The sequence below is a fragment of the Vipera berus genome, assembly GCF_964194415.1.
Source record: "Vipera berus genome assembly, chromosome: 2".
NCBI classification, from domain to species: Eukaryota; Metazoa; Chordata; class Lepidosauria; order Squamata; family Viperidae; genus Vipera; species Vipera berus.
This window is the reverse complement of record NC_138203.1, coordinates 152,741,291-153,727,339: the sequence shown is the minus strand read 5'-3', so window position 1 is coordinate 153,727,339 and position 986,049 is coordinate 152,741,291. Positions and strand designations below refer to the sequence as shown.

The following is a 986,049-nucleotide window of genomic DNA, read 5'->3' as shown; positions in this document are numbered from 1 at the left end:
AAGATGGGCCACCTGCCCTGAATTGTTAGCCTGAAAAAGCTACCGAAGCTACACAGTTCAGTTCTGCCTTCAGCCTCCTGAATAACAGATTAAATCGAATGTTGAGCAAGCGGACCCTTCTAATTTCTTGTTCTTTCCTTCCAATAGCTGCCTCTCAACTGGGTCTGAAAATTTGCCTTTTCTTCCAAAACAGAGAGGTTTTGGGGGAAGAAAAGAAAAGAAATCAGATTATGGGTCACCAGCAGGAAAAACAACTTCATCACTTTTCTCTTAATGCAAACAAATCCATATTAGGTTGACTTCTGAAAACTAGCTCTATAAAAGATAACCTCACCAGAAGATGACTGTGGGCAACTGAGGCTTGAATATGTCTCCCCAACCTGTTCCCCCTTAGAGGTCCTGCATTCCAGCCATCATATAAGCCATAAGGCTGCCTAGCAGCTCCGTGCATCACTTGACTATATTTATCTTCCAGGGCTTGAGTTCTGCTCATCTATGGTGTGATGTCTGCGTATGGAATTATTTTTCCCTATTGGCTAGCTTAGAGAGCAATACATATCCTCTGTTCATGCAAAACTATCCTTCATGGCCAATTTATCCTGTCCTCCTAAAGCCCTTATTGGAGTATTTCCATCCTGCCAATCGTTCAATCAACGGAGGGAATGGTGTGAGAGGGAACATGCCCCCATGCCATAGGAGAGGGGGAAGTAGCGAAAGAGTGCTAAGGACAAATCTATTTGGCCAGCATGGAAGCAGCAAAAATGCTCCACTTCAATTAGTCAACCAAATGTCTTGGCATTTCTCCCAGCAGATTTGAAGACACATCTGACAATGCCTTGAATCCAAACTGGTCAGTTCTAGAGGAGATCAACCCTGACTGCTCTTTAGAAGGCCAGATCCTGAAGCTAAAACTCAAATACTTTGGCCACCTAATGAGAAGGAAGGACTCACTGGAGAAGAGCCTAATGCTGGGAAAGATTGAGGGCAATAGAAGAAGGGGACAACAGAGAATGAGGTGGCTGGATGGAGTCACTGAAGCAGTAGGCGTGAGCTTAAATGGACTCCAGAAGATGGTAGAGGACAGGAAGGCCTGGAGGAACGTTGTCCATAGGGTCGCGATGGGTCGGACACGACTTCGCAGCTAACAACAACAAACCTAGACAAGATTGTGATTAGTCAGTATTAGTTTTGTGAGTGCTTGTATGTAGGAACTTAGAAAGCAGGCCACATCCTATCAGAGATTTAAGGGCCTCATAAGCAGGGATGATCTCATTTGATATTTTAAACAGAAATCCTTAAAAGGTTAAGAAAACCTTCAAGCTGTCATGCCAGCACATTTCCTTTCTTCTACAAAACAAGACTGAATGTCTCACTTCCAAGTTTGCATAAGGTTCCATTGTTTTTCCCTCTTCTAGATGCAATCAGTTTGGTGCAGACACTTAATAACGGCATCTTGGTTGTTATTAAAAATGTATCTTTGTATATGGCATTATTGAAAGCGTAGGATCCTCTCATTAAAAAAATAAATGATAAATGAGTGATGGATATGCTTTCCTGGATAAAATCATTAGCCTATCATTTTATGAAAGATTTGTAAAGGGGAGGAAGATACAGAAGGCGCCATCTGGGTCACCTATGTTGTATTTTGATCAGTAGAATAATTTGCCAGAGAATTAATTGCCTGAATTCAGGATGTTGTTTACTAGACACATTCATAACAATCTTTCCAGAGGAGAGGGGAAAAAATAGGAAAGTATGGAAATAAATTCTGTTCACATTTGCAAGAGATAACCGACATATCATTTCTACACAAATGGTTTATAGCATTTTCTGGAGCATACAATCATTCTTCTGCAAAAATAACAGCAACGAGAATAGGCTGTATATTACTTCAACAAGGGCAGAGTGATGCTATGAAGATGCTAGAAGGCAAGGAAGTCACTGATGCAGAAATAACTTCTGCAGATTGAACCAGGGGTCAGTTCCTTACCCACTGGTTAGGGACCAAACAAGATAGAGAAATTATGGCCTGTCCCAGCTATATTGGAAGCAGCTACCTTGATCAGCTTCCCAGCCACCTTTAATTATAATTTATTTTAACCCATTTAGAGATAGTAACTGATTCTGTGCTGATTTTATTTTCCAGCTCCTGTAATGAATAATGAGACAGTTTATACTGAAATCAGAAAAAGTATTAATGGTAAGTAAACAAATGGGGGGAAAATAGATACAAAAGTTAAGTATCTCTGCTGGCACTTTTACACCTATTTTTTAAAGAAAGAAGAAAACAAAAATAATGAATTCATAGATTGCAAACTCATACTGTACTAGACATAATGAATATTCTTGGAAAGAAGTCTCATGAAATTCTGTGGAATTTAAGTTCTGAATATATACAGTCACTGTGTAGGATTATAGGAAAGCAACTAAAGCTTATAATTTTGCTGAGAGTAAGTCCTATTAATGGGATTTACTTCTGAGTAGTTATAAAGTCAAGGATTACTGTGCAGGCAGTTATTAAACTAGTCATTAACATTGTGCTGATGGTACATCTCAGTTCATCCTTTAAGGCATACCTAGCGTTATTCCTGGTACATTATTCTTGATCTGAGTAAATCTCTCCAACGTTCCTTGTATGGAGTCATTTAAGCTTGATGTCATCATAATTTGTGGTTTTAAAACTTTCCTTGCTTGTCATCCAAATGAAACACCTCATGATTGCTTTCTATTCCTTATTTTTCTTCCCTTTTTTAATGTGGTAAATTATCCCGTGGCGAATTGTGCTGTGGCAAATTGGCCATGGTAAGTTGTCCCGTGGCGACTTGGCTGTGGCAAGTTGTCCTGCAGTGAGCTGGCTGTGACAAGTCGGCAGTGGAGAATTGTCCACAGGAAGTTGTCCCATTCCACTCCAGAGTGCCACGAATCTTGTCTTTTTAGTGTCTTCTGGAGGCTGGGCCATACAACTGATTATATGCATTAGATAGGTGTCAGCTCTTAGCAACCACACAGATAGATTTTTCTCCATGACGATTAGGGACAGATTGGCCCTTCAGGTTTTCCAGCAGTGCATCCATCAGCACTGTAAATGAATCTATCCATCTTTTCTGCTGGTTATCCTCCTCTTCTCTTTCCTTCCACCTTTCCCAGCATTAGATCCTTTTCCAGAGAACTAGGTCTTCCAGGTAAGATAATTTGAGCCCGGTCATTTGTCCCTCAAGTGAGAAATCTGGGTTGATTTCTTCGATGATCCCTTTGATTGTTGTCTCATGATTACTATTGTTCTGGTACACAGGTTATTTTTATCTAGGGATGAATGGCAACCTTTCATTAATTTGCACAGGAAATAGTACATGTATCTTTGGCAAGTATACTTTTTACCTTCCAAAATATCGGACAGTAATCTCTCTACCTCTATGCTAATCATATAACCATGTAATATTTTATTCTGACTTTTTTATGTCTAGGCTTTTTAAGTGCAAACTTTTGGGGATGTTATTGTTAGTGCCGTTTTACTGAACTTTATCTTTTATAGTTTTGGAAAAACTGATTTGGAAAAAGTACATGACTCTTCAAATATAGAAATGTAAATATATAGAAGGTTTTCAGGAATAAGTGGATCTCTCGCTGCCTGGTTATTTCTATACTTTTATTTATGCTCCAGTCCTAAGAGTCTTGGAATAATATTCAAGGGAAGATGTGATCTTCTTAGCTCTTAGAAGAGGTGTTCACAATTCTTATGGGGTACCAATGTTGGTGGGAGGAAGGTGGAATAGATTGTAGAGTAGATATTTGGTGTAGTATGAACGTAAAGGTCTTTTCAATCTGTAAACATGTAAACATGCCTGACATGGATGGAGGTAGAGGGGTATCAGCTGGGAGGTAGTGTCAATACAATCAGTCCTTAACTTACCACCATAATTGAGCCCAGAATTAAGCTGACCCACCTGACATGGGATCATATGATTGCAGGGCGGGGGGAAGCATGACTGTTTATGACAGCCAAGGTGCCCTAACGGATATAAAGCGCCTCTTCTGTGGGCATCATAACTTTGAATGCCTGGTCATTAAGTGATGACTGCCTGTAACGTTTCCATTTTTTAGAATATCCCAAAGGTGCTTTTTCCAAAAGGCAAGGAGGCTTTCTTGTTAAAATCAAGAAAGTCCAGTTGCTTTTTGGAAAAAGCACCTTCAGGATAACCATCACCTGGATGATTGAGAATCTCAATAGACATTTCTGAGAATGCAAAATTTGATCTGCCTCAGTTTGGCTTGGTTTAAAGAGTTAGGTGGATTTTTCCTTTTCTTCCCGCCTCCTGGTAGGGGCCTGATATAATTCTACATTTCCTTTTTGCATCATCACCTAGGGTGAGGTATAAGTTGCTATATTTTATGCAATAATTCTCTTTTGGAAAAAATGATACTAAAAACAAATTTCGCTGTTACTTACTTCATCAGCCTAAATGAGTTTGTGTGGGGCATGTCTTGCTTCAAATCTTTTTTAAAATCAGTATTTTGTTTGCTGTAAGGAAAAAAAGTGTTTAATCAATGTCATTCGATTAAAAATGTGATCTGGATTTGATTGGCGAGAAGCACCCCTTAATTTTATATTCTGTCTTCTCTCTTGCACATATCCAGCTGCAGCTTCAGTTATTTTTGGAAACCTAGTAAGAATGTATTGTTCTAATTACATCTGTTTTTCCTGTGGGATACACAGGAAAAATGTTTCAAATAGATAAGCAGGACATCACACAACATTAAAAGCAGTTTGGAAGTGTAGTATGTTACTTATTGAAACATAACTGTGTTTACTTTAATTATGGAGATAGTTCATAATGGTATTTATATAAAAACACACAATCCACCCATACAGGAGATGCAACAAAATAAAGAGGTGGGCAAATATCTTGGCCTATGAACGCCATTTAAAACCTCCACTAGCTTCTGAGAGTCTAAAAAACAAACTATGAATTCTAGTCCTTCCTTAAGCATGAAAACTGGATGGGTGCCTTTGGGGCAATCACCAGGAGACTGTGAGTTCTAGTCCTGCCTTAGGCATGAAAGCTGAATGTGTGACTTTGGGTCAGTCACTCTCTCCAGGTATGCTCACTACCTTGAGTTATTTGTAAAAATAATAAAGGGAAAAGTGTAGCCTTTTCGACTAACAAAACTTCTGAGCTAACAATTCCCAGAGAATTCCCAATTCTAAAGCAGCACGGCACATGCTAATAGTGACATCTGGAAGCGTTCCACCTCCATTTCACTCATAATTGGAAAATGTACTTATGTTATTTGTTAATTTCCATCATGCCGTTCCATAGAAGAGAATTGTGCCTTTCCTCCAAGAGGTCAGGCAATCAATGACTTTCAGTACCTACAACAACTGTAATATGGGCTCATTTGGTTCGAGAGATGGTGATGGTTGCCCAATGAATTTCCAAGGCTCAGATTGGATTTGAACCAGGGACTCCCACTCCTAGTCCAATACTGCATCTACTGCACCAAACATACTGTCAACACTACACAGACACTAGAGTTATGTAGGTAGGAATGGAGAGAGAGAGAGAGAGAGAGAGAGAGAGAGAGAGAGAGAGAGAGAGAGAGAGAGAGAGAGAGAGAGAGAGAGAGAGAGAGAGAGAGAGAGAGAGAGAGAGAGAGAGAGAGAACAACTAAGGTGATAAGGTGATCAAAGGCCTGGAGACTAAAACATAATGAAGAATGGCTACGGAACTTGGGATTGGCTAGTCTAAAGAAAAGAAGAAATAGGTGAGACATGATAGAAGTGTTCCAATATCTGAGGGGCTGCCACAAGGCAGAGGGGGCCAGGTTGTTCACCAAAGCACCAGAGGGAAGGACAGGAACCAATGGTTGGAAAATGATCAAAGAGAGAAGCAACCTGGAATTAAGCAGAAACTTCCTGACAGTGAGGACAATCAACCAGTGGAACAGCTTACCCCCAGAAATCGTGGGTGCTCCATCACTGGAGATTTTTAAGAAGAGACTAGACATTCACTTGTCTGGGGGCTGGACTAGAAGACCTCCAAAGTCCCTTCCAGTTCTATCCTATCCTATCCTATCCTATCCTATCCTATCCTATCCTATCCTATCCTATCCTATCCTATCCTATCCTATCCTATCCTATCCTATCCTATCCTATTCTATTCTATTCTATTCTATTCTATTCTATTCTATTCTATTCTATTCTATGAGTTGGTTCCCATAGGACCACCATGACCAGAGTTATGCCATTACAATATTATTATTTATTGTATAAAATAATTTTCTCTGTCCAATAGCTTTCTTTACATTCTTTTCTCAGGCACAAACATGGTGCCAGGATGCATTCCCCAAATGTTGCCACTGAATTTTAATTTTCAATATAATGGAAGGAGGGAATAATAAAATGCATGGGGAATCATTGAGGATATTTTTTTGCTTTAATTAAACTACCACTACATTTATTTTCATTTTTGTTTTCCCTATCTGACATCTATAGCCCAGATAATAGAAGGAACCTCTGTCTCCCCCCTCACCAAATTTCCTCTGTTGTGTACTTTACTCTACTTATGGAGCTTTTCTTTCTCTCTACAGTGTAATAGAGATGGGTCTGTTGTATTCATGCTCTTTTGATGTGCCTTGAATATTGCCCACTTGCATTAGAACATTTGTTATCGTGGAAGGATGTAACTGACTGTGAACATTAGTTTGTTCTATTAGTCATTCATTTCTTTCTCTCTTGACTTGCTGTTTGAAGACACTTGTTTCCTGTTTTATTCTATTTAGTTGGTTGTTATACTTTAAAGCTGCATCATACAACTTTGGACATATTCTTGTATTAAACAGATCAGTGTACTTATTATTTTATAAACTTAATAGGCTCTTCATATTGTAATGAAGAAAAGCACTGCTTAGGTCTCTCCTGGTTCTTTTTAAATATGCACATCTAGTATGAGAATTATGCTGTTTGTGTCTTGGGTATTGATACAGTAATTGAGTGACAGTATCTAGAAGCCAATAGGAGAAAAAAAAATCAGCAAATCAATGACACCAACTGATAAGAATTTCAAGGGAAAAATTCAGAATAAAACCCATGGTTTGAATTACGATTTTGTTCCCTAGAATTGTAGATTTGGAGGTGGACACAAGGATCTTCAAATTCAACCTGCTTCAATGTTCAGGAAACCCAACAAAACCCTCCTTGGGAGGTGGCTGTGCACTAACTTCTTAAAAGCCTCTAGAGGTGGAAAAACCTTTTATAGGAGGACTGTTCCACTGTTGTGCAGGTCTTATCCAGAAAGCTTCTCCTGATATTTAAATAAAATTTTGTTTGCTGCAGTTTATACCTTTATTTCTGGTCCTAGTTTCAGTGGCCATGGAAAATAGTTCAAGGCCACAAATATGGCTACCATATCTCCTAAGTCTTTTCTTCACGCTGCTCATCCCAAGGTCCTTCTGTCTTCCTAGGCCTTCTATCATCCATATCACTGTCATCTGAAACCTCTCCAACCTGTCCATATCCTTTTGGAAATGCGCCCAGAATCATACACGCTACTCTGAGAATGGGCTCAGCAGCACGAGATTGAAAGAAACAATTATATGCCTGTTTCTGATATGCTGATTCTTTCTTTAATCATCTGTCATGGTGTAACATAACTCATTATGTCTTCTGTGCTGGAACATTTCTGCTGTGACCAACACAGCCTTGGTCATTGCCTATAATATTTTCACAAAATTATATCTTTACTCAGCTTATATTTTGTTTTTTTCTGCCCCATTTTGGCTATCTCACACAACCAACAATCTTCATGCAAAAGTATGTTTGCCATTTTAAAACCACACCATGAATTGGTAAAATATATTTTGGTCCAGCGATATTAGGTTAATTATCTTTTTTTAAAAAAATTGCTATAACACTAGCCTCCCCAAGTTGTTCTAATCAACAAACTACTCATTTGTGCTGTGCGCTGGAAAAATGACTCAGTTTCTAGGCGGCAGATTTTGTGTCGAGACAGGAAGATCTCAACTTAACGTTCTGCCCACCCACAACATTCTGTGGAAAAACAAATATTCTCAGCAGCACCAGGCATGAGAAAATCTTGTTGCATTTTGCAGAACTCTAGAAACTTGTCATGCCAATTTCCTGCTTCCAAATCCCATACCTTCAAAGGATACTTTCATATGTCATGGTTCCAACAGATGAAACACTTCAAAAGAACTTCGAGGCATTATTTACCTTAAAGGATCTTTTATTCAAGCAGCATAATATTGGCACTTACATAATTGAAGCCAAAATTCTACTCCCCTGGGGACATCGTATCAAAGCACAATTCCCTCCTCCAATTAACAGTCATAAATCACATTCCCCAATTAGCTTGAAGCACCGGCTTCCTCTCCAGCTCACCAATTCTTTATCAGTTCTGAGTCTAATAACCTTGGTTCTCACAGGCTACATTTTAGTGTTGTTATGTCTAGCCGGACTCTCATTCACATCTCCCCCTCCCAACATCATCTAATTCTAAAAGCGAAAGGGAAAAATGGCTACATTTCCATCTGTTGTCAATGCAAAAACATCCATTGTTAGCAGCATTGACATTATATGAGTCGAGATCCTTCTTAGCAAATACCAGCCAGGTTTGGAATCCCATGAAAGTGTTAAACATCATTTTAAAAATACTAGGGTTGGATATTTTGCCCAGATCCGGAAGAGCAGATGGACATAGCATCACGGAATTCATAAATTGTATACTGTGTGTACTTTGCTCATTACCTTACATATGGTTGGATTGACAATTTTGCAAGAGTCTTTCTAGGGTTACTCTGCTGATCCAATCTTTAAATCTTGAATGCATTTGCCAAACAGTTGGTTATTCTACAGTACCTTTGTTAAAAGTGCAAGTCTAAATTATTCTCCTTCCTTTGGAACTCCTCCATTATTTCCTTATGAAATAAATATTTGGAAACATAATATAGGTAGGCCTCAACCTACGACCACAATTGGGACTGAAATTTCTGTGGCTAAGCAAGACAGTTTACGACCTTTCTTGCCACATTTGTTAAAAGTGAATCACTGCAATTGTTAATTTAGCAACATGATTCTTAAGTGAATCTGGCTTCCCCCATTAGCTTTGCTTGTCGGAATGTCACAAAAGGGGATCACCTGACACACACACACACACACACACCGGGGACATTGCATTTGTCATAAATACATGCCAGTTGCCAAGTGTCTGAATTTCAATCACGTGACCATGGGGATGCTGCAATGGTCATAAGGGTGAAAAACAGTCATAAGTCACTTTTTTCAGCGCTGCTATAATTTCAAATGGTCACTAAAGAAATTGTTGTAAGTTGATGATTACCTGTAAGCAGGTAGTGTCCAGATTTTTCATGAACGCAGAGTAAACACCTGAATGAAGGGTCAGCATTACATTCTAAAGATCTAATGCAGCAGTAATGAAGATAATCAGCTAATGGGATATGGTAATAACAGTAGATGCAGCCCCATTACATCCGGGGTGTACTAGAAAGTTGATTTAAAGTGATCTAAAGCCACATTTGGAGATGAAATAATTTAGTTGTTTTAGTATTAACATAGGTTATGAAGCAGAGAAACAATCAGCTTAGCCTTCATCATAAAATATTGCTGGCCACCAGACTGATATAGGGTGAGTAAAACATGGGATATCCGTTGATTTTTTTTTCAATTTTCCACCTCCCATAAAATTAACGAATAACTTTTCATTTAGAGCTCTGGAAATATACAAAATTTATAATTTCCTCCTTCCTGGCAAGACAATAGTTAGCACGCTACAAAAGTCTTGAATAATTTATTTCAGATATGTTATTTCAAATGACTCTTTGATCTTAACTGGCTGAAGGGGATTATTGTTCTGGAGTTTATCTTCTTTACAAAAATCACAATTGCTTTCCATATCTTATGTTTGCCTTGTTAGTCAAGACCATACTGGCTGGGGGTTATGGAAGGTGAAGTCAAACTCATCAAATTGGAGAGGGCTGAACAAAAGGTTGAGCCACATCCTCTGTCTTGTTTTTCTTGCCAAGTATATATCTGTGCAAGAAACCTCTATTTTGCTGAATAAATAATTGGAGAAGAGCCTCTGATTAATATGAAATAAGGGATTTCTAACTTTAGAAGGTGCTGCAAGGGAAGGGGATGAGGAAAACATCTGCTTGCTTATTTTTTAAGCTTATATCCCACATTTTCTCAAAAGCTTAAGGTTCCATGGAAAGCCACAGAGAGTGGCTTTCTGGGAGAAACTGGGTGATGGTAGTTACCGTATATTGTATGTTATAAGAAAAAGGAAGAAAGCATTATAGATAGTCCCCGATTTATGATCATAGACCATGGGGATGCTGCAGCTGTCCTAAGTGTGAAAAATGGTCATAAGCCATTTTTTCCCCAGTTCCATTTTAAGTTCAAACAGTTTTAAATGAATGGTTGTAAGTGAAGGACTCCCTATAGAAAGAAACTCAAATGTATTCTGCTTTGATTTTCTGGAGCACATCAGGGAGATAAGGAAAAATGCAAACAGGCTTTCACAATATTAATATAGACTACCGTAATTCTTATAAAGTAGAGTTCCAGAATTCTTGTGAAGTATGTTAGCTTGATCTACTCAAAGGGCTGACACATGCTTAGCACTTCATTTTTTTCTCTTTTCCCACAGCAACCATTTTCCACGGTCTGTTGGGCTGACAAAAAGTGACTAATCAAAAAACATTCCCTGAGTTTCCATGGCCGACAAGTGAACTAAACTTGGAGCATGAGTTTGGTGGAAGAGTTGTATAGAGAGTATCAAGAATAGCCTTGAAGGACCAAAGGAAGACCCATTATAGAAGCAACAGTCAGATGAGAGGGGCTTGAGTCCTTGCCAGAAAAATACCTTGAGATAATATATCTCAGATAGGCCTCTCTCTAGTTCCCAGAAGGTGAGGGAAGGGGAAGCACATTCAGACTTTCAAGACTCTACTGCCATAGCTGTTACAGTAATGTTATTCTGTTTTTCTAAGAATCTTGTGAAATACAGTCTGGATTCCCAGGACGGAGGGGCTGCATTCGAGAGGGAAAAGAGGCAGGGATGCATGGAAAGTTTGGTTGGGAGGAAGAGAGTTAAAACAGGTCCTCCCTAGCGATTTCCAGAGTATATCTATCGTGGTCACATAGCTGCTTTCTGGCAAGATTTCTGTCTATAGGTGAGGAACAATAAAGGAATATACTCAGAAATAACCCCATTTGTCTTTCTTGGTCCAATCATGAAATGCTAAACATTCCTTCAAATTTTAGCATTTCTATGTGATTATGAAGTAGGGAAATTTCCAGTGACTCAGTTTTGTGTAAATAATGGACGTAAGCCTTGTGGGAAGGAAAAGGACTGCATGGCGTGGGTTAACATTTTTAGTTTTAGAGATAAAAACAGACTCTCTGGTTGGATATTGCTTGCTTTCCTCAGAATGTTTTTCCACATTATTTCACATTATTAAAGTGTACTTCTGTGGTACCCTGAGGACTTATGTCGTCATAAACATCACATCTAATTCATGCATTGAATCTGTCATATGCCTCTTTTGACAAAGTATATTAATTAGCATTTCTCAAGTATGGCCATTAGAATTAATGCTAAAGGGAGGTAGCAGGAATAACTGTTGCTTAAGGGTTGTCCTTGAAAAATCCACCAGTTTGGGGGCTATTTCCTTTTTCCGTTTTCTCTGCAGATAAAACAAACTAAGCATGTTTATGAATTACTCTAATATATTTTGCTTTTTTAGCCTCATGGATATTGATTTAAAAGTAAATCTTACTTTGTTCACTGGGTAAATTGTTCAGGTTTATGCAGGAGTTGCAGAAAAAGGTTTATAAATAATCATCAAATCAGAATGCTTTGACCAATTTTTTTCTTGATTTCTGAAATTGATGTAAATGAAAGGAAAATCTTAGAGCGCTTGAATGTACATTTGTCTACTAAAGTGATACACTTGGGAGTGGTAATTTTTAATCTATATCTTACGATTTTCAGATGCTGAGGAGAACAGACATTCTGTAAGTATATTTTTCATTTGACTGGTGCATATTTGGAGATGTGTTTAATATTTCAGTTGTCAAAACAGAAGCCAAGTTGTCTGAATTTGATTCATAAATATCTTTTAGAGTCTGTTGCACTTCATTAAGTGTATTCTGAATCTGTTGGCTGTATATCATAAATAAACAGAAAGAGATGTTATAAATTTAATGCTTGATATGGATTCAAGGAGTACATTGCTCTGGATTAGGAGCATACAAGTTAACTAATACCCAGCTTGTATGTATATTGTATACCCTGTTAATCGTGGCTATCCTGAGGACATCTCTGCTGCTCTTGATTGTGTAATGCCACATTACTGCTATATCTTTATCTGTGGCGGAGACAAGCATGTCTCAGAAAAAAATATTTCCAAACTCTAAAAAACGTTTGATAAACCTGTTAGAAGAAGCATGCAATAAATAATATAAAAAATAAGGCTAACCAAATGTACATACCAAAAAAAGATATTGAGACTTTAGAAAGAATGCTGAACAGTTGCAGGAACTTGATATGTCTAGTCTAACGAAGAAAAGGACTAAGGGTGACATGATAGCAGTCTTCCAATATATGTGGGGCTGTCACAGAGAGGAGGGAATCCACCTATTTTCCAAAGCACCTGAAGGCAGAACAAGAAGCGATGGATGGAAACTTATCAAGGAGAGATCCAACTGAGAAGCAAGGAGAAATTTCCTGAGAGTGAAAACGATGAATTAGTGGAACGGATTGCTCCATCACTGGAGGTTCTTAAGAAAAGATTGGACAGCTATTTGTCCAGAATGGCATAGGATCTCCTGCCTGAGCAGGGGGGTTGGACTAGAAAACTTCCAAAGTCCCTTCCAACTTTATTATTCTGTATTCTATTCCTACGCTGCATGTTCACAGAGCAGTTGGTGGTTGGATTTCCTAGTGTAGATGGCACTGAATGGGCGATGGAAAGGGCATCAGGGAATTTACAGTCACTACCCTGAAGCTGCTTAGGATTACATTGTATTGCAGTAGAAACATTGCCTGGCCTCAAAGTGGATATGGTATAATGATAAGCTGTGGGGTCAGTGCTATTAATGCTAATACATTTTCTAATCCAAGGACAGGGAGGAAAGCACCAAGATGTGGCCATGAGAAAGAATCCTGAGGGATCAGGAACTAGCTTCCACTGGAAAATAAGATTTATTTACAATACATTTTTAAATACAAAAAACTCCCTCCTCCCCCTCCCCCTCCCCTCTCCCCAACCCTCCCCTCCCCTCCCCCTCCCCGACTTTTCAGAGCTGAATACAAGGTATAATAATACAAACATAAACTAAAATATGCTAATAACAAAAATAACATATTAAGTTCTATCGGACTTTAACTCTCCATAGTCATAATATTAATAAAGTAACAAATGACTAATCATACATCATAACAATCCACTACTTATTCAAATGCTAAATGAAACTTTTTAGTCCCATATTTATTCTGAATATATTCAATCCATCTTCTCCATTCCACAATATATCTCTGTTGCGATTGATCTTTCAAATATGCCGAAATCTTTGCCATTTCCGCCAAATTAGAAACTTTCAAAGTCCACTCTTCTATAGTCGGCAATTCCTCCTTCTTCCAGTATTGCGCATAAATAGTTCAGAGATTACAGGATGCTGAAGGAGGGAATTAAAATAAGATGATTTTAATTTATCTTCGTCCTGGAGCTCTTTGTGTCCCTTTCTGTACTATTCTAGAGGGTCCTTCAACCCTCCAGAGCAATTTTTCAGGGCAGCAGAAGAATTTGCAAACATCTCTTCCCTCCTTCAGCATCCTGTAATCTCTGAACTCAGGCCAACGTATATTTAGGTCAAACATTGTGCATACTTCCTAAGCACAAATTCAGTCATGCACTCAACTGCTCTAGAGTCTCCTTTCCTAAAAACTTTCAAAGATACTCTAAACTCGAGCCTACCCTTTTTATCTAAAGCTTTCTGCCTCAGGATCCTTTCTTCAAAATTCAAGATTCAGTTGGTCATCTGAACAACTTTGTTCATCACACAATAACCTTTTTGAGAATGGTCATATAACTCCTCTGGCCTGTTAAACTCTGCTGAGGTATTTCCAACAAATGAACAGGTACTTGTGTGAGATGAACGCTGGGCAGATCCCACAATTACCGTAACTGGAGGGGTGCAGTTGTAAGCAATTTCACTATATCCCTGTATTAGATGGGAAGATGTTGTTTCCATGCAGTGAATGCATATTAGGAATCTTCCTGTTTGGGGCTCTCTTGCAACTTCAGTTCTGTTCTAACCTTCAATAAAGCATGTTGCTGTTTTGAACCTTCTGTCTCGCTCAATGCCTGCAAGAACTGGCTACACAACACATTTTTGTAAGATCAGGAAGAGATGTGTGAGTTTAGACTCATACCTGAGAAGACAGAATAAGGCTTATAATTATTGACTAGCAAGCAAGTTCTGATTGGTTGACAGTTCTCTGTCAGCCAATCAATTCTCTAGAGATATTTAGTACCATCCTGAGAGAGCAAGCCTCATTGGCTAGTGCTTCCTTGACTTGCAAATATGAAACAGGCCTTTCCTCATCAGAAGCAAGGAAGTGGTTTAAACATTGTACATTTTGTGTACACCTGATGAAGTGGATTATAATTAATAAGAATTTATAACATGGCTGGTTTAATTCCTTAAGATGTTAGCAGCAACAAACTAACATCACTATCCATCTGGTATTTATGAGTTCTGAAATGGATGCATACAATTCCTTCACTGCATCCTTACCAATTCCCAGCAGAGTTTTTGTTCATCTGAGAAAAATGCAAAATAAAATTAAGTGTAGTTAAAAATGGCTACACACAAATGTTGCAATTTATACGAGTTAAACTAACCTGTTTGGAAGATGCTCTGAAATGTACTGAAATCAGCATAGCTGGTCTATAGCCATCCATATAGTTTGTACTCCCTGTTAAATTTCCATTATTTCTGTTATTTGAAATCAAACTAAACTAGGAGAGTTTCAAAGTATAATGAAATTTGAAGCAAATGTGAGGTATCTGAAGTTATATTAAGAGATGTCATCCTACTTTTCAGTGGACATAAAATAGAAGCTCACAGAACTACTTTTTGTCATTGTCCATTTCAGAATCCTGGATCACTGAGTTTCTCCCTGAGGCATGCTACTCATAATGTAAACTATCCCAAGCTAGAATAGAAAGTTTCATGGGCAAATTTTGAGTTACTCAGAAAGGAAATGGGTGTGGGTTTCCTTCCTGGAATCAGAACTGGCAATCTTTCTGTACTGTTTAATATTACCACCACTTTCTGAAAACATATTAAAAGGAAATATCTTAACAATAAGGGAACTACTTCGTAAAATACTAATTTGGTATTGTTTGGTTTGCCTTAGAAGTACAGCTTGATTTCATAGACCATGCTCCTTCAGTCTTTTTACCTTCTTGTGTAGATAACTTCTTTATTTGTTTTATTGAGATCTTAGTACGTACAATATATAATATGTTTTAAGTAGCAAAATGAGAAAGATGTAAACTTACTTTACATTGTCCATTTCAAAGAAAATGTTAAAAATGGTAATGTGAGATACTTAGGAAATACCCAAATACCCAAAATTGAAATTCTAGAATAGTAATTGGAGATATGTCTTAGAAATCCGTATTTATATACTCCTAATGATGCAACTTATACAGTAGTGCTGTTGGAACATACAAGCTTCTTTCTCTATTACAAAGTAACAATCCCTAAACTGGCAAATGATGCTATTTCCAGGTAAATATCTGTTCCTTTATCTATGAGTGTGTGCTGTCAATGAGAATCTGAAAATGGATCGTGGCATGTGTAGAAAAAGTATTAGAATGAAAATGAAAAGCTCCCTGCATGGAAGTATTGGGGCATATCCACACAGCACAGCAACAGGATTTGAAAGTAATTGTGTAGATCAGACATGTCAAACACAAGGCCTGGGGGCCGGATCCGGCCCGCGAAGTGGTTTCATGTGGCCTGCGAAGCCATCCTGGAAACAGTGAGGGAACGGCCCCCACTGCCTTGGCCCTGGCCAAGAGACCCTCCTTCTGCCAGAGACCCTCAGATCTATCCCACTCCTGCCCAGGCCCCCATAGGCACCCTTGATGCGAACGATGTAGAGCTGGCCACGCCCACCCAGTAGGCCATATGCACTCTAGCCACACCCACCCAGTAGGCCACGCCCACCCTGGCCATACCCACCTGGCCCCCTGAGGACAACCGCAATGCTGATGCGGCCCTCAATGAAATTGAGTTTGACACCCCTGGTGTAGATAGATGTAGGCATTATTACTGTATTTGGACTTTGTGACACCACTGACTCAACAAATTTAGTGATCATGAGATAAAAGGAGAGATCCTCTTTTGGACTGATGAGTAGTTGAAAAAAGAGAAAATTAAAGTAAAATAAAATAAAATGTCCAGAGATGATAAGAACCGGTATTCCAGCATTGGATTGGTGCTTTGAACTTGTTTATAATTAGTCAAATTCAGAGATGTTGGAGAACTAATTTACTAACGATATAAGATGGCTCAGGATGGTTAAAAGACATTTAGTACCTCAGAAAGGTGTCTTCAGATTGGAGTATTGTTTTGTATTAAAATGGCTAATGCAACTGAATTTTTAAAAATGTTGTATCCTGCGCTTCGGAACTAAGCAGTCTAATTTAATCTATGCTCTGACAGCCTTTGAGTTAGCAATGAGTAACTAGGAAAGAGATCTGGATGGGATGCTCAGTGAAAACACTGACTGTTCAGTTGTTTGGTGAAAAAGGCAATTTCTGTACTAGAGGCTGTTAGGAAAATGAAATAAAAACCGTCAGTATTGTAATGCTTTTTTATTTATGTGTTTGATTTCTATAGCCACCTGTCTCAGTAAATGACTCTTTATGCAATCTAGAGCACAGTCCCACTTAAAATAGGATGTACTGATCTCCCAATTACACCTCAAAAAATTATTGTAGAGATGTAAAAATGTAGAAAGTGGTAACTAGAATCAAAAATCTGGAGTAACATGTAGGACTATCTTTTTTTGATTGTTTCTACCCATTCTGTTGTTTGACAGGAGAGGCATACTTGGGGTACTGTTGATTATTGATCAAGACTCAGAAAGCCGATCTTTTCTGTTGTAGGGTCTGCCCTTTGGAACAATATTCTCTCCACAATTAGACTGGCCCAGACCATCCAATGTTTCAGAAAGTTTTTTTAAAAAATAATATTTTCGCAGACATGGGGGACGGGAGGCTAGTTGGTGCCCTTGAAATCTTGTCATTTTGTTGTTGATTGGGTTTTGCCCTCAATTGTCATTATTGTCTTTACATAGTGTTGTTTACTGATGCTTATTTGATACTGTGTTTTTATGTGGTGTTATGTGGTGCCGCAGCAAGATGGGTGGCCCTATAAATCAAAGATATTTAATAAAAATGCACTTCTTTACCTTACACTTGAACTTACACTATCAGTAAAGCTGGGGGTTTTTATAATAGAAAACAAATATCTAAGAGGATGGGAGATGGTAGTGATTTCTAAAATCTTGCATGATATGGAGAAAATCTAGAGCCAAGTTTTTCTTTCTGTCAAACCCTCAATCAATGTATGAAGCCAACTTGTAGAAGCTGAGGGCATATGATACAAAAAGGCTGAACTTCTTCATATACCAAGAACCTACCTTGTAATATATGCACTATTAAGACAGAGTATGACATGCTAGAGCATGGAATTCTGGGAGTTGAAGTCCACAAGTCTTAAAGTTGCCAAGTTTGGAGACCCCTGGTGCTAAAGGATAAGGCCATCAGTGGTCACCGATCATGCTGAATATGCATTACTTCACAGAATGGAGGTTTCCATTCAAAGAAATACTGCATTTATTGTGCGTGCTATGTTTCATTAGTTCTTACAATGTTATAATCTCATTGCTTGCAGAGAATAGAACCTTCTCCTGACGGGACTTAGGAAAAGATGGCAGAGGAAATCCATGAAAAAAAGATGGAGGATGTCTTACCAGTTCCAGTTATTCTGCAGCATTTTAGGTGCTTTCAGAAGTCGCACTTTGCTTGAGCGGTTGGTAACCCCTGTGGGGTAAACCGAGCATCCACAGTATACAGTACTTTTGCTGTCTGCCATTGCCATCCCATAACATAGTGAGGCACACTTTCCAAATGTTCCATATTTTCTTCAATGCCATACTAAATGGAAGCACGTATTTACAAGAAGTGTTTGCCATCTCAGTTGGTTGTTCTGAATCTTTCAAGCCAGAATATAAACCTGCCAGATACATTTTCTAGTGGTGACTTCCCTGTCCCAGAAAACCACGCAAGCATTCTGGCAATGAATTTGCAGGCACAAACACTGCTGGTATCAACATTTCGAAGCAGTGGCTTCCAGACTGAAATGTGGTCTACACAAAAATGTTTTTCACATGGGAAAGCAAAATGTCGTGCAACGTTTCATGTCACTTTTTCACCATCAATGAAATGTTTCTGTGCTGCTTAGCCAGATAAGTGGTAAGAAATGTTTATTCATGTGCCTGTCTCCTGTCACAAATATCCGTTTGCAATGGACCATAAAAGTGCCCTTAAAGGAGTTGCCATTAGAAATGTGCAATTAGCTATTGTTTGCTCTAATGAATAGTTCTCCTATTACATCTGACTCCTCAGAACATGTCCCATAAGAACCGAATGCCATTCTGACAGTAGCTTTTAAATAAATACATCTGTGCAAAGAGTTTGGTTTTTTCCCCAAGAGACTAATCAACTGCTGTGCAGCCTTGAATTTTAATTGCCATTTGTCAAATAATCTCAAATAGCTTCTTTGAACTCTAAAATCCTCATGGCTGGTGAGCTGCTTGGTTATGCCTAGAAAAACCTAGGCCTGATGATAATGATGATAGTATTGTTAAATGTACACATCACACTAAGGCATGGTTTACTTAATGATGGTTTCCTAAGTGACAATGATTTGATTCCCACAATATGCTAAGCCATCACCCCCAGCCTATGATGACATATTCAGCAAGTCAAGATTAAGTGATACATACTGTATATAATACTGACACAGTGCACAGATATTATATTAGACTAAACAAATATGGGAACAAAACAGTATAAGAAGCCTATTTCCTGTCTGTTTCCCTAATGCACATTCAACATAATCAGTGTTCATAGGATCTTGATGCAGTGACTATGTGCATGTGTTGTTATTTCAAAAGTTACATGAAAATAAATGAAGGAATAGCTAGTTGGCATGACCCATACTATCTCCCATTAAATCTATTCCAAGATAGCCTTTGCATAAATCAGAGGCTCCAACATTGTCTTACTTTCTTGAAACAATCCTTGGACCTTATTTGTATATAAGCTCCTGTTTTTGCCGTTGCTTCTTCTGAGGATCAAATCTCTGGAGAGCAGACTCTTGATGGCAATTTACTGCTGGAATAAATTATCCACATGCAAATCTAAGTGAAATTTTGTTATTCAAGTTTACCTCAGCTTTAACTGATGGGAAGAATGGAATCAGATGTTAATTTATAATATGTATTCCATGTAACTTTCATTTAAGTGCATTGTGTTGAGTTAAAGACAAGAACAATTTCAGCTTAATCTGCTGTGCCTGTACAAACTCAGGGTTAGCCATATTGAAAGAAGGCAGTGAACAAATCCTCAAAAATAATTCTGCAAGAAAGTAGACTTTGCTTAAAAATCAAGATAAATGCCTCAGCAGTAAAAGCAGTTCATAATTAAATCAATTACGGAGACAGACAGTAGCTTCTCCTTTATTGGAAGTTTTCAAGCAGATGCTAGCCCAACACTTAAGGATCTGTAGCTCTGGATCTCCTGAACTCAGCAGAAGATTGGACCTTATGATATACAAGATCTTTCCAACTCTGTGTTTATGACATCTCAGATCAATTCATATTTTATTATTGTTTAGGAACAAGCACATACACACACTCCAACATAACAAAAAACGCATGAATAAATCCTAATGTACCATAAAGTCAAGTGTTTTTTTCTGTTAAATGGTCTGTAAACAAATATTGTGATTATTCTCATGATCTCTGTAGATTCGTAACATCATTTCTAATATGAAGAGACAGTGTCCATGTTTCAAGAAACTTTATTTTGACTCTATAGAAAAAGTGAGTCTATTTAGGTCATCCTTAGCAAAATACTGTATTCTAGCTTTTAAAGAACAACATGAAATCATGCTGCAGAATCTTTGCAACATCCCTCTTGTTGTGCATACAAAATCCACACCGTGCTTTCCTATTCAAATGTTATCTATATAATTTGATGTGGTATTTCATTAAAGAAATAATTTGAGTGTCATTTGTGAAGAATCATTTTCTTTCCTACTCATAATATGGGTGTGAGCTTGGAAATACTAAAATGGAGATGGGACTGGGCTTTGTAGACACCCTGCAGATCTTATTATCTGCTTATTATTATGTGGTTATTATTATCTAATTAGGAGACTGGAGACTAAAATATATGAAGAAGGGTTGCAGGAACTGGATATATCTAGTGTAATGAAGAGAAGGACTAGGGGTAACATGATAGCAGCCTTCCAATATCTCAGGGGCTGCCACAAAGAAGAGGAGGGGTCAACCTCTTTTCCAAAGCACCTGAAGGCAGGACAAGAAGCATCTGATGGAAACCTATGAAGGAGAGATCCAACTTAGAACTAAGGAGAAATTTCCTGACAGTGAGAACAATTCATTGGTGGAATGGCTTGCCTTCAGAAGTTAATCCAACTGCAAAAGGAATGAGGCAGGGCAAGTGGCTCAGAAGAGATTCTCCCTAGTTTCCTGAACTATAAATAGGACCTGGGCTGGGGCTTGGGGTTAGAAATGTACTTTCAGACTTCCATAGTTCTGTTAATGTAACCTTACAATAAAGTAGAATTAGCTCATCTGGCCATGTTTCCTGTTTGGTCTACCTCGCAAGGCTGACAGCTCCCTTCTGAGATATTTACTCCACCCTGTCCCACTTTTGGACTCAGATTTTTCTTATCAGACTGTTATCTTGGCTGTGGCTCTTCCTCCTGTCTCCAAAGTTGTGCTCACAGCCCATTATATCTAGCCTGAGTTGTGGCAGGGGCAAGGAGAAGAACCCTGAAAAAGAAACAGAGAAAATGTACCGGCATATGTTATGCCCACTCTTTCTACATGTTGCTTGCTCACTATTTCTCACTTTGCTTGTCTTCTGGGAGGAAGAAAATAATCTTCCACTGCGACCTGCTAAGGCATCTTTCATTGCCATTTTAAAAATTAGGGGGTATAAATTTGTCTTGTATCCAAGTCATTCTTGTTAGATTTATATCCTTTATTTTGTACATCCCCAGGCAATGTGCACAATGCCGCCACCTCATATTTTCCCCACAACAATGGGTTGAGCTGAAAGACTGAGACTGGCCCAAAGTCACCCAGCCAGCATTTATGACCAAAAGAGGCCTAGAAACCAGTACTCTAGTTTCTAGTCCAGCATCTTATCAATATACTAACTAGCTCTACACCAGCTCTCCACAAAATGCATCAGCTGTGAAAGTTTGCCAGTCAGCCCTAGCATCAAGCCTAAAAATATACAGTCTTTAAGGCTCTTAAAATAGAACCGAAAAGCTACCTAAATATAATCCAACATGGGCATGAGTAAAGTTGGATGGTCAGAGGCAACGTTTAACATCTGGGGAGAGGTCTGAGGGCCTAAAGTAAGTAGATCCATATCACTCATGTGAGCTGGGCAGGGTTGTACATGGCTGTTTTTATTTGGGAAACACCTATTTTTAGGGTAGACTACAATTGTTTCCAGCTGTCGGTATTCAGCACTGTAGTTAGGGCCCCCGGGGAATTCTAGGCCATGCTGGGATCAGAGGTTGCCCACTCTGTTAAAAATGGTGTGGCAGGTGTGTATTTAAGTATGGATTGCAGCAATTAGTGACTACTTAATGCTCATTTTGTACAATTAAGTATAGGGGCTGAAAACACCTTCCACTATCATTTTCAGAATTTCCTGAATCTTGATGCTTAAATCAACTTTGAGCTCTGGTGTAGTTGTGCCCTATCTAATAGACATTGCCTTATCTTAATGCTTAGGCACACATAGTACAAATAGTGAAATGAACTTGGGAATAATCCCTTAACAAAACAAATCCCAAAGCGGTGAGATTAATGTTCTCACATTCAAATTAAAAATCCCGGATGCCAAGTTTGTCCATTGGGCAACTAAGGTAGCACTTTAGAAGGATCTTTGTGCAGCCTTAATTGAATCTGGGCTCAGTTTCAACAGCATTCAAACAATGGGCCATTAAAACTCTGGATGTTTAAATTCTCCATCTTTCTGCTATGGATCCATGTCTGGGTCAACAACTGTAGAACAAAGTGTGGTTAAAAAGAACAAGATGTGTACCACAGGAAATTATAGCTCAGATTCATTAGAAAGATTCCAGACATGATAGTTTTCAAGAATCTCTAATTGGATCAGATTCATCCTATCTGGGAGGAAAGTTACATTTATCTTCTCCCTAAAAAGAACCATATGATTACTCATATTAGCCCACTTTGTTTCTTTGTGGCTTTACATTTTAATCTTTTTGTTTGTTTTGCTCACTGTGTCTATGCATATTTAGCTATACATCAGTTAAATTGGATTGTAATCCATGAAAGACTCTGCTAACAGGCACAGCTATCATCAATTTATGACCACTTGTGAAAAGGTTTTGGAAACAAACAATTATAAAACATGGATAGGTTCTCTAAAACTCGCTACTATTGCATTAAAATTTGTAATCTGGAAAAAACTTAGATCCAATATATGAAACCTGGAAGAGAAAATACTTAAAGCTGCAATCCTATAGTTACTTGAGGTAAGATCTATTGAACTCAGTAGGATTTGCTTCAGAATAGCTGGATTAAAATATATTTACTGCCCCCTTCATGGATTACTGCCTTGTCGTGGTGAAGGGGCTTGCGTAATTCAATGAAGCTATGAGCTATGCCGTGCAGGGCCACCCAAGACAGAAAGGTCATAGCAGAGAGTTCTGACAAAACGTGATCCATTGGAGAAGGAAATGGCAACCCACTCCAGTATCTTTGCCATGAAAACCCTATGGACAGTACCAAAAGGCAAAACGATATGACGCTGGAAGATGAGCCCCTCAGGTCGGAAGGCGTCCAATATGCTACTGGGGAAGAGCAGAGGGCTAGTACTAGTAGCGCCAGAAAGAATGAAGCGACTGGGCCAAAGCTGAAAGGACGCTCAGCTGTGGATGTATCTGGTGGTGAAAGGAAAGTCCGATGCTGTAAAGATTTTTTCTCCATAGGAACCTGGAATGTAAGATCCATGAATCAAGGAAAGCTGGACATGGTCAAACAAGACATGACAAGACTAAACATCGACATCTTAGGTATCAGCGAACTAAAATGGACAGGAATGGGTGAATTTAATTCAGATGACCATCAGGTATACTACTGCGGGCAAGAATCCCTCAGAAGAAATGGAGTAGCCTTCATAGTCAATAAAAGAGTAGGAAAAGCAATACTGGGATACAATCCTCAAAATGACAGAATGATCTCAGTTCGAATCCAAGGCAAACCATTCAATATCACAGTAGTCCAAGTCTATGCCCCAACCACCGGTGCTGAAGAGGATGAAATTGACCGGTTTTATGAAGCTCTACAGCACCTTATAGAACTAACACCCAAAAATGATGTCCTTATCATCATGGGGGATTGGAATGCTAAAGTAGGAAGTCAAAAGATAACTGGAATAACAGGCAAGTTTGGCCTTGGAGTACAAAATGAAGCAGGGCACAGGCTGATAGAATTTTGTCAAGAGAATACGATGGTGATAGCAAACACTCTTTTCCAACAACCCAAGAGACGGCTCTACACATGGACATCACCAGACGGTCAACACAGAAATCAGATTGACTATATGCTCTGCAGCCAAAGATGGAGAAGCTCTATACAGTCAGTAAAAACAAGACCAGGAGCTGACTGTGGGTCAGACCATGAGCTTCTCATTGCAAAGTTTAGGCTTAAATTAAAGAAAGTAGGGAAAAGCGCTAGGCCAGTCAGGTATGAATTAAATCATATCCCTGTTCAATATACGGTAGAGGTGACAAATAAATTTAAGGAATTAGATCTGATAGACAGAGTGCCTGAAGAACTATGGACAGAGGTTCGCAACATTGTACAACAGGTAGCAACCAAAACCATCCCAAGGAAAAAGAAATGCAAGAAAGCAAAATGGCTGTCTGAGGAAGCTTTGCAAATAGCTGAGGAAAGGAGGGAAGCGAAAGGCAAGGGAGAAAAAGAAAGATATGCCCAATTAAATGCAGAATTCCAAAGAATAGCTAGAAGAGATAAGAATGCCTTCTTAAATGAACAATGCAAAGGAATAGAAGAAAACAATAGAATAGGGAGGACCAGAGATCTTTTCAAGAAAATTGGAGAGATGAAAGGAACGTTTCATGCAAAAATGTGCATGATAAAGGACCAAAATGGCAGGGACCTAACAGAGGCAGAAGAGATTAAGAGGTGGCAAAATTACACAGAAGAACTATACAAGAATGAGCTTAACGTCCCTGATAATCACAATAAGGTGGTCACTGACCTCGAGCCAGACATCCTAGAATGTGAAGTGAAGTGGGCCTTAGAAAAGCTGAGCAACAACAAAGCTAGTGGAGGTGACAGTATTCCAGCTGAGCTATTCAAAATCTTAAAAGACGATGCAGTAAAAGTGCTACACTCAATTTGCCAGCAAATTTGGAAAACTCAACAGTGGCCACAGGATTGGAAAAGATCAGTTTACATTCCAATTCCAAAGAAAGGCAGTGCCAAAGAATGTTCAAACTATCGCACCATTGCACTCATTTCTCATGCTAGTAAAGTTATGCTTAAAATTCTACAAGCTAGACTCCAGCAGTATGTGGATCAAGAACTACCAGAAGTACAGGCAGGATTTCGAAGAGGCAGAGGAACTAGAGATCAAATTGCTAACATACGCTGGATCATGGAGAAAGCTAGAGAGTTCCAGAAAAATATCTACTTCTGCTTCATTGACTATGCTAAAGCCTTTGATTGTGTGGATCATAACAAACTGTGGCAAGTCCTTAAAGAGATGGGCATACCAGACCATCTTATTTGTCTCTTGAGAAACCTATATGTGGGCCAAGAAGCGACAGTGAGAACTGGACACAGAACCACTGATTGGTTCAAAATTGGGAAAGGAGTCCAGCAAGGCTGTATACTGTCGCCTTGCCTATTTAACTTATATGCAGAGCACATCATGAGAAAGGCAGGGCTAGATGAATCAAAAGTTGGAATTAAGATTGCCGGAAGAAACATCAACAACCTAAGATATGCAGATGATACCACTCTAATGGCAGAAAGTGAAGAGGAACTAAAGAGCCTCTTGTTGCAAGTGAAGAAGGAGAGTGCAAAACTTGGGTTGAAACTAAACATTAAGAAAACCAAGATCATGGCATCTGGCCCTCTCAATTCCTGGCAAATAGATGGGGAAGAAATGGAGGTAGTGACAGATTTTATTTTCCTGGGCTCCAAGATCACTGCAGATGGGGACTGTAGCCAAGAAATTAAAAGACGCTTGCTCCTGGGGAGGAAAGCCATGGCAAATCTAGACAGCACACTAAAAAGCAGAGACATCACCCTGTCAACAAAAGTGCATATAGTCAAGGCTATGGTCTTCCCAGTTGCAATGTATGGCAGTGAAAGCTGGACCATAAGAAAGGCTGAGCGCCAAAGAATTGGAGCCTTTGAATTATGGTGCTGGAGAAGACTCCTGCGAGTCCCTTGGACTGCAAGGCGATCAAACCAGTCAGTCCTAGAGGAGATCAACCCTGACTGCTCTTTAGAAGGCCAGATCCTGAAGCTAAAACTCAAATACTTTGGCCACCTAATGAGAAGGAAGGATTCACTGGAGTAGAGCCTAATGCTGGGAACGATTGAGGGCAATAGAAGAAGGGGACGACAGAGAATGAGGTGGCTGGATGGAGTCACTGAAGCTGTAGGCGTGAGCTTAAATGGACTCCAGAAGATGGTAGAGGACAGGAAGGCCTGGAGGAACATTGTCCATAGGGTCGAGATGGGTCGGACACGACTTCGCAACTAACAACAACACTGCCCAATCATTGGGATTTCTCTGGAAAAAGTGCAAAGGTTATTCAAAGTAATTAAAAGCAGTCAAGCAGTAAGATAAAATCAGTAGATTGCATTTGTAAATTAACAACCAGTATCACAAAAAGGAGACTAAAATAAAAAATAATGTTATTTTAAGACTCCTAAGGCTTCTCAAAAACATATCTAAAGTCAGGAAAAAGCACCAATGAGTTCAGTGAAATCAAGGTCAGAACATTCTTTGGAACACATTAAACAATGTCCAGAGTTTTCCAGGAACATCTTAGCAAACTGAAATTGCTGGCTTGCTCCAGTTTTTTTCCACTTGAAAAAATAATCGGCAAGAGCCTATTACCGAAACACCGCTCAAGTTACACTTTCATAAATGATTGTTGAGTCTCCCTACAATAACATGTAGAAAGAAACCCACCTCATAGTGTTATTGTTTCACATCTCACATATTGCAGGAATCTTTTCTTATTTAATTTTCCATCCAAATTTTCCATCCAAAGTAGGCACACACTGATAACATAAGCTAAGGCTGGGCCACTCATAGCCCATGGGAAAGTGTGATACCCAGCTTTTGTTTTTGTAGATCTTAGCATCTTCCCTTCCTCCTTCAAGATTGCACCACCAAAATCAGGTGGGAAATTTCTGATATTTGGCAATGTGGGTTTTTTTAAACAAAACAAAACAAAACAAAACTCTGTAGATATGTGGAAAGGGGCAATATAACTGTCCACTTTCTCCCTCTCCAGAGGAAACATCAAGAGAAGAGAATCCCAAAAAATTTCCTCTGGAGCTAGGGGACAAACAATTGCTTCCTGCCCTTAGTGGCTCCTGAAATTTTCCTTCTTTTTTGCAATCAAAGCATTATGGTGCCTTCTACCATCTACCCCTTTCTCTATGGCAGTGGTGGGATTCACACCATTTTGGCCGAACCGGTAGCTAATTTGTTGTTGCCCAGGCCCAGAATGGACTTCCGGAAGTGGCATCTACACAGAGAACCGGTTGTCCACATATTTGAATCCCACCACTGCTTAAGGGATTGTCTTGGCTTCTTTTACTGCACAATGGGCAGTTGGAGATGCCGTTTTGTTCTGAAGCAGAGCAAAGGAGGAATGGGTGGAGTGGCAGTTGGATCCTGGCACTGAGCCTTCCCAGTAGCAAGCTGGATACAGAGGAAGCTCCAGCTCAGCACTGAGCACATTCTTCCAACGATGCAAATTTGCTGCAGATGGTAAAAAGCTTGAAGTAGGGGACCACCTGGAAGGTACTTTTAGATGTGCCTTAAATATAGTGAAGATTTTCCTCCATCCAATCTTTCTTTTTGAAGGGAGATTATCTTAAATTAGAAGTGAGTTTCCTTCCAAGTTAATATAATGCTTATTACAATTTTTTCTAGAATATTTGATAAAGTTATTAAGAACAAAGAGCATGCAATTACAAATGGTGACCCAGTGAGAATCAATTATCGAATTCAAAAAGTGCCCTAACCTTTTGATCTGAGATGATGGAGTCAGTTGCATTTATGTTATTCTCAGCATGAAGATATTGTTGAAAATGTCACAGGGATTAGAACTCTGATGCATGAAATGGGCTTAAATATACAAAAGGGAACTTTCAGCCTTATTCAAGTCAACTGACACCAGTAACAGAGATGTTCAAGTTACTACATGAAATCACATCAGAAGTGTTTTTCGAATTGTAGACATTGTTGTAGGTATGGCAAGATTTATTGAGAAAACAAACTAAACCAATTATATTAATTGGGATCTGCAATTAGAATATATTTTGTAAAGAGGTAGGTGCTTTCAATAGATCCAACGGAATTACAAACCAATTTACAACTTTCCTGATTCTATCTATTATTAAAGACATACAAGTCCATTCCCTCCTTTCCCATCTAAGTGAAATGTAGAGGTGTCAAACTGCCAGCCTGTGGGCCGGATGCATCACGTGGAAAGCCGTGCCCATCCAAGCTTCAGAAAGGGGGGGAAAGTTGCAATTCATCATGACACGTCATGTGACGTGGCGAATTTGACACCCCTGGTGTAATGCATTTTCATATTGTCTTGTTCTTACCACGATGACATCACTATGAGTGTTGAGATGTCATAACACAAGCTCTGAATTTTTGTACTTGTATTGTGGCAGGTCATACAAGTAGATAAGGGATGAAGCTGGCATTGCAATATTAAGGTATAGGTTTTGTCACTTTTTCCTCCTGTCTCGTTTGTATACAATCAGATTGATGCTAGCGATTGTGTAACTAAATAAAGACAAGTTTTCAGTTAGGAGAATAACCATTAATTTGAGGAATGTGTGTGTGCATGTGTGCGAGTGTGCACATGTATATATATAAATCATGCCCCCAAATGTTCACTTCCCAGGCTGTTGGTGAATTCTTAAAGACTGAGAATGTCAGTAAATATTCATTCATACTACTGTACTGGCTTATACATACTGTGGCTTTTACTGTTTGATCCCCATAAACCAATTTCATTTCATTTCCTGGATTAATTAATCTTATTCTTTTATTTATCAAGGACTTTTGAAAATGACATTTCTTAGTTTAGATCTGAGAAATTTCCAGCTACTGTATGAGTGCTAAACCACTTCTGACCCCTAGTGGCAAATTAGGTTTTGCAGACGACTTTTTAATTATTTTGAATACAGCTCGATCATTGTGATGACTGTTCACTCTATCTTTCTGTGGCCTGACGATGCCCCACTATTTTCAAAGGTCATTGCTACATAATGTTGCCTTTGCCTCTTCCCTAGCCCATTACATTCTATCATTGCCCAAATCAAGTTTTGTTGTATGAATCATCCTCACCCAAAAGGTCATTGTTGACAATGCTGACGTGACTACAACCCATGTTTGTTGTTTTTTCTACCAATAAATGACACTGGAAGAAAAGAGAAATGCAACCAGGGGAACCAGTAACTGCTGCCCTTAAATTATCCTGCATTACAACTATAAGGATAGCATTGATCACCAGCTCAATCACTGAGGTAAGATAGACTCTATCATTGAGGCAGCACAATTTATATCCACATAGTTTTCTGCTGATTCAAGGACTGGTGGATTGCATGTTATATTGGCCATTAAAATGAAGTAACAGTCAAGACAAAAGTTTATCTGCTTGCATTCCTAGCACATTTGTAGAAGACCTCCAGAAATTACACAGTGACAGTTATCTATTCTCCAAAGCACCTGAAAGCAGGACAAGAAGCAATGGATGGAAACTAGTCAAGGAGAGAAGCAACCTAGAACTAAGGAGAAACTTCCTGACAGTTAGAACAATTAACCAGTGGAACAACCTGCCTCCAGAGGTGGTGAATGCTCCAACACTGGAGGTTTTTAAGAAGAGACTGGACAGCCATTTGCCTGAAATGGTATAGGGTTTCCTGCCTGAGCAGGGGGTTGGACTAGATGACCTCCAAGGTCCCTTCCAACTTCTTCTTCTTCTTCTTCTTCTTCTTCTTCTTCTTCTTCTTCTTCTTCTTCTTCTTCTTATTATTATTATTATTATTATTATTATTATTATTATTATTATTATTATTATTATTATTATTATTATTATTATTATCATATTGGAAGTCCGGAAGAGAAGATTAGAAAGAAACTCAAGCTGACTCCATCTTAACTTCCTGGGAGTATAAGAGGGAAGAAGGGAAAAAAACTGTACAGGTAATCCTCGACTACAACCATTCATTTAGTGACTGTTCAAAGTTACAACAGCACTGAAAAAAGTGACTTATGACCATTTTTCACGCTTGGATGCTTGGCAACTGGTCATATTTATGACGGTTGCAGTGTCCCAGGGTCATTTGATCACCTTTTGTGACCTTCTGACAAGCAAAGTCAATAGAGAAGCCAGATTCACTTAACAGCCGGGTTACTAATTTAATAACTGCAGTGATTCACTTAACAAGCACGGCAAGAAAGGTCATAAAATGGGGCAAAACTCCCTTAACAAAATGTCTCACTTAGCTGCAAAAATTTTAGGCTCAGTTATGGTCCTAAGTCGAGGACTACCTGCATTAAGATTTGTATGGATGATTCAAACCTGACTAAAGTGGCATTTCATTCCTTAATGAAGAAGGAATGATGGAAGAGGATGACATTCCCGATAGAGCACGAGAAAATCAGTCATTGTTTCAGATAAACCTGGGAAATTAGCTGAATAAGAAATTCACTTAAGCAACTCAAACAAGAACTAAACCATACGTGCTACTGAGCTTATTACCTTTTCCTAGGGAGGTAACTCTAAATTAAACAAGAAGGAACTTGGAATTTCTTTTTCAATTGTTTTAGGTGTTGTCTTGTGAATAAGTCAAGAAGGAACTTGGAATTTAGCTGCTCAATCAATAATTATTCAAAAATGGTAATTCTTAGATGATTTATCTTTAGACAATTGGCGCAGTAAGGTTCGGTTCGGTTTTTTAAAAAAAAAAAAATCACTGATATTTGAATATTAAGTTATCATTTCCATTTTATAGGAAGTGGAGATGAGCGACGATGATGGTGGGATAATTCGTTTTTAATTTTTGTATTGTTGTTTTTTATTGTTGTAAGCCGCCCTGAGTCCTTTGGGAGATAGGGCGGCATATAAGTCCCAAAAATAAATAAATAAAAAATAAATAAATAAATAAATAAATAAATAAATAAATAAATAAATAAATAAATAAATAAATAAATAAATAAATTGCTCCAGATGAGAAAATAGCTAGAGTGGGGCACACACTTATTTTCTTTTTCTTTCTTTCTTACTTATTTTCTTTTTTTTCTTTTTTTTCTTTCTTTCTTTCTTTTTCTTTCTTTCTTTCTTTCTTTCTTTCTTTCTTTATGTCTTTCTTTCTTTCTTTCCTTCTTTCTTTTTGATAGCTTCTATCACTCAGCTAGAAAAATATTCCTTATATTCTCAGTATGTTGTAAACATTCTAACATTAGCAAGATCAAGATGATGAACAAACCCATTTCAGACTCCTTTGGATGAATTAATAAGTGGAAAAGTTCTCATGTAGAAGCACCAACCCTGATGCTGGGAAATAGCAATAGCACGTAGACTTATATACTGTTTCATAGTGCTTTACAGCACTCTCTAAGCAGTTTATAGGTTTACAGGAAAGACTGAAGACGAGATGGTTAGATAGTGTCTTTGACACAATGAACATGACTTTGGGCAGACTCAGGGAGACAGTGGAGGACAGGGGCGGGGGGGTGGGGGGAGGGCTGGCATGCTGTGGTCCAGGGAGTTGCAAAGAGTCAAACACAACTTGGCGACTGAAAGTCTCACTGTAATTAGTTAAAGCAAACCTTTCTGTTAACTCTTGAAACTTAGGCAACCAGTTACTATTGGTCTAATAAATCACTAGTAATTGTGCCCATTGGGAGCAGGTGCCCAAGTCAAAGTAATCTGCTCTTCTTAATTGGACTGCATAATCCAAGTGTGATGCAATGCTTACAAAGTGAATGCAAGTATGATCTTCCCTGACTTATTTACTAGACACGACTCCAAAAACAATTGCACTTCAAATATCCGGCAATGTCTACAGGCTTACATTGTGGTAATATACAAGCCCTAAGTTAGCTCCATCTTTATACAGTATCTGGAATCATAAAATGATGCAAGGGGAAATAATTCCCTTGAATAATCCTTCTAAACATTAAAGTGCAGAGTTATCAGTGAGTCAGGATCACTTCGGTTTCCACCAATGGAAACCTTCTTTCTGGCAACTCAAGATAGGCAGGCACGTTTGTGTGTGGAGGGGTGATGGGTCCCTTGGGAATGTTAAGGATTGTTGTGGGTTTGGTCCCAAAATGGCTACCACGAGGGCGGCCCAATGCTGCCCTAAACTACAAATAGCTGTTGTGGTGCTGAATATAGCCAGTTACAACATACCCATTTCCTAGATGGCAATGGCACAAATGTAGCCTTTTCTTCCTACCTTTCTTCTTTCCCTTTACTTTTTTTCCCACCCTTGGGCAGGAGGGCTTACAGGTAATCCTCAACTTACAATCACAATGGAGCCCAAAATTTCCACAGCTAAGCAAGACAGTGGTTAAGTGAGTCCTGCCCAATTTTATGACCTTTTTTGCCATGATCGTTAAGTGAAGTGAATCACGCAGTCATTACGTGAATCTGGCTTTCCCCCCCCACACACACACACCCTCCATTGACTTTGCTCATCAGACGCTCCCTAAGAAGATTGTAAATGACCATCCCAGGACCTCGGGACATTGCAACAATTGTAAGTACATGCCGGCTGCAAAGTACTTGAAGTTTGATCACGTGACTGTGAGATGCTGCAAGGGTTGTAAGTGTGAAAAGTGTTCATATGTCATTTTTTTCAGTGCCGTATCTTTGGTCAGTCATTAAACGAACAGTTGTATGTCAAGGACTACCTGTATTTCAAACAAAGAAATGGGCTGCAGCCATTCATCCCTTTTATTATCCAAAGTTGCCTGTCAGATTAATAATAATAATAATAATAATAATAATAATAATAATAATAATAATAATAATAATAATAATATCAACATTGCATAAATCCACCAAACTGTAGAAGAAAAATGAAGGTTTGAATGACTATGTAAATCAAAGTACAGAAAAATTGCTGCAGGCTGTGAAAACAGAGAGCATTATAAAAATAACAGAAACAAAGGCAGAATATAAGGAAAAACGGCTGGATGACAGATTAAATAGATGGAAAACCAAAGCTTTCCATGGACAGCATTTGAAAAATATTGAAGGAAAATGTGATAACAACTTGACATGGGCATGGCTTAAGATGGGAACCATCAAGAAAGAAACGGAAGACTTAATACTGGCTGCTCAAGAACAAGCACTACAGACCTGGGAAGATTGTAAATGCAAGGATGGGTTGTAAACTTACTTTTTCATCACCACTGTAACTACAAACAGTTGCTAAACAAGGCAGTTGCTAAATGAGAACTACCTGTATATACATGTAAAAAGAGCCATATTCTGATACCCACCCTTGTCAGTATGTTGGGAGCTATTAAAAGCTAGGAATTTTTTTTGGTCCAAGTTGTTTGTGCATGTTAATCTTTACCCCGTTTTTTGTGTTATGGATTGATTCATATAATCAAACACAGCAAAACAGCCTTCCAAAGAGAGAGGTAATAACATATAATTTCAGTCTTTACACAATTATTGCCTTTTTGTACTATACAGAAACAGCCTACACAGTAGTATTTTCATATATAATAGCCACTAAACATTAGTCAGCGCTCCAGTTTTACATAACAAAGGTCATTGTTATTTCCTGCTCCACATTTATTAATATGGGCCCCACCTTTGCCAAACTTTTAGAGGCATAATCCTGTGCATGTGCGTGCTCAGTGAGATGTCTCCCCTGCAAAGCATACAAAATCAGCCAACAATTGTCATCTTCTATAGCTTCTCTGCCTTCTCAGAATAGAGTTGTTTGTATAGCATTCACTGAGTCAGTCTTTCTTTGTCAAATAATGTTTCACGGGGAAAACTACGGTATTGAGCAAAAGTCTGATCTCATAAACAACTCAGATATTTGAAGCAGTAACAACCTGGCTGTCAGCTTGCCTAATGTATGATTGGCTTGGCAAGCAGAAAGGGACAAGCAATCTCACAGAGTCTTTATGACAGAATGGTAAAAGCACAGGAGGTGGTGAACATCTGAATCACACTTGTTAGGAAAAGCTGCTGGAAAAAGAAGGCTGCTATAACTCAGAAGCCCATGACAGGTAATCCTCGAGTTATGATCAAAATGGAGCTCAAAATTTACAGTATGTTGCTAAGTGAAACATTTGGTAAGTGAATTTGCCCCTTTTCCTGCCATTGTTGTTAAGTGAATCATTGATGTTGTTAGGTTAGTAACACAGTTAAGTGCATCTGGCTTCCCCATTGACTACTTGTCAGGAGGTCACAAAAGGTGATCACATGACACTGCAACCATCATCTATAGAATAGAATAGAATAGAATAGAATAGAATAGAATAGAATAAAATAGAATAGAATAGAATAGAATAGAATAGAATAGAATAGAATAGAATAGAATAGAATAGAATAGAATAGAATAGAATAGAATAGAATAGAATAGAATGGACCTTAGAGGTCTTCCAGTCCAGCCCACCTGCTCGAGCAGGAGAACCTATACCATCTCAGACAAGTGACTGTCCAGTCGCTTCTTAAAAATCTCCAGTGATGGAGCACCCACGAGTTCTGGAGGCAAGCTGTTCCACTGGTTAATTATCTTCACTGTCAGGAAGTTTCTCCTTAATTCCAGGTTGCTTCTCTCTTTGGTCAGTTTCCAAACATTGTTTCTTGTCCTGCCCTCTGGTGCTTTGGAGAATAACATGACCCCCTGTTCTTTGTGGCAGCCCCTCAAATACTGGAATACTGCTATCATGTCTCCCCTATTTCTTCTTCTCTTTAGACTAGCCAAACCCAAGTCCTGCAGTCGTTCTTCATATGTTTTAGTCTCCAGACCTTTCAACATTCTTCTCTGAAATTTTTCCAAGGTCTCAACATCTTTTTTGTAGTATGGTGACCAAACGTGGCTGCAGTATTCCAGGTGTGGTCTTAATTAGGGTTTTATAAAGCGGTATTAATACTTCACATGTTCTTGATTCTGTTCCTCTGTTTATACAACCCAGGACTGTATTAGCTTTTTTGGCTGCTGCTGCACACTGCTGGCTCATAGTCAAGTGATCATAAATATGAACCACTTGCCAAGCATCTGAATTTTGATCATGTGACCTGCAACAGTGCTGCAACAGTGTGAAAAATGGTCATAAGACACTTTTTTCAGTGCCGCTGTAACTTTGAACAGTCACTAAACAAACTGTTGTAAGTTGAGGATATCTGTACTGCTCCTGTTCACAAGTATTCCTGCCTTAATCTCTGAGCCCTTCCAGACAGCTAATATTTTTGTTGCCCAAATTCTTTGCTTTCTTAATTAAAATGAAATTGTATTCTCACCCATGTGGGGGCTTACGCTATACATGGCCCTAACCTTTGGCATATGGAAATAACTATAAGTAGTCCTTGCTTAGTGACAATTGGGACTGGGACCTTGGTTGATAAGTAATACAGTCACATAGTTGCAGACTCTGCAACTATGCTATGATTTTACTTCAGCTTTCCTTTGCTTTACAGGCCTGTTGGCCCAGTCCAATAATGGGTTCGTTTCACCTGGTGCAAGAAGCCAATACAGGTATTCCTTGACATACGACCACAATTGAGCCCAAAATTTCTGTTACTAAGTGAGTTTTGCCCCATTTTACAATCTTTCTTCGCATAGTTGTTAAGTGAATCATTCAAGTTGTTTAGTAACACAGTTGTCAAGTGTATCTGGCCTCCCTATTGACTTTGCTTGTCAGGCTACAAAAGGGGATCACATGACCCTGGGACACTGCAATCGTCAATAAATATGAACCAGTTGCCAAGCGTCTGAATTTTAATCACGTGACCATGGGATGCTGCAATGGTCATAATTGTGAAAAATGGCTATAAATCACTTTTTTCAATGCTGTTGTAACTTTGAACGGTCACTAGATGAACTGTTGTAAATTGAAGACTCACCTGTAATCATGCCAAGTTGAGGAAATAGAACTCAACACCTTATTTCTGCCCAGAAGTAAAGAGGGTGCTTGGGACCAAAGTGCAAATCAAGAGCCCCAAATCAGGAAAAACAGCATTTTTTTATGATAAGCTTTTATCTTTTTATAAGCTTTGACAGAGCCTTGGTGGAGCAGTGGGCTAATGCCTCCTTAAGTAACACCAGCTGCCTGCAATTAGTGCAGGTTCGAGTCCCACCAGGCTCAAGGTTGACTCAGCCTTCCATCCTTCCGAGGTAGGTAAAATGAGGACCCAGATTGTTGGGGGCAATTAAGCTGACTTTGTAATAATGCCGCTTGGGGGGTGTATGAAAGCCCTAACAAGCAGGCATATACATAGAATGAAGGCTACTGCTAAGCTTGTAAGCCGCCCTGAGTCTTCAGAGAAGGGCGGGATATAAATGGAATTAAAATAAAATAAAAATAAATAAATCTAAGCATGCGCAGTACAACATGCTAACACATAACCTGCATAGAGGTGCACTTGATTAGTTCAGCCCTCTGCCTCTGGATGTGTTTTCTAATGTACTAATGATAATTCTTACCTTCAGGCCTCTGTCTGGATATTCTTAACCGCAACTAAGTGAAATGTCACATTACTTTCCTTTGTTCTAGTAACAGGCCCACTTGCAGAATTTCTTTGCAAGGTTACAACACCACAATCCATCAGTTAAACTGACACTTCTTACCTATGAAGCCTTTTGTGGTCAACCCCTTTAGCTTCCACTGACAAGTGTTAAAGCAGGCGTTACTGAACAGCTGATTCTAACTATGGCTGGATCCGGCAAAAGCACAAAGAGATTAAGATGGAATAGCTCTGGCTGAAGCCAGTTCCATGGCTCACTTAGAAAAGCCCTTAATAGTTTGCTAATATATTTATTTTAATTATTTTATATCATACCTTTATTATTTGTATAAATAATTCAAGGGGGTGAACATACCTAATACTCCTTCCTGCTCCTACTTTCCCCACGATAACAAAGCTGTGAGGTGGGTTGGGCTGAGAGAGAGTGACTGGCTCAAAGTCACCCAGTGTGGAAAATAACTGGAAGTAGTGAGGAAGTTTAAAAATAGAAATATATATTTATTTTATTTTATTTTTATTTTAATCCCATTTATATCCCGCCCTTCTCCGGGATTTAAGCACAAACCAATGTGCTTAGCAATATATGTTTTTAGTATTATTGCTTTTAGCAATATATGCTTTTAGTATTATCATGTAATCATATTTTATATTTTATAATAATCATTTTATAATCAATTGCTTGAGTAGATGCTTTGAGAATATGGGGAAAAATACAGGCCTCAAGTGGAGGGAGGGGGAAGAACAGGAGTTGCCATGGGGCCCAGTGTGAGTCACCATCTAGGAGTTGTTTTTAAGTACCTTCTGGTACCTGGTACCCCTGGCAGGTGTAGAAGATGGGAGACATTTCTAGAAACAGGATAGTAGGGGAGGGATCTTATTAGCATAATGTAAGCAAACAGGGGCAGAGATAATGTATTCTGTTTAGGCGCTTCTGATAGATTGTAACCTCCAAAGCCTAAGCCAATGGGGCCATGGGGGAGGGAATGGGGCGTCGCGATACGATGTATAATAATATGTGATTTTGGAATTTGGGGTGTGGTTCAGTGTTTCGCTACATTGTTTGCCTTCCTGAATCCACCACCCTTTGCAAACCGTTACTTTTTAGACTTTGTTGTGAAGTCTAATAAACTTCTTTTCTATTTGTAACACAAACAGAGTGGATTTCAATTTGTGACTATTTTTGTGTCTAACACCGGCAAACTTTCATGCTTAAAGTGGGAGTAGAACTCACAGACCTGGTTTCTAGTCCAGCATCTTATCAACCCTAACCCTAACCCATCCAGCTTTCATGACTAAAGCAGGACTAAAACTAACAAACTCTGGGTTTCCAGCCTGGTACCTCAGGCCAGTAGATGTCATAAAGGCAAGGACTGATCATTGGTCACGTACAGTTAGGGAGACAGTGGCTTTAGCCTGGCAAGACTGACGTCAGGCCACAAGAACCAAGAGCAACATGTGGAGTTACTTCTGAGTACTTTCTTGATGTTCACCTACTGACAGAAATCTTGCCAGACTAAAGCAACCATCTGTACAACTACAGATACAGGTACAGCCATTCATTTAGTGACCATTAGAAGTTATAGTGGTGCTGAAAAAGTGACTTATGACTGTTTTTCTCACTTATGACTTTTGCAGCATCTCCATGGTCACGTAAACAAAATTTGAATGTTTGGCAACGGGCATGGATGGATTTATGACGGTTGCAGTGTCCTGGAGTCAGGTGATCACCTTTTGCGACCTACTGACAAGAAAAATCAATGGGGAAGCCAGATTTACTTAACAACCATGTTACCGTGTCAAGTGAACCGTGTTCACTTAACTATAGCAAGAAAGGCCATAAAATGAGACAAAACTCACTTAACAACTGTCTTGCTTAGCAACAGAAAGTTTGGGCTCAGTTGTGGTCAGAAGTTGAAGACTTCCTGTATGTTCTGTGAAGTGCTAGGGAGAGTCTGTCCTTCCCTTCTTCCTGCCTAGGAACTCCCAAGCTCTGCTGTCTTTTTGCCCTGTGGGAAGCAGCCCACCCCCTCGGGACTCCAGACTACATTCCACCACAGAAGGGGAGCTATCATTATTTTGAAGGGCAAGTCATTTCCAGAGGAAAGGAGCAGTTTAGAGAGCACCCTTCAATTTTACTTCTCAATAGGCAGGAAACCTCTCTATTCACTTGGATTGGGTGGGCAGAATCTCTGTGGGATAGGTATTCTTGTGAATAGCTACATGCAGATTTATAAGTAATATTCTGCATCTTGAATTGCATTTGGAAATATATTTATTTATTTTATTTATTTTATTGCATTTATATACCGCCCTTTCCCTGAGGACTCAGGGCGGTTTACAGGGAATTAAAAATCAAACATACAAAAGTTAAAAGCCAAGTTAAAAAATATTAAATTAACCCTGTACTATTAAAAACCCCAATTAAAATAATTTTCTCCTCAGCCTGGGCCCGAGAGCTCAAAGAGCCAGGTCTTCAGGCCCCGGCGGAATGATCGGAGGTCGGGGGCAGTCCTCAGCTCCACCGGCAGCTGGTTCCAGAGGGCAGGCGCTCCCACTGAGAAGGCCCTATCCCTGGGTGTCACCCGTCGGCAATCTCTTACCGGCGGAACCCTGAGCAGACCCTCCCTGTGGGAGCGCACTGGGCGAAGGGCGTTTGAAGCCGGCAGCAGGTGTTCCCTCAAGTACCCCGGACCCAGGCCATGTAGGGCTTTATAGGTAATAACCAGCACCTTGAATTTCACCCGGAGGGCAACCGGAAGCCAATGCAGCTCGCGGAGTAGAGGTGTTACATGGGAGTATCGGGAAACCCCCATTACAACTCGCGCGGCCGCATTCTGCACCAGTTGAAGCCTCCGAGTGGTCTTCAAGGGCAGCCCCATGTAGAGAGCGTTACAGTAGTCCAAACGGGAGGTCACAAGCACATGAGTAACTGTGCGTAGGGCGTCTCGGTCCAGATAGGGACGCAACTGGCGCACCAGGCGAACCTGTGCAAAAGCCCCCCGGGTCACGGCTCCTATATGATCTTCAAAATTGAGCCGTGAATCCAGGAGGACGCCCATGTTGCGAGCCCTATCAACGGGGGGTAACACCTCACCCCCCATCGTTAGAGGTGGAATAACTTGGTTAACCCGAGATGCCGATATGCACAGCCACTCAGTCTTGGCGGGATTGAGACGAAGCCTGTTTCTCCCCATCCAGACCCGAACCGCCTCCAGGCACCGGGACATCACGGAGAGGGCATCACTGGGTTGGTTCGGGGTGGAAAGAAAAAGTTGGGTATCATCAGCGTACTGGTGATACCCCACCCCGAAACCACGAATGATCTCGCCCAGCGGCTTCATATAGATGTTGAACAGGAGAGGCGAGAGAACCGACCCCTGAGGAACTCCACAAATGAGAGGCCTCGGGGCGGATCTCTGCCCTCCTGTCAACACCGACTGCGAGTGGCCCTGAAGGTAGGAGGAGAACCACCGTAGAACGGTGCCTCCCACTCCCAACCCCCTGAGATGCCGCAGCAGGATACCATGGTCGATGGTATTGAAAGCCGCTGAGAGATCTAATAGGACCAGGACAGAGGAGCAACCCCTGTCCCTTGCCCTCCAGAGATCATTCACCAGCGCGACCAATGCCGTCTCCGTGCTGTGTCCGGGCCTGAAGCCCGATTGGTACGGGTCCAGATAATCAGTTTCCTCCAGGAACAGAGGGAGCTGATGCGCCACCACACTCTCAACAACCTTCGCCAGAAAGCGAAGGTTGGAGACTGGACGATAGTTGTTTAAAGCAGCCAGGTCCAAAGCAGGCTTCTTGAGAAGGGGTCTCACCACCGCCTCCTTCAAGGCGGCAGGGAAGACACCCTCCTTCAAAGAAGCAGTTATTACTGCATGGAACCAGCCTCGTGTTCCCTCCCGAGCCGCATAAGCTAGCCAGGAGGGGCACGGATCCAACAAACAGGTGGTGGTGCTCAGTCTCCCCATGATCCTGTCCACATCATCAGGGGAAACAGGGTCGAACTCAGTCCAGATAACGTGCTCAAGACTGCCTGATTCCTCCACATCAGACTCTGTCCAGTCAGAGTCCAGGCCGGTCCGGATCCGAGCGATTTTGTCCGCCAGATGATGACTAAACTCCTCGGCTCGTCCCTGCAAGGGATCCTCTCTCACCTCCTGGTTAAGGAGGGAGCGAGTCACCCTAAACAGGGCGGCCGGGCGATTATCTGCGGACGCGATAAGGGCGGCAAAGTAGTTAGACTTCGCCGTCCTTATCGCCGCAAGATAAGACCTTATAAAGGTTCTTAACTGCAATCGGTCGGATTCGGATCGGCTGGACCTCCAACCGCTCTCTAGACCTCGTCTCCGACGCTTCATCTCCCGGAGCTCCACAGAGAACCATGGGGCCCAACGGGATCTGATATCTGATTGATATCAATATATATCAATGAAGCTCCCCCAACAGGGCTGTTATGTGGCTATATAGAGATTGCCTGGTGATTTCATGGTCTGCTACATTTTACATCAGCTGAAGTTTCTGGGTTGTCTTCAAAGGGAGCTGTACGTAACACAAATTACAGTAATCCAGATGCAAAAGGAAAGGGTGTAAGAAGGTAACACCATATTTAATGCCTGTTTTTATACATAAGACCAGAATTGGTGCAACAGCTATAGCTGGGAGAAGGTCCTCTGGGCATGGCCACCACCAGCTTTCCATTAGGATCTGAGTAGCCAGGAAGGCTCCCAGATTTCAGGGGGAATACTACTTGTTGAGAGCTGAAATTGGTGCAATCCCAGAATCAGTATTCTTCTAATAAATAGCCATTCATTCTTGCTTGGATTGAATCAGTTCCTTTACATCCAGATCCTGACAGCCTTCAGACATCGTGTCTTCCATATTCCCCCACTCAGCCTGGATTGGGGACCTACAGTTTGAAATTGCTAACTTATTATCAGCCTTGTTAAGCAGACCAGACAGGAAAGCTGACCAGATGAGCGAAGTCCACTTTATTATAAAGCTACAGTAACAGAATCTTACAAATCTGAAAGTACAATTTTACCCTACCACCCCCCCACATCACCTTTATCACCTGATAACTTAAGAGAGGCTCCTTCCTGAGCTTCTTGTTCTGTCCATTGTACAACTGTGGGCTATGCTCCCTCTTATCTGACCATTCCTTGGGCAGCATCTCTTCCTCCTTTCTCCCAAGGTCATCCCTACCCACCATCCCACTTATTAATACCTTATTCTCATCTAACTGATGATCTCTCCCAGTAGCATTCTTCAGAATGTTAAACAAGATGGGGAAGAGGACTGACTCCAGTCTAGATACCCGCTAATTGACTGCCAAAGGTCAGATTACCACTAAGTGGATCTGCTTACTGTAATGTATTGGGCTTTGTCTTGCTTAGGAATATCATGTGGGGTTAATTGCTGGAAGATTGCTTAAGCAGGGAAGCTGGCAAACGGCTCCCAGCTCCTCAGACAACCCGTCTCCAGCGCCGCCATTGGCTGCCTCTAGGGCAGCAAGAGGTTGCTTTAAACCTATTGGCTGCCACCTAGAGGCCAGGGTATAAATTGCTGCATTCGCAGCCCTGTTTCTCAGTTCAGTTCCTGCAACCAAATAAACAATGATCTTTGCTGAATTCACTCGCCTTGTCTCGTTAATCAAGCAACGAACCCAGTATCTAACACCTACCAAAAAAGGAGCAGATCCATCACATGGTGCCATCATTTGCCAGCTTTTGCAGGTGGCCTTATGCTGGTTGCCATATTGTAGGCTAGTGACAGGTCCAGTAGGATAACTGTGCTTCCTCCATCCCAGTCTTGCCATATTATGTCCCACACTCAGACCCAAGGCCTGACTGCTATGGATCCAGCTCATCTGCTTCTTCCAGGTCCTTTGTAATTATTATTCTAGCTAAAGTTGGCCTTTTGGCTACATAGGTGGCTGCATTGTGTAGGTCATAACATCTGGACTTTGATTTTATTATTTATTTATTTATTTGTTCATTCATTCATTCCTTCTAAAATGTATAGGTTGCCCATCTTGCCTCAAAGTAATTGGGTAGCTTACAGTCACAAAAAAAATTTTTTTTTAATCCCATTTATATCCCGCCCTTCTCCGAAGACTCAGGGCAGTTTACAATTTAAAGCACAAATCAATGTGCTTAGCAATAGCCTTCATTCTATGTATATGCCTGCTTATTAGGGCTTTCGCGCCCCCCCAAGCGGCATTATTACAAAGTCAGCTTATTGCCCCCAACAATCTGGGTCCTCATTTTACCTACCTCAGAAGGATGGAAGGCTGAGTCAACCTTGAGCCTGGTGGGACTCGAACCTGCACTAATTGCAGGCAGCTGGTGTTACTTAAGGAGGCATTAGCCCACTGCTCCACCAAGGCTCTATATAAATTAATAACATAAATAAGTAATATAAAATCCAGAACACTACAGTCCTATTAAAAGATATGGAAGGTGGGGCAGGATGGTGGGGGCGGAAGTGGGATCTGTTGTTAATCAATCAACCAACCACCTCCATTATGATGCTCCCCCATTAGGAGTCCAAGCTTACTGGCAGAGCCAGATCTTTAGGCCCTTACAAAAGGTTCAGGCATTGATGCTACAAAATTCAAAACAAGTTCACAATAAGCTATGCTTTACTAATGTCTTCACTGTAAGTTAGAAGAACAAGGTCAATTTTAGGTTCATAAGGCAATCTCTAAGGGCATAAGTCTATTATTAAATGAGAAAGACAACATTCAACTGTTGCTATACTATCTGGAATGGTTAATGCAAGTTCAACTAAAAGGCTAATCCCTTGAGAAATTCAAATCCATTTTTCATGAAGCCTTTAGAAAACTGCACCGATGGTAATCTGACTTTAATAAGGGACTTAGCCAACTGAATTTCTACATGCAGTTTTTACAATTTTTCACAGTCGTCCTGAGCCTGGAAAATCTATTTCCTTCCCATACTTATATATATATTTGTATTTGCTGTATTTGCTTTATGATTTCTCTCTTATCTGTTTTCTAATTCGCCAACTCAATGATATGGCATAGTGTTGCAAAACTTTCTGAATGCTACTTCATTTTCTCACTTGCCTTCTAAATTAACCACCATCAACAATAGGATCAGCAAATCTTGGGGGGAGTTTACAAAGATGTTTAGATTGCATTTCACTGTCATTAGATTTGTTTATTTTCTAGGCAGTTTCTCCTGGAAACATAATCATTCAGAATTTCCTACACCTGTCTTCCAAACTAGACAATTGGTTTTAATATTGGTTCAGTTTCCAGCTTCTGCTGTGACAGTGTTCAAAAGGGAGAGATGCACTGTAGGTAGTCCTCAACGTACGACCACAATTGAGCCCAAAATTTATGTTGCTAAGTGAGCAGTTTGTTAAGTGAGTTTTGCCCCATTTTATGACTTCTCTTGCCACATTTGTTAAAAGAATCACCGCAGTTGTTAAATTAGTAACATAATTGTTAAGCGATTCTGGTTTCCCCATTGACTTTGCTTCTCAAAAGGTCGCAAAAAGGGATCACGTGAATCTGGGACACTGCAATCGTCATAAATATAAGGCAGTTGTCAATTGTCCAAATGTAAATCACATGACCATGGGAATACTGCAATTGTCATAAGTGTTAAAAAATGGTCAAAAGTCACTATTTTCAGTGTCGTTGTAATTTCAAACGGCCATTAAATGAAGTGTTGTTGAGGACTACCTGTAATTGCCTGAGCGTTAAAGAATTAATTCCTTATCTGAATGTAAAATATTAATCGTATCTAAGAGGGTCAGTCCTTTGTTAATTCATTTAAAGAATTATATTCACAATTATAAAATTACTAAATGGAATTAACGAATAAACTAAATGTTTTGTTTGATTTTTAGAAATTAATTCTAGGATAATCCAGCCGTTCCTTTCCCCATCACAGGATCCAACAGTTAAGACAATCAACAATAAACTGAATCATTGTTCTTCTAATTTCTGCAGTTACATGTTAAACACTTTCTGAATTAATCTTTAGAACAGTAAGGCAGTTTTTTACTGGCTTTGTGTCTTTAAAATCTCAGAGAGCAAAACGCCGTGACTGCCCCTTGTGGCAGTGCAAAGTAACACAGGTTCATTTGTTAACCTAATCCATAATCTTTTGCATAAATATATTGGCCATCATGTGGTTTGCTTCATTCTGAATTTTAGGACTGCAAAACATGTTTAGCATTTGCATGATTTGTTTTTACAACTACTTGCCTTCCCCTGTTTTCTCTAACTGCCAATTCAAATAATAGGAAAAGGCCTGTTGGCATCTTGCCCTATTTTTTCACAGTGTGAATATCTCTAAAAGACAACACAAAACAGCAATGCACGCTACATTAGGAGTCTCCTCTCCCCTCTTAATTCTCTCACTTTCAGCTGTAGAAAGCTAGCCATCATGGGCATGCATGGAAACTGTTTCCCCATTGTTTTGCATCTTCCAGTCAGTGTTCTCTCTATTTACAAATGATGAGTTGGTGTTTGCAATGGAGTGTTCTAGAAATGAAACCAAAGGTAGCAACTCTGCCGAGTATTCCAGCCAATCCCACGTAGGAACAAAGAACTATCTTTGAATGGCACAACATCATAGGTTCCAGAGTCTATGGGAATGGAATTTGCAAAAGAAACCTTGCTAGTGCTAGATATTTGTAATAACAGAACAGAACATTTTATACAACAGATAAGAGACCCACGGATTTCGCAGGGCCCAACCAGTCAAGAAAAGCTGCCTTTTAATGTGTTGGCTTTCTGGCAGCAATGCAAGCCCCCTATTAGGTGAACTTGAGAGGTTTCTTTGCTGTTCACAAGCAGTCCGTCTCTGCCAAGAAATTTCCAGTTCAGCAACAGCACCTTTAAAACCCACTATTAAGAGCTAAAATACTGCTTCCCTCAGAGCTCTTTTCATTCAGCAAAACTCCCTCTTCTCTCTAAGACAAGATTACCATGTTTTCCCGAAAGTAAGACCTACCCCAGAAATAAGGTCAAGCTTGATTTTGGAGGTGGGCCTAATATAAACCCTACCCCAAAAATAAGCCCTAGTTTGGGGGCAAGGTGCATGCCTAAAAATCAAGCTAGGGTGGGGGTCGGGGGTGGAGCTCACCATTGTAGCCAGGCCTCCCATGGATCGATACTTGCCTTGCCGGAAGGAGCAGCTTCATTCTGCAGCTGAGAATGGAGCTCGGCCTGCATTTCGCAGTCAGAGAGGCCTTTCTGGAAGGCCTGTGTAGTCGAGAACCAAGCTATGGATTCAATCTATAGCTCAGTTCTTGGCTGCAGAGGCCTTCTAGAGAGGCCCCTGCCTGTGAAATGTGGGCCTGAGATCCATTCTCAGCTGCAGAATGAAGCTGCTTCTTCAGCCGCAGAAGAAGTGGGCCGGCTGGGCGGAGCTGTCGGTGCCACTGCTGTGAGGTGAATGAAAAAGACAAACAATACCCCCACACACACGAAAATAAGACCTGGTCCATAATAATAATAATAATAATAATAATAATAATAATAATAATAATAATAATAATAATAATAATAATGATGATGATGATGATGATGATGATGATGATGATGATGATGTTCTGAGTAGCGCAGTTGTGGGTTTTTTTTACTCCAGCAAAGCTACAAAAACTGCGCTACTTGGAACATCTTACATTTTAAGGAGATACCTGGTTGATACCTAGGATGCTGGCAGCAACCCATGTCAACCATTAGTGCCAGTCAATTTGTGTGTTCAATTGACTGAGTTTCATGTTTAATGAATAAAAGTTATATAATGATAATGATAATGATGATGATGATGATGATAATAATAATAATAATAATAATAATAATAATAATAATAATAATAATAATAATAATAATAATAATAATAATAATAATAATGGGTGTTTTTTCAGGGAAACACGGTACTTTGTCCTGAACTAAAGAAATGTCTATAATTTGAGGGGTTACAGTATACAGAGGTACCTTGGTACTCAACTGCTTTGAAACTGGTCAAATTTGGTACTCAATGCATTTTGACATGAAAATTTCATCCCAGTATTCATTGTTTGTTTGATACTCAACATACAAGCTAAAGCTTGTCAGTGTCAGCTGCCTTGTGACTTTCTACATTATTCCTTATGGGTAAAATCTGTACTTATTATTTTTGGTACTCATTGTACCTCCCAGAATCAATTAACGATGAGTAATGAGGTATCACTATAGATTAGAAAGGGCAGCCCACAGACATGATAAAAAAATATATGAGTTTGCTAGCTTAGGGCTCTTTCACCCAACCACTTTTAACGAAGAGCTAAACCCCACCAAAATGTCTAGTGCATTTCACAACCCTCATGAATTGCGACCATGAAAAGATGAAATGGTGGCTCTTGTACTTTCCCCAATCTGTGTAACCAGGGCTTTTTTTCCTCATAGAACGCTCAGAACGGAGTTCCAGCACCTTTTTTGGATGGAACCTTGTAGGGTAGGCAAGGCAGGTTGTATGACATGTGTGAGTTCCGGCACCTTTTTCTTTTACAAAAAAGCACTGTGTGTAACTATGGCTGCATGTCACTTACAGCAGCTGAAGTGGGAGAGAAAGAGAGTTGTGTTTGAAATGAATACAATACTAAAACTCTGGGGAAGAGAAGGAGCCGTGTTTTTCCAAGGATGACAGTTCCTAACAATAGGGAAATTAAGACTATCTACAAACACTGCAGAGCAGCAGCCTTGTGAATAAAGCAGCAACTTTTGAAATAAATTGCAGTGGAACCAGCGAAAAAAATGGTGCTCTCAAAGCCATTTAAGTGAGGTTGAGAGCCATCAGTCTAGAATTGGTTCCAAATTGGCAATTTGGATAAATTCCAAATTTATCTAGCTGTTTCCACCCAGGACTCTTAATTTTTCTATTTTTGTACTTGCAATATGAGAAGAAAAAAAACACCAATCCAATAGTTTCCTAGTTTATAACTCAATCAGTAACCTTTATTATTAAGTAAACAGGTTTAGAACTGATTTAACAATAAGGTGCCCTCAATGAAATTGTTAATTATATAGTAGAAACAGGTATTGGGAGATTGTCAATATGAAGGCCATTCTTTTTAAGACAAAGAACTAAATACATTCACAATCAAAATGATAAGCCTGCATTACTCAAATGGCATTAACTGAATTCTTTGCAGGCTGTTGTGTGGTTTTTCATTACAAAGCTTCAAAAATGAATTTATTATTGAAATGACCTTTATACAAATGCTGCAAAGTACATTTTCTCTCTGCTGCTTTCATCTGTAACCTTTACAGGAGCAGCTGGGGTCCTGCTGACAAAATTTACATTTCCTGACTGGGTCAAAAACATTGGCATTCCCAAAACCATTAATCAGGAAACAGTGTGTGTGTGTGTGTGTGTTTGTGTGTGTGTGCTTGTGCTTACATGTGCACTGGGGAACTAAGAAGGTCTTGGTCAACATTTCCTTGAAACAGCAACACAAAAGTTACTCAACTCTCATATCAACACAATCAATGTTAATCTAATAGCAAATGTTTTGTATAGACTAATCTAAACATAAATGTTAGGAAAAAATTAGTCACCTGATTCATCTCTACCTGTCCATAGAAGTTCACTGGATAAAGCCAGTCACTGTTTCCCTCTATTCTATCTAGAACTGTAGAATTTAAATCCCACATCTATCTAGCCACCCTGTGCATCTGACGAACACAATTCCATCCCACAAAAACTTACATATTTGAATAAAATGTGTTAGTTGGAAAAGGTGCTACCAGGTTCCTGATTTATTAATATTAAAAAGTAACATGGTTGTCCTCTTAGTGTTATGCATGTTGCGTTGCTGAAGGAAACAGTGTAAATTTAATAAATAAAAGAGATATTATCAATCCTTGGTTTTCTGAATAGATACAAAAGTCTGTGAAGGGCAGACAAATCAAACCTGATCTTTGCTTTATTCTCAAGAGACACTGAAGCACATGGATACACAGTAGCCTTGTTTGCACAAATTCTGGCTTACTTAGCTTATAAGACATCCATTTACTGAGGAAGGAAAAATTACCCTGCAATTATCATTTTTACTTCTTGGTTTAACCATTAGACTAAGGGTGGGGAAACAGTAAAATTTAAGGGGAGTAGCAAGTCAGTGAAAAAGAATGCCAACAAACCAAGGCTTATAATTTGACATAGGGCCAGCCTGGAAACTTGTGCAAGGTTCTGAAAACAATAGATGCTGAGCTTGTCAGCTTGAAAGCTGACAGCCCGGATTGGAGACCTGAGTGTTGCATAACAAGGTAAGCTCTCATTAATTGCCCCACCTCCTGCCCATCTAGCAGTTTGAAAGCATGCAGATACGAGTAGATAAATAGGTACCATTACATGGGAAAGTAACAATATTCCATGCCTTTTGGCATATAGTCATGCTGGCCATATGACCACGGAAGCGTCTTCAGACAATGCTGGCTCCCTCAGCTAGGAAATGGAGATGAGCACCACCCCCTAGAGTTGGACACAACTGGACAACCTTTACCTTTAACTTAATTGAATGTTTTTGGATCCTAGATCAGAGCTTCCTATTGGAAGAGCAAAATGGTATATTTCCCCTGTTGGAAAACTGGAAGAGCCTTAAAAGAGCAAAGACCCCAGACTTAACCTACTAGTAGAAAAAGGAAAATAGGAAATTCAAGAACAAATCATATAATTAACACTGTGTGTTGTTTGACCAGAGTTCACACTCTTGTGTGTTAAAAATGTTGGTCAAAGTGGGTTTTTTTTAAAAAAACAAAACAAAAAACTAGATGGCACAAGTAGTAGAAATTATAAAACCTACCAGAATGTGATGGTTCTAAAAGCTAAATCAAATTAACTATGACAAATTAAGAGGCTTCTTTCCCAACTTTAAAATAAAGGTGTCACAGTATTGGAGAATTAAGTGCATATAACTCAAGGAACAGCCTTTTTTAATTTTTGTGGTTTTTTTCCTTTCTTTTTTCCTTTTTTCCTGCTTTTAATAAATACCAGTGATATTCCCTGACATATGATTACATTGTCAAAGGTTTCAGGCACAATAAGCTGTGGTTGGAATTGAATTTATAGCATTGTATTTGTCTTCTTCATAGCTACTGTTGTTTCTCATAGCTGTGCCATAATGTCCTTCAGAAGCTGGCCTCTCAGGGCAAAATCACTCCATCAGCTTTACTTAAGAGAGGAAGGGCTGCTTTCTGTGTTATCTTCTCATTTAAGATCAACATTCAAAGAGCCTTGAGACTTTGCCAGATGTTTTCATGATCTAAATGAGTCTAAATCTAAACCTTAACCTTGGCTGACTTGAGTCCAGGCTTAGCTCTCCACAGTAAATCAATTATCTTGCAGGAAGCTGACCCTCTTCCCCTTATCAGATTTACTGTCTCCTTAAAAGGAAGTATAAAGCTATATATTCTATCATGAGCATACAAAACTGTAAATCACAAATGCTCCTGGCATCATTTAGATCGGTGTTTCTCAAGTTTGCCAACTATAAGATGTTTTGTACCCACCCACCCCGCTTCATGCTGTTTTTGTGTGACACAAAACTTGACAGCCATTTTGCGTATGAAGTTGCAACTAAAATTATAGTGTTTTTGTTTTATTTTATAAGTTTAGTTTTGTCTAAGTATGTTGTGCAAAGCCAGCCACTGGCTGTCATTCATTCAATTATTTTTAAAAACTGATTATGTGGCCTCAGGTCATGGTCAGCTCCTAGAGACCACTAAGATAGATTTTCTCCATGAAGATCTATCCCTAAGCTAGTATTTCTGGTCTCCCAACAGTGCATTCATCACCACCAAAACTGAATCTATTCACCTTCCTGCTGGTCATCCTCTTCTCTTTCTTTTCACCTTCTTCAATGAACCATGGTTATGGCTTAATGCACTATAACAGTGTTTCTCAAGCTTGGCAGCTTTAAGAGATGATGATGATGATGATGATAATAATAATAATAATAATAATAATAATAATAATAATAATAATAATAAAATGATAATGATAATAATAAAGTTGGAAGGGATCTTGGAGGTCATCTAGTCCACCCCGCTGCTCAGGTAGGAAACCCTATATGTGGACTTCAGTTCCCAGAATTCCCCAGCCAGCCATAGTGCGGGGGGGGGGAATTCCTGGAGTTGAAGTCCACACCTCTTAAAGTTGCTAAAGTTGAGAAACACTGCAGTATAGAGACCCTCGCAGAGGATTCACATTGAGAGCTGATACATTTTTAGTACAGTTAGGATTTTTATTCATCCAAGTTCAGCTTTCAACCCACTGAACCACATAAGTAGCTCATTGTTCATACTCAATTGATCCAGAGCTTATTAAAAAAAACAATGGGTGGAAAAGAAGGCTATAAAATAGGTATAATTAAACTTGTTTGCCCAAAAATGGAGTCAGTAAACAGCACTGGTTTAAAATCTGCAAAGGTTGACCCTCCAAGGATTTATATTGTGTTATGAATCTGCATGACAGAAAAGGGAGAGCCAGGTGACTTAGCAGGCACCACAGAAAACAGAAATGACAGCAGCAGATGGCTTGGTAAGTACAAACAAAGGAAGAAACGTTGATTTCGAAGCCAAAAGACAGCAAATGGCAGAACAATGAAGGAAAAGGAATTAGAGACGTGTTGCCTTCAACGTATCTGCTTCACAAAAGAACATTCGTGGTATCTTGGCAGCTTACAAATGACAGGTAGGCTCATTTGAAGATTGAAAAGAGAAATTAATTCAGCAAACACCCACATGTTCTAGGCCACCAGCCGCTTGCTTCTGGGGAAGTGCAGATGTTTTCCAGTATTGTGGCCTCTTGAATGATGGTTCCACCGCAAAAGACAAAGGGTCCAGCAGCAGCAAAGAATAAAAAAACATGCCTGTGGGAAAGCATATTCACATATACACCTGGGTACACAACAAGAAAGAACAAAAGCGCTTTCAAGGAAAGCAAATGATGTGAGTTTAAACCGTCTCCTGGATTAAAAAAAAAAGAAAAAGCAACTTGAAATAATAAGCATTCGAACAAATCATTCTAGTTTTTCTTTTGGTAATAAAGCATCCTTTTTCTTCTTCCTAGCATTTTTCCCATGAGTGCAGGATCTGCTTTTTTCAGATCAACAGAAGATCCATTGGTTGCCACAGGAATTGACCAACCCAAGCCTGATGTACTCTGAGAGAGAATGGCTGGCCCAAAGTCACCCAGCTAGCTTTCATACTGAAGGTGGGACTAGAACTCACAGGTTCCTGGTTTCCAGCCTGGAGCCTTAACCATTAGACCTAACTGGCTCTCTTAGCATTCTTCCACAATGATTTATTTAAAACACCATCTCATCCACCTCCCTCAGCAGTATTACACATAGCAGTTAATAATAAACCTTTATTGTCAAAGTACAACATGTGTACATTGAGATTAGCTGAGCCTCCCCCCCCCCGTGCTCTCTCCCCCCAACACACAGTGACAACAAACCCTCCATCCCACCACACCATGTGAATCAACTACACCACACACCGGCCTCCCAAGTCAATTCTGCATAAGATTATGTCCCATTTAAAAGCCTAACAGCCCACGGATAAAAGCTATTTTTCAGCCTGTTGGTACGGCTGGCTATATTCCTATATCTCCTACCGGATGGTAGGAGAGTAAAGAGATACCGTCCAGGGTGTGAGTCATCCCTGAGAATCTTCCTCACTCTTCCAAGGCAACGAGCCCTGGCGATGTCATCCAGTGGTGTCAGGGAACAGCCCACAATGTCTTGTGCTGTGCTCACTACCCTCTGTAATACTTTCTTATCCGCGGCTGTCAGAGCAGCATACCAAACCACAATACCATACGAGAGGATGCTCTCTATAGTAGACCGGTAAAAGAGGGTCATTAGCTGTTGTTCTACCCTGTTCTTCCGCAAGACCCTAAGAAAGTGAAGCCTCTGTTGGGCCTTTCTAGCCACCTGAGTTGTATGGTATACAGCAGTAGCCCCCAACCTTTTGGGCAACAGTTCCACAGAGAGAGGTTTTCCCGCAGACCAGAGGGAGCATGTGTCAGGTCCCCAAATCCTCAGTGTTTCTCCTGCATAGTTATCCTACTTTTGGGGCCTGTCATTCTGCTGGGGGGAGGGGAAGCATGCTTTTGTTTGGGATAACTTTCCCTTTCTACTTTCCCTCTCCTGCCTCTTGAGAAAGGAATGTGTCTCCCTTATCAGGGAGACGGTTACAGAGAAACGAAAGCTGGAGAAGACCTTGAGATGCAGGCCAACTGTACCAGCCGGCTAGGCTTGTGCCACCTGTGGATTGGCTGGATTTCAAATGGACATTATGACTTTGGTGGAAGGAGGAATGTTGCTAGCTTAACTATACTGTTTGCACGGGTTTTCCCCCAGATCTCGCCTTGACTTCCCTATTGTCACTGACCCCTAATAAAAGTTTCCTTTTGAGACAATGCCTGTTTCAAGAGTTCTGCTTTCGTGGGTGGTTAGTTGAAGTGGGCCCTTACAGCATGGTTTCATGTGCTGCCTGCATCCCGCGGATAGGGCTTCATTTGTTTCTGACATGCCACAGACCGGTGCTAGTCCACAGACCGAGCATTGGGGACCTCTGGTATACAGTACCAAATTTGTCCCCTAGGTACTTTTTCTTCACTGTCGTAACTGAACAGTTGCTAAATGAGGCAGTGATAAATGAGGATTATTTCTGTAGGATTGCATAATTACCCAACTGATTTGTACAGGTCAGAAATAATATTGTCCATAGGTGAAGATCTTTCATAATATTGGCAACAGAGAAACCACAGTATGTGCCTTAAAATAAAACAGGGGATTTTAAACTGTAAAAAGGAAGTATGAAATCATGAGGGTGATTCTGAATTGGGTAATTCTTCAGCAATGTTTTGCACAATGTACCAGATCTTATTTCTGCTGTAAAAAATGTTATCTTCAATTTGAACCAAAAGGTTTAGGAACAGAAGCCTCCTCTGTTAAATATTTGTAATTGTTTCAGTAAACAAGAACTGAACAACAAACAACCTCTGTTACTTTTCTTCTTAGATTCTGCCAGGAACAAAGCTGATGTAGTTGTTTTAAGGATATTGATAAAATCATCCTTGGGTTTACGCAGTGGTCATGATTTATTTCCATATCACATCTGCTGGGCCTTCACAACACAATATGGCATGAACCATGATTTACTAGGCCTACCATTTCTGAGCTGGACAACCACTAGACCAGCTCCCCGCAATCTTTTGAGCACCAGGAACCGGTTCCGTGGAGAAAGGGCCGTGGTTTTGTATGCTGCCTGCATCCCACGGATGGGGCTTCACTTGTGTGAGCAGCTTGGTTGCTGGCATGCCGCAGACCAGTGCTGGCTCATGGACCAGGGGCTGGGGACCCCTGCACTAGACAATAGCAGATCTGCAGAAAATTTTTCAAATCTAGTGGCTTTCTGGATTTATGCACCCAGATATGGCGTCTCACCTATGTTTGTGAACATGTGTGCACACACGCTATTCATCAAACCATGCATACAGCAAAACATTGAGCACACCCCGAATTAAGTTACTCTATGTTATAATAATAAATTTAGGCACCAACTCATGACTTGTGGGGAGTGTTGTGCAAGCTCACTGCATTAATTTACCCAGTGCTTTTTTTGTAAAAGAAAAAGGTGCCGGAACTCACACATGTCATACAACCCGCCTTGCCTACCCTACAAGGTTCCATCCCAAAAAGGTGCCGGAACTCCGTTCTGGGCGTTCTATGACAAAAAAGCCCTGAATTTACCTGTAGCAGTGAGGGTTGCCACTGTCATGGCCCCACATGGCAGTGGACCTGATTATTTGTAGGACCATTTCTCCCTAAGAATATCTGCTTGTCCTACTAGACTAGATATAGTAGGAAAGCTCCTCATCCCTTCCCTGAAATCCTACCAACCAGTGGGACCTGGAAAGTGCACCTTTTTTGTAACTGCCCCTACTTTATGGAACACCCTCTTGCCAGTGATCTGGCAGCCCTCCCCCTCCCCTTTTAGCCTTTTATAATGCCATCAAAACCTGGCCTTTTAGCAGGGGGATGGGATGGGATGGGATGGGATGAGGATAGAATAGAATAGAATAGAATAGAATAGAATAGAATAGAATAGAATAGAATAGAATAGAATAGAATAGAATAGAATAGAATAGAATAGAATAGAATAGAATAGAATAGAATAGAATAGAATAGAATAGAATAGAATAGAACAGAATAGAATAGAATATGGCTGCGGGGCAACCTAAAATGCTGGAATTTTTTTTAATTGTTTAATTGTTTTATAGTTATGCTTTTACAGTTATTGGGTTTTACTATGGTTGTAGGCTATTTAGAGTTGTGTTAGATATGTGGCCATACAAATATTTTAAGTAAAGAAATAACTGAACTGACCAGGAGCTTCTAGGGGAGGCAATTGCTGATGGGGCAGCAAGCAGGCAATCTCCCAAACTGCTCTGGATCAGGACCAGAGATATGCTGGATGCAGTCCCAGAGCTTCTCGTGTGGGAAGGAGATGAACCCCCTGTCCTGCTTCCATTATCTGTGCTGCACAGGCCCATTGCTCTTTCCAAAGACTGCTAAATCCATGTTTTGTAGGACCCCTTTTACAATTTAACCATCCAACAGAATATACTGGTGAGACACCTCATAGAGAAATGCTTCTGCAAAACAATCAGGGGCCTAGGTCATCTGGTTCTTGGGGACCAGAAGGGATGGGGTTTCTCCTTGTTACCTTATAGTTGCTAGTAGGAACCGAGCAGATCCCAAGTCCTGATTACAACATCAACTATCCCATTGATGAATCATGCCAGATCTTACCCATGGCAAAAATTGTGTGGTGAGGAGAGGGAAACATTACTTTAAAACTGAAAGAGCTAAACAGGACTAAAACTGTTTTGGGTGTGAGCTGGTGATAAGACTAAGGCAGTATCATGATGACATGGCATACAGAAGTGGCTACCACGGAATGTGCATGCAACAGTTAGAGGGACATGAGGAAGAATCCTAAGAATAAAATATCTTCTCTACTATACAAATGTTGGAATCCAGTTGACATTTCCTAGAGCTATTGTATCTGAGCTGCAAAAATCTTCATGGCCACTAAGTGGCAGAAAATTGTTAGCAGCTCCACTTGAACACAACTGCAAATGGTGACTGATGCATCTATGGTACTCAACTTTTTCTTCCCCTTCACTTGTCTATGGAGATTCTTAGCCATCCAGGTCAACCGTGCTTTTTTCAAAAGGCAACTGACTCAGAGCTGAAGAAGCTTCTTGGATGAGAAGCGAAACATCTTCAAAGAAAAACAGCAAAGTCCAATTGCCTCTTGAAAAAGCACCTTTGGGTTCCCCTTCACTTAATCTTTAATTTTAACACTGAAATATGACAGGAGCAAGCAAGAGCATCACTATACAGGCCCTTCTTTGCAAGGAGGCTTTGCAGAATAGTGACATTGTTGTGCTCTTTATCATTCCAGCAGGACATTCCTATAAAGCAACAGATCTCTTTCTCTGGATGAGATTCTCAAACTCTGCTTTCCTAGTGTACTTCCACATTTTATTTCATTAAAGTTTAATACACCTGAAGGCCAGCAGAGAGCAATACAATATTAAAACAAGAGGAAAATAGCACGAGGAGAAGCAAACATTCATCTCAACATTGTCATCGTTATCAAGTTAGGACCACCATCTTTGATAGAAAAACCAAGATAACAGAAGAACCAAGACCAGTGCTTTTTTTGTAAAAGAAAAAGGTGCCGGAACTCACACGTCATACAATCTGCCTTGCCTACCCTACAAGGTTCCATCCAAAAAAGGTGCTGGAACTCTGTTCTGAGCGTTCTATGAGGAAAAAAGCCCTGACCAAGACTATAAAGATTTATAATAAACAAACCAGATCTAACTGAAAATAACATACAGTAGGTAAGGTACAAATAAATCTAAAATCACTGCACCTTGCCATGGTAAAAAAACTCTTTTGTGCCTTGAATAAACCAACCATGTGAGATATGAAGCAAGTTTTAGGATGTACTTTAGGGATTTGGTCCATCTGCAGTTTACAGGCTTTATCTAGGTTGGCTGGGCACTCCATAATGTTTAATAAGCAGTATTGCCTAGTTATAACCCCTATCAAGCACCACTTGTACAGCAATACGGCTTATAGCCATGGTTGGCTTTCAAGAGACCTCATCCAGGAAGACGTATAATTTTCTGACATAATCAAGGGTTCCAGGATCTTAGATAGAAAGATAATTTTCAGCCAACAGGTGAAAATTAACCACAAATCCTGGTCTCTGCTTTCATTCAATCTATTCAAGGTGCAAGGATGCATTAGAAACAGAAGGCACCTGTAAGTGTTTGCTCATCTTGCACTGCTTGGTAATTGCTTGCATTCAATTGCTAAGTGCTAGTTCACATGTATGTTGTAACAGTTGCTAGCTGGCCCAGACTGTTTGTCTCCAGCCAGCTAAGTAGGTCTTTGGGCAGGAAACCTATGCTTCAAACCTATTGGTCGCTGCCTATCGGCCAACCGTATAAATAGCTGCACAGCAGCTCCCTTGTTGCTTCAGTTATGTTTGACCTTCAATAAGCCCTGTTGCTGTTTTGAACCTTCCATCTTGCTCAATGCCTGCAAAGAACTAGCTATACAACACTGGCGACGAAGGTGGGATATGCTGCTTCATCGTAAGAGCCTGAAGTCACTAGGGGGTGAGACCAGCACAGAGCCTGGTAGGGAACAGTGTTCCCCCCCCTCGGTCTGCCTAGCAAGCCACACTGGAAACCACCCCACCCCACCCTGAGGATGAGTCCCAGGGCCTACAAAGAAGTCAGCAGCACGAGGCAACATGAGCCACGAGCCACGAAGACTTCTCATCATGGCGAAGGTCAGAAAGCTCGAAGAATTCGACGTGATGCATCCAGAAAGATGGTCGTCCTCAGGGCTTTTTTTTCTCATAGAACGCTCAGAACGGCGTTCCGGCACCTTTTTTTGGGGGGGAAGCTCCCTCTGAAAGCCTATTGCAGGGCTAGGCAATATTGGCCCTTTTTTATGACTCATGGACTTCAACTCCCAGAAATCCTGAGCCAGCCATGCTGACAGGAAAGGGAGAGGTTTCCAAGCTGAGCCATGCTGGCTCATGAATTCTGGGAGTTGAAGTCCTTGAGTCATAAAACAGCCTGCACTAGAGGAGGACATTACAATTATTTACAGGGTTACTTCTTTAGGAACTAAACTTTTAGAATGTAAAACAGCTAATTCAAAAAATCCAACAGGAAAGAACCTCACATTTTCATCTGCTTCTGTCTTTTGGAAGGTAAAATTAGATAACAAAATAACCTATTTCCTATGTTAACATCTCTGCTATGAAATCAGTAAAGAAATGGAAAGAAATGAGAAACATTTTTCTCAGTGTAATATGTCTAATTTAGCTGTTGCTAGAAAAAAATAGTATCTTTTGTACATAGTCTTGAAAACTATTTTGAATCTAACCATCTATTACAACTAAACCACTTTAAATTAAACAATTCTTAAGAATGAAATATTCTTAATTTGGACTTTACTTTTACTGTTTGGACTGTTGTGTGTTTTGAAAAATAGATTATTTAGAATCTAGTTATGTTGCACTTCAGTCTTTAAATAATTAACCTAGTATATACATAACAATATATGATGTTTTCCATGGTGAGCTTAACATCAATAACAACATTTATTAAAAAGGCTAAAATAATTTCTGGTGGTATTATCTGTACATTAAAATTTTGTTTAGTCACAATCTTTCACTTTTCACAATCTGGAAAAGCAGTGGTCATGTATCCTAGCAAAAGATGTTACATATGTGCATAAGCGTAGTCAGTAGCATATGCCTTTTAAAAAATATCAAACATGCAAAGAAACAAAAATAAGTCCAAAATATCTGTATTACATCCAGAAATGCCAACTTTGCAACCAATATTTCTCATCCATAACTATGGCACCCTAAGGATACCTGCATACATGCAAATGCTTCTCTGGGATCAGTAACGCAGCAGGGATTGCTTTTTCCTCCCTGTAACAGATTGCTGGGAAATACCAAACATGGCCTTAAGAATTCCAATGTTTGTTACAAACTTTTCTGGATGTGATTGGAAAGAGGCCTAGAAATGCCAGCACAAACACATCCACTTGCTAAACATGCACACACAACTAATTACAATCTTCAATTATATGTGATATATCCAGGGCTTTTTTTCCCATAGAACGTTCAGAATGGCGTTTCTGCACCTTTTTTTGCACACACACACACAAAAAAAAGCTGAAGGAAACTGTTCCGGAGAGCCAAATTCTCCTCAGGCAGCCAGGTTGCAGAGCAGCAGAATGCATCGCAGCGACAGGCCTTCAGATGGCTCAAATTGAAGGAAATGCGATCCATACAGGCTAATTTAAAAGTGGGAGGGTAAGAAGGGCCGAGTGTGAACAGGTTGCTTAGCAACCTGCTTAAACAGTCTCTGTTACTTTCAGCTCCCAGTGCCTTGCCTTTTTTAAGTTGGGAAGTTGAAAAAAAGGCTAAAAAGAAGGCAATAGAATGCTATCAAGAAAAATGTATAGATATAGCCAGCAGATGTTTAGGGAACCTTTATTTTTCATACACTGTTCGAATTTTGTTTTAATGCCATGGTGATACACAATCAAATGTAGTCAGTCTTTTTTTTAATCCCAAAGCATCTGTTCATTAAATACAGTATAACAAAGTTTTGGATGATGGAATTATTTTTTATCTAAGGATAACTAATTATAACAGCTCTTAAATCTGTTATTTTGTTTTATTTTTGCACAAAAAAATTTGTATAATTTGCATTTGCATTCATTTACAAATAGAATATGTTGTTAAAATGTATTGGTGTTGAAATAATTAGTGCACACATATACCTAAAACCAGTTTATTGCATTTGGCAATTGTACTTAAAAAAATATATCTCGTTGTCAACCAATATAATTCATTTAATTTGAAATCAAGTGAAAAATTGATTTAAATTATTTTATTAAAACAAATTAATGGCAATTCTTTTATAAGAAGTTGCCTCAAACAAAATGAGTTTGACATGCCTGCTCTAGATAGTTGAATGCTCCAAAATAAATTCTAGACCAGGCCTGTACATGCAGCCTACCAAGCATCCTTGGACAGAGCAGAGACTTTAAAAAAAAAGTAATAAAATCACCACCACTGCCCTGAAAGTCATGTTGCCTAGTGCCTCCATGGCTTACCATGACCATGAACTCCAACACTGTAGATGCTCCTCTACATTATTTTAACTAACCTACTACATTGGGCACAATCATTTAACTTTAAATCTTGTATCCTGTATTCTTATTTTTGTTGCCCTGTACACTGCCCTGAGTCCTTCGGGAGAAGAGCGGTATATAAATCAAATAAATAAATAAATAAATAAATAAATAAATAAATAGTCACCAAATCATTGATTAGCCCACCAGCATTCCTTTGCAGACCACAAAGATTTTTAATTTATCAGTGTGGGCTTTTCCCTTCTACAAGTTGCACAGACCTCTTCTAGATTTTCCTCTTGCCTTTCCGAGTTAACTCCTTGGTCTGTCATTGAGCAAGAATTGACTTTGTAGGGAAGCATATTATCATCTGATGTATATTTAACATATGTTCTACCTTTATTTACTGATTATATAATATTTGTATGCAATCCACATGGCGAGGTTTGGGGCAACTTACAATATTTTTAAAATCATAAGATTAAAACATAAAAGCAGGGCTTTTTTTCTCATAGAATGCTCAGAATGGCGTTCCAGCACCCTTTTTTGCACAAAAAAAACCACTTTTGCACAAGCTATGCTACTCCCTCTATTGGCTTTCGAAAGCCAATAGGAATTGCTGCTGAGCGTGCCAAAAGACCTGGCCAGCAAATGTTGCACCGGCAAGTTGTCTGCAGCGAAGGCGAGTTGGCAGGAACTTTGCATCCCTCACTGCTGCCCAACTACACCATCTCAACTAGGTAAGTCAGAGAGGACAAGGAGTGGGAGGTGGGTTCTGCGGAGTCCATGTGCACTCCTTCCTTGTGCTCACGCATGTCAGCCAGGCTGGTGACCTACCTGGTGCTGGACCTGCGCCACCGTCGCCTCGCCCTGTGTGCCTAAGTGGCCGCCCTGCATCGCCTGGCGCACACTGCCTCCGCCGCCCGCCCCGCACAGCCCCGCCATATAGAGCGGGCCCCGCTGCTCCCACAGCACCAGCCACGCTGGCTCCGGCCCCAGGGGGCAGCCCACCACCAACACCCCTCGCACCTGTGACTGCAGCAGCACCCCCCCATCCCCCCCGCTTCCTGCGCCCGCCAAGATGAGAGTTCTGGCACCTTTTTTTTTTTTAGAAAAAAAGCACTGGTCATCCTACTTTTCCCGCGTAGAGAACTACCTACGTGCAAATCAAGTCAGCAACGATGGGCTGAAGGCTGTGACCCTCCTCTGCATATGTGGCCCAGCCACCTTCGATATCGCAGAGAACTTGGTCGCCCTGGTGCTGTTGGAAACTGTCACATATACGGACCTAAAGAAGAAGCTGTGTGACCATTTCGAACCAAAGCTTTCAGTGATAGCATGGAGGCATGCCTTCGAACAACGCGAACAACAACACAGCAAGTACCAGACCATCTTATTTGTCTCATGAGAAACCTATATGCAGATCAAGAAGCAACAGTGAGAACTGGACACGGAACCACTGATTGGTTCAAAAGTGGGAAAGGAGTCCGGCAAGGCTGTATACTGTCACCCTGCCTGTTTAACTTATATGCAGAGCACATCATGAGAAAGGCAGGGCTAGATGAATCAAAAGTTGGAATTAAGATTGCCGGGAGAAATATCAACAACCTAAGATATGCAGATGATACCACTCTAATGGCAGAAAGTGAAGAAGAACTAAAGAGCCTCTTGTTGCGGCTGAAGAAAGAGAGTGCAAAAGTTAGCTTGAAACTTAACATTAAGAAAACCAAGATCATGCATCCGGCCCTCTCAATTCCTGGCAAATAGATGGGGAAGAAATGGAGGTAGTGACAATTTTTATTTTCCTGGGCTCCAAGATCACTGCAGACGGGGACTGCAGCCAAGAAATTAAAAGACGCTTGCTCCTGGGGAGGAAAGCCATGGGAAATCTAGACAGCACACTAAAAAGCAGAGACATCACTGTTGTGACTCAGGGCCAGCCTGTGGGTCCGACAGCCGGGTCCGATGTATCGGAGGACTCAGATGTGGGGGAGGAGGGAAACGAACCGGCTGATGATGATTTAGAGGCTTTGCAGAGTCCTCAGCCGGGGACCTCTTCTCAGCTGTGTGAGCCCGAGAGTGCGGAGGATGATGACCCACAGCTGGCCCTGTTCAAGGACGCCCGACGCAGGAGGCAGACGAGCAGGGACAAACAAAGAAAGACTATGGGACTCCTCGGGAGGAGGCACAGGGAGACCACGCCCTGAGCTCTCTATAAAAGAAGTGTTTGGGGAGGGGCTGGTTGCTGAAAGCAACCTTTTCCGCTTGAGAAGACAAGCTCTTGTGTTTTTGTTAACTGCGTAATTAAATCTTGGCAGAAGCCTTTTAACCTTGGACGCTTTCCAGACTCTTCTTTTGATTAGGGGTGCGAGAAGAGGGCTGGTTCAGAACAATCACCCTGCCAACAAAAGTGCGTATAGTCAAGGCTATGGTCTTCCCAGTTGCAATGTATGGCTGTGAAAGTTGGACCATAAAAAAGGCTGAGCGCCAAAGAATTGAGGCCTTTGAACTCTGGTGCTGGAGAAGACTCCTGCGAGTCCCTTGGACTGCAAGGCGATCAAACCGGTCAGTCCTAGAGGAGATCAACCCTGACTGCTCTTTAGAAGGCCAGATCCTGAAGTTGAAACTCAAATACTTTGGCCACCTAATGAGAAGGAAGGACTCACTGGAGAAGAGCCTAATGCTGGGAAAGGTTGAAGGCAAGAGAAGAAGGGGACGACAGAGAATGAGGTGGCTGGATGGAGTCACTGAAGCAGGAGCCGTGAGCTTAAATGGACTCCAGAAGATGGTAGAGGACAGGAAGGCCTGGAGGAATGTTGTCCATGGGGTCGCGATGGATTGGATACGACTTCGCAACTAACAACAAAAAATTTTAATCAAGTGATGATTATGTGATCAATTAATTTTATCCCACTTAATAAGGCAGCAGATATTTTAAAAGCCTCTGCAATAATTATTTGTAATTAAAATAATAGTATACTACTAAACACAACCTTTAGTAGGGGCAATACATCACTTGTAGTCAGAATTCTTAACTGATTTGTTGAAGAAGGCTCTTAATTCACCTTTAAAGCTGAGTCACAGCGACAGTCTTCACACAATACATTAGCCTTTATAGAATGAACCATAGCTTATTGGAATCAGTGACATACTAGAGCAGGGGTGTCAAACTCAATTTCATTGAGGGCCGCATCAGCATTGCGGTTGCCCTCAGGGGGGCGGGTGGGTGTGGCCTGGGTGGGCATGGCCTACTGGGTGGGTGTGGCCTACTGGGTGGGCATGGCCAGCTCTACATCGTTCGCCTCAAGGGTGCCTATGGGGGCCTGGGCAGGAGTGGGACAGATCTGAGGGTCTCTGGCAGAAGGACGGTCTCTGGGCCAGGGCCAAGGCAGTGGGGGCCGTTCCCTCACTGTTTCCAGGATGGCTTTGTGGGCCGCATGAAACCACTTCATGGGCCGGATCCGGCCCCCGGGCCTTGTGTTTGACATGTCTGTACTAGAGTTAATAGGTCTGCATAAAACCGAACCACAATTTAACCAATCACTTTTCAGCCAAGCACGTGGAGGAAAGTCAGTTGAAATAACACATCTTGCTAAATTCCAAGTCCACAATCTACATTAGGATTTAAGATGTGTGAAATTGACCATTCTGTAGTGGCAAAAAAAAACAAAAACTGGTTAGGAAACTTGGTTGGGGCATCCACTCATGGCCCTACCCTCTAATTCCCATTTCCTGGCTGGAGCACCAAAAACAGTCTTGTGACACTATAAACACTAATTTATTACAGGTAGTCCTTGACTTACAACCACAACTGAGCCCAACATTTCTGTAGTCGAGAAATTTGTTAAGTGAGTTTTGCCCCATTTTACAATCTTTCTTGCCAAAGTTATTAAGTGAATCGCTGCAGTTGATAAGTTAGTAACATGGCTGTTAAGTGAATCTGGCTTCCCCATTGACTTTGCTTGTCACAAGGGTGCAAAAGGGGATCACATGACTCTGGGGCTCGGCAATGGTCTTAAGCAGGGGGTCTTCAAACTTGGCCCTTTTATGACTTGTGGACTCCAACTGCCAGAATTCCTCAGCCAGCATGCCTGGCTGAGGAGTTCTGGGAGTTGAAGTCCACAAGTCATAAAAGGGCCAAGTTTGAAGACCCTAAGACCAGTTGGCAAGCATCCAAATTTTGATCACATGATCATGGGGAATGCTGCAAAGGTTGTAACTGTGAAAAAACGGTCATGTCACTTTTTTCAGTGTTGTAACTTTGAACGGTCACTAAATGCGCTGCTGTTAAGTCGAGGACCACCTGTAGTCTCTAACTGAGGTCTCTTAGCACTATTGCTGTACTCTGCACGTGCCTACAAAAACCTTTTGGATTTATGCCTGCTTGCCCATCCTGCTAAGCAAGCCCGACTACTATGGACAGTAGGCATGCCCGTGGGTGTATACGCGTATACACAAACACACACACGAACAGTAAACACACCCTAAAAAGTGAATGGCTCGCTAGGCCTGCGCTACGACCCTGCCCTTTCAGTTTGCTAAGCCTAAGAGGGAATGCGCGAGGGGGATCCCGGGCTAAGAGCTCCATCCCTCCTCGCTGGAGCAAAGAGGACCGCCAAGTGCCCCCGCTGCCTCGATTTCTCCCCCCCCCCCTCCGCCTCTCTCTCTCTCTCGCCTCAGCTCCCTTGCGCCTTTCACTGGGGAGGCGGTGCCTCGCGCAGACCCGCCCACCGGCGGGCTGGGCCGCCTCGGCGCTTCTGTCGGTCCCCGTCGCGCGTCTCCCTCGCGCTGCCGCCTGGCTCGCGCTGCCAGTGACGAGACAGGGCGAGCCTGGGGACCGTCCGGGCTGAGAGGAAGGAGCCGCCACGCCGCCCGCCCGGGCTGCCTTATGCCATGCCGTGCCATGCCGTGAGTTACCGCAGGTGAGGTAAGCCCGACGCTGCTTTCCCTGGCCGCCAGCGTTTGACAGGCAACCGCAGCCGCCTGGTGCAGTAGCGGCAGCAGGAGCCCGGGCTGAGGCTCCTCGAACCGCCCGCCCGCCTCCTTCCTTCCTTCTCTCCCTCCCTCCCTCCTCTCTCTCGGGCTGCTGGGAGGAGGAGACCTTCGGCCTCGGAGGCAGCGGAGTCTGTCTGGGCCTAGGGCTGCCGGGGCAAGGGAGCCAGCCAGCCCGCCAGCCTCTCCGGGGAGTCCACATGGCAGGCTGCGCAGGCAAGGTGAGCCCGAGCGGTTGGCATCCGCGGCGGGTCGAGGCTTTGTTTGGCCGGGGCCGCGGTTTGGGGGAGAAGCCGGTGAGTTGCAGAATCGCGCTTGACAAGCCGGGACCGCATTCCGGGAGCGAAGCTCTTTCGCGCCCCCGGGGACCTTTTGTCTGGACGGCGGGGCGAGGGAGCGCGTGCCTCTGAGCCTGAGAAGAGCGCGGGTCCCTGGCCGTTCGCGCCTGGCTTTGCCAGGAGGAGGAGGAGGAGGAGGAGGAGGAAGAGGAGGAGGAGGAGGAGGGCGCTGCACCTTCCTCGCCTCGGGACTGGTGGCACCTGAAGCGGGTCTGAGCTTCCGCCTTAGGCTGGTCCCTTCCCTGGCGACGCTTGGGGTGCGGCGAGACTTTGAGCCGACTTTCGGCGAGTGCGGGAAGCCGTGCAGGGTGCTAGTTGTTTACATTGCTGAGAAACTTACTCCCGGCAGCTCTTTTAGCCCGGGAACTTTTTTTCTCCCCTCTTCAGTTTTTACAGGCTTAAGAAAGAAGGTGGCGTGCTATGTCCTCCTCCTCCTCCTCCTCCTGCTCTCTCTCTTTCTTCTCCCTCCCTCCCTGTCTCTTCCTTCCTCTTCCTCCTTTCGTTTTCTTTCTCTCTTTCTCTCCCTCTCTCTACCCCTTTCCCTCCTCCCCCCCCTCTCTCTTTCTCTCTAGCTCCCGCCCCTCCGCCTCCCGGTATGGAGTAACCTAACTGCCAGATGCATCGTATGTTAGGAAGTAGCCAATGTAAGAAAGGTGGAGTTGTGACACTTGTCAGGGAAGGAAATCTGTGAAGAGAGAGGGATGGTTGTTAAGTAAAGAGATGCCTTTATAAATGGAGCTCTCTAAACAGAGCAGCAGAGAAGTTTTGGTTGAAGAGGTTGGGCATGAATTTCTCTAGGAAAGCTTTGTAAAAGAAGAGCCCTGTTAATTCTGCTGACTGCCAGGTGTTTGAATCAGTCTTCCATCCTTCCGAAGTCAGTAAAATGAGGACCCAGATTGTTGGGGGCAGTAGGCTGACTCTGTAAATTGCTTAGAGAGGGCTGTAAAGCCTGCAAAGTAGTATCTAAGTGCTAATGCTATTAAAGTACCCTTGCAAAAACAGGAATCTTGGTAACATCTTTTCTGACAAACAAATCTAGGAAAGCAGTTTTCTTTATCTGGTGCTCCCAAGGATGTGTTCAGCTGTAGCCCCCCCCCCCCCAATCCCTAGTAAGGGAATGTCATTACTAGAACACAACTGATAGCAGCAGTTTAAATTTTGGCTAAACTTATCTCTCAGTATGAAAAATTAAATTGGTGAAGGAGAACGGCTTTTTCTAATACTTGGTACTGCACAGATTGGTACTGTACTTGACTCAATTGCCACATGTTTGTTTTTTCCTAAGAAGGGGACTTGCCGACTGGCTCATTCTTTGGGGATAAGAAAAGTAGTTTTCGTAGAGAGGCTCTCAGGGGAGGAATTTATTTTTACATTGGACTCTGCTGTAGTTGAAATTTACAGGCAAATAGTCTGGGGACTTTCAGCTACAAGAAGAGCACAGTCTGTGCACTGTATTAAATTGATCTGGGTTGCCACTGAGTGATTCTGTGTTTTGTTTTGTTTTTAAACCAAAGTGGTGTTCAGAAGGTGAACTCCACCCACAGAAAGGGATTGTGAAGATCTTAAGGCAATTCTCCAATCTGACTGCTCTTGAAATTTGAGTCGGATTCTGATCTGTTCAGGTTTTACAAGCATTAGAAAGTTTACTGATTAGCTCTGGCATAAATGTCATACAGGGACGCGGTGGCTCAGTGGGTTAGGACGCTGAGCTTGTTGACCAGAAGGTCGGCAGTTTGGTGGGTCAAATCCCGAGTGCCGCGTAGCAGAGTGAGCACCTGTTACTCGTCCCAGCTTCTGCCAACCTAGCAGTTCGAAAGCACGTAAAAATGCAAGTAGAAAAATAGGGACCACTACGGTGGGAAGGTAACAGTGTTCCGTGCGCCTTTGGCGTCTAGTCATGCCGGCCACATGACCACGGAGACGTCCTCGGACAAGCGCTGGCTCTTCGGCTTTGAAACGGAAATGAGCACCGGCCCCTAGAGTCTGAAATGACTAGCACGCATGTGCGGGGGAACCTTTACCTTTACCTAAATGTCATACAAGACATAGTACTCTGACTTGGATTGATTTTGGAAAGGTTAAGCAGTGGTGGACCTAGATTGGGGACCATTAGGAAATCCCAAAGCTGTTTAAAAAGGAAGAAGGCAGTCGCAAATACCTTCCACAAAGTTGCCAAGAAAATTGTATGGGTACGTCCATGAAGACACCGGGAGTTGAGTTAGACCTGAAGGATAGCATAACTTCTAAAAGAGCTTATTAGGGTTTGATCTTCTGAAATCTTAAGGTGACAGAATAAGATGGGATGTTACCAAGTTTGAAGTGCTGTGGACGAAGGTAATTCAAAGTCAGCTAAAAGGCAAGATTTTTTTTTTCTTGGATGTTTGCTTAAAATTTTATTTTTGTTTTCTGGAACTAGGCCAGATTTTTAACTTCCATGAAAAAAAACACAGAAGATCAAATGTATTTCTTCAAATTATCTTTTAATATACATTTCAGAATATACATTTATCTGAATACTTTAGCACTTGTTAAAAGTGCTTATTAAAGCATTTAAATGCTTTAGCATTTATCAGAATGCTTTTTACAGCAAGCATGTAGTTTATAATGATTGATTTTTTACAGTATGTAAATTCAGGTTGAAATTCTTTTACAAGCACAGCAATCAGGAAACATTGTATCTTCAAAATGTGTTAATAATAAACCAAAACTAACATTTCCACAACATCAGTAGGACAATATGCTCTTGAACAATTTCCCAAATTCCATTATAATATCTGCCTTTCAGCTACTTTCTACCGTACAAGATACTGTAGAAATCAGATTTAGATTTGCACAATTAACTGTAACCTTTGCTTGAATGTTAACTTTCATGGAGCCTTGTAACCTGAGCCTCCTGAAACATTTATTTTTGTGTCTTAGGGTGAGTGTTGACCCCTGGTGATCACTGGACAAGCCCTTGCAGGCTTCTTGGCAAGGTTTTTCAGAAATGATTTGCCCTTGTCTGTTTTCTAGGGCTGAAAGAGAGTGACTGGCCTAAGGTCACCCAACGGGCTTCATATCTAAGGCAGGACTAGAACTCAATCTCCTGGTTTCTACCCTGGTGCCTTATCCATTACACCAACCTGGCTCTCCTGAAGCATTGAAGAAATGTTTAAAATAATTATTTCAATGTATTTCAGTGTGTGTTAATCTGCATAGGATTAGAGTTTTGCAATTATACATTGCTAAACCAGCATGTAATATGAATTGTTTTTAGTCAACAACGAACTCCCTTTCATCTCTCTTGAGATAAGTTTAATACTAAGGAGGTGTTTACATAATATGCTAGGTCTGGTTTGTTCCGTTATGGATTATTAAATAAACCACAGCTTGCTGGGTTTGTCCAACTATAAACTATAATCCATCTTTGTAAACCGGTGTCTGAATTTGAATTCTTCACCTCTATTGTGGAATTCATGCATTAGTCTAAGGCAGGCATGTCAAACTGCCAGATGCGTCATGCCAAAACCGTGCCCACCCCATTGCCGGCAATGGGGAAAAAGTCGTGTGACATCATGTGATGTCGCAAGTTTGACATGCCTGGTCTAAGGCCTCAGTCCCCAGACTGCACTGTGGTGCCATGGAGCACCTCAATAAACTCACAGCAGTGCTGTGGGATGTTTTAGATGTTTTAGCACAATGATTCCCAACATCTGTCAGATACTGTATAAACTACCAGCTCACAGTAATTCACAATTTTGGCCTAGGCATTGTGAAAGAATTATTGAAATAGGGCACCGTGAACTAAGCATCTGTGAATGTCTGCTCTAAAGCATGGTTCATTTGAACATAATATACTGAACAGACCACAACAGACTGAGTATGTGGTCCACAAACTATTACTTATAAACTTTAGCTTTGGTTATACAACAACCAAAATTAAACAGCTATTTTATGGCTTAGGATTTATGAATTCTGTCTAATTATGCTGAACCTGCTTTGGGTTCCAGCTACTATTCTTGTAATCTGGCACTGGAAGATCTTTCAAAGAACATTAAAGGTAGCCAGATTGGTTTATTCTGATGAGTCAAATCATGCTCTGTTGTGTTGTATAAGTGCTGGTTGTCTTTTGGCTAAATATATTGTGTCGTGGTAAAGACGTTGGACTACCACTAGGAAAATTTAGACTGAAGTTCACTCTCTGCCATGAAAACTCAGAGGGAGGTTTCTGTGGCTCAATTTACTTTGTAGAACTATTGCAGATAAATATTGGAAATAAGGTGAAGGGAGATGTCTTTGAAAGTTATCTTGAGGATTTGGAGAAAAGTAGGTATGTGAATCTAAAACACAAATTTAAATAATGGCATACTTTTGTGTGCACATCTTAGTTTTATTAAATTGCAACTTGTTGAAGAAAAACCTCATCACTCAAAAAGACTTCACTATTGTTTGATTTTTGCAGTAATGCCCGCTATATAAAGGTAAGTACAGAGCTCAGCCTATTAACCCATGTTGAGCTGAACCAAGCTATTCAGTCTGGTTGGATTTACACAACAGACTGAACTGAAAACTAGCTGATCACATTTCAGCTTTGCATTTTGTGTGAACCCAGCCTGGATCAAGTCTGTAGCTATTATTGCTGGGAAAAATACAGTGTTATTGTCAGGAGTGGGGACACTTATAGGAGAATGCCAGGCTGTAAGTGGGTTACTTTCCTGTGAGAATAGAATTTTCCTGGTGAAACTGTATCCTAAGATGCATGATGGAGAGAAATAGAGCAGACCTCTGTGTATCTCTTTCCAGGGAGTACTTTTTCTACACAAACATCCATCCATCAAGAACATTCTCTGTAAAGCCGTCTAGGCTGTCCCTGTTCATAGTTTCTCCTCAGCCCAGCCCTGCAGTAAGCAAGGCCTTATGACATAGCAAGAACAGCCAGCATTTCTGGATTATGTCATGCTTCCTGGGCATCAGCTGCTTGTTTTGGAGCAAAACTACAAAGGCGTGATCTTTGTTCCAGATACCATTCAGGCCTAAGCATTTCTAGAAGGGCACCTTTCCATAATAATGCAGTAAGATTAATTTCTTGGCAAGTATCATAACCTGAGAAGGGTTTTTTTAAAAAAGCAAAAGTAAAGCTGCAACAGGTGCATTTTTGTGTAAAGCTGTGAGTGTAATAAGAAGGAAAGTGACTTGCTCTCAGTTTGCAGGTGTTGTACATCTTACATTATGGCTTTGTCAGAGCTAAACAATACGTTATGAAAACATGATGTGCATCAGTATCTTTGCTCCCTGTGAGACCAGTTAAGCATAAGAGAACATAGATTTGTCTTTCCGTCAACTGAGTTTAGATGTATGACTGGAGTAATGGCTGAAAACGAAGCCTTACGATTTCCATTAATTTGATTACAGGTTGGCTTGCTTGCGTCAAAAGTATTAGCTGCTGTGCCTGAAAATATAAATGTATACTCCTGCTTTGTCCTAGATTAATTGATAAAAAAATCATCTCCTTCTTTTCAAGAGAAGAGAATGTAATGGATTTGTTTCCAGGTAAACTTGCATTGCTGAAATGAGCTCTTGGGATTTTAATGATCATTTTTGACTGTGATAGGAGGAAGAGCCTTGCCAAGCTCCCTTCCTTTCTTCCCCCATACAAAGTTATCTTGCAAAAGACTGAGTATTCATTGTTGGGAAAGATCTGGACATTAAATTCTGATTTTTGACTAGACAGAACCATAATATTAACTCTTATCCTCCATTCACTTCAATAATGACTTCATTAAATAACAACGAAAGGTGTACTAAATTTTGAAACAGCTATTTGACCTTAGCAAAAAAAGTTCTGACCTTGAAACTGTCCTGTTTTGCAGTAAGGTTAGAATTGCCTTTTAAAAATACACAATTCAGATACCTTGCTTCTGTTCTAAGGACTAAATATTTTACATATTTCCAAAACGATAACAAAAAAACAGCTTCAACAGTGCTTCTTGCAATTTGGAGGCATTGATGTAATTCATTTTTGAATATTATATTTGTTTCTTACTAACTCCAGAATAGTTCTCTGTTTAGGATTTGGTAACCCTAGTCTTTCTGTATGCTTTACAATTAGCTTGTACTTGAACTGTGGGAAGATATATAAATTGTACCTGCACCTGTCATTTACATAGTAATAATTAGTTTACATTTGCCTTAGGATTGAACAGGTGATAAATCCACGGCCTTGCTGAATGCCTTTGCTGTGCTTTTTGAAATGAACCATTGTATAGAACTTTTTTTGTGCTTCCTACCTAGTTATGATGGTGAGATTTGTACGGATGGGAAGCAGTTTCTGATTCAGTACTAACTTTGTGACTGTGTAGCTTTCAAATACACTGATGTGATTCTGAAAAGACCTTGAAGATCTAAGGCTATCTGCGGAGCGGCTCAAGTTGATTACACTAACACTATTGTCAGTGTTTATTGATTGCATTATTGTTGTGTCTCCTGCTGTTTAAATTTATTGATAACATGCTGAGGATGGCACTTTTTGTAACTTTTCAGCATAGCCTCCACATGCAGAATGCGGCATGTAAAATGATCAGTTTCTTGTTTTGGGCAAGAAACACTTGAAATGGAATTTGTTCCTGTACGTTATTTGGTGTGCCTTTTTTTTCTTCAAGAGAACTTTAAACACTTTGCATGAAGTGACTCTGCGAAAGCAGATAATAAAATAGTAGTGTTTCTGTTTGAAATGTAGCAGATATAATTGTAAAACTGGTCTTACCAGCCTCCTTTCTCTGCATTTTCTGTCCTTAGTATAAAGTTTGAATACTAACAATTTCATTTGAGTCTTCACTCCCAGAAAAAAATATTTATTTTTAGAAAGTGAACCAAGTGATGTTGAACTTTATGGCTTTTTGAGGCATACTTTCTTTTACAGTTGCTGTCACAATATAAGAGCTCCACCTAAGAACTATATCTAGAAATGCAGCTTTGCAGTGTTTCTTCCTTTAGATGAAATAAACATACATTTGTATGTACTTACTAAGCCAAATGACTTATGGGAGATTATGGAGCCCCTTGGGAGCTCATGGAAGTTTTAAGACAGCCCTAGTGAATACATGAATGAATGAACCTTTACAACCATGTATACATTGAGATTGGCTGAGCCTCCCTTCGTGCCCCCACCCCCCAGCTTACAGTGACACAAACCCTCCATCTTATTACACCATGTGAACTAATTGCACAACACACCAGCCTCGCAAGTCAATTATGCATAAAGTTTATAAAAATTATTTCCCGTTCAAAACCCTAACAGCCCATGGATAAAAGCTGTTTTTCAGCCTGATGGTGCGGCTGGCTGTACTCTTATATCTCCTACCCGATGGTAGGAGAGTAAAGAGATACCGTCCAGGGTGTGAGTCATCCCTGAGAATTTTCCTCACTCTTCCAAGGCAGCGAGCCCTGGCAATGTCATCCAGTGGTGTCAGGGGACAGCCCACAGTGTCTTGTGCTGTGCTCACCACCCTCTGTAATGCCTTCCTATCTGCAGCTGTCAGACCAGCATACATGAATGATTGACACTGTACTGATCTTTGTATACCTGGAGTCCTCCTTTCTGGGACCATCATTGACTCCCTGCAGATGTGTTGGGACTGCATGTTCTGTATAACTAACACCAAATGGTCACAGTGAGAGAGGCAATGTAATTAACCACACTTTCACATCTTTAATTATCATTTGAATGTTAAGTTCTTGAAATTTCCTATCTATGAAATAATACTGCTCCACAGCTGCAATCTCAGCCTCAGTAAAAATTTTATGGAACTCCATGAGATAGGCTCATAGGTCTGGAAAGGACCTTAGAGGTCTTCTAGTCCAACCCCTGCCCAGGGAAGGAGGAGTCCTTATACCATCCCAGGCAAATGGCTATCCAATATTTTCTTGAAAACCTCCAGTAATGGAGCACCCACAACTCCAGGAGGCAAGCTGTTTCACTGATTAGCCATTCCCACTGTCAGATATTCCTCCTTATTTCCAGGTTGGCTTTCCCTCTAATGAGCTTCCACCCATTGCTTCTTGTCCTACCATAAATGCTATGGAAAATAAATTGACCCCTCTTCCCTGTGACAGCCCTTCAGGTATCGTGTCTCCCTTAAGCCTTCCTTTCATAGCTAGTTCCCTTAGCTATTTGTCACACAATTTAGCCTCCAGATCCTTTATCATCTTTGTTGCTCTTCTCTGCACTCTTTCTAAGGCCTCGGCCTTTTTTGTATTGTGGCAACCAGAACTGGATGCAGCATTCAAAATGTGGCCTTGCTAGTGCACTATGGAGCAGTACTATCAATTCCCATGAACTTGATGCTATCATTCTGTTAATGCAGCCTAGGAGCCTGAGTTGGCTTTTTTTTTGGCAATTTAGTCCTGCATTTGGTCTCTTTGCACAGAAGCATATTACCGCCTTTCCCTTTTGAGGATGAATCATCTTCTTTTCTTGTGAAATATTGCAGCTATAATCTTGAAACAGGGTCTGAACTGATCCAGCATAAAATATTGAACTGCAAAATGTGTCTTGCCGAAGAAGCTTTCAAAGAGAAAATGTCGATCTTGTATGCCATGTTCTAAATATTGACGTGGTCATCTTAGTGCTCCTTTAGGAAACAGAGGCAACTCCTTGTTTATTGCCTCAAATATAAAAATATAGAAGCCTTCTTTTGAACACTTTACAATCAAACAACAGTACAGCATTTCAGGTATGCTAAAGGAGATAGAAACTAACCATGCCATTTGTCACTGATACAGTTAAGTGTGATAGTTTAAGCTTTTATAAGCTCTTTTTGGGGGTCAAAAGAAATAGGGATTCAGAGAGAGAGAAATGTTCTTTTGAAAATAGCTTTAGACTCTCCATTTATGCTTGAAGGGTTTATATGACTGATGATCAGGAAAAGGTAACCTGTTGCTTCCATATGTTTGTATCTTCTATACATTTTTGACATTAGCCATGTTACTTAAAGCTAATGAAAGTTAATACATCCACAATGGTTTGCTATAGATAAATGATTGTAGGATCCTTGGTACTCTCTGAGCTTGGTTGTTTTCTTGCAGGCATTTCATTATCCAATTAGGTAACATCATCATGCTAGCACAGATGATGTTGCCTATTTGGGTAATGAAACGTCTGCAAGGAAACAACCAAGCTCGGAGAGCACCAACAGCCCCACAGTTGAACCCTGAGCTACAAGTATTCTCTTCCATTAATAATTGGCTACAAAATGAAATGGTATCCAAACTGAAAGAAATCTATAGAAATGTTAAAAATTCCAAGTGGAGAACAAACATCTGAGAAACAATGCATTTTTTCCCCCAGAAAATGTATCTATATTTTTAGTGTGGTTCCAATTTAAATACAGTTTTGCAAATACTGCCATCTTGTGTGTAACGTTTGTCCTGTTACTTCGTACCATTGTCCTTTCTTGAATAAGTGGTAAACAAAAGATTGTGTGAAATATAAACCCAAACATCTAGGTCTCAATCTTTTAATTGTGAACTTAAAAAAAAAGAACCTGGTTGACATGAGTCATTAAAGCTCTCCTGTTGAAGGCTCCTCCTTCAGTTTTTTAAAATGGTGTGCTTTTATCTTATTTAGGCGGGGTAGTTTCAACAGAGTTGCCTAATTCTGTCCTTCCTTCCATGTTGTTTTAATCTTCTATAGTATTATTTACTTCTGCAGAAACCTGAAAGCATTACTCCGCAGCAGGAAGTAAGTGCATTTTAATCATGGAGCAAGCAAGCAAGTTGCCTAGCTTTGCTAGAATTACTGAAGTTAGACCAAAGTAGTAAAAGCCTGAGTCATAGACTTAACCATGATACTTTAGATTGAAAGTAAGGAAAGCCGCATTTAAAGACTTTCCTGATAAGTAAAACAAAAAAATACTTTATTGTTGGCTTGGCCCCTGTTAATGATCCTAATTCTTTATTTGCCTTGAACTATTTTTATTAAAGGTGACTCCACATATGTAATCTAAAGTGGTCCAAGCAGTTTGCTGCCTTGACAGAACAAACCTGATTAGATAATAAAATCTGCACCAAAGGCTTTAGAGCAGGGGTCTTCAAACTTGGCCCTTTTATGACTTGTGGACCAACTCCCAGAATTCCTCAGCCAGGCATGCTGGCTGAGGAATTCTGGGAGTTGAAGTCCACAAGTCATAAAAGGGCCAAGTTTGAAGACCCCTGCTTTTAAAGCATCGTTTCTCAGCCATTATTCAACCTGAGCCAAAGCTAGTTGGGGAATTCTGGGAGTTGAAGACCACACATCTTAAAATTGCTAAGATTGAGAAACACTGATTTAGAGTTTTCAAGATTTTACATGGGTATCTTCAGAGATGTTGGGACTTTGCTTCAGGTTTGCACTCACAAGAACAATAATCCCCACCCATCCTAATATGCACAAAGTATATCTTAAAGTAGTCATTTTTAGAGATCATTTTCTGTTTATTGGTTTTAAATAAAGAGAGGAAGGTGTGATGGGAGCCTCTGTAAGAAACATGGTTTCGTATTAATACTGAGTCAATAAAACATTTCTTTAAAAAATCATTTAACAGTTGAGAATATTATTTGTTTTTAATTCACTGTTTACAGGATATACAGTATATCTAGTACAGATTGGATCAGAGAAATAATTTATATTTCATAATTTGTATATATGTAGGAAAGGCATCATTTGGTAACTAACTTTCCATAAGGTATTCCATAAGATATTTATTTATTCCATAAATAAAAACTTGAGAATACAACCATGGTAAACCTTATTTAGGTATTAAATTTATGTGTCACCCATTTCCCCGATAAGTTGTTTCTTCTCTGCATAAAATAAGAGAAGTATGCCATATAATTTACTTGTCTTCTGTTCAGTTATAATTGTTAGTTTTGCATTTTGAGAGTTAGGGCCTCTCTTTTCCTATACTTTTATTGTTGTTAGTCTTAAAGCAGTGGTATGGGTTTGATCAGTAGATTTTGGACCTTTATTAAAATAATTATCTTTTCAAAAGCGTAAGTTTAGAACATGAAACGTGCCTCCTTAGAATCTACAGAGCATTTCCAAGCTTTCCATATTCAGTTCATCTTGTTTTTAAACTGTTTGCTAACGAGTGAAAAGTACTGGTCATGTGGCGTAAGGTGAAGAAATATACAGCTTACATTTATTCATACAGTATTTATGATTACTTTATCTCATCATTTATGATGGTGCTTCATCTCAGCAGATAAGAATACCTTGGCAATATGGTTGGGCTCAATGCTAAGCAGGGTTGGGTCCTGGTTAATATTTGAACGAGAGATATCAGGAAATCACAATGGCTAGTTAAAAAGCATTCCAGAACATGGAAACAATACAGAGGGCATGTGTGGGCATAACCACGAAATCATCAGACTTTATGTTTTTTTTACTGGTTGCTTCACAATGCTACTTTATATATTAAATGCTAATTAATTGGTTAAGAATGTATGGTTTGTTTCTCATTTGAGGGAGGAGTCACTTGGTAAGTCAGTAGTATATAGTTCCCTTTTTGTAAAGTTTCATCTTCCTAAAAGTTTGCAAAAGGTTTTGTGGCTGCTCTCCCTTCCCTCTTTCCTGCTGTGCTTCCATGGCTTGAAAGTATTTAGAAGTGTTTGCATTTGAAGTCCCGTGGCATTCATTCATGCTGTGACTCATATTGTCAGTTGAAAATGTGCTGCATACTTTTTTTTACCTGAAAATAAACTTTGCAAATGATTTTGCCAAGGAAATTTGGCTTCTGAAATGTGTACATTGTGCTATAAATTATGGGGGTAGTGGACTTGGTTGTCTGTAAGTTATGCTTCTTAAGAGTTGGCTAACATGAAACTACCAGAAACAGAACTAACAAGGTTAAGGCAAACTTTGTGTTGTGATCCTCCAGGGGTTCATAAGCAATTGACGTTCACAATCTTTTACAAAACTTGATCAACCTTACATGGGAAGAGTGGAAAAGTGGTTAAAATTTCACTTCATCAGCTCCAGGGAACAGTTGGGATACTGCAAGTTTGAAAAACCCCATATTATACAAATTAGTCCAGTTTATAAAATTTTAATTTTATCTCTCAACCTTAACCCCAATTTAGATTTGGAGACGATCTAACTCCAGAAGACTCTAGGGGGTGTCAAACTCAATTTCATTGAGGGCCGCATCAGCATTGCGGTTGCCCTCAGGGGGCCGGGTGGGTGTGGCCTGGGTGGGCGTGGCCTACTGGGTGGGCGTGGCTAGAGTGCGTATGGCCTACTGGGTGGGCGTGGCCAGCTCTACATCGTTCGCATCAAGGGTGCCTATGGGGGCCTGGGCAGGAGTGGGACAGATCTGAGGGTCTCTGGCAGAAGGAGGGTCTCTGGGCCAGGGCCAAGGCAGAGGGGGCCGTTCCCTCACTGTTTCCAGGATGGCTTCGTGGGCCGCATGAAACCACTTCGCGGGCCGGATCCGGCCCCCGGGCCTTGTGTTTGACATGTCTGCTCTAGGAAGTTTACAATAAAAAAAAAGTCCTGTGCGTTTGGCCAAAATACACACTCTATATTAACATAAAATATAACTGATAGGGATTTCCCCATGCACCTTACTTAGCCCAAGGCCTGGGAAAACAACCTGATTTTTAAAGGCTTTGGGGACATCATCAGGATAGGAACTAAACCCATCACTTTGACTTTGATTTCCTTGTGGCATTCATGTGATTTTGTGTCTGCGAAACCTTTTTTAGTTGACTACTATTATGCGATTTGAAGAAACAAAGGCTGCAATTGGAGGTGTCAGCTGTACTCAGTGGTGTTTTTTGCACTATGTTTTTCCACTGGTATTTTCTTATGTTAGCCCTAATTGCTATAAAAAAGCATCCCTGTGGAGAAATGCCATCAAGAAGTAAAAAGCACTTTGAGGTCTTGTTTAGACAGAGTATTGTTCTTCTGGATGCCTGATTTTAGTGTTAAAATTCCTTTGAAGACTGTTGACATAATTATTCTTAGGTCCATGTTCCAATGGAGGACTAAAAAGAACAGAGGATACCTTCAAAGGAGTTACATAATCAGAGCACTATTTTTTATTTATTTTTATTTTAATCCCATTTATATCCTGCCCTTCTCCGAAGACTCAGGGCGGCTTACAAGCTTAGCAGTAGCCTTCATTCTATGTATATGCCTGCTTATTAGGGCTTTCACACACACCCCAGCGGCATTATTACAAAGTCAGCTTAATTGCCCCCAACAATCTGGGTCCTCATTTTACCTACCTCGGAAGGATGGAAGGCTGAGTCAACCTTGAGCCTGGTGGGATGCAAACCTGCACTAATTGCAGGCAGCTGGTGTTACTTAAGGAGGCATTAGCCCACTGCTCCACCAAGGCTCTCTGCTACTGACCTACCAGATCGCAGCTTGCACCAAACTACCGTGTTCCCCCGAAAGTAAGACCCAGTCTTATATTATTTTTGCCTCCAAAAGAGGCATTAGGTCTTATTTTCGGGCGGTGTCTTATATTTTGCGTGACACCTGCCTTGCCTCAGTGGTGGCAACCAACAGCCCCATCCAGCAGGAGCCCGCATGGCAGGTGGGTAGGGGCTGGAGCTGCCCCACGCACCCCGCACCCGTTTCCTTCAGTCCCCCACCCTCAACCAGGCCATTCCTTGCTCCCTTTCACTCCCCTCCCGAGCCGAACTGCCATGCTACCATATGGAGGATGGGTAGTATAGGCCTGTGTGCACCACTGGAGGGGCTTTCTTCATGCTCCACCCCACAGATCACCTCCCCGGTGGCAGCCAACACCTCCTCCTCCACCAACTCTCCCGTGGCTTGCGCTGTGACTAGGTGGCAAAAGCCTCTCCTGCCGCCTCCCTCCGCCAGCCTTCCATCGCCGCCACTGAAGAGAATGACGAATGAGAAGTGGAGCGGCTCTGCGCAGCGATGCATAGCAGAGAAGAGCACTTGCTGCTCTGCATTGCCCCGCGCCTCCCTTCTTCATTCTCAAAGCCCTATTTCCTGCCGCTTCTCCCGGAGCTGCTATAGAGCTTGACGCACCATTGCCCAGCTCCTACCTCTTCCCGAAAGCAAAAAAAAAAAATCAACACTAACTTGCTTTCCAGCTCTCCTGTTGCAGACCTTCCAACTTTGTGAGATTTATTTTTTTTTTCATGAGAAGTTGGAAGGTCTGATTGAACTTTCTTTAGTCCCACGAATTCCGTTTCCCTGCAGCAGGAGAGAAGTGCACCAGAGCTGGAAAGCAGACGAGTGTTGAATTTTTTTTGCTTTCTGGAGGAGAAGCGGCAGGAAACGGGGCTGCCATTTCGAGAACAAAGAAGGGAGATGCAGGGCGATGCAGGATGGCAAGCAAGTGCTCTTCTCTCCTCTGCATCGCTGCACAGAGCTGCTCCGCTTCCCGTTCTCCGTTCTCTCCAGTGGCGGCAATGGAGGGCTGGTGGAGGGAGAGGCTTGTGCCGCCCGGTCACAGCACAAGCCACAAGAGAGTTGGCAGAGGAGAAGGAGGCAGCACCTGCCATTGGGCAGGTGATCTGTGGGGCGGAGCATGAAGCAGCACAGCGGCAGTGGAGTCTTTCGCCATCACTCCCCCCTAGCTCCAAAATGGTGGAGGGCGACCAGGCCTATCCCGCCCATCCTCCGTACAGTAGCATGGCAGTCCGGCTTGGGGGAGGAGTGAAAGGGAGCAAGGAATGGCCTGACTGGGGAGGGGGAGGCTGAAGGAAACGGGTTCAGGGCACGTGGGGCAGCTGCACCCCATCCCCCACCTGCCTCGCCTTGTTCTGGCGGTAGCGGTGCGATGTGCTGCACGGCCTTCTGCCCCATTGCTGCAGCCAGATGGGACGGAATGGGCAGGGTCCTAATTAGGGTTTATTTTTGGAGTAGGGCTTATATTAGGCCCACCCCCACAAATCAATGTAGGTCTTTTTTTCAGGGTGGGGTTTATTTTCGAGGAAACACAGTATGTACAAAGGACTTTGCTTTATGGTTTCAGAAGAAGTACGGTCATTACGTCTTGTTCAACACACTGTTTAAAAATTCTTAGTACATGCAAAGACAACCTTACGTAGGCCAATAAAACATGACCCCCTCTCTCTCCCCCAGGTAAATTATGATGGAGCTGAACTTTCCTGACTGGCCTGAAATTGTTTTGAACTAGTTCCTGACTCTTTATTAGGCTGTGCTGCTCAAGAAGCCAAGCAGCTGCTGTTGCTACGGAAAAATCTCAGTTAGTTTTCTGTGGCTGTGCATGTGTGAACTTGCCCAGGAGATGAGGGTGTGGACTATAAAATCTCCTATAGTGGCATATGTTTCAATTTGCCTTGAAAATAGAGATACTATATGGCAGTTTCCCTGGTTTTTTTTTTACCTCTCTTTAATGCAACTACTTATTCATGGTGGAAACCTGTTGAGGTTTTCTGTTCTTTTTTTATTCAAAGGCAAAGTACTGTATGCACATTTAAATAGGAATTATTTTGACATTAGTGGTTTTTTTAAATCAATATAGTAATTGTTAATGAATCTGTGTTTCATTTAGCTTAAGCATGCCCTGCTGCAAAATCCTGGTGCTGCCTTTTGTCTCTACATTAGAGTTATTTAACCGTTGCTTTAGTTACAAAACTCTGTAGAAAGAGTGCGTCATGTGCTTAGTATCTGGGTAATTCTGGCATTGAAAATATAAAGTAGGCTTCTCATTTAAGTATGGCTCTGTTGAGCTTTTTACCTTTTCATGTCTTGCTAGTCAAAAAGGGAAAATTGTTCATCATGTATTATGTACAAAACATGTCCAGCATCTTAACTATTTGCAATAGCTTTTTAGGTCTTAGTGCTACACATCTTAGGTTATACATTCTCTATGCTTTTTTAGTTTTTTCTGCTTTTTATAAAACATTCCACCTTATAAACAGAAATGCAAGGGGAGAGGCTTCCTTGTGCATCAAGGAAAAAACCTCAAAGCTGTATCACAAAATTATTGGCCTGACATACTGTGTATGACAAGTTGGATGCACAAATCACCACCATCATCATCTTCCTTTATTCCCACAGGTGCAGGGTCCACGTTTTGGACTCAGGTAGGCCATTTCACACGATCAAATGCAGCATCCGGGTCCAACTGGGCAGATTTCATGTCGGCATTTATTGTGTATTTACCATCTTTGCTTCAGCCCACCATGTGGGCGCTTTCCACCTGTGTTAAAATGGGAGGAGAGGCAGGCAACAGTGGTGGTGTTTCTCGTAGGACATGTGGGCATTTTTCTCGCATTTTCTCGGTTAATGATGCTATACCCATCTGCTGCCATACTGTGTCACAAATTGGATGCATAAATACAGAGTATTAAATAGTTCAGAAGACACGTTTACTGTAGAATGTAGTGTAGATTGTTCTTCAGAATTTATAGATTGCTGTATTATTGGTGGCTCAGTGGGTTAGGACGCTGAGCTTGTCGATCAGAAGGTCGGCAGTTTGGTGGGTCGAATCCCGAGTGCCGCGTAACAGAGTGAGCGCCTGTTACTCGTCCCAGCTTCTGCCAACCTAGCAGTTCGAAAGGACGTAAAAATGCAAGTAGAAAAATAGGGACCACTGCGGTGGGAAGGTAACAGCGTTCCGTGCGCCTTTGGCGTCTAGTCATGCCGGCCACATGACCACGGAGACGTCCTCGGACAAGCGCTGGCTCTTCGGCTTTGAAACGGAGATGAGCACCGGCCCCTAGAGTCGGAAACGACTAGCACGCACGTGCGGGGGAACCTTTACCTTTTATTATTGGTGTTGGATACGGTATATTTAGAATACCAATGCAATATCACTATATGTCTCAGGGTGTCCTGCCAGCCTTCCCAGGTAAACCAGACAGGAAACAGGATGATGCTGAGCTAATTGTACTATACTTTATTCTAAAGCCACATTAACAGAATATTGTAAGTCTGAAAGTACAAATTTCCCATCACCATTTTTGCCTGCTTAGGTCCTATCTAGGTTTCTTCCTCTGACTGTTAAGCCACTGGGGGCTCCTGCCTCTTTTTTTTCTGCTTCTGCTCATTTCCTAGGCAACATCTCTTCCCCGTCTCCCTCAAGGTTATTGTACGCTGCAGTTTTCCTGCAATGGAGATACAGTGCTAACCATCCATCCTTGAGCCAAAACTGTGGAGACATAAAAATGGGATGCCCACCTTGCCGATCCATCCTGCTTCTGTTGTGTTTTGTGTGAACCGCTGTTGAAGGGTATCGACCATAGTGCTGCTACTGAATGTATCAAAGTGATCTTCTTTTCCTTCTCTTGTTTGCTACCATTTCACTTCAGTATATTCCCAACCAGTGGAGAAATCCTCTGCAACAGGAACGGGAGGAGTCTGATTTCAGGATTTAGCCTGGAATTCTCTAGGCTGGTGTGCCTGCCCCTCATTTCAGCACCTCCCTTACATTAAATAATCATTTTGGAACATCCAAGGGGGGAGGGGGGGAATAGTGCAGGTTCGAGTCCCACCAGGCTCAAGGTTGACTCAGCCTTCCATCCTTCTGAGGTAGGTAAAATGAGGACCCAGATTGTTGGGGGCAATAAGCTGACTTTGTAATAATGCCGCTGGTGGGGGGCAAAAGCCCTAATAAGCAGGCATATACATAGAATGAAGGCTATTGCTAAGCACATTGATTTGTGCTTCTTAGATTGTAAGCCGCCCTGAGTCTTCGGAGAAGGGCGGGATATAAATGGGATAAAAAAATAATAATAATAGGCCTGGGAAAGAAGGAACCAGACCAAACCATGATTTTTCTACTGGCTGGTTTCTATCAAGCTGGAGAAGTCCAACTGATTAGCTACTGGGCAACATTTTTTATTCTGTGGATAGGAAATTAATTAATTAATTTCTGAGCACTGCAATGAAAAAAAAACACGATTACTGCATCTGTAGTAAAGAGAATATTATTGAGATGGAATTGTGGAAAACGCTCCTTCTTCCCCAAATAGAACAGAGGAAATCTGATTTGTTATTATTTTTACCCCCAGTAGAATAGTGGCGCTCTGCTTCTCTCTCCTCTGTCTTGTTGGAAGTCTGGAGCAAAGCAGTAAGAGAGGAAGTGACAGGTATGGAAGCCAAGCAAGTCATGGTAGAGATTTGTTGGAAGGCAAACCAAGGGAGAGACATGGCTGCCATGGAAGCTGGCTAGGGAGCACAAAGGGAATCATGTCTGCCCCTTCCAACACCCCCAAAACACATTTGTGATCTCATTCACACAGCAAATCATCTGATTTTGCCTCCAAAGTAATAATGGGTGGCAAGATGCCAGTTTGGTCTACTGTTTAAGCTTTAAGGTACTGGGCTAGAAATCAGGAGACTGTGAGTTCTAGTCCCACCTTAGCCTTGAAAGCTGGCTGAGTGAACTTGGGCCAGTCACTCTGTCTCAGCCCAACCTACCTTACAGTGTGTTGTTGTGGAGAAAATAGGAAGAAGAAAGAATATTACACAGGTTTGCTGCCTTGAGTTATTCATAATATATAATAAAGGTGGGATACAGAGAGAGAGAGAGAGAGAGAGAGAGAGAGAGAGAGAGAGAGAGAGAGAGAGAGAGAGAGAGAGAGAGAGAGAGAGAGAGAGAGAGAGAGAGAGAGAGAGAGAGAGATTTCTGGTGGGATAATGTTGGTTAAAGGAGGAAAACACATATCCTTGTACACCTAATGATGATTTTAGGCTGTTTCGCCTATAAATAAGAACAAATCATGGGCAAGAGAAAAACTGATGTTATCAAAGCATAATGATGCCATGGATAAGTATGTGTGAAAACAAGGTTTTAGTGAGTTCAAACTGCTATTTATTCTGGCCTGGTTTAATTTATCATTGTAGCATTTGCCAGACACATTTTGATAAACGATTTGTGCTCTCTGTTGAGCCTCTGGTGGTAGCAAAACATTAGAAAGTTAATTAACAGGGCATAAACTCAACCCTTCAGTTGTCTGACCTTCACATTTGTGGCAATTGGAGATAGACTCTCAGCATAGATATTTTAATTAATAACAGTAACTCTGTTTGGTCTTCCTTTCATCTAATTATCTCCTTTTGAAAAACAATTTATACTAACTTCCAGTTATGGAAATGTAGTTTATCTTTTCTTTGTTTATTTTGTTACTTTTATCCGCCTCCATATTTTCTTCTTTCTTCTTCTTTCCTCCAACTTTGAATTTCTCTCTCTGCTTTTCCAACTGCTCTCTTATTTATTTCAATGCCTCATCAGCATTACCGGATCTTTCCCCAATCACGGAAGAGATTATTAACTCTCTCAGGTGGAGCTCAGCTAAGACTGACCTTTACTACAAGCGTATATTGTTTAAAATTCTTCCTGTTCACACTCCCCAAGATTTTTATTAAGTGCCTAGGTCTCAAAAAGGACTATGAATCTTAATGCCTAGCACTTTTTTTTACAGTAGTCACCCTTAATAGCTCAACTTTTTGATCATTAAATCCTGGTAGGACATCCCCTCAGTCATTGTTTCTAAGAAATGTAGAAAAACCTGTATCACTATGCTGGGGGGGGGGGAGAGTTAGCAGTGTACACAGAGATTTCGGTGTTACGGCTCTCAAATAATCAGGAATTTTAAAATAAAAAAAAATCTTTGTGAAATAATGTTTCATGGTGCCATGTAGTATCTGCTTGGATAAGGGATATTTATTTATTTATTTATTTTATTTTAATTCCATTTATATCCCGCCCTTCTCCGAAGACTCAGGGCGGCTTACAAGCTTAGCAGTAGCCTTCATTCTATGTATATGCCTGCTTATTAGGGCTTTCACACACACCCCCAAGCGGCATTATTACAAAGTCAGCTTATTGCCCCCAACAATTTTACCTACCTCAGAAGGATGGAAGGCTGAGTCAACCTTGAGCCTGGTGGGATGCGAACCTGCACTAATTGCAGGCAGCTGGTGTTACTTAAGGAGGCATTAGCCCACTGCTCCACCAAGGCTCTTTGGTGGATAGGGGATAGTAGAAGGAAATAAGATTGTTAAGCCCAATATATTTAAAGGCACTTGTAGAAGAGAATATTTGTAGCTCAGGTTTCAACTGTGGGCTCCTTGGTCTCTCTAAGCTAGTTTTTTTTTCTTGCAGACATTTTATTACCCAACTAGGTAACATTATCATCAGTGCACTTCTGCAAATGTCTGCAAAAAAACGAACAAGCTCAGAGAACATCCAGGGCCCTATATTTGAAGGCAACAAGTGGGATAGACTGGTTTCATACCTAAAATTTCCCATTTCTTGAGTTGGGAGCATCTCTGATTTATAATTAAGTTAAAATATTGAATTTGGGCATCAAATTATTTATTTTCTGCTTTTGCTATTGGGATATGTTTTGAAACAATTGTACTAAAGAAGAAAGACAACAGTGCAATGATAAGGAAGTGTATGCTTGCACAAATTAGTTCCAATATTCAGAGTTTTATTCTATTTAAGTAATAATGACTTTGACTTTTTAAAATGGACTGTAATAAAATCTGCTCATCTGATTGCTCAATCCTCTATGAACATTATCTCTTTATCAGATTTTGAATACAGATTTCTTAGTCTTTTCATAATATATATGAACATGGGCATAGCTGCATTTTCACATTAGATCAGGGGTGTCAAACTCAATTTCATTGAGGGCCGCATCAGCATTGCGGTTACCCTTGAAGGGTCGGGTGGGTGTGGCCAGGGTGGGCGTGGCTGGAGTGTGTGTGACCTACTGGGTGGGCATGGCCAGCTCTACATTGTTCGCGTCAATGGTGCCTATGGGGGCCTGGGCAGGAGTGGGACAAATCTGAGGGTCTCTGGCAGAAGGAGATGGGACTGGGGCAAGTGCCAAGGCATGGTCCACTGGAAGACCTTCACTGTTCCTCTCAGGCCATGCGGGGGGGGAGGCTGGACGATGATGCGGAGGTCAAATGCCCAGCCTAGCCCTCAAGGGCTCAAGGGGGTGCCCAGCTGCTGTGCTTGCTCTCCTTAGCCAGGTTGCTCATGATGGGTATGAGGGCAACGTCAAGAGGGAGGCCCATTTCCTCTCCTTGTGAGGAGACCTGGCTTTGTTTCCAAAGCTTCCTTAGCAATAGGATGGGAGACCACCCAGGTTAGGCCAGGAGGAGGGGGCAAGGGGATGGTGAAAGGGCAGCAGGGAAGGACTAAGGCAGGACTTCCCTCAGACCCTCCCTCTCCTTCTTTCCTTCTTTCCTTCCTTCCTTCCTTCCTTCCTTCCTTCCTTCCTTCCTTCCTTCCTTCCTTCGAACAGAGTGATGGGAAAATATTTGAGATGAGGGAGGGAGAAAAACAGGCAAGAAACGCAGCTGGGGAAGTGTCATCCTTCATGAGGAATGAAGAAATGTACCATCGCCTGGAAGTGGCCAGCACAAATCTGAAGAGAAGCACAACGCTGCCCAGCCCCTAGCCTGCCTGAAGTAGGCAGGGCCATGTGCTGGCCACTTCCAGGCGATGGTGCATTTCTTCATTCCTCACAAAGGGTGATACCTCCCTAGCGTGCACCCAGGGGGTGGGGCCAATGCGGCAGGGGCCGGTCCCTCACTGTTTCCAGATGGCCTTGTGGAGCTAAGACTGAATGTATTTCAGTATAGATGACCACCACAAAATTGTACATTGGCTCCTGGCCGGCCTGGGCCAGAGCCAAGGCAGCGGGGGCCATTCCCTCACTGTTTCCAGGATGGCTTCGCGGGCCACATGAAACCACTTCGCGGGCCGGATCTGGCCCCGGGGCCTTGTGTTTGACATGTCTGCATTAGATGAATGGAAAGGAGTGGGTGGACTTATATCAGCCGATGAATAATTATTTCTATAAAGCACTTAGCAATAGCTCTACTTTCCATGAGTGAGCCAAAAATAAAACAACCTAATTGCTATGTCCCATATCTGACAAAATCATTCTAACAGAAGATATGCTAGCTTTCTTTGGAAGAGCTGTTGATTTAATAACAATTTCTGAATATTATTATTGTGTTGATCACACAGTCAGCCAGATGTTTAGACTAGGTTTGGCATTTTTATCCACCTATTGAGTCTTTCCCAAGGACCTAGGATAGAGTAATTGTTGATAGCAAGGGTGGCACACTTGTCCAATCTACACTCCATTGCAATATCTTGGCTTCATCATAGTATCATAGGGCTGGAAGGGACTTTTGAGGTCTTTTATCCAACTTCCCACCCGAGTCAGGAGACCTTATTGTGTCCCAGACAAATAGCTGTCCAAACTTGTCTTGAAGACCTGCAATGGAGCACCAAAACTCCAGGAGGCAAACTGTTCCATTGATTGTTCTTACTGTCAGGAAATTTCTCTTTAGATCCAGATTGGATCTCTCTTTAATGACCTTTCTCCCTTTGCCATATCTGTATGTATTGAGCAACGATTCTGTTTCAAATAGTATTTTTCCATTTAGCTACAAATCACCCATGTAAAAGAAGTGGGTTAGCCTGGCACATGTTTTAATATTTGCTAGCCATAGCCTGACTTGTTAAGTATTCTTAACAGCGGAATTAATGCAAATACAAACAGTTAATGGTGATAGTGAGGCTTCTTGAAGTATTTCTCTCTTGATAGTAACCTTTTCCAGTCTATAACTGTAGACCAGTAACTGTATCTTCCATTGTGCCATTGATCTTTGCATAAAGCTTCTAATGTTTGTACTGACTCCTGTTATTTCTAGGCACTTGTGTGTCCAATCAGGTGGAACCAAGTCAAATGTCTTCTTGTAATCAATCCAAGCTACATTCAAGTTGGTCTTCCTTCTGTTGCAGTTTTCCAACATTGTTTAATAATAATAATAATAAGTTGGAAGGGACCTTGGAGGTCATCTAGTCCAACCCCCTGCTAAGGCAGGAAACCCTATACCATTTCAGACAAATGCCTGTCCAGTCTCTTCTTAAAAACTTCCAGTGTTGGAGCATTCACCACTTCTGGAGGCAGGTTGTTCCACTGGTTAGTTGTTCTAACTGTCAGGAAGTTTCTCCTTAGTTCTAGGTTGCTTCTCTCCTTGACTAGTTTCCATCCGTTGCTTCTTGTCCTGCCTTCAGGCGCTTTGGAGAATAGCTTGGCTCCCTCTTCTTTGTGGCAGCCCCTGAGATATTGGAAGACTGCTATCATGTCACCCCTCACCCTTCTCTTCGTTAAACTACACATACCCAATTCCAGCAACCGTTCCCTATATGTTTTGGTCTCCAGTCCCCCAATCATCTTTGTTGCTGTATGTATTGAGCAACGATTCTGTTTTTGTCAGTTAGGAGCTGATATTTTGTTCTTTTACTATTTGGATGGGTTTCTTTCTGCTCAGGCAGAAAAAGCTTTTGCAGTACTGTATGTTGTTAAACTGTTTGGCAGTGAGTGGGTGGAAAACAGCCAGATGTTTCAACCAAAAACCATGCAGCCCATCTTCACCTGGTGCTGGCCAATTTTTAATGTTCCTTTCTCCTTTCCCCACCATTTCTGTGCTATTATAAATTCTTTCATTTCGGCTTCTTTTTTATTCTTATCCACCTCCTTTATTCGAGCTGTATTTTTGTTGTATTTCTTTGGGTTCTTCCCTGGATGCACCCAGAACTATACTGTTTATCAGGTTTCACTGGTTCATTGCAATCTCTCCATTAATGGATTGGGGAAAATATTTCTGATTTGACTGTAATTGAAGATTTTGCTTATAGTGTGCAATTCAAGCTTCATATCTGCCAGTCCTCTTGGCTATAGCTGTTATTTGCTGCTTTTTTGTTTCCATTGCTTCCTTGATCTTCCTTGTTTCTACGTGATATTTCTTGTTCAGGTATTCTTTGCCTTTCTTGTTCTTCAGCTTCTTTGTTTCATCTGTTCTAGCTGGTTTGCATCTGATTTTAGAAGGCTGATCTTATTTTCCAACCTGATATCCCATTTGGTGATGCAATTTGGCTTTTTTCCCCTTTGTTGTTGATTTTTCATCCACTTTTTCGGTTATAACTGCAGCAATGCTGTACTTTACTTGGTTTGTTTCCTGCAGTGAGCTGGTGCTTATATTTGATATTACCATATTGACATCTTTTAATATTAGTGTTAGCTGTTTCTTTGGAACAAGCTTCAGTGCGAGCAATCGTATTTTGTTGTTTTTGTGCTGTTCTAGATGCTTAATCACGCTTTATTTCAATTCCTCTTGTTTTTTAGATAGATAGTTTTGTTCTTTCTGAAGAGAAGACAGAGGAGAGGGACCTTAGTTTGAGTAGCTTTTTATACTTTATTTCATTTTATATATATATAGTGTTGATCTGCTAGTTTCTGTTATTTCTGATTCTGGATTCTATTATTTTTAGAACTGTTGCATTCTTTCACATATCCCCTTCTCGTTGGACTTGATCATTATTTCTTTCTTTTCAGCTTTCATATATTTGCTATGGGTCAATAACTTTTCTTCCAGGATAATAGTCAAACAGCTGTTGTCCCTTGTTGCTCAGCTAACAGTCCTGAAGCCCGTTTGTCACCAGATGTGCAGGAATTCCAACACCTGTCATGGTCCTTGTTAACCTTGGTGACGACAGATCTAGTTTGGGTTTCTGTAAATTACATCTCATCATATTGTTTATGAGAGAGGCATTTTTATCTGCTCCTCTGATAAGACCAGTATGCTTGAACCTCTGGCATAGCTCTCATTCTCCTTGGAGCGTGCAAGCCCCACAACCACATTAAGGTAGTGCTTCACTGGGTGTGTGTGTGTTGTTATTATGGTTCATCACACAGTCAGCCAAATGTTTAGATTGGGTATGTCATTTTGATCCACCTATCTCAGGGGTAGGCAACCTCGGCTCTTTTATGACTCATGGACTTCAACTCCCAGAATTCCTGAGTCAGCATAGCTGAGTCAGCATAGCATAGCTGACTCAGGAATTCTGGGAGTTGAAGTCCATGAATCATAAAAGAGCTGAGGTTGCCTACCCCTGACCTATCCAGTCTTTCCCAAGTACGTGGAATAGGTAGATGTTTGATGCTGTTAAAGGTAGTGTGTATGGTGTTCGAAATAAAACTGATTTTTGAAATTGACAGTAATTTTGTCAATGCCAGAGGTCTTCAAGTGGTGCTCCTATTGTTTTGGGATTTCACCAAAGTGCCTATTGGTACTTCCTTTGTTTCTTTTGCCCCAGACTTTCTATTTCTATTTGCATGTCTTTATATTTTGTGATTTTTTTCTAGTTCTATTCTGTCTCTGCTGCCCCATCCACTAGCTACATTTTTTTTTGTCTTTCTTATCGACAGTTGTTAAGTCTAGGGTATTATGTGGCAGGTGCTTGTCTGTGTGAATTCCAAAGTCCCAGAGATTTAGAATCTCTTAACTGTAAAAGCACAATGTTTAGCCTATGACTTTATCTTTTGTTTCTCCAGCAGGAAGTAGACTGTTAAACGTACTTAGCTGAAATCATTTAAAACTATTGAAATAAGAAAACATAATCAAGTAAAGATTAGACAAGTATATTCTATCAATGTTTTTAAAATACTCTGATGTGGAAAATCCTATCTACTGAAGTATTTTTGAATGAAGAAGTAGCAATATGTAAATAAAAATCCAAAATTTGTACAGCCTTTGGGTTTTATATTTGTTTTTCTTGTGTTCCACACAGTGACAGGGTTCTTTAATTGTTTAATTCCCAAACATTTTTTTTCTGAGAGAAGCTCAGAATAGAGTATTTGCTTTGCCACTTAATTCATAAGTGCTCATGGCTAAGGCTTTCAGACTTGTTCCGTAAGAGCCAGTGGAATGTTGGATTGAGTAATCCTCTTACATAAATTTTAAGGAAAGTTCTAATGAGAACATAAAAACACAGAATAAAAGAACAAAAAAAGATTAAAAAGTGAAAGAAAAGATAAAAAGAACTAGAAAGATATTCCAATTTCCTTTGTAGCAAATATAATTACATAGTTAACTCTTATTCTGTGATTACAAGAATCAAGTTCACGCAAAGTATTAGTACCACTTTATAAAACCCTAGGAAGACCACACCTGGAATACTGCAGCCAATTTTGGTCACCATATCACAGAAAAGATGTTGAGAGTTTGGAAAAAATTCAGAGAAGAGCAACTAAGTTGATCCAAGGCCTAGAGACTAAAATATACGAAGAACGGGTGCGGGACTTCGGTTTGGCTAGTCTAAAGAAAAGAAGAAATAGGTGAGACATGATAGCAGTGTTCCAATATCTGAGGGGCTGCCAGAAGGCAGAGGAGGCCAGGTTGTTTACCAAAGCACTACAGGGCAAGACGAGAAACAATGGTTGAAAACTGATCAAAGGGAGAAGCAACCTGGAACTAAGGAGAAACCTCCTGACAGTGAAGACAATCAACCAGTGGAACAGCTTACTCCCAGAAATCGTGGGCGCTCCATCACTGGAGATTTTTAAGAAGAGACAAGACATTCACCTGTCTGAGACGGTATAGGTTCTCCTGCTTGAGCAGGGGGCTGGACTAGAAGACCCCCAAGGTCCCTTTCTATTCTATTCTATTCTATTCTATTCTATTCTATTCTATTCTATTCTATTCTATTCTATTCTATTCTATTCTATTCTATTCTATTCTATTCTATTCTATTCTATTCTATTCTATTCTATTCTATTCTGTTCTACAAAGGTTGAGTAATTCTCCAGAGGAAACACAACTATCCTCTTACCTGTGCAACCTGTGATCTTTTGCTTTATGGATAGCAAACTGGCTTGTTCATGTTAACACAGACATGACCAATTGGAAAATATACATGTACAGGTATAGTATATAGTATAGTATAGGGGGTACCTTGCTCAATAGTAGTAACTCGAGAGGGATCTCGGACTCCTAGTGGACAATCACTTAAATTTGAGCCAGCAGTGTGCTGCAGCTGCCAAGAAAGCCAACACAGTGCTAGGCTGCATTAACAGAGGAATAGAATCAAGATCACTTGAAGTATTAGTACCACTTTACAATGCCTTGGTAAGGCCACACTTGGAATACTGCATCCAGTTTTGGTCACCACGATGTAAAAAAGATGTTGAGACTCTAGAAAGAGTACAGAGAAGAGCAACAAAGATGATTAGGGGACTGGAGGCTAAAACATATAAGGAACGGCTGCTGGAATTGGGTATGTGTAGTTTAATGAAGAGAAGGACGAGTGGGACATATTAGCAGTGGTCCAATATCTCAGGGGCTGCCACAAAGAAGAAGGAGTCAAGCTATTCTCCAAACCACCCGCAGGCAGGACAAGAAGCAATGGATGGAAACTAATCAAGGAGAGAAGCAACCTAGAACTAAGGAGAAACTTCCTGACAGGTTAGTATATGTGCTGCCGAAGCAAGCACCTTCCTGACAGAACAACCAGTGGAACAACCTGCCTCCGGAGGTGGTGAATGCTCCAACACTGGAAGTTTTTAAGAAAAGACTGGCCAGCCATTTGTCCGAAATGGTATAGGGTTTCCTGCCTGAGCAGGGGATTGGGCTAGATGACCTTCAAGGTCCCTTCCAACATTATTATTGTTGTTGTTGTTATCATCATCACCTTTTCCAAGAATTGCCAGTTGCTCAGAGAAAATGTAGATCTCCCTTTATGTCATTTTAACACATTTCTCGGGGGATCCTGTCTCTTGTTACATTTTATGAGCATGACATTGAAAGACGTTTTTAGTCAGAAGTGTGAAAGTAGAAATCATGGATGAATTCATGATAGTTATAGAAAGATTCCATTTTATATAAGAGAGTTTATTTTTTCAAATAGGGCAACCTTTCTCATTGGATTAATTTAGAAATAATATTGCTATATCTCATGGGATGTAACTTTAGGCAACTTGTATAGGTTAAGATATTGAACTAGGATCAGGGTGACTTGAGTTCAAGTCTACAGTCATGGAAACTCGGTGTGTGGCTGGGGTCAGTCATTCTTTCTTAGGCCTTCCTATTTCATAGGGTGGGGAGATGTGCTATTTTGCTCCCTTGAGCTCATGAAAGAAATGTGAGGTATAAACTTAAGCAAATAAGAAGCAAAAACATAATAACAAGCAGAAGCATAAGAGGAACAAATAAATGTTTTTAATTACTTTTGGCTCCTAGGATTGTAACATGGATACACTTAGAACAGTCATTGTGTGTCTTTCACAGTGCACACTCAGAGGAAGCATTCAAGCTAATAGCCTTATCTGACTGTGTCTTTAATATTTCATGTCCTAATTTGTGTGCTTTCAGATGGTTTTGTGTACTAAAGAGACTAATTGCCATTTCAAACCTCCCTTGATTTAATCCTAAATTTCCAGCTCCTTTACTGGTATTTTTTTTCAGATGCACTTGAGACATTTTTCTTTTTTGAAAAACTAAAGGATATCTAAAGGAAGAAAAGGCCAAGCTGAAACGAAGAGCTCTCATATTGAGAAGGCAGAAGTGCCTTCTGGCAAGAAACCTTCTGTGAGATCCTTAATATTCATTCAAAAATAATGGCCTGAAAATTACAAAATATGTTAATTACAGAATACAGTTTCATAAAGGTGAATTCTAACATCTAAGCAGTTGATTAATTGTACAAAACAAGCTCTCCTAAAATTAAATGACTGTCACCTGTCTGGTAGAGATTAAGGCAAGATTAAGGCCAACTAATGAAAATGTCTTTCCCAGTAGCTTATATGGCATTTATCAATAGGTTCATTAGCTTTTGAATCTTTCTTCCTCCAAGGCAAAACAAGGTCCATAGAGATTTTGCCTATCATTGAGGCCTATATTTAAATTAAATCTTTTATGATGATTTTGAGTGGTTCGGTGCTAAATAGTTTTGACAGTGTGGATTCTACGACTAAACCATAGTTTGTTTAACCACTGTTTATTCAATAACCTGCAGTTGGGCATACTGTATATAACAGGCTGCGTCATGAATAAGCCAACTACAGCAATGCTATATTAGTACAACTTGGAATCCATTTGGAGCTTCACTGCTATGAAAACTGTTGACCTATTGTTATATGAGGAATTGGAAGCACTTTTGCATTCTTTCCAGCACATCTTGTGATTTACTTGTGAATTTGAAGAGGATAGATATATTTCTATGTCTTTCTGTCTCCTCTTTTGGACTGAGATTTCCCAGATAGAAATCATGACCTTTAAACCTATTGATGTTTTCCATCTTGCTCTTGGTCAATAAAAAAAAAGTACTGAAAAGAATCAAGAATTCTATGCACTGATCTGTAGTGGTTGAAATGGAACTTCTAGGGTTAGAAAATTCTGTGAGAACTGACCTGTATAAGTAATTCACTGAGTGATGTTATCTGTAAGTTCAGGATCCTTGGAGGCAAACAAATGAATTGCAGGTTAGTTGCTAACAATGTGTCGCCATTAGATATGCAACAGTTCAAAATCCGCGCTATCAGCCCCCTCTACCACAAAGATCCTGTAGGAGAAGGGCAGTATGGACAACTGTGGGATCTGGCAGGGCAAGACCTGTGAACCATAAAGACAAAGCTTTCACTGTGTCTTTGCATAACAGATACCTTGCCCTTGGTGACCTTAATAGGGACACTAAGGAAACAGGTCAAGGTAGTTGTGCTGATGATAACTCAAATAAGCAGGGGATCGTGGTCTGAGATGAAGAAATTGTTTTGGATAGGGGAAAGTGTGAATCAGGCATTACACATGCAAGAAGAGCAAGGCATCCAAAAAGAGAAGCCACCTTCTGGTTGATGATTCAGTTATAAGGGATGTAAATTTAGGAGAGGATATGGAGGTTTCAAAAGAGGTCCAGTGTCTTCCAGACTCCAGAGGACTGGAAAAGAGCTGAGTAGTTCCCATCTTCAAAAAAAGGGGGGGGGGGGGAAATGGATCCAGGAAACTACAGACCTATCAGCCTGACCTCAATACCTGAGAAGATTCTGGAAAAGATAATCAAGCAACAAATCAGCAAACACCTAGAGGCAAATAAAGTCATTACCAAAAGCCAACATGGGTTTGTCAAAAACAGATCATGCCAGACAAATCTTATTGCATTCTTTAACCAGGTGACCAGAGGAATGCTGTGGATATAATTTACTTGGACTTCAGTAAGGCATTTGATAAAGTAGACCACAACCTACTACTTGATAAGATAGTAAAATGTGGGTTAGACAGCATCACCACCGGATGGATTCATAGCTGCCTGGCCGCCCAAACTCAGTGTGTGGTCCTCAACGGAACTGCATCTATATGGAGGGAAGTGTGTAGTGGGGTGCCCCAGGGCTCTGTTTTGGGCCCAGTGCTCTTCATGATCTTCATCAATGATTTGGATGAGGGGATAGAAGGGGAACTCATCAGATATGCAGACAACACCAAGCTGGCAGGAATAGCCAACACTAAAGAAGATAGGCTTAAGATACAGGAGGACCTTGACAGACTTGAACACTGGGCCCTATATAACAAAATGAAATTCAGTGGTGAAAAAAGTAAGGTTCTATATTTAGGCAAGAAAAACCAAATGTGCAAGTACGGTATAGGTGCTACCTTGCTCAGTAGTAGTAACTTGAGAGGGATCTCGGAGTCCTAGTGGACAATCACTTAAATATGAGCCAGCAGTGTGCTGCAGCTGCCAAAAAAGTCAACACGGTGCTAGGCTGCATTAATAAAGGGATAGAATCAAGATCATGTGAAGAGTTAATACCACTTTATAACATCTTGGGTAAGGCCACACTTGGAATACTGCATCCAGTTCTGGTCACCAGGATGTAAAAAAGATGTGGAGACTCTAAAAAGAGTACAGAGAAGAGTAGCAAAGATGATCAGGGGACTGGAGGCTAAAACATAAAGAACGGTTGCTGGAATTGGGTATATCTAGTTTAATGAAGAGAAGAGGAGTGACATGACAGCAGTGTTCCAATATCTCAGGGATTGCCATAAAGAAGAGGGAGTCAAGCTATTCTCCAAAGCACCTGAAGGCAGGACAAGAAGCAACGGATGGAAACTAACCAAAGAGAGAAGCAATCTAGAACTAAAGAGAAATTTCCTGACAATTAGAACAATTAATCAGTGTAACAACCTACCTACAGAAGCTGTGAATGCTCCAACACAGGAAGTTTTTAAGAAGAGATTGGACAGCCATTTGTCTGAAATGGTATAGGTTTCCTGCCTGAGCAGGATGACCTCCAAGATACCTTCCATTTTCATCATCATCATCATCATCATCATCATCATCATCATCATCATCATTCAGTTGAATCACTAGTATTTACATTTTTCAAAGATAACAGTGTGATAGATGAACTTTTTAAAACTTTGTTGGTAATTGATGTGAACTCTGCATCTGAAAATGTTGAGGGTGCTTCAGAATGAAAGTGAATTCACTTTTGTGAATTTAATATTGAAGATCCTAATAGATAAGTTTTCTTTAGAAAAATTATAAAAGATAAATGGAAAAAAGAATGTTGTCATTCAAAAAGATTTGAACTGCTGATTCTTGTCTTTTTCTCCCTGATAATGATAGTGGATCATAAAGAAGTATCATATTAAACATTGATCAATATAATCACACTATGTACAACTTTTTAAAAAGCTGAAGACTATACTTTTTAAAGGTGGTTGGTAGGGCTAGAACAGGGGCTAGAACAGCTATGCTATGCTGACACAGGAATTCTGGGAGTTGAAGTCCATGAGTCATAAAAGAACCAAAGTTGCCTACCCATGGGCTAGAACAAAAACTAAATTGGAATTAATTCAAAGGTGATCTAAAAAGATGCAATCTCAAAAGGAAGATATATTTCAGTGTGTATCTTCAGCTTGTAGATCTGTGCATATAGGTAGTCCTCGACATATGATCACAACTTGGTCCAGACTTTTTGTTGCTAAGCAAGACAGTTGGTAAGAGCCCCCTCTGAGGGAGATGGGCAATTTAGAAATAGGAAATATAAATATAAAATAAGTGAATAGTGTCCAATTTTACACCCTTTTTGCCACAGTTGTTAAGCGAATCATGGGGTTGTTAAGTGAATTAACATTGCTTGTTGGAAGGTCACAAGTGTTGGTCATATGACCCCAGGATGCTGCAACCATTGTAAATACATGCCAGTTGCCAAGCACCTACATTTTGATCATGTAACCCTGTGGGTGTTGCAATGGTCATAAGTGCAAGGACTAGTCGTATGTAATTTTTTCAGTGCCATTGTATGGTAAGTTAGAACAGTTGCTGAATGGGTGGTTATAAGTTGAGGACTACCTGGTAGGACTAAGCTATGAAGAGAGGATTTTGCACAGTCTGATTTGGTTTAACTTTGAATAGATGCACATTAAATCACTAGATTGACTAGATCATGGGTAGGCAACCTTGGCTCTTTGATGACTCATGGACTTCAACTCCCAGAATTCCTGAGCCAGCTATGCTATGCTATGCTGGCTCAGGAATTCTGGGAGTTGAAGTCCATGAGTCATCAAAGAGCCAAGGTTGCCTACCCCTGGACTAGATGAAGATGAGAACAAAAATAAGTATTTAATAATTCTACAATGTATATGATTTTATTTAAGCCAGAACTTGGGAGTTTGGGTTTCCATATATCAGACATGTCAAACACAAGGCCCGGGGGCCGGATCTGGCCTGCGAAGTGGTTTCATGTGGCCCGCGAAGCCATCCTGGAAACAGTGAGGGAACGGCCCCCACTGCCTTGGCCCTGGCCCAGAGACCCTCCTTCTTCCAGAGACCCTCAGATCTGTCCCACTCCTGCCCAGGCCCCCATAGGCAGCCTTGATGCGAACGATGTAGAGCTGGCCACACCCACCCAGTAGGCCATACGCACTCTAGCCACGCCTCCCCAGTAGGCCACACCCACCCTGGCCATACCCACCCGTCCCCCTGAGGGCAACCGCAATGCTGATGCAGCCCTCAATGAAATTGAGTTTGACACCCCTGCCATATATAGTGAACTGAATAAATATTGTGGATCTTGACATTCATGTTTTTAAATTTTGATTTGCTGAATTGATTAAAGGTTGGGCAGTGAATTGAGGGCACCCAGCCATTGCAGTCTAATTTTCCCAAACTGATGGTAATCAAAGAAATTCTCCAGCATGACGAGTGGAGAATCCACTGATGGGTTGATCTTGCATTTCTGCCCTAGAGACTTAAGTCAATCAACCTTTGCCACGCCTCTCTCCTTCCGGCTAGGAATCATTCTGAATTAAGATTCAGCAACTAGAGTGGAAACAGTTGTCAAAAGGGAAACAAAAATAGAGAGAAAGGAGCATGAAGCAATACTAAGCTAAATTTAATTTGCTATGGACTGTTACTTTGTAATACATGTGGGAGGAAAATAATTTGTCCCTGAGGCTGACTGGTTACTCTTAGGGCGGATATTGGTTTATTTGGGGGGGGGGGGTTCTTTGAAAAGCAGTAAAGTCAAAACATTGCTATTTTATGTGTTACATGCTCTTAAGAAAAGTATGTTATGAACAAACTGCCTTTTCTTATATTTATAAGCGGCTGTAGGAAAGTTTGTTTTCCTCTAATACTAAAACAAAAATTGACAACATCCAAAATTATGTCAAATATAATGTATTTCCTTCAGAACAGATACAGTGAGGGGAAAAATTATTTGATCCCCTGTTGATTGTTTACGTTTGCCCACTGACAAAGAAATGATCAGTCTATAATTTTAATGGCAGGTTTATTTTAACAGTGCACAAAAACAGAAAAACAATCAAAATGTCCAGGTGATAAAAATGTGTGCTTTATACTATACGATACGATCTAATCTATGTGTTAAGATTACCAGAGATGTGTTTTCTCAAATTTTAATTCATAGTGTTATTACAGATTGGCATTGGAGTCAAATAAATAAAAAGTATTATTTGTTTGTTTGTTTGTTTATTTATAAGTCTTTCAGGATCAGTTTGAAAAGGTGAAGTCATATTACATGAACCAGAATTTTAGCTGCTGAATTCTGCACATTGGATTTTCTTCTTTCAGTAGCAGCCTTCTGTCTTTCATCTCAATAAATCAATCTAGAGATGAACAGATTATTCTAGTCCAAACAAGACAAACAACTAACCAATGTTGACCAAGGGAATTCTGAACTACTGAGATCTATACAGTTGTCCTTCACCTTTAACCATTCAGTTAGTGACTGTTCAATCTCTTTCCACCTGAGCAGAAAGGAAACCACCCCAATAGAAGAGGAACAAAAGGTCAACTCCTAATAGACAAAATGATCTTGGAAAACTGCAAGAGAAGGAAGACCAACCTGAATGTGGCATGGATTGACTACAAAAAGGCATTCGACTGTCTGCAAATGATTGGATAATCAAGTGCCTAGAAATAACAGGAGTCAGTAGAAACATCAGAAAATTTGTGCAAAGATCAATGGCACAATGGAAGACACAGTTGCAGGTCAATGGTGAGAGACTGGGAGAGGTTAATATCAAGAGAGGAATATTTCAAGGAGATTCATTATCACCACTACTGTTTGTTATTGTACTGTTTCCTCTGTCAACAATACTGAATAACTCAGGACATGGCTATCAACCATCAAAAACATCTGCCACACTATCCCACCTCCTTTACATGGATGATATGAACCTGTATGGAAAAACATTATCTGAAATAGAATCGCTGCTAAACACTGTCCATATATATAGCCAAGATATTGCAATGGAGTTTGGCTTGGACAAATGTGCCACACTTACTATCAGACAAGGAAACGTGGCAGTGCCTGGAGAAAGCAGAACGGACGAAAAAGAACTGGAGAAGATAACAAAATACAAAGACTTACAAATAGAAATAGAATGACTGTAGCAAAGGCAAACAAGGGTAGTACCAATAGTAATAAGTGCCTTGGGTGCAATCCCAAAACAACTGGAGCACCACATGAACACCATTGGCATTGACAAATTCGCAATTAATCAATGGCAAAAGGCGGCCTTACTAGGAACTGCTTCCATCCTACAACAATATCTGTAATACCATCAAACATCCACATCTGTCTATCCCAGGTCCTTGGTAAGGACTTGATAGGTAGACTAAAATGCCAAATCCAGTCTGAACATCTGGCTGACTGTGCGATGATTAATAATAATAATGATGATGAAGTTGATGATGAAGTTGGAAGGGATGAAGTTGATGATGAAGTTGGAAGGGACCTTGGAGGTCATCTAGTCCAACCCCCTGCTTAGGCAGGAAACCCTATACCATTTCAGACAAATGGCTGTCCAGTCTCTTCTTAAAAACCTCCAGTGTTGGAGCATTCACAACCTCTGGAGGCAGGTTGTTCCACTGATTAATTGTTCTGTTAGGAAATTTCTCCTTAGTTCTAGGTTGCTTCTCTCTTTGATTATTTTCCATCCGTAGCTTCTTGTCTTGCCTTCAGGTGCTTTGGAGAATAGCTTGACTCCCTCTTCTTTGTGGCAGCCCCTGAGATATTGGAACACTGCTATCATGTCACCCCTCGTCCTTCTTTTCAAGAAATTTAAAACTTTTTAATCACTCGCTTCTAACTATTGCTTATTAAATTGTGCTTGGCAGGGTGAACACAGAGCATTTTCCAAATTGTGTAAAGCTTCTGATCGGCTTTATTTTACAAAGCTTATATTATGTTTTCAGAACACAGCTGAAATACTTGATGCAGCTTTATGTTTTTTTTCTTTTGACTACATTCTTCTGCACAATGGTATTGGTTAAGTTTGTGCACAGGGTAGAAGATATTTTGCCAAAAAGGCAAAGATTAAGACAGAATCTTATTTCCTTTGTGGGTTCTTAACAGTATTTTGCAGGGCTCTTTCATTTCTCTCTATTAAAAAAAAGTCATTTTGTGGTTTGACTCATTTGTTTATGCTGACACTTTTGCAATGGGACAGTAACTGGATAACTTTGTTTTGAAAAGACCAATCAGGGTTGAAGGTGCTTAGATGAGAGATCATCACACACACCAAAAAAATCCTACAGTTGTTGACTATGTTGGGAAATTGAAAACATATCCTGAAGAAGGCAGAAGCAAAAGTACTTTCTAAAATTGTCAAGAAAACTGCATAGGTGTATCCATGAAGTCATGAAGAATTGTTTGATTTTCACTTTATTTCATTCTCATGAAAAAATTGTTACCTACTTCTAGGTCTGCAGGACCTCACTGTGTTGGTTGAATAGGTTGTATGTATACCTACTTCTTCATTGTGAAACTTACTTTATGTAACTTTGTGAAGAGTTGTATGTGCTGTCACTAGTTTTGACAGAGTGCCTAGCTGTGTTTTTTCCATTTTTTGGTTATATACAGTGTAATTATTATACAGTAGTACTTTTGTAGTTAATATACTCTTTGTAGACTTCCGGCCATTATGGACGCTTGGAGAATGGCTCTCATCTTCCACGTCCAGTTTCGCATCACTGTGGGGGGGTGTCCTAAAAGGGCCGAAGAGTCACCCTGGAGGGGCGGCCAGCAAGAAGGGGCTTTTGCAGAAACGCGGGGGAGCCACAACTCTCCTGTTAGTGCCTGCATTCCCTCTCCTGTTAGTGCCTGCAGACGAAAGACCAGCCATAGCAACATGGCTGGTCACTAGGCTGCAGACAGCCGAAGTCACACTTATCACCAGGCAACATTAAAGCAGCGTGGAAGAGACCAGGTAAGATCAACCTCTCTTATACTCCAATCTTCGTCTTTCCACCTAAATAAGCTGCTAAGTACCTTCCTCCCTGCAGAGAGGGAGGGGGGATTTCAACCCTCCCTTCAGAAACAGTCAAAATACAAAGCTTGAACAGTAAAGGTCTGAAGTATGAAACTTGATAATCACGTTCAACATGCAAAAGGACAATGATGCCTACACAAATATTATTTTCCAAAATATTAATGTAATAGAAATTCTTTGTCTACAAAGCCCTGTCTTCAGAGGTGACAGTCAGGAAATTCTTTTTTTTTTACAGTTATGGCACTGAAAGAGTTGCTAGAAAAGGCAGACAGAGATTACATTAATTTATTCAGATTTTTATTATTCCTTAGTTTAATGATTGTGGAACTCTCTCCTTCCTACTTTTTAGATGGAGAGCTTAATTCAAACTTCAGTGTATACAGTGCTGTGTGAATTAGCCCAAATAAATGGCATTCTCAATCTTTTTTTCACATCATGAAATCTGAAGATTTCCATTCTGTTTTCAACTGCCTGTTCTGAATTTAGGGCTGTTGTTTATTTAAAGTAGCAATTCTCAATTTGGTGTTTTCAAACTATGTTGGAATATAAACCTCACAACTCCCAGCCAGTGTTAGAGAGCACTGTGGGGATAAAAAGCCAGGATTGTGAACAAGGATGAAATTGACTGTTATAATTGTCCTGGTTAAGGTTTGGACATAATAGTTAATTCGTACACTGTGTTAAAACATGTCTGCTTTGACTTAGCATGATGTTTAGTTGCAAATGAAAGTGATAGCTTATGATGACATTAGGAGAGAACATGAAGCCCACTGGAGGGAAGAATTGTACATGCAATGATTAACCATAGTTTAAGAAGTATATTTTATTATAGGTTATTGTGCTTACTTATCTTTTTATTCTTTAAAAACAGTTTGAAATGAATAAAAGGAAAGTGCCACACTTGCATTGTTTCCGGCTCACTCCCAGCACCAGGCATCTAGTGAATTCTATCTGCAGATGTTCATGCATTAATACAATTCTCTCTTCTTCTTCTTCTTCTTTTTTGGGGGGAGGGGGAGAGGAGAGACCAGTTTCTATGTGAGCAGCTGCTCTCATATTTACATTTCTACTTAATTTGTCAACCAATTGCACCAGTGTCATAATCCTAGGGAAGCTTATATATAAAATTTGAAATATCCAACAGAACCCGAAAGCTGCAATTTGTAGCTCTTCTAGTTGCAGGTTGAATGACTCCTTAATGCTTAAATTGGTAGGCAACTAATAATGCCTTTGCTAATTGCAGAGTTTGGTTTCCAAAGGTAAGCTTTACATACACTCTGCGTTCTGAGTCATCAAGAAGCTGTCGGCAGCACCTGAAGCACGGTCAGGTATTTGAGATCAGCGGTTGAGGTGAGGATATTGCCATAAAAACAAATTAAAAATGCACAAATTATGGTTTAGAAAGGATGATTTATGACACTTTGGTCTTAAACTGCAGACTTCATTAATCTGATATCCTCCATAATTGTTGGATTTCAATTCCCAAATTAAAATTTCAGATATTAAATAGAGTTGTGAAATATTTATATCCCTAACATGGAAATGTATTTTGTAGAGATAATTCATTAATTTTCTTTAGTCTGCCAGTACCGGCTCAGCAGTACACATTAATTTGTAGATTAAAACACCTCATTTTGATCATCTTACCTATTATGCCTAGCTTTCTCACTTGTTTATGCCAAGCTTCAGATATAATTCTTGTGGAGAATGTGTAGTTATTTTTCAGAAAATAATGAATTGAAAAGCCTTTATATAATTGTTGTATGATATGAGGGCTTGACTAGTTGCAGCTTCTACTTTCAGTATCCTGAAATCTAGTTTGAAAGGTTTGTAAAGGAGCACTTTAATGCTTGAGAGGATGTGGCATAGGAAAGCTGATTGTAATCCCAAGAGTAATTTACTGCAAAGTTCATGTAGAAGTAATTTCTAGTTTTGGATGATTGGATATGAGAAGTTCAAAATAGTTCTGATAAAAACATATTTTTATTTATAAAATAAATCAAGCAGAATTTTTCTCCTGGAACATTTATAACTTTGAAATGTATACTTTGGATGGTAAAGGAACAGAATAATCTGATTTTTTTTTCAGAGAAACATTGAGGGCATATTCACTTAGCTGCTTTAATATATTTTTCCATCAGTTTGTGAGACAACACAAAATGTAATTTGTTCTATGTGCTCTTTCAAGTCAATTTTTAATTCCTGGTCACTGCCCAGATTAGTCCCTGCAGTTTTCTAGGCAAGGTTTTTTCAGAAGTGATTTGCCCTTGTCTGTTTTCTAGGCCTGAGAGAGTGTGACTGGCCCAAGGTCATCCAGTTGGCTTCATATCTAAGACAGGATTAGAACTCATAGTCTCCTGGTTTCTGGCCTTATTTCTTAACCAAACTGGCTCTCTAAATTGTTCCGTTCCACAGAGGGAACTAAACTCAGCCATTAATATCTCATTACTGTGGTGTAAACAGGGAAAGGTCTATGCTGAGACAGTGGTTAGAATGCAGTATCGCCGTATTGCAGGATAACTCTGCCAACTGCCAGCAGTTTGATCCTCACTGGCTCAAAGTTGACTCAGCCTTCCATCCTCCAAGGTTGGTGGAATGAGGACCCAGCTTGTTGTGGGCAATAGACTGACTGTAAACAGCTCAGATGGTGCTGTAAAGCACTATGAAGCGGTATATAAGTCTTAGTGCTATTGCTAAGTCTAAGTTCTATTGCTATTGCTATCATTGTGGCTGCCGTTAAAGTGCCAGAAATCCTGCACATAGAAGAGATGATGGGGAACAGTCAAAAGTACCCCTTTAGCACAGTAATATAAGCATGAAACTATAGGCTAGGCTAGGGTGAGACAAAGGCAGCATCATATGGTTAGCACCACAGGTTTTGAGCAACAGTTAATGGGATCTGTGACTGAGAAAAATAGAGGTGCAAGAGTGACATAAGGCAAGTATCCCTTACAGGGTGCCCTTCAGATGTGTTGCAATCACACAATCTAGGATTTTCCAGTTAAGTTAGGAAAAAAGCTATCTGGGGGCAAAATCCAGCTCTGTTGCTAAACCCGGGGAATCAGAAGGGTTTGTTTTTCTGCATAATACACAGATTTTTGGTGCCCAGGCATTCTTCCAGACACTTGTTGCCAGATTTTCATCCTTCCCTATATGAGAATGTCTTTGTTTTCACATTCAAGTGGGTGTGTTGATGATGGTGACAGCAAAGTGCAAACATCCAGCTCATTGTTCTTTTTCTCACAGTGGGTGCAATACAGGCAAATCTTGTGTTTTCCTAAAACATTTCTACTATAGCAGGCCAGTTTATGGCACTTGTATAAGCTGCAGCTCCAGCTGCTGGCTTCATAATTCAGTATGGTGTTCTTATGTTTGTCATTAAGAGTTTAAAAGAGGTCAGCGTAAGACCTTTCCCTGGTTACACCTAACATGTACAAATATGTCCTGGCAACATTTCTCTATTGTGTCTCTATAATGTTGCTTTTATCTTGTCCCCAGCCCTGATTGAGATAGGTTTAAATTGTCCTTAGCTGTGTTGGTAATGAAGTGTAATCTTCCTCTAGTTCTAGCACCACCCACTCCTTTGAACTGGCAGTGATTTAAAACAGAGCCAACAGAATGCAGAAAGAGTATCAGCAATAGAAACAAACATTTTCATTTTCCAAAATGGGCAGATGAAATTTTGACTCAGTTGGAGTCAGCCCAATAGCTTCAAAACCTGCTTGAGTAATAAGCTTTCCTCTTGATTGTAACTCTTGCTATTCCCTCATAGGATTCAAGAGAAGGTTACTGGGGAACACAGAATTCAATAGAGTGGAAGTAATTTTAAAAGGCCATCAACAGAAATTACTTGCAAAGAAACAAGAAGACATTTTATTTTATGAAGCTTGCAGTGCTAAACGCAGCTTGTACAAAAAAATAAAAATAAACCAAAGAAATAAGAGAAACTAGTAGGACAATGATGGGTAGGGGTGAAAAACACACAGCCACATCTCTAATTCCTACTACCAATCTGAAGGGTGATCTCCACCTAGAGGAAAAGAACATTGTGGTGCCTGCTGCAAAAAGATTTGGTACTAAAGCATTGTTTTCTGCTTCTTGCTATAATTCATAATGGTAAGAAAGAGTTAAAAATGGTGCAATCATGTACTGTTTCCTTCAGAAGCAGATGAGCAAGGAAGGATAGTGATAATTGATTTTCCTTAATCAATTGAGGTGTTCTGAGTTTTGCTAGAAAGAGCTGAAGAAATTTCTATATCCTCTATAATGGGAAGTAAACAGGTGAAGCACCTTCATACTATATACTATGAAAAGACACCTGGACATTTTGTATGTATGTATGGGCTCCGTTTTGGGCTCAATTGTGGTCATAAGTCGAAGACTACTTGTACATTTTTGGTGTCAAGAGTGAAACAGTGACATTAACTCAGTTAATTAATACCAAGAAATGCAGTGTGAGCACTAGTAAAACCATGATGGGGAGGTAAGCTGACTTTTACATACAAGAACCAGGCTTTCTACTTTCTATGATCTGCAGAATTATTGTCTGTATTAGCTTAGACTCAGCTCTCTCATTTCCAATTCTCTTACCTTTAGTTTTATGTCTTTAGATTGTAAAACTGAGGATAGAGGCTGACTTATTCGTGCAACTGCTTAAAGGATTAGTAAATATGCCTTAAGTGAGTGAATAAATAAAGAGCAGGCCAAAAATTCATTAATTAGGCAATTGAAATATTAAACTGGTTTTTCAACAAGGTCAGGAAATAGGAGATGATGATTAAGGTGGTTCTTGAGGATTTGTTTCCTCCCCTTCTGAGAACAACTTTTAAAAAATATAATTACAAGAAAGCAGTTTTTAGTAATACATACTCATGATAGCTTTTATTAAAGCTGTACTCTGTTCAAATAGGACCTCAATCACATCCTAGTTGGTAAATAGCAATACCACTTAGACTTATATACTGCTTCACAGTGCTTTACAGCCCTCTCTAAGTGGTTTACAGAGCCAGCCTATTGCCCCCAACAATCTGGGTCCTCATTTTACCCACCTCAGAAGAATGGAAGGCTGAGTCAACCTTGAGACCTGGTGAGATTTGAACTGCCAAAGTACTGGCTATCGGCAGTCAGTAGAATTAGTCTGCAGTACTGTATTCTAACCACTGCGATACCATCATGCAACGATCCTAATATACATTCTTGCAATCTGTTAATCTTATTTAAGTTAGTTCTTGATTAAAAAAAAATTCTTCAGGATTTCCTGTTTGCATTTAACGATGGCACAAACATGTCCTGACAACCTTTCCCCCCTCCCCGTCCTATCATGTACCTACTGTATAACTTTGGTTTCGTCTTATGGATGAGTCAGCCTTAAGTCACCCTTAGCAGTATCAGCATTAAAGTATGCTTGCCTCCATATTCCAACTTGCCCAACTCATTGCCTTGGAGGGGATTCTTGAGGCACAAGTGGGACTCCTTTTTCCTTCAGATGAGATTCCTCCACTTCACCACAAATATCCAATCATAGATCTGGTTCACATGTCACACTAATGAACAGACACACTGAATGGATAGGTGCCGCTTACTGTTGACTACTTTTATGAGTATTGAATCATTTAATTCTGGATGTACTTCTTGTACATCTTGTACTTACTTATTTGAACAAGCCGGCCTGGTCTGATGGGTTTGGGGTATTTTAATATTAATTTTATTAATTTTTATTGTAATTGGGCTACTTATTTAATTTTTTAACGTTTGTACATTGTATTTTATTGTATTTATTGCCCTGTACACCGCCCTGAGTCCTTCGGGAGAAGGGCGGTATAGAAATTAAATTATTATTATTGTTTGTACTAGACATTTTAAAGATAAAATTTGAAATAGGCCCAATAGTTTATTTTAAAAAATCGATTCTACTACAAATCCCAAAGCTAAAAAATGAGGGCTCCCTCTATTTGTAATAGCAACCCCACCAGCACCAGCAGCCCACTGACATCCCAAAAATGGTTACGTGAAGTTTCAGGCCATCAAAAATGATTCACTCTTGATTCAGTGAACTATTGTTTGATTCGTTGCCCTCACCCAGCACAATGATGTTCCTTTAAAAGGAAATAAGAATGTTGGTACTTATAAAGTTCTTTAAAGGTTGGGAATGACTGTTTATTTTTTTTCCATGGTAGCTAGAAGAGAGGAATCAGGCTTTTCAGGAAACAATGGAGAATCAGTCAATGAATAAGCATAGGTTTTGTGTCAATTTTAAAAATTAGTTCAATAACTTCAGAGGATAACTAGCAGAAAGATACAGAAGACATCCAAATCCTAATAAAACCCCCACATTTATAATTATTAAGAGTTAGGAGGAAATAGGTGTAATTTTAATTGAACTTGTGGCAGGCATCATATAAGCCATACATAATGAAGTTGAGGGACTTTTTGGAAGCATGTGATGACCGGAATAACTAGAAAAGGTATGTTTAAATTAGTATGAAAAATGATTAGCATTTTATTCAGTGCAGTTTTACACCAGTTTCAGCACAAAAGCATATGCATGGGGTGAGGCTCTTTCCCGATTTTGGAATTTGAAGGAAGGAAGAAATTTGGATCTAGTAAGACATAATATAAATAAATATCTTGCTATATTACATTAAGCCATGTTCTAATCATGTTTTTAATAAGCTAGCATTGACTGGATTCACATAACCCACAAAGTCATATGCCATAGATTATAGATCCAGAGTTGCTGGGATCAGAAAAAAAGAAACTACATTGTGACTTATTGTGATGTGTGAATGTAGCCATTGTGAAACGTTGCTTCAGTAGAAGTAAGAATGGAGATATGTCGCTTGGCTTCTAGTGAGAAAGGACACAAAATACTACAAGAGGTTTAGAATAGCTTTATTGATTTATTATTTATTTATAAAATTTATTGGCTGCCCATCTTACCACAGGGTAACACTGAGTGGCTTACAATTGCGCGCGTATGCGCGCACACACACACACACACACACACACACATCCAATGACAGATGGGGAGGGCAGGGGGAGGTAGGATCTGTTGTTACATGATCAACCAGCTCCACTTTGATGCTTCGTATTTGGGCCCCAAGCTAACTGCAGAGCGAGGTCTTTAGGCCCTTACAAAAGGTCAGGAGGATGGGGGCCAATGTTCCAGAGGGCTGGTGCAATGGCAGAGAAGGCCTTTTCCTGGACCCCGCCAGCTGGAATAAATGGTAAAATTGTAGTTCGAAGCACAAGGGTTTGCTATCTCCTTTCATAGCTTCATGGTAAATTGTGGGGTTATCATGTGTAGAATTTGGAATGATTGCATATATATGGTTGACATTGCCTATTGTACAGCTTGTCTTAACCAGTGGCAAATTTATAGTAAGAAAATGAAGAGATAGTAGTAGTACAATTATCAGATTTGGAATACATGCACAAACATTTTATGTTTGGAGATGCCCATGTTCAAATTATGATAGCTTGAAATGTTATTTACGGTTCAGATTTTGAGACTGCCATACAATACTCAATACCTTAATACCGTATGTTTTGATGAGCCGAGAACATACCGGTAGTCTGGTTTTTTTCCAATCTGGCAAAATGTTAAAAAAAATAATCTTGCATTGCTTGTACATTTTGGTGAACAGAAGCTTGACATTCGTCCTTTTATAGATGTTTCAGTTGGATGGGCAGCCTGGCTGTAGTCGAAGGAGCCAAACCAACTTAGAGTCCTAGTCCAAATGATTATATGTAGCCCTTGGTTTAAATGTATGTGTCTTTCAGCCTGATTTTAAAAGCCCTTTGCAAGCAATGCAGACTTCTTCCAAAAACAAACTGTCCATTCAGTCTTGCTGTATGGTCAAATGGAAAAAAACGAGAGAAGAGGCTATCAAAATGAGAACAATGAGGCATGACATACTTTTGGTTCTGGCCACTACTTGTGAGATGCAGTCCAAATAGGTTATTCCAAGCAATACTTTAAACTTCCATATTAATGGATGAGATCAAATCAAAACATGAACCTAAACATATAGAAATTGCTCTTTAGTTACTTTTCAGTACAGGTAGTCCTTGAGTTACGACCACAATTGAGCCCAAAATTTATGTTATTATTGAGACATTTGTTAAGTGAGTTTTGCCCCATTTTACAACCTTTCTTGCCACAGTTGTTAAGTGAATCACTGCAGTTGTTAGAAACACGGTTGTTAAGTGAATTTGGCTTCCCCCATTGACTTTGCTTGTCAGAAGTTCGCAAAATGGGATCACCTGATCCCACTACACTGCAATCATCATAAATATGAGTCAGATACCAAACTTTGGTCACTAAATGAACTGTTGTAAGTTGAGGACTGCCTGCATGTGAAGGCAGATACCATTTGTACTTTTCTTGTTGGAAGAGTTGTTTCACTGGTTTCCAAATAAAACTCATAGCAAAGGTAATATGAGCATTGATTTGCCTGAGGTTTAAATTAATTGTAAAACAATGATAAGACTGAATAATAATAGTATTAAATCTAATAATACAGTACAAAACTGATAACTTGATTTTGGCAGAAGCGGCTTAATATTTTTAAAACCAGAAAGATAATGGATTTTAAATGACCATAACCTGTGTCTACAACAGAAATGCTTGTTTTGCTCCTGAAGTATCTGTAGCCCCCAAATGGTGAGTTTGCTCCATGTACACCCAACATACCACTTTGAGGAGTCAGATTCTAAACAAGGTTTTAACATTGTTTCACAGTGAGGATTTGTTGTTGTTGTTATGGAGTAACTAGTATTAAATAAAATATTACATGTCTATTTTTTACATTTAAAAAAATCCAAATAAGTGTGCCATATCTGTCATGTAAGCAGATCCCCCCCCCCAAGTTGAACAATGGTAAAACATTTTAAATAGTTATTGAATGTTCAGCAGGAATAAAAGAATAGCTAGGATTTTTTCTTAGAACTATTTAAATATATAAGATTAATGTTTTAAATTACCCCTTTTTCAGTTAATAGTGTTGAAAGAAAAATCTTCATCAGGGTCCAGTCCAAGCCGGGAATAAACAAAATGGAGACTGCTTTAGAAAGAAGGTTGTAGTTTATTGAAGAGCAGAGCCAGACAGAAAGATGGCTCTGGGAAAGCTGAGCGCATGTAGCTGGGAATTGTGGGTTTTTATATCTTCTTGAGCTTTAATGTTTGGAGTTGTTCCTGTGGCATGAACTTTGACCTAAGTCTGAGTGTGCCTTTCTGGTATTCTGATGGTGGTGGGTTAATCCTATTATGTCCCAAAGGTCATATCCTGCTTCCTTGGGGGTGTGGCTATGTTGATTCTAGGGATCTTTGTCTTTCTAATCCAAGCTTCCTGGCTCAATCTTTCTGACAAGTTTATCACATCTGCATTTCTGCAGACCTGGTTTCTATTTGGGGCAGAGAAACTTAGGAGGTGGGGTTTCTGCCTTTAAGATCCTTTGAGGAAATACAATATTCTGCCTTTTTATATTCCCAAAAATATTTCTTTCTCTGGGGGCGGGGCTGACTTCCCACAATAGCACAGTATTGTTTTATTGGGCTGGCAGAATAGCAAATTAGTTTTTTCTGAAAAATAGAAATAAATATTATTTTGGTTTAAATGTATGATAGCAAACATGTCCTCTAAAACCTTGACTTACGCATTCAGTATTTCTGTTCGTTAACTGCATTATGTTGAAGACAAGAATAAAATGCTTGCTTGTACTTTTAATTTGTTTAATGCTGATTCATTCAAAATGCATCAATATTTTCCATTTAATTAATTAGCAGGAACTCTCATCTATTTTATTACAGCAAGTATTAGTCATTAATGACTGAAAGAACCACGAAAACTACATAACATTATACATTTGAAAGGCTTAGTTTAAAAGACAGCAACTTTCCTACTAGAGAAAATATTGTGTAAAAGTTTAAAAAAAAAGTTTGACATAAATTTGGGAAATGAAAAATTCTTGATGTTGATACACCAGAGATTAAGGTGTGGAACTAAAATGGGAAAAGAATAGAAAGAACAAAGTGCATTACTCTGCACTATCCTGCTGGGATAATCGTGAGGCTACCACTTTCAGGCCCTTTCCTCTTCTGGAGCACTTCCTATGGCCCAGCATCTGAGTCTACATACTGCTCAGCACCTACAAAGTACTTTTATAAGCGTTGGAGACCAATTGTAGTCTAATTACAGGCGATGGTGGATTTTGCTCAGTGGGAACTGCTCAGTGGTGGGATTCAAATATGTGAACAACTGGTTCTCTGTGCGGATGCTGCTTCTGGAAGCTTCCATTCTGGGCCTGGGCAACAACAAAAAAAAATAGCTACCAGTTCTGCCGAAGTGGTGCGAACCGGCTGAATCCCACCACTGGAACTGTTACTTAGAGGAATCTTGTGAAAGTTCTGTACAATCAATGCTAGTTGTAAATAAGAACTCCCAACTCAGCTTTCTTCAACTTAGTGCCCTCTGGATACATTGGGGCCTCCTCTCCAGAATGCCTAGCCTGCCTAACTATTACTGGCTGGGATCTCTGGGAGTCATGTATGAAATTTTCTGGAAGGGGGGAAGAGTTCCATAACCATGCACGGAGATATACCCATTAATGAATGACTTGCCTATTCCTAGAATGTACAATTGGAGAAATATATACATCCTACAATGCTACTTTTTTTTTTTTGTATTCTTAATTTGATCTTTGGGGTTTTATAATTGTATATTAATTGTTTTAACTTGGGCAATCATTTAATCTCTTTTTAATGTTTGTATTTTGTATTTTACTTTTGCCCTGTGAACCGCCCTGAGTCCTCAGGGAGAAGGGCGGTATAGAAATATTATTAAATTAAATTAAATTAAATACTTGTTTTCCCTCACTCAGAAAACAGTGTTGTAAACTTACTCATTTCTGTCTATCTCAAAGAATACCCAATGGAAAGGTCTCCCTGACTTGTTCTCTGTTGTTGTTTTTATGAGAAGAAGCCAGTATTTGATTTTCATGCTTCAGTCTTCAGTGGAGTTGCATTTTAACACTGCCTGGCCCAAGTTGCAAAGATGCACAATTTGCTTTGAAGTTTTCTGCTTCGACTGCAAACTCACATTGTGTGGGTATTGTGTTCTGCTTAATGTGGAAATACTGCTTTGCTAGCAGCCTGTCTCCCCTATGCTGTTGTGACACTCTATGTGCAAAAATGTAAATTGTTCTCAGCTACATCCATAGAAAATAATTGGAGGACACACTGAAGATACGTGTGTGCTCGGCCTGAGGGGTTGGCACAGCAACATCATTTTTCTCTAATAAATGTTCCAGGGAAAATCATATAGGGCCTCCTCCTTGAGCATGGGGTTGGACCAGAAAACCTCCAAGGTCCCTTCCGACTTCTGCTTGCAGTTACATGTGCTATTGAAATGATGTAGAGAGATTATTCATAAGCATGATCAAGTGCAATTTTCAGTACACTCTGGTTAAAGCAGTAGAAATTTTTTTTCCTGTTGCTTCTTATCTGGAACAACATAATAAGTAAAAGAACAAAACTGCTGTTTGCTGATGGCTAAGCCACAGGTGTATTGACATCTGTATGTGCAATCAAAAGCATATGGTCTGAATGAGATTTCATTTAAGATGAAATCAATATATAGTTGAAAGAAACACTGCGTATGTTAGTAAATTGCATGTATTTGGCTGTAAGAAAGCAGAGCACTGATAGCGTAAACAGTGATCCCCAAACTTTGTGGCTTGGCAGCCCAGCTGTGTGGGAGAGGGAAACTGGGCTGCACAAGCAGCTGGCCAGTGCTCACACATGTGCACACAGCCCTTGTACAAGTGGCTAGCCTGTGTGCAAGTATCCACCCGCCCACCACTCAGACTAGTTGAGCTGTGTGCGCACACACTCTGTCCAGCCGCTTGCGCGGCCCAAGTCCGAATAGGCTGTGGCCCAGTAGTGGGCCACAGCCCATGGACTGGTGACTCCTGGTGTAAAGTTTTACCACAGGAACCCATTTAACATCATCAGATAAACGATGCGTATAGTTCCTGACACAGAAATAAAAAATGAAGAAACTCAATTCTTCCATTTGAGGGAATAATTTTCAGCTGTTTGATAGCATCAGGTTTGGGAACATCAGGAAATACAGAATTGTGCTTTATTTTCCTATGCATATTTAGTCAAAATTAAGCCTGTTGTATTCAATGAGGTGTACCCCCATTTTGTATGGATTAATGAAATGTTTAAATATATTGTGTTGCTGTCCCAACACATATTGTCCACATTGCTTGATTGATTGCTTATGTCCTATCAAATCAACATTAACTTTTAGTGATCGTATAGATAGACCTTCTCAAGGATGAAGGGAGTACTTGTATTAATATCCCAATAGTGGCACAGAAATATCAACAGGTTATGACCATCACTAAATCTGATTAAATTAATTTCAAATTAGAGATTCCTCTATCTTTATTGGCTGCAATACCATATCTCTGAAGGGGGAGGGGAATGAGCTGAACCAGTGGCAGCATCTGAGCGAGAGATGGCTGTCAGGGCTCAGTGGAAGCGCCAGGATCAGTGCCAGGCTCCAGCTGGAGCTCGGCGCTGATCCTGGTGCTTCTGCTGAGCCCAGAAGAAGCGCTGATCAGCTGGAATGTTGCAACATCTCCAGGGTCTTGTGATTTACATTCAGATGCTTGGCAACTGATTCATATTTATGATGGTCACAGTCTCCCAGGGTCATGTGAAGTGACCAAAACCTGCTGCAACCACCCAGCAGACGGGGGGGGGGGGGGGAGAATAAAAACCAAACACCCACCCCACCCTACCCCCCGCTGCTAATCCTCAGCAGAAATGCTCACAACAATGAAAACCTCGGACAGGAGGAAGAGCGCCGCCAGGCGGGCAGGCAGGTGTCTTGCTCGGCTGTGGCTTGGGGGGAACTTTTTTCAATGCCATTGTAACTTCTAACAGTCACTAAGCGAGCTGTTGTAAGTGGAGCACTACTGTACTTCATCACTTTTTTCCTTTTTTTTTTTGGGTCATCATGTTTTTTACACCTTGCTAGGCGACTGGTGGTACTCGAATATTGCCATATCCTAAAAGAGGTACAATGGGTGAAAAGGTTGAAAAGCCCTGATCTAGGTAGATTTTTTTTTTGCTTATATCAAAATAATAATGCAGAACTGCTCTAGTTATGTATATACATTATGGAATTCTTTGAACTCAGTTTATATTTTATCTCTTGTCAACAGCCATTGCAATGCAGAGATTCCATTCAGTGCATGGAATCAGTTTGGAATAGCCTGTATATCTTACACTGACTATAATATGCTTTGAATCCAAGCCATATAGTTTTCATTTTTTATCTTTTAAACATATGGGAATCCATTTTTAATGCCTTTTCTCAATACAATTATGATGGGTCAATTTGCAAACTGGTTTTTCTTTTCACTTCACTTTGTATCTTCTTCACAGTTTTAGTAAAAAGGCTTTAGAGCAGGGGTGTCAAACTCAATTTCATTGAGGGCCGCATCAGCATTGCAGTTGCCCTCAGGGGGCCGGGTGGGTATGGCCTGGGTGGGCGTGGCCTACTGGGTGGGCGTGGCTAGAGTGCGTATGGCCTACTGGGTGGGCATGGCCAGCTCTACATCGTTCGCATCAAGGGTGCCTATGGGGGCCTGGGCAGGAGTGGGACAGATCTGAGGGACTCTGGCAGAAGGAGGGTCTCTGGGCCAGGGCCAAGGCAGAGGGGGCCGTTCCCTCACTGTTTCCAGGATGGATTCATGGGCCACATGGAACCACTTCACGGGCCGGATCTGGCCCCCGGGCCTTGTGTTTGACATGTCTGCTTTAGAGTGACCGAAATGGAGTTAAAAAATATTCTTCAGCTTTTGTGATGCAACCATTTATGTCCCTATTAACCACCTTTTGGCTATCTATAATTATTTTTCCAATTAGGTAATGTATGTGGGCTGCTAGAGGCTCATTATTTCTTCTCACTATGTTTACTGCTATAGTTACAGCGGTAATTCTCAACTTAAAGCCATTCTCTTAGTGACTCTTCAAAGTTACAATGGCACTGAAAAATAGTGACTTATGACTGTTTTTCTCACAACTGTTGCAGCATCCCCATGGTCATGTGATCAAAATTCAGATGCTTGGCAACTGGCATGTATTTATGATGATTGCAGTGTCCCAGGGTCATGTGATTCCCTTCTGCGACTTTCTGACAAACGAAGTCAGTGGGGAAGCCAGATTCATTTAACAGTCCTGTGACTAACTTAACAACTGCAGTGATTCACTTAACAACTGTGGCCAGAAAGGTGATTAAAATGGGGCAAAATTCACTTAACAAATGTCAAGAGAAATTTTAGCTCAATTGTGGTTGTGAATCGAAGACTGTACAAGTATTAACGTGTGCAACGTTTAAAAGTTTCAGTCTAATTTATGTTTTGCTTCCTCTTTACAGACCCTGTATCTCTGGGACCTGCAATGACAAGTCTGAACATTAGCCATGCAGAGAAAACCAGTGAAATGTCCTCAAAGCAGCCAGCGCCCAAAGTACAGGTTCAGCGATCCGCTTCCCGAGAAACCATCACCATTCATTTCTCGGCATTTGGGAAGGAGGAGGAGGAGGAGAAGGAAGAAGAAAAGTGTGCGGAGTCTCCTTCTGAGACACTAGATGACCAAAGCATTGTAACTGCACTTGAAGCTAAGGAAGACCTATGCTTTGATCATGGTGAACAGAATTCTTTTGTTCCCACTACCTCGCTTTTTGTGGCTGCATCTCCCACAGTTCTGCCAACTGTGAGACCCTTGGAGTCCCAAGGGTTTAGTGTGGTGCCATTGGCTGCATCGCCCTCCTCAGATTTGGGCCAAGCCCCTAGCCCACTTGGGTTGGCATTGCCTTCGGAACTGAGAACCAGCCTTTCATCTTCTCCATTGTCCTCCCCTTCCAAGTCACATGTCTTGTCTAGCACACCAACCACTGTTACTAGCTCAAAGCCTTTCATGAGTTTAGTCAAATCCCTTTCCACGGACATTGAACCAAAAGAGCCCTCTCTATCCACGAGACATAGACAGTTAATGAAAACTCTGGTGAAGTCTCTGTCCACAGACACTTCTAAGCAGGAGCCTGAAACAGTGTCGTTCAAACCACCCGAATCTAAATTGAACTTGCACCTCTTCAAACAGTTCACCCAGCCTCAAAGCACAGGTAGTGATTCCAAAACAGCTCCCTCCTCTCCCTTGACATCTCCAGACACTCGCTCCTTTTTTAAAGTACCCGAAATGGAAGCCAAAATTGAGAACACGAAGAGGCGATTTTCAGAGGTGATTTATGAGCCTTTTCAGCTCTTCAGCAAAATAATGAGCGATGAGAGCAGCAGCCACAGGCCCAAAGCTTTGTCTTCAAGTGCTTCAGAACTTTCCAATCTCTCCAGCTTGAATGGCCATTTGGAAAGCAATAATAACTATAGTATAAAGGAAGAAGAATGTGATTCGGAAGGAGACTTCTATGGAAGTAATCCCAGTGTAAATAAGAGTACCAAAACCCAAGCCACTGAAGGAGGACACGAAAAAGAAATGGAACCTAGAAGCTCCCCGTTCTTAAGCACAAAGGATTCTACTTCTAAGACTTCTCTGGTACTTGAACGTTGTTGCCTGTCTGCCCTGGCAAGTAAGGAAGATGAAGAGTTCTGCGAGTTGTATTCTGAGGACTTCTGCTTAATAGAGGATGACAGACAAGACAAACCATTGGAAATTTTGCAGAAGACAGAAGTGCAAGAAGAAATTTCTCCGCTAATTAGCAGTGAAGGTGGAATTGAACTACCTGCACCACAGGCACGGCTTCCGATGAAGACACTGTACTTTCTCACCATGTTGATCTATGTTTACTTTATACTTCCTCTCCCTAGTTACTTCAGTGGACTTTTCTTGGGAATTGCTATTGGATTTATTATCGCTACCTGTGTAATTTGGCTTTTTACACCAAGTGATACAAATAACAGGCGATATTCCAGTTGGAACACCCAGCTTAATGATACAGAAGTTCTGGACATTGAGGAGCCTGAGATATTTAAGGTGAGTCACAGCTTTGCCTTGAAACTTCTGTAGTTGCGTACATTGTTCATATATGAACATATTACAAACAGTATTGGAATTCATTTAACTCTGTGTTGAACTAAGACATAGATTGGATGCCAATTTCTTACTTGAGCTCGTAGACTGTGATGAATTTAATTAATAGGGTTTTCCCTCAGAGTAATTTGTACATTTATCATGCTATGGTTTGTTAGCTGGAAGATTAATGAGGTCAAATGATGGCTTTACTGTGGTGTATATTGTAAGACAGATTTCAATGTGTTAATCAAGCCTCAACTTTATTATTTATTTATTCGACTCAATTTGTATACCATCCAGCTCCCAAAAATTCTGGGCAGCTCACAAGAAAATATGAAAATCATTAAACAATAAAAACAGAAGCAAAAATGACAAAATGAGCAGATGACTAAACCTCTGGTCCCGGTAAATGACCCAGATTGGATCCAGCAAAGGAACATTTTGCAAGCAATCTCAAAGCACATGCAAACACAATGCATCAGAATGCAAAGGAACTTCACAGTATTAAATCTGCTTTCCGTAGATACTGGCTAGTATTTCTCCAAGCAATTCCAAAGCAAACACAAATACACTTAATAAAAAAAGTCTTCAGCTTTGTAAAGTACTTATAAACAATCACAGTAGTTCGCAAAGTATTTACAAACAAGCTCAGTACTATAATGAAAAAGAAAATTTTAAAGCATTTACAAAGACAATTACAGTCTTCCAGTCCTCAAGGCAATAGCAACGAAATAAGCAACAAGAGCAGCCACAAGAGATTTACTTCTCTGGTCTTCCACACGGCAGCAATGAGGAGAAAAATAAAAGCATGCCAGCTGCAAAGTCCCTGATGGGAGAGAAAAAATGCACAGGACCACACGGACCTTGGAAACTGCCTGTCGTAACCATAGGTGACTTCTGGGTCCCAAAGGGCAGTGACAGGACTAAATATGGCGGCGGCTGCTTCAAAAGTGACGGAATGCAGGTCACATGACTGCAGAGGCCTCTTTTTCTTTGCAATTTTGAACCCCTATTTAAGGTGCTTTCCTAACTTCAAATAAAAGGCCTGTCATACCTCGAGCACTACCTGCAGTGATGAGATCAAATCCCAAAGCAGTAGAGGACCTCACCCAGAAATCCCATATACTGTAGATATTGAATAAGAAGGAAGAGCGCGTAAAATCCTCCAGCAGGCTAGTATCTACATGGTCATTAGGAGAAAACAGCAACTTGATGGCACATAATGGCCCCACAGAGGAAGGCCCTAGGAAAAGATCTCTCCCCATTCAACCAACGCTGACTGAAATCAGCCCCAGAGAAAAGAAGCAACCCATTATAAGATAGTGTTCCCCACTTCCAGTCCCCAGAGAATACTGTAGTTGTGAAATATTAAAATCCAGTGAAAGATCAAGGAACACAAGGATGGATGGACCGCCTCCATCTGACATAGCGAGATACCTAATTGGCAATGGTGCTGGGTGGATGGCTTCTGAGCAGTCTCTGTTTCGTTGCTGATCCATGGAAATAAAACGACAGAAGAGATGCTTAGACCACACTGGTGTAAGAGGAATAATGAATTTAACTGAACATGGATAAGAGATCATTCTAGCATTTACTGTGGCAGTAAGACCAGTAAAACAAGCTTCCTTCTCCATTCTTATTGCATTTCTGAATAACTGAAGAGCATTAAAGAAACTTAGTCCCTGTTAGAAAAACTGAGCCAGAAGATTGTCTGCTGGGCCACTGAATATTATCAAGATAGAGTGAATGAATGTTGTTGAGACAGAGCTCAAAGGATTTAGAAGCTGACTGGAGGGGTAGTACTCTCTCAGGCAGAGCTGACCCATAATCTGGGGGCGGGGAAGGTGTCTGCTTTAACTTATGGCTTCTGCTTGAACAGCAGGCACAGGCCATGGCCAGGGAGGCCTTTGCACAGTTACATTTTGTATTTTAGTTGTGGTATTTCCTGAATCAGGAGGTTTTATTCTCTTTTATGCCCTTGTCACCTTATGGCTGTGATCTACATGGAACTGTCTTGAAGACTGTTCAGAAACTTCAGTTGGTGCAGCGCAGAGTGGCCAATCTCATTGTGCATATACTGAGGTTTACCATGTAACATTGCTGCTATGGGAGCTGCAGTTAGCTTCTAAATGCAATTTGGTGGGCTGATTATGACCTTTAAAGCCCTGTATGGCTCAGGGCTTCGACAGACTATCTTCCTTGAGTTGAATATGCCAACCCAGTAAAAACATTTTGTTATCTTGTCCTTCCCCCTGTTCATTCTGAAAACTCAGATGAAATAGAATTACATATTAGTACTTTTCACATTCAAATTGTATAGGTGGTACCTAGCTCAATAGTAGTAACTGTGAGAGGGATCTTGGAGTCCTAGTGGACAATCACTTAAATATGAGCCAGCGGTGGGCTGCAGCTGCCAAAAAAGCCAACACAGTGCTAGGCTGCATTAAAGGGTATAGAATCAAGATCATGCGAACTATTAATACCACTTTACAATGCCTTGGTAAGGCCACACTTGGAGTACTGCATTCAGTTTTGGTCGCCACGATGTAAAAAAAAATGTTGAGATTCTAGAAAGAGTGCAGAAAAGAGCAACAAAGATAATTAGGGGATTAGAGGCTAAAACATGTAAAGAACGGTTGCTGGAATTGGGTATGTCTAGTTTAATGAAGAGAAGAACTAGGAGTGACATGATAGCAGTGTTCCAATATCTCAGGGATTGCCACAAAGAAGAGGGAGTCAATCTATTCTCCAAAGCACCTGAAGGCAGGACAAGAAGCAACGGATGGAAACTATTCAAGGAGAGAAGCAATCTAGAACTAAAGAGAAATTTCCTGACAGAATAATTAATCAGTGGAACACCCTGCCTCCGGAGGTTATGAATGCTCTAACACTGGAAATTTTAAAGAAGAGATTGGACAACCATTTATCTGAAATGGTATAGCGTTTCCAGCCTGATCTGGGTGTTGGACTAGAAGACCTCCAAGGACCCTTCCAACTCTGTTATTCTGTTCTGTTATTAAATATTTGGACGTTCCAAGTTGCAGCCAAATGGAATATAAGTAATGTTTAGAGATTATTTTGGGAACAATACTGCATTTAAGCTTGATCCTTTTATTCATTTTTTTTAAAAAGATTTATATTCCTAACTTGTGACTACATCATGGTAACAACGTGGCAAAATATCTGTATATTGGCAATACACAAGCTGTCATATCTATGTTGGGAAATTCTTTGGGAGGGTAAATTGGAAGTGAATTAGGTCTAGAAGAGATAGTGACTACTGATTAAAATCTAAGGGATTTACAAATCATTCCTGTAAAGAATGGGCAAATTATAGCCCTCCAGATGTTGCTGAACTCCAGTTCCCAGCAGCTGCAACCAACATGGCCAATTGTTAAAAGTTCTGGAAAATCTAATACAAGAAACATCTGGAAAGCCACACATTACTCACTCTTCATTTACTATAATTATAATTTACATAGTGTGGTATAATATTTGAAAAATGTTTTAATAACTATTACATGCTTAAATGCTGAAGGCTTGTGCAAGTAAAGGCATGGATTTAATTTTTGTACTGAGAATTAATGCTAATATTCCTTATAAAAAGGCTTAAAATCTTTTCTCCCCCTCAAGAGACTGTTCCAGTGGTGCACATGATTTGATTTTTAAGAGGTTTATGCAATCTGTATAAATCCATTGTTCAGTTTTCTATGTTTCTGTGATAAGCCTGGTGTGCAGATTTGCTGGGGCAGCAAAATAGAAAGTTCTGCCTACAAGAGTGTTCACCTTAACAGTATCCCAGGATACTATTTCAGTGTCTAAAATAATGGTGTTTCTTTTTGATAGATGTGAATTGCTATTAAACTTTATGAAAGAAATCATGCTTTATGTAAAATCATGTTTTGACTTAGTGTTTTTTTCTCTGTACGTTTCTTAACCACTTATACTAAAAACCTATGCTCTATCATTAAGAACAAGGTTCTACATCTGCTATGTATCATATCCTGTGGCTCTCTTAACTTTGCTGTTGTCCTTTGTGGGTAGAGAGTATAATCCTTTCATCTCTGTGGAAGTACCATGAAGTTATTAGCCTGGTCAGTTTCTGTATATAGATGTACTGCTGGTAGACCTCCATTCCCATGTTTATGTGATCTCACATGCATGCAGCCAAGAGCCGATACAAAAGATCATTTATTTATTTAATTTGACAGGCATCACTTCACTCCAGTCAACTCAGGTCAGCTCATAAAAACAAAAAGAATTTAAACAAGAATACAACAGTAACAAGATGGCAAATAGCACAAACATGTCAAACACCCCCAAGGTGATCTAACCACCAAGGGCTTGAGAGAAGAGCCAGGTCTTTAAGATCCTTTGGGACGCTATCAAGGATCTCAGGGGGAACCTCATTCTGGAAGACAGGCACCATGACTTAACTGAAGTGTTATGGGAGCACATCTGATTAAGATACAATTGGCCTGCTAGTTGGGGAATTGACATTCCTGGCTCTTTTTGTAGAATAATTCAAAATGCAGTCAAGATTTACTATCCCATGGAGAATTAGTAGCTCTGCAAATACCCTACAAACAGGAGAAGAATTAGGTGACAATTAAAAGTTCTGTAAACAAGTTGATTTAATAGACATAAGCAAAGAAGTAGGACAAAGCCACAATAAGTTACCCTCCAGCACCCACTAAGGTTATTTTATGAATTCTAAACATGTTAGTAAGGACTGAAAGAAAAAAAATATTTACCAAATATAACATGAAGGATTCTAGGGAAATATTTTGGCTTGATAGCTGCACAGATGGTTGTTGTATGGTTGTTGATGAGAAAAGAGAGAATAGGGATGAGAACAGAGAAGGGAAAACGAAATAAAACAGTAGAATGACCTATATTAGAGAAAGAAAGCACAATAATCTTATTGTTATATCAGTGAATATTATTGTGCTTTTTTATATCAAATCTTGTGTGAAGCCCAAACCCTCAAATTACTATCGACAGTGTTCAGAATACTGTTAAACTTCCCTTGATTGGATTTGCATAATATTTCTAGGGCGGTTGTTTCCTGGAGCAGGTTTATTAGTATTACATGTGTCATTTGATATGACTTATATATTCATGTTTGCTTGGAGAATAATCTTTCCCTATGGATGGTATATTTACTTGGGTTGTGTGGCACTTTGCATACCTTAGCAAAAAAAAAAAAGAGTTCAGAATATGCAGGATATGAATGTAATAACTTTCTGAAATTCTTTAACCTGAATATATCTTTTACCTGGGATTATGCAGCTTGAAGGAATGGCTGGTTTAAAGTTGCCAAGGTTGAGAAACTCTGCCCTACACATTTTGGACCACTTTTTGCCCTTTGCATTCCAAGCATTGCCTAGTTTTCAAATTACTGCTAGGCAGTACACACTGCTGTGGGCTGGCAATTTTGGGAGCTGTAGCCTAACATACAGATAGTCCTTGACGTACAACAGCTTGTTTAGTGACTGTTCGAAGTTACAATTTTTCACACTTAGACTGTTGAAGCATTCCTGTGGTCACGTGGTCAAAATTTATACGCTTGGCAACAGACTCATATTTATGATGGTTGCAGTGTCCAGGGTCATTTTAATCCCTTTTTGCGACCCTCTGACAAGCAAAGTCAATGGGGAAGCCAGCTTTACTTAACAACCGTGTTACTAACTTAACAATTGCAGTGATTCATTTAACAAAAGTGGCAAGGAAAGTCGTAAAATGGGGCAAAAGTCGCTTAACAAATTTCTCACTTAGCAACATAATTTTTGGACTCAATTGTGGTCATAAATTGAGGACTACCTGTATATGGAAAATACCAGTTTAGATGAATATAGTAAATGAAAACACAACTTTAGATCTTTGCTCCTCTTCCCCTTTTACTGTACTTAGTACCCCTACCTTCTTTAACGTACTCAGGTTACATTAAGGTAAAAGTTGCTCAACATCACTGATTATTTACTACTGTAGCTGTTCCTAATCCATTAGATCAGGGGTGTCAAACTGCTGGCCCACTGGCCGGTTGCATCATGTGGAGGCTGTGCCCACCCCAGCTCCAGCTATGTAAAAAAAGTTGCACTACATCGCGACACGTCACATGACGTGGTGAGTTTGACACCCGTGCATTAGATTAACTGTGTCCAGTAGAACTGTTCAAGCAAAGTAGCTCTTGATAATTGAAAGGGGCTGTAGCAGTCCTGATCCACACCTGTGTAAATAAATTGTTTGGCACATTGCCATTTATAAAGAGCACTAAACTGCTTCTGAAATTCAAAGTACAGTAGTACTGATAAGTGCAACTGTTGAAGGGGAAGTTTTCAGTTCAAACACTTAAGTGTGGCACTAAAGAAAAAAAAACTGATTCCTTGTTCCTGGTAAAGATGTCTCAATGGTTTGTAGCCTTGAAAGAGACTTTAGCCAGGAAGCAACGGAGCCTGAGTGTGGAAAAACCCGATTTCCATTGTTCAATCTGTGATTGGTCAGTTGTCCAGGGGAGCCAGGGACAAATCTGTTAGGGCTAAGTGCTCTCAAATGGACACCCTTAGTAGCTTCTCAAGCACGCCTGGGAGGGAGATGGGAAAATCCTACAGTTCAGCTTTAATTGTGCAATATAGTCTTATCTGTTGAATAAAAGGTAAAGGTAAAGGTTCCCCCGCACATGTGTGCTAGTCGTTTCCGACTCTAGGGGCCGGTGCTCATCTCCGTTTCAAAGCCGAAGAGCCAGCGCTTGTCCGAGGACATCTCCGTGGTCATGTGGCCGGCATGACTAGACGCCAAAGGCGCACGGAACGCTGTTACCTTCCCACCGTAGTGGTCCCTATTTTTCTACTTGCATTTTTACGTGCTTTCGAACTGCTAGGTTGGCAGAAGCTGGGACGAGGAACAGGTGCTCGCTCTGTTACGCGGCACTCGGGATTCGACCCGCCAAACTGCCGACCTTCCGATCGGCAAGCTCAGCGTCCTAACCCACTGAGCCACCGCGTCCCTTATCTGTTGAATACAGGGCCCTAAACATCTAAAGGAAATAGCCATTTTGAAGACTGTTAAAAGAAAGAAAGAAAAGGATGATCCCCTACTGCAGGGTGTCAAACTGCCGGTCTGCGGGCCGGTTGCATCATGCAGAGGCCGTGCCCACCCCAGCTCCGGCAATGCAAAAAAAGTCACGCTACTTTGCGATACCTCACATGACGCGCGGCAAGTTTGACACTGTGCCCTATTGCAGGTTGGCTATTTCCTCATCATATAATTATGGGAATATGTTTCCAGGTGTAATTCACTGTAGTTGTGAATGTCTTTAAGGCTCTAAACAGATTAGCTTCATCTTGACTGAACCAGGGGATAGAGAGGTTTTTCTCTTGCATTCCAGCCATGGCTTTAAAACATTTTGGCAATATCCACCACTCATCTTTCAGGAAAAATTTGCAAAGAAATGAAGAAGTTAATAAGTGCACCTAAGGGGGAAAAGATGTAAAAAAAAGCGCACAAAAATATGAAAGTATGAAAGTATAAACATTTTCTCCCAGATCTCTCAGTAGGGTTGGTGCTTATCTTTGCGTGGCACCAGAAGCGCAGAAAACAAGACAGACTTTACTTTGTTGAGGCCGATTGGTTTGGTTTTGCTCTTCAAATTTTATTTATTTTGGAGGTTTGTAATATTATTGTATATAACTATAGGGATTCCTCAGTTTTACAGAAAGCACCCATTCCAAGGCTGTTTTAATGCCAAACAGTCACTAAATAACTGATCATAAGTCAAGGGCTACCTGTAAATAGTTATTTCTGAAAATTCTTATTTTAGAATCAGAATTGTGAAGTATTTTGGAGGCCTATAAAACTGGATAATATGCCATAGCAGCTCTTGGAAAACAGCTACCAAATTAGCATCAGATAAGCCATTGCCTCTATGCTGCTGACAAATAAGTTCTAATATTTCACTGCTTTCCTATTGCATTAAAGGGCAGGTTTGTGCCATCATGGTGACAGCCACTTGAATTTTAAAGCTATCCTCATCTCTTTCTTTTATCTTTTGCTAAATATGCCCTGTTTTTTCTAATGTTCCTGAAAAACCCAGATGATATTTAGCTCAGAGAAGGAGAAAGATTATACTTTCATTTAAAGTGGACTAAGGTAGGGGTTCCCAACCCCAGGTCTGTGGACCGGTACCGGGCCACAGCATGCCAGCAACTGAGCCACACAAACAAGCAAAGCCCCATTCATAGGATGCAGGCAGCACACAACCACGCCCCCTCCGGTCCACGGAAAAACCTCTCTCCACGTAACCGGTCCCTGGTTCCCCAAAGGTTGGGGATCTCTGGACTAAGGTACAGGTAGTCCTTGACGTACGACCACAATTGAGCCCAAACTTTCTGTTGCTAAGTGAAACTTTTTTAAAGTGAATTTTGCCCATTTTATGTTTTGTTTTTTTTGCTGCAGCTGTTAAGGGAATCACCGCAGTTGGTAAGTTAGTAACAAAGTTGCTAAGTGAATCTGGCTTCCCCATTGACTTTGCTTGTCAGGAGGAGGTCGCAAAAGGGGATCACATGACCCTGGGACACTGCAACCGGCATAAATATAAGTCAGGTGCCAGGCATCTGAATTTTGATCACGTAACTATGGAGATACTGCAGTGGTCTTAAGTGTGAAAAATAGTCATTAGTTACTTTTTTAGTGCTGTTGTAACTTTGAATGGTCACTAAATGAATTGTATTTTGCTGCAGTTAGATCAGCAGGACTTAATGTTATTTTATCCAGAAAACCTGAACCAAGAGGATAATAAATCAAGTAGTGGATCATGTGGTTTTTCTGTTATCTAGTTAAATGTAAAGACAGCAATATGAAAAACAGGCAATGAGAGGCATGTCTAAAAGGTGTGCCTTTATGTAGAAGACTGACTAGTCTTATATCCTGCAGTGAAATGACATACTTTTATGGACTTTTTTTCTTGCTGTCAGAAAATACATACTGTACTTTTGTAACTGATTGACAACGAGTTATGTGACATAATACAGAGGCACAGAATTGCTTCATACATGCAGGTTCTGTTTTACATAAGTACAGAAAGGCAACAAGTTGTGTTAATTTAATTACAGTAGTTATCAAGTCCTTATCTGCACAATATTTTTGTTTTCAAACAGACCTTTTATGTATACTTCGGTCTGATCAACAAGCTCTATTGGGCTTTGGATCATACTGTACAACTTAAGATAGAGAAGGGCCAGCCACAGCTCACCTCCCACCCGCTAGCACCCTCATATTGCACTGTCGAATTTCAGTAACAAATTGGACTAATTTCAGCAATATAGTTTCAGGTCATTTTTAGGGTTTGGTGTGGCCTTAAGAGTAAGAGTAGTTTGCCTTTGTAAGAACCCCACCCTTATTCCCACTCTTAATTATCATAGTCCAAAGTCCAAAAGCAGAGACATCACCCTGTCAACAAAAGTGCGTATAGTCAAGGCTATGGTCTTCCCAGTTGCAATGTATGGCAGTGAAAGTTGGACCATAAGAAAGGCTGAGCGCCAAAGAATTGAAGCCTTTGAACTATGGTGCTGGAGAAGACTCCTGCGAGTCCCTTGGACTGCAAGGCGATCAAACCGGTCAGTCCTAGAGGAGATCAACCCTGACTGCTCTTTAGAAGGCCAGATCCTGAAATTGAAACTCAAATACTTTGGCCACCTGATGAGAAGGAAGGACTCACTGGAGAAGAGCCTAATGCTGGGAAAGATTGAGGGCAATAGAAGAAGGGGATGACAGAGAATGAGGTGGCTGGATGGAGTCACTGAAGCAGTAGGCGTGAGCTTAAATGGACTCCAGAAGATGGTAGAGGACAGGAAGGCCTGGAGGAACGTTGTCCATAGGGTCGCGATGGGTCGGACACGACTTCGCAGCTAACAACAACAACAAATATTAGTAATACATAGTAATCATTCAGAAGATTAGGAGGCTGAATTGTAACATTCAGCTTCTCTAGCAATGCCTACCTCTAATATGAATGAAAATGGACATATTAGAATTACATGCCCAAGGCATTTGGGTAGCATGTTGCGGACAAGATATGACGTATACAGAGGAGATTAAAATAATATGTGCAAGAAATACAGTTCTTGATAGTTTGGACTGCCAGGTATTCTTTGTATTACGGCATCTTCCTTCCCAGTACAGCAATCGAGCTATACCTTGACTGATTCAGGGCTTGCTGGCTAGGAAGAAACTAGCAAGCATTCCAGGTAAACCATTTTATGCCATCGTTACTTCTGTGACCCATTCCAGTTTTGATATTTAAAAATCTATCTCCTTCCAGTGTTATAGAAGAAGTGCATTCAACCTGCTATGAAATACAGGTACCAGCTACTCTTATAACATGCACAGTTAGCATGTGCGATATATTTTTCCAAAGGTAAAATAAACTTTTTTGTTGGGAATTTATCTAGGTCAGCCTTCATTAATCAGATGTCCTCTAGATATTTTTGAAGACTTTTACTATGTGGGAAAGTTATAATCTTAACTCAAACTTAACTCAACTCAACTCATACACCCAACTAACTAAAATGATTCAAGATGTCAGCAATCAACACCTCCAATTAATTTTGTCTTAAAATGAAAAATCTCTTCATTTCTTTAATTTCTGCAGGGCTGGATGAATGAGATCTATAATTACGATCCAGAAACCTATCATGCTACGTTGACTCACTCTATTTTTGTGAGACTCGAAGGAAACATCCTGAGACTTTCAAAACCTAACAAAAATATTTCCAGAAGAGCTTTTTACAATGAAACCAAGCCAGAAGTTACCTACGTTAGCCAGAAAATTTTTGATCTTACTGATAGTAAGGTGAGTTCAGAATTAATAATTCCTATCTGGCAGTGTTTGGATTTCTGTTCTACAGTTGTTTTCACCTGAATTACTGCAGTCTGAATGAAGCAGACAACTGCTAACTATAAGATCTATGAGCCTTGGACAAGTGAACCCCCCCCTTTTTTAATTCCCAGAGTTATTGGTACTGTTTTTAATCCCAGCCCCATGCCTGCAATAATATCTTAAGGTTGTCATTTTACCATGCTTCTAATACCATCAAAGAATGAGTGAAGTTTTGACTAATATCTGAAACCCTCTCTGGCCCTTTTCTGCCATGATCTTTGAATTGTTTGTATAGCCAGAACAAGATGGATTAAAACAAACACTGGATAGTACAGTTGATTTTGTAAGATTGCATGCTTCATGACTGCTGGTGAAATTAAACATACCGATAAAAATTGCTTTGACTGCTCTTTAAACCACCTTAAGCCTTGTTTTCTGAATCTAGTAGCAAAACAAAACAAAAAAAAGTGCTGGGCTGATAGAGGTTTGCCCCACACCAAGTCTTTCCAACTTATCAAAGAAAATACAAAAGAAGCCCAAATATCATTTGATTCAAAATAACAGCTCCTAATCCATATTTTATCGCTCCTGGATATTGGGCAGGCAGCTTGGCCAACTTTGTTTTGATTTGATTGCTTCTTTGATTATTTATTTATTTTATTTATCATATTACATGACATGGGTCCGGAGTACCTCGGGGACCACCTGCTGCCGGCATCAACTTCCCTCCGCCCTGTGCGTTCCCACAGAGAGGGCCTCCTCAGGGTGCCACCGGTCAGAGAATGTCGGCTGGTGGCCCCCAGGGGGAGGGCCTTCTCTGTGGGCGCTCCGGCTTTATGGAACCAGCTGCCGGTTGAGCTCCGGACGGCACCGGACCTTCGCTCCTTCCGGCGCGGTCTGAAGACCCATTTATTTGAACAAGCTGGCCTGGCCTGATGGGGGATGTTAGGGTTTTTAATGGGTTTTTATATTGTTACTGTTTTATCTGGGCGATTATTTAATTCTCTTTTAATTTTTGTATTTTCTATTTATATGTGCCCTGTTCACCGCCCTGAGTCCTTCGGGAGAAGGGCGGTATACAAATTTAATAAATAATAATAATAATAAATAATAATAATATTATGGCAATGCATTAGTATTCTGCATTCTCTTCTCTAATGAGATGAAATGTGAAAGTCTCTCACAACTTGGTTTGCAGATTTATTTGGTTCCCAAGAGTTTGGCTCGAAAACGAGTCTGGAATAAAAAGTACCCAGTCTGCATTAAGCTTGGGAGACAAGATGATTTCATGGCCAAAGCCCAGGCTGATAAAGAAACCTCAGAAGAAAAAATCTCTATAGAAAAGGAAAACTTGAGCAGTGAAGAAATCTGGAAACCCTCTCAGGATGCAGCAAAGTCTGGGACCCAGAAGAACCAAGTGCTTTATTTATTTGCAAGGACAGGTCGAGAGAAAGAAGAATGGTTTAGGAGATTCCTTGTCGCCCGCAAATTGAAATCTGAAGGAAAAAAGCCAGTTGTCATTTGGGGAAACAAATCAGGTAGGAGGAACCTGTTTGCTTATTCTATTGATGCTTTGTGTAATAAGGTCGAAATATCAGCTTATTAAATGTTAATTGGGATTATTTATTTTATTTTTATTTTATTAAACTTATATACCGCCCTTCTCCCGTAGGACTCAGGGCGGTTCACAAGGTTTTTTTAAAACAATGCAACAAGTTACAAAAATTAAAAACAATTAAAATAATTACACTAACCTTGAAATATAACCCAATTACAATTAAAAATACAATTAAAGCCCCAGTTAATACTCTCAGTCTAGGCCAGAAAGCTCGAAGAGCCAGGTCTTCAGGTCCCGGCGGAATGAGCGAAGGTCAGGGGCAGTCCTAAGCTCTACAGGCAGCTGGTTCCAAAGGGCCGGCACACCCACAGAGAAGGCCCTCCCCCTGGGTGTTATCTGCCGGCAATCTTTTACCGGCGGTACCCTCCCTGTGGGAGCGCACAGGACGAAGGGAGCTTGATTAACCTGGAGCCCTGGTGGCACAGTGGTTAGAATGTAGGATTGCAGGCAAAAACCTCGGCCCACAGCCTGGAATTCAGTCCTGACAGCGCTCAAGGTTGACTCAGCCTTCCATCTTTCCGAGGTGGGTAAAATGAGGACCCAGATTGCTGGGGGCAATTATGCTGACTCTGTAAACCACTTAGAGAGGGCTGTAAAGCACTATGAAACAGTATATAAGTCTAATTGTTATTGCTATTGCATGATTGAGAACGAACACTACTTGTCAGTGACTTCATCAAGATATCTAACCACAATTTGTGTCTAAAGACATTAAATTTTTAACAAACTACATTCTAATATCCTGCTTTATATAAGTGGTTGATTGGAATAAACATAGAATTAATCCGTCTTTGATTTTTTTTTCTTTGCAGAACAATAATTTAAAATGGTATAGGACTCCCAATATATTTCCAGAAATAATACACATACATTTTAGGCAAAAAGTATTTTAAAGGTTGGGATTTTTTAAGGGACTTAATTTTACTTTATTAATACTAAATGTGTAGTTCAGTTATCTTGTTGATTCATAATGACATGATTTCATACATTTTAACGTTATAGGAATATTAAACATCCTGCCAAAGTTCTCAAGTCTTTAAATGTGATATATAATACAGCAATTAATGGTTAATATAATTATTCATCTCTTAACTACATGTCCCCTACCCTCTGTTTTATAATGTTTCTGGAACATTCTTTTCTCCGATTATGGCTCACCAAAAAAATTAAAACTAGTTCTCTAAAGTTAATAGGGCCTGGAGATTTGGCCATAAGTGAACCTTTGAGTATTTAATACAGCAATAATTTCAGAGGATGTTTAGGAAGATAATATCTCAGTTTTTATTCTTTTTAAAACAACTGAAACGTAGTTCATTAAACACAATGCAGATTGTTCAAACACAATTTACAAAGTCTTTGTCTTTATTTCAAAACAACCTTCAAGTTATCTGTGTGCAAAATACCTTTCACTGTTTATATATAAATGTTTGCAAAACTTATGGCAAGCTTCGGAAAAGCTGAATTATAGTTCAGAAATGTTTCCTCTTAACCCAGTTTATGAAAAACCTTTCACAGAAGTAGGAATGATAATTGAATATGATTCCACCTACTCACTCTTCTTACACATTTAAATTGAAGTTGGCGGGTATGGGTGTGTTTGTTTGTGTTTTTATTTGCTGACATTCATGATTCTTGGATTTTTAGCTTTGCTTACATTCAGGCTTTTTTCTAATCTAGAATGCTAGAATGCTTCAGCATATGAGGCTTAGTGCAGAGTTTTATATCCTTGGCTGTCTTCTTTCCTCTAAAGTTCTCTGTTCTGTTTATTATGATTTATTTTCAAACAGTTTCTTGTAAATGTTGCCAAAACATGTTTTAAATTAAGGATCGATGTCTTTGTATATGGTATTGAAAAAGATGTACAACCAGATAGCTTACTTACCATTTGCCATAGAATGGCAGAGGGTGGGAGGTGGGTGGGTACCTGCGGCCTTCCAGATGTTACTGAACTACAATACAATACAATTCCCATCATACTTCACTATTGTCCATGTTGGCTGTGGCTCTGGGTATTCAACAACAAGTCAAGGCTGCAAAGTGACATCTTGAATAGATTGGCGTGGAATAGTAATGTGTCGACTTGTACATTGAACAGATTAAATCATAGTGTATGTTTACCGCCTTGTCATATTTATTTATTTATTTATTTATTTATTTATTTATTTATTTATTAATTAATTATTTGGATTTATATACCGCCCCTCTCCCGAAGGACTCGGGGCGGTGTACAGGGCAATTAAAACACTATATACAACAACCTTGGCATCGTCAACTTTTGTTTTTCATTCTGTTTCATTCTTATGTTCCATATTTGATTATGTATTGATGGTTTACCCCTTGTTTTTCCTTTTTATTGTATTCAGGCTTCTTGCCAGGACACAGTAGCCAGTCTGGGATTCTTACACACAGCCGTAGCAGCAGTAAAGGAAGTGTAGAAGAAATCGTTGCTCAGCCAAAGCTGAAGGACTTGGGTTCCAACATCAGGCAGAAAATACTTTTAGACTATAATGTGTACATGGCAAGGTGCATTCCGCCAGAACACCCAAGCCCTACAGTTAGTCCCATTCATAGTGCTGACAGCAGCCCCACAGCTGTGAAAAAGGTGAAGTATATTCTTTAAATATTCTTGATTGAGCTGTTATGATTTACCCTCTAGTGTAAAGGAGGGGGGCGGCTGTTTTTTGTTCCCAAAGAAGTGTGGGGCTAATAACATTTCTACAATATGCTCACTTTCTCAACATTCAACATTGTTTTGATGCAGCTTAAAAGATCTCTGTAACAGTAGATATTTCATTTAATTCTTACACTTCTAGGACTACCCATCAATAAAATTACTTGGCATGTTAGAGAGCAAAATTAAAAATATTGTACAAACTGTCCTTTTTAATAGAAAAAGAATTATAACAGTAAGAACTTAAACTATTGTAAAAAGGTGTGTACTCAAGTATTTATTTAAAACACATTATTTTAGGCTGATTAACAGAAATATGTTCTAAATTCTCAGTAATCATTTCCACGGTACTTAAGTATTGTGTCCAGTTTCTGGGCCCACATTTTAAAAATGTTTAGAAAAACTGGAACAGATTCAGAGCAGAACAACGAAAATCACAAGGGATCTAGAAATTATGAAGAAAGATTCTAAGACCTAGCCTTGAGAAAGCAGACAGGTTTGGAATAGGGGAAATACGATTACAATTTTCAAATAGCTGAAAGATGTTGATCAAAAGATAAAGAGCCAGTTTGTCTAGTGGCTAAAGGGCTAGATTAGTAATTAGGAGTCTGGAAGTTCTAGCACTCCCTTAAGCATGAAAGGCAGCTGGGTGACTTTGGCCCAGTCACACACACTCAGCATAACCCACCTCCCTGGGTAGTTGTTGTGAGGCTAATAGTAGGAAGCATTGCATACATTGTCTTAAATTGTACAAAGTAAAGGTCTGATATAATCAGATCAGTAAATGATAATGAAGACCTGTTCTCTCTCATTCCAGAATGCAGGAGGTAGAATAATGGATTTCAATTACAGGAAGGCAGTTATTATACTGGGAAGTCTTGTTCTGTCAATAAGAGCAGCTTGACAGTGGAACTAATTACCCAGAAAAACTGTAGTTCCCTTTGACTGAATATATTTAAGCAGAGGGTAGAATGTCGACTGGTGGCCCCCAGGGGGAGGGCGTTCTCTGTGGGTGCGCCTGACTTGTGGAACCGTTTACTGGTTGAGCTCCGGATGGCTCCCGACCTTCGCTCCTTCCAGCGTGATCTAAAAACCTACTTGTTTGAACAAGCCGGCCTGGTCTGATGGGTTTGGGTTTTAAATTATTGTTTTAATGTAATTTATTTATTGTATCGGGCACCATGGTTTAATCTGTTCTTAATTTTTGTATTTCGGTATTTTGATATTTATTGCCCTGTTCACCGCCCTGAGTCCTTTGGGAGAAGGGCGGTATACAAATAAAATAATAAAATAAAATAAAATAAAATAAAATAAAATAAAATAATAAAATAAAATAAAATAAAATAAAATAAAATAAAATAAAATAATAAAATAATAAAATAAAATAAAATAAATAATAAAATAAAATAAAATAAAATAAAATAAAATAATAAAATAAAATAAAATAAAATAAAATAAAATAATAAAATAATAAAATAAAATAAAATAAATAATAAAATAAAATAAAATAAAATAAAATAAAATCTTTTGTGGGAATGTGTTGCTTTGGCTTCTTGTACTGAGCAGGGTATTGAATTTACCCCATCCACATTTAATTCTATGACCATCACCTTTTGCATGCCCCATAAGCGCATACAGTCTCTTCTGTTTTACCTGAGACTGTCTTGAACACTGCTTATGAAATGTGACTTCCTTTTCTCTCCTTGTTTATGTGTAATGCTTGTATATTTCCCATAGTGAGTGGGGTAAAGTTCTTGAGCAGTGAGGTAGAGGGTACACTAGCTCAATCTCAGTCCTGTTTCATTTTCCCAGCAGAATGGAAATGCAGACCAGGATACCTAAGCAGATGAATGACTTTCTTAGATATTAAAAACATCCTTTCCCCCTACCTGGAAGCTTCAGTTGATGCAGACACTTGAAAACCAGCATATACATTTGTAAAAGGCTAATACAAGTCCCTTCTGTCAACCAGCTAAATAAGCAAACTTGATATATTTGTTGGAAGATATTGTGAATGCAAACACTTTTCTGTTAACTAATCTAGTAATTATTAACCACATGTCAGCCATATTATCAAGATTGGCAGAGACAATGTTGTTAAGGCAGCACATATATATTATCTTGCCTTCCCAGTAACATTCTACCACCTTTTCCTTTATTGTTATAGCAATTCCTATCTGCAGTCAATCTTAGGGTTGCTTTGCCTCCATCCTGAATTAATAGCCACCTTTTCTAGGTCTGAAATACAAACTGACTTATCCAGGCTGCTGTGCCTAATCCAGCTCTGATTCTGAGAATAAAATGCTCAGTATTTTTTTTTCAGTAATACCGTAGAAACACACAAAATCAGCAAGAATTGCACTTTCTTTTGATTCATAATTGCACTTAAATTTAAACTAACATCCAGAGACCCACATACTATTTAATCTCTCAAGAACAAGGTTCTGCCATAAGCAACTTCCTCAAACAATAACACAACAGGCCCTGTTTGTTGTCTGGAGGCAATGGTGGGACGTCTGCATCTTTATACTTTAATTTGCATAAATAATCTTATATGTTTATACATAAATTTGTATTAGTTCAATAACTTGCATTAGCTGGATCTATCCCCTCTCTTGGTTAGATACAGGTCAGTTACAGCTGATTTAACTGTTGCAGCTTTTTCTATTCATTTCAAACCAACTGCCTCAGGCATACCTCCTTACTAAGTGATGGATGGCTTTCATTTACAATTCTATACCTTTACAATGGCAACTTCCTCAAAGATTTAGATAGGGAATGCCTTTATGCTCCCCCTGAGATGCAATGAGGATCATCTGGTTAAAATAACAAAAAATGGCAGTTATGTGTTATTGTTAAGCTAAGTGGCATAGCAATACAAAATGCTCTTGTTATCAGACAGGAGGCCAGCCAAGATGCCTTGGGCAACCCTATCCAATTTCTTTGTAAAATTATTTACAAATTTTACACTTGTAACTATTCCTATGAGGAGACTGAACTGTGTTTATGCCCTTTGCATTTTTTACAAACCTGAAGGTCTTCTCTGATCAGCATCTGTGCTAGCTTCTGCTAGTTGGGAGCTCAATGATTACTGTAATTTTGCTATCTTAATAAAACACCTGCATTTGGACTTCTTCAGTCATTTTGACTTATTTTTAAGGGGAGTGTTTGCCACCACCAATGTGGCCCTTTGATAGTAACCCTAGCCACATATCAGGTTCCAAACATAGTAGTCCCATTTATAAGACCTAAGACACCTTGAGTTGCAATCTGGTCTTCATTTTTTCGGCAACTGGGAAATTAGGGATAATGGGGAATGCATAGATCTTTCCCCTAACTTTCAGATGGCCTGGCTCTGGCCTTCTGCCATTTGTTAGCTGTAGACATTTTGCAAATCCCACATAAGGCATATTGCTCTTACCCAAAAGTTTTAGGAAATCTGTTAAAAGCTTCAATTCAGCAATAATAGAGGCACAGTGGAGTCACTGAGAAAAAACTCAGCCCCAGTCTGATTCAAGATTAAGAAGGCACAAGGTTCCTTAATTAAAAGCTACTGTGACCGTTGGGCAAAGCAGAAACCATTGTCAGATCCTGTCAAAGAGATGTCCTCCAAGACATAGCTTGGAGACCAGACATGAAAGTACATAAGATCAAAACATTTTCCAACTTCTGATTTCTCTTGCATAAAAATGTTTATGATAGGAAAGAAATGTTTAATGAAACACAGCTGATGCTCCTCATCTCTAACTGCCTAAGGCAGCAGCTCTCTCCTGAATGGGCTGGATGATTGATTTTAGATCAGTGTCAAAGTCTTCAAGGGCTGAGCTGAGGCAGGCCTCTGCTTGGCTTCTGTTTCTGGAACCCCAGTTCTTCAGCCCATTTAGCTTCCAGTCTTATTCCTCCTACACTGATGATTTACACACCTTGGACAATATATTAGACTCATTTGTGTGAAATATTTTTACCTTGCTATTAAGTACAAAAAATTATTATTTCCATACACATGTTAAAAGTAACTGTTCACTTTATATATTCAGTAGTAGCATTGTGAGTTTTATTAAAATGAGGTTTTTTAAAATATATGTATTTATATATATATATCTTGCCAGTTGCTAACCACCTCCCATAGTGAAGATGAGGAACAGGAAGCCTGGATCAATGCATTGCTGGGAAGAATCTTTTGGGATTTCTTGGGAGAGAAATATTGGTCTGACTTTGTCTCAAAGAAAATACAGATGAAGCTCAGCAAAATAAAGGTAGGAATATTTTCCTAAGTATCTACCATCTTGTCGGTTAGCCCATTCTTGCAGGGAATTGTTATAGAGCTTCAGTCCAGTGGCAGTGCAGTCTGCTATCTTGCAACCTGTACAGGGACTAAACCAGTCTGTTTTCTCTTGAGCCATAATGTTTCTTAGCATGTTTAGCCTAACTAACTATCCTATTTTTATTTGAACCATTTTTAATTTCACTTGTTGGCTGAAGTAAAATCCTAGAACAGGTTACAAAAATTAGTAATGGTAGTCCTTGCCCTAGACCAGGGGTAAGCAACCTTGGCTCTTTTATGACTCGTGGACTTCAACTCAGCCAGCTCAGGAATTCTGAGAGTTGAAGTCCATGGGTTATAAAAGAGCCAAGATTGCCTACCCCTGCCCTAGACAGACTTCCTAAAAGATATGTCATAAAAGGATTGGGAGGGAAAGGAAAATGGAACATCAAGAATGGAAACAGTTTGAGAGAAAAGATGGTAACCTTTGCAGATCTGATGCAATAGGTCTGCTCCCTTTTCTGCCTTGACTCAAAAGTAGTAAATGAACCTTCATGGAGATGGTCTCCCAAGAGGTCTGATACTTTTTCCTCCTTAAGAACCTCTGACATAAGTTTTATTTAATGATATAAACATAGTTTTGTCCTCTTTTTTACATTATTAACAATAATTCTTCTTCCAGCAACCATTTACCTGTTGTGCACAACTGAATGCTTGTGCAATGGCTTCAGTCTGGTCTATCAGTCTGCAACAGTCTTCCTCCTAACAGTGGAGAAACTAGGAGAGGTTGCATGGTCTGATTCTCACAGATGTGCAGGTCTGGTCCAGCAGAGTAAACCCATTTGATATACTAAACTTTGTCCTTGGGAAGAAAGATAATTTATGGAGAAGATTTACAGTTTTCAAAATGATCCATTGGCTTCCTGCTCCAGTTCCTATGCTCTGCAAAAATTCTTAGTAATGTCTGGTATAATTCCTCTCTAGCAAAGCACAGTTTGGAAAGTAATCGTTTCTTTCCCACAGGGAAAAAATCATTTCAAATAATCTCTCACCGTGATGGGATACAGGACGTTTAGCATCCTCCAGCTGTTGTTTTCTCTCAATCCAACCACAGTTTTGGGATGTCTACTCTATTCCAATGACAATATTCATTTATTTTAGAGGGCTCTAAGTACCACGTGATAATTCAAGAGTTGGTTGTTCATTCAGGATTTTCATGTGAGTGAAATATTTCTCCACAGCAAGCATTAATCTTCAGGAGAGAAGTATCAGAGAGCCAAAGCAGAGATTCTAATACGTTCTGTTTGTGCCCCCAGTTTGCAGACTTTTGAATAATAAATGATCCAAGCACTGTTTTTGTTTCTCTGTTCCCCTGAGTTTTAAATGAAAATGTATGATCCAAGGTAGTGCTGTGATTCAGCTGTGTCCCATTCAATTAATTCCTCTACGTGTCTTGATTGCACAAATGAAACAAGCAGACTAACTTCCAAATTAGCTGGCAGCGTAAGTGAGCAGTTTTCCTAATGCCATTCTGCAGGAATGATTGTATATATTAGCATGAAAACAAATTTCCCATTTGAATAGTTCAGTGAGGATGGCCATTTGGCGTCTTTTAAAGAAGTAACTGCCACCAATGTGTGTGCCTGTCGATGCATCTGTGAATTAAAGCCTACAATTTTGGACACAAAAGCTTGCCTTCCAAGCTCAGCCAAAGCTTTTATTGTTCTTTCTATTAAAGGCTAGGAACATTTTGTTCAAATGTATGTGAAATAATAGTGTTCTGATATTGGAAATCTGTGTGGAGTTCACTAGGTTGGTTGAATTAATTATTGACACACACCCCTCTGTCTTATTCAATTCATCTTCGTAATGATCTTGTTGCTATACTCAGTTCAGTGTTGCTACAGTAGTGATCCATTAGTAGCTAGCAAGAGAGAGGACCTATTTAAAGCTTGAGCCCCAGAAAAGCTAGGAGAGAGATGCCAGAATGGTGAGGTGAAAAACAATAGTGAGAAGTAGTAGAATTCCCCTGGCTAAATCAGGAAAGAAATCCCTACATTTCTTAGGAGCAGCCTTCCAAAGTCTCTTACTCTCCGAATGCATTGACACAACATCAGGCTGAGGAAGATTGCTTACGATGAGCATTTTGTCAACTAGCTCATAATTACAAAGTCATACATTAATCTACTGGTAGTAAAACATACTCTCCTTTTCCCCTCTCTTCCACAAGACCTTTTGACAGATCCTTAATTTTTTCTTAATGCAGGGGCAGGCAACTGATTTTGGGTTTATGGACACATTTGGGATTATGAGATACTGTTTGTCAAGCACAAGTAACCAGAGCCAATAGGCCCAAGTAGATATTTTATTATTGATCATCTACATTTCAAGAATTTCTCCAGACTGCCTGTCTCCCTTGGGAAATGACAGATATAGACCTAAAGGTTTGACCTCAGACATATTCTCTCCTGAACCTTTTCCAATCTGGAATTTCTCTTTGCTCCTGCTCCTCCCCTTCAGCTGGTAATCCCACCACATTGTTGAAGATTTTTAAATGGATCCCAAGGCATTGTCATTCACAAGTTTGATGTAATCCTTCATGTTTGGAGTACTGTACATGTAAAAGTGTATTGCCCCACTCCCATTTTTGTTTCTTTGTTTTTAATAGAGATAAGTATCTTTTAAAAGGGACGCGGTGGCTCAGTGGGTTAGGACACTGAGCTTGTCGATCAGAAGGTCGGCAGTTTGGCGGGTCGAATCCCGAGTGCCGCGTAACAGAGAGTGAGCGCCTGTTACTCGTCCCAGCTTCTGCCAACCTAGCAGTTCGAAAGCACGTAAAAATGCAAGTAGAAAAATAGGGACCGCTACGGTGGGAAGGTAACAGCGTTCCGTGCGCCTTTGGCATCTAATCATGCCGGCCACATGACCACGGAGACGTCCTCGGACAAGCGCTGGCTGTTCGGCTTTGAAACGGAGATGAGCACCGGCCCCTAGAGTTGTAAACGACTAGCTCGCATGTGCGGGGGAACCTTTACCTTTACTAAGTATCTTTTAGATGATTTTTGTGGAAATGGAAAACAGCTGGGCCTTTAGTCCCTCAAAGCATGTCTTGTGCCCTTCATGTCTCCATCACAGGTTCTGGTAGTGGTTTAAATGCCATTACTTTAGGTGAGCAAGAAAGAGATTTCTTTACTTTCCTTGCAGTTCTGGGTTTCTTATTTGACTATGGGCTGTTCCTCACCACAGTGTTAATGTTTATTTGTTTATGTTTATTGGACTTATATACCGCCCTTCTCCCGTAGGACTCAGGGCGGTTCACAAGGTATTTAAAATAACAATACAAATTACAAAAGTTAAGAACAACTAAAATAATTAAATTTAGTCCTTGAATAAAATAAAACCCCTATTAAACTCCAATTAAAACCCAATTAATATAAAATTACAATTACAATTCTCAGTCCTGGCCAGAAAGCTCAAAGAGCCAGGTCTTCAGGTCCCGGCGGAATGAGCGAAGGTCAGGGGCAGTCCTGAGCTCTACGGGCAGCTGGTTCCAGGCGCACCCACAGAGGCGCACCCACAGAGAAGGCCCTCCCCCTGGGTGTTACCCGCCGGCAATCTTTTGCCGGCGGCACCCTGAGAACGCCCTCCCTGTGGGAGCGCACAGGACGAAGGGAGCTTGATGCCGGCAGCAGGTGTTCCCTCAAATATCCCGGACCCAAGCCATTTAGGGCTTTATAGGTCATCACCAGCACCTTGAATCTCACCCGGAGGGCAACCGGAAGCCAATGCAGGTCGCGGAGCAGAGGTGTTACATGGGAGTATCGGGAAACCCCCATCACAACTCGCGCAGCTGCATTCTGCACCAGCTGAAGCCTCCGAGTGGTCCTCAAGGGCAGCCCCATGTAGAGAGCGTTGCAGTAGTCCAACCGGGAGGTCATGAGCGCATGAGTGACTGTGCATAGGGCATCTCGGTCCAGATAGGGCCGCAACTGGCGCACCAGGCGAACCTGGGCAAAGGCCCCCCTGGTCACGGCTCCTATATGATCTTCAAAACTGAGCCGCGAATCCAGGAGGACACCCAAGTTGCGAGCCCTATCAACAGGGGGTAACACCTCACCCCCCATTCAGTAAAGGTCAATGTCAGAATATCAGAATAGAATAGAACTAGAAGGGACCTTCGAGGTCTTCTAGTCCAACCCCCAGCTCAAGCAGGAGACTCTGTACCACTTCAGTGGCTATCCAGTGCTTGAATCAGCTGCAAACATGTGTGCTGCCCTGACAGCTGAGCTCCAGTTTGCCTCACTAACAAAGTTTGCAAGTCCCTGTCCTAATGGCTTCACTACATGTAGTCCTTGACTTACATCCACTCATTTAGCAACCATTCAAAATTACAATGTCACTGGAAAAAAAGACTGGTCCTCACATTTATGACTGTTGCAGAATTCCCCTGTCATGTGATCAAAATGCTTGCCAGCTGGCATATATTTACAATGGTTGTAGTGTCCCGGGGGGTCATGATTGCCATTTGCAATGTTCCCAGTCAGCCTCCAGGAAAATCAATGGGGAAAGCCGAATTTGCTTAATAACTACAGTGATTCCCTTAATAACCATGGCAAAAAAGGGCGTAAGACCGGGTATTTTTTTTTTAAATTCCATTTATATCCCGCCCTTCTCCGAAGACTCAGGGCGGCTTACAAGCTTAGCAGTAGCCTTCATTCTATGTATATGCCTGCTTATTAGGGCTTTCGCCCCCCCCAAGCAGCATTATTACAAAGTCAGCTTATTGCCCCCAACAATCTGGGTCCTCATTTTACCTACCTCGGAAGGATGGAAGGCTGAGTCAACCTTGAGCCTGGTGGGATGCGAACCTGCACTAATTGCAGGCAGCTGGTGTTACTTAAGGAGGCATTATCCCACTGCTCCACCAAGGCACTTATGACTCGTATGACTTGATTAACAGGAGCCGTGGTGGCACAGTGGTTAGAATGCAGTATTGTAGGCAAAAACTCTGCATTCCACAGCCTGGAGTTTGATCCTGACAGGGCTCAAGGTTGACTCAGCCTTCCATCCTTCTGAGACTGGTAAAATGAGGACCTAGATTGTTGGGGCCAATTATGCTGACTCTGTAAAACAACCCAGAGAAGGCTGTAAAGTACTGCAGTGTGTAAGTCTCAGTGCTGTTGTTATTAACATCCACTGTGCTTAGCAGTGGACATTCTGGTCCCAGTTATTGTTGTAACTTGATGACTCCCTGTACAGGACAATTGAAGGAAAACAATTGGGGATTCTCCTGGGTTTGCTCCCCTTCTCCTTCTGCCGCCACTCGCTGGCAGGACTGATTGCTCTCCTTAACATGGAGTAGCAATGGGTTTTGGTATGTGGATGGGTGCTTGATGCAGATGATTTAACCACCTTTTAGATTGCCCTGGTAACTTGTCATTGGCACAGGACTGCTCCACGCTGGTAATCTGTCACTCGGGAGGTTTCTGAATACCGTGTTATTGGTGATTTGGAAGACTCTGGTGGGTTTGCGCTGAGAACTAGATCAACTGACAGATTGATGGAGTGGAGAAAATACGCAGGGTGAAGCAGGAGGGAGTTTTCATGTCACATTGGGACAGTCCTGTCACCTATTGATCTGTCAACCGAGGCTATTTTGGGAAAGCGGTTTATGGTCTTTCTGTCACTTGAGTCAGAACGGGAAGCCCTTATTAATGTCACCCAGCTTTGATATGTCCCGATTCATGTGTGCTGCAAGGGAACAGTGCTCTTGGCAGCAAGTGGCTGCAGTTGGCAGAACCCAAAAGTATTCTGTGGAACATGTAGAACGATACTGAAGTAGGCAAAAATAGCACACCGCTCAAGAAATAAAAATAGTAGAAAGCATAGAAAACCATGTGTTGGTAGAAGGATTTGAAAACCTGTAATGCACTCATTTAGGACAAAAGAGCCAGTCTGGTGTAATAGTTAAGGAAGGCATCAGGCTAGAAACCAGGAGACCATGAGTTCTAGTCCTGCCTTATGCAGAAAGCCAGTTGGGTAACCTGGAACTAATCTCTCTCTCGGCCCTAGCAAGAAAGCAATGGCAAACCACTTCCAAAAATTTTGGCCAGAAAACTGCCAGACTTCTCCAAGAAGTTACCAAGAGCATGTGTGCATGCACGTGTGTGCACTCACACAGGCATACACCGTCTTCATTTGGGAGAGTCAATAATGTATGTCCTTCTAGTTTAAATCAAGCAGGAACCTTTTTCCCTTTATTTTGGGCAGACAGGTCTGTCAGCCTTTTGAAAGACCAAGGAACATTGTGTAGAAAAAGTTCTACCAACCTTTCAGAAGGCTGTGTTTAAGAGCCCACATATTTGCCTGAATGACATTTTGCAAAATGCAGGTTCACATGGGCAGGTGTCTCCTGGTGTCTGGTCTCATTGGAGCCTAAACTAAAAAGGTGATGGAGGGCACTGCTCAGTGACCAGAATATGGGAATGCTTGTGTCCTTGGTCACAATACAGGTAATGCTCAGCTTACAACCAGTTACTTAATGATTATTTAGAGTTACGATGGAATAAAAATAAGTTAATTAAGACCCATCATCAAAGTTACAACCGCCATACTATCCCTATGGTCACTTCATCACATTTCAGGCAACCTTGGCAACCAGTTGCAGCATCCCCCTGTCATATGATCACATTTTGCAAGGTTTTTGTAGTTTTCTGGCAAAAAAACTTACTCCACTAGGTAAGCTGGATTCAAACTTATCACCATATGATTCATTTAACAGCCACATGATTTGCTTAACAACTATGGTGACTCACTTAACAACCACTATAAAACACTCAAGTCCGGTTGCATGGTGATTAAACTGCAATGACTTACAACCAAAATTCCAGGGCCAGTTGGATCATAAGTTGAGGACTACTTGTAGGTACACTCCTAAGGCCTACAAAACTTTGCAGTGTGAGAGGGGTCTATGAAAATGTTTTAAGTTTCAAAAAATAGAATAATAAGAACAAAATGTTCATACATCAAAATTAAATAGACTAAAGATATTTTTTACCACTCTTATGCATATACTTACTGTGATTTATTGATAAGTAAAGGTCCAGGTAATATTTTAATAAACCAGATTATTGTTTTCAGGGACCTTTTAGGATCTTAATGTGGCCCTGGAAGTATTGGGCCATCCCAGGTATTGTCAATCATTCAAACCCCCACAAATGTTGGGGAAAGAGAGAAAAGACTGCTTTATTCTACTTTTTCCCTCTTCTAGTTGCCATACTTCATGAATGAATTAACACTAACGGAATTGGACATGGGAATTGCGTTGCCGAAAATCCTTCAAGCCTATAAGCCTACCATTGATTATAAAGGTATTGCATTGAATTTTAATGTTGTAGGATGCATTAATAATAGAAGACTATCATGCTGTTACCTAATCATAATATGCACTCAGTGAATGTTCTCTAGTTCTAACAATATCTCTCTTAGGCTGCTCTAACGTTCTTGTTTTTCCTGCATGGGACTGCCTCTGGATGCAACATCTAAGCTGCACCTGTGCAGCAGGGAGGATATGATATAGTATAGAGCAGGGGTAGGCAACCTCGGCTCTTTTATGACTCATGGACTTCAACTCCCAGAATTCCTGAGTCAGCATAGCTGAGTCAGCATAGCATAGCTGACTCAGGAATTCTGGGAGTTGAAGTCCATGAGTCATAAAAGAGCCGAGGTTGCCTACCCCTGGTATAGAGGAACATCTATTTGAACATGCTGCACTGGTTAGCAATAGGCTTCCAAGCCCAGTTCTGAATGCTCAGGATACTTTTAGGTCTACACAGTGGGGTATTGTGTTATCTCAGGCAATGCTTTGCCCAAATAGCCTGAATAACGGGCAGCCTTTTTTGGCAACAGTCCCCACTTTATAGAATTCCCCCCCTCCCCCCATAGATATAGCCCTAGCCTTCCTTGCATTTTGGAAGAAAGAGGGGAATCCCGTTGTATGGTGTCGTTCTCATAAGGTATGGCTGGGCAGCTTTTATTTGAACATTGTTGCAGCTTTGTTTTCACTGTTTGTCCCTCTTTTTGGGATTGGATTGGGTTAGAAATCTCTTTAGTTAAAAAAATTAATGGGGGAGTGGTGCATGTAAATGCTACTTGAACTGATTGCTTCATTGAGTAGAGCTTCAGTTTACTTACTTTATGTATTTTTTTTATCCACAAACAAATCATGATTTCTATTTAACTACCTAGAAGTGGACTTTTTGGTGGTCCCTGAGTTTGGTTGGTTGTTGGTAGACATTTCATTACCCAGCTATTTTTTTCCTTGCTAAGGTTTCCTTCCTTTGTTGATTAGGGCATTACAAAACCACAACCAGCTAAAACTGGCATGGCAAGCTACTTAATATACGGTAAACAGGGAGCAAACACCATACTCATGATAATTACACACTAACAATGTTACCTAGTTGGGTAATGAAACACCTGCAAACAAACCACTAAGCTCAGGCAGCAGTTCACCCCTGAGTTAAATACAGTACATTCTCTTCTATTTCTTTCTAAATGTGCCCTATTAAAGATGGGGAACTATTTGACTCAGAAGGGTAAATACCAGTATTTACTTCTATCATTTTAAATGAATGTTTGAAAGGGAGCTTTCAAATTTGGGCTTATCTTTTAATTTCCCCTCATGTATTACTTTTTTAATACTTTATTTATATTTTGCACAGAAATGGGGACATCTTTCCTGTGGTTTAATAATTTAATTTATTACATTATGACTGCCTATTTTAGAAGACTCTGGGTAATTTACACAATTTTTAAAAAGCCCAAACGACAAAAAAACCAAACAACTTGGTAAAAAAAACAGGGCACACTATTTTTTTTTTTAATTTAGTAACACGATATAAAACATTCAGCTAGATTATCAATACAATTGTTTCTTATTGCCTCATATTGGAAAATTTAGCTTGTCGTGAATGAAACATTTATATCATCCGTAATCTCCTTCAATTATTATTTTTGTTTAATTTCATTATATTATTAAAAAGAATTGGTACTTGGAGGTTGCTGACTCACTGATTGCATAAATGAAAGCAACTGAATTTCGCCAACTGAAATTACAGGAAAAATGTATTTGTCGGTTCTTGATCACTGGGTCTGTTTTGGTGGAGATTAATCAGATAGGCTCTATTCATGTCTGTTGCTTTATATAAATGCAGTATTAAATTGTCAAAACAGCATCTGAGTACAAATTAATGAACCCAGCAGAACAGAATTGTAGTTTGAATGACTCTTTTTTTGTTTTCATCCTATCATAAAAATAGAATTTAGTCTGCTCTTACTGTAAAATAGTGAAGGTTTTTTTTTAAAGCAACGCCATTTTTTCATTGTGAAAAAACAGTATGATATATTTCTTAGAATTGGTTCATTCAATTTACTGCAATAGAAATGTTCCAGCCCTTGTAGAGCAATTGGTGGCTGTTCTTTTTCCCCCCAATCAGAATAGAGATGGAAGGGACTTTGGAGGTCTTCTAGTCCAACCCCCTGCTCAAGCAAGAGACCTAATACCATTCCAGACAAGTTACTGCCCAGTCTCTTCTTAAAAACCGCCAGTAATGGAGCACCCACAACTTCTGGAGGCAAAGCTGTTCCACTGGTTAATTGTCCTCACTGTCAGGAATTTTCTCCTTAATTCCAGATTGCTTCTCTCCTTAATTAGTTTCCATCCATTGTTGCTTGTCCCGCCCTCTGGTGCTTTTGAAAATAAATTGACCCTCTCCTCTTTGTGGCAATCTCTCAAATACTGGAATACTGCTATCATGTCCCCCCCAGTCCTTCTTTTCTGTAGACTAGCCAAACCCAAATCCCGCAACCTTTCTTCATATGTTTAATCTCCAGGTCTTTAATCATCTTAGTTGCTCTTCTTTTCACTTTTTGCAAAGTCTCAGCATCTTTCTTCTAATGTGATGACCAAAACTGGATGCAGTACTCCATGTATGATCTCACTAAGGGTTTATAAAGTGGCACTAATACTTCATGTGATTTTGATTGTATGCCTCTGTTTATATAACCAAGGATTGTATTAGCTTTTTTGGCTGCTTCCACACACTTGTAACTCATGTTTAAATGATCGACCACTAGGACTCCAAGGTCCCTCTCACAGTTACTGTTTTTGAGCTAGGTTTCGCCTAATCCCATGGTGGCGAATTTATGGCACGAATTTATGCCTCTCTGTGGGCACGCACACCGTCGCCCCAGTCCTAGGCCTTCAGCTGGGTTTTATAAAACATTTTCGCTTTAGCCCTCCACCACCATGTGCAAAAAAAAAAGGTTCAGTCAATCAATTTCAACTTCTTGCGGGGAAAAAAAATGTTGCAAAGTTGAAATTGATTGATTGAACCTTTTAGTCCCACCCAGTCTGCCGTTACCACTGCAGCCACACCCACCCAATAGGCCACTCCCACCCAGCACCCGACGATACATAAGTGGGTTTTGGGTTGCAGTTTGGGCACTCGGTCTCTAAAAGGTTTGCCATCACTGGCCTAATCTGTACTTGTACCTTTGGTTTTTCCTGCCTAAGTGTAAAACTTTGCTTTTCTCCACATTCTTTGACTAGATTGTTACTGAGGCATGGCATTGTGGAATAAGGCATGAAAGCAAATTCCAGATCTTTGGGGTTGAAAGATAAATGTACTGGTTAGGACTACTGAGTGGGTGTTACTATTTTCTGCCTCATTCTGTTTCACCCTTTAAAGAGTTGAGTACTTTTCCAGTGAGTGAAAAATACGTCCATTGCTCATCCAAAGAGATTGAAGCTTTGACAAAGATTTCAGAGGCAACCAATATAATATCGCATAATAACATCATTAAAGAGCTTATTGTCTCCATTAGAGGTGCATTTAGATGAAAGAAAAGAGGCCACTTGCTACTTAGCTCTTTAGAGTTGAAAAGCAGTCCTAATTGTGAAACTGCTACATGTTCAATTTAGGAATGCTTTCATGGATATATTATAAGCAGCTAAGTATAAGGGAGAAAATGTGGACCTACAAGAAGGAGAAAGAAGGCACTGCACTATATTTCATTCTAACATACTTTACTGGGATGTTGAGGTAAATGTTTGAGGTATTTTGAGTTTTAAGCACACCTGCCCCAGTTCATTATATTCCATGGTTTTTGAGGATTTGTCTTCATTTTACCTCTCTAGAAAATAGGATTGGTGGGAAAAGTGTGTGAATTGACCAATTAAGTAGAGCTGAGAGACTCTAAGATACATTTGAGCCTAGGCAGACACCTTAAGCATTATGCCCGATGGCTTCCCTCTGAACCTGTTCATGCATCCATATTTGTTATTCTGTAAAACAAGAATATTAGAAATGTTCCACATGGTGGGGGTTTTTTATAGCCAAAATTATGACATGAGAATTAAAGGGTAAGTTTTGCACATCCCCACTAGATATGTTTGGCTGTGGGTATCACATTCCAAAGTGTCCCCTTCCTCAGGGTTTTGGCGTGTTTGGTTTGCTATAAAAGGACAAGCTTCCTCACAACTGATTGTAAATAACACGATGCAGCTGCTCTGAGATGCTGATCCTTTCCATTTCCTGTCTTCTTTAGCGAAACAGGAACAATGTTTTGAGTCTGTGATGTGGCTGTTTTATCTCTCTGCCTCGCAGATGCTGTCTAAAGCTTTCCCTTTTATAATTGCAGGATATTACATACAGATCAGAACAATACAATTACAAACAGTTGCACGCAGGCTATTGCTAGTCTGCCTCAGACAGATGGATGCCCCCCTATGGAATTCAGGGCAGATGACAGGATCAAAATTGCAATGCTTTGAAACATTTTCAGAGACAATGTGGGAAGCTTCCGTGTTTCTTTTTACAGGCTTTTTAATTGTACCTTAAGATAGGTTCATAAGGATATTTATTTGGGGCATTTTTGGAGAAAACTGGAAGGCAGTATTTGGATGTTTTCAGAACTGTTGAATACAAAATTAAAGAGGAAGGATGTGCATTTATAGCAAGAGCATTTATTTGATTTACAGCTTTCAAAGATCATGCTACTTAAATTTGGTGGCAAAATAGTAATTCTTAGCGGTCTAATTTTTAAACTCTTGTTACAATTTCTGAAAAGTTAACTGCCACCAAAGTAAATTTAAACAATCCAAAAATTGTAGCCCTATTGACTCTGATGAAATCATCATATCTCCAATCATAAAGGTACTCCTCAATTTACGATCGTTTGTTCAGTGACCATTCAAAATTACAGTGGTGCTGAAAAAATGGATGTATGACCTATATTTGAAGTTACAGTTATTGCAGCACCTCTGCAGCCACATAATGAAAATTTGGACACTCCACCCCTCCTTATGACTGACTGAATGGGCACTGCAACTCCCCCCATCTGTCTATCTCTCTAACCCAACTCAGCCATTTTACCCAACCCACCAGCACATGCAAAGCTGCTGAAGTCATGGCGGCCTTTGGCCTCTCCCACATCCCACTAGGCCCCAGCATCCACCTGTGGAAGGGTGTGAAGCAGCCTCCGTTGGAAGGCTGCATCTCCCATCAGCTGAGTGCACCTGTCAGCATCTTCAGAAAAACCCAAAGAGAAGGGGAGCAATTTATCTCCTGGGCATGATTGGGTAGAGGAGCCATCTCCTCTACCCAAAGCTTCTCAGGTCTGGAAGAGCAGAGAGAAGGCCCAAGGCCTCCTGGCCCACAGCAGCTTTGTCCACGCTACTGTATCTTGTGGCTGGCCAAGGCTTTGCAGACCCTCCCCGACTCCTTAAGGCACCCTATACTCTGCTTAATGATCCACAGGATCACTTAACAGCTACAACTGGAGGCGCCAGGACTGCAGTCATTGAGTGAAGCGTTTGTGAGGTGCCTCCCTCGCTTAATGACCACAATGACTTAGGATCAAAATTCCAGGCTCCATTGTGATTGTAAGTTGAGGATTACCTGTACTCCTTTGCAGCACGTGGCCTACTTTTTATGAAAAGATCCTCTATATAATATAAGTATTGCTACTCCAGTGTGCTACGTAGAAATTATTCCACTTCCATTCTTCTGAATAGATTTTCCTCTTATCCACACTCAAATGCAGACATCCAACAGCATGAATAAGTACGGTTGTGCATGTATGTCTTAACTGAGTTCACATTCTATTTTGCTACTGTCTGAATGGAACAAAACAGTCTTTTGCCTGTGTTACTTTGTAGGTACACTGTCACAAGCTAGCAAGCTATGAATTTTATGATTTTAAACAGTAGTGCATCTTAGGATAAAAACTGGTCATTAGCTTTTCTTAAGACTAAAAAAAGTGAAAGTGAGTGCTCCATAGCAAGTCTCTTTTTGAGAAAGAATCACCCTCTTTATTTTCCAGAAACTTAGGATTTTGAAACAATCTAATTGTAAGATCAATACAGCAGGTAGAGACATTATTACCAATTAGAGTGCTAACATTTCTAAATCTGCTGAATGATATAATGCAGTCTTCGCTTCATGCTTGCCTTTACCGATCAAATTGGAGTTTACATTCATAATAATAGCCCTGACTTCTAAAGAAGAGGTGGAAACAATCTGAAGGCATGTGTGTAATTTGCATCCTGTGGCAGATTCCTCCCCCCCCCACACACACACACACACTTTTTGTGGTTTATACTTAACGTGACCTTCTCCCAACAATTCTAGGACTTTGGATTGACTTGGAAATATTGTACAATGGATCTTTTCTGATGACCCTCGAGACAAAGATGAATTTGACCAAACTTGGGAAAGAACCACTGGGCGAAGCATTAAAATCCGGAGAATTTGGTAAAGAAGGGTAAGCAGGAATATGGTTATCAGTTAATTTTTTGTTCAGGAAAGAAGGAGCAATGTTCTGCATTTATCCATGAAAAAACCCAATGAATTTTTTTATAGTAAATAATGTAGTACAGGTAGTTCTCAACTTAAAACGGTTCATTTAATGACCATTCAAAGTTACAATGGCACTGAAAAAAAGTGACTTAGGACCATTTTCCACGTATCTAAGTGTTGCAGCTTAAACCCCACATGGTCACGTGATTTACATTTGGATGCTTGACCACCGGCTCATATTTATGACCGTTGCAATGTCCCGGAGTCATGTGATTCCTTTTTGTGACCTGCTGACAAGCCCTTAACAACCGTCCTACTAATTTAACAACTGCAGTGATTCGCTTAACAAAGATGGCAAGAAAAGTCGGAAAATGGGGCAAAACTCACTTAACTCACTTAGCAACATAAATACTGGGCTCAATTGTGGTCGTAAATCGAGGACTACCTGTAATTGTTTATGGGAATGCTCAGTCTAACTCTGTCATCCTCAAGCTCAAAAGGTATCAATGAGCCTTTTGTATATTGTTATTGTTTTATGCTCAGAATATACGTTGAGTTATACATAAAAAGTGAGATAAAAATATAATGATGGTGGCAGCAGAGAGCAGGGGTCTGCAGAGCTGGTCCAGCGGGATTTGGGTTCCAGCAGCAGCTGTCATTGTTGAGCCGTTGTGGCCTCTGCAGGGCTTTTCAACCTTTTCACACATTGTACCACTTTTTGGATATGGCAATATTCAAATACCACCCTGCTTAACAAGGTGTCAAAAACTCGATGACTAAAAAAAACGGGGGGGGGGGATTTTGGGTTTTACTGATTATATTGATTTGTTGTTGTAGAAATGGCTAGTTTATACTATTATGGAAAAGTAAAAAGTTGAGGTTTGATGTTAATGCTTCATTCTACTGCAGACATGTCAAACACAAGGCCCAGGGGCCGGATCCGGCCCACGAAGTGGTTTCATGTGGCCCGTGAAGCCATCCTGGAAACAATGAGGGAACGGCCCCCACTGCCTTGGCCCTGGCCCAGAGACCCTCCTTCTGCCAGAGACCCTCAGATCTGTCCCACTCCTGCCCAGGCCCCCATAGGCACCCTTGATGCGAACGATGTAGAGCTGGCCACGCCCACCCAGTAGGCCCTACGGACTTTAGCCACGCCCACCCAGTAGGCCACACCCACCCTGGCCATACCCACCCGGCCCCCTGAGGGCAACCGCAATGCTGATGCGGCCTTCAATGAAATTGAGTTTGACACCCCTGTTCTACTGCAACAGAGGAAGTCGGAAGTCAATGCCTTTTTTCTTTTTTCTTTTCCTTTTCTCCCTCACTTTTCTTTCCCTTTTTCCTCCACACCAGTGGTATGCATACCACAGGTTGAAAGGCCCTGGACTGTAGAATGTGTTTAAGACCTCTGTCTTAACCATCCCAGCAAACTGAAATATAGCATACTGGGCAGTGGAATGTATATACAGACCCAATTCAAATTTCAACTAGCCACAAAATGCAACAAAGAATTTTTTTTCTCCCTTCCTTCCATTTCCTCATCATCTTTTGTTCTGGCCTGTGCTTACTTTTGGATGAGATTTTAAATTCTCAGATGTGTTTGGTCCTTCTGTCGTGCTGTTTGCTGTTTTCCTGCTGAAAGACCCATTTATCAGCCTTGCAGGAAGATGGGCAAACTGCAGTAAAGCTGACATACATAGAGTCTGCCTTAAATGGAAGAAAATATATTTTGCTGCTGGCATAGCTCCCAAGCTCTTAGGAAAGACGTATTGCTACAAAATAATAATAATAATAATAATAAAAATACGGCTGAGACTCAAGGCATGCAGATGTACAGCTATCAACGAACATGTTTACATTCTGTTTTAATAAAAGCTGAAATTAACAGGTATTTATGAATTGTGACTAATTTTTAAACTATTTTTTCTATTGGATCCTTCTCTGTTGATTTCATATTTTAGTTGACTAGCTTACCCTGTTTATGTTGACACCAGATGTAGCTGATTATACCTTTCACATAATTCTGGAATAGTATATATTTTTGCCTCCCCCTTCCCCCAAAATGGTTGAGCTCCATGTACATTTTAAAAAATTAAAAACTTGTCAGCTATATATTTTAATTCATGTTTTCATAATCGGTGTATGTGATATTTTAATAATAGTCTAGATTACACTATATGACTTAACAAAATGCACTTTTTTAAAAGGTCGGCTAATTCTGTTTATTTCATGCTGGCCAAATGAAGTGTCTTAAATAGAAATTAGCCAGAAATTATTCTGTACTGTCTCTTCTCTAACTTAACACTTATTCTTATTTCCCCTTCATTTTCTTTTCTTTTTAATAATATTTGGATTCGTCAATCTGGGATTTTTTTCTGGTGAGTGGTATGTGTCATATCATCCCATTCTGTGTACTGTTGATTCTGTTAGTGCTGAAACATTCAGAAGGTTTTCTCAAATGCATGTTGAATTTGAAGGGTTTTTTTCCTTTCCCTATTGGTGAAACCACTGTTCAGTGCATATGCTACACAATCTTTGTATGGAGAAGTCAGTTCTTTGAAACCAGTATATCTTGATAGTTAGCTTTAATACACTTGCAGTTGCCTTCTCAAATACTTGATCAAACTTGTATGATTTCCACACTTGAATTGAATTTATTAAATTTATATGCCGCCCTTCTCCCTAAGGACTCAGGGCGGCTCACAACAATAAAAAGTTAAAAAACATAAAATACAAAATTTAAAAAAGAATTAAACAACAAATGTAATAAATACATAACAATTAACCCAATAAAACCAAATTTAAAACTATAGTCAGTCCAGGCCCGATTGTTGGAACATCCATGTCTTCAGGTCACGGCGGAAGGACCGAAGGTCAGGGGCCATCCGCAGCTCCGGAGGCAACTCATTCCAGAGGGTCGGCGCGCCCACAGAGAAGGCTCTCCCCCTGGGGGTCGCCAGCCGGCATTGCTTAGCCGACGGAACCCTGAGGACGCCGACTCTGTGGGAGCGAACCAGGCTATGGGAGGTTGACAATGGCAGCAGGTGGTCTCGCAAGTACCCCGGGCCTAAGCCATGTAGGGCTTTAAAGATAATTACCAGCACCTTGAATCGCACCCGGAGGGTAACCAGAAGCCAATGCAGCTCGCGCAGGAGTGGTGTAACATGGGAGTATCGAGAAACTCCCATAAGCACCCGTGTGCCACATTTTGCACCAGCTGAAGCCTCCAGGTGCATTTCAAGGGCAGCCCCATGTAGAGAGCATTGCAGTAATCCAGGCGAGAAGTGACAAGGGCGTGGGTGACCGTGCATAGGGCATCTCGGTCCAAAAAGGGGCGCAACTGGCGCACCAGGCGAACCTGTGCGAAGGCCCCCCCTCCCGGTCACAGCAGTTAGATGATCCTCCAAGTTAAGCTGTGAATCCAGGAGGATACCCAAGTTGCGGGCCCTTTCTGAGGGGGGCAATACCTCCCCCACCATCAAAAGAGATGGAACATGTTGGACAATACGAGATGCCGGTATCCACAGCCACTCGGTCTTGGAGGGGTTCAGCCTGAGCCTGTTCCTTCCCATCCAGACCCGCACCGCCTCCAAGCACCGGGACATCACGTCAAGGGCATCACTGGGTTGGCTCATAGTTATATGTCCTGGATACTACCGGTAGTTCTAGCTGGAATCACTCCAACAGCTCCTAAAGTAGTAGAGAAAGAGGAGTCTTATATATTTTCTTTCCACAGTTCTTGGAATGTCTGAAGTATGTCTGCCTGTGGGGGTGTCGAGGGATAGAGAAACGTGCTCTCTAGATTTGGAAGCAAACATTACTTATTACAAGTAGTAATTCTCTAATACTACTGATACTGCTTGAAGATGGTGCAGAAACACTCTAGTGAGCCTAATATCTAGCTTATTCCCATCTGCAGTGTAAAGCAGCAAATCTGGAAAAATTGAGCTATGGGTAGAATGACAAATATGAATGCTTCTAACTTTGGAATTGTTTTTTTTTTTAAAAAAAATCTTTCAGAACTAGCCTTCTGAAATCTGCAAATAAAATCATGTGATAAATCATAAAGGTGCCAAAGTGCAAACAATAATGCAGTTTCAGTGCTATTCTGGTCTAATATTATTAGAAAATCCTATGAATAGCCCTTTTCTTCATGGTTGTGTGCTTATGGCCAGATATGCTTAAGTATTTTATCACAGGACACTGCTTTTCCTTCTTTATGGCTTTAAAGAGAAATTTGAACATTTATCAGGAGGCTTGTAGCATTTTTTCCTGCTATTATAGATTTCATCAGAATGAATTAAAAGGTAACAAGGTTATTTATTAACATCATGGCATTTATTTCCTGCCTTTTCCTTTGAAGCTCAACACAGTGTATATGGGATTCTTCCTTAATTACATTCTGTTCAACAATAACCCTATGAGGTAGATTGTGCTGAGAGAGAGAGAGAGAGAGAGATCTCTGCGGCTGAAGGTGAATTTGAACTTAGCTGTTTGAAGCACAAAATTGAAAGCTATGGCAGTCATTTTATCCTTGGTTTAAAACACAAGATCATAACACAGATTGCTAACAGTCATAACAAAAGCAAAATAATTTGATAGGATTGGTAATAGGCTTTCTGCTTGTTTTATAGCAAAAGATATAAGAAAGTGATCATTTTAGAAAAATCTACAGAAACGGTTCCTAAAACGCCAGAGTACCATTACTATCTGCAGTGGCTATGACTTCCTATTAAATCTAATCTAGTGAACAGAAGAATGTGGAATCCTTAAAAAATGACCAGGAGCTCCGCTCTGGGTGGATTAGGATGGTGAGAATGTTGCTGCCCTAATTGAAAGTTACTGGAGTCTATCATGTCAATCTTTCTGGAAAAATTCTGGAGCGTGGGAAAGAAATATTCATAGCAATCTATAAAAATTGGCAGGCTGTTCTAGATTACTTGTTTTCCCAAGCAGTTAAAGGAACATTTGTCAAACTCTGTGAGATACAAAAATCTGAGTTACCGGTAATTTGTAAGACAGAGGAAGCTAATGATGACATGTGTGGCTTTATCATTATCCTCAGGCTGTAACAAATCAGACATTAGGATGCAAATACAGTGGTACCTCGGTACTCATCATTAATTCGTTCCACGAGGCATGGTGAGTATCAAAAATGAGTACCAAACAATTTTTCCCAATAAGGAATAATGTAAATGAGTCACAAGGCAGCCAACACTGACAAATTCTATGTTGTGCATTGAGTACCGAACAAACTATGGGTACCGGGACAAAATTTCCACATCAAAATGCATTGAGTACCAAATTTGATGAGTTTCAAAGCTGTAGAGTACCAAAGTATCACTGTAATTAACGGTACCATTTGAGTGGTGGTCACCATGTCTGTGTCTATCATTTTCACATTAGTATAGTTTGCTGTGGAATTAATAATAAAATTAATAATAAATAATAAATAATAAACCTTTATTGTCAAAGTACAACATGTGTACATTGAGATTAGCTGAGCCTCCCCCCGTGCTCTCTCCCTCTCTCCCCCCAACACACAGTGACAACAAACCCTCCATCCTACCACACCATGTGAACCAACTACACCACACACTGGCCTCCCAAGTCAATTCTGCATAAGATTATGTCCCATTTAAAAGCCTAACAGCCCACGGATAAAAGCTATTTTTCAGCCTGTTGGTGCAGCTGGCTATATTCCTATATCTCCTACCGGATGGTAGGAGAGTAAAGAGATACCGTCCAGGGTGTGAGTCATCCCTGAGAATCTTCCTCACTCTTCCAAGGCAACAAGCCCTGGCGATGTCATCCAGTGGTGTCAGGGAACAGCCCACAATGTCTTGTGCTGTGCTCACTACCCTCTGTAATACTTTCCTATCCGCTGCTGTCAGACCAGCATACCAAACCACAATACCATACGAGAGGATGCTCTCTATAGTAGACCGGTAAAAGAGGGTCATTAGCTGTTGTTCTACCCTGTTCTTCCAGGTAGAACACCCTAAGAAAGTGAAGCCTCTGTTGGGCCTTTCTAGCCACCTGAGTTGTGTTAACTTTCCAGGTCAGATCTTCACGGAGGTAGACTCCCAGAAATTTAAAGGAGGAAACTCTCTCTACACAGTTCTCTCCGATGTAAAGTGGGGCAGGTTCCTCCTTTTTTCTCCAGAAGTCTAACACCATCTCTTTCGTCTTGCCGATGTTTAGGTGCAAGTTGTTGTTACTACACCATATGGATAGTTTTTGTACCTCCGCCCTATATGCTGTCTCATCCCCACCTGTAATAAGACCCACCACAGTTGTATCATCTGTGAACTTGATTATCACAGTGGATGGGTCAGATGATACACAATCATAAGTGTATAAAGAGTACAGGTAGGGGCTAAGCACACAGCCCTGTGGCGTGCCGGTGCAAAGTCTCAGGGGGGTGGACAAAGCAGAGCCGACCCTCACTGTTTGTAACCGATCCCTAAGAAAGTCTTAAATGATGGAGTTTTGATCATATAATTTTTGTGCGAAACACCTGCTGATCAGATTGGTATAGAACTTTTGGAGAAATAGCAGGATACAGAAAAAATGGTCTTTCGGCCTCTCTTCTCTAGAGCTTCCAGAGGGATAGGATTAGGATTATTGTCTTCTTACAGTGAGGATTTTAATTTTTCCTTTGATGAGCACTTGTGGGCTCCAGCAACAATTTGACCTCCCCAAATATTACCAAGGTCATCTTTCCGTTTGCTTTTCCAGAGTCACAATTTCCAATCTTTGGGCTTTTAGGAATCAGTTCTCTCTTGTGACAGCTGGATTACTTTTAAGGAGGGAATTAAAGGCCTTTGTATTATTATATGTGGTTGTTGCATTTGTTTTAATTCTAAATATTTGGCTTGTTAAGTTGTGAACTAATTTTACTGGATAGCATTTTCTGACCAGTTTTTCTTTGGGTCTGGGATGCACCTTGATCAAGAATTATAAATTCTGTAAAGCAGGGGTCCCCAACCCCTGATCTGTGGACCGGTACCAGGCGGCAGCATGCCAGCAACCAGTCCACACAAACAAGCAAAGTTCCATCCGCAGGATGCAGGCAGCACGCAAAACCACGCCCCCTCCGGTCCGTGGAAAAACCTCTCTCCACGTAACTGGTCCCTGGTGCCCAAAATTTGAGGGCTTCTGCTGTAAAGGATGAAAGAAAAAAGGAGATTCTCTGTTTATAACACTGAAGCATAAAGCAAACAAAAAGTAACCATTTATTCCCAGGAACTTGTACAAGAGGCTAAATACATGTTATGTACAATACATGACCACAAAATGTTAAATAAAGCAATAAAGTTGTTTCAGGAGGGATCAGTGGGTGGATGGGGAACTTCTTAAACTACTACTTCTTTAGCGTTATCTATTTCAAACTGTCCCTCTTACCCACTTTTATCCAATCAACCAAAGAGAAAACTATCTTGGGGCATTATGGGTGGCAGAAGAGATTATTGGCAAGGAAAAGTTTTATAATCTCTGTTGAACAATCTTTACTCTGTAGTGATTGAATTTTTAAAGAGCTGTTCTTTTTTAAAAAATAAAGTCAGATATTTAGGGGGTGCATTATGTAGTCAGCTAATAGGCAGTTGCACAGATTTTGCAAAAGCGCTGTCTCTATTACACACAAGAAAAATTAAGTCCTTTCTCAGCTGGGAAGAAAGAATCTTGAGGTTGGTGCCAAATCAAATTTGGCTTAAGGCATTGGTCTTCTTTCTAACTTTGCCACCTATATAACCAAGATTTAAAGAACAGTCTCTCAGGAACTGATTATGAATAGATTTCAGTCCCAGGAAAAGCTGTTGATAAAATAGAGAGGTACTTAGCATTTCTCCCCTTAAATCACAATTCACAGTTAATGCACAATCAACTGTGCGATTCCTTTTAAAGACAACTTGAAATGCAAGAGATCCTGCAAAGATGCTCCAAGCCTTAGGAAAACTATTCCTTGCCATGCTTTGCATCTGAGGCTGTCATGTCTTTTGCATTTATTTGCCAAATGTCTTGCTTAAAATATTTCTGATTCCATTATTGCTAGTGGCCTAGAGTGGAGTGCAGCTAGGACTCAGCTGTGGGTGTTGGGTTAATACGTTAGGTATGTATGTGTGGAAAAGACAGTGGAAGGAATGCCCATTCTTCTGGAAGCATCCAGCACTTACAAAATCAATTCTGATTTTTCACATAGCAATTCATTTGGACCTCAGAAGCCTATCCCATTACGTTTAAAAAATGAAAGTACATGCCAAGTTTCTCATCTTCATCTTAATGTTATAATTGCTGACATTGTATTCCATTATATTGGGAAGTTAGGTATGAAAGAGACACATCCTTATATGTCTTTAATTTATTTGACATTTCATTCAACCGCATGTAGGATACACAAACCCATTTCCTTTTATTTTAAGCAAAGTCCGGCACAGTTGTGTTCAGAGAAAGCAGATTGATGTACATTTCTACCCTTTGTCTGAACTCCAGTGCACTTAAAAACAAACTGGGGGGACAGAAGTGAATGGAAGAAAGTCTCTAATTGCCTAAGGCATAAAAATACTGTCCTGACCAATGCTAATGTAAGTGTTGCTTCTGTCTTGACCTGTGTCCCTCCTTTCAGTTTCAGGCCAAGGGCATATTACCTTGCAGACAGCGATGAAGAATCTTCTAGTGCAGGATCCTCAGAGGAAGATGATGTTCCAGAAGCATCAGGAAGCGAAAAGAATTTAGTGGCAGGAGCAGAAGGGTGAGTCTTTGCTTTCAGGCAGCCGTTGGTTGAGTTTGTCTCTGGCTATTGTGTGCATTATCAACAATGGTGCATCTTTCGTTGGTGCTTAGTCATTCAATCAAAGGTATCTTCTCTTTCTCTAACAATAAAAAAAATCTAGTTTTGTGTGTGTGTGTGTGTATGGTTATATTATTTCACAGTAGGTTTGTGTAGTACTTTGAACCAAAGGCAAAAGGTACTTTGGAACATACAGAAATGCTAATATAGTTCCTATCCACAATTCCTTGAAGCACTTGCAGTTTTTCCTTGGATTGTGCAAGACTGCTCCATAGCTGCAGTGCAACCCTAGGAAAAGACGTTAGGAATTACCTGGCCAGGGTTGAACCTGCCTATCCAATAAAAATTTATTTTATTTATTTAATTAGATTTCTATACCGCCCTATTCCTGAAGGACTCAGGGCGGTTTACAGGGCAGCATAAAATACAATATAAAAGATAATATAAAATTAAAATAAATTAAATTAATTAAGCCCAACAATTAAAACAATATTTAAAAAGCTAAAACCCCAGTCCAGGCCTGATAAATCGAAAAGCCAGGTTTTCAGGTCCTGGCGAAATGAACGCAGATCGGGGGCAGTCCGGAGTTCCACAGGTAAATCATTCCAAAGGGCAGGCGCACCCACAGAGAATGCCCTCCCTCTGGGGATCACCCGCTGGCACTCCCTAACCGGCGGCACCCTAAGGAGGGCCTCTCTATGGGAGCGCACAGGATGATGGGAAGTTGATGCTGGCAGCAGGTGCTCCCTAAGATAATCCGGACCCATGCCATGTAGGGCTTTATAGGTCATCACCAGCACCTTGAATCTCACCCGGAGGGCAACTGGAAGCCAATGCAGCTCGCGGAGAAGAGGCGTTACACGGGAGTATCGGGAGACTCCCATCACAACTCACACGGCTGCATTCTGCACCAGCTGAAGCCTCCAAGTGGTCCTCAACGGCAGCCCCATGTAGAGAGCATTGCAGTAGTCTAACCGAGAGGTCACAAGCGCATGAGTGACTGTGCGTAGGGCATCTCGGTCCAGATAGGGCCGCAACTGGCGCACCAGGCAAACCTGGGCAAAAGCCCCCCTGGTCACGGCACCTATGTGGTCTTCTAAACTGAGCCGTGAAAAATGTCACAAGAAGGCCCATATGTACTTCTTACTCTGTTTGAAGCAAAAATATGGGCCAGACAGCAGGGCCTTCTCTGTTTTGGCCCCTGCACTTTGGAACTCCCTGCTTTGAAAGATTTGAGTAGCCCCATCCTCCAGACACTTTGGGAAGCTGTTAAAATAATATTATGTCCCTTTGCTTTGCATCAGGATGGAATGTTTCTGGGGGCCATCAGCAGGACTCGTATTGATTGCAGGATTTTTTGTTTTCATTTTGTATTTTAAATCTGTTAGAGTCCATCCAGAGGCTCCACCTTAGGGCAATTTACAAAAACTGGGAAGTCAATCAGTCAATAACAGCAACATGATTGGTTTAATGAGTTGTAGAGATGTATTATGTGCTTGCCTCAAATGCCCTGAAAACATTGTACAATGTCTCAAATTAAATTCGACCTAAATAGGATATTTAAGCTAACTCTATAAATGTTTCAATGTTTGCAGTCTATATTTATCATTTTAATGCTTTCGGTGATGCAGTTTTCAGAGTGCCAATTTTACTGGCCATACATCTGGAAATAATTAGATACTTGTTATTAGAATAATCCAAATGGCCTTCTCATTAGGTGATTCTTAATTATATTTGCTAATTAGTAGAAAAAAAATATAAGGGATATGAGGCAGCCCTGTTTTTTCATATTTGGCATTTATAAATTTACAAGTCATCATGTAAATTATCTAGTTTTGAAGATGGCTGTTTTCAGCAGTTATTGGATAAAAGATTTAGAATGAATTAGGTCTAAGAAATAATTATGATCATGATATTATGATACAATTATGATTATGATATTTTCATATATATAGCAGCTTATTTTATAGTTAACAAATTCAGTGTGTAAGAACATCCAACTTGTATATTTCAAGTGCTGCCGAGAGAGGAGACTAGTACAGGCTGAATGAAATATAGTTCTTTAATCAAAAATAAATGTTGCATGGATTTTTCTGAATTGCTGGTTAGATGATGTCTGAAAATATCTCTATGTTAATGCAAACAAACATTTAGATAACAGACATTGAAATGTTTCTTTGGACTAGCATAGAGATCAATGCAGCTTCTTAGCAAGATTATAAATAATTTAGCAACTGTAACAGATGATCGAAGTTGCAGAAATAATTATTTTCCTGTAGCTATTTTTAAGTCTTTACTTGAGAGAAAGATCATTCTGCTTTATCTGTTGCAGAAAAGTTTATCCTTTTTTTTCATTTCAGCAGAGAGGATTTGCTGCTGCTGTTATTTAATAATAAGGTAGTAATAATAGTTGATTCTTGCCAATCAACTGCACATCATCCAAAGATTAATCAGTAGATTTAATAGTCCTTTGCGTACATAGATTATGTTTAGCAGCATTGTCAAATTTCTAGCAGGCATGGCTTATTTATTTTCAGAAAAATGTCTGACTTTACTTTTAATTACAATCTTTATTTTCTTACATCTAACATTTATATTCCCCAGCTCTTGCCAACCTAGCAGTTTGAAAGCATGCAAATGCGAGTAGATAAATAGGTACCACTATGGTGGGAAGGTAACAGCGCTCCGTGACATCATCCTGGCCACATGACCATGGAAATGTCTTCAGGCAGCATTGGCTCAGAGATGAGCAGTGGCCCTATAATCAGCAACGACTAACAGACTAAAATCCCCAGAGGCTTCTTTTTTAAACATTTATAGTCTGCATTTCTAATCTACTGGGATCCACACCAAGTAACAATCAAACCTAAAGGTGCAGCAAAACCATAATATAAAAAGTTGAGAAAAATAATACCATAAGGAAAAATCCAGAATTCGTTAATTTACGCATTCTCTTGCTAAATCCTTAAATTTGAAGTTTGGGGTTGAAAGGTCCACTGCAGCTACGTAAGCCACCTGTTTGGCCTGAGCTCTCAAACATTTGGGAGAAATCCCAGCAGCATATAGGACAGGAGTCTTCAAACCTGGCCCTTTTATGACTTGTGGACTTCAAATCCCAGAATTCCTCAGCCAGCAGCACTGGCTGAGGAATTCTGAGACTTGAAGTCCACAAGTCATAAAAGGGCCAGGTTTGAAGACCCCTGATATAGGACTATCCAAGAGTAATAGTGAACATTGGGCCAACTGTTTACCAAAATCCTTAATATGTGAGTAACTAACGTCCGATTTTAAATTAGTTCTGATTTATAGTGCAGGCACTTGTCATAGCCAGGTCTATGGATCTTTCCATTTTTATTCACAAAAAATATAAGTCTTTGCTGTCTGTGCACTTGTACAACATTTCACAATCTTTAGCAGCAGACTGGCATTCTGTGCCCTTAACATGTTGTATTTTCAGCTGCAGAATACCCCCAAAGCATTACCGTAGCCTTTATTTTTTAAAGGGTAGCTGAAACTCACTTAGATGACTTCCTCTTCTTTCCTCCCTTAAAGGTATCCATCAGGGCACCGAACAAGTAAAATAATGAGATTTGTGGATAAAATTACCAAGTCAAAATATTTCCAGAAGGCGACTGAGACAGAATTCATTAAGAAAAAGATTGAGGAAGTCTCCAATACACCCCTCCTGCTCACCGTTGAGGTGCAAGAGTGTAAAGGGATGTTAGCAATTAACATTCCTCCCCCGCCTACTGATCGGATCTGGTAAGTGTAGTTAAGAAGACTTATGATTTTGGAATCCATCATGTATAATGTGGCACTCAAACTTATCAGAGAGCCAAAATAATGTAGATTTCTTATTTTTCTGAGTGGCTGTGAAAGAAGTCCCTAAAACATTTTATTCTCTAGTCCCCTAATTTCCCACTTTTTTTCACATCCTTCCAAGATAATAAAAAAGCGCTGGACCATTTGATTAATGAACTATAAAGATTAATACAACAGAAATGTAGTTTTGAGGTCATACAGGAGAGCATGCTTATAAAATCAAAATTGGTCTGCAGGGTGAGATCATTGTTACAGAATTCAACAAGTATTCAGATGATTCTTAGTAAGGATCCTTTTTAGAAAATTGCAGTGCCAATGTGTGAGTCATAAGCGACAGTCTGACATACCATTTTATTCAGGGTTAAATAAGTTAATTCTGAGACAAAGTGTGTGGGATTTTGCCACTAACTCCTATGAACAGTTACTGACAAAGATAATGGAACTGGATGTTATTTTAAAAGAGATCTTTTGTAAAAATGTACAGTTCCATTTTTATTATGCATTTTGTAAACTTCCAGAAACTGAGAAGCTACAAAGCTTAGCAATTTTATCATCCATGAATAAAAGCTATGGCAACCAGAAATCAGGTCAAAAAGAAAGATTACCACTTGTTCTTTCTTTTCTCCTACCTTTCCCTTCCTTTAATATGGAATAATACAGAAGCATGCTGGGTAAAAGAGCCTATTTAACTACATAAATCCTCTACAGAGGTATTAAGAGGTCAATGCCAAGGTTTTTTCCAGTGGTTTATTATAAATAGTATCAAAGGAGAAAAACTATTTCAGTGTTTCTTTTTATCTGAAACAAATATGGAATGAAATTGTGAATGAAATTTTGTTTTCATTTATCCAGGAGTGTTTCACTGAACATTTATATTCTTGCCTTTTTGTCTGTGAGATTCAAAGCAGTTTATATAGGGTTTCCCATAATTTTATTCTCACAACACCTCAGTGAGGTCCATATTCATTGAGGAGTTGAAGTTGGGCCTTCTCAGTTCAATATTTTCACCATTGGATACCTTAATTGAGATGGGATCCCATTTTTTCCAAATGAAAATATTTGACAAAGGAGAGGTCCTCAGTTACACCTGAGGAAATTAACTTCTAGCACAGAGGTCCCCAACCTTTTGGGCACCAGGGACCGGTTACGTGGAGAGAGGTTTTTCTGCAGACCGGAGGGGGCGTGGTTTCATGTACTGCCTTCATCCCGCGGATGGGGCTTTGCTTGTTTGCACGGACTGGTTTCTGGCATGTCGCAGTCCGGTGCCAGTCCATGGACCACAGGATGGGGACCCCTGCTCTAGGAGGAGCAGAGTGTAATTCAATACAGAAAACATTATCTTAGTCCAACAATACATAATTATTTTAAACTGTATTGGAAAAAGGGTTAATGACAAGTGATAGCCAAATCTGGCCCTAGGTTCTGCCTCAGTTTACCTTCCCAATAAGCAACCCAGACAGAAGATCATTTAAAAGCCATTTATTAGGGTACCCTGATAAAGTGGGATCTCCCTATGAAAAGGGAGAACCCAAAGACCCATCTTACATTCCCTTTTATAGTTAACACAACAAAGAAAATGCAAGAGGAAAGTTGATTGGACGAGATAAAAGTTAACTTCTCCTTTGCACAAAAGTTGTTTGCAGTTCATGAAGGAACGTACCAGACAACAGCTTTGCACCAACAAATTTTTTATCAGGAAATAGTATCCATTTATTCTTCTGTAATTTATCTTTTCAGTTTAGGAACGTTAGAAGCTATCAATCAATCCATACAGTGATAGGATAAAATGTTTTCCTACATTCCAGTGTATAGTGGTCTGATAAATAATCATAAAGGAGAGAAATAAATTAAAATACAAAGTAACTATGTTAGTTAGCAAGTTACAAAATCCATGTCATGTGCCCCTCACAAGTAAGAATGTAAAAAGGTGCTGATTTGATTTCTTACTGTGGTCATTCTTGAGAGAATCATAGTACCTACTGCTAGATAATTAGGACTTAATCTCCGTTATAAGTCAGGTGTATAAAATTTTTCAGACATAAAATCCTTCACCAACTACTATTAGTTGGGTACTAGACTTCAACAATAACACTAATTGTTAATATATATCTGATATCACAATGACAGATTGTGAATTGGACACATCTATTTACAGGGTACATAGAAGAAATGAAACTATACTCCTGAACTAAAGGGGGAAATGAGACTGTTTTTAATGTTGAGACATGGACTCACTTGGAATAAATATTTTGTTGCACACAATAGTTTAGTGCTGCACAATGCACGACCTGTGGGCTGTGTGCAGCCTACCAAGCAACCTCATGTGCTGAAGTGTTTTAAAACAGTAATAAATTCACTATTGCCCAAAAAGATGCATTGCTAAGCATCTCCAAGACTCACCATTGCTGCCAGCTTCAGTCCCATTGCCACTCAACCGGCTGCCAAATAGCTGTTTGTTATGCCAGATATTCCTTTGCAGCCCACAGTCATTTTTAATTTATCAGTGAGCATTTCCCCTCTGTGAGTTGTGCAGGCCTGGATTTAGAGCCTCCAAGCCTCCTCCAAGCACAAAATCCTTGAACATAAAAAGCAAATGCACAAGATTAGGCTATATGAGGTAGTATAACCATCCCTGACCTAGACTGCTTCAGATGTCTGAAACCACAAGTCCCAGAAGCCAGCAAGATTGGGGTTGGGGAGCATGATGTAGTCATGGGCACATTTCTAAATTAAAATTTCTGCTTGTACAAGAATATCCCAGGATGGCTTTGGATAAACAGGTCTCATCTGAGCACGGATTATATTCTCCCAGAGGCCTTCAAGAAAATATGGCATACAAATATGAGGTAGAAACATCTTTAAACCTGTAACATTTTCTTTGTCTTCAGGTACGGTTTCCGAAGACCCCCTTACCTGGAGCTAAAAGCTCGGCCAAAACTTGGTGAAAGAGAAGTGACTTTGGTTCATGTGACTGAGTGGATAGAGAAGAAACTAGAACAAGAATTCCAGGTACTTCAAATACCATTAGCATTGATTGTGTTAAAAGAATAAGTAAGACATCAGCTAAGCCATCTGCAAGCTTGAAGATGGTAGCATGTAATTTATTTATTTATTTTATTTTATTTATTTTATTAAACTTATATACCGCCCTTCTCCCGTAGGACTCAGGGTGGTTCACAAGGTTTTTTAAAACAATGCAACAAGTTACAAAAATTAAAAACAATTAATTACACTAACCTTGAAATATAACACAATTACAATTAAAAATACAATTAAAATCAAGCTCAGACAGCACCAAGCACGCCTCATTTCAACCCAGAGCTATAAATATTCCCCTTTATTGGTGCAGTCGCTAAGTGACTCTTCCCCATTGACTTTGCTTGTCAGAAGGCCACAAAAAGTGCTCACATGACACCCCCCCCATCCACCCCCGGACACTACAACCTCATAAATATATACAGGCTGCCAAGCACCCAAATTTTAATCAGGTGACCATGGGGATGCTGGAATGGTCGTGTGAAAAATGGTCATAAGTCACTTTTTCCAGTGTCATTACTTTAAAACAGTCACTAAATAAACAGTTCTAAGTCAAGGACTATCTGAAAGGAGGCACCAAGTGAGATCACTGGTACTCCGAAATACTTTTTTCTTTGGACCTGAAGTGTGCCATATCCACACTAAAATACCTTCGGTGTTCATATTTTTAAAGTAGGGGCATAATGCCTGGTTTTAATTTCCTTTAAGAGATACCAAATAATTAGAAGGAATATTATTGTGGATAATCTCATTAAAAAAAAGACTGATTTTGACCTGGGACAAATAAATAGTTTGAATAAATTTTTGCTCATTCTTTTCTATTGACTATATTTCTAGAATTCTGTTCACCATGAATTTATTGAACTGTTGAACCTATTCAAATTTTTAGCTATTTCCTTTAAAAATGTGAAATGATGGGGGCAAGGAACAGTAGCAGATAGGAGTCGACTATTTTTTAAAAATGCTTACTGAAATGTAATGGAAGGTAAGATCTTGTAAGCTGTAAAAAGCAACATTGCTTTAATACCCTTGACTCTATTCCAAACCTAACCTTAAGGTAGATAGATGTTTACTAATGACCTATGATGTTGATTCAAATAAACCTGTTTAGAATTCTACTTGGCCTGATGGGAGAGTCCAAAATTAAGAGTTTGGTATATTTAATTTCTCATAACTTTTCATTTGAATTGCATTCTAACTCAGTTATTATACCTTGCAGAAAATTTTTGTCATGCCAAACATGGACGATGTTTATATTCCTCTAATGCACTCAGTCATGGACCCCCGCTCATCTATGTGCCCTTTGAAATTCTCTGGAGAAACTGAATTGGAACAATCATGAAACGTGAAGACTGAAGTTTACAGTATTAACAGATGTCATTTTCTTGTTCTCTTTCAAATGAAACAGTCTAGCTGATTTTGTCTTTGTGCCATGTTTTATTTTTTTAAAGATAAAATTGCTTCTGCCAATAATTGCTCCAGTTATGGCTCTCTATTGACTTTAGAGCATTAGTTCCATTTCTGCTAGGCTTTAAACCTAGTAGTTAATATGCACTCTTCTGCAGTAAACTAGAAAGAAATCCAACAAGCAGCCATTGATCCAACAGCTTTGATCCACATGGAGTTCTTTATGGATGTGCAGTAATTCAGGATACACCCTGACCACTGGTAGTTTATCTCATCTAGCCATATGGAACTTGTTTTCAATAAGACATGAACATGTCTAACTGGAAGACTTTCTACTCTGAAGCAGCTGGAGATATAAAATGGAAGTGACATGTTCTTCACTCCTGCACTCCCAATAGCTTGTGTCAAGCAATTTTGAAATGGTTTCTGGAGCTAAGAATGTACATTGGATGTATAGGTGATATTGTCAATCCATGTAGATTATACATAGTAACTTATTTTTTTCATACGAAATTGAGTTTCTTGGAAATGAGTAGCCATATAAAACATGCAAACATACAGAATTGGTTGTTAAGGGATTTTGATTCTTTAGAAAAACAAATTAAGATAAAGCCATGAGACCATACAGTAAGCCTTCTAGTTAGTGCATTACAATTGCAGAAGTTGTGATTAATGATGGCTCTGGGAGTTGAGTACACATGGAAATGCCCTAAACCAAGCATGTACTCATTAGAAAAGATTGCATGGAAGGAGCCATTCACTTTCACAAACCAGAATGTTCACAGCTGTTTTTCTTCCTAACTATGTAGTGGATCCTTGTTTAATCATTTAAGGAGGTGCAAATCTTGATTAGTTATGTTGACAAAAAATGAACTGTAAAGCAGCTTGTAGGCTGGTATTAGTATTCCTGTATGAAAGTAACTCCACCAAAGCACTAGTGAGAATGGCCAAGAGAACACTACCTTGCTGTTCCTTTTCTGTATGGACTAAACACATATACTGAATCTTATCTCTTCTGAACACTACATAAGCAATGAGTGTTTCTTGATACTCAGTATTGCCAACTACTTGTTGAAAGAATGTTAGTTTACAAAGAAAGCAGGTGAGTTCACTCTTTGATAGTGTACTACGCTTTACATATTTTTAAAATCTTTTTTGTATGTTGTGTTAGGTTCCTGTGTCCAAATTTCTCATGATTTGCAACCTTTCAATGAAGCTGATTGAAGTTTTTTAAAAGCACCTTGCCTGAAACCTATTTAAAATTTAGCATTTAATATATTGACATATTCATATTATTTGGACATTTTGTTACCACAGCTCTGGGACCATTCCATTTTATGTACTATTCTTCTCATCTCAATGAAAGCATTTGGCTTCCTCTTAAATCTGCATGTCTTATTCACAGCTTTTTTTCCCCCCCTCTGTACAATAAGTCAAAATAGTAGATGCACAAATATGTAATCAGTTATCCAGGTTGGCACAAGTAAATTTACTGCACTTCATAATTGGACTGTGTGGGTTACTACAGTGGGCTTGCTTTCTTTTTTTCAAATAAACTTATCCCATGTCAAAAATCTCTTTTGATGTTTGGTGGGGTAGAAATGTAGATGCATATCCAGGAATATAGCACTCATTGTTCAGTGAGACTGAAATACTGAAAAATTACCCAATCATATTCTATAATTCCTTTGAACATTTCAGCTCTTATATCCAGTACTCATGAAAGATACATTTTCTGTGGCAGCAGTCAGGCAAAATAGATCATGTCTCATGACACCTGGAGCCAGCCAGTTCTCTAAGCCAAGAGTACTCGAGATTCTTTGGCGATTGAGCCTAGAGCAGGGGTGTCAAACTCGCAGCGTCACGTGACGTATTGTGACTTTTTCCCCATTGCTGGCAATGAGGTGGGCGCGGTTTCGCTATGATGCATCCAGTCCACAGGCCAGCAGTTTGACACCCCTGGCCTAGAGCATAAAAACCTCAAGAATTAAAATAGCATACAGTTCTTCAGGATTTAATTTTACATTCCTACAGGCTTCCTCAATCTTGCTCCAAATAGAAGGTCTGAGATTTTTTTGTTACAGTATGTAAAAACATTTTCTTCCATTTGTAAAGCAAGTTTTAGGGATGCCACCACATCTAAATAACAGTTAGCTTCCCAGATAGGAAGACTTGCAACAACCTTTAAGAACAAGCGTTTTTTTCTGTATTGATACACTGTGATCTAAAACATGATTCAGTGTTACAGCTATGCAAACTATCCAATCAAATGTTTCAGGAAATTTCTCCAAAATTGCTGCTCAGTAAGTAGAAGTGGTTGTATCTCTTGGTCAGCTGCCTCAAGAGATGCACCCGTTTCTATGTTCCTTTACAGTCAACATCTCAAGATATAATTTAAAGCTGCGCCTAAGACCAGATGCACAACAAAGGGTGCAGGCCTTTTCCCTAAATAACCGGGCATTAACTACATGGTATAGCCATGCACAATAGAGTTCAGGTCTTTTCCCTAAATAACCAGACACTAGGAACTACATGGGACAGCCTATGTGCTTACATTAAACCAGAGGCCACGGTTTAGCATCGCAAACTTAAGTCAAATTGATAGTATCCATTGTCACAAGATCCCAGATTATTTCATTACAATCACATTATGATTATGCTAATTTAACCAGCATCAATTTATTTTATAGCATTACTAAAGTTTTGCCCAGATCCTTCAAGAGATCTTGACTTAACTGTAGATACGATTATATTTATGCCGAGGTTCCTAGAGATGTGAAAATTTTAAGGGTTTCTCTAGGTCAGGTGTGTCAAACTGGCACCCACATGCCATGTGTCATGCAGCCACGCCTACCCCAGCCCCATAAAGGCAAAATATAACAATATTTCACATGATGCAATCAAGTTGGACACCCGTGCTCTAGGTTAAAAAGGTTGAGAGGCTGCTCTGTAGAACTTTTAACTATTCCTCGAAAGAAAAAAATTTATCCAGGAATAGATCAATTCACCTCCTTGAAATATTGGTATCTAATTTTAAGCTACACATTCAACATGTTGGCACTCTTAATATGCTCGAGTTGCTTATCTCATTACTATATTCAGTAGCATTAAAGGAAATGTGATTGTCAACAAGTTGTGTCAGTTAGAGATAGCAGTCAGCTGCAGTGCATTATAGCTTGTCTGAGTAGGGCTTTACACACTTTTTCCCAATGCTAGATTGTTACTGCCCCCCCCCGTAGATAGGGCTCACAACCTGGGTGTCCTCCTAGATTCACAGCTCTCCTTAGAAGATCACATAGGAGCTGTGACTAGGGGGGCTTTCACTCAGGTTTGTCTGGTGCGCCAGCTACGACCCTATCTGGACCTGGATGCCTTACGTAGTCACCCATGCACTTGTGACCTCTCGTCTTGACTACTGCAACGCTCTTTACATGGGGCTGCCCTTGAGAATCACTCGGAAGCTTCAGCTGGTACAGAGTGCAGCTGCATGGACTCTTTTGGGGGCTCCCCGATACTCCCATATTACACCTCTGCTTCGTGAGCTGCACTGGCTTCCAGTTGCCTTCCGGGTGAAATTCAAGGTGCTAGTGATGACATACAAAGCCCTACATGGCATGGGTCCGGATTACCTACGGGAGCACCTACTGCCAGCGTCAACACCCCTCCATCCTGTGCGCTCCCACAGAGGGCCTCCTCAGGGTGCCACCGGTCAGAGAATGCCGGCTGGTGACCCCCAGGGGGAGAGCATTCTTGGTGGGTGCGCCAATCCTCTGGAACCGCTTACCAGCCAAAATCCAGATGGCCCCCGACCTTCGCACCTTTCGGCGAGATTTAAAAACCTATCTATTCCAGCAAGCCGGCCTGGCCTGATAGATTTGGGGTTTTATTTGTAGATCTGGGGTTTTGTTTTATTGTTGGTTTATTGTATACTTACTTTGCTCTGTACACCGCCCTGAGTCCTCCGGGAGAAGGGCGGTATATAAAACAAACAAACAAACAAATAAATAAATAAATAATCTTTGAAGATAGGATTATGCAAAGACTGTCAAGCAATAAGAACCCAAGTAACAAGCCAATCTTTCCTTTTAATTCATGTTATCTTCAGATATTCTAGCAAAGATAAAACTGAAGCACTCCTACGTAATACTCTTTCCAGATGATCAAGCCTCTGAATATTCACTGCAGTTTTTTGAGGCACTTACATATTTTAACATTAAGCATGAGATGGATTGTAACTTGTCTTTAAAAGAATCACTCAGGTTTAAGCTGAGCAACACCAGTTATAAGCAAGCTTTTTATTTTTGCACTGTAGCGTAGCTAGTGAGACCATGAATGGGCCATGCACCAGTTCAAAGCCAGTGCTTCAAAGCTATCTGAAAAAAACATCCAAAGCAAAGTCTTTTAAAATTTATTTATTTACATTCAGAACATTCCCACATTGGTCCTCTTTGTGTTGCTCTGTTCAACAAGCAGTAGTTGGTTCCAGAGGTTTTCATTCAACATCAAGAGAATCTTGGCATACCTAGAGCAAAAAAGCAGGATTTAGGGTAGTGATTTAAGAATACCGAGATATCTTTGCTCAAACCTAACAAAATTAGTTTTTTTAAAAAAACAAAACGAGAACATATCACTGAATGTTAAGAGCTAGGACACTATTACCTGCACCTGGGCAACTAATGCTGGTGGCTCAGATATAGTCTCTCTTCATCTGCATCAGCAGTCTAACACGCCAAGAAATATCATCACAGCAGCCAGCATAGTATTCCCAATTTAGATCACCCAACAGCAGGATTAAAAAGGTTTATTTTGATGTGCTCACAAGGAGATGCAGACATATCCCTCCCCTACTGCAGTTCTTTGGAGACATGATTCCAACAATGTAGGGGAAACCTTTGAGTCTTTTAAGACTAACCATCCATATCAGACATGTCATCCATGATTTTCACTTCTCTTTTAATGACACCCATAGTGGTCATCCCCGTGTGCTCATAAATTCCACTGTATGGAAAACTTCTTTGTTCTAAGCATCAATCAGCTTCACCGCAGGATTGCTGGCACTTGCACATTTTGAGAGGGAAAGAAGTTCCCACCTTTCCAACTCAGCACATACAGTCATCATAATCTAGAATAAAGTTCTATTTTTTTTAATATGGCAAGTGAGTAATTCCCTATACACCAATTCCAACTTCTTTTTCAAATGTACAAACTAAAGCAGGGGTCTTCAAACTTGGCCCTTTTATGACTTGTGGACTTCAACTCCCAGAATTCTGGGAGTTGAAGTCCACAAGTCATAAAAGGGCCAAGTTTGAAGACCCCTGAACTAAAGCATTACAGAAGGAGCACAACACATCTGAAAGCACAGGGAGGGGGGGGGCGCTTTAGCATCAGCAGAGTCCTATTCCTAAAGCTCACAAAATCTACCTCTGGCATCAAGAGATATACCGGGCCTCTCTCCAGTTCTTGCAAAAGCAAACTATAACAACCTACTGCCCAATTTATTACCCTGGTCAAGACTTGACCACAAAACCCAAGAGGGAAATGCACCTCCACACCACAGTACAATACCATAAGAAGCCCCAAATTCTCCCCCTTTCACGGACGGAGTGGAGTTTTCTCAGCACTAAAGGACAATACATTCAAGGGCACTTAGCACATCCAACTCCACCGCGAGTCGTTGTCAAAAAACATTTCTCAAAACTACTGTATAACGCAGGGGTAGGCAACCTCGGCTCTTTTATGACTCATGGACTTCAACTCCCAGAATTCCTGAGTCAGCTATGCTGACTCAGGAATTCTGGGAGTTGAAGTCCATGAGTCATAAAAGAGCCGAGGTTGCCTACCCCTGGTATAACGCAATGCATTGCCCCACACACACACACTCCCACCTTCTCAGTTGATAGTTCTGTGGCTCTAAAAGCCCGTAACTGCCGTTGGGAGAGCGCTTGAACCCCCTTAGGCAAAGGTGCACGAGTGCAGTTAGTAAGCCAGCCCCCAAAATCAGAGCAGCGAGGCACGACGCGATTCCTCCCATCCCGGGCCACAACCGTGAGACCAACGCGTCTGCTCAATTTCCAGGCGTTTCGACCCGAAAACAAGTCCTGGGTCAAAAACGTTTGCCAGGCTCTAATCGCAATCGGGACCACCGCACATCTGTAGGCTGCAAAAACCCCAACGACCGCTAGATGGCACCGAAGAGATATACTGTAAAAAGCTGCAAACGTTTTCTCACTGAACGATCGTTCAGATTGCTGAAGCGCAGGTATAAGCAAGAGGGAATTTCTTTCCTAGCAACGACAGCACCCAAAAAAGAAAGGGCGCGGCGAGCACGCACCTCCCACGCCGTCGATCCACCGACGAAAAGGCTGAATGCGCGGCCTGCGTCTCTATTTATACTCCACGTGGCGCCTAGGGACGCGCCCCTTTCCTAGCAGCCAATCGCATTGCTATGACTCCGTTCACGTGATCGGCGCCAACTCGAGGTAAGGGTGTCGGTTAACGCGCAATGCAGATATTTTTTCCCGCCGTATTTTTGATGTTTGTTTTTTTGGGGATGCTAAATTGTTACGTTCCTCTCAATTTTGGCACGAGAAAAGAAACCGCGGCAAATTTACAATCTCAGTCCTATGCTTGCCTATCCGCCAGTTTTAATGAGACTTTCTCCCAGCTGAGTTGATATAGATTTGTAGTATTATGCATTTTTCTTTATATGTATATTTGATATAATAACAATAACATTAATAATAAAGTTGGAAGGGACCTTGGAGATCATTCTAGTCCAACCTCCTGCTCAGGCAGGAAACTATACCATTTCAGACAAATGGTTGTATAGTCTCTTCTTAAAAACTTCCAGTGTTGGAGCATTCACAGCTTCTGGTGCTTGACTTCTAAGTACATGTGTCAGGTTGCACAAAATATACAATAAATAAATGACAGGTGAGAATCCTTTAAACCTACAGAGTTTAATGATTGCCTTTTTTAATCTAGTCTTCATCAATTATTAGTTGATTCTTGTTAGCAGTTTGAACTCAGTGGATTTATTCTATTCTGTACTTAATATATTTTGCACTTTTGTACACATGTAGGTCAGAATGCATTTACTTGATTCCAGGCAGATCCAGTTAATGCTGGCCAGATAATTTGAATAATACTGTCGCCTTGACTTCAACTCTTTTTTTAGCCTTCAAAGTGTGTGAGCTGTTTCTATTCACTAGAGGGCACTCATTGCTCATTTGGAAAATGGATAAGTAGAAAACGGATGGCATTGGGATAGCATAGGAAAGGGGCTAGTAAAACTGGCCTACAAAAATCAGGAATACAGGTGGTCCTTGACTTACAACAGTTCATTTAATGACCGAAGTTACAATGGCACTGAAAAAAGTGACTTGTGACCATTTTTCATTTTGTTCTATGACTCCTTTGGTTTACCAATATTTATTTCTTTGCAAATAAAATACAATAATATTATTTTTTTAAAAAATAAATATAGGTAATCCTTAACATATGACACAATTGAACCCAAAATTTCCATTGCTAAATGAAAGTTTTTAAGTGAGTTTTGCCCCATTGAGTTACGACCACAACTGAGCCCAAAATTTATATTATTATTGAGGCATTTGTTAAGTGAGTTTTGCCCCATTTTACAACCTTTCTTACCACAGCTCTTAAGTGAATCAATTGTTAAGTCAGTAACACAGTTGTTAAGTGAATCTGGCTCCCCCATTGACTTTGCTTGCAAAAAGGGATCACATGACCCCAGGGCACTGCAACTGTCATAAATACATGCCAGTTGCTAAGCATTTGGATTTTGATCACGTGATCACAGGGAAGCTGCAACAGTCGTAAATGTGAAAAATGGCCATAAGTCACTTTTTGCAGTGCCATTATAACTTTGAACAGTCACTAAACAAATGTTTGTAACTCAAGAACTACCTGTTACTATGGAATCTCTGAATTCCTGTTTATGACATAATTGTTTTTTAGACACCTGGTACCCTTAATTTCTTGCAAACAGCCTTGAAATGAAGTGATGAATTCTTCTTTAGCTCTCATACATTTCTAGCTTTACCAGTCAAAAGGCATAAAGAGTTATTATTTTTCTGGAGTGATAGAAGAAGTAGAGAGAAACACAAAGAGGGTTACACATGGAAGATGTAATCCCTGCAAAACTCCAAGAATGAGGTGTATGGTTGCACCTTGGGAATCCTATCATACCATTTGTTTGATTCAAGAACTGACATAATTGATTCGTTCATTTTTTTAAATGGTCACTTCCAAATCATTAGATCCCAACAACACCCTCCTCCCCATTGTCCCGTTAATCAGTAGAGGGAGATTCCAGCTCTTCTTTCTTTTTCTCCACTTCCATCCAAGCTAATACTCGTATTTCAAGCTATCCTGGAAGAGTTTGCCATTAACTGATACTTTGATACAACCAGACACCTGGCTCTCGAACGCTGGATTGTTTATTCATTGCTTGACATCTTTTGATTATATTGGCACCATTATTTTCAGTGGAAGCTGCTCAGTGCACTAGAACATTTTGCAGAGCAGCTATTTATGAGAAAAGCCAGGTGACCTGGTTTCAACCTCCTTAACTAACCTTATGGAAAAGCTCATTGGCCTTATCTTGCTCCTGAAAGTAGCAACTCTGTCATTTCTTTCAAGAGTCTCATTACTGGTTATATGTTCAACTGAAGTACTTAAGCACCTATTTTATTTAATTAATTGATGCGTTTGTTTTTCAATGAAATGCAAATGCAAATGTCCAAACATTTGCAACCATGCTTTAAATCAGAGGTCCCCAACACCCGGTCCATGGACCAGCACCGGGCCGTGGCATGCCAACAACCAGGCCACACAAACAAGCAAAGCCCCATCTGCGGGATGCAGGCAGCACACAAAACCACACCCCTTCCGGTTCACGGTAAAACTTCTCTCCACGTAACCGGTCCCTGGTGCCCAAAAAGTTGGGAACCTCTGCTTTAAATGATTCCTTGGAATTTGTTGGATATGGCCAAGGGAATGGATATTTTGGGGTGGAAATGACAATGTAGTTCTAATTACAGTGTGGGCAGCCATAGTGATAAATCTATGCTAAAGGGCCTTTTAACCTCCCCTTCTGTTAGGTTCAGAAAAATCCCAGATGTGTTCATTAAATTCACAGAATAATAATATCCGTTGCCAATAAGTTTGTGGAGGATGATAACCCTTAGCTGCAATCATACAAATGGTTAGACCTATGTGCATTTATTTCGAAGCACATCCCTATATTTTCAATAGAATTTTAGTCATGACTATAGGATTTGAAGCTTTCATCACAATGGATCATATTTCTGAGTCATTATATTCAGTAAGATTGACTTGTAGGTGTTGAAGAGTCAGGTCATGTCCTTCTAATTCCAAAAACCCAACCCTAACCTAAACCAAACAGCAAGCTTGCAAAATACAATTTCAAATACTGTAACCCAATATTCCTCTTTTGTTGTAACACTTTATAATTAACTCATGCTTTCTTCCCTTGCCATACAAATGTAGATATTTCTGCCACTGTTTAAATGGAGCATCAGTAGTCAAAACAGGTACTGTCTGTAACAAAACATCATTCTAGGCAAGGCATTCATTTTATCATACAAATTCTCACCAGCAATAATATAATTATCTTTTTAAAACTCATTCCATGTCTTAACATAATTATTTTGAAATTGTCCTTTAACTGTCTTTTAGTTAAAACCCACACTGATCTTATGAATAAATTCTTGCAAAATTATTTTCAGCTATCAGCTGAAATTGTTTGTGAACAATGTGTAGTCATTATTCAAAAATAATATCAGGCAGCAGTGTTTTTGTTAAAGTCAAATCTTGTCCCTTATTAAGTATTAATGCTATATTAGCCTATTCAACTCTGGTATCTTTCCTCCCTGTAGGATAGCGTTTATCATGTTTTATAAAGGTTGTAAAAGATCATCCTCAAAATATTTACAAAAAAATTATAATGCACCTAGTCCAGGCACTTTTCCTAATTTAATCTCTTTTATAGCTTCAGAATGTTCCCTAATTATATGTGAATTCATATTCTGACTCTTCCTTTGCAATTCTTAGTAAATTAGATATTCATCTATTAGATAATTCATCTAATATTTTTCTCAGAAGTTTTGTCCAGTTGTGGGGAGATTATTTCGTTCCAATCCTCCAACAAATACCAATTTTCTTAAGTGAAACCTATTAATTATAAAACAATACTTTGTCCTCCTTTAGGACATAAATTCCCATGATCATAGTTCCATGCATGTTAATTTCCATCCCAACAAACCTACCATGCTCATAAGTCAGTATAGGTTCTGGTTTTAGTTGAGGATTTATATAAATTTATTTTTCCCGTTTTATTTCTTTTACAAATTCCTGGCTAGCTCACCCTGCTGATTCTTTCCTTTCCCCCTTCTGCTGTCTGCTGTTCTGGCCACAGAGGCACCAGAATTTTCTTCTGAATTTGACATTTAAACAATTTAAAAAAGAATCTCATTGCATTTGCTTTGGTCTTATGAAAGATAGCAGAAAATGAAGTCCATCAAGGAATGATGAATGTAGCATAGAATATAAACACTAAATAGGAGCCTTCATGAAAATCATTTGCTAAGCAGTATTGGTCACCATTGTATTTGTTCAAGGACCTTTGGAACTAATGAATAGCTAATAGAAATGCATGGCTTCTGTTTTTATTAGAGCTGAAATACACGGGAGGGTCATGGTGACATTTTCCCCTTAATTTTCCTGCCAATGTGCAAAGCAAATATACTTTTCATTGGACTGACTTAGTCTACAAGTCAAAATTGCCAGGACATTATAGAAGCCTTTGTCATACTCTTTAAAACTCCTTTCACCCTCTATTTTATCAAAAACTTTTCCCCATCAAAAGAAGATACTTATTCTTAACTTTCTATTTTTGTAGAATCTAATAAATAAATACTATCTCTACTGAGTAAATTGATTCAGTGAGAAAGCATTATGGGTGTTTGCTTGTAATGGTTATGGCCAGGATAAACCTTATAAGCCAGGGGTGTCAAACTCAATTTCATTGAGGGCCAAATCAGCATTGCGGTTGCCCTCAGGGGGCCGGGTGAGTATGGCCAGGGTGGGTGTGGCCTACTGGGTGGGCGTGGCTAGAGTGCGTATGGCCTACTGGGTGGGCGTGGCCAGCTCTACATCGTTCGCATCAAGGGTGCCTATGGGGGCCTGGGCAGGAGTGGGACAGATCTGAGGGTCTCTGGCAGAAGGAGGGTCTCTGGGCCAGCCAAGGCAGTGGGGGCCGTTCCCTCACTGTTTCCAGGATGGCTTCGCGGGCCACATGAAACCACTTCGCGGGCCAGATTCGGCCCCCGGGCCTTGTGTTTGACATGTCTGTTATAAACAATCATGTTTCTACATGCTATAAATTAACACTTCCAGGTACCTCCTGCCAATTGAGTGGCTGTTAAAACTGGAAAGTTGTTTTTATCAATCTAGCTAAAATGTGATCTCCAGTTTATCCTACTGGCCAATCAGAATCAGTAGAAAGGATTATGTGCCAGCTGGGCCAATGAGTAATGGTTTGTGGGAAAGTGAGAAGATTCTTTTCAGGTTCAGAGGACAATTACTCTAAAATGAGCACCATGACATTCAAGTGGTTTTCATATAGCAAAATTTGCACAGAATTATATTTATGAAGCATTCTGCATAGACTGATTTAAATTTGACAATTCTTACAAGATTAGGTGTAGATTATTGTGCCTATCATCCTGCCCTTAAATTTCCTAAGTTCCATTGGAAGAGGTTGGCATCCAATATTTTTATGGTTTTCAGTTAATTTTTATATCCCTTTTGTATGTCCCTTGGCACTGATATTTTATATAATATAAATATATAATATAAATATTTAATATTTTACTACTAAAGCTATCAGATCTAGAGTGTTAAAATCTAGGTGACCACTAGAGGGCAGCAAAGAGATATAGAAAATCTTTATCTTTGCTCCCATCCAGTAGTTCTGCAGGCCAATTTGGTAGCTCTATCAACAATGGTGAGCTATTTCTCATAGCAAAGAAATGTGTATTGGGGGTGTATCATTTCAAAGTAATTGTTCCCTTCATATGACAAAACATGGGATGGGTGGGTTAGAAATGGTTACTATGATATTTGACATGATACTATGGCCCTTGTTTCTATGATATTTAACTCTCAATTGTGCCCTTTGAGGAGTCGTTTAAACCCTCACCTGAGGCCCTGCTGCCAGTTGCTGAATACCTAGCTGCCCTTTATTTTAATTTTTATTTTATTTTAATTCCATTTATATCCCGCCCTTCTCCGAAGACTCAGGGCGGCTTACAAGCTTAGCAGTAGCCTTCATTCTATGTATATGCCTGCTTATTAGGGCTTTCACACACACCCCAAGCGGCATTATTACAAAGTCAGCTTAATTGCCCCCAACAATCTGGGTCCTCATTTTACCTACTTCGGAAGGATGGAAGGCTGAGTCAACCTTGAGCCTGGTGGGATGCGAACCTGCACTAATTGCAGGCAGCTGGTGTTACTTAAGGAGGCATTAGAGGTCCATCTTGACCTCTGCCAGTAAGTCCGACTATATAACCTAACATCCCGAACCAGCATGACCTGAGGAGGAGTTGATTCAGGTTTATGGGAGTTTCAGGTGTCACATACACCTGGGGCAGGTGCGGGCGGAGGCTAATAGATCGATCCATTGGCAGAGCTGATTAAATCAAACCTTTGGCTCGCCAGAGGCGGAGCCTTCCTAGGAACGGATCCCTCTTCCATTTCTACAGCCGGGGTGGGTGGGTGTAGAGCTACCTAGGACAGCCGCGTCCACCGACGGAGAAGGGCAAGGGCGGGCGGGGCCAGGCCGGCGGAGGCAAAAAGCCCCCTGCCCCAGCCGCGGCACCTCCCTCTCGCGGCTTTTCCGCCCGCCCGGCTCTCCTCCCGGTGCGTGGCTGCCGGGAAAGCTCCCCGCGGCTCAGCTCCGCCTCCGAAGGAGGAAGGGCCGGACACGCTGCAGGCAGGGGCGCCGGCGATCGCCGAGCGGGCCCGGCTTTCTGCTTTAGCGCCGCGACGGGCCCGGGGCTGGCTGCGAGGGCGAGCCATGGAGCGGGGGCCGCGGGAGCGCTCGGCTGGCGGTCGCCATCTCCTCCGGCTGGGCGCGCTGCTGCTGCTGCTGCTACTCCTGCCTGGGCCCGGGGTAAGGAGGCGCAGGAGCGGGTGGGAAGGGGGATCGCGATCCCGCGCGGAGCGTGGGGCACCGAGGCAGGCTGGCCGTCTCGCCGGGGCTTCCCGGAAGGTGTGTGTGGGGGGGGGGGGAAGAGGCAAAAAGTGACAGCCGGTTGCGACATGGCGAACGCAACCGAGGACGGGCCAAGGAAAGGGCGAAGTTAAGTTCCGGGGTGCAGAGACTTTCTTGCTGCAAGCAGGCGGCGGAGGGAATACGCGCGTCCCGAGCAGGTGTTATTGCAGCTGCGACACTCGCGCAAACAGCAGCCGTGCCCTCGGGTGGGCATGGGGGCGGAACAGACCATCCCGTGGCTGGCTCCGGACCTGACCCGGTCCAGCGTGCTGCTGCCTCCCTGGTCAGCGAAGTGGCCGTCCAGCCCATTTGGAAGGCGCCGAGTTGGGGAAAGCTGGTGTAATCTTTTCTGGGTTTTCTGCGTAGGTTCCCCTCCACACACACACACACACACACACACACACACACACACACACACCTCTTTAAAATACCGAGAATATAAAGTAATTCCTGCCTTTTAGGAGTGCTGCTGTTTGGTCTGATTTAAACAAGAGTTTTGTTTAAAGTAAGCCCTGTGTTCTTCAGTTACTCTTGTTAACCTGAAATAAAAGAACATAATCTTGTTCTTGGAACTCTTGAGGATGTCAAGGCTGCAAACTGCCTCATCCTTGAAGCTTTGGCAGTGAATGTGAAATGCCAGAATCTCTTTTATCTTGCTTCCTCTTGCACTTGTCTATCCCACTGCACTGAGGCTATGATCATTTCTCAGCAAGTGAGTAACAGTGTCTTCAGGGGCCAACCAGCCAGCGTTGTGTGGGGAAATAACAGCAATGAGGACAGACTTACTTGATATCCCTTGAACAGTGGTCCAGTGATGCTAAGGAGTTATTTTAAAGGTTTGAATGTGGAGGTTTTGCCCTAGGTATGAAAGCAAACAACCTAGAAGCCAGATCCGGCTCACTCACAAAAAAAAACTCAGTTGGAAGACTACAACTGAGACTACCATGGTAGAGCTCTATAAATTCAGCACAGCTCAGAAAACCCATTCGCACAAAAAAAGCTTTCTCCCACTTATAGTGTTAAAAATGGGGTTGTCTGTTAAAGCAAAATATAGGGAAATTCAGAGCCAATAATACAATACTTTCTCGTACAATGCTTAATTAAGTTGTGGGATCTGCTGCCGCTGGATGGGATGGTGCTCTCGTGTTAGATTGTTTGAGAAGATTGACTGGGCAGTTTAGGCTATTTTTAATAGGTGGCTTTATGTTGCAGGATTCTACTTAGAAAGACATCAGTGGAAGTTCACACTTCCTCATCCATGTCATGTTATGGGCACTTCTTGGTCCAGAGAACATTGGACAGTATGAACCATTGACTTAATGCCTTTTCTAATATATTTTTTTGTCTTCTTTGGTGTGGTGTGGGGGCATATTTTTGGATGGAAACATCTTGGCTGTTTGCTGATTGTCCTAGCCAGTGATTTTTTTATAGCTGGCATAATTTTTGTGAGTCAATTTATCAAAGCTTGGGTTCTGAGAAATTTTGCTCCCATTTAATAGAGATAAATTGGATCATTCCACCACTTTTTATAAATTCAGTTCTGCAACTGAGCTAACGAGGTTTCTGAATCTCTGTGGATCCTTCCTCCCATCCCTTCTCCCTACGGCTCAACTCAGCTTAATTTAGAAAATAGAAAAAGGGTTGTAAATTAATTGTGGTTCTTTGTTATCCCTGATGGACAGTTCTGGAAATGCAAACCTGTTGATATATAATTGTAATCCTATTTATCTTCCTAAAAGTAAAATAGTACTAGTATAGTTATTGATGCTAACACCTACCCCCAAATTGAGGTGGTACATCATTAGAGGTTAACACATTAGTCTTAGTGAAAGTAATTTGCACCATTTAGTTATTTCAGGATATATGGCCACCATCTCAACCATAGATAGGGAATAGCAATTAAAAAGATAAAATAACAATATCACAATAAATATCAATTAGCCTCCAAGGTTAAAAAAAACCATTCCAACTATCAACACAACTATCCCATGAGGTCTATCACATATTCTGGTAACAGAGTATGCTGGTGCCTGATGGCACAACCATTATAAAGATAGGACACAGTGGTTTCAAGTTGGTATTTGTGCAGTGGTGTTTGTAGTATGACATACAAATTTAATAAAGCAAATATGGAAAATAATTTAAGGAAGCTCTTTCTCTGTCATCGTTTTGGTGAAGTTGAGAAAGGGGTTACCCATACTTCAGTATTAACAGAACATTATATAATATACAGTATTTATACACCTTTAAAAATGCTTATATTTAGTCATGAACCAAAGGATCTGTAAGTACTATATTAATTTGCTTGCATTATATTTATGATTATTTCTGTCCCTGCAAAACAAATATTCATGCATTTTCTAAATTAGAAACATTTAGAAAATTAGATAGTTTTAGTTGTATTGATAGTTTTTTATTATTGTTTTGCTGTTTGTGCTTGGAGGATTATTTGAAAGGTTGTCAAGATCTTAAGGGACATGGTGGCTCAGTGGGTTAGGACGCTGAACTTGTCAATCAGAAGGTCGGCAGTTTGGTGGGTCGAATCCCAAGTGCCGCGTAACAGAGTGAGCGCCTGTTACTCGTCCCAGCTTCTGCCAACCTAGCAGTTCGAAAGCAGGTAAAAATGCAAGTAGAAAAATAGGGACCACTACGGTGGGAAGGTAACAGCGTTCCGTGCGCCTTTGGCGTCTAGTCATGCCGGCCACATGACCACGGAGACGTCCTCGGACAAGCGCTGGCTCTTCGGCTTTGAAATGGAGATGAGCACCGGCCCCTAGAGTCAGAAACGACTAGCACGCATGTGCGGGGGAACCTTTACCTTTACCTTTTACAAGATCTTAGTTGTGAGTAAAATCAGAATAATTTTGATGAGTAAAGCTGACAAGTATTTAGGCTGTCTTGAAAACTGAGCATAGAGTTCAGTGGATACTTTTGATTTCACTATTCTTTCTTGCTATATAAAATTAAACACTAATTATGAGTGATCTCAAGTGTGTATGAATCCAATTGCAAAGTGCTTCTGCCACATTATACAGTATGTATGCTCAGCAACGTTGCTGTATAATTTGTATGAGCAAATTGATAAGCTAAGAACTAAGATAGCGGTGATCGTTAGGGAGACCTTATGTCCGCGGGAGACCACCGTTCCTCAGATAGTCGGGTGTGAGTCTCTCTTCATGAGATTTGGCTCTGGGGCGCAGTTGGGCTTGCTGCTCGTGTACATTTCGCCTAGTCGCGTAGCGGCAGCCCTGCCCGAGCTGCTCGATGTCCTCTCAGGGTTGGTGGTTGAGTTCCCCAAACTTTGGGAGACGTCAACCTACCATCCCTGGGAGGTTCATCTGAGCTTGCTCGGGAGTTCATGGCTTCCATGACGGCCATGGACCTGACGCAGGTAATTTCTGAGCCAACTCATGAGGGAGGCCACACCCTTGACCTGATTTTCTTATCTGGACGGTGGTTGGATGATCTTGGTGGGGGCTTTCCATTTATTATGCCCCTGTCATGGACCGATCATCACCTCCTGCGGCTGGTCTTCCATTTTGCCACCCCCCGCCGTGGAGGTACGGAGCCAACTAGATGGTACCGCCCCAGACGCCTAATGGATCCTGAGAGATTCCAAGCGGCGCTGGGGTCTCCACCTGCCTCCATTGCTCACAGCTCGGCGGATGCCTTAGTGGAAGCCTGGGAAAGGGCAGCCACTGAGGCACTCGACCGGGTTGTACCCTTGCGGCCCCTGACCCGGCGCAGATCCCAGCGAGCTCCATGGTTCTCCGCGGAGCTCCGGGAGATGAAGCGTCGGAAACGGGGCCTAGAGAGCTGCTGGAGGTCCAGCCGATCTGAACCCGACCGATTGCGGTTAAGAACCTACATTAGGTCTTATCTCGCTGCGATGAGGGAGGCGAGGTGTAATTACTTCTCCACCCTCATCGCGTCCGCAGATAATCGCCCGGCCGCCTTGTTTAGGGTGACTCGCTCCCTTCTTAATCAGGAGGTGAGGGAGGATCCCTTGCAGGGTCGTGCCGAGGAGTTTGGTCAACATCTGTCGGATAAAATCGCTCGGATTCGGACCGGTTTGGACTCCAGCTGGGCAGAGTCTGACGATCAGGACACGGGCGGTCTTGTCAATGTTATCTGGGAGGAGTTTGATTCTGTGACCCCTGATGAAGTGGACAGGATTATGGGGAAGCTGAGTTCCACCACATGTTTATTGGACCCGTGCCCTTCTTGGCTGGTTTATGCAGCTAGGGAGAGGACACGAGGCTGGCTCCAGGCGGTTATATCTGCTTCTTTGAGTGAGGGTTGTTTCCCCACCATCTTGAAGGAGGCGGTGGTGAGACCTCTCCTCAAGAAGCCTGCCTTGGACCCAGCTGTATTGAACAACTTTCGTCCAGTCTCCAACCTTCGCTTTCTTGCGAAGGTTGTTGAGAGTGTGGTGGCGCATCAGCTCCCTCTGGTCCTGGATGAAGCGGATTATCTGGACCCTTACCAATCGGGTTTCAGGCCCGGGCACAGCACGGAGACGGCATTGGTCGCTCTGGTGAATGATCTCTGGAGGGCTCGGGATAGGGGGTATTCCTCTGTCCTAGTCCTATTAGACCTCTCGGCGGCTTTCGATACCATCGACCATGGTATCCTGCTGCAGCGTCTCAGGGGATTGGGAGTGGGAGGCACGGTTTTTCAGTGGTTCTCCTCCTATCTCCTGGGACGCTCGCAGTCGGTGTTGGCAGGGGGGCAGAGGTCGACCCCTAGGACTCTCGCTTGTGGAGTTCCTCAGGGGTCGGTCCTCTCGCCTCTCCTGTTCAACATCTATATGAAACCGCTGGGTGAGATCATTCGTGGTTTTGGAGTTGGGTATCATCAATATGCTGATGATACCCAACTTTTTATTTCGACCCCAAACCACCCCAGTGATGCCCTCGCTGTGATGTCCCGTTGCCTGGAGGCGGTTCGGGTCTGGATGGGGAGGAACAGACTTCAACTCAACCCTGACAAGACTGAGTGGCTGTACATTCCGGCTTCCCGAGACACCTGGGATGTTCCACCTCTTTCTATGGGGGGTGAGCTTTTACCCCCTGTGGATAGGGCTCGCAACTTGGGAGTCCTCCTAGATTCACGACTCACTTTGGAGGATCACATAGTGGCCGTGACTAGGGGGGCTTTTGCCCAGGTTCGCCTGGTGCGCCAGTTGCGGCCCTATCTGGATCGGGAGGCCTTGTGTACGGTCACTCATGCGCTCGTGACCTCTCGCCTAGACTACTGTAACGCTCTCTACATGGGACTTCCCTTGAAGACTACTCGGAGGCTCCAACTGGTACAGAATGCGGCCGCGAGAGTTGTCTTGGGAGTTTCCCGGTACTCCCATGTTACACCTTTGCTCCGTGAGCTGCATTGGTTACCAGTTGTCTTCCGGGTAAGGTTCAAGGTTTTGGTTATGATCTTTAAGTCCCTACATGGCATGGGTCCGCGATACCTCGAGGACCACCTGCTGCCGGCGTCGACTCCCCTCCGCCCTGTGCGCGCCCACAGAGAGGGCCTCCTCAGGGTGCCTCCTGTCAAGGAATGTCGACTGGTGGCCCCCAGGGGGAGGGCCTTCTCTGTGGGTGCTCCGGCGTTATGGAACCAACTGCCGGTTGAGCTCCGGATGGCATCAGACCTCCGATCCTTCCGTCGCGGGTTGAAGACCCATTTATTCGAACTAGCGGGTCTGGCCTGATGGGGGTACTTGGGTTTTTTATAGGTTTGTTTTATTATTCTGGTTTTAACTTGGGCATTAATTTAATTATCTTTTAATGTTTGTACTGTTGTTTATATTTATGCCCTGTGAACCGCCCTGAGTCCCTTTGGGAGAAGGGCGGTATAAAAATCTCAATAAATCTTAAATCTTAAATAGCCAGTTTGATTTAGTACAGGGGTCTTCCAACTTGGCCCTTTAATGACTTGTAAACTTCAACTCCCAGAATTCCTCAGCCAGGCATGCTGGCTGAGGAATTCTGGGAGTTGGTCCACAAGTCATAAAGGGGCCGAGTTTGAAGACCCCAGGTTTAGTACTTAAGGCATCAATTGAGAAACTGGGAAACTGGGAATTTTAATCCTGCCTTGGACACAATGCCAGCTGGGTGATCTTAAGCCAATCACTTTTTTCACCCCTAGAAAAGCAGTGGCAAATCACTTCTTGCAAAAAAAAACTGTAGGTACTTGCCCAGGCAGTCTCCAAGAATCAAATATGATTGAATGGAAGAAAATATATCCATATCAGGTACATCTATCTTAGCATATACTAACAAAGGATAATCATCAACATTTCAGAGATGGTCTAATTTTCTTTTTGTCTTCTACCTACTCACGTTTCTCAGTATTTTGGGAATTGCAGATCACCATTTAGTGTGTATCTTTTTCAGTTAGCGCCCTTCTCAAATGCAAGAGCTTATCTCTTTCCTGACCATTGCTTTCCGGCTTTAAACTTAATCATCATCAGTGCTTTGAATTGTGCTTAGGACCAAATTGGCAACCAGTGTGCTCCCAGCAGAACAGGCCAAATATAATCCAATGTAGATTGTTTTCTGGAGCAAGTGCATTATCCAAAGACCCTTAAAGTTAGCCTCTTCAATCCAGTATCTTATCTGCAGTCAAGATTATTGTAATCAGGCCTGATTCTGTGAGGGTACATGGAAGACATTCTTTGTGGAAGAGCAGGATAAATATGGAATTTTAAAATCACACTGAACAGGAGTAGAAAGCACTGAAAATCTTAGAATTATTTTATGCTTAATCGTATTAAAATGTTTTTAAGCTCTCATTTGACATACGGTAGGTCACATTTCCTTCCGTTCCCCTTTTAATGTAAATTATTTTATAAAAATAACCATTGCTTCTTCTCCATTAAACATATTTTAGTGACTTGTTTTTTAAATGCACGCACACTGTCATCTTGTAACCTAGCAATGTAATTAGAGCACTAGCTGACAAAATAAGCTCAGTGAATCATAGGGCATCCAGGATGATCATCTTGATTGCTTGTGTTGTGGTGTGAAAGCTGTCCTAAATATTTGCCTTGCCCAGATGTCCAGGGCAGGTTCTCAGAAATACAAATGATGTTTCAGCTAATTCACAGGGTGGTTGTGGGGAAGATAGGAGGAGGAAGGAACATAAGGTATGTTTGCTATCTTGAGTTATTTATTAAAAAATAAATAAAGGCAGGATATAAATAAATAGTTGATAGATAGATGACAGACAGATAATTGTAATTGTGTTCCCATCAAAAATAGAGGCAGGATCAGAGACTAAGTTCAATAAAATATTTGCAAAGGTAATTTACATTCTGACTCTACCTTCTGTCCAGTATACCTGGGAACCCAGACAAAACACGATCAAGCTTATGCTAGGAGCCAATGCATTTGGCATATATCTTTACTTACGCTATTTAATTGTTAGAAGGACCCCGTCAATATTTCTCCATCATGATTGCGTTAAGACAGCATTGGGAGTGGCCTGTAGGGTTATTGTGTCTCCTATACCTGTTATGTACATTGCTTCTCTTTTCTTTCTTCCATTTGCTTTCTGAACATAAGTAAATAATCAGGCTGGGAGGGCATTGTTTCACTTAAACAAGAGATTGTGCTGATTCAGCCAGAGTAAACTTACCACGAAAATACATTTTATTTTTTGTGATCAAGGAAAGCCTACATCTGAATCGATTTTAGCTCCAGGGTTTGGTCATTCATGGCTTTTTAAGGAGTTGTTGTTGTTGTTAGTTGCAAAGTCGTGTCCGACCCATCACGACCCTATGGACAATGTTCCTCCAGGCCTTCCTGTCCTCTACCATCTTCTGGAGTCCATTTAAGCTCACACCTACTGCTTCAGTGACTCCATCCAGCCACCTCATTCTCTGTCGTCCCCTTCTTCTATTGCCCTCAATCTTTCCCAGCATTAGGCTCTTCTCCAGTGAGTCCTTTCCTCTCATTAGGTGGCCAAAGTATTTTAGTTTTAGTTTCAGGATCTGGCCTTCTAAAGAGCAGTCAGGGTTGATCTCCTCTAGGACTGACCGGTTTGATCGCCTTGCAGTCCAAGGGACTCGCAGGAGTCTTCTCCAGCACCATAGTTCAAAGGCCTCAATTCTTTGGTGCTCAGCCTTTTTTATGGTCCAACTTTCACTGCCATACATTGCAGCTGGGAAGACCATAGCCTTGACTATACGCACTTTTGTTGACAGGGTGATGTCTCTGCTTTTTAGTGTGTTGTCTAGATTTGCCATGGCTTTCCTCCTGAGGAGCAAGCGTCTTTTAATTTCTTGGCTACAGTCCCCATCTGCAGTGATCTTGGAGCCCGGGAAAATAAAATCTGTCACTACCTCCATTTCTTCCCCATCTATTTGCCAGGATTTGAAAGGGCCGGATGCCATGATCCTGGTTTTCTTAATGTTTAGTTTCAACCTGAGTTTTGCACTCTCCTTCTTCACTCGCAACAAGAGGGTCTTTACTTCCTCTTCACTTTCTGCCATTAGAGTGGTATCATCTGCATATTTTAGGTTGTTGATATTTTTTCCGGCAATCTTAATTCCAACTTTTGATTCATCTAGCCCTGCCTTTCTCATGATGTGCTCTGCATATAAGTTAAATAGGCAGGGCGACAGTATACAGCCTTGCCAGACTCCTTTCCCAATTTTGAACCAATCAGTGGTTCCGTGTCCAGTTCTCACTGTTGCTTCTTGGCCTGCATATAGGTTTCTCAAGAGACAAATAAGATGGTCTGGTATGCCCATCTCTTTAAGGACTTGCCAGAGTTTGTTGCCACACAAAGGCTTTAGCATAGTCAATGAAGCAGAAGTAGATGTTTTTCTGGAACTCTCTAGCTTTCTCCATGATCCAGCGTATGTTGGCAATTTGATCTCTGGTTCCTCTGCCTCTTTGAAATCCTGCCTGTACTTTTTTAAGGAGTTACCTAAAGGCAAAGCAAGGAGGCTTGCATCCCATGTCCTCTTCTCTCTTAACAGAGATCAGTCCCAAAAGGCTATGCATTTCCAGGTCCCAGGAAATGATTCCAAAAGCGAATGCTTTTCCCAAGCAACCCATTTGAGAATTCCTAAACGTTCAGGAATGCTCTTGGAACAGACACTTCTCCCCCTGGAGCTTCTACTCTCATCTCCCACCAGCCTAGCAATTGACCAACGAAGTTAGGAAAAGCAAAGACAGATAGCTTCTAATTTCTCAGTAGAGCATCCGTTTTCACCAGAGATAGGATCAGCATCCTCTATAGGAAATCACGTCTGTTGCTTTTTCTGTGGTAGTCATAGACCACATTCTTCATAGAAATATGTTCTTGGCTTCTAATATGTACCTGTTGCATCTGGCATAGGCTTGTTGAATTTGGATGACACTTTGAACATTACTATTTTAATGTTCGTAATAATCAGCATTATTGTTTACCATTACCAATATCCAGAAAGAAAGTCTTCCTGACAGACAAACATCCAGATGATTTACCTGTCTGGTTTATTAGCTTTTGATATACGCTTGTATTTTAATTAAGAGTTAATAAACCGAACAGGTAAATCACCCAGATGTTTGTGGGTCAGGAAGACTTTCCTGCTGGATGCTGGTAATGGTAAATAATAATACTGACTATGAACAATGGAAAGACTTTTGGTACGTCAAAAGCATGCAATTCTGCTTTACGCATTTCTGTAATCATAACTTACTAGGATCCAAACATTTTTCATAGAATTTATTTTGTTTGCATCTCAGGAAATAAGAGTGGGATTTTTTTTGTGCCATTGCTATCGTTGTGGTAGCATGGTATGGTAGAAGCTACCCGATTAGTGCTGGCTGATATTTAAAGTAGTACATACTAAAATAGTTCAAGGCAGAATCTTGTTTTAATCCCCTTCCCCTCACCCTTATTTCCTCCCTTTGGATTCCTATTTCATCTTATGGAGGGGGATAAGCTCCACATAGCATCTGTCTACAGTGTGTGTTAGCTGGTGGATTGAGGCTATAAGAACAGAGGTGCACACTTTTGCACAAACACACATGTGTGGTTTACCCATCCATCCCATTATATCTACTCATGTAACACACAATCAAGGATCAATGGGATAAAATTTTTGTCTCTACATGCTAGCAGTCAGAATTACTGATTTCCTCCAGCCAGTAGCAAACTGTCTTCACTGCCAAAATTGCTTAACTTTAAGATCTGTGGCAGTGGCCAGGTTTTGAAGGTTCATTTTAAATAAGGTTGGGGACCACAGGAATATCAAGGAATGCCATTCTAAAGGACAGGCTCCATGACAGAGAAAGCCCATTTCCTGAGACCCATCAAATGATACCCCTCAATCAATGTGACCATATCAACTCTGCCAGATAGGGTGGGCAGAAGCTACTGAAAGTAAGTGCTCCCTCAAATAGCAGCTCCTAGGCCAGGTAACCAATGCCTTGAATTACACCTAGAAGACTAAGGTAAAGGGTAAAGGTTCCCCCGCACATGCGTGCTAGTCGTTTCCAACTCTAGGGGCCGGTGCTCATCTCCATTTCAAAGCCGAAGAGCCAGCGCTTGTCTGAGGACGTCTCCATGGTCATATGGCCAGCATGACTAGACACCAGCGCACGAAACGCTGTTACCTTCCCACCGTAGTGGTCCCTATTTTTCTACTTGCATTTTTACGTGCTTTCGAACTGCTAGGTTGGCAGAAGCTGGGACGAGTAACAGGCGCTCACTCTGTTACGCGGCACTCGGGATTCGACCCGCCAAACTGCCGACCTTCTGACCGACAAGCTCAGCATCCTAACCCACTGAGCCACCTACTGGTAGTCAATTTAGCTCACAAAGCAGAGATATTATATGGGCATACCACTGCACACCCATAGCTGCCCATGAAGCCACTTATGGGATCAGCTGCAGCTTCCAAATGGACTACAAGGGCAGCCCCATGTAGAGAGCGTAGTCACAATAAAATGTAAGGTGGCCAAAGGTGAGGAGGCCCATGTGCCATGTACAAAGGGTTCAAGCTTCCAATTGCTGCTTGAGCAGGAGCCACAAGTTCAAGAAATCCCCCAAATTATGTACCAGCGCTGAAGGAGGAAGGTTGACCGCACTCAGGACTAAAGAGGGAAACCACTCCAGACTTGGGTGGTCCAGACATCCACAGCCACTACATCATGTCAGGGTTGAGCCTATTCTTCCCTAGCCAGACTCACAAAAAGATTCCAAGCTCTTGAATAAGACCTTGACAACATTACATCATTGTCCCAGGGCCAAAAGGTACAAGTGGGTATCATCATCATACTGATGAAATCAGACCCCAACTGAAAGCTGACCTCATCCAGCAGCCTTGTATAGATGTTAAACAGGAAGGGTGAGAGTGTCGGTGACATCCTTGTTCATAACTCACAGAAACTGGCCTTCAGGATGCTGTTTTGTACTCCTAGTGTTTTCTGTTAGGTTGTGTTGAAAAGGACCCCTCCTCAGTGAAAATACACACACACACACACACACACACACACACACTCTGAGGAGGGGTCTTCTAGAGTTTAGAAGTGGGGTGCTCTCAATATACTGTTAACATCCAGTGCTGCTTTTTTCTTTCCTCCAATTCCCTGAGCATTACCCAAGTCTGATAATGGATGAGCGAGAACAATCTTGATACAATCATCTTTGTTGTTCCAAAGTTCCTTTTTCAAAAGGCAACTGGACCATCTTTGTCTTTGCTTGAAGACAGTTTGCTTCTCAGCCAAGAAGAATTTTCAGTCCTGAATGAAATTTATTCTCTCAGAACTGAAGAAGTTTCTTGGACGAAAAGCAAAATGTCTTCAAGCAAAAACAAAGAAAGTCCAGTTGCCTTTTGAAAAAAATCGCCTTTGGGAGAACCCATGACCTGGATGACTGAGAGTCTCCATAGACAATCATCTTCATTCTCAAAAGGAGATGGGCAGCATATAAATTTAATAAATAAAGAAACTTTAAATTAAATCTGGAGAATGTAATGATCCCATTGATAACTAGGATTAAGGAACTGAGGTTTATCCCATTTGGGACAGAAATATGTTCCATTGAATAAGCAGGTTTACTGTCTGGAAGTACTGCCCAGCTGGCAACGATGGCAAGGCATCCTTTTACACAGTTACATATAATGTATCCACTACAACCCTTCCTGAACCAATCAGATTTGGCAAAGGTTATTCACTTCTTAGTTATTTCCCATCTTGATTATGCCAGGTGCTCTATGACAATTGTCTGTAAGTTGGCAGTACTTATGACCACAGTTGAGCCTAAAATTTCTGTTGTTAAGTGAGACATTTGTTATGTGAGTTTGGGGCCATTTTATGACCTTTCATGCCTCAGTTGTTAAGTGAATTACTGCAGCTGATAAGTTAGTAACCCATTGACTTTGCTTGTCAAAAGCTGATCACATGACCTTGGGACTCAGCAACGGTCATCAATATGAATCAGTTGGCAAGCATCTGAATTTTGATCACATGAACATGGGGATGCTGCAAAGCCGTAACTGTAAAAAATGGTCCTAAGTCACTTTTTTCAGTGCCGTTGCAGCTTTGAATGGTCAGTAAATGAACTGTTGTAAATCAAGGACTACCTGTAATAAAAATGTGTGGCAGCCATGCTGCTAATAATTGCAAGATGCATAGGTCATACAATTCCTGCTATGACTGTTTGCTGCCAGTTATTTATTGGACACCATTAAAGGTGTCAACCTTTAAACCCTAAAATTCCACTTAAGACTGACTAGCATAAGGACAGCCTCTCTTATTACAAATCTATCATATTGTTAAGAGCTGCAGGAAAGCCTCCTCTGAAGATATCCAGCTACCAAAGACTTACCATCCTGGCACACACAAGTTCCTCCTGTCTTACTCCCACGCTAAAGAGCACACTCCTTTAAGTGCCTCAGGTTTAGCAGGTCTGTAAAGAACCATCTCTTTCTTTAAGCCTTCAGCCCTTAACTTGTTTTAGAATTTATTTTACCCCTAATTTTTAACTTTTTCTTATACCTTGTGTTTTTATTATTTCTAGCAAACTGGAAAGTTCCTATAGTAGATACTAAAACCTACATTATTTGAGTGGCAGATGGGATGGCTTAGAGCAGGAGTCTTGGCTCTTTTATGACTGGTGGACTTCAACTCCCAGAATTCCTCAGCCAGTGTGCCTGGCTGAGGAATTCTGGGAGTTGAAGTCCACAAGTTATAAAAGGGCCACGTTTGAAGACCCCTGGCTTAGAGAAACAGTTGCTGCAGTCTGGTTAAATTATGGTATCCCTTCAAGCATTTTGTAATACTATAGAAAAGAAATGTAACAAACTCGTTTTAATTAAAAAAAATAGCCCGTTATATTTTTATTTAACTGCCGAAGTCTGATGGGCAGAATTGATTATTGTATCATTCATTGAATTGTTAAGTTTGTTTAACTGGGCACCATGAAACTGAAAACATAGGGAAGACTTTAAAATATTCATGTTCGAGCACAGTGATTCTAACGGCACAATACCTGGGCTGAAATCCTTCTGGGTATCAGATCATAACATCATAGAATTGTAGAATGAATTCTATGCTATTTTAGAGAGTAATTCCCACTCAGGTGTACAACATTTCTACAAAAACTTCAGAGTATTTTTTTAAGACATTTGTGATCAGTATTTTTTTATGCACAACATATATACGCGTGCCATTTAGCAAAAAGCAGGTCTTGCTGTCTTCAGTGATATGATCCCCAAATAAGCATGCTTAGGATTTTAGTCTCATAGGATTATGTGTTGCCTCTGATGAGCTGTGGTAAACAACTTGTTCTGAACATACAGCTCTGTTAAACAATAAACAGGAACTACAGGAGGGCTATATATAATCAGAAACAGCTCCTTAAAGGTAATATTTTCTTGTGTTCCATAATAATTAGATAAAAGACATAAAATGTTAAAATTGCCATTCCTACCAGTATTCGCCTTTGTTATCATGCAGGGCCATCAGAAGTACTGGCTTGCTTTTGAAAGTCACTTGGGTTTTAGCGCATCTCAGTCTAAAATACTAAAATTCCAACAAGTTGGTGCTGTGACTGAATTTTAGTCTGTATGTATTAGTTATGGTTTTCATGGCCTGGCAGATCTATGATTGCGTTGCATGACTTTTGATTTTGATGGTGCTGTTTTAAAAAAGCAATCTATGTTAACAGACTTTAAGCTGTTTGGCTCTTTGAATCTTAAATTCAGGTCTTTCATAGTACATATAGAAACATATATAATATTTTATGTTACTTGCATCAAAATATAGAAATAACAAAATGTTGATATCACTGATAAGTTGACATAGGAAGAAGAAAAAAGAAATGGCACTATGAGAGTGTTGGCTGTAAGAATTGTGGCTAAACTGAACAATCTTAACTCCCACTTAAAAGTGGTCTGGAGGTTTGCAGCCTAAATCTGATACTTCTAACATAAATCACAATCTAAATATTTTGGCCTCAGATAGTTATTGTGCTAAAACATTTTTACAGGAAAGGGTATCCTAAGCAAAATAAGAAAATATATTATTTGCAGTTAAAAATAAATGAAAATAAAGGGGTCACTAATGGGTTTCCCTAAACTCATTTTCTTCCTAGGCTTTTTTGTTTTAATTTGAAGGAAATAAGAGGGTCTGTAAGTTTTGGATCATGCGTATTTGGCTATTTAGTGGCTAAGACATTCTTACAAAATTCTCATGTAGGTAACGTAATGATAATGGATGGAAACAAGTTGGCTATATTGTGAATAGCAGTTATTTATGGCTGAGAATTCCAGTCAATGTTGTGGTTAAAGGAGTCCTTAATATTGAACGCAAGAACATTTGGAAGAAGAGGCATAATGGAATAAATGAGAGATAATCACTCTATGTTGTTCTTTACTAGAAAACGATGTCAAATTTAGAATCCTATTTCTCTTTCAAATTTAATAAACAACCAGAGACTCAAACTGAAAATAAGTTGCAAATACGCAGAAATTAAATAAATGAGTCGAAGATAGTTGAAATTATTATGACTCATAGACTCAGAGATGACATATTGAAATAATTGTCATTACCTGTACACCCTGTGCCCCTCATTTCATTTTATAGACTTACAGACTTCACTTGTAATTGCTACTTGCAAGATTGTTGCACGTTTTAGATAGCTGGATGAGAAGTGGAAGAATGACGAAAATTACACGCAATGATACTGCCTGTTTAACATGGATATGAGACCCCCTTTTTGCAGTACAGGTGAAGCTTTTCAGGCCAAGATCTAGTGTTGCTTCTGTATTTATTTGTCAGGTTGGTAAGGCCCAGCTCACAACAGCCCCGGATGGCATACAAATTAAAAACAGAATCCAGAACAATCTCATTCAGATGTACAGATACCTGATTTAACCCTGTAAGAGCCAGGTCCCTGACCTGCTGTTTAAACTGAGGGTGTGTGTGTGTGTGTGTGTGTTGCAATTGCAGAGGGCAGACACTGCAACAGAAAAAATACATGCCATTTGGGTCCATCAGACGGCATTGCTTTGAAGATGGGACCTGGAGCATCCTCACTCCATTGGACATTCATCTTAATATCAGCATGCTAGACAGCAATCGAAGGATAAGCCAACTGGATGCTTTTCAGACGCATTGATTTAAAAATACTACAGTCTCTGGGCATTAGCCAGCTGGCATGGATAACATCCAAAACATCTGGAAGGCACCATGTTCCCTACTCAGTTTACATTTTGGAAATGATATGACAAACATCCTCCTTTTTCTTCTTTCACCCTTGCCCCCATTTATCTGTTTTAATCTCTTGTTTTCAAAAGTAGTCAGTAACCCTGGCATAACCTAGCTTAGTTTAGCCTGGGACACAATTTTGGAGTGAGTTCTAGTCCTACCTTGGGCACGAAAGCTGCCTGGGTGATTTGGGGCCAAACACACTCTCTCAATCCAACCCACTTCAAAAGGTTGTTATTGTGGGGAAAATAGGAGGAGGAAGAAATATTAAATATGTTCTCTACCCTGAGTTATTTATAAAAATAATAATAAAGAGTGAGATAGGATAGAATGAAATGAAATGAGAGATGTCTTTAAAAGGCCATTTAAACAAGATAAGTGAGAGGTTTTTTGTTGATGTTGTTATGCTACAATCCTGTACATCAGCCTTTCCAGGATGGTAGCCTCCAGATATGTACCTGCAATTCCCACTATAGCGCTCCATACTGGAACCCAATGCAGATTGGTTCTGAATGGACTAGTGATCAGATTGGGAATAATAATTACTTCGTAAATGTAGTGGAACCTCTGCTACGGATCACTTCTTAATGTTGAAGTGAAAGGAAATGGTTTTGCTTTATGGGTACATGTAAGAGCTCCCTGCACCTGTCAGTTGCAACCTGTGTTAAACTTTTTTTTTCCTAAAGCAGGTGTTTCCAACCTTGGCAACTTTAAGATGTGTGGACTCCACCTCCCAGAATTCCCCAGCCAGCCATGAACAAACAGCTGGAAACCACAGCTAGTTCTTGGTTCCTCTTCCGTTCCTCATATATATTATATATATTATATAATATATATATTATATATATTCTATTTTAAAGTGTACTTATTTGTATTGTTTTAACTTGCCCTGTAAACTGCCCTGAGTCCTTCGGGAATAGGGCGGTATATAAAATCAAATAAATAAATAAATAAATAAATAAATAAATAAATAAATAAATAAATAAATAAATAAATAAATAAATATAACCATCAGTCCTTTAATCCTATACAGGTTCTGCTGCACTGGGCAAGAAGGAAAACTTAGGCAACTACACAAATTGTAATGTACCACCCAAATCACAAGTTAATCACTCACAGAGGCAGGAGGAGGCTCATAGATCACATAAAGCAGAGGTCCTTAACCTTGACAACTTGGCAAGCTGGCTGAGGAATTCTGGGAGTTGAAGTCCACAAGTCTTAAAGTTGCCAAGGTTGGAGACCCCTGACATAAAGAGTCTAAGTGGGCAAAGAATACAAGGCAACCCCCGCCCCAAGGGTATGGGGTGTGTGTGTGTGAGGGGGGGGGTAATGTAAAGAAGGGAGAGGGGCTGGTGTAAAAAAATCTAGCTAGAAAGGTGGGTTTAGATTTTGGGCCCAGCCTATCTTCCTTTCCCATCTGCCAGTGGATAGAAAGATGGCCATTGGCAAAGCTGTGGCTGCACTTTAAGGCGCTTGTCTTAGGGGTGTCCTCCTTCTCCACCAGCTGCTTTTATCCCTGAGGCAAAAGGTTATTAAGTAGCGCATCCCCCTTTCTGAAGCTATTCATAGTTCTAAAGAAAAAGTTCAACATGGGTTGCAACAGACAGCTATAGCGAGCTCTTATTGTATATACCCATAAAGCAGAACCATCTCCTTTCACTTCAACATTGAGAAGTTATTTTCTCTGATATGATCCCCTTATTCAGGGGTCCTCTGAGGCAGAAACCTGGGACAACAGCAAAAAAGCTGGTGTTTGTTTGTTTGTTTTTGTGCCTGCCGTGTTCTTTTCTGACCACCGTTACCAAATTGGTAGAATGGTTTCCTGCCATTTTTAGGTGGATGGGAGGAGAAATAAATTCTAAATCAGACTCCAAATTCACCCCCTGAAAAAAAGACCCATGTGTATGATATAGCCCTATGTACTACAGCTCTTGCTCCTCCTAAAACTGTAGAAGGCAAAAAATTGACTGGCAAAAAATTGCAAATTATTTATTTATTTTATTTTATTTATTATATTTTTATACCGCCCTTCTCCCGAAGGACTCAGGGCGGTGTACAGGGCAATAAATATAAAAACAGAATACAAAAGTTAAAAAACGATTAAATATAATGCCCAAATTTAAAACAATAATTAAAAACATATTAAAACCCCAACCCTAATCCATCAAACCAGGTCAGATTGCTCAAATAAATACGTTTTTAGATCACGCCGGAAGGAGCGAAGGTCGGGGGCCATCCGGAGCTCAACCGGCAAGCGGTTCCACAGGTCTGGCGCGCCCTACTATAAGATGTAAGATCCACGGACTGCCATCACTACTACTGTTGGTTCATGCAGGGCCTTCTCCAAGGACTGGATCTGTGCATTTCTCCAAGCCTGACCTTTCAGTATCAAAGAATTGATGCTGAACAACCTGTTTTGTCTGTTAAACATTAAGCAATGTCTTTTATTAAAGATCACAGTATGCTCCCTGATATTGATGGAACGATGTGATAGACATCCGGTTTCTCTTTTCTCTTGATCCTCTAAAGCAGCGGGTCCCAACTGGGGGTGTGAGACGATATTCCAGGGGGTGCGGAAAATTGGGTTTTCAAAATGATAGTGCATATGCATAACTTATTGCCGTTACTTTGAACTTTTGTAAGGGGTGTGAGAATATATCAGAAGCGTTCTAGGGGTGCGGGGTGTAGAAAAGGTTGGGAACCGCTGCTCTAAAGGGACTGCCCTTCCCAAATGACTTAGATTAGAAGCAGCAGCTTTTCATGTCTCAGGCTGAAAGTTCATTCTTCAGCATAGGATGGGGAAATTGAGCCTTTGAATAGTCACTGAAATCATTCTAGAAACAATAATGTGTTAGGGGAGTGATGGACCAAATTTGAATACAGGTAGTCCTCAACTTACAACCGTTCGTTTAATGATCAAAAGGGACTTACGACTGTTTTTCATACTTAATGACCATTACAGCATCCTTAGGGTCATGTGATCAGAATTTGGATGCTTGGCAACTGGTTCATATGTGTGATGGTTGTATGTGTCCCGGGGTCATGTGATCACCTTTTGTGACTTTCTGACAAGTGGGGAAGCCAAATTCACTTAACAACCGTGTTACCAACTTAACATCTGCAGTGATTCACTTAACAACTATGATAAGAAATAGGGCAAAATACACTTAACTGTCTCAGCAACAGAAATTTGGGGTTCAATTGTGGTCATAAGTCAAGGACTACCTGTGCATAGCACCTGTATACACACACACACACACACACACACACACACTCTCACTCACTTACTGACATAAATATAGGTCAGTTTTGCTTAGCAACCTGTGTCTAATCTGTCATTGTAGCAGAAATCTATTGTTCTGAGCATAAATTTCTTCAGTCTAACTATGCTTTCTCTCTTATAATTCTTCATCGCATTAAACCCAACTAATCCCCTTCTTTCCACTTTTCCTTTTGAAAGCATGATGATGCCTCATGCACCTGGCATACAGTGTGTATCTGTTTGGTTTGGTCTTATGTTTCTCACATGTATGCCTATTTCTCCATATCCTCCATGTAATTTTCAAAACCAGGCATTAGAACCAAGGTTTTGCTTTGGAAGGGAAATTACCTTGTACATGGTTGAATTAAAGAATGACAAAATCTAGAAAACCATTTGTTTTATTTGTTTGTATCTGTAAAATTGAGTGAGAAGTGTGGGGGCATGGTGGTGAAGGTGTTAGGCTGGGAGTAGTGAAACCCAAGTCTCATCCTACCTTAGGCACAGAAGTCATCTGGGTGACTTTGCACCCATCACTCTCTCTCAGCCCAGATTGGGAGAAGAAGTTTTCTTCTGTTGATAGATTTTTTGTGACCAATCTAGCGGTTATATCAAAACAAATAATGCAGAACTTCTTGTATCTTTTATGATTTAATCTGAGATAGTTAAATTTTACTGAATATTTTATTTTATTACTAGTGAGGAATAACTCATTTTACTGATGAGCTAAAAGCCATATATTTCATCACACACACTTTCACTTGCAAATCCTGAAATTATATGTAGAAGATCTGGATCAAAGAGAGAAATCCAATATTCTTTTTGTTGACCAGAAAGAGAAAAATTAAAGAACTGTTTTCTCCAGTAGTGTCTGGATTTTATAAACATTAGCAATTAATGGTGAAGTACACCACAAACAAATTCACTGCTATAAATTGTGGTTATCTGTGTACCTTCAAATCAATCCTGACTCCTGGCAAGTGCCAGGAATCAATCCCTGAGGTTTTCTTGGTGAAATTTCAGGTTTGCCTTCTGCCTAGGACTGAGAGAGAGAACCTGGCCCAGGATTAACCAACTGGCTTTATGTCTAAGGCAGGACTCGAACTCGTAGCCTCCTACTTTCTAGCCTGGAATCTTAACCATTACGCCCAACTGGCTTTCGTTATAAATCGTAGATGATCATAAGTTATATGTATTAGATATATAATAAGATATTGAAAGCTGAATTAGTCCTCTAAATAAATATGTAAATTTGTTTTCTTTTTTAACACTGAAATGTTTAGATTTATCTTTTCCCAATGTTGTACAGCTGTCCTTACAATACTTCTGTGTTATGAGAAAAAATGTGTGTCTGATCAGAAAAATTATATATTTAGAGACAAAAAAATCCAATTTGATTATTGATGCCATGTGCTTATGAACGGTTTGTTAAAGAGTAGTTGAATGGTTAAAATATTACTCAACTTCAAAGGTGTTTCTTGGAAAATACAACCATATGTTCTGTTTCTGACGGTAAATATGGTCAGTTAGATCTCAGGCTGAAGTTTCTAGCCAAAGCAAATACCGCCAAGTGACATTTTCTTTTCACAAGTGAATGGACAAATGTCATGTATTTCTTCATTCATTTCCACGGGGACTACCCCTCACGGTTAGTTTATGTAATAAACTGATTAGTTCTTTCAAAATTCTAGTTGCTCAGAGGACTGAACTGTACTTCTTTAAGGTGTTAAGCTATAATGCTAAAATGAAAGATGTATACTTGTATCACAGGAAATATGGAAATCTTAGTGAACTATAGGTAGTCCTCAACTTACGACCAAAACTGAGCCCAAAATTATTTTGCTGAGAAATTGGTTAAGTGAGTTGTGCCCCATTTTACAACTTTTCTTGTTGTTAAGTGAGTCACTGCAGTTGTTAATTTAGTAACATGGTTGTTAAATGAATCTGGTTTCTCCACTGACTTTGCTTGTCAGAACGTCGCATAACGTGATCACATGTCCCCACCACACTGCAACTGTCATAAACATGAATCAGTTGCCAAGCTTCGGAATTTTGATCACGTGACCACGGGGATGTTGGAATGGTCGTAAGTGTGAAAAATGGTCATAAGTCACTTTTTCAGCACTGTTGTAACTTCATCTACAACACTAAATGAAGTGTTGTAAATCGAGGACTACCTGTATATAAAAAAGACTATTATTGAGAGTACCAACATCAAATAACTCCCCTGTTTTGAAAAGTTAACCCTGTGTATAAAGTTTAGTTTAATTTGGGAAACAAATAATTAACAGGCAAGATTTCTGATCTTTTTTCAATTCAGATTCAATCCAAAACCAGAGTAGCTTGGTTGCTCCCTTTCATGTATTACACCCCTGTGCCTCCACCATAAGAGAAGGGGCAAATGGCAAAGTTTATGTAGCAAAACACTCTTAGCAAATGTTCTGGATACGATGACAAATTCTCATGCGGTAATTAGGAAAATCACGTGATCCAGGGACACTGCAACCGTCGTAAATATGAACCACTTGCCAAGCATCTGGATTTCAATCATGTGACCACGGGGATGCTGCAATCGTCATAAGTGTGAAAAATGGTCATAAATCACTTTTTTCAGTGCTGTTGTAACTTGGAAGTCACTAAATGAACTGTTGTAAGTCAAGGACTACCTATACCTCAAATCGCAATATTCAAAGCTACAAGCTGATCAACACTGGGGCCCCTTTTTCCTAAAAAGCAAACATGATCCAGCTCTTATTGGATCATCCTTGTGCCCTCCCTTTTATTGGTTGTGGCTGTGAATTTCCTAATAACTCATCAAAAAAGAATGTGCAAATTGCACAATTCTGCAAACAGTTAAACGCTGGACTGTGTTTCTTCTCCTCTTTTTGCTTGTAGTAATATGTAAATTATTTCTATACTGATAATGGAATCAATCAAAGAACGTATTGACATTTTTTCCTGAAGAAATATTTGTCCCATTCTTACAGTGCTTAGTATAGTATCCCTTTTTAATAATCTCTATTCCTTATCCCATAGAGGAGTTTTTGTTCTGCTAATTTCATAGAATTTCAGAAGTCTTTCGCTTAGCCTATTCTGCAACATTCTTGATCTGCAGAATATTCCTATGCATTGCAAGATCTGAATGTTAGGCAAATGGTGTCACTGCTTAGAGCAGGGTTCCCGAACGCCTGGGCCACAGGCCACTACCAGGCCTTGAGCCTTTCGGAACTGGGCTGTGGAAGTGGCGAGTGAGAGTGCTCCATTTGAGTGAGCGGCGGCCATGCATGCCCACCACTCACGCAAATGTAGCTGCACATGCACATGCTTGCCCGCCTGCATGCTGAACCATTCCCTTTCCCCCCCGCCCCCGGGCCGGTCTGCAAACCCAAAAAGGTTTGGGAACTCTGGCTTAGAGCCTGAGTTTGAAGGATCACACCAATTCTGTTACTGGAAATACAACCTATGGAATCTTCTCCTGAAACTTAGTACGGTAGGTGTTTTGTTTAGGTATATGCCACTTAAAGATGATTAAGATAAAAGCAAGTTCTTTTCATCCTGCACCATATTTAACAGTTGCAGTCTTTTAAATATAATTAGTTATTAAATAGCAATTAACTGAAGGAAAATGACATTCAACTCGGTAATTATTTTTGTAACAAAGTGTATTTCACTCATTTAAGATATAATTTCTGTACTTCCATTTTATCTAGTTTTAAAAGGTGAAGCTTAATATTGCCCACCTGATTTTAAAGTCTGCTGATTGTACTTTCTACTCCTTTTGCACCCTCCAAATGGGCCTAAGACAATTCACCACAGCAAACTCGCCACGGGACAATTTCCTGTGGAACAAGAGTTATACTAATGAACTCTAATGAACTTTAATGAAGAGAAGGACTAGGGGTGACATGATAGCAGTGTTCCAATATCTCAGGGGCTGCCACAAAGAAGAGGGAGTCAAGCTATTCTCCAAAGCGCCCGAAGGCAAGACAAGAAGCAACGGATGGAAACTAATCAAGGAGAGAACCTAGAACTAAGGAGAAACTTCCTGACAGTTAGAACAATTAACCAGTGGAACAACCTGCCTCCAGAGGTGGTGAATGCTCCAACACTGGAGGTTTTTAAGAAGAGACTGGACAGCCATTTGTCTGAAATGGTATAGAGTTTCCTGCCTGAGCAGGAGGTTGGACTAGATGACCTCCAAGGTCCCTTCCAACTTTACTATTATGATTATGATTACTAATATTGAAGAAATGGTGATATATAATAATTAAAGAAATGATGCCAAAAATGACAAAAAATATAATATGTTTTAAATCATTTTAAATAATAACTTGAATTGTTGAATTGCTTCATGGCAAGTTGTCCCACAGCGAGCTGGCCATGGTGAGTTGTCCTGTGGCAAATTGGCCATGGCGAATTGTCCTATTCCGGCTCCAAATCTACTCTAAGGGATTGGACCATTGGAGTAGATTTCAGAATGCAAGATGAAGTTGCAGCTCCATCTTTGGTGTGCCACGGATTGAAAGGCTTTCATCAGCAGAAAATCATTAGATTTCGCCTATTGTGAAGAGGAAAACATAAAGACTATGCAATGTGATATTACTGTAGGACAAAACTTTATATGTGATGAAAATGAATTCATCATCTTAAATTTTATCCCTCTTTTAATGGGGCTGAGGAACACTAAACACATGATGTAAAATCCGATGTAATAAATTAGGAGATATGTAATTTACATTTGTCCCAATTAAGTTCAAACATTTATTCAAGCCCAGACTTCTTTTTTCAAGGGAGAATTAGAAGTGCCAAAAACATTGTATAATTAATCAGTGAGTCAGCCAGTCTTAAAACAGTATAAAATATAAAACATTTAAAATCATTCCCAGGAGTAGCAATTTAAGATCTCGCATAATATATTAATAATTAATTACAAGGATTACTGCATGAGATAATACGACTTTATAACACTAAGATCTAATTATAAAAATTATACTTCAGTGATAAAAAAACTATAAAATCTAAAATATAGCACTGGTACTATATGGTGCTATAAACAAACAGCATAATGAAATAAATTATAATATTATGGAGAGTGCTGTAAAATTAATACACGCATTCAGAAATATCCTGACTTAATCTTCCTCCAGGAAACTCAGCTAAATAAGTCAATATACCAGATTATAATATAATATGTATATGAGAATAATTCTTTATCACAAAAAAATGGGTAGGTTCTGATAAGTAACAGAGCCTAAGCACTCAACTAACAGGTGCAGTTGAGGAACAGTTTCCCATTTGTGGTTTTTTTTTAAAAAAAAACAACATTCGGTACATGTAAACTGCAAACGAAATATCTCTGCAAAAGAAATATTTCTGTAAGATCTTTTGGATTTCTCAATAAGGAAGTTGAAAAGGGCTCAGTTTTTTTTTCTAAGGAAGGACCTCCAAAACTATTTCTTATTTGATGAATAAATCTCTTATGGGATCATATGAATTGGATAAAACAACTCATTTGATCCTGTAGCATATTTGGTTACCATATACAAATATAGCTATGTTTGGACAGAAGGTATTTCAATTGTTAATGAAATGCTTGTTCACTTTTTCAAAATAACCAACCTGAAACCGATTGTATCTTTCTTTTTCAAACACTTTGTGTAAAATAATTCAATATGGTTAACATCTTTGTTTCCGATCAGTCAGTTTCTTGTCTTTTGGAAAACATCAGTACTATATTCAAAAATGTCATTTCAAGCCCTTAAGAGTTTCAGTAGTAACTTGTGTGTTAAATATACTTTTGAAACTTCTCAGGCAATGGCAGGTGGCTAAACAATCAAAATGCTCTTACCATTTTGTTTTTACGATAAAGAATTACAGCAAAAATACGGTCAGGGCCCTTTGAAGAGAACCCCAGTTTGCGGGCAAACCCCTGAGGGAAAATTAATTTACATGTTCCTCTATTTTATTAGTAATTTTCATTTGAGGTAATGAAGGTCCCTAAACTATCTTGGGCCATGAGGTGCCTTTTCTTTTTCTGTCCCTAGTTAATACCTCGCAGTTTCAGAGCATCTGCTTATTTCCACGAAGCCTTGTGACGGGATGTTATCTCAGAGATCCGATCTTTCTGGTTTTGGCAACATTAAGTGGTATCCCAAATCAGCCTGGGGCTAATTTGTCTTTACAGGCAGAGCTCCTTTTTTTCTTTTCTTTCTTTTTTTCTTTCTGTTTGGTAGAGCTCAAGAAGAAGAAACCTAGCAGATGTTTAAGTTTTGTTCTGAGTTAAGCCATTGTTTTAACTGACAAAATTCATTGTATTCTTTCATTTTTCTGACTCTAGCAGGATCTACTTTTTCCTGCCTGGCTCCGCTTCCCCCCACCCATACACCCCGGAAGACCACCAAGAGATTACAGGTGCTTTGCTGAGGCAGCAGCTTTATCCACAGGTTTTAATGGGAGGTTTCTTCCCTGAGCAAACTCAGAAAGGTCTTTGCTGTCTTTTCATTCATGGAAACTGAAGTTTAGAAATATCTGTCTGGCCCTCCTTCCTCCTTCCTCTGTCAACCGCCAACGAACCCAAATTCTAACCGTCCCAACATTCAGTCCTCTTTCTTCAGACTTTCTCCCTTTTCTTTCTTCAAAGGAGAAAGAATTTAACCCTTAATTATGATCAGCCACAACACCGGCTGTGCTCTATTCTTCATTACTCAATTCCCTAAGAAATACAGGTAGTCCTTGACGTACAAAAGTTTGTTTAGTGATTGTTCAAAGTTACGATGGCACTGAGAAATGTGACTTATGACCCTTTTTCACAGTTATTACCTTTGCAGCCTTCCCCATGATCAGCCTGGCAAGTGGTTCATATTTATGTCCATTGTTGTGTCCCAAGATCATGTGAGCAGCTTTTGCAACCTTCTGACGAGCAAAACTGAGGGGAAAGCCAGATTCACTTAACAACTGGGTTACTAATTTATCCACTGCAGTGATTCAGTTAACTGTGGCAAAAAAGGTGGTAAAATGGGGCAAAACTCACTTAACAACTCACTTAACAGAAACTTTGAGCTCAATTGTGGTCCGTAAGTCAAGGACTACTTATACTGCGCCAATGCATTGTTTCAGGGCTTTGCATGCCTTACTCCAGAGTTTTATGAATTAGTGGCACTCCCTTTTCTTAGTCTTATGACAAGGACTGGTAAATTGAGGCCTATCCCTACACACACACACACACACACACACACACACACACACACACACACTATATTTGGCAGTCTCTGAGGCCACCTTTTTAATAGGATTGTTCCCCAAACCAACAGCACAGTTTTCTACCATTTTGAAGTAACAAATATGTGAAAACTAAACAGTAAAACGAAGGTCAGCTTTAAAAATGTGTGCCAACTATCTCCCATAAACCTGGAGAAATGACAACCACAAGAACAATAACAACAACAGAGAAAATCCTATTCTCACCTATTTGTGTGACATGGTATTACATGATTTCCATCATCACTACAGTCCTTGCTCTCTTTCACCCATCTTTCTTTAAGGGAAATTCGGTTCTCTATTTGTTGCTGAACTACAGCTCCCAGGATCCCTTTCCATCCTCCATTATGGGGTGAGGGCTGATAGTTCAGCAGCATCTTTAAGGCCATAAGTTCCTTGTTCCTGGTGCCCACACAGCAGAAGGAAAACAGAAAAAGGCAAATCAAGTTCATGAGTACTGCTTGTTTGGCTTCTCTCTATGCAGTGGGTGGATTGTGTTCTGATCTAAATTATGCCCTGACTAGCATAGTGTGCTCTTCAGGTTAAGGATGATTATGTACCATGGCTTCTTTTCCTTCTATCTAAAAATCTAAAGTGCCCAATGTTCGATATATGGGTAGCAATAGTAGGAAAGCTAATAAAAACCACAGGATTAAACTAGTATAATCCTGCTTGGGTTGCTTGTGCTACCTAAACTATTAATTTTGCAAGGAAGAGGAACTGGTCATTGTTTGAAGGAATACACATTCTTGTCCTTCGTATCAAATCTTCACCTTGCTCAGTTAACAAAATAAATGTAAGGCTTCTGCTCTTCTTTTTTTTTCAGAGCTGTGGAAATGCCAATTCAGTGACCTTGCCAGAGACATTATTGTTCGTTTCAACTCTTGATGGGAGTTTACATGCAGTTAGCAAGAGAACAGGGTCAATTAAATGGACTTTAAAGGAAGGTGAGTATAAGAGAGGCTATATTGCCCTTCTCTAAATTAACTGTGGTAATTGCAAAGTTAACATATGTCGGAATCAGTTTTGGGTTTTTTGGGGTTTTTTTAAAATCATATTCTGAGAAGCCTACTAGTCTATGCATGGTTGCTTATTATTTGGTTTTGATTCTATGATTTCAATGAGACTTACAGTATTTCCAAGTTAGAATACACATGATTAAGAGAATAAACCTAGACATGACTATTCAAAGAAACTCCTGCTGAATTCAAGTGGCATGAGTACAGTGCTTGCCAAATCTACCAATTTCTCAGGCCTGTTTTATTTTCAGGAATCTTAGAAAACTGTTTTTTAATAGTTTCCTTCAAAGTCTAATGTCAGATTACTTAAAAAGGTGGTAGCATAATGGTTGGCTCAGCATCTAGGATAGGCAGGGAAAGACTCATGCCATCAGAAAGCTCTTAATTAAGGTGTGGCCTGATTTTGATACAAAATTTGAGCTGTTTCTAGGGTCTGGATGGACTTTTCCAAAACTTCAGAGTTTTCTTCCCCATTTGCAATGACCACATGCTATTATTCGTCCTGATAAAGTATACTATATATCCAGACTGGTTATTTCCCAGAAAACTCTTGAGAAAAATGCCATGTGACACAATACTTTTTCCCCCCAGATAGAAATAGTTTTATCTGTAATGGATAGGTAGATCTGTCCTCATAAGTAAACAGACTTTTCATTTGAATAGTTTACAAATAAAAGGACTGGTTAGAATAAGTTGTTAATGAGCTGCAAAATATGGAGAACCATATATATTTGGCCATTCCATTCTCTCTATTTATTTTTATGAATGGGAAATGTGTTTTAAGTGACAGTTAGAATGTGTAATGATCATGCAGATGTTCTAGACTATAAAAACAATTGAGCTCCTATTCAAGGGATTGTCACACAGATGAAGTTTACATTGAAGTCTACCCATGGCTGTCAGTCCATAACTGTTTGGGAATGTGAAAGGACACTTCAGTCAGCTGGATATGCGTATTGATAAATTTCATAGAAAAGAGGGGTATGCATGCGTCTGAGTGAGTGAGTGGGTGTAAGAGAGAGAAAAACATTGTTGTATTTTATTATGGTTTTAAATGAAGGACAAAAATCTAATGCTATAAATCTGACCTTCACATCTCTGTATTTCCCTAAATCTGTCCAGTGCTATTTTGCAGAGCACATGTGGATGAGGGAGACTGTGGAGATGAAGAAAACTGCTATTCAATTGTTGAGGTCTGTTAAATGAATACAATCCTAAAGTAGAAAGTAAGGATACAGTTATCCAAAAGTAGGTAATACAGGTAATCCTTGGCTTATGTAGTGAGCCCAAAATTTCTGTTGCTAAGCAAGGCAGTTGTTAAGTGAGTTTTGCCCTATTTAAGACCTTTTTGGCACAATTGTTAAGTGAATCACTGCAGTTGTTAAGTTAGTAATATGATTGTTAAATGAATCTGGCTTCACTATTAACTATGCTTATCAAGAAGTCACAAAAGGTAATCATATGATTCGAGGACATGCAACCATCGTAAATACATGTCAGTTTCCAAACATCCAAATTTTGATCACGTGACCATAGGGATGGTGCAATAGTTGTTAAGTGTGAAAAACAGCCATAAATCACTTTTTTCAGTGCCGTTGTAAGTTTGAACGGTCACTAAAGTTGAGGCCTACCTGTACTGACTTTAATGATCCTTAGTTTCAGATAAGTTAATTTGGAATTGAAGGCTACGTAAAACTGTGTATTGTAATTTGCACATTACTTCTCATATGGAAATACATTATATTTTAAGTCATTTTTTTCCAATGCAAACTCATTATGAGGCAAATGTACCACAACCAAAATTTTCTTCATTAACATTTAAGGCTTTAAAAAAAACAACACCCAAAATTGCTGAAAAACAAGCTGCCAGCTTATAAATAGGATAGGAGTATGGCTGTTCCAGATATTTTGATCCTTCCAGTTCCTTGCCATCGACCTTGTGTACCTGCTCTTAAGGCATGAGAATTAAAGTTTATAGCATTTGATACAGGCATTGTAGAAATATTTTTAGCACAATCTCAGTGTACTGCTAAAAACTATTTAATAATTTTGAGTTTCAAGCTGCTCTATTGAGTATTGATCAATGAACTAGAATACTCTTGTTTACAAAGCCAAAATAAATAATCATGCTGTCTGTCATCTCTTCTTCCAGAAGTAATTCTCCTGGAAATAGCTGGATTTATAAGATAATAGATGGAAATAGGTTAATTAGTTAGATAATATATTACTTACTGATTTGCTTGCTATACAATAAATCCAGGGCTTTTTTTTGTCATAGAATGCACTGGAACGGAGTTCCGTCATCTTTTTTCCCAATGGATTTTTCAGAGTTGCGTTCTTTTCCTATTGTTGCCCTTCCTATCCTCGTTTTGCCCCATTTTGCGAACTTTCTTCCCTCAGTTGTTTTCAGTGAATCACTGAAGTCGTTAAGTTGGTCATCCAGTTGTTAAGCGAATCTGCCTTCCCCATTGACTTTGCTTGTCAGAAGATCACAAAATGGGATCACACGACCTCGAGCTACTGCAATCATCATAAATGTGAACCAGTTGCCAAGCATCTGAATTTTTGATCACATGATCATGGGGATGCTGCAAAGGGGGTAACTCTGAAAGACGGTCACAAGTCACTTTTTTCAGTGACATTGTAGCAGTTCACTAAATAAACTGTTATAAGCCGAGGACTACCTGTACTTTCAGGCTTGCAAGATTGTGCTACTGTAACTTTGCAATAAAGGCAGGGCTAGGACTCATGGTTGGTGCTTCTTATCTGGATTACCTCTTAAGGGCTGACACCTTCCCCTTCCAGTGTAAATTTGGAGGAGGGAATCTCAGTGGGGGAAGGAAAAGTAGGGAGAGGGCTGTCTATGTAGTCCTTGCAGCAGAGAAAATGCTGCCTCTTGCTTGTTCCCCATCCAGGAGGTTGCTACTTTGGGGCTGGGAAAAAGCAGCACAGGAATGCAAGGGCCATTTCTTCCCAACCCAAAACAAGCAGTCACAGCACAGGAAATAACACATGTTACTTTTGGCCCAGCACCAACCATCAGTCTCACTGGAGAAGTGTGGTAGGATAGATGGAAACAGGGAAGCACATTGACATGCATGCTGAGGACATTGACAGGCATACAGTTTCAAAGCAAATGTATTGCAAAATGTCTTTGATTGATCAGAACAGTTCCGACTGGATAATCCAGTTTTATTTAAAATGTTTTTGCATTTGAAGTATTCTTTTAGATCCGTATCTGAACACAGCCTTCTCAGTTGAAGTATTGTAGGATACTTAATGCTTATTTGTTTGGCTCCATATACAAGAAAACCACATTTATGTGCATGGGGGGGGAAAACCTTGATGGGGTAATTATGCTAAAACTCTTTTTAAAATCATTGCTGTGTCCTGGCTTAATCTGACATCTCTTGATTGAGGACATAGTGTGAAGTAAGCTTGCTACTGACATTTAATGCAAAACTATGAGATACCTTTGATCGTAGCAATTCTGGTAAAAGCCTAATTAAATCTTGTTTCATCTGTACCTGGAACAAAATGGATTTTGAAGCAATTTTTATTTTCTTACCTGAATCTGTTAAAGTTCATGAAGAAAACTCTTTAAGATTGGCTATCTATTTATTTACATAAGAAATGTATGTAAATATTATTCATATTATTGGAAGTTGTTGTTAGTGTTCTGAGTTCAATATGATTGTAGACTAATCACACACACACACACAAACACACACACACACACACACTCAAATTTATTCTGTATTCTATCTATATGCTACTGATTCAAATTTCGGATATAAATTTTAGAAGAAAACAAGAAGGTCATAATTAATAATTTGACCAAATCTGTTTAAGAAAAGCAGTACTGAAAAGGGATCCATTCTTTGTCATCTCTGGAGTCTCTAATTCAAAAATTTGTTCACTATAGTTTCACTGCTAAGGCTACTCATCTCAATCATTCAAATATTTTATACTGTATTATGATATGGTTCATTTAACATACAAATGCTCTAATCAGGATTGGTTTCCTAAGTAACATATGAAATCTCATAAAAACCTTCCTAAGCAATGATATATAAAGTTGTAGATGGAAAATAATTATATAATTATTATATTAATTATTATATAATTAAAAATACCATCCTCATTTCTTACCAGAGCATCAGATAAAGACTTTTATTATGCAATTGCCATGCTTCAGATTATCCATTTTAGAAGAGATCCAGACAATCTACTATATTTAAGTTTTTAAAACAAGAAAAGAGAAAAAATAATATGTTAATCTGCATAGTATCTTTTGATTGGAAGAGGTAAACATCAATATAGAAACACTAGGGTAGGTTAAGGGAAAAATATTTCCTTCATTAGACTATCTCAAATGTTTAAACTGTATTACAGAATGGTTGGTATAGAAGCATTGACAAGCATCCAAGATTTTTACAAGAATAAAAAGGGATATCTCCTATCTCAGGCTGAGTCTTAAAAACAAAACTTAAGGGGAATACAAGAATACCCAGATACCCATTCTTAGCACCATACAATCTTAAATTTTACCTCTGCCACAATTTAGAGGATCAGCTGCTGTATTATTGTCATTGGAGAGACAAAGCTTGATGGATTTTGTTTCTGAAGAAGACTGATCACGATCTTCACTCAAGAGTCTTCGATATTAAAGCTACGCTTTTATTTTATAAAGGTTATGAATTGTAACTATAACTCAAGAACTCTCCTCCACTCATAACAGACCATAGGGAGAAATAAATATTAAGTGTAATGTTTTCTAACTGATCTATCAACAATAATTTCCAACATTTACTCCTATTTTGCTCTGGTGTGACTAAGGATCAAAGATGGAGTATGCAGGTAAAATGGGTTTATTATATATATATATATGGTGCTCTGTGTGTGTGTGTGTGTGTGTGCATGCACATGCACGTGTGTGTGTGTGTGTGTGTGTATACTGTTCTAGGTCTAACTGACAGATTAAATATTAACAAGTTACTTTGTCCAGATGGCATACGCCCAGGAGTTTTTAAAGAACTCAAAGGTACAGTTGTTGATTTTCCAGCTGATATGCAACTTATTATTAAAATCATGTAAGGTCAATTGAAAAAAAGACATCCATTTGGCAGGAGAACTATCTTGAAATTAAAGACATGATAGCTTAAATTCAGTCGCAGAAAACATTGTGGAAAGCAACATCTAAATTAAAATAATTAAAAATATAGAAGAACAGATTCTGTGGAAGAATCCATGTCATTTTCATTAAGAAAATTTAAGCCTCGTTAACTTTTTAGAAGTCTTTGCCCAACAAATTCTAACAAAGAGTATCTGATAGACATATGATTATTGGTTTTCCAAAAACCTCCTGAAGCATATCTCACCCATCAATGGCTCTGATAAATCTGGTGGTCTCCAAATGGCCTAAAACTGGGTAAAAAATGCGAAGCAAAGAATTGGAAAAAAGCAAAGAAAGTAAGCCTACATTGGTATTAACTTTGGTGCTATAATTTGGATTTTGTTTCCAAGTGTCATTAAATTGTTCAGGCTATAGAAAGGACAAGGGACGCGGTGGCTCAGTGGGTTAGGACGCTGAGCTTGTCGATCTGAAGGTCGGCAGTTTGGCGGGTCGAATCCCGAGTGCCGCATAACAGAGTGAGCGCCTGTTACTCGTCCCAGCTTCTGCCCACCTAGCAGTTCGAAAGCACGTAAAAATGCAAGTAGAAAAATAGGGACCACTATGGTGGGAAGGTAACAGCGTTCCGTGCACCTTTGGTGTCTAGTCATGCCGGCCACATGACCACGGAGACGTCCTCGGACAAACGCTGGCTCTTCGGCTATGAAACGGAGATGAGCACCGGCCCCTAGAGTCGGAAACGACTAGCACACATGTGTGGGGGAACCTTTACCTTTACCTTATAGAAAGGACTATATCTAAAATTAACTAATGAACCCAAATTGGTAGTGATATTCAAGAGGTTTTAATTTAATATATCAGTTGATAATGGCTTGCCTGGCTAGGATTAACATGAAAAGATTCACTTGAAGAGAATATCAGCTATCTATTAAACGTCTGACAGTAGCAACTCCGAAAATGACAAGTTCTACATCAGGGTTTATTTATTTATATAAATTAGTCAGGGTGGCTTTTGGCAATTTAAAAATCACAACATCAATATGCAGTACAGCTTGTTCTCAAAATATAATTTAATGTATTAATATATTCTCAAAATATAACAGCCAGTTTGGTCTAGTGGTTAAGGCACCAGGCTTGAAATCAGAAACTTGGGTGTTCTAGACCTGCCGTAGGCTTGAAAACTGACTGGGTGACTGGGCCAGTCACACACTCAGCCCAATCCACTTCAAGGTTGTGGGGAAAATAGGAGAAAGAAGAAATATTACTGGTATGTATGTCCCCCCCCACCTTTAGTTATTTATAAAAATAATAAAGGTGAATAAACAAATAAGTCAGTAAATGCACTGTAATTGTAGAAATCTCATTGTATTGTTTTATCTTGACTAAATACTCGAAGAAGTAACAACAGATGCCAGGATGGCAGTGACTAAATAAAATACATAATTTACAAAAAAAGGGAGAGATTTGGTATAACATGCAGTGCTTCAGAGTCATTGCCAATAAAGTACTTGGAGTAATCCCATAGTGTCAGTCTGCACTTTCTTAAGTCTGCTGGATCTTTTTTCAGGATTGTGTGGCTGCTACACTGTCCAAGGAAAGTATATCTTTGGTTTAAGGAGGCATAGACAAATGCTAGGTTTGTGCATGTGCATGCTCTCAAGTACCTTTTTGCTCTATTTTCTGGTCCACATAATTCTGAATACAGCATTTAGAAGACTGAAAATCTGCTCAGGGCAATAGTTAACTATCCTGCAAAAGATAGCATGTAAATTAGTTCTCAGACTGGTAAAGTGAGCATCAGCACCATCCTCCCCTCCAGCCTCTCTATCAAAAGAGCCAATACAAAACTGTCAAAACTTTTGCTGCCATAAGTGACTACCGTACATACAAATAACTCATTTTTTAGTAAAGGACTACCTGGAATTCTTATAGATTCATCAAAGTGCTTTTTTTGTAAAAGAAAAAGGTGCCAGAACTCACACATGTCATACAGCCCGCCTTGCCTACCCTACAAGGTTCCATCCAAAAAAGGTGCCGGAACTCCGTTCTGAGCGTTCTGTGACAAAAAAGCCCTGGATTCATCCTTCTAGATCTAGTAAATTCCTCTAGCTCTGTGTGGAGGGAAACCAGGCAGAGAGGTAGACAATGGAGAAACTACAATTAATTGAGTGATAATAATTGCAAAATACAAACAGTTTATATCTTGCAACAATTCCTTTAATATTATCAAGCAACCCCTGTCTATCCCAGGTCCTTGGGAAGGACTTCTTAGATAAACAAAAATGACAAATCCAATCTAAACACTGGGGTGACTGCGGCCAAGCGTAATAATAATAACAAGCTATGTAAAACCCTATTGCTTGTTGACATCAATCAGCTTAGCATAAATAAGAACCTTTTCGTCTAATCTTTGAGAAAGGAATTAGTTTTCTAACTTTTTTTCTTTATTTTTATTTTATACTGAAACTTAATTTGAAATGTATAATAATATGGTAGTAAAAAACAGGAGACCATGAGTTCTAGACCTGCCTAGGGCACAAAACTAGCTGGGTGACTTTGGTCACTCTCAGATCTAGGAAGGAAGCAATGGCAAACCACTTCTGAAAATCCTTGCCAATAAATTCTAGGAATTAGTCTCTAAGTAGTCACTAGGAGTAAAAAAAACTGATTCAAAGGTGCATATACATTCCCCCCCCCCGCCCCTCTCTCATTCTCTCAAAACATGTCTTATTTATAGAGGTTCCTTTGAATGAACATTGTAATTTTTTTATGTAATATCGATCTGTTTGAAATATCTAACTTGACTGAATTGACAGAAAGATGACAATTAATACAGGCTGGGAGTTGGTTTTGTTATGGAAAAGAATACTGCATTTATTACTTAATAGAATCATAAGAGCAAAAATATAATAATTGGATAGCAATTTTCTAAAATATTTAAGAAAAATAGGGATAGAGTGAGAATATTAGCAGTGATTTTTACTTTATAACCTTTTAAAGGGCAGCAATTATTAGCAATGACAAAATTGGATGTACTATAAAAATTAAGCCGTTTTTACAAGATCTGTCACAGTGAAAAAGCAGTTAAATCTTTCCCCATAGTGCTCCTTGAAAAACCTGAAACACAACAGTAGTTTAAGAAAGTATTCTCTTTCACCCAAACCCTAGGGAATAACAAATAGAAATGGAACGTGCTTATAAAGTTTTTTGGCTCCAATATGACTGTTGTTGACCTATAAAATCCCGGCTGTCAAACAAGTTTTACCATGTGTACATGTGAATCTGACAACCTGGGTTTTTCCCTTGCTCAGTAAAGTTACTATGGCTCTTTGTATGCCTGTTACAAAGCAATAACAAAACTAGCCTGCCACTGATTGAACAGCTGGTTGCTGGATTTCTTTTTATGTACATAAGCAAATTCATGTGTGTACAGTAGACAGCTGAAATAGTGGCCTTTTGACCATGGTACGGTGTACACCCTGAAACCTTACTAAATTGGGAGATAGCTCTTTCTAACTTAATTTGGAAATTAGTTGGGTCAAGTACTCAAACTCAAACTCAACCAATTGTCATTTTCACAAATGTACAAATATATAGTCCCTTATTCCCAGCTGTTTTGCAGGTTTTTCAACTTGGTCAGTTCTTTCTGAACAAAATGGAAACATGGAACTCAGGCATCTGAATAATATCTATGAAACCTGGAAGTCTGGTATGGCTGAGTTTGTCTACCAGACTGCAACTTTCTTTGTGTGTTGGGCTTCTCTTCAGTCAACAGTTTTATAGGGATCTCATTAAAGAGGAAATGCAAAAATGATATATTATACAAAATATTGCATTATATTATTCAGAGGCGTGATGGCTCAGCAATTGAAGATGCTGAGCTTCTCAGCTGGAAAGCTGACAGCTCAGGTTTGAGACCCAAGTGCTGTGCGACAGGGTGAGCTCCTGTTACTTGCCCCAGCTCCTGCCCATCTAACAGTTTGCAAGCAGCAAATGCAAGTAGATAAATAGGTACCACTTCAATGGGAAAGTAATAGCTAAGAAACAGAGATGAGCATTGCCCCCTAGACTCAGACATGATTGGACAGGGGAAACTTTAACCTTTACCTTTATTATTCAGTGATCCATTTGTTTGTCTTCTTGGCTATCCATAGGATTCTGAGTCTTCTTCAATACTAAAATTTAAAAGCATCAATACTTTTTTCCTATCCTGCTTCCTAAAAGTCCAACTTTCACTTCCATAGAGTGTCACAGAGAAAACCACTTCCTCCATGATTCTGAATTTTGTAGATATAAACACATACTGGCATCTAAACAGTATTCCCAGGGCCTTCACTGCTACTCTTCCAAGTGCCAATGTATTTCTCGACTGCTGCTCCTTGACTTTTAGCAGCAGATCTTGCAGATCCTTTTTAGCTGTTAGAGTAGTGCACAGCGTAGCACCGGTTATTCACGTTTCTTCTTTCAGTTTTAAAACCACGTTCAACTTCTTCCAGTCCAGCTTCCCTCAATATATATTCCACATAAAGTTTGAATAAATAAGAGGAAAGTACACAACCTCATCTCACTCGTTTGCCAACCTGGAGCTATTCTGTTTTACCGTGCTCTCTCTGAACTGTGGCTTCCTGACATATACGTAGTTTTCATATGAGGACAAAGAGAAGTTATGGGTTTCCCATTTCTCTAAGCACATTCCACAATTTGATCAACACAAAGGCCTTTCTACAATCAGTGAAGCATGTGCTGACTTCTTTTGGGCATTCTTTGGCTTTCTTAATTATCCAGCATATTATCAGCAATTTAGTGTTTGTCAACATCCAGCTCAAGAATCCAAATAAAACTCCTGGTTCATTCCGTTTCTGAAAATCTTACTATTTATTGAATACACTGTATGGCTTTGTCGAAGCAAAACTAACTGAGGTTCCAACACCAATTCATAGACTTACCGGTAATCAATAATTTTCCCAGTCAAACCTCCAATGTCTTACATAATTCATATCAATTTCACTTTATTATGGGGACCATCTGCTTCAAATCCACACCTGTTCTGTGTCCTTGACAAGGCTTCAGGCTCTCACGGTCTACAGCTGAATCGAAGAGGTTTTATTTCTCCATTTAACCCACTTGAAAGTAACATCTCACATACACCCCTTAATCTAAAGGCAAGATGAAACGCAGAGGCATGTAGCTGCCAATGTTTCATCCTTGACAGTGTTATTCGGCCTTTTCTAAAGCTAGCTTCTCCCTTTTCATATAGGGCTCTGGTCTGCATTGGATGGTCCTAAGTATTATTTTGCTATAATTTGTACACACAGTTAAATCTCCTTTTTTATTATTGAAAAATCTTCAAGACCAGATGATTTTTCTCTGATATTATCTTCCAGGAAATGTTCATTAAACCATTAAATCAGATAATGAATAAGATACAATAACATCAAGTTCTTCCTCCTTCACATCATGTATTTTATTTCCTTGATTTACAACAAAGGCCATAATCCATCTGTGCTCAGAAATATATATATGCCTATTTCTCTCTATTGACTTTTGCAGCAATACTTACGAAGAGATTAACTAACTTTTAAGTAACAAATGCAATCTGATACATGAGGGTTAATATAACACATTATGTGAGGGAAATAAGAAATAAAATATATAAATGAACGAATGAATACGGTATATCTTTTGAAAGCCATTGATAAACCAGAGAAAGAGGGAAGCAGCTATGATCTTTGTTGTTGTGGAAAAAGCCTTTGATAATTTGGAATGGTTTTTCATATTTACAGCTCTGAAGAAGATGAACTGAGTCTCATTTTCCCCATATTTCCAGACCATTGAAAAAAACAAAACATAAGTTAATAAAAAATAAAATTTTAGGAATTAAGCTGGCAAGTCAAGAACATTAATTAAAGTTAGATATCCGGGAATTTATTTAACAAAAAACAATCCATTTTATTTAAGAACAATTATTGTATTCAAAAACATAGTATGAAATGTTTTTAAGATGAAGAAAACTAAAACTGATTAGAAGAGCAACAGTAAAAAATGAATATTTTATCAAGGCTGTACTTTGTATTTCAAATTATTCCAGTGGGAACTGAAGACAAAGTAGTAAAGGTATGGAATAAAGAAAAAAAATCAATCCAGACTATCTTCCCCTTGCTTCAGTAATATTATTTTCATTTGGGTGAATTTACTGTACCCCAGAAATGATCCTGCTCCTTCAATAATATTTATAGGGTTATGCATTTTATAGCTGTGCTCTCTGGCCTCAAGGTTGTCATAAAGGTTTGATTGATTGAAATTTCAACCTGTATTTCAAGCTAGGTGTACCACTTTATTGAAGGAGCAGGATTCCCAGATGGTGTTTGGCTCAATAAAGACAGAAGTGGTTAATTTGATCATAAACAAAGTAGTAAAAGTATGGAATAAAGAAAAAAATCAATCCAGACTATCTTCCCCTTGCTTCAGTAATATTATTTTCATTTGGGTGAATTCACTGTACCCCAGAAATGATCAGTGTGGAAAAAAAAGTGCCCATAGTGCAAGAGATAATTATTAATAAAACAAACGGGAAATCTTTTGTGGTTCTTTCTTCAGAATGGTCAGAATCACCTTATTGATTCCTGTGAATAAGCAACATAGTTAAAAAGGAATTACAAAAATAAGATGGAATAGTGAGACTTGCCTGAATTTGACAAACTTCCATCATAGGCTGGGGCTTATTTATAAGTTGTTAATGCAGTATAACTCAGAATACAAACAAGTTAAAGATAATATGATTAAATGGATGAAGTATTTAAAAAGGACAATCAATATGCAGCAATGGGAAAAGAAATGGAAAACAAATATTAAAGTTACTGCGAAAGTTGCAGAAGTAATACAAGATCTTTTACCTCCAGTATTGTCTGCTAAAATATATTAATTCATTTAATAATTTGGAAATGCACTAATTAGATCAGGGTTTTTTCATGCTTGTTAGCAAAGCTCAACAATTTTGGAAGATGATTTATTGTGGAATGAAACAAATGTTAAAAGTTGAGTTATCTTTCTAGGCAGCTGTTTTTCTATCAAATATTACCAAGCTTTATATTCCTATAAGGTACACTAGGCTCATTCTGAATATGTTAACAGCTGCTAGGATGCTTTATGCATTTTATTATAAAACATAAAAAGGATGGCTAACTATATTGTGCTCTGATATTTGAAGAACAAGTCTGATGGAGGATTTAATTCAACTTCTAAACTATGGATTATAATTGTTCATGTGGCCTGTACTTCATCTGAAGTTAGATATTTTAATATATCAATTCCTGTTTGATTCATTAAATAAGCATTCTTAGATGAGGTGGAAATCTTTGTTGATCCTTAATTCTGATTTATAATTTATATTATAGCAGCTACTGTTTTAATTATTGGGTATCAATTTGACTTCAGTAATGTTCTGAAGTTTCGATTGATAAAAGATTTTTCAATACGCAGTGCTAATTTTAAAAATTACATTGAATTTTTTTCTTTTTATATTGCTCATAAGTCTCTTTTTTCCTTCCTGTTTTTCCCCTTCTTTTCTTCTTGATTCCATGCCTTTTAAATAAATAAATTTAAAAAAAAAGAAATAAAAAAGATTGGCAAGAGTGGAAAGACAAGGAGGATAATATCTCCTGGGGGATGATAACGTCCTCCAGCAAACAGTGGCGTAGCGTGGGGGGTGCAGGGGGGGCCGGCCGCACCGGGCGCAACATCTGGGGGGGGCGCGCTCGACGGCGCCGGGATCCGGCAGGGCGGAGGCACCGGAGCCCCAGCCGGGAAGGGCCTGACGCCCCACGGCGCGCCACACACACACACACACAAACACACAACCACACAGCGTGACTCCTTCGGGCCGCTCCGCCTTCGCTCCGGCGCTGGACGGAAGCCTTCTCTCCCTCCTCCCCCCCCCCGCAAAGGAGAAGGCGGCTCCTGCCGTGCACAGAGCGCGGCCCTCCTGCAAGCCCGGGGCTCCGCTGCGGAGGCTCTCCCAAGGCGCTCCCGGGGTTGCCAAAGGCGGGGGGGGGCGTGGCGGGGCTTGAAAGAGGGTGGATTTCCCGCGGGGGGAGGATCGCTGCAGCGTCTCTCCGGGGGTCCCTGCTCTGGAACGAAAGCTGCGTCGGCAGGTTGCCGATCCAACCGTGCATCGGCGATCGGGACCGCCCCCCCCCGACACACGTCGCCAGCAGCGAGAGTTTCCAGCCAGGCCGGCGAATCTTTGGGGTGAGGTGCCAAAGAGAAGGAGGCGGCTTGGCTTGGATAAGCAGCGTCTGGGCAGAAAATAGGTCGGGCGCCGCAGCAAGTATGAATTCCTGGGGTTCAGCCTAAGCAGGCAAAGCTGCAGGGTGGGTTGGTTGGCTTTTCCGGCTTTGGAATAACCTTGGGAAGCTGAGGCATTGTAAGTTGGAAGTCATTGTTTGTCGCCTAACATGTTGGGTCAACCCCACGCCACATGCTAAGCCATAAACCGTGGTTGGTATCCAGGGTTTAGGACAAGATGGAGAAAACTAGCCAATTGTGGGATCATAAATCTTGATGAAGCCCATCATCGCTCCATGTGATGTATGCACTCAATCTACAAACATAGTCCAAGCCTATTCACATCTGTTGTAAGGTCATTCTCTCGTGGGGTTTATCCTGACGTCCACTAAGAGTGGAACAAACATGCCCCATTAACCATTTTCAACGCCATGTCCTCTCTTTGTCTCATCCTAAATCACAGCTGAGGCACCTTAAAGTTGCCTTGTTTCAGTGTTAAACTAGCATTTTCCCTCTTCTCCAGAGACCCTTTTTTGCCTTGAACCTAACTCAGGGGTAGGCAACCTTGGCTCTTTTATGACTCATGGACTTCAACTCCCAGAATTCCTGAGCTAGTGGAAGAGACTCGAGTGCTAAAATCCACAGGTTAGGGGGCGCAAATTACTTGCCTTGCCCCGGGTGCTGACAACCCACGCTACGCCACTGCCAGCAAAAAAAAATCAAATGAAGAGGGAAAACACTCTCTGTCTACCAAACATTGAATTCTATTCAGGTCAGAGTTCAGAGGTACTGGGGTGGAGTTTTCTGCCAGATTGTTTCAGATTCCTCCATTTTGTTGAAGGTTTCACTAGCTTCCATCTGAACACTTGTCTCTAACACCTGTATGCTGTTTATTTGTGAGACTTTTGACGACTTACAACATATGTATATTGAAACATCCATTAAAAATGTCCCAACATTAAATCACAATCTATTGATGCACTCAGTTAAAGTCTCTGAATGCTCTGTGTAAGGAAACAATGTTCACCAGTTTTCCTGAAGGACAGAAGGTGAGATCCAGCATGAATATTGTGGGCCAGCAGTTTCCAAGTAAAGGATATGCCAGTGAGAATGTCTCTTTCTCGGTCCCTGCCTGAATGTAGAAGTGGCCTTGGGAAAAGGCCATTAAAAGGAAAAACAGCAACTCAGCCCTAAGAAAATAGAAAGCACAAGAAAGAAATTTTAAAAAGCCCTGTCCTCCTTGATGTTGTTTGGTATAAGACAGTGATGGCAACCCTTTTAGAGACTGAGTGCCCAAACTGCAACCCAAAACCCACTTATTTATCGCTGGGTGCCAAGTGGGTGTGGCCTACTGGGTGGGTGTGGCTGTGGTGGTCATAGAAGATTGGGTGGGTGTGGCCAAGGTGGGTGCGGTCACCTCAATGTAGCCTGTGGGGAGGGACACCTGGGGGGGCAGGGTTGGGGGAGATCCAGGGGATCTCTGGTAGATGTGGTAGGAAGGAGGCTCATCCTGCAGGATAAGGCGAGGCAGGGTGGGGATGCCATTGCCATGGGACAAGGCAAGGGTTGGGGTGGCTGCTGCCTGACACCATCGGCCCTCGCACACAGAAGCCAGCGAGCGCATGGGGGCCGACGGTGTCTGTCAGTAGCCACAGCCTGCCGGCCCCTCGAACGGGGCACTTTATTTTATTTTATTTTTTATTTTAATTCCATTTATATCCCGCCCTTCTCCGAAGACTCAGGGCGGCTTACAAGCTCCGCAGCCCGTCGCCAGCAGTTCAAGGAAGCCACCTCCGAGATGGATGGTCAGCCGACAGCTGAGGAGGCGATGCAGAGGGTCGTGCCTGGGAAAAGGAGAGCATGCAAGGCCAGGCGGGATGTGGGGGAGGGAAACCAGCCATGCTGGGATGGATCCGGCCACTTGGGGCCTCAGCAAGTTAGCAGGCAGCTGGTTGAAGAGGGACATTTGCCACCTCCGAGGCATGGCGCGGGTGCCCACAGAGAGGGCTCTGAGTGCTGCCTCTGGCACCTGTGCCAAAGGTTCGCCACCACTGGTATAAGATAAGGCAGACTGAATTTCTAAGTAGCTTTCAAGGTCCTGTTGTCCTACAGTGTTCAAGAGTGTTCCTAGAATCCAAGTTGCTTCTGTTTCTTGACCTGGTTTACCTCAAAGAGCTAACACAGCTTACTGGTCACATTGTATCATCCCCCAGCCCGATTCTTTTGGGACAGCCAATATTATCTGGAGAAGGTGGTCCCAGGAGTGACAATACAGTACTCAAGCATTGTATGGTTTATGTGTTTTAAAGACATAAAATGGAAATAAAAAAAGAAACCTGCAACTTACTTGAGAGACACACCTCAGAATTTAAATTTGTATTATTTTATAAACAGACAAATTAATCTGGAAGTGTGCGTCAAAATGGACAGGGTCTCTTCAGGAAGCTTTTTATGTAATTAAACTATCAGACCATGTTAGAAACGCATGCCATCAAATCCTAGGACTTCCTGCTGCTGGTCCAGTATTGAGGAATATGAAAGTTTAGCTATCCTCGGTAACTGGTATGGAATTTATCCTGTATGGAAGAAACTTGGTAATTTTTGTAGGGCAGCACAAAGAAATGGTGGAAAATAAATAAATATTGAGGTCCTTTAGCACATTGGGTGCATGAGTATTCTATTTATTCAATTTATTTGATTAGGAAAAAATGGAAGAGGAGTAGGACTCAGTTTATATTGGTCCCTCTGTAATGAAGGAGAGAAATTTGTAATTTTAGTATTTTAGTGAATGTATAAAACTATGGCTTTCTGGACTTCTGGGTGGCGCTTCAGCGGCGAGGAAGGTCAGATTCGACCGCTGGCCCTTCGATCCCGTTGAAGCGGCGGAATAGCCAACGATCAGCTGTTCCGCCGCTCGAAAACCCTTCTCCTCGGGCAAAGAGGGGAGGGGGAGCTTCCAGGTAGGGGTAGAGCTCCCCTAGAGCCCCAGAACATTTGTTCTGGGGCATGAAGGGTGAGAGCCCCCCCGAAGCCTGGAAATGCTCCGGACGAAGGACTTTTCTGCTTTAGCAGAACAAGACGCTGAATCCACTCCTGCCGGATCTGATTGACATCTTGAGTGACGGTAGCAGCAGAGCTGATGCAGGAGCAGTATAAATATCAAGTACAAAGCTTTAACTCTGAAACTCAAACTCTCTTCCTGCTCCAACGATCGTTTTGAAAGAAGGGGAAGATGGTGCCTGACTGATTTTTTTTTTAACAAGAAGCGAAAGTGTTTTTCTTCAAAGTAAAGTGACTGTTTGAACTGAGTAGGAATATGTAAAATGGACTTTTAAACCTTAAAGAGCTAGTTATAATTTGGAGGTGCTAAAAAGTTATTTTCAAGATTTGGTTATTTCATAGTTTAACTACAAAGTAATAAATGGACTAGAAAGTGAAAGTGTGTATTGAAAGTCATTAGTTGCAAAAATGGCTCCCAAACCTCATAGACCCGTTTTTAAAAGTGCAGAGGCATTGTCTGTTCAGCAATCTGGAATGCAGTCTTTGAAGTTACTCCCCAAAGCTGCTGCATCTGTATTGACTTTAAAAGATTTACAATATGCTCTAAACGATGCCTTAAAAATTCAATCTGAAAAAATATTTGAGAAGGTGGCAGAATTTATTGGAAAGGAGAGCAAGAAAATAAGGGAGGATACTTTGATGGCACTTCAAGTGTTTTCAGGCTGTATTGAGAATCTGGATGAATGTGTGGAAGAAGTGAAACAAAATAATCTGATGCTGGAGGCTAAAATGGGTGAAGTGGAGAATAAAATGGAAAAACCTGAAGATGAAATGATGATGATGCAATATAGAGATATGGAATTCGCCCTGAGGATCAGAGGTTTGAAAGAAAATCCGCAGGAGAATCTGGAAGAGACGTTGGTGGATGCCCTGGCGCCTATTTTGGGGTTTCAACTTGAGGATTTTTTTGGGAAGATAGATAAAGTATTTCGTGTTAATTCTTGGATCGCTAAACAAAGGAAACTGCCAAGGGATGTGGTTGTGTATTTTACAAAGTGAAAGATTAGAAATGAGATTATTCAAATCTCTTATAATAAAAGACTTAAAGTGGCTAATCAGGAGGTTTTGATTCTGAAAGAGATTCCTCCAAGAATTTGAGAAAAAGGAAAGATTTTTTCTTTCTGACAGATGAATTAAAGAAACAACAGCTTCAGTTCAGGTGGGAGATACCAACGGGGATTGTGGTGAATTATTCTGGAGAAAGATATTGTCTTAATACAGTAGGGAAGGCACGTGATTTTTATTCTAATGTATTGAAAGGCTTACCGTCATCCTCAGAAGTCAAAAAAGGAAAGGAAGAAGGAGAGCGACAGTTACAAGAAATAGTTTCGGAAGCTGTGCAATCCTTGGTTTTATTTAAAGATCTTAAGATTTAAAGAATGACACGGGCTGCATTTAGATTTAAGGAATAATAATAATAATAACAGTAGAGATTAATGGAGGACTTTGATAGAAATAAGATTTAGAAATGGAACTTGTTAAAGATCGTAGGATAATCAAGATCTAATGGTGGATATTTGGGGATGGTATTTATAGTAGATCTTAAAAATTAGTATGTATGTATTTAAATTGTTAGTCTAAATGTTGAAGATGTGGTTGTGATGATGCAATGTATTATGTATGGTTGAATTGTAAAAGATTACAATTTTAAAAGTTAAAGTAATTTAGTGGAATATGTAAGATCTTTAAGATATTGGAAGAAGGCTGATTTGTTTATTATAGAAGAATGGATTTTGAAAGTTCTGAATCAGATAGAAATGGTAGAATTTGGAATATGTGAAGAATATTTGTAATGGAGATATATTATGATGTTTAAGGAGAGTTAAAGCGCAACTGGATTTAAAGTGTAATTATAGTTAGTATATTTTAGATTAAGATTGTGAAAATAATACCCTGTATTGTGCTTTGGGAAGTCGGGGGGGGGCTGGGGGAGGTAGGGGTATTGGGTGGGTTAGGGTATGGGTTAGGGGTAGGGGGGATGGGGTTTATGTTCAAAAATGTACTTTAAAACTTTTTAATTAAAAAAACCTATGGCTTTTTGATTATTTATTACTGCAATTTATATGGTTCTCAATTATTAAAAGGCTCTGAGCTGGTTGTAGTGTTTTTTTATAGATAGATAGATAGATAGATAGATAGATAGATAGATAGGCAGGCAGGCAGGCAGGCAGGCAGGCAGGCAGGCAGGCAGATAATTGTGTGTGTATTCGAATTTCTTTTTGCTGACAAAGAGTTAAAGATTTTAAATAGGGGACTAGAATAGCTATGATCTATATCATTTGGTAAGTAGAGTATATAAAGGAGTAGAAGAATAAAGAAAGGAGAATAGGAAATACAAATACATGGCCAGAATTAAATGAATATTTAGATGCCAATTGGCAAAAGGTGAGTCTTGGGTCTGAAAATATTAATAAATCAGTTTTTTTCCCTATAGAACTACTAGTTTCATAAATGAAAATAATGCCTGCTTCATAATGTGTGAGAAAAGCTTTGTTCTTTATTTTTCCCCATACTGAAGAGTGAGTGAATGCCATCAAGGCACCTAACAAAATAGATGTATAGTCTGCTCACCATTAATGTGCACAGGCAGTATCCTGCAGTGAAGTAAGACCTGTGTCCAGGTGAAAGGTTTCTAGTATAACAGGTCCAAAGACATTGCACAACTATTTTGTGTTTAATGCACTTTCTGGCATATGACAAATATTGGAAGATAAGGTGGGGAAAATTTTGTTTGAGATTTATCCTTTTCTTTGAAAGACTTCAGAGCCTAAAAATTAATATGCAACAGGCAACAATTCAGCAGGTATGCTTCTTTTGTCCATGGCATTGAGTAATGGGAAAACCTCACTGACTAAGCAGTTTGTGTCAAAGATAAGTGATGTTTATGTGAAAAATGGTTTTGTGTAAGCAGTGCCAAGTTTCCTTGTAAGAGGACTCATTCTCTTATTTCTTTGCTCTTGCATCATTTTGTTTATGTGAGGAAGAAGCTGATCTGAAATTGTTTGTAGTAGTAGGCAGTGTTGCTGTATAGATTTGTTTTCCTTCCAAGAATTAATCTGCTTTTTAAAAGACCAGATGCTCAGATAAATCCTGAATTTCTGTGTAAATGGAATATGTTCTTCACGCAAGTATTTCACTGGAGTGTTTTAACTCATCAATTCATTAATATTAATTGCGTATTTATTGCTCTATTTTGCGTGAGGTGTGACAGTATTTGCTGAATTGCTCAATCTCTATTGATTAAAATAGTATTTAAAAAATTAAAAAATCACAATAAACTGGCTGGTCTGCAAGTTCTCCAGTTTGCTTCTGATCATAATGCAGCATTGTTATGTCATGTGGGAGCCGCCATGAAGGGGCAAAGAGATCATTGCATTCCAGTACAAGGAACGTTGTTGTTTGTATACTACAATTCATTTCATGCAGTTCACAGAGTAACTTAAGTAATAAATAAATACGTAGTTTAGAGAACGGACAAATTAAACATCAAACTTGGGGTGCAGAGAGACTGGGAAATGTTAGGATGAAAGTAAAAATGTTAATGAAGAAGCGAAACTCCCAAGGAGCAGAATAGAAAAGTTTTGCAGATTATAAACTCTCATTTAACTGTGGCAACTCAGGGACCTCCTTTTTGCCAAGTCCCTGAATTGTAGCAATTGGAATATAATTGCTAATCAGCTTACTCTTCCACTGCATTTTGCTGCTTGAACTTGTTTCTTGCAAACTCCTTATCTTACTTTTCTTGCAGACTACAAACCACCTCAGCTAGATCACAGAATGTAAGCTTGATGTGAGGCCAGAATGTTTAATTGCTTGTACCTTGACCTTTTCTTTTTGTTTGCAGATCCTGTACTTCAGGTGCCACTGCACATGGAAGAGTAAGTCCTCCTTCTTTTCACTCTTACTTTTTCAGGATCTACAGCTCCTTATTGCACTGGAAACCAACAACTAACACAACTCCAAGCTTTTAAAATGAAAGCACTTCTACACTACAAACTTTGTAGGTTAGGTCAAAATGGTTGGTTATATGAGCAGTACAGTCATTTGTTTCTTCCAGAAAGATGCCTAGGGATTTCTCCTTCTTCTGAAATCTCTGCATAAACCTCTCAGTTTTAGTTGGGAGGAAGGGGAGCATTGTGAGGTGTAGCAGGAAGTAAAATCTCATTTCCTGTCCTTAAAAATGGAGCCAAGAGGGAAAGGGTTAATAACATCGCTTCATTATAAAAAGCCTAGTTTAAGGCTTCTTCCTGCTTTGTGCAGCAGCCCAGGCCTCATTCTTTACCTCTGCTTTCTAAGAGGAAGCAGAGGCTTCCCCAGCAGTTTGAGAGCTGAGGAGAAAGGGGGGGAAAAGGAGAAAAATAGTAGCAATGTCAACAAACATGTAGTCCAGCAGGCTGTGCCCTGCAAGAAGGAACTAACTGACTAAAGCACTAGTTGCAGGCAAGAGGCCACATGTCAGCCAAAAAATAAGTCCATGGAAAGGAGGGCCATTGGAGTCATTCCAATTGACCAGGCCAAACTGCAGCAAAGGCCAGCCCTAGAGGCAAATTGAGAGGAAATTCCGCCAGAGGTGGCCAACATATGAACAGCAACACTGGCTTACCTTGGTAGGCTTACCTACCAAGGAGCAGGACTTAAAATCTCTTTCCGGGAAACTAGGCATAAGGTGTATCACAATAACCTGTATGCAGATAGCAGTGACTGATGTCACATTGAGCCTTCACTGTCTCTGGGAATGCATTTCACCATTAACTTTGACAAGAACATACACAGGTTTTTGAAGCAAATTCTGTCTCTGGTATTCCACCCACAGAGATGAAAGTAAAATGTGTATATGTTAGCGGCAGACCCTCGAGTTCCAGAAGACTCTGAGGGAGATCCTAGTGTCAAGGAGGCCGAGTCTCAGGCAAAATTATAGTGGAAGATGGCTTGAGGTACTAGGTCTTTCTCCTAATCCAGGACCAAATTACCATCATATTTCACCTATATGCAAGTATTTATATTAATGATTCTCAGCCAGTCTGGTGCAGGGAATGCCAATCGGGCATCAGGTGATCACAGATGCCAACCTGGTGGTGTGGGGAACTCACATCTCAAACAAGTTGGTGCGTTCCCTCAAAGGCACACACTGCTGCTTAATCTACTGGAGCTGAGGACAGTAAGGCTGGTTCTAAGAGTATTGTCAGAGCAGATGAGACTGTGACACCTGCTGGTGGACACGCAGCATGGTCTGTTTACACAGGACAGATCCAGATTAAGGGACATGTACAATCCCTAATAGAATTAACATAGGAGCATTCAAGACATTTCATGGAAAGTCCAGGCATCCGGCCTTAAAACCTAGTTCTACATCCAGACGCAGGCTGGCTATCACCAAGTGCCTGGAAAGTGAATGAAAACTTCTGAGCTACAGCTTTCCAAGTCCTGTAGTAAAACTATGAAGACATCTAGCAATTCCCAACATATATCAGTATCAATTGACTGGACATGCTGTTCTGGTGATGTAAATCGTGACACCAATATAGGTTCTACCAAATGGCATTGAGGGCAGGACTACCAGCCATTGTCAGGACCTGGCTCCATTAGGCATTTTGAGCTTCACTCTCTGGACAGGCAAGGGCCACTTACAGATCCCTTTCTTTTCCCAAGGTACAAGTGTCCTCTTAGCTCCCGTGATTCACTCACTGTTTCTTTTCAGGGGACCCGTCATGGTTTTCAAAACTTTAATATCTGTTCTGTTCAAATCAGTCACTTTTACCTGGACCCATTAGGTACCCGTTAATACTTTTACCTGGAAAACAATTATTCTGGTACACCAAACTTTAGAGAGAAATGTGGGACAATTAGGAGCTGTCTTAGTAAAAAGTGATCTATGTATTCCATCAAGATTATGTGGTACTAAGACCTTGACTCATACCCAAAGTCAGTGCTAAATTCCATAAAGTCCAAGAGTTAGTGCTCCCCAATTTCCGTCTGGCCCCTTTCCCCCATGACTCTGGCACAAACTAGTTTGTGCAAGACTTTCCGGAATACCTTGGGGACCACCTGCTGCCGGCGTCGACTCCCCTCCGCCCTGTGCGTTCCCACAGAGAGGGCCTCCTCAGGGTGCCTCCGGTCAGAGAATGCCGGCTGGTGGCCCCCAGGGGGAGGGCCTTCTCTGTGGGCGCCCCGGCTTTGTGGAATCAACTGCCGGTTGAGCTCCGGATGGCACCGGATCTCCGCTCCTTCCGGCGCGGGTTAAAGACCCATTTATTTGAACAAGCTGGCCTGGCCTGATGGGGAGTTAACTTAGGGTTTTAATATTTGTATATTTTTACTGTTTTACTTGGGCAATAATTTAATTTTTTCTTAACTTTTGTATTTCTGTATTTTTATTATATGCCCTGTTCACCGCCCTGAGTCCTTCGGGAGAAGGGCGGTATAAAAATTTAATAAACTATAACTAAACTATAACTATAACTTTCAGAAGGGGTCTAGGACAGTTTACCTTGGCCAACACGCCATGACCAGCTCGCTGTGGGATGATTCAACACTGTGTTAATCATTTCATTCGTTCACTTTTATTATTGGTGACCACGTTTTCGTCAAAATTATTGTAACTATTGTTTTTCTGGAATGACTTTATTATTAGTGGTCATGGTTCTGGTGAAATTAATGTAACTTTTGTATTTGTTGAATTGTCCTATGATGAGCTGCCCTGCAGCGAGTTGGCCATAATGAGTTGTCCCATTTCTTCTCAGAAGACACCTCAAATATACTTTAAAGACTGGGAGGATCAATAACCTACTTGTCTTTTACAAAACAGGAAATCTGGGGAATTCTATGATCTGTCAACAACAGGAGGGTTAGAGAATGCTATGTTCTTGTAAAATATGTTTCAACCTTGGCAACTTTAAGATGGGTGGACTTCAACTCCCAGAATTCCCCAGCCAGCATTCTGTGTGTTGCTTGTGCAGTGCATGCAAAAAGGGGCAGGGCTTTATGGGGGCTGTGGCTGCCATCTTCACTTTTTAGACCTCCTCTATCCCTAATATTTTTCTGTGGTACAGTATCTCAAAGAAATTTGTGGCTTAAATGACTTTTGAAAATCAAAATGTCAACCCAATGTTAAGTTAAAGTATGTACTGAAAGACATTTATTTTAATACAGGGGTCTTTATTTTAATACAGGGGTCTTCAAACTTGGCCCTTTTATGACTTGTGGACTTCAACTCCCAGAATTCCTCAGCCAGCATGCCTGGCTGAGGAATTCTGGGAGTTGAAGTCCACAAGTCATAAAAGGGCCAAGTTTGAAGACCCCTGTTTTAATATGTACTTAACATATTGAAGTTTATTTTACAAATCACAGCTTTATTCTTGACTGTGAAGAGTATGGTATTTGCTTCAAAAGAGTCATACTGGTTCGTAAGCTAACAAATACGTTGATTTTCAGCAGAAGTAGGCAAGGTAACTCTGGTTGCAAGACAAGTGGCTGCTTGAGCTTGTATTTCAGCAACATCTGCCCAACCTGTTCCCTGCTTTACCAGAACAGCTGATTAGAAAGTATTACTAAAATAAGCCCATACAATTAATTTTCAAATTGAAATGTGGCATGTAATTTGAAAGATTGAAAATAATTTGAAATCAAGTAATCTGAAAGATTACTACCACAGTCCAAATTCAGAGGCTGGTGGTATGCAAAACCAGGGGTTTAAATGACTGTGCTTAATTAAAAGCACATACAGGTAGTCCTCGACTTACAGCAGTTCATTTAGTGACCGTTCAAAGTTACAACAGCACTGAAAAAGTGACTTATGACCACTTTTCACACTTAACAACTGTTGCAGTGTCCTCATAGTGACGTGATCAAAATTTGGCCGCTTGGCAACTGACATGTATTTATGACCATTGCTGTGTCCCGGGATCACGTGATCACTTTTGCGACCTTCTGACAAGCAAAGTCAATGGGGAAGCCACATTCACTTAACAACCGTATTACTAATTTAACAACTGCAGTGATTCAACAGCTGTGGCAAGAAGGGTCGTAAAATGGGACAAATTCACTTAACAAATGTCTCACTTAGCAACAAAAATTTTGGGCTCATTTGTGGTCGTAAGTCAAGGACTACCTGTATTTGACTTTAAAAAAAAACACACACACATCTGTTTCGTAATACAGCCATCCTCACAAGAAAATGTATACTGACCAAAATTTTGCTGCCTCTTCTTTTCACAAGTGTGTTGCGGTAATTGCTGTTTTTGTCATTTCTTCAGTCCTAGGCCAGCATTTCTTCCTGATCCTAATGATGGAAGTCTCTACACTCTTGGTGGCAAGAATAATGAAGGCTTAACTGTACGTATAATTTGATCACAAAGTAGGTATTTTGCTCTCACTGAATGAGAAATGCAGCTTTTTCAGATGGTCAAAGCATGTTTATCTAGCTTGCCTTGCTGCTTAAGGGAGATAGATCTCTTTGACAATCGGTGTAAAATTCAGATTTTATAAGAAATAATACTAGACAAGAAACCTACATATAGTAACTTTCAATATATTTTTTACCCCAAACAAAAAATGTTTTTTTTACTTCCCCACTTTATATATAAATAAACCCTCACTTGACTAACATTTGGAGTTATTTTTAAGAAAAATTAGAAGCTGTAAAACTTCTGCAGAATGGTTTATCTCCAAAGATAAAAATTCATTTCCGGGAGAGCGGAAATGTTCTACATTAACAATTGTGAAAGTGTCCACGTGTCCACATTATACAAGATTCAGCGGCCTGTACAGGTAGTCCCCAACTTGTGATCATAGTTGGGAACAGAATCACTCATTGCTAAGCAAGCTGCTGTTAAATGAGTCACACCTGCTTTTATGATCTTTTTTTTTTTGCCGCAATTGTTAACTGAATCATGGGGTCATTAAGCAAATCTGACTGTGCCCAGTTGGGAAAGTCATAAATGGCAATCACATTGAACCCAGGATGCTGCCGGTTGCCAAGCACCCAAATTTCAGTCATGACCTTGGAGATGCTGCAACGATTGTTAAGTGTGAGGGCCGGTTATGAGTCAATTTTTTCCATTGCTGCTGTAGCTTCAAACAGTCCTCTTAAGTCAAGGACTACCTATAGTATGAGTTAGCAGAATGTCTTACTATCTTAAAACATTGGGCAATTGTAAAGCGAGCAATTGGTTGGAAGAAGAGCAGAAAGAATGGACAGATGATGGAACAAAAGGTCTTCATTGCAGCTTGACTAACATGGGTGCATAAATTTCATTAACAAGATTGTTTTTGGTGATAAACAATTCCATCTGCTGTGATTATTAAGTTGTGGCTGCTTTCTTGGAGTAAGATTGTCAAGCCAAAACCAAACCACATTATGGCTTAGGAATATATATGGTCTAGGGGGGTTTTCTTACTAGAAGGCTGCAAATATACTTGTTTGAAAAATAAGTATGCATACGTGTGGATGTACTGTATGATATTTATGCAACCTAGATAGGCCTGGTGGTCACAATAGGAAATCCTAAACATCTTTTTTACACCGGACATGTATATTCTTCCTAAATTTATAGTTGTTTCTGTTCCAATCAGCAAACCAGATCCCTGGTATTGAAGTTGTAAATTTCTCTACATGTTCTGAGGTACTGGTTTTCTCCCAATAAAACTTTTGCATTTACCAAAATGTTGTACAAATTAGGTTAATTGTCTTAGAAGCTTGTTATCTGTTGGTGCCAACTTTAGGTTTGTAATTCCAGGAATGGCATGTGGTGATACTAACATGTCTGGAAGGCCAGGCTGCTTGTTTGGAAGCAGGGAAAACTGACTTCAAAATGTTCATTGTTGTCTTAAGGAAAAGGATTTTGGCTTTGTAATAAGCCTGATAAACACTTTACTTATTTTTCAATTGCATTACATGTACAGTATTGAAAGAAATTAATTGGACTTGGGAGCATCTTTTGATGAGTCTAGAAGAGAGACAGGCAATTAATTATAGTCTCGAGATCAGCATGCAAGCATCAAAAAAGTCCATCCTATTCCAGGAATAGATGGATGCGATAACTACATTGGTTCCACGATTAATTTTAGACCATAGTGCCTGTCTCCTCCTTTGCAAAGTGTGTAAGGGTTAAATAGGATTGATGTTGCTTTCTGTTGCTTAGTTACTTAAGAACAGCAGCTTTATGATGAAATAGAGATTAAATTTGGCTTTCTACAAAGTTTTTTTTTCTTCCTGAAACTGTTGACTTCCTCTTACAATTTTTGGGGGAAAAAATGTATTCCCTCTCAAATGGCCCTAAAGGCACAGTGGTAACATTTTCTTTAGTTAGAGCAATCTCTTTTGCATCTGAAATGAAAGAAGATAGCAACTGATGGGGAAAAATGTTTCTCTCGGTATTGAATGGGAATTGCAAGACATCTGAAAAGCAGCAAGTTGGAGAAGGCTGAAATAGGCAGCGATAAATGAAGAAATAGGTTTTCCCAGTATAAGTCACCTTTTATCCGTCTTCTGTGTAGGTGACAACCTTTTCTAAATCCTGTTTTGTTAGCACTTGCAGCCTTTAGAGCAGACATGTCAAACACAAGGCCTGGGGGCCGGATGCGCCCCGCGAAGTGGTTCCATGCGGCCCGCGAATCCATCCTGGAAACAGGGAGGGAACGGCCCCCACTGCCTTGGCCCTGGCCCAGAGACCCTCCTTCTGCCAGAGACCCTCAGATCCCCTGTCCCACTCCTGCCCAGGCCCCCATAGGCACCCTTGATGCAAACGATGTAGAGCTGGCCACGCCCACCCAGTAGGCCATACACACTCTAGCCACGCCCACCCAGTAGGCCATGCCCACCCTGGCCACACCCACCCGGCCCCCTGAGGGCAACCGGAATGCTGATGCAGCCCTCAATGAAATTGAGTTTGACACCCCTGCTTTAGAGTGTTAAGAAGGTGTTACTTTAGATCTTTGAAGGACACTGAGATCCTGAAGATGGCAATTATGCTAGACTTTTCATCTTCCCACAAGAAAGTAGAAATCGTACTGTGTTTAGAATTAATTCTAAAATGCACTTTACTCAAGTGGTTTAGAATGTTCTCACCAATTTCTTGGGAAGATTGAGATCTGTTTCATAGTATATTGTACTACTTCAGTACAGGAAACGTTTTTTCCCCTGCCCACAGACCTGAAATATGAAACGTGAAGTATTTTTTGTGATCTTGAACTTTTTTGACCATCCCTTTTTATTTTTTTTATTTTTAAAACGTTTAATGTAGAACAGCTCTCTCTAGCTGTGTGCCCTCCAGATGTGTTGGGATTACAAATCTTAGAATCCCCAGTTGGCATGGCTCCTGGCAAAGACTCTGCAATCAGAGGGTAGTATGGGTGTGAGAATATGGGTGATACAGATATACCACAGTGCCTCTATTTTTATCTCTAGAATGTAGAAGTTGTAGATTGCTTTTTACTTTATAGATATTAAAATATTACATTATTTTAACCCTGCTATGACCAGCCTGCTTGAGTTTAGATACATCTTTATGGTGGTTTATGTTATATGTGTGTTGCAGTTTTGTGATACACAGGTGTGAGGATAAAGTAGGTGTTGCAAACAGGTATCCAGTGTGTAACTATCACATAAACTGGATGAATGTACGGTAAAGGTAAAGGTTCCCCCGCACATGATATTTCCAACTCTAGGGGCCAGTGCTCATCTCTGTTTCAAAGCCAAAGAGCCAGCGCTTGTCCGAGGACATCTCCGTGGTCATGTGGCCAGCATGACTAGACGCCAAAGGCGCACGCACGGACCGTTGTTACCTTCCCACCGTAGTGGTCCCTATTTTTCTACTTGCATTTTTACATGCTTTCGAACTGCTAGGTTGGCAGAAGCTGGGACGAGTAACAGGCGCTCACTCTGTTACGCGGCACTCGGGATTCGACCCGCCCAACTGCCGACCTTCTGATCGACAAGCTCAGCGTCCTAACCCACTGAGCCACGGTGCCCCTTGAATGCACTGTATGTACTTCAAAATGATCACAGTCCTGGGCACCATGTGGAACTTTACGTTCTGTAGTAAGCTTGTTAGCAGGATAATTAGCGCTGAAAGTGGGCACTTCGGCTTTGACTGCTCACATTGGAGTTATTGCATTTCTAGAGATATCCAAAGTAGGAGCATTGGCTATTGATTGGGAAGCTCAAGATCAGCTCATTGAGTCATTTTGGGCTGGTCCTCAGTTCTTAGCTTCTCAAGGTTATGGTGAGTTTAAAACACAGAGGATTGTACATGCTACCCTGAACTCCTTTGAGGAAGTTCAAAACTTAAGTATACATTTAAAAGACGGTTTGCTTTTCTTTTTAGATAAATAATTACACTGAGAAGACAGGCTCTTTTTTTGTTTTGTTTGGGAAGGTTGATTTATGATGTATTTCTCTTTTGCTATCCATGCCAATGTCTTCCATTTTAGTCTCTTCTCTGATTATACCTTGCAGTGTTTAGAGCAAATAGACCTACCTCCACTCTTAAAAGAAAGGTGCATTATAGAGCAGTAGCACCTGCTTCTTTTTCCTGGACTTGCTTCTCAAAATAGAAACTCAAGATACTCCCCGGGGAATGTGAACAAAGTTCCAATCGATAGTAAAATAAGGGAGATAAACCGTATATTTAGCAAAAAGGATACAAGAGTAAATAGGCCAAAAAGGAAGACTTACAGATACTTCTTTTCTGGGAAAGTACCACTGACCCAAGATTAATACTGCAGAGTTACTGCTGATATAAATCTTTGTCGTTTTGTGTGATGCAAGGCAAATGCAGATTGCAGATATTGCTAATTGGTATTGACGTACATGGAACAACTAGGATCTGGAAATCCTCTGCAATAACAACCTGCTTTGAAATGGAAATCCTCAGTTGTCTTTACCTTGCAATCTGCGCTAAATGTTTGATATGAAGTGAAGATGGCTAATATGAATAATTATATTCTAGAAACTTCCATTCACCATCCCAGAGCTTGTCCAGGCCTCCCCTTGCCGCAGTTCCGATGGAATTCTATACATGGGTAATGTTCCGTTTCCTTCTGAAAAATAACATTTGCATGGATTTTATTGCGTTTCTATGTGAGTATAAAACACAGGGTATGCGCCTCCAGAATACTTGCATGGATTTTTTTTTCCATTACACCCCTCGGATATGTTCTCATGTTTAAGTCTAGTTTCTAATTCCTTATGAAACAACCCAAAGATTACTTTGTCATTTTTATGCACTGAAGTTAATTTAGAAATCCTTTGTGTGCTGAGTACGTTATGCTTGACAGACTACCAAGAACTGTCTCCATATTGCAGTTATGTAGGGTTGGTTTTTTGCTTGTTTGACTTTGGGATTTTTGTTTGTTTTGGGATTACCTGAATTTTACTTAATCTTGAGCAGTTAATTCATTGGCTGGATTTTTGCCAATGCTGTGAGCTTCTGTGGTTTTGTGTTCATAGAAGACTCAGATGATAAAGTATATATCTCAGTGGCTAAAAGGCAGGAAACTGATTCTGAAAATACAGGTAGTCTTCAGCTTACGACCACGACTGAAACTGGAACTTCCATTGATAAGCAATTCAATTTATAATTATGAACTTTTTTGCCATGGTTATTAAGTGAATCACCTCTGTTGTTAAGTGAGTCACAAAGTCATTAAGTGACTCCAGCTTCCCCTATTGACTTTGCTAATAGGAAGTTGGCTGGGAAAGTCACAAATGGAAATCACTTGACCCCAGGACACTGCAACCATCATAAATACATATTGGTTGCCAAGAATTCGAATTCTTATTACCTGAACAGGGGAACGCTGGTCATAAGTAATTTCTTCAGCACCAACGTAAGTTTGAATGGTCACTAAATAAATGGTCGTAAATTGAGGACTACCTGCACTACTTCCCTTCAAATTTAATTATGCTCATGTTGATGTTTACTATTAGGGAAGAAGCAGGACAGCTGGTATGTAGTAGACCTTGCAACAGGAGAAAAACAGCAGACTTTAACCTCTTCATTTGCTGAAAGCTTGTGCCCATCTACTTCACTGCTGTATCTTGGTCGAACAGGTAAGCAGGTTTTGAAAGCCAAGCCATTCCAAAGGGAGATGCTCATACTGAAGTCCTTTATTTAGGCTGCCATCCTGGAATCCCTAGGACCGTCATGGCGAACCTATGGCACGCGTGCCACAGGTGGCACGCAGAGCCCTCTCTGTGGGCATGCAGGCCGTCGCCCCAGTCCTATGCCTTCAGCTGGGTTTTAGAAAACCTTTTCACTTTAGGCCTCTGTCGCCATGTGCAAAAAAAAAAGGTTCAATCAATTTCAACTTCTCGCAGGGGAAAAAAAAGATCTCGCAAAGTTGGAATTATGGATTGAACTTTTTAGTTCCACCCAGTCTGCCATTACCACCGCAGCCACGCCCACCCAATGGACCACACCCACCCAATGGGCCACGCCCACTCAGCACCCGATGATACATAAGTGGGGTTTGGGTTGTAGTTTGGGCACTCGGTCTCTAAAAGGTTCGCCATCACTGCCCTTGTTTTCCTGTCAACAGAGTATACCATCACCATGTACGACACCAAGAGTAAGGAACTCCGCTGGAATGCCACTTACTTCAACTATGCAGCAACGTTGCCTGAAGAAGACGCCCAATATAGTAAGAATATTAATCCTTCTGTACTTGCAGGCTGCGGCAATGACGTCTTGTTTTGCCTAATTGTGAAGATGTGTTGGTTTTTATCTGTGTCCATTCCAGAAATGTCTCACTTCGCATCTAATGGAGATGGACTAGTGGTGACCGTGGACAGTGAGTCGGGGGATGTCTTGTGGATCCAGAATTACGGCTCCCCTGTTGTAGCTTTTTACATCTGGCAGCGGGAAGGCTTATGGAAAGTGATGCACACCAACGTGGGAGTAGAAACCCTGCGCTACTTGACATTTATGTCCGGTGAAGTTGGGCGCATCACTAAGTGGAAATATCCATTTCCCAAAGAAACGGAGGCCAAAAGCAAACTAATGTGAGTGTAAGAGGCTTTTTCTCCCAGTCATGGCCTGTTTGGTTGTTTGTCAAAAATTGTGCACTTAGTGTTATCAGAACAGCTCAGTCATTCTCTTGCAGGGATTCAGTATGTTCTGTACCAGCCTGCTACCGGCCCTGCAGAAAAGGCAGGGACAACCCCTCTACAAACGGCAAGAGGCTGGAATTACGCCTGCCAAATTTATTCACATAAAACAGAGCAAGACAAGACACCAACCATAAAACACGAGCTAAGAAGCAGGAACAATCCAAGCGGTTGCCTTCAGCAAACCAGCCCTCCCACACATTCCCCTTAAATACAGTTCAGGGCGTGGCCTCTCTGTGCCTCCTTCCGAGAAGCCCCATTGCCTTCCTCTGTTTACTCCTGACTGACTGCCTCCTGCGTCAGGCGTCCTTGAACAGGGCCAGCTGTGGGTCATCTTCATCCACGCTGTCAGGCTCAAACAGCTGGGTCTGCATCGTGACCAGATGAGAGGGGCCTGGCTGGGGGCTCTCATCAAGCTGTCCAATCCCCTCAGCAAGCTCTTCAACACCCCCCTCCTCCTCCTCCTCTGAGTCGTCCGACCCAACTGCCAAACCCACAGGCTGACCCTGAATCACAACACAGTAGTCTATCTGATTCAGTATGGGATTCAAATACGGTCTCCCTTTATAGGTAGTCCTTGACTTACGACAGTTCATTTAGTGACCGTTCAAGTTACAAGGACACTGGAAAAAGTGACTTATGTCCCTTTTTCACACTGACAACTGTTGCAGCATCCCCGTGGTTACGTGATCAAAATTGGGGTGCTTGGCGACTGGCACGAATTGTGATGGTTGCAGCGTCACTCGGTCATGCGATCGCTTTTTGTGACCTCTGACAAGCACAGCCAATGGGGAAGCCAGATACACTTAACAATTGTGTTATTAACAGTGGCAGTGGTTCACTTAACAACTGTAGCAAGAAAGGTCGTAAAATGGGGCAAAACTCACTTAACAACAGAAATTTTGTGCTGTTTCATTTTACTTTATGGGTTACAGATGAAGAGCAATTCGTGTTAAAAAGAATTCAAATATCCTAGGCTCCAGATGCCTCTTCTCTTGCCATTATTAAGACTTGCTCATGAGAAACTCAACAGGCAGCGTTAACACCAACCCCAAATAAGAGCAAAAATAAGCTGCTGCATAGGGCCGCAAAAGATGCAAATAGAAATCCAACATTTGCTTTCTGTTGCAAGGATATCTCCTATGCAGTTTGAATAAAACCCTGCAGATGTAGACAGGTGTGGTAGACATTTAGGCAAAGGGTTAGGTGGGGACTGTTTTGCCTGAGGCCTGAATGTCTCTCTAGGACAGGGGTCTTCAAACTTGGCCCTTTTATGACTTGTGGACTTCAACTCCCAGAATTCCTCACCAGCGTGCCTGGCTGAGGAATTCTGGGAGTTGAAGTCCACAAGTCATAAAAGGGCCAAGTTTGAAGACCCCTGCTCTAGGACATAGTTTGAGGGCAGCCTTTAACGATCATGGCTGGGTGCATTGTTCACTACATCAGTGGTCCTAATGCAGTGAGCCATATGTACTGGTTGTGTGTATGTTGCACACAACCGTCTGCTACCGGGGACGACTTCCCATCGCCCAGTGCGCTCACACAGAGAGGGCCTCCTCAGGGTGCCGTCGGCCAGACAATGTCGGCTGGCGACCCCCAGGGGGAGGGCCTTCTCTGTGGGAGCACCAGCCCTCTGGAATCAACTCCCCCTTGAGCTTTGGATGGCCCCGGACCTCCGGTCCTTTCGCCGCGACCTCAAAACTTTTCTCTTCCATCAGGCTGACCTGGATTGATGATGGGTTTTTAAATATGTTTTAATTTTTAACTGTAGTTGATTTATTTTGGGGCTGTTATTTAATTCGTTTTTTAATTTTTGTATTGTTTTTTATTGTTGTAAGCCACCCTGAGTCCTTTGGGAGATAGGGCGGCATATAAGTCCCAAAAATAAATAAATAAATAAATAAATGTGTGTGACACAGGCATGGATGCAAGGAAAATCCAGGCTGTGCCAATAGTTAATCCATACAAAAAAAATGTTACCACCCTTTTGTGGCACTTGAAAAAAACTCTAATAATTTCCATATAGAGGTGGTACTGCCAGATGTTACCCAGAAACTGGGAAAAAGTTCCACATTTAAAACTTGCTTGTTCTTTCTAATCTGTCCTGTTTTTTGTGAATGCATATTGGCCTAGTAAGCATAAATATGTTGAGAACAATATTTACAGGTGATGATGTATAACTGAAAAAGAGAGAGAAAGAAGGAAAGGAGAGGGTGTGCATTGTTCAAGTCTGCATTAAGACCTTGGTAATTCCTTGGCACGCTGATCTTTGCAAGGCTTTTCTGCAATAATAAGCCTAGGCCAATCAATGTAATCCTGGATGTATACAGATAGTCCTTGACTTACAACCATTCATTTCGTGACTGTTTAAATTTTCAGTGCCAGGAAAAAAAATAACTTAAAAGTGGTTTTGCAGCAGCATCCTGCTCACATGATCAAAATTTGAGTGCTTGGCATGTATTTACAATGGCTGTAGCATCTCAGGATCATGTGAACACCATTTACGACCTTCCCAGTTGGCTTCCAACAAGCAAAGTTAATGGGGGAAGCCAGATTCACTTAATGACCACATGATTCACTTAACTGCAGTGATTCAGTTAACGACCATCACAAACAATGCCGTAAAATCGGACACGATGCATTTAACAACTGCCTTGCTTAGCAGTGGAAATTCTGGTTCCACTTGTGGTCGTAAGTCAAGGACAACCTGCAGTTCTTCAGTCAGTCTCTTCTTTCATTTGAGGACCCATAACAATAGGTTCCATTCAAGTGTCCATTTCTGTTTATTTCCAAGGACAATTTCAAGGCAAAGTTTCCTTCATTGTTTCCCTATTTTCACGATCTTTCTTAACGTAAAACATTTGTATAAGCCTCGGGCACTGTGCCTGTTGGTCCAGCTGCATAATATAGGCATGGCACTATTAACTTTTTCTTCCTGATTCCCAATGTTCTTCCTCTAGGCCAACCCTTTATGTAGGGAAATACTCTACTGGCTTATATGCTTCGCCATCGATGGTACACGAAGGAGTGGCTATTATGGTAAGCGTGCAGAGCTGATGTAACCCACAATTCAGATCTCCGGCTTCTTTGCCTATTCTACCGCAGTTTGGATTTATACCCAGTATATTTAATGAATTACGTTTATTTCCCTTTATTCGGTTTAATTAAAGAAAAAAAAATACTTGGATTTCTTAAGTCTAATGTAAGCTACCTGGTGACCCCACATGTTTTGGATGCCATGTTTAGGAATTCTTGCCAGCGTGACTGGCAGCATTGGCTCGTGTGAATGACAGTTCCAAATTTCTGAAAAGCATAAGCTGCCCATCCCCCAACTGAGTGACAAAAAATGGAAAACTGTGTGAATTCCACAGAGCTATGCAGAAATGTGCAGTGTTTAAATCCACGGACACGTTTATTTTGTTTTAACATTTGTAAAAGTATTAAACGTTCCATTCCTGTAGCTAAAGATTCCACATTTTTGTCGTCCTTCCTCTCTCTTCCTCTAGCCTCGGGGAAGTCCCATTCCATTGATAGAAGGCCCCAAAATACAAGGGGTCACCATTGAAGAATGTGTGATCACCCCAAGTACTGATCTAAGGTTTCAGCCTGGATTTAAATCAAAGAAAGGACTCCATTATCCGAGGAACCACTGGCTTTTAATAGGTACCTGAAAGGCTTTCTCTACATTATACTGCCCTCTGGTGAACAAAATGCAAAGTTAAAATAAGTATTACATTCTTGAAGCATACTACTGTTCAAGTAAAACCCAACTGCGTTTCCATTTTCTTTTTTTGATGGATTTTTAATAAACAAGAGATGGGGAAATTATAAAATTCTCTTTTCTGTGAATATACTAACAATAATGCACAAATAAAGTACTTTTGTAGAAGCCTGTCAATTGCTACCACATTATAACTTGTTTAATTTAAAGTTCTCTGCATTTCTGACTTTTGCAAAATATGTGTGAGGAAGGGGAACTTTGAAGGGAAAAAGTCCGTTTAAGTATAATAACATTATTATGAAGTACAAAAGCATGCTGCAGAGTTACATCTGAGCTTCTGACTTGTTGAGTTCATATGCTATCAGTAAGTTGAAAACCGGATCTGAAGTTTTAATGAACTAGCCACGTGATTCTTTTCAAATCCTGGGTATTAATGTAAAGGATACAATATAGCAATAGATTTCTATACCGCTTCACAAAAGTTTACAGCCCTCTGTAAGTGGTTCACACAGTCAGCCTATTGCCCCCAACAATCTGGGTCCTCATTTTACCAAAGAGTGGAAGGCTGAGTCAACCTTAAGCCAGTGAGAATCGATCTGCTAGCAGTCACTGTGCCACCACAGCTCTTAGGCAACTATTCCACAGAAGTATTCCACAATAGAATTCAGAACCAAAATACATCATGGTTGCTCTCTCTTTTAAGTGAGAGGGGTAAACTCTTAGACTGGTGTAAAGAACTTTTGGCTCTGGATATTTGCAGAACTACAACTGCCCAGCATTCTCAGCTCACCTGGTCAATGAGAGCCTTGGTGGAGCCTTGGTGGAGCAGTGGGCTAATGCCTCCTTAAGTAACCCCAGCTGCCTGCAATTAGTGCAGGTTCGCATCCCACCAGGCTCAAGGTTGACTCAGCCTTCCATCCTTCCGAGGTAGGTAAAATGAGGACCCAGATTGTTGGGGGCAATTAAGCTGACTTTGTAATAATGCCGCTTGTGGGGGTCGAAAGCCCTAATAAGTAGGCATATACATAGAATGAAGGCTATTGCTAAGCACATTGACTTGTGCTTTAGATTGTAAGCCGCCCTGAGTCTTCGGAGAAGGGCGGGATATAAATGGGATTTAAAAAAAAATTAAAAAAAATGAGGAGGGATGCTGGGAAGAGATGACAACCAACTTCTGGAACAGTACAGATTCTAGTCTTAAAAAGCAACTGTATGAGTGACTGCTACAATGAGAGCTGAGTGGAACCTCAGTAGTCAGACACAACCAGCCTTGGGAACAAATAACAAGAAAGGACTGTTATTGGCTTCCAAGAAATTGGCCACTCTTGGAAATTGAATTCTGAGTTAAATTAAGCTTTGGTCATCTAACTGGGACTGTTCCTCGTTTTCTTGTGCTCTTGATCATGCTGCCATATTTTTGAGCCATTCAAATGAAGGTAGACTGTGTGAAACTGTTTCGTGGACATTTTCTTTTCCTTTGGGAATAACAGAGACCATATTCCTATTTGAAGGGCATCATGAGACCCCATTATCAGCCTCAACCAGGATCCTGGAGAAATTTCCAAGCAACTTGCCAAAACGTCAGGAAAATGTGATCCCGGCAGATTCAGACAAAAAAGTTTTTGAAGAGGTTTGTTTGTTTGTTTGTTTGAGCACATTTACAAAGAGAAGTGACTATTCCACTTCAAAATAGAATCGTTGCATTAGACAGGGGAAGGCAACCTTGGCTCTTTTATGACTCGTGGACTTCAACTCCCAGAATTCCTGAGCCAGGAATTCTGGGAGTTGAAGTCCATGAGTCATAAAAGAACCAAGGTTTGCCTACCCCTGCGCGGCCCTCTTGGCCAGAACCAGTGATTCTATAGGTCTCGCACAGGACTAGGAGATCAAGGGTGGACGGGCTTCCTATGTAAAATGGTAAGGACCCCAGTTATATCTTCAGAGGTTAGGAGCCCTGCAGGAGTTAAATTAACCATGCCTGACCTCTGGGTGAGAGTTCACTGAGGGCCATATGTGAGAGTGAAAGGTCCAGTTAAGAAATATTGGTAGCCCATATTGTAAAGTAAACAGAAGAAACAGATCCACTACTGGTAGGAGGGAGTTGGCTAATTTCTACACTGAATTTAGAACGGAACAAAAATAATTCTCATAAATCTGAAATGTTGTGAAACTGTCAACATTACACCTAATCCTTGAAAGCTTGTAATGTTCACTTGGGTATATTGTTTGCTGGGGACAGTTTTCATACCCTCTTAGCAAGGCTGAAAATTGTATCTTTGCATTATTTTCTCTTAACTGTATACTAACTGTTAGGGATGCGGTGGCTCAGTGGGTTAGGACGCTGAGCTTGTTGATCAGAAGGTCGGCAGTTTGGCGGGTCGAATCCCGAGTGCCGTGTAACAGAGTGAGTGCCTGTTACTCGTCCCAGCTTCTACCAACCTAGCAGTTCGAAAGCACGTAAAAAATGCAAGTAGAAAAATAGGGACCACTACGGTGGGAAGGTAACAGCGTTCCGTGCGCCTTTGGTGTCTAATCATGCCGGCCACATGACCACGGAGACGTCCTCGGACAAGCGCTGGCTCTTCGGCTTTGAAACGGAGATGAGTACCGGCCCCTAGAGTCGGAAACGACTAGCACGCATGTGCAGGGGAACATGCCTTTACCTTTACCTTTACCTAACTGTTCAAGAAAGAAACTTACACTGCATTGTAAGCATCAAAGCTGTCGTGGCAGAGAGGGGAGCAGTCAAACTGTGGTTCTTGCTTCTCAGGCAATTAATATGGCTGGAAGTCCCGAGAAGAATTTGCCCCACCCTGTTCCGGAGCCGCCTGCAGAGACAACCAGCCAAACCACGACCCGACCAGAGGCTCCGGTGGATTCCATCCTGAAGGACTTCGCCACCGTTCTCTTGAGCACTTTCCTGGTTGTTGGCTGGGTAGCCTTTGTTATTACCTACCCCATGGTAGGTGTGTAATCATCATTTTAAAGCAGTACAGGAAGTCCTTGACTTATATCCACAAAATTTATGCTGTTAAAGTGAGACATTTGTTGCGTGTTTTGCCCCATTTTATGACCTTCCTTGCCACATTTATTAAATGTATCACTGCAGTTGTTGTTAGTAACAAAGTTGTTAAGTGAATCTGGCTCCCCCATTGACTTTGCTTGTCAGAAGGTCGCAAAAGGGGATCCCATGACCCTGGGACACTGCAACCGTCATAAATATTTTTGGTTGCCAAGCATCCAAATTTTATTCACGTGACCATGGGGGATCTCCAATGGTCATAAGTGTGAAAAATGGTCATAAGTCACTTTTTTCAGTGCCTCTGTAACTTTGATCGGTCACTAAACGAACTGTTGTTAGTCAAGGACTGCCTGTATCAATGTTTGAAATAATTTTATGAAGTCTTAAACCATGTCTTAATAATATAACAACAGTAAATGGTTGGGCATAGATAAGAAGATATAGATATGTTCAGGTTTTTGACAAGGAACCCCTTAGACATTCCAGGTCAAACAATTTCTGCTTTCTTAGTGAAAAGTAAAATAAATATTTTTAATTAAAAAAAACCTCTATTTTGGATTTACCAAGAATTTTCTATATCGTTGAAAACACGTGAAATTAAACTTCTATGGAGTTGGGCAGTCTGGTATGAAAATTAAAGCCAACAATGATATTCTACTTAATCATTACATAGCACACCTTTATATCAATGAATGTAGTACTGTTGAGGCTTTTCAGAAGATTTCCTCAACCAAGTGTCTCCCAGCCTCTTAGTATCACTGTTCCCAGAATTAACTGCATATGGCATTGAAAGCATGATTGAAGGGGGGAAAGGAAAGAGAGGGCCCTGTGAACTCTTTTAAGCTCATTCATGTTGCTTAAGATTATTTTTATTCTTTTAAGAGCATGCATCATCAGCAACAGCACCAGCAGTTCCAGAAACAGATAGAAGAGAAGCTACAGTTGTTGAAGCAACAGCCTTTCAGACCTCCCATAGATCTTCCTCCTGAGGCAGAACTTCTGGAAGGTTCTTGTGTCAGGCAAGATGGCTCAGCCACCAGTTCACCAAATATGTCGCCAAAGACGTCAAACCACTCTGCGTACTCCAATCTCTCTGCCTCTGATGTTGGAAGCTGCCTTTCCACCGAACCTGAAGGAGGTGCTAAAACTCGTCGAAGTTTTTTTTTTCCCCAGTGGGATTTTGATTAATGATATTTCCCATCAAGCCTAGTGGGTCAGAGTTGGGGGCTCAGGCACTGTGTGTGTGATATTTTTTAAGTTCAGATTTGTATTAGTGTGATCTAATCTGATTTTGAACACTAGATGAAAACCTCATACAATTTGTCCAGTAAGCCAGCGTGCGTCTTCTCTAGCACAGGTCCTCCACTGTACAATGTTTCTCAACCTAATGGGAACATTTCAGGATTTGTTATCTTCAGGTGAAGGGTTAGAAAGTTGATTCAGCAACTTTTTTTGTCTGGATCCTTTCTGGATTGAAAGGGGGGGGGTGTCCATCTATTCTCCAAAGCAGCTGATGGCAGAACAAGAAGCAATGGATAGAAACTACTTAAGGAGAGAACCAATCTAAAACTAAGGAGAAATTTCCAGACAGTGAGAAAAATTAACCAGTGGAACAGCTTGTTTTCAGACGTTGTGTGCACTCCATCACTGGAGATTTTTAAGAAGAGACTAGACAGCCACTGTGTAGGGTCTCCTGCTTGAGCAGGGGGCTGGACTAGAAGACCTCCAGGGTCCTTTCCAGCTCTATTCTGATTGGATTGGAATTCAATCCCCATAATTGTTAGAAATCATGCATAATAGCCATGCTGATTAGGCATCATGAGAACTGAAATCGCAACATATCTAGACTACACCAGGTGAGGGAAGCTGTGCTGCAGCAGTGCAGGTTAACAAAATCTTAAGTCCATGAGCTGCCGTCTTATTGATGCTACTTTAGCATTTGTTTCTTTAGTATATTTGAATTGCCGTTGTTGCCTTTGAAGTCTCGACTGCCTCAGAAAAAAATTCCTTTTATACCTTTGTCTTGGCTTTTGGAGTTGATGCTTTAAACAGATACTGAGATGTGTATTATGTGGTTCTTTTTCTTCCTCTTTCATGGATTTTCAGATGGAAAGTCAGGCACCATTGTGGTTGGAAAGATTTCATTCAATCCAAAGGATGTCCTTGGACATGGAGCCGAGGGAACAATTGTTTATAGGTAAAACAAAAAGATACATTTTCAGGAAATATTTCATAATCTAATGTTTCATTGATGCATTTACAACAAATTAATATAACTAGACAGATATCCATGCAGCTTTATACAGGTAATCCTGAACTTAAGACCGGTTCTTTAATGATTGTTTGAAGTTATGACAAATTTAAGAGAAGTTACTTATGACCCATCCTCAAAGTTACAACTGCCCTCCCCTGCAGTCACGTGTTTGCATTTTGGGTATTTGGCAACCATTTACAATCAGTTGCTGTGTTCCGCAGTCACAGGATCACAGTTTGCTATGGTTTTTGCCATTTTTCCAGCAACACCAATAGGCTGGATTCACTTAACAATCACATGATTCACTTAAGAACCACATATTTCAACCATGGTAACTCACTTTAAGACCATTGTAAAAATGGTGGTAAAATCAAATCTGCTCACATGGTGCCTTGACTTACAGCCGCAGTGACTTGTAACAAAATTCCAGGCTCCATTGTCATAAGTCGAGGACTGCCTGTATATTGTTGAGAGAGACCAGCCTTTCTTAAATTTTATTTCATAGCATAAAATCCGTGTTGATCTACCTTTGTACTAATTGTGTGAACTAGGCCCAGTGGCCCCCAACCTTTTGGGCATCGGGGACTGGTTCCGTGGAGGGCGGCTTTTCCACAAACCAGAGGGGGGCTGATCTCGCATGCTGCCTGGATCTTGCGCATGTGTGGATGAGGCTTTGCTTGCTTGTGCAGCCTGGTTCCTAGTGGGCTGCAGACCAGGGCCTGAGGCTTGGGGACCCCTGCTTTAGGCCATCAAATGTGGCTCAGTTTAAGAACTTAAATTAATACGTGACTGAACAGAACCTATCCACCATCCCTTTTCTGGGTTACTGATCCCACAGTCCACCTGCTTTTCCTAATGTTCAGTCAGAATCTGCCTCCCTGTAACTTAGATCTGTTGTTCCATTTTATACATTCTAGAATGAACGATGGCACACGGGTCCTGATCTTCTTTTCAGCATGCCCCTCCAGATACCTGAAATGTGCTGCTAAATGCACCACACTTGCTCCAATTATCTGTGCTTTTGGGAGTGCTGTGAAATTATACGTGGATGACGCAATCTGCCTTCCCTGTTCATTCAAACTTAGAAGGGACTCAGGCGGTATCCCTGTTTGTTTATTGTAGCCCTGGCAATTTTTTCACTTCCTTTCCCATCATACTTCCTTAGCAGAAAGATTCTTCCAGAGACAAAGGAAAAATAGTTTTACCCTGTGGCTTTACACTTAAGAACTTTGCACAGTGTGTCTCTCGGCTACCCATGTCACTTTTTATTTTCAGGTTAGAAAAATAAACTACCCTTTGACAGTGTCCTCCTTGTAATACTACAACCAGCCCTGCCCCCGCCCCAAATAAATATATCCACGGCCTAGGATATTCTTCCTTCTAAGCCAGATTAAAATTCTCTTGAAATACTGTTGTAAGCTTCTTAATGCCATGTTAGAGGTGAGATCCTAACTGACTTCATGGATGAATGTTAAGTCATTGCCCCCTTGTATGTTGGAATATTCACAGGGGCACATTTGACAACAGAGATGTGGCTGTGAAGAGAATTCTCCCTGAATGTTTCAGTTTTGCTGACCGGGAGGTCCAGCTGCTCCGTGAATCTGATGAACACCCTAATGTAATCCGCTATTTCTGCACAGAGCGGGACCGCCAGTTCCAGTACATTGCTCTGGAACTCTGCGCCGCCACCTTGCAGGAGGTAAACCTGAAGTCTCCAGTTGCCTTTTGAAAAAGCACCTTTGGCACATTGGTTGAGTGGGCCAACCAAAACAAATCTCATTGCACCCCCAAGCTGTCTCCTCCCTTGTTATCTGTAGGTAGCAGGCATAGTTCTGAGATTTCCTCCCCTTTGCATCTCACTCACTAGGAATCTTTTTGCCTCTCCTTTAATTTGAAAGCTTTGCCTCTTATATCTCTTGCTCTCTATCTCTTCTTCCATTGACTCCTAGGTCCCTTGTCTCCTTAGGCTACCTCTTCCTCCTTTTCCTGCCCAGTGCCTCCGGGCCAGTCTTCTGCTGCTTCTCCTCTCCTGTCTCCCTTTGGGCATCTCTCCGTGTCAAATCTGCTGTGGTCTGATGGAGTCTCTGAATTTACGGCTCTACAAGAGAATCTTGTTTCCTCTGTTTTTGCCTCGTTCCAATTACACAGCTGTGTAACTTGATTTTTCGGACCCAAACTTTCCAGAGCAGGTCCCTACCGATTGACACCAGATTCATTCATTTCCCAACTCTACTGCTACTTTATGGGTTACACATTTTATGGGAATTGTAGTCCAAACACCCAAAGGTCATTTGGTTACCTCTCCTACAGAAAAGTCTGTGGAGATGCTCAAAACATCCAAGTCATGGTTGTCCCAGGTTTTGTTTTTTTTCCTTGAAAATATTTTGCTTCTCATCCAAGAAGCTTCTTCAGTTCTGACGGAATGGTTCAGTTCAGTCAGAACCGAAGAAGGTTCTTGGATGAGAAGTGAAATGTTTACAAGGAAAAAACCCAAGAAAGTTCAGTTGCCTTTTGGAAGAGCACCTTTGGGACTCTCTTCCAGAAGTTACTCAGCCCAATCAAATGCAAACTTACTGCTCGGTCTGCTTTCTAGAAAGACTGCCAAGCATTGCAATGTTAATCTCAATCTGATTTTGTCTATGTGTACTTTTAGTATTTGGAACAGAAGGACTTTGGCAATCATGGCTTGCAACCAATCACCCTCTTACAGCAGACCATGTCTGGTCTGGCTTATCTTCACTCTCTCAATATAGGTAAGAAGCCCTTTTATTTGAATGGGCAGCTCTCTCACTGCATGTATTGAGGGGAAAATTGGAGGCTTACTTTGGGGTGGCAGGATAATATTTTTCAGGAAATTGAGGCAGATTCCGGGGTTGTGAGATGGAAAGTAAACAAGTTGAAGCCAGAGCTACTATTGTATCTGATGGCAGCATTATATATCTGGCTGGAGGTTGATGAGAAGATGAGAGATGAACGTAACAAAGGTGGGATAAAAATCTAGCAAATAAATATATAAAGAGGGGAGACTAAAGAGCTGAATATCTCTCTTAGTGAACTGCATACCCCATGAAGTATAGGGTTGACTTTCTTCTCTAAGAGGAAAAGTGGGAAAGATGCATGTTATTAAAAGAAGGTCATTTCTGCATTAGTGAATTTATATCTTTACAACAATGGCGGAGGGGGTGTGTGCTACAAAGAAGCTGTTGTGTAGCATCCCCCAGCCATCATCATAGCACTATAAAATATATACTTGGGACTTCAATCGAACCACAGCATTTCAATGATGACAGATGATGTCATAAATCACCAGGCTGGGAATAACCCAAGTCTATAATCAGATGGTTTTTGAAATGACGTCAGCATCTTGAAGCAGTAAGTTGACTCTTTTCTCGTTCGGTGCCTTCCTCATGCCTTCCTTTCAGTCCACAGAGACCTGAAGCCCCACAACATCCTCATCTCTATGCCGAATGCCCATGGCAAGGTAAAAGCCATGATTTCCGACTTTGGCCTCTGCAAGAAGCTTGCAGTTGGCAGGCACAGTTTTAGCCGCCGGTCTGGAGTCCCAGGCACCGAAGGTTGGATTGCTCCAGAGATACTGAGTGAGGATTGCAAAGAGAATCCAGTAAGTCAGAAGCATTTTGCTCGTTTGCTTTGAATCTTTTTGGCTGGGTTTTCCTTGTACAGTGATTTGAAATTGGGCACATATTTACTGTATGTGGTGGCCTCACTTTTCAGGGGAGGGTATCTTGCAGAAGTTTACCTCTGGGACAGAGTTTTCCTTCCTGACAAGAAAGTCAGAGATCTGATCCCTCTTTAGGATAAAGTCAATCTTTAATAAGGTTCTAGAGTAGCCTACCTCTCTAGATAAGTGTGGATTTTGAAATTCAGTGTAGAAATTCCTTTTGGGCTGAAGAAAATAGAAAAGGGGCAAGGAAGGAACGTTTCCAATCTCTGCGTGGATCAGTTGGGAGAGTCAAGCCATCAGCAATCTGATCTTCTTGTTTTGGGTTTCAGCAAAATGCTGTAAACAGTGGAGAATAACAGTATTTGTAATTGCTGATATTTTTTTCTAGAGTATTTTACAGTTCCAGCTTCTTCTCTGGTCTTTTTCAAAGTTCAAAGTCTTTCAAAACCCACTTAGGTTCTATAAATTTCAATTTTAGAGTAAATTAATACATTGAAATCAAAGCCAACTGTTCTTATCCCTAATACAGCGTTCAAGGATGAATACCTGTTAACATTATTAGATCAAGCCTTTCAATTTAAGAAAGCACCATACTATGATTTGATTTAATTTAAACTAAATATATTTATTTCCTTCATGTAGATTTGTATCATATCTAGAGCTACAAGATGCAAAATAATATACATGTTTTAATGCTGAGGAAAGAGAATATTTCAGATATGTTTTGGGGAAAAATAAGGGGGCACACTTACAAAAGTAGTTTAAGAAAAAGGGATAAAAATTAAAGAGTTCAAAAAAGCCCCTTGTGTCAAACAGCAGGTATTGTCAATACAAGAATACCTTATATTCTTTTGAAATTAAAATAGATTTAAATTTTGATTACTTATTATGTATTCAGCTAAATGCCAAGATTTGCCTTGTGCAATACAATGTTCATATTCACAAATTCTGTAAGTTATATTTAGCCCTAGAATTTTAGTAAAGTACTGTAAAGAATCTTGTTGGAATTCTGATATTTCTTACATCTTAGAAATTTATCTTTCTTTATATGCCAAACCATTCATTCATTCATTCATTCATTCATTCATTCATTCATTCATTCATTCATTCACTGGATTGCCCAACTCCCAAAAGCTGCTGAGTGGCTGATAACATTATTAAAGATACTGTATGGTAATATTTTTTGAAAATGGTTCTATTGCAGACCCACACGGTGGATATTTTTTCAGCTGGTTGCGTTTTCTACTATGTGATATCGGAAGGCAACCATCCATTTGGCAAATCCCTGCAGCGGCAAGCCAACATTTTACTGGGTGCATATAGTCTGGATTGCCTAAATTTGGAGATCCATGGTAAGCAGGCTAGGATACAGTTGTTGATTATGATATTTGTGGCATGCATACCTTCACATGTCCAACATAGATTTCTAGGCTGCATGTGAAAACTGTGATTGACTTGGAGTTATATTTTGCATTGGTTCTATAGAAAATATTGTTCTATAGAACCTGTTGCTTATTTATTTATTTCAGGCACTGGGATTGTAGATTTTGGCTTCCTGTTTCCTAAGGAAGAAAATACTAGGTCTATAAAAAAGCTCTGAATGTTCCAATTTGTTCTGTTTTTCCCGCAGAGGACATTGTTGCACGTGACTTGATAGAGCAAATGATAAATATGGATCCTCAGAAACGGCCTTCAGCTAATTGTGTCCTGAAGCATCCTTTTTTCTGGAGCCTAGAGAAGCAGCTTCAATTTTTCCAGGTTGGTCGTGATTTTTTTTTCTGTCAGCTATTCAACTTTTCATACTATAAATCTGAACTACATTATATTCAGAAGAGATTTTAATGGCAATTGGGACTGGGATTGCCATTGCTAAGTGATGCGATCATAAAGCAGGATGTCATGTGACCATATTGCTTAGCAACAACAATCCTGGCAGACCCAGTTGATCCAAGATGCATGGGTCATCTTGGATCAAGCAGGAAATAGCGGGAATCCTAGGTAAGGAGTGTGAGAGTGCCCAGAGGGGTTGGGGTGAGGTGCTGGGAGAAGCCCTGAGGTGTCTACCAGAGCTTGGGAGGCCTGGTGAAGGCCACCTGTGAGCGCAGGAAGGCTGGAGGGGATGGATGGCATGGTGCAGCACAGGTGCAGGAAGGCTGGGCATTGCCAATGTGACCTACCATGTTTCCCTGAAAATAAAACCGGGTCTTTTTTTTGCCTCCAAAAGACGCAACAGGCCTACCTCACCTCCAGTACCGACAGCCCCACACAGCTGGTCCACTTCTTCTGAGGTCGAAGTTCTGCAGCTGCATTCGGGCCTGCATTTTTCAGTCAGTCCTTTCCAGAAGGCCTAAGCAGCTGGGTACTGAGGTATGGATTCAATCTATAGCTTGGTGCTCGGCTGCTGGGGTCTTGCAGAATCAAGCTATGGATTGAATCCATAGCTCAGTTCTTAGCTACACAGTCCTTCCGGAAAGCCCTGTGACTGAGAAATGCAGGCCTGGCTGCAGAAGAGGCCTCAGAAGAAGTGGGCCGGCAAGGAGAGGCCTAGCTGCAAGGTAAGAGGATGCAGGGCGGCCCTAGCTTGATTTTTAGGTGTGTGCCTCACCCCAGAACTAGGGCTTATTTTTGGGATAGGGCTTATGTTAGGCCCACCCCCCAAAATCAAGCTAGGGCTTATTGTTGGTGTAGGCCTTACTTTCGGGGAATCATAGTAATATGAATGCAGGAGTGCCGGGGGTGGGGGGTGTTGGCTTTTCCATTGAGAACAGTCACTGCTTCAAATGGTCACTGAACGGATGGCTGGCAAGTGAGGACTACCTGTAGCACTTTATACCTTCTGTTGCTTAGGATGTGTGAATGATGCCTTAATTAGCTATCCGAATAGGTTATGTAGAATAATGCTACCGCAATGAAATATGCAAAATTAGCCATTTCTATCAGTTAGCACTTTTTGCATATGTGGTTTGCAGAATTCCTATTTGTGGGGTGTGTGTGTGTGCGTGTGTGTGTGTGTGTGAAAGCAGTTCAGACTGCTTGGAAATCTATATTTAAATTTACTCTTAGGGTGAAAAATACAGTTTCATCTATAAAACTTTTATAAATCAATATAACAAGTGTTTATTGTTATGTTGTATGTTATGTTGTGTGGGTTAGGTTTGTTATGTTATGCCAAGTGTGTTATATTACCATGTTATCATATTATATGCTTTACAGTGCAGATCAAACCCTTTCTAACTCTTTTGGCAATTAAGTAGCAAGGGCCATGAACTAGAATTATTTCCTTGCCTGTCCTGATTTCAGGGCCACCCTTGAACTAAAGCACTCACTGATTCAGCCACAGCACTTGAGGCCCTGCTGCCAGTTGCTGAATACCTGGCTGCCCTTTAGAGCAAGGAGGGTGTCTGCAAGGCAGGTCTCTCTTTCAGTTTCTGCTCCTTCCTCTTGAGCTCATGGCCATGAGCTTTATCAAAGCATAGATCATATTATTGGGGGTGGGTGGGAGTGACCCCCAGGGATGTAGTGAGAGCAACCACAGCATCTTTTTCTTTGCCCATTGAAGGAGCTTCTGAGGTGGGAGCCCATGTAAGCTGGAGCCAAACTTGATGGGCTATAAATATCTGACATTGATTGCAGGATGTGAGTGACCGGATAGAAAAAGAATCTCTAGATGGTCCAATAGTGAAGGAGCTGGAGAGAGGAGGAAGAGCTGTGGTGAAGATGGACTGGAGAGAGCATATAACCGTCCCACTACAGACAGGTTCACCTTTATTTTCCTTACTTTCAGAATTACTGTATTGTTTATCTCGAAAACAAGAATGTAAAAATAGCTCTAGTTAGTTGTAAATGTCTTAATTTGAGTGTTTCTTTGCAGATCTTCGAAAATTCCGGTCCTATAAAGGGGGCTCAGTAAGAGATCTCTTGCGGGCAATGAGGAACAAGGTATGTGTGTTTTGGGATTGCTGATTGCTTCTCAGATGCGCCTCTGGCTTCTAAATATAGAGAGGCGTGCTGAGATGCTGATTCATTGTCATAGCTCCCTCACATATTCACATCAGTTGCAATTTGATTGCAATTACGGTGGAGTTAAATCATGCGCATTCTAAAATTTATATTTGAATAGAGCAGGGCTAAATATATAAGCTGCAGAAGATTGATTAAAATAGAGGTCCGCAGGCTGTAGCCCAGTACCGTAGCCCGTTCAGAACTGGGCCATGGAAGCAGCGGGCGAGCATGAGCATGCGCGCACAGCTCCACGTGTGAACAGAGGGTGAGCCTGCGCACAAAACTCCATTTGTACAAGCAGGTGCGCATGCCTGCGCACATGGAGCTGCACATGTGAGCTCACCTGCTGCTCATGTGGAACCATCCCCTCTCCTCCCCCCCCACCAGTCCGCAAAGCCAGAAAGGTTGGGGACCACGAACTAAAAAAATCTTCCAACATTTAATGTTAATATGAAAGACAATTTACTGAAGTGACCGTGGGCAACAGCTCTAAGAGAAGAGGATGTACAAGTAGTGCTCACTTGACGGCTCGCTTAGCAACCATTCAGAGTTACGCCGGGCCTCTCCCGAGCTACTTTCGACCTCTTTTTGAAGTTCCAACAACCAGACCCACACCTTGCCATCACATGATTGCATTTTGGACACTTGGAAACCAGCTTGCATTTTACAGCCATTTGCAGCATCCTGCAGTCACATGAGCATGCTTTTTGGCATTGTTTTGGCAGTTTCTGTCATTGACTTCCAGTTTTTAGCAAACGACACCCTTTGGTCACAATGACCACCAACACTGCTTAACAGCCACAGCGTTTTCTTAGCAACCACTGCAGAAAAGATTATAGAAGGAGGCGTGGTCACTTGGTGACCCACCTAATGACCGTCTGATGACTTACAACAGTGGTCTTCAATCTTGGCCCTTCTACAACTTGTGGACTTCAACTTCCAGAATTCCTCAGACAGCGTGCCTGGCTGAGGAATTCTGGGAGTTGAAGTCCACAAGTCATAAAAGGGCCACATTTGAAGACTCCTGACTTATGTTCATAATTCCAAGCTCAATTATGGTCCTAGGTCAAGGACCACCTGTATTGTTTCCTGTTCAGTTTTCCCCATGCTGCTATTTGTGACAATGGAGAAAACGTTGATCTTTTTCCTAGCAGGGTAAATAGCAGTTCCCAGATATCTAATTTCGATGATGAAAAATGGCGGTGGACAAAAAAACAAAGGCTCATTTTTCCAGTAAAAAAATAAACAAAAACCTGGAAAGTCAAAAGTTTCTCCTATCTTGGATACCCTAATCTGAGGAAAATGCTCAATAGAGTAATAGGAGGCAGACTATTCCAAATGATTACATTTTAAAAATACGGATTTCTTCTCAATCTAAGAGAGCATATTCTACCCTTGTCCCTTTCTTCCTCTTCTTACAGAAACATCACTATCGAGAATTGCCTCCGGAGGTACAGGAGACTCTGGGATCTCTCCCAGATGATTTTGTGGCCTACTTTACGTCGCGTTTTCCTCATCTTCTGCTGCACACTTACAATGCTATGCGCATCTGCTGCCTGGAAAGACTGTTCCAGCCTTATTATAAGCAGAACTCAGCCAGGCAGCTGTTTTTGGGAGATGCTGTTTGACGGTTGGAGTTGTCTTGCACATTACAGGGCCGAGCAATCGGCCTGCCTTAGCAGGGTGACTTGACAGACTGCAACAGAGTGAACCAAACCAAACCAAACTCTTTTGAGACACAGACTTCTCAAACGTGCCTTGTACTCTGCCTGCTCTGACTCAGGAAGAAAATTCCAGGTTGAATTTGAATCGAAAGGAGACGGAACGGTACCAGGACTCAGGTCTCTAAAGCAGGAGCAGTCAAAAGGAATTCCCAAGAGGAAAAACGAGGTGGGGTATCCCCTGTCTCGGCTTGTGATTTCAAAGAGACTCGTGTCCTGGAGGGTCTTCTCATACTGGCATTCAGGCCTTTTTACTGCACAGAATGGGGTTTTTTAATTAAAAAAAAGGGATTGAAACGATAACATTGCCAAGCACCTTTTGGATCTCAGGAAGGATCCTTTTAAGTGTAGCATGATGTCTCTGTCCACATTGTATCACTGCTAGCTTGTGTACTTGAAGCAGATAGGAAATAATTTGGAAAGGGCAGGTGGGGTAGCTCAAACATGCCAGATCCAATACAAAACATGTGCCCCATCCAACACCATCACCACCACCCCTGTCTTGGTCTCCAAATATGTTTGGGCAGATCTCAACTTGTCCTTGAAATCACAAATGGACAACTTCTGTACAGAGCTACTAGTTTGCAGATATGGAATAATTAACGTTAAACTCTACATAGCTGGTGAAAATTATTCCAATGCTATTTCAGGTTTCTTTTCAAGAATGTGAATGTGTAATTGAAATGCAAGAATTGACAGAAGTGCTTTATTTCATTTGTCAGATTAAGACTGTAATTGTAAGCTCTGTACTCTTCCCGGGAGTGCTACTGCAGGGGTCCCCAAACCCCCGGTCTGTGGACCAGTACCGGGCTGCAGCATGCCAGCAACCAGTCCGCACAAACAAGCAAAGCCCCATCCGTGAGTTGCAGGCAGCACACAAAACCACGCACCTTCCAGTCTACGGAAAAGCCTCTCTCCACAGAAGCGGTCCCTGGTGCCCCAAAGGTTGGGGACTTCTGTCCTACTGAATTCAATGGGGCTTGAATAGACAAGTATAAGATTGCACTGTAAGATTTTTACCCAAATGAACAGTTAGTAGGGAGAAAATAGATTTGGGTATAAATTACCCTTTAAAAAGTATAGGGAAACCAGGCACATGGTTTAGGTCATTCAAACCCAGTTTTCTTTACGCACAGGCTCTTGTGGGAAGCTAAATGAATGGATTGGCTTCCCATGCTGAAGGATGTGTTTTTTTTGTTTCCAGTATCTTTAAAAGTAGGATGTGTAGTTTTATATGTGCAGAACAAATAAGAATCTCCAACAGCGTGCTCCAAAGTTGACCTATTTGTAATGCTCTTTTACAAAATATTTATTTTATGTATTTATATTTATTTAATTTTTATCACAAGTTAGTACCGCATTGAAAAATGGTACAGGTAAAACATGCCAAATTACTCTTTTTCTAATAAAAACAAAGCCCTCTTCAGGGTAGTAATTGATTTTTTAAAAAATTAAACACGGAGAAGGAAAACTATACAAAAACATTTTTTCCATTGATTTGTTCATTTTCATTCAATCTAGATAAAAATGCTTTAAGGTGAGGTTTTTAATCTGCATTCCTGTGCTGCTTGTTGTTAAATTAGTAAATTATTAATGGCTAATTGTATGATCGGGCATTAATATAGGGACTTGGTTTCTGCTTTGTCTTTTGTCCTGTTTATTTAGGGCTTTATATTACAGGGAGATTTTTTTCCCTGGTTTTAGGATACACAATGACTATTAAGTAAGATATCCAAAGAGAAACATTACAGGATTTCAAAGCTTGAAAATAATGATAGTCTTAACCTAACTTAATTGAAATCATATTTTTGTAGTTCTATTTGTACAGGACTTTTATATTTCTTCTGAATAAGAGCTTCACACAAATCAAGAATAAAAGTAGATTTTGAAACAGTTGTGCATTGTCCTTTATTTCAACTTTCTGTGCACAACTTCCTTTTCATCTGAATGAAGGCTTTGAGACCATTTTTCCCCCTACACTTTTTTCTACCTCTGTTACTAAGAATGAAAAACATTCTTATATATGTAGTCTTTGCAAACCAAAGTCCTGACCAGAATTTCACACAACTTCAAACTTCAAGACTGAAACAAATAGCTAGAGGACAAATCAACCATTACATTGCTTTTCTGATTCGTGTGCACTATATACAAGGAGCAGATACTATGGAAAATTACACCAACATCTGTACATTTCTGCACATAAGTGTATTGCAAAATTTTAATCCCATTATAATTTATTCTTTTCGGACCATAGGGAAGAGGGGTTTAATGCAGGAGTTTAAACTTGGTAGAAGGACTATTTTAAAAGGTAACACTGTTGCTCCATTTTGGGGGGGGGGAGTCCAAAATCACAGATGCCTAAGACCTTTCTTTGTCTCAACCAAAACTGCGTTAAAGAGTCAAGTTCAACAAAAATATTTTTAAAAATAATCAAAAGAGCTCTTAAAATCTCTCTTATATTTCCATAATACAAGAATTGGCCGTTATGTACAGCTTCTGGAATATCTAGTTCATATCTTCAAATCTGTTGCCTAAAATACTGTGTTCATCTGGATACTTGATTATATAATAATGTTTTTATAATCATTATTCCCAACAGAGCCAAGATATGCAAACGTCATGTATTTCCCTTATTTTCGAGACGACTCTCAAATTATGGGCCATGGCTTATCGGGATTGTGTAGCCCCATCCAGAACTCAGTTGAAATAGGAAACTCTCCAATTGCCAGAGTTGACTACCCAACATGCATTGATGCTCAAACCTAGTAGAGTTGAGTCAATGCCTATCCTTCTCCATACAGCTTCCATTAGCTTCAAGATGCTGGGACTGATCCTTCACAGCCTCCCTGGGTCATCCAGGATTGAAGATAAACAATTATCATCAAACATACTGAAAATACAGCATCCCATGTTAATGGATGACTTCCCACAGTGACTTCACAAAGGAAGCAGAGAGATAATAGATGTCTGTGACAAACCTCAAACCAGAGGGGGGAGACCACCATTCTGGAGGAGGAAAAAAAAGCCACAGCACATTGTGGCTCTCATTTGAATACTTCAGTAATTTGTGCTGATGGCAGGTTCCTTCATACTAATCTCCTCCTTTAATTCTTCATTTAGTCATACTTTTTCTACTTCTTTTAAAGCTTAGTACACAGCTTTTTCTAAGACCACAAATCATCACTTCATTATAATATTCTTCTGCATCCTCTCCTGAAATAAATAGCAATAGCACTTAGACTTATTTACCACTTCACAGTGCTTTACAGCTCTCTCTTAAGCAATTTACAGAGCCAGCATATTGACCCCCAACAATCTGGGTTTTCATTTTACTGACCTCGGAAGGATGAAAGGCTGAGTCAACCTTGAGCCGGTATGAATTGAACTGCCGAATTGCTGGCAGCCAGCAGTCTGGCAGGACCCACCCCAATCCACATCTTAGGAAATAAGGACTCTTGGAGCCGAGTTGTCCAAAAGGAAAAGGTTTACTAGGATAGGATTGGTTGTGGAGATATGAGACAGGATCTGGTCTTGAGTCACATTCAATTCTATATAAGCATTCCTGGTTCAACCCCCCTCCCCTCAAACAGGATCCCATCAATTCTGGTTGTCAGGTCCTTCCGTGGGAAGAAAGGAGCATTCCTTTGTTGATTGCCTTCTTCCTACAGCCCCAACAGACAGATCACTTTCCCCCCTTTGTTCCCTCAGATCAAAGGTTCTTTGAAAGCAGCTACAGATAGACTGAATAAACAACCCCCCCTCCTTCTACAAGTATGGCAGAATCCCAGTAGGCACAATATTTTAACCATACATTTATGAATGTGATATCAATGGATTCTGACAATCTGCTCTCCTTTCAAAAGAAGGATAGGTCTATCTGCGGGAAGAAGAAAGAGAAAAAAAATGTTAACCCGGTTTGTTTGGATATTCTGTATGAAATCTCTTGAGCAACTTTGGTGCTCTAACATGGTGTTTATTAACCCACTCATTTTCCGAGGAAGGGAGGTGTTTCCATGCCACTAAATATTGGATCTTTCCATGGTGTTTTCTGGAATCCAAGATTTCTTTCACCTCAAAATGTTGTTCTCCCTCCACCATGATTGGGGGTGGTGGTGGTGGGGTTCTTGTTCATAGGGGTGATTGTTGTACTCTATTAGACTGCAGTGAAAGGTTGGGTGTATCCGTCTAAGAGTTTTGGGTAGTTCTAATTCGACTGTCACTGGGTTTATGATCTTTTTAATTGGAAAAGGACTAATATATTTTGGACCTAGTTTCTTACAGGGTTGGAGTGATTTGAGGTATTTTGTGGATAAATAAACCATCTCTCCTACCCTGAAAGGTGTAGGATCGGTTCTTTTTTTGTCTGCTTGTGTCTTGTATGCTTTTCTAGCTGCTTGTAATGCTTCCCGAACGATCGGCCAGGTGTTCTGTAATTGAGCAATCCATTCCTTCAGCTCAGGAATGACCGGTTCCTTTGGGGTTAGTTCTGGCATTGGGTTAAAGCTCTGACCCATAGCTACTTGAAAAGGAGTGTAACCTGTGCTAGAGTGGACTGCATTATTATATGCTACTTCTGCAAAAGGCAGTAGGTCTGTCCAATTCGATTGCTGAAAATTAATAAAGCATCTTAAATATTGTTCAAGTATTGAGTTCAATCATTCAGCCGATCCATCTGACTGAGGATGATGACTAGATGACAGTCCTTGGGTGGTTCCTAAAAGGGACAAAAATTCTTTCCAAAATGCTGGCGTAAATTGCACCCCTCTATCAGATATGATTCATTGTGGTGCCCCGTGCAATCTGTAAATATGCTGTACGAAAAGTTTCACTAATGCTTTTGCAGTCGGGATTTTTTGGCAAGGAATGAAATGTACTTGCTTAGAGAACAGATCTGTGACAGTCCAGACTACAGTGTTTCCATTACTTTCTGGAAGTTCTACAATAAAATCCATGGCTATTTCTTTCCATGGGGCTGAGGGGTTCGCCACCGGTTGTAGCACTCCTGGCGATTTCCCTTGCAGCCTCTTAGCCATCACGCAAGTTTGACAGTTGCCCACATAGCTTTCTATGTCTTTTTTCATGGATGACCACCAAAATTGCCTTTTAGTTAAATGTAAGGTTTTTACAAACCCAAAATGTCCTGCTGATTTTGTATCATGGCACAGTTGCATGAAATTGATTCTCTGAGTGGCAGGTATATATAGCTTCTCCCCCACCCAAGGCAGTCCATCTTTAATTGTACACACATGTCTATTTTTCTGGAACCATTCATCGCTTTCCAAAGCTTTCCAGAATACTATTCCAGTTTGGCCATCCACCTTCGGCTTCCTTTTTTCTTGTGCCCTGGTGGTGACTGGAGCTGCCAGTTGTTGTTCAGGCACAAGTGGTTTAAAGTCAGTAACTCTTGTGCTGTTATATTGGGGCATGCGGGATAATGCATCTGCCAGGAAATTCCCCCCCCCCGGTAAGTGTTTGAGCGTAAAGTTGAATCGGTGGAAATGTTGGGACCAGCGGGCTTGCTTTGGAGTGAGTTTCCTGGGTGTTTTTAGTGCTTCCAAATTTTTGTGATCTGTCCAGACATGGAAAGGTATTTTACTTCCTTCTAAAAATTGGCGCCATGTCATTAATGCTACTCTTAAAGAGAAAGCTTCCCTTTCCCATATAGGCCAGCGTTGTTCTGGTTCCGTGAGTTTTCTGGACATATATGCGCAAGGTTGCAACGCCCCCCAATCATTCTCCTGTAATAATACAGCTCCCACTGCTATATCATTCACATCTGCCTGTATTACAAAAGGTTTGTCCGGGTCTGGGTGTTTAAGTACCGGTTCAGCGGAAAAAAGTCTTTTAAGCCTTTCAAATGCTGCTTGACATTCCATTGTCCATTTTAGAGGCTGGCTGGGTTTCACGGGAGACCCCCCCCCTTCGTTCTCAGCAGGTTTGTGAGGGGCATAGCTATTTGCCCAAATGAAGGGATGAATTGCCAGTAGAAATTTGCAAATCCCAGGAAGCTTTGTAATTGCTTTCGTGTGCGGGGGTGTGTGTGTGCCCATTCTAATACTGCCCTGACTTTCTCAGGGTCCATTTCTATGCCCTCCGGGGATATGCGATATCCCAGATAGTCAATTCTTTCCTGGTGGAATTCGCACTTCGATAATTTAGCATATAGGTGGGCAGCCCGCAATTTTTTCAGAACTGCTCTGACTAGCTTGATATGTTCCTCTTTGGTCTCAGTGAAGATAAGGATGTCATCCAGGTAAACCAGGACCCCCTTATATAGGTGCTCTCTTAGCACGTCATTGATTAATTGCATGAATACTGCGGGAGCCCCTTGCAGTCCAAATGGCAGTACTTTGAACTGGTAGCACCCCAACGGGCAGTTGAATGCAGTCTTCCATTCATCCCCTTTCTTAATCCTGATGCGGTAATATGCTTCCCTCAGGTCTAGTTTAGTAAAAATCCGTCCTTTTGACAGGTGGCATAGGATATCCTTCATTAGGGGTAGGGGGTACAGATTGCATTCACTAATTGTGTTCAGATTTCTATAATCTATACATCGATAAGAACCATCCTTCTTCTCCCTGAGCAGAACTGGGGCGGCCACCTTGGGTCTGGCAGGCTCAATGAAGCCTCTTTCTAAGTTTTTCTTTATGAATCTTTCCATTTCTGCCATTTCCCTTGGGCTCATGGCATACATCCTGGGTTTGGGGAGTTTTGCCCTGGGTTTGAATTCTATAAAGCCCTACATGGCATGGGTCCGGATTACCTACAGCAGCACCTGCTGCCGGCATCAACCTCCCTCCGTCCAGTGCGCTCCCACAGAGTGGGCCTCCTCAGAGTGCCTCCGATCAGAGAATGTCGATTGGTGGCCCCCAGGGGGAGGGCGTTCTCTGTGGGCGTGCCAGACCTATGGAACCGCTTGCCGGTTGAGCTCCGGATGGCCCCCGACCTTCGCTCTTTCCAGCGCGATTTAAAAACCTATCTATTTGAACAATCTGGCCTGGTCTGATGGGTTTGGGGTTGGATTTAGTTTTAACACAGTTTTATTATTGTATTATATTGGGCATAATTATTAATCCTTTTTAACTTCTTTTTAACTTTTGTATTTATATTTTGATATTTATTGCCCTGTACACCGCCCTGAGTCCTTCGGGAGAAGGGCGGTATAAAAATTTAATAAATAAATAAATAAATAAATAAATAAATAAATATAGCACAGTCTGTGGGGCAGTGGGGGGGAAATTCATCTGCCCGTTCCTCACTGAAAACCTCAGAAAGGTCTCTGTACTCTTCCGGTATCTCTGGGAACTTCTTCTCTTCCCCCACTGCTGCTATCTCTTCCCTCCGGGGGGGGGATGCTTGGGGAGTCTAAGTTCTTCTGCCCCCCCCCTTTGGGAAGTTGAGTTCTGCTGTCCTCCAGTTTATCCCGGGGTTCCATTTCTTCAGCCACTCTAGTTCTAAAATCATTGGGCATTCCATGCCTGGGGCCACTATAAACGTTATGTCCTCCTCATGAGACCCCAGGGATAGGTGGATTGGTAAAGTGGCTAGCGTAGCTGCCCCCCCTGCTATTGACCCATCTAATTGACTAAAAGAGATTGGTTGTTTTAGCCTCCTCACTGGGATGTTCCATCTCTCCACCAGCGTTGGGCTGATAAGGCAGCGGATGCAACCAGAGTCTATCAGAGCTTTTATTGTGGCTGCTTCAGTCATAGGGGGAGCTAATATAGTCACTGTCTTAAGTATGGGTGGAAGGGGTCCACTTACCAATGGTTCTCCCTCTGAGCTGTCTTCCCAGGTGTCGACCGTCCCTGCGGTGTAGGCCGGATTCCACTCCCAGTTCTTGACAGGAGTTGTGGACTCTATATCCTCTGTCCCCTTCATGGAGGATTCTTTTGTGTTGCCTTGGGGCTTCCCCAGCTTCTTGGAAGATGATGCGTCTGGTTTTCATGGAGGGGCTTTTGAGTGGCATTCTGCGGCGTGGTGCCCCTCTCTCCCGCAGTTGAAACATCCCATTGATTTTTTGGCTATGGCTGGTGGTTTTTCCCCCTTGCGTGGTTGCTCGGTTGGCAGGCGGCTCTATGGTTTTCCTCGGCGGTGTCTCTTCAGTAGGTCTATTTCCACTTCCTCCGCCAGGATATACCAGTCGTTGAGATGTGGGTCTCCTCGAGGCAGGCAAGCATCGAACAGGTCGTAGTTTAGACCATCTTTGAAATGGCTAAGGGGGATGTCTTCGGGCCAGTTCAGCTTGCTGGCGATGGCTCGGAATTCTTCGGTATATTCGGCCACCACCCGCCTGCCTTGCCTCACTGTTTTGATTCTCTCCTGAGCCTTTTGGTCAGCTAAAGGATCTTCAAATCGTAGCCTCAAGGATGACATGAATTGGTTGAAATTGTTGAGTTCTGGGGCATTTGAGTCGTGCAAGTTCACCACCCAGTCAGCAGCCTCTCCGTCCAGGGCGGATTGCACAATTCAGATGCGGGTTTTGTCACTGGGGATATCCAGTCCGTATTCTTCCATATAGCTGAGGACTTGGGTCAGGAAAAATCCCAATCGTGATGACTCCCCCCTTGAATTTTGCTTCCAGGGGCGGGAATCTTTGTCTGGAGCGTTGTCTGCATTGCGGACGGTATTGCTCCTCATCCTGATCCCCGTCTGTGGTTCTGGGGGGGGGGTTTCTGCTGAGGTAGCGATTCCTGTTCCATTGGATAGCCCTGTTACCTCTCCCGCTGTGGCCCCAAGCGCTGCCTCTGCTGCGGTACTCAGTTTTTTCCTCTTGTAGTGAGCTAAGGGTTAGGATCCATTTGGTTAGGATCCCATCAATTCTGGTTGTCAGGTCCTTCCGTGGGAAGAAAGGAGCTTCGTGCATTCCTTTGTTGATTGCCTTCTTCCTACAGCCCCAACAGACAGATCACTTTCCCCCGTTTGTTCCCTCAGATCAAAGGTTCTATGAAAGCAGCTACAGATAGACTGAATAAACAATCCCCCCCTCCTTCTACAAGTATGGCAGAATCCCAGTAGGCACAATATTTTAACCATACATTTATGAATGTGATATCAATGGATTCTGACACAGTCAGCAAAAATAGCCTGCAGTACTGCATTCTAACCACTGCACCACCACAGCTCTTATTTAATATTTTTAAAACATTATAATATATGCTTTCTACTCCACTGGGCTTAGCAACTGATAATTTGGCTCAAATGGAAAATTGTTTTGCATAAATATTAATGGAATTATTGGTAGCCTGTATTTCTTCTTCACTCTTCAACAATTGTTTATGCCTGTTTAGTCCTTGAGATATGACCATAATGGAGCTTGCCCAGGCCTCAGAAGGCTTCTCCCCACCCCCAAGACATCCAGTGCTCCACCTCCCCTTGAGTCTCCACAAGCCTTTCCTTCCCACTGGGCCCAGGAGATTTCCAAAGGGTTAGTTCTGGGCAGTGATGGGATTCAGCTGGTTTGCACCACTTCGGCAGAACCAGTAGCTAATTGTTTGTTACCCAGGCCCAGAATGGACTTCCAGAAGCGGCATCCACACAGAGAACCAGTTGTTCAGATATTTGAATCCCACCACTGGTTCTGGGACTGATGAGCATCGGGGGGGAGCAATTGACCAGACAGACAGCTGCCTGTGCAAACAGAAGAATGAGAAGTATGGTTGCAGCAAGCCAGCTCTGAAAAGCAGGCTGCCTCTGATGAGGAATAGCTGCCACCCTGGCCCAATCCGCAGGCGTGGAGAGCAGAAGGAACAGAAGCACAGAGGGGGGTCAGTGTGCTGGGCAGCGTGAATTTCCTTGTTGGAACTACTGTTCTTTGGCAAATCATGTGGGGACATCTCATGCCTGGATTTTCTTGATGAGACTTGTTTACGACTTGTTCAGCTTTGGAACTCTTAAGATCAATCTGTGGGCAACCATCTGCTGGCTTACCTCCCTTTGCTGTTCTTTGGAGTCTTGCTCCTGGATGTATTAAATGGGTTGTTTCATTGTTGCTCATTGAACTGTCTGTGTGAATAGATGCTGATGCTTCTGCCACTTTGCGGAATTGGACTCCGAGGTTTGGGGAGTGCTTTACTGGGGTATAGTTGTACAATAAACCTACTACAGTATTCTCTTGCCAGGTGTCACTTGCGTGAGTTGGATCAGAGCAAAGATTCAGAGATGGTCATTATGTTTAGGAGGCCTCTAGCATTTAAAATCCAACATATCTTCTATTCTGTGTAAAATATTTTGAAAGAATCCTATTTGGATGGAAATCCAACTAGGGTTAGGGATTATGATAAAGGTGCAAGAGAAGCTTAGGAGCTGTGGTGGCGCAATGGTTAGAATGCAGTATTGCAGGCAAAAAGTTCTGCCCATGGCCTGGAGTTTAATCTTGACCGGCTCCAGGTTGACTCAGCCCTTCCATCTTTCCAAGTCAGTAACCCAGATTGTTTGGGGGGGGCAATTAGGCTGACTCTGTAAACTGCTTAGCGAGGGTTGTAAAGCACTGTGGAGCAATAAATTTAAATACTATTGCTAAAACCTGCAGGAAGATATTTTGTTTTCAGCAAATCCAGAAATATTGTTAGCCTCAGATTCTGCAAAACAAACCAGACATTCCTAGGAGTTAGATGGGTCTGGGCATGTTCTTATTAACACTTTGGAACACAACTTGATCCACCCATCTGACTTCCAGCTAAAATGATAAAATTAAGTAGAGATAGCCCTCAACTTACAACCCATTCCGTGATCATTCAAAGTTGCAACGATACTGGAAAAAAGTGACTTATGATGGTTTTTCGCACCAATGGCCTTTGCGGTATCCTGATGGTCATATGACCAAATGTGGATGCTTGGCAACCAGCTTGAATTTATGACGGTTACAGGGTCTCAGGGGTCATATGATCACTTTTGCCACCTCCCGACAAGCAAGGTAAATGGGGAAGCTGGATTCACAACTGCAGTGATTCACTTAACAACTGTAGCAAGAAAGGTCGCAAATTGGAGCCAAACTCAACCACTGTCTTACTTAGCAATGGAAATTTTCGGCTGTTTTGATCGTAAGCTGATGACTATCTGTAAGGGGACTTCCACACATCTCTCACCTGCTTGGCTGATCCAGGTCCTCTGAGGCTGGGGAAGAAGAAAAATAAGGGGAAGGGCAGAAAGTTTTCTTGGGATTTATGATTGGTTTTGTGTTCTAGAGATTCTAATGATTGGTCACGCTTCCCCATCAATTTTAGTTTAAAGCCCTCCTGATGAGTTGGGCCAGTCTTTTTCCCGAGTACATTTTTCGCTGTATTGATGAGGCACAGCCCATCCCTTGCCAAGAGTCCTTTGCGTAGGAAATGCAGTTCATGATCCAGGAAACCAAAGTTTTCTTGGCGACACCAACCCTTTAGCCAGTGGTTTATTTCTAGTTCTTTTTTCCCTCAGTAGGGTTTGGCCTTTCGTTGGGAGTATTGATGAGAACACTAATTGTGCTCCTAGCTCCTTAACTTCATTGCCTAGTTGCTTATACTCTCTCAATATACTCAGGTTCTTTGTTGTGTCCTTCGTCCCAATGTGGAGGAGGAGGAGGAGGAGGAGGGGATAGTAATCTGTGGGCCTAATTATTTTGGTTAGGTTCTCAGCCACGTCTTTGATTTTTGCTTCAGGGAGACGACGTACCTCCCTGGATTTTATGTCCGGTCTGCAGATGGATGGTTCTGTTCCTTTGAGGATAGAATCTCCTATTACCAACACTCACCTTCCTTTTTTTGGGGGGGGGGGGTGCACCCTGAGGTGCTTTTCTGTTTATCTCAGGTTTGTTTATGTGATTTTTTTAGGGATGGTTTTCTTTGCTAGATGTCCGCAAGTTTTCTTTAAGGGGGAGGTTGTGGGTCTGCATATTTCCATCAAGGGGGAGAAATCGCTCAGTTTTAATGGGGCTGCTTCTGGTTGGGTTAGATTGGGCAAGAGGAGTTTGCTAGATGTACGCTGCTGCTTTCTTTGATTATTGTGTTTCCTTCTATTTCTATGTGTGACATACCTCCATTTGTCTTCCTCCAAGGGTTTATCAGTAGGATCAAATCCAAATTTGCTCTTTACTTGGTTAGCTTGAGTAGGATGGAGTTTGGCTAGAGTTGCCTCTAAGTCCCTTACTTTTTCCTCTAGTAGTTCACCTAGTTTACATTTAATGCAGGTATAATTTGGGTGTTCCTTGGGCATAAGCACAGACATGGGACATGTATTGCGTACCACAACAGCATCAGTCACGTATATAGCATATGTGAGGTCTGTACATTTGTTTTAATAGCTGGAAAACATTTACACTGTTAAACTGTAGAAACAGCTGGGTCATCGAACATTTTTCTCATTTCCTTTAAATCGTTTTCATACAGTTACTTCAGACTCAAGGAGGAGCTGAAGTTCACATTAAAAAAAACCCAAAAAAGAACAATACCCTCCCACCTCCCAGAAAATAAAACCAAAAACTCACACTGAGGGAAGGTATCCATTTTTTTTTTAAAAAAGGTGGTGCCCTATAAAACAAAACAAAAAAGTTAAGTGACATACAGCAGGAAAGGTTCTACCACAAAGTCCTTGGATGTGAGGGGGAATTCAGACACTAAATGCAGCCAGAAAGCAATACAGGCAAGTGGAGGAAACAAGTGAGCTGCTCTGAGTTTGACTACTTCAACTAGAAACTCAGCTGTTCGGCATCAAGTGATCCTGTCACTAAGCCCTGGACTCTTTGAAAGCCTCAACAGCCACATAAAGATGCCATCTATGTGGATGTTGTGTATCCATGAGGGGTGTGGATTCACACACGTGTGCAAACACACGCAATTGCCTCCACTATACAAACGGTCAAGCTATCATTGCTGTGTCTGTGCTTTGAACCTGTTCTTTCCAGAACTAAGAGCTAATCTACCCCAAAGGAAGGGACTGTTCTGTTTGCTACAATTCTTTCCAGTTCATCGTCTTTTAAATCAGTACAATTTAAATCAGTATCTTCCAAGTGCCTGGATCCCTGCCTTTCCACGCCAAGAAAAGAGAGTGCAAGAATTCAGGCTGGCTCAGTCTGCTGCGCTGCTATTGTATTAAGTCTCTGCCTTTTCGTCGGACTGAGCTAAGGAAAGTTGTCCTCCACTCTGTGAACAAGTACAGTACCAGGGAAGGAACTGTTATTTTCTCTCTGCTCAGCCACACAACAGACTCTGTAATCCACAGGCTGGAAAATTTGCTCAGTTCTTATACTCAAAAGCGCAGTTGGAGGACTTACAAGGGGAACAGACAAACAGCAAAACAGAAACAAGATACAGAGAAAACACATCTGAGACCTCTGTACTTTCCAAATGCTTTTTGTTCCTTGTTTTTCTGTTATGCTGGGCTGTTTTCATTGTGAAGGGACAGCCCATATGCCTCCTTCAGGCAAAAGGCCAGCCCAAGTTTATAGTCCTTCCCTGTGAGCTTTCCAGAGGCTTCAAGATCCTCCTCTGGGATCAATATCGTTCTCTTTGCCTTATCTTTCGACAGGATTTGTGCCCATCCTCGACTTAGGAACAGCACGGCGTAGACTGAACGATGGCACTTCCGCTGAATGTGGGCTAGTGAGGCATGGCTGTTATTCTCATACTCTGGGATGCTATGGGGTAGGTCACCATGGGAGTAGTGGCATGGCTCATGGTAATTGCCCCCAGAGGCTGAGCCATCGACACAGCCACTGGCGCTACTGATACAGCTACGGGGGCCATGGATACAGGGGGAGCCATCCCCTGGGCAATGGTCTGAGCCAGAGCTGCCGACAGTGGGGTGATTTCGGGGTTCATAGGAGGAGCTGCATTGCTCGGGGGTGCTGCCTGCGCTCCAGCGGGAGCTACCAAATCCTGCTGGGAGACAGGACGTGGCTGCAGGGCTTGGCTGCTCAGAGTCGTGTGAGTTTGGGCAATGCTGTGGTTATAGTTGGTCACAGTGCCCACGGTCGGGGCCAAAGTCTGCTCGGTGGCTGTAGCAGTGGAGCTGAGGGTCATCACTTTGGCTTGGTTGCGAAATTGGGCGTTCTGTTCCAAGAGGACCTCATTGGTGGCCAGGAGGTTGTTGACCTGCTTTTTGAGGTCCTCTACTCGCTTGCGGAGCATGATGTTTTCTTCTTCCAGAAGACGATATTCCACCGTGCGTGGACTAGTGAAGTTGTATTCATAAGTTTCAAAGTGGAGCCCATCCACTCGTCGCCTTTTGAGCACAGGGTCGTGGTCATCATAGCATCGGTCTGAGTCATACATTGGGTCATAGGGGTCATAGCGACGCACAGGGGTAGTGATACCCTGTTCACGGGTAGCCAAGCCCCGGGCATCGTATTCATAATCCCGCTGCAGGTGCTGGAATTTGCATTTGGCCCCACGCTGGCAATCGCCCTTGAGAAAATCTCGGCAGATGGGAACCTCTTCCTTGCTGTTGGGGAGGTCAGCTGGGGACAGGCCAAGCCCGGCTGCCACTTTCTGGCGGAGGCGCGGGGGAAGCTCCCCAGTCTTTTTGTAACAGTCTTCGTCCTCTTTGGTGCCATGGATGAAGCGGCAATTGATGCGGACACACTCCTTGTTCTGAAAGTCGTGGCAGAAGATGAACTCGTTCTTGCTGACCCCCAAGTTGGTCACCTCATTGATGTCAGGGTGGCGGAAACGACAACGTTTGCCCCGCTTGCAGACGTTGCGCAGGAAATCTCGGCAGATGTCGTCAGAGTTGGCACTTGCCTCATCGCTACCACTGCCATTATAGGTGTTGTCACGGTCAGGCATCCTCTTGTCACGGCTGCGTCCTTAAATCAAGCAACTGTGCAGGAGACCAAGTAAGAAACGAAAGAGAAAAGAGCCTATTAACATCTCATATTTGTATGTATGTATTTATCTGTAGTTAGATTCATACATTGCATTAACCCACCTTTTAAAAATGTTGCATAAACAGTTGACTGGGTGGTTGCAATATTTGTACCCTACAGTTTACAAACCAACTCTGACTGGGTTAACACAACATGCTAAGCCAAATTCAAATTGTGTTATGGATTAATATAAATCTATTTTTTCACCTGTCGGTAATTGCCTTGACTGGTACCTTTATTTTACAGCATTTAATTAAATTACAGGACCTCAATACCACTGTTTTAATATTTTTTCCTAATCTGCCAAAGGGAAGGGGATGGATATAGAATTTTATTCTAATATTTCATACCTTCTTTTTGTTGTTTTTATAATTCTTCCTTTTTATTTTAACACATTATATAGGTTGGCCTTGATTAGTGTTGATTATGAATCCTACCAGTGGTCACACTATTCAAATCTACACTATTCAACATGGTATTTCTAAGAAAAACAAGGTAATTGTTTCCAACCCAACAGAAATAGGCAATGAAAATTTTTCAATAGAAATTTAAACCCTAACCCTACGGCTTATACAGAGGAAAGCAAGGCATCTCTGAGTAAGCTTATCAATTATAAATATTTTTATTTAGAAAATACTGGTTTTGTAGTTTGATAGCATATACACTTGTCCCATACACACCTTGCAAGGACAAGAAGCACAAGGCCGAGTTATATAGCCCCATCCGATTATTTATGAAACGAGTCAAATGCTGATGACAGGTCGACGTCTTGCATATTCTTAAAACTAGGCCCTTTACTTTCAGTGGTGAAGGCAGACCTTGCTTAGTGCAGAAACACTGCGATACAGGGTTACTCTCTCGTTTACTTTTGAGCTTTCGGCTAATTAGCCAAGCCCTGTACAAAGATCTTGCGTACTCAAGTCCCGGAAGGAAAATCTTGAAAAATTAAACAAAAATCCCACGAGAGGGAAAGACCGAGGCAGACCTCAGTTTGCTTTGGGGAAGGGTTCAAAGACCCTACTGGGAACAGCTGGGGGTTCCTGTCAAAGGCCCCGGGAAGCAGCTCGAAGGGCGGTCCCTGAGGCTCTCAGAGGACGCGCCTTTCATTTCTAGGGAAAATAGGGGGACGCTGGAGCCCCGCGAGGGAGCTGATCCCCCACACTTCCACCACCACCCACTCACCCTCACTCCGACCTCTTCTGCTCCAAACAAAGCGCAACCCCTTCCGCTCACAATCTCCCCTCTTGCCGCTGCCGCCGGAAGTACTCTATGCTTCGTTCTCCAGCCGGGCCGTCGACTGAAGTTCCCGGCTGTCAAGGTTACTATAGCAACCACGAGTTTCTCTTCCTCTGCTTCCGGCCCCGTCACTCGAGGGAAAATTCGATCCTCGGCGGGAAATCCAGCCTCGTCGGTCTACGTTACCTTTTTTTCCGTGGCGGGAAGCCCCTACGTCAGCGGTCTTCAAACTTGGCCCTTTTATGACTTGTGGATTTCAACTCCCAGAATTCCTCAGCCAGCGTGCCTGGCCGAGGAATTCTGGGAGTTGAAGTCCACAAGTCATAAAAGGGCCAAGTTTGAAGACCCCTGCCCTACGTAGTACGGGGTGGTGGACCCCGTTCCCTGCTGCTGGCGCTCTGTTGCGGCCTTAAGAGAAAGCCGTTCTTGCTACTCTCGCTTTTTGACAGCGACCAAATCGAATGAGGGTCGACGGCGTCATTATCGCAATGTGGTCATGATCGTGACTTTGTAAATTGGGGAAACGATGAACACCAAGTATCCTACGAGCTTTTAAAAACCCTAAGGGACAGTCATCGTTGTCTCTAATGGCACCATTAACTGTACTTTAGGTGCTTACTAAAACTTGCAGATCACCCCCACAAGCAAATACATCATAGGGGGTGATTTTTATTCATGAACCAATTTTTAGCAAACTAAAAAAATATATCGTTTTATTTTTGGAAAGGAAGCTAGTGACTTCCAGGCACTTATACTAGTTTACAGCGGTAGAAATCATTTTTTCATGCGGTGACTCTTCAGGGAAAATTCATTACATTTCTTGAGCATTAGTACATTTACAAGAAACTTGACAAATCATGCTCTTTCCAAACCCCATGATCTTCGGTCTGAAAAACGTTATGAAATGTACTATACACTGCAGGTATGCATTGATAGACTCAAAACTAATACTGTTTTCTATTGAATTTTTTTTCTTCTGAAGTGGATGTTTGCAATAAACAAATTTTAGACGCATTTTGGAAATCACTAAGCTTTTTAAAAGCATACCCATTCTTTCTCAAATGACAGGCTTTGAAATCATTGATACGCATAACTGTGCTATAGATCAAACTTTAAGGAAATAATCTTAGTGCAACATCCAGCAGGCCTAGGTCAATTGTACTGCATTTGACTTCAGAACTGATTACTATAAAAATGTTTTTAATACACAGTGTATATATCTTTTATGATTGTAAGCCACACAGTTATCTTGTGGTAAGATGTAAAACCAATGTTATACTATAACCTATTAAGATTAATCAGAACTCTGAAATACCATTCCAGTCAGACCACTTTTGGATATGGGGCAGATTTCACAGGTTCCAGAATAACCTAGAAGAGAAGTCAGAATAGTATAAAAATACCCCCCCAAATCACCCAAGGAACTTGTAGATCTGAAAATCATGACCCTTTCTTATGAAGAAATGGTGCTAGTTAGATTCTAAGCAAATGATGCATTTCTTTCAAAAGCATCTTTTAAAAATCTGAATAACACTTCTTACTCTATAATACAATTGTCAGAACTCAAAACATCAGTTGCATTTTGTAGCATGGTTCACCAAACCGAGAAATACATCATGAAATTAGAAATAAAAAGAATTTTTCCAAAGTGAAACTGAAATCACCTAGAAACATTCGTGTCACCATAATTTCAGGATTTTTACTGGGGGAAAAAATCAACATTTGAAAGAAAAACCATGTAGAATTCCCCAAAAAAGGGGTTTTTTATTTGATACAGTTGCTACATCAAGCCACCAAGGACAAGATCAGTCCAGAATAGCAAAGCTCAGGGATGCCATCCTCAAAAGGATCACTGCTCCCAGGCTTGAAGATGGAATCTCCTGAAGATAGGCAAGGAGTCTTCTAGCAGCAGCAAAGAGAAGAAGGCATTATTAATCTGGAAGTCGGCTTCCCAAGCTCCACCTTTCCATGCTGTTTTGCAGCCTCAGTAGCACTGTGAGCGATGTCTACTTGGACCTTTGCCTCATCTTTCTCCTTTTGCGCTTCAGCCTAAAAGAAATAACATTAACTGAAAATCCTAAAGTAATATCACTATTTTAACAGCTCAAATAAGACTTGGGGCATTTCTGTTAAAACACAAGATACTTGCAAAACAGAACTTTGGAGATAGCATATAGGTCCCTTCCAACTTTATTATTATTAAAAAGGTAAGCGGAAATTGAGACATAGAACTTACTCAATTTCTGTTGAGCAGGTTAAGACTGAACATTTCAGGTGACTAATAGAAATTCCAATATTGGAATATTTAGTTTAACGATTGCTGTTTTTCTTCTTTCTGATAATAGAAACTTCCACAGCATAGAAAAAAAAGCAAATCATTATAAATTTCCAGATCAACATATTCAGGTTGATGATTACTGATGCAGTTTTCTTGGTAGCATTACTGAAGTGGTTTTCTGGAAATTCTCAAGACAGTCCAGCCAATGTCAGCCAGCTGGGGCAGTCTCAGTCTTTATATTATTTATATAAATGTCAATGAAGTAATACTAGAAGATATAAAAATTGTCTCATGGCAATTTTTATTTCTACCTATCCTATGAAACATTTAGCACATTAAAAAAACTAATCCTAAACCTTAAAGCCTTCCACCTATACAAACATACTGATACATTAATAAACAATGCATAAAATATACTTGGGCACATTTTGCTTCTTTAGGCTATCAATTCTTAAAACTCTATAGAGTTTATGAAACAAAGATGTCTATTTGCTGGCCCCTGAAATGTTCAGTCTTGTGCAGAGGAAGAATCAACAGGACATATTGAAGAATAGATTCATTTAAAATAGAAGCACCTAACAAGAAACTGGATACAATAGGCACTACAGACACTAGTTTTGAAGTAAATCTTGTTTCTTGACTGCTGCTATTAGCATAGTCCCTACAATCTTACAACATTGCTTATTGTTACCAACCCAAGAACAATAGACCTGGCAATTCTAGTTATATCTCTGCTATCAATTATTTGACTTAGTAAAGTTCTCATATTTGGATGCACAATATAATAGTAAGAATCTTTGCTTCAAGGTAGTCAGTTGCAATCCCAGGTACAAAGGAATATGAATTTGAATAAAGAGATTCATATTTCAAGTCACCTAGTTTTGAAGTTAACCATGAGCTTTGACAAACTACTTAATATTAAACAAGCCACGAGTAAAAGATGTCTTATTAGAGATTAAAAGTTAAGAGCATCTAATAAGTCTTTTAGAGCAAATAGAATGAAGTAAAAATGTATGCTCATACCTGCGCATTCGCTTCTTTCGCCACTAAAGATGGTGGGAGGGGGAAAAAAAATCACATTAGAATTTCTGATTGCACCAATGATACAAAATGAATAAACTCAGCTACATATTTAAAACTTTATTTTCTAAAATTTCACCAACGTGTAAATCAATCAATAATTGTAGAAATGGAACAAAAAAAAGCTGCAAAAGTTTTTCATCATGAAAATGAAGTCTGCATTTAAATCAACATGGTGTGCATAGAATATTACCCAATACCATGTACGCATTTGGGTACGATATCTACAAAACATCTTCAGCACTGCATGCTTTTGAAGAGCAAGAATTACTTATACACAATAGCCGTTCCGAAGTTAGTGCTCATCAATTAACGCATACTTGGTTCATCAGAAGTTGAGGCCCACAGGGGTCAACGGGGCTATTATCGAAGGATATGATGGGAAAGGATTGAAACGAAAAACCGAACATCTCCGTTTAAACGAACACTTTTCAGATGGGTTCCCATTTAGATGGCTTACAAACTCTCATGTTTTACTGTCATTTCTCCATGCTACATACGACATGCTCCCTTTTTTAATGTTTTAAAGTAATCGAGGCCTCCACCCCGAGTTCAGTATAGATAGAGGCTCAAAAACAGCTTTATTTCGCCAGAGCCACTCCACCAGTATTTTCAGTTTTTGTTTCAAACTATCCCTCCACCACCTAGCATGAAGGCCCTGCTTACTTCTTGGCCACCCATCGAAAGGTGTGTTGAAGTATACAAACTCAAATCCAACCTATATTTTCGAGCTCGAGACACAACTTACCTTAGCTCTCATGGTGGGGCGAGGCCCCTGGGATCACTCCCTAGAAAGGGACGGCAAAGCTACAGCTGGATGGCAACGGATATACAACCGCAGCAACTTAACATCAAGCGCCTCACACACAAAATGGCGCCGTCGGCAAACAGCAGAAAGGCCTCGGAAGGCCGTCGCCTGCTATTTATAGTTTGCTTTGTGAGAGGGCGGTGCGAAGTAAGCAAGTGCCTGCCGCGTTGCAAGATGGGAAATGTAGTTCACGTCTATAAAGGCACTTGTTTTTTTTTTCCCCCTGCGTTTCCCGGTTACGTCGGTACTGCTTTCCACCATTTTGAATTTAAATTTTTACTCTTAAAATGTGATAGCCAAGCGTAATTAATTCTCGGGAAAACAGCTTATGATTAAAAGTGAACAAACACAGCAGAATGAACTTTTCCCCCAGTAATAAACTGCTATGTATCCAGCACGATCTGCCCCTACTTGTGTACAGAAGGTACTTCCCTGAAATACTTAAATACCTACTTAATCTTAGAAATCAATACTACCCTACGCAATAATGAAGCATGACCAAAATATTATTTTAATTTGCAACTCTTCCATTTTATAAATTATTGTAGCTAACTAAGGACAGAATTAGGATTATTTACTAAAAGCCTACTAATTCAATATTTACCAAACTACTGTCTTAGGTACTCAGCTCTCTTTGAGTCCCAAGTCCCAGATAAAACTCTTGTTTTATACAGGAGAATTGCACATACTTGACAAGAGAAGATCTGGAGGTATCGAAAATGTTTTAAGCCTTGATAATGTTCCCAAAACTGGGTCTTAGCTTGGTGTTGAAGCCAATTAATTACACCAAACCCAAGGTACGGAAAAACAGACTTTGATTTTGGTACCAAAGATGAAAGTCAGCCCGGCTTTGAAAGCTACCGAGGCCCTGTTTACAGTTTTACAGCAGTTTTTATAATCAAAGGTGATTTTCGTACACCTCTCTGCCTACCCAACACATTCCTTTTCCCTTCCCCTGATAATACATGCATAACATATAATATTGATTGGTTACCTGGATTGCAGCTCCCTAAAGCTTCTAGTTTCCTGTGCCAGCTATGTGGTTGTTATCTTCTTGTAAACGAAGTGCAGCATCCTGGCTAAGTGGTTAAAAACCAGTGAATGTGTCTGGCTTCATTGTCCCTGCATACCCCAACCCCCGCAGCCCCCCAAACATGTCAACTGTTAGCAAACGTGTCTGCAAAACCTTCAGTGAGCAGAAAGAAAAAAAAGCTGTTACAGAAAAAGTTGTGCAAGAGTTTAAGAGTAAATGTTTATTCTCAGAATTTATCTTCCTCACTCCCAGGTCCATCACAACCACACCTGGGTCCTATCTCCACATATGACCCTTCCTCTGATCCTCAGGGCCTCATTCTTTCATCTGATCCTTCAATAAATATTAAAATTCCAAAAAAATTCTTCACATACTAAATGCTAAAGCTAAACTGTTACACATTCACAATACCATCTAATAACAGAGTGACTAATAACAGAATTGAAAGGGCTCTTGGAGGTCTTCTAGTCTAGTCCAATCCCCTGCTGAAGCAGGAGGCCCTATCATTCCAGACAAGTGACTGTTCAGGCTCTTCTTAAAAGCCTCCAGCGATGGAGCACCGGCAACCTCTGAAAGCAAGCTGTTCCACTGGTTAATTGTCCTCACTGTTAGGAATTTTCTCCTTAGTTTTAGGTTGCTTCTCTCCTCGATTAGTTTTCATCCATTGTTTCTTGTCCTGCCTTCTGGTGCTTTGAAGAATAATTTGGAGAATTAGAAGACCATAACTAAGAAGAGCATTGCTATTACTACATTTTTTTAAAAATGAGAAAGCAACTTCATTTAAGAAATACAGGGTTCTAATGTGTGAAAAATCAACACAATACCTCAGCAAGGATAATGGTTAACAGAGCTTGCATTCAGGTAAACAGAGCCCTAGGGAAGACATATGGCACACCTATCATCATGTTCAACTCATCATCCACACTGACTAAACTCAATGGGTTATTTTATTTCTCCCCAGACCTAGTATGTTGACAGGCAAGATACAGAGTGCTGTAGGAATGTTGCTTGCACAGTCGGTTTCAGATATTATTTGATAAATTAATACTGTGCTTCAGGATCCAGGACTGAATGTTGTTGTTGTTAATTGCGAAATCATGTGGACAATGTTCCTCTAGGCCTTCCTGTCCTCTACCATCTTCTGCAGTCCATTTAGGTTCACACCTACTGCTTCAGTGATTCCATCCAGCCACCTCATTCTCTGTCGTCCTCTGAATAGGGCCATACTACTTGCTGTAACCAAGTCAAGAGCCTCAATACAATCTAGTGCTGAACTAAGGGGAAGCTTGTAGACTCCAGCCTAGCAGCTTCAATGTAGGTGGCTGCTATTATCTGACCTTGCTATTCTGGGTAGAATACATGTTGATTCTGGTATTTGCACCCTGCTTTTTCTCTGATGCAGGAGTCTTTCCCCAACACAATTGGTTGGGCTGAATGAGGGATCCAATAACCTGCTTAATTCCATGGGTAATTAGAGAGTTGCCCCTGACCATGGTGACTTGCCCACTAGAGATATGACCATTAGAACCACACATATCCCCAGTTCTACTTTGCAAAATTTCTCAGCTTCAGTAAGTTCCTTATCCAGAACTTCTAAATATTATAAATACAATAGTTGGAGCTTATTCACTAAGCATCTCTGCAATACTATTAGAACTGAGTAGTCGTGTTTCTTACAAGTGGTTAATTATATTGAATTAGCTCAATTTTGAACAGAGGTCGACACATCATATTAAAACAAATGTTAACCCATGGTCTGGGTTCATGTACGAAAGCATGGTCTGGTTAGTTTATAGTTCAGGATGCAAATGAAACAAATCAGATCTTTCAAATCACCTCCCAAGTCATGGTTCAACTTGGAATCAGAATCCGGATATTGAACATATAATGCAGTATCAAATACTGGGCTAGATTCAGCACCCAAGTTTAAATCGCTACTCACTTATGAAGCTTACTGGGAAAATGGGTTCATGTGCTATATTATGGCTTAAGGTGGCCGAGTTAACAGAAGATTCTGAAACCCAAACTACAATGTGAATCCAGTCAATAACTAGATCAGTTATATCAGAGTTATTGCAAAGATGAATTGGAGGGAGGAAATACTGTCTTTCTCTTTTTACAAGCTAATAATTAAAGCCTAGCGGCCCCATTAATTTTAGGCCATCTAAAAAAGCTCAACATTAAAATACAGCATCCACCTTGTACAATCAGAGATGGAAAGGAGCAAATAAATAACATAGCTCATTGGCTTGAGATCCAATTATAATGAAGTGCTTTATTGAAATCTACATTGCTAGTACAGGGCAGTCAAAAAGAGCTTGAAAATATTACTAAACCTAGTGATCATAACACTGATATTCAAGACAGACACAGTAAGGCTGGCTGATAACCCAAAACAGAATTCATGTTGGGAGCTTCCCAATTTCCTGTATAGAAACAAGTCAGTAATTAAATTACATTCTATTCAAGACTCATAAAGGCACTTTTAAGTTAGAAACATAATTCCCAACTAACAGAGGTCTTCATTTGACCTGCATTAAAACCAAATTGGAACAGCTCTATGATGCATTGAATTCAACTGTGTTGTGAAGCCCTTTGATTGGAATTGTGAAAAAATAAAGACCAGCAGGAACAATTCAAGCTGTCAGAGCAACAGGCTGTTTCCTTAAACATTGGCAGTTATTAGAAGTTGGAAGTGGCCACTTACCAATACATTTGTGTAATGAACTGGTAAGTTATCATGTGTGATTTTGTGCATTGCAACACTTAGCTAAATTTATAGCACAGGATTAAAATGATTTCTTTCCATTGATTAAGTTAAAGTTGACATTGCTTTTTTCTAAGATTAGTAACTACTGAGGAGTCAGTTGATCTAATGGTGGAAATGCAAGACCCATTTTGAGTTCTGTTGTTGATGTATGGCAAAATGTATGATCAGGACCAAGAATTTTGTTGCAAACAGAATTAGCCAAAGCAAAGAACCAGCTGTACTTAATGCCATTATTAAGATTGCTCTTTTCTTCCAAAAAAAGGGGGGGGGGAAGCAAGCAAAATATCAGAAAAGGAACTTTTTTAAATAGGAGGAAAACTTATTTTCTTAAATGCATTGTAGAATATTCAATGAATCAAGCATAATGCTGGAGTAAGAAACCTAGTGCTACACAAGTTCAGATGTTCAAAAGTGAGAAGAATCTGGTAGGTAGTAATAGTTAAAGAGTAATCAACTCTTCATAATGTTTTCAGTTACTTAAGTGCATAAAAGCAGACATTTCTTCAAGTATATTTCAGACTCCTCCACCCCTTCAACATAGACCCATTAATCTATCCATGGGTGTCACTAATCAATTTTATTTGGAAAAAAAAGTTACAGAACAGCTTGTGGGAATTTTGTTCCAAAATTTTCAACTGCATTTTTTAAAACCAAGGGATACAATTGCTTTAGTTTCAAAATAAAGATGAAAAATTAAATAAACCGCAACCTTAGTGGTTTAAACTGGTAATGTGGCTGAACCATAAAGGAAGGAAAAGAAGAAAACATATTACTTATAAATGCTAAAATGCTCCTTGCTAGGAACCAATGGTATTCTCCCCCCTCCACCCCACCTCCCTTAAATTCATGGTTCACAACTGGGAGCAGTTTAGAATTGGCAGTTCATTGCAAGTCTTGTGCATGATCCTTTCGAAGCTCATTATTCCATATGATTCAATCTCCACTCAACATATTCCCCATTGCACTTTCCAAAATCAGCATTGAAAGTGATCCTTACAAAAGCAGGCAAGCACTCTAGAAACTTAGGTAGAAGTTTACAGAGACCGATGGGGGGGGGGGAAATCCCAGAAAAAGACACATCTAAAATTCTTTTGATGGTCTTAAACTTTGGTAGTAACTGAGGCTGTTAAATGCTAAACTCCAGATATACTGGACAGAAGGGTATTGCCTACCATTCAGCACAAAAGAGTTTTATAGAAATCCATTCAGCTACATTAAGGGTGTAGACAAGAACCTGGTTTGGAATAACATAGAAAAAAACACCCCACACAATCATATACAATTGAAATGGACAATTTAGAAAGACATACTGTAAAAAAGAGATTCTCACAAATGGATTCAATTCCAGGCCCAACCAATTCTGTAGCATACCATTCATTCATGTAAAAATTATATAGAGGAATTCTTCTGAAAAATCCTGTTTTAGGTATCGTATACATCAAAACAGTGAAATGTTTTTAGTAATGAAAAGACAAATGTGTGTAGGATAAGTAAACGCAAATGCACTAAAATGTAAAAAAAAAACCCATCAAAGAGCTCCTATTAAATCAGATTTTATTACTTTTAGAGCCCGGAAAGGATTTTACTAGGTGGTTAATGAATCTATTTTTGTTCTGGGATGATAATTTAAACCAACAGTAGTATATAACCAAATGAAAATAATTCTGTAGGCAATGATGCTGCCTAGAGGAACAGAATAATCTTCAAAGAGCCTGTCTTCAAAAAAAAAAATATTTTGTTGGGGGTTGAAAAAGAGACACCCCCTCCTCAGTATCTTAAGAAACATCTTAGATGTTGAAGAGGGGGGAAATTGCCTAAACATTGAAAAAGCAATGATGTGCAAGTTATACTAGCTGCACGCAATACAATTCTAAAGTCAGGAATGAGTTTCTGCACGTGTTAATGATTTGCCAAGATGTCAAAGGATTTTTCAGAAGAGTTAAAAGTACCTTTAAGAGGGTAAGAGGGAGAGGTGGAGCCAGAAGAAAGCTCCTGCTCTTGCTGAGAGCTGCATTTGCTCAGTTCTAAGGAGCACAAGTCGTATCAAAGGCTAGAAAGAGTGAATGTAGACTGTTTTTTTACTCCTGATTTTATTATTTCACACATTTAAAAGGATTCTGAAGTGGCCAAGAGACTCCTCCCTTAGTGGCCAAGTCAATTTCAGCTGGTTGCGCGTTTGTGGGAAGTCCAGGCTATTTGTCCTGTGGTCCTATGAGACAAAACAGCCATGAAGGGATGTTCGTTTCTCCTGTTAAGAGGGGGGGCATGTGAGAGAAAGAATCAGGTGTGAGGCAGAGGAAAGCAGAACCCTTCAGTCGCCAGCCTCATTGTCTTCTGCTGTTTCCCCTGTTGTGGCATTCTCCGCATTCCTGGAGGCCTGGGGAAACAAAGGAAGGGAGGATCAGCTTAAGAAGTTCCGCCTTTGGTGAGATCCAAAGATGCCAGCTATTCTAGGTACATGGGAGACTATATCACACTCTGACAGATATTCAAGTCAAGTTGGACTCCTGGTGGATTATAGGACTGCGTCCCTATTTTCCTGGCATGATATGGAAATGGACTGCCGTTGCCTCCCCTGGGATTCTTCCTAATCTTAAACTACAGCTGAGATTTCCTACTCATCTTTCAACCTGGCATAGCTTTTTGGTGCTCAGCCAAGGTCACCTGGGTGCTGCCACCTACTCATGGAAAGCCCCAATCCATCTAGAGTTGGGAATGCTCTCTGTAACCACTTTACACTTCTGCAAATCCAAGTATATTTACAACTTAAATGATAATGAGATCATTTCTTTTGAACTTTTTGATCATTTCTTTCTTAAATTAAGTATATTGTTACTTTGCCACTGAGGTTATTATTAAAAGATTATACCCCATTTATCCTGGAATTAACAAGCTTTCCCCCATCTTCCAAGTCATTTGACACAATTAGGTCTACAGAACTCTACAACATTGTATAACACTATATGGATTACATATTACACCTAACAATCCACTCAGAGGAAGAAGCTCTGGTAAGAATGATCCAAGGCATAAAAATATTTGAGCTGTCACTACTTGCAGGTGCTCAACTGAGTTACATCACCATACATCTCTGAGCCAAGTTACCTTCTTTTTCTTCTTTTTTTGGGCTTTACGGCTTGTTGAGCTTTGTAGAAGTGCCTAGAAAAGGGGGGGAAAATATCAGGAGTAAAGATACCTAATAAGTGATTCCCCTTTGTTCTAAGACAACAAATAAAGAAGAAATTCCTGCCGGTTCTATAGCAATGTAACCAGCCCTAGAATGTTCAACACTTGGAATCACAGGGTGCAGGGCCACGCATCCTTTGGATAGTAGTCATGACCAGAAAAACCTGGAAGAGTTTTTTTATATATATAAAACCTCTTCCAGGTTTTTCTGGTCATGACTAATATATATATTAGAGGTGAAAACAACTGCCTAATGTGCAAATCAGCCCAGGTTCGAATCTCAGAAGGGTATGGCTGACTGATGAAAACTAATAAGTTTGAAATGCATATCAGTCTCCCTTAATTCTTTGTTAGCAATTTAAAATTTACACAAATATGAGCTGTCACCGGTGTGACTACTGCCTGTTGATGGCCTTCAGGTTAGGCTGACACAGGAAATAAAGATTTGTCCCATGTTTGGGGCCTAGCAAGGTAATCTAAAAATAGTTAACAGAACCGGGCATAGTGGCAGAGATATGCCTACCGGTCTGCATTTATGAAATTTGGATATGTTAAATATGTGCAGGAGGATAACGAATATTACCACCAGAATAGGAAAGCCAGACCATTCTCTCTGCTATGACAATTTCTGTTCTTGTGACTTTGATTCTTACAAGAGCACAGTAGTGTTTACTGACCTTCAGATCGGCATCTTGAACTTCAAATTCTGATTTGTAGAATTCAGGTTCGAAGGGGCCACTGGTTATTCTCATGGGGCCGTTGGGCATTAAAAGCACCGTGAACTTGAACTGAGCCACAAACTCTCCTAATCAGGGGGAGGGGAGTAAAGGATTGACAACAGAGCAAGATAGTAGCCAACCATTAGCAACAAGATGGGCACACAGCAAGAAAAAAAAATACACCAAAAGGTCACATTACTCTGGTTCTGCCCCATCTCTTCCCACAGGGAAAATGAGTCAGTTCCTCTCCTCTACAACTTGATCTAATCTAAGGCAGCGTTTTGTGCAGGTTCCCACTAGGGCTTATTTTGGGGGGATGTTTTTTATACTCACCTCTGGTACCGACAGCCCTGCCCAGCCGGTCCACTTCTTCTGGGGCCAAAAGAGCAGCTTCATTTTGCAGCTGCATTCCAGCCTGCATTTTGCAGTCAGGCCTTTCCAGATGGCGTATGCAACTGAGTACCGGGCTATAGATTCAAACCTTAGCTTGGTTCTCAGATGCAGGTCTTGAAGAACCGAGCAATGGATTGAATCCAGAGCTCGGTTCTTGGCTGCAGTGGCCTTCTGGAAAGGCCTGTGACTGAAAAATGCAGGCCTGGCTGGAGAAGACGCAGCAGAAGTGAGCCGGTGAGGAGAGGCCTGGCTGCAAGGTTAAGTGGGTGCCAAGCACGTGGGCAGGTCCACACCCCTGCCCCAGCTTGTTTTTTTAGGTGTGCCTTACCCCCAAACTAGGGCTTATTTTTGGGGTAGGGCTTACATTAGGCCCATCCCCAAAAATCAAGCTAGGGCTTATTTTCAGGGTAGGCCTCACTTTCGGGGAAACACTGTATCTGAGCAGCACCTTGTCTGCTTATTGGCCTGAGATATCATTGCCCCTGACGCAAACCTGGCTGGCAAATGCCCAGTTAGAATATGTAACTACCATCTATTCTGCCCCTCCCTCCACAGCCATAAGTTCTATTGCTGGTGTTAGTATCCCAGGCATAAGATGCCCCTTTGCTTTAAAACCTGCCAAGCCTCACTGAACTATATAAAAAAGAGCCTCTTCCAATTTTGCAGGGCTTGGAAGCAGAGGGAGGGAAGTCCTGCAGTTACACTGGATTGCAGGGGTCTCACAAGTTTGAAAGAGTCCCACCCCTTTCCTATTTCCAAAGCAGCTTGGTCAGTGATTAGGAACAATGGAAGTTTCCAGGAAGACCTGAAAGGCCAGGGGTTTCTCATCCTGCAATCTAATGCCTAGCAACTGCCTCCGGAAGGGAACCGTCTAGCCTGATGCAAGACAAAAACAGCTCTGACATTCAGCAGGTCGAAATTCACCTTCTTTCTCATAGAGGACATTAAACGGCTGGAGCAGCTCATGTTTGGCACATTCTACTACCCCCATCCTGGCCTTCCTTTCATCCTCAAATGCCCTATGGGAAACAGAAGAACAGATTCAGAATCCAACCATACATCTTTTGGGATTTTCTGATTACTCAACAATTACGTTAGCCTTTTCAGGAAAATAAGCTGGCTCTAAACTGCAAAGAATCCTGCATCGGTCCAAGTAAACAACTTGGCACCGGCCACAGGATTCAGCTGCAAATTTGATTTGGACAGGGCCTGAGAGCGAAAGGCATTAGAGCATCAAATTGTCTCTCCGCTGGGTCACTGAAAAAGACATTGGAAGTTTTCATACAAGCCAGAAAGAGGACTTAATAGACTACTAGAGTCCTTCATAACTGACTTTGTAAGGAGTTTGGTTCATAATTGCACTAAGTCACAATGTCGTTTATTAATTTTGGCATACTGTGCAAAATGTACTCAATCATAGTTTGTTCATTCCTGACTGCACAAACTCCAACTTAGTAAACCGAGTGTACATACAATCTCTTAAGATTCCCTCAGCATGCTGCTTTAATCTTGCTTTCTTAACCACAAGCTAGCGTCATCAACCTTCATATACTTGAGCTATGCAATTAAAAAAAAATACCTGCCATTTACATTATGACTTACTGTTTTAAGATATTGGTTTAGACTGAGCAAAAACCTATTCAGTGGCAAGAATTGTCTAACAGTTGAGTAGCCAAGTGGAATGCCTGCTATTAAGTGTTACACACAAACCTGAGAGTGAAAGGCATAGCATCAAATCGTCTCTCCACCTCACTAAAAAAGGCACGGGAAGTTTTCATTTTCAAACCATATTGTTTGGAAGGATCCCTTTTGTAAATGGTAGTTCTTTGCCCAGCATCCTTGGCCTGAAAACAAACAAGGGCAATTCACAACACTTTCAGCAACAGACTCTCACATTTACTCTTGTGATAGGAGCCATATGGCAAGAGAGGAGAAAAAAATATCTTTCTGGAATACATTTTTAATTTTATATCATTCCCAATATAAGTGAGTTTCCCAGTTTATTCATTTAGAAACGTAGCCCTAACTACTATGTAAAGCATCAAATAGCAACTTGTGAATTGGACAGAGATCTTTCTCGCCAAAATTAGTTTTAGTCAGTATTTCAACTGGCAAAGCCTTGACTGACACACAATCCAATGCGAGCCTCAAGTTCATGCCTGAAGACAATGGCCACGAACCATTGCTCTTAAGAACTTGGATTGAATTGCCTCCATTTTTTTGCAACGTATTAGGCACAGATTTGTGCACCACAGGCTCAATATGTTGTCCCCCAAAAGCATGACTGAAAGGAAACACAATCATTTCATTTGTTGTTTCTTCCATTCAGTCATGTCTGATTCTAAGAGACTGCCAGGACAGGTCTCTGCAGTTTTCTTGGCAAAATATTTCAAAAACAGATTGCCGGTGCCTCTGTGAATTATTTCTATGGTGATTGGCAAATCTAATTACTGCATTGGAATTTTGTGTGTGATGAAGTAACCCTAAATACCGAATCATTTAACACAATTTCTAAGTAGTTAAAGGATTTGCTTTGCTCAGTCTGATTGCTGTTAATTTTATCTTCATTTTGTGACTACCGTATGACTTTTGTTTAATTAATTTCTAGTTTTTCTTCTGTATAGTAAGTATTTAAGGCTTCTGCTCTGCTGAAGATTGACTGTATCATCCAGCATAAACCAAAATAGACATTTGGGAGAAAAATCCACTTTTTCTTAGGGTTTGAACTAGGGAGTGGATATAAAAATTAAGTTTAAAGCAGGCCAGGATACAGCCTCTTCTTATAGTAGAAATTGAAGCAAAAAGTCCTCTGTTTACTGTAATATTTTTCACCACAATGAATCAAAAGCTGTCTTCAAATTACAAGGGTGGCATAAAGGAAATCTTGAGAATGAAAGAATTATTTTTCCCACCCAATGACTTACTTTGATGTATTGTTGTTCAACCTGTCCTGAAGCTTCTTGTTCATCAGCAAAGATTAGCTATTCTAGCCAATCAGTTTCTCATGCAGATGTATAGCAACCACGCCACAAGTAACATTTAAATACTGATTGTGTGGAAATATGGCAGGACTATAAGAGAACTATAGCAGTCTTTGAGCATCTGAATATCCTGATCAATGACATGAAGAGGGAGTCCAACACAGAAACCCACCACTCTGTTAACTTTCATTAATTCTGTAGGAATTAACAACTTGTGGATTTTCCAAGACATCAGGCCAAGCAACCTAGTCAGGGATATATTTTATTACATTACATTACATTACATTATTTTATATGAGGTTAGGTCTCTTTGGAATATCCACTTACAGGGGAGATATAAAACAGACTTACTTTTCCTTCGCCAGTGCTGATAAGAACATCAATGGCGTAAACTTCATGAACCTCAAACTCTGCTTTTTCATGGTCCTTTCTGGATAAGGAATAAACATATAAAGGCATTTCCATCTGAACAGGGTTTGGAAAGTTGCAGAATAATAAAACTACTAATTGAAAATCATGGATTTCATTTCCCATAAAAATTCATTAATCCCCCCTCCCCCCCCACACAAATTCTACAAACAGGTTGGCATCAGTTCTAAATTTTCTCATACCTTTGTTGGTCTGTAGGGTTCTGGATGATGGTCTTCTCTCCATCTATCACATGCTGCTTTAGCTGGTGTGATAGCATGCCTATCAAGAAAAGAGCTTATGTTAGTATTGGTATTGCAAGGTAGGCTTACACGCTGAGATTTCAAGGCACCCCATGTTTTGACCAGAAGTACACTTTTTGCCTAAACGTCTGACTGTACTCATTATCAAAGCAAAATGTAGCTGATGCAGGAAAATGATATTGTTGCTACTGGTAGTTGGCAGTAAAATTCTTGGTACTTATTCAGAGGTGATCTTTACATTTTATTGGCCTATTGTGTTTGTGTGCGCGCGCGCGTGGGGAAGGGGGTCCTCACATCTTGCAGCCCTACGCTGTGACACTGGGGAGGAAAAGAACGGGAGAGATAAGAGAAGCTGCGATGGGAGCTTCTTGCAGGCTTCCATGGGGTTGGGGGCGGAAGCGGATGGAGGCAGGGCGTAGGGCAGACATGTCAAACACAAGGCCCGGGGGCCAGATCCAGCCCGCGAAGTGGTTTCATGCGGCCCGCGAAGCCATCCTGTAAACAGTGAGGGAACAGCCCCCACTGCCTTGGCCCTGGCCCAGAGACCCTCCTTCTGCCAGAGACCCTCAGATCTGTCCCACTCCTGCCCAGACCCCCATAGGCACCCTTGATGCGAACGATGTAGAGCTGGCCATGCCCACCCAGTAGGCCATATGCACTCTAGCCACGCCCACCCAGTAGGCCACGCCCACCTGGCCCCCTGAGGGCAACTGCAATGCTGATGCGGCCCTCAATGAAATTGAGTTTGACACCCCTGGCGTAGGGCGATCGGCGGCACGTTGAGAAAAAGAAACAAGTACTCCAAAAAAAACCAGCTTTCATTAGTTTGCAGCCTGCCATCGCAGAAGGTCTCTGTTGAGGCGCGGGGCTGCAAGGGGTAAGACCCCTGCCTGCCCGCGCATACACACACAAACACATGCGCAGGTCTGGGAGAGGTGAGCTGAGAGCCACGCAGAGGGAACGGCAGAGGGGAGGGGTCAAAATGTGAAGCCTCTGCCCACTGCTACCTGCCTGCTGTGACCTCTGCCCAGAACCTCTGGCAGTTTAAAAAAGGAAGGAAGGAAGGAAGGAAGGAAGGAAGGAAGGAAGGAAGGAAGGAAGGAAGGAAGGAAGGAAGGAAGGAAGGAAGGGAGGGAGGAAGGTAGGTTGGAAATGCCCCAGTTCAAAGGAGAAAGCAATTTTGTGTTCTGTTTTGTCACAGACAGAACTTTGTTGGCAATCCAAGTTAACATTGGTATTCTTGAATTGTGAGCCCTTAGGAAAGTATCCCCTCCTTGTGTGTTGCTAACAGCCATTTCCAGTGGGGAAAAACAGGACAAAGCAAAGTGGGGGAAAATATTTTCCTCTGCTATTTTTCCAGTCTGAATTAGGATCAAGGCAGGGTCCCTAAAAGAGAGCCCTTTTAAGGATTACATATTAATAGAAAAGCAACTAAGCTACCTCTGTTCCTAAACGCTAAAGCTGTTGCACGTAGAAAACAGAGGAGCTCTGATCAACTGTCATAGCCACCATTTTGACAGTTTTGCTCTACTGTGGTCTGTGGAGGCCCCCACTAAATGCCAGCAGGGGATAAACTGAGCCTGGTTTGTTCTCAGTCTTTTAAGTGGCCACGAACTACTAGCAAAAGTGGCCTTTGATCACAAAGCAAGGAGGCATCGAGAAATGTTTCCCCTTTTGCATTTGAGCATCCAAGAAGGGACAGGAAAGGAGAAAGGGGAAGAGGAAAAACAAAGAAAAAGAAGGAAAGAGGGGAAGAGAGCGAGGAAAGCAAAAAGAAGGAAAGAGGAGAAGGAAGAAGAATGAAGAGGGAAAGAAAAAGAAGAAAAGGGGGGAAGGAAGGAAGGAAGATTACAATGGGAGGGAGGGAGGGTCTGAGGGAAGTCCTGCCTTAGCATTTGGCCACAACCAGGCCTGCTGTCCTTTTGCCATCCCTTTGTCCCCCTCCTGCTGACTCTCCTGGTGGTCTCCCATCCTATTGCTGAGGATGCGTTGGTTACAAAGCCGGGTCTCCTCGCAGGGGGAGGGATTGGGCCTCCCTCTGACCCACACATTTTGCCCTCCCGCACACACCACGAGCAAACTGGCCAAGGAGAGCGAGCCAAGCAGCAGCTGCTTCGAGGAGAAGGTAAGCGTAGCTGGGGGGTCCCCTTGGGGAAGGCTGGGTTGAGCTGGGTGGTTGCCCTCCACTGCCCAGGGCTCTGGGCAGCCTGCACTGCCAGGGGTTCTCCGTGTGGCCTGAGAGCAAAGGAACCGCCACTAAAGAAATTAAAACCGGTACTCCCCCCCTTTTTTACGGTTTGTAACATTTTATGGAATAAAATACAAAAATACAAAAGCGAATAGTAGGACACAGTGGGGAGGAAGAAAGGGGGGGGGAAACTGAGGGGGAGAAGGGGAAAAAGAAAAGGCATTGACTTCCGACTTCCTCTGTTGCAGTAGAATGAAGAACCGGTACTCCCCACCCCCTTTTTTTGTTTAGTCATCAAGTTTTTGACACCTTGCTAAGCTCTGGTGGTACTCGAATATTGTCATGTCCTAGAAGTGGTAAAATCTGTGTGAAAAGCCCTGTTATATAATTATAGGGAGGCCTTATGGTGGAATGGCTGCTTCCCAAAGGAATTTACAGTAAGTGGCGTGTTCTAAGACAGGAGGTGGGGAGGAGGGTATGAGACCCAGAGATGAGAAGCAGGCCCAAGGCCTGAGGGGATCCCGCTAGGTCAGGGGTCTTCATGCCTGGCCCTTTTATGACTTGTGGACTTCAACTCCCAGAATTCCTCAGCCAGGCACGCTGGCTGAGGAATTCTGGAAGTTGAAGTCCACAAGTCATAAAAGGGCCAGGTTTGAAGGCCCCCGAGCTAGGTAGAAAGAGGAGTATGGTGTGTCTCAGGGTGAAGGAGGTCCTGGGAAGCCCAGGGTAGGCCACACATAAGCTTGGGAGATGCCGCAGTGCTGGGCTTGGCCTGTACTAGGCTTCCCCCCACAAGGTGCCCCCTACTCCAGTTAATGACCTATCCGGTCATTTAGCAACTGCAATGGGGAAAGCAGGGCTTGGGATCATTAAGCAAGGCAATCACAAAGACACCTCGCTTAATAACCATAACTTATGACCATAATGGGCGGGCTCCATCACAGTTGTTAAGTGAAGGACCACCTGTATTATTCTACATCAACTTCACTCTTCATCAAGCCAACTCTTACCTTCTATTGGCGTGCAGTTAAACGAATGAGCAATCTTGTTCCAGGCATCTGTTACTTGTGAATTCTGTTAAGAATATAGACCCGATTCAAATATGACCATATAATGCAATAAAAGCTGTGCCTAGTACTCTATTTCCTATTTCACTGTTTTAGAAATTTATGACATTGGATATGAATTTATAATATTTATTAAAGCACAAGTGATTTTTTTCAATTCCTCACTGAAAACTGCAAAAGACGTCTGTGCTTTAATGATCAGCAGAGAGGTATTACATTTGTGCAAGTTCAGAAAGGTCCAATCAATTTCAAAGGGTGCTCTGTGTAACCCAATAATGTGAACTCCAAAGCTATAAAAGGTAAAGGTAAAGGTTCCCCCGCACATGCATGCTAGTCATTTCCAACTCTAGGGGCCGGTGCTCATCTCCGTTTCAAAGCCGAAGAGCCAGCGCTTGTCCGAGGACGTCTCCGTGGTCATGTGGCCGGCATGACTAGATGCCAAAGGCGCACGGAACACTGTTACCTTCCCACCGTAGTGGTCCCTATTTTTCTACTTGCATTTTTACGTGCTTTCGAACTGCTAGGTTGGCAGAAGCTGGGACGAGTAACAGGCGCTCACTCTGCTACGCGGCACTCGGGATTCAACCCGCCAAACTGCCGACCATCTGATCGACAAGCTCAGCGTCCTAACCCACTGAGCCACCGCGTCCCTTTTCCAAAGCTATAACACACAAGTTATTCTATATTCCAAGAGAGGAAAAACTTCCAATTCAAGAGCAAGATGATAAGGGGAAAACTGATTGTTGCTGAAATATTTACGTAAGCTGTGCAGGCAAAAACAGAGATGAATACAATCAACTGACTGAAAAAAAAATCTAGGATTTCTAGATTTTTGGGCAGAAACTAACCGCTTGAAGTAACAGATAAGCTTATCAAAACCTAGGAGATAAGAACGGATTAATAAAATGGGGAAAAGAAAAATCGGTCCCTTTTTAAAAAAAAAATTTAAGCTACCAAATATTTATGCTACCATTTTGAAAGCACATCCAGAACATCAAGATATTTCCAGGACACTCACTTTTTTTGTTAAGGAAAGGGTTAAATGCTGAGTGGATATTTGTAAGCTCTTTAAAGGGAACGTGTGGCTCTCTAGCTACTGCTGAAGTGCTACCACTGTCCTTGAAGAGTATCAGTTATGCTGGCCAGGGCTGATTTTAAGAGAGGCCTGTTACCCATCTTTGCTTTGCAGTCTGAAAGCAACAGTAGTATACTCTTTTATTTATTTATTTATTTTATTGAATTTATATACCGCCCTTTCCCGAAGGACTCAGGGCGGTTTACAGGGTATAATTTTTAAAACATTAATACAAAAATTAAGACCAATTTAAAAAAGATTAAACTAAGTCCCTGCAACATGTAAAACCCCAGTTAAAACCCCAATCAAAACTCAGCCTGAGCCGGAAAGCTCGAAGAGCCAGGTCTTCAGGTCTCGGCGGAATGATCGAAGGTCGGGGGCAGTCCTAAGCTCCGCAGGCAGCTGGTTCCAGAGGGCAGGCGCCCCCACAGAGAAGGCCCTCCCCCTGGGTGTCATCCGCCGGCATTCTTTGACCAGCGGCACCCTGAGAAGACCCTCCCTGTGGGAGCGCACAGGACGAAGGGAGCTTGATGCCGGCAGCAGGTGTTCCCTCAAATATCCTGGACCCAAGCCATATAGGGCTTTATAGGTCATCACCAGCACCTTGAATCTCACCCGGAGGGCAACAGGAAGCCAATGCAGCTCGCGGAGCAGAGGTGTTACATGGGAGTAACGGGAAACTCCCATCACAACTCGCGCGGCTGCATTTTGCACCAGTTGAAGCCTCCGAGTGGTCCTCAAGGGCAGCCCCATGTAGAGAGCGTTGCAGTAGTCTAAACGGGAGGTCACGAGCGCATGAGTGACTGTATGTACGCATCTCGGTCCAGATAGGGTCGCAACTGGCGCACCAGGCGAACCTGGGCAAAAGCCCCCCTGGTCACGGCTCCTATATGATCATCAAAACTGAGCCGTGAATCCAGGAGGACACCCAAGTTGCGAGCCCTATCAACGGGGGGTAACACCTCACCCCCCATTGTTAACGATGGAATAACTTGGTCAACCCGAGATGCCGGTATGCACAGCCACTCAGTCTTGGCAGGATTGAGACGAAGCCTGTTTCTCCCCATCCAAACCCGGACCGCCTCCAGGCAACGGGACATCACGGTGAGGGCATCACTGGGTTGGTTCGGGGTGGAGAAAAAGGCCTCACTGCTCAGTTTAGACAGCAGCTTGTACGCTCTAAATTTCTTACATTATCTCCTCTCAAAAAAAAAAGTCAAGTTTCTCATTTGTATATTCAGAATTAATTTAAGCTTGAACGGGAGCTGGACAGTCTTAGCCACCTTCCTCAAACTGCCACGGTCCATGTGAAAAGTAGCTGCCTATTATTACCTGGTTTCCTGGCTTGACCAAACGCAGGGCAGCTTCGGCACAGAGGTGAGCGGCTTTTATGACATCAGCTTTGCGACCTGTCACTGGAGTTTCCTGAAATGGGGAGAGAAAACAAGCATACAGAAGCATCCATTTTAAAAGTTGAAAAAAGAGAACTTTCTAGCTGACACATAAGAAATAAACCTTAAAACTCATCAGACTTAAACGTTCTATACAGAATTTAACTGCACTGTACATAAAAGATATAACCTGGCTAAAAGTGATTCCCCCCCCCCCGACTTTCGTGACTATATGGAACTTTATCTTGATTAGGCCCAGATGCTTTGCCACCCAAGACCTGCAAGAACTTTGGGGTCCAAAAGGGATTGTTTTCCCCAGTGTCCTTCTTCTGATGCCGCATTAATACCTCCTATGATTCAAAAATCTTAATGCCAAAAAAGAAAATAATAATCAATATGGCCATTATTTATTAGATTGACTGAATTATTTCAATGAGTCCATTGGAGTTGGGTGACTGAAATAAATTTGAATGAATACGGAAATGCCCCCTTGCTATATCAGCAGCAACCGAGTGGCAGAACAAAAGGCACCTTAATGTAACACAGCATGACTCATGCTTAATCTTTTATTATTCATTACCATTATCTGTGGTTTTAATTTTGATATCTTTTTTTCCCCCTGAATACCCTGTTCAAACTGAATAGGACAAATCCTTCAAAAACTGTAAATAATATGTATCACCCGATGATCTGATCAATCACCATTTGGGCAGTGATAGAGATTAACACTATATACAGATTCAACTGCTCCCATTAATTAGAGGCAGCCACTGGCAGATGGCAAATTCACCCTGCACAAACATTTTCGGTAAGAAATATCACAGAAGCAAGTTTGAACAAAAACCTTAAGTATGAAAATTTAGCCAAAGAAAATCTGAAAGCCACGGTTTCACATGCCTACAACGTGTTTTATGTAGTCACTGAAGCCAGCTTGGTCTCAGATAATGTTTGTGAACTATCTTTCTAAAGTACTTAGGGGGCTAGATGTAGGAGAGAGACTGGCTGAGCCAGGGGGAGGAGTCAAATGGGGACTTAAGGCTAGAAACCCTTCCATGTTCTGTCCTTGACTTTGATGCATTTCTTTCTGTCCTTGGGTTTATACTTGATCTTGGCTTCGTTCCCTGCCTCTTTAGCGGCTTCTTCCAGCCCAACTGCCAAAAAGCAAGGCAAGAGAGGACAGCTGGTGTGTTGGGTCTTGTAATAGCATTCAAGTGTCAACAGGTACCTAAAGCTCCACCGTGTCCTTTGCCTTTTTAATTATATTTTAGATTCTTTTTCCGCTAAGTGACCTCGGCCTTCTCCTGTGGTCCTGGGTTTAGCTCTGCCTGGCAAGCCTTCAACCTTTTTTTTTCCTGACAACCAGATTAGTAATTGGGACGTTGTCTTCCCCCAAGATCCCGCCATGGGTCCTCAGGTCACCTCACCTCCTTGCATCCGCTGGAGTTTGTGGCTGTTGCTCACACCCTCACTCTGTCATGCTCATTCTGACCCTCTCTGACCTCTCCCTCTTGCCAGGGCACAGACCTCCTTTTTTCTGTTGCTACTGCCCAGCCTGAGGTAGCTGAGCCCTTTGAAAGGCCGTCTCCCTTTCCTTCCCTGGGCAGACCCTTGAAAAGAGGCACCCAAGAGAAAAGCACGGGTATTTCCATCCATCTGGAACTCCAGCACAAGCTCTTTCTCCTTAGCGATGCTGCTTATATAAATTCCCTTTACTAGAACAAATCGTTGACTGTTTGTGATTTCTCAAAGCTGCATGCAAACCACTTACTTTTGATGCCTCAATGACAAAAGTATGTGCTACATTTGCTATGAAGCCATCAACATGGACTCCCAAGTCACTGCAACACAGAGGGAAAACAGAATAAAATGATATAAAACGAGGACGATTCTCATGACATTCTAGGATTTAAATATATTACTTACAAGATACCTGTCCTCAATGTCTCAAACATACTATAGTAAAACAGTTCACACCACGGCAGCTAAAGTAACGGTCTCCACCTGGTAAGCCGGGCACAGCCAGCTAACTTTATTCTGTCTCTGGCATGAGAGATCTATACTATATCAATAGCAGTCTGGCACAGTGTGTCAAATGATAACATTTCTGAATGTCATAGAGGGTGTCCTGTGTAGCTCAGTTCAGAAACTAATCAAGTAAAAATTAGCACACAAAAAAAGCACTTACATTTTGATTAAATCGCCATCTTTAAGGATGTAATCCTGGTCACTCTTCAAGGGGGAGAAGTGACAGACACAGTTATTTACCGATATACTTGTGGGAAAGGCAATACCTACACAAAAAAGGGAGCAGCAGTGAGTTCACACTAGTCCTGTAACATCTCCCCACTTGTAATATACATGTATTTATTAGTCGAATGTGCAAATGTTATCCCTTTACTATTAGACACTTGGGTTTTGCTTCTGCATTTTTAAAGCAAGACAGAAATAAATGGAGCCTTACTCTGGATCTTCATATAAATCAGAAACTTTATCTGCCCCACAAACTGCTCATTTGAATTATTATTTTTTTTCTGCTGACACTGTGAGTGTACAGTATTTACTAAAGCTGCATAAACTTGTCTTGTAACAACAGCTTCTTTGGGCTTGGTCAGTACTTAACAGACACTTAAGGCGTAACCAGGAATAGCTGAAGAAGCATAAACTCTTTTTCCAGACTCTTCCCAAGGATTACAATGCATGTGATGAAGCTACCTCTCAGTCAAGAGGTGAAGGCAAATTCAGCCATTCTACTGTTGGAATCTTATTGCACGCTCAGATGGAAATAAATGCTATTTTCCTCAGGTGTGCACTGGTTTGAAACGCATCCTGTGGCTAATATATTATTCTCTGGAACTAAAGAAACGTCATTCAAGATACTGACTTAAATCAGGAACCCAATTTCTGATTACTTCCAAATACATAGGCCAGATACCATTAATATGTAAATAGGCTTACTTTCTTTGCCTCTAAGACTGGCAACATTTATGTTACTTTAAAATCCCGGAGAAAATTGATGGGGTTTAGTTTTCATACGTGAGTATAATTCAAGGTGTTGGTTATCACTTTTAAAGCCCTTCATTTTTTTTATTTTTTTTTATTTTAATTCCATTTATATCCCGCCCTTCTCCGAAGACTCAGGGCGGCTTACAAGCTCTGGGTATCTCCAGGACTGTCAACTTCCACTGGTCTCTGCCCATCCATCAAGATTTGGAAGGTCATTTCCTACACAGAATGTCACCTTCCAGGAAGAAACTGCAAATCTTTGGGAAATTTCTGGGCAATGTCTGCCTCTATGACGGCATTCCCCCAAAGATTAGATCAGTGGCCATGATCCTAAGTTTTCAAAAAAGCCATAATAAGTTTTTTCATCATGCCTTCAGGTTTTGATATACTGCATGTTGTTCCTCTTGACTAGCAGTATCTAGATGTAAGTCATGCTATTACTCTCTGGGGAATTTTAAATTATATGTTTTATCTATATGTTTTTATCGAATTATTGCATCAGGTAGTCTATTCTGTTTGGATCTGCCTATATGCTTAAGGAGTAAGCAAATAAACAAACACTTTAGAAGTTCTGCAGCGCTTCAAAGTACATGAATTCAGGGGGGGGGGGGACAAAACAAACAAAACTTTAATTCACTGTTTTCAGTTAACCAGATATCACAGCTTCTAGAAACATGAGCAGTGTTTACGTAATGCTTCCCCCAGCACCACAGACAAGGCTTGCCAGAAGTTGTAACTTAACAAATTTACAAACAACCAGGGCTTGGCAGACATATGGATTTGAAAGGCAAAATGAGATTTGGAGCACACGAGAGTATACACAGTAACTTCTGGGAATTGTGTAATCCAGGGATGTGCAAAAAAAGTGTAAATTACTGTACTGGATTGTGCAAGGAATAACTAGTGTAACGTGGTCCGGCCTGATCTGTGTTTCATATGTGTTGATTTGAGATAAAGTAAGCACCTTTTGCTCCAGACACTGGTCTGAAGTCCTGTTTTAAGGAGAGATGCTGTAAAGGGGGATTTAAAAGAAAGAAAAGCCAAAGCTGAGAGATTTTCTTTACAACAATGTGTGCCTATATCAATAACAGCAATATGGCAAGTTGTAAAAGGTGAAAATAGAGAGACCAGATGTTTACATGGCCAATGGAAAACTAAGGAAGGCCATACATAGTGCAGACGCCCCCCACTTTCACCATGAGGCCAGCAGTGATGGCAAATGAGCAAAAATAGGATGAAAAGGAAAGTTAGGAAGATCAGGGAAGATCAGTCAGTTGGATCTGCTACTCCAGGATCTACTGGGACCACTGTAGGAAGAAGCAGATGACAGATGGCAATAGCAGCCCTTGGAAAAAAAATCTGCTCTTTTCTTTTGAAGAAGGGAAAGGATCAATTATGGCTTACTTCTCTCATAAAATTACTGTGAGATCCCCCCAGATTTTGTCTTGAGACAAAATTTGGAACAATTAAAATGTTCAACTGGGCCCGATCTGAAATGATTTGTAAGAAACCCCCAGAATATGATTTGTTTCTAGTTTGAAATTTAAAAAAAAATGGTTCATTTCATGCATACTTCTACCTTGAACCAAATGTGTCTTTTCCTGGTATTGCACATCAGCTGCAGAAGGCAGCCATGCAAATCTGAGGAAAGAGGCTGCAAGCATCACCCCACGTCACATTTTACCCTTCAGTTCTACAGCCTAGTAACTAGTTCAAACCCCACAGAGAGAGTTAAGAGATGGAAACTTGGATGGGCTTTGCTGGTAGCAGTAAATACTTTGGCTATATTCTAGTCATTCCGATATCAACACTCTACATACTTTAATGCACGAAATAGTGAACAGAATTTAAATAGGGAACAATTGATTAAAAAAAATATCGTAGCTGCAGAATACCTTTCTTTATATCTTTCTCTTTCTTAAAGATTTTGCCAGTTTCTTCCATGATCATGACATCTCCTTTTTCACATAAGCTGAGGACAGACACTCCAGATTTAGCTGCCTCTACTACCGTACGCAAGACACCTGAAGTTCAACAGAAAAATACAAATTAATATTCATGCATTTTAAAATTTCACAGAATTTTGACACACCAAATTTGGGGGAAGATGCCCCTAGCCTAGGTACACTTTGCAGTACTTTTAGTGGTTGTTTTATTTTTCATCTACTTCATTATCTGCATACAGATGGCTTGAAAGAAAATCCTTTTCTTTCCTTCTAACTGGAGGATACTGGCCCACTTGTTCAGTCCATTATTTTAATTAACATTTAAGCATACATCCTATTTTTAAAAAGTGCCACTGACATCAGTAGAACTTCCTTCAGCCCAAACCTGATTAGGATACAGTTCAAAGGAAACCCATGTTGTCTTTCTGAAAATTATAATAGTAGCCATCTCTGATTGAAGTCAGTCTCATCAGCAAATAGCAAACTGGCCCATCTTTGGGCCAGTGAATTATTTTTACTTATTATTTATCACTGCAGCTCTGCGGTCATGATTTTCCCCTACTTCCTTTCACTTGAGGAAAAATTAGTTTTGCAACTTTGTGCGTTCTGTTCAATAAGTAACTTTTCAATGGGTCATGTCAGAACTTGGGCAACAGAACATTCTGTCTCTTAAAAAAATGTGGCATAATGCTATTCTGAAATGCACTGTGATTCAAACAGAATCCTGGTAATAGCAGTCCCAGGGCATGTTCAAAAGCACAAATTAGAATATACAATGCCGCTAGTCTACATGGTAAGACTGTATAATATAATTTTAACATATGGATTCAGATTATATTGCATGTCCACATCAACTGCCCATTCAAAATGTATCCAGTTCTGTCCTTATGCAAATTAGTAGGCACTTAATTAAGAGAACCTACTAGCTATGGCAAAGCATTGTAAAAAAACATTTTCAGAACTCTGAATTAAACATGCATAGGGTGGTGAAATCTTTAACAATTCACACTATCCCATTATGGTAGTTTTTCCAGTCTGGCATCTTTTTGCCCTCAAGAAACTCCCTATCCAATCTGAACTTACAGTTTTGAAGGCCTTTGTAGTTCTGTGAATTTAAGAAGCATCTTAGTAGCTACATAGGTTCTCAGGAGCTGCAGTAAGATTAGTGCATGAAATTCCATACATGCCCAATTATAAAAACCCAATAGGTTGTTACAAGAGGAAAATCCCTTCTAAACCCAGCACACAACAGCTCTCTATTTTCCATTAGTCTTTCACAGTAGTCAAGTAATTTATTTTTTATAGGTTAGTTAATTCTTGGGTGCTTATTTCCGTTAAAATAAGACCACTATTAAATAAACATCTGTATAACATCTAGCAACAAGAACACATAATTAATTTATGTAGAACCTAAGAGAATCAAAACTGAATACATCTGATAGTACCTTTTACATTTGGTAGTAAAAAATAATGCCAGATACGTATTTTTCTGTGATCATCCAAAGTATTTTAGGTGAAATATGATCAGTAAATATAGGTTAATACACAATTTAAAACAATGAATTTCAATTAGGGGATCTCAAGCTGGCTGCATAGAAATATTTTGCATCCTTTTTGGCTAAGTTATGATCCATTTTATGTTACCTGCTAAAAATGCAAGGAAAGGACTGCTAACCCCACCTCTAGGGAAAAAAATATGATTGAGAAGTGCTCTCTCTTTCTCTTACTGTCTGAGCAAATGTAAAGCTAACATCTGCAGTTAAGCCTTCCATTTCTTTAGATTCTGAATGTTTCCCAGTAGCATTTGTTATGGCGCATCTGCACCAAGCAGTTTATCTTGAAGACTGAAGCTTCTGCTCCTGGACAGAGCAAAAATACATTTTAAAAACGGTAAGCTGGATGTATCTCTAACGAAGCAAGCCGAGGTATTTGATTACCCAATCTGTCCGTGCCTGTTTGTTCGCACTATAAAAACCACTGGGGCTGAAAAAGTCAACTGGCTATATATATATATACACATACATACTTCGTTTGCTAAAGGGAAAACCTCCATCGCCTTAAACAGAGGCAAGTTATGGCCGAGCTGTAATAAAAGACTTCCCTTTGCCGATTTCCGCGCCTGCCTAATTATCGACTTCCTAGAATACGGTGTGTGTCTTGTGTGTGTGTGTTTGTTAAGGTGATCTGATCCGAAGCAGACATTCTTCCTTAAACAAAAGGGGAAACCTGGGAGGCCGCCAGGACGTCGGAAGATAGTGAACGAGAGAGCCAGCGAGCGCCAGCAGCAGCACATGGCAAGTCCCAGACCATGTGCCTTGCAGTTCCCGGGGGACGGCGTCTCCATTCCCCCGGGGCGACCGCAGATCCTCCCTTTCCACCACCCCCCACCCCCCCAAAGACCGTCTGCTCCTAAAGGACGAATATCATTCCTCTTTTAAACATTACCAAAGGAGCCGAGGTAGCAAGCGAATTTCCCTTTCTCCCCCCACCCACCCAGCAAAGAGTTTTTATGAATGCAAGTAAAACTGTACATTTCCCTTCCAGATTTTTTTTTTTGGGGGGGGGTGTTTTACCGAAGCCGGAGACAAAAAAAGAATATAAAGATGGGGATATATATATATTAAATTTAGTATGCATGTATGTATGTATGTATGTATATTGAAAGTACACAGGAGAGTGTATGTATGTATGTATGTATGTATGTATATTGAAAGTACACAGGAGAGATCGAGGATCGCGGGCAGCTTACTCTCCTGAAAAATCACCCCAAGAGATTTTGTGTGTCTTTCCCCCTCCCCCTCCCCCTAATCCTAGATGGGACAGCTTCAAAAATGGGTCTCTCTCCTCCGCAGAGGCAACTGGAGGCTTCTGAGTCGATTCTTTCCGGACCGACTTGCACCCGTCCTGCCAGGCAAGATACGCCCCCACCAGGACTCCCGCGATCTCCCCACCCTCCCTTCTCTGTCACCCCCGCCATCCGCCGCCCGTCCTGCCAGGTTTCCTGCGCTCCCTGACAGCTTGGCCGCCGCCTCGACGGCCGCAGGGACGCCCTTCCAGCCAGACCCCTCTCCCAGCTCTCCACCCCCCCCACCGGGTCATACTCACGGTTGGCGATTTCTCCCCCCATCTTGTACTTGTTCACCACCACGTCTTCCGCGATCGTCAGCTCGGCCGCCTCTTCTTCGCCCGACATGGTCGGACCGAGCCGCGCCGCCGCCTCTCGCTTCAAGCCCTTTCCCTCTCCACGCTCCGCGGAGGAGGAGGAGGAGGAGGGACGGGTTGCTGGTGGCTGCCGAGCTCGCCGACACCGCCTCGCCTCGCCAAGACGGAACGCGAGACAGGCTGGAAGGGAGCGAGCGCGCGGGCTTTGCGCGTGGCACGCTGGGAAGCGAGTCCACTCCTTTTCGGCGGCGAAGAACTACAACTCCCGTCGGGCCGAGGACGAAGCAAGTCGGCGAGGTACGACGGGAAAAAAAACGGCCCCCCTCTTCGTTCTCTGAACTAGCGTCTCTTAATGGCCCGGGGACGAGATTACAAGGCATTATTACGTGCTCTTCTCCCCTTCGTTCTCTGACGTTGATTTCGGTTGCCCGGTTTATTTTGCCCTCACTTGGGCGACGGGCGCCGCTTTCTGATTGCGCTCGATGAGCGCTTGCTCCGCGAGTTGACCCAGAAATGGTGTTCCTTCGTTGTGTAATCGCCAAACGGGAATGCGGATTCAAAGTTCCGTAAACTCGTTTATAAACGTGCCTTGAAATTGTGCGAAACATTCACCCTTTTGCATTTATTTGATCGCGTTTAAAACAAATAGAGATTTCTCTACATCATCCATATTACGACCGACTCGAATTACGTTTCAAATCTCTGCATCAGGTCGGAGAGTATAGTGTTTGTTGCGTTGTGAGCATAGGGTGGTAACGAAGGACCAATCTAAATATATTAACATTTAGTAAAATTCCAAATTTATAAATTAAATATAAATTTAAACTCCATCTCTAGCAGGATTCACGTGATCACATCTCAAGATTTTATTTACAAATTTATCTAAATTTATATTACACTAAAATATTAATGAATGAACCTTTATTGTCAAAGTACACCCATGTATACGATTGGCTGAGCCTCCCTTCGTGCCCCCACTCCCAACTTAGTGACACAAACCCTCTATCTTATTACACCATGTAATATAAATGTATATAATATAAATTCTTAATTAGTGTAATATAAATTATACAATTTTTTAAATAAATAACATCTTAAGATGTGATCTTGCTAAAAAGTACAGTACTTTTTCAGCAGAAAACATGAGAAAACAAAAAATATTCTGTGATGAATATGAGCTCTTAGCTGAGTAAGCAGCTTTGAGGCTGATGAGAAATTAAGGGAAAAGGGATGAAGAATGGTGCCGTTGGCAAGACAGACTACCCTAACAGAATGCCACAGATAGACAGCCTTATGCCTTACATGTATTGTGAACTGTAGTTTTCACAATCCTTTTCTATTGACATGCTGACTGGGGTTGTTGGGAGTGGGTCAGAAACATCAGGAAGGCCCCAGGAGGCTTTTTCCTGAGTTGATAATAGTCAGACCACAATAGTACCGCTTGAGAGCTGTGAAATTCTCATGTCATGAGATGGGAACAAAAGTTGTATATCATACCACCTTTAAGTCAAACCTTTAGCCACTCCCCATGTCAAAGTTTTTTTTTAAACAGTGCAGATTAAAGTTGAACAGGGCAGGGTAATGTCAATAACAAAAAAAATGACTACCCCATTTCCCTTAGTGCCCTAAGCATATGCTTATTTGGCTTAAATATTAATCTGGGGCTGATGATAACTTTTGAGCATGGTAGCTTGGCAGGTAGGCTGCTGGGTAGAGAAACAAATGTAAAATTGGAGCAGCCCCATGGCCTCTGTTGCACTGAGAGTACCTGTTGAATGACCAAGTGCTTATATACAGGAAGTTGTTTCCACCTACGCCCCAAAATGAGGGAGGCTTGGACAAAAGAGGTAAGTGTAGTCTATATACCAACACAACAATTGCACATTCCCATGCATAAGTGCTTTTTCACCCCTTTGGGCTGAGGCATCTTCTGGCACAGATATGGGGAAGGCTGGGATAAGCAGCCTCAATCACCTTCTCCAGGAATTCTTAGATCTTATTGGCTTAGCTGCTGGGGTCACTTGTACTAAACGCAATCAAGATACTATTGGGAAAGGATGCAAAACTTTTCCAGGGCTTTGAATAGGAAGCAGCTTGAGCAAAAATAACTCCTTGGGTTGTTATCCTTGGTTGGGTTCACAAACAGTATTAAGTCATGTAGTTTGTCTAGGTTTGACTTAACAGATTAAATGACACTAACCACTGCAGTATGTAAACTATGGTGTATGGCATGAGTAAACTTAGATTTTGTGGCTTAAACCACTAATCACAGCTAAGGCAAATCATGTTGTCCTGTAATGCACAGATCTAGCCTTCTCTTTTTAAGGCTCTTCTGTTGGCAGAAAATCAATGATGCTTTTTTTTCTCAAATGCAAATTGCAGCGATGAGGAAAGCTCTCTTTCATTACTTAGTGTAAAAATCAAGTCTTTATTCTGCAGCAACTGGAGGATGGAGAGCAATTCCATCATGCCTATCAAGCATCAAATGTCCTCGCCCAACTTCTCCCACACAGATAACACAAGAGGAAGTATACAGAACCCTTGAAATACATTATCATGTGGTGTGTTAAATAAAATTACCTCTGCCATCCCCTAGTAATTTTCATCAACAGACACAGATATAAACATTGTGCTTTATTGATATTTGTATTACACACACACACACACACACACACACACACGTACACACAAACTTCTGTAAGGTCTTCAGCAATAGGAAGTACCTCTGTCTAGAGAAACTCAACCATCCCTTCTTTGAAAATGGTTAAATGTGTAGTCCTTGCCCTGCAAGAAATAGACCTCTAAGTCTGAGGATATATGTAAAAATTCATATCCAGCTCCAAGTGAAATCACAATAACTGGGGGCTCCAAATCTTGGAAATCTTGTCACCTTGTTAGATTCAGCTTTTCGAATCAGCACTGCTTTGATAAGGAAGCAGAAAGTTGTGATGTCTTTTTAAACATAACTCCACATGTAACCCGTGCCTGTTGCTATTCTTGCAATTTGCTTACATCTTGGCACAGGAAAGGACTCCCATCATCATAGCCAGTGACAATAGAGACAGTGCATATTTGTTTGTTTGTCTACTTGCTTGCTTGCTTCAAAACACCACTATTATTCCCTGTTATACTGAAGCTGGAACATTTGTACTAAGCGATTTAAAGTATGTTAACATTTGGATTCCTTCCAATTTGTTTTTTAAAGAAAAAGATAAAAATCTTCATTTCATCAGTTACAAAACAAGGCAAAGATAAACAAAGCAATCCAACATGAATTTTATGACAAACAACATACAGAATAGGGAAACATTAAAAGTGGCACTTTTATCCTATAAAAACAATGAACAAAAAGTACCGGTTCTAAAACAATTCAACGAGTCGCTTTCATGTTTTTATTTTTGCCATAGCCTGAAACAATTAACATCTATTTGTTGTACCTCAATGAAAGCCTCATCTCTGATGTTGGTTGTTGTTCATATGGCACCAAGGCATAAATGAAGAGAGAAGCAACGGGATCTGAAGTAAAGGTAGGGATTAGCATACCTTCACTTCAAAATCCCAGCAACAGGGATCCCTTTATTTTAACTCTAATTTATCACTTTCCTTTCTCCTTAAATTGAGGGTGGCTCAAATTTCTTTCCTACAAATAAACCATTAAAACCAAATATATGTGCCAAATTAGGGCTGTAGGGTTGCACAAAATACAGCATTTCAATAAATGTGATTAATTCCTAGTAAATGCTGTAAGTGAAGGGAGAACTAACAATTGGGGAGGATTTTTTGCTCTCATCCCCAATATGTATAAATTATCGAGGGTAAATCTCTCATAGATTTGCTAGATTTGAAAGTGGTCTTCATAGCTCTTCATTCTATTAAGAATTTGATCTGTAGCAATGTGATGGTGATAGTAATTTGGGATCATCCTTTATGCTGTATAATTATATTATTTGCCTAATTTTGGGTTAATATGAGTGAACCCAGTCAATCAGGGATTGTTAAATAAAGCATAGAATAGCACTGACGCTAGCCACTATTTATCTTTATGCTATGAAAGCTTTAGCTAATGTTTCTTCATAATGATCTCTATTGGTAAGTATAAGTAATGTACACCAAATGATTTGGGGTTTTTTTGCCAGGGATATTCTGGCACACAAAAAAATTGGATTGCAGCCTTTGGAGACAGTCTGCAAATCCAAACAGTAATGTATCCATTTATCTAATACACAGAGTCACTTTAGTCTAGTGGTTGAGGCACCAGGCTATAAACCAGGAAACTGAGTTCTACCATGGTCCCATCTCAGGCATGAAAGCTGGCTGGGTGACTTTGGGCCACTCATACTCTGTCAGCCCAAATTCTCGGGCTTGGGGACAGCTCAGTTCCCATCACAACCAATGGATCAACAACCAGTTTGTCTGAAAAAGCAGACTTTGCACTTGTGGGAAGACTCTATGGGAAAAAATGAATTACGCTAAATTTTAGCACACCTATGTCTACCAGAATATGCCTTGATTTATCTGGAGTATTTTATGCACTCTTTGCATAAAAGCTGTCACAAAGTGACCATCAAAGCAGTGTTGACTATTACTTCTTTACACTTGCAGGTATCCAGGCCCAAATAGTCCAAAATCAGAACTTGTTAAAATTGCTTTTCTAATTTCAGTTTTGTTCTATGGGAATTTTTCCTTCAAAATTCACTGCATCTGAATTTTTTTTCTTGAGGGAAAGTGGACTAATTTGTCTAATGAAAATTTTAAAATATTTCTAATGAGCACCCTGGTCTAGAGGGATGTGATCTTCTGGAAGAATAGAAAGCAGCTTTGGAAAAAGAGCTGGAAGAAACTTCCTGACTCAAAAATCAAGGCAAGATTTTTATTTATTTTTTTTGCAGTTACATGCAGCTCTGGTGGATTTTGATTTTAGAATATAGCAAATCTATGTTTCTTTACTCAGAAGTAAATTCTACTATATTCATCTGGGGGTACTCCATTATTTTATGAATGTTTATGACATGCACAATTTAATCAATTTAAAATGTTGGTTTTTACCCAGATATGTTCTACTATGGAGGGCAGAAGGAATGGGAAAAGCTGTGTATATTTCCCATTTCCTCAAATATTTTGTTTCCCTGAATTTCTATCTCAGTCCAATTACAAAGCAAGATATTTTATGTAGTTTACCCACTAGAGGGCAGCGTACTAGCGTCCATAGCATCCTTCTCTTCTTGCGTGGCTCTCTAGCACTTCTAACTGGTAGGAGCTACCGGAATAGATGAATTGAGCGGTTTATAGCCCTTCAGGTATGACTATGCCTTAAGGAATTCTGATCTGGGCAGGAACAGGACAGATTTGTTCAATCAGCATTTTGTGTTTCTCAAAAGCAGCAGTAGCAAAATATCACTAATGGTCAGATTCCTTCAGAATCCCTTGAAACTCAAGGTCAGTTTAAATCCAAGTGAGTTCAACAATCAATTCAAGAATGCACACCTCAAAATACATCATCATGGTTGTACTTGGCTCTCATGGGTGAAGAGTTGAAATTCCTTTTCTGTCACACTCTTTTTTTCTTCTTCACTCAATGTGATTCAGAGGGAAAAAAATAGCTCGGCTGGCAACCATCAAAGCAGACTGATTGCATGCACACATATATAGGTTTTCTGAAATATCCACTGACATTTTAGTCAGATATTGGCAATTCGAAGGAGTACCCAGGGACCAGCAGGATAGGCTCTTAAAACAACCTGGATAATTGTTCTGACCATAACAGAGCTGCGTGGTAAATTCTACACTTGGCCAGTTACAGAAGAGAGGAACATCCTGTTCAAAACTGTGGAGAAGCCATCAAAAAGAGCAAACCCCAGCCTCATCTCTCACAAATTGAGATGGATTTCTGCTTTTTCTAAATGCCTATTTATTTGGTGGAATCTGAAACCTGGGTTATGTCAAGGCTGTGTATTCTGTAACAAGCCCTCAGGCTAGGGAGGAGAGATGATGAGAAAAGGGGGGGGGATTGTTCCCAAGTCATGCTCTTGTATAAATGAGCTTGACTCAAAAGAATCCTAATAATGCCATAAAATTCAGTGTGCCTTTATGCCCTTTCAAACAAAAGTACAGTAGTTACTTCAGGAATAAGGAGACCTCCCTCCGGTTATCAATTTTTTTGTAGCAAGGATTAAGTTGCTGCTGGTCTCTTTTCTTGGTCCCTAATCTGACAAAAAGCCCCATATTCCATTCTAGCAAAGGAGGAAATATAAAGCTTATTGCTTTTCAAAAAAAAAAAAGTCTCTGCCTCTGGCATCTTCTGCATAGGACCATAGAAGGATTCCTGCCCCACCCCCTTCCTTATAACCGTTGGCACTCTCTTCCTATTGCTTGTGGTATGGAGGTTATTTGGAAATTATTTGCTGGATCTTCCACAGTCAAGGAAGAAAAATACTAAGTTGCTTGTAATCCTGAATATCTAAATGCCCAAAGTGGAAATTGGCCTCCTGCATGTTCAGACTTTGTTCATATCCACTCTTCTCACTCCGATATGGGGATTCCTAACAGCAAAACAGAAGTATCACGACATAGGCAGAACCCAGAGTGCCAAATGTCTTATCGAGAGGTAAGAGCAAAACCTAGTCATCTCATAGCCCATCCACGGGCATATTGGCTTCTTCATTGAGGTTGCTCGTCACAAGTTCTCAGAAAAAGTACCATTATCCTTCATATCTACCCTGAGGATTAATCATTTCCTCTACTGTTACACATATTACTAGAGGAATATATTACAAGTATCGGCATCCTTTTTCTCAAGAAGTTTGTCCCTTCAGCTTTATGGCCAACTGTAAGGCTCAGCACATGCTTGGTTCACAATTAAGGCCCCTCTGCTCGTAATGGACAGAGGGTTGTCGAAGAGCGCAACACTTCCCTAGACAGCATAGAAGGCTGGCTGTATCAGAGCTGCTTCCAGTGTCGTTCATCTGTGGGCAGAGCACTTTGGTTTGGAGCAACTGTTAGCAAGTCTCTTTCAAAACCCTACACTGCAAAAGTAGGCATTACTTTGTTTGCGTACAGGAATGGATTCCAGTTTGGACTCTGTTTCCTCAACTGATCCTATTTGCCTTGCAGGTCCAATGCCTTTGAACCGAAGAGACCCAACCGAAGACAGCTGTTGATCCACAGTGCAAGACGGGAAAACTGCAAAGCAGTTGTTCTTCAGAGACCCATCATATGTTGCTTATTATGGTCAACATCACAGAGGCTTTGGAGATGAATAGAAGTCTGCCTTTGCAGTTCGCAATCACCATAAAGTGTGGTTGCATTAAGGGTTTTTTAGCTACCCGTGAAAAGTCAGAAAAGCTTCCAGCCCCCAGCTATGTCCTCTGAGCATCAACTTTGCTGAACATCCGGCTGTGCCAATAATCTGGATTATCAAAGGCACAATCTGAGGAGTCCAGTGTGCGCAAGGGTTTCATGAAACTATTCTTGGGACAGGGTGGACTCTGGCAGCCAGGACACTGGACTGGGGGCAACACAGTACCCATTTCCTCATATCCCTGCTCATCTGGGGAGCTCTGGGTGATGCCAGAATCCATATCTGTATAATCTCCCTGAGAACTGAGGATGCTACTCAGAGACTTGCTAAGTTTGGGCTGTTTGTTCATATACTCGTAGTCCTCTTCCTCGTCTTCATCCTCCCTGCAAGGTGTAGTCAATTGGGAGCTTGGCACACTGCCCAAAGATGCACTCAGCTCTGAGCCAAGATCCATATACTCATAGCCAAGCTCCTCCAAAGAGGCTGGCCGGGGTTGTGAGGACTGTGTAGTGCGGCGGTTCATGTACTCATACTCTTCCTCCACTTCATGTACAGGGATGGAGCCACGCATCAGGGAAGCAGTAATGCCAGCAGCACGCTCTGTACAAAACAAAAAGGACAAAGATGTTGTCATTCTGTGGTCACTTTGGATAAGAAACAGCCATTGCTAAGATTGAGACAAGAACCCCCCTGAAATTAGTATACATCTGTGCAGTAAGTGAATTCAGCACTGTAGTGCATTGAAGGATATAGGGTCTGCTTCTAGGAACAATGGAAGAAAAAAATATATAAGCAAACTGTCTAGTGTTGCCTTGTATGAAAGCAGGTAGGGTTACGCTTATATTGACTCATCCCTATTCTAAGGAACAAGGTAAGAAATAACAAAAATCAACCTCAGGTGCAACCCCATAATATTGCAAAACTGAGTTGAAAGCAGAGAATGAGATCATGGAAGCTGTACCTGCAACTCCATTTATAGGGCCATACCAGTTTCAAGATCTGGGATAATTTCACTGCTACGAGGAGGAGGAGGAGGAGGAGGAGGAGGAGGAGGAGGAGGAGGAGGAAAGAGGTAGCAGCAATTTCCCTAAATCATAGCTTTTGTTTATTCTATTTCAGTGTGACTGTTTTCACTTCAGAGTAAGTAAGTCAAAGTTATTAGCTATGGCCAACAACTGGAGCAAGTCATGGTGAAAAGAGAGCAAAGATTATCCCTATAGGGCAGGTCTGATAATAACCCTGGTTTCCCCATCCCAGTATGGGTACATTAAATGTTCTTTGTAGATAAGAACATGGACTGCATCTCATTTCTCTGCAGAACCATTTCTGTGCTGCTCTTACCTCTGCCATTTCGATCTGGCATAACATAGCCGTTGGCATCCTCCTCTCCATCAGCATTGCCAATGGGCAGCATGAGACTCTCCCGCTGAGAGAGGTAAGCACTGTCTCCCCGGGACCGCAGGCTGCGACATAAGCTTCCAGACAGGGACAGATCCTCTGTGAGGTCATAATCTGAGGTTGTGCCTCGTCCTTCAGAGGACTCCGATATAGTACGGCCCATCGACTCCTGCCTTATGCGCAAAGTCTGCCGAAAGCCCACTCCTGTACCCTGGATCCAAAAAGGGTCAGAAATCAGGTAATGATAAAGATTTATTGAGGCCTCGAAGGCTCCCATTTTCTCTGATTACTAGAACTGGCAATGGTACCCTACAAATGACTCTTTCCAAAACTCTACAGCCCGCTTTGTCACTGATGAGAATTGTGGGAGTTGAATTCCATGCATTCAGAAGATATTTAGGCTGGATAATGTGGTCCGAAAGTTTTAAATATATGGAGCCACTTAGTTATGCTCCACAGTAGGCCTACCCAATTTGGAACCACCCAAGAAGGCCTAGGGCCTAGGCCTTTGGTTGTCAATGGTAGTCCATCAGAAGCTCAGAAGCTAAAAATCAGGAAGTTTGTCAAGGGCCTGACAGATACAAATACATGGCTAGTGACATCCAGAAGTCACAAATTATGAGGAATGGCTAGCGGGGAAATAGCCTTTATCTGGAAGGTCTCTACCTGAGCTTCTTTAATAGCAGACGCCAGACCTCCTAACGTAGCATTCTCCAACCTGGCACAGTCCAGATATTTTGGAGCACAGCTCCCATATTTCCTTATGAACATAACCCAATACCTGCACTGTCTGGAAATAATAGTGTGACTCGCTTGGAGATACATTAGGAAAAGCTAAGACAAATTTTCTGAAGAGCATTAAGGCTTTCCCTTTCCTGCCACCCACTAACAACACCCTCCTAATTCACTGTCTCCCTCCCATCATACTAGTGGTGCTCCTATGGTGGCTTGTTGTCCTCCAGCTTTTTACCTCCAAACAAACTTAGAAGAAATCCATACCTGTCGACTTCCACTGAGGCTGCTTTGATTCATGGGGATGTATCCAGCAGAGGAGTTCAGAAGATTTGGAGGCTGGAGAAAAGAAAGAAACAGTGCTGGATATCATTTGTGTTATTTTTTCTTAATGTATACATAGAATGGTTTTATTCTGCTTCCAACAAAAGTTTTCAATTATAATATCATATAATGAGACAAGAATTAACATTTGTTAACCTTCATTTACAAATGTGTCTTAATCTTACACCTGTAGATTCTCCCTTGAGGAATGCAGTTGGCAGAGGCTGTAGGGGGTGCAGAGAAAGAAGGATATACTGGGGTTGCGCTGACTGGAAGCCCACTCTCAAACCTCAGCAGCAAAGGCCCTTTAGCGGCAACCCCTCCTGCACCAGTCTCCAGGCTTCCACTCTGTTGAGGATCCAGTTTGACTCTCTCTCTTTTGCAGTTTCCAGACAGTCCCAGTTCCCCATTTAAGAACTGATAGGATCAGTTAAAACTTTTCCTGCCTATCCCTAAGTTACCTCCTGACCAGTTTGCTGTATATTAGACCATCTTACATTCGTCAGTTTTCTAAGTGGGAGAAATAAAGGTAATAGCAATAGCACTTAGACCTATACACCGCTTCATAGTTGCTTTACAGCCCTCTCTAAGTGGTTTACAGAGTCAGCATAATTTTTATTTTATTTTAATCCCATTTATATCCCGCCCTTCTCCGAAGACTCAGGGCGGCTTACAATTTAAGCACAAACCAATGTTTTGCCCCCAACAATCTGGGTCCTCATTTTACCAACCTCGGAAAGATGGAAGGCTGAGTCAATCTTGAGCCAGTCAGGATCAAACTCCTGGCAGTCAGCAGAATTAGCCTGCATTCTAACCCCTGTGCCGCCGTGGCTCTAATAAGGTAGTAGTTGAAAGCAAAGCCTCTTCTAATCAGCTAGAGCAGTGGCCCTCAACCTTTTGGGCACCAGGGATTGGTTCCATAGAGAGAGGTTTCTCCATGCACCGGAGGGGGTGTGGTTTCACATGCTGCCTGCATCCTGTGAATGGGGCTTTGCTTGTTTGCGTGGCCCGATTTCTGGCATGTCGCAGCCTGGTGCCGGTCCATGGACCGGGGGGTTGAGGGCCCCTGAACTAGAGCAGCAGAACATTGCTTCTTTCAGTGCAACTGAAAAGCCAGTGTTCTCCCAAGTAAAACAGAACCTTCTGCCATGGTCCTCCAATTAATCACCCAACATACACACACACACACACACACACACACACACACACACACACACACACAGAGCTTCAGCCCCAACTTTCCGATTCTGTTCTAAAGTAGCTGTGAGGAGCAGGGTCACAGACTACAGTAAGGGGGAACCTTCTTACCCGTGTGGAGTCCACCCATTGCCGAGAGGCAAAAAGGTTGTTAAGTTCCTCCTCCTCCAACTCCGATTCCATCTCCAGTGTCTCCATCTCGTCTAACTGCTTTTCGCTGAGTGAGGGTGGCTCTACTGGAGAGAGCGTCCCACTTTCTCTCTGTGGGGAAAGCCAAACATTGCCTTTTAACATTATTTCAAATGGCAACCTCTTAATACCTCGCCTCATCAGTTGCTGGGCACTGTTATTAAACATCATTGAGAGGAAAGTAGTGCGAGCAGAACATTTCATCTCAGGATAAGAGGCCTCTGTGTAGAACTGAAGAAAGGGAAGGAATAGGCCTCCAGTTATCCTGGGAGTCCTTTCCACACTCCCGGCAGGTCTTGGTTTCTATAACATCCAGGCGTGATGAGAGAGAAGATCCAAACTGCACATGAACTGCAACCAAAATTATTCTGGCAGACCTATTTCTCTTACTATACCACGGGTCGGCAACCCGCGGCTCCGGAGCCTCCTGCAGCTCCCAGTCGCCCAGTGCGCTTGCACCTCTCCGAACGGGCGGAGGTGCGTGCGCACCTCTCCAAACGGGCGGAGGTGCGCGCACACCACTCCGAACGGGAGGAGGTGCGCGCGCACCACTCCAAAGGTTTGGAGAGCTGCGCGCGCACCTCTGCCCGAACACCCGTTTGGAGACCTGCTGGTGTTCGGGCGGAGGTGCGGTTTGGAGACCTGCTGGTGCCGGTTTAGAAAGCTGCCGCGGCCCGCAGCAGCTTTCTAAACCGGCACCAGCAGGTCTCCAAACCACTGTTCGGGCGGAGGTGCGCGCGCACCTCTCCAAACCTTTGGAGAGCTGCGCGCGCACCTCCACCCGAACGGACAATGGCGCCGCATTTGGAAAGCTGCCAGATCCCCCGCAACCTCCAGGTGAAAATCCTCCATTTTCCCTCTCACAGCCCTCCCTTAAAAATTCCGTTCCCGGCGAGGCCCCGGGCTTTTAAAAGCCACCGGGGCCCGGCCGCTGTAGGTGAGGACCAGCTTCCTGGCTCGCTCCCTCTCTTTTCCGCAGGCATTATTTGCTCGAAAGTGTTTAAGTTTATTGCTCAAATGATGTTTCTAATTAGCGCTTCGGACCGGGTCCCTCTATTTTTGAGGGAGGGGAGAGGGAGGAGAAACTTATTGTAAAAAAAAAATAGAGGGAAAAGACTCTGCTGGAAGCAATTCCTGCTTTACAAAAGCCACTAGTGCCGAGAACTCCGTTCGGGCGGAGGTGCACGCGCACCTCTCCAAAGGGGAGACCCGTCGCTGCGCAGGTGCCTCCCACGTTTTTTGCGCATGCGCAAAATGTTTTTTGTGCATGCGCATGTGTGGACGCACGCGCGTGCACTTTTTGCGGCTCCCACTTTTTTGTTTGTGTGATGGAACCGGTTCTGAGTGGCTCTTTTCCTTTTTCCGGTGGCCGACCCCTCTACTATACCAAGCTATATGCTATGGAATCACACCTGTGTTTCCAGCAGGTTCCGTGGTGAGGCCTGGGGCCTTAAAGGCACCTCTTGCCACGCCACAGAACTCAGCTATGAGACGAGAACGTATGAAACTACCCTGTTCAATGGGGCACAGCCACTTTCTGGTAAGATAATTGCTTCAGCTGTGACATAGGGAATGTTTTATTATCCAACAATGTATTTCCATTAAGAAAAAGTTTAATTTTTTAATAAGTACTGGCATGCCACCCCCACCTCCTGCCTATGTCTCTCACACAGTATATTTCTATTTGCCTGTCTTGGAAAAGTGAAACATGACCAGGTCCTGTCTAATAAGCAGGATGTCACTACTGACCAAATAGGACTACAGAAAAAAAAGCACGACCACATCTCACGGATGTAACAAACGCATTCTTAACCAAAGTGTTGAGCATTTCACACCTTTAAGGTCCCCATTGGTTTAATTTGTAACTTCAGCTTGAAAGGGAGTCAACAACTGACCTTAATCACCAGGTAGCGAGGAGGGTCGCGGGCCATTCGTGTGAACTCATTGGCTAGCTCTTTGAAGGTGGGACGAATGTTCTCATCAATCATCCAGCCTTTAAGGTTAGAAAAGGTGAAAATCTTTCAAATAAGCACCAAATACCACATCTCCTATAGTTTAGGACAGAGGTGGGGAACTATGACCCCTTTATGACTTATGGATTCAACTCCCAGAATTCCTGAGCCAGCCATGCTGGCTAAAGAATTCTGGGAGTTGAAGTCCACAGGTCATAAAAGGGTCATTGTTCCCCGCCTTTGGTTTAGGGTAACATCATAAGCCTATGGTTTTTAGATTAGTTAATGAAAAAACATTATGTCAGAAGCTGTTAGTGAGGCAGGAGCATAAAAAAATATACATACATTTTACCATCACCATGTAGACATCAATGGTGCAGATCTGGGGTTGTGAGAGGCGTTCTCCCTTTTCCAGTAGGTCAGGAACTTCTGAAAGGTGGATTCCAGCATAAGGTTCTCCTCCAAAAGTCATCATCTCCCATAACGTCACTCCTGTTAGGATGAAAAAATGTGAGAGAACAGGTCAAACTAGACGTTGCATGGCTAGCATGGTTACATATACCTGTAATACAGGTGAAAATAGAGTTCTAATTTTTTTTTAATCCAAGTTCACAACTCTCCTGAAATCTATCCATGGGAGCCCTAGGTTACAAAGCCATTTTAAACTTTAGAACATTAAAGGAGAAAATCTCCTGGCACCCAACACTGTAGACAGTCTCTGAATAAGCCAGAAGATTTCCACAACCTCAGGAGCAAACATGATTACAGGCAGTCCTCGACTTAAAATAGTTCATTTAATTCAAAGTTACAACGGCACTGAAAAAAGTGACTTATGACTGTTTTTCACACTTATGACCATTGCAGCATCTCCATGGCCAAGTGATCCAAATTCAGATGCTTGGCAGCTGACTCATATTTATGACGGTTGCAGTGTCCCAGGGTCATGTGATCCGCTTTGGTGATCTTCTGATTAGCAAAGTCAATAAGGAAGCCAGATTCACTTAATCCCTGTGTTACTAACTTAACAAATGGAATGATCCATTTAACATCTGTGGCAAGAAAGGTCGTAAAATGGGGCAAAACTCACTTAACACTTTTTTTTTTACTTAGCAATAGAAATTTTGGGCACAATTGTGGTCGTAGGTCCAGGACTACCTGTATTGTCCATGAGTGGAGAACCACAATTTGGCAAGTAGCAGCTCTTAAAAGCAAGAGGAATGTTGTCAGGACTACCAAAATAGCTCTCTACATGGGGCTGCCCTTGAGGACCACTCGGAGGCTTCAGCTGGTGCAGAATGCGGCCACGCGAGTTGTGATGGGGGTTTCCCGATACTCCCATGTAACACCTCTACTCCGCGAGCTGCATTGGCTTCCGGTTGCCCTCCGGGTGAGATTCAAGGTGCTGGTGATGACCTATAAAGCCCTGAATGGCTTGGGTCTGGGATATTTGAGGGAACACCTGCTGCTGGCATCAAGTTCCCATCGTCCAGTGCGCTCACACAGGGAGGGTCTTCTCAGGGTGACGCCGGTAAAAGATTGCCGGCGGATAACACCCAGGGGGAGGGCCTTCTCTGTGGGTGCGCCTGCCCTCTGGAACCAGCTGCCTGTGGAGCTTAGGACTGCCCCTGACCTTCGTTCATTCCGCCGGGACCTGAAGACCTGGCTCTTTGAGCTCTCCGGCCCAGGCTGAGAATTTTTAACTGGGGTTTTTATTTTTAGGGATAATTTAATCTTTTTAAATTGTTTTTTAACTTTTGTATTTTGTATTGGTTTGTTTTTTAAATACCCTGTAAACCGCCCTGAGTCCTTCGGGAAAGGGCGGTATATAAATTTAATAAAATAAAATAAAAAATAAAATAAAGTAGTTGCCAAGAGAGTGGGCAGATTTTTCCTGCATTCTTCTCATTTATTGCATGTTTGGATCTGGAAAGAGACAACTTACAGTCCCTTTTCCCCATGCATAAGGAGGACAAGTACTTCACAGTTCTTATGCTGATTGTTACTGATAAAAATCTTTAGAGTATCTCTAAGTGTTCTTACTGGATCTGCTCATCAAAGATCTCAAAGTATTTTAAAGCTTAATGAAGGCAGGTCTTTTACGGTAGGGCTATGGGAATCGCCCTTGATCTGATTTAAATAATTCAACAACCTGAGTCAATTCAAACCATAAAATCTGTAGAGCATTTGGAAGCTATAGCTTGCACAGACTGTGGTGGCATGGGCATGGGCAGCTCTTAGGGCCTCTAGAATGGTCCGTGTTATTTCGCAAGCTGCCAGTTTGCGATTCAAGGTGTTGGTAATCACCTTTAAAGCCCCGCATGGCATGGGCCCAGGCTACTTGAGGAACTGTCTCACCCTGATGGGACTGGCCGGCCCCACCTGTGCTGGCCAAGGGGGGCTATTGCAGATCATGTCAGCCAAAGAAGTTTGGCTAGTGGGATGCAAGAGAAGAGCTTTCTCTGTCATGGCTCCTGCTCTCTGGAACATTCTGTCCCCTGAGGTGAGATTGACTCCCACCTTCCTGACTTAGTAAGAGCTTTAAGAGCTGCTCTGCCAGGTGGCTTCAGGACCCAATTGGGGAGCTTCATACTGGAGATGGTTGACTAAACTTAATCCATATATCTGGCTCCCTCTTTTGCCATTTTGTGTTAATAGTTTTATTTGTTGTGTTATTCTTGTAATTGGTGATTGTACAGGTAATCCTTGACTTATGACCACAATTGAGCCCAAAGTTTCTGTTGCTAAGTGAAATATTTGTTAAGTGAATTTTGCCCCATATTACAACTTTTCTTGCCACTGTCGTTAAGTGAATCACTGCAGTTGTTAAGTCAGTAACATGACTTCAAGGTTGACTCAGCCTTCCATCCTTCCGTGGTAGGTAAAATGAGGACCCAGATTGTTGGGGGCAATAAGCTGACTTTGTAATAATGCCGCTGGGGGGGGGGGGTGAAAGCCCTAATAAGCAGGCATATACATAGAATGAAGGCTATTGCTAAGCACATTTGATTTGTGCTTAGATTGTAAGCCGCCCTGAGTCTTCGGAGAAGGGCGGGATATAAATGGGATTAAAATAAAATAAATAAATAAATGACTTTTAAGCGAATCTGGTTTTCCCATTGACTTTGCTTGTCAGAAGGGGATCACATGACCCTGGGACACTGCAACCATCGTAAATGTGAACCAGCTTCCAAGCATCTGAATTTTGGTCAGGTGACCTTGGGGATGCTGCAATGGTTGTAAGCGTGAAAAGTGGTCATGAGTTACTTTTTTCAGTGCCCCTGTAACTTTGAATGGTTGCTAAATGAACTGTTGTAAGTTAAGTACTATCTGTAATGTCTTCTAATGTTTTTTATGTTGTAAGCCACCCAGAGTCATTGGATACTAGATAGGCAGCAAATAAATTTCATAATAAATAAATGAAAATAAGTAAATAAAATCATCAGATTCAGCTAATTTGATTAAGCTAGTCAATTCAATAGCATTCACTTCAATTTACTTCAACACATTTATTATAAGATTCATTGTGTAAAGATTGTCAACTGAAATCTTCAAATTCAATCTTTAAATGTAATATTTCAAAGCCTGAATCTGTCTCTCTATCTTGAAATGCTGGTGTTATCATTAGGGACAAATCTAAAGACTAAGAAAGCAAACCTAGCTATAACTAAGCAGGATCAAGTAAAAACAAACAAACAAACTACAGATAGAGTAGAATATTTGTATCTCAGGGATGAAATAAAGGGTCATTGGTGCCCTCTGATCTTGATTGTTTTCTTGCAGACATTTCATTATCAAACTAGGTAACACAATCAAACACCAAGGATCCCTAAAAATGTCTTGATTTCTGGAAACTTATAAATAACAAAGATTAAGTAGCTACAGTCAAATTCTTAATAGATGGAACAATTAGACACATACCATAACTCCACACATCACTTTGGTGTGTATATTTTCCAAAGTGTATACTCTCTAATGCCATCCACTTTATTGGTGTCTGAAAAACAAATCAGAAAGAAAAAGTCTAAGAATGAATTTGATCTACCTGAAGATACACATACATGGAGACAGTGGTAGATAGATAGATAACCTTTATTGTCATTTTTCCTGTGGGCACAATGGCACACATTAAAAATGAAATTTAGTTGCTTCCTCTCAAGGTGCACACATACATAACACAGTAGAAGTTTCTTCATGGGTTGAGCAGCTATGAATGTGATTCCTTTTCCCCTGGAACTTTTGAAATAAAGTGGTCCTTTAAATCTATTTTTGTCAAACTGTAGCTCACAACTCCTTGGTAATAAAACCTTGACATGTTCCAGTCAACCAAGAGTGTGAGAAGAGCACCATTCAATTGGTGTCCTGACTCATCTGACTGCTTGAGGAGCAACAAAAATCACCACTTGGAATATAAAGATAGCTTTACTCCAGTTTCAATGACCTAGTGCAGAGCTGCAAGTAATTAACATTTCTCCCCAATGTCTAATTGTGAAATCAGGCATATCTACAGCTGAATTTAAACTGGTACAAAACATTCATGCAGAAGTCCTCTCATACACATGCACATACCCATACATACACTATCTTTCACTGAAACAGGCACTAACCTTAATTTCATTGTAAAAGTATTTCTTATCATCTGGGTAGAGCAAATCAGCAATGCCAAAATCTGCCACTTGTACTTGGCTAGGGGATTTAACCAAAACATTACGTGCAGCCAGGTTGCGGTGTACCATACGATGTTCTTCCAGATAGTACATACCCTGAATATTAAAAAGGAGATATCAATTTTCCCATTTCCGTGAATTCCATCAGCTTTACATTCCTCCGTTATGGATATTTCATTATTTTTCCATCTTCATGCATACAGTAGTCTCAATGCAGTTACCGTATAAAAGTCTTTTCTTATTGGTTATCTATAAGTCCCACTAAGAACAGTTCTGGTTTCATCTGTGTATTAAACTTTAGAATTCTTTGTATCGCCTATGCCAGGGGTAGGCAACTTTGGCTCTTTTAGCTGGCTCAGGAACTCTGGGAGTTGAAGTCCATGAGTCATAAAAGAGCCAAGGTTGCCTATCCCTGGCCTATGTATTTCTATCCATTTTTTTTGCTTTTTCACAAGTCCACCATGGATGATAAAATCAGTCTTCATATGAACGACTGTATTCCAAAGCTCAAGACAGTTGGATTCGTTATGGTTTGAGCATCTGATTCACAAAATTGTATGCTAACCCTGCCCATAGACGTTAGCTCAGCTCATCCTAATATAAATCAAGTATTTCATTTCGTGCCCCCTCTCTTCCAAGAGATTGTGAGTTTTGAAAGGGCTGCAGATCCCGGGATCTGTAAGAATTTTCATCCATGGGGTCATCCAAGAACATTTGGGAAAGAGCAAAATTGAAGGAGGTTGAACATTTGTGGAACTTATGAAAATATATTACATCACAGAAATTTTTGAAACAGGTTTTAGGATGTACACTCAGTTCACGTTAGATTAGATCTGTTTAGGCATGTGGCTGCATTGTATGAGTCAAAAGAGCAACCAAGAACACCCTTGTACAGACGCATAATGCAAGGTAAGTTAAAAGAACATAAAAAGTTTCTCCAAGTCCACTTATGTCAGTGAAAATGCACTTGTGCTCCTAGAAAACATCCTGTGTGCTTAAAGTTTTGCAAATCTTCTATCCTGCAGATGGCCCTGTGGTATATCTTATATTATTCTAGAACAAAGCCCATCTGCGGGATTCAGGCAGTACATGAAACTACGTCTCCTCCGGTCCACAGAAAAACCTCTCTCCACGGAACTGGTCCCTGGTGCTCAAAAGGTTGGGGACCTCCGTTCTAGAAGATTCCTCCGTTCTATACCGGAAGTAGAATGGAAGGCATTCTTTCCCTCAAACAATGGGAGAGCCTAACTGACCTGGAAAAGGATTCTAGCTATTCTTGTAGAAAACCTACCTTGGCAATCTGGACACACCAGTTAAGCATCAGCTGAGGACCAATGGCATCTCTGTTTTTGCGAATATACTCCAGCAGGGAACCCAATGGGAGAAGCTGGGTGACAAGTTGCAGCTGGGGACCAATACAGATGCCCAAGAGACGGACAATGTATGCATGATCCAGGCTACCTATAGCTAGCATGTGCTGCACAAAAGAAAAAGAAAGGCATCAGGGCAAAGTTTTGATTGCAGCTGAAAGTGAAGGCAGGAACTGGGAAAGCTCCAATGGGAAAAAAAAGTCTAGTGCTGACTGAACACAGAATCAACACTCCTTAGTCACAGCTTGCTTCAGACTTTTCACTATCTACCCATCCACACACCCCTCACCCCTAGTCTGCCTATGCATATATAACAGACTAGCCATCTCCTCCAAACAGTGGCTAAGAAAAGCTTCCAACAGATTGTCAGTCTGTACTTTCAATACTAGTTTCCACAGGGGGAGAGAGTGGGGATCAACAGCAATGATGGTGCTATTGAAAAAGCATCAGACAAGGATCCCTCTTGCAATGCTAATGCTTGGCATTACCTACAAGGTACTTTCTTTGTTATTTTAATGCACATGGACAGGTTAATTTGGGCGTAATTTGCCAAAGATCTGCCCTGCCCATCATGCCCCAATCTGTTGCCAACACCATGGATCTCTGTACATCCTTATGGCAGTTCTCTTCCAAAAAATGGGATATAAATGCCCTTTGTGTTTTGACTTTCACATAGATGACTTAATTTACTACAGTTTCCTCAGTCTGACCCCCTACACAGGATTATAGTTCCCAATTTCTAATCAGCATAGAGAACCAACACGTCTGGAAGGCACTGTTACAGAAATCCAGATTGTTACAGAACGTGCCCTGCTTGTGGTCAGACACACTTCTTTCACTGCCTTATAGGGTAAAGAGTCCATTGGCCTCTTCCCCAAGTGCTTTTCAGCTCCAAGGGGTCATTAGAATTCTCCTAGCTCTTGATATGGATGTAGCTGGAAGAGGAACGAGACTTATTCCTGGCCTACAAGTGGAAATTTATAAGGAGATTTGCATTTACAATATCAATGGGGACAGGCATCCTCAAGATAAACTACAGGTTCTTTATTTAAAGTCTGTAGTACCTAAAATCAGAGGAACAACAACGTTTGGGGAAGTGAAACCAATGGCTATATAGAAAAGCCCTAAACACCCCCTTGTTTTTACACACAGATGCATGCGCACACACACAATATCACAGTCCTATTCCCTAAAGACTGATATGCAAAGAAGGTGGGATGTTGAGAATCAGCTTTGTAGATTGGCTAAAGTGGTGACTGGCAGTTCTAGTCCCACCTTAGGCATGAAAGCTGGCTGGGTGAATTTGGGCCAGTCACACTTTCTCAGCCAACCCAACTCATAGGATTGCTGAAGAGAAAACAGGAAGCAGAAATATTAGGCAAGTTCACCGAGTTATATACTAAGAATGTGGGATAAATAATAACAATTTATGTTTGACCACCACCACCATCACCCCATCTTCCACATTAAATGTTTCTGATTGGGACTACAAAGTGAAAGATTATGAGGACCATAATCAGTAATCACAGATGCAAAGTCTTCAGTCCTACGTAGAAATATTGAGGTGTACCCATAAAAAACCAGCAGCTCAGGGATGAAGTTCAACCATACATTCAAAGGTACTTCTGAGTTATCAGTTATTAGCAAGTCCAACACAATTAAAGGCGACCAGCAAAGTTGAATAAATATTCAGTCAAAAGCAACCAATTCATATCCAGATCAACTGCACTGAAGATAATTTCCTTGCAGTTGAAAAGTAGGAAATCCGATGCCTTTTGGGATTTACTGCACTTTACCCTGGAATTTATCAATAGATAATGATCTATTAATTTCTTGTCTGTCTGCCTGTGCAAGAGAAGGAATTTGTGGAGGCCAATCACACCTTTTCTGCCTGTGACCTGTGTAGCACTTACATCAGTTACAGCATGGAAGGACTGTCGACCACTCGGATCCTGGATAACTTTGATGCTTACAGGGATCTTAATAGAGTCTCCTTCTGGAATCCAGACACCCTAAAAGGAAGGAAAACTGGGAATAACCAATTGTTTAAAATGAGGAATCATGCATAAAATAATAAATGTTGAGGAATCACTGGGAATCATGATCTAATGTTGTTTTCTATTTTATCCTGTTTGTCATTCAGCAAACTCCAGGTGGAATTTTTCCTATCTGCTGCTCTTTTCTGACAAAACAAGAAGCAGAGGATCCCATTAGTCTAAACTGGAGCGGTGATGGCTCTAATTAAAGATCATATTTGCCCATCATCAGAATTTTTAAGAGCTCCATCTCAGCCAAAGTAGAAAGTCACATTGAGCTGAGTCACTTCTCTGTTTAAGAGAGACAAATGTAATGTTATTCGGAATCAGAAAGCAAATGTAGAGAATGAAGGATGCTTGATTTGATAAAGTATTTGTGAACTGTAGCTGATCATAAACTGAATGTAGGACAATAGTGAGATTTAGCTGCTAAACAAGGCAACTGCAGTTTTAGGCTGAATCGACAAAAACATTTCAATTAAATCATGGAACCCAATAATTCCTTTTTATTCTGCTTTGATCCAACCACAACCCAAGTATTGGTTTAGTACTGGGCACTGTGCTTTAAGAAGATGGCAGAGAAATTGGAAAAGATTCAGAGAAGAGCGATGGAGATGATCAGGGACTAAGAACTAAGTTACATGAAGAAATACGGAAGTTGCTTGGTATGCTTAGCCTTAAAAAATGGTTGAGGAGAACTATGACATCATTTTCCCCTTTGATTATCTAGAAAGAGTTCATGTACAAGAATACTGGGTGGTTTTGTGTGCTGCCTGCATCCCGCGGATCGGGCTTTGCTTGTTTGTGCGGCCCAGCTGCTGGCATGCCGCGCGGCCCGGTGCTGGTCCACGGACCAGGGGTTGGGGACCCCTGGTCTAGCTGCCAATTCTTCTTCACAGGCGGAGCAATATTCTCTGCTCCTTGCTACGTTGCGACTGGAAGCAGCCTGGAGCATGTTTAACCACACAGACACATAAGCTCTTCCTTCCAGGTTTCCAACTTACTCTATGCACTGTTCCAAACACGCCCGATCCTAGAACTTTCAGCTTCTTTAATTCTGTCTCCTTGAAGATTCGAGCCAGGACCTTGTTGGCTTTCTCGCTGGGATCCAGAGGTTCCAAACTCTTAGAGGAAAAACAAACAAACCCCAAAAGCAGGTCAGGTACTACTTGTTTCCTCAGTATTCCTCTTGGAAAAGGCAGGGGTGGGCCACTTTTGGGGCTAAGACCCCGAAAGGATTACCCCTAGAAACATGCCTAATTATAAAATGCATGCAATAACAAAACAGACATTTGTGAGAAGAAAAGACTAGCCTTCTCAAGTTGACTGCTGCCATCCTAGTGGGATTTCTGTAGGTGTTCAAAAGCTTTGCTAGGTACACATATGATGCAGAGTTATAAATATTATGTTGAGAGCCAGTTCTTTGCTTTGCAACCAGCCACTTTTCTAATCATTTTTTTTTGTTAAAACAAATATTTCAAATCAGGAGAGCAAGGAACCCAAGGCACCTTCGTACCCATGGGCACGATGCTGCTTATTCCTGTGATAGTAGGATCATAATTCTCAAATATACCAAAAACATTTAAGATTTTTTAAAATAGGCTTCACTTCAACCTACAGAAATTGTACCAGGATGGCAGCAGGCAACTTGAGAAGGCTAACTCTTCTCTTCTCACAAATGGTTGTTTCATTATTGCATCCCTTTTATGGATTCGTCTGCTATTATCTCTAACGCAGCTTCTAGAAACCAAGATGATACAAAACAAAATTCTTCCCCATCATACCAGCATTTTTCAGTGGAACTTCTAATTAGTAACGGTATTTCTTTTAGGAACAGACATTTCTCATAGTCCTCAAGAACAGAGGACAATATCTCCCATCATCCCACCTCCATCAAGCAATGGAGGACCCAGGGGTGAGTCTGTATGGTGGGGAGAAGGCGGGTATTAAGAGTGTCAAATGGCAGGCCCAATTGGGCAACTGAAGCCCACTTTTTAGAAATGTATTTTGCAATGATCAGTGCATATTAGGACAGTCCTAAATGGATTTTTCCTTTTTTTCCCTCCTAGGGTGATAGCTTCCATTTCAGGGTATTTGGTTGCACTTCAGGCAAAGTTCAGTTCTATACTCTGAAGGCAACCTGTTTGGGTTTAATGTGGACTTACTCGCAAGCAAAAGTGCAGCTTTAATAGTCTGCTTCCCCCACAACATAAAGAGATCCGGATCCAGTCTTGGATAATGAATGATAACCTCCCCCTCCCTTCCATATGGTCAAATCTGACTGGTTACTTGCGATCTTCAACGTGGCCTAGAGCAGACATGTCAAACACAAGGCCCAGGGGCCGGATCCGGCCCGTGAAGTGGTTTCATGTGGCCCGCGAAGCCATCCTGGAAACAGTGAGGAAACGGCCCCCACTGCCTTGGCCCTGGCCCAGAGACCCTCCTGCCAGAGACCCTCAGATCTGTCCCACTCCTGCCCAGGCCCCCATAGGCACCCTTGATGCAAACGATGTAGAGCTGGCCACACCCATCCAGTAGGCCATACACACTCTAGCCATGCCCACCCAGTAGGCCACGCCCACCCTGGCCATACCCACCCGGCCCCTTGAGGGCAACCGCAATGCTGATGCGGCCCTCAATGAAATTGAGTTTGACACCCCTGAACTAGAGTATATCCTCTTACCTCCCCTCTCTCTAAGTATCTGCGCATGGCTCTCTTCTTCTGAATCTTCTTGCCACGGCAGTATAAGAAGGTGAGCAAAACAAATGAACAGAAGGCGAAGAGGCAGCCCACAACCATCACAGCAATCATTGTTGGAGCTTTCCTAAGAGAGACAGTGTAGGTTAGGACTGCGCATGCATCAAGGCACGTTAAAAACATTAAAGGAGAAAGGGGGTGGGGAAGAGAGAAAGGTTTCAAGCAACCTGAACATCCTAGCTTTCATCTGGAAACATATTTCTGGCCTTCAGGCTGCAGTTGGTGAAATGAGAAGGCCGTACAAGTTAAACCTCGGTAAGTGGGATGCTAGACACGTAAGATGTTCCTTGAGGGAGGGATAGAGGCTGAATAAATGGGTAAATATAATGGGCTTAATCTGAATCGGATTAAGGAAAAAACTCAGCCTCTCAGACCTTTTTTTAAGAATTACCACAGAAAATGAAAGTGGAACATGATGAACATGCTAAAATAGGATGCTCATATAAAGCATATTTATTGTCCTTTGAGAAGGTTGCTCATAAATCATTTTCAGTACCACCAATGCCTAATGTTGGAGATGCTTTAGCCAAGGAGCGATGCATTTGGCAGGTGGACAATCAAGAAAGGTGACTATCAGCAGTGCTGCCCAGCATCAAAGAGCTTTTTGCCATAGTTCTACAGTCCATTGAGAGCCAGAGATGGAGCAGCAAAAGTTTGTGAGCAATTCCTCCCAAAGGCTTCCATCATGTGCCTATCTTGGAGAGCAGAGCATCTTCTGCACCCCTCTTACTTGCCTGTTGTTCCTCGAGGCTTTGAGCCAAATTGTTTTATAATCTCTTCGAATTCTCTCCTTTCATCACGGAAGCTGCATCTCACCCATAACAAGGGGGTTTGGTGGGGGTTAGCTACTGGTTTTGTGTTTTGCCAAGTGAGCCTAATTCTAGAGGTTTACTTTCCAAGCAAGTACAACAGCAGCTCTTTTGAATGAAACTCTACTCTCAGGGTGAGTTTATGGGTATAAGCACATAATATTCGCTTGATGATGAAATGGGTGGCATATAAATTTAATAAATAAACAATGGGATTCCCTTTTTCTGGAATGCTTTTCTGACTTCCCAGGCTAGCCTAATTTCCTGGTGTTCCTTCATCGAAGCATTAAGCCGGTTTGACCCTGCTTAGCTTTTCAAGACAAGACAAGGTGCTGCTGCCTAACTGGGCTCCAAGCCAACAGGGAGCCCAAATTCCAGCAATCCTCTTCACAATTGGCCTAATGACTTTCTCCCCTGCATTCATGGCTCTGTTTCAAGAGCACGAGAGAAAAAAAAGAGAAGGGAAATGAGCTTCCACAAAAAAAAGGTGAGAACTTCCTTTCCCTTATTACGGGAGAAAACAGGTGGGTGGGAAGGAGATCAAAATGGGATGATCCGCGCCCTCCGGCAACAGGCCAGAACCTGCAGTAGCCAGCCCATGCCACCCATGAAGGCCTCCAGGCAAACCACGAGCACTGGTGGGAAAAAGACAGAAGGTTGCAAATGGAGCAGGAAAAAATGGGGATGTGATGAGAAGGACCCTTTTAAGTCAACACTGGGAGAGGTAGTTTTGCACCACGGTGGATGTGTGAGATCCAAATCTAGATATTTGAATTTCTTCTTAATCCTCCCCTCCCACCACTTTTTTAAAGTCTTGAGATTCTTTCTGAATGAGGGAGCTGAGAATTCAAATTGTGAAACTATTTTTTTACCGGAGTGCCTGCCTTAGATGGAAGGACAATAAAAACAACAACATTGGGGGGAGCCAACAGAGAAAAAAGGGCTGTGATCCTGGCCAGTTTTCCTGTCTTGGCCCGTGGAAGCCTCTACAAATGTGCCAAAGTGCTCCTTCAAACCCCAATTGGAAAGGGGTTAATCTTGGAGAGAATCCATGCCACAATTGCAGTTTAATTTGGAAAAGGAACTTGAAAGAGAAGCCCTTTGGCTAAAAATAATTTGTCAAAATATAAGGAAGCAAAAGCATTTATTTTAACCAGGTTTTAACGGAAAGAGGGTTTAACTCTTCAAAAAAAATGCAATCTGTTATCTTCAACCAGCTGTTCACACAGTATGCTTTGGGGCAGAAGATGTAGTATTATATACCACAACCAGGAATTGCCTAAGTTATTTTCTAGCTGTTGGAGGAAGATGTGCAAGAGAGGAGCAAAATAATAATCACAGTACAAAATAAATTATCAATTTCCAGTGTTCCTTGTAAACTGAGTGAACTCAGTGGCTTTATCTAAATTATGATAATTCTAATCCTGTGGACCTAACCTGAATAAATCTGGATCCAATTCATTATCTCTATCAGCCTTACAATCATTTTAAAGGACAGCCACTATTGTCTTCAGGGAAGACAGAGAGAAAAGTACAGTGTTTGTCTATAGTCAAGATGTGATTTATACTTAAGAAGTGATTCAAATCAGAGGCATCACAGCCTATGTGACAGACTGTCCATCCATCAAATGGCAAGATTGGAGATGCTAGAGATGGAATTTAGGACTTTCTTGGTACAAGGATATGGTGATGTAACACCATATGTAAGGATATATGATGTAACCCAACAATGCTTGTAAGGGTTAAAACTTCTTTCAAATATTAGTAGTAATCTGAGAGCACAAGACAAATCACAAAGATTCTTTCTACCCACCCACTCTTTTTAAATCCTCTCCCCATCTCCCCCAGACTCCCCAACAGCTCCTGACAGGTACCTGGGGCCAGGCAGTCCCACAGTGAAGCAATTTTCAATCTCTGGACCAGAACACCTGTAAGAAATGGAAGCACAGGGTTACCTTGCTTACCCAAACCCAGATTCACTGAATTTATCCAACTGCTTGCATTCACACAACATCCCAAACCGTAAACTAACCACAGCGAATGGCAGAATGCCGTGAGCCAAAAAACAGCCTATGATGAGAACCCAGCCAATATGATTCTTACAGAAGAACTAGGTAGGTCAAGGGAATGCTCGCCTTTTTTGACAAACACAGAGTCTTGCCAATAACACTCTCCTGTAGTTTTCCAAGACCAGAGCCTATGAATTTTGTCCTCAGGGGACTCTATAGGTCTTTATTTTTTTTTAGAGCTGGGCAAGCAATCCAATTCTTGGTCCCCAATCCCCATGAGCAACCTGACATTAATAATGCCTTGCACTAACAAATACTTTAGTCCACAATCTGCATCCTGATAAGAGATTTTGGGCTGGTGTAAACATCACGCATAATTTTTGGACTTTCCCCCCTTTCCTGCTTTCAGAACCATCTTGCCCAATGAAAAATTCTGAAGAATTCAAACTCTTGCACCCTTGAATCCTTTTATCAATCAAATATGATTTGGAGATTTCCCCCTCCCCTTCTTCGCAAGCCCGCAAGGCTTGTTTTGTTCCTTGTGAAATGATTTGGATTGATAGGCTTATTTTCATTATAAGGACTGTGGACCCTTGACCCCACAATACAATGCTGTACCTGAAGCTTCTCCAGGAAGAAACAGTACTGCCTATATTAAATCCAATGCAGTTTTCCATTGTCTTCCTCACCTGGCTGTCTTCCTGACATTTGAACAATACAATACTTGTGGCTTCAGTCATAATAGTGCCAGCAAGAATTTCAGCCAAGTAACTATCTGAAATCCATGTTCTTAGGGCTACTTAAAAGATCTTAATTTCACACTTTGGACTGAAATCACTAAGCCCTGGGCTCAGAGCCTGAAGCAGAACTCTTTGCATCTCTGAGTTTGCCCTGTTCTTGAAAGACACCTGAAAAAGTTGGATTTTTCCAGGCACTTTGATAGATATGTATGTGGCTTCTCCTGGATTTTTTGTACAAATATGATATCCTGCCCAGATAGCACTTGTGCACCTCTGGGGCGGGGTGGGTGCTTGTTACAGTACCAGCAATTAAAATCAATAAAAGGCTGTAACTAAGATTACCAACCAGAAGTGTGATATAATAAGTGTTTCTCAACCTTGGCAGCTTGAAGATGTGAGGACTTCAACTCCCAGAATTCCCCAGCCAGCATGGGGAACTGAATTCAATGAGAGATATTGCTGGAGAAGACATGATTGCAACAATCTGGGTGCTGTGGTGTTTTTTTTTTGTTTTTTTTAGCCCTTACCCCTCTGTGCAATTCTCATGGCACAGCCAGCACTCCTTTTTGGCATCAGGATACTTGAAGATTAGTCCCTTCGCCCCAAGGATTCCTGATGGGCAGCTTTCAACACAATGGGGCCCATCCTTATAGTTTGCGCAGGTCACACACTCATCAGCCCCCTGAAGAGGAAAACAGGACACCATTGTATATGGGCAGGGGATGATCCCAGAGCCTTGAGTCAGAGCAGGTAGGCAGTACTCAGGATAGAGACAGTTCAGAAGTTAAGGTTATCAGTCTTCCAAGGAACAGGGTCTTTAAAGGTAAAGGTAAAGGTTCCCCCGCACATGCGTGCTAGTCGTTTACGACTCTAGGGGCCGGTGCTCATCTCCTTTTCAAAGCCGAAGAGCCAGCGCTTGTCTGAGGATGTCTCCGTGGTCATGTGGCCGGCATGACTAGACGCCAAAGGCGCACAGAACGCTGTTACCTTCCCACCGTAGTGGTCCCTATTTTTCTACTTGCATTTTTACGTGCTTTCGAACTGCTAGGTTGGCAGAAGCTGGGACGAGTAACAGGCGCTCACTCTGTTATGCGGCACTTGGGATTCGACCCGCCAAACTGCCGACCATCTGATTGACAAACTCGCGTCCTAACCCACTGAGCCACCGCGTCTTTACAGGGTCTTTACTGCCCTCCAAAAGCTAGAGGAGCATCTCTAGAGACAAGGAGAGGAACGTCTCAGCTCTTCCTGTCTAGCCCTCAGGAAAGGCTGCATCTGTTTAGGAAAAGCAGTTATAGGATAGGAAATAGGAGCAGCTGTTTTGCCCCAGGACAATTCCTGGAAATTATTTTAGATGTTTTAAACTGCCTCTTACCCCTGAAAATGCAGCGAGTTTAAACGTAGAAGTAATTTAATTCCCTCCCTCCCTGCCTCCTTAAAAATGCGTTCTATCATACTTGTCCATTACAGGTGAGGCCTCCCTCGATCTTCTGGCACTGTGGATGGCACAGCAAGCAAACGTCCCCTTGAGCAAATTCTCGACTCTCCCTGCATGTAGCCAAGGGAAGAAAGGAAGTGTTAGAGGCACGGGTCTGCGATGGAACCAGGGAGAAGGGAAGCAGGTGCCCTTGGCTGTTATTCTTACCCCTCGTAGAAGTTGCAGGAGACAGTGCAGACCCCGTCACGGCTGTAGTTCTGGCAAGAGACACACTGGTCTGGGCCAGGCCCCCAACAACCATCACTGGAGCAAAGAGGATCACAGACCTTTCCCTCTTGCACTGACAGAAAAAGAGAACGGATCACAAATGGGAGCTGTCTGTCAAAGCCCCTTTTGTTCCTCTTGAGCTGTCTGAAGGAAAACAGGTCAAAGCCAATCATCTCAGATTGTGTATTTTAATCAGAACCCTTTGGAAACACCGATAGCTCCGTTTGATCAGTACTTCTTGCTGTCCCCAGACAACGCCACTATTACTGCCAAGGAACAAGCATGCTCGTTGGCCACATTATCGGAATGTTAGTGGAAGATTTGTGAGCAGCATTGACCAAGACAGCTGAGGGCAAATGAGAATGAGCATTTTCAGAGTATGGATATTATGGGGTTGCAGTTTGGTTCACTACAATTGGATAGGAAAGATGTGTATGAAAGACCTGTGACTGGTCTCTCCACCAGCAAACAATCGCATGTCGAAAGCAGACCCACATCATTTATTTTGTAAAGACACTGAGAAGCAGAAGCACAGTGCCGGTGGAAAATGTATAGTATGTGTCTAAGTGAGTCTGATCGAATCACTTTCCCTTATGAGGCTAGGCTGAAATTGCCACAATGAACCAGGCATGTAAGCAGTAGAGGACAAAAGGTCAGGAATCTTGACTAAAAGATCCATCTGGGAGGTAGATAAGAAGGAAGCTTATTGAGGAAGCAAAGGAAAAAAAGTGTTACCTGAAGCAGACAAGGAAGCTGGGCCTGAGCACATGGGGGAAAACCCAATCCTAGCTAACCAACAAAGCAAAAGTCATTTCTGCATCCAGACTTAGCAGCTTCCATCCCTCTAGCTCACAGGTCGGCAACCCGCGGCTCCGGAGCTGCATGCGGCTCTTTAAGCCGTCTCCTGCGGCTCCCAGTCGCCTGGTGCGCACGCACCTCTCTGAATAGGCGGAGGTGCGTGCAAACCACTCCCAACGGGAGGAGGTGCGCGTGCACCTCTTGGAACGGGCGGGGGCGGTACCTATTTGGAGACCTGCTGCCGCCGTTTGGAAAGCTGCCATGGCCCATTTACAGAGCTACCGCCTTTGGTAGCTCTGCAAACGGGCCGCGGCAGCTTTCCAAACCAGCGGCAGCAGCTCTCCAAACGGGTTATCGGGAGGAGGTGCGCGTGCACCTCTCCAAAGGTTTGGAGAGCTGCGCGCGCACCTCTTGGAACGGGCGGCAGTGGTACCCGTTTGGAGACCTGCTGCCACCGTTTGGAAAGCTGCCATGGCCCGTTTACAGAGCTACCGCCTTTGGTAGCTCTGCAAACGGGCCGCGGCAGCTTTCCAAACCAGTGGCAGCAGGTCTCCAAACGGGTTATCGGGCAGAGGTGCGCGCGCACCTCTCCAAAGGTTTGGAGAGCTGCGCGTGCACCTCTTCAAAGGTTTGGAGAGCTGCGCGTGCACCTCTTCAAAGGTTTGGAGAGCTGCGTGCGCACCTCTTGGAACGGGCGGCGGTGGTACCGGTTTGGAGACTTGCTGCCGCCGGTTTAGAAAGCTGCTGCGGCCCGTTTGCAGAGCTACCAAAGGCGGTAGCTCTGCAAATGGGCCGCGGCAGCTTTCCAAACCAGTGGCAGCAGGTCTCCAAACGGGTGTCCGAGCGGAGGTGCGTGCACACCTCTCCAAAGGTATGGAGAGCTGCGCGCCCACCTCTCCGAACGAGCGGCAGTTTGGAGGTCCCGGGGGGTGGCTCCGGCAGCGCCCGGGGTGAAGGCGGCGCCGCAACCCGGCGCCTGTCACCAGGGAGACCCGTCGCCGCCGGCGTGCAGGTGCGTCGACATAAAAAAAAGTGGAATCGCACGCGTGCATCCACGCACGCGCACGCGCAAAAAACAAAACATTTTGCACATGCGCAAAATGTTTTGTTTTTGCGCGTGCGCGTGCGTGGGTGCATGCGCGCGGTTCCCACTTTTTTTAATGTGTGATGGAACCGGTTCCCAGTGGCTCTTTTGCTTTTTCAGGTTGCCGACCCCTGCTCTAGCTAGTGCCTGGCTGGTAAGTGTGGATGAGTGAGTGAATGAGAGAGAGAGAGTGTGTGTGTCTGTCTGTCTCTCTCTCTGTGTGTGTGTGTGTCAGAGAGAGAGAGAGAGAGAGAGAGAGAGAGAGAGAGAGAGAGAATGTGCATTGTAACCAGGAAAGCTTTGCTACTTTAAATCAACTAGATCTCTGTATATTCCAAAGAAGGTGATATGCCTCAGTGGTTGAAAGGGATATGTATGTGTGTCCCCAATTATTTCCTCATTGTTGACTAGAGTTCTGTGTCTTGTCTTTTCTAGCCACACCTATCTGGAAAACCCCAGTAGAAAGCAAAGGGGGCTTACAAGATCCACATTCCACAACAGGCTGTGTGTGTGTGTGAGTAAATGAAACACTCCTTCCTATGAGAGTGCTCCCTTTCTAGGAAGGTGAAGAGGAGACCACTCCGGGATGTCCTTGTAAGGTTAGTCCTGGAGAGGAAAAGTGACCGGTTCATTCCTAAGGGATAGATGTGTTTCCTGCTGTTTCCAAATTCTGGGAATTATAAATTAACATATCTGGAAGGCAGCAGGTTGGGCTGAGTAGCTTTATGTAATGCACATGTGTATGTTTGCTCACATCTGAAAAATAATTCCCAGTCCAGCAGTTAGCCACATCCTAGCCGTATTACTGCTAGAAGAAACAATTGCTGCTGTTTGATTCTGTTCATTAATGGGATCCCTCCACAGCCTCGCTCCCTTTTCTATTATTCTCACTTACTGCATTTCCTGGGAGATTTGTTACTCCTGATGTTAAGATCTGCCCGTCGACGAGAGAGACGTGTCCAATTGATGGTGTGATAATAGCAAAGTTGTCGATTCTCAGTGATATAGACCTGGCCAGCACTGATCTCCTGAAGAGAGCGGAAGTCTAAGGAGGTGATGTTCATGTTCTTCATGATCAGCAAAGAAAATCCACGGCTAAAAAAACACACAGCAGACTCCGTCTCAGAAGAGGAATGGAAGCAACTCTGTTAAGTTCATAAGTACTGGAGGCACAATAAACGTGGAAAACTGGCAGAGCAGAATCCAAATACGTGTCTTCAGACCCATCTTGGATCACCTACAATGGAGTCTCCATATGCATGAAGGTGCTAGATTGCAAACCCTTTACTGAAGGGTGGGGAACCATGGCCCTTTTATGACTTGTGGACTTCAACTCCCAGAATTCCTGAGCCAGCATTCTCAGGAAATCTCCAGTTCTGGGAGTTGAAGTCCACAAGTCATAAAAGGGCCATGGTTCTCCACCCCTGCTTTACTGGAACGCACTATGGCAAAACCTTTATTGTAGGGGCTTTTCAAACTTCCCAACCTCTCTTCAGCAGAAAAGGCAAATTGGAGGGATCACTATCTTTAAAGTTTCTTACAACTCAAATGCAAAGGTAAAACATGCCAATCAAGGGAAAAAATGCTTACTTATACAGGCTGCGCCCACCAATGGTGACCAAGTTGGAGAAGATGCTGAAATTCTGCATGTGCTTGGGCCATGACTGGATATTCAAGTAACCTACAGCAACAACAAGTAGTTCACTTTTGAATCCCTTATACCTTGTTCCATCATTGCCAGGCATCCCCCCTCTCCAGGTGCCTGCAAATAAGACTTTTTACTATGCAACTGACCTGCCCACTAACAGAATTTTGCAAGGGGGCAACACTGTCCTTTGCTATTTCCAATCCTATCAATGCTTCTTTCATTCCGTTCCTTTGTCCAGAAAATCCCCCAAAGTAAGATGAAATGATTACATCGCATATGTTGATTAGTGATATTAAGAATCAAACTTTTGGGGGCTACCATTATGCCACCTCCAAAATTCAATTCCCTGCATGGTAAATTGTATTATTTTTCTAACTCCCAGAAGGGCCCTTGCCTAACGTTCTGGTATTCTCCAGAAAGCTCCCATAAGGACTAGGTAGCATGACTAATAGGTCACCACCTCCCCAAATAGTCTTTATTATGCAAGTTTTCCTTTCAAACAGCAAACCTGTACTTTTCATGTGGTACGCTGTGGCCTGCATGGGTCTGAGTCTGTTTTATGACATCATGCATAGTCTGTTCCAAAATCTCATTTTATTTAATTTGAATTTTACTTTACTTGTATTCCATTTTTCTGCCAACATAGTGCTCAAAACTCACAAAAGCAACTACTAGGACATTTGGGCTTTTCGTCTCCCAAACCCCAAAGTATAATCTTCTTCAGAGTTCCAAACACTTTCCCAAATAACTTTCTCTTACTTTCTAGTTTTTCTTCAAGCTTGCTTCATGCCAGGAAGACGACACCAGAAAGTGGGTGAAATATCAAAGAGCACTCTCCTTAACACCTGCACTACACCCAACATGCTGCATATTCCATATTTCTCTAACGTTCTCTGCACCCAACTCACCAGTGATCTCTCGCACTGTCCTGAAGACATTGAGTTTTTCTGGATCCAAGGCATTTATGTTGTGCCAAGGGTCTCTGTGGGAAGAATGGAGCTGATCAGAACCAGTGGGACACCTTGAGAAGGAATCTGATAGCTGTTTTCTTCAAGAATTTCATCATAGGAATACATATTACAGGGTATCTTATTCCAACTTGATTTATTGCCATAATTCCAAGTACATGATTATGTTTATAACATCCATAAGTTAGTACCGCGTTTCCCTGAAAGTAAGACCCAGCCAAAAAGTAAACCCTAGCTTGATTTGGGGCCTAATATAAGCCCTACTCCAAAAATAAGCCTGTTCTGTACCAGCCTGCTACCGGCCCTGCAGAAAAGGCAGGGACAACCCCTTTACAAATGGCAAGAGGCTGGAATTAAGCCTGCCAAATTTATTAACATAAAACAGAGCAAAACAAGACACCAACCATGAAACAGGAGCTATGAAACAGGAACTATTCAAGCGGTTGCCTTCAGCAAACCAGCCCTCCCACACATTCCCCTTTTATACAGTTCAGGGCATGGCTTCTCTCTGCCTCCTTCCGAGGTGCCCCATTGCCTTCCTCTGTTTACTCCTGATTGACTGCCTCCTGCGTCGGGCGTCCTTGAACAGGGCCAGCTGTGGGTCATCTTCATCCACGCTGTCAGGCTCACACAGCTGGGTCTCCATCGTGACCAGGTGGGAGGGGCCTGGCTGAGGGCTCTCATCAGCAAGCTCTTCAACACCCCCCTCCTCCTCTGAGTCGTCCGACCCAACTGCTGAACCCACAGGCTGACCCTGAATCACAACAATCCCTAGTTTTGAGGTGATGGGCACGCCTAAAAATCAAGCTAGGACGGGAGGAGGAGGGGGGTTAAGCTGACCCACGTGCCCTTCACCCGCTTACCTTACCAGTAGCACCGCTGCATCCAGCCCTCCCAGGCCCCGACATTTGTCAACCTGCATGGCTCCTCATGCCAGTGCTGCCGTTCGTGACAGGAGGTTGCACAGCACTTCGGGCCATTGCTGCTGCTCGCAAGATGCCACATGGTGCTTTGCACCATTTCTGCTCCTCCCAGCAGGACATCACATGGTGCATTTCTGCTGCTTGTGGCAAGAAGCCGCATGGTGCTTTGCTCTGTTTCTGCTGCTCGCGGCAGAATGCTGCGTGGTTCTTCTGGCCATTTCTGCTGCTCCAAAGCACCATGCCAGCATAAATGGCCTAAAGAGCCACACGGTGTCCTGTCGCGAGCAGCAGAAATGGCCCAAAGCGCCGTGCAGCTTCTTGCCGCGAGCAGCAGAAACTGCACAAAGCACCATGTGGCCTCCTACCATGAGTAGCAGCAAGCAGCCACAGAAGAAGTCAAACAAAGGCGCAACAGGTGTCGGGGTGTGGGAGGCCTGGCTGTGGGGGTCCTAAGGTAAGACATTCTCTGAAATTAATACCTAGTGCCTTTTTTGGAGGCAAAAATATATATAAGACTGGGTCTTAATTTCAGGGAAACACGGTATATATTAGTTAGCCTAGGTCAGTATCTATAAGTTAGTATCCACAAGAGTGCAAAGAAGCAACAAAGAGGATTAGTGGGCTGAGGGACAACCTATTCTCCAAAGCACTTGAGGGCAGGACAAGTACTGGATGGAAACTAACCAAGGAGAGATCCAACTTACAACTGAGGAGAAATTTCCTGACAGTGAGAACAATTAATCAGTGGAACAACCTGCCTCCAGAAGCTGTGAGTGCTCCATCATTGGAGGCTTTTAAGAAGAGATTGGACGGCCATTTTTCTCAAATGGTTTAGGCCACTATAGGGTTTTCCTGCTTGAGCAGGAGGTTGGACTAGAAGACCTCCAATATCTCTTCCAATTCTGTTACTCCGTATTCTATAAATTCAAGGATAGCCACATGCTTGTTACTAGGAAATTACCAAATTCCAATAAAAATGGCAGCAACCGGAAGGCAAAGAAGGAAGGATAAAAGAGGTGCTAAATCTATTTCCTTTCCAATTTTCTGGAGAAATGACAGAACCACCCAAGCTAAGATTGACCCACTGAATAAATATAGCTATGTTTTAGAATGAAACACCATCTTTGCATATTTAAGTGGCAGAAAGACAGGATATAATTTGAACTAACACAGAGAGACACGTACTTACCCTTCTAGACCAGTGATAAGAAAATCCAAATTGCCCAAGATTTTGGTGCAGTTTATAAATCGGTCAATGTTGCTGGAATCCACTGTCTGATATTTACTTCCAGTACCAGTCCCTTCACAAGCTGTAGAGAAGAGAAAGTATGAGCTCAATAGACAAGTCAGTAAATGACTCCAATTTAGCCTCCTACTTCATATATTCCCAGGAAGTTAATGGAAAAGGGAAGGTGTAAGGGGACTGGGTTCTGCCCCAAGGTTAGGATCATACGATTTTACCCTTTGTGATCATCAGCATGCATATTTCCAAGGACAAAGGTATAAAGTCCCAGAGTGTCTGTTTTTGCACTGCTTTCTTTACAAATATCAGAAGCAGCAGTCTAATACATTCCCAGTAAAACCACTTAAGTTTTTCTAAACTAATATGCGGTGGCTCAGTGGGTTAGGACGCTGAGCTTGTCGATCAGAAGGTCGGCAGTTTGGCGGGTCGAATCCCGAGTGCCGCGTAGCAGAGTGAGCACCTGTTACTCGTCCCAGCTTCTGCCAACCTAGCAGTTCGAAAGCACGTAAAAATGCAAGTAGAAAAATAGAGACCACTACGGTGGGAAGGTAACAGCGTTCCGTGCGCCTTTGGCATCTAGTCATGCCGGCCACATGACCACGGAGATGTCCTCGGACAAGCGCTGGCTCTTCGGCTTTGAAACGGAGATGAGCACCGGCCCCTAGAGTTGGAAACGACTAGCACACATGTGCGGGGGAACCTTTACCTTTACCTAATTTGTCAAGAATTGAGGCATTTGGAACTATGGTGCTGGAGAAGACTCCTGCGAGTCCCTTGGACTGCAAGGCGATCAAACTGGTCAGTCCTACAGGAGATCAATCCTGACTGCTCTTTAGAAGGCCAGATCCTGAAGTTGAAACTCAAATACTTTGGCCACCTAATGAGAAGGAAGGATTCACTAGAGAAGAGCCTAATGCTGGGAAAGGTTGAGGGCAAGAGAAGAAAGGGATGACAGAGAATGAGGTGGCTGGATGGAGTCACTGAAGCAGTAGGCTTGAGCTTAAATGGACTCCAGAAGATGGTAGAGGACAGGAAGGCCTGGAGGAACGTTGTCTATGGCGTCACGATGGGTCAGACACGACTTTGCAACAACAACAACAATTTGTCATGCACAATTTGTCCATGTACACCAAGGACATTTGGAATAACTGAATGGGATAGCTGATAGATGATAGACAGTGACCCTGGTAAAATCAGTGGTTAGGTTAGCCATTGTAGATGACTTTCATTGCCCTCCTCCCCACCAGCCTTTCCCTTAATTTAGTATAAGAGAATAAAGAACAGCGTTCTCCCAGAGATAATATAATTCATATTTTCATTCATTAGTAGATGCTTAGACTGACATGCAAAAGTTGATAATATATTGAGATAATTTTTAACAGCTCCACCCCAAACAGAATAGATGATGCAAAATCTATAAAACATATATATACAAATTCAGTTTTTCAAACTTCACTCTGGGATTCAATGTGATTGTGGTTTTTCTTTTTACTTCTTCATCCAGGAAATAATTTGAGTTGGGAGAATCAAAAATTAAAGTTACACCAACGGGAAGATTACATCTGAGGCCAATTAGTAATTTAGACACTGGTTTCACCTAGACCAGGGGTAGGCAACCTCAGCTCTTTTATGACTCATGGACTTCAACTCCCAGAATTCATGAGTCAGCTATGCTATGCTATGCTGACTCAGGAATTCTGGGAGTTGAAGTCCATGAGTCATAAAAGAGCCGAGGTTGCCTACCCCTGACCTAGACCAATAAGAAGCAGGAAGAGACCTGCTCAATTTCAGAGTAATAGATGCTGGGATGATTTAAAAATAAATAAATAAGTGCCTTTGATGTTTTAGTTACTGACAAATTTAAGTTTCATTTGAGGATTGTGGGCATAAAGATTTTTAAAAGGACTTAAAAGTTTAAGAATTTTTGCAGATGATTTGGTGTTAGTTTTGGAAAAATCTTTCAAAGGGAATTGAATTATTAATGGTTAAATTTTTTAAAAAATGTGCGTTAGCATTACTAAGATTAATAAACCACTTGCATGAGACTTTCAAGTCTGTAACCCCTAATCCCATATAAAGTCTGAGAGTCAGAAGTGCTTCCAATTCATACCTTTTGGGCAGAGTCCCTCACAAAGCTGACAGATCTTCTGGCCATTTTTTTCAACTTCCATTTTGTCATTGGGACAGGTTCTGACACAGGAGGTCCGATCCACCACAAAATTATCTGTGAGGAGGTAAAATAAAGGGTGGGAAAAATAAAGTTGTAAGAATTTTGTAGTTGGAAAATAAGATATTATGAATCAAAGAAAGGCTAGGAGATAGAAAATCAATTAATCAATTAATCAATCAATGAATCAGAATACAGCTGGAAGGGACCGTGGAGGTCTTCTAGTCCAGCTGAAGCAAGAGTCCCTATGCCATTTCAGACAAGTGGATGTCCAGTCTCTTCTTATAAACCTTGAGTGATGAAGCACCCACAACATCTGAAGGCAAACTGTTCACCGGCTAATTGTCCTCACCGTTAGGAAGTTTCTCCTTAACTCAGACATGTCAAACACAAGGCCCGGGGGCCAGATCCGGCCCACGAAGTGGTTTCACGTGGCCCGCGAAGCCATCCTGGAAACAGTGAGGGAACGGCCCCCACTGCCTTGGCCCTGGCCCAGAGACCCTCCTTCTGCCAGAGACCCTCAGATCTGTCCCACTCCTGCCCAGGCCCCCATAGGCACCCTTGAGGCAAACGATGTAGAGCTGGCCACGCCCACCCAGTAGGCCATACGCACTCTAGCCACGCCCACCCAGTAGGCCACGCCCACCCTGGCCATACCCACCCGGCCCCCTGAGGACAACCGCAATGCTGATGCGGCCCTCAAGGAAATTGAGTTTGACACCCCTGCCTTAACTGCTTCTTTCCTTGGTAAGTTTCCATCCATTGTTTCTTGTCTTGCCTTCTGGTGCTTTGGAAAATAAATTGATCCCCTCCTCCTTGTGGCAGCCTCTCAAATACTGGAATACTGCTATCATGTGCCCCCCTAGTCCTTCTTTTCTCTAGACTTGCCATTCTCAAATCCTGCAACTGCTTTTCATATGATTTAGTCTCCAGGCCTTTAATCATCTTAGTTTTCCTCTTTGCGCTTTTTCCAAAGTCTCAACATGTTTTTTGTAATGCGGTGACCAAAGCTGGATGCAGTATTCCAGATGTGGCCTTACTAAGGCACTATAAAGCGGTACTAATACTTCATGTGATTTTGATTCTATGCCTCTGTTTATACAACCAAGGATTGTATTAGCTTTTTTGGCTGCTGCCGCACACCACTAACTCACGTTTAAGTGATCGTCCACTAGGACTCCAAGGTCCCTCTCACAGTTACATCTTGGGAAAAGAAACATAAAAAGGAAAAGCCCTAAGGAATTCACCTACGTATTTCTGTTTCGTGTGAGTACATCACTGTATTCATGACCTAGGACTTACGTGGACAATTTTTAACACATACACCACCATATTGGTATTTAGCATCAGGATTGGTTTCCAGCTGAAAAGTGAGTCTGTTGTAGATCATTGGCTGAGGGCAGAGGGTTTCACAGGCTCCACTGTCATTGAAGTGACGGCAGGCCTGGGATGGAGGAAAGAAAGTCATCAGATGATGAATTAGACTTTGTCCCCATCATCCCAGGCTGAGAAACCTTCCTCCTAATGAAAGACAGAGTCTCCCCCACCCTTCCTGATAGCACACAACAGAACCTGAACAAATTAAAAGGAGACAAGATCTGGGGGTGGATATTGCGTAACAAGTGCTTCAAATTCTCCCTGGAACCTCACAAAAGATTGTAGGTCAAGGGAAGCCAGGGAGAGAAAATGTGGGAAGGAAGAGCAGAAAGGCAGGATACACTGGCTTTGGGATGAAAACAAAAGGCCTTAGCGCTCAAGAACTAGCGACGGCCAAACTGCAAAGATGCAAATGCGAAGATTTAGCAAGGAGGCGGATGGGGTTGGCTGGCAGACCCTGGCAATGAAGCTCCAGAAGTCAAAAGGAAGTGGTAGGATTGAGACAGTATGACGTTTTGGAAGTATTAGCAAAAGGGTAGAAATGAGAAAACGAGGCCAAATGCAGAAAAATTGGCAAGAGTTGTTAGATGAGGTAATGGCAATTGTGAAGGTCAACCCGGAAATTGGTCCTGGTTACGTACAAAGCACTTTGTCTTGAGCGGCCCAGTGCAACCTCCTGCACACTCATCATGACAGCATTCATTGGGGTTGGGGCCAAAGCAGCGTCCATTGCACTGAGGAGCACAGATGGTTTTCGTCACTAAGGTAGAGATAGAAAAAAAATGCTGGTCAGTATCTTGGTAGCTCACTAAAGGTCACTCATTCTCTCCAATCTAAGGATTTGGAGAATCTACACGAACATATTTAATATTGATCCTTTAACACAGAACCTTTCTAAAATAATAATGAGAAGTGCAAGCCTTTGGGATGATATGATGCTTAAATCGAACTCTAGCAAACTCTAATCCCAGGGTTTAAATGACACCGAACTGCCATGAATGGCAATGGGAAGGTAGCTTTGCTGTATTTGCAGCTTATGTTTTTTTAAAGGTTGATCTTTCACTAGTTTTCCACAAATGGGAAACATACATAATTTAAAGGGGAAAAATAATACAGTTTTCTACTCAATAAACCATTCTGAAACAGCAGAATGGGTTTTGTTTCTATCTGTACATGGGCAACTTCGCTGTTGAAAAATCAACTTTCTAATGCAATCAAGGCTTGACTGCAACTCCCACACAATCCCCAAGTAGCATTGCAACTGCCCATGTTGGTTGGGAAGTCCCAGACCTAAAAGCTACTTTTAATAGCATGTTCAGACAATATCTGATTCCACTTTAAAACTTAACTGGAATTGCTAGAAACATGAGTTAGAGAGAAAGGAATGTGATATGTAACTTTGAATATATATTAGTAAGAAAAAGACTATTAAGCAATTAATTAACATATTGTTTATGATAATTAACTATTATCTATTATTTCTTGTTAAACACATGAACCCAGACATTATGCTGTTTGCTAAATATTGAGAATATTTTGGAAAAACCCTAACCCCAACCCCAATCCCAACCCCAACCCCAACCCCAACCCCAATCCCGATCCCACCTCATTCGTAACCTTATAAAAACTAATAAAATTTATACCAACCCCCCCCCCCTTAAATGGAATTGATCTGGGCTATTTGCAAACTCTTGCAACCTTCCTTCATCACAGTAGCTCAGCCATAAAAAGAGGATTGAAGTTGTCAGATGTTTGGTCTGTTTTCTCTTTTCTTTAACCATGATTCAGATGAGGCAAAGCTCATATACATAATTAATTATACATATACATATACATATACATATACATATACATATACATATACATATACATATACAGTACATATACATATACATATACATATACATTTGCAATGTATGGCAGTGAATGTTGGACCATAAGAAAGGCTGAGCGCCAAAGAATTGAGGCCTTTGAACTATGGTGCTGGAGAAGACTCCTGCGAGTCCCTTGGACTGCGAGGCGATCAAACCGGTCAGTCCTAGAGGAGATCAACCCTGACTGCTCTTTTGAGGGCCAGATCCTGAAGCTGAAACTCAAATACTTTGGCCACCTAATGAGAAGGAAGGACTCACTGGAGAAGAGCCTAATGCTGGGAAAGATTGAGGACAAGAGAAGAAGGGGACGAAAGAGAATGAGGTGGCTGGATTGAGTCACTGAAGCAGTAGGCGTGAGCTTAAATGGACTCCAGAAGATGGTAGAGGACAGGAAGGCCTGGGGGAACGTTGTCCATGGGGTCGCAATGGGTCGGACACGACTTCGCAGCTAACAACAACAAACACATATGCATATGCATATGCATATACATATACATATACACAGTGCTTTTTTTGTAAAAGAAAAAGGTGCCGGAACTCACACATGTCATACAACCCACTTTGCCTACCCTACAAGGTTCCATCCAAAAAAGGTGCCGGAACTCCGTTCTGAGCGTTCTATGAGAAAAAAAGCCCTGCATATACATATACATATACATATACATATACATATACATATACATATACATATACATATACATATACATATACATATACATGTTTCCACAAGGGACCAGAGCTGAGCAAGGCATTTGAAAGTGATTTAGCAGAAATGGAACATCTTTCTGAAGTTTTAAAGCAGTCCCATCCTCTGCAATGATGATGTGGCTGCTTTGAATTCTATCTACAGAAGCTTTAAGATGCTTGCCTCAAGAAGGGACATGCCACTTACCGTATTTTTCTGCCTATAAGAAGCACCCGTGTATAAGACGCTCTCCGCGCCAATCAGCTGAGCTGGAAAATCCGCAAGTTCAGCCGGCGGAAGATCTCCCCCACCTCCCATTAGTGGCAAGCCCACAGGGGCTTGACACCTGCACCAGTCGGCATGGCAACCCACACAGGCATGCCCTGGGCTGCAGAGGTTACCATTATTTTTCAGTGTATAAGATGCACCTGATTTTTGAAGAGGGTGTTTGCAGGAAAAAATAGCGTCTTACACACGGAAAAATATGGTATTCATTTATTAATCAAATGTGTATGGCCGTCCATTTCACAAAAAGTGACTCTGGGCAGTGTCCAACACTTATGCTAAGACACTTCATGAAACACAGCTTTCAAATTCTTTGCACAGCCTATAAAGAATTGCCTTGAAAGGAAATTTTCCTGTTTATGGCACCAATGGGGATGGGGCTGCAATGTATCATAACTTCAAGCTTCTGGCTTCAGTGCCATTTGTTCATGGGACAGTTCACCTTGTTGAAAAGATAGATCAGAGGTCTTCAAACTTGGCCCTTTTATGACTTGGGCACTTCAGCTCCCAGAATTCCTCAGCCAGCGTGCCTGGCTGAGGAATTCTGGGAGTTGAAGACCACAAGTCATAAAAGGGCCAAGTTTGAAGACCCCTGAGATAGATCTACCCTGCTGCTAAAAAAAACAAACCCTGAAAAGGCGGGAAAAAAGCTGAATCCCAACTTTTAATTAAAGATAATAGCTGAATTATGCCAGATATTGTTTAACACTTACATTTTTGACAGTCTTCAGGACCAGGCCCCCAACAGTGGCCATTGCAGTTTTCATGGCACGGAGTACCTGTATAGTGGGGGGAGGAAGACATATAACATCCCAACAAAGATAATGAGCTTGATGGATTAAAAGCAGGGTTACCATGCAAGGTGAATGCTAGCCTTATACCAGGGGTGTCAAACTCAATTTCATTGAGGGCCGCAGCAGCATTGTGGTTGCCCTCAGGGGGCTGGGTGGGTGTGGCCTGGGTGGGCGTGGCCTACTGGGTGGGTGTGGCTAAAGTGCATATGGCCTACTGGGTGGGCGTGGCTAAAGTGCGTACGGCCTACTGGGTGGGCATGGCCAGCTCTACATCGTTCGCATCAAGGGTGCCTATGGGGGCATGAGCAGGAATGGGACAGATCTGAGGGTCTCTGGCAGAAGGAGGGTCTCTGGGCCAGGGCCAAGGCAGTGGGGGCCGTTCCCTCACTGTTTCCGGGATGGCTTCGCGGGCCGCATGAAACCACTTCACGGGCCGGATCTGGCCCCCGGGCCTTGTGTTTGACATGTCTGCCTTATACCAACCAGCTGTTCTTACACTTCTGGAACTTTAGGTTGAACTCTTTAAAATCTGTGAAAGCTTCATTTTAAAAATTTAAAACATGATCACGGGGCAGTGTGACCAGTTGTGAGTGCAAATTGGTTGCCAAGCACCCAGCTCATGTGACCACACAGGTGCCGGAATGGCTGGAACTCCATGGACCAGTCATAACTACCATTCATTCAGTGCCATCCTAAGTTGCTTATTTATTTATTATTTAATTTATATCCTGCATTTATTATTATTTTTAAATAACTCAAAGTGGCAAACTTATCTTATATTTCTTTCCCCTCTTAATTTCCTCACAACAACAACTCTTTGAGGTGGGTTGGGCTGAGAGCGAGTGACTGGCCCAAAGTCACATAAAAAAAAATTATATCCTTAAATAAAACAGCTCTCTCTTGTTTAATTTCTGACTCTTTAACCTGCTGTTTGTCTTCTTCTACTATGCTTTCTTTTAAGCTAATGAACCAGACCTTGCTGACCAAAAGGTCATAGATTCAGGATTTACCAATATTGGTACTGCAACTCTTAAAATTCCCAACCAGCAACATAGCCATTAATCTAATTTTGGGAACTGCCATTTTAACGTATCTGGAAAACACCAGTTTGAGTAGTGCTAAGCCATTGATCTGGAAGGAGCACATGGTCTTTTAAAGTCTCCTGTGTAAATGAAAGGCCAGTGAGAGGTGATGTGAACAAGTGACCAATACTCACATTTCTCCCCATTGTCATGGACCACTGCCTGGAATTTTGGATCCCGGATGATGTCTTCCCAATCAATTGTGTTCACGTGACACAGCTGCTTGTTCTTTCCAATATAGACGCCCCCAGAGAGTATTTCTGAAAAAACAAAAACTGGAATCATTTCCTCCTGTACACTTAGAACTCTGCTACGCCTATATATAAGATATCCTTTCATATCTGCTGTTCTCCTGGCTTCCTGTTGAAAATTACTGACAGGCAAAAACTGTGTTGGGTATCTCCATCAAGCCTGTTTGAGAAGGCAGAACAAGAAAGGGAAATGGGATCTTAAACATTTGATTCCTGTCATTTGAGAAGTGTAAAAGAACTTCTAGGTACTTCTGACTATATGTAGAAGCTCTGGGCAATTAACATTTGTATCCAAGGACTTTTTTCAGACATTATTATGTATATGTGTAGATCTTCATCTCTGTTCAGATATTATGTGCCATCATATTGGTGTCAGCTCTTAGTGACCACATTGATTTCCTCCATGATGATCTGTGTAGTCATACAACTTCAAAAAGGGAGTAGAATGAACTCCCAAATAGAGAGTCTGAATTCTTCTTATAAATATATTTTCTTATTTGTTCCATCTCTTCTCCAAAATGTTATTACAAATCTTTGGAATTACCGGTATGTCCTATTCCCTTTTCAAATATTTTTTTCAAGCCGATTGTATGCATGAATGCATGCATACTTACAAACTACTGATCCTTCATATATACACCAAATTAGCATATTTGGTTCTTGGAGCCAGATGTTTGATCAAATGAATCCAGGTCAAATATGTCATTGCCCTCACCAGCAGTTTGGAATGGGTACCATCTCTATGTTTGAAGTCCAAGGGATTTCTTCAGGTAGAGAAAAGATTATGGATATTTGTTGTCTAAAAATGGCTGCAAGAGGAAGTTTCCGAAGTATAAATGTTTCATATTTATTGAGGTGCTTTAGTTCCTGCCTGGCATGGGAGTTCCCTTAGGCAATTCTGACTAACTACCTGACTAAGAAAATAAAAAAAACTAGACTGCCAAAACACATCAAATGAGGTCCACAGTTACATTTCATATCTTTGGATTGGTTCCCTAAGTGACTGATTACTTTGGATTACCAAGGAAGTAATTTTATAATTGTCTGAAGATACTCTGGATCTTCTTGAATCCTTAAAGGTTTTCATATAAATAGCTATTAAATTGGCCCAATTGTTTGCTAAAGGTTATATTTGGAGAATTTTAAAATGCATATGGAGAGGGGAAAGATAAGCAATTATCAACAAAGGCCAGCAATGTTTACATTTAACTGACTCTGCCAATATGAATTTTTGTTCTAAATGAATCAGCAACAATTTTCTATGTACTTTTGTTGTTAGCTGCGAAGTCGTGTCCGACCCATCGCGACCCTATGGACAACATTCCTCCAGGCCTTCCTGTCCTCTACCATCTTCTGGAGTCCATTTAAGCTCGCGCCTACTGCTTCAGTGACTCCATCCAGCCACCTCATTCTCTGTCGTCCCCTTCTTCTATTGCCCTCGATCTTTCCCAGCATTAGGCTCTTCTCCAGTGAGTCCTTCCTTCTCATTAGGTGGCCAAAGTACTTGAGTTTTAGCTTCAGAATCTGGCCTTCTAAAGAGCAGTCAGGATTGATCTCCTCTAGGACTGACCGGTTTGATCGCCTTGCAGTCCAAGGGACTCGCAGGAGTCTTCTCCAGCACCACAGTTCAAAGGCCTCAATTCTTTGGCGCTCAGCCTTTCTTATGGTCCAACTTTCACTGCCATACATTGCAACTGGGAAGACCATAGCCTTGACTATACGCACTTTTGTTGACAGGGTGATGTCTCTGCTTTTTAGTGTGCTGTCTAGATTTGCCATGGCTTTCCTCCCCAGGAGCAAGCGTCTTTTAATTTCTTGGCTACAGTCCCCGTCTGCAGTGATCTTGGAGCCCAGGAAAATAAAATCTGTCACTACCTCCATTTCTTCCCCATCTATTTGCCAGGAATTGAGAGGGCCAGATGCCATGATCTTGGTTTTCTTAATGTTAAGTTTCAACCCAAGTTTTGCACTCTCCTTCTTCACCTGCAACAAGAGGCTCTTTAGTTCTTCTTCACTTTCTGCCATTAGAGTGGTATCATCTGCGTATCTTAGGTTGTTGATATTTCTTCCGGCAATCTTAATTCCAACTTTTGATTCATCTAGCCCTGCCTTTCTCATGATGTGCTCTGCATATAAGTTAAATAGGCAGGGCGACAGTATACAGCCTTGCCGGACTCCTTTCCCAATTTTGAACCAATCAGTGGTTCCGTGTCCAGTTCTCACTGTTGCTTCTTGGCCCGCATATAGGTTTCTCAAGAGACAAATAAGATGGTCTGGTACTCCCATCTCTTTAAGAACTTGCCACAGTTTGTTATGATCCACACAATCAAAGGCTTTAGCATAGTCAATGAAGCAGAAGTAGATGTTTTTCTGGAACTCCCTAGCTTTCTCCATGATCCAGCGTATATTGGCAATTTGATCTCTAGTTCCTCTGCCTCTTCGAAATCCTGCCTGTACTTCTGGTAGTTCTCGATCCACATACTGCTGAAGTCTAGCTTGTAGGATTTTAAGCATGACTTTACTAGCATGAGAAATGAGTGCAATGGTGCGATAGTTTGAACATTCTTTGGCACTGCCTTTCTTTGGAATTGGAATGTAAACTGATCTTTTCCAATCCTGTGGCCACTGTTGAGTTTTCCAAATTTGCTGGCAAATTGAGTGTAGCACTTTTACTGCATTGTCTTTTAAGATTTTGAATAGCTCAGCTGGAATACTGTCACTTCCACTAGCTTTGTTGTTGCTCAGTTTTTCTAAGGCCCACTTCACTTCACATTCTAGGATGTCTGGCTCGAGGTCAGTGACCACCTCATTGTGATTATCAGGGACGTTAAGCTCATTCTTGTATAGTTCTTCTGTGTAATTTTGCCACCTCTTCTTAATCTCTTCTGCCTCTGTTAGGTCCCTGCCATTTTGGTCCTTTATCATGCCCATTTTTGCATTAAACGTGCCCTTCATTTCTCCAATTTTCTTGAAAAGATCTCTGGTCCTCCCTATTCTATTGTTTTCTTCTATTTCTTTGCACTGTTCATTTAAGAAGGCATTCTTATCTCTTCTAGCTATTCTCTGGAATTCTGCATTCAATTGGGCGTATCTTTCTTTTTCTCCCTTGCCTTTCGCTTCCCTCCTTTCCTCAGCTATTTGCAAAGCTTCCTCAGACAGCCATTTTGCTTTCTTGCATTTATTTTTCTTTGGGACGGTTTTGGTTGCTACCTCTTGTACAATGTCGCGAACCTCTGTCCATAGTTCTTCAGGCACTCTGTCTATCAGATCTAATTCCTTAAATCTATTTGTCACCTCTACTGTATATTCAACAGGGATATGATTTAATTCATACCTGAGTGGCCTAGTGCTTTTCCCTACTTTCTTCAGTTTAAGCCTAAACTTTGCAAGGAGAAGCTCATGGTCTGAGCCACAGTCAGCTCCTGGTCTTGTTTTTACTGACTGTATAGAGCTTCTCCATCTTTGGCTGCAGAGCATATAGTCAATCTGATTTCTGTGTTGACCATCTGGTGATGTCCATGTGTAGAGCCGTCTCTTGGGTTGTTGGAAAAGAGTGTTTGCTATGACCATCGCATTCTCTTGACAGAATTCTATCAGCCTGTGCCCTGCTTCATTTTGCACTCCAAGGCCAAACTTGCCTGTTATTCCAGTTATCTTTTGGCTTCCTACTTTAGCATTCCAATCCCCCATGATGATAAGAACATCATTTTTTGGTGTTAGTTCTATAAGGTGCTGTAGTGCTTCATAGAACTGGTCAATTTCATCCTCTTCAGCACTGGTGGTTGGGGCATAGACTTGGACTACTGTGATATTGAATGGTTTGCCTTGGATTCGAACTGAGATCATTCTGTCATTTTGAGGATTGTATCCCAGTATTGCTTTTCCTACTCTTTTATTGACTATGAAGGCTACTCCATTTCTTCTGAAGGATTCTTGCCCACAGTAGTATACCTGATGGTCATCTGAATTAAATTCACCCATTCCTGTCCATTTTAGTTCGCTGATACCTAAGATGTCAATGTTCAGTCTTGTCATCTCTTGTTTGACCACGTCCAGCTTTCCTTGATTCATGGATCTTACATTCCAGGTTCCTATGGAGAAAAAATCTTTACAGCATTGGACTTTCCTTTCACCACCAGACACATCCACAGCTGAGCGTCCTTTCGGCTTTGGCCCAGTCGCTTCATTCTTTCTGGCGCTACTAGTACTAGCCCTCTGCTCTTCCCCAGTAGCATATTGGACGCCTTCCGACCTGAGGGGCTCATCTTCCAGCGTCATATCGTTTTGCCTTTTGGTACTGTCCATAGGGTTTTCATGGCAAAGATACTGGAGTGGGTTGCCATTTCCTTCTCCAGTGGATCACGTTTTGTCAGAACTCTCTGCTATGACCTGTCCGTCTTGGGTGGCCCTGCACGGCATAGCTCATAGCTTCATTGAATTACGCAAGCCCCTTCGCCACGACAAGGCAGTAATCCATGAAGGGGTTCTATGTACTACTCCAGGGATCTCCAAACTTGGCAAGTGCTGGCTGGGGAATTCTGGGAGTTGAAGTCCAAAAGTCTTAAAATTCTCAAGTTTGGAGACTCCTGTACTACTCAATCATACCTCCTAATAGGAGGCATAGTTAAGACACGTAGACTACTTCCATAAATTCATTTACTGAAATGTGCAGACTAGCTTGTTTCTAACAAGCTTTTGGGTCTTGGCTTGAGATAAACTAGAGATCTCAGCAAAAACATTCACTCAACTAATCCTAGCAGGAATTTGCTTTGGTGGGGATGGAAAATTCCCATCATCTCTCACAACTGACTATGTTGGCTAGAGCTACTAGTAGTTGTAGTATAGCCACAGCAGAAGAGTCATGAAATTCCTGTACTAATATAGACACTCCTGCTGGCAGGAAGACTAAGTAGAAGATGTTGGCATATTCTTCATTAATGTAAACCAGAATTTGACCCACAATTATTAGAGTAATTTTTAATTAGGAAGTATACAACACAGCCTGTATTCTACTATTCTATCAAGTATACAGTTGGTAGCATGAAATACATTCTAAGTCAGGGGTCTTCAAACTTGGCCCTTTTATGACGTGGACTTCAACTTCCAGAATTCCTCAGCCAGGCACGGGTCAAGGGTCAAGTTTGAAGATCCTTGTTCTAAGTACTAGCAACACACACAAACCCTCAAAGGTATTTCTGTGTAACAAGCAATTTACATTTTAAAAACACATACGGTAGTGTCTCTCCAGCTAAGGCTGTGCTGTCATCCAACAGAAAGATCAAATGATGGGAATACAGATAGACAGGTGTTGTCTTTTGGTGCCATGGTAGCTGAACAATAACAACATCAATATCAACCAAACAGGTTGGTTGGGCAGGAATTTACAACATGCACAGACCTGCTGCAGGTTTTCTGCCTTACTCTAACTCTGCTGACACGATCCCAAGAGCTTGTTTATCTAGTCATCTGGGTTTAACTAATAGAGATGTTAAATCAGACTTTGAAAACTCTTTACTAATCAATAATATGTCCTATCTAGGCATCTGAGTTTAATTTTAAAAAATGTTAAACCAGACTTGGAAAACTCTTTGTTAATGTATATAGGTAACCAATCAAAACTGAGATTTCACAGAAGCAGAGAAGCAGCCACCGTGAATCACATAAGGCAAAAGCTGAGTTAGATTACCTCAGGGGTTTTCAAACCTGGCCCTTTTATGAATTGTGGACTTCAACTCCCAGAATTCCTCATCCAGCCATGATGGCTGAGGAATTCTGGGAGTTGAAGTCCACAGTCATAAAGGGGCCAAGTTTGAAGACCCCTGTGCTAGGGCAATTAAACCTACTCTCAGGATGGTTTTCATGATCTCTATGCAGGCTTAAAACATAAAGATGGCACCAGAAGTAGAAGGTTGATGAACATGGAGATAGCCTTGTGGTTTGTTTTAATCTAGCATGGGGACCAAGAACAACACTGACCCAAAAAAAATCTCAGAAGATAAGCTATACCTTTGACAGTTGTGCAAAATATAAATTAATCTTTGGGATTTTATTTGTACAAAGCATTTTAATATAAAGATCTGGAACCTCAACCAGCCAAGCTATTTAGCATTTGTGCCAGAATCTGGATAATGTAATCCTGTCTAGTTACTAAGAAAATGATTCATAGAACAAATATTATATTGTAGCAATGATTTCTAGAGAGAAAAAATGTGATGAAAGAATCCTCCTGAACTGCTTTTCAAATACAGGGAGTCCTCAACTTATAACCGTTGGTTTAACAATATTTTGAATTTACAACAGCCTTTGAAAAAAGCAATTTACAACCTCTCCTCAAAGTTATGACTATGGCACCACTTCTGCAGTCACATGATCACAATCCAGCTCACAGGATGGTTGCAGCATACATTAGTGTGATCACATGATTGTGATTTGCAAACTTACCAGCCCGCTTCTGACAAGCAAAGTCAATCGGAAAGCTGGATTTGCTTAAGTGTTTCACTTCAAAGACCACATGAATCATATAATGGATGTGGTCAAAATGGTCATAACATTGAGTCTGGTCATATATGATTCAGTTAATGGCTGCATTGTTTAGTGACTGAAATTCCAGTCCCAACTGTGGTCATAAGAAAGGACTACCTGTACATACTTTGCAATCAATAAAATTGGATTTAGTGTTTTCCTTTCTTTTCCTATTCTCCTCCCATTTGATTTATCCACAAAGAAATCAAAAGTACCTTCCTGTATCAAGCATAGTTTGTTCCAGGCATTGAAAATACTCAGTTCACCAACTCATCTAAGCCTGTGAAAGGTCGGAGAACTGATTTGCAAACTCGTGTGCTGCCTTCTTGAAATAATGTTCTAGTTTTCTAAAATTTAACATACACACTGCCGCAAACAAAATTAGTGTCAAAATTAGTGGACCAGAGGAATGCTGTGGATATAATTTACTTGGACTTCAGTAAGGCATTTGATAAAGTAGACCACAACCTACTACTTGATAAGATAGAAAAATGTGGGTTAGACAGCATCACCCCCAGATGAATTCATAGCTGGCTGACCAGCCATACTCAGCATGTGGTCCTCAATGGAACTGCATCTACATGGAGGGAAGTGTGTAGTGGGGTGCTCCAGGGCTCTGTTTTGGGCCTGGTGCTTTTCAACATCTTCATCAATGATTTGGATGAGGGGATAGATAGGGAACTCATCAAATTTGCAGACGACACCAAGCTGGCAGGAATAGCCAACACTCCAGAAGATAGGCTTAAGATACAGAAAGAATCTTGAAAGACTTCTCGAGTATTGGACACTATCTAACAAAGTGAAATTCAATGGTGAAAAAAGTAAGGTTCTACATTTAGGCAAGAAAAAAACAAATGCACAAGCATATAGGTGCTACCTTACTCAATAGTAGTAACTGTGAGAGGGATCTCGGCGGTCCTAGTGGACAATCACTTAAATATGAGCCAGCAGTGTGCTGCAGCTGCCAAAAAAACCAACATAGTGCTAGGCTGCATTAACAGAGGGATAGAATCAAGATCACGTGTTATTAAGAAAACTCAGGAGTCTCCTAAATCCCAAGAAGGGCACTTAGTGATTATTCATAGTTACAACACTGAAAAAAATGACTTATGACTGTTTTTCACACTTACAACTGTCGCCACATCCCCATGATCACATGATTAAAATTCAGACACTTGGCATCTGACTTGGCAATTTATGACGGTTGCAGTGTCCTGCAGTCATGTGATCACCTTTTGTGATCTTCTGACAAGCAAAGTCAATGGGGGAGCCAGATTCACTTAATAACCATGTTACTATATTAATAAGTGCAGTGAATCATTTAACAACTCTGGCAACAAAGGTCGCAAAATGGGGCAAAACTCAGTGTCTCACTTAGCAACATAAATTTTGGGCTCAATTGTGATCATAAGTCGAGGACTGCCTGTATACTATAATTCCAAGCAGGAATCAGAAAAAGTTCCTTTTAGGACCCTAGAACTTGCTTAATCAAATGGTGTTATGCAATTATTGTATAAAATAGTTGATGATAACCTATGTTGCAAATTAATCCCAAGATCTTTCACAATATCCATTTCATCATAGTTAGACAAGCAGATGCAGTGTGTCTCTCAGCTAAATAGCTGGTATATGTCTTTCTGAATGTTTTGTCCCCAAATTATAGTGTCAAATCAAGTTATTTCATCAGTGAATTCCAGGTGCTCCACTGTGTATGGATTAGACCTTGAATCTGGTGTTTATATGCTTATTGTTTATTAGCCTTTACCTGTTGTACAACTTCAGGTTTGGCTAGCTAAAAGACAGCATAATATGACTAGCTGATAAACCTGTTTCTTGGAATTGATAAAGAGGCAATTAAGTTAAACACTGAAAGCTTATTGTCTAAGTACATCCATAAATTCTTTTAGTGGATTGGACTTTCACTCATAAATCACTGAATCAGAGAAATGATTTCAGATATAATCAGAAGTTCAGAGAGATAGCCATAGGAGAAACAGGGGTGTAGCCTACAACTTAAAATACCTGACTCAGTGGCTGATAAGAGATACACAGGTTTGTTTTCCTCTCTTTTGTATGAAACCATCCCTTTATTAGGGCAGCTGTCAAAAATGTAACAAATACAGGTAGTCATCGACTTACAACCAAAACTGAACCCAAAATTTCTGTTGCTAAGCGAGACAGTTCTTAAGTGAATTTTGCCTGATTTTATGACCTTTCTTGCCACATTTGTTAAGTGAATCACTGCAGTTGTTAAATTTGTAAGATAGCTATTAAGTGAATCTGGCTTCCCCATTGACTTTGCTTGTCAGAAGGTCACAAAAGGTGATCACATGACCCTGGAATCCTGCAACCGTCGTAAATATGAGTTAGTTGCCAAGCACCTGAACTTTGATCTCATGATCACTGGGATGCTGCAACAATTATAAGTGTGAAAAACAGTTTTTGAGCATAGTTGTAACTTCAAACAGTCACTAAATGAATGGTTATAAGACAAGGCCTACTTGTATTGAATCCTTAAGTTTGAAAAGGTCAAAATCCAGATAGACCAGAAATAGAATGAATTGTGTAAATATGTACCAGTGCACATATTTTTTATTTTTCCCCCCAGTGATATTTATAGATTGCAGAATTCAAAGTTTGAATTGCTTTGGTACAAGTAACTTATTTTTTCCAGAGGACAGAGTGCTGCCAGTTAAATATGGGAGAACATCCCAATAAACATCTGTAAAGCTTAGAATTATGATCTGTAGGTAGAACATCCGATCCTATTTCCTAATTCGGCAGTAACAAGGATGCTTTAAAGAAAATCCACAATTACAGAGGAATCCATGCTATGCCATGCTTAATACTCCCACCACTGTCTCAAACTACTCTGTGTTGCAACAAAGCCACACCAATGGAAGCCAGCCCAGAAAAACAACAACAGAACAAAACTCTTTCATTTTATCTCATATACCTTAATGAAGAATTTCTCTTTCACTTTTTATTCTCCTGACTTTTTCCCTTACACTTTGGATTTTAAATTTCCGAATATAGGAGTTGGGACTGAAAGAGCTGTTAAGAGTTGGCAGGGTGACTACCGTACTAATCTCCCTATGTTCTATCACCCAAAAGGCTAAATCATGCCCACCGCATACGCACTTAAAACATCTGTTTGTCATTGTGCAGTGTTTTTTTTAACTAAATTTTTATAAGTGGGTCACAGGGAAATAATCTGAACCATGGTTGAATTAAGGAACTCCCCATCAGTGCCCTAACCTAGTTTTTAAAATGGAAGCAGTTACCAACAAATACTATCAAATACATTTCAAGATGCCCGACTTTTCCGAGGGCTAGAAAATTGGTTGGGAGAATGGTTGGGAAGACAGCAATTTCGGTAATTTGCAAGACAGGTACCATTCTAGTCTAAAGAAAAGAAGAAATAGGGAAGACATGATTGCAGTATTCCAGTATCTGAGGGGCTGCCACAAGGCAGAGGGGGCCAGGTTGTTCACCAGAGCACCAGAGGAGAGGACGAGAAACAATAGTTGGAAGCTGATCAAGAAGAGAAGCAACCTGGAATTAAGGAGAAACTTCCTGACAGTGAGGACAATTAACCAGTGGAACAGCTTGCCTCCAGAAATCATAGGTGCTCCATCATTGGATATTTTTAAGAAGAGACTAGACAGTCACCTGTCTAAGATGGTATAGATTCTCCTGTTTGAGCAGGGGGCTGGACTACAAGACCTCCAAGGTCCCTTCCAGCTCTATTCTATTCTATTCTATTCTATTCTATTCTATTCTATTCTATTCTATTCTATTCTATTCTATTCTATTCTATTCTATTCTATTCTATTCTATTCTAAAACTAATGTGAAGTTGACTCTCAAAAGCCTCTCTCCACGAGTTTCAGGATAATCCAGTTGTTGTTCAATGTAGAACTGATCCCGTAGATCTGAACTCTCTCCTCCCCTTGTTTTCTGTCATATTGATGCAATCTGTTTGGATCCAATTACATTTCCTTTCAGCCTTCAGTCCTTGTTTCCAGATAAGTGCAACCATAATGAAGACAGCAAGAAAAGCGAAGGCGAGAACCCAAAAATCACAAGTAAAAGCTTGCCTGCACACACATTCATATTAGGTAATTGTTTTGGTTTCCGTCAACTATCCCTATGACCTGTAGTGAGATGCTTTGAGATCTAAGCGTTCATGATAAAAGTAGAACTTCTACTAGAATTTGGGGGGGAAACCACCCCAAATATTTTCAGAGCAGTAAATATATAATATTTTTATTATGTCTCTCTTGGGAAGCACCCCAAGTTGATGGAGGGTGAGGAAAAGGGGGAGATTATTCTCTAGCTCTGCCTTAAGAACCTGAAGCTGTGTTTGCCTTTTCAATTTTTTTGGAATAAACTTCACAAATTACAACACGAGGGAAGCTGTTTTGAAACTGTTTCCTTAAATTTGCATTTGCTGCCACAATTTGGTCTTCAAGCTCTTATTTTTAGCTTCCCCCCCCCAGGTTTCTAGCTTCCTGAAGAGGTCCACGGGATAATTTTGTATGAGCCCCATAATAATTCAATTCAAAAGAAAACAAACTCCCAACTGAAGCTCATGACTGAATAGAAAACTAAAACTGCGTCTATTGTTCCATGATTAACATTATCCACTAGGCCAGGGCTTTTCAACCAGTGGTACGGGTACCACCTGTGGTATATTGGCACCTGGCAGGTGGTACGTGACCATCCTAGAAAAGTGGTAGCAGGGGAGGGGAATGAGCTGAACCAGTGGCAGCACCGCACAAGCCTGAGCAAGAGATGGCTGGAGCTGCAGGGCTGTCAGGGCTCAGTGGAAGCGCCAGGATTAGTGCCAGGCTCCAGCTGGAGCTCAGCACTGATCCCGGCATTTCTGCTGAGCCCAGAAGAAGCGCCGATCAGCTGGAATGTTGCAGCATCTCCACGGTCTTGTGATTTACATTCAGATGCTTGGCAACTGATTCATATTTATGACGGTCACAGTGTCCCAGGGTCATGTGAAGTGACCAAAATCTGCTGCAGGGGGGGGAGGGAATAAAAACCAAACACCACCCCACCCCACCCCCACTGCCAATCCTCAACAGAAATACTCACAACAATGAAAACCTCAGACAGGAGGAAGAGTGCCGCCAGGCAGGCAGGCAGGTATCTTGCTCATCTGTGGCTTGGGGGGCACTTTTTTCAGTGCCATTGTAACTTCCAACAGTCACTAAGCAAACTGTTGTAAGTCAAGGACTACCTGTACTTCATCACTTTTTTCCTTTTTTTTTTTTGGGCATCAGGTTTTTGACACCTTGCTAGGCAATAGATGGTACTCGAATGTTGTCTTATCCTAAAAGTGGTACAATGGGTGAAAAGGTTGAAAAACCCTGCACTAGGCCAGGGGTAGGCAACCTTGGCTCTTTTATGATTCATGGACTTCAACTCCCAGAATTCCTGAGCCAGCATGGCTGGCTCAGGAATTCTGGGAATTGAATTCTACGAGTCATAAAAGAGCCAAGTTGCCTACCCCTGCACTAGGCTCAAAGGTGGTTTTTCGAAAGGCAACTGGACTTTTTCTATTTTTCCTTGAAGATGTTTCACTTCTCATCCAAGAAGCTTCTTGGATGACAAGGGAAACATCTTCAAGGAAAAACAAAGAAAGCCCAGTTGCCTTTTGAAAAAGCACCTTTCGGCCTGGTGGACAATCATGACCTGGATGACTGAGAATCTCCACAGACATTATCCACAAGACTGCTTTATCATCCTCTCAGAACAAGTCTTAACTACTATAATACAGGGCTTCTGTCATCTGCTTGATAACATGCAGCCTATAGATCTTCTCACCATTTACCTTTAAGATCCACGTGTCTGATTATACACATCTTTTATAATCACAAGCCTAACAACTATTCACCTGTTGTTGGCTTTAATCAAGGTATCAGAGGCAAATGGAATTTTAATCCTGACAAATTGTAGGCTTCTCTTTAGCATGCAACAACTCACTTTATCTAAATGGCTCCTGGCTATGCCTTTGGCAAGACCAGGAATATTGTCCAAATTATACTTTTCATTCTAAAATATGATGGTGGAGAGGGGACCCGCTTTTTCTCTTCCTCTCATAATATCAGCATTCAAAGTTACGCAGTTAGATCGACCTCCTCAAACAATCCAGAATTAATTGATTGAACATGCTGTTGTAAGAGCATATGGTGGCTTTCTATCTAAAAGGTGATCAGGCAAATTCACTGATAGTGGCTAGGCTAGATCTCCAGGCTCAGAAGTAGGGTGCTGAATTTGTTAGGAATAAATATGCTAGAAGGCTATGTATGGCAGCTCTTGGCTGCCATCATGGGAAGTAGGAAGCCAGATCAATGTAGTGAGCCCTTTTCTTCTTCATCCTTTTCCTCCTCCTTCTTACTAACTATGAGGTATTCCTCATAACACTTTATTAAGATGTATCATGTGTTCAGAATATTGGAGAGCAGTGCCCTTCACACGTTCCTTCTTTCTGGTATAAGAATCCTTTTCATCAGGGAGGAAAATAACTCATTCTGGGCTCCCTTCTCAAGCACTTTTCAAGACAAGCCTCACAAATGTCATCCCACCATCAGTCATTACTTAAATGACCTAGTGGCTACACTTGTTCTAGGACTCTGGGCCTGTGCCCAGAAGCTGCCCTTAGGCAGGAACAGCAGCAGTGTTACTTCAGGACACACTGTATGGGTGGAGCAGTGTCAGCACGTTGCATCAATACTAGGTACTGCCTGATTGGGGCTGCAAAAATCCAAAGGATCACTAGATAGTAGCAAAGAGCGAGAATTTTCTGCAACTCTTTGCTGCCATCTAGAGGTCACCTCTCTTACTTGTTGCCTGTTGCCACTTGGTTCTCACTGATTGTGACACTAGTCTAGACAAATGCTTGTGTGCTTGAGGACCATGAAGCAATTACCTCCCCTATGTTGACTGTATATACACCACTGATATTCAACAAGCCTGCATAATGAAATTGCTTCACATGTAAAGGAACAAAGTCTGGTTTGCCTGGAGCCCAAACTCCATCCTCATCTTACCTGTGAGCTGATTGAAGCCCATTTGGTGTAGAGCATGTGTAACATTTTTTTCATAGTTGAGGACCACATAGAGGGCATACTTTTCTTCGTAGTACTGGGTCCCACGTATCATGCGGAGGTTCTGCAATGGCAGGTAAGTGAAGACATTCATGGCGATCAAAACATAACCGGTCACTTCTCGGATAGTCTAGGAAGAATGAAATAAAATCACAAAAGACACCATAACTCAGCCAGACTTAAATATCAAGCATACCCTTCAGAGATTATTTGCCATACTGGCTGGGAATTGTCAGAAATGCAGCAATCTGGGGAAAACTATCACAACATTTATTGCATGTATTGACTGTCAAATGTGTGGCTAGTCATTTTGTTAATCAATCAGGCTCCCAAGTAAAATAGATGCCATCTTAAGATGCTGTGACTTAATGGAAGAGGAAAATGCATGTGATTGTAATTGGTTTCCCCCTGTTCTTCCTCAATGGATGGCAGCCTAAAAAGCTCTATTTGATATCATAGTAGCTCCACTGGCATCACAGAGCTCTGCAAAAGTTTGGACCCAGTTCTGACAAACAACAATAGTTAGCAGAAAGGATGAATGAGTAGAGTGAAGCTAAGCAGACTCACATCTTCAAATAGAAATCATTGCCAAGGAGCACTAAATCAGCAGGGGGAGTGATTTCTGATTGAAATGTGCCAAACAGGAAGGAGGGGTAGATCTTGGAAAGCTATCACCATCCATTTTTAATTTTTCCCCAGCCAGCTATGTCTGAGAACCAGTATAGTTAGCAAAAAATATGTGGGAAGTAGGCAAAAAAATTTCCATCCCCTGCTTTCAGGTAGACTCCATAGCAGATAGTATACTGTTATTTGGATGTAATCCATATCTCAAAACTTAAATATTCTTTATAACCCAAAGGTGCTTTTTCCCCCCCAAAAGTCAACTGGACTTCCTTTGTTTTGCTTGAAGATGTTTTAATACTCATTCCAGAAGCTTCTTCAATTCCGAGAAGCAAAACATCTTCAAGCAAAACAAAGGAAGTACAGTTGACTTTTGAAAAAAGCACCTTTGGAATAACCATGACCTGGATGACTAAGAATCTCCATAGATAGTCCATATAACATGTAAATGTATACTAAACATTTACTTTCATAGTTCTTTTGCTGCACACCAGTTCTTTGCAATATTCACTGCATTTTCAGGAAAAAAATATTGTATTTCTCATTGTTAGGTCCTGCTACAATTTCTTACATTTATATTCACAGTTCTATATTTTAGTTGTGGTGTTTTGATGTATATGTTGTTGTTGTTTTATTTACATCAGCTGCCTTGATTGTCAAAGATACTGAAATAAATTTCCTGCTTTTTTGAGAAAAGTTTGTGTTTAGGGAAATAATTTTCAGGCTGCTTGTATCTCCTCCACCATCATCCCCTCTCTCATTTCATTAGTTATTATTTGTTTCTCTTTAAATTTCAGCCTTCATCCAGAAATGTAGATGTAAAGAGATGCATTTAACTCATGTCTGTCTGTCTGTGTGTACACACACACATGTGTCTGGGTAGATATGTGTATGGGGGGGGGGGCGGGGAGTCCATGAAGTCTTCAAGAAATAAGTAAAACTTAAAAGTATTTACTTCATCTTCTTGAAAAATACAAAATCCGAAGTAAAATAAATAAATCCAGAAAATCTACTATTATCCTGAACATACCAAGATATACATAATATGTAAACATCAGGGCTTGACAATAAGTTGTTATAACTGAGACAGTAACAGGCCTATCAGCCATATATGTAACCAATTCTCTTTCAGCCAGCTACCATATTGCATGGTGATTATCACCAGATGGTGAGGTCTTTAGTTAGCTGTGTGCCAGGTTTGGAGTCAGGGGTTGGCTAACTTCAGATAATACTGTTCAGAAAGCCCAGATTATTGTATGGGTAAGGAATGGGACCTCTGAGATTTCTGAAAACACCCACTGGGTTAATAGTTGACAGATTATTGTGCCATTGAAAGGACGGAGAATTCACTTTGATCATTTAGCTCCATTTGTCTTTTCAACTTGTGATGCCATGGAGTCCACATTCCATAGGCAGGCTCGGTCTAGATTAAATGTTACCATATAGCTATTTAGTGATGGGTATGTCACCTTTGCAGCCGTTTCTCTGAGTATAATTCCAAACCTCCATTGCCTCAATCGCAAAATGAAAACGAATATCCCCAACAGAGACATTTTTAGCCAACTACTACCAACACATTCTATGTTCTTCTCAATCAAGCAAAATCCCCTTTTTCTTTTTTAATCAAACTAGGCTTCCTTCCTATATCTGAAGCTAACTGTCAAAAATGTTACTTTGTTGAATAAGCCATAATCTAAGGTCCACTGAAATTGTTGATACTGACCTCAAAACATATATATTGAAGCATTAATCCTAAATGAGTTTACTTTTGAGTAAAGCTCTTTAGGATGAATACCGTATATACTTGAGTATAAGCCGAATTTTTCAGCCCACTTTTTGGGCTGAAAAACTCCACTTCGGCTTATACTCCAGTCAACAAAAAAAAAGAACTGTCCGTTCGTTCGGAACAGGCTGCTGAGAGAAGCTGCCTCGCCTGCTGCGCCCCCAACAACCGCCGCTGCCGCTTTCCCCCCCCCATCGCTCACCCGCTGCCCCCGAAAATGCAGCTGCCGCTTTCCCCCCCCATCGCTCACCCGCTGCCCCCGAAAATGCCGCTGCCGCTTTCCCCCCCATCGCTCACCCGTGCTTTCCCCCCATCGCTCACCCGTGCTTTCCCCCCCATCGCTCACCCGTGCTTTCCCCCCCCATCGCTCACCCGTGCTTTCCCCCCCATCGCTCACCCGTGCTTTCCCTCCCCATCGCTCACCCGTGCTTTCCCCCCCCATCGCTCACCCGTGCTTTCCCTCCCCATCGCTCACCCGTGCTTTCCCCCCCCATCGCTCACCCGTGCTTTCCCCCCCCATCGCTCACCCGTGCTTTCTCTCCCCATCGCTCACCCGTGCTTTCCCCCCCCATCGCTCACCCGTGCTTTCCCCCCCCATCGCTCACCCGTGCTTTCTCTCCCCATCGCTCACCCGTGCTTCCCCCCCCATCGCTCACCCGTGCTTTCTCTCCCCATCGCTCACCCGTGCTTTCCCCCCCCATCGCTCACCCGTGCTTTCTCTCCCCATCGCTCACCCGTGCCGCCCCGAAAATGCCGCTGCCGCTCGCCCGCTTGCTCGCTTCCTCGCCCGGGGACCAGCACCAGCCAGCCAGCCCGCCGGCGAGAAGCCCGGCCCGGAGGTGAGGGGAGGGAGCGGAGTCGCTCACCCGTGCTTTCCCCCCCCCCATCGCTCACCCGTGCTTTCTCTCCCCATCAAAGATCCTTGGAAGTAATGGTTGGAAAAGTTTGCAAGTCTTTGGGAAAGTTCAAGAAGTGAAAGGAATACCCTCCTCTTGAAAGACCAGATAAGGCAGACAGGGAGATGAAGAGTTCAACCGAGTTTCCTCTTTTGTTCAGGCATCTGCACCCGCTGCTTTTAAACTCGCCTGGCGCTGCAACGGCACCCGTTTTCCCCGGCGAGTTTTCCCTACCTGGCCCCTGCAGAATCGCGGCGGCGCCCCCGGAGAAGCCTACCCCGAGGCTGCGGCCGATTTTTCCTTCTCCTAGACTCTGCCGCCCAGAGCGTTGTTTCTCCCCCTCGTGCGTGCATGGGATGAGGCGAGAAACCAACAGCCTGCGTCCGTCTCTCTTTATGTATATTTCTGTATATATCTTATCTCGGGATCTAGACCTTTCGAAGGAGAAGGGGCGGCTGGAGTTCGTGAGTTGCTGTGGGACCCAAGGGTTGGGGGAAGAGAGATGGGAGGGAAAAGGGGAGAAACCTGCCGCTGGCTAGTTCTTTGTCTGATCGGGGAGCCTGAACAAAAGAGGAAACTCGGTTGAACTCTTCATCTCCCTGTCTGCCTTATCTGGCTTTTTGAAACGCACCACCGGCTGCTCCGTCCAGAAGCCCAGATTCGGGAGGGCTGCTTGGCTTCCACTTGAGCCCATCTATGTCCGCGGGCCCCCCCCCCACTACCCCTAGACCTCCGCCGCCGGCGGAGGCTGGATCCGCGCTCCGCAGCGGCAGGGCGCGGATCCAGCAGAAAGAAGCAGGCAGGCAAGGCACGGAGATCCGGAGACCTGCTGATGATTGGGGAGGTTTGGGCACCTCCCCAAACCTCAGCAGGTCTTCGGATCTCCGTGCCTTGCCTGCCTGCTTCTTTCTGCTGGATCCGCGCCCTGCCGCCGGCAGAGGCTTGTGGAGCACGGATCCAGCCTCCGCCGGCATGCAGGCAAATCCTGCTAAAGGGCTTTCCCCCCCCCACACTGGATCCGCGCTCCGCAAGCCTCTGCCGGCGGCAGGGCGCGGATCCAGCAGAAAGAAGCAGGCAGGCAAGGCACGGAGATCCGAAGACCTGCCGAGGTTTGGGGAGGTGCCCAAACCTCCCCAATCATCAGCAGGTCTCCGGATCTCCGTGCCTTGCCTGCCTGCTTCTTTCTGCTGGATTCGCGCCCTGCCGCTGCGGAGCGCGGATCCAGCCTCCGCCGGCGGCGGAGGTCTAGGGGTAGTGGGGGGGGGGCCCGCGGACATAGATGGGCTCAAGTGGAAGCCAAGCAGCCCTCCCGAATCTGGGCTTCTGGACGGAGCAGCCGGTGGTGCGTTTCAAAAAGCCAGATAAGGCAGACAGGGAGATGAAGAGTTCAACCGAGTTTCCTCTTTTGTTCAGGCTCCCCGATCAGACAAAGAACTAGCCAGCGGCAGGTTTCTCCCCTTTTCCCTCCCATCTCTCTTCCCCCAACCCTTGGGTCCCACAGCAACTCACGAACTCCAGCCGCCCCTTCTCCTTCGAAAGGTCTAGATCCCGAGATAAGATATATACAGAAATATACATAAAGAGAGACGGACGCAGGCTGTTGGTTTCTCGCCTCATCCCATGCACGCACGAGGGGGAGAAACAACGCTCTGGGCGGCAGAGTCTAGGAGAAGGAAAAATCGGCCGCAGCCTCGGGGTAGGCTTCTCCGGGGGCGCCGCCGCGATTCTGCAGGGGCCAGGTAGGGAAAACTCGCCGGGGAAAACGGGTGCCGTTGCAGCGCCAGGCGAGTTTAAAAGCAGCGGGTGCAGATGCCTGAACAAAAGAGGAAACTCGGTTGAACTCTTCATCTCCCTGTCTGCCTTATCTGGTCTTTCAAGAGGAGGGTATTCCTTTCACTTCTTGAACTTTCCCAAAGACTTGCAAACTTTTCCAACCATTACTTCCAAGGATCTTTGATGGGGAGAGAAAGCACGGGTGAGCGATGGGGGGGGGAAAGCACGGGTGAGCGACTCCGCTCCCTCCCCTCACCTCCGGGCCGGGCTTCTCGCCGGCGGGCTGGCTGGCTGGTGCTGGTCCCCGGGCGAGGAAGCGAGCAAGCGGGCGAGCGGCAGCGGCATTTTCGGGGCGGCACGGGTGAGCGATGGGGAGAGAAAGCACGGGTGAGCGATGGGGGGGGAAAGCACGGGTGAGCGATGGGGAGAGAAAGCACGGGTGAGCGATGGGGGGGAAGCACGGGTGAGCGATGGGGAGAGAAAGCACGGGTGAGCGATGGGGGGGGAAAGCACGGGTGAGCGATGGGGGGGGAAAGCACGGGTGAGCGATGGGGAGAGAAAGCACGGGTGAGCGATGGGGGGGGAAGCACGGGTGAGCGATGGGGAGAGAAAGCACGGGTGAGCGATGGGGGGGGAAAGCACGGGTGAGCGATGGGGGGGGAAAGCACGGGTGAGCGATGGGGAGAGAAAGCACGGGTGAGCGATGGGGGGGGAAAGCACGGGTGAGCGATGGGGGGGGAAAGCACGGGTGAGCGATGGGGGGGGAAAGCACGGGTGAGCGATGGGGGGGGAAAGCACGGGTGAGCGATGGGGGGGAAAGCACGGGTGAGCGATGGGGGGGAAAGCACGGGTGAGCGATGGGGGGGGAAAGCACGGGTGAGCGATGGGGAGAGAAAGCACGGGTGAGCGAAAGAAGCAGGCAGGCAAGGCACGGAGATCCGGAGACCTGCTGACGTTTGGGGAGGTTTGGGGAGGTGCGCGCGCACCTCCCCAAATCTCCCCAAACTTCGGCAGGTCTCCGGACGGCGGCGGCTTGGGAGAGGTGCGCGCGATCCTGGAAGCACCGAAGCCTCGGCCGCGCGCAAGTCCTCGGTAAGTTCCGGGCGGTCACTTGCTTCGCGTCTCCTGAGGGAAGGGGGGGCGACTGGAGCGGGCGTGTTTCCTCGCCTGCTGGGCGCCGCGATTTGCCCAGGGAACGCGCGGGCCCCGAATGGCAGCGTGGAACGAGGAAGCGGACAGCCAGGGCTTCCCCGAGAGCCGCGGCCACACAGGGTATTCCTGTGTATTCAGGCTTGCAAAATGGCGGATCGAGCCTCTGCTGGCGGCGGAGGCTTGCAGAACGGCGGATCGGCTTATACTCGAGTCACGAACTTTTTCCAGTTTTTGGGGGTGAAAATGGGGGTCTCGGCTTATACTCGAGTCGGCTTATACTCAAGTATATACGGTAAATTTAGCATTTCACTTGGATAAATTATTTAAATTGTTGACAATCATTAGTCTCTCATGATTCAGGTTTCTGAAGGGAAAGAAATGACAGGACACAATGGAATGGATATGTAAGCATTTCCTGGTTTTGCTCTGCAATCTATCCATTTTAATAAGAATATTCTTGGAAAATGTAACAAAGTGAAATGTAGACTATCACTGGATTTTTTTTTAATCTGCCAGGAGTAAATGAGAGCATGGCCATCATTTGTCATATCTATGTACAATCATTAATAGAAACAAAGTCGGAGTAAATAACTTCAGCCTTCTGAATGTAGATGGAGGAAGCCAAGATTCCCACAGAGAATTTTGTACACTAGTTTCACACCTGCTAAAAAAAGGAAAATCTATTAAGTCCTCCACCACGTTTAGTTACCTGCAGGAAAGAAAGATCCTGGTTTTGTCCAATAAGCACTATCTCAAGGTTGCCCATGACGATCTCACAGTTGTTGTACATTTTGTATAGAGTCTGATACCGTTGCTGGGCATCTCCTGTCACACTGAGTTCGTTTTGGGTGCCTGCACAAACTGCAAGGAAAAGAGAAAGGGAATGCATAAATCATTTATGAAGCTCACCAGTTCAGTGATTTTTCTGTAATAGTCTCCACCATGAAAAGCCAAGTCATCCAGATATCATCACTTTCTGCTTTGAACAACCATGTCCAGCAGAGCACGGCACAACTAAACATCAGAAATGGCGCGAATAAGGTGCTCCAGGCCAAGTCCTTACAGGGTGCTATTCTTTCAAATTAATCAAAGTATCAGTCTTGATGGGTATATATTTACCCTGTATCAGTCTGAGGTCAGTTTCACTGTCATGGGTTCCATCTAGATTTTTATGAAGGTGCTATTGTTATCTTTTCCTGTGTTACTATTTGAAAAATTCTTCAGCAACAAGGGAGGATGATTAGACATTAGAGTCAGTCTTCAAAGAGGGGTCACTAGACAAAGGGGTTGTCCCAGTTTTGAGATGGAATAAGTTCTTAGGTAATCCAGTGGCATCACGACCAAGGACTTGCAACTGAGAAAAATCTCATAATGTCCCTATAGTTTCTATTGATGGGGAGCTTCCATTTCAAGGCAATTTCATTTCACGTCATGGGGGGAAAAAGACAGCAGACAGTACAAACTCTGGTCAATTTTGACTCTGGCAGCAGGAATTGCAAGAAATGAAAGACTGGGAATAAATCTACAGTGAAAATAGCCTGGATCAATCTCAGATACATTTTGTATTGGAACCAGAACAGCTGAGAAACAGAGAAATTATTGCCCTTAAGAGTCCTCAAGGACTCTATTACAATGCTTCCAGGGTAGAGGAACAGGGATACACAAAACAAAATTATGTAAGAAATGGAGCCATAATCCATAATCCATGGTGAGAAATATCAGATGAGGTAACAAAACCTAGTAAGAGCAACACCAAACAACTATGTTGATGTATGGCATCCTCTTCCAAATTCATTTTTTTGCTTCTTTCTCGGAACTATTATCATAGAAGAGATAGGCATCTACCTGTGAATTCCTCAGAAGGATAGTCATGCTGGCTAATATCCAAAGAGAAATTTCAGGTGTGTGATGTACTAACTAGAGCATTTTATATTCTCCATTGTTCATAGAATCATAGGGCTGGAAGGGATCTTGGAGGTCTTCTAGTCCAACCCCCTACTCAAGGCAGGAGTCCTTATACCATCTCGGACAAATGGTTGTCTAGTCGTTTCTTGAAAATCTCCAGTGATGGAGCATGCACAACTCCGGGAGGCAAGCTGTTCCACATATTAATTGCTTGCACTATCAGAATATTCCTCCCTATTTCCAGGTTGGATCTCCCTCTGATGAGCTTCCACCCATCGCTGCTTGTCCTGCCCTAGATGCTATGGAGAATAAACCAAGGCTCTCTTCCCTGTGACAGCCTTTCAAGTATCATGTCTCCCTTAAGCCTTCCTTTCGTAGGCTAAATGTACCAGTTCCCTTCACCGTTTATCACACAATTTAGTCTCCAGACACCTTAGCATCTTTGTTGCTCTTCTCTGCACTCTTTCCAGGACTTCAGCATCTTTTTTGTGTTGTGGCAACTGGAGCGCAGAACTGGACAGGATATTCCAAATGTGGTCTCACTAGTGCAGGGGTAGGCAACCTCGGCTCTTTTATGACTCATGGACTTCAACTCCCAGAATTCCTGAGCATAGCTGACTCAGGAATTCTGGGAGTTGAAGTCCATGAGTCATAAAAGAGCCGAGGTTGCCTACCCCTGCACTAGTACAATACAGAGCTATACTATCTGATGTTGCAATCTAGGACTGTGCTGGCTTTTTTTGGCAGCTGTACCACCCTGCTGACCCATACTTACGTGGTGGTTCACTAGCACACCTAGATCCCTTCACAGGCACTACTGTCCAGCCAGGTACTGCTTATTCTGTACCTGTCCTCCTTCTTCCTCCTCTTCTTCTTCCTCTTTCTCCTTTTCCCACTTATAAACTATTATTAACTCTTCCCTCTCCCTAACATCTAAACATTTACCCTGAAGGGTAGGAAAGTCCCAACCAATCAGAAGAAGCTCAGTGTTTCTTAGGAAAGCCAAAATATTTTAGGTTCACACATCAAGAAAGAATTGTCATCCCCTCAATGTAGAGCATAGGTTTATAATTCACTTTTACAATAAGGCCTCTGAGTTTCAAGATCTTGAATGCTAACTAGGAATGTTTAAAATCCGCAGACTCTACCTACTTAGAGGTGCAAAGTTGGAAAATGCTGCTCTACTGGATGACAAACAGGTCCTACCAAAAGCGTAGAAAGGGGTAGAAAACTGCCACCCTGGTGTCCTACTTCCTAGGACACCAAGGTGAGTAGCTCTGATCAAAATCAACCAGTCCTAAATGACAAGCATGAATAAAAATTGTGAGCATCTGCACATTCATGCAGGTAAATAAACAGTCAGGATCTTCCCACAGTTTAAGTAGTACAGATTAACCACATTGCAAGAGGAAGGGTGTGATAAGGCTGAAACCATAAGGAATTAGGATGCTTGATGAGATCACAATCAGCCCCTTTTTGATCTAATTACTTGAAAACACAAAGTCCACTATGAGATTTACAGTAACAGGAAGCAGCATATAAATATTAATTGAATAAACAAGCAAGCAAAACCTAATTGGCTACTTCCTCTATCTACCACAGAGATCGGAACACTAGACTAGAAAAGTAAGATTCCAAAAAATTAAAAAGGATTACAGGTAGTCCTCGACTTACAGCAGTTCATTTAGCGACCGTTCAAAGTTACAACGGCACTGGAAAAAGTTACTTATGATCGTTGCAGCATTTTCCGTGGTCACATGATCAAAATTCAAATGCTTGGCAAGTGGTTCATATTTATGACAGTGGCAATGTCCTGGGATCATTTGATCAGCTTTTGCAACTTTCTGGCAAGCAAAGTCAATGGGGAATCCAGATTCACTTAACAACTGTGTTACTAACTTAACAAATGCAATGATTCACTTAACCACTGTGGCAAGAAAAGTTGTAAAATGGGAAAAAGTCATTAACAAATGTTTCACTTAGCAACATAAATTTTGGGCTCAATTGTTGTCATAACTTGAGGACTATTTGTACCTGCTGGATTCATATAGGCTATAAGCTAGGATTTCTATTTATCCTGCATTCCTGAAGAAGAAATGCTTTTTTCTTTTCTACAAATGTCAAGAGGGCAAACACATCCAATACACCTTCCCCCAGAACAAGTTAGAGAGAGAGTGACTGGCCCAAAGTCACCCAGCCGGCTTTCATGGGTAAGGCAGAACTTGAACTCATGGTTTCCCGCTCTCTAGCCTGATGCCTTAACTACTAGGCCAGGTGCAGGCAACCTTGGCTCTTTTATGACTCGTGGACTTCATCTCCCAGAATTCCTGAGCCATGCTGGCTCAGGAATTCTGGGAGCTGAAGTCCACAAGTCATAAAAGAGCCAACGTGGCTCAGGAATTCTGGGAGCTGAAGTCCACGAGTCATAAAAGAGCCAAGGTGGCTCAGGAATTCTGGGAGCTGAAGTCCACGAGTCATAAAAGAGCCAAGGTGGCTCAGGAATTCTGGGAGCTGAAGTCCACAAGTCATAAAAGAGCCAACGTGGCTCAGGAATTCTGGGAGCTGAAGTCCACGAGTCATAAAAGAGCCAAGGTGGCTCAGGAATTCTGGGAGCCGAAGTCCACGAGTCATAAAAGAGCCAACGTGGCTCAGGAATTCTGGGAGCTGAAGTCCACGAGTCATAAAAGAGCCAAGGTGGCTCAGGAATTCTGGGAGCTGAAGTCCACGAGTCATAAAAGAGCCAAGGTGGCTCAGGAATTCTGGGAGCCGAAGTCCACGAGTCATAAAAGAGCCAAGATTGCCTACCCCTACACTAGACCAAAGTGGCTCTCTTTCAAACCATAATGGCCAGAATTATGCACTGCAGCAACTTGAAACCAAACAAAGCACTTGATGTATTAAGTCAGCCACTTACCCTGAGAGCACAGATAAGATGCTCCTTTCTCATTGGGTGAATGGTCCAGCAGTCAAGTACCTAACACTATAGTTTATCAGATGAAAACGTTTCCAAAGGGTAACAGGGTTAACTCTGCCGCCCCAAATATAATAGCCTGTGTTGCAGAACACACTACCACACAACCACAATTGGTTGAATAAACCCAAATTGGTGAGGTACACATAGTACACTAAACTACAAAAAAGCAAAGATAATTTCTCCAGTTTGTGTGAGTCAGGAAGACCATTTTAAAGTTTGAGAGTGTTTGAAGCAACCACACCAAATAAGTGCCGCTGTGGATCACTCACTCATAAAATGCTTGTTCAGAAGAAGGCGAATAAAATAGTTGCTCCTGGACACCTCCCCCTCAGCTGTTCCCAACCCCTTAACTTGCTTTTATTTATTTCCAGACAAATAGGTACACTTTCAAACAAAGCAGTAGCTACAGCCTTCTATTATGTTACTCTTCTCCGAAAAGAGCAACATCTACTGGGAAGGTTAGAAAAATCAAGATGGCAGACCCAGCAGTGTCATCACAGTCCTCCCCATGTTGTACATGTTGTGATGTTGCATGCAGATATAAAGAGACAGGCTTAAATTGCACTGCTGCCACTGCCATTTTGCCTATTTTTGGCAACCTTCCCCCAGATGTTTCTGGCATAAGGTCTGTGAGGCCCAAAGACACCATTGTAGAGTAACTGAAGTTTTTAAAGCCAGATTCTTTAAACTCATGTGCCTTTTTAATTAAAAGAATCTATGAAGACAGGTGGAGTACTATGACTAACACTTACAAAGCTGTTTCAATATTGATTAATTTGTAATGGGCTGAGTTTTATTGTGCTGAATCATGTTTACCGGCAAAGGGGAAAGAGAGGCCAATTTGGATGCAGACATATTAAAACAGAGCAGAGAAGTCATTGGTGAAGGTTCATGACTGGATTATTTTGCTCTAAAAACAGAGGTACAATCTTGAGTATTTGGCATTTGCAGGTCCACACTCTGGTCACAGATGATAGGTTAAGGGAGCTTTGACCCACTCCTTGTTTTCCATGAGTGCACTGACTCAGAGTTAATAAGTAACCAAGGAAAACAGGCTTTAAATGCATACCTCACCTCCTATTTCTTATGCACAAGCACTACAGATTCTTGAATCAGGTCCTGCATATAAATACTGGATGAATATCTAGAGGGTGGGGAGCCCATCTTTGTCAATTGGCTAGACTGGATTAAAGCACAATGTCAACAGCAGTTTATTGTAACCCCTCCAGAGATCCTCAGTAGTGACACCTCACTATAATGAACTAATAGGGAGGGAGAAAACACAATTTTTGGGGAAGAGTAAATCTACATGATGAAATAAACAATGCAAATGCCATCATTTGCAAGTATTTATGCCATTTGTATCATGATGTCATGATGCAAATTGTCCCAAATTATGGAATTTGCATCAACCCTCTGTCATTTCTAATATATCTTTACACAAGTAATGGGAATTGCAACAAATTTTGGCCTGCTGCATACAGCTTCACAGTAGGTCAGCAAAGATTTCCCAGTAGCAGCAGAAACAAAAGCCTTTTCTCTTACCCAAATTTAAAATCTAGAAAACTTGGCAGAAGGAAAGAGGATAGATTTCTCTGTGAACAGAATTGTTCTTGGAGTGAAACAAATTTCTCAGGCTGAGCATACGCCCCATCTTGCTGGCCATTATTTTGCATTTGTCTCTAATCTGTAGATTGGGTGATCTGAGTAACAAACAAGCTATTTCTGTATTAATAGATTACCTGCATCCCTGGATGTCGTTTTTTGTAAACTTCTCATAGCCATTAAGGGAAGAGTATCAGCCAATATATGTAGTAAACAAACAGAATGGCAAATAAATTTGGAAAGCTTCCTGCTTAGTTTCACAACTGTTTTTTGGGATGAAATCTCAGATGGGTGGTTAATAAATTTTAGAAATAAATAGGTGAAGTGAGATTTCAATGAATACAGCTTAGACAAGAAATATGCTGCAGACCAGCACTTGATAAAGCAGCACTTGGAAAAGATATTCAAATGCTGCGGTGTGACACTTTACAAAAGCAAAAGTTGGACTTTAAAGAAATAGGTTAAGAAGAGTATTGACGCCGTTGAACTGTGATCTTAGAAAAAACTCATGAGAATATCCTGGACAGCCAAAAAAACCAGATCAATGGATCATTGAATAAATCAACCCAGAATTCTCTTCAGGCACAAATGACAGGCTCAAATTATCCTATTTCAGACACAAAGACTCAGCTTTCTGGCAAAAGCTTTAATGATGGGAATGTGGAAGGAAAGAGAAGAGGGCAACTAAGCAATAAAGCGGATGGACTGAGTAACTGTGGTGATGAGTACACCATTAGGAGAGCTGAAGGACCAGGTTAGAGACAGGTCATTATGGAGAAAATCTATTTATGTGATAGCTAAGAATCAAAACTGACTTGATGGCACATAATCAATCTGCTGGATTTCCTGCTAAGAAGGAAGAAACTGGTCTATTTCTATCTTCTCCAGAACTGTTTCCATAAAGTACTATGTCCTACTAAGATTGTCATAATTTCTCTGTTACAGAAGTACTGGCAGAAGTTGACATATGATAATAAAGCATACAGGTAGTCCTCATTTAGTGATGATTCATTCAGCAAATATTTGAAGTTATGATGATGCCGAACAAGCAGATGTACCATAGGTCCTTATAGTTGCAACCGCCACAACATCCCCAGAGTCATATAATCATGCTTAGGCCACTTGGCAACTGGTTCATTTTCAACTTTCCCTACCAGCTTTTGATAAGTAGCTCCACCCCAAGACAGCCATTCAGAACTCCTATTTTGTACCTTGGCAATCAATATGAAAAATAGTTACATCAGAAAGGCACTACAGGGGAGGGACCTTTCAAAATTTCAGAAGAGTAAGTATTGGGTTGGGACATTAAGATGAGTGAAAAACAGTAATCATATAATTGAAACTGTAGTCAGTGCATATGATGGATATGAAGACACAAGAAGAACTTGAACATCCAGCGTTTCCAAACAAACATCCAATTTGCAGCCTCTCGTCTACAGGCTCCACCAAAATTATTTAAGATTAAATATTTCTGCTCTCAGGAGAGAGAAATACCAAAGAGCACTGAATTCTAGAACAGGCTCCTGCATTCTTTCCCCCCAAAACTGGGACTAGAACATGTAGCTAAAACTATGTCAGTCTCTTGAAGACTGACATTTCAAGACTCATAGCCCTTTAAACAATTGTCCTCTGTGGATTTAGTCAATCTCCTTTTAAACCCATCCATAAATAGTGTCCATTACTATTTCTTGTGGAAACAAACTTCACATGTTCATTATATACTGTGTAAAAAAGTGTTCTTTTGTTTGGTCTAAATCTTCCAATCGCTTCATTGGTTGAACTCTGATCCTAGTGCTGGGAATGACTGGAAAACAAATGTAACAAATAAGCTATTGGTCCAAAAAAAAACCCAAATACAGTAAATAAATAGTTTGTAGGTGCAAAGCAATTTCAGTGATAGACGTAGTAAAAATATTTTACCCCTGTCATTGAATAATAAAAGCTGTACTCTTCAACACTTAGAAAATAAATTCTAGGAGATAAATGTACAGTATACATATAATATCTTGCTTATTTCCTGTTCTTCAACTAACAAATGGAGAACTTTGTTTACACTCAGAAGCAAGCTCTATTAAGTTCAGTGGATTTATTTCCACACAATCAAGATAGCAATTCAATTCATAAAAAGGAATCTCTAGAAATTAATAAAGCGTTTAGGGGGTAATGCTAGGCTTGCCACTATTGAATTGCAGCTATGTTTTGCCCTATTAAAGGCCCCATCTTGGGTGTGTACATTGTTTAATATCTATGAAGTTTAGGAGAGTTAAATGTAAACCTTCCTAAGCCCATAAGCTTTCTCCTCCTATCGCCTCCAAACTGACACACCACCAAACTGGCTGGGCAGGTTCTTTTGCCAAGTGTGGCACAACCCACCAACCAACCGGCTCAACCAAAAGTCTCAGCCAAACAGGAGTTTACAGTGAGTGACATTCAGACGGTTGGTTGGTACCCAGAACACAACAGGATTTGTCTTTCCAAACATGTACCACAACCTTCCCAATCATGGGGACGAGGACAAAGAGATACAGTTGTGGTCTAGAAATGACAACACTGAATTCTTGAGCATGGGGGGGGAAGCAATGGGCCTCCAGATGTTGCTACACCGCAACTCCTGGCAGCCCCAAACAGGAGAGTCAGAAAGGATGCTGGCATATCTTATTGTTATTGTTGTTGATAAGAAGCTCAACTTTCCCATTTCTCTTTATAGCGACCACTTGGCTAAGAGAAATTAACTGGCCCAAAGTGGTGAGCTTGAATGGCTAGGTGTTCCTGGTGCCAGCCTGCCACTTTTACCCTTGCACTACCCTGACTTTGTAGTTCAGAAAATTCTAGAAAATCACCACTTCTTGTTCAGTGGTTAACTGCTTCTCTGATGCATCTCTAGTCAAGTTAGAAGACTGATCCCGCTTGATGAATTTGGCTTGAGAGGCAGATTAAAAGTCCACTCAATCATTTAAAATCAGTTCTGGCAACTCTCATAAATCAGATCTTTTTCACCCCATGAATCATCCAGAGGGTCCAAGCGTTCACAGAAGAATCAGGCCTCTTGGGTGTGGAGACAAAAAACCCTGCCAGATCTGAAAATGGCGGGAAGTACAGTCACAGGGGTTGCATTGTCCTTGGATGGGACTGCTCTGTTCTGAAGAAGCTGCTTTAGGCAATGTCCTGGCTGGACAACAACGGGTCGATTATCCTTGGGAAGGTGGATGGAGCTGGAGGCCTGTTCCTAGCAAAGACATAAAAAATCTTGCCTCAAGGCTACATGGAGAAATAGAAGTGGAGAAATAGAAGTGGATCTGCTCTGAAAGGACTCTCTCCTCCACCCACCCCCCCATCCCCCCACCCCTGCAGAGGCACTGGCTTCTTGGGTTTTGCCCCCATCCCTCCTTTCTATTTTGTGGGGCATATTCTACTACATCGCAATGCAATGAACCCCCAGGGCTGTCAGGCAGCTGCACAACAATCACCCAATTTGCATGCTGGGGGGTGGGGGTGGGGAGTGTAACCTTTGAGGACCTGCACAAGGAGACCTGACTTGGATTTTAATGCCATCTAACCAATCCAAGAAATCATACACAATGGATTCAACAGTCCCTGCACTGCCGAAGATTAGCACAGCTGATAATCTCATGAAAGAAATCCATCTAAGTTTCAGTGCAAGGTTGATAAGGGTTGGACACCTCTGCCTTAGGGCAGGAGTGGGTAGCAGTAAGACGCCTGATGTCCCTGAACTACAACTGTCCTAAGCGCCAACCATCATGACCAATGGTGAGGGATGCTGAGAGTCATTGTCTGATGGGCTACAGGTTCCTTATCCTTGTCCCAGTGTTTCGGAAATGAAAATGGGCACCCCAAAGATTTGTCCATTATGCAGGAGAACATATCTAAGCTGTATCTAACGGTGCTACAAGAGAAGAAAAAGTGCACCTGCTAAAATATCCTTTTGCCTTCAGTTAGTTTAACACTGTTGACTTCCACAATGTGGTGTCCTCCAGATGAGTTTAACCTCAGTTCCTAGCACCCTTATGGCCAAGGCAACAACAAAGTGTCAGGGAAGGCTGTCAAGACATTCTACAGCAAAAATATAGAATGCCTTTGTTTATTAGAAAATGAAAATTATCATTATCCTTTCTCATGTTATAGTCCTTGAGGTGCCACTATAGCAACTGGCACCTCCTTGGAAAGCCTGGACTTTATTTTGCATATTAATAGCCCCCTTTTTTCTTTCACAGAACCCATGAAAAGCAGCATACATAAATATTCCAGTTAGTCTCACCTCCAAGCAGCAGCCAGATCTACCAGAGCTTGCTTTAGCAAGACAGCTGCATCAGGGATCCTGTGAAGTGCACCAGGTTGTAAATAATGCCTTGCTCTTGCAGCCAAGAGTTGGTCAAGCAAGCAAGACTAGCTGTAACACTCATTTTGAAAACACACTAGTTTTCAAAATGATGCAACTGAATCCCTTCTGTTGATGCCCCAACAATTTGTTTAGTGACTGTTCAAAAGTTACAGCACTGAAAAAAGTGACTTATGACCATTTTTCACACTTACAACTATTGCACATCTCCATGGTCATATGATCAAAATTTGGGCACTTGGCAACTGACTCATATTTATGATGGTTGCAGTGTCCCAGGGTCATGTGATCATCTTTTGCTTGCTTCTGACAAGCAAGTCAATAAAGAAGCCAGATTCACTTAACAACCATGTTGCTAACTTAACAACTGCAGTGATTCACTTAAGAACTGTGGCAAGTAAGGTCATAAAGTGGGGCAAAACTCACTTAACAACTGTCTTGCTTCACATCAGAAATTTTGGGCTCAACTGTGTCCGTAAGGCGAGGATTTGTTAACACACACACACACACACACACACACACACACACACACACACACACTTTCTTGGTAAGTTGAGGTTGAATGCTCTTGGCACTGTGGAGGAAGATGCTGTATTGTATATGGGAAGCTCACCTTTGAGAGTCCATTTCTTACTCCCAGGCATGAATGACTCATCCGGCCTCGTCCATTGTGCTGGCAACCTCCTCTCTCAATGGGCAAAAGAGCAGAGAATCAGAAAGCCCTGGCAACTTTGCACACACAGCAGCCCCCTTCTCTCTAATCCAGACAGTGGCTCCAGCCGGGGAGGGAGGCCACTGCCAGACATATGGAGGCACTTCCTGAAGAGATAACAGTACAAAGAAGTGGGGGTACAAAAAAGAGGGGTGGGAAGAAAAGAGGGAGGGAGGAAATGTTTACTACCTCTCAGTCGTTCCCCTCCCCTCTTTTCCTTTATCAGCCTTGGAGACTGGGATCCCTGTTCGGATTCCCCATTCTGAACAACTCTAAGCATTTAAGGCCAAAATGCCTATTTTTTTCCCCCTGGATGGCAAGCCTCAATGATGTAAACACGGATTACAAAGAAAGAATCACGGATAGCCTGGGGTTTGGGGGGGGGGGTTGAGTCAATGCTGAGCTTGAGCTGGAGGGGGCGGGGAGGAAGTGACAAGTAGTGGTTTGGAAGCTGGCGAGGGCTAAGAGCCAGGCCTACTGTGTTTTGTCCCCCTGTCATAGTGACAAGTCCTTTGCAGGGCCGCTATTCAAGTCCCAGACGTGACTCAGAGCTGAGCAGTGGAGGGGGGAAAAAGAGCAGTTTTGTCTCTGCCCAGGCTGAGATAAGAACTGACTTCTCCTCCCCCAGCCACCAAAGACTTCGCCATAAGTTCAGGGTCTCTGTCCTATCAAAGCAAGGACACCTGAGTTCGCTCTGATACAGGGAAATTATTGCTCTCCTAATATGCATACAATCTATTGCTGGAAACAGCAGCCTCCTCTAAACACAGGAATCAGAGACTCTGACTAAAAATGCCCTCTCAAAGCCTGTCATCAGATCTATTAAGTGTCCCAATTCTCCACTGGAAATACTGGGTAAGTCACCCACGCTGGGAAATGTGCCCAAGCTTTGCTTCTTGTAGGCCCTATTTTCGCTGGGAATTGGAGGGCTCCAGGGTTGAGCTCCAGAAGAGCCACTTCCAAGCTTACACAGAAATGCAGGATTTTATTTTATTTATTTTATTTATAAAGGTAAAGGTTTCCCCTGTCCAGTCCTGTCTGACTCTAGGGGGCAGTGCTCATCTCCATTTCTTAGTCAAGGGAGCCAGTGTTGTCCCAAAACATTCCCATGGTCAAGTGGCCAGCACAGAGCTGCACAGAATGCTGTTACCTTCCCACCAAAGTGGTACCTATTTAGCTACTCACTTTTGCAAGTTTCCGAACTGCTAGTTGGGCATGTGCTGTAGCAAGGACGGGAACTCACCCCATCACATAGTGCTTGGGTCTCAAACTTAGGCTGTCAGCTTTCCAGCTGGTAAGCACAAGCTCAGCATCTTTAACCATTGAGCCACTGCGCCCCCCACCCCCGGTTATTTATATTCCCCTTTATTATTTTTATAAATAACTCAAGGCAGCGAATATACCTAATACTCCTACCTCCTCCTGTTTTTTCCCATAACAACAACCCTGTGAGGTGGGTTGGCTGAGAGAGAGTGACTGGGCCAAAGCCCCACAGCCAATTTTCATGCCACAGGTGGGACTAGAACTCACAGTCTCCTGGTTTCTAAGCCAGCACCATAACCACTAGACCAGGGGTAGGCAACCTCGGCTCTTTTATGACTCATGGACTTCAATTCCCAGAATTCCTGAGCCAGCCAAGCTGGCTCAGGAATTCTGGGAGTTGAAGTCCATGAGTCATAAAAGAGCCAAGGTTGCCTACCCCTGCACTAGACCAATCTGATTCTAATTCTAATTCTACAGGATTCACATGTAGAAGTCAGAGGACCCAGCCATTTCAATGTTTTTTAAAAAAATAATGCCAGAAAAGCTGATTATTGAAATCTTGTGAGTCACCATCAGCTACATGGCTCCACAAAGGAATCACACACACAAAAGTAAGGCTGGTGTGATCTCCTTGGCATATGGAAAGTCGATGGGGAACTCTGAAAGAACATAGCCAGTCTCACTTACTTGCACTCTGCATGCATTTTACAAAAAAAGGCTCTGTCCATAAAAGCTTGAATATGAGTACTAAAAATCCTCCACATTAGAGGGAAGTCGACTATGATCCACATATCCTCATCTATTCTCTGAACATTGGAGAGCTGAACCCAACTAAAGCAGTATATAAGACCAATATTACATAACTAAATCAGTTTTGATTCATTTGGCAGGTCACAATCAACTTATATTTTGACAATATAATTATAACTTTGGGCTCTTGAGTGGGTGTGTCAAATCACTGACAGAAGTTGTGTAAAAACACAATTGTTTAAACACCGGTGTTTAAAATTTACTTTCTCATTGCTTCAGTCTGCAGTTCCACTTTTCAGATTTAGGGAAAATGGGTTTACTTCAACTATCACAAAGAAAAAAATATCTTTAACAAAAAAAAGGAGAGGAGAGGAAACTATTTGTAACCCACTGGTTCCATAGATCCCTTATGACATTTCCCATTGATACTGGCATTTCGTTACTGGGGGGGAAAATGGTTCTGAGATTTTCAGAGGAGGAAAAAGAGACACTGTGAAACGGGAGACAGAATGGGGACTTCTTCAAGAGTGGAGAGGATGCTGCTGTTCCTTCAATAAGAGAATGAACAGTCCTAACAGTTAGTAAGTTTTTACTATAGTAACTTGAAACAAATGTTTTCCAAGTGGACCCATCAGGTTGTGAAATGTGCTGTCTGCCTGGAGCAGAGCTCAGGAAAATGACAGAATAATCTCCAATTATCTCTTTTTACTAATCCACGTGAGGACAAATGATACTTCAAGGAACAGCTGCAAACATGTTGCCATGGTATCTGAAGATCTTGGATAGAAGCTTAAAAAACTGGGAAATTGGGCGGTATTGTCATCCATTGCAAACTAATGATTGGTTATACAGGAGAGTTATAGTGGACCACTGGTATAGGATGGGCTGTACTTCATAATGAGTGGTAGAAAAGTGTTTGGCTGAAGGATGAATTGTTTGATCAGAAAGGCTTTTCACGTGTATTGTCTAGGATTGGAGAGGAAAAGTTAGGTAGCTCAGAATTTTAGAGATGCTTTCAGGAAAGTTCAGCTTGAGTTGGTGAAAATGATCTTTAAAGGAAATACGTATGTCAGCTACTGCAGAAAAGAGAAAAATCCAATAGATCACAAAGAAAGTATCCTATTTAATTCCTCCTAGAATTAAGGAAAAAATTTCTGTCAGTGAGAACAATTAACCACTGGAACAGGTTGCCTTCAGAAGTTGTGGATGCTCCATCCCTGAAGGTTTTTAAACCTGCAGAAGAGGTATGCTGTGGGTCCTGTCCACAAAAGAGTTTCATCTGGAGATGGACCTTTTCTGTAATGGCACCGATCCTGTAGAACAGGCATGTCAAACTCACGACGTCACGCGACGTATCAGAACTTTTTTCCATTGCCGAAAATGGGACGGGCGCAGTTTCTTTGTGACGCTCCGGCCCGCGGGCCGGCAGTTTGACACCCCTACTGTAGAATATCATTCCTCTACTTCAAAGTGAGATAGGCCCCATCCTTGATGTCCTTCCAGAAGACTCTTAAAACAGCGTGGGATTCTTAAGGAAATGGCACAAACTGCCCATGTCACTGCATTCCAAAGTCCAGAAGCTTCTGGATACTGAAGCTTCTGAATACTCTTCAAAGGTAGCCCCATGTATAGCATGGGTTTAAAAAGATTAGACAACCACTTGTATAAGCTCTTCTGCTTTAGCAGGGAGGTGGACTAGAAGACCTCCAAGGTCCTCTCCAACTCTATTATTCTGTATTCTATTCGTCCCTATCTTCTTTGAGAAGGTGTATCCTTTACCAGACAATTGTGGAAAGAAAGACAAGTACTGAAAATTGAGATTGACAGAAGCATTATCAGGCAACATCTGCTTCCTCTGAATGACCTTAAATCTCCAGGACCAGAGGAATTACAGTCTAGGGTGCTGAAGAAGCTTGCTGATAAGTTTGAAAATTTCTGGAGAATGAAATAAATGGAGGAAGGTAAATATTCCTACCTTCAAAAAGGGGAGAAGAAGAATCCAGGGATCTACATAACATAAGTACTAGAAAGATTCCAGAGCAGATAATTCTGTAAATATGTCAGTCTATAAGTACATTGTGGTAGAGGACAGGAAGGCCTGGAGCAACGTTGTCCATAGAGTCGCGATGGGTCGGACACGACTTCGCAGTTAACAACAACATAAGTACATTGAAACAGTTGATTGCCACAGGTCAATAAGGATTTGTCAAGGACAAGATTTGCCAAACTAACCTTGCCTCATATTCTGATCAAGGTGATAGCACCATCACCTTGAATGATCTCAGAAAGCTGAGCAACACCGAATCAAACTATTACTTGGACGGGAGGCCACAAAGGGTCACTGGGCTGTAAGGCTAGGTTGGAAAAAAACAGAGGCAAGTAAATTCTATAACGTTGCCATGAAAACTACATGAGCATGTCCATGAAGACACAAGTTCAGCTTGATTCAGGTCTTAATTTCTGTATTAGATGGTGGAAATGCTTAGGATTAATATATCTTGCTTCAGCAATGCATTCAGGAAGTACTTCATAACTTTTTATTTAATAGTTAATTAAGTATGGACTAGATGGAATGACTGGTTGATGGATTTACAACTGGCTCAAAAGCCACCCTGCAAAAAATTCTTGTCAGTAGCATTTAATTAAACTAGAATAGGATATTAGTGATGATATCGCAAGGTCCAATCTTGGATTCTGAATTATTCAATATTTATGCTTACGATTTGGACGAGGACATGGAAAGAATCTTTATCAAATTTGCAAGTGACACAAAACTGAATAGGATACTTAAAAAATGTAAAACAACCTGGATAGGTGAGATAAATGGACTTTTAAAAAAATCAACAGGGACAAAATTAACTTATATAGAGAAATCAAATGACAGATATTACAGGAACTTGGGATAGTAGTTGCTTATAAATTGAATACAAGTAATCCTTGACTTACAACCATAATGGAGCCTTTTTTTACTGTGGTTGTTAAGTAAATCCATATTTGTTAAGTGAACAACATGGCGATTAAGTGAACCAATTATTTGCTATGGGCTGGTGTTACTAAAAACCAAAGGTAAATGCTGGTTTTTGGCAAAACATCATAAAACACATTTTCAGGTGACCACAGAAGCTGCATATGGCTGTAAATGCAGTTTAGTTGCTGAACCCCCGAAAAGCGGTCATGACTTCAGGAGGTGGTGGCCATGAGAACCAGATTATAAGTACCCCTGTGCAGATCTTTCATAACTTTGCATGGTTGCTAAGTGGCCTAAGTTGAGAATTATCTAGAACAAAAATGTGATACGGTTACAAGAAAGGGAAATACAATTTTAGACCGCATCAGTAGAAGTATAGATTATTTTGCACTGGTGGGATATCATCTCAACTTCTATGTCCAGCTCTGGACATCACATTTTAAAGAGGACTCAGATTTCCAGAGAAGAAATGGCAAACTGACAAACACAATGGAACGAAGAACTGATAAATAGACCAGCGCTTTGTAATTCCTCTCCAAAGGAGGAGAGGATTTGAGATCACCCACAAGTGTTCCAGGCAGTTGCTCCTTCACAAGACAGTGAAGTTTTAAGGGTTTATTTACAGATAAGAGACGAGATTGATAAGTTACTAAAAATTATACCTGTGATGAAAGGAAATTCTTTATATAATTTTTCATTATATTTTTAATTTTTTTCTTTCTGTTTTTTTCTATTGTGTTTTCTGCACGTTCGATTTTTTTTCTTTTCTTCTTTTTAATTTGTGTTAGCTTTTTTATCATTTCAATTATAATTTTTAACAAAATTACTACGAATATTTTAAGGAGGACCCAGGGAACTAAAACAGGTTCAAAAAGGATGCTCAACGGGCAAAAAACTAAGAAGAGAGAACAGAACTGGAAATGCTTATCATCCAGAAAAGTGTAGACTCCCCATTAACCTAACAGGTTCAATCATAGGCTTGAGCAAGGCAAAGATTGGCCTCAATGACTTTTTCCATCTCTATGATTCTTTGAGAAGTGAATTTATATTTCAGGCAAGGCTATACACAATGGAGTCATGTATTATTTTAAAATAATCAACATTCACCACTTTGGATGAAGTCACAGAATGTGGGTAAGAGTTGAAACTTGAAGTATAGAAAATGCAAATCTGGACAAGAAACCTCAATCAACAAATTACTATAGCAGGAAGCAACAGCTCACTCCCTATTTCCCCAGTAGATGACTCAAAGTCTCTCAGGTGGAGGACTCAGGTCCAATAATCAACACATTTCCTCATTACCTGCAATGAAAGGAAATTAGTAACTTCATTTTGCTGCAGGATCAATCATTCTTCCTATTCCTCTATTTCACTTTTTCCCAACTAAATCAACACTCTTTCATCCCTTCATCTACGGCAGGGATGTCAAACCCACAATGTCATGTGATATGTTGTGACGTATCATGACTTTTTTTTCCATTGCTGGCATTGGCATGACGCATCCAGCCCGTGGGCTGGCAGTTTGACACCGATCTATGTGAAATAAAACAGGTAGATGCCCCCAAAGATGTTTTAACAGATTCTAAAAATATCACCTGTTCAGCTTCTATTGTTTCAATTAACTCTTCCTCTTTGCATGTTCATTTGCTGACAGATGTATGCTTTACTTTGGAAGTTGCATATTACAAATACACACTTCATTATGTATCCAGCTGTTCACTCTTCATCTGACCAGGAACAAATATAGAGTGAATCTTTGGGAGTGAACAAAGAATTTTCTTCACCAATAGGAACTGGAAAATCAGTATTTTAAAACAAAATTCTACTGGGAGTGGGACAAATGTGGTTGCAGCTATTTGACACTTGTGGCCACAGTACAAAACACAGCAGAGACCATGGATTACTGATCCGGGATTTTCCTCTCTACATCTGAAAACACCTGATTCCTGGCACCCTTTGATTTATACCTGTATCTCATCTTTATTCCAGGAGATCTCTGAGATCACAGCTACCCAAAAAGCATTAAAGTTGTGTCATTTCAACCCTGTTCCCACCAATCAAAAAACAACAGGTTACCCAGCTAAATGAGGATACTGAAATCAACAAATCAGAGTACATTTATGTCTTGGCGTCTAGTCATGCCGGCCACATGACCACGGAGACGTCCTCGGACAAGCGCTGGCTCTTCGGCTATGAAACGGAGATGAGCACCGGCCCCTAGAGTCGGAAACGACTAGCACGCATGTGCGGGGGAACCTTTACCTTTACCTATACAAAGTCTGGCTTTTGGTATTTCAGTCAGATTTCTGGCTGAGCTTTCTTTCTTTTTCTTTCCAAATTATGCTTTCAATGGAAGATCTGCAGACTGAATGGAAAGCAAGACATGTTGTGAAAACTGTCCTGCACTTCTTCCATTCCTAACCATAAGAACAATTCGCAGACTCCCTCCCAGCCAAATACTGGGGTCATCTTTAGGACTTCTACTTTTTATTTTGGCTCTGCCAAGGCAGTCAATGATTTCAGTTTGGCCACGAAGTGTTTGGGTATTGTGGTGCTCTGGGATACAGGCATGGCCGTGTAAATAATTATCCACCCACTATGCTCCTTTACAGATTAAAAGCACAAACAGACGTAGCCTTGACCCAACTAACCTGAAATGCAACCCTGATGTTTACACACCTCCGTAATTCTTTTACATGAATACCTCTCCATTCCAACTGCTTCTACTTTGTTTTCCCAATTCTGTTTTTGTTTTTAACTCTGCCTTCTAATGACAAAAATAGCATAATTGTTAAGACATAGAAAAGGGCCCAAGAACACGGAAATTCCCACAAAAATTATTCCTCTAACAAGAATCCCCCAGGAACAATGTAGGTCTCTTCATCTCGCTTTCTGCTCCCCACCCCACCTTTACAGGGCAGAAATTAGAAAAAGGGAAGAAGAAAAAAACGGTTACCGGTATAGCATTCCTGTGAAGGAATGCTTGGAGCACCTGACAGAAGCTCTATAAAAACATTCAGTTACTGCTATTAACTATTAACAGGATAGCCCCAACATCTTAGATTTCAGGCCCGAAATTGAAGCAAAGAATGACAGATTGGAAGTGCCGGAAAACCTGTGAAAGGAAGCACCTTGAGCTCATAAGATGCAGTCAAGGATGCAACCTTGCCATGCGTTTGCTTGGGTCCAGACAAGGGTGGCCCAAATGTCCCATCCAGAGAGTAGCAGGTAATCGGGGCAGCTCCAAAGAGGCTTGATGGCTTGATAAGTGTACTCCAAGGCCCAGTATGGCATATGGTTAAAGCACCGGGCTAGAAAGCAGGAGCCAGTGAGTTCTAGTTCTGCCTTAGGGACAAAGCCAGCTGGGTGACCTTGGGCCAGTCACTCTCAACTCTGGGAAGAAAGCAAAAACAAATCACTTCTGAAAAATTTTGCCAAGAAAACTGCAGGGACTAGTCCAGTCAGTCATCAGGGGTCAAAAACTGATTTGAAGACATGTGCATACATGTGTGTGTGTGTGCGCGCACGCACACACACACACATGAGCACTGGGACCAAAACCCTAACCCAAACTCTTTCTACTTTATAGGAGAAGTACGCACCCAAAATTTTATAATCACAGAGCAGATGGCAAAGTGCAGGTATACTTACCAATGCTCATGGTATTATTTTTATATTAATAATACACATTTTCCTTCCCACAGTAAGTTGCTGCTTATGTCCCAGTGGGTCTTCCTAAATGAGGGGGAAAGGCTCTCTGCTATGCTCAGTTACATACATTGTTTTTTAACCTGTACGGGGGTTGATTGTAACTTATTGTGTTACTGGAAACCAGCTAGATTCGCAAGATGGGAAAGCATATAAAATTTTGGATAAACATTAATATAGTACTATAAGTGAATAATATATTCTGGTTGCACTATAGTTTCCATTATCAGCCATGAAATAAGGCTTGGCTGCTAAACTGTTTGGAAGCTGTTCAAGATGGGGACAGATACTATTTTGTCCTTTGTTTCAAGCAACAACAACAAAAACAGTCTTACTATTATGGCTCCCTGAAGTCCTCCCCTAAAAACAAAAAATCAGTTGGACCACAGATGGGATCATTTCTATGCATGGTACTTTTCAGGTCCCTGCCACAAATAGCTTAAAGAGTCTGGATGTGATTTCAGTACACATATAACTGGTTGAGGGCAAGAGAAGAAGGGCATTGACAGAGAATGAGGTGGCTGGATGGAGTCACTGAAGCAGTAGGCGTGAGCCTAAATGGACTCCAGAAGATGGTAGAGGACAGGAAGGCCTGGAGGAACATTGTCCATGGGGTTGCGATGGGTCGGACATGACTTCGCAACTAACAACAACATAACTGGACCACCTCTCCCTAAGAATAGCTGCCTATCCTACCCAATTAGATAGGGTAGGCAGACTATGGGTCCTGGACCTGAAATGTTGCCATCTAGCAAGACCTTGGAAGTGTACCTTTTTTGCAGCTGCGCCTATCTTGAAAAACATCCGGCACACCCCCCACCCACCCCCATTTAACTTTCCAGAAGGCCATCAAGACTTGGCTCTTTACTTATGGAGTGGAGAACAGTAATGGGTCTGTGGTTGACTGTTGGGGCATCCCAAGGGGATCACTGAGGCACCAGTTTTTAGTTTTTGTTATACAGTTTTATGTTGTTATTGTTGCTATGAGGTGCCGAGAGTTGTGTTCTGAGGCAGGCAGCCATCCGGTTTCTTTAACAATATAAATCTTAACAAATTAACTGAGGTGAGAGAAAGTGCTTGATTGCAGCTTATTGCCTCAAAAGGGTGTGTTAAGAAATATTAGGTTAGTTAGGGATACCAAAAATTCTGTCCACGCGGCTTTTCAAATAGATTTGTTACATAGTAAAGACTAAGTTTCCTATAGCTATAGGTAGAACGTGGACAGCTGTTGCCCTTGGAAAGTTAAAAATAAAATCTCAGTCTCAAAAAATGTAACTTGAGAACCCTGAGTTTTACCATATCATGTGTGCATAAATATCAGATACCATATTCTTGGTATAAGGACAATCTTTTGCCAATTATTGTTTTCCTGGAAATTAAAATAAATTAAATTAGGACAAGGACATGAAAAGTCATGCAAGCAGTCCTCAGTTTACGGCCACAATCAGCACCAGAATTTTCATTGCTAAGCAGGGCAGTTTTAAAGTGAGTCATTCCTAATTTTATAAACTTTTTGCCACACTGGTTAAGCAAATCACAGCAGTTGTTAAGTGAACCACGTTGTGATTAACCAAATCCAGCTTCTCTTGTTCACTTTGCTTGTCGTAAACCAGTTGGAAAGATTGCAGATGGCAATCACATGGATCTGAGACCCTGCAATAAATACATGCCAGTTACCGAGCCCCTGAATTTTGTTCACTTGACCATAGGGATGCTGCAACAGTTGTAAGTACGAAGACTAGTTTTGTAAGTCAGGTTTTTTGTAACTTCAAATCATCACTAAACAAATGTAAGTCGAGGACTATCTGTATATCCTCTTTTTTGTATGTATGGTTGTGCATTTGCTTCTTCTCTGTCACAGCCCTAAAATAGAAGCTGAGTTCCAAAAAACTCCCTACATTTGGGACAGTCTACAATAGTGATGACGAACCTTTTATAGACCGAGTGCTCAAGCTGCAACCCAAAACCCACTTATTTATCGCAAAGTGCCAGGGCCGCATCAGCATTGTGGTGCCGTCAGAACTGTGGATAAGAGAAATGCATAGAAAGGGATGATTGCTGCAAAAATGAGAATGAAAAGTATTGTACTATACAGAGAAATGCAAAGGGTGTAAATAAAGAGTAAAGAATGGTTCAGTTTAAAACAAGCTGGAAAAAAACACTAAAGAATTTTGATAAGAAGAAAGAGCTAAATAATTTCTAGCAGAATGAATGGAATTAGAAACCAATAGAAGTGAAAGAAATACTATCAATGTTAGAGCCTGAGTGGGGGAAAAATCTGAAAAGCAATAAACGCGATAATATTGAAAAATAAGGCTGCAAATTTAACTGGTGGGACTGAATAAATCTTAAAATATATGTGTGGATTGTTTATGGAGGAGGAGCTGGAAACGTATTTAACATGTATGCAGATTGAGCTCTGGGGAAAGATAATGACTATGGGGAAAGATAATGACTTTCTTCCAAAAAGAAAGGTAGCAGAAGCAAAAACTATGGGGGTATTGACTGGTAAAGATACTTGGGGATTTTGATCAAAACTGTACAAGAAGTGACGATGTGAAAAAAATTGGAAAGAATGTTAGGAATTGCTGCTAAACAGAACAGATTTTAGCTCTTCAACAGATAATGTGAGAAAATTGTCTACATCAAATTTGTTGATGCAGAGAAAGTGTAAGGTGTAAGCTTGAATTGTATAGTCTTGTGTAAAAACATGAAATTGAAAGCTGACTGTTGAATGCAGTAAGAGTGATAAGATGATGAAAGTAAAATATGTAACTGTTGCAATGCAATGTTTACACATTTCAGTGCTAAGCAGGAAGTAAGGCCAGGATGTATGATGTACCCCGATCTCTAATTTACAAATATATAAATATATCAGGAATGCTTGTGGTGACACTAGAGTTGTGTGTGTTGGCGAAGTGAATATTTCAGTACTTTTGTATGCAAACAATGTTGTGTGGTGGGTTGAGAAACCTCATTATTTGCTGTGAGTGTGAGGCAGACCATGTGATGCAGTGAGACACATACATCTGAAAATTAATGCATTAAAGATCAAGGCGTTTTTACATGACAGGGAAACCAGAGTGAATTATTGCAGAGCCCACATAAATGGTAGAAAAACAAAATACCGTAAGTAGATGTCTATGCTTTGGTTCAATGTTTGCTCCAAAGGAGAAAATAAGTGCTAGTGGAAAGGTAGATAGCACTGTCTTTTGCAAGAGCTTATTGGTTGTTGGAAGAAGCTAAAATGACTGTTTAAGTGTGTGCTTCTGCCAAGTGGCTATATAGAAGCAAGACTTGGCTATAACAGCAGAAACGTTGAAAAACAGCTTGACCACAAGTGGATATGGTAAAACAAGAGGATTAAAAATAAACAGGTAATGAATGTTGAATAAATACAAAAGTTAGTTGCCAAGCGACTGAATTTTGATCAAGTGACCATGGGATGCTGCAACGGTCATAAGTGTGAAAAATGGTAAAAAGTCACTTTTTTCAGTGCCACTGTGACTTTGAACGGTTACTAAATGAACTGTTGTAAGTTGAGGACTACCTAACCTAAATCTACAGATCTGATGAGAACATCTTCAGAAGGTCTGTTAAAAATCTCACTTAAATCTGAAGTCAGTGGGACTTGGACAAGACAATAGGGCTGCTCTGAGGAAGACTGAAGACTTTGGAGCTATTTCCTCCTGCTCTTACAAGGCATTTGAGGAAGGGTTATTATGTATGTTCGCTGCCTTGAGATACTTATAATGCAATAAAGGCATGATAAAAACCTAATAAATAAAATAATTAACAGCATTCTTGGGATGGGGAGGGGAGCACATATCCTTTTTTTCCTCTCTGCTGTATAACTGTAACTAAATAAGTGAAGGATGCTGCAAGGTACAGTTAGCTGTATCTTTTTTTCCTCCTCCTAGCTCATGCATTTATTTCTTGTCTTGCTCTTTTTAGTACTTGGCATATCATTACTTATCCCAGACAGGAAACACATGATGGATAGATGGATGTACATATGACTGCATGATGCAGGGGGAAAAATGCAAGCAGATCTTGAGCGGCTTGAATTCCACCAGTCTTTGCTACGCAGTAGATAGAAAATGCCTGGACTCTATTGATATATAGGGATGGAAATCTGAACGGCAAGAATTCTTTTATGCATCACCTGCCTTATGTTATCGATGCAACTTTTCCCTGAATAATTCTAATGCATTTTAGAACATTTCAGTTATTTTGAGCCATCTTGGATCTAAATCAGAAACCCACCAAAGTTGTAACAGCTTCAAGCACATTGATTGACAAAGTTGTGCTCCATCTGTTCTGATAAAAAGCCACAGGCAGTTTTGCCGATAAATGTGAGAGTGGGAATTGTCCTCCTCAAAAGCCCATAAGGAAAATAATATCAGAAGCATTTCTTGTTGAATTTCTGCTTATTATGCTGCTGATAAAGCACTGAAAGCCCTTTTGAAGGTATGTGATAACTAGAAGTATCCCCAGGAAAGTGAAATATGATGAAATGTGAACCATAACATTGTGCTGCCATGAAACAAGTCTGAACCCATAAAAACCCAATGAACTTTTCATCATTTTGACATCCCTGTGGCCAGCTGCAGATGCTGGATGGTAACCCTAATTTAGAAGAGACCCTGGAAAATGCCCTTCACAAATTTCACCATGAATAAATGAATGGTCACTAACTAGCATCTCCTGGAGAGCCCAACCAGTTAAAAGTGTGCACATCGGGATATAACTTCCAAAGCACCCTGGCAAATTCCAAAAATACATCCATACGACGGGAGATCCAGAATTCTCAAACACAGCAGCCTTGTTTGGATCACAACTCTGCAGACAAGCTTTCATTGTGAATAATTATTACAGAAAGGTCAAACTGGGAGCATAAGAAAGATAAGACATAAACTCTTCTCCATTTTAATCACCTTAAGCCCCCCTCACAAACACAAGGGAAGGCCGAAATAGTTATTCCTAACTCGCCACCTGAACATGAATGGCAGCTTCTGTTTTCTGACTGATCCTGTGGGGACTGAAAATAGCCTTTCAGCAAATTCATCAAAGCCAAATTAGGAAACTTCTGGGCTGTGTGCCAAGAGTTCAAGAACTCGTCATTCCACAAAAGGGCTTGTTGTGAAGTCCAGAAAGCTACATGTCACTTTCACAGTGCACCCTGCACTGTGAAATCAATTTCTCTACTTATAATCCCAGCAGCTTCAAGAAGACAAAACTATTGGGAGACCTGCTGTGATTGGAGCCTCAATTAGATGGCATCCCTTGCTCATCCTCTCACCTTCCCCTTAAATTCTAGAATCTTCCAGGCCTTTTTGTAAGCTTCCTTGTGTTCATTTGGTGAGTTTACTTCAGAAGCAGGAGTTCAGTACTATAACTTTAAAAGTAAAGTTAAAACTTTAACTTGATTAAAAGCAAGCCTGCAATTTAACCTGTAAAACCTTAAATTCTGCACATGCCTTTTTTGGAGATTAGTCTCGTTGGGTAAGGAGACTTTACTTCCAAGGAAGCCTACACAGGATCACAGCTGAAATGTCTTTAGCTTCAATGCTTCTTAAAGGTAAAGGTAAAGGTTCCCCTGCACATGTGTGCTAGTCGTTTCCAACTCTAGGGGCCAGTGCTCATCTTTGTTTCAAAGCCGAAGAGCCAGCGCTTGTCCAAGGACGTCTCCGTGGTCATGTGGCTGGCATGACTAGACGCCAAAGGCGCACGGAACGCTGTTACCTTCCCACCGTAGTGGTCCCTATTTTTCTACTTGCATTTTTACGTGCTTCCGAACTGCTAGGTTGGCAGAAGCTGGGACGAGTAGCAGGCGCTCACTCTGTTACGCGGCACTCAGGATTCGACCCGCCCAACTGCCGACCTTCTGATCGACGAGCTCAGCGTCCTAACCCACTGAGCCACCGCGTCTCTCTTTCAATGCTTCTTAGGATCCACAAATTGATTATTGTGTGTATGCTGTTACTCAGATGGGAAAGATTAAGTTAGATTGTTACTTTGGAATTCAAAATCTCTTCGGTTCTGAAAAGCCACTTGATAGGAGGATCATTGTTACATATAGGGTGGCATTAGTACCTCAGCACGCAGAGAGAATGTGAGAATTTGATAGGCCACCCATCTCATTGTCAAACAACATTCAACATGGGGAGACACAAGGAAAAGCAAAGGACCAACAGCAGGAATAAATTCATGACTCAAGTGTGTTTCATTTACATGAACTAATAGCACAATTCCATTTAGATTAACTTGTAAGTAGTCCCATGATTCAGGGGATGTACTCTCAAATATAGGATAGTATGTATATTAAATGTGGATTTAAGAAATTATGTAAAATAGATCAGGAAAAGGAGAGTCACAGATTCATTTTAGAAGCTGCACCTGAATTGTAAGGGGGTGGGGGAAACTGTGTGAAAACGCACTTGCAAATCAAAGTTGGAGTTTATAGACTGGACTATCCAATCGGTTGATTTTTCATCTAACCGTATTCCTAGTGGGAGAAAATAAAAAGCACAACTGTAGAAATACAGGTAGACCTTTGCCAGTTAAGAAGTTTATAAAAAATTAGGAAAAATAAAAATCTCTAAATAGTTAAGGTGTGTTTTTTTTCTTTCAATCACCGAAAGCATTTTCATTTCAGGTATTTTATACAGTATCTCATTGTTAGCCTGAAAAGGTTTTTTTCCCCCCAGAAATATGCAAGATTCTGAAATGGAAAGTTGTCTTTACTGTTTACTTTGGCTTTTCCCTTATCAAACAGACTATTTTATCAGTATGGATTTTATCCAGGGTTCACTTCTAAAGTACTTTCATTCCACTCTAGCCAGGTCCCTATAACTTCTCAATGGCCTGGTAACTTAAGCCTTACTGCACCTGAGATTCAGAGAATCAGGTGACTCACAAAGGCTTTGATAATATCAGAAGCACCTGGAGGTAGTTTCAAAACACATCCATAGAAATTTGCCCGATTTAATTCTGAAATTTGGGGAAACACTGTATCCTGTACAGTTGTAATTAGTGCTCCAAAATAAACTGTTGCTTATTTTCATTCGGCTTTACAATTTTGTAGTTTAACCCTTCAAAAATGTTTACTGCTTTTGCAATCCAGCCCTTGCGTCATATTCAGTATACTGGTCTAGTTTAACGAAGAGAAGGACTAGGGGTGACATGACAGCGGTATTCCAATATCTCAGGGGCTGCCACAAAGAAGAGGGAGTCAAGCTATTCTCCAAAGCGCCTGAAGGCAGGACAAGATGCAACGGATGGAAACTAGTCAAGGAGAGAAGCAACCTAGAACTAAGGAGAAACTTCCTGACAGTCAGAACAATTAACCAGTGGAACAACCTGCCACCACAAGTTGTGAATGCTCCAACACTGGAAGTTTTTAAGAAGAGACTGGACAACCATTTGTCTGAAATGGTATAGGGCAGGGGTAGGCAACCTCGGCTGTTTTATGACTCATGGACTTCAACTCCCAGAATTCCTGAGTCAGCTGAGTCTGGGAGTTGAAGTCCATGAGTCATAAATGAGCCGAGGTTGCCTACCCCAGGTATAGGGTTTCCTGCCTGAGTGGGAGGTTGGATTAGATGATCACCAAGGTCCCTTCAAACCTTGTTGTTGTTTTTATTACTTAAATTCTACTTTATCCACTTTTAACATTACAATATTTCTAAGCTCAGGGTTGAACTGTGGGGTTCCCGGTGCTCTCTGAGCTTGGTTGTTTCCTTGCAGACATTTCCTTTGTAACATCATCAGCATTAGGGATGAATCATCTTGGAGAAAACACAAGCACGCTCAGAGAGCATCATGGACCCCTCACTTTTAACAAGGGCTGAAAATATTGAAAGAGGGAATGTATGAATGCCATTTGAACTAAGAATGCAGATCTGCCTCCTGCAATGTCAGAAGAATATCCAATTAAGGGCATTAATGTCAACAGCCCAAAGTTATCAACATTTGAATAATTCACACACTTTTCCCCCCCTAATGATTTCCTGGAGTCAGGAGTGTAGAGACAGCCACATTGTCATCCTTTAAAGGCTCCCTATTAATATGAAAATTAACTCAGGTGTGGTTATAACTATTAACTCAGCTTAGCCATCTCGAGTGGGTAGTTGAAAAACAAATCAGAGAACTAATGTGGTGTAGTCATTATTAAAGCTTTAATTTAAAGATGAAGAAACTCTGGTTTAAATTCCGATGTGCCCAAACTGCTATGCCATGTTTACTACCACAATTGGCTAATTCTCATAAGTGAAGCTGTAGATTGTTTCCAAACCACAATGACCTCAAGAATTAAGAGGGAGGATGAAAAAAGTCAACTCAGGACACCAGTTCTTATTGATCATGTTCTTACAACCACCAGCTGGTAAATCTGTCCTAATGCTATTCAAGGTTAATGGGCATATGTTCTCCTGAATGATACTAACTTTCTTTCTTCCCTCTACCTGTCACCTGCAATCTGGTCCCTCAAACCAGCCAAGGTTATAGACATGGAATTTTTCCCCAAGAGTGTTAGAAGTCTATTGGTCAGCTGTTTGGAGAAAAAAAAAAGAGCTAAGAGCTAAATTCAGCCCTATTCCTTCCCTTCTTTTTTTTTCCTGCCTCAAAAGAGACCAAGACTTTTGAAAGAGCCTGGGAATTCCTAGTCTTTGAAGGCTGCAGCTATCTTGACTTTGGGAAGAATTCAGGACTCTCCTTGTTTTGCTCAAAGGGCTCCTGTGACCACAAGACCGGGCTTGAAGTGGAGAACTGAAATTCAGGTGGGCTTTCTAGGACTAGACAGGTGAAAACAGGGCTACACACTTTCATACATTGTGTCCAAAATTGTACCTTGCCAACTGAAAATGAAAAGGTGGGCTTGTGATTAGGCACTTTTGGAAAGCAATTTCAGTCAAAATTCAGTCTAAATAGTTCAAATCGAATGGAAGATGTGAGACTGTGACCATTACTGTACTTTGAACACATAAATAAGTTGCTCAGGAATAAATCAACAAGAGAATGAGGTCGATGCAGTTGAAAAAGAACTATAGAGCACTCAGGGCCAGTCACTGGCCTGCAATTCAACCCCTAATTTGCAAAACAAGCAGTAGTAAGAGGGGCTTATTGTGTTCTTCTCCAAGCAGGCAGCTTGGCATCAAGTTTGGAATTCAGCATCCAGAGGATCTCTGCATTGGTTTAAAACCAAAAAACAAAAAGCAAGCATTGATTTCCCTAAAAATGCAGAAGGCATTTTTAGAAAACGTTAGAAACAACAATAGCTGGACCAGGATCCAGAGAGAAAAAAGGAATCATAATTCTTTGTTATTCCTCATGGCTATCCTTATGGGAGGTAAACAGGGCAGGTATGATATTTGTGTAATCTGATTAAGTTGCAGAGTCAACTTCACTTTTTGTGTGGGAAGTCAACATTTGGAAGACAAGTAGAACTGCTTGGTCCGTAGATTGAAACTATCTAACAAAGCTCTGCTCCAGACTCTTCTAGCATCTGAGGTGAGGTGGTGGTGGTGGATCAAGAAGATTCTTTCTGATTATGATGATCCCCTCATGGCATTTGTTCTTTGCAAGGTTTGCCTTGTCTTCACTACTAATGTCAGCTTGGCACCAGACAAATACTTTTTTATCTTCCAATCTTTGAGATTACAACTGTACATGGGACTGCCCAGAGTAAATATTTCCTTGAAGGGGGATATAACAATTCAAAGAAAGAACTTAACTCACAAGCTCTGAATGAGAAGCAAAGCTCTTCACACATCCTTAACAATTTGATGTTCTATAGGCAAATCACAATAGCAATCATTAATGGACAATCCTGGGGATTGTCTCCTCAAAATCAAAATACTAGAGCCTTGGTGGAGCAGTGGGCTAATGCCTCCTTAAGTAACACCACCTGCCTGCAATTAGTGCAGGTTCGCATCCCACCAGGCTCAAGGTTGACTCAGCCTTCCATCCTTCCAAGGTAGGTAAAATGAGGACCCAGATTGTTGGGGGCAATAAGCTGACTTTGTAATAATGCCGCTGGGGGGGGGGGGGCGAAAGCCCTAATAAGCAGGCATATACATAGAATGAAGGCTATTGCTAAGCACATTGACTTGTGCTTTAGACTGTAAGCCGCCCTGAGTCTTCGGAGAAGGGCAGGATATAAATGGGATTAAAAAAATAAAAAATAAATTAAAAAAAATCACAACCCATTACTATTCCTCAACAGCTGTCTAGAGTAGACTAAAGCAAGGCTGTTTTTCCCCTCCCCTCCCCCCGCCACCCCCACTCCCCAAAGTTTCAAGGAGCTGAAAGACATTTGCTGAAAGGTTTTGCTATCCGGCAATGAACAGTAGCTCAAGCTGTCATCTATTATCAGAAGGCCGGGCTGCTATGGTGCTTGCTATGGGTTGCAAAGGCATGTATGGAATATGGATGATATCTATGGCATGCTGAACTGATAGGGCTGCAGGGATGGGGGAAGAGGGGGGGAGACATTTCACCAGGGAAAAGGAGAGGAGAGAACACAGCTGCTAAGCAAGGCCTGTCGTCCACCACCACCCCCTTTTTTTTTAGAGAGATGGACAAGGCTATACATTTTGGGGGTGGGAAAGAGATGGACAGGCCACAGGAACTTCACACAAGACCTCTGTGCTGGAAAGATTCCTTCTGTAATTCCGCTTAGATCACTGGCATAAAATTGCACAGCTCTCCCGAGTTTTCCTCTGGAAAATGGGATGCCTGGGTTCTGCAGACGGGCTTATCAATGGCCTTGTTTGCTCCTAGGAAACCATTGCCTTGCCAGCTTTCCCACAGCTCAGGTTAACTGTCAAGGACTGCAGGTTGCACTGTGTTTATTTATTTGTTGTTTATTTTATATCTGTATCCTCCCACCTGCTCATCAAAGTGTAAAAAAGGTTTTAAGAGCAAGAAGCAACATACCCTCCCACCAACCCACATGCAAAACAGAAATGGTGGGAGCCAAAGCGTTTGATTAAGTGCTCTCCAAAAAACAGAGTGAAGGTTTATGTACCAAGGGAGGTGAGAGTTGATGTCAAACACCTTTTAGTCTTTTTGCCTTCTTACTGAAAATAGGCCAGCAAAGAAGAGACAGAGGAAATCCCACTGGCTTCAGATTGGTGAGACTAGGAAGCCTGCCGACTCTGAGGTTGACAGAAGAAATGATTTATAACAGCCAGAAGTTAGTCTCTTAAGGCAGCAGGTGTCTTCCCTGGGGCTTCGGAAAGAACCAGAAATATGCAGATGTTTCAATGGCCACCTTACTTCTAAATCTCTCAGAAGATGAGCCAAGCTTGGGATGGTGGTTGATGGGTATAAATAGTCAGTGCTGGTGGCAAGGCCTTCTCCTAAGACTGTCAACTTTTCATTGGGAAGCATGAGTTAAGACAGGAAGAAGTTAAAGATTGATGGGTCCATTCAAGGATCCTTGCAAGCCTGTACGTGGAAAATCTGGAGCTTCAGCTGGGCAATCTATCTTAGCCATCACCTTCCATGTGCACTGTTAAATAGCGGGTTCTTTGGCGCAGGAATGAAGACGAGGTAGCTGAGTACAGGGAAACTCATATTTTATTTCGTGCAGAATCTGTACTGGGCAAATGGCTGCAACTAGCCACAATATATAGTCTAGCCCCTAGGCGGCAGCCAATAGGTTTGAAGCAACCATTGCCGCCTAGGGATAGCCAATTGTAGCGCTGGAGACTTGTAGTCTGGGTTGCTGGAGAGCCATTAGCTGCTCCAACAACCCACGTGGTATTACTACGAGCCCAGTACATAACATGCACGAGACTACAACTCCCAGAATTCCTGGTCCACATGGCCAAAAAGAATATGGCAATCTAACACCTACATTGGCCAAATAATGAATCTCATAGTTTCTCGTATTCCTGCTAATTGGAGCACTATATCATCTGTACAGGGGTGGACAACTATGGCCCCTTTATGACCATGCTGGCTCAGGAATTCTGGGAGTTGAAGTCTACAGGACATAAAGTGACTATAATTGCCTACCCCTGATCAAATAGATGACTGGTTGATTTAAATCCAACTCTTTCCTATAGATGACACAATAGCAGGGCACTGGTCTCTACTGCTGGGTGTCTTTGGTCAGGATAGGGTCTACCCCAAGTACCACACGAAGCAGATTTTGCCCCCTTGAGTCAGTTCTCCTGTTCAACACTTAAGATGCATTTGTTCCACACTTCCCAGGGTTGTCAGTCGGTATGAGAGGGAATGATCTCGTGTTTTAGTTCTATTTTCAAAAACAAGTTTCTAGTCCTCACAGAGCTACCAAAACACCATTCAAAAATCAGAGAGCTGCCTAAAACTAAGCATATTTAGGAACACATTTTGCTGGTGAGCTCTGAGAACTAAATCCTCTCTTGGAGGAACAAACTAATGCCTCCTTAAGTGACACCAACTGCCTGCAATTAGTGCAGGTTCGCATCCCACCAGGCTCAAGGTTGACTCAGCCTTCCATCCTTCCGAGGTAGGTAAAATGAGGACCCAGATTGTTGGGCGCAATAAGCTGACTTTGTAATAATGCCGCTTGGGGGCCCCCCGAAAGCCCTAATAAGCAGGCATATACATAGAATGAAGGCTATTGCTAAGCACATTGGTTTGTGCTTAAATTGTAAGCCGCCCTGAGTCTTCAGAGAAGGGCGGGATATAAATGGAATTTTAAAAAAAAATTAAAAGAGGGACAAAATTCTCTCAGCCAATCCACCTCACGGGGTTGTTATGGGGGGGGGAAATGGGGGGGAGGTGTGTTGGATATGTTCATCAGGGTTAATTGTAAAAAATAAGAAAGGGAACATACAAATTAAGAAATAAAAAACAAGAGGGAAAGTTGCAAGGGTGACTGTTCCTGTCTTGCTTTTTCCCCAGATGGGCAGGCCTAAAATAAATGACCTGCTAAGAGTCTTTTATCCTCCCATAGAAAGAAGGGACTCCCCATTTCTCTCCAAAGAGGGGGCGACCGACCCAAGGGGGGGGTTCTGCTTCCTTCCCACGGCGCTGGCCTCTACTTCTTTTGCTGTCTAGCCAGGGGTGGGTGGGTGGGAAGGGAAGAGGCAGGCCTTTCGGAGCTGCAGGCTGCCCCAGGGTCCTGACCCAGAGCTCCCTCCAATTAAAAGGCTGCCATGGCTACACAATGAGGAGCCTTTATGCCCTTGCATGGAAAAGGCGTAGGGCTGCCTTTCATTTCGCTGCTGCTGTGGCGGCCCATTAGGGGCTTTTCCATAATGCTGGCTTGTCAGAGCAGCCAGAAGCCTGGAACAAAAGAGCTACAGAGACGGAAAGCACCATGTCCCCAGATTAAAAAGGGGGGGAAGGGGGGGGGAGAAATCCATGTTCTCAGCAGGGAAGATAGCTCCCTCCAACTGGAGAAGCTGCCAGGGTGGCTGAGAGATGGAAAATAGCTGGAGACTGCACAAACAGCAATACTTTGGGGGCTTTGCTGCCATCATGGCCCAAGCAAGCTGAATTCGCTTTGTGAACAGGGCTGAATTCCCTGGTGAGAAGGGCTCTGCTTGCCTTAGCCAAGGGATGATCAAGGCTATAAAGATGGGCTTTAAGAGGAGGGCAGGTGTATGCACCCAGGGAGAGCGGAGTAGACCTGATCCTTCCGCACAGACACTCTTTGAGATTTCTCCCCCAGATTTGGAAGAGGAATAAAAAAAGATATGCAAATCTATGCAAGCTTTCTCTGTAATTAAGAGAAAGAAAGGGTATGCAAATATATGCAAATTTGGAATAAATGTGGCAAAGCTTTTCACAGTTCGGAATTGGTATGAATGTGGGGCTTGAGGGCCCACCATTCTTTCAGGAGCATAGAGAGCACAGAGGCAGGTTAATAAAACTCATCCTTCACATTTTCAAAGATTTTAGATGTCTGAGTCATACCTTCAAAAATGACACCAGCCCACCTGCTAAATGTTTCCTACATTCCAGGTAGCCCAGGGCAATTTTTAGATTAAAACCCCACCAGTTCTCTAGTCCTAATACAGTGCAATCTTTGCACATTCCTGTGCGGAGCTGGTATTTGCCATGTGAAACTAAGGACCGCACCAGCCACATTCCTCCACGCCCAGCAACACACATCCACAAAGCCGCCTCTGGGTACACTGCCGCCACCACCATTTCCATTTTGGGCTTGCTGTCCCAACATTTTATCTCCTCCTTTTGGGGAAAAGCCTTGCCCCGTTCTCCAGCCTCTTTTCGGTCCCTCACCCTCTTAATGAGGCTGAAAAAGACTGCAGACTGAGGTGGTCAAGCTTGACTAAGCCAAGTTTAAAAACTTCAGCAAAGACGGACAAAGCATTTGGACAAGGAGGAGGAAAAAGAAGAGAGGCTGAATTCATGAAGCACAAAAGGATTTGTTTGTTTCAATGCTTACAGCAAAGAACTTCCCAGCAAAAGATTCTGTATTTCCACAAAGAATTTCACAATCAGGGAGAGTATTTAGGGAAGGTGCAACCAATGTCTGCTGCCCTCTTCCCCATTTCAAAATGTATTTAATTATCCTATAGAAACCTTCTACCTCTGTTGATCTGGATATTTAAAACCAGCCCTGCATTTGTTTAAGATGCATTGTTTTGTCTCACAAGATGAGCTTGAACATACCCAAGAGATGGGCTTTGCAATCTTACTTTCTGTGCTACAGAATACAGAATAACAAGAGTTGGAAGTCTTCTAGTCCAACCTCCTTCTCAGGCAGGAAACCCTATAGTATATCATTTCTGATATCATACATTCTGTATCTTTCATTCCTCTGTTCTTCCCATCAATTTCACAGGGGATTGCCTGAAATGCCCAAGATCACAAGTACCGGTAAGTATTGTGTTCAGTGAAAGTGGTACCTCTCCAGCTAAGTTTTGTATGAGCTTCTTCCGCTAAACTAGCGGCCATAATCAGTGCCAAATCAATATGGGTGTTCTGGCTAGCTAGCTGAGGAATTCTGGGAGTTGAAGTCCAGGAGCCTTAAAGTTGCCATATTTGGACACCCCTGGCATAGAAGTTTACCCTCCTGGATATTCCAAAAGGTTTGATAGATCTATGATGCATAGTTTTGTGCAGAGAGCAATGGTGGTAGATGTTTAGCATGATAACATATGTCCCTTTACAGTGAGAACTCTCTCACATCTATACATACTTCCATTTATAAAAGCACCTCTTTATTAACAGATATTATGTTTTATCAACAGGAATAAAATACAAAACAGAGAAAACAGAAAAGCATACATCCAAGAGTAACAGCCACAAAAATTGTGTACAAAAAAGAAATAGAACCCCCACCCCCTCAAACATCAAATAAGCCTAACATTGAACATACAAAAAATCCACCCTGGCTGGATCCTGGAAATATTTTTTTAAAAAAATCTGATAAATTTTCTTCCCTTTACATAACGAATCTACAAATAATTATAAGCTTTCTCATCCTTATTTAACAAGAAAAATATATTATATAAACAAATATTTCAGATGAGATCTCTAATAATCAAATCAATCTAACATCTAATCTAATCTATCTCTATCTAGGTATATGTATATGTATATGTATATGTATATGTATATGTATATGTATATGTATATGTATATGTATATGTATATGTATATGTATATGTATATGTATATGTATATTTTATTTTATTTATTTATTTTATTTATTAAATTTATATGCTGCCCTTCTCCCTAAGGACTCAGGGCGGCTCACAACAATAAAAAGTTAAAAACATAAAATACAAAGTTTAAAAAAGAATTAAACAATGAAGTAAATACATAACAATTGACCCAATAAAACCAAATTTAAAACTATAGTCAGTCCAGGCCCGATTGTTGAAACATCCATGTCTTCAGGTCACGGCGGAAGGACCGAAGGTCAGGGGCCATTCGCAGCTCCGGGGACAGTTCATTCCAGAGGGTCGGTGCGCCCACAGAGAAGGCTCTCCCCCTGGGGGTTGCCAGCCGGCATTGCTTAGCTGACGGAACCCTGAGGAGGCCGACTCTGTGGGAGCGAACCGGGCGATGGGAGGTTGATAATGGCAGCAGGTGGTCTCGCAAGTACCCCGGGCCTAAGCCATGTAGGGCTTTAAAGGTGATTATCAGCACCTTGAATCGCACCCGGAGGACAACTGGAAGCCAGTGCAGCTCGCGCAGGAGTGGTGTAACATGGGAGTATCGAGAAACTCCCATAAGCACCCGCGCGGCCGCATTTTGCAGCAGCTGAAGCCTCCGGGTGCACTTCAAGGGCAGCCCCATGTAGAGAGCATTGCAGTAATCCAGGCGAGAAGTGACAAGGGCGTGGGTGACCGTGCATAGGGCATCTCGGTCCAAAAAGGGGTGCAACTGGCACACCAGGCAAACCTGTGCGAAGGCCCCCCTGGTCACAGCAGCCAGATTATCCTCCAAGTTAAGCCGTGAATTCAGGAGGACACCCAAGTTGCAAGCCCTTTCAGAGGGGGGCAATACCTCCCCCCCCATCAAAAGAGATGGAACATGTTGGACAATACGAGATGCCGGTATCCACAGCCACTCGGTCTTGGAGGGGTTCAGTCTGAGCCTGTTCCTTCCCATCCAGACCCGCACCGCCTCCAGGCACCGGGACATCACGTTAAGGGCATCACTGGGTTGGTTCGGGGTGGAGATGAACAACTGGGTATCATCTGCATATTGGTGATACCTCACCCCAAAGCCACGGATGATCTCACCCAGCAGCTTCATATAGATGTTAAACAGGAGGGGGGAGAGAACCGACCCCTGAGGCACCTCACAGGTGAGGGGCTTCGGGGTAGATCTCTGCCCCCCTGCCAATACAAACTGTGAGAGGCCCAAGAGGTAGGAGGAGAACCACCGTAAAACAGTGCCTCCCACTCCCAACCCCTCAAGCCGTCGCAGCAGGATACCATGGTCGATGGTATCAAAAGCCGCTGAGAGGTCAAGTAGGACCAGGACAGAGGAACAACCCCTGTCCCGGGCCCGCCAGAGATCATCTACCAGTGTGACCAATGCCGTTTCTGTGCTGTAACCAGGCCTGAAACCGGACTGGTGTGGGTCCAGATAGTCCGCTTCATCCAGGAATTGCGGAAGCTGATGCGCCACAACACTCTCAACAACCTTCGCTACAAAGCGAAGGTTGGAGACAGGACGATAGTTATTCAAGGAGGCCGGGTCCAGGGTAGGCTTCTTGAGAAGGGGCCTCACCACCGCCTCTTTTAAGGCGGAGGGGAAGACACCCTCCATCAGTGAAGCATTGACAACTGCCTGGAGACAGCCCCCTGTCACCTCCCCAGCAGCCGAAACTAGCCAGGAGGGACATGGGTCCAATAGACAAGTTGTAGCGCTCAGTCTACGCATAATCCTGTCCACATCATCCAAAGAAACAGGGTCAAACTCACCCCAAATAGTATAAACAAGACCTGTGCTCTCCACTCCACCGGATTCCACCCAGTCGGAGTCCAAACCAGTCTGGATCTGAGCGATTTTGTCCTGCAGATACTGTACAAATTCCTCAGCCCTACCCTGCAAGGGGTCATCCCTCGGTCACTGATTTAGCAGCGAGCGGGTCACTCTAAACAGGGCAGCTGGGCAGTTATCTGCGGACGCAACGAGAGCGGAAAAGTAAACAGGCTTTGCCGCTTCCATTGCCACAAGGTAAGACTTAAGATAAGTTCTTAGCTGTGTTCGGTCAGATTCGGATCTGCTGGACCTCCAACAGCTCTCTAGGCGTCTATGTCTATGTCTATGTATATATATATGTAAAGGTAAAGGTTCCCCCGCCCTCTAGGGGCCGGTGCTCATCTCCGTTTCAAAGCTGAAGAGCCAGCGCTTGTCCGAGGACGTCTCCGTGGTCATGTGGCCGGCATGAGTAGACGCCAAAGGCGCACGGAATGCTGTTAACTTCCCACTGTAGTGGTCCCTATTTTTCTACTTGCATTTTTACGTGCTTTCGAACTGCTAGGTTGGTAGAAGCTGGGACAAGTAACAGGCGCTCACTCTGCTACGCGGCACTCGGGATTCGACCCGCCAAACTGCCGACCTTCTGATCGAGAAGCTCAGCGTCCTAACCTACTGAGCCACCGCGTCCCTATGTATATGTATAGATAGATATAAAAGAAAAAAGAACAGTCAACAGATTAACCTTCTTGATGCCTTTCAAGCTCTACAGTGCAGAGCCTGAAACAAAATTAAACCTAACTTGCAACCACCTTGATGCATCCCATAACCATCTATGGATATTTCCTCTTCCTTTCTCTTAAGTTACACCCATTAAATTGCCAGGCTTGTGAGCAGGAACTGCCTGTGCTTAACCTTTGCACAGCACTCTGTAAATTTCAGGTGTTTATTCAGAAATAATGATAGTGATTGTTTGTCTTTGCATGTAATGTGATTGTTGTTTCAGTAGGCTGAGTTCAAAGTCTGCCTGAAAGGCCAAGACCAGGAGGCTGTTGGCTTCTTTCTGTAGGTTCTGACTGATTTCTCATTCCTAAAGCTTCGGCTCCATTTTCTATAACTCACTGGCCGCCAATGACCTCAAATCTGGCCCTCAGCCATTGCCAGCTACTACCAAATAGTGTCAATCCCAGCCATCCTTCCTCCAAATGGGGCCAGCGCCATCAGAGAACGAACCATCACCATCCTTGTCTGTGTCAATCACACGTTTGATTCTGCACAGGACTTATGGGAAGGAAGACTCAAGAGCTGGCATCAGAGAGCAGACATTTTCTGAAGTTCCTTCCATGCAGTTAACAGGGATTCTGAGATTCACTGGTTTTCCCACAATAACGTTCTCAGCTCACCCCAGGGTTTTCAGTGCTAAAATCCTGGTGCAGGTGGTTTAGGTTTGGCTTTCAGGTGGCTTTACTGCAGCTTTCCTCAATTGGGCAACCTCCAGAGACGTGGAAACCAATTCCCCTAATTCTCATCCATGGTAACAACAGATGAAGTGGGGGGGGGGGCGGTAGATAAGAGGAGAAGCTTCTTTGGTCAACATGGGTGAAAAGAAGCCCCATCATTAGCTGGCCTCTGCTTTGAATCATCTCTTTGGGGCTAATGTACAGATAATCCTTTACGTACGACCACAACTGAGCCCAAAATTTCCTTTGCCAAGCAAGACAGTTGTTAAGCAGGTTTTGTCCCATTTTACGACTTTGCTTGTCACAGTTGTTAAGCGAATCATTGCAGTTGCTAAGTTAGTAACACGGTTAAGTGAATCTGGTTTCCCCACTGACTTTGCTTGTTAGAAGGCTGCAAAATTTGATCACAGGACCGCAGGACACGGCAACCATCGCAAGTACAAATCAGTCGCCAAGTGTCTGAATTTGATCATGTGACCCTGGGGATGCTGCAACAGTCATAAGTGTGAAAAACGGTCATAAGTCACTTTTTCCAGTGGTGTTGTAACTTTGGTCACTAAATGAACTATTGTAAGTGGAGGACTACCTGTAACAGAAGAGCTCTTCCTCCCCCCAAAATCCCCCATAATTCTCTCCTATGTCCCCTAGAATATCTCCAGAGACTGGCTTTATGAAACAAAGGTGATCAGCGAAGTCACATGGTTAGTTGTGGAGCCTCAATTGCTGAGAACTTTTGGGAAAGAATTTGCTTTCTGTCTTTCATTTCAGTGGAAACGAAAGAAGAAACCGATTAGCAGTTCACTCTATTTTTTCCCACATTATCAGAGCCCACTGTGATCAGAACATGTCAACAGTTTCCTACAGGGCAGGTAGAAAAGCAAAAGCTGAGTGAATATTCGGGCATTTGTTTTTCAAAATCTCACCTTCTCTCAAAATATATTTTGCAGCCTGAAAAATAAGAACTCAGAGGCAACAAACAGCTACTGGTTCCAGACTTTCCATTTGGCAAGGCTCTTATAACGTTTGAACTCATGCAGATGTTGACGATTGTAAAGAAATAGTTTGTCCCTCCAGCTTACAAGTACTTGAGAAACAAAGTTTGCCTTTGACCCACTTTCCTTTGATGGTACTCTCTAGATCTGTTGGTGACACACATGCCTCAACATCTCTAGAGAGCATCAAGCAGGCAGCTGTCTTTTAAAGCACTGTCAGTGACATGGTGGAAATACAATTGTAAGCTTGTCAGGAACAGAGAGAGACAGCTTGGAAGGGACAGTCTATGTACATACATTTCGGCATTGTATCGTATCTCATTTTCTTTAGAAGCCTTGCTACTGTGCTTTTGATGGCAGACTCTTCAAATAAATAAATAAATCTCCATGTCCCTGTATATTGGGGTGGAGGACAATTAAAGCACCATGTTTTCCTTTTAATACTCCCTAAACCTGCTCCAAATTGGGCTGATGGAATTTAGGGCACATTTGCCTCTTAAATTCACCCAGCCCCACCAAAAAGGGGCCGAAATTTTAACCCTGCCCTTTCCAGTGACACCATGGTGACTCAGAAGTTAAAAAATTAACATACAGATCAGAAAGTTTCTTTCCAAGTCCAAGAAAGGAGTGACAGTCATTTCATTTGCTAGTTGACTCAAGGAGTTCCTTCCTGTGCAATTAAATGTGACTGTCAATTAGATGTAAAGCAGCAGAAGGTTCTCCCATTAATCTCCACCCAGAGTCTTTTTATACAACTACCCACCAGCTACAACATGGTTGGATCCAAGCAACTTGCCGAAGCTCTGGACAAAGCAAGGCACTTCCAATCCATGCGTTTCCCCTAAAAATGCTTTCCAGGCCAGTGCTGGAATCTTTTTTGCCTGCTGAGGGTAGGGCGGCATCCTCCATCTCAGCTAAGAAACCCAATGAAGCACCAAGTTTTGTCCTCCAGCAAATGGAAACATCTTGGAGGCTTCTGTCCAGTATCTATTGCTAACATGGAGGCAATTAGTATACCCTTAAGACTTCAATGAGGTTTTGATAAGTCCCTCAGAAAGATAGAAAGAAAGAAAGAAAGAAAGAAAGAAAGAAAGAGAGAGAGAGAGAGAGAGGGAGGGAGGGAGGGAGGGAGGGAGGAAGGAAGGAAGGAAGGAAGGGAGGGAGGGAGGGAGGGAGGGAGGGAGGGAGGGAGGGAGGAAGGAAAGAAGGAAGGAAGGAAGGAAGGAAGGAAGACACCCGTAGCCCCGTTATAATGCCACCTTCACTCCAGCGTGGAAAATTGTAAGAAGTTCTAGGCAAGCCAAACAGTGTTTTAATTGACAAAGACTGAATTCACCCATGTTTTTTGAGCAAAATTATCTATAGTGGATGCTCAGCAGTTGCCAAATTGAGAGGGAAAGAGATCCTTTCAGCACAGCAGGTGCAGGCTGAACACCTTGGTTCATTTGTGTTCTCAGAACTTCCCTTGAGGTCTTAGGTCTGTTGTACAAAAAGGAGAGTTAGTCATCAGAGCTCTCAAGAGACATCACCAATGTCAGAATCATAAAATGTTGAGTGTTTACTGGTGTCAGGCACCCTGAATAATGGCAAAATGAAGAGAATATGGCACTATGGCAAAGAGAATACAGCAAAATCATGACTTTTGTAGGGAGAACTTTGTGCGTTTCCTGCCATAACTAGGTTGCAAAGGGCAATCCGTGGTCAGGAGGAGGTGTAAGAATGTCCAAGAAAGCAAACTCTGGAAAGTATTTTTTTACAAGGGCCAAGGTCAATGATGAAAGGCCTAAAATTAGCCCAGGCAGCTGCCCTGGAGGGCACAGGTGGTGGCTCCCCCACCAATTCCTCATTTCTCATCTCAGCCCTGAAAGAAAGGCAAAGCATTCAGCCCCCAGAACCTGATTAATTTTAGCACAACATAAAAGAAAGAACAAGAGCCTAATGCTGGGAAAGATTGAGGGCAATAGGAGAAGGGGACGACGGAGAATGAGGTGGCTGGATGGAGTCACTGAAGCAGTAGGCGTGAGCTTAAATGGACTCCAGAAGATAGTAGAGGACAGGAAGGCCTGGAGGAACGTTGTCCATGGGGTCGCGATGGGTCAGACACGACTTTGCAGCTAACAACAACAAAAGAAAGAACAGAGAGAAAGAGCAGAAGACATGTCTTCTGAGTAAGTCAGCTCAGAAAGAAGTCTGTTTCACGACACTCAGAATTTACTCCCGGGGAAATGGGCAAACGCAGGTTTCCTCTCTTTTGACCCAACGTACCTTTCTTTAGGGTGAAAGACAGCAAGGAATCAAAATACTAGAAGAGCCTTCTTCAGCCTGGAGAATTATGGGAAGCAGGCTGAGAACAAATCTGGGAGGTTCCTGGTGAGGAAAAGCTGATGGTGACCGGGTTCATGTATAGCACTAAACTATAATGTGGCTTGTTTGATTTGGCTTAGATGCAGAGGGAAGCCAGCCAATTGTGATGTTTAAGAAGTCACAATGAAACAAAACATGGTTCAGTTTGGTGTCTGCATTAGGTAATACAGCAACGAGCAAATAGGGTTACCGCATCAGGGCACCAAAAATTTGGGTGCCTAGTCAGTAAGCAGCCAAGAGATACAGAAAAATCAGACTACCTGCTGCCATCTAGTGGCTGCCTGGATTTCTGCTGCCCAGATCTAATGTAGAATCCTTTTGTGGCAAATACCACCTTCTACAAAGTTTCTCCCTGCTCAAACTCTCACCGTGTCCCAGGGTTGTTCAGTGCTTGCCGGGCCTCTCCTTCTCTTCAAGTACTTTGCCTCCTGTCTCAGGAACTCCACTGCTTGTTTATAAAGAAACCCCAGCTAGAAATAGAAGAGCTATTACTGGTGTTTTTCCCCCCAGAGCAGACTCTCTCTCTCCTATATATCTTCCCTCTTGTCTTGCTGTTTGAGTTGCTTCGTGGCCAGCAGTTTTTGTTATTGCTGGGAACTGTTTATTCAGCCAGCCTTACCTGTTATGAAAGGTGATACAGATGGGAGGGATCGTCCTTCCCAGCCCAGCCATCTATCTCTCTGACAGCTAAAGCCCTGTGCAGAGAGGGAGGGACCAAGGCATGTCTCTTAGCCTGCCCTGCCATTCTAACAGGCAGATTGGTCTGAGGGCACCTTGGCTGAAAATTTGGAGGGGTGACAGAGAAAGCAAAGCAGGCAATTAGTGCCACGATTCAGCCTCCCAGACTAACTGAAGTAGAGCCTTCCCCAGTCCACTACTACTCTTCCACTCCCACTGTACCTGACAGGTGTGACACATCTGGGAAAGTAATAGGTAGAGGGTGACAGGAGGGACAGGAGCTACAGGAAGCAGGAAACTCTGCAGTAGGTATGGGGTCGTTCTTAGGGCTGGGAATGAGATTTTATCTTTTGGGTGCTGAAATTTGGGACAATTCTTAAAAATAAAGTCCCACCTGTTTAAGAGGTAATTGCTGTTATCTAATTGCTGTTACTTTGCTGTTCAAAGTAGCTGGGGTCTGAATCGTGGTGAACTAGATGGAGATGGAAAGGACCTGGGGGCCTCAAAAAGGAGTTTAGGAGTTTATGTAGGGCAGACTCAGTTCCAATCAGTTGTATTTGTGCTTTAGTCTCTGGCAGAGTGGGGGTGGGCGCCCACTTCTAAGAATTATTAGAATTAAAACTCACTATTATCAAGGAGGAAGAATCTGCCAGAGCCCTTTGTAGGGTTTATCGGTCTTATTTTGCAACTGGCAGTTTGAAATATTTACAAGTATCTTACAACTAAGTGTGTCATGTCAGCAAGTCACCCTTTTAAATGTATGTCCATATTTTCTTCAAGGAATTCAAGGTGACAGGTCAGATTTCTCTTCAACATTTTGCCCTCACAGGAACTCTGAAAATCTAGTTGGTGATCAAAGATGGCTACTGGCCCTGATCACCCTTAAGAACACTGCAGTTTTTGAGGTCTAGAAACTAGAAAATTGACATTCAAGATGGGAGTCAGGCTGCAAGAGTCCTATTCCAATATTTAAAATGTAACTCCCCCCCCCAATTCCCAGGGTCTCCCCTCATTGCCATTACATGCCCTGGATTCCCTGGTAAAGAGGATGATCGTGGAAGTGATAGCGTTATTTGGGAGAAAGAATGCGCAATTGAACAATCTCTGCCTCATGCTCCCTTCAGTTCTGAGTATTTCCCTTTTAGCCTTCACTGTTGTAGGCAAACACAATTCACAAGCACCTCAAGGCAAGTGGAGCAGTTCCATGCATCTCAAGGATCAAAACATGCCCAGTCCTCCTGCCAAGAATCTCTGAGCTGATTCACTTGTACAAATGTCTATGGCAGGGGTAGGCAACCTTGGCTCTTTTATGACTCGTGGACTTCAAATCCCAGAATTCCTGAGCCAGGCTAGCTCAGGAATTCTGGGAGTTGAAGTCCACCAGTCATAAAAGAGCCAAGGTTGCCTACCCCTGGTCTATGGAATGAGTGTATCTAGGCCCGGGGTAGGCAACCTTGGCTCTTTTATGACTCATGGACTTCAACTCCCAGCCATGCTGAGGGGAAAGGGAGAGTTTCCAAGCTGAGCCATGCTGGCTCAGGAATTCTGGGAGTTGAAGTCCACGAGTCATAAAAGAGCCAAGGTTGCCTACCCCTGGTCTATGGAATGAGTGCATCTAGGCCCAGGGTAGGGAACCTTGGCTCTTTTATGACTCATGGACTTCAACTCCCAGCCATGCTGAGGGGAAAGGGAGAGTTTCCAAGGTGAGCCATGCTGGCTCAGGAATTCTGGGAGTTGAAGTCCACGAGTCATAAAAGAGCCAAAGTTCCCTACCCCTGATATTCTAGGCTGTTTCTCTAAAAAGATGGCTAAATAGAGTATCCAACACCTCTAGACCTGTACACTGGGGAATCATCCCAGACAGCAAAAACCATTTTGCTGCCAAAAGACTTGCTAATTATTCCTTTAAAAAATCATCAGTTATGGCTTCCTGGCATCCAGAATCAAATTCCAGTGAAGGTAAACACTACCGTTGTGAATTCCATGAACTCTTCCTATTTTTCATATGAAATGAAAAGCATGAGAGCTACTGTAAGATGTTTAGTCGTCTTTAACTTAGCAAACAAGAATAGGGACTCTCTGGCAACAAAGAGGTCTTTAATCTTGGAGAGAAAAACTCAGTCTGAGCTAGAAACTGGAGACATTCCAATGAGAAACAAACATATCGGAGAAATAACCACCTCTGCGGGCCACTGCCTCTTGATCATCTTCATCTCAGCCCACAGATGCTTCCCTTCCAGACAAATACATATGTAGTATCTTGGAATGAACAGAACACAAATCACACAAAGAGACAAACGTACAAACCCAAACTTAGACATGCCTTATCAGGAACCTCAAGTCTTAATGTGTCTTGATTGTCTTTATTATGGTATCAAATTCCACCCATTGTGTTTAACATTGGGCAAAACAGTTTGTCTTTAACAACATACCTTTGCATTTCTGCCTGAGAAATCCAGTTTCTAGAGTCAGCTTGATGTAGTGGTTAAGGCCCAGAAGGCCATGAGTTCTGGAATCTAGGGCCCAAAGAAAGCTGGGTAACTGTTATGTCGTGGGCTCTGGAGAGCAGGAATGAAGACACACAGCTGAGTACAGAGAAACTCATTCTTTTATTCAAGCTGGAACTGTACTGGGACTTGGGGCGCACCCCGCCACAATATATAGCCAAACCCTATGGTAGCAACCAATCAGATTGAACCCATGCTTGCCGCCCGAGGTTGACCAATTGCAGGACAGGAGACGTCCTGTCTGGGTTGCTGGAGAGCCGTTAGCTCTCCAGCAACGCACATGATGTGGTACCAAAAGCCCAGTACATAACAGTAACCCTCGGCCAGTCCCTCTCTGTCGGCCCTAGAAAGCAGGCAAGGGCAAACCACTTCTGGAAAACTGTGTCAATAAAACTGCAGGGACAGGTCCTGGTTGTTGCCAGGAGTCCAAAACTGACTTAAAGGGGTCACATGTGCAGACATACACAGAGGAACACACAAATGAAAGCAGATGTAATTATTAGGTTTCACTACTGGTTATCTTGCACTCCAGTATCCCTAAACCTTTTTGCCAGATCACTGTAAATCTAAAAAAAAATCTAAAAAAAAGCAGCATCCCTTGAAGCCACTCTTCAGTCTAGGACAGAGGTAGCCAACCTTGGCTCTTTTATGACTCGTGGACTTCAACTCCCAGAATTCCTGAGCCAGCATGGCTGGCTCAGGAATTCTGGGAGTTGAAGTCCACGAGTCATAAAAGAACCAAGGTTGCCTACCCCTGGTCTAGGAGAAAGGGTAACATAAATCAGTGACACCATAGACTGGGAGGCTTCTTAGCGTTTGCTCTCCCTTTCCTGGAGACATGAGGCTTGACTCAGTTGCTAATGATGGGAGTTGGAGTTGACGGTTCCTTGGGCCAGTGCATTTTGTTTGCTCTTGCTCAGAGTTTGACTGCAGAATGACCTGCTGAGAAGTATTTTGGAGCAAACCCAGATACAATCATTGGGCAAGAACTGGGGGGGGGAAAGGACCCAATGTAGGGGTGCTAGGTCTATTAACAGAGCGAGGAATGGCTAGAAAAAAGAAAAGCCAAAAAGGTCTTCCATCTTAACAGTTGCATTCCTAACGCCTCTTTCTGAAATGGAAAAAATACTACACACATGACAAGTGTGAACACAGAGAGACTGATAACTGGAACGAGCAATGCTAAGTGGAAGAGAGTGCTAAAGAGATGTTGGGACAGGGCTTCAGGGGAGCCGAGATGGATTTCATAACCTTCAGATCAAGACAGGATGTCCTTGGAGAAGCTACAGTACATTTTAACCTAGAACAGGGGTCTCCAAACTTGGCAACTTTGAGACTTGTGGACTTCAATTCCCAGAATTCCCTAGCCAGCGTGGAGTTGAAGTCCACAAGTCTAAAGTTGCCAAGTTTGAAAACTCCTGACCTAGAAGAACTAGAATGAGGCCAAATAACAGCCAAAAGGAATTCTTGGATCAGGTTAGGCTTTATAATTTAATGCATAACTTGATTTGCATCTTAAGCAATGCATTCAAGGTATAGCCAAACCCCATATTTGCAATGGGATGGGACATTTAAAAATGAAAAATGCAGGCACTTAATGCAAGTCAAAAGTGTTCCACTTTTATCTCTTAGTCCCAGGTGGATCATGTTCAGTGTATCATTTTTGGATGTTATCTTCCCAAAGTAAACGTTGGTAAGAAATCACATTCAGCATTAAGCCTAAGAAAACACCAAGGTATTAGAATGATCATGTTTGGTAGAGGGTTTACGAATCCGACTCTGGAAAAAGTGGTTTTCTATGCATTTAAATGTACGAAAGAGAACAGGAAACCTATCCACGTGTATTTAATCAGAATATTGTTTCAGGTGAAACTTCTTGTTATTGTTAAAGGAAAGTTTTAGGCCATTGTGTGAGAGCAGACTTGTGACTCAAGGATTCTAAAAGCAGCTTTGGTTTCCTCCTAGTCCCAGTTTGTCTTAGGCAGGTGTGTGTAAGTTTTGAACTGGGCCTACTGGAGAAGGGGGGGGAGTTCCTCCCTGTTGTTCTGACAGCCACTGTTTGTTTCTCTCTCCATTTGACAATCACTCTGGCATACAAGGGGAAAGCAATTAGCAGAGGTCAAGAATGTTGACACAAAACTGGTTCCAAGCAACCAGGGAAACCTGCCCTCTATTATAAACCAGGGAGAAGCGAGCAAGAGGGCTCATTAGTAAACCCTGTTTGCAAAAACATAAACAAAGTTCACTGCACTTGTCTTCCAGCTGCCACCAAACCCTGCGAAAGAAGAGATCAGCTCATTAACCCAAGGAGAAGGAGAACTAGAAGGAGAATTAGGAGACAGAGAAGAAGGAAGGAAGGAAGGAAGGAAGGAAGGAAGGAAGGAAGGAAGGAAGGAAGGAAGGAAGGAAGGAAGGAAGGAAGGAAGGAAGGAAATTTAGTCAAGGGGGATTGGTGGGATTTTTGACAAATTAGGAAGATTTTTACAAAGATGCCTATCCCAGCCAGTCTACTTCTGGAATCATGCCCATACAAGCAAGCCATTCCGAAGTGGAGACCTGGACCACCACTCTTTTAATGCTGGCTGCAGAAACAGGGACACCCAAATTACAACTCCCGGCAGAAAAAGAGGCCTTCCCTTAAACGTGCAGCTGCCTCTATCTGATGACTTGATCACTTAGCTGTTTAAGGGTGAATGGCTGATGCAGACGTGTATCACAGCACGAGGATTTACCAAATCAAGCAGTTATAGGGAAAGGGAGGAAACACGTCTTGTTTTATTTTTTTAATGAAATCCTGTTTGCAGGGCTTCAACTAAAACACATTTATGCATTGATATTAGCCATCTTCTGGATGCCGTGCATTATTCCAGTGAAAAACAAATACCTGAAAGTGTACTCATGGTGCAAATAACAAGCAAAAATCACATTATGATGAGCAAACTGTTTAGTAAAAAAGCTGAATATTAGGGGAAAAATGCATTGAAAAGTGCACACATTAACAGAAACACACATGGCACATACACAAGTTTTCAGGCACATTTTAAATGGCCTGTGTATTCTTTAGAAATGTTGAAGGGAAGCACTTGAATTGGAGCAGCGATAATGTTTGATGGGGATAACTGGGCCTCATTTCTGGATTTACAATAATAAGGGATTCTTATCTCTGTAGTTTTGTGTCTTTGTATTTTTCAATTTCCATTTTCTAGTTTTATTCTGCCTTGCATCTTATATTTATGCTGTGTTGTTACTTTGGAATGTATAGCTCATTTATCCATTAGGTATTTTACTAGGGGAAATTAATCTTTTGTTGGAATACATTTTTGATTTATTTATTTTTTTGTTCAATTTGAGCAAAATCGACCTCTACCAATTCCCTCTCCCTTCTCATTTATACAGTGCTTTATCAGAAGAGTTTCTAACAGATAGGCTATGTCTGGCTATGGAGATTCTCAATCAACCAGGTCATGGTTGTCCCAAAGGCAACTGGACTTTCTTGGGGTTTTTTTTTCCTAATGTTTTGCTTCTCATACAAGAAGCTTCTTCAGCTCTGAAAAAAAATGTTAGGGGAGAAAAAAACAAACCTCCCAAGAACAGTTGCCCTTTGGAAAAGTACCTTTGGCACAGGCTGTGCGTGATACATGGGCAAACAGGTAGGACCACCCCAGCAAGCATCTCATAGAAACAGCCTTAGAGAAGCACGGAAGTGACATAATAAGACAAGCCCTTCAGCAGATGCAAATGAGAGTCCCGGATAATATTGGTAATGAATTGATGTAATTGATGAACTCAAGCCAACAATTTTGGTTCTCACTTCTCATCAATTCATTTTCTGTGAGGTGTCCACAGGGCATGGTCAAAAAAAAGTCAAGATGGTTTACATGACGTGCAAGCAAAGTGGAGCAAAGTTTCACATAAAAAACAGAGCTTGGATGGCAGCAGCCATTCTGCTGCTGCTGCCTGCTTAGCAGTTGGCTACTGGCATCCACCAAGTGACACCTTGTTTGTCAGTTATGATTTAATGCCTTGCTTTTCAGCTGAACATGCACTTGGCAGTTTGCTAATCCATTAATCCCTAAATTAAGAAAGCAAAAAACATACCGGTGGCATTCCTGGAAGTGATTGTCCCTTTACTCTTCAGCAACAATCCCCAAAGGGAATAGTTAGATGGGAATAAATGAGTTTTGCAGGGAGCTGGATTCTGAAGAGCAGGGCTCAGGACAAAGAAGGAATGCTCAGTGACCCACCCCCCCCTCAGCCCCCCCCCACCTTTCCTGGGGGCATTTTGCAAGTGGAGAAATGTTCCAATCTGTCTGCAATAGAAGTCAGGCTGGGGCTAATCCGATGAGTGCCTCCCAGATTTGCATCCTAATTAAACGTGAATGCTTGCAATTCCATTTCAGCTCACAACCCTCCAAGCCGGACCAGACAAGCAGCTGGCTTCTCTGGGCCCTTCTTGTTGTTTTCTATATTTCAAGCACCAAGAATGTGTCAAAGTGAAATGGACTTTCAAGTTTCCCCCATTTAGATAGGAGGAGGAGGAGGAGGAGGAGGAGGAGGAGGAGGAGGAGGAGGAGGAGGAATGAAACGGCCTTCTGAGAGACTGGTCTCTCTTTGAGAAATAAAGTTTTGCTGTTGGAGGCAGAGTAGCCAAGGCTGGCTGCCCCTCTTAAACACTTTGTCCCCAGAGTCACTCAGATATCTTCACACCTGAAAGAGAACACCTCTTCCCTTTTCTAGCAGCAAGTATATACAAATAGTCTTTGTTTTAGCGACTGACTCATTTAGCAACTGTTCACAGTTATGACAGTGATGAAAAAAAATAACTTCATAACCAATTCTTGCCTTCACGATCTTCACAGGTCTGCAAAGCAAAGGAAAGCTGACGTAGGATCATAAGCATCGTTGCAGTTTCACTTAGCAACTGCTTCACTTAACAAGTGAGTTGTCATTCCCAATTGTGGCCACTAAATTTGAACTACCTGTACCTAAAAAAACCTCAAGCCCTGATAATGTATTTATTCTTTTCCCACACGGAGTTCCTAACTCAGACACCCAAGATCAGCCCTTTCAGCCATGATCTCATTCTGCCAAATGCAGAGGTCTCTCTTTCAGAGATGTTGAAATTTGTTTTCTTTCTGCCATAATTCCTTCATTGTAAGGAAAGTTATTTTCTCTTTGGGTTTGGTTTATGTTCTGTAGCTCATTGGAAGGAAAAACTGGGCTTTTGGGTCTTCCTACCGGGGAAAAGGTAGATATTACAATTTTTGCTTCATTGGAAAATACTTTACTGATTCAAACATAATGTATTACGGCTGTGCAATTATTTCACTCAAGATATTTGATTCAAAGATAATGATTTGATTCCCCCCCCCAAATTGTATTCCAAAGTTTGAACCATCAGACTGAATCAGACATCAATTTGAAAAAAATTCTGGACCATTTTAGAAACTGGCATGTGTACAAACATGTTTTTCCAAAGCCCAGACAGGGTCGAACTGATTTTCTAAATCAATTCCAAAGTCTAGTAATCCAATGGATCTGATTTTCTTGGTTCAGTTCAGAAATCTTCATCAGCTGAACACTGACCGTTGAAACTCATTTATCAGTTTGAGCAAACCATCTACAACCTGGAAATGTAGATTGAGACAGTAAGAATGGTCATGGTGGCTGGGGATGATGGGAATCATGCCTTAGCAGCCAGGAGGGAGCAAGACATTCAATAGGGGTTACTTCTTGTGTCTTTACCTTCAGAATCTAAGAAAGAAGGGCACCTATGAGTTTGTACAGTGCCTAGGAGGCGTGATTAACCTTTTGAACAGCATCATTTAAACAATCTCTCTCTCTCCCCCCCCCTTATTACTGACTTGGTGTAAGAAGCCATAAAACAAGACCCAGTGGACTTAGCCCTCCACAAATCAAACCCTTCTCTCCCTTAAGGGTGTCTGTTTATTCTTATCACTGGCACCTTACTTTCAACACGTAGACAGCTTAGGCTGAGTCAGGGTTTGTAAAATAAGTTTTCCCTCTCCTTTCAGTGGTGCAGCTCAGCAGTGGATGATGGGAAGGCTGAAAGTCTCAAGAAGTCCTCAGACAAGGAGATGTTGCTTAATCAGAAACCTCCTCTGCATAATTTGTGCACAAGGCAGTATTTGGAAGTTGGTGAAAGCCCATCTCATCTCTTCCTCCACGCATTTAATTTTAAATCTATTTTATTTTAATGTGTAAATTTTTATCTGTATTTTAGATGTGGTGTTTTGATGTATGTGTTGTTTTTATTCACATCAGCCGCCTTGATTGTCAAAGAGACAAAAATGCAGAGTACCAATCAAATACATTTCCTGCTTTGAGAAAAGTTTGCCGCTGCTTTTGGATATTTTTTTTTAAAAAAACTCCTCAAATAGTTTACGAATACAGGACCTCCTGGAAGTGTCTGTCCACCCCATCTAACTACCAATTTCTTTTTGCCTCTCTTATAATATCAGCCAAAATGCCTAGCAAAAGCATATTTTTCTTCTTCAGACAGTCTTGGCATATGGACCTTACCGAAACTGCAATTGAAAATACCTTTTGTAGTTTGAATATACTACAAAATAGTAGTATATATGTGGAGTGGTATATAGTACGGGTGTGGGTGTAGATTCTGGAAAACAAGCTTATTGTGGATAAACAGTAATAGTTCTGAACAAAATTGTATCCATGAAAAGCTCAAAATGACTTGCAAACCACGCTTTATGTTTCTTACCGGTAGAATCCTTTAAACCGCAAGGGATTTCAGTTATATAAGTTATATGAAGGCCGCTAAGGAAGAGTAAACGCTCTCTGTGCATGCTCTGAGACACTTACGACTTCTTAGCTCAAACCGAAGGCGCTAGAAACAAGCCCGGGTTCTTCACCGCTTTGACTAATGCCCTAATAATACTCCCCACCCACCCATCTACCTCCGCTAAAGAAAACTCCGCGAAGCCCAGCCCTTCGGTCCCTTTCAAGCCGAGTACGATTTAGGCGACGAAGCCGGCGAAACCACATTTCCCAAATTCCACGGCAGTTTTAAGTTTTTAAGTTAAAGTTGTTAAGCCTTTTAAGTTTCGCCTTTCCCTTAGCGGGATTTGGGGGATACCCCGGCGTTTCCTCCTAATCCCACCGCATCAGCCGGCGATCTAGCTTCCTAAAGTTACAAAAGCGCGCAACTCCACTCAGCCTAAAACTAAACCCAAACTAGTCATCGCTCCCTTCCGACGGGGAAGGAGAAGGGGGGGTCGGGGGAGGGAGACAAACAGGTTTTGCCTCTCGGCGGCGGCGGCGGCGCGCAGGTTCAAAGGCGTCGCTCGGTGGGGCGAAACTCTGGCACGCTTCCCCTCCCGGCCGCGGACAAAACGCGAGAAAACTTCCATCCCCGACTCGGGGGGTCCGATTCCCAGGGAGCGAGCGAGCGAGCAAGCCAGCATCGCGCCCGCGTTCAACACGCCCACCGCTTAGGCTCCTGTTTAGGGCTAAACAGATCCTCGGTTGTCTTGGGTTGTGAAGGGCAATTCCTCCGCACGATCCGGCTCACAAGCACCCGAGGCCGCGGAGCAGACAGCGGGCGGAGCGGGGCTTACCTGCTTGAGAACCTGCCGAGCGGACGCTCCACCAGAGGAGCAGCGTTAGGGCGGGCAGGCAACTTCGGATCTGGCGCTTCTTCATGGTTCACCGAGAGGGCTTCGGGTGTCACTCGAGGAGAGCCCCGTTCCCCGTTTCTCCCGGCGGCGTGCGCGGGATTTCGGGCTACAGCATTCCGCTTTGGGATGGGAAAGACGGAGCCGGAGGAGAGGCACCTGATCCAGACCCAAGGCGGACGAGTCAGCTTTGACTGGGCGGGGGGGTGGGGGGGGCGCCCGATCACTTGCTTCTTTCCCGCTCCATTGAGTCTTTGGCGAATCCCCTCCGCCGACGCCTCTTTTTCGACTCCCCAAAGTGGCCAATTCCTCCCCCCCACCACCACCCGAGCCACGAACCCGGACTCGTAGCGCTTTGATCTGTTTTACTCACGCACAACTCACAAATTACACACACTCTTCATTCACCAGAAACTCGGGCGTAATTGGCTGGGGCTGCGCCGCGCTCTGGCCAATCAGAAGACAGCGAGAGAAACTCCGGAAAGAGGAATGAAAAGCGGAGATTTGTTTTGAGGAGGAAAAGGCGCGCGCCAGAAGAGTCGACGGCCGGCTAGCCGGTTATTTATTATAGCGTGGTCCGACCGTCTCTGTCGCGGTATAAATTAATGATGCCTCGGAACAGCAGTCACTGCTTTTGGCCTCTTAAGTTGGGTAGCCTTGGTGGAGGGCTAAATAAAAAGCGATTTTGTCACACTTGATAGTTTCATTCACGTGCCCACTTTCAAACTGAATTCTTCCTCCTGGGTAATTTAAAATGGTCATTGTCCCACTTACATCATTTTCTGCTACCACCCTTGGATTTCGCCCAGACTAATGTTCAGCATCTGTCCCCATAGTCAACTCATTTATCATATTTACTAAAGTAAATCTGATCTACATTAACCCCAAGAGTTGGGTGAACAGCATTTCTTAGGCTAACATTTGGTATCCTTTGCATCCTACTTAATATAGCCTACCTCAGATAGATTATGCTAAGAGCCTCTCTTTGAAAAACGTTCCAATGCTAGGAATGGTGGAAGGGAAAAGAAGGTGGATGACCAGCAATAAATTTGTTGGTCTCATTTACAATGGCAATGGGTGCGTCACTGAAACACCAGAAAGACCAGTTCAGGGATTGATAGCTGTGGAGAAAATCTTTGTGATTGCTAGGAATCAACACTGAGTTGATGGAACATAATCCACATTTGGTGGACTGGCTTGTCGTCCAGTGGATCATAAGATCACAATCATAGGGTAGTCATCATCACTTCCGTTTGTTATGGGAGATCCAGGTACAAATCCCTGCTTAGCCACAAAGTTCACCAAACTATATTAGCTTGCTACCTCAGTTTACCTTGGCCTGTATTACAAGGTTACTGGAAGAACGTGTGGCATATACATCTTGGAAGATAATGTGCTCATTGAATTAAGTCTCCAAAAGGGTTAATATTTGGAAGCTAAGAAGAGGCAGAAAAATTTGAACCTATTAGAGCAGGGGTAGGCAACCTTGGCTGGCTCAGGAATTCTGGGAGTCCACAAGTCATAAAAGAGCCAAGGTTGCCTACCCCTGTATTAGGAGAAACATACTTTCTACAAATTAGTAGCTCTCTTCTGTCTGTAATGTTGAACAGTGGTTCAGGATTTCACCTCAAGATTTCTAGTACCTGAACCTGGGACCTTCTTCATTTTAAGCATGAGTTTCTCCGCTCTCCAACAGTCCCTCCCTGTCTAATGCTACCCCCAAGGAAGTAGCATCTGAACTAGTGAAGGGCACTTAGACCAACCTTAGGTAAAGGTAAAGGTTCCCCTGCACATGTGTGCTAGTCGTTTCCAACTCTAGGGGCTGGTGCTCATCTCTGTTTCAAAGCCACTTGTCCAAGGACGTCTCCGTGGTCATGTGGCCAGCATGACTAGATGCCAAAGGTGCACGGAACGCTGTTACCTTCCCACCGTAGTGGTCCCTATTTTTCTACTTGCATTTTTATGTGCTTTCCAACTGCTAGGTTGGCAGAAGCTGGGACGAGTAACAGGCGCTCACTCTGCTACATGGCACTCAGGATTCGACCCGCCAAACTGCCGACCTTCTGATCGAGAAGCTCAGCGTCCTAACCCACTGAGCCACCGCATCCCTTAGACCAACCTTACCTACATGCAAAATAATCTAGGAATTAGAAATGTTGACTTTTAAGTTGAGTAGATGGATTTGATCAAAGTTCAACAGCCCACTCTCTCCTTGCCATTAACTATGGAGTGGATTGTGTAGGAATCTGAGGAACTCAGCAACAGAGTTGATGAGTGAGAGAAGACAATATCTCTGTTCTCCTCTACCATTGGTGGTGTTTGATCTCAGCTGGTTGACCTTCTATCTGGCCAGTTTGGGGGCTGTTTTGCTCAGGGTTCCACCCTTTGGGGAAAGTAGCCAATTAAAAGTGGCCAATTTACCCTCTATTTTCTCCTGGGCACTCACAAACTTTCAGAATTCTGGCATCCTGGCAAGAGGGCTGGAATTGTGTCTCATATTTATGAAATCACAAGATCTTTAAATAGGAGAGTGTCCTCATTGGCAAGGTCACAACACATGAGACAGAGATGATGGCAGAGATGCAGGAGTGGGCGCCCTGAATAATGGCCATAGTCAAAGGGAAGTGGGAGGAAATGAGATCAGTGTAGTCAGAGAGGGAAAGCAATGTTCATGGATGCTGGCTGGCTAAGGACTCCCCACCACAAAAGAGATTAAGGTTCACCTGGCTTTGATACACCATTTTGTTGACAAGACTCTGGACTCATGATAAAAGTCACACAAGACACACAGATCATCTAAAGAAGGTGCAGCTCTGCAGAGTATTGTTTTTATGCTTCAAACCACCCAAGTGAGATTTTTCAAAGTTAAATCCAACTCACTTTATAGTTTGTAAACTCCCTGAATTGTTTCCAAGCATAATCATTAATAAACTGCAGTGTTAGTGGCTGCCCAGCAATTAAGAACAGAGTTTATTTTTTTCTGCACCCAAAGTTGAAACATTGAACTGACACCAGACCCCAGCAGCTACTAAAAGGAGGGACAAAATTTAAAGAACAAATGTGGAAGGAGAGATTAAACCCTGCCTGGTCAGCTGGGTAGCTCAGCTTTATTCAGATACCAAAACATGGCACAGACAAAATCCCCACTGCTTGTAAGAGCTACAACTTGATATTGCCAATGCCTGTTTAAAAACCTGCTTATAATCAACCTCAATTTTAATCACAGCGAGAGCAGAAGCAGAGCCAAATTTAGGATGTGCCACAAATCCAGTATGCCCCCAGTCAGGCTACTCTCAGCCTCAAGCCCAGAGACAGCACTCGAAGTCCAATCAAATTCAATCCTTTATTTGCTTCTGCTTAATAGACAGAATCTTGCCAGACACAGGCTATAACCTTCTAATTTACTAGACCTATCCTGAAAATTCTAGAATGTGGTTAGACTGAAACTCTTTCCTCTCCCCATCCAGCTCTGGCCTGCACAGTCTGTTGGTCTGGGCCTCTCTCTGGGAAAGCTCTGTGTTGCCAAAAGACTTTTCCCTCACTGCTCCTCCAGGCGCACCTTCCATCACATCTACTACGAGCTTTTGCGGGGGTGACCTCGATGTGTGGTCAAAAGATGGGGGTTGTCATGGTGCAGTCGAAACTCTCCATTTCTATCAGTGTCACATCAAAAAGTAGGTGAAGCTTTAACCACACCAATACCGCCATCTTGACTTGATTTTTTGACCGTGCCTCAGGGACACTCCTTGGATTTCACCAGCAGGCACATTATGAGCAGCTTTGTGCCGCCCTGAGTCTTCGGAGAAGGGCGGGATATAAATGGAATTAAAATAAAAATAAATAAAAAATTCCCAAATTAAAGCAGTTTCCAGGTATGGCCTAGAATTAATTGATGCAGGTCAACCCTAACCCTCCTGACTTGGTTCAGAAATGAAACGCTCTATACCTGCCACTCAATTCTGTGCATGGCTGAGTTTTAAAGCCAGAATTCTCTCCACCCCACCCATAAGTGAATCACACCGGAAATAGGTGGCAACAAAAAAGATTATTATTTTTTAAACTAATTAGAGCCCCTGGCTGAGTCCTGACCTGGAAGCCAATCCAGCAAGCTTTAGGCAAACCTTGGTAAATAATGTGGAAGCTCTTTGTACTTCTTATTTCCTACTCAAGTCTTCCTAAGGACTTGATTTCATCTATTTCTAGGTGATTTTAATCCTTTATGTTTGAAACAAATTTCAATTTTGCCCCCAAATGACCTGTTTCTTCTCTTGTGGACTCCCCCCCACCTCTTTATTCAGAATCAGAACAGAAACACTTCCTCGGTCATGACGAATAATTACTTTAACCATCAAAGAAATACTGCACTGTATCAGTATTTGAGAACAGGGAAAACTAGAAAAGTGGAAGTACACTCTGCTGTTGCCTTTTGGCGCCCCCTTGTGGAAACAACTAGCACGCATGTGCGGGGGAACCTTTACCTTTACCTTTGTGGCTAAAAGCACAGACTATCTTGGAGAAAAATTGCAACTGTAATGAAAAAACCTGTATTGAAAAACTGCAACTGCACCAAGTTCATTCATTCCTAACAAAATCAGTATCAAATTTCTGAAATATACATTGGTTACGTTTGAAGTATATTTTTAAGTGCAGCTGAAAGAGATAACGTTAGCTTTGCTACATGTTTGCTATGTGGAAGTAGTTATTATTCCAGAGATAATTGTCTCAATGGATTTTTATCCCTTGCTCCCTGCCTGATTAACCTTGCTTAATTTTTGTTTTGTTTAAATATAAAGGTAAAGGTAAAGGTTCCCCCGCACATGCGTGATAGTCGTTTCCAACTCTAGGGGCCGGTGCTCAGAAGAGCCAGCGCTTGTCCAAGGACGTCTCCGTGGTCATGTGGCCGGCATGACTAGACGCCAAAGGCGCACAGAACGCTGTTACCTTCCCACCGTAGTGGTCCCTATTTTTCTACTTGCATTTTTATGTGCTTTCGAACTGCTAGGTTGGCAGAAGCTGGGACGAGTAACAGGCACTCACTCTGTTTAAATATAGGCTATTTCATTTTAAATAATTAATAAAATGTTGTTTGGGCAATTTCAGCCTTCTCTTACTCACTAATGACATTGCTCCACTGTAGTCACGTTTGATTTTGAAAGAGGAAATTTCCCATAATGACAGAATTACCCAAAGGAGAAGATCAGAGAAGAAACCCAGTCTGCTTACACAAAAGCAAGCAGACAATATATTAAAAAATCAAAAAATGTGGGAAAGCATAACACTGAAGATCTTCAATGGAACAATTGTGTCAGACATACAGAAGACAGTTGGACTACTATAGACCAAGATGGAGATGTGGCAAAGAAATAAGGAGATTGCTCCCAAATTTATTAAATTATCTATGCCTTCCTTTATTGAAGAAAATATATGGTAGATACATATATCTGAATTTACTTTTTCAGGAAGGGATTTTGCAGAACTGTGGCAAATAATAGTGACCAACTGATAAGGTCAATAAGTGACCTTATTGAGCAATAACAAATGAAAAATTTCCAACCTTCATGTTACACTTTGAAGAGTATTTAGACATTAAATATGCTTCTTTGCACATCTGATCCTAGGAGTGGCCTGTATGTTAAAGCAGGGGTCCCCAACCCCCGGTCCGTGGACCGGTACTGGGCCCTGGCAAGCCCGCAACCGGTCCGCACAAACAAGCAAAGTCCCATCCATCTGTTCATCTGAGAAGCAGAGACAGATCTCATACAAGCAGAGGCAATAACATTCAAGTAAAATGCTCCCTAAGCAAAAGGATGTAATCTATAGACTGTGTCCACCACCCTTATTTCTGCAAGGCAAATTGGTGTTGTAGAATTATCTGTTCCATTCAGGATATCAACAAGTCAGCTCATGATAAAGTAGAGTCCTTCCTCCCTACTGTCATGCTCAGGTATGATTCATCAACGTCTGCTGCAGACGTTTGTCTGACAAACATCCATTTACAGCAGTAGTACATGCTCTGCTACTTCAGAGAGGTGTCTGGTGTTCCAGAATATGGAAAATCTTTTCAGGGACTTCTAGAACTGTTTTTTCCCCCTTTAGATTACTGTACATGCCAAGTTTATTAGGACACGTGTGCTCTTCCCTGATGGCAGCCATTTCAGAAACGTCATCCGGATTATTTATCAGGACACCTTCCTCAGTTGCAGGAATGAATATGTGTTAAATCCAGAGAAGCTTCTCACGCTGGACAGTTAAAAGTTGTTCCCCCTTCCTAATGAAGATCACTGAAAGTAACCGCAATTCTGAAATCAAATGAATCATCGCATGGTGACTTGCACCGCTTTGAAGCTGGGCAGGTGGAGGAGGGCAAGGCTGCTGCAATTCCCATGTACAGACACATACACACTTACATGCTAATAAAGCCATTTATATTTGCTCAAGAGTTAAATGCCAACTGGGCAGAGCTATAGAAGGGAATGTTTACCTCTCTGTGAACTGGAATTATTTTGAGCTTATGGATCCTGGGTGGTAGAAAGATGCTTTGTAGTATAACCTTCACCATCTGTGAACTGGACTCATTCCCAGTCTAACTTACTCAGGCAGCTGATGGGTGAAATGTGCAGCTGGCAGTGCCTCTGTGTAGAAGGTTACGATGCCACCTACATTGAATGAGGCAGTGGGGTGCCTCTCTTTGAAGAGCAATCTTTCACCCACCAGTATTAGACTTCTATCTATTCTTCTTTTTGGGAAACGTCGTTGAGAAAGTGATGGGGAATCAGCTAGAGGGGATTCTACAAAATATGAATTATATCAATCCCTTCCATCCAGGGTTTAGGCCCAGATACAGCTGGAACAGAATTAGTTCCTTGTGGCGGATAGCTTCGTCAGCTGGTAGAAGTGTGCTGTTCCTGCTTCTATTAGATTTCTCAGTAGTAGTAGGTACTATTGATCATGGTATTCTCAGAGAACACTGTTTTACAATGATTTCTGCTCTCACCTGACTGGACAACACTGCACAATCCTCCAGTTGTGCAAGAGAAACAATTGGCCCTGTGATTATGGGCTACCACAAAGCCTAGTCCTTTCCCCAATGTCATTTAGCATGTGTATGAAACTACTTAGTGAGGTCATCTACAATTCTGAAATGAGGTGTTCTTACTACATTAAGGACACTCAGTTGTACATTAAACCCAGGCTGGCCCAGAAATGCTATAGATGTGAAAAACTGGATGGAGAAAAACAAATTCAGGTTAAACCTTGCAGCACAGAGGTTCTGCTTGTCTTTAAAACAGATGGACTTTCCAAAAATGTTGGTTCCAGTTTTAGCGAAGGTTGTGTTCCCCTGAAGGAGCTACTCTGCGACATACAGATTATTCTGGATTTAGTGCTCCTACTTGAATAGGAGGTGGAGGTCATAGCCAGGGGACCCTTTGCCAGTTCAGAAAGGAGTCACACCAAGAATGACTCTACCTGGACCAAAAAGCCTTGGTGATGGTGTTCATGGCTCATTATTATTCCACGCGACAGCTGCGATGAGCTCTACATGGGACAATATTTGAAGATAACTCTGAAGCTACAACTGATACCGAATGCTTGATACTTTGTCTATTGACAAGTGGATGGCTGTTTTAGCTGTGTTTTCGGTGAAGAAGGGATTTAATATTTTACTTCATTTTATGAAGATGTCTTCATTAGTTTAAGGATGGATTTTTGCTTTTCAGATTTTGCACTGCATAAAGTTGTTTGGGAAAGCAGTATAGATATTTTGAAACTAACTTAAATATTAAGCATAATTGGGCAGGAAGTATTCTCCACTTAACCAAACATGTTTTACTCTGCATTTTTTAACACCAGCTGAGCGATGGGTGGCCTGTTTCTGCCACACATTCCTTTGGATTTTGAAGTATTTTAATTAATTGTTCCCCTTGCATGTTTGGCTCCTTCGGCAGGATCAGAGAAAATTGCTTCCAGTGTTCTCACAGACTACTCTTTAAATGAGCATAGCTGAATCTAAAATGAGAAAGTTGACATTTATCTCTTCCCCAATGCCACATCCTACTACTTGATTCTGCGCAAGACTCCACCTCTTCCTGACCTGCTTTGGCTTTGCGTCATTGGAGTACAACTTCTGGAGTTCTCAGACATTACTACTGTATACCAAGGCGTTGGGACCCCGTAGTCCAACATGTGTAAAACCCACCAGGTTGGAAATGACTGGACCTTCCAAAAGGTTCTGCTGTTCTGAAGAATTAAAAGACACTAAGAAAACATGCCACCTTCTTTCTGTTTGGTCCCAAGAGAGCCCGGTTAACTTCTTTTCCCAGGAACTTCTGAGGTGTTGCCTGGGGGTGGGTGGACATCTCATCCTCTCTTTGTTTTTTCATGAAGTCATGGAAAGGGCACCATGCAGAGGGAAAAGGAATCAGAATGTGTGAAGAAGAGAGCTCCCATGACCAGGCTTGTCAGGAATGTCCTTCCTCAGAAAAGCCATAGTTAAGTTAGCAAAGTACATGCTTTGCATGCAAAAGAGATCCCAGATTTCATCATCTATATCTCCAGACAAGCAAGGTTGGGAAATTTTCTATTAGGAAAATATTGCAAGATGACTGCCAAAGAGTACAGAGACACTGCTGAGCCAGACAGATCAACGGTTTGAATCAAGTTAAGCAGCATCCTGTATTTCTACTAGAAAGGAGCAAGTCTGAAGTAGGGTGAGGAGAAGACTCAACGAAATATGGCCTTCCGGTTCCCTCTCAGCAAGCTGAACTTGTTTCTGGCCCAGCTTTTTGGCATTCTGGCAGGAGGGAGTGGTGAGATGCTGAGATATTTAGCAGAGCTATTGGCAAGGTCACTGCTCCTGGCTAGGAGGGGAAGACGCTGGCAAAGATTCAGAGGGACTTGAACCATGGACATGGTCACGTGGAGAGTGGGAGGAAATGACCGGAGAGCCATCAAGAGGAAGAAAGCAACCATCTTTGCTGTTCACGAGCTCTTCTCCTAGTCCTCAAAGGGATTTGCATTTGCCAATCTGGAGCTAGTGCAAAATTCTGTAAATGTATGGGTTGTGGGTGCTGGGTACAAAGCATGGAAGCTAGGGCAGGGGTTTCTGCACTGCTCTATTGCATGTTCCCATCATTCTCCAAAACTTTACAGGGAAGGTGTTCAAAATTAAATGCAGGGATTCCCTACAGCAGAACAAACAAGCCACACATTGTATTTCTCAAACGTTTCTGGAATTTCTGCTTTGAAAGTGAGGTAAAATAAAGAGAAATAGCGGGATACAATTGAACTATTGAATTAATATAAAAATCATAGATAGCACAGGCATCTGGTAGAAGCCAATGATATCATCTGCACTGTGACATCATCATACAAATGAAGTGAATTATGCAATTTGATTCATGGTATGACTGACTACAATATGACATAATCATCTCACTGAGAATGACCATGATAGCCAACTACTATTGCCGGTCTTTAAAAAGTGCCCTCACTAATGTATATTTATTTATTTATTTATTTATTTTTGGGACTTATATGCCGCCCTATCTCCCGAAGGACTCAGGGCGGCTAACAACAATAAAAAACAACAATACAAAAATTAAAAAAGAATTAAATAACAGCCCCAAAATAAATTAACTACACAGTTAAAAATTAAAACATATTTAAAAACCCATCATCAATCCAGGTCAGCCTGATGGAAGAAAAAAGTTTTGAGGTTGTGGCGAAAGGACCGGAGGTCCGGGGCCATCCGAAGCTCAAGGGGGAGTTGGTTCCAAAGGGCTGGTGCTCCCACAGAGAAGGCCCTCCCCCTGGGGGTCGCCAGCCGACATTGTCTGGCCGACGGCACCCTGAGGAGGCCCTCTCTGTGTGAGCGCACTGGGCGATGGGAAGTCGTCCCCGGTAGCAGACGGTCTGCAAATATCCCGGGCCTAAGCCATGTAGGGCTTTAAAGGTAAGTACCAGCACCTTAAATCTCGCTCGGAAGACAACTGGTAGCCAATGCAGCTCACGCAGGAGGGGTGTAATATGGGAGTATCAGGATGCTCCCATCACTACCCGCGCGGCCGCATTCTGCACCAGCTGAAGCCTCCGGGTGGTCTTCAAGGGCAGCCCCATGTAGAGAGCATTGCAGTAATCTATCCGAGAGGTAACGAGTGCATGAGTGACCGTACGTAGGGCATCTCGGTCCAGATAGGGGCGCAACTGGCGCACCAGGCGAACCTGGGCAAATGCCCCCCTGGCCACGACTCCAATATGATCTTCAAAACTGAGTCGTGAGTCCAGGAGGACGCCTAAATTGCGTGCCCTATCAACGGGAGGCAACACCTCTCCTCCCATAACCAAAGATGGAACCTCTTGGACAAGTCGAGATGCCGGTACGTAAAGCCACTCAGTCTTGGCCGGGTTGAGCTGGAGCCTGTTCTTCCCCATCCAAATTCGTACCGCTTCCAGGCAACGGGACATCACATCGAGGGCATCACTGGCTTGGTTCGGGGTGGAGATAAAGAGCTGGGTATCATCGGCATATTGATACCTCACCCCAAAACCACAGATGATACCCAGCGGCTTCATATAGATGTTGAACAGGAGGGGCGAGAGCACCGACCCGAGGCACCCCACAATTAAGGGGCCTAGGGGTTGACTTCTGCCCTCCTGTCAACACCGTCTGCGAGCGGCCCGAGAGGTAGGAGAACCACCTTAAAACGGTGCCTCCCACTCCCAACGAGGATAAGTGTCAGCTTGTTGCCATAATTTTATGGCACCTTAAAAATTACCCAATGTATCATCCATGAGCTTTTAAAGATTTTGTTCCACTTCCTCAGATACATGAAGTCCAGCTCTGAAAAATGAGTATTTTATTCCCACTCCTTTTTGGAGGTGAAGGTCAGGAGACAAGAACCAGCCACAGTACAATGGCTGTGTGAGAGATGCAGGGAACATGATGGCGGAGCCCCAAAGTCTGGAGTCTGTTACTCTCTTCCTATGGAATGCCAGAGGTGTCAGGCACACATAATTGAATTATTTTATGCTATGAGAGTAAGAGATTTGAGATTCCACAGAGAGCATCTGGGAAAAGGCAACAGAAGCAGCTGTCCTTCTACTTTTGGAAATATAAAATCCAAAGAGCAATCAATTATTTTAATTCCAAGAAAAATATCCTGAGGAGATCCAAAGACATCCTGGGACATGCAACACTCAGTGGAAGTGCTGTGACCTGATTTGATTCAAGCTGGTTATTTGCCAAAGTCTGTTCTTTATCTGTGATCATGTTTCCAATGGAGAACTCAAAAAGTCAAAGATGATCTGATGGGAAGGGCCTAGTTCCAATCCCACCAAAGGTAATCCCATTTTAAGGTAAGAATCACACAGATCAGGTCTATGACCAAGAACCAGACAGAAAGCTATGACTAAACAGACTTAATGTCTTTTCTTATAATCTGCCTGGATATAAATCACAATAAGAGCAGGTTTAATCTCTGATTCAACCCAATACATTTTTCCCCAAACTGGCATTAGCCCAGTAAATAGGAGATAATTAAGCACAATCTAATGATTACTTAGATATAACTAGTGTAGAGCTTATCTAGCTTAATTCACAACCCTACCCATCTGATACACGAGTTAGAAGCTTACTGAACCTTACATCTTTGCTTCTAGTTAAGAGATTTCTCTCCATCTCAACAAATGTACTAAGCCACAAATGGTATTAATGTGCTGTGAGAACACTGCCAAGCTTAACATACTTGAGTACTTTACTACAGGAAGATAAGAATGAAAAGAAAACCCACCTACTGACTTCCTTACTACTTCCTTTTCTTAATAATACTGACCCTTGCTTCCAGCATTTGCTGCTGCCCCCTTGAGTTGCTATCAGGAACGTCAGGAGTGTCAAGAATCCAACTTGGGGCCACCATCACTTGCCAGCAGCTCTTTTGCTGCACACAGCTCCTTCAGAACGGATGGTCATTGTTTTGCAATGGAGGAAGGAGCTTCAGGAACAAAAGGTGCTAGAGGCATGCATTTTACCTCACAACTCCAGAATCTATCCCTATTTTTAAAAAGACTGTCTGGTAACATCAGTTGCATACTCCTGAAACGCAGCAAGCTTAAATTTGCTGCTCTCTATTATGGCTTCTGGATGCAATTACAGTAATAAATCCTACACTGGCTGCCTAGGCTATTAAAAAGGTTTGTAATCATATTGTCAAGTGGTGAAAATGAGGACAATGAACATTCTTAAGAATAGATTTTATTTTTATTTTTTTTATTTTAATTCCATTTATATCCCGCCCTTCTCCGAAGACTCAGGGCGGCTTACAAGCTTAGCAGTAGCCTTCATTCTATGTATATGCCTGCTTTCACACACACCCCCAAGCGGCATTATTACAAAGTCAGCTTAATTGCCCCCAACAATCTGGGTCCTCATTTTACCTACCTCAGAAGGATGGAAGGCTGAGTCAACCTTGAGCCTGGTGGGACTCGAACCTGCACTAATTGCAGGCAGCTGGTGTTACTTAAGGAGGCATTAGCCCACTGCTCCACCAAGATCACCCTTCCAGATCCAATCCAGAAAGAATTTAGATTTTTAGAGCAATGGGCACATTGAAGTTTTGATAGCATCTTGCAAATGCCAGTTACTATAAAGGGAGAACTGCCACAATAGGCACGAAGCCTTGGCTACACCAGAGAATCCAGTCCATATTGTGGATCTATCTTAAAGATACAAGGGCCAATTTATACCTGAGTATCTTCCTTAAGTATCTTATTTCCAGCTCTTCTTCTAGAGCAGGAGTGGGAAATTATGGCCCTTTTATGACTTGTGGAGTTCAACTCCCAGAATTATAAAGGAACCATAGTTCCCCACCTGTTCTACAGATTAGAAACCCGCAACTGCTTCTTTTGCACTTTTAAAAAGATGCATTATCATGACTAATAACTGTGAAGTCTTCGGACCCCAAGGATCTAAACAGAATATCTTAGCTAAATCAAGGATATAATAAAGCAATTTTAATGGGTTGCATTAACCACTACAAGAACTTTTTAATTTTCCACTACGAGTTTGATTCCTTGTCACTCTCATAATCAAGAATTAACTTGATCTGACCCAACTTAGCTTCTAAATTAGACAAGCCAGATCTGCCATCTGCTGATGCTTTTGAATATTATGACTAAAACAAACAGCATTTGAACTAAGAACTAATTTAATTTTTCTTCCCGTTTTTTTAATTATAAGCATAGGCCAGAACAAAGAATTTACTTCAATTACATGTATACAAGTAAGCAGTTGAAGCTTTTTCAAAATATTAATTACTGGACAAAGAATTCTGATTCAAACAAACTTTCATTTTCTCATCTCAAATGCCAAAATTAAGCTCTTAATGAAAGGTATCTTTTCCATTTATAGCCACAATTCTTATTCTTTTATTACATTCAACTTTAGTTTTTCAAAGCTAATACTAGCTGGAAATAATTTGTTAATGGAACATAATTGGGGGAGGGGGTGAAAAACCTGTGCACGCTGACCTACTTCAGTATTACCAAATAAGAGTACTATGAGTTTTTATCCATAAATCCATCTCCTGAAAAATGGATAAACAAGCTTCTCTTAGGTGCCAACAAAACACAACAGCAGCCACTCACATAAGGAACCATCCAAGTTGGCTGGCACAAGGTAAACTGGGACAAAAAAACCAGAATGTCTTGTACATAGAATCCTTTTCAAAAATAATTTTATATGCTGTAAGTTGTATTCTTACAGAATCAGGTGTTTCAAACATATTTCCATGAGGAGAAAAAAAAATCCAGAAAAATATCTGGTTTGCATTAAAATCTTTTGATTCATAACTGCCAGCTGTTCACCTTTCAAACTGCTGCTTGTTAAATCCGTTCTGGAAGGCAATGGTTAAAAGCTGTAATAGCTATTCTATAGCCTTTAGAATGGCACGTTAGACACATTTTACCAGATAAAATACTTGCAAGCCACTGAGTCTTTTTGATTTGATAGTATGCAAGAGGATGGGTATGGGAAGAACCCCCATAAAGAAAAAGAGTTGCTATCAAGTTTTGATGAAAGTCTGAGAGAGCTCTCTCAAAGCTGCTTCATGAAACAATACTAGGTTGTTTCCAAGAGCTAAGCAAAATAACTGTTTTCAAGGCTACTTGCATCACTCAAGTTATTCTTTAAAGTTATTTGGAGCATATTTCAAAGGTATTTATTAATCATGTACCCACACATTTTTTTAAGACCCACCCCTTTAAAAACACTAGGGTTAACACAAACAATCACCACTTGTAAAATGTATTTATTGACTCAATATTTGGCATTGACATCTTTTAAAACATCTCCTTACATCGGCTTAGGGGGTGGTCTCGGTGCAGCACCCTGGAGGAGAAAAAGAAGAAACGTTAAGACATTCATCTAACTTTATTACTAATGATAAACATAACACATTAATCTTAATTTCTACCTCAACAGAGATTTAAAATATAGCTGCCTTGTACAACAAAGAATAGTTGTGGCCTCTGCCAGAATGCTAACTGGCTCAACAGTTCATTAATAATATGCAATCCTTTTATTTATAATCTTTCACTTCCTATTAAATTAAATAATTATTAGCTTTTAGAAATATATTTCATCTAGGCTTTTTCCATGCCAATAACAGAAAGCACAATAAACTATAACTGTCAGGATTACTTCATTCTAAGACAGAATCAAACAATCCTAATGGTGTGTAGCATATCATGTGAATATAGAAAGGAAAATCCTTAGCACATCTGCTTGTGTGAGGAAGATAAAAAGTGCAGCCCAGAGCTGCATGCTGCTATATGCAGATGCTCAGGGCACCATTCCATTGCTGAACCTCCTAAATTCTCTTTCTAAAGTAGTCCCTCTCACCCACTGTTAAAAGTATTCCCTATACACCCTTGGCTTATACAGGCAGCCCTGAATTTAACAATGGTTCAAAGTTACACAGCCTTGGAAAAAGTTATTTCCATCCTGTCTTTACATGTAGGACTTGTGCGACTGCAATTTAGGCACTTGGCAACCAGCTTACATTTATGATCAGCTGCAGCATCCTGCAGCCATTTGAGTGCAATTTGTGGCCTCCCTATCCAGTTTTTGATAATTGGGGAAGATGGAATCGCCCAACAACCATGGTAAAAATGGTCATAAAATCAAGTCCGGTCACATACTGAGTCACTTAGCAAGCACACTGCTTAGTGACCAAAATTCTGATTCCAATTGTGGTTGTGAAGTTGAGGATTGCCTGTATAATCATGCAAAAACGGCATGATACTTGTACTCCACCAACTAGGTTAATTTTGTTGTTGTTGTTGTTGATAATGTAATAATTTGCAGTTGACAATACACTTACTGCTGGCCTGAACCGGGGAGGAGGAGTGCGGTCCTTCCGGGCCTCACGGGATCGGTTCCTCACCACCTTGCTGTGGATAGCACAGCTAACACAATAGTGAAGTTTCACATAGAGTTTGGGTAGAACATAGGCTGAGGAGAAAGCAAAAGATAACTGGAAAAGGCTACAGTGGTCCAAGATGCCTACATTAGACATTAGATCTCATGATTTCCCCCTGAAAGTCTACATCATGGGTTCCATTCATTACCATGAAAGAATAAATTATGGAATCTAAAAATGAGAAAGAAAAATAAGCTCCAACATTATAATACCAAATAAGATATAATGGAACAATTATGAACATTTCCAGCAATACAACTTACATTTCTTATCCTCTTTTTAAAAATATTCATTTTAAAGCAAGGTCCCGCAAGATCTTAGTTAAAAAAAATATTACACTAAAATAAATGGAGTGATTATTTTTGATGGCAAAAGAAAACTCTCCCATCAAACTCCAGTTGAAATTTTTCTCTCATCTGAGTTCTACTTTTGGTTTTTTCCTATCTTTTCTTTTAATGAATCGTGAATTAGTCAAAATTACAATGCTAGAAATACAAAAAATTTGGATGATGAGCTATCAAACAGGATTAAGATTTTTAATTCAAAAGCTTCCTATCAGAGAATACAGAATATTTAAGATGAACACCATAGTAGTGAGCTAGTTAACATCAATCATCACACTACTATCTCAAATACAAAGAAATATATGATTGTTCGTTGTAATGTTTTCTAATCCTTTAATTTTCTAATCTCAACTTTACATTGCCAATTAAAGGGCATAGCAAGAGGAAGAGCTTACAATCAAAGACACTCGCTTCAGAGATATCTCGGACTGCAGCTGCTTCTACAATATTTCGGATGACAAACTTCTTAATAGCTTTATCCTTGGGGACACAACGGGCACAGTTGGTACAGCGTATAGGCTGGACATGCCCTCGGCCCTTCTTGGCGCGGCCATTGTTTCTTCTCTTCCTTGTCTGTTGAAAGGAACAAAATTTATAACAGAATGTTAATAACTGACAAACAAATTATGCAATGCAAAGTGATACAATGTGAGAACATGTTGTGGTGCAAACAGTATTGTTACAGACAGTACCTGCTTTGATAACCAGGTAGCATTGCTGTCCTGTCACTGTCTCCTTAACACTTTTCACTCAAAGGTACATTTTGCACCTTGATATCTTCAAAACGTCCAAAGACTGACCGCACAGATTTATATTTACAATTTATATATTTGCCAATATTCTTTCTGTATGTGTGTACACATACAAACAGAACCATTACTACCTTTTTTCCAAAAGTTAAAAAAAGAAGTCAAATGTAAACAGCAACTGCACACATGTGTATGAGGGATAAGCAAATATGTCCACCTTTTCCAGTTTGTACGTTTAAACACTAGCTTCTTGGGATCTATTATTATAAATACAATAGATCCCAAGAAGCCAGTATTTAAACCCAGAAACTGGGAAAGACGGACATCTATTCTTAGCTCTAAACATCTTAAACGTGCCTTCCATGTGTGTGTATTTGTGTGTGTGTATACACACACACACATAGAGAGACAGAAACACACACACATACTTCACAGTAATTCCTGTTTGTATAAAGTACTTTCACTGAATATTTCTTCATTGGGATTCCCCCCCCCAAGAGAAACCAGAATTTGGGGGGTGGAAGGGAGAGAACGTGTGCTATCCAAGCCCTAACCCAGTTTAGTCTCAGGCGCCATTTAAGTCCGGCCCGCCCTACTGGAATGGTCTCCCTTAACCGGGGGTCCCTCCAGAAGTTTCCGAGTGCGAACCCCAGTATCATTCCCAACTAAAAACAGCATGGCAGCCCAGCACACGAGGCGGCCACCGGGTCGGGAGAGGCCGAGCTCTCCCGTCCCCCTCCCCCCACTCGGTGTAAGACCGCGAGCTGAGAACGTTAGCGACGTCCCGCGAACTCCTCGAGACTAGGCGGACTTTACCACTGAGATGGCGGGCGGGGGTGGGTGGGTGATTGCGCCAGGAGTCCCAAAGTATCAGAGAAGGGCGATTCTGGCCACAGGTCTCGCTTTCCACCAAGCTTGCTTCAAACGGGACGCGTATATTGTGGGCCAGGATTCAACAGAACAGCCACCTCCCCTCTCCCAGGCAATTTCACTGATGTCTCAAATTCCGCCCTCTCGTTCCCCGGGGCTGGTTTTTGTCTGAGGGGTTTCCCACTAGCGGCCCGCCACCTCGCGCGCGCGGTACCCACCATTTTGACGGTGAGGAGGCGAAAGAGGATCCGGCTTTTTTCCTTGGGTTTTTTATATTGCTTTCCTCCGCGAAGCGGAAGCACTTTGGTCGTACTTCCTCCTGCCCTCAAAACTCTTTGATTCTCTCAGAAGGTTTAAGGAGTGAGAATAATACAACGTGGTAAAGGGTGTTCTAACGGAAAATAAATAAATAAATATTCGTCCTGATTTGTTGGCGTAATTCTGGGACGTTTATGAATGGGACTATATATATTTGAATGGGACTATATATATATATTTATATTCTAGGTTTAGCGGAAGGATATTGTACAGTGTAAATTTTTTTTTTCAAAATTCCAGGATGTATCCCAGAATACATCACGGGTGCGTAACGTGAATTTATTGCATATGCTAAAGAAATGCGTATCGGGAGTTGTGGTTTATTATTATTATTATTCAGAGCTACCTAACGCGTGTACGAAGAGTTATACTTTTGTTCTTTTGCGGAGGATTTGCTGGGCACGATAGGAGGGGGACAGAACTGAAGAATTTGTAAAAGAGTCAGAATAAACTTTTGCTCCCGTTGTTTGATTTGTTTTAATTATTTGTCATTTCCCCCAGTTTTTGTTGCAATAAATGCAACATGTAGTCATAGTTTAACTTGCATTAGTAGCATTTTTAATTGCTACGCTTTTGTACTTTTGGAGTTTTAGGTGGATCTCCAGCATATCTCATAGGAAAAAGCACATTGTCAGAATTTCATTTTGAGGTAGGCTGTTAGGTAGGTATCTACTCAAGCACCTTTGTTTACTAAGATTGGAGGCAGATTTGTGAATGATTTGGAATGTTTACTTTTTGGCAAATTAAGATTATCCTCTGGATCCATATGCTAATATGATTGTAAATCAAAGTTATATGGGCTTTTTGTATATTGCAAATGATGCTGGGTGGAGGCTATCCATTTCTAGAGCTTTATTTATTTATTTATTAAACTTATATACCGCCCTTCTCCCGCAGGACCCAGGGCGGTTCACAAGGCAATTAAAACATCACAATACAAAAATTAATAACAATTAAAATAGATTAAATTATCCTTAATTAAAATCTAAAACCCCTATAACTCTGATTAAAAACCCAATTACAATAAGTTAAAAAATTAAAAAAAAATCCTCAGTCCTGGCCGGAAAGAGCAGAGATCTCCAATCTTTTGGGCACCAGGGACCCGTGCCATGGAGAAAGGTTTTTTTCTGCGGCGGCAGACCAGAGGAAGTGTGGTTTTGAATACTGCTTGCATCTTGAGGATGGAGCTTGGCTTGTTTGTACGGCCTGCCTGCTTGCTGGCATGCTGCAGACTGGTGCCGGTCCACAGACCAGGGTTGGGGAACCCTGGGTTAGAGGTTTTTCTAATAATATTTATTTATGTATTTATTGGCTGCCCATCTTACCATACAATAACTGGGTGGCTTACAGTTACATCTAAGTTAAAACATAAAAGTTAAAATCAAACATTAAAACCAAAAACACATGGGGAGGTTGGGGGTGGAGTGGGGGATGTGGCATCTGGTATTAATCAACCATCTCCATTGCACCTTTCCCCCACTGGGGTCCCAAGAGTTGGGGCCAACCTCACATTGGGGGCAAAATGTTCCAGAGGGCAGGAGCAACAGCAGAGAAGGCCCTCCTGGATCCCCCCAGCCGAAATAATTGGGCTGACAGAATATGGATGACATTCTCCTGCAATCTGTAGTAACAGACTGCCTTTTGGACAGTATTAGAATAACTACAAGTGTGTCTTAGAACAGGACTTTTCAACCTTTTCACCCATTGTACCACTTTTAGGATATGGCAACATCCGAGTACCACCAGTCGCCTAGCAAGGTGTCAAAAACTTGATGACCAAAAAAAAAAAAAGGAAAAAGGTGATGAAGTACAGGTAGTCCTTGACTTACAACAGTTCGCTTAGTGACTGTTCGAAGTTACAATGGCACTGAAAAAAGTGCCTCCCAAGCCACAGCCCACCATTTCTGCTAAGGATTTGCAGCGGGGATGGAGTGGGGGTGTTTGGTTTTTATTCCCCCCATCTGCTGGGTGGTTGCAGCAGGTTTTGGTCACTTTACATGACCCTGGGACACTGTGACCGTCATAAATATGAATCAGTTGCCAAGCATCTCTAAATTACAAGACCCTGGAAATGCTGCAACATTCCAGCTGATCAGCGCTTCTTCTGGGCTCAGAAGCTCCAGATTCAGCGCCGAGCTCCAGCTGAAGCCTGGCGCTGATCCTGGCGCTTCCGCTGAGCCCTGACAGCCCTGCAGCTCCAGCCATCTCTTGCTCAGGCTTGTGCCGTGCTGCCACTGGTTCAGCTCATTCCCCTCCCCCACTGCCACTTTTCTAGGATGGTCGCGTACCACCTGCCAGGTGCCAATGTACCACAGGTGGTACCCGTACCACTGGTTGAAAAGCCCTGTCTTAGAAAGCTGTTTTATAATATGTTGCAAATAGTGCACAGTGAAGAAGCGGGAGAGGAATACTATTGATGCTTTTGAACTTTGGTTTTGGAAAAGACTCCTGAGAATATTGTTGACAACCAAAAAAACCAAACAAATGGGTCAATGAACAAATCAACCTAGAGTTCTCACTTGAGTACAAATTACCAGGCTCAAATTATCCTACTTCTGATACATTATACCTAGAACTCTGGAGATGGCTCTAATGCTAGGAAAAGTGAGAGAAAGAGGACAACCAGCAGCAAGGTGGATGGATTCAGTTACAGTGGTGAATGAGGTACTCTTAGAAGAACTGAAAGATCAGGTTAGAGCCAGACCATCACGGAGAAAATCTATGTATGTGATTGCTCAGTCAACCACAACTTGATGACAATGACATAATTAATTCAGACATAAGGACTGCAATGGGCATATAAGCTTCTATGCATTGGAGACAAAATAGCCAGCCATTCTAACACTTGCATTGGTAAAACTCAATGTCCTTCTTTGTAAAACACATTTAAATGGATGAAGGAGTGACATGTAAAAACTAAAATGACCCAGCCTATTAGCCCTAAAGGAATAGTCTCAAACCTGAGCTTCTTTGGAGTAAAACTAACTCAGGCTGTTATCCACAGGGTTAACCAAAGGGTTAATGTCCTAAAAATGATTCAGATGAAGTTCTAGGAAGACCTTACGAAAATAAGGAACTTTAGATATCCCATCTGTATGTCTCATTCCATTTTCAGTAATGCTTTTGGTGGTGCCAACCCTGATTGTGTCACTGGGGATGTAAAATTATTATTTTCACTATAGTGAAAAATACCAGGAAGTTGGAAAAAAGTGACATCTTTTCACCTCTTTGCTGAAGCTGGGAGTACTGTAAATATAGTCACTGTCTGGCGGATCAATATATCCTTGATAATGCATTATCAATCCACAGCATGAATATAATAGAGGGGATATTTCAATTAGCTAAGTCATGTGAACCATGGACTATAGGTGAATAATGTTGCAATAAATGCCACTAGTGTTAAAATTTCATGTCTGAAGTTTTTGCACACTGTGGTCATAATTATATCCTTGTTATGATTAGTACATAAATTAGCAGAGGGAACTGTTAACCATTGACCAATAACCCTAACCCATTTGGGAGAGAAAGGGTGAAACAGTTGAAGTACATAGTTCTGACATAATTGATACAAAAGCCATTGATGAGCAAAAAAGGAATAAGAGACAATAAAATTGTTATTATACCATATAGTAATAGCATATTCTTACTTAAATGGCTGGGAAGAGATTATAGCATGGGGAGGATAACTAGAAATTTAATTTTTATGTGTGTTATCCTATGTTGTTGTTGTTAGTTGCGAAGTCGTGTCCGACCCATCGCGACCCTATGGACAATGTTCCTCCAGGCCTTCCTGTCCTCTACCATCTTCTGGAGTCCATTTAAGCTCACGCCTACTGCTTCAGTGACTCCATCCAGCCACCTCATTCTCTGTCGTCCCCTTCTTCTATTGCCCTCAATCTTTCCCAGCATTAGGCTCTTCTCCAGTGATGTTATCCTATAGTCAGGTATTTTATTTTCCTGGTATCTAATTTTATATAGAAATGAGTATATGTATGTATGTGTGTGTGTGTGTGTATATGTGTGTGTATATATATATATATATATATATATATATATATATATATATATATATATATATATATATATATATATATATATATATATATATATATATATATATATATATATATATATATATATATATATATATATATATATGCAAATTATTCAAATTGCTAATAAAGAATTTGGGAGGCTAAGATGATCATTTCGAACTTTTTATGTTCTCATCAGTTAGTCATACCCTTTATCTGAGATTCGAACCCGGGCTGATTATATATCAGGCAGTGTTTTAACCTCCTGAGCCACAGGTTCTGTCTCTCTTATATTAGCCTTGACAAATACTTAAACATACATTTGCCTTGCCTTCCAGCTAATATAAGAGAGACAGAACCTGTGGCTCAGGAGGTTAAAACACTGCCTGATATATAATCAGCCCGGGTTCGAATCTCAGATAAAGGGTATGACTAACTGATGAGAACATAAAAAGTTCGAAATGATCATCTTAGCCTCCCAAATTCTTTATTAGCAATTTGAATAATTTGCACAAATAATGAGCTGTCATAAGTTTGACTAGTTCCTGTGGATAAGCCCTGAGCCGGGCCAAAACAGGAATGAAAGAGTTAATTAGCAAGGTCCATTCAAAAAGCCTTGACAAATACTAAAACATACATTTGCCTTGCCTTCCAGCTAATATAAGAGAGACAGAACCTGTGGCTCAGGAGGTTAAAACACTGCCTGATATATAATCAGCCCGGGTTCGAATCTCAGATAAAGGGTATGACTAACTGATGAGAACATAAAAAGTTCGAAATGATCATCTTAGCCTCCCAAATTCTTTATTAGCAATTTGAATAATTTGCACAAATAATGAGCTGTCATAAGTTTGACTAGTTCCTGTGGATAAGCCCTGAGCCGGGCCAAAACAGGAATGAAAGAGTTAATTAGCAAGGTCCATTCAAAAAGCCTTGACAAATACTTAAACATATATATACACACACACACACACACACACACACACACACACTCATTTTTTGCTGATATTACTATTTTGAGAATTTAAAATCTTGGATGAATTTTTAAAAATGATGTACTCTGCAATAAGGTAAAGGTAAAGGTTCCCCCGCACATGCGTGCTAGTTGTTTCCAACTCTAGGGGCCGGTGCTCATCTCCGTTTCAAAGCCGAAGAGCCAGCGCTTGTCCGAGGACGTCTCCGTGGTCATGTGGCCGGCATGACTAGACGCCAAAGGCGCACGGAACGCTGTTACCTTCCCACCGTAGTGGTCCCTATTTTTCTACTTGCATTTTTACGTGCTTTCGAACTGCTAGGTTGGCAGAAGCTGGGACGAGTAACAGGCGCTCACTCTGTTACGCGGCACTCGGGATTCGACCCGCCAAACTGCCGACCTTCTGATTGACAAGCTCAGTGTTCTAACCCACTGAGCCACCGCGTCCCTTATGTGTGTGTGTATATATACTCATTTTTTGCTGATATTACTATTTTGAGAATTTAAATCTTGGATGAAATTTTAAAAATGATGTACTCTGCAATAGATTGTCAAAATAGTAACATCACAAAAATGGAAAATCGAAGTAATGAAAACCTGGTCCTTAAGGTGGCCCTCTATCATCAGGTAAGGAGAGTTCATAAAGCGAAGTGCAGATACAAATTCAATACATTTTCTACCGACAGCACCACAATAATCAGATATTCAGCCTGTTTGGCAGTATGATAATATGCTTGGGAAAAGTCAGGGTGAGCTTTATGCATGAAAGGGTACACCAGGGGATACTTAGTGTTGGATCTTTATTTTCAGTAATGCTTCCAGTGCTGCCAACCCTGATTGTGTCACTGGGGATTTAAAATTATTATTTTCACTATAGTGAAAAATGCCAGGAAGCTGGAAAACAAGTGACACCTTTTCACCTCTTTACATTTGTTTTTCTGCAATCTCAAGTTTCAAAATGAGTTCCCCAAGTGAGGACAGATTCAACATGTGTTTAATTTGATGATTACTACAGCAGTTGGTGACTCACCAAAATGAGCCCTTCACTTCCAACCTCATACAACTAGAAAAACTTCTCACATTGGTACAAACCATGCACAAGGGCTCAGCTTACATCCTTATTCAGCTTCGTATCAAGTAATCAAACAAAAATCATACATGGTGCATATGGAGTGCTAAACTTCCAGTAGAATATAACCCAGCCACAACAAAATACCACCCCCCTCCTAATCACTTGATTAGAATGCCGTCTGTGGAATTAAAACTGTAACCTCTTTTTAAACACAAGCCAGAATGCTTCTTCTCCGTATGCACTTATGCAAACAATGATCAATAGGGAAAATAGTAGGGAAGCCACAAAGTGGAGAAAGGACTGCTGTTTGATTCTGAAATTCATAACTGCTAGGCACATCAAACAGGGTCAAGATGACAGAGGCTTAGCTTATCACTTACTGAATGTAACCTATCATTTCAAGACTGTACATATAGTTTAATTTCAAAAGCAAATTGGCAAAAAAAAATTTTTCTTCCCTCCAGCCAGTGGTAAGATTCAAATATGTGAACAACCGGTTATCTATGTGGATGCTGCTTCCAGAGGTCCGTTCTGGGCCTGGGCAACAAAAAATTAGCTGTCAGTTCTGCCGAAGTGGTGTGAACCAGCTGAATACCACCACTGCCTCCAGCAACCTGCTGGCTAGAGGTGTAAAAGCCATCAGACAAAAAAGAATGGATTTTCATATTTAATTAACATCCACAAAAAACACTAATTCACCTCTACATGCTGTATGAACTAAGTCAGTAAGTGAACCCGTACCATTTGGTTGGCGTCTTTTGCCCACTGCTGGCACATAGTACCTACCGGTAACAGATTATCCCACTGACTGCAAAGTTCATACTGAGATAGTGTATGTGTGGAATCTGAGCCATTATGTTATGCGTGTTCTGAATCTAACTTTAAGAACATATTCAAGCTGCCTGTGCAGCTCCATGCCAAACATCCTACTTTGAGGCTAGTAATTTTTTTTTTTTGCCATCCGATTGGCTATTTTGGTTCAGGAGGCTCTAATTCGGCTAAAACAAATACGTGCAGTGGGAAATGAAAGAGCTCGCATTTTAAGTCCCACCAGGAATCCTTGGCGCTGCCAAGCGTCAAAGTCACCCTCAACTATTTCCACCCTTCCCATCCCCACCTCCCACAGTGCCGAGACGCGTCAAGAGTTTCAGTGACTGGCAGTCCGATCCTCAAACCAGTTAAACAGGAGCCTTTGGATTTAAGCCGGCTTAGTCCTATGGAGCGAGAGCTAAACCCTGGAGAGGCCCAGGAAGCCGAGAGGGGGGATGCGGTAGCCAAGACTCCATCCTGCTCCGCCCTGGGATTAAAAGCCTTGGCATCTGAATTCTGTTAAAGGGTGGTGGGCTTGTCTGCGGGGCTCGAGATTTCGGCTGTCTGCATGGAGGCAGGAGTTGTGGGGAGCGGTGAGTTTAAGGGGCAGCCGGGCGAAGGGAAGCCGATGCCTCTGCAAGGGCGGGAACGGGGGAGAGGGGGGGGGAAAAATCAGGCGGAGTCGAAGAACAAAATCTGGGTGGGGAGAGGAGGGGCGGGAGAGGCTGGGGGCTTTCTCGCGGACTTCTGTAGAGTTTTTTGGGGGGACGGCCCCCCCCCGCCTTTTTGTGAAGTTAGGCAGCGGGCCTGCGGAGTCCGGAGAGAGGTGAGCAGGGTGGCGCTTTGGCGGCCCTTCCACGGAAACCTACCTAGCGCTTCCTTTGTCCGGCGCTGCTCGTTTGTCGCTGACCCTCCGGCTCACCGGACTACAGCCGTACACGTCCGCCCCAGGCTATCTGGATACGTTAAAAAGGAACGCAGGAAGGAGATAAAAGGAAGGAAGGAAGGAAGGAAGGAAATAGGGAAAGAAGTAGGAAAGAAGGAGGTAAATGAAAGAGATAAAGGAAGGAAAAAGGGAGGATCAGATAAATGAGGAAGGAAGGAGGGAAATGTGGAAGGCAGGCAGGAAGGAGAAAAATATGGAAAGAAGGAAGGAGATGAAGGAAGGAGATAAACGGAGATAAATGAAGAAGGAAGGGAGGAAGGAAGGAAGGAAGGAAGGAAGGAAGGAAGGAAGGAAGGAAGGAAGGGCTTCACTTCTTCCTTCTTGACAACAACAAAATGCCAGATTTTTGTTTTGTATTTTATGGTGAAGAAAGGAAGGGGAACTCCCCCCCCCGTCTTGTTAACCAAGCCTGAATAAGGACACAGGATTTGGGGAGGGTGGTGGTGTTGTCCCATCGGGCCATTTTTTTCAACCCAAAAGTTCTCTTGCCTCCCAGTGAAGGAAGAGTCAATCCGACTTTGTAATTGGGAGAGGGAGGAAGAGAGAGAGAGAATGGAGAATCACGGGATCGATAAATGTCCCGTCCCCCTATCTCTCCAGTCGGCTTTTCCAGTTTTCTAATGCCTGTGGAGATTGTGGAATGTCAGAGGAACCCTGGTGCATGATAGGGGGTAGCCCCCTAACTCTGCAAAAAGATTTTAAGGGCTCTGTGAACGTAGCCCGCACTTGGTATCTGTCTTCATTTAACATACCTCTGAGGGTTTTTTTAGTCTTATTATAGCTTAGCTTAGTTTAGCTTAGCCAGTAAATAAGGAAAGCCAGGGAAATATTTAGGTAACACCCATTATCACACTTCTAACGGCTCCAAGTGATAAATTCTGCCAAAGTATCTGCTGAGAATATTTGACATTTGTCTTCCATCTCCCCCCCCCCCCAAAAAAAAACCTTGTGCACATTGTCATAAATGGGAGGGGAGATTGTATATTGTGCATTTGGTTGGCCTATCACTTCTTGTCCTGTGCTGCTCTCAGAGAACAATAAAGTACAAATAGCCTAACATGGGCCTTGTCTTTTGGTAATACTTAGCATAATAAAGGCTCCCTAAAAATTGAGCACCCACTGTCAAGGAGAGCAAGTTTTCAAAGACAACATGTGTAAACAGAGAATTCTGATGGCCTCCCTCTAACTCTTGAGAGGCTGCTGCTTCTGTGGTGTTTTCATGGCAACTGACACCCTGCAGAAGCATTGATGCTTCAGGTCCATAAGCCTTAGCCAGCATGGCAATGGCTAGAAGGTCCTGGAGCTGTTGTGTCAAAACCTTTGGGAGGCACCAGGTTGGAGGGAGCCAGCGAGGAAAATTGTGCTATCTAAACCTGTATTGTCAACCTTGAGTATTTATTTTATTTATTTATTTATTCGGTTTATATACCGCCCTACTCCGAAAGGACTCAGGGCGGTTTACAAGGCAAAATTTAAAAACAATACAATATAAAATTAAAATAAAATTAAATTAAGTCTAGCTGCAAAAAATTAAAATTACAATTTAAAAACATTAAACCCCTCAGTCCAGACCAGATAGCTCAAAGAGCCAGGTTTTTAGGTCCCGGCGAAATGAACGAAGGTCGGGGGCAGTCCGGAGTTCTGTTGGCAGTTGATTCCATAGGGCAGGCGCGCCCACAGAGAACGCCCTCCCCCTGGGGATCGCCCGTCGGCAATCCTTGACCGGGGGTACCCTGAGGAGGCCCTCCCTGTGGGAGCACACAGGACGATGGGAAATTGATGCTGGCAGCAGGTGCTCCATCAGATAATCCGGGCCCATAGCAGATCTTCAAAGAGAAGGGAAGGAGTTTTCTCTTTCCCTGTTCCCTGAACCTTTTTTTTTACTGAAAATGACAGGCAGGAAATCTCTGTGGGCCACAACTTTTCTCTCTTGTCATAGTAGAAGGAGCCTGAAGGCAGAACAAGAGGCAAGGGATGGAAACCTATCAAAGAGAGATCCAACTTAGAACTAAGGCGAGATTTCCTAATAGAACAATTAATCAGTGGAATGATTTGCCTCCAGAAGTTGTGTGTACTCTTTCACTGGAGGTTTTTAAGAAGATATTGAACAGCAGTTTGCCTCAAATGGCACAGGGTCACCTGCTTGAGCAGGAGGTTGGACTACTCACTAGAAGACTTCCAAGGTCCTTTCCAACCCTATTATTCTGTTACTCTGTTAACAGAGCTGGTCCCAAGCTCTTAGATAACTAACCAGGGATCAAAGCATCAAAAATGACAGAAACTACTCATAATGGTTCAGTCTCTTTGGCTATCAAAGCACAGGGCCTGACCAGAACATTTGATGAAAATTTCCCTTGAAAGTATCATGCACTTTTCTGAAAACTGAAAGAAAGATACATAGTACACAGAGGGAGAGCTGTAAATCAGCTTGCACAGGAGAAATACAGGACTGTTGCACTGATGCATAAAATAAATGAAATCGAGGAGTTCCTTATTCTCAGGCCAAAATTGACATGTTCTGGTAGAGACTGTGTGTTCCTTCGAGTCAGTTTTTGACTCCTGATGACCACCTGGGCTAGTCCTTGCAGTTGCATTGGCCAGATTTCAGAAGTGGTTTGCCCTTGCTTGCTTCCTGGGACTGAGAGGGAATGACTGGTCCAAGGTCACTCAACTGGCTTTTGCCTAAGGCAGGACTAGAACTGGGGCAAAATTAACTTTATAACTGCCTTGCTTAGCAGCAGAAATTTTGGGCTCAGTTGTGGTCATACCTGTACATTCAGTTATATCCGGAGGCAGTCCCCCAATTAGTGAACATAATTGGGATTGGGAGCTGTGTCTCTGGCCAGCGTGGCCATAAACCGGAAAAATCATGTGACTGCACTGATTTATGCTGTCAGTTCTTGTTATGGCCATGAAGTGAATCAGTAACAGTTATTGAGTCATTACTTGATCACAACTTGTGACTTCCTGCCGGTTTCCCCATTGACTGTGCTTGGCAAAAGCCAGCATCAAAGATCACAAAATGGTGATCACCTGACCATGGGATTCTGCAGTCCTTGTAATTGTGCATAAATTGCCAAGTGCACAAATCACAATCACATGACCACAGAAACGCTGCAATTGTCCTAACTTCAAGGACCATCAGTAAGCCTACTTGCTTAGCGCTGTTGTAGCTTTGAATGGTTGCTGAATGAGTAAGGACTATCCATAATTCAGAAAAAGAGGTCAGGGAGCCATAGCACTTTTTTTGCACCAAAAAAATACAAAATTGGAACAAAACAGGAATTATCAGAATCAAGTGTAACATCTTTATCAGAGTCAGCATCTTTTTCATAATTTACATAGCAGCATTAGTATCAGCTTTGTTGATACAATTTGTGGTTTTAATCTTTTGCTTATATGTCACGCATTTTAAATTTAGTTCTGGGGCTGTAAGTGTATACATGGGTGTATGTGTCATATGTGGCCTAAATACAACCTAGACTCTGCCATATTTAAATACTGTCTGTCAGTCTGTTCAAGAGAAGCTCCTGAACGGATTGACCAACCATCCTCAACTTCACTTGTCTCAATTTTTTTTAAAGAAAAAACTCAAAAGGTTTTTGTACGCAGTCCCAAGCTCTTTGGGAGAAAATATAAGACAAAGTTATAAGGGGTGTTTTATGTCTGTTTTTTTTACAGGAAGAAGATAATTGAACAAGAAATCTGAGCCAGTCACCAATAGGCCTTGGCTCCTAGCATCAAGCCCACAGTTGTGTGGAGTTATTTTGTTTTGTAGTAGCTGTTGGTGGATTCAAGGACACAGGAGGGCAAGGACGTGAAAGTAGGGGAGGCTCCCAAAATTGCAAGACAATGATTGTGGGGGGGGGGAAATAAGCCTGGATTTGGAAATATCTCCAGCAAGATAAAATACCTGATTTCAGTACATAGGTGTGGCTGACTGTGAGGTAGTAGTTCAGGCAACATTTGACAAGGTGGTGTGCCTGGTACAGAAAATGGAGAAGGTGCCAGGAGGGCTAGGACCAACAGAGGCATCAGAACGAGCTGGAAGGGACCATTTTGCCATTCAGCCTAGGATCAGATGGGAACTGCCCCCTGGGACAATGTTACAGCCAGAGGGCATGCCTACCCAGTGGTGGGAATACCTGAAGACCAAGCCCTCTCCAGCCACAGTATGGGGCAGCCCAGTCCTCCCAGATCTGACCTCTTGGGATGACCTGATCACTTTTGAAAGAGTATTTGGAGTCTGTCAGTGGCCTGGAGGTGATGGGGTGCCCCGACTGAAGCCAGCTTTCAGTGCAGAAGGCCAGCAAGTGTTGAGTGGCAAGAACGCTAGAGGCAAAAAAGCCTGTGGCAAAGTCAAGACTATCTGCTTGCAAAAAAACTCCCCCAGCATGGAGCTACACCGCCAGCGCTTCAGGCAGTTCTGCTACCAGGAAGCTGAGGGGCCTCGGGAGGTCTGTGGCCGCCTGCGGGAGCTCTGCCTTTGCTGGCTGGAGCCAGAGTGCCACACCAAAGAGCAGATTGTCGAGCTGCTGATTTTAGAGCAGTTCTTGATCATCTTGCCTCAGGACATCCAAAATCAGGTCAGGGAACGTAACCCAGAGACCTGTGCCCAAGCAGTGGCCCTGGCTGAAGGCTTCATTTTGCGGCAGCAAGAAGACAAGCAGCAGGAGGAGCAGGTGAGGCCTGTTTGTTCCAGGACAAGCAGTAGGCAAGATGAAGCCTTATACCTGGCCCCCTTGTCCCTCTGCCCATGATATCAGATGCTATGTTTGGGTCATGTCCATCTCAGGCTAGGAAATTTATGCCACCTCTCTTAGGGTGGAACTATGGCTCCTGCCAGTCCCAGATCAAGAGACCAATGCTGAAAGGTGATTGACCTCTACTCTGCCCGTTCACCTTTTTATTTAAAAATGTGCAGTAACAGCTAGTATTGCTGCATAAACTAGCAGCAAGCAAATCTGTTCATCTCTTTAGTCACCTTCTGGGAATAAAGAGAAAGGAAGTGGTCCCCCATTAATGAAAAAGACCCCATTATTCTCCTCTTTGGCTAGTTTTCATTTTCTGAAGTCTCAGGTTTCCAAAAAGCTGGAACGCTGAGAAAAAGCAAAATGGGAAGTGTAATGGGAAGTGTAAGTGTACAGGTAGTCCTCAACTTACAACAGTTCACTTAGTGACTATTCAAAGTTACAATGGCACTGAAAAAACTGATTTATGACTGTTTTTAACACAACTGTTGCAGCCTCCCCATGGTCACATGATCAAAACTCAGATGCTTGGCAACTGATTCATATTTATGATGGTTGCAGTGTCCTGGGGTCATGTGATCAGTTTTTGCGCCCTTCGAAGAAACAAAGTCAATGGGGAATCCAGATTCACTTAACAAGCATGTTCCCAAGTTAACAAATGCAATGATTCACTTAACAACTATGGCAAGAAAAGTCGCAAAATGGGGCAAAACCCACATAATGCATATTTCACTTAGCAACATTCTTTGGCACTGCCTTTCTTTGGAATTGGAATGTAAACTGATCTTTTCCAATCCTGTGGCCACTGTTGAGTTTTCCAAATTTGCTGGCAAATTGAGTGTAGCACTTTTACTGCATCGTCTTTTAAGATTTTGAATAGCTCAGCTGGAATACTGTCACCTCCACTAGGTTTGTTGTTGCTCAGCTTTTCTAAGGCCCACTTCACTTCACATTCTACGATGTCTGGCTCGAGGTCAGTGACCACCTCACTGTGATTATTAGGGACGTTCAGCTCATTCTTGTATAGTTCTTCTGTGTAATTTTGCCATCTCTTCTGCCTCTGTTATGTCCCTGCCATTTTGGTCCTTTATCATGCCCATTTTTGCATGAAACGTTCCCTTCATCTCTCCAATTTTCTTGAAAATATCTCTGGTCCTCCCTATTCTATTGTTTTCTTCTATTTCTTTGTACTGTTCATTTAAGAAGGCATTCTTTTCTCTTCTAGCTATTCTCTGGAATTCTGCATTCGATTTCTTTTTCTCCCTTGCCTTTCACTTCCCTCCTTTCCTCAGCTATTTGCAAAGCTTCCTCAGACAGTCATTTTGCTTTCTTGCATTTCTTTTTCTTTGGGATGGTTTTGGTTGCTACCTGTTGTACAGTGTTGCGAACCTCTGTCCATAGTTCTTCAAGCACTCTGTCTATCAGATCTAATTCCTTAAATCTATTTGTCACTTCTACTGTATATTCAACAGGGATATGATTTAATTCATACCTGAGTGGCCTAGTGCTTTCCCCTACTTTCTTCAGTTTAGGCCTAAACTTTGCAATGAGAAGCTCATGGTCTGAGCCACAGTCAGCTCCTGGTCTTGTTTTTACTGACTGTATAGAGCTTCTCCATCTTTGGTTGCAGAGCATATAGTCAATCTGATTTCTGTGTTGACCGTCTGGTGATGTCCATGTGTAGAGCCGTCTCTTGGGTTGTTGGAAAAGAGTGTTTGCTATCACCATCGTATTCTCTTGACAAAATTCTATCAGCCTGTGCCCTGCTTCATTTTGTACTCCAAGGCCAAACTTGCCTGTTATTCCGGTTATCTTTTGGCTTCCTACCTTAGCATTCCAATCCCCCATAATGATAAGGACATCATTTTTTGGTGTTAGTTCTATAAGGTGCTGTAGGGCTTCGTAGAACTGGTCAATTTCATCCTCTTCAGCACTGGTGCTTGGGGCATAGACTTGGACTACTGTGATATTGAATGGTTTGCCTTGGATTCGAACTGAGATCATTCTGTCATTTTGAGGATTGTATCCCAGTATTGCTTTTCCTACTCTTTTATTGACTATGAAGGCTACTCCATTTCTTCTGAGGGATTCTTGCCCGCAGTAGTATACCTGATGGTCATCTGAATTAAATTCACCCATTCCTGTCCATTTTAGTTCGCTGATACCTAAGATGTCGATGTTCAGTCTTGTCATCGCTTGTTTGACCATGTCCAGCTTTCCTTGATTTATGGATCTTACATTCCAGGTTCCTATGGAGAAAAAATCTTTACAGCATCGGACTTTCCTTTCACCACCAGACACATCCACAGCTGAGCATCCTTTCGGCTTTGGCCCAGTCGCTTCATTCTTTCTGGCGCTACTAGTACTAGCCCTCTGCTCTTCCCCAGTAGCATATTGGACACCTTCCGACCTGAGGGGCTCATCTTTCAGCGTCATATCGTTTTGCCTTTTGGTACTGTCCATAGGGTTTTCATGGCAAAGATACTGGAGTGGGTTGCCATTTCCTTCTCCAGTGGATCACGTTTTGTCAGAACTCTCTGCTATGACCTTTCCGTCTTGGGTGGCCCTGCACGGCATAGCTCATAGCTTCATTGAATTACGCAAGCCCCTTCGCCACGACAAGGCAGTAATCCATGAAGGGGTAATAATAGTAGTAGTAGTTAAATTCAGGTCATAATGAAAGATACTTTACTAGAAGTCTGGAGATGGAACACTGCTGCCGGCATCAAGTTCCCTTCGTCCTGTGCGCTCCCACAGGGAGGGTCTTCTCAGGGTGCCGCCGGCAAAGGATTGCCGGCGGGTGACACCCAGGGGAAGGGCCTTCTCTGTGGGCGCACCTACCCTTTGGAACCAGTTACCCGTAGAGCTCAGGACTGCCCCTGATTTTCGTTCGTTCCGCCGGGACCTGAAGACCTGGCTCTTTGAGCTTTCCGGACAGGACTGAGAATTTTTAATTTTTAACTTATTGTAATTGGGTTTTTTAATCAGAGTTATAGGGGTTTTAGATTTTCAATCAAGGATAATTTAATCTATTTTAATTGTTATTAACTTTTGTATTGTAATATTGTTTTAATCGCCTTGTGAACCGCCCTGGGTCCTACGGGAGAAGGGCGGTATATAAGTTCAATAAATAATAATAATAATAAATGATGAAAGGGAGTGCAACATAAAGTTTCACTATTTCCACTAATGTTGTTGAAGTGTATAAAAACAGTTTTTTTTCAGTTTTATATATAGGGTTTCTTTTTTATCATTAGCTACTTATCACTGTTTTATGTTGGATGCTTCCATTTTCATCTTCAGGAAATCTAGGAAGGACAAAAAAAATAGCTGTGCAAAAGAGTTAAGTGGTATTGAAAGTTATTTACCTTGGGATCACACATTATTCTGATTCCTAAGACATGATTTGCAACGTATAATGGATGATTTATTTAATATACACAATACAATAACCTAAAGCCAAATAAATTACATTATGGCATACAGACAAACATGTGAATCCAGTGAGCCATTCTGTCTTTATATCGGTAAATCTTGGATGCTGGGAAAATGCTACAATCTTTGAGATTCTTCTTGCCCTGGTTAAAATAGACCACCATGGCTATAAAAATGCAGTTGTGTTTCACTTTGATTTGCAGGGACTGGTTTTTTAGAAGCTCACATATTTATCTTTTAACTTTGTAATACCTGAGATCAAGTGCACAACTCCTTGAATCAATATGTACACTGTCTATAGTTCACTACACCTTCACCCATCATGTCTCTATGAACCTGACCTTCACTGTTCTTTCAGGGGACTCGGTCAGCTCAAGATGTGGCTGTGGATTTTTCAGAAGCACAGAGGGTGTCACTGGAAGTCAGGCAGCAGCAATCCGGCAACAAGATACAGAGGGTGGATATTGTTAACCTTTCAATGGGTAAGGACATGTTTAGCCTTAGTTTGCAATTTGTCACTTTTGAATAGATACAAATTGATGTCTTTATGGAGTAGTTGGCATTTTTAGGACAATATACGTTGTAGGAAGGGTGGGGGTGGGAATTGTTAACCTTTAACTGCACAGTATAGTTCCAGAAAGTGACACAGACAGATTCCTGCTCTCCCCATGTGAATTATTCCAAGGAATTTCCACAGAATTCTATTTTATCTCTGAAGCCGTTCAGTATTTCTATGAATGTACGGAATTTAGAAGTTCAATTGCAAAGATTAGACTATCTTTAAAAATTGATGAACATTCAATTTTAGTTTGTCAGATGATCATAAGGCTCACAAGACTCTTCCTTGGAGATAGTCTTTCAAGGGTGGGGAAACATACTTCCTGTCACCAGCTTTTTCAGACCAGAACTGAATGTTATATTTAGCTTCTCTTTTAATGTTTAAATTTGTATTTTGATTTTTCCTCTTAACTACAATGCCTGTTTATAATTTGTTACATAGGCTCATAAACTAAGGTATAAAGCCTCAGAGTTACCCTTAATTCTAATAGAAGTATTCAAAAAGGATGGTTAAAATAGTTAGGAATTACTGTGATTTTCAAAATGGACATTGTGTTCCTCAGTTTATAGGTATTTGGTATTTTTTATACTAGTTCTAGCTACATGATCACTGCATACATTACCATACATTGCTATGTATGGGCACTTCAGTTTATGATAGCCTGACTTAACAATTTCCCCCAACCTATTTGATTATAGGGAATTGCTGTACAGATAGTCCTCGACTTACAACAGTTCATTTGAAGTCACAGTTCGACGTTACAGTGGCAGTGAAAAAAGGGTCTTATGACCATTTTTCACACAACCATTGCAGCATCTCCATGGTCACATGATCAAAATTCAACTGATTCATATTTATGATGGTTGCAGTGCCCCGGGATCTTAAGATCCCCTTTTGCGATCTTCTGACAGACAGGCAAAGTCATCTGGGAAGCCAGATTCACTTAACAACCATGTTACTCACTTAACAACTGCAGTGATTCACTTAACTGTGGAAAGAAAGGTCGAAAAATGGGCAGAATTTGCTTAACAACTGCCTTACTTAGCACCAGAAATTTTGGGCTCCATTGTGGTCGTAAGTTGAGGACCTATAATTGACTTTACAAGAAACATCATTCAATACCATATCATCATCAGTATCAGATACTATGGGAAGTTTCATTCCTTTAAGAGATCTTTCTAGAATGATGTGGTTGGACACTATGGAAGGCAAACTCCTGGTCTAATGTAAGATTTATTTATTTGTTTGTTATATTTAAGGATTGCCCATCCCGCTCACAGAGGGGCTCTGGGTGGTCTATAATAAAATATTAAAAGCATAAATATAGTATATAAAATTTAAAAGAGGCACAGAATGTTAAGCATTAATTAAAAGGCAGGGTGAGGGCTTCCCGAGTGCTAACTAGCCCCATGGCTGCATGACCCTTAGTGCCTTGCAAGCAAGGCCGAAAAGCCATTCTGGAAGCTTCACACCTTTCTGGAAGCTTAGGAGAATGGGGGCGGCCTCACCTCTGGGGGGAGAGTTTTCCACAGAACTGAGGCAATGGCAGAGAAGGCTCTCGTCCTGGGCCCCGCCAGTCAGAATTCTTTAACGGATGAGGTCCGCAATGTACCTTCCCTGCTTGATCTGGTGGGATGGGCTGATGAAGATGTTTCCGTAGGTAATCTGGCCCCATGCCATGCAGGACTTTAACCAACACCTTGAATTGGAGCACAAGAATGTTTAGAAAAGCATCTATGAGGTTCTTACCTCCTTCTTAGCCGTGATCCGTGGAGCTGCATTGTGACCACCTTTCTCCCCTTACAGGTGCCAATCTAGTTAGCAGAACTGAGGAGCTGGAACAGCCTCATCTGGAGTCCAAGGAAGAGGGGAGTGTGGCAGTCCATCCAGTCTCAAGGGGAAGCCAAAGGAAAGAGAAAAGCCACATCTGTATCGAATGTGGCAAAAGCTTCACTCGCCCCTCAGATCTGGCAAAACATTTTAACGTTCACACAGGCGAAAGACCCTACCTTTGTGTCGAGTGTGGGAAAAGCTTTAGCCAGCTTTCCCATCTCACAAGACATCAGAAAATCCACACAGGAGAGAAGCCTCACATCTGTTCTGAGTGTGGAGATACCTTCAGCCAACGGGCATATCTTGTCAGCCATCAAAGGAGTCACTCGGGAGAGCAGCCATACCACTGTTCCTATTGCCAGAAATGCTTCAGCCACCAGTCTGCTCTGAAGATCCACGAGAGGAACCATATGGGCCAGAAGCCCTATGCCTGCACTGACTGTGGGAAACACTTTGTGTCCTCCTCTTCTCTCACTACACACAGAAGGATCCATACAGGAGAAAAACCTCACGCCTGTGGGGTGTGTGGGAAAAGGTTCATCCAACACTCCAACCTGGTCTCGCACCAGCGGACACACTCGGGGGAGAAGCCATTTTCCTGTAAGGTGTGCAGCAGGAAGTTTGCCTACCCTTCAGATCTTACCCGGCACCAAAAAATCCACACAGGAGAGAAACCCTATGCCTGTGATGAGTGTGACAGAAGATTCACCAGGCTGTCTGATCTCATTACACACCAACGTATCCATACAGGAGAAAAACCGTACCGCTGCCTTGAGTGTGGGAGAAGATTCAGACAGAGGGGTGTGCTGGTGAAACATCAGAGGTGCCACTCAAACGAATATCCAAAAGGAAGTGAGACCCTCCAGCCCACTGAGTCTCCAGCTAAAAGTCCATTCAAAACTCACGAGATCAAACCGGAGAAAGAACTGGAAGATCAGGAGGAACCTAGCTTGATTCTCTCTCCCAGTCCCTGACGTTTATCACTCTTAGCTGCTGCTTACAGAGGTATGAATCATTCTGTAGGTAGGATAAAGAGTCAACTCCTTTTTCTGTTCCTCTACTACTGACTAAAAAGTGGACATGAAGATCGATGATGACATAATGAAAGCTCATCATGCTCTCTGTCTGTGTTTTTATAAACAGCACTCCTAAAAGAGAAGGGGCCTTTGTAGATGGAATTGTAACTTTAGGAAAGAAAAGGCAGGAAGAGTAACCTTGGCTTTTCCTCCATTTATATGGCCAGTTTTCATTTATCTGCAAATACAGTATCTGTAATCTTTTGAAGCAGCTGAAATAATGCAGATGACTCTTGCATGCAGCAGTTGGAGTAAACCTTTTCCAAGCGATGACCTGTCCTTTGCTAACCGGGTAAAAGAGGAATAGCTCTCTTTTCAGAAAGAATAGCTTCCAAACAATTCAAATGAGACAGAAACTGAATACACCTGGTATGTTCAAGGCCTGGTTAGGACAATGGTTGACTTTACTCTTTATGGTGATTTAAATGCAGTTTTTCTCTGCCTAGGAAATACCAGGCAGAGACTGGGAAAGCAGACAGATCATCATAAGTTTGGCAGGCATCAGACAATATACAGGAGCACTGTTGGAATAATGGTATGAGCTGGTAATCTTCCTAGATGGGCAATGATGATACCTCAGTCAGCTTCTACTTCTTTATATTAAAACCCAACCAGCTGTCAATCCATCTGCGATACTAGATGTCATCCTCTCATTTCTGTCCTAGGTATTTGATGGATAAGGATGTGAAACTTTTCAGGTTGGGCCTTCGGCACCATCTAGCCACATCTCTCCTACGAGGTCAGAAAGGGCAACTTTCCCAGCTTGTGACTAGAAATTCTTGAAAGGAGTTAGCAGAATTTAAGGTTGGGGCTTTTGTAATCATGTCACTGATTCTAGTATGACTTCTGAGTTACATGACCTAAAGTTTTATTCTGAGATTCGTTTTTATAAATTATGGCAAGCAGACAATTCCCAAAAGTTTGGAATGTCATTGTTCCACGCTTGCGTGTAGACTGACAGATGTGACCTAGGTAACAAACATACCTTCCAATTTTAATATTAAAGAAGGAAAAGTCATGGACGAAGCTCTGGATTGCAGATGGAGATGTGAGCGAAAGGAGGAATGTGTAAATGTGGTTTGTGCATTGTGAGGACTTGTAGCACATGAGCTCACTTTTTATTGGCTGCTGCTACTTTTATTTTATTGAGACCTGGCCTCAGATATAGACAGACAAACTTAACTTACTCAATTGTATCTATTAAAGGTTCTGGAACTATAGGAGGCAAAATAGATAGCAATTCTTTATCTCAGTGGCTGATGTCCCACTGCTGTTTTCTGGCCAGCATCGCCATTTAAATGGAAATAAATTGAATACAAAATTGGTAAACTTAGGGTTAGTACCATCCTAAGGGAAGAAATAATAGTTCCTGAGAATGCTGTATTGGTGATGATAAAGTGATACCTGTTCCAAAAGTGTAGGACATATTTTAGAACGAATTAAAATCTTTGATACAAATTCAGAAAAGCCCTACTTACAACCTTAGGTAGGACTGTGCGTAAGGTTCTGAAGTGGTCAAGAATTTAGCCTGTTGAAGAGGTTATATTTAATATTAACACTGTGTTAAAGAGGTTATTAATGTTCATAATTGTGAAGATAAAATTTACATATATACTGATAGAATTCCAGAAGCAAGACATGCTTATCCAGAGCCAGATGCTGAGTCATTAAGCATTTGGACACTTTAATAACTTATTCTCTCCTCCAAAAATGAACTAACGTGATGGCAAGGTATCACATTCAGCAGACTTCCAATGCACAAGTCACATACTTTTAGAAGATGCCTAACATAGAGGCCAAAAATACTGGCAATCTTGACATTATTTTAATAAACAGAACTATGATCCTATATATTATTAGTCCTCTTTTTCCTAAACGTTGAGTTTGGAAAGGTAAACAAGGCAGTTGTAAATATTTCTTCCTTATTTTGCTTCTGCCACCTCAACCTAGCAATTAATTTTAGATTCCTAAGATAAATACACAGTTTAAAAATAAACAGCAAAAAATGATAGTTGCCCAGCCAACTTTATAACAACAGGAAAGCCATCAGTGATGGCTGTTCTTTGCTTCCACCATCTATGCTTATGTGCTCTAATATATCAACTAGTTTCTCCTATACAAGTAGCTGGCTGGTTGAATGTTAGGTGGTTGTGCATCTATTCTCCTAACAGGATCAGGGTAGGGTAAGCATGATCTGCAAACATTCTATCCTAAGAAAAATGACCTTAATTCAGAGGACTAATTAACTTTAGCCCCAAACAGTCCAAGATCATGCAAACTACTTATCAGTGTTTCTTCATTTTTCCCACTCCAAGGCTAAGATGACAGAGGCCCAATTTCTATTTTATCCTATGGAGAAGCAGGAAGCTGGATTGGTGGAAGTGACAAACAGCATCCTAATCTCCTTTGTGGCAGCTGGAAAAAAAACGGGTGACCATGTGACTGACTTGGCCTCCTGTGTGATGTGTTGTTGGTATACAAAGGCAAATCAGTGACTGGAAGGAAGAATTATATTCTTCATATTATCTGAACAGGATTCGTGTTAAGTGTGCCACCGAAGCTAGGTATAATCAGGGTACTTACAAAATTGGCATGCAGAGGACAATTTAGCACCTTCCCTTTCAGTTTAAAAGGATGTATTTCCAATTCTTATATGGGTACATGTGGTCTGAAGGAACTACATTCTGAATCAATGCTTTGCTAAGAGGACAAAGTTGTACAATTCTCAAGGGTCAACATATCAAGGAGGAGGTGACTCAAATAATTTAAGATAGAGACAAGATATGTCCCTGACATTTTAATTAGTTATTTTTAAACATTTTATTAAGAATAAAAAATAATTACATGCACTTATAAGGATCCTTCTTTGGAGAAATGGGTGCTTTGTTTCCATCATAATAGGCCCCAGTTGTTCCACTGAGTGATGAATAGGCTAAGAAATACATGGTTGAGACCCAGTGGTGTAAGCAAGGTACAATATTATATCTTTTCATATTTTATTCAGACTTTAATGTCTTCCCAACTCAGAATGATAGTTTACCAGACTTTTTGTGATAACACAAACATGGAAAAATGTACATGATCAGAATATCAATTAACCGCCAGTCTGATGGGTAACAACAACATTCTGCAAAGTGTAAATTATTTGGATGAGATGAGCATAAAAATACTGGTTTGTGGCTTCTATCTTTTGTAACTGATGAGAAACTACAAAAGAGAGGTTAGCTCTATAGTTTTGGAAATCTCAGAATAAAAGAATCTTTTTTGGGGGGAAAAAGTAGTTATTAGCATTGGACCTATCACTTGCTTTGCTGAAAAGGAAGAAAGACAGTTTGAAAGCTATTGATTTAATTAGAACCTGATAAACATACACAATTGTGGAAATTGGTTAAGCAAATACTGTCAGGTTTTATTTAGCCCATAGCGTTGGAAACGGAACAAATAAGCTGTGTACAAAAATGAAAATGATGTAATAAAGCAGAAATATTATGAGGCTTTTGATCAATTAAGAAGGGCAATATTAAAATGGAGAGACAGGTGTTGCTCTTTGAAAAAATGATCACCATTTTGGGAATATTATATTCTCCTTAGTAGTTTAGGAGTCTTAAATAATTTCTTCTTTTTGCTCATGAAGAGGTAAGGATAGTTCTTACATTTAAAAAGGGAAAAACATATTTCCCAAGTTCTTGTTTTTAAGCTTGTCTAGCATGTGTCAGTCTTAAAGTCTTTATTAAGAGCAGAATCCTATTGCCTGCCCTCATGATGAATGGGTGAACAGTCATGGTGATGACCACTTATTTATAATTTTGCAGGAGTATTATTGCCAAATTTTAAAAGGGTATTTGGTTAATTTGATTTAAAAAACCCCTCTCGTTTGCATATTTATTTGGGACTGAAATTGAATCAAACTTTATTTTATTGAATGTTGCCCTTAGTTATGGGAAAACTAATAGACTTTTGAAACAAAATAAATTCTACAAACTGGGATAAACAGCAAAGGGCACCTTTCTTTTGCCAGAGAAATAGCCAGGACTGGGATATTTGTTCAAAAGCTGTCCATTAACAGCTGCTGTTTATCCAGATCCTCTGATAGGCATTAGGGGCCACTATAAGCAGTAGCTCTTGTCTCAAATTCCTATTATAGACATAAAAAGGGCTTCGCTCCTTCACTCATTCTTTTATTACAAGTGATAGTCAATTCATAGGGTGGAAAGTGCTAATTAGTAAGATGTGAGGCTCCTAGAATGGATTGTACTATAGATTCACATTCACTGTGAATCCCAATACTGTACATATTCTTTTCTCAACAATCACACACACACCAATTAATATTGCCGCCTACTTGCTCACGGCAACTCAAGGTGGCTTACAGGAAACAAAAACACAATACTGTATAAAAGAAATTAAAAATTAAAAATTAAAATAATAAAATAATAACCTCCACCCCCACCCCCCACCCCGGCAACAATACACACTCATCCCAGTCATTTAATGGGCTCCAACCTGCTCTGGGTTCTTCAGGCCTGTTGGCAGAACCATGTCTTCAGGGGCTTCCAAAAGAGTATCAGAGTGGAGGACAGTCTAATTTCTGGAGGGATGATGTTCCAGAGAGAGGGAGGCCCTTCTTCTGGGTCCCACCAGATGTATATCATTAGGGGACAGGACCCACAACATTCCTTGCCTCCCCTCTCTAATGGGTCAAGTAGATATGACTGGCAAGAGACGGTCCCTCAGATAATCTAGTCCCAACCATGAAGGGCCTTAAAGGTGACAACCAGAATCTTGAATGGCACCCAGAAGCAAATCAGTAACAAATGCAGTTCCCACAGGAGAGATAACACATGTGCAAACCAACACATGTGCTGCATTTTGCACCAACTGGAGCTTCCGGATGCTTTTGAAGGGCAGCCTCATATAGACCACATTGCAATAGTCAAGATGGAAGGTGACTAGGGCATGAGTGACCATGAGCAGGGATTGTTGGTCCAGGAAAGGGCGTAATTGGCGCACAACCCACAGTTGCACAAAAGTGCTCCTGACCATAGCTGCCCCCTGCTCCTTGAGTAGAAGTCGCAAGTCCAGGAGAACTCCCAAATTATGCACTGGGTCTGTTTGGGGCAGTGCCACCCCATCCAAGACCAAAGGTGGCAATTCTCCATGGACCAAAGAACCCCAAAGCCAGAGCCACTCGGTCTTGCCAGGGTTCAGTTTCAACCTGTTGCTCCCCATCCAGCCCCTTACAGCCTCCAGGCACTCCGAGAGGGAGGCGATGGTATTGCTTAGCTCACCATGGCCTGAGATATACAGCTGAGTATCATCTGCATATTAATGATATCTCAGTCCATGGTAATGGATGATCTCACCCAACTGCTTCTTGTAGATGTTGAATAGGAGGGGACAGAATACCCAGCCTTGTGGGACACTCTAAAGTAGTGGGCGAGGTCTGGATCTCTCACCTCCTATTAACACTAAGAGTGGCCAGAGAAAGAAAGTAAACCAGGATAGCACAAAGCCCCCTGCTCCCAACCCCCGAGGCCACTCCAAAAGGATACCATGGTTGATGGTATTGAAAGCCACCAAGAGGTCAAGTAGAGCGAGGATGGATGCACTACCCCAATCCTGTTCCTGCCACAGTTCATCAAAAAGCATGACTAATGCTGTTTCTGTCCCATATCAAGGCCTGAATCCTGACTGTTAGGGGGTTTAGATCAGAGGTCCCCAACCTTTTGGGCACCAGGGACCGATTCCGTGGAGAGAGGTTTTTCCACGGACCAGAGGGTGCATGGTTTTGTGTGCTGCCTGCATCTCGCAGATGGGGCTTTGCTTGTTTGTGTGGGCCAGTTGCTGGCATGCTACGGACCGGGGGTTGGGGACCCCTGGTCTAGATAATCTGTTTCATCCAGAAACCTCTGGAGCTGCAGCACAACCATCTTCTCAACAACCTTCCCCCAAAAGGGAAGATTGAAGAAAGGTCAGAAATTATCCAACAGGGTGAAATCCAGCAATGGCTTCTTGAGAAGAGGGCAGACCACAGCCTCCTTAAAGTGCTGGGGCACTACCCCCTCCTGTAAGGAAGCATTAATCACTGCCAGTGTCCACCCGCACGTTACCTCCCAGGAATCTTTCACAAGCCAGGAGAGACATGGGTCTAAAACACAGGTGGTCATGTGCATACTCCGTAGGATCCTGTCCATTTTCTTAAGAGCAACAAGGTCAAACAGTTCCCAGATAACAGGCAAGAACCAGCTTCGGGGGCCTCCAGTGAACCAGCAACCATGCCAGCATATAACTGGGAACAAAGTCGAATGATTTTGTCTTCAGAAAATCTGCAAATTCCTCAGCACGTCCCTTCACGTGGACCTCAGTCTCTTCCTTCCCCAGGAGGGGACGGATCACCTTAAAGAGGGTCACCAGTTGATTATCTGCAGACACAATTAGTGTGGAGAAGTATTTACACTTCGCTGCATGAATCACAAGGTAGGCCTTAATAGCAGCTTTTACCCGTATTCGGTAAAGTTCATCCCTTGTCTTCCACCAGCGGTGCTCTAGACTTCTCTTCTTCAGCTTCATCCCTCTCAGTTACTCTGTATACCACGGAGGATAGACAGATGAGGAGAGGTCGCATGGGCGCAATCCTAGCCGGAGCCTCAGTCACCTTCCTATTCTAAACAGTGACTAAGAGCTCGGATGGGCTGCGCAGCAGATCTGCAGTTATAACCCACAGTTCCTTCTGGAACCCATCTGGATCCATTAGTTGCTGGGGGCGGACCAATCTAAGAGGCCCCAACAGGGAGACCAAAGACAACTCCACTAGTTCCAGGTCACATAAGGCACTGCTCTAACAAGGACACCAAATCAGATGTGTGACCACTATTCCTAGTCGGACCCTGGTTAACCTGGAACAGGCCCATGGAAGTCATGGTTTCCATGAAATCCTGGGCTACCTCCGACCCCATGCCCAGTGATGGCAGGTTAAAGTCCCCCAGACCTATAAGCCTGGGGACCTTCATTGCCAGTCCTGCGGTGAGGTCCAGGAGCATAGGCAGGGAAGCTGCCACGCAGCAGGGAGGCTGGTACAGGAGCAGCAGTCCTACTTGATCCCTTGAGACCAACCTAAGAAAAAGGGTCTCACCGCCAGAGACCTGTGGGGCCATGCCCCTGGAGGCTGCCAGAGATTATCTGATAACAGTAGCCACACTCCCTCCCCGGACTGCGGTCTAGGCTGGTGCCATGCTCGATGACCCCCTGGGACCACCACCCTCCGGGCCCAGCCAGGTGTTTAGGGTTCATCTTTATTCCTGGGGGTGGGGGTATAGCCTTCATACAGTTCTCCAGTGCATTCAAAATCATGCTGTATAAGTCTAATGGCAAAATAGCTTATTTTCTGGAATGTAGAATTAAAAAAAAAGGATGAGAACAAGCATGGAAAAGTCTCTGGGAGGCTAATCATAGCCATGTCCTCCCTCAGATCTCTCCACCAAATTCCCTAAATCATTTTTAAAAGTCACATTGGAAGCAGTTCACCTCCTACTCCCCTTCTTCCTAAGGCACAAGGGGGGAAAAAAGGGCAGCGTTGGTTTTGCCTTCTGGGGATATTACCAGAAAGCATTCTGTAGACCAACAGCTGGTCAGGTGAGCAAGATGGTGTTCTTGCCAAAAGAGACTGACCACCCTTGATTTATATTTTATCTTTGTTTCCACGCAGCCATGGAAAACAGTCAGTCCTTGGATATATACGGTAGATGTTTAGCATTCAGCTTACTCTTCCCAAGCAAAAAGGCTGCCTTCTTTAAAGGCTACGCTGTTGATTTCTTTACAAGCAAGAGAATCACAGCAAATTTCCTTCTGATTTGCTCTTCTGCTCACCTCTTGGCAGGAACGAGGGAGCCTGTGCAGTGGCGTAGCGTGGGTTGTCAGCACCCGGGGCAAGGCAAGTAATTTGCGCCCCCTAACCCGTGGATTTTAGCACTCGAGTCTCTTCCACTAGATTAGTTAAAGAAACCCTTACCCCCTAAGCACATGTATTGTTTGTTATGAAAATACTGATGTAATTAAAGTAAAATGCATCTAATGCGCCCCCCCCAGATGTTGCGCCCGGTGCGGCCGGCCCCCCCTGCACCCCCCACGCTACGCCACTGAGCCTGTGCAAGGTATTAACATGGCACTGAATTAGGATGTTGATCTAAAAGTGAAGAGCCAGCCCAAGTATTAATAATATTAGTTAAGGACAGCCAGGAACCAGACTGTTAAATTACTCATGTTTATTTATAACAGACCTTCAGCCAGTACAGTACAAAACTTAACAGTAGTATAATCTCCATTACACAAATATGTACTTACAATATATTACAAATACAAAAAAGCTTTTGCAGTAAGAGGTTTTTCTTTTATTTAAAAGCAAGTTTAACCCCACCAAAAAAAAAGGGGGGGGAAGAGCGCCACACCAGCAAACCCAATAACAATATACAAATGAAAGCTTGTTAGAAACAAGTGAAGAATATTGTAGCGGGTTGGGGATATTGCACATCTTTTTTGTTCTTCATACATCTGGTTAAAAAATATATATATTTACACAAGTTAAAGAGACCTGGAGTTTTACAAAATTCCTACATTTGTTTTTTAGGCTCTTCGTACAGGTGAAAGCAAAAAAAATAAAAAGGAACACTGATTTCTTAGAAATTTCAGAGCTTTGTTTCTCTAAAAACAAACCTGTTTTCACAAAAGGGGGCAATCAGGAGGTAATATGTAAAGTCCGAAGCAGGATTCTTGTTCCCTGAAGCAGGGCAGAGAAAGATTAGTACCATTCCACAGTGCAGTAGACAGAGTTCACAAATGATGTCCTGGACATCTTCATTTAGATCTAGAACTGTCTTAATATTTCCCCTTAAACAAAAATAATTGGCTCCTGCATAGAGTGATCCTATTCCCACGAGAAACGGGAAGCAGAGCAATTCCGAATGTGGACTTTGTATGGAGGCACAAAGGATAGATTTTTAAAAACCCAGTAAAAATGACACTTTAGGTGCTTTATCAGTGTGGCAATGAAGTGAGGCCAAGCACCCAAGGGCCATCTTTGGCTTTCAAGAAGTCAGTTTCCAACTATCTAAGCTTTTCTTTCTTTCTTGTCAAAGTTTCATACCTATTTCAGGATCAGTACATAAATAAAGAAAACTTCATAAGTGTATTTTCTTCTCAGTGCCATCTTCCAAGAAGCCAATAAATGCTTTCTCCAATTGACAAATATCTTCAGATGGAAAGCATATCTGGTCAGTTGTTCAATATGTTTTACATTGCTTTGACAGAAAATTTAGTCCGCGTTGGGGGAACAAAGATATCTTTCCATAATTTTGTCTATTGAAATTAGAAGTAATTCGCATCTCACATGGAAAATATCAGGGCACTGATAATAAAGTTCAGACATCAAGGAGACATCTCAGTAAAAGTCACACTCCTAGTACCTTTAACCCAAATTTAATTTTCTATCTGTTGAAAAAGTATTTATCTTGCATCATACAGCACATTCAGTTCAGTATGTGGAAAGTAAACAAATATAAACCTTGCTGTTTGATTTCCAGTTTTGCTTAAAATATTGATTACATAATTAGTTGACATCCATTCTCTGCAGAACTGGATATTTTTGGAATTTGGTTATAGGACTTTGTAACTACTAATTCATGTGTGTATGTTTGCTTTTCATTAAAGACAATATAATGCTCTCCAGCTAAAGTAAATGGATTTTATCCCGGTCCTCTGGAGTACATATACCATACCAGAAGCCCAGGAATCTCAAGTACCTAGAGAGAAGTGCTATTTGTCTGATCTCACCAGGGATAAATGCTATCTATATAACTGGGGAGTTACTATACATGCCCTATTTAGATCTAGATTCACATGAGAAAAGATACATGCATACAACTGAGTTTAGGGACTGCTCTCTTTATTATTATTATTATTATTATTATATAGGCCTATCTGCACCTTCCCTTTTTCAGAGGTCTACTTCCATTGTGACACTAAGCACCTGGATGATAAACATCTGGACTTTCTTCAGATGCACAGTTACATGAACAGGCTATACCCTACTGCCAGAATTAATTTTTTTACGGAAAAAGTTATCACCAGAGGAATCTAAAATTCTTAAGACAATTATTTGAGTAGCTCAATTCTTTCCCAAGGACAAATATTTTGATAACTTGCTCTGAAAGAAGTGCAAATGTGTGTGTGGTGTGCATATGTATCTATGACACCCACACCCATACATCTCCACACTCACAAAATGGGCAATAAATACAGTGGAGGCGTGGGTTGTTGGGAATATTGGAAATCAGCTTAGAGGTTTTACTATATCCAATAAATATGTCTTTGATGTCCAATGTTTTGCTTTTACAGAACTTCTCATAAGTTTGCCCAGAATGTTAACAGTAATTATGAAAAAACCCTAAAGATATGTTCTCTCTGATATTTTGGAGCACAGCTCAAATACTATGAGTAACACCTGAATTCAATGCAATTATAATCTTATCAAACTGTGTTAAATTTTTTTAAAAAAGTCTTCATGGTTTTAAAGTAAGTGGTGAAGGAATCTCACCATTCAGAGCAAGATTATATTAAACATTCAAATTACAAGGTGTAAAAAAGCTGGTTCTGGTGACTTTTTTTCCCCATTCAAAGGAGAGCTCCCATAATTCCCTCTAGGATTTCATTCACACACAAGATTCTAATGAGCACTGAAATCATGGAAATTATTACAGGGAAAACTATGTCACATGAAATAACTATTTAATTTAACAGTCACAAAAAATGCTGAATTACTTTAAATGTACATCAATAGAAGACATGAGCACATCAATAGGAGGGAAAAAAAATCCTTGACCTTAGGGCCAGTAGAACTAAAGGAGCCAGAAGTATGATTCTAATAGGAAAAATACCCCATAGGAACTGGACTTTCAGGCTCCCTTAACAATTTGGCAGAGTGTCTCACCATGTTTTATTTGTACTGCACAGTATAATCAGAATGACAAAAATTGTATAGTTCACTTCTCCTGCTGAAGTTAATATATACTTTGCTGGGACCAGCTCAAAATGCCTCCCAAGCCTCTAAGATGCCATTCCTATGCTGAATGTGAGAAAGAGAAAGCTGAAGGGGGAAAGTGATATTGTACCAGAAAAGGTCAACATTTTTAAATACGGCAGAACAGTGGGATCAGGGTACTGTATTTAAAGAAAAGTTCCACTCCCATCTCCTTGGCCAATTCTCCAAAACATCTCATTCAATCAGGCTTTTCCAGTTAGACAAACTGGCCTGGCCTGTTTGTTTATTTTTTTTTTAAAAGCTCAGCTCTGTATTTCACATTACAAAAGCAATAAAGAAGGGAAATGAACAAAATGTTGCAGCTTGAGGTTTGCTTTTTAAGTAGAAAAAGAACTGCCTTTGGTTTATCCTGCAAGGAAGCAATTCCCTGGGCTGCTGCTGAGTAAATGCAATAAGGGATTTATCTCTAAACCAAAAGCACTCCCCTTTTTGTCACATCCACTGCCCAGCTAAGACTAGAGAGACTATTTTAATCATATACCCCTTTCCGTCAGTTGTTTCCAACGGATAAAGATGGAGCAAGCTCCGGAAAAAGGTAAGCTTCAAGTTTTATTGGCTTAGCATATAACCCTTCTAATTTGGTGATTACCCTCTTAAAAAAAACAATTATCAACAAGATTTCCACTCAGACTGGGGAGGTGGAAATGACTGCATAATACCGACAAGTGGTGTTTTATCTCTTGCCTACAGCCTATTATCAGCAGCAATCTGCAACCAATTATAGAATGGAGGTTTTTTTGCCCTTGATGATGATCAAAGATTTTAAGACACAAAAGTACACATAATAAAGTGTTCTTGCAGGGCCCTTGCTGCAGAAATCTAATGATCCCCTCTGATACCCTGGGCCATGTACCTGTGAACAAACAGGACTTGTCACTATTTATTTATTTTGCTTTTTCAGCAAAATCAGTTTAGAGGTTGTTGCCTTTGATCTGAAAAAAAGATTTCTCTGTAAGAAAACTGAAACTCTCACTGCAAACCTTAGGTCCCCTAAGTTTGGGATGAGCAGTGTGATCTATTCCATGGATATAGAGAACTTTCACCACAAGGCTGCTACTCTCAGATCTTGCTCACGCTTTCTGGACACAGATCCATAAGGCTTAGAACTGACTGACACAAACAAGGACAGCTAAACTTCACCTGGAAACTAAGTCCAGTTCCAACTGCTCAGCAATAATTGATGCTGGGAATCTGAATGAAGAGGTGTAAGTTAGGCACTGGAACAGAGACACTGGCAGTTTACTCCTCATTCCTTTGGCTCTAGTAGATGTAAAGAAATTCCTAAGCTGACTCCAGCAATCATTGCTAGCATCATTCTTACCTCCCAATGAAAATACCTCCATCTTACAAATCAATTCCTACTCAGCAAAGCCAGGCTCATTAATGATGTCTAAAGAACCTGCACATCGGGAGAGAAAAGTTAAAGACATTCACTCACCTAGGAGGCTTACCTCTTCCAAAGCTTGGACTGGCAATCTTTGAGTCTCCAAATGTGGCTGTACTCCAACTCCCATTAATCCTAGCCAGCTCAGATGGTACTGAGACATGATGGGCATTGTAAAAGTTACATTTTGCCTACCCTGTTTCTACAGTCTTTTAGCAATCGTCATTCTTTAAGTGCTAACCACGGAAGCGCAAAGAAAATTAGCTCAGACAACCTATCTGGAGAGAAGACAAGACACCCCAGACTCTTTAGAAGCATCACAGATTTCAACCAGATGTTAAGATTCCTTCACTGCATCCCGGAAACAGCACGTGTTTCCCCAATGCTGGTTCTCGGTTCAGTGTGGAAAGGCCGCATTCTTCCTATGCAAAGTGCTTATCAACTTCCTTGAAACACTGTAGCTCCTTCATCAACACCAGATGCAAAATTCACTATACCTTCCGGGCCCCAATAGAGGAAATAATACGAGTCAGTTCAAAGCTAAGTAGATGCACAGAGGTATTAAGTTCTGGGACCTTAGCGTTCCTAGCACGATACTTTTATAACGCTCCATTTCACAGCCACCCATAAAGAGAAGATATATACGGTTCATCTGAGCAGTAATATACCTCAGGCCGTGGCTTTCCTAGCCCCTTAAAAGGGGGAAGCTCTATAATGTGTTTAGCACCTGATCTGAGGTTCTTAATACCTAACACGGTAGCTTAACAGAAATATGGGAACTAAAACCAAAAAAATGTCCAAATGGAAGAAGAGACCTTAACCTTAAGAGTCAAGCTTGCTGCTGGTCTGTGTGCCAGCCCTTACTTGCTCCTCAAAAGAGGACACATTCCAGGTGAAATGAGTGAAAAGTCTATTTAGAGGAAGGAAGGAAGGAAGGAATTAATAAATAACTACAAATGTGAGAGAAAAACAAAAAAAAATTTAAAATTAATTATCAACTTTTAAATAACACACCATAGAGAAAGGCAAAATGTTATGAGCTCCTCCCCGGCTCAAGTTCATTGGATATTTTTTTTTTAAATTAGGGTTCTTTTTTTTTCTTTTTTTTTTTAAACGTTTCTCTTTTTTAGCCAAAGTCAGTGCAAAGGAGTACAAAAGAAATGAACAGTTCCACGCCCAACTAGGATAGAGCACTAGTGATGGGGAGAGATGAACAAGGGGACAGAATAAGATTAGCCTACTTTATGTTCCCCTCGCACTATGTGGGAAGAGAACTCGTACCGGTCTTGGCTGTGATAGCCACAGATGTTGCATTCAAAAGGGTCTCTGAAGCCATGGCAGCCCATATGGATGGTGAACATGACGTGGTCCAGGAATAAGATCCGGCAGTGCTCACATTTGAAGGCTTTTACCTGTTCCCCTTCATCATTCACCACACGCAGGGCTTCTTTGGCTGAACTGGGAGTTGACCGAGTAGTGGTGGGAATGATGCCCTCCTGCAATTTGGGGTCCTCTTTGGCATAGGCTGGACTCTGCCGGCTGCTGCTGCAATTCCCAATGCTGGACAGCAGTGGCTGGTGTGAGCCTCTCTCCTCATGGATGCTCTCAGTGTCTGTGGAATCCTGGCAACCATTGCTAGGTGATACCATGCTTGGCTCCCGTGATGCCCGATACACAATCTGTGTTCCATCAGAAAGGTCCTCATGCCCTTCGGCAGCTTCCCGACCACTTGCAATTTCTAGCCTGCCTGGGAGGGGCTGGATTTGAGTGTAGACAGAGCTGATGACAGGTGTGATCTCAGAGATGCAGTTTGTGGGTGGGAGTCTGAGGGGGCGCAAGTGTTCTGCTCCCATGAATGACAATGAACTGCCAAAGCTAGCGTCCATGGGATGGTGGGCAGCCACCATCTCCACGTCCTTCTCAAAGCTGGAGTTGACATCATATGCCATATCGGAGAGGCTATACCGCATCTGCTTCTCTCCTAATGCATAGGAGAAAAGAGGTCAGATTACAAATTCTAGTATCAGATGGTAAACCTATGATGAGACTAAGAGAAATAATGCTGATAGAAAGCAACATTATAACAACCTACAGATGGGACTTCTTTAGTAAAGGGAGAAGCACCCAAGACACCCAATTGTTGGGACCCTGAGAGATGGCCGGGTAAGGCCAGGGGTTCTCGATATAAATTTAATAAGAGGCCCCTGGTTAATTTTTTAGTCAAATTTTTTAGGGGGTTGGGGAGGGGGGTGGGGGGTAGTGGTTGTCTGGCGGTGGGGGGTAGCCAAACAACTGTGTTGCAGGCCAGGCCTGGGTCTGACGGCGTTCGGGGGGAGGGGGTTGTGGTTACATCTGGGGCTCATGAGCGGGTCGTGGGATTACCAATTCCCACGACGGGGAAAGGCAGCAGGCGGATAGACAGGGGGCCATATCGTTACCGGGAGGGCCGTCTCCGCTGTCTACAAGCGGTGAGGCGCTCCGACCCTCTGGTTTTTCCCCGAGGTGCCGGGAGCGAGGATGTGCAGCCTCCTGAGCTCCGGCTGGTGTACCTGAATGCCAGGTCCGTGGTTAATAAAGCTCCCCTCGTTAGGGATTTAGTTGAGGGTGAGCATGCGGACCTGGCTTGCATCACGGAGACTTGGTTGGGCCCAGAGGGTGGGGTCCCTTTGGTTGACCTCTGCCCACCAGGCTTCCGGGTGCTACATCGGCCACGAGCTCAAGGTAGGGGTGGGGGAGTGGCGGTTACTATTAGGGAGACCTTATGTCCGCGGGAGACCACCGTTCTTCAGATAGTCGGGTGTGAGTCTCTCTTTATGAGATTTGGTCCTGGGGCGCAGTTGGGCTTGCTGCTGGTGTACATTTCGCCTAGTCGCACAGCGGCAGCCCTGCCCGAGCTGCTCGATATCCTCTCGGGTTTGGTGGTTGAGTTTCCCAATCTTATAGTTTTGGGAGACTTCAATCTACCATCCCTGGGAGGTTCATCTGAGCTAGCTCGGGAGTTCATGGCTTCCATGGCGGCCATGGACCTGACGCAAGTAATTTCAGAGCCAACTCATGAGGGAGGCCACACCCTTGACCTGATTTTTTTATCTAGACGGTGGTTGGATGATCTAGGTGGGGGCTCTCCATTTATTATGCCCCTGTCATGGACCGATCATCATCTCCTGCGGCTGGTCTTCCGTTTTGCCACCCCCCGCCGTGGGGGTACGGAGCCAATTAGATGGTACCGCCCCAGACGCTTAATGGATCCTGATAGATTCCAAGCGGCGCTGGGGTCCCCACCTGCCTCCACTGCTCACAGCTCGGCTGATGCCTTAGTGGAAGCCTGGGAAAGGGCAGCCACTGAGGCACTTGACCGGGTTGTACCCTTGCGGCCCCTGACCCGGCGCAGATCCCAGCGAGCTCCATGGTTTTCCGCGGAGCTCCGGGAGATGAAGCGTCGGAAACGGGGCCTAGAGAGCTGCTGGAGGTCTAGCCGATCCGAACCCGACCGGTTGCGGTTAAGAACCTATATTAGGTCTTATCTCGCAGCGATGAGGGTGGCGAGGTGTAATTACTTCTCCACCCTCATCGCGTCCGCAGATAATCGCCCGGCCGCCTTGTTTAGGGTGACTCGCTCACTTCTTAATCAGGAGGTGAGGGAGGATCCCTTGCAGGGTCGTGCCGAGGAATTTAGTCAACATCTGTCGGATAAAATCGCTCGGATTCGGACCGGTTTGGACTCCAGCTGGGCAGAGTCAGGCGATCAGGACACGGGCGGTCTTGTCAATGTTATCTGGGAAGAGTTTGATTCTGTGACCCCTGATGAAGTGGACAGGATTATGGGGAGGCTGAGCTCCTCCACATGTTTGTTGGACCCGTGCCCTTCCTGGCTGGTTTATGCAGCTAGGGAGAGGACACGAGGCTGGCTCCAGGCGGTTATATCTGCTTCTTTGAGTGAGGGTTATTTCCCCACCGTCTTGAAGGAGGCGGTGGTGAGACCTCTCCTCAAGAAGCCTGCCCTGGACCCAGCTGTTTTGAACAAGTTTCGTCCAGTCTCCAACCTTCGCTTTCTTGCGAAGGTTGTTGAGAGTGTGGTGGCGCATCAGCTCCCTCTGGTCCTGGATGAAGCGGATTATCTGGACCCCTACCAATCGGGTTTCAGGCCCGGGTACAGCACGGAGACGGCATTGGTCGCTCTGGTGAATGATCTCTGGAGGGCGCGGGATAGGGGATATTCCTCTGTCCTAGTCCTATTAGACCTCTCAGCGGCTTTCGATACCATCGACCATGGTATCTTGCTGCGGCGTCTCAGGGGATTGGGAGTGGGAGGCACAGTTCTTCAGTGGTTCTCCTCCTATCTCCTGGGACGCTCGCAGTCGGTGTTGGCAGGGGGGCAGAGATCGGCCCCTAGGTCTCTCGTTTGTGGAGTTCCTCAGGGGTCGGTTCTCTCGCCTCTCCTGTTCAACATCTATATGAAACCGCTGGGTGAGATCATTCGTGGTTTTGGAGTTGGGTATCATCAGTATGCCGATGATACCCAACTTTTCTTTTCGACCCCAAACCACCCCAGTGATGCCCTCGCCGTGATGTCCCGTTGCCTGGAGGCGGTTCGGGTCTGGATGGGGAGGAACAGACTTCAGCTCAACCCTGACAAGACTGAGTGGCTGTGCATTCCGGCATCCCGGGACATTCAAAATGTTCCATCTCTTTCTATGGGGGGTGAGCTCTTACCCCCCGTGGATAGGGCTCGCAACTTGGGAGTCCTCCTAGATTCACGGCTTACCCTGGAAGATCATATAGTGGCCGTGACTAGGGGGGCTTTCGCCCAGGTTCGCCTGGTGCGCCAGTTGCGGCCCTATCTGAACCGGGATGCCCTGTGTACGGTCACTCATGCGCTCGTGACCTCTCGCCTTGACTACTGTAATGCTCTCTACATGGGGCTTCCCTTGAAGACCACTCGGAGGCTCCAACTGGTACAGAATGCGGCCGCGAGAGTTGTCTTGGGAGTTTCCCGGTACTCCCATGTTACACCTTTGCTCCGCGAGCTGCATTGGTTACCAGTTGTCTTTCGGGTGAGGTTCAAGGTGTTGGTTACGATCTTTAAGTCCCTACATGGCATGGGTCCGGGATACCTCAGGGACCACCTGCTGCCGGCATCGATTCCCCTCCGCCCTGTGCGTTCCCACAGAGAGGGCCTCCTCAGGGTGCCGCCAGTCAGGGAATGCCGACTGGTGGCCCCCAGGGGGAGGGCCTTCTCTGTGGGCGCTCCGGCATTATGGAACCAACTGCCGGTGGAGCTCCGGATGGCACCAGACCTCCGAACTTTCCGTCGGGGCCTGAAGACCCACCTGTTTGAAATAGCTGGTCTGGCCTGATGGGGGATTATGGGTTTTTAATTGTTTTTAAATTTGTATTACTGTTTTAATTGGGCATGGGTTTAATCTTTTTTAATTTTTGTATCGTCTTTTTTATATATGCCCTGTGAACCGCCCTGAGTCCCTACCAAGGAGAAGGGCGGTATATAAATCAAATAAAACTCTAAACTCTAAACTCTAAAACATCATGTATTGTAATCCAACAAGTCTTGGCTCACAAGAACCCCAGCCCTTTTTCTAGAAATGCTTGAGATGCACCTTACCTACAAATTTCTGAGGTGTGGAGCGTTTTCGTTTGGTGATGCTGTTTGTTAGTCGGTCAATAAAGGTTGGCCGATCTGCTGAGGAATGAAGCATGGAGTCCGGCACCATTTCCAAGTCTCGCATCTCGTCACCTGGTAATAAAACAAAATTGGTTTCATTTTGGGTTGTCCATATTAATTCTACCCTATCTTCCTTTTTAAAACTATCTGTGCAAGATTATGAAAGCCATAAATGAATTATACTGATAATTAATTTATTGGAGGGAAAAAAAATCTCACAGCAAAACAGATAAGGTTACAACTTGCAGCCAGTGCTAACTTGAATCAACCCTATTAGAGCCTGTTGTCTACGTCTACAATTATTCCATTTAGCTTCTGTTCTCCTGCTTCATGGTGTTTAGGTACTAGCACCCCTCCTGTCTCCCATCCTGCATGTTTGGCCACTAAAGCTAGTTTCCATCTGTCCTAGAAATGAGAACCTTAGTCCTGATTTATAAATTAATGAAGCTACCGTGATTATAAAAGGCATTTGGAAAAGGGGTTCTGTACCAACTGGGACCAGTTATTTTCAAACTGATAGTTTCCAGATGTGATAGGCTTCCAAATTCCAAAATTCACGATCAACAATCAAGTCGCCCTTGTTTAATGACTGCCTCATTTAGCAATCATTCTCAGTCAACTGTACTGATAGCTATTTATACCTGGGCATAGGAGCAGCCATAACTCAACCCACTAGGTAAACCTCAGTGTGGGAAGATTGAGCTATAGGTAGCCTGTGCCATCCTCAATGATCCTCCCATTTTTTTTAACACTGGCAACATTTTCCAAATGTAGACAATCCTTAGTAGATAATAACCAATGGGTCTCTGTTCCAGCCTAGCAGCAGGCTTACCTTGCTGGCCAGCCAGCAACTGTGGTTCAGTGTTAAGACTTTGCAGGTAGTTGTGACAGCGTTCCTTGTGCTCTTCCAACGTGCTTTGCTGCTTGTAGCTGCGACCACAATAGTTGCATTTGTAGGGCTTGCCAACTGTGGGGGAAGAGACTAAAAAGAAAACAGAAACAAAAGAAGCCCTATAATACAAATTATATTTCTGAACTATCATAGTAAACTATGGATCAGCAAGAATTGAGAAGTGTGGACAGCTTGCTTGTGACCAGAGGTATATGATGTAAACCTGCTACCCTGTCAGTATAACTTCTCTGTTATGTTCCTGATTACTAAAAACTGGTGCAGACACAGAATGAAAGGAGTAAGAATAACAGAACAGAGTTGGAAGGGACCTTGGAGGTCTTCCTAGTGGTCCAACCCACTGCTTAAGGAGGAGACCCTATACTATTTCAGACAGGTAGCTGTCCAGACTCTTCCTAAAAGCCTCCAGTGATGGAGCACCCACAACTTCGGGAGGCAATCACAGCTATGAAGGAACTTCTTCAGAACCACAACTTCTGAAGGAATCACAGGTATCAAGACGTTTGACTGAGCTACATATGTTTTGGTATACAAATCAGCTAGGAACATTCTGGGCAGGTGTAATATGTTCTGGAGTAAAGGTATAGGCTCAGTTTTAGCCAGTGATTCTTGAAGAAGATAGTTAGGGCAACAGATAATGCCCACTTGCTGAAATGTCAGTTTTAAAGTTCTGTTTTTCTCACCTTAACAATGCACTACACTAATTTCAGAAAGTTCAGGTGTTTTTGTCTCACATATACTTGGAGAGTTATACTTGGTTCCCCATTTGCACGATAAACATAACATGGATTTTTGTTGCATGGTCCTTGTAAGGACAAAACGGACACTGCCTGAGAATGCAGTTGTGAATCTGGCTTGTCCAGACACTTATTTTCTCATAGAAACTACCTGACAATAATAAAACCATATGCACACCGCAGAATACAGAAGCCAATGCTTTACACATAAGGTTGTGCTCCAGAGTTTCAATTTTAGGCTTTTTATTTCCACATTTCCATACCAACTGATATTTGGCTGATCTCTTTAGAACCTTGAAAAGCTCTTGATTTTAGCTGATAATCTGGTTTTCTCTGGCCTGGAAACCTTTGGTTCCTGTCTTGCCAGTTTCATACCTTGCAAAGAAAGAGTTATTTCTTTTTCATCTTTTTGAGAGCAACACGAGACTTCAGTTCCAATCCCTCTCATGAGAAATACTGTAATAACCATTTTCCCATAACAATATCAGATTCCTTCTAGCGGTTCTAGGCAATTGGTACTTCTAGTAGGAGGAGGAGAAAGAGGTCCATGGACTACTATGTAAGTAACTTTTAAGCACTGTATTTATTTGAGTGTTTGTTATTTGTTTATTGGGGGTGAATCCCCGGTCCTAAACTTCATATGAGATGAAGCTGATTCACTGTGAAAAACATATATGAAGTCATTCTAACCTACCCATTCTTAATTTTAATATTCAAATAAATTCTTCTTGGGGCCTAGTTTCTGGAACAAATAATAAAATAATGAAACAGGAAATACAATTTCCCAACTTACTTTTAAAAAGATGCAATGAACAGAGAAAGACTATGATAACTATGACATTGGCTTAGGAATTGAATTTGTAGCAAAACTGGTAAAATGCAAATAACCAGCTCCAACATTTACTGAGCTACAGAGAGGGGAAAAAGGAACGTTTTTGAAATGAGGTGATCACACAGGAGGAAACCCCAGTCTATTCATCCTGGCTGGACCTCGTTCTAAATGATGACATGTCCTGATCTGGGTGATAATTTCTCGATTTTGTTTTGTAGGCAGATTTTCATAGATAAAAGGAACTGCCTCACTCAAGGACAGCATAACATGTTATAGGGTGGATGGGAAGGGAGATGATAGATTATTCCTGTCTTACCTTCCCCAGGTGGACAAGCTATTTGTACAGCTGCAGAACCCCAAACAATGATAAGGATGCTGCTATTCCCTCTTCTGCTATTTTCTCCATTAATAACCTGCTGATGCCGGGTAAGATTCAAGGTGCTGATAATGGTTTTCAAAGCCCTACATGGCATGGGTCCGGAGTACCTTAGGAATCACCTGCTGCCAGCGTCAACGTCCCTCCGTCCAGTGCGCTCCCACAGAGAGGGCCTCCTCAGGGTGCCGCCGTTCGGAGAATGCCGTCTGGTGGCTCCCAGGGGGAGGGCGTTCTCTGTGGGCGCGCCTGACCTATGGAACCGTTTACCGGTTGAGCTCCGGATGGCTCCCGACCTTCGCTCCTTCCGACGCGACCTAAAAACACATCTGTTTAAGCAATCCGGTCTGGTCTGATGGGTTCTTTTGTAATTATTATCTTAAGGTAACTATCTTCTACATTTGGGCTAAATTAGGGTTTAATTTGTTTTCAATATCTATATTTGTACATTCTATTATTTATGTCACTGTTCACCGCCCTGAGTCCTTAGGGAGAAGGGCGGTATACAAATCAAATAAATAAATAAATAAATAAATTATTTTTATATACTAACTATCCCAATACTTATGTTTTACTTCCCATATCTATAACTGACTGTTGTGTTTGTCACTAAACACCTGGAAGTTTAGTGGGGGGAAAAATACAGTGATGCAATAAAGGATGGGAAAAGAAAGCACAGCTTCTTTACAGAGTCAAACTCTGCAGAAATACTATTGGTGAGTGTACTGTAAATCGATAGTTTGAACAGATTGCAACTTCATATATAGGAATAACTTACTTCTTTCTACTTTTTTTTAACAAAGTGATACTATAAACACTAGAAGCAATGGCTCTTCTATTGAAGCTGAATTTCCCAATGAATAGACCATGGCTTCTAGGATGTAACTGGTGATTTATCAAAATATGCTTTTTCAATGTAAAGTGTTGAACTACTAAAACTCAGAGATTGCCAGGAATTAAATATCATCTTCACGGTGTTTGCAGCAGTCTTCTCTAATACAGCCATAAATAACTGGAAGTTAAGTATAAGCAGTCGGGGTAAATCTGCTGATGATACCCACCGATTTAAAGTGATTCAGTCAAAAAATGTAGCTTAGACCTTCAAAGTTACCTGTTGAAACTAGGGAATAAGCATTAAAGTAGGAATGGCAACTCAGTGTAAGCAAGAGATGTCCATTATAGCAAAAAACAAAACCAAACCAACCCAAGGACTTTCCCATATATCCTGATGGTATCTGAACTGGTGGTGATTACCAGGCAAGGGAATATGGGGTAGTAATAAGGATCTGGATAAAATGGTCAATGTAATGTAATTGTGCAGCAGCACAATTTTAAAAGCTAAAATGCAATTGAAACCAGAGATTTTCTTTTGGAAGGAATGGACAAGCAACAAGAAAAAAGTCATGGAACTTTGCTTTTATGTAGGACAACTGCAGTGAGACATATACTCAAAAATGGGAAGATTCAAAACTACCTACAACAGAGGAATGGCTGGTGAAGATGATGGAATGTCTGGAGATGGCTAAAGTAACTTCTTTGATCAAAGAAAAAAAAACACCCAATACCTACATTTATGATTGACTGGAAACCCCTTATGGATTTTTTGCATGAAATGGAAAGAAAATGCACTTATGATTTGAGGTTTTGATTAGAAAAAAAGACTGGATAACAGAAAAAAAATACTTACATATTACATAGCTGTACACCTATTTGCTACCAAAAAAATCCACTCCCTTTTCTTATTATTTATTTATTTATTATTGGGACTTATATGCCGCCCTATCTCCCGAAGGACTCAGGGCGGCTAACAACAATAAAACACAATAATACAAATGTTTTTTTTTTAAAAAAGATTAAACTAACAAGCCCCGGTGATAAAATATTAAAAACATTTTCTTTTTTTTAAAACCCCTATCGTCAGTCCAGGTCAGCCTGATGGAAAAGAAATGTTTTGAGGTCGCGACGAAAGGACCGGAGATCCTTTCTTCTTCCCTTCCTTTCCCATTTTTTTTACTTTTCTTTCCTGCTTCTACTCTTTTATTAGTTTGTGTTAGTTTTAAATGCTTTTAATAAAAAATATTTTAAAAAAATCTAAAATACACCTCAGTGTAAATCACCCCCAAAAGCAATGCATGGAATTATTAGAGGGGAAAAAAATGAAGCCCTGCAGTCAATATCACTCTGCATTTATACAGATCTACAGTGTGACTAAACTTGGAATATCTATAAATAATTTGGGACAAATGTAAAACAAGATTACTACAGAGCTGGATTACCCAAAATGAAAACAAACATGAACAAAGTGAAGTGAAGTAATTCCCCTATGTCTACAGATTACAACATCTGGACCTTTTTGCTGTAGAAAATTACACATATATGGAAAAAAACCAGAAAGGAAGCTTTGTCTCTGGAGTTATCTAACAATCCTTAATGGTGGGAGATTTATGGACAAATAAAAGGAAGTATTTTTTTCACACAGTACTTTAATATGGAATTTGCTACCAAAAGATGTACTAATATCTTTAAAAAGAGGTCAGACATTCATGGAGGATAAGATTATCAGGATTTCTGGTCCTGATGACTAGATATTAATTACAACATCAGAAGCCATATATTTCTCACTATCTGTTGCTGAAGACTACAGTTGAAAATCTATTACTGCTTTCTTGCTTCCCATACAGACATTCCCATAGTTGGCCACCGACTAAATTAGATTGTTAGCTAGTTTCTTTTCTTTTTCAGTAGAGCTAAATAAGACCCCATAAGTCTCATTTGGAAATAACTCTAGAAGGAAAAAGAAAGATTGGGAATAGAATTCCTCCTCTGACATGCAAAAAAGTATTACTGGGGTTTTGTGTATCAACATATCTATTCAGATAGATTATCTGAGAAATGTATATGCACAGCTGCCAACTTTCAGTTTACAGGTAGTCCTTGGTTAACAACAGTAACTGGAGCTGGAATTTCTGTCCCTAAGCAATGTGGTCATAAAACCCATTGACCATGCCACTTAGCAACAGCAGTTCCAGCACTTCTGGTGGCCATTGTTAAGGGAATCGTATGAATCACATGGTCACCATTTGCAACCTCCTGCCAGCTTCCTCACTGACTTTGCTTTATGGAAGCCGGCAGTAAAGGCTCCAGTGGTGATCATGAATCATTGCTGGACATTGTAATGTTGGAGTTGCGAGCTGGTCACTGAGTAGCTTGGATTGTAATCGGGTAACCACAGGGACACTGTGATGGCTGCAACGATGAAGACTGGTTGTTAAGTATCACTTGTTTAGCAACACTGTTAAGTTTGAGCAGTCACTGAATGAGCGGTTAAGCGAAGTCTACCTGTAATTACCTTGTATATACAGGAGATTCTAGCTTCACAACTGTCCTGTTTAGTGACCATTCAAAGTTACCATGGTACTTAGAAAGTAACTTTATGACCAGTCTTCACACAGTATCCCTATGGTCACATGACTGAGATTTGAGTGCTTTGCGTCTGGTGGGCATTTACGACTGTGCAGTGTCCCATGGTCATGTGATTACCATTTGTGTACTTTACAGCTGGCTTATGACAAGCAGAATCAATGGAGAAGCTGACAGTAAAATCACAAATAGCAGTACAGGAATTATGTTCCCAACCATGTTAAATGATACAATTCTTCTACATTAATTTGCTTGTTAATAGCCACTATTACAAGCAATTTAATGTAGTCCACCAATTGCAGCTTGTCCCTTCAGTAGGCGAGCAAGTCTTGTTCTGAAGATGGGATACTGACTTAAATATGCCAATACTCACAAAAGACATACACTTTTCCTGATGTTCCAGAACAATGCTGAACTGATCTTCACAAAGACAGCAAATCACTTGATAGCAAATGTCAACACCTTTCTGTTAATGTCTACTAAACAAACCCAAAACTTCAGCTATTTTTTTAGGTGCCAATTGTTACCCTCTAAATAGTACTGAATTCATGTTAAGCACACTACAGATGTTCTGGCCAAAGTGTGAAAAAAATCCAGGACGATTGGATTTGCTGTTACCTGGATCAATCCAAGTGGAAACTGGTTAGACATAGTGACAACTGATTTGGTGTAAAATGGAACATTCTTCAGGAAGATCAAGTACTTCTGATTCTCCAAGTATATAGCTATTTGTACTACAAATCACTGACAGTCAAATCAATCAAGACACGAGGAATATCATAAAACCCAGAATGCAACAAATACACTATCCCAACTAGAGTCAGAAGTATAGATCTGAAAAACCCAGACAGACTGCTCTATAAATGTATGGCCACTTGCATTGGAATGCACATTCTCCTCCATTTCGTCCATCTCTCCCATTACAGTACAGATGTGAACAAACTTCATTCTATCCTCAGCTGTGTAACAGAGGCTGCTATATTCATTTTCCTAAAAATAAGACTAAAATATATAGTTAGAAATATACATTTCAATTTCAACTTTTAATTGGACTTGAAATGTCACCCAGAGTCACCTTACAGAGGAGATGGGGGGATAAGATTTTAATAAATAAACAAACAAACAAATTTTATTTAGTGCTGCAGTGGCCTAGAGGTGAAGATGCTTGATTCCCACCTGGAAGGTTGAGAGTTCAATCTTAGGCAGCAGCAGATGTTTCTCTATCAGGGTGCAAAGAGAAAATATCTGCTGCAAATTCTACATAGGGTATCTGGCCCATAAACACTCAGTTCCATTCAGTTACCCCAATTCCACTCCAAATAAAGGGATTAAAGGGTCATAAAATGAATGAATGAATGAATGAATGAATGAATGAATGAATGAATGAATGAATGAATGTTCTGACTTGGCTGTTCATCCAGCTTTATTCACTGGCAACAGATAATACCCCTTCTGCATAACCAGGTCTAAATTTTAAACAATTATAGATTAGCTTTAGCAATAAGGTGAATGACTCTATTCCTGTTCCAGATCAGATATGTTACTGTTTTTAACTGTGAATCATATTAGCCATTAATGGAAAATTTGCATACCTTTAAATTTAATGAAACTAGATCATTTCACAATAATAAGAACATAAGAATAACTAAGATTCCAAGTGAATCTGGATACTGTGAATTTTACTAAAATATTAAGAAAGGACATAGGAGCAATGTAAAGTGTCCCATATATATTATTCATATAAAACTGCGAAGCATGATCGCCAAAGTTAGGCAACCTAATAATGCCTTTCAGGATCCTTGACCTCTTGCAGCAGCAGGAAATATGGACAATTATCAAGAGAGATAATTAAAACTTTCTGGAAAATGTCATGTAGCTTACTCATATCAAGATAATAAAGTAGAGAGACTGGAACATACCTAATTTTAGTCAATAAAACTCTAATATAACAGAGAAAAGTGCTCAAGATGTTGATTTTGTGAATACGACAAAGTTCAGTTTTGGTTTTTTTTGGACCAATTCTGCAAGGTCCTCTACAACAGAGACATTGTTCTTACACAAAGAATAGGTCTGTGCAACTCAAATGCTTTCTGTCTTACAACAGGTAATTTGTCTGGATAAGAAAATCATTAGATGGATCTGGGGAACTAAAGAAACTGTCATAATAATGACAAATCTAACAATCATTTCTCCAATGTGACGCTTGAAATGAAGTGACAAGTATAACAAATATATAAAAACACTTATGAAGTTAAAAAGCCCCAACACAATCCATATAGAGAAACCAAGGAAAAGAAAAAAACAATAACTTGATAGATGAACAGATTTCACTCTTTAAAAAAATTATGTTATTATATTAAAAACATAAAATGATATATTTGAGAAGAATTTTGTGAAGCCTTTCACTCATTCCCATGTCAACAATCAATACCATTTTTTATTTTATTCAATGACAACATCTCACATTTATCTATTGGACAAAGAAATATAAATTCAACTCATTATGTTATTTTGACAGCCATTTTTAACAGGTTTCCAGAGGAGTAGCCATGTACATTTATTGCTGCTAAAAAATGAAAGCATTTTTGTAGGACACTGAGACCTAACAATTCATTACTGTATGAGCTTCTGTGGATCTCAATAACTTTATGGTATGCATTTCATGGACTGTGATTTAGAAAAACTTTATGTTGTCGGCATCATCAATTTGTCAGTTATTATGACATAGCAGAGATTTTCACTGTTTTATCTAAAGCGATGTCATTAGCAGAAAGATTTCCTGGTTCAATTTAGAGCTTTTCCTTAAAAATAAGATTTAATGTGTTCATACTTTCTATGTTAAGTAAGGCTGAGCATAGCCACTACTGGATTTGTGAGCCTATCTACATTACAATGAGTTCTTGGAAGGAAGTGTTAGATATGTATGTAAATAGTATCTGTGGTTGAGAAAGGTGTCAAACTTAATGGGAAGCACTAGAGGCACAGAGCCAAAATTAGAGGGCAGTAAGACTTCGCTTAAATTTAATATCAAGTAACATTGGCAGCAAAGCAAGAAACCAGTCTCCCAGTCTAAAAAAATATTCTACAAATTCTGACCCAAGAGAAATGGGTTCTATAACAATTTGCCACAGCCAACTCGCCACAGGACAACTCGCTGTGAGACAAGTTACACTAATATCAAAGAAATGGTGGAACAGAATCATTAAAGAAAGGATGCAAAAGGAGGGACCGAATGAAATGTGGTTAAAATAATGTTTTTATTTATTTTAAATAATTAAATTGAATTATTAAATTGTCCTGCAGTGAGTTGTCCCACGGCGAGTTGGTCATGCTGATTTGGCCGTGGAGAATTGGCTCTGGTGAATTGGCCACAGCGAGTTGACTGCAGTGAGTTGTCCCATTCTGAGAGAAATGTTGGATACTTACCGTGTTTCCCCGAAAATAAGACCTGGGTTTTTTTTGCCACCAGAAGAGGCACCAAGTCTTATTTTCAGGGTGTGTCTTTTCCACGGTTTCACCTCACAGCAGAGGCACAGACAGCCCTGCCCAGCTGGCCCACTTCTTCTGTGGACAAAGGAAATGCCTCTGCAACTGAGAATAGAGCTCTGGATTGAAACGTGTGCCACCCCGTCCCCCTGTGCATTTCACTGCAAAGGCCTTTCTAGAAGGCCTCTGACAGTAAAATGCAGGCCGGGGGAAACCTGGAGCTCCATTCTCAGCTGCAGAGACATTTCTTGAAGGCCTCTGATGGCAAAATGCAGGCTGGGAGGCACTGCAGAAGAAGTGGGCCAGCAAGGCGAGGCAGGTGTCGATTCATGGGAAGCCTGGTTGCAACGGTAAGCAGGTGTGGGGTGAGTGGGGCAGCTCCACCCCACCCCACCTTGATTTTTAGCTGTGCGCCTTGCCCCAAAACTAGGGCTTATTTTCGGGGTAGGGCTAATATTAGCCCCTCCCCCAAAAAATCAAGGTAGGGCTTATTTTCGGGGTAGGGCTTATATTAGCCCCTCCCCAAAAATCAAGGTAGGGCTTATTTTCGGGGTAGGTCTTACTCTCAGGGAAACACGGTACCTGAGTGTGTGCGGAGGTGACCGGTGAGTGCATCTCTTCTCCGGCAAGCATAGTTGCAAAAAGGGCATTTGAAGGGCTTCTCGCCTGAATGCAGCTTGATGTGGCGCAGGAGGTTGCCCTTTTGCGTGAAGGAGGCACCGCACTGATTGCAATGGAATGGTCTCTCACCTAGGAGGGATATCATAAGCAGGTCATCAGAGAAGCTTGTCTGGCTCCTTGGTCTAGCTGAAACTATCTTATATATAAAAATATTTTTTTCCTCATGCTTTTAGCACTAGCCTAAGTTCAGCAGCTCAATCAGCATGGTCAGGCCTGATTAATTTTTGAAAAGATTAGAAAATTGAAAAGAGGTCCCTCTTCTGAGGGCAATGGAAAACATTCCTGTACTGTTTGCCAGAAAAAAATGTACCAAGGACTTTTCATCATTTTGTCAACCTATTCTTTTTTAAAAAATCCATTATAAAGCTTATATATTGGAATAACTCTTATTACAAAATGGATTGTGAATTCCTTTTAGAGACCAAAACAGTGTCTCATCATATTGTCCCTCTGAATCAAATCTGTTCTTTAACATTTGCAGAGCTTAGAACCTAGAAAGGTTTACCTCAGAGCATTTATTGGCAGTACATTCAACTCAAGCATTTGTTGTATGGACTATTTACTTCTTATATTATTGTTGTTTCTGGTTCCAGATCCATAAAATGCTTTGGAGTAATTAACTTGAGACTCTTAAATCAGTAATCCATTTTTAAGAAGTTGTAATAATTCGACGAAATTTATATCATTTATACAACCTTTGAAATAATGAGTGAAAATCCTATAAGCTGAGAAAAATGCATAAAAGGTGATAAAATATAGGTCTTTAATGTTAAAATAAGGTTTATTTTTTATTTTATCAAAAATTAATGTTTTTCTCAGCTACCGCAACATTTGGAATCTATCAAGACATCAAGAACTGTGGACTTTCTAAGCATGCAGGGTGAACAAGCCTAGAATAAATCTCTAAAAGATTTGCAGCAATCGTGTTTCCCAATGTTTGATTTCCCCCCCCCCTTTTTTTTGACAAGGGACAAAGAAAAGGACTTTTAATCATTTGGTCAAATGTTTTAGAATTGTTTTGTCAAAGACATAAATTTTCAAGTCGTCACTTCTTCCTCTGAAGTTACATTACACCATTAACAGTTGTATATGTACATAATATTATTATATTATTACCTTTTTTGACCTACCCTATTTTTCATAATACCAGCAATTATTGAATGCCCTCTCTTTGTGTGTGATCTTTGTCTAGAATGCCCTTTTCCACCTATGCCTTAAGTATTTTGCTGGGGGACAGTTCAGTATGTTAGGCAATGGACAGTGGAAGAATCCAAAGTGAAGTGATAGGAGCACTCATTTCTAAAACTGTTTATACCCTTCTTTTTCACTCATTCTCTTTCCAGTATCTACTTTTTCCAAGTATCTGGCTGGAGGAAAAGAAAAAATAGTTCTTAACAAGGTATGAACTGAGCTATTATCTAAAACGTTAGTCGAAAGTTTGTACTTTTAAACCCACACACAAAGTAGTGCTCTTGTCATGCTTTTATTGAACTCACTGAGCCAATATTCACTGTCTTGGCTGAAAGGTGCATGAGAATTTTTAATTGCAATATAGGTAGTCCTCGACTTATGACCACAATTGAGCCCCAAATTTTTGTTGCTAGGCAAGTCAGTTGCTAAGTGAGTTTTGCCCCATTTTATGACCTTTCTTGGCAGAGTTCTTAAGTGAATTACTGCAGTTGTTAAATTAGTAACACAGCTGTTAAGTGAATCTGGCTTCCCCATTGACTTTGCTCATCAGATGGTCACAAAAAGTGATCACATGATCCTGGGACACCGCAATTGTCACAAATACATGTCAGTTGTTGAGTATCTAAATTTTGATCGTGTGATTGTGGGGACGGTGCAACAGCCATAAGTCTAAAAAATTGTCATCACTTTTTTCAGTGCTACTGTAACTTTGAACAGTCACTAAACAGATGGTTGTAAGTCAAGGACTACCTGTAACTTACTTGAATACAACATTTTCCCTTTCCAAACACTGGAAATTGACCCAATGTTGTTGACCAAAACAATGGCTTGGAGATACTTTGGCTCAGTTTGACTTCAATCCTGCATCAGCTGCCCACTCCAGGTCTTGTCATATTTCAATTAGGTTAAATTTAGGAATTTGACTTGGCCATTTGAAAACATGAAATGTTTTCTGCTTCAGCCATTCTATTGTAGATTAATTTATGTGATTAGGACTGCTGTTTTACTGTATGGCCCACACTCATTTCAGCTCATGGACGGGTATGCTGACAATCACCTATAAAATTTGCTGGTATAAGCCAACATCCATTGTTAAAGCATTGCTTGTCAGCCGCCTAGCTCCTGAGGTTGCAAGATTATGCTATTTCTGCCGCTCTGCTTCATGGTTGGGATGTTCTTTTTGTGACACTCCAACATAATGTCTCTCATTAATGTCGGAAAATTCCACTAATTCTTATCTACTAACAGAACATTAAACCAGTGGCATGCTGGATCATTCAGGTGATCTGAGATGAGCAACAGTGTGCTTTCTGGGGAGCAGTGTTTTCTTTTTTTTTATGGTAGATTTATGAACACTGTCAACAGACATTGCAAGAGTGACCTGAAGATCTTTTGCCATTACCTTGGGATTCTTTACGGTCCCCAGGATTACAATGCACCTGGATGCAGTTGGATGACTGCTTTAAAGAATAATGAAAGTGTTGCATTTTCTTCATTTGTATATTAACTGCCTGACTTTAAATTCCTTCTTTGGCAATAGTGTTGTAGCCCTTACAAGATTCATGACATTTCTTTTTTTATGGTCCAAAAATATACTGCTGACAATAGCAAGAAATGCAGGTCTGTTCTTTAAAGGGAAGGGTCCTTCAAACTCACTGATCATCATCTGATTGGAACATCTGAGTCAGCTGAACTCTATTAAGAGATCTCACTTTCCTGGACTTCTCAGACTTTTTCCAAATATAGTGAATACTGTATTGGCTGAAGGTTTTTTTTAATAAAGATATGGCACAGTACAGTGTTCTTTTTTAAAAAAAACATCCAATTCTTTTTATCTATTACCAGGACTTAAATGAAGTTCTAATTTCACTGTAGGTCACAAAGGTTTATAGGTAATTCTAAAGGATTTCTACACTTAGGATAAAGGTAAACCGTAATAGTGGTTTAAAATTAACTCAAAGGCCATATTAAACTATAATGAAGGCTGCAAACTGTTCAACTCTGACCTATATTAACAGCTAGCGTCATTCAGAGGCAAAGAGTACGAACCAATAGATTTCCCAGTTCAAATTCTATTTTAATAATGAACTCACCAACAGGTCTTAAGATTTGTCAAAGGAAAGGGTCGTAATTCGATAATTACACTTGCAGTTATTGAGTTTCTTCAGTCCCTAGCAACTCATTACAAAAGCACCTTAAAAGGCCTGAGTAGGACTAGCAGGGTCTCGATTATTTAACCTTAAAAAAACTATGCAAAGGACAAGCCTAAGCACCAGCTTTTACTGCTCACGTTTCCTAGAAGTCTGCTCACCAGTGTGACTGCGTTTGTGCACCATCAGTACATTTGGGCCAATGCACACCATTCCACAGATATCACATTTCAGTTTGCCATTGGGTAGCCGTATGCCGCCTGGGGAATGCGGTTCCTGTCCTGACCCATCACAGTAACCAAGGGGCTCAGAGAGGGAATCCTCTACAATCACGCTGTCCTCTTTTTCAATGAGCCGGTCATCGTGCGACAGCAGCCGGCTAGATTCTTCATCACTGTACATTTCCACCTTGATAGAATTTGCTGTGGGGGGGGGGGAAGGGGGGGAAGAACAAAAAAACTATTAAAAAATTGCAAATAGCAAGCATTGAAAAAACAGTATAAGGGCTCTGGGTGATGGAACCTTTGATACTGAGAAAAAATTAAAAATTACCAAAGGACCTTTGGCATTTGAGACTAGATAAAAAACAATTGTTAATTGCATACTAAAGAGAAATAATGCTTTCCCCTCTTTATCTTACGATATTAGAACTTTTCAACTATAAAATTTAAGAACATGAAACTAAGAAAGGTTAAACTGCACTATTTACAACTAAAGTACGACTTGATATAAGAAAGGAGGAATAGCACCTCCTTCTTCCATAGGAGATCCACTCTACCAGTAAATATACTGCTCAAAAAAAAGGGTTGGGGAGAACACAAAATAAGACATCCTACTATTAAATACAGTACATTGTGTTGTTTAAGTGTTCCCTTTATTTTTTTTGAGCAGTATATAATGCTACATGTATCTAATGACAGAGACATATGTAGAAAATCTGGTGCTATAATGAAGTTATTTATTTTTGAAGTGCCACAAGAAGTCCTTGCTGTTTAGGCTATTAGCGTATTACAGACAGTCCTTGTTTAGTAACCATAATTGGGACCAGCAACTTGATCACTAAACAAAGCAGTCACTAAGTAAAACCACGGCTGCTTATGACTTTACTTAAGCTTTGCTTTGCTTTACAGACTTGTGAAGGTCGTAAATGGATTGGTTGTAAAGTCACTTTTTTTTACTACTGTCATAACTGCAAACGGTCACTAACATGAAGCATTCACTAAAGAAAGACGTGTATTAGAGCATAGTGCTAATTTCTGATGGGAGAAAACAGTAGACTAGCAAATCCAATATCATCAAATGATGTCCAAGAGGTGCTTTCAAAAGATAAAATATATTACATATTTAAAAGCAGGAAAACCCAGGGTCAGATTGCAGAGACTATTTCTGTATAAAGAAATCTGGAATTTGTTTCATATTTGATTAACCATTATACAAATGTGAAGCATTTCATAGGTATCATCTACAACTGTTCTTTGTCTTCCATGCATTAAAGCAAGTGGACAGGTAGCTACAATGCTGGAATGTTCACAGAACAGGGGAAAAAAGCTTTAAGCACAAACAGTCTACAAGCTAAGAGACATACAATGGTCTTCAGAGATCCTTAAAGTTGTACCCAATTTTTCCTACCAGCCAAATAGCAATGTGGATAGGATCACTGCTAACTGGAGAGGGGGAATTCCATTCCGAGACACTGAACATAGATGCTTTTCTACTGGGGACAGATTGAAGGAATTGGATACAACAGGTGGGACTTTGCATTTTGGCAGGGAACTGAACCACAGTACAGCTTCCCAAATTGCAGTATGAAAAACGAGGAGTTCCTGTCTCTACTTTATGATATATAATTGCTTAGTTATTCCATTTCATCATTATTTTTTTATAAAGATGAAATCTAATATTCACATCTTCTCCAAATCTGTGCTGTGGAAGGTAGCAAAAAGAAGGACCAGACTAGATATCATGAGGAAGTTTGTTTAGGATTGTAAAAAGCCTTAAATTATTAGATCAATGGTCCATACAGTTCAGAGCTGTCAATGCTGATATGCAGTAGTTCAACAGGGTTTCAGACAAAAGCTTCTTCTGCATCTGTGCGGAGATGCAAGCAGATACTCTACCACACTGATTACCCCGGCTTCCTTTCTGTATGTCTGACCTGCTGAGTTAAAAATGAAGGTGAAGCTTCTTATAATAAAAAAGGAAGCTGATCTAAACTTCTCCTTACTGCCTAGTATGAGGCAGAAAACCACTGCTTGGAACAATAGCACCTAGCACTATAAGAAGATAGAGGTTTAGTTATTTTTCTGTTCAGATAGGAAGTAATTACTAACTTCTTTCAGACATGTGTGCCTACTGCTGCTGCAGTTATGTCTAGTTTGACTGGAGTCAAAGGTAGCATTTTTACCCTTATATGTATTGGAAAACCCATAGACACTTTGAGGTAGCCTCTAAAATAAAAGTGGCTACTACCATCTAATTATTAAAAGCTACTTAATTTGTGGCATTCCACAGAGCACTATAATAGTTAGGAATATAGGTCACTGCCAGCACATCTTCCTCCAGCTCTGTTGTAGCTTATCATGTGAATTGAAGAAAAAAAAGGCACAAGTGTATTGATGGGCATACACAGGTAGTACTTACAGACAACGAGAGCAGCCTAGTTATAGAATTTGCCTGTGAACTCAGAATATCTTGGCATTAATTAAAAGGCTGCAACTAGGCCTTTATGTCAAATAAACCCGAGTCTTCATATTTTTCATTCCTTTAAAGTACTTCTAAAAGAATTGGACAAATATAGATTCTTCTATGTGACATGATGAGAAAGAGTAAACAGTGACTCAGATCATGGCTGGTTAGTTTCCTGGAGGGCAACCCCTACAATAAGCTACCCACTTATGATGTTGATTGGGGATTATGGAAGTTGCAGTTCAGCACATTTGAAGGAAGCTAGAGATTAATCAATTCTGTCTTTTAGTGCTACACAGACCAATTTTGTGCTGAGGAAAAACTGGGAACCAATAAGATTTAATATAATGAGATTTAATGTCTTTCCAAAGTGATAACCTTCTATCTACACAGAGACAGACCAATGGTGAACACATCTACATCTAGTATTAATACCAATAGGTAACTCAAGAGACTTTATTGCTCCCGTTTGTATAATAAGGACATACTCAATAGCAGAGTTGCCTAAGAAATCTTTTTACAAATATGGAATACAACTGGGTGGTACACAACTAAAATGTTGAGCAGGAGTTTTTTTTGGTTCCAGAAAATAAGATTTTTAAGAGATTTTGTTCTCTCTCTCTCTCTCTCTCACACACAGAGAGAGAGAGAGAGAGAGAGAGAGAGAGAGAGAGAGAGAGAGAGAGAGAGAGAGAGAGAGAGAGAGAGAAGTAGACATGGCTGTGCACAATTATGAAGTACAAGGTTTCTCACTGGGACAAGAATTGCTCGGATACATTAATGCTGGCTGAATGTGGATGTTTTTCCAATCTCCTTGGATGCATTTTCCCCCTCCTGGATAACTTAGTTCTCCCTGAGAAGGGGAAGGTATCTTTGGGGGCTTTGGCAAAACATATGCAAAATTCCTTATATGTTTCATTGCACAAGTAATGGAGAGGCTAGCAAAAACTACTAGCCTTCAAGGCCCTGAATGCATTGCAAGAAATTCTGAACTGGGTTTAAATGGCTAGAACTGGGTTCTGTTGCCGTATTTCCAATTCATTGTTGGAAACTGTATACGAATTGTGGAATGACTCAATTTGTCAGACAAAATATGCCATAAAACCACTATTTTGTCTGCAGAAAAATCCAGAAAGCCTCACTCTGCTATTCCTCCGTTTTTGTTTTTTTTAAACTGGGGTCTCATGCAAAATAAATGCCAGGCACATTTTCAAACTGATGGCCATTATCTAGGCCTTTTCAGATAACATTAAAGGGAAAACAATTATTGCCTTATATAAAGAAAAGTCTCTGCTCTGACCATAATCAGTGTGACACATTTCAAGAATACCCTATTCGAATCAGATATTGTGTACTCACCACTAAGGGACCTGCTTGGAGAGGAGTGTTGGCTGTTTGGTGTGCTCACTGTGGGCCCCACAATTGTGGAGGTGAACTCCTTTTCCAAAGAGGAATCTCCACTACCTTTAGCAAGGAAAAAAGAAGAAAGAAGCAGAGGTAAATATGGGAAATTTGTTACAAGGATATCTCAAGAAATATATTTCTTCCATGATCAGGATAGTAGAGGGCATTTCCTTATGTAACTGAAGAGGACATAGCCTTTGCAATCTGCAACAAAAAAATTAACTACTGATGCTCCTAGTGAATAATATAGGAAGCAAAATCCAAGCTTATCAGAATCAAAACAACACATACTGTATTGTCATACAATATCATTTGGATGATTAGAGGATCATCTGGACCCCTCACTCACTGCTGATCTGGATCTGATCAATGTTCGGGAGTTACCAGATACTGGTAAAACCACATACATTACATGAAGACTATAATGCTCATGTTAATCAGACTGAAAATTCACAAACATGTTCAGAATCCTGGGAGCTGTTTTATTTTTTTTTTTTATTGTAATCCCATTTATATCCCGCCCTTCTCCGAAGACTCAGGGCGGCTTACAATCTAAAGCACAAATCAATGTGCTTAGCAATAGCCTTCATTCTATGTATATGCCTGCTTATTAGGGCTTTCGGGGGGCCCCAAGCGGCATTATTACAAAGTCAGCTTATTGCCCCCAACAATCTGGGTCCTCATTTTACCTACCTCGGAAGGATGGAAGGCTGAGTCAACCTTGAGCCTGGTGGGATGCGAACCTGCACTAATTGCAGGCAGCTGGTGTTACTTAAGGAGGCATTAGCCCACTGCTCCACCAAGGCCAAGTTGAATGTGCATTGTCAAAATACTATGGTTCTTCTAGACTAGCTGAATGCTTGCAATCTATATATGCAGCAGCAGTTGGGATTCCTTTAAAAATCTATATATCATACCAATGATTAGACAGAGACACTTCAGTTTTGATATGAACTTTCAACTATATAAATGAGATTTTGGGCATTCATGTTCATACAATTGTATATTGCTAGGTCCTCAGTATGTTCAAAACATCAGACAATTTGCTTTTTTAGCGAAACTAAGCTATGATGTCAGCTTTGTTTCTCTCAAGGTGCACCTATATCAAATCTCTTTATTTTTTTAGTGTATGGATTTATTTGTTCTCATTCTCATGTCAATATTCTGTTCATTTGGAAATCTGACATTTTACATGTATCAACAGTCCAAAAATGTGCATCATAATGAAGTTTGATTTCATTTCTTTATTAGAATACTACTGACGTGCTGTCATTTACCATAAAAAGAGAAATTCTCAATAGGCATACTGTATTTACTTAAAAAAGCTTTAATTTCTTCAGTTACACATCATTATATCATATGAATGTGCTTGTGTTTAAAAAGAAAAAAACTTACAATGAACATACCCTTTTAATACTTGCCTAGCTGTGCCTACTTGTAATTTACTGCCGGTATAATATCATTTTGTACTTCCTGTAAAATTTCTATATAGACCATATATTTCTTGCTCATACACACACTCATGAGAATGTGAAGTATTAAGCTAATGTTCTAATTGTTTTAGGTATCCTCTTCCTGTAAGCCTACTTCTGAGTTTCGATATTCTAAAAAGCCCAATGCAAGTAGTCCTCAACTTACTGAAACCAGAATTTCTGTTGTTAAGCAAGGCAGTTGTTAAATAAGTCACTCCCATTTTACGACCTTTTTGCCATGGTTAAGTGAGTAACTGCAGTTGTTAAGTGAATCGTGTGGTCATTAAATGAATCTGGCTTCCCCTAATGACTGCTTGTTGGAAACTGATTGGGAAGATTGCAAATGGTGATCACATTAGCCCAGGATGCTGCAACTGTTGTAAATACATGCTGTTTGCAAAGTGCCCAAAATTTGATCACATGACTATGAAGATGCTGCAATGGTTGTAAGTGTGAGGACCAGTCAAAGGCACATTTTCAGTACCATTGCAACTTTGAATGGTAACTAAATGAATGGCTGTAAGTCAAGGATTACTTGTATATATTTTTTTTAAAAAATCTCCATTTTTATTCAAAAGATATCCTACTGTGATTCTTCTTAAAATGCCTTAAACATGTTAAGTATTCTTCTGTTGCACTCACATTTGGCGGCAGGTGGGTGCTTATCTGTCTCAATATGTATTTATAAATGCTTACAAATTGTGAGGCATTTTCTTTCTCAGTTTTTTGTGAGATTGTATCCAACTGTTAGCAATTTGGGTCTCTATAATAACATTTCAGTTTAGGAATAATCTTTAGGATACTTAGATATGAATTAACTGCCTCTGTAAATTTCAGGTATTGTTATAGCTGTATTTCTCAATCAAACCAGTTAAGAGATTCCGAAGAACAGAGATTCATAAGAAAATCTTATTGATCCTAGAACAAGGGTGTCAAACTCGCAATATCACGTGATGTGTCGTGATGTATTGTGACTTTTTGCCATTGCCGGCAATGGGGTGGGCGTGGCTTTGCTATGATGTATCTGGCCCACGGGCTGGCAGTTTGATACCCCTGTCCTAGAACAAAGGAGGCACATTCAAATTACTCCTTTATCCAACCTGCTCCTACATTCATTTAAAAGCCAGGCCAAATTTAGTCAAGTTTCCAGCACTCATGGAATTTCAGAATTTATCAGTCTCTGGCAGCACTAAGTTTTAGCTGCCAAAATTCTCTAATCTAAAAGATTTGGCATTAATGCAGTAATGGAGTTCACTCAGCAAGAGTGTTACGGACATTTTAGAAACCACTACCATATACTATGTCTCCTTGAACTTTCAAAGCATTTTGCAAGGTAAAAATGATTCCTGACCATATTTCCCCTTAACTACATGTGATTAAGAATGTATAAAGTGACCTCTGAGAAGCCAACAATATATTGGACGAGGAATGGGGTGACACAGGCTGATAATATTAAATTTAAATGACTAAAATGCAATACGATGCTTAAATCATCTCATATAAAGCAAAGTTGAAGAAATTAGATAGGCCTAATTTAAAGGCAATTTGAAAAAGGGACACAGTTTTAAATGCTGTGGTTTAGACATTATTGTGGTTTGTTTAAACAAGGGTTTCCAGACTATGTCTTAATGAAATTCTAATCTAGCCAGCACTTTTATACTTAATTATTACTAAATCCAATTTATTAATAATTAGGATCGAGCTAGTTTAAGTTACAATAATCAGTAAACTGAAATCTAGGAAAAACTAGTGTCACTGCATCAGAATTGATAAGCAAGAAAGGAGCAACCAAGATTATTACAACAGAAAAAGCTCCTTGCATAAGAGGTGAGAAAGCAAAGCACACAACATTTAGACAAAACTATAAATGTACACTCTGGTGTAAAACTTTACACTTCATTTTTATTATAACCACTAAAAGCTGTCATTACATTTCAAACTGCAGATTGGGCATCAAATAAATGGTCTTCTAACTAAAACAAGTATATCTGAAGAACTAATATACTAGCATAACCACACTAGCTTAACTCTTTTGACTTCTAATGCTGTGTGCACTGTAATGTTTATTGACGGCAAAATATTTAGTCTGCCTGAAATGCTCTAGCACAAATATAAAGTCACCCAGTCTACATTATTTTATATATTATGTGAACTCAGTTCATAGTTAAGCAAGAGACAGACTCTTGCTACTGCAAGGGCCTAGATTAACCTTTTTTTAAAAATTCACAGTAAAGTGAGCAATATTCCTTAATTGCCAGCTGGCACCTTAATAGCAAATGTAACACTTACCTATTAATAATATACTTTCTTTAAGCCTTACATTTATTCTGGTGGTTTCTAAACTTACTACTGAGGATGATAATACAAATGTATATATAGATAACAATGCGGACAACTTCCCTGCTGGTGCTTGCTATGCATCTAGGATAGCAGACTCCATCATCATAACCCAGAAATTGCTCTCCAAACAAAACCAAATTCCTCAACCACTTTTGCACGTTTCAGTACCCCTTAAGTATGCCCATTTCCTGGAAACCATTCAATATTTTGAACACCAGCTCAAATCTGGAGAGAGTGGTGAAACCTTTAAGCAGAGAAACAGGTAATTTTTTCTGCATCTGTATTCTTAACACTCAGTTTATTAACATGTTCCAGGATTTTCTGAAAACATATAATATCAGCTAGAACCCAGGATTCATATTAGTACAACTAAGTATTTATGAATTTTTAAACATTTTGTCCCTTTCTCCCTAGAATTCAGACTTTTATACCCAGATGATCATCTCTCAACCATTGTCTAAACACTTTGATTTGTCAGAGGGTTAAACAGAAAGGTGTGAGGGGCATTTCCATCTATGTGTAAGCCCAGAAATAGTGGCATATTACTAATAATGTTTTGAATTAGAAGCTACTGATAGTATTACGCAAAATAGCCAGCATAAACTATCAGCAATTTGAACTAAGAATTGTTCTCCCTCGTACCATCAAGTTACTTGGACCAAGGATTTTTTTCTGCACCATATCGTAACATACACTGTGAATATTGGCCCAACCTCTCCACAGGATTCAAGGAGAGGGGAGGGGAGGGGAAGGGAGGAGAGGAAAAATGGGAACCTCTAACTGAGGCTTAGCAGTTCCTTTGAAAAACAGAAACTGGCCACATCTTGCTCTTTTTGTTGTCCTTGTTCATCCATATCCAAAAGCCCGCAGATGTATTTCCAAGCTGTCACTGTTTGCGTTGCACAGACATCAGGAATTCTAGAGATCAATTTGTCTCTGTTTAAGTGATTGGCTTCCTCCACTGTTTTGCATGGCATCAAAAACACCCTCTACCAACACTCCCCATGGCGCCATGTGTAAATAAAAACAGAAGCAGCATGGAGTTATTCCAGACAGACACCCTCCCCGATTAACTTACATTATTCTAGCTTGCTGAAGATACCCTGGAGTGTTATCACAGCCAACTCCTTGGAAACAGCAGTGGAATACAGGCTGTGAGTGTGTGTGGCTGCATCTCGGCAGTAGGGTGAACTCAGCCACTCACCTTCCAGGAAGAAGAGATTCCTGGAAGTGAGAGAAACGGCCGTCATTTTACAGTCAAGCAGCACTGTGAAAGCAGGAATCTATACGGCTGCAATCTCCGTCCCCTTGGGCTGAGACTAAGGTTTCTTCCAGCCATGCTTTATGTCCTATCTCCTAAATCAGCTTCTGGGTGGCATTCCTCAGGGATTTTTTTTTTTAAAAAACCAAATCTTGACCAGACTAACTGAGGGTAACCACAACAACCAAAACAAAAAATCAGTCATCTGCTTGCCATCACTTGGGCAACTGTCATGGATGCTCTATAGGAAAGAATGTGTCACTTTTAAAACATAAGAGTTTTTAGCACACTATAAACTGAAATATGGTCTCTCAGTGTTTCACTTGAGGAAAATTCTATTGGTAGTTGCTTCAGACCTAGTCCAGTGAGGCTTAAACACATCTCTATGTTTTGGTCTCATTATCATGACAAAGCAGTAGCCAGATCCAAACTAGCAGTGCATGGTGAGAATGAGTGAAGAAATACATACATAGAACATTTCCTATTATAAATTGAAAGGGGAAATATCAAATAAGTGGAGTAAAGAAATAAAAAAATACATTATTCCATTCTTTTGGTCAGAAATACCTTTAGAGATAAATTACTATTCGGCCTTTAAAAAGAACCTTGAAAACTGTCCCAAATTTACTGGATGTGTCTTAAGAAAAATCTATTATTATTCTGAATTCTATACAAAAAAGATGTGTTTCCTTTTGCTACCTCTACTGAGAATTTATCAACTTTCTGGAAATCAAGCTTTTGTGCTTTTTTATTGGAAATATATATTACATTTTTATCCCAACCTTTTTAAAAAGACCAATCCCCAAAACAAAAAAGGGTCATATATGAGTGTTATGCAAAGGTAATCAGTTTACATATTAAAAATTGTTTAAAAGAAATGTTTTAAATTTTTCAGTTATGCAAAAATGCAACAGTTAGCATTTTCTTTGAAGGAATTCATTCTCCATGTATAAAGAGAGAAGAAACATTTAATTTTTGCCAGGTGATAAGTACTACCCTTATTTTTATGTATGTTTTATTAGGAATAACATTAAAGATCTTTCTCCCAATTAATCAGGGACAGTTTTTAAAATGGATCAGAGCGAGCAGTCAGAGTACCTAATTTTAATCAATTTAAAATTCACCTTTAATTATTTCAGAACAAGCCTTTACTTCCTAAGTTCTTATTATCAGCAGTGAGAATTTGAAACAGGAAAAAAATTTTTTACATAATCCTCTGACTTTTCTAGACCCCTTGCAGAACTGGCCGGATTTTCTATCCTCTCCAGCCTTCATTGTTCCTACTGGAAGCTTAAAAGACCCCTGGAGCAGATTTGGTGATGGCTCACATGAAAAGCTACAAGGCAAAGAAGGGAAATTCTTATGATACAAGTAGAAGTCTGCTCTAATATTTAATACAGGATTTATTAATATGGGATTTAAATATTCTTTGACTAGAAGGGGAAGACACACTAGAAATTTTTGTCCTGGAAATATTTTTCTTCAGTGAGTCACCCACAATGCTTTACATAGGAAGAATGTGAAAGAGAAGGGATATACAATTTGCAATTTATAAACTTTTAAAAAGAAAATGGAAGGCCCAGAAAAGAGGCAAACAGATAGGAGAAAAGATATGCCGCTTCCAGTGCTAAGAACCAGGATGATGTTGCAAATTTTTGTGGTGACAGGACAGATGCCACGATTTGAATGCTCTCTAAAACATTCCTAGAATTTTTAAAGGTATTTTGTTGCTTTTAAAATAGAGGGGGGGGGGGGAAATCAAAGGAACAAAGCACAAAAATATATACAATCCAAAAAATATATAACAAGTGCTTAAAATAACTGAAAAAATACAACAGAAAAAAGACATAGAACTGAAATATAGTATATGTCGATACATCAGTAAATAGTTGCAATTCTATCACTATCTACCAAACATTATGCAAATACATTATGCTGCCATCAAATCTTGATCTTGTTTTTAGGGAAGGCAGAGACTTATTTTACATATGCTTCCATAACGTGGGAGGTTTTTTATTCCTTTTGGGAATAAAAACAATTTTTCTTTCTAGTGAAATACCTGAATGTCTTTTCCTCATTTTGCAAAAGTGAAGTTTAAAGGCCACAAACAATTACGTTTCTTGGAATGGGAAAGATCCCTCAAATAATTTCCTTCTTTCTAGTTTTTCCCCCTCACATATTATAGCTTTGTTTACTGATCCATATGGCACAGTTGTTATTGTTAGCTGCGAAGTGGTGTCCAACCCATCACAACCCTATGGACAACGTTTCTCCAGGCCTTCCTGTCCTCTACTATCTTCTGGAGTCCATTTAAGCTCACTCCTACTGCTTCAGTGACTCCATCCAGCCACCTCATTCTCTGTCGTTCCATTCTTCTCTTGCCCTCAATCTTTCCCACCATTAGGCTCTTCTCCAGTGAGTCCTTCCTTCTCATTAGGTGGCCAAAGTATTTGAGTTTTAGCTTCAGGATCTGGCCTTCTAAAGAGCAGTCAGGGTTGATCTCCTCTAGGACTGACCAGATTGATTGCCTTGCAGTCCAAGGGACTCGCAGGAGTCTTCTCCAGCACCAGCACCAGAGTTCAAAGGCCAATTCTTTGGCGCTCAGCCTTTCTTATGGTCCAACTTTCACTGCCACACATTGCAACTGGGAAGACCATAGCCTTGACTATACGCACTTTTGTTGACACGGTGATGTTTTTGCTTTTTAGTGTGCTGTCTAGATTTGCCATGGCTTTCCTCCCCAGGAGCAAGCGTCTTTTAATTTCTTGGCTACAGTCCCCATCTGCAGTGATCTTGGAGCCCGGGAAAATAAAATCTGTCACTACCTCCATTTCTTCCCCATCTATTTGCCAGGAATTGAGAGGGCCGGATGTCATGATCTTAGTTTTCTTAATGTTTATGGCACAGTAGTGTGACAAAAATAATACAGGAAGAACACAATGAAAAAGGGGATCCAAATAATTTGTAACATACTGGACTGCACATGTATATTTGAGTTAGGCCAAATAGGCAGACATAACCTCTTTACTGATTAAAATCAGTGTGTGTACAAGCTTTTAGCCACAGCAAACAGTGGTTCTTAAAGTGGTTTGATATTATATAAATACATTTGTTTACTAATTCCCATCTAGCAAACGAGCATCTATCATATTAAACCAGTAGGATTTAAAATATTTCCAGTTTCTTACAACAATCAATGAGTAAAAGCTTGGTCGGCCTACAGCCTTTTAACACTTTATCCCCATGACCTATCTCCAGCAGATCTATCAAAATCTATATTATAAATCTAGCCTGCAGTAATTTAGATGGTTAGTCCACATTTTCAAATGGGTATTTTCAAAATGGCGGAAGGCTGACCTATTACAGTACCTAAAATGGCAGACTGCTGACTGGCAATGTGATCTAGCTCACAATGGCAAACGGTGTTCTCCTACCATGAACCAACGAACTGCTGAAGCTGCACAATGCTTCTATGAGAGTCACAAAGTAGTACATGCATTTTTAATATTGTATTCAGTTTGTTTTGAGTGGTTCATGAAACTGTGCAGCTTCAGTGGTCTGTATTCTCAAGGAAGCACATCATCTGCCATTTTGAGTCAGATTACTTTGTCCTCAGATTGGTGAGAGACTGAATTCCAGCCAGTACTTCTTGAATTGGGTTCTCTTTGCTGGAAGTCTGTCTTCCCCGTAATTCAGTTTTATATACTACTAAAACAACTAACACTCTAGTATCTCTGTGTTTGTAACCTTCAGTTGGGCAAAATTGGAAGGTATAGGGCAGTGATGGTGAACCTATAACATACGGTACATGTCAAAGGCGACAAACCACAAAGTTTTCAGTGACACTCCAGCATCCAGCATTCACCAACATCCAACAGCAAATATTCTCAAAAGCACATCCCATTGTTGTGAAATTTTTGGATGCTTACAGACGCTGCACGAGAATGGAGTGTACTCTCACATGGTCTCCAAGCCCTCCAAAAATCGCCTCAGACAGCCGTACTTTCACACAATTTTTCGAAGGCTGTCGAGGCTGTGGAAGGGCATTCTCTGAAGCCACTTCAAGAATGAAGACTTCAGGTAGGCTGCAGGAGCCCTCCCAACAGAAAAGAATACCGTTTGAAGGTGTATGATGTGCAGCAGATCCTGGAGAACGGAGTGAGGCAGCCTTTTAGAGCAATAGTGGTGACTCTAAGGCTGAAGACAAGGCATGGGCCTTGACTTTAGGCCCAGACGTAGCACTTTCAAGTGCCATTACTGGTCTAGGCCAGGGATAGGCAACCTTGGCTCTTTTATGACGCGTGGACTTCCAGAATTCCTGAGCCACGAGTCATAAAAGAGCCAAGGTTGCCTACCCCTGGTCTAGGCCCTAGCCAGGCTGACTCAGGAATTCTGGGAGTTGAAGTCCACGAGTCATAAAAGAGCCAAGGTTGCCTACTCCTGGTCTAGGGCAACAATTATTGATGGATGAGGCCACTTTCTGTCTGAAGGGAGGGGCCCTGGGGCACATTCTAGTATAGGGAGTGTGGTGCAGTTTTCCGCACAGTTGAAAGCTATCTTTATACACCCTCCACTCAGCAAAGTATCAGGTAGTTTCATGGGTCAGAGAAGGAGGTGATGAAGAGTGATTTCCAAGCTCCCTGTCAGCTTCCTACAAGCAACCTCAATGGGGAAAATGGCAGTTGGAAGTTGCTCCCACTGCTTTTTTGCCTAGTCATTCTGTTTTTCTATTTAGGTAAGGAAATATCTCTGAAAGAATGATGCAAATGTCAGTGGTGGTTTAGTAAAATGAAAAAGTTGTAAGTTTAAATTTTACAAAAAAACTTTGTCGTTGTTGTTCATCTCTGATATGCAGAATAGGTACAGTAACCTGTTCCAACTTCAATACAAATTTGGGTTAAAAGCAGAGTTAGGGAACAGAACTGGATCTTAACCTGGGGACTGCCTGTAATCAGTATTTCATAAAAGAGTTACACCTAATTGTTCACTTCTACAAACAATTAGCCTACTAATTACCAGGATTTGTAACCTACAGATTACTAATTTCTTATCATACTAACTTGATACCTTTAGACAGGTAACTAGATAAGGCAATTTACTGCATCTTTAATCACAAAGCACACACTTAATTTGACAGGAATTCATTAAGGTAGCTCTCAAATATTCAGCTCTAAGGCACCATCACACAGCTTCCAAAAGATTGCATATCCACAGCAGTACAATAGTTCCCTGCTATAATTCTTATTTTATATCAACAATTTGCACTGTAGAATATATGACATCAATTTAATTATTTATGTTATTGGAAACTATTAATCCACCAGTAACTTCATCAGTAAACTTTGTCTATAAAAATATGCTCTACTTTCTGAATTTTTGTTCCAATAAATTATTGGGTTTGATTTTAAACTACTGTAATTTTTATATTAGACACCTCATTAGTAATCAAAATCCTTGCCAAATGGTTGCATCTATTACATCAATGCTTAAAAAAAACCAGCCAGCTTATTTTTCCAAAGGTTGCATTTGACCCATATTCCATCTGTTTGCTATTTAAATCAATAAACATTATTCTGCAAGTAATTCTGATTCTTTTAGTCAAAATTACTCTTCTGTGATGCTTTTCTGTCCAATCAAAATATTCTTTTTTCCAAAGTCAATCTGTCCACACTTTACCTCTAACAACCAAAGTACAGTATGTTTTTAATTACATCAATGAGTTTAATATATTCATTTGTGTTCCTGGCACCATTTAAATCCTTTGTAAACGCTGTATGAAGGGAAAGCTTTTGGTCTATCTTATTCATCAGCTTGGCCAAGAAGTACACTTTTTATCTCCTCTACATTCCCTTTTTATGTAAATATTATCAACTTTTATGTAAACTGAGAACTAGTTTGATGCAGTGGCTAAGGTGCCAGGATGGAAACAAAGACGCCAAGAATTCTAGTCCTCACTCAGGCATGAAAGGTACCTGGAGACTTTGCACCAGTCACTTTTTTTAATCTCAACTCACATCTCAGAAGTGTGATCTGGAATGGGATAATAAACAACCAGGCTGATAATTTTAAGCCAATAGGCACATTAGGAAGTTTCAGAACCTATCAAGGTACTACTGTAACCACAAAAAGGATTTCATGAAACCAGAGCTATTTATAGGTAAGGCCAGGCCAAATTAGGCCAAGTACATTTACATATTTAAAATTAAAATAAGGTACAGAATTAAAGTATTAGCATATTTATATACCTTTAAAATTATTATATTTATTTGCTCTACCTGTCCCAACTTTAATACCAATATTAATAAATTTATTCCCACCCTTTCCATCAGTAAAAGGAATTTACTTCCAGTCTTGCATCTGTAAAATAAACTATTACATGCATAACAGAAGTCAAATTAAATTAAATCCCCTTAACCCTTTATGTCTCAAGGACTGCAATTACTTTTAAAAGAATTTATTTAAATACAATACAATGGATGGGGGTAACCCTTCCAAACGTTTTAAAGTATTGGGCTGCTGTTAGCCCAAAATAAGATAAGATAACCTTTATTGTCATTTTTTACTGTGGGCACAACGACACACATCAAAAATGAAATTTAGTTGCCCGCTCTCAAAGTGAACCCATACGTGATACACCTAAACATACTATATACAACATATACATACTATATACAACATATGTATAGACCTACAAGAAAAGTCAAAGGGAATACCAGCTAAAAATGTTGTCCTTCTCCATTAATCAGCCACTTCATAGACTACCTAGGACCTGCTAAGGGACAGGATCAAAAAGTATCTCAGGAGATTTAATAAGACAAACAGTTTAAAAAGGAGAGTAAAGGGGTGCTCCTGCTCACACACAGAGAGAGATGAATTCCATATTAACCCCATAGTAAAAAAAATGCAGCCAATGACCAAACTGACAAAACATTCACTGAAAAATATTAAGTGTGCCTGGAAAACAGATTGTGTTCAATGAGAACTCTTTGAATCAGCCAGGTAATTCTGGTGGACAAAGGTTTAATTTAAATTTGTAGTGGATTATTCTCAGCTACTAAACACAGAGAAACCTATCATTTCTAGAACAGGAGGTTGTCAGACAAAGAACTAATTTAATTGCTTTGAATTAGTGGCCCAAGTTGCAAGTCTGCTATATTTCATAGCAAAAATATATGCCAAATTTGGCAGCAGGTTGAGGACAAACTCCAGTATTTTTCCACATCTGCTCTTCAGAGCACAATCACTGAGCAGTAACCTTAGTAAGATTACCTCATCCATCCCTTGCCCCTCCAATTTTGGCATACTGCTTCAAGACAACAGAGCCAAGAAAAAGATGAGACCGAAATGGAATCTCCTGAGTCAAATTATGCTTTGGGGCATTGACCATAGTTTAATAAGGGTGTAGGAAGGACGGGAAACGAATAGATGAAAATATCCACAGCTCGGGATACAACCATGGAATTAATTGATACTCTCTGAGCTGGTTGTTTCCTTGCAGACATGTTGTTACCAACTAGGATTTGCTACCACTATCAACACTGCAACGATCTTGGCTGAAGCCATTTTTTCTTTGTTTTTGGTTGCCACAGTACTGGGAGAGGGGAATGAGTGGTTTTAAGGTTAGACTAAACAATAATTTGTCCCGTGGGAACCAAGGTCATAGCTGCCTTTTGGTGAGCTGAGCCTTCCCTTCCGTTAGAAAGCCCGCCAAAGTATTCTATTGGGGAACGTGGATAATGACATAATGCTAGGGTGGGAAGTTCAACTTTATAATATTGTAACGGTTGGGAGGAAACTCCACACTTGGTTTCACTTTTGACTGTGCAGATACTTTGTAGCCAATAAACATGTTCTTTAAGGAAATATCTTGCCTTGGAGTTCTGCTTTTACTGGTCTCATCTATCAGAAGCATGACAACTTGTTTATTTACAATAGCTTGCCCTGCAGGTTTTGGCAAACAATGCTCTAATCGAGGAACTACCAAGGAGAAAATCATACTCCCATCAAATCTGGCAGGGCAAGGTACTATATATATAAAAAAACCAGCAGCAAACTCCACACTTATCTTGATGATGTGATCTAGTTGGGTAACAAAACATCTACAAGCAAACAACCAAGCCTTGAGAGTACCAAAAGCCTCACAAGGAAGGCAAGGAAGAAATTTACAATTTTCTAAGCTAGAGATTGTTACTATTTTTGTGCAATTGACTCCTTTAGTGTGATGAAACCTAAAGACCCCTTCTCAGAAGAATGCATTTAAATACATAAAATAAAATGTATAAACATAAACTGTGCTCAAATATGATTATCACAATATTTAAAAAACCAGTAAGTGTGTCATAGAGAAATATAGATGCTTCTGTATTAATCCGTTAAATCAATTACAAGAGAAGCTAAATTTTTATTTTAAATAAAAATAATAAAGTTATAAGTATCTATTCACATACCCAGATTGACCCTTGCCCTAAAATATTTGTGCTGTTGAACTCAACCAACTTAAAGTACCTAACCTTTATTATCAGCTGTTCCTTGGAGCAAGTACCACAGACAAGAGCAAAAAGGGTGGAGAAAGAAAACATATTCTCCAATATTTATATCCCCAGATCTTCAAGAGAGCAACTAACGGAGGAATTAATTCCCACCTTACATTGGGAAAGAAGTCATGAGGATCCTCAGCCTTCAGTCATTTTGAATATTCTTGTATAAAAGTGCCAGAAGTAGAAGGTTAATCTGATAAAAAGGTATGTATTTTTAATGAAAAGAAATCAAGACAAAAGATGACATGGAAAACATCAATTTCAACCAGAGAAATGCAAAAGATTCCATACCAGATAGGTAAGATCGTCCATTGCAGTCTTCTATCTCCATCTTGAAGATACTTTGCTAAGAAAAAGAAGAAGAAAAAGAAAAACAGAGGTCTGTCAGAGCACCAGACAAAATAAAACAGGAGCTGGATTTTTTTTTTTTTGCAAAATAACTCTCCCTCCTGGATCAACTATGATGTTATTTGAACATACAAGAGCTAATTAAATCATTTTAATTTCACTGTATTAATATATATCTCCACGTGACAGCTGCAATGTTATTTGCAACTGGACACCAAACCACATTTTTAAAAAAAATGAATATATTTCACCCATAAACACAAACACAGTTGAAATCCAGAACTGCATAAACAGATGCCAACTTATAACATGTTCACTCTCTCTCTCTCTCTAATACACATGCACAAACACGAACATTTTCTACTGGAAATAAAAAACTATATCCATGTCTGTATGTTCACATATCAATAACTTGCATATTAAATAAACATGTACTAAATATTCCTTCTGTTGTCTGTTACTATGTCTGAAATTAGTTGCCATCCATACAAGGAAAGAAGCTGTCAAATAATATTAGCTGACAAAATAGAAGCTGAATGCTCCTTTAAAAAGTTGCAAGGAAGAACTGTCAATCTTATAGGATGAAGCAATGCTGGGTTCAGTCTTCATTGATCAAATGGCCACTGCTAATAGTAAATCCTTCAGTAGCAAGGTACAGTAACAATTGGTGAATGGAAGATGGCAGCAGCGGTGTATGGTGCAACAGGGTTTCAGTGGATCTTGTCAGGCCAGGTGATATACAGAAGACCTGGGAGAGATGAAGCAGATCAAGTGACATCTAGAGTACCAGTGGAGGATGATGAAGAAGGAATTCGACTGAGCACAGATAAGAACTATTAAACCTACCTCATGGCAATTCATGCAGTGAAGCAGAAATACTTTATGCAAATTGCATCTGCAGATAATCGCCTGGTGGACCTCTTCAGGATAACCTGATTCTTCTGGGGAAGGAACACCCAGAGGTCCACCTGAAGGGGTGTGTTAAGGAATTTGTTGATTTTCTGGCAGATAAAAGTCACTTGAATTGTTCCTAATTGGATGTTGGCATGGATATTGGTCTGATGGAGATGCCCAGGGGGGTGCTTGCCCAGTTAACTGGGAATAGTTTGTTGGGAAACACCCGCTCAGTCAGAGGGGAGGCCTCAAGGGCAGATTTAGCTTTGAGTCCTTGCACAGTTGCAAGAGATTCAGAACTGAGCTGTCTCCTTACACAGGTAGGTCTACTTGCTTGTGCCTGACACAGTTTAACCCTTTTGCTCCTCAGAAAGTGGACAGAATTCTTGGGAATGTGAGCTTGACCACCTGTGCTTTGGACCTGTGTCCCTTTTGGTTGATAAAAGCTTCCTAGGAAATGATGTGTGGTTGGGTACAGGCAGTAGTTAATACATCTCTGAAGGAGAGGTGGTGCCCTAGCCCTTTAAGAAATTGTAGTTCTCCCCCTTCTTAAGAAACCATCACTAGATCTCACACTGACGAACAATTTTCATCCTGCCTCTAATCTTCCCTTCTTGGAGAAGGTTGTCGAGAAGGTGGCCATATTGCAATTTCAAAGGATCCTGAGGAAACTAATTATCTGGACCCCTTTCAGTCAGGATTCAGGTCTGAATATGGGATGGAAATGACATTGGTCACACTTTTTCGTGATCTCTGGCAGGAGCAGGACAATAGTAGTACATCCGTCCTTGCTTCTACTTGACATCTTAGCAGTTTTCAATACCATCAACTATGGTCTTCTTTTGAAATGGGTTTGGGGACTGTTGGGAAGACTTAGTCTGGCAGTGAGGAGGTGTGCAGCTAATCACTGTGCAACCGTAAAAGGGCCAGGACCGGTCCATCCTAAATTCCTTGGAGCCTTATCTAATTGCTCTCAAAGGAGAGCTGCCAGACTGGGGAAATTCCATAGACAGAACATAATAAAGTAGTAGCTGGAACTCTACACATGTAGGTCTGGTTGTTGGCATCTGACAAGGACTGGAAACAGGAAGCACAGTATTGTCCTGGTTTACCTCCTTTCTTTGAGGTCACTTCCAGTTGATGTTGATCAGGAGGGAGAATGCTAACCCTCGGCCACTGCTTTGCAGGGTCCTTCAAAAGTCAATGCTTTCTCCAGTCCTGTTTTAATGTCTACATAAAATTGCTGGGTGAGATCATCTATCACCATGAGATGAGATATCATGAAGATGATACTCAGTTGCTCATTCCTGCCCATGGTGAGTTAAATTAAGCCATAACCACCCTTTCTCGGTGCCTGGAGGCTGCTGAGGTCTGGATGGGGAACAATGTTAAAATTGAACCTTAGCAATAGGGAGTGGTTTTGAATCTGGGGCTCTTTGGTTTTTGGAGAATTACCACCTTTGACCATGAATGGAGTTGACTACCCCAGACAGAACAGTTGCACAATCTGGGGGTTCTCCTGGACTCTGCTTGAGGAGCAACAGGGCACTCATGGCCAGGAGGGTCTGTCTTGTTGTAGTACGTACACACACACACACACACACACAAAGTATGTTTATTTCACACAACCAACCCAGGTTCCAATTCCATGTGTGCAGCTTTTTAATGTCCATTCCAAGCAGGTTGGATGTAACAAAGGCAATGGGGGGGGATTCATGCCTAAGGCACAGGAGCAATATCAGCAGAATGACAGCCCCCACGATGCTTGGGGTTCAAGGCGTGGCCAAGGCAAATGCGGTTTCAATGGATTCAAGGCACAACAAAGGCAACATGACTCCAGCAGGTTCAAGGCACAACGAAGGCAACTTGGTGTCAATGGGTTCAAGGCACAACAAAGGCAATTTGGTATCAATGGGTTCAAAACACAATGAAGGCAACTTGGCTTCAATGGGTGCAAGGCACAATGAAGGCAACTTGACTTCAGGGGGTTCGAGGCAATACGGTCTCAATGAGTTCAAGGCAACAAGTCAAGAGCATTCATGGGTAGTTACAAATAGTTGTCTCTGACAACGACTAGGCTCCAAGCACTGAGGTAAATAGGCACTGACCAGTGCACCTCATTAGGATGGGTGAGGTTGCCTCCTCATGAGTAGCCTTGCTGGCTTCCATTGCGCTTTTCTGCACTCCACTCTGTGTGACCTGGGATCAGGTGGGGGTGGCAACGCCTCTTCTCCACTGACCGGCTGCACCTGAGCCTCTTCTCCACCCCATGCAACCATCTAGTCGTCCGCACTGATTGGCTGCAGCTGCATTTCTTCTCTGGCCTGCACAGTATTGTAATGTCCTCTAAATGGGGCTGTCCTTGAAGTGCATCTGAAAGCTTCAGTTGACTCAAAATGCAGTAGCCCATATGATTTTGTGCAGGTCCAAATTTTCATGTGCTACATCATTTGTGGGAGCTGCACTAGCTGTTGATTTACTTATTCCCCCAGAAATAAAATTGGCCTCCATCTGGTTGCTTTTTCACAAGGCCTTGAAGACATGGGTTTTGTCAGTGGGTTTGGGGACCCCACTTAGAATTGACTAAGTGGCTTGTCTGATTCTATTGTTGCTGCCATGGGATGGGGTCAAGGTTTAGATAGATTTTTAACAGGATTTTTAAGATTGTACATTGGCAGAGTCATTGTGTATGAGTTGGATGGCTATATAAATTTGCTTAATAAATAAATTGTTCATTGCAATTTGCTTTAAAGAAAAGTCAGTCTCTGTCATGATACTGCACTGTTTTAAATTAAAAATGCTAATTATAAAAACATAGATTTACTTCACCAGTGAAAAGAAGGAAGGCAGCCATTTGGCAATAAGAATGAAAACTAACAGGAACAGTCTAGGAACAGGCATTTTCAAAGTTCATTCTAGAATAACAGTCAAGCATGCCATATGTAATACTGGAACTTAGCCCCATATGAAATTAATTAACATTTTATATGTTAAATGACTTTACCCTAATTACACTTAATGGTGAAAAATGAATGAAAATAAACATTACCATTCTGAACTCATATTATTAGCCTAATGCATTTTCATACATGCACTATCAAGACTTAGTGCATGTTCTGAAATATATAATTTGAAGAATTCTAGGGATATGAAAACAATTAAAAATAAAAGTATAAAATTCACTACAACCAAATGCATTTATTTATTTATTTATTTATTGATTGATTGATTGATTGAACTTATATACCGCCCTTCTCCCGTAGGACCCAGGGCGGTTCACAAGGCAATTAAAACAACATACAATACAAAAAGTTAATAACAATTAAAATAGATTAAATTATCCTTGATTAAAAAATCTAAAACCCCTATAACTCTAATTTAAAAACCCAATTACAATAAGTTAAAAAATTAAAAATTCTCACTATTTGTTCGGAGTTATTATTAACAACTTAACTATATGTGGAATCTGTACAGTTGTGTGTCTTATTCAATTGACAAGTATTCCTATAAAGCACACAAGTAATATTTCCCAATGTAAATAGTTGCCTGGAGTCAATATAGTATATAGTTTAATTCTCAATAATTCTCCCTACTTCCACAGAAGAAAAAAAAATCTGATTACAAGTGGCAATAAGCATTGCTTCTACACTATTTCTTTTTTTATAATGGAAAGCCTTAGCTAGAAATTGAATAAAACCAGAAGTTCTGCAGAAGCATTTAGTATAGGTTATACTCAGCTGTGTCTCTTTGCTGAATACTACTTATCAGTCCTTTCTAATGTAATTTTAGTCTTTTAGTTATAAAACTTGTCTTTTTATTAAAACTTTTAAACATTCTAAATCTATGTTATACTTGCTATTAATCACAGTTGAAGGATTAATATCAACTAACTTCTTTATCAGGTCTCATGAATTTTCTTAATTATCACTGTTAATAGAGTTGAAGAATAAATAAAAATAAGAGCAACATTTTAATTAAATTTTCCCCTCCGTCAACACCGAAACTTACATTCAGGACAAAATAAGCTATTCAAAAGGTCATTAAAAGGTTAATCTTAAAAGTTTAATAAACAGGAAACAGTAAAAAGATGGCATCTGGAAATAGGAAGCCTGTGATTAAAAACACAGAATTAGCTCCATAATTATATTTTATTGCAAAACCCACACACATATAGCAAAATTCTGGACTGTAACAATTGAAAAGGAGGATATCAATCAAACAGCAACCCTAGATTTTAACTGCCATACTTGAATGTAACTTTCCTGAAGAAAGACACAGACCTGGCTGAGAGAGTATGCAAAGCCATGTTTTTGCTTAGCTATGGTAAAATGAGTTAAATACAATTGGCTGAGCTAACATGCTATGCTATAAAACCTAATTTATACATTACAGTGGCTGGAGTCATACAAGGCATTGTGGCATAGTGCAGTGTACTAAGTAATTAGGTTGTATACCATGGTCATGTGATCAAAATTTGGACACATGGCAGCCCAGCCATATTTACAACCACAGGGACACTTCAACCTCCCCCACCTGCATAACTCCCCCCACTTCTGCCCTTTTGGCTGCCTTGCACTCCATCATCTCTGCTGGCCCCTGATGTCCTTCACCATTTTCCCTCTCTTCCACTGTTGTTGAGGCACACCTGCATGACTCTTCACGAAGCAGCTGCTGGATGCATATGCAGCCTTCTCACAAGGCTACCAAAGCTTTATGAGAAGGCCGCATGTGGCCTTTGGAAGAAGCCCTCACATGGCTAACAGCTGTTTTGCAAATATATATATATATATATATATATATATATATATATATATATATGCAAAAGTTTTATATATTTGTTTTGCAAATATATATATATATATACATACACACACACACACAATCTATTTAGAATTTTGATCATGTGACTGCAGAGGCATTGCAATGGTTGTAACTTCAGATACTAGGTATAAGCACTATTTGTTCAGCATCCTCATAACTCCCAATGGTCGATGAACAAATGATCATTAACTGAAGACTACTTGTATACAATTTGCTGTCAATTGCCTGTATTTATTAGAGAATGAATGAAAGTCCCATTAAGAAAAATTGATCTTTCATTAAGTGTGTTCCTAGGCTAAAAACTATTATTGGAAACTCACTGGCTTTCATAATTTTTGAACATCAGAATGGAATAAAATATGCAAACTTTCCTGAAGAAGTTTTCAGAATATGAGATACCGCTCTCCAGCATGTATTTCTCTTCCATATATAGTTAACGTGTTCTGACTGTTGTAAGTAATTGCATTACTAACAGTTTGATTTTTAAAAAAAGGGTTAACAAATTATTTCAGCATGAAAAGAGGAACTGTGACATTTACTAGCTTTCTCTATTGTCTAGTTGCGTTGCTGGAATCATCACAAACCGGAACATTGTAGATTCCTTAGGATAATATATAAAAGAATGCTTTAACTGCAACTGGTTTTAGGAGTGGGACCATAAGTACCTAATACTGGGTAACTATGGGAACATGACATTTTTGACAGCATAGAAGCGCTCACAAATATTTATACATTCTAGAGTTTTAAAAAGCAATTTTGATTATTTTGACAATACGTTCCAGATTAATTTGAAATGTCAAATGCAGTGAGACAAAAAAGTTAATTTAGCAACTTGGTAACTTGAATGTTTGACATGTGAAATTCAAGTTGCTAATTATGTCTACATTAGCTTTTTTTCTGGAAAAGCTTTCAGTTTTGTAGATACTTTTCCCATCTATTCTTCGTCTTTCCAAACCTCTCCTCACTACATCCACTCAATTTGCAGAGAAAGAATGCTTGCCTAATATGGCTAAATTAATCCATTCAGAACAAGCAGATCAGATCTCCATATTTTCACATGCTTTATAACAGACTTTGATAATTTAAAAAGATGCACACTGTGGTATTATTTTACCTCCAGGGGAAAGTAAAATTCATGCTACCTTGGGATATAAAGCTCAAATACAAGTTTTCAGACTTCGCCTATTACAAGCAAGAAATAGGACCACTGTCTAGAATCCCCTCCAGGCCCCGGGAGCTGAGAACATTAACACGTTAAAAGTAGAACGCAGTGGCATTAGAAGCCCTTGAAGTTCTTTTCGCTTTTGAAATAATGAATTTTTCCTCCCGGAGTGACAAAACCTGGGGAATAAAGCCTTCAGAAGTAACCCAATTATTTTAAATAAGACACGTACACTGAAACATTGGCACGATGTTGTTGATTTGCAATCTTTACAAAAGGAAGAAACATCAGTGTTTTCTTGATGGAAAGCAGTTACTGAAAAACTGCAGAGAAACCAGACCTAGACAGACCTCAATGTAGTTGCCTTGTAGTTCCAGATCCCCAAAACAAACAAACAAATAAATCTCATCAGGAAAATACTTAGAATATTCCTTAGAATAAAACCAGCTTCCTTACCCCCTTTAAAGCTCTATCCTGCTAAAAAGGAAAGATATGAATGGGATGGAACACAATGCCAAGAGCTAAGCTACATCCGCCAGCTTCAAACAACACACACACACACACACACACACACACACACACACACACACACACACACACACTCTGGTGTAGCAATTCAAGAAAACCCTAAGATGTTTGTAAACAGTTTATGAAGGCAAAGATGTTGCATGGCAACATGACAAACAATCCTGGTCACATCAGCAGGAGCCACAATTCTCTTCCATCGGCACAACTGTGTGACTAAAACTATGGAATTTAATTGAAAAACTGGTTTATTCAGCAATTTGCATATTCTGGAGCTCAAACAAGAATAATATTTGCCAAGAACTGGGTACCAGTATCATACTGGATTGCAGCATCCTTTAACTGGGTGGGATTCTTTAAGTGTCTTCTGATTACAGCATGGACTGGCAAAACTCTTCTTTTTCACAATAGCATACTTCATCTAAAATAAAACAAGGCCAGGAGAGGACCGTTCCATACTCTCCCGATATTCCCAGCTGCCCAGCATTACAAACAAATTGTCTAGAATTACTTGGAAAACATGTAGTTTACAGCCACAGACATTATCAGCCTCTAATTGTTCTGGTGAGCAACTGATGTAGGTGATAGGTGAAAAACTGCTTCTGGGATTATAATTTATGGGCAGTAAGTTTGCAACACCAAAGAACTTGTGTGGAAAAGCAATGATTCAAAATAATGACCTAGGTTCATGTGCATTTCTTCAGACCAGTATTATCGTATCATCTTTTAAATCAACTCCTTCTCCTAATAAAACATTTATTATTTCCTGAATTCAGTTAGTTATTTCTTCCTTTCTAGATATAAGGTAAAATGAAAAGGAGCACAGCTGATTTCACCAATCATTTTGCCCAAATCCAAATAACTGAAAAATCATTTTAAAAAGTAGAGTCAGAGCATGTTCTGCATACCCCTCTAAACTAATCTGCAATGACTGCAGTGTACTGTACAAACCACAGCCGATGAGTGTGATGTCTTACAGGTTTATGGTATTGAAAACGCGAATACCGCCAGAGTGTCTGCTACACATCTATTTGATTTTCAGATTTAGCAATAAATATTTACAACATTGCAACTTGTGAAATCTATATAACTTTTATTTGCTCTCCTATTAATATATAAAGTGTAATATAAAACATACCACACACATCGTATTTAGGTATTTTGCACCTCCTGTCCACTGTCAGATAAGTCTACTTCCTCTTTAGAGGTTTATATAATATTTTTCTATTATACTTGTTTATGATATAAAAAAAGATTCATCCTCAAGAAAAATGAAGACTTCCGGGGAAGATGGCATACAGAAAACAGTTCTGCAAAAGGAGAATTCAATGTTTGCAGCCACAAATAGGAACCCAACAAAATGATTGGTTCCTTTGATCCTCTCTGGATAATGAAAGGATGTAAGATTGCCCAAGTGTTCTCCTTACAGTTGCTCCTTCATATCCTAATAATGTGAATCCTTACAATCTCCAGAAAGGAGAGGAAGAATCAGGATATCAGGGAATTCACTAGAATTGCTCCAGCAGCAAACAGAGCCTTATTAAAGTACAATAAGTTCACATTTCTCTTGCTAACTGCTTCTGGAAATTGCCTATTAACTACTTCAAATAAATCAGACACTTTCAATGTGACAAGACAGTAAACACTGGGTGAATGCCTTTAATCATTAAAATAAGAAAATAAAGATTATAATCTTTGAGAATTTAAAATAAACAGCAAAAAGCAAGACAAGGTTTTGGCTACAGAAAGTTTTGAATGGAATAAGGGCTCGAAAAACGTTGAATATGGATTTTGAACACTAAGACTTTGAAATTATTTTTAAAGAATAAATGCATGTTTGTGGAAAAGAAAAAATGTTTTTGCTAATGGAGACATATTCCGGCATATCTTTGAGGAACTGCACAAGTAACAGTGTCAGGATTTTAAATCTATTATGTTATCTATATTGTGTCTTCCTAGAAGATGATGTTACAGTTTGTTCCAAGAAGATGTTACAGACAAAGTTATGTAACAAAATCTACACAAGAATAGGAACAAGAATTTAAATAAGAATTTGTCATCAAATATAAAGAAAAAAATTGGATGAGGCTTTAAAAAATTAAGAAGGAAATAAAAGTGGCAATCCTAGAGAGCAACTGAAACCATTTCTTGTTGCTGGACTTACAAAAGAGGCAGTTTAACATATTGAAGAATCTCATAATAAAGATCAACAACCATATAGATTACAGAGAAAGACTTCTGTATTTTTTTTAAAAAGGAAGGGACACGACATTTTGGATGTTTCTTTTTGGATTTCTTGATATCTTGACTGGAAAAATGTGGTATATTGAGTAGAGTAGGAATAGAGTAGAGAAGAGTAAAGTAGAAATCTGGAAGGGACCTTGGAGGTCTTCTAGTCCAGCCCCCTGCTCAAGCAGGAGAACCTATACCATCTTACACAAATGACTGTCCAGTCTCTTCTTAAAAACCTCCAGTGATGGAGCGCCTATGATTTCTGGAGGCAAGCTGTTCCAATGGTTAATTGTCCTCACTGTTAGGAACTTTCTCCTTAATTCCAGGTTGCTTCCCTCTTTGATCAGTTTCCAGCCATTGTTTCTTGTCCTGCCCTCTGGTACTTTGGTGAATAATTTGACCCCCTCTTCCTTGTAGCAGCCCCTCAGATACTGGAATACTGCTATCATGTCACTCCTGTTTCTTCTTTTCTTTACACTAGCCAAACCTCAGTCCTGCAGCCATTCTTCATATGGTTTAGTCTCCAGGCCTTTGATCATCTTAGTTGCTCTTCTCTGAACTTTTTCCGAAGTCTGAACATCTTTTTTCTAGTATGGTGACCAAAATTGGTTGTAGTATTCCAGGTGTGGTCTCGCTAAGGTTTTATAAAGCAATACTAATACTTCGCGTGATCTTGATTCTGTTCCTCTGTTTATACAACCCAGGATTGTATTAGCTTTTTCGCTGCTGCTGCACACTGCTGGCTCATATTCAAGTGATCGTCCACTAGGACACCAAGATCCCTCTCACAGTTACTGTTTTTGAGCCAGGTCTTGCCTAATCTGTACTTATATCTTTGATTTTTCCTGCCTAAATGTAAAACTTTGCTTTTCTCCACATTAAAATTCACTTTGTTGGATAAGGCCCATTGTTCAAGTTTGTCAAGATCTTTTTGGATCCCGAGGTTGTCCTCTGGGCAACTAAATGCCAGTTTAGTGTCAATTTATTCTTACCAGTTTAGTGTAATCTGCAAATTTGATGGGTTCCCCTTCTATTCCCTCATCTAAGTCATTAATGAAGATATTGAAGAGTACTGGGCCTAAGACAGAGCCTTGTGGTACCCCATTGCTTACTTCTCTCCATGTGGATGTAATGCCATTGAGGACTACTTGTTGAGTATGGTTTGTCAGTCAGCTACAAATCCATCTGCTGGTGATGTTGTGTATTCCACTTTTTTCTAGCTTACCAAGCAGTAGATTTAGATTTATATTGGATTCATTTATTTGGGTTTAGATTGGATTTATTTAAATCTAATATGGTATTAAAGCATTTTCCCCTAGAAGTACATAATGTATCATAATTTGACAACATTTAAACTGGTTCTGTATCTGTCTTTAATAAGGAAATGTTGTGAACTTGTTCTTTTTAAAGAAAAAATTATTCCTATTTCTTATGTTAAATGTTAGTATTTTGTTTATACTAGGATACTGGGATTATTTTATGTTTGCTAAATGTGGATCTGTCTATAGTTCAGAGTTGAGATATGGAATGTTTATTTGAATGGGCTATGTTGCTATTTGGAGTGGTTTCTTTGGAATTGTTGGCATTTGGAATGGAAAAATGTTGTGTCTTTTTAAAAGGAGAAATGGCCCCTCTTTGTCATGTTAAGCTTTAAGTTTTTTTGTTTACACTAGAAATAGGACCATTTTAGGGCTTTTAAATTCAGTTTTATTTACAGCTAAGAATTGAGATATAGAATATTAAGTTTTATACATGTTATAAAATTTTAGAACTCTGGACTTTTTTGCTTGATGTTATTTATTTGATTTACCTATTGTTACGAGATGAGTTATGGGATGCAGTGATTTTTATTTGTTAATTAAGTGGATTATGAAATGTATTATACTTGTTATGGTGAAAGTGAGAAGTTTGTTTATTGGGGGATTTCTTTTTATTTGTATGCTTTCTTGCATTCTCTTTTTTCTTTTTTTTTGCTAGCTTGTATTTTTTTTACTGTTGGAATTAAAACTTTCAGTAAAATTATTACGAAAGAAATTATAAAAGTAAAACAACTTTTACTTTTACAAAATGGACAAAATGGAGAATATATTTCCAGCCTGAAACAAGGTTTTTGATTTTACAGAGAGTAAAACCCAGATTCAATCCACTCCCAGCTATAGTAGCTCACCGAGTAGTTTTTGAGCCAATCACTTAGTCCAAATTTTTGAGAAAAATTGGAAGAGGGAATGCTACATATGCCACTATGAACTTCTGGAGAGAATGCAAGATAAACTGAAACAAAATCTACCTTGGATGACAGACTATCTGCCTCCTGTCTGCAGATGGGAGGACTTGTAGAACAGCCTCTAAGCCGGGGTGTCAAACTCGCAACGTCACGTGACGTGTCACGACATGTCAAGACTTTGCCACTGCTGGCAATGGAGTGGGTGCAGTTTCACCATGACGCAGCTGGCCTGTGGGTTGGTAGTTTGGCACCCCTGCAAGCTTTATAAAGCTATGAAGACCAAGACCAGCATTTTGACTTTGGTCCCAAGAGCCAATATATCAGCTTTTGAAGAAGCAAGATATCATTCAATTAGATAATCCTATACATTCCAATCCTTCTACACCAGCTGAAGTTCTTAACAGCTCAAGGCAAAAAGCAATTACACTAAAATCATTTATGGATCTGAAGAAAAAAAAAGTGTGGGTTATGAGATGCGCCATGCTATTCCCAATCTGGGATTTTAAATTTATATTGGATTTCATCTTTTCTGGCTGGAAATGACAAACTCCAACACAAGATGCCTTTTCCGAATTGTTGAAATCTTAGTTTTCCCTATCTTTATCCCTGCATATAAAAGCCCAGAATGTTGAAGCAACTTATAACAGATATTTAGGGAGTGTCTTGACTTACCAAATCTTCCACATTTTAAAAATCCTTACCCTAGCAATAAATCTTGCAGTGTAATATTACTATGCCAACAGCAATGTGACCATATGAAAAGCTATACCACCACGATGCATGTCAAAAGTAGATATGCATCAAGCAGACTTGTTGACAAAAATGTGTATGAGCTGTGCATGAGTACTGTGCACAAACTATATACAAAAATATATTTCAAGTATAGCCCTGCATTCAACGGTGCTAAGCCATAGTTTTCACCTGTAACTTGTAGAACGGACTACAGTGGCCTGAATCATACATACTACTAATCCTCAAAGTATAATTAACAAATCACAATTCAAACAATAAACAAACCACATTATGTTTTAGATCAGTTTGTTTATTATACTCAGATGTTTCAAAATGGTGAAGGTATAATAGAACTGGAAGAACATTAGCAGTTAAAACACACAGGGCAATAATAATATTAAAGGTTTTTCTCAGAAACCATAATAATCATCGTTATTATCAACATTATCATGATGTACTGCTTTGTCTCAATATCAAAGTGATTCTGTATTTCAGGTGGCAAACAGAGGTCTGCAATGACTGAAGATATTTAATCAAGTATACTGTATACAAATTGAATCAGATGCCATCTGGCATGATTAACTAACTACATGTATGCCACTTGAACTGCAATTATGTACACAATTTTGTTTTTAATTCAAACCACTTTCATATAAAAATAACATCTTCTACATACAAAAGGGGCACATTGATAAATCCAACCTCTAGGCAACACTAACATGCACATTTCTTTTATTGGGCAAAATTAAACAGATTATTTAATTACAAGTAAAAACTAATATGCAATTTGCAGCTGATGAAAGAAAAATCTTCAGGTCCAGTCCAGGCCAAGAGTAAACAAAATGGAGGCTAAGACACTGGAAATAAAGTGGAGGCTGGTTGGGAAAGAAGGTTCTTGTTTAGTTGCCAGAAACTTCAGTGACACAGCATGTTTCTTGGGTAGCTGACAAAATGGAGTTGGGAGTGGGTGGGTTTTTATACCTTCTTTGGGCTTTGTATTTGAGGTTGTTCCTGTTGCTGTGCAATGTACTTTGACCTGAGCTTGAGTGTGCTCTTTTGATATTCTATTAGTGGTGGGGTAATCCTATTATGTCCTAAAAGTCATGTTCCTGTCCTTGGAGTCTTTGTTTTTCTAATTGCCTCAGCTCCAGCCTTCCTACCCCAGTTTCCCTGAATGAATTACCAAATCTGCCTTTCTAAAAACTGGTTTCTGCTCAATTTCTGTTTGAGATTTTTTCCCTCCATTTCCCAAAATATTTCAGTGTGTGTGTGTGTGTGTGCGTGTGTGTATATACACACGCAGGCTGACTTTGTACACAGCCAAGACAACTTCAGGTTGCCATGTTTGACCTCAGAATGTTAGTGTGCTGTATTACGGAATTTTCAATCCACGGAACCAGATTTTAAAAGATTCCCAAAACTGTTCCAAGAGGCAAAATTCTAGTAACAGAAAAATTAGATATGTTCAAATGAACTTTTTGTTTTCTGAGTATCTCACAGAATAATCCCACTGAGTTCTCATGGACCTCTAGAGCTCTGCAGAATTTAGTTTGAAAAACTGCGGCTTAGAATACTGAATTAAAGGTTGCTTCAATTTCTAATAAATACAATTTATTATTATTTTTTCTTTGTATTTTCATGAATCATCACAGGGCTTTTAGGACAATGTATACTGCACTCCCAAACGAATTATACCAGTTAAGGATTTTAATGTGTCAAAAATAGGTTAGATGTATCTGATTACTTTAGTAATTAAACTATTTCTATAAAAGCACAGTTGTAGAATGGTTAAATAACTCGTTAAGCAAGACAGTTGTTAAGTGAGTCACAACAAATCTACAACCTTTTTTGTTACAGTTGTTAAGCGAATCACTGCAGCAATTAAGTGATTTTGCTTGTTGGCTAGATAGAAAGTCACAAATGACAATTACATGACCCAGAGAGGCTACTGTTGTGACTCAGGGCCAGCCGGTGGGTTCGGCAGCCGGCTCAGATGTCTCGGATGACTCAGATGAGGGGGAGGAGGAGGGTGTGGAAGACGAACCGGCTGATGATGGCTTGGAGGTTTTGCAGAGCCCTCAGCCGGGGCCCTCTTCTCAGCTGCGTGAGCCCGATAGTGCGGAGGATGATGACCCACAGCTGGCCCTGTTCAAGGACGCCCGACGCAGGAGGCAGTCGAGCAGGAACAAACAAAGAAAGGCTGTGGGACTCCTCGGGAGGAGGCACAGGGAGACCACGCCCTGAACTCTAAATAAAAGGAGTGTTTGGGGAGGGGCTGGTTGCTGAAAGCAACCCTTCTGCTTGAGGATTCAAGTTCCCGTGTTTTTGTTTCTTGTTCTGTTAATTGACTAATAAATCTTGGCAGACGCTTTTCAGCCTTGGACGCTCTCCAGTCTCTACTGTTTGAATAGGGGTTTGCCTTATTACAAGGCCGGTAGTTGGCTGGTTCAGAACAGTTTGCTTTCAGCCTCCCACCCCTTACTACTACGATGGAGCAGCTTCTTGCCGAGAATGCTCAGCTCACCCAGCAACTCACTTTGCTGGCAGCTCAGGTGGCTCAACTGCAAGCTCAGGTACATGCTGCACCCCCACCCAGGAGGAAATGTCAGATAGCTATGCCGGATAAATTTGCTGGTAATCCAGAACTGTTTCCTGCCTTCCTGGAACAATGCCAGCTTTTTATCAGCGTGAGAGCAGCTGATTTCCCCACTGACCGGGATAAGGTGGGATTCGTGTTGAGCCTTCTGTCGGGGGATGCAGCTCGTTGGGGCACGCCTCTGCTGGCACAGCCTAGCCCTTTGTTGGATAACTTTGGGGGGTTTTGTGACCATATGCGCCTCATGTACGAGGACCCGATTAAGGCGCAGACTGCCACCCGACGCCTGAAAGCTTTGAGGCAGGGTCAGCGCCCCCTACAGGCCTATATCGGCGATTTCCGGATGCTTAGCCAGGATTCCGCCTGGAATGAGGCTGCGCTCGTGGATGCCTTCCAGGATGGCTTGTCGGAGGAGATGTTGGATGAGCTGGCCCGCGTGGACATTCCCTCAGACCTGAATGGGCTGATCCATCTTTGTCTGCGGATCGATGCCCGGCTGCAGCAGCGAAAGAGTCGCCGTGCCACCCCACAGACCCCTGCCGCTCCTGTTGAGCGTGTGCCCCCAGTCCAGAGGGAGGAGCCAATGGAGCTGGGTGCCGCCAGGTCCCGTCTATCGGTGACGGAAATGGACAGACGACGATCGGGGGGGTTGTGTTTTTACTGTGGGGACCCTGGACATTTGGCTGCTTCTTGCCCAAAGAAGCGTCAGCGGGCATCAGTGACCAAGCCGGCCCCGAGAAAGTCCCCTGCTTTGCTGTCGGGAAACGGCCCGAGCCCGATCTAGACGGTGTGATAGATCGGGCGACCCACCACGACCACGCCGAGCGACGCCATTCCGACGGTGCCTGTGAACCTCCACGGCATTTGATTTTGGAGGCACGTCTGATCCTTCCTGGCAAGCCAGAGGGGATTCCGGTCCATGCCTTAATTGACTCTGGGGCTACCACAAACTTTATGGACTCGGCCTTTGTGGCCAAATGGGCTGTTCCCCAGTGTCCGGTGGATCCGCCCATGCTAGTGGAGACTATCGATGGTCGAGTGCTCCTGTCCGGGCCTATTACGGCCGCCACGCAACCAGTGTGTATGGCCATCAGTTCCCATGTGGAGGCCATCCAGTTCTACATCACTTCGGATCTGCACTTCCCCGTGGTCTTGGGACTGGCGTGGCTCCGGGCGCATGATCCACAGATCTATTGGTCTCAGAACTTGGTCACCTTCCCGAGTTTGCAGTGCGTGGACCACACCCGCCATATCTGTGCCGGCCAGGTGGAGGGTTCCTCAGGGGTTTCCTTGCCTCCCGAACTGTCCGACTTTGCTGATGTGTTCAGCGAGTCAGAGGCGGACCAATTACCCCCGCACAGGCCCTACGACTGTTCCATTGATCTAGTCCCTGATGCGCCTCTCCCAGTGGGGCGTTTGTACTCCATGTCGGAGCCCGAGTTGGCTGCATTGCGGGACTTCCTGACAAAGAATTTGGCTCGTGGTTTCATCCGGCCCTCGTCCTCGCCAGTGTCTGCGCCCGTGCTCTTCGTCAAAAAGAAGTCGGGCGAGTTACGGCTTTGCTGTGACTACCGGAAACTCAACGCCATCACGGTGCGTAACCGCTACCCGCTGCCCCTCATCCCCGAGCTCTTGGACCGACTCCGGGAGGCTAAGATCTTCACGAAACTGGACCTGCGTGGAGCTTACAACCTCGTCAGGGTTCGGCCGGGTGATGAGTGGAAGACGGCGTTTGGTACTCGCTATGGACATTTCGAGTACACGGTGATGCCGTTTGGCCTGACCAACGCCCCCGCTGTGTTCCAGCATTTTATGAACGACATCTTTCGAGATCTGTTGGACCAGTTTGTCGTGATTTACCTGGACGACATCCTGATTTACTCCCCGTCGCGTGAAGCGCATCATCAGCATCTCCGTCAGGTCCTGCAGCGCCTCCGGAAACATCGGCTGTTTGCCAAGTTGGAGAAGTGCCAGTTCTACCAGGTGACCATCGATTTCCTGGGTCACCGCATTTCTCCTGAGGGCATCGCCATGGAACCGAGTAAAGTTGAGTCGTTGCAGAGTTGGCAACCCCCGCGTCGCGTGAAGGATGTTCAGCGACTTCTTGGATTTGCCAACTACTATCGAACATTCATCCCTGGCTTTGCTGCCTTGACAGCCCCCCTCACCCGGCTCCTGCAGAAGAAGACTCGGTTCCAGTGGAACGCCCCCGAACAACAGGCGTTCCAAGCTTTGAAGGACGCCTTCATGAAGGAGCCCACCTTGAAGCATCCTGACCCGCAACGGCCGTTTGTCGTGGAGGCGGACGCCTCCGACATTGCCATTGGGGCCGTGTTACTCCAGGCAGCGACACCCAACGGTACCCTTTTCCCTTGCGCGTATCACTCTCGGAAATTGAACCCCTCGGAGCGCAACTATACCATCTGGGAGAAGGAGCTGCTGGCCATCAAGGCGGCGTTCGAGGCTTGGAGGCATCATCTGGAGGGGGCGCGGCATCAAATCGAGGTCCGGACGGACCACAAGAATCTGGAAAGCCTGCAGACCACTCGGAATTTGAACCAACGCCAGATCCGGTGGTCCCTCTTCTTTGCGAGGTTTGACCTCCGGGTGCGGTACATACCAAGCGGGCACAACCAGAGAGCGGATGCTCTGTCCAGGAAGCCCGAGTACACCCGAGTGGAAGACAAGCTTCCGCCCAGGACAGTGATCCCCGTCGAGTCTTTTGCTGCGGTGCGGGAGCCGGTGGATATACGGGCTCGGATCCGGGAGGCGCAGCAGCAGGAGGCGTGGGTGGCTCAGCGGAAGGAAGAGGTGGGGCCAGATTCGCCTTGGTCGGTCACGGATGGACTTCTGTATTATCGTGACCGGCTCTATGTTCCAGGAGGGCCACTCAGGGGACTCGTCCTCAGCCAGTGTCATGATAACCCGGCTGCGGGGCATTTTGGCCTGTTCAAGACTCTGAACCTGGTTTCCCGTACCTTCTGGTGGCCCCGAGTCCGACACGATGTCCAGTCTTATGTCACCTCCTGCATCCCATGCAGGCAGGCCAAGTCAGCGACAGGGGCCCCGCCTGGTTTACTGCAGCCTTTGCCAACACCCAAGAGACCCTGGGGGGCTGTGTCCATGGACTTTCTGACGGATCTACCCCCATCCTCCGGCTTCACGACAGTGTTTGTGGTGGTGGACATGTTGACCAAGATGGCGCACTTCATCCCCTGTCGCGGCTTACCGTCAGCTCGCGCCACTAGTCGCATGTTCATCCAACAGGTGTTCCGGCTGCACGGCCTTCCCGATAGAGTCGTCTCCGATAGGGGGGCCCAGTTTACAGCCCGCTTCTGGCAGGAGTTGATGCGGGCGTTGGATATTAAGGTTTGCCTCTCGTCCGCGCATCATCCTCAGACCGACGGGGGTACCGAGAAGGTCATCGGCATCTTAGAGCAGTATCTGCGCTGCTACGTCAACCTGCAGCAGGACAATTGGGTGGACTATTTGGCCATAGCCGAGTTTGCCTTTAACAACTCGCAGCACACCTCCACGCAGATGACACCGTTCTTGGCCAACGTGGGTTATCACCCTCGGTTTTTCCCCCTTTCTCCCGTGGACTCACCGGAGCCGGCAGCGAACGAATTCATGGCGGAGTTACAGGCGATCCATCGGTTGGTGCGACGGCAGCTGGAGAAGGCCAAGGCCGACTACAAGAGGTTCGCCGATCGGTCGAGAAGGGATACGCCTCCACTATCGGTGGGGGATCGGGTCTGGCTGTCCACCAGGAACCTACCATCCACTCGGCCGGCGAGGAAGCTGGACCACCGTTACCTTGGACCGTTCCCAGTCGAGGCCGTCATCAATCCGGTCGCCTTTCGTTTAACTCTGCCACGTTCCCTGCGCGTGCATCCCGTCTTCCATCGGTCCTTGTTGGTCCCCGAACAACCGGCTTGTCCACTTCGCCAAGCGGAACCTCCCCCATCAGGACCTCGTGATGGAGGCAGCACCCCCGAGTACGAGGTCGCCAGCATCAGGGACTCCCGTTGGCTGAAAGGTCGCTTCCAGTACCTGATCGAGTGGAAAGGGTACGGGCCGGAGGACTTCACATGGGAAGACGCGACCGCCGTTCATGCCCCTGCGTTGGTGACAGCGTTTCACGAACAATTCCCATCCCGACCGCATCCGGATCGGCAGCCCCGGGGGAAGGGCCCTGCGGTGCGGGATAGTGTTGTGACTCAGGGCCAGCCGGTGGGTTCGGCAGCCGGCTCAGATGTCTCGGATGACTCAGATGAGGGGGAGGAGGAGGGTGTGGAAGACGAACCGGCTGATGATGGCTTGGAGGTTTTGCAGAGCCCTCAGCCGGGGCCCTCTTCTCAGCTGCGTGAGCCCGATAGTGCGGAGGATGATGACCCACAGCTGGCCCTGTTCAAGGACGCCCGACGCAGGAGGCAGTCGAGCAGGAACAAACAAAGAAAGGCTGTGGGACTCCTCGGGAGGAGGCACAGGGAGACCACGCCCTGAACTCTAAATAAAAGGAGTGTTTGGGGAGGGGCTGGTTGCTGAAAGCAACCCTTCTGCTTGAGGATTCAAGTTCCCGTGTTTTTGTTTCTTGTTCTGTTAATTGACTAATAAATCTTGGCAGACGCTTTTCAGCCTTGGACGCTCTCCAGTCTCTACTGTTTGAATAGGGGTTTGCCTTATTACAAGGCCGGTAGTTGGCTGGTTCAGAACAGCTACGACTATCCTAAATACATGCCAGTTGCCAAGCCTCTGAATTTTGATCATGTGACCGTGGAGATGCTGTGATGGTCAAAAGTGGGTGAAGGTCGTAAGTGCAAGAACAGGTCACACAAGTCACTTTTTCCAGTGCTGTTGTAACTTTGAATGGTTGCTAAACAAATGGTTGTGAGTCAAGGACGACCTGTATATATTTTTTTCAAGACAGTTTCCTCTTATTAAATTTGTTGTTTTGTTCTATTTAAAGACAATCAGGTACTGCTAACAAGAGTTTGCCTGGGCAGCTCCAAAGGATGAAAGGAATAATCAGAGGAACTGCCTGTTCGGAGAAACTACAGGCTGAGCTGTGAAAGGCAAAAGGTCACTGCCTGAAGAGCTGCTGACTGCAGGAAGCGGGACTTAAGAGCTGGTCAATGGCCCTCATGGCTGATTGGGTGACTGCTTCCTGCTGAGTAAACAGAGACTGCAAGAGGAATATAAGGCAGCTTGGTGCTAGGGAAAGTTCAGTGTGGAAGTGAACAAAGGGCTAACAGAAGTTTGCTAGGGAGTCACCAAACAAGAAACCCGACTAATCTGAAAAAGGAACAAGAAGAGAAAGCTATAGAGTGCTATTCAGTAGTAAAGCTTTCTCTTCTTGTTCCTTTTTCAGATGGGGGGTTAGCTGTGTTCTGATTGGGTGGGAGTGTGTTTTGAATGGGGGCTGTGTTCTGATTGGGTGGGGATGTGTTTTGAGTGGATGGGCTGGTCTCAGCTGCCAGCCTTAGGTTCACCAGTTCAGGTCTAAGGCTGGCAGCTGAGACCAGCCCATCCACTCAAAACACATCCCCACCCAATCAGAACACAGCCCCCATTCAAAACACACTCCCACCCAATCAGAACACAGCTAACCCCCCCACCCAATCAGAGCACACCTCCACCCACAGAACACACCCCCTCTGGCAGTTTAAAAAAGAAAAAAAAACAGCCACTACCACACACTTCTCCCAGAAGAACGAAGTGACGAATGAGATTTCGTCGAAACGTTGCCCTGATACCTCCAATTCTATGTGGGGAAAAACCCGAATGACCAAAGATCTACATATATATATATATGGCTCATATTTTCTTCAAACTGATAGCAAGGTAGCAGACTTTGAAGAAAAAGTCAAAAGACTGACAACAGCAAGTAGCCACACTTGAGCTATGAAGAAAGGATAGGGATTTATCAGTTCAGAAAAAGGAAACTTCACAAAGGAAACAGGGTAGTAGAAGCAACCACTTTGGGAGTCCAGCTGGACTTGTGGTTCCTGCTGAAGAAGCAGGTAGCAGCTGTGGCGAGGAGCCATTTGCAGAGGTTACTCTTGTGCTTTAATTGCATCCATTCCTAGACCAGAAGAATTTACTAATGGTCACAATGCTCTGGTCACTTCCTGTTTGGACTACTGCAACATGCGGTCCATGGGGCTATCCTTAAAGATCATCCAGAAACTTCATCTGGTCCAGAATACTCAGAAGCAACGGATGGAAACTAACCAAAAAGAGAAGCAACCTAGAACTAAGGAGAAATTTCCTAAACGTTAGAGCAATTAATCACTGGAACAACCTGCCTCCAAAAGTTGTGAATGCTCCAATGCTCAAGGTTTTTAAGAAGAGACTGGACAGCCATTTGTCTGAAATGGTATAGGGTTTCCTGTCTGAGCAGGGGATTGGACTAGATGACCTCCAAGGTCCCTTCATACGTTGTTATTATTAATAACAACAACAAGCACATCCAAGACATGTAGAAAATATTCTGTACTGAAAAAATTGTAGTCTTTGCAGATGAAACAGCTTTTGATGTTCTGGCAAAGAAAAAAAACAGATATTGCAGCATGGAAAACAGGCTGGTGTACCTCTAGAGCGGAAGCAAATTGCCCTATTAAAAAGTCAAAAAGAAGAGTCATGGTCACTTATATGAGGAATCAAAATGAACGTTTCCTGGAGAGACAAGCAATATTGCAAAGAACATTACATCACCACAGACTCTGAAAATCTCAGAAGGAAGCTCAAGACCTTATGTCAGATGTAACCAGAGAATACTTGAAACAGAAGATGTGTGTAGGCAGAGAGAGAATCAAGGACATAGCTCTTAACAGTTGTACTACAGATACTAGAAAATAATAAAAACAACTACTGCAAACTGCAAGCAAGACTCAATAAAGTTCAACTGCTACATATTTCACCTACTCCTGCATAATGTTCTACGGTATTTGTTCCTTGGCAGAGCAATCAATTAAAATCTAGTCACTGTTACAGTGACTGGAACATCCTGGTCTAATGCCTAGAGAGAATATGGGAAAGGGACCTTGACGGAAATATCCAAGAAATTTTACCTAGATAAAGAGGGCTGAAATGTTCTGTAAATCCTGGCAACAAGATAAGCAGTTGAAATCAATACTGTCCTGATTCACTGGAGTGTAAGAAGGGGGAAAGGTAAAGCACAAATAGCCTTGTAAGATTCTGCTAATGTAGCCTATGTCAAGAAATCATAGTTCTAGTCTTCCCATGGAATTGATTCTCTAATGTGCTCTACATAGTAAGGCTCACACAAGTTTTCTGGGAGTTCCAAGTAATTATTATAACCATTCTTCTACCGAATAGAGGAGAAATAAAAAGGGAAAGAATATACCGTAAGTAGCCTTGTTTAACAGCACTGTGTCTAGAAACTCCACTTTTTTTAACTTATGACATGGTCATAAGTTAAAAAAAGCACATGACTGTACTATTCAGTAATGGAAATTGCAGCAGCCAGTTGCTGTTGTTAAATAAGGCTACCTATGACATTAAGTGAAGACTTCCTATGACCGTGACTTCTGATTTTCTGCTGTCTTCCCCACTGATTTTACTTGTGAGTAGTTGACAAGAAAAGTTGCACATCATAACCACATGATTGCAACAACACTGTGACAGTCATAAGTACAGTACAAGGTCCAGTCATAGCTACCATTCATTTCGGCACTGTCTTAAGTTTGGTCAATGAATGTGTGGTTGTTAAATAAAGACCACCTGTCCTGCATATTAACCACCAGTGCAAATAGCATTGGTGGGGAAGATTTGGTTTCCAAGCCCATCATCTGAATTACCTAATTAATAGACAGCTGGCATGAAATGGGTTATGCCTCACTAGTAAAAATATTTTAACAACACATGGTAAGCTTGATTACGAGAATTTTAAACACAAGTCTGTGGAAGTAGAAACAAAACTCTGAAGTCCAAAAGTCAAATAAGAACTTGTGCCCTCTGGGAAATGGGAGTGTTGTTGAAATGGGGCCTCTTAAATATCTCAAAGAAAAATAAGAACATGGGTCATAAAGCTAGTGGACTTCATTGTATACGCACTAACATTCAGAGTATGGGAAAAGAATCGTAAGAGGTTGTGCTCTTAACAGAGAAGTGCTAAAACGAAGTACAACGGAGACCTGATGAGATGAATGACATTACCAGAATATACCGGTAATAATTGAATGGCTGGAAGAAAAGGCAAGCGACAGGCTTACAGTAGACTCAGTTATAAAGCTGGGCTTTCCAGACACTTAATCCCTTATTCAGGAACTGAATTAATCAGCAAAAGGCCCACAGGCATGATTTGGCTTAATTAGTATCTTTATTCCAGCCAAGAATAAAACAATATATACAGAAAAGATTTGTCGACTGAAGAACACAAATACCAAACCTTTATATAAATCTATGCTCCTGCATTTTAAATTCTAGGTTTTCTCTTGCCTTTTCAGATCAACAGATACTTGGCTGTTTTCTTCATGGCCTAGGAAGGCACTTGATATACTATAATGTTCAATACCATTATTGAAGGTCACAGATTTGCAACAATATAAGAAGTGCTCCACAAAAAATAGCAGCAAGTTAAATCCAGCTTGTTTGCTACACCGAGAAAGTCCACGTTTTGACTCTTTCCTGAGACTACACATTACCAGTTCCAATACACGTTTAAAATCAGCTTCTCTAATCTTATGTCACATGAATTATCTAGCCCCAAAATATAATATGATAGTCAGCCCTCAACCAGAGCTTTGTTTCTTTCAATTAAAAGGGCTTGGCTGATCAAAGTTTATTTAACTTAAGGCACATAATTCAATTTTCCCCACAGACCCCTGTCCAGACCATAAGTAATTCTCAAAATATGACATTTTCATTGGGTTTCCAAAAGGGTCCTAGTCTTGGTGGTGGCATTTAGCAAATTCCCTTAACTCCACACAAGTCTTTTAAGATATCCTATTAGTGCAGCTCTTCACAGCAAGGCTGAGAAGTGGTGTGCTTTCAGTTTAGCCATAAAGAATTACTATACATACTACTTCTTCTTGTGCCATATCCTTTATCGGACGTTGGTGATCAGTAGCCGCACGAAAAACTGCTGCTGAGTTTTGTCCAAACCAGTCCCTTAGATTTTGAAGCCACGATGTTCTTCTTCTGCCTGGACCTCGTTTGCCTTTAGTCTTTCCCTGGAGGATTAAATGGAGTATGCCGTATTTTTCTGGGTGTCGCATCACATGTCCAAAATATTCTAACTTTCTTTTTTTAAATTGTTTTGATGATTTCCCTTGGCTTTCCCAGGCGGCTTATCACCTCCTCATTCCTGATCTTGTCAACCCAGCTTATACGTAACAGCCTACCGCCTGTAAATCCACATTTCAAATGCTTCTAGTCTCTTCAGGTGGCCTTCTGTCAAGAGACCAACTCTCTACTCCATAGAGCAGGGCAGAAAAAATATAACATCTGACAAGCCTGATTTTCAATCTTAGGCTTATGTCGTGACTACAGAAGACCTTTTTCATTTTGAAGAATGCTGTTTGAGCTTTCTCTATCCTTGGTCTTTACTTCAGTGGTCATGTCCCAGCTTTCATGTAAATTAGAACCGAGGTGCGTGATCCTTTCAACTTTTTCTAATGGTATCCCTTCCGAATTTATTGCTGGTAAATTAATGGGTTGTTTGCTGATGACCATGATCTTCGTTTTTGAGGTGTTAAGCTTTAAGCCGTATTTTTCAGATATTAATGTGACTCTGTTGATGAGGAGCTGAAGGTATTCATGCTTACTGGCAAGCAGAACTGTATCGTCAGCATATTTTAAATAGTCGATCCAAACACTGTTTACTTTGATACCAGCACCAATGTTCTCCAGTGCCTCGTTGAAGATTGACTCAGAGTAGATATTGAACAACAGTGGAGACAGAATGCATCCCTGTCTGACCCCTCTTCGTATTTCTGCATCAGCTGAGTATTTTTGGCTTAGTCTCACATTTGCTACCTGATGCCAATATAGATTCTTTATGATTTGGATGTCTTTGTCACCTAGTCCCCCTTGTTTCAGGATTTCTAATGGTTTGCTGTCTCTTATTTTATCAAATGCTTTTTCAAAATCAATGAAGCACATGTAAACACTGTGATTGACATCTTTACAACGCTGTATAAGAACTTGAATGCTGAATAGCGCATCTCGTGTACCCAGATTGTTTCTGAAACCAAATTGTGTTACCTAGACACTCAATTTTGTTGTATATTCTTGTGTGAATTATTCTCAGGAATATTTTCAGGGCATGACTCATTAAGTTTATTGTTCTGTATTCGGTACACTTCTTTGCATTTATTTTTGGGGGGATTGTCACAAAGGTTGATTTTAGCCAATCATTTGGTATCTTTCCTGTTTCACATAATCAACTGAAGAGCTGCAGTAAAAAATTCTTCCCATTGTCTTCCAGCAATTTTAAAATTTCTACTGGGATATCATCAGGTCCTATGGCTTTTCTTGCTTTTGCTATTTTTATTGCATGTTCAACCTCCTCCATAGTGATGTTTGGTCCAGTTGTTATACTTCTCATATCTATATCATTCCTGGTGTACTCAAAAAGTTCTTCAATATATTCCTTCCATCTTTTTAGTTTTTCATCCTCATCTAAGATAATTTCCCCCTCTTTGTCAACTAAGTTGTTGGTTTTCTTTTTGTAGAGGCCTGCTGTTTCTTTCAGTTTTTTGTGTAAATTGAAATTATCATGCATACCTTCTGTCTCTTCTATTTCCTTGCATCTCTTTGCAAACCACTTTTCTTTTGCCAGTCTAATTTTTCTTCTAACTGTTTTCTGCAATTCATTGTATTTTTCTTTGTTTTTATTTTTATAAGATCTTCTTTCATCCATGAGAAGAAGAATTTCCTCCGTCATCCACTGTTGTTTCTCTGTACCCCTCTCTCTGTTTTGAATTTGTTACCTCTACTATTGCATTTTTAAATTTATTCCAGGTCACTTCTACATCTTCATACATTCACATACCTCTTCATCTATATGTACTGGAGAACATAACGAAGAAATTGATTACAAAAATATCAAGAGTGGAACCAAAAAGGCTGACAATTGTGCATTTGGGAAGAGGAGTAGAGCAACTTTTTTTTCTTCAAATTTCTGTCATATGCTGCTTTCATTGAGATACAAAGGCAAGGAAAAGAAGGAGTTAAGTGCCCAATTCCCATTAAAAGCCAATTGCATATTTCCAAAACAAGAATTTCAAAAACTGTGTAGAACAGTGAAAACATGGACTTGGTGGCAGCCTGGGAATTGGAGACAATAATTAACACCTTGAAGGTTAATGAGTTATGGGAAAACTTAGTCAGATCTAGGAAGATTCTACTGGTTTTTCCTCAACCATCATTTCCATCAGCAGGAGCCTAGTTTCCTTTATGAATATCGGTTTTCCACTCCTGTTGCAAAGGGAGGTTAGTCAGATGAACCAACTATTCAGAGGAAGGGGAAATCTGGATCAGTAGAAATATTTCTAGCTTAAAAATATCCCTTTTATTTGTAAATTAACAAAAAGCTAATGTAAATAAATATTCGGTGCCAAATACAGTGTTTTCCCAATATTTAGCACGTGTTGATTCTCTTCACTATGAACTTGTAACTGTGGCACAGAGAATCTTAGTGAAAAGAAGAGAAAGAAATAAGGAGGAGAGGCATCCTATTATGGCCAGCGTGGCACTTGTATGCATGGAAATGCTTATGAATCGAACTGATATTAAAAGAGAATTGGAATTGGACTTTGTATAAATTTGAAGATGAATACATACTTTTATTAGAGTTCTGAATTGTTTTTCCATGTTTCAAGATTACGTTCCCAGGGTTTTTCAACTCTTGTTACATGGAACAATAGCAGCACTGGCAATAGCACTTAGACATATAACAGGTAGTCCTCAAGTTATGAATGCAATGGAGCCTGCCCATTCCATTCATAACTCAAGGATTCGTAGGAGTGAATGGCGTATCTTGAATTGGATCACTCCCTGCTTTTGCCCACGCATTCGCTAATCGAATCGAATGCACGATTTGTTAAGTGCACATGGGGTATCTCAGGGTGAAGAAGGCCATGGGTGGCCTAGTGATGGAACAGGTCACCTGCTTCAGAACTCCCAAGGCCTCCTCCCGACTCACTGAGAACCACAAGGCCTTTACCGCCAAGAATGAAGCCCCAGCTTGATACACACATCGCTCCCGGCCTCCGTTCTTGACAACAAAGGTCTTTCCTCAAGGCCTTCACCACCGAGAACAGAACCCTGCTTTGATATGTGCATTGTTCCAGCCTCCATTCTTGGCAGCACAGGCCTTTAAGAAGAGGCCAGGAGTGATGCGCACATCAATCCGGGGCTGTTCTCAGCGGCAAAGGCTTTTTGCAAAGATAGCAAAAGGCTTTGCAAATGGCGGGAAGGCTTTAATGTTTCAGGCCTTCCCTCCATTTGCATAATAATAATAATAATAATAATAATAATAATAATAATAATAATAATAATAATAATAATAATAATAATAATAATAAGAAGAAGAAGAAGAAGAAGAAGAAGAAGAAGAAGAAGAAGAAGAAGTAGTAGTAGTAGTAGTTGGAAGGGACCTTGGAGGTCATCTAGTCCAACCCCCTGCTCAGGCAGGAAACCCTATACCATTTCAGGCAAATGGCTGTCCAGTCTCTTCTTAAAAACTTCCAGTGTTGGAGCATTCACCACTTCTGGAGGCAGGTTGTTCCACTGGTTAATTGTTCTAACTGTCAGGAAGTTTCTCCTTAGTTCTAGGTTGCTTCTCTCCTTGACTAGTTTCCATCCATTGCTTCTTGTCCTGCTTTCAGGTGCTTTGGAGAATAGCTTGACTCCCTCTTCTTTGTGGCAGCCCGAGATATTAGAACACTGCTATCATGTCACCCCTCACCCTTCTCTTCATTAAACTACACATACCCAATTCCAGCAACCGTTCCCTATATGTTTTAGCCTCCAGTCCCCCAATCATCTTTGTTGCTCTTCTCTGTACTCTTTCTAGAGTCTCGACATCTTTTTTACATCGTGGTGACCAAAACTGGATGCAGTATTCCAGGTGTGGCCTTACCAAAGCATTGTAAAGTGGTATTAGTACTTCACATGATCTTGATTCTATCCCTCTGTTAATGCAGCCTAGCACTGTGTTAGCTTTTTTGGCAGCTGCAGCACACTGCTGGCTCATATTTAAGTGATTGTCCAGTCTTTTGCTGCAGTCTTTTGCTGCAGATCTCATCCAGCCTTCTGTTTGCAGAGAACAGAGGTCTAAAGTACCGTGAGATCATGCGAGATCAGTAGTATGAGATCTCACGCTACTGATCTCGCAGTACTTTAGGCCTCCATTCTCTGCAAACAAAGACTGTCTAGATCAGGGGTGTCAAACTCAATTTCATTGAGGGCCGCATCAGCATTGCGGTGGCCCTCAGGGGGCTGGGTGGGTATGGCCAGGGTGGGCATGGCCTACTGGGTGGGCGTGGCTAGAGTAGAGTGCGTATGGCCTACTGGGTGGGCATGGCCAGCTCTACATCGTTCGCATCAAGGGTGCCTATGGGGGCCTGGGCAGGAGTGGGACAGATCTGAGGGTCTCTGGCAGAAGGAGGGTCTCTGGGCCAGGGCCAAGGCAGTGGGGGCCGTTCCCTCAGTTTCCAGGATGGCTTCGCGGGCCACATGAAATCACTTCGCGGGCCGAATCCGGCCCCCGGGCCTTGTGTTTGACATGTTTGGTCTAGATCTTCTCAAGGTACGTATCCACAGGCCTAGTGCCTAAGGAGACACAGATGGGGGGAGGGGGGAAGGGAATAGCCAGGGTTAATGTTGCAGTGCTTCTGCAGTCGTTCATAAGGATGAAATGACTGCCGTGGTATGAAACATTCATAATTTTGGGATTTGCTCGTAAACACTAAGGGGTGCTTATTGCGTAACGTACACTAACAGAATGTTCATAACTCATGGATTACCTGTATATTCCTTCATAGTGCTTTACAGCTCTAAGTGGTTTACAGAGTCAGCATATTGCTCCCAACAATCTGGGTCCTCATTTTACCAACCTCGGAAGGATGGAAGGCTGAGTCAACCTTGAGCCGGTCAGGATCGAACTGCTGACAGTCGGCAGAATTAGCCTGTAATATTGCATTCTAACCATTGCGCCATCAATGGCTCATACTACATGACCACAAATCATATTACATGACCGCAAATGTAGATAAGTTTTTTCTCTGCCTCCCATCACTTATACAGGTAGTCCTCAACTTATGACCACAATTAAGCCCAAAATTTCTCTTGTTGAGTAAGACAGTTGTTAAGGGAGTTTTGCCAGGAGTGCAGTGGCTGACATGGTTAGGATGCTGGGTTGGAGGTTAGCAAGCCCGCATTTGAGACCTGAGTGCTGCTGTGTGGCGGGGTTGAGCTCCCATCATTCGCTCCTGTTCCTTGACGGGTACATGAAAGGAGCCCCCACGGGCATGCCCCAGGCAACAGTGATGTCACCAGCTAATCCCTTCAACAAGGAAGCACCTTAAAGTGTGCCTCTGACACAAAGGGGGGGGTGAGTTTTGTCCCATTTTACAACTTTTCTTGCCACAGTTGTTAAGTGAATCATTGCAGTTGTTAAGTAAGTAACACAATAATTAAGTGAATCTGGCTTCCCCATTGACTTTGCTTGTCAGAAGGTCACAAAAGGTGATCAGATGACCCTAGAACATTGCAACTGTCATAAATATGAACCAGTTGCCAGGTGTCTGAATTCTGATCATGTGACTATGGGGATGATGCAATGGTCATAAATGTGAAAAATGGTCAAAACTCATTTTTTTGAGTGCCACTGTAACTTCAAATGGTAACTATGTAAAGTGTTGTAAGTCAAGGACTACCTGTATTCTGAAAAATCTCAAAATTCAGGTTTCAATTAAACAACTATTTCTAACTTTGTGTTAAAAACTCAGTAGCAGCAACACATGCTCTTAACACATTTTATAATTCCCAAAGAGTGAATCATTACTGAATACTTAGTTAACCGCATGGATACTAACATGGTTTATGGCCAAGTGGTAGTAATCTTTATCAAAAACTCTCTTCCATAGATGTTCAGCTTCATTAGTTAACTAATTAAAAATGACATGCATATTAATTATAGACCTCAAAAGCACTATATCAGGGGTGTCAAACTGCCGGCCCACAGGCCAGAGCGTCACGGAGAAACCGCGCCCATCCCATTGCCGGCAATGGGAAAAAGTTCTGATACGTCGTGCGATGTCACGTGACGTCGTGAGTTTGACATGTCTGCATTATATGCTGTTGTAACCCACACCTATGATATGCTCATTTGTCCGAATGACTTTAAGAGTTGTTGAAAATTCAAGCATTTAATATTAAAAAGAACCTTTTTCATTTAGCACTAATGGTTATTTCAAAGAGAGCTCTTAGTATCTCCCTTAGGTCTGCCTTGTAGATTCATACACTAAAAAGTTATTCTCTGAAGAAAAATACATAGAAATTTTTCAAATCACTTGCACAAGATACGTTTATTCCTAAAGGATTAAGCACCGATGTTAAGAATGTCTTGGTCTTCTGTAAGAAGTGAAAAACGTATGGAGAATAAAGTCAATAATAATGATTTAAAAATGATGCATGGACCACTGCCAAAGTAATGCATTATTTTAACATTCATGCAGGCATTTCCATATCAAACACACACTTCATCTTTTCTTGCGACTTGCCCATCAACTTGCAAGACACAATTCCCAGAAAGAGAGAATTTTTTAAAAGGAGGGTAGTTCGCCTTCCCAGTTCCTCATGCTCTTTTCATCTTCCCAGGAAACCCACACCAGCTAAATTCTGTGTCACAAAAATGGGGCCAATCGAAAACAAAGAAGAAACTTTGCTGGAGGCCAGCAAGGAACATTGCAAATACTCAGAAAAAGAAAGCTCTCTTCACAAAAGTATTATACCTTAGGGTATATAATAAAGGGAATTCAGCAAGAAGTCATTGTATTATGTCTATATAATAACAGCTCTGATCAATTATTGGATTATTTCTGTGAGAATTCCAAAGCAATTATGTATAAGGACAGGTAGGGGGAAAATACAGGTTAGCAATCCTGTGGGAGGGGGGAAATGCCAGTTTTGTAAAATTTTCCTATGTAGAAGGCAGAAAAGACAGCTCTCTAAGGCAGGCAGGCCAATGGCTAAAAGGATTTTGTAAACTGGAAGGGAGCTCTACTAGTTTACACACACTAGGTCTAGGCATCATGACAGGCATAGATCATGTGATTTCAACTAAGATTTGAAGCTTTCAGGGACCGGAAAAATGGGCAATACAAAATAAACAATTCTGAGTATTCACTGATTCTTGGGAAAAACTGAACACTGCAGAGTGGTTAACCATTTTGTTTTCTTTTGTTTGGGACTCCAAGCCCTGAAAGGAAGTGGCAGTAATGACACTGTGTGTAAGTGTGTAAAATATACTCTCTCTTAATTTATCCATTTTTTTTAAAAAAAGTACTTTTCCAATAACTGTCCCAACACATTTTGGTGGCAATCTGGGGAAAATCGGGGCTGTTGGCTGACCATGGTCAGTATGGTAGGGAATCTCTGCTCAGACTTTTGTTTTCAACAAGCATCTTGTCATATTTATCACTGTGACTAGAAGAAAGAAAGTAAGAAGCAGAAAAATGAAACAGCATTACATGGAATTATCAAGGTTCTACAAAAGCTCTTGCATTTTGAGATGTCACAAGCAGAAACTGTTAGACGAAAACATCAGTATTCCTGTTCCAGGATATTTTATTCCCTCTCATTTGTGAGATGCATTGTCACTAGAAGATAGCATTCCATGGTCACCTTACATGCTCAAGTCCTCGGTTTGTTATTTTCTGGGAAATTGGTGTCCTTCCTCTCCTTTTTGGTTTCTGTAAATCTTTGCTCTTTTCTGAATTCGCTGTTAGCTCCCTCTTTTTTCCATAACTTTGTTTTGACTACAGAATAATTTATTTTATTTATTTTATTTTATTAAATTTATATACCGCCCTTTCCCGAAGGACTCAGGGCGGTTTACAGGGCATTTAAAACAACCAGTACAAAAGTTAAAAACAAATTAAAAAAAGATTAAATCATCCCTAAAATTAAAAACCCCAGTTAAAAATTCTCAGCCTGGGCCGGAGAGCTCAAAGAGCCAGGTCTTCAGGTCCCGGCGAAATGTGCGAAGGTCGGAGGCAGTCCTAAGCTCCACGGGCAGCTGGTTCCAGAGGGCAGGCGCACCCACAGAGAAGGCCCTCCCCCTGGGTGTTATCCGCCGACAGTCTTTTATCGGCGGCACCCTGAGAAGACCCTCCCTGTGGGAGCGCACTGGACGAAGGGAGCTTGATGCCGGCAGCAGGTGTTCCCTCAGATATCCCGGACCCAAGCCATGTAGGGCTTTATAGGTCATCACCAGCACCTTGAATCTCACCCGGAGGGCAACCGGAAGCCAATGCAGCTCGCGGAGTAGAGGTGTTACATGGGCGTATCGGGAAACCCCCATCACAACTCACGCGGCCGCATTCTGCATAATAATAGGGATACTACTGAGAGACTAGCATAGATAAAACACACAAAACCCCTCATTCTTTGCATGAATCCAGATTCTAGTAAGATCTCAGACATTCAGATTTGTAGCTGCTACCTATAACTTACCCTCTGGGTCTTTGACATGGCTTCATTCTTCCATCATCCTTTGTCCAAAACAGTGTACAAAAAATAAAACTGAAACATTTACTGAATAACAATTACAATAAAAATGTTTATAGATCAACCCCATATATATTGTAGATTACTAAATATAAAGTTCCACTGACTCCAAGGAACTTAATTCCAGATATATGGGCAAAGGTTTACAAGCAAAATAGCCTAAGAAGCCAACTCACATAATCAAGCACTAGAATAGCACCAGCAGAACTACTTTCAAAAAAATGCAAATGGCAATTGCAATTTTAAAGGAGGTATTTCTTCCCCCAAAATTATCACATCATTAAACTTTCTGTTGTGACACTAAATTATCTGAAAATAAAAGCATGCTTTTTGCTTCATAATTGTTCTAGCGCTGCAATATGAAAATGAATGTGAATTAAATCAACTAAAATCTGTGAATAATTGGGTGGCATCACTATCATCAGCTTGCTGCATAACAAATGTATTAGGAACACCAGGATAATAATAGAGATCAGGATAAATTATATTTATATATCAGGATTTACCAAATGATTATAAGTTGCAAACTGCTCAGTTTCAGAGAACTGAGCTCAAATTAGGTGGGACATAGACCATATAATGGCACCTGGAAAAAGGCCACTGCTACAATACTACAGTACCTCAGTATCACACTGTATAACAAATTCACTAAATAAATAAACAATAAAGGTAATAAATTAGGACTTTACTAGTGCTGACTTTCTTATATTCTTTTGGGTGTAATCTGCTTATTGGCAGTGACAAAACAAGGAGCGTATATTTTCATTTGGCAGGCTAAAATTGCATGGCCCATCCAAGTGACTATGTTCTACTGCTTCAATTCAGCCTCCACAGACGACTTGGAAGAAAGTTCTACTGTCATACAATCAGTTACCAACTTTGCTGAAATAGGATTAAAATATTTTTCCCTCATTCTTTCATGAAAAACAAAAAACAGAAAAGCTTACACCCAAATATAAACATATTCACAAAAATCCACTCCCATTTCATCCTCTTCCTAAGAGCATAACTGAGTTTTGAAAAAAATAAATTCTATATGCCACATACAGGTAGTCCTCGATTTATGAGTTTAGTGATAGTTCAAAGTTACAACACTGAAAAAAGTGACATAATCATTTTTCACATTTATAACTGTTGCAGCATCTCCATGGTCACGGAATCAAAATTCAGACGCTTGGCGACTGACTCATATTTATGACGGTTGCTTGAAGCAGCACCAAGTCGCTCAGAAATATGAGATTATAAGCAGTTTCTCCTTAACTGTTCTAACTGGTTGAGCTGAACCTGAAAGGGTTTGTCTTAATTTCTGTCAGTAATAAACTTAACCATCCCCAACTGGAAAAATAGCCATATATAGACAGAGAGATTCCATCATCATCTGGATTATTTCATATTTCCATAAATCCATTATTCATAGCACTGATTTCCTGGTTAGCAAAATCTTTGTTAGTAAATTTCGTATTATATTTTATTTTAAATCAACTCTATTTCTGAACTTTTTTGTTGTTGTTTTTTGTTTTTTTTTTGCTTGCCCTAAAACAGAGGTCCCCAACCTTTTGGGCACCAGGGACTAGTTCCGTGGAGAGAGGTTTTCCTGCAGACCGGAGGGTGCGCGGTTTTGTGTGCTGCCTGCATCCTGTGGATGGGGCTTTGCATGTTTGCGCAAACTGGCTGCTGGCATGCCATGGCCTGGTACTGGTCTACAGACCAGGGATTAGGGACCCCTGCCCTAAAAGATGGTCTGGAATTCTTGTGCTACATTTTATAAAAGATGCTCTGGAAAATGGCTTTAATTTCCCCCTCAGACATCACTCTTAACACTTCATCATGTGTCCAGTTTTTCAATAATGGGTAGTAGCAGAGGCATCTTTAAACAATCAAAACATATCTTAAGTGTGTTCTACCACACAGAAATGGAAGGGAAATGACCATTTGGTCACTCCATTTTTAAAGCCCTTCTGTTCCCAAATTTAAAGGAATATAGCAAGGTGGCAATAATAGAAACATTATTTATTTTACTGAAAGATTTATTACAATGAACCATAGCTACCCATAATATACATAACCAAGGCCACTAAAATTTAGAGCAACTTACATAATTTAAAGTAATCTTACAACTACATTGGTACAGCTTCAAAGAAGACTTGGTTCCATACAATTTCTGGCTACAGTCATTAGACACCCAGTCTGAGCAAAGCTCTCAAAAAGGATTCTTGATGAAATCTGAGACTACAAAATAATATTCCACTGCAGCTACTTGAAGGAAGCATTAAATAAAGCACACTACCCATTTATCATAGCTACAGATTTTTTATCCTGTATGTATGTCTGTAATAGAAATCTTCATTTTATCATAAGCTAGTCAGACTGAGTCACTCTCTTAGCCATAAAAACTGCAAAACTATCATGATCAACCTTATAGACCCATTAAATACAATGGGCTTTACTTCTTACTAAACTTGTATAAAGTTAAGCTATTAGACTTGAAAAGAAAAAAAGGCCCCCAAATTATTTTTTTTTAAAAGTCAGCAACAAGAAACTGTTCATAACAAAACTTGATTAAATTAATGCATCCATATTAAATCTTATTAAACACGAAGACCCTGAAGTCAGCAAGTTGTAGTTTTCATGTAGACAAAGAAACTATCACCGATGAAAAACTAACATGGCATATCATTAGCATTAGGGAGCAAAGAAAACTTGAAAACTAATTACCAGTTTGAATTAAAAAAAACTTCCTATCTTAAAAAACTATCCTAAGATTCATTTGCCTGATAGAACTATATTAAAATTCTAGTGTCTAGACTAGAGAAAGAATGAAGTCTGCTTTATAGGGTAACAAGAAAAGAGCATTTTGGTCACACAAATCATGCTTTTTAAAAGTAGACACTGTCTCACTCATAACATTGAGCCTCTGATTTGATCTAGCTAGATTTCAATAACTGAACACATTTTCCCTAACTTCTATAAATGTAATGTACAAAAACTCACCGAAAACCTAAGAGTGATCAAATGATTCATCAAAACACTCATAGTAGTGACTTCTCCAACATAGCTGAAGTACTAATCAGAAAGTCCTACATGAACTTGTCACTTAAGTATATTGTGACAAAAGCTGGCTGGGCATTGTTGACTGCCTCAAAGCAAACCTTTATTAATTAGAGATGACAAAGTAGCCAAACCTGAGAGCTATGCTAACTGGAATTTGACACTGGATGCTATAGTGTTGATTTCTACTCACATAAACCATTGGTTCTCCAACAAAGTAGCCTCTACACTTTGACCTTTAACTGGTCTGAATAATAATCATGTCCCAAAAGCGAGTCCCAATGTATTAGCAAGGAAGTTCTCAAATTAAAAAGAGTACAAAATAATGAAAATTAACTTTCTCCACATTGCTCAACAGGTTTATTTATTCTTAAACTGTGTTTTCAGATACTGTCATTTGCTGCCGTTTATTTTCATCTCTCTCAAACACACGAACCCATACAAAGAGAAGAAAAATGCATTTTCTTGCTCTAAAAAATGAAATGTCTGATTTTTCGTAACAAACTTTAATATAGCAAGAAGCGGAACGTGCAAAAGATTGGAATTTAGAGTAACTAGCTACTGACAAAGCTTATTGGCGAGAGGCAGTTTTTCTCCACTAAAAACACACTACTAAAACAGGGTTAGAGCATTTTAGATTTAATATCCGCTAAATTTATCCCACCCACCCCATGTTGATAACTAACGCACATAAGAGTTTTATTTCCAAAAGGAACACCGCTGAGCGTTATACAGTAGAAGCACTATTCCAAAATACCTTCCCTTCCGGGCAAAGATGCACCTGAAGATAAATACTACATGGTAGCTAATTAATTGCAACAAGGCAAAGCTACGGTTGGAAGCATTACTTCCAGCCAAAAGAGATACCGCTACGGTGTGAACCTAAATCTCCAAACACGCATAACATCCTACGATTCGTAGCTTCGCTACGAAGCAATACAGAAAAGTATTGATCACTAGAGGACTTCAAAACAACTCGCGCTTGCTTTCCCACAGTTTGGGCAAGAGAGCAGACTGAAACGAGACGCGCTCCCTTGCAAGTTTCCCAATCCCTTGAAGCAGGGGTCGGCAACCTTGGCTCTTTTATGACTCGCGGACTTCAACTCCCAGAATTCCTGAGCCAGCTATGCTGGCTCAGGAATTCTGGGAGTTGAAGTCCGCGAGTCATAAAAGAGCCAAGGTTGCCCGGCTGCCTCCGCCACCCACCAACAGCTGCCCTCCCAACTGCCCCCAGACACCCACACAATTCCTCTTTGTTTCCTCGCCCAGCACAGCCTCGCTTCCCCAAGGCGCAGCCCAAGTTTTTCCTCCGAGCCTTTTCTCTCCCCACTGGCAGCAGTTCCTTAGTTACCACCTCTTTACAATAGCGACTCCGAATGGGCAGCCACACTTTGCCTCGGCTTCCATCATCGCCTCGCAGTCCCTCTTCCCGAAGCCTCGGAGAGCTGCCCCGACTGTCCCCCCCCCCCTCTCCCCTCCTACCTCAACCCCACTTTCCCACTCCTCACTTTTCCGGCTGCTTCTCTGCTCGTTGTCCCCGGCCGACCCCCCGTACCCCGTGCCGCTTCCTCCTCACCTGAATGGCGGCGCTCCAAGTCCGGTCGCTTCGTTATGGGGAGGGCCCCCCCGGCCCAGCCGCTGGGAGGGGGGTGGGGGGCGCTGGAGGGGGGGCTCAATTGCTCCGCGACGGCGGCTCCATCGGCAGCGCCTTCACCTGAGGAGGGACCGAGCCCCCCCCTCCCCTCCTCGAGCCACTTCCGGTCCCTCTGCTAGGAAACAGGCGCGGGAAGAAGAGCGTCGAGAAGCTCGAGTGGTCAGAGAAAGCGCCCAGGAGGATCGTTCCGTCATGGGGTGGGTGGGCGAGCACGGAGCGCATCGAACGCGCTCCGAGGGACTCGTTCCGTTGTAAGGCGAGTGGGTAGAAGGTCGAGCCGATCGATGGAGGGATGTGAAAGAAGCGTAGTAGCCAGGAAGGGTGAGAAAGAGCCGCGATCCGGAGATTCCTGAATTGCAGGAACAAACCCGAATGCCTAGCGTATCGATTTAGCATGTGAAAGAAGCCCCGGCGTTTGGAAGGATGAGAGGAAAGAGAAGGCAGCGCAGCCGAACTTCGAGAGCATCGAGAGGAGGCGCTAGTGTAGTAAAAGAAAGCGGTGGGGCGTGTCTGGGAGCCGAATACAGTGTATTGAGCTTCATTAATAACGGTGGTTGCGATCGATATCCCCGGCTCGCTCCTTAATAGAGTTACGGTTGTCAATCCATCCTGTAACAGTGGGAACTAAGTGGAGCAGATTGCTCTTAAGACCTCGGGGTTTTCTGTATGTTCCAAGCCTAAACAAAAATAGGAGGCAAGACTAAAGTATTAGGAATGTATGCCGCCTTGCGATTCGACGGCTGATTCCTCCAGCGGAAATTCTGTCGTAAAATTGAATGCGTGGGTTTCCCCTGAAAAAGAGAAATGCTGTATATTAATCAGTATCTGAATGTGTCTTAAGACTTAGGTTTTTGTGTTACTGTTTCCTATTTTTAAAGTTGTAAACAGGCCAGTCTTGTAGAGTCCGGGCAGCTTCTATTGTTTGTATCTACGCGTAAATTAATAATAATTAAATGCCGTTTTTCTTTTGCAACAACGCACAGTTTGTTTCTTGATTTACTCTTTTGCTAATATAATAGCGTGTGAATTTACATTTCCTGCGCCCCACCAGTTTGATTCCCATGCAAGCGATCAGCCCGAATTCATCGGAAGTAGAAACCAACAAGAATCGTAGAGAAGGTCAATTCCAAGAAATGAGTAATAACGATGTGAACAGTTGTGACTTCAGGTCCGCAGATCCCGGTAGGGATTTTGTAGTGTTTTGGAGTCACGTCATCGCCTTGCCTTTGTTGCCCGAGACAGAATGTTTCCCCATCACGAAATTGTTCCAGATTAAATAAATTAACTTACTTTTTGGAACCCAATAGTTTCTGCCCGACCTGTATGATTGGACCGAGTTGGTGGGCTCCCTTCCAATCGATCAAAGAATGTCACTGAAGAGTTCCAAGAACCTTCATCCCGTCTCCTTGCCGATCCGTTTGGGTCTCATCCCGCCCGTTTTTCAAAAAGTCCGAAAGCCTTCCCCCGGCCCAGACATTGGATTAGGATCCGTGGTAGGGCTCTCTTTTAATTTAATGTTAGCTCCGAAGTTTTTTTTCCCCTTTTGAAATCTGGATATTGCTCTTTGTTATTTTGGATCTAACTCTTCTGAAATGTTATACGGTTCGTGGTCCTAGAGTCTTTATGGATTTAGATGGCTTTTTAAATTATAAATAATTATTTGCTGTTTGAATAACTGGGCATATGTATAAACTTGCGATCCTAGGCCCGAAAAACCCTCTGGTAGTTAATTCCAGCTATGGGCCTAAGAAGGTAGGTTTAGTTAGTAAGTAAAAACTCATGCACTCCCCGAGAGATGGGAATAGGGGAAACAAGCTATTTTCATCCTGTCCTGGAGATGGTTTGATAGAAGTGCTGCTGCTCAAGCCTCTCCTTCTACTCCTTTTTATTCTGAGGTGCACTAATTATTCTTGCCAGTTGCAAAGGCAACTAAGTTTTCAAACTTTGAGGGATAGTTTAAAAATGGACTAAATTCTGACTTACCAAGCCATGAGATGTAAATTCTAAATATTATTCCCTCACAAAGCCTTAAAATTACCAGTTGATTATAAGATCTGATTTGAAAAGTACCGATAGCAAGATCGTATAAATCCCCAAATGTCACATTAAATCAACCCAAAAGTCAGTTCAAGTGGATATTTCAAATAGTATAAATCAGTGTTAGGAATAAGGAATTGTCTTCATTAAATAGTCTGCCTGGTGCTATGATGGTTTGAAAAGATGTGAGGAAGACAAAACAATAAGCAAGTCCATATTTTAATGGAAACCTATCCTAGAGAGAAATAATTCAATTTTATATTGATATTTTTATATTTAACCGCTGAACCTATTTTTATACAGTTTAGAATTATGATTACCTAATCCATAGAAATAATTGTGGGTAGAAGAAAATTAAGTCTTCAGAAAATACTAATTTTCAGAGGTATAAAATTGGACATTATAGGATCATTTCCTAGGTGACAAATATTATATGTTTTTCATATTTGTGATAGATTAGGATTAAATGTATATTTAAGTACAAAGCTTGTAGAAGTTCTCATTTGTTCATATTATTATACTCAGATCCATAGGATAATTGGAAAGGCAAATAGCCCACAAGAAATTCACATAAAGAACTATGCTTAGCAATAAATTTAAATTTGTTTCCCAACCAATTTTAAGATTCTTTTTGAAGCTGGCAGCATTGTCTGAGGAATACATTAAAAGTGGTTGTTTTCATCCTGTGTGTGCTGTGACCCTCTTTGGAGGTTATTGCTGATGAATTAGCTAATTAAAACACTTTCTCCCACATATAAATAGGACAGAGCAGCAGCACTGATGATATAATCTGTGTTACCTTTGTCTCTGAGAATCTCTTTGATCTAGATTCAAGATTCACTTCAAACACATCAGTCCTGGGAGGGAAACAGAATCACGACTGTCCTCAAATTATACCATACACTGTTCCTTTTTTTAATGTGTGTGGTTTTTTTTAAGTCACTGGGGTCAAACTGCAATATATTCTGAGGCAAAAGCAATCTTTTCACCTCTAGTACATTAGACAACTGTTTATTTTCATAGTAGAGTTCTCTGACATTAACTCAGCCTAATTTGGCATAGCCAGGCAACATTTGGTTTACCAATGACCATTCCAGACCTAACTTTTTTTGGAGTAATATGGTTAATTGGCCCCATTTGGTAGACCAGACCAGGAAATTAGTTCCCCTAAAAGGCTAAAATTACCTTAGTTGAAATGGCTATAACAGAATAATAACAAATCTGGTTGTGCTAGATCTCTTCCCCCTTCATATATGAAAGAATTAAGGAGTATCTATCTGAACTGCTTCCCAATGTTATCCAGTTGTTTTGGACTTTAAAAGGCCTAGATAGTGGCAGGTTCTTATGTATCTCCAACATGGTCAACTTCCTTACTCTACTGTATGTGCTTGAGGTCATTCTCGGAGATTTGGGTATGCTAAATAAAACTCTATAGGGAACTTGCAGTTATATAGGCTGGCTAGTTTTGCTGGAGTTCAAACTTCACAAACTTCACATTAACTTCACATTAAGGTTGAACTCACACTTGGTTAAGCATAACCCAGATAATACGTGAATTGAACACGTCTCTCTTCTATTTTCGGTCTATGATGGGATCATTGTTTTACTAAAGTTTTAATAATGGCATCTTTAAAACATTAGAATGTATTTCATCATTCTAGCCCTCTAATATTCACAGCACACCTAGTATAATCAAATATATATGCATATTGGGGCATAAAGGTAAAGGTAAAGGTTCCCCCGCACATGCATGCTAGTTGTTTCCGACTCTAGGGGCCGGTACTCATCTCCGTTTCAAAGCCGAAGAGCCAGCGCTTGTCCGAGGACGTCTCCGTGGTCATGTGGCCGGCATGACAGGCGCACAGAACGCTGTTACCTTCCCACCCTATTTTTCTACTTGCATTTTTATGTGCGTTCGAACTGCTAGGTTGGCAGAAGCTGGGACGAGTAACAGGCGCTCACTCTGTTACGCGGCACTCGGGATTTGACCCGCCAAACTGCCGACCATCTGGTCAACAAGCTCAGTGTCCTAACCCACTGAGCCACCATGTCCCTTTATTGGGGCATACCATATCCCAAAGTTTATATTTATATAATGTTCACTAATGGTTAATAACCATGGTTTATTCAACTCAGTTTTCTGAATTTGTATATAACAATGAACCTCTGAATGAATGAACCACCTTTAAAAACAACTCTTAATGAAGGAGGAACAATAAATTGATGGATACCAGGTTTTCAATTAGGGGTCAGAAAATGGTCTGTTTTTATAATTTCTAGTCCTGCCTGCAGCACAAAGGCAGCTGGGTGACTTTGGGCCAGCCCCCACTTTCAGCCCTGAGAATGGCAAGCTACTTCTGAAAATCTTGCCAAGGTGACTGCAGGAACTAGTCCAGCCATTTACCACGATTCAACACTGACTCAAAGGCAGCAAAATCCATCCATCAATCACAGGTTGAGTTTCCTGGTGTACTGTACCAGAACATAGTTGGGGGGAAAAACAGCTTTTTTGTTACAAAAGGACAGTCTTATTGGCTGTTTCTTATCTAATGAGAGCAAAAAAACCCAACATCCATAACTTGTAACAGAGAAAAGAGTATACAAAGACAGAATAAAAAACAAGGTAGAATTTTTAGTATGTACTATTGGGGAGTGGGAGGTCTTTCAAATGTAACATAACAAATGAACTATTTTGCTGAGAAGCATCAGCTTTCTATATAAGTTTGGAATGAAGACAGATCACAAACAGAATATAAGGAACCACTATACTGGTTTCTGCAGGTAGACTGCTTAGGACACAATAATATCCAGAGGATTACCATTTATCTGGCCAATTGAGTGATCTTTCTTCTCAGCTGCTGTGTAGAACAGCTGGTCTGTTTACATTGCAAGGACAGAAATTTCCATAGCCTGCCATGCAGGATAAGAAAATTCCACTGGATAAAACTGCACTTGCTGTGAAGAGAGGTAGACTCTACAACTTGATATACCTACAAGTTCTCACCATAGCTTGGTGGAGCAGTGGGCTAATGCCTCCTTAAGTAACACCAGCTGCCTGCAATTAGTGCAGGTTCGCATCCCACCAGGCTCAAGGTTGACTCAGCCTTCCATCCTTCCGAGGTAGGTAAAATGAGGACCCAGATTGTTGGGGGCAATTAAGCTGACTTTGTAATAATGCCGCTTGCGGGTGTGTGTGAAAGCCCTAATAAGCAGGCATATACATAGAATGAAGGCTACTGCTAAGCTTGTAAGCCGCCCTGAGTCTTCAGAGAAGGGCGGGATATAAATGGAATTAAAAATAAAAATAAAATATTTTACAGGCTGCCGATTCTATGTAATTCTTAAAGCCAACCAAGAGAAAATAACATTTGCTTATAGATGTGGTGGCATTTCCCAAGGTCTCTCTTTAAAGTGATGTAACACAAATGTATAGTAGAACTTTCAACATCCTCAGTCAACCACTATCAACTTGGGAAAGGCTGTCTTGTAGGATCAGCCATGGTGAGTGGACAAGGCCCTTGACCCCTTCACAGCCAGCAGTCTGGACAGTCTTCTACCATAGAGTTCATAGCCCACCTGATGTCCTTACAATCACCACGCAAGGCTAAAGAGATTTTGAGAACTGAAACACACAAAGAGCACTGAGTTAGTCATCCCCACTACTGTTTGTTTGTTCTTTATGGCTAATTAGCTGAACCTCCTTGGGCAACAGAACATCTGCTTGAGGGAATAGCCCTAAGCATTATAGAAATGACTTCCCCATTGATTTATCATTTTGAGACAATGGACATTTTGTTTCATCACCTTAATCTCTTTTTCATTGTACCTGTTTGATTCTGGGGTTTCCCCATTGGCTAGAGGGCAATGGGACTGAGAAAATTAGCATTGGGCAGGAGAAAATAAAAGGGCAGTTCCCTTCTTCCTTGGACTCTTTTTAAGGTCCTGAAACAGCTGCTTGTAATTTCCCCCCTAGCTATGATCAAGGATGCTTATAAAGGAGGAGTACATGCTCTTATGTATCTGCCCTCCCAGATAAACCAGACTAGAAACAGGACTAGATGAACTAATTCTATTTTATTGTAAGGCCACGTTAAAGAATCTTGCAAGTCTGAAAGTACAAACTCCCTGCCGTCACTTTTAACTGGCTGATCAATTAGGGCAGGTTCTTCCTAAATTTCTTCCTCTGATCATTAAGCTCGTTCTCTTGTCTGGTTGTTTCTTATGTAGCATCTTTTTCCCTTGTCCCCCAAGGTATTCCACACATTCCATTATACTAGGTCAATTCAAAAAGGAGAACTCTGGGCTGTCATCACATTATTATTGCAAAAATATTATTTCAGTTATGTATCCATCTGTTATGTATTCATTGTTTTTATCTCAATATATGTATTGTCCAGGTTTTGATTGTCTAGTTTTTGTGAAACAATCTGGAGAATTTCTCCAGATCAATCCCAAAGGAGGGACAATAGTGAGAGAAAACCAATCTTCACATTGGAATCTCTTAAAGCCACACACATCCACCTTATTTGCCATGTAATACAACCAAGGAAGTTAAAAACAAAGGAAACAAAAACAAAAAAGATCTAACATTAGTCTTCCAGTTTTTTTCAGAAAGTGACTTCAGCCAGAGAACAGAAAGGCTTAACTTGGGTTGGTCTCCATTAATGGTGAAAAGATATTGCAAGTTCCTCATATCAAAATTTCAGAATTTTGACTTGGGAGATTCCATGTATGTTGGCTCTTATCCAAGACATGTTTTACTGGGTTTCCAAAAATAATGCTTGAATCACAATGCCGTATCAAACCAGCTTTCTCGACGCAGCACCGCTTGAGGTAGTGCACTGCATTCCACCATTTCCAACCAGTTAATTTTTGCCTGAGAGTGAGTCTCATTGTGATCCAACACCAGCCAACATGGAATTAGCCTCTGTTGCTGAATTACTGAAAGGTCCATTCTCCACCACTGGTGTTCCTAGGATCCAAGGTATAACCAAACAGGAGAATTTGTGGGAGCGACTTCCAGAATGTAGTTAACTCAGCAAAAGTAAAACAATTCCTGATTGTTTCCCCCTTACAACGTGCTCTAGCACGGTGGCAGTGAGGAAGATCCATCTAGCCCTAGAATTTCTACAAGTCCCCAACAAGAGAGAGAGAATAATTGAAATAAAATCATTTCCTACCACTTCCAACAGGAGGCAGCAAATAGTATCTTTAAAAAAAAAACAAGCGTTAATCTCTTTTTATGGGAGGATGAATGCTTTCCCTCCCCCACACCCAAAACTAAATTCCAGAGCTTGGAAAGTGCTATAAGAAAACTTTCATCTGATACTTGTTCATTCTGGGTTTTGTGTTTTTTTTTGCTTTAGCCTATCAAAGATGGAAGAACAATACATCCACAGCAATGCTCTCCCTCCACAAACCCTTTTCTACCAGCAACTTTCATGCTGAGGATTGATACAGCAGTGCTGCAGTGCTGACATGCAGGGGAACTGCAGACAAGCTCATCAATCAACCTGGAGGAATCAATCCAGCTGCCGGCTTGAACTGGTGCCGAGAGCAACAAAGCAATCTTGCAGAAGAGCTTCTGCAAGACCCCCTGCAGGCAAACCTGATTGCCTCCCCCCCCCCAGCTGTTTTGATCTACGGCTCTCAAGCAGAATGGCCCTGAGTGGAAGGAAACAAAGAGTAATGTAACAAAAATTCAACGCTGGGCAGCGAAAAGGAACCTGGCCCAATGTCATCTTGAGATATTGCATGGTTGGTTTGGGTTTGAACCAGAATGCTTTATGAACTGAGACTGACAGTAATAAAATATGGTTCATAGCTTCATGAGTCATACAGCACCATTTCTGGTTTATTAGCTCATAGTTAAACTATGGTTTGGCAACTTATTGGAAGTTTCACAGGTATCTTTCCCTTTCTAGATAAAATTTCAGTGCTCAATGCTGAGATACCGAGCCTTGTATCTTGGATTTTGGACAGGTGAAGAGTCTGACTATATGCAAGAATCATGGCTACCGCTTCCTCTAAAGGTGCTAGTACCAAATAAAAATCAATGGGTCACAAGCAGGGAACAATTTTCTCTGTGGTGGCATTCCACTATAGGCTGTTCTCCCAGGGCAGCTAATCTGGCACTTATTTTAGGTGGGTTTTTTTTACAGCTCTAGAACCTCAAATAATTCAATTCTGAATTTGAATTGGGTCTAATCTATGCTGTTGTTTATGACGTATCATGAGTACAGGTAGTCCTCGCCTTACGACCACAATTGAACCTAAAATGTCTGTTGCTAAGCAAATCTGTTGTTAAGTGAGTTTTGTCCCATTTTACAACCATTCTTACCACAGTTGTTAAGCAAATCACTGCAGTTGTTAAATTAGTAACATGGTCAAGTGAATCTGGCTTCCCTGCTGACTTTGCTTGTCAGAAGGTTGCAAAGGGTGATCACATGACACTGCAGCTGACATAAATATGAATCAGTTGCCAGGCACCCGAATTTTGATCACATGACTATGGGGATGCTGTAATGGTCGTAAGTATGAAAAATGGTCACAAGTCACTTTTTTTAGTGCCATTGTAACTTCAAACCATCGTTAAATCAATGGTTGTAAGTCAAGGACTACCTGTATCAAGAAAGGTGACAGGAAGATACAACACGATCAAGATGGCACAGATAAGATTTCTTTGTACAAAAATTGATCCCAGCATGACCTGGAACAAAAATTAAATATTTGCTACCATCAGGATCAGCGGCTTATGTGGCAATATGAGCCCCTCTGTGAAGCTCAGACTATGCAAAAAAAAGTTTTAACTTTTTCTACTCAAAGGCCCCCTGCGCTCCTGGCTGTTTTCATAAAACAGGATCCCCCTACATGGCAGTCTCTCATCTTGATCCATTCTCTCCGTGAAACCTGCAGGCTCAAGAGAGTTAATTTAAAATGTTTTTTTAAGTCCATGTCCGGGCCCTTCTCTATAAATAAAGAACATGGGTAGGTCCCCAGACAGAAAAGAATTCTAGCGAGGATAATAGCTGATGAAATCGACTCTCCTCCCCAGATTGCCAATGGTTCAAGAATCCTATTCAGTTTTACATCTCGAACAACCAACCTATTCTACAGAAGAATGAGGAATTGGAAACAGCTCTTATTTCAGCAGTAAGAATCTGGAGGAGCATTAACAAGACCAAGAAATTACACTCCAGACCACCAGGACAGGAAGGCAGGGCATGTTAGGGGTACAATCAATTTGGGATTGTTACCCGGTGGGACCACGAAAAAGGGCCTTCTCACTGGTGGCCCCTACTTTCTGGAACATTATTCCCCAAAAGGTATGGGTGGTCCCCACCCTGCTGCTTTCCCCAAAAGCCCTAAAAACATTATTTTGTCAGCACGCCTGGGGACCATGAATGGAAGATGGAGCTGATCAAATGCCTGATTTTATTGTGTTGTTGCTGCCATGGGGGTGGGGTTGAGTAATATATATGGTGGATTTTTTAAAATCTTGTAACACACATCTGTGTGAGTTGGACAGCTGTCTAAATTTGTTTACTAAATAAAATTACAGCAGCAAAGTTAATGAAGACATCTTGACAAAGCGTACAACACCAACATTTGAAATACAGAGAGGAAACCACTAAGTCAGGCACAAGCAAGTCTGTGTTTCCTGAGAACAGATCAAAACAGTTGGGAATATCAGGTTTCTTACTCCAATATTATGGATTCTAGGCAACCGCAAAACCTGCCCAGAATAATAGCTTACAGGAAGTGTTGCTGTGGTATATTCATGCAGCAAGAACTATTCGGCAGACATGATATGGGGCAAGGCTCCCAGGTCTTTAAAGGAAAATGCTAAGTTTCCAATACTCCTCAATGTTACGATGGAAGAAATATCAACTCCTCACGTTCTCCCATAAAATAGCTGAAGGACTAAATATGGCAATGCCGAAGTTGGCATCACACTGAAAAGAGAAAGCAAGATAATAAAATGACTCATGTTCCTAAAATGATGGGTTATTTAGCATCAAGTGATCTAATACAGGTAATAAATCTCTTATCTTTAGAGGGGAACCCTAAAAAAGATCTCCAGCCAGCAAACAAGTTGGTAACTTTTGACAAGTAAAAGAATTCTAAAGATTTAAAAAGTCCAAATCCAAAATTCCTGAACAAAGGGGGTCTCAGTTAAATAGAAAGCTAAGTGAAGGAGAGCCATCAACACTTCTGGGACTACCACACCCTTAGAAGAAGATAAAACATCTTAGACCAGGGTGATACATGGCTGGTTCAGGAATTCTGGGAGTTGAAGTCCACTGGCCTTAGAAGGCCATAGCTGCCCATCCCTGCCTTAGCTCCAAAATACTACATTCACAGGAATTGCATAAGGAATGAGGAAAGGAGGCCAGAAGTCACCAGATCCCTGTTCGAGGACTCAGCCCTTCTTCTTGGCTTCTTCCAGGGGGCAGCGGCTAATGTCCCTGCAGCAGCAGAAAAATACAGAGAAGCCAAGATGCAGTCCTCAATGCTTCTAAGACCCAATCAGGCCTCACAATCCTCTTCCACGGGGACACGGACCCGATGCCAAGCATTGTTGAGTACTCCCAAAATGTTCCAGAGTGGTTCCACACGCTCAGGTTGCACATTGTAGCTGGTGTCCACAGCCTTGCAGACAATGTTCAACTCCTTGGTTCCAGCAGGCACAAAAGCATCCAGCTGCCAAAGCTTCCAAGCCCAAGCTTGGCCAAGCAGCTGCTCTTCACCAGTTAGTGTTGCTTCTTGCCAGTTTTTCCCACCGTCCAGGGAGACATCTACACGGATCACCCTCTTCCCTCCACCACTCCAGGCATAGCCCTTCACTGTGAGCTCTCCAGGAGAGACAGATGTCTTAGAAGATGGCTCAGTGATGGCAGACTGGATGGGCATCTCTTGAATGGCAGGTGCTTTAGAGAAATCCACTGTCTCCCAGGTTACGGAAGAGAATCCTTTGTAATCCTTTTGCTGCCAGTGGCTCTTGCTTTCCTCTGGCCCCACTGTAATCCGAGCCAGCCATTTTACATTACGAGCCCCCACCACTCCTGGTACAATAACTCTCAGAGGGAACCCATGATCTCGAGGCAGCTCTTCCCCATTCATCTCATATGCCAAGAGAACATTCCCCTCTGGACTCATAGCTTTCTGAAAAGGGATGGAGGCTCCGTACACAGTGCCACTGTGATCCTTGTCCAGGCCCTCAAAGGAGACATGACCCTCATCCCCCGGTTGATACCCAGCTTGCATTAGAACATCCCGAAGCCGGGCACCACCCCAACGGGCATTGCTAATAGCCCCAATGCTCCACCCGAGTCGGTTGGTATTCTTGATGGCGTTTATCTCTGCCCGGCGATTGCCAGCACACTGTATGGTAGCAGTAACCTCATATTTTGGAAAATTCTGTTTCAGATCTTGCAAAGAGAAGGACAGGTTCTGTCTAGAGGGACTCTGAATACACAGGCGGTAGGTTTCAGGGTCCACAAGCGGCACCGGGAGATGGTTGCGCTTGAAGAAGAGCTGGTTAGGGGTCAAAAAATACTCTGCCAGTAACTCTGGAGGAGGTTCTGCATTGAAGGGCTTGAGGGTATTGACTCGGAGGGCAGGGTGGCGCGGAGGATCGTTGGCATAAGGGTCATCTGGGCTTGACAGAGGAGGCTCTTCTGGGCTCAGCTCTCCTACTTTATATTCCTGAAGGATTTCTTGGACATGATCTTGTTTATGCATAGCATAGAGAGCCCAAAAGGGCTCCAAAGCCCCACCTGCTGCCAGAAGAATCTTACTTTTGCCCCCAGGGTGAAGCTCTAAGAAATCGGTGACATCAAAAACTTCACTGCCATAAGTCACCCACACCCTATTTGCTTCATTATGATGGCGGGCCACCTCTTCTCGAGTGAAGCGAGGGAATGAGGGAGCATGTGTGGCCGTTGGGGACTCAGCTGTGGCTGCCTGCAAGAAAATAATTTTAAAAAGGCAATCAGGAAAGGAACAGTACACTGCGATTTGGAGTTGGCACATTCCAATGACTCTCTGCCTACTCAGATTCCCCTGACCAAATTGTTCAGACTGAAGAAGCTGCTTGAACGGACAGCTAAATGTAGTCCAGCTGCCATGACTCTACTTCCAGATAATTCTATCTGGATGACTAAGAATCCTCACTGACAGTACCCAGAGATATTTCTCTCAACTCAAAAGCCCTACCAGACAAGATCTGAAATATCCAGGCTGTACTCCAAAAATAGGGGATGCCAGTGCCTCTGTGTGTGTGTGTGTGTGTGTGTGTGTGTGTGTGTGCGCGCGTGTGCATTTTCACAAGTTTTAAGCAGTAAAATAGCTATCTCAGGCATCTGCCTCAAGGTAAAAAAAAGGGAGGAGAGGGGCAAATATTTGAATCCGTTCATTCTGGAGCCACAAAAGGCATAACAGTTACTGGACATGGCCTGGGAGTCTGGGACATTCCTATTGGGCCCTTCAGCCTTAAACAGTCCCCATTTTCTTAAACCAGAAAGCATTTAGGAAGTTTCAACTGAAGCACAGCTTCAATACCTCCCTCTCACAGCAGCCTCAAGCCGTCCACGTTTCATTCCATTCCTGGGTGACATTTCTGTGCCATCTTTCATTCCCTCACCTGCCAATGGTGGTTTCCATAAGCCAAGATGCTGCACACACCCAGGCCTGCCCCTGCTGCTATCATGAGCCTGCGCCTCCTGCTGCCAGCACTGTTCCAAGTGCTGTGGGCACAGAAGGGGAGCTGCAACCAATAAGTGGGAGGACAGTTTCTCCAAGTCATCTCTCTTAACCTGTAAGGAAAAAAAAGGGCCAAGATACAGTACTTTAAGAAGACATGTACAGCCAGAAACACCACACACAAGTTAAGCTTTCTTAATGAAAAATCAGTGACATGTCATAGTTTCCCAAAGAAAGACAATATGATATCTATTATCTTAAGGGATATCTAAAAAGAGAGGGAGGAAAAGAGACATATTTTGGAAGATAAGCTAATAAGAAGCTAGAATTGGTATCTCTGAACATTAGGGACAAGGAACATGGATCAGCTGTTCAGTTGAACTGCTACCCATTTTGCAGTTTCTGGAACTAAACGATTGTCACCCACAAAAGTAGCAGGCCAAACCAGACGGATGCTTGCTTGGTCCCTTCTAGCAGGGTTGCTCTATGTTCTGAAGAGCTTCAGGTTACCACGGCAGAATTCTCACTAGCCTGCCAAAGCCATTTTACCCCTCACTTCTTCATGCATGGTAATGACAAATGGTTTTCAAGCTGGGTGTCAAGGTTGACTCACAAAACACCTTTCTGCTGGCAGCTTGAGAAAGAAACATGGGAGACGGGAGGGATATGATTGGAATGTGTGGGAAACTGGGAGAGAAAAAGGGAATTCACATGAGCTGTTTTCAGCTTTAGAAAATCTTACAACCCCAAGGTCGTGAGCTGAAGACTTTTGAAAGGTGTAAACTTGTTTTCCCAAATTAAAATGCTTGACCTGGATTGGTGGACAATGGACATTGGGCAGCTTGAGGGAAGGAAAAGGGGTTTTTATTATACTGCGCTTCGCGCCAAAACCTCAGTAGCTTTTCTTCTTCTGTGCCTGTATGGATCTATCTGTAAAGTTTTACTCTTGATAATAAAAATGTCCCAGGTTTTTTTTGCTGTGCATGCCAACGGGACGGTTGGCACTAGGCCAGGGGTTGGCAACCTCGGCTCTTTTATGACTCATGGACTTCAACTCCCAGAATTCCTGAGCCAGCTATGCTGACTCAGGAATTCTGGGAGTTGAAGTCCATGAGTCATAAAAGAGCCGAGGTTGCCTACCCCTGCACTACGCTTTGCTCACCATGGTTGAGTCCTTTCTGATCCTAGAAAGCACATACTCTATTCTGCAAGCAGCAATTTAAGAAGAGGTGTCCCAGTGTTGTTTAAATGTGCTGGGCCACAACTATGACCTTTTTGAATGTGCTGAATCATGTTCCACATGTGGAAAGCCTGTGTTGCAACACAGAAAAGCAAAGGCAAAGGAAACTGTAGAAATCCATTACTGGAAGAGGGGGGGGGGAAGTATTAAAGGAGGCTGCCAGGAAGGAGAGGGAACTCTTTTCTGGTCTCCAAGCAACAAAACCTAAGAATCCCCCTAACCTACTTTCAAATAAATTTTCTTAAACAAAAGGGCGCTTTCCTATTTTCAGAGAGAAAAGTGTGAACGTGCAACTTAGAGGGCAGTTTGCCAGATCTCTAACACAAGAGTTTGTCCTTGGCTAGTCTTCTCTTGGCTTGGCAGAGTTCGGCTTTGTTTTTGAGAGCAGCCTGAGTTCACATGTAGCAAGCTTCTGAAACTTTCAAAATAAGGTCAACAGGAAAGCACGTTCTGGATTATTATTGGAAAAAGGAAAAATATTTCCCTAAAAGCCGAGGCAAGCAAACTTTTCAGCTGAATTGTTCCTTTTTTTAAAACAAAAACAACCATTTGGGCCTAGGGGATTAGCCATATTGGATCTAATCCTCACTAACAGAGATGAAATGATAGAAGGTGTTCAAGCCACAGGAACCTTGGGGGGGAAGTGATCATGCAATATTGGAATTCAACATTCTGGAAGCACAAGCAATAGAACACAGCCAAACTAGAGTCTTGGACTTTAAAAGAGCTAATTTCAATAAACTTAGAGAGAGCTTGGGAAGAATAACATGAATGAGAATCGTCAAGGGGAAAACAACTCAAGAAGCTTGGGAAATTTTGAAAAGTGAGATAATAAAAGCCCAGTCTAGTACAATACCAACAAAGAAGAAAAATAACAGCTCTTAAAAGAAATCAGCATGGCTGCATAAAGAACTCTCTGATAAATTGAAAGATAAAAAGGACAAGTATAAGAATTGGAAAGAGGGGCACATAACTAAGTCAGAATATCAGCAAATAGCCCGTGCCTGCAAAGATGAAGTGAGGAAAGCTAAGGCTCAAAATGAACCAAGGCTTGCGACCAAAGCCAAAAATATGGTAACAAAAACAGCTTCTTTCAACACGTAAAAAACAAGAAAAAAGTTAAGCAACTGGCAGATATGATTTCAGAACCACTGAACTATATTTTTCAAAGATCCTGGAGCACTGGGGAACTACCAGAGGACTGGAAAAGAGCTGATGTAGTTCCCATCTTCAAAAAGGGGGAAAAATAGATTCAGAAAACTACAGACCTATCAGCCTGACCTCAATACCTGGGAAGATTCTGGAAAAGATAATCAAACAATGAATCAGCGAACACCTAGAGGCAAACAAAGTTATTACTAAAAGCCAACATGGGTTTGTCAAAAAGATCATGCAGACAAATTTTATTGCACTCTTCGACCAAGTGACAAAATTAGTGGACCAGAGGAATACTGTAGATATAATTTACTTGGACTTCAGTAAGGCATTTGATAAAGCAGATCACAACCTACTACTTGATAAGATAGAAAAATGTGGGTTAGACAGCATCACTGCCAGATGGATTTGTAGCTGGCTGACCAGCCGTACTCAGCGTGTGGTCCTCAATGGAACTGCATCTACATGGAGGGAAGTGTGTAGTGGTGGGCCCCAGGGCTCTGTTCTGGGCCCAGTGCTCTTCAACATCTTCAACAATGATTTGGAGGAGGGGATAGATGGGGAACTCATCAAGCTGGCAGGAGTAGCCAATACTCCAGAAGATAGGCTTAAGATACAGGAGGATCTGGACAGACTTGAACACTGGGCGCTATCTAACAAAATGAAATTCAATGGTGAAAAAAGGTTCTACATTTAGGCAAGAAAAACCAAATATACAGGTATAGTATAGGTGATAACTTGATCAATAGTAGTAACTGTGAGAGGGATCTTGGAGTCCTAGTGGACAATCACTTAAATATGAGCCAGCAGTGCAGCTGCCAAAAAAGCCAACACGGTGCTAGGCTGCATTAACAGAGGGATAGAATCAAGATCATGTGAAATATTAATACCACTTTACAATGCCTTGGGTAAGGCCACACTTGGAATACTGCATCCAGTTTTGGTCACCACGATGTAAAAAAGATGTTGAGATTCTAGAAAGAGTACACAGTAGAGCAACAAAGATGATTAGGGGACTGGTGGCTAAAATATATAAGGAACTGTTGCTGGAATTAGGTATGTCTAGTTTAATGAGAAGAGTGAGGGGTGACATGATAGCAGCATTCCAATATGTCAGGGGCTACCACAAAGAAGAGGGAGAAGCTATTCTCCAAAGCATCTGAAGGCAGGACAAGAAGCAACGGATGGAAACTAATCAAGGAGAGAAGCAACCTAGAACTAAGGAGAAACTTCCTGACAGTCAGAACAATTAACCAGTGGAACAACCTACCTCCAAAAGCTGTGAATGCTCCAACACTGGAGGTTTTTAAGAAGAGTCTGGATAGCTATTTGTCTGAAATGGTATAGGGATTCCTCCCTGAGCAGGGGGTTGGACTACATGCCCTCCAAGGTCCCTTCCAACATCATCATCATCAATATTGTTAATATTATTATTATTTAAATCCATAATGAATTTGGTCTCCAAGATTGTAATATAACCAGAGCACATGGATCAATTTTTTCAGGAAGTTTAACATGCCACTTACAGGCTATATTTTAGTATGCACAAATCCCAGTAATACACCATCATTTTTTTTTAAAAAAATGAAAATCTTGTCTGCTACACTTGGATTGCTCAATTTTTGTAGAAGAGCCTAAACTTTTAAACATGACTCTTGCAATCAAGAGCAACAGGAGTCAGATACCTGCTTTTCAGGAATCTCAATCATTACTGATTAACTTTTGCCTCCACTCAAGGTGAAATTGAATGAGTAATAAAAAGGATTTCTATGTTGTATCCTTGGTCTGGAACTGCAGAGGCAGAAGCCCTGCTAAAAGGGAAAGGAAACATTTATAGATAAGATTAGAGGCCTATATATATCAGGGCAAGGAGCCAAGGCAAACAGACTGAAATAATATTATTTAGGTAAATTGGGTTAAAGTGTTTGGCTTCACTTTTATTAACTTGTAAAACTTTTATTAATAATATGTAACACCATTTGAGAGGGGGAAAATAGCAAGATGGACTTGGGACAGGTTTGAAACAGGAAGAAGTTGATAGACTAAGAAAAGCTCTTGCAAGTCTTCTGTTATTTAATCAACAGATTTAATCTTGCCTGAGATTAGAATTTGGGTAATTTAGACTGTTTTTAACAGTATCAACAGTCTAAAATGAAGACCTTTGAACTTTACTGCCTTTTTTTCAATCCTATAAGATAACAGTAATATAGAAATAAGTTCACTGTCTAAAAATAAATCTAAAGGGTCAACAATGATATTCCAATAATTTATGAGTGATCTTAATATAAAATGACACAATGAATAATGAGGTTATCTCATCGTTCTTCTCCTTAGCTTGAACCCCAAAGTTTTACCCTTCTAACTTCATCAGGACAGCGTTAATAAAAAGCATCTCTGATTGTAACTTCAATTATTGCCACCATTTCTGACATTCCAGCTGACAAAGTAGCTTTTTACATCCACTATGACAGAATTATGTATAGCAGGAATTCTGAATTTGGATGTATTGGTCAGAATTAAAAGTTTCTCTTCACTATAAATATGCTTTCAAATGAGTAACTCTTTTTTCATACCAGTATGTTCTCTGAAGGGCACAAAAACCATTTCTGCTAGATCTGGACAGCAACATCTTCCCCAAACCTACATGCAAAAGAGAGAATCAGCAAAAGTTGTTACAAAGTGGAAATTCCCCCCCCCCCACACCCACAAATGCCTATTATAAGCACCTTTGAAAATCACATTCTTCTTTTTAACTTTACTGTTGGCAAATACATACATACATTGGCTCAGGCTTGGTAAGCCTTATAAGCCGAAGTATGGTTGGAGATTAGCACAGAAAAGATTCAAATCTATTTCTAAACAGGTATTCCTAGAAAGCAGTTTGGAAAGCTAATTGTTACCAGCAGATGCCAAGACGGCATATATGACCATTAGATAGTCACTTTACTAGTATGCTGTTTAATTAAAAAAAAATATAATCACTAAATTACAGGAAAACGATGTGAGTTTTCTTTTTAACAGATACCTGTACTTTAGTTCCTGTAATATAGGCCCAACAGGTTCAATCTGGCAGAGTTGGCATGGCTCAGGTTCCATCAATTAAGCAATGGCAACTTCAACTGTATTTACTCTGGTGCGCCTGCCTTCCTTCGGAATGAGGTTGCCCGGAATTCAAATGGCATCCACCCTACTTGGATTTTGAAAGGCCTTAAAACCTGCCTTTGAAGAATACAATTGATACCCCTTTTTTCCTTTCTGTTTCTCTCTGCCACTGTTGTCCCTTTGTCTTGCGTTGCTTATATGTTTTCTTTAGTGTTCTTTGCTTTTTTAAAATATTTTAACAAATATTTGTTAAACCGCCCAGAGCGGCTGGAAGTTGGGCAGGTATATAAATGTAATAGAATTATTATGCAAATCATGAACAATCCCAATCTGAGCAGGAAGCAGCAATCTTAATTTTAGGCAAAATTATGCAGCTCCTCCTTTTTCCTCAATTTGTTTTAATAGCAGGAAACTTAAAAAGTGGTTTGTTAAGTCTGCGTATTTGTTGCCACACTACAGTTTCTATAAAAGCTGTAACTTTTTGTATACAGGCAGGCAGGTTTGAGAATAAGATTCCGTGAAGCTGTTTTTCCTCTGGCTTTGACTAAGCAAAATATATTTAGCTTAACTACTTATTGTTAAAAAAAATGCTTGGATATAACCCAGAGATCATATCACAGTGTAAGTTTTTTTAAACCAGCCCTGACAGACATTCAGCTACAGTTTCTGCCAGCCCATACTGGGGGGAAAAAGACACCAACAGCTGTTGAAGGATAAGATAAGAGCAGGGGTTTTCAAACTCGGCCCTTTTATGCTTTGTGGACTTCAACTCCCAGAATTCCTCAGCCAGCATGCCTGGCTGAGGAATTCTGGGAGTTGAAGTCCACAAGTCATAAAAAGGGCCGAGTTTGAAGACCCCTGGATAAGAGTATTACTTGCTCCAGCAGATGGAAAACTGGGTGAACTGAAAGTCGAGCAGAAGACCTAGACAGGCATATCTCCAAATAATAACTGAGGAACACTATTGTAATTGTGCAACGTGGTCTAGTTCTAATTATAAAGTATTATTTTATTTATTTATTCAGTTTATCTCAAATAGGTGACTATGGCTAGTGAACCATCATAGAAACAGTTAACCAGTTAAAATACAATATAAAAAGAAAAAAAAATTAAATAAAATTAAAATTAAATACAAACAGAAACAAAGAGATATTATAATCCAAAGGTGCCAATAAAACCAGCTAATAACTCACTCCAAACTGTCGGATCACGTCACCCAGCGACCTCATGAAGATATTAAATAAGAGGAGAGGTCCTAAGTCACTTTTATCAGTGCATTGTAACTTTGAACGGTCACTAAATGAATGATTGTAAGTTGAGGACTACCTGTACCATTGCCCAGGCTCAATCACACCTCTTCTCCCAGGTAGCCTTGACTATCCAGGAGAGGCCCGATCTAACACAGAGGTGGCCGAACGGATAGCAGCAAGAACCCTGTCCTCTTCCTCAAGTTTGGCAGGCTTGAACTCCTCCCAGATAACCACGCAAGACCCATCCCCCTAACCTCCACTGGCCCTACACCAAGGCTGGAGTTCAATGGAGAGCGAATCCAAGCAACTTTATCTCCTAGGTAATCAGTGTATTCCTCACAATGTCTCTGGAAATAAACCTCAGAATGACTTCTTCCTAGGAGGGTCTTGGTTACAGGAAACAGGGCTGCTGGCTTGCTGTCTACAAAGGCGATAAGGGCAGAGAAATAATTGTTTTGCCATCCTTATTGCCACAGGGTAGGCACTAATTGCAGCTCCAGCTCATGTTCAATCGTCTTTGTTCTTTATTTTATTTTATTTAATTCCATTTGTATCCCACCCTTCTCCGAAGACTCAGGGCGGCTTACAAACTTAGCAGTAGCCTTCATTCTATGTATATGCCTGCTTATTAGGGCTTTCACACCCACCCCCAAGCGGCATTATTACAAAGTCAGCTTAATTGCCCCCAACAGTCTGGGTCCTCATTTTACCTACCTCGGAAGGATGGAAGGCTGAGTCAACCTTGAGCCTGGTGGGACTCAAACCTGCACTAATTGCAGGCAGCTGGTGTTACTTAAGGAGGCATTAGCCCACTGCTCCACCAAGGCTCTTGTTGCTTGCCAGTGGCAATCTAGATGTCTCTTATCCCTCTTTAGCTCTTCCGTATACCAAGGAGAGTTCTGAGATCCATGGTGTACAGGCCATTCAGGCGCAATCCGATCTGAAGCCATAGCTGCTCTCCCATTCCAGGTGGCTATCAAGGCTTAAGCTGGACCATCTCAATTGCACTTTGTTGCCTTTGCAATCACCACTCCTGAGCTTACTGGTTCCACACAGCCAAGTTAAAAACATCTCCAGTTGCCACTGGTGCCTTTCTCTCCATTGCCACGCAGTCGAACACTGCTCAGTTCACTACAGCTGGTCCGTGCGCTGAAGCTGTTCCACATATCCGGTGCATCCAGCCATCTGATCATCCAACTGCCAGTCCTGGGGGACAATGGTCCTGTCAGCAGCAGCCCAGACAAAGAGGCAAATCCCATAAATCCCAGCACCAAGTGCAATCCTGTCCCAAGCTGCAACAAAGCTTATAAGAAAAACGAGTTGTGCGGGCTCAACAAGAAGTAATTTGGGCTCGATAGATGAACCCAAATCCATGGAAACCCCACCATATCTCAGTCCAACTTTTCCAGCTGGTTCTAGTCCAAACCATCAACCTGCTGCAACATGCTAAAACTAGCTACTACTGGCAGCCACTCTGCAAAACACCTGGTCTCGGTACCATCTTAAAAACAAAAGGTAAACGGTATTTTGAAGTAACTTCTCCAAACAAATATATAGTCATTAATCCCCAGACAGGTGAGGAGTTACGAAAACTGTGTCCAATATATCCAGTCAGAAGTGTGACTTAGGAACAAAAAAAAAACTTGCCTCAGTCCATCCAATGAGCTTGAAAGATTTCAAGTCCGGGATGAAATCCAACTTTCTAACCATTGTTATTTCTGAAATGTTCGGTTGGATAAATAGGGGTAGATTGCTTTTTAATGAAATCTTTCAACTTTGAAGAGGTACCATAATTTTTCCTGGAACCACTGACAGTTTGAATAGCTTGACAGTCACAGAGAAAAGCAAGTGTTCCATTTTCAACTTTATCCCACATTGCAAACAAGAAAGCTCACTTTCAAAATTCCGAACATTCCTGGATCTATTTTCTGATTTGCCTTTCACTCGGCATTCTTGTTCTTCTGTGGATAGATCCATTTCTCCTAATGTGGCCAATTTAAGCTCAATTTAAATGAAAAGTACAGTTTTTGCTAAATGTCTATGGAGATTCTAAGTCATCCAGGTCATGGTTGTCCTAAAGGTGCTTTTTCAAAAGGGAACTGGATTTTGTTTTTCCTTGAAGATGGAAAACTACTTGGGTGAGAAGTGAAATGTCTTCAAGGAAAAACAAAGACCAATTGCCTTTTGAAAAAGCACCTTTGCTACAGTTTTTACTATTAAGCATCATCTGAATTATGGCGTGTAATATAATTTTTTGGCTCAGTAAATCAACTGGGTCCTATGTTACACACGGGGATGGCTACATTAGTTATAGTGCAAGGCATACGCTTATCCTAGTTAATGTCTATGATGGCCTTTGAACAGATAATACACATTAAGGGTAAAACATTGCTAAGAATGTCTGTTGCATTATGCAGAAATATGCATATAATTATAAACAATTGCGCAGTTAATACACCTGAGTGATTTCGTATATAAAGCTTCTTGAATCATAGATGAAATTTTATCTTTCATTTAGGACTTTAATTAAAATATCCTTAAGCAGAATATACCTGGCAATTAAGAGCTTACAGACACTCATGACTCCAGGAAATAAATTTAGAGTTGCAGATTTGCACCCCCTCCCTTGCTTCCCAAGTACAGTATAGGAAGATAACCTCTCCCATACTGCAAATAAAAGCAATGTTTTCAACAGTAATTTTATGTAAACATATGGACTTTGTGCACCAGTATAACTTCTGCAGCCTCCAGTGTTTCTCTAGAACAGGAGGAGTGCACCTTCTGGGACAAAATGGGTATTTGCAAATGCCAAATATATTTATTTGTCCCCTTAAAAGTCCCTGAATTGTCAAATAAAATAACTTTTGTGCCATCCTCTTTTAGAATGCAGCCCCGGAGAGCATAACTACCAGATCAGGGTAGCTATAATCCAGACAGCCACTAACTGGTAGCCAAAATTTGATTCCCCCACTCTCATATCTTTGCTACCATATAAGAGTTCATTAGATTTTCAAAAGCCAGGTCTTTAGTAAGCAGCCAACTTAATATACCATACAAAGTATGTGGCCCTCAGGGTCAAGGAAGTTTACACAATGATGGATGCTTTACACCCATTTATATAATTATTTTGCACTGTTCTTCTATTCTGTTTTCATCTACTCAGGACAACAATTACACTTTAGCAGTTGTCCCATTACTTTAATTGTGGAGGTTCAAACTGTGTGTCAGATTATGGGGGAAGAAATAGGATGAATAGGAATAGGCTAGCAAAAGTTCAGCTAAAACTATGCAGATGGGACAAAATCCTTTCTTACAATAACAACTGTGTGGGTGGGTATGTCAAAACTATCTTACAAATGATCTTGTCCATTTTGCTATTCATGGAAAATACTCAATAGTTGTGAAAGAAAAAAAATACAAATATGGTATATCCTAAATTTTACAGTATTTTCATCTAGATGCACCCAGAATTAAACTGTATTGAATACATATGAGCCATGTACCCAAGTATATGGTTTCTTTCAATCAGATATATTCCCGATATGTTGAGATTAGAATTTTATCACCCTTGATTGGATTAGTTGGGAATAATATTACTGTATCCCAGATTAAGACCCAACCTGGGGCACTATAGTACTGGACTATGACTAGAGAGATATGGTATATCCTAAATTTTACAGTATTTTCATCTAGATGCACCCAGAATTAAACTGTATTGAATACATATGAGCCATGTACCCAAGTATATGGTTTCTTTCAATCAGATATATTCCCGATATGTTGAGATTAGAATTTTATCACCCTTGATTGGATTAGTTGGGAATAATATTACTGTATCCCAGATTAAGACCCAACCTGGGGCACTATAGTACTGGACTATGACTAGAGAGAGTCAGTCCATCATAAGCCTCAGGGAGACAGTGTGTCAAAGCTTTTGGCAACAATTAAAGGACAAGTTACAGATACTCCTTGACTTACAACCATTCATTTAGTGACTGCTCAGTTGCAATGGCACTGAAAAAAGTGACATAACCGTTTTTCACACTTACGACTGTTGTGGCATTCCCATGGTCAGGTGATCAAAATTAAGATGCTTGGCAAATGGCATGTATTTATGATCATTGCCGTATCCTAGGGTCACGTGATCACCTTTTGCTACCTTCTCTCAAGCAAAGACAATGGGGAAGCCAGATTTACTTAACAACTGTGTTACTAACTTAACAACTGCAGTGATTCACTTAAGAAGTGTGGCAAGAAAGGTCATAAAATATAGGGCAAAAGTCCCTCCGCCCTGTGCGTTCCCACAGAGGGCCTCCTCAGGGTGCCTCCGGTCAGAGAATGTCGGCTGGTGGCCCCCAGGGGGAGGGCCTTCTCTGTGGGCGCTCCGGCTTTATGGAATCAGCTACCGGTCGAGCTCCGGATGGCACCTGACCTTCGCTCCTTCCGACGCGGTCTGAAGACCCATCTATTTGAACAAGCCGGCCTGGCCTGATGGGGATATGTTGGGGTTTTAATGGGGATTTTTATATTGTTATCGATTTGTTTTAGCTGGGCTACTATTTAATTCTTTTTAATTTTTGTATCCTGTATTTTTATATGTGCCCTGTTCACCGCCCTGAGTCCTTCGGGAGAAGGGCGGTATACAAATATAATAAAACTAAACTAAACTAAACTTAACAACTATCTTGCTTAGCCACAGAAATGTTGGGTTCAGTTGTGGTCCTGCGTGAAGAACTACCTATATTACCTAGGCCACCTTTAGTTCCTAAAGAAAAGGTGGATGGGATGATGCCTTTAACCAAAAAACTCACATCATGACTTTGGGCAGGCTGGAGACAACAGGCCTGCCAAATGCAACTGGGGAGTCGCCAAGTTCAGTGCCCGGAAAGGTCGCGCTGGCTGCAGATCAAAGAACAAATAAAATTGTGCGTAACCCACCAGCACAATTTCTGCAGGCTCCAGCAATGTTCTAGCGTGGGAGCAACCACACATTTCTGGGCCTTTTTCTTTTTTGCAACAGCGCTAGCATGACTCAAGAGCAAACGGTTGTTTACAAATGATACACGTACCGTATTTATTTACCCTTTAACCCAACCCCCCCCAAACTCAGCAGCGCTACCCGCTTTTGGGAATGCAGCCCCACTAATCTGGATCAAAGTCAACGACAGGCCTCGAGGAAAGAGGGAAAAAAAAGGCTTTCACAGCTTAGTCCCAAAGCCAGCCCACCGCCCAACCAGGAGCCTGAAGGCCACCCTACGGATCGAGCGGTCCCCGCGCTCCCGGGAAGGGCGGAGGACCCAAGGCCAGACCAAACACGTGTCCACTTGGCCTGGCCGGACCGTGGACGCGTCTCTGAAAGATAACTTGTCCCAAACTCCACTCGAGAAATCCGCTGGTTCGAAACGTGGCAGGGATTCCGAGCCCGATTCCCCGCCCCGCGCCGAAGCCAGAGCAGCCTACTCGCTTTCCCTTCGGGCCGAATCCGGTACCTTCTCGAGACGTGCGCCCGCCGCTCAAGCCCGCCTGCGGTCCGAGGAAAGCACGCCTTCGCCTCCGAGAAAAACGCAAGGAGCGGACGCGTCCCGCAGCGCCTGAGGCCAAAGAGGACGGCTTCGGAAAGCCGGGAAGGCTGCCGCTCCGAGCTCGGTGACCTGCCGATGTTGTCCCGACTCCCTCCGGAATGAGGCTCGGCAGCAGCTCCCTCGCCGATGCGCCTTCCAGGATGGAGGTCGTGGTGCGCAGGTACCGCCAAGCTGGCCCCGCCCACTCGGCCCCACTTGAGGGGTTGGGTCCGACCGCTCGATTTAGATCAGGGGTCTTCAAACTTGGCCCTTTTATGACTTGTGGACTTCAACTCCCAGAATTCCTCAGCCAGCTTTGCTGGCTGAGGAATTCTGGGAGTTGAAGTCCACAAGTCATAAAAGGGCCAAGTTTGAAGACCCCTGATTTAGATCGAAGCACGCGTGGTGTCCGATGAGGTGGCTCGGTCTTTTTACGAGCTCTCCCTTTGCCAGGGCGCTGGAGTATGAATCCCATAGTCCTCAGCCATCAGGGCCGTTCGGGGGCTTGGAGAAGTCTGTCGCGTTTACCAACAGCTACTGCGTTTTTAAATATATAGCATAAAAAGTGAACTAAATAACAGGTAGTCCTCGACTTACAATGGCACTGAGAAAAGTGGTATCTGTTTTTCATACTTAACCACCATTGCAGCATCCCCTTGGTCACGTGACTAAAATTCTGATGTTTGCCAACACTCATATTTATGACAGGTGCAGTGTCCCAGGGTCACGTGATCCCCTTTTGTGACCTGACAAGAAGCCAATGGGGAAGCCAGATTCACTTAACCATGTTGCTAACTTCTGCAATGATTCACTTAAACCAATATTGCACTTAGCAATATTGGGCAAAACTCACTTAACCAATATTGCACTTAGCAATGTAAATTTTGGGTTCAATTGTGTTCATAAATCAAGAATTACCTCTATCGTGTTTATTTATATCCCGTCTTTATTTTTATTTTATTACTCAAGCCAGAGAATATCCTGAATATTCCTTCCTCTGCATATTTTCCTCACAATCACCGCCCTGTGATGTGAGTTGAGAGACTGGCACAAAGTCACACATCTGGCTTTCTTGCCTAAACCAGGATTAACATTGCACAACTTTTAATTTTTTCATATTTAGCTATTGTAATGACATAAACAATAAAATCAGCAACTGTGAGAGGGACCTTGGAGCCTTAGTGGATGATCACTTAACCATGAGCCAGCAGTGTGCAGCAGCAGCCAAAAAAGCTAATACAATCCTGGGTTGTATAAACAGAGGCATAGAATCAGGATCACACGAGGTATTAATACTAGTGAGACCACACCTGGAATACTGCAGCCAATTTTGGTCACCATATCACAAAAAAGATGTTGAGAGTTTGGAAAAAATTCAAAGAGCAACTAAGATGATCAAAGGCCTGGAAGCAGGGGTAGGCAACCTTGGCTCTTTTATGACTCATGGACGTCATGGGCGGTATATAAATCTAAATAAATAAATAAATAAAACTCCCATGAGTCATAAAAGAGCCAATGATGCCTACACCTGGCCTGGAGACTAAAACATAAGAACGACTGCAGGACTTGGGTTTGGCTAGTCCAGGGGTCAGCAACCTGAAACAGTGAAAGAGCCACTCGGAACCGGTTCCCTCACAAAAGGAAAAACTGGGAGCCGCAAAAAAAATGTGCGCACATGCACGCATGCGCAGAACAGGGTTTGAAGAGTGGAGCCAAGGAGAGATATGCACCTACCCTGCATATTTGAATTGACTGGTTGAACTTTTTTACTCCCACTTTTTTTTGGGGGGGCTGCACGTGGCAGAGGACTGGGAGCCACAGGAGATTGCTGAAAGAGCCGCATGCGGCTCCGGAGCCGCGGGTTGCAGACCTGTGGGCTAGTCTAAAGAAAAGGAAAAAATAGGGGAGACATGATAGCAGTATCCCAGTATTTGAGGGGCTGCCACAAAGAAGAGGGGGTCACGTTATTCACCAAAGCACCAGAGGGCAGGACAAGAAACAATGGTTGGAAAAGAGAAGCAACCTGGAATTAAGGAGAAACTTCCTGACAGTGAGGACAATAACCAGTGGAATAGCTTGCCCCCAGAAATTGTGGGTGCTCCATCACTGGAGATTTTAAAGAAGAGGTTAGACAGTCACTTGTCTGAGGTGGTATAGGTTCTCCTGCTTGAGCAGGAAGCTGGACTAGAAGGCCTCTAAGATCCCTTCCAGCTCTATTCTATTCAGTACAATCCTGCATCTATACTGATGTGATGCATATAATAGTCTATAACAGAAGATCTAGTGGCTTGGGGAGTTTATAAATACTGTGTCAGGAAGAAGCGCTTTGCCAGTCCTTTGTAGGTAAACACAAAATGTAGATTAGGATAAATATGCTAAAGCAGGAGGAAATGTGTCAGTCAGTCATAATAACTGGTATTTGTTAGGTTTATAACCAACCCTTTTCCTCCAAGAGTGCAAGGTAGTGCACTTAAGCACTACAGATAGTCCTCAACTTAAGACCATAACTGAGCCAAACATTTCTGTTGCTAGGCAAGATAGTTGCGTTTTGCCCCATTTTATGACTTTTTTTGCCACAGTTGCTAAGTGAATCACTGCAGTTGTTATATTAGTAACACGATGCTAAGTGAATTGGGCTTCCCCGTTGACTTTTGCTTGTCAGAAGATCCCCAAAAGTGATCACATGATCCCAGGACACTGCAACCATCATAAATATGAGCCAGTTGCTAAGTGTCTGAATTTTGATTATATGACCATGGGGATGCTGCAACAGTTGTGTGAAAAACAATCACGAGTCACTTTTTTCAGTGCCACTTTAACTTCAAAGTCACTAAACGAATGGTTGCAAATTGAGGACTATCTGTACTGTAACTATTGTACTGCATTGCACAATTAAACTTGAATGGAAATCCTGCCGAACTGAATCCTCCAAACCTTTATGTAAACATACTGAAAACTGAGCTCCAAGCACCTAATTCACATAAAAGACCTCACATATTTAAAGGAAGAATTAAAAGTTTGTGAAGTTTTCACCTCCTCTCAACCCAGAGGATCAGTATCAATCCTAGTTTACTTGATTGACTCTGGTTAAATTTAGCAAAGAAAACATTGCAAGCCAAATGATAGCACTCAACTAGTCTATTATACTCTTTTGGAGAAACATCATCTTTCAGTACATCAAGTAGATAGTTCTCATAGTGGAGCACCAGGAATACATACTGAATCTTTTATCACACAATTATAATACATGAACATGTGTTAATACTGTGTTTCTCCAAAAAATAGGACCTGGTCTTATATTAATTTTGGCTCCAAAAGGCCAATTAGGGCTTATTTTCAGGTGATGTTTTATTTTTTTCATCACAAGGCCCGTGGGCTAGACAGATGGGACGGAATGGGTGGGTGGCTGCACAGTGCATCCGACAGGCCAGATTGTGTGCCTTCTCCCCCGCCTGCTGCTTGGAGGGCAGTCCCAGTGGTCCCAAACTATCTACGGTATATTCTTGATGTTTTTAAAAAGGCAACTTAACCTTGATATTGTAAAATAATGATGGCAAAGCAGTTACCTTTTCAAATCTTGTAATTTCCCCAATAAAATTGGCAGAATAAAAATATGTGCACTCTGATTTTTCGTAAGCTTCCATAGAACAAATCCATTTTGGGCAAACACAGAGCTGACACATTTGTTTGAAAACTTTTTCTTCAAATACTGGGTTCCACTTTTCACCATTATCAGGGCAATCAGCTTTCAATAATTCAACAGTATCTTTGTAATGGGAAAAGAAAGGAATAGAAGATGAAATACTACAAGAGTTTGAATTCAGTGTATTACTCATCAGTGAATATCTTGATTAAAATAGGTTTAGGTCTGTTGTAGTAATTTGCTCACCCCAAGGAACATCCATAATACAGAAACTTTTGCAACAAGTTCCCACCCCCATTATTTTTGGAAATCAGTACAGTATTCCATCGGTGCTCCCAACTTCCCAAACTGATATTCAGCAGTGCTCCCTACAGGCTACTATGCAGAAATACAAAGGTTTGCTAATCTGCAAATGTCCATGTTTTTTATGGCCAATTCTTGCTTTCTGTATGCAAATTTAAAATGTTTATAGTGGTCGAACTGAATAAGTGTATAAGGGAAAGGCAAAAAAAATGTTTTTCAGGTACAAGCAAGAGGCTAACAAGCATTCATTATGGAATAATTTGTGTCACAGCCCTGATTATACAGTATGTAAAGAATGCAGTTTATAGCAAACTGTAATATGTAATATGCAATAAGCCACTGAAGATACACATGCTCTCATTTTGTCAGTTCATTTGCATGTTTGAAACACAAATCATTTGTACTGCATGATTTTAATAGAGGCAATAGTGAAATCTGGAGGTGGATGATTGTTACTGACCCCATAATCCAGTTACTGTGGTCCTCCATACGTGATTGAACTTCAAGTCCTATTAGTTTCTGCCAGAATGGTAAACAAGGATCCCAATCCAACATTTGCAGTCATACGTTTCCAACCCTACCCATACTGCTGCATAGATGTATGCTAGACCTTCATGAAGATCTCTGAAAATAAGAGGTCCAAATTCTGAAGATCTGGATTCTCCATCTTCAAAACCGGAAAATGTGCATGTGACAGCAATGCCTAAAAGATTCCCCAAGACTGGGAGTTGGTTGTAATTTATTAAATATCTTGACCACTTCCCTTGCAAAAGGTTTATACTCTCATTAGGGAAAAAATGAGCAATTTTCACGCACTGTTAAGTTGTTCATTTTGCTACCCAATGTGTTTGGCAGTATTTACAGATGTCTTATTTACAAACTCATACAAGGTACCTTGTGAATGATGAATTGGGAGCATTTTTCACCCCCAACCCAATACCACTGTATTTTGTTAAATTGAACTGACATCTCTTTCCCCAAATGTCCAAGGTGCAAATATGTGTTATTTTCCCATGCCCCTCCTAAGGTGATCAAATTTCAGGAAATAGCTGTAGGTATAAGATGGCTGAAATTTTTATGAATACTTTTTGGGGAAACAAAATCTTATTCAAATAAGCAGAACTATGCCAAATAAAAATGAGTAGCTTGGACTAATAATTATACATATTTTCTGTAACTTATTCTAAGAAAATTTGTTATAAAGTACTTCTATATCCTATTATCCATTTCAAATCCCTTTATTTTTCATTAGATAAAACTTGTGCTGCTGGAAGTTTAAGGTTTTTTAAAACAAAACAAAACAAACCTATCTAAACCTGCTGGGTTTGGTTCTACTGTCTTCTGCTATATAGAATCATATTCGCGTATGGCAGGCTGAAGGTTTTAAGCTAAGTAATTATTTTTATGTTAACTGATCTAGCATATGTAGCCCTATCTTTCCCAGTAGACTATCAAGAGTCCAAGAACTAAGCCTGGTTTATTAGGCACTTCGGAGGAAACTTTCTGAAATCAAAAGTATCCTAAGTAGCCATCTCATCTGCTTCTATGTCTGGGCTACCTATGAGTTGGTGCCTTCTCTTCCCGCTTGCAAAAGGATATTTACACTTTTCAAAGTTACCTCGTATTTCTGTTATCATTCGGCATGTATTTTAAATCACAATGAAGCAGCAAGCTCATCTAATACACTGATTTTTGTTTACTTACATTAAATACATTGGTAAATCAGCAGTTGAATTCTGTTACCATGATTTGTTATTTTAAATGCAATATGAGAGTTTTCTCAGAAGGAAAAAAAAGGAATTCTGATCAGATGAGAAGAGTAAGTTGAAGAAAAAGGGGGATTGCTCTGTTTAGAAAAAGCTGCAGTGTCCTCACTTCATCTAAGAGCTAATAGCAAATTAGTAAAAACAAGTTGTGGGCAATAATTGAAATAAATGGGTTTGCTTGTAACTTAAATATAAAATCTACTTTTCCGTTGCCATGAGCTGAGCACAGTGCAGTATTTCAGCTTTATTGAAGAGGGAAAGGACATGCTTAGGACTCCTCCTGGATTCTCCATAATGGCTGCAAGGGTCATTATATGCGCATGGAATCAAAGCACCATCAACAAAGAAGAGTTTTACAGTCAATGAATCCATAAGTGTAAGATGCCATTTCTGGATTCATGTATGGGGGTTTGAACAAAAAGGTGATTAGATCTGAAACAGGTCTCAGGGAGTACAGAAAAATTCTTAAGGTCATGTAGAATGGTCCCAGATAGCTTTATAAACTATATGAACCTTTCTAGAGAAAAGCCAGATTAAACCTGCAGAAGTAACTGTATGTGTGAATTGGGTGAAGATGTTACAGCACACATCTTAATTCTGTAGCATGTTGCTGAAGAATTAAAGCTGCAGCCTAGTCTGATTCCCCCATTCATTGCTTCCTGTTCAATAAAGCCACATCTGGAGATAACTAGCCTTTATAATGGCAGCACAACTGTGTGCCAGTAGTAGTGCAGAGTTTAACAGTTTCCACATAAGGCTACAGGGTGGCCTGGAGTTCAGATGCTAAATGCTCACACTGATTGTGGACATCAGTACTTAAGTTACATCAGTGAATGGGAAAAAATGCAAGCCTTTATACAGAATATAGGAGGACATTATGTACAAATACAGTATTAAAATGCATGGTCAAATAGGAGAATTGATGTCTTGTTTTTTTTGTGTGTATGTATCCATAAGTGTGTGTCCATATGTGTATAACCTATGTCAAGCTGTTGTTGTAGAACATTCAACCATGTGAGAAATTTGCATGGAGTAAACATTATACATCCAAGAAAAACTCCCTAAACCAGATCTAGATAGCACCGGGAAACAGCTCCTCTTTAGAAACTGTATTCAAGTTTGAAGCATGAAAAAGCTATGAGCATTTAAACAGAGTGTGTGGGCTGGAGGAATAAGCTATTAACTTTGTAAAGGCCACAGTTGAAGAGGGGAGACAGTTCTTATGTGGAGAACAGATTGTTGCTGGCTATTTGAGAGAGGGTGATACACTCTGTTTTACAATGCAGCATTATCTACAGTTAATTTTTTTTTAAAAAAGCTATTACTTTTCTTTAGCTAACAAGCAGGAAACTAAAAATCCCAGTGTCACCCACTCCTTAATTATTCATTTTTGCATGCAAGAAAAAGAAACTGTCAATTTAAACAGTTCTCAAGTTTAGAGGGCCTTTAGACAGGTCTTGTATGTGAGGAAGGATTCAGAAGGCAAAAAAATGGCGCTTTCAAACAAGGGAAACATATCAAGTACAGTACTAGTCCTCCTGTCACATTTCCCAACAAGAGTGCTGCCTTTTTTCTCTCTCTCTCTCTTTCTCATCCCAACCATATAGCTTAAAACTTCTAAAATCTGCAGCGACCCTTGGGAACTGCCCCTATTCAAGTTTTGCTAAGGACACGTGGACTTTTTTTTCCCTTTTGGCAATTTAGAACCTCCTTCTACTTCATGGACCAATGATGTACATATCCAAGGTGCAGGCTAAGCAGAAAGAACCTACCCAAGGAGAATCCTGACGGAGGGTCCAAGCTGACAAAGCTAACTTATTTGTCTTTGTACCTTGTTTCTACAGATAAGCGATTCTTTCTTCATTTAATAGGACTGACAACTGAATCTAAACAGAGGAGAGACACTACAGCCTTTTGACTTGAAATAGCAACTTTAAAAGTTATACCTATTTCCATCCCCTCCAACCTCCTCTGCGCTGTCCTGGCCAATACAAATATAAGGCATCAATCAAGAGCAAATCCAAGGGTCCTGGAAACTATTTCTTATACTCTAAATTTATAACCATTTCATTCTTATATTGATGACACTGAGACATTGGACCACTCTCGTGCCGTAGCCAGGAGAAAAAAAAACAAGCAAATACAACCATCCTCTCCAATGTAACCACAAAACTCTGCCCTGAAAAAAAGTTAACCGAGGACACTGCAGCTTTTCTGAAGCTATGGAAAATGAATGAGAGAACTCCTAAGAGGATCTTCTCAAATAATTGTGCATATTTTTTTTTTGAGAAAGTCAGTTAAATTGGCTCTTAAAAAATAAATCTACCAGAATTATGTTTCTCCTTGCTTGTGACTGTCCCCCAGATTATTAAAGAAAACAAAGGGGAAAGGGAGGTGAAGGGTGGCGGTGGATGTGACAGGACTAAGAACACATATTTTATCAGAGCAAAGACAGCGTGGGTGTGTACGGGTGCACGTGCGCTGGAGGGATAAGAGATGGCAAGGGAAGAAGAGCAGTATCAGGGAGAAAACAGAGCAGGGGAATCCAAATAAGTAGGTAGCTATTTGCACCTATAATACAAAGTGAATAAGAGTTTGTTTTTGGAAGTTAAGTCCCCGGTCGGTCTATCTCCACTTTCTGTTGGGTGGTGGTAACAGACGTCTCATGATGGTTTCTGAAGCGTTAGAAGTGCAGTGAAACGGCGCTCTCAGGAGAAGGGACGGCTTCCAAGTGTGCCAATGCTGTTATTGGAAGGGAGGGGAGGTGGAGTGGGGTAGAAATGGAGGTTATATCTTATCTCTCACTGCCTGAACGCCACCATTCAGTTGCTACAACACTGGCTCTTGTTCTGCTGGGACTGCTCATGAAGGTCCACACCTCGCCGCCCCACAGCACCTCCTGTGCTCTGGGGCTCACTCTTTGGCAGCTTCTTAGCTGGAAGAACAGACAAAGATGTTACTGAGGAAAAGCAATTGCCGCACGAAATCCCACACAGTTCTGAACAAATAAAATGTGTTTGTACTGCAAAACCCCACCACTGGCCTTCATCTGGCAAATTGAAACTTATTTTAGAAGCATATTTGGGGGCCCTACTGGGTTACTTTTCTGCCATCGGTTTGCATTATTTGAGTTTCTTTATTGATATGTTGTTTTATTCCATAATTTCACATGTAGTTAAATATTAATAATGTACGAAATCTTGGCCTTCTAAAACCGGTCTTCGAAGATAGCCTATAAAATTAAAACACAAAAATCAAAAGTAGAGCAAATGTAATCAAGCCATCCATGTAAGATAGCGTGTTGAGTATTTTAAATAAAATACTTTAAGCTAGTTAATATTAAGCAATTCTTCCTGAATATGCATTCTTGTGTACAAATGTCAGGAGGTTGCTAGAAAATCACCAATATGAGGTAGCGTGTGGTCGAACATTATGGTACTCACAGCTTGTGGAATCACAAAACAAACAGATTTTAGCTAAGTTGCATCTGTTGCATTACTCTCTACCCCAAGTGAACTCACTCTTTTCTTGTTGAATTATTTAGAACAAATGACACATTACAGTTTCTCTTTGCAAATTCATCTGTATTTAACTGCCTAAAGTAGATTTCAAACTTTTTCAGGCTGTGGGAACCTTTAGGTTGAAAAAATAATAATCCCAGAGCCTCTGATGTAGAGGCAAAATTGTAGTGATTGTGCTTGAGTGAACAACTCTCATGGAGCTCCATCAACTTCTTGCAGAAACACAGGGTTTGGGATACACTATTTATACATGCCACCCATCTTGCTGTCAAGAAATTTAAAAGTCCCTGGGCTAGAAAACATTCACAATGAATTCTCCACAGTGTTGATACTGCTGAAGTACAGTGCCAGCTTCTATAAAAAGAATAAAGAATAAAGAATAAAGAAAGTACCAGCGATGTCAGATTTCTGGAGCATTGGCTACCCAAATGCTTCCTGCTCTTATATGATCAATTACTGGAATAATAGCAGTGAGCCTATGTGCACTGAAATAGCAGGTTTGCCCTAAAATGGTAACTCCAATATTTCCATCCATTGTGGACATTTTGAAATTAAAGTTCAACTAGATATTACACTGAATGCTAAAATAGGTATTCATCACATGAAAACCACAATTGCAAAGGGCTATAATACAGTGCAATGTTATACTTCTACCTAAGCTGAAATTTTTAAGGGAACACTTTAAAATACCCTGTACCCCACTATTCGGTTAGCTGGGGTGGTGGTGGTGGTATTTCTTCAGTATTTCTCCATAAATTTGAAAAATGCATAATTATTTATACCAGAAGTATACAAGTGTATGATCCCCAAGTTGTATACAAGGTCAGCGAATTCCAAAACTTGTTCCAAAATTGTAATTTAATTTGAAGGGTGGGATATTATTAAATGCATGGCTGGGAAATCTATATACCGTATGTATGTATGTACCCCCCCCCTCTCTCTCTCTCTGTGTATCTCCAAATTAAGTAATTTAATCCTACCCCAACCCCTTGGAGTGTAACTCTCAATATACCACTTAAAAGCCAAATGCAGCTTCTGGCACCAACAAGCAGTATGCTAATAATTTATTCAGAATAGGCTGAAATAAGAAACTATAATTCACTTGGTAGTACTGAACAAATCCTGAAGAGTAACCAATAGTTTTTTGCTGCCCCCTGCTAGCTGACTAAGCTCAGAACTACAATTTACAGGTGACTTCACCAGTAAAGCAGCTGAGATCCTCATAAGACACAAATTCTGAGAACAGTTAGGAAGCATAGCTGGTACCTGTCTTATTTTCTCCTTCTTGGCAATGATAAGAATGTGAAAGCCATGGGGGTGGGTGAGGGGGATGGCATGTAAGCTGTATATCAGGGTAGAGAGCTTGCGACCCTGAAGAAATTGCTGAACCATAGCCAGAAGTTTGCAACTGGTGTGGCTAAGAGTGAAGGATGCTAAAACCTGTAGCTGAACAACATCCGGAGGCCAACAGTTCCCCATCCCCACTCTAAATTCTAGGTCATGATGTGTAACATAAAGCCTGTGGAAATAATTGCAAATAATTCTCATTCTCTTCAGAAAATATTTACATCTATTAATACAGGCCAGCTAGAGAATATTTCCCTATATGTGCTCTAATTAGTAGTTCTTTGCAAGTATCTTTAAACAAAAGGAAGTTTCACATGAAGGAAACAGCTCTCAAAATAAACAGCTTGATGTGAAACCAATCCATCTGAACTTGTTAAAGAGCCAAAGCCTTTAGTAAGTATAGGTGGTTCTCGAGCTATGACCACAATTGGGACTTGATTTGTTACTCGTGAAAGAAGTTGTCACAAGTCTGCTTCACTAAATACTGCAATCTTGACACTCCTGGTCATTAAGTCATCTCATGGACTGTTAAGCGAACAGACTGCCAGGTAAGGAATGTGAGCTACCCCCGAGGGGGTGGGAAGACTCTGGGAGACCTAGCACTAGGTCATGCACAAGTATCTTTTTTCTCTGGTGCTGACAATCCTGCTTGGATTTCAGCAGGAAGGATTTTCAGTGCCAGAACAGAGAGGTAGCGTATACGTTAAGGAGTGCACGGTGCCTCAGGAGGGTAGGGGAGACCCAGGACAAGTTGTGTGCGAGTGTCTCTCTCAGGGGCTGAAACTTCTTCCTCTGAAATCCAAGACTTTCTGAGGCAGCCAGCATGGAAGATTGCATATGGTAATCACCAGATCGCAAGGCGCTTGGCAACCAGTTGTAAATACGAATAGGTTGCCAGATGGTCAGATTGCAATCAGATGTGTGATTTTGCTACAGTCAGAAGTGCTTTGCAGGGCGTAAAGCACCCTTTCCAAGGCCAAGGTTAATTTGAACTGTCATGAAGGGAATGGTCGTAAGTCAAGAACTACCTGTAATGTCATAAATGCCTTGCACATTACCTATTGCCAGGAAGAGATCATTAACGTTCATTGCTGTCTTGGCCGATGTCTCCATAAACAATAGACTGTTATCATCTGCATAAGCCTGGGCCTCCTGCAGGACAATAAGACAGAACTTTAGACAAATTTAATGCTCTAAATTAGGCAAAGCAAAGTGGACAACACTGTTCACTGCTTAAAATACAGAACACAAAATACAGAATTTGAGGAAACTTTGAGGAATTGGAAAGAGAGAGCATGTTCTCTTTTCTAACAGAACCACTAAGGATGAAATAAATTTATTAGAAGCCTATTTCGATCTAGAATCTGTCATAATGCCAGATATAAAGGAATATCATACAAAGATTAGTTTCTAAGCCTGTAGTTTGGAAAGGTAAACAAAGTGCAAATGATATTTGAGCTTCAGAGTCTGTCTTAAATTTAAAATGCTGTATTCATACATATTACAAAACTTTCCTACTGCCTTGAGTATCATCTAACAGGGCAAAAGAAAGTAATCCATTTCTCAACCTAAGCTAGATCTTAGGTTGTTGTCAGGATTAAGAGAAAAATGTACATTTTGGGGGCCTAGAAATAAAGAAATTTTATACAGTAAATAAAAACAGTTTGCAACACTGTATATTACCATTGCTGATTCTATTCTGTTCCTGTGCAATCTGGACCTGGTTTTATTTCATTATTAATTTAATAAAAAAAAAACTATTTCTAGCTGCTTCATAGATATGGAAAGTATTTTGAGAATGGCATGATGACTATAAAAGTTTTAAGAGCATAGTCACCACAAGAGTTCATGGGCAAATCAGAAATTCCTCCATGAAAAATGTTATTTCGAATTCTTATATTTGTCATTCTCACTTCCTAGTGAGATTATGTGCGATATTATGTTATGAACAATACATTGGTGTGAATTGCCAGCCATAATTGTGATCAAAACCTGCTAATTTTAATACTGTACACCCAAGTAACTGCATTCTAAAGCTTACTTTGCATCACAATTTCAAGTACATGAACCATCTTTGTTGTCATCATTTTGAAGTTATTTTCTTTCAGAAACAATTGAGGGATTCTGTATTCTGTAGATCTCAGCTTTTTTTCTTTACTATTTGCAAATTAAATTTTAATTTTCCTCACATTCCCAATGACTATATTTATATACCGTGACTATTCTGAACCGACATTATTAGTTCCTTTGGACCAAATTATCAGTGTAATGGTATCTCTTTCAAAATAATAATTCCCTCTTATGTGTAAAGTACAGCAATAAAGGTAGCTCATGGTAAAAGCCTTATAATAAAATGTGATAAATTTGCTTTATGTTAAGAGTCATGTAAAATATTAAATATAAAACAGAACATTTGCAAGCATGTTAAACTTGCAAGTTATGGCGGGCGGGCTCATCCTTCAACACAGAAACTCTAAAGGTTAATCCTAGTTATTTCTCATTATAAGGACAAAGATATTTGCCTGAGGAATCAGAAAGCTAGAGTTGAAAATACTAAACTGGATGGTCCCAAATTCTGATTCAGTATTTATTTATTTTATTTATTTTAATTCCATTTATATCCCGCCCTTCTCCGAAGACTCAGGGCGGCTTACAAGCTTAGCAGTAGCCTTCATTCTATGTATATGCCTGCTTATTAGGGCTTTCACACACACACCCCAAGCGGCATTATTACAAAGTCAGCTTAATTGCCCCCAACAATCTGGGTCCTCATTTTACCTACCTCGGAAGGATGGAAGGCTGAGTCAACCTTGAGCCTGGTGGGATGCGAACCTGCACTAATTGCAGGCAGCTGGTGTTACTTAAGGAGGCATTAGCCCACTGCTCCACCAAGGCAGAATACCCCAAATACAGTTGCGTGACCATGGAGCGGGGGAAAGAGTGGCCATTGGATGATCTCTGGCAGGCTCGGGATAGGGGTTATTCCTCTATCCTGGTCCTATTAGATCTCTCAGCGGTTTTTGATACCATCGACCATGGTATCTTGCTGCAACGTCTCAGCTTAGCCCAACAGTGGTCAGTCTTATTTTTGTCCAAAAGCTAAGGGGCAAATATCATACAGAATACAGATAGTCATGGAATTCCAACTGGACAAACTAGGAAAGTTCTAGGCTATTTCACTGTTCTTTCATCAAACACAAGGCAGAACTAACACTATTTACCTGGACATGTGCTTTAGCCTTACAGAATTATAGAAACCACTACCTTACTATCCCCTTCATGGATTACTGCCTTGTCGTGGCGAAGGGGCTTGCGTAATTCAATGAAGCTATGAGCTATGCCGTGCAGGGCCACCCAAGACGGAAAGGTCATAGCAGAGAGTTCTGACAAAACGTGATCCACTGGAGAAGGAAATGGCAAACCACTCCAGTATCTTTGCCATGAAAACCCTATGGACAGTACCAAAAGGCAAAACGATATGACGCTGAAAGATGAGCCCCTCAGGTCGGAAGGCGTCCAATATGCTACTGGGGAAGAGCAGAGGGCTAGTACTAGTAGTGCCAGAAAGAATGAAGCGACTGGGCCAAAGCCGAAAGGACGCTCAGCTGTGGATATGTCTGGTGGTGAAAGGAAAGTCCGATGCTGTAAAGATTTTTTCTCCATAGGAACCTGGAATGTAAGATCCATGAATCAAGGAAAGCTGGACGTGGTCAAACAAGAGATGACAAGACTGAACATCGACATCTTAGGTATCAGCGAACTAAAATGGACAGGAATGGGTGAATTTAATTCAGATGACCATCAGGTATACTACTGCGGACAAGAATCCCTCAGAAGAAATGGAGTAGCCTTCATAGTCAATAAAAAAGTAGGAAAAGCAATACTGGGATACAATCCTCAAAATGACAGAATGATCTCAGTTCGAATCCAAGGCAAACCATTCAATATCACAGTAGTCCAGGTCTATGCCCCAACCACCGGTGCTGAAGAGGATGAAATTGACCGGTTCTATGAAGCCCTACAGCACCTTATAGAACTAACACCCAAAAATGATGTCCTTATCGTCATGGGGGATTGGAATGCTAAAGTAGGAAGCCAAAAGATAACTGGAATAACAGGCAAGTTTGGCCTTGGAGTACAAAATGAAGCAGGGCACAGGCTGATAGAATTTTGTCAAGAGAATACGATGGTCATAGCAAACACTCTTTTCCAACAACCCAAGAGACGGCTTTACACATGGACATCACCAGACGGACAACACAGAAATCAGATTGACTATATGCTCTGCAGCCAAAGATGGAGAAGCTCTATACAGTCAGTAAAAACAAGACCAGGAGCTGACTGTGGCTCAGACCATGAGCTTCTTGTTGCAAAGTTTAGGCTTAAATTAAAGAAAGTAGGGAAAAGCGCTAGGCCAGTCAGGTATGAATTAAATCATATCCCTGCTCAATATACAGTAGAGGTGACAAATAGATTTAAGGAATTAGATCTGATAGACAGAGTGCCTGAAGAACTATGGACAGAGGTTCGCAACATTGTACAACAGGTAGCAACCAAAACCATCCCAAAGAAAAAGAAATGCAAGAAAGCAAAATGGCTGTCTGAGGAAGCTTTGCAAATAGCTGAGGAAAGGAGGGAAGCGAAAGGCAAGGGAGAAAAAGAAAGATATGCCCAATTAAATGCAGAATTCCAAAGAATAGCTAGAAGAGATAAGAATGCCTTCTTAAATGAACAGTGCAAAGAAATAGAAGAAAACAATAGAATAGGGAGGACCAGAGATCTTTTCAAGAAAATTGGAGAGATGAAAGGAACGTTTCATGCAAAAATGGGCATGATAAAGGACCAAAATGGCAGGGACCTAACAGAGGCAGAAGAGATTAAGAAGAGATGGCAAAATTACACAGAAGAACTATACAAGAATGAGCTTAACGTCCCTGACAATCGCAATGAGGTGGTCACTGACCTCGAGCCAGACATCCTAGAATGTGAAGTGAAGTGGGCCTTAGAAAAGCTGAGCAACAACAAAGCTAGTGGAGGTGACAGTATTCCAGCTGAGCTATTCAAAATCTTAAAAGACGATGCAGTAAAAGTGCTACACTCAATTTGCCAGCAAATTTGGAAAACTCAACAGTGGCCACAGGATTGGAAAAGATCAGTTTACATTCCAATTCCAAAGAAAGGCAGTGCCAAAGAATGTTCAAACTATCGCACCATAGCACTCATTTCACATGCTAGTAAAGTTATGCTTAAAATTCTACAAGCTAGACTCCAGCAGTATGTGGATCGAGAACTACCAGAAGTACAGGCAGGATTTCGAAGAGGCAGAGGAACTAGAGATCAAATTGCTAACATACGCTGGATCATGGAGAAAGCTAGAGAGTTCCAGAAAAACATCTACTTCTGCTTCATTGACTATGCTAAAGCCTTTGATTGTGTGGATCATAACAAACTGTGGCAAGTCCTTAAAGAGATGGGCATACCAGACCATCTTATTTGTCTCTTGAGAAACCTATATGCGGGCCAAGAAGCAACAGTGAGAACTGGACACGGAACCACTGATTGGTTCAAAATTGGGAAAGGAGTCCGGCAAGGCTGTATACTGTCGCCTTGCCTATTTAACTTATATGCAGAGCACATCATGAGAAAGGCAGGGCTAGATGAATCAAAAGTTGGAATTAAGATTGCCGGAAGAAACATCAACAACCTAAGATATGCAGATGATACCACTCTAATGGCAGAAAGTGAAGAGGAACTAAAGAGCCTCTTGTTGCGAGTGAAGAAGGAGAGTGCAAAACTTGGGTTGAAACTAAACATTAAGAAAACCAAGATCATGGCATCTGGCCCTCTCAATTCCTGGCAAATAGATGGGGAAGAAATGGAGGTAGTGACAGATTTTATTTTCCTGGGCTCCAAGATCACTGCAGATGGGGACTGTAGCCAAGAAATTAAAAGACGCTTGCTCCTTGGGAGGAAAGCCATGGCAAATCTAGACAGCACACTAAAAAGCAGAGACATCACCCTGTCAACAAAAGTGCGTATAGTCAAGGCTATGGTCTTCCCAGTTGCAATGTATGGCAGTGAAAGCTGGACCATAAGAAAGGCTGAGCGCCAAAGAATTGAAGCCTTTGAACTATGGTGCTGGAGAAGACTCCTGCGAGTCCCTTGGACTGCAAGGCGATCAAACCGGTCAGTCCTAGAGGAGATCAACCCTAACTGCTCTTTAGAAGGCCAGATCCTGAAGCTAAAACTCAAATACTTTGGCCACCTAATGAGAAGGAAGGACTCACTGGAGAAGAGCCTAATGCTGGGAAAGATTGAGGGCAATAGAAGAAGGGGACGACAGAGAATGAGGTGGCTGGATGGAGTCACTGAAGCAGTAGGCGTGAGCTTAAATGGACTCCAGAAGATGGTAGAGGACAGGAAGGCCTGGAGGAACGTTGTCCATAGGGTCGCGATGGGTCGGACACGACTTCGCAACTAACAACAACACCTTACTATGAACAAAATAACTTCTGTTCAAAGGTAATCTTAATCAAGAGCTATTACTTACTTCATATTCTACCATGCGCTTGTTGGCAAGATCAGCCTTATTTCCTGCTAAGGCTATAACAATATTTGGGCTAGCTTGCCGTTGGAGTTCTTTCACCCATGTTTTCGCTCGTGCAAATGTTTCCTTTTGGAAAAGACAGACACAGGGATATCAGAAATACAGGCAAAAGAAAAATATATTGCTTAACTACTACCAAGCAACATTTCAACAGTCACTCAAACTGGCTAATTTTAATGGAATAAAAGGAGACCTTTTGGATTTAAATGAAGGTATAACTATTTCAGCATTTCATTTCCCACAGTGGCCAAACCCCTGTAGGAGGCCATGAAAAGAAGAGTAATATTCTTCTATTATTAATCTCAGTATAGGGAGTCCTTGACTTGTGACCATAATGGAGCCCATTGTGATTGTAAGTCATGCTGGTTGTAAAGCAAGACATCATGTGACTGACCCTATTTTACAATTTTTTGTGGTGGTGGTGAAGTGAATCGATTGTTCACCGTGGCCCGCTTTTGCCAAAACTCAGAAGTAAACACCATTTTGGGGGGCAAAAATGTTTGAAATTGTGATCACATGACCATGGGATGCTGCAAACAGCTGTAAACATCCAAAATGGAGTCTCATGGCTAGGCCCTCAGAACTTCGGAACCAGGTTGTAAATAGCTTTGGGGAAAATTGTACCTTCAAAAGGTTGCCAAGCAACCAGTTGTAAGTCAAGGTCCACTTACAGCTCAGATCAAGTGGCAAACTATTTTTTTTTTTACTTTTTATTGCATTATAACAAATCTTGATACATAGCTAGTCCTTCGCTTACAACTATTCGTTTAGCAATGGCTGAACGTTACAACCACCTTAGAAAAAGTGATTTATGTCCTGTCCTCACACTTACAACCACTGCACTACCTCCACAGTTACATGATCGCAATTCAGGTACTTGGCAACCGGCTCAGATTTGCCATTGTTTGCAGCATTGTGGTTACATGATCATAATTTGCAACCTTTCTGACAAGCAACATCAATCGGGGAAACTGGATTTGCTTAATGACCATGTGATTTGCTTGATGTAGTTAAAATGATTATAAAATCAGATCTGGTCACATAGTGGCTCGCTTTATAAGTGCACTACTTGTAATGAAAATTCCAATCTCAATTGTGGTCATAAATCAAGGACTACCCGCATTACATTATTTCAATACAATATTTGATAATATAATCAAATTCTTGATATTCTGTTATATAGATGTCAATGTTATCTGGGAGGAGTTTGATTCTGTGACCCCTGATGAAGTGGACAGGATTATGGGGAGGTTGAGCTCCACCACATGTTTATTGGATCCGTGCCCTTCCTGGCTGGTTTATGCAGCCAGGGAGAGGACACGAGGCTGGTTCCAGGCGGTGATATCTGCTTCTTTGAGTGAGGGTAATTTCCCCACCGTCTTGAAGGAGGCGGTGGTGAGACCTCTCCTCAAGAAGCCTGCCTTGGACCCAGCTGTCTTGAACAACTTTCGTCCAGTCTCCAACCTTCACTTTCTTGCGAAGGTTGTTGAGAGTGTGGTGGCGCATCAGCTTCCTCTGGTCCTGGATGAAGCGGATTATCTGGACCCGTACCAATCGGGTTTCAGGCCCGGGTACAGCACGGAGACGGCATTGGTCGCTCTGGTGAATGATCTCTGGAGGGCCCGGGATAGGGGATATTCCTCTGTCCTGGTCCTATTAGACCTCTCGGCGGCTTTCGATACCATCGACCATGGTATCCTGCTGCGGCGTCTCAGGGGATTAGGAGTGGGAGGCACAGTTCTTCGGTGGTTCTCCTCCTATCTCCTGGGACGTTCGCAGTCGGTGTTGGCAGGGGGGCAGAGATCGGCCCCTAGGTCTCTCGTCTGTGGAGTTCCTCAGGGTTCAGTTCTCTCGCCTCTCCTGTTCAACATCTACATGAAACCGCTGGGTGAGATCATTCGTGGTTTTGGAGTTGGGTATCATCAATATGCTGATGATACCCAACTTTTCATTTCGACCCCAAACCACCCCAGTGATGCCCTCGCTGTGATGTCCCGTTGCCTGGAGGCGGTTCGGGTCTGGATGGGGAGGAACAGACTTCAACTCAACCCTGACAAGACCGAGTGGCTGTACATTCCGGCATCCCGGGACATTCAAAACGTTCCATCACTTTCTATGGGGGGTGAGTTTTTACCCCCCGTAGATAGGGCTCGCAACTTGGGAGTCCTCCTGGATGCACGGCTTACCTTAGAAGATCATGTAGTAGCCGTGACCAGGGGGGCTTTCGCACAGGTTCGCCTGGTGCGGCAGTTGCGGCCCTATCTAGACCGGGATGCCCTGTGTACGGTCACTCATGCGCTCGTGACCTCTCGTCTTGACTATTGCAATGCTCTCTACATGGGGCTTCCCTTGAAGACCACTCGGAGGCTCCAACTGGTACAGAATGCGGCCGCGAGAGTTGTCTTGGGAGTTTCTCGGTACTCCCATGTTACACCTTTGCTCCGCGAGCTGCATTGGTTACCAGTTGTCTTCCGGGTGAGGTTCAAGGTCTTAGTGATGGTTTTTAAGTCCTTACATGGCATGGGTCCGGAATACCTCGGGGACCACCTGCTGCCGGCGTCGACCCCCCTCCGCCCCGTGCGTTCCCACAGAGAGGGCCTCCTCAGGGTGCCTCCAGTCAGAGAATGTCGGCTGGTGGCCCCCAGGGGGAGGGCCTTCTCTGTGTGCGCTCCGGCTTTGTGGAATCAGCTGCCGGTTGAGCTCCGGATGGCACCGGATCTCCGCTCCTTCCGGCGCGGGTTAAAGACCCATTTATTTGAACAAGCTGGCCTGGCCTGATGGGGAATTACTTAGGGTTTTAATATTTATATATATATTTTATTGTTTTTATTGTGGGCAATAATTTAATTCTTTTTTAACTTTTGTACTTTTGTAGTTTTAAGATATGCCCTGTTCACCGCCCTGAGTCCTTCGGGAGAAGGGCGGTATAAAAATTTAATTAAATAAATAAAATAAATAAATAAATATAACATTGGAAATAATAAAAAAGAAAAAGTATGCATTTTTCCCCAGTGTTGATTGTAATGTAGGAAATCAATATTACAAGTATAACCTTTTTTCAAAGTTAAATGTAGCACTGGAAAGGGAAAAAAGCAATACACTGAGAGTATACCAAGGTATTTGTTATATGATAAAGGTTTCAGTCTTAAGCTAAATTACTCGTTACTGAAATCTCCATTGTTTTGTTCCTTGGTATATATGCTTGTGTGTGTAGTAAATGGGTGTGTCAGGCCCAAGGACGCAGACAAGACCCTGAGACCCAATCAAGTTCAATCCTTTACTTGCTTATACCTAATTGACACAATCCTGCCAAACTAAAGCTATAATTCTCTAACCTAATATATATAGGTGTAATATATCCCTCCTCCCCCATCTAATTTGGCACTGTGCAATCTCTAAATCTGGGCCTCTCTCTAATGGAATTTACTGCCTCCTCCTGGGGTGCTATGGTGCCAAAAACTCTTCTCCAAGGGCTTTATTCCATCACAATTCAGATAGTGCTGGACTTACAAACAAGCAAGACAGCTGTTCGAATTTTACCCCATTTTATGAACTTTCTTGCCACAGTAGTTAAATGAATCACTGCAATTAGTAAAACAGTTATTAAGCGAATCTGACTTTCCCATTGACTTTGCTTGTTAGGAGGTTAGAAATGGTGATCGCATGACCCCGGGACACTGCAACTGTCATAAACACATGACAGTTGCCAAGCCTCCGAATTTTGATCATGTGACCATGGGGATGCTGCCATGGTCGTAAATGTGAAAAATGGTCATGTCACTTTTTTTTAGTGGTGTTGTAATTTCAAATAGTCACTCAACAAATGGGTATAAGTTGAGGATTAACTGTATGTGTGTGTGTGTTAATAAAAGGAAAAAATAAATGAACAACCAAGTTTAAAAAAATTAAAATATTAAAAAGTAAATAAAAAAAAACAGAAAAAAGCAGAGCTTTTTTTTTAAAAAAAGTTATTAAATGTCTGACTTTCCTTCTTTTAATATCAACTAATTTGCAATGTTTGTCAAGATTAAACCTCTGTTAGAAGCCAAACTACAGGTGATTATATTTGCAGTGATATGGGGTATATGTTATATATAGGGGAACCATTCTTGCTTAAATTTAAACTTGTATTATGTACATGTATTGTTAGTTTTGCCCTTGCTGCATATTCTCCAAGTTTTATCACATACTGACAGAATTGTATCCTTCTCTGAATATTGAGCTAAATTATTTCTTGCTGCTTTAAGCACATATATGTCATTAAACTATAGTGTTGCTTGGGGTTTTTTTCTGACAGAGTAACCAGTTGGAAAAGTGGCTTCACATCAAATTTAGCAGACCCTTCCTATAAACAATGCCCCCTCCCCCTATATCTGCACATTAGCAAACCGTAAAAACTTACTTGGTTGGTTATATCATATACCACAATGGCAGCCTGAGCCCCTCGGTAATACATCGGAGCCAAACTGTGATATCTTTCCTGACCAGCTGTATCCCAGATTTCAAACTTTACCGTTGTGTCATCTAGACAGACAGACTGTGTGAGGAAAGCCGCTGTAAGACAACAGAAAGTCAGTTACTGAGAGGAGAACGTAACAGGTTACAATCCTTTATATTTAAATACAAGATTACTAAGCTGTTTGGTTCATCAAATTGTTGGAGGTCATTTTCTGAATGTCTGTCCAATTATGTAAGGGGTAACTGGTACAGGGCTATACACAAAAGTGAAAGGTGTGTTAGACTTTTATTCTGCAAACAAAGTTTGTTAGAGCCAGCTAGACAGGTAGAAATCATATGATGCAGCCTTCCTAGGATTAAATTATTTCAAAGTAAGATTAAGAAACACATGCTGGAAAGTTCTCAGAATAACAATATGAAGAAAAACAAACCTTCTTCCAACATGTCTCTAACTGGGACAGACTTTAGATCTCTTCCTATCCTAATTATCAACAAAAAACCATCTTAACATTTAAATAGCATTTTTAAAGGAAACCTTAGGTTTTATTTTGCAAAAATGTAGTAAGTTCATACATAAAAGATGCTTCAACTCAGTATAATATATAAAGGCTTTTGATGACTCAGTGATCATAAAGATGTCCCTATAAAGAGGTTTTCTATAACACCCTTATCAAAGCAGTTATGAGAAAGTTACTGTGTTATTTTTACAAGTTCATTATTTTAAAATATAATTTTCAAAAGCAGTGAATAGCTTATCACTCCATATAAAGTCTTTTATAGACAAAAGTTTATAGAATTATATATCACACATTTTAAAATGGGTGTTGTCAAACTGGACTCAATGAAATAATGGCTTCTTATTTATTTACAGAGCATTCAGACCTCCTTCACTTTTGTCCATTTTGTTATGCTGCAGCCCGATTCTACAGTTGTTGAAATTCATTTTTTCTCTCATTAATCTACACTCAATACCCCATAATGACAAAGTGAAAACAGAGTTTTAGAAATGTCTGTAAATGTATTAAAAAAACTGAAATAATTTTTATTAGACTGCATCTCATCAGTACCCCACTGGAATTCTTGAAGGGGTGAGATGAGGAACTTTGGGATGAATTAGGAAGCATAAAAATAAAAGTTGATGTCCTAAGGGAGGCTATGAATTAATATAGCAAGGGTGGCATCTAGGGAATATTTAAGGCAGGGGTGGGCAATTAATTTTCCAAGGGGTCACAGGGGAAAGTGTTGTGGAGGGCCATCGGTGCCCTGCCCCCGCTGCTGCCCCATCCCCTGCTGCTACTCTTGATGCCCCATCCTGCTACTGCCACCGACTGAACTAGAATTCCTCGTGGACTCAGCGTGACCCACACATCACAAAATGCTCAGGTGTAATCTAAGATTTAAGCTATAGATTTTCCTCCTTGGAAGAAGGCAGACTGCATGCAGAAGCTTCCTTACCTCCAATGGTGCTCTCCTGGTATTCGTGGAACTGTCCCTTGACAAAGCGCAGCACCAGACTGGACTTGCCTACTGCTGATTCACCCAACAGTACTAGCTTGAATTGGCAGATCTTGCTGGCTTGCGATTGCCCATTCGGCCTGGCAGCTCCTCTGCTGGTCATGGCCTAGACTCCAAGAGCAACAGGTGCTCCAGCCAATGCAAAGAACTACCACGGTTGACCAGAGTTTGACACGCAGGAAATTTTGCCCCACCTGCTTCGAACAGGATGACAATTCCTTCCAGTACCAAGTGGCTGACTTCTGAAATAAGAGATAGCTTAGTTAATGTTTTAATCTGTGAAGGGGATCAGGAAGGTTTGGATTTAGTGCAAAAATATTAAGGAATGACTTGGGAGAATTGAGTAACAAAGTTACTTAATCTACTTAAGTCACATTGAGATAACAAGGCTAGTTTTCCCATGTATGAAATGAAAAAGGCAACCCTGTCATATTTTCTGGAAGCCGCCTAGAGTCACTGTGAGCAAGTAGATGGCTGTATAAATTTTGCAAACTGAATACATAAATAAGAGGATTTGCAAGTACAGATATATTCTTCTTCTCCCCTTGTTTTATGTGTAACAATGTTTAGCCCATAAGCAGACCAGACGATCCAAGCGAATTAAAATAAACTCAGCAAAAAAGCAGATTAGATTCTTGCCCTCCCCTGTACTTTACCTAAGCACCAACTATAGGAATTGGAACTATAATGTCCCAGCACCCAATCTTTAAGAAACAAATTATTTTTCAAATGGAGCACAGCGGAAACCAAACCTTTTAAAATATCAGCCTTTCCAGAGTAAAGTCTAGAAAGAAAAGCACCACGTGTGATGAATCTCTGTGATCAATGAGTCAGCAACTCATGCAGATCTCTTTCTTGCTTGCATTCCTTAAGGTGTAGCAAGCAGCTCTTGGCATGGAATGTCTGTCAGATCATGTGATGATCAGGGAAAGATCTAAAGCAGGGGTGTCAAATTGCCAGCCCGCGGGCCAGACGCGTCATCGGGAAGCCACGCCCACCCCATTGCTGGCAATGGTGAAAAAGCTCCGATATGTTGCGCGACATCACGTGATGTCGCGAGTTTGACATGTCTGACCTAAAGGACTACAACACTGAACTGAGGCAAATATTACATTGGAACAGCACTTTAACATCTCAGAGGCATCAGAAATTTGGCCAGGATTTATAGGTAATAGTTGTGCAAAATTCATTAATGCAGAATGATCAGTTTTCATCATGTTTTTCAGGCAAATGTTTCTTCATCCCCACCCTGGTTTAAAGATGAATGTGTGTGTTGGAATAAAATGAATTTAATGACATATATAGAAGCTAAGTGTCACAAACTCCTAGGTAGCCTGTTATTATGGCATTTTTGAGAATTTTCCGAGAATAAATTAAATCACAACTGTATAGTCCTCAAAATCTATCAAGAAGCTCCATGGTGTTCCCCACTGCATTCTACTTTAAATTCTATTATTGCTCTAGATTCACAAACTAAAATGGACATAATGGACACTTAGAAAAAAAACAGAAACTAACACACACACACACACACACACCATAAGTGAACTAGCATCTTACTATGTCTCCACTGAAGTGAACTCTAAGGCATAATTTACATAGGATGCAAGATGTATCTACAGCAGGACATGTATGTATCTGCTTTCTGTTCTTCAGGGTCCACTTGAGAAGACTAAAAATCATGAAGGACAGGCAATTCCTAATATGACAACAAGTATAGGAAACTATCATTGAAAGAAACCATGTTATGAGAGAAATGTTTAGTAAGAAGAAAACTAATCTATTATTACTTGTATGTTTCTTTATGTTTTTGATCTTTTGCAATCTTTTTTCAATAAAGTTTCAAGCTATTTGTCTGTAATTCTTTTTCTACTGTCAGAATGCAAATAAGGTGGCAGGAACAAGGTATGTCTCTGGCTTTGCAAAGCAATGCTGGACCCAGACCCATTTTGAGAAATGCTGGCACAATATGCTATACCAAGTCACCCACTATAACTTAGCATACAATTCAAGCCAAACCATTCAACAATGGCTTAATGTTCATATGTGTACAAGTATAGAGGTAGTCCTCAACATAAGACCACCATTGAGCCCAAAATTTATGTTGCTAAGTGAGACATTGTAAAGTGAGTTTTGCCCCCTTTTACAACCTTTCTTGCCACAGTTGTTAAGTGAACCACTGCACTTGTTAAGTTAGTGACACGGTTGTTAAGTGAATCTGGCTTTCCTATTGACTTTGCTTGTCAGAAGGTCGCAAAAGATGATCACATGACCCTGGGACACAGAAACCGTCATGAGTCAGTTGCCAAGCATCTGAATTTTGATCACATGATCATGTGGATGCTATAAGGGTTATAAGTGTGGAAAACGGTCATAAGTCACTTTTTTTAGTGCTGTTGTAACTTCGAACAGTCACTAAATGAACTGTTGTAAGTTGAGGATATATACCTGTATATATTAAAATCATACAGCGATAATATATAATTTTAATTATTGCTTTCTTATATATTTACTTACTTTTGATTATGTGCCATCACAGTGTTAATTCTTAGCAATGGCATAGTTATAGTAACTTCACATATTGTACAGTATTAGATCATAAACAATTGTTTATGAAGCACAATGGCTAAATTCCCATTAGGTTTACAACATATTATGTTTTACCACCATGTATAAATTGTGTTAATTTTTTTCTGCGGGTTGCATTTTGGCTTTGTATCATATGTAAATGAGAACAAAGAAGTTGTAGCTTGTTCTATGGCAGTGATCTCATGCTTGAAACCATGGTTTAATGTTCAGTTATTGATTGCAGTTGAGATGAAATAAAATAGAAATAGGCTTCATGGCTTATGGTTCAGTTCAGTTCTCCACCAAAGCAACCCACAGAAACGCAAGACAAGAAAAAAACTGAAGAAAGAAGGAAAATAAACTAGGAACTGGCTGAACAAGTTTGTTATTTTGCTTAACTGCAGGACTCATCGTGGCTCAACAAATCATAGTTCAGCACAATGCATGAATGCAGCCAATAAGTAACTTTCATATATCATCTAGATCAGAGGTCCCCAACCTTGGCAACTTTAAGACTTGTGGACTCCAACTCCCAGAATTCCTCAGCCAGCTTGAGCAAAAAGCTTGGCTGGCTGAGGAATTCTGGGAGTTGAAGTCCACAAGTCTTAAAGTTGCCAAAGTTGGGGACCTCTGATCTAGATGCTTTGGATATAGATGGGAAGTCAAGAAATGAAGATCTACCAACAGTTATGAATTCAAATTCTTTAATTAATAACAAGATTCTACTTGCAATGTAATTGTAGTTTGGTGTAAGACTTCTGAAAATGTGGAATATACATATTTTGAAATGCGGATAAATTTTGCTTGGATGAGTGTTCACCAATATTCAAGAATGTACTCCAAAGTTTCATTTAGAGCAGTAAGATAATATAAGGGGAAACTGTAAGCCAATACAAAGTACAACTACCACCAGGCAACTGGAAATTATACTAAGACATTTCCTGACTTCAAGTTTTTAGGAAATTACTCATGCAACAAAACATTGTAACACTGGAAATATTAAAGGAGATATTTGAAGAACGGAACCAGAAACTAGTTATATCAAAACTGCCAGGAATGATGTCTGCTTCTATGAATATACTATGTCTGAAAGAAGGCAACGAAGGAATGAGAGAGGTCGGGAAAAAATATCTAACAAGACAGTGAAAGTACCAAAAATGGAACTACAAATGACAGGCCAAAAGAATGATTTTGAAATGATGTTTTGCTGGATATATAAAAGAAACTGTTGCAGTTTTAAGAATGAAAGGGGAAATATAAAAGATGAATCAAGAAATCACTTGGAAAATGCTATCTTAGTGGATTTACAAAAGAGGCTTGTGAAAACCTTGAAGAAATCTGGGTGATGAGATAAAAAAAGAATTGAAATCAAATCCTACGTCAATATCTGATTGAGTTAAAGATTAAGAATGTTAACAATAAAAGAGCTTATTGTTAGAGTATTTATTTAATCAAGGCTGAAACTACACATTTAATTTTAGTATTATTATTTTTTGCTGACACCAGGATTAAAAACTTGACGTTTTATGGATTTGATAAGGGATGACATACAGAAGTAAGAAATATCTGTTTAACCTTACAGGGGGTGAGGAGTTATTAAATTTGTTTATATCTGCTGTGATGAAGGTTTCAAAGCACTTCTTTATGTGATCCTTTTCTTTGTCTATTTTTTGCACTTATTTTTCTCTTTTCTTCTCTTTCTCCAAGCTTAGTTTGTATTAGTTTTTACTACTGTAATCAAAATTCTTATTTTTTTTTAAAAGGAAATTACTCATGCAGCTTTGTTTTTGCAATTGTGGCCTGATTCATATAGTGCATTAAACCAGAATATTCTTGCATAGGGTATTGCATAAGCTCACTGTTATAATTTATTCAAATTATAGTTAGCATAATGTGAAAAGCCTGTTACTATGAGAGTAATCTAAAATTGGAGAACAAACCCAATACAATAATCTAGCACTGACAAAAAACCTGCTGAAATTACAACTGACAAAAAACCGTATTATATAAATTTATACTAGCTTTTTTTTTTTGCAGGCTACAAAGAAAAGCACTTTCTTTGGAAGCCCTTTTGAGCAAACACAAGCTATGGATAGAAGCATTCTCAATTTAGCTACACGTTACTGTAAAAAGATCAGAGGCACATGCCCAGGGAAAGGTTTCATGTGAAAAGATGAGAAATGATCACCCAAATTGGGCATGGACAAAACAAACAAACAAAAAACAACAACCAACAACCAGTAGTATACAAATATTAGTTTAGGCATTTTACAAAATAACACATCCTTATGGAAGATTAAAGCTATTAATGACATAATAGCTAAACAACCATCACATTAGATGGCAGGAAGCAACAATGAAAAAATACAGTTTTCACATTCACTTTGTGCATTTCTCACAGGTTTCTGATTGGTCACATTGCTGGACTAGATTTACCTTTGATGGGATTCGGTAATTATTAGTGGTATTCTTAGCTTATTCTTCTCAACTCAGTGCATTCTATATAGTTATATTATTATGTTAGCTTTTTAAAAATCCCATCTTTATTACTTTATAAATGGCTTGGGTCCGGGATATCTGAGGGAACACCTGCTGCCGGCATCAAGCTCCCTTCGTCCTGTGCGCTCCCACAGGGTCTTCTCAGGGTACCGCCGGTAAAAGATTGCCGGCGGATAACACCCAGGGGGAGGGCTTTCTCTGTGGGTGCGCCGGCCCTTTGGAACCAGCTGCCTGTAGAGCTTAGGACTGCCCCTGACCTTCGCTCATTCCGCTGGGACCTGAAGACTTGGCTCTTTGAGCTTTCTGGCCTGGACTGAGAGTATTAATTGGGGTTTTAAATTGGATTTTAATTGGGGTTTTATATTTATTCAAGGTCTAAATGTAATTATTTTAACTGTTCTTAATTTTTGCAATTGTTGTATTGTTATTTTAAAAAACCTTGTGAACCGCCCTGAGTCCTACGGGAGAAGGGCGGTATATAAGTCTAATAAAGATAAAGATAAAAATAAATAATTCAAGGCACTAAACATACTTAATACTTCTTCCTCCTCCTATTTTCCCCACCACAACCACCTTGTGAGATGGGTTGGTTTGAGAGTGTGAGTGGCCCAGTCACCCAGCCAGCTTTCATGCCTTAGGTGAAACTAGAACTCACAATCTCCTGGTTTCTCAGCTAGTCTAACACATGGGACCAATGCAAATCTTGGGCACAACAACCAAGACTTAAGGGGGCTGTCATTCAACACATTAGGAGAATCAGACTGAAGGAGGCCAAACTATATATTTTTCAAATGTAAGCAAGGACAGAATTTATTGAGCAAAAAGCAAATCAGCGATGTATGGACACACATGCCAAGAAAGTCAGGTGCAGCTTACCAAGTATCCACACAAACCTGGAAATAACCTGCAGTTAGTTTAACTTTTGGAGAGAACTGGTTTGTATGCACTTCAGCATGGTGTGAAAAAAAACACCAAACTTCTGATGGGAGTTCCATAGTCTTAGGGTCAGGTAAACTATTAGATGTCACCCAGCAACTTTAAATAAAGCTAAATCTTTTTCAAGACCTAACTATAAAACAGCTGAAAAATGATGGTGTTGCCGCCATTCCCATACTTCTTAGAGAAGCTTTATACAGCTGATACTAGTCTATTCTAGCACAAACTGGTAGACATGTCATGCCGTGATCGTCTACATTTTCCAAAAAGTTCCTAGACTTGTCTGACATAACTAGCAGTTCTGTTATGGTCAAAGTATGAACTTACTACACAGAATCATTACTTAAATGTTAGAAAAAATTTTATAGTAAACACAGGAATTAATCCAATTTGCTTCAATTTCATGGTGTTACAGGTTAGATATTAAAGGTAAATTATATCATCCCACAAAAATATTGTACAATAACTCATTTAGTATTAATTAAAATTAAAATACTTTAATAAAAAGTATGGCATTATTTCTTTAATACAAGAAACTGCTAGAATGGTTTCAGTTGTGAAATCTTTCCTAGAAATTATTTTAGGAAGTCTTTATTGTTATTTTTAACCAAGTCATCCTTATAGCAAAATCAAAGTCCATTCTCTTATTCAGCAGAAACACAGGACTACCATATTTTGCCTTGACACTTTGCTATATCTGCTGCAACAGACTTCAAAATGTGTTCTAGGTAATTTAATCAGGCACTTTTAGAGGTGATCTGATTAGGAAATGTTGTTACTAACTGTGCAAAACCATTACATACTGACTAGAAGGCAGAATAACAAGAATTTATCAGTCACATTCCAGGTACAGACTGAAATGAAGTCAGTAAAAAGATTAATATTTCAAACACCCATGTACAAAGATATTGGCTGGATAAATAACTGAATAAATAATGACATAGATATATTCGTCCCTTTTGGGATAAGCAACCTTACGCAAAATGTAGGGGGGAAAAAAAGAAGTAATAAGGCCAAGAAAAAACAGGAAAGGTGAAGAAAAGAAATCTGACAAGATTTATTTGACACTGACATTCACTATATATCTCACCACACTTTTCTAATCTTGGTTACAGTACATCTATACAATATTTCATAGACTGACTTTTCTTTAAACTTCTCGTATCTATTTTTCAGGATTCCATCAAACATCTCTTTTACCCATTCCTTTCTCACGATTTATTCAATCTTTCCACAAATACTTATTCTGTAATTCAACCCTCATTTATTCTACCTACATGATGAGCCTCCATGTTATGGTCACTCACCCTTTTGCACTGAATTCACATTCATTCATCACTCATTCATTCTTAAACACCTCTCTTTGTTATATCCTACATCATAAGATCAGATTACTTCCAGCATATTTGTTGACGGTTCAATTCTCATACTCAGTTCTCACTCCTATATAGCTAAGTAGGCAGTGCTCTTTTACATGCAGTCATTTTCACTTATCCATTCATCACATCTGAATATGTGCAGGTATGCCCACACATATACACTTCTCTGTCAACATTTGAACATCTTAAAATTTCTCCTCCAATTTCCTGTCCTAACTCCATCTATTTATCCAAACTACCAAGATATATAAATTCACCTATAGGTTGCTCAGTTTTTTTCACAATGTGTTGTATAGATAGTCCTCAACTTATGACAATTGAGCCCCAAATTTTGGTATAAATCATTGTTGTCATAAGCCAAGTGACCACATGACCAGATTCAACTTTATAACCCTATTTATAAGTTAAGTGAATCTGCTGTCATTAAGCAAATCACATGGTCATAAATCCAATGCATATTGTTTTGCCAGAAAATAGTAAAAAAATGTCACAACACGCAATCACATGACAAGATGCTACAATTGGTCATAATTGCTGCTTGCTAAGCGCCCCAAATACAATCACATGACCATGGGGGGGGGTCAGGTAATGGTGTGTAGTCATAACTTCAAGAAGCCATAATTTTTTAATGTAGTAACTTTGCTCATTATGCAGCTGGTCATAAGTCAAGGACTACCAATATATCTTTCAATAGTTCCTCCAATTTATCCTATTAAACTGATGAAATTTATTTGACCTGAGAATTTTTATACCGAAATGTGATGTCATATCCCTCACACAACCCAAAAGCATGCATTGCCTTGATTTTTCATGGTTTTTCATGAGTTTTCAAGTTATTCAGCTTCTTGGGTTATGGTATATCTGCATTATCCAGGGAAGCATAACACACTGAATTAAGGAAGCAAAGCCTTTCAGAATTTGGTTGGATACTGAATTATCCTGCCCTTCTCTGTTAATGCCAGATGAAAATAGTCTCTGAGGTTTGTGCTATTAATCATCCAGTGTCTAAAAGTGTGGAAATACAGGAAATTAGCACATCACTCAACGACAATTCAGCAGCAGGTGACATCACTATCTTATCATTGGCAATCAGAATTAACAGGAATGTCAGACTAAAAGCAAAGAGAATCAAACCATTTGCTATCCTTGAAAGTCATTGGGTAAATGGAAATTTATGGTTAAAATGATTATTTTTCCTTCTGAAGCCAGTTATATGCTAATAAATAAAAATCAGGAAGCAAGCAGAGAAATTATCATGTAGAATATCAGACTACTTTTGGCCTTTTATTTTATGGAATTTCTAATGCCAATTAACTATCTGAATGTAGGAAAAACCTGAAATTGCTAGTAGTTCCTTGGAATTTTTTCCTCATATAATGTAAAATTGATTCTGATTTCACTCTTCATTCTACATTACATGTACATCAGTTTCCTATAGTATATATCTAAGATGGCTGGCAACAGAAAAGCCAAGATTTTTATCTTATCCACCGTTAAAGCACACAAGTAGTTTTTTGTAAACTTGCATAAAGAAGTCCAGAATTAAGTTTCTTATGTCTTGATATGTTCATCAGCCATTATTCATTATTTAGGTTCATTATTTACAAAAAATTCTATGTTTGAGTCATTTTATAACTCTACACAGCCAGTGTTACAGCTAAATTGGAATCTTTGACTACAGCTTCTTTGTTAGCCATGAGATTCTTATGTTTAGAGCTTCCACTGATGGGTTTTCCCTAGAAAGTAGCATACAATAATTAAAATATGATAAGATTTGATGATGGTTGCTTTAGTTAACAACAAATGGTTCTAGACCATTTCCCGTGGTTGTGATTAAAATTAATTAGTAGAAATTTTTTTTCTTTCTTCAGATACAGTGTTTAAAGATCTGGATAGGTTCTACAGACAGTCCCCAGGTTAAGAACGAGTTCCATCCCTAACTCTGTCTTTAATCCAAATTTGTTATTTAAATTAAAACAGGTTATTGTAGTTGTACTTTTGCACATCAGAGATGAACAGTACAGCAACAAAGTTGTTTACAATTTTAAGTTTCATACTTAAAACTGAGTTAGAGGGGAGACAGACTTCCAGCAAGGAGAGCCAATTCAACAACTGGAATTCAATCTTTCACCATTCTAAGGGCAAAGCAATCTGCCTCAAAATGGTGGATGGCGTTTTCCTTCCTTGAGCCAACGAATCTCTGAAGCCACATGATGCTTCCATGAACCATTGAAAAAAGTCTCTCTCTCTCTCTATCATATATATATATATATATATATATATCATGCACTACTTCATGACGCTCAGGAAAGCATTGTGCAGCTTCAGAGGTTTGTTGACTCAGGATATAAGTTGTCTTTAAGATGGATATTCTTAACCTTGGACTTCCTGTACAGATTTTCTGGAAAAGACATTATCAATACCAGAAATATCAGAACAATGTTCAACTCATCAATTTTATATGTATACATAATTCTGTCCTTAACATTATTTTATTCCATTTCTATGAAGACAAGTCAACTCACCAATTATTTGGCTCATATATATAATTCAGGCCTAACAATCCAAATACAATTTGGTAGAGATTTGTCAAAACAAGATTCATATCTTTTCTGTTACACTGGAAATGGTATGTCATTATTATTTCAATTCAAAACCACTGTTTTAGAAAACCACTACTGTCAGCAGTAGTTCACGAGTCCACTCTGATTTTTCTGCAACTCCCTCAAAACCTGGCAGAGTGTTCTTCTTCTGTACAACTTGTATTTCCTTCTGACTAATTTAGAACTGGAAAAAAATAAGTTTAACACTTCCTATCTTGCTCCAGTGAAGGCCCTTTATGAACTATATATATTAGGCAATTTTCTGTAGGAAAAGAAACCCTCCTTGGATCACAGTAAAGAAATTTAGCACAGAAACTAGCCTTTGGACAGCAAAGACACAGAAGATTATGTGGTAAACTGAACACAACATGAATAGTAATGAATTTGTATGTATGGAGCATTAGTTAAGATGGGACAAGCATTTACTTTTGCCAGTATTAATAGTTATACTGATTAATTATTTGTGCATCTATTTGTTAAAAGTCAATCTTCCTTCTCTTACCACTTGGATACCAGTTACTACATTCAAAAGTGGTCTTCAGAATGGTCTTCTCTTCCAGAATTCCTTTCTTTTATAAATTCTATTCTGAAAATACATTTAAGCACCATTAACATATTGAAATAACTGAAGTTAAGACCATATCTTACAATCCACCTCTTGTGTATGAAGTTATGAGCTTTATTTACAGCTAAACAAGTTAGTTTCGAGGTGCTGAAACTAAGAATATTTTAGATATATCAAATATGGAAAACTCCGGGCTGCAATTCCCACAGAAATTCCCACCCTAGTAACCTTGGACTCTTTGCAAAGTTTAATACACTAAATATATTGTTCAAGTAATGAAAATTGGATTTTTAACAAAGAGGTCTTACAGAAATCTAATCTGCACTATTGTTTTACTATATATGCTTCTCTAGAGACTAGGCAAAAACATGCTAAAGTTATTAGAATAATAAATGAGTCTCCTAATTTCAGATCCAATAACTAATGGACTTTGTCCTGAAGATGAACTTTTCCCCATCTTAAGCAGAAACATAAAATTTAACAGTTATATTTGTATATTTGTATATTTGTATATTTGCCAACATATATTCAAGGAAAGACTTAGAAGATTTGAAATCATTGTCCCAGCTGGAGAGTCTTTACATACTAACACAGCAAGATGGAAAGCTGAGGTTTGCTGTGTATATTATATTAGAGCTTAAGAACAAGATGCAGAAAGAGGTCGAGCTATTACACCTCAGTCTCTTCATCTCAGGCATCCCAAAGCCATTTCACTGATTTGTTAGCAAAATTGTGTCAATATGAAATGAATAATCAGATATGTCAATTTTTAACGAAAGGATGAGTCCCTAACAATATTTGTGATATATTCTTTAAAGTTCTAATTATATGCAGGATATATTGTTAGGGTTCCTACTAACCACTAACTTTAATATTTTTCACAAAATTTACAGGAGTAGCCTATCCTAACACTAAATCTTCAGCTAGACCTAACTTAATTGACTAGGTAGACAATCAATTGTTTACTGTGCATTAAAGCAGCAAATATACACTGGAGAACTCTAGATAACACAATCTGTCATTAATTTAAAACCACTTTTTTATTCTAAAGAAAAATGACCCTTTTCCGCCTGAAATCAAGAACCTTCATCTTTGTAAATATTTATGCATGCACAGCATTATATATGCCTGTCCATCCCAAGGCACAATTCCCCTTTAATTGCCTAAGCAGACCTGCTCAGTTAGTAAAATTATGTAAGAGTCATATATGGGTAAGTAGTACAATACGCATGTAGCATGTATATAGGTGATGCCCAAAAGACATAGGGATAATAAAAAAATCTGGTAGCATACAAGCTAGAGAATCTGATTGTCTCCAACTGTTTGAACATTCAACCTACCACTGTAATCAGTTCTCTTTCCCATTTGGATCAACTCTTTAGTAATATTAAGACTCTGCTAGTATGAATCTATAGAGATACATTCCACTTTTGCAAGTCACCCTAAAAGCAAAACCTCATCTTCCAAGAAGGCTGATAACAGCAAGCAAATGTTGCTACTATTCCAATATTTACATTGCTTTCAAAAGCAAGTTCAAAATACTGGTTATACGACAGTCCTAAAGTGATCAGCCACTACCTATTTTTAAGTAGCTTCCTTCCTTATATCCTGATCAAGAGAGAACCCACTATACAGATGCATTTTGGAGACCTAAACAGAAAGGCTACTTCATGTTCATGGAACTCCTTGTACCCAGAGCTCATCTGATTTAAAAACCAGTTCAATCTTAGATTGTCCCTTTGCTGACAAGGGATAGAAAATACAAAGGTTATTAAGTACTAACAGGAATTACATACTGTAAAATACACCCAATGCTCTAGAAAATTAGAGAGCTCCTCCTTATTAACAAAAACTACCATTAGCTTTTCACTCAGATTAAGACTTCACTTTCAAATAGCTCAAGTCAATAAAGGCCAACCAGGATAAGAAACCCTAGTCCCCTAATATCAGTAAGGAATGATAATAATAATAATAATAATTATTAATAATAATAATAATAATAATAATAATAATAATAATAATAATAATAATAATAATAATAATAATAATAATAATAATAATAATTTTATTTGTATACCGCCCTTCTCCCGAAGGACTCAGGGCGGTGAACAGGGCAAACATATAAAAGTACAAAAATACAAAAATTAAGAAAGAATTAAACGAGATGCCCAAGTTACAACAATAGGTTAAAATACATTTAAAACAACAATAAAATCCAACCCCATCCCCCATCAGGCCAGGCCGGCTTGTTCGAACAAATAAGTCTTCAGATCGCGTCGGAAGGAGCGAAGGTCGGGCGCCATCCGGAGCTCAACCGGCAAACGATTCCATAAATCCGGGGCGCCCACAGAGAAGGACCTCCCCCTGGGGGCCACCAGACGACATTCTCTGACCGGTGACACCCTGAGGAGGCCCTCTCTGTGGGAACGCACAGGGCGGAGGGAAGTTGACGCCGGCAGCAGGTGATCCCTAAGGTACTCCGGACCCATGCCATGTAGGGCCTTGAAAACCATTACCAGAACCTTGAATCTCACCCGGAAGACAACTGGGAGCCAATGCAGCTCACGGAGCAGAGGTGTGACATGGGAGTATCGGGAGACTCCCAACACAACTCTCGCGGCTGCATTCTGTACCAGTTGGAGCCTCCGAGTGGTCCTCAAGGGCAGCCCCATGTAGAGAGCATTGCAGTAGTCTAACCGAGAGGTCACGAGCGCATGAGTGACCGTACGCAGGGCATCCCGGTCTAGATAGGGCTGCAACTGGCGCACCAGGCGTTGCCATGCTTAATCAGACCCAAGGTCAGTCTGCATTCTGTTCTAAATTCCTGTTCATTTATGCTCAGAGAAAGCTTAAAAGCAAATTATGGAAATAACTTTCCTTTACTACATATGGTAGCACTTAAAGTACAACCATAAAACCTGTTAAAGCTTTTGATTCTTTCTTGTGATCAGTATTTGCATACAATCAGCAAATTACCCAAGTTTACCCTTGTGACAAAATAAGCAGGATGTATTTCCAGGGTGAAAGGCTTCTAGTTTTATATTCCAAGGTGTTTGCCATATAAAGTAACAGGTTAAAACCATTGTTTTTCATTATGGGAAAGAGATTTGTTACCTGTAAAGAATACTATTATGCCACACTAATGATGGGACATTTTTAGAACTGTAAGCAAATGCACACCTATAGTCAGTAGGAAGACAAAGGTGTCAAAATCTTTTTGCAACAAAAGAACTAAAGATAACATACAGAAAACAAACGGAAGAAATTTGAAACCGAGTATGTAATCTAAGAATCTAAATATAACTTTGAAATTATAATTCTAATAGAGCAAAAAGACAAATACAGAGTCAAACTGAAAATGGAAGTCATAGTACTGGCCAAAAATATGAGTCCATGAGTCCACTCGCCATCAATTTTAAGCACAGTAATAGCAATTCACTTCTACACTAGTTTATCATTTTAGTCAGGTTTTTTTAAACACACATACTTCATTTTCATATACATTCTTTGATCTCAGTTATACCGATGATAATACCTTAGAAAAATCAGTGGATTGCCAAACAAAAAAAGTTGCAACAATGGCTAAGAACAATAATGATAAAACTAGGGAAATTTTGTGAAGACTAAAAGAAAGTTTCTCACCATTAAACAAAAAGTTTACTGCTAATCTCCAAGAGTGCATCCTTCATAATATCTAGAATCTAGTTCTATATCTGTGTGGATTCAGGATAAATCAATTTAAGAAAACACAATTTCTTAAATAAGCCATAATGAAGAATACGGAAATTCATTCATATTGTGCAGGTCTTAGTTTTAAGCTCGGTATCAATGCATTTCTATCAGCTATCAAAGCCTTATAGCATCTTTTGGATGTAAGATACATTAAGCACTGCATCTTGGCTAAGTCTACTTCTCATACTGATTTAATAAAGAACATTCTCTCTTCCCTCTAGTTTTCTGGGCAGCTTTCCCACATCGATGCATTTTTAATGGAGTACAACTTTAAGGAAAAAGAACCTTAAAACATCCACGAAGCGTCAATGTGCCTTTCAGAGCTTAATTACAAGGATTAGTAAAAAGCATCACACATGCCTACCTATTACCATAAATGTAAGCCGAATCACAAACACTCCGTGACTGCTGACCACGCAATCGGTAACTCTTCTTTGAAAGGGCAAATGGTTTTGCCCCTCCTAGGTGACTTACAGTTAAGAAAGAAAGGAATTAGCGTTATGAGAAGACATACCTCTTTCAACAGAAAGAAAACATGGAAAGACAATACAGCGAAAGCTTTGAACAAGTCAGACAAACCAAGCCTGGATCGTGTACAACAGCTAGCAAAACGCTAAACAACTAAGTTCGCCGGCTATCGCGCTAGCACAAAGTTCTGCTTTCCTAACGCCAAGAACCAGGCTAGGAAGCTCCAACAGCTTCCCTCCTACGCTAACCAGATTTTACTAATGAGTAAACATGCAATCTATTCTACACTAGCAGTTCCTAACAGCTTTAGACTCGAGGGAAGCTTCACAATATCGAACCGACTACGGTACGAGAACGATCCCTAGCTCAAGAGTTTTGATTATCGATGAATAACCCTGGAACTTCTCACTAGGGCCCGTTTATTATGCGGACTCCCCTCCACCAGCAGCAAGTAGCAAGCCTTTCATAACTCAGCCCAGTCGGTTCCCTACGTCAGAAAGGCCACAGAGAGAAACATCGCCCGGGAGAGACGGTCGCCATTCCGACGCGTATGTTCCCTGCCACGCTCACGCCTGGCGACCCCGCTTCGACTCGCCCTCCCAGCCCAATTCTAATGTTAAAAAAAAAACCTCCTTGGCCCCGTTCAGCTGCCCTGGATGTTGAGAGGCCTTTCGCTTCGCCCCACTTTTGGCTTCTCTAGGCCAGCGTTTCCCAACCTTAGGAACTTGAAGATGCGTGGACTTCAACTCCCAGAATTCCCCAGCCAGCTATGCTGGCTGGGGAATTCTGGGAGTTGAAGTCCACGCATCTTCAAGTTCCTAAGGTTGGGAAACACTGCTCTAGGCCACCTCCCTCCGCGGCAAATATCCCTCCCTCCCCTGGTAGACGGTTGAAAAGGGGCAGGCCCACCTCCCCCAGAGCCGGCAGGGCCTCCAATTAACCTCTTGCGCCGTCCCCCCCCAGCCACCAGGCCGCGGTCGCCCCATCGGAAGGAATCGCTAGCCAAGCCCACTCCCTCCTCTCGCTCCCCCACGGCCAGGCGTAGGCCCCGAGACCATCCTCTAGCCCTCACGTAGTCAAGCCACTGGGGTCTGAGGGAGCCGCTCCCAGGGAGCCAAAACGACGCCTCGAGATGCCAGACAGCCGGCGCGGCCTAAGAGCCCCACACAGGTACCTGAGACGGCGCTGGCTCCCCCCACTTCGCGGCCCTGGACTGTTTCGCACACAAACAACCTATCTCAACCAAACCCAACTCTATGCCGGAAGGCGGAGTTAGGCTACATTCTAAGCCAATGGCCGCTAGGCACCTGGGGCGCTAGAACGTGCTCTCCACCAATCGACTCCCGGGAAACCGCACCCTTGCCTCGTCTAGCTAATTGGAACTCCGCGAAGGGAAGGACGGGCAGAAGCTCTAGCACCAATGCAGCGAAGGAGGCGGAATGGCGAGTTAAAAAGCATCCAACCAATAGAGAAGACGAGTGGTCTTTTAATCGACGAGCAAACCAGCCAGTAGAAAGGTCGCCGATTCGAGAGGTTTCATAAACAACAAATAAGGTGACCTAAGAGGGCGGAGCCATCTGGCGGGGCCAACCAGTCAACAGCTCGCTCTGTGGCTGATATTGCTCAATCGCAGATCACGTGTCCGGCGTACCGCCTCGCGAGAGGCCGAGTTGACAAGGAAGGTAGGTAGACGTGCGCCGAACTTTCTTTGCCCAATCAGAGATCACACTATCTCCGGGGGGCCAATGAGAAGCCACGAGGAATTTGAATGGCACAAGGAGAAAAGTTACTTCCGGGAGCCCTGTGAACCTTGACCCCCATTCGGCCGGGCGAGGTGGAGTTCTAGGAATGGGAAATCACGTGGGGGGCGTGGCCAGAGCCGAGTCTACCTGAGTCCCGGAAGCGTCATTGCTGAGGTCGGAAGTTCGCTGGTCTCAGCGGGACGCACTTCTGAGTGACCCCCAAGATTCATACAGCTAGGACAGGGGTAGGCAACCTCGGCTCTTTTATGACTCATGGACTTCAACTCCCAGAATTCCTGAGCCAGCTTGGCTGGCTCAGGAATTCTGGGAGTTGAAGTCCATGAGTCATAAAAGAGCCGAGGTTGCCTACCCCTGAGCTAGGAGGTGCTGGACCGCAGGAAAGACGGAGGGGAGAATTAACCCCGTTCTCCCCCTTGTGAACTACTCCTTGGTGTTCGAGGATCAGACGCCGTCTCGGCGTCCTGCGGCCCTTGAAGGCGGTGGGTCGGTCCTCCGAATAGTATAAAAAGGGGTAACCACAGCGGTAGATCGCTGGGAGCAACTGGGAGGGAGAAAGCCTAGGTGCCCACGGTCCCTGTCTCATCTGAGCTCGTCCTTTCCCGCGGTTGAGAGGGAACGAAGTCGGTGCGTAGCATAATCCGCTTCTACGAAGTGGGTGTCTGCAAAGGGAGCGAGATGGTAAATTTAAGGGCCTTTTCCGTGTGGTTGAGATGGAGCCTTCTGCGGCCTTTCGGTTATGGTCAGCAGCATCGCTTCTGATACGTCAAAACGAATACCATGTGATTTACTCTATAAGATGAATGGAGGACTTTTTTTAAAAAAAAATTCATTTGGACATTACAGTTTTTTAAAATTTGTTTTTAACTTTTGTATCTTGGTTTTTTAATCACCCTGTAAACCGCCCTGAGTCCTTCGGGAAAGGGCGGTATATAAATGTAATAAAATAAATAAATAAATACAGTTAAAAAGATAAGTACTAATACAAACTAAAAGAATAAAAAGAAAAATAGTACATAAAAGAAGGAAGGAAAGGAAAATAGTAAACAAAAAAAATATTCCCCCTATTTTAGTAATATCAGCAACCTTCTCTTGACATACAACAAATGCACATATAACAAATGTTCTCTTTATTTTCTATGACTCATATCTATAGACAAATCTTTAAAGTCTCTTTGTTCAATCCTGGTCAGCCAAAGTCCATTAAGAGTTATCAGAGATAATGTATCTGTTTTAACCATGATGAAATAAACCAATTTTATTTCTTCTATATTTTATTTTAACAATCTTAAATCTTTAATCCCTTGAAATCTGTCAGATTTTCATTTTTTTATCCCTTCTCAAAATCCTTCAAACAGAATTTAACAATCCTTTGTAAAACTCTTAGTGATTGTGAGCTTTCCAAGTTCTAAGGATACAAAGGAACTCCAAGTCATAATATACCACTGTCATGCCCCACAGTGGTTTGCTTTCTCCAGCTGAAAACCAAAATCTTCCACTGTCTGCAGAACATTGATCCAACAGGCTGCTGGATCATTCAAGTGCCCTTTGATGAGATTGATATGAATGGCAGTCTCTTTTCTGGAGAAACATTTATTTCTCCTAAATAACCCTTTATGCATACCATTCTTCAATGTTCCTTATTGTGGCACTTATGGTACCGTATAAGTGGATTGCAGACTCCTGTCATTACCCTTGGATTCTTTTACAGATTCTTGATTTTGCATGCGTTGTTCTTAAGTGTTTTTTGTTGGATCACCATTCCTGGCAAGAATGATGCTATTGCACTTTCTTCATTTATATGCTATCTACAAATTGGTGGAAAGCAGTATTTTTGGAAAAAAATTTCTAGCCCAATAAGCATTCATAACCCCTTTTGTGGTCCAGATGTCTTTTGAGATCTGATTCACTTCTACAAATCTATTGTGAAGCTTTGTGCTAGTGCTCTATTTAGAAGGATCCTTTAACCACAAGATGATCATGATTGGAATATTTGACACACTTTATGCTCTTAAAACAAATTACCTTAGGATTTCAAGTAATTTGTCAGAGAATGTGGTATTGTGGCTAAAATGCTGGAATAGGTGAAGGGAAACCCGGATACTAATCCACTATTATTGTTGTTAGCTGCGAAGTCGTGTCCGACCCATTGCGACCCTATGGACAATGTTCCTCCAGGCCTTCCTGTCCTGTACCATCTTCTGGAGTCCATTTAAGCTCACGCCTACTGCTTCAGTGACTCCATCCAGCCACCTCATTCTCTGTCGTCCCCTTCTTCTCTTGCCCTCAATCTTTCCCAGCATTAGGCTCTTCTCCAGTGAGTCCTTCCTTCTCATCAGGTGGCCAAAGTATTTGAGTTTCAACTTCAGGATCTGGCCTTCTAAAGAGCAGTCAGGGTTGATCTCCTCTAGGACTGACCGGTTTGATCGCCTTGCGGTCCAAGGGACTCGCAGGAGTCTTCTCCAGCACCACAGTTCAAAGGCCTAAATTCTTTGGTGCTCAGCCTTTTTTATGGTCCAATTTTCACTGCCATACATTGCAACTGGGAAGACCATAGCCTTGACTATACACTTTTGTTGACAGGGTGATAACTCTGCTTTTTAGTGTGCTGTCTAGATTTTATTATTATTTATTAAATTTATATGCCGCCCTTCTCCCTAAGGACTCAGGGCGGCTCACAACAATAAAAAATTAAAAAACATAGAATACAAAGATTAAAAAAGAATTAAACAATAAATAAATAAAGGACAATTTAAGCCGATAAAAACCAAATTTAAAAAACCATGATCAGTCCAGGCCCGCTTGTTGGAACAACCATGTCTTCAGGTCGCGGCAGAAGGATCAAAGGTCAGGGGCCGTCCCCAGCTCCGGGGGCAAATCATTCCAGAGGGTCAGCACGCCCACAGAGAAGGCTCTTCCCCTGGGGGTCGCCAGCCAGCATTGCCTGGCCGACGGCACCCTGAGGAGGCCGACTCTGGGAGCGAACCAGGCGATGGGAGGTTGACATTGGCAGCAGGTGGTCTCGCAAGTACCCCGGGCCTAAGCCATGTAGGGCTTTAAAGGTAATTACCAGCACTTTGAATTGCACCCGGAGGGCAACCGGAAGCCAATGCAGCTCGCGCAGGAGAGGTGTAACATGGGAGTATTGAGATACTCCCATAAGCACCTGTGCGGCCGCATTTTGCACTAGCTGAAGCCTCCGGGTGCACTTCAAGGGCAGCCCCATGTAGAGAGCATTGCAGTAATCCAGGCGAGAAGTGACTAGGGCATGGGTGACCGTGCATAGGGCATCTCGGTCCAAAAAGGGGCGCAACTGGCGCACCAGGCAAACCTGTGCAAAAGCCCCCCTGGTCACAGCAGTTAGATGATCCTCCAAATTGAGCCATGAATCCAGGAGGACACCCAAGTTGTGGGCCCTTTCTGAGGAGGGCAATGGCTCCCCCCCATCAAAAGAGATGGAACATGTTGGACAATACGAGATGCCGGTATCCACAGCCACTTGGTCTTGGAGGGGTTCAGCCTGAGCCTGTTCCTTCCCATCCAGACCCGCACCGCCTCCAGGCACCGGGACATCACGTCAAGGGCATCACTGGGTTGGCTCGGGGTGGAGATAAACAACTGGGTATCATCGGCATATTGGTGATACCTCACCCCAAAGCAACGGATGATCTCACCCAGCGGCTTCATATAGATGTTAAAAAGGAGGGGGGAGAGAACCGACCCCTGAGGTACCCCACAAGAAAGGGGCCTCGGGGTAGATTTCTGTCCCCCTGCCAATACAAACTGCGAGTGGCCCGAGAGGTAGGAGGAGAACCACCATAAAACAGTGCCTCCCACTCCCAACCCCTCGAGCCGTCGCAGCAGGATACCATGGTCAATGGTATCAAAAGCCGCTGAGAGGTCAAGTAGGACCAGGACAGAGGAGCAACCCCTGTCCTGGGCCCGCCAGAGATCATCTACCAGTGCGACCAATGCCGTTTCTGTGCTGTAACCGGGTCTGAAACCGGACTGCTACGGGTCCAGATAGTCCGCTTCATCCAGGAATTGCGGAAGCTGATGCGCTACAACACTCTCAACAATCTTCGCTACAAAGCGAAGGTTGGAGACAGGACAATAGTTATTCAAGGAGGCCGGGTCCAGAGCAGGCTTCTTGAGAAGGGGCCTCACCACCGCCTCTTTTAAGGCAGAGGGGAAGACACCCTCCATCAATGTCCAGCCTAGACGAGTTCAAATCACCAGGACCAGATGGATTACATCCCAAAGTTCTCAAGGAACTGGCAGGCGTGATCTCAGAACCACTGAACTATATTTTTCATAGATCCTGGAGCACTGGGGAACTACCAGAGGACTGGAAGAGAGCTGATGTAGTTCCCATATTCAAAAAAGGGAAAAAAATAGATCCAGGAAACTACAGGCCTATCAGCCTGACCTCAATACCTGGGAAGATTCTGGAAAAGATAATCAAACAACAAATCAGCGAACACCTTGATGCAAACAAAGTCATCACTAAAAGTCAACATGGGTTTGTCAAAAACAGATCATGCCAGACAAATCTTATTACATTCTTTGACCAAGTGACAAAATTAGTGGACCAGAGGAATGCTGTAGATATAATTTACTTGGACTTCAGTAAGGCATTAGATAAAGTAGATCACAACCTACTACTTGATAAGATAGAAAAATGTGGGTTAGACAGCATCACCACCAGATGGATTCGTAGCTGGCTGACTGGCCGTACTCAGCGTGTGGTCCTCAATGGAACTGCATCTACATGGAAGGAAGTGTGTAGTGGGGTGCCCCAGGGCTCTGTTCTGGGCCCAGTGCTCTTCAATATCTTCATTAATGACTTGGATGAGGGAATAGATGGGGAACTCATCAAATTTGCAGACGACACCAAGCTGGCAGGAATAGCCAATACTCCAGAAGATAGGCTTAAGATACAGAAGGATCTGGACAGACTCGAACACTGGGCACTATCTAACAAAATGAAATTCAATGGTGAAAAAAGTAAGGTTCTACATTTAGGCAGGAAAAATCAAATGCACAGGTATAGTATAGGTGATACCTTGCTCAATAGTAGTAACTGTGAGAGGGATCTCGGAGTCCTAGTAGACAATCACTTAAATATGAGCCAGCAGTGTGCTGCAGCTGCCAAAAAAGCCAACACAGTGCTAGGCTGCATTAACAGAGGGATAGAATCAAGATCAAGTGAAGTACTAATACCACTTTACAATGCTTTGGTAACGCCACACCTGGAATACTGCATCCAGTTTTGGTCACCACGATGTAAAAAAGATGTCGAGACTCTAGAAAGGGTACAGAGAAGAGCAACAAAGATGATTAGGGGGCTGGAGGCCAAAACATATAGGGAACGGTTGCTGGAAATGGGTGTGTGTAGTTTAACGAAGAGAAGAGTGAGGGGTGACATGATAGCAGTGTTCCAATATTTCAGGGGCTACCACAAAGAAGAGGGAGTCAAGCTATTCTCCAAAGCACCTGAAAGCAGGACAAGAAGCAACGGATGGAAACTAGTCAAGGAGAGAAGCAACCTAGAACTAAGGAGAAACTACCTGACAGAACAATTAACCAGTGGAACAACCTGCCTCCAGAGGTGGTGAATGCTCCAACACTGGAGGTTTTTAAGAAGAGACTGGACAGCCATTTGCCTGAAATGGTATACGGTTTCCTACCTGAGCAGGGGGTTGGACTAGATGACCTCCAAGGTCCCTTCCTACTACTACTACTACTACTACTTATTATTATTATTATTATTATTATTATTATTATTATTATTATTATTATTATTATTATTATTATTATTTATAATGAAGCGTTGACAACTGCCTGGAGCCAGCCCCCTGTCACCTCTCCAGCGGCCAAAACCAGCCAGGAGGGACATGGGTCCAGTAAACAAGTTGTAGTGCTCAGTCTACGCATAATCCTGTCCACATCATCCAAAGAAACAGGGTCAAACTCACCCCAAATGGTATAACCAAAACGTACCCTCTCCACTCCGCCGGATTCCACCCAGTCGGAGTCCAAACCAGTCCGGATCTGAGTGCTTTTGTCCAGCAGATACTGTACAAATTCCTCAGCCCTACCCTGCAAGGGGTCATCCCTCGGTCACTGGTTAAGCAGTGAGCGGGTCACTCTAAACAGGGCGGCTGGGCGGTTATCTGCGGACGCAATGAGAGCGGAAAAGTAAGCACGCTTTGCCGCTTCCATCACCACTAGGTAAGACGTAAGATAAGTTCTTAGCCGTGTTCAATCAGATTTGGAACTGCTGGACCTCCAACAGCTCTCAAGGCGTCTTTTCCGGCACTTCATCTCTTGGAGTCCCTCGGTAAAGCAGGGGGCACCCGGACTCTGCGCTGGGTCAGAGGCCGCAAAGGCACAACTCGATCCAAGGCCCCAGCAGCAGCCCTATCCCAGGCTACCAGTAGGGCCTTGGCAGAGTCGTGGGCAAGGGAAGCAGGAAATGTCCCAAGCTCCGTCTGGAACCTCTCAGGGTCCATCAGGCGCCTGGGGCGGAACCACCTGGTCAGTTCTGCCTCCCAGCAGCGGGGGGTGGCGTACTGAAAGTCTAGCCGGAGAAGAAAATGATCAGACCATGATGGGTTGGATAGTTAAATCCCCCCTACCCATATCATTAATCCACTGCCCAGAGATAAAAACCAGGTCGAGTGTGTGCCCCCCATTATGAGTCGGGTCTTGAATTATTTGAGTCAGGTCCCTGGCCGTCATGGAGGCCATGAACTCCCGGGCCAACTCAGATGCCTTCCCCGCGGAGGGCAGATTGAAATCCCCCAGAACTATAAGCCTGGGAAACTCAATCGCAACCCGGGCAAGACGTCGAAGAGCTTAGGCAGGGTCGATGACATGCAGCTGGGAGACAGATATGTAATCAAAACGCCCAACTGAACTCTAAGACCCAACTTCAAAAGGAGAGAATCACACCCGCCTATCTGAGGGACAGTGGCCACTTGCGGACAAAGACTCTCCCTAATTATAACCGCCACCCCACCACCCCTGTCCTGGGCCCGCGGCTGGTGAAGCACCCGGAAGCCCGGTGGGCATAGTTCTGAGAGGGGGACTCCCCCCTTGGCCCAGCCAGGTCTCTGTGATGCAGGCCAGGTCCGTTGCCATGGCTGTCCTCCCGAGGAGCAAAAGTCTTTTAATTTCTTGGCTACAGTCCCCATCTGCAGTGATCTTGGAGCCCAGGAAAATAAAATCTGTCACTACCTCCATTTCTTCTCCATCTATTTGCCAGGAATTGAGAGGGCCGGATGCCATGATCTTGGTTTTCTTAATATTAAGTTTCAACCCAAGTTTTGCACTCTCCTTCTTCAGCCGCAACAAGAGGCTCTTTAGTTCTTCACTTTCTGCCATTAGAGTGGTATCATCTGCATATCTTAGGTTGTTGATATTTCTTCCGGCAATCTTAATTCCAACTTTTGACTCATCTAGCCCTGCCTTTCTCATGATGTGCTCTGCATATAAGTTAAATAGGCAGGGCGACAATATACAGCCTTGCCGGACCCCCAATTTTGAACCAATCAGTGGTTCCATGTCCAGTTCTCACTGTTGCTTCTTGGCCCACATATAGGTTTCTCAAGAGACAAATAAGATGGTCTGGTACTCCCATCTCTAAGAACTTGCCACAGTTTGTTGTGATCCACACAATCAAAGGCTTTAGCATAGTCAATGAAGCAGAAGTAGATGCTTTTGTGGAACTCTCTAGCTTTCTCCATGATCCAGCGTATGTTGGCAATTTGATCTCTAGTTCCTCTGCCTCTTCAAAATCCTGCCTGTACTTCTGGTAGTTCTCGTTCCACATACTGCTGGAGTCTAGCTTGTAGGATTTTAAGCATAACTTTACTAGCATGAGAAATGAGTGCAATGGTGCGATAGTTTGAACATTCTTTGGCACTGCCTTTCTTTGGAATTGGAATGTAAAGTGATCTTTTCCAATCCTGTGGCCACTGTTGAGTTTTCCAAATTTGCTGGCAAATTGAGTGTAGCACTTTTACTGCAGCGTCTTTTAAGATTTTGAATAGCTCAGCTGGAATACTGTCACCTCCACTAGCTTTGTTGTTGCTCAGCTTTTCTAAGGCCCACTTCACTTCACATTCTACGATGTCTGGCTTGAGGTCAGTGACCACCTCATTGTGATTATCAGGGATGTTAAGCTCATTCTTGTATAGTTCTTCTATGTAATTTTGCCATCTCTTCTTAATCTCTTCTGCCTCTGTTAGGTCCCTGCCATTTTGGTCCTTTATCATGCCCATTTTTGCATGAAACGTTCCCTTCATCTCTCCAATTTTCTTGAAAAGATCTCTGGTCCTCCTTATTCTATTGTATTCTTCTATTTCTTTGCACTGTTCATTTAAGAAGGCATTCTTATCTCTTCTAGCTATTCTCTGGAATTCTGCATTCAATTGGGCGTATCTTTCTTTTTCTCCCTTGCCTTTCACTTCCCTCCTTTCCTCAGCTATTTGCAAAGCTTCCTCAGACAGCCATTTTGCTTTCTTGCATTTATTTTTCTTTGGGATGGTTTTGGTTGCTACCTGTTGTACAATGTTGCGAACCTCTGTCCATAGTTCTTCAGGCACTCTGTCTATCAGATCTAATTCCTTAAATCTATTTGTCACCTCTACTGTATATTCAACAGGGATATGATTTAATTCATACCTGAGTGGCCTAGTGGTTTTCCCTACTTTCTTCAGTTTAAGCCTAAACTTTCCAATGAGAAGCTCATGGTCTGAGCCACAGGCAGCTCCTGATCTTGTTTTTACTGACTGTATAGAGCTTCTCCATCTTTGGCTGCAGAGCATGGTGTATGTCCATGTGTAGAGCCATCTCTTGGGTTGTTGGAAAAGAGTGTTTGCTATGACCATCGTATTCTCTTGGCAAAATTCTATGAGCCTGTGCCCTGCTTCATTTTGTACTCCAAGGCCAAACTTGCCTGTTATTCCGGTTATCTTTTGGCTTCCTACTTTAGCATTCCAATCCCCCATGATGATAAGGACATCATTTTTTGGTGTTAGTTCTATAAGGTGCTGTAGGGCTTCATAGAACTGGTCAATTTCATCCTCTTCAGCACTGGTGGTTGGGGCATAGACTTGGACTAGTGTGATATTGAATGGTTTGCCTTGGATTCGAACTGAGATCATTCTGTCATTTTGAGGATTGTATCCCAGTATTGCTTTTCCTACTCTTTTATTGACTATGAAGGCTACTCCATTTCTTCTGAGGGATTCTTGCCTGCAATAGTATACCTGATGGTCATCTGAATTAAATTCACCCATTCCTGTCCATTTTAGTTCGCTGATAACTAAGATGTCGATGTTTAGTCTTGTCATCTCTTGTTTGACCACATCCAGCTTTCCTTGATTCATGGATCTTACAGTGCAGGTTCCTATGGAGAAAGAATCTTTACAGCAACGGACTTTCCTTTCGAGCGTCCTTTCGGCTTTCGCCCAGTCGCTTCATTCTTTCTGGCGCTACTAGTACTAGCCCTCTGCTCTTCCCCAGTAGCATATTGGACACCTTCCGACCTGAGGGGCTCATCTTCCATCGACATATCGTTTTGCCTTTTGGTACTGTCCATAGGGTTTTCATGGCAAAGATACTGGAGTGGTTTGCCATTTCCTTCTCCAGTGGATCACGTTTTGTCAGAACTCTCTGCTATGGCCTTTCCGTCTTGGGTGGCCCTGCAGGGCATAGCTCATAGCTTCATTGAATTACGCAAGCCCCTTCACCAAGACAAGGCAGTAATCCATGAAGGGGAATCCACTATTAGCCTTGTAGAATAACACATTTGAAAGTCTTGAGGACTACACTACCATAGAAAAAGAGCTATTTAAACCAAAATGTCTTATGAATTGTCCAATAATAGAAGACCTACAGGCCGCACATTTTCATAGTTCAGTGGGACTCACCTTCACCAGTTTACATTTTCACAAGTCTCCTGGACAGAATTCAGGACCTGAGATTTGCAAATAAGGTCCTGATCCCTGTACTTCTACTGAATCACATATTCTTGGATGTAAGCAAGAGAGCGCTATCAGACAAGCTTTGGTAAAATGTATATACCATTTGCATCAAAAGAGTTATATACAGATAGACATCAATTTATGACTGGAATTAAGCCTGGAATCCTGGTTAAGGTGTTGCAGTCAGTAAGCAAGGCCTGAGGTAACTGCACCCAATTTTATGACCTTTTTTTGCAGTAGTTGTTAAGCAAACAACTTAAGGTCATTAAGGTTAAAAGGTCATTAAGTGAATTCATTTTATCCAATGGGCGGTTTTTTTTGTTGTTGACAGAAACCAAAAGTAAATGCTGGAAACTGGCCAAGAGAAAAAAAATTGGAGCCATGTGAGTGCAGGACACTACAGCTTCCCATAATTCAAGGGTGTCAAACTCAATTTCACTGAGGGCCGCATCAGCATTGTGGTTGCCCTCAGGGGGCCGGGTGGGTATGGCCTACTGGGTGGGCGTGGCTAGAGTGCGTATGACCTACTGGGTGGGCATAGCCAGCTCTACATAGTTCGCATCAAGGGGGCCTATGGGGGCCTGGGCAGGAGTGGGACAGATCTGAGGGTCTCTGGGCCAGGGCCAACGCAGTGGGGGCCGTTCCCTCACTGTTTCCAGGATGGTTTCGCGGGCCACATGAAACCACTTCGCGGGCCACATCCGGCCCCCAGGCCTTGTGTTTGACATGTCTGCCTTAATTGTAAACTGGTTGCCATGTGCCCAAAATGATTGCATGACAAGATGTGTGTGTGTGTGTGTGTGTGTGCAAGCAGTTGTCAAAACTTCAAAATTGAGTCGTAAATATCTTTTGGAGTCCGTTGTAACTTTATAAGCCAAGGACTTCCTATAATAAAGTCTTTTATGTTTCACAATAAAATCTTAATGTATATGCAGATACAAATGGAAAACGTAGGCCAGTGATTCTCAAGACATGGTCTCGGGACCCTTGGATTCCCCAAGACAGTTTCAAGGGGTTGCAAAGTCAAATAATTCTGGAGCTCAAATAAGATAACTCCAAAACTCTTTGAGGTCCTCTATCATTTCTAAGTCTTTAAAAAGATCCTGAAATCAAAATGTTGCTTTAACTGCTAGACCATTTACATTTCATCCCCCAAATCCTTAAATTTGATGAAAACAGATGAGTGTCTTTGCTTTGAGGAAAAGGAAGCCAAGCGTTAAAATTGCTAATATTTAATGATTTATAAACTGATTTCACAGTAGTACTGTATTTAGAAACATTTGCCATAGAAAGAGCTAAGAAAACAAAATAATTACTTTTCTTTAAAAGATTATATTACAAAAATGTCAAGGTGCTTAGGCTAACAAATCCAGAACTTTTTTTTAAAACTAATAGCTCTATAAATATATATATATATATATAAATTTCCAGACCAACAATGAAGGGAAAGGATACCATGTTGCAAATATTGTGAATAGTGGCATGAATATTTCTGTATTATTACCGTATATACTAAACAGCATCATGTAAGAATGTCCATTTTAATTCAAGAGGTCCTGAAATAACCAACTTTCTTAGTGAAGTCTCCATCCATATCTGAAACGGATGGATATTTCATCTATGAGTAAAGATAGTAAGAATCATGACTTAGAATGGGAACTTTCCCCCCATTGAGGAAAGTGCAGTCCTCACTATCTTAAAATACATGTTTCACTTCTATGATAAATGAGTATTACCCTAGCATATATGCTTTTAATAAAAATAAGCATTTCAGGAAAACAAATATCAGATGGCTTTACTGAAGCCTCATATTTAAGATGCATCATACAACTGATTGAAAAAGTGTGAAATTTGGAGTTATTTCAAAATCAGATTTAAGTTATTGCTGCATGCTAGAGACAGGCTTTAGGTACTACACGTTGCCTTACTCTAAAATAAAATCCTGAATTCTGTAGGAAAGTGTTCTGCTCTTAAGCAAATCTAAGTGGTCTTTAAAAATTCTCAATATGAAACATTTACGACTATACTTCACCTCTGGGTGGCATTGACTAGAAACTGATCATGATTTTGTTTAGCTACTGTTCAGGCTTTTGTTTTTTTAAATCAAATTAGATGACATTCAACTAATGTAATTTGAACAATCTGGTTGCCTCCAAAACAGGGTGAGACAAAGATGTAGACATTGATATTTCCAGCTCCCCAAACCAAACCAGAAAAGTTTGCTAATGTGAATGCTCTAGCTGGGGTTATGACTTATATTTGGCTCAAGATGTATTGCTGGAGATTGTAAGAGAGACAACAGATATGTATTTCAAAGCTCACATATAATTTAAGCATCTATATTTGCAAGATACGCTACTTAAAGCCAAGAATGCAAGGCCAACCCATCAGAACTGACATTTGAAACTTTCCCGACTGTTATAGGAAGACAGCATTGGAATGGCAAGCCATAATTGCCAAACATAAGGCATTAATTGGCTATAAACTCAAAAAGACCATCAGCTCACTGATACAGAATAAGAAAACAGATATATAATACAATACTGGGTGAATAAACATTTGCCCATTTCCCCACCAAACGAGCAATTTTTTTTGAGTTTTTCTTTCTTTCTTTAAACAACCTACTCTCCATACCAATGTCAAAAAGAGCTTAGCGATGCAGCAGGTATTCATTTGAATAGTTAGCAAGGCGTACCGTACCACCGGCTTCAGCGATCCCATCTCTTCAGGATTATTTTAGTAATCGGTGGGTTAAAACTGACCAACGTCACAGATGAAAACACCACAAGAGATGTTGCCAAAGTCCCTTAGCCCTAATAAGTCCCTTCTACACCTGAAGGAAAGAGAAGCATCTACACTGTACGTGTGCCAAGATGTCAACAGCTGGAGAGTAAGCAAATACAGAATGCATTATTTTGAAGAAGTCACCAAGAAGGAAGGCATGGAACTCATGGGTGAGGTGGCGTGGATAAAACGTGTGAAGAATGAAAGGGGTGCTTCTCAAGCAAGTTGAATCCTTGGGGCTGGTAGCTTTGGAGACCCTTCTCTCTTCACAAGGCAGTTTGGAACCAGTGAATCCTCAAACTCAGTTTAGTGATTTAATAAAATCCTAAAGGTGTGGGCTGTGCTCCAACTGGACCTTCAAGTGTTCTCTCCGGGGTTAAGTTGAAAAGTTAAGTGCAAGCAACTAGGGCTGCCCGAGGAAAAGGCATGTTGCAGAGCCTGCACTGCAGCAACTCTGTTGGCTCCAGTTTCATTTCACAAGCGGAGGTGTGGCAAAGCCTTTGTGACATCTCGAAAGAAGGGGTGATTGAGAGCAGTCTTGGCTGAGATTCTCTTGTTGGGATCGTAATGCAGCATTAGCTAAAGGGGAAAGAGGAGGGTGCAAGTTTTATTATGCTCTTGTGCACTGTAAGATACTCAAAATGTTGAAAGTGCTTTGTACTTCTCAACTCTCACTTCAACTACCTTGCTCAAGTTAGTGCTATGCATTGCGGTCATATGACAAGCTAATGACAAGAAACAAAATCTAGCAACCAAAAGTGTGATTTTAGAGTTTGTCTCCTAAAGGAATACGAACAGGTAACAGTCGGGACACTCAAAACTAAGAGCCAAACCATTTTTTTTCCTTGTAGGTGGATAAAGTATGCAAAGAGCTCACAAGTTTTACACTGAATAATGGTTCAATCCTGGCACTAAGCGGACAGAAAAAATTCAATCTTAAAGCAGGACAGCAGAGGAAAACATGGAGGCAGAGCAAACCCTGAATAAGAATTTGATAAAAATACCAACATTATATAACACAAATCAATAAGGGTGCTTTTGATTTGGCATGGGTGCCATTGCCAGCTCTGTCAGATGCTCCTTAAAGTAACTATACCTTTTCTTAGCTTGGTATGGTAATCACATGCTACAGTTCAAAATACTTCTCACTCCACATAAAACTCACTGCTAGAAGTTTTCTGCCTTCTTCATCCAGCGGTGGTACTACTTTGCTGAAGTCCTGCCGGGCCCACTTGGGAAAACTGGACTTATAGTCAGGCATAGAGGTGACTCCTGGCCACACGGTCTCATCCGGAGTGCCCAGTGTGCGGAAGATGCGAAATAGCTGGTCAATTTCTGAGTCCCCAGGGAAGAGAGCTCTACGGGTTAACTATTTGGCAGAAGAACAAAAAGTCAGAACCATAGCATAGTAGGCTTTCCTAGCCTGATGCAATGTTTCATTGCGGTCCTTCTATTAGTGATTTTATTCTGTTGTATCGGCTATTTGATATACGGTTATAAAAATATTATGCAAACAGCAGGATATAAAAAAAACATAATGTTCATTATGATGGTCCTTCCCTGTGGAGATAAAAGCCCCATACATGAAGGTCCTTGGAGGATTTTGTGGCGATACTGACATCATTGAGATAGACAGAAGGAATCTGGCCCATTCCTTCATTCCAATTATTCCTCAGATAAAGAACCCTCAGCACATGCTCAGTGTATGACCCAATTCTCCATTCTTGGAGCACAAATTGCCCCTAGCAGGGAAGTAGTTTTCTCCAAAGCTCAATTCAGTCCTCAGAAGTCAACTGATCCTGTCAGCAGGCTTTAATTGACCTGACCTACTCATGTTTCACACACAGAAATGAATGAGTGTGTGTTTTACAGCAATAAAACTCGCCTTAAGGAGCAATAACTTTTTCAGATGTTTGAGTCTGTAATGACATAGTTACTCACATTTGTACAATAACCTTGAGACCTTAAACATCACAAGCCACATTTTCTGGCTCCTGCCAATCAAAAGCTTTTCAGTGCCAGACTCGAGCCCAATTTGCTGCTTCATCCCATGGTCATTTCCAAAATACATACCATCTCTGCAAAGATGCATCCAAGGCTCCATATGTCCACTGCTGTTGAGTAGTATTTGCAGCCAAGGAGAATTTCTGGAGCTCGATACCAAAGAGTCACCACCTAGTGTGAAGTACAAAATCCGCAATGGATGTACAATTAAATAACCAGCTAATCAGGAATGGACACTTTCCACTGGTTCTCTGCATCACACACCCTATCCCTTCCATTGTTTGTAACGCATCACCACATAATGCCATCAAATTAATTCAGATTAAGAGCTACTATAAGGACTGCACTGGAGTCACTTTTCAATAGTTCACCACATGACTCACATACTGAAGAGGCTACATTCAATTCTTGGTCCTTCCAGGGAAGAAACTGAAAGCTAGAGGCACCAATAAGGCAGCTCCAAAACTGTATCCTATTTACATGCCAAAGTTTAATGAATAGGGAAATGTTTTATTAATATTAATTACATGAGTTTACTTTATATGGTCAAATATCCTCAGCATCATTTCCCAGGTTTATTTATTTATTTATTTTATTTTAATTCCATTTATATCCCGCCCTTCTCCGAAGACTCAGGGCGGCTTACAAGCTTAGCAGTAGCCTTCATTCTATGTATATGCCTGCTTGTTAGGGCTTTCACACACACCCCAAGTGGGATGGCCAAACTCAGAAATGATTTCTGAAATAGTTTTTCCTCTCCCCTTCTCTGGGAAATTTAAGTTCATTTAATCATTGTTGACACCAACTTTCATTTAGGTTTGGTTCGGTAAGTCCAAACTTTTAATCTCCAGAGCCCAGTTTTAAAATAGAATATGAGTATTTTCAATGGTTAACTGTGTAAGAGAGTCAAGTATCTTTAGAATAACAGATTTTACCATATATCAAAAAACAAGTCCAGGTAGTGCTTCTTATGAGGGCACATTGATCCAAATAATCTTTACTATGAGCTCCCCAACTGCAACAATCATATGAATACATAGATTATTTCGGTCATTGTCCAATAAAATGGGTGCAAGGGCTATCTGGCTATGACATCTACCACTCCACTGATCGCCAGGGTTGATCTGGCTGGCTAGGCGGCCTAGGAAATGCAGGATGTCAGTGCTGACAAGAAAGAATATTAGTAAAATATTCCAAATGTAATCATTTAGGCTTTATGTTTCAATTAAGATAATAATTTTAATATTTTGAACAGAGCATGGAAACGCGGTATATAAATGTAATAAAATAAATAAATAAATAAATAAATGAGCCATAACCAACAAAAATATGTAATACAAACTGTACTCTTCAGAAAGTAATACAGCAACTGCATTTCAACATAAACCTCTTTGAAAAGACTACTTTCAGCTGGAAAGCCAATAGTTTGTGGGAAATCTGAAAAATAAATTTGGGGCACCTGCACGAGCAGCATGATATTAAAGAAACTGTTTCCCTAATGTTATTCATCCTAATGTCTACACATATTTATATGTATGTACATAGAGTGAAAGCCAAGAAAAAAATGGATTATAAAACAAATCAATCTAGATTTTTCATTCAAGGCAAATTGATCAGGTTCATATTATATTCTGGACTAATTAGAAGACTGTGCCCTCAGAAGAAGCCTGGGAAGGAGGGAAGAGAAACAGCAAAGTCAATGGGCTCAATTATAGTAGCAATGGGTACACCCTTGCAGTCAAGTAATAACAATCTTGCAATGGGGAAACTGATAGAAAATGTTGCAAGTGCCTTCCCCGAGCTTTACAACCACATTGCCATGATGGAAATTCCAGTCCCAATTTAAGTCAAGGATTATGGGCAGTACAGAGAATGCCAAAGTGGGGAAAAACAAATTGGTCACCTCATGCGTGTAGGTTCTCACTGGCACGCCAAATGCACGTGCAAGCCCAAAGTCAGCAAGTTTTATTGCTCCCTCTGCATTGATGAGGAGGTTCTGTGGCTTAAGATCTCGGTGGAGGACACGATGGGAATGGCAAAAGGCAAGACCCTGCAGCAGCTGGAACAGATAGCTCTAGGAAAAACATAAACACGCTTAGAATAAAATTAGGTTTTGGTTGTGCTTGGGGCCTATTGGCCAAAACTAACCAGTCTTTACCAGTAGCAGAGAATGTTGCATGTAACATTCTTCTTATGATTCTGTCTTAAATCTAATCTACTTCCTCTCTGCTAAATGGTGTTATTTGAAAACCTTTATTGACCAAAGCCATAATGAGTCCTTAAGTCAGTACAGATGGTCCTCAACTTATGACAATTGAGTGCAAAATTTGTTGTTAAATGAGGAATTTAAGTGAGTTTTGCCCAATTTTTTTTTGTCACATTAAGTGAATCTCTGCAGTTATTAAATTAGTAACCTGGCTTCCCCATTAACTTTGTTTGTCAGAAGGTCTCAAAAGGTGATCACATGACTCTGGGACACTATAACTCTCATAAATATGAACCAGTTGTCAAGCATCTGAATGTAAACCACGTGACCATGGGGATGCTGCCATAATTTCAAGTGTGAAAAATGGTCATAAGTCACTTTTTTCAGTGCTGTTGTAACTTTGAACCCTAACCCTAACCCTGGTACCGGTCCGCACAAACAAGCAAAGCCCCATCCGTGGAATGCAGGCAGCACACAAAACCCACACACACTCTGGGCCGTGAAAAAACCTTTCTCCACGGAAATGGGCCCTGGTGCCCGAAAGATTGGGGACTTCTGTGCTATAGAGAGGGCTAAATGACGGAATATAAATTAACAAATGGAATGAAAGAAAAAAAAACAATATGCTGTGGTGTTATGGATTCGGTCTGAAAGATCACAGTATTGAAAAGAACTTATTTACTGAAAGGATCCTTGAGTTCTTGTGTTATAAGAGGGACTGCAAACCATAGAAAAGCAACTATTTTTATAACTTGAAGGCTGTAAGGCAGGGGTGTCAAACTCAATTTCATTGAGGGCCGCATCAGCATTGCGGTTGCCCTCAGGGGGCCGGGTGGGTATGGCCTGGGTGGGTGTGGCCAGCTCTACATCGTTCGCATCAAGGGTGCCTATGGGGGTCTGGGCAGGAGTGGGACAGATCTGAGGGTCTCTGGCAGAAGGAGGGTCTCTGGGCCAGGGTCAAGGCAGTGGGGGCTGTTCCCTCACTGTTTCCAGGATGGCTTTGCGGGCCATATGAAACCACTTAGCGGGCTGGATCCCCCCCCTTGTGTTTGACATATCTGCTGTAAGGCCTTCCTTGAGATCTGATTGGCTGACCAGTGGGAAAGCTAAGCAGGTCCTTATCAGCACACCTGGGGTGAGTTCTATTGTTAAGCAAAATGGACCATTGAGGAGGGCAGTATAGTTGAGAAGGTCCATTGTTAAAGATATGGAATGCTGAGGTCATCAGCTGATGGATGGATGTTGACAGTTCTGTTGCAATTCCCTTTAGCTGATGAGGAGGCTTTTTTTCCTTTGGTTTGATGGGATTGCAAAGGGGGCTTTGTCTGGGACAGAGAGCCTCACTTTGGATGTGATGAGATTAGGCAAAGAGATGAACTGGGTTTGACCCTGATCATATCCAAAAGACTTGGGGGGGGGGCATGTCTAATTCAACATTCTGTATACCACTTTATGAAGAACATGTCTCTTAGATTTTTCAGTTATAAAGCCACAGTCTGCCCTATGTACAATCCAGAATAGGCTATACTGCTGCCTCTAACTCCCATTTGGTAAGCCAAAGTAGAGGATGTTATGCTTTCTTTTACCACGTTAAAAAAAAATTAAGGAAACACCTTGAACATTTAGCAGAGCTGTATAATTTCATTTGGGTCTATATAAGATTTTAGTTAAGTCAAGAGTATTTAAGAGCAAAGCTAGTCTTACTCTACACATTGTTCATCAAGAAGCTCTGTATGACTGTCTACATTTAAGTGCATATCCACTGAAGACACAAAGCTCCCCTCAAAATCCTTGGCTTGCAGCACTTTTGCAGTTTTTTTGTCAAGTAAAAAGAAATGTACCTAGTGTGCCTATGAACCCAGAACTAAGTTGCTCTTTTTTTTTTGCCTACATGCTCTGCCTGGCTTACCTTGATAAGAGGTAACTCTACACCACTGATGGAAGTAGAAGAATCCATGAATTTCTTTAGATCTTGATGTAAGAACTCAAAGACCAAATAGAGTTTGTTCTCAGTATGGATTACATCCAACAATCTGGGGAGTCAAGGATAGGAAGTAAAAAAACCAAACATTTGGATATTAATAAGAAAACCACAAATTTTTTTTTTACAAGTTCAGTGCCATTATTAGGCCAGGTTATAAATTATATTCAAGTTGCCCATGTTTCTAAATTTAGCAGAAATAAAATAAGGAACAAGGAAGTGTGTAACTTCCAGTTTACTGTCAAACCTTCTTTGAAGCAACTTTTCTCAGATCAGCTGCTGTCAGATACTGGCCCATAAAAATGCCTCCTCCCAATTTAACTAAAAAAGTGAACAGTGGCCACTGTTTACCAACCACCATAATTGTACAAAAATTATGGTGGCTGGTAAACGGCTTGAAGACCCAAAAATAGGATTCTATTTATTACTCTACGGATCATCTCCTTCTGTCTTCCACATACTTACTTGACTATGTTGGGATGGTTCAATTCCTTTAAGAGAGAAATCTCTCTGATGGCAGTACTGGGAACTCCTTCTGTCTCCCTGAAAGCAAAGAGAAACATCAAATTAAGAAGGGAGGAGATGAAACTAGAGTGAATTTAAGCCAAGTAAATTGACTATTTGAGATGCTAAGATTGAAAACTAAGCCCTAGAATTGTAAATGAAAAAGACAGTGCATAATACATGATTACCCAATGCAGCTGGAATAATAGATTAGTAATGCAGATTAAATAGGATCTGCTGGGATGCTGTATGCATTTTTGGCACATTTGACTGTTCTCCTATCAAACTGGCCTTCTAATCTAATTCTCAGCTTTACAGGGACAAGATTTGGGAAACTCCAGAATATAAATATTTCCCAAATCATTTCCTCTTGCTCACAGGATTAAGGGGAAAAGAAGAAAATTAAGATGCATGTATGTATACCACCATCAGCTTCTAGTGGATAAAAAAGGGGAGATATAAATGAAGCCAATGCTCATGGTTTGTCCAAAGAAAACAAAGGGGGAAGGGCTTACTCAAAAGTTAATATTAGCTGAATCCAGGATGTTAGCTGGGTATTCTACAGCACACAGAAGGGACATCTATTTGCACTACTTTTCATAGCAAAGGACATGTTAAGGGTTCGGTCACATAAGCAGCATATTTTTAACTCGAAACGTGGAAGAACATTTTTTAGATTCATCTTTGCTGCAATCCCAACAATTCCAAAGCAGGAACTTGTAAAGCAAGCTGCCTAGCGATTCCAATCCATTGCCCCTCTTCTGGAGAGCTCTCCCAGCCCAGGGGCCTCATCCCGCATACTATCTGCATTTCGCCAGGTACCTACGTGGCGAAAGAGCTCATGCTCTGCTCTGGGCTAAGGAGCGTTTTGCACGCAGGTAAAATTAGCACCTTATTAAAAGCAAGATAAAGAGGGAGCCGCGGAGACGGCGAGGTTGCACGTCTCCTCTCGTCTTCATAACTTTCAGAAACATTTGGACGCGGATCAAGAGCAGAGGAAAGCATAACCTCCCTCCTCTGAACCAACCCTTCAATCAAAAGGCACCCTTAATGGCGGAGCCGAGCCGCCAGATTACGAGTCTCCCATTTTATTTCCTCCCACACCCGTAGTTCCTCGACCACCGCTCCAAAGCTAGACTTCCTTCCAAAAGCAAAGCGAGGCTCGGGCTGCGCTTTCTCCTTTAAGCGGAGATTCGATCCCTCTTCCCGCCGCAATGTATATTCGCCTGCGCGTGTGAAAGCTGGGTGTTAGATGGAGGAGAAAAAGGCTCTTTCGCTCACGTGTCCAAGCGGATTTTTTTAAGCGCGACCACCTCGCCGGTGACTTTGTTCTTTGCTTTATAGACCACGCCGTAGGTGCCTTCCCCGATCTTCTCCACTTTCTGGAAGTTCTCCATCGGAGGAGACGCGAGCTGGGAAGGATCCCAGTTTGCCCCGAAAGTACTCGCCGGCACAGATCAAGGAAGGAGAGGCGGTGGTCCGCAAGACCCAAGCAAGAAACCGGTCCCGCGGCCGCCCGGCAGTGGCTGCGGTTGGGAGGGGACTCGAATGGCCGCGAACTCGCACGACGCCGATTGACCGTGGTGTGTTTGTGCTCGGCAGTTGAGTGACCGAGGCTTCTTCTGCCTTCGCTGCTCTTTTCCCGCGCGCGACGCTGAACTTCAAACAATACTAACGATTCCAGCTCCCCTCCTCCTTTCCTCCGGCTTCCCGCGTTCCGTTCGCCCCGCCTTTCCTTCTACTCTATTGGCTGCGGGGTTATAGCGAAGCACGTTGTTTGGCGGGAGAGAAAGAGAAGAGGTGAAGTTTTTCTTAAAGGGCCAGGGCCGTCATTTTCCAGAAGGGAGAGTTTTCGTTGTAAGGGCCCAAGTACGTATACAGCACTTGGGAAAAGGCCGATCGAATGTAGTAGAGCGTATGGACGACAGCAGGGATCAGAGCTTCAGATTAATTCGGATTCAAGTCGGTTTTCAACAGAAAAAGAATCTGAGTACATACTAACACAAAGGAGAAAACCAGCTGAGCATGGGGGGCTTGTGTTTGCACAAAGTTCTCACTAGGCGGTGATGGCACAATTCGAAGAATCACTATATAAATGGTTGTGGGAACCACGGCATATGTGACCCCACTCAGGTTACCTCCGTTCAACCTGAACGTGAAGTAGGTATTAATTTTTAATAATTAAATATAGCTGAAATCTTCACCGTATCTCAAGTGTTTGGTCTTAAAGTATTGCAAGATTAGGGATGAGAATGTCAGAATCTTGCAAAGATTGTGATTCTAGGATTTTGGGCATGCATGTACACACGTTCATACTATATGTAACAGTGCCAACACAAAGGGCCTTCTGTAATATTTCATAGACTATTCAGGTTGTTCTCAACAACCTTTTGTTCAACACTGAAAAAGTGACTTATGAACAGGTTTCACACTTAAACTGTTGCAGCATCCATGTTGTCACATAATTAAAATTTTGACGCTTACCAACTGGCATGTATTTCTGATGGTTGCAGTGTCCCAGGGTCATGTTTTGCGACCTTCTGACAAGCACAATCAATGGGAAAGTTAGATTCACTTTAACATTTGTTACTAACTTAACGTCAGTGATTCATTTAACACCAGTGACAAGAAAAGTTGTAAAATGGGGCAAAACTCAATTAACCACTGTCTTGCTTGGCAACAGAAATGTTGGGTTCAATTGTGATCTTAAGAACTACCTGTAGGTCCCTACACTAGGTTGACAACCACTGTTTGATGAGTACAGTACTAGAACCTGGATCCAAGAAACTGGTCTGACTGGTGCAGTGTTATTGCTGTCTTTTGCAGCTTCTGTTTCTGTGTGCCTGAACAATGGAAACAGTTCTTTTAATTTTTTTATTTGAAAAATTCCTGAAAATTGTTTTAAAATTAAATTCTCTCTCACTCCGGCACACTTGTTAAAATTGTCTATTCCTTTTTCTTCCTTGTTATTATGGATATTTTTGGGTATGAATGAATTAATACAATGTTATGACAAGGGTTTCATCTCTAAAATGTCCTCTACAACAAGGGTGTGCAAAACCTTGGGTGCAGCCTCCAGAAGGCCTCCAAAAGTTGCTGACAACTTGTAATATTTTAACTCAATGGTGAAGGGATGAACATAAATTTCTGTCCACTTGCCCTTTTTCCCCCAATGGGATTAATGTAAGAATAGATATGTTAGGCTAATTGATGAGTTAATACATTTGATCATTTTCTGCCAAAAATTGCAGCTAGAATTGCATGGAATATTGGCAATTCAGTGTCAATATCCACAAAAATGTTGCTAGGGACCTAGATCTGTGACCTAGATCTTGCTGACTACTGTTGTAGAACAACAGTAGTAGAACAGTACTGCTAAGCTTGTAAGCCGCCCTGAGTCTTCGGAGAAGGGCGGGATATAAATGGAATTTAAAAAAAAAACCAGTGGCTTTCAGTAGCAAATCCTGGGGAAACTTTCTTTTCCTCCATTGCTTTCTAAATATTACCGGTCTACTATAGAGAGCGTCCTCTCATATGGTATTGTGGTTTGGTATGCTGGTCTGACAGCCTCGGATAGGAAGGTATTACAGAGGGTGGTGAGCACAGCACAAGACATTGTGGGCTGTCCCCTGACACCACTGGATGACATCGCCAGGGCTTGTTGCCTTGGAAGAGTGAGGAAAATTCTCACAGATGACTCACACCCTGGACGGTATCTCTTTACTCTCCTACCATTGGGTAGGAGATATAGGAGTATAGCCAGCTGCACCAACAGGCTGAAAAACAGCTTCTGTCTGTGGGCTGTTAGGCTTTTGAATGAGAAATAACTTGTGAACTTTTGTGAATTTTATGCAGAATTGACTTGGGAGGCCGGTGTGTGGTGTAGTTGGTTCACATGGTGTAGTAAGATGGAGGTTTTGTTGTCACTGTGTGTTGGCGGGTGGGAGCACAAAGGGAGGCTCAGCTAATCTCAAAGTACACATAGTTGTCCTTTGACAATAAAAGTTCATTTCAATATTGCCATCTTTGAAAAAAAAGATTGTGGTCCACTTATTCTTTGGCATGGAGTTTTGCTGGAACTCTGCTGGGTGAAGTATAATCCCATCCCTCCCTCTGTAACAACAACTGTGAGATACCATTTAAGAATGGTGATGTGGAAATCATTAAAGCAACTCATGTGAGGGAGCCAGGTTGATACTGTGAGCCTCTGCAGACACAGAAATGAAATCAGGCACATACTATGTAGAAAAGTCTGTTCAATGTACACTTTTCTATGGAATCAAATTATTCTGGGAGAATTCTTAATGACCGTGGAACCTGCTTGCCTGCATAGGGTGGCTTTAATTTTCCTTAAACCAGACGAAGAGTTTACAATTCTGAGAAATAACCCATCTTGGGAGGCGAGCCAAAATCTAGTGTTTTTGTGCAACAAAAAAAGTAATTTAGATAGATAGATGAGCCAAATTCACTTAACTGTGGGTCAAATTAGATACTGAAATTGGAAAGAATAAATCCCACTCCAGAAACCAAGCAGATATATGCAGCCAGTCCTGTATGGGCTTGTTTATTATGTGTATAAAGCAAGATATTTTTATCACACTTTTATGTTTAAAAGATACAGCAGTCTGTTTATGACTTCATACTGTTAAAAGTATGTACGTCAAGAATTGGTCTGAATAGTGAGATAGATGGTATATAAATTTAATAAAAAATATTCATGTTAAGTATATATGCCTGTATATTTCCAAAGATAATGAACCTGGACGTATCATACTTGCTTTTACAAATAAGCTTAAGAGGCAGGTGAGATTGACAGATAGTGCGAATGGCTGAAGATTGACACTGAGTTTGAATGAAAGGAGGAAATTGAAATGGGTTTAGGGTCTATTGGCTCACCATCTACAGAAAAAAAGAAAGGCAATAAAGGCAATAATAAAGTTTCATTACACCAAATATAAGCTGATGTGTTAAGTTTTCACTGTATAATGTTATAAATAAAAATAATTTTTTCTCCTCATAGTCATCTCTTATCTACCATATATGCAACCTAGAAATTGTCTTTTCAATCCAGTTTTAGCAAAAAAAAAAAGTCCATTAGGAATTACCAGAAATATCAAACAGTTTATCCTTGCTCAAATAGTCCAACTTTATATTTATTCTTTTTTTAATAGAATTTTTTTTTGAAGTTAAAATACAAAACTCCAAAAAGTCCAAAAATCAACAGCAAAAGGAACAAAAAGAAAACACAAATCACAAAATTTTAAAGATATTTTGAAAAAGTACATTAAGAAAACAAGACATAAACACCTGTTATCCCCCTAATTGAATATTGATTAATATTAATTCCCACCCATTGCAAAACAGCCCCCCCATTTTTTAAAACTAGTAGATCTATTTGCAGGAAGAAAGATAATAAAAAAACAAGATTAAGGTTCAAAACTCTCTGTTAACAAACTGTTATCAACTTTATATTTCTTCTTTTTGCTCTGCACAATCTCTAAATCCTTCCTATAGCATTTGAAGTTTTGATCTTTCATCACACTTTGGTATTTAAAAGAAGTCTTCAAACCTTTCACCAGTCTACTTTGTAAATCTCATAAAGAAGTATCATCCAGGATTTCTTTTCCAGATCCTTCTTTTGATTTATCTTTTGTATTCCTAGTTTGGTAAATTCAATTTTGCTGTCTTCCATGACTTTAAACACTATAATGTCTATGTTGATTAAAGTTTTTCTTAAATCTTTCTCATCTTCTAAAAGTTTACCATTGAAATCTGTATCCTTTCTGCGATATTAACTATTAACATAGCCCATGCAAAAAAAAAACTCTTTTAAGAAAAAATTATAGCCAGTTTATCTATTTTAATACATTTTTGCCTGGTCCTTTGACCATTTGCAAATTTCATCAAGCCTCAATTCCTAATATGGATTTGGTTCTGTTTTAATCATTTCCCACAAATGTAGTATCTAATTACATACTTTTTTTAAATTATACAACAAAAATAACTGATATTCCAAATCTCTCTAGTTTCCCAATCCAATTAAAATTTTCTTAAACAAAAATCCTTTTTTTCCTGCTTTTTTTGCCAGTTTTATATTATTTACATTTTTGAGTCTATTTTTTTTAAATCTGAAGAAAATAAAATTCACTGGGTATCAAATTAAGCTCGCCATTTTGAAGTTGTCTAATATTTATAAAGTGGTTAAATCAAATATTTCCAAAAGTGATTAACAAGTGAGTTTGACTGGCTTGATATCCTTATGAAAGGCTCCAATGCTGCTGAGAGCAAAGTTGTCATACCCTTGGCTCTTGGCACTTAAACCCATGAGAGACTACTATGCCAGGGCTTTTCAACCTTTTCACCCATTGTACCACTTTTAGGATACGGCAACATCCGAGTACCACCAGTCGCCTAGCAAGGTGTCAAAAACTTGATGACCCCCCCCCAAAAAGGAAAAAAGTGATGAAGTGCAGGTAATCCTTGACTTACAACAGTTTGCTTAGTGACTGTTCGAAATTACAATGGCACTGAAAAAAGTGCCCCCCAAGCTACAGCCGAGCAAGACACCTGCCTGCCCGGCTGGCAGCACTCTTCCTCCTGTCCGAGGTTTTCATTGTTGTGAGCATTTCTGTTGAGGATTGGCAGTGGGGGTGGGGTGGGGGAGTGTTTGGTTCTTATTTCCCCCCCTATCTGTTGGGTGGTTGCAGCAGGTTTTGGTCACTTCACATGACCCTGGGACACTGACCATCATAAATATGAATCAGTTGCCAAGCATCTGAATGTAAATCACAAGACCCTGGAGATGCTGCAACATTCCAGCTGATCGGCGCTTCTTCTGGCAAGTGGCGCTGATCCTGGCACTTCCGCTGAGCCCTGACAGCCCCGCAGCTCCAGCTGTCTCTCGCTCAGGTTTGTGCGGTGCTGCCACCGGTTCAGCTCATTCCCCTCCCCTGCTACCACTTTTCTAGGATGGTCACATACCACCTGCCAGGTGCCAATGTACCACAGGTGGCACCCGTACCACTGGTTGAAAACCCCTGTACTATGCTTTGTTGTCCTTGTGAGGAGTTCATGAGACAGGGTCCCCAACCTCTGGTCCATGGACTAGTAATGGGCTGTGGCATGCACAAACAAGCAGAACCCCATCCATGTGATGCAGGCAGCACACAAAACCATACACCCTCTCACCCACAGAAAAACCTCTCTCCATGGAACTGGTCCCTGGTGCCCAAAAGGTTGGGGATCTCTGTCATGGGAGATCTCCCGAACACTCTTTCGGAAAAATTTGAACAGTTAATCTATCCACTGGTCTTTTATTCTGCACAACCACTGTCTCTGCTTAGTTATGTAGATGTCTTCAGTCAGCCCTGGCTCACCATCATATTCTTATGAGCCTTGAAATGGCCACAAGTCCTTGATTTCCTAGACTCATGAAAATCCAGCAGTGTGGCAATATCTAGCTGATGTTTGCTAACCCTAAAACGTTAACAAGGGTCAGCCCTGAGTTATAGTTGGACTGGAGTGTCTTGGGAAATTGCAGGGCATTAGGCTAGATTAGGAAGGTGTGTTTTTTTAAGTATCCTGGAAGGAGACAATAGCAAATCACTTCTTTATTGTTATCAATAATTCCTGGACAGACATATCTGTAATGTTGCTAAAGAATCAAGTTCAAGTTGAAGGGCTTAACTGGAAGTCTTTGCTTTTCCATCAGTTACTTCTCTGAGTTCTTTAGCTGTTTGATATAGTTTGTGTAAGCTCCACTGTCTTGCATCTGAACCTGGAAAAGGTCCAGAGAAGTAACCAAGATGTGTGTGGGGTTGTGCCCTGTAATCTCTCCCTGATGAGGCCCTTTAATGAAGTTGAATAACTAGTCATTTGGCTCTTTGCTTGTTATCTCTTCCAACTTCCTCCTCTGCTGTGAAGCACCTCAGTGTTCAAGCATTGCCCATCCCCTACCCTGGCATTCCAGCTATGGGATTAAAAAAGGGGGCCTCCTTGTGTTGGCCACAATGCAAACTTGTGACTGGATCACACAGCTAATGTTCTCTCCCCTTCCCCCATCTCAGTTATTAGAAAGAGGAGGGGGAAAGCTGGAAAGAAAGCAATGTCTTCATGCTCCAAAGAGAGGTGGGTATATGCAAATGAGCTCCCTTTTTAATAGCGGGAGGGTCTTCCTTGCCTTCCTTTGCCATCAACTGTTCAAGAGATTACAAAGAACTCAAGATTTGAAAATGTCACGGATCTGGTTCCTGTGGGCTGCTATTTGGGCTCTCCTGGCTACTACTACAGCTCAGCGCAGTAAGTGGAACCCCATTTTCTCCTAGAGATCAGGTTTATTTCACCCACAGAAGTTTGCCCCACCATAAATTATAATCTTGTGTGTCATATATCCAAATATCAGACTGAGCTATACCTAGCTCTGCTCTCAGGTAGCCTCTATTAATTTCACCTATGCACAAGGTATGATCTTCTTAATATTCTCTGTGCTGGACTTGCTGTTCAGAAATATTCACAGCTCAAGAAACTTAACAGCTGTTCCTTTACTGTGTTGTTATCAGCATTGCAAGGGAAGTTCAGGTATCTTAGCAGAGGAATCAGAGGAACACAAATCCTTACAGTAGAGTTAAGCCTTCAGATATTAATGTTGAGGCTTATAGGCACATTATTGAATAAAGAACCTCTCTTATTATGCATAGATGCCTTAAAACATTTTTGCATGCAGATGTCCATTGTTTTTCAAACTTTCCTTTTTAACCAAAAATATTCCCAGGAAAATATGATTGTATATGAAATCAAATTAAAGATGAAATATGATTTGCTTTATATAATACATGTTGCATGCACACACAATGCATGTGCATCTACAGATCAAACTAGATTTGATTCCTTTCATAGGTGCTAATGTATGAGTGGCAGGGGTAGATTTTGCAGAAGAAACAGCGAGCAAATATGACATTCAGCGAGTGACAATGAATGGAGAATTCAAACTAATTCCTTGGGACATAGATCTAACTTAGAAAACAGTTTTAATTTAGAGGTCAAGCTTGGAGGGGGAAAGGTATTGGCATCGAAAGAAAGACTAATTTGCTCTAGTTATAAATTTTGGATCAGTTCTAGAATATTCAGAATTCTTATAAAATGTTTTTGGGGAGTAGTTCACCTCTATTCAGCTCATTACGGTGTGAGAAAAATAAGGATGCTTATTTTTGGTTTAATTTAATAGCTATGTTACCTACTCATTCATGCACGCACACACACACGCACACACACCCCTCTTGCAAAGCCAAACCTCGTGGTGAACTGGATTTTTCTCTAGGCAGACAAGACTCACTAATCCTCTTTTGCTGGTGTTTGCGGTTTGGGATATGGAATGTGTGTGCCTAATTTGCTAAAGACTGATAGTGGAGAGTCTCACCCTGTTCAGTCAGATCCAATACTTAGTCACCCCATTGTGTTAAAGTGGGTGTGTGGGAGGACCTTCCATTTCAAATCTTAATAGCCTTTTAATGTCCAGCTACTGGTTGTGGTTGTGTATCCTTTGTTCTTTGTGAGTTCTCCTTCCTTTCCTCAGGGAAGTTTCCAGACATGAATCTTTCATAGCAACTTCACTAAGAATTGGCAGAAGCTAGCGTTTAGCGGACATGACTCTGAGGAGGAGGAAAAGGGCCACTGTTTTGTATTATAACATCTATCTAAAATGCAGCAAATCCCAAATTCAGTTCATCCCAGGATATCCCCAAGCAAAGGGGTAAAGGTTTTTAATTTTCTAAGTGGCTTACTGTTGCCATCCTCGAGGTTATTTTTTTGTCTTTCAAACCTAATTTGTAGCCCTAAAAATTACCGTTTCTTGGTGATCTTGCATCCAAGTACTACTTGGGTACGACCTTGGCTATTTCTCAAGGCTGAAGAAAGTCAAACAGATACTGGTAACTGCTGAAACATCTTCAGAGAGATGGGCAAAAATTCTTCACTGAATGCTGGGGAGAATCTACCTTCCCCAACCTGATACTTTCCAGATCTGAAAGGCCTCAACCCCAATAATTCCCAGCCAGAACTGAAGTACAGCCCTTCTCAGCAGGTAGGGAAGATCAGTGTAGACAGTGTCGAATAAAATGGCTGACTAGGTGTAAGGCAGCCTTTCATTTAATCTGGGATTGTTTTTGCAGTGTGTTCTCGCCATTGCTTCCCTTTTTACCTTGACTGGGAGATCTGAAAGGAAAGTGGGAGTTTTGTTTTGTTTTTAAAGAGAAGTGTCTTGGAGCACCCTGTATTAACTAATGGTAAAATCCTGGAAAACCAACCCATCTTCTCAAGTTTAGCAAATGCTGTTTTTTTCTTTTCTCACTCACAGTTTCCTACATACTTCCTCTGCTTCCCACAAGTAGTTTGGAACACCCTTCCCTAGGCTGTCTCTCCCCACTGCCAGTGATGTGGCTAACCACTCAAGACTTTCTTTTATTCTGCCGTAGGTGCAGACAGCATGTGACAGATCAGCCCACCCCAGTGCTGGGGGGCTCATATCACATGGGTCTTGGCGGCCTCTATTCAAGCTCTTTCATGTGACTCTCAGCTGAGGCAGGCCTGTGGAGCCACTGTGTAGTAAGGAAGGTTAGCGACTACAGGTCTAAAGCTTGCCTAACCCCGCCTTTGTCCCCCTTCCTCCTTCCACTAGAGGCTGATTCATACAACCACAGGGGCAAGAACAGCTTCGTTTTAGGTGATATGGGTGTGGCACTATACAGCTCTCAAGTCTTGGATGCTGCTCCAGAAGTCTTCCGAAAATTGCCTTCAAATTATAATATGTATTGTTATTTTTTATTTATTTATCAAATTTCAGTACCACCCATCTCACTCTCAGAGTTACAGAAGAAGAAGTCCATTTACATTTAGGAGATTTAAATGTATTAAAATTAGTATCAGTGAAATGTTGTTGTTATGGCCCACTGGACGACATTCCTTGGCCAAACTATTCAAAGACCAACTATAACTCCCTAGTTCTGAACTTCTGAAGGTTTGCCTGTGCTACCTACGCTGCAATTGTCCCTTCTATGATGCTGCTATTTTTTTAATAATATCTTTATTAAGTTTTAACATTAGATATTAAAATACAAACTAACATAAAAGGGAATGGGAATGATAAAAAAATGAAGTGACAAAAAGTACTTCAAACTGATATAACAAAAGTGACCTCCAACTTTCTTTTAGTACAGAGGTATTAACAATACAACCACCTCTCTTAAGTTTAAAGGAAAAAAACCCCTCCATATATTATACTCATAGTCTACATACTAAAAGCCAGTAGTCATTAAATGTTCACCTCTTAACTTCATCTAAAACAGGGCTTTTCAACCTTTTCGGAAATTGTACCACTTTTAGGACATGACAATATTCAAGTACCACCAGTGCTTAACAAGGTGTAAAAAACTTGATGACTAAAAAAAAGGGGGGGTATTTTGGGTTTCATTGGTTAATTTCATTTGTTGTTATAGAAATGGGTAGTTTATAATATTATAGAAAAGTAAAAAGTTGAGGTTCAATGTTAATGCTTCCTTCTACTCCTGCAACAGAGGAAGTCAGAAGTCAGTGCCTTTTCTTTTTCCCTTCTCCCCCTCACTTTTCCCTTTTTCTCTCACCCTTCACTTGCAAAAGCCCCCCCCCCTCACTCACACTTCGCTCACAAAAGCCTCCACTCGCTCTCATTCACTCCTCTGTCTTTTTCAAAGGCACCTCGCTCGGTCTCTCCCCTACTCACTCCGTCTCTTTCAAAGGCCTCTTGCTCGCTTGCTCACTTACTGCCCCGTCACTTCCAGACACTTCCAAATGCCACTTGCTCATTCACTCTCTCACTTACTGTCCCGTCGCTTCCAAACGCCACTTGCTCATTCACTCTCTCACTTACTGCCCCGTCGCTTCCAAACGCCACTTGCTCATTCACACTCTCACTTACTGCCCCGTCACTTCCAAACGCCACTTGCTCATTCACACTCTCACTTACTGCCCCGTCGCTTCCAAACGCCACTTGCTCATTCACTCTCTCACTTACTGCCCCGTCGCTTCCAAACGCCACTTGCTCATTCACACTCTCACTTACTGCCCCGTCGCTTCCAAACGCCATTTGCTCATTCACTCTCTCACTTACTGCCCCGTCGCTTCCAAACGCCACTTGCTCATTCACTCCCTCACTTACTGCCCCGTCGCTTCCAAACGCCACTTGCTCATTCACTCCCTCACTTACTGCCCTGTCGCTTCCAAATGCCATTTGCTCATTCAGTCCCTCACTTACTGCCCTGTCGCTTCCAAATGCCACTTGCTCATTCACTCACTCACTTACTGCCCCGTTGCTTCCAAACGCCATTTGCTCATTCATTCATTCATTCCTTTGGTTAGTTAAAAATAACCTCCAACCCTGCTGGCGCTCGCAAACTGCCTGGCCTCCCCTCCAGCCCCGGGCAGCACCTCTGTCTCGTGCAGCTCTCCCGTTTGCACATGCAATTGTCTTCCAACCCTGCCGGCACCCGCAAACTGCCCAGCCCCCCCTCCGCCTGCTTTACACAGCTCCTCCTGGGTCCCCCGTGCCCACCATTAATCCACCACCATGCAGGGTAAGGTTGCTCCTCCCCACCTAGATGCCCTCACCACTCCCAAGCGTTTTTTTACTAACCTGCTTTCAGCTGCATTCCGTTTCTCCGCTTCTCTGCCTTTGCCACATGTTTGTGGGACTATCGGTAAAAAAGGAAAAGAAAAAAAAGTTCCATGAAACTTTCTAACTTCTCGCGAGATCTCGTGAGAAGTTAGAAAGTCTCATGGAACTTTTTTTTTGTCCCACAAACACGCGGCTGAGAAGCGAATGGAGAAATGGAATGTAGCTGAAAGCAGGTTAGTAAAAAAAAACGTTTTACTTTTACTTTTTTTAAAAAACTTTTTTTTACAGTGCTGTTCAACCCGTCCTATGCGTACCACCAGCCAGGTGCTCACGTACCACTAGTGGTACGCGTACCACTGGTTAAAAAGCCCTGATCTAAAAGATAGTAAGTTTTCAAATATAAATAACCTTATATTTAAAAAGCTGCAATATTTAGTCAAGTCCATTCTCATTGTCAAAATCCAAAGTCAAAAGCTGACTTCTCTTTATCCTGTAAGAAATCTATCAAAGCCTCCAAGTTGCATGAAATTTAATTGAATTATTGTCTGAGTAAATAATCATTTTCACTACCTCAGCTAGCTTCATTAACCCCTCTATGCTGCTGTTCAAGATCCTTGGTCCTATTGTGTTACTTCGTGGTGCTATTTTATGTCACTTTTCTTCTTTAAGTGAAAAATATGGAAAGCAGTAAAATAACCTGACAAATATTACCACTGAAGATTGTTCCAATGTGTCTTGCATAGTTCCTAAAATCCAGAGTGTAGCTTTCCAGAGAAGACTCTGCCTGGTTTGGGGAGAACCCAGCCTATCCAAATAACTTCACATCTGAACAGGCTCAGCATGACACAAGGGGTTGTGGGGGGGTGTCAAGATGCCAGAAAGGATTTAATCAATGAGCAGAAAACACCAGAACATCCCTTTGCTCTCCATCCAACTCAGAGTTGCCTTTAATCAGTCTATAAAATATGTTTTGTACAACTATAATCCATTTATTTAAACATACAAGTTCATTTACTTATTCAGAAGGAGGTTTTGGCAGAATTAAGGTAACATATGGTTGCTATGCATCCAGCAATAAAAGATAAAAGTGACTGGGGGTGACTTTTAGAGATATCATGGGCCTAACTATCTCTGACATATTAGAAACTATGAGATGGTAAAAAGATTTAAAGCAGGAGTATTTCTGGGAGAGGAGGGCTTTCAAAAAAAAAATTCAAGAGGACATGTCAGATACAAAGAATCATGACCATGTGTTAAGTTGCAGTTAAGAAGATTTATTGCTTAAGCCTATACACAAGAATCTAGTTAACTAAAGTTCAGAACTAAATTGGCACCAGATAAAGGTCAGCGGAATTCAAGAGGGATTGGACTTAGACCGTTTGTGGGAACATAATGACTCTAGGCTGATGACTTGTTTAACTCTGCCACCACCACCCAGCTTTGCTTGTTCTTCTACAGGACCATTGCAATTATGCAAGTAAAAGCCTGCCTCCTTTTCTATATGCTAGACCTGGGACCACACACGTATCTGCTCTCTGGACTTTTTTGACCACTACCCTCCCCCTTCCCAGTGAATGCCCCCAGGACTGAAGCAGATCTTTCTTCTTCTAGGGTTCAGTGGCCGGAACAACAGATGGGGACAAAACAGGAGCTGGAAATACTCTGCGTACAAGACTTGGAACTCCAGCCTTTACCCCCGATGGAGAGAAGGAGATCCCAGGCAGGGAAATTGCTGGCGAGGTATGAGATAAGTTTGAAGCAAGTACAGTAGGCCTGAACACAAAGGGGAAACGATCAGTTGAGGCTTCTAGGCCTCAGTGTTGGTGGTTAAGGTGACCATGGACTCTACTTGCAGTCATTCTTTGGAAAGACTGTCAAAGGATCATCTCTGTGGGGAAGCATCCTCTGCCTGGCCTAAGTTTCACTTAACCATGAAGAACTCTTAGACAGCATCTTTGCATCTGGAAAGTAATCTGTCACTTGCTCACCCAGTCTCCTTATTGAGATGCACTGTATCTTTCCTGCAGTTATCCTCTCCCTAGCAAATTTGCTTCTGTAGGGTCCTTGAGAGCAAACCCCACTTCCTTCCAGCACTGATGATGTTGCCTAGTTGGGTAATTCAACATCTGCAAAAAAAACAACCAAGCTCAGAGAGCACCAAGGACTCCACAATTCGTCCCTGAGCTACAAATATTCTCTTCTATTGAAATGTCCTTCTGTTCTTTTTAAGTTGTTGCTGACACACTTTTTTCAAGCCTATGCCCTCTTTTATCCTCAATAGCAGAGATATAGAAGTGCAGTGCCAGCGGTGACATGGATCAGACATTTTGGACACCTTTTTTTTCTTTCTAGGTGGCAATGTGACATTTGATATCAGCAATGATGCCCCAACTTTAACAAGTGCCAAAGTCACATTTGCGATTGCTTTGCGCTTTCCCAGTAATCAAACTGTGCTGCCAGATGGACGTGTAGTATGGAGCCAGAACTGCATTGTAAATGGTAAACCACACACATTGAAATTTGATATTCCTGCAGGAAAGCTGTGATTTCACCTGAGGTCTTACTGACCATTTCTTTCTTCATTTCTCCATCCCATTCTCCTTTGCAGGCACCCATATGAGAAAAGGGGATCCTGTTTTCCCAGAGCAAGAGGATGATACTTCCGATTATGTATTTCCTGACGGACATCCCTTCTCCCCAAGCGATCGCCGGCGTGGCAAGTTTGTCTTTGTCTGGCAGACATGGGGTAAGTTGCTGCTTGGACACTTAGAGGGAGGATCCTGTGCATTTCAGTCATTTTCTCTTTCATTACGGGTAATCCTTGACTTATGACCACCATTGAGCTCAAAATTTTTGTTGCTAAGCAAGACAGTTGTTAAGTGAGTTTTGCCCCATTTTGTGACCTTTCTTGCCACATTTGTTAAGTGACTCATTGCGGTTGTTAAGCTAGTAACACAGTTGTTAAGTAAATCTGGTTTCCCCATTGACTTTGCTTCTCAGTAAGTCATAAAAAATTATCACATGACCCCGGGACACTACAGCTATGATAAATATGAGTCAGTTGCCAAGCATCTGAATTTTGATCATGTGACCATGAGGATGTTGCAACAGTCTTGTGAAAAATTGTCTTAGGTCACATTTTTCAGTGCTTTTGTAACTTTGAACAGTCACTAAGCCAATGGTTGTAAGTTGAGGACCTGTACTTCAGCCTAGCAACCTATACAGCAGAGATTGTCAAACTGCTGGCCCACGGGCCATACGTGTCATCCGGAAGCCGCGCCCACCCCATTGCCGGCAATGGCAAAACCATCCCGATATGTTGCGCAGCGTCACATGACATCACGTGTTTGACATGTCTGCTATACAGCGTCTGAATCCATACATTACTCTGTCTAAACCATAAGGTGGTTTGTTTGTTACTCATTATACATTTTTATTTATATTTCTTTAAAATATTTTTATACTGCCTGTTGTGCTAATGATATTCAGGTGGGGAACATCAACAGGATACATGAGTAGAAATAAAAGTAGGCAAATCAAAAAGCAAAATAAAATAGTGATTTATATTTAAGCACATAAAAGGTATGAACCCACCATCTCGAGTCCTCAAACAGTACCATTGTGAAATGGCATATGCCATAGAGACTGAACATGTTTCAGGACATGCATAAAATTGAAACAAAACTGGCACATGATAAGGAGAAAGCGTTCCATAGCAGGAAAGGCTCTTTCTTAGTTAACATAAAAGGAAAATCCACATGATGTGGCACAATCTTCACTGGGACTGAGCAGCTTTAACTGTGAAAGTATAGCTTGTTGTGTTGGACAGCACATAAATAGATAGAGCTGCTGCAGAAAATGATTTTCTTTAAAACTTTCCTGAAAAAATAGTGTTTTACATTTTAAAAAAAGCATATAGAGAAAGATAAGCTCCCTTTGAAGATTCCTTCCTAATTACAGGTAGCCATGTTTGGCGACTGCCTCAGATAAGGACCATTCACAAATATAACAGTAATAAAAATGCATTGTGAAATTGATTAAGGTCTTGTCAGTTTCAGGCAACAGCCTTGGAGGGTTGGAATCAACTAAGGTCACAGATGAGCTTGTTAATCTGCAGTTAGCACTTTTTAGGGAAGTGCTATTATATGGAGAAAAGCAGGTCAGGAAGAGATAGATTGTTTAAGCAACATCTCTGCTCTGTCAGAGGGCAAAAGGGTTTTAATTTTCTCAGGGTTTTATTTAATCTTTTTTAATTTGTTTTAACGTTTGTATTGACTTTCTTTTAAATGCCCTGTAAACCGCCCTGAGTCCTTCGGGAAAGGGCGGTATATAAAAATAAATAAATAAATAAATAAATAAATAAATAAATAAATAAATAAATAAATAAATAAATAAATAAATAAAACAAAATTGCCATAGAAGAGAATTTTATCTGAATGAGAAGCAGCAACTAGTGACTTTTGCAGGATCTCTTGTCTCTCTCTCTCTTTCTCCCTCTCTCTGTCTCTCTCTCTCTCTCTCTCTCTCTCACACACACATATTCACTTAGTGATGATTTCACTTAATGACCAAGTAGTCAGAATCAATTGCAGTCATTAAATAAGGACCATCTGTATTTGCATGATTTAGCTTTGATATACGAGTTTTATTACATAATTAGTATGATTAAGATTTTTTCTTTTCTGGACAGCTTGTAGATGAAGATGATGGATAGACAGAGAGAGAGAGAGATAAACTGACAGACACATAGATATATAACTTTCAGAGGCTAATACAAAAAAAAATGTCCTGCTAAAGTACTGCTTATTTATACAGCACTTGAAAACACAAGATCTCTGTTAGAAACCATATTTAATAAGCTGCCTAGTCTATGGGGACTGTTAAGTGTCTTATTCCACTATTTTATATTTCTATTTTATTTGTTGAAGTTCTTCTATTCCTGCATAGTTCTGAACTGAAAAGAGGACCCATTGTTACCAAGCTTTAACTAACTTCCCCAGGCTTCTCAAAACGATGGCCAACAGACATGCAGAGAACTGCGGGAGCAGCCACATCTGGAAAGCATTCACTTCTGAGCTAAATTGCTCCAGGAGGAAGGACAGTTTCCCCCTCAACTTGTGGCATGACAGGCCTGCTATCTCCATCGCTGGCATTTCTCCCATATTCTTTTTCTTCCCGCAGGGCAATACTGGCAAGTGGTAGATGGTCCCACCTCCTCATTGACTATTGAAACAGCTAATGTAGCTTTGGGCTCCTATACCATGAATGTGGCAGTCTATCATTACCGGGGACGTGAGAAATTCATCCCTATTGGTAGTACTTCCTCACAGTTCAGCATCACAGGTAAATATTAATGGTGGACATGGCTGGGGACAGTGCTTGATAAATCTAGGGATTTTGTGACATTATCGCCTGCCTTCTGCACTTAGCCATCTAAAAGTTATCCAAGGGTCCCATAATAAAAGCTAAAAAGGCTAGGTTGCCGTGTACACTAATTCCAGCTATCTTTCGGTTAACAAAAAGAAGCTGCTGGACTGATAAGAAGTTAGCTGTGGAGTGACCAAATTGGATTCCTGAGAGGAATATGGAGCAAATTCGTTTCAGAAAAGCTTCCGCACTAATGATGTTACCTTGTTTGGGAATGAAATGTCTGCAAGAAAATAACCAAGCTCAGAGAGCATCAAGGACCCCACAAGCTGCTCGTTCTCTCCAAATTGTTGATTTTCTGTTTCCTTTCGCAGACCAGATCCCGTTCCAAGTGAACATTGCACAATTTCTTGATACCGATGGAACAGATAGCCGTTTTGTGCGAAACAGAGCCATCTCCTTTGGTGTGCAGCTCCATGATCCTAGTCAATACCTCCATGAGGCTGACATCTCCTACTCCTGGGATTTTGGTGACCAAAGCGGGACCCTGATTACTAGAGCAACCACGGTCACTCACACCTACCTTTCCACTGGCACCTTCAGCCCTCGTGTGGTGGTTCAGGCTGCCATTCCTGTGGCCTCGTGTGGAGGCAGTACTTCAGAAGACCCATTCATCCTGCCCACAACCCTCATGCCCACCACCACTCTGAGTGGAACAACTGTTCAAGCTTCCAGTGTGTTTTCCACCATAAATAGCATTACTGGGGCAAGCACTGAAGAGGGTCTGACTTCTGGTAAGTATTCATCTGCTTAGCTGATTTTAGCCAGTATCCCATCTGTGGTCAGGTACTGTATTCCAAACTCAGGTTCTCTATCGCGATTACATGTATTTTTCAAATAAATTGGGATACAGCTAAGGAGTTGGCATAATTTATTTTGTATCTAGAATGAATGTTCATATCCAGGGTAGAAGTGTTGATAATTAAGGGCTTTTAAGAGGAAGTGGAACAACAACATTGTACTATAGCAGTAGAAAATTGAACAATGTTTTCCAACCTCTTCTAGAAAAAAAATAGGATGCAAAGGGGTCCCCAGCTGATTACCTAAAAGACAATTGTCCATCTTTTCTAATCTTTAAAACCATTAAGGAACTTTTTTCTCATTTCATACTGGGTGATGAGTCCACAACAAGAATGCACAGTAGCTGAATGAATCATCAACAATCTTTCCCAATCAGTTGTCCTGGAAATGAATTGGTCTACAGTTCCCACCACTTTCAACTTTAGTAATCTTGAGAGTTGAGGGTGATTAGGAATTGTAGTTGTAAACCTGTAGTCTGGAGGATGCAGAAGTTGAGGGGTGCTTGCTTGCTTGCCTATTTGTTTGTTGGTTGTTTACCTGCCCATCTCACTATCAAATGACTCTGGGCAGGTTATAATGTCCTAAATACTATAGAAGAATAAAACAATTAGAAGGTTGGAAATGTTAAAAAAAGTTGGGCATTAACAGTTAACACATTAACAACAAACAGGATAAAAAGGACCAATAGGTAAATGGGGTGGAGGTGGGATTCCTTAGAATCCTTTCCAAGGGCAGCTGAGATTTAGGGAAGCTTTTTAAAGTAAATAAGAAAACCTGGAAATACAAAATGTTCCTGAGGTGAAGAAGAGTTTATTCTGCTCCTAGATTTTTTTCCAGATTTGGATAATTTCTCACTTTGATCACACTAGAACACTATTCAAGCATTTTCATAACAAGAATGTCAAGAAGACCTTAAGAGTTTATGTGAGGGGTATCCAACCTTGGCAACTTTAAGACCTGTGGACTTCAACTCCCAGAATTCCCCAGACAGCCATATTTAGTTGAAGTCAACAAGTCTTAGGGTTGCCAAGGTTGGACACCCTGGTCTATATTGTGGTTTTAAATCTTGAATCCACGAAACTGCTTCTGAATTTTTCTGGAGTATATATTTTCCCAGGTAAAAACTATCCTTGATATTTCATATTCTGGGTGGCACTCATATTCCTTAGCAACCTTTGCTGACCTACCTGTATTGGACTCCCTTGAGCCTGCATAAATCAAAGCGTGACAGATCTTGAGAACATCCATTTGGGAAAGATGATTCCAGGTTCATGAAACAATCCTATTGCCAAACGTATTCCATCAGCAGCCAGTCTATGCTAAACTGAAAGGTGAAAAGGAAAAGGGAAGAGAAATGAAGTGAAAAGGAAGATTTATATAAAATTATGAAATGAAGGGTTCATCCCAGCCCTTAATGGAACAATCTTATGAATTATAGCAGCAGAATTGGGTCTTCTAAAAAGGTAAAGGTTCCCCCGCACATGCGTGCTAGTCGTTTCCGACTCTAGGGGCCGGTGCTCATCTCCGTTTCAAAGCCGAAGAGCCAGCGCTTGTCCGAGGACGTCTCCGTGGTCATGTGGCTGGCATGACTAGACGCCAAAGGCGCACGGAACGCTGTTACCTTCCCACCGTAGTGGTCCCTATTTTTCTACTTGCATTTTTACGTGCTTTCGAACTGCTAGGTTTGCAGAAGCTGGGACGAGTAACAGGCGCTCACTCTGCTACGCGGCACTCGGGATTCGACCCGCCAAACTGCCGACCTTCTGATCGACAAGCTCAGCGTCCTAAACCACTGAGCCACCGCGTCCCTTTGGGTCTTCTAGTAGGATCTTTTAGTAGGTTGTCTATAGAAATTACATTTTGGTACCTTTCTTGTGTAATCTCTCACTCTCTCTTCTATCCCACCTCTATTTTGCCTCTTTAGTCCCAGCTTCTGCGACTTCAGTCCTTTCCACTGTATCGCCAGCAGTAACTGAAGAGGCGACATCTGTAGCCACAGTTCCTGCCACAAATGTAAGTGCTGGGCCTGAAGGAGCGGATTTAGCGGCTGCTTCTGTGGAACCTGCAGTTGTTGCATCATCCGAGGCAACTGAAGATAGCGCAGACACTGAGGCTACTGCCATGTCTGCATCTCTTCCAAATACCATGGCACCGGCATCTACTCCAGCATCTGAATCTCTACCGGGCTCTGTGGCTCCAGGTTCTTCATCTACAAGAGCACCTGAGAATGACCCAGGAACACCAGAACCAACTGTTTTGTCCCCCGTTGCATCTACAACTCTCTTTTCAGGTATTCAACATTTTTTTAATCACAGCTAGTGTCTCTGGCAGCAGATAGGCCTAGCAGGAGATTCCTTGTGCTTCTGAGAATAGCCTGCTACTTTGGGCTGTGCTTTCTATCTTTATCTGCATGTGAAGGGAAGAGTTACAGAATGGTGAGATAATCCCAGCTGTGGCTCATCATAGGAACTTTTAGAAGCCAAGAATGGAAAACTGTTTATAGGAAAAGTATGGTGGGTAGATGATCTAAATCAGGGGTGTCTAAACTGCCGGCTCATGGGCCGGATGCGTCATCCGGAAGCCACACACACCTATTGCCGGCAATGGCAAAACCATCCCGATACGTTGCGCGATGTCACGTGATGTCGTGAGTTTGACATGTCTGATCTAAATCAATTGGGTGAACAGTAAACCATCTGAAGCCTCTACAAAGTTTCCTTTGATCGATTAAAAATGTAATTTTAGGGCAATTCTGGAGCAGGGATGAGGCCCTCTAAATACTGCTTGGAGTATCTCTTGCTTGCTGGCCATGTTAGATAAAGCTACTAGGAGTCATAGTTCAGAAACATTTGAAGGGCATGAGGTTTCCAACAGTCCTTTCAACAGTTCCAAGAAGGCTCCACACCCATTTGCACTACTCAGGTGACTCTGAAGACACAGATAAGCCTCCAGGTAGCACTAAGGACTCGCTAAAAGAATGCAAATGAACCGCTGTCTGCAAGGAATATAAATCCTTTCATTCCCCACCATCCAGTCAGAGCTGAAGAAGCTTCTTGGATGAGAAGCAAAACATCTGAAGAAAGGAAACGTCTGAAGAAAAACAAGAAAGTCCCAGTTGCCTCATGAAAAAGCATCTTTGGGATAACTATGACCTGGATGACTGATAATCTCCATAGATATTTAATGGGAAGAAAGAATGACCTTGAGGAACAAAAAGAAGAGTCACTATCGAAACAATGGTCAGATAAAAAGAAAATGGAGTCCAGGCCAGAATTGTAATCTGAGAAAACATCTCAACAAGACCCTCCCAGGTTCTCCCAAAGATAAAAGGGAGGGACGGAAGAAGCACTTTCAAACTTCCAGGATTCTGTTTCTTTTAACTTTATAATAAAAGAAGTATTAGCCTGCATGACTTTACTTTCCTAGTCTGGACTATTTTGAAGGGCTGACAACATGATAGTATTTCTTCCCTTGACTGTCCTAGTATTGCCTTCCCCAACTTGTCTCCATCTAATGCTAGGACTGCACATTCAGTTTCTTTAAACTGTAATACCTCTGAAAGAATCAGGTTAGTGATGAGTCCAGATGTTTCATCAGAATGGCAAAATGTGTCATAACACAAAGACCACCACTTGCATATCTATCTGGGCCATTATGAATACACACAGAGATAGACAAAAGGTACAGAAAACTATTTCATGATTCCACCCACCTTATGCCTTAGCAACACTTATCTGTTCTAATCAGTTATTGTATTCCTATTACTTATCCTAAACAGGAGTAGGCAACCTAGTCGCTTCTAGATATTTAATTTCAACTCCCATCAGCCCTGGGCAAGAGCCAGTGGGAAGGGCTGTCAGAAGCAGTGGCCCAAAACATCTAGAAAGCACTAGTTTATTTAATTTCTGAGGCAGTCCATTAAATTCCCTTCAAGCAAATATTATTTTTGAGATGGAGACAATCGGAAGCTATGAGGGAATAAAAATGAGCCTTTATCCATGAATATTGTAATATATTTCCATTTTTTTTTCCTCAGTAGATACCTCTGAAGACACAGCAACCATCAATCCAGTGAATTCAGTTATGCCTGCCACAGGAACAGTCGCAGGAGATGTGGTCCAGCTTCTGGTGAAACGCCAGGCACCCACTGGATGCCTCCTCTATCGTTATGGAACCTTTGCCACTAATCTGGACATCATCCGTAAGTCTAGGGAATGATGGGTAATAGGAACCATTGAGCGCCCATACCAGTTAGGCCAGAGGCTGTTGGGCAACATTAGGCAAGGAGGATGGATCTGAATTACGTGCAGAGCCATCTATCTTTAGAAGATGACAGAATAATGTGATGGCCATAAGACAGCCTTCCCCAACCCCAACTTTGCCACATATTTTTAAAGTTCCAAGCTAGCAGAGAATTGTGGTCAGAGCACAATTAGAAGATAGATTAGGTAAGACTAATATGACGTGTCTGGGGCTAAAAGTTATAAAAGATGTCCTTTGAAAATTAAATTGTCCATTCCACACTCTGTTTTCCATATCTGAAAGCATGTCCATTTTATGGTGTCTTTGGTGCTGTCTTGAGCTTGGTTATTTGCTTTTGCACTGCTGATGTTACTTTGCTGGGTAATAAAATACCTGCAAGCAAATAACCAGGTTCAGAGAACACCATGGACTCCACAGTTCAACCTTGAGCTAACCAATAGTCTCTTCTATTGTAACCATGTCCTTTTTACCTGAAAAACTAAACATTTTCTTCCAGTTAACTTTGGTATATAGAAGCCAGGTTTAAAAGGCCTCCACATACAGTAGTGGCCAAAATTGTGGAAACCTTTTGGGAAACGTGTACAGTAAAAATGCCACCTTTGGTTAAGTTTCCACCAATTTTTCTTCTAATTTCTTTATAACTAGCCTTGTTCACTTAATACTATTTTGCATCGCTTTGTGGGCAGTCAACTCTTTGCACCATTACTTTAATTTTATTACGTTTTACAAGCTCACTAAATGAAAGGGGGGGAAAAAACCCAACCAATTTGATAGCGATCAGATACAAATGTCCTCCACTCAGCTTCAATATATGACATCAATAACTGAATCCTACTGGATCTGATTGGCTCATTGCCAAAACAAGATGACACCTGATTGGCTCTCTAAACACATGCTTATTGGCTACAGTCAGGTGAAGGAAAGCTACCTGATATCAACCTAAGCAAGTTGTGCTTCCTTTTTCTAGTTATTTGGCTATAACCTTTCATAGAATACAGTACAGATAATTGAACAAACTATGTTGCATTACATTCTTGATTAAATTATCTTTCCATTGATATATAATTTTATGGTACTACTCCAAAAAAAGGTGGTGTTATTAGCCATCAAACCTCAAAAATACACTTTTCCCAAAAGGTTTCCACAATTTTGGCCACTATTGTACAGGAATGACTCACAGAGTGAGGGGGAAAATATGGGACATCTATGTTGCATGAACGTTTCTGTGTTCTCTTTTATTGCAGAGGGCATCGAGAGTGTGGAAATTGTGCAGGTAATGCCGCTGACGCCCGCTATTGCTGAGAATGCAGTAGATCTTACTGTGACGTGCCAGGGAAGGTAGGTTTCATAGGTTAAAAAAAAAAATCTGAAAGAGTTCCACTTTCTTAAAGTAGTTGAAGCATGTGGGATCATGGAGCAAAAAGAAAGAATATTGCAGGGGTCTTCAAACTTGGCCCTTTTATGACTTGTGGACTTCAACCCCCAGAATTCCTTAGCCAGGCACGCTGGCTGAGGAATTCTGGAAGTTGAAGTCCACAAGTCATAAAAGGGCCAAATTTGAAACCCCCTGGGATATTGGATATTGAGCAACTGGAGCTGTGAAACAAGCCCCTCAGAATGGTGGGTGTGTGGAAAGAGTTTTGAACAACGTTTGAATAGCAGAGCAATCATGTAGAAACCTTGCCAAGGGGAGTGTCCATATGTATGCTTCTGGGAAGGGAACTGGCCTTTTTCTGATGGATGGACTAATAGCCTTGTTTCGCCTATAGCCTCCCCGAAGAAGTCTGCACGACCGTCTCAGATCCTGATTGTGTGACAGTCCAAGACAGTATATGCAATCCTGTTCAGCCAAGCCCAGACTGCCAGTTTGTTTTGCGCCAGGCCTTCAACCAATCAGGCCTCTACTGCGTCAACATCTCACTGGCTGATGCCAACACCTTAGCTGTTGCCAGCACCCAAGTCAGCATCCAGAGTAAGGCCCACTATACTATGGTGACCTAAGTCTTCTGTAGGACAACATTCCTTCTGTTTCTCTTTATATTATCGGAAGTTTTATTGCAATCTCTCCTTCAAGTATGCCGACAACCAGAGGCTAAATATAATGGCTGGATTTATACATCTTCTAAGCCATAGTTAACAACCACAGTGACTAAGTTGACATACATCTAAGCTAAAAACAAATAAATTGTGTGATGGTTTAGCAGGTGTGTCAAACTAACCAATTTCTTCCTCTTTTTTGCTCTTTGTGAAGTATGGTAAAGTTGACGTAGAGTTGTTCACAATAAAGCTTGTCTATTTTTCCATTAGAAATATAGGTCTATTCCAGGGGTAGGCAACCTCGGCTCTTTTATGACGCATGGACTTCAACTCCCAGAATTCCTGAGTCAGCATAGCTGACTCAGGAATTCTGGGAGTTGAAGTCCATGCATCATAAAAGAGCCGAGGTTGCCTACCCCTGGTCTATTCTAAAGGAAGGGTTTCCCCATATTTCCAAAGGAACAGCACACAATCCTTATTATAAGTACCACTAAATATTAATTCCTCTGTCTCTTATAGCAGAAAGAAATCAAGCTTCAGCCCAAATTACATTTGTAGTTGGAATGCTGCTGGTTATTGCTGCCGTGGGAGCCGCTATCTATACCTATCGGTGAGTCTACTCCCATTCATATTTTGGTTGTTCAACATTAGCCAGGAGTGAATACAATATATATAATACTAATTTAGGAGCTACAGTAGCTACTAACATCTGACTGAAGATGGGACAGTCTGACATTTCCCAACCAAGCGCAAGAGCTGTGGGTTAAATCCTGGCCTAATGTTCCTATTCTGCTTTGGCTAGGAGATGATGCAAGGGGATCTGTGCTTTTGCTGCTCACCCACAAACATCAAGTCCTTATGGCATCTGGGATGGATCTGAAATAGCAAGGTGATTAATCTTTGGAGCATGTTAAGTTACTCCATCAGAACAGAGAGAAGAGAGTCTGGCTGGACGTTGACCGATAGTGATTCTCCAAGATTGCAAGGAAAAGGTTTGCCCTGTAGTTACAATCCTTGAACTAGGCATGCCACAGATGCGTTCTGCTCCAAGTACAGACTTCCTTCCCTCTGTTAAAGTCTCTTATTATGTATGCTGACATTTAGGGAGATGACAAGAGAGATGGAGCAGCTTTACTAGGGTAAAATCAGAGTAACACGGGCAATTGAAAAATGTGATCTCTTGCCTAAACACATAGCAAAGGAGTTAATTTGATCTGTGAAGCTTCTGCAAACAAATCTTCCTCCCCAGAATTTCATTAATTGCTCTCGTTGGCTGTCTTCTGTTGCTTCATTGGCTTTTCTTTTACCTTGCAACTTGTTCCTTTAGGCCGCCTGTATATACTCTGCCTCTTATAAACTAACCACTCTGAATGGACAGTTCACTGTTGTCATATTATTTATGGCAGGCATTTTGCAGAGCCCACCTGGTGGAGGTCTTTATCTCTCATAGGGCGGTTGAACAGCAGAAGACTAAATCTTTACAGGCTGAGATCTTCTCTTTTGCCAGACAAAGACTGTTAAGGAGTTCTTATTCAAAAGAGCAAGCAGAGTAAGGAACATGGAGATGCTTTTGGTGCTCTCAAACTTCAACATGCTCAAGATTGTTACTAATGTCTTCCTTGGTTACAGGCATTTGAGACACATCCCTGTACGGGCCATGATGTCTGCTGGCACTTCTCCAAGGAACTGGTTTCCTGACCGCACAGCTGTACGCCTCTTCCTTGGCCAGGCATTTGGCCGGAGGGCCAGTGGGGAAAGCAGCCCCTTGCTCAGTGGCAACATCATCTAAATGGAAGTCAGCAAGCCTTGCAAACTGAAAACTGAACGCATTGAGCCATTACTCAAAAAGGAAATCATACCCCCTATATTTCCCCCTAAGCTGATACTTTTTCTGATGCCAGCTGAGTAAACAGCCACTTTGAGGTGCCATCTCAGTGCCTGCCTAGGTGGGGAGATACAGACAGCACTGAAGTGTAGTCGTTTTTAGAGCAACACAATCACATTCAGTTTGTGCCATGCTGGTCCTAGGAGAAAAAAAAATGATAGTCAAGAGAGCTGTTCATTTGGCTTTCTTCCTATGACTTATTTCTTTGGGTCAGGGAAGAAATCAGCAATGTAGTTTTGGGATTGTTAAGTTTTAAAGTAACCTCCTACAGTTGACCGTGTCTTCTAATAAAGGATAAGAGGGTTAACCCTGTTGACCAATTTCTTGTACTGAGGCCACATTCTAAAGCAAAAATGGGGCTGACCCCATTTTATCTTCTATGCCCCATAACTAGATGGGGGAATGAATCGTGGCAAGAGAGATAATATTGTATCGACTTTGTCTGCAGTGGCATGAACCCCAATCAGCCACTGCAGACTTATTTTCCCAAATAATAATAACATTAATGAGGAAAAAAAGGAACCAGCATTCTACCTTGTTTAAAACGGTTCACAGCTGCTTCCAAGACATCCCTAGTAATTCATTGCTGTTATGGATAAGCATTTCCCAGGGAAGAGGCACATTAACTTCAAACCTGTTTCATGCAAACCCAGAGAGAACCAACAAGATGCAGGCTGGCATCATTTAAGTCAATGGAGCATAACTGTATTGTTTTAAATTTTGTCTGTCCCAACTTTTCTTTTAAAAACACAGTATACACCATGAACAAATATATCAAAGGTTTGATGGACTATTTCTCAGTGTGATGTTTGTCTATGCAACGTGAGCCACTTAGGTGGGGAATAGTAGTCGAATTGTGAATCCCATTTGTTAGATGGACAGTCTAGAACTTGGTTCTAGTGTGTTTCCCCCAAAATATGACCGGGTCTTATATTTTTGCCTCCAAAAGAGGCACCAGGTCTTATCTTCAGGGTAGGCCTTACCTCACCTCTGGCACTGACAGCCCCACCCAGCTGGTCCACTTCTTCTGGGGCTGAAGATTGAATCCATAGCTTGGTTCTTGGCTGCACAGGCCTTCCGGAAAGCCCTGTGACTGAGAAATGCAGGCCTGGGCTGCAGGGTAATTGGGTGTGGGGCGGACGTGGCAGCTCCACACCCCCACCCCAGCTTGATTTTTAGGTGTGTGCCTCACCCCAAAACTAGGGCTTATTTTGGAGATAGGGCTTATATTAGGTCCACCCCCCAAAAATCAAGCTAGGGATTATTGTTGGTGTAGGCCTTACTTTCGGGGAAACACGGGTAGAAACTAATCAACACAAACAGACCACCTCATAAGAAAATGGATTTCCAGCTGCCTTGTTGATACTGCACGTGAGCAAGATACCAGAGCTCAAACTGGGTACTGATGGCTCCAGGGGACAGAAAGAGGAGGAGAGAAGGCACAGAAGCAATCTTGGGCAATTCTGGAGGTGGGAATGGGGAATAAGGGTGGCTGCATCTCACAAAACAAATTCTGCAAAAGTTTTTTCCAAAAAGAGGTGCTAGTATCTAGAACAGGAGTAAGGACAGGCTGATATAAAGCGAGCACGACTATCTGCAATCATTTTATATTCTTCAGAGAATAAACTTCAGAGATTCTCTTCAAATTGGATGCCTGGGAAGAGAATGGTATGAGACAAGTCAAAGTAGACAAAGGAATCCACAGTTTATAAGAAAAATAATTCTCAAGCCAGGCCATGGTCTAGGGCAGTGATGGCGAAACTATGACACATATATCAAAGGTGACATGCCATGTTTTACATGACTTGCCAGATTCATCAATATCTGACATTGGTGAACATTCTCAAAAGCATGCCCCATTCTCACACAGTTTTGGGGGAATGCTGGACCATGTGGCGCACACCTTTCCCCAAGGTTCGCAACCCTTGAAGAATGGCACACAGTGGCCTTTTTGAGTGGCAGTGGTGGTGGTACTTGGGCTGAAGTTGAGGTCCAGGCCTCAACTTCAGGCCCACCCTGAGCTGCTACCAAGTGTTTCTGCTCAGGGTGGCCTAAGGAGGAGGAGTGTTTATCTTGATCTCTGTGTCTGTGTGTGTGTGTGTGTGTGTGTGTGTGTGTGTGAGAGAGAGAGAGAGAGAGAGAGAGAGAGAGAGAGAGAGACACCAGCAGAGTTGAGTTAGGCATATTCCAAAGTTTTGACAAGCCAGGTAAAAAAGGATTGCCATCATGGACCTCGGGTTTCTTGGATAGCAGGTGAGGCAGGGTCTGCTGTTGTCCTAAATTTCTGGAAAAGTTGTGGAGTGCAGTGGGAAGGATGGCCCATCTGTTAGAATGAAAGTCATTTAAGCATACAACCACTCCCACTCCAAAACAAAATATTCTGACAGAGAAATTCAATAGGTGAAGGCAAACAATTATATAGGGATGGACTTCCTTACAAATTCTGAAATTGGAGGAAGGGGCCTTGCAATTAAAATGATACGCTTGACTTGTAATCTTAGACTTGTTTACTAAGACTGAAATCTAAAGCTGGTCTTGCCTTTTCTAAGTACAGGTGGACATCCATACGAGCAGCTACAAGCCATTTGGGAACAATAACCACCAAAACAAAAACTGGCATGGCTGTGCAACGAGGCTGCTCATCCTGATGAGGGTTTTCTTCATTATATTTATATCATTATCAGCAAAAGTAAGATTGGTGTTTATCAAGTTTCACTTATTTGTGTTTGAGGGTGAGATAAGGCAAAGGTGCAAAGGCTGCAAATCACTCCATTTCCATTTCAGTTGATAAAAAGATCTAATCGTGAAGATTTTGGAATGATCAGGGATGATCGTTTGCCCCATTTGAGCCTATTATTCTAAGGCAGTTTTGGTTCCTTCCTTTTCATTTCTGAAAAACTCCCAAAGCAGTTTGAAAATGAGTGAAAAAACTACTGCTCTACTTTAAGAATGTGATACCAGAAAACTAAGCCCACTGCATGATGTTATAAGCCAGTAAAATAAATTACTTCTCCATTCTTATTTCATACTGCATTCATCTGGCTGTCTGCAAAAATCCTACAAGTCGTTAATGTGAAATGTTGAAAAGTCAGCCAAGCCCTTTTCCCCTGAAAAACCCTGCTGGTGTGGTTACAGGGAGGGTGAGGCTAGTGTTTCCACAAACTGACCAACAACCCACCAATAATCCCCTGAGAACCAGAGCATCTCAAAAAATAATTTAGCTTCACGGCGCTTTCATTTTATAGCCAAGGTAGAAATAACTCACCACAGCAACATCTACTGAAAAATATATTGTTTGAATTGCTGGATGTGGAACTAATTCTTCAGCTGTGCAGACTGTTTACAGTTGCCCATTTTTGGCCACAACTCCCATTTTTAGTATACAAATTCTTCCATTTGTTAATTAATCTTTCCCCCCATCAGGCATCCTTGACTTGTGATCATTGATCAAGCTGGTTACAGGGTGTGAAATCATTAGTCCAACATATTCAGATGGCCCCAGGTTCATGAGGGATTCTAATCACACTTGGCTAAATAAAGTATTCAATTCAATAGTTCCAAGATTTTGTGAGGACCCGAGTCCCAACTGGACTAAAACTTTTATAATACTGTATTACTATGCTGTCCTAGGCTCATTAACAGAGGGATAGAATCAAGATCACGTGAAGTGTTAACACTACTTTATAATGCCTTGGTAAGAGCACACAGAATACTGCATTCAGTTTTGGTCACAACATAAGAAAGATGTGGAGATTCTAGAAAGAGTACAGAGAAGAGCAACAAAGATGGAGGCTAAAACATATGAAGAGGCTGCAGGAATTGGGTATGCCTAGTCTAATGAAAAGAAGGACTGGGGTGGCATAATAGTAGTCTTACAATATCTAAGGGGCTGCCACAAAGAAGAATGGGTCAACCTATTTTCCAAAGCACCTGAAGGCAGGACAAGAAACATGGATGGAAACCAATCAAGGAGAGAAACAACCTAGAACTAAGGAGAAATTTCCACTGAACATCTAATCAGTGGAACAACTTGCCTCCAGAAGTTATGGTTGCTCCAACATGGGAGGTTTTTAAAAAGGGACTGGACAATCATTTGTCTGAAACGGTATAAGATTTCCTGCCTGAGCAGGGGGTTGGACTACAAGACCTCCAAGATCCCTTCCAATGGTTATTCTGTTACTATCACCAAGACCGAAGAAAGGTTGTGTAAGACTAAATGCAGAGCATTGAAGGGAGACCATGTTGGTGCCACCAACTGTTTTGTTCTTGCTAGTGTTGGAGACAGTTATATCTCTTGTTCTCCTTCAAGCACCCTCATGCCGTATTGTACTATAATTTGAATACAGTAGTAGACAATGCAAGTGCTCAGATTCATTCCTTATTCCATAACAACACAGAAGCATCCTTAAGTCCAATAAAATCATAAGAAAATCTCTGTAAATGCTGACTCTTTTAAGTAGCCTTCTTTTGCTCAGCGGGCCATAAAATATTCACTGTCCGATATATTTTATTTTCCAATGTTTTCGTTTCCATGTTCCCTTCGTTTTCCCAGTTCAAACAGCTAAGTTGAGAGCTGTGTTCGATGCTGCTTTTAAAACTCATGGAAATAACATATCAACTTTCCTCATTATCAGTAATGAACAGTAGCTACATTGTGCTTTTTCTATGGCAGCCCTTGACATCTCCCTCTCATTTCCATTTCCATCTCAGTGTAGCTCCTGGTTGAATGGGGATGTGAACTGGGTCTCCCCAGTCACACCCTGCTATTCTAACCAGGTTAGGGCTGTGCAAGGCTTCCGATTCAAGTGAGAAGAGGCACTTGGGAACATGCAAGAGCACAAACATAGGATTTGTTTGCAGCTCATGAAAAGAGGCATAGCGCTTTCCAGAATCTTAGAAACCATAGATAGCAGCATATCTGTGACAAACATCTGTGGTTTAAAATGGATTTTCCCACATGGCCCTGCAATACAGACACCAACTCCATTGTTTCATTCTATGAGTCACGAAACAAAAAAATGGCAGTGCCAGATTCCTTTTCTGTGTGAACATGATGCCACTGTGATGAATGTACAAAGTTAGATGCAATAAATGGACAACTGCACTTTTATTGTACTAAAAATGGAAGCATGGAAAGGCCTTAATTCTTTAAACATGATGTGCTTATTGCTTTTGGCATCCTGAGGTGTGGCATCTCCCAAGATACTACCTGAAATCCTATCTCCCATCCCAGGCCAAAAGGAATGCATTAAAACCAGGTCTAACAAACCATAGTCTTCCTTCTTTGTTGCACAGCCCTCCAGCAGTGGAAGTTTTACTGAAGAAATTGTGAGGGACAGAATGGTTCATACATCACCCAGCTGTGGTTTATTGACCGAGCCACATTGGCTGGGTTCACACTGTTATAAACCAGTGTTTACAAAGCACAGTGGCTGGACACAGTTACAAATAAAACTACACTAATGTCTTAGAACAAGGTTAACCCAGCCTCCTCTGAATTCATGGAAAAGAAATGCTCTACTCTTTGCTTTCAACAGTTGGCCCCTAAAGCTTGTCCCTCCCAAAGATAGATCTGGGGCATTATGGGGATAAAATCAGCAAAAGGTGAGGATGATTTACGAGGGAAGGGATTAAGTCCTTCTACTCTTTTTCTATTGCACTGTGTTTTACTTTTTATGGGTGCCTTACAACAGAAAAAGATGTTGGACTTTTATACAACACAACTGCATCTGAGTGCTGTGTGCCAAGAAATTTCATTTGGGGAAGAATGCTAGGAATCTTCTGTTGATTTTTCAGGGTATGTTCCAAAAAGAGAGCATAATCCTAGCGCCACAAAGGAATAAACAGTATGTTATACCAAAATAAAATAGCAGCCTTCTGACTTTTATAAGATTAATATAGAAAAAGCATTCTTGACTATTGTCCAGGGCCCCCTAATCTTACTGAACAAGCTTTCACACACTTAGTACTAAAAACTATCCCAATCCTTGACAGATAGAATTTGGGATAACTAAATCAAACATCAAACCTGCAACAGCGAAAATCTATAATGCTTGCTTTTTCCTGTGTAATCTTACATTACCTTCTTGCACACAGTATAGTGAAGGAAAGCGGGAAAAGCAGCAAATCCATGCCGACAGGTTTACAAATCCAATTAAGGCTTTTATCGTGAGCAGATATACCAGCAAATATGCAGGTTCCCAATTTTTGATCCTCTGTATGATTGTAACACATTGCATGGACGTTTCATGCTTCTGTGCATATTCTGCTGCACAACTGCAAGAAGTTGCAAAGCCAGTGTGCACAGAACTTTGGAGAGAAGGGAATCCTGTGGCCTGCCAGATGTTGATGTACACATCATTCACCACTGGCTGTGTTGACTGGGTGCTGAAGTTCATGACTTCTGAAGAGCTGCTCCTGCCCTAGTATTTAATGCCCACATAGCGATGCCTGACTGAGACTGTGCTCCCACAATAGCAGGTAAAATGAGCCAGTGGTGAGATTCCATTTCTCTACTGTTTTGTGGGTCAGAAATCTTGTAACATGCTTCGTTTCATTTTCTACAAGCTTTGACCAAAAGGTAGATAACTTTTCAAAAACTGGGAGCAGCTTACTTCTGCTTTTAGCCAAGAAAACTGATTACAGTGGGAAAAACGTATCCAAGCTCAGTCCTTTATTACCACGTTGAAGCTCTTCTGAGAAAACTGTACAGGGAAGGACTTGGCATGGAATCATAATAAATTAAAAAAAGAGGAAAGGAAGAGGAGGGGGAAGGAAAGAACAGCTGGTGCCACCATTGTCTTTCAGTAGTTACAGCAAGTGCAAAAAGCAAAATCTACAAGGAACAGAATTTGAACGACAAGAGGTAGCCGTCTACACAGGCTTTTTAGTGGGCAACAAAGGAAGAATTTGGCATCCACACATTAAAAGAGAGACTAGCATACATATGCAGGAAACCTGAGGGCAACACCCAATCACAGGGTGCTGCAAAACCTAACAGGCCGAGAGCCCAAGTTCTCCTGCTCCAAACTAGGAAATTGACAAGAATGATGCATGTTGCAAAAGCTAAGAATTCAGATCTTGCTTTGCCAAGTACTAGATAGAAATTTGGCTTCTTCTAATTTGCTATGGAGAGTGGTGACAGAACAGGGCTCTCCTTGTGGCACAAAGCAGCAGAATACCCCAACAGAGGACCCAAAGTTTCATTTTGGTGAAAGCAGTTGCTCCTGGAAAGGAACAGAAGCCCCGTTTAGGTCTCCTGGGGTCCCTTTTTCAGGCCAAAAAAGCTGGAGGAACGGGGAGGCGGTGCCATGAGCATTGGAGCTTGGTTCTTGTGAGTTATTCTGATCTGAAAGAAAGAGCAAAATGTGTCAACACTTTAGAGCAGGACTCAGGCCTTTCCTCCACTTGCCCATCCAACCCCCCCATATCACAGCTTTGGGATGATTAGAGCAGACCAACCACTGTCTGGTTGCATCTCCTCTTCAAACTAAAACACAGATAGGTCTCCTTGTGGTCATTATAAGTTAACATAGACTCGATCACACTCCATCGGTCCATCAAGATAGAGCATCCAACCCAGCTAGTTGATCTTTAAGGCCCTAATCTAAGTCCAGTTGATTTCAAGGATCACTTGCAGCCTGCTTGAAGTGATACTTTGGCCTTGAGTAGACAAGAATGCACCGTCAGTCTAGTCCCCACTGGGCCTGCTGCAAATCTTGGACAACTATTCAATTAGTAATGTGGCTTGCTTCAATTAGCTAGGAGTGGCAATTTGAAAACAATCTACCAGCTTTTCTGGTGGATGTCACTTCTTGGGTATTTTTTTCTGGAATATTTGAGGGGAAAAAAGTCCTAAAAAATCTGCAATGACCCAGTTGGAGTTGGAACTACCCTCTAGGTTTTTTTAAACTGAAAACTAAAAAAAATAATGCAGAAATCCTGATAAAGGGAAAAGGTTTTAATCATATTCCACTGCATCAATTATGCTACATCCTGATAAAAATCACTGTTGGAAATAATTATTTATTCCTCATTGTCCAGACGCTCTCTGATCAGCTGTGTTGTAAGAAAGGGGGTGATGGTGGAAATGTTTTTTTATTACACAAAGAGCAGCCAATGATCATTTGAAGCTTGAGGTTTGCCTTCACATAACATGAACTGACTTACTTTTAAAGATCACTCTTACAAAACTCTTATTGACTATCCAAGAGATAGACTGAGCATTTCTAAGTGGCCCTGTTTTGTAAAATTTCCTCTCAGAAGGCAAATGGCTGGCCCTATCTATAGGTGCTTTCAAGACTATTTTAAAAATTCATCTGTTTTTGATAGCTTTTAACTGTTACTCATTGAAATTTTTATTTGAAACAGTGTAGGTTACATATATTTTCATGAAATGTCTGCCTTGGTGGATTAGCTTAAAGTAATAAAGCCCTTTCATTAACTGTTCTTAGCAATTTTCATATTCCAGCAACTCATGCATTGCAAGTTTCAGATTTCACCAGAATGCACCAGCTGTGCGCTTGAGCTGGTTACCAAGCCTTCTATAATAAGGAGTTCTATGGCCTCACCAAAACAGGTCTTCATACCCAATGCTAAAAAACACAGAATATGACCTTAGGAGGTGCTTACTGTGCACGGTGCTTGCATCCATGGCTCTCCATCTATCTGCATGGGAAGATGCTTGAAAGTTCTGCAACAAAGACATGAGAAAAACAGGCAGGTGGCATGAGATGATAAATATTCAGATTTTGTAGAGGTCCTCGTGCAATTATCCAAAGAACAAATACTGAAGATGACAGTAAATATGGAGCATCTTAGTAATGATTTCCTGCCTTCATCTGTCTATACTGCAGCTAGCACCATCATACCTTCATATCACGTATCATCACAGCAATTATCAGGTGCAAGAAACCAGATCCACATGTGTAGATTTCACTAACTACTTTATTGTATTCTGCCTATAGTACAGGAATCTTCCCAGACTGCTTGCCTTCTCTTGGGAATAAACAGATGAAGCCCCATGGACTGGGCAAGGGCTCAGCCCTAGGTCTCTTGTAACTGCACAACGATTCAAGGCTAATCCCCACCTGAGCCCTCCCCGCCAGCCTGGCTGGGCATTTCCCAGCAGCAATCTTTATGGTCAGTATTCTTAATCTCATAAGGCAGATGTGGAGTTGGGATGAGGCTCAGGGATAATGGCTGCCTAGGAACACTCATTGAGTCATTCTATATAATGGTAATGATTCAACTCAGCCTAAGAAGGGTGTCAATTACCATTAATAGACATTCACTCTTAAAGTACACAGAGGCATCATTATTATTTCACGTGTACCAAGCCATGTATATGCCCCCTTGAGAAAGTTGAAGGAAAGGCTGTCAAGAGTTCCAAACGGCAACTACAAGACACTACACTCTTTGACTTGACAGCCCACCTACCTCAGGGTGATCTCAGAGCACTTAGCCAGCCGTGTGCCTGCATTCTTCAAACCTGTGTAGATCTGTCCCATTTCAAACACACCCTCCAGGCCCACCACCTCCATCCGTCGATCACTCAGATCTGGATAGAGAATTGGAGGGAGAAAAGCCAAAGATAAGAAAAGTCACCCCATCACCTCAAGTCCTCACAACGTTTCAGGAAGGGCAGCGCAGCATTAATCTATCTTGTCCTCTTAGGAATTGTGTGCCTTTCTTCATTCACCCTCTCAAGCCATGCCTGCCTTTCTCTGTCATGCTTACTACAATGTAAATAGCCCAATCTGCAAGGCTTCAAACTTTGTACCATTCTACTCACTCTCCTGACTCACCTTGTACACAGTTCTTCAGGATTTCAGCTTCAGTGATGACTTGGGGCTGTGCTGCTCCTCCAGCTATGCTACGTGCCGCTGCCTCCCCCAAAGGTCTTTTGGTCTCACCCCAGAGATTGGACCCCCCGTGCATGCTAGGAATATTGAGGACAGCTACTCCAGAGAGGGCTCCACTGAGGTCCAGGGATTGCCCACAGCACTTGGTAGAGACATACATAAAAAAGGAAGGTGAGCAAGACAATAATTGTTTTTTTAATGCAATAATTTGAATAGCACTATAGAATCCAAGTTCTAGATCCATTCTTGCACAGCTGGGTAAATATGCAGAAATGGCACTGCTAGGAGCAGGAAGTTCAAGAACTCAAGCTTCTCATTAACTTTTTTTTCCTGAGGTAGAATTCCTAATGCTGAAAATGTAATAGATTGCTTCAGGCTAATCAGCGTCAAAGAAAGAAAAACACTTTGCACATGTTCATAGGAAACATAATGTTCCAGGCCAAAACAAAATCATTTTGGGCCTGAAGCGTGTGACTCTGTGCTAGACACTGCTGCAAAGAAATGCATGCTGGTTACAGGAGTGAACAATTTTCCAACCCAGATCAGCGATCAACTCAGGACCACAAAGGAAATGCTCACCTCTAGAGACAAACACTCCTTGAGCTTTTTGCATGTGGCAAAGAGAGTCTCCGATGTGGCAAATTCAAAATACCAGAGCTTGTTCTTCATCCTATTCAGAAAAGGGGCAATGTAGAGGGTGTGTGTGGTTGAGCCCTACTTCTGTCCCTGGCAAACACATCCACTGATAGGGCTTGCCAGCCGGGAGCCCCACTCCATGGCAGGTATTCACTTTTCACTGCCCAGTGCAGAACCATTCTCTCTGCATGACTATCTGTCCTTATATCTTCCCAGAAAATCAAATCAGGGTGTCAAAGGGAGTGGAGATATTTCTAGAGGCAGAGTTGAACACAAAAGTACTATATCGAGTTTCACGGGAAGACTTGAGATTTCAGAATTGCCAAATCAGCCTTGAAAAGGGACAGGACGGCAGCAACAGGAAATCCCTGCCTTCTTCCACAACTCAACTAACCTGCTGTTAAATTTCTCTGGGTATTTCTCTCTCATGACGTGAAATCGGTGGGCAATTGAGGCATCCTGAAGAAAAGGAAAGTGAAAGAGAGACAGTCAGGGCTGGAGAGCTGCTTTGTGGAGATGAGAGACACCTCAGCACAGAGATAACCATACAGTTAACTCTCCCCTTTCATTTCTTAAACCCATTAGCAACCTCTCTAGTTCATTCCAAAACTAACACTGTCAGGCACAAGCAACTGCAACCACTGGTGAATAGTTTCAAGCAGAGGCTTTATTGCTAGTCACCTATGTTACAAGAATCTCACCAGACAGACCTCATTGGGAACAATCAGATAAGGCTTCAGGGATTCTGGGGAAAGTCAGCCTGACTTTGTGCCACTTCCTGTACTGCAAGGACTCTAAGCTTGGCCCCCTCTTAACACTTCCCTCCAGTCTAGCTGGAGATTCCACCACATCCATCTTGTCTCTCCCTGTTACTAAATCCTGCCTCCTTCCTTTTCATTGTTATGGATGTTTCTGATAGCCATTTTCTTTCTGGGCCTACTGTCCTCAAGGGCAACAGCAAGCTTATAGCAGTCCCTGCATCATCGCTACTCTTTCTTTCAGTATACATAGAGATAACTACCCCCTCTTTGCCTTCTTGAGCAAAGGACGATCCTTCTCTCGTGTTTTCATGTGTTTCTACTTACTACGCCGATGGAGAAATAGTTATTGATGATCTCATAGGGCACAGGGTCTCCTTTCTCATCAGGGTTCTCCGGCATCACCTGCACTGACCAGCGATCCATCTGTATGATGCTACTTGCTTCAATATCTTTCATTATCTTTACCAGATTCTCACCATCATAACCTGGGAAAGAGCAGAGCATTAGTTGGGAGAATTAAAGAGTCACTGATTTATGAAAGGGAAGAGGCTATGAAGAGGCTATTTAGGAAAGGGAAGAGGCTATGAAATCTTTATCATGTGGTCTCTACTCATCTTGCTAGGCAATTTTCAGCTAAGAATGAATACATCCAGGCAGTTCAAACTCTTTTTCCTTGCTTATATATTAACACTAACTCACATGCTACTGCTCCTATTGGTACTGTTTAAGGCAGGGGTCTTCAACCTTGGTCACTTTCACCTGCTGCCGGCGTCGACTCCCCTCTGCCCTGTGCGTTTCCACAGAGAGGGCCTCCTCAGGGTGCCTCCGGTCAGAGAATGCCGGCTGGTGGCCCCCAGGGGGAGGGCCTTCTCTGTGGGCGCCCCGGCTCTGTGGAATCAACTGCCGGTTGAGCTCCGGATGGCACCGGATCTCCGCTCCTTCCGGTGCGGGTTAAAGACCCATTTATTCGAACAAGCTGGCCTGGCCTGATGGGGAGTTAACTTAGGGTTTTAATATTTGTATATTCTTACTGTTTTATTTTAGGCAATAATTTAATTCTTTTTTTAACTTTTGTACTTTTGTATTTTTATTATATGCCCTGTTCACAGCCCTGAGTCCTTCGGGAGAAGGGCGGTATAAAAATTTAATAAACTATAAACTATAAACTTTATGACTTGTGGACTTCAACTCCCAGAATTTCTCAGCCAGCAGCTGGCTGAGGAATTCTGGGAGTTGAAGTCCACAAGTCATAAAGCGGCCAAGGTTGGGGACCTCTGGTTTAAGGGCAAAACAAGGTTGTTTTCATATTAGCACCTTAAAGTTCTTCACAGCATCACTTACCCATCAGTGAAGTGACATAAAGTCTGCCTGCTTTACTATTATTTTTGGCATAAAAATAGATGGATAACTCTAGAAGAGGCTATAAATTATTAGTGTGGAATAACGTAAGCTAGAATGGAAAACAGTTGTGATACCGAGCTAATTTCGTCAGAAGTTGATCCACTTCACATAGGTAACTGTCCTTTTGACAATTTATTCCTGCCCACAAAGGCAGTGACCATCAGAAGTATGCAGAAATTATACGGCTGAGTAGAGATCTGAAATAAGAATGCCCCAGCTGGACTTCATCCCTCTTATTGGCTATATCTTATTATAAATGGTGTGCTATTAATACTTGGAGTCATATATGTTCAACCATGAATATATGAATTCAAACTTTATAGGGGATTCAAGGTAGAATATAAGGGGAGTCTAACTGTGTTATTGAAACTTACTTCTAAATGGGGTTTATTTTGATATTGGCCTCACCTTATTCCCAACTACAAACCTTTGCCAGAATAGAAGCCATTCCCAGAAATATTTCTTTTATAAATGTTTTTCCTTCATTTTGATTATTTCATTACATATTAAAGATATAGTATATGCAGTAGGAACAAAAAGATAGATGTAAATAAAAGTATACACAATAGAGGTGAAAAGAAACCAAATGAATGAACCAATGAATTTGAGATAGGCATTCTCTCTCAGTCCTAGGAAGGAGGGAATGGCAAACCACTTCTGAAATCTTGCCAAGAAAACAGCAGGGACTAATTCAGGCAGTTGCCAGGAGTCAACCATGTCTTTAAAGCAGCCTCCCTCCCCAATAGAAAGTAGTTTTTCATTCTCTACTTAGTTCCACTTTAGTCAATACTCCAATTCATAAAAGTAAGCAAGTGGAAAAAAATCCTAAGCTTCTCCCCATTCTCCTTTTCCCCCAGTACAAATATTTTTTTCCCTCCCTAGTGCAGTTTAGAATGTTTTGATTAAACTTCAATCTAATCACCCTTTCAATACTCCAAACTATGTTTAAATTATCAGTTTGCTGAAATTCTTCAGGTCAGATGCTGATTAGAGTTTAACTACCGCATTCTTTTCTTTAATTGTTGCGATCCTTATATATGCAGAACTCTTATTAGAAAAAAACAAAACAAAAAGGTCTCAGCATAAATCAATTATTTCCATTCCTTGGAGGAATATGGCATGGTCTAGGATAGGGGTCCCCAACCCCCAGTCCCTGGACCTGCATCAGGCTGCGGCATGCCAGCAACTGGTCCGCATAAACAAGCAAAGCCCCATTCGTGGGATGCAGGAAGCATGAGAACCCAGGCCCTCCTCCAGTCCACAGAAAAACCTGTCTTCACGGAACCGGTCCCTGGTGCTCAAAAGGTTGGGGGCCACTGGTCTACGATATACCTGAGGTGGGAATGGGTCCGGACGTCAAGTTTTGGGATCTCCTGAAATTACAACACATCATATCCAGAATCTACAATTCCAGAGATAAATCTAGAGCCTGTCTAAGCTTATGAGTTTAATTTCCTGTCAAGTTCCTTTCCATGCTGGTATTCGGTAAGCCCACTGGTCATAAACTGGGCTTAGAAAAAATATATGAAAAATACTCCTCACAAGATCAAAGTGAATGCTCAAGCATTGGGGTTCATAGGTGTAGCACAAGGGTAGGCAACCTCGGCTCTTTTATGACTCATGGACTTCAACTCCCAGAATTCCTGAGCCAGCATAGCTGACTCAGGAATTCTGGGAGTTGAAGTCCATGAGTCATAAAAGAGCCAAGATTGCCTGCCCCTGATGTAGCAGAAGGGAGGCCTGGTAGCCCTGCTGGCAACTGTTACTCACCTCCACCCCAACGAAGACAGCGGGCCAGATCATTGCCAGTTCCTAGAGGCAAAACAGCCACTGGTGGCCGGCTTGGTAGGTTGGCTTTATCTGAGAAGGAAGCAACATGAAAAATAATCTGTGCATAATTTGTTAGAATTTGGCAATATTTCTCTCTTTATATGTTGCCATGAATGAAAACAGGGATGTTAGTTGACAACCAGTTAGTAGGATTGTAGGCATGTTACGGGTACTTTTAATCGGCTTTTGGGTTTTGGTGCAAAAACTATTGTTTTAATGATCTTCAGCAAGCAGGAAATCATAGTCATGCAAAATAAAATCAGGAGAAGAATTGGTAGCAGAGGGAATATAGTTGTCAAGGGTTCTTATTTACTAATATTCGAAACAGTTAATATAGACAAAAGACTTGAGTTTGAAATAGAAATGTGTACAAATAATGAACATATTTTACTGAAATTTGAAACAGGAGTAAAAATGAAAGAACATATAATAAAATGGGCTAACATTTTTGGTTATAATCTACAGATGGAACACTGGGAAAATAGGGTATGCTTGGTGAATGTGTAAAAAAAATAAAAAATTCTGGATTTAAATACATGTGCTGATTAAAGGATTTTAAAGATTAATATAGAGTGGAAACCAGAGGTTTTTCTTTTGGGATTGATAGACAAACAATTGGAAAAAAAAGTCATGGAACTTTGTTTTATACATGATAACTGCAGTGAGATTATTGTATGCCCCCAAATGGAAAGATTCGGTATTATCCACAATAAGGTGATAATTGATGAACATGATAAAACATGCAGGGATGGTTAATTTGACTTCTCTGAACAGAAAAAAACATAGTATCTATGTTTATTGCTGACTGGAACTTCTTTATAGATGTTTTGAAAAATAAAAAGAGTTTATGGTTTATGGTTTTGATGATTATACAGAATAGATTATAGAAAGAACAGAGTTATGTTGTAACCATAAAGTAAGAGATTAATGTTAATTGTTCTTAAAACTACTAGAAAGAATATCGGAAACTATTTCATTGTATCTTCTTCTTTTTCCTTTTACTCTTTTTCCTTTCTTGCACTTTTACCTTTATCTTTGATTTCTTCCTTTTACTTTTCTTTTTTTCTTATATCTATTACTTGGTATTAGTTTTTAATCCTTTTAAAAAATATTTAATAAAACTATATAAACAATACTTACCAATGGCATCCAAGATCCATCCCACAGTGCCATCACCACCACAAACTAGGATACGGAAATTTGGTATATCTCGGAAAAAATTAAGGCTAGAACAAAAACACACCCCAAAATTAGCTACCGATCCTGCAAAAAGACATGAAATACAGATAAACAGGAAAATATAAACAGGGAGCCTTGGTGGAGCAGTGGGCTAATGCCTCCTTAAGTAACACCAGCTGCCTGCAATTAGTGCAGGTTCGCATCCCACCAGGCTCAAGGTTGACTCAGCCTTCCATCCTTCCGAGGTAGGTAAAATGAGGACCCAGATTGTTGGGGGCAATTAAGCTGACTTTGTAATAATGCCGCTTGGGGGCGGGGCGAAAGCCCTAATAAGCAGGCATATACATAGAACGAAGGCTATTGCTAAGCACATTGATTTGTGCTTAGATTGTAAGCTGCACTGAGTCTTTGGAGAAGGGCGGGATATAAATGGGATTAAAAAAAAAAAGACTGGTGTTCACATTAACTCACCCAGGTCCAGGACCTCCCTTTAATAAATTATAAACTTGTCGTGGGTTCAGCAGATATTGAAATTTCCGCAGCACTCTGTCAACAAGACATAAACAGTAAAAAAAAAACCACTGCAATGAAATCTGAACTAGAAATCCATTTTGACAGAGAAATAAATATTGCATCCCATCAAACAGGGACCTTCAGAACTCATCAAAACCCCCAATTCTGGTTCCCTTGGAAACCTTCCTAAACACAGAGGCAAACCATGCTTGTATGTTCTACATCAGAACTGGCCACCATTTCAACAATGGATGCCAACATTTTTTAAAACAAATTATTGATGAAAAATGAAATATGTCCCATGATTGGTAAACTTTCAGCAACCTCTGCATAAAATCTGCACATTTTCAGGCAAATATAATGAAATTACACAGGATTTGACATTTTTGTTACAACCACAACACCACCATCACCACTACTACTACTACTAGTAGTAGTAGTAGTATTTTCAAGTGAAAGATAATTTCTGGCAACTGCCTGGATTAGTCCCTGCAGTTTGCTTGGCAAGATTTCAGAAGTGGTTTACCATTGCTTTTCTTCTTCCTCAGGCTGAGAGAGTAACTGGCCTAAAGTCTCTCAACTGGCTTCATGACTAAGTTGGGGCTAGAACTCACAGTCTCCCAGTTTCTAGCCTGGTGCCTTAATCATCAGTCCAAACTTTTAGAAATATATAATTTGTATTTTTTTAAATTTAATTTCGGGGTTTCACCACTGATACCGGACTCGTGGCACTATATAGGCAGCTCAGGATTTATATTATGCCCAAGAAAAACATTTGGGAACATAAGAAGAAAAATGTTCTGAAAACAACTTGGTTTGCTTGGATTCAAAAGCAAAGTTGGCTTAAGTTGTCCTAAGTTGTCTAGCTAGCCTGCCCTATTCCCACATTTGCACTTCCAACCCTACCGTTCTCACCTCTCTCCTTGTTTTCCACCACTCTTAGGATTGACAAAGACAAGCAAAGGGTGTGTGTCGGGCAAAGGGATGATCTGTGGAAAGGGTTTAGAAAGACAAATAGTCTTGGTAAATGGCCAAATCTGATTGCTGTACTGTAACAACAGGGTGCAGATTTGGATATAGCACAGCACATACAGAGACAGAAAAAACAGGGGTAAATTCGGCTTGATAGCCAGAAATGACATCAGTCTAATCATGCAGCTACATGGATTTACTGTAAGCTTTATTCCCAGAGGGGTCTATGGATACCGAGATGCACATAGCAATTCTCTTATTGCTATGAGTATAGTCAATCAGCTTTAAACATAAATGTGTCTCCTTTAATGGCTAAAATAAAATCAATTGTGCAAATATGTAGGAACGTTAATCCTTAAATGTATCAACCAGAAATAGTCTTGTATTTGCAATTTCTGATCTGATAAACCTTTCATTGCAGCGAGAAGCTGATGCCTCTGGCTGAGTGGCTACTTTACTGCTTTTGAACCCTGGCAGACTATTTTTCAGGAGAGATCTGGAATGCTGTAAAATAGATTTCCAAATGGAAAGGCAGGAGAGTGCAGGGATTGACAGACAGCAGGATGGGAGTGATTCGTCCTTCCTTCTGGCTCTTTTTTTTGTAGATATGTTGCTGAATCACAACTCCCAGCATTCTTCATTATTGCTCAAGGTGGCTAGGAGTGCTGGAAGTTGCAGTTGAGCAATATCAGGACCTGCACAATTTGTCACATTTGAATATCCCTCTTTCATCCAATTCCAAGGCTGAAGAGGAGAACCTGACAGGCCCGTGTCCAGTAGCTGAGATGCAAGAAGCAGTCAGTCATCTATGGACATGTAATCCTCAACTCATGACCAAAATTGAGACCAGAATTTCCACTTCTAAGTAAGGCAGTTGTTAAGTGATTGGCGCCCAATTTTGCCGCCTTTTTTGCCACAGTTAAGTCAACCATTGCAGTTAAGTGAATCCAACTTCCTCCATCGATTTTGCTTGTCAAAAATCAGCTGGTAAGGTTGCATATGGGCACCGCAGGACCCCGGGATACCGCAACCATCATAAACACATGCTGGTTGCCAAGCGTCCCAATTTTGACCCTGTGACCGTGGGGATGCTGAGATGGTTTGAAATGCAAGGACTGTATTTAAGTCACTGTTTTCAGTGCCATTGTAACTTTGAAAGATCACTAAACAAATGGCTGTAAGTTGAGGACTCCCTATGTAGCAACCTAGATTCAGTGCAAGTTGACTGCTGTTCAGAGGCACACACAGGATCCGATGCTTTCAGCATTTTGAAACAGCTCTGCCCATGCTGTCTGCGTGTGACATGTCACAACACATATGCAAAAGAATGGGGCTTACATTGTGGCATATCACTCTGCTTTTATCATTTGCTTCCCAGTTCCCCTTTGTGAGCGCCCATACTGCCAGTTCAGAAGGTGCCAAGCCTTCCAATATGCTAATGGAGATCCATGCAGTGGAAACTGACATGTCTCCTAGAGAGGAAAGGACATCAGTTTTTCTATTTAGGCAAGGCCTTGAACCCCAGGCCACTCAGAGCATCTCCCAGCCTCACTCCTCATGTTGGAAACCACGCCTTGTCCCTTTGACTCTTGGCCCTGCCTATGACCTCTGGGCCAGATATGGCAGCCCACGTGATATGGCCTCCACAAGACCTGCTCTTCTTGGACAGGAGTCTCCCAACCTGGCATCTTTGAGACTTGTAGACTTCAACTCCCATAATTCTCCAGCCAGCCAAGTCCTCAATTCATAAAGTAGCCAAGTTTAGAGACCCTGTTCTTGGCAAGTGAACCCCCAGCTATGAGTTTATAGGCAAAAGATACTTTCCCTGTACGTCTTTCTCAAGTCTAAATTCACAGACTGCAGCACCTCCACTGATCTATGACCAAACCAAACCAAACCAAACCAAACCACAACGTTGGAAATGTGCTGATTGCTTTTGCTTGTTACCACTCACCCTAATTCCTAACAAGTACTAATAACAATCATTTCAGCATAAACGTACTGGTTTTTTTAAAAAAATGCACACAGGGGAACTGGAAGCCCAGCTACGGGCACTCTCATCTCAACCCTAGACAGCAGGGAGTAGTCAGAGATCTAAGTGCTCTAATGAGGGTTGGTTTGCTGGCAACCAGCTCTGTCCACTTTACACCAGACTCACCCGCAAGGCCTGTCCCTCGGGAGTAGTGAATGGCTGAGCTGGTTCCTCTGAAGGAGTCCCGTTTTTTTGGCTGTTCTGCCGTTCCTGTGACACACAAGGCGAGCAGGAGATGGAACAAATCAGAAGATCCAGAGCTGGGAAAGAAGTTTTGGGATAGGAACAGCACAGGCATGGCCTGTAAAAAAAAATCTGCCTTTTCAAAAGGCAATTGGACTTTCTTGTTTTTCTTTGAAGACGTTTCGCTTCTCATCTAAGAAGCTTCTTAGCTGCCTCTTGAAAAAGCACCTTTCGGACAACCATGACCTGGATGACTGAGAATCTCCACAGACATTCCTCTCTTGATGGTTAGGTGCTTGCAGGTTCCCAGAACAAAGATAGATCAATTCCCTCCCTCCCTCCTTCTTTTAAGCAGACGGTCTCTTTTGATTTGGGCAAATTTTGTTTCCAACAGGGTGATGGCTCAAAGCTTTTCTTGAAGTCTTTGCCCTCTGTTTTGAAACAGCTGAAAGAAGCAGCCTGGGGTGTTAGCTCTGCACTGATGCAAAGTCAGCTCACCTCATCGAGTCACTGGCCTGTTCTGGATATGGGGGGGGGGGCATTCTATGATTGGCAGTCTCCCCCCCCCAACAAACATTTTACACCACGTCTCAAAATAGGAAAGGGGTTTGAGTGTAGGTCAGAAACAGGATGAGCGTGCTTCTATAGCAGATTCCTTGAAGGAATATGGGAAGGTGCTTTATTCTGAGTCAAACTATGGCTCAGTCTACAGCAGGGGTGCTGCCTGGGGAATTTGGGGAGTTGAAGTCCACACGTTTGAAATTCGCCAAGATTGTATGTACACCCCTGTTCTACAGCAATGTTGTGGACCTTCTCAAGGAAATATACAGGGAGTTTTCTGCATGCCTGCTGTGTGCTCTGTCACTGAGCTATGGCTTCTCCCTTTAATTGTCCTCTTGTAGATTCAACTATACTGTAAGTAGAATCTGATGAAGGCAATTTGAATCTCAGAGAAGCATACATTCTTCACAAGGGCAACACAGACAGGAGGCAGCACACCCCGCCCCAAAGGAATGAAACTGAAACAGTTTAAAAATAACTTTGGGCCAATCCTCCCCAAAGAGGAAATAGACCAAAATATCTCTTGCAGTGCATCAACATGATAAATGACTCACTGCAAATCCTGTTTTTCTTTTTAATTTTTTTTTCCTTTTCCATCAGCTGCTTTTTGTACCCTTTTGAAGAATAGTGTTGGAGGACTCGGAAGCTTGCATTCCAAGTTTTCCTGGCATTTGGGCTGGTCCTAATAAAGACACTGCCCAGCTAAGGATTTTTCTTTCCTCCCAAGAACTGGCAATGCTTGCCTTCCTTTTTTAAAAAAAATATATGTATGGTAAGGATGTGCTTTCAATATCTCTTCTACAATCCAAGCACATGCAAAACAACATGAAAAGACCTATAACTGAATAAGCATGCTTGTCTATTTCCCCCTCTCTTCTCTGTGCTGGATGAGAAACATCACCCATCCTTTTATCAGTCATGCTACTGAAGTGACAGATGTTACCGTGTAACATCTCTGTACAAATCCTTGTAGGGATAGTTGACCTACTGTATATTACTGTTTTACAATCTTGGCTATTTTGAGAGGTGTGACTGGCTAGGGAATTCTGGGAGCCGAAGTCCACACATCTTAGAATGGCTCAGATTGGTAAACATTGAATATTTGTAATTCAGGGTTGAAATGAGGGGTCTTTGGTGCTCTCTGAGCTTGGCAGTTTTCTTGCCAAAGCTTTTATTATCCAAACTAGGTAACATCACCAGTACTGACAGCACTGATGACGTTACCTAGTTTGCAAGAAAACAACCAAGGGCAGAGAGTACCAAGGATCTCTTGCACTCAGGTCTACGTGCGACGATTACTCTAAACCACGGTTGTCAAACTTGATTGCATCTTGTGACGCATTGCGATGTGCAATGTCGCGTGGTCGCACAGAGAGACGGACACTTGAGCTGGGTAATACTTCTTTATTTGGATCGTGAATGAAGCTGGGGCAAAGGGGTTTACCTGGCGTCTCTTATACCTGCCCAGGTGAATCGCAGCCAATAGATTCAAACCTGGGCTTCCCGCCAGTGCAGGTGGCCAATGGATTTAAACCCTGGCTTCCCGCCAGAACTGACCATGCCCTGGGGCTGTCAACGACTCGCTCTATTCAGGCTTTCCCGCCAAAGCGGTTATAGCCTGGAGCTGTCCAGCCCCCTGCTGTGCTGGCATTTCCGTGTGTGCTTAACAGCATACACTACACAATGTTTTTTGCTTTTGTGGAGATGGGGTAGGTGTGGGCTGCGTGTGACACATCCAGTCCACGGGCCGCCAGTTTGACACCCCTGCTGTAAACTCTGCCTTTAAGTTTCTGCAACAGGACTGTCAATTACAATAACTGTTTCTAAAAGCCCCTTGCTCTCACCAATACAACAGGGTAGATTGCTGAAGGCGGCAGGATATGGTCCCTGAGATTCCCGGAGTCACAGGTAGAAGGCATGAGAGGCAGGCACTCATCATGAATCTAGAAGATCAAGACACAGAGCCAGTGTTTCTCAATGCTATGCTATACCTCAAGGCCCTGAAAACAGGCAGAGACGCCCCCAAAATCTCAAATTCCATTCTGTCTGCCCTCTTCCAGGGAACATCAGTTTGGGTTCGACAATTATGATTTTGCCTTCTGTATCACGAAGCAAGGGGGAAGAAAGCACTACTCTGAGTTGAGAAAACCAAATTTTGGCTTGTGTATAAAAAAAACAAAACCTGAATTCTAATTTTGGAAGAAATCCATAGTAAGCTCTTTGAAGATGCCTAGATTTACACCATATGCGCTATATATGAAAACTAGGTATGCTGATGTGGAAACTAATTCAATGCCTTTACAAAAAGGATGTCCTGTAAAGGCAACTTGTTAAACAAACAAAGAGCTCATCTATGCCTCTGCTCTTCTAACCCCATATCTAACTATGTCCATGAAAGAGTCAGTATTCAAAACAATGCAAAACCTGAGAGGTAAACTGGAAAATCCCAACCATTTCCAAAATACATTTGTGTGGACATCAACTCTAAAAACAGGGAAACATATTTTCAAACTTGATGAAAATTATCTAACCGTGGCAAAATTTCCACTGGGTCACCGTAAACCTTAGAATAGGGAAAGAGTAGAGACAGTTATGGTTTCTGCTCTTTTGAAACCCTCATTTAAATCCTCCTTTTCAATAGTATTTCTCCAAATTTTCCTGCTGCGCAAATTAATTTTTCTTGTGTACGAACTACCTACGGAATAAGAGCCATCTAATGAAAAGCCCCTCCTGATTTCTGATGCCAGAATCTCCATTTAAAGTGAAATCATGAGGTCACCAGCTTGCCTTCTGATGGCACCAGACACAGTGCATGCCTGTGAGGCTCTGGAAACTCTTGATCTTCTTTTGACACTTGTCACATTTACTGCCGTCACAGCCTCCTCTTACCCAAACATGTGCTTGCACCTATAGGAGGGAAGTGAGGAATAATGAAATCTGGAGAGAGAGAAAGAGAGAGATCAGCAGAACTGCAATCCCCAAGCTACAGGTTCTACCTTCCTGCCACTCTTCAAAAGGGAGGTCTAAGACACTGAAATGGCGACAAAGGAAGGAATGGGAACTAGAATACCTGGGATCTTGACATTCTCATTCACCTTTTGCAGGCAATTTAGTTAAGGGTAAGAATACTGTAAGTTCTCAAAAGCAAGAATTGAAGTTTCAATCACTCATTAAAGTCTTAAGGATTAGACAACAGCATGGGTGGGCAACTGGCAGACAAATCTAGTTCCTCTGACCTCTTTATTTGCTACTGAGAATTCATTGCTACAATTAGTCCTTGACTGGTTGTTTTGTAACAGTTTGAAGTAGCAACAGCCAGAGAACCAGTGTTTTGCAGCCTGTAAAGCACCCCCAGCTGTTGAGCAGGCCAGCTTTATTGCGGCACTGTGCAGTCACATGACTACAATTCACACTGGATTTTGCCAGTTTCTGGAATTTTTTGCAGGTTTCAGGTAATAATGTTCATTTAAATGAATGGGTTTGCTTAATGACTGCAGTGTTTGCTTAATGATTACTATGAAAAAGCCTGGAAAATTACTTCCCATCACATGGGTGCCTCAACTTATTATTATAATCTTACAACTGGATCTCTTTTCCTAATTACGGTCATAAATTGAGGATTACCTATAATTTGAAAAATAGTAGAAAAATATATATAAAGGTTTCTTATCTGCTACCATGCCACACTTCTGGAAATACCTTGGAGTTACCCTTTGGTAAGATGAATGGCTAATAAATAAGATTGATTGATAGATAGATAAATAAATAAATACCTGATGAATGGCTAACAAATAAGATTGATAAATAAATAAATACCTAATTAGCCACTACCAGAAACATATCTTTTATTTAGTTTTAAATGAAATATTAATTTAGGCAATTTTGTCTTTTTAAAAACATTGTCCCTTTTGGCTGCCATCTACTTTTTTCCTGTCTCATAATACGTCTCTCAGCATTCAACACAAACTGGAAAATACATTCATCCCTCCAAAAGACTTCTAGAGGTGGTTATGACACTAATACCAAAGCCAAGGAAGGAAGGGCAATGAGTCAAAGTAAAAAGGAACAAAAAAGGCTATTTCGATCTCACATACTGAGGACTAGAAACAGGGGTACCACCTAGACTTCTTTGAAGAATGAAGGGATAGGTTGGGAAGACGAAGGAGCCAATAGAAACGGAGAAAGCAGAAACCCTGGATAAGGAAGGCAAAAATACCGAAGTCTGGCTGAGGGATACAGAACTCTTCCTTGTTCGATTACTCACGTTGGTGTCACGGCGATTCTTAGCATAGGTGCTAATGCAGCTGAGAGGAGCCTTCCGAGCACAGCGCTCATGCACAGTGTACTTACAGACTGTGGGGCAAAAGGAGGATGGATTCAGTGGGATGCTAGTAGAAACTAAAGAAGCCTTGTTATCCCCCCAAGCAGCATATACCTTCTCTGCCTAAAATTTGATCCCATAAGCTTAGTGTAGCATCTCAGCTCCTCCCCTCTCTCCCCATAGTTTCCTCACCCTCGTATTTTTGTTGAGCATTTTGTTTTTTCAAACGTATTCACATAAAACAGCTGAACTACTCCATTTGCTATCCTGGATAAAGGACCCCATGAGCCAGCAGCAGATAAGCAGGGAAGGCCTGGTCAAATGACCAGCAGCCTTGTTGTTTGTTTTTTTAATCTAGTTAGGAAAAAAATCAAATTGGAAAAAATTATGGGGAGTGACCCACTCAGGATCGGCATCATCACAGACAAAATAGGAGAAGGTTGAGGCTCCTGAGTCTCTTTCTGTCAAGTTTATCCCCAGACAAAACTGTCATGGAGAGGAAAGGCTGAGAAATAAAACAGAAAAAGAACCAGAGGATGAACTTTTCAAGAATTCCTGCTTTTCATGAGACCATTTTGGATGTTTGCCCAGAAAAGAGGGTTAACCTATTAAACCTCTCTTCTATGTTCACATGACTTGACTGACCACCGAAGATTAGCTGTGGTAGGACAAAAACAATCCTCTCTAACCCCACTGCTGATTTAAATATTCATATGACACACTAACCTGTTTTATGATACAGTTTAGGGTGTGATGAGAACACAGCTAAAAAGAAACTCTTGGAAAAGAGAACATGAGAATTCAGCCGTTTTCTCTACTTGTTTAATGCCAGTATTAATTTCAGTATTAATTTCTACTAAAGTAGACTATTGTTGAAAGATTTCCATCTTTTCTAAATAACCAAGCTACAATTGTTTTGAATTTGGAATGCTCAAGGTGGATTTCCGAGATGGCATTTTTCTTTATCTCTCACTGAATACTTTATAAACATCCAGAGGAAAAAGAATGCTAGATTGTTCAGAGGCAGAGAAAGCTACTTTTAAACTTCTAAATGGCCAAATCATGCAAATATTCCAAGTTCTCAGGAAAAAAATAGCCCTGAACAAACAACCCTACACTGCTGTGAGTTCAGAACACACAAATGTACACCTATGTGCAATGTATCTAAACATATTTTTTTAAACAGATGCTTGTTTAACAAGGGAGGGAAAATCCTCAAGTTGATCCAAATGGAATCTATAACAGAATTCTTTGGTATCTGTTTTAAACTAATAATATGCAAAAACAAATGCTTCTCCTGGATAAATTAAGTTACGGCCATTATGAATGCTTTGCTGTACCTAACAACTGCTCCATAAATGATTTTGTCAACTTAATTATAATATTGATGAGCAATGTTAATGTGGTCCAGCAGGTGGCAGCATGGGGCTGAACTTGCCTAACTCAGAAGCCAGCCAAATTGAGAAGACTGGATTAAAATTTAGATGGGACCTCATCATGGGATACCAGGATTGGAGGCTAGATTAGAAAATGAAAAAAAAAATCTCCCAAACTGGCAACAGAAAATAGCTTTTTACTGCTATTGAGAGAACTGTAGGGTTCAGTCTACACTGTCACTGGAAACTGAGCTTCACATGCGAGCACAAGTGTCAGCCGCTTATGCGAGTGGAGCACAAGCACCCTCCACTTGCATGCGAAGTTCCATTTGCGCGAGTGGAGGGCATGCGTGCCTGCTGCTTGCACCCATGGAGCTGGGTGCGCACGCTTGCCACTCACATAACCCCCCCACCCCAAAGCCTATGCAGTCTTGTGAATCAGGTTTGAAAGGCGGTTTCTGCTTTCTTTTACAGTGTAAAAGAAAAAGAGTAATATGTTGAACAATATGAGACCATCTGACTGTATTTGTCTGTTGGAAGAAGAGCGAAAAAGGTCTAGTGGTTAAGGCACCCAGATAGAAACCAGGAGTCTGTGAGTTCTAGTTCCACCTTAGGCATGAAAGCTAGTAGGGTGACTTTGGATCAGTTGCTCTCAGGGTAATGCATCTCACAGGGTTGTGGTGGTGGAAAAACAAGAGGAAGGAGTATTAGGGATGTCCGCTGCCTTTGAGTTATCAAAATAATAAAGGTAGGATGTATAAATAAAGAGCCGGAGAACTACAGTAACTCCCAAGGGAGGATCAAACTTCATGACATAGCAGCTGCCTTGCCCGCTAGAGATTTGTTTTGTTCTAGATGGGGCTGGGAAGACTACTGAGGCCAATTCAGACAGATACCCTGGAGAGCCATTGCCAGCCAGGACTGATAAATCTAAGTGAGATGGATCAATGAAGTGACCTGGAACACTGCAGCTAGTCATTTGATCTCTGAGGATGTCTGCTAAAGCAGCAACTGGAGAACAGCTTCTCCTACTGCTTCCACCATCAAATCAATCTCAGCTCCCTTGAAGGTCTGGAAGCCTGAGCCTCCAGGAAGAAGAGAAGGAAGGCCATCTCCCCTCTTCCCACACAACCCCAGGACAGAGCAACACACTCACAAGTACAGCGCAGCCCCTGCTTGCGTAGCCCCAAGAGCAGTGTCTCACACACGTTGCAGTAAACAGGGCGGTTAAAGTGCTTCAGGCGCCACAGGTGCTGCCCATCGTCTTTCATCGTCTGAAGCAATGGAAAAAGTCAGCAATTAAGGAAGAGGCTTAGGGGATGGCTGGTTTGGGAGCCAAAGGGAAGCAGAGGTATCAAGGCTCCCTAGTGGGAACAGAAGTTGGGGGTAGAGACTGGATTTGGGCTAAAAGTTGTTCCTTTTTCCTGAGCACAAAAGTAATGTTGCTTTTGGAACATGCACGGAATGGTTTGCACCTAAATGCCGATTACATAGCCACTCTGGTGTAGTAGTTAGAAACCAAGGTGGAGACTGGGAGTTCTAGTTCCGTCCATAGGTGACTGGGTGACCTTGCGCCAGTCATTTTCTCTCAGCCCTGGGAAGCAAGCAATGGCAAATCACTTCTGAAAAATGCTGCCAAGAAAACTGCAGGGGCTGGTCCAGGCAGCCTTCAAGAATCAGACAAAAATGAACGGGGGAAAAATGCCTATTGTATTCAAGCTTCCCAGAAAAGAGAAACCTCATGCCTCCTCAAAGAGCAATAAGGTTGCTGCGGAGAAACTTTCAACCAAGTTCACTTTGCAACCACACAGTTGTGCTGTCACAGAAAACGAGGAGCCTGTTTAACCTTGCACCTACCATACTTGTTCAGACCATTTTTTTCCTCCTGCGTCCTGTTCTGCTTTCAACTTGTTCCTAGCCCAAGCGTGAGGTGGCCTTAAGTCTTCTTTAGCTATTTGTTTTCCCCTTTAAGCCAACCCATAGCCAAAGCTGCTCAAAAGACATGAAAATTGGTTCGTTTCACTTTTCATTACATCGAAAGTGAATCCTGGCGCTCAGCTGCAGGTTTCCTGGCTATTTCAAGATGATGCTGTTGTTCTCCTTTAGTCCCCAGTCAGCTTTTCATGCATTCATTCTGCTGCAGTCCCCAATGGAGCTGGAAAGAGCAGCAGCATTGCAAGCAGCCCTCGGCTACTGACTCAACAATCTTCTAAGAGCTTTAATTCCATGGCCCCTACCAGCTTAGGGAAAGGCTGACATAGCAGAACAGAGGCATGCCAGAACACCCCCAGGCACATGGAGGAATAGTTAATTCCTTGTTTGTTGTCTATAGAAAAAGGGAAACGAGGGGAGAGACATCTTAAGTAAAAGTGCTGCTTGTGACTCAGTTCTCTGGGTGATTCTGAACTATCTTTTTCTTAAAAAAGTCTTTCACTTGATTCACCCTGGATTAGAACAGAACTGGATCACTGGAAGGCACCTAGAGGTGAGAGTTTTCCAGCCAGACCAGCATTCCTACTCTAGCGTCACGATGAGAAGAATCAGGAAAAGCAAAGCAATCAACCAAATATCACATCCTGCACGAGGAAAACCAAAAACCACATTCAACAGTAAGTTAGGAAAACAAGGCCTTCGTCCCCTGCACTTACCGCCTCCAGCCCAAGTAGCACCAGGAGGGGGACGGTGGTGGCACCGCCGCGCAGCCATTCAGAGAGAGACACAGTACCGCTGCTGTCATAATCAATTTCGCGCATCATCTCCTGCAGGATCTGAGCGGGAGAAGGGGAGATCCCAAAAGGAGAACCTTAGGAGGGAGCCATTTCAGTGTTTGTTCCAGTCCATTTGTCCCAAGCTGCTGTGCAACGCTCATTTTAGGAGGAACATTTCAAGAGAGCTTGTCTTCCTTTGTCAAAGAGGCACCCAATGAGCAACAATTATCTGCAGCATAAGGCAGGGACCGCTCTTTCCTCATGCACAACACTGAACTGGGTTCCTCATTCCCAGGTCTTTATTCATGCAAATCTTTGAAAAACAGCTCCCTTAACAATGAGAAAAGAAATCCGAAGTTAAGATAATGCTGTAACTAAAATAGAGCTAACCATATGCCTCCAGATTTAGGACAACCTACCTTTCACCATAAATCAGACAATAATTTGGGATATAGAAATATGATAAACAAAAAGCATAACGATCCTTCATACCTATCCAGTGTCCCCTATCCTTCTGTACACGTCCGAATGGCAACAACTACTGAGCAGAAACATGGAATAAGAGCTTTCCCCCCCCAAGCCACTCTATTTCTTGCAAAAAAAAACACAACCCAAACCCTTTCAAAAACGACAACCCTCCCCACAAATCCAGAAAACTCAAAACCCCTTTTCTTCTTTTAATAGAAGCAGAAAAGGAAATCACCATTCTATTAGGTAAATCCCATTAACCAAATATTGATTCTATATAACAAAGTCACATCCGGCTTTATCTCCTTCCCTTCCAACTGTCTCCTAATCTTTCCTCCTGAATGCACACAATATGAGCTATTTCCCTTTTGGTGTTATAGCAAAAAGTATTGTTAATAGCAACCCTGGTGTCAGGCTCCAAAACCTAAGGAAGATATGCTGAGTTTCCTTTATTGTTCCACACCTGTAGACAGAAATCTTGCCAAATTAAAGCAACTGCCTGCATCAGGAAAGATACATTTTGGGAACTCCTCGGGACTGACCCTCTTCCTCCCAACCCAACTATCTAAAACTTGCTGTCTCTTGGTCCTCTGGAATGCAACTCCTCCCTCCTGGGAATCCAGACTACATTCTACCCCACCCGGTTCCAGAGCCCAACACAGACAGCTTCCTTCTAGAGCCAACAGAGCCCATCATGTTAATGTAGGTTGTGAGTAGATGAGGAAAGGGTAGATGAAGCAACCGAAGGAATTCTGCACTTACTGGTTTAAGCTCAGTGACATCCCACTCCAGGTATTCAGCTACGCGCATCATCTGTGTGATGATGCGATCTACCTCCTAGAGAGAAGAGCACAGTTTAGGACCAAAATTAAATTGCGGTGGCTCATATGAAAGGGCCAGCATGCATAAATTTGCCAGTCTGCCACCTCCTGTTGTGTTAGACCAGGCGTAGGCAACCTTGGCTCTTTTATGACTCGTGGACTTCAACTCCCAGAATTCCTGAGCCAGCCATGCTGAGGGGAAAGGGAGAGGTTTCCATGGTGAGCCATGCTGGCTCAGGAATTCTGGGAGTTGAAGTCCTCGAGTCATAAAGAGCCAAGGTTGCCTACCTGTGTTAGACGATGGATCCCAGAATTCCTAACAAGTGATGTCCTTGGTGCTGTAGCCAAATATATCAAAGGGAAGAGTGTTGGTAAAGAGTGACCTAGAGGGATAAGTTTAGAGCTCAGATTAAAGCAAGTGTCCCCAACTTTTATCAGAGAATAGAAAATGAGTCAGACAAAAGCAATATGTCCCAGCCTGTTGAAAATCAGACATTTTGGTTTTCTAGGAGAGGTGCAGTGATGGGGCCTGCAGCTGTTTAATTAGAAGAGAGCAAATTTGTTCTCCCCCCTCCAGGATGTGGTCTCCAGAGTACCTTCAAAGGTTTTACCAAAATACCATTTATAATATAAAAGAAGGGGGAAACCTCATTCCAAAAACATCTAAGAATTTCTTTTAACTGCATTTAATTAACTCAAATTAAGGGTGATTACATTTATACTTACATTAAATCAAACCAAAGTTATTTTTTGTCGTGGCCTCACCACAGCCCTTGGGGCAAGTTCACTGCTCAAAAGCCACGTGTGGTCCTTGAATAAAAAAAGATGGTACCTTTTGGTGCTAAACCAATAGGAACCAACAAAAATCAGATTGGTGTATACTAGCAATCGAGGTTGTCATCTGTATTACAGCAGGATGCATTACTAACAGGATGCATTGGCTACCAGTTGTCTTCCGGGCGAGATTTAAGGTGCTGGTACTTACCTTTAAAGCCCTACATGGCTTAGGCCCGGGATATTTGCAGGACCGTCTGCTACTGGGGACGACTTCCCATCGCCCAGTGTGCTCACACAGAGAGGGCCTCCTCAGGGTGCCGTCGGCCAGACAATGTCGGCTGGCAACCCCCAGGGGGAGGTCCTTCTCTGTGGGAGCACCAGCCCTTTGGAACCAACTCCCCCTTGAGCTTCGGATGGCCCCGGACCTCCGGTCCTTTCGCCGCAACCTCAAAACTTTCTTCTTCCATCAGGCTGACCTGGATTGATGATGGGTTTTTAAATATGTTTTAATTTTTAATTGTGTAGTTAATTTATTTTGGGGCTGTTATTTAATTCTTTTTTAATTTTTGTATTGTTGTTTTTTATTGTTGTTAGCCGCCCTGAGTCCTTCGGGAGATAGGGCGGCATATAAGTCCCAAAAATAAAATAAAATAAATAAATACTTTATAAAGATTTGTACGAAAACATTTGACATCAAAGTATTTGGGCCTTCTCTACCACAAAAAGCTGAGCACAGGGGTGTGTGCGTGCATGTGTGTGTTGTGTGAATAAACCAATTCTTCTGCCTGAAGTGGAGGAAAAAAACAACAGGGAGATTTGGTTCCAAAACTCTATAAACTTCTAATGGCCTCATGCTACTTACTGAATTGTCAAGAAGACCATTTCCATCTTTGTCATAAAGCTTGAAGGTGACTGTGGGAGGAAAAATGGAAATCAAAAATAGAAGCTTCTAAACAAGGGATTACCAAATATACGCAACTCTTGCTCCAGGCCTCTTCCCTCAATAGTACTATTTCATCAAGGGTTTTCATTTAATCTTACTTGAGGGAGGCAAAGCATATTACTAAAGCGGGATTCTTCAGTTTGAGAGCAAGATCAATTTCTTTCGTAGAGACCCAGCATAAATCCCCAAGTTTTTAAAAGGTCAGTTTTCACAAAAGATTTCAAAAGACTTCTACAAATTTAAAATGTCAGAGGCATTCTTGTGTTGATCAACAGTATAAGCTTAAGATTGATGTCAGCAGAAGAATTATAATTGACCTAGATCAAGGGTGTCAAACTGCCGGCCCCGCAGGCTGGATGCGTCACGCGGAAGCTGCGCCCACCCCATTGCTGGCGATGGCAAAACTGTCCCGTTGCGCGATGTCATGTGACGTTGCGAGTTTGACATGTCTGTCCTAGATAAATGGGAGGTGAACATGACTACCCAGAGCATACTAGAGAATGCTACCCTTCTGCATATCCAGCCAGTTAAATTCTCTTTCATAGAAAAGTGAGTAAAATTAATCAAAATTATATATACCTATGATAATATATTTGGCAGGTGACTCTTGAGAGGTGAAAATCACATTTATGTGGGAGGGAGGGAGGGAAGGAAGGAAGGAAGGAAGGCAGGCCAGAGCAATCATAATGACAGTAAGTTGGTTCTCTGTGCAGAAGAACTACCAAAATCAGATTTTCCCAGTCAAAATGTGCCTCCATCAAAAATCAAGCTCTCAACTGAGTCTTTGGCTGCTATTCTGCTCTCTTGATCCTTTGCAGTACTCACATTCCAGTTTATCTTCGGGCCTCCCACCTTCTAGCAGCGAGAAGTAACAAGAGACGTCATTGACGCAAACAAAACCACTGGCTGAAAAGGAGAGAGTACACTGGGTTAAGATGTGTCAGTAATCCTTCACCCTCGGAACTGCTAGATATTCCGGCTGCGAAACCCAATCCTCATCAAAGAGATCCCTAGTAAAGACTGGATGGAGGGGGCGGAAATGATGCAAACCCACCCTCTTCCCCAAACCCTCAGAGAAAGATCAGTATTTTATGTGAGGCCCTTTGCCAGACGGCATACCTGGCTCTTTTGTGGCTTGTCCTGCTGTGGTCTGGAAAGACATGAAGAGGTGACAGCAAAGTCCATCCGAGATCTCCTCTGCTTCCAAGTAAGTTTTCAGGAAGAGCTTGAAGCCTTCGAAGTCTATTAACTGAGAACAGCATTATCAGAGAAATAAGGCAAAGCCAAAGAGAAGAATGCCAGGAATCACAACTACTGACATTCCCTATTGATTGTGCCAAAAGCAGAGCTTTGACTCAGCTAATAATGTGTCACTTCAGGGCTAGATATATTACTGCATGCGGGGAATGGTAAAAATGTTATTTCTCATTTTAATGGGAAGCAGGATGGCTGTTTCCCATTGCTTGGTTGCTACTGGAACTAATGAAATTGTGGTTAATGGAACCCGAAAGAAATCACTGTGTATACTTCAAACAAGAAGAGCACGTGGAATGATGGGGGTGGGGGGGATGAGGGCAGGTTTAGGATAAGCCCTAGTGGAGCTGTTGAATGTCGGAATATAGGAAGGGAGGCTAGAGTTAATTTTTAGAATATAAGTTACCTTAAGTGTTCTACGTGAACAAAAAGATGGAATTTAAAGATACTAAAATAAATTGGTAAAATTGGCAAAAGGGAATTGGGGGTCACAAACCCATATTTGACATTTTGGTTAAAAAGCAGATGAGACTGCAAGATCACACACAGAGGCGGCTGCAGAGAGGAGTGGCTGCCATGTGACTGACTTCCATATTTCTGAATGTGTTCAGTTCAGACGAGGGAACGGGAGAAATGTAAGATCTGAGAATAAGAGTTGGAGGATTCACTGACATCTCAGAAGGCAAGAATAAATCCTCAAATAATTGGCAGAATTGAAAGACAAATGCAAAGGCCATATTGGGGGGAGGAGGGGAAGCACACTAGGATGAATAGTAGAAGAAATAAATTTAATTAATGAACAAAAAGAAGAGCCAGGAGCTCAACCAAGCTGCAATACTGAATACTTGCGTTTAATCCTAAAACAATTGGAGCACCACTTGAACACTATTGGCTTTGACAAATTCAACATCAGTCAATTGCAAAAGGCAGCTTTACTCAGACCAGCTTACATCCTGCAACGATACCTCTAAACCCATCAAACACTAAGATCTGCCTAACCCTGATCCTTGGGAAGACTCAGCAGGTGGATAAAAATGCCAAATCCAGTCTCCAACATCTGACTGACTGTTTGATGAACCATAAAATAACAACAATACTTCAGATTGTACCTGAAGTTATGCTTTCAATTCTGGGCAAGATGTTGTGATTCAGGGTCAGCCTGTGGGTTCGGCAGTTGGGTCGGACGACTCAGAGGAGGAGGAGGGGGGTGTTGAAGAGCTTGCTGAGGGGATTGGACAGCTTGATGAGAGCCCCCAGCAAGGCCCCTCTCATCTGGTCACGATGCAGACCCAGCTGTGTGAGCCTGACAGCGTGGATGAAGATGACCCACAGCTGGCCCTGTTCAAGGACGCCCGACGCAGGAGGCAGTCAGTCAGGAGTAAACAGAGGGAGGCAATGGGGCACCTCGGAAGGAGGCACAGAGAGGCCACGCCCTGAACTGTATTTAAGGGGAATGTGTGGGAGGGCTGGTTTGCTGAAGGCAACCGCTTGGATTGTTCCTGCTTCTTAGCTCGTGTTTTATGGTTGGTGTCTTGTCTTGCTCTGTTTTATGTGAATAAATTTGGCAGGCGTTATTCCAGCCTCTTGCCGTTTGTAGAGGGGTTGTCCCTGCCTTTTCTGCAGGGCCGGTAGCAGGCTGGTACAGAACACAAGAATTGAAAGGATGTAGGACAGGAGCTAGACAATGCAGTGCTTTCCAAATGTTTTGGCCTACAACTACTTCTTGCTATTGGTCATGCAGGCTAGAGCTGAATCCATAATATTTGAAAGTCGCCATGTTGACTACCATTGACACAGACATAATGAAAGTGGTTTGGAGGATGGCAACAAAGACACTTGGGAGTGCAGAAAATAAGTCCTAGGAAGAAAGATGAAAGATGAAATTTATAGCTGGTGAAGACCAAGAAGGGGATATGAAAGCCCCTCAGATACGAATTATCACACAAGAGTGGGTAAAGGGTTGTTCTCTACTTCTGCGGCGAGTAGAACCAGATCTAGATTGCAAAATGGATTATATGTGTCAACTGAATCAATTACATGGGGACTCTTGTCTGCTGGAAATCCTCAATCAGAATCTGAATGATATCTCCTGACTCCAGCACTGGATTTCCTGCTCAGAACTGGGGATTGGACTACAATGCCTACAAAGTCCTCATTGTAATTCTATGGCTCTGTCTGCATAGCACAGCTGATCCAGTTAGTATGTCGCTTCCATATGCCATCATCAGCAGACCATCTGGAATAGCTGGGTCAGGCAGCAACCGTGTTATAGCACCCCCACCCCCAACTGCTACAAAGAAGGTTGGAATATGATCATTTCTCTTCCAACTACCTGCAATTTTTTTTATTTTCCTCCAGGAGAGAGAGATGGAGATTGTGCTACCCTGGATAGGCTCTAGAGAGCCACATTCTACCTTACTTGTTTCTGCTCCTTGTTCTCAGCCCCCCAAAGACTAGTTGAAACCAAAACAGCTACACAGATGAACCATCTCTGTAAACGCAATTCCATTTTCATGAGGCTCTCTAGGACATTATCTTGATCATCGGCACTGGGAGAGATCATTAACCTTTACAAAGTAAGTTTATGACATGGCAGAGTGAATTGAAAGAGGACTGGTTTAGTTGCAAATAAGACCGGGTCTCTTTGGAGTTAAATCTAATGCACTCTAGGTCAAACAGCCGAGTTTTAGAGTTTATGTGACACTTTTCCTGCCTTCCGTGACATCCCATGATGCAATTAAGCACCATGGAAATCCAGAATTTATGTGTGAAAGACAGAAGACACCTAAAGCGGCACATAAGTTTGGAAAGATGTTGTATTGATTTGCAGGGTCACCCCGCCTGTAAACACTTAAGGCAAATAGACAACCTAGCAAGGCAAAAGATGGGAGATGTTTGCAGGAAAGGAAGAAGAGGATACTCACATCCCCTTGCCGGTGCTGAGACAGTGTACCCTCTCCATAAAATTCCTTCAGCACATCCTGCACTTTCTTGCTGCTGTCTGCGGAGCAAGGAAAAATGAAGACTGACAAGGGGGAAAAAAGTGTAGGAATTCTGACACAGTACATGCTATAACCAAAAGATGTGTCAGGCACGACATTTGTATTGGCCAACAGTTAGAACTCTCTGAATTCTGTCCTAAGTTTTAAAGTAGAATAAGAATCAGAGAGTTGCAGTGAGACATCCGATCCAGCTGATATTAGAACATTCTGAATTTGGGGTGTTAAAATACGAGGTATCTAACTTGTAGAATGGGTGGCCCAAGATAAGCCAAAATCTTTTAACTTCCTCAGAAACTAAGATTATTTCTTCCTTGATATTTGTCTCCGGACACTCAACCGTGATTTATCATATCAAGCTAATACTACTGAGTTTGGGGGGGAGGGAATAGAGGGAGGGAACAGATGGACATGGGGTAACACAAAATAATTACCCTTTGAGCCTTGCTGGGATCAGCACAGAAATGGCTGCTCCTCCTTTCTCAATGCTCAAGTAAACCAGATTTAAGTTTTAAGGAGTTGGTATGACCTCTGATTCCAGAGAAGTTCTAGTTTTCACGGATCCTGCCCGTCCATGGGGCTTGCTTGCCTCTATTCCTATTAGGAGCTAAGAGAAGTCTATTGGTATAAAGGAAGAAGGAGAAGGACTCACAGTCAATATACTTCTGCAGCTGGGTGAACTCCTCCGGGCTGAGGGTGGCCCATTCCTTGCCGTCAGACATGATGCTGCTTTTGCTCCAATTTATGTCTGCAAACAGAAGAGTCAGGAGATGTCGTTAGATAGCAGGGGACGAAGATGAAATGGGCATAGAAGGTGCTCTAGGCACAATCTCTCTCTCTCTCTCTCTCTCTCTCTCTCCCCCTCGGTAGTCTCTTCACATTCTCTGGACTGATCCGCTGAGCCAGCACATTCTTCCCTGGCACAATTGGTTTCCAGAGCAGCAACCGGGAATTTGGCCACGGCGCAGGCAGCCCCTGGAGAGGCAAGATTCCAGCTGCACAGGCTCAGAAAGAGAGACGTACCACTGGTGGATTTAACTCCTGGAGAAACGCAGAGATGCCAAAGGCTTTGCTCCTGATGCAGGTGGAATCCCGACTGAAGCCCAGCCAAGCAAAAGAAGCCGGTGGCGATGGGGCATCGCCCAAAGGAGGAAACATGTTGCACAGCAGCTTTTTAATCTGGACAAGCTCATGCATTCAGCCTGTTAAAGGGACAGTCCCCAATTACCTGTGTAGGTGCGTGAGCAGCTGGCAGAGCAATTGCTGCACCTCTTGCCTAAGGGCAAGCCCATTTTCGGGGGACCCCTGCAGGCTGGGAATGATGGAGAGATCCAGAGGCAAGGCAGTGGGTAGTCAACGAGATCATCCAAGTCGAAGGTGGAAGGAAAAGCAGTTTGGGAGGTGGTAGGATCAATTTAGCAATTTATACCAGTCTGCTGCAGATGGTGCCAAATTTGATCCCATTAAAATTTAATGGAGGTGTTGAGTGTTATTGGCGGAAATGCCACACATTTTACAGAGATACAATCCTGGCAGTGAGTGCAAGAGAGACTTGCAGGAAGCTGTTGGAGGGGGCATGTTTTGGTAGCTCACTTAAAGGAGAAAACTTCTGGAAACCCAGTACAACTGAAAACATGTCACACAGTAATTTGGAATCTTCAACTTGGTGCCTACAGACACCAGAGAGCCTGCAAAATTCTCACTTCCCCATCCTAAGTACAGGTAGTCCTCAACTTACAACCATTCATTTAGTGACCATTCAGAGTTACAATGGAACTGAAAAAGTGACTTATAACCAGTTTTCACACTTATGACTGTTGCAGCATCGCTGTGGTTATGTGATCAAATGCTTGGCATCTGGTATGTGTTTATGACGGTTGCAGTGTCCTGGGGTCATGTGATCCCTTTTTGCCGACTTCTGACGAGCAAAGTCATTGGGGAAGTCACATTTACTTAACAACCGTGTCACTAACTTAAGAACTACAGTGATTCCCTTAGCAACTGTTGCAAGAAAGGTTGTAAAATGGGGCAAAACCTATTTAACAACTGTCTTGTTTAGCAATGGAAATTTTGGGCTCAAATGTGGTCATAAGTCGAGGACTATCTATATACTGATCACCCTGGTCTTTTAAAAATCCTTTTAGTTTCAAATTTTTATTGATTGGTTAACTTGTGAAGTCAGTACGCCACAAAGCAGAGCAACAGCCTCCAGTGCCATCTTCATTAACAAGAATGTTTCAGGATCCTGCCTCTTTAAAGCACATTAAAACTGTTAGCCTTCACTGAACTCCTTATCAGTGAGTTGCATCTCAAAGATTAGGATTAACTATGCGCCTCCAAACCTATGTGCTAAACAAATGTTGTAAGTCAAGGACTGCCTATATATATTTTATAAACATACACATGATCTGGAGGGAGGGAGGGAGGGAGGGAGGGAGGGAGGGAGGGAGGAAGGAAGGAAGGAAGGAAGGAAGGAAGGAAGGAAGGAAGGAAGGAAGGAAGGAAGGAAGGAAGGAAGGAAGGAAGGAAGGAAGGAGAAACAAGAAGCATTCATTCCATCCCATTACATAAAAATATGAAGACATCAGCCTGGGTGAAGAAATCAGCATGAGATATCATAGGTGTTAAGGAAATTTGTTGTGCAGAGGTCTCCTTGTGCTACCAAAGAGTTGCACAGACAAGGAAGGGTACTGAGAGCAGTAAGAGTCACACACAGGAGTACACTGAGTTGTAAAAGCAAAAAGTAGTTTACTTTGAGGTGGTGTAAGAACAAAAATGCACAATCAAAAATAAACAGTCCAAGTAGCAATCCAAAATACAAATTCTTCTTACCAGTCCAGAGGTCAATACACAGTTCAGGTTTACAACAGTAGTAAACCAACAGCAGAGCAAAAACAGTAATAGTAGAGAGCAGTGAATTCAGAGAGAGAGAGAAGCTACGTTACTAGCTTCCTCTTATGGCCATGAGAACACTTACACACCCATTGGCCAATTAACAACTTAAAGACATAGCATTATGGTTAATATATTTTCAACCCAACATTGTAGGCTAACACCATATGTCTAACAATAGGCACTCATGAAATTCAGGGGAGAGCTTTCCAGAATGTAGATGCCACACAAGAAAAAGAGTATCTGCAAGCAGCTCCGTAATGACAATCTCTATATCTAGGCCAGAGCTGGGCAACTATGGCAACTTTATGATTTGTGGCTGGCTGGCTTAGGAATTCTGGGAGTTGAAGTCCACAGATTGTAAAGTTGCCATAGTTTGCCCATCCTGATCTAGGCAGATGAAGTAGGATCTCCCCAACAATGTCAGTAATCCATAAGTGCTTTAATGGTAAAGATGGAGATGGGTTATCAAGTATACTTAGATGCATAAACAAAATCTTGAACTTGGCTCACCAGCTAACTGGAACCACAGTTTCAGCACATGCGTAATATTTATACCTCAAGTGCTCAGCTCAGCAACTTGGCCATTGCATTTTTCCCTAGCTCCAGCCTCCAACCAAGCACAAGGGAAGTCCCACACAGAATGTCCTACACTACAGTAATTGTAGTCTAAAGTAATAAATACAAGAACATTGCTAGACGATCCCAGGAAGGTCACTGTTGATATATAACCTAAAGTTGGCAATAGGAACTCCTGGCTACAGAGTTCCCGTAGGATTCCAGTGACAGCAGTGGTCAGGGAACAACCAAAGAGCCCTTTAGATATTCAGATTCAAAGGGGAAAGATATGTTGGAACCCCCATAGGGGCACAGGGGTACAGTCACCATACTACTCTGAGTTTGCCCTTGAAAATACGGTAGAAGCAAAATATGGACACAGACCTGAGTCCATAGCTTACTTCACAGAGAGACTGTGCCAATGGTATCAAAAGCTATAGCATCAAGCAAAATCAGAACAGCCATATCCCCTTTACCTTTTTCACATGTATTAGGCTAATAATTTTCTAAGCCAGGTTGTAAATGATCGAGACAGCAGTATAAACTCAAAAACATTGCAATTGGGCGGAAACAACTTAAACAAGCAATATTTACATTAGGGCAATGTCTGATCAAATCCTTTAAATCTAGAGTGAGCTTCTTTTAGACTGGGCAGACTTTTGCTTCTTTTAATGCTGGAAGTACCACTTCCTCACAAAATAATGAATTCACCACTTTTTGGATCCACTTAGCCAAGTTCCCTCACCTAGTCTGAGTAAGTCAAGATCAGCAGGAGTTAAAAAACATGTGGTAAACCAGAGAATTAAAACTATCGTGTCCACGATCTGAGGCTACATAAACTAAAAGCGATTTCACACAATTACTGTAGACAAAATGGCATGCTGCAGTGATCTGCATTAAAAGCATCCTTTGTTGGCATAAAAATACTTCACAGATCTGTCACATCAATTCTTTGAGAGCTGCAACACTGGGGTTTCTAGAGCAGGTGAGAATAGAATAGAATAGAATAGAATAGAATAGAATAGAATAGAAGAGAAGAGAAGAGAAGAGAAGAGAAGAGAAGAGAAGAGAAGAGTAACTTTATTATCACTTTGAATGTACACTAATCGGCATACATTAAAATGAAATTTCATCGCATACAGCTCTCAAAGGGTCACCTTCTCCAATATACACTACAATAAGTCCTTGGCTACAATAAAGAATCTTACTGGATAGATACAGGTAGTTCTCAACTTATGACCGGTTGCTTACCAACCATTCAAAGTTACAACCTACCTGAAAAAGGGACTTACGGCCCGGATCTTAAGTTCTCATGATCAACCTCCGGTCACGTCACTGTACTTGGCAACATGGCCACTTTTATGTGACCATGTTTTACAGCAACTTTGTTGAAACCTGGCACTTATGATTTTCAGCAAAACTGCGGCCATAGCAAACAGTGGGTTCACACAACTGCAATGTTCGCTTAATGACTGCAGTGTTCACTTGATGACTGCAACAAAAAACATGGTAAAATCTGGTTGGCCATTTTACGACAATTGTGACATAACAACCGTAATGGGCAGGCTTATATGTCGAGCACTACCTGTGGTTGAGGATGCAACAGAGGCTACAAAGAAAGTGTCAAGCAAGAACATCCGATGTTAGCAGCATTAGCTAACATCGGATGTTCTTGCTTGATAGAAAGCTTTTCTGCATAGCTTCAGGTACTGAAGTTGGCTTCCATGTGTATTTATTCATTCAATATTTACTGCATGTGCTCAAGGTGCCCCCTGGCCTGCTTCATTCCTCTGGAGCCCTCTTCAGAGTAACCAGGGAGCCAGTTTGGTCTAGTGGTTAAGGAACCAGGAGACCATGAGTTCTAGTCCCACCTTAAGCGTTAAAAAACAAATGGATGACTTTGGGCTGGTCCCTCTCTCTCAGCCCAACTCACCACACAGGTTAGTTGTTGGAGAGAAAATAGGAGGTGGGAGGAGTATTACGTATGTTTGCTGCTTTGATCTAGTTATAACCGATAATAAAGGTGGGATAAAAATGAAATAAATAGAAAAAATTAAAACAAAAGCAAGGAGAGGTCCAGGATCCTCGGTGCCAAAGGAAAGGATTGTTTCAGTTGCCTACAAGTAATCCTTGACTTACAACAGTTCGTTTAGTGATCATTCAACATTACAACGGCACTGGAAAAAGTGACTTATGACCATTTTTCACATTTACAACATTTCACATTTACAACCATTCCCACAGGCATGTGATCAAAATTCAGATGCTTGGCAGCTGACCCATATTTATGACCATTGCTGTGTCCCAAAGTCCTGTGATCCCCTTTTGCAACCCTTTTGCAAGCAAAATCAATGGGGAAGCCAGATTCACTTAACAACCACATTACTAACTTGACATCTGCAATGATTCACTTAACAACTGTAGCAAGCAAGGTCATAAAATGGGACAAAACTTGCTTAACAAATGTGTCATTTAGCAACAGAAATTTTTGACTGAATTGTGGTCGTAAGTCGAGGAGTACCTGTATTCTGTGTCCCTATTCCATAGGTCAATAAGGGTTTCAGCAAGATCATTTACTGCAGCTTCTGGACAATTCCCCACAGTGTCCAAGAATCCATTAGTTTCCCTATCTCCTGGTGTGTGTGTGTGTGTGTGTGTGTGTGTGTGTGTGTGTGTGTGTGTGTGTGTGTGTCTTACCCTCCTTCGGAACCACACCCATACGGGGCCCTGGCCGTCATACCTCACCCGTTTCCCCAAAGTGCCATCAGTGTCAGAGCTTTTTCTTCTTCTTTTTTTTGCTTTCCAATCATTGTAACTTTTTCCATCTGTCTCTCCTAACAGCCAAAATTAGTCCTTTTTAAGTTATTTCCTGTTCTGCCATGCCCTTTATAAAATTAAAGAAAATTTTTGGCCCATTTCGCTTAGATAGTTAGAAAAATGAGGAAATAAATGAAGCATGTTATATTCTAAGACCATCAACAATTATGTCATTTTAACCACCGTGAATTAAAGAACTTCATTCAAATTTGTGGCAGTAATGACAAACAGTAATAAATGCACCCACTATGAGCCCAGATGGTACTTTAACCATTATGAGGTAGCATTAAGCAGTTCACTGCAGCTAATTGCTGGCCAAATGCTGTACTCTACGTGTGTAAAACATGAACTGGGAGGCAAGGGGCTCTGTGAACATTCAGTCTCCTCAACTTACAGCCACAGTTGAGCCCAAAATGTCTATTACTAACCAAGACAGTTATTGCGTTTTGCCCATTTTACAGCCACAGTTGTTAACTGAATCTCTGGTTGTAGGTCATATAGAAATGGATGTTTCAATGTAAGGAGAAAACAAAGGTGGTTTCTTGAAGTTTCCTGAAGTAATTTGCCCCTCACAACTTGTCTTGTAACTGTTGGGAGGGGGGTTGGGTCTAATAGCAGATGTCCAGTGGTGAAGACACCGCTACAAACCTGGAGATAGTGAGTTCTACAAGTAGATCTCAACTTACAATCATTTGTTTAGTGACTGTTTAAAGTTACAGCAACACTAAAAAAGTGACTTACAACCATTTTTCACACTTACAGCATCCTCATGGTCAGATGATGAAAATGCAAGGGCATGGCAGTTGGCATGTATTCGCATCCCACCAGGCTCAAGGTTGACTCAGCCTTCCATCCTTCCGAGGTAGGTAAAATGAGGACCCAGATTGTTGGGGGCAATTAAGCTGACTTTGTAATAATGCCGCTTGGGGTATGTGTGTGAAAGCCCTAATAAGCAGGCATATACATAGAATGAAGGCTACTGCTAAGCTTGTAAGCCGCCCTGAGTCTTCGGAGAAGGGCGGGATATAAATGGAATTAAAATAAAATAAATAAAAAATTTGTAACCTTCCCAGCCGGTTTCCAACAAGCGAAGTCAATGGGGGAAACCAGATTTGCTTAAAGCCGCATGATTCACATAACAACTGCAGTGATTCACTTAGCAACTGTGGCATAAAAGGTTGTAAAATGGGGTGCAAGTTATTTACCAACTCTCTTGCTTAGTGGCAGAAATTTTGGGCTCAATTGTCGTTGTACGTTGAGGACTACCTATAGTTCCATTTAAGGCATGAAAGCCAGCTGGATACATTTGGGCCAGTCATTCTCTTTCAGCCCAGCCCAACCCATCTCACAGGGTTGCTAGCATGGAGGAAAGAATATTAGATATGTTTGCAACCTTGAGTGTGATCAAAAGGAATAAAGATATGAAAAAAAAATTCTGTGTGCAAGCCTTGATTGTGAGATACCCTGCAAATCTATACTGACTGGCAAAGACCAAGCCTTTTCCCCCCTTGCATCCGTCTAGATACTGCTAAGGATTTTGCCTTATATACTGAGCTACAATATTTCCAAAATATATAAGAAAGTATTTCTGGAATCCAAGGTAAGAAGGAACAGGTGGAATCTAAAATGAGCCCTAAAAAATGACAAAGTTATGGCTACTACAATATGCCGTGCCTCAGTTTCCCTATGTCACGATCCAAGTGCCTCCCCTCAAATGTGGAGTCGGCATCTTCTTAGGTCAGATTTTTCCATTTCATTCGCAGGTTTGATCCAGCTGCCATTTATCACCCTTTGGTCAGGAACCTCCCAGAAGGATCATTAATTTTTTGCTCTGATATATCCTGGTCTTATTTTGCTAAGATAAAAAGGAACAACAAGTGCTCCATGTTCTCCGGTGGGTGTGCAGAAGAGAGCCTGTGCTCAAACCCATTAGTGCTAATAGGACTAATTGCAGCTAGCAGCATTGAAGAGAATGGAAAAGGAAGGGGCCTCTCCAGTCCTAATAGCATTTTATGGCCCACATGGATTTCCCTCGTCCCTCCTTTTAACTCGAGCACTGCAGATGTCGTTTTTTTCTTCACGTTTTCCTCATTTTTCTCCCACATCCCCCTTTGCTTGTCACCTTTTTAGTCACAGGCCACGTTCTTGATATTCATGTTCTTGATGCTGAGGCCCTAGAATGAGTGCAGAGAAGAGCAACAAAGATGAGAAGGGGACTGGAAGCTAAATCTTGTGATGAACGGCTAAGGCACAGGTCTGCAACCCGCGGCTCTGGAGCCGCATGCGGCTCTTTCAGCCATCTCCTGCGGCTCTCAGTCCTCTGCCATGTGCAGTCCAAAAAAAAAAAAAGTGGGACTAAAAAATTTCAACCAATCAATTCAAATATGCAGGGTAGGTGCATATCTCGCCTTGGCTCCACTCTTCAGTGAAACCCTGTTCTGCGCATATGCGCATGTATGCGCATGCGCACACATTTTTTGCGGCTCCCAGTTTTTCCTTTTGTGAGGGAACCGGTTCCGAGTGGCTCTTTCACTGTTTCAGGTTGCTGACCCCTGGGCTAAGGGAACTAGACATGCTTAGCCTCGCAAAGAGAAGGCTTAAGGGGAGTGTGATAGAAGTCTTTCAATGCTTGAAAGGCTGTCACAAGGGAGAGAGCCTCGGTTTATTCTCCACAGCATCTAGGACAGGACAAGAGGCAATGGGTGGAAGCTCATCAGAGGGAGATCCATCCTGGGAATAAGGAGGAATTTTCTGACAGTGCAAACAATTAATCAGAGGAACAGCTTGCCTCCCGGAATTGTGGGTGCTCCATCACTGGAGATTTTCAAGAAAGGATTGGACGACTATTTGTCTGGGATTGTATAAGGATTCCTAACTTGGGCAGAGGGTTGGACTAGAACACCTCCAGGGTCCCTTCCAGCTCTATGAATATGTGACTCTGTGATCAATACAGAGAGGCAAAAAAAGGAGAAAATCCGAAGCAAGCAACCCTGTCCCACATTGGGCCTGCTAACCTTAGCGCCAATTTGTGATCCTCCACTGTCTCTGCAATCCTAACCCTTCGCCAAAAAGGTGAAATACTTAAGGCAGATGTTGGCCTTCAATTTCCTTCAGAGGAAAGAGCACAGAAGAACTATTCTAATGTTATAAAAGTCTGACTTCCAAACATTCAGGATAGCTAGCACAAAAAGCCCAGCAAATACAGGCTCCAAAAGGCAACAATTGAAGAACTCCTTTTCCAGCCTTTACGCTAAGAAGCCCATTTTTATTTTTTTAAAAACTTCCTGCATATCATGCAGATGGCAATGCCATCCATCAAGGAATGACTATCTAATCTAGAATAATCTAAACTGGCTAGTTCCCCTCTACTCCTAGCAAACCAATAAAAAGATGATTCCAGACAAAACTTTGATTAGGCAACTGTTCTGCCTCAACCCACAATCTTTATCAAGGATCAAGACCACAATTCTTTCATTCATATCCCTCTTATAAATGAATTGTTTATTGGGGTCACTTAAGACAGCCTACAAGCCCAAAGAAATGGACAATCAGTTTGGATAATGAGTGCTTGCTATTGCTATTAAGTACTAAGTATCTAATCTTGCAACCTGAGTTGCCCTTACGTAACCTTAAGAGGCACGAACGTCAACTCCCAGAATTCCCCAGCCAGCAAGAGCTGAAGGCCACATCTCTTAAAATCGCTGAGGCTAAGAGACACCATGACTGTAGCAGCAAACTGCCTTATCTCAAGCAAAAGAGTGATCAGGAATCTGGAAAGTTTGCTATGGCAGAATGGTAGAGGGCACAATTGGTCCACTGATTAGATCCATATAAAATAGACAGTATCATCAGGCATGGCCAAATGCTTTGACCACTCCACAATCCCAAGGACAGGGCTCATTTTACAAAATTGGCCTTCGTGCAGAGCAGATGGAAGAATATTAAGGGTGACTTGGGAAATAAAATCATGACGATTAAGGAAACTCTAAGCTATTTTTCTAGCTACAGACTCAAGATTGAGAACCTACTATTTATAGGATAAATCTCTGGTGGTTTTCCATCATTTTCTTCCCTCACGCTCTGTTTTTTTTTTACAGCATGTGTATACGTGTGTCTTTGTGTGTGTGTGTTTTCCTGACTATACGAGCAAGTGTATATATCAATTGCATACACACACAAAACCCCTACTCATTTTAAATCAACACTTCCCTGAAAAAAAGAGACTGTTTCTGAACATGTTCTTTAACATATGGATCCAAATTTTGTGCATCATAAATACTGCATTAAAAAAAAAGCTTTGATTTGCAAAACAGAATTCTGAGTGTTTGAGAGCACAGGAGAGACTAGGATGTACAATATGCCAGAGGCAGAACCAGCACCAGGTGTCGGTGGCAAATTATACCAACCCAAGCCAATTCTATCAGCCACAGTCATGGTCACGCTTTTGGAGGCTGGTCTGCATTTCAAGAGGAGGGGAAACGCAGAGCAGGACAGATACAAATGATTTGTTCCCCACCACCCACCCAGCCACTCTACGCCAGTTCTAAGTATTCTCGTGTGTGTCTCATTATGTCCTGCCAATTCTTTCTGCTCTTTGACAAAAAAAGAAATAAAGCAGAACATAAAAACATTTTTTTTCAAGAAACGTCAAACTAGTCAACATATGGCCTGTCAATTAAGGAAAAAACGTATCTGTGATTTTGCTTGTTGTTTGGACCTTAAGAGTTTAGTTGTTGACCTTAAAGAATGAAGAATCTGAAGCTTGAATTTTTCAAAAGTTGCAAAAGGGGCTGACCACCAGGACTGAAAGGAAATAAATCTCAAGGCACAGGGGCCTGGCTTAGGAGTTTTAATTTTTAGCATTTCAGGAACGGCTCCTCTTTCGCAGGCTGCAAGTCCTGTTTTCTTCCCAACTGTAACCTTCTTGTCAGGACCAGAACGTAAATAAATCCATAAATTACACCCAATAGTTCACGGGCTTCAACAAAGGAAATGTTTCCCTGGCAACCAGAATAACATTGCCCAAGGTTATTGAAGCCACTAAATAACAGCGGTCTTGTTGCTGGAAACAAGAACGTGGCTCTTACTGCTAAAACAATAGAGTGCAGCCCCATGCGGGGCCACCAATGCATTCTGGGAACAGAAACGAAGTGGCTTCAGCCATAATTTCATGCTTTTTAAGGGCAGAGAGATCCATTGAGATAATTGAGTTAGAAATGCTCCTCTTAAGTCAGAGAACTCCCTTTGGTCTCTGTGAGTGCTAAACTATGAAGCCATGCCAATGCTGAATCCCTCAAAGACTTAATTGCCATGAATGTGAGGCCCCAGTCTTCCAAGATAGACTATTTCATAAACCCATCTATATGTACACAATCTCTAGAAAAACAAAAAGAACAAACACAGGAGAATGTTGGCGCTACCTGACAGTGCATAGGATAAAAGTATCTAATTTGTGAACTAGGCAGACCCCAGGAGGGGGGGACTGTATGAATAGCAATCCCAAGGACTTAATACCGTAAACAGCAAATCAAAGCATTGTGATCAGTCCCTCTTTCTCAGCTGGTAATATATCAACAAAGTTAGTAACCATACAGAGTTCTCCAGCTCATAAATGCTCTGAGACTGAAAATATTCAGAATGTAAGAAAAGTCCTGGTGACTTGGGCCTTACCCAATATTTCTCTTCTCAAAAGGGCCAGCCAGATATTTACAGGAAAGACATAGGGAACAAACTCCACCCAGCAATTGTGTTATTTTAATTTCTGTATGTATGCTGGAAATTTGGTTTTACTGGTAGTGCTAATCTTACAACCATAATGGAGCCTGCCTGGTTGTAAGTGATGATAGTCATAAAGCGAGTCACCATGTCACTGGGCCCATTTTTACGATCTTTTTTGCAACGGTCATTAAACAAATGCCATAGTCTTCGGGCAACTGTCATGGTCATTAAACAAATCCATTGTTCACTATGAGGTATTTTTGCTGAAAACTGGAAGAATGGTTTTTGACAAAAATGTAGTCATGTGGCCACAGCTTGCTGCAAACAGTTGTAAATGTGAGCTGGTTGTCAAGTACCCAAAATGTGATCACATAACCACGAGCGTGTGTGTGTGTTGTAAGTACCTTTTTTGGGGGGGGGGGTTGTCATAATTTCAAATAGACGCTAAGTGGCCACTTGTAAGTGAAGGACTACCTGTAATTTAGTTTAAGATTGGTCACCGCCTAGAGCATTGGTGACGAACCTATGGCACGCGTGCCAGAGGCGGCACTCAGAGCCCTCTCTGTTGGCATGCATGCCACCGCCACCAGCAGCAGGTCCATCAGGCTGCCACTGCTGCCTGGAGCAGGAGCCCCACCCAGCACAAAGGAGGCGAAGCGGCCGACTAGCAAGCTCGAGTACAGGTGGCAGAGCAGAGGTCACCAACCATTGTCGATTGGTGGACTGGAAGAAAAGGGAGGGAGAAGCATTTTACATATGTGCATGTGCACACGGGGCCGTGAGCATGCACACGCTGCAGATGGAGTGGGGTTAGTGCCTGTGTGATATTCACTAGCCCTGCCCCATTCTTGCGTGGTACAGCGCCTTGTATCTGCACCCTGTGGTGCGGCGGCGGCCGTTTTTGTGCCTTGCCACATGGTGGCCCATTTTTGTGCCACTGGTTTTTGCGTGCCAGAGGCAGCACTCAGAGGCGCTTCCCTGCCCCCACCGAGGGCACCACAGTGCTGATGTGGCTCTGGCACTTTGCGATAAATAAGTGGGTTTTGGGTTGCAGTTTGGGCACTTGGTCTCTAAAAGGTTCGCCATCACTGGCCCAGAGTTACTTGCTGAGTTGTGCAGCCATATAAATTGAATCAATCTATAAAATTGATATTGAAAGGACAATTGGTATTTTTACTGGATGCAACTTTGACATCTGACTTGATCCTTCAAGAATTTGTGTGAGTCCTTTTAAAGCTATCCACTTTTGCGGTTATCATTACATCCCATAAAGAAAACAACATATTTGAACTATGCACTATGACAGCAATAGGAATCTGCAGTTACATTGAATAACACTTGCCACTGCCACTTGTCACCTGTGGTTCACCATCTTATATTTTTTCCAGTGGGAAAGATATCATGTCCCAGAAGCAGTGCTTCACTTGAAGGTGGCCCAACTGACCCACCAATAGCGGTGTCCTCGTTTACTGGCCAAAGCTGACAAAGTCAATCCCTGGGTGTGTGGCATCTGCAGCTTTTACAAGCATAAATCATTCCATTCAATGAAAAGGATGGCTTCAGCCTCACTTGTTATATCCTCCAATCATCACAACTTTTGGTCAAGCGATCTAAGGAAATAGTTCCTTTTATTTTTCCTGAATTTCCCATTTAACTTTATCATATGATTCAGGATTCTAGAATACTTGTTCATCGGTTTTCTAAGATAAAAAGCATTAGATAACCTTTTCTTATACATTAGTTATTCCAGATCCTGAGTCAAGCTGGTTGCCTTTTGAGCAATTGTTTTATCCAGTTCCATAATGTTGCTCTTCAGGTTTTGTGACTCAAATGCAGCATTCCAAATATGACGGGACTATGAAGCTGTATAAAAAAATATTACAATGTTTACTATGTGATTTTCTTTTCTGGATGATTCCAAACATAGAATTGGTACAATATTTTTCACAACATCATAGATTGAAGCTTTCATCAAAGTAACAGTCACAACTCCCATGTGCTTTTTCTGGAGTCAATCAACACAAGCACTTTTATCTTGACACTGTAATATATAGTACTCAATCACAAGACTTTATATACTTTTCCCAACCCAACTCATCCAGCAATGTTTTATCCCAACCACTTTTGTAATAATTCCTTGGGCAATTGTCTTTTCTATGCTACCAAGAAAAATGTATTTCAGTCTTCTAGTATTATAACTTTGACTAATGGAGAGGGATTCAATACTTGGTTTCATAATTGTTTGCTAGGGGCACAACTGAATCAGCTGTGTCTTTTTTCAATGATATAGAACAGCTGGATGCTGCTAAGAGGGAGGAAAATACAAAAAGAAAAAAAAATCCCTCCACCTACTGTATTATGATTGCAGACAACAAAAGATTACTTTCAGAAGGAAAAATTAATAGAAAAGTATATATTGCACCACCTTCAACCTTTATGTCTGGTTAACACTGTTAGTCTTTGTTCTTCAGATTCTTCCCTGAAAATATCAATTCAAATATTTACTTATTTATTTAAAATATTTATTTATTTTATTTATTTAATTAGATTTCTATACCTCCCTATTCCCGAAGGACTCAGGACGGTTTACAGGGCAGCATAAAATACAATATAAAAGATAATATAAAATTAAAATAAATTAAATTAATTAAGCCCAAAAATTAAAACAATATTTAAAAAGCTAAAACCCCTTCAGTCCAGGCCTGATAAATCGAAAAGCCAGGTTTTCAGGTCCTGGCGAAATGAACGCAGATCGGGGGCAGTCCAGAGTTCCACAGGTAAATCATTCCAAAGGGCAGGCGCGCCCACAGAGAATGTCCTCCCTCTGGGGATCACCCGCCAGCACTCCCTAACCGGCGGCACCCTAAGGAGGGCCTCTCTATGGGAGCGCACAGGACGATGGGAAGTTGATGCTGGCAGCAGGTGCTCCCTAAGATAATCCGGACCCATGCCATGTAGGGCTTTATAGGTCATCACCAGCACCTTGAATCTCACCCGGAGGGCAACTGGAAGCCAATGCAGCTCGCGGAGAAGAGGCGTTACACGGGAGTATCGGGAGACTCCCATCACAACTTGCGCGGCTGCATTCTGCACCAGCTGAAGCCTCCGAGTGGTCCTCAAGGGCAGCCCCATGTAGAGAGCGTTGCAGTAGTCTAACCGAGAGGTCACGAGTGCATGAGTGACTGTGTGTAGGGCATCTCGGTCCAGATAGGGCCGCAACTGGCACACCAGGCGAACCTGGGCACAAGCCCCCCTGGTCACGGCACCTATGTGGTCTTCTAAACTGAGCCGTGAATCCAGGAGGACGCCCAAGTTGCGAGCCCTATCAACGGGGGGTAACACCTCACCCACCATAGTTAACGATGGACAAAACTGGTTCTCCCGAGATGCTGGTATGTATAGCCACTCAGTCTTGGCGGGATTGAGTCGAAGCCTGTTCCTCCCCATCCAAACCCGGACCGCCTCCAGGCAACGGGACATCACGTCGAGGGCATCACTGGGTTGGTTCGGGGTGGAAAGAAAAAGCTGGGTATCATCAGCGTACTGATGATACCCCACCCCGAAACCACGAATGATCTCACCCAGTGGCTTCATATAGATGTTGAACAAGAGGGGAGAGAGAACCGACCCCTGAGGGACTCCACAAACGAGAGGCCTCGGGGCGGATCTCTGCTCTCCCATCAATACCGACTGCGAACGGCCCAGAAGGTAGGAGGAGAACCACTGTAAAACAGTGCCCCCCACTCCCAACCCTCTGAGACGCCACAGTAGGATACCATGGTCGATGGTATCAAAAGCCGCTGAGAGATCTAATAGGACCAGGACAGAGGAACAACCCCTGTCCCGAGCCCGCCAGAGATCATTCACCAGTGCGACCAATGCCTAAAGCCCGATTGGTATGGGTCTAGGTAATCAGTTTCCTCCAGGAACAAAGGGAGCTGATGCGCCACCATGCTCTCAACAACCTTCGCTAAAAAGCAAAGGTTGGAGACCAGATGTTAGTTATTCAAAATAGCCGGGTCCAGAGCAGGCTTCTTGAGAAGGGGCCTCACCACCGCCTCTTTCAAGGCAGTAGGGAAGGTACCCTCTCTCAAAGAAGCAGTTATTACTGTCTGGAACCAGCCTCATGTCTCCTCCCGAGCTGAATACACCAGCCAGGAGGGGCATGGGTCCAATAAACACGTGGTGGAACTCAGTCTCCTTATGGTCCTGTCCACCTCATCCGGGGTAACAGGATCGAACTCGCTCCAAATGACAGTCTCAAGACCGCTCGATTCCTCCCCATCAGTCTCTGCCCAGTCAGAGTCCAGACCGGCCCGAATCTGAGCGATTTTGTCCGCAAGATGATGACTAAACTCCTCGGCCTGCCCCTGCAAGGGCTCCTCCCTCACCTCCCGATCAAGGAGGGAGCGAGTCACCCTAAACAGGGCGGCCAGGCGATTATCTGCGAACGCGATGTGGGGAACAAAGTAGTTAGACTTCGCCGCCCTCATCGCCGCGAGGTAAGTCCTCGTAGCGGCTCTCAACCGCAATCGGTCAGATTCAGAACGGCTGGATCTCCAACAGCTCTCCAGACCCCGTCTCCGACGCTTCATCTCCCGGAGCTCCACAGAAAACCATGGAGCCCAACGGGATCTGCGCCAGATCAGGGGTCGCAGGGTGCAACACGGTCGAGCGCCTCAGTGGCCGCCCTTTCCCAGGCCTCCACCAAGGCATTGACTGGGCTGTGAGTGAGGGAGATAGGTATAGACCCAAGCGTCGTCTGGAACCGTTCTGGATCCATTAGGTGCCTGGGGCAGAACCACCTGGTCGGTTCCGCAGCCCAGCAGCGAGGGGTGGCAAAACGAAAGACCAGCCGCAGGAGGTGATGATTGGACCATGACAGGGGGGCAATAGTTGGCAAGCCCCCTCCCAGATCATCCAACCACTGTCCAGATAGAAAAACTAGGTTGAGAGTGTGGCCCCCCTCATGAGTCGGACCCTGAATTATTTGGGTCAGGTCCATGGCCGTCATGGAGGCCATGAACTCCCGAGCTAACTCTGACGATCCCCCCAGGGAAGGAAGGTTAAAGTCTCCCAAAACTATAAGTTTGGGAAACTCAACCACCAACCCTGAAAGGGTGTCGAGAAGCTCGGGCAGGGCCGTTGCTACAGTGCTGGGCGCCAGGTATGTCAGCAACAAGCCCAACTGAGCCCCAGGGCCGCACCTCAGGAGGAGCGACTCACTCCTGCCCATCTGTACAACAGTAGTTTCCCGCGGACATAAGGTCTCTCGTATAACCACTGCCACACCCCCGCCCCTACCCTGAGCCCGCGGCTGGTGAAGCACACAGAAACCCGGAGGGCAAAGCTCAGTCAGAGGGACACCTCCCTCTGAGCCCAACCAGGTTTTGGTAATGCATGTCAGATCCGCGTGTTCCTCCTCGATCAAGTCACAGATACTCCTCAACTAACAATTGGGACCAGAATTTCCATTGCTAAAGAAAAGCAATTCTGAGTTGTGCTCAATTTTATGCTACAGTTGTTAAGCGAATCACTGCAGTTACTAAGTGATTCATGTGGTCATTAAGAGAATCCAGTTTCCCCTATTGACTTGGCTCATCAGAAGCCAGCTGGGAAGGTCGCAAATGACAGTTGCATCACACACACACACACGCACGCACGCACGATGCTGCAACCATTGTAAATTTAGCTGGTTGCTAAATGCTCAATTTTGATCATGTGATCATGGGGATGCTGCAATGGATGTTAAAGTGCAAGAACTGGTTGCAAGTCACTTTTTTTCAGTTGTAGCTTTGGTTGCTAAATGAATGGTTGCAAGTTGAGGAGTATCTTGTACCACATGCATCTGAAGTAGTAGAAAACCCCAGCCATTTTTGTTTCAGCTCAGAAGCTAAGCAGAGTCTGGATCCGGCTAGTATTGGGTGGAAGCCTTATGGGGAATATTAGAGCAATAGGCTAGCCTGGAAAAAGATCTCAAAACAGGAACCTGACAATCATTTCTGTCCAACTGCCAAGAAAACCGCACTTACCATATGTGGCCACACAGACACCAGAAATCAAGCTCAACTTGAGTGAATCTTTATCTTTACTTGCAAAACTTTTCAGAACAGAACAAATTTTATTAAGGTCTGTGATTACTGCAAAAGAATAAAAAATCAAAATATCCGTGCGCATATAAATAAAACGGGTAAATCTAAGATAGCGTAACAAATTATAAGCTATTTTGTTGTTGTTGTTAGCTGCGAAGTCGTGTCCGACCCATCGCGACCCTATGGACAATGTTCCTCCAGGCCTTCCTGTCCTCTACCATCTTCTGGAGTCCATTTAAGCTCACACCTACTGCTTCAGTGACTCCATCCAGCCACCTCATTCTCTGTCGTCCCGTTCTTCTCTTGCCCTCAATCTTTCCCAGCATTAGGCTCTTCTCCAGTGTGTCCTTCCTTCTCATTAGGTGGCCAAAGTATTTGAGTTTTAGCTTCAGAATCTGGCCTTCTAAAGAGCAGTCAGGGTTGATCTCCTCTAAGACTGACCGGTTTGATCGCCTTGCAGTCCAAGGGACTCGCAGGAGTCTTCTCCAGCACCATAGTTCAAAGGCCTCAATTCTTTGGCGCTCAGCCTTTTTTATGGTCCAACTTTCACTACCATACATTGCAACTGGGAAGACCATAGCCTTGACTATATGCACTTTTGTTGACAGGGTGATGTCTCTGCTTTTTAGTGTGCTGTCTAGATTTGCCATGGCTTTCCTCCCGAGGAGCAAGCGTCTTTTAATTTCTTGGCTACAGTCCCCATCTGCAGTGATCTTGGAGCCCAGGAAAATAAAATCTGTCACTACCTCCATTTCTTCTCCATCTATTTGCCAGGAATTGAGAGGGCCAGATGCCATGATCTTGGTTTTCTTAATGTTAAGTTTCAACCCAACTTTTGCACTCTCCTTCTTCACCCACAACAAGAGGCTCTAGTTCTTCTTCACTTTCTGCCATTAGAGTGGTATCATCTGCATATCTTAGGTTGTTGATATTTCTCCCGGCAATCTTAATTCCAACTTTTGATTCATCTAGTCCTGCCTTTCTCATGATGTGCTCTGCATATAAGTTAAATAGGCAGGGCAACAGTATACAGCCTTGCCGGACTCCTTTCCCAATTTTGAACCAATCAGTGGTTCCATGTCCACTTCTCACTGTTGCTTCTTGGCCTGCATATAGGTTTCTCAATAGACAAATAAGACGGTCTGGTACTCCCATCTCTTTAAGAACTTGCCACAGTTTGTGATGATCCACACAATCAAAGGCTTTAGCATAGTCAATGAAGCAGAAGTAGATGTTTTTCTGGAACTCTCTAGCTTTCTCCATGATCCAGCGTATGTTGGCAATTTGATCTCTAGTTCCTCTGCCTCTTTGAAATCCTGCCTGTACTTCTGGTAGTTCTCGATCCACATACTGCTGGAGTCTAGCTTGTAGGATTTTAAGCATACGGTAACTTTACTAGCATGAGAAATGAGTGCAATGGTGCGATAGTTTGAACATTCTTTGGCACTGCCTTTCTTTGGGATTGGAATGTAAACTGATCTTTTCCAATCCTGTGGCCACTGTTGAGTTTTCCAAATTTGCTGGCAAATTGAGTGTAGCACTTTTACTGCATCGTCTTTTAAGATTTTGAATAGCTCAGCTGGAATACTGTCACCTCCACTAGCTTTGTTGTTGCTCAGCTTTTCTAAGGCCCACTTCACTTCACATTCTAGGATGTCTGGCTCGAGGTCAGTGACCACCTCATTGTGATTATCAGGGACATTAAGCTCATTCTTGTATAGTTCTTCTGTGTAATTTTGCCATCTCTTCTTAATCTCTTCTGCCTCTGTTAGGTCCCTGCGTTTTTGGTCCTTTATCATGCCCATTTTTGCATGAAACGTTCCCTTCATCTCTCCAATGTTCTTGAAAAGATCTCTGGTCCTCCCTATTCTATTGTTTTCGTCTGTTTCTTTGCACTGTTCATTTAAGAAGGCACTCTTATCTCTTCTAGCTATTCTCTGGAATTCTGCATTCAATTGGGTGTATCTTTCTTTTTCTCCCTTGCCTTTCGCTTCCCTCCCTTCCTCAGCTATTTGCAAAGCTTCCTCAGACAGCCATTTTGCTTTCTTGCATTTTTTTTCCTTCGGGATGGTTTTGGTTGCTACCTGTTCTACAATGTTGCGAACCTCTGTCCATAGTTCTTCAGGCACCCTGTCTATCAGATCTAATTCCTTAAATCTATTTGTCACCTCTACTGTATATTCAACAGGGATATGATTTAATTCATACCTGAGTGGCCTAGTGCTTTTCCCTACTTTCTTCAGTTTAAGCCTAAACTTTGCAACGAGAAGCTCATGGACTGAGCCACAGTCAGCTCCTGGTTTTGTTTTTACTGACTGTAGAGCTTCTCCATCTTTGGCTGCAGAGCATATAGTCAATCTGATTTCTGTTTTGACCGTCTGGTGATGTCCATGTGTAGACCCGTCTCTTGGGTTGTTGGAAAAGAGTGTTTGCTATGACCATCGTATTCTCTTGACAAAATTCTATCAGCCTGTGCCCTGCTTCATTTTGTACTCCAAGGCCAAACTTGCCTGTTATTCTGGTTATCTTTTGGCTTCCTACTTTAGCATTCCAATCCCCCATGATGATAAGGACATCATTTTTTGGTGTTAGTTCTATAAGGTGCTGTAGAGTTTTATAGAACCCGTCAATTTCATCCTCTTCAGCACTGGTGGTTTGGGCATAGACTTGGACTACTGTGATATTGAATGGTTTGCCTTGGATTTGAACTGAGATCATTCTGTCATTTTGAGGATTGTATCCCAGTATTGCTTTTCCTACTCTTTTATTGACTATGAAGGCTGCTCCATTTCTTCTGAGGGATTCTTGCCCGCATTAGTATACCTGATGGTCATCTGAATTAAATTCACCCATTCCTGTCCATTTTAGTTCACTGATAACTAAGATGTCGATGTCATCTTGTCATCTCTTGTTTGACCATGTCCAGCTTTCCTTGATTCATGGATCTTACATTCCAGGTTCCTATGGAGAAAAAATCTTTAAAGCATCGGACTTTCCTTTCACCACCAGACACATCCACAGCTGAGCGTCCTTTCGGCTTTGGCCCAGTCGCTTGAGTCTTTCTGGCGCTACTAGTATTAGCCCTCTGCTCTTCCCCAGTAGCATATTGGACGCCTTCCGACCTGAGGGGCTCATCTTCCAGCGTCATATCGTTTTGCCTTTTGGTACTGTCCATAGGGTTTTCATGGCAAAGATACTGGAGTGGGTTGCCGTTTCCTTCTCCAGTGGATCATGTTTTGTCAGAACTCTCTGCTATGACCTGTCCGTCTTGGGTGGCCCTGCACGGCATAGCTCATAGCTTCATTGAATTATGCAAGCCCCTTCGCCACGACAAGGCAGTAATCCATGAAGGGGTTATAAACTATAAAACATGTTAATTTAATTAATCTAGTGTATTAAACCTACCAAATCTTATCTACTTTATTTGCTACATTGCAATCTTTGGCTGGATGCATAGGAGAGTAAATAAAACAATTGGAAGTAAAAAAATCTTTATGGCATACGATACTAAAGTGGGATAAAACATGGAGTTTTGCTTTGCAAAGCCTTATGTATTTTTTTCCATAAGACAGTTATGCTTTTGTGTGGCTTTAGAGCAGAATTTTGCAAGCTGTTAAACCGTTAGGGTTGTATCATTCAGCAGCAGGTTAAATTGTGCAGATTGCCCTTGCTTTTAATAAGTGAAAGTTATCCTTAGTTGTCTAGTGTGCTCATAGAAGGAGAAGCTGGGAAGAACGTGGGCTATGCGTTCTCTTTCCCTCTTTCCACACTGGCAGAGTTTTTCTATTCATGAAATCCTCTTATATCTGCCTTCCAAGTAGCAGAGGGGAAAGCATGAATGAGGGCCCTTGAAAAGGCCCATCTATATTTCTAAAATTGTTGTTGTTGTTGAAATAATTGGCCAGGCCATCATTGATACCATCCACCTACTGAGCAACAGAAGTATGAGCCAGTTTCTTCTGGTGCTCCAGATTCTTTAACCATTCTCACAATATCTTCATATCCCAGCTGGTTTAGTGATACAGGTGAGAAGCCAGAGGTAATGAGCTTTTATGCGCTAACTAATTGCCAGTTGTCTATATTTATTCACAACAGCAGAAATAATTCATTGGGGTTTAAAGTTACCTTGAATCCAAGTTAGTATTCTAGATCAGGCCTAAGTTTCAACTTTGGCAAACCTGCTTCCAGCCTAGGATTCCATTATAGGTCTGGGACTACCTATTGTGGCCCTAAAAAAAAGCTGAGTGAATCTGTTGATAGGTTGTAAAATATGAGGATGGACCCAGCTGCATTCCATACATCCTTTGTGCTAATCATTTGGCCTGAAATGGCTTAATCACTGCCAAAACAAATTTCTCATCTTGTTTTCTCTAAAATCTTAGAATGGCTGTGACATTCCTCTGTGCCTTCAAAGCAGCATGTGTAATTTGAGCCTTTCATTTCCTATTGCTCTGGAAAAGTAACCGCTAGATACTTACACTGAATAATCTGCATGATTATTAATTCTCCATTTGTGCCTTTGTTTGATGTTGGAAAGCACTAAAAGTTTTGGGTTTTTTTATAATTTATGATAAAATGTTAACTTTTGCAAGAGGAGGCCTACACTTTCATTTCTTGTCTCATGCTTACTTGTTTATGAAAGTATTATTGCATTGCTTACAATGATAAATTTATGTACAGTATCTATTTAAAAAATATATGGAGCCAATATACAATCTTGCTTCATTCTCTCCCATCCCCCCCAAACAGTCTTAATGTAGTTAGAAAGGTATCCTGCTGACTGCGCATCATTTGTAAACCTATTTTCTCATACAACATATAAGAAGTGGGAGGTACCTATCTCTCAAATTGTTACTTACAATTACCCCTAACTTATTTCTTCAAATCAGGTCAAATGCTGTTCAAAAATCAACAAGCGCAGCATATAATTTATTTATTTTTTTGAAAAGTTTTACAATACATTTTTAAGATTAAAAAAGAAACAAAAAAACCCTCCTCTCCCTCCCCTCTCCCCAACTCTCCATAGTCATCATATTGCTAACAAATAACAAATAACTAATTATACATCATATAAAACCACTACTTATTCAAATGCTAAATGAAACTTTTTAGTCCCATATTTATTCTGAATATATTCAATCCATCTTCTCCATTCCACAATATATCTCTGTTGCGATTGTTCTTTCAAATATGCTGAAATCTTTGCCATTTCCACCAAGTTGGAAACTTTCAAAGTCCATTCTTCTATAGTCGGCAGTTCCTCCTTCTTCCAATATTGTGCTACTAAAAGTCTCGCTGCCGTGATTAGATTCAACATCAATTTAGTGTCTATAACACTATCTGTAATAATACCCAACAAAATTATCTGTAATAATACCCAATGATACCTATCTGTAATAATACCCAACAAAAACAACTGCGGAGAAAACTTTATCCTTTTCTTAAATATCTTTTGCATATTCCACCAGATTTTAATCCAAAAAGCTTTGACTTTTTTACAAGTCCACCATATATGAAAATACGTTGCGTCCTCACAACCACACCTCCAACATTTGGGCTGACAGTTCGGGTACATACTTGCTAGTTTTTTAGGATCTAAATGCCACCTATAAAACATTTTATAAAAATTCTCTCTTAAATTTTGGGCCTGTGTAAATTTTACATTTCTAACCCAAATCTTTTCCCAAGTATCCATTGTTATAACCTCCTGAAAATTCTGGGCCCACTTTATCATACAATCTTTAATAAGTTCCGTTTCTGAGTCAATTTCTATCAATTTCAGCATATAATTTAGAATGTAGCTGTACAATGCATACTTCAGCAAGTAATTGTAACATTAGGATTAATTGTTGATCTAACCCTCTGGAATCCTGTTTGTTCAGGATCAATAATGTCATCCTCAATAGCCTAGGAGCTGTTCAATTTTATGCATAGGTACCATACATATAAAACTTACTAATTATACTTAGAAGATTAATGGAGGTCTATAATTGGCCAGATTATTTGTATCACCTTTTTTTGCAGAGTATTTCAGGGTCAAAGTGTTCCAACCTCTAAGTATTTTGTTCCAAAGTCAAATAGATGGTTCCAACCTTCCGAGCTTATTGGAAATGGTCCAACCTTGAAACAGGCCATTCTAACCTCTGCTCGGCAGTCAGAGTGTCCTGTTTTAAGGTCAGACCTCTTCTAGAGAATTTGGAATAGCCATTTTGATGTCAGAAGGCTTCTGGTGAGATCAGAACAAAAACGACTGGAACATTTTGACCTTAAAACATCTGTACATCTCTAGTTGCCAGATTATCCTCTCTCAGAATTTTTTTTAACCTACCCTCTAATCTTTTTGAAACTTTTTATATGTCCTTAGCATACAAGAAACCAATTGTCTCAGTACATAATGTCACAACGTAACGCAAGTTTTTTTGCATTGCCGGAGCTGGGGTGGGCGCAGCCTCCTCAGGATGCAACCAGCCCACGGGCTGTGGAAACCAGGAGACTGTGACTTCTACTCCTGTCTTAGCCATGAAACTCAACTGGGTGACTTCGGGCCAGTCACTCATTCTCACCCCAACCCACCTCACAGGGTTGTTGTTGTGGGCAAAATAGGAGAAGGAAGGACTATTGTGTATGTTTGCCACCTTGACTTATTTATGAAAATAATAAAGGCTGGATATAAATAAACAAATATAAAATATATGCACCCCTAAAGAGCTTGTAATTGCTTGCATTCTGTAGTGCAAGTATGAGTTGAGATAGGATGGGATGAAGCATGGAAAGACAGCACATTACAGCTGCTTTTCAGGGGGCATTTGAAGCTGCTTGTCTCAGATGGAAGGTTTGGGAAAATAAATCAAGAAAGCATGCAAATAATTTTTCTTTATTGATATAATTTTCCCACTGTGGATGGACATTTTACTCAGTCCCTAAAGTGTCTTTGATTGTTCCTTATCTTGAGAAAAAGAAGTTGACTTTAGCATTGAAATGTTAATTGCTTTGCCTCTTTGCAAAATATTAAGCAATTGAAAATTTTTGTACATTCAGAAATATGGACTTAACCTTTTAGTGTAATTTAATGTTTAGAAATAGTTTATGAAAGAGCTCTAAGCAAAGGATACCTTTTTTTCTCCTTACATTTCTTTCAGCACAGCAAGCTCAAATTATGGATCTAATTTTTTTAGTCTTCCACAGTCAACAAAGTTTCTCCTTTTATTGTTTGGGGGATTTGAAAAGAAATCTGTCAAGACGAAGTTATAATATTTGGAACAATGACAAATTGCATGTATATTTTTTACTTATTTTACAGTGGAAGTAATAACCTCTGTAAATTAGAAAATAAAATTATTCTCAGCAGGTGGGTCATTTATTTTCAATCCTTATTATGATTATTTAATTAAGCTACCATTTACCATTAAAAGACAGTGGACTGGCCAAATCCCAGAACTGGATTTGATAACATTTAAAACAAAATAGAAAGAGTTAAATTTTGGAACCCAATGGCTGCACTTTTAGGTTTCTGAGTGCCCCAGGGGTGTATGTCTTGTGATGTAGGGATATCACAGGATTGGGAGGGATTTAACAGATGAAAGTAACCTATTTTGACACACACGAACCTTCCTACCACACTGCCTTCTAACTAGGGAGGATTTTAGCAAATGAGAAAGGATAACAAGCCTTCTTAAATAAAATGGTGCCAATTACTCAGAATGAATAAGCTTAGTGGAAGTCAGTTGCTCAGTGAAGATATTTTAATAATGCTCAACCTCTGAACAATTGGATTAAATGGCATTTGGAATCCCAGTTTTCAGCATTCAAGTCTTACCCTTGATAGAGAATTCAATTACAGAAAAATTGGTGGAAAATAATGTATCTTTGCCAGGAAGAAAATCCTGTCACTTACATTTTAAAATAATGTGTCATGTGTCTCATCTACAGATAGTCCTCGACCTACAACCACAATTGAAACCAGAATTTTCCTCACTCAGCAAGGCAGTTGAGTTGTGCTCAATTTTATGACTCTTTTTGCCATAGCTGTAAGGGAATCACTGCAGTGAATCACGCAGTCATTAAGTGAACCAGGCTTCCCCAATTGACTTTGCTTGTCCGAAACTGACTGGAAAGGTTGCAAATTGTGATCACCTGACCATAAGATGCTGCAACTGTCATAAATACATGCTGGTTGCCAAGCACCCAAATTTTGATCACATGACCATGGGGGTACGCTGTGAAGATTTTCTTTCTTTAATTCTATTCCACCATTTCTTCAATATTACCTACGAAATATTGAAGAAATGGTGGCATGGAATAATTAAAGAAAGGATGCTAAAGGAGGGACAAAATGAAATGTGAATGACAAAAATTACAATAATGTTGAAGAAACAGCGATGGATAACAATACAATTATCTCACGTTGAGTTATCCCCACATTGAATTGTCCCATGTTGAGTTGTCCCATGTCATGTTGACCAAGTTGACTTGTCCCACGTTATGTTGGCCAGGGCAAGTTGACTGGGGCAAGTCAGCTGGGGTAAGCCAGCCGCGGTGAGCTGGCTGCAGCAAGTTATCCCATTCCGACTTTGAACAGTTGCTGAATGAATGGTTGTAAGTGAAGGATTACCTTATACCAGAGTTTACTATCTATCCATCTATTCCATCTTTCAGTTTGTGCAATTAGTTTAGTATACATCCTATTAATGGATTTATCTTAAAGAAGTACAGAGTCTTTTATACTTCAGCCCCCACAACTTACAATGTACACAATGTTCAGTAATTCCAAATTACTCAAATCAAACCACTTGGATTCTTTGCAAATTGGTTCCGTAAGTACAAATTCCCAGCTACTTAAATCCCTTACATCTCAGTTCCTCTAAGGGAGCCAACTACAGTCATATAGGGGAGGTGTGTATATTTATTAGACAAATAAATGCATGATTTCATGATGTTATGGATGTCATGAAGACCTGAGCCAACAGGGATAATCCCCTTTAATCTTCAAATATCTGATTACCTGACTTTGCTTGCTATTTTTCCATTGGTAGAAAGGAAAGCAGAAAAGATTGGTTGTTTCGGCAGCTGGGAAAGGCCCATCGTTTCATGCAGATCTTTTCTGTATGAATGATAGAGGCATTTTGCCCCATTGTATTGTTGTGGTATTTATCTTATATTATCTCATTTATTTTAGTTTTATGATTGATTTCAAACTGCATCAATATGTTTAATAGGAAGTGTTATGTACTGGGCTCTTGTGAAATACCACGTGGGTTGCTGGAGCAGCGGCTCTCCAGCAACCCAGACTACAAGTCTCCTGTGCTGCAATTGGCTATCTCCAGGCGGCAATGGTTGATTCAAACCTATTGGCTGCCACCTAGGGGCTAAACCACGGGTCGACAACCCGCGGCTCCGGAGCCGCATGCGGCTCTTTGAGCCGTCTCCTGCGGCTCCCAGCAGCCCGGTGCGCGCGCACCTCTTCGAACGGGCAGTGGTGCGCGCGCACCTCTCCAAATGGTGCTTTCGGCAGCTTTGCAGATGGGCCATGGCAGCTTCCTCAAAGAGCGGCGCTGCTGCCCCTTCGCGCGGAGGTACGCGCGCACCTCTCCAAAGGTTTGGGGAGGTGCGCGCGCACCTCCGGTCGTTCGGAGAGGTGCGCGCGCACCTCTCGGAATGGGCAGGGGCGACGCTGTTTGAGGAAGCTGCCGCGGCCCGTCTGCAAAGCTGCCGAAAGCGGCAGCTTTGCAGACGGGCCGTCGCCGTCGGGCAACCGGGAACCGGTTCCATCTCACTTTAAAAAAAATGGCAACCGCGTGCGTCTGCAAAAACCGTTTTGCGCATGCGCAAAATGTTTTTTGCGCATGCGCATGCATGGACACACGCACGCGGCTCCCACTTTTTTTAATTTGTGATGGAACCGGTTCCCAGTGGCTCTTTTCCTTTTTTAGGTTGCCGACCCCTGGGCTAGACTATATATTGCGGCTAGTTGCAGGCATTTCCCCAGTAGAGTTCCAGCACGAAATAAACAATGAGTTACCCTGTACTCCGTTCCACGTCTTCATTCCTGCGCCAAAGAACCCGCTATTTAACAGGAAGCATTACATATAATGTTTTAAATAAATAATACAAGAACGGAAGCAGTGGTGACGAAATATTTTATGTGGAGTCCTTGGTACTCTCTGAGCTTGGTTGTTTTCCTGCAAATGTTTCAATACCCAAATAGTTAACATCTTCATTGATGGTATTACCTAGCTGGGTAATGAAATGTCTGCAAGAAAACAACCAAGCCCAGAGAGCATCAAGGTCTCCACAGTTGAACCCTGAGCTGCAGTTATTCTTTTCTATAGCAGAAGGCCTAAAGGGCAATTAGAACATTATGCAACAAGAAGATGTTTACCAGTTTGCATCACAGATACTTCTTGGGAGATCAGAAGAAGAAAAATGTACATAATACTTGTAATAAGGTCTTGTGATCAGTCTTCTGTAATTTGCATGATAGTTTTTGGATGTTTTGCACTGTCCCCAGGAACACATCAATTGCTTACAACAAAGACAGACTTGTATAAAATAGTTGGACACAGTACACTTCTTTGTATCTTGTACCACTGGACCCATTTCACAGGAACAGCTAATGCTCTGTCATTCAGAACAGATTTAACACAAATGCCAGTGCTGTTGAACCTAGGGCATCTCTTAAGTCACTTTGCCTTCCTTTTCTTCAGAGCAGAGATTGGCGTGGTACATTGCTTCATGAGTCTCATATCTGAGATCACAGAAAAAATGTTTTGACCAAATCCTATAGGACTTTGGGGAATTACTGTTCACTTCATCTAGTATGTGCCGTAAATCTATTCTTACTTTACCATGTCAGAATGAATGAATAACAAAGTCTCCCCATTAGAGCTTCATTGTGGGATGCCACAGGAATGGTTTTTTACATAGTAAATTCCATGCCCCATCTCATAATCTACTGAGGCATGTGCTAGAGGAACAGCATAAAAGAAAGAGACCTATTCTTCCTGCTCAACCATGAATGCTGAAAGAGCTGGTCCTAGCCTTGAAAATGAAACCAAGTAGCAGCAGCGAACAGATTAGAGAAACACATTCCTCTACCATTATTAGAACTACAAAAATGAGAGTCGAGGGAGCATTGCTACCCTAGACATGAACCTAACCACTCTCTTACAAATGTCTGAGCAAAATACGTAGAGTAGAAGAACTGAGTAGCTCTGGAGCCAGCTCAGGAGACTGGAGTCAACAAGCCCAGCTAACTCGATCCACACATGCTGTTAATTTTAGATTTTTAGCAGATGCCCTTGGCTCGAGGGGGCAGGAGTTCACAATGCAAACCAGATGCTAGAAAAAAAAGAAGCCACAGATCAATGTCCCAGCCTATTAGGCTGGAGTCAGATTTCAGGGAAGAAAACCTTGGAATCTGCTCGGGAGCTTTCCCGATTAGAAGGTGAGAACAGTATCTGCCCAAATGCAAGGAATACGATCTGAAGTGATTGGAAAGGGCAATGATGGGATCATCAAACGCAGCAATCGTAACACAGCTCTGTGAGTAGACAGCAGGCCACATGCCATCCTAGCTAATCTAGCCATCAAGAAAGCAAATACATATGCATTACGTCTGTAAGGCAGATAGGTTGGAGAAATGTATACTTAAAATAAAACTCTGGTGGATTAGGACGCTGAGCTTGTCGATCAGAAGGTCAGCAGTTTGGCGGGTCGAATCCCGAGTGCTGCGTAACAGAGTGAGCGCCTGTTACTCGTCCCAGCTTCTGCCAACCTAGCAGTTCGAAAGCACGTAAAAATGCAAGAAGAAAAATAGGGACCACTCCGGTGGGAAGGTAACAGCGTTCCGTGCGCCTTTGGCGTCTAGTCATGCCGGCCACATGACCACGGAGACGTCCTCGGGCAAGCGCTGGCTCTTCGGCTTTGAAACGGAGATGAGCACCGGCCCCTAGAGTCGGAAACGACTAGCACACATGTGCGGGGGAACCTTTACCTTTACCTTTACCTAAGCATAAATCATAGGTTTCATTTTGAGCCTAAAACATATAGGCAAAGAGACCCCACATTCAAGAAGCATCATAGGTACAGTATGCAGTGTTGATAGATTATAGGATGAAATTACTGATTACGCCATATGCTAGCAGCTAGACTACTTTTCTCTTATATTTATTTTAGTTGATGCATAAAGTGTTCTTCTATCAGCAACAATTAAGGAACCCCCAGAAGAGAATAGGTGTGCTTTTATTTTAATTTATTTTTAAAAAGAAAATGTTCAAGTTAAGGTCTTCGTAGGATTTTTGGGTTAGGCTAGATATTTCCAGCACATGCTGCTCTTTATAATTTTGCAAAACCTGATGATCATGAATATGTGGGAAATATGAAACACATAAGTTCCCATACTATATTTATGTACATAAAACAAATAAAGGTAAAGGTAAAGGTTCCCCCGCACATGCGTGCTAGTCGTTTCCGACTCTAGGGGCCGGTGCTCATCTCCGTTTCAAAGCCGAAGAGCCAGCGCTTGTCCGAGGATGTCTCCATGGTCATGTGGCCGGCATGACTAGACGCCAAAGGCGCACGGAACGCTGTTACCTTCCCACCGTAGTGGTCCCTATTTTTCTACTAGCATTTTTACATGCTTTCGAACTGCTAGGTGGGCAGAAGCTGGGACGAGTAACAGGCGCTCACTCTGTTACGCGGCACTCGGGATTCGACCCGCCAAACTGCCGACCTTCTGATCGACAAGCTCAGCGTCCTAACCCACTGAGCCACCGCGTCCCACCATAAAACAAATAGAAGTATAATTATGTATGGTGTTGTTACCACAACACTTTGAAATGTCAACCTAATTATGTACATGAAATTGGAATATAATCCAAGAGTTAACAAAATACTGTAGTTAGGCGAGAGCAGAAGCCAGATTTTTCAGTTCCTGTTCTCAGATTTGATTTTTTTTTCTGCTAGAACAACAGGATCACTTGCAAATCTTTTGAACAAAGCACTCACTTTCCGCTTTTCTAGACTGGGCTATATAAAAATGGTAAAAAATGGCAGCATAAACTAAGCCGGAAGCCAATTATCTTCTCCCTTTTATCAAATCTTATAAGCATCCAACAATAGGAAAAGGGGAGAAATGCTTATTTGCCAGGATTTGAGAACATTCACTGCTAAAGATGGATCAAATGTTTTGGTTTTTTTTTTTTGGTAAGGCACAACTTTAAGAACCTGGAAAAAGTTTTCAATCTTTAATTATTTATTTAATAACTACTTGGAGAAAGAAAAAGAGCTTTAACCCTCCATCACATTGTTGTATGAATTATTTATAATTTATTTGTCGTATTCTGCCTTTATCATTTCTACAAACAACTCAGATAAAGCAAACCATATCCAACATTCCTTCCTCTTTCTATTTTCCCCACAACAACAACCCCGTGAGGTGAACTGGGCTGACAGAGAGTGACAGGAGATATAATGAGACATACAGAGAGCTCATATTGTGAAGAAAATAAAACATTTCTTAATGAAGCATGAAGGATCAACCACCTATCCAACTATGGCCATGGACCTACTATACTGCAAAAAGAAAAAATCATCTATGGCTACGTTTTCCAACTGTTTCCTCCCCTCTCTGTACTCCCCTTGTGAACATCAACAGAAGGCAACTGAATCATCCTCAAGCCTGCATTGTGTTCCCCAAATCCCCTCTGCAACTCCAGAGCCTCCTCCTGTAATAATTAATAAAACCTGGTGCCAGTTTCCCACCATTTTTAGGAAGGAAATACCCAGAACCTGTAGTTGTAAGTAAGTTTTTTCCTAATCTTGGCAAATTGAATGAGAATGGACATCAACTCCCAGAAGTCTCAGCAATGGCCCTCCTGGCTATGGAATTTTGGGAGTTGAAGTCCACAGACATGGGAATTGTCAAGGTTGGGAAACCCTGGTATAAGTGTTAAAATAAGTTTAACAGGTAACATGAAGAAGCACATCCACCAAATTCCTTCCAATTCGGCTAAAATAAAAAACCTTTGCTTACAATACTAGTACATATATTTGTGATGCATCAGCCTCCCACTATGCAACCTCTTCCCATCTCTGCCACCCCCAGGCCTCCCAGAATTGGATGAAACCTTGTTTACACCTGTCTTTAACTGGCATAGGGAAAGAGAAGTCCTTTCCTCGACCCCATGTAACCAAAAGAGAACATCCATCAAGGCCTCAAGGATCCAACATTGTGGCACACACTCAGAGCTGAGAATCATCCTTTAGAACTAAAGCCATTTGTGTGCTCATTGTACTGTACAAACATAGATAACACGTTTATAACAACGCTAGCATTCATTCAACATGGAGATGAGCAACATGTGGTCTTCCAGATGTTGACATGTGGCTTCCAACAACTCTAAGCAACACACCGTATCGAACAGTAAAGAATTAAATGAACTGCATTTGGAGGACTACACATCATCCAATCTTCTCATATATTGTGTTAAGTCTATGAATTTGTTACATTACAACCAGCATTCAAACACCAACTTGTAGGTCTGCTTGCTGTGCAATTAATAGGAAGAGGTGCAATTATTGTTCAGTTGTAGCAATACTGGGACTGTCACTAGACTTCAACAACTGCAACAGCTGAATTGTCAGTTTTCCTGCCCACTCCTTCCCCTTCACCATTTTCTTTTGAAAACCACCAATAAATGCATTTCTTTCAAAACAACCCGTGTAGGTTTATTTTTTAATTCTGTCTTTTTTTCTGTCTTCAAGGATTCCATGAACTTCAAATTAAGTCAAAGATTGCCCAATAATGCTGAATATATATATATATATTCATAGGTTGCTTAGGTGGCTGCCTAAAGAAGCAGGAAGAACAACATTTGGGGGCTACTAGAGCTCGTTCCATGCAGTTCAATTAACAAAAGTGGATCAATCTCAATGTTTATCTTTGCTTCCCCTTCAGTGTTGCTCTTCTCCCCATGTCTCCAAGCTAAAATATACAGCAGTCTCTGAGGATGCCTGGTTATAGAGTTTGTTCTGTCGCACTGCAAGGCTTTGAAACTGATTAACGCTTGTGGGATTGTGTGGGCCGTAAAAATGCATAACTTGACAAAAGCAAGAAAATGACAAACAGGGGAAAGGAGAATCTAAAATGATTTTTTTCCTCAGTCCTCCAAAACTGTCATAATTTAATTACTTTTTTGGCTAGCTTAGTTTGAGGCAATGATACACTCATCCTTAAATTACTTGGATTCTATAGACTAACTATAGAAGCCTGTATATTGTTTTCTACCCAGATTCATGTGCTAAAAGCTTCAGTAACAATATTAGCAGCTCAAACTATTAAGAACCCTCTTAATGCTGAGTTTTCTCCCTTGAGATATCTGCAAAATCCAATTTTTGATTGCCTTCTAAAGTATAGCATATATCTTTCTTTTTTCAGAAGGCTGTGGAATAGTGAGAGATGAAGCTTTATATATATATATATTGCTCTGAATCTTATTTTTAGGCATTTTGATAATTTATTGATATGTTTATTTTTTTAAAACTACTTCAGACCTACAGTGCATTTTGAATCAAACGCGGACAGGAAATATACTCCCTAAGTAAGCAAATGGCTTACTTTCCAGATAATGTACACCATCTCCAGTCTGTAATATTTCTGCCCTCACATATTTCAAACAGCACCCTCCTGTGTTCATATCAGAACAGCCTAATATTACATTGCAGTAATGTGTGCTTATATTACTTCTCAGAAATTGTCGAGGAAAAAAGAATAAGCTGCACATTTGATTTTATATTGCATATAAACTGCCATCAAAGAACAGTAAAACGACTAACAGAAAAGGAGACACAGTAAGTAGCACTTTCCTCCTTAGTACTTAAAGTCGATTTAATTGCTTATACTCCCGTGGTTCATTTGTGCATTGATGCTCAACCAATCCCCTCAATGGCAACAGTTCTTCAAGACTGCTTGCACTACTGACAAATGCATCAAAAGTACTATTATTTACACTGAGAAGGAACGGTCTTGGTATAGAGTTCTGCTATTTAATCTAATCCAATTGGATAACTGTCTACCCATCTTCAAGTAGCCATCTTCAAGTAGCCTTGGTGGAGCAGTGGGCTAATGCCTCCTTAAGTAACACCAGCTGCCTGCAATTAGTGCAGGTTCGCATCCCACCAGGCTCAAGGTTGACTCAGCCTTCCATCCTTCCGAGGTAGGTAAAATGAGGACCCAGATTGTTGGGGGCAATTAAGCTGACTTTGTAATAATGCCGCTTGCGGGTGTGTGTGAAAGCCCTAATAAGCAGGCATATACATAGAATGAAGGCTACTGCTAAGCTTGTAAGCCGCCCTGAGTCTTCGGAGAAGGGCAGGATATAAATGGAATTAAAATAAATAAAAAATAAATAAAATAAAATAAAAACCAGTAGAATAATACATATTCCATCAATCTTCTCTGGAAAAAAAAGGTTCACCCAGACTGCATACCTGCCCCGTAAAATTATCCTTGACTTTCCTTATCCTATTCTTGCCAATATTTTTTGCATAAAATAAAAACACATTTTGTTTCAAGAAATTTCTGTCAGAAGACTGAGAATTGCTTGCAAAAGAAACTTGAGTGCTCCTTGTTCTATTCCAACAAAAACTCAAAGAATGCTCCAGCCATATTAAACAATGGGAAATGGCAGGAACTTTGTATGAGTTCCTTCCTCCCTTAATTTTTTACTCCACAGCCATAAAAATAGGTAGGTTGGCAGCCCATGCCAACTGCTACTAACCAGCCAACTTGCAGGAAAAAATGGCAAAAGATACTATTACAACCAATTGAGAACATACGCAAATACACATAGAAATAACTGATAAAACAGAACTCTCTGTTCTTACACTGACTGAGGCAATGGATCCAACACTAGAACAAACATCTAATTCTCTTACATTTTCAATTATCAGTTGGTTAGCACCTCCCAGTCTGAACATTCCACCAACTACTATGATACAGTGTTTTTCAAAATGTTTCTACTCGTGTACAAAATTTATTATTGAGGGACTGAATGGTTTGCTAGCCTTGAGAAAGTTCTGGTATTTTTCTTCCCCTTGGAACTTGCAAGTCTAGCTATATTTGGGGATAGGTCAGTACTTTTCCAGAAGTAAATCTTCTATAAATAAGAGTTCTACTTCATAGTCAGATCAGAAAAATGCAGCATTGTGCAAAAACCAGAACAATCTATTCCAGAATTGTAAATTTTGAATGTCCTTGACCATTTTCAACATCCCATTTAGGTAGCTAAGTACAAAAGAGTACTGGACTATTCAGGCAATTAAGTGGCATTAAAATGACAAAATTATTAAAATACCACCAACTCTCACTATTATTTTCCCAAGTTCTGACAGCAACAGCACTCTATTATAGCTCAAGTAAGATGCAAAACTCTATCTACAATCAACAATCAACTCAATGCAGGCAGTATTTCCAGTTTCTTCAATTTATCCCTGAATGGAAAAAGCAGCACATAGAGACCAAATGATTGCATGTGAGAAGCCATGGAGGGAGGTAGCCAGATGCGAGCGTAGTTGGGTAGAAGCCTCCCCTTCCACTAGCAGTTCCATGTTTCTGAAAGTTGGCAGCTTTTATGATGTGTGTGGACTTTCAACTCCCAGAACTTCCTAGCCAGTATGCTGGGAGCTGAAGTTCAACATCTTAAAGCTGCCAACATTGAGAAACACTGCTCTAGCTCATGCTATACCAAGATGAGGTTAGCATGCTCAGGCCTGACAAAGAGAACACTACGCTGGAATCAGGATTTTAGCAGTTACTAGGAATAGAACATCTCCTGGATGTCTAGCCTTCTCCTCCAGATATGGTATTCTTGGCTGAGGGCTCCTTCCACAACCTGGAAGGTTTTAGCTGCTGCATACATTAGAGAATGCCTCTAGTCTTAAGAGGTCTGTCACAAAGAAAATGACTCAAGTGGAGAAACTCCTTCAGTCATGAGTCTGTTTTCTCATTAGTAAGGAACTATCCAGTTGCATGCTTGTCATGTCACACACAGCCATGAATTTCTGTAACTGGTGCTTGAACAGCAGGTAAGTGGAGTTCCACCAGCTGGGAACCGGAATTGATTTAGCCTGGAATTGATTTAGCATGCTCCTTTCTTGATGGAAATGCCAAGAAAGCTTATAACACTTCTCTGTTATACTGGCCCCTTCCAGACCAGCACAATTCAGGTGTTCTTTTTGTACAATGCAATTAATACTGATCAGATTCTCCTTTTCAAACTGGGAAATATTTCAGAATCAACTAGGAAGAGATTCATCACAACACATAGAAGCACAATCTCAGCACTCACATGCAACTCAATAAAGCAACTATGTCTTTTTCCAGGATGATGGGCTTGCTGTGGGTGGCTTCTACAACAGCTGCACAATTATGAAAACATATGTGGATGCTTTAGTGAGCTGTGAACAGAAGCAGCCTTCACATTTTCATGCATTTTGAAGCATCTCTGACCAATCAAAAATGCTCTGCCCGCATTAATGACTGTGAAACTATGCTTGAGATTTGGCTGCTCATCAGTTCTTTCCTACAAGGAAACAGGGCCATGCTCACCTTGACTTCCACGAGACAGGTCCAAAACTTTGAACTAAATCAAGATAAGAGATACTGATGATTATAGTCGCCAATATCCCAATGAATGTAAAGTAAGAGAGGGAGAAGCAAGAGATGTTCATTCCATCCTGATTGGATCAAATGTCTGCAGTGAACATTAACACCAGGGCTATGCCGTCAGTAATACTGGAAGGCCCTATCTGCCTGCTAAAGATGGTGAATAAAGAGAGCTGATGGAAGTAGCAAGGGTGGCCATCTATTTGACTCTCATGAAGTCTCCAGGTATTCTCCTTTAATTCTTTGAGAGCTGCAAAACTGAGGTTTCTAGAGCAGGTGATTAGAATGGAATGGAATGGAATGGAATGGAATGGAATGGAATGGAATGGAATGGAATGGAATGGAATAGAATAGAATAGAATAGAATAGAATAGAATAGAATAGAATAGAATAGAATAGAATAGAATAGAATAGAATAGAATAGAATTTCTTTATTGGCCAAGCGTGACTGGATACACAAGGAATTTTCTCCAGTGCATAAGCTCTCAGTGTACATGCAAGCAACAAGTGATAAATCATGTTCATAATCATAAAATACAATAATCATAAATCATAAGATACAATACGGTGGTAGTCATAAGATACTAAATAAGCAACCAACGTAAATCATAAGAGGATACTAAATAAAAGCAATCAACATAAATCATAAGATACAAACAACAAAGTTATAGTCATAAGTTGCTAAAGGAATAGGTAACAGGAAAGATGAGAATAGTAATACAGCCCTACTATGAGGTTTGACTATGTGGTCAAACCTAACCTGAGCTCTCCTAAGCTGGTTTGCTGATTCAGATATGGAGAACCATCTCCCATCATCAGATTAAATAAGACTCTAGTGCTGGTCCAGATAACTTCCCTATAGAAATTGAGATGAGAAACATCTTATCTTTACTTCTGAAAGCAAAATAAGAATTGGTCTGGGCTCCATACAAGCAAAGATAATAGTTTCCAGCTCTGAAATGGCAGGTGTAACATTGAAAAAGGAAAATTGAAGAGAGATCCTAGGTTTATTCGTTCCATTGCAATGTAAGTTGTACATAATGCCTCCTGGTCTGTCCTTCTAACCAGCTTCATCAAAACAGCGCTTTTCTGGCTGGTACCTTATAAAATCAGAGAGAGATCCAAACCATTCCATGTCACTTTAGACCCTCCCAGCCACATGACAGGTTTTGTGACAAGTTCTGCATTCATGACTAACAATTTACTGCTTTGGATGGAGAGACAGATTAAAACATGGAATGGGCTGAAATCATGGTTTTATTTCCCATCTTGCATGAAAGGAGCCCCACATAGTTTTTGTTATTTGTTCCTCATCCAATTCCCATCCCATTCTCTTATTTTATTTATTCCTCACATTTATAAAGCTGCCTGCCCGACAAACGTAACTCTGGGCAGCGTACAATTAAAAAATCATAAAAAAATAAATACTTTAAACATTCCACAATAAGAACATCAATGTTATTTTAAAAAACACTAGAAGAAAAAAATCTTTGGTGTTATTATGTAGCCACCCCATTAAGTCATCATTAAGACCCCCAAGCCTGTTGACATAACCATGTTTGTAGGACTTCTGGAAGGTTACCAAGGATGGGGCCAGTTTCATCTTGGTGGGATGATGTTCTGCAGGGTGGGCACCACAGCAGAAAAGATCTATCTCACAGGTCCTCCCAGATGTAACTCTTTGACTGGGCATACCTCTTTTGCTGCGCCTGATGAGATGGGCAGACATAACAAAGGAGAGGCAGTCCAGCTATATAAATAAAGGCAGGAGACATTTTAGGTAGGCACCATATCTTAATCCTGTCCCTCTTTGCCCCATTTCAGTGCTTTTAGATTTGTTTTATGGAAAATATTACAGTAACCTGCCTGACTCAGGTAAACTTGAAAATGTATACACAATAAGGTCAGCAATCCTTCAGGTTCTCTTGTTAACCCTTGGAATGGTGGTAAAAGAGGAACCTTGTAGTCCATCTTAATTCCAAGACAGGAGTTCAAATCAACAGGACCAGAAGAATTCAAGGTTCTGAAGGAACTGGCAGATGTGAGTTCAGAACCACTGAACTTTATCTTTCAAAGATCTGAGCACTGAGAAACTACCAGAGGAATGGAAAAGAGCTAATGTGGTTCCCATCTTCAAAAAAGGGGAAAAAATGGATCCAGAGAACTAGAGACCTATCAACCTTACAGCAAAACCTGGGAAGATTCTGGAAAAGATAATCAAGCAATGAATCTGCAAACACCTAGAGGCAAACAAAGTCATAACCAAAAGCCAACATGGGTTTGTCAAAAACAGATCATGCCAGGCACTTGCATTCTTTGACAAAGTGACAAAATTAGTAGATCAGACAAATGCTGTGGGTATAATTTAATTGCACTTCAGTAGGGCATTTGAAAAAATAAACCACAACTTATTACTTGATAAGATAGAAAAATGTGGGATAGACAGCATCAGATGGATTTGTAACTGGCTGACCAACCACACTCAACATGTACTCCTCAATGGAACTGCATCTACATGGAGGAAAGCATGCAGTGGGGTACCCCAAGGCTCTGTCTTAGGCCCAGTGCTCTTCAATATCTTCATCAATGATTTAGATGAGGGACATAGATAGGGAACTCATCAAATTTGCAGATGACACTAAGCTAGCATGAATAGCCAACACTCCAAAAGATAGGCTTAAAATATGGAAGGATCTTGACAGACTTGAACACTGGGCGCTAACTAACAAAATGAAATTCAATGGTGAAAAAAGTAAGGTTCTACATTTAGGCAAGAAAAACCAAATGCACAGATTAGTATAGGTGCTACCTTGCTCAATAGTAGTAATTGTGTGAGGAATCTTGGAATTCTAGCAGACAATTATCTAAACATGAGTAAGCAGTGTGCTGCTGCTGCCAAAACAGTCAATGCAGTCCTAGGCTGCATTAACAGAGGGATAGAATCAAGATTGCGTGAAGTCCTGATACTTTATAATAGCTTAGTAAGGCCACACTTGGAATGCTGCATCCAGTTTTGATCGCCACAATGTAAAAAAGATGTTGAGACTCTAGAAAGAGTACAGAGAAAAGCAACAAAGATGATTAGGGGACTGGAGGCTAAAACATATAAGGAACGGCTGCTGGAATTGGGTATGCCTAGTTTAATGAAGAGAAGGACGAGGGGTGACATGATAGCAGTGCTCCAATATCTGACGGGCTGCCACAAAGAAGAAGGGGTCAACCTATTTTCCAAAGCACCAGAAGGCAGGACAAGAAGTAATGGATGGAAACTAATCAAGGAGAGAAGCAACCTAGAATTAAATAGAAATTTCCTGACAGTTAGAACAATTAATCAATGGAACAACTTGCCTCCAGAAGTTGTGAATGCTGGAAGTTTTTAAAAAGAGATTGGACAACCATTTGTCTGAAATGATATAGGGCTTCCTGCCTGAGCAGGGGGTTGGACTTGAACAGGGGTCCCTGTAGTGTATGCAGTCCCAGCATACACAGGCTGTCAGCGCAGCAGGAGGCGCGGAGCTGGACAGCTCCAGGCTATAACCGCATTTGGCGGGAAAGCCTGGTTTAAACAAGTTTGACAGCCCCGGGCTATAGCCAGTCCTGGCGGGAAGCCAAGGTTTAAATCTATTGGCTACCTGCACTGGCGGGAAGCCCAGGTTTGAATGTATTGGTTGGCATTCACCTGGGCAGGTATAAAGGTACGCCAGGTAACCCCTTGTCCCTGAGCGAATCCTGACTACAATACTCACTTCACACCAAGGTGAGCGTCCTTCTTTTGTGAGACCACGCGATTCAACACTGGCAACGAGGGTGGGATCCTGCCCCGACAAGCAATAGCACCGGAGGAGATCACAATCGGCTGCGGCAACCGAGGAAGCAGCGGCGTCGGAGCAGGACAACCTGTGCCAGCGAAATGGCACAGCTGGGTCAGTATCCCCTTTTTAACAGCAGCCACCCCGAAGAATGGGAATCGTTCGTGGGGCAGTTGGAATGCTACCTCCAAGCGAACGGGGTCGAAGATGACAGCCAGAAAGCGGCGGCACTGCTGTGCAGCTGCGGGATGGACACCTACCAGCTGACGGTCGGTCTCTGCTCACCAGAGGACATCAACTCCATCAGCTACAAGGACCTCTTGGCCAAACTGACCGAACACTTCCGACCCGACATGTCTGAGATCACGTGGAGGTACCGGTTCAAGAAGCGGGACCAACGTCCGGGGGAGTCGGCTAAGCAGTACATGGCCGCCCTCCGGCAAGCAGCCTGCCTCTGCAATTTCAAAAACCTTGAGGTAAGACTGAGGGACCGCATAGTCTTCGGCCTTTGAGAAAGGAAACTGCGGCAGAAACTGTTCGCCAGGCCGAAGCTAACACTGCAGAAGGTCCAGGAGGAGTTCCTAGCCTGGGACGTTGCAGAGGGGTCGGACCTGAAGGGTCCACAAGGTATCGGTGCCAGCAGAGCCATCCACCAGGTGAGCGGCTGCAGCGGAGATGAAGGACCGAGGTTGACATGATCCACCATACCCCACGACTGTCTGCCGCTAGTTGAGACACGAGAGAGACGAGAACAGCAACGGCGGAACAGAGATGCCAGGAGTGCAGGTGCAGAGCGAACAACCCCCGGTTTACCCAATTCCCTGGCTGCGGCGCGAACCGGCCCCGGTCTACCCAGTGCTCCGGCTGCGGTGCGAACGGCTCCCGGTCTACCCGATGCTCGAGCTGCAGCAGGCAGCACTCCCAGTCTACCTGTCAGTTCAAGTCAGCCAAGTGCCGGGCATGCGGAAAGACGGGACACATCGCGTCTGTCTGCCGGAGCAAGCCACGAGACAACCTGCACGAAGTGGAAGCGGAGTTCCAGTCAGCCACAGGTACTGGGGAGCGGCATTGGAAAGTGATGGTCAGCCACACGGAGGGCAGGGCAGCTGTGTGTACAACGGAAGGGTCTGCAAGCCATCACCCCAAAATAAAATTGGTGGTGAAGCTGCAAGGAGTTCCATGCAAGATGTAATTGGACTCAGGGTCAGCCATCTCCATCATCTCCGCCGGAACCTTTAAGACAATTTGCAGCCGGAGCGGCCAGCGGGTTCCCTTGAGGTCATCCAGACTGACCCTCACTGACTTCCAGAACGTGCCGATAAATGTCTGGGGGAAGGCGTCAGTGGAAGTGCAGTACAAAGGGTTCAAAGGGGTATTGGATGTACTGGTGGTAGAGGGGCAACGTACTAGCCTTGTCGGGCTGGGATGGTTCAACGCACTGGGCATCAGAATCGTGGGAATACACCAGACACGGGGCTGCCGCTCGCTAGAGACCGTCTGCGAAGAATTCGTAGATGTGTTTGATGACAAATTGGGAAAATACACAGGTTCCCCAATCACCTTTAAGTTAAACCCGCAGGTTCCACCCATCCGAATCAAAGCTAGGAGAGTCCCGTTTGCCCTTAAGCATAAGATAGAATGGGAGCTCGACAAGCTGGTAGACCAGGGGGTATTGACTCCGGTCGAAGGAGCTAAATGGGAAACCCCCATAGTGACGCCTCTCAAAGTGAATGGGGAGGTGAGGATTTGCGTGGACTATAAGGGGACCATAAATAAAGCACTGAGTGCCCACTCATACCCTGTCCCCGCGGTCAACAGCATCCTCGCATCCCTGCAAGGCGGATCAATATTCACAAAGCTGGATCTCGCTCAAGCTTATCAGCAGCTACCGGTCGACCCGGAGGCAGCTGAAGTGCAAACCATAGTCACCCACAAGGGGGCGTTCCGGGTAGACTGGTTGCAATTTGGAGTAAGTGTAGCTCCAGGAATTTTCCAAGAGGTCATGGAACGAACCCTTAAGGGCATACCAGGGGTCTGCCCATACTTTGATGACGTCCTCATTGCAGGGAATTCTGAGGATGTCCTGGCAGACCACCTACAGGCGGTGCTGGGAAGGTTCAGGGCTGCAGGATTAAAGCTCAAAAGGGACAAGTGCAGGATTGGGGTGACAGAAACGGAGTTTCTAGGATTCAGGATAGATGCTCAAGGCATCCACCCCTCAGTATCCAAGGTAAGGGCAATTAAAGAAGCCCCAATACCACAAAACAAGGCAGAGTTACAGGCGTTCCTGCAGAAATACTCAAAGATACAATTCTGAGCCGGGTACACTCATGGGTGAGCACCGGGAGGCAGGACAAATCACCAGGCCAGGAGTTCGTACCATACTTCTCCAGGAGACACGAATTGTCCACCCATAGGGGTTGTCTGTTATGGGGAAGCCGGGTCATCATACCACAAGGGCTAAGGGAAAGGGTCCTACATTCCCTGCATGAGGGCCACCCAGGGGTAGCGAGAATGAAGGCACTGGCCAGGAGTTACCTCTGGTGGCCTGGGTTGGACAAGGAGATAGAGGGGCTAATAGTAGGGTGTTACACTTGCCAAAGATCATGTCCTGAGCAGCCACACGCCCCAGTACACAAATGGGAAGAGACACACATCCCATGGTCCAGGGTACACATTGACTATGCGGGACCATTCCAAGGCCATACATTCCTAGTTGCTGTGGACAGCCACTCAAAATGGCTAGAAGTGGTACCTGTAGGTAACATGACCACTGCAGGTACCATTCAAGTACTCAGGGACCTGTTTGCAACTCATGGGCTCCCTGATGTGATAGTATCAGATAACGGAACACAGTTTACTTCATTGGACTTTCAGGTGTTCCTGAGGACCTTGGGCATTAGACATGTCACCTCTGCCCCCTTTCACCCGGCCAGTAATGGGTTGGCAGAACGTTTTGTGCGTACCACAAAGGACGCCCTCAAGCGCATCATACAAGGGGATTGGATGCAACGACTGACCACCTTCCTGTTTCATCAACATTCCACACCCTGCACCGCAACAGGTAAAAGCCCAACAGAACTCCGATGGGGCAGGCGTCTAATAACCACACTGGACAGACTCCACCCAGACAGAGTGGCGGCAGACGCTGAAGCCCCAAGCCTCAGCAGAGTGTTCAACCAAGGAGACACCATCTGGGCTAGGAACTATGGCATGGGTCACCCATGGGTACCAGGGGAGATATTGGACCAAACGGGGCCCCTGTCATACAACGTAAGGATGGAGGGGGGACTCCAGTGGAGAAGGCACCTTGACCAATTGAGACCAAGGGCTCTTGAAAGGATCCTGGAGGGAAATCAGGAGGTGGGGGCTGATAGGGGGCCTGAGGAAGTGGAGCCACCAGCACAACAACCCAGGATGGATGCAAGGAGGTCACAAGGTCAAGCCTGCTCCACCGCAAGGAGGACACCGCAACATGGCATTGCCAGTCCCACAACCTCCAGGCCCAGAGAGCCCACGGGGACCACGGCACCCACACCAACACATAGCAGTCCACCTCACCAACAGGCTCGGCCGGACAATAATAAAAAAGATGCAAACAACAATACACCAACAGGTGGGCCAAACCTGAGAAGATCCAGCAGAACACACAAAGCCCCAGCCTACCTCTCCGACTACGTACGGACCTAAGGGGGAGGGCGAGGTAAACAATAAAAATTGTAAATATTGTATATAGTTACTGGGAATAGAAATGGACAGGGGATAGCTCCTCACTATGGGGGAAGGGGTGTAGTGTATGCAGTCCCAGCATACACAGGCTGTCAGCGCAGCAGGAGGCGCGGAGCTGGACAGCTCCAGGCTATAACCGCATTTGGCGGGAAAGCCTGGTTTAAACAAGTTTGACAGCCCCGGGCTATAGCCAGTCCTGGCGGGAAGCCAAGGTTTAAATCTATTGGCTACCTGCACTGGTGGGAAGCCCAGGTTTGAATGTATTGGTTGGCATTCACCTGGGCAGGTATAAAGGTACGCCAGGTAACCCCTTGTCCCTGAGCGAATCCTGACTACAATAAAGACTCACTTCACACCAAGCTGAGCGTCCTTCTTTTGTGAGACCACGCGATTCAACAGTCCCCAACCCCCGATCCTTGGACCGGCACTGGTCTGCGCCATGTCAGCAACTGGTCCATGCAGACAAGTGAAGCCCTGTCTGCAGTATGCAAGCAGTATGCAAAACCATGCCCCCTCTGGTCTGTGGAAAAACCTTTCTTCACAAAACCAGTCCCTGGTGCCCCAAAAGTTGGGGGCCGCTGGACTAGAAAACCTCCAAGGTCCCTTCCATCTCTGTTATTCTATATTCTATTCTGTCCCCCACCAGTCTTCCTCTGCTCTTTTATATAGCATGAGGATTTGGATTTTATTATTTTATTGTTTTGTTATTCAACAATCTGGGAGAGAGAAGCAATAAAATGGAGATTCTGAAGAGTCTTTATCTTGCTTACTGAACGAACTATATATAATGCAGAGATGGGAGGGATTTTTTTTATCCTTGTGGCACATAGTTCTCCCCACACTCACACATACGTATATACAAATACTGTCTTTAATTACCACCTCTAGAAGATTCTTTCAGTGAAGAGTGTTGGAGCACCAATTCCCATTTTCTTCCACCTCCAATTTGTGTCACCTCAACTGACATCTTAGTGTATTTCTTATTCTCAAAGCTTCCCAGACCTTCTCAAGCAATTGTGGATTTTTTTTAAAAAAAGTGTGTTTTTCTTTTTATTTACAAACTTTGATTATTGGGGGGGGATTTTCCTCTGATTATGCAGAAACCACTAGTGCCGTGCAGTGCTTTACATATGGTTCTTAAAAATTGCTTCTGAGCACATGTGTGTGTACTTCCCTGCAGTAGCTGCATGATCCTGGGGAAAAAAGCACAGTGTAATGAAGGTGCTGCATTTCCACTCCCACATACCCCAAACTATCCTTTCTGAACTAAATCCCAGTCCTAGGAAGAGAAAAGGAAGAAGAGAAAAGCTATTTCTGAGAAGATGTGTTCCCAAATCCATTATGTTTCACTCTCTCTATGTCCATAACCTCCAGTGCATTTACCTTATACCTAAAATGCACACAAGGTTTCTTCTTTTTGTTCTTGTCACATTGTTCCTGCTTCCCTGTTTCACATATTTTCAGAGCTTTGGTCTTAAAACAAGCTCAGGCAACAACAGTTCCCTTCTTCGTCTTCTGAGTCCAGAATTTCTCTCTCTCACTGCCCCCACTCCAGCCAATGCAACACACATTGGGAAATGCAGGTATGAAATATAACAAGTTGCACCTTCATTCATCAGGTAAGATAAAAGTCTGACAAGTACAAGCAGCTGTTTCTTCCTTTGACTTCAATGTCCATCACTCAGGAAACAAGCACACCTTAAGAAAGAATTCTAATTCCAAAACAAACACACCTCAGCTTATTAGATCCCTGTATGGACTTTGCACAATTTGACAGAGACAACAGATGTTTGCTTGCATAAAGAAAACAATCTTCTATTGACATTTCTGACAACCACCTTTGTCTTTGTCACGATAGAAAGTCAGAGCCTCATGCTAGCTGCATGGAAGGCAACTTGAACAAAATATCCCTAGGGCTGATTCTCTACTCCCAGCCACAATCAATGGATTCTTCCATCTTTTCCAACTTTCATGAATCAGGCTTCCAAATTAGAGCCACATAGCTTTCTCTTGTTTTGGTATAGCAGACTACCTACCCAAGGGTAACCCTGGGATATAAAAGTTTATTGGACTTGTTCAATAAATTAATATTTAGAAATGGAAAAATTGGAAAGCTGGCTTTCCCCTCCCCCATAATCAACTTATCAAAATACACAGTTATGCTTGTTTGACTAAGTGCTACTGAGTCAGTCTTGATTCTTATCAACTACATACATAGACTTTCATAAATCCATTCCTAACCTGGTTATTCGGGTGTTTCAATGATGCACTCACCGCAACTGAGTCCGTCCACTTTGCTGCTGGTTGTTCTCTTTTTCTCCACCTTTCTCTATACTTCTTCCCAAAATACTACAGAAAGAAGATCCGAAAACAAATCCAATTATTTTAGGTCTTTAGAAACATATATATTTCCTACTTACAAGTTATGTCCTGTTCCATTCAATAAATTCCATTTTTCATCAGAACATTGATGCTGCTTGTGGTACTTTTATAAGGCAAATATAGTCTGGATTGTCTCCAGAATGCTGGACCATGCAGTAAGATTCCAGATGTCCATATTATTTGCAGGTCTTGATATAGCCATTTCTGATTTAATGATAATATTGTCTTTGGCAGATTAGTGCCAAATTGGTTTCTGAGTTAATTTTTGAACAGGAAGTTCTTTTATATACCTAAATTAAAAATAATTGCATTTGAATTTGTAAAGTTCACTGATCTTTGTCCAAGAACAGTCTCCTATTTCATAGGTAAATATGGACTTTGACACATGTTATCTCTATTGCAGCTTTCAGAAATCAAATAAATAGGCAAAATAATGATGAAATATCTGGGGTTTCATCTCCTATGGAAATTTTAAAATAACATAATCATAATTACGAGATGCATTACTGTTTCACCTCAAACTGAATTGACACACAAGAAGATACTGATATCTGCAAAATATATGCATATTTCTGTCACTTTCAAAGGATAATTTTTAAAATAAAAAATACAGCACATGCACAACTGGTGTGGAATAGAGTAGGTTAACATTTTTTACTGCAGCACTGCTTTTCCTCTCTTGCAAATGGAACTAAATGACAAAAATAAGCAGTTCATTGTATTGTTTATAAAAAAGTCTAGCAATTAACTAAAACTGTTTGTAAACAAGCATGTTTACAAGGAATCGTTCTAAAAATATTGTACATAAACTTCACCACATCCAATTTAACAGTTTAATTTAAAATGAATTTGGGGACATACGTACTCTTTTAATGCCACATTGATATGGCAAAATATAGTTATTGCTATCCCCTGTAAATCAAACTGCAACTCAACAGATCAGCCTTTCCCATCTTGCAGAGTAATTTTCTGACTGCAGTTCCAGCTCACCTGCAAATTACATGATTGACTAGTCACCATTTTTTTAGATGTTTGCCACAGAATGTTATCAGCAATGCATGCTGTCACTGACTTACTTTTTCAAACATTGCTATTTTCACCTAAAGCCAAACTCTTTTATTACTCTGCAATTACAACAGCCATAAACCTCTTCTTGTTTTTTTCTGTTTGGTGTTCCCTCTATGATAAATCTATTGATTTTCCCCACCCCATGTTAAATAATGGAGAAAGGAAGGCTGCAAACCACCTTTTTTGAATTTTAACTCCCCTTTAAGTTGGATGTGAGCTTAAGACACGATCTTTTGATAGATCAAAGAAGGATTGTTGTTGTTATGCCTGACACTGGTGTTCTTCTAATCAGCAGAAAGTAGAATAAAATGATGGCTGTGCACAAGCACTAAATATAACGATGAATTATGAAGCATGTCATCTCCCCATGGCTCAGATCCTCTCATAATATTGATCGATATTAAAAGTATTTTAATTTATCCTTCAACCTAAGGTATCAGTTCATCAGACAAAATGCACAACAGGCAAAACAAGCTACCAATAGAGTCCCTATTCCAGCAACATCTGGAAGTTTCCTCGTTTGTCCAGCCAGTTTTATTTATTTCTAATGTTGGCAGTTGGAGTACTGGAACAGTTTATAGGCTATTCATCACTAATAGATACTGGGGGTGGGGGGGGAGGCTTTATTTATCGATTTGCTCTCAGAAGATTTCTTTTCACATTTATAATGAATTGTCTATAAATAAAAGGTAAAGGTAAAGGTTCTCCCGCACATGCGTGCTAGTCGTTTCCGACTCAAGGGGCCAGTGCTCATCTCCGTTTCAAAGCCAAAGAGCCAGCGCTTGTCCGAGGATGTCTCCGTGGTCATGTGGCCGGCATGACTAGACGCCAAGGGCACACGGAACACTGTTACCTTCCCACCGTAGTGGTCCCTATTTTTCTACTTGCATTTTTACATGCTTTCGAACTGCTAGGTGGGCAGAAGCTGGGACGATTAACAGGCGCTCACTCTGTTACGCGGCACTCGGGATTCAACCCGCCAAACTGCCGACCTTCTGATCGACAAGCTCAGCGTCCTAACCCACTGAGCCACCACGTCCCTTGTCTATAAATAGCTGTAAGTAATTAAAGGTTCCTACTGCCCATGTGAAATTTTAAGAAATTCTTCATCATTAATTCTTCCAGCATGCTGAACAATAAATGATAAAAGCAGGCTACACCTACAAATAGAAGTTGGTTAAAGGTAAAGGAACTTTTGAAGGTGGACAGTGGCACCTTCATTGTGTGCTCTGCACATTGATGCTATCATGTCATTTTATTGTTAAAATAATTTTACTCACCAGATAAGCACAAAAGCTTTAGGGTGCAAAGTGCTGATAATAGTACCCACAGAATGGTTTCCAAAACATAGGAGAACAAAGGATAACAATTCCAGATCAAAAGAGGAGTGTGGAAAGAACTGATGCAGAGGCATATAACTAGTGGTAACAGCATAGCAACCCCAGAATCTCTCCCAGTGTTACCAACCTGTAATTTTTAATGAGTGTGAAGGAATACATTGGGAACATTGACTTAAATCATATTTGATTCAAATCTTTTTTATGCAGCTCCATCCACTTTTTGGACTGTAAGGTCACATCAGTCAAAGGAAAGAACAAGAACCACCTTAGAAAGGAAAAAAAAATGTAGGCCCTTGGATTAATGTATTGTTATGTGCAGTGCTTTTTTTGTAAAAGAAAAAGGTGCCGGAACTCAAACATGTCATACAACCCGCCTTGCCTACCCTACAAGGTTCCATCCAAAAAAGGTGCCGGAACTCCGTTCTGAGCGTTCTATGAGAAAAAAAGCCCTGGTTATGTGAATAATTAATTCACATTTTTTAGATAGTAGATAACCTGATATTACTACAGCTATCATAATTGGCTTGTGGCCACACTGATGGGAACTGAACTCCAAACCATACATTTGGCATTAGATATCACAGACTCTGTCATAAAGAGGAATAAGGATGTGCCTGGGGAAGAATAAGAAGCTGGCAAATGCCCAGAACTCGGGTCTAATTCAGAAGGCCAGGAAATTATGATATCTATGAGCATAAGTCCTTCAATGCAAAACTCAAGGATGCCACTAAGCCATATTTAAATCTGGGGGGAGGGGTGACAGCATCACCAAATGCATTATTAGATAGAGGTATATGTATATCAGCAAGAAGTCCATGGACCAGTACTGGACCGCAGCATGCCAGCAACTGGGCCGCACAAACAAGCAAAGCCCCATCTGTGAGTTGCAGGCAGTACACAAAACCAAGCACCCTCCGATCCACGGAAAAACCTCTTTCCACATTAACCAGTCCCTGGTGCTTAAAAGGTTGGGGACCTCTGACCTAGATAACTCGTAATATTTCAAGAATTTCTGAATTACGAGAGCAATTCTTGGCAGTTTCATCCAAAATACAAAATAAGTGAATCCAATAAGAAATTACGATCTCAACAGATTTATATTAAAGATTTCATTTCTAATTCTTAGAAATATTCACTATCCAAACCTTTTTATAATTTTTCATTTGATGCACATTACCTTAAAAAATACAGTAATTATTCAAGGCCACTTCTGAGACATATAACTTGATCTATCTGCTTATCTCTATAACTGTTCAATGAAATGTTGATAACAGCCTTCATAAACACATGAAAATGCACTTTTAACTGCACGACTAGTCTAACTTATAGAATAATGCATATGCCCAGACCAAAAAAAATCTGGCACTTTCAATTAAAAGTCACAGTACAGAAAAACCTATTTTCAGGAAAAACATAGAAGTGGTGGGTCACATGGGAAAATGACTGCCTTTCTTCCAAATCAAAGATAAAAAGATAAAAAAAATGTAACGCAACATGTTGTCCTATAGCATAGACAATGCTTGCAACTGATGTTTTCAGCCCTTCCTTCCATCTTTGGGATTTAAACCAATCTCATGTGTGATAAACAAAAACAAACTTTATTTTAATAATGTAATTCAAAGTACATGATATTGGAAGCTCAGTTTTCAATAATATGTTCAAGGTTCTTAGCAGATCATAAGATGGTTTTGACTAGGACTTGTATAAATTAACGATTTTATATATCAGCTCCCAAGAAATTAAGAGAAATTTAAATCTCGAACACAATTTAAAATGAATACAGAAAAATATACAACAACACAATATTTAATAAAGTAACTACCTAAGAGACAACATGAATCCTGAAGCAAAGCTTTCTGTTTCTTCTTCTTTGGACTTCTAGCAGCTTCTTGGCTTAATTGCAAGCATTTATCAGAGCTGCTGTGGAACTACAATATATCATTTTAGCAGTAAAAAGTTACAATTCTATATATAGTTATCTAATGCAATTAATATCCACATACTTATTTCACATAAATTTATATAACTATCCTTTATAAAAACTATTGTATTTTGTGCAAATGAGCCATATTTCATCAATCTATATTTTTTCATTTTTCCCATTTCTTTTTTTATCACTGTTTTAAAAACAGTAAAAGAATAGATTTTTTAAAAAGCTGTTGGGGAGCTGGTACATTCTCCAGCTCAAGCACAAAAACATCTAGGTCAATGTCCCCAGTGTACTCTTCTTTGCATTTTAAAACAACAATCCTTTTTCAAGTAGGGAAGAGGATGAGGAAATCGCTTGAATTTCCATACTTGGGAGTAGGTATTCAAACTCAGTGTGGCAGACTAGCAATGAAGCTGCAGTACTGACAATGAGGTTGGTTATTTGAAACATCCCCAGTTTTAAAAGTAGACTAGGGAGTGAAAGCTGATTTTAAAAAACCACCTACAACTCCTGAAAATTCTCATGTGAAAGAATATTATGCTAAGACTTAGAACAGGGGTCTTCAAACTTGGCCCTTTTATGACTTGTGGACTTCAACTCCCAGAATTCCTCAGCCAGCCACGCTGGCTGAGGAATTCTGGGAATTGAAGTCCACAAGTCATAAAAGGGCCAAGTTTGAAGACCCCTGACTTAGAACATTATACAGAGAAAATGAATTGGGATAATCTATAAACGCTATCCTTTATTATTATTTGGTCAGCCTTTCTTCTCATAGTTATTGACTTCCTGGGCAACACATCTACCATAGCAGTGTGATCCTCCTCCATGGAATGTACTTAATCTTGAAATCATACTTCTGTAGAGCAAGACTCCATGTACAATCATCTTCTTGTGTTGGACATACTTTAGCCACTTCAGTGTTAGGTGGACAGTTCTGAGTTCAAAACAATGGCCCCCATAGATCTGTTAAGCATTTAGTTTCTCAAGGGTACAAACCATGGCATCACATTCCTTCTCATACGCAAACCAATGGGATTTCCTCTCTGACATTCTATCATCTGGAGATCTCCAGATGAAGAGCATAGTTCACTTGAACCACTTGCATTAACTTAGTCAATGATGCCTCAGCAAGGGGTAGTAAGACAAACACAGCAAAGTCTAGAACTCATAACACCAGACAACTGCTGAGGCAGTTGCCACCTGGTGCTCCTCAGTCTACAGCAACACATTACACTACAGCACCAGTCTTGTGAGTGACTTCTTTGGCACAAAGTCCTATAGTAATTAGCTAATCCCAAGAAAAATCCCATCTACTTTTTCTTGTTGGGGCAGGGCATTACTAGATGGCCTGTTCCTTCCCTATCAAAAGAGATATAACAAAATGACCTATCCAATTATGTGGTTTGGATCAATTGTGAACATCTTGGTCTTGATAGTCAATCTGGTATCCCTGATAAGTGGGAAAATCATTTCTAGGTGTTCCAGCTATGCTTTCAGGTATTGAAAAGATGGCCACATTATCTAAATATGTCTAGCACAGTGATTTAGAGAAAGCCAGTTTAGTGTGGTTAAGGCGCTGGCTAGAAACTGGGAGACTGTAAGTTCTAGTACTGCCTTAGGCACGAAACCAGATGGAAGACTTTGGACCAGTCACACTTTCTCAGCTATAGGAAGGGGGCATCCACTTCTGAAATCTTGCCAAGAAAACTGCAGGAATCTGTCAGGAAGTCACCAGGAATCAAGACAGATTTTAAGGCACCAAAAGAAGAAAGTGATTGAAATTCCTGAGCAGGATCAATTTTAGGAAAGTCCAAGCAAGAACATGTTAGATTTATAGATCACAACTTATGGTGAAATGTGTAGGCTGGGGGTGTCAAACTGCCAGCCCGTAGGCCAGATGCGTCATGCCGAAACTGCACCCACCCCATTGCCAGCAATGGAAAACAAATTGTGATACATTGTGACACATCACGTGGCAAAGCGAGTTTGACACCCCTGATGTAGGCTGACTTCTTCATACCACTTTCTGACAAGGATCTTTGTCAGTATTCTTTGGCCAACTCGAATGTATTTGGCTGTCCAAAGTTGCTCCAGCAGGTCATCAGTGCAAGGCACAAAAGAGCTGTTTGGCTGTTTTCTTTTTAAGTTTTCTATAGTCCACACAAAACCATCTTTCTTTGCCAGATACTGCTGGTGAATATGACTGAGGAGGCTCATGCTAATTAAATCTTAGAATTTTCTGCCACCCAACTGATGTTGGGATCCTGGGTGGGTGGGTCTATTCTCTGCTACCAGACTTACTTGGCCTTCCCCCTTCAGCCTGTATTTAAACTATGTTCCTCCATTCTAGCCGATCCCTTATGTCAGGATCAAGAAATCCACTCTCAGCTGTTTCTTGAGCCTTCCTGGTGGCTCTTCTATATGTGTTCTGCTCAGTCATCCTCAAACAGCATGGCATACGGATGACTCTCCACCACTGCAAAATTCCATTTTTTTACTGAAAAAAGCCTAACAAAGCCCATTTCTACTTGAGCCTTGACAAAGTACTGAGTGTACACGAATAGACTATAGCTCCAGTGTCTCTCCAAAAGACTACATAACGTCCATTCAATATCACATCCACTTGCCTTATGGGTGGACTGAGAAAGTCTTTACTGCATCGTTTTTCTGGCTGATGATTTGAAGATGCAACCTGGTTTACTTTGACCTTCATTTCGGGACATTCCTAATTGGTCAGGTTTTCTCTCATCTTACAAATATCTTGAGGCGATGAGATTGATACCATTTCCCATGGCCTCAGAGAGCTAGCTTCTGGGCCATCTTTCCAGCTGCCTCTGTGGTCCAGGTACCGGTAGGTAGACCACAACTATGCAAGTTAGGTCAGTTCTCCGATTCCCTTGATCATATTGGCTCTTACACATTTGAACCAGTATGATTTTTTCCCCCACTCAGTATACAAAGAATAAGGCTCCTTCTGCTACAAATTCCCGAAATTCCTTCTGAAGTTTTCTGTTAGGGAGGGGTTGAGGGAATCTCCTGAGAGATGTATATTGAAATTCAACTGCTGTCTATCATTTAGACTGGCAGAGAGGCTGCAATAGAGTAATGCAAGATAGTTACTCAAAAACTGCTGTCTCTTACAACATTTCCACATTTTCATTTAAGAGTCTTCAGGAAGGAAACTAGAGAAAACTCTGACACTTTGGTAATGTGGACTATGGAATAAATCCTACTGAACAAAAAAAGGGGTGTGTGTGAGTGTTTTTCTTCAGACATTACTGTATGCAGAATCAAGAGATGTGGTGCTGGTGACCAATTTGGCTGGCTTCAAAAAACAGTTGGACCAATTCATGGAGATCAAGGGCTATTAACTTTAATGGGACTGCCTCTGAAGGCCATCTGCTTGGAGACAAATGTGGACAGCTGGTGGGCCGCTGTGAGACCAGACTGCAGCACAAGATAGGCTAGAGATCCATCTGGACCAAGCAGGGCATCACTTACGTTCTTATCCCTAGGGAAGGGACTTCACCATTATTTAGGTTGAAATAATGTCCTAATCAAGGGACGCGGTGGCTCAGCGGGTTAGGACGCTGAGCTTGTCGATCAGAAGGTCGGCAGTTTGGCGGGTCGAATCCCGAGTGCCGCGTAACAGAGTGAGCGCCTGTTACTCGTCCCAGCTTCTGCCAACCTAGCAGTTCGAAAGCACGTAAAAAAAAAAATGCAAGTAGAAAAATAGGGACCACTACGGTGGGAAGGTAACAGCGTTCCGTGCGCCTTTGGCGTCCAGTCATGCCGGCCACATGACCACGGAGATGTCCTCGGACAAGCGCTGGCTCTTCGGCTTTGAAACGGAGATGAGCACCGGCCCCTAGAGTCGGAAACGACTAGCACGCATGTGCGGGGGAACCTTTACCTTTACCTTTACAATGTCCTATTGTCCATTGGTGGTGGTTGTTTTTAAGAAAAAAACTACCTAGACATTAACTGGGAGTAATTATCTCCTGCACTGCAGAGACAGATACAGCCAAGTGTAAAGAGCACAAAGTATACTCAGACCCTCAGCAGCAGAATCGTGTTCCATACTTATCACGCTACTAAACTGAGGCACGCAACACTGTGCCATGTTATGCTCAATAAATCCAAATAATCAACGCCCACTTATTCAAAGGAAATGAAGCCAAGCAGGCCTTCCCTGGGATCAGATCAAGAAAGCCGCAAAGCCTTCAAGACTCGCTGACACCAGCAGGGCAACGGCCACGTTGAAAAGCACTCAACCCGCACTAGTCAAACCCACCGCAGCCTGGATTAAAATAGTTTTCCTTCCTCTTAGAGGGCGGGGCGGGGCGGTTGAAAAAGCAAAGAAAGTTTGCGCTCGCGTGGTTTCTTGGGGCAACACCGCATGCCATTTTTGCAAAGCAGCCCGAGGTGAATCACCCGAGGCAGTACTCTGAAGTTTCTATACCCATCTTTTTTCTTTTTCTTCTCTTGAAACGTGCAAAGTGCTCTTTCTTTTTCTCGCTCCCTCCCTCCCTCTCTGCTAAAATAAAGCAGCCGTCCGTTGGCTTCCTCGAGGACCTGCGTCGGAATCATAAATATTATAAAGAAACCTTTTTTTAAAAAAACGCTCCCCAGATTGCATCTCTCGGAGGTTCCGTCCCCACCCCCCAACACACACACACACACACGTCGCCGCGCTCACTCCTTCCTCCTGAAAAACCAGCGGGCGAGCGAAGAGAGTTGGAAGCGGGAAAGGCAAATTAGCCGCTCACCCCGTTCGCACAGGTTTTCCTTCCAGCCCCGCGAAACTATGACGGTAACAGCCCACAGCGCAATCTTTTTTTTTTAATTCCATTTATATCCCGCCCTTCTCCGAAGACTCAGGGCGGCTTACAAGCTTAGCAGCAATCTGGGGCTCGAACATCTGCCTCAGAGTCCTGTTGCCGCCGCCCGCCCCCCCCCACCCCGAAAACGCCCGCGCTTTGCATCTTCTCCAACTTCTCCCCCATTTCGCGCCCCCCGGCAAGTATTCCGGATTGGACGCCTGCCTTCCTTCGGCGCGCGCCCTCGGTCCTCGTCCTCGAGCGAGCAAGGCGAGGCAAAAAAAGAGAAAGCAAGCAGGAGGGTCCACACAGTACCTCGTTTTGCGCAGCCCGCCTCAGCGCCGGGAAGTTGTTAGCAGGATAAGATAGAGAGGGCTGTCTGAAGCTCAGCCAAACGCAATCGCACCCTCCGGCGAGCCAGCCTACGCCACGCCTGACATCAGCACGAAGGAGTTCCCTCTCGCCTCGGCTCCGGCGTTAGCTACCTTCAGCCTGCAACCTCTGGAGGCTGGAGGCGGCCGGTCCCGGAGACCTCAGCTGCTTTCCAGGAAGGGAAGGGGCCATCCCAAGAGTGGGACTTGAATTGAAATCAGCGCCAGGATTTTAAACAAGCATACCTATCGCTTAAGTAAGAAGAGCAAGGGACGGGGAGATGCCCGGATGCTCTTCCCTGCGGATTCAGTATTATTGCTTCCTTTGCAGTTTTTGCCATCTAGGCTTACGCAGGGTCAGTGGTTTCATGGAGAAATTTTCATAGGGATTGCGAGAACAAAAAAAAGGGGGGGGGAGAGTTATACGTAATATTCTGAGGAAAGGAGCATCCCAACTTGGTGATTTTCTAACAGGAGTCTTTTCTCCCAAAATAAGACTGGTGTTTCTTCTGCAGATAATTCTCAGAGTTGCCTCTTTTTAAAAAAATGGATCCAGGAAGCTACAGACCAATCAGCCTGATATCAATCCCTGGGAAGATCCTGGAAAAAAGAAATCAAGCAACAGATCTGCAAACACCTAGAAGCAAGCAAAGTTATAACCAGAAGCCAACATGGGTGTGTCAAAAACAGATCATGCCAGGCAAATATTATTTCATTCTTTGACAATGTGACTAAATTACTGGACCAGCGAAATGCTGTGGATATAGTATACTTGGATTTCAATAAGGCATTGACAAAGTACGCCACAAGCTACCTGTTAGGCATATGGTGTTAGCCTACAATGTTGGGTTGAAAATATATTAACCATGATGTTATGACTTTAAGAAGTTAATTGGCCAATGGGTGTGTAAGTGTTCCCATGGCCATAAGAGGAAGCTAGTAACCTCTCTCTCTGAATTCACTGCTTTCTACTGTTACTGTTTTTGCTCTGTTACCTGAACTGTGTATCGGCCTCCGGACCGGTAAGAAGACTTTGTATTTTGGATTACTCCTTGGACTGTTGCTATTGTGTATGACCTGGACTGTTTATTTTTGACTGTGCATTTTTGTTTTTACACCACCTCAAAAGTAAACTACTTTTTTGCTTTTACAACTCAGTGTACTCTTATGTGACTCTTACTGCTCTCAGTACCCTTCCTTGTCTGTGCAACTCTTTGGTAGCACAAGGAGACCCTGCACAACAAATTCCTTAACACTACCTCTTAGTAAGTTAGAAAAATGTGGGATAGACCGCATCACCACCAGATGGATTCATAACTGACTGGCAAACCGCACTCAACATGTAGTCCTTAATGGAACTACATCTACATGGAGGGAAGTAAGCAGTGGGGTACCCCAAGGTTCTCTCTTGGGCCCAGTACTCTCAATACCTTCATAAAGGACTTAGATGAGGGAATAGAAGGGGAACTCATCAAATTTGCAGACAACATCAAGCTGGCACGAATAGCCAACACCCCAGAAAATAGGCTGAAGATCCAGAAGAATTTTGACAGACTTGAACACTGGGCCCCATCTAACAAAATGAAATTCAGTAGTGAGAAAAGTAGGGTTTTATACTTAGGCAAGGAAAATGAAATGTACAGGTATAGAATAGGTGGCACCTGGCTCAATACTAGTAATTGTGAGAGGAATCTCAGAGTGCTGGTGGACAACCAGTTAACTATGAGCCAGCAGTGTGCTGCAGCTGCCAAAAAAGCCAATGGATTCCTAGGCTGCATTACTAGAGGGACAGAATCAAGATCACATGAAGTGTTAGTACCTTTTTATAATGCCTTGGTAAGGCCACACTGGATATATTACATCCAGTTTAGGATAGTCATCACAATATTAAAAAGATGTTGAGACTCTGGAAAGAGTACAGAGAAGATGATTAGGGGGCTGGAGACCAAAATATTGCCAAGAATAGTTGAAGAAATTGGGTATGGCTAGTCTAGTGAAAAGAAGAACTAGGGGTGACAGGTAGCATATTTGATCAGATGCCACAAAGAAAGGGGGGGTCAACTTATTTTCCAAAGCAACAGAAGGCAGGACAAGAAACAATGGATGGAAACTAATCGAGGAGAGAAGCAACTTAGAATTAAGGAGAAATTTCTTGAAAGTGAGAACAATCAACCAGTAGAATGAGTTGCCTCCAGAAGTTATAGGTCTTCCATCACTGGAGGGTTTTAAGAAGAGGTTGGGCAGCCATTTGTCCAGAATGGTATAAGGTCTCCTGCTTGTGCAGCTTGTTGGACTAGAAGACCTCCAAGGTCCCTTCCAATTCTGTTATTCTCTTACAGCTAGATGGGCAGCATACAGATACTCCTTTAATCATTCATTCAGTCACTGTTTGAAGTTACAACAGCACTGGAAAAAGTGATTAATGACCATTTGTCACACTTAACGACCATTGCAGCATGCCCATGACCACATGATCAAAATTCAGATGCTTGGCAACTGGCTCGTATTTATGACAGTTGCGGTGTCCCAGGATCATGTGATTCCCTTTTTGCAAAGTCAACTAGGAAGCCATAATCATTCGACAATCATGTCACCATTTTAACAAGTAGAGTGATTCACTTCACAATTGTGGCAAGAAAAGTCTAAAATGGAGCAAAATACACTTAACTGTCTCGCTTAGCAATATATATTTTGGGCCGATTTGTGGTTGTAAGTCAAGGATTACCTGTATTAAATACATACATACATACATACATACACCCTGTTCTAAGATGCACCAAAATTCTAGAAGGTGCAGGTGGATATTATTTTACCAGAGTCAAATTGTCTCCCTATTTGGATAGTATGAGGGGGGGGAATCTATCTTTCAGTAACCTTAATTAATCTATTGTATTTCAGAAGTTATTTGAAAATTCTTTACCCATTATATAAATGAAAAACCTACCAAATCTACCAACAGTTAAAAACAACTAGCCAATATTATTAAACTCACTTTGATCATTTCCGCATCAAACTATTAATTACTGTATGTATGCTCTGTCTAAACACACTTGTATGCTACATAATAAAGACTATACAGTAGTCAAAATTGGACTGCTGAAAATGGAAGGGTCAGTGTTGGAGAAGAAAAAAGAACAAGCCAACTATGATTGTTTTAAGAAAGATGGATGAAAGGGAGCTATACCCTGAAAGAAGGTAGATTTGCAAGCTGGGATACCAGGCAAAGCCCTCCATGCTTAAACACTTTGTGGTATTTTTATGAGTATTCATTTATCTACCAACCACCCACACAAGAACACACCTTATCTGTTCAGGATGGTATATTTTAAATAGCACAACATTTACAAAAACTCATTATTTTCTTTCTTAACTTCCTTCAAGTGCACTGAAGGATGTTAGTGGGTGTGCGCCTAGGTCATGTTATAAGCCAGATTTCCTGTACTTTGTTGCCCTCCAGACACATTAGGACTGCTAACCCCAGAATTTCTGGCCAGCATAGGAGTGACTGGGGAATTGCAGTCCCAATTCATCTGAACTGCATCAGTTAAAGAGGGCCATGGTAAACATTTTGAGGGTTGGCTGGTCTGTTGCAAATCTACCCAATGGCAGGGTTCCACAATAAATAATAGTTGCAACAAATAATGCTTTAGCAATTTCTTAGGACCGATTCAAGTATATAATAAGGAGCTTATTCCAAAAAAGCCATATTGTGTATATTTTAACACCTCACTTTGACAGTGATTAGTTATATAAATTAGTCTGGCACAAAGATGGATTGCTAACACATTAAGTAAGAATTGTGCTTGAAAAATTAGGACTGAACCCAACCCATACATTGATTCATATACATCTATCTATCTATCTATCTATCTATCTATCTATCTATCTATCTATCTATCTATCTATCTATCTTGTCTGTCTGTCTACATCTAATCTAATCTAATCTAATCTAATTATCTATGCCTCTAATAGTCTTGTCACCTACAGACTGATTTTACACTGATGATTCTTTTCTGTACATAACTATCTTACAGGTTGGAAGAAAATAATTTAAAATAATTTAAGTCTATTTTACAGTTCCCATCAATCCTGCAGTAGCGTAAATTTTTGAGCCTTATACATTATGCCTACAATTTGGTTATGGAAATTGCTGGCTCCTCGTTCCAGTAGTTCAGGTATATGTATTAGGAAAGAACAGAAGTAGTTGGGCATTTGGAGGCAGCATGGTCCTTAAAGGGGACCTCCTCTACGTATGACCGCAATTGAGCCCAACGTTTCTGTTGCTAAGTGAGATAGTTAAGTGAGTTTTGATCCATTTTACAACCTTTCTTGCCACAGTTGTTAAGTGAATCACTATAGTTGTTAAGTTAGTAACATGGCTGTTAAGTGAATCTGGCTTCTCCATTGACTTTGCTTGTCAGAAGGTCACAAAAGGTGATCACATAGGATGAAGGGACACTGCAACTATCATAAATATGAGTCCGCTGCCAAGTGTCCGAATTTTGATCACATGACCATGGGGATGGTGCAATGGTTGTAAACATGAAAAACGGTCATGAGTCACTTTTTTCAGTCCTGTTGTAACTTCAAATGGTCACTGAATGAACGATTGTAAGTCAAAGACTACCTGTATTGGAATGGAAATAGGTGCTTGTGAAAATCAGGCCCACATAAGGCTCTAAATAAATGCATTCCACCTACTCTGCTCATTCTTTGGCTCAGGCAGAAGTTACACCCATCCCTGTTATTTGTTTGTTTCCTCCACAGGGTTTCCTTCTTGGCAGAAAATTAAGCCCAGAGCTAGGACAAGGCTCCTTGTGTGCTTGCCTCTACCTGCTGCTAAGGAAGAGACATAGGTGGTGGTGGGGGAAACACGCACAAGGTGAGCCACAAGCAGACGGGGTTGGCCCTCTGGCACGTGGTGGAAGGTCAAGGTACACTTAGCTGTTGGGTTTTATATCTTAACTGTCATTACTAGATAGAAAAATATATAACAGGAGGTTCTATGAGTGACAACATTATTAACTAATACTAGACAACACATTACTCATTGAGTTATCCTTTCAGAGATATTTCCTTACCAGATTCTTCAATACCTTCAACTGTGACAGAATTTCTAATGTATTGCGTTCGCTGGAAAAGTTTGGACACATTCAGGGCTGGATCTGCCTTGAGAATAGCCCATGTTGAACTGCATAGAATAGTCAAATCTCAGCATAGGAAATATTTTTATGACATTTTGTATTATGATAATGTTTATGTCATAAAATGTTTTATAACCTTTGCCAAATTTCAATTCTATGGTAGTCATGGAAATCTTGGACCCATTCTTTAAGTTAGCCCATTTGAGGGGTCTTGGGTCCAAAATTGTTACTCTAGGATGCCCTGTTTCACCCAGTTAAAGGTTACTGGAATGATATATGTGTGCATGTAGACATGAAAAATGAAATACAATTTATCTTGACTCTGTATTTTTTCACTCCAAATGAAACATGTCTGTTGCCCAGAAATGTTGAGATTTCAAAGTATATGTGAAGGTACTTTAAAAGATGTAGGTTAGAACATTGATCCATTAATGGGCCTTCTCCAACCATCAATTAATAAACGTTTCCATATTTTCTTGAAGGGAGTATTATAAATGTCAAAAAAGAGATAGCAAAGTTTAGAATTCTATAGCTTAGAAAAATTTAGAAAATTCTTTAGTATTTTTCAAACCAGAAAAAAAAAGATACTTGAGTGGATTTTGTTTCCATAATAATGTGCAATATTATATGAATAAATCTAGGATGGTAAAACTGGAAAGAGCTTCTTGCTTTGTCAATTCAAGTCAAAAATTAAAAAATTAAAAAAAAAGTTGGTATGCCAACATCTAGACCGACTTACTGAGCTATGGAAAGTTGGTGCAATTTTGCTAATCCCATATCCATTTATATGAGAGTAAACATCAACATGTACCTTGCTTTCTGAATAGATATGTATCAGCTTGGAAGTGTCTGCACAGGATAACTCACATCCACCAGTAAATTGCTCCTATGTGGTCGTAATCCTAAGCACACAATGTTTATTAAAGAGAAAGTCCTTCTGGATGCCAGTGGGTTTGCTTCTGAGTAGATATCCTTAGAATTGGACTATAACATTATGAAAGTCTTTCCAACTTTTGTCTTAAAATCTTTGCCAGCTAATATCCTGCACAGGGTGGAAGGAACTCTAGCTATTCATCCTGTAGCATATTTTGCCATGATCTGTTCTTCGAAATATATTTTGCGGTGAATTACAGGTAGTCCTCAACTAATGACTGCAATTGAGCTCAAAATTTTTGTTGCTAAGCAAGTCAATGAGTTAAGTGAGTTTTACCTCATTTTACAACCTTGCCACAGTTGTTAAGTGAATCGCTGCAATTATTAAGTTAGTAACATGGCTGTTAAGTGATTCTGGCTTCCCCATTGACTTTGCTCATCAGATGGTGATCGCATGACCCCGGGACATTGCAACCATCATAAATATGAACCAGTTGCTAAGTGAATTTTGATTACTTGACCACAGGGATGAATAGAAAGGAACAGAACGGAACGGAACGGAACAGAACAGAATAGAATAGAATCTGGAAGGGACCTTGGAGGTCTTCTAGTCCAGACTCCACTCAAGCAGGAGAACCTACAGCATCTCAGACAAGTGATTGTCTAGTTTTTTCTTAAAAATCTCCAGTGATGGAGCGCCCACAATTTCTGGAGGCAAGCTGTTCCTCTGGTTAATTGTCTTCACTGTCAGGAAGTTTCTCCTTAATTCCAAGTTGCTTCTCTCTTTGATCAGTTTCCAACCATTGTTTCTTGTTCTTGTCTGGTGCTTTGGAAAATAATTTGACCCCCCTCTTCCATGTGGCAGCCCCTCAGATACTGGAATACTGCTATCATATCTCCCCTATTTCTTCTTTTCTTTAGACTAGCCAAGATGATAAGTAACTTTCAAATGAAGGTGAATATACGTATCCCAGGACAATGTTGCAGGATCCAATCTGAGTCTTCTGAGCTAGCAGAGTACTAGAGAGAAGTTTCCTGAGGATGGGCTCCAGCACAAGTACAAAAGCTCGCAAGACTAAGCCTCTGGTCCCTGTGACTGACCCAGATTGGATCCTCTAATAAGTCATTTTTTCCAGTGCCGTAACTTAGAACAGTCACTAAACAAATGGTTGTAGGTCAAGGACTATCTGTATTATATCCCTATAACTGAATCATCAAAGGGGTAACTCTGGGAAAACATACATATATAGACAAATTGAGTAGCAGACATCTCCTAATAGACCTGAGTTCACTTTTTATGGCTGGTATGAAGACTTGTCTTATTTTAGGGAGAGAGAAGAAAGGAGAAAGTATAATTTCACCATTGTTCCTGAACACCTAAGCTAATAGGGGGCCCAGCTAGCATGGCTGTGACCTTCTCTAGACAAACCAAGCTGGCCCTGATTACAATTTGTCTGCAGGTCTGGAGTGGTTATTTATTGTTGTTTAACACAGTCCGTTTCACCGTAAAGACTGCTGAACTGACTATTTATAGTCGGTGATCTTTCTTAACTCTGTTGAGGTAATCCCACAAGTCTCAAGAGACAAAATTGGCTTCCCAGTAGACTGGTGACAACTCAGTCAAATTGTACTGAAATTGTTAGGCTTCGTTGTGTGGTCAGTCTGCTTATTTTCCCTTCCCACCCCCAGAGTGGAGGAGATTTTATATATATATAGATATATAAGATAGCTAATTTGGTTTCCTTCTGTCTGGTGAGATAGGATCTGCTGGTGCTATACCCAGATAAGGGGATGCCTGGAGAACAACTCCCTCCCACTCATGATGTCATAGGTGTTACATCTAGAATTTCCCCTTTCAAGGCTGCAGATGTTTTCCCTGTCTGTTAAGATGGTTCGTAGGCGGAAGGTGTTGGTAGTGCGGTTTGTAAACAGTCACATACACACAGACACTTGCAGCCCACTCAGCAGCTACATTTCTTCATCCAATTACTATCATTAGCTAATTAATCCTTCCTGCCCCACATCTTAATGGCAAGAAAATGTTACCCTTTGAGTCCCCACTCCCAAAGGGAGCCTCAACTGCTGTCAGAGAGTAAAGCAATACAAAGAGAAGTTAAACTGTTACTTCAATTTTGAAAGTAGCAGGTGCACAGAATACCAAGTCTATAGGTAAGAGGCCCAAGTGTGTACCAATTAGCAACTTCCTGCACTGCCTTTGATGTCTCTGCTTGATCTAAGATCCAGAGGGGGAGCTGGGGAAGTGAACTGCAGCCAAGACAGCAAACCATCTTGTGGCATCTTAAGCCTCACCAATATCTTATAACCTTCTGGGGGGAGAATAACAATTTGCTTCCTCACAGCTGAACAAGAGATTGCTGAACTTAACCGACAGCAAAAGATTTTAGGCAACCTGCAGAGACTTAGAACATTGCAATAGCTAATTTATAAGAGACTACAGGTAGTCCTTGACTTACAACCATTAATTGAGTGAATTCAAAGTTACAACAGCACTGGAAAAAAACAACTGTCACAGCATCCTCTTGGCCACATGATCAAAATTCAGGGCTTGGAAACCAACCTGTATTTACAATGGTTGCAGCATCCCATGATACCTATTTGTGATGTTCCCAGCTGGCTTCCGACAAGGATCCACTTAACTTAACTGGATCCACTTAACAACTGCACGATTTGCTTAGCTGCAGTGATTTGCTTAACAGCCATGGCGAAGAAGTTGTAAAATCAGGCACAACTCAGTTAACCACCTTGCATAGCAACAGAAACTCTGGTCCTAATTATTGCAAGCCGAGGACTATGCATAGCCACCTGCATGTGTATAAACAGCCTGTCTTCCTTCCCTTCCCCAATTCCTCACAGCAGTTTAAATACTATACCAGTCTAGCCATTCTATGCATCTGATGAAAAGAGCTGCACCTGGTGAAAAGCTTATGCCTTTTAATAACATTTTTATTAAAACGTTATTCAGAAAAGGTGCTATCACTCTACTGAGATGTACGTGTAGACATGCAGGGAATGGGAGAGTTACAAAACAGGTCAGAAGAAATCTGACTTGAGCGTGACATCCTTACATTACTGAGCTGAGCAACTCCTAGAGATTAGATTTTTCTCAATTTGCTAAGCTGCTGCAGGTGGTCTTGTTTGGCTTCAGTAGTTGTAAAAGCTTGGCTATTGTTCAGTGAAGTTGAGGCTAAGCATGATTCAGTGCAATGTATAACCAAATTGTACTGTGAAAGGAAATTCTGGTCAGTTTAATTTCTGTGAAATAAATTCCACTGTTTCCTGATAGATTAGTCTTTATAGTAGTTCTGTTTAAGATGGCGTTTTGAAGCTCCCCCATTTTTTCCTAAATATTGTTATTTCTGGTGTCCAATTTATGTCTATTCACTGCAGAAAGTCAATGTAAAGTTCAGCAGGATTATTACAGGTAGACCTTGACCTATGGCACAATTGAGTCCAAAATTTCTGTTGCTAAGCAAAACAGTTGTTAGGTAAGTTTTGCCCCATTTTACAAACTTTCTTGCTACAGTTGTTATGTAAATTACCCCGTTGTTAAGTTAGTAACACGGCTAAGTGCATTTGGCTTCCCCACTGACTTTGCTTGTCCGAAAGTTGCTAAAGGTGATCCTGTGACCCAGGACACTGCAACCATCATAAATACATGCCAGTTGCTAAGCATCTGAATTTTGATCATGTGACCATGGGGATGCTGCAACAGTCATGTGAAAAACAGTCATCAGTCACTTTTTTCAGTGCTGTTTGTAGCTTTGAATGGTCACTAAATGAATGGTATGGAAGATGAACATATTTATGTATTTACTTTTCAACTTTATATTACACTATACCTCCAGAAACTCAAGTCAGCCGAGCATAATATAACATTCTCATCACTGAACTGCATGGTGTTGGATAGGAACCAGTATTTAAGTTCTTTTTAACCTTGATCCATCTTAGTAATCCCCCTGCATCCTTTCCCCCACCCCCCAAATGTTGTTTTCTAAGTCTGGGAACTCAACAATGGATTATATATCTTGAGCAGAAACTGGAAGCTTGTTGGTCAGATTATGGTGCTATATATCTATTTGAATATATATAAATGGTGCTATATATCTATTTGAATTTCACATTATCTTATGGGTAATCCTTGTTTAATGACTTCAACTGGAATTGGCAACTTGGTCATAAAGCAAAACAGTTTTTAAAGAAAACTGTGACTGCTTATCATCTTAATTTAGCTTTCCCTTGCTTTACAGACTTGCAAGGGTTGTAAATGTGAGAATTAGTCACAAAGTTACTTTTTCATAATATTGTAACTGTGAATGGTCATTATATGAGGCAGTTGCTAAGCAAGGACTGATGTCCATGCATGCCAATAATAGAGTTGTCAATGTATTTCAGATAAAGAAGAGACTTAGGAAGTGAAGAAACATATAAAATCATGCATGTGGAACCAATATACATTCTTCCCCAAACTGAAATACCTAAATAACATCCAAGAAATGACTACAAAATAATTAATCCAGGGGGTTCAAAAGCAGAAGCTGCAAATACATTTTGCAATCAATCCAAGATTGAGACAGATATATTCCTGACCTGCCCTTAAATTTAGCATATTTTGCATACAGTAGATTAGAAATAGTTCAGAAAGTGATTTGGTAATATAGTAACTATTACTGTTGTAAAGAATAGAGATGTTCAGGCAATCAGGCTTTGATTATTAAAGCAATATTTGCAGAGCAGATGCTTTGTATGCAGATTACTCATTTGAGAAGCAAGGATGATTATATTCACTGTATATATTACACTGACCTGCATCTGTAATCCATCTCTCTTCAAGAAGACCATCAGGATTATTGCAAGATACCACAATACATGTGGTAAGTGGTAAGTATATATTTTCTCCCCCTAAATATAATTGAATACTCATATGATTGCTCCAGTAACTTATTATATCCCCTCTTTGAGTGAAATGTCTGTGGGTTTTTAGGTCACTCATGACTCCAAAGCCCCTTTTCTTACAGTTCTCAGATCTCAAAAATCACACAGCTAAAACTGAGTGGTAAATGATGAATAACATGATTTTCTGCCAACGTTTGCCAGGAAATCAAGTAAAATTGATGCAATAAGATCCTAATAAATATAAAAACAATAAAATTTGGCCCTTCTTCCCCCCCCCCAAAACAAAGAAAAAAAATGAGCCCCAAATCCTATTATTTCCTGTCAATGACATATCTGCAGAACAAAGCACCAGCCCATAAACATAATCTGTATTTCCAAGAAGGCTTCAAGCTACCCTTTATAACAATAACAACAACAACAATAATAATAAAGTTGGAAAGGGACCTTGGTGGTCATCTAGTCCAACCTCCTTCTCAGGCAGGAAACCCTATACCATTTCAGACAAATGGCTGTCAAGTCTCTTCTTAAAAACTTCCAATGTTGGAGCATTCACTGCTTCTGGAGGCAGGTGGTTCCACTGGTTAATTGTTCTAACTGTCAGGAAATTTCTCCTTAGTTCTAGGTTGCTTCTCTCCTTGATTAGTTTCCATCCGTTGCTTCTTGTCCTGCCTTCAGGTGCTTTGGAGAATAGCTTGTCTCCCTCTTCTTTGTGGCAGCCCCTGAGGTATTGGAGCACTGCTATCATGTCACCTTTAGTCCTTCTCTTCATTAAACTAGACATACCCAATTCCAGCAACCGTTCCTTATATGTTTTAGCTTCCAGTCCCCTAATCATCTTGGTTGCTCTTCTGTGTACTCTTTCTAGAGTCTCAACATCTTTTTTATGTCAAGTTTCCGACGTATGGGCTTTTCAAGTGACTCTTTGGCATTGTTTACCTTAAAAGTTCTTTATTAGCCTAATACACTGGCAAATGCTTGCTCGAAGGAAGCTGGAATCTGAAATCTCCGCCCCTTGCACAATATATTAAAACACAATTCTCCACCTTTCTAATTTTGTCATTAATCATATTCTCCAATTAATTTAAAGAATCAGTTTCCCTTCCGTTAGAAACCCGCCAAGGCCTTATCTTCTTAGTTAGAGATGGCCTTGAAAGGTGCAATCCTACTCATCCCCCCTCCTAACCTTAAACTAAAGTTTAACATATGAAATAGCTACTTCTTCATCTCTTGTCAAGCAATAACATTCGATGTTAGCAGCGTTGACATCTTATATCGTGGTGACCAAAACTGGATGCAGCATTCCAAGTGTGGCCTTACCAAGGCATTGTAAAGTGGTATTAACACTTCACATGATCTTGATTCTATCCATCTGTTAAATCACCAGGCTAGAAACCAGTAGACTGTGAGTTCTAGTTCTGCCTTAGAGCCATGAAACCCTGCTGGAAACCTTGGACCAGTCAGTCTGAGCCCAACTCATTTTCATAGGGTTGTTGTTGTGGAGGAAATAGGAGGAGGAAGGGATATGTTCACCACAATGAGTTCATTTGTTCACTCATTCATTCATTCAGTCACTCACTCATTTATTCATTTAATTTCTATAGCCACTCATCTCTGGGCAGCTTCAGTTAAAAAGTATATTACAGATAATTTTTTAAAAAAATTAAAACAATGAAAACAGTAAAATTAATACAAACACTGAAAACATCCAATTAAATATACCAACGAAGGCAGCATATAAATAGATAAAAAAACAAATAAATACATTTGGGAAATGGGTATTTTTGATGGTCATGCCAACCATAATAATAATTTTGTGAGAATATTCATAACATGTCGTCAGATTTGTTTTATGTGTCCAGTGGTTCAAAAAGAAAGGGAGCTGTGACATAGCATATAAGTGGACATTTTTCTAGTAAATTCCCAGGCAATAATAACTTTAACAATATGAGAGACAATGAAATATTGAACCTATTGGATTGTTTATTGTTTCAGTTATATTTTAAGGTTTGTTTCAATTATATTTCTCTAGGTTTAATTGCATTTCTGTAAGCTGAAAAATAGTCGTAAGTAAATGAATTTTGCAGTTGCAGTTCTGTGGATGCCATTTATCTCCTCTGCCAAGACCTATTGATCCTCAATCAAATTCCTACAAAAATATAGCCATATAATGTTGTTCCTGCTGCGTAATGAAAACCAGAGTAGCGCTAAGCTAGGAGCATCAAGACCCAGATCCACTTTTAGTCAGGAAAGCTCCCTAGGTCAGTGATGGCGAACCTTTTAGAGACTGAGGTCCCAAACTGCAACCTAAAACCCACTTACGTATCATCGGGTGCGGGGTGGGCGTGGCCTATTGGGTGGGCATGGCCCATTGGGTGGGTGTGGCTGCAGTGGTAACAGCAGACTGGTTGGGACTAAAAAGTTCAATCAATCAATTCCAACTTTGCAAGACATACCCAATTCCAGCAACCGTTCTTTATATGTTTTAGCCTCCAGTCCCCTGATCATCTTTCTTGCTCTTCTCTGTATTCTTTCTAGAGTCTCAACATCTTTTTTACATTGTGGTGACCAAAACTGGATGCAGTATTCCAGGTGTGGTCTTACCAAGGCATTGTAAAGTAGTATTAACACTTGGTAAGATGAGCAACATATGATTCCCAAGTGTTGAAGCTGAGTTTCACCAACTCTAGACAACCTGTATCAAAGTCAAGGGGGGGGAGAGGGGGAGTAGTTCTTGCCATACAATTGGAAGCTGTCGCGTGGCCTATGCTTGTTTAAACTAAACTGGGGCACTTCCTCTATTTAAATCAGGGGTCTTCAAACTTGGCCATTTTATGACTTGTGGACTTCAACTCCCAGAATTCCTCAGCCAGGCACGCTAGCTGAGGAATTCTGGGAGTTGAAGTCCACAAGTCATAAAAGGGCCAAGTTTGAAGACCCCTGATTTAAATGAATGAGGTACAAACACCAGCCTGCAGTTTCACGTACTATCCTGGTGGAAAGAAAAACAACTCCAGTTCGGTTACACCAGTTCTTCACAGGAGGGACGGTTGCTAGGTTCCCCCTAATAGCATCATTTCAGTTGTCAGTTCCTTCGCCCACTCCTTCCTCTGCAATATCACCCCACCATTTTCCTTCCAGAACAACAACCAAGTGAACTGACTTAAATTTTTATGATAGGTTTTTTTTAAAAGAACAAGGACAACAAAGTTTTATAGGCTTTCTTTGTTTGTTTCCAGATTCCAGGAACTACAAAAAAAACAAATACCTAATAACACTGACATTTTACACTTTTTTTGTAGAAGTTTCTCTCTTTTCCTCTGAAGAAACAGGATGTACAAAAGGCTACCTTTAAATATGGTTGAACTTCAGTTACCCTGTGGCCAATGTGAGTTTATGTTGCCCATTTGTCACGGGGTTGAGAAACTTTTCTATGACAACTATTAACAATACCAATACAGGCAGTCCTTGACTTACAACAGTTCATTTAATGACTGTTCAAAGTTACAACAGCACTGGAAAAAGTGAAACGACCGTTTTTCACGACCATTGCAGCATCCAAATGATCACGTGATCAAAATTCAGATGCTTGGCAACTGACTCATATTTATGACGGCTGCAGAAAATTTGGGCTCAATTGTAGTCGTAAGTTGAGGACCACCTGTATTGGAGTCTGTCTTCTAAGCATTCAGTTACAAGAATGCACCGATTTCATCGGGACCTAAATACTCAATACAAATATTCTGCTGACTATTTTCCAGAACTTAACTCTTGTTTAATAACTGGAATTGTTTGATGTCTTGAAGCTGGCACTTAGGAGTACTGTATGGTGTGTGTTTCTTCACTCTAATACCATGTACAGTATCATTTTTATTTTCCAATCTTCCTCAGGTGTTACAGCTTAAGACACCTATGTGCATAACGAGCATTGTGGAGGCAGTGAAAAACCTGGAACTTTTGAATCATACTCGTGTGCTTATATATGATAATAAATGTAATAGAATAATTTTTATTCAATTTATACAGAGCAAAATTAGAAATATAGTATTACTTGTTTCTCTGAATCTGATTGAACTATTGAATTATAGCACATCTTCTAGAAACAAAAATACATCACTGGGGCCAGGGCAAATTCCCCTCTGCTGGAGGACTGTACAATATGTGAGTAAAAAGGATAAAACTGCACTCAGCCACTAGTGAATTGTCTCACATTTCCATACCTAAGATTCACAAATATATAAGTTCAGATCACAAACATTGACAATTTAATATAAAATGCATCCATTTTAGACCTTTTCTGCACTCAGAAGCCATTCACAGAGTCGTGATTTCAGCCATACCAAGGAGATCAGACAGGAAACATGAACAGATAAACTAATTCTACTTTATCGTATTATTAATATATAGAATCTTGAAAGTCTGAAAGTACTGTTTTCCTGTTGTCTCCTTTACAGTCCAAAAAACTAGGGAGAGTGCCTTCTGAGCTCCTTGCCTTGCCCATTATCCATTGTGGGCTCTTTTGTCTGTTATCTAACTGTTCCCTGTGCAGCATCTCTTCGCCCCATCTCTTAAGGTCTTTTCCACATATCATTGCACATGATGCTGCCCAGTGTATGTTATGATGTCACAATGCAAGCTCTACTCTTTCATAATTGCATCATGATGTCACACACAAATACTTAAGGGGTGGATTTAGGTCCCAATGAAGCAAGTTTGTGCCTTGTTCCCACTACTCAGGGCAGAAATTTACAAAATCTCACCCCCCCCAATCTCAGCTTCTTGACCATTTCATACAGCTACTATGCTATCAGGAACGGTATTATTTTACTTTAAAAAACTATAACATACTTTATTTTTTAGGTAAATGTTTGCAGAGCAGGATGCAATAAAGACAAAGCAGCAATAAAAGCAAAGCTAAATAAAACAGCAGGGAAAATAATAAAAACATTAATGAGAAGCAATGAAACATCTATTGCAAAGCCACCAAATGGCCCTACTTAAACCATTTTAAATGGCATTGTGGAATTGGAAGAGTTAGGTAGGTTACTCACAGCTAATGGATGCTGCAAATGATATTAATCTGAAAACAGTTGCATTTGACAATTTTGTCTAGGTTTGGCAGGGAAGAAGGAGTGAATGATTGCAAGTTATACATAAAAGGCAAAACACAAGAACAAACAGATGAATTTGTGTACTGTGGTAGAATGTTTACTAAAGATGGGAATTGGACTGGGAAATGTTGATGAGGAGAAATTAAGAGAAAAACCTGGTTTATTGCAAGGCATGAACATTTCTCAGACAAAATGGAAGCAGTTATGCGTTAAGAGTGAGCTTTTACCCACTTGGTTATATAAAAGGGGGAGTTAAGTACAGGTAGTCCTCAATTTACAACAATTCATTTAGTGACCATTCAAAAGTTACAACGGCACTGAAAAAAGTGACTTATGATCAGTTTTCACATTTACCACCATTACAACATCCCCTTGGTCATGTAATCAAAGTTCAGATGCTCAGCAACTGATTCATATTTATGACGGTTGCATTGTCCTGGGGTCATGTGATCAGCTTTTGTGACCTGACAAGCTAAATCAATGGGGAAGCCAAATTCAGTTAACAGGCAAGAAAGTTCATAAAATGGAACAAAACTTGTTTAACAAATGTTTCACTTAGCAACATAAATTTTGGACTGAACTGTGGTCACACGTTAAGGACTACATGTATATCGGGGAAACTAAGTTTCATGCAATAGTAATATAGCTCTTAAAAACAATAGGAGAGAGTTGAGAAGAAATGGGCAATGAAGGAATGTGGATTGAACATTAAAGTAGTAAAGAAATACCTTGGGGTGGTTCGGTCATATAAAAAGAATGAATGAGGACTGAATAATTGTATCAAGAAGAAAGCGACTGAGACAGAGGAAGATTGAGAAAGCTGCGTAAGATGGAGTTGATGTGATCTTTAAAAAGAGGTGAGAAGTTTGCGAACAAAAGGCAAGGTGTGAAGCTGCTGATGGATGCAGAGAAAGCAAAGAGGGTCAAATAAGGATAGAAAGACAGAGATATGAGCATGGTATCGGTACAAACTAGATTTAGCTATGTTTGTTTCCCTTTTTCGTATTTCATAATTTATTTAGCTTACAATTATTACTTCTTACTGGAATATATGTAGCTGCTTATTACGACTTTCTGTTTAAAACAAAACTGCTCAGTATCTCATTTGTTTACTGATGTTTAGCACCTTGACAAAAAAAATTTTTTAAAAAAGAAACCGCAGAGCTGTTCTTTTTGAAACTGTAAACTCCTTGGGAGCAGTAGAGCTGCAGAAATCCAAGCCTATAGTCAAAAATAGCACAAGAACAAAAGATACTAAATAGGTTGCTATTATCTACCTAAAGATCTAGGGCTCTATGTGTACCCACACCAACATTTCAGGCTGTTCAAAGCTACTCTAAAATTTCCTAGCCTTCACTCAGGGTTATAGCTGTGGCAAACAAGTCAAGTGAAAATAGCACATTTGCTCTGCTACATCTACACATACAGTCAGAAAAAATTCAAAAGGCAGAGATATTATAAATAATGGATTCCCGTAAAGTCTCAGACACCATGAGGCTGCCTAATAAAATGTTATTTTCTTCCAAATAGTTTGCACAGGGAGCTGTTGCAAGCAGCACAGTTTCTACTCTCTGATCCTTCCAAAGTGTTTCTAATTTGCCCATGCAACTCTCTTCACTCCAGCTGATCTTGGATTGCCCACAATGAATTTATCCCCATAGTCTCTACATCCCAGCTCTAGGATGGTTTTTTTTCCATTTCACAGATAACTTATCTCCACAGCAGTGGCTTCATCTTGTGGTCAGCCCCTTGCTGAGACAGGCTGCAACCATTCTGTCTTGCAAAGAGGAAGAGGAGAAGGGTGGAGGTGGTTGACTGTGAGGGCTTGATTGGCTCACTGTGCAATCACCCCTTCTCATTCAACTGCAAGACTCTCTGTGCCTTCATGGCTATTTCTTCTTTGGCTGCTGGAAGGATCAAAACCTCTCCTGATAACCAAAGTTTTCTTGTCTTTTTTGCTCCATTCATGTGGAATGCCTTCCATGAAGTCCCTATTCCCACCAGGAACCTCTGCACAACCAGTCTCAGCCTCCTTTGATTTTCTTGCCTCTTCTTCTCCTGCCTGTCCCCTTTCTCTCCCTGCAAGCGGAATGGGACAACTTGCCACAGCCAATTCGCTGTGGCCAACTCCCTGCAGGAAAACTCACCACAGCCAACTTGCCGTGGGGCAACTTGCTATGGGATTCTATTCCACTATTTTTTATATATATTACTGTAATTCTTATCCTAAGGGACGCGGTGGCTCAGTGGGTTAGGATGCTGAGCTTGTCAATCAGATGGTCGGCAGTTTGGCGGGTCGAATCCCGAGTGCCGCGTAACAGAGTGAGCGCCTGTTACTCGTCCCAGCTTCTGCCCACCTAGCAGTTCGAAAGCACGTAAAAATGCAAGTAGAAAAATAGGGACCACTACGGTGGGAAGGTAACAGCGTTCCGTGCGCCTTTGGCGTCTAGTCATGCCGGCCACATGACCACGGAGACGTCCTCTTCGGCTTTGAAACGGAGATGAGCACCAGCCCCTTGAGTCGGAAACGACTAGCACGCATGTGCGGGAGAACCTTTACCTTTACCTTTTTACCTTAATTCTCATCCTGCAGGGAATTGTCCTGCAGTGAGTTGGCTGTGGCAAGTTGTCCAGCATTTAATAGGCCATGGCAAGTTGGCTGTGGTGAGTTGGGCCTGGCAAGTTGGCTATGGCGAATTGTCATAGACCTCCCAGAAGACACCCCCCCAAGCAAAGAAGTAGGGAAGGGAATTAATCTCCATATTGCCTGCCTGCCTTCCTCTGTCCCTCACCCTAGCTATGGCTTTCCTGCTCCTCTCCCCTTTGCTGCACGTTTCTTTATTTCCATCTTTGCTAGAGATCATCACCACCACTCCCATTAGCAGAAATACCTGCAGCCCTTTGCATCACTGTAAGGATTTGTGCTACACCTGGATGTGATGGTACTGCAGTCAGAATGAGGAGAGAAGGTAAAAAATATGTGCCTGGCCTGGGAAGAGAAAAGCAGGCAGCAGAAAAAGGAGAAGAATCCTCTTTGCTATCTTTACATACGTAAGAGTAGCAGCAGCAGCAGCAGCAGCTAACCTTCGCCCCTTTTTGACAGCAATGACTCTACCAGTCGGATTCTGGAGGCACAAAAAGGAATGTTATGGGGGCAGCATTTCTCCAATTGGCTGATGTTCCTTCTATCTCAAGCATGGGAGGAAAGCACATCAAGGAGAGTGTGTGGATGAGGCCAGTGGGCAGGGAACATGATGAAACCACCAGTGCTGCCTCCAGCTGACCAGTTGGAGAGTGTCATATTTCTGTCACAGTCCTGTTTTCTACCGTAAGTAATTCCTGGAATAACAAAAATCTCTTGATGCATTCCACACACAAGACCAGGGGTCTCCAAACTAGGCAACTTTAAGATTTGTGGACTTCAAATCCCAGGATTCCCCAGCCAGTAGTAGCTAGGGAATTCTGGGAGTTGAAGTCCACAAATCTTAAAGTTGCCAGGTTTGCAGACCCCTGCACTTACACCAAGCCCCAAGGACTATCAAATCTAAACTAAGCACATTTCCTTGAGCTTTCCCAAGTCCGTTTAGATTTTTCTCCTGCGTGGATGGTGTCCAGCCAGTAGAAGCATTCTAATGGCAATATATAACATTGGCAAAATATTATTGTTATACAACTATAATTGTAATACTGTACAGCATTCATACCTTGTGAACAGGACCACTGCCTGCCAACTTTTTCTTTCTCTTTGGGTTACAAAAATGTTCATTTGTGACATGCAGTTTTCATATTCCATTTAGTCTTCTGCACAGTGCTCTTCCCATCCTTGGCAGGACGAAAAAGACTTGCTGCCTAAAAGTTGGAGAAGAGACACTAGTGCACAAACTAATGACAGTCCATTTATCTGCCCCTTCCTGTCCTAGTTTGCGTTGCTCAGAAGGCCCTTGACTGGGAAGCATTGTGAGTGAAATAGCTATGGAGACCACCTATGCTTCTACAATACTTCCTCTAAGGCCTGTTTGGAATGCGTTATTTATTTATTTATTTTATTTTTATTTTTATTCCATTTATATCCCGCCCTTCTCCGAAGACTCAGGGCGGCTTACAAACTTAGCAGTGCCTGGCATGTATTCTGAAGAGCTATGCCAGGCACCATTCCTCTGTGAGTCAGGAAAATAGTTGGCCTGGCTCTTCAGAACACAGGGTACTTTTGATGCCTCGTTCAAAAGAGTCCTTCTATCTAGGAGGTATTGGGACAGACAGACTTCAGAGCAAGGTGTCAGCAAGTAGCAACTGGGTGCTCCAGAGAACCAACCCTGTTTCCTCACACTAAAAGCTTCAGTGCAACTGTGGGCTCTGGTTGATATATCGTTAGTTTTCAATAGAGCTACCAGACTACCTTGATGTCAGAAGGCTTACAGATGTTCCAGAAATCTGTCCGTGTGCTTAACATTTGAAGAAATGCATATTTAAAACCTAAGCGGCCAATGGCACAATTCTCTCCCCGCCATACAGTCTTTCTTCAATTTAAGTAAATGTGGACAGTGTATTTTTTATTTTATTTTTATTTTAATTCCATTTATATCCCGCCCTTCGAAGACTCAGGGCGGCTTACAAGCTTAGCAGTAGCCTTCATTCTATGTATATGCCTGCTTATTAGGGCTTTCACACACCCCCAAGCGGCATTATTACAAAGTCAGCTTAATTGCCCCCAACAATCTGGGTCCTCATTTTACCTACCTCAGAAGGATGGAAGGCTGAGTCAACCTTGAGCCTGGTGGGATGCGAACCTGCACTAATTGCAGGCAGCTGGTGTTACTTAAGGAGGCATTAGCCCACTGCTCCACCAAGGCAGTATTATCAATGCAAAATCGTTTTCAAGGACATTTAAATTAATTTGTGGCATATATAGGGTACTTACTGAAAAAAATGTAAGACATTGGCCTCATTTCTTATTGCACTGTTTTGTTTATTTAATAGAGGCGTTAAACGCTAAGGAAGATCACAGTGATGTAGTGGCTGTGATCTATATACCTCGTAGCAAAGAGCAGCACAGTATGCATGAATAAAGAGATGGTGGCAGAAAAATGATTCTTTTTTTTCCAGTTTTTATCCTAGCTACTATACAACAGTGGAAACAAGGTCTGAAAGAAATGTCAACCCAAGATTTGGAGTTCAAGTAGCAATGTTAGCACTCTTTCCCGAGAACAAGTTTACACAAAGGGATCAGAGAATAAGTTAATTAGTTGAAGATGTGATCAGAATCTTGATACTTCTTGAACTAACAGTTGGGAATCCCAAGGCTTTCTCAAAAGAGTAAAAGCTAAAGCCCTTGTTACTTGCCTACTTATGTATAAATTATCTGATTCATGTGTCTTTTTTTCCTCCTTCACACAGTTTCTACCACTTTGCCATTTTCTCTGCAACATGCAATTTTCCCTTTGAGTCAGATTGGCTTGTATATATTATATTTTCTCTCCCCTGTGGCTCAATCTTTTGAGATGCCTGAAGATGTTTACCAGTTATGTGCTCAACCATGATACACTATGATTCAGCTCTGGAGTCTGGATAGCCTATAGTGGGGTTGATGAAAAAAATGGGTTCATACAATACAGTCATGATTAATTGAACTGTTTACTCTAATGGCCCAGTTTCCTGAGTTTAATGACAGATTTAACTTCCTTAAACCAAACACATAAGTTCAGTTCACACAAGAAATTGATCTGAAAGATGGTTTATTACTTAATGATTCAGTGTTCTGTGAAAACATAATGCCAAAGGAAATTTTGCCTTTATAGTGAAAGATTGCAGTTTGAAATTCCAGCTGTGTTCTTTGTCAATTTAGATCTATCTCTTTGTGATTCCTAGAAATTAAAGGGACTTAATTTATTTTAATATCAGGCATGGACTAGTCAACATTTCAGTGAACCTTAAGCAGTGTATAGCTGAATTTGGGAAGTAAAATTATGCAAATTAATCAACTTGGATTTATTTGCATGAAGTATTGAAAAGGCACAAGGTGGGTAAAAAAAATGGAGAGTACAGACCTTGCTATAAATAATAAGTTATTTCACTACATGCAAATAGCTCTATGGAACAAAAACATATTACTATTCAAGTATTTTATAATGAGTCACCTGTATTTTTTTCCATATTCAAAAAACAAAGAATATTTTCATGTATGATTTTTACACTGTGTTTTCCACATAATGGGAAGCCAGGGCCAATCCTAGTATCCAGGTAGTCCTTGACTTACAAGCACTCATTTAGTGACTGTTCGAAGTTACAGCAGCACTGGAAAAAGTAACTTATGACCGTTTTTCACCCTAATGACTGTTGCAGCATCCCTAAGGTCACATGATCAAAATTCAGATGCTTGGCAAGTGGCTCATATTTATGATAGATGCAGTGTCCCAGAGTCATGCGATCACCTTTTGTGACCTGACAAGCAAGGTCAATGAGGAAACCAGATTCACTTAACAACCATGTTACTAAACCACTGCAGTGCTTCCACTTAACAAGTGTGACAAGAAAGGTTGCAAAATGGGGCAAAACTCATTTAGCCACAGAAATGTGAGGCATAATTGTGGTAGCATGTTGAGGACTACCTGTATACACAGATGAGGCAAAATGCATTCACATTAAAGATCATACATGATAGCCTGCATATAGTTTATCTGGTATGTCTGATCTGTGCCCATTGCCATTAGGACAAATCGGGATTAAGTAAACCATTTCACCAGAAAACTGGACAAAACACCAGGCTCTTCTTTGAAAAATGTTCCTTTTTTATGTGATCATTAAAAAAAAGCAGCTAAAAGAAGCCTCATGTACAGTTGTGCAAGAAAGGTCACTTCTTGAGTGGAAATTGATAGGCCCTTTGATTCAGGCCACTCTGAAAGCAGGTGGAAGGGGAAGCACAAAGGAAGTGCAGAGACCTGCTTCACAACAGACTGGTCCCAGAGAAGCAGCGTGTTCTCTGCCGAGCATGAGTCACCCTGCCCTTGCTTTTGCAAGAACCAACACAGCCTCCGCCTGCTCTTCTCCGTGCAGGAGCTGCCTTGCCCAGCCCGAAGGAAAAACAAGCAGGGACAATACTACTAAAGAGAAAAGAACGTCAGTTGAATTCACCGCTGTGAAGATTATGAGTTGCTAAGCGCAAGAAGCAGAAATGCCAGGAGGACAAGTGCAAAGGAATGGCCGGTTTCCTGCGCTGTCCCATGGTTTGGCAGATTGATCAGAAGTCATTTTCTCTCCCTCTTCCAGCCCCCGTCCTTATTCTGACCTGATGGAGAACAGTCCCAAAGCTCAAGGGAGAAATGCACTAGATTTACACGTATCTGTCCCCAAAGTAGCACAGAGTACAAAGCCGGTGACAATGTGAGGAAAAACAGTCACACACAGTCATCATGTACACGGCATCTAATGTGCAAATAATTCTCATTCCAAAAATAAACTTGACTTTCTCTGCGCTGCTTGTGAGTTGGCAGGAGGCTTTGGGGCCATCAAGTCCAATCTCCTATGCCTTGTAGGAATCCAGATTAACTATGGCTGCCTAGCCTCCGCTTGTATGCAGCCAGCAAAGAGAAATCAGACTCTGTGACTTTCTTTCGGGTTGTGAAGATTGCTCTCACTCTTCTTTTCACAAGGCTAAACATTCCCAGACCATTCCTTTGGACTTTCTTCATAGGACTTAGTTCTGATCACCCTCTTTGCCTTTTACAAACAACTTTTTTTTATAAACAACTCAAGGCCGCAAACATACCTAATATTCCTCCTTTCTCCTATTTTTCCCCACAACAGCAACCTTGTGAGGTAGGTTGGGCTGAGAGAGAGAGTGACTTGCCCAGAGTCATCCAGCTGGTTTCCCTGTCTAAGGCAGAACTAGAAATCACTGTCTCTTGGTTTCTAGGCTGGAGCTTTAGACAGTAGACCAGGGGTAGGCAACCTTGGCTCTTTTATGACTCGTGGACTTCAACTCCCAGAATTCCTGAGCCAGCCATGATCTACCATGCTGGCTCAGGAATTCTGGGAGTTGAAGTCCACGAGTCATAAAAGAGCCAAGGTTGCCTACCCCTGCACTAGACCAAACTGGGACAATTAGACAAGTAGGATAGAACACTAAACAAACCAAATGCAATAATTACAGTATTTCGTACAACTTAATATTTTTTGTATTTAACACAGCCTAAAATTGCATTTGGCTTTCTTGCAGCCATTTTGCACTGATGACTTCTCTGTCCACAATCAATTATCATCTTAAGATCTGTTGTGATTCAGGGTCAGCCTGTGGGTTCGGCAGTTGGGTTGGACGACTCAGAGGAGGAGGAGGGGGGTGTTGAAGAGCTTGCTGAGAATAATATTGAGGCTCCACAGAGCCCTCAGCCAGGCCCCTCCCACCTGGTCACAACGCAGACCCAGCTGTGTGAGCCTGACAGCATGGATGAAGATGACCCACAGCTGGCCCTGTTCAAGGACGCCCGACGCAGGAGGCAGTCAATCAGGAGTAAACAGAGGAAGGCAATGGGGCACCTCGGAAGGAGGCAGAGAGAAGCCACGCCCTGAACTGTATAAAAGGGGAATGCGTGGGAGGGCTGGTTTGCTGAAGGCAACCGCTTGAATAGCTCCTGTTTCATGGTTCGTGTCTTGTTTTGTTTGCTTTTGTATCCATAAATTTGGCAGGTTTAGTTCCAGCCTCTTGCCAACCCAGTGATGCCCTCTCCGTGATGTCCCGGTGCCTGGAGGCGGTTCAGGTCTGGATGGGGAGAAACAGGCTTCGTCTCAATCCCGCCAAGACTGAGTGGCTGTGCATATCGGCGTCTCGGGTTAACCAAGTTATTCCACCTCTAACGATGGGGGGTGAGGTGTTACCCCCCGTTGATAGGGCTCGCAACTTGGGCGTCCTCCTGGATTCACGGCTCAATTTTGAAGATCACATAGGAGCCGTGACCAGGGGGGCTTTTGCACAGGTTCGCCTGGTGCGCCAGTTGCGTCCCTATCTGGACCGAGACGCCCTACGCACAGTCACTCATGCGCTTGTGACCTCCCGTTTGGACTACTGTAACGCTCTCTACATGGGGCTGCCCTTGAAGACCACTCGGAGGCTTCAACTGGTGCAGAATGCGGCCGCGCGAGTTGTAATGGGGGTTTCCCGATACTCCCATGTAACACCTCTACTCCGCGAGCTGCATTGGCTTCCGGTTGCCCTCCGGGTGAAATTCAAGGTGCTGGTTATCACCTATAAAGCCCTACATGGCCTGGGTCCGGGTTATTTGAGGGAACACCTGCTGCCGGCATCAAACGCCCTTCGCCCGGTGCGCTCCCACAGGGAGGGTCTGCTCAGGGTTCCGCCGGTGAGAGATTGCCGGCGGGTGACACCCAGGGATAGGGCCTTCTCGGTGGGAGCGCCTGCCCTCTGGAACCAGCTGCCGGTAGAGCTGAGGACTGCTCCCGACCTCCGATCATTCCGCCGGGGCCTGAAGACCTGGCTCTTTGAGCTCTCGGGCCCAGGCTGAGGAGAAAATTTTAACTGGGGTTTTAATGTACAGGGTGAATTTAATGCTTTTTAATTGGTTTTAACTTTTGTATGTTTTGATTTTTAATTCCCTGTAAACCGCCCTGAGTCCTCAGGGAAAGGGCGGTATACAAATGCAAATATTAAATTAAATTAAATTAAATTATTCTTGTAAAAGGGGTTGTCCCTGCCTTATCTGCAGGGCCGGTAGCAGGCTGGTACAGAACAAGATCTTAAGTAGTGTTATTAAGCCAGGATGCCCCATTTTATGCTTGATTACTACTTTTAAGTAACTACATTTGTTGAATTTAATTCTGCTAATCTTAAACTATTAAGATTGTTCTAAATTTGATTTCTGTATTCTAAATCAGTTGTTATTCTAGCCAGTTTTGCACTTCCTGCAAATTTAATACTGCAAGCATTCCATCCACCTCTCCAGACTTCTCACAAAAGTGTTGAAGATTTCCAGATATAGGATCCCATTAGAATCCTCCATTGAACTGGATATAAAATCGCCAATGAGCACTGTTTAAGGTAGTCCTCAATTTATGATCTCAACTGAGGCCAGAATTTATATTGCTGAGAAATTTCTTCTACAGCTACAGTATGATGTCATTCATCTGACTCTGGAGATTTAGTCATTCAAGGTAAATAACACCCAGAGGATATTTCATTATCATATTCCATTACGTTTTTGTCTGTTCATTTTCCTACTCCTTCATCTTGCTCTTCACAATCATCTTGCGGAAAAAATACCTCCTTTTCACAAAAGATTAAGCCAAAATAAGAGATTTTTCTTTGTTATTTGCTGGTGTTTTCCACCCTCACTGACTTACATATTGAGGGGTTTTTCCTTTTATTTTTTCACGTAGATTTTTGTTATTTTTTTATATCCTTTTATAACCTCAACTCATTCTGAGTCTTCCAACACCGTCCTCACCACAACTTTGAATATTGTTATTTTTTCTTCCTTGCTGACCTCTCCCTTGTTCCATTTCCTACATGTGTCCTTTCGGTTTCTTTGTTTTTATAATCTCACTAAACATTTTGTGCAATCATGCTGGCTTCTTCTACAGCAGGAGTGTCCAACCTTAGCAACTTTAAGACTTATGGACCTCAACTCCCAGAATTCCATGCTTGCTGGGGAATTCTGGGAGTTGAAGTCCACAGATCAAGATTGGACACAATTGTTCTGCAGTATTACAGGTTATTTTCCTCTGATTAAACAGCTTGCAATTATTTCAGTATCTTTTAGAGACTTTCACCCATTTTGGTCCTTTTCATTATTCTATTTATAATTGTTTTGAGGTTATTCAGATTTGATTCCTACAGTCAAAATTTGCATTTCAGGAACTACAGGTTTAGCATCTCTTAAAATCAAGACCTCCGGCAATAGCTAGTCATTTTCTCCCAATATTCTTTCTCTATGTATGGCTCTCACTCTGTTAAGTATTCTGGAAGTCTCTTAAGATCGGATTCCCAGGTCCCAAGCTTGGAATTAGGGTATTTGCTGACAGAAGGAAACTTCTGTCACAGAGGTAAGTTAAAAAACTTGTGGAAGAACCCTGTTTAGAAGGATTTATGTTTTAACAGATATTGTGGTAATTAGAACATCTTATCATTGCTACCAATATGATATAACTTCATCTAGATTTAAATCTCTTTGATACCAGAAGATAAAGGTTTTGGTATCACAGTGAACATTACTGAGAGGTGTGAAGCTATTTTAAGAGATATTGGCATAACATGACAAGGCAAGAAAATAACTATCATGTTTTTAATTTTGCAGTTAAAGAAGAAGCAATTGTTGTACTTGATCAAATGAAATTTAAGAATGAGTTAATAAGTAAATAAAAATAATAATAGCTTAATTATTAAATATGATCCAACAAGGAGTTTTATAGCTAGTATTTAACATGGTAACTGGGATCGGAATTTCCATCATAAAGTGCAACATCATATAGGATACATATGAGATAGGAGTGATACATATGAGATGAAATGATAGAAGGGGCTGAAGTTGCAGGAACTTTGGAGGAGAATGACTGTGCCATATTAGAATTCAATATAATTCAGACACAAGCAATGGAATAAAATCAAACTGGTGACTTAGATTTAAAAGAGAGAACTTGATAAGGATTCTATGGATGAAAATCATAAAAGGGAAAATAACTCAAGTAGCCTTGGAAACTCTGAAAAATAAGATTATAAAAGCCCAGTCTAGCACAATACCACTGGAAAAGAAAAAAAGAGATCCCAGAAAAAAAACCCACCATGGTTGCATAAAGAACTTTGATAAACTGAAAGACAAAAAGAAAGTATTAAAAAATGGAAAGAGAGACATGTAATTAAGGCAGAATATCAGCCTATAGCCCAAATCTGCAAATAAGGGGATAGCAGGATAAGTCATCAAATTTGCAGACAACACCAAGCTAGGATGAATAGCCAACAATTTGGAAGGTAGGCTCAAAATCCAGAAGAATTAGACAGACTTTAACACTGGACCCTATCCAACAAAATGCAATTCAATGGCAAGAAAAGTTAAGATTTTACGCTGGGGCAAGAAAAACCAAGTGCACAGGTATAAAACAGGGGTTACCCGTCTCAACAGCAGTAACTCTAAGGGGGATCTAGGAGTTCTAATGTATAACCATTTCAGTATGAGCCAGCAGTGTGCTACAGCTGCCAAAAAAGCCAGTGCAATCCTAGGCTACATCAACAGAAGAATAGTATCAATATCATGTGAAATATTAGTACCACCATATGTTGCTTTGGTAAGACCACACTTGGAATACTGCAACCAGTTTTGGTCACCGCAATGCAAAAAAGATATTGAGGCTCTAGAAAAGTGTAGAGAAGAGCAACAAAGATGATTAGAGGGTTGGAGGTTAAAACATATGATAAATGGCTGCAGGAGCTGGGTAGGTCTAATCCAACAAAGAGAAGGACTAGGGATGACACAGTGACAGTCTTCCAATATTTAAGAGGATGTCACAGAAAAGGGGGGGGGCAACCTATTCTCCAAAGTATCTGAGGGCAAGACAAGAAGTAAAAGGGAGATTCAACCTAAAACCAAGAAGAAAATTCCTGATAGTGAAAACAATTACAGTAATCAGTGGAACAAGATGCCTTCAGAGGTTATGTATGCACTATCCATGGAGGTTTCTAAGAAGAGATTGGACAGCCATTTGTCCAGAATGGCATAGGGTCTCCTGCTTGAGCAGCGGTTTGGACTATAGACTCCAAGGTTTCTTCCAACTCTGTTATTCTGTTATATCACTTAACGATAGAAAGTTTGACCCTTCTAGTTGCCATTTTTAAGCAAATCAGTGTGGATCCTTAAGTGAGGATAACATCACATGGTTAACAATTGTGACATTCTGCTGGCTTAGTAGCCATTAGTGAAGGTCGTAAATTGTGATCACACAATGCTGCAATATTGTAATTTCAAGCTACTGTAGGTGCCAAGCCTCTGGATCATGTTCACATGACTAGGAAATTGCTGCAACTGTCATAGGTTTGAACAGTCACTGAACAAATAGACCTAAACAAGGACCACCAGTATGTGAACCTAATCAAAGTCACTGGATAGGAGAGCAGGATACAAATCTATAATCTGTATCATTCAAGAGTCCATTGATTTTGTTATTAATAAAAGACCAAGTGTTCCTGTGTTGTATATTTTGCTGAAGACTGATAAATGAGACAGACTACCTCAAAAACAGTCCATCATTTCTTATGACAATAGTTCTTTAATTATCATTTATATCCATAGGTGAAAGAAACTTTTTCCTGTGTAAAGATTTTATTGAGATGTTAGAAAAGATCCTAATAGATCAGATTCTTCGGTCTAAGCCATCAGGACAAGTACAGCTAATAATTAGTCAGAAAACCAAATGAAATAAGCGATATATAATGCTGTTGTGTGCAGTGATTTGTTTCCTCTGGCAACAAGGAACATAATGGGGAATATTTTCTAACTGAGTTCATCAACCAGAGCTATATTTAAATTCTCAAAACTCTTATAAACACAATACACAATTGAGACTAAGGGCAGTTTTACACTTTTTGCTTGCCCCACCACTAAAATGAGCCACACTTTTCTTGAATGCAGGAGTGGATGACATCATAACCTGTTAAGCCAATGGACTTTCCTCACCCCAAATTCCTCTTGCCCTCTAGAAGCTCAACACTCAATTGAACCCTTACATTTCTTATTGTAAAGCAGGGGTGGGGAACTATGGCCTTTTTATGACTTGTGGATTTCCAACTCCCAGAATTCCTGAGCCAGTCATGCTGGATGAGGAATTCTGGGAATTGAAGTCCACAAATCGTAAAGGGGCCATAGTTCCCCATCTCTGTTGCAAAGGAATTTAAAGAACTTGTTATAAAAGAACTATTAAGGAGGGTCATGGAGGAGAAATTACATAGTCCAGACACTGAAGCAAGCATGAGGAAAAAACCCCTCAGAATAAAGTCACCTTGATTCTGTTGGTATAAGAAGGGACAGAGACAACTGCTATTTGATGTCACCTTTTGAGGTAGATCAGGTCAGGAAACAGATACTGGAAGGCATGCTACATTATTGTAGGGTATAATAACAAACTTGAAAGCCTGTGTAAGCCTCTTTCTCACTTTTGGAGTATGTCATTACTTCTCTAAGATCCTCCTTAAAGATTCTTTCATACTTAGGTAATATATAACTTCCTTTAAACCCAGTGGGCAGTCATTTCAGTTTCTGCCCAAGCTGTATGAAGCATGCTCCCCTTGCTTTCCCGCCCCTTGCCCTCAACACTGCAAAGTTTCTGTTTGTTTTTCTATTTCTAAGTTTTTTAAAGTTACACCATAGGAACTCTGGAATGAAGCTATACTTCCTGTGAATATTTTCTGGTCACTATGGAAGTGAAACCTCTATGCTTTCTTGTTATGAGGTTTCTATGGTATTTACTGGAGGACATGAGAAGTAGATTGTATATACTTAATTTTACATGCATTAACCGCAGTAAGAATTGTATTTGACCAATATTGGAAAAATGAAAACTTACCAAAGGAAGAAGAACTAATTAAGAAAATTTTAGATTGTGCAGAAATGGACAGATTGACACTAAAGATATAAGAGAAAGAAAACTCAGTGTACTTTAGAACAGGGGATAATTTTTATCAATGGCTAGAAAAATGAGTTAGACAGAATGGATCGTGATATGTACTATGTAACATTGAATATATATTAGTAAGAAGAAGACTATTGAGAGATTAACTAACATATTGATTATAATAATATAGAAATTATTATTCATTGTTTTTTTAAAATACATGAACCCAGACAACATGATGTTTGCTAAATAGAGCAGTCGAGAGATTTATTCGCATTTGAATGGGAAAATCCTTACACTGGGAGGAAATCTTAGTATCATTGGACAGTATTGCCACAAGTCTTCACCAAATCTCCTAAACTGTTTGGACAAGTGCTAAAGCAGGTTTTGGAAGAATTTAAGCGATGGAGAACACCAAAATGCTACAATACGTACATGATCTTTTAATTTCAAGATTAAAGAAATCCCAGGTCAAGGAGTCCACAGATAAACTTTTAAATTTCTGGGGGGGGGGGGAAGGGGCTAAGAATGTCCAAATCCAAACTGCAATATGTGGAATTGGAAGTTAAGTATTTGGGTCAAATACTTAACTTCCAAATAATGCCCTCTTGGATTGAAGGAATTTTAACACAGCCTCTTCCCATTAACAAGAAAGGACTTAGAAAAAGTTTGGGACTGACAGGATACTGTAGACTTTGGATTAAAGATTATGCATTAAAAACAAAGGGGCTATACTTAAGGTTGATTGAAACTGAACCTCACAAGTTACAATGGATGGAGGAGGAAAAGAAATTGTTTGAAAATCTAAAGCTGGAGTTAGAGCACATGCCAGTGCTACGTTTGCCTAATTTAAAGAAACCATTTCACTTGTTTGTGAATGTGATAAATGGAATAGCTTGGGGCGTGTTAGCTCAGATGAAGGCAGGCAAGATGAAGCTAGCTTTTTCGTGAAAGATAATGGATCCTGTATCCAAAGGATGGCCAATGTGTATTCAGGCTGTGGCTGCAGTGGCCCTCTTGGTGCAGGAAAGTAGAAAACTAACTTTTGGAGGTTAGAACAATAATAAATCAGAAAGTGGGAAGATGGCTTACAGACTCATGAATCCTTAAATATGAAGCAATATTAGTAGAACAACCTGATTTGGTTCTGACAGTGGACCATAACTTGAATCCAGCCCAATTTTTTGCATCAGAAAGGGACCCAGGAGTACCGTGTCATGGTTCTGATAGACAGAAATAAGTAAAGCAGAACTCCAAGGCTTGTAAATTCCTCAAAGAACATGTTTATTGGTTACAAAGTATCGGCACTGTCAAAAGTGAAACCAAGTCTGAATTTCCCACTAAAAATTACCGAATTACAAAGCATAATGTCCCACCCTCAAAAATATGCAATTTACTACATTTCTCAATAGAAATGTTTGGCGGGCTTCGTAATACAACACTCTGTCCCTAGTACCAGGAGTAAGAGATGACCTTGGTTCCTATGGGACAGAATATTGTTTAGACTAGTGAAGAACCTGTGAAAAAAAAACCTCCCTCCTTCCATGTGACAACCTAGAATGAGACAGAGAAAGATGGCTGCAGCTAGGGTCATTGTAGAGTTGACATGAATGTTTGGAGGTAATTGATTTACAAACTAAGGTTAGATCTGACTTGGAGGGCCTACAACTAGAGAACGAAATACATGTATTTATAGATGGTTCTATTAGGATGTGCAAGGGTAAGAGATTGAATGGATATGCTATTGTAGATGGGGAAAATAAGGTGTTATTGGAGGCAGGGAGATTGTCATTAAATTGGTCAGCTCAGACTTGTAAATCTTACGCCTTAAGAATGCTTAAAGGGAAAGAAAGCAGTATATATACTGACTCTAAATATGCTTATGGTATTTTACACATCTTTGAGAAAATATGGGTAGAGAGAAGATTGATTAATAGGGTAAGGAATTGGTACATGTTCAGTGTATAGAAGAGGTATTGAAAGCAGCAGCTTTACCAACTAAATTAGCCATAATACATGTGGAAGGACATCAAAGAGTTAAGACATTTGAAGGAGAAGGAAACACATTAGCAGATGAGGAAGCTAAAAATTCAGCAGAGGACAAGAGATTGGAAGAAATAATGTATTTACCCCCAACTCTGGAATTAGTTGAAAATCCTGTATTTAGTGTAAAGGAGGAAGAAGAATTAGAACGGTGGGTTGTACAAAAGACCCTCAAAGTGGTAAATGCTTATTACCTGATGGAAGGCAAATGCTGAATAAATCTATAGCCAGAAATGTTTTAAACATTTTACACCAGAGCAGCCACTGGGGAACTCAGGCAATGATTGATTTGTTTTTAAAGGATTATGGAGGATGCCTAGGAATTTATACCTTGGCAAAACAACAATGTGAACAATGCATGACCTGCAGAAGGGTTAATAAACAAGGATTGAGAAAACAAACCTTAGGAGGATGACATCCTGCCTTGAGACCCTTTCAAAATATTCCAGTGGATTACACTGAATTGCCCATGGTTGGGAGAGTGAAATATTGCCAGCGGACGACACCCAGGGATAGGGCCTTCTCAGTGGGGGCGCCTGCCCTTTGGAACCAGCTGCCAGTGGAGCTGAGGACTGCCCCCGACCTCCGTTCATTCCGACGGGACCTGAAGACCTGGCTCTTCGAGCTCTCTGGCCCAGGCTGAGAATTCTAATTTTAGCTTCAATCTTAATTTTAACTGGGGTTTTACTTATGCAGGGACGAATATAATTTTTCTTTTTTAATTTGTTCTTAACTTTTGTATCTTTGTTTTTTAATCACCCTGTAAACCGCCCTGAGTCCTTCGGGAAAGGGCGGTATATAAATGTAATAAAATAAAATAAAATAAATAAATAAATAATAATAGACCATCTAACAGAGTGGATTGAAGCTTTCCCATGCTTGCAGGCAAGTACTACAAGTAAAATCTTGTTGGAACAAATTATTCCAAGATATGGAATAATAGAGAACATAGATAGTGATTCAGGCACACATTTCACAGGAAAAGTACTTCAAATGGTTATGCGAGCATTAGAAATCCCATGGCATCATCATTGTGCCTGGCACACAGCCAGTTCAGCTAGAGTAGAGAGAGTGAATGGAACCCTAAAACAAGCCTTGTCACAACTAATGTTGGATAGAGGATATAAGCAACTATCCAATAACTGGTCAGGAGAAAGTACTGTAGGGTTGGTAACTGCCAGTATCCATGTATTTGAAAATTTACCCATTAGGTCTAAACAAGATACTATACATCAAGAAAGTACCCAAGGAGAAACTTGGAAAAGAACAATATTCATGTATGGGGCAGGCGCTAACTATGTTGATATAGTAAGACTCAGTAATTGAACTGAGAGTAAGTTTAATAACACCATGGGGGTACTGAATCATCTAAATAAAGAACAAGGAGAAATAAGAGGTGTTGTCTGGCAAAATAGAGAAGCCTTAAATATGTTATTGGCCAAAAAAGAGGCGGGCGGTAGTAAAAAGTTATTGCTGTGTTTATATTTCAGACTACAAGCCTAGTATTAATAAAACTATACATAAAATGAAAGAAGCAATAAAAGCAAGAGTAGATGCTTTGATTAAATGGTGCTGCAGTGTTAGATGCCTGGATCCCTGGAACATTCTGCTCTCCAAGCTAGATTTCTTTGGCTTTGCAGCAGCTCCAAATCAGACCATGGTTCTCAGTTCCCAGCTGGGATAAAATGTGGGCAGATTTATTAACCAGCATGAAGAGCAGAACGTGCATAGGTGAAATGCACAGGCCAGGCCAAAACCAGGTATTAATTTAATAGTGTGGTTACTAACCACACCTTTATTGTTGTTGTTATGGCCACGAAAAATAGGGATTGCGTCAAGGTTGTGGTGTACAGTAAATAGTTTAACCTTTTCCTGTTCATCTAAAATCTCAGTACGAATTTATTTCCTCCTTTCTTGATTGTATAGCCTTCCATTTTATGCAGTTTAATCCTGGATGGTTCACAAATAACAGCAATCATGATTTAAAAAAAACATAAAAAAACACAGAAATTCCTGGTACCACCGTGCATTTCGACATATCCACAAGGATCTTTCCTTGGCTCCAGCCTCACGCTATCCTGATGTGGATGGGAAAAAAAGCCAGGTTTTCAAGGCTTTCTGGAAGGCTAGGAGGGTAGGGGCCCACTAGTTCTCTTGGAGGATGTTGTTCCGAATGCTGTTATCTACGCACAATGTGTTCCTGTAAATTGCAAACTGCACTGTATCAAAAATAAGACACTTTTTTTTCATCTTTGTCTTGTGGGTTGGTGGGGGGGGTGGGGGGGCGAGGAGGATAACCATCTGGACTGCTAAAGATGGATTTTCCTCTGGTCCTGATAGCATTCTTTTAAACTCACTTCACCCAGAGAGAGGAAAAAGCTGAAAGCGAAAGAATTTACAAGATGTATATGTGAGATGCAAACTCCACATTAAAATTTATCACGGGCTGCCCATGACTACTAATACTGTACAATCAGTGCTTTTTTTGTGAAAGAAAAAGGTGCCGGAACTCACACACGTCATACAACCCGCCTTGCCTACCCTACAAGGTTCCATCCAAAAAAGGTGCCGGAACTCCGTTCTGAGCGTTCTATGAGAAAAAAAGCCCTGTGTACAACAAAGACACTGATTTCTCATGCCACCTAACTAGACCAGAGAAATAAATCAGACTTCCATTCCTTTGTTTTTTCCAGCTGCTCACAAGCTACAGTGACACCTACAGTACTGAAAAGTACATTCCAAGTGTGGCATTGCCTTCATCCATGGAAATAGGGCAAAATAGCAAGAGGCTGTTCTCTGTCCTCTGCATAAATCTTTACTTCTGCTGGTGCTTTATTTGTGAATTATATTGGAGTACCCCCTCCTCTGTATCTTTCCAGCTAATACTGTATGTTTAGCATTGCTGTGAGTGTTTCTTACAGCTGCTGTTAAGAATAAGCTCTGCTTACTGTTCATTATACAATACATATTACTCAGAACAGGGAGAAAAAAAATGATCAAAGCTGAGATCAGTAGGATTTATTATCCCGCCAATCCAGCAGGTTAGGATTTTCTACTTAATATGGTTATTGATACAGAACAAGAGTGCCTATGCAGTAGAAGAGTGCTTACATGTTCTTTCAACAATCTCCCTCCATCCCCATCTTAAATAGAGTAATGACATCCCACTGTGAGATGGGACTGTTTCTTAGACACTGTTTTATTATTGTGTCTGACTTCTCCTTAGGAAAGTTAAAATGTACGATAATCTCATACTTGTATAATTATCATATTATCTCAACAATTTCACAACCTCCTAGGGGAACATTAATAAGTATTTTCTTTGTTCTTGCCTTCTAAGAACTAAAGCCACATTGCACATCTGGAAGCATTTAATCTTTTATCCAATACTCTCCTTTTCTTCCTGACATTATGATAGATGATGATAGATAGATAGGTAGATAGATAGATGATAGATAGATTAAATAGATTAGATAGATAGATAGATAGATAGATAGATAGATAGATAGATAGATAGATAGATAGATAGATAGATAGATAGATAGATAGATAGATAGATCGATCTAGATGCACTGAGGCAAGGTGTTTTTTGTGCAATTACTTTGCACCATTTGTGGGATGTTACAGGGTGCAGATGTCAGCGTTTTAGCATTTTCAATCTTGTGTTGACTCTAACTTCTTTCACTACTTTAATATTTATTTATCTATCAAATGTATATAGCCTTTCATCTTGCCCAGAGTGACTCTGAGTGGTGTAGAATAAAACCAATAATCACAACATATTACAAAGACCACTTTAAATAATTAGACATAAAAAACCAAAGATTTTTGAGAGGGTTAAAATCTGAGTGTCAGATGTGATACAATCAGTGTGTGGGCCTGTTGGAAAAAAATGTGTTTGAGAGGTCACAAGAGTGAAGTAGATGTAATTGGGAAGAGGTGATGCCGCAGATAACCTGGCCCCATATCATGTAGGGCTAAAGGTCAAAAACAGCACCTTGATTTCCACTTGAAAGAAAACCGGTGATCAAGGCAGCTCATGGAGCAGAGGTATAAACATGTGCCTGTCCAGCATCACCCAGTTATGCTGCTGCATTTTGCACCAGATGAAGCTTCCATATAATCTTCAAAAGCAGCCTGAATATCTCTCCTCCACCACCAGCTACAGGGCCTTCGTTGTGTTCATTGAGCCTGCAGCAATGTTGAAACTGAAATATTTGGGCCTCTCCTTAGACTTTCCTGTTTACAGCCTTTCCTGTTTACATTAACCTCTTCTGTGGGCTGGCATAAATGCCAGTGTTGGAAAGACCTGTCTGTGCTCTTTGCTTTTGCCCTCCTCTCAGGAGAATGCAAAGATCGGACTCTTTCAAAACCCTGCCCTTCAACAGGTTAATAATAACAAGAACAACAATAATAATGACAAATGCATACAAAGTCAAAATTGAGAAGACAGCAACAGACAGTAAGTGCCACTTATGCAAAGAAGCTGAAGAAACAGAGGACTACCTGGTAAGCTGCTGCAAGAAGATCGCACAGACTAACTACAAGTAGAGGCATAACAAAGTAGCAACAATGGTGCATTGGAAGATCTGCAAGAAATATCATTTGCCTGCAAGCAAGAACTGGTGGGAGACAGCAGAATAGACGAAAAAGAACTGGAGAAGATAACAAAATACAAAGACCTACAAATAGAAATAGAACAACTGTAGCAAAGGCAAGCAAGAGTAGTACCAATAGTAATAGGCACCTTGGGTGCAATCCTAAAACAACTGGAGCACCATTTGAACACCATTGGCATTGACAAATTCGTCATTAGTCAAATGCAAAAGGCAGACTTATTAGGAACTTCTTCCATCCTACAATGATATCTGTAATACCATCATACATCCACATCTTCCTATCCCAGGTCTTTGGTAAGGACTTGATAGGTAGACAAAAATATCAAATCCAGTCTGAACATCTGGCTGACTGTGCGATGATCAATAATAATAATAATAAAGTTGGAAGGGACCTGGAGGTCATTTAGTCCAAACCTCTGCTCAGGCAGGAAACCCATACCATTTCAGACAAATGGCTGTCCAGTTGCTTCTTAAAAACTTCCAGTGTTGGAGCATTCACAGCTTCTGGAGGCAGGTTCCATTAATTAATTGTTCTAACAGTTGGGAAATTTCTCCTTCATTCTAGGTTGCTTCTCTCTTTGGTTAGTTTCCATCCGTTGCTTCTTGTCTTGCCTTCAAGTGCTTTGGAGAATAGCTTGACTCCCTCTTATCTGTGGCAGCCCCTGAGATATTGGAACACTGCTATCATGTCACCCCTCATTCTTAAACTACACATACCCAATTCCAGCAACCGTTCCCTATATGTTTTAGCCTCCAGTCCCCCAATCATCTTTTGTGGCTCTTCTGTGTACCCTTTCTAGAGTCTCGACATCTTTTTTACATTGTGGTGACCAAAACTGGATGCAGTATTCCAGGTGTGGCCTTACCAAGGCGTTGTAAAGTGGTATTAACACTTCACTTGATCTTGATTCTATCCCTCTGTTAATGCAGCCTAGTACTGTGTTGGCTTTTTTGGCAGCTGCAGCACACTGCTGGCTGCTGGCTCACAGTTATTCCTATTGAGCAAGGTACCAAAAACAAAAAAAGGAAAAAAGAGAATGAAAAAAGAAAAAAATGAAAGAAAAAAGAAAACAAACTGCAAAAAGGAAAAAGGGAAGAAAAATTAAAAAAGGAAAGGGAAAAGGAAAAAGAAAAGGAAAAAGAAAAGAAGAAAAGAAAAAGAAAAAAGAAAAAAGGAAGCAAAATAAAAAAGAAGAAAATGACAGAAAAAAGAAAAAAGGGAAAATATAAAAAGAAAAAAAGAAAGGAAAAGAAAAAATGAAAGGAAAAATAAAAAAGGAAAAAACAAGAAAAAGAAAGAGAAAAAAGAAAAAAGGGAAAGAAAAAGAAAATGAAATAAAAAAGGAAAAAGAAAAGTGAAAAGGAAAAAAGAAAGTAGAAAAAGGGAAAGGGAAAGGGAAAGGAAAAGGAAAAAAGAAAAGAAAAAAGAAAAAAGAAAAGAAAGAAGTAAAAGAAAAAAGGGAAAGGGAAAGGAAAAGAAGAAAAAAGAAAAAAGGGAAAAAAGAAAAAAAAGGAAAAGGAAAAGAAAAAATTAAAGAAAAAAGAAAAAGAAGAAAAAAACAGGAAAAAGAAAAAGGAAATAAAGTAAAAAGGAAACAAAAAATTTAAAAAATGGGAAAGGAAAAGAAAACAGAAAAGGAAAGAAAAAAGAAAAAGAAAACAGAAAAGAAATGAAAAAGAAAAAAGAAAAAACATAAAAAAGAAAAAAGAAAAAGGAATAAAAAGAAGGAAAAAGGAAAAAAGGAAAAAAGAATAGAAAAAGAAAAGTAAAAAGGAAGCAAAAGAAAAAAAGAAAAAGGAAAATATAAAAAGAAAAAGAAAAGAAAAAGAACATAGAAAAAGGAAAAGGAAAAAGAAAGGAAAAGAAATAGAAAAAGAAAAAGACAATGAAAAAAGAAAAAGTAAATGAAAAAATAAAAATAGAAAAGAAAGGAAAAGGAAAAGAAAACAGAAAAGAAAACAAAGGAAAAAAGAAAAGAGAAAAAGGGAAGGAAGAAAAAGAAAAGTGAAAAGGAAAAAAGAAAAAGAAATAGAAAAGGAAATGGAAAAGGAAAAGAAAAAAGAGAAAAAAGAAAAAGAAAAAAGGGAAAGGAAAAGGAAAAGAAAAGTTAAAAGAAAAGGGAAAAGAAAAAGAAAACAGAAAAGAAACCAAAAAAAGAAAAAGGGAAAAGGGAAAGAAAAAGAATATGAAAAAGAAAAAAGTGGCAAAAAAGAAAGAAGAAATAGAAGAAAAAAGAGAAAAGGAAATGAAAAGAAGGAAAGAAGGAAACAGAAAAAGAAAAAGAAAAAATGAAAGGGAAAGAAAAAGAAAAAAGAAAAAAGAAACAAACAGAAAAAACAAAGGAAAAGGAAAAAAGAGGAAAAGGAAAAAATAAAAATAAAAAGATATCAAAAAATTAAAAGAAAACTGAAAAAAAGAAAAATTAAAAGAAAAAGAAAATGTTAAAGAAAAAGGGGAAGAAAAAGAAAAAAAGAAAAAGAAATGGAAAAGGAAAAGGAAAAGAAAGAAAAAAGAATAAAAAACGTAAAACAAAAAACAAAATGAAAGAAGTAAAAACAAAAAGAAAAAAGAAAAAATAGAAAAAGAAATTAAAAATGGAAAAGGAAAAAGGAAAAGAAAAAAATAGGAAAAAGAAAAGGAAAAGAAGGTAAAAGAAGAAAAAGGAAAAAGAAAAGGAAAAAGAAAAGGAAAAGGAAAACAGAAAAAGAACATAGAAAAAGGAAAAAGGAAAAGAACATAAAAAAGGGAAAAGGAAAAGGAAAAGAAAAAAAAAGAAATTTTTTTAAAAAGACAATGAAAAAAGAAAAAGAAAAAAGAAAGTGAAAAGGAAAAGGAAATGGAAAAAGGGAAAAGAGTGGAAATTAAAAAAGAAAAAAGAAAAAAAGAAAAAAGGTAAAGAAAAAAGAAAAGAGAAAGAAAAAAGAAAAAAGTAGAAAAAAGAAAAGAAAAAGAAAAAGGAAGAAAAGAAAAAAGAAGAGAAAGAAAAAAGAAAAAATAAGAGAAAAAAGAAAAAGAAAGAAAAAAAGAGAAAGAAAAATAGAAAAAAATAAGAAAAGAAAAAAGAAAAGGGAAAAGTAAAAGGGAAAGGGAAAAAGAAAACTTAAAAGAAAAAAGAAAGAAGAAAAAAGAAAAATGAAGAGAGAAAAAGACAAAAGGAAGAATAAAGAAAAACAAAGTAAAAGAAAAAGAAAAAATAAGAAACAAAAAAAAGAAAAAATATATAAAATTTACCAGGAAATGGAGATAATAAGGCAGGCTTGAAAACTCAGTGCCCTCTTATGCATAAACCACGCACTCCAAACCCATTGGCGATGTCCATTTCACTAGCAGAATTCCTAGGGACCTAATCCATGGCCCGTGTCCATTTTGCCCTCCAAATTCATAGAGACTTAACTCTAACCCTAGGTAGATTTCCTCCCAATGGGATTTTCCCATGTATTTTCCCAGGAAACGTAGATAAGGCAAGCTTGAAAACTCAGCTCCCTCCTAAGCAAAACCATGCGGTCCAAATCCGTTGGCAATGTCCGTTTGGCTCTCTGAATTCTTGGAGATCTAATCCTAAATGGCTTTGCCTCCAAATGGGATTTTTCCATGTAATTTCCCAGGAAACGCAGATAAGGTATGAGTGAAAACTCAGCGCCCTCCTGTGGTCTGAATCTGTTGGCTATGTCCATTTTACTCTCCAAATTCATAGGGACCTAAATCTAACTCTGGATTTGCCCCCCAATGGTATTCTCCCATGTATTTTGTCAGGAAACATAGATAAGGCAGACTCAAAAAATCAGTGTCGAATCCATCGGCAATGCCCATTTTGCTAGCTGAATTCATTAAGAGCTAACCCTAATTCTAGCTAACCCTAATCCCAAAGGGATTTTTCCATGTAATTTACAAAGGAATCTACATAAGATAAGCTTGAAAAGTCAGCATCCTCCTAAGCGTAACTGTGAGCTCTTTGAATTCATAGAGACTTAAACCTAGCCCTACTAGGATTTGCCCTCCAAAGGGATTTTCCCATATATTTTTCTAGGAAACATAGATAAGGAAGGCTTGAAAAATAATCGTCCTCCTGAATGTAACCATGCGCTCTGAAAACAATTGGTGATGTTCATTTTACTCTCCAAATTCATAGAGACCTAATCCTAACCCTAGGTCAGTGGTGGCGAACCTATATGCATGCCAGAGGCGGCACGCAGAGCCCTCTCTCTGGGCACGCATGGCATCGCCCCAGCCCCACCTCTCCCTGCAGCCCCCTCCTCACCAGCAGTCACCCCCGGGCGGGGCCTACATGGAGCAGCGCAGCCAAGGACATGGCAGCTGGGAAGCAGGGACAACACTAAGCCCTCACGCCCTGTCACACAGATGGATGCTGCGTGGCCGCCTGGGTAATCTGCTGTGGTGGGCTGTGGAGGTGGTAGGTGGCCCTGCGGGGGGGGCATGGAGCGGGGGCAGGGCGGGACAGGGGTGGTGTGGGCAGCAGGCAGGGGTTGGGGCAGTTTTTTGGCACTCGGTGTCTAAAAGTTTCGACATTACTGCCCTAGGTGAATTTTCCCCCAATGGGATTTTCCCATGTATTTTCCCAGGAAACGTAGGTGAAGCAGGCTCAAAAAATCAGTGCCCTCCTATGCGTAATCATGCACTCCAAATCCGAGTCCATTTTGCTATCCAAATTAATGGAAACCTATTGCTAACCATAGGTAGATTTGCTCCCCAATGGGATATGACCATGTATTTTACCAGGAAATGTACATAAAGGAGGCTCAATAATCAGCACCCTCCTAACCATAACCATGTGGTTTGAATCCATTGGTGATGTCCATTTTCGTATATGAATTCACAGAGACCTAACCCTAACCCTAGATGGATTCACCCCATTAAGAGATTTTCCCATGGATTTTCCCATGGATCAATGTGCTCACCTTTTAGCCTGCCTTATTTACATTTCCCATTAAAATACATGGGGACAATCCCATTGGGTGGCAAATCCAGGTAGGGTTAGGGTTAGGTTTCCATGAATTCAGAGAGCCAAATGGATGTCGTCCACAGATTTGTAGCACATGAATATGCTTATGAGGGCGCTGACTTTTCCAGTGAGCTTTATCTATATTTTTTGATAAAATACACGGGGAAAATCCCATTGATGAGCAAATACTTCTAGAGTTAGGATTATGTCTTTATGAGTTCAGAGAGCAAAATGGATTTTGGAGCATTTTCTTCTCCGGGCATCCAATATGGTCAATTTTAAAAAACAGCAACCAACACAATATGTAATATGAAAAGCCACCATCAATGTTTTCCCTTCATCTGTTTTTGCATTTGGGTTGAATAAAATTTTGGCCTCTTGGCCATTTGCTTCCCTGACCCTGGAGTCAGGAATTTTCTTTCCCTGGCACCCAGTATACTATTTTAAAAAAACAGCAACCAGCAGTGTTTTTAAGCATGAAATCTCATCCGGGCATCTGTTTTTGCCTTACAGCCATCAGCTTGCCTGAACCCGGTATTACGAATTTTCTTGCCCGAGCACCAGATATCTTTGATTTTTCAAAAGCAGCAACCAACATCATTTTAAAGCATGAAATTCCACCCCAAATGTCTTACCAGTGTCTGTTTCTATGTTTGTGTTGAATAAGATTTTTTTCCTCCCAGCAACACAGGTACATGACCCTGGCATCCAGAATTTTCTTCCCTGGGCACCAGATATGGTCGATTTGGTGGTGGCGCAGTGGTTAGAATGCAGTATTGCAGGCTAACTCTGCTGACTGCCAGCAGTTTGATTCTGAACGGCTCAAAGTTGACTCAGCCTCCCATCCTTCCGAGGTCAGTAAGATGAGGACCTAGATTGCTGGGGGCGATACGCTGACTCTGTAAAATGCTTAGAGAAGGCTGTAAAGCACTGTGAAGCGGTATATATAAGTGCTATTGCTAGTGCTAATGCTATTTTAAAAACCAGCAACCAGCACATTTTTAAGCATGAAATTGCACCCCAAGTGTCATCCTGGTGTCTGTTTCTGCGTTTACGCTGGGGAAAAAATGGCTTCCTACCATCCATGTTCCTGACCCTGGAATCAGGAATTTTCTACCCCAGGCACTGGATATGGTCAACTTTTAAAAACAGTAGCCAGCACCATTTGTAAGCATGAAATTCCACCCCGAATCTCATTCTGGGGTCCTTTTTTCTCTTGGATTGGGGGAAAAAAAACTGACCTCCCAGCAACCTGCATCCCTGAGCCTAGCATTGGGAATTTTCTTCCCTGGGCACCTGATATGGTCGCATTTTAAAAACAGTAACCAGCACCATTTTTAAGCATGAAATTCTACCCGGAATGTCATTGTGGCATTCGTTTTTGCATTTGGGTTTTTTAAAAAATCCCCCCCCCCCCGGCCCTCCACATGCCTAACCCTGGCATGAGGAATTTTCTTTCATGGAGACCAGATATAGTCGATTTTTAAAAACCTAAACCAGCACATTTATGCATGAAAATCCACCCCGAATCTTGTCCCACCACCCATTTTTGCACTCAAGTTCAACAAAGTTTTGTATCCCTGACCCCAGCATCAGGGAATTTTTCTTCCCCAGACACCCGATATGGTCAATTTTCGGGGAAGGAAGAAAGTATTTCTCCAAGGATAATAGGTAAGATGTGGTCTGAGTGAAAAGAAGTCCTGTTTTAATATGCTGGAATACGGTACATAAAGTTCATTTGCAGGCAAACCCATATTCTGGTTCATCATAGCCTAATCCTGACCTTAGATTTGAATCCACAGTCACTTAGATGAGTTGGGTGACTATAGAAATTGAATAAATAAAAATAAATAAATGACATTAAAAAGTTACATAGTTAACCCCCCAAAATACGTGACCAAACAGAGAAAATATTACTCAGTGTATTTGGTTGCACAGAATTTTATTACAGATATTTGTATTCAATTTTAAGAAGAACAATACTAATAACACTCCCAAAGGCCTGTCACATACAGCTTCTCTAGCAATAACTCTACAGACATTGCAAAGCAGTAAAGTCCTGACAGCTCTTTTGCCTCCTGCAAGTCTCTTAGCTACACAGTGAAAGTTGATTCTCACCCAAGCGTCTCTGTTCCTTCCTGGAATCTCTCTTGACTTTTGCTAAGGCCAGGCCGGGAGGCTCCTGAGAAGATCGGTGTTCCAGGATATTACACCGAGGGCCATTATTCCTATGGATTGTCCTTAGTATTCATCACTTGGAGGCTTACTATCAGTGGAGGTTCCATTCTTAGCAGTTGTGCTACAAAACAAGCAGAATACTGAGGCGAGGACTCTGATACTTCCTTCCTCACCGGAGCAGAGGGACACAGCTTATTGCAACCTCACTTCCTGCCTATGATATTGGTAGCGGGACCTCCAGAATTCCCAAGCAGCAGAGCCAAAATCTGGCTGGGACTTTGCTGAGTTATTGTCCTAACCCTTGGGTGTCAGGGGGAAGATTGCGGCGGTGTCCCTGAGCTGCCAGCAAGGATGCAGGAAGGAAGAGAGAGGTGTGGGGACACTAGGCACTTTGGAGAGGGAGCTGGGTTGGAAGGAAAAGGTCCACGTCAGTGATTGTGGACCTAGGACACACCACAATGTTTTGGGTGACACACCAGCATTCACCAACAGCTCACAGCAAATATTCTCAAAAGCATGCCTTGTTCTTGTGGCATTTTCGGTGGCTGTGGAGGCCATGCGAGAATGGGGTGTGCCCTCATGCGGCCTGTGGAGCCTCCAGAAATTGTGGGAGAATAGGATGTGCTTTCATGCTGTTATGGAGGCTGCAGAGGCTGCACGAGAGCATTTTCTGTAGCTGCTTCAAGAATGAAGGCCTTGTACGAGGCAAAGCAGCCTTTGGGAGGTGCACGGGCCTGTCAACAGAAAGAAAAGACTGCCTGAAAGTAAGCAGTGCACAGCAGTCCCTGGGAAGTGCTGGACCACAGGGGCAATTGCACCATTCCTATAGGATAGCCTGCCCTGGGAAATGGCACAAGGCAACCTTTTTGAGGGGCAACAATTGCCCTAGTGGTGGAGACCTGGGTTCAGGTCCAGCCTTGGTGCTGCTGTTGAGGGCCGCTGCTCTTCAGAGTGGCCTAGATGGGCGGGGAGGAAATAGAGAATTGTTTTTTTGGGGGGGAGGAGTGACATGCCTGTTAGGGGTTCGCTGAATTTTTGACACACGCAGTCCAAAAGGTTCACCATCACTGATGTAAGCTGTGTTGGAGCTTCACTTCTCTCCAGTCTTCATTCCTTGGCTGGACCTGACCCCTCCCTGCTTGCACTTGCCCTCGGAGTTTCTAGTCTGGGTCTCCAGGCAGGAGTGGCATTTCCTGGCACAACTGTGGCATTGGAACTGCTGCTGTCAAGGCTGCTGCTGCTGCTTCTGCACATGAACACCTCTTGGTTCAACCTTTCTCCCCACGAGGGTCGCTCACAGGCGGGCTGGCACTCTTTCTCTAGTTCCTCATCTGTGTCTGAATCTGGGGCTGTGTGCCGGCGGATCCTCAACATGGCTTCCTTCAGATCGCAAATATAGGACTGGCTTTGGGCAGAAATCCCTGGCTTTTCTTTCCTTCGTGGTAGGCCATGGCTTCTTGGAGAAGGGGATGCTGCAGTCCCGTTGCCCTCCAGGTAGGTTGGCTCCTGCTCTGCAGGCCTAACCTGGGAATGGTTTGTGGTTGGAGGTCCAGAAGTTTTGCTAGGACTGTCTGGAGCAGAAGGCACCCTCCTCACCTTCTCTCTTCCAGAACTGTCCCCAGGTATAGCACCGTTCTCCAGTCTGGGGATGCTGGGTGTATTAATTCCCTGCCCTGCCTCTGTGACTCCCAACTCATGCAAGGGGAGGCCCAGTATACGAGCAGCCCGTTCCTCCATTAAGCTTGGGCCTGGAGAGCCAGGAGATGTGTGGGGTTTTGTAGTACCTGTTTCTCCGTGGGCCAGGTAGCAGACCTGCTCCATTTGGGGGGATGGAATGTAGTGAGCCTGGATCACCACGCAGGTGGCATCAATTACAAATAGACCCCCATGCCTTCGGGGTGTGGACTTGGACAAAGCTGGCTGACTCCCTGCAAGTTTCCTGGAAGGGCTTGGTTTCTTCCACCTGGGGAAAAACTCTTGGCAATGTTTCTCTTTCGCTCTGCTCCCACCCCGCTTGGATCCACACCAACCGGCCGCATGGCTAAAGCCCCATCCAGCAGGAAGGCTGTGTTGGGAGGGATGGCAGGGCACTGGCATGACTTGGGTCCTCTTATTTACCCGAGGGAGGGTGTAACTTCGGTGTTGGGGACTAATGTCCCACTCAGAGTCTAAATGGGATGGGGACTTGGTCTTTTCCAGCTGCATCCTTGGGCCACCCCACGTTCTGGCTCCTGAAAGATAACTCCAGCTGCCTGGCATTTTAGTCTGCCACCTGCCTGCCTTCCTCCCAGGCGTGTGAATCAAGGGCTCTGACTCACAGCCTGCTTCCCTCTCTCGGCATTTCTTAGCAGCTCCAGTTTGGAAAAGCTTCTCTGCCGAATCTGACTTGCCTGCCTGCTTCTGGGGCTGCACTCTATGGTGGGAAGCCTCGTAGGAGGGAGGAGCAAGGTAGGGTGGAGGACAAGGCCAGTTTTCTTTGCGTGGGCCCTCTTGTGCCCGCAGGCGCAAAAGCATGTGAGCTTCATAGCTTGGAGGTGCCCTGGCAGGGGGCTCCCTCCTCTTTTTGGCAGAGGCTCCTTGATTCCATCTACAGCTGACCAACGAACCACCAGGTGCCGGGGATTTAGGATCACCCTTGCTTGTGTGGCTGGCTCCCCTGTTCATGTCCCTTTGGTAAACTGGATTGTACCTGTCATAAGAAGGGCTATGGTACCATGGGGCCTTTGGGGAAGAGGCTGTCCTCTTCCCCCACCCCTTCCTTGAAAACCAGTGGCCTTCCTGCTTCCAAGGACTACAGCCAGCCGGAAATTGGGCATCATGCCAGTTGGTTGAATCCTGAAGCACATGGAAACTGGGACAATGGTGGCAAGGTGAAAAGTCAGACATGAGTTGCTTCTCCAAGAGGCTGCAAAAGACAGAGAAATAGACAATGAGACTCCAGCAGAAAGTCCATCAAGAAATTGTAGTCTTTGCTGCCTATCTTGGCACAGTATACAGTAGCTACCGGTATCAAGCACCAAAGGCAACTTTGGCCCCATTTTTAATGCAGCTCAGAGTTTGTCCTCTTTCTTTGGACACTCTTTTAGTCTGGCCCTTTAGCCATGCTTCCGTTAAGAAGGGACAATGAAGTTAGAAATTGTAGCGGACCATTCACTGAACAGCCGTTAGTCGAGGTCAGCTCAGTGGTCTGCCAACTTCATTCTAAGACTGTAGGCAAAAATTCCAGTCCTGCCTGTGAAGATACCAGGGAGAAAAATCTGTGTGCAAAGCAGATGTTCTACAATTGAGAATTATGTTCAGGTTGACCTTTTCATATTGTTTTTAAAAAACTGATTATGGAGCACCAACTGATAGCCAGCACAACACCCAGCTGGATTGCTCTACTACAATTCTGACTAGAATTCCCCCTCTGTGCTCTCTCCTATCATTCCATTTGTATTAGTTAAAAATGTCCTTTTATCCCCAGTTACCTTGCCATCAGAAGTGACTTAAGATTATTTGAAACTTGTGTTTCCAAATGTCTGCATTTTCAAGGAGTGCTGATAGAGGAGGCCAATGGGAATATAAAAGAGGGAATTTCTAGGCGTAGGAAAGTTGCAACAATCCCAAGTCTTCCATTCTCCATTCTCCATTGTTAATGTTCCATTGCTAATTAATCTGGTAAGCGTGCAGAACTATGTTTTTAAGATACCCAACTTGCTTCAGATCTGACCATTACACGTAAATGTGAGTTTCTGTATTTGACATTTATCATGGTAAATACTAGCTGCAATATTTGCTGCAATAAAGTACTTTCTATTCCAATGACTTTCCCACACTGCAACCTTAATGCATTTGACTCCTGCGGATAAACTGGCTGGAAATGAAGCTGGCTTAAAAAAACACTTTTGGGATTTCAGCCCTTCCTCTGCTTTGATCCAGGTGATGGCTGGTGTGCTCTGTCTGGACCATGCTTACTGATGGACTCCTCTATTTTTATTTTTTTTAAACTCCTTCCAGTTGTGCTGGAAAGCGAGAACCAATTGCCTTCATTTCCATGAGTGGGAGGGTTGTCTTTGGAAGACATAATAAACCTTTCATTTGAATCTGGCTCCATTGACTTCCCCTTATACTTAACACCTTTCCATCTGGTGCATCTACCAAGGAGGATGGAAGAGAAGGGAAAGAAAGACCGTTGCCAATTTCAGCTGAACCCAAAATAAAAAATAAAAAACCCACATTGTTACCGTTCTGTCAATGAAGTTGTTAAAAACCGGGGGGGGGGGGCAGTGTGAAACAATTGGGAACTATGGGGGCCATAGTCAAGGAGTGGGGCATTTCTGCACCAGTGGATGCTCACCAATTGGAGTGGAAGCATTGACCTAAAAGAAGGCACAGCTGGTGATAGCCCACATAGGTTGGCACAAGTTTAAAAGTTTGCTTTTGATGCAAAATAGGAATAGTAGGAGGAAGATCCCTTTGTGTGGACTATGGTTGGTTGGAGGCTGGCATTTTATGTTTTCATCTTCAAGTAATGGTTAACGGCCCATACCCCCAGCCCAACCTGGCTATGTTCATCAGCCAACCAGATGAATCCACCTTCCTTGGAGATTCTTTCGGATTGCCCCATCAAGATAGGAGTGTAATAAAAATAAAAATATGTCCCTTCTTCTTGAAAGCATTTTTTTATATTTGTAATTCTTATAGCCTTGTGGATATCCATGGTGATGATAATACTAGCAATGTTTGCAGAAAGCAGAACTAAAAGTAATGGATTATTTAAGGCCATTCTATGCTGCCAGCAGAAATGAAATTTGAATCAGAGATTCCTTACTTCAAATGTTTGCTTTCCAGTCCAGTTCTGCCCAGCCACAACATTCATCCTCTTCCTAATCCAGCCTGTATGCTCTATTTGTATCATAGTTGTAAACTACAGTATTTAGGGTTTGTACTATATATACAGTACATGCAGCCCTGACACTCAGCATTTGTCAGTACCCTACCCTCTTGTACCTTTCCTCTTTTACCTAGCAATCCTAGGTATAATCGCTTCTTCTGCCAGTCGACCACTGGGTTTCACCAGCTTCTTCAGTTCTCCTGAATTTTATCTATCTCTATTACACCACAGAACTCAGCAGCAACGCATTTCAGTCCAGACACCTACACTCTTCTGGCATTAGAACTGCCCCTGCTTAAAAGAGAGGACTTGGCAACTAGCTAGTAGGAGGGATGAGCTAAATTTAATCCATATATTGATTCACATGAATGTGCCATCATCTTAAATCTCCATCAACCTGGTATTTTTGAATGAGGAGATTCAGGAGTCATTAGTAAGCTAGCTGGCTGGGGTGGGAAATAATTCTCAAGTTCAATTACTGCTATTTATTTCATCGGCAGGTCTTTCTGCAAAAATGGTCTACCGTTCTTGAATCTTAGTATAGCCAGCCTGCAGAAGGCAATAGCCTGATCCAAGATTACTTGCCAAGCAGTGATTTGAATCTGAGTCCACCTCCCTTTTCCAACTCCATGCATCAGCCATGCATCTCTAATCTAGGAATCAGCTTCAGCTGAAGTGAAGCAATCAAGAATAGTGCATCTGAACATATGCAGAACCAAACCTTACCTCCTTTTTTTGGTCACTTTACGTAGCTACACTATGGATTTAAGCAAGCTAGAATTTCCAGTTTTCACTTATGATCAAAAACTATCTACCTTGTCAGGAATTTTAAGAAAAACTGCTCCAGCGCAATCCTACATAATAGGAGCAGTTCTTCTCTGGCACAACTGAAGGGTAGTAGTTAAGAAGATGTGCTATGCGCTCACAAGCCCCAATTCAAATGCCAACCCGGCTTTAGCCTGCTTTATTCTCTCCTTCTTAGTCCACAACCTATACTGCCTTTCCTTTCCTAATGTTGTATACATAAAGTTATTCAGGAAAGGGTAACATGGGTGACACCTAGTCAAATAAAGTTATTGTATTCTATTCTATTCTATTCTATTCTATTCTATTCTATTCTATTCTATTCTATTCTATTCTATTCTATTCTATTCTATTCTATTCTATTCTATTCTATTCTATTCTATTCTATTCTATTCTATTCTATTCTATTCTATTCTATTCTATTCTATTCTATTCCTTCTTAGCATCTTATTGGTGGACTCATAGTATCATTCCTGGCTTCCATCTCACCAAATGCTCCAGTCAAATCAGCCCAACCTCTCTGCTTTCTTGGTAGGTTTGCAGAGCCCCCTGCTGTTCAGTCAGTTCCCTCCCCAAGATTTTAGCACTCACGTGTACTGCCCAGCCATACTGTGGTACATCGAGGGGACCCAGTAGCCTTGCCTAGTCCACGCCCCTGGCTCCATGATACTCCGACTAGAACAAGAGACTGTGTTAAATTCAACCAGGAGCAGGTTTTGCCTCTCGCAGACTCGAAGCCGCCTGGCATCTCCCTGCTTCAAACATTCAAACATCATCTTGGTTGCTGGGACATCTAGCAACCGCACGAGCCTGCAGCCGTACCACATGAGGAAGGCTGAGAGTGTATCACACCCACACAGCACATGGCAGTCAAGTTGCCTGTGCATACACATGGAGAGGAAGAAAGAGGGAGGGAGGGAGGGAGGGAGGGAGGGAGGGGGAATCTGCCAGCAGCAGCATCTAAGGTCATGGAGAAAGCAAGATGCTCAAGGACAGGGAATTACAGGTGAAGGAGAGGAGAGAGATGGATATACAGTACAAATGTGCATAACTCAAAAGGCAGGTTAGAAAACAAACTACATCCAGTGAGAAATTCTCACATGGCTACACACTGTTCCATACTGAGACAGCACCTCTGCTATCACAAGCTGCAGCAAAAGCAGTTACACAGCAACAGCTACCCAAGATAGTATAGTACAAGGATGCACGTAGAGAAAAGCTGTCTTTCCTTCAGGCGTTGAAGGGGCACAGAAGGATTACACAGGGGGCTCCGTACTCAACCCAGCACCCATCCTGGTGCTGCTTCTTCCATGTGGTTCATGCATAAGCCGTCTGGGAACTCCTTGAATGATAATACAGTACAGAAAAGGCCAAGTCTCTCAAGTGGTTCCTGCTTCCCTTTAATTCTGTGTTAGATGACAACTAATGAACAAAGCATTTTAGTAAGCTTTATGCATGCTGAAAAAGCAGTTATGTTTGAAACGTTGAAAATAAAGATTTTTAACCTTGTTTTGAGTTTGATCTGTGTATTTTTATCAATTGTCATCATCATTGCCTCTGGTTTTGCTTTATTCTGTGTCCACTCATCTTTGACAAGCAATTAAGACGGGTGGTCTTTCAATACCATAGCTGAAAATAACCTTTCAGATAGATTCATATGGGGCGATTCTAGAAGGTCCCAGGGCCATGCCCCATTGCTACCCACAAGTGGACTGATAGCTTGTTTCACCTGCCACAGTTCTTTACACAGTATTAACAGAACGCCTTCCTGTAGGAATCAACAATCACTAACCTTGGGTACTTGATGCTTCCTTATGGAGAAAGGCAATAGTTTTGGATGTTTATCCGGTAAAAGATTCCACAGAAAATTGGAGATTCATGTTGGATCCCTGGATAAATTGTTCTATTCTGTGCTAACCAACTGATTTGCTGCTCTGGATATGATAAAGATGGATGGATGGATGGATGGATGGATGGATGGGGAGAGGGAGAGAAAGAGGGAGAGATCTTATGAATGCAAATATAGTGTCCCAGGATAAAGTTGCAAGATCCAATCTAGGTCGATCACCAGGACCAGAGGTTTTGTCTTCTGAGTTTTCGGATTTGTGCTGGAGCCCATCTTCAGGGAACTTCTCCCTACTGGAATATGTTCTTTGGGTTATTCTATGAATTGTGTTTATGTCGTGCCTTCCTATTGGTTGATTTGTCTGTTGATGGCCAGCAATTGGCTGCTGTTTCCTTCTGGTGCCAAGCCCTTGGCTCCTAATTACCTGATAAGCTTTTGGTAAATCAGCACTCCTGTTATCTGACAAGGGGCCCATTTCCCAGGCTTCAATCTTATCAGAGATCTTAAGCTGGTAAAGATAGGTTGAGTGTGCATCACAGTATTTGTCTGCAGATTAAAAGTGTAAATCTTTGTCCATCCCAGAGTCCGGAACTGGAATATATCACATATGAAAAGACTTGTATATCCATTTTTAAAAAACAACAACACTATTCCAGTCCCTGCCATTTGTAATTCGGCCTCATGTTCTCCTTATCTCAATTGCCCTCTTTTAGAAAGCAATGGAAAGACCAAAGAGGAGCGATGGTCACCTCTATTTACTTTCCCCTCTCCTGATCTTTCTGATAGGTGGTGGTAGGAAATATTAAGTAGAATCAGTAGGAAGAAGGGAGGGTCCACTCAAAAAGATCTCGTGGACAGTATCTTGAAAAGGAGCGTCAAAGCCTAAAACTGGCATCCACTATATATTTCACCATGACAACGTGAGCATCATCTTTCTTCACTGCCTCAAGGCGTGCCTAGGAGAGAAATCTAAAAACAAAGCTTTTTCAGGCAAGGGCAGTCTTGCAGAGTTGCTGTAAGGCCTGGACTTCACAGCCAGCTTGGCTTAGGTGAATTCTGGCAGCCTTCCCATCAATTCAGAGAAGGATAAGCTGGAGAGGAACTCAGGTCCTACCAAAGTTTTGTTCCTTACGTGTTGTTGATGAGCCTGGCCCCATCGCTCATTTTCTCTCCCAACTCCTTCCTTACTCTTATTCTCAAGAACAAGCGATTTCCCTTCACTCCCAGGTAAATGCAGTTGCTTCTTCTCTATTTCCCCCCCACCACCACCAAAAGTTTCCCAGTAAATAAGAGACTTCAGCACGACTCCCACACCAGCTCCAAGTGAAACCTAGCAACTGAGTGCCAGCATGGCAACTGCATTGGCAACAGATGGCAACAACGGGAGCGATTAGCAGAACTGCCACTGACACAACCCTTCTGATTATAGGGGGGGGGCGGGTTTGGGGAAGCGATTGGGGCTTGGCAGCACTGGTTCCCGTGTCAGTTTTCAAAAGGCCTATGACTGAGTCCCCAGATGCAGAGATCCTGGTAACTAATTATTGCTATGTAGTGTACAGAACACTTATAGATCACATAATAATCCTGAAAGGTCATTGTGATTTCCATGTAAATGGAGGAGTACTAAGATGAGCTCTACCACTTTTAAAAGTAAGCTATAGAAAGGATGCAGAGCATAGCTTCTTGAATGCCTTGAATGCCATTAGAATTATGGTGGGTAAGATTTGATACTATGCAATCAAGTAACATGTATGTGTGTGTTCATGCTTTCCTGTTATATTGCTTCTGCATTTGTACACACCAACTGGAAAGCACAGGACAAATTGTGTGTGTGTGTGGGGGGGTGAGGGGTACTTAAAATGGAGGAGTTGGCAACAAGCTACTGCAATGTCTCCCCCCAAGGATACATTGAAGGAATTTTCCCAGCAGTTTTTCTCAGCAGCCCCCAGCTTCATTCTTGGCCTGTGGTTTATCTTGATCGTTCTTCAACTGGCTTTTCCTAGGTACACCAGTACAGTTCTGTTCTGTTCAGTTTTTAGAGAGAAATACCGCTGATGGAGAGACAGAAAATCAACTGGAGGGCCCCTTTGCATAATTACGTTCCAATATTCTCTTGGGTTTGAAAGAATAAAACTATATTTCTGGGCCAGAAAACTATCATCAGTCACAAAAACAAAGCGAACATGTAATTTTCCCGGCACGGAAAGCTCAACTGTTATATCTGTAGTCAGACCTATTTTATTTCTGTGTTAAACTTGTCAACTTTCCAAAATCTGACAGGAAAAGATGGACAAGAGACTTTACAATGGGAAAAGTGCTGAGATGAACAATTTTCCAGCATGCATTCCAACAAACCAAATGAATGGATACTGGTTGCCTGAGACCTCCAGCGTGCCCCATTGAAGAAAAAAAAGAAACAGTTGCTAGTAATCTTGCTTTCCTAGCACAGACCAATATGTAGATGTTTTATATTGTTATGCCATGGACAACATCTAACACCAGCTTTCATAATTACTCCCGATACTCCCATGTAACACCTCTACTCCGCGAGCTGCATTGGCTTCCAGTTGCCCTTCGGTTGAGATTCAAGGTGCTGGTGATGACCTATAAAGCCCTAAATGGCGAGGGCCCGGGATATTTGAGGGAACACCTGCTGCCAGCATCAAGTTCCCTTCGTCCAGTGCGCTCCCACAGGGAGGGTCTCCTCAGGGTGCCGCCGGTTAAAGATTGCCGGCGGGTAACACCCAGGGGTAGGGCCTTCTCAGTGGGTGCGCCTGCCCTGTGGAACCAGCTGCCTGCGGAGCTTAGGACTGCCCCCACCCTCCGTTCTTTCCGCCGGGACCTGAAGACCTGGCTCTTCGAGCTCTCGGGCCCAGGCTGAGAATATTTTTAATTGTAATTTTAACTGGGTTTTAATTTTCTCAGGGTTCTATTTAATCTCTTTTAATTTGTTTTAACGTTTGTATTGACTGTTTTTTAAATGCCCTGTAAACCGCCCTGAGTCCTTCGGGAAAGGGCGGTATATAAATCTAAATAAAATAAAATAAATAAATAAATTTAATTATATAGAGAAAACCAGCCCTGAAAAAACAATTTAGTACCAAAGAACCTGGTAAAGAAATATAGCCTATTTGGTGTAGTAGTTAAGGGGCTGGCCTAGAAACCAGGAGATTGTGAGTTCTAGTTCTTTTAGTTCTAAAGCCGGCTAAGTGACTTTAGAGACCAATCACTATCTCTCATCCCACCTCACCTCATAGGGTTCTTGTTGAGAGGAAAATAGAAAGAGGAAGGAGTATTATGCGTGTGTGTGTATGTGTATACACACAAACACACACATGCACACACACACACACACACACACAGAGAGAGAGAGAGAGAGAGAGAGAGACAGAGACTAATATATATTGTAGATCAGCCCATTCTCTGTTGGGTAAATCAAGTAAATCATCAACCTTCTCTCTCTCTCTCACACACACACACACAAACACACACACACACACACACACAGAAAGAAAGAAAGAGAGAGAGAGAGACGATGTTGGCATTTGTTCTGTAGAAATGGGCAACTGTTACATTTGGCAAGAGATATTGGTGAAATCCCAATTAGCAGTCTGAACCCAGGAGTATCAGAAGAGAATGGAGCTCACTGTCCTTCCTTTAAAAAAAAATCTAGACTAAACTGCATTATCCTTAAAACCATTATTATTTCATCTGTCTGGTAGAGGCACTAATTAGAATCCACAAAATTGTGTTGATATATTAGAAGCAGTATGGGATATTCTAAGAAACTGCTGATTGAGAGATGTCAAATCTAGGCAAGCAGCATCACATGCTTAGACCCACATCATTAACACAGAATTCTTTTAACATATGCAGTGTTTTACCTGTGATCCACATTCAGAATCAAGAAATGCAAACCTACCTTCACATCCACACCTGTGAGATGAAAATATTTTGGTAGCGTATGTCTTCCGGAATTTGCAACAAGGCTGCTTGTCACTTTCTATCAGCTCTGAATGTATTCTTACACCCCTCTTTTATCCATGGTTGCCACTCTCCTCAGTCCTCTTTCCCTATTTGAGATAGTTGAAATCAGCAACCCAGAAGCTCCTGGTCACCCATCTGCTCCTCTACCAGCACTATTCTATATTCTATTAGCGACAGATACAGAATATTTAAAGCTCAAATTGTCCCAACCCAGGGGTGCAGCCTTAACAGTTCTCTGCTTGTCCTACTCCCACCCTGTGGGGAATGTGCTGTATCAACACTCATGTGCGTGTGTGGGTGGCGGGAGCAAAGACCAAGAGTAATTGCATGATGGTAGAATAGACTATTGGGATACTATGCAGCTCCGGGCTATCCTCCACATACTTTATTGTGGGGGAACAACCTGCTCTCCAGTCATCTGCCAATAGAGGCTCTAGCAGCGTTCTTCCTGACTGTGGTTCTGTGTGTAGTACAAGAGCAGTGTGTTCGACTGAGACGGAGGAGATCCAGGCTCGAATTCTCCACTGGACATTGACATTCATTGGGTGACATTGGACCACCTATCAACTCACACTCCCATTATCTGACAAGGCTGCTTTGAGGATAAAACGAAGGAGAAAGGGGCACGAGAAGTGGTAAAGTTCATGATTGGTTCATAATGCACTATTTTCCCACCTGGATGTCGAAGGCTGGAAGTGGCTATATAGATGAAGCCCTTTCCTCTGCTTTTGGGGTACATTCCCCAAGAGATTGCAGATATGTATAGGTCTCAGTAGATACAAAATATTATACTCTACCCATTGATCAGAGATCTTTCAAGAACTGTAGCTCAGAAACTCTCCCCTAACTCAAGATTACAAATTCTGAGCAAAGGAACCATCTGAGGATGGGCTAGAGCAGGGGTAGGCAACCTTGGCTCTTTTATGACTCGTAGACTTCAACTCACAGAATTCCTGGCTGGCTCATAAAAGAGCCAAGATTGCCTACCCCGGGCTAAAGGAGAAACCAAAGCAGATTCCATTGTCTCAAGTAGCAGAGAAATGAACAGAACAGATGCTAGGTATCCAGCAGTCTTGGCCTGTCACATCAGCATGGTAGCCCATTAGAGTTCACACCTTTCCCAAAACCAGCAGTTAAGCAGTCACCAGCATTTCACCCAGGTTGTTACTTGCCACATAAACATAATCTCATAACAGCCCCAAGTAACCCACAAGCGGGCCTGGACTGACTACGGTTTTAATTAGCTTTTTACTGGTTTTTAAATTGTCATATAATTATTGTAAAAGGGACGCGGTGGCTCAGTGGGTTAGGACGCTGAGCTTGTCGATCAGGTCAGCAGTTTGGTGGGTCGAATCCCGAGTTCCACAGAACAGAGTGAGCGCCTGTTACTCATCCCAGCTTCTGCCAACCTAGCAGTTTGAAAGCACATAAAAATGCAAGTAGAAAAATAGGGAGCACTACGGTGGGAAGGTAACAGCGTTCCGTGCGCCTTTGGCGTCTAGTCATGCCGGCCACATGACCATGGAGACGTCCTCGGACAAACGCTGGCTCTTCGGCTATGAAACGGAGATGAGCACCGGCCCCTAGAGTCGGAAACGACTAGCACGCATGTGTGGGGGAACCTTTACCTTTATAATTATTGTATTTATTGTTTAATTCTTTTTAAAATTTTCTATTTTATGTTTTTAATTTTTATTGTTGTGCGCCGCCCTGAGTCCTTAGGGAGAAGGGTGGCATATAAATTTAATAAAATAAATAAATAAATAAATAAATGAAAGAGCTTTGCTGGGAACCTTCTTTCTTCACCCTGACAGCTCCTCTTCATTCTGTAGTATTGGCTTCTTCAGAGGTGGGCCACTCCATTGCCAAGGGCCTCTCTTGCTCATCTCCTATCTCCTCTTACTAGGAGATGGCATTCCAACCCATGGCTCCAGCTCTAAGAGCCTGAGGATTTTTGCCTTTTAAAAAAAATCACAGGCAGAACAAATAGGCATCTAGTTAACTGGGCAGGAATGCTGGCTCAGCACATTCTTGGCCATAGGGACGCTGGGGAGGAGAGAGGAGGGACCCGGACAGAGACACCAATTAAGGCCTTGGAGGTCAATGCAAGATAGAAGGGGAGGGGGACCAGACTGGGTCTCGAAAAGAACATGGGAAAAACATGCAGCTTGGAAGGCTGTTGTGGCTTAAAAGAACTATCATTTCCAAATGGAGGAGAAAACCCTTGAATCACTAGCCTTTGAATCGAAGTCATAGACTGAGCTGATATAAGCAATGAATACTGTAAGCAATTTCTCTCCATTTTGGAGCACACAACATATAACAGAAATGGCATTTCACAGGCATTAACGCATAGGTTTCCAATCTTGTTGAACTAGCAGGTACATTTGTATTTTGAAAGTATATTTATTTATTTATTTATTTTATTTTAATTCCATTTATATCCCGCCCTTCTCCGAAGACTCAGGGCGGCTTACAAGCTTAGCAGTAGCCTTCATTCTATGTATATGCCTGCTTATTAGGGCTTTCACACACACACCCCCAAGCGGCATTATTACAAAGTCAGCTTAATTGCCCCCAACAATCTGGGTCCTCATATCCCAAAGGACTGCAGGGTGGTGGAGAGAGAACTGCATGTATAATCTCTCTCTCTCTCTCTCTCTCTCTCTCTCTCTCTCTCTCTCTCTCTCTCTCTCTCTCTCTCTCGTGTATATATATTAGATTGCTTGCTTTTTGTGCTCTCTATATAGCAAAAATGCAAATGTAACATAATGCGAAATTTTTTTAGTAATCATAGCTACATATTGCAGAAGTAACAGCAGACAATTTGCTATTTGAAGAAATTTATGATTAGACTTGATGTGCTCTCGAGCTAATCCAATACTCCTTGAAAAATACTGATGTCAAAGATGCATAAAAATCAAACTCCTGAATACAGACAGGAAGATTATATGATGATGTTTTTATATGCATAGCTGCAGAGGTGCAGTAATCTCTAATTATATAGGTACTTGGAGCAGCAAATATGTAAGAAAGGGGAGAAGCATCCAAATCCAACGTCTCACAATGAAATTTTGGGGAAGTGAAATTATGGAGGAAACGTACCAACCCAGACCAAATGATGTTTTGAAATAACATTCAGGAATTAAGCCAATGGGCCGGCTAATGTGGGTCTTTGAGATCAGAACAATAATCTTCTTCACTGCTTGCCAAGATCCATTCATTCTTCAGGAAATTCAGGTTGAAATTTCAGACTAATCTTTTATTAAGTACAGACTCTCAAAAATGTAGTAAATAATAAAAGGCAGGCTTTTCAGGGTCAAGGTCAACTCCTCTCAATGGATCTGAAATAACTACCAAACATAATCTCAAGTCCCTGTTGAGGTGACACAACTTTTGAAAGCTTTCTCCTTGAAAGTAAAAGTATGGGCAGAGGAATGGAGATAGGAAATGCAACTTTACAAAAATATATATTGTACAATTTACCTGGAGAGGGAAGCAATATAGGAATGTGCAAAAGAGACAGCATTCTTGGCAAGGCAATATCCTTACAATAGAGAACGACATACTTTAGTAAAGGAGAACAGGCCCCTATTTTCCTACCCAAAATAAATAGTGTTGCAAACAAGATCAAAATGTTTCCAGGCAGGATCATTTCTGACTCCGGTCCTCTCACAGGGAAGTATTAAGAGAAGACAAATGAGGCCTCTCCCTGCACAGATCAGCAAATTCAAATACTGCAGCAAGTCAAACAGTGTCACACCATCCTGGCTCCAAAAGGGATTTTTAGCTCCAGTGATGAAATTGGTTCTATTTGGAAAGTCTAAAACAGGGGTGTCAAACTCAATTTCATTGAGGGCCGCATCAGCATTGCGGTTGCCCTCAGGGGGCCGGCTGGGTGTGGCCTGGGTGGGCGTGGCCTACTGGGTGGGCATGGCTAGAGTGCATATGGCCTACTGGGTGGGCGTGGCTTACTGGGTGGGCATGGCCAGCTCTACATCATTCGCATCAAGGGTGCCTATGGGGGCCTGGGCAGGAGTGGGACAGATCTGAGGGTCTCTGGCAGAAGGAGGGTCTCTGGGCCAGGGCCAAGGCAGCGGGGGCCGTTCCCTCACTGTTTCCAGGATGGCTTTGCGGGCCACATGAAACCACTTTGCGGGCCGGATCCGGCCCCCGGGCCTTGTGTTTGACATGTCTGGTCTAAAACAAAGTTTGGTTCTGCTGCAAGGAAGGGCACTATGAGCAATGGGAGCTGTGCAGCATAAAGATGCTTATCAGGGAATCTCAGAAGGGAAGAAATTCACTGATGGGGATTGTAGGTGATGCATGGATAGGATTTCTCACTCATTTACTCATATTTCTTAGATGCACGTGACATGCACAGAGTGTGCAAAGGAATAAATGGAAAAACTGCCAGGTACTACACTTCTGCTTTAAACTTAAGCTCAGAACAAGATTCCCCAAAGGTCTGTATTCTGGATTTTTACAGTTCTGAGTTTGTGTCCACCCATGGTTATGTCACACTCCCCCAGGAAGTCTGACACATGCTCTTTCCATCCCCAAATGGCCAGTGTTATCTAACTGTGGCTACATTCTGAGTACAAAATCAGTGTTTCTAAATCAAAGGAATAGCAGGCCTTGAAGATTCAGGAAACCAAGATCTGAAGAGGGAGAGGCCATGAGAAGTAACTCTGTGAAAATTGGCTTGTAAGTGGACCACGTGGCCTCCTTTATGCTGCAGCTGTTTGGCCGAAAGAGTGATGAGGGACAGCTGTGCCATATTTCAAGATCAATGGGTCGATTCAGCCCTCTTGCAATGGGGGCTTCGGACCCCCTGGCAGCATTAGAGCTTGCAGAATATCAGAGAGGGAGATGATGCCCTTCACCACGTCATTTTCATCTACCACAACCAGTCGATGAACCTGTTGGTTACAGAAAGTTTTGTGAGGGCCTATTTTACACAATGAAGAATTTGGTGGTCATCCACCAAAAGGAAAGGAAACTGGCACTGCAATAATCTCTCACCGCAGTTTTCCCAACGCTCTTTCTTGGGTCACTCAAAAGCTTCCCAAATTTTTTCTGTGGAAACGAAGAGTCCCCTCCTTCAGTTAGTATGACTATGGTATTACACCACAGTCACATAAGAACCAAATACAAACCTACTAGACATCTTCAGTTTTAATCTCAATTAGAGAGAGTAAAGCAATGTAGAGACCAACTTCCATAATAGCTGAAAGTACTGTATTTTATGAGTACTTTCTGTCTCCATCTTGCCACAAGAACATCTCTTTCCTTTGTTAAATTTACCCAAGTGACTAGTGTGTGTGTGTGGGGGGGGAATTGAACTTACCTCGGCCTCTACTAGTCTGTTGATTATTGTCTCCAAAGTCTCATGCTTGTAACATTTGAGCACACCCTCGAAGTACTGCGAGCGATGCTGCAATGCCTTGGTCACTGTCACATCCAGATTATTGTAGGTTTTTTCTGCTGCCAGATTCTGATAATAGAGAGATGAGAAGATGAGAAGATCTAGTGCAGGGTTGTCAAACTCAATTTCATTGAGGGCCACATCAGCATTGCAGTTGCCCTCAAGGGGCCGGGTGGGTATGGCCAGGGTGGGCGTGGCCTACTGGGTGGGCGTGGCTAGAGTGCATATGGCCTACTGGGTGGCCGTGGCCAGCTCTACATCGTTCGCATCAAGGGTGCCTATGGGGGCCTGGGCAGGAGTGGGACAGATCTGAGGGTCTCTGGCAGAAGGAGGGTCTCTGGGCCAGGGCCAAGGCAGTGGGGGCCGTTCCCTCACTGTTTCCAGGATGGCTTCGCGGGCCACATGAAACCACTTCACGGGCCAGATCTGGCCCCCGGGCCTTGTGTTTGACATGTCTGATCTAGTGGCACAGCTGGTGTTCACTGATTCCAACATTTTTTCTCTCTCCACACACCTGCTTTGATGAGTTTGAATTGATCAAGTGTGCCCACTGTCTACACACAGAAGCTGCCTAAACCCAGTAACGTTTTCATTATGAAGAATCAATACCATTTTTCAGCCATCATATGAATAACATGCAATCGATTATCAGCAAATATTTGCACTACCACATCCTACAAGACTGGGTCATGTCCTACTGAAATTTAAGAATTTTCCCCAGGAGTAGAAACACAGAGGACAGAACAATAAGCAATACACCAAATCTCAAATGATCCAAGCTGTATGCTACAAATTAAATGAAGAGGATGCCAGCATTAAACCCCCTCTCGTTTTCTTTCTGGTTCCAGACACAATCAAATTTCATCAGTTGGATTTACCTAGATAGGATAAAAGCATGTATGGGTAGCCCTCATTTAGCAACCATAATGGGGAAATTGTGTGGAATTTCATATGGAAAATCACATGACTGCTACTGCATTTATGATTTTAATTCACCCTTCCTTTCCCCCACTTCCCAGAATGTTCATCCCAGTGCTGTGATAATTAGTAAGAAGGAAATTAGTGCTTGTATTTACGTTCATTTGGAGAGGGATTAAAAAAGAGTAAGCAGGCATACAATGGGAATGCACCAGTACCAACTGATTCCTTTTGATGTGTATTCCCCATTGTGTGCCTGCTTACTCTCTTGTAATCCCTCCCTCTCTAATCTCTCTGCTCTGTGAGGAGAAGGAAGAAAAAGATAGGTCAAGCATAGAAGAAATTGCCTAATTAGATTGCTTGCTTAATCAATCTCTCTGCTCTGCTGGTGTGTGGGGAGGTAATAAGGCTGGGCACAGGATGTGTACTGACTGTAATGAACACATGACTAAAGGACAGATGCTGTAAAGGTCATAAAATCATGTCTTGGTCTCAAAGTTATTTTTTCAGCACTGTTATAACTTTGAACAGTTGCTGCACGAGGCATTCAGTAAGTGAGGTCTACTTGTATAACTAAGGCTATCTGATCTCTTGGCCTCTATGCCATTAAACCAGGTCAGTTCCATACGGTCATCACTTCTATATCCAATATTATACCAGCTTCTGCCCAAAGATATGGATTTTTTTCAATATTAAATCTCCAATGTATTTTGAGGCCCCCCCAAAATATAAATGTTTACATAAATATCTGTCTGCTGACAAGGTGAGGCTGGCAAATTAATTAAATTTATCAGCTTAGCTTTCAAACTGGATTTCAGATAACATAAGCTTGTGTTTGATAAGCTAAGGTTTTGTGTTTTTTTTTTAAAAAGGAAACTGGGTAAGCCAATACAGCACATTTTACTCCTATAATGCTGTAAGCAACTTTTTTTTTACCAGAAATACTCACAATGACATCAAACTTGGAGTAAATATCCACAACCCGCCCTGAAAAAAACAGAGAAAAGCCATAGTTCAGTATTTTGCATTGCTTTCCAGCCTAAGATCAGGAAAAATGTACTTAAGTTGGAAGTAACCAAGAAAAACTTCCTGCTACAATGCAGAGTCATAAATGAATGAGCTCATCACCTTGCCTCATGCACGTAACAAGATAGAAACTGGATATACTTGAAAAAGTGTCTCTACTAGATCAATGGCTTAGAGAGCCACATAAATCAACCAACCTATATTCAAAAGAAAAATAATATGTGATTACTACATAGGGGTAAGAATACCCTCCTAATTTCCCATCTAGGGCAGTCAATAAGAAAATGTATTACCGTATATACTTGAGTATAAGCCGAATTTTTCAGCCCACTTTTTGGGCTGAAAAATTCCACTTCGGCTTATACTCCAGTCAACAAAAAAACTTACCGAGGACTTGTGCGCGGCCGAGGCTTTGGTGCTTCCGGGATCGCGCGCACCTCTCCCAAGCCACCGCCGTCCGAGACCTGCCGAAGTTTGGGGAGGTTTGGGGAGGTGCGCGCGCACCTCCCCAAACCTCCCCAAACGTCGGCAGGTCTCCGTTCCTCCGCGCCCTGCCTGCCTGCTTCTTTCCGCAGCGGAAAGAAGCAGGCAGGCAGGGCGCGGAGGAACGGAGACCTGCCGACGTTTGGGGAGGTTTGGGCGCCTCCCCAAACCTCCCCAAACGTCGGCAGGTCTCCGTTCCTCCTGCCGACGTTTGGGGAGGTTTGGGCGCCTCCCCAAACCTCCCCAGGTCTCCGTTCCTCCGCGCAGACCTGCCGACGTTTGGGGAGGTTTGGGCGCCTCCCCAAACCTCCCCAGGTCTCCGTTCCTCCGCGCAGACCTGCCGACGTTTGGGGAGGTTTGGGCGCCTCCCCAAACCTCCCCAGGTCTCCGTTCCTCCGCGCAGACCTGCCGACGTTTGGGGAGGTTTGGGCGCCTCCCCAAACCTCCCCAAACGTCGGCAGGTCTCCGTTCCTCCTGCCGACGTTTGGGGAGGTTTGGGCGCCTCCCCAAACCTCCCCAGGTCTCCGTTCCTCCGCGCAGACCTGCCGACGTTTGGGGAGGTTTGGGCGCCTCCCCAAACCTCCCCAAATCTCCGTTCCTCCTGCCGACGTTTGGGGAGGTTTGGGCGCCTCCCCAAACCTCCCCAGGTCTCCGTTCCTCCGCGCAGACCTGCCGACGTTTGGGGAGGTTTGGGCGCCTCCCCAAACCTCCCCAAACGTCGGCAGGTCTCCGTTCCTCCTGCCGACGTTTGGGGAGGTTTGGGCGCCTCCCCAAACCTCCCCAGGTCTCCGTTCCTCCGCGCAGACCTGCCGATGTTTGGGGAGGTTTGGGCGCCTCCCCAAACCTCCCCAGGTCTCCGTTCCTCCGCGCAGACCTGCCGACGTTTGGGGAGGTTTGGGCGCCTCCCCAAACCTCCCCAAACGTCGGCAGGTCTCCGTTCCTCCTGCCGACATTTGGGGAGGTTTGGGCGCCTCCCCAAACCTCCCCAGGTCTCCGTTCCTCCGCGCAGACCTGCCGACGTTTGGGGAGGTTTGGGCGCCTCCCCAAACCTCCCCAAACGTTGCCGGGTCTCCGTTCCTCTGTGCCCTGCCTGCCTGCTTCTTTCCGCTGTGGAAAGAAGCAGGCAGGCAGGGCGCAGAGGAACGGAGACCCGGCAACGTTTGGGGAGGTTTGGGGAGGCGCCCAAACCTCCCCAAACGTCGGCAGGTGTCCGTTCCTCCGCGCCCTGCCTGCCTGCTTCTTTCCGCTGTGGAAAGAAGCAGGCAGGCAGGGCGCGGAGGAACGGAGACCCGGCGACGTTTGGGGAGGTTTGGGGAGGCGCCCAAACCTCCCCAAACGTCGGCAGGTGTCCGTTCCTCCGCGCCCTGCCTGCCTGCTTCTTTCCGCTGCGGAAAGAAGCAGGCAGGCAGGGCGCAGAGGTCCGGAGACCTGCCGACGTTTGGGGAGGTTTGGGGAGGTGCGCGTGCACCTCCCCAAACCTCCCCAAACTTCGGCAGGTCTCCGGACGGCGGCAGCTTGGGAGAGGTGCGCGCGATCCTGGAAGCACCGAAGCAAGTCCTCGGTAAGCTCCGGGCGGTCACTTGCTTCGCGTCTCCTGAGGGAAGGGGGGGCGACTGGAGCGGGCGTGTTTCCTCGCCTGCTGGGCGCCGCGATTTGCCCGGGGAACGCGCGGGCCCCGAATGGCAGCGTGGAGCGAGGAAGCTGACAGCCAGGGCTTCCCCGAGAGCCGCGGCCACACAGGGTATTCCTGTGTATTCAGGCTTGCAAAATGGCGGATCGAGCCTCTGCTGGCGGCAGAGGCTTGCAGAACGGCGGATCGGCTTATATTCGAGTCAACAACTTTTTCCATTTTTGGGGGGTGAAATTGGGGGTCTCGGCTTATACTCGAGTCGGCTTATACTCAAGTATATACGGTACTACTAAAATATCAGCCTTCCACAATAGTTACTTGGCAATTTTACCACCTGAAGTCCCAGATAATGGGAATCTGTGGGACACCAAGTTACAGATTGTTATTATTTCAGAGACAGTTCTTCAGCAGTTGCCATTTGTCTCTAGTACCCTTCACTAATAAAACTAATAGCATTTGAACTCTGTTCCTCTTAGATGCCTTCATCTATTCCACAATGCTGCTTTTCACCTGATTCATCTACTACAGGCAATGCAGAGACCCGGTGCTGTACAAAGATGCCCAGCGCTACATAGATAGGCGTATTGGTGTGGACCTTTGCAATGTTGTCGTAAGTACCAATCTTCAATTCCTCTAGGGTTTTGGTCATGAATTCTGGCTTAGGGAATTCAGCAATCTGCGGGACCACAAGAGAGAGATTCTAACAGCAAGTTGAAGCTTTGTGGGCAAAAGAAGTAAAATGGCATTTCACAGCTACACAAAAAGCAATGGTCCACAGAAAAGGGACACAAATCTCAGCAATGCGTAACAGGAAAAGCCAAGCTGGCTTGCACTGAGAAGTACTCACAAACAGCTTGAGGAATTTGAGGATGCGCTTGTGTGTCAGGATGTACAGTGTGTTGCCTGACTCAGGGTCAATGACAGGTAGCCGGTGGATCTTGTTTTGAATCAAAGAAGTCACAGCATCGAACAGGCTTTACAAGAGAAGGAGGAGGAGCATATCAAAACTAAAAAGACCACTCAGATGTCTACTTTATCCCCTTAACTCTACAAAGGGTGTCTCTCAAGCTCTGGTGGGGGTGGATTACAGATACGAAAGCAGGAAAAAAAAGAGATGCAGCTGGGATTCCTAGATCTGTCCTCAAATCTGAGAGATCAGATTTCATACAGGTAGAGGTTTCTGGGATCTGCTCTAATTTATATTCCACCATCCTCCAAGACTCAAGAAAAAACCTCAACACATAGAAATGCTCCTCCCTCTGAGGTTTTTTGCCTTTGTGGAACCGGGGTGGGTGTGGCCTGCGCGTGGCACATCCGGCCCGTGGTCCCCCAGTTTGTCACCCCTGATCTATACCTTCAGAGGCATAGAGATCTTCTGCTTTAAATTACTTATGTGATCCTTTCCCCTTCTGAAACAAAGAAGAGAATCATTAGAGAGAGGATCTTTTCAGTGTCCCCAGGACAGGAGAGGGCAGCAACTTGTAAGTTATTTATTTGTTATTGTTGTTGCAACAGCTGCCCGAGAGAAGAAAAGGTGCATTATTCATTTATTTATTTTATTTATTTTATTGGATTTGTATACCGCCCTATTCCCGTAGGACTCAAGGCGGTTTACAGGGCAGTTAAAACCATGAATACAAAAAATTAAAAACAAATAAAACAATTAAATTAAATTCAAGCCCCAAGAGTAAATCTAAAACCCAGTTAAATTAACAACCCCACAGTCTGGGGTTTTTTTTATGAAGTTTTTCACCTTAGAAACAACAACAAAAAATCTTGGCTGATGTTGGATATTAAGCAGAAAGGAGGATAAGAGTGAGAGGAATCATTTCCCCTTCTACATCAAGCAGGAAAAGGTCTTGGATAGGCCTTAACGTGCCCTGAGATGTTTGCCAGTATATAGGACGTGTATGTATCTACTAATTTAGCTTTTTTCCCCCCTTACAAATGATTTCATCTTTCAAAAGATTTAATAGCAAGGAGTGAAGCGAGGAAAAAACATGAAGGTGTGATTGTGGACAGCTGTGGTTTCTTGTCCATGGTAGGAGGAGATAGCAAGACACTGCATTGCCATTGCATTCATTAACCACCACAGTAGTTCTTCACATTCTTATTAAGTGTATATAAGCGAAAGGGAGAGTGGGAGATGTGTGAGAGGAAGATGTGGCGTAACTAATAGCTACTGTTAAAGGGCTATTAGTGTGTTTACAAAACAGTAACTGAGCAGGAGCCTAAAGAAGGTGTGCCATTTCGCTGTATTTCCCCCAATTCTTCTATGTAAGACAGAATCTTAATAGGCAAAGGAAACTTCCAGATCTTTGAGAGACAACAAACCTGACAGGTGTATCTATTAGCCACAGAGCTCTGAATGCACAATCCTCAGTGCGTGTGTATAAGAGGTGCAAAACTGAACTTCTGGTCTGATTTGCTTGGAGGAGTCAAAATAATAGTCACAATAACTTGGCACAAGATGCCCCAAATCCAACAGGTAGAACCAGAAGAAGGACAACTGAGTATGTCCCTTGGCCCTTCCATTGCTCAATGGACAAGACATTAAGAGCTGAAAATTTAAATCGAGTGTGGCAGTATTAAGGGCATGATAGCTAGGGGAAAAACTCTGTGGTGTCCCCCTTCCCTTTGGGGCCTTAGGCATGTGCCTATTTTCCTTAGTAGTTAATCCAGGGCTGACAGGAGATAATCCACAGGTTAGGAGTGACTGAAAGACAGACTAAACTGTAATGCCTCCAGAAAACACGAAGCGTGCCAGATGGGAAGACTGGCAGGAAACATTTTAGCGGCACTTCAAAAATACAGATGCAGAGTAGCAGACAATCCCATGTGGGTGAAGCCTCCTACCTGGCATTGGGTGAAATGCAGACCAGTGGCTTGAAGGAGTCCTGCAGATAGACTTCTGCAAGAGAAAGGGAAGATCATTCAGCTGTGTCACTTTAGGAAGACAGAAGAGAAAGTATAAAAGTACACCCTGGATGACCTGCTGGTCCCCCTGCTGGTGACAGCTCAAAGGCCCAAATCTGGTATACAATCAGATGCCTAGGAGGGAAAAGAAGGACTTCCAATATCTGGAAACACCCAGCACATTTTTTCCAATTTCTTCACCAGAAATACCCCATATTCTCTTTGCCCCATCATAATAAACCCTTCCGCCATTACCTCGCCATGTTTCAATCTTGTGCTCTTCCAGCTCGTAAATCTGCACCTGGACACACAAGAAAGAGCGTTAGGGCTAAGTGCAACGAATAACTTCCACCCATGCTGGGTCAGTGTGTGCTCTAGCTTGCTGAGGATGGAATTTAATCTTCCAGGTGTCATACAGTAGATGCCAACCTGGCAGGATCAGGGACATGTTCCAACTGAGTAGGGCTTTGGCTGCAAAGAATGACAGCGCAGCCCCTCTTCAATAGTTGTTGCAAGACAAGACGTAAGCTTCTCCGGGTGCTTCTCCAATCCAGGTTTCATTGCCCCCAGTTAGCATACTTGTCATATAACCAGTGCTTTTTTTGTAAAAGAAAAAGGTGCCGGAACTCACACGTGTCATACAACCCGCCTTGCCTATCCTACAAGGTTCCATCCAAAAAAGGTGCCGGAACTCCGTTCTGAGCGTTCTATGAGAAAAAAAGCCCTGCCTATAACTAAGGCATTTTGGCCACACTGATCTGCATCTTGTACTGTGAGAGGTTGAGAAAGAAGATGAGTGCTCATTGCTATTGTATCTCAGGATTCCTTATAGACTGATATCTCTCCCCACCCCCAGCTTATTTGCTCTCCTTGGAAATCCTTGTAGTCAAGGCTGGATGAAGCCTCGTTACTCAACTACCACTTCCAAAATGAAATTCACTCTTTACATGAGATGCTTCACCATATATATACCGGTATATATATTTCTTTAATAACTGAAAATTGGAAACAAACACTTGCAATTCTCAGATGGGCAAAATTTCGCGGTTGTGTTAAGGACCACGTTTCAACCAAGAGCTCCTTTAATGAAGACAGAAGGGGATGGATGAGAGTGCTCCAAGGGCACTTACCAGGGCTGATTTATAGTAGCGATGAAGGATGTTGATGAAGTCTGTGATTGTGAGCATTCCTGTGAGGGGACAGAAAGTGGTGTGAAGAGGTCACCCTAGCCTAGGCGTTGGGAGGAAGAAGTCAGGGTAAGAAGATGAGGCAAGAAGGCCCTTACCCACAAAGCTTTGTTTTTTGCTGTCCCAGAGTGGAGCAGCCCGCACACCATTGGTCACCAAGGCAAAGAAGGCTTTCTTCACCTAGAAGCCACACAAACATAGGGCTGTGACACAGCATCCGTACACTTCCTGAGAAAAAAGTTACATTAGCTTCCCAAATCTGGTGCCCTTCCGACGTCTTGGGTTTCATCGCCAAAATCCCTCGACTCAAATCTAGGCAGTTTTGAGGATTATGGAAGTCACAATCTATCAGTCTAGAAGGCACAGAATGGGAAAATCCCAAATTAAAAGAAGGATCAGGAACAAGAATCTCACACTTTTCAAGAATTTCAGAGGGGTACTTTTGTCAACGCACTATTGTTCACTTTGTCAGCTATGAAAAGGCTAAGCAACACATACAAAAGATTGCACTACTGCTGTGAAGAGCATCTTATTTTGCATTTCTTTGGCTCCTATCTAAACTCCTATCTAAAGGGAATAGAGAGGGGTCTGCTGGTCTGGTCTGCTCCTGAGATTACCCTGCTCAGGAGCAGACCAACATTTTTAATCTATAAAATATAGATTAAATTATTTAATCTAGTATCTCATTTAGATACTAAGCATGTTCGTATGTTTATTTAAATAAAAAAATACAAACATGTCTCTAAATGAGGAGTCATGTTTACTGGAATCGAATTCATACTTAGCCATGGTTGAAGTCAAACGGCGGTATACAAATATAATAAAATAATAAATAAATAAATAAATAAATAAATAAAAAAATAAATAAATAAATAAATAAATAAATAAATGTAGGCGTTAATTATATGACAGAATTCACACCGTGCTAGAATGTAATCTGGTTTGGTGGCTTTTAACTGGTTGCGATTGATTTAATAAAACATGGTTTAAAAAACCACGGTAACATAGTTTGCAAACCAGGTCAGTGACACTATTCTGCCTAAAACTAGATCCAAACTAGATCAAAATTTAAAATTTCATTACTAGTTTTATAAGGTTTATCACCTCTTTAAAAGCAAAGGTTAGCATATTTATGTCCACAACTTTGCACTCAAGCTGCCAGAGGTTTTATGACCCTGGAGCATGTACACACACATACAAATCCTCGCAAAATTTTCTAGAGAGTTTTCTACATACAAATACAGAGACTCTCCCTCTATCTGTTGGTAGCCCCATTTTCCTTTTCTTTAGTTGAAGGAAATGAAGGTTTACTCAGGCATCCCAATTCCCTAGAAAACTTCTACTGCTACTGCTCTGCCCATCGAACCAGGTTGTTACCCACCTGCAGAGATGTATCAAATACAACAAGCTTGGAGCTTGTTGGAATGAGGTCATAGCAGCGATGTGACTTCATGAAGCATGTGTATATGCCATTGTTGGAATCGCCATCTGTTCAGGGAAGAAAAACTACAAGATATCCCTTAACAAAATAACATCGGAGCAGAATAGCTCACACTCCTAAGAAGCTTAAACATATCAGAAAATCATACTATATCCATTCTATACGCTTTTTTTAAAAAAATTCAACCTGTTAAAATCAAGCATATCTGAGTATTTTGCACAACCCACTGCTATTTGCTCAATTAAATCCAGTATCTTTCAGAAAGAAAAGACAGAACTGAAGCTTCATCCCAAGTGCTACAAGTTCAGTTCTCTCCTCCTCTAACTTTCAGCAGAAACTTCAATTTCCAAGATCACCTTCAAGGCTGTAAGGAGGAAATTAGTTTGCAAAGTTAGAAGATGAGAGTCTTAAAATGCCCAGGCCATACAGTCTGCTTCTGGAAATTGATGGACAAGCTTAAATCACTATGACAGACAAAACAGTTGCTAAAGATAAGAGTCTATTACAACAGAAAGTGGATTTCCAAGCTCAGAATCCACCAATCTACTTGGCAAATTCCTAGAAGAAAGTAACAAATTGCAAACAGTTCTTGTTTGCAATTTGTTTAAATTACTGCTTTTATTTACTGCTGTAATCTTATTGTGGTTAAGGGAGTGGACAGAATAAATATTTGCAATAAACTACACACAGGGACCCAAACTGAAGAAAATCTGCCATAAACCAGTCTTTGTGCCTCACTCACCTTCCGATAAAGGCAGTTTTTTCTCCAACCCACCTTCGGCTACTGCGCCCTAAAAAAACAGGGAAAGATACAAATCAGGATGCACTGTCTCGACATATAATTCCTGCAATATTGTATGTTGATTGTTTCTTAAAACATAATATATAATAATTAGGAACACTATATCAGTTAAGAAATCTTATTGATGATATTTTTTGATTGATTAAATCTGAAAGTATCTGCACATGAGGAGCTTTGGAAATAACCTAATTTGTTTTGAAAGAGATTTTAGTATATTAAAATAGAATTGCTTCCTAAAACAGAGGGGGAACTGCCTTGTCAAAGCTGAATTGCGTCACCTGTTTTCCAAAGTACAGGTAATCCACAAGTTACAACTACAATTGAGCCCCAAAATTTATATTGCTAAAGTGAGAGACAATTGTTAGATGAGTTTTGCCCCTTGTTACTTTTCTTGGCACAGTTTCTAAGTGAATCACCACAGATGTTAAATGAGTAATATGGCTGTTAAGTGAATCTGGCTTCCCCATTGACTTTGCTTGCCAGAAGATTGCAAAAGATGATCACATGACCCCGGGATAATGCAACTGTCATAAATGTGAGTCAGTTATCAAGCATCTGAATGTAAATCATGTGACACGAGGATGCTGCAATGGTCCTAAGTGTGAAAAAGGTCATGCCGCTTGGGGGGGGGGGAAGCCCTAATAAGCAGGCATATACATAGAATGAAGGCTATTGCTAAGCACATTGGTTTGTGCTTAAATTGTAAGCCGCCCTGAGTCTTCGGAGAAGGGCGGGATATAAATGGGATTAAAATAAAAAATAAAAATAAATAAATAAGTCACTTTTTTCAGTGCCGTTGTAACTTTGAACGGTCGCTAAAGTAACTGTTGTAAGCTGAAGACTACCTGTATTTTAAAAAAGATCCTATTTTGTTCGAAAAAAAGAGCATCCTTCAATTTTTTAAAAATAAACTACTACCTGGATTAGCTAGCACAATCTAATTTATATCCAATCCACACAATCTAATTCTCATCCAAAATATCTAGAATGTCATTCCTTCTCACATACTAACCCAGCTATAGCTGGAGATATGCCAACAAAAAAAATATCCTGAGCAAGTAAAGGAGAAAAAGAAGTGCAATGTAGCTGGACAGCACTCATAAAGCTGTAGATCTTATCTCACCACTATTAATTACCCTTATCTATTTCACAGGAATGCTACGGTAAAATACAAAACAAGGATACTTGTTTTGGTAGAGTCTTCTACCAAAAGTTTATTCTCAACAGTGGAGAGACAGAACTGTGTTCTCTATGACTTATTTCCTGTCTCCCAGGATAATGTTACATCTTCCCACAATTAATGTATCTGTGCCATTTCCAAGAATGACAAGGTCCAGCTGTGAATACTTCCAAGCTGTAAAGTTGCCAGCATAGCAAACTCTTGATTTAATGCATCTCAGCTCAGTAGATTTCAGCTATAGTAGACTAATAGGCTGTGTTCTGAAAAATTCAGAAGTACAAGGCACACTATTGAGAACAACCATATTTATTGCAATTGTTGGGTGTCTGCTTTACAAAAAAGGAGGATTCTCCAAACAGTGGGAAAACAACTGTGTTTATAGAAGCTGAGGGCTATAAGGCAGGAAATTGTAGGGATCTGATTTGCTGGCTAGTTTGGGTAAGCTAGGCAGGTCCTCTTTATTGACCTTAGGTTATTTCTGTTGCTAGACAAAAAATGACCTTTTCAGCAGGACAGCAGAGCTGGGGAAATCCATTGTGAAGAACAGACATGTCAAACACAAGGCCTGGGGGCCAGATCCGGCCCGCGAAGTGGTTTCATGTGGCCCGCGAAGCCATCCTGGAAACAGTGAGGGAACGGCCCCCACTGCCTTGGCCCTGGCCCAGAGACCCTCCTTCTGCCAGAGACCCTCAGATCTGTCCCACTCCTGCCCAGGCCCCCATAGGCACCCGAGACGAACGATGTAGAGCTGGCCACGCCCACCCAGTAGGCCATATGCACTCTAGCCACACCCACCCAGTAGGCCACGCCCACCCTGGCCATACCCACCCGTCCCCCTGAGGGCAACCGCAATGCTGATGCGGCCCTCAATGAAATTGAGTTTGACACCCCTGGAGAAGAAGATGGAATGTTGAGGTATCAGCAGATGGTGGATAGAATTTTGGGGTTCTCAGCTTGTTACTAAAGTATGTCGGGAAAGGCCAGGGGCTCTCGATATAAACCTAATAAGAGGCCCCTGGTTAATTTTTTAGCTAAATTTTTTAGGGGGTTGGGGAGGGGGGTGGGGGGTAGTGGTTGTCTGGCGGTGGGGGGTAGCCAAACAACTTTGTTGCAGGCCAGGCCTGGGTCTGACGGCGTTCGGGGGGAGCGGGTTGTGGTTACATCTGGGGCTCTTGAGCGGGTCGTGGGACTACCAATTCCCACGACGGGGAAAGGCAGCAGGCGGATAGACAGGGGGCCATATCGTAACCGGGAGGGCCGTCTCCGCTGTCTTCAAGCGGTGAGGCGCTCCGACCCTCTGGTTCTTCCCCGAGGTCCCGGGAGCGGGGATGTGCAGCCTCCTGAGCTCCGGCTGGTGTACCTGAATGCCAGGTCCGTGGTTAATAAAGCTCCCCTCGTTAGGGATTTAGTTGAGGGTGAGCATGCGGACCTGGCTTGCATCACGGAGACTTGGTTGGGCCCAGAGGGTGGGGTCCCTTTGGTTGACCTCTGCCCACCAGGTTTCCGGGTGCTACACCGGCCACGAGCTCAAGGTAGGGGTGGGGGAGTGGCGGTTACCATTAGGGAGACCTTATGTCCGCGGGAGGCCACCGTTTCTCAGATAGTCGGGTGTGAGTCTCTCTTCATGAGATTTGGTCCTGGGGCGCAGTTGGGCTTGCTGCTGGTGTACATTTCGCCTAGTTTCACAGCGGCAGCCCTGCCCGAGCTGCTCGATATCCTCTCGGGTTTGGTGGTTGAGTTTCCCAAACTTATAGTTTTGGGAGACTTCAATCTACCATCCCTGGGAGGTTCATCTGAGCTAGCTCGGGAGTTCATGGCTTCCATGGCGGCCATGGACCTGACGCAAGTAATTTCAGAGCCAACTCATGAGGGAGGCCACACCCTTGACCTGATTTTTTTATCTAGACGGTGGTTGGATGATCTAGGTGGGGGCTCTCCATTTATTATGCCCCTGTCATGGACCGATCATCATCTCCTGCGGCTGGTCTTCCGCTTTGCCACCCCCCGCCGTGGGGGTACGGAGCCAATTAGATGGTACCGCCCCAGACGCTTAATGGATCCTGATAGATTCCAAGCGGCGCTGGGGTCCCCACCTGCCTCCACTGCTCACAGCTCGGCTGATGCCTTAGTGGAAGCCTGGGGAAGGGCAGCCACTGAGGCACTTGACCGGGTTGTACCCTTGCGGCCCCTGACCCGGCGCAGATCCCAGCGAGCTCCATGGTTTTCCGCGGAGCTCCGGGAGATGAAGCGCCGGAAACGGGGCCTAGAGAGCTGCTGGAGGTCTAGCCGATCCGAACCCGACCGGTTGCGGTTAAGAACCTATATTAGGTCTTATCTCGCAGCGATGAGGGTGGCGAGGTGTAATTACTTCTCCACCCTCATCGCGTCCGCAGATAATCGCCCGGCCGCCTTGTTTAGGGTGACTCGCTCACTTCTCAATCAGGAGGTGAGGGAGGATCCCTTGCAAGGTCGTGCCGAGGAATTTAGTCATCATCTGTCGGATAAAATCGCTCGGATTCGGACCGGTTTGGACTCCAGCTGGGCAGAGTCAGGCGATCAGGACACGGGCGGTCTTGTCAATGTTATCTGGGAAGAGTTTGATTCTGTGACCCCTGATGAAGTGGACAGGATTATGGGGAGGCTGAGCTCCTCCACATGTTTGTTGGACCCGTGCCCTTCCTGGCTGGTTTATGCAGCTAGGGAGAGGACACGAGGCTGGCTCCAGGCGGTTATATCTGCTTCTTTGAGTGAGGGTTATTTCCCCACCGTCTTGAAGGAGGCGGTGGTGAGACCTCTCCTCAAGAAGCCTGCCCTGGACCCAGCCGTTTTGAACAACTTTCGTCCAGTCTCCAACCTTCGCTTTCTTGCGAAGGTTGTTGAGAGTGTGGTGGCGCATCAGCTCCCTCTGGTCCTGGATGAAGCGGATTATCTGGACCCCTACCAATCGGGTTTCAGGCCCGGGTACAGCACGGAGACGGCATTGGTCGCTCTGGTGAATGATCTCTGGAGGGCGCGGGATAGGGGACATTCCTCTGTCCTAGTCCTATTAGACCTCTCAGCGGCTTTCGATACCATCGACCATGGTATCTTGCTGCGGCGTCTCAGGGGATTGGGAGTGGGAGGCACAGTTCTTCAGTGGTTCTCCTCCTATCTCCTGGGACGCTCGGAGTCGGTGTTGGCAGGGGGGCAGAGATCGGCCCCTAGGTCTCTCGTTGTGGAGTTCCTCAGGGCTCGGTTCTCTCGCCTCTCCTGTTCAACATCTATATGAAACCGCTGGGTGAGATCATTCGTGGTTTTGGAGTTGGGTATCATCAGTATGCCGATGATACCCAACTTTTCTTTTCGACCCCAAACCACCCCAGTGATGCCCTCGCCGTGATGTCCCGTTGCCTGGAGGCGGTTCGGGTCTGGATGGGGAGGAACAGACTTCAGCTCAACCCTGACAAGACTGAGTGGCTGTGCATTCCGGCATCCCGGGACATTCCAAATGTTCCATCTCTTTCTATGGGGGGTGAGCTCTTACCCCCCGTGGATAGGGCTCGCAACTTGGGAGTCCTTCTAGATTCACGGCTTACTTTGGAAGAGCATATAGTGGCCGTGACTAGGGGGGCTTTCGCCCAGGTTCGCCTGGTGCGCCAGTTGCGGCCCTATCTGAACCGGGATGCCCTGTGTACAGTCACTCATGCGCTCGTGACCTCTCGCCTTGACTACTGTAATGCTCTCTACATGGGGCTTCCCTTGAAGACCACTCGGAGGCTCCAACTGGTACAGAATGCGGCCGCGAGAGTTGTCTTGGGAGTTTCCCGGTACTCCCATGTTACACCTTTGCTCCGCGAGCTGCATTGGTTACCAGTTGTCTTTCGGGTGAGGTTCAAGGTGTTGGTCACGATCTTTAAGGCCCTACATGGCATGGGTCCGGGTTACCTCAGGGACCACCTGCTGCCGGCATCGACTCCCCTCCACCCTGTGCGTTCCCACAGAGAGGGCCTCCTCAGGGTGCCGCCAGTCAGGGAATGTCGACTGGTGGCCCCCAGGGGGAGGGCCTTCTCTGTGGGGGCTCCGGCTTTATGGAATCAATTGCCGGTGGAGCTCCGGATGGCACCAGACCTTCGAACTTTCCGTCGGGGCCTGAAGACCCATCTGTTCGAATTAGCTGGTCTGGCCTGATGGGGGATTATGGGCTTTTAATTGTTTTTAATCTGTACTTCTGTTTTAATTGGGCATGGATTTAATTCTTTTTAATTTTTGTATAGTGTTTCTTATGTATGCCCTGTGAACCGCCCTGAGTCCCACCAAGGAGAAGGGCGGTATATAAATCAAATAAACTATAACTATAACTAACTATGTTGCAATTCCTTTATTTGGGCTGCATTGTCAGCTTCTATTCTTTGGTTCAAATGGGATTGCAGAGGGCATTGTCTGGGGAGAGGGAAAAGTCAATTTGGGTCTGGTAGAATTAAACAAAGAGAGAAGGTGAATTTGATCCTGATCAAGTCTAAAAGATTGGGAAGAAAAGAGCACAACCTCAATTTTGTTACAATTTTGTTACAATTTTGCTACAATGTGAATTTGGACTTGATTCCATCAAGCAGTATTCAATGTCTGGTGAAGTATTCTCTGAGGTTTGAAGGATTTGGAGTCAGTGATGAGCACAAACCATAAAGCTGGTCAAGAGTTAACACCAGAGGGCAACATATTGTAGCGATCAGAAGATAAAAGCAATTCTTGATGACAGAGAATGAGATAGACAAAGAGTCTATGGCTTGTGAAAAGGGAAATTAGAAGAATGAGGATATGGAACTAGCAATGACAATTGTAAGATATTACGGGATGGAATTATCTCATCCTGAAATCCAGCTTTATCACCACTATTTTCTTGTTTTTAGGAGATACTGAATGACACTTTTGCAAGGTTCAGTTAAAATTAGAGAATCATTTTCTTCAAACTGATTACTTGTCCAGTACCATCACTGAAACCCAATAAAGCAAAACCTTACTGACAACTATTAGTAAAGTTTTCACACGTAGATGGGTGCTTAGGGCTCAGAAACATTTCACTCGTTATGCATGTTGTGATTCAGGGTCAGCCTGTGGGTTCGGCAGTTGGGTCGGACGACTCAGAGGAGGAGGAGGAGGGTGTTGAAGAGCTTGCTGAGGGGATTGGACAGCTTGATGAGAGCCCCCAGCCAGGCCCCTCTCATCTGGTCATGACGCAGACCCAGCTGTGTGAGCCTGACAGCGTGGATGAAGATGACCCACAGCTGGCCCTGTTCAAGGACGCCCGACGCAGGAGGCAGTCAATCAGGAGTAAACAGAGGAAGGCAATGGGGCTCCTCGGAAGGAGGCAGAGAGAAGCCACGCCCTGAACTGTATTTAAGGGGGAATGCGTGGGAGGGCTGGTTTGCTGAAGGCAACCGCTCGAAAAGCTCCTGTTTCTTGGTTCATGTCTTGTTCTATTTGTTTTTGTAGCAATAAATTTGGCAGGCGTAATTCCAGCCTCTTGCCTTCTTGTAAAAGGGGTTGTCCCTGCCTTTTCTGCAGGGCCGGTAGCAGGCTGGTACAGAACAATGCAATGGCTTTAACAAATATCCCTTTCTGTAACAGATATGCCTTCCCCCCATCAGTCCATTAAATTGTGGGTTCAGCGTATACTCTATGTACTGGACAGCTTGGTTATATACTGTAGAGCAAAAGGAGGAAAGGTTAGTCTAAACAGTCAAATCAAAAGCATTGTGGAATCTAAACACAACTCAAGTTGTTGTAGGGTAAGGTGGGCAAGGGTCACAGATCTTTGCGTAGCAGAGCATCTCATGTAAAAAAAGAAACAAAAAAGTTTTCCACGTAATAACAAGATAAATTACCATGTATTTTGTGAATAGATATCTATAAGCTGGTGTCATTTCAAGATTTAAAACTGAAAATCCCAACGACATTGGAGCTCAACATCCCTATGTGTGCTACAAATGCAAGTGTAAGTTCCAAAGTGAATTACTGTTTATCTTTTCCTCTCAATTTTATATGACTGTAGATCTGAAAAAAGTGGACCCTGCACTTGTGGGGAAAAACACTAGATAGAAAAAAAAAAGAATTAAGTATCTACCTTTATTTAATTCTAACACAAATAACCTCAGCTTCCCTCAACCTGAAACCTACCAGATCTGTTAGAATTGCTACTCTAACTATTACATTTCCAACAAATCTATATAGCGGGAAATGCTGGATTAGCCTCAAACCTTATTAGCATGAAATCTCACACAGGTCTGAAATATAAACATAAGCTTTTTTTTCCAAATTCCAGGATTTCCTATAAATTGTTCGATGACCTGATGAAGGGTTAACATAGGTTAGCCATTGCATAATCAATTAAGCAGAAACTTCCTTGCCCTTTTCCTTATCTGCATAGTGCTAGCAGTACAATCTTCTTATGCCTGTCTCTTCTGAATCCATCTACCGGTAATAATCTGGTAATCTGGTTTTCACATGCAGCTTTGTTCTTAGAAATCTTTCCTGGGGCTCTAAAATGTCTGGCTGTAGTTCTATGACATTATGATCCTTCCATAGAATTATTTTATATGATGCATCATGTCTTCTAGTATCATCTTCTCCTTCCATAAATATTTGCAATGCTGTATTAATGTTAGTCTACTATAACAGCACATATTCATAAACATTTAATTATGGAACACAAAGAGGGTCTGACTCAAAAGTAAAACCCAGAATTTTGTAATCTGCAGAAGTTTATCCTTTCTATTAAAAATAAGGTTTTAAATTTGTTTAGGTTTTTTTTAATTTACCATGAAGAGTTTTTATTTATTTTATAAGACTGAGTTCTAGTATGCTTTGGTTGATGCTTAGATTAAAATTTAATTAAAGTAAGTGGGTAAGATACTTTTGTTTAAAGAGATTCCAATATATCTTTACAGATGAAAGCATGGCCTCCTGATGTGATCAAGAATTGCTCTCTTTTAAGGTAGGATGAATTATAGATACCATTAAAATGGCAAGACAATGTCAAATAACAAAACAACTTGAGAACCTGCCTCAGAATGAACAATTTTACAAATTTCAGCCTAAGTTATAAAATCTCTAGTTTGTCCCATCTCTGACAGCTTTAAGCAAGCCCCTCTTGCTTAATGTTCTTTATTTATGCCATGGGATAACTTTGACACACAGTACTATATTTTCTAATAATTATCTATAGCATGGGAAAGAGGTTTTATCATTTAAGATTCTGGCTGTAAAATCACAAATACATACACAAGTCTATGTGCATGTTTCTTTTTTGCAGTATGGCTTTTGGAGATCACATAGAGATACAGCCTTTTCTTTATAGGTCATGCTGTAGCAGCCTGTTCCAAACTTGACTTGCCCAAATAAATTTGAAAGTCAAACCCATTGCAAAACTCCAGCAGAGAACTGTCAACCAATGCAAAACAAAACCTTTTTATGGCATTAATCACTTTTCCAAAATAAGGGGTCTGTCATTCAAATAATTTATTAGACTGACATCCTTCCTTTCATCGAGGAGCTCCGCACCAAATTCCCCCCCAAATACTAGACTGACTGTGAGAAACTAACTACAGTAACCTCAAATCACTCAAGTGAGCTGCCATGATTAGAATCAAACCTAAATATCAGCGCATCATCTTAAGTAACATAAATACCATACTTATAAACGTACATATAAACATATATCCTACTCCACTTCAGAAGGCACTGTAAACACCGGACCACCATTCAAATGCAATCATCGCTTACAGAAAAATCTGGGCTGATTTGCTAGCCCTATCCAACGCTATAGCAAAAACAATATATTCACTATTTAAGTGCCAAGTTTATAATATCCATCTGGACCCAACCCCAATAGCCCCGATAAAACATACTACATTGGGATACCACAGGTTGTCATTAAAATAGAAGACTCACAAATGAAACACAATCCGGTACAGGGAACAACTAAAACTCTTTCCCTAGGCATTACTATCCGCTTTCACTTACCGCCTCCATTACCGTGTCGCTGCCTCCCCGCGCCGGACTCTGAGAAAGGCAGGCAGCTCCACCCACGGTTGCCGTCCCAACATGAAACTCAACTTCCGTCTTGAAGCCGAACTGCCCTCAGTTCCGCCAAGAAAGGCGATCACGTTAGCGGAAGTGGATACAAGGAAAAGGAAGAAATGTTAGTGTTTTGTGTGGCAACGTTGGAAGATGGTCTTTTGCTGCCTCTGTAATGTCATGCTCTCGAGGTACTGACATCTCCTGCTCATTAGAATTGCATTAATGTGGTGCCCACAACCGCGTCAATACAACTTCTTTTCCAGCCCGTCTGAAAAGAAATTGAATTTGCACGTTTGTTTTTTTTAATTCGAGATAAACCTCGTATTGAAAAGGTGCACGTATTGTTGCCTTTTGAAGCTATCCTATTAAAAAGATTTACTAACTAAGAAGGGTCTTGATAACAACGAGCCCAGAAGTGCAGCCTTATCTTCTATACTGCATCCGGTTTTGGTCACCAGGAAGTAAAAAAGATGTTGAGACTCTAGAACAGGGGTCTTCAAACTTGGCCCTTTTATGACTTGTGGACTTCAACTCCCAGAATTCCTCAGCCAGCCCTGGCTGGCTGAGGAATTCTGGGAGTTGAAGTCCACAAGTCATAAAAGGGCCAAGTTTGAAGACCCCTGGAATAAGGAAATACAAATACAAAGTGCCGCCGGTTTCCCCGCCCACGCGCACAAGAACTACAGCTTTCAAAATCGGGCAGATTAGAAGAGGATCTGCCTCCTCTCAACGCTTACCACGGGTGTCAAACTCGTCGCGACACGACACGTATCGCGACTTTTTTTTTTTTTGCATTGCCGGGGCTAGGGTGGGCGCGTCCTCCGTATGATGCAACCGGCCCATGGGCCGGCAGTTTGACATCTCAGTCAATGAGTTTACTGTGCCATCCAAAGTCTCCTAAAGCGGCTTTTGCTCCGGAACGGACGTGGCTAAAACGACATCCAGCTCCAACCCCAGCCAGAAGACGGTCCGGCAAGGAAGCAAGGAAAGAGCGGCTTGTTTGGTTCCCCCCAACGCTTGGATTGACCTCCAACTAACTGATCGGAGCTTATAGAGCAGGGGTCGGCAACCTCGGCTCTTTTATGACTCGTGGACTTCAACTCCCAGAATTCCTGAGCCAGCATAGCTGGCTCAGGAATTCTGGGAGTTGAAGTCCACGAGTCATAAAAGAGCCGAGGTTGCCTACCCCTGTTATAGAGGACCGTGAGTGAAGGACTTGGCTCAGCGCCCGTCGGGTGGGCAGATCGCTTCGCCGCCCAGCTCGGAGGCGGCCAAGTGGGGCAGAACAAGGCGCTGTTAAAATTTCTGCCACCGGCAGTGATGGCGTTCTTGTGGCCTGGCTTTTCCGTGTCCGGTGCCGGGGAGGGAAGGCTTCCCTAGCCCCACCTTAGCCAGGGAGGGAGTGGAGCGGGTTGTGCGTGCTCTCTGCTCGAGAGGCAGAGATGGCGGGGCGCTGCCCTGGGGCGGGGATGGGAGGATTTAGGCAGGGAGGGTGACGCGTGAAAAAGGAGCCTCTTCCATGCTTTTCTGGCACCCTGGGAGACGAGCACCCTGCCATCTCAGGTAGTTTCCTCCTCCTCCTGCTGCTGCTGCTGCGTGTCTGAATCCACGCGAAGAGCACAGGTAGGTCGCTTGCTCAGATTCTTTAGGAGGCCGGGTGGCTCTTCAGACGCTGATCTTCTCCCGCAGTCAGGCCCTGCTCCCTGCTGCTTATTCGTCTCCTGCGGTGGAGCACCGCTGCTACTGTGTGGACCGTTTTTCACTCGGACCTAGCCACAACGCAGATCCCTGCCAGCTTTGGCCCAAGGGAGGGAATGAGAATGGGTCTGCGGTCCTTTCCTCTGGTGCCAAAACGTTGTGGCCCGGCCCTAGGTTGTAGTCTTAATTAAGGGATTAATGAACATATAGTTTGCCCACACCGAGTTGTTAAAAGTTAAGTTAACGGGACTCTGTGGCTTTACGCTGGCTAGAGACTGAGATAGGTAGAAATAGACTTATTCAGAATTTCACTCTCAGTCATGCTAAGCGGGTGGCCTTCAGCTGGTTACTATCCATTGGCCTTTCTTAACATGGTTAATGGGGGTAAAGACAGCCTTGAGCTGCTTAGGGGTAAAAGGAGAGGGGAGATAAATATAAATATCAAAAATGAGGACATAAAATTAGGCCATAATACTAGCCTTTCCCAATTTGGTGGCCTCAGACGTGTTGGGCCTCAAGGCCAATAATCTCCAGCCAGCAGGACTAAAGGGATGGGCTATAGAGGTATCTTGAGTACAGTAGCAGGTAAAAAAGTCTGTGCAACCTGAAGTGGATGATCCAGGGTACAATAGCCAGGGGAAGCAGTTTGGTAGGACTTTCCTTTCTCTTGCCCTTCCTTTCATTTGAAATTAAGAGTTTTGGAACCCAATGAGTCAAGCAGAAAAGCCATGAGTTTTGAAGTATTTTTGAATCCAAGAGTTAGTTCTGAGTAGCAGAAGAAACTGGAATTCTCAGCAAAAAAATCAGATCCCAGTTATTCCAATCTTTCTTCATTTCAGCTGTATGCTGTAAAATGAAAACAGGAGAATATAATTGCAGTTATTAAACAGAGCTTGGAAAATCTTACCAGCTGAGGGCAAATCATCCAGCGCTTAACAATAGATTTCTTGTCCCCCTCTTTGTAATAGGTAGATTTTTTGCTATTATATATTTACAAACCTAGAAAAAATACAGTAATTAAAAAGTAAATCACTTTACTATACTCAGCAAATCTTACTCCCTACCCCATTAAACTAGGAAGCTGAGTTCTTCAATATGAATCTATTATTGTTCCTTTGTTTTTATTTAAAAAATTTTCCCCCCTAAAACTGCTCTGTATTTTTCTTCTTCTTTTGCATTCAGTTAATAAAGACAAAATCAATACATAAATGCATTGCCTCATATATTCCCAACAATAAACAAAATTGTCAACATTTCACTTTCAAAGAAGATTTTTCTGTTTGATTAATAAAAACTCCCACATCCTGATGTCGATGCTGATAACATTCAAGTTCTTGGCAGCAGTACAAAATTGATCAACCAGTACCTTTTTCAAGGATGATTGTCCAGTTTCCCAATATATCCTGGTAGTTTTCAATCCAAGGTCTAATAAGGTTTGACCCTGCTCAGTTTTTTTTTTGGGGGGGGTGTCAGGGGAAAAGATCAGAGCTGGAAGCTTCCATCTGTTAGATCCCTTCATTCTAGTTAAAATATTTTGGTTCTTTGGTTCTTTGTAAAATTTATTGGCCACCCATCTTACACCAGGTAACTCTGAGCAGCTTACAAATGTACTGTAATTTGTTCTTTTATTAATTTTAAAATAGTGACAAGAAACGCCTGACAGTTCATATGCAATTTCCTGTTGCAATCCCAGCATTATCGCACATAAGCTCTTGGTATCACTGCCCTCTTCCCCCCTCCCCAATAGTGTTCCTCAGCTAATGTAGGGTTTCGTCTGTGAAAATTTTTTGTGCATTTTCTCACAAAACCTTTTCTCTTTTCTCTGTCTAGAGCATGTCAGCTCTTCTGAGGAGCCTGCTGGCTGCCTCAGAGAAAGCTGCCCGCATTGCCCAGCTATGTCGCCAAGAGGAGGCCCTCTTCAGCCTGCTCATTGAGGAGAAGAGAGGTGCGGACAAGAATAAGAAGTTCTTGCAGGACTTCAAGACATTGGCAGACGTGCTAATCCAAGAAGTCATCAAACATGACGTGGGAAAAGAGGTAGCTGCTTGGGGAAGGGTCCTCTTTGTAGTGAGAAGCATAATAAGGTGTTGTGTAGAAGATTGGGCCGGATCGTAGAGGATTTAAGCTCTTTTCCTCTCCAATGTCACTCAAAGGGGCTTTTCTATTTACTCTAAACCCTCATATTCTAAAGTGTTTTATTCTAAAGACAAATAGCAACAGAAAGTAATAGCTAAACCTATTGCATTTGCAAACGTAGGAGCAGTATTGAGTGCAGTAGCTGTTCTCATGTTCTCCCAAATTCTTCACACATCATTTCTGAGTCCTCAAATAACCATGTAAAGTTGGTCTGCATTATTCTTACATCAGAGCGGAGGCAGTAAAGCAGACATGTCAAACTTGTGACGTTACATGACGTTGCGTGATGTATCGGAGCTTTTTCCCCATTGCTAACAATGGGGTGGGCGCGGTTTCGTCGTGAGGCGTCCGACACGTGGGCTGGCGGTTTGACACCCCTGCAGTAAAGGCTTAGATATGCTGATTTGCTTAAGAGAACATTACATTCCTGGTTGAGCTAAAATGGTTATAGCCAAGATTATTATTCTTCCGTCCTCACTTGCTTTGAAGTGAGATGCCAGGACTAGGGACTCCAAACTGCCTGGGATTGATGTGACATGCAGCTGTCTCCTTCTCATCCAGAGGATCAACCTGAAATGGGACACAGTAGAATCATTGAGCCCAGAATAGCCGTAGCCTGGATCAGACTTGTCAGCTTGGTTAAGTTGTGTTTTCCTCTTCCTTCAGTTCCACTTTTCTTTCCTTACCCCTTCTCACTGTTGTTCACAGTTTCCAGAACTACAAGATCACATTTGCGGCGAGGAGTCCAACAAATTTGAAAATGGCCTTGGTGAGTAATCAGCACAGGGAGGAGAAAATACCAGCGTATTCTCTAAAATAACTTTCCCCAACTTGACTCCTTTCAGATGTGCGGGATTAAAATTTCCTTCTGGCACACTGGCTAAGTATTTTGTGAGTTCTTGCCCCATTACCTCTAGTGGAAGCTAGATAGGGCCAGGTTACCCTTCTGACATGCTTGATCCTCTTTTCCATTAATCAAGTCATTCTTTCACTTCCAGCTCCATTTTCTTCAGAGAAATATTTCCATAATCTGTCCTAGGCTTACTCTGATGGCTTCTTGCAAGCTTTGCCCCTACAAAGATGTCTACTCTTTATAAGAATCCTAGAAAATTGCAGAGAGACTTGGAGAAAATATTTTAGGAGACTTTCCATTTCAGCAAGAGTACTACCTAGTATCATATGAAGGAGGAACATGCCCTAAATGTTAGCTGTCACATTAAATATACAATAAAATGCCTGGTGCCAGGAAATTTTTTTCCTTCTAATTCATAGCCATTTTCTTATTTTCCTTTCTAAGACAATCTTCTTCATGTTAATGACCTTCAGATGAATTAAACTGCTATAATTTCCATTATTCATTCACAGAGAATATGTCTAATGCCTCTATTGGGTGGGATAATTGTTAGTGGTAAAGTAATATTTTTACAGTGTGCCAAGCGGCAGATTGCCCTATAAGGGCAAAAAAGGGCAAGGCTCCTGTAGATTTTTACATTGCTCTGGAGTAGAGGAAATTATCAATAGTCTTCTTTACTACCAAAAAATACTGCATCTTCCTTCTTTTAAGTGTTTGTCAGAAGAGCAGAAATCCTGCATGCTGTTACATCTGATTATCTCATTTCTCTTTATTTTTTTAAGTCACATCTTAAAAAACTAAAGATAAATATTATTGATGTAAACCATCCTGGGTGTCCGGTGCGAAAAATCAAGACCACATGTTAAGTTCCAGTTAAGCTGATTTATTGCTTGTGTCTATATACAAGAATCTAGTAGTCAACTAACCATCAGCACTAAATTGATGCTAGATAACAATTCAAGAGGGGTTGGACTTAGGCTGCTTGATGCCTCTCTTGACTCCACTCCCAGGTTCTGGATGTCCTTCTAAATCGGGCTACACTACTGTTTAACCCAGTTGTAAATTGAGATTGACTAGCTAAAAGCATATATCCTACATCTCACCCAATCTTTCTTCATGTGGGCTGTAGCAGCACAGATAGTGGTGAGAAAGGACAAGCCATAACTCAAGGAAACTTCTCCATCATTATGGGCATTCTTAGAGAGCCTCTGATAAGCTTCTAATGAAGCTTTAAGAGTTCCTCTCAGAACTGTCTAAGAAGTGTGGCATTAAAATAATTCTCATCGCTTGCCTTACATATAAGACTCTTTGAGAATAAATGCGAAAGATCCCCCTGATCAGTAGAGGGACCCTCTTGAACAGTCTCTGAACTTTATTTGCCTTTGCAGGTGAGATTGTAGTGGTGCGGGTTTGCCCCACCCAACAAGAAACTGCTACCCTGTTGCAGAAAGTCCTGGATCGGAAAGAAACAGCAGCTGAATTGTTGGCAGCTGCTGTTCATCAGGAAGTAGTGCTTTCCGACCCAGCATTGGACAATGTGGCTGTGACCATCTCGACTGACAGCTTGGCTGTATGGATTGACCCCATAGGTAAATGGAATGGGAGATGAAGGTTGGGCATCGGAAGCCATATCTATATCTATAATATCTATAATACCATCAAACATCCACATCTGCCTATCCCAGGTCCCTGGTAAGGACTCGATAGGTAGACAAAAGTGCCAAATCCAGTCTGAACATCTGGCTGACTGTGCGATTAATAATAATAATAATAATAATAATAATAATAATAATAATAATAATAAAAAATAATAATAATAATAATAAATAATAATAATAATAATAATAATAATAATAATAATAATAATAATAATAATAATAATAAAAAAGTTGGAAGGGACCTTGGAGGTCATCTAGTCCAACCCCCTGCTCAGGCAGGAAACCCTATAACATTTCAGACAAATGGCTGTCCAGTCTCTTCTTAAAAACTTCCAGTGTTGCGAGCATTCACAGCTTCTGGAGGCAGGTTGTTCCACTGGTTAATTGTTCTAACTGTCAGGAAGTTTCTCCTTAGTTCTAGGTTGCTTCTCTCCTTGATTAGTTTCCATCCGTTGCTTCTTGTCCTGCCTTCGGGCGCTTTGGAGAATAGCTTGACTCCCTCTTCTTTGTGGCAGCCCCTGAGATATTGGAACACTGCTATCATGTCCCCCCTCGTCCTTCTCTTCATTAAACTAGACATACCCAATTCCAGCAGCCGTTCCTTATATGTTTTAGCCTCCAACATTGAGCCCAACATTTTTCTTGCTAAGCAAGACAGTTGTTAAGTATATTTTGCCCCATTTTACCTTTCTTGCCACAATTGTTAAGTGAATCACTGCGGTTTTTAAGTCAGTAACATAGCTTCACTGTTAAATGAATCTGATTTCCCCACTGACTTTGCTTGTCAGAAGGTTGCAAAATGTTATCACGTGATCCAGGGACACTGCAACCATCATAAATAAGAGTCAATTGCCAAGCATCCAAATTTTGATCATTTGACCATGGGGATGCTGCAACAATCATAAGTGTGGAAAACAGTCATAAGTCGCTTTTTCAGTGACATTATAATTTTGAAGGGTCACTAAATGAACTGTTGTAAGTTGAGAACTAGCCGTATGTGGCATAGACTGGAATATATAAAAGAGAGTTGAGGACTCTCACATCCAGTCTTGTTCCAAACCATTTGTGATATTCTGTCTTTCCAGGTGTCATTTCCTAGCCTGTATCCAATATATCTTGATCAGGCATAGAGTTGATATTATTTTTATAGTCTGTTCTAGTGGGCATTCTGACACCTATTGTTCCAATGTGGAGTCTTGCTGAAGGAGTGAAGAAATTCTCCCTTTCCTTCTTCTCTCTTTTCAGATTCCACTAATCAGTACATTCGTGGGTATGGCAATGTGATGCCTGTGAATGGCATCTATCCATCTGGACTTCACTCAGCGCTTGTGCTGATAGGAGTATACAACCGTCATTCGGGTGAGCCCATCCTTGGCATCATCAATGAGCCTTTTTTCCAGGAGGAGCTGCCAGCACACAGGTAACAATAGCCCTGTGGCTCAGTCTTGCCTACGTGGACCAGGTTGGCTCTCCCACCAATTATAAAGGACTTAGCCCTGGAATTCTTTTTATGTTCTTTTTATGGTACACCAACATAGATGGAGATGAAAGATGAAGCAGACTGAAGAGGGCAACTATGGCTCCTTTACAACCTGTGGATTTCAACTCCCAGAATTCCTGAGCTAAGCCAGGAATTCTGGGAGTTGAAGTCCACAGGTCATAGTTGCCCATCCCCGGCCTGGAAAATGGCTTTGAAGGACAGAGGAATAGCCGTTATCAAGGTAATGATCAGACAACTGCAGCTTGAGCCCATTTTGAGAAACTAATGTTTCACATAAGTCTCTATGGAGATTCTCAGTCATCCAGGTCATAGTTATCCCAAAGGTGTTTTTTCACAAGGCAACTGGACTTTCTTGTTTTTCTTTGAAGACGCTTCACTTCTCATCCAAGAAGCTGAGGAAGCTTCTTGGATAAGAAGCGAAATGTCTTTAAAAGAAACAAGAAAGTCCAGTTGCCTTGTGAAAAAACATCTTTGGGCCTCCTTAGTTCATACAGATAAAAGGCAGCGGGGGGGCAGGGGGAGGGAGCACATTCAGACTTGCAAAACCTGCTTGCTATATCTGTAACAATAAGAGTTATCCTATCTGGCATTGGTTTCTTAGTCTGATCTACCTTATACGGCTGACACAGACTTAGTACATGATTGTTCTGGAACTGTTTCTTTTCCCTTATACTGCCCTTGAGTTGCCTGATGATCTTCTAGCACATGCCTGCCAAGGGAAACCATCCAGTCATAGACTTTAGAGGGGAAAATTACCGCAGGCTCCATTTATACAGACGGGCTTATCCAGAGAACAATCCCTGTTTGAAATGATCAGATGAATCAATATTTTTCATTCAAAGGAGACAAATGAATCAAAATGTAATCCCAGGAGGTATAACAGCATTTTATATTGCTCACGACATATGCTCTTGTTTACTATGACTTCAGTGGGCATAAAACAATGGATACAAGAGTTATATTGGTATAAGATGCGATGGGGGAGGGGAAAAGAAAGGGGAGCTCGAATGAACATTCATCCTTGGGCTTTTCAGAGCTTTTACAATATGTGCCTTTTGCTACACCTAAGGAATGGCCCACACATTGCCATAGGTTTAGCACAGCTGCCACGAAAATCAGTTACTGTATAAAAATACTCCAGCATGTGGTTCCTGTAATCTTTCCTTTGCCTCCAAAAAGATCTGTCCGTCTTCCTGTCCCAACTCACCTTTTCCAACTAAGCAAAAGCACTGCTGCTTCCAATCCTTGCATTCTCCTTGTGCAATATTGACAGCCACCTCAGTTACTAATTCCCTCAAGGGTTTTTCTCAGTATAATCATTACGGTATTATGGTTGGTTGCACAGCCAGCCAGATAGTAACACTGGATTTGGCATTTTTATCCACCTGTCGAAGTCCTTCCAAGGACCTGGAGTAGGCCGATGTGGTTGGATGGCGTTAAAGGTGCCATTGCAGGATTTAAGCTGTTCCAAGTAAAGCTGCTTTTTGCAATTGACTGATTTTGTCGATGCTGATAGTGGTGCTTCAGAGGTCTTTGGATTGCACTCAAGGCGCCTATTCTTCCTCGTACTATTTTTGCTGTCTTTATATTATTCTCCCTTTTTAACATATAACCCAAGGTGGCAAACGTATCTAATTTTCTTGCCCTCCTACTTTCCCCACAACAGCAGTCCTGTGAGGTAGGCTAGGCTGTCAAGTCCTTCCAAGGACCTGGAGTAGGCCGATGTTGTTGGATGGTGTTAAAGGTGCCATTGCAGGATTTAAGCTGTTCCAAGTAAAGCTGCTTTTTGCAATTGACTGATTTTGTCGATGCTGATAGTGGTGCTTCAGAGGTCTTTGGATTGCACTCAAGGCGCCTATTCTTCCTCGTACTATTTTTGCTGTCTTTATATTATTCTCCCTTTTTAACATATAACTCAAGGTGGCAAACGTATCTAATTTTCTTGCCCTCCTACTTTCCCCACAACAGCAGTCCTGTGAGGTAGGCTAGGCTGAGAATGAGTAACTGCCGTGTCACCTCTGTCGTCTTAATGTTACGTAATGGTGGGGCTTTTCCTAGCACAGCTATCCTGAACCTTTCTCTTTGGCAGGTGGCAGAGCAAATACCATTGGGGCATTTCCTATGGAAGCACCAAGCTAAGCTCGCTGAGCCATCCCCAGCGGCAGCCTTCCCCCTGCGTGGTGCTGAGCAGCAACGAGACAACCGTGTTGCAGAAAGCGCTGGCCCCACTATACGGTGAGAAGCTCTGCTTTGCTTCAGGTGCTGGCTACAAGATGCTCTGTGTCGCCCTCGGCCTTGCTGATGCTTATGTACTTTCGGAAGGCAGTACCTTCAAGTGGGACTCGTGTGGCCCCCATGCCATTTTGAGAGCCCTCGGGGGAGGCATCGTTGATCTTTCAGCAGCCCTGCAGGTTTGGCGTGCTGGGCAACACCAGAATTTGCCCGAACTGACCTATAACAAGCCCATAGAGGGCGCTGTGGGTGCTGAGCGCTGGGCAAATCAAGGAGGGCTTATAGCCTATGTCTGCCACGAGCATCTCGAGGCTGTGATGGTCACACTAGCAAACGCAGCCCCCATCAGTGCAAATTAGTGGGAGCATTTGCCTGTGTATGAGGAGAAGAAGGCAGTCTCTAAATGAGAAAGGATATGGTTCTTATTTTTTTTTTAAATGGACCAATCTGATGTTTATGGTGGCAGTATGCCAACCCTAGGATAGCAATGGTACAAATGCCATGCTTTTGGCCTCCTGCTTTTCATGCCAGCTGCATCAATAAAATCCCTGCTTTTCATGCAGACAGGCAGTAGGGGAAATATTTTTTGAATTGTTCCCCTTCTGCTCTTCTTGGTGTATCATTTTTCTTGCATGGGTAATGTGTATCATACATAGCAAACATGCATTGGGACCATTAAATAATCTCTGTTTAGGTACCCTCATGTTAAGCATGGGACACAACTCAAGATTTCTTTCTGCTGCTTTCTGGATAGGCACAATTTTTGCAAGGCTTTTGATACACAGACCAGAAGTCCTGGTGGCGCAGTGGTTAAAGTGCATTATTGCAGGCAAACTCTTCCCATAGCTGTCTTCCTGACAGGGCTCGAGGCTGACTCAGCCTTCCATCCTTCCAACGTTAGTAAAATGAGGATCCAGATTGTTGGGGTCAATATGCAAATAATGCTTCTACATTGTAAACCGCCCAGAGAGTGCTGTAAAACACTACGGGGCAGCATATAAGCTGAAATGCTATTGCTTGAGCTGTAAGGACTCTAGGATTTATGATCCTGCTTCATGTTAAGAAGCAGGGTTAATTTGCCTTTGGGTCCCTTTTAACACTGTGAGGAGTTGCTACAGAACTTTATTTAAGCTAAAGTCATTTTCCCTTAGAGCAGGGGTCCCCGACCTGTGGGCCGTGGCCCACTACTGGGCCGCGGCTGCTTGGCCACCGGGCTGCATGAAGGGATGGCCAGTGCACGCGCACACGCTCATGCACTCACCCCTCCACACTTGCGCTAGTGCCTCTCTGAGCATCCCAACGCTAGCGCCACCCCACCCCGAGCATCCCACCACTGCCAGCGCCGTCCTAAGCATCCCACCGGCACTAGCGCTGCCCCACCCCTGAATGTCCCACCGGCATTAGTGCCACTCTGCCCCCGAGCGTCCCACCAGCACTAGTGCCCGCCCATAGCATTCCACCAGCACTAGTGCCACCCCATTTGCAGCCCTCGTGCCTGCGCAGCCCTCATTTGCATGTGCGCAGGCACTCGAGTGCGGCCATTTGCATGTGTACATGCACTCACGCACAGCCATTTGCATGTGCACATGCACTCACGCACAGCCCATTTGTGTGTGCACGCACAGGGTTCATTTTTGTGCACGCACAAATTTTTGGGCAGCCAAATCAAAAAGGTTGGAGATCTCTGCCTTAGAGGAAACTCTGAGAATTTTAGTTCTCTGGAAGGGGACCTGAGATTATTATTAATTTATTATTATTAATTTTATTTGTATACCGCCCTTCTCCCGGAGGACTCAGGGCGGTGAACAGGGCAATACATATTAAAAAACAAGATACAAAAATTAAAAACGATTAAACAAATGCCCATGAATAAGTTAAAACACATTAAAAATAGATTAAAACAGATTAATACAACCCAACCCCATCCCATCAGGCCAGGCCAGCTTGTTCAAAAAGGTAGGTTTTGAGATCGCGCCGGAAGGAGCGGAGGTCAGGCGCCATCCGGGGCTCAACTGGAAGATGGTTCCATAAATCCGGCGCGCCCACAGAGAACACCCTCCCCCTGGGGGCCACCTGTCGACATTCTTTGACCGGTGGCACCCTGAGGAGGCCCTCTCTGTGGGAGCGTACTGGGCGGAGGGAAGTTGACGCCGGCCGCAGGTGCTCCCCAAGGTATTCCGGACGCATGCCATGTAGGGCTTTGTAGGTCATTACCAACACCTTGAATCTCACCCAGAAGACAACTGGAAGCCAATGCAGCACGCGGAGCAGAGGTGTAACATGGGAGTGTTGGGAAACTCCCAACACAACTCTCGCAGCTGCATTCTGTACCAGCTGGAGCCTCCGAGTGGTCTTCAAGGGTAGCCCCATGTAGAGAGCATTGCAGTAGTCCAGATGAGAGGTCACGAGGGCGTGAGTGACCGTACGTAAGGCATCCCGGTCAAGATAGGGCCGCAACTGGCGCACCAGGCGAACCTGGGCGAAGGCTCCCCTAGTCACAGCTACTATATGGTCTTCTAGAGAAAGCTGTGAATCTAGGAGGACTCCCAAGTTGCGAGCCCTATCTACGGGGGGTAATAACTCACCCCCCATAGAGAGAGATGGGATCTGTAATAGGGAGATTCTAAGGGAAAAGTCATGGCATATGAAAATAAGTAAAATTGCTATACATGTGAACATGTACTGCAATTTGGGGATTTTTCTTCCAGGCCACTGTCCTATGAATTTATAATCTATCTTTTGCAATCAAGCGTGATGGAAATTCTTTCAAATTAATCAAAGCAGTTACCTGAGGGTCTTCTACTGTATATATTTGTGAAATATATTTTTAAACAAACACTTTTTAAAAATAAAATATATTCTGCAAGTGACAAAAGAAACATTAAGTATTCATTCAGAGAGGAAGGGAAGGATGCAGGTCAGTATTCAGCCAAACATTTCTTTTTTGCCATCCATATTTCCTTGGCATCTAACTAACTCTTATAAACAAAAACCATCAACTGTTAAATTCAGGTATTGGGACTACATTCATTAAATGAAAGCTAAATCAAATTACAGATTTAATGTAGGTAATGATTTAAAAATAGAAATGGATTATGAATCATCATTGCAATGTACTGATTTTGTAAAGTATATTTTCATTTTTTATAAAGAACTTGCAGTGGTTTTTTTACAATATATCTAAAATTGAAATTGTAAAGATCATTCTCAGAATTTTTTTTCCATACATTTTGTCTGGTATATTTTTTTCTATACATTTTATCTGGTATATTAAATAACATAATATTATAATAATATTTGAAAATATTGTACTAACTTATCTTCTATTATTCTACTATGATAATTAATTTAAAATTGGTTATTTTAGGATAGCCATTATTATAAAGGCATTGGCAAAATACTCCATTAGCTGAGCTGCTTTTTTAATATTAATAAACATTATTTAACCACAGGAGAAAGAATCTAGTTATGCTAGATGTTCTCCACAGCTACCTCTGTCCTCATCAATGCACCTTTAGGACTAGGCTCAAGAATGGCATCAGTTTCACACAGGCCATGATTTAACCATGGTTTGTCCAAGCCACAGTTAGCTGAGTTTACACAATACAAGACTCCATTAATACATTTTTAAATCTAGAATAGCTGAGTTCGCACAATACATTAAGTCACTGTCAAAGGTAAAATAGGGCAGCTAAATATATGCAGTCCCATTACCAAAGCAATCCAAGGAGGTAAAAGACAAAAGACTCCTGAAAGACATGATTGTTTGTAAGCAATCGTGATTATCATGCTGAGAATTGGATTTTCACTCACACAGAGATTGGGTACATGAAATAAGATTTTTATAAACTCTCAATTCCCAGTACTCTCCATACCGTAAGTAGGGAAAGTTACATATGGCACAAATTAAGACTGGTAACCTAATTTACACTTTGTTGGTTGAAAAACATTAGGAGATTGATCAAAGCCATGATGGGTGGTAGAGGTCAGGGTTGGTCCATCTGGTTGATAACCAAGCCATATAGAAGATTTGTAAGAAGAAAATATTATAAATTAAATGTAATAAATGAAATAAAATAGATATGCATCTGGGAAACTGAAAGGAGCAGGATGTAACAGACCTGCATGAAGAAGCCTGATTTCGTGGAATGCAGGGATGTGAAAGTTTAGATTTAAATATACCTAAATGAAATTTGGGTCAGAAAATATGAATTGGTGCTACTGTGAGTGCGTATGAAAGTAGAAATGCATAGGTTGGCAACTGGTGTTAACCATATCTTATGTTTCAGCAAATGGGGTAATGAAAGAACTGGAAATTGTTTGGGAGAGAACGGTCCAACATTCGGCATGAATGTGATCCCAGGGAAAATTTATTCTGCTAGGTGATGTGAATGGATGAATGGAACAAGATGACAGAGCTCAGAAAAAAATAATTCTGCCATTTGGAGGCCTAGGAGTAAGTGAGAACAGTGACTCATTGGGGAGTATCTACTTAATGAAAGGTCTGGTTTGACTAAGTCCATTCATCCATACACATAGAAAAGGAATGAATCAAAAAGCAGAATTAGTACAGGATAATGAGACATTCTGAATGTGAGAGCAGTCCTTTATTTGGTGCTGTCAGGAATGGATTTTGAAAGAATAATATAAGAAAAAAATATAACTTATATATGAAATGTATTAGATTACCGTCTCAACACAGTAAACAGAAAGACAAAAGAGGTTGTGAAAACTGCTGGCATTCTGTTATCAGAAAATATAGAAAGGAAACGTTCAGTAGAGTGATGAAGTAAAAGAGGCTGTGGATGTGGAAAAAAATGCATCAATTGTAATAGAATAACTGTTGCAAAAATGAGAATGAAAGAAATATATCGAACACAATGTATAGGGCTAGAAAGATAATTGCAAAGATGTAGTCAACAAAAAGAATGATTAAGATCTCAAGAAGATCAGGTAGAGGTAGTTTAATGTAAACATAAAGAACACTAAACAAGAAGCCTTGAGCAGAGGAATGGGAATTAAAAATAAAGGGGATGGAATGGTTTAGAATGCGAGTGAAATTAGAGAATGCTGGAATGACATGAAAAAGAAATTAAATGCAAAACATGTCTGTGTCCCAGAAAGAACTAATGCAGAATACTGGTGAGGCTGCAGGTATAAGAAGCAGTTCTCAGAAATGAAAGAGAAATCTCACATCCCGACTCAATATTATTTAAACAAGAGACAGATAGAAATTGGGCCTCCTACTGAAAAGGAGGTGTAGTATATCAGTTGCTTGAAGGTAGTGGAGGACAATCAACGAGATAGATCAGTGAGTATGTAAATATTGGGGCTGGTTTGGAAAAAAACAGCAATTGTCAAAATTCTTTTGTAATGACATTACTGTACAATAAACTACGGTAATTTAACTGCAGTTCATGAGTCCTGCTATCCTTATGTATTTGATTCCTGAGTGCCTGTCAGGTGAAGCCTGACAGAAAAGCAAAAAGCATGTAACTGAAGAAATGTTAAAGTTTGTTAACGTTCACATAACACTTCTGCAAAAGTTACTTGGGGAAAGGCTGTACGACTGGGTATAAAGCTTGCATCCATGCCTCAGGACTAGAAAATAATATAGTTACTGTTTTCCTCCAAAAAGGACAAGATAAAATGAGTGAAAGCAAAAACTACAGATGGGTTAGTTAGCCCTAGGAAAGCATTTGGTAGAATTCTAATGGAGTGAGTACCAGAGGCTACAATGAGCAAAATTTACAAAGTGCAATGGGGCTTTATGCTACATAAGTTTTGATTTTCAACAGGCTATTGAGAAATAAGTGAAGAACAGTATTTTGCCTAAATATAGGCAAATGCAATGACAGAATGGGCACAAGGATGTCATTACTCAAAATAACAAGACTTCTTGGTTTTACATGACCAGATTGTAAGTGTTTAATGGTATTTGCATGTCGGCATCACCACATACATATAATTATTTTGATATCATAATTATCTTAAATGGACTCCAGAAGATGGTAGAGGACAGGAAGGCCTGGAGGAACGTTGTCCATAGGGTCGAGATGGGTCGGACACAACTTCGCAGCTAACAACAACAACAACAATCATTATTTCCTGCAGGTGAAACTGAGTTGAAGGTTGGTTTGCTAAATACAAAATAAAACAGACACAAGGATAAAGTACGTATGATGTCCTCTTGGGGTTTTAATGTATTTATGTATAAAAGTACAATGCTGAGCTGCCCACCCCATTGCTGGCAATGCAAAGAGTCGCAATACGTCACCACACGTCACGTGACATGGTGAGTTTGACACCTTTGTAATACATGGATGTTTGTGGTTATGTTAAAAGTATATTAGTTTTGAATGTGATGGTAAATGTACTTTTATATGTAGAGAATCCAAATGGTTTGTCGCAAATAGTAGATTGCAGTAGATTATATGATGCAACATGGGGTAGAGATCTGAAAATTATTGTATCAAACTCCAAAGCAATTAAGTTTGACAGGGAAAATGGAGATAATGATTCCAAATTATAAATAAATGGTAGAACCTCTCCCTTTCCCTGAGAATGTGCTTATATTGGCAGAAGGTTTATTGAAAATAAAAAATGGGTACAAATGCTGATAGAAAAGTAGCAGGTAATATGGTCTTTTTGAAGAATGAGTATTGGTTGAAAGAAATGCCAATGGATTTGTATAAGAGCATAATATTTCTGTCCACTTTGTTATATGAAGTGAGTGTTGAGTATATCAGACAAAATATTGATTTCTTCGATTTATATCAAATGCAGCATACACAATGTTCTTTCCTCCTGTTTTCCTCACAAGCCTGCAAGATGGGTTGGCTGAGAGAGTGTGAGTGGTCTAAAGTAACCTAGCAGGTTTTCCATGCCTAAGGGAACTTACTAACCCCGACACCAAACTGGTTGTCAAAAATATATATATAATTGCAAGTTGAATGCAGTTGGAATGGGATACTTAAGAAGGAAATTGTGGCTAAATAAGAAGAGATTGGGTTCAGAGTGCATTGGGGCTGAATGAATAAGTAAGGAGTGAAAAAGAAGTAGATTGGGATAGTTTGGTCCTACAGAAGTAATGAATGAAGATCAAATCACAAAAAAAGCAAAGAGATCAGGAAAGAGAAGACTACGTGCGTTCTGATTTATGGAAGCCCTGAAAAGATGAAAAACAGTAAAAACTAAAGTGAAAAAAGTGTAGGAAGCAGATAGAAACATGGATGGATGGAAGCAAGGATAGTTTGCAGGGTTTTAAAGGTATGGAGCAGAATAATAAACGTTAGTTTAAACTGGATTTATTTATTCAATCAATTTATATAGCTACTATTCACACATTCATGGCATGGTGGCTTACAATTAAACAATAACAAAACATCAAAAAATAAAGCAGCCATACAAGCAATACAATTTAAAACAAAATAATTAAAAAATATATAGTACAATCGCCAGGGAGAGCACATCCATTCAAGAAGAGTACTGTACAGCCATTTTATGGGCCTCATATCTTCCTCCGATTTCCTGGCCAGTCAGATGGAAAAGCCTGAAGGGCCATCAAGGTCAGAGCCAGGGATGGAATGATTTTATTTACTAATTTGTTTCTTTGTATCCTGCCTTTATTATTTTTACAAATAACTCAAGGTGGCAAACATATCCAACACTTCTTCCTTCTCCTATTTTCTCCACAACAGCAACTCTGTTATGTGCGTTGGACTGAGAGAGGATGATTGTCCCAAGGCCACCCAACTGGCTTTCATGGCTAAGGCGGGACTAGAACACAGAGATTCCCACTTCCTAGCCTGGTGCCATAATCATTAGATCAAACTGGCTTCCATGGGGTGGATTTAATTATAGGATTTAACTGTTTCATGATGTTTATTTCTTTTGCTGATTCGAGCTCTTTTTCTGTGTGCAAAGAGTTGCTTATCCTAAGAAGCAGTATTATAAATACTGTCATCGCAGTGGTATGAGTAGACATGTAGTTATTTAGATACAGTACAGAATGCTTTCCTTTTAGAAGTAACTTGCACACTTTGCCTTTAGATGGCACCAATGTTCTTTCAGGTTGGGTGGTAACTAAGCAGCAGCGGAACTGAGGGTTTCCTCCATCATTTAATATCTTGTACTATAGAGCTGGCTTGATTCCAACTTTATCTACTGCATGAAAAGGGGAAATGTAAACAGGAAAGTGGATGCAATCTGCTCTGCTATAAACAATTACAGGGAACTATTTATTTATAAAATACAATTAATGGGTAGTGTAAAGTGAGATGACGTGCTTTTATACTGAGGGGATGCTAGATGGGAGGGGGTATGTATTTTTAGCATTTAGTACATTGAAAGTCTCCTTTTTTAAAATACATATTAAACAGCAAATGCAATAGCTAAATAAGATTACGGACTTCAGATCTTTTCCCTTCTTGGGTCAACTTTAGAATGAGCATGGCTGCAGCCATGTTTTCCTTCTCATTTCTAACTGACACATAATATGGAGGGAGGGGGGTTGCCAGGCATTGCGCTAGACCAGTGGTGGAGAACCTATGGCCCACCTCTCTGTGGGCACGTACACCGTCGCCCCAGCCTCGCCTCCCCCTGCAGCCCCCTCCTCACCAGCAGCCCCCCTGGAGGAGCGTTGCCCCCGGGCGTGGCCCGCACAAAGCAGCACAGCCAAGCACATGGCAACCTTGCAGCAGCGACAAGACTCTGCCCTCGCACTCCATTGCGCGCAGATGATGCTGCGGGGTGTGGGCAAAGACCGTGGCCATGGCAGTGCTGGGTTGCCTGAGCCATCTGCTGCGGCGTGGAAGCGGTGGGTGGCCCTGAGGGTGGGGCGGAGTGGGGGTGGGGCGGTTTTGCGGCACTTGGTCTCTAAAAGGTTCACCATCACTGCACTAGACAAAACAGACTGTCTCTATCGGACTTTATCTCATGGGAACCAAGGTCATCGGCTGCTCCCGAGACTGCGGGCTAGGCGTTTCATGAGAAGCCTGCCAACAAGCTGTATGGAGAAACATAGTTGCTTGCATAGCATTAGCTTTAGGGGTGAGATTTTTTAACTTTGCATTGGGGAATTGTTATGCAAGCCTCGGAGTTCTGCTTTATTTGTCTCTGTCTGTCAGAACCTTGACATCTTGATGATCTTGAAAAGACGAGCAGAGTTAGGTTTGGCTACTACTCAGGTGGGAAATCACCACCAAGTTTATAGGTCAATTGGGAAGTAAAAAAATGGCAAACCATTTCTGGATTTTAGCCAAAGAGTCATGGGCATGAAATCACTAGATGTGAAGGCGACTTGACTACTTTACTGTATACCAATTTGGTCTAGTGATTAAGATACCAGGCTAGAAACCAGAGGGTCATGAGTTCTAGTTCTGCCTTAGGCATGAAAGTCAGCTGGTGACTTTAGGCCAGTCCCTCTCTTTCAGCCCAACTCACCTCACAGGGTTGGTGTTGTGGGAAAAATAGGTGGAGGATGGAGTATCAGTTTAGGTTTGGCACCTTGAATTACTTATAAAAATAATAAAGGTGGAATACAAATAAATGAAAGAAAAAAATAATATTGTTAATCAGCTGGCTTGGAAGAAATTATAGAAAGCTGCTTCACTGGCAGTCTTTTTGGCTAAAATGCTGTTTTAAAATACAGACCATAAACAATGTGCTTGTAGTTTCAAGTGAAAGCTATTCAATATGCTGGCAGACAAACTGCTTTGTGCTCTTTTTAAGAGCAATTCTGGCAGCCGCAGATGAGAACATTTGAAGTGAGGATTGTTGGCAAAGAGTTTCAGCAAAGGTTCAGCTAATGCAGATTAATTGCCCCACAAAAGGCTGTATACAAAGGTAGACAGCATGTAACTGGCATTATCTGTATGCATTTGGATCGACTTTTGTTAGGGGATGAGAGAGAAAAAGATTCTGAACAAGATATCTAGGCAGTGACCAGGGGAAAAGAGACAAATTTAATTACAGGTAGTCCTCAACTTACAACAGTTCAGGATAGTCCAGTGGTCTTGTCCAGCTAAAATAGAGCTGGAACTCACAGTGAGGAAAGGTGCTTATGTTTCACTGTTTTTGTCTATGCAATCATTGGGGAAGGAAGCAGGAGGTAAGGATTCTGTAATAACTGCTGGGTTTTAGTTAAATACTTATTTTTATTTATTTATATGCCATCTCCCCTCAAGACAGAAAACATTTGAAGGAGTTGTTTATTAAATTGAGGGTTTTCAAATAGGGAAAAAATATCCCCCACCCCTCATTATTTTACTCATATACAGTAGCTGTCTTTAAGAAGCACAATTTTGCCATTTCACCTGGGCTGGCTTTTAAAAATTCATGTAGACTATTGCCTTTATTATAAATTAAGTTCTCTTCAGCGCAGGAGGAGAAGAATGTGCCAACAGTCCTTGCTGATGATTAGGACTGCCAGATACAAAGCACTCTTTTGAGGAGCCTTAAGAATTTAGTAATGAAAAGTATGTGTGTGCTTTAGTAACTAGGAGACAAGTAAAATGATATAGTAATTAAACAAGAGGTAGTGGGAAAGTTGGGGAAACTGTAGCCAGAGTTGCAAATAAATTAAAGCTAGCTCTGCTTGAATAATGGTTAAATTGTTACAATATTTTGGTAATTTCATATCTATTGAGCCCTTGAGCCTACAGCAGCGGTGGCAAACCTATGGCACGCGTGCCAGAGGCGGCACGCAGAGCCCTCTCTATGGGCACATGCGCCATTGCCCCAGCCCCACCTCTCCCCATGGCCCCTTCCTCACCAAGAGCCCCACTAGAGGAGAGTCATCCCCGGGCACAGCCCGCATGGCGCAGCACAGCCAAGGACATGGCAGCCGGGCAGCAGGGACAAGACTCCTCCCTCACCCCATCACGCGCAGATGCTGCTGCAGGGTGCAGGCGGAGGGCGTGGCCACTATGCCGCTGCAGGACCACCTGGGCAATCTGCGGCAGGCCATGGAGGTGGTAGGTGGCCCTGCGGGTGGGCAGGGTGGGGGGGCAGGACGGGAGGTGGTGGGGTGGGGCTGGCTGCGGTGGGGACAGGGGTGGAGCGGGTGGGGCAAGGGGTGGGCGGTTTTGGGGCACTCAGTATCTAAACGTTTCGCCATCACTGGCCTACAGCAAACCTATTAGAGTTGGGATGCTGGACGCACAGACAATAAAATGTAATCAGACAAATGGATCTATCTTTGCAAGCTTTCTTTTGGTGAGACAATGTTGTGAATCCAGAGATGATGTCAGAGACGATGGAGTGAATTAACTCAAAAAAATAGCATAATGGATTGAATATACTTGGATAATGTTCACCATTTTAAAAAGAGATGTCCCAAAGTTTTAAAATTGAGCATTATTTTTAATCAAACTATTAGCCTCAGAGTTGAACCATTCCCAGCAGTCTTCATAATACCCTCTATAGAAAATGAAGTTTTCTAATTTAACATATGATAGGAGTATTTTAAAGTCATAGCCTCAGTTTCTGTGCAAAAGCAAATGAGTATATTATAAGAATTATGCAACTGAAGGATGTGGGTATCTTTGTATTTACTGGTGCTAAATTTGTAAAAAAAAAATTAGGAATCCAAGATAGAAAAGCATATAAGTAGAAGAGGGTGCTTGAGAATGAGGCCATTTATCAGAAGACTGGAGCTGAGGTGGAAGTGGAATTTGCAAAACAACAAATCACCAAGTAATGGGTGAAATACATGCACACACACAAATACAGAAACAAAGTTCTAGTATGGTTAAATCAAATCCTGAATCTAAATTCCATCAAGATACTGTGGGGTAATTTGATTCAGGCACTGCATCCAAGAAACCCCTCAAGTATTGCCCAGTTGAAAAAATTCTGTGTAGAGAAATGGGGAGGGGGAATCCTCTCAGTAGCTGTCAAGAGAATAGTAGTTACACCTGCTTGAGGTTATTTCTGCCAAAGGGAGCAATACCTGGTACTAGAGCCAAAGATCTACTTACTGTTTTCATAGAAAGAAATGGCATATCTGTTCATTTTTTGTTAAAGAATCGATTGCAGGTCATTTTTTTCATAGTTTTTTTTAAAATTACATCACTTTATATATTTGAATGAAGATAAAATATTAGTTCGTCCACATAAGTTAAAAGAAAAAACTTTAAATGGGGTGTACTCTTTTTTACATGACTGTATATACTTCCCCTTTAATTAATAAAATGGCTTACGTTAATACAGATGTTAGGGTTTTTTTCCAAATAATGTGCAGTTTATGAAACCTTAAAAGGTAAAGGTAAAGGTTCCCCCGCACATGCGTGCTAGTCGTTTCCAACTCTAGGGGCCGGTGCTCATCTCCGTTTCAAAGCTGAAGAGCCAGCGCTTGTCCGAGGACATCTCCGTGGTCATGTGGCCGGCATGACTAGACGCCAAAGGCGCACGGAACGCTGTTGCCTTCCCACCGTAGTGGTCCCTATTTTTCTACTTGCACTTTACGTGCTTTCGAACTGCTAGGTTGGCAGAAGCTGGGACGAGTAACAGGCGCTCACTCTGTTACGCAGTACTCGGGATTCGACCCAGCAAACTGCTGATCTTCTGATCGACAAGCTCAGTGTCCTAACCCACTGAGCCACCGCGTCCCTTGAAACCTTACCACCGTTTTATTTAGCAGATTAGATGAAGATTTTAGTCATTTTTCTCCCCTTCTTTCTCAATTTCTAGAAATAAGAAATCCCAAGTAATAATCTTGTCAAAAGCCTGTTTGAATAAACAGTTATGAAATAAATTTTACCGTTACAGATGGTAAAACATGTTATCAAGAAGGAACCGGGCAAATTCTGACAAAGCTAAACAAAAATATTTAGCCTAATTTGCTAGACTTTTGGGAGGGCGGATTCAAGAAATGCAAACACGCTGAGTCAAAACACTGAAAACACTGCCTTCTGTTTTCTTATGTAATTCGGTAATTAAACGACTGGCTGTCACAAACCCCTGTCCACTATTCAGACCAATGTTGAAGAAAGTTCAGTATTTTGATTGTTGTTATTGTTATTCTTTCAGTTTTACCTTCTCCTATAATTAGCGAAGCAGTAGGCGTGAGCCTAGATCAGGGGTAGGCAACCTTGGCTCTTTTATGATTCGTGGACTTCAACTCCCAGAATTCCTGAGCCTACCCCTGGCCTAGATGGACTCCAGAAGATGGTAGAGGACAGGAAGGCCTGGAGGAACGTTGTCCATAGGGTCGCGATGGGTCGGACACGACTTCGCAACTAACAACAACAACAACAACATAATTAGCGAGCGTTTTGGGGGGGTTTTTTGGTAAAAGAATTGCTGAGCCCTGTGGAATAGAGCACGGGTGTCAAACTCGCCGCGTCACGTGACGTGTCATGACGTATGGCGACTTTTTTTTTTTGCATTGCCAGAGTCGGGGTGGGTGCGTCCTCCGTCTGATGCAACCGGCCCACGGGCCGGCAGTTTGTACCTCTCTTGTACTGCTGGTTTAATGAACCCGTTCGCAATTTAGGAGGATTCTTGGGAATGCATCTCCCTTGCATGAGTGACAAGAGAAAGACTAGTCCAGGGGTAGGCAACCTCGGCTCTTTTATGACTCATGGACTTCAACTCCCAGAATTCCTGAGTCAGCATAGCTGACTCAGGAATTCTGGGAGTTGAAGTCCATGAGTCATAAAAGAGCCGAGGTTGCCTACCCCTGGACTAGTCCATTGAGAACATTAAGGGGGGGGGAATAGGATTTTATAATACGTAAGAATAATGAAGCAATGCGTCTCTCCTCAACTTCCTGCCCCAGAGCTACGAATTCGGAGTGATGCAAACCTCGCCCCGCCTCTCGTGCCGCCCGCTCAACACGCAGTCCACCCGTCAACAGTTAATTAGCTCGGCCCATCGAACGCGCAGCGAAGTCAGAACTCCTGTAAAGAAAGCCGTTGCTTAGTTTCATGATCTTGGAACGCTCGCTGCCCAATCAGGAAGGAGGGGCGCGGCTTTCTGCTTCTACCGTCTCTTCCTCCGGGAATCCGCTCTAATCAAAAGAACGCAGTCCCGCGGCTTATTGCGGACTTAGCTCCGCCTTCAGAATCTCATTCTCCAATCCGCTGGCGCGGAGGGGCGTCGTTTCGATCGCGCCCCGCCTCCTCGATCCATGACTGCAACAGCGGCGGGACTTCAGGGGCGGTTGAGTTAGCCGCAGTGCCATCCTGGTGCTTCTCGTGCTCCGGTCGATCCTGGAAAGCACCATGGAGCGGGGCACGGAGCGAGAAGCTGGGGCGGCCTCAGATCCGATTCCTTCCAACTCGGGATCGCGGTTGCCGGGAGGTTTCGGCTCTGCAGAAGCCTTGACGGCGCTAGGCGCGATCGGACGGCGCTTGCTGTGGCTGCTCCCCGTGTATCTGGCCGGTCGGGCGGGGCTCAGCGTGGGCTTCGTGGTCGCTGGCGTGGCCCTTTACATGGGCTGGCGGAGCCGGCGACTGAATAAGGAGCGATCGTTGCAGACTGCTGGAAAGGTCCTGGGCGATGAAGAGGTGTCGGTGAAGAGCGCCATGGATCTGGGCAGAAGCCTGGGTCGGAACGAGCTGCCCGCCTGGGTAAGAGTGCCGCGCCCCTGCCCGAAATGTATTAGTTGTAGGAATCCCCGTTTAGTAAATTGCTCCTTCCCCGGATGATCTTGCTTCTTGCATGGGACCTGCACCAAGCGCTAGCAACTAGCTAGGCAGCCTCTTAAGTTAGGAAGCGCTTCTTTAGCGTCCATGTACTTACGCATGATTTTAGTTCTCTCTTCCCCGTGAAAGAAGAATTTGGGCATTTTTTTTTAGCCCAGCTAGGCTGACGTTCCAGTGCAGCTTGAGGAAAGGAACCAATAAAAGTTACTTGCCCTCAGGCTGGTTTCCTGCCTTGTGCCTGTTCTAAAAGAGTGGCTGCGGCTGCAGCAAACAACAACAACAAAACACTGGCATCTGAAAGATAAACAACGATATTATAGGAAGATGTCTCAAAGAATGTTTAACATGCCCACAAAGTCTTGATTATTCTGGTGTATATGCTTTGACTCAATTATTGGTGACCAAAAAAGGGGAAGTCAGGAAAGAAATCTGATTTTCTAAAATAATTTTGTGGCTTGGAGGCTCTGTAAGTAGATCCATCTTATTTTAATTATAAATAAGGGAGCACACACTGGATTCTTTGAGGCCTCTTATTTAGGGTAAACCTAAATGGTTTCATCCTTTAGGTCAAGCTCTGAATCTTCTTTAGTGAACTGATTCTCAGCATATGCTGGGCCTCTATAACATTTGGGACTAGTATATATACTGAAAAAATGTGAGTGCATTGAGAACATGGAAGATTGGGGGGGGTTGCCCATTCATAAAAAAAACCCTGACATAATCAGTTGCAAATAACTAATTGACCAAAATGTGACTTGCCAGCCCCTTCCTCCAGAACCCTCCCTGCCACTTTGTCCTTTACCTGTATAGCAGAGCACATTTCCAAAGAGAGCACTGGGCTACTGCTGTCAACTATATTTTGTAGGTAGGAAAACATTTGGGGCCCCAAGATGTTCCTGGACATAAATATGATGCTGAGAGCTGGTTCTACATTTTAAATTTAAGGTAAAAAGTCAGGAAGCTTGGTGGACACTAAGGGAGAGGTTTATGGTACATTGTTGTCTCCAAGCAAACAGATTCACGGGTTCTGGGTTTCTGGGTCCTTCCAAACTTGACAAAAGAAACACACCTCTTGGATGTATGAATTTTTTTCACTTTGGTCAATGTGTAAATTTAATAAAAATATGGGCACAAAATGTCTTCTCCAAGCTATTTCTGCCTTCCCTTTTGCCTTATCAGTCTCCAGTATGTACTCCTGATGCAAATAGCCTTAGGCTAGTTCAGGGATCGGCAACCTGAAAAAGCAAAAGAGCCACTGGGAACCGGTTCCATCACACATAAAAAAAAGTGGGAGCCGCGCGCATGCGTCCACACATGCGCATGTGCAAAAACAAAACATTTTGCGCATGTGCAAAATGTTTTGTTTTTTGCACATGGGTGTGCGTGGATGCATGCGCGCGATTCCACTTTTTTTATGTGGACGCACCTGCACGCCGGCGGCGACGGGTCTCCCTGGTGACGGGCGCTGGGTTGCGGCACCTTCACCCCGGCCGCTGCCGGAGCCACCCCCCAGGACCTCCAAACTGCCGCTTGTTCGGAGAGGTGGGCGTGCAGCTCTCCATACCTTTGGAGAGGTGCGCACGCACCTCCGCTTGAACACCCGTTTGGAGACCTGCTGCCGCTGGTTTGGAAAGCTGCCGCGGCCCATTTGCAGAGCTACCGCCTTCGGTAGCTCTGCAAACGGGCCGCAGCAGCTTTCTAAACTGGCGGCAGCAGGTCTTCAAACCGGTACTGCCGCCGCCCATTCGAAGAGGTGCGCGCGCAGCTCTCCAAACCTTTGGAGAGGTGCACGAGCAGCTCTCCAAACCTTTGGAGAGGTGCGCGTGCACCTCCGCCCGATAACCCGTTTGGAGACCTGCTGCCACTGGTTTGGAAAGCTGCCGCGGCCTGTTTGCACAGCTACCGAAGGCGGTAGCTCTGTAAATGGGCCATGGCAGCTTTCCAAACGGCGGCAGCAGGTCTCCAAACGGGTACCGCCGCCGCCCGTTCCAAGAGGTGCACGCGCACCTCCGCCCATTCAGAGAGGTGCGCGCGCACCGGGCGACTGGGAGCCGCAGGAAACGGCTTAAAGAGCCGCATGCGGCTCCGGAGCCGCAGGTTGCCGACCTGTGGGCTAGTTCATATGCTATATGAAGATTCTGCTCAACTCTCTTTTATTGTTTTATTGTAGGGCTTAGAACAAAATAACATTAGTAAAAGGCTCTGGCCATATATGCATGCTTTTGTTGTTATTTTCAGTAATAGGAATCCCCGTCTAGGTAGCAGTAACTCTGGTAGCAACTCCGATTTCTTTTTCTGATTGTCTTTTCAGCAAGTCTCTTTAGATTAGGCTTCTCCAAACCAATCAATTCTATATGCGTTGGCCTTCAATTCCCAGAATTCTCAGTCAGAATAGAACAGAAATTTTGGGAACTGGAGTCATCAGCCTGGCATTTTCTTTGATTGTTGCTCTCTGTGGTAGAAGAATTAAAAGTTCTATCTGAATGGAAAGAGAAGTAAATTTCATCCTACGAATTGTTTGGGAGATCCATGCAAGCTTCTTTGTAGAGCAGTTGCTGCGTTTTTCTTGGACTTGTATCTTTTAATGTCACTTTTTCTATCTTCTGTCTCCAAAACACTCTTTTTTTTCACTTCCCCAAGTCTTTAATCTTTGGAAGGCTGTTGAAGGCATTTGAAATTTTGAGGACATGTTGCTGTGGGCCCTCCCAGGAAAAGATGCCCTGTGGCAAAACAGCTGTCACGGTGTGCACATAGTCTCTAAAGAGCCATTTAGCAGAGGGTCAACTGGCAAGTTCATTCACCCTCAATCAACCACTATTCCAGTCTTCCAACCCTGCTTACCTCTGTCTTTTGATGGGTGGAAGCAACAGACTCAGTTCCAAACAATACACTGGACTACAGCCACCCACAGTTTGTATATTTTATATACTACCTATGAAATGGTGGAAATAAGGATGATGTTATATGCTGATGCTTTACTTTGCAGCATGGCAGCTTCCTGTTTAACATTTTGCATTTCCCAAAAGGTGTAGGAGAGATAAATGTCTGCGAGTATAATGTTGCCTCTATCCTGTTCTAGTTCTAACCATCACGTTAGGTAGTTTCCAGATTTGCTGTCTCTACCATTTCCTGTTGGTATCCTGTTTCTCTTGAGAGAATGCCATCTGATTTTTTTTTATACACAGTGCTTTCCTAAGATGCATCAGCATCTCAAAGTTGTTTTCTGGGTTTCTGATTGTTAACTTTTCTTAGTTCTTCCTCTGTATATATGCTACAGATGATTTGAGCAAGTGCAAGCAACTAGTCCTGACAAGAGTATCTGAATAGGTTAAAGCACTATACATGTCATTTTTTTCAACAAAGCTTTCTTTTGATTCGGTGATATCCCATAATTAAGATTTTTTTTTTACTTCTGGCTGTAAAATGCTGCACAAGGACAGATCCTTCCTTCAGACATTAAAAGGAATTGTTAATTAATTTTGTGTGCAGTCTCCGTTTTAGTAGGACTCCTTGTCTTACTCAAGTGTTCATTGAATGGAACTGTGTGGAGATTTGAGTACTGGAACACTGTCTGCTAGATATGCAAAATACCCTATCAAACAGTAATGCTATTGTACTTTGCATCTGAGAACTTTTCTAGGATGAATTCATGGGTTATTGCTTTCTTATACTGCAGGTTTCTTACAATTGTTGCCTCTTGAGCAAATATCTAATAAGGGGAGACAATGATGGAATGCAGTAGCATATTTCTGCACTGACTGTTGTGACATGTGAAATGTGAATTTGCCCTTTTCATAGATATTCACAATATATCCGAATCTTGTGAGACGTAAGCCAAGAGTCAACAGTTCTAAGGACAAAGATGTCAGTCCTGCCAATAAAAAACTGCCACTGAGCACATGAAAATGACTTTGACGAGATGTGGGAAAGGCAGGCAGAATAAGCTGCAAGCTTATACTGACTTGGACATAAGAAAGAACTGCATTTTTATTCTGACAGAGGGCAATCTCCTGCTAAATGTATCTTGCCAGTTCAGCTTGCAATAAAAATCCTTATCTAGATTCTAGATCTATTCTCAATTTAATCCTAGCCACACAAAATTAGGAGCTGAGACGTAGAGCCAACTGTTGATTTGGGGAGTCTGATAAACACAAACCTGTGTTTATTTTGCAGATACTGTACTGCTGCAGGGAATAGCGTAGTGTAGCGTAGCGTAGCGTAGCATAGAATAGATCTGGAAGGGACCTTGGAGCTCTTCTAGTCCAGCCCTCTGCTTGAGCAGGAGAACCTATACCGTTTCAGACAATCCTTGGTAAACCTTTGGATACCGAGCATTTCACAAATGAGTCATAAATTGGCTGAAATGCAGGCTAGCTTGTTTTAAATTGGGCCCTTTGCTGTAGAAATTGTAAAGACTCTTCCCATGCAGAGAATGGTTCTTCACATTAATCAATAAATTAATTCATTGGTAATTGTTGCAGTCATATGTTTAACAGTATAGCTGGGTTCACACATTGGGCCAAGCTGCAATGTTGTATTATGGTTTTTGAGTTACCATGTTGTGTGAACCCAGTTATTGTGGTTCATTTAATTAACCATGGCTAGTCAAACTCTAGCTTAATACCAGATCTGCAAATTATAGCCTGAAGATCTCCTGTTGAATTTATCTATTAGTCAAGTATGTGATGCCTTCATTCTCTTCTTTACTTCTTTACAACTAGCTCTTTCTTACACCTTCTGGCTCTCCTATGTTAACAGCCTCCTTGCATTCCAACCATCCAGTTCTGTATTCTGAAATAATTGTACGTGAATATCTATTTGCCAATTGATCTAGACAACGTAGAGAGGGGGGGGAAAAGGATTGGATTGAGATGGTGCATGTTTAGATCTGGTGAATCCAGAGATGATGAGGCTTCCCCACCTCCTGTTACTGATCAGGATAATGTGAACCCATCGGTGGAAAAGGGATGAAGTCCCTATGTAAAAGGATCACCTTTGCGAGAGACATACATCCTGATTGTGCATGGCCACAAGCCCATCTAACTCCCTGGCATGATACCCCACTAAGGCTCTAATAGTTGAAACTTTACCTTTCCCCTTGCTGGCCTCAGAGTGGTGAGACCTATCTGCCACCCCCCAACAAAGTCCCTTCTAAGTGTTTTTGTTTAGTTTACCCACACTTTGGCCTTTGAGAAAGAAATCCGAACTTTTGAAAATAGCTCAGTTGGACAAGTTAAACAAAATGCTCAGAAGGCACTCTACCCTACCCGGCTTTGAGAACGTTGCCTGATTCTCAGCCATCCCCTTTTGTTGGTGGTGGGACAACCTGCCCCCTTTGGCTGCAAGGAAGCAGCTACCCATAGTTCTGTTTTGCAAACTGAGCTATTTTGCTTTGGTCCCCGTGGAGATAAGTGGGAGCCTTCTGTTCCCTTTCTCCTACCGGTAGTAAGGAAAGAGGTTAGAATCCTTCCATTTTTGCCAACAAGGATAGTCCTTCTTGAGGTATTTTTACCAGCTTGTCTTCTGTGAAAACCACTCCCTGTGTCTCAAGGGGAAAATGCTGAGTGTGGGTTTTGCAACTTTGTAAAGGGATTAGGAAGGTATACTAGGGGAAAATTTGGGAAATGTGTGTCTAGAGCAGGGGAGGGATTTTAGGTGTTGTTTGCATGTGTCTGAGAGAAGTTGTTCATAGACACATATGTGTTGCTAAGGTTGCCCCAGAAGCCTGTTCTGGTACCGACAAAAGGCTGCTTCCTCCTCATTGTTTGGACCTTGCCTAAAATTGGATGCCGTGCTTCTAAGGTCTGCACTCCAGCTGCTGCAACAAAGAGGGAAATGAAATACCATCCCAGGAATGAATTGTGGCTGAGCAGCAGCAGAAGGGTCATCCTATAGGAATGCAAAGGACAGCAGTAGTTGTGGGTTGTAAGGAAGGGCTGTATGTCCAAATCCTAAACCAATGAGTTCACAGCAACATATGAGTATCCTTTGCCTTAGAATGCTAAAACAATGTGTGTGTGTGTGTGTGTGTGTGTGTGTGTGTGTGTGTGTGTGTGTAGGGGAAGAGGGGGGTAGCTCTTGTTCTTATTGGCAGAGGCAGAGGCTGTCTTGTGTTCCCATTTTGCCCTGTAGCCTAAATCTTGTATTATAAAAATCCAGAATTTGTATCCTGGGTACATGGTGTGCCTTTGTTTAGTTTTGGTTTGTTACTCTCATGAAAAAAAAGGCAGATCCAAAGCTCTGATTTTCTGGATGCAAAGTTTTCACTAAAGTTTACAGTTAACCCTCAGTTAATGACAACAGTGCGATTGTAAAGGGCAATACTATACAGGTAGTCCTCAACTTACGACCACAATTGAGCCCCAAATTTATGTTGCTAAGTGAATCATTTGTTAAGTGAATTTGCCCATTTTACGATTTTTCTTGCCACGGTTGTTAAGTGAATCATTGCACTTGTTAAGTTAGTAACGTGGTTATTAAGTGAATCTGGGTTCCCCATTGACTGGGCTTGTCAGAAGTTTGCAAAAGCTGATCACATGGCCCCAGGACACAGCAACCGTCATAAATATAAACTGCTAAGCTTGTAAGCCGCCCTGAGTCTTCGGAGAAGGGCGGGATATAAATGGAATTAAAATAAAATAAAATAAATAAATAAACCAATTGCCAACCATCTGAGTTTTGATCACGTGACCCTGGGGATGCAGCGACAGTAGTAACTGTGAAAAACGGTCATAAGTCACTTTTTTCAGAGACATTGTAACTTTGAACAGTCACTAAATGATCTGTTGTAACTTAAGGACTACCTGTATGTGACTGCACTGCTTAGTGATGGCAGGTCCAGCACTTCCAGTTGCTGTTGTTATACAAATCCTGTGCTGTTGTTAAGAGGACATCAAGGGGGGGGGGAGGTGTCACCATTTGTGATCTCCTGCCAGCTTCCCCATTGATTTTGTTTCTTGGAAGCCGGCAGTGAAGGTTGCAAATGGCGGTCCTGTGAACCAAGGGACACTGCAATGGCTGGGACTATGCGGAGTGCTCACTTTTCAGCAAGAACCACCTATACTGTCCTTTAACACCACTTCGTAACTGTAAAGATTAAAAACTTATTTTTAACTGATCTTTAAGATGCTCAAGTGTTCAGTTGCATTACAGACAGTATCCCCTCCTCTGTTTTTACAAGCATTAAAGTATGAAAATGTGGAAATGAAGATTAACTGTAGAGTATGATAACCTCAGAGACTGAAAAAGATCGTGAGGGGATCTGCTGATAGAAGCTGTTAAAACCACAGTGCCTTGGTGAATATACTAAATACAGGTTGCAGCACACCTCGAGATCAGGCTAAATTTTTGCCTGCAGCTTTTCATAGAAAGAAATTTTCTATTCTGTATTCCAGATATCCCTTGTTTGAAGTGCCTTGATCGGGACAGGGGATATTCCTCTGTCCTAGTCCTATTAGACCTCTCAGCGGCTTTCGATACCATCGACCATGGTATCCTGCTGCGGCGTCTCAGGGGATTGGGAGTGGGAGGCACAGTTCTTCAGTGGTTCTCCTCCTATCTCCTGGGACGTTCGCAGTCGGTGTTGGCAGGGGGGCAGAGGTCGACCCCGAGGTCTCTCGTTTGTGGAGTTCCTCAGGGGTCGGTCCTCTCGCCTCTCCTGTTCAACATCTACATGAAACCGCTGGGTGAGATCATTCGTGGTTTTGGAGTTGGGTATCATCAGTATGCTGATGATACCCAGCTTTTCATTTCGATCCCAAACCACCCCAGTGATGCCCTCGACGTGATGTCCCGTTGCCTGGAGGCGGTTTGGGTCTGGATGGGGAGGAACAGACTTCAACTCAACCCCGACAAGACTGAGTGGCTGTGCATACCGGCATACCGGGATATTCAGAATATTCCACCTTTTTCCATGGGGGGTGAGCTTTTACCCCCCGTAGATAGGGCTCGCAACTTGGGAGTCTTCCTAGATTCGCGGCTTACTTTGGAAGATCATATAGTGGCTGTGACTAGGGGGGCTTTCGCCCAGGTTCGCCTGGTGCGCCAGTTGCGGCCCTATCTAGACCGGGATGCCCTGTGTACGGTCACTCATGCGCTCGTGACCTCTCGTCTGGACTACTGCAACGCTCTCTACATGGGGCTTCCCTTGAAGACCACTCGGAGGCTCCAGCTGGTACAGAATGCAGCCGCGAGAGTTGTCTTGGGAGTTTCCCGGTACTCCCATGTTACACCTTTGCTCCGTGAGCTGCATTGGCTACCAGTTGTCTTCCGGGTGAGATTCAAGGTTTTGGTAATGGTTTTCAAGGCCCTACATGGCATGGGTCCGGAGTACCTCGGGGATCACCTGCTGCTGGCGTCAACTTCCCTCCGCCCTGTGCGTTCCCACAGAGAGGGCCTCCTCAGGGTGCCACCGGTCAGAGAATGTCGGCTGGTGGCCCCCAGGGGGAGGGCCTTCTCTGTGGGCGCCCCGGCTTTATGGAATCAGCTGCCGGTTGAGCTCCGGATGGCACCTGACCTTCGCTCCTTCCGACGCGGTCTGAAGACCTATCTATTTGAACAAGCCGGCTTGGCCTGATGGGGGATGTGTTGGGGTTTTTATTGTGGATTTTTATATTATTCTATTGTTTTAGCTCGGGCTCCTATTTAATTCTTTTTTAACTTTTGTACTCTGTATTTTTATATGTGCCCTGTTCACCGCCCTGAGTCCTTCGGGAGAAGGGCGGTATACAAATATAATAAAATACAAATACAAATTTTTGCCTTTAAAATTTCTCCTGTGAATCTACCTGCCGACACATTTCAGCTGTGTGAGGCCCTCTGTTTTTAGTTTCTTAGCTAAGAACAACAGACTAAGAAAGTGGTAAAGGCAAGAGAAATACAAATTAGCACATTCATATGAGACCCTAAAATATACTTAATTTGCTCTTTTATAATTAACAGAAGGGAAGCAATGTCTTGTAAGCAGCATAATAATTCAGAATCTTATTTTTTAAATGAATCTATAGAACCTTTTGGACCTTAAGCTAGAGAAATATATGGCAAAGGGCATAAATGAATCTCTTTTAAAATACACAAATCAGCCCTGTAGAAATGCTTTCAAAGAAAAGGAGCTTACTTTTTGTCTTTTAAAACAATGTATTCTCAATGTCACTTTTTGGAGAGTTGATTGTCTATGTGCAATATGGGATTGGGGGTGGGCAAAGGACTGCACAGACACTCTGATGTGGAAAAAACCAATCCACTGCTTGCCATAAATGGAGAGTTTTTCTTTCCCTTGTCCCTCTGCCTGATGACATCAAGCAACTGAGTTTGCACTCCAGATCTTGAGCTGCTGTTCTTGGCTTGTTTCTTTGGCAGAATGCCCTGGCTTGCAACTGCAACATCTAGCATCTTCAAACCACGAAACCATGAAAAGTATTGTTTTAATACCCAGATGTAAGTGATTTGATTGTAGTTGAACAGACTTTTTAAGAGGACGGGAAACTGCCTTAAACTGAGTCAGACTCAATGTCATTTATTATGATTGACTCTTCTGAATCTCCTTTACCTGCTTTGCATCATCTTCTTTAGCTAGACATGCCAAGGACTGGATGTCGGACCTTTTGCATACAAAACTTGGTAACTTTTCAGAGAGCCTGGCAATTAGACGGCATAAACATTTTAATAATAATAAGAATGCAGCCTGGATAAGGTGGATAAATATAAAAAAGAAGCTGAAATAAAAGAAATGGTGTGGAGAAGAGGACAAGGAAAATCAAGAATTGGTCAGCACCAGGGGAAGATGGAACTGTATAGTTTTAATTGATCTGCATCCACTCATCATCAGGCAATTAACTTATTGCAAGGAGATGAAATTGAGATTGATTAACATTGGCAAAAATTTACCTGATAATGAAAGATCCAGCAAAAGGGGCTGCACCAAGCAACTAAGGCCTATTACCTGCTTACTAGCCTCTTTCAAATTGCTAATTGGTGTGGTAGTTGATGCAGTCAAACAGCATCTAGTTGAAAACAAGCTCTTTCTGTCTGAGCAGAAACTGCCCAGACATCTGAGGAACAAAATATCACCTCTTAATTGACCAAATGACTTTGCAAAAGAAGGAAGATGAACTTGAATGTAGCTTGGAATGATTATAAGAAAGCATTTGACTCCATACCACATGATTGGCTAATCAAGTGCCTAGAAATAACAGGCACCAGTAGAAACATTAGAAGCTTTGTGCAAAGATCAATGGAAAACACAGTTGCTGATCAGTGGTGATAGATTCGGAGAAGTCTTTCAAGGAGAATCATTATTACCACTATTGTCATCTTATTGATTCCTTTGCCAACAGTACTGAACAGGTCAGGCCACAGCTATCAAACATTAAAAACATCTGTCAGGCTATCTTACCTCCTCTGCGTGGACAACCTGAAGCTATATAGGAAAACACCATGTGAAATAGAATCACTGCTCAACACTATTTATTTATTTATTTATTTATTTTATTGGATTTGTATACCGCCCTATTCCCGTAGGACTCAGGGCGGTTTACAGGGCAGTTAAAACCATGAATACAAAAAATTAAAAACAAATAAAACAATTAAATTAAATTCAAGCCCCAAGAGTAAATCTAAAACCCAGTTAAATTAACAACCCCACAGTCTGGACCAAACAGATCGAAGAGCCAAGTTTTCAGGTCCCGGCGAAATGAGCGAAGGTCGGGGGCAGTCCTAAGTTCTGTGGGTAGTTGGTTCCATAGGGCAGGCGCACCCACAGAGAACGCCCTTCCCCTGGGAATAACCCGCCGGCATTCATTAACCGGCGGTACCCTGAGAAGGCCCTCCCTGTGGGGGCGCACAGGACAATGGGAAGATGATGCCGGCAGCAGGTGTTCCCTTAGATCACGGGTCGGCAACCCGCGGCTCCGGAGCCACATGCGGCTCTTTGAGCCGTCTCCTGCGGCTCCCAGCCGCCCAGTGCGTGCGCACCTCTTCGAACGGGCAGTGGTGCGCGCGCACCTCTCCAAATGAAGAGTGGCACTGCCCGTTTGGAGAGGTGCACGCGCACCTCTCCGAATGGGCGGAGGTGCACGCGCACCTCTTCAAAGGTTTGGGGAGGTGCGCGCGCACCTCCGCGCGAACGGGCAGCAGCGCCGCTTGTTGGGAAAGCTGCCGCGGCACATTTGCATGCTGCCGAAAGCGGCAGCTCTGCAAACGGGCCGCGGCAGCTTTCCCAACAAGCGGCGCAGCTGCCCATTCCGAGAGGTATGCGCACACCTCTCCGAACGAGCGGAGGTGCGCGCGCACCTCCCCAAACCTTTGGAGAGGTGCACACGGACCTCCGCGCGAACGGGCAGCGGCGCCGCTCTTTGGGAAAGCTGTCGCGGCACGTTTGCAGGCTGCCAAAGGCGGTAGCTCTGCAAACGGGCCGTCGCCGTCGCGCAACCGGGAACCGGTTCCATCACACATTAAAAAAATGGCAACTGTGCGCGTCCGCGCATGCGCAAGAAAAACCCATTTTGCGCATGCACAAAATGTTTTTTGCATATGCGCGTGCATGGACGCACGCACGCGGCTCCCACTTTTTTGTATGTGTGAGGTTGCCGACCCCTGCCTTAGATAGTCCGGACCCAAGCCATTTAGGGCTTTATAGGTCATTACCAGCACCTTGAATCTCACCCGGAGGGCAACCGGAAGCCAATGCAGCTCACGGAGAAGAGGTGTTACACGGGAGTATCGGGAAGCTCCCATCAAAACTCGCGTGGCTGAATTCTGCACCAGTTGAAGCCTTCGGGTGGTCCTCAAGGGCAGCCCCATGTAGAGGGCATTGCAGTAGTCTAACCGGGAGGTCATGAGCGCATGAGTGACTGTACGTAGAGCATCTCGGTCCAGATAGAGACGCAACTGGCGCACCAGGCAAATCTGGGCAAAAGCCCCCCTGGTCACGGCTCCTATATGATCTTCCAAACTGAGCCGTGAATCCAGGAGGACTGCCAAGTTGCGAGCCCTATCAACGGGGGGTAATACCTCATCCCCTATTGTTAATGATGGAGAAGGCTGGTCAGCCCGAGATGCCGGTATGAACAGCCACTCACTCTTGTCAGGATTGAGACGAAGCCTGTTTCTCCCCATCCATATGTAAAAGTAAAGGTTCCCCCGCACATGTGTGCTAGTCATTTCCGACTCTAGGGGCCGGTGCTCATCTCCGTTTCAAAGCCGAAGAGCCAGCATTTGTCCTAGGACGTCTCCGTGGTCATGTGGCCGGCATGACTAGACGCCAAAGGCACACGGAACGCTGTTACCTTCCCACTGTAGTGGTCCCTATTTTTCTTACATTTTTACATGCTTTCGAACTGCTAGGTTGGCAGAAGCTGGGACGAGTAACAGGCGCTCACTCTGTTACGCGGCACTCGGGATTCAACCCGCCAAACTGCTGACCTTCTGATCGACAAGCTCAGCGTCCTAACCCACTGAGCCACCACGTCCCTATCCATATATACATCCAAGTTATTGCAGTAGAGCTTGTACCGGACAAATGTGCCACCCTTACTATCAACAGGGGAAAAATATTGAAAATTGGAAGTATCAGGATGCCCTATATAGAAATAACATCAAGAGTCTGGTAAAGAAAATCACTACAAATACCTGGGCATCCTTCAAGCTGACAACATCAAGAACACTGAAGTCAAGAAGGTTAGAAGTGGATATATTATGAGAGTAAAGAAGATTTTAATGTCCAAACTCCAGTGTCGTTGACAGAGTCTACTTACCAGAGAGGATAAGCAAGTGTGGAATGTTAACAAGTACACCGATAGTTGAAAAAGAAGCAAGGGCATTGGAAGAATATTTGAAGGACAATGAAGAAGATGTACTGAAGGTAGTATGCCACGAAAGCTTACTGAATACTGGAGAGACCAAACTGGCCTACAAGAAAGACCAATTGAAGAATGAAAAAGAGGCATAGCAAAGTATTACATGGACAGTACATTAAAAAAAGCAGGCAGGGCATATAACAAGACTTGGCAAAAGCTAAGAGCAGGAAAATTGAAGAAACAGGGCTAATTCTGGCTGGCTAAGACCAGGCCTCAAGAACAAATGCAGGCAAAAGCAGAATTGAGAAGAGAGCAACAAACAGCAAATGCCGCCTTTACAAAGAAGCTGAAGAAACAGTGGACCACCTAATTAGCTGCTGCAAGAAGACCGCACAGACTGACTACAAACAATGTCAAAACAAAGTAACAACAGTGGTGCATTGGAATGTCTGTAAAAAAATATTTGTCTGCAAGCAAGAATTGGTGGGAATCACAAAATACACTAAGTAATATAAAATGAAGGTAAGGTGCTCTGGGATTTTAGAATTCAAACACCTGCCACATAACACCTCAGATTTAACAATTGTCAATAAGAAAGACAAAACAACTCAAGGTAATGGACACTGCAGTATCTGGAGATAGCAGAAGAGAAGAGAAAGAACTGGAGAAAATGTGTAAGTTTCAACTCCCAGAATTCCACAGCCAGGATGGTGGCTAGGGAATTCAGGGAGTTGAAGTCTACATCTCTGAAAGTTGCTGAGGTTGAGAAACACTAATCTAGACAGACAATGGTGGTGCACTGTGTTAAGGGTTGTAATTCAGTTGTACCTACATTTCAGCTTTTAATAGCAGTTTTCTTAAAGACAATGTCAACGCTGCTAACATTAAATGTTATTGCTTGACAAGAGATGAAGAAGTAGCCCTTTCATATGTTAAACTTATTGTATTGCTTGAAGAAAGTTAGTTTAATGTTGGGAGGGGGATGAGTAGGATTGCACCTTTCAAGGCCATTTTTAACTAGAGAAGATCAGACCTTGGCGGCTTTTCTACCGGAAGGGAAACTGATTCTTTAAATTAATTGGAGAATATGATTAATGACAAAATTAGAAAGGCGGAGAAATGTGTTTTAATATATTGTGCAAAGGGCGGAGATTTCAGATTCCAGCTTCCTTCGAGCAAGCATTTGCTGGTGTATTAGGATAATAAAGGACTTTTAAGGTAAACAATGCCTCAGAGTCACTTGAAAAGCCCTTACGTCGGAAACTTGACACAAAAATTATTAGCATTTTTTTAGACTGATATAGTTTGTCCTTGTATGAAGAGAAGAGAAGAAAGACTATTGTTTTGGGCTGTAGCATTGATATGTAGCCTCAGAGTAATATCCTTGAGCATATACAGTAGGTCTTCCTGGCCAATTAAAACACAATTGTGCACCTCTAAAAGTACCATGAGCTTCCAATCCAATTTAAAAAAATAATTCTCTAATTGGGGAACTTGGGAAGTGTTCACTATTTCTCCAAGAAGCACTCAAATTAGAGCTGTATGCAACCTGAGCACAATGCCCAAGGAAATAGCCAGGGTTTTTTTTTACAGCCTTTTTGAAGGGCAACAGGGTTGCAACCACCCTTTCAGGAGTGGGGTGTGGAGACCAACCTTGGAGGATGGAGATGACGCCATATCTCCTACTCTCAACTCTCTGAGCCAATCCAGGATACCCTGGTCAAATATTGACAGCCGCTGAAACATCAAGGAGGATCAGGACAGATAGACTAACAGCATCAAGGTCTGCCAAAGGCAGTCAACAAGCACAGCTAAGGGAAGGTTGAAGCAGGATAAAAATCACCAAATCCAACTAATCCAGTGACCACTTTTTTCAGAGCAGGTGGAACTACTCCCTCTCCAGAAGATTGAATCATCAGTATTAAAGATCCTGTTCACTTCCTCAAGGCTAGCAGGCTGAAACTCCTCCCAGATAACACAAGATCATGGCTTAGTCAACTGCATGTGATCTGCAAGACTAGCACAGTTCAATACAAAGCCAGGCAACTTTATCCACCAAGTGTCAGGAGAAGTCCTTATAGTGATCCTGTAAATTTTTCCCTGGACCCAAATGTCTATGGAGATTCTCAGTCATCCAAGTCAGTTCCCCTGGATCTTTCCTTTCTAGGAGAGATCAAATTACCGTAAACAAAACCTTTGGCTGATACTCAGAAAGCAAAAGAGTAGGGAAATAGGCACTTCTATTGCTATGAATTATATCTGAACGAAAAGATTTTAACCAGTATCCAGTTGGAGTTTCTCTTTTTCCTCCAGGTATCTCTTCTGCTACTTCATTTGCTGGAGATTCTCTGGAAACCAGCGGGCCCACCTAGCTGTGCTTGCAGAGAGAGATTGCAGATGCTAATCCGATCCAGTTGTTGTACCCTGACAAAAGTCCCATATTCTCATCCCCATTAGAAAAACATGCAGACACACTTTTTTCTGTGAAAGCCTTTTGCTGAACTTCTGTGACACCTCATAAAATGTTGCAAAACCTCAGCTTGCCTGAGGCAAACCAGCAATTGGGGAAAAAAATCAGATAGCAAAGCCACCAAGAACTCCTTGCCCTGCCCCTCATGGGATTAACTCCCCAAACAGAAACTGGACAAAAGAAATATCACTTAAGATAAGAAAGGGAACACTGGACAACCATTAAAACACAAAAGAAGGAACCAGCAAACCCATAGCCCTAGGGCAGAAAAAGCATATAAAAATCACAACTCAGGACTGGGAGACCACCTTGCAAGGCAGGAACACTGAAGTCACTTCTCTGTCACTTGTTTGCCTTCCTGAAATAAAGACCTGCTTTGCTGTAACTGCTGTCCTCAGATTTCTTCATCGTCGGCTTTCCCCAGCTGGAAACGAACCGGGAAATTCTTCTGACACAGATATTAGTTTATCTGCCTGCTTATGCCTAAATTGTTTAATATATTGAATAGTTATAGATTAGCCTATATTAGTCAGTAATCTGAAAGAATAACAGATTACCATGTTTTGAAAAACTTCCTTGCTAGGTACCTGGGGGCTACTTTTGTTACAGGAGTAACAACAAGGTGTGTAAATGCTGCCCAATATGATTAGTAGTTTATTTCCTGATTGGTATCACAGGTATACGGACTTTGAAAAAGCAGAATAAAAGGAACATTGACAACTTTGGTGTTGGAGAAGATACCTGAGAATGCTATATAGGTAGCCAAGAAAACAAACAAATGGGTCATTGAACAAATCAATCCAGAGTTCTCACTAAGTGTACAAAGGATTAGGCTCCAACGATCCTACTTCAGACCTACCTACTTCAGACCTACCGTAAGACTTACCCCAGAAGGCCTCTGCAGCCGAGAACTGAGTTATGGATTCGATCTATAGCTCGGTTCTCTGCTGCAGAGGCCTTTCCAGGCCGGAGCTCCATTCTCACCTGCAGAATGAAGCTGCTCCTTCGGCCACAGAAGAACTGGGCTGGCTGGGTGGGGCTGTTGGTGCTGCGAGGTGAGTGGAAAAGACACCACCACCACCACCACCGCTGAAAATAAGACCCGCTGCCTTTTTTGGAGGCGCAAAAAAAAGACTGGCTTTATTTTGGGGGAAATACGGTAGCTCTTTGAAGAAGGCTTTAATGAAGAAGGCTTTAATGAAAGATAGAAAGGAAGAGAAGAGGACAACCAGCACCCAGGTGGATGGATTCAATTTCAAGGGCTATTGTGCACTTTTGGAAGATCTAAAGCAGGGGTGTCAAACTCAATTTCATTGAGGGCCACATCAGCATTGCGGTTGCCCTCAGGGGGCCGGGTGGGTATGGCCAGGGTGGGCGTGGCCTACTGGGTGGGCGTGGCTAGAGTGCGTATGGCCTACTGGGTGGGCGTGGCCAGCTCTACATCGTTCGTATCAAGGGTGCCTATGGGGGCCTGGGCAGGAGTGGGACAGATCTGGGGGTCTCTGGCAGAAGGAGGGTCTCTGGGCCAGGGCCAAGGCAGTGGGGGCCGTTCCCTCACTGTTTCCAGGATGGCTTTGTGGGCCGCATGAAACCACTTCGCGGGCCGGATCTGGCACCCGGGCCTTGTGTTTGACATGTCTGATCTAAAGGGCCAAGTTGAGAACAGATCCTCCTGGAGAAAATGTATGTAGTTGACACTGATCCAATTGCACATATTTAAAAGTAATCAGGATTATAAACCTGCATTGTAAAATCTGAAAGGATATTAAAAGAGAGGTTGCTACACTGGTTTTCTGTATCGTAGTCTTCATTGACAGACCCAACAGCAGTGGAATTTGGAGAATTCCTCTCTCTGACTCATCACTCAGTACCCACTCTGTTTTCTTTTGTATGGGAACTGTTGTTGCTTTGTTCCTTTTGCAGCCACACAGCTTAAGATTGGTGGGTGTAACATTTTGGGTCAGAGCCAAAAGAGAATTTCTCTAAATATAAACTAGTCTTAACACCTTCCTACTATGTTGACTGCTTTTGAGCTGGATGTTTTAGTTTGTGGTTGAATTTCCTTTAAAAGGGAAACCTGAGCACTGTCAAGTTAACTAAAAGAAACACACCTTTTGATTACGATTTCTTTATAAAATCAAAAGCTCCAACTAGTGTAGTAGTAGTAGTAGTAGTAGTAATAGTAATAATAATAGTAATAATAATAATAATAATAATAATAATAATAATAATAATAATAATGAAGAAGAAGAAGAAGAAGAAGAAGAAGAAGAAGAAGAAGAAGAAGAAGAAGAAGAAGAAGAAGAAGAAGAAGAAGAAGAAGAAGAAGAAGAAGAAGAAGAAGAAGAAGAAGAAGAAGAAGAAGAAGAAGAAATTGGAAGGTACCTTGGAGGTCATCTAGTCCAACCCCCTGCTCAGGCAGGAAACCCTATACCATTTCAGACAAATGGCTGTCTAGTCTCTTCTTAAAAACTTACAGTGTTGGAGGATTCACCACTTCTGGAGGCAGGTTGTTCCACTGGTTAATTGTTCTGACTGTCAGGAAGTTTCTTCTTAATCCTAGGTTGCTTCTCTCCTTGATTAGTTTCCGTCTGTTGCTTCTTGTCCTGCCTTCGGGTGCTTTGGAGAATAGCTTGACTCCCTCTTCTTTGTGGCAGCCCCTGAGATATTGGAACACTGCTATCATGTCCCCCCTTGTCCTTCTCTTCATTAGTCAAATAATTGGAGGGCACTTAATTGCCAATTTCTTTTCTAGATTTTCTTTGTGCCCTGTGCTTTCCTCAGAAACACTTGAGTAGAAATCTTGCATTCATTTGATTGGCTAAACTATCTTGCAGCCCTTGAAGGTTTAATTATTTCTTTAATAGTTCCACACATTATTTATCATATGTAGCAACCACCTGTCTCCTTCACGGAATGACTTTGGGCAGCGTACAAATAACTACAAAAAACATAAAAGCTATATATAAATTATAATAAAAGCAGTTAAATCAGGAATAAAACAAGAGTAAAAAGTAAAATGGTAGGAGAGGAGCTTCAGGGTGCTAACCAGCCCTGTGGCTAGGTGCTCTTCTGTGAGCCCCAAGCAAGGTAGCAGAGCCAGGTCTTCAAGCAGCTATGAAAGGCTAGGAAAGTCGGCCTGTTTTGCCATTTGGGGAGAATATTCCATATAGGTTGGGGGCAATGGCAGAAAAGGCTGTCTTCCTGGACCCTGCCAATCAGAATTCTTTAACTGATACTGTAGGGTCTGCAACATACTTTCCCTGCCTGAATAAGTGGGATGTAATGTAATGTCATGGGGCAAAAACAGCTCCACAGGTAGTCTGGCATGTAGGACTTTAAAGGTCATAACCAACACGTTGAATTGGACCTGGAAGCAAACTGGCACTCAATGCATCTCACGCAGCAGAGGTGTTACATGTGCCATTCTTGGGGCACCCAAGATTGCTCATGCAATCTGCACCAAGTGAAACTTCCTGTTCTGTACCAGCCTGCTACCGGCCCTGCAGAAAAGGCAGGGACAACCCCTTTTACAAGAAGGCAAGAGGCTGGAACTAAGCCTACCAAATTTATGGATACAAAAGCAAACAAGACAGGAACCATGAAACAGGAGCTATTCAAGTGGTTGCCTTCAGCAAACCAGCCCTCCCACGCATTCCCCTTTTAAACAGTTCAGGGCGTGGCTTCTCTCTGCCTCCTTCCGAGGTGCCCCATTGCCTTCCCCTGTTTACTCCTGATTGAGTGCCTCCTGCGTCGGGCGTCCTTGAACAGGGCCAGCTGTGGGTCATCTTCATCCACGCTGTCAGGCTCACACAGCTGGGTCTCCGTCGTGACCAGGTGGGAGGGGCCTGGCTGAGGGCTCTCATAAGCAAGCTCTCCAACCCCCTCAGCAAGCTCTTCAACACCCCCCTCCTCCTCTGAGTCGTCCGACCCAACTGCCGAACCCACAGGCTGACCCTGAATCACAACACTTCCAGATACTTTTCAAGAGTAGACTCATGTAGAGTACATTGCAGTAGTCCAGATGGAAGTGACCTTATGGAAGGAATTAAAGGTGGCCTATATCCACAATGTCCTTTTGTATTCAAATTAAATAAACGTTGTTAGGCATATGGTGTTAGCCTACAATGTTGGGTTGAAAATATATTAACCATAATGCTATGTCTTTAAGTTGTTAATTGGCCAATGGGTGTGTAAGTGTTCTCATGGCCATAAGAGGAAGCTAGGAACGTAGCTTCTTTCTCTCTCTGAATTCACTGATCTCTACTATTACTGTTTTTGCTCTGCTGTTGGTTTACTACTGTTGTAAACCTGAACTGTGTATTGACCTCTGGATCGGTAAGAAGACTTTGTAGTTTGGATTACTTCTTGGACTGTTGCTATTGTTTATGACCTGGACTGTTTATTTTTGACTGTGCATTTTTGTTCTTACACCACCTCAAAAGTAAACTACTTTTGTTTTTATAACTCAGTGTATTCTTGTGTGACTTTTACTGCTCTCAGTGCCCTTCCTTGTCTGTGCAACTCTTTGGTAGCACAAGGAGACCCTGCACACTAAATTCCTTAACAAACGTGATTATAATCCAGACGATAACAGCTTCAGAATTTAGGCCAACCAATTGCCAATTGTAGCATCTACTGAAGCATTCCTACCTTTTCCCCCCCTATCAGTGTTTTCCTTTAAAAGAGAATACTTGCATTGGGTATCATTACTTGGGCTAAGGAAGGTTCTTGGGAAGTATGTTTGGTTTTAGCTTAGTGCGATGCATAAATCCATTGTGATTGCAAAACCACTGTTGATAACTGACAACATATTCAGCAAAATAAAATAGAATGACGTAGAAACCCAGCTTATGTGTCTATTGGTCAACTTGGAACATTTAGCCTGAGTATTCTTTTTCTGAATACGCAAGTGTCTTATTTTTATTTATGTAATACTGCATATTTTTATACTGCCACATTCCCAAAGGACTCATTTTGATCAGGATCTACGCAGGCAGAAAAAGAAAATTGATTCCTCCCACTTAAACTGTGTCTCCTTGCTGATTATTGCTGTCTCACATTCCTACCTGCCCTTGGGCCTCAAGAAGAAAGACTGTCTTGTTGCCTTATATGTGCATTAAAATAATGTACCAAAGATTTGGGTTTCATCTTGAAAGCATATAAAGGGGGTAGGGGAGAGAGAGGTTGCTTTGGCCCTGGAGTCCACATCCCCTTTGCTCCGTAATTTTACCTCTTTCAAAGGCCAAAGTGGGAAGGATGAAAATGAGGACTGTCTACTGAGGACTGAAAAGGGTCGTTTGATCACCTTATTAGGTGGCCTTTCACATTGCTCAGTGCTTTCCTTAAACCATGTCCCTGTGGTTTATTTGGCAGAATAATATACAAATGTTCACCAGTAATACAAGTACGTGATAGTGTCGCATCCTTTATCCTTGACCTTAACATTGCCATATTCATAATCTGGTCATTATAACTCAAAAATATTATTTTGTTCAATATATGTAATAGCAGGCAATGAATTCAGAATTATGGCCTGAACCCAGAGAAAGGATGCCTTATGAGTGGGATTTTAATTTCCATTATTTACTGCTAGCTGGCTTTTGGAATTGGTTTTCCTGTAGAAGTAATCACTAAAGTAGATTTCAGAGAAAAAGGAACACAATAAAACAAAACAGCGCAACGCATTTACATAAATTAAACTCTCCAATCTAGTGACCTCAAGAGCTGGGGCATCTGGTTAGAAAAACACAGGTGGAAGACACCAAATAAAAGGAGATATCCCAAGGCAGCAGTACTTTTTCTTTATTGAAAAAAAATATATTAGACTAGAAGACATTTATTAGGCTTTAGTTTGAAATAATGTAGATTAAGCTAGCCATAACTGATGCACCGTTGATTTGAGATTTAGATGATTAACTTTCATTCAGCTGGTTCTCTAAATATCCAATTGAAAACAATTGGATTTGACTTCTGGGGAAGATACAGGTAGTCCTCAACCTACTATAATTAGCTCCAGAAACTCCATTGCTAAGTGAGGCTTTTGTTAAGTGAGCTGTGCTCAATTTTGCAATCTTTTCTGCTATGATCATTAAGTGAATCACATGTTGTTAAGCAAACCTGGTTTCTCCCATTGACTTTGTTGGAAGCCAGCTAGGAAAGTTGCAAATGGCAGTTGTGTGACATCATGATACTGCAACTGTCACAAATACATGCCAGTTGCCAGATGCCCAAATTTTGATCCTGTGCCCACTGGTAATCTGTGACAGTCCTAAGTGCAAGGAGTTATGTAAGCCACTCTTTTTAATTCTGTTATAGCTTTGAATGGTCACAGAATAGAATTAGAATTAGAATTAGAATTAGAATTAGAATAGAATAGAATAGAATAGAATAGAATAGAATAGAATAGAATAGAATAGAATAGAATAGAATAGAATAGAATAGAATAGAATAGAATAGAATAGAATAATAACTTTATTGTCACTTTGAATGTACACTAATCGGCATACATTAAAATGAAATTTTGTTCCATACAGCTTTCAAAGGGTCAACACCTCCAATATACACTACATGAATATGAAAAAAAACCAAAATTATGCATATACCCACAGAACCACACTTAAGAAATAGTTGTAAGTTGACGACTACCTGTATGATGGACTGAAGATGGCTCTGCAGAAGCAGAGCCAGTGACTACGGCAAAGACCAGAGAACTGATGAGTAGAGTGGTTCCTTGGAAAATCTATGGATAAAGAGAGGATAGATGATCTCCCATATGTGCTCTGGACGGCTGTTCCTTGCAAGAAGACCATAGGCAGTGGTATTCCATGGTTTTGATCACCAGGAGATTATGAGATTAGCCATCTTGCTCACAACCATGGCAGAGACTTCTGAAGGACATTAAATTTGCAAACCTTACTTTCTAATCACTTTCTGAAATTGCTCTTTAACTACAGTAGTTATAAACTATTAGAGACCTTCAAAATGACAAGCTTGAAAATGCCAGGTGAGTTTGCTATCAATCCTGAAAAAAAGTAAAAATTAATCAAACAAATAAGAATTTAAAGAATCTGAAATAAAACAGCCAAAAGCTAAATAAGATGTTGAGCCTAGAAAGCTATAAATGGATGAAAGGTCTAGATAACTATTACAGTAAGATATTAATTGGAATTAATTATAAACAGCTTCTCATTGGACATATATTCTTTTGTTTTTTACAAGATAAAACAAAGCTAAGCAATTTCATGGTTTCAAAAACTGGACACTAGAAGGGACTAACATTTTTAGGTAAATATTTACATATTTTACATTACATTACACAGCGAACCAATTTGATCTAGTGGTTAAGGCACCAGGCTAGAAAGTGGGATATCATGAGTTCTAGTTCTGCCTTAGCCACAAAAGCCAGCTGTGTGATTTGGGGCGACTCACTCTCTATCATTCCAACTCACTTCACAGGGTTGTTGTGAGGAAAATAGGAGGAGGTAAGGTTGTTGGATATGTTTGCCACCTTGAGTTATTTGTAAAAATAATAAAGGCAGGAGACAAATAAGCAAACAAACAGAAGCCTCTAAAATATTGCAAAATATTACAATAAAAATACTAAAGGGGATTTTTGAAGAATGGAATCATAAAATAGTCACAATACCAATAATGTGAGTAATTATATTTGCTTCTATGGATAGACTGTCCAAAAGATGTTACTGAAGAAATGACAGGTGTAGAACAATTTTTAGCTGACAAGACAGAGATGGTATTAAAATTAGATTTACAGCTGACAAGCCGAGAGAATGACTTAGTATACAATGTTCACCAAATACTGTTTGATAAGATAGAAAAATGTGGGTTAGATCAGAGGTCTCCAACCTTTCTGGGCTTGCAGACCGGAGGGAAGGAGAGCAAAATTGGTGTGCGCGCACGCACAGGGCCACGCACACTGGCGCGGCACTACCGTAACAGCCCCATTTACGGATGTGGCATGTGCTGGCGCCGTGCACATGCCCAAATGGCCATGCACACCCCCCCATGTCGGGTAGCGGTGCATGTGCAAACAGGCTGCAGACAACTGCCCTGCGCTAATGTCCCCATTCGCACCCATGCACATGTGCAAATGGGGCCACGGGCGCTAGCACAAGTGGGGGGAAATGCACTCCCACGTGTGTGCGCACCAGGCAGCCATTTTTGTGGCCCGCTGGCCAAGAGCTCCTGGATCACGGACCATAGGTTGGGGACCCCTGGGTTAGATAGCATCACTACCAGATGGATTCGTAACTGGCTAACTAACCTCACTCAATGTGTAGTCCTTAATGGAACTGCATCTAGATGGAGGGGAAGTATGCAGTGGGGTGAAGGTTCTGTCTTAGGCCCAGTACTCTTCAATATCGTCATCAATTATTTAGATGAGGGGATAGATGGGGAACTCATCAAATTTGCAGACGACACCAAGCTGGCAGGAATAGCCAACATTCCAGAAGACAGGGTGAAGTTACAAAAGGATTTTGACAGACTTGAAGACTGGGCCATATCTAAAAAAATGAAATTCAATGGTGAGAAAAGTAAGGTTCTATATTAGGAAAGAAAAACCAAATGCACATAGAATAATGGTACCTGGCTAAATAGTAGTAACTGCAAGAGGGATCTTGGAGTCCTACTTAAATATGAGCCATCAGTGTGTGACAGCTGCTAAAAAAGCTAACGCAGTCCTAGGCTGCATTAACAGAGGAATAGAATCAAGATCACATGAACTGTTAATATCACTTTATAATGCCTTGGCAAGACCACACTTGGAATATTGCATCCAGATTTGGTTGCCATGATATAAAAAAAGATGCTGAGACTCTAGAAATAGTGCAGAAAAGAGCAACAATGATTAGGGGACTGGAAGCTAAAATATATGAAGAGAATTGTGAGAATTGGGTATGTCTAGTTTAATGAAAAGAAGGACTAGGGGTGATATGATAGCAGTGTTCCAATTTCTAAGGGGCTGCTACAAAACAAGAGGGAGTCAGCCTATTCTCCAAAGCACCAGAAGGCAGGAAAAACAACAATGGATGGAAATTAATCAAGGAGAGAAGGAACTTAGAAATGAGGAGAAATTTCCTAACAGAACAATCAGTGGAATGACTTACCTCCAGACGTAGAGGGTCCTAGGACATTGGAAGTTTTTAAGAGATTGGACAACCATTTGTCTGAAATCATATAAGTCTGTGGTGGCGAACCTATGGCATACATGCCACAGGTGTCTCTCTGTTAGCACGCACGCCTTTGGCCCAGTCCTAGGCCTTCAGCAGGGTTTTATAACACATTTTGCATTCAGCCTCCGCCACTGTGTGCAAAAAATAATAATAATGGCAATGTCCATTTTGCTCTGTAAGTTCACGGTGAGGGAATCCTAACCCTAAGTGGAATTTTCCTCCTATGTGATTTTCCCATGTATTTTACCAGGAAACATAGAGAGGGCAGCCTAGAAAAGTAACTGCCCTCCTAACCATACCCAAGCACTCTGAATTTGTTGGCACTGTTCATTTTGGTCTGTGAGTTCATTGTGACCTAACCCTAACCCTAAGTGGAATTTTCCTCCTATGGGATTTTCCCGTGTATTTTACCAGGAAATATAGATAGGGCAGGCTAAAAAAGTAAGTGCCCTCCTAACAATACCAAAGCACTCCGAATTTGTTGGTAATGTCCATTTTCCTCTAAGAGTTCATGGGGACCTAACCCTAACCCTAAGTGGAATTTTCCTCCTATGGGATTTTCCCGTGTATGTTACCGGGAAACATAGATAGGGCAGGCTAGAAAAGTAGGTGCCCTCCTAACCATACCCGAGCACTCCGAATTCGTTGGTGATGTCCATTTTCCTCTATGAGTTCATGGTGATCTAACCCTAACCCTAAGTAGAATTTTCCTCCTATGGGATTTTACCATGTATTTTACCAGGAAACATAGAAAGGGCAGGCTAGAAAACTAACTGCCCTCCTAACCATACGCAAGCACTCTGAATTCGTCGGCAATGTCCATTTTGCTCTATGAGTTCATGGTGACTTAATCCTAACCGTAAGTGGAGTTTTCGTCCTACAGGATATTCCCGTGTATTTTACCAGGAAACATAGAAAGGGCAGGCTAGAAAGGTAAGTGCCCTCCTAACCATAGCCAAGCCCTCCGAATTTGTTGGCTATGTCCATTTTGCTCTCCGAATTCATGGTGACCTGACCCTAACCCTAAGTCCATGGTGGTGAACCTATGGGACACGTGCCACAGGTGGCACACAGAATCCTCCCTTTGGGCATGCGTGCCGTCGCCCCAGTCCTAGGCCTTCAACTGGCTTTTATAAAACCTTTTCGCTTTTGGCCTCTGCCGTGTTGAAAAAGAAAAAAGAAAAGTTTCAATCAATCAATTTCAACTTCTTGCGGGGGGGGGGGAAATGATCTTGCAAAGTTGGAATTAATTGAGTGAACTTTTTACTCCCACCCAGTCGTCCGTTACCTTCACAGCTACACCCACCCGATGGCCATGCCCACACCAATGTAATGGGCCTCGCCAACCCAATGGGCCATACCCCCCTGGCACCCAACAATACATAAGTGTGTTTTGGTTCGCATTTTTGGGCACTCGGTGTCTAAAAGGTTCGCCATCCGTACAGGTTTTCCTTCTTGAGCATGGGATTAGATTTGGATTGGATTCCAAGATCCTTTCTGTTGTGCAATAGAAATTGGTTGAGGTTTTAAAATTTAAAAGGGAAATACAAATGAGAAATCAAGAGAGTTACCCTGATATATTTTTCCTATTAGATTTACCAATAGGTAAATTTACCAGAGAGGCTTGTTAAAACCTATGCGTTGGGACAAAGAAAACACAAAGGGAAATTAAATCTTACAACACTATATGAATGAATTAAAGATTAACACAGTAGTAAGGAATGAATTGCATGTCTTTGATTTTACTACATCAGCAGGCTGATTTGTGTCCTCTGTCTGGTGCTTAATGTGCCCAAGTTGTTTTGCAAGTAAAGTAGCACAGAACAACTACTAGAACCAATTAAACATCTGCTTCTAGTAAATCTTTGGGTATTCTTATTAATCAACAGATATATTAGAGATAAAAAATATTTTGCGACTCTGACCTTGCTTTTATTGTGGGCCAGTGTATCTTCAAACAAAGCTTTTAGTCACTTATTCAGTCAAGATAGGCTGTTAATTTGGAAGTTAAGATTTGAAACATCTTATCCTAAATCCTAGCCAGATATGTTAATGTTAATAGCTACCTATTACGTTCACTCATTTTCTTAATTTGGGAGGGAAAATAGTTCTATAAGGTATTTAGTTCCAGCACAAGCTTCTTAGCAGGTTTGGAAGCAGCTATGCAAAGTGCTTGGTTTTTGGCTCTGTATTCACATAAGATTTGACTATGGGACAGAATTAAAAACACAATCCAGCCTTTATAACTCATCTTCATTGCCTGCAATAAGCACTGAAAATCCAAATATTTACATCTGATTATGTTAATCTCCTGTCAGATACATTAATTATTTTGGCTTGCATTCAGCCAGCACTGTTGGTTCTTGAAAGTATTTTTGATCCCATGTAGATCTCCATTAATAAAAAAGGAAAGACAGTTATCAAATTTATTAGCTTACTGTTTTTATTTCTCCCTTCTTCAGCGCTCATGCATGTCCTAAATTTGAAGATTACCACCTCCCTGAAAACAGCATTGAGGAAACCATAGGAAGCGGCAGGGGGGGGGAAAATTAATGAAAATATCCATTGGTTTTAATGCAATGCTAGTGTTTACAATGATTTTGGAAGAGAAGAGGGAAAAACAGCTTATGCATTGAATCTGTTACTGGGAAGAGATGGAACAATTCATTGTAAACCCTTTTGTTTAAAACTACCTACTTGTTAGTCACAGTCATTCTATGGCCATATAGTCAATGATTATAGAACCATTCAAGTACAGTTAAATCATTTTTTTAAAAAAAACAAAATGGTTTTTTCTTTCTATGAGGATTTTTACCATCTTAGACCTACTGAAAACAAGACCCCCAAATTAGCACCCGTTGAACCCTCAGTGCAATCTTTAGGTATACCTTCTGCTGGGTTTGGCTTATGTGGTAATACTGGAACTTCTTTGTCCATGGAAATTGTGAGATTATGGAAGACTTGTTGGGGTCCTCAGTGTCAAGTTTGGTCATGATCAAATTTGTCTGTAAAATAACTTGCTCCCAAATTTCTGCTAGGCTCACACATCTCGTGGCTTGCATTTTGGCTGTGTTTTCATGAAACTCTTAACCACAAGACTGGGTTAGTTAGCGTGTCAGCCTTCTCTTTTGATGGCATAGTTATGCAACCTTTTCCATGTTTTGTTTACCATTCAGCATGTCATTCCAAATGCAGATGTTACCTTAGTTCAAACAAGTCACAACCGAGCAATAGCTACTTTCTGTGCTGCCATCCTGGCATGGTTTAAAATAGTACTTTTGGCTCTGTGCACTGTCTTGTCCTTCATTTTATCTTTGTGGCTGTTGAGGGACAGTTCATTTCCTTTCTCAGAAGCTGATGGCTCTTTTCTTTTTTCTCTCTGGGTGCTTGTAGCCTCAGCCTCTTGTTTAATTAGATCACATGGTATGTTAATGCACCGAGTTAATGCACCAGTTCTCCAAAATGACTGAGCTCCCCCACTTCTGCTGCTCATTTTATTTTGCTGGTCTCTGTGGTAACCAATTTCTACTTGAACAAGTCTGACGCAACCTCTAGGATAGGGAGAGGCCACCTGCAGTGCGCATAGGCCTTGGGACTCTCTGATCATGACTGCTGGGAACCTGGGACACAGTTTCTTGCAATTTTGAGCTGTTCAGGAGCTCAGTGGTGTGCATCTCCTATTTTTCCTCTGTGAGGAAAAACCCTGTGAGGGAAGTAGGGTTGGGAGAATGTAATAGCCCCCTCACCCCAAAACTCCCTTTTATAGTCTTGTAATCTCTTAATTTAGAGGTAGAGTCAGGGCGGCTGATGGAGCAGAGCATTTACAGGCCTGATGCCTTTCCTGACACCACTCAGAGTTCGCAGCAGATATCCTTTCTTTTCTTTTTCTAGGAGAGAAACATCTGCCGCTACCTAGGATTGAATTCTTCACCACTAGGCCATCATGCCGCTCAAAGTTAGCCAATAAACTTTTGTGGCTGAGGTGGGAGTAGTACCTATCACAACCTCACCACACGGGCTGTCACATTACAGCCCTTGAAAACATTAAGCATGGCCCTTAATGACAAAAAGGTTGCCAACAACTGCAGTATGGTACCATGGTTGAAGATTGGATGGATGGAGGGCAAGGCTCAGCTCTCCCATTTAGGGAAAATATCAAGATGATTTTAGGACCACTTGCTATTTTTATTTACTTTGTTTATAAAGACAATTAGGGAGAGGAAAAGAGGGGGAAATATAACAGGAATTTTGGCATGCGTGTATCTCAGTTCTGGGTATACATTATTGCAATGTACTTGACCTCTAATAAAAATATACCTTTCTCAGTAGATGGAGTCAAGCATTGCTTTCTATTTAGAGGTTTAAGTTTGTGGTAGGTCTGACACCACCCCTAAAATAACAGAAGTTGCAGTTGAGATGCACATAGCAGGAAATGCCAAAAGTGTCCAATGGAGGAACGAGGAGAGCAGGGAACCAGTGGTCCTGCGGATCATTTTGGTCTAAAGCTGTGCCTCTCTTAGCCTGGTCTTCTTCACGAGTTTGTTGTGAAGCTAAAAGGAAGTGTGGGGGATAAAGAGCATTATTTTCAATTCTTAGAAGAATGATAAAAAATATATTTAAATCTCATACAATCGCTAAGAAACAGAATGTGTGTATGTGTGTGTGCGCGCACTCATGCATGCAAAGAAATTGGAACAGGAAGCTGTCAAAAAGGTTCTATTGTAATTATTATTGTTTTTTTAAAAAAACAGAATACACAGACTTATTAAGAAGGCTTCCATTACAAATTGGCATCCTTAAGCATCATAAAGGACTTAGAACTTTGGAAGGTGTTTATTGCTGACAATGTACCAGAGTCACTTCACTCTTCCCCTTGATTGTTTTCAGTTTAAAATGGCATCTAGGAATGTGAGTAGTGCCAAAAGAAGGAAAATAAATAGTCCTGCTTGGGTAGCTGTCTTCCCTGATCCTTTCTGAAAGCAAAACAGACTGAGAATATAGACCAGGGGTCTTTTATGACTTGTGGACTTCAACTCCCAGAATTCCTCAGCCAGGCATGTTGGCTGAGGAATTCTGGGAGCTGAAGTCCACAAGTCATAAAAGGGCCAAGTTTGAAGACCCTGATATAGACCCACTGTTTCATTTTGCCCTTCATTTGGCCTCTCTCTGATCTGAGTTTTATATTAAACTCTGGCATATAAATTTAATAGATGAATAGAGTTATCCTATGACATAGCATAGGAGGGTGGAAGCTCCCTCAATTTTTTTTACTTTAGAAAAAAATATAATTCACATCTTAAAAATTGAAATAAAATAAATTACTCAATATTTTATTTATTTATTTATTATTAAAATAGAGGCTGGATTCAGCTCACTGGGCCATGTAAAACACATTGTCAAATGAAATGGTCTATCTACAACTGGAGCCAGGAAGAATCCAGAGAAATGACTAGAGTCTCTTTTTAGGAAGTTTCACTTTGAAAATGGCAAAACTATTAAACTGCAGAATCTTACTAAGAGAATTCATGTGTGCAAATGCCTCATTATCAGCTTGATGAATCAATCTACTTCTGTGGGTGCTCCTGCTTCCTTTTGATTTCCATCAGTGGGTTTGTTGATGTGATTGCAAATTGTCATCAGATCATGCTTACTGGCAACAAGATTCCTTTTCATGCAATAGAAGAGTTTTCTTCCTATGTAAAATAAGGACTTCAGGTGGCCAACTTTGCAGTCCTACAGTTAATATCACATTCCATCATTCTCTGTTAAGGAAAATCAGCTTTGGGCTTCTACATAAAGGGCTGATCCTGAAGCTGAGGTCAAGTGCCAGGTAGAAAGAAAGAGGGAGGTGCCCATTTCTCTTTGACCTCAGGAAAAGACCATGAAGTATGAGACTTACTTTTGAGGAAACACCCACTGCAATCATAAAGAAATCTACATGGGGGTGGAACTGTGTTGCTTTTTAGCTCAGAGGTGGGAAATCTGTAGATCTCAACGTAAGGCTCAGATGCAACCCTAATGGGGTGGGGACTGGGAGTTGTGGTTCAGTAACATTTGAAAAGCTACAAGCTCCCCTCCTTTGCAATCAATTAATCAATGAACAAAATCCATATCCCACCTTCATGGAATCCAAGCAGCTTACAGCTAGCGCAATAAAACACCCATAATAGAATAACAACCAAACAATTTAAATGCCAATATAAAAACAAGATAAGATCCTTGGTGGAGCAGTGGGCTAATGCCTCCTTAAGTAACACCAGCTGCCTGCAATTAGTGCAGGTTCGCATCCCACCAGGCTCAAGGTTGACTCAGCCTTCCATCCTTCCCAGGTAGGTAAAATGAGGACCCAGATTGTTGGGGGCAATTAAGCTGACTTTGTAATAATGCCGCTTGGGGTGTGTGTGTGAAAGCCCTAATAAGCAGGCATATACATAGAATGAAGGCTACTGCTAAGCTTGTAAGCCGCCCTGAGTCTTCGGAGAAGGGCGGGATATAAATGGAATAAAATAAATAAATAATAAAGAATTTAACTCTCATAAAGTCTCACCAGCTAGTAGATTCATAATCTGGAGAAAACAATAATATGTATTCCCTGAGGATTCTGCAAAAAAGCAGTGTTTTAGTTGTCCTTCTAAGAGTCATCCCAATGTCAGCAGACAGAATATTCCAGAGGGTGGAATTGATTTCTACACACACACACACACACACACACACAGACGTTTTCTCTCTACTAGTTTGAATGGGATGAGCTGATTGTGTATGGAATTTAATATCTCCAGTGCCCACAGAACCAAAACCATATAGGGTTTTATGTGTGATAATCAGTACTTTGATTTGTACTTAGCCAATGCAGCTTCCATAATAAAGGTTATGTAATACAGCTGTATGGTAATAGTTTTTATTTTTTAGCAGGTGGGCAGATCTTTTTGGCACCTGCTATAGTTTTCAAATTATCTTCAAGGGCAGATTCACCTAGAGAAATAACCACAGTTACACAACAAATTATGATCTGTGTATCCACAGAACTGTGAATTCCAGCCAAAGGTCATAAACATGCTAGTATTTGCATGCACTGAATTGTCCTACATTGAATTAGAAGCAAATCAAAAACTTCCAATATTTTCAGGGGCTGGAAATGAGCATTCAAGTCACTGAATTCCATCTAGAAAACCTAGAAAAATATTTGCAGAGTTTTAGACTCAGGGTTAATTAACGTCCATGGAAGTTTTAACTTGTATGCCCCCACACCTCAAAACAAAAACTTCAAACTCCAAAATCAGCTCAATCCTGAGGACAAGAATTATTAATTAAAGTCCAGGAGTACATGTATGGCAGGGGTGTCAAACTGCCGGCCCGCGGGCCGGATGCATTACAACGAAACTGCACCCACCGCATTGCCGGCAATGGGGAAAAAGCTCCAACATGTTGCGCGACATCACGTGACGCCGCGAGTTTGACATGCCTGATGTATAGGATCTGGGAAAAGAGAATAAGGAAAATTATTTATTCTAAGATTGATTTATAGGGCCATCCCCCATTTGCTACAGCAGAGCTGTATGATGAAAAAACTCACAAATCATATAGAAGTTTCAGTTCAGACTATTATAGAAGCATGAGTGATGGCATGGTGTCTTATTTTATCCTTTGGCTTCTAAATTCAAGCATTCTCTGATAAACAGATAACCTTGCCTTTAGATTGGTGCTGGAGATGAAGAGCAGGGCAATCTCCTGGAGAGTCCATATGTGCATTGCTTTACCTAGCAGTTGATAACAATGGCCTGCTTATAATCTGAGACCTAACATTACTATTTAAAATACCAAATTGAAATTCTGCAAAATCCTTCTGCATTATTTTTGAAATGACTGCAGCTTGTACAAAAATAGTTATTTAGGTGGAGTTTACACAGGAAAGTACCTTGATGAATTAATATTTAAGCTTTTAGCAAAGGACACTGCAGCAGCATCCAGGGCTACTTTAATTATTTTCCAGTCCTTTTGATCTTAGGTGATTTATCTCCCTTCCCCACTTGATATTCACGAAGCTTCTGAAAATAAACGTTCTGCAGTTTTCAAGGAGAGAACCTGATCCTCTTTTTTTTTCTCATGCGATCTCATGCAAATGCTTCTTTCATAAACGGTCGTGCTATCAATATTTGGTGTCCTCTCCTCTTAGAGATTTTGAATCTTTTCAGCTATGTTGGCAAGTGAGATACTATGTTGCAAATCTGATACAATTTAAAATTACAGCAGCAAGTGACCTCCTTTTCATTTTCCTCATTTCCAGCCCAGTAGAAAATAAGTCTTTATTTATTTATTTATTTATTTATTTTATTACATTTATATACCGCCCTTTCCCGAAGGACTCAGGGCGGTTTACAGGGTAATTAAAAACCAAGATACAAAAGTTAAAAACAAGTTTTAAAAAAAATTAAATTTATCCCTGTATAAGTAAAACCCCAGTTAAAATAAAATTAATCCTCAGCCTGGGCCAGAGAGCTCGAAGAGCCAGGTCTTCAGGTCCCGGCAGAATGAACGGAGGTCGGGGGCAGTCCTCAGCTCCACTGGCAGCTGGTTCCCCCACTGAGAAGGCCCTATCCCTGGGTGTCGTCCGCCGGCAATCTCTTACCGGTGGCACCCTGAGAAGACCCTCCCTGTGGGAGCGCACTGGACGAAGGGAACTTCATGGTAATGAAAGGTGAGAATGTGTGCTAAGCTGGACACAAAACACTGGCTGAATCAAACATCCAGAAAGTACACTCTAAATAGTGCAGCTATTTTAGAGAACTGCGGTTGTATCAAATGCTTGTGACTATTCACGAGCTGTTTTGCAATGATGTAAACATATTTTTTTTGCCCTTGATGCTTTCCACCCCTCTTAATTTTTTGCCTTTGCAACAAAAGAAGCAAACAACTGCTGAGAAAGGGCCCTTTGCTTATGGAGATGAGAGATTTGAAGTTCCTCTCGAATCTAGGCCATATTTTTGCACTTTTCTTTTATTGAGCTGCTACTGTTATTGTGAAAAGGCCAGAAAGAAACGATTATAGACACATGGATGGTAACTTAAAAAACTGTCTCCCTTTGGCATTCAGGGCTGGGCGCAAACCCAGCCTGTTGGCTGCAATCTTATGCTTGGCATCCTTGCTTGCACTGTGGCCACCTGAAGCCTCAACGGAACATAGATCCTTTTTTTTTTGAGAATCAGAGACCCTCTTGAGTACTTTTGTCCTGGCTCTCCTCTCATGTTGTGAGGGTGGTGGGCGGGGATGGGGTTTTTATATTGTAATTTTCAATGTTGTTAACCTATGTGTGAGTTGGGTAGCCATAAAAATGGTTTAATAAATAAATAACATTATAGAGAGTAAGCCAGGGGTCTTCAAACTCGGCCCTTTTATGACTCATGGACTTCAACTCCCAGAATTCCTCAGCCAGCATGCCTGGCTGAGAAATTCTGGGAGTTGAAGTCCATGAGTCATAAAAGGGCCGAGTTTGAAGACCCATGGAGTAAGCTAATTTTGAGACATTTTTATGCTTCTAGGAATAGTTTGTCTGGAAATGGCCATATTTGAAAAAATGTTTTCTTCATGATGGAAAAATGCAGCTATTTCAGAAAGCAAAAAGGACTATTTTTTTAGACTATTTCTTTTTTCTGGATCAAACCACAGGCTGATGATGGTACCCGAGCAAGAAAGAACCAGTGGCCTACTTCATACAACACATCATGCCATTGTGTCATTTACTTAGCATTTGTTTATTATATTATGAACTCAGACATTGCGATTTGTAAATCTAGCTGTTATGAATTGCCAGCTTGCATTCACAATACTGGAGCCTTTTTGCTGGTCTTTCTTAGCAGGCAGGCTGAGGTGTTTACAAACTGAGTTGATATCTTCACAGGAAGACATGGTTTTTTTTATCTCATGTATAGCAGTTGAACTCTGTAACAGTTCTCTCTCCTTGTAGATGAGATGTCTTCTTTAACACTAAAGCAGGGGTGGGGAACAATGGCCCTTTTATGACTTGTGGACTTCTATTTCCAGAATTTCTAAGCCAGCCATGCTGGCTCAGGAATTCTGGGAGTTGAAGTCCACAAGTCATAAAGGGGCCATCGTTTCCCATCTCTGCACTAAAGGGTAGAGCTCCAGAGGCATGGCGCAAAAGATACTGTTCTATCTACATGAACTGAGAAAGGAAGAGCAAGAATCATGTCTCCGGCAGTTCTGCTGAATGGTTGGAGTTACCCCAGAAGTGAGGGAAAATCTAGGGGCAAAGAAGCAGACCACTTTGTTCCAGCATTCAAATTATCTTTCAATAATAAGTAATTGTTACAGTTAAACTTTGCTTTGAGTTTTAGCTTCTTTTATCAGTGTGTGCTGGTTAACTCTTACGATCTTTTGCTGTTTTTTTACCCGAGAACATTTTGTATACATTCAGACTGTTTTCCTTAAGATTTATCTTTTAGGCCTGGTATGGGCAATCTGTTTTCAAGGGGAATTGGAAAGTGACCAATCCAAGACCTTTGGAAAGTATTGAGCAATAACATGTAGTGATTCAAAAAAAAATGCAGAGCCCTGATTTTTTTTTCCCTTGAAGGGATTTTATTATGCTTAAGGTTGATGTTAGTAATATTGATATTAGTAGTAGTGATACTTTGTAATCATCTTTGTTTATGTGCAAGCAGCTTTGTAGGTGCTTTATATTGGGAGATTAGTTATATAAAAGCAAATGTTTCATGCTTTAGGTACAGGTGATTGCTTACATGAAAAGAGCATGGGGAGGGGAGGGGGGGAAAGGAGCTGTGGTGGAGCCTGGGTTGTTGTGTATGAGTCATCATCTAGGAATTATTTTTCTGTACCTTTTGGTTCCTAGTATACCAAGACCAGATCTCTTTGTTCTGAAGGGGTATAAAAGGTGGAAGACATCTTTCCTGGTTGCTGCCTTCATCTCTCTATCAGCCACAAAGAGAGATGTGGCCACCCAACTCTATTTTGATCAAAATAAAAGTTGTTTGCTTGCTGAAACCTCGGCTCAGGAATTTCTTTTGGCTCTTTTAAATTCCTGAGTAACGCTGGGGCAATTGTGAGGCTAAGTGTAAAACCTTACACAATGACTCATAAATTTGTAATTTCTGTTAAGTTTCTAACTGGTATCGCTTTTGAAATCTCTTTGACGCTGTACTAAGCCAAAATTCTTCTGAATTCTACCTTATTATTTATCTTTTGTGATCTTAATGCTGTAAACTGCCCAGAATCATTTTGAAGCAAGATGGATGGCAAATATATTTAATAATATATAAATAAAATTATTCACAAGAAATTTGCTAATAACTGCTCGTCTATTGCTTTGGCTTAGCTTCGTCCACTGGCAACAGCAACGGTATTTATCACGAGTTACGAAGGCAGAAACATTTCTTTTATCTCAAAACCAGAAGGCTGGTCATAAGCTAGAATTGAAAACTGTTTGTACAGAAAGCTGGTTTTACAGATATAATATTCTATTCTTGTCTCCTGTTAATTTCAGTTTTGCTTAAACCAGTGCTCTCCAGTAGTATTGGAACTAGCAAGGGGTTTCATATTGTCAGGGAATTCTGGGAGTTGTAGTCTTGACCTATTTGGAGACCACTAGTTGTGATCAGGAGGCCAATGCTCTCTAGAGGTTTATGTTTTCTCCCTCTGGCAAGAGATGCTGGCTATCCTTAGAAGGCTACGTTGGCTTTAGAGTTCTTGCCAGCATTCTCTGAGCAAAACATAAACTTTCAAAAAAAATCAGTCTAATGGAAAATTAGTTCCAAGCTATTGGGACGGAATAAAACGTAAATATTGACCGTATATCAGCCATATGGCAGCTGAATCTTGGAGGCATGAGCCCTCACCCCCAAGACCACACTGTGTTGTATCAGCAGCATAGGGCACGAGTAAGGACTAATTTCAAAGAATCTACAAAGTCAGTGAAATAGGCAACCCAGCCCAGTTGTGGATTTGCTTTATAATTCTCCCATTTTCTTGAATTCTTGGCTAATTATGTGGGATCCATGAGGAGAAGATTTGCCGTGTTGTGGGAAGATAGTAGGCAGAGTTTAGATTTTCCAGGACTCACTATTACTACTACTGTTATTTTTTATTAATTCTAATTTAGAATTCTAAAATTCTAATCAATTTTAATTAATTTTAATCAACCACAATCTTATCAAATGGCCCCTAATACCAATAATGCAACAATACCGGATTCATTTTCAACTGAATATAATTTATATGTGAGAACCAGCTCCCACAAGATCTGAAGCAAAGAGTACAGAAATCAGCCAGTCTCTTACAGGTAGTCCTCGACTTATGACCACAATTGAACCCAACATTTCTGTTGCTAAATAAGACATTTGTTAAGTGAATTTTGCATCATTTAACGACCTTTCTTGTCACAGTTGTTCAGTGAACCACTGCAGTTGTTAATAACACAGTTGTTAAATGAATCTGGTTCCCCATTGACTTTGCTTGTCAGAAGTTCAGAAAAGTTGATCACATGGCCCCAGGACACTGCGACCATCATAAATATGAGTCAGTTCCTGAGCATTTGAATTTTGATCACACGACCATGCAACAGTCATAAGTGTGAAAAATGTTCATAAGTCATTTTTTCAATGCCATTGTAACTTCAAACCGTAACTAAACAAACTGTTGTAAGTCGAGGACTACCTGTATTAAATCAAGAGACAGATGAAAACCATCCAGTCTGTGCAAAAAATAGTGGCTTCCATTCACATAGCATATATGAGTGGAAGAAAAAGCCTTAAAAATTTGGAAGAATTGTTTCTTAACGTTTTCATAAGCTTTTCTGCAGTCATTCATGTTGTAGAATGCCTGTTTGTGTCAGACATTGTAATATTTCAATGCAAAAATTTATTTCATAGTTTTTCCCAAAGCTGCTTTTCAGAGTGAGATGGGCGGCATATAAATCTAACAAATAAATAAAAACAGGATCCATTTCCTACAAGAAGCTTAATCTTTGTAATTAATTCCAAATCTTTGTAATTTAATCTTTGTAATTAATCCAAAGTCTTATTGTAAAAATTGCAATATTCCAATATTTTACCTGGGTCTTTAGTCCTTTTATAACTTTCTAAGATCCATCTCTTATTTAGTTTTTTCTATTTATTTCAGATTCTTTAAATTCTAAAGTTTATGATTTCCTTCTTCTTTTGTACTGGATTGGAGAATCTTCAGGATCACATATCATTTAAAAGTTGTCATTCTGAAGGTCTCTAATAGATTAGACGTAGTCAATGAGCAATTTCCAAAAGTGATTAGAAAGTGAGGTTTATGAACTTAGTGTCCTTTAGAACAGGGGTCCCCAACCCCCGGGTCGTGGCCCACTACCAGGTCTTGAGCCATTTGGAACCAGGCCATGGAAGTGGTGGGCGAGTATACGATTATGCGCTCCATTTGCGCATGCCCACCACTCATGCAAATGGAGTGCGCAAATGCGTGCGCTTGCCTACCACTTGTGCGGAACCATCCCCTCTCGCCAGTTCACAAAGTCGGAAAGATTGGAGAACTCTACTATAGAAGTCTCTACTGCAGTTGTGAACAAGATGGCTAATCCCACCATCTCCTGGTGCTCAAACTTGTGGAAAACCACTGCCTATGGTCTCCTTGCAAGGAGCAGTCATCCCTTTTATGTCTGAGAGATCACCTATCATCTCTTTATTGACAGACCTTCCAAAGAATCTGGTGTGCTGAATAATTTATTTCTGTTTACCCCAAGATACCGTATATGTATTTCAGCTATATATTTAAAGCAGGACAGTCATTTATGGCTATGAGGAGGTTCCTGCTCCAATCAGATGAGGCATCCTGAATCTGATGGTTGCCATGATACTTCAACCATATTAAGTCAGCTGTAGCAAACCAGGTGCAGCAGAGGAATGCTGGCACATAAGTGAGTGGGAGCAGATGATGGACATCTGCATAAAAGCAACTCTCTTGCCCCAGGGAACTTAGACCTTGCCAGTGCCATTTCCTACAGCCAAACTCTCTGCTGATATCAGCTCATCATGTTTCTTTTCCTTGAGGCACTCTTAATTAAACATTTCAAAAATAAACACAAAGTCATTTCCTCTGAACATATATATATATATATTCTGCATTTTCTTGGCTTGTGTACTTCAGTAAAACTATTTGTGTGATACTATTTGCGGTGGCTCAGTGGGTTAGGACGCTGAGCTTGTCGATCGGAAGGTCGGCAGTTTGGCGGGTCAAATCCCGAGTGCCGCGTAACAGAGTGAGCGCCTGTTACTCGTCCCAGCTTCTGCCAACCTAGCAGTTCGAAAGCACGTCAAAAAATGCAAGTAGAAAAATAGGGACCACTACGGTGGGAAGGTAACAGCGTTCCGTGTGCCTTTGGCATCTAGTCATGCCGGCCACATGACCACGGAGACGTCCTCGGACAAGCGCTGGCTCTTCGGCTTTGAAACGGAGATGAGCACCGGCCCCTAGAGTCGGAAACGACTAGCACACATGTGCAGGGGAACCTTTACCTTTACCTTTAATGATATATAATGCAAATCTGAGCAAACAAATGATGCCAACGTTTGCTTGTCATTTATTTCATAAATAAACTAACTTAATATATGAAGTGCCAGTGTGTGAGAGCAAGTAATTTATGCAGCACAATATCACTCTAGGAAATTACAAAGAACCCGAGAACACAACAATGGATAAAAATGGGACTGATGAGCAAATAGCATGGAGGAAGTTATGCCTCTTTAACAACATCAGTGTTCATTTTAAATTTGCCAGCAGGTCACAGGATAACCTTCCAGGCTTCTGAAGGATGTTCTAAGTAGATGAGTAGACATGGAACTTTTTGCGTTAGATACCAGTGGTAAAAAAACGTAAAGGTTTCCTTGTTCAGTCGAGTCTGACTGTAGGGCCCGGTGCTCATCTCTGGTTTTTGGCCGAGAGACCCAGCGTTGTCCAAAGACATTTTCCGTGGTCATGCGGCCAAGATGGTTATATGCCAAAGGGCATGCAACCCTGTTACCTTCCAACCAAAGTGGTATCTATTTACCTACTTGCCTTTGCATGCTTTCTAATTGCTAGGTGGGCAGGAGCTGGGGCAAGGAATGGGATTTCACCCCATTGCACAGTGCTCGGGTCTCAAACCTGGGCTGTCAGCAGCTGACAAGCTCAGCATCTTTAACCCCATAGCCATTGTGTCTCCTCCACATTAAATAGTAGTCTTGCCCAAGCCAAGCAATGATTTCCACAAAAGAATATCACATTGTCAAGAATGGAGATGGTAGTGCCATGATTAGGGAATATTTTGTGTCGGGAGAGTCTTTTGATTGCCAACTGAACTGAAACTCAGATAGGTCATTCAACAAGATATATAATTCTAGGAAGTCTAGAAATGAATGGGGGAGGGAATCCAAATTTGATTAGGGATTGCAAAGTCAAGTCCATACTTAAGTCCCATAGAAGTGTTGTGTCAGAACGAAAAACAAGTAATTCATGCCAGATACAACCGAATATTACTAAATTGTAACTTGTAGTAGTTTTCCATGGAGGAATGGACCAGAATTCCTACAAAATAAGAGAATGATCACTAATGACAGGAAGTTTGTGGTTGTAATAATTCCAACTAAAAGTGGTGTCACCAGTTACTGCATCTTAAGAGGGAGATTATTTTTTTGCACTGAGACATCACATATGTTAAATTATTTTGTTCATGAAAATAGATGAAGCCAGCCTCAAATATCGGTATTGTTTATTAACCCAGACTGCTTTTTTCTATCAGTAGGAGTCACATAATCATATTATCAATCAGAAAGAAGAGAATCCAGAAAATCTGACAGATTTTGAATATTTTCCCACAAAACTACATATCTACATTGCTCCTTGCTGACTAAGATAGCTTCCAGTTTAACCATTTCTCAAAATATATTTTTAATCCACAAAAGTGGAGGGAAAAAACTTAATTTGCTGCATTTTTTTTCCAGAAGCAAAAGTTAGACAAATATCTATGATTCCTGAGCCAAAAGTATTACCACTCATTCCAGGCCCACAATCTTTATTGAAGAATTTCATCTGCTGCCAATTTCTAATTACTGTAATTATTTAAAACAATGAACTAACTTGACTTGAAGGGAATAAAATGGCAAAGGACGTAAGAGCAAACTAACTGATAATATAAAATGGCAAAAGAATGGGGAAAGCATGTTGTATTATTATTGATAAACTCTCTCCAAGACAAGAATTCCTGTTGAATTCTTTGTAGCCATTTTGAGATTTCTTACTTAAGCGTTTCTTCATAGTATCAGATAATTCATAGAACTATTTTAGGGCCTTTGGGGTGTGATTTTTCTGATATATAAATATATAAAATACACACTACTTTAGATGTAGAGAGGGGGTAAATCTGAAAAATCCCCCATCATAGGTAAATACAGAGTATACGTACAAGTCTTTCCCCAAACTTATATTTTATGTCGCCTCAGAACCACCACAATGTTTTAGTCAAACTTCAGCAAAATTTATTTCTTTTCAAGTTCTTTGAAGCGGGTATATTTTTAGCTTGTCCTATGACATTTTTGTTGTGATTCAGGGTCAGCCTGTGGGTTCGGCAGTTGGGTCGGACGATTCAGAGGAGAAGGAGGAAAAGGGGTTTGAAGAGCCTGCAGAGGACAGTTCTGAGGCTTCGCAGAGCTTTCAGCCAGGCCCCTCCCATCTGGTTACTACTCAGACCCAGCTGTGTGAGCCTGACAGCGTGGATGAAGATGACCCACAGCTGGCCCTGTTCAAGGACGCCCAATGCAGTAGGCAGTCAATCAGGAGTAAACAGAGGAAGGCAATGGGGCACCTCGGAAGGAGGCAGAGAGAAGCCACGGCTTGAACTGTTTAAAAGGGGAATGTGTGGGAGGGCTGGTTGCTGAAGGCAACCGTTTGAGCAGCTTCTGTTTTAGTGGTTCGTATTTTGTTTTGCTCAGTTTGCTCTGTTTTGGATCTGTTTTGTGTAAATAAATTTGGCGGGCGTACTTCCAGCCTGTTGCCTTTTGTAAAGGGGTTGTCCCTGGCTTTTCTGCAGGGCCGGTAGTAGGCTGGAACAGAACAATTTTAGGGACGCGGTGGCTCAGTGGCTTAGGACGCTGAGCTTGTCAATCAGAAGGTCGGCAGTTTGGCGGGTCGAATCCCGACTGACGCGTAACAGAGTGAGCACCTGTTACTCGTCCCAGCTTCTGCCAACCTAGCAGTTCGAAAGCATGTAAAAATGCAAGTAGAAAAATAGGGACCACTACGGTGGGAAAGTAACAGCGTTCCGTGCGCCTTTGGCGTCTAGTCATGCCGGCCACATGACCACGGAGACGTCCTCGGACAAGTGCTGGCTCTTCGGCTTTGAAACGGAGATGAGCACCGGCCCCTAGAGTTGGAAACGACTAGCACGCATGTGTGGGGGAACCTTTACCTTTATGACATTTTAGTTACAACAACCCAAAATAACACATTCATGCTACTCTGGAAGTGGGTCATATTGTTCTGTTAAGTTTGAAATACTGTGAATTAGAAGTTGTCACCCTTTTAATGCCTTATTTTTGGAGCAAGCAGCAGAGGGAAGAAGACCACAATTCTGTGCCTCTCTACTCAGAAAACTAACTTTCAATAGAAATGACTTTTGAGGGACTGTGTAAGGTTGCAGTCAGTGGTGGGATTCAGCCGGTTCACACCACTATGGCAGAACTGGTAGCTTATTTTTGTTGCCCAGGCCCAGAATGGACTTCTGGAAGCGGTATCCACACAGAGAACCGGTTGTTCACATATTTGAATCCCATCACTGGTTGCAGTCCAGATTCTCAACTTATCTTAATACTTCCTGAGACTACAGATTCTTAGATTATCAAGGTTACCCTATCTTCCCCATTTACATTTCTAGAAAAATGCTCATGTGTCTTGGGGAGAGAGGTGAGTGCAGAGAGATAAAAACCAAGGTTAGTGATTTATGATGGCAGCACTTAGGATGAGTGTTGTCAGTTTAAAAAGCTTGCTGATAAAAGTCATACATAAACAAAAATCAATGAAAAGCATTGAGGTTGTGCAAATGATAGCGGCCTTGAAAGCCATTAACTTTCTAGCATTATGGGTAATGCAGTCAAAAGTAAGAAAATGAAAGCAATGCCTAATAGAAGATAATAATATGTGGCCGATGGATATCACTACTGAAAAAGATATGCATATTCACCAAGTTACTCCCTTTCCAGTGTTGGGCAAAGTGCAGTAAAGGAGTCAGAAGTAGTAAGCCAAAGAAATTAAGGCATGAGTTAAGAAAACACGTAACTAAATCCCATTTATAGAAATACCTTTTTTATCACTGCATAGATTTCTATCATTGCAAAATTCATCCATACATCCTTTCATATATTGTCTTTGGTTCTTTAAAATAGTCACCTTTCTCTTTTTCAGGATCTCATCAACTCTGTCCAATCATGGTTTTTTCCTGCTCATTCCTTTCAGCCTTCCTCATATTTGTATTGTGACTAACCTTATTCATTCTGTCTGTGTAACCAAACCTTCTCAAAGTACCTCTTTTGTACTGAGGGTTCCCTTTTCACTTCCGTTCCCTTTCACTCAGTACCTATGCAGTCTGGTTTATCACATACACTTAAACATCCTATTCTAAATGAATTCAGCTTACTTTTGGATTTCTCCTGACAACCTCCGTTCGATATAACCAAGTGGGATGAAGAATGCTTTTATACACATTCTTGTTTTTTTCAACAAACATAAGAGCCATAGTGGCACAGTGGTTAGAATGCAGTTTTGTAGGCTAATTCTGCCAACTGCCAGCAGTTTGATCCTGACCAGCTCAAGGTTGACTCAGCCTTCCAAAATTCCAAGGTCGGTAAAATGAGGACCCAGATTGTTGGGGGACAATATGTTGACATTTGTAAACCACTCAAAGAGTGCTGTAAAGGTCCTTACAACAAACAGACTACAGCTTCCCTTTCTGTTAGCATTTGTGGGTCTTAACATTTCTCTATTCTCTATTATCCACCTTTAGTAAATTTTCCATTAAGGTGCACAAATCCTCTGGTTTATTTGCTATTCATGCATAACTTGCAATTGTTCACTCTATTTTTCCTGTGTAGGGCAACCATCTTGGTCTCCGCTCTTTGATTCTTGCTACAGAAGTCGAGGGAATTTAAAAGGAGCTTTCATTGCTCATGGTAAATGACTAGTTTCACATAGGCAGAACCGTGCATTTTACTGTAAGATTGTTTCATGTGGCAACCATGGAGTTTTACCCTCCCTCCACCACAAGAGTTCTGCAGCTATGTAATACCACAATGAATTTAAAATTAAATATTTTACTGCATCGGGGTGGAAACATTTAATATTCCACTTAAATTATGTCATATATTAAATAAAAGAGAACTCTATAATTTGATGAAATAAAACTTCCAACCAAAACTAAAACCAACTTTCTTAAATAGGAAGATTGATTTTATTTTTGCATAACTCCTGAAACCTGGCTTTTGTTTTTGAGATGGATGCTCTTGTTTTTCATTCCACATTTAGTATTTGTCAGTATTTGCTCTAAATGTAGTAAAATCTGGTTTGCAGTGATAGAATTGTGGAAATGGAATCAATATGAACACAGACTTCTCCATTCCCTTTGCTCATTGATCCACAGTTGAGGAAGAGATAGCACTGAGATTTCCCAAGGAATTTTCAGAAGAAACATCAAAAACTTCCTTCTCTTTGGTACTACTGAGTTTACTAGCTATCAGTTTATCATATATGGGTTGATGAACTTAACTAAAATATATGCATCTACAGACATTCCAAAAGCTATTAATTTATTATTAATGTCCTGCTGTCAAGATACCAAAAAACCCAGAGATATTTCCAAAGAAAACTGAACTCAGATATCAGTATCTGATAAATATTTTTCAGATATCCAGTAAGTCGGATTTCAGTAGATCTATTTAAACATTTTATAAAATAGATATAAAAATCATTTCAAAATGATGTTCTATAACAGGGGTGTCAAACTGCCAACCCACGGGCCAGACGCGTCATCGTGAAACCATGCCCACCCCATTGCCGGCAATGGCAAAAAAGCTCTGATACGTTGCATGACGTCACGAGATGTTGGAAGTTTGACATGTCTGTTCTATAACATAGATAATTGAAAGCATGGTATGACTGGCAATTCACAACATGGTTTATGCCTTTGCTAAAATGAGGCAATACAAAACCATTTCATAAGTTTGAGGTTGACAATCATGCTAGAGACAACTTTCTTTTAAAAAAAGATTGCAATTCCCCTAATTTCCCTGCAAGTTATTCACAACACCCTGCAACTCCCAGTTGGAGACCCCTTTAATTTTGAAGAACTGATTTCTGAGGATTTGATGAATTGTTATCTTCCTCCCCTAAATCTCTCTTTTACAATCATCCACATACAGTATTGTGACTTTTAACTAATATTGGAAGAGTCCTGTTCTGCATAAAGCAGCAAATTCTGTTCAATCTACCAGCAACAAGATTTCTATGGAACAAGAAGGAGGGTCCATATTTGATGCCTGAATGCTAAAATGTTAGAAAAGGTCAGCTGTTTTTCTCATGTCATCAGTCATTGCTCCCTTGACACAACATCTCTTGCAGTACCTTCCCCCATCTCAGCAAACTGTTGAAAGAACACAATGCAGAAAGAAATTGCTTCGCCTAACAGCTGATGCAGTAAAGATTGATGACTAAGCAACACTTTCTACATTCTAAGGAACTGGGCCCCACATTCTTGATCCTGTTGGAATGTTGTTACTCATCCTAGGCTTAATTATGTCTTTGAAGAACTCTGTTGCTTTGTTTGAGAGTCTCAAGGACCTGGGTCTTTGCAAAAGTTCTTCTAATATGAGGGCTGCCAACCCTTTGCATGTCATAGTTTGAGTTATGTATGTTAAGAAGATCATGAGCATGAAGTTGGGTCCAGTTTTAGTAACATAATATTAGGTGGATTTATTCAGAAGGAAGTCCTCCACTGAAATCAGTGGAATCTACTCCCAGGTAAGCACAATGAGAATTTCAAGCACTAAAGCTTCAGATTAGAACAATGATGAATGATTTGTCAAAGACTGGAGCAATAAATAGGGTTTGCATAACTTGTTAACACAGTTGGCGAGCTTAGAGCAGGGGTAGGCAACCTTGGCTCTTTTATGACTCATGGACTTCAGTTCCCAGAATTCCTGAGCCAGCTGGCTCAGGAATTCTGGGAATTGAAGTCCATGAGTCATAAAAGAGCCAAGGTTGCCTACCCCTGGCTTAGAGGGACGTGCCAATCTACCACTAAATTCTGATGCTCTCTTTTTAAAAGTGCTGGGAATGTTTGGTTCATCCTGCCTCACCCAAATCTCTCTTCTTCATAGTCACTGATGAAAGTTGCTAGATTTTTTTTTTGCTGACACATCTTAAGGCACAGTGCAGTATCTTTGTGCATGTATGTGGCTCTCAGTCTAATCAGGAGCCCATAGCAGGCATGTTTTGACTTGCCTAAATCAATCTGTATTTCCTTTTTCTTTCTAGGTCAGTTTTCCAGACGTCGAGAAAGCTGAATGGCTCAATAAGGTGAGAAGCAATTAGCTCAGTTGTTCCCTCCCTGGCAAGTCATGGTTGTGTGAAAATGCTTAAAAGACTGATTTTTACTCTGTGACAGATTCTGGCCCAAGCTTGGCCCTTCTTTGGTCAATACATGGAGAAGCTTTTGGTGGAAAATATTGCCCCAAGTATACGTGCTTCTAATACCCACTTGCAGACCTTCACCTTCAGCAAAATTGACATGGGAGAAAAGGTAATAAATGGTCAGCAGAATCACTAATCAAAACATTGGATGGAAAGCTTCACCTGGAGAAATAAGTTAGTGCAACGGGCATTATAACTGCTATACCCTCCCATCCTTGTCTGTTTCCCATTGTCAAAAGTGGTAGACCTGTCACATTGCATTCTTTTTAAGCTATGTCAGCATATATCAGCTAAAAAATAAACTTTTTGGATTGCACCAGCAGAGTCTATCCCACCTTTCCAATAGATGCATTCATACAGTAAGATATAATAAAATAACAATGTATAAAATAGAAGAGTATCAATCTGCAAAATAGTACAAACCGAATTTAAAGATGCAGAGGTATTTCCCACTAGAGGTAGAGATCTTTTGGGGGGGGGGGCTACGGGCCACACTTAGCTTTTGAGAAACAGGTTGGGAAATGGTCTTCAGAAAGTAGTAAGAGTTACTCCAAAAGGAGATACAACAATAAAGGCTTGAGTTCAGTACAAAAATCAATGAACTGGTTGCTTCCATAGACACTGAAGGTTGGCTGAGGGAATGGGAGTGAAGGCCAGTGTCTCTAGATCCGTGTTCAGTTATTTAGGAACAATGCTGCTTTTGTTTCTTAGCCTCTCAAAGTCATTGGAGTCAAAGTCCACACCGGCAGGAACCCAAAGCAAATCTTGCTGGACTTAAACGTTAGGTGAGTTGTAAGACTTGGTTTTGCTACTATCAACTTTGTTTATTGGAGTCGAAATTAAGAAAAAATGATTGTCTTTTATAGAATGAATGGCAAATCACAATGATAAACTGTACTTTGGGCAGCTGGGCACACAGCACCCTCTTTCCTGGAATTAAAACACACCTTAACAGCACATTTTGTCTTCATGGAGAAAAATGAACTGCACTGCGGAGGGAAGGATTAAAATCCCTGTTCTGGGACAACACCCTTTTGGCCTTTTTTCTTTCTTCCATTAGAGACAAGCTGACTTGTGAGCCCTGTGATTCTGTCTTTGTTTTTTTGTGTGTGTGTTTGCTTTTGCTTGTTGTTTGATTACTGTGAGCTGCCCAGAATCATGGAAAGTCAGCTGGCGTACAAGTTTAATAAATTATTATGGTTGGCTGCACAATCAACCAGATGTTTAGACTGGATTTTTATCCACCTATTAAGTTTTTATCCACCTATTAAGTTCTTTCCAAGGACCTGGGATAGGCAGATGATATTTGATGTTGTTAAAGGTGTCATTATTATACCATTGCTGTTGTTATTATTATTTTTAATTCAATTCACAGTCTGGGACTGGTAAAAACTTAACAGTTCAGGTCATAACCAAGGACCTAAAGAGCTGTTAAGTTATTGTTGTTGTGGTGGTGGTGGTGGTGGTGATGATGATGATCAGATAGTACTATTTCTCTGTGCAGCAATTGCATTCCCTTTTGCAGTTACTGGTCATGCTGGATAGCTATACAGGTAGTCCTAGCTGAATGAGTAATTGGGACCGGCAATTCCATTGTCCAACCACATGGTCAAAAGCGCTACATCAGATGAGCATGCCAACTTATGACAACAATTGCAGCAGTCTCAGTTGCTGTTGTTAGGCAAATTCTGCACAGTCATGTTGTCCCTCAGTCACGTGATTACCATTTGTGACCTGCCGGCTTTCCAATAGACTTTGCTTGTGGGAACTTGCAGGGAAGGTTGCAAATGGTTATCATGCGACCAGGGGACACTACAATATTGTAATTGCAGGCTGGTTGCCAAGTATCCAAATCACAATCATGTGACTGCCTGGACATTACAGTGGCTACAATTACAAGGTACCGTCATAACCCTCTCTTCCTCCCGTTCAGCACTATCATACAATATATATAGCAGTGGTGGCAAACCTATGGCACGTGTGCCAGAGGTGGCACTCAGAGCCCTCTCTGTGGGGACCCGCACTATCGCCACAGCCCTGCCTCTCCCCGGAGGACAATCGCCCCCGAGCAGCCAAGGATCTGGCAGCCAGGCAGCGGGGACAAGACACTGCACTTGAGCCCCGTCACGCACAGATGATGCTGTGGAGCACAGGCCGTGGCTGCCCTGGCGCTGCTGGGCTCCCTAGGCAATCTGCAGCGGGCTGTGGAGGAAGTAGGTGGCCCTGTGGGTGGAGGGGCAGGGCGGGGGTGGTTTTGGGGCACTCGGTCTCTAAAAGGTTCACCATCACTGATATATAGTATAGTTTGTGAACCATGTTCAGGTGGCAGTTAATGGGGGGGATAAAAATAGCAAAGCACTAATAGCAAAAAACTGCTCAGATGGACAGAGCTGAAGGAGATATCATTCTCTAGACCAGTAGTTCTTAAAACATTTTGGCACCAGCAACCGTATTCTTAAAAATTATTGAGGATCACAAAGAGCTTTGGCTAGGTGGGTTATATCTATCAATTTTAGAAATCAGAACTGAGAATTTTAAACTATTTAGTTGACTTCTCAAACCCCCTGAAAGGACCCTTCAGCCATCCCTAGACCACACTTTGAGAATCACTGCTCATGACCTTTTGTTGGCCCATTCTTGTGTGGTCTTGCTCCTTCTGTTCCCATATTACTATTTTTTTGATGTTTTCTGTGACAGCTACGTGGGTGATGTCCAGATTGATGTGGAAGTGAAGAAATTTTTCTGCAAGGCTGGAGTGAAAGGCATGCAGGTAAAGTAGACTAGGACTGAGATCTAAGTCCTGCTCTAAGTTAGTCTTTCACCCTGGGAATTACAAAAGTCTACACCTCTGAGCACCAGGTTGAGAAAAGCAAATCTGGAAACTGTAAAGTATCTCATTTCAGGTTTTTAAGATTAAATAAATTGCATTCCTTTTTCCAATCTGATGTTCTCTAGAAGCTTTTTATAACTTCCATAATTCCTGCCCAGGCTGATCTTGGGCAATAGATATCTCTGAATTGGTTCTCAGTGATGGCATTTATATTTTTGGAAATAGTTTCCTCTCAGAATTCTGGTATATGCAGAATGATGCAGGAGACCTTTACTTTGGCAATACACTGACTGTACTATGCCCAGCAATCCCATCTTGTCTTTCTTCCTCGTGAACTTTTTTTTAAAAAAATACCTCTGTCCATCTGGTATCTTTTCACCAATCTTTGAAAGGCAGCCAACCAATTCTGGGCATTTAAGTAGAGATTCCTCAGCTGTGTTGAAGTCTTTAGAGCAATGTTTCTCCACCTCAACTACTTTAAGGTATGTCGACTCCTACCCCCCAGAATTTCCCAGCCAATTCTGGGAGTTGAAGTCCACCCATCTTAAAATTGCTGAGGGTGAGGATAAAAGTTAAGCCAAATAGTTTTGAACACTGAAAGGCAAAAAGTGTTGGTGATACTAATATTTCACTGATGCCATTAGCTTCAGTTTCCTACCATTGTTGAAAGGAGGCTCAAATCTTGACCTACCCTGTGACATTGTGCCTCCTTCTGTTTGTCAAGGTGAACTGAGTCTTTGTTGATATGGAAGGACTATCATCCTATGCTTGCTTCAGAGCCCAGAAATTGGGAATGTCATGTTTCTCATTTCCCCTGTAGCTACATGGCATGTTGCGAGTCATTCTGGAACCCCTCATCGGAGACGTGCCAATCGTAGGAGCTCTTACTCTGTTTTTCATTCGTCGGCCAGTAAGTATTGTGCCATATACCTGGTGTTTCTCCAAACTGCCAACCAATTGTGGCTGTTATTGTTTCACACCCGTCTCAAATTTGTGATATTGGACAGCTCACACAGTTAAAGCAGACACAAAAACAATTAACAAAATACAGATAAAAAACAACAAAAAACTATTAAAACTAGTTAAAAACTACCAAACAATGTACAATCCATACATCACAATCCGTACAAGTATCTAGCAGATTCAACATGTTGCTAGATCCCCAAGAAGAATGACAAATTGATATCTACAGATCCTTGCACAAAGGCAATTGGGCCAATCTAACCTCCATGGCATGTGCTAAATACAAACAGCAAAGAAAAAGAAATAGACAAAATTATTTGAAAAAGAAAGCTCTAAAAAAGAAACAAAAACATGCAGAACATATATTCATACATTACTAATTTATATTGATATATTATTGATTCATCAGTTGTTGGTAACATCAATTTTGCAGCCACTATATAGTCGGAGCCATCTGTTTGTCTTTGCAATGTTGAATACATTGTTTAGTCGTAAGTGAATGTTTTATGATAGTTGATATTACATCATGAACTGTTTTATGACAATGTTTGTGTTAGAAGTAGTTTTATAAAATTTGTCAAATTTCAATTGAGAATCATGGGTCCCAGATTTTGGACACGTTCTGTAGATTATCCTACTTGTCTTACCTTGGTTCAAAAATTGTTGCCCTATGATGCACTCTTTTGCTGAGTTAATAGTTACAGGAGTGAAAGCTTTAATAGTACATATACATACACACACGCAAATGACAGTTATAAAAAGTTTTAAAAACTTATTTAAGAAGCAAAATAAACAAAAAGGATTTTTAAAAAACTTCATAAAAAAGGAGGACTTCCAAATGTGCCAAGTATCGTTGATATCTGCTTGTGTCTCAGTGATAAAGCCAATTTCTTGCCTCTCCCATCTTGGTCACTTACCCATTTGACTGATAGTCATCTATTACTGATTCCTCTGTCAGAACCCTACAAAAGTAAGTTTAACAAAGGCCAGTATATTTTGAGTGTTAAAAATAATCTGATGCTTTTTTATGGACTCTTGATTGTACCCATTCAAATGCCATTGATTCAAGTGTTGTGGGATTAAACAACACTTGTGCATAAATAAAGCCATTTGTAAAACCTTTGGATGTAGTGGAGCTTCCTATTAAAACTAATACAGGAAAGTTATATGTATTTTATTAAATTCGATCATTAGAAAATATCTCAAATAATCTGCCACAATATACAGTGTTATGAAGAGACCCTTGCAATACCTTCGGTCTCAATTACTTCATCGCTATCAACCGTCTACAGTAGATCTACAACTAATTTCTACATTGCACATTTTTCCCCAGACTCTGGACATTAATTGGACAGGAATGACCAATCTATTGGACATCCCTGGACTGAGGTAAATTTATGGTCACCCTAACTTTCTGGAAGTTTATAAGAGAACCACAAGGAGGAAATGAACGTTACTGTTCTGGAAAGACCTAGGGGTGTATGGACCAAAACTGCTTGGGAAGGCATCTTCTTTTAAGCCCGCTGTGGACCTAATTGTGTAAGAGAGCTAAGAGTAGCAAGGTAGGAAGATTTTACAGGCTGAAGGAAAAACTTAAAAGAGGAAGAAAATTGAGCTTATTGAAGGGGAACATTTTGAAAGCAGAAAAGCATTGAGAGATAATGGAGGAGCTTATGTTTGCATAATGTAACTTGTTGAGAGCATGACTAGCGGATTATTAAGAAGTAGTGTGAGCAGCAGGATCTGTTTTCCTCAACAGCTCACTGTCTGACACAATGATCATGGACTCCATTGCCTCTTTCTTGGTTCTCCCCAACCGCCTGCTCATCCCACTGATCCCTGATCTCCATGAAGCAGCTGAACTCCGTTGCCCAATTCCCAGGGTAAGGCAAAATTTCTGGTGAGATGAATGTTATTGCTTGGTGAGTTAGAGTTGTGGATGTGATCTGCTTTCTCCCTTCCAGGGCATTGTCCGTGTATATCTAATGGAGGCTAAGAACGTGCAGTCCAAGGATAAGTACATCAAAGGGATGATTGAGGGCAAGTCAGATCCATATGCCGTTGTGCGTGTTGGAACCCAGGTCTTCACCAGCAAAGTCATTGATGAAGACCTCAATCCCAAGTGGAATGAAATGTATGAGGTAATTGCCAGATGAAGTGGTAATTTAAATATAATTGTTTAGGGATGCTATGTGTCATTTCTAATCTCCCTTCTTATCTTAGCTTTTTCATTTCATGCAATACAACTAATATTGTTTTCCTTTCTCTGTTGGAAGAAGGCCCCTATGGCCTAAGCAATTAGTGGTATCTGACTCCCCACTTCACTGTCCCTACAGTTTATTGTACATGAGGTACCAGGGCAGGAACTGGAGGTGGAACTGTTTGACAAAGACCCCGATCAGGATGACTTCTTGGGCAGGTGAGAAGCTGGGTGGGGTTTGGTTTCAAGTCTAGCAGGGAATTGAGACCTAGGGGAATGACGGATGGTGGGTTGGAAGCTGGCACTTCACTGCTGGAAATGATTGGGATAGTATTGAAAAAAATAGAAAGTTAAAAAAAAATCCAGTCTAAAGATCAGCAGCTTCAAGACGTTGAATATATGAGGTCTGCATAAATGAGGAGCACCAGATCTGAGCATCTTGGGCCTACTCATTAAAATCCTAGCATTGGTAGATATGCATTTATCAGCATCTTCTTTCTTTTCTCAGGATGAAGCTGGACTTTGGGGAGGTGTTCAGGGCTCATGTGTTAGAGGAGGTAAGCACTGAGGAGGGAAGATGGCTCTTTCATACCTGGAACAAACCATAGGGTGGTTTAACCAGCTGCAAGGGTACATGAATAGAGCATCTTCAGCCAAATGAAAACAAGGGGGGACCATAGAGGCTCTTGAGAACAAGGGGGGGTGGGCAGAGAATAAAAGGGCAGAGAGATTTTAGAAATGTTATAGAACTCTTCCCCCCCCCCCCCTTTTTTTTTAATGGAGCAACTTGCATATCTTACGAAAGCAGAAAGGTACAACTTGAGGGCTCAGAACTATAAACAGCCACAAAAGCCTCTTGAAATGTTGCTAAATTTAATAGGAGGAAACTCCCAATAAAAGGGGGTATATTCCGATTAACTGAATTGATTTCATTTAAAGTAAAATTAGCTTTTGTCTTTGCCCCATCTACTGAGTGTAACCCTACTACATTACTTGAGATCAGTTTGGTTTTTAGCTCCCCCTCCCCAAAAGTTAGGCATCCCTGAGTTACAGAAGCCAATCACTGTGGGTAAATATTAAGGACTTTCCTATCCATGGAGAGCTTCTAATTTCGCTCCTGTTTGTTTTCCTGACAGTGGTTCCCATTACAAGATGGAGGCCAGGCTCGTGTGCATTTGCGTCTGGAATGGCATACACTTATGTCAGATGATTCCAAGTTGGATCAGGTGAGTGCAAACACTTAGAGAAGAAACATGCTCTTTAGGGGTGTCTCTGGAGGTGGCAATATCTGAGTCGTTCCTCTTTGCGAAAATAAGAAGAATATGCCAAATTATCGCTTACCCTGATGGACAAAGGACTCCAGAGTCTTGGTTTTTCCTATCTAGTTACTTGAGTTTCTTTTTACTTGGAGAAGCCAAAGATGGGTGAGTCTCAAAACTTTCAATTAAACTTTTAGAGGAAACTTTCCTTAGAGAAATATACATATTATGAGAACTACCAGTAGATAGGATTCTGGATGAAATTTGGACCATGCATTGCAAATTCAAACTCCTGACATATATTTTTATTATTTCCACAAGATAAGCAGGGATCTGTAGCTGGGAAGGCATGATGGAAAACTAACTGAGGAGTTGGGAGGGAATAATCTCGGAAGCATGCTCTGAAATAAACTGATGTGAAGATGAGCAGAACTTTAGAAGAAAGTTTAAAATAAAGAATGGCTTGTAAACATCTTCTCTTGTTAAGACTACATTGAGAGACACAATTCTCTTTGGTGAGATGGGAGATATGCTATATAGGATATAGATATGCTAGGTGTTGTGTAAAAAGTGCTAGTTAATGCTGATTTATTTCTTATATGCTGTTTGAAGGTTCTTCAGTGGAACAAAACTATCTCCTCAAAGCCAGATCCTCCATCAGCAGCCATCTTGGTGATATATTTAGACAAAGCACAAGACTTACCAGTGAGTAGTCACAAGATAGCATCTCCTTCACACTAGGTTGTTTTATTTCACCAAAAGTCACTTTTTAATGTGAAATGGGGCAGAGCTTGGATGTGAGTTTGAACTTGATAAATTTGTCCTGTTCCAAAATTGGAAACTTTGGGAACTGCAAAAGTTGGAAAGGCATGGGCAGAGTGATGGGGCAAAGTAGCCACAAGCTAATGTCTTTTTTAAAAAAGCCATTTATTTATACATTAAATTCATACATTACCTCCATCATGTTGGACTCTAGATAGTTTACAACTATTTATAAAAAAATATGATCATAATCAGCCTGTTGTGACCAGCAGCACTGTTTTAGCCACAGTGTTCTTCTTTCTGTGTACATGTTTTCTTTGTTTGCATTGTACCTGATACTTAGAAATCAATAGTCCAGGTATATAAAAGAAAGAACTGTTCCAATAAACATGAGAGATATACTTGTAAAAGATATTAAAGAGCTTGTTGCAGTGCAGTCTGCATGATGCAGCTTTGTAGAAAAAACATTCTGCCTAAGTTTGATAACCTTGCAAAATTTAAAGGCCGTTTTGCCTGTGCATTAGTTAATGTAGGTAGACAAAATTAACTTCAGGATTGATCAGGTTATTAAGTCATCCAAGATTGTGTTGAGTTTCTTCTTAAATTAACATTCTATAAATGGAAGGTGGGGAGATTTTTTTTCCCTTAGGTATGTTGATCTAAAACTTCGATAGACTGTTTCTAAACACATGTCCTACTAACTATATTCTTCTTGACAACTTTTACTTCATCTCTAGCCCACTGTAGAAGCGGTTTATCTTCATCTTTAGCTGTTCTGGTTTTTTTAAGCCTTTCACATAAACATTTTGTGACATAAAGCCTACTCACCTATTCACAGGTTGATTGTTCATGGAATACTTACTGTTAGACCTGTTTTAGCACCTCTTTAGCAGTCATTTAAAAAGAAAACAATGTGTTTTTAAAAAAAACAGTGCTATCATTGTTCACATGAAAGGTTGATTTAAATTAGGAAGGACAGGAGCCTCTCCCAACAGAGGAAAAACAATTGCTCTGCTTTTGTTACTTGGAGAAGATGGTGCCATTTTGCCTATTTCAGCACCATTTTGTGCATGCCATAGGACCCTTATGGACAGGCTGAGAGTGGAGTGAAGTGGAAGGGGGGTTGAATGGCACATGGAGGAAGATCTTTCCTGCTTCATTCTGGAATGGTCTTCTACCCCACTGATCTGTCAAGCAGAATGTTAACCCCTGTTCAAAAACAGCTTGCATGACAGGTTGCTAGGACAGAGCACTTCCACATTGGCAACCTGCCACTCTGGCAACTGAAGTAGAAAAAGCCTTTATTCCAGGCTACTGCTTGCCCTTGCCCAAGCTTTCCCCATTACACTTCAAGAAGAGCAGTTTTTTTCTCCACTTGTGGTGACCCTGAGTATGGAGGGCAGTGAAGCTGGGAAAATCCATCAACTGCTGCCTCTAAATTGTTCGACAATACTATAAGAATAGAGCAGGGGTGTCAAACTCAATTTCATTGAGGGCCACATCAGCATTGCGGTTGCCCTCAGGGGGCCGGGTGGGTATGGCCAGGGTGGGTGTGGCCTACTGGGTGGGCGTGGCTAGAGTGCGTATGGCCTACTGGGTGGGCGTGGCCAGCTCTACATCGTTGGCATCAAGGGTGCCTATGAGGGCCTGGGCAGGAGTGGGATGGATCTGAGGGTCTCTGGCAGAAGGAGGGTCTCTGGGCCAGGGCCAAGGCAGTGGGGGCCGTTCCCTCACTGTTTCCAGGATGGCTTTGCGGGCCACATGAAACCACTTCACGGGCCAGATCCGGCCCCCGGGTCTTGTGTTTGACATGCCTGGAATAGAGGTTCCTCCCTAGTTTTAAGGACTGGAGGAATCTACATGAAGGAAGCTGTGAGGAATGGCATATCATAGGTTGAGCATCAAAAATATCTGTGGTGATATTGATCTTCCAAAAGCCTCAGTAGTGCCTGTAGCAAGGAATGTATGAGATAAAGATCCAAAATCTCTAAAGGATCTTAGATTAATCAATCAGCAAAGAGCTGGAAGGGACTTTGGAAGTCTTCTAGTCCAACCCCCTGATCAAGCTGGAGACCCTATACCATTTTAGATAAGTGGCAGTCCAGTGTCTTAAAAATGTCCAGTGATGAAGCACCCACAACTTCTGAAGGCAAGCTGTTCCATTGTTTAATTGTCCACACTATTAGGAAGTTCCTCCTTAATTCCAGGTTGCTTCTCTCCTTGATTAGTTTCTATCCATTGTTTCTTGTCTTGCCTTCTGCTGCTTTGAAAAAGTTGACCCCCTCTTCTTTGTGGCAGCCTCTCAAATACTGGAATACTGCTATCATGTCATCCCTAGTCCTTCTTTTCTCTAGCCTGGCCATACCCAATTCCTGCAACCATTCTTCATATGTTTTTGTCTTCAGACCCTTAATCATCTTGATGTGATGTGATTTTAAAATGCCCTGTAAACCGCCCTGAGTCCTTCGGGAAAGGGCGGTATATAAATCTAATAAAATTAAATTAAATTAATCTTAGTTGCTCTCCTTTGCACTTTTTCCAAGTCTCAATGTTGGATGCATTATTCCAGGTGTGATCTTACTAAAGATTTATAAAATGGTACTAATACTTCGCATGATTTTGATTCTATGTCTGTGATACAACCAAGGATTGTATTAGCTCTTTTGGTGGAGGCCGCACACTGCTGGCTCATGTTTAAGTGATTGTACACCAGGACTCCAAGGTCCCTCTCACAGTTACTGCTTTTGAACCAGGTTTTGCCTAATCTCTACTTGTAATTTTAGTTTTTCCTGCCTAGGTGTAAAACCTTGCTTTTCTCCACATTAAATTTCATGTTGTTGGGTAGGGCCCATAGTTCAAGTCTGTCAAGATCTTTTCGGATCCTGAGCTTGTCTTCTGGGGTGTTGGCTATTCCTGCCAGCTTAGTGTCATCTGCAAATTTGATGAATTCAAATCCTATTCCCTCATCTAAATCATCTAAGATTCTCCACTATGTCCTTCCCAGATGAATACTATCCTTTATCTCCTCTTACTTTACCCAGCTGAAGCAATCTAGTAAGGAGCCCAATCCTATGGTCCAGCTATCAGTTCAAGATGTCACTCGGGAGAGCCGGGTAAGGATGTTTATTTTTCCTAGTTGCCTTCCATTTGTAGCCATTTGATGTACTGCATGTGGAAATACTGGTAGCACATTGTAGTTTTATGAGGTGAAATGCATCTTGTCCATTTCTTCCGAATTGCAACATCTCATAGAAACAGCACCTAGGTGGAAAGGCTGGTCAAAACTTTTATCATCCATTCGGGTATCTGAATTCAGAAGAGTAGCAGCTTGCTTGGAGGGTTTCAGACAAGTTTGAATTTTTTAGCATGAGATTTGGGTGCCAGATTGCTCTCCCCTCTGTTCCAGATTGCGATAGCAAAGCAAGACAAAGAGAATGTGTGAGAGCTAGAAACTAAACCTTATGAACATTGAAAGAACTGGCAGTATTTGGCTCTGAGAAGAGTGAGGAAGGAAGAATATGATAATGCTATTCCAACGCCGGACATTATGTCATACAGAAGAAGATCGAGACCTGCTCTTAATCCTAGAAGGCAGGACATAAAACAAGAGTCTGAATCATAGATGCCAGTTGAATATTAGGGGGGAGGAAATGCTCTAGTAGAGAAATCTGTTTGCCAGAAGATCTAATTCCCCAGAGAGGATTGTCCTATCAGTCAAAACCATGCTGTTACTAACTCTGCCTATAGAGGGCAATAGTACTCCATTGTCATTTTTCTCCAAGCGCTACATTGTAATTTATTTTTTCTTTCTTTCTTTCTTTCTTTCTTTCTTTCTTTCTTTCTTTCTTTCTTTCTTTCTTTCTTTCTCTTCCTTCCTTCCTTCCTTCCTTCCTTCCTTCCTTCCTTCCTTCCTTCCTTCCTTCCTTCCTTCCTTCCTTCCTTCCTTCCTTCCTTCCTTCCTTCCTTCCCCCTGCTAGGTTGTCTATAACACTGTTTCCCCTGTCTGGGATGATGCTTTCCGCTTTTTCCTGCAAGACCCGACTGTCCAGGACATTGATATACAGGTAAGCTTCCTGTTCTCTTCCAAATCCATCTAGTCACTTTGAGCATAACAGCAGCTGCAGAAGTTCTTCTTTTTGACCCCATAGGTCAAAGATGACAACCGTCAGACCACTCTGGGTTCCATCACAATCCACTTGTCCCGCCTTTTAAGTGCTGATAATCTGACTCTGGACCAGTGGTTCCAGCTGGAAAATTCTGGCCCCAACAGCCGTATCTACATGAAACTCATCATGCGGGTAAAAAGCTTTGAGTTAAGGTTGGGTTAGGACTTGGGAGATGATACAAAGGTTTCCCCTTTACTTTCAGTTCTAGCTCTTTGTAAAAATGCAGTGCATACAACAGCATATGAAATCCACACAGAGAGCCATTGGTTCTGTAGAGTTTCTGTTTTGAGTGGGAAGCTCTCTCTTTTTTTTCTTTTTTCTTTTTTGTTGTTGTTGTTCTTTCCTAATTCCAGTGCTTTGTCATCAGATTTCCTTTCCCCAACATCCTACAGCATGGGTGTGAAATTCAATCGCATCACGTGACATATCGTGATGTTTTTTGCCTTTGCAGAGCCGGCAGGGGGCGTGGCCTACGCATGACGCATCCGGCCCATGGGCCACCAGTTTGACACCCTTGTCCTAGAGTGAATGAGTTCTTACCAATATTAAAAAAGATGGGACATTTCCCCCCCACACACACACACAAAATTTGGCTTCCTTTGCTTCTCTCTGAGCCACATCAAGGGCCAGCAGAGATTGTTGGGAAGAGATTCTCCTCTTAAGCGATGAGAAATAGGATTTGCAGAGATTGAAATGAAACTTCTAGCTGATTCTTAAAACCTGGCTTGATGTGATATGGAAGAGCTAGCCCTGAATCCTCTTGTGGCTTTGTCTACTAGGCATAATTTTTGGTCCTTATTGTTGTCCCCTTCACATCAGCTCAAACAAATCTCTGTTAGCTGCAGAGTGAGAAAACTATACAGATCAAATACTTTTCTCCTTATGTAGTAAGAATAGTTTTGTCTGGGGGGAGGGGGGGAAGGCGAGGAAAATTGTGGAAATTCTTTGGAGAATCTCATCCTTCTGGTAGCACACGAATCTTTCCAAATCATAGCTGCTTTGAAGAAAAGAAGGTTGGGGAGGATCTGTCACAATTTTCCTGCATAATATTTTTTCTGGCCTTGTTCTCCTAAGTCAGGGGTAGGCAACCTTGGCTTTTATGAATTGTGGACTTCAAGAATTCCTGAGCCAAACCAATGATCCTCTCCATCCAAAATGTGGACTTTGCTGTCCTCAAAAGCATGACCTTTGTCTAGTGCAGGGGTAGGCAGTCTTGGCTCTTTTATGACCTGTGGACTTCAACTCCAAGAATTCCTGAGCCAGCATGGCTGGCTCAGGAATTCTGGGAGTTGAAGTCCACAAGTCATAAAAGAGCCAAGGTTGCCTACCCCTGTCCTAAGTATAAAGGGGGATCCATGCCTTTTACTGCTAGCTAAGCTTAAATACAGGTAGTCCTCGACTTACAACAGTTCATTTGGTGACTGAAGTTACAACAGCACCAAGAAAAGTGATTTATGACCATTTTTCACACTTATGGCCATTGCAGCATCCCCATAGTCAAGTGATTTACATTCTTGACAACTGATGACAACTGACTCACATTTATGACTGTTGCAGTGTCCCAAAGTCACGTGATCCCCTTTTGCGACCTTCTGATAAACAAAGTCAACGGGGAAGCCAGATTCACTTAACTACCCTGTTACTAATTTGACAAATGCAGTGATTCACTTAATAACTGTGGCAAGAAAGGTCATAAAATGAGGCAAAGCTCAATACATTTCTCACTTAGCAACATAAATTTTGGGCTCAATCGTGGTCGTAAGTTGAGGACTGCCTGTGTTGCACTCCACGGGGCTGGGCAGTGTGTCTATATAAGCAACCCCAGTGTTATGCTTCAACTTCTAATCAGATTTGATGTGCTGGTCCAACACAGTCAATGACAAGTCCAAAGTTGGGCCTGGAAAGAAATGGAGTCATTTACATAAATCTGGAAGCCAGAGGATAAATAAAATCTATTGATTGATTTTTAACGTTAGTTCTGTAGATTAGACTTTGGTGATAAAGAGCCGGATACAAGGTCTTTGAGATTTTGCAAGTGTTTAGCAAACTTGTCACTTTAGCCAGGAGCTAGAATCATGCTTTGAAGTTCTCTTTTGAATCAACACGTGCGGAAACAAACTCTTATTTGTCTTAGTTCAGCTTTGTCTGGCTCCATGGTTCACTCGGCTATGAGAGGCATGAATGTCTCTTCACTAAAGATTTTCAAGAAAGGACGGGAACCACATTTTTCAGAACGACCTGTATTTATTTCTAATATGCATTTCTTTAGCGATCAGTGGTTTGGATCTGATTGCTAAAATGACTTCTCATTCCATTTGATGTTCCCAGGTTTGCAATAGGCAGCTACAGCTAATGAGAGACAGATATTGCAACCTCATTATTGGTTTAAGGGCCAGCAGTTCATCGGCTTCTCTTTGCCTGGGCGCCTATCCTGATTTTCCATTGCATACTATAATTTCTTCAGGTATTATATCTGGATGCCCCTGAAGTCTGTTTCAATACCCAACCACATCCTCCGGGAAATCTCAATGTCACAGAAAGTCCCCATCTTGGTAGCAGTGTCGATATGCCTTCTCGGCCCACCAAGGCTAGTCCAGATGCTACTTTTGGCACCGAGGTAAGATCACACACATTCTCCCCATCCAACCTTAATAGTCAGTCGTGCCTTTTGGTAAGATAGGGGACCTTCTAAGCCAGAGGTCCTCAACCTTTTGGGCACCAGGGATTGGTTTCATGGAAGACAATTTTTCCACAGACCGGGGTAAGGACGGTTTCGGTTTCACTGGTTTGCCTGCTGCTCACTTCCAGCTGTGCAACCAGTATCATTTTGCAGCCTGGGGGGTTGAGGATCCCTGTCCTAAGCTATCATTTCAAACTCAGAGGCAGATCAGATTTGGTGTTCTTTATGGATGCCAATGATCCAGACGTATGTAACTAGGGGATTAAGATGCTATTCATGCTGTGGCCCCCCAAAGCCTCTTCTTAACGGATCCCAAAAATAACCTAACCCAGCTGCCATGAAAACATAAATAGTTTTGCTATTAGTAAAAATAAGAGCATAAGCTTCCTGTAGTCATTTGGCTGGCGCTGTGGGATCAGGCCAAAAGTCTTCTCGTCTGACTTCCTGTTTCCTACAGTAACCAGCCAGATCTCTCCAAGAAGCCCTGCAAAGAGCCTTGGTGGAGCAGTGGGCTAATGCCTCCTTAAGTAACACCAGCTGCCTGCAATTAGTGCAGGTTCGAGTCCCACCAGGCTCAAGGTTGACTCAGCCTTCCATCCTTCCGAGGTAGGTAAATGAGGACCCAGATTGTTGGGGGCAATTAAGCTGACTTTGTAATAATGCTGCTTGGGGTGTGTGTGTGAAAAGCCCTAATAAGCAGGCATATACATAGAATGAAGGCTACTGCTAAGCACATTGGTTTGTGCTTTAAATTGTAAGCCGCCCTGAGTCTTCGGGGAAGGGCGGGATATAAATGGGATTAAAAAAAAAAAAGCTCTCCCCAACGTAGGTGCTCTCTAAACTTGTGGGCTTCAGTTCCCAGAATTCCCTTGCCAGATTAGTCATTGCTAAGAATCCTGGGGGTTGAAGTCTGCATACTTGGAGCAGCTCAGTCAGGTATGCAAACTGGTTGTCTGTCTCTTAATATGAAAGATAATGGAGAAGTTAGCTGTTCTTTGCAGTTGTCTTTTTACAGTTATGCAGCAAAAATAAGCAGCCTTATTTGTTTGTTTAACTGTCAAATTAAATTAATAAATATTATATAAAATGAAATAAATAAACAGACCAGTATTTATAATATTTATAATACGTATTTCCTCAAATTAATCAAATTTATACACCAGCCATCTCACTGTCTAAGTGACTTGGCGGTGTGCAAGTAAAAAAAAAAACACCATAAAATCCGGATTAAAAATCTATACAAAAATAAACAAAGTTAAAAAGGCAGGGAGAGCGCCCTCAAGCCACCAGCCACCTTCTGGGTTGTGTCCCATTCTTGGATCCCCATGCTAATTGACAGAGACAAGTCTTTTGGAAAGTGAATTTATTAGTCAAGGCGACCTTTAGAAAGAGAAAACAAATAAATAAAAGGAAACAATTTGCACAGTACTCTGTTTACTGCAGTAGAACTTCCAGATCTGTTTGAAAGCGGATTTTTAGTTGTAGATTGGAAGGTTTTTGCTGGTCACCTGTAATGCTGTCTGCAGCATCAGAAGGCTATAAATATGAAACTTGTCTCATGTCTAATACACCCCTATGTGTTTTCCACATAGCAAATGCTAATTTCAAATTACGATGCATTTTTAATCAAAGGAACAGATTTGGGGGGTGGGTGGAAAAGGGGAGATAGAAAGGGTCAGTTCTCAAGAACTTTAATTCCAGTGGATGTCATCAGAGATTATGCCTTCCTGATTGCAGTGCTCCTGTGAAACTTTTATCTGTGATTATAGTCTGATCGTCTTGTTATTGCCTTTTATCACTGATTTGGATTTTGCAGGTTGCTTCATTGCAATTGCTATGGTTTTAATTCCATTGTGGGACTGAAAAGAAAATGCAGATTTTCATAAACAGAATAGTGATCCTATTTTAAGAAATTGTATCATAGATTTTGGACATGGCATCAAAGTACATCAAACAAAGAAACCAATGGCATATAGATCAGGTTTATGTTTATTGTAACAGCCACAGTAACAGAACTTTGCAGGTCTGAATCTGTTCCTCCTACTCTAATATTATCTTGTGTGAACTAAAGAGAGGCCTGTCTGCGTTGTTTACTCAGACCAATTTCTTGAAATGGAGTCAAGCCTTGCTAATCTGACTGTTCCTTTGGTCGCAACGCTGCCTCCTATCCTTCAGGTTCATTCCCTATGTCCTTTTTGTTGTTAACCAAATTCTGTCTGATTTGAGGAAAATTAAATATAGTACAGGAGCTGGACATTCCACAATGTTCATTGAGTCTCTTCCTTCTTCCATCCTGTTTAAAGAAAATGGCTGTAGTTAAAATTTAAAGATTTCAGAAATCCACAGGAACCAGATTAAAGCCCATGATGTTAGATGATGACGTTGATAGATCTGGCGTGCAAACTGTGTCTCCTCTCACTGAATTCCAGAGTGTAATTCGCATTCATGTGCTGGAAGCGGAGAACCTAATTGCCAAGGATAATTTCATGGGTGGGATGATTAAGGGCAAGTCAGACCCATATGTCAAAGTGCGCTTGGGAGGCCAGAAGTTTCGCAGCAGAGTCATCAAGGAAGAGCTCAACCCTCGTTGGAGCGAGATCTATGAGGTGAGGATCCTCCCCGTCTCCTGCATATATTAAACTGTATCCTCCTCGACCTCTTATCATTGATTCCTGGAAGAGTTGGATTTGATGTGGAAATATAATCATGCTATTCTTTAAGACTTATATATTTGTACTGTACCTGACATTGTTGTAACTGAGGTGCTATCTGGAGAAAGTAGATAAAAGGATTCTTTTTCAAACTTGACTTGACTGAATCCTGGTCAAGTCTGATTTCTGAAACACATCATGCCTGAAGTCCCTTTTTCGGAAGAGATGGGTTTCTAGCAATCAAAGAGTAAAAGAGTCTGTATTTCTGGTTCAGTGTCATCTGAATATATTTAGAACAAATCCAAACAGAACAAGGAAAAATCAAAATAATGGTTGGTTTAGGGATTGATCTTGAAAATATTTTACTTCTAGCTGCTAGAGAGATTTATATATGTGCATCCTTGTAGAAAGTGCAACTCACCCAAAGCTTTCTTACTGCCACAGAGGGGCATTTGGAAGCCTTGTTCTGAATTGGCTTCAGAGCTGGCAACCTTTTTAAAGGGCATAAACCTAGCTCTGAGGTTCCCTGTAACTCCGGATTCGGTTTTTTCATTGCTTTTTACATGCAATTCAATTCAAATCTCACCGGAAAGAAACATGGCTTTTTCTTTATTGCTCTCCCAGCAACCATGGTAATCAATTAACCAAACCCAAGTAGTTTTGGACTTGTCTTCCTGATGATTTCCAATTTTTTTATCCATTAAAAAGGAGTAATCAGGAGTGGAATATTTCTTCCACTATTTTTTCCCCATTGCCGTGTTGAAAAGAATTTGCAAGTTAGAAGTCCTAAGCGGTATCCTTCATCCTGAATGACCTTGGTTTATTACCAAAACTTTAAATAAAATATATGCATACATAGCAAAGCAGAAACCAGGAGCAGTTCAGGAATGTCTTTTAGCAACCAGCATAATAAAAGAAAAAGAGTAGCATCTCTCCCTCATCAAAAATCAGCCCTGATGCATCCAGGGATGTTTTAATTTATTGTACTATGGTAGTATAGTATAGTTTGCCATTTCCTCTTCTTGAATTGTTTTAAAAATTTCCAAGTTGCCATATAATTTTTAGACACATACAACACATTCCAACAAAATGGATACCCGCACAACTTCATAAAACGTCCCCGACCACTCAACCCAATAGAGCACAAACAACACAAACCCTAAAAAGAATTACAGTGCTGTACATCAAGAATATCTCGGAAACCGCAAATAGACTTCTACAACCATATGGAATCAGCGTAGCACACAAGCCAACTGAAGCCCTTCAAAACATCCTAAGCAAACCAAAAGACCCAGCAACCCCGGAATTAAAAACAGGAGTCATCTACAACTTCCAATGTAAGAACTGTAACAACCACTATGTAGGACAGATGGAGAAGACTGGCAGACCGCATCCATGGCAGTCAGAAGGCATGACGAAAATTCTTTAATTTCACAACATGTAGGCAGATTTAATCATAGTTTCGATTGGGAAAATGTGACAATCCTAGACCAGGCCAAATCCAAAAATGCCACCAGCCATCAATAGACACATAGACATTAACAATGTCTATAGACTATGCAAAAGAGACAACCAACCAGCCCAAAGGAGAAAAAGACTCCAGCACCTCTCCACCAGTAATCAGCACTCAGATCAGCACAGATTGACTCGCAGGCCAACAATTAAGTAAGCAATTCCCCAGTCAAGAAACTGCCAAAGAGCCATTAGGAAACAGCCCAACCAAAGAATACCTAAGACCGCCCCCACCCACCCAGACAGGCAAGAAACCAGAATATAAACAGCAAACAGCACTCCTTACTAGCACTGATGATGTTACCTAGTTAGGGTAATGAAACGTCTGCAAGGAAACACGCAAGCTCAGAGAGCACCAAGGACCCCTCAATCTTTAGATTTCCTGATAGTTTCCCATGCAAAAGCTTTGTGTAGCTTTTCAGATCAATCGTGCTTGAGTTGATTGCAAAATGGAATAGGTAGCAAGTAGCCAGTCCCCATCTCCTTCACAACATGAATCCTGAGTTGGTTTTTTTTTAATTCCATTTATTTAATTCCATTTAGAGTTGATAATTGGAAGGGATGTTTCTTTTACAGGATAATATTATCCAGTTATTTAATTGACTACGCATGTGACTGTATATCAACCCTTTCTTTTTGCAAAGATGTAGGGCCAATTTCCAGGATATGGGGCTCCTCCTCTTAGCTTTTTCACTGTTAGCTTAATACACTAAAACAGTAGCTCCCAACCTTTCCTGCTTGGCAGCCAGGTCTGGTGCAGGGTGGGTAGGTGAGTGGCAGGTGCTCGCCTGCATGCACAGCTCCATTTGTGTGAGTGAAGGGCATGTGTACCCATCACTCACATGAATGGAGCTTCATGAGTGCAAGTCCCCTCCACTTGCACAAATGGAGCTTCACACGCATGCACAGTTGCCCGCCACTCACCGAGTGGAGCTGCACACATATGTGCTTGCCCATTTCTCCCACGGCCCGGTTTCAAAGAGGCAGTGGCTCAAAGACCCCCGCACTAAAATATTCCAGACTTGGAATCGTAGCAAATATTGGCATTCACTTTTATTTCACTAAAGACTCCTACTTTGATCGCTGCTTCTGCCTTGGGTTCTTCTGTACAACAGTCCATTTTTTTTCTTCTAGGTGATTGTGAGTAACATCCCAGGACAGGAAGTAGAGTTCGACTTGTATGATAAAGATGTGGATAAAGATGATTTCCTGGGGAGGTAAGTTAGGAGCCAGGAAGAAAATTGGACAGAAAAGTTCACGGCTCTCTCATTCTGAATGGGAAGCCAAAAAAAAAAGGTGCTTAGATATCACAGATTCTCCATGGAATAGAAGAGGGAATACATTTCCCTATTCCTTTCCTAAAAATTTCTCAGCCAGATTTCTCTCTTTTTTTGGCAGAGAAAGTTAGTCCTGTGGAGTTGGGCCTCTCATTCAGCTCCCAGTAAGGTTACTTTTGTAAGGAAGGAAGACCTTTCTTCCATGCTCTAACTCTTGAAACTTTCTCCTTTCGCCAGGTGCAAGATCCCTTTGAAGCGTGTGCTAATCAGCAAGTTTGTGGATGAGGTAAGATTGTGTGTGGAACTAGATAAGGAGTTGGACTGGGACTGAGGATACCCAGTGGCTTTTGCTTAGCCAGCAAAAGTCACTTTGGATTTTGGACCACTTGCTCTGTCTCAGCCCAGTTTCCCCCATAACGATGTTCTTGTCTAGATAAAAGGAAGATTCCCATGGGATCCGTCTTGAGGGAAAGTTAATATACAAATCTGACCAAGAACTAAATAAAAGGAGGCTCTCTTAATGGCAGTGGGGAGGGCAAGGACAGCTGATCTGCCATCGTACAGTCTTCCTTCCTTCCTGTTGCAGTGGCTCCCCCTAGAAGATGTGAAATCAGGACGTCTCCACGTGAAGCTGGAGTGCCTGCCCCCTATACCCAGTGCTACAGAGCTGGAGCAGGTAATGGAGGTCTTCAGAAAGGAGAACGCCATGTGGGATTGGCTGGAACTGGGAGGTGGGAAAGGAAGTTCTTCATTTTTAAACAGATTAAACTTCAAAGGCCATAACAAGAGCAACGTTGTTCCCACCATTTATGGTCCCTTCACAGATTTTCTTCTCTGGGAGAACAAACCAGCACATTGTGGATGAGTTTATATTTTCTCTTCTCCATTTGTTGGTTATGAAAGACATGGTGAATCAAGGGTGATGCTGTGTGGTATCTGAACACCTTCACAGAGGCATCAGCAAAACTCTCTTCTTCTTCTTAGGCTTTTCTTATTGTGCCATAACTGTGATCAGAGCCAGGCCTGTTGCTCAGGCAGTTGAAAAGCTGAGGGATGCCAAGCTGTGGGAGGGATTGTGGGTCACCCACAGGCCCTAAACTGTAAAGTTGTGGGAGGAAGTGTTCTCCCGGTCACCTCCCTGGCTTTGATGGGGGGTGAAGTCAAGCAGTTTCCTCAGTTTTTCCTGCTGGCAGCATGTTCTCTTGCGTATTTGGTGATAAGCCATTGCGTGAGGTGGATTACCAAGGTGTTATATAATAATTATTGCTTTGAAAGGAACACATGGAAGAAATATACCCATCCACCAATTTTCATACAAAGTGTCCTCTAATAGTGGTTGGTAAAATACTTAAATATTGTCCTAACTGTCGATCACTTCTTCCAGGTTCTGAGAGTAAACAGCTTGATCCAGACCCCAAAGAGTGAGGAACTGTCATCTGCCCTCTTCTCTGTCTTCCTTGACAGAGCAACTGAATTGCCAGTGAGTACCGGTAAAATATTTCTCTGTGCTCTGCCTCTTAGTTCTAGGAGTGGCTGTTGCAGCTTCGTAATCCATGACCAGAAACTCAGAGCTGCTGATGTATTCTGAGCAATCCAGTGAAGAAAAACACTGGCAGAAACTAATTTGGGAAGTTATTTTTCATGGATCAGGAAGATATGAATTCAGAGCCCACTGAGCCATCGATTCAGAGCCTGGCTAATCCAGAGATTAGCCCTGTTCGAAGCAGCAATTAGAGTCATAAATCATGCCAGTCGTTAAGAATGTCACTATGTGACTGTGACTGATTTTATGACTTTTAGTTTGACATTATCTAAACAAGCAGCTGATCCCCCGAAGCTAAAAAGAATCAGATCTGGCTAGACTGCCAAGATATTCCTAGACTACACACTAGATTGGGAAGTTTTAGACCTCCGAGAAGAGGGTATTGGCAAGCCATTTCATTCTGAAAATTATATGGGAGTAGGAACGACTTCAGACTTCCTGCCAGATTCCCCATTGACTTCCCTTGTGGGAATCTGTCAGGGAGCATCAGAACTCTTCCCTTCCCTTCCCTTCCCTTCCCTTCCCTTCCCTTCCCTTCCCTTCCCTTCCCTTCCCTTCCCTTCCCTTCCCTTCCCTGTAGGTAGGTATGTGGCTGAGGAAGGAGCAAGAGATTGTAAGCATCAAAGTTCCAACAGGCATGTTTATTGATACAAAGTATCAGCACTTCAAAAGTGAAACCAAGTTTGAAGAGATGCATAACAATTCCCCAATACAAAGTTAAATAATCCCACCCCTAAGGCTATGGAAGCAACTATGTTTCCCCATACAGCTTGTTGGCGGTCTTTTCGTGAAACGCCCAGCCCGCAGTCTCGGGAGCAGCCGATGACCTTGGTTCCCATGAGAGAGAGAGAGAGACAGTCTGTTTTGTATAGCTGCTAGCACAACGCCTGGCAACCCCCCTCCCTCCGTGCTATGTGTCAACTAGAAATGAGAAGGAAAACATGGCTGCAGCCATGCTCATTCTAAAGTTGACAGCAAGACTGGCTTGGAAATTGTTATGAAATATTGAAAACATTGAAAGATCACATGACTGCAGTGGCAGTGAATAGCCCTTAAAGCAGCCACAACTTCCCCAAATTTCAGACACATTCTGTAGGTTATCCCATTTGAGAGACTTGGTTCAAAAGTTGTTGCTCTCTCATGTACTGTTTTGCCCAGTTAAAAGTCATCACGAGAGTTTTAGTAGTATATAGATAGGACATTGCATAGACCAGACATGTCAAACACAAGGCCCGGGGGCCAGATCCGGCCCGCGAAGTGGTTTCATGCGGCCCGCGAAGCCATCCTGGAAACAGTGAGGGAACGGCCCCCACTGCCTTCGCCCTGGCCCAGAGACCCTCCTCCTGCCAGAGACCCTCAGATCCGTCCCCCTCCTGCCCAGGCCCCCATAGGCACCCTTGATGCGAACGATGTAGAGGTGGCCATGCCCACCCAGTAGGCCATACGCACTCTAGCCACGCCCACCCAGTAGGCCACACCCACACAGGCCACACCCAACCGGCCCCTTGAGGGCAACCACAAAGCTGATGCAGCCCTCAATGAAATTGAGTTTGACACCCCTGGCATAGACAGTACTATCAGGAATTATGTTATTTATCAAGCATACCCATGTAATAGCAACCCCTCTTCTTCAGTTCCCATGACACCCCCAATCTACATGCAAATGTTTCTCTTTGGCTCTGCCAGTGGCGGAATACTCCTGAACTCATATCAGAGAGACAACAGATTAAAATGAACCATATGCATGCAATGCACAAAAATCTTTGTAATGGGGCATCCTGTGATTAGCCTTAGTAGCAGCATATCAATCACTTTCTCTTTCTCATTTGGCCAGCTCCGGAAGGGATCGAAGCCGCCAAGTCCTTACGTCAGCCTGTCTGTCCGTGGTGTTTCCTATAAGACTAAGGTAATGACATGGGGAAGAAGGAAACGATCAGGCTGAAAGTGGGTAGTTAATCATGGCTTTTGAACAGAGTATGGGGTAGAGAAGGGGATATATCCAGAATCACTTTTGGGTTTTTTAGTACACACTATTGATTGTACAATGGTGGATTTAAAATAGAAGGCAAACAGTATGTATATGCTTTAGATGTAACAATAAGAAGCTATTATTCAGCCAGGGAATTTATGATCAGTTCCAGAAGCAGCTTAGTGTATTCCTTCATTATCCATTTTTTGCCCACTTTTCCCCATTTTTCTTTCCAGCAAGTAGTTCAGAGGAGGGGGACATATTGCTATTAGCAGGCAATTGCTAATTTGCTGCATTCGTTAGGAGAACCCCAGGGATCTTCTGCCTCTTTCCTCTTGAGAGGAATAACAAATATGATGAAGTGGAGGTGGAGCGGGGGCGGGGAAGAGGAAGCTACAAGATGAGTGGGGTCTGTGACATAGCTAGAGTTTGTGCATGTGAACAGATGTGCAAACACATGCGTGCATTTTCTTATATAAAGAAGAGTTCGTATGTAACTTGAGTTTTCTAGTGATAGAGCCACAAAAGAATGGATCTCTCTCAGCTTCCATAGTAAATATACAGAGCAATTGATTGCTGGTTCCAAAATAAATAAAACAGGGTTGACTCAAATCGCTTCTCATAAATATATACGTTAAATGCATTGCAGAGGCAGGAGAACAAGTGATGGACGAGGAAAGGGAATGGCCCAAACTCCAGATTTTACAATAAGATTGGCCTCACCATCAGTGAATGATTGCAGAAGGAGACTTTTTAAAGAAATATTTGGAAACTCCACTATGCAATTGATAATTTATAATTAAGGACAGTGATGGATTTTTATGTAAGTGGATTACCTAATGGTGAAATAAAAGTCTTGTGTCAAAGAGACAAATAGCTGTCTACTCAAGTAGCTCACAAGGCAGACGTATTCTGGAGTGCTGCCATGTTAAATCAGTCTTGATTATCTGCCCACGTCCTATATAACTAACTTCTTTGTCTTTTGATTACATGTCATATTCCATGCATTTCTTAAGCCACCATCTAGCCAATGCTTCCTTTCTCCTCGGTTCTGTTTTTTTTAATGTCAAGGCTTGTTTCTGCCGTTAGGTTTGCCCTCAGACAGCAGAGCCCGAGTGGAACGAAGCTTTCTCCTTCCTTATCAAGAGGCCCCATGCAGAATCCTTAGAGCTGCAGGTAGGTGTCCCAGGCACCTCTTCCCCACAACTCTCCTCTTGTGCTTCATCACCCACATGTGCCAAAACGGATCAGTGGGACTCAGTTTGCTTGATTATCCTTCTGAAGAGAACTCTTGGGTCCCTTGATCTGATAGCGGGAATTGAAACTTCAAACATGGAAACCAAGTTGTTCAAGCAATGTGATTGTGGCATTCCACCTGCCACAACAACAAGCCGACTGTTCTGAGTGTACTTCTGTTATAACAGATGGGAGAATTGGCAAGTAAGTTCTCTTAGCCCAGGGGTGTCAAACACGCAACCTCACGTGACGTGTCGTGACATATCGTGATTTTTTTTTTGCCACTGCTGGTAATGGGGTGGGCGCGGTTTTGCTATGATGTATCCGGCCCGTTTGACACCCCTGTCTTAGCCTTTGTTAACTTCCTGGTAGCTTTAAGGATCATCAGAATATAACTTTTATCAGTGGCATGCCTCGAATTCTTAACATGTAGTACCTTCAAGAATTATTTTTCCAAATGTGGCTTGACTACTATATTAATGTAATTTTTAAAAATTACTTCCTTGCAGTAAGGACACTTATCAAAGTAAAAAAATTTTTTAGAGTGCTGTAGAAACTGGCTGGCTAAAATTGAAGTAGCTAGCAGATGTGGTTCATTTATATGCATTTTAAATAAATGCAAAAAAATGATACGCAGCTGTGCTATCCTCATGTGCTTGGGAAGGTTGTAGCACATAACAGTTTAGATTTGCAGGGCTTCCATCAAATTCCCTAGAGTGGGAAGCTTGCTGAAGGGAAGCAGAACTGGCCCATCTTTGCCCTTGTGCCAAAGACTTCAAAACAAGCTAGTCCTTGTGCTGAAAAGAATCATTCAATTGGGAGAGGAGACTATCTTCACAACTGAGTTCCCACAGGATCTTTTAATAGGAAAGGATAATCTCTTTGCAGCTTAACGGAAAGGGATGGAGACCCAACTGTATCTTCTCAGAAGCTATGCTCCTTATCTTACGAGGAAGAAGTCTCTTTCTAGCTCAAAAACCTGGAAGCTAGGAGAGGATTTCTTCTTAAATTCATACCTTCTGCTTCTCTGCCGTACAGTATATGTGTAGACCAGACCTGGGCATTTTACAGTCTGTGGGTCACGTCCCTGTCTGGCCCTTAGCATCAGTGGGGGCAGGGCAGCAGCTCTCCACAATAGTCCCAGTTTCTCATGTGGCCCTTTGGGATAATTAATTGCCCAGCAAGCGTAGGACAGTTGCCATCTGTTTTTTGTATTTTTACTTCACAGATCAAGGATGATGGGCATAGCCTAGGCATGCTGTCGCTCCCACTGTCACAACTGCTGGCTGCAGAAGGGCTCAATCTTGACCGCTGGTTCCAACTCAGCAATTCTGGTCCTACTAGCCAGATTTTGATGCGAGTGCAGCTTGGGGTAAGGGGCTATGATGGTGTACGGAAATGGCCTTGGGAGGCAGGAGGAAGACCTGCAGCCAAGGCAATGGTTGATAACGGGCAGCTCAATCAACATATGGGGGGGGGGGAAAGTATGAGAAGTATTTAGAAAAGATCTTCCTTAGTTTTCCAAAGACTTAGAAAGAGAGGAGGGCATAAACACTTTCCGTTTTGCAAGATTCTGTTAAATATAACTATATATTTAACCGTGGTGGTGCAGTGGTTAGAATGCAGGTAATGGAGGCTAACTCTGTCCACAGCCAGGCGTTCAATCCTGACAGAGCTCAAGATTGACTCAGCCTCCCATCCTTCCGAAGTTGGTAAAATGAGGACCCAGATTGTTGGAGGCCATAGGTTGACCCTGTAAACATCTCAGAGAGGGCTGTAAAACACTGTGAAGTGGCATATAAGTCTAAGTGCTATTGCTAAATGCTACAGTAATGATCATGCTGATGCCCCAACTGTGCTTTTTGTCTGGACTACCTCAAAGGGCTAAGAGTGGGGTTGTTTGGAGAAACCAATCTGGGCTATGGCAGAGCAGGCTTTAAGCACCTTGCTCTCAATTCCACAGCTTCTGATTTCTCAGCACTCGGGGGTGGAGGCTTTCCATGCTGCAGCAGGGGATGAATACGAGGAGAATTCCCAAAAGGGGTCAGAGACTGAGCTGTATATCAGAGAGGATGGAGACTCTGGCTCCTTGCAAGAGCTGCGCCAGCGGATCCCCCACACCAACAGGTAAGGAGGACTCCTTGCATAGAATACAGAAGGACTTCTTTGAGTTGATACTGTACAGTCCCTTCTTGCATAAAGCCAAGTATTCTGGATCTGAAGGAATTCTCTTCTTCCCACAAGATAATTTCTGGAGAGACTGCTGTGCTAAATAAATGAAACTGTAAATAAATGAAGCATATGCTACTCTGGGTTACCATCCAGTTCACGAGATGCGATGGTAATAACAGCAGGAAACCAGCAAAATCAACTAAATTGCCTCCTTGTGCCTCCCACCACACACATTTCTGGGCTTTTTGCTGTAAGAAATTGACAGTCCCTAAGCAAAAAAAAAAAAAAGAGGGACGCGGTGGCTCAGTGGGTTAGGACGCTGAGCTTGTCGATCAGAAGGTCGGCAGTTTGGCGGGTCGAATCCTGAGTGCCGCGTAACAGAGTAAGCGCCTGTTACTCGTCCCAGCTTCTGCCAACCTAGCAGTTCGAAAGCACGTAAAAATGCAAGTAGAAAAATAGGGACCACTACGGTGGGAAGGTAACAGCGTTCCGTGCGCCTTTGGCGTCTAGTCATGCCGGCCACATGACCACGGAGACGTCCTCGGACAAGCGCTGGCTCTTCGGCTTTGAAACGGAGATGAGCACCGGCCCCTAGAGTCGGAAATGACTAGCACGCATGTGTGGGGGAACCTTTACCTTTTACCTTAAGCAAAAGGTTGCACAAACTCGTTTCTTGCGTGCACACAAACACACACAAAATCCCTGGCTTCTCCCCACAACACGGCATGGTGGCGCAGTGAAGTATTGCAGGCTAACTCTGCCCACTGCCAGCAGTTCAATCCCGACTGGCTCAAGGTTGACTCAGCCTTCCATCCTTTCGAGGTCGGTAAAATGAGGAACCAGATTGTTGGGGGCCATAGGCTGACTCGGTAAACCACTTACAGAGGGCTGTAAAGCACTGTGAAGCAGTATGTAAGTCTAAGTGCTAGTGCTATTTCTACTGTAAGAAATTGACAGTCCCCAAGCAAGAGTTTGGTTTGTATGCATCTCTGGGCATCTGTAGATGCACCTGTTACCCCTGTTCTCCCTCTGAGCCTCTGAAGCAGCCTTCAGGGGCAAAAAGCCTGCCCTGTTGTCGAATCAATGCTGAGTGTGATAAGCCTGAAAATGTAATTCCCCCTTGAAATTCTACTTTTCCTCTTTCACCTGATTTTCAGTCCTCAATGTCTTTTCATGCCTCTGGCTGCTGTGTCATCAGAGAAGATTTCTACACTGTTGTGCCAGTTTTCCCTGAGGAAATTCTTTAGCGGGGAGGGGAGATTGAAAGCCAACCTCCATGAAGTCCAGTCAGGGACAACAACCTAGGACACAGAAGGCAGTGCACTGTGGGCTTTTGAATAACCTCTTGTTAATGCAGATCGGTTGAGTGGAGCTTTTTACCAGAAAGGGAGAGACAACGCTTGCTGTTTATGTACGTAATAATTTGATGCTTTAAAAGGTGAGCTCTCTTCTGCTGTTTTGCCTTGCAGCACATTGCTCAGCTGGGCTTTGGGAATTCCAGCAAGTTTACTCCTCCCCTGCAGTCCTCAGAGTTGCAGAAAACATGCCGGCTTTTGCTTTCAGCCCTCCTCATTGCTGCCTTACATAGGCCGCCACTGCGACCTGCCACCATTCGCATCGCCGATGCAGTTTGCTGCCTCAGTTACATATTTCTCTTGCCACATGGAGAACAAACGCTCCTGCCTTTACGACCCCACCATCCTATTGGTTCAGATCTTTCAAATGGCATCTTCCCGTCCATCTCTCCGTTGCCCTCAGCGTTCCTTATGGTTGCATTATTTTTCTCAAGCTGCATGTGCTAACGAGGGGCGTAGAAATGCTCCCTCTTTTTCTCACACCAGACCCAGGTATTTTTGAGTTTCTGTAATATTGCTCTGCCTTTGTGTCTTTCTGCCCTGCAGTAATTTGGAGCTAGCAGACACACCTCTGGGACAGCTGCACATGACTGTCTGGTACAACATGGATGCGAGAAAACTTATTGTGATCATACATGCCTGCAGGTAACAATTGTAGGATGGATTTGTTTGGGGAAAGGAGAAACAAAAGGTGAATTTGGTACAAGCCTCCAGAATGATTGCTTAGATTTTTTCCCCCTGTAGCTACAGAACAGGGAGATCATTCCAAGCCATCATTTTGGACGACTTTTCCCCCTAATTGCAGATGATCTTTGCTTTGGTTTGATCGCTGCCTTCTGGATGTCTAGTAGTCTGTGGAGATTCTCAGTCATCCAGATCATAGAGTTGTCTCAAAGGTGCTTTTTCAAAAGGCAACTAGACTGCTTTTTTTTTCCTTGAGGAAAAAGAACAAAATGTTTCACTTCTCATCCAAGATGCTTCATCAGTTGTGATGGCAGGGGAGGAGGGGGATGGAAGGATAGGTAATGACAGTTGAGACTAGATGGTGGGAGAGTTGGAAGGATTGGTTCTGACTGGATAGCGGGGTGGGGGGAGGGGAGAAATGGAAGGATGCATTTCTTTGCAGTCATCTGGTCATTAGCACTCTCCCTGAGAGCTCTTGAGGCTACTTAGGGGGTTATCTTTGCCCTCGGAATCGCCTGAATCAGAATACAATTGGTTGTGGAATCTTCTTGGAACTCCTGCAAGGGCTGCATTGTAGACTGGAGATAGGTGGTATCTTAGCCCTCCCTCTCTGTTGAGAGAGGGCTGCTCAATGTTAACATAAATGGCCTCTTTTTCACCTTTTTCAAACCAATGATCCTCTCCATCCAAAATGTGGACTTTGCTGTCTTCAAAAGCATGACCTTTATCTAGTGCAGGGGTAGGCAATCTTGGCTCTTTTATGACCTGTGGACTTCAAGTTGAAGTCCACGAGTCATAAAAGAGCCAAGGTTGCCTACCCCTGGTCTAGTGGATGGCTAGTACTTTCCATCAACAGATTCTCTAGGAACATTATAAAAAAAACAGTAAGTCCTACTGAATTCAGGTTATTACATCTGGAATGATTCTGAGGACAATACAGAGAGGCACAGCTGGCTTTGCAGTGGGCTCTGGAAGAACGCTTGTGTATGAATAGTGTGGTGGGCCAACCATCAACTCAGAAGAAATGGTTTATGTTTTTTTTAAAACAAATGATGATAAAATAGGACAAATTGGTGGATAAGGAGGGAAGGGGCTTGGTTTATTAAATAAGTGTGGTTTTCTCTTGTTTGAGTAGTTGATTCTAGTTACCAGACTTACAGTACCTGAAAATGATTCCTCGCTATTTAATTTCTAAACCAGCAGTCTCCAACCTTTCCAGATCGGTGGACTGGAGGAGACAGGAAGAGCGGTGTGTGTGTGGGGGAATGGTTTTGTGCACATGCCTCTTTCACAAATGCAACTTCGCGCACCCTCACCCATCCCTTCCGTGGCCTGATTCTGAATGGGCTTCAACCCATTCAACTCCACAGACCGGAGGTTAGAGACCCCTGTTCTAAATCATTTAGATTCCTTCTTTTTTTAAAAAAAGAACCATCTCCTTTGACTCCATTCCAGAAACCTCAAGTCAAACGGCAGGGATGCTCCTGATGCTTACGTTTCTTTGATCCTGCTGCCGGACAAATCTCGTGTCACCAAGAAAAAGACTACTGTACGGAAGAAGACTGTGAATCCTGAGTTCAATGAGAAGTAAGGGAGAAATCAACAATAGGGCAGTAGAGGCATGCTTGAAAAGATCATCTTTGATACTGGAAAGAATAGTAGGGATCTGGGAACCCCACTGACATAAACCGATCCCTCTGATCCATTTGTCCATTTTTAATTAGGGCCACATTTGCTATTCCTCACATTTTTAAAAGTGTTCATACACTGAAGGAGGTAAACCACGATTGGAGTGTGAATTTACATTGAATTAATTCAGGAAAAATAAATGTTACTCTGGGTTTCTGTTCTTCAAGTTACTGACAGAAATTCGGTGCCATATTCCAATCACAATACTGGGAAATGCAGGCTGAGGCAACCCATTCTGGTGATTAAGAACTGCTGGAGGTAAACCTTGTTAAATGATCCTGGGACTTGTCCTTTTATCTCATTCGTTATTCTTTTAAGCCATCCAAAAGGTATCTGGAATCATTAAGGATTTTTAAAGCCTATTTCAGAAAAGCAGTAACTGCCCAATCAATGCATTGCTCTCACAACAGGTTTGAATGGGATCTCTCTCTAGAAGAAGCCCAGCGGAGGAAGCTGGAGGCCTATGTTAAAAACAGTGTCTCTTTTATGTCCCGAGGAGAGGCAATTGGAAAGGTATGGAAGACAGCCATCGCTGTGCTCGTACCTTTTAACAGCAGCAGCGGGGGGGGGGGTCTTCTTCCGGGAGAATTCTAGGCATGTGACGTTTCTTTGTTTCCCTTCCAGTTACACATTGACCTCTCCCAAAAGGACCTCACCCAAGGTGCTGCCCAGTGGTAAGTATAGGAGAAGTATAGTTAACAGAGAGTGCAAAAGTTGGGTTGAAACTAAACATTAAGAAAACCAAGATCATGGCATCCGGCCCTCTCAATTCCTGGCAAATAGATGGGGAAGAAATGGAGGTAGTGACAGATTTTATTTTCCTGGGCTCCAAGATCACTGCAGATGGGGACTGTAGCCAAGAAATTAAAAGACACTTGCTCCTGGGGAGGAAAGCCATGGCAAATCTAGACAGCACACTAAAAAGCAGAGACATCACCCTGTCAACAAAAGTGCGTATAGTCAAGGCTATGGTCTTCCCAGTTGCAATGTATGGCTGTGAAAGTTGGACCATAAGAAAGGCCAAGCGCCAAAGAATTGAGGCCTTTGAACTCTGGTGCTGGAGAAGACTCCTGCGAGTCCCTTGGACTGCAAGGCGATCAAACCGGTCAGTCCTAGAGGAGATCAACCCTGACTGCTCTTTAGAAGGCCAGATCCTGAAGCTAAAACTCAAATACTTTGGCCACCTAATGAGAAGGAAGGACTCACTGGAGAAGAGCCTAATGCTGGGAAATGTTGAGGGCAAGAGAAGAAGGGGACGAGAGAGAATGAGGTGGCTGGATGGAGTCGCTGAAGCAGTAGGCATGAGCTTAAATGGACTCCAGAAGTTGGTAGAGGACAGGAAGGCCTGGAGGAACATTGTCCATGGGGTCACGATGGGTCGGACACGACTTCGCAGCTAACAACATAGTTAACAGAGGACGTCTTGAAGGCCAAGTCAACTCCACTTCTATATCCCTTATTGGATCTAAGATCAGTGATCTGGCAGAAAATTAGTCTTGTAAGAGCTGCATGGTTTGGGTGTTTGATTTTTCCTCAAACGTGCCCTCCTTGAAATGGGCTTCTGGTGAGCAGGGTTGAATTTTTGGGAGCTCAGTTTATTATGCAGAGTCTTAAGAACAAACTTCCACCCTCAAAGCTACAGTGATGGAGTCTCATTCTGCACCCTTGAGAGTTACATTCTCTAAGCAGCTATCGGCTGAGAGTTGTAAGGTTGAAGCAAATGTCTAGTTCGTCATGGTCGTGACTGTCCCCAAAGGTGCTTTTTTAAAAAAAAACAAAAAACAAAAAACAGCAAATGGACTTTCTTGATTTTTCTTAGAAGACATTTCACTTTTCATCCAAGAAGCTTCTTCAGTTCTAACTAAGTGGTGAAAAATAGAAAGGATTAATACACTTTGCAGTCAGCCAATTGTTAACGCTCTGAGGGTCCTTTAAGCCACCCGGAGGTTACTTTACGTCCTTGGGTGGCTTATGTCTTCCCATTGACCCTCAGAATGTTAACGACTAGCTGACTGCAAAAAAGTATAAATCCTTTCCATCCTCCACCAGTTAAGTTAGAACTGAAGAAGCTTCTTGGATGAGAAGTGAAATGTCGTCAGGAAAAATCAAGGAAGTCCAGTTGCTGTCTTAAAAAAGCACCCTAGGCCTAGGACAAGATTGAAGCAACTAAGAATGGGTCATCCTTTTGCTCCCTCACATCCTCTTCTCTGTGACCTTACGCTGCAGGGGAAGAGATATGAAGCAGGAGAAGTTGAATTAAGCATAATGGAAAGATAATGGTTCACAGGGCGTGATACGGGGAAAATCTTGTTCTGAAATGGAACCAGTGAGAGGGATAGAAAAGTATTTTGTGGATCCTCTATGAAGGAGGCATGCATCAGAGACGTATCCAAAAGGGATTTGGTTATTTCATTTTGGACTTGCACCCAGAGTTTTCCTCTTTCCTTTCTCAACAACTTGATTCCCATCCATTCCACTATGAATGGGCTCTTTTAGATAAAATTGTTTCCTGCATGCCAAGGCCAGGCTGGGCATTCTTGTTCTTTCTAGTCTTTGTCAGTCATGATAAGAATAAACCAGAGAATTTGCCCAGTCTGGCTTTCAATTCCCATTGTGTATGTGTGGGAAGCCCACAAACAGAACATAAAGCTACTTTCCATCCAGTAGTCTCAAAGTAACTTTCAGTAGATCTAGCAAATCTACCGCCAGCTAAAGCAATCCTGGAATTCCGATTAAGCCTGAATTCTGTGAACAGAGCAAGATAAAACTACACAACCATCTTCCTTCTTTAGCGTAATAGCCACCTGCAGTATCCATAATCAAATGTCCTGGAATTGCAGAGAAAGCAGCTGAGAAAATGATTGGCCGTCAGCCTGCTTATGAACATTTTAATATCATTAGATGCTGGTGGCCGTGATGTCAAGAAGGAAGTGTCAGAAAATAAAGAGGACAGTTGCAGCAGATTTATTGAAGCCCATCCCTTTCGTAAATATGTCAGTCTTACCATGCCATGACAGCCGTTTTTTGTTTTTTTTTTAACCTGCTGCAGAAGATGCTGGTGGTAGGAGAGGCCCTCCTTGCCAAGTAGGGAATATTGAAAACGTAGAGCTACTTTGAGCGTCCTTGGCTATAAAAAGGGCAAGAGAAATGTAAAATATGGACATGTAGCTTCAAGGAAAGGGAGATGAGCTCTAGGGATAGCAACATCGTATAACTGGGATTCATTTTGCTTCCCTTGCCTCCAACCAAAGAGGTAACATCACTAGAGGCAGTCCTTGTGTTATGACCATAATGGAGCCTGCCCATCACAGTCGTAAGTCGTGAAGGTTGGAAAGTGGGTGATCAGCCTGATTTTACAACCTATTTGCATTGGTAATTAACTCATAGTTTGCTATGGGCTGGTTTTGCCAAATTATCAGTTTTTGGCAAAACCATTGTAAAATGCGGCCACACGACTGCAGAATGTTGCAAGCAGCCCTAAAGGCAGACCAGTTGCTGAGTTCCCAAAGTGCAGTTACGTGACTTGGGCTGTGTGTGTGTGTGTGTGTGTGTGTGTGTGTGTGTGTGACTTCAGAAGTGACAAGTCGTAAGTTGAGGACTACCTGTATTGAGGACTACCTGTATTCCCAGACATAAGAATGTGGGAGAATGAGAAGCAGAAATTCTGCTTTCCCAGGCAACTTGGTGTACAACTTGAGATGGCTTTGTGGGGATTTTTTTATATATATTTTTTTTGGCTCCCAAAGATCAGAAAAGGCTTTGCTTATCTTGCAGGTACGATTTAAAAGATGACAAAAGCAGCTCCTAGTTTCCGTAGTGCCTCCACGATCCAAGGACTTGAGCTGGCATGAAGACCCACCACCGCCACCGCTGCCGCCATCCTTCACTGCAAGATTCCAGGCTCATCTTCCGCTGGATGGGCTTTTCAGTGTTTTACTTTCTTAAGCAATCATAGAATTGTGTTTCTTAAATCTTCTTTTTCCATGTGAAACCAATAGGGGTAGAGAAATCACACACACACACACACACACACACACACCCGATTGGATTTTTGAAGGGAAGATGGACAAAGATTCACATTCTGCATTCTCTTTGCATGCTTCTCTTAGCACTGAAAACCATACGCTGCCTTTATCTTGACCAAAGAAATGGGCCTTTTTCATTTATTGTTTTTCCTGTTGGGGATGGTGTTCCTTAGCTGTCTTGCGAGCTGTTGCTTTCAGCAGCTGAAAAGATCAAGGGCTGCCTCAGCTGAAGCCAGGGCATTAGGTAAAAAGATACAGGCAAGACAACCTGGAGGGGCCAAATATTTCTCCTAGATAGATAATGGGCAAATGACCTCCTTTGAAACAAAGGTTTTCAAATAGAGCCGTGGATGTCTTCAGGGAGGAGAAGAATCAGTGACTTAGAAAGGAAACATAGCAGTGATGAAGGAGATTAGGGTTCTGTCCTAATTCTCCTAGTAGGGCTCTCAAATGCCATTTTCTGGAACAAAGGAACTAAAACGTGGAGAAATGCAGTGGCCAAAGAATTATTATTTGCAATGTTTTTCCCACATTGGGGGAATCCATGACAGAGTGCTACGCATTTAGCTGATACTCCAAGTATCCCATCTCTTTGCAAATCCTCATGCACTGTGGTAGCAGATGATTATCTTATCATACCATTTACCATTTCTTGTTCTTTCTGCTTCTGAATTTTTAAAATCGAATCCATTTGTGTGTTCTTCTTGGCTTGTTCAAATCCAAAAAGGGCAGATTGCTTTCCTAGAGTATCTTTATGGATGCCATTGCTTTACTTGCTGTTTTTAATATGAATGTTGTTTGGTGCCTTCTTGCATTCTGGTCTTTGACCTGGTGTGGAGAGCAAAGCTCTCCAGATGCACCAAGTTCTGGGACGGTGTGCATGCTGTAGCGAGGAAATTCTGATTCTGTACTCCAAAACAGATTTACAGAGCCTATCTACCTATATACAGTGATATTTGCATGATTTGCATTTTAATTACTTCCAAACTACTTTATACGGTAAGGAGAAAGATTGGTACAGAAACTGTGTGGAGATGATGCTTAAAGGAGCCACGAAAAACCACAAGAAAAGAGATGGCCAGAAAAGACTTGTGCTGATTTCCAAATTATATGGCATGATTTTTCTCAGCTAGCATGGATAAATTTTTAAGATGTGCTACAGGGCTTTCCATATATGTAAAACTAAAGCATTTTAACTTTTCTTCCCACTGATAAATTACTGCTTGCAAATTTGCAACACTGTGCCATACAATGCCACTTGGGCAGGGATGGAAGGTGAGTTGAATTCCTCCTCTTTTTTTTTTGGAAAAAAACCCCCAACTATTTTTGTCCCAGTCATCCAACCATTCTCCTCTGGTGAGGAATGCGTGTGCAGCTGCTCCTGGCATGACTTAGCAGCTGCATTGGGGTTGGCTTTATGGGAGTTTGTTTTTTGTGGTCTTGTTATGAAAAGGGATATAACCAAGTGTTACATTTTTATGATTTTTAAAAATCATGCTCATAGCCCTTGGAAGCCAAATCCCAGTAAGATGCCTGATGGTAGAATTCTTCTCCTGTTCTGGGTCTTATCATGTGGAACTAGTGGGCGAATATGGAAAGAAAGAAAAGGTGGACTTCCGAAAGCATTTTCTCAGTCATGCTACCTGATATTCCACAGTCTGTTCCACTGAGCAGATTCTCTCCCAATTATCCCACACACACTCCATCCAATTCCCAGTCACTCCCCATGCATTTCTTCTATTCACACGCTGTTGCCTCTCCTCTCTGGGGGGAAAACAACAACCTAAGACTGCTCTTTGTAATTTATAAATAGATTTTTAAAAATTGCTTATATCTCTTTGTACAATCATAGCGAATGTATCGGACACAACAAATACACCTCTCCACTGGATCTGGTGGTGCCACCCCCCCCTCACAAGTTTGCTGGCAGAGTCTGCCTGTTGGGGGTTGTACTGCCCACTGTCTTCTACGTCAAACCAAGCTTGCTGTCTTCTTCAAGCAGGCTTTACCATGCAAGCGTGTTTCTGGCTTTGTGCCTCTCATAGCCACTGCTGTAATTTGTTGTAGCAAATAAAACAAAGAGGAAAATGTGATCGTACTTCATAAGGCTTTATTTAAACACACACACACCCAAGGAAACTAAATTGAAAAAATAAACATCATTTTGAGACTTTCAACTTTCAAAACACTTTGCTGACATTTGAACTGTTGCCTCATGTTTGGGCAATGTGGTTCAAAGAAGAGGACAAAATACATTAACAGGTATTTTCATCTAATGGTGTGGGTTGCTTCCTGCACTATGTTGCTCACACTTTATGATGTGGGTGGAGAAGCAGGGTGATGGTCCTGCTTTGGGTACTAGACAAGTGCAATTTACATACAATTTTCTAATACTTTTAGTGTCAATGACTGCAGCTTACGTACCCAGCTTATGTGCCCTAAAAGGTAAAGGTTCCCCTGCACACGCGTGCTAGTCGTTTCCAACTCTAGGGGCTGGTGGTCATCTCTTTCAAAGCCTAAGAGCGCTTGTCCGAGGACATCTCCGTGGTCATGTGGCCGGCATGACTAGACGCCAAAGGCGCACGGAACGCTGTTACCTTCCCACCGTAGTGGTCCCTGTTTTTCTACTTGCATTTTTACATGCTTTTGAACTGCTTGGTTGGCAGAAGCTGGGATGAGTAAGAGGCACTCACTCTGCTACGTGGCACTCGGGATTCGACCCACCAAACTGCCGACCTTCTGATCGACAAGCTCAGCATCCTAACCCACTGAGCCACCGCGTCCCTTTTAGCACCCACATAATGGCACACAATTGCTTTCCATCTTACCGCCACCATAGATGGAGGTTATTCAAGGAACAGCTGGAACCTGAACATGGGCAGGATATTGTCAGAAAGCTTAAAGCTACTCTTATTGCCATTGCTCTTGCTATCCAACAACACTGCATAACCTTTTTAAAAAGTCTTCAGAAAAATATTTATTGGAAAAGCTGATATTGTGAGAAGAATTCCATCTATGACTGACTTGTGCCAATTGCTCCATTTTATTACAGAGCAACAGCCGATTGTACAGCTGAAATAGAATGGTGCTAGTCTGGAAAAAAGATAAAATACAATGCTACATTTTTTTAAAAAAATGGCTATTAAGCTATATTGCCTTCCCTATTTTATTAATAGGAAAAATGGCATTAAAATCATTTATTTATATTTGCATTGATGAAAACCCATTCTGAAATTCTTATATCAGAAAGTTGAGATATTGGACATCATTGTTTAATTAATTACTATATTGTCGTATTCCCAGCTTTGATCTAAAATTAGGTGATTTAAATAATGCATGAAGTTTGCAGGATCTGAATTCTAGAAGTAGCACATTTTAAATAAGTTCTTACTACAACTAGATTATCCAGGGAGCAAGTGGAATCCATCAGTGCTGGCTGACTAATGTTGGACACTGCAGTGAGATGCATCAGACACCCAGTACAAAAATCAGCAGTAAAATACTTTTGGCCCTGTTGAACTCAGGCAGCATGTCAGAAACATGATGTGATTAAATACATTATAGTCATTAAAAGTTAATACCATATTTCTCAATATTCCTACATGATACAATCATTCTGAAATTATATTTGCATTCAGTTTGAAGAAGGCTATCATAATCGCTGAAAGTTTTTCAGGAAGCAAAACTTGTGGAAAAAAATTTATTGTCCATCAGACACTGAATAGCACACATTTCCCTTCCTGAGATTGAAGTGTTCACCTTCCCTTGCTCATTAGTCTTACTCATTACTCATTTTGACACATTAATGCTCAGTTCATTACATGAAATTGAGTACATGAGTGCTCATGACATCATTCACATCTTTCAGCTGTCATTACTCTGAAAATATCAGCATTCACTTCCTACCTATGCTAACATAAAGGAAATGCCTGAATGTATTTGGCAGAGTTTGAAATAGTGTAATTTCTCATTATATCATTATGGTTTAGCTATCTGGAACTGCTGCAATTTCTTTAATGTGTACAAATAATACATTTTTTTTTCTGCGGCTGGCATGACATCAAAGCAAGTGACGATTCCTATTCTGTTAGGAAAGAGGACATGTGCCCTTTAACAGGAGATGCCCTCTCTCTCCCCATCCGTCCACCTCATTTCTACTTAATAAGAACGCTGCAAGAGTAATCCCCACCCCTTTCCATGTCTACCCTGAAGGTCATCTTCTTCCAAACTGGCATCCCAACACTTAGCTAGCTTGGTGCCAATACATGGAAGCAAGTTCAATTTCTAGTTCTGAGATCCAACCTTGAGTTCTGACCCTGAGTTCTCTGCATCTCTTCTTACTGATGGTACATCTCACAAATAGAACAAACTCAAGAAGAATCTGCAACAATTCTGCAACGTGACCTCTAGACAAGAGGAGTCAGTGCTGTTGATGCTTGCTTTTCAGGGGTAAGACTTAGAACAATTCGTTTAGCGGTGATTCAAAGTTACAACAGCACTTTAGAAAAGCAACCTACGGCCCAGCCTCACACTTAAAACCATTGCCACATCTGCAAAGTCGTGATCAAAATTCAAATAGCAATAGCACTTAGACTTAGACTGCTCCATTGTGCTTTACAGCCCTTTCTAAGCAGTTTACAGAATCAGCATATTGCCCCAACAACTTGGCTTCTCATTTTACTGACTTCAGAAAGATGGAAGGCTGAGTCAACCTTGAGCCAGTGAGAATCAAGACTCCTGGCTATGTATGAGCAGAGTTAACCTACAGCACTACATTCTAACGCTAGTCAGATACTTGGCAGCTGCCATGTATTTAAGATAGTTGCTGTGTCCCAGGGTCACATGATTTCCATTTGCAACCTTTTCAGCTGGTTTCCACAGGAAAAGCCCAGTTTGTTTAACAACCTCACAATTCAATTAAGAGGTGGTTTGCTTAACAGCCATGGCAAAAAAAGACTTTGTAACTGGACACAACTCACCACTTTGCTTAGCAACAGAAATTCTGGTCCCAACTGTGGTCATACGTCAAGGGCCACCTGTACAGAATTTGTTTGTTTTAATATTACCTATGTGAATATATAATCCGTGCAATAACTAGCAAGTTGTATGTACAGATAGGGAGCTGGTAGTTTTCCAGATGTTGCTGAATTGCAACACAGCCAACTCAGCCATCCTAACCAAGGATGAGGGATGCTATGAACAGAAACTCAGTGCCATCTGGAGAGCTAAGTCTCTGTGTCGGATGTATCACTGAGGAAAGGGGGAACTGATGTTTTTGGTTTCTAGTACTGTGAGATGGCCTCACGAGACCGATGGTTCGTTAAGGTGCTTCCAAGTAAAAAAGGCAGCACGCAGGGATGCAATCATATGATGCTTTATTCAACGGCATCAAGCTCCCTTCGTCCAGTGCGCTCCCACAGGGAGGGTCTTCTCAGGGTGCCACCGGTAAGAGATTGCCAGCGGACGACACCCAGGGATAGGGCCTTCTCAGTGGGCGCGCCTGCCCTTTGGAACCAGCTGCCAGTGGAGCTGAGGACTGCCCCCGACCTCCGTTCATTCTGCTGGGACCTGAAGACCTGGCTCTTCGAGCTCTCTGGCCCAGGCTGAGAATTATTTTAATCTGGGGTTTTATTTTCAGGGATGAATATAATTTTTTTTAATTTGTTTTTAACTTTTGTATCTTTGTTTTTAATCACCCTGTAAACCGCCCTGAGTCCTTTGGGAAAGGGCGGTATATAAATGTAATAAAATAAATAAATAAATAAACGATAGATTAGAGAGAAAGAGTTCCTTGGCATGGAGGCATCCATGCCTGCGTGAGAGTGTAAGCGTGAGAGAGTGAGCGCAAGAGAGAGAGAGAGCAGCCCCTGAGCAGAGAGTTTTTATGGGGGTCCTCAGCCCCTCCCTTACCTATTAACTCTCGCCAATGGGGCTGCAGGGACCGGGGACCCCTGACCCACCAGTGGGAGCAAAGATGCCTCTTTGCTCCCATCTGATGACCTTTTTGGGGAACTGCCATGGCTGGCACAAAAAACATCTAACAAGTACATCTTCTGGGAGGTATAATGGAGGTTGCCTTCCCCAGTTGCAAAACAGTATCTAAGAGACAGACATATCTGTAAAAGGAAATAATCACCAGGTAGTCTCTCTTCTGCTGTCTTTCATCAGACTGACAGGTGCTGGAATTGCTTTCTCCCTCACCTGTCAAATGCTGCCAGAATCCAAGGCAATCCATATCAAAATAATATGTTTGTTTAAAGAAGAAAACCTGAGAGATGTCAGCACAGGACTAAATTTCCTTTAATGACCACTGCAATAGAAAGCAATACAGAATGTGGAAGAGGCTCTTCTGATAGGACAAGTGGGGTCATCCATTAAATCCTCCTCCCAGCTCTCAGCTGTCCAGTCTTGTTAGCTGAGATGGCTGAGTGATGTGTTTGGAGCAGGCATCTGAACACCGCAGAAGAGTTCATCTGCAATTCCTTGTGACTGGGACCTAGCAGGCAATTCATGGCTTCATTTAACCTTGTGGTGAATAACCTGTGACTCTGTAGCTGTGGTCCCTTTTGGCAGACCTTGGGATCCATTCCAACTTTGACTGCTGAAACCTCCAACACAGTCTCCTGTCTTTTGTTTGGAAACTAGCACTGGACTATTAAACCCCTAACTGAAAAACAATCAAGTTACCAACTTCTGCTACATAGAGGTCTTTAAAAAAAAATCTTAGCAGGGAAGGAAGCCCTTAACGTTTGTGTAATGTACTTAACAAAATTCATCATTCCACCTATTAACCATCTGAATTCACAATCACATTAACCTAGACTTCCCCAACCTCACAGCTTCCAGTTTATATAAGGTAGCCTAGCATATCTTAAAGATGCTGAAACTGGAAAGGCTAGCATTACTAAAAGAGGAGGAGGAGCAGCAGGAGGAGCAGGAGGAGGCTATGGTACAATAACCCAGCAGATACAGCCTTCTTTGGGCCCCAGAGTATAATTGACCTAGGAGCGATGTGACCCCTTTCCTTAAGTGGAGATGGACCCAGAAGGACCAGATCAAAAATTCAATTCAATTGAAATGTAAATTTAACATATTAAGTATAATAAAGTCAAGGGGGCTTCCCTTTCCTTCATTTTATTCCACAAACAGTAATCCTATGAGGAGGTCTGGGTTCAGAAAAAGTGACTAGCCCAAATTCATCCAGTGACTCTCTTTGGCTATCAATCTGAACATTGATCTCCCCAGATCTAGTCCAACACCTGTACCCCTACACATCACTCTTTAGCCTCTGCATATATTATGTTTTGTCCCTTTTGTCAAATGACAAAATACAGTTCAGCAGCAACTGTTGAAAGGGTTCTGGAGGCTGGACAGCAGATGGCCCTGAAGCCTCAGAGGGCAAACCCTGAGGATAAAGACAAGGCTCTCCAGGGCCAGAATCTTCTCTTGCTTGCTTCTGGTCAGTAATTAATTGGGAAAAAGGAAGCGCGAAGAAGCTGCTCCTTTTCCTGTTCTAAAGATCACAGCCAACAGACTCAAAGTCATAGTTGCATAAATTTAAGAGCAACACTTACAAAAAAAAAACACTGGGCAATCCAATTGCAATAGTAGATAGGTGACAGAAAGAGAGAGAGAGAGATGGTTGCATGCACGACAGGTTAATTCAAAGCGTGTCTGTAGAAAACTCAAAACTGCTGGCCACCCTCTATTTTAATTTACACCAGAAACAAAGCTGGGGGGCCGGGGAGGGATAATATGGCAGATATACTAGTGATTTAATGCTGTCTGGGAGTGTATTTTGAACCCAGGACTTCCTAACAATTAGGATAAGATACAAAATTTCTGAAAGTCTTTTAACAATATTAAAAAAAAACACCTCTTTCCAATGTATTTTCAAGTATTTCAATAGATTTACCAAAAATCAAGATGGGATAGTAAAGACCCCTTTCCTATCAAGTTGTCACTTTAGCAATACTTTTTTTTAAAGTGCTTAAAAATATTAAATTTGCAATTTCTTGTATTTTGGAATCTATTTGCAGCTGTGACGTTAAGAAACATTAGATTTTTTTTTTAAGAGTGGCTTGGCTTTGAAACTATTTTTAGATTACCATATAAAATATATAATTAGATAAAATAAACTTGTCATAAATGATATTCCCTATTACTTCAGCAAATCTTGACTATTATAGTAACTATGACACATACATAAACATAGACAATAAGACAAACAGTTCCTCTGTTTTCATAGGAGATAATACTGTGACCTATTATACCCTTCTGTATGTCTTACATATGGTACTGATTTGAATTATTTATTATAATATTTAAGGTCATATAAAAAGTAAATACATCTGATTTAACTAGTTATTAGCATGTACTGAGGGATACCACACTAGTGGTGATAGTTTGCAACAACTGATACAAACCAGAATCTTTCAGATCATGAAGATTCTGAGACATTATGGGAAGCAGCCACAACATTTCTGAAAACCATTTCTAGTAATGCAATTCAATTCAATTCAATTTCTAGTTTTGTTAAGGAGGCAACAGTCTATTCTCTGCAAAGGATGTTTCTCTATGTGGGTGGTATTTATTTCCCAGTTCCCTGACACTGCTCATTCTATGGATATTCCTCTATTTCCAGGACAAATTAAGGAAAAGTTTAATTTAACAAAGCAGGCTACTTTTTATTTTTTTTATATAGGGAAATACAGATAACAATCACCGTCAACAGAGACTAAATATATAAATACACAAGGATTATATGATGAACAAAAAAAACCTAGCTATAACATAATGATTAAAACAAACTAAATGTGACAAAAAGATGGGAAAGGAGTTAATTAGCAACAGAAAACAAAGAAATAAAACTTCCCTATAATATCCTCTCCTAGTGATATAAAACTCAGTCCTTAAGCTCATTGTTATGTTTAGATTGTATACTGTCAAATGTGTTTCTTCACCTTCACATTTTTAAGCTTTGGGAAGTTCTAAAATCCATTCCTTAAAATCAGGAGGAGAAGTTTCTTTCCATTTGTGTAAAATTATCTCCTTTGCCCTGCCCCAGTCAAAGCTTTTCACAAGAAGACAGTGTTTTAGGAGTGGAGGTCAACATCTCAGAAAGATGCAGACTGTGGTGAGCACTCTTCCTGAATTCTCCATTTTTTTCAGGGTCTCCACCTAAGGCAGGGGTAGGCAACCTTGGCTCTTTTATGACTCGTGGACTTCAACTCCCAGCCATGCTGAGGGGAAAGGGAGGTTTCCAAGCTGAGCCATGCTGGCTCAGGAATTCTGGGAGTTGAAGTCCACGAGTCATAAAAGAGCCAAGGTTGCCTACCCCTGACCTAGGCTAATATTTGTATGCAAATATTCCCACATGCCGTGATTAGGCTGCAAAAAAGTTATGTGATTAGCTTGGGTAAAATATCCGTTATATACTTGTGTCCAAATATCCACCAATTATTTCCATCCAAGTCCAAGAAATGTTCTTTTTCTTCACTTCTGTCCTTGAATCTGCAGAACTGAGAACATGGTGCTTATGGGGCTAATCAGGGAACAAGGATTCTAAATTGTTCTCTAGTTACGTAGGTTGCTACTGTTTCCCATCTCTGTTTCATGATAAAGGAGCAGCCACGATTTTGGCCCCAGGACAGAAGGCTGGGTGGGGCAGAGGGGAGCTCAGTACAATAACGACACAGCATCCCTCTTGAATAATAAAGCCTATGGTAGCTCCTCACCCTCTGTGACTGGGACAGACGCTATCATTCTATAGAATATCAACTAATCCAGCCCAACCGCATTCAAGGAGAAGCCCCTTCCCACCCACCTCACTGCCGTTTGCCTTCTGCCAGCCAGTATGGCTGGTGCAGAGAGCCAGAGGTTTTGCTGAGTGAGCTGGCTGGCTGGGTGCCACGCAGACAGAGCCAAGGCCTGGCTGTTCAGAAAAGATGCTTAGCTGTAGCAAAGCCTTTGGAGATTGTTCCGTCATGAATGAAGGGAGGACCTAGCATTGCTGAAGGGGACCGAGCTTCCCATTTTTAGATGCATTCCCACTCGGTATCCAGCAATTCCTCTTGGGCTGACATCATTGTATCGACAGAGCTATTTAAGCTGACCCAGGACAGAAACAGCGTGAGCCTGGGGACTTCGCCTACACGTGCTGCTCCTGCTGCTGGCTCTGCCTCCGCTCTGTTTTTGCAAGGAGACCCCCGACAGCATGGCTCCCAAGAAGGATTTCCCTGTGAAGCGGCCGGTAGCCCCACCTGCCAAACCAGCAGCTAAACCAGCCGGGCCAAAGCCAGGATTCCTGGCAGGTAAAAGCAAAGTGCCGGAAACAGCACCAGCGCCACCAGCACCAGCACCAGAGAAGCCCAAGGAGCCGCCCATCGACCTTTCCAAAGTGGTGGTAAGTGAGGCTTGGTGGAAGAGCGAAGCTGCAGGGAATCCATTTCTTTCCAAAGGAAGAAGGGCACGACAGCCGCCATCTTAGGTCCTTTTCTCTCCATCAAAAGCAATGCCTTAAGATCGCTATAATGCTTAACTGAGGGATGTTAACACCTCAGAGCTAGATATGGGAAGAATAAACCCACTAATAATTGACAGTAAATATTTCAGATGTGAAGTATAGGGAGACTTTGTTTAGTGGGGCAAGCAACTCAGTCATTAAGCAAAGTGGTCAGTAAGTGAAACTGCAACTGTCCTTCGTACTTTAACTTTGTTTTACAGACCTGCAAAGGTTATAAATGTGAGGACTGGTTACAAAGTTACATTTTCATCACTCCCATAACTGCAAACAGTTGCTATATAAGACAGGCACTAAATGAGACTACCTATAATCACATTATTAGGAGGAGAAGACTAAATACCCATTAAGGAAAGAAGACATCCTGATTTAGAAGCCATTTATTACCCTGTTCCGTTGATTTTCTTCATCTTGCTGGATATAAATGTCAGAGTAGCAACTGCATTTGAGTTTGAGTGATCTCTTCAGGCACGATGAAGACAACAGTGCTTAAAAAAAGTTAAAATGGTTTGAGAAGGGCATCGCTTCCCATGTTTTGTTAATTGTTTCCCTTCATCAAGTTTTGCAAAAAATTTAAAATGCAAAACCTCTTTATCAGAGGTAGACAGTTAAATAAATACAAGGAGCATGAAGAGAAATATCTTTTTCAACCCACTAGATTTCTGGGGCAGGGGGAATCACATATATCCCCCTTTAGCCTGACACGATGTATTTCACAACATGTCTACTGTAGTTTCTTTCAAAAATTGGGCAGAAGAGCTGGCAGTTTCAGAGCACACAATGACTGTTCCACGGCCTGCTTGCCTGAGAAAAATGCTAACGTCTGCATACCTACCAGACATCTTTCATGGGACTTCTCTAGATTCGCTGGACTACAATCTCCATCAACTCTGGCTCTGGTGTTTGAGAGTAATGGTAGGCATCACCAGAGGAGCTTCGTATTATCTCCAAGAACAGCAACTATTCTTATAAATCAGGGGTCCCCAACCCCAGTCTGTGGACAGGTACTGGTCCGCAGCATGCCAGCAACCGGTTCACACAAACAAGCAAATCCCCATCCGTGGGATGCAGGCAGCATATAAACCCACAGACTCTCCGGTCTGCAGAAAAACTTTTCTCCACAGAATCAGACCTTGGTGCCCAAAAGGTTGGGGACCTCTGTTACAAATAACTAAGAACCAGGCCAATGTCAGATGCAAATTGAACCATGCTTTTTCTATGTGCAAATCTAATCTGGCTTTATTATTATTGCTAAATTCTGATGTTCATTTGGGGAGAGCCCCTATCTTCCTTTAACTTCACTTGCTATCTCTCCGCTGGAAGCAGCTTGGTCTCTCCTAGGAGTCAAGTAGCTTCTGAACTTCCTGCAACATTTCAAAATCATTTATTTCATCTGTATAGCTATAGTTTTCATTTCTCAGAAAAGTAAGCAAGCAATCGAGCAATTTCTGAATATTTTTATGGTACAGGAAGTTATAAAGTTAGTGGTACAAGGAGAATGAGAGAGTTATAATAAACAGACATTTTCACTAGAGACATTTTGAATTCCCTTTGTAATTTTTAAGGTAAAATAGAGATTTCGTTATCACTGAAAAATTACAAGGCAGAAAATTCAATGGCTGTATTCCTTTGGATGTTTGTGCAGCTGATTGTGTCCCTTTATTACATTCTAGATAAGTTAACCCTGCTTACTTAATGTATCTCACTTCAATTGGAATAACAGATGCCACAGGAAATTACCATGAATACAATGGCATAACTGTTTGCTTCTTAAAGCATCTGGCTAGGCAAAATTAGAAAGAGAAGAGAATGCTGAACTCAGAGCTGATCTTTAATATGAGTTCAACACCCAAATAAACTGAATGAAATATACAAGGAGTAAAAATAATTACATACACCTATTTGTAGAGACAAGGACCGCTATCTTTTTTCTGATGCAAGATTTCTACAGATACCCGGTTAATTTTTGTCTCTAGGTATGCATGAAATTACAAAGATGGCTATTAAGAATTCTAAAACAAGTTCAGGAACCAATTATTATGCATAAATTCAACTGCAAGTAAAAAAGCTGAATCTTCCTTCTGGCCTCAGTTCTTTGTATCAAAGGCCAAGCTACTACACCCAGAGAGCCCAACAGTTTTATTATATATAATGTTAGCTTTGATTTGAAATTTATTTTAATATACAAACCCAATTTCTTGATCTCTACACTGGACTAAATATTAACCACTATAGCTTTCTGAATTTAGACATTTGGGAGTCCTCACCTACTTTTAAGCAACCATATGAATAGGGAAAAACAAACAGATTAACTTCCACTGTTGACTGCTTTCTGCAAACAAATCACCACAGGCTTTTGGGAGGGAGGGAAGGGGGAGAGGTTTAGGAGCAGATGTTGTTGCTGCCAGGTATTATGATGCTCTAAGTTTAAGATGGTTCAATCTTCTCTATGCCACAGAGGTTTTAGTTATAGTTATAGTTATAGTCATTCGGGGGTGCACTATGGATGTTTCATTCTATATGCTCTATCATTATGGCAGCATGCAAGGGAAGTAAGCAAAGCCATTTCCCTATCCTAACAAGACCTCCGCTATGAGACAATGATCACTAGGAATGCTGGCAAGCTAAGGTTAGCAGGAGAGAGGGGTAAGATAAATTTAGCAATTTGAAAGGGCTCTTGTTATTTTAAAGACAGGTCCAAACAGCAGGCGCACAAGTCTGGTATTTGTCCTGCATGCTCAGGAAGCCGGGACAGAGACAGGTGGCTACCAAGCAGGCTGGAGGCTTAGCATAGAGTGCAGTTATTTCAATCCTACCTCTATAGCTTCGTTGGGATGCCACCTTCTGAAAGCAGCGGATCAAGTTGCGAGAGGACTTGAGTGTTCAATCAACAGCCATGTCCTTGTCATGCTGCAGGATTCCCGAAACAGTGAGGGAGGGGCTCCAATTAGATACCAAACCTAGAACAAATGCAAAGATGTACTTCAGTAAGTAGCTATAGCCATGCATTTCAATCTTAGCACCTTAAGATGTCTGGACATCAACTCTCAGGATCAGGAAGAAAGTATTTTCTAGATTAGTGTTTCTCAGTTGTGGACCCTTTAGAGTGTGTGAACTTCAACTCCAAGAATTCCGGCTGGGGAATTCTGGAAGTTGAAATCCATACATCTTAAAGGTGCCAAGGTTGAGAAACACATATATTCTCAGAGATTATCAAACTCAGGGCCTCTTCAACCCCAACAGTATCGTGGCAGAGCTGTATTGTTCATTGGCCTCCAAACCAATCAAATGTTTCAGGTAAAATTTTCCGCTAGATATATTGTTATAATTGCAAATGGATAATAGTAGGAATGCAAATGCACAATAATAATGTGTCCACTAATACACATGGCACAGCTAAACATTCAAAGCCTATCATACCTTGGTTAATTAGGCCAACAGTACGGTGCTTTGAGACTTTTTCTTTTGGATCAATTTATTGGTGGGAATGAAAACACAAGGGGGGAAGAGCGACTTGGCCTGCTTCACACCCTGTGGCAGAAGGGCTAAAGGATTCACATCACAAATTCTCCTTCATACTCTGACCGCAGTGGGGCCATTGTGAATGGGCTTCCTAGAACAACACCAGCCACTCTAGAAAACACATAAATGGCACCACTTGGTTCTCACGCTCTGACATGCGTTCATGTTTACCCTATAGAACCTATAGAAGGTTTAGGGCTCGGGGGGGGGGGGAACTGGCTTATTGTTAGAGCAGTCCATCCAGGACAGAGACCCATTTTACAATCAAGTCAACCTTGACTTGGTCCCAAACCCATGCAACATTCACAGATACACTGCATAGAGTTGGGAAATGTAGTCTCAGTCTGGAGGAAATAATTCACCAGGTTGTAGGAAAGGGGACAAACAGTTTATTTTCTTATTTATTTACTAGATTTTAAAAATCCTGCCGTTAATATTTTTATAAATTATTGAAGGCAATCAACATATCTAATACTCCTTCCTTCTCCCATTTTCCACACAACAACCCTGTGAGGTGATGTGTGCTGAGAGACAGGGACTGGCCCAAAGTCATCTGGCCAGTTTTCATGCCTAAGGTGACACTAGAACTCAGAATCTCCTGTTTTCTAGCCTGGTATCTTAACCACTAGACCAGGGGTAGGCAACCTCGGCTCTTTTATAACTCATGGACTTCAACTCCCAGAATTCCTAAGCCAGCCGACTCAGGAATTCTGGGAGTTGAAGTCCATGAGTCATAAAAGAGCCGAGGTTGCCTACCCCTGCACTAGACCAAAATGGCTCTCAAAATGTGCTTACAGCTAAGGAGTAAGAGTATAAACAGATACATAAAAATAATAAACTTGGAGGATTATGCTATTTAACACATAACATATGACATCATACAGTACTTTTTCAGTACTGTACATGCTCTATTTTTTAAAAAAAAACCCTCAATACTTGGCACTTCAGAACTAAGAATTTAAATTTTAAAAAAGCTTGCTCTTATGAGCAGAATTTATTTATTTTAAAGAGGCAGCAAATGAAATATATCCTCTGAGCCTTAAAAAATTATCTTCCTCCCATGCAGTTACTGGTCAGTTCAGAATAAATGAACCAGGGTGAAATATTGAAATTTCTCTCTCATATGCCCTCTCTGTCACAAGTTCCCCATTAAAGGTTAATTTGAATATTGGACTCTGGAACCTCAATGATTACTTAAAGAACAATGCCAGTTCTAAAGCTTATTTTTAAAACAATGCACTTCACTAACAATGGGGTTGATGAACATAAAAACATCTAGGCAAATTTGGGGGGGAAAAGTACTATAAGGATTTCTGCTTGTTCTGATAAATGACATAATTTCCTATTTCTTTATTCTTTGTAGATTGAATTCACCAAAGAGCAGTTGGAAGGTGAGTTCATTCGATATCACTGGCCACCAAGAGACCTGGATTTATCTTACCATATATTTATGCATAAACAAACATAAACACAAACAAATGTGCAAGCAAGCATTAGTGTAATTCAACAGACAATTTTTATTTGTTTCTCCATTGTAACAAAATGACCACTTAGACTTGATTCCCAAGATTATAAACAGATGTTAAGAGAAATGATGTCAGGAAGAGTAACCTAGTATCTGCATCAAATAACTGATTTATCCCATCTCTATCCTCGAAGGTACTTCCACCATTATATCAGATATAACCAGATCCATGCAGATCTGAATTCTGTTGCAAACGTTAGTTATAATTCAGAAAAGACTGAATTCATGTTTTATTCCTGTTGGATCCAGTGCGACCATATGTAATGGAATGTGTAAATGACCTTGGGGAAAGAGAGGAAAAGATGCTGTCTAGTAAGAATCAGACAAGAGTCAGGAGCTTCAGTGGCTCAATGATCAGAGAGAGAGAGGAGAAAAAAACTTAGGGGCAGCAGGAAGTCTGTACAGTATTTTCAGACTTGCAAGATATTAACATAGTCTTACAATAAAATAAAAGGGACATGGTGGCTCAGGGGGTTAGGATGCTGAGCTTGTCGATCAGAAGATCGGCAGTTTGGCGGGTTGAATCCCGAGTGCCGTGTAACAGAGTGAGCACCTGTTACTCGTCCCAGCTTCTGCCAACCTAGCAGTTCGAAAGCACGTAAAAAATGCAAGTAGAAAAATAGGGACCACTACAGTGGGAAGGTAACAGTGTTCCGTGCGCCTTTGGCGTCTAGTCATGCCGGCCACATGACCACGGAGACGTCCTCGGACAAGTGCTGGCTTTTCGGCTTTGAAATGGAGATGAGCACCGGCCCCTAGAGTTGGAAACCACTAGCACGCATGTGCGGGGGAACCTTTACCTTTACTTTACAATAAAGTAAGACCACTTTATTATAACTATATAAGTATCATAACTTACTTTATAAGTAAAATATACTTTTCAGTCCTACAAGAAAGACCAGACTAAAAACCAAGGCCACGTAGATCAGTATTACTTTTATCCTAACAGAGTCTCCTTGCAATTCTTCCTGCATTCATCATTCTTCCCCCTCCCTCTTTATCTTTGTGTGAAGAAAAAAATAATTACGGTATACAATCAAGAATCCTTCTTGCAATAAATATCTCAGGCTTTAGGGTACTGTAAGACTACAGGTAGTCCTCCAAAATTTCCACTGCTAAGCGAGACATTTGTTAAGTGAATTTTGTCCCATTTTTACAACCTTTCTTGTTAAGTGAAGCACTGCAGTTGTGAAGTTAGTAGTACAGTTTTTAGGGGAATCTGGCTCCCCCCTTGACTATGCTTGTCAGAAGGTCGCCAAAGGGGATCACACGACTCCAGGACACTGCAGCCATCATAAATATGAGTCAGTTGCCAAACATCTGTGTTATGTATGGGTTTAAAGAGGCATAGCCAATACCACCAGGTGGCGCTGTACCAAAACTGCTGTGGCCGGGATAAGCTTTCGGCGGGAAACGGAGGTTTAAACTGATTGGTTGGGTGTGTACCTGGCCAGCTTTAAACTGATTGGTTGGGTGGGTACCTGGCCAGGTATATAAAGGGTACAGGTAATCCCTATTCCCCAACTCAGTTCTCATACCAATAAAAGAGCTGCTATGCCGAACTCTGCTGCCTGTGTCCTTTCCTGAGTTCCTGAACCCACTATTTAACAATCTGAATTTTGTTCATGTGACTGTGGGGATGTGCAACGGTTTCTACATTTGAAAAACAGTCATAAGCCACTTTTTTCAGTGTCGTCGTAGCTTTGACCAGTCACTAAATAAACTGTCATAAGTCAAGGACTACCTATATGACTCCCTTTGAATTTCTTTCTTGTCTCGCCTGAATATCAGAGCACTTTCAAATGACAGTATGTCTTTACTAAAGAGTCTGACTTGCTTGGCAGGCTGATCGACACATCTTTCGAGCTGTGCCACAAGCAGTAAATTCTCACGATGCCGTGAACCTTGACACAACGGTCTGCCAACAGCAATAAATCCTTTGTCACATCTCCAGCCTACCATGAAGCCAGCCTAAATTCAACTTTATGCTGGTTGAGTTTTAAAGCAAAGTTTTCTTCCTTGTCGCATGGCGCCTCACTCAGGACACATCGATAAGGATCCCATCAGAGTCTGAGACCTGCCCGGCTCCTTTTGCCCACCGGCCCCATCCCACCCCTCAGTTGCTGGGTTCTGCCTTCGTAGCTGTTTGGTTTCTATTACTGGAGAGACCTAATGATCTCACTCCCACAGCTACGTTTCTCCATGGAGAAATGCCCTGGAGAAGCATTATGCTGGCTCTTAACAGCCATAGGCTTAGAGCAATTTTATTTTATTTTTTTTATTTTAATTCCATTTATATCCCGCCCTTCTCCAAAGACTCAGGGCGGCTTACAAGCTTAGCAGTAGCCTTCATTCTATGTATATGCCTGCTTATTAGGGCTTTCACACACACACACCCAAGCGGCATTATTACAAAGTCAGCTTAATTGCCCCCAACAATCTGGGTCCTCATTTTACCTACCTCGGAAGGATGGAAGGCTGAGTCAACCTTGAGCCTGGTGGGATGCGAACCTGCACTAATTGCAGGCAGCTGGTGTTACTTAAGGAGGCATTAGCCCACTGCTCCACCAAGGCTCTGGCTTTGGAAGAATTTTTAAACATGTGTCACTTAGACAATCTGTCACCGTGGCCCAAGCCTGCCCATCCCTATCCTCAACACATGTTCAGGACAGGGAGACTTTGCTGCTTTTCCCATTGGCAGATGACTCTGGCTGGGACAGCAAACGCAGCCCACATTAAAACTGCAAAGGACAGAAACAGTCACCAGTCTTGTTACAGAACCAGAAGAAATATTTTGTTGCGATAAGGCAAACAATACCATGCACTTTTTGGCCTATTTGGAGAGAGAAGGGATCCTCGTTAACATAGCTAAGAGGGAAAGCCCTAGAAGGAATTTTAACAATTCTCAGAACTGAAATTTTGCTATAACTAACTCAGTTATTAGAGAGAGGGTTAGGTATAAAATCTGAGTTTGGATCTGTACCTGAGGAGCAATGTCTGAGTGATCTAACAGCGTGAAATGGAAAGGATCAATTCCCCAATAACAAAATGCCCCTTTGAAAGATCATTGAGATGCTTCACATATAAACCCTTCCAGATCATCATCTTCATCTCTCTAGATCAGAGGTACCCAACCTTTTGGGCACCAGGGACCGGTTCCGTGGAGAAAGGTTTTTCCATGGACCGGAAAGTGCGTGGTTTTGTGTGCTGCCTGTATCCCATGGATGGAGCTTTGCTTGTTTGTGCGGACCGGTTGCTGGCATGTTGCGGCCGGTACCGGTCCACAGACCAGGGGTTGGGGACCCCTGCTCTAGATGTATCCCAAACAGAACTTGCTGTTAGAGAGGAAGCCTCCTTCTAATGGACTATGACTGACAGAAACTGGGCAGGCAGGTGTTGCAGACGGCAGTGTCCAGTTTTTTAGGATTACATATGAATCCTCTAGTTGACACTGGCAGAAGGACAAGCTTGACACTTTATCTCCAATCAAACTCCTGGCCCCCTGCAGCTTTCCACATCACCAAAGAACTATATCAATGTTTGATCTGATCTCTCTAGATTACAAGGAGGCCTTTGGGCTCTTTGATCGAGTCGGCGATGGCAAAATCCAGTTGAGCCAGTGTGGAGATGTGATGAGGGCACTGGGCCAGAATCCTACTAATGCTGAAATCCGGAAAGTCCTGGGGCATCCAAAGCCTGATGGTAAGTCATCTCTGCTTTACCATGTGCAGGGAGAATTATAATACAGTATGACCACAGGATGGCAGCAGATTCCAGATTTAAGGGATCATATTAGAACATTCAGCCTTCATTTAAGAACAGATCCATTTTAGTTAGGAATATAAAGCTGGAAAATGTGGGTTATGTAGTTCCTCTGCTGAGGAAAAAATCTGTCTTCTTCTTTTAAACTGCCAGAGGCTGCTGGGAAAAGCTACAATACTGTGAGTTAAGGTGGGTGAGGAGCAAAGTAGCGGCCCGCGCGCCTAACGGGGCGCGAGTCACATAACTAAAAATCAAAAATAGTGGTGGTACATTCAGGGCAAGTGCCTTGGTGGAGCAGTGGGCTAATGCCTCCTTAAGTAACACCAGCTGCCTGCAATTAGTGCAGGTTCGCATCCCACCAGGCTCAAGGTTGACTCAGCCTTCCATCCTTCCGAGGTAGGTAAAATGAGGACCCAGATTGTTGGGGGCAATTAAGCTGACTTTGTAATAATGCCACTTGGGGGGGGGGGTGAAAGCCCTAATAAGCAGGCATATACATAGAATGAAGGCTACTGCTAAGCTTGTAAGCCGCCCTGAGTCTTCGGAGAAGGGCGGGATATAAATGGAATTAAAATAAAAAAAATAAAATAAAAATATGAGATTCCTTTCATCTCAGCATGTCTGGCTTAGTTCAGTGCAACACTTGTTTTGCAGCTGTCTTTCGCAGCACTCTTTTCAAACTGGGAAAATGTCCTATCTGTACACAAATCACTAGTCTACAAGGACAGATTATTTATCTAGGCCCTAGGGTCTGTAATCTGTGCTCTTCAGGCAGAAATTAGGTGTTCAGCTCAGCCCTTCTACTCTACTGAGCCTCCGTGCTATCAGCCCCCTCTACTGCAAAGATCCTGCAGGAGAAGGGCAGTGTGGACAACCGTGGGATCTGGCAGGGTGAGAGCTGTGAACCATAACCCAAAGCTTTCGCTGTGTCCATGCATAACAGATACAGTGCCCTTGCTGACCTTAATAGGGACATTAAGGAAACAGGTCAAGGTAGTTGTGATGATAACTCAAATAAGCAGAGGACCATGGTCCGAGATGAACTTGTTTTTGACAAGGAGAAGTGCGAATCAGGTATTACACATCAGTCATGCAAGAAAAGAAAGGTGCCCAAAAAGAGAAGCCACCTTCTCGTTGGTGATTCAATTATAAGGGATGTAAATTTAGGAAAGGATACAGAGGTTTCAAAAGAGGTCAGGTGTCTTCCAGGTGCTACTGCCAGTAGGGACAAGAAGTGTATTTTCAACATAGTCAACAATGCCAGCAATGACTGTGATGTGGATGCTATTGTACATCTTGGCACTAACAATCTGTCCCAAAAGGATGTACTCTGTGTGCAGAATGATTTCCAGAGCTTGGGGCAGGAACTCAGCAGAATACGCTGTAGGCTCACTTTTTCAAAGGTCTTACCAGTGTATAAAGAGCAAAATGGAAAAGGCCAGCATATAGAAGAATTTAATATGTGGCTAAAGGAGTGGTGTAAAGGAGAAAGCTTTGGTTATATTAGTTACAATGTCTGTAGCTGGTCCAATGAAAAAATGTACAAAAGAGATGGTCTGCATCCATCCAAGAAAGGGACTGAGTTACTTGGCAATAAATTCACAGCTTTTCTGGAGGAACATTTAAACTAAACAACGGGAACAGTGAGTTAATTGATACAGAATATCACTGTCCCCGGCAATCTAAGAAAATAGGAGAAGTCAGGCACCACACAAGTTATGTAGCAAGTAAACACAGGGTCAGTCATAAAGGACTCAAATGTCTATACACCAATGCACAGAGTATGAACAGTAAGCAGGGTGAACTAGAAATTCAGGTAAATGAGGGCAGATATGATATTGTTGCCATTACGGAAACATGGTGGGACGAAACCCACAAATGGAACACACAGCTAGAGGGAGTTAAATTATTTAAAAGAAACAGACTAAACAAAAGAGGAGGTGGAGTTGCTCTCTATATAAGAAATAACTTTATCTCCACAGAAATAGAATAATAATAAACCTTTATTGTCAAAGTACAACATGTGTACAATGATGAAAACTGTAAACTTGAATGCATTTGGGTCAATATAAAAGGTGAAAAAAATGACATTGCCATAGGTGTATAATATAGGCCGCCCAACCAAGCAGAGGAAATAGATGAACTTTTTGCTAGTCAGCTAACTAAGGTATGTAGGAAGCACATCACAATAGTAATGGGGGACTTTAATTGCCCTGATATCAACTGGGAGACAAACTCTGCACCAAGTGGAAGATCAAACAGATTCCTGACAAACCTAGCAGACAACTTTCTCTCCCAAAAAGTAGAGAAGGAAACTAGGGGACTAGCCATATTGGATTTAATTCTCACTAACAGAGATGAAATGATAGAAAGTGTCAAAGTCACAGGAACCTTGGGGGGAAGTGATCATGCAATATTGGAATTCAACATTCTGGAAGCACAAGCAATAGAACACAGCCAAACTAGAGTCTTGGACTTTAAAAGAGCTAATTTCAATAAACTTAGAGAGACCTTGGGAAGAATTCCATGGATGAGAATCCTAAAGGAGAAAACAACTCAAGAAGCTTGGGAAATTTTGAAAAGTGAGATAATAAAGGCCCAGTCTAGCTCAATACCAACAAAGAAGAAAAAAAAACAGTTCTCAAAAGAAACCAGCATGGCTGCATAAAGAACTCTCTGATAAATTGAAAGATAAAAATGACAAGTATAAGAAGTGGAAAGAGGGGCACATAACTAAGGCAGAATATCAAAAAATAGCCCGTGCCTGCAAAGATGAAGTGAGGGAAGCTAAGGCTCAAAATGAACTAAGGCTTGCAACCAAAGTCAAAAATAACAAAAAAAGCTTCTTTCAACATATAAAAAACAAGAAAAAAGTTAAGGAAATGATTGGTCCATTAGTGGGGGGAAATGGCAAGAAGGTGACAAGCAACAGGGAGAAAGCAGAACTATTTAACTCGTTTTTTGCATCCGTCTTTACACAAAGGGAAAAAACAGTCCAACCTACCAAAACCAGCGCCATAAAAAACAGAATAGAAATGCAAGTTAAGATAGGCAAGAAAATGGTATGTGAGCACCTGTCCAGCCTAGACGAGTTCAAATCACCAGGACCAGATGGATTACATCCCAAAGTTCTCAAGGAACTGGCAGACGTGATCTCAGAACCACTGAACTATATTTTTCAAAGATCCTGGAGCACTGGGGAACTACCAGAGGACTGGAAGAGAGCTGATGTAGTTCCCATCTTCAAAAAAGGGAAAAAATACATCCAGGAAACTACAGATCTATCAGCCTGACCTCAATACCTGGGAAGATTCTGGAAAAGATAATCAAACAACAAATCAGCGAACACCTTGATGAAAACAAAGTCATCACTAAAAGTCAACATGGGTTTATCAAAAATAGATCGTGCCAGACAAATCTTATTGCATTCTTTGACCAAGTGACAAAATTAGTGGACCAGAGGAATGCTGTAGATATAATTTACTTGGACTTCAGTAAGGCATTTGATAAAGTAGATCACAACCTACTACTTGATTAATTGTTCTCACTGTCAGGAAATTTCTCCTTAGTTTCACTTACATTTTCCCATTTTCACTTGCAGCTAAGAACACAAATCTCTCCCCAGAATATGTTCTCAGATATACTTAGATATACTGACTTAGATTCCCAAGAATGCATTCTGGTTATAAGCCACAGTTATCAAGGCTGAGCAATTCATCACCTGGGGTTATATATTGCCAATCCTTTTTTTCTGACCGTTCAACACATCTAATTTAGTTGTTTTTAAAGGACTTGCAAGTCCCTCAGCCATTTTTCCCCCTTTAGTTTTAATTCCTTAGTGAAGGAGTTCTACCCGTGTGACATAGGAATAGCTTTTTGAGATTCAAGGATGGAGAGTTGGGTGGGAAATGAATGCTTCTTCTCCTTTTGCATCTTCTCATCCCCCACCTTCTGATCGCCCCCAGAGCTGAATTCTAAACGGGTGGACTTTGAAGAGTTCCTGCCAATGCTGCAGACAGTTGCCAAGAACAAAGATCAAGGCACCTATGAAGATTACGTGGAAGGGCTCAGAGTCTTTGATAAAGAGGGGAACGGCACCGTCATGGGGGCAGAATTGCGCCATGTTCTTTCTACTCTGGGTAAGTATAGTTCCTACCACCACCACCACAAAAAGGCACTAAAAAGCGTTACCAGGGGAAATTGCCACAACAAGCAAATTCACAACAAGCAAATTCCAAACAAGCAAATTCATCTTAAGCTCTAGCTTCAACCTCAATTTGCCTCCTTTAGAAAGGCACTAATCAATAAACATCAGTGTTCTCCTGATCTACTTTTCACATTGGTTGTAATTCAACAAATTATTTGGACGGTTTTCTATCCCTTTCCTGTTAATTTTAGCTCTGTTGTAATGTCTGGTGAATTATCCTTTCTCCATTGATGGGGGTTCTTCTAATTTGATTTACTTTATAAAATATCAGGCGAAATTGGTGTTTTAGTTGTAAAGTGGCATTTCAGTTGTAAAGGTCTTTTTAAAAAAGCAAAACATTGGCTTGCCTACATTTAGAAATATTGGCCCAATGTGATCCCCACAAGCTTTTAGCTGGGGTGAGTAAAGCCCTTTACGTTGCGTGTTTTTGTTGTTACCTGGTTTTGCCAACCTTTTGCTTTTTTTCTTATGTTTTTATTGTATTTTTTCTAATTTCTTTTTACTTAGAAAAACTTCTTACTTTTTTTTTACTTTTACTTCCACTAAGAGTTACTAGGAATTGGGCAGAGGGAAGGTATACAAATGTAATGAATATACTGATGAAAGATAAACCATCTTCCTTTTTTATTATTTTTTTCAGGTGAGAAAATGACAGAAGAAGAGGTAGATTCTCTATTAGCAGGGCATGAAGATGCTAATGGTTGCATTAATTATGAAGGTAAGGTGTTACGCCTGTTATCAGTTGAGTGGTTATGCAAGATATTTGGTTCATGTTGACCCTACAAAAACATCAGAACATCCAAATCTGGCAGGCAAATAAGCCCCCAAAATAGTGAAGGTTGGAAGATTCTTATTTTCACAGAACATTGTATAAATAGGAAACCCCTTATGGATTTTTTTCTGTGTGTAAAGCATTAAAAATGAACATTATATATGTTTTGAGGATTAGATTAGCTAGATTTGAGAAAGAAGAGAATCATGATGCAACTTTAGGGAAAGAGGGCAATTTATAATTGTACTTATAACTATTGTGAAGAAAATTAGAAGCCACTTTGTAGCCTTTTTCATTCTATTATATTTTTCTTTTATAGTACTTCTACTTTTTTCTTTTTCTTTTTTTTCTTGGGATTTTAGATTTCTATTTGATTGCTTTTTCTTTTTTCTTGATTACTCTTCATTAGTTTGTACTAGTTTTTAACTTGGTTTTTAAAACTTCCAATAAAATTTTATATAAAACATTGCATAAGTATGGAATACTACTATTGTGCTGATATGGGATCTGTGTATCCATCAGTGCTGATGTAGATGTCAGAATTACCTAAAGATTAGCAACAGGTCTTCAGTTATTCCTGTTAATTTATTAAAAATTAAACCAGGGCCAGATTTTTTTTTAAAGCCATTCAAAAGAAAGTTATCAGATGTAATGTCTGCTCTTCCAATGATGTTTGCATTTTATCACAATGTATATAGCCTAGTTGTTGTATGAAAGTAAATTAAAATGATCTGGGGTAATAGTTTGCAGCCAACTTCTATCTGTCATCAGCCTGAAGCCACTACAATTGCAGGGATGGCTGCTGCCTCAGGTGAAATCATTTTATGTGAAAATAAGTCCTAGACCTAGGACAAAAATTAACCACAAAGGGTGATTTTAATCCCTTAATTTCTCTCCTTTCTCTCTCACAGCATTTGTCAAACATATCATGGCAAGCTAAGCTGGGGTCTATGAGTAAGTGCAGTATTTCCAAGCATCTTTTATATTCTGGATTGATGGGAGGTGCTTTCCCCCCCCCCTTCCTAAATAAGATTCTTCTTCACAGTTTTTTCACAGCCAATCCTTCATCTCTCCTTCACATATCCCAGAGCATTTTATTGCCGCTGCAGGCTATGTTATCCAAACTGTACACACACAGTTACGCAAAACTTGCCAGGACACTGTTTTCTATCATATCCCTGAACCTTATAACACAATATGAGTTATTAGATCCAACAATTCTTACCAAATGTGTGAAGTTCACTATTAAAAGCAGTTACGTATTAGAGTGATTAAAAACTAAAGACTGCCATATTGATCCATGGCAGAGTAAAATATTGGCACAGTATAAAGGTAGTCCTCGACTTACGACCACAATTGAGCCCAAACTTTCTGTTAAGTGAGACATTTGTTAAATAGGTTTTGTCCCACTTTACGACCTTTCTTGCCACGGTTGTTAAATGTATTACTGCAATTGTTAAGTTAGTAAAAAGGTTGTTAAGTGAATCTGGCTTCTCCATTGCTTGTCAGAAGTTGCAAAAGGTGATCACATGTCCCCGGGAGACAGCAAAGGTCATAAATATGAGCCAGTTGCCAAGCATCTGAATTTTGAACATGTGATCATGGGGATGCTTCAATAGTCATGTGAAAAATGACTATTATTATAGTATAATTATAATAGAAAGAATGTAGTACCAATAGAAAGTTGATTATAAAGTTGATCAAAAATAAAATTGAGGAATTTCACCACTTTGTCATTATTTTTCTGAAGAGACACTTGTGCCTTCTCTTTTAGTAATTTCTGCCAAATTTTGATACTTATGGACATGAGAGACAAATATTCCCTTTTCTTCACAGGGCTGCTCAAGATGCTGTCTTCAGGTATATCTCCTCAGCCTACAGTCCTCAATGGAGTCAGTTTCCCCTTTTTTCTACCTTTGTAAGCACACAATCTGCAACCCAGCATTTTTTCCCTGCACAGACTGTAAAGATATCTTTATAAACACTGAATTGGTGAAACTTCAGCACATCAGTCAGTGATCATCTCTGGAAATAGAAGGGAGCAGCAGCAGCAAAAATTTCACAATTTTTGTGTGAAGAAATCCACATTCTTAAATCATCTGACTCTACAAACTACTCATTTTCCTAAACAATAAAGTGCTTGATTTTCAGATCTTCTGATTTCTTGATTTGTCATTACTTTCCAAGCACTGAGGTATGACAAGGAGAGCCTGCTTAATGTCCAAGATGTACACAATCATTTTGAAAAGGATGGGGCAGGTGGCAATATCTATCTAAGAATTTTCTTGTATATCTGAGCCAGCGTTGTAGAATACAATAAAGTAGCCACAGATTATTTAAATAGCTAGGTTATGTTAAAACCCAAACCCATTGGGACAAAATGTTACTAAGGCAGAACTTCTTAATCATATTTTGCACTTTCTATTAGCTATGGGGAATTTAGGTGTCTGCTCAAACCCAAAAGAGGCACTTGGAAGTTCAAGTTCAATTTTGACCTCCAGATCTCCAAGCACAGAGAGGAGGGATAGAGTGACCCTAAAATCTAAATCGTCCATATCATGTCTTCCCCCCCCCCATTGTAAACTCTGTAGAAAATCAGTAAGAGATGTTTTTATATCTATATATGTCTGAAGGGAACAATCTTTCCCCCACTCTCACTACCCCTTTTCCCAAATTGCTTTTACCTGGAAAAAGCAGCCAATGATTTTCTGATTTGTCTTTGTAAACCTAACATGTTGCTTGGCTTTCAGAATTCTAGGGAATAAAGATTAATTATTATATACACAATGGCTATATTTAATTGCCTATTCTATGGCTACTAGGTTATAAAAGTCACTAGATGATGTCGGTAATTAAACTTTCTTATGGCTGCCTCTATTTTTGCAATGCAGATCTGGTAGTCCTAACCGCAATATCCATCTTCGAAGTCTGTGTGTATAAAAATAGTGTGTTACAATGTGTCACTTACGATTAAAGAGACTCAGAAAGAAGGCCTTGAAGCAAGCATTCAGAAATTACCGGTATGTAAACAAAGAGGGCAGAAGTATTCCTTAAGTCCTGGGAAAGGAGATACAGGTAGTATCACTTAGCAACCGTTCAAAGTTACGGTGTATCACCCCAAGATACCTACAACTCAGTTCTGAAGTTTTGATGACCATCCCAACACCTGCAGTCACATGACCATATTTCAGGGGCTTGGCAACCAGTCTGCATTTATTTATGTCTTTTAGCTTTGTACATTTATTATATTTTATGACTATGAACTGCCCAGAGTTACCCTGAAGTAAGATGGGAGGCCAATAAATTTTATAAATAAATGGCCGTTTGTGACTGCCCTGCAGTCCCATGAATGGATTTTATGACATTTTTGCCCCAAACCAGCATTTACTTACTAGCAGTTTTCAGCAAAACCACTCCATAATGAACAAATGGTTTGCTTAATAACTGTGGCGTTCACTCAATTACAGTACAGATCACTTTATGAGCATCACAAAAAAGGTCATATAATTGGGTCAGTCACATGGATGACCTGCTTTATGACAGTCACAATGTATAACCATAATGGGCATGCTCAATTACAGTTGTATGTTGAGGACTATCTGTACTAAGTATGGGTTGGCTCTTGTCCAACTCCCAGGGATATAAGAGGCAGGACAGGACAACACAATCAGATTTACAACCTTCTGTTATAGCCAATTTCAAAAAGCATAGTTCTGATCTTCCTGTGGAGTGTGTTTCCTGATGTGGTCTACTTCAAAAGGCTGATATAAATATTCCAAAATCAGAATTGGCTAGAATGGTCTCTATTGCATGTCAGGTAAAGGAGTGCGAAAGCAAGAGAAGGAGATAGCACAGGGGGAATCTTTGTGTACATAATGGTTTCTGAATACTTACAGTACATATACAGTAGTACTGTTGAATCTATATGGATTCATGTTGTTCACAAGTAATCAACAAAACGATAACAAAAGGACTGTGGTAGATATAAAGAAATTAAAACAAACGGCTAATCAGGTTTATAACAGTACAAGGATAAATTATAGTGCTAATGATAAATCATAACAAAACCAAATAACAACAATAAAATCAGTGTAAATAATTCAAAATAAAAAAAACCCATGATGATAATAAATAGTTTGGTCAAATGCTTTTTAGAAAAAAAATCTGTTTTCAATAGCTTTTGTAACATTAGAAGCGGTGGGGCAAATTTTAATTCTAAAAGAAGTTATTCTACAAGGTAGAAGCAGGAACTGAGAAACAGCATCTTCTAGACTCCATTTCCAATACAGCAGTACACTCAACACAAAAACTAATAATTCCATAAGGCCAACAAAGTGAAAATTATAGCCACCAAATAACAACAAAAAACCCTCCATAATTTCAATTACCACTTCACATATTGACAGGTTAGACAGAAGCCAACAGTCAGGCAAACCATTCATGATAGCCTCCCCACTTTAGAAGGTCATTTATACTCTTTATTTTCTTCCAATCTTTCAATAAATAATCTGGGGAGAGTAGCCCCCTCCCTGATCCATACTCACTTAGATGAAGATCTTCCTACCCATCTGTCTCATCAAAAAGATCACCCCAATGCAACTTTTACGTTCTGATCTCATAACCCCTCAATTTCTTCTGTACTGTTGCAGAATTAAGAGACTCAGACCTCGGAATCAAAAGAAGTTTGTTTTATTTTGCGCGCAAAAGGTTCAGATTAGAAAGCAAAGGCAATGTCTGAACAACTTTCCAGGAAACAAGCAGGTACATTTATAGTCTTCAAAAGTCACAGAACACGGAAATGTAAATTATTAATTCTGATTGGTTACATGGATTCTAAGCCCCCTTCTAGCTCATCCCTAGCCCCCCTTTGCAGTGCGAAATTCTAGCTAAATATTGTGCAACCTTGTTTCTAACAATGGTCACAGGCACCTTGCTAGCATCTAAGTTTCCTGTGCTATGTCTGTGGTTGGGTACAAGCGAGACATGTGGTTAGCTGTAACTGAATTCTGTGACAGCTATAACAAAGGTGCCCCAGGGGTGAATGTGTGGTTTGACATTTTCCATTTCCTTGTTCTTCTTCTTCTAACTAATAAATGCATTATTCTCTATGCCTCACTGTTGTGTCCTACCTCACATTTATGACTTACAGCATCCATATGTATTATTTATATTTTTCCTTATGGCCTGCCTCAGTACGGTAGTTCTGTTGTATTTAGTAATTCTGCTGACCTTAGGGACTAACCAGTAAATTCCAATTGAGTGTGCTACTGATCCAGGATCTCACACTCCAGACCTTCACTGCCTGCCATCGAGTGATGGAATATAGTAGGCTGAATTCCTAGGATGGAGGGTGTGCATACCATAGGAGTAAGAGCTAGCTCAGTCCAGATATTTTCTGTGAGAGAAATAGGATAAAGACAACCCTTCTGTAGTAGTTCTCAGATTATATGGTAGCTGCAGATAATAGAGTGCTTAGTCTGGCAATATTCTGTCTACAGGTGTGGAAACAATAAAGAACTCAGCTTGGAAGAATCATCAAGTGTCATTCTTGGTTTTTGGGCCTGCCACACAGGCTGATTCATAATACCCTTAAAAACAGGTAACCCATAAGGTAGCAACAAGCAGCAGTTCTCCTAGCCCAGCCAGTCAATCCATATAAAGGGACTCCAAAAGCCTCCATCTCTAATCTTCCATTTTCCATCAACTTCTACGATGTTTCCGTCACAGCTACTATAGTTACTCTTAGACCTCTCTGATAGTGCCAGACCTTGGCCTGTCTTAACCCAAAACTGCCTCAGTCTATCAGATCCTATATTCTCTATCCCAGACCACAGAGATCAGCAGGAGTATTCCCCCCCCCAAAATTGGTAGGTAGACCAAGTCACCTTTTGTATGCCATCAGAACGAGGGGGTGGAGAATCAGTATGCTAGCAAAATGCTGCTGCTATGGTGGCATTTAGCAATTGCTCCTGAAATACAGTTGCCAGCATCCCTGTCTATTGTTAGACCAGCTTGAAAGGGCCAGGTTTCCCATTCAAGAAGTAAGGTACAGTATGTTTTAAGAAAAGAAACGGAACTGAGGGAAAGAGCATTGACTGCCTTTAATTGCAGGTTGTTTATAATTTTTTTATGGGTCCAGATCTTATCCATCCAACTGACCCTTGTTAGATATATTAAATTATAAATTGAATTATAAACCTGGTGATTTTCAAACAAAACTATGTGGGGAACAGAGAAACAGAAAATTCTACATTCTGCAACCAGTAATTAATTGTCTGGAATTTTGCGACCAAGATACAGTACCTTTAAAATAAGTCTCAAAAAGCATTTTGAAATGATGCTTTGGAACGACTCACTGAATCATAAATTGGCTCGCCACATTTTATCTCAGCGTATTCTTCAACCGCAGCTGAGAAATGCATGGTTCAGCCAGAGGTACTACGCCAGAAAAAGGGATTGATTGACTAAATCACGGTTCTTCACCGTGTTGTGCAAAAGCATCTGATGATTTAATTTGAGTAAACTCAGCAATGTGAGTCAATCCCACCCACCCCGCCTCGTTTTAAAACAGGGTTGTGGGACTACGGCCCCTTTTTGACTCGTGGACTTCAACTCCCAGAATTCCTGAGCCAGCATGAGAGTTGACGATTACAGGTCATAAAGGGGCCATACTTCCCCGCCTCTGTTTTAAAGGGGGGAAAAACTACAATCCCCAACGTGCAATGCAACAATCTCGTTCAGCTGCCACTATGAAGACACGCGAGATTCTAACTCATCCGTGGGCCAAAGTCGTATTTCTCTTTCTCCTTCACGTAAGAAAGAAGGGCGGGAAAGCCCCGCCTCCTCGTTTCGGCTAGTACAGGGGTAGGCAACCTCGGCTCTTTTATGACTCATGGACTTCAACTCCCAGAATTCCTGAGCCAGCTTGGCTGGCTCAGGAATTCTGGGAGTTGAAGTCCATGAGTCATAAAAGAGCCGAGGTTGTCTACCTGTGGGCTAGTAGAAGCAACTTTTTAGCATAACGTTTGAACCGCCTCCTCGCCTCCATTTTTGGCGTCAGCCAATCGGGGGCGAAGACCCGCGCGGTGACTTTAAGAGCCACTCCCGGGCCGAGCTCGCACACATTCCGGGCGGAAGGAAGGGAGCGGTCGGAGAGACGTTCAGCTGCTTGCAACAATGGTGAGTGCTTTGCAAACGGGCTTGAGTTGCGAAGTGGAGGCCGGCCAAGATTGTAGGACGGTCTCCTTAACGCGGCCATTCGAGGGGCGGTTGCCGAATGTAGGGTCTCCTGCTCGAGCAGGGGGTCGGACTAGAAGACCTCCAAAGTCCCTTCCGGCTCTCATTCTGATTTGAGTTGTAGGATCCCGGCTCGCTTTGTTGAAGAATGAAACCGACGTCGAGCCGGTAGCAGGGCGGGAAATGCGGTGGCAGAAAGGGGAAAGTTTTGTGCAAAGAAATTGGCTGGCTCCTTTTCCTCTTCTCCCAAGTAATACGCCTTTTTTCCGGATTTGATTTGCAGTGTGACTTCTCGGAAGATCAGACCGCCGGTAGGTATTTTTTTTATCTTCCCCGCATTTCGGCTATTGGAAGCTGGAGGGTAGGGATAAAGGGAGCGAGTAGTGGGGAGGGGGAACCATTTCTTTTTCCCTTCCCCGCCCCGATAATCTAAGGGTGAAAAGCCTTTTAGGGGCCTGTTTGCGCTTACGATTCTTTTTCCTTCCTTTGATTCTTCTAGCCTTTCCCCCCCCCTCTCCCCCACTCCCACCCCGAGTCCCTTGATCATTGCTTCTCGATGGTGAGTTAAGGAGAAAAAGCAACTCCCTCCGCGTTCCTAACACCGATTCCTCTGCTCGTATGTTAACGCATCCGGACTAATCTTCTATGCGGTCCTGTGTGTAACTGCATTGTAGGCCGGGTTTCTTTCTCAGTCCCTTTGAACCGGCGATTCTGCCTCCCCGACTCTCATTCCCTTGACTTCAGATGGACGCCCGGCCCGGCCCGGCTCTGCCTTTCTACCTGAATCGCGGTTGGTTTTTTTTAACCTCCCTGCATGGCTCATGCACGATGTATTTCCTGGTTAAGGCTGCTTGAAAGGACGCGCCCAGTGGCCTCCATTTTCTGTTTCTTAGACAAATGATACCTTAGGATTTCTGCTTGGAAAGCTGGGCCGGGAGAACCAGAGTGGGGCTAGCTTTATGGAAGCGTTCCCTATACTCGGGAGGGTCAATCCTGGCTTAATCCTCTGGCATGCAGTTGTAGAAGGCGGATGCCTTTGCCTTTGCCTTTCCCCCTTCGGGCGGCTACAGAAGCTGCTGAGTTTTTGCAAGGCGCGTTTGGCTACTGCTGGGGAGATCCCGCGCCTTGCACTTTTGAACAGCTAGTTTTTTCTGCGTTTGGGGGAGAAGGTGCTTTCAAAGGATGGAAGATGGGCGCTGGGTTAGCCGCCTCTGTTTGGTTTCCTTATATGGGCAACAAACTCATTTTGGAGCAGGAAGGGTTGGCAGCTGTCGCATTAATACATTCTGTACACGGATTCCTTTGCAAGGCTGAAACTCCAAGGTCTTAAGGACAGCAACCACAGCTGACCAACCCTGCAGTTGGTTATTCACGTTCCGATTGAAATAAATCTGATTCTCAGTATGAATAGCTGTGCAAAGTTGAGGCTGGTCAGCCCACAGTGCTTGGAGAGAGGTCTTGACAGTCCAGAAAAGTCTGATCCCTCAGATGTTTTTGTTTGATGCCGGCATACTACTTTATGCATCAGCCTATTGAGAGCACAGCTGTCAAATGAAGCAAAGGTTTCTTGATCTTGGATTAAATTTGATTTCATCTAAATATGGGGGGGTGTTTTTCATATATTTAATTCTGTTGTTAACTATCCAAGACCAGTCAACACAGAAACACAAAATATTTGGGGGAAGGGATTCGTTGTTTTTCTTAAAAGTAATCCCACCGTTTTTAATTAAAAAGCACCACTCCTTAAACAGTAATTTTTCAGACTATCTTGCTTGATTGGGCTCTTGATTGAGCCAAATTAGCTTCAAATGGAAGGTCTAGGTTTAAAAAAATGTATTAGCAAGTTCACTTCAGTTGTACACTGTAGAATTCGCCCTTAAATACTTGTTTCTTCCAGACTAGCCTTCCTATTAACTAGAGGCGTCCATGGGGGTGGGGGGGTGGGGGCAGATGACAAAAGCTTTTTGTGCATGTACTGCTTTAATGAAGGCATCGGTTTCTTCAGAATCCTTTGATATTGTGGCAGCAAAAAGGTTTTTTTAAAAAAGTTTTAAATTTTTAGAAAGAGATGGCTAGTGCATTTTATCTGCAACTTAAGAACCATGTTGGCAGCTTCGCTATTGGATCTCTTGGTTAATTGCTTTACAAAAGAGGGGATAACATTTAGTGGTTTTAAAAGTATAAAAGCTTTGTAGGGGAAGAATGTCACTTAGTGAGACATGTCCACAACTATAAGGTCCTGTGCTCAACTGGCATCTTCAATTAATGGGTCAAGATCTGTGTCGCTCAGCCTTGGCAACTTTAAGTTCTATAGTCTTCAACTTCTAGTTTCCCCAGCCAGCAGAGGTTGAAGTTGTCTAGAAAATCCCCAACTATCTTATCTAGAAAATACCCTCTGCCTGATTCCTAGAAATAAGCTAGGATATCTGATGTATTAATAGCCGCTAGCATTGTCACACAGGTGAGGAGGGCTGCGTTAGTTTGTATGACCATAATTGTGAGCCTGAATCCATGTCCTAGCTAGAGACTGCTCATGAAAGCCTCCTGAAGATTACGAACTACCATTTAATTTTTATAGCTTTACTTTAAGGCTTCTGTTTCTTCATCTCAGTGTCTGGAGAAACAAGATCCTGCTTGAAGAAGAATCAGACTCCAGCAGGCAGTGACATTTTAGCCTTATTGTAAGGGTACTAATTGAACATCAAGTTTTTAGATGTTGAGAAAGTTTTTTGGCTAAAACTCATCCCCCCCCCAAAAAAATCTCTGCTTGCAGGAAAAGAAATTGGCAAAGTATTCTGGATTTTCCCATCTCCATGGCTAAGTTTTCTTAAGTGGAAAATAGAAATGGGGAAGTAGTCTGTTAAGTGTTATCTTGCACGGGAAGGAAACACTCAGATTTTGTTACCTGGTCTTGTGTTGTGTCATGCTTGTTTTGCTGTGTTTCAGCTACTATTCTACTTTCTCTGGATTATTGACTCCTAACAAATGGCAGTGTGGCAGAGTGGTTAGAATAGCGTACTGGACCTAAGAAGGAGCAGTGAAGGATACCACTTCTGTGAAGGAAATCCCCTTAGCGAAGGGCTGTATATGCTTCCCAGAGTTCTTCCAGTAAACATTTATTAACACAGTTGTATTCCTTATTTGTCCACATTTTAAAGAAAGATTAGTATTTGTGGAATTTAGCACTATGCAAAATTAATTGGAGAGCAAGACTTTCTGTATGCTAAAAATCAACTCCTTGACAATACAGGTAGTCCTCGACTTACAACCACAGTTGAGCCCAAAATTTCTATTAAGTGAGATGTTTGTTAAATGAGTTTTGCCCCATTTTATGACCTTTCTTGCCACAGTTGTTAAGTGAATCACTGTAGTTGATAAGTTAGTAACCTGGTTGTTAAGTAAATCTGGCTTCCCCATTGGCTTTGCTTATCAGAAGATTGCAAAAGGTGATCACATGACTTTAGAACACAGCAACGGTCATAAGTACGAATCAGTTGCCAAGCATCTGAATTTTGATCATGGGGATGCTGCAAAGGTCGTAACTCTGAAAAATGGGCATAATCTCTTTTTTCAGTGCTGTTGTAACTTTGAACAGTCACTAAATGAGCTGTTGTAAGTTGAGGACTACCTGTATCTGGACCTTACAACATCTTTTTTGCATTTTTAAAAATGAAAAACGTGTGTGTGGGGATGCACTGGTAGCATTTTTTCCCCATTTTGGACATATCTGATAGAGGTAAGGGTTGGCAGTATAACTGTATTTACAAGCAGTAGTCGGTAGGGAAGATTGCATTCCTATAAATGCCAATAAGAATGATCAGAAAACACTTCTTGCCTGCATTTGAAACACATTAAGCTCGGACTGGGAATACAAGCAGAAGCAGCATTGATGTCTCCCCCAATTGTCCATATACTAGTCTGTCTAGGTGCCTAGGCACACTGGGAGAGTCTTAAGAAAGCTTTCTCCAAGTTGGATCAGTCCAGATGTTTGAAATGTAAGCAGTCAAACCTTTATTAGGGTCAAAGATCAGCATCATTTTAGAGTACAGTGCCCTTCAGGCCCAGTCAGCATAACAAATAGACTAGTAATAATGTGGCCAAAATCTCAAGCACATTGGTGAAAAGTAACTGCTGAGTTATAGAAAACAAACAGAATTGGGGCTTCTCGTGTTCAGATCTGATGCTTTATTTATTTATTTTATTTATTACATTTATATACCGCCCTTTCCCGAAGGACTCAGGGCGGTTTACAGGGTGATTAAAAAACCAAGATACAAAACTTAAAAACAAATTTAAAAAAAATTATATTTGTCCCTGCATAAATAAAACCCCAGTTAAAATTAAGATTACGAACTGTTACCATTTTGACCATTTGCTATGGGAATGCCCATCCACAAATTATCTTTTACCTTCACACAGGTAAACATGTACGTTCCAGATTTACACATGATTTTACAACCATGGAAAGCAAGTTGCATAAAATGCCATGTAAATCAGTTGGATCTATCTCAGTTTTTCATCCTGGCCCTAGAACAGAAACGGCTAGCCAATTTCCTTTGGATACCGTGTGATTTTTGCACAGAACGCTGGAGTAGGTAGAAATTGATCTAATTTAGCAAAGCGCTTGTATTTTTCAGGGAGTGCACGCTGCAGTTAGCAGAGACCGTGTAGGCATTTGACCACTTGCTCCATTTTTATCTTGGTCTTGCTCCAAGGAATAAACTATGGGATATAGAGCTCTTTCATCCTCCTCCGCCTCCTTAAAATAATTTTGTATGGGAAGTGAAGCAGAGAATGAGCAGCTCAGAGATTAAGAGTGGGTTTCGTGTTTAAAGGGAATTGGACAATCTCCAATCTTTGTTTAACATTCCATCTACTACACAAGTAGATTTTCAAGCTCTAGTATAGTGTACAGTTGGAGCGTAAGCCAGGGTTTGTGGATTTGCAGCTAAGACTCATTGTGTTCAGTGGGGCTCACTGCAAAAGAAGGGATACAGTTTTAAAGATGTTAAGTGAGCTATGTCAAGTTCTAGCATGTTTGGGGGGAGGAGAATAAAAAAATGACGAAAAACATCACTCCTGACCGTAAGCTGCTGGTTTCTGTGGATTGAAGTAGTTATCTAAAGCGCTCCTTTCTTTTTCTTTCCTTTGCTTAGATGTTCATTTTGCCTTAGCTCTTTCCTTGTGACTTTCTGCAGAGTTCAAGGAAGCTTTCCAGCTCTTTGACCGAACTGGTGATGGGAAGATCCTGTACAGCCAGTGTGGAGATGTGATGAGGGCCCTGGGCCAGAATCCCACCAATGCCGAAGTCATGAAAGTTCTGGGGAATCCCAAGAGCGACGGTGAGCGCACATTTTACTGTATCAGTTGGAGGGAGCTAGGGAGGAAAGTGCTCCCGTTCTTAAAGGCTGCCTTTTATCCAGATGATGTAGATCTTAGAGCCAGGTTGGGCGTGCCAGCTTGATACAGTCTAATTTTGATCTTAAAATATGTTTCTAAGCATTGTGCTTGAAAGTGTATTGGTAGAGGTTTACCTAGTGACTTGGCCCATGTGTTCAGGAAAACTTTTACAAGTATAAAGCAGGGGAAGGAATCCTTTTGGGGGCAAGGCGCCTCAGATTTTGGAAGCCTTGTTATCCTCAAAGGATTGGCTGCAGATATCATGGCACACTGGCCTTATTTTCTGCCATTCTTCCTGGTGCTCCAGTGTGCTCTCTACTGCCCTAGCCCCTACTTTGACCATCTTCCAAAGTTGGCCATTTGGGAGCTTCCAAACATAGCCACAATTACAGCCAGCCAGCACTGTTATCTTTTAAGAACATCTGTGAGGAACAGGAAGCTTTCTTGGAATCAGATTGATTGCAGTGCAGCCTATGTTTATCCTGCATTTGATTTCAGGAATAGAACTGCCATTGTGAACAATTTTTGATCCCAGGAAGATAAATTGTCGAACTAATTCAATTTTAAACGTCTCATGACCATCTGGAGCTGTTGTCATTACCTTTGTTTTCCTGATGTTAAGACTCGATCCTACTTTTTAGAGGGCATTTTTTTAGTCCATTGCTAGCAATATGAGCAAAATCTGCAACCTTGTTTAAACTAATTTTTTAATGCAGAGTTTAAATTGTATTGAGGAAGGAATAAATCCAGATCCTAATTAAAAAAAGGTGTAATTTAAGATTTGAGGGTGTAATTTGGGGTTCCTCATAAAGGAGGATCTTATTCATGGTCTCTAACACGTCTCATTTCTCTCCCCTGCCCTCAGAAATGAATATGAAAACGCTGAGTTTTGAACAGTTCTTGCCCATGATGCAAACCATCGCCAAGAATAAGGATCAGGGCTGCTTTGAGGATTATGTGGAAGGATTGAGGGTTTTTGACAAGGAGGGAAACGGCACAGTTATGGGAGCAGAGATCCGTCATGTTCTTGTCACCCTAGGTAAGATGGTGCTGTATTTCATCTAGCTGTTCTTGCTAGGAATTCTGAGAGATGTCAGTTCAACGCACCTTGAGGTGATCGAGAAAAGGAACTTGAACACGCTGAGTGTTGGTTGCTCTACTTCATTGAGTTTAAAACTACTACTTCTGCTGTGTGTTGGTTAAATGACCCCCACCTATATCAAGCCACTTCTAAACTCGTCTTTTTTTCTGCAGGTGAGAAGATGACAGAAGAAGAGGTAGAGATGCTTGTCGCTGGCCATGAAGATAGTAATGGCTGCATCAACTATGAAGGTGAGGCCCAGGGATCTTAACATGCTTTTGGTCTTGAATTGCCTTTCTTGATCTAAAGGGCCTGATATCTCTCTGCTCTGGGGAGCTGGATGAAAAACTCTGGGATTGGGAATGCTTTGCAATGTGTGTAGTTTCTCACAGAGTATAAATACACTTTTTCTTTCCTATTGACATAGAGGGAAGTTCAGGTAAAGTCCAGGGAGACGGTGGGCAACCTGGTGCGCTCAAGTATTTTTGAATGCCTGTCCCCCATTTCTTGCTTTTTGTCATATTGGTTGGAGCTGGTGGAATTTGGTCCAAAAGATGTAGAGGGCAGCTGATTGTCATTCCTTTAACAAGATGGAGAAGGTGGTCTTTGGTCACCACGTGAAGGAGCTGCCAATCATGCCAGTGCTGCTAACTTGTCTCCTTGGAAAAAAAAACCACACCTGTCTAGAACAGTGTTTCTCAACCTTTAAGGTGTGTAGACTTCAACCTACCTTCTGGCTGGGGAATTCTGGGAGATGAAGTCCACATGTCTTAAAGTTGCCAAGGTTCAGCAGTAGTGTTCTCAAACAATATATTTGCCTATGACATTAGCAAAGGGCCAGTGCTATGCCAGTCTTCCATTGCTTTGTGTTGTGGGGGTTTACATATCCTGTGCGGAACCCAAGTGATCTGAGACCGTTAGCTTGTTAAGAAGGGGTGACCTGGGGGAAGAACTTGATATGAGAGTCAAGCTATTATTTGTGTACAAATAACTCCCTTGCCTCAAAAGCTCCCTGTAACCTTGTGCTGTGTCTGCTGCATTTGACTGTGAACAATAAGTACAGCAGAGACGGCCGTGGTCCCTCGTGATGTGTAGTGTGTGTTTTGTTCCATGTGTCTGTTTTTATTAATTTGCTTGATCAATTTTGATGTTTTTCCTTTCTACAGCATTTGTGAGACACATCTTATCAGGGTGAATTCAAATGGGGTACGCCTCCTCCAAACCTATTCTTTTTTTTTTCTTTCTTTTTTAACAGCCTCCCTTTTTTTGCTGCCCCCCCCAAAAAGGAAGATGTTTGTGCTCTACTTTTTTTCCCTTTCCCAATTTCTCTTGTTCAGCATCTTCCTCCATTTCTCCCCAACTTCTAGCATGTCTCTGCATGTAGCTGACTATGTGTAACCTAAGCAAAGGTGGCTAGGAAAATGAGGCAGCTCTGGCTGGGTTAAAGCAAGACTGTGCCTGTGTAACCTCAGACTGTCGGTGGCAGCTTAAGGGTAGAGAGTGTTTAATCTTTAGAAGGGTAAAAGGGCTCAAGGCCTGGAGCTTGGGGTGGTGGTGGTGGTGGTGGTATCCAGTATGCCTTGAGCTGCCATTGTAGGTGATAAAAGGTCCTGTACCATCCTCTTCCTCTTCTAATACATATAAGCTGGTTCCCTCTGTGTGGTGGCTCCCAAGATACCCTCAGCCGATAGCTGCCTGAAGAAATGGGTTGCTCTCCAGCAAACGTGTAATTGGTGACCATGTTAGAACATCCTTAATATCCTTGAAGTGCCTTTTAAATATTTGGAGGGTGGGGGTAACGTAATGGTTTCAATTCATTAAGAGTTCTCAAGATGGTTCAGGGGAGATACTGCAAAGCTGTGATCTTTAGAAATAATTTAGTCCAACTGTCTCCATTGATCTATATAGGAAATCTATAGCCGCCTCAGTTCATGCCCTGCAGCTTCCTGGCGGTTTAAACACGGGCCCCAGAGCTCTTCCGAACACTGCTGTTGAATTAGAACTTTTAAGATAAATAAAATTGAATTGCAGATTTAGTGAAGACATCTCCATCAATAGCTTGCCATTGCCTTCTTCTGGGGTGCCTTTTTGAATCCCTGGGCCTCTTACGGAGTGTCCAATACAGGTAGTCCTCGTTTAGTGATCATTTGAAGTTACAACAGCACTTTAAAAAAGTGACTTGTAACTCTTTTTCACACTTTTGACCGTTGCAACATCCCCACGATCACATGATCAAAATTTGGACACTTGGCAACTGGTTCATATTTATGACGGTTGCAGGGTCCTGGGGTCATGTTGATGACCTTTTGCGAGCTTCTGGCAAGCAAAGTCGACGGGGAAGCCAGATTCACTTAACCGCCACATTACTAAATCAGCAACTGCAATGATTCACTTAGCAAGTTGTGACAGGAAAGGTCATAAAATGGGGCAAAACTCACTTAACAACTATGTTGCTTAGCGACAGAAATTTTAGTCTCAAACCTAACCTGTAGTTCGGTTTCCAGTTAGCCAAAGTTGGCTTGGCTCCTGGGGAACTATTGCACAAACTGCATTTCATTATATTTGTAAAGTTAATCGAATAGAGGTTGGGGAAAGGCCCCGGCTATTTGTTTGTAGGCTGTGCCTATGTTGTGGAGTGTGCCTGTCCATCATGCCTCTCAAAAGCCACGTCATATCTGGAAAAAAAATGGCACGCCTCTTCTATATGTAATTGATGCCACTGTTGATTCAGCATGCTGTTAAAAAGGTTCTTCTCCTGTCCTATCGAATTTGACCCTCCTATAAATTTAAGCTCAGGAGGTTCGGTTTTTGAGTCAGCAGAAGAAGACTTTGTTCCCCTATTCAGTGGCGTTATAGGAATCTGAAAAGCACAGTCCTGCTTCCCCTTCCTTCCCTTTGCATCACCACTTCCTTCTGTTTTTTTTCTCCGGACTAACTATAATTATGGCTTTAAATCAGCCTGCCACAATGTGGTACCTCCCAGGTATGTTGGCGTTCAACCCTCAACATTTCTCAGTGTTGGGCTGAAAAATTTGGGCCTTGAAAAACAACACATTTAAAGGCCCACAGAGTGGGGGAGCCTCCTTCAATTTTTCTTCTCTTCTCCATCTCACCAAAGAGTGAATTTAGCAAGCAAGGCTTGGCTTTTCTGTAATTCTTTTGCTTGGGGCTTGTGAAATTTTATGTGTATGTATGCTACACACCTAAGACCCAGAGCTGCTCTTAAAGGAATCTCTGCTGGGTTAGGGTCACAGAAGTATTTCAGTCTGTTTCCGATTTCAAATCTGGCATATGGGCAGGTACCACTGGGTTTTCCCACATATGCAAATCCATGCTAGTTTTTCCCAACCGGCATCAGAAACTCCAAAATGCTAACCTTTAAAGCTTTAGGGTTGTTGTTTTTCCTGACAGTCAAGCAATACGTCTTCCAAATCTTACTCTCTCCTTGAATAAGTTTCACTCTGCCCTAATTGTAATGTAGAACATGAAGACAAAACATTGATGTATGAAGGCACCCAAAGTTAAGCGGAAGGCATTGTGTGAGCCAGGGCAACCATACTCGGTCTGCATTCTCGTTGGCGTGACAGCCAGGCCATGTCCTCCATGCCTCTAAGTCAGCATTCCCCAACCTTTCCGGCTTTTTGGACTGATGGGGGAGGGGATGTATCCATGCGAGTAGCTGGTGAGCACTCATGCACACACAAGTTGAGTTGTGCATGCAGTTGCCTGCCACTCCTGTGGCCTGGTTCCAGACGAGCCGCGGCCCAGTGCTGGGTCACGGCCCATGTGTTGGGGATCCCTGTTCTAAGTGATGGGTCTGTATAAATAGGAGTGCATTGGAGGTGTGTGTGTGTGTGTGGGGGGGAGATTATTTGGGAATTCATTATACAACTAGTGAAACATTCAGATTTATCTGACAGTGTAGCTTTTTCTCCTGGTGAGGGTATTCTTGGCAGATGAGGCCGGATATTCCACAGGCTGTAAAAAGGGGTAGGAGTGAGGGTGGATCTGGCACAGGAGTATATATAAGTGAGCAGTAGGAAGGGGCTGAGTATCTTTCCTACTAGGAAACAAAACATATATTCAAGATGCCAGTATCTGTGTGTGTGTGTGTGTGTGTGAGCATGTACACACGCTCGTACAAATTTAAAATTGCCCTGAACTTGGATTGGTTGTGAGAATCGAGTAGCTCTCTACGTTTCCTCCTGTTATTTGGAAGCAGGGGGAATGTAGGAACCTGCCCAGGATGGCTGTGTGGATTATATAGTAAAATTGGATTGGCAGCCCTCCAGCTTTTTCGGCTGCCATCCGCCACCTCAGCTGAAGGTTATGTGGACAGTCTTTCTTTATAGTCCTGTGCTGTAGCTGCTGCCTGCCTGCCTTCATTTTTTTCCTCCCCTGCCCGCTTTCTTCCTAGGTAGGCTCAGCAAGAAAGCTGAGTCCTCCTCTGCTGTAGCTGAGTGCCTCTCCATCTACTCTTCCTCTCTGCCAGAAGCAGATTACCTTCCTAGGATGAGCTCCAGAATCCTAATGCCTGGCATATAGCAATAGAAACGGCTGTAATCTCTTCTGCCCGTGTTGTCTTCTTACTTCGTTGCTTTAGTTTCAGATCTGGGGGATTGGTGGTGGTGGCGGCGGTGCTGTGATTAAACGGGTTGCCGGGTGGGGGGGAAACCTACACAGTTTATAGGTAGAGCCCCAGTGCAGGTAGTCCTCGACTTACAACAGTTCGTTTAATGACTGTTCGAAGTTACGACAGCCGTGAAAAAAGTAACTTGTGACCCTTTTTTTCACACTGATGACTATTGCAGTGTCCCCATGGTTATGTGATTTACGTTTGGATGCTTGACAGCTGATTCTTGTTTATGACCGTTGCGGCGTCCCAGGGTCACACTTTTGCGACCTTCTGGCAAGCAAAGTCAGTGGGGAAGCCGGATTCACTTAACAACCGGGTTACCAATTGAACAGCTTCAGTGATTCACTTAACAAATCTGGCAGGAAGAGATCGTAAAATGGCACAAAACTCACTTAACGATTTTCTCGCTTAACAGCATAAATGACGGGCTCAGTTGTGGTTGTAAGTTGAGGACTACCTATATCTCAGTGCAGGGAAGGGGATATGTTGCCCTCCTCATCTGCGTTACTGGCAAGATACAGATTTCAAACTGGACTCTCCTGGGGAGGAAAAGCATTCTTTTTGTTGGTCAGTCTTTTGGGGGACCCAAAGGCGATATCTTTTCAAAGAATGTTACGTCATTAGAATATTGTCACGTCTCCTACAAGCCCAACCTGCAAGAGGGATCTTTGGCTGTTCTGCTTCTCAGGAATACCTCTCTACCAAACGGTTCATTCACAAGGAGCCTGGCTTTGGGCAGTTAACAGGAAGCAATGATCTGTTGTTTAAAAATGTAACACTGCAGTCTCTGGCCAGTTCTAAATCCCATGTTCTGGCAGGTCCCATTTCTTTCTCCCCTGGTAGGATTAATCTGGCCCCATGTGGACTAAATGGTGGAGTCTCACAGAGTCTGTCTTCTTCTCTCTCTCTGCAGAGTTGGTGCGGATGGTCCTCAGCGGCTGAAGATCACCTCTATAGCTTCTTCTCCGAAACCTTCCTCCAGTTTATCCATCACATGATTGTGCCTTTTTATCTATGTATAAAACTGCTTTGGGTTCCCTCCTCTCCGGCCTCTCGGTTTAGTTCTTGGACAGTTACGGGAGAAAAGAACGACCTATAAGAAGGGTGCTCCAGAGTAACAGCAAACCCCAGGCTGCCTGGCTTGTATTGCATCACTTGAGAAGTGTGTGTGGCTGACTCTCCCTCCCTCCCAGTTGCTTTAATAAACTGTTCTGGAACTATCTTGCGTGAGTTTTGTCCTTTTGGGTGGGTGGAAAAGCATCAGAGTTAACAGGGGTTCATTTGGTTGCAAAGAGGAGTACAGATAAGTCCTCGACTTACAACAGTTAATTTAGTGACCGTTCAGAGTTACAACACCGCTGAAAAAAATGACTTATGACCGTTTTTCACACTTAATGACTGTCACAGCATCCTCGTGGCCACGTGAACAAAATTCAAGATGCCTGGCAACTACTATTTAGGACAATTGCAGTCTCTCAGGGTCCCGTGATCGCCTTTTGCAACCTCCTCACAAGCAAAGTCAATGAGGAAGCCAGATTCACTTAACAACTGTGTTACTAACTTAAGAACTGCAGTGATTCACTTAACTGTGGCAAGAAAGGTGGCAAAATGGGGCGAAACTCACTAAATGTCTCACTTAGCAACAGAAATGCTGGGCTCAGTTGCACAAGCTGCCTTAACATAGGCTATGTTAGCGTAAGGAATATCTGGCATTTAATTGATGCCCCTTTCATACACTAGGCTCGGTTGTCCAAGCTGGATGGCTTCGTCTTTCTTAAAAAGGAAGTGAAAGAAGATATTTGTGGCTGAACGAGGGAGCTAGTAGCACCTCTTAACAGCACCCAGGACCAAATAAAGGCAAGAGCGCTGGAGCATACTGAACAGGAAGCGGTGCCTGCTGAGAGGAGGGAGTTCAATGAGAAAGGAGAAACCAGTCACAGTTTTCCTACCCCTTTGCCATACTCACCACCTCTTATGAAAGGCTGCCAACTCAATTCCGCGATCCCTTCATTAGAGCAAATCAGAAACTATTTCTGACATGGATTCTCACTCTGAATCAGCAGTGAGATCCAGCTAGCACCACAGGAGCCTATGTCAAGTGGGAGACAGATATATCACCTACCTCAGGGGTGTCAAAATCAATTTCATTGAGGGCCTCATCAGCATTGCGGTTGCCCTCAGGAGGCTGGGTGGATGTGGCCTGGGTGGGTGTGGCTTACTGGGTGGGCATGGCCAGCTCTACATCATTCGCATCAAGGGTGCCTATGGGGGCCCGGGCAGGAGTGGGACAGATCTGAGGGTCTCTGGCAGAAGGAGGGTCTGTGGGCCAGGGCCAAGGCAGTGGGGGCCGTTCCCTCACTGTTTCCAGGATGGCTTCGTGGGCCACATGAAACCACTTCGTGGGCCGGATCTGGCCCCGGGCCTTGTGTTTGACATGTCTGACCTACCTCATGAGTTTTTGTTTTTTTAATTCCATTTATATCCCGCCCTTCTCCGAAGACTCAGGGCGGCTTACAAGCTTAGCAGTAGCCTTCATTCTATGTATATGCCTGCTTATTAGGGCTTTCACACACACCCCAAGCGGCATTATTACAAAGTCAGCTTAATTGCCCCCAACAAATTGCTTCCCAACAAAAATTGGGAAGCTACATAGAAGATTCATGCATTTTTTTAAAAATTGCCTGCACTTTGATCCTCATCCTGCAACACTCCATAAAATATTTATGTAGAATATTTGGCTATGTGGTAGCCAAAGAGTTCACCACATGAGTTCTATTTCTTACCCGGCCAGTGGCAAAAAAAAAGGGGGGGTGAGATCCACTCGTGTCAGTTGGGTTGTGAAAAAGCATTTGACCCTCAGTACAATTTGCCTGAGTGTATTCTGTGCCTTTACAGTAAAAATCAATAAATCAGAATAGAGCTGGAAGGGACCTTGGAGGTCTTCTAGTCCTACCCCCTACTCAAACAGGGGACCCCATACCATTTCAGACAGGTGGGCTGTCCAGTCTTCTTAAAAACCTCCAGTGATGAAACACCTACAACTTCTCAAGACAAGCTGTTGCACTGGTTAATTGTTCTCACTGCTAGGAAGTTTCTCCTTAATTCCAGGTTGCTTCTCTCCTAAATTAGTTTCTATCCATTGTTTCTAGTCCTGCCCTCTGGTGCTTTGGAAAGTAAGTTGACCCCTCTTTTTTGTGGCACCTCAAATAATTTTAGACGTTGTTACATGTGGATATTTTATCCGTGGGCTGTTAGGCTTTTGAACGGGAAATAATTTTTATAAACTTTATGCAAAATTGACTTGTGAGGCCGGTATGTGTTGCAATTAGTTCACATGGTGTAATAAGATAGAGGTTTGTTGTCACTGTGAGTTGGGTGGTGGGAGCATGAAGGGAGGCTCAGCTAATCTCAATGTATACTTGGTTGTACTTTGACAATAAAGGTTCATTAATATTCAAATAGCTGGTTACTGGCAAGTTTTCAAAATAATATTAAAGCCCTGTTAAGATATTGTTTCACTTCACTTTTATGTAATTGGTGTAGCTCTTATCCATATTAAGCTGTATACAGACCGTAATTTTCAGAAGCGTTAATCTGAGGCAACAAATCATCTTCTTGAGTAACAAAATCCTCTATTCTAGTACATAACAAGACTGCCCTCTAGAGAGCATCTGGGATCTACAGAAAACGGCAAAAAGATGTGCTTACTATTCACACAACCCATCTTCAAGGTTTTATCTTCCCACATTCTCATCACTCATTCATTTTCACTTTCTAAATAAGTATCTCAAGTAAAATGAAAGTTGTTCATTTATCTGTAATTAATAAAATGAAACTATACCCATCACAAACTCCTTCCAAGATTTGTCGTAATGAAAAGAGGTTACACGTGGATTAAATAATAAAAAGGATTCTTTGAAGGCTCCAATCAAATTGTCTAAAGGCTGGGGGGGTAGGCAACCTTGGCTCTTTTATAGCTGACTCAGGAATTCCGGGAGTTGAAGTCCACGAGTCATAAAAGAGCCAAGGTTGCCTACCCTGGTCTAAGGAAAGAAAGCAGTTTTCATTGGGCTCACCCCCCATCATAAAGTTTTGCCTCCATTAATCATGTTGTCAGAAGATAAATATTTTTCAATAGGTTTGATAGTGGAAGAGTTTGATAGTGGAACCAATGACCCAGATAAATGGTTGGCCTACATTCATTCAATACATTCAAGCAAAGACTGGATATTATCTCTTGGGAATACTTTAATTTGAATTTCTGCATTAAACAAGGAATTGACCTCAAATGCCCCTTTTAACTCTCATCAGATTTATCAGAGGTTACTTACTGAAACCTTATCCAAGTAATAGATAACAACACTGTTAGCATATTGACATTAGTAATGTAGGAATATTTTCTCAAGGTTCAATTAAAGTTTGTATTCTCTGGGTATTGGAAGAACAAGACAACCTCACCTTGGACAGCAAGATGGGTGGCATATAAATTTAATAAGTAAATAAATAGCAAATTAAACTTCCTTTTTAGTGCTGAGAAAAGGTTCATTTTTAATAGCTTTTGGATTCTGTCTAAAATAATAGTCACCCAGTGGTTTTCTAAAGCAACAGTAACTATGTTGGTAACCTACCATTATTCATTTTAGAGGAATTTGTTATATAAAAAAAGTTTATCCACATACAGTGAGGGGAAAAATTATTTGATCCCCTGCTGATTTGGTACGTTTCCCCACTGACAAAGAAACGATCAGTCTACAATTTTAATGGTAGGTTTATTGTAACAGACACAGAACAACAAAAAAAATCAGAAAAACACATTTCAAAAAAGTTATAAATTGATTTGCATTTTAATGAGTGAAATATTTGACCCTTTCGCAAAACATGACTTAGTACTTGGTGGCAAAACCCTTGCTGGCAATCACAGAGGTCAGACGTTTCTTGTAGTTGGCCACCAGGTTTGCACACATCTCAAGAGGGATTTTGTCCCACTCCTCTTTGCAAATCCTCTCCAAGTCATTAAGGTTTCGAGGCTGACGTCTGGCAGCCTGAACCTTCAGCTCCTTCCACAGATTTTCTATGGGATTAAGGTCTGGAGACTGGTAGACCACTCCAGGACTTTAATGTGCTTCTTCTTGAGCCACTCCTTTGTTGCCTTGGCCATGTGTTTTGGGTCATTGCCATGCTGGAATACCCATCCATGACCCATTTTCAATACCCTGGTTGAGGGAAGGTTCTCACTCAAGATTTGATGGTACATGGCCCCGTCCATCCTCCCTTTGATGCGGTGAAGTTGTCCTGTCCCCTTTGCAGAAAAACACCCCCAAAGCATAATGTTTCCACCTCCATGTTTGATGGTGGGGTTCTTGGGGTCATAGGCAGCATTCCTTCTCCTCCAAACACGGCGAGTTGAGTTGATGCCAAAGAGCTCGGTTTTGGTCTCATCTGACCACAACACTTTCACCCAGTTTATTTATTTATTTTTGGGACTTATATGCCGCCCTATCTCTCGAAGGACTCAGGGTGGCTAACAACAATAAAACACAATAATACAAATGTTAAAAAAGATTAAACTAACAAGCCCCAATGATAAAATGATAAAATATTAAAAATATTCTATTTAAAAATCCCTATCGTCAGTCCAGGTCAGCCTGATGGAAGAGAAATTCAGTTCTCCTCTGAATCATTCAGATGTTCATTGGCAAACTTCAGATGGGCCTGTAGATGTGCTTTCTTGAGCAGGGAGGCCTTGCGGGTGCTGCAGTTCTGCCCTTCACGGTGTAATGTGTTACCAATTGTTTTCTTGGTGACTATGGTCCCAGCTGCATTGAGATCATTGACAAGATCCTCCTGTGTAGTTCTGGGCTGATTCCTCACCATTCTCATGATCATTGAAACTCCAGAAGGTGAGATCTTGCATAGAGCCCCAGACCGAGGGAAATTGACAGTTATTTTGTGTTTCTTCCATTTGCGAATAATCGCCCCAACTGTTATCACATTCTCACCAAGCTGCTTGTCAATAGTCTTGTAGTCCATTCCAGCCTTGTGTGGGTCTACAATCTTGTCACTGACATCCTGGGACATCTCTTTGGTCTTGACCATGGTGGAGAGTTTGGAATCTGATTGCTTGATTGTTTCTGTGGACAGGTGGATCTTATGCAGGCAACAAGCTGAGATTAGGAGCACTCCCTTTAAGAGAGTGCTCCTAATCTCAGCTCATTACCTGTATAAAAGACACCTGGGAGCCAGAAATCTTGCTGATTGATAGGGGATGAAATACTTATTTCACTCAATAAAGTGCAAATTAATTTATAACTTTTTAAAATTACATTTTTCTGGATTTGTTATTCTGTCTCTCACTGTTACAATAAACCTACCATTAAAATTATAGACTGATCATTTCTTTTTCAGTGGGCAAACGTACCAAATCAGCATGGGATCAAATAATTTTTCCCCTCACTGTAAGTAGGAAAAAAAATCTTTTCACTTAAATTTCCCATCCTTATCAACTGACAAGACACAAGTCATAAAAGGGCCAT

The 986,049-nt window shown here is 41.8% G+C and overlaps 20 protein-coding genes and 3 long non-coding RNA genes across 40 annotated transcripts in view; 10 read left to right on the top strand and 13 right to left on the bottom strand.

Annotated features, from left to right (window-relative positions):
* PECAM1 (platelet and endothelial cell adhesion molecule 1) overlaps positions 1–20,421 on the top strand; it is a 63,152-nt gene extending 42,731 nt beyond the window's left edge. For both annotated transcript variants that reach the window (XM_081317650.1, XM_081317649.1), the window contains 3 exons: positions 2,147–2,200; positions 12,033–12,055; positions 18,017–20,421. In XM_081317650.1, the coding sequence (XP_081173776.1) occupies positions 2,147–2,200; positions 12,033–12,055; positions 18,017–18,046 (107 nt within the window). In that variant the 3' untranslated portion in view covers positions 18,047–20,421. The remainder of the gene's footprint in view (positions 1–2,146; positions 2,201–12,032; positions 12,056–18,016) is intronic.
* Positions 20,422–64,478: 44,057 nt separating this feature from the next.
* On the top strand, positions 64,479–168,671 carry TEX2 (testis expressed 2). 3 transcript variants are annotated; one of them, XM_081319494.1, is made up of 12 exons: positions 64,479–64,659; positions 116,110–117,722; positions 128,410–128,610; positions 129,836–130,175; positions 132,619–132,857; positions 137,036–137,182; positions 144,461–144,560; positions 150,885–151,017; positions 159,679–159,804; positions 163,396–163,605; positions 166,554–166,674; positions 167,921–168,671. In XM_081319494.1, the coding sequence occupies exons 2-12, from the start codon at positions 116,133–116,135 to the stop codon at positions 168,041–168,043; spliced, it is 3,330 nt and encodes a 1,109-aa protein (XP_081175620.1). In that variant the 5' UTR covers positions 64,479–64,659; positions 116,110–116,132; the 3' UTR covers positions 168,044–168,671. The 3 variants fall into 3 exon arrangements, with proteins under 3 accessions (XP_081175620.1, XP_081175619.1, XP_081175621.1); XM_081319493.1 differs by having other exon boundaries at positions 64,483–64,664; XM_081319495.1 differs by lacking the exon at positions 64,479–64,659 and adding an exon at positions 64,828–64,950.
* Positions 165,130–173,661, bottom strand: LOC308663232. Its single transcript, XR_014025324.1, has 3 exons — positions 172,529–173,661; positions 166,066–166,240; positions 165,130–165,481 (listed from the first exon to the last, which is right to left on the bottom strand). It is a non-coding gene; the product is annotated as an uncharacterized lncRNA (long non-coding RNA).
* Positions 173,662–181,095: 7,434 nt separating this feature from the next.
* ERN1 (endoplasmic reticulum to nucleus signaling 1) lies at positions 181,096–260,560 on the top strand. Of its 2 annotated transcripts, none has more exons than XM_081315826.1 (22): positions 181,096–181,330; positions 208,485–208,605; positions 228,999–229,032; positions 233,407–233,485; positions 238,102–238,174; positions 239,082–239,204; positions 239,693–239,794; positions 239,894–240,155; positions 243,221–243,299; positions 243,767–243,923; positions 245,493–245,611; positions 246,752–246,943; positions 247,886–248,141; positions 249,110–249,200; positions 250,767–250,956; positions 251,911–252,010; positions 252,680–252,879; positions 254,147–254,294; positions 254,573–254,700; positions 256,576–256,699; positions 256,814–256,881; positions 258,366–260,560. In XM_081315826.1, exons 1-22 carry the CDS (start codon positions 181,235–181,237, stop codon positions 258,570–258,572), a joined length of 2,949 nt encoding a protein of 982 aa, XP_081171952.1. In that variant the 5' UTR covers positions 181,096–181,234; the 3' UTR covers positions 258,573–260,560. The 2 variants fall into 2 exon arrangements, with proteins under 2 accessions (XP_081171952.1, XP_081171951.1); XM_081315825.1 differs by having other exon boundaries at positions 245,472–245,611.
* Positions 260,561–270,890: 10,330 nt separating this feature from the next.
* On the bottom strand, positions 270,891–274,717 carry ZC3H10 (zinc finger CCCH-type containing 10). Of its 2 annotated transcripts, none has more exons than XM_081320009.1 (2): positions 274,690–274,717; positions 270,891–273,461 (listed from the first exon to the last, which is right to left on the bottom strand). In XM_081320009.1, the coding sequence occupies exon 2, from the start codon at positions 273,425–273,427 to the stop codon at positions 272,240–272,242; it is 1,188 nt and encodes a 395-aa protein (XP_081176135.1). In that variant the 5' UTR covers positions 273,428–273,461; positions 274,690–274,717; the 3' UTR covers positions 270,891–272,239. The 2 variants fall into 2 exon arrangements, with proteins under 2 accessions (XP_081176135.1, XP_081176136.1); XM_081320010.1 differs by lacking the exon at positions 274,690–274,717 and adding an exon at positions 274,188–274,677.
* Positions 274,718–276,475: 1,758 nt separating this feature from the next.
* On the bottom strand, positions 276,476–279,005 carry LOC308661335. The gene is made up of 3 exons (XR_014024939.1): positions 278,850–279,005; positions 278,045–278,067; positions 276,476–276,792 (listed from the first exon to the last, which is right to left on the bottom strand). It is a non-coding gene; the product is annotated as an uncharacterized lncRNA (long non-coding RNA).
* Positions 279,006–282,191: 3,186 nt separating this feature from the next.
* On the bottom strand, positions 282,192–304,740 carry PA2G4 (proliferation-associated 2G4). 2 transcript variants are annotated; one of them, XM_081320401.1, is made up of 13 exons: positions 304,438–304,740; positions 301,282–301,410; positions 298,569–298,674; positions 298,152–298,221; positions 296,325–296,417; positions 293,861–293,924; positions 290,603–290,681; positions 290,343–290,421; positions 288,721–288,854; positions 287,935–288,029; positions 286,576–286,703; positions 285,818–285,871; positions 282,192–285,089 (listed from the first exon to the last, which is right to left on the bottom strand). In XM_081320401.1, the coding sequence occupies exons 1-13, from the start codon at positions 304,523–304,525 to the stop codon at positions 285,024–285,026; spliced, it is 1,185 nt and encodes a 394-aa protein (XP_081176527.1). In that variant the 5' UTR covers positions 304,526–304,740; the 3' UTR covers positions 282,192–285,023. The 2 variants fall into 2 exon arrangements, with proteins under 2 accessions (XP_081176527.1, XP_081176528.1); XM_081320402.1 differs by lacking the exon at positions 304,438–304,740 and adding an exon at positions 302,416–302,876.
* A 2,443-nt stretch (positions 304,741–307,183) lies between these two features.
* ERBB3 (erb-b2 receptor tyrosine kinase 3) lies at positions 307,184–422,706 on the bottom strand. Of its 2 annotated transcripts, none has more exons than XM_081320919.1 (28): positions 421,971–422,706; positions 369,433–369,584; positions 362,442–362,628; positions 348,737–348,862; positions 347,440–347,505; positions 344,524–344,642; positions 343,808–343,949; positions 342,449–342,562; positions 340,285–340,405; positions 338,113–338,186; positions 337,147–337,237; positions 336,452–336,651; positions 333,615–333,747; positions 333,427–333,517; positions 332,497–332,651; positions 331,095–331,148; positions 328,337–328,478; positions 326,658–326,777; positions 325,531–325,629; positions 323,539–323,724; positions 322,188–322,343; positions 321,502–321,577; positions 317,929–318,075; positions 317,527–317,624; positions 315,554–315,703; positions 314,189–314,260; positions 313,133–313,400; positions 307,184–312,391 (listed from the first exon to the last, which is right to left on the bottom strand). In XM_081320919.1, the coding sequence occupies exons 1-28, from the start codon at positions 422,053–422,055 to the stop codon at positions 311,850–311,852; spliced, it is 3,966 nt and encodes a 1,321-aa protein (XP_081177045.1). In that variant the 5' UTR covers positions 422,056–422,706; the 3' UTR covers positions 307,184–311,849. The 2 variants fall into 2 exon arrangements, with proteins under 2 accessions (XP_081177045.1, XP_081177046.1); XM_081320920.1 differs by lacking the exon at positions 421,971–422,706 and adding an exon at positions 380,178–380,237.
* LOC308664011 lies at positions 312,285–314,380 on the top strand. The gene is made up of 3 exons (XR_014025570.1): positions 312,285–312,505; positions 313,110–313,226; positions 314,120–314,380. It is a non-coding gene; the product is annotated as an uncharacterized lncRNA (long non-coding RNA).
* Positions 422,707–436,312: 13,606 nt separating the features above from the next.
* Positions 436,313–439,802, bottom strand: RPS26 (ribosomal protein S26). The gene is made up of 4 exons (XM_081316310.1): positions 439,685–439,802; positions 438,243–438,420; positions 437,405–437,535; positions 436,313–436,410 (listed from the first exon to the last, which is right to left on the bottom strand). Exons 1-4 carry the CDS (start codon positions 439,685–439,687, stop codon positions 436,375–436,377), a joined length of 348 nt encoding a protein of 115 aa, XP_081172436.1. The 5' UTR covers positions 439,688–439,802; the 3' UTR covers positions 436,313–436,374.
* Positions 439,803–445,364: 5,562 nt separating this feature from the next.
* LOC308662844 (uncharacterized protein) lies at positions 445,365–459,171 on the top strand (the record flags this gene model as incomplete). The annotated part of the gene is made up of 5 exons (XM_081318988.1): positions 445,365–445,418; positions 446,990–447,133; positions 451,543–452,301; positions 456,164–456,287; positions 458,171–459,171. The coding sequence occupies 5 exons, from the start codon at positions 445,365–445,367 to the stop codon at positions 459,169–459,171; spliced, it is 2,082 nt and encodes a 693-aa protein (XP_081175114.1).
* Positions 459,172–467,525: 8,354 nt separating this feature from the next.
* On the bottom strand, positions 467,526–546,841 carry IKZF4 (IKAROS family zinc finger 4). Of its 3 annotated transcripts, XR_014025201.1 has the most exons (9): positions 546,830–546,841; positions 509,200–509,254; positions 495,254–495,358; positions 491,371–491,631; positions 487,770–487,937; positions 478,262–478,411; positions 477,370–477,501; positions 471,687–473,730; positions 467,526–471,297 (listed from the first exon to the last, which is right to left on the bottom strand). XR_014025201.1 is itself a non-coding variant. In XM_081318292.1 (8 exons), exons 2-8 carry the CDS (start codon positions 509,237–509,239, stop codon positions 472,982–472,984), a joined length of 1,605 nt encoding a protein of 534 aa, XP_081174418.1. In that variant the 5' UTR covers positions 509,240–509,254; positions 546,830–546,841; the 3' UTR covers positions 467,526–472,981. The 3 variants fall into 3 exon arrangements, 2 of the variants coding, with proteins under 2 accessions (XP_081174418.1, XP_081174419.1); XM_081318292.1 differs by having other exon boundaries at positions 467,526–473,730; XM_081318293.1 differs by lacking the exon at positions 546,830–546,841 and adding an exon at positions 500,189–500,334 and having other exon boundaries at positions 467,526–473,730; positions 509,200–509,222.
* Positions 546,842–552,999: 6,158 nt separating this feature from the next.
* Positions 553,000–577,334, bottom strand: SUOX (sulfite oxidase). Of its 5 annotated transcripts, XM_081318530.1 has the most exons (5): positions 571,885–572,097; positions 571,207–571,294; positions 564,617–564,683; positions 559,590–559,761; positions 553,000–558,910 (listed from the first exon to the last, which is right to left on the bottom strand). In XM_081318530.1, the coding sequence occupies exons 3-5, from the start codon at positions 564,670–564,672 to the stop codon at positions 557,474–557,476; spliced, it is 1,665 nt and encodes a 554-aa protein (XP_081174656.1). In that variant the 5' UTR covers positions 564,673–564,683; positions 571,207–571,294; positions 571,885–572,097; the 3' UTR covers positions 553,000–557,473. The 5 variants fall into 5 exon arrangements, with proteins under 5 accessions (XP_081174656.1, XP_081174654.1, XP_081174653.1 ...); XM_081318528.1 differs by lacking the exons at positions 571,207–571,294; positions 571,885–572,097 and adding an exon at positions 575,523–577,334; XM_081318527.1 differs by lacking the exons at positions 571,207–571,294; positions 571,885–572,097 and adding an exon at positions 573,691–573,789.
* A 244-nt stretch (positions 577,335–577,578) lies between these two features.
* RAB5B (RAB5B, member RAS oncogene family) lies at positions 577,579–611,118 on the bottom strand. 3 transcript variants are annotated; one of them, XM_081318534.1, is made up of 6 exons: positions 611,041–611,118; positions 595,057–595,358; positions 593,546–593,697; positions 589,087–589,209; positions 583,595–583,688; positions 577,579–580,900 (listed from the first exon to the last, which is right to left on the bottom strand). In XM_081318534.1, exons 2-6 carry the CDS (start codon positions 595,217–595,219, stop codon positions 580,851–580,853), a joined length of 582 nt encoding a protein of 193 aa, XP_081174660.1. In that variant the 5' UTR covers positions 595,220–595,358; positions 611,041–611,118; the 3' UTR covers positions 577,579–580,850. The 3 variants fall into 3 exon arrangements, with proteins under 3 accessions (XP_081174660.1, XP_081174658.1, XP_081174659.1); XM_081318532.1 differs by having other exon boundaries at positions 577,579–580,603; XM_081318533.1 differs by lacking the exon at positions 611,041–611,118 and adding an exon at positions 605,604–605,625 and having other exon boundaries at positions 577,579–580,603.
* Positions 611,119–622,985: 11,867 nt separating this feature from the next.
* Positions 622,986–632,754, bottom strand: CDK2 (cyclin dependent kinase 2). The gene is made up of 7 exons (XM_081316301.1): positions 632,382–632,754; positions 631,062–631,139; positions 630,525–630,648; positions 628,313–628,483; positions 626,479–626,580; positions 625,571–625,774; positions 622,986–624,984 (listed from the first exon to the last, which is right to left on the bottom strand). The coding sequence occupies exons 1-7, from the start codon at positions 632,495–632,497 to the stop codon at positions 624,880–624,882; spliced, it is 900 nt and encodes a 299-aa protein (XP_081172427.1). The 5' UTR covers positions 632,498–632,754; the 3' UTR covers positions 622,986–624,879.
* Positions 632,755–639,241: 6,487 nt separating this feature from the next.
* Positions 639,242–658,942, top strand: PMEL (premelanosome protein; the record flags this gene model as incomplete). The annotated part of the gene is made up of 12 exons (XM_081316961.1): positions 639,242–639,398; positions 645,355–645,483; positions 646,096–646,242; positions 646,352–646,489; positions 648,925–649,086; positions 649,485–649,904; positions 651,896–652,261; positions 654,011–654,172; positions 655,479–655,572; positions 656,004–656,206; positions 656,791–656,881; positions 657,901–658,942. The coding sequence occupies 12 exons, from the start codon at positions 639,242–639,244 to the stop codon at positions 658,058–658,060; spliced, it is 2,229 nt and encodes a 742-aa protein (XP_081173087.1). The 3' UTR covers positions 658,061–658,942.
* A 5,867-nt stretch (positions 658,943–664,809) lies between these two features.
* DGKA (diacylglycerol kinase alpha) lies at positions 664,810–695,046 on the bottom strand (the record flags this gene model as incomplete). The annotated part of the gene is made up of 24 exons (XM_081318987.1): positions 664,810–665,504; positions 666,788–666,848; positions 667,595–667,715; positions 667,963–668,161; positions 668,599–668,689; positions 669,050–669,114; positions 669,741–669,901; positions 672,588–672,677; positions 673,788–673,873; positions 674,298–674,372; positions 675,255–675,328; positions 677,470–677,553; positions 679,932–680,030; positions 680,875–680,994; positions 682,352–682,440; positions 684,941–685,058; positions 686,433–686,552; positions 687,723–687,797; positions 689,421–689,470; positions 690,327–690,407; positions 690,609–690,750; positions 693,680–693,756; positions 694,407–694,502; positions 694,983–695,046. 24 exons carry the CDS (start codon positions 695,044–695,046, stop codon positions 665,406–665,408), a joined length of 2,337 nt encoding a protein of 778 aa, XP_081175113.1. The 3' UTR covers positions 664,810–665,405.
* A 99,097-nt stretch (positions 695,047–794,143) lies between these two features.
* DDN (dendrin) lies at positions 794,144–800,862 on the bottom strand. The gene is made up of 2 exons (XM_081318986.1): positions 800,660–800,862; positions 794,144–797,293 (listed from the first exon to the last, which is right to left on the bottom strand). The coding sequence occupies exons 1-2, from the start codon at positions 800,842–800,844 to the stop codon at positions 795,496–795,498; spliced, it is 1,983 nt and encodes a 660-aa protein (XP_081175112.1). The 5' UTR covers positions 800,845–800,862; the 3' UTR covers positions 794,144–795,495.
* Positions 800,863–809,148: 8,286 nt separating this feature from the next.
* Positions 809,149–831,408, bottom strand: PRKAG1 (protein kinase AMP-activated non-catalytic subunit gamma 1). Its single transcript, XM_081317278.1, has 12 exons — positions 830,911–831,408; positions 821,673–821,721; positions 820,871–820,977; positions 819,588–819,669; positions 819,433–819,491; positions 818,558–818,603; positions 818,243–818,297; positions 816,234–816,360; positions 815,897–816,062; positions 813,197–813,234; positions 811,252–811,398; positions 809,149–810,823 (listed from the first exon to the last, which is right to left on the bottom strand). Exons 1-12 carry the CDS (start codon positions 830,917–830,919, stop codon positions 810,704–810,706), a joined length of 1,005 nt encoding a protein of 334 aa, XP_081173404.1. The 5' UTR covers positions 830,920–831,408; the 3' UTR covers positions 809,149–810,703.
* Positions 831,409–832,185: 777 nt separating this feature from the next.
* Positions 832,186–847,643, top strand: INPP1 (inositol polyphosphate-1-phosphatase). Its single transcript, XM_081315823.1, has 6 exons — positions 832,186–832,590; positions 834,498–834,702; positions 835,510–835,570; positions 837,043–837,243; positions 838,558–838,732; positions 840,903–847,643. The coding sequence occupies exons 2-6, from the start codon at positions 834,499–834,501 to the stop codon at positions 841,402–841,404; spliced, it is 1,143 nt and encodes a 380-aa protein (XP_081171949.1). The 5' UTR covers positions 832,186–832,590; position 834,498; the 3' UTR covers positions 841,405–847,643.
* A 7,559-nt stretch (positions 847,644–855,202) lies between these two features.
* On the top strand, positions 855,203–938,951 carry ESYT1 (extended synaptotagmin 1). The gene is made up of 31 exons (XM_081317277.1): positions 855,203–855,621; positions 901,725–901,766; positions 901,855–901,989; positions 902,592–902,665; positions 904,578–904,650; positions 905,531–905,620; positions 907,007–907,062; positions 907,433–907,556; positions 907,638–907,814; positions 908,010–908,092; positions 908,382–908,430; positions 909,010–909,099; positions 909,745–909,837; positions 912,936–913,007; positions 913,872–913,958; positions 914,043–914,192; positions 916,525–916,677; positions 919,170–919,346; positions 922,038–922,120; positions 922,418–922,466; positions 922,767–922,856; positions 923,565–923,660; positions 925,558–925,629; positions 926,782–926,868; positions 928,157–928,300; positions 928,892–929,055; positions 931,002–931,100; positions 932,595–932,726; positions 933,239–933,341; positions 933,453–933,502; positions 936,603–938,951. The coding sequence occupies exons 1-31, from the start codon at positions 855,274–855,276 to the stop codon at positions 936,634–936,636; spliced, it is 3,276 nt and encodes a 1,091-aa protein (XP_081173403.1). The 5' UTR covers positions 855,203–855,273; the 3' UTR covers positions 936,637–938,951.
* An 8,118-nt stretch (positions 938,952–947,069) lies between these two features.
* Positions 947,070–962,103, top strand: LOC308661616 (myosin light polypeptide 6-like; the record flags this gene model as incomplete). Of its 2 annotated transcripts, XM_081316656.1 has the most annotated exons (6): positions 947,070–947,258; positions 952,261–952,288; positions 955,981–956,124; positions 960,150–960,323; positions 961,032–961,109; positions 962,075–962,103. In XM_081316656.1, the coding sequence occupies 6 exons, from the start codon at positions 947,070–947,072 to the stop codon at positions 962,101–962,103; spliced, it is 642 nt and encodes a 213-aa protein (XP_081172782.1). The 2 variants fall into 2 exon arrangements, with proteins under 2 accessions (XP_081172782.1, XP_081172781.1); XM_081316655.1 differs by lacking the exon at positions 962,075–962,103 and having other exon boundaries at positions 961,032–962,051.
* Positions 962,104–968,129: 6,026 nt separating this feature from the next.
* MYL6 (myosin light chain 6) lies at positions 968,130–980,736 on the top strand. 2 transcript variants are annotated; one of them, XM_081316658.1, is made up of 7 exons: positions 968,130–968,342; positions 968,683–968,710; positions 973,598–973,741; positions 974,665–974,838; positions 975,054–975,131; positions 976,047–976,086; positions 980,430–980,736. In XM_081316658.1, exons 1-6 carry the CDS (start codon positions 968,340–968,342, stop codon positions 976,073–976,075), a joined length of 456 nt encoding a protein of 151 aa, XP_081172784.1. In that variant the 5' UTR covers positions 968,130–968,339; the 3' UTR covers positions 976,076–976,086; positions 980,430–980,736. The 2 variants fall into 2 exon arrangements, with proteins under 2 accessions (XP_081172784.1, XP_081172783.1); XM_081316657.1 differs by lacking the exon at positions 976,047–976,086 and having other exon boundaries at positions 968,131–968,342.
* Positions 980,737–986,049: the final 5,313 nt, after the last annotated feature.

Bases quoted from the DNA above. Each gene is read 5' to 3' on its own strand.
- RAB5B (XM_081318532.1), bottom strand. From the start codon at position 595,219: ATGACCAGCAGAGGAGCTGCCAGGCCGAATGGGCAATCGCAAGCCAGC. The intron at 593,698-595,056 runs GTAAGGAAGCTT...GTTGTCTTACAG, and splicing joins CCAGGAGAGCACCATTGGAG to CGGCTTTCCTCACACAGTCT. The intron at 589,210-593,545 runs GTAAGTTTTTAC...CTTTTCCAAAAG, and splicing joins TATATGATATAACCAACCAA to GAAACATTTGCACGAGCGAA.
- INPP1 (XM_081315823.1), top strand. From the start codon at position 834,499: ATGTCAGCTCTTCTGAGGAGCCTGCTGGCTGCCTCAGAGAAAGCTGCC. The intron at 835,571-837,042 runs GTGAGTAATCAG...TTGCCTTTGCAG, and splicing joins CAAATTTGAAAATGGCCTTG to GTGAGATTGTAGTGGTGCGG. The intron at 837,244-838,557 runs GTAAATGGAATG...CTCTCTTTTCAG, and splicing joins TGTATGGATTGACCCCATAG to ATTCCACTAATCAGTACATT.
- SUOX (XM_081318527.1), bottom strand. The intron at 559,762-564,616 runs GTATGAAAAAAG...TTTTCCTTACAG, and splicing joins GCCCTTCAGAGAACATACTG to GTTAAGAGAGATGACTTGGA. The intron at 558,911-559,589 runs GTGAGGGAATGA...ATTTTCTTGCAG, and splicing joins ATGGAAACCACCATTGGCAG to GCAGCCACAGCTGAGTCCCC.
- MYL6 (XM_081316658.1), top strand. The intron at 973,742-974,664 runs GTGAGCGCACAT...CCCTGCCCTCAG, and splicing joins GGGGAATCCCAAGAGCGACG to AAATGAATATGAAAACGCTG. The intron at 975,132-976,046 runs GTGAGGCCCAGG...TCCTTTCTACAG, and splicing joins TGGCTGCATCAACTATGAAG to CATTTGTGAGACACATCTTA.
- ZC3H10 (XM_081320009.1), bottom strand. From the start codon at position 273,427: ATGCCTGACCGTGACAACACCTATAATGGCAGTGGTAGCGATGAGGCA.
- ERN1 (XM_081315825.1), top strand. From the start codon at position 181,235: ATGGAGCGGGGGCCGCGGGAGCGCTCGGCTGGCGGTCGCCATCTCCTC. The intron at 243,924-245,471 runs GTACCTGAAAGG...TGGGAATAACAG, and splicing joins GAACCACTGGCTTTTAATAG to AGACCATATTCCTATTTGAA. The intron at 256,882-258,365 runs GTATGTGTGTTT...CTCTTCTTACAG, and splicing joins TGCGGGCAATGAGGAACAAG to AAACATCACTATCGAGAATT.
- ERBB3 (XM_081320919.1), bottom strand. From the start codon at position 422,055: ATGAAGAAGCGCCAGATCCGAAGTTGCCTGCCCGCCCTAACGCTGCTC. The intron at 325,630-326,657 runs GTAAGTTGGAAA...CCTTCCTTTTAG, and splicing joins TGTTTGGAACAGTGCATAGA to GGTGTCTGGATTCCAGAAGG. The intron at 313,401-314,188 runs GTATGGATTTCT...TTTTGGATCCAG, and splicing joins GCCTCAGTGGAAGTCGACAG to GGTACAGGAGTGGGCTTTCG.
- TEX2 (XM_081319494.1), top strand. From the start codon at position 116,133: ATGACAAGTCTGAACATTAGCCATGCAGAGAAAACCAGTGAAATGTCC. The intron at 117,723-128,409 runs GTGAGTCACAGC...TAATTTCTGCAG, and splicing joins AGGAGCCTGAGATATTTAAG to GGCTGGATGAATGAGATCTA. The intron at 163,606-166,553 runs GTAAGTGTAGTT...CTTTGTCTTCAG, and splicing joins CCGCCTACTGATCGGATCTG to GTACGGTTTCCGAAGACCCC.
- IKZF4 (XM_081318292.1), bottom strand. From the start codon at position 509,239: ATGGAGATAGAAGACTGCAATGGACGATCTTACCTATCTG. The intron at 491,632-495,253 runs GTGAGTACACAA...CCCCCCCCACAG, and splicing joins TCCAAGCAGGTCCCTTAGTG to CAAATTCTATCAAGGTGGAA. The intron at 478,412-487,769 runs GTACCGTGTTTC...TTTTCTTTTTAG, and splicing joins TCACCTCCGCACACACTCAG to TCTCTTCCCCCACAGTTGGC.
- CDK2 (XM_081316301.1), bottom strand. From the start codon at position 632,497: ATGGAGAACTTCCAGAAAGTGGAGAAGATCGGGGAAGGCACCTACGGC. The intron at 630,649-631,061 runs GTAAGTATGTGG...TTGACTCCCCAG, and splicing joins AACCATCCCAACATAGTCAA to ATTGTTGGATGTAATCCATA. The intron at 626,581-628,312 runs GTGACCAATTTG...ACTTCACACTAG, and splicing joins TGAGAACCTACACGCATGAG to GTGGTGACTCTTTGGTATCG.
- RPS26 (XM_081316310.1), bottom strand. The intron at 437,536-438,242 runs GTAAGCTCTTCC...CTTTCTCCTCAG, and splicing joins TGAAGCGAGTGTCTTTGATT to CCTATGTTCTACCCAAACTC. The intron at 436,411-437,404 runs GTAAGTGTATTG...TTTCTCCTCCAG, and splicing joins CTCCCCGGTTCAGGCCAGCA to GGTGCTGCACCGAGACCACC.
- PA2G4 (XM_081320401.1), bottom strand. From the start codon at position 304,525: ATGTCGGGCGAAGAAGAGGCGGCCGAGCTGACGATCGCGGAAGACGTG. The intron at 296,418-298,151 runs GTAAGTGGTTTG...TCCCCATTTCAG, and splicing joins TTGTCATTGAGGCATCAAAA to GAAACTCCAGTGACAGGTCG. The intron at 290,682-293,860 runs GTAAGAGTTGGC...TTTTCTTGATAG, and splicing joins TAACTGCACGCCAATAGAAG to GCATGCTATCACACCAGCTA.
- PRKAG1 (XM_081317278.1), bottom strand. The intron at 816,361-818,242 runs GTAGGAGGCTTC...TCTCTTGTAAAG, and splicing joins TGCATTTCACCCAATGCCAG to CCTGTTCGATGCTGTGACTT. The intron at 813,235-815,896 runs GTGAAAAGCAGC...TGTTTTTTTCAG, and splicing joins GCCTGTAGTAGATGAATCAG to GGCGGGTTGTGGATATTTAC.
- ESYT1 (XM_081317277.1), top strand. From the start codon at position 855,274: ATGGAGCGGGGCACGGAGCGAGAAGCTGGGGCGGCCTCAGATCCGATT. The intron at 914,193-916,524 runs GTAAAAAGCTTT...TAATTTCTTCAG, and splicing joins ACATGAAACTCATCATGCGG to GTATTATATCTGGATGCCCC. The intron at 932,727-933,238 runs GTAAGGGAGAAA...CTCTCACAACAG, and splicing joins AATCCTGAGTTCAATGAGAA to GTTTGAATGGGATCTCTCTC.
- DDN (XM_081318986.1), bottom strand. From the start codon at position 800,844: ATGATGTTTGAATGTTTGAAGCAGGGAGATGCCAGGCGGCTTCGAGTC. The intron at 797,294-800,659 runs GTGAGTGCTAAA...TGTCTTTTGCAG, and splicing joins AGTATGGCTGGGCAGTACAC to CCTCTTGGAGAAGCAACTCA.